The sequence below is a fragment of the Amblyomma mixtum genome, chromosome 2, assembly GCF_055824585.1.
Source record: "Amblyomma mixtum isolate Tamu chromosome 2, ASM5582458v1, whole genome shotgun sequence".
NCBI lineage: Eukaryota > Metazoa > Arthropoda > Arachnida > Ixodida > Ixodidae > Amblyomma > Amblyomma mixtum.
In genome coordinates this window covers 20731704-21865524 of record NC_143013.1, presented here as the reverse complement: position 1 = coordinate 21865524, position 1133821 = coordinate 20731704, and the positions used below count along the sequence as shown (strand labels likewise).

General features: G+C 48.1%; 26 protein-coding genes, 2 long non-coding RNA genes, 1 other non-coding gene and 4 pseudogenes across 55 annotated transcripts in view; 22 read left to right on the top strand and 11 right to left on the bottom strand.

The window, feature by feature from the left end:
• LOC149358650 (fibroblast growth factor 9-like) overlaps positions 1-72232 on the top strand; it is a 104012-nt gene extending 31780 nt beyond the window's left edge. The window contains exons 2-3 of the mRNA XM_089570803.1: positions 56037-56140; positions 64416-72232. Of these exons, the coding sequence (XP_089426929.1) occupies positions 56037-56140; positions 64416-64619 (308 nt within the window). The 3' untranslated portion in view covers positions 64620-72232. The remainder of the gene's footprint in view (positions 1-56036; positions 56141-64415) is intronic.
• A 6733-nt stretch (positions 72233-78965) lies between these two features.
• On the top strand, positions 78966-99768 carry MICU3 (Mitochondrial calcium uptake 3). 6 transcript variants are annotated; one of them, XM_089570797.1, is made up of 13 exons: positions 78967-79433; positions 79502-79646; positions 79834-79944; positions 80050-80097; positions 80155-80237; positions 82758-82838; positions 83999-84070; positions 86476-86505; positions 89927-90030; positions 91793-91970; positions 93865-93973; positions 96085-96242; positions 99486-99768. In XM_089570797.1, the coding sequence occupies exons 1-13, from the start codon at positions 79200-79202 to the stop codon at positions 99555-99557; spliced, it is 1425 nt and encodes a 474-aa protein (XP_089426923.1). In that variant the 5' UTR covers positions 78967-79199; the 3' UTR covers positions 99558-99768. The 6 variants fall into 6 exon arrangements, with proteins under 6 accessions (XP_089426925.1, XP_089426923.1, XP_089426926.1 ...); XM_089570799.1 differs by lacking the exon at positions 82758-82838 and having other exon boundaries at positions 78966-79433; XM_089570798.1 differs by lacking the exon at positions 86476-86505 and having other exon boundaries at positions 78969-79433.
• A 4864-nt stretch (positions 99769-104632) lies between these two features.
• LOC149358648 (uncharacterized) lies at positions 104633-127470 on the top strand. 5 transcript variants are annotated; one of them, XM_089570792.1, is made up of 12 exons: positions 104633-104891; positions 105487-105589; positions 106558-106746; positions 107344-107699; positions 108295-108439; positions 108632-108801; positions 111525-111713; positions 115170-115272; positions 117798-117854; positions 120558-120809; positions 123855-124575; positions 127097-127470. In XM_089570792.1, the coding sequence occupies exons 2-11, from the start codon at positions 105511-105513 to the stop codon at positions 124559-124561; spliced, it is 2247 nt and encodes a 748-aa protein (XP_089426918.1). In that variant the 5' UTR covers positions 104633-104891; positions 105487-105510; the 3' UTR covers positions 124562-124575; positions 127097-127470. The 5 variants fall into 5 exon arrangements, with proteins under 5 accessions (XP_089426918.1, XP_089426920.1, XP_089426917.1 ...); XM_089570794.1 differs by having other exon boundaries at positions 107344-107663; positions 123855-127470; XM_089570791.1 differs by having other exon boundaries at positions 123855-127470.
• LOC149358647 (dehydrodolichyl diphosphate synthase complex subunit nus1-like) lies at positions 126945-136071 on the bottom strand. Its single transcript, XM_089570796.1, has 5 exons — positions 135653-136071; positions 134713-134841; positions 131983-132147; positions 131123-131213; positions 126945-128805 (listed from the first exon to the last, which is right to left on the bottom strand). Exons 1-5 carry the CDS (start codon positions 135969-135971, stop codon positions 128715-128717), a joined length of 795 nt encoding a protein of 264 aa, XP_089426922.1. The 5' UTR covers positions 135972-136071; the 3' UTR covers positions 126945-128714.
• Positions 134501-142853, top strand: LOC149358646 (uncharacterized). The gene is made up of 3 exons (XM_089570790.1): positions 134501-137155; positions 138823-138995; positions 140410-142853. The coding sequence occupies exons 1-3, from the start codon at positions 136745-136747 to the stop codon at positions 142328-142330; spliced, it is 2505 nt and encodes an 834-aa protein (XP_089426916.1). The 5' UTR covers positions 134501-136744; the 3' UTR covers positions 142331-142853.
• Positions 142854-162118: 19265 nt separating this feature from the next.
• Positions 162119-609691, top strand: Dys (Dystrophin). Of its 9 annotated transcripts, XM_089570783.1 has the most exons (63): positions 162119-162214; positions 169894-170005; positions 278135-278196; positions 278290-278382; positions 279628-279705; positions 280354-280446; positions 281068-281159; positions 282120-282200; positions 282341-282456; positions 283425-283564; positions 289089-289304; positions 290403-291911; positions 292831-292990; positions 294155-294327; positions 296172-296387; positions 296908-297021; positions 298824-298967; positions 300314-300493; positions 300996-301209; positions 301887-301990; positions 303455-303769; positions 305202-305330; positions 305965-306138; positions 306867-307022; positions 309243-309392; positions 310354-310530; positions 310948-311088; positions 312067-312225; positions 312372-312611; positions 315366-315668; positions 317659-318042; positions 319431-319603; positions 321945-322095; positions 323315-323490; positions 324080-324230; positions 324554-324664; positions 325668-325838; positions 326257-326443; positions 329142-329326; positions 441018-441098; positions 456385-456499; positions 480637-480857; positions 493389-493570; positions 494858-495047; positions 587338-587510; positions 588554-588822; positions 589500-589660; positions 590163-590297; positions 590928-591153; positions 591748-591808; positions 591939-592000; positions 592166-592240; positions 592665-592869; positions 593687-593775; positions 595857-596187; positions 597230-597341; positions 597625-597833; positions 597998-598045; positions 598721-598790; positions 599471-599586; positions 600453-600702; positions 601549-601687; positions 604324-604746. In XM_089570783.1, the coding sequence occupies exons 1-63, from the start codon at positions 162134-162136 to the stop codon at positions 604467-604469; spliced, it is 11277 nt and encodes a 3758-aa protein (XP_089426909.1). In that variant the 5' UTR covers positions 162119-162133; the 3' UTR covers positions 604470-604746. The 9 variants fall into 9 exon arrangements, with proteins under 9 accessions (XP_089426909.1, XP_089426905.1, XP_089426910.1 ...); XM_089570779.1 differs by lacking the exons at positions 162119-162214; positions 169894-170005 and adding an exon at positions 173527-174775 and having other exon boundaries at positions 604324-604747; XM_089570784.1 differs by lacking the exons at positions 162119-162214; positions 169894-170005 and adding an exon at positions 217446-220213 and having other exon boundaries at positions 604324-604744.
• LOC149358645 (uncharacterized) lies at positions 525120-530273 on the top strand. 2 transcript variants are annotated; one of them, XR_016288707.1, is made up of 4 exons: positions 525120-525564; positions 525788-525877; positions 526970-527081; positions 530183-530273. It is a non-coding gene; the product is annotated as an uncharacterized LOC149358645 (long non-coding RNA). The 2 variants fall into 2 exon arrangements; XR_016288708.1 differs by lacking the exon at positions 530183-530273 and having other exon boundaries at positions 526970-527460.
• Positions 579010-581206, top strand: LOC149358644 (uncharacterized). Its single transcript, XM_089570789.1, has 4 exons — positions 579010-579087; positions 579415-579626; positions 579881-580079; positions 580980-581206. Exons 1-3 carry the CDS (start codon positions 579032-579034, stop codon positions 580051-580053), a joined length of 441 nt encoding a protein of 146 aa, XP_089426915.1. The 5' UTR covers positions 579010-579031; the 3' UTR covers positions 580054-580079; positions 580980-581206.
• On the bottom strand, positions 579243-583146 carry LOC149358643 (uncharacterized). Its single transcript, XM_089570788.1, has 3 exons — positions 583091-583146; positions 582229-582425; positions 579243-581178 (listed from the first exon to the last, which is right to left on the bottom strand). The coding sequence occupies exons 2-3, from the start codon at positions 582241-582243 to the stop codon at positions 580711-580713; spliced, it is 483 nt and encodes a 160-aa protein (XP_089426914.1). The 5' UTR covers positions 582244-582425; positions 583091-583146; the 3' UTR covers positions 579243-580710.
• A 2766-nt stretch (positions 609692-612457) lies between the features above and the next one.
• Positions 612458-612529, bottom strand: TRNAG-UCC (transfer RNA glycine (anticodon UCC)). Its single transcript has one exon. It is a non-coding gene; the product is annotated as a tRNA-Gly (tRNA).
• A 65-nt stretch (positions 612530-612594) lies between these two features.
• On the top strand, positions 612595-622737 carry LOC149358640 (src kinase-associated phosphoprotein 2-like). Its single transcript, XM_089570778.1, has 7 exons — positions 612595-612859; positions 612974-613267; positions 616328-616456; positions 616641-616715; positions 616896-617110; positions 618551-618632; positions 621528-622737. The coding sequence occupies exons 1-7, from the start codon at positions 612823-612825 to the stop codon at positions 622019-622021; spliced, it is 1326 nt and encodes a 441-aa protein (XP_089426904.1). The 5' UTR covers positions 612595-612822; the 3' UTR covers positions 622022-622737.
• LOC149358639 (uncharacterized) lies at positions 622733-688401 on the bottom strand. The gene is made up of 52 exons (XM_089567572.1): positions 688280-688401; positions 687302-687411; positions 686848-686959; positions 685935-686072; positions 685424-685537; positions 683854-683974; positions 682905-682967; positions 682799-682831; positions 682625-682657; positions 681343-681531; positions 680461-680660; positions 680277-680386; positions 679517-679634; positions 677558-677698; positions 675686-675799; positions 674519-674657; positions 673840-673872; positions 673744-673779; positions 672521-672661; positions 666222-666579; positions 665368-665716; positions 664769-664897; positions 664194-664323; positions 662643-662675; positions 662498-662518; positions 661483-661596; positions 660011-660148; positions 658262-658491; positions 654485-654585; positions 653550-653655; positions 652063-652224; positions 649686-649799; positions 648638-648776; positions 647977-648147; positions 647632-647667; positions 645363-645416; positions 644517-644645; positions 643522-643754; positions 642565-642647; positions 642369-642477; positions 641341-641502; positions 640484-640594; positions 639437-639560; positions 638268-638315; positions 638055-638183; positions 637697-637923; positions 635084-635181; positions 632911-633019; positions 631170-631319; positions 628553-628666; positions 627096-627234; positions 622733-622811 (listed from the first exon to the last, which is right to left on the bottom strand). The coding sequence occupies exons 2-52, from the start codon at positions 687406-687408 to the stop codon at positions 622747-622749; spliced, it is 6357 nt and encodes a 2118-aa protein (XP_089423698.1). The 5' UTR covers positions 687409-687411; positions 688280-688401; the 3' UTR covers positions 622733-622746.
• Positions 688402-695120: 6719 nt separating this feature from the next.
• On the bottom strand, positions 695121-731122 carry LOC149358638 (uncharacterized). The gene is made up of 18 exons (XM_089567571.1): positions 730981-731122; positions 729233-729289; positions 728629-728766; positions 726305-726528; positions 725070-725182; positions 724269-724383; positions 722115-722267; positions 720840-720959; positions 719933-720050; positions 719120-719161; positions 718548-718613; positions 716128-716265; positions 713637-713833; positions 712419-712531; positions 696754-696871; positions 696025-696183; positions 695187-695300; positions 695121-695144 (listed from the first exon to the last, which is right to left on the bottom strand). The coding sequence occupies exons 1-18, from the start codon at positions 731120-731122 to the stop codon at positions 695121-695123; spliced, it is 2151 nt and encodes a 716-aa protein (XP_089423697.1).
• A 5027-nt stretch (positions 731123-736149) lies between these two features.
• On the bottom strand, positions 736150-739506 carry LOC149358637 (uncharacterized). The gene is made up of 3 exons (XM_089568886.1): positions 739185-739506; positions 737126-737309; positions 736150-736333 (listed from the first exon to the last, which is right to left on the bottom strand). The coding sequence occupies exons 1-3, from the start codon at positions 739450-739452 to the stop codon at positions 736228-736230; spliced, it is 558 nt and encodes a 185-aa protein (XP_089425012.1). The 5' UTR covers positions 739453-739506; the 3' UTR covers positions 736150-736227.
• Positions 739507-746348: 6842 nt separating this feature from the next.
• On the top strand, positions 746349-753379 carry LOC149358636 (uncharacterized). Of its 2 annotated transcripts, XM_089570776.1 has the most exons (3): positions 746370-746898; positions 749666-749859; positions 751919-753379. In XM_089570776.1, exons 1-3 carry the CDS (start codon positions 746836-746838, stop codon positions 753132-753134), a joined length of 1473 nt encoding a protein of 490 aa, XP_089426902.1. In that variant the 5' UTR covers positions 746370-746835; the 3' UTR covers positions 753135-753379. The 2 variants fall into 2 exon arrangements, with proteins under 2 accessions (XP_089426903.1, XP_089426902.1); XM_089570777.1 differs by lacking the exon at positions 749666-749859 and having other exon boundaries at positions 746349-746898.
• An 11849-nt stretch (positions 753380-765228) lies between these two features.
• LOC149358635 (uncharacterized) lies at positions 765229-774020 on the top strand. Its single transcript, XM_089570775.1, has 3 exons — positions 765229-765695; positions 770691-770872; positions 772818-774020. Exons 1-3 carry the CDS (start codon positions 765408-765410, stop codon positions 773653-773655), a joined length of 1308 nt encoding a protein of 435 aa, XP_089426901.1. The 5' UTR covers positions 765229-765407; the 3' UTR covers positions 773656-774020.
• A 3713-nt stretch (positions 774021-777733) lies between these two features.
• LOC149358634 (uncharacterized) lies at positions 777734-782747 on the top strand. The gene is made up of 3 exons (XM_089568885.1): positions 777734-778736; positions 781198-781385; positions 781776-782747. The coding sequence occupies exons 1-3, from the start codon at positions 778440-778442 to the stop codon at positions 782467-782469; spliced, it is 1179 nt and encodes a 392-aa protein (XP_089425011.1). The 5' UTR covers positions 777734-778439; the 3' UTR covers positions 782470-782747.
• An 11241-nt stretch (positions 782748-793988) lies between these two features.
• Positions 793989-802258, top strand: LOC149358633 (uncharacterized). 2 transcript variants are annotated; one of them, XR_016288706.1, is made up of 4 exons: positions 793989-794271; positions 797473-797675; positions 799091-799230; positions 801811-802258. XR_016288706.1 is itself a non-coding variant. In XM_089570774.1 (4 exons), the coding sequence occupies exons 1-3, from the start codon at positions 794430-794432 to the stop codon at positions 799170-799172; spliced, it is 417 nt and encodes a 138-aa protein (XP_089426900.1). In that variant the 5' UTR covers positions 794288-794429; the 3' UTR covers positions 799173-799230; positions 801811-802258. The 2 variants fall into 2 exon arrangements, 1 of the variants encoding a protein (XP_089426900.1); XM_089570774.1 differs by lacking the exon at positions 793989-794271 and adding an exon at positions 794288-794561.
• Positions 802259-805313: 3055 nt separating this feature from the next.
• On the top strand, positions 805314-863960 carry LOC149358632 (uncharacterized). Its single transcript, XR_016288234.1, has 4 exons — positions 805314-806158; positions 829458-829574; positions 830377-830489; positions 863804-863960. It is a non-coding gene; the product is annotated as an uncharacterized LOC149358632 (long non-coding RNA).
• A 51527-nt stretch (positions 863961-915487) lies between these two features.
• LOC149358631 (uncharacterized) lies at positions 915488-923884 on the top strand (annotated as a pseudogene).
• A 2051-nt stretch (positions 923885-925935) lies between these two features.
• Positions 925936-928221, top strand: LOC149358630 (uncharacterized; annotated as a pseudogene).
• Positions 928222-931570: 3349 nt separating this feature from the next.
• LOC149358629 (nucleoredoxin-like protein 2) lies at positions 931571-935258 on the bottom strand. Its single transcript, XM_089568884.1, has 3 exons — positions 935026-935258; positions 934083-934186; positions 931571-931715 (listed from the first exon to the last, which is right to left on the bottom strand). Exons 1-3 carry the CDS (start codon positions 935212-935214, stop codon positions 931571-931573), a joined length of 438 nt encoding a protein of 145 aa, XP_089425010.1. The 5' UTR covers positions 935215-935258.
• A 12246-nt stretch (positions 935259-947504) lies between these two features.
• Positions 947505-956386, top strand: LOC149358628 (uncharacterized). 2 transcript variants are annotated; one of them, XM_089570771.1, is made up of 3 exons: positions 947505-947749; positions 951988-952190; positions 953447-956386. In XM_089570771.1, exons 2-3 carry the CDS (start codon positions 952153-952155, stop codon positions 956148-956150), a joined length of 2742 nt encoding a protein of 913 aa, XP_089426897.1. In that variant the 5' UTR covers positions 947505-947749; positions 951988-952152; the 3' UTR covers positions 956151-956386. The 2 variants fall into 2 exon arrangements, with proteins under 2 accessions (XP_089426897.1, XP_089426896.1); XM_089570770.1 differs by having other exon boundaries at positions 947505-948039.
• A 7364-nt stretch (positions 956387-963750) lies between these two features.
• LOC149358627 (uncharacterized) lies at positions 963751-967943 on the top strand (annotated as a pseudogene).
• A 3651-nt stretch (positions 967944-971594) lies between these two features.
• Positions 971595-976611, top strand: LOC149358626 (uncharacterized). Of its 2 annotated transcripts, none has more exons than XM_089570772.1 (3): positions 971595-972068; positions 974643-974815; positions 975331-976611. In XM_089570772.1, the coding sequence occupies exons 1-3, from the start codon at positions 971772-971774 to the stop codon at positions 976274-976276; spliced, it is 1416 nt and encodes a 471-aa protein (XP_089426898.1). In that variant the 5' UTR covers positions 971595-971771; the 3' UTR covers positions 976277-976611. The 2 variants fall into 2 exon arrangements, with proteins under 2 accessions (XP_089426898.1, XP_089426899.1); XM_089570773.1 differs by having other exon boundaries at positions 971928-972068; positions 974574-974815.
• Positions 976612-992617: 16006 nt separating this feature from the next.
• LOC149358625 (uncharacterized) lies at positions 992618-996412 on the top strand. The gene is made up of 4 exons (XM_089567570.1): positions 992618-993179; positions 994124-994287; positions 995142-995271; positions 996248-996412. The coding sequence occupies exons 1-4, from the start codon at positions 993015-993017 to the stop codon at positions 996410-996412; spliced, it is 624 nt and encodes a 207-aa protein (XP_089423696.1). The 5' UTR covers positions 992618-993014.
• Positions 996413-1022748: 26336 nt separating this feature from the next.
• LOC149358624 (uncharacterized) lies at positions 1022749-1036129 on the top strand. Its single transcript, XM_089567569.1, has 4 exons — positions 1022749-1023259; positions 1025823-1026004; positions 1033452-1033792; positions 1036101-1036129. Exons 1-4 carry the CDS (start codon positions 1022963-1022965, stop codon positions 1036127-1036129), a joined length of 849 nt encoding a protein of 282 aa, XP_089423695.1. The 5' UTR covers positions 1022749-1022962.
• A 406-nt stretch (positions 1036130-1036535) lies between these two features.
• Positions 1036536-1044737, top strand: LOC149358623 (uncharacterized). Its single transcript, XM_089570769.1, has 3 exons — positions 1036536-1037538; positions 1041155-1041329; positions 1043761-1044737. Exons 1-3 carry the CDS (start codon positions 1037241-1037243, stop codon positions 1044647-1044649), a joined length of 1362 nt encoding a protein of 453 aa, XP_089426895.1. The 5' UTR covers positions 1036536-1037240; the 3' UTR covers positions 1044650-1044737.
• LOC149358622 (medium-chain acyl-CoA ligase ACSF2, mitochondrial-like) lies at positions 1039782-1077560 on the bottom strand. 4 transcript variants are annotated; one of them, XM_089570767.1, is made up of 16 exons: positions 1076046-1077560; positions 1070991-1071159; positions 1069873-1070001; positions 1065356-1065409; positions 1064757-1064875; positions 1064293-1064340; positions 1063999-1064116; positions 1063830-1063925; positions 1059605-1059753; positions 1057602-1057693; positions 1057235-1057311; positions 1056725-1056832; positions 1053844-1053989; positions 1052770-1052911; positions 1047837-1047947; positions 1039782-1039830 (listed from the first exon to the last, which is right to left on the bottom strand). In XM_089570767.1, the coding sequence occupies exons 1-16, from the start codon at positions 1076162-1076164 to the stop codon at positions 1039807-1039809; spliced, it is 1701 nt and encodes a 566-aa protein (XP_089426893.1). In that variant the 5' UTR covers positions 1076165-1077560; the 3' UTR covers positions 1039782-1039806. The 4 variants fall into 4 exon arrangements, with proteins under 4 accessions (XP_089426893.1, XP_089426891.1, XP_089426892.1 ...); XM_089570765.1 differs by lacking the exon at positions 1039782-1039830 and adding an exon at positions 1047079-1047336; XM_089570766.1 differs by lacking the exons at positions 1039782-1039830; positions 1065356-1065409 and adding an exon at positions 1047079-1047336.
• A 1466-nt stretch (positions 1077561-1079026) lies between these two features.
• LOC149358621 (medium-chain acyl-CoA ligase ACSF2, mitochondrial-like) lies at positions 1079027-1091920 on the bottom strand (annotated as a pseudogene). Its single transcript, XR_016288704.1, has 16 exons — positions 1091544-1091920; positions 1089915-1090083; positions 1088880-1089008; positions 1088750-1088803; positions 1088571-1088689; positions 1088151-1088198; positions 1087187-1087304; positions 1086858-1086953; positions 1085939-1086087; positions 1085779-1085870; positions 1084651-1084727; positions 1083975-1084082; positions 1082865-1083010; positions 1081632-1081771; positions 1081348-1081458; positions 1079027-1079788 (listed from the first exon to the last, which is right to left on the bottom strand). The product of XR_016288704.1 is annotated as a medium-chain acyl-CoA ligase ACSF2, mitochondrial-like (transcript).
• Positions 1091921-1094350: 2430 nt separating this feature from the next.
• Positions 1094351-1103395, bottom strand: LOC149358620 (uncharacterized). Its single transcript, XM_089568883.1, has 5 exons — positions 1103334-1103395; positions 1100248-1100503; positions 1098445-1098564; positions 1096920-1097017; positions 1094351-1095553 (listed from the first exon to the last, which is right to left on the bottom strand). The coding sequence occupies exons 2-5, from the start codon at positions 1100457-1100459 to the stop codon at positions 1095426-1095428; spliced, it is 558 nt and encodes a 185-aa protein (XP_089425009.1). The 5' UTR covers positions 1100460-1100503; positions 1103334-1103395; the 3' UTR covers positions 1094351-1095425.
• Positions 1103396-1105313: 1918 nt separating this feature from the next.
• Positions 1105314-1112567, bottom strand: LOC149358619 (longistatin-like). The gene is made up of 4 exons (XM_089568882.1): positions 1112310-1112567; positions 1110985-1111071; positions 1107616-1107737; positions 1105314-1105532 (listed from the first exon to the last, which is right to left on the bottom strand). Exons 1-4 carry the CDS (start codon positions 1112495-1112497, stop codon positions 1105438-1105440), a joined length of 492 nt encoding a protein of 163 aa, XP_089425008.1. The 5' UTR covers positions 1112498-1112567; the 3' UTR covers positions 1105314-1105437.
• Positions 1112568-1114384: 1817 nt separating this feature from the next.
• On the top strand, positions 1114385-1129809 carry LOC149358618 (uncharacterized). The gene is made up of 5 exons (XM_089570764.1): positions 1114385-1115591; positions 1117234-1117730; positions 1120321-1120423; positions 1125408-1125852; positions 1127319-1129809. Exons 1-5 carry the CDS (start codon positions 1115303-1115305, stop codon positions 1128970-1128972), a joined length of 2988 nt encoding a protein of 995 aa, XP_089426890.1. The 5' UTR covers positions 1114385-1115302; the 3' UTR covers positions 1128973-1129809.
• The last annotated feature ends 4012 nt before the right edge of the window (positions 1129810-1133821 follow it).

Here is a 1133821-nt window from a genome sequence, read left to right as displayed (position 1 = left end):
CTTGCTATTTTGTCTCGACGACTGCACACTGGACTTTCTTCGGGGACAATAGGGCCGGCGTCGTTCTGTGTCGTGACCGAAAAATCCCGCTTTCACCCACTGTTATTGAAGAGAAAATGGTGAGGAAGAAGTGTGAGAAGAAAAAGGAGGATGAGGAGCAGAACAGCAACGGCAAGAAGAAGGAAACCTTTAATGATAAGAAAGGGCGTATAACAAGGCTTTTTAAATCCACTGAGGAGACTCTGGAGTGTAAAGAATGCGCCGTGTCACCATGTGTCTAACTTATATATTCAACCATATATTCAACCTCCTCACGTGATCAGCTCAAGGTGCGTGATACTTGCCCTATAAGGGCTGATTCGCACCATACAATCCGGTATTGCTCAGAATTTACTGCCCACTTCAACGTTCGTATTCAAGGTACTTATCGAATCAAATCAAATTTATTTTCACATCCATACATGATGCAGGCGGCACAGACAAAAGGCCGGAAGTTTTCGGCTTGATGAGGGTCTGTGCCTCTTTCAAATTTGAATTTACAATAATGAAAATACTAGATTGGCAACAACAAACAAACATAGTTAGATATCATTATACAATGGTAAGATGTACCATAATTGTTACAAAAGCACAAGAAAAGAAAGTGAGAATTAAAAGCCAAGGGAGTTTAACAACCACGGTAATGAATAGGATTATAGTTGAGTTTCATAATTTGTGCCTGTGCGTGGAACGAATCAGGACTCATCATTACGAGTGTTCGATTTTTTTTTTATGTGTTTGGATAGCTGTACAATAAAGTGACTTCCTCGCTTATTTTTTATAAGGTACCGTGCCAACGCACCAAGCCAGCACTCCAATTTTGGACGTTCTTTACACAGTCGAGCCACCGCTGACATATTCACCATCATCATCAAGTGAACAAGTGACAACAACGGCTTAATGACGTTTTATTCTTCGCGCGAATCTTGCACGTCGCGCTCTCAGTGTGGCAAAGGCGTACTCCTTTCCAAGACGTGCCTCGCGCGCCGTCGGAAACTGAGACGCTTATCGTTCGCTCGTCCGCATACTCAAAGCTGCTCAGCCGTCCGTCAACAGTTACGGCCGTGCTCCATCTTGTCAGGCTACCTCGCAACGCTGTCACACAGCTGCGCCCGAAGAAAGGTGCCGGCCAGCCGATAAGATGATCGCTGAAGTGATTTCGAGTGCCCGCCGTCAACACGGAGCCGCCCCCCCCCCCCCCCCCCCCCCCTCTTTCTCTGCCTGTCCCTTTCCTTCTCCTTCGCATTCCTTGCCTCGCTTTAGATCACGGTGTTACTCACCCGGAGACAGCGGAATGCCAGAGCCACTTTCAGATTTTTCTGCAGGCCTCGGGAAGAACCCTTCCACCGTAATGTGTACAGATACACGAATTCGCCATCCGTGCTTTCCTGTATACGACGACCACCCGGGAACGAACACACACACTTCTCTCTCATTAATTGCTGTTCAGTTTCGAACGGGGCAGCGAAAAGCCGCAAAACGCGCTATAAATCGCTAGAAGCGCGTGCGGTTCGGTGACCTCGGAACTCGCGAGTTTCCTATTTCGTTCCTCACCTGTCCTCCCCCGGAACCACGATTTTGGCGTAGATTTCGGATGGCACGCTATTACAGATACTGATTGATAAGCGGCCAGTCTCTCGACGACGTCACGACCAACCGAATCGGCCCTCGCGGCGCACAGTTAATGGGAAAAGGGAATTAAAGAGACGCTGATTATTTCGGCCCCTCTTTTCAACGCACTCTGTCAGGGGCAACGCTAGAGCTCGTGCCAGTGGGTCTCCCGAGAGCGGGAAGCCGGTTCTCTCGGAGTGAGGATGCCTTTAGGTGTGGCTGTATTGTGGCGTCCAGTCTCGCGGCAACGCCACAGGGCGAAGAGGTTTTAATGGAAGGAGGCTGATTGAGAACAATGCGGAGAAGCACGGAGCCATTAGGATAGCGAATAGACGGGGACGTCTATCTTTTCACGAAAAGTGGAGGCAGAATCCGCTTCGCGTTCATTCACGACTCTTGACTTAAAGAAAAAAAGAGAAGAAGCCAAAATATGCATGAATGCGGAAGTTGCTTTCCCCCCCCCCCCCCCCCCCCCCACCCCCCTTGATATCGAATCCTGCTCCCAGTCTCTCTTTCTCTCTCTCTCTGCGAACTGCATGTCTGTGTGTTCTCGGTATAACATACACCAGCGGACAAGCCGAGATTTCAAGTGAAAGCCTCGGAAAGGTCTCGTTTCGCCTGAAGCGACAGGGTGTTAATTACTTCATTTTCTTTTCTTTCCGATACTGAATGTTCTTTACTTCCTATTGGTCAGAGCTTGTAGTCCTTAATCTACCGTACAAGAATGAACAGCCGAGAGCTCGAGTGAACATATGCTGTACACACAGAGTGTTAATCCCTCGTGCCCCTTTCCTTCTCCTTCTCTTACACCCCACCCTCGCCTTTCAAGCGCAGCAGGGTTAATGAAGCCGCTAGGAAGGTGCCGTAATGAGGTCCGGTATATCGACGGGCCATCCGCTGCTTCCCCTAAACAAAAAGAAAACAAAAGGAAATTAAGAAAAAGTTGCACCTTCGCTAGAGAATACTTAGCGCCGTTGCGAGGTCGATGCAAAACGCCTCGAAAACTGTGCAGGACACTGAGCTAAGAGGAAAGGAGGGGGGGGGGGGGGGGGGGGGGGGGGTCGTCTACGGCGGCATGCTCTTGTTTCTGCGTCCGTTTACTGCCTCGCTCGCGCACTGCAGGAGAATAATCCTCGAAACGAGCAAAACCGGTCCGTTGGCGGAGTTATCATTAAGAGCAGTGCTACTTCGAGACGCTGGCCTGACTGTGTACGCGAACGAGGTGTCGATACGACCACTGGAGGGGACGTGCTTTCGTTTTTAGTGAAGCCGACGGCACATGCTTTCTCCTTAGACAAGCAAGCATTTTATTCGCATGACTTGTCAACGGCGTCAACTAAGATTGTGCCACTTAAGAGGTTCGTTTGGTCTCGTCGTTTCCGCTCGTGCAGCCTTCGCTTGCTCTTGGCCTGTTTATGTTAGGTTTGGTTTTCCTACGAATACAGTGCAATCGGCCGTAATCTGTGCGCTTCTTACTCGCGGCTTAAGAAAGACAGGGGGTGTGCATCGAAAACGTCACCCCCGTGATTGAGGAACATCCATGGTTACAAGCGTTTACAGCGTGTTAACAGGCAATTCGTAAAGATAACGCTAAACTATACAGCATTTGTTTTAATTTCTTGCTCCTCCTGTTTAAGCAGCGTCGAGAGCAAAGAGAGTGAGCAGAAGAAATCCTCGTATCGTCCCTGGTATCAGTACATACGAGTACTGATACAGCGGGGCCCTACACAGTTTCCCCGTCCCTTATCGTCACCGCCGTGGTGCAAAACGATGACGTGAAGGTGGACAACAGCAGCAATAACCTAGAGCTCGCAGAAAGCGACTGCACATTCCACTGCTAATCAGCTGTCTAGAAGGATGCTTATCTGCGTACGTACGTGCTAGCAGCCACATGCACGAGTACTCGTCCTTAAGTACGCCGTGTTATCATGCGTCGCGATGAACATAATTGATAAACTGACGCGCCATCAAGAGGTTGAAGGTCGGTGTGTTTATCTGCGCAGCATAAGCAGTCCACGCATGATTACACTGAAAACGGTAGTCGTACGTGCAGTGCAGCAGGATGTGAAGGTTACTGCTGTCGCTTCGACCGAACCCGACAAATATTTCCATCTTATTCACCTACCTAAGCGAAGATGCAGGATAGATGAATGAGGCAGCTAGCTAAGCCGTCTATTTCGCTCAGTTGTCTCGCAAAAGTAAATCGATCTAGAATACTTTCCCCCGTGTTCGTTCAGTCTGAAGTGATCCTCTTCATATCGCTCCCGACTGTATGTCTAAACCCACCAGCAACCACATCCTTCTATTTTCATTCCTAATGTACTCAACAACGCCCACTAACGATTGTGAAAAAGTTCACGTCTCGAAGACGTCTTCGACGCGACGAGCATGCGGTGAGCGGAGTTGTAATGACTCCGTGTTCTCACATCCCATCTGCTCTCAGTGTTCATAGGTCTTAGCGGAAGTAAGAGCTCGTTGTCAAGCTCGTGCTCAATGACACTTCTGCGGGGTCGGTTTGGTGAGAAGCTCTTTGGTCCTGCAACGCTTTGCGGCCGCTCGAGCTCAGAACGAAAAGGGGAACTTCGACTTACGTAGTTCTGCCTGAGCGGATAGTCGATTTCTCTGCAATGCGCGAGCTCACAATGACCTGTATAATAGCGTAACTAACCTGATGCTTGCAACGGGGCCACGGTCACATCGCACCCTAACGCTGGGGCGTGAGAAAAATGGCAGCTGTAAAACGTACCGCCGTTAACGTACGAACGTCGTTCGAACGCACTTTGATCTCATCGTGTCGTCTGTTACAAGCAGAAAAAAGGAGAGCTGGTGCAGTGCTTTGCAGTTAGTACTGCTTTTAAACCCTGAAATATTCCACTGCGTAGAAGTACTTTGCAAACGCAAGTACTTCACGAACTAATAACGCCAATACAGGGGCTAGTTGATTGATTGACCTTTTATTTCTGTGCTTCATGAGTCTCTGACGAGCTCTTGCATCGCTTTGTGGACAGGAAACTCGTGGCCAGTTTACGAGACTTACGTAAGGCCAGTTTATTGTCCAGACATGTGTCAAATACACTTTCATAAGCGAATCTATTCTTCTCTACCTGTGTGCGTATGTGTTTGAGAGTGAGCGAGTGAGACGGGAGGGGGGTCATGAGAAAGAGAAGGGGAAATATGCATCCGTCTCTGTTCGAGTGCTTCGGCGGACATCGCACAGGACCGCAGTACTAAACAGCCTGCCTCAACGCTGCGCAAGAGCGCATTTAAAAATAGCCACCTGTTTTACGGAAGCCTACCTGCGTTGCTACGGCTGTGGAGCGTAATTACGCGACCACAGATGACGTCGCCCAGGATGATCGATTGTTGTCAACGCCCTTAATCAATCCGTTCTGGGCTGATATTTGCACGCCGTGCGTTCCGCACCCCTTCCTTGCGTCGCTGCTTTTTCGCCTTCGCGAAATACTCCTTTCCACTCGCAGTGGAGGTCAGTGGCCCTCAGTGATTGAGCTAGTGTTTCAGGAAATGAGGTCGAGAAACTTTCGCCCATGGCCCATGAGCCCCGCCATTAAGGTGATCCTCGATCATCAGTATTATAAGAACGTGCAGTGTGCTTCGCCTTCGTTACGGAAAAATAAAAATAAAAATAATCCCGCGCCGGTTGAACTGAAAACAATAATAATAGGAACAATAAACTGGTTGTCTTTTTTTTTTTTGCTTGATTGAGACTGTGAACACAATGATCCAAACTCCTTGTGAGAGAGAACTTAGTGAAAGCGCAGTTGGGCTAAGGTATCAAGTTCTGTCATATCGATATTATGAATGGCACCTTGATGAAAACAGCAAAAAAAGGAAAAGAAGATGGGCTGAAAAAAAGGAAGGGGAAACATGCATCCTTTTACTAAACCGATCATTTTACTCTGCGGAAGTAAAATGCATATAAAATGTATATACAAAGAGTATATAATACAATGCATATAAAATGCACACGCGATCACATGATGCTACGCGACAAATCTGCGTTAGCAGTTCTGGCTGTCCATAGACTTTTTTCTATAAAGTTTATAGACTGTCTATGGACAAATGCTGGAGAATAGTCTATAGGCAATATAAATTCTATAGACAGTCTATCAATAGATTTATGGCCATACACTTATCGTAGACATTTGTCTATAGGCAGTCTACAGAGTATGAATACACAAAAGAAATATCTATTGGAAGCAATAGAGTGTATAAGAAGTCTATAGACTGTCTATAGACCATTTTTATAAGGGCATATTTCGCTATTACGTTGGTCGCCTTCCCGCGTCTTTGAATTTGATTTCGCGATCGCTTTTCTTGTTCCGCTGCTGTGGGCACTCTAAACACTAATACGCCTATATGGGAGTAAAAAGAAAGTAATCTGTTTTTAGCACTCTCCCTTTAACAAAACCCGCCGCGGTGGCTCAATGGTTATGGCACTCGGCTGCTGGCCCGAAAGACGCGGGTCCGATCCCGGCCGCGGTGGCTGAATTTCGATGGAGGCGAAATTCTAGAGGCCCGTGTGCTGTGCGATGTCAGTGCACGTTAAAGAACCCCAGGTGGTCGAAATTACCGGAGCCCTCCACTAAGGCGTCTCTCATAGCCTGAGTCGCTTTGGGACGTTAAACCCCAATAAACCAAACCAAACCTTTAACAAAAGGGAGTGTGCCAGAGGACAGCTTTACTGTCTTTTTACTCCTTTCTAATTATAGTGGGGTCTTCTAGTGGATGGATGATTCTGAAGGGTGGAGGTGTTTGAAGGCTCTTAGGTGAGGGATCCAAGAAGATGCTCGCTACTAACGCAGCACGAAAAAAAAAAAAAAAAACTGGCATGTGAAAAGCATCCCAAGCGTTCACGTCAGCCTTCTCATTTGCATGAGTACCAGCAAGCTTTTCTATACCAAACTGTTCCCCGCAACATTGACAAAATTCCGCGGTTCTTTTCTGCCTTCAGCCTGTTCTTTCGGGGTGCCATGCCTTCCTTCACGGCGGGTCTCAGCGTTGCGGCTCTGAGCTGACCACTGCCATGGCGATAGGCTGCGGGATACAGATAAGGAAGAAGAGACGTAGTCAAGAAGGTGATTGCGTTCGTGATAATTATCAGGGCGTAGCAACAAGTCCGCGCGGTCGGCAGTTAAGAAAGGGAAGACGCAGTTCGAGTTACCGCGATCCTCCCACGACGCTATACGTTACCCAAGCCTCGCAGTGTGCGGGAAAGCGTCCAAGAGACGACAGCTGCTCCGGTGTTGTGGATGCCTCCCAATCGCCTGTGGCCACCACCGCCAGTGGCGCAGAACCGTCGTACTCACCGCGGTCGTCCCCGCCCGTCCCGCAACCGCCCGGGTCGCCCTGTACGCCACGTACGCGCCGTTCCTTCCGCCTCGTGCTGTTGCTACTGCTGTCTCTACGGCGGAGCCCCGACGTCCCTGTCTGCGACCGCGTATGTCATGCAGAACCGGCAAAGAATTCCTCCTTTAAAAAAAAGACGAAGAAATACAAGTCGTGAGCGGGAACGAGCTTCTCCAAACTAGCAGGTTAGAGATCGCCTCGTTCGCTCAATGGTAAGAATAAAAATCGGTTCCCGGATTCGCACACAAACGACGCCGCCCTTTTTTTTTTATAAGGTTGCTCGAAGTTTTGTCATTTTTCTTTTGCGTGCTTTGCTGTTTTGACAAAGAGAGAGAGAGAGGGGGGGTGCCCTGCGACAAAAACCAGTTTGATAACAGTGTACACTTTCTTGCGACCTCGAGGCCGTCGATGCTCCAGAAACGCAACCACCACTGTTCCACGTGTTAGGGAAAACGAAAAGTAAGCAAACAAAAAATCTGCTGGAACCATACCGGATTCAAAGCATTTGACGCCTATAGCCCATTGGAACGCTGAGTAGCGGAACAAGCGGATCAATTGCTGCCGGCTTACACTAGCGACGCGCGAGGAGGAAAGTACATTGTAGCAGCTCGGCGCTAACGGCTCTGTGACGTGCGTCTCCTTAGAGGTAACTGACGACGGCAATGATCCTAACTAGGAACTATAGGATATAGGAACCAGTTTTTCCTTAAAGTCAAGTGTAAATCATCGCGCTTGTCGTCGTTCGCAAACACACACACGCACTCACAAACACACACGCACACCTTGCATTTTAATGGCAACAGCGCCAGGAGTCGCTCTTCCGTGGGAGCGCGAACCACCACCCTCGATGCATAGGGGCAGCGGGAGGCCACCGCGGCGCAAAGAATAGTGTTCGCTCTACGATGGGGCGAACCACCTGTCAGCGCGCGTCTGCGCTGTCGACGTCGCCGCAACCTGCGGGGGGCTGGCACCCGCGCAGCTGAGTGGAGAGGGAAAAAGAGAGAGAAAGCACGGGGAAGGGGGCTTAATAATAATAAAAAAAAACAGAGAGAGATGAACCGCACGCTAACAGCGACAACCTGTCATTTCATCTCCTCCGTCCACTTGAGCGCGTCGGGCAGGGCCGCCCATCCATCAGCTAAACAAACCTCCTTTGCGGCGGTCGACGCGCTAACCACCAGCTACGAAGACAGCACGCGTGTACTATGCACGCATGTGTACAGAGGGGGCCATTCGGCTCGCGGTCGCACTGGCGTCGGTAGCGTCGTCGCCGCTGTGACACTTGGGCTATCGCGGAAATGTGTTTCCTGCGTGACTTTTTTTTTTTTTTGCGCGAAGTTCGTCTTGCCTGCTGTTGCGTGTGTATCCGTCCATGGGTCACGGTATAGTTCATTCGTATGGAGCAGTAAACCGGATCGTGAGCAATGCATTATCCCTTCCGGTAATCACTGACGTCTAAGCCTTTCTCCTTGTCAGCAGTCTAGGTGTACTATACAGCCTGTATTGTACAGTGTATTTCTACGTGAAAGTAAATACCTAATTGAGCATGTCATGGTGTGTGCTGCGGCAAAAAAGTAAAACCTAATTTTCATTGAAACAACGCTTACTCGCCCTTTATAACTGTCTGCAAGTGGCTGTCTTCTTGTTGGAATGTTCGTATAAAAAAAAAAAAAACAAGGAAGTTAATTGCGAGCTATTTTCGGCTTACTTGATAGAACTCTTATCTTATAATGCTTACTGAGCGCTCAGTCTTCATGAGCGAATTGATTGTCTTTGAGCTGGTTCGCCGTTCGATTTATCATGTATATTCGATATGGGGCATACTGCAGAGTAGGCAGCCTAGAAAGAACGCCTACGCTCGACACAATTAAGTGAAACACCCACCGCCGTATTTCAGATTGGTTTGAGTGAGTGACCGGCTGCCTCCCACCCCCTTCATTTTGAATTCTTCTCTGTCACTGTGTAGCCGCCTCTTACAGTTTTTATTTAGTAACGCCGTGTTGAGCCCTCATTCGCTCTAGCTATGCACTTCGTTCGGCAGTGATCGATACCTGTGGAGGGAGTGAGAACGTCCACAATGTCACCAAACACGCATTTTCGAAATTCTGAGAAGCGCGTATGTTTAAGAGGACGTTTCTGAATCGCGACAAACTACAGCGCTTGGTAGTGGAAATGGATGTGGTATACCAACTGGAGCTGACGATGTCATTCATTCGGTGACCACACCTGCTCACCCTTTACGAACATTCCCGCCGTCACCCAGCGAGCGTACAACACCGCGCGGACAGGTCCGAAAGAATCTGAAACAAGCATGGAAGAAAAGTAAAGCACGCAAACGAGCCAGCAAGCAGCTCGCGGCGTCGGAATTCCTGTCGGCCCGAACCCGAGCACTGGCAGTCACCGCTTCAGCCGCAGACTCGTTCGGGGAGTCCCGACGCCCAATCGAAGCGAAGGGGGCGATTCTCTCCCCGTGAACACTGCCGCTGCACAGAAACGAGAGAGAGAGAGGGCAGAAAGAAGGTGTGGACTTGGGGAAAGAAGATAGGGGGCAATACACAACAACAGCAACAGCGGGCAACGGCGAAGGCGCACGTTCGCGCTCGCACCAGAAACCGCACGACGGCGTTTCGGAAGCATCAAAAGGTCGGCGCAAAACTGGAGAAGCAACTCAGCAGGCTAGAAGGCAGGGGACGTGCCGTCGAGAGAAGGGGACGATGAAGGAGTGAATATACGTGCAGCCAGCCGCAGAGTGGAAGCTGCGGCGAGAACGAGGGGGCGCACAGGCGTGTGATTAGAGGGGGCATAATTGGACAGTCGCCAGCCCCCCTCCCGCAAGGCCGCCGCATCTTCCTCCCCTCCCGTCTGGTCAGTCACAAGGATGCATGGCTGCTGCTGCTGCCAGACGGGACGCCTTGTGCAGTGTCCGGCCAGACGCTCTTCCTAGTCCGCCCGCAGCTAGTGGGCGCCCGTGAGAGTGAGCGCGTGTGCCTTCCAAAGGTACCAGGGCTTGGGTCAGTGGACCCTCTTCTCTCAGCCGGGGGCACGAATGTGTATCCAGAGCGCACTCCTGCATGGCACGGACACTGGTGCGCCCCTTTGGCATGCCGCGCCGCCTGATGCCACGGAAAATGCGGCGGCCGGCAAGCGGATGCCTTTCCAGTATACCTCCCACATCCATGCAGACTGGAATACCTCCCGCATCCAAGCATACTGCAGAGCGATTACTGGAGAGCGATTCTTTCTTTCTTTCTTTCTTTCTTTCTTTCTTTCTTCTTTCTTTCTTTCTTTCTTTCTTTCTTTCTTTCTTTCTTTCTTTCTTTCTTTCTTTCTTTCTTTCTTTCTTTCTTTCTTTCTTTCTTTCTTTCTTTCTTTCTTTCTTTCTTTCCTTCTTTCTTTCTTTCTTTCTTTCTTCCTTTCTTTCTTATTTTCTTTCTTTCTTTTCCGATCCTAAAGCGATGAAAGGTCGTTCGGACTTGAGAAGCTGGGCCACGGCTTCTGTGGGTTTGTCTATACAGGATAAAAACGGGAACCTGCATCTTCCTTCTTGACAGTGACAGTATGCGGACGAATGGGTGCCCGCATCTCGCCTGAGGGTCGCGGTCTTGAGTGGCAGGCAGTAGCGCCTGTGCAGTAAACCTGCCCACGTGCAGAACTGCGCGTTATATATCAGGAGAGACTGCGTGATTTTGATGCGTTGAAAAGCGACACGAAAACGACAAGGTGCACAAATACGAGCGTACATATGCACAGACGGAGGTTGGAAATCATGCAGGACACGGCCGCCGCGTACAGCTGGGTGGGTATGTGATGAAGCATGTCGGCCATACTTCACCGATGCCGAGTGTAATCACCGCCCACTGCACTGCACCTCCGCGCTGCATGTCGTTGCCTCGACGGGCGCCATTTTCGTGATAGGACCCAATGCACCAAGACACGCCCCCTTTGAGACAGTGCTCCTGGAGCAACAGTGGCTATGTTCAAGACGGAGCAAACAGACAACGCGATTTACAGAGAAGAGCTGCCAATCTTGAGACGTTCGGCCCTATAAAACCGCAGAACTACATAAGTGCGGAAAAAGCAGCAGCGAGCGAATTTGCGAGACGCGAACGCTGCGAGTTGCCGCTAGGGGCGCGCCGAGCGACTCCCTGAGAGTGCCGAAGAACAACATGGTTGCCGAGTTCTTTACACGTGTGCGTTCTTGGGCGCCGAACGTGGCTTTCACTAACACGCAAAAGAGAAAGGAGCTAGCAAAGTGCCGCACGTCGTAAATTACCCGCACAAGGCAAATCGCAGTTCTTCCCTCCGTGACGTATACTTTTTTTTTTTTTTTTTTCGCGGAGAAAGCTCGTAAAACGTAAGCAGGGCTGGTTTGCTAGTAGTAATTGCGTCTCGCCGTTACTTTATTTTCCTTCACCGAGCGGACACGCCTGCCCAGCTTCTTTCACGCCCGTAAGTCCCGGTATACAAACCGGGCGAAACCTTTAGGATGCTTTGCGCTTGGTTTGGTTAGCGAAGGGTCATTGGCTCCGGAAAACACCAAGTTGGGGAATGTATATACGCGAAGCGAGCGTGTCGTGGAAGGTTAGCGGGGGTCTGCATTCATTAACGATAAGATTAGGTTTACTGCCATGACGCACGCCAGGTTACGAAAGATGGTGCCGTGTAAAGGTTCAAAGCCGACTGCACGATGAGGTGCCTTGAAGACCTCTCACATACACCGCCTCCTACCGTGTCCGTGAGCGTGTACCGTGTCTGCCCCTCCCGAGGATTGCATCACGTATAGCCCGTAACGTAACCTTTAACTGACGTCTCTCTCAGCCCTGCGTGCGTAGGATGCATAAATTCATACCGACTTGCGGAAGTTGAAGCAGCCATAGTGAGCCTTTATTGCGCGTCAGGCCAAGGCAGAGTGGTGATGTTTAACTATACAACCAATATTTAGAGGAACTACTGGAAACAAGGTATAGAGATGGGCTTTAGCTTATATTATGAATCACACTTGCGGTTATGATTCCCTGAAACCGAGCGACACTAAAATTCGGTTACCACTTCCTCGAGTGACCTTCCTGCTTTTGCTTTAGGACTTCAAGCACCTCCCGTTTTCTTCCGAACGTCACGCTTCGCTCTCACGACGCTCGCGTGCGAAGCCGCCATTTTTTTCATCCCATTTTGTTTCGTTCCGGTATATACTTTTTTTTTTGTCTTTTCGAAGAAACCTCGCACACTTCTCATCGAGAGTCAATGGCTCTATCAGGGCGAAACAGCACCTGCTCACGTGCCCACAAAGCTCGCTCTTATTTCTTTTTTTTTTCTTTTTTTTACCCAAGTGGGTCTCGGGATTCTCGAGCGTTATCGCTCATCCTTGTGCGCACGCCACTGCACTCCCGCGCGTGTGTGTTTTACCCGTCAACTTACGACCACTGTAAGCTTACTTTATCCGCATATTATACGCCTCGGTTCGACCAATGCGACACTGTGTTCTCAAGATGAAGACATGCGTTATACATTCCAGAACTCGAAAAGAAAGAAGTGAAGATATAGTGAGGGGGAAAGAAGTGAGCGGCGAACTCCAGGGACCACACTCGATGAGGGGGGGGGGGGGGGGGGGGGGGAGACCAAAGAAGGGCCCATTCTTTGCTCAGGGTCTGGGCCGCACGGGGAATTCTTATCGGCTCAAAGCTGCTAATAAGCTGCTATACTAAAGTCAACATGGGAGGCCTGCCGTAGGGCGGTCGTAAATTCGCGTTGACAGGCCCCTTTCCAAGCTCTGAGGTTCGCGGCGTGTGCGAGGGCTGTGTTTGTCATACTGATGAGCATGTCGACACGATGACTCCGGTCTGCGCTGGGCCGACTGCGTCCAACTAGATTTTTTCGCCGTTTATAATTGGGGCCGCCTCAGCCGTACACGTCCGTGGGCCGACTCTTGAACCGATCATCGACGCCGGGGTCTTCCGTCTGGCCAATCCCGACACCGCATCTCTCGCGTGTCGGCGTCGCCAGAGAGTTTAGTTTTAATTCATGAGGCGAGGATTTATGCCGAGGCGGATTCGGGCCGAGCGAGCCGCCGCATCATATCTCTGCTAATTATCTCCCCGGGGCGAGCGGGCACGTGTTTGTATCAATGTACCGAATCATCGCTTAATCCCGAAGCGGGGCGCTAGTTGATGACAGTGGTTTACGACCTCTGTCGGACGAAGTACGCGATAGAATTGAGCGGTTTCCGCCAGGGTGAGAGAAAAAAATTTCGCGCTTCCAGCACTGCTGACGCATTGCGGGGAAGAAAATAGGGGCAATTCCTCAGCGCTGATCGTAAGATGAAATTCTTTGGGATTCGGTTAGGCGCTACCGCTCTGTTGAAGTTACGTGGGCTGAATGCTAAAGTATACCGCAGTGTCCACTAGGAGGTTATGGAAAGCCACACACGTAATTAACAGGAAACCTGAAATTTTAGGACTGCAATGTCGTTTGTTACACTCGTACATGCGGACTCGATTTGAGACTGAGGAAGGGAGCAAATGTGTTTGCCACTTAGCCCTAGCTGTGTGCAAGCACAATGGACGTCAACAAGCTGTGAAGCCATAAGCGTAGGTGCTAACTGGAGTGACTTTCACTGACACCTACAAGGACATTGTGTTTTTCTTGCGGCACATGTACGCGCTGTTAATGCAGAGGAGAACAGTGAAGTCGTATTATAAGGCCGCTTCAACCTCCGATTTCATTCATTCATTCATTCATTCATTCATTCATTCATTCATTCATTCATTCATTCATTCATTCATTCGTTCGCTCGTTCAATCAATCAATCAATCAATTAATCAATCAATCAATAAATAAATCAGTTAACCAGTCAGTATATGTTGCATTACTCTCATTCTTGTAAGTTCCGGGCATCTGTTCCAAGAAAAGCAGAGATGAACGGATGTTGCTGCCTGCTATAGGGAATCTCTGTTCTTTTATTCTTTTTACCTTCGCATAATAATAAACAGCAAATATTCTTAATAGTGAACAATTTATCAATGTTCGATTATATGGTTTAAGGGAATAGCGTGAGTTGGCGTTAGGAGAAAGAACTCGTATACACTGCCATCACTGCAAACAATTCATTTTAACAGCAACGAAACAGCAAAAAAAAATGTTTCAATTCGACGAGCGAATTCAAACTCCAAGAGAGGAAGAACGTATCGCTAAAGCTGCGGGAAATGAAACGGAAGAAACGCAAGCCCGGCCATCGTAAGTCAGCAGTCGTCGCCGGCATACTCGGCACGTGGTATTCGTGCGGGCCGATACACGAAATGGCAGCCCCAAAGCACTCGGCGGTGTTTACATACCGAGCGGTCAGTTCGCCGCCGGCCAATTTTATCGAGGGAGCGCAGGCAGTCTCCGCGGAGCTCGCGGTGCATTGCACGCCGGCGGAATACGAAATCCGACGAGGCTTCACCGCGCGCACATAGCGACCCGCGTTCCCGAACCGGAAGGACTCTTCTTTATTTACTCGCACGCGGCGCGTCTCTCCTCCCCTTTGCATAAAAGCACATACACACACACGCACGCACAACTGCGAATCCGACTTGTATCGGCTTTCCGTCTAATGCCTCAGCGTCAGTGTCAGCGTCAAGTTTTACTAGTGGCAGTATTCACATTGTATAAAGTAGTGCCCATGAACGACGGACCGGACCCGACCCGACCGGAGTGAAGACGACGCAAATGCCTCTGCCAACGCTCTTTCGGTCGGGTGGAGGGTAGTAAAAAAAGCCGAAGGCTACGGCTTCATTCGCTTGAATTACTCGAAGGTACAGAAGCAGTTGTAAAACTGCGGCAGTAAAAAGTAATCCGGTCGCTTATGCGCTTCACTACGTTAACATCGATGCTTTCAAGTGCTTTAGAGCGACGAGACCAAAGGCGCGTCGGCCGGGCTCTTCACGAGAACCGGGCCACGTTAAATATGGCAGCGCGGAAGTTCGGTATCAAGTTTACGAGCAGTAGGGGTTAAGGCCAACCATATGCCACGCACCAGGCCTTGTATTAATAATGCTTATTCTTTGTTGGAACAAAGAAAACATCAAAAATAATTCCTTAAGTTAATGCAATTTAAAACTCTGAATATATATTCTCTGACGTTATCATGCGTTCTCTGCGCTCCCGTCCATTGTCATAACGAACGCGATCCGCCTCGCACCATGATCTTTAGAAATGTTTCTTAGCATGGCAAGAAAACGTTGCAGTGAAGCCACTTGAAAAAAGAAATAAAGAAGAGCTCTAGCGAAAAAATTTTCTGGAACCGAATTATCATAGGCGATGCTGCCAGAGACAACAAGAAAAGCCTTTGTTTAATCAGGCTCGTTGTGCGCTACATTACTGCACAAATGTCGTTGCCCTTCCAAAAAGACGGGTTTTGCCCTTGCAAAAGGTTCAGCGCTCCGTTCGGATAATCAGCTTCTTGACTAAACCTGCATGATTCACCCGAATGAGAACGGGCAGACCACTTAGAGAAATGGGTCCATTCAGTCTGCTACAACTGAAAGTCATAAAAAAGTTTAAATTTCGCACGGGATGCTTTACACAGGCAGCAGAAGCCAATTGCAAGATACGAGTAATCATGGAGAAACGCCAAAGCGTCTGATATGAGTAGCGCTTCTTCGATTGCAGCCGTTTGTCTAGTACCACCTTATAGTTGATAGTGAACGGTAAGTCGGGGACGATTAGAGAGCGTAGAAAATGAAGTTTCCGAAAACTTGCGGCTCCGGCAGAGACATTATCCATTGGCCATTGGGCACACTCGACAATCTTCGCAATTTCTTACACGTGCTTCGCTTCAAAACTGCGTCGTTTCTCTATTCTTGTCTATCTGTCTCATTAAAGCGTGTGCGGCTTCAGTATGAAGGGGTACCATCGCACAGGTCACGTGTACGTACACAGAAGCGTTACGCGATTACGCGGGTTGCGCTTAACCGCAAGGCACGCTTTATGTCATTCGCATTCCAAGGGCAGTGTAGAACAGAAAACTGAAATTCAGGTATTCACGAAACGAAATAAAGCAGATTACCGCAATGTGTAGCTACAACGACGAAATGCGCCTAACGCGCCGAGACCATAAGCATTGCTGGCGTGTACAGAGAACACAAATACTTTCAAGATAAACTCTCCGACGACGAGTGTTGCTATCATGTCAGCAAAGCTCGCCGGAGGGGAAGCAGGCAGACTGGGTTAAGTGCATTTGGAGATACTCCGGGAACCGCGGCCGTTTTCTCGCATGTAGTCCTTCAGCAGAGACAAACGAGGGACGAGGCGCAATCACTTCGACCACGGCCCTAGTGCTCTTTCAGCACTCAGCGCCTGAGAGATGGCATTTCTCTAAAGGCGATTAGTAGCCGGCAGTTTTGTGTCTTGTCCCAGCCCCGCTTAACTCGTGTCACTGCCTCGAATTCCTACACATTTGTTATTTTTGTAACGACGCGAATCCTGCCCATTACGAAGTTGTTGAGAGGTTAGCGGGACTTTCCATTTTTCCTACGTTTTTCGGAGACCCGGGAAGGCGGTGAACGGGAAAGGCTACTCGGCACTCGCGCATAAGTCACTCTATTTCCAGCCCTGCGGCTTTCCGGGGCAGTTCAAGAGCGCGCGAGCTAGGGCAGGGGCAGAGCTTTTCGCGGAGCAAACAAAAAAACAAACACGCGAGAAGTGACACTCCAGAGAAACCCCGAAGCCCGCTCCCGTTTGACGGCCTTTCTTGCCTTTTTCGCGCATGCCTCAAGATGTTTCTTTGGGGGGCGACGCCGCGCTGTCGCATTCGTTAAAAGCGTGTTAAGGGCAAACGATGCGCAAGCAGGGTCGGCCGTGATTGAAAACAGACTCCCACGCTCTTCCCAGCCGAGATTCAAAGACCGCGAAAAGATAATGAGAGCGTCCCCATCTGTCCCTTGAGGGTCTCGCTCGCTCTTTCTCGGGGAGGGTGAGGGCGTCTCTTGCTCGGTTTAGTTAAGCAAAATCAGCGTGTTGCTCTGTGCCTGCGAAACTCGTGCAGAGACGCCTTCGTGGGTGGTTAATGTTCGTGATGTTTGCCTACGGTTTCTGTCGTCTAACTGTTTCAGGGTAGATGACCTTGTCAAATCGAAACAAAGGCGTTTGAAGTACTCCGAGATGCATGATGAAGTGCTCTGACGCCTGCAGAGAGAAGTGTCTGCACACATTTCTTTTTGGCGACGGCATGTGTGCAGAGTGCGACTTAAGACTGAAGCAAAACGCTGCACAAAGAGGTCGTGAACGGCAGTACTTGGGTCAAGTATAGTTCAGTCATTTGCCAAAGGTTTGTTTATTTGCATTCATCTATGAGCAGCGCTCGTTTTCAGGTTTGTGTCGAAATAGGGTTTAATTACGGCCAAATCATATGCGATAGGTGGTCAAGCTTGCGGTGCATAAAGAGACGAAGTTTAGAATGCTGTTTTCTTTGTTTGTTTGATACCGAATCGCACTGTTCCCCTTGGTACATATGCGTGCAAAAAGGACAGCCCAGGTGCGACAGAAGCGCTTCCAAAGTTTCCCCAGAAGCCCGAGTTCGGAGATTCTGTTCGAAGAGCGTCCGTCAGCGAACCGACTGTGAGGCCGTAAAGAAAGCCAAGTTTTTGCGCCTGGAGCGCTTCGGAGAGGCAGACTCGCTTTGGGCATCCTCCACGGGAAGTAACTATTTGGCTTACACATGCACAGAATAAATAGCGGCGAAGAAGCAGGGCCACCCGCCAAAATTTGACAGTCCTGCGTATATACCTTGTGGAGTGAAAGCCGAGGCAGATGCATGCGCCGCGTGACGGTTGTTCCTGCGCCCGGAAGAGGAAAACAAATTATATGAGCGGCGCTGCCTTGTCTGGGAATCGCAACTACGCTCTGGAATTTCCTTCTGATCGCAGAGTTGCAGTCTTCGCCACAACACAACACTCACTCGCCCACTCACGCACCTCATTCACTCACCCGCACAACTCACTCACCCATTCAGTCATCTCACTCGCCTCACTAAGTCACATATCTCTTACGCACCTCACTCACTCATTCAGTTATCCACCTCATTAACTCACTCACTCACGCACCTCACTCAGTTGCCCACCTCAATAACTCACTAACTTACCTACCCAATCACGCACCTCACTCTTACCCACACCACTCCATTTCCTACTTCCGCACTTCGCTCATCCACTCCCGCACTTCACTCATCCACTCCCGCACCTCACTCACTCACTCACTCACTCACTCACTCACTCACTCACTCACTCACTCACTCACTCACTCACTCACTCACTCACTCACCTCACCTCACCTACTCACTCCCGTCTTCACTCACCCACTCCCGCACTTCACTCACTCACTCTCTCTCATATTGACTCCTAGTTTTGTCTGCATACCATAAACAGCTGCGGAGGTTCTACGCGCCTCTTAAAGCTTGTTTAAAGTTTCCTGCCAAGACAGATATGCATTTGCGAGAACGCAGGCGCCATTCGCTTTAACATTTCGTCGCCATTGTCTACACCTTCTGATGTGGCTGTCTCCTGTGCTTCTGTCTGTTTTGGATGTTCTTTCCCTCACGATTCTCCCTCCGGGACAAGACACGCGAAGAAGTGAGAGTGCTCCTAAGAAAGGACAGGAGTCGGCGCAAAAAAGCTCCTCGGCGTCGTTGCGGACATCAATCACTCGACACCCGACCCGCTTTGAGGGCAGGCCGCATAAATTAAGAATTCAAAGCACCAGGAGCAGCAGCGGCGGCGTCCGCCTAGGTGCTTGATTGCACAGATTCGAAATGAAAGACGAACTCCTTTCCCTCTGCCGACCGGGGTCAGAAACCTCGCCGGCGCACTGTGGAAATAGCTGCGGCCGCCGACGCTGCTGGCGGCAGCGGCGTCGGCGGCAGCGCCCCGTCAACAACGGCGCCAAACAGTGCACCGCAGAAGCAGCAGCGCTGTCTGAAGGGGAGGAGGGGAGATAGAGAGCGCGTGCACAGTGTACAGCAGGTGCGCAATACTCCGCCCGATTTGCTTTTCATCTCTCTTCCTCTCATTTCCCAGTGCGGCGAGGAAGGCCCTGACGTACAACGTTGCGTCATCGCCTGAACACAAGGCGGAAGTGCACGGCGCCGAAAGTGAAATGCACGGCATGATGCGCTTGGCGCGACAGCCGGAAGGTCAGGAGAGGAGGTAGAGGAGGGAAGGAGGAATGACGTCATTGCAGCTCAGTGTGTGGGCTTCTCCCGAAGTAGTACTTACGTTTCACCAATTTCATTTATTCGGTGTGCCATAAAGGAGTAATAGGGGCGAAGGTACTGCATCAAGGCAGAGGGGAAGAGTGGTACAGCCAGATGAGCACTGACACAGAACAAAACTTCAAAAACGCCTATAATGAGTGACCAAAAGAAGGAAATAGGAAGTTGACAACAGATAAAATGCTAAATTGAAACGTAATATGAGGGAAAAAAAGAAATGTGGAATTGGGACCCAGAACAGATACGTCAGTAATATCGCCTCACTTTTATTCGTGACGAGTAAATTCTCTCGCCCAGAAACCGGTGCTTTAATGCAAATCTACTGCGTCGTAGGAGACGTCAAATCTGTTGTTCTGACAAAGGTGGAATTATACACAAAATGTCTGGAAGAATATGATTAGCCATTGCTATTAAAGTCTTCTTTTTTTAAAATAAGACTCTGCTATCTGTTCTCTTCCTTTAAAATACATTTATAGCTTAAATTTAAGTTATTCTTTCAACCGTAAATGTAATTGAAGGGACAAAGCACGAGTGGGTACTGAGCTCAAAGTTCCTCTGCAATGGTCAGAGTGAAAGTCGTGGAAAATACAGAGGTTGAAGGTTCAACTCCTAGATCTACCTTTTTTTTTTTTTTTTTGCATTTTATATGAATGGCCAACGATGCGGACCGTGTCTGGGGAAAGGCTGCTCAAACCTATTGGAGTCGCACTATGAACGTCGTATTACTTATTTAACGGCTTTGGCCCTGTGCCAGGGGGGGGGGGGGGGGGGGGGGGGCAGAGGGGCAGTCGTGACGCGGCGTGTTCGAGTTTACAGCTTGTTCTCACCTAGCGCTTCGTTTACGACCCTAATCAATCTTTCTGAGCCGACGAAGGTGCGATTTGTTTACGACAACAGTGCTAGCAAGCGCGACATTACGGACCTGTCTTGATTTCGATCTTCCAGCCCTGTTTATTAACACTTCAACGAATGCGACACGGCTGGCCGGTCGGTCAGTTGTAAACGTTCCTTCAGGGCGTTTTCAAATACGACTTCTCCGATTCGGCGAACAGAGTAAAAATAGAACACTAGGGAGGCGACTCTGTATAAGATGATGTTCTCGGAAACGCCGATAGAAGGTTTTACATACACTGACGAGGTCATTTTGCGGTGCTCTGATATTTCTTTCCTCGAACACTGCGCGCCGGTCGAAGGGCATGACCTCTGACATGTATAGTGATGGTTCGGGTCACGCAGAAATTGGCGAGGCTTCCACGCGCTTCCACGCTCCGAAACGTTCCCATTTTATCACCATAGTTATCATCGCTATCAGGTTTGGTTTGGTTTATGGGGTTTAACGTCCCAAAGCGACTAAGGCTATGAGAGACGCCGTAGTGGAGGGCTATCAGTTTAGGATGCGTTTACTGAAAGATAAACTAATTTTCCAGATACCTGTGTGATCTAACCTGCCCGTACGCTAGACGCGGCCTATACATCAATTCGAGTTTCATCACCTCACGAATAGCTCTAGCTATGACGCTTCCCTTGGTTACCATCTGGTTATTAATGGTAATCGCAATAACACACATTCGCCTCTTGACAAATCTTGCTTCTAACATGCACTTGATTGCAGTTACCTTGGTACAGCCCTTGGCATGTACTTGTCTTGCCTGGTGAGACTTAAAGGGCAAGAAAACACCCTGGGTCGCTCTATGTTCACACGCAATTTATTTATTAACATTAAAGCCGCGTTATAGTAGCACTTACATGAGGTGTTAGTTTAATATCAGGTAGTAATGATCAGCTGCATACTATAGACAGCTCTAACATCACATCCGCGCCTGAGCAGCTGTCTCCGCACGGTGCACCTGAAAAGGGGTATTGCAGAGAAGCCAACAATAGAAATACGGAGCTTCACCGGAACTAGTGTTTCGTCGTGCCTGCTCTTTTTCCTTTTTGCCAACCTCACAAAGCCTTTCCTGTATGGCGTGCGACTTTGATGACCATCATATATTCTCCGCGACCCTTGTTCGTCTCACCAAGGCTCGTATAATAAGTGCGGGCGAGTCGCTCTTTAGAGAACCTTACTGGGGCATCTTCCCGCCTCTATCCAAAGTCCGTTCGTTCGCTAGAACAGGGTGATAAGGGGTTGGTGGTGCAGACGGCCGAAAACGCTGCCCTCGACGCGACTGGAACACAAACGTCGCCTTCGTAGTTTCCTAAAGCGGTAAACGCTCGTGAGACACGGAGCGGAACAGTCCTCTGCGATGGAGGGTCAAAGGAGTGGAGAGCACTGCGGCGCCGGCACATGTGTTCAACCAACTCCTCCTCCTCCTCATCCGGGCTGCTTGGGAGAAAGAGAGTGAGATATATGTCCCACGCTGCGGCAGACATAACCAGTTGCTCGTCCCCCCCCCCCCCCCCCCCCCCCCCCCCCCCCCCCCCCCCCCCCCCCCCCCCCCGCTCTCCTTTGACGCTGTAACCCAGCTTCACTCTTCCTGGCGCCTCATGTGTTGCACTATGCGGGCTCCCGTTACGGTTATCGCGTAATTACTTAAGCGATGGATGGTTTACGAGCTCTTTCACGCGCGTATCGTAGCATCGCCTCTTTACTTCCTGCTGCGCACAGTGCGATGAATGCAACAGCCAGTGAGCGTATGTGATTTCTCTTTGCGCGCCACCAGAGTGTGTACTTGGGTGTGGGGGGGAGGTTGGAGGACGTGGGAAAAAGCAGCTGCCTGGTTGCTTCCTGATGAGGAAAAAAACAAAAAGAAACTGAAGGATATGAAAGAGAAGAAGGGACGATATTCAATGCTACGAAGCTGCCTGTGGCAACATCCTGATGTGTGGTACATATGGAGCGATCAGGTGAATGGAAGCGAAATTGAGTCTGCGGAACTTTTCTGGCGCCCACACTCTAACTTGACTGACCAGAGGAACGATTACCGTGGGCAGAGTGTGACATGACATTGCGTCAGAGAGATGCCTGCATTCTGAAGAAATCTGGACTCTTGGTGGTAGACAGCAGCGACCATCAACAAAACGTCTGTTATAGAGTAGATGCCTCTCCATATAACGTCTACATTGTATTCAGTGTCTGTTTTTGATTTGTTGTAAAGATTTGATTCAGTGGCCAAATTCTGAGGCATAAAGCATGGTCAGAGAGACATCACTGTTCTTCAGCAGCTCTATACCTATAACGCATTCGTGTTATAGCTTTGTACCCATTTCATGTCATTACTCATGGTAGGAGACATCAAAGCACTGCTGGAACGCGAACATGTGCTTGCAGTTCAAGGAAGTCCATCTTCATCTAACAAGAAAATTTCGTCCTTCCTTCGCACTATGACATTCCTGACCCAATGTTCCCTCTTATATCTTTTTCTTCTGCTTTTCTAGTCAATTATCTTTAAGCGATAAAAATATTTACTAATAATATTCATTGATCAACACCACAAATTTAAAATAGAATCCCCTATGCTCCTTTCTTTCTGTGGCTGTTCGCTTCTCTCATATATATATATATATTAGGTATGGTTAAACCCGCCAAACCAGCAAGGGTTAAGTTTGTATTGTTCCACTAGGGAGCTGAGTTCAATGACACGGGCGCAGCAGACAGCCTCAGCCAGACGATACACGAAAAGGCACCGACCAAGCAGAACACTTACATCGTGTTTCCCATGCAAGACATAACTTTTCACCGGCCACATCATTGTTCGCTGCGGCGTCTGCTTAGTATATCATGCGGAGCGTTTCGGTGAACCTTCCGGTATTGCGGAATCGTGAGGCAGCGGGCAACGGCAAAGGTCGACACACTACACAGCGGGCAATTTAGACAAGTAGCCCGCACGTCTGCTGCTGCCATTACGGAAGTGGCCACCCTGTAGCAGTACACAATGGTCTTGTAAGCGATGAAGTAATTGGCATTCTGTGTGAGGGAGGAGGCGAATGGTTCGGAACAAAATCCATCTGTGATAAATGTTGCGAAAAACACCGTCAAAACAAGCATGGACTTCTGGAGGCGCACAGTAAAATAAAGTACTTTCCATGCCGTTCTTGTTGCATGAAGACACGCGCATCTATTTATATGGCAGACAAATAGTGGGCCAGACAAGGCTATAACAAACAATTGAGCCGAGATCGCAAATACTTCTAAATTATCACAATGAATCGTTAAATAAATTTAAAGAATTTTAATATAAATAAAAATAAAACATAACAATAAATAAATAAAAGTAACATGTGCAAGCTTGATTATTAGCTGCGCATGCTACTATCTTCCCCTGTAGCATTCCCATTACAAAAATCAACATGGACCATGATTTCCGCGTACGCGCAAGACTGTGATAACCTAGCTTTAGTGTCAATAGATGTAGTGAACTTAATATATGCCTTTCAAACTGCTGCCAGAATTAAGAAATGCACCGTTTAGCAGAATGGTCAACGACCTGTTTCTCAAGTCCATATAATCTTTGCAGTTTCTAAACCGCCTTCACTGCAAGCATTTCAGCAGATCAACCAACACGCGTCTCTTATTAGGAGTCAAATGACGCACCACAAGCCTGCTTTGCATACACCCGTTGGCTATCTCCTAAACCCGTACCACGTGCGTCTGTGCTCGCTTCTGCGACGCCTCAGACATACTCCGGCAGTCGCCAATTGCCCCTTGGAAAGCCGCCATATGAAGACCTCCGCCTTCTACGCTCATTCCAGCGCAACGTGACAAGCGCGAGCGAAAGCCATCAGCTGCTCGCCGAGCCCGTCGAAACGGCGGCGCCGGTCACAGTAGCCGCGCTCGGAGACACTCGGAGGACAGCGTCCGTTTGGCACGCTTATGGGCATAGACGGGGCCCCACTTCCGCGATCCTATTCACGTACCCGCAAGCGACGCGCGCAAAACAGACAAGAGACGCGCGAGAAAAAGGAAAAAGCACAGCTCGGCAGCTCCTTTTCTCCTCTGGGTCGCGTCGCCAGAAGCAGGAGAAAAGGCGAAGGGGAGAGAGAGAGAAATCGCTCGAATAAAAGTCGCAAATCTTCGCGGCGGCCTCTAAATATACGCGGCTGCCGAAAATAGCAAAAGCAGAATGCCTGGCGGGTCTTTTTTCGGCTCCGCGCTGGGTGGAAGGGGGTGCGCGACATTCGTGTTCGGCCGCTCCGGTGGCATGTCTGTCGCGAAAGGGATTTCATCACGAGCGCCCGTCGGAACCGCTTAGCCGGAGCGGCTCTCATCTGAGCGCGCGCCCACCTAGGTGTCGGTGGCGCGGGCGAAGGAACGCCGGCGAGCGGAGGGGAGAAGATTCCAGATTTGCCACAATGAAGATTTATGCCGGCGCAGTTAGCGCACACCGTCGACCGCACCGTGTCGAGGATATGTGGGGGAAAAACTCGTAGGCGACGTCGTGCTCGAGCCCTAAGCCGTGTGCTCCGTGGCCGTGCCAGAAGTCGGAAGCCAGAAGCTAAAAAATCTGTTGTGGAATTGGCTGCGGCGTATATTTCGGCACGTGTGTGTGCGTGCGTGTGGAGAGAAAGAAAAAGAGAGCGAACGATGTATTCTTTAAAGATGTGTCATAAATATTCAAACATGTGAAGATGCACTCGCAGTTTGGCGATTCATGAGTAAAAAAAAAAATTAGGTTTGGTTTGGTTTATTGGGGTTTAACGTCGTGAAGACACTCAGGCTATGAGGGACGCCGCAGTGAAGGGCTCCGGAAATTTCGACCACCTGGGGTTCTTTAACGTGCACTGACATCGCACAGTACACGAGCCTCTAGAATTTCGCCTTCATCGAAATTCAGCCACCGCGGCTGGGATCGTACCCGCGTCTTTCGGGTGAGCAACCAAGCGCAAAAAAAAAAATTTGGACTTACGTATTTGACTCAATAAAGCATAAAAAGAAACGTAATTTGCTCGAGCGTCTTGCATGTTCCCGCGGAGGACAATATTGCGCTCATCATATTTTCGACTATACTTGAGGCAGGCTTTGAAAGAAACACTGAAAGAAACAATGAGCTTTTAAGACTGAAATTTCGGCTATTAGCGCTAGCTCAGTGAAACGTTCCAGGGAGAGCGTTGACATTATCATCCTCATGATTCTAAATGCTAATGCAATCCGAAACTACAGTACGAAAGCCTCTCTCAGTGCTCTCCATCTTCCTTTGTCCTGCACAAACCGTATCGCCCTATAGTACTTTCCAGTCCTCTAACCATAACGATGAAATTAGGAAAGAAAATTCTCGATAAATTTTAAGAGTACACTATGCATGGTACGTGTGCTTTGAAGTCTCAGAGCGGCACGTGTTTACGAGAGACCCCGTAATGTGAGAGGGGTGGCTATGCATCAGTGCCGACCACCTGAGGCCAAGTCAGCGCTCTTGCGTATCGCTCCGATCAAAATGTGATCGCCGCGGCCGGGATTTGACTCGGCGATCAGTGGCAGAACGCCACCGCCGCGGATAGTACTGCAGCATCAGGAAACTACGTATGCCTTATACGCGCTAGTATAGGGAGACAGTTCCGGGCAGTAGATAGAGAGCCTGCTCGTTAAGAGCAAAAGAGAGAGAGGGGGAGAGAAAACACAAGTTGCTGCCGCTTTTCTCAGTTCATCGTCCTAAACCCGCTCATATCGGTCACTGCCCGTGGTTAACAGGGTGTTCTGACCTCTCCGCGGGCTTGGCGCGAGCACACAACGCAGACCCAGCCGTCACCGGCGTCACAACGGCCAAGGTTATGATGCCGACGATCCGGCGGCCCTGTCGCCCAGCTGTCTGAGGAGCGGCCGCGGGAAAACAGCTGACTTGTGAACGGTCGGCTCGCATTCGCCTCCCGAAATGTTTACACACGCAGCCTTTGGGGCTAGCTCTTTTATAAACAACAAGCAGGAAGCCGCTCAAGAGGGGCCGTCCGTTGAGAATCTGACAACCTTCGCCGCTTTGAAGTCTGCTGACGCTGGAAAAAGAGGAGGTGGCACCCAAATTTACCGGAACGAAACACGAGCCAAAGACAAATAAGGCACTTTCATCTTCGGGGGAGATCATTGCTCTGTTATTATAATGCAGAGCCAAAGAAACTCGTTGATCGGAGCGCTTTATCGTGAGCAACCAAGCTTTAGTTTAAAAGCTTTGCGACGAAGCACAAGGAGCCGCGCAGAGATGCTCGGAGAAACGTGTCCATAGGGTTTATTTCCTGAGGGAAATTACTCGCATTTCTCACTGCTCCATTATTAACAAAGCAAATGCAGCTCTGTCCCCCAAAAGAAACAAAAATGCTCACAAGGGCTACCCGCCGCGGTGCCTCAGTGGTTAAGGCGCTCGTCTACCGAGCCGGAGTACCCGTGTTCGAACCCGACCGCGGCGGCCGCGTTTTAATGGAGGCGAAACGCAAAAGGCGCCCCGTGTGCTGTGCAATGTCGGTGCACGTTAACGATCTTCAGGCGGTCAAAATTATTCTGGAGGCCTTCACTACGGCACCTCTTTCATCCTTTCTTCTTTCACTCTCACTTTTCTCCCCAGGTGTCCACCGAGATATGTGAGACAGATACTGCGCCATTTCCTTTCCGCAAAAAAAAAAACAATTTTCATTTTTTACAAAGGCTATGCATTTTATCTTCACTTTTACCTAGATCTGAGGGAACAATGGATGCGCGGCCGGCCTGCACCGCGAATGCACTGCGTGTAATTAACTCGCTAGGGCGGCCAGATTTTCCTCGTCGGCCTTCCTTGTGCGCCCCAATCTCAGCCTCATCAAATGACTGTAATCGTAAAACTCCTGTCCTTGCCCCTCTCCCCCCCCCCCTTTTTTTTTTCCTAACGGCACACTTTCCAAGGAATTCCTTGAATAAAATCGAGACAGAGCAACCTGGTTGGAAGGTTAACAGGTTCGCCTGACCAAGTGTTTACTGCGTTAACAGAGACGGCAAAGCAACGCCACAGTTTGAGGGAACTATGTTTTAGAGCAGGTATAGTGTGTTGAATGATTCGAAAATTGTGTTTCTGTGTTGGACTGGTTGCAACCTGTATATTTGATGCGATGAACCCGGCAGCCGAGTTTTCTGGAAAACACAAGCGCGGACTTCTCTTCGGTGTAGACCGATTTCTCCATAGTTTCATATGGGTTTTCATTCCGTTGATATCGTTAACGCGCACTTTGTATCGACCATGGCCTGTATCACGGTCTACTTACGTGGAAACGGAATTCACTCTAAACAGAAAGGAGTAAAAAGGGAGTAAACACTCCTCTAACTTACTCCCTTTCATGGAAGGGAGTTCGCTAGAGAACAGCTTACTCCCTTTTTTTACTCCCATGTAAGTGTATTCGTGACACACACACACACACACACACACACACATGCACATGCACGCACATAGCGAAAGTTGTTTTCTATTTTCGTGACGGAAAATAGACGGACACTGCAAGGGGTCCAGACAAGCGCGGTCGCGGGGCTTTCCCGCAAGCGCGGCAGCTGCGAGTGCGAACGCTCGCGTCAAAGTAAAGACACGCACACCGAACGCGCGCGCGAAAAGTGGAACAAGGGCGGCGCGCTGCGCGCGCTTGTCGGTCGCGGAGCTTTTTCAAAGGGCGCTCTTTCATCGGACCGATGAGGCACGCGCTGTCGCGAGCCGCCCGTTTCGTGAAAGGCACCCCCGCACAAACCGAACGCTCGGGCCTCGCGTCGCGAAAGCGACAACACAGCTCGATCTTTCGCCAGAGACGCGAAAACGGTGGCGGCGTGTCACAAGGAGCGGCGCTGTTCGCGGATGAGAAGAAGCAGAGCGTCTTGGCGCGTTTGCGGTGACACGCAGAAGCTTGATCGGTTCGCGCCCCCGAGGTGACTGAGCGATATCGTCTAACGCCCCCTTTCTCCCGAACCCTACTTCGGGTCGGCGGCAGGAAGGAGTTGACGGGACTCCTTAGCCAGAAGATGCCCGGACGCGTCGTCAGTTGTATATGACGGCGCAGGGCTGAGAACATTTCCCAACTGCATGGTTTTACTACACCTGTGGTAGCTAAATGAAGTTTAGTTATAGTCATGTATTTGGCTACACCGTGAAGATATCAACACTTGTTGTTGGGCTAGTTGGTAGGACATGCTTGTGAACAAATCAGCGCAAAAGAACACAACGGACAAGAAAAAGGCGGAACACGACGGACAGGAGCGCTGATTTTTTCAACTATTTCACGGGGCCTCGTGCTCCTGATTGATGTTCAGCGCTCCTGTCCGTCGTCGCCTTTTCTTCATAGTACTAGGTGGAATCCCTATTCCGGGCCCCCATTGGCAATCAACGCCGCCCGCGTTGGGTTCAATGCCTTGTGGATCTTGACAGCCGAGCAGGGCAGCCTCCCAGTCCTCTCTGGTGGGGTTAGGGTGCGCGTGTAGCGAATTAGGAAACCCGCTGCCCACATCGTGAATGTCCCGAGAAACTGCGGACAGCTGATCCACCACACAGCGCAGGTGGAAGAGGGAGAAACTGGGGAAATATGTGGTCCGCGCAAGGGGCAGAACGTATCGGTCCATTTCCAGATGACGTTTAAGCCTGGGCATAGTCCTTCAATGCTTGACTATGGCCTGGGCTAGCTGTCAGCGACAAGCCGGGACCGAAGTTGAGTGTTGCCTCCACCGAGGGGTGTTAAAAGTCTAAACAATCGTTATGGTGAACAATAAAAAGAAACGTTTAAGAAAAATAGTGCCCTGATAGGTATAAACGTTTGAGACTTTTTGAATTAATAAGCTGAAGCGCTTCGCCCGCACCTCTATATGTATCGCGAGTTTAATCCCAGTTGTAATATTAGAGATGAGGCCGAAAGCAATTGGGATTTTACCACCCGATGTTGGGAAGAAATGATCAAGGATGTGCTACTACAGCGACTCATAGCCGGGGTAGTGGTTCCGGGGAGACTTCTTTGATCTTCCCTGGGAAGTAGCGCATAGGGGTGGGCTATGCTGAATGGGAAATTAGTTGTCAGGTTGTAGGCTATGGAAGTATGAATGGGGCTGGGGACAGCGAGTTTCTGTCGTGATCCTTCTGGTCACTCTTGATTTTTTTTCAGGCCTGCCTGGCCAGGGCAGGGAGAGCGCCACGACTCTTCCAGTGATGCGGCCCCTGCTTACGCGATGCCTGGTCGAAACAGTCGGAATCGGCTGAATCTGCGGTGATCTGCGGATATATTGACTGTTATAGTGAAATCTTACATTATATGAAAGAACTGCTTTCATAAACCGCTCAAAAATGCTTTTGTACAGAATTTCTGGGTATGATGCCACTTGGTCAGACTGTTTAGAGGTACTCAGTTTACAGTAAACAATGGCAGAACGTCGACCTTGTACTTTTCCTCTCTGGGACGAGCATCTCGGGGCGAACAGCACTCGCTGCTTTTGTTTTACTAGTCCATTTCTTTTTCTGCACCGCTTACCGCGATATACTTTATCTCTGGCTGACCTTGACGTGTTTTCGTTCCGACCTGCGATCAAGTCGAGCCTAACACGAACTACAACTTACAACTGTACGTATAAGAAGTTGCGCACTGCGTAAAGAATACGCTCCCTGCCTATCTCATTCGCTGCAGAACATATATCTTTTCCACCATCGGCCTCTAGTTCTGGCCAATGTCGGAGAAATCGGCGTGTCATGTCTCTCCACTCCCTGTTACACTCCACCATTAGAGAACAACACTATAAGGTCGAACGCGCGGCACCCAGCAAGCAGTCTTCCCTGTTTCTTTAGATCGTTTCGACAGGATCTGTGCGTTCGCACAGCGGGCACCGGCGTCAGCAGCAACAAAGCATGCACTGGCCAGAAAAGGCGGCAAGACGAAAGTGAGCGCGGGGAGTCCCGGTGACCCAGACAGGACGACGGACCACCCCGTTCGACACGGCGCCTTAGTACGCTTTCACGGTCTGGCTGGAGAATCAGCAGCAGCAGAGGCAGGCGGATGCGCTCGAGTGGCAACTAGCTCCGCTCGCGGCAATTTGCATAAACACCTGTCTCGGGTGAAGAAGAAGAAAAGATGAATCTGCGGGGCTGTCCTTGCAGTTTAGAGAGGGCGTGGGGGAGAGGGAGCGCCGGAGAAGAGAAATGGTCGCGTACATGCCCTCGTGCCTTGCTGCTCCGCTGACTGCCTCCTGCCAGCCCTAAATTTGCGCGCACGTAGTATATCATCAGCGTACGCGCGCTGCCGCCTCTCTCGTGACGTGGAGAGGCGGCGGATCTCATAGGCACGCCGCCGAGACCGAACGTAGAGCGCCGCCGAATAAAATTGAGGGGAAGGCGTCTTTCTGGAAACGACCAATGGCGCGCTTCTCTCGGAGGTGGTGTCGGGGAAACGAGGGGGAACTGTCTGAGGCAGGTTAGGCTGCGTTGGGTATCCAAAAGACGGTTTGAGCGCACCAGCGCGCCAACAAAGTGGTGAACTGCGTGAAATAGGACCGGTATTAGGGAAAGAAAGAAAATAGAAGCGTACGCGTAAGGCTTTAGAGAAGGATCTTTGTCTTTTCTTCTTCTTCTTTGTGAGTAGGTGGCCTTTTAATCTTACTCCCGGGTGCTCCAGCTAAAGGCGTACCCGTTCCTAAAGAATGCTAGACCGATGTTCGGGTTTCTGTGACCCTAGGCGAGACGGCATTGCGTCGCGCCGGAAAATACAAAAAATCGCGGCAAATCCTGCTTTCATTTTGTTATCGACAGCGAAGATGATTGTCGGTTCCACATTCATGAATAAGATTCTTTGCCTTCATTCTCTCGCTTTCTCTCACATTGTTTTGTATTCGAGAGATTCATTTCTCTCTCTCTCTCTCTTTCTCTCCGTCCTCTCTCACATACGCACAAATAACTTAAACAAACCGGGGAGCTCACACGAGTTTGTCAACCCACTGAATACGACAGACACGCTGACATTCGCCCGGCAGTATTTGTTCTGTGCAGCGCAGAAAAGAAGTGGACAGCCTTAGGGCGCTTAGCTTGCAGCATAACGTCGCACGTTGTTTCGATATTGCCGCACTGTGCCTACTTAGTCGAGTGGTGCTATACTCGAGGCCTGAAATAAGAACGGGTGCGTGTCCTCATTCTGTTCGGCAACGTTCAGAGACAGGCCACCACAAGCAGCGGAGCAGTATCGCCGCTACAATGGTTGGGCTACCGCAATCTCCGCTCCTGTTAGATATACCTGTCGCGTAGCAGCTTCGCCTTCGGCAGTGCTGCACGCAATTAGTAACTGGAGGGGCGTTATGCGTACGCGGCTGGTGCGAGTGAAAGGAGTTAACGAGGCGAGCACAGCGACACCCCCCGTCGAGGCAGCGAGCGAGACGAGCTTGATGGAGCGCCTTGACCTCTGGGGGCCAGATCGCGCGGTGACACTGACAGGACTGGGACTTTCGCCCACTTTCTCCTCAAGCGAGCGCCGGTCGTCGAGGCGCTGTGCCACCGCCGCGCGCTCTAAAAATGCCGGCTGCGTCAACCACGCGTACACACCAGCAGGTCTTTCGCTCGGTGGCCCCAGTGAATAAAGGCACATGCGACGCGGATTACCTCAGGGATTCGCGCGCAATCTGTTGTATTTTTATTTTTTGGTCATATGTACGGGTGATTTGAGGGTGGGGTGGAAGTCTTTTCGAAACGTTTTCCTCTCTGCATGCATCTTGGACGTGACGCAATGTGACCTTCTCCGCTGACCTCGTTTCGTAGCGTTCGGGATGGGGCGCAGTGCGCTCGAAACGTGCAGAGTGGGTCAAAAGTTCCCAGTTCACAGGATCTGCGTTTGGAAAGTACTTTTTGCGTGGATAAGGTGGCCGCAACTGGCTCAAGACAAGGTTAATTGGAGGAATATGGGAGAGGCCTTTGTCCTGCAGTGAACGTAGTTAGGCTGATGATGATGATGTAATGCATTTCAGAAGAATTGAGCCTGTGAAGCTACTAAAGTCGCCAGGGATGAAAAGCTACTCCTTCTCACCCTCCACACATTTAATTCTTTGTGGTGTTGTAAATGCGCCATTACAATCCTCAAAGGCCACCCGTGTGGCCTGGGGACTTTTGACCAAACATGCATGTGCGCGAGCCGTCGACGATTTAGCACAGCTTATTTTTCTTAAACAAACTGAATGAGTCTTCTTTCACGCATTATTTGCAATAAGTGAGGTGATGTTATTGCGTATATTTATTCATTTTACTTAAATTGAGGCTTTTCTGTCGTGCTCTTGCGACACTGAGACAAGTTTAGAGACCATGCAAGCACTCCAGGTCAGCGAGCATCTCTTTTACATTATTTAAAATGGCATACTTCTTGCCGTTTCTTTTCAACTCTGTTCAAATGACTCTCACTTTACATTACCGAATGCGCATAGCTTAGAGAAACTCACTCAAAGAAATTGTGGTACGTCGCTTTTGTTAGCTCATTAAAACACATGTGAAAAAAGAAATGGCAACGGTTGTCCATGGTAGTTCGAAAGCCTGTACATATATCTCGTAGCAGCATAGATAGCTCCCGCGAAATGTCACGCTCGTATCCAGAACACTTCTATACTCACCGCGCAGTCGCGCCGACCGTTCCGCTTGTATCTTTTTTTTTTTTCTGTTCACTGTTCAGCGAATCCCTGTTTTTCCTGGTATTTTTTATCATGGGTTAAGAGTAATGTTGCACATTACTTACCCACCTCAGATCATTTTGTGTTTCCAATACTCTTGATCGCACAGGCTTTTTATTATAATAGGTCTATGCCTGTTCTGATGTCGTAGCAGTCATTTATCTGACCAAATTTGCGTGGCAGCCTCAACTATCCTCGCAGAGAGATACTGAATGCTAGCATTTGCACTGCACGTAATAAGTCATGCGGAAGAACTGAGCGCACGTAACAACCGTTACGACCAGTTAAGTGCGCGGAGAATGGAACTAAGAGAACGCGGGAGATTAACCAGAGCTGGTTCTGGTTGGTACGGCGAGATGGCGGCCGGGGAAAGCGATGATTAAGATAGAAGAATCAAATTATGAAAGACAGAGGAACCAGAAGCAGCGTAGTTTTGGGAAATTAAGTGCCTTGCTCCAGACTGGAAAAACATTTTTTTGTTGTTGTTTGTGTGCGCTTGTATTCTCGATCTGTTCTTATGAGCAACGCGCAAGCGCGAATTCACGCTAACAGCTCTCCAGTACTTCGAGAGCGGCGTCCGTCCGGTCACTGGTGCGCCCCGACCAGACGCCAGATTTAAAGCATCGTTAATCTTCCTTTGGCGTCAGCAGCGCTGTTTGTTTCTTGTGTCTGAGGGGGACTGCTAACTTTGGCCAGACTCGTGTAAATCCGTGCCCGGCGGCCGATAGTATCTCTCTTCACGTAGCCTGGCCTGCGGCCTTTTTTGTGAAGAAAATAAAAAAAAAATCGTAAAGAGGCCTCGACTGGCCACTTTGGCGCTGCATTAGTAGCGCCAGCTTTGGGTCTGCGCACTGGCCAGGCAGTCACAGTTTAAATCGAACATGCGCTCATAAGTGTATACAAGCGATGTCCGTTTCTATCCACGTCGACTGCACTTAAGGAGGATGCTTAACTGAGCGATCTCTCGGCCTGTCTGTGTACGGCAAATCGAGAGCTTCTATTGCGTTGGTGTCTTCAGACAGAAAGGCCTTTTGCCTTCTCATCGGTGGTGCAGGTGTACGCAGGTGGGAAATCGACACCAGAACGGAAGCGATCCGTTGAAGACGCGAAACATGTCACGGGAGTTAATTAAAAACGAGCACGACCGCGAGGGTTTCCTCAGTTGTGGGAAATGAGTGATCGAAGATTCCGATCTCTCATTATCCACCGCTACTAAATACAGACAACACGCAATGTTTTCCGGCGGATGCTGTCAATTTACTGTCCTTTCCTTTCTCCGCCTTACTTTCTTGGTGCGCTCGTGCAGTTAAGACGATCTAGATGCGCATGGTTTCTGGGTGAGCCTCTTGTTCCTTCGAACAAAGGTTGTCGTGACCCTGAAGGAAAACAAAGCGAGGATGGTGGACGAACGTCGAGTGATGGCCCAGAGGCTCTCAAGTGGCAGCAGCTGTATTACACTTCGCTCAAAGAAACAAAGCATACGAGGCGACCTTGATGGGCGGGCTGCTACTTTCTCCGGCTCCAGAATAATGGGAGCGTGAGAAATTTGTTGCGGCGCGTGTTTCTCCCCTGCCCCTAGTCCCCGGCCAGTTGGGGCGTGTCACGTGTTTCTGACTTCCTGGTATTGTCTTTCACGAGGCGTTGATTAGAACCGTGCCTAGAAGGGCGAAGAGCTTGATGAAAACCGAGTGTTGAGGACTTTTCGGGGAGTGCGTGAACTGATCGATGCGAGAAACGTTTTGATGCTATTACAATACGCGGCGAAGTTGCACACTATAGACGACAACAAAAGAAACTGTTACAAGTACACGTAAACATTTGCAGGTGTGTCTCGTTTCACAATTCAGAGCATGTGCTGAGTTGTGAAAAAGTGGATGAATTAATTACGGTGTTTCTGGGAACGCTGGTAGACATTTTTGCCACCCTCTTGCCAAAATTTAATCGTTGCACACTCTAAGCAGAAATGAGTAAAAAGGGCGTATGCTGTCCTCTATCGCACTCCCTTTTACAAAAGGGTGTGTGCAGAGCACTCTAGCTTACTATTTTTTTACTCCCATATAGGCGTATTTGTGTTTAGAATGAATCTTGACAGTGAGTCGAAGTGGAGCCGCTAAACAGTTCAACACTTATTTGCATGCAGTTACACACGTTTACATTTGTTCATCCTCGCACAGAAATGCACTTCGCAACTTTTATAACATTGTGCACCAAGCGGTACCCCTGGTGTTGTATCCACACATCTCTGTGGATACAACACCAGGGAAAATTACGAGATGCGTTTAAATTCACATGTAACTTCATGAAAACACAAGTGACGTCGGGACAGTTTTCGTGACGCCGTTCGCTTGAATAACGTGGCGGCAGCGCATTAACTCGAACAATGCCACACCAAGTGCCTGCCGCAGCCTCGATCATCGAGTGGAGATTGCCTTGGCCGGGGACATTGCAAGGCGAACAAATCCTGCAGTAGCTGAAACGCCCAGCCGTCAAGAGCCTCTGAGCATTGTGTCGTGCGCGATAAACGTCGGCGGCGCGAACGTCCCGCAACAATGTTTTCCGGCTGTATTTATTGAACACTCGGCAAACAAGAGCCCGGGGTTATATAGGAGGCGCCGGGGCTCGTATCGCGACGGACTCGTGTGTGTTACGTGCGGCGGCTCGAGCTTTGCATACGATTGCTGTGGGCTGTTTCTGAGTGGTATGCACTGCTGCATAGATAACGTTTATCGCAGTCGAGTGTCTCGTGTTTCCGGGTGTAACATATCAGGGGGGAATGCGCCATTCTCGTTACCATAGTCCCTGTCACGTTGCAGTGTTTACTGAGTATCACACTTCCATTTGGGATTGCATCTTGCATGGGTACAATAATTTAACTTTATTTACAGGATACGAACTGTTAACAGTTTATTAAAGTAACTATGCCGCAAGCCTATTCTATATTAACCATTTTCCCACAAACCGAGTACTGTGGGTGGCCCAGAGCTAATTCACGTCCATACTGCTCTCAAGGAGTCCAATTTCGTATAATTTCTTGTCGCTGGCGTTCTCGCCGCTTGCATGACAGATACCGACCGTAGACGCCCACTTGAATGTGCAGCGACGCGAAGGAAGCTCGTGTGGGAGAAAAAGGGGGCGCGGCTGTTAAGCCTCATTAAACTCGACACCCCGTCACATCGTGTATTCACTGCACCGCGAGCGCGCGTAATAGTAAAAGAAGGGCCGGTTTGCCCACGTTACAACTCTTACGCGCGCGAGGTTCAAGCACCTCCCTGGCAGGCGGCCAATCTGTTACGTCAGGCGAGCGGGCGACGAAAAGAATGCGTAAACAAACACTGGCCAGCCGGGAGGCCATTTGCATGCGCACGCGCTCGTCTCTGCCGACGCCGCCGGCCGTTCGATCAAGGAGCGCGTGAGGCGCTGTCGCCGATGCTGCTTCATAGCTGCTCTATTCTGTCCAGCTCCCTCCCCCCTCTCTTTCTCTCTCTCTACGCAACCGTCTTTCTCATTTGCTTTCTTGCAATGATTCTCTCTCACTTTCTGGCCGTTCTGCTTGCTGTCTTTCTATGTTGGCCCCTTGGAGATTTGTTGTCTTGCTGCGTCGATATATTACAGCATTGCTCTATTACTTCATCTCCGGTTAGTGGAGTATACTGCTGTGTTCATGCGGAGCTCTTCCGCTGGGTTTGCTGCTCTCTTTTGTTGCTTTGCTGTCTCGCTTTCTGGCCGTCCTGCTGTCTGGCTGCTTTGCTGTGTTGCTCTCTCGGCGTATTGTTGTATCTATGCGTTATTGAGCTTTTGTGTTGCTTCATCGCCGTGATATTGTACTGTAGTGAACTGTAGTTACTGTCTCGCTGTCTCCGGGCACACTTCGGTTGCTCCCGAATGTGCCTAGCGCGGAACGTACGACCGGGATCCTGCGCGCGTTTCCGGTTCTTTGCGTCTCCTGAATGCGCGCGCTTCGGGAAGTGACTTGTGCCGGCAGTCGGCCTATATTTTGCGTCGTGACAAAGGGTTATGGGACACCCGAAGACGAGGCGCAGGATTTAAAAAAAATATATGCGGAGCGATACATACACATCAACCGACGCTTCGAGTACGCTATATGCAGACATGCGAAGGAGAACTTGGCTGTGACGGGCCCAGTGGCGGTTCGCACTTGCGCGTAAAGTTTCGAGACTATGGGCTGTCTCTTCAGCACTACGGCAGCGTGGCACCTCGCATCATTACTCGCGCATGACATCTATTTTTGCGCCACGCTTGTAAAGTCCAGTGCATGTCTTCTTCCGGCACCGGAAGCCTCGCTTTTTTTTGTTTCTTTAGTTCTTCTCCAGGCTTTTTGGCGTCGAATTATCCACAAATAACAATGCTTGCAGAAGGGTCCGTCAGCGCGGTTTCTTAAGGACGAAGGAGTATAGCTAAACAGCAGCGAAAAAAAAAAAAATAGTCGGAGATGGCACCACCCGGGGTGCTGTCGTAGTAGTATATATGCACTCTATACAAAAAGGAGTGAAAAGGGAGTAAAGTTGTCCTCTAGTGCACTACCTTTCATAAAAGGGAGTACGCTAGAGACGTTACTCCCATTTTACTCCCATATAGGAGTGATCTTGTTTAGAGTGTACAGGCCGAGCGAAAGTGCGCAACAGAACGCCGAAAGCGCCGTTGCTCTCAAAAGAGGGAAGGCGGAGGAGGAAGAGGGACTTGTTTTTTTTTGTTTTTTATTTCGCAGATAACAACTCACGAAGTCGAGTTACTGGTCTCGTTCTGCTTTTCAGGGCGTTGCCCCAAACTATAGTACGTAAGATGACTGGAAATTGGACGCTGGGCATAGCGAACAGCGAATAAAATTAGTAGGCTATAAGAAAAGAACTACAGTGGGCGTAGTTTCCTCGTCAGCGCGCGCGCAATGAATAAGAAATAAAGCAAGAAAAGGAAGCGGATTCTTATTTTGGGAACAAGGGCGCGACGGGGAAGCCAGAATTAAAATAACCTGCGAGGAGAGAGGGAATTGAGAACTCAAGGATTAACTATTCATTCGTTAAACTCGTACTTAACTAAAAAAAGCAAGAAAAGCAGTGCTCAAGCTAGAGAAAAGGATGGCCATCGTTAACGTGTATGTATTTTTATTCGAAGAATCCCACGAGGCACACACGGGTGCTGGGTGTTCCGATGCAAAATAATTATACCTGCATCAACGACAGCGAGTGTGCAGACGCATGGGATTCCTTTTATCGTGGCTCAAGTGCCGGATCAGCTGGGTCTTCAAAGTTCGTGTTGAGAACTCGACAACTTGCTGTAGAGTCTTCACCACGCTTGCAAAACTAAGACCACCAGTGAAAAACACAGACATAACCCTGACTCTTGATGGCCCAGACGAAAACAAGTCATCTTGTCGAAACTTCAGCTATCGGAGTGAGACTTCCTCTCAACCCTTTGTTCATTTCGCGTTGTCAAAAATCCCGTCTTCCTGACCTCTCTCTGCAGACTCTGACTGTTTAGGTTTTGTCAGAAGGTCCCCGACTGCTGAGCCTGTGCCGCTTCAGTAAAAACGAGCTCTGTACTACCGTGCATTTCCCCTCTTCAACCTTCTTCCGAGGCAGTCGAATTCGCATATGCACCATTTAGCAAACAAGCAGTGCAGCGCTGCGCCTCTTCTTGCCCTCCAAATAGAGTCAAGCATAGCTCTCTCTCCCTTCTCCCTAGAAACGCGACACTCGAGTAGGCGCCCTGATCTTTGCAAAGAGAGAGACAAAAGAGGACCGTGGTGCGGCCTTTCAAGGCACCGCTACTGCACCGCACTGAACGCATGGCCGTGTTTGCCTTCACCGCACATCAGCTCCAGCAATGCATCTCTGCACCGCAGCCTATCTCTTTGTGCCTTACTCCCGTTCTGCCCCCGCATAAGTGCTCAATCTTCGCCGACGCACGCGCTCGACTGGGGCTCGGCGGTAGCGCAACCCCCTCCCTCCCCTTGTCTCGTTCGGCGCAACTGTCGCACGGCGTCCGTTGTTTGCCGTGCGATTGTGTCGTGCGCGATCAGTGTCTGCGCGTCGCGGTAGCGCTGCCTCCCGCGGCCGCCGCGGCAGTCGCTGTCCGGTTTGTTGAACCCGAGCAATTCAGAGCCACCGCCGCCGAGGAAGCGGACTCAACCGCGAGCGCGCGCCGTATGCAGATCCAATCTCGGCGCCGCTGTGCTAGCGGCATAAGGTGCGGCGCGCTCGTCTCTGTAGTGCAGCCTCCCTTCCCTTTCTATTTCCATCGCTCTCTGTCTCTCTCTTCCCCCTCACTCGTGGTGCTGTCGAGCGCTGCTGCCGATGCGTGCTTTATGTGGGCCGGCGAACGGCTCCCAACGAGGGGCTCGCGTGATTGCGTACAATTGGCCGGCAGTGCCGTCGAGAAGACGTCTCTTCCCGGCCGCCAGGATACTGCCCGTCCGTGCAGAGGAGATTCGGACGGAGGACAGTGTGATTCGGGTGCGTCTCCGAAGCGCGAGTTGGGAGTGGGTCGCCATTTCCGGGTGGAGGTGGGATGGGGATATCACTGACAATATGAATGGACTCCTGATAAATCTTTTCAATCTTTTTTTTTTTTTTGTTGTATGGCCTAGTATCGTTACGAAAAAGAGCAGTTACTTCTGCCCGCGAGGGAGATAATATCGCCACCAGCATGGGCCTGTTATAGAATGGGATTATGCACATATTAGGCGCCCATGATGAGGTGAATTCATACGCGTTGATGGTATAATGAGGCCCTAACCGCACCCATATAGTTAAATGTACAGCCCCTGTTTTTTTATTAGAAATGCAGAACATCGTTTACAGATTCTATGGAATTATGAAGGAAGCTGATGATTGACGCCTTACAAGTGAGTGGCTCAGCTAATAATGCGCTCATTGCAACCCTGCGGGAAATTCGCCGTAGTCTTCCATAGAAATCTCATTAGCCATTGTGTCTGCTAAGAACTGAGAGATAAGTAGTGCATGTGTGTGGTGGTGGGGAAAGGGAGAGGGGGGGGGGGGATGCACGATTCCCAACTGCTCATTCTCCGTCGTTCGCAGAACCCGAATGCCAGCTCTGTATATAGCCAAGCTCGACGTATTCCGCGTTCTTCTGTATTAATGATTTCCACATAGCTATAGTATCGAACACCACAAGCGCCGTTCTATCCTACGCGCTTGCTCGCAAAGCACCTTCCCAGTTTTCTCGAATTTTCCTCTCCGTGGACGCCGAGCGGCCGTCTCGCGGTCACCGCGGGTAAGGTTCACCCCATAGCCCTGTTCTGCTCGCCGAGGAATCGTTGCCCCCTCCTCTCTTCCCGCTTCGCCGCATATCGGCGCCGATTCTTATTCATTAGCGGCCACACCCACATCATCAGACCCCAGGGAGCGGCCGGCCAGGGGTGCAACACCGTCATGAGAAAAAACGCCCAGACTGTCTGTGTGCTCGCCCTGAAAGTGGTTCACAGCCGGCCGGACTAACCGAACGGGGCGCGGGGCAAAGACAACGTTTTCTGCGGAGCATTAATCGCTTAATGGAGGGGCTCACTAGTGGGAGCCCCGTCGAAGCTGCCGAATCATCGGGGGTGGTCTCCGGTAATCATGGGGGGCTATTATGCGGCGCCAAGTATGGGTGCAGTCCTCCCTCACCGTTGCCCTTATAGGGGTCAGCAGAGGCGTCAGATTCGCGGTTCTTTGTGTCTGAGAAAAAAAAAAAAAAGGCTTGGCTGGTGTATGTACACTTACGTCGCACTGAAGTGGCGGGTGTATAATGTACTCCTTCTAAGCGTGATCAATATTGGCCAGAGATCACTTCGGTATACTCGACGTCTGACGTATGCCAGCCTGGTGTGTATATGTGTAAGTGTTCACCGGCGTCGTAAATTCACCACGTAGCACCTTCCTATCAATCCTTCCGCTCCGAAGTGAAAAATAATCGGTTTTCTAAGGCGAGACGACCTTTCACATCTTGGTGGCTAGGAGTACACGTCTGGTAATGCGTCCGAATCATTCATCGCTGGGGCTCATTCTTCATCTTCGGCCGCTCCAGCAACTCGAAGCAGTATCACATTGTAACAACTTCGACAGAACTTGAAGAAGCGAGGCAACCTGCGGCGCTGCATGCGTATAACCACGCTCATTCGTTTCGCTCACGCTACCATTCTTGAAAGTGAGCTGATGGAGCGGAGGCTGTTCACAGTTCTGCCTATTTAATCGTTCATACGGAGTGCCGTACTTCTATAAAAGCCAGGGAAAGGGGTGGGGTAGACGAGTTTCTGACGCTACCTTGAGCTTGACCGCGAAAGCTTAGAGACTTTCACATGACTGAGCAATACCCGTATACGGCGCGCAGTGAAAGCACATACAGAGCAGCTCGTGCGTAGAATAAGAACCGAAGGATGTTTCGGGAAGGGTGCGTGCTTTGCGCGGCTTGCAATCGCTCAAGGAGGAAGCAGCGAGAAAGTGTTTCACTACTACCCCCCTACAAACGAAAACCCTTTCGGACTCCATTATGGCTCTAAGGGTGGTCCACAGCGCCGACGACCGCGGGCATCCGCGTGTTCGGGCTGTAGAGAGCGCTCTTCTGTTGCTCGGCTGTCAGCTGCTCGCATGCAGCGTGACGGACGAGCGGAACACTGGCCTAATGCGATGAAAAGGCAGCCGGGACAGCGCACTGCGCTCTGCCTTGTCCCGGCTGTTAGCGCGGTGTCAAGATCTCAACGGCCGTTCACCGCGCTAAAAGCGCCAGTGTCTGGAGTGTGCGGTGCAAAATTTGAAGATGCCGATCTTCTGGCAGGAGCTTATTTTTTATTTCTCAGCTGGTAGTTCGTTCTCTACAGTCCACCCATTGCTGTATCTTCTTTTCTCTGTTAAATGATCATCGCATCAGCAGAACGGAAGTTTGGGAGCAAATAGCGTGTGCTCCAAAGTTAACTCTGCTTCGCGAGGTCTTTGAAATATTGGGGTGCCAAGTCAGCGACTATAGGAAAGGGTTAGAACTCCATGGGTGGTGCGGACCCGTCACCTGCTTTATGCGACGAAGCGTGTCGTAATGGCTCTACAAGCATATCAGTGTGGTTAATAGGTCGTTGTTATTTTTGTGCGTGCCTTCTTTCTCCGGACAACATTCTGGCCAATGAGAACGTAGAATCAGTAAACGTATACGTATGTGAACGGTCAGGCGTTCCACAGTGCACAGTACTTCCTACTCTACCTTCTAAATAAACTGAGGGAGTGCTGAACACTCCTTTAGAGGAGTGGCTGCTTGTTCCAGACTACCGTGCTCCAGATTGAACTCTGTTTTCAAGAGTTTCAAGCATTCCCGCTGAGCGAGTGAAACAACTTCTCGTAGGAGTAAGCGTGGGAAATTTATGCACTTCACGACACGCTGCGAATTATATCCCGATTCGGTCCGCTGTAGCCTGGTTTGTTTGCGCAACCGCTAACTATCTACTGCACTAAAATTGTTTTTTCAAAAGAAATTCGATAAAGAGAAAAATTCGAGCTTTACCGTTTTGTCCAGTTTTATTGAATCGCACCAGAAATTGCAAGTCAACTCATCTTTAGCTCGTCATCTTTTTTAGATAAACGTGAATTTCAAAGTCTATGCACATGCTTACACGACAGCTCTTTTCAGGTATTGTTTCTTTACCACGAGAAATCAATGCGTAGATCTTGGTACGCAGGACCGTTTGAGTACGCGGATTTGGTCGCTTTCGGTCGAACAGTGACAAATTTGGGACATTCCCTACATTTTCCAGCAGCGCGACGTAAATCGCAAAGCCTCTTAGCCAGTCAGGGCTGCCTCGGAAGTGATGCAGTGTACGTTCTACATCCTGCTTCGTACTGCCGGCATCATCAGACCCAATGATTTTCGTTTCGAACGAGACTTCCCGAGACAGCTATTCGCAAGTCATTCCTGACAATATTAACATCGGCAATGCCAAGCCGTCCTTTGATAGCGAGGCCGATTCGTGGTCGCCCGACCTCCGCATCTCTCAAGAGTGGATGCACCATTAGATGTCCTCGCCCACGGAGGACCGCACATGGCCGATGCGCGGTCACGGCGTCGCCACCCCGGGGAGCCTGCGTGGCAACCTGACAGCGACGGGCGTGTCGCCGTACCGTCGGCGTCATCCTTCAAAACACCTCGGCCGATGGCGCCGCGCTGGGAACCAGTTGAAGCCAGTCGCGGCGGCCGCCATGGTGCGTGGCCCACAGGCGGTCGCTGCTGTCGATACCCGGTTCCTCGGCCGCGACGCTGGTGAGCCTGGCCAGGAACTCCGGTCGTTATCGCATCTACATGCCCACTGTGGATGCCGATGCGTCTAGGTTTAGGTCTCTACTGACGAGATATAGATAACGGTCTTTATAAGAAAGGAAACAGCAGAAGAATATGCACAAAGAATCGAGAAGCTGAGAAAATAAAGAAAGCGTTTCTTGTTTAATCTTACCAAGACGAAGATCTCGCGACACGTGCTGGAATTGTGGATTGCGAACTTCGGCGAACCTGCTACTGTTCATCGTCTTTCGCTTCCTGGATGCTTGTCTACTGTTCTTTGAGGCCAGCCATTTTCTAAATAGACAAAGCTTCCGTTTCGTAGATCAGCATTCCTCATCGCTAGCTCTTTGCTCTGGCGCCGCCAAACAAGTCCCTAAGCCTTTCTTTTTCTTACGCGTATGCCCTTTCTGCGCCTCACGTCGCCTGGCTTTTCAGTAACTCACCGTATCTTCAGCGTGCGTGACGTGAATTGTCACTCGTATTTGTACCTTCACCATTCATCCTTTCTTTTTTAACCTCTCAATATGTCCGTTTTACTCAGTTCTCGTCCGCTACAAACACCGAGCAAATAATCCGAAGTCATTTCATCGCCTCTGAAGACTTCCAATTCTCCCGCAGCCTTTGTCGCGCAGTTGTGTAGCGGTGATGATGGAGTTGTACACAAAGCCCCAGTATTGACTCATCACGCGGCCGCTCCCCACCGCAAGAACGACGAGCTGTCCGCGCTTGTCGTGGACGCGCCAGTTCCCGCGTCTCATTTCACGACGAGAGCCGGTCCGTCGCTGGGACCGCCCAGGGACTTGGGGGCCACGCTTCGGGGCGACTCCCCCCCTCCCCCTCCTCCTTCAGGGACGCGACAGAGCATGTCCCATTACAAGTCCCTCCACCAACCTTGCCTCATTTATTCCTTGTCTCGCGCATATAGTGGCTGCACCCCGTCATCCTCCTTGTCTCCCGCTGCCCCCGTCACCTCGTCGCTGGACTCGTGTGAACGTGTCGCTCTCTTCGGTCTTGCGTCGAATCCGGTCGGGAGAAGGAAGAGGTTGAGGACAGCGGAGTGAAGAAGCTTGGCCGGATGGGCAGGGGTTGGAAAGGGTGGGGGGGTCTAAGGTGAGACACTTTTCTAGATGGGGGACATTCTGGCATGTTTTCGCTCAGCTCCCGGTCTCGGCGACTACGTATATACGGCGCCGTGCTCCACGCGTGCGCTAAAAAGCGCAGTTCCAAGTCGAGATTGTTGCGCACGGGTGCTCGCTTCTCAAGAAGCGTGAGCACGTCAGAGTGATGCGACGCCCCCTTCTCCCCCTTCGAGGACGGCAACGTGACCTGAGTCCGAAAACGCGATTTCAGTTCGGTTCCATCAACGTCCCGCTGCGCTGCAAACAAGCCGGGCCGAGAATGGCGCCTCGCCGATACTCACACGCACGCAGGCGCGTCTTTCCACCGAGTGGCGGAGTGTAAGCGAGCCTTGTGTTGTGCTTGGAGACAATTCATCTCCGCTATTTGAGCGGAGACAGGCGGCAATTTCTCATTGCGCCGCACCTTGCGCTGCTGTGCGGTGTGGGAGTGCGTATTTGTGTAAGCGTGTTATACGTGGACGCCTGCATGTGCAGGAGCGGGAGGCTTAGTTGAAGCGAACGTGTTGCTCTGTACGTGATAGGGGTGGGCAAAGAGAACACACGACAGGTTCGTTGGAACGATAGACACCGAGTCCCCAGTGTTTTGTGAATGAAACGTGGCGGCTACCCGTGCGGTACCAATGACGAGCAAAGTATGGTCGCATCGCCAACGCGATGTCTTTGTGTCGTATCGAATGACAATCGCCTGAGGCAGGTGGGTAGAGTAAGATTAGCTTCGATGATTCTTTGCTAAGAATAAGGTTGGCTTGTCTAAAACGAGCTAAGCAATATACCAACTGCTCAAAAAAAAAAAAGGACACATCGCAGGTACACGCCAAAAGTTGCTTTTTGCTATCGACGAATGCATTAAAAATAACAAATAAAACGTTTCACTCATTGCATTCTCATAAATGTGGCGCTGATCGGCTCGAACCTTCTTCCTCAGATTTGCATAAGAACTGTCCGAGTCGATAAACGTGACCACGAGAGAGGCCAAGGGAGACAGCGGTGAAGAGAAAGCAAAGGCTGGGCAGTTAACCGGCTAGTCTCCTCTGAGGTAAAGTGGGTGAATGAAAGAAGAGATAAGAAAGAAAGAATAGACGGCGGAGTAAGAGAGCACATAAAGCTTATGCAAAACAAGCAGATGCGGGTTAATAGGCAATGTTTGGGAGTGGCAGCATGGGGCGCAGGATTTAGTATCGTCATGGTTAGTCATTTCTCCGCAGCTTGTTCATATATACACTTCTCTTGACTGTGCAAGGTTTTCATGCTTCTTTTTCTCTTTCCTATTATCGTCGGCGCATCGCACGAGATAACTATTTACACAGCCAACAAAGAGTAACTGAAAAGCGTATGAAGCGTAAATAAGTTCTCTCGCCAGCACATAGCAATCTCATTGACGCGTTAATTGCCTTTCAGAGATACCCGGGTGCCTATTTAAGCGGGCGTGCCGGTTCTTGCGGTTGCATAAAAAGTCGATCCCCTGAAAAGGGGCTATCAGAAGGACGGAAGGTTGAAAGTATAGCGCCGCGCCCTTATCCGTAAAATCTAACCCCGGCTGAAAATTATACAGACGCGTAGATAGGCAAGATGTGCCCGGCTTGTTCTACCGCATCCCATCTCGTACTCCGCGCGCACCAGTTTTGAACCTCACGCCGCTTTTTCGCCAAGTTTCAGAAGCGCTGCCGCTCGCACGTTTCAATGACCCGCGGAATTTCTCCGGGGGGACCAGCCACACCAAAGTCTACAAAGCGTAATTACCGGTGTCACTTTCCGCGACAAGGACCTCCGTATAGACTAGGCAGCAAGACAAGCTTCCCACTATCGCCTCGGCTATGGCGACGGCCGCGCCAGCGGCGGCGGCGGGGGAAATTAAACGCCGCCGATTCCGCGCCGTCGCCGGTTGCGCACTAATTGAACCCGTTCATTTATCAACGGCCCACGCAAGTCCAGTATATACGTGCACGGCGCGAAACGTGCATACATATTACCGAGTGTGTCGCGCTCCGATAACCTCCCCCCAACCCTCCGTCTCCCTGCGGAATAAGGCGTCGCATTTATAATCTTGTCTCGAAAAACAAACAAGCAGTCAACGAAGAGGCTCCCAAATCGCGTTACGTAGTCGCCGCACGCTCCTCATACACACAGCCATTGACAAGGGAAGAGAGAAAAGCCGGCGAACCCAATTTGAGCATCAGGAGGAGCGAGGCAGAAAGGGAGCGTGAGACGGGCGCAGTGGGTGCATACCCTTTCTCTTCCGAAGCTGCACTGCACTTCCGAGAAACCCGTCTGGACCCGGCAATGCGTTCCTGGCTCCGTCGTGTGCGACGTAAACTCAGTGCCTCGGTCCCTGCGACGCGGCGTCATCGCAGGCATCAGCGCATGCGACGAATGGGCCTCGAGACACGCTGCCTCCTTTCACTGCCTATATTGAGGGCAGGGCGCCCGAGTTATCGCTCGGACAAGGGAAGGAAGGCGTCGGGGGGTCGACGATACCACTACTTCTTGTCTCTCTTATATTTCGGAGGCATTAATGTAGAGGAAAAGGACGAACCGCCTGGTTAGGGAGGGGCTGGAGAGAGACGCTTGTTTGCTTTACGAGACACAGTGTGCAACGAACGACTCGCAATTAACCTCGCTGTGTAATTAGGTGCGCCGACGTTTGTACTTATGTGGTATGGTGCGAAGAAGCAATGGATGGTTGCCTTTATTGCATTACGGGTAAGAGCTGTGTGTTTCCGGTGCGGCCTGAAATATCTTCACGTCTTCGCGGCGTATGCTGTCCGCGTCTTGCCAGGATTCATGTGTAGTTATCTGGTGTTTTTTTTTTTTTTTTATGGTCACGCTATCAGAAGGCGTACTGAGGAAGCCATTCTATTGCTTTCAAAGATATGTGACAGCGGGGTGCGCGGTAAAGAAATAAAAAAAAAAGCTATATGCTTGAATCTCTACGACACCCAATGTCACGAGATACAGAGAGAGAGAAAGATAAAACTTTTACTGAAAACAATCAAGACCTTCGTTGTGGGCATTGTTTTGCACAAAATTACAATTTAAATTCTCATCATTTCATTCGACTTTTGTCTCTTTTGTTGTGTCGTTCTGAACCTTTTCCCAGGTTTTCTCGGGGTCCTAGCTGCCACCAATGCTTTATGGTAACAGCAGGTATTCAGGATGTGAACTATGCGTGCGCACGAAGTTCCACAGACAGTGTTTTTTTTTTTTCTTATGCGTATACCATGCTGACGGCTGCATGCGGCGGTCAAACAATTCGTCAGATCCCGTTCTGCTATGGTCTGTGGCATGCGTTGTTTGGTGCAGTACTCCGGAAGTTAGACCCGCACGTCTCGTTCCATACGATGCCGCTCCATGTTTACAGGTGTCACTAGAGCGGGCTACGCTGCAGAATCACACACCGAGCTCGCAACCCTACGCATCAGAAGCAGACATCTCCAATCAAAGCAGGCATCGGTTGTGTATACGGAAGCACACTCCTGAACACGCCTCTCAGAGGGACACTTATAGCCTTCGCGGCTGACTCACCAAGCATTCTGGGTGTGCAGAAAAAGCAACTGCTTCGCTTCCTGAGGCCTTCAAGCGTGCGCAGTGGGATCGCACTGTGAGCACAGCGCATTGCGCTCGCTGCTTCCATGTTTTTGTTTTGTTGGCATATCGACGCTTTTTTTTTTTGTACTCGGTTTCTTTTTGCAACACTGGGTGCTCCATAGGTTGTGCCGTGTGTGGTTGTGCTATCAAGGTGGGCGGGATGCGGATGCACTGACGCTTTCTTTTTCTTTGCTTTTTCATTCCTTAGAGATGTGTGGGGTCCGATATCCAGTGCCGTCGGGTACCCGCCGGCCATCCAATGGGTGCAAGCTTTTCCCTGGCCACGTGTTCGGCATCTCGGGGGTGCAATGCTTAAACAATTGGTCTATGACCCCATCTTGAGCAGATGGATACCTTGTGCCTTGACACGCTTTGTCCAGAGCTGCTACGCTTGCGCCATTAAAATCCACCACAACCACCGTCGTAATCATCATCATTTCTCGGACGTTCACTCCCAACCATCTGTATAATTGACTCATCGCGGCTCCTCCTAAGCCCGGTATTACAGTTTACTTCTGATGAGTAAAATTAGGACGGAGTGACATTTCCCAAGGAGTAGGAAAACAATGTGATCGCTTCCTCGCCGGCCTTTCTAGAGTTACGATTTGCCTGGAAGTTTATGAATAATCACACTTTACAATAGAAATGCGACTTTTTTGCTTTTAATGTTCCTTTAGTCGCGTGATTTCGCGGCGGAAGGTCATGTCGTCACGCCTTTTCACTCTCTACACGTTTCTCTTTCATTTTTTTTTTTTTTTTGAGGGACGGTAGTTTGACATGGTATTGCTTTCTGGTCTATCTGCACTTCTATAGTAATTGTCATGTAGTAATCCCGGCGCAAGTCGTATGCTGCTACTGACTCTTGGTGGAATGAGTTTGTCTCTCCCGATCGACGTTTTGTTGGTGGAAGGCAGTTCTAGGGTACCTTTCGATTTCGCGACGTTAGTAAAGGATATCAGCAAGGCCAACACCGTAACCAAAAAGCCGGAGTATTTACCGGGCAATCTAAATGCGCTTCCGGCGTTCCCAGGAAACACACAACGACAACGAACAGTGCAACACGGATGTGAGCAGCTCGCGTAATGCTGAGTCGAAATCAATAACTCGTCCCGAAATAGCTGGCTAACGCGTGGCGCGGAGGCAGCGAGGAGGGTTCGGTGAGCGCTCGGGGTCCAGCGAAATGCACGGAGACAAATGGGGCAGTGGTGTCTCCGAATTATCTCGCTCCACACAGCCAAAGGCTCCCGAAGACGCTGTCGCGAATGCGCGTTGATGCCGCGCCTTGCTCAGGCAGAGGCCTGTGCACTGTAAACACGAATGCGCTCATAGGGGAGTAAAAAGGGAGTGCAGTAGAGGACAACTTATTCCCTTTTTACTCCTTCCTGTTTAGAGTGTACCTGGAGAGTAAATGAGTCTTAGGTCGGTGTTCCATGACTCCGGTATCACACATACCCATATGTAGCGTCAGTAGCTTGCATTAAAGAGGGCTGAAAAAAAAAAAAAACGAAAAAGATGCGTGGTTCACCAAATGATGCAGAGGCCATATGCTTTTCTTTCTTCTTGAAACCGTTGAGTGCTTTCCCTCTGCAGAAGAGTGAAAAATGAATGAGAGGGAAAGATTGATGCGAAAAAAAAAAAAGCAAACTTTGAATCGCATTCGCTCGTTTGTCTTGCCCCCTTGTAATCGTTTCATCGCAAGCAGGTCGAGTATGCGCGATAAAACAAATTAAAAAAAAAAGAGGAGGGAAAACTCAAATAAAACTTCGTGATCATCACTTCTTTATTTTCAGTCAAATACCATAAAATTTCTGTCCACGATCCCTCCTGCTTGCGAAGACACCGACATTATAAACAAAAAAGAAAAGGAACTTCTTGGTCATCAACCATGCATTGAAAGAAACGTGCTCAGTTTTCAGACGAGTTTCGCAGCGTTTGTGTTAGACCTTTTCCGTTCAGGCCTCGTATGTCATTTTTTTTACTCTGCAGCGAAACAAGCCATTCCCGAACGAGAAGTGATTGTCTTTCAAGAACACCACTTTCGGCAACCGTACTGGAGCACAAACGAGATTTTCGACCCCCACGAAAGCTGTACACACAACACCACGCTATACAATTCAAGGCCATAGGCTACAAGTTCGCAGAACCAAGAAGGCACACAAAGGAAATGACTCAGGTGAAAGGATCGTGAAATTCGTAATTACCACTTTGTTTTCGGACTGGATGAGCGTCAAGTTCATGACCGACACCTACTGAGATGGCACAGCTCACAACTTTTAAAACACCTCAGATGCTCGCGACCTCAAGTGTGTTTAGAAGAAACCAAATGACATGCGCAGTCCGTGAGCCCTGCGCATTTCAACACGGCGATTGAACGGCCATAGAGCTCTCTTTGCCGGGGATGCACAGCGCGCTCTGGTGGCAAAACAGGTGTCAAGGCTGCGCTTATGGCGAAGGCAAAGACGAGAGGGACTAGAGCCAAAAGTTTCGCTCGCAATATTTCGTACCAGTTAATTGAGCTATCCTCACGAAAGCATAGAAATGACGTCACAGCCACGTTTGAGGGACCTGAGGTCAAGAAAAAAAAGTGAAGCATCTTCGCCCGCAGGGTTTTCAAGGTAGCTTCAGAATGCTGGTAGCTGGAGAGAGAGCAACTTGAATATTCATTCGCTGCGGAATTAAGGAATCATATTTATTTCGGAGCCACGCTTGCATCGACGCACCCAACTAGTTATGGGCATAGACTTCAGCGTAACAACTCCGGCTGGCTCTTTATGACGATATTTCATTTTTTATATTATATAACTTTACGGCCTCTGTACTATTTCTATTAATTTGTAAACAAAAAATTAAATAATAGAAAACATGACATGCCTCCTTTTTTATGCAGCACCCCTTCTTGGTTATTCGAAGCGGGTGCAAACATTTTGCTCTTTACCATGAGGCTACTCGTTGCATAAGGCACTCCCAAGCCGGACGTAGTTTGTAGCCACAACTGCAGTGCGATCCGTCACCTGCAGCTGACATCTTCGTCTGCTCTCGCGGTTACGGTCTAAATATACCTTTTACTTCTCACTAATGATGTAACTTGCATCGTTTACGGTTCGGAAAATCAACGTATCGTTGAGGCGGACAGTAATTACGCAAGAACGCGCAACATCGGTAACGTAGAAACCATTCAAGCTGTACAGTGCATGCAAACAGCGTGCAGTGGGCCCCTTGTCCACCTCAGCGGTTAGCCGGATCGCATCGCACCGTCTCGAATGACCACTGCAAAGGCCACAGTCTACGCCCGAGTGCTTACGAGCACTTCAGAGTCCATTACGCGCCTACGAATGATCGGGTTTCGAACGACCAACTCATGCGAAAGACTAATGGGCGGGCAAATTTACGGCAACTCCGTGACTGGCGGCGCGCCGGTCACTCATCACGGAGGAAATAATAAGAAGCTTCGCCGCGTAACGACCACTCGGTCGATAAAGACGCACTCGACTACCCCAGGCCCCGTTTGTTCGTCCCTGTCTACTTTTTCATTCGCCTCCGATGAAGCAATTCGGGCGAAAGGCGTGTTGGACTGACCCTTTCCTCAACCTCTCTCTCTCTCTCTCATAGCTGCCAGTGTTACAATGCTGGCCTTACATCTCAAAGAGTGAACGAGTGCAAACTCTCAACAGCTATCCACGCGTCTCCTGCTTAGCGTGTGTGTGCCTTTTGCTTTCGACTGTTCTCGGCGAACAAGGCTTGGAAATGAGGGAGAAGAGAGAATGGGGGGGGGGGGGGGGGGGGTGACAGAGAACAAGCACGACCCCGACACGTTCTCAAGAAGAGGTCAAACGAAGCGGGGCTCGAGTAATTGCGTTTGCTTCAGCATACATCACTATACCCGGTGAGCTCAGCGAAAGGGTAGCACACACGCTACGCGGAGAGCCGTATTTTAATTAGCGCCGCCGCCTTGTTCCCTCCCCGTCGCTCAGCATGGGGTTATTGGGACGCGCGGTGGCTACGCGCATGGCTGAGCATGCTCCTTCTCTGACCTCCCCCCCCCCCCCCCCCCCCCTCTTCGCCCTCGCAGTGCGTAATTGATTACACAAACGGGGTGGGTTCCGAGAAAGCAGCGCACTTCATGCACGCTCTGGTATCATGTGCGCGAGCGGCCAAACATGGCTTATTGATGACCGTGACTGTGTAGGGCCAGACGCTGTGATCATGGCTGCGGCTCCGGCGTGGGCGCTAGGAGCGTAGACGGTTAGGCGTTACCCTGTATGTCATGCGCTTGCGGCGTGGGAAGATTCTATTTGCGAGAGAGCGTTACTGTAGATTAAGTGGTCGCGCCTAGGACAAAGCGTCGGAGGTTCTATACTCCACGAGCAACGTAACGTCTTTCTTTTTTCTTGCAGCCCAGCACAGGTAGAATATTAAATAGTGGTCAGCATCGCAGGACTAACGGGAGACAGGGCTGATAATGCCAGACAATGAGGGAAGAAAGATAGGAGGGGGAGGGGGATATCAATCTCGGGCACGCATGCACGCGCAAGCAAATTACTACGTTTCATTGTTAAGCACGAGGCTTATCTTACATATTTTGCGCTTATCTTATGCTTATACATTACAAAAGAAACGAAATGAAGATGCAGTTAGGAATGCATTCATTACGCACTCCTTTCCCCTCATCCTGCCTTTCGACGTCTGTTCTGGCTCAACAGGACACATTCAAGATTTGTGTAGTGTGGCTCCTATAGTATACGTCATTTCTTATATATGCTGTTCAAATATTAATCTCACTCGTAGTACCTTTAGTGCTTCGAGTACTTGTAAACCCTCTTTCAGGTTTTTTTCTTGTTATCAGCGCTATACCAGTCCGAAACACCTAATGTCGCTTCAAGCAAGTAGCTTTCGATGATAAGCAAGCACTTAGTAGGTGTACTCGTATAAACAGCACCTACGCTACGCTGGGCTAGTGTAATACAACGCTGATTTCTGTTGCATTTTTATCGCTCATCGCACCGAGTGACGGATCCCAGTAACAGTGGGGGCGTGGCTTTGAGGGGCGGAAAGAATAAAAAGAGGTAAGAACTTTATTAGTATTCTTATTACTCCTGGCTCGAGGTGCATTCCGTGGCATCGTTAATTTAAACGCAAGCTTTCAAATGGTCGAATAGTATCAGTACGTGAAGAAAAGTAACGAAAAGAAAAACGCCTGGAGATATCGTGCATCTGCGATTGGAGAGCCTTAAAGAACTCGAGGACTGCTGCAGTCAAAACATTGCGTAACGAGTTCCGCACCAAGCAGAGCCACGGCGTATAAAGTAACACCCGCTGACAGCCAGGCCCCCCACAGCCACTCATCGCGCCTCCAAGCATTCGCCTCCGAGCCAGACATCTTTGCACGTTCTCGCCACTCGCGCGACGCCGCGTTAATTATTCTTGCCTCAAGTGCTAACCCGTTAGTCACGGCGCTTCAGGAGGGACCCGCGCAACCCGTTCGCCTCGCACCAAAGGCGGGCCGTCGGCGCTTAATCACGACACCCGCATGCATGCATGCTCGTGCCGAAGGGCTCGTCTCGTCGACGACGCATAATTGCGACAGGAGACGTCTAGGAAAACCGATGATCGGCGAGCTCCTCTTCGGGCCCTTTGAGTCGCCCTAACGAGAGCCTAATACGCCCAGAAGCCGCGCTGCTCCGCATGTTTGCATATGTATACGTGTGTGCCAGGAGCTCGGTTCTCATCCAGAATGCGGTCAGCGCTATTTTGCCGGCGCTATAGCTCGCGGCTACGCGCGGTAGTTTCGAAGCATGGCGGGTCCACTTCCTCTTGCGTGACTCTGCCGGCCAGCCTACCGCGAGTACATACACCGCGATGTTGCTTCTGGGTGCAATTAGATGCTCTGCACGGATCGACGGCAATAACCGACGTCCGACGTGACTGCTCCGAGCCGAGACGAATGAGCAAAAGTGAGGTTATGTTTATTGCCTTCTTTGATTGGATGACCGCTCTCATTGGAAACGTGAGGCTTTATGTATGCGCCTGAGGCAGGGAACTAAGACTGAACAGCTCGAGAGATCACTCCCGGAGTCTTTACTACTGCTCGATGCTCTTGTCATCGCTGAGAAGCCTCGCGCATTTTATCCTATAGCTTCCTTACACTCGCGCGGGTTTTGTTTCCAGCACTAATGCGAGCATTTTATCGCGGGAGGCTAAAAGAAATACAAGGTATATATAACGCGCAAGTCGCGATCGACTAGAGTAACGAAACGTAACCTATAGCTATGCGCCCCGTAAACCGGTCGGGCAACTGTGCCACGTTATAGACCCAGTTTCAACGCGAGCAAACCGTTCGGAGCGTTTCGAATGTGCCAGCCTGGTCACATTGTTGCTGATCGAGTTGATGCGAGGGAGTTCACGGGTATAGAAAGAAAGAGCCGCGGCGCAACGAGAAAGAGTTCGTTCAACTTCATCTCGTCCAAACACCTCTGGAACGCAGTGAAAGAGGAGGTCGGTCTGCGAAAGGAGCCTGGGCATGCCTCCACCCCATCCCTCGTCGGTGTAGCACAATTCGCGCTCCCAAGTGTCCGACGCCGCCGCTCGAGGCGCGTGCAATCACCTCTCCCACTGAACGAACCCTTCCGCGGCGAGCAGAGGAGGAAGCATGGTGCATCCGTAGGCGCTCGCACTTACGGGGCGCCCCGTTTGGTGCCCCACCCTGCCATGATAAAAGTCCGTTTATTTGATGAAGACGTCAGCGCCCGCGCAACCTACAATCTCGACGGCGCAATCACTCTCGCTCTTGCACGTGGGATGGCGGCGGGCCACGGTGGCATTTAATTACGCACGCCGTGGCCGCCTCAACGGCGGTTGCTCTAAACTGCACCCCCCGACCGAAGCGAACTCTATCCAGGCTCACCTTGACAAATGGCCGCGCCGTGCGAGGCGGATGGGTGAGGTGGGGAGGGGATTATTCCGTGGGAAACAAATATGAACACAGCCCGAGTTCTCGAAGGGGGTCGGGTTGCTCAGTGAGCTTTAATGAACCACTGTCTGCTTTTCCTGTGCACGAGCGCAGCTTTCTCTCCTCTAAAGATACCATGAAAGAAGGGGAGTGGATGGGGGCGTCCTCACAAGAACATCATTGCTAATGCCTTGCCCCAAAACATTGCTTCGCTTTACCTCAGGAAAAGTTGGCGGGGGGGGGGGGGGGGGACAAACTTTCACTAAGAGAGACCTCACTGGAGAGTATACTAAACACGCGCGCTAAACTGGGGGGTCTTTGATGATTCGTGAATGGCTCAGTTTGCCCAACTAACAAGGTTCAATGCAGGTCATCCAGTTCAGGATGTGTGCTGCGCACCCTCCTTTCTGGCTCGCAATGATTTATGGTATCGTCTATCGGTTGTTGCGTTCGCCTGATCTGCTGCTGCCTGTTATGCGTGCGAATTTTGATAATGAAGGCAAGACTCGGAGCCCGCGTGCGTAGACGACGTGGTAGAGCATTAATTGCGGCGCGTTTCGAAGCTTGCACACGCGATCTTTTTGCCAGGCGGTTCCTCGAAAGGGGTCTGCCCTATATTCCCAGACTCGTGGGACAAGAATGCGCTTTTCTTTCTTCCTTTCTTTTTGTGGGAGAGGAACGTTGTACGAGGTAGTGCAGGTGCATTCTGGAATTCCGCTCTCAATACCATGTGAACTGGTCGCAAAAATGTACTGAGAAATTTCCCATAGGAAAACCACATTGGCATATGTCTTTTCGCCAAAAAAAAAAGTTCAAGAACAGCATTGCCGCGAATGGGACCAACCGTACCCATACCCTCCATCAAACGCCTCTTGCAATAGATGACGAAAAAGGCGCCCGTGTGCTGTGCGATGTCTGCGCACGTTAAAGATTCACAGGTGGTCGAAATTAATCCGAAGACCTCCGCTATGGCACCTCTTTATTTCTTTCACTCCCACCTTCCTCCGTTCCCTCACGGCGTGGTTTAGGTGTCTACCGAGAAGTGAGACAGTTACCTGCCTTTCATTTCTTCAAAACCAATTTTCAATTTTCATTTTTTTTTAATTTTCAAGTCAGCCCATCGCACATGCGTATAAAGTTTCCTTTGCCATTGCAACCTTACGATATTTACCGCAGATATCTGCGCTTGTGCACTTTCCGAGCGCGCATTCTTAAGTTTCGTGAATATCGAAGCGCGAGGAAGCCGCGCAGAAGATTAACCGTCGACTCCCTCTTGTTCTCTTGCAGCCGTCCTGGAGATGAACGCAGTGGCGGTGAAGCTGTACAGCATTCGCGGAGTGGTCAGCAAGCGCTACCTTTGCATGAACCGCAAGGGACAGCTCTCCGGACAGGTAAGCACCTTTAATTTCCCACAACTCTTGTCCCGCAAAGTGTCTGCTCCCCGACATCTCTAGAGGAAAACTGTGCGCCACTGGTGAGCGAATATGTAGTTATGCAAAGCACGGAAATTTGCAGGTGGGTAATAAACAAGCAAGTTAATTCGCGAGTTAATTGCCGACTGAGGAGGTTAGCGCGCCAGCAAAGACAGCAGTAATTAAGTTAATCAGCGGATAGCCAGTTAATCAAGCGGGCGCTTGATCAGGTAGGTACTTTAATTAAGCAATGAGGAAATGAGAGCGGAGAATAGTAAAGTGATTTCCTTTACTTAGTATGCGGTTAAAGAGGCGAATACTCCAGTTAGCAATCAGTCGAGTTAGTAGTGGTTGAGCGGGCAAGTGGGCCATGTAAAGGACAGAGATGGTGAGTGAGAGAGATAGAGTGAGTGAATAGGTGAGTGAAGTGAGCGAGCGAGTGAGTGAGTGAAAGGGGTGAGTGAAATTAGTGAGTGAAGTGTCTGATGCGAGTGGACTGAGTAAAATGAATGAGTGAAGTGACTGAAGTGAGCGACTTATATGAGAGAGTGAGTAGTGAGAGAAGTGACTCAAGTGAGGGAGGTGACTGAAGTTGTTGAGTAAAGCGACTCAACAGAGTGATTGAGCAAGTGGTGAATGAACTGTCTGGAGTGAGTGAGGTGACTTAAGTGAGATGATGAAGTTGACGTTCGATCACTCTCCTGCTCACTCTCTAACTCGTTCACTTACTCACTAGCTCATTCACTTAAGTCACTTGAGTCACTTCACTCATTTCTCGCGTTGCTCGCATCCTGCGCGGCAGCGATCTACACCGTGCTCTAAAGGTGCATAGCCGTCACGTCAAAAGTCAGCTGCGGACGTGACGCGCAAGCGTCCATGAGGACGTTCCTGTCATTTCGCATCAAAGAAAGAGGCGCTAGATTCACAGGTGGCCTCGGGTAGGGCCGCCCCATGCACACACACGCGCGCGCGCTTTTGACGCGTTGCGGAATACACACAGAGGCACGAGACATGGAACTGTATGGCAATTGAATGAAGGCGATGCCGGCAAAATATGCGCGGCGCAACGGCAAACAGTAAAACGGATTGAGCTGATCGCACCCTTGCCATAGCGACACAACGACACACGCCCTTTCTAAGCCTCTCTGAAAAACCGCCGCGAAACGTTGCGCGCGTGCGTCGGTGAAATGCCCGACACCCGCAGCGCGTTTGCGGATCGCTCCGAGCGCGCGTCACCGGAGAACTCACCGGGACGCCAATCAAGCGACGTGCGCTGCGTCAGGCGTCGTCTTTTTGCACCCCTGTGGGTGCGCGGTGAAAAAGCGCGCGCCTAGAATATAGCTACGGGGCAGGAATGCAGACGCGTTAGGCGGGACGTTTAGTGTATCTGTGTATTGCGCGGCATCGGTGTCTTCAAAGGAGAACGCCGAATAGAAATGGGCTGCGCAAAAAAATGAGCCTTGCCCCGGATGCCGGACAACGCCCCAGACTAGTTGTCGAAAGGGCTGGAAGGATTGGTCCTGCGGAGCACGCCTTATAGATTTGTCATTTGCGCCGCAGTCGTCGGAGTTCCTCTCCTTTCGTCCGTGTCGTGTGGGGACCGATGCGATGATGTCTTTAACGAGCTGTTATACACGTTGCTCCGTAATGTATTTGTGCAACATACATCAAGGGCAAGGTCGTTGTTATCGTAGCATTTTGTTTTAAGCCGAAAACAAAGGTATTGTATTGAAAAAACCGCGACTTCAAACGGGACGAAGACGAGAACTGCTCATGACGAGCGGTAAGCGGATTACCGCTCGTCCTGTCAAGTTCTCGTCTTCGTCCTGTTTGAAGTCACGGTTTTTTCCCGACAGGTATGTCCGACCAACTGGCCCAAAACCTACCTCTGTTGAACAAAGATTTTCTTTCGTGGCTTCATGTGCACCGGCTGATTAGTTGGCTTAGGTGTAATCCACGTGGATTTAGTCTCGTTGTTGCCTCGGAAGCCTTCCGTGAGGCATTCGCCGCAAGGTGATCAGTTCTATAGCTTCGAGGTTAAATTGGTAAAATAAGGAATGAGCAGAGCGGCCGGCAGCGCTTGCTACAGATCGCGAAAGTTCTGGCGGAAAAAGTTCAATAGTTGCGTGACGTTGCGAATAAAGCTCAGCATGCAGCTAAGCGAACGACGCCGTAACGACCATTGTCGCGCTGGTGAAGTAGGTTACCTCTGTTCGCTATTTTTTCCCGCCCTGTACTGTCACTTGCCATTCCTGTTAACACAAGACATCCATTTTAAGTTGCTGTTTTTTTTTTTTTACTTTTGAGCTCTTAAATAATCCGCAATTCTTGAAAACAGTTTCTTTACTTGCGCGTCAACAAAACGCACTACTGGAGCTATTCGCAGAACTAAGAAGTATTTCAACCTCTTTTTTAACAGCGGCCTCTTACCTGTTTTTCTGACCCCAAATTTCGATAGAGTAGGTTCTGAACATGGCTACTAAGCTGGTTTAACGATAATCGAACCGTTATCAAGTCATATCAAGGGGGCAAGGGGAGTTTCGTAACAAAAAGTTCCAAGATCAGATGAAGAAATACTATATGGTATTACCGAACACATTTGCCATCGCCTTTTCGTATTTTTCTTCCACCCTACAAGCCTCACGGCGAATCCGAAGCCCTTTCTGTCTATTCCGCGAAAGCCTCCGACCGACACGGAAGTGCTCACTAATGCGGCAGCGAGATGTTATGAGCTCAGAGGCTTCCATCCAAGCGGTTGATAGCGTCTACGCTCGCTGTTTGATATTCCTCGCTCCTATATGCTACTCCACCGTCAGGAAGCTTTTGATCCCGACAATGCACCGTTCCTGCACCCCCTCCTTATCCCCCCCCCCGACCCGCAACTCCGGCAATTACATTGTAACTCTCCTTCTCCACGGACGTTGACCTCGGCAGAAATCGATGCTCGCCAGCAATGCACTATACGCCACTCGCCTTACCTCTTACAGCATAGCGAGAGGGTACTCTTGGAGCTCGCGGCTCAGTCTGGAAACCTGATTCACCTCAATAAGTGGGCCACTCCGAGGGGCATATAACGAGAGGAAGAAGCTCCAAGTTTCCGGGAATCCAGGAACAAAAAAAAAGTACGTTAGGGCATAAGGAACCTGGGCATACATAAGACTTCCATTAGGCCGTCTGGGAAGGCTTTGCTAACTACATTACCCAGACCATATTTCAGAACAAAGTGGGTCGTAAAACCGTAAAACCATTCCTCGTCACTGTCTTACTTTTTTTTTCCTCCGCTTTGTTCTTCGTTTTGTCTAAGTAACTGGCCGTAAAAGTTGACTCCGAGGCTGTTTGCCAAGCCAGAGTAGAAACTATTACTCCGGGCTCCGACGTTGCATCTACCGCTTTTATGGCTTCCCTATTCCCGGTTGACTCGCGCAAGCTATTCTCCAGCCTGCATTAGCGCGGCACTGGTTACGACTGTTTGCTGCCATGATATGCGAGTGTTTCCATATAGTCTCGCGTTCAGTTTATTCTCCGCTCGTGGCAGGGTCGCATGCACGCTGGAGTTGCTTTGGAGCGGTTAGAGTTTCGTTAGGCAAAACAACACAACCACCACCGCCGGCACCGCTACGCCATTTATGTCAACATAAGCATTTGGAAGGGAAACGAGTAGGTAATAAAATCTTCGTGAGCTTTACTGGTTGGCCTTCAGATGTTACTTACAAGCCTTCGTATCACCGTGATATCAACTTAGCTTTGGTTAAAGATATCTCGATGCGCTAAAAATCCCGGCTTCAGCGTGTTTGTAGTTTTTTCGGACGGTTCCAGCTGTGTGTGAGGGCCATTTTCTTGCTTTCTGGTTTTCAAAAATGTATTTTTTTTTTATTCTAGTAACTTGGATTTCTCTCACTACCGCTGGTAGATTAGGTGCATCGTCCACAGGCGGTTCTAATAGCGCGAAATGACATTTGTGTTGAGGGCAACGTCCGCGGGAAGTCCCAAATATATCTGTCACGTGCATAACAGCCATGGCGAAGATATACAGTGTGTTCATGCGTCGGCGCAGCACAATGCGCGAGCCTTTAGCGACGCTCACACTCGCGTTCTTTCCTGCTTCGATCCTACTTTTTCTGCGGGTAGTTCTTGGTAATGGTTCGCGGCTTTCCTGTTTTTGCCGAAAGCGGTGTTTCACTTCTACGGCGCTCGTGCGCTGATCCATCTGCCGTCTAGTAGTATGTAATACACGGGGCGTGTCTTACAGATCAGCGACCTTCTTTTCGAGGTCGCGGTGGTCCGTTGCCGTTCTGTGCCGTTGTACGCCGGGGCAGTTCTCCTGAATTAAATCCGGCGTCACGTGTTGCGGCGACGCGTGGCTTAAATGTACGCTGTGACATCACTTTCGCGACGTTATTAGTACGACCTTTCTTTTGGTTATAACAGAATAGCAAATAATGTATAAAGAGATAATAAAAGAGGACGGCTGGGTAGCAAACAAGAACAGACATAAAAGCAACAACAACGAAAAGGCATTGTTCATTGTAGGCTCACCCAGTGTTGACTTGTCGCGAATATTTATCACCTTCACCTTGTCAACATCAAGTTCGAGGGAACTTGATCCTAGTTATATCGTGTTTAGATCGTGTTGACTGTCGTGAGGATATGGGCGCCGCTCTGGCCGTCGGAACAAAAACTAATCGCTGCCTTTAGAACAGGCTTCACCTGCCTACCGGCCGTCGTTCTAAATAGGGACGCGCATCCTGCGAGTGCTGCTTCGCCGTCTTACAGCAAAGCATTGCCGCACTGCCCGTCTCGCGGGGAACTACCACTCCATTTCGAATCTCTGTCGCGTCTCCTCCGACAACAAACACCGCGGGGCGTTCTGCGCCACGGCGGCGCCGACGCGGACCACCTGTCTCGTCGACGCCTCGCCTCACCCCTTTGCTTCCCGTCGGCGCCGAGCCCGGGTGCCGGCCCGCCGCAGTGCCTCCGCGACAGTGCGTGTGGGACGCGGAAGAGCGGCGCAGCCGATCGCAGCCGTCGCCGCCGACCACGTGTGTGTTTGTCGCGCGCTGCAGACATTGTTGTCTCCTCGCAGGGGGAGGGCCCCCCGCGTTGACATTGGCGGCTATGCCGCGCCGCCGAGCGCGCTCGCGACGCTGACGGCTGCGCGAAGGCAGTTGGCGCGCACCAGCCGCTGCCGGCGCTGTAGGTAAACGGCCCTCACCGTATGCAAACGGGTGAGGGATGGTTGCTGCGCTCCCGTGCCGCTTTTTGCATCGCATTCATTGCTTCCTGGTTGTGCCCGCCTTCGCTTTTCCTTTCCGCTTCTGTCGATGCGCGCGGCTAAAAGAAACGAAGCCTTGAAAACACAGGTTTCGAATTTCGATCCGCTAGCCTATCGCGGAGCCAGGACGGTTAAGGTTGAGAAATTTGATGAATAAGCGTGGGTTCTGTCCTGCAGGGCATTCGAGTGGTATGACGATTCCGATAACCGTGAATTTCAAGCTGCACAGCTCCGTGCTTAGTGTGAGCAAACGACGTGATTCGAAGTTTCCTCTTCCTTTCTGAACGATTATATAAGCGTCAATAGCGTGTTTTAAACTTGCAATTCGTTACAGAGAGCGTAAGAATTATGATTGTTGAAATGCTTAAGGTTGTGAACGATGCCCTTGAGTAGTGAAACACAATTAAATATATTTCGTTAAGCTGCGGAGGTGTTGCGCAACGTATCGCCAGTGGCGCCTAAAAAAAAAGAGGACCATTTCTTGGCCCCAACAAGGCCTTGATATTTACCTTCCATAAAACTAACCCACATTCCGAATGAGCTTCTTCTAAACGATTAACGACGACGTGGGAAGCGAATTACTTTCCACACTGGTAAGAAAGACAATTATAAATGGAGCTAATTAAGTGTCATCACCATCAGAGCCGAGGTGGCCACCCTCTTCTCGCAAATTTCTTAATCTCATCTCGCTGCCCATCTCTCTGCACTCCGCTACTCCGTTGCATGGTTTAAGATAGTTAATATACAACGTTGCTTGCTCTGCTGCCTTGGTTGTGTAAACAAGCTTCCTAACAACATGTGTCCCGTAGGGGGAACGAGGTTTTTATCGTGCATCAAAAGAAACACATCCTTCATTTCCTAACCAAATGCGCAAGCTCGAAGTAATCGATGAGGTTTCAGAGCACGCAGTCACATATAAGACGCTATAGTGACCTAGCGACCTAGCCACTGCATCGTCGCTTCATCAAGGAGAGAGTCGTGAGGGCATCTTGAGCCGCTATCTCTGGAGATCAGCGTTCGGTGGTAGCCAAAGGCATGAGCCAGTCATCTATATCCGGGTACGCGATCCAGAGAACCTGTTTGTGCATACCACACGCCCGAAGCATTTGTAGCGAACAAAGCCGTTCACTAAAACGCGTCGAGACAAATTAGAAATCGCTTGGATGGCGAAGGGCAATGTACCATGTAATCCGCAGCAGGCTGGTATGGCTATACTTTCACGTGCGGACCCGCCTGACCAGCCTTTGACAGGCAGAGAAATCTCATTGCGTTTGCAAGGCAGGCGAGCAGCGAGTATTTGGTCGAACCAACTACCTGCCCTCGAGAATTGCGAACAAAAAAAGTTAAAAGAAAAAAGCTACGCAATCTTCCGCGGCTGTTTGGAAGATGTGCGTGTCGTTTCGTGAAGTTACGAGGACCATCGTTTACTGTACTTCCTAGGGCCTTACTACTAACCTTAAAATGTTTTTTTTTTTTTTTGTCGGTGCTGCCTAAGAAAAGATGCCCCGGGAAATGTATGGTGCTTGTTTCACTGTCTCAAACGAAGCGTGCATATAAAGAGGAAGGGGGGGGGGGGGGGGGGGGGGGGGCTAAAGAAAAAATTAGGCGCTGCAAGCAGCTCTATCCAAAGCCCTCCACCCTGAATGGCTTCCGGGCAGGTTCCGGAGTGTCGCCGCATAAAGACGCCTTTTCTTTATTCCTAACTCAACTAAACCACCACACTTGACTTGCTTCCGGCCTTTTGTTCCTGCGTCAATTTTCTTGTTTTTGGTGGGTTGAATACGCGGTTTGCGCGGCAGTAAAACCAGAGGCCGTAGAATTCGGCTCTTTTCCAGACGTCTGGCTCGCATGTACAGCATGTCGCGGGGAGAGTGATAGAGTGGCCAGGACCTGTGTAGACGGTGTGTTAGGTTTGTAAACAAATGTTGTTTTGCTTTTGTTTTGGGCACCACAAAAAAAGGGGGTGTAGACTGGAGGTGGCGCCATAGACTTCTCTGGTTACATTGTTGCAACTGCAACTGACACAGCGGGTACGATGAGTGATCAAGGCGCTATTGTTTCCACTCTCCGCACACGTCCCATGTCACCAGGGGCACAGCCTCGCCATTGTTCCAGCCTGCAGTGGGGACAACTGTTTGGAAAATCTTAAAACTCGAACATTTGTGTGCGCGCGTGTGTGTGTGTGTGAAGAGGGACATAGTTTGAGTGTGTGTGTGTGAGAGGGAGGGAGTAGAGAGGATTGTGTTCACCAGACGCGCGCACAGTTTTGCTCGAACTGCTGAGAAATCTGGACGAGGTGTGTGTCACTGAACTTGATAAATTCGTCGCGTGATGCTTTTGTTTAAAACGCGGCACGCTCAAACTCATCACCAAACTTTTGTGCATAGAACTTTCTTGTAGTCTAATGTGGCCGCTCCGCCAAGGTACCCCACTCTTGTTTGTGTCACGGTTTTTCGTTTTTACCAGACCATCGAAAGATAACACACACGGCTAAGAACTTGCGAGATGCTGCCCACACATTGAAATAAGTTCACCTAACGGACGGCGGTCCTTCGCGAGGGATTAGATAAGGTAACGGCTGACCTAATCTTAGAGTGAGCGTGACGGATGTACGGTCCAGCTTCAGGCGATGTCCGACGCATGGCTCCCATATCTTCAAGGCCGGCAGCCCCGAGAAGCACAGGTAATCGACACAGTATTGGAAACGGATGGTTTAACTCTGCCCCTTTGTAGGACCGACATTTGCCGATATATTCCAATATGGGGTCGATTATCAGTGCAGCTGGAGGTGCAGGGCTTTTACGGCGAGATGCCTGTGTGTGTCGGTATTACGTATAAAAACACACCAAACAAAACGTAATTAAAAACACTGGACGAAAGTGCAGCGCTCGTGAAAGGTCCCTGATTAAATAAACAATTGTAAAGAGACAACTTTACTCACAATTTTTTGCCCTTTCTTGTTTTCTCTCTCTCACCTCGCAGAAGCGGCGCTCCGAGAAGTGCATCTTCCAGCTGACCGAGCTTCCAAACTCGTACACCACGTTCTCGTCGATGCGCTACTCCCGCGGAGCGCGATGGCGCTGGTACCTGTCCATCGGCAAGAACGGACACGTCAAGAGGGGCCGCCGGCCCCGCCAGAAGGGCACCAACTTCTTGCCACGCAGCGTCAAGGACTTCAAGCCCTGAGACCCCAGAACACGTGCTACGCAGTGCAGCATCAACCGTCGATAGAACCCTACTGATGACCTTCCCGTCGATGGGACTCCTCGATGTGACTGTTTTCCCGTGCGGCGTGCTTTCGGCCGCTTGTTTACGCCAAGCATATGCTTGCTAAAGAACGTTCAGCACCGCTCGGCGACGACCGTGAAAGAAAACCGAACGCACGGTCCTTCGCGATGACGTCACAATCCACAGTGCTCGAGCTTGGGGGCGACACCAGGCGCCAACACTGCCTGCCGTCGTGCCACTGTGTTCCGGGACACTAACTTATCGGAACCGACGGCAGGCTGCTGATTGATTGTCTTCAACGGCAGGTCGCCTAGCTAAGCCTAACCGCTAGTAGGCGACGCTCACGCGTCGTCTGCAAATGTGCGCGACTTCCTCCGGAAACGGCGCCGCACCTCGGAAGTTCTTTGTGCAAGATTTCTGCGACCTTCGTGCGCACTTCTCGCTGCTGGCTTTCTTGCTTTCTCTAGAGCAAGAGCTATAGAGCCGCGCGTTTCACACACCTCGCTAGTTCTCTCGCTGAGCGCTGATTGGCGCCCGATAATACCGTTGACGAACGCCGAAACGCAATGCACTGCTGTAGCTCCAGTTCTAGTGCGATGAAAGAATTTAGATCGAACGAACCTCTAGACAGAATGCGGGGAGACGACTCGTGGAAATGTAACACTTTCCGTATGAGACTGTACATTAAGGGCCGCCCCACCTGCGTCAGGTGCTGATTCGCTGATGCCACCTTGAAACGCCGCAGGGGGATTCATATATAGAGCCTCTCTTGAAGATGACATTGTTTATACACAATTCAGTTCTCGCAACTGGTAATAGTTAACAAATTACTCACTTTTTTCAGGAATAGGAGTCATGTCGTCCCTAGTTGAATAGTTGACTGCTTAAAGTTCGCACTTATTTAGGCTCCATAAGTAGTTCTGTTTTACAAACTAAACTGAAACAAGCAAACAAAAGCTATCAGTGCTTGCAGAGACTGACACTCTACGATTTCCATTTGCTGGCTTGCATTAATTGCTTGTATTGAACAACTGAGGACTTTTGGTATCGATCACGGTGTGGTGGCGAGACACCTAGTGTGGCTCATCGAGACTGGGACTGCCTGGATATCAACTCACTGCTTGACGTCTGGACTTTACTCTTTTACGTCGCTCGAAGAACGTCGAAGAAGAAGTGAAGTGAACATGTAGTCTATATGCTGATGGTACGAACTAAGGCTGCGTTTTGTTGAATTGCTGAAGTGCCGGTTTTGTGCTTGTTTTGTTTCTTTTTTATTTCTCTGTGAGACACGCAAAAGCACCGCACTATTTCGAAGGGGACTTTGGTGGCGACCTCTCCTGGGTATGCATTGTTGCTCGACGAGTTGTGACAAGGCGCCGACGCAACATGGCACCCCTTCGTAGCGTGCGTTTCGTGATGCTTCCACCGTTCCTCGCAACTCGGCTGTCTGAAGCCCTAATTTCGTCATTGTAATGAAGGGGCCTTCACGTGACGTCAGGGTCAGCCTTGTGGTGGACCACGCCCTTCCCATAGACCTTTTCACATTTGCCTTTTTTGGGCGCAGCCATATTGATACAGGGCTGTTCAGGAGCTTTCTGACTGTCAGATTTCATTCAGGCATCTACTGCGCATGCCCAGCACAGTCCAAGATGCGCGCGTGCTCAATCAAGCGGCAAACAGTGAAAAGGTCTATAACGAGACTTTCTCGCATTGAGGTTGTGCACTGTGGGGATTTTATGCAGATTACATGTTCAGAGACGCGGATGCGTCCCTGGGGGGCTGGGTACGAGGCTATTAGTGATTCGGTGTTACGTCCAAATCGACGCATTGGTCTACCATGCGCTTATCTTGGCCGTGCTTGAAAGCCCCTTACAAATGCGGGCGGTCCAAGTCTTGGTGTCACCGTTCCCGCTCTCTACTACTATTACTACTCACAATGCATTTTGACCTTTCTACTGCCATAGCTAGATGTTGTAGTCCTGAGCACAGCGATGTGTTTTGTACATACAGGTTGAAAGGCACGCCGCGCGATGAGGAACGAAACGGCGGCTAAAGTGGGTTTCCTTGGTGTTCATTTTTGTTGTGTGTGTGTGCGTTGCACGGTTGAACATTTCTAGCGTTCTGTTTTTTTTTTTGGTTTTTTTTACCGCTCTTGCGCGTAATGAGATGCAGGAGTTCTGGCGCTAGCTAGCAAAGGTTTAAAAGATCTGAAAGTCGAAAGTGCGTGAGCGCCTACGCTAAGTCTTATTCTTGTTTCTCTTTGTCTTGTTCTCATGTATTACAAATCAAGAGAGAAACCATCGCTTCGTAAGCGTCGTGTCAGTGTTGTAAGATTGTATAATTGCGAGGCGCTTAAATGTGTAATTGTGTGTTACCGAGACCTTAATTTAACCTACAACGATCGATAGTGTTCACTTCATGGGTTCGGAGAAGGAAGAACTTTGTTTTCTTCTTTGACACAGTGTTATCCCCTACTGAATACAGGCTCACTGACTCAAAAAAAAAAAAGCAGCAAATGTGCCTGGTCACGTGAACAGCACGTGCGCGCGACATGTACGTTATGTGAACTGTTCCAAGGATCCCAACTTCACGCGCCTTCAACACTTAAACAATTTGACGCTTGTATCATCTTATTTATTATTACCCAAACCTGTGCATTCAAAATCTGTATCGGGACGTGCTCTGATCCTACCCGGTTCCAAAGGAAAGCTAACTTATGTGTTGCATAACTATTTCTTCCCCGAGTTTCACTCGCTAAACATCTTAATCGGTTGCAGCCTACGGCTCATCCGGCAAACCTTCATCCGCTTCATATACGAAGAAAGTTGTTCAACTAAAAAAGCTGCTGCAAATAACCTCTGTACTCGTTATTTATTAACATCATTTCATTGGTAGTGTCCTGCTTTTAAAAAACAATGAAAAGAAAGAAAAAAGCATCTCCTGTCTTCTACCGTTACTTACGTGTCGTTTCTCGTAAAGTGAACACGTTCCTAACCAAAGGTACCACAACTACGCAGAGCCATACCGTGACGCTCATTTAAGATTGCACCCAGAGTTCTTTAAACCATACCCGTCACAAAGCAAGTGCTCGCAGTACGAACACCTCCTGCAACCAGTATACCTGCAGGCCAACAGAAAGAGGTACTGACGATATGCTCCAGCGCCAGCTATCGGCAGCGCCTGAAACTTTTGAGCACTCTGAGCAGCCAATTTTACACACGTTACACTGCCACAGGTTCACAAACATCTAAATCTTGTACGAGTGTGTGTGCAGGATATTGAAGCATGGAGTCTACTGGATGTTTCCCGACCGGTATGACTACAGAGCTCTGGTCACACCAGCCGCTTACCTGCCACAAAAACACAAAAACCGCTCGAATGGCTGCTCCTTTACTCCGTTGCAAAGCAGCCAAGCGACTGTTCCCCCAACTTCCTCTCGCCTTTTCTCTTTGCTAGCCTATCTACCTTTAGGCTCATTGCTCTGTCCATCTAGTATAAACGCGGGCACTAGCATCGACAAAGCTATCGCAAGAATAGAGGCATTTAGACAGTTCCTCACAGAGGAACGTTGTACGCAGTCAATCGTTACCTACCTCACCAGCTTTTGTCGACCGCGTTATTTCTGATCCCGCGTCCGATAAATGCCTTCTGCGGCGGGCGTTGCTTCTCACGGTCGTGTATGCCTGCTTAGCAGCTTCTGCAGCGTATGGTTCTTCCAGTTCAGACCCCACTGCAAGACGTTGATGCATGTCTTTCCCTCCCCACTTGAGCTAGTAGTTGCAGGCCAAATTTCGCCCCATCTGCGCTTTGGCCACACTTTGCAGAACCACGAAGGTTTGAAACGGAGAGCACCTAGAAAGCGAGCGACGGTGAGATGAAAACTGAGACGATTCAAGTTATTGATGGAATGTAGTACCAACTGCACATGCTGTATGGCTGAAAGCAAAGATGGAAACGCCGCTGAAGAATGCTATGGGAAGCCTCAAACTCTGTCTGAGAGGATATGTGAGAGGTGAACGATAAGGCCGATAAGTAAAAATCAAGCCATCTCCTTAGTGCTCAATGTCGAGCGGTTCGAGAAAATTTTGCATCTAGGTGTTTGCACAGTCTCTAAATAATGTTTAGCAGGCACTTTAGAGCCGTACATGCAATACAGCTGTGTAACGGAATGCGACCACTAGCATTTACAGGCAGTCATCAAACTGACTGAAAAAAAAGTCTTCTATTGTCCAATTGATCTTTACAAGAAAGGCAGGTTAGATGCACATTTGGCACTAAAAAATATGGAAAAAAAATATAGAACACCATAGAGACTTTTTGTGTTGCCTTTTAGCATCATGGCATGGGTCCAGAGCTGAACGTGCAAAGGTCGAGTGTTCGTAAATATAATTTTTGTCTCAACAGGATGTGCATGTTCTACTTCTCGTTAACCCTTCTACGACATGCCTTCTGGCACTGCTTAATTGTGAGCTTTTGCGTCACAGAATGAGTCATCCCCCCCCCCCCCCCCCCTTCCCCCCCAAAAAAGGCTTCAGCTACACTCCGCATTTTTCGTCCTTGAGAAGCTGCCGTGACGTTATTGGCAGGGTTTTGACTGTACGCAATCATAATGCCACAAGTTGAAAAAAAAAAAAAAAACGCAAACAATCAGCGAACAAACGTTGACATGACGCCTAACTGTCGCAATATATCCATTTGAACATGACGTCATATCGACAAGCTGTGCGCGCTTGTGACATTGAGGGCTTTGTCGCTCACCCATTCAGTATTACTTTTCCAAAAAGGCTCAAACGCTGCGTTTGATTGCTAGTATTTAATTAACAAGCTCTTGCCTTAACTTGGCTTGAGAGCGACAAATTGCCTAGTAGAAGAGCCGTTTCTGGCTTCTACGCATCTGCGAGCAATACTCAGGTAACGTCATCGCATCTTTGACACATTACACTTCACGTAAGCGTTTCGACGCGTATTTAATGCACTGATAATCGAGCTTGCATTCACTTAATAGCTATAAGCCTTCGAGGTCTTACTGCCATTTTCATAACTTTAGGATTTTTTTAAATTATTGTTTTGAGCAAATCGCGACCACGGCAGCAGCATTTACATGATGATGAGATGCAACATACCCCGTGTGTTGTGGTCAAACTAACCGGAGCCTTCCACTAGGGCATCCCTCATAGCCGATGTCTAGCTTTGGGGCGTTAAGCTCCGCATACAATATTCGTTTTGTAAATGCAGCGACGCGCGTCGATTGTCTGAACAACAACAACAGAAAATTCCTGAGAGATTATGGCAACGTGTATCCCGCAGTGTTCCCACTGCGAATGTATTAAAAGTACGTATTCTTTTTTTTTTTTTGTCAGAAATGTTGAGGCCGGAAGCATATTTCCACGCAGTGTAAGATGAGAGCCTATTTCGGTGCCAGCTGAAAAGTTACCAGCCAGCGTGTACTTCCAAACGAACTGAACTATTATTTGCATAGTTTTACAGTAGTTTGAATGCACTGTTCACCGACCGTAAAAGTTGATTGTTCACTGACCAGGGAAAGCACGGACGACACTTGTCGCACGAGCCGTTGCGCCTGCTACATTGCCTCTCAGCAATAGCAGTGCAAAGAGGTGCCGGGGCCCTGTTTCCTTATAAATTCATCCAAAATTTCTGCTAAGTCATTGCAGCTGCATCAAAAGAGTAACTCTGGTAGAGACGTCATGATGTCCGTGGTCATGTTTTCTCATGTGAGGGTGCTTTTCTGAGGTACGTTCCCGAGTGTGTTATGGCCGAAAGGGATCCTCGCAAGCAGGCCAGTCATGCATCTCACCTGCTGCTGCTGTTTTCAATGAGCGAACAGCAAAGCACGGATTATCTTGACGGAACAAGCGAAATTAAATCCTAATTAGGTTGACTCATAATGGCAAGCATAAAGGCACGTAGGTCGAAGATAGTTGTTTAAAAGCTGGTAAAGCGAGCTTAGGGTAAAGTTGCGGTGCCCGGATATGAATGAAGTGAGAGGAACGATTGAGGTGAATTTTTGAGAGTTTTACACATGAAGGGCTTCCTGTGTGCAAGAGATAAACGTGTGAGTATGTGTGAGAGAGGCAAAGGTTCATTGCACTCTTAGCCACGCCCATCATGGTGCCTTTCCTTGCCAGAAGCAGTTAACAGCGTTCTGATTTCAAACGACTCCGCCTCGTTTGATTTGATCATCCTGCCCAAACGTGAGGCGAAAAGTCTAAAAACCCTCCTTTTTTCCCCCAAAGCGCACAAATGATCAAGGTTGAAAAGTTGCACCATGATGCCGTCGTGACGAAGGCTGCACTGTACAGCTGAGCAGAGCATTTAAAAAGACGGCTATGCAAACTTACAGCGACGGTCTGTAAGCGACGATGGATGTTCTGAACGTGGTATTTCACTTTTGTACTTTTATACTTTTTTACCGGCTGTTCAAGCTCGTTGCTACTCGCTGTTGGTGTTTACACAAGTCCAGTGCCCGTACTGGATGTAGGCAGCTGAAAGTGCACTATGTAATGAAGCTGTTCCTTTAGCCAGACTTCGACTCCTTTAAGACTTCAGTGGTATACAAGAGGAAACAGTTTCGGAACGCAGGTCTCTGTCCGTGGGTGAATTTCGCGCACCCATGGCTGTTTTGCAGTTTCACCATCGCGAAGCGAGAATGTGTTTCATGTTTGTGAGCTCGTAAACGCAATAAACGCTCGTGTTCTTCGCTTAGAGACTGCCAGATTACCGGCTTCGACACAGTTTCTCCTTGTGCACCTATATCTAGGCTCATAGCTTTAAGTGTAGATAGTCCACATATACCAAGCTCGCTCATCGAATGTAAAGCATGCACATGTCTTGTACATATACTAGATATTGTTTCATATCGTACAGTTCTTTTTTTTTTTCCTTTTCACGTTCTGTGCTCAATCTTTCGAGCGCTCTGTAGATTCCTACGTTGTCTACACGTCATTTGTCTGAATGCGAAATTTCCTAGGGAAACAATGCACATAAATGTATGTTCGTGACAATATGAACACGTGTCAAAAACAAGTACTCGGTATAATGGAAAGGGGAATCGGATTTTACGGGTATGCATCGGACCTTCGCTATCGATGTACATGACATTCGGCGGGGAAATTGAATTGAGGTTACCAAATTTATTTCGTGAAATGTGGTCGCAAGTCACAGAAGGCCAAAGCGTTCTACAGATCAAATGAACTGCGGTAGAGGAAAAATTCATGGGTCAGAGACGCATGAAGTCGTCGGTTGAGTTGCCTCACGCATTCTGTCTTATTCACTATCTAGTTTATTTTATTTTTATTGTTCTTTCAAGCGCTGCCAGGTGTTGAAACTGCGTTTTGACCAGTGAATATGGTCAAGCTGTTACTGTAGCATAGATGTGCATATAGTGATGCATCATTTCCGTCTTTTCACTTATATTGTGTTCACATTACGACATAATATTATTGTATTAAATTTGTGTTCTTCGTCCTATGTGTACAAGATGTGCTGTAGAACTCTCCAAAGCTTTGCAGTGAAAACTTCAACGAAATAAACACTTCTTTCGCAACTCAGTGCGATATGCCTTCGGCTTTTTATCAATAACAAACGCACACTAACAAGGCCGCTATTGGTGCGTGCATTCTGCGAGAGATTTCCTTGTCCGATACACGAATATCGCCGCCTTACAAGCAGAACTTCAGATACGAAGCTCTTCGAAGGCCTCCCATACTCAAAATCTGAAACTATGAGTGATAAAAAAGTCTGAAGCCTAAGAGTTGTCGCGCCACCTTCAGAATCTAAAAAGAACTGCAAAACACTGCTTAAAAGGCTCTCACCACTGGCTGGTTCCGGAAGTCACAGGCGGAGGCTACATATGCGGGTATAGGCACAAGAGATGCCTGAACTTTGAAATGACTTCCGCAGCGATGGCCTAGTGGTTGGAACATCTGCCTCGAATGTATGAAGTACGGGAATGGACCCCTAGTGCCGCCAGGTAACCGCCTGTTATCAGATGGGTGCAAGCTTTTCCCTGACCTGGCGCTCTTCTCTGGGATTAAATGCTTGAGAAAAACGAGCCTTTGTCTCTACATCGTTATAAAATATTTTATAAAATAAAATAAATAAAATAAATAAATCAAGCAGAGTTTAGCAGTGGTACTCTGACTAAGCCGTGCTTGCACCATTTAAATCAAATAAGCTCATCATAAAAAATTTTGAAAGAGCTTTGCAACTAGCAAGATTAAGAATCTGCATTAAGCGGATATATGGTCGCATGACAAACCTGTAGGCTTCTCCAGAGTGAAGCCACTGCGACGGCTCTACCTCGCCACCGACCCTCCCTCAACTGCCATGTATTGGTCCATATACACTGGGTGTTTCAGTGGATCTGGTAACTAAAGTTTTAAAATTGGCTTTCTGAGGTAAAAGATGGCTTCCGTGGCATAATAATTCCTATGCTGACGGACATCAGGAAACAGGCTAATCATTTTAGTCATAGTAAGCTGGTTTACTAAATGCGAATAAACTTTTAACTATCTACGGTTAGGAGTTTGGTTGCAATCAGAGATTTGTAGCTGGCCGTTAGTAATGGCCATATCAGTTTTTACAGTTTCAAAAACGTGATTATCCTCGGCCCCATGGCTCAATAAATTCTGGCCATCTCACACTGTTTTCAAAAACCGCGCGTCACCAGTACACATTACTCCGCCACATACTTGTCGCGTGTCTTTCTCTGTTCTGCCAGCGCTGCTGTGCTGGTAGTGCTGGCCTCTGTCCGCTGCTCCAGCCCACAAGGGAGAGAGAAGGTCACGTGACATGACATGTGCGCCGCGGAGTGACGAGTTGCGCGAGGATTTTGAAAGAGGCGAGAGATGTACTAAATATATTGAGCCACAGTGCCGAGGACAATCGCGTTTTCAAAATTATAAAAAATAATATATATGGCAATTAATAAGGGCCAGCTACAAATCTCTGATTGAAACCAGGCTTCTAACTGTAATAGTTAAAACTTTATCTATTAGTACTTAGTTGACCAGCTTATTAATGAACGTGATTCACTTGTTTTCTGTCTGCCAACATAGGAATTACTATGCCGCAGAAGCCATCTTTATACCCGTACTGTCTTGTGCGTGGGCATATTGGCCCTCCACAAACTACTCAGTCCCCGCCACTACTCCTCAAGCAAATTCCTCCCCTCCCTCCCTCCTTCCCTCCCTCCCTCCCTCCCTCCCTCCCCTCTCTGGGAGAGCCGTACTGCTCCTCCAGCTGCACTGCGCCCAAAATTATGGCCTCTTCTGGCAGCCCAAGTCACCCACGTGTTGGATAACTACCCCACGCCGCGCTCTGCTACCCATCCACTTGAACCAGCGAACCGGACTTGGGACGCAGAATAAGGTTTCTGTCCCTTTCCTCCCCTTCCCTTTCCCCAGTATGGAGTAGCAGGCCAGAGCCATGTTACCAGCGGCCGACCTCTCCTCCTTTTCCTCTCATTAAAATTCCTCTCTCTCCTTCTCCCCATTCCATGCCCACTCCGAAGCATGCATGAGTCAGCAGGCGATTTTAAAAGAAGATTAAACGAACACAAGAACGACGTCAACAAATGTTGCACGTCATCCAACCGCCTGGCAGTGCATGCTCAAGAAATGAAGCACACCATTGACTGGGAGAACGCAACAATCTTTAGTACCATGAAACCCTTATCGTCACGAGTGCTTTTAAAATATTTTTGTATACTGACTACGGATAATATCATTAACAGAACGAAGGGTAATCTCCCGTATAACTACGCCCACTCACTGCGCTTTCAAGTGCGCATATAAGAAGTGGCCCATTCCGTCCATCTTTACAAGGGACCCGTAGGGGTCCCGTAACGTCATGTTTTAAAAACCATCTTTGGCGAGTGTATGTTTTATTTTACCACTATGGCACCATACTTCCATTTGTTTTCGGCTACTTTTGAGTTTGCCGTTGTTAGGGGATGATAAGCATTTGTCCTCGGCTACTTTTACGTTTGCCGCTGTCAGGGGACACTTTATGAAGCGATTGGTTTGAGCGCCCGTCTCGGCTGTGGGAGGAGGTTGGTTCGAAATCCACCGCCGGACACCCACCGGTAAAGAGGGGTACAAGCGTCCTCCGTCCTGCTAAAGGTACCCTTCGGTCAACGCGGTTCGAACGCGAGCAAAGCGGCACTCGGCGAGCGCACGCCCTAGCGCAACGGCCTTTCACTCGTATACGCGAGGCGAAAGCAAGCCCTTCCGCAGGGAAAACTCCCTCATCGCCACGGTTACACACCGTCACCTGCAGTTCAATTCAATACAATTTCAATTTCAATTTATTTCAAATTTGTTTTACAGGAAATACAAACACTTTTTGGACCCATAGCCAACGGCTAGTTCGGGTACAAGTGCACAAAATACGTAAAAGCAAATTCAAAAACAGCGGACTTATACAGAATAGTATTTTATTCTGCATTGTTTGTTGTGTTATTTGTGTACATTACTAGTTTTAATTCATTATTACGTGTATTTTGTTTCAAATGCCTGTGCCATATTTTTATGCTTGTATCGCCCCCCCCCCCCCCCCCCCCCCCCCCCCTATGTAATACCCTCGCACGAGGGCCCTTAGGGGTATTGTAAATAAATAAATAGCGTAAGCGTAGTACAAGATTAAAAACAAAGCAATCTAAATAAGACTAGTACATAACATTCGGCGAGGCAAAAGAAAGAAAATAGCTTTGAAAACATGACATGCAAAAAGAACTTCCGGACATCGAGTGTTAGTAAAAACTCGTGTTACATACAAAGTACATAATAACAGAAAACTATGACGAAAAAAGAATTTCAGGTTAAATCAATTATTTCAACTAAGTGTTTTTTAAGCATACCAGCAAAATTGTGTGAGTTTTTCAGAGAAATGGGTATCGCGTTCCAAATTTTTACCCCAGCAGACTGCACTAAACGCAGATGGGAGGGAGGTTGAAATTGCCGAAGGAGAGGTTTCTAGTGGACCGAAGCAGGGGTTGAAGTATTGATGCATGAAAAGGGCGGTTGTGTCTTACTAAGTTGTGAATACATACATAGATTTTTAATCGGTACAATAAATCAAATGTAAGAATCATTGACTTGCAGAATAACTGTTTGCTGTGCTCAAAACGGTTAGACTTGTTTATTATTCTTAATGCACGTTTTTGAAGGCGGATAATAGGATTTAGATACGTATGGTAAGTTCCACCCCATGTTTCGACACAGTATGATAGATGGCTTTCAATGATGGCAAAATAAAGCATTCGTAATGTAGACATGTCAAATAATTCCTTAACCTGATGAAGAGCATGACATCCAGATGCCAACTTCCCGCAGTCTGCCTCAATTTGGTCCTGCCAGTGTAAGTGGCTGTCAAATGTGACACCTAGATATTTAAATGAAAACGTGTGTTCAATTAGTGCATTATTTACTAGGATTCTGACATCAGTTGGGTCGATTACTTTTATTCTTGAATGGAATATCAGGTATTTAGTTTTTTTCGTGTTTATTGTCAGCTTATTAGCTGAGAACCATTGCGCTATTTTATGGACTACTTGATTCGCTTTTTCTTCTAGCTCTTTCATTGTATCTGCCGTTATTATTAAACATGTATCATCAGCGTACATCAGAAGTTTTGAACAGCCGATGAATGAAGGTATAGTCATTAACGTATAAGGAAAACAACAATGGGCCAAGTACGGATCCCTGCGGAACTCCAGTGTAAAGCTAGTGCGGTGAGGATGTAAAGGAATTCATCACCACAACCACAGAACGCATAACTCTCGCACTGATCCGCTGGCTCGCAGCAGCAGCCATCAGCAGCATACCAAAATCTGAGAGAAATTAGAACAACTGGAAATCAAAATCAAAATACACTTGTGGCAGTATAATGCCCCAGTTTGTAGGTGGCCGCTTTATGGGCACCACTGGTGCGGTCTCCGCCGCCGCGTCCAGATCTGCCGTGAGAAGCACCGCTGCCACGTGCACTCCGGCTACGAGGGGCACAACGACACCGGCCAGAAATACCTACAGAAATGAAATGTCGAGTTGTGAAAAGTTCCAGACAAAATATTTTAGTTGCTTTCTTGTTATTTAGAACGTTGTGCACACAACCAGGAATGTCGCTTTTTTTACATTTCTAACGAAAGTTTTGCGTGCTCATATTACGTGGCCACCGCAGCGACTCTACTGTGCGGAGAAATAGATGTGCTGTAACTATAGTATCTTTGGAAAACAAGCTTCGGACGCAACTGCTGATTATACGCTGAAAAAAAAAAGAAACTATGCAGCGGTCTTACAAAGAATGAATCTCCGCCATCGATCAACTTTAGGAGACTTCAAACAGCTTCCAAAGTTGCCTTTGAATTTAGCGGCTTTCAAAGAGTTGCGGAAGCTTCCTTGAAAAGAAATGGCACTCGACTGAAGTTAGGCCATTTTTCACCATCAGCCAAATTGTGTGCGATGATGCAGAGCTAATTCATTTTCGAGAAGGCTGACTCACCGTGATTTCATAAAAAAACGCGCGTAAAGCCCAAGGACGTCCCTGCGACCGAATGAAATTAGGAAGGCGGTGGTTTGTGATTTGTATGGCTCACTTCCGGATCTCTTTTGCAGCCTTCATGGGTGATGCAACTTGTTTGGCGCGAAGATTCATTTCTTGAATGATTGCTGAAATGGCGGCGAAACACTTTTTTTTGTGACTAAACCGGATGCGGTAGCTCCGAGCGCACATTACTCGTGCCAATCTACACTGTAAACAAAAATATACCCAAAAGGGAGTGAAAATGGTGGCGGCCACCCTTTTTACTCTATTTGTGAAAACATTTACTCCATGAGTGGGGAGTAAAAAGGTGGACTGTCCTCCATTTTACTCCCATGAGGGAATAATGGAGTAAAAATGAGGATTTACCAGCATTTACTCAAGTCTAGAAAGGGAGTTAATTGTGCCAAATACTCCACCAGTGCCGAAATGGAGTAAAAAATACCATTTTGTGCAATGCGCCCCGCCGCCTAGCGTCTCGTCTGCTTCTGGTCAGTTGTCGGATAAAGGCGGTGAGTGACGACCGCTTTACCATCGTCGCTGGATCTCTGCTGACTTCTGCTCCTTCACGGGCGCCTGCCGCGGTACAAGACATCGACTTGTCGTCGTTTTCCGCTACAGTACATTACATGATTGAATTGCTCCTGTGAAGCCTGCAGTGCTCTAACGATACCTGACTTTCCTTTGTTTGTTTCGCCACCGCGTTACAGCCCCCGCTTAGGCCTAATTCTCACAGGCTTTTTTCAGTGTGGTTTTCGAAATGTGTTGCAGCAGATTATGTGTTGCATGAACATGGAACTGTGATAGAACATAGTGTCAACGCTGAGCTCATGATTGAGCTCATGAGGCCACACTTTTCCTCAGCCATATTTAAAATCCAAGCCTTAATGAAGTGAATATGAAAGCAAACACTGCCATTCCAAACTATCATCAGGTGTATTTTTATCTTTTCTGCTATGATTTTGAGTTAAATATAGCGTGGTGCATGACCGTGAAAACTACCCAGCGTCTCCTTTTCAGTTTTGAACTACTGATTATAATGTTACATCCCTTTATCTACGAACATGGCCAACGAAACGAGCTCGTACACGACTCCTGCCGCTTACGCCGCCGCTGGGCTAGCAGACGGCGGAAAGAATGCGTGACGCGGGGTCACATTAGGGCAGCGCAGTTTCCCAAGTTGGGTTGCCGGCGGCCCGCAGAGCTACTGCCCGTTTCCGTTGTTGTCACTGCTGTAAGAATGAGCCTGAATGAGGATAAATAAACATGACGCCATTTTTGGGCTCCATCTCTGTGGGTAATAAAAAATTTACTCCCTTTTCACTCCAAAATAACTCCCTTTATACTCCAAAGTAACTCCCCCATATAAGGGAGTAAATAAAAAAATACCATACATATGGAGTAAAAAAAACCTCTTTTTGGGTGTGCGTTTGAGGACAAGCCATTTACTCCCTTTTGGGTGTTTTTTTGCTAACAGTGTATGTGAGACCTGGTCGTATACCTGCCCCAGTTTCGATAAGCTAAACAATTCAAACTTGGACCTTTTATTAAGCCTTACGTTGAAGCGCGTGCAATGACAAGGCAGTTCCAAGTTAAACTTGTTTCACCTCACAGCACGAAGACAAGGACAAAGTAAAAAAAGGAAACACCTTCCAGACCGTCATTAACTTTTGATGTGTGTGTCGTCGTCACCGCCATCATCATCCTGACCACTGTATCCTGACTGCGCCTGTCGAGTTTGTGTACTACATTGGCGCGTGAAGCGCTCGGTTACCTTGGTGATAACACCTGGTAGCACTCGCATTCTTATACATTATATTTTTGCCAGCCACAGGAAAGAAGGCAGGAAAGAAAGGGACCGGAACCGACACAAATATTTGGAATGTGCGAAGTGCATTTCATACCGCCAGTCTTGACCGCAGTGCAAAAAGCTGGCAATGCAGTCTGGCAACTTAATTCAAACCAAAACTTGTCGCAGGAATGGCGACGCCCATTTTGCGTAGTATTACGGTACAGTTAATTGGACGAAACTTAACGCGACAGCCGTCAAGATGTATCTCCCACAAGCGTTTAGTCGACAAAACCCTTCGCTTTGGTATCCCTGCCAGCATAGTTGCGTCCGCGTCGATGGCCGCCTACTTGCTGGTGCGCAAACGGCCGATTACAGTGCTGGCGAAGAGACCAACTAAGGAGGCCAGGGATGCAGCGATTCGGGTAGGCTACAGACCATATTCCTCCGTGTCCTCTGTTCTCTGGGTCATGTAAGCGTTCTTAACGTTCAGGAGGACCGGGAGGAAGCCGAACACACGATGCATTTGACGCAGCGCGAACGACGTTTCATCCGATTCGCCTCTGTCGAGTATGATGGCCAGCTTTACATGACGCCAGAAGATTTCCTTGAATCATTGACAGAGTCGGAACCTAGACGTGAGTATACTGACGTTACTTTGATGCTTTAGAAGTAGTTCGGCATAATGATGTATGCTGTGTTTTTGTTTTAACGTCTGTATTTTATTCCATGCCACGGATATCTTTTTCACATCCATGGATATATGCGATGAGAAATGTTTTTATTTTTGTGATTCCATTTTCTGAACCTTGTTCTCTCTCGCAGCCCGACTGCATAGGCGTCAGCTTTCTAAAAAAGAGCTCGAACACATGCTCGATCAAACGCCAGCGAGAAAATATGGATCCACAAAGCTGTTCAGAGACTTGAGGGAGCGCGGTGAGTTGTCATACCCGAAAACATACCTCATCCTTCAGTCACGAAGCAGGCTCGCCTTTCTTGTATGATTATGAATGCTGTTCTTCATTTGTTTGTGTTTTTCAGGAATTATTTCGTACACAGAGTACCTGTTCCTGCTGTCTGTACTGACAAGTAAGTGCATTATGTGTGTTCGCATGGATAGATATAATCATGTCATCTTCCTTGCAGAACCTCAGTCAGGGTTCAGAATCGCTTTCAACATGTTTGACACGGACGGTAATCAGAGAGTTGATAAGCAGGAGTTCTTAGTGGTAAGTGTATTCATGAATAATTCCTGTACATACCTTTCCTGACTGCCAGAAAGCACCTCTCTGCACATTTTTGTGTAAAACATTGTTGAAAATTTTGTGATAGTTTCATTTTTGTAGACAGATAAAACATGGAAACCTGACTTTACAAGCCCAATAAAAAAACAGTCTGTTAAAATACATGGCTGTGGAAACCAGTATTTTAATGTTAGGGTGGAATGAGTGTCCAAGGTTCTCATAATTAATGTTAGGGTGGAATGAGTATCCAAGGTTCTCATAATTGTAGGTCACATAATGCATAATTCGATTTCATTTCAAAGGGAATAGCATCGTGCGGTAGCCTTGGTAAGAAAAATTAGTTTTAGAAATCCACATTAAAAAAATTATATGCGCATTAAAAAAAACACCCATACACACAAAGGGTGTGCAGTATATTCTAGAAGCATCACAAGTGGTACCATTTCGTCTTCTTTTCTAGCTTCTTGAGAGATGCTGATGTCCTCATTTTTATGTTGGCCACCAAAGTGGCTCGGCGGTTATGGTGCTCGGCTGCTGACCCAAAAGACGCGGGTTCGATCCTGGCTGCGGCGGTTGAATTTCGATGGAGGCGAAATTCTAGAGGCTCGTGTACTGTGCGATGTCAGTGCACGTTAAAGAACCCTAGGTGGTCGAAATTTCCGGAGCCCTTCACTACGGCGTCTAAAGTCTCTTCTATATAATATTTCCTTCTATATTAGCAAAGTGCCCATAAATGATGCATCTTCTTTCTCTGCTGCAAGCATGGTTCCTAAATTTTCAAAATGTCAAAAGAGTAATTGCCTTACTTGCTACAGTGACAGTATTGCCACCACGTTATGCTGTAGCACCCTCGTGCAGTGTATATTGTAGTTGCAATTCTGGCTAAAGTGCATGTAACAAGCACTACAAGCAACTAACATCAATTCAGAACCCTTTGCTGCAACTTTATTCTTCCATACGACTTTCTTTGTGTGTGTCCATTTACTATTCATAAGAGCCTGAAAGGCTAGAAGTATGGCTATGTTCTCAAGTCAAATACTTTAGGTTTCCTTGAAAAATAGATCCAAATTTAAGTGTTTCGGTGAGGGACTATAGACACCAATTTTTTTCTTGTGGTTTTGTTGATGCTGTTTCAGTTTCAACAACTTAACAATAGCTTTGACATGCAAAGAGTGTTTAGTTCACAAGAGTCATGAAAAAAACTGCAATATATTCGTTGATACCTACTTTTAATTTACTATGATACTTAAGCCGTCCTGCTTCAAGAGCTGGAATAGCAAAAAACTATGTGTCAGCGGTACATTGCAGTTTTTATTATGCCTCATGTGACCTAAAGACTTCTTACACCTCACAGCTATCGTTCGATTGATGAAGCCAAAGCCGAAACAGCATGAGAGAAATAATTCAATTATATATTATTTAGCAGTCTTAGGCGAATACCATGAGTGGTTCATGTATTTAAATGCAACTAAAATGAGGTGTCTATAGTCCTTTTGATATAGCTTGGATTCAAAGCTAACGACAAAGAATCCCATTTGTTTCTTTTCGTTCACATCATTTGTGACCTAAGCAGACTCACCTTTTAGAAAAAAGCAGCATGTCATGGATATTTAAAATTCTTTAGCTTCATTGGATTCTTGTGTTTCTCAAAACACATCTCTCCCATCCATTTGTAGCATCTCTGCATTCATTTGCTAGATCTGCAAACATATGTTAACTCTTACGTGAAGCTCCCGATGGTGTTGTTCATGTGGTAAATAACATTAGGCAGCATGGACTGTGCTGGGCTAGGAATGGTGGCATGTCATTCTCGTAATCCATGCCAATTGTGTGCTCACATTGTCTGTGTGGGGCCAAAAATCTTTTGTGAGGAAAATATGCATAAGTGGAAAGGAATATATTACTGTAGAAGTTATTGCAGGGACCCCTGCCTCATACGCAGTTGAATGATGAGGCCTTTGGCTATGATAGTAGGCTTTTAAGATGTTTGGTTCATTTTTGGTCTTGTAGTGCTTAGTGTGTTTTGCTTCAGTGTGCGGCTTTGCTTTCTCTGAGGATGCAACAGTTAGTTAATCGGACAGTGCGTTCTCACTGGGTAACATTGGCTTGAAGAATGCAAATTTTTAAATTCTGAACTCAAGCTTCATGTAATTTTCTTGGACAGCAAATGCTGATGTAAAGTTTGATTCTACCGCAAACAAAGTGCCCTATTCATATGCCAGTTAAACTCTAGCTACAGTGATACATTATGTAGCATTGTTTCTAGTGCATTTGTACTGGCATTATTTAATGATGTGTTAACAGTAAGTTAGACCCTGTTGCTTGCACCGAATGCTTGTGTAAGCATGCGACCAAGAAGTGATCAGGTTTAATTTTGACTGTAGTAGATCTTCAGATGCTAGAAAATGAGTTGTTTGGATTTATTTTGGCTGTTTCACCCCGTTTGTTTTTTCTTTATTCATTACATTGCTTTTCTTTTGCACGTGTGCACACACGCAATATTAGGTCCTGCAAATCCTTGTAGCAGCACTTTTTTTCAAAAAGTCTGGAAAACTTGGACTTTTTGATGATGTTCCTCCAGATGTTGTAAGTTTGTTTTGCTGTGTTTGGGTGCAGTGTTTTTTTGCTGGCTTGTGGAGGATTTTTCTTTGCATGAAAGTTGGCTTCGGCTTTCTGCACGGGCAAGCTTGAATTTGTGGGAAATATAAATGCTTGGGATTTACATTGTTATATGTTGTATAATTAACTCATGACATGCATGTGTTTGGTGTCAATCACATTTTTTTTTTTATTCCTAGCTACATTGACATCAAAAACTTTTGTGTGTTGTTTATGTTGAACATATCAGAGATGATTACAGTTGCATTTAAATAACCTTATTTTGTCTACTTAACATCTAAATAGCTCTCTGCAGTTTAAACAAATGAGGGCATGCTGCGTTCCTCTGCAGAGAAAATTTGGTTGTGTTATTGGAGTTCTTGAATAAATCTCCACTCTTCTTTTTATTAAAAAGCAGGTTTAATTGCAGGGATAGTGATGCAGTACCTTGACATGAAAGCCTATTCAATAACCCAGAGCTTTATCAGGTGCATCTTAAAAACATTGCATGATTGAAAATTATTTTTTTCTTTCTAATCTTGAATAAATCATTGATATCTTATAGGGCAAATGATTTCGTAAATGAAATTCTTTTTTTCACTACCCAAGTAATATTTTGAGCAGAAAGACACTTGAATAGATATGATTGGTGTTTCTTTTCTGGAGTAACAGAGTAGGACACAAAAATTTATGCAACAGTCTGCTGCAGCTTGTAGTCCTTTATTTTATCTCTTGCAGTTTTAAGTTTTATGTTGCACACTTGTTTAGCTGAGTAAGTAAGCCTGCATGAGTGTCAGTGTTAATTGCATGTGATGGTTGGGTACTAACCTTCTTTGTCGTCCACTAGAACCTTCCTAATCCAAAATGTGCAAGACAAGTGAAATGTGTCAACCTGTGTGTGTTGCAGTCTGACTACTACCAGTTGCGTGTTTATGTTGCTTCAAGCACTTGCATCAGTGCACATCTTTCTGTGCGCACTGTGACCACGAGTGCAGTTGCCAAACACTGCATTCAATGTTGCTTATCCAGAGCCTACATCACTGTGGTGTCCGTACCTGTGATTAAGCAGCTTTTTGTTCCTGTCTTACCTGAGCTGTTCACCCCACTATGATGCCCCCTTCTCTTTTCTATTCCCTTCTTTCCCTCAGCTTGAAAAGATATTTAGCACGGTTGCACGACGTGGAAAGAAGCTTAAGACAAACGCAGATGTGCCCGAGCTGGTAAGAACACACATAAGCCTGGCGGGTAATGATCATTCAGCAGAGCCATATCTAAACAGTGACAACATTTTTTTTCTGTTTCGCGTAGTGTTTAATCTACTTGTAAATCATAATCGTGATTTGTTAGTGAAGTTTGGTTGCAATTCCAGGTACTGCATTCAATTACATGGTGTGTTCTAAATTAAATTTTCACAAATTTTTTATTTAAGCTGTGACAAGTGCAGGAATTTCCTGTTTCAAGCTGTCATGTTTGGTCAAGTAAACACTATGTTTGGCATTTATTGCCATGAAAGCATGGCCAATGTCCATGTGTGTAGTTGTATGATGCACCTTAAAGGTGAAGTTTGCACAGACAGCGTAGTTTTGCTGTCAGTGCATATGTTAGGCTTGATTTTGGCCTTTCTTTGTTAATACTACTGTCATCGTTAGGCTAGTGCCATCCAGCTTTTCACTACACTTTGTTGATCTTACTGTTGCAAAGTGCTATAAAAAGAAATGGCTAAGAAAACAGATTTGCATATCTTACCTTCCTTATGTTATGTTTTCGAGTTTTCGTTCGCACTATAACTAGTCATCCGCTAGCAAACACTCATGGATGGGTCGGTAATAGACTATGAAGGAATTTACACCTGCTTAGACTCCATCTGGGTTTAAAATGATTTCTTTTCCGTATATATTTTTTACATATGATCCACCTTTATTTTAGAGTAGTGGACCTCAAGACAGCTTTTATTCTTAATGTAGATGGAGCTGCTGCGGTGGCTCAGTGGTTATAGTGCTCGGCAGCTGACCCGAAAAACGCGGGTTCAGTTCCGGCCATGGTGGTCGCATTTCAATGGAGGCGAAATGCTAAAGACCCGTGTACTGTGCGATGTCAGTGCACGTTAAAGAACCCCAGGTGGTAGAAATTATCCACAGCCCACCAATACAGTGTGCCTCATAGCCCGAGTTGCTTTGAGATGTTCAGCCGCATAAAACTATAAGACCTTAATCTGGATGATGTGAAGCTTGTTCACTTCTTTAATACGTATGGTGTGAAAGACCATTTTCTGTGTCTTTATAAGGTCGCCATAAAGACACAGAAAACTTTTACGTTGTGGGAGATGGTACCCATGGTACCCATCAACTGTACCCATGGTAAGCATTATGTGTAAACATGCCAAGGGCTTAATTTTTTTCCTGTAGGCACATTGGTGCTATAGTGAGTGCCAGTAACAGCCTTTGGGAAGCAATGAGCACAAATGTTTATTGGTATATAACTAGCTGTAGGAGGTATTTTACAATGACTATAATAGGAGTCCCATAGGAATAAGTATAAAGCTAAGACTTCGTGCCTCCCAGGGCCACAGAATGCGTCTCGGTTACTAGTCACCTAGCTGTTTCTGTCTTTCTAAATTGCATCTGCCTCGTTTGCTTCAAGCTCATGATAAGTGAGCAGCTTACTGTATTTGTGAGAGCTGGATGGTGCTTTGTGTGTGTGGCTGGAAAGGAACAGTGGTAGGACTGATATTAGTTTCAGCTTTTCAGCTTGTGTCCGCAGTGTTGTGTCTGTGTGCTGCACTCTGTGATTCGGTGCCTACTTGAACCATTGAAGTGTTGGTTGCAGCAGCTTATTTGTGTTATCATGTGCATCGTTTTCACTGTTGCCAGTGTTACACTGCAGGGTTATATCTGTGCATTTAAAATTGCTGCTTAGATGAAGCTTCATGTGAATGTCTGCACCTAGATATATTTGATTGTGTGCAACTGTTGCAGGAAACTTTCGTTGAGATAACTGAAAGCCTCCATTGCTGTTTCATTGTTTTGTGCAGTGCACTGTGTCTAAAACAGGACAAGAAACACTCACATATAGAATGCGTACGGAGCGACATTATTTTAAGCTGTGAGTGTAAAACTGTGAAGTAGAAGTACAGAGTTAACTATTCTTGTTCATTGACAAATCAGTTCGATGTTTTTGAGGCAAATTAACTGCAGTCGTAGTCCTGTAAATACTGTAGCTTTAAATTTCTCTTGATAGAAAGGTTACAAGGTCACATCATCTGCCACTTAAGGTTGTTACCACAGGGAGAGGCTGTCAACAGATGTTTTTGTCTGGAGGCCGTTTCACTCATTTCTTAAAATTTTTACGGCTGTTCTCCTGATAAGGTCATCTCCAGCTCTACATTGCTGTAAATGCCAAGTGGAAGGAGGAGGTCTTGCTCTTGTGGAGATACTATTATACATTATTTTCCGTTATTGTAATGATTGTTGTAATGTATATATGTTTTTCATTGTTGTGAGCACAACAAACCTCTTGTCTCAGTGACAGTTGCCTGCAAAGCTGCACTTGTGAAAAAAAAAAATAGATGCTTGACACATGTCCGTTGTGGAAATAACACCTGTGCCTCGTCTTTCCCTTTCACCAGAGATTATACTCAATTCCATCATCGCTTCCAGTAAGGCTCCTCCCAGTGCAAAGCTCGTCTTTGTCACTTGCATGTCACGTACAGTTTCTTCCTTCCTGCTTTGCATGTCTCTCCCACAATGTTTTTTTTTTTTTTCTTTGATACTCTTGCTTGCTTGGGGCTTATGAATGCGAAATTTGTTTTGAGCAGGTATACAGTGTTATATTAACTCAGATGGAGTTAAGAAACACAAGTGCATAGAATCCTTTTGTTATGTCAGAAAAGTGTTGTAAAGGTGACTGCCCCAACATGTCTTACAGTTGTACTTAAAGGTGCACTGAAGAGGATTCTGAACTTGTCTTTTTGCCGCGGGAACTCGATCTACACGTTCCTAGCATTCTTAGAAACTGCAACTTATTGCCCTGTATGGCCGATTTCCCTAATTAAATCGAATTAACGTCCGGCTCCCGCCCTTTCTTTTGAATTCTGCCTCGTACGATGGGCGGAGTCGACCAACGCGTGAAGTTCCTTTCAACCAGTTCCGTGGAGGCTTTGCTTTCGCTTTATTTTGTTTTTTAGATTTCCATGAATAAATAGTTTCATTCGCAGATAATATAGCCGCAAAATAAGCCCGCAGAAATAAAAATACGCGCGGACTATTTGCTACTACGGACTACTACGTATTACTCCGCCGATGGCAGAGCGGCAAGCCTCCACGGGACTGGGTGAAAGGCACTCCACGCGTTGGTCGACTCCGCCCACCGTACGAGGCAGAATTAAAAAAAAAGGGCAGGAGCCGGCCGTTAATTCGATTTAATTTGGGAAATCGGCCATACAGGGCAATAAGTCGCAGTTTCTAAGAATGCTAGGAACGTGTAGATCGAGTTCCCGTGGCAAAAAGACAAGTTCAGATTCCTCTTCAGTGCACCTTTAAGATTTGCTAGATTCTAGCTGGGAGTGCGTTGCTGAAACTTGTGTGCAGAAAAATTTTGGCCATTTGCTAACCTTTTTGTGGTTGGGATATTATTTGAAAGATTCCATCATTTCTACTGCCACTGGCTGAAGCCATCTGAGTCGAATAGCGAGCGATTACACGGTCTTCTAACTGTATGTGCAGTTTTGGATGACAGAAGTAATCATATCTAACTATTGTTTTTTGCTAGTACTGCATTAGGTTGGGTTGTTATCTGTTTCTTTGCACTTCTGATGTCTTCAGCAGTGCTGCTAGATTACTACACAGTACAGGTAACTTGGATGGCACTCAGCCACGGTTTGAGAAGCCCAAGTTTGCTAAATTTCTATGGCTATTCCTAAGCACTGGAGAATGAATGCATTGCTTCTAATTTGATTGTGCTGAATTCATTCAAAACTCTCAGGCAAGCAGGCGCTTCTGAAGTTATTTCCTAGGCTTCTTGTATCTTCATGTGTGAAATTGATGTTTGACCACCTCTTTCACTTGTCACTGCATATTTAAAGCTTGCATTTTCTGATTAATGTGCTTTGTTGCATATTGGCTTGAATGCATGTATATCTTTGTGCTCTTACATCATTTGCATCTGTGTTCTGGCATTTCATTGTCATGCCTCACTGGCTGAAACATGGTTACTAACGCTAAAACACAAGGGAGAGAGAGAAGATGCCGATGGGACGCACGCTAGACATCAACTGGTATCATCCCGTCGGTATCCTTTCGCTGTCCTTTGTGTTTTTAAGGCTTTAATGCCTCATGCTGTCGTTAGCAGCCATGTCGGCAGATGTGTCCGCGTTTTGGTTACGTGCCTTATATGGACATATGCCAATCATTACTTAATCGATACTTAATCGATGGCATTCATATGATATCGGAATGCGATTTAAGGCATTCTATGATAATTGCATGATAATTAATGACTAATTGGATAATAATAGTTAAGCAATTAGCCTGAATAACCTTTCTAGTCAGACCAGATAAATAAATAAAACCGAGTAGGAAATTGGTCGAGTTTGGGAATCGAACCAGGGTCTCCGGAGTGTTAGACGAGCACGCTGACCACTCCGCCATGCCAGCTCGATGGTTTGGAATGAAAAAAGGTGTGTCTAGTGAATACGGTGTCTTCGCTCCCATCTTCATCCCTTTGTCCATGGAGATATGCAAGACATATACATTTCCTTTCCTCAAAAACCAATTTACCGACGAGCAAAGGCGTAGAGCCGAACGGGTGATGGCGTTCTGTGGATTCCCTGGCAGCGTTGCAAGACACTGTCGCGTTCCACTCTTGGAGGCGAAGCTTAACATCTTAACCACACATCAGTGACACAAGCATCAACACCACGCTTAAGGCTTTCGCCTCACCGCACTTTAGCTCAGCAAAGTGCCCTCCTGAATTTTTTTAGCACTAGTAACCATGTTCAGCCAGTGATCCAAAAGCACCAACTAGCCCGTCTTTCCAATTTAATCATTGTCATGCCGTAACATGCTACAGACAGCAAAGGTAGTATTGTGTGTCACCTGCAGTATCCATCGGTTGATATGTCAGATCGTGCATGCTGCCGTGTGTGTACTGTTTCATGCATTCTTCATGCGTACAAATAATATTGCGTTCAGAAGAACTTAATCGCTGTTGTATGGTGGTATTACCTAGAGTCAGATTGTGTCATTTTTTGCACCGAATAAAACATGCACAATTACGACATTATACTGGCTCATGGTTGCAACTAGTTGATAGGTGGCTCACTGATGTTAATTCTCTGGGGCTGCTGACGCTTGTGTAGATTTAGGTGCATTTGTCATGACGCCTTTTTTCGCACTCGCTTTTGCTGCTGTATTGGCTAGTGCTTGCTGTGCTCAGAGATATTGTTGTAGATGCTCTTTTGATGCTAAGTAGTGCTCTTTAGAGAATATTTTGTATTGTGATTTGAGTCATGCTTTCATTCCTGCATTGCGATATTGTCGTAGTCGTAGTTTTACGTGCTATAACTTGTGTGTGTGCATTTGTAAAAGGCTTTGATTAGCACATGTAATTTGCACGTAATGTTAATTGTGAGCATGAAGACCAGGAACATTTAATGCTAGTGTTAAATGTTTAAAAATTCCCTGTCTAATATTTAAATATGTAGTCAGTAGTATATAGTATCTTGCCACTAATCCAGCTACTGACATAGCATTGTTTTGTTTTTCTTTACTCTGATCTTTTTCTTATTTCTTCACGTTCTCATGTAGCAAATGTAACCTTTGATTCATAGCCTGTCTCATAGAAAATTCACAACTAGAGGCTAGAAATTATATACACTCACTGCACATATTTTACTTTTGCAATACACTGAAAGGTAGTAATGTAGACTGCATGGTTCAGGTTTCCCTTTTTTAGTTTTTTTTTGTTGTTTGTCACAACTGAATTCACTTTTAATGTTGTTTAGTTCTGAATGTGCTGAGATAGGCCTGCTGCTTTGATGCATATCGTGTGTGTGTGTGACAAAGATGGAATTTCCCTAGGAGGAAAGTGAAAATAAGGATTTTAACCCTGTGGACACGACATTGCTTGTGCATCTGTTTGGGAAGAAAGGCTCAGACACGCTCAGATATGATGACTTTCACAGGTAAGCGGAGGCTGTCCGCCATTCACTGGGAATTCTCTTTGTACTTCTCTAGGAGGTAGTTTTGAGAAGGACAAATTCAAGTGTTAGTTCCCATCAATCAGTTTTGAAATTTAAAAAAAAAGTAACCTAAAGCTACAGAGTATCCGCATTTTATTTGCATTGCTTATTCAGTTCGATGGGAAAGCCTTCGTATCATTTTTATGGCTTATGTATGCTTATAAAATTAACACTCTAGGGTGCTTCACATAACATGCAGTGTCTTTTTATTTATATATCTTAAGTACATTTTTTGTCATTTTTTTGTTCTTCATATCATTAAGTGATCAGCAATTGCGACTCTTCGTTACCTAATCTGAAAGTTTTCTTTACTCTTTCTATGTGTTTTTTTTATGGCATGTATCAAATATTGTTGATTCTCTTTGGGACTTTGTAATCGGCACATTTCTTAGTCTTCCCTACCTCTTAGAACTATTTATTTGGAGGACCTTTTAACCTGTAATGTCTCTGGACATTTATCATTTGAGACTGTGTCCTTTGCACGTTGTGGTACTTCATTGCAGTAACCACTGGTATTCCTATACACCTTAGGGTTGTTTATATGCATTTAAAAATAATTAGAATAGAAACTTTTGCCTAAGTGCTTGCTTCTGATTAATAGGTTGTGTTAAAAGCTGTTCTGAGATTAATGCTGTTAGTGTTGACATATATTTGTCTAGAAGTGCTCTTATGAGTTTTGAAAACTCGGGAGGCATGATAAAGCTTCAATTCCTGGCATGCTTTGCACTTCCCTGTGCAACCTGTACAGTGCATCCCTTAATATTGTGTCACATCTCCAAGTATTAAGGGAACTAAGCTTTGCTGCGGATTCTGTGTTTCGAAAACTTCTATGGGCACCTGTACAAACAAGTGAGGGAATACTTGTGCCATGGGTCCTGCACTGATTTGTGTTTGGGGTTTCCAGGTCTTACTGTATATGTTGCAGTTCAGAGCAAAGTACATTTATGTGCAGGTATTTATTTGATGTCATTTATAGCGTCTCTTGAACATTTTGCAGTTTAATGCAGTAATGCCCGGGCATTGAAAACATCGAATAAAATCTATAAACTTTCATGATCTTATCATTAATGTTTTTTTTTTCAGGAATTTAAAAAACTGGGAGGTGTACTGAGAAAAATATTGTTACAGCATAATTAAAAGTAACTAATTTTGTTGATTTATGAATGTTTAAGGACAAAAAAGCTGTACACAAACATGCAGGCATGTACAGTAAATCAAGAGTTAAGTTCAAGACTGCTCTATCAACTGCCATTGCAGTGTTACTACCACAGAAATTTTATGCTGTTCTGCTGTTAGGTCTAGCTTTTGTATATATTTATCTTTTGGCATGGATCCTTCATGTGTGGCAGCTGATGCTTTGATCTTTTTTTCATAAATATATTGGAAAAGACTGTTTCTTCTAGCATGTTAGCAATTTATGTAGCTCTGAAAGCAGGAATGAAATGAACATTTTTACGCTGCATATCACAGGTGATATGCTGGACATTATAGGGTTAATAACTCGAAGTTTGGTTACACCATGAGGTTTTTATGTGCGCAAATAATAATTAACATTGAGATGCTGCTGCACTTTTTCTTTCCCGAAAACTAATGCATTACCTTCCATCGACTGTTGCTTAGACAGCAATGCACTAGTAGGGATGCCCACATGCCTCAGCGAGTACTTTTCATTCCGCGAACTCCTCTTTGTGGGATTACCGTGCAGGTTCATGGACAACCTGCAGACAGAAGTGCTAGAGCTAGAGTTCACAGAGTTCTCTCGAGGAATGCCCACAATCTCGGAGGTAGACTTCGCACGCATCCTGCTTCGTTACACATACATCCACAGTGCCAACTATGAAGGCTACATAGACAGGGTCAAGGACCGCATCCCAGAGGAGAAGGTCAGTGGCCCGACTGGTTTTTTCATTGCTGCAACAATACTGCCACTACTTTGAGCATTAGAGGAATATTGTTGCAGCTGCACCTTCTTTGATGGGGATTTGGCTTCTGTGCTTGCCTTGAGAAGTGGTATTACAAGAGCTACAATGTATTAGAACATTCGTTCGTAGATCTTTGAGGTTTTTTGGAGGGCCCTGATAACTTAAATCAACTGGCATTGCTAGCTGGAAAAACATGGGTTATGGGGAAGTACGCGAAGGAGTGTGCTTGTCACTTATCCTTCACATCGTCCTTCGTGTTGTCCTCTGTGTACTTTTTCTTGTCTCATGTTTTGCCAGCTGGCAGTTTTAGTTAAAATGAACCAACTCGCTCAGTACCAAGTGATCTGAATCAGCATGGTGTGTGCCTTCTACCTTCTCACTCTGCTGAGCTATGTGGACTGAAAGCGCAAACATCTCCCAGTGCAAAGGGCAGATTCAACAGGTCTTGTTTGAGCAGGGTAAAATGCAAGCTAAGGTTCTGCTAGATTAGGATTTTTCAGTTATGTTAATGTAAATGCCTATGCGCCAGTGCTATTGAGTGTCTGGATGGGCTGGAGGAACCCATGTGAACTCTGCGGGTTAAAAGTTTTTGAAAATTGCTTGTTGAGTAGAGTGCATAAAAGCTGTGGGGTAATAGAATTTGCTGACATTCTGATTGGACATAACTTGCATTAGAGCTCGAAACTAGATTAACATTTCTTGTAGTATTGTTTATTATTGTGTTTATATTTTTTTATTGAAATCTACTGAATGCAGAGTTCTGAAGTTTAGTTTGAGAGTATGAACATTTACTCCACATCTAGGACTAAAATTATACGCTTTGAGCAAAAAATGGATTCATGTCTCTTTTTCCTTTCTTGGTACAATAAAATTGCCACCCATGAATGGTTCTCTTTTTAGTAATAAAAATACAAATTTACTTTGGCTATTGATTCTACTTCCAGTCATGTACACCTTATAGTTCCTGTAAAAAATTTATAGTCATTGCTTTGCCAACAGTAACCAGGCAACAGGGTTTGCTTCTCAGCTGTATAGTGGAGGCTGCACAGCACCCCTTGAGGCTAAAAGGTTCCAAAAGGTGACGACAGGGGTTGTCCCTACATTATACAGATTTATGGATGCCATAAGGGCTCCACTACATGGCACATGGGTTCCAGTACATGGCTGAGAAACAAACCCCGTTGCCTTATTACTTTTGGTAAAGACAGCGCATAAACCTCCAAAAATGCTGCTTTGAGAAAAGTACAAATGCAGTCTCCGAAAGCTTCCGCTTTTTCACTCAACATGACAATGCAAAAGGATCAAAAAAGCATTTTTGAAGCTGCGAAATAAATGTGCTATCAGAAGGTTGCGAAATCTGAAGATTTTTTGTGACAAAACAAAGTCTCACCCAACCTTAAAGGACTATAGACACCAAATTTTTGCTTGCGTGCTTTCTTCTTTCAAATGGTGCATGAGACATTGCTGTACATGGAGTACCCCTTGGTATTCGCCTATGACCGCTAAATAATTTACAACCGAATTTTTCCTGGACGCTATTTCAGTTTCGGTTTTATCAACCGAACAAAATCAGTTGCATGTAGTTGAACTTTAGGTCACGTGAGGCCAGAAAAATGGCACCATAACTGATAACACATTGTTTGTTGTAATTCTAGCTCTTAAAACAGGCTGGTTTAAGTGCTGTAGTGAGTTACAACTGCGTATTTCTATAGCTATTAACACAATGCAGCATCGATAGTTTTTCTTTTTCATTGCTGGGAACAGGTATTGGTAAACTCACCAGAAGTAGCATTCAGTGGCTATCAGCTCTGCTCACACTTACACTGGTGTGAACTTGCATTTTTCCTGCTCACAGGGAATTACGTTTGACCAGTTCAAAGCGTTCTGCCAGTTTCTGAACAACCTGGATGACTTCTCCATTGCCATGAGGATGTTCACATATGCCAATAAGCCAATATCACAAGGTACACATTCTCATTTCATTGTGCAGGCTACTGGACGATGGGTTTAAATTCTTCTTCCAGCTTTGCTGCTGGCTTGTTAGGGTACAAGTTCCACATAGTAGCGGTGTTTGGGGGTTGGTTTTGCATTTTATTGCTATGCTTGGATGAGGTACTTACCCATCTGATTTAGAATCGGTTGGAAGTGTACTTTATCTGTGGCTACGCTAGACCGTAAAAAATTTTCTTGCACAGTACTATGCCAGTACTGTTTGGGGTGAAATGCTAGCCATGAAGGCAGTGGAAGAGTTGCAGCAGGGTGGGAAATGCGTTTCACCTTCGCAGCTACAGATGGCGCTGTAGACCTTTCCAACGATGCCAGTGATTCGAAAGTGGGAATCGCTGTGGACTGCCTTGGAGCGGTGACAAATGAAGCCCTGCATGCTCTCAGTTTTTCTAGTTACGAAGCCAGAGAAGCCTCCAGCAAGCTGGCCTTACACAGTCTCCTCCTGTTTATGTGTTTTTTTTTTTAACTGTCCGGGACAGACAGTGCATGTCCATGTATTACAAAGGGACTGGCCAATAAATCATCATTATCATCATCACCTGACTGCTGTCATATTGCTCATTGGACTGGCACTACCAACCGCTCCCTGGGCAAACTGCTGCATGCTCCTTCCGCAGGTGTGGTGGATTGGTAGCTCCAGGAACCAAGGGCAGTCCAGCCAGCAGTATGGCAGCAGTCAGGTTGGAAGGGTCTATTAGTAGCTATCAGTGCAAAAACTGTTTTCCAGCTCAGAACTGCGGCAAATGATGTGCACATCTTATTCATCGTGGCTTGAACCTTTATTATGTCGTTCATCACATTGCTTGCTTCTTCTTTAACTCAGACACATTTGCTACTGTGCATAAATTGTCTTTGTTTGCAGTTTAGGGACAAAGACAAGGGTGCCTGTTAACTGGGCATTTCTAAATAGGCATGCCTTAAACTAGACACTTTCCCTTGCTCCAAAAAGGCCTAACCCACCATTATTGTCTTGTAGTACATTAGGTGCGTAGAAGCTCGCATCTCCTTTAAATCGGTCACAGACACTCCTTTCTGCCCTCGAATGTCTTAATATGAATCATTACTGCTTAACAATCATTTTTGCAACATTCGCTTTCGCAGTACTACCATTATGCTGTGACAAGTGCAGCTTCAGCTGAGGTGATGTAACAGGATAGACTCGCCTATCGTCATGCCGCCATCACCTCCGCATTCAGGGCTCAAACCAATCAAAGCCAATTAAAGTGGACATGTCCCCTTTGTGAGCAGTTTCAGAATACAAGTCCAGAAGTTTTTTAGAGTGTCAGCTTGCGAGGAATGGTTGCCTTTCTGAAGCAGCCTTGCAGACTTTTTCTCAGCTCTTTGTCCCCTTAATTTCACAATGTAGAATAAATATATAGTGAGTTTCTTCGTCTTTCTCAGGCATTACAGAATTGCTGTTCCACCATTTAAGGCACCAAATTTGGTGCTTTTGCACATGGCCCTGCATTTGGGCTCATATATAATAGAAAGAGTGTCATGGCTTGTTTCTGAGCCTTTCACTATAGCTGGCATAACATACCCGCTGCTGCAGATTTTTGGAGCATGAGATTAAGTTTCTTTCTTACTTCAGAGCTTTGAAGTAATTTGCTATACATCAGTCATGAGGAGACCTTCTGAAACGATTTCAGATGTTCTCCTCGTCTCTCGCAGGTTCCAAATAAAAATTAAGCTCTCTATGTGCGTGTCTGATGAAAGATTTTCTTGTGATAGATTTTAAGTATGCCATAATGTAGACTGAAGACATTAATTGCTCCACTCATCCAGTTTTTAAGTCAGTAGATACCTGAAACAACCGCTTTAGGTGTGTCGCAAGGATGGTGGTCTTTTTGCATTGAAATGCAACTACCCTGTGGTAAAAAATAATGCTATCATAATGGCACAGTAAATGCATTAAAGTAGCAAAAAGAGACAAAAGCCCTTGTAGTGTAACACAGTGTTCAGGCACAGGAGTCACCTGGATGAACTATCAGTATGAGCTGCATGGGTATTCTTTTTTAATGCTGCTTTCAGTTCTGTCTTGCTAATTTGATCTTGCTTTCTTACGCAGAGGAGTTCCACAGAGCAGTCAAGATTTGCACTGGCCACAGCCTGGATCCCTACCTCGTGGACACAGTGTTCCAGATTTTTGATTCGGACGGAGATGGGTTCCTCTCATACAAAGAGTTCATCGCCATTATGCGAGACCGCCTGCACCGTGGGCTGAGGGTGAGGAAAGCTTAGTGCTAAACCTGGTTACTTTCTAGCCAACGGCTGTGATATCACCGCCAAAACATGGGCAGTATTTTGAGAAGGAGTTTGAGGTGCATTTTTTTTGCTTTTGGTTTGTCTCACTGGGCAAGGTGTGCATGAGTGTGCTTGTGTTTATGCATGTGAACATCCGTGCCCGTGGCTGACCTCAAGCGAGACTCGCTGCCCTTGTTAATAACTAAAACTTTGTCATTGCAATGGAGAGATGGAGTGATGAGGTTAAAAAACGCAGACATCATTTGTAAACTACTAGGTGTTACACCTTCTCAAAGTTCTATGTTCATGTTTGTGTTTGAGAGTGCTGTGTGTTGTGCATTGTAATTTTGAAGTTAACCCAATACCATGTAGCATAAGTACATATGGCAGCACGCAGTGCTTGGGTGGTGAATGTGTTTTTCTTTAGGTGCATGATAAGCAGATCATAGCTGCACAACCTGCGTAATGCACAGCTCGATTATAATTTCATTAATTGAAGTTATTTCTAATTCTTTTGCAGTTGTCTTGTATCTTAATTTTTACTTTTGGAACACCCCATAAAATGCATTGTTTTGCAGAGTATTGTAACATCCAATATGAACACAAACAAATCACATGAAAGGGGGAGTTTTGTTACTTTTGAAGCTTGTGCTTGCCAGCGCGGTGCTAGAAGTATTTTGGTTGATACAACGGCATGCCTCTGCTATGCAGCCACCATGTAGTACGCTTGTACGAAGTTCCTAGCATGCCAAGGGAGGGCGTCACTGTGTATTGGGCTTACCGCGTCCCCCCACTGTGTTATTTTTCACTCAATGCTGGCCCTCTGCCAAAACCTTTGCTGTTCACTTTGCTTCCTCACAAGTGTTTTAATGCTTGCTTTGGCTGCAAAGAAAATAGTAAATCAGATGGAAGGAACGAAGTAGAGGTGAGAGAAGGTGGAAATAAAATTGTTAATGAATGGTAGGATAGGGTGGATGTCAATGATTAATTACTCCCTATTACAGTGCCATTATTTGCTTGGTGCACTAAGATGTTCAATGATGCCAAAAATGCCGTGCGACATTAACTTTGCCATCTTAAGTTGTGTAAATCTGTGCTGTTGCATCAGAGTTCATAGCATTGTACATAGGATGGAACAGGTCCTGACAGTGGGCGTGGACAGCCCAACTCCCAGTAGCGCCATCTCAAGGACGGTGAGGAAAATAGGGGCGAATGTTTCTCGCCTTTGGAGACGTCTTTGCGCCACCTAAACTGCTTCTAGTACGCTGCTTGCCGAAACAGTTCTAGTGTTAGATAAAGTTTTGCAAGTTATAACACATTCTAAGCATTTGAAAGCATATCTGGTGTTTGGGTCTAGACCACTTTGCTTTGCCATAGGGGAGGAAAAGGAGCTTAAACGATTTTTTTTTTCCTTTGTCTTTACTTTCACAAACCTTCATACTCTTGTGTATTCCCTTTCTATGTCCTAAGTCATCCACCTGCTTTGACCACTGTGTAGTACAATTTGTGGTACATGTGATGCTTCACAAATATTATGTTCATAATTGCTCTGCATTTCAGTACAAGACGTTTACGTTCGTAAGTATACATATACAGGCCTCTTCTGATACCGCACAGGATTACGTAACGCTCAGCTCATTTCAAAGAAGCACGCATTTTGTTGAATTTATATTATATAATTCTGTAGGATGCAGTACATTCCAGAATTTAGTGTTTGTGGAAAGCTTTAAATGACTATAGACACCTAGTTTTATTGCATGTTTTGTTTTAAATGATGCATTAGACTACCCGTGGTCTCGCCTGCGACCGCTAAATAATTTATAATTGAATTTCTTCTCTCAAGGTGTTGTGGTTTTGGTTTCATCAACCGAATGATGGCTGTGACGTGCAGTTGGTGTTCAGGTCACATGATGCACTAAAAAATTGTGATATAACAGCTGAAATGTAGCTTTAATTCACTACAACACTTAAGCCAGCCTCTTTCAAGATCTGGAGTGACAAAAAATGATCTATAGTCAATTATGCAGTAGCATTTTCATTCCTCACGAGACCTACCTAAACATCAACTGCACATCACAGCCATCGTTCGGCAGTTGAAACCAAAACCGAAACAGCATCCAGAAGATATTTAATTATAAATTATTTAGCAGTCTTAGACGAATACCGTGGGGTGCGCCATGTATACCGATGTCTAACACATCTTGAAAGAAGAAAACACGCAAGCAAAACATTTGGTGCCCATAGTCCTTTAAAGGCCTAGAACCAAATTCTTTAGCAAAACAGAAGCTTGGTCTGTGACCAGGCAAGATATACATGTGAGGCTCCAACAATGCCTTCTTTGGGAGGTGGCAAAGGACAATAAATGTATATATCTCTTTTAATCTGTATGAGCCATTTTATTTTTTCTCGGATAGGTCCTTACTACGTACCTTTGGTCCATGGTTTGTCCCCTCATACTCATTTAAAAGACAGGCTTGAAACCTACCTTTCAGCCAGAAATGGAGCTAAAACTGAAATGGCTGAGGGCTACAGTGGGAATCAGCATTCGCCATACACATTTTACTTTGCATGCCCAATGCAGCCGTCATTGGCTTTATCAATGTGAAGTCCAAGCAATTGCTTCATTCAACGTGCACCATTGTCACAGGAACTAGTATGTGATTTATAAATTTAATCAGCTTGATTATGCTATCTATCCAGATGGTGTGCAGCCAAATCATTGACTACAACATGCATCTTACATGATGCCAGCAGCGTTTGTTATTTTGAGTGTGGGCTACCGTCAGTACATTCTTTGCCCAAGCTGCACTGTGCACTTGTGAGGCATTCTGGGGTACCATGAAAAAATTGCTGGGTTGTTAAATCAGTAGTTCTGTTCACAGCTGGTCAAGGGATGCGTAGCTTTTCTTTTCATTTTTTTTTTATTTGTTATCTGATGATGAGTTGTGGACTCTGGGTAAGGTTGTGTGTGTTTAGTTGAAGTCGCATTTACTCTAAATTTACACTTTCATAACACTAATAAAAAAAACTGAATACTTATATGAACATATTGAGCAGAAAGTAAGTTGTCTTTGGTGAGACTGTTGCTTCACCATAGTTCCTGTCTGTTACTTCAGTGAAAAAGTTACTGCATGCTGTATATTACTTACACCCTACGCTTTTGAGTGCGTATATTTGAGTGCATGTATTTAAGACCAATAATAATGTTGTTTTCTTTATTCGCAGTCTCATCTGATATCAAGTGAAGGGTGGGATGCATTCAAGATTTGCATCAAAGAAGAGATTCGAAGCCATTAGAAGCTTGTCCAGTGCTTCCTTTACAGATGACATAAATTTTTAAATGTGTTAGCTGTATGGAATATATTTATGAGTTTAAAGTTAAATGTTTCCTTTATTTCATGTTTGCTAGACAATGTTAATAATGTAATTATTGCGGTGAGTATTTATTGTGTGTTGTTTACTAAGACTTGTTGTGTTATCAAACATAATAAATGAATATAAAAACCTTTGTGATGTATATATGGTCCAACATCTTTATCTTAGTCTTATGACAAAAACAGCTAACTTCAATGCAAGCATATGTATCTCATAAGAAATGCACATTATATTTGTCATGTAGATGATGGCAAGACAGTGGTTAAGATAGGTTCACCCTGACAGTGAATTATTTACTGGCTGATCCTGTGCCTGCAAAACAAGTGAAGAAATTTGGTGGTGATGTATATTCCAAAAGCAGCTGATGATATTGTAACGTGGCGGCCAGCCGAAGAATGAGGCGTGGTGAACGATGGCTATGAGATGATTTAATGGCCGCTGGCCTAGCGCGGGCGCTCCGTCCCGCACCACTGCCAGCTTCGTCTTCGTCACACTACCCGGGGCCTCCGAGCGATTGTCCCGATCGGTGACGAACAGACAGCGAAGTGGCGATGGTCTTGAGTGAAGGATCGAACAATATGTAGAAGATGGTGCAGTGCTGGCCGCCATGATGAGAAAGATGAGAGAATGAGTCCCGGTCCACGAAGCATCCGTGCCGTAGGGTGCCAGGAGCTGACGGCCGAGGTCTCTGGATGCACCGAACAGCGGGGGGGGGGAGGGGGGGGGGGGGGGGCGGGCGGTGTCTGCACGTTTGGGTCTTGGGTCAGTGTGGTCTTGGGTCGGTGGGGTCTTGGGTCGTTGTGTCGTGTGGTCCGGGCGGGGGACGGGGCTGGGTTGAGCGGCGAGGTCGGTTCAGGTCGGGCGGGCTGGGGCACGGCCGTGCGGCGCTGACCAGGTACTCACGGCCGACGTCCACGGCAGGCCCGGGATGCCGAAGGTCCGTGACCAGGATGGCGATGAAGGGACCCCAGCACCTCACACCAAATGTAACGTGGCGGCCAGCTGAAGAATGAGGCGTGGTGAACGATGGCTATTAGATGATTTAATGGCCGCTGGCCTAGCGCGGGCGCTCCGTCCCGCGCCACTGCCAGCTTCGTCTTCGTCACAATATCAAAAAATAAAACATCTGCAGCACTTGGCCAGGTACTAAATGGTGCCATTTTTCATTCTAGCTTGCATGGTAATTATTGACACGGTTTGAAAAAATGTTGTTAGCATCCAGCTGAAAACGATCTCGTATTCTGAGCATGTGTTGTACTAATTGTACTAAAACAAGCATGTGGTAGGGAGTGCAGTTACCTTAAGAATTTGCTGCTAAGGTGTATATAAAGGACATGGAAATATACTGTCATGCGCCATGGCTAAAGGAGTTGTTACTGGCTGTTCCACATAACTTGGTTTATTTTAAAAATGTGAACCATGCTTATATCGAAGCAATAGATCTCCTTTATCTACTCTCCAGTTTCTATATTGTTTTTCACGTAAGATGTGCATGAGGCAGAGACCACTTACTGCATGATGGGCAAGGGATGTATAGTGGAAGGCCCTTTAGTCGCAGTATGCAGAAATGAGAAACTCTCTACTCTTTAGACATGAGAAATGACAGTGTGTGGGTGAACATGTGGCACGAACAAGGTGAAGCACTGAGCAAAGTGTAGGCTCTGGTCATACACTTTGGGAAGTGTACTTCTCGTGCCATGTTGCAAAATGGGTGCATCCTCTACAAACATTGGTGTAAAATATTTTGTGAAGTCTTGAAAGCCTATATAGTTCATACAGAAAAATGCTGAATCTTGTGTAGTTGGGTAGTTGTGTTGTTATTGCATAGAATATTGGAAGAAGTGAAGTAATTCTGTTTTTATGTGCTTTTTACACTGGGCTATTTTGTTTAGCTTCTTATTATTTTGGCTGTTTCAGATCTGTATTCTCATTTGTTTAGCCAGCAAACATCAGCTGAGAGTAGTACTTGTCTTCTGCTTCGATCTATGTTTTGTCTTGTTTGAGCTAGGTGTCTTCCGTGAACCAGTACCAACACCCCCACCTGTTCGTTCTTAATATGGCTTCAGTGACTTGAAATCAGAGTCTTTAATGAACAGCTTTGATAGCCAATATTGTTTGTCATACATGGTTTAACTTTATTCACTTTTGCTAGTAATGCTGCAGGAGGCACTGTGTCCCTAGTAATCATACAGTTAATTGCAGTACTAGTATACAAATGGTGAACAAGACCTGAACACAGGACAAACCCAACAAGGCACTATTCTGTGTGTCCACCTCTGTAGCATGATGGTGAACCACCAACTTGCCCACTCACTGAAGCGCTCATTACTGTGAGTGCCTGCAGTAAGACATCTTGCTTACTGACTGTCAGAATGCAGTTTCACTTTTTAGTATTTGCGACATACACAAGTCGGTCAAAAAGAAACACATGCAAAAATTCTGACAGATTCCTATAGGTCCCATAGGTATTTCTATTACATATTTTTATTTGGCCCATAGATATACATATTTCTATAATCCACTCTAGCTTGATAATGGCAAGCACTAGGGAAATGATATTTTGTAGGTAGAAGCAGTGGTCCTTTGGAAATGTCACTCAGTATATGATCCATTTGATTCAGTGCACCGCAACCATCTTTGTTTCCATGACACGAATGCTCATTTGTGAAACTCTTGAGATTTTTTCACTCGCAATGAGCTCGTCATTTCAAAACTGTTTCCCACGCAGACGAGCTTTCAGTCGTCCAAACAGATCGAAATCTGATGGCACTAGTTGAGAACTGCATGGAGGTTGTAGCACTACTGTCCCTCCCATTTGGCCAATCTTGTGAAGTGTAATATACATCATATACATCATACAGTCTTGTGCTATCGTGATGCAACTTGATTTCCCTTGCATGTAACTCTGGCCTCTTTGTTGATTAGATACCCTGCACCTTGTCCAAGGACGAATAGTATTGTTCTTTGGTAATGGTCGTTCCACATCCTAGAATCTCTATGAAAATCACCCTCCCCTGTTATTCCAAAAGAACGTCACCATCAGTTTGTTGCATGATCTGGCCAGTCACAGCTTCTTTCAATATAGAGGTCCTGGATGCCTCCATTCCACCGACTGCCTTTCGGTTTCAGGATTTAAATGAAACAGCCAGGTTTTATCACACATGATGACTCCATGAAAGCATTGTGGACAATCCCCAGAGAAACTTTTAGATCATCATACAAATTCTTCACGATTTGCATCATCTTCCTTGTCAAGAGCTGTGGAACCCAGTGAGCACAAATGTTCGTATATTCCAAATATTCGTGTTAATACAGCTTCTTTTGCATACCTGTGTGCTTCTTGATGTGTCTTGTGGTGTGCGTCTGTTATTTTGGAGGAGTTTGACTGATGCGTTTTTCAACTTTTCATCAGTTGTGACAGTTGATGATATACCTGAACATGACTAGTTCTGTATGTTGCAGTCACCACACCAAAACATCTGAAGCAATCGAAACACAACACATTATTTCAATTTGTTCTGTTGTCACTATAGACTGGCTACAACTTACCGTGGATTGATGTTGCTGAGTCAGCCCTGCATTTGTTGAGGAATTAAATCACTGCATGTTGGCATAGAAGTACGTGTCGCATTGATCACCCACAGAAAATGAAAATTAGGTATAGGTTGGGTGGTAAAAGACTAAATGCACAAAATTTCATTTTCCTAGTGCTTACCGTTATTGAACTACAGTGGATACTGTGTTATTTTTTGGTCTACCTTTGTACATTCTGCGTTCTCAATAAGTGATGCTTTTATGATGCATCTGCTGGATTTGAAATGATTAATTCCTATAGCACTTCCTTATTAATCATGATGTGCGTAGTAAGCTAATTGCATTTGCTGCCAAATTCTTTATTTTGCAGTGGATAATTAAGGCATACACCATCATTTAGAGGATCGGTTGATGTGATTGAAGGAAACTGACTTTCGTACTATGCAGCATCTGAGGGCATGGAGTCTGAGGGGCAGGGCAGGCTATCCTGGTAACCTCATATAGAGTCAAAGTCTGGTCTTTCAATAATCATTTTCCCATTTGGGCAGCTGTCATGTTTTGGAGCATTGTCACGGATATATAGACCTTTCCAACAAGGGCGTCTCCGTACTACTCACTGTACTGTTAAGTGCGCCTGGTGTTGGCCCAGTGGAAGCGTCAGTGGAGCCGTTTTGCAACAGCCCAGAGAGGAGGCGTTTCGGCATCTATCTGTGGCATTCGGTTTGCAGCCCTCGGGCTGCGGCCGTGTATCTGTATTTTTTAGCCAGCGTCCGTTCCGGCGGACGCGGTTGTTGCGACGCGCGTCTTTACTCTTTACTCTGTCCTCTTATCTTTCAACTCTCTTCTATCTGCACGTGGCAGCGGTGGTGGCTCGGCTTGAGCCAGTTGGCAGGTCGTTGTTGTTGTTGTTGTTGTTGTTCACCTCATGGGATGGCGCATACCCACAGAGGGGGATCGGCCAAGAAGAGGGGTGCATAGAGAGTTTTTGAGATTTTTTGCTTGTTTGTTTAGTTTTGTTTTCTGGGGAAAAATAAATAGATAAATGAAGTAATAAATAGAAATAGCAGAATGCTGGGGAAAAGAATCTTTATGAGAAAGCAGAAAGACTAAAAAGAAACAGGGCAAGCATAACGCACGCAGGAGCTGGACTCAGCAAGATCTCTAGCAGAGGGAGTTGATTAAGAAATAAATGCAGGTCTTCCTCCATGGCAGGCCCTTGCACTTTCCTTTTCATTCTTCTCTCAGTCACAACCAACGTGCAACCAACCAACCAACCCTCGTGTGAGAAAGCCCAGGAAGAATTTTTGGTTTGCACCCTGGCGCGGGGCAAAGCCCTTGAAAGCCTAATTTTTCGAATAAACAGCAGAAACTGCGAATGAAGCAATACGATTCCTGACAATAAATTTTTGCGAGCAACTGAAGTCCACGGCGGTCCACAAATATCATCATCATTATCGTTCCTAATTCGCATTCTCTCATTCTCGGTTTATGCGCCATTTTGTAAGCCTGAAGAAATGTGCTAGTCCCCGAGTTCATTACTTCTTCGCCGCTTTTGATAACAGAAGAAAAAGATGTTGAATTTGTGGACCGAAGCGTGTATCACAGAATCGTCATATACTGACCATTTGTGAAAATCTCCTTTCGGATCGTCAACCGTCGTTGCTGCGGCGGCGTCTGAGCAGCGCAGTGCAGCAATACTGTGACCGCAGTTGATCACTCGAGGTAAATTTCTTTCCGTTACCTCTCGAACCGCGGGCAGGACGTTCAAGTGTCGTCCACGGACAGCATACTGAAACAAGCTAGCGAAGCCTTCAGTGGCGCTGTGAAAGAACAATAAAGCATTTTAGTTTGAATACGCTACCGATGTTGGCGTGGCATTCATGAACGGTTTTGAAAGCACAGATCCGGTTTTTGTATGTCTGCTGGAGATCACATAATTGTGCTTGACGTAAAATTCGCATGAAGATTTTCGAGGGTGTGCATGAAGACCTGTAAAAAGCTTTTCGGTAGCCAAACGAATTCATTGGGTGTTCCATGTAGGTTAGACGCATTTTTACACCTGCCCTGTTGCTTGTAATCAAAGCCGCTATAAACCATGTTCATCAGTTAAATAGATATTTAGCATTGGACATAGGCCATGCAAGTCTGCAGATCTTGTCTGCTTGAGTCAAATCTTAGATTGCTATGGGCCATTGTGAATATGCGCACCGTTAACGCCGCATGAACCGTTACGCGCTACTTGTGATGCATGCCTCAATTCACTTCTTTCTTAGCAGCCGTCGTGAAAGAGACTGCAAGTTGCCTGTTTTTTCTTCAGTGTAAAAAATCGCTGTAAATAGAAATGTGGTCCGGACCCGCTGGACCGTGGAATCAGTGGCCGATTCATGCCTCCATGTATCAAAACGTGCCTCATGAACAAGGTGAGAACCTTTAATACGTGCGCTGATATTTTTCTTAGTGCATTGCACACTTCATGTGTCCGTAACGCCGAGTGTTCAGGTCGCCGTAACGAAATACGAGTACCTTTGCCGCAGTTCATGGCATTTTCAAAAAGTTAGTACTGAAAACGAATCGAGGAAAAATTTTAGTGCAAAGACGTTTGAGCTGTGCGCATTTAAATATTGTTGCTCGAAAGGGGAAGGTGTCGCGTAAGCTGTGTTTAGGGACTGCATGGCATGACCAGGTTTGTTGCGTTGTTTTGTTGTATTAATAAATTTAGTTTGCATTCGAAAAAACAGTTTACACTGGTAATGTTGTGCCTAAAGAGCACTTCCGCACCAGTTTTATGCGTGCAGCTTTAATGTTTGAAGCTTGGCAGCATTGCTGGTGCATCATGCGTACACCATTGCCTTCAGCATTGCAAAACTGCACCCTCTAGTAGTAAGAAAAGGACCTAAAAGTATGTGTTTTAGCCAGAAAATCATTTTCATACCGTGCATATTTTGAGCAAAGGTTGCTTGCAGCAGCATTGTGAAGGTGACGTAGTTTTGTCCTGCTTTGTGTTTCAAGGATAATTAAACTTAACAGTTAGTGGTAAGTGTTTCCCTTGCACTAATGTTGCTTTGTAGGCATTCAGACATTACTGGGGGATATCTTTCCATGTCACGGAGGTTTTAATGAAGTGTTTAACCTGTTGCCATAAACATAATGGTAGTTGCGGGCAGAAACTTTTGGGCACATCTCTTCCATACCTCTCCTGGTTGGTCTCCGATCATGTCATGTCCCCCAGCCCACTAATCTTGTTTTCAAATCTGCTGTCCTTCTTGTCCACTGCACCTTAGCCTGCCTAGAGGTTGCTGTTAATTTATTCGGTTTCTGTTGTTGATGGAGTCCACCATTGGTGTGCATCGCACCACACCCAACCAACGTGTTTCATCCTCTTTGTCAGTGGACTGGGCCCAACTTGCCAAGCAATGGATCCAAATGCAGCAGGCACCCTCCGGCTCCGAACCAGCGATTTCAGCCCCACACATGGCCCCTCCCATGGCCCCCAGAGTGCCTGCGCCCACATTACATCCACCGCAGGCACCCCTTGGTGTGCCTGCAACAGTGGCACACAAACCTATGCCACCACTCGGTATGAAATCTTATGCATGCTCCCATGACCATGTGCTGTTCCGCATAGTGAACATGCTTGCTTATGGAGAATTCTGAATGGGGCAATAGTACAGACTATTGCGATCAATATTTTGCAGTGCTGGTCGTATTAGCCTCGCTCGCCCGGCTTCACATTGACATTTTCGGTTTTGTTGTCCTGTCCCAGTGCCCCCAAGCTTAGGAATGCATGAGCAAAAGAAGTCTTGGAGCAAAAATAATTGCCCCCTGGTCTCCACCCCATGGCAAAGTTGTTTACACGACTTTTGAGCACATGCTTAGAAGTGTCTCATAACCAGGTGAACTTGGAAACATGCCTGTTGGTCCATTTAGCTCTAACTCCTGCAGCATAGCACAGTGTGGAAAGGTTGTGTTTTCTGCAACTGGTGCATGCACTCCGTAATCATGGTATGCTTTGTGGTTTGTTACCTGTTTGTTTGCTTGTGCCAGTGGGGAAGGTTTTTAGGGCTGTGTTTTTTGTGTTTTCACTCCCCAGGCCTCCACACTCTGCAGTTAGGGCTCCAGTCTTGTGCAGCCCACCCTGGCTGCATCTCACAATGTGCCATTTGCTTCTGCTCAGGAGGCATACCACCATCAGGGCCCCCTGCACCAGCGGGTGGTTACTGGGCAGGACCATCGTCGTCCACTTGGGTGGTCGGGGAAGGAAAGCCCTGGCACTCATCAGTGGGGCCTCCACCCCAAGGGGTTCCTCCAGGGGGAATGGGCCCTCCTCCGCACGCAGCAGGCCCCATGCCCCCGCTGGGCATCTCGGAAAAGGAGACCTTTGACTACGGCCACGTCTCCTCGGCCCAGCCGCTCGCTTCCCAGAGCTACGACTACAACCACGGCGGCGGAGCTGAACAGTACGCCCAGTTCGCACCCCCACCGCCACTCATGGACGTAGGTGCTGCTCAGACATTGCTCCAGCCGATGCAGGCAGGCATCCCATGGCATTTGTGCACGAATGTGGAGGATCCTACGCAGGATCCGCTGCATTTGTTTGGGAGCAGTGCCCTTGGCACTGCAGGGGAGACTCGGTGCATCGCTAGCACCTGCCCTCAGCCTCATGTAGTGCAGTTCATTGCTGCAGTCGGTTAAATATGAAGGGAGAGGAGGAGGAGGAGGCCATTAGTTGTGTGCAGAGGCACTACACTGGTGTGCCACCTGCACTGGCTATAGGAGACGTTTCATATGCACCATGAAAATGCAGGCTGCAATTGGCTTGCTCTTGGCCACCAGTGTGAAATTTTATGTGAGGCAGGCTTTAAGCTCATGTGTGACTACTGTGATGCTGTGGCAAAGAGGATGAGGTATGTGGTATTTGCTACTAGGCAAGCATAGAAGGGGCAAGTACATATAGAAGCATTTTCGTGCATTGCTGTGTTAACATCCACACCTTAAAAACAGTACAACACTGGAAGTCGAGAAATCTTTGTGGGGCTCAACTAAGTAAGGTTCTCCCATCAGCTTATCTTCACAGGCACAGGTAGCTGAACGTGTGCTGAGAGAGTGCACTGCTCTTCTTTGACAGAGCTACCCGAACACGGCGGACCCTTACCACCAGTACTGGGGCATGGGACCAAACTCGTGCCCACCGCCGTTCCTGAGGAAGGAGAGGTGCGACGACAGGGAGGAGGCCCAGGTGCCCTTCTTCGAGGAAGAAGCACAGCAGATAGGTGAGGGTTTTTATTCTTGACGGTTCCTTTTGAGCTTCAGCATTTTGCGAGCAGTGCCATGTGCTCTGCCACTGTTTTTAAAAGTTCATTATAGAGTCCTGCCTAGTTCCATTTCAAGACTCGAGGTCAGAAGTATTCTTTCCAAGCTCAGAAACTTGCCACGTACTCTGTATGTTCCCGTTTTCATTTCAGATGCTGCCAAGCGCAAGACTCTGCCCGGCTGGATTCGGGAAGGCCTGGAGAAAATGGAGAGGGAGAAGATGCGCAAGCTGGAGCGCGAGAGGGCGGAAGCAGAGCGGCATGCGAAGCTCACTAAACACTCTGATGATGATGATGATCCCTCAAACACCAAGTCTAAATTTGTAAGTCTCCGTAGTGTGCTGCTTTGGCTGCTATTCAAATAGCCTGTTATCCATCATCTGTGGTGTGAAAAATGCGGGAAGCTTCTGGGCAACCTTTGTTTGGAGGGGAGGGGGAAGGGATGTGGGGTGTGCGGAGCAAATGTTCCTGAGTTGTTCAGACATCAAAACATCATAAGTGCTACTGCCATGAGGCTGAGATGTACTCACAGTGGTCTTCCTGGAGTAACCGAACTTTCTTTTGCTGTTGGTGGCAGTGAATCTTAGTTTAGTGGTGTAAAAGCCCTGCAAATGGTCAGTGCAACATTTGGGATAATATTTGGCCAAGAAAATTGTGCATAGTTAGAAACAAAACTTAAAAGCAAACAGTTGCCGACATTCCGGGCTGACTTGCTGTATTGTTGCTATTAGAACCTATATCGAACTATGCACCGTTGTTTCCTCCGCTGCAGCGAAAACTTTTGTTTCCTTTGATGAGCTAAAACATTGCCTCATTAATTTTACTTGAATTGCAAGTAGAATGCTTTCTCTTTCTTTTTTTGTATAGGAGCTGTCATGCGCAGTTAGCATGCTGCAGTAACTGGTCTCGCAGTTTAGTCACTTTGCTATGATGACAAATTTGTAGCCTTGTAGATGAAACTGTACGAGGGGGTACCCAAAAGAAACCGGACTAAATTTTTTGGTCGGCAAAGCTTCTGTGGTACCGCGTTTTGCCACTAGGAGCGCATAGAACGAACATTCCAGAGTCAGTAAGCCGAGTGGCATCGTTGAAGGAGGTCAGACTAGTTTAGGCAAAGTTTTAGAGTGAGGACTGTTTTGTGTGAACGTCGTTTTTGCAATGGCTGATTTTCGTGAACAGCGTGCGCCGGTGAAATTTTGACTTTTGCCCTGAAAAAGTTGAATGGAAACTCTTGAAATATTAAGAAAGACGTACAAGGACGATGCTATGGGGACAACTCAAGTGTTCCTGTATCGAATCCTGAATCAAAGCAACAATCATTCCAATGGAAAACTTCAAATTCACCTCGCCTCAAGAAAGCTCGTCAGGTGAAACCAAACCTCAAAACAATGCTGATTTGTTTTTTCGACGACGTAAGAGGAGTCGTCCATTGAGAATTCTTTCCGCAGGGTCAGACAGTTAGCAAGGCTTTCTACTTGGATGTTTTGAAAAGATTGGGCAACAGTGTGCGGTGGAAGCGGCCAGATTTGTGGCGGTCGGGTGACTGGTTTTTCCATCATGGCAATGCCCCTGCTCACACAGTTCTGTCTCTACGACAATTTTGGACCAAAAATGGCATGACCCCTATTCCTCAACCCTCATACTCTCCCGACCTTGCCCCGTGCTGCTTTCTTTGTTTCCTAGAATGAAAAAATAGGTGAATGGAAAGCGTTTCGCGATGTTACTGAGGTGAAGAAAAAAACGACGGAGGCACTGTCAAGCATCACAAAAGATGAATTTAAACAATGTTTTGAAAAATGGAATGAAAGATTCGACAAGCATATCATTGCAAGTGGGGAATACTTTGAAGGAGATTGAAGGTCTGTGCTTAAAATGTGAACAAATAAGTTCAAACAAAAATAAGTCCGGTTACTTTTGGGTACCCCCTCGTACTGTGCGATGTCAGTGCACGTTAAAGAACCCCAGGTGGTCGAAATTTCCGGAGCCCTCTACTACGGCGTCTCTCATAGCCTTAGTCGCTTTGGGACGTTAAACCCCATAAACCAACCAACGAAACTGTAATTAACTTCCTGGAAGTGTCCAGTGTTTTATCTGGGACATGATCAGAAAAGTATGTGAGAAAAAAAATGAAACTAATTTGATGGTAGATGTTTTCAATCAATTCCACCCGTCATTTCGCCAGAACTGACAGTGTCATCTTCTGGCTTGCTATTGAAGCTTTGATAAAAGAATTTTATGCGATATATGCTGTTTCTTTTTCCTGGTAAATTGTGTTTTTTGTGATTTTTTTGTTCATTTACAATTTTTCTTTCCTCAAAGAAATCACTGAGTGACAGATATGCCGTTCTACTGCTGCATGTAGAATTCAGTGACTGCAAATATTGATCACATTATCACTGCCGAAATAAAACTGCAGTAGTTTCTGAAAATGGCTGCCGTGGTAGCTCAGTGGTTATGGCGCTCAGCTGCTGACCCGAAAGATGCGTGTTCGATCCTCACCACAGCGGTCGAATTGGTGAGTGGACATGAGTGGACATTCAAGAACCCCAGGTGGTCGAAATTTTCAGAGCCCTTCACTATGGCGTCCCTCATAGCCTGAGTCGCTTTGGGACGTGAAACCCCAATAAATCAATAAACCAAGGTTCCGAAAATGCATTTAAATGGTTTACATCACTTTCACTGCTACATTTGGAATTCAGTGACTGCAAATATCAATTGCATTTTCACCACCGAAATAAAACTGCAGTAGTTTCTGAAATTGCATTTATATGGTTTGCATGTTTGAAAAAACACCTCCGTATACAAAGAGATTGATGTTGGAATCGTTATGCTGGTATCTGATTTGAATAGGTAAGGTAGTACTTAAAGAGTTCAGGAAAAACAGACCACAGTCCTTTGAAGCTGGCAGATATTCATGCACTGCTGTAGTGTTTTGCTTTGAAATGTGCGGGTAGCCGGCATCTATATTACCACTTTTCTTTGATCTGACATTTCATGTGAAAAACATGCTCAATTTTTTGCTGTGTTTTCTCTCTGTTTTTAACAGGATTCAGACTCGGATGAGGACAAAGGGGACGTGGTCGACATGTTTAGTGAAGGGGGCCGTGCAAGGCTGTCACCCAAGCGGAATGGGGCTGCAGTCAACCACGAGCCTTCCCCTGATGAGGCAGAGCCCGTACGGGTCAAGGAGGAAGATTTCAAATTCCAAACACCCGAAGAACGGCACCAAGAGTTGGTGAGCTTGCCAAGAAGTGCCCAGTGTATAGTGGCGACTAGGGGTTCATCTGAACCTGAATTTTTTTTCATAGTGACAGCAGTTGAGGACATGTTTCGCAGTTCTGTGGCGTGTTGGCACAACACGAAGGAGAAACGAGCAGCAGGAAGTGGCACGGCTTGCCGCACTGCAGATTTGTGGCGACCTCTGTTTGCAACGGCGGGAACTAGTGCTTGCGATGTTAGTGCTTCTGCGCCTAGAAGGTGCTATGCGATGGCAAAGTGAACGATGCACCGCGCGCAGATTTAGAGTTTTAGCACAGCGTGTGTTTCTTGTTCATAATGAGCAGGACAGGAGCGGTGGCAGATTTACAGTAGCCGATCGATATTTCGGACTTCGCTGAGGAACCGTCGCGCACCTCATAGGAACGTGTACATTTTTCACGACCGATATTTCGGACTTTGCGGAGTCTAAAAGTTCGAATTTTCGGACTAAAATAGATGCCAACAATAATGTGGTGGTCGTTTTTCAACCGAAAGTTTGTTATTTCGGCCTAATATAGACGCGAGCGGGCATTGCTGTCACTACCAACCCATTTGCCACCACCGTGAAAGGCGCCGTCTTGGATTTAAACGGAATCGGCTCGGCGGGCGTGATCGGACTGGCTTGGATAGGCTTGGCTGTTTGTTCTCCATCGTTGCCATTTGAGATAATGAGATGCTTTCCATTTTCATTTAGATCGCCTACAAAAGGCGCGCGATTGCATTCGAAACGTTCCAGCGGGACAGCTGCAGCGTCCGCCGCGGCTTGGACAACGCACCCCACGGTGCGGGGCATCAAACGCGATAGATGGGAGGTGGGAGGGACTGCATTTGGAGGCGCTCGCTTCCGCTCGCGTCTTCCCGTGCATTACCTCTCGGTCTTCGCGAACGTCATTGCTCCGTGCAAACTGACTGTTCTCGCTACTTGCAGCGAGTGCATTCATTCGCGGCATGACCGCGACCGCATCGCACTATCTGGTATCATGATGTGCTAGGGTGCGGGCATGACGAAAGCGCGGCTATGACTCGGATAGAGTCTCATATTATCGCTTGCAGGCAGAACTGGGGAGCGGCGATTTTTGCGATTTTGAAAGCCGGTTTTTTGCAGAAAAGTTTCTGGACTGTTCGATTATTCGGACCATTTTTCAGGTCCCGCTGAGTCCGAAAAATCGGTCGGGGACTGTATTTGACAAGCATCTGCACTTGACCATGACGTCATATTCTACGCATATAATTTCGCCACTGCTCCTGTCGGGCCCATTGTGAACAAAAAACTCGTACAGGTTTCAAAACATCTTTTCTTTTCGACTGCCCTCAGTGACTGCTTCTTCATTTCGTTGGATCAAACTGCCTGACTAGACGGATCTCTGTCGAACTCTTGACTACATGTTTATTATTAGTGGGGTCATTGTTAATTGGCTTGAGTGTTATTAGTGGGGTCACTGCAAATTGGCTTGAGTGTAATACAATTAGTATTGCTATATTTAATCACGTAATGAAGATGCCGACACAATAAATGCACTTACTACTTTGGCTGTCAGAGTGCGTAAGTTTAGAATATATTACTGTTGCATTACAGGTGCACCTTCATTTATGTTCTGGGAGTAGCCGTGTGCTGCCAGGCGGAATTCTGGTGTTTGTACTGGATGTGATTGAGGGCATACTAGAGAGAATACTGTATAATCTCGTGTATGGGCTGCACTTCCTGTTTTGGACTAGATAAATGAGAAAAAAAATGCGGTTATATATATCTTTAAACTTTGCGTATAGGCCGCACCTTCAAAATTCACACCCGAACTTAAAGGGACAGTGAGGAGAGCACTATTAATATTTTTTTATAGCAAAATCCGATAGTTCGGCATTTCATGGCTTTGTTGCCACTTGGCCGGCTGCGAAAGATGCATTTATTTCCAAGAAATTTGGATTCGAAGTTGAAAAAGTTTTTCCCGCCGCTCTGATTAAAACTTGGGATTCTCCTATGACGACACAGGACTAAGTGACGAGACTCATGACGTGACATGACGTAACACAGACTCCGTGATTTCTGACGGCCAACATAGCGGCCCAGCAGCAGCCGAAAAGAAAGCTACCGCTGGCCACAAGTTGAAGGCATCTATCGGCTATTGCGGCCGTCGCTACAGTCGCTTCGCTTACGTTTGCACTGGCGTTTTGCCAGCGTTACGATGGATCTTGTTCTCGAAGTCGTCAGCGAAGTTCTTTCAAATAGACACCTTTAGCATACCGTGTACCTTGTTGCCGCTAGCGGAATACCGGGAGCCCGCCTGCCGCCGGCGATCAGGCGCTGATTGGTCCCGATGCTTCAGGCGCGCGCGTAGCTGCCGGGCACGTGGCGCCATCTGGCGACGTGAAGGAGATTTGCGCATGCATTGGCTGCTCCTCAGTGATTTGTGGTTCTCGGGTCCTAGAGTTGCTAGAACCATTCGTTCTAGCAACACTGTTTTGTCCTATGATCTCATCACGCTTGTACTTGCGAGTTTGGCCTGTGGCGGCGATACCTGTATTTTGGTTCTTTCTCTTTTCTACGTTACAAGAGCTTTGTTGTCAGTATGAGTGGCGTTTTTGTAATCAGGATCTGGTATTCTGTCGATACAAGCCAACTTCAATTTCTCCTCAGTGTCCCTTTAAAAAAAAAGAAGTGTGGCCCTTACACGAGTTTATACAGTAAGTGTGCAGTTGGAACCATCTGATGCATTGCATCAGAAGGTGGCGCCAAGAGCTCAGAAAACAAAGTTTGACAAAGCTGAAAGCGAAGCATCATTGCATTTAGACACCTCTTAGAAGTTTATCACGGTAGGAAAGCTCAGCTCATTGGGGTGTACAAATGCACCAGACATGGCCAAACAACGAATAGTACCACAACACTAGTGTAAAAGCTGCCTTGCATCTTTGATTGCTGCTGTGCGGCTGCAGGTGGAAATTTTCATGTCTGGCTGACTGGTTGCACGTGCAGAGAGCACGCAGCTTTGTCGTCAGACAAACCTGTTGCAGCTGGTCATATGCCAAATCACGCTACTTTATGTGTCTGTCGTAATCTTTATTCCAATTCAGAATAATGTGCAGTGACATGAGGTCTGCCAAAAAAGTGCAGCTTATTCACATGTTCAGAACACGTTCCTTTCAATTCCAAAGTGAGCTGTGCCAGATGTGATTTCTATTCTGTAAGCCTGCTTTTCTCCCTGTTTCTGAACTTCAGATCCTTGCTAAGTATGTTACCCCATGTAAAGGGCCGGCATTAATTTTTTTTTTTTTTGTCGGGAAAAAAATAAAGTGCTCCCATTTTTCAGGTAAACATAGTTGGAATGCAGGCCCAACATAGTCAAATGGTCCTGATTTTCTGAGCATTGTCCAAAAATTATCTGCATTCGCAGTGTGCTGCGTATTAAGTACTACTATGTACAACCTTGTCTATTTACAGATGCTGAAAGTTCGGAGAATGCTCACTGAGCTGTTGCTCGAAGTGACCAATGAAGAGATTCATTCTCTAACCCAGGAAGTTTTCCAGAAAGCAGTTCAGAAAGGTAGCCTCGTTATAACATCGTTATGTGTAGTCATTATGTTACATTATTGCAATCTTCTGTCTTGTCATTACAGAAACTGTTTCGCATACAATAAACGTATAGATCTTGACATTCTTGATTATGAGCTTGAGAATGTGGTGCAATATCTTGGCAACTCCAGTGGATTTAGAGTTTGTACGAATTGTGTGGAGTTTGAACATTAGGATGCCCTCAGAATATGAGGGCTGCCAGTTCACAGCATAGGTTGACACTCAGTAACTTCGGTGAAGATGCCCAGTCAAGTGCTAGTGTCACCCTTGTTGCACATTAATATTGTTGAAGTCCGAAGAAGCAATTTTTTATTATGGGGCTCTGGCCAGACATATTTAAAAAATGCGAGAAGGTAGGGAAATAATTCAGCCTTATCAACCCCCTCCTCATCTACCCTGTAGATGTCTGTGCAGCTCTTCTACACGGTATAACTTGTTACCATTGTGATTAAAAAGTAGTGAGTCTCATCCTCACCTTGTTCAAGCTGCAAAGTGTAAACAGTTGGTGCATGTGTCTTTATTCTGGAACCATCCGCAGCTCTGGGAGCAACTTGACATTGGAAAGAGCTTTCTGCTGTCATTGTATCACTGGCAGGACGCTCAGTCCAAGCATTCTAAATTTTACAGCCTTAGCTGTGGATGAATCTTGCCTTGGCTTGATGGCATAGATCACCAGGAAATAAATAGACTGTCCAGCCCTTTCTGGAAGCGTCCAAGTTCATCCCTCTGATATACAGCTCCCAAAACCTATGTGAAACCAACTGGGTCATAGCCAAGCTACATATGAGCACCTTGACACAGATGGGAGGTAGTGGGCTGGCAGTGGTAACCCAGGTCACCGAAAAACATCAAACACGTACCCCCTCCACCAAATCAAAACCTTGTTTTTTTGAAACCCCGCTCTTCCCCCACCAGCTCACACTTACAGCGTTACAGGCTCATAACTGTTTTGGTCATGTCATGCCTCCGCCACCTTTTTTTGTGTGTGTTGTTGTGCTCTGATTGCTGGAAACGCTTCATACGCTGTTTTCGAAAGGCAGCCTGCATATGCCACTGGGGGTTCTTATTCTAACGAAATGTATGCTCAGGAACCCTCATTCAAGTTCATATCGCCTTTTTTTAAGGATTCAGCATTGCCCACCCATTGTCAAGTTCAGAACTCTTTATCTGTATTTCACTGCACTGCACAGAGCATTACAAACTTACCGACCTTAACCAGAAGCAGTCATCCCCCCACCCCCCCTTGCTTCCAAGCGAGGAATTTTGCATAGAAAAACTGTGCGGAACCCTATTTTCAGCCAAATAAGTCACGGAAATACGTAGCTCAGATGAGACTACGTGCCCCAACTGCCCTTCACTTGAACTTTGTTTACCGATATTTGTGCATCAAAGCACATTCCCAGTTAGTTCCTGCCAGAAGGCTTGGTTTATAATTTTAATGCTGTATTTGCTAAAGGAGGAATACATCTGTTTCTATTAGTAATGTTCCATCGAAGGCTTTTTGCAGTGCCTGGTGTATGCGAGGCTTTCTGCGGGTGTGAACTGTCATATCTTATAACAAGAGACCATTGCATTTGCCTCGCGGCCAAAGAGAATGGACCATAAGTAGGGGTTGGACTTTTCGGTTTTTATTTTTTGGAAATTCAGCGGACTTTTCTGGAGTTTATTTCAGAATGCAAGTTTTGTTTTCTTTTTTTTCTTCCAGCGAATATTGTTTTCACAAGTGAATTACTGGCTTTTTTCGGTGATCTAATGTGGAACTCTGTGTTTTCAAAAGTCACTTAGAGTGAATTCGACATACCTTTATCTTTTTTTTTTTTCTGTCCGAAAAGTCCAACTTCCTAGCCATAAGGGATGTGTAATCCAGAGAGCAGGTGCTCTAAAAAGTGTCCTGTTTGCAGATGTCTGAACCAGGTGGCCCTAGTAGTGGGTGCACGTAGGGAGGTGCAGAAAACCTGGGAGTTCACATCCACAGTGTGGTCATAAGTATAGGCATTAGTAGAGGGCCTTGTCCCCTTTTGTATTGAGTACTGGTGCAGAGAGGGCCTGATCACCTGATGTACAGAATGGGATAGAACGCAGGAAGGAGAACCAATGAGAGTGCTTCTCATGGTTTGCGAGCAGTGGAGATATAGCATGGAAAGGTCTCTTGTCCTGACTTTGCATTACTTAGTTTTTGCGCTTTATGTGGTATGGTCTGTTTCGCTGTAATGCTGGAATAGGGGACTAGGTATGAAATCAGTTTACCACATAACTAGGAGTGGCATTTTGCTGTCACCATAGAAGTAACACCTGCAGATTGTTTATGGCTGATTTTGTACTGTCTGAAGAAAATGTCCAGATAGGCGTCAAAAGCCCAGCTACCCCAGTAGACTTATGTACGCGTCTGTGTTTCTGTTGAGTCTGTGAACCAAAGGCTTGATGTTCCCCTGTGCGTAGGTTGTGTTCTCTGTGTAGTGCACTAAAACGGTTCCCTCTGCTGATTTGCTGCAAAAGCTCCCGCCCGCCAGCTCAGATCCTCCTCAGCTTTGGCAAATATTGCCGGTGGATTGGGTAAGTCCTCTCTTAATTGTTCCTCAAACAGTGTAGTTAAGGAGGCATTGGCCTGCATGCAAGGTCAGCACAAATGATTTTGATTTTAGCTTTCTTAGGGGAACTTATCTCGACACTGGCTCACAAAGATTCACCCTGAAGCTACAAGTGCTGTCTTTTCTTGAAGTATGCATAACGATATAAGTAAACGCTTCGCACTGTACCCTGGGCATGAAAACAAAAGATGAGTTTGTAGACTTGTGAAAATATTTGACAGCTTTGAATACTTGTGTGAATAGTGAGGAATTTGTCATTCAGTTCAGCCTGAATGTTGATATTTGATATCATGAGTAGTAATGTTTCTGGACCACTTGCCTTCAATAACCGCATTACACCATTAGTGGTTTTTCTGTTGTTTACCACTGTATAAGTATTACTTGACAGGTAAACATTGTTTTCCATGTAGTATGTGCCAAGTTCTGCTCGAAATTTTCATAGTACCTAAATGCTCGTTAATTCAACCCCCATTAATTCCACCCTTGTTAATTTGTAAATCTGGATAATTTGAACTGCCGGCTCGGTCCTGGAAAATTCCCATGCAAGTCTATGGCACCGGATGCTTGCCAGTTCTGACGCTACAGATCTCGCACCAATTTATTCAAACGGGGTCTCGAAAGGAGGCCGCATCCAGATATGACTGGTGTGGCAAGAGATTGTCTAATTAGCCCTATTCAGAACCTGAATTTTATGCTGTATAGTCGCTCGTGAACCTCTGACGTGCGCACGATGGCAGGCTTGACGACGAATGGGTGGCCCCATATCCAACAACAGTCAGACTGCTTAGTTTCAATTTTCTGAGCTTCGCGCCAGCCAACAGCCAGGGTGGCTCGACCAGCCAGCATTGGCTAGCTAAGCAAGCCTAGCCATGCACCATTTCTAATGTTGATTGGCTCACTGCAGGGTTCTTCTTTCCTTTATTTCTCGCTGCAGTTTCCTTAGCTTGCATCCGTGTAGTTTCATTATTCAAGTGCACCAAAATTGCATGTTTATCATGTGCCATTTGCTGTTCGTGAGGTGAAACTTCCTCACGCGCAACCACTCATGATGGGTGTGGCGTGGTAGCGGTGGAGCTCCACCATGTCGCATCGAAGCAGTTCTGCTTCGATGCTGCCCGTACGCACACAATAAAGCATTGATGGAAACATGAAAAACAGTCATTACCATGCTGTTCTCATCTAAAAATCGGGCAACCATTACCTAGTCTTTCACCAAATAAATGTACTGTGCTACCAACAGTTCTTGACAGCTTTTTCGCGGTCATTTTATAATTCGATCTTTCGGATAGTTCGATAACGAGCTTTTACTGTAGCGTTTGAAGCCTTAAGGCCTCATTACATGCGGCAATCTTTTGAATGAAAGAAATTACTGTTTGCTTCAAGTTCACTCAGAGCTGAAAAAAAAAAAGTCAATATTTGCATGTTCTTAAAAACAAGGCTTTGCTTTGATAGAAGCAGTGTTCAGTATTTAGGTCGCACTTCAATATTTGGGTGAGCCACCATTACGTGAATGATTGGCAGTGCTGGTTTTGATATGGCTCTGTTGGAGATCTATGTCTTATCCACTGCCTCTGACGACTGTGGCTTGAACTTGACGTTTCGTCATGCTAACTTGTGTTGTATATCAAAAGCTGTGTAACATGAAACATTTTTGGCTTCATCTCAGATCTCAGTGGTCTTTACACTCTTTATTGCTCAGCTTTTAGGGGTGAATAATACAGTAAGACAAGGCCCAAAAAATCATTTGTGCTAACCTTGTTATTGGTACACGTGGTCACCATGCTTTGAACGCGTCTTGTACAGGTGCGGACACAAGTAAACTGAGCACACCCTAGTCTGTTCTAAATACCCTTATTCCTTACACAACATAAGTGAAGAAACATTGTCCGTGACAAAGTACACATGCTATACCGTGCCATTTCCACTAGGCAGTGCATAAATAGTGTTGGAGGGCAATAATATTTTGCTGCGTTTATTTCTGTCCACACCTGCACCTTGCATCGTGCACCTCTGTTAAACTGCATCAGACTGTAGTGCAGCTTAGTCACTAAGGTCCAGACGTGACACTTAGTTGGAATGTAAAACTTCTTATTCTGTAGACAGCTGGCGCTGACTCTTTACTTTTTTGGGCTGGGATCAAGTCTGAGATGGTCATGTTTTATTACTGGCACTTGAGAATGACTAAAATCGATTTCCTTTGTTGTCCAGATGTAAACCTTTTTGGGCAGTGCATTGACCCTGCCACTCACAGATGGGGTGTAAAGGTCCTGGAAATGCATTTTCTTGGGCATTTGAGGAACATGGATGTTGGACAGTGTAGCGCAGCGCGCATAATTTAGTAAAAAGGTCGTTGCCAGAAGTAGGACGGGTGACCAATGGGGTGTCGCACCTAGAGGGATGCTATACAGCTGTGGTAGTTAACCACACTTTGCTTTCTTTGTTTCATCGTCTGTCCTGGATCTTGAACTCCCCTGACTAAATGGAATGTTTTGACATGCCAGTAGCTCTACTATCAAATGTTAGCTTTGTCGGAACAAGCAGGCTTGGTGCTTTTCTGCATGCATCATCTCCCCTCTGTGCTTTCTTTTCTCTCATGTCGATCGCTCATTGTTTGTGCGAGCAGTGGAGACAGTTGATCGGCAGGGCCTTTGGGCATGGTCACTTCCAGGTGGTCTGAGTGGCTACGGCAGCGACAGCGAGTCGAGCAGCGGCGGGGAGAGTGGAGAGGACTCGGACGAGGAGCTGGAGCGCTGCATCCGTGACAAGCGGGCTGCGTTTGCCGAGTGGGAGCACCAGGTGACCGAGGAGCTGGACGAAGAAGACCGCCGCCACGAACGGCGGCTGCAGCAGCAGCAGCAACAGCTGCAGGCAGCCCAGAAGGTAACGGAAGACGGGGGCGTGCGTAGCACCAACAGGCCTGGTGAGTGGACGGTTCACTGCTTCCTCATGCTTGGCTGTGGGGGGGGGGGGGGGGGGGGGGGGGAGAGGTACTGTGAAGACGCTTCTGACAAAGTCGCAGACTGAGAGAGGGAGCGAAGGGTAGGGGAGCAAAACGGGGCAAACAACCAGTTGCCACCCAGCAGTGTGGAGAGGGACCGCAAGGGTTAGAAAGGAGACAGACATGATAGGCACAGAAAGATGGGGCACAGTCAAGGTTGTGCAGATTGGCTGGTCACCTTTAGATTCGTATAGGGGGAGAAAAGGCCTAGGGAGCTGATAAGCAAGGGGCTTGGTGCTAAAAAAATAGTTTGCCCAGACGTTGACCAGTTGCGTGCGTTGACGTCTGACTGGCTCCGAACTCTAAGTTGATTGTTGGCAAAGAACGAGGTGTAAGGACCCTTTGCCGCTGCAGGCGTTGTAGCGGGAGTGCAAGTTAGTTAAAGCGCATGCAAAGGGTGCTGGAAAGTGAGAGACTGAAGCTGTCCCAAAAGCATGGAATGCTTTCAGTCTGCCGTGTCTGCAAGATTTATTTTGCCTGCTCTTACAAAGCTCCTGTTCAGGCAATAGAGTGCCTCGTTCCTGGTGCTGCGTGATGAAAAAAACAATAGATGTGTGCTTCACTCGTGTGGCATGCTAGTGCACGGGCACAGCATTAAAGCACACATCACCTAGTACCACATTGTAGAGTACCTGTTAATAGCATTGTCTTTTTTAGTTTGTGGCTGGATCACCATTTTAAAGCTTTGAACAGGACAAGGTTTTATCGCATAACTGAAGGCATAGTCATATTGGTGCAGTGTTCTCTGTACATCGTTTTGTATGCAGTCGAACTCTGCTACAGTGAAGTATTTCTGATTTCCCATCAGCCAACTTTGCAATATAAACGGCTGCCGCGGTGGCTCAGTGGTTATGGTGCTCGGCTGCTGACCCGAAAGACGCGGGTTCGATCCCAGCCGCGGCGGTTGAATTTCTTTGGAGGAGAAATTCGAGAGGCCCGTGTACTGTGTGATGTCAGTGCACGTTAAAGAACCCCAAGTGGTCGAAATTTCCAGAGCCCTCCACTACGGCATCTCTTAGCCTTAGTAAGGCTTTGGGACGTTAAACCCCATAAACCAACCAACCAGTTTTTTGAGTGGAATTTCCTTTCAGTGATGGTCTTGCAAAGTATAACTGGTCTCAGGGAATGTACCGCAAAAACCCGCATATAATACGAGATGAAGTTTTAAAGACGCGAAATGGGAAAAAAAAGTTTTACCCACTTTATAATACGAGTGACGAACGATTAGAGAAGACATTTATTCAAATCGCAATCCGCACTTCACTTCAATCACTTTCTTCTTCAGCAGCACTTTCTTTGGACATTTCTTTGTCCAACGAATCATCCCAAATGTACTCATCTTCCGTGCCACTGAAGGCGTTCGAGATGCCGCACTTCTTAAAGACCGACACACAAGGTCTTCTGGGATGGCCGCCCACGCGTCCATGATCCATTTACACGGCGTGGCTGGCGAAGCCCGCTTCAGCCGCCCGGTTGGCGTCACTGCAGGCTCACCTGAGCGCATCCACTCTGCGTAGCACTGCTTGACAGCGTCCTTGAACGGTTTGTTTACACAAACATCAAGGGGCCGCGAAAGCTTCGTTGTGTTCCGCTGCACGCGAAAAGGGCTTCTTTCTGTCGTCGCCATCCATGAATGCTTCCTTCGACGACACCAAACTGCCTCCCGGCCGCACTGTTGCCGATGTTCTCCGCAGCTAAAATCACTTTTCGCTTAAAAGCAGCAGAGTACTGTTTTCGACACCCTGACATCATGCTCCCCAAAACAATATCCACTTCACGAAGCGCGCCTTACATGCGAGCACGTGCGTTGTCAACAGGCACACGGCACACCGCGAACCCCTGGCGCACCCAACAGTTCAACAAAGAAGCGACGTCGTGACGTCATGTTGTCGAGAGCCAAGCCGTAGCCACGCCGCAGTAACGAAACCAAAACTTCGAGTAACTTCAAAAATTTTTGTTCAGATCCGCAAATAGTACGATGCGGAAATTTAGGACGCTAATTATGGGAAGAAAACCTCGTATTATACGCGGGTTTTTACGGTATTTTACTTCAAAAGCGGCCGCCAAAGTCAGTATGCACGTAAATGGTAGTGCTGGCATTCCCCAGGTTTGGCACACGGTGACCATATGGTGAGCACATGACCATGCATTCGTATCTCTGCCGTGTGTACTCTGCTGTGCAAGCCTGAGTGGTAGCTACCATTGAAAAGCCTCTCCTGAGACAAATTTCATTGTCCGTAGCACACAAACCAGAAGCAGTAAAGCACATTAGAGGCATGCGGTTACATCTGGACCATGAATGGAATGGCAGTGTTCTTTTAACGTGAGCATCATGCATTCAACGCAGAATGGTTCGTGGCCATGAATATTTCCTCCCAAGCATCAACAATAACTGATGTTTGACTTCTTCTGATCTTATGTTAGTTGCAAAGCTTAAGCAGTACGGGATTGCCAGCTTCAAGATTAGTACTAAATGTAATTAATACCTCAGAGCCTATCTGTAGAAGAAAACGCTGTTCTGAGCATGGCTGAGCATGGCATATTCCAGTACGGCACATTCACTTTTCCATGTGGATTCTGCCAGGTCATGTAAATACTATTCACGAGCTCTCTGGTCCCTTCTGTCACATTTTTGGACCGATTTCTTGTCAACGGTGTTTCCTTTGCAGCAAAATTTTTTGTGCGTCCCTTCAGTTTCGTTGTAGCAGGGTTTGACTGCATTGCAATGCAGTATGCATGCTCACACTAACACTGGTATTGAAGGCTATGTGGCTATGGTGACATCAGGACCTGCCACGTTTAACTGTGGAGGCACCAGAAACATGTTAGTGCAGCAAATCATCGGGTGTAACGAGTACATTAGGGTAGCCCCTGTTGTTTGTGTGCATGCTGCTTGGCATGTAGAGAGACTCGTGCAGCGTGAATGTGCAAAAACTATTTTGAGTGTCTGTACCATTGTGTTTGTAGCGGAGAAGAGTTCACCTGGCACTTTAGACCACGAGTCTCCTAAACAAGCAAGCCACGAGGAACCAGGCTTGGCTGATGTCCAGGAAAGCCAAGAGGGCACTACTGACGCACCACAAGATAGCTGGTCGAATCCACCAGCAGTGCTGGCTTCAGATGATAAGATAAACGATAAGAGCAGCAGGAGCAGCAGCACATCCCCCGAGAACAACTCTTCGGAGACTGATGACCGTCGTCGTGAGGAAAGCTCATCAAGGAGAGATCGGGAGAAAAGTTCAAGGCGGGAGTCGACAAAATCATCATCGGAGAAGACTAGTTCAAGCAAAAAGCGACACAACAGAAGGAGCCGTAGCAGCTCGCGTAAAAGGAAAAGCCGGAGTCGCTCGCGGGACAGGAAGGACAAACGGCGCTCACGACACCACCGCAGCAGCAGCAGCTCCAGTCGCAGTCACAGTGCTAGTCGGAGGAGTGCCAAGCGACGGAGTCGGTCTAGAGACAGGAAGGACAGGCGCAAGCGCCACAGAAGTAGTAGCAGCAGCTACTCGAGGAGCCGGAGCCGAAGTCACGGGCGACGAAGGAGTCGCTCAAGAAGTGCCAAACGTACAAGCCGGAGAAAAGACCGGAGTCGGAGCCGTAGTCGGCGGCGTCGGCACAGTTCTGAAAGCGCAGGGTCGGGTAAGAGGTCCAGTCGCAAAAACAGAGACCGATGAGACACCCATTACAGGTGCAGTATGCCTTTTCCTCAATCTTGCCGCCCACACCTTTGTTGCTGTGAAACCCTGCTTTTGCAGCTTGTGCTTACTTTGTGGCTAGTAATGGGCGCTTGAAGTCACGAGGCAAGTCGGAAGCATCTAATACAAGACTAGAAGAGCCGGATCCCTGCTGATAACTGTTGCATGTTAGAAATGTGACAGTAAGGAAGCCTATTTGCCGCCCTTGCCAACTTATGCTTAGCCTGTGCAAACAAACCTGTGCCAGAGCTTTGACATTGGTGCTTCAGAATTTTTAGAAATTTTCTGAAGCTCAGAGATAAGTGTGCTGGCAAACTTAACCTCATTTGTCATCCACGATAAGTACATAACATAACATAAGTGCTAAAAAGGTCACAAACATGGTATTGAACTGACTGCTGTTAATTTGAACATCATGTGTTCAGTTAGTGCCAGTTTTAAGCGAACTGTCCAGTAATTTACCAGCTAGTCCACTTCGCCCTGCTTTCGTCAGATGATTATGTTCATCATGCTCTGCATAAGCACATTGCCTAAATAGTTAGGCAAGTAGTTAATTGGATTCTTAAGAGGGGCAAGGGTCTCGAGGACACGAAAATCGCAAAAAAAAAAAAAATCAATTTTCTGAAAATGGAATTTTCGAAACCTACAGCACATCTTATACATATCTACAAATTTATTTATTCCTTGGGTCAGTATTTTTTTTTTTTGCTCTAAATCCACTTTATAATCCAGAAACGATCTCAGCTCTGTTTGTTTTTCTTGTTTTCGCAAAACACAAATTTTTGACTGTTTGCTAGTTTACAAGATGGATATACTAGGTCATACTAAGGGGGCTTTTCTAAAAGGGCACTTTGTTTTTATTCAGGGATTTTAAAATCAGCGAGGCTGCCGTAGTTCACTTCGTTCCATGGTTATCTGCCGTCCATGCTTTCGCTGCTGCAGAAGGGGGAGATGAATTGTCACCGACACCTTATTCAAGACAGCCTGACCAAATATCTTTTGCTGATCTAAAAGTTAGTTTAGCTGAAAATGAGTGCTAGGCCAGTAGCTAGGTATATACAGAAAGCAGTATGCCTTTAGTTCTCAATATTGTTGTAACTACAGCTGAAAAGGGACCAAGTGCTGAGATATGGTGGCAGCAAGAATAACGTATTCTGGCTATTTAGGGCAAATCTGCAAAAGTAGCACTTTTCGGTAGTTGCAACATAGATTAGACCTGTTCCAGTTATAAATTATGCTGTTCATTTTGTACTCCTCAGAAAGCCAGGGCGTCTCATTAGTTCAGTCGTAGTGCTGCTCTCGTAAGTGAACGTTACAGTTCAACTGTGTTACTGCAGAACTGTAACCCGGCTTTGCACGGAGCCAGGCAGATTGCACTTGGCGCACTATTCACTCGTAATGATTACGTATAACTAGACCATTGCAAACTGCTAAATTGGTCAACGTGACTTGCTTTGCTTGTGGTGTACTGGCAGAACCCTTAAAGAATTAAATAATGACTTATGTTTCAATAACCTGGTTTGGTGGAGTTCACATCAAAGCTAAGCCAAGTAAGAGTGTTATAGAGTTGGAACAGTTTGAATGTTTGGGGCCATACTGAGATAAACTGAAAGCATGCTCTCTGTGCTCGCATTTGTAAGCATGCAACCAGTATCTAAGGCACCAGGCGAGAAAGAGTCTGCATTGAATTATACTGAGATAAACTGAAAGCATGCACTCTGTGCTCGTATTTGTAAACATGGAACCAGTATGCAAGGTGCCAGGCGAGAGAGAGTTTGCACTGAATTAGCTGTAGTCCAATAGAGAGTCGGTGGCAGTTGTGAAAGCCTTCCCAATTATATTATTGAGGTAATTTTACCTAACATAATTAGTACATTTGGATGAACAGTAACCAGCAATTCAAAGAATTAAGAGAGGTGTCACTGCTTTGTACTCTTTTGATTTATCCAATATTGTCTGTCACAGCCTAGGATGAGTTTCAACAGTGCATTTATAAGCGGCATGGTTCAGTATTTTTTTTTTTTTGTTATAGGTTTTTACAGTTCATTCTTCCTGTGCTTGTTTAAAGGTTAGGTACTTATGTACAAATACTACCAGCAACGTTCTTTGGTTTCCTCCTCTCACCATGTGCTGCTTCTACTCACGTGCTCAATTTGCACAGGATGTCATGCGATTCAGTCTGCAGAACATTCTTGCCATTTCCTACAACTGTGCCGCTCCTGTACAAACGTGATGTGGATTCTTCCAGCTCTATCCCCCATTGCTGACAATAGCAAGTGCAGTATGTAAAAGGCATCATGCATTGTGTCTCTTTGGAAACCACCTAGGCATGAGCAACTGCTACAATTTCACAAATGGGTGGTGTAGGGTACATTGTTATTTTTATTGCGCGGCCAAGGCGGAATGTCGATCGCTTATTGGTCAACAAACCTCTGTCGGAGTCGGTCTGCCAGCACGTTGCACTTGAAGTCTTCACTCTGGAGGTTGAGAATGTGCTCTGTGCTTCGCTTTCAGGTGCAGGAACACACAACGCACGTCCCCCTCCTGACATGGAGCATCGTCTCACTCAAGTGGTCAGCGTTGTGAGCACTGGTCAAGTATAATTTGATTTTGTGAATAGGAGGGGCATTGTGTACAGAGGCTGCAGTGTGCGGGACTGCGGCCACTTGGTTCTTTACACCTGTTCTGTTGAATGCTCAGAGAGGAACTTGTGCCCACCAACCTCCCACCCTACTACCCTGCACTGTGTTAATTTGTAAATAGCGAGGCTTCACTTGAAAAGGCCTCTCCCATCACTCACCACTCACCCAAGTTACCTCGCACACGCACCTTCCCATTTACCCAATCCTGTTCTTTGCGCCAAATAAAATTGCATTTGCCATTTTCGATTTCATGTTGTGGTCTTTGTTGCGGAGCTGATATACAGTGCAGCTGTACCACTTCGTGTAGTAGCAAACATCATAGGCACGGAGTGGAATGGGAAGTTCTTGAACATGAACAGCTAGCAGCGGTGTTTAACTACATCGCCATGCAACGGGCAGTGGATTGCGGCATACATACCTTATTTTGTTTTTCGGATTCCACCGTTCTTTTTATCCCTAGCCACAGTGACAGTTTTAACCCTTTCAAGCAGTATTTTTTGTTTGGTTTGAAAACAATTATTTCCGCCTGTACAGTATACCTAGGTCACAAGACAGGCAATTAGTTTTCTAGCATGAAAACCAAGTAAGTTTTTACAAGGATGTGCAAAATTACACACAAAGTGTCAGACTGATTAGAAATAGTAACATCAAAATGTATGGATTTTTCAATTAAGCGCACGATGGATTGTGGAATTGCAAGGTGCTGATTACAGTTGACACTGAGCAAAAACAATTATTACTGGCAGCAAAATCTGCATAAAAAATGGCAGCCGTTGTGCTACCGAGCTTACTGTTTAGTGGAACTTTATTTATTGTGTTCACTGCATAGCAGAAAACTTATTTGCGACAAGAAGGATGTTAAATTCGACTGAAACAATGAAATCACTCCTAGGTGCAGCACACACTGAAAAAAGCTGCCAGTTTGCTGCGTACAGAAATGTGTATAAAGCGCCTGAAAGGGTTAATGTTGGCATATGAAGCATCCTAGATTTTGTTAGCATATGTAAATGCAAGCCCTTCCAATTGTAAAGGATGGTAGTAAGCATAACCACATAAGTAACTCGGGGTCGCTGGCAACATACGAAAACATTTATTTACAGTACATTCCAGCGCAGCCATAACAAATGGCCGTGCTGCAGTAGCCAGGCCTGTTCATGTACTGAAAATGGCCCAGGCAACCACCACTGGTCCAATCATCAAGTACCACTCACGCAGACGTGCATGTTTGAAAAGCTCATCATATGTCGCGGCCGAGTCCTTTTGAAACAGGAACAAAATGGGGAAGGAACCTGCAAGGCCTTTGGGCAATAGAGTAGAAGTATCCAAATTCATTCAACTTAAGTAATATTCTTATGCTAAAAGGAAGACTTAGTGTTCCTCCTCCCAAAAAACATAGCATCTCATCACTGGGACAATGAATTATTGATGACTGAGAGCAATGAACTTGGTGGAGGGGGGTGGGAAACAGTGGCGCTCCGTGTGTATCACAGTCACTTCCCGAAGCGCTGCTCCCGTGTGTTGTACTTGACGAGTGCCTCCAAGAACTCCGACAGCCGAAGATTATGATGAGTGGGCAGGGTTCTGCAAGTGGCGATCAGTGTTCTTGTTATCTACCTTTTCACAGACTATGTACACTGACATGTAGCAGAAAAGGTGTTGAGTTGGCACATCCCTAGTTTCAGAGGCATTTTCACGCAGCAAGCTGTTCTATAGACATTGTGCACAAAGAAGGGTGATGAGAAGGAATAATGTCCTTAAGGGAAAGGACTTGTGGAAGTGAAGTTGGGTCCAACATTCCACATAAGATGGCAGGAGTAACTGGCAGACACATTGACACCAAAAAACCAACTCCATGTCAAACACGATGTGGCCCACAACAAGGCAAAAACAACCAAAATGTTTTCCTTGGATGGTATTGAGGAAGCGTTGCCGATCTGCACTCCTTGGGAAAACACTGGTAGAGTTCTTTAATTTGTACGCAGCAGTATGTCCACATCGCTACTCAAGCAAAGACTGGACATGAAGCCTCCCTGGGACAAGTAACTGACGGAAATAGCCTTGAAAACTGGAGTCTTAGATAACAATTTAGGATTGTTTTTGTTCTGCATTGTACACGGTGGTATTTTCATTGGTTTGAACTCTCCTAATTCAGACTTTTGGCTTACTCGAACTGATCATTCAGTCCCATTACATTATGTTCATTATAAAGGCCACATTTAAGACAAACCCTCCATAATCTCAACAGTGCCCTTTCAATCAGTTTTAATCATTGAGAGCCACAAACTACAGCCCTACCCTGCAGTTTATCACATGCTACACTTCAACGTGAAATAAATGGATAAGAGAGGTATGGCGTCTGAAGCTGCAACCAAAATGGTCTGTTAGAAGATTGTCATTAACATCAACTTCCATTGTGAGATAAAGGCCACTCCGAAAGCCTTCACTTTTTGCCTGTTCAGCATCAGCTGTGGCTACGTCAATTACTAATGCCGAAACAAACAAATAAAAAAAAGCCGAGCAACATAGCAAACATTCGGAAATTTAAAAAATTTCGAGCATGAAATTTTTGACACAATTGCAGTAGCTGAACGAGCACTTTGACGACAGCTCGCACTACTAGTTTTGTCTGCAGACCAAGTGCCGCAGCACTGAATAATGCTATGAATGGCTCATTACTGCTATCTCTATATAAAGAGCAATACTATATGACCTTGAGTTGTGTATCAATAGCAGATAATTCAGTCCATTGTCTATATCAAGCTTAATATGCTGCCATAATCAAGGCATTGCACAGCTTATGTGATGGGAATGTTTGATACTGGGTACTCGGTCATTGAAAAGGGAGATCACTGCATGTGTAGTGATGTGCAGCAACAAAGTTTCGTGGCAACAAAGCGCTCCCCATTCTTCATTTTGCAGATCGACTGGGGCTGTCAGGATGTTCGCCATGTAGCATCAGGCAGTGAAAGGTAAACTATATCACAATACAGAAGCCCCAGCTAATGCCAAGCTAAGTAGGCAAGAAACATGAATGCCAAAGGCACACACACGGTGGCTGGTATAGGAAGGGTGGAAAAGTGACTTGTAAAATGTTAAGCCCCTGTATCCTAACAGTGTGGAGCTAAATCTCGCTGCAATGCTAGGCTTCAAAAGGCTATAGTTAATTCATGTAAAAGGATTCTGGCTGGCATGTGCCAACACTAAGACATGGTGGCCGCAAAAATTATATTCCCTAAAACTAGCCGCATAGCTGCACAATACAGCGATGCTTCAGAACACTTTGTGGATGATTTCGAATGCACCTTTTGCGTATCGCAGCTGAAACAAATATATATATAAAGAGCTATGCCGCGCCTTGACCTTCGGTTACATCATTAAGATTTTGTGCTGCTTTCAGAAAAGAAGCCCTTGTTCTCCCCAGTTCCATATGTCTACTGTGCAATGTCGGTATGGAGCACATTAAAAATCCCATGGTCAAAATTAACTTGGAGCTCTCCACTACAGCGACTCTGTCACACCATCTCCTTTGTACTTTCCTTCCTGGCATGGCCTAAGTGTCCACAGTAAGAAAGTTACTGCGCCTTTTTTTTTTTTTTCATATAATCCCCTCCCCCCAAGATGTAGCAAAGTTCTAAATGTCCATAAACAAAAAGTTCATAAACAAAATGAATACTTACACTATCTATCTTTACTTACACTTACACTAGCTATCTTTGTGGGTTACATAAAGTGCAGCTGCTTACCACACACACATGTATGCATGCGCACAAAGTAATTAACCTGATTCTGTTGAATCCTAGTGATCTCCACACACTGGCAGGATTCCGAGTATAACTAGTACTCCTACGGAGTACACCAAACTGGCACTAAGTGCACTTCTTGCAAACAGCACACTTACATAATCTCCGTGAGCCGGATTTGCCAAGGTGGGTAACCAAGCAGGCTATGCACATATCCACACCTCAGTAACAATTCAGGGTCAGGAACATCTGCAGAAAGGAAAGTCTGTATCCATAAAAAGTGCTGTAGCCTTATATGCCTGTTATTGAATTTAGTCACTTAACTATACAAAACATCCCTTTTCCATAGCCTGAGATTAAACATGGTGCTCTAGTTGTCACTGTTAGAAGCCGACCTCACCCATAGTTCTCCATTTGAAGCTGGCAATTTCAGCACAGTGTAGTATCCCAACAGCCCACCATGTTAGCTTCCAGTGTTCATTAAAGAGGGTGGGCCATTGAACATTGAAGCAGGAAAAATTTTGGCAAATATAAGCACAAATCAACCATCAGTCTACAAATGTTGCAGCTGCATACAGCACAAAGTGTTCATTCCTCCTACCATGCCAATCAACATCGGGATGCAGAGGAACTTTACAGGAAGTTCAGACCAAGGATAAAAGGACTACAAAAAAGAAAAAGAATGACCTTCCCATAAATACAAATGTATGACAGGTAGACAGATCTTACAGGAAACAGCCATTTATGTCATGCCACCAGAGCCAGAATACACTGCAGCAAAGAAGAAATGACACTGCTGCAGTCAGATGCTGCCAGAACTGCCACAGTTTATGAGGCAACAACTAGACATTGAATTCTGTTCAGAATGTTGACTCTCTGGCAGCTGCGTATAACAACCAGGGGTAAATGCTGGGAGCAGCAGTACCGTCGCCTCTTCAATGCTGCAGGCAATTTCCAAACGGCATATTTCTCCGGTGAGACTTAATAAAAAGGAGTATGCCTGTGAGTACAAACACACCTCCCAACTCCCGCTGTATTAAGTGAGGAGTAATATCATGAGGTCTCATCTCTCCTCTCTCCACGGCTTGGCAAAATGTGCGAGCTATGCTCGCCAGGTGTGGGCGGCCATCCTCGCCACTGGCCAAATGCACATTGATGTGCTGCTTGTAGCCATTCCTTTGACCTGGGAGAACAACATAATGATTAGCATGACTACTTCACAGCCACCACTAATGAGCAAAAACACCTACACCTGCAGCCTTGTGAGCCGCCTCTGCAGTCACCACTGCTGGGTACAACTCAACAACAAAGTAGCAAATTCCGGTCAACCAATGGCATCGACCTACTGTCATGACATCGCAGCCAATGCCTTGCACCTGCTAGCAGATGCAGCAGGTGCAAGGTATTTGACGCCATTGGTTGAAGTGCCTCCTCTGAGGGGAATTAGCCCCTGAATCCTTAAGTTGTATCCAATTATGGTATGTAAAGAGCATAACAGAACATACATGTTGTCACAACACAAATGAAAGTGCCATTTAGTACAAAGGTGGAGCCTCAGGGACAATGCTCTGTCTTTGACCAGTTTTCAATTCTAGCCTGAAGGGTTCTTTCATACAGGCTGTCCGCTACTCCATGCTTGTTTCAGATATCTTGCATTCTGAAACATATCTTGCCTCTGTTTAGAAAAACAGTAGCACTCCCATATGAGTGGCAGGTCCAAGACAATGCTTTTCATTTACATTATTACAGTAAGTACAGGATACTGCTCAAGTCAGAGTCCAACTGACGAAAAAAAACTAGGCAAATAAATATGTGAGTAAAAGTAAAAAAAGGAGCAGTGCACAAGACGGTTTTTCTGATCAACCTGAGTGAAGATGGAAATTAATAATGACTGTTGTATCAGGATGCCTGCGATAGTTTTAACAAAACTATTATTATGCCAAACAAGCGAAGGGAGCCATAAAAGCTATTCCTCAGATAGCTGCTCATAAAATATTCACTTCCAATGAAGAACATAACAGCCATCAGCAATAAGTTTGCAGAAAAATGTACTATAATGCCAAGCAGATTAGATCTAATTCACTTTGAACAGGTGCCACAAAGCCTATTCATTACACAGATGGCAATAAAATATGCACTGTCAGTGAACTACACGATTCACGCATTAGTCGACCAGCTGCCCTTAGGCAAGAGATGACGACAAAATACACCCACTTATAAATTGCTGCTAACGAAAGGCAGAATTTGTGCATGCATTTTTTCAGCTTAAAGTACTGGTAATTACACAGCAGGTGGAAGAACTATTGCTTGGTTTTGTACACCTAAAGGTACTGTGCACAGAGGATCATGTGGGTCAAATAGATGGCAGCATCACTTCATCTGAAAAATTATGCACAGCAGTGCATGTATTTTATTTTTATCTCAGTAGTGCAATGCAGCATCATTTATGAAATGGATGTCACTTATCTTCAAACAGAGAAACTACTGGGCAGAAATGAACACCAATTCACACAGTGGTATACGGTGTGTCCAAAGCAGCATACCATGTTTTCACAGCCTCTGTACAAAACTGACAGACCAACAGGCCAAGCTTCAATAGCACAAAAAAAAAAAAATTGTGGCATAGGAACAAACTTTTACTTGCCAGCAGGATTCTTTCAGTAAGGACACTCAAACACAGCATTAAACTTTAGTATACAGTGAGTGCTCGCACTTATAATGTAACGTAGCTACAAGTCAAGGTTGTTTCATATTCCATATGCAGTTTCATGCTTGGTCATTGCAGCATTTGATGATTACGATCATCAGCCTGACTACGCCCACTGCAGGACAAGGGCCTCTTACCATAATTCTCCAATTAAAATTGTCCTGTGCCAGATGCGGCCACCGTATCCCCACAAACTTCCTAATCTCATCCGCCATCCAATTTTCTGCCACCTTCTGCTACGTTTGTCTTCTCTTGGAATTCAGTCCATAACCCTTCACGGCCATTGGTCATCTTGCCTTCACATTACTTGCCGTTTTATTCCATTTATTCCTCAACTTTAAACAGAATGTCATTAACCCTTGTTTGTTCCCTGACCCACTCAGATCTCTTCCCATCTCTTAATGCTACGCCTATCATTTTCATTTCCATAGCTTGCTGCGTTGTCTTCAGTTTAAACTGAACCCTTTTAGTTGGCCTCCACATTCCTCCCCATATATAAAAAAAAAAGCTTGCCGTTAACTTTCCTAACCATGAAAGAAAGAAAACAGCACTGGCAGTACCACATTCCAAAGACACTCTACTTTCCTCTAACCTTCAAGGCTCAGTCTCTTCCTTGCTGACAGTACGAATGAGACCTTGAACAACAGCAGAGCTCGGCAAAAACATGACTTGGGTTAAACCAAAGAATTGAGGAAAACAGACATTAAATCAACCAACGAATGTCCTTAATTCCATCAGGGTATTAGTAAGAAAAAAAAACGGACATTTTGAACTTGATATAAAATAATCATTTCGGTGTTTTTTCTGCAGCCTCACATTTTTCACCACTTTTTCATACGAAATATTAATTTCCGCATTTTTTCTGCAGCCTCATATTTTTTGCCACTTTTTCATATACACACTGCTGGTATGTGCCCTCTGTGAAGCTTCAGAAGCCTGCAACCGGGGAAATACGCTATCACCTTTTACAGTGAACGATGCTTTCAGCGCACACATCTTAGAAACAAATTACAGAAGCAAGACTGGCTCACGAAGTCATACCATTCCTTTCTGGCAGTTCCTGGCCCTTTACGTGCAGAACAACTTTGCAGCGGCTCTCACATCCGAAGTGTTCCACCTGGCTCTTCGAAATCTCCTTGTATAGTCTGGCGGCGTTCTCCTTTAATGCCCCTGCAGTGGAGAATGAAAAAGACGATCAAATGCTCCGGGTGGTGCACGTTTGACGCGCAAAACGGCGCTGCCACCGGTGTGCGCGGTACGCACCATGAAAGATGCGCTTGTATCATTTTTTTTTCTTGAACAGGTGCACGCATATGAAACGGAAAACACATCAGAGAAACGCCAGCAGATGACGTTAGCACAGATAGGCGGACAGAACACGTGTGCTCGGCTACGCGTAGCGAGTTCAGCGAAAGTGCCACATGCGCGCGCGCTCTAAGGTCGCCCGTTCTCCACTGCCGGTGCTTCAGGAAATGCGGCTCGAAAAAGCAACGCCCCGGGGGCAAACGCCCGACAATATCAACGACAGCGCAACGTCGCAGAAACCTTGCCTGTTAGTACGGCAGCGAGGTGATAAGCTCGATCAGTAAGAAGTCGATGCGCTGTGCACAAACGGTGGCTGGCCGTTAAGCACGAATTATAAAATAAGCATGCTTCTCAGGACGGAACTGAGATCGCGTCTGGTGGTCACTGTAGGTGTGAGTGAAAGTGAACTTGATGGCAAGGTGCCCAATTCTGACCGAGGCACCGAATCATGACCGGCATCAGCACCTCCTCCATCACCTACGGCAACTTGTTGAGAGACTAGATTGATGAATGTACGAACTTCAGCCCCTTCTTTTCTTCGATCGCAGGTAGAAATTAAAAAAAAAAAAAAAACAGGAAGCACGCAGAGACAGGAACGTGAATTCAGGCAATGGAAAAAGAAGCAGTGAACGAAGCACGAGAAGACCGGCGACCGGTGCTCAGCAGTGCAACTCACCTTCGGCATCATAGAGAGTTACATGCGGTATTCCGGCAAACAAACACCACACAACGAGATTTGCGGCGTCTCGATACGAGATGTCATGTTCACCAATTAGAACAGCTATGTGCTTGGGAACCTTCTGCAGCAAGTCCATACTAGTGAGAGCACTGGAGGGGCACAGAAGTTTCGCGTTGGCAAACTTTGCATCATGCACACTCGAGTACTTGAATCGATGAAGCAGCTTGTGTTTCACCAGAGAATATACGTCTAAAACGTATAGACAAGCGTGTAAAAAACACAGTATGAGTTTACACACAAAACCAGTAATGAACATCGTGCAGCAAGCTATATTCACAGACTCATATCAACATAGTTACACGAAAGCGACACCAACGAGCACAGAGGCGTCTGGCGGAGTTGGCGTCGTGTTTACAGGGCCGCAGTGAATTCTATGGAACGCAGCAAATGGACACACAACTGAAAATTCTACTAACGTATTTAAGTAAAAAACTATTTAATTATTTATGTTCCTTAAATTTAGTTAAGTAAAGAAACGTGTGCAGTAAAGGCTGTTCATGCGATTATTGTGAACCTCTCAGCAGCTGTGTGGAGCTGCTTTTATGTCGTCTATTTTATGGCGCGAATTGTCTGTGCTGCAGGTGTAGGCGGGGAAAGTTTGAGCTGCTATTAGAACTTTATTTCACTACCCTCGGCGCGTGAAGTGCGTGCGATACCATGTTGAGACGTCCTGTTTGCCTCTACGGTCTCAGAAGTTACTCAAATGGACATGGCTTTACCTGTGCAGCCAAACGCACCCGCTGTGGTATCCCTGTGGTCAATCTTGGTGATGGGTCTTCACTGAGAATCGCTGCGGGTGAGAAGTTTTGCTGACCACGTCGTCGCGAAAGCGTTTCCGCTTTCCCCCTTAATTGAGTTCAGTGGATATCGTGTTGTTTATATCTCGTCATTCTCCGCTCATAGTTCACCGATTGCACTTGCGCGCTTTGTATTTCGCGTTTTGCTGTTATGACCCTTATTCATGAGCTCGAACCATTGTTGCACAAGTGCTTTCCTTTATAGGAAAGAATTCCTACTGATATTCGCACAATGGAAGACGAGAGTGATGGAGAAATTTATTCTGATCTCAGTGAATCGTGTTCCGAAACCACATCTGACGCCAAAGACTCGCGCTTCGCAGTCCCTGCTAAGTTGGATGTTTTGGACACATCTGTGGTGCCAAGGGAAGCCACTTCAGTAAAGAAAGACTTACGGCCTCAGGCTGTCAGCAAGTCCCAAAATCTGAGTGCTGTTAACATAGTGGACGACGATGGAGCCGCCGACATTTACTCTGATCTTGGTGAATCGTGTTCTCAAAGCAAGCGCAGCATTGAAGAGGCGCACTCGGCAGCCTCTGCCGAATTAGACTTGCTAGACACTTCCGTATTACCACGGCAACCAACCCCGTTGAAGAAAGACGTACCGCCAAAGTTCAAGACATCTTGTGCCCCAGGACGTTTGGTGAGTGCACCTTTATATTGATATTGATATTTATATTGACCTTGTCATAACCTCACATGCGATGTCAACAGCGTACACCATGCGCAGTTTTCCTTTTGATATTCTTGCACAGCATTTGCTTGCTGCAGTATCTCTTGTGCTACGGGGAGAGTAGGAAATAGGGAACGGCCTGCTTATGTCCAGTTTGCTACCGTACAATAGGAAGATGGGGAAAGGAAACAGGGAAACATGTGGAATTCCAAATACTCTGACAGAAGTCTAGAAGCTTCCTGCTGAGGCCAGGGACTAGGGATCTTACCCTGGATCTCGCCTGGCCCTAGGATAAGGCCCAGCTCACTTAAAGCAGTCCGCATTGTTGGGTTTTGAATAGCATGCATTGGCGTTAGAAGTGAAGACAGGCATAGAGGATATGTTCAATGCTTTCCTCCCATTTGCAGTTGTTATGCACCCCTGTGTTGAGTCAAATGTGTCATAACACAGATTCAGAAAAGACAACCACAGACAGCACAGTAAAGCCACACTGTAGCTGGAGAGTCTGGGCGGCACCACTCTGGTGGAATATCGAGTCTGTGCATGAGTGCTGGGTAACTAAGTAGATTGAAATTGCGGCCAGAGGGCCAGCACCAGCATGCTCTCATTATGCTGTAATTGTCAGTCTTTGCTAAATTCAACACCACAGTCGACATTCCAGTAGTCAGCCTTTCTACATTCGGAAAACAGTAATTATTAATGGGATCGAGCCTCAGTAAATGCAAGGCTGGTATTGTACCCACTTGTAACGATTCTATGGGCCCAAGGTTGTGGAAGCCAGAGGACTGAGGCCTTCCAGCACAAATTTTTCTTCATTCTTACAGTGCTTTCTTTTGTGATGCAAAATTCAGTGATCAAGTATTGCTGCTGTTAAACACATACATAAAGGAATCCACAACTGACAACAAGGTTCTGTACAAAACAAGTTATAATGCACTTGCAAAAAGTGTTGTGTGCTTTTTTGGCAGCCTAGTTGCTGGCTGGTCAGTGCCTATGCATCTGAGTGCTGTGACATGTTATCTAATTTGACCTTGATTTCCTGTTCAAAGCTGAAAACACCATTGGGTCTTCAATCTGTGAACAAGCAGTAATGTGAGAGTCCGCTACCTTTCAGCAGAGAGCATTTACGAAATAAAATGTAGTTGCTGTAATATGCTTATTGACATTACTGGTAAAGAGCTTGCACTGACCAGCATCATGCCTGTCCTTTCATCACAGTAAGTTTGTATGCATTCTCACGAGTAGCACTTTGCTACTCACGGCATTGAAGAACTCTTGAATGAAGACAAGAACCATTTTCTTTGCTGTCTGGCGCGGCTAGTTTAAGTAGGTCCAAAGGTTTAATATGTTGTTAAATCCTCTGTTGTGACTTTTTATGACTGTTAGGTTTGTAATGACCTTCATTAAGCCATGCTGATTAAGATTTCTAGGTGCTTACAGCGACATGCTGGAAATTATTCCTCACTGCACCTTTTATCCAAAATTCATCATGCTTGCCTGTGTGACATTAAACTATGACTGCAAGTCCTCCAACTGGAGCTGTGATGGTTATGTTCATTGTTAGCAAATGTTGTTTACATTGTTTTATTGGTTTCCAATAGCCCCGGAGTAATTTGTTCACTGGTCACTGATTTCAGGCTGTGGGTGGTGGTGAGAGGAGCAGTACTGCACTGTCCAGCGCTACGCGAGCAACCATTGTTGCTTTGAAGAAAGAAAATGCAATGCTGAGACACAACATTTCTGTTCTGTACAAGACTGCTAAACAGCTGCTGGACTCAAGAGACAAGGAGATAGTGAGCCTCCAACGAAGGTAGGTAGATGCCAGCATTCAATGTTAGTGTCCTACTGGTAACAGGCAAGGCAAGACACACTAGACGAAATGAGGAATGAGCATTGTGGTGTTGGTTTCTAGATTCGTTTTTCTGTGTGCCTTGTTTCGTTGGTTGCATAGCTTTGTCAGCAGGAGGAAGCCCAAAGGGTTTCATTCTGGGCCATGCTGTGTTGCTCGTTATGCATTGCCAGCGTTTCAGACATTTTGAAGAGGGAAACTTTCATGCTTGCCCCTGCGAAACTTGAAATTTCGATGATTGTTAGAAGAGCCCTACCACACAGCTTAGAGGTAAAATGCTTAGTCTTTATACTATTGACAATGCCTGTACCTACCAAGCCGTCATTTGTTCACCCTGTTCCACGTCAACAGTTTGACTCTTGGCGTGACCCCAAAAAAAAGGTTGAGCATATCAATTATCTTTTGGTGTTAAATGTTACCTGAATTCTCATAGAAAATCTCCTTTGACTTTTTTTGCTATTTTTTCAAATAAATTGCCTACTCATGTCTTTCGTGCAATGTTACCTTTCTCTGAGCATTTGTGAAGTGTGTAGGACTTTTTTTTTTCTGCTGGTGCTATACAATGCGCTACTGTAAAGGTACACCATTCATGGCATTGGTTTAATCGTTTGAGAAATACTGCTGCAAAATGGCTGCTTACTGTATTGGTCTAAAGTTTGCATGTTGTAGCCGAACGAGCAAAAACTTGGGCATTATCAAACCCTTGGTACAAATCTAGAGCATTGGAACAACCATGTGCAAATTCAGGATACGAACTGAAATTATTCGATTTTTCATAAAATGTTTAGGAATATTCCAGGAAATATTTTCCTGAAACGTATTTAAGATATGCAGCATTGTTTTTTGAAGGCTGTAGATTCTGTGCAAGAGTGAAGCGGTGTACCATCAGTGCAGCAGTACAGCGTCAGGCATGCAGGAAACTCTTGTGGTTTCCTGGCATTGCCATGTCTGACAAACTGCAACAGTGGTCGAGTGTTCAAAGCTCGGCAGTGATTGAAAATTTAATAAAGCACTAGTCAAATGAAAAGTAAAGCATTATGCAGTAATTTAAGCAGTTTCTTGCTATTTGCATTACCAAATTTGCAATGGATCTGCCCATTATAGTGCCTAATTAGAAAAATGTTAGTTCGCGTTTCGAGGGGATGGTGCACTGTGTTGTGCAGCCAATGCGGCAGTAAGAGAAGCCAGGCCAGTTGCAAGAATGCTGCATTTCTAGTCTGAAACAAAATATAGAAATGCATCTAAACATGGACATGTTCATTTGTTGTGATTTGTAAAGAACTTGAGTGCTTGATTTGTTGCACTGATTACTGTTGCCAATCAGCCGCAATATCCCATTCTAGGTAACACTGATGCTATATGTTTTGGATTGCAGGTTAGATAACCTTGTCTTCAAAAGAAACCTGGGGTCACGAAATTCGCCACATGCAGCCGCCACTCCAACCAATGCAAGAGGCCCGCAGCAAAGGTCTCAGAGGCAAAGCCATTCACCATGGAATTCACCTAGTACACCCACTGTGCAGAGCCCACATGGCCTTGCTGTTCAAAAACACAGTCATTGTCCAGATCCTACTGTACCGGATCCCACTGCACCAACCAGACCAAAGGTGGACATGTCGGGGGACCTGCAACGGCTTTATGACTACAACAATGTGAGGCCCAAGCACAGGACTGAGTACAGCCACGTGCCCAAATTAGTAGTTGCATCACGGAAAAAAGAGGATGCGATTAAGGTACCAGCCACTCCAACAAAGTCTGCTGCACAAAGGAATGCAAAGAGGCTATTAAAGAACAGCATAAAAAAAGCAAGTGGATCCCCTAAAAAGCTGCCGAGGAGGATGGAAGCAAACAGAAAGCTTAGTTTGTCACCACTCAAAAAGAGATGGGCTTCTGATAGAGCACCATTAGCATCACGATTTAGCGATGGATCGCACCAGGAAAGAAGAGGCACCACAAGTCGAGCATCGCCTAAAGATTGGCCAGTGGAACAACGTTCCCTGCAGTCCAGGACACCCCCATTTACACATAAAAGTGTTGCTGAAAGGCCATCCACGCCGCATGAAGGCTGGTCACCTGAACCACATCTTGACCGCTATACGACTCCACCAAAAGATAAAAGAATTGCCAAGGGACCGCATACTCCTCCAGAGAACCAACCAGTGGAACCTTCTGCCAAACACTTTAGAACTCCACCGCTTGTAAGGAAAGGACCTCAAACTCCACCAGACGATCCGCCGGAGTTAGTGACCAAACGCCATGGGACTCCACCATTGGAAGGAAAAAGAACCGTGAAAGGACCACATACTCCACCAGACCCACCCATCAAAATCTTTGGGACTCCACCTCTAGAAAAAAGAATTGGCAAAGGACCGTCGGAAGATTGTTCAACGGAAGTACATGCCTTGCAGTCTAAGCAAGAAGCTGGGCCAAGTGAACAAGCTTTAAAAAAGTTTGCCAAAAGGGTTGATGCCACCAATGTATCGCCGAAACACCAGGACGTCATTGCCAGGGTGAGCAGGCCGTCAGGTAAGGCTCAACCTCGTGAACGTTTGGCAATCAAGCGAAGGAGGTCTCCTACTGGGTCTGCAAGAAGCGCGCGACTATCTCTGAACAGCTTGCCTGAAGAGGTTGAAGCCCGAAGGCCTCGCAGTCCAAGGGAGTCGGAAGACTTCCGTAGCTTATCGGCAAAGCGGCGCAGGTCGCGTTCGCGATCTTTCTCGAGGTCACCGCCGCCAAGGCCACACTCTCCCAGACAGCAACCGCAGCTTGAGAGGATATCGGTTTATGACCGCCTTGACTTTCACCACGCAAGACACAGGATCTCGAGGCACCACCGCCACAGCCCGGAGTCAAGATCTATGCGTCGCAGGTCGCGGGAGCGTTTCTCTCCCCCACCTCGCCGGCATCATAGACTGGAAAGGCCCGCTTATTCGCCGTCTCCGCCCAGGCTTGCAAAGACTTCTCGAAGACAGTCGTCTCCTGGAAGGAGACCGAAGAGCACCGTATCTCGAGATAAATGTGTGCGAATGAGTCCTCTGAACAAGCAGCCTGCCATGGAGTCAGCGAAAAGAACAACGAGCGTTGCAGTTAATATTAGTGTCACTTCAGAGCAGGCCAAAGAGGAGACGACAGCTGTGGCAGTGCATCGAATACGAGGGACCTCATGCCAGTCTTCGAAAGCCGTCGATGGGTGTGTGCTAGAAACTGAAACATTGACCATAAGCAGTGCTGGTGACACAGAAAATACGAAAGAGTCTTCTGAAAGAACAGACATCAGTGGCCCTGATGATGGTTGAATATGTAAAGCTAGATATATAGTTCCTAATCTTATGTAAAAAAAAATCCATTACCGCTAAAGATACATGTAAGTGATGGTGCAGCAAACAAAATGTTGTCTGTATAGTTCATACTCCCTTAGCTGCTGCGATGGCTCACTGGTTATGATGCTTGTCTGCTGACCTGACAGACGCGGGTTCGATCCTGGCCGCGGCAGTCGCATTTCGATGTAGGCGAAATTCTAGAGGCCCGACCACTACGGCGTCTCATAGCCTGAGTCACTTTGGGGCGTGAAACTCCAATAAACCATACCATTAGCATCGTTTCTAAATCCCAGAGGGAGAAAAATAAATACCCCCCGCGGTGGCTCAGTGGTTAGGGCGCTCGATTTTTTTTTTAAATAAATGTTCGGTAGTGCTACAGAGGCTGGAAGAAAAAGGGAAACCCGGGCATTCACATCACGAGCTAGTCCAGAGGTGGCCACGCAGCTCAAATGCTACACAACGATTGGCAGAGCGTCGAGATCGCATGTTTCAGGTCCGTGCCATAAACACCTTTAAGGCCCATCTCCATGGGCGCATCCGAGGCGCACGAGCGCAGCGCCTACGCGTACCAGCGTACGCCGGAGCCGGTCTGCGCATGCGCGACGCGCCGACGCGAGCTGGCGCTGATGCTTGGCAAATATCTGTCCATGTCAGATATTGGCGCCTCGCTCGCGCCGGCGCCGGAAGTGGCCGCTGGTTTGCGGTCGGTGTAACCAATCAGAGAACGCAGTTCTCTCGGCATCCGGTACGGCCCTTCGCGCCGTTTGCTTCGCCGAGCCGAGCTGAACGCGGTAGCAGCGACAGGCCATCGAGTTGCATATGTTTTCCGACGCTTGTCGCGGTGCGACGCTGGGCGCGTAAGCGCTGCGCTGGTGCGCCTCGGATGTGTCCATGGAGATGGGCCTTTAGAACTGATTTCTCGCCTTTGTGTAAAACGATTTGTAAAACAGGCCGCCAGCCTTTTCCTCTTTTATCTCTCTCCGTGCTTGAATAGAGCCCCCTTCCTTGGAGCCAGACTTTAGGCACTGCTCCCCTCCAAAATAATTTATTCAACGTGCGAGCTATCGTAGTACGAGCAGCAATCCGAGTATGAGCTGCACCCGTTATAGCCTAACGTGCGCTTCGAGGAAAAGGCAAATTGTTCTTTTCGATCACTCGGACCGGTTTCTAGCTGCAGCCGCGGGTTCCAGAAGCAATTCTTGGCAGCCATCCAGTAGAAGTTTCTTACTTTCGTTGCTTCGCACAGTGCACCGCCCTGAACGCTCTGTACACGACTGACGAGTGCTGTACACTTGTGCCGCCCCTTGCAACCACCTAGACTCTCGGGTGCGTTATGGGCGGACGGTCCTTGTGCGCACTGCTTATACGCTCCGAAAGCAACGTCGAGCAACGCAACTGCTCCTACAGTCACCGGGAAAAACTTGCAGAGACTCTTAACCAGCGTTCTCTTAACTGCTCCTAGAACTGCTGTGCAGAGAAGAGTTGCGCGTATGTGCTCCATATTGCACTCCGAATTGTGAGGGAATGCCGCAACTCTTGCTGTCAGGAGGCGGGCTTAATGCAGTGGTCAAAGCGAGTACAGGCTCAATCCCATGTTTCCGGCTGCAGAACTTGACTGATTCTAGGAAGATTACTGTTGCATTGAGCGAAAAACTCGCCAACCGATGCAAAGAAGTTGGCTTCTCCGCAGTGCATGGATGTTTTCAACCATGTGGTCGCGTTTGGCCAATACAGGTGCAGAGAAGGCAAACGCGCAACTACAGGTACTTATATAGTAACTAACTCATCCTACAGTGACTTCGACCAACGTTACTAGATTATCTAGTAACGTTGACTCTGTAGCTGTTCCTAATGGGGAGCACCATCTCTGGCAGAAAGATAGAAACTGGGTATACCCACTGTGCGTTTTCTCCTTTCGCCACCCCATTCCCGCTTGCTTCCGTGCTGCATCTTTTATTTCGCCTCCACCGAAATGCAACCTCCTCGACCGGAATCCGCCTTCACAGAACGTGGCTTCCTCTGGAGAGTGGTGAAAATTCGTCTGCTACTGGTTGAAAACGAAAAGGCACGTGGAAGACGCAGGCGCGATCCGTTTCCGCGAAGATTAAGCTGCGCCCCAGAAGAGGCGTGTGCTTGACAGCTGCCGCCATCTGCCACATGCGCGTGTCACTAACATGAACTGCGCATACGCAGTAGGAGCTGGCGTTTTTTGTTTGCAGCGAGTGGAGAAGAGGCGCTCATGCGCAGAACGGCCGTGTGCAAAAGGCGGATTGAACCAGCCTCCTCATCCTTTAGCACGTCGCACGCTTAAAGTGTAAACAATTTACACGCATTAGATGCGCTATAGGAAAAACGAGCAACTGCCACCCCCGTTAATGGATCTAGTGAAGGAAGAGGGAGAGAGGCGTACGTCGTAGTGGAGGGTTTCGAAACAATTCGCTTATATCGCATTCGCGACGCACACGGCCTCTTTTTTGTAGCGAAAGCTACATTTGTCACGAACTTGCGATTTCGCTGTGGCGGTGCTCTGAGGAGGCACAGAGACTGACCTTGAGCCGTTGCCTAGCAACCGCCGCAGCTGGCGGACGCCGCGCCATCTGGCATGACGTCACACCGCGCGCCTCGTCGTTGCGTTCGATAGTCGAGCTAAGCCACTGCCAATTTTTTAAGGGGGGGGGGGGATAACAGCCCATTTTAACGACGGCTTGTCGCTCGCCCAAAAGACCTGCTTCCGAAAGAAAATGTAGTTATTCCCTCCGTCGAGCGAGAGACAGAGAATAACCTTTATCAAAGAAAAGAACGATTATGTCCTTTATATAACAGCCTCCTTGTCCAGCTGCCGGAATACCATCGTCGTACGAAAAGCCTTGGTGACGGGACTATAAAGCAGGTGCCCGGCAGAACATGAAGTGAAGCATGGTGGTGTAACATAGCAAGACATGCGACCACAGAGTCGGGGCAAAAGTGCTGCTCGAGTCGTGTCACAATCGACAGATTCACGGGAGCTTTAATTCTCCTGGAATGCTGGTTGCGGCTTACCCGCATGCCTTAAGATCAAACACCCGGCAAACGCAACAGAAAAACGAAGGGTTGGGTAAATTCTACAAGTATTTTTATTTCAAGTGACAGTGCAAAAAGGGACGGGGACACAGAAGACGCTCGGTTTCAAATATCCGAAATGCGGCCGAAATTGAACCTATAGATCACCTCTGCGCTGCCTCTGGAGGGGCAACCGTAATTGTCTCACTTTCGGCTTCAACAGCTCTGCGAAGAAAGGGAGGCAAAAGAAAGAAAAAGGTGCCGTAGTGGAGGAGGAGGAAAACTTCTTTATTGCCGAAGGAGATTCAAAGGCTTCTGGGTGGACCGCCTATTCCGGCAGTCCATTGTCTTGCGCGGCAGCGAGGGCCCCGCTTGCCAGTCCGCGCTGGTGATCAGGGTATCCGCTGAGCAAAATGGCCTCCCATTGTCCCGGGTCTGAATTTGGTATAGGGTCGATAGCGGGATTTGGTTGGCAAGCCCACACCACGTGGTAACCCGAGGCTATTTCTCCACAATGTGGGCATTGCGGCTTATAGAGTGTCGGATGCCAAATGTTTAGTTTGACGGGTGTTATAAAGGCATTCGTTTTAAGATGTCTGAGTGTGTGTTCCTCAGCCTTGCTTAGGTCTTTTTGCGGCATAGGGTATGTGCGCCTCGCCAACCTGTGGTGTTGAAGGTATTCGTTTGAAGTGGTTACTGGCTGTAGATCGCGTTCCGCAGTCTCATATCAGACGTGGAAGAGGCCCGGGGGAGAAGCGCTCGGGCATGCATGTGAGCAGCGGCATTCCCTCCCGTCTCGTCCATGTGGCCGGGGAACCAAGTAATGTTGGCCTTGTAGGTGCTTGTTCAGTATTGAGAGTGCAGTCTGGTGTACTTGTCCTTTCGTAAGGTTCCTGCAGGCGTTCTGGGAGTCTGTTAGGATGTTTGAGTTGGGTCTGGTAGTGGGGTTCGTAGTTTTGATGGATGCGTAGTTAATCGGACGCCCCTGTGGGTTGACAACGGCCAGAGTCATCCTTCCGCATTGAGGGCCGGAAGCGTGCACGTAGTGTCCGGATGGTCGTCCTACTTTCTGCGGAGGACTTCTGCCTTGGCTTTGTATATTGAATTGTGGGTGCATGTGTCTGGGTATCGGAAAAATGTAGAGCCTCTTGTTGTCAACAGTAGTTGTGTCCCGTCCTTTGGGCGATGGTGTAGGGCAGTGCCAGATGGATTTTGTCGAGTAGTAGGCGGCCCGTCTGGGTGGTTGCAAGGTGGTTCAGTTGGGCTGTTTCTGAGCCTCCCAGGTCTCCCGGAGTGTGTTGCGAACTCAGAGGGACATTAGCCTGATCGTTGGTGTTAACTTGGGAAGGCCCAGTGCCGTCTTGTAGGCCACCCTGACGAGAGCCTCCAGCTTTGCCTCTTCTGCTTGGGAAAGGCGAAGGTACACAGTCCCGTAGGCTAGACGTGATACCACGAAGGCTTGGACAAGACGTAGCGCCTCCTCCTTTGGCCCGTGGTTCTTGTTCCTGATTCGGCAGAGCAGTCTTATAATTTGATGTGTTGTCTTCGTGAGTTTGTTGATGGTCGTGGTGTTCTGTCTTTTCTGTGGTATGTGTGGCCCGAGAATTCTGGCTTCGGTTGGTTTTGATACCTCTTGTCCGTCTATGTATATCGATGTTTGTGGCAATGGGTTGCCCTGTGCTCTTGCGTATTACAAGTTTAGACTCGTCCGGTGCGCATTGGAGCCCGCGGGCCCTCGCGTACTGACGGACAGCACCTGCCGCCGCTTGAAGACGCTGTTCCACCTCTGCATCGCTCCCCTTGTGTCACCAAACCGTGATGTCATCCGCGTAAATCGCCTGGTGGGTGCCGGGAACCTTCTGCAGCTCGACAGGCAAGTTCTTCATTGCTAAGTTGAATAGCAAGGGGGATAGCACCGCCCCTGGGGAGTCCCTGGTGGACCCATAGTGATGGGCTTGGACCGGAGGGATCCTAGGTTGAGGACTGCTTGTCTCGGGGTTAGGAAGTCTCTGATGTAATTGTAAGTCTTGGCTCCGCAGTTGCTGTCCATCAGCCGATCGAGGACCCATGTGTGGAGTATATTATCAAATGCGCCCTTCAGGTTCAGCGCCAGGATGGCGCTTGTCTGGTGTTTGGTAGGCTCTTCGATTAGGTCCTTGTACAGAGAGAGGAGGACGTCCTGCGTCGATAGGTGGGGCCGGAAACCAAACTGTGTGGCCAGCAGCAGACCGTTCTCCTCCAGGTGTCTGGACAGCGTGGTGGTGATGACACTCTCGAAGAGTTTGCCGAGGCAGGTCAGAGAGGTGGGTCTGAGATTTTGGAGTAGTGAAGGGCTGCTGAATAATTTCTACCACCAAGGGTTTTCGGTAAAAATGGGTAAATATTAAAAATTGTTTTCTGAGGAAAGGAAATGGGGCAGTAAATTTCTCACATCTCGGTAGACACCCGAATCGCGCCGTAATGAAAAAAGGTGGGAGTCCGCCGAGATGCGAGACAGATACTACGTCATTTCCTTTCCTCAAAAACCAATTTGCATTTTCATTCACCGTCGGAGTATTCAAACACAGGCGCGCCGGCTTATTCGACTTTTGCTAATGTGGTGGGTCATCGGTAGATGGCACACCATGCATAGCCGGTTTTAAGCCAGTTTCATAAGTTGGCTGTCTGCGTGCACATTTAACTTAAGGGACACTCGCCTGTTTCCTGCGCAATTTATTTAATTCTGTCACATGATAGTTCGGCACCTTGCTCGGTGCGCAAAGCCTTGAAGAGAAGTTTATTGGACTGATTATTCATACAAAGGGACCATGTCGGTGCGCAAAGCTGCTTGTGACGAGACCGCATTTAACGAATGGGTTTGTATTTGGCGCCTCAGCAACGTCCCCAATTCGTGCGCAGTGACTGGTCTGGAATACATAGGTTGCACGTGTCGTCACTTCCGCCCCCATCAAGCGCTTGCGGCCATGCTGCCGAACCATTCGGCCGTCCCCGCCCGTCCGCCCTGCGATGCCTGGCCACTCCTCGGACATTTTGGATTATTTTCTTATCTTTCAGGCGCGATGCCTACTCCACAGAGGAATGAACCATTCAGTGCAGGCTACCAGTCTGAATTTATTCGATCGGCGCGCGTACGCTACGCAGACAAAGTGAAAATTTGCGATGATACAGATCCGCACACGCTGCAACCGGGAGTCGACGCGAAGACGGGCGTTGATGTGTTCCTTGAAGTGGCCCACGGGGGATGTCGTGTACTCTTGCCAGCTTTGGGAAGTTGGAAGAAATGAAAGCCTTCGAATCAATGGAGGCACACAATGATTTCTACAGCAGGTGGGTGAGAAGCCTGTCTGCGATGCGCAAGCAACGAGACCAGAAGCTTGGCCTCGGCACGCCGCTTTCTCTGCCGTCATTGCTCGCTACGGTCGTGGCGATCTGAGCCGGCTTGCCTAGTGCTCTAGCTAAGATGCAGCGACACGGACAAATTCGATGCAGATGCAGACAAATTCGATGGCGTCAATCAAAACAGCAACATTCAAGAGTGTAGTCATTGCTTCCCACGTTTTCGTAAACATTTAGTCGACGACACAAGCCTCTTACTTGTCACAAAGTGCAGTCCGCGCACAAGTAAATTTGGGTTGACGGGTTCCAAATCGTCTCGCTTAATGCGAGCCAGCCGCAGCTCGCGCAGATTCGTACTCAGTCATGGAGCGCTCGCACTTGCATGCCTACGATTATCTTACGAATGCAGATGAAGTTCGTGTTAAATGGCTTCTTCTTTCACCTGGAGCAGTCGCTACGATCGTAGCAGCCAAGGGTGGCACACAAAACCACACCGAATCTAATGATGGACGAGAATCGACACGTTGCGAGCTAACATAGGCAGCGGAAAGCTAGAGGCGGTCTGGCGGTGGTTCGGCAGCATGGCCGACTCGCAACCAACGGCCACCGGATGTGACGTCGGTGCAAGCTATGTATAGGGTGGCGTCACCAACGGGAGATTTCATTTCCGTCGTCTTCATGCGTGTCGAACTTGAGTAGTTGGTTGGTGCTGCATTTTGGTGCTTGAAAAAACTATCTACCGAAGTAGCATCTGGTAAGCGAGACACCATAATGGACGGCCCCGAATTAGTTTCGACTAACGGCACGTTGGCGCTTCTGCGTTTCGCTGCCGAGTCCGGGATTTGAATCCGCGACCTCGAATTCAGCGGCCGGACGCCGTACATCCACCCACAGCGGGGTGAGGACGGGAGGGGGGGTGTTGAAATGTGCACTCTGGTACTCGCGCGTCACTCAAAAAAGGTGCAAATTGTTCCAAGCCTGAGGATCGTATTTTATTGTGCTCTAATTGTCGTTATTTTTCACTGGGAGTTTATAACCACCTTCTCGTCTCAAAATACCGTCCCTAACCTTCGTCATACACTTCATGCCGATGACATCACGATATGGACCACCCATGGCAGTGATGGAGACATAGAAAATACTCTACAATCGGCAGCTAACCTCACCCAAACACATGCGCGGAGTATCGGACTCTCCTGCTCCCCGGAGAAGTCGGAGCTCTTTATCATCCGCCCCACAACCCGAAACTGCCCCACAGCCCCCATCATGGTGACACTGGAAAACCGTCACATCCCTGAGGTAAACACTCTCAGGGTACTGGGCCTCCACATCCAGAACAACGGGAAAAACACACTCACCATACGGAAACTCAAGCAGACGACGGTGTCGATATCCCACCTAATCCGCCGCGTTTCTGCACACCACCGGGGCATGAAGGAGCATGACCTATGTCGTCTCATTCATGCCTTCGTCCTCAGCCGCTTTATCTTCACGCTCCCCTACCTGAAACTCCAGGCCGGGGAAATCTCCACCCTGGATGCCATGACCCGAACAGCATTTAAGACAGCACTACACCTCCCCCCAAATACCTCAACCGAAAAACTCCTCCAACTAGGCCTGCACAATACGGTAGGGGAGCTTATCGAGGCCCACAGACAGGCACAATACATACGTCTCGCGAAAACCACCACCGGCAGACACATCCTACACACCCTCGGTATCCACCTACCAGCCATGGATCCCACACAGCTCCAGGTCCTCCGCCACATTCACCGCGAATTATTTATTAAACCTCTCCCCAAAAACATGCATCCCACCGACCACGAACCCCGCCGCAGAGCTCGCGCACGGGCACTCCACAAACACTATGGCACGGAACCGTATGCCGTTTGGGTGGATGCCGCATGCACGGGCGAGGACGCGGCTGTAGCCATCACGAACCCCTCCCTCCAACCGATTCCCACCCTTCACATAACCCCTACTGCCACTTCGGAGGAGGCCGAAGAGGCCGCCATTGCCCTGGCCATCAGACGCACGGAGGCCCGATATATTCTATCCGACTCTAAAACTGCCATACTAAATTTTGCTCGCGGGAGAGTTCACGTCCCTGCATTTCGCATACTGAACTCCCTCGCCGCACACCCACCCCGCCACATAGAGTTGGTATGGGTGCCTGCCCACTCCGGGAATCCCGGAAACGAGGCCGCCAACGCTTTAGCCCGAGGTTCTCTCAACCGGGCACCGGCGGCCTCCGACACGGTGTTCTCGCGGGAGCGCATGCACTCATTCAGTGAAATGACGCAGGCCTGCAAAGCCGAGCGTCGGCTCTACCCTCCACCCCATCCCTCCCTCGACAATTATCATCAGACAGTTTGGAGGCGGCTCCAAACACGCACTTTACGCTCCCCTTATATACGCTCGCGTTATCACCAAGTCTTCACAAACCCCTCCTGTACCCTCTGCCACCACCCCAAAGCCACTCTCGACCATATCCTTTTCCTCTGCCCGGTGGATCCTCCCCCGCGGGGCCTGGAGCACCTTACCACTTGGGAGGCTTGGGAGACCCTACTGCGTTCTGAGGACCCGGCCAAGCAAGCCATCGCCACCGGCCGGGCTGCCATGCAGCGTCATGAGCCTCCGGGACATGAACGTTTGAGTGCAGTGGGGCCATGCGGGGGCCCACGGACCTGTGTGCCCCAAACTCCCCAGTTGTAAATAAAGTTTTCACCACCACCACCATTATTTGGAGAGTCAGAAAGTGTATGACGCGTTGCCGCGGGGACTTCATGTTTTCGATGTGCTTTCAGTTAAATCATATTTGACATCGTTGAAGGTTGTCCTGTCGTTGACGAGGTCTGCGCATTCGAATTCATGTCCCATTATTTACGGGTATGGGTCAAATGAACATTCATCTCACGCACTCGGATCACATCGTCACGTGACTGAATGTGCGCCAAGCTGGAGTGAGGTGTGCTACTATAGTGCATTTCGAGTGGTAGAGTGCTTCACCCGTACGCGACATATGGAGTTTTACTCCCCATTACAGGACTAACTTTAGTAGCATTTGTTTAGGTGTTGGTTGGCTCATGATATAAGATGGGCTACTGCATAGCGCAACACGGAGCACACATCGAATGAAGGTAGACGGTACAAGCGCTGACCAACTTTTGCCTGCGGTTTCACTATTGTCACTTAGTGCTAGCGTCCTTCATTCACGTATACGAGCTCCTTAATTATCGAAGCCCTCGTAAACACCATAAAAAAAGAAAGGGTTTCATATCGCCAACCATAACCATATGACTCCAATGTAAGTATATAAAAATTGGTTTTGCAGTCTTGGCATGAATAATTGCATTCAACCAATAGGTACTAGTTGAATTTGAAGTCTTTTGTGTCCTTGAGGAGGTCAATCACAGCTACGCTGGCTGTGATTATGTACTCACCCTTGAATCTGACAACAAGTTCTTTTGAACGTAAGGGCAGCACTCCCATTAACACCTTTGTCTTTCCTGCGGTAAGCACCACCCCTACTCTGTGTAACTTTGAATATGTTTGCGCGCTTCATGTGCATGTAATATGTTTTCATACATCACCACGGTCATCTAAAGTAGCCCCCCCCCGCACACACACACACATCAAGGCTAAGGAACATTCTCCATTCAGCATTAAACAGAGTCGTAGTGAACCAGGGTATATCGAACTCGGATATTTCGAATTATTCGCCATAATGAACACACAGATTATCCCCTGATAATCGTGTGTAAAATTATAGGAAAGTTGCGCTGTATATCGAACGCGATTTGCCTTGTTCGATATTTGCGAACATTCGCACGCGTTAAGTGAGTATCATTCTCATAGTGACGGCTTCAAATACTCATTTTTTTCTCACTCTCAATTAGAGCATGGAACAGCCTTAGCCCATCCATTACTAATTGCGCATCACTGACAAAATTTAATATTGCTGTTTACACTATGTGGCGGTTTTAACCAATCACGTCACTTCCCGATTGCCCCGCCGCGGTGGCTCAGTGGTTACGGCGCTCGGCTGCTGACCCGAAAGACGCGGGTTCGATCCCGGCCGCGGCGGCTGAATTTCGATGAAGGCGAAATTCTAGAGGCTCGTGTGCTGTGCGATGTCAGTGCACGTTAAAGAACCCCAGGTGGTCGAAATTTCCGGAGCCCTTCACTACGGCGTCTCTCATAGCCTCAGTCGCTTTGGGACGTTAAACCCCAATAAACCAATAAACCAAACTTCCCGATTGCTTCTGTTCTGTTATTATTAAACCCACGGTTACGTAGAATTTTTGTTTCACGTTCAAACTTTTTTATTCCACCTATGCAGCGTTTCAAAAACAACTAGGTATACCATGTTAATGCCTTTGCAGTGTACGTTGAAATGAAATTGAAATTGGTTTTTGAGGAAAGGGAATGGCGCAGTAATATTCTTGCATATCGGTGGTCACCCGAACCGCGCAGTAAAGGAAGGTGAGAGTGTAAGAAGAAAGAGGGGCCGTAGTGGAGGTCTCCGGAATTATTTCGACCACCTGGGGATCTTTAACGTACACCGACATCGCACATCACTCGGGCGCCTTCTGCGTTTCGCCTCCATCGAAACGCGGCCGCCGCGGTCGGGCTCGAACCCGGGTACTCCGGCTCAGCAGACGAGCCGGAGTACCGAATTTTGATTTAGGTAACATGCATAGAGAAAAAAAAAACTGTGTGCTGGGATTTTGGGCGCACTTTGAAGAACCTAGCGTGGTCGAGGTCAATCCGGAGCCCTCCACTGTGGCGGGCCTCATAGCCCATGGCGGTTCTTTCGCCCGTAAGCTTCACCAGTCAATCATTAATAGCGCGTAATAGCCGCGCAAGAGCACCCGCATGTGTGCACTCTCCGTCAAAAGTAAATGGAAGGCGACTTTGTCAAAAAAGTTTAATTTCTTTAAATCTAAAGCATAATGATCCATGCATGTTGGTGCACAGTGCAATTCGAAAAATCACAATTAGGCTGCACATATGTATTCAGGGTGCAAGAATTGGGGGGCCAATGATTATTTTTTTTCGTGAATATTGCCTTCCATTTACTTTTGAGGGCACCTGTACAGTACACCAGCTAAAACGGCTGTTTTGTGACGGCGCTCTCAAGCCACTTTTCCGGTGCCGGAAGTCGGCGGCAGATAGAGGCTCGCGTTGGTTGACTCCGCGCGAGTTTTCTTTGCGCGGAGGAGCTGCAACGTCTCTCTCTCTTAAGATATGCAATGCGCGGGAGCGCGCGCTCAAATTCAGCGCGACTGAGACGCCGACGCGACCTCTCACCCCTTGTGCACCATTGCGTTCGCGCCCGACCGCTCTGCTCTCGCTAAAACTGTGCAGCTCTGGGGATGCGGCAGGCTGAGCCGCAATAATGTAAATACAGTGGAACCTCGTTATAACGGAACGGTTTGTAACGAAATAATGGATATAACGAAGGAATGACGCTCCTCTTGGAAGCTTGGGCAACACGGGCTATAACGAAGCAATTAGAGAATGGAACAGCCTTAGTCCATCCATTACTAATAGGTCATTACTAACAAAATTTAATATTGCTGTTGACAGTATGTGGCGGTTTTAACTCCTTCATAACTCGTTGTAACGAAATGATTTATAATGAAATAACGGATATAACGAATGAATGACGATTCCTCTTGGACGCTTGGCCAACACAGGATATGACGAAGCTACGGCTATAACGAAGTAATCCCCGGGCTCCTTCAACTTCGGTATAACAAGATTCAACTGTATTGCCGTTCTTCAGGTCTGTCTCATTCTTGCCAATCTCCGCGCCAGCTGTGGATGATCATCGAGTCGAATAAAAGATTCTGTGGCTACGCTCAAGATAAGCACGAAGGGCGGAGAAAACAAAATGCAATTGGAAATAAGTTCCCAAAAATATCGTTAGCAAAACGTTGAGTTGGGCTAGTTGGTGTTTGGTAGTTGGTTGGGTTGGTAGTTTGTGCGTTTGTTTGTGCGTGAAAGAGAGAGTATACGCATGTAGTATGTTTTTGTGCCGGTTCACAGACTGTGCCCCCTGCGTAACTAACAAAAACGGCTAACACATCAACTGTTAAGGTATGGGGGGGGGGGGGGGGGAGAGCAAGATGGGAAATTTGCAATTTGCAATGAGCAAAAAGTAAAAATAAGGAAGAAACAGGTCCGAACGTGCAGAGATAATTGGAGACCGCTATCGCTTTGAGCTAGCTCCGACCTATCTGCACCGTTTCAAGTGAGAAGCAGCACAGCCACATTGTTTGTTTATTTGTTTTTTCGCCCCCTTCCTCATCGGGCGGGAACTTCTTATCCATACCCCTAGCTCCGGCGCTAAATTTCGTCAACCTTTTTTTTTGTTTTTTTTTTCAAAGGCCATCTGTGTATTGCGCAGAATATATATATAAAAAAAGAACGTTTCGCACCCCCGACGCTTCTTCACTTTGCTCCGCTCTTCGCCTAATTTACTTCTGGAGACGATATACGAAAACAAACATACGAGCAGGCGCCCATGAAGGCTGCCGCTGACGAGACGAGGAGATCCATGGGCGGAGACGGAAAGTCGAGAAGACGTCTCGCAAGTAGTTCCCCCCCCCCCCCCCCCTCTCATCTCCTCCTCCCCTAAAGTCTTCTCCACTCTTGGCGTGTGAAACTTCTTCAGTTTCATGGCCCGCTTCAATTTTCCCTTTCTCACCCTCTCCTCGTTCCGGACGAGCGCTGTAACCTTTGGTTTGTTTTATGCCTTCGTTCGGCGAGCGACCGAAAGGGTTTGCGTGTAGTGGCTTCCCAATAAGAGCGGAAGTGTTTGCCACACAACGCCAGGCGCGCGTCGGTGGCGGCAGCCTGGAGGCGCTCGGCTTGGTTCGCGTCGCATTCCTTTCTTCGAGAATGGAATTTCACTGCTGCGTCACGTCCCTCTACTTTCTCCTTTTTCTTTTTTTGCTTTTCGCGGGCTTGGCGTTGGAACGTGGAAGGCAGCTGCTCGTCGTGAAATGCAAATTTCCTGCGCCGCTGTAGTGCTCGTGCAACAAACTCTTCGTTGCGAGCGTCTCAGCGTATGTGGGTTGTTGCTGATTTAGTTTGGTTTTTCGTTGCTTTCGTTGTTGTTTTCGTTCCTCCCAGCTTCCAAATTTTCGAGCTCGTTAAGCTTTGGACTCAACGCTAAAAAAACAAGCAGCGAACTGAGCGCATCCAATATTAAACCAACAGGGATGTTCGAAAAAAAAATTTCAGAAATGGAGGAGTACAGTTAAGAACTTTGAAGGGTCTTTCGTGTTGCTCTTTAACGTCTAATTCGATGCTGTTATTAATGCAAAAGAATTTGATGGCTAAGTCGCGTCATCGAAACTTGTCTGCACAATTGTGTCGTCCATGTAAAGATAAACGTGAAAAAAGTTTGATTGTGTTAGATAGTGCGTGATGAGATCTTGCTGTAGGAAAAATCTGGTTCATGAGTTGTATTTAGTTAATTAATTACGCGCGAAAATTCCACTTCGACGTCAAAATAGCCACGGACGTCGATATAGTATATGGACGTCAGAACAGCAACGGGCATCGATATAGTATGTGGACGTTTTGCTTTCGCATTGCTCCAATGCGGCTTGCCGCAGTAATCTCAAAGTTATTTACTTTGTCCTGCGGGAAAATCAATAATTAGACCATGCTGTTTCTTCCCATCTGCATCCCCCCCCCCCCCCCCCGCCAATTTTTTCCCTTTTATCAAGAATAATCACGCTTTGTGCCTCTTCGCGTCGTTCAAGAAGAGGACCGAAAATTGTCCCATTTCTCACTCTCACCCGTGGAGGAAAATCGCTCGCCTCTTTATTTCTGTGCTTGCTTAAAGAATGAATTCCCCTTGCAAATTGCTAAATGCTTCAGGCGTCCAGGCTCGCATATTTCCGGTTTTTTGTTTGTTTCTTCTTTTAACAAGCTGAAATACGCTAATTTTACCGTTCTCTCGACCGTTTCGTTTCGCTCGTCGCCATAAAAACCGGGTGCAAGTAATTGCCTCATTGTAACACGCATGTCCTTTGCCCTTTATTCTAAGTTCGCCTTCCTTTTTTCCAGATAGCAAGACTCACAGAATGCAGCAGCCTTTTGTGCGCTTCCCTTTATATGGGGGATAAAATGCGATGACTCTAAGGAGAGGCCACTTTTCGCTGTTCCAGTGTCTCGCCCCAAGAAAATTGCCCCACCGAGAACGAACAGAGGGGGTAAAATGAGCGATTTCGTTCCGTTTAACTATAGCGGACAAAATTGCCTGCAGTCGCTACGGTCACAAGAAGTTGGACGTTAGGCGAGACTTCCGGGAAGATTGGTTTTTCGGGGCAACCGAGAACGGCAGAAGCAGGGAAAAAAATAAAAAAAATATTTCCTTCATACAGGACGCTGGTTGGCTCAGTAATCGTTTCCTGACGACGCTGATACATGGACGGCTGTATTTTTCTCGACAGGAGGTGGTATACAGTTACAATATAATACTGCTAGGTTCGAGTAACTGGAAGTGTCTTCTTTCACATTTTAATTGCACTTTTATGCAACCCGCACAAAAGAGCTAACGCCGAAAAGGTGAGCTCGCTTTCGAAACTACCAACATTTTATGAACATATCAAACAGTCGCTAACTCGTATTTAAAAAGCTGGACGTGATCTGAGATTGCTCGTGCTTGCTTTTCTGAGTGCGACAAAACTATTCTGCTGGCTGCCAACTGAACAATAGACAAATGTTTTATTTTTTCTTTAACGTGCAGATAGTGTGTGACCCGATGAGCGATGCATCAATGTGTATCAGAATTGAAAAGTAATACACATTGAAATAGCTTGAGTTTGGTTACTTTATATGTCACTCGCAGTACGTATATAATAGCTGGCAAGATCCGTACACCCGGTCAAATCTTTAACTGACTTGGGTGTTGTATTGATAAACGCACCTTGTAAAAGGTTGCTAAACGGCTAAACCGCTAGCATATTCATGCTATAATTTGATGCGTGAGGTGGCATTTGGAGGTCTTTTTTTTTCACGTGATATTCGAGTGGACTACTTGCCTGCTTGGATAAAATTATTAGAAATCCGAATCGTCCGCATCTACGAAGAGCCAAAGCAAGCGGCATACGCAGCAATGGTTCTGGTCCATAAGGCCTCCTCCTCTGGGTAAATTACCACTCCTTTCATGGCGGACAAGTCGTTTACCCAGAGTAAGCGCAAATGCGCCACCAGAACCATTGCTGCGTATTCCGCTTGTTTCGGCTCTTCGTAGTTGCAGACGGGGAATATTTCTGATAACTTTGATCTGAACACGCAAGTACTCCACTCAAACATTATACAAACACAAAGGAACCACGAAATGCCATCTTACGCGTCAAATTACAGCATGAATATGCCAGCGGTGTAGCCTAAAAGAACCTTTTTACAAGGTGCACTTAGTGATGCAACACCCGAGCCAGTTAAAGTTCTGGTCGGGTGTACGTGCTGCAGTGAATGTCAAGGCTATTTTCATCGCTTCTAACGAGCGCACACAGCAGTCTATCTCTGACATGATTCGGTGATGTGTGCCAACCGCCGCATATGCACCTGTATAACTGTATAGCTTGTATAACTGTATAAGCACCTCAACGGTAGGCGTACTGTGAAGAAGATAATGGGCGCTTCCCTAGTGGCATTGCTAACGCTCAGAGCGTAATCTTGCTCAGCCTTACCGACCACGGACTGTATTCCACCGCTACTATTATCCTTTCCTTTCATAAGGAACATTTCTTTTTTCATAAGGGAAAAAAAAGGCGATTGTGTCAGTGATACCTTGATCAAATTTTATAAGGAAGAAAACATGTTTTTGACACGGGCTTAGTCAATGATATGGCAGACATGAAGATATAAACACGCACATGGTTCTAAATAAAACCAGTCGCGAGTCTGCGCCTGTCCTTTTGCTCGTCACGTCCATGTTTTTTTATTGCACATTCCCTTACTTAACGCTAATATTGTCCACTGCTGAATAAGACTCTGCCAGTGATTTTTCTTTTACTATCAAGCTGCGAAATATAAATTGGCGCCCTTGCAGAAACTCCGATTGTGAGTTCATCCGCTAACGTTCACCCATTGTTGTGTTCATATGTTCGTGTACGTGTTCATCTGAACGCATTCTTCATCCATTCCTACTGCGCGAAACAAGTTTTTTTTTGTGTGTGTGTTGGAAAACAACAAGAACTCTTCGCTTCCAGTCATTGATGGACGCTTTGCATAAGGAAAAAAATAAGTTAACTAAAGGCGAATTATAGTAGTTTCGGAGTAACACAAATGTTTCCTTTTTTCGAAGGGGTAAGGCCGCCGCGGTGGCTCAGTGGTTATGGTGCTCGGCTGCTGACCCAAAAGACGCAGGTTCGATCCCGGCCTCGGCGGCTAGAATTTCCTTGGAGGAGAAATTCTAGAGGCCCGTGTACTGTGCGATGTCAGTGCACGTTAAAGAACCCCAGGTGGTCGAAATTCCAGGAGCCCTCCACTACGGCGTCTCTCATAGCCTCAGTCGCTTTGGGACGTTAAACCCCATAAACCAAGCCAAACCGAAGGGGTAAGCTGAAAAGAAATGAATAAAACAACACAGGGTCAATGAAGGGCAGGAACGGGGTCTTAAACCTGCCACTGTCGCACGTTAGGTGCTATAATCATGCATTGGTGACTGCTGTGGTGACTTCTTCAAGCAGACACCACTCATTTGAGATAAGGAATACGTATCACGGTATTCTAGTGTGATTGCACTCCAGAATATGTAGGATTACCAAAATAAACTAATGGCGATGCTACTAAAAGCAAAATTTACAAGAGGTTGTTCTGGAACACCTTATTTTATACTTTTCATAAGGCAGTGACATCGGCTTTTGCTACTCATAGCAGTGCCGCGCGAAGCTATTCGAGGAAGCGAGGGCGTACAGGTTTCACGAAGGCGTGTTTACTCCATGACGTCGTTTTGAACGGATCCATCGCAACCCGTCAGTTTTCCTTCCTTGCGGCGGTTGTTATGAAAGGAACACCTTGCGACCCTTTCCGCTGTTGTGCGCTGACTCGGAAGTTTGCCACCATCATCCGTCTCAGTCCCAGCCGCTGTTTTCGTCGTCTATTGATCACTGAGGGGGCAATCACGAAGCGTGGAAGCTTTGAGGCATAGACGCGCAGGACCGTCATTTTAAGGTAAGTTCCTTATGGCAGCCCTGTTGATCGGAATAACTGCCAAGCAGAGTTCACTTGACTGTTTAGTGCAAACGTTGTAATTCTTCAGTTAAGAGACAGGCGCTAAAGAGGAACGATGGGAGCGTTCCGACTGTATTAACGCTCTCCTTTGTTATCACAGTGTGCGCACGTTATATTCATTACCGCGCATTTTAAAAGGTGTACACATATATAGCATGGACTAAACGTCTGCAGGATGAGGCAGCGTGACTTCCTCTGCACGGGAAATAGCTGAATCGATTAAGGTAATGCCATCAGCTTAAGTACCGAAGCCCTTTAACCGATGTTTCATGCAGATAGGTTTGGAAGCCTGCGCTTTTTAATTGTTTTCGATATTAGAGAACGGCTACAGCCACGCAAAGCACGAACGGATAGTAGAGTGCCGGAAAAATACAATCATGGGAAATGGTCTTCTGTCTTATACTCTACATCAATGGAAGCGATGGAATAACATGGAAATTCGAGGCCCGTGTACTTTACGATGTCAGTGCACGTTAAAGAACCCCAGGTGGTCGAAATTTCCGGAGCCCTCCACTACGGCGTCTCTCATAGCCTTAGTCGCTTTGGGACGTTAAACCCCATAAACCAAACTAAACCAATAACATTCTGATGATGATCACCATTTCACCAGAGGCAACAGCTGAAGTCGCTGAGATGTTTTCAGGGGAAATTTTTTTTTTAGCCGTCACTTTAGTAAGAAATGTTAACCATCCTTTCTCTCCTTTTGGTGCATTCTTAGTGCCTTGTTCACATGATGTGGCACCTACTGTTTCACGACTTTGTTGGTCAAGGTAAGTCTTGCGGAAACTGTGGGCACGCGTTTGTTATACAGTTTCAAACTTGCCTAGTAATACCTGAACTGCGGAATTTTGTTTGCTCTGTTCCCCAGTAATTTTTAAGTTAATGTAACCAGCTAATGTGTGCCATTCTTAATTACCGTCGATTGGTTGCGTTCATTTACGTGATTTCTTTTCTGTTCCTGTAAGTTCCTTGGTTTTGCTGTTTGTAGTACTTTAGCCACTGCAATTGCGCCTTTCTACATTGGGCCTAGAAGCCAATCAACCTCATCAGAGCTTTTACTTCTGTGTCCTTTGCCTTTTGTTCCGTTGAAATGAAGACAGATTACTAGCGCATTAATAACAACTCGAGAAATTCCTTCGCTGATAAGGATCTCAGTGCTGCTGAAGAATGTTGGGCTTTATGCTTTTTTATGTATAAAACAAATTATGTTTTATGTTTTGTTATCGAGTCTCCTACCTTGACCTCCTCACGATAACGCCCAACAGGCGCTCTACTTGTTAGAAATAAATAAAACTCGTTTTTTTTTTTAATCTTTATTCGTCGCGAAACGTACACGGAAAACGGCTTAGCCAAAAGGGTCATCTGGGCACTTCAATACGTAGTAGCGGTCGACTAATGTCACCAAGCTTGGCGAAGAATGAACGTCCCTCGACCAAGAATGATGATGATTTTTCCCGGTCGCTCGGCAGGCACTTGATGCGGACCGCGCCTATTGGCCACTACTCTTCGTCTCGAACACTCAGCGCCGTATGAGACTCTGCCGCATCCCGGAGTCCCCCGCAGGACTGCAGTGTGTGCAGGAAGACGTCCCTCCGCTCCACGTTCCGTCCGCGCACAGACATCCCGCGGCGGCGGCCGTCGCGGCTCTCGGGGCATTCATGTGTCATCTGTGAGGCTCTGTCTCAGCAAGTGAGGCGGCGGCCCCCCTCTCCGCTTGTCTCGGCCGTCGTCGACGGCGGCGGATGTGGACGATTAGGTCGGCACTGCCTCCCTCCTCATCCCCGCTGGCTTCTGCCAATTGGGCGACCCCCTCCCAAGCTCTCCTTTCCTTGCGGCAACCTATATGGTGCCGTTCTTTCCACCCTCTTGCACTTTCATTTTCTTTGCGTTTCTGTTACTTTCCACCAGCGCGTCTCGGCGTGCACACACTCTTCGAGCGAAGCAAGCGGCGCCGTTTCCACGAGCGCCTCACTGCGCCGGGAGCTATTACGTAGGCCCGTTCGCTGCCGGGAGGATCTTCGGGTGCTAGTCGTCCCACAGCTATATACACAGGTCGTGTGTGTTTTCGTGGGCCCGTCTGTGAGTGTGCGTCTCTGTGTGTGTGTGTGTTTCGGGGCTACCATCGATGTGCACCTCTGCGCCATGCCACGCTCCTCTGGCGGAGATGTGAGTGAGCCACGTCCGAACGACGTCGCTGCCACTGCGGCCACCGATGACGCAACGGTGGGTGACGTCTTGGAACGCGTCGTGCCGACGAAGCTCGGCCGCCGCTGAGACGCCGACGATAACCGGTGGCGGCCTGCCTTGGCAGCGATATATGCCAGTCGCGTCCAATTGCCAGCGCTTCCGGGTCTTTTGTGTGCCTTTATATGGGCGCGATATGTAGATGCGGGGGGCGCCGGGGGATTCTCCACGTCTAGCAATAGCTCCTGAATGGCGTTGCCGCGTTGTCTTCTATTTGAGTGGCCGTGAGGAACGTGTTGCTTTGTATTTTCGCGGCTCCGGTGTGCTAGATGCGTGGATACGTGTTTGGTATGCATACTTAGAATAAGGCGTGGGGCCTTGCCGTTCGTATCAATTTACGCTAATGCATGGTCAAGCCAGTCGAGCGGCGTTATCCCGTCCAGTACTCTTATTATTCTGCTCTCGCGCTTAGGAGAGAACTGGCCTACAGCACTCGTTCTAGCTGCTGAGAATGTCATTATTATCTCGCACGGCACCCTTTTTCCTTGTGAAGAAAACTCAACTAGTAAAAGCCAGTCTAGTCTGCGAAAAAGGCATTAGCGAAATGCTTTTTCGAAGACGGGTATCGTGGAGACAACGGCATTGATCACCAAGGGACCATATCTGATGCCATTTACGGCAAAGCAATGTTAGAGAAATTATTCTACCTTGTTCGTACGATAGCTGCAGTGCGTGACGATAATGCATGCTCGTCTTTGTTCTGCCTCCCCCTTGCCCCCCACCCCCTTTTTTTGTATATTTTAAGTAGACACCGAGGACGACTCCGTCCAATTATTGTTATCGCTAAAATTGACTGTCTGGCCTTTTTTGGCTATTTGACGTTTGTCTGGTAGGAAGAGACACATTTATTCTCGAGAAAATTGGATTTAAAAATCCTCCCGCCAGTCAGTTCAAACTCGGGACGTCCATACCGAAAAGTATAGGGTTGCCTCCGTTTTCAAGTGAATGGCTGTGCAGCGTAGCCTCTGGGATCAGCGCACAAAATCAGTATCGATGCACGCATTTTACTTACGAAATCGGCCGGTGATGGCGACACCTGCATTTCGGTTTAGTGGTCGTTTCTATGGAATAAAACCTCCGTTTTCAGTGAGGGTGGTCTCTTGGTGATTAGAAAGGGGTACCCTGTCGATGTAGGCAAACTTCTGGCTTGTCCCCCTGTCCTTTGATTATTTTCAACTAACTATTTAACTATTTTAACTAAACTTTACTGACCGTGTTGTGCGAAGGCCATGTCTATTTCAACCCTCTCTGGAAAGGAATGTAGTATGGAACAATACACGCTGTTAGCAGAGGAATCACATTGAGCTCTTGGCGGCAGGAGAAGGAAGGCAAAGCACTGACATTGGGAAGCTCAAAGTCGGAAGTACACAGCCTATCAAAGCCATAGCTGTCGTGTCGAAAAAATGGAGTTATTGTATGCTGACAGTCTTAATATAACCTCTGATTTTATTGCCCAGTAATAGCAGCCTTTCTTGGATACGTGTTCCGTGCATGCATTTCATTCCAACTGCAAAGGACAGCTGATCACTTTATTTGTTTCTCAGCATCAGTATTGGCCACTTTCGCATTCATTCACAAAGTACCTTTCATCATAAATGTCCCGGGTTTGGAGCATCATTCATCTGAAATGACTAAAAAAAAATGCGGTGATAGCCTACTACTCTCGCGTAGCGGCAAGCGAAGTTCATCTGTTCGCGCCGCGGCGGGTTCGGATCACAGTCGAAGATATTTATTTGATTTATTTTTCTTTATTTATTTCACTTGTCACAAGTCCACAAGCACCGCAAGCGTGCTTGTCTTTCTTTCTCGGGGTTTACCGATTGCAATAGTGCTTTCGTTGCCGTAATGCCGGCGTACGAATTTCGCAAATGCCCATCGGCTGTTTACTGCGGTTCTTCAACTTGATCATTCAGCCAGCAAATTAGGAAACTCGTTTCTAATTGGGTTTCGCCTGCTGTCTCCTTGAGTTTCCTGCCTGCTGTAGGCATATTTAATTTCAGCAGCTCTATTTGTTGCGCCCAATGCACTTGGGGGCACCGCTCTGCTGAAAAGGCAAGTCTACTAAGTTTTTGATCAAAACCGGCTGCCTATTCACAGTAGCGGCTGCAGAACATAGCAACAGATAACACTCGTACAGAAAGCAGACTCTCTGAACGACACGTCGTTTGATTTAGTAAGCAAACATTCCATAATTTTTTTCGAACTAATTAAGGATTGCCGATGGCTAGAGCGTCTGCATGGAACGACTGGGGTAACAAAGCGTTCATTCCGTTAAAGCTACAGGCAGAGCACGCTGAGAGCATAAATAAAATGACAGAGCAATAAAGAAAACATGCTGGGTGCGCCACGCTGGAGGTTGTTTCATTCGGGCATGAATAATTATTCCCTGGAGGTGCGCCGATAGGAGCAGTGTTCCTTCTAGAGCCAAAACGAAAGTAAAAACTCTTACATGTGGGAATGCGAAGGCATTACTGTCTCTGGTTGGATTGTTTACGCGTAATGTTTGTACATGCATTTAAGTTATTTTCTGTGAGTTTGCGTATTTGCGTATGGTTGCGCACCAGACCGCAAACGTTCGGACCCTCTAGATGCACGGCGATGAGGTTGGCCGAGTTTGCATGTCGTGGACGCAAGAAGTAGACGTTTGGTTGCGGTTTTCGAACTGAGTTTATTTCAGGCGTTGAGTTCAGGCGATGTCGAGCGGAAGATCGGTGGAAGTCGAAGCGGTAGCCTTGTGGTAGAGCATCCGCCTCGCATTCGGGAGGTGCTGGGTTCGATCCCCAGTGCCGCCGGGGACCCACCGGTTTTCTAATGGGTACAAGATTTCCCTTGCCTTGTACTTGGCTTTTCCGGGTTGAAATGCTTGGGAAAAGGGTCTTGTGCGCGAGCACGCTGATCTGCGTATGATACCACCAGTCGCATAGTGACTGGTGAGAATTTAAAGCGCAGTAAACAGCACGAAGGAAAATTTGTTCCTTGCAACAAGGGCGTCGTTTACAACATCCCACTGAGCTGTGGTAAAGCCTATATTGGCCAGACAGGTCGCTGCCTCAACGACAGACTTAGAGAACAGACTAAGTCCCTCAAGAATGGCTGCCGTTTGAACCTTCCACCCCATTGTAAGGTCTGCACGAGACAATTACAGCGCGATTTCCTTTCCGCAAAAAAAAAAAAAAAAAAAAAACAATTTTCAATTTCAATGTCACCCTCTGCTGCAAAACACTTTGGTAATCGGTAGCACGAATGACATGCCTGAACGTGAGCTGTTTGAAGCGGCAAAAATTGCTTAGAGCGACCGTTGCATTAATCAGTATGCCCCAGTACATATCACTCAGAGAGAGCACCGTCTTTTCATATCTGAACTTTTTGTGCCTCCCACCACTCTAAGTTTTTAGATCAGTTTTATTATGTATCAAAAGGCCTGAGGCATTCGCAACACTCCCTCTAAAATCTGAGTTCTTCAATAAATCATTTACTGGAAGTTAGCACTTCTCCTCTCCACTTCTCCGCTGTCATCAGTGTGCTTTTGCGCTTTTCCATCCTCATCACGACCCCTTTGCAGATTTAGTAGTCTACGACGGTCAGGAACCTTGGAAAACTTTTGTTTAGATTCTCATAGTTTAGCTTGCTCGTCTGTGTTGCACCACCATTTTTTCTTTTATTTTATTTTCGATACATTCCTATGGTACAGCCACAACATCGGGGACCTGGAGTCTGTTGTGTTGTTGATCATTAGCCAACAGGCCCAGCATAGAAAAGTAAAGATAAAACCATCGTGAAGGAAGAACACAGCGTGCTTTTTAGGCTGGATCTCGACAGTACAAGCTTTTTCTTACTTTTTTTTTTTTTTCTAAATCCCAGCGCCCCGTTCAGTATGGCCACGAGCTTTCAGAGGCCTCAGCTAACAGCAAAACGTATAAGGCAACCTCGGTATTGATTGAGCAGTGCGCTGTTTCTGAGAGCCCCACGTGCCTGTCATGGATGGTCGGATCAGGTAAACAAGGGAAGGACCGTATACGGCACTTGTTTCGGAAGCCTCGCCGTTCGATCCGCGCGCGTCGCAAGCTGAATTCCCAAGAAGAAAAATAAAAGAAGAAAAAAGAGTGTGGTAGAGACAGGAACTTATTTGCAAGTAAATACGGACAGGCCGAGCCGGCGTATTGCTTCCCGGCCAGCTGCTCTGTTCTGTGTTGGGAAAAAGGGAGCTCGGAGCAAGAGGAGCGGAGACGGCGGGACAGAGACGACCGTAATGACAGCGAACTGAAATACAAAGCAGCCATGCAGACCAGCTGGCGTATGAAGCTTTTGAACCGCTCGGCGAAGCCTTAGAGAAAGAATGGCGAAGCGTTATACTGCGCCCGACTTGAACGAACGAGACAACTTACAGTCGTAAAATACGTATAATATTATAACAGAACGTGTGGGCGGGATAAATGCTGCGTGGTTTACTTCGTTCTATGACAAGAAATAGCGCTTGTCCCTTGTCCTTTTTCTGCCTCGGTGTTTGTCTTTTCGGTGCACATAATGGTACGTTCGTAAACGGTGTCTGGACTGTGCGACTCATGTTACGTGAAGTCGTTCCTTGCTGAGCTGTTCAAGACTTTCAAGTTAAAATATGTAGTCCTAAAAAGCTCAGCATTTGTAATGTGGGATCATTTCTCAACTTGCAGACTTGCTATTCGAAATCAAGCAAAGAAAAAAAAATGCTATTCGAAGGCGACGCTCAGTCTTGCAGTCTGACTTCGCAGAAGCTGCGACTGCATTAGCTTCTTTGGCGGTATTATATGCCAAGTTAATTGTCATCATTATCATGATCCTCATCATTATCATCATCGACACCCCAAGCCTACGTTAACAAAAAAGCCTTCCCCAGTGACATTTAACTATGCGAACCGAAGTCAACCTTAAACCTGCTCACTTCTTAGCCTCATCTCACCACCTTCACTGAACAAACAACACGCCACGGTAGTTGCTTTGGCGTTCGGCTGCTGGCTCCAGGACCGCGAGTTCGAGGCGGCTGCTTTTTGATCGAGACGAACTACAACAATGGTCATGCGCTATGCGATGTCAGCGCACGTTAAATATCCCAGATGGCTCATATTAATCCGAAGCGCTCCACTACGGCGTCCCTCATTGCACACGTGTCGATTCGGGCCGTTAAACCTCACAATTTGCAATTATTTTACAAATGTAATCACTGACGCGGCAAACCTATCGGCCGCCCTTCTTGCACCGAAACATTGTTGCCTCGAATGGCGTTTATCTTTTTCCTCGTTGATAAACATCGCGCGACTAATTCCGAGTCTACTGGTTACCGCGCAACGATTTTAAGGTAATTTACCTTTAATTTTTCTTCAACTCCACCTGTTACATGTACTGCGGTAAAGGACGTTTTTAAGGTCGTGGCGTTTCCGCAGTTCGAACACGCACGAGGAACGACACGAAAAACAGAGTAATACTTAAAGGCTTCGACTTGGGTCAGTATACTGGTAAGACATTTGTATATTAATTCTTTTTTTCCTTCCTTGTCGGGGCCTCTGTAAAGACGATCATGTTATGAAATAAACTGGTTAAAAGCGCGCACATGTTTGTTTTCTTTCTCCCTGTGTCCATCGTCAATGCAGGCGAACTAGCAACAAACAAGTGTACTAAAAGCAACAGGGGCACTATAGAGGCGACCCTCAAACTACGTTCTAGTGCCTCTCTTTTCGTCGTATCGCTTCTTGTGAGTTTTCCCTGCAGAAACGTCACGGATGAGTGGCCAACTAGCCCGCACCCGTATTCGAATCACCTTAACGTTACAACGCTTCGATCATACAACGCCGGCCAGTGTATAGGCAACCCGGTAGTAAACTGCGGCGGGCCGTACCGAGTTGGCGTCGGCGTCGGCGTCGGCAAGCGTACGCGCAGGGCACATGTGCGGCGTACGGTCCGAGGCGGGGAGGGCGATAGGGGAGATGTGGGTCGGGGTTCGGCGTCCTCCGTGGGCGAGCCGGCCTTCGAGGCGGCGACGAGGCATCGCGGCGCAGACGCCGTGTGTGCGCGTGTGAGGCCGCACAGCGCAGCTGCCGAGCTCTCTCAGACCTGCGGATGAGCACTCGTCGGTCACACAGCGAGGCGACAGTGATGGATGCGAGCGCGTCTTGTTAGGAGCACCCTCCTCTTCGTCCGGACGGTACGTACACACAACGGGGCGCTGGTTCGGGACGCTCTTAAATCGGTCTTCCCTTCAGGTTCGGAGAAATGCTCGGGGGGGGGGGGGGGGGGGGGGGGGGGGGGTTGAGGCGAAGCGAGAGCGGGCGCTCGAGCGTTTAACAAGTGTGCGCTACAAAGCAGTTCGTTTTACTGCCGGTATAACGGTGGTCCTCAACCTCTAGCGCTGAATGGGTGGGGTCTGTTTGTAATGGAAAAAATGTGCCCCTGGCGAATTCTCGTTACGGTAGATTTACGCGTCAAAATGGAACGGTGAAACAGGTGGTGTAGTGTTTTGAAGGAATTTAGGCTAGAAAGTACGGAGTCATGAAAGGAGTCGTGAAATAAGGCGTCGGTGCAGGAGTGCTGCCTGTTTTGCCTCAGTAGGTCGGCCATGTTTTGAGTTTGTCTTGAGCTCTGTTTAAGCCATGTATTGTGATTAATGGATATAACGTGCTTCCTGTTGTGTGCAACTGTCACGGACTTTCCCGAGTTTCGTGTTGTTTTTATTTGATTAGCAAGTCGACCGCCTTTGGCCTTCTCTAGTTGTCTTTCTCTGCTTGTTGTAATACTTCCTTCTTGGCAGTTTTTCCTGCATACAATCTCATCGCCAAATCCACAGTTGTGTGGGACGCATATGCCTTTGATTCGGACTGTTATTGCTCTTTCTGTTGGACGCCGTTCAATAACGTGCGCACCGCATATATACGCCTCACGGCCACTCAGGGCGCGCATTTCGTGTGCAAAACGCAGGCGTCCATTATGTATATATATATTTTTTCTCATCAGTGTTGCAGCACAGTATGACGGCTACTTGCACGAATTTCCGGCTCAGGGAAAATTCTGCGGTGGCACAGTTTTTGTCTGTTCACTGTCAAGAAAATAGCTGACGTATTTTCTGCATCGGGCGGTTGACACAGCGTGTCGATCACGATAGGCGCACTTCATGCAAGTAAACACCGCTTGCTGCGAATACGACGCAACCTGTCGGGGAACAAAAGTCTCATTATTGTTACAGAAGAGCCAGTCGAGACAGAGCTAAGAATTCGAAAGCAAAATAAAAAGGAAGTGGTAAGTGTAGCGTGAAGTGGGAAGCAGTTGGCAGGAAACTTTCACGGTCAAAAAATAATAATAATAATAACAGCAGAAGAGAGAAAGCATCATACAGTTAAAACCGTGGCCTCCTTCTCCTCCTCCTCTTATGCGAAGCTGGGGAAGGGAAGTAGTTGACGACGAGCCGGCATACTTTTGTTCTCGGCTTCGAGAGCCGGAAAGCATAATGAGGCGATGGACTTCGCGCACTCCTTTTGTGCCTTGTATGGGACACTGAGGACGCGCACAGCATGCTTCGGTTCTGCGTTCAGTTCTAGCGACCTTAGCGTAACAGCAGCGTCACGATAAACGCGTCTGTCGCGTTTGGCATGTGGGCCCTGTGCATCATCATGATCCGTGCCCTTTTCCCGCAGTCGGTGTGTGACATGCCGCCCAACGATGACGATGGCGACACCGAGGAGCCCTCATCCTCAACCGAAGAGGAGAACCTCAACCGCTTCCAGCGCAAGATCAAGACGGAGAAAGGTGAGTTGTCGAGAAAAAAACATTTATCTACGAATTCGCTGTGACCAGGTGCCCAAGCTGTGAAAAGCTAAGCTGGTGGCATTGCGTTGATGATCAAACGGATACAAGGGAGGAGGTGGACCGCGTTTGGTTTTTCTTTGCGCGTCATTCCTGCTATGAAATCGATAAACGAATCAATATAAATAAAACAGAATCATTAGAAATGCGTAGCACTCACGGAAGCGGAAACGAAGCCAAAACGTGAACTCTTAACGCTTGTGCTCGCTCTATCTGAGGTGTGTGCACGGCTTCTTGTTAAATAACACGTTTCTTTTATATTTATTCGTCTCACAGATCTTTGTGACGTACGAACGCGTGTTGTTGTTGTTGTGGTTGTTGTTGTTAACTCGTTTTTCGCGTCAGGTGTTGGGTGTATGAACGCAACGTATCGCGGCCTGACCATGAATACGACCTTCGTGTGACCCCTCGCCCCTCCCTCTTCAGTGACAGTAATAAGTCTCTCCTACGCATCGTGTGGACTTCATGTGGCCTTCATAGGATATTTACATTAAAATATGCAACAAGTCTGGGCACGTGTACGCATTCCACGGGCGAAACTTGAAAGGACGACCCGAGCATCCGTACGAAAGCACAAGTTTGCTTGGTTAAATAACTCAAACAGGCAGCACGCCTGAGGGAAAAGACCTGATGAACAGGGTTCATTGTGCCTAGTGAGCATCCGGGCAAAAATAAAAAGAAGTTATTGAATATCTCTGCAAGCGTCTTATAGCCACTCAGTAGTTGAGATATTTCATGAAAACTGGCATTTAAGTGAAATCTTTTCTAGCTTCAGCGCAAAATTGATGAAGCTACCGCGCAATAAAATCAGCAGTTTTATTTTTGAAGTATTTTTGCTTAAAATTATTTACACGGCGCAAGCCGAAAGACGTCACAACGTGAGCAATGGTGAAAGAAGGATTTGGTTTGGTTTGGTTTGGTTTGGTTTATGGGGTTTAACGTCCCAAAGCGACTCAGGCTATGAGAGACGCCGTAGTGAAGGGCTCCGGAAATTTCGACCACCTGGGGTTCTTTAACGTGCACTGACATCGGACAGTACACGGGCCTCTAGAATTTCTGCTCCAAAGAAATTCTAGCCGCCGCGGCCGGGATTGTACCCGCGTCTTTTGGGTCAGCAGCCGAGCACCATAACCACTGAGCCACCGCGGCGGCAAAGAAGGATTTAATGGCCGGCATAGTGTTAGTGCATTGCCCCGCGCCATTGCCACTTTGGTGGTCTTCTAACAATGTCTTCACTTACAATTTGATACAGGCTACTTCGCTCACTCACTCACTCACTCACTCACTCACTCACTCACTCACTCACTCACTCACTCACTCACTCACTCACTCACTCACTCACTCACTCACTCACTCACTCACTCACTCACTCACTCACTCACTCACTCACTCACTCACTCACTCACTCACTCACTCACGCACTCACTCACTCACTCACTCACTCACTCACTCACTCACTCACCTCACTCACTCACTCACTCACTCACTCACCTCACCTCACCTCACCTCACTCGCTCGCTCGTTGCTTGATGCCTCTAAAATAGCATCGATTCTCGGACCATCAGAAAGAAATTGCCAGAGCTATCATTAGTCAGATAGCAACAAAAACGACCAAGCTTAGTCACCAGCGCCACTAGTGAACCGACTATTCTGTATCTAAGCTCTTAGTAGGAAGAAAGCTTGGATTAGCAAGTTTGACGAATTCGTAACCTGAGCGCAATTGTGATGGGTTAAATCTCTTAAAACAAACGAAGCAGATAACGCTGTGTTCTTCATGTTGAAAGCAAAAACACAGAAATAAAAGTGAAAAAGCACTGCCTGCATACTGTTTTGGAAATGAACTACCGTCATCTTCCCCACGTTTTTCTAGACGTCACACTTGTTTGGCTTTGCTGCAGAACACAAAAGTTCAGCACAAAGCAATCTTTACAGTGGCGTCCAGTATGCAAAGTGCTTTTTCATGTCGCTCCTTTTACCTGTCGCCTCTTCATTTGAATACTTTGAGAAAGCATTTACGATGAGGTCTCTTTTAAGTAAATTTGTTTTCTTAGACTCACGCTAACACGGTGAGCTGACTAGATGACTAGTGGTCGGTGTCCTTAATGACGTTCGTATACGTATATGTGTTCATAGATTTGAAATGATAAAAAAGTAGTACTTTTTGTACCGGACGATTCATTCATTTTGTACCAGGCAATTTAATAAGAATACATGTATCGGTGCCGATAATAACACTGATTGCGCATAGACGTGTTTTCGCTGTCCATGACTGTCTGCGGTGCTACTGTTATTAAATCAAAAACGCTTTAGATTCCACTTTCAAAATATTTCAACGCCAAATATTTCTGAAGATAGCTGTCATCTTTCGCATTTGTTAGTAATATTTGTCATGATGGGATCGACGTATGCAAGACGAAACAAGTATGATGCGCAGTCATTATGACGTTTACGACTTGGCCACCGATGCATGCACGTGTCTTCAGTGTCAAGATAAATATGCAATATGAAGAAAGCATTCCGTTCTTGTCTTCTTAGCCAAGAATAGCACGAGTGGGCACAAAAAGCCCTAGTAACATAAACGAACTCCGCTTAGTGTACTTGTGCATATACTCGTGAATATCGTTCAAAAATCGCGCCCTCAAACACCCCCTTTGCATTGGAACTCCAGTCATCACAATGCGCCTCAGTACACAAACCTCTGCTCTCTCCTGACCAGCGCAGTTCATGTGATGTTTCGTGGTCGAACAGTAAGATGATGGTATATTGCACGTTGAGACACAGCACGACTGAGCGGACCTGAGGGAGTTTTTTTTTTTTTTAATTCTTCAGAGATTTCAGACCAAATATATTGCTCCGTTTGCACTACTGGGAACTAGCTGTGTACGCCAGTGACCAGCGGACGCTAGATGTGCCACATCATCTAGTTCCGGTCATCAACGGCATAATGTCTTTCTCGCTGTCATCCGCCCAGAAAAAATCGTTCCATCGTTAGGGTGCGGCAGACGCAAGCTGGAACATCCCGCGGGCATAAGACACGTCAGAGGGGTTCCGCTAATCTCCAGTAACGAGATGAGGGACAAATAAATGCGATGCGAGCCACGGGGACACGCAGCTCGCGTCACAGCCGCGGCCAGCACCGGAAACGAACGACCCTCCCGGGAGCGGAGGTAATGCACATTTCTCCGGGCGGGCAGTGAAAAAAGCGGCCAGCGAGGAGAGGAGAGATCCGAGCTGGCTCCACCAGCGCGCAGGAGCTGGCGACCGCGGCGGGAGGATGGAGAGGTCACGTGACGGCCGCTTTCTCCGCTCGCATCCCTTCCTCCTCCCCCAACCCCTCCTTGGGACCACGTGACTCAGCGGGGCGCAGGCTTCGGCTGCCGGCCGCGTGGAGGCAGGAGAAGCCTCCCCTACAGTGTGCAGCGCCCGCGCGGCGAAAAGCTCCCCGCATCATCAACACGCGCACCACACTCGCTGGTTGCCCGCCGCCACCGCCGCTGCTCACTTTCCGTTGCATCGCAGTCCGGAGGAGCGCGAGCTCTCTTGGCTCTCCCGCCCGAGCTTGCCGGGCTCACGCCCTGTTCTGCTGCCGTTGTCGTCCGCTGCTGCTGCTTCTACTGTGAGCGGCGTCCATCTGTGCATCGGTGCTGGAATCCGGAACGTGTCGACAAAGAAGAACCCGCCTGCGGTGTGATGTGACAGCGACGCTCGCGGAAGAACAAGACACGGGTGTTAAAAGCGTGCGGAGCGTCTTCGCCGATAGAGATTCTTTCGCCTGGCCAAGCTCAATCGCCGGAGCTCAGTGACGCACGGTTCAGGGTGCGTACTAGCCGCGTTTAGTTCGCGGGTCGCGTTTGGCAGGTACGCTGCTGCCTCCGCCTGTCACGCTCCTTCTCCTTCTACTCGGTGTCGCTGTGTGTTGTGTGTGCGTGCGTGTGTTGTGTGGCGTCCGTAGCAACGAAAGCATTGCTGCGACGAGTGTGCTCGTCGCCGCTGGGAGGACTCATCGCCCATGCACGCGGGAGGAATGACGCAAGCTTCGGAGCGCTGAAATAAGCAGCAGCGAGCTTTTTCGCTCTGCACTGGAGGAAAAACAGGAAACGACCCTTTTGAGTTGCACCGCTCTGCACCGTCTCGTGTCCTTGCGGACTGCGCCCGGCTGTTTCTACCGAAGCGCTTGACGCGCCCGCATCGCTTCGCGCGACCGATTGCATCGACGAGGGATCGACGAGACACGAGTTATGCTACGAAGCATGCCTGGAGCTTCTGGAAGCATGCGACCGGGCGAGCGCTTCGCAGAGTGCTGGTGAATGTGTGCTGCCTGTGAGGTGTGCGTGGCTGCGAGGTGTCGTCGGTGGCGGGCGGGCCCTGTAGTAGCTCGCTCCTCGTGAAGTCTCTGTGACCGTACTAGAAGAGAGTGCGTCCCAGTCGTCGTTGTCGTTACCATGCACCGGCGACGACCCCCAGCGATACCTCCACGACCGTCGTTCGCCGCACGTCTAGGTGGCATCAGCGGCGGAGGGGGTGCGAGCGGCCCTTCGTACCGTGGGGGCTTCGTGATCCCTACCCTGGATGTGACCGACTACGACGACGAGGAGGCCGACGAAGAAGAGGCCGGCGACGACGAGGAAGAGGAAGACGACGACGAAGAGGAGGAGCGCGACGGCGACAGGTGGCGTCGCCATCGGCAGGACGACGAACTCGTGCTCGACGAATGTGAGTGCTCGCGACATGCGTTCGGCTTGCGCGGTTTTATGACGCGATGCTTCCTCGAAAAAGACGAACTTCGGGGCGAGTAGAGAAAGAGGAGGCTACTATAATACGTTGGAAAGGCTTGTTTGCTTTGCCTGATCATTCGCATCGCTATAGGCTCTTCCCAGATATCAACATTCCCGGATGGCACAAACGAAAATCGCTTACATAATCGCAAAATACTAAACAGAGGTATGGGGCACTTCTACTGGTTGAAGCAGTAGTCGCACAAAATGCTTGACTTGCACAGAGACCTGTACAACTGACAACACATACAAGGAGTACGGTGCCTACTCAAGACACCGTTTACAAAGGCCGGAAAAACAACAACAAAAAAGGGCCGTAGGTTCCTCCAGCAGGAACTCACAATATCAACGGCATGAGGGGGTGGCATAACGCGTTCATCCTCGCCGTGCAAGCTAAAAGAAGGCGATTGCCTGAAAGCTGCAAGACCTCGTTGACTTGTAGAACGGGCTTACGTGTGCTGTTGAGTAGCGAAACTTTGACAAATTTTAATGTCTTCCTTTTCGAAAGGCCAATTATGTAACACGAACAGCGACTCGCAGTTAGCATTCAGTAAAAACACAAAATACACTCGGAGAATACACTTGTAAAAAGACGCAACAGAAAATTCACAGGGACACTTAATTACGGGGCGTGCTGGCAGTGCGATAGCATTAGAAACGGTTGATGCCTGTACCGGAAGGGCGTCACTTCCGGTCTGGTGACGTCACTTCTCTCCAGCCACTGGGAATAATCTAATCTGATGGCGTCACTTTCCTCCAGCCAATCGGTAAATTTTATGACCGACGACGCATTTCGGCCCCATGGAGCTTCTAACGCTATAGCGTTAAAAGGGCGGACGGCGAGAGAGGAAGGTCACAAGAACACCTGTTGAAAAAAAAAAGAGCACTCAAAATCACATTCATGAGAAAAAGCACATGCCAGCTAGGAACACGAACTCTGTATAGTGAAGCGTTCTGGATGGCTGACTTGGGGATGAATGTATCTGCTTTGAGTCTGATATATGGAGGGCTTCACTGATAACTCTGGCCACTTGCTTGTGGTGAACTGACACGATGGCACGATTCTTGAAGCCAGTTTAATACCCGAACTTATATCAAAGTTATGTAAGGTGGAACTCAAAAGCGCCCATAACAACTGTTTGGGATCTCTAAGGCATGTGGCCCGGCTGAATTAGCACAAAAAAGACGGGATGTTAGGGTAAAATATGATATGCGGGGCTTAACGTCCATTTTAGTTGTATAAGTTGTGAGTAGGACTGGTACTTATCGATAATGGGGAAAAGGACGGAGCGATGTTTATTCGCACTCGCAATAATGGCGGCCACTCCTCCGAAACTGAAGATGAGTGATGATGATGAACACATGTATGCACAGATGAAGACGAAGGTCGCGCACTGTGCTTACACTTACTTCCCCGACGGCCGAAAGCGACCGGCCCAGGCGCAGGCGACGGTCAAAGGGCTCTAAAAGCGAAACATGGACGATCTCTACACAACTCTTCATATTTTTTTTTGAAGTTCAAACCAAAAAAATTGTGAGGACACTTTAGCAACTAAAATGTTGAGAGGCGAAAGCCGAGGACACTATGCCGTGACGACTTCCTGTGGATGTGACGTCACACTGTTCCTGTGGCTATATCGATACCCAAATTGTACATCTTTCGGGGATCTTATGTGTTAACTACGCTTAATTACACATTTTTCATCTAATTTGACACAAATTCGACGTTTTTCCCACCATTCTGTGACAATTTTCACTATGCCGTGACGACTTCCGGTGGATGCGACGTCACACCGTTCCCGTGGCTATATCGACGTCCGCGCTATTCCGACGCAATTTCGACATTCTTGACTATAATTAATTAACTAATTAATCTACAGTCATCAAACTTTGCTTCTAGGTTCATATTTTCCTCCTCTATTTGAAGCAGCCACTGGTTTTCTTCTATCTTTTTTAGGTCCCGAGTTAAACGCGTATGACACGCTTTGTTAACAGACGACAGCCCCGCCGCGGTAGCTCAGTAGTTACGGCGCTCGGCTGCTGGCCCGAAAGACGCGGGTTCGATCCCGGCCGCGGCGGCTGAATTTCGATGAAGGCGAAATTCTAGAGGCCCGTTTGCTGTGCGATGTCAGTGCACGTTAAAGATCTCCAGGTGGTCGAAATTTCCGGAGCCCTTCACTACGGCGTCCCTCATAGCCTGAGTTGCTTTGGGACGTTAAACCCCAATAACCTAACCTGACCTAACAGACGACAGTATGAGCCATTAAAGGCTTTCGCCTTAAAAGTGCATCGCCCAGCTCTGAGAGGCGCTGTGGTGGAGGGCTCCGGATTAGTTTTAACTAGTTAGCTCGGAGATCTGCAACGTACTCTGGCATCGCACAGCACACGGGCGTGAGAGAATGAAAGAAGGAAAGAGAGGAAAGGAGAACAGTTGGCGTAATAGTGTGTTTTATCTTTCTGGCAAAATTCGTCGAGAGGGGGGAACCTAGCACACACACAGTACAAACTTCTCCTCCAATGGAATTCCGCTACATAAGCGGGCCGAATATTCGCGCACGAAAGAGATAGAGCGAAGCAAAGAAAGCAGCTTCGCTCGGCTCTCGCTTGTCTCGCGCACATGTGCGGCTCTTCCCAGAAAAGAGGCGCGGACGAATTGATGAGGGAGCCCCCGTCCAAGGCTCCGCTCCGAGAATAGCACCGGGGCCTCCAAAAAAGCTGGCTCAAAAGCCGCGAAAACCATTCACCTTGCCTCCCTGAACTAAGCTGGGAAACAACGCGGTTCCTCCTCCTCACCCACTCGGAACCAGTGCACACCGAGGTCGCCGCTGCGGTGAGGCTCTCGCCCAACAGCTGACAGAAAGACTCGCCAGTTGTGTGTATGCGTAGGAGAAGAATTTGAGGGCGTGGAAACAAGCGCTCTCTGTCGGTTCAGGCGCAGAACTTTCAACGCCGGTCTTTTAAAGGAGCCTCGGTAGAGCAAGAGGAGAACCCGGTGAGCGAAATGCGTTGATACAAAATGTCGTCCTTCCTTCCGTAAAAAAAAAAAAAAAAATGCTTTGATCTATGTCCCCCCCCCCCCATATATATATATATATATATACATATATATATAGTAAAGACCACTTAGCAAAGGGCATGTCTGGAGTAAATAAAATCATTGTCGTAGAGGTGACCGAAAAGTGCTTTTTCGACATCGAATCGAAAAAGAATAGGCTAGCTTATACATGGTCTGTTCTGAAAGTAGTAGGACTCACTTTTTTAAACAAAATTTATTAAAGAGAATAGTACAAACGATTACAGTTTTTCAAGGTAGCACCCTTCCGCACCTACACGCTGCTGCCAATGAGTTTTACAGTTTTCGTACGCCTCCAGGAACGCCTGGACCGGAATACTGTTTAGCTCCCTCGTCACGGCCTGTTGAACCACCTCTACCAATCCGTGATGTTTCCCCTCAAGCGTCGATTTTATTCTCGGGAATAGAAAAAAGTCTGGCGGGGCCAAGTCGAGGCTGTAGGGGGCTGAGGCAGCGTTGCCGCCTTGTGCTGGGCAAAAAATCGGGGTCCTCATTCACATGATGAAGAAGATCCTACCGGTTGGCCTTTTCCTCCTCTGACAACACTCCCGGCACCAACTTCGCGCACGCTTTCCTCATGGATAAGTTTTTGGTCACGATCTCAAAAACTTGGGTTTGAGGAATGCTCAAGTCATCAGCAATCATTCTGATACTCATTCTACGATCACTGTTAAGTAAATGTTTCACTCGCTACACATTTTCGTTGGTCTTGCTGGTCGAAGGGCGTCTGGAGCGGTCGTCTTCCTCCACTCTTTCCTTACCTTCTCGGAAAAGATTGTGCCACTCAAAAAACACCTGACCTACCCATGGAAGCGTCACCGTAGGCCTCCTCAATCATGTTGTGAGTCTCTTTGCCCGTTTTACCAAGATTTACGCAAAATTTGATCGCGTATCGCTGATCCAGTAAACGCTCGACGATTATGCGTGAGGAGACGTTTCGACAGGGGTTCACAGTACAAGCGACCTCCTCTCTTCAACGGCCGTGAACCGACTGCCGATTTTCCCCAGCATTCCCAATATCCCCCTTCAACGATCCTGCACGCGCAGATCACCTCTCGTCCGCCTGTTCGCCCAGGAAAAAACCAGTCCTACTACTTTCAGAACAGACCCTGTATGCTACCGAATCGAATGCGAATCGAATATGAATCGAATGCTAATCTAATGCGAATCAAATACGAATCGAATACGAATCGAATATTTGTGTGATTATGCGCTACTTTTGCGAACATTCGTACAAAACGAATTTATGCATGCGAAACAGCGATGCGCTAGCGGCGGTAATACGGGTCATGTAATGAAGGCTCTGGCTATTGTGGGACGCAATACTGACCTACATCAGAGGACAGGCAATACAAAGTCACTACGTTGGCTTTACGGCTGTTACGTCATGACATCGAACAAACTAGCGCCGAATCTCCGCTGATGAAAGGGGCGGCAGTTTGAACCAACGCTCCGATATCATGCAGCCGCGGGCATGAAGGCATGGTTTGCTAACCTAGCTGAACCCTCTCGAGCGCCCTATTATTGAAGGCCATGTGTATGAGCATTTTGAACGCTGCCACCCAAATAAACCGCGTCGTGACGCTGAGCCGCCTCTCCTGCACAGAACTGTTATTTTGAACACTAGTTAAAAAAACAAAAACTACAGCGTGCCCTATTCGAACAGCGCGCCGATTATTCGAAAACTATTCGAGGACTTCTGAACGGATTCGATTCGTTTCGAACAATGTTCAACAAGCAGCATTTGACTCGTTCGGAGAATCAAATTGAAGAATATTCGATTTGCCAGTCGAAACTTTCGAAAGTTCGCACACCCCTAAAAAGTCAAAGTTGAAGTTCCGGTGAACGAGGCTAATGAAGAAATCTTAATTAGGTCTGTAGCTCGCGTATCATGTCGGGACGAATTTTCGCCATTGTCCGATTGCATTATGGCGAGCATCGCCCAACGTTACAAATTTCCGTACTAAGTTTCCCCATTGCATACACAGCTGAAGATATCTCCGGACTCAAAGCGAGTCGCCACGGAGTCGAACCAAAAATAAGGCACATATCTCGGCACAATCTTGGCATGGCGCACATCTTTCGAGATCAGAAATCTGTTTTTATTGTCGTGCGTTCCTTCGCATCCCTACTCCTGAAAATCAGGCGAAACCGAAGAAAACGGAGATATACGTTCTCTTTCTTTATTTGTTCCTTTCTTTTTCTCACCTTCTTTCTTTCTTTCAGCATGACGACCCCGCCAGGGTAAACCCTCGCAATGACGAAAAAGGTTTCTACCTGCTCGCGCAGTTTAGCTCGCTCCGTCCCTCCTTCCCTGCTCGCCATCCTATGCGCTGCTCCCGCTTTTCCCTCCGCGGGCATTCCAGTCTCCCCCGGCCGTATAATACTGCCGGATATAACGCGTTTTTCTTTCTGCTTGTTTCCGCCACCGTCCTGGAAACCGCGAGTAGCTGAACCGCGCGGAGCCTGGGACGACGGCGCCCCCGTGGCCAGATCGATGCTAATGTAAAACTGACGGGCACGTAGTGTACGCTCCACCAGAGACGTGCCTTTGCGGCGCCCCCTTGGAAAGGGGTCCACGGACGCAGGAAATCCTCCTCCGCTTTGCGCGGTCGCGCCATGCGCTTGCATCCGCGCATTGTGTACTACTAGCACGTCTTCCCCTACTCAGCTCGGCCCTTACTTCCGTTCGTGTATGCCATCTTGCAACGTTTTAGTAACTTATACAGGTAGTAAGAAGCACCTTTCCCAACTTCCGACACATACGCGTGCACGCACTCGCCGAAGCTCTCTGGTATACAGTCTATTACATTTGCTTTAGCGCCACTCTCACTTTTTTTTTCTTCAGTATCCCCCTACTCATAACCTAACCTAACCTAACCTTAGCGCCACTATCTTACCTTCTATTTCCTTCAGTATTCCCCTACCCATAACCTAACCTAACCTAACCTAACCTAACCTAACCTAACCTAACCTAACCTAACCTAACCTAACCTAACCTAACCTAACCTAACCTAACCTAACCTAACCTAACCCTTTCACTATCCCCAATATAGCGAAGATGAAGTGATTTTCTTTTGGATAACTTATTTGTAATTCTTGCTTCGCCCTACCGGTATACACCAGGTAGGTATACAGTGTTATGAAAAACAAAAACGCAGGGGCGTCAAGTTAATTACGTCTGCTTCGGATTTGTTGTTACTGTAGCAAGCGTTGCGTTAACAGAGGGAATTCGGTTGAGTTTGCAGATGTGCGGGGAGGAAAGCGACCTCTCTTTGGGATTGATTTGTTAGACGCTAAACGCGAATAAACTGAAGTTTATTCCTCCCATATACCTCCCCCGAACCTAGAAAACGCTTGGGATATGACTCAGTAAAACTCGGCAAGCCTCCTTTCGAGCGAGTTTTACTCCGGCCCAATGGGTGACCGGAGTCAGAGCAGACTACGCGTTCTACCTTTGTGCTCGCCGTCTAGTGTTGAGTTGCCGTTAAAGCACCGCCCACTTCGTTTGCATGAGGTCCTAGCCCTCTCCTTTTTATCGCTCTGCTGCCATTTACTACAGCCGTGCTTTCTAGACTTGAGGAATGGCTTTCTGTTTTTCTCCTATGTGTCCAGCACAAACCGTGAGATTTTCTGTGCCCAGCGGGTATAGGTCTCAGCATCTCCTACTACCGCTACACCTTGTTGCTTGGTAGCAGCTCAACAACTGCATACTTGTATGGGAACTTTTTGGTGGTACAGGGTCGTCCACTCTTAGTTAGAATACGCTAGCGCGTGGCCGCACTCTTCAGAGGGCCGCCGCGTGCAACACAGTCGCTTATCGCAGCAAAGTGGCGCAGGAAGGTGTACCTTGACATGGTGTTTCGCGTCATCTGCCACTTCGCTTCGATGCGCAGCCGTTTCGGACGCAGTGACCCTCCAAAGAGCACGGCCATCCGCTAGCGTGTTCTAACTAAGATTGGACGACCCTGTACATTATGCAAAGCTGTGGGGTTTAGGATGGCTTGGAAACCTGTCGTGGTTGCTGTTTTTGTGGAATTTCATGAAATGCTCTTGAACTTTATCCAACTCGGCTGCTGACCCGAAAGGCGCGGGTTCGATCCTGGCCGCGGTGGTCGAATTTCGATGGTGGCGGAAATCTAGAGGACCGTGTGCTGTGCGATGTCAGTGCACGTTAAAGAACCCCAGGTGGTCGAAATTTCCGGAGCCCTTCACTACGGCGTCCCTCATATAGCCCGAGTTGTTTGGACGTTAAACCCCAATAAACCAAACCAAACTTTATCCAAGGTTTAGATTAGGAACATGATCTAGGTGCATGCAAATCGGAAGGGCCATTTTGAAGTATTGTATTATTTGATGCCTGTACTGGTTCGCAGCATCTTTGTTTTATTTTGTTGTTTTTCTGTTGACAGTGTAGGCTACGATATCTTGCTTTCTTGCAGCGAGAAGGTAACACATTCTTTTTAGGCTTGTTCATCGCCCGTCGCTTCCTGTCATGTCTTATCCCTGTGCAATCTCTGGGCAATCTCAGCGGTGCTGCGACCATTCCAGATTGCTGCGTGACCTGACTTAAGTGTATAACCCGGTGATGCACCTCCGATTCGGCAACCGCCAAATGCGCTCACAAATTCTGCTGCCATCTGTACGTTGTTATTCAATTGCGCTTTGGTCACGAGTTCGCGCTGTAAACAGTTTATCGTCGAAGTCGGCGCCTCGACATTTCCACACCCGCGACAGTATCGCCGCTGGCGCAATCTCTGTGGCTATGTCTGCAGTCCACCGATTGTTGCACAAGCAGAAAAAAAAAAGAAGTTCCGTCACATTAAACGGCGAGGCAACGGACGGCGTGCTAGCATTGTGCGTCTGTCTACAATCCGGTGGAAGTTACGCAAACAGGGCAACGCTCCGTCGTATTAAACGGCGCGCAGCGTTCAGTATGCGCAGCGCGTGGCGAACCTATATAGACTGCGGCCCGCTCGGGGGCACGCGTCATTTATTTCGCGTCTGCGTTGGGCGCGGCGCGGCAGTTTCTGCCCATCTCCGAGTAGAGAAATCGAAATGGCCAGAACTGGCCTTTGTTTGGTCGATAGTTGCGTTCCTCAAGTCTGGTGTCATTGTTGCCTCGTTTGTATGCTGCCGCGGGACCACATATCAGGAGCGCGTGGTGACCTTTGAACGATCTCCAAACCACGAATGTCCTTTTTTTATTTTTGCACGTTGCGTCGCGTACTGGGCTATTATTAACTCTTTCTTCGGCCCTGCTTGGGAATAGAGGTAATGCCTTGCTTCGTAGTTCACACTGTAGGGAGTGAAGAAATATTTTCAAGCCTTCGGTGGCTGAGCGCATGGTGAGCTATATGAACTAACCTTCATGGCGGGAGAATCGTGTTCCAGTTCGGTTTTGTTATGGCTTCGACCGCCTTATAGCTACAAGTACAGTATACGTATATGTGTTAGGCCTGAGAATTCTAATCAAGGCAAGGTCTCCAGAAAAAGTGCAGAAACTACACTTACTCTGAGTGTACCAGAGATGGGGACTGACCAGATGTTGTGCAGGCATGTCGTTTGTAGTTTCGGATTCAGCTTTCTTGTTTTCCACAAGTTCGTACGCTTCACCATGGCGCACAACGTACTGAAGGTTACGCTTTCCTGTTACAGCCTGTCGTTGGTTAGCGACAAGCATACAGTGTACTGCAAGACCTGGTTACTATACGCCAAAAATGAGTGTTGTTACAATGCGATGTAAAGAAGAACACATCCTCTAATGTACACAGCAATGTTCTGGCTTTATGTATAATGTCCAAGGCACTGTCCAAGACTGCACAAACGCTTGCGTCATCTGTACCGTTGTGTCCTGGCCTGCTGTCTGCAATTTTAGACGACAGCCAACTAGTCCTGCTTTCAGCTGTCACCGTGTTTACGCTTTGGAGTATTAGCTAACTGCGATACCTCACCGAAATATCGGCCGAAAAATTTTCAACTCTACCGTCCTGCATTTTTCAAGCGCATTCACTTCCCTTGCATTCTTTTCCGATCTGACTGACGAAGCATTTGTTTGCTACTCAGGGTGTTATTTTTGGAGGGGGTCGCCTCACAAAGAGAGACACACTATAAAATGATACACTATGTATAGTTATGTGTTGATATGCTGCACACCCACAGCACTCTGCCTCTCTGTATCTTTCGAGGTTATTTTCAGAGTGCGGCAGAGCCCTACACCTCGTGTAAAAACAATGACTGCCGATGACTAAAAGCCAACATCAGCCACACTATCAGTTTGGCAGCAAATGAAGTTCTAAAGGAGAGCGGTGCGGCGGGAGGGCGTTCTTATTTTTGCTCACCGGTGCGCGCAATCCGATGGTTGCTCAAATAGCGCAGTGGTTTTCGAACCTGTTTCGTGACCAGAGGCGTGTGGCACCTCACAAACAACTGTTCCCGCTTATACCGCGTGGCATGTCATAAGATACCCGGCCTATTCCGCTTTCCGTATTAATAATATGATTAAATTAGTGGTGGGAAAACAGCACTTATCGTGGTCGTGTAATGAGACCATTCCATTTTAAATATATTTTAATCCGAAAGCATTATATGTTTTTGTCGCGTCAGAAAAAGAGTGTCCGTAAAACGTGTCCGCACGATTACGTCGTTCTCTGAAGATAAATGTTCTGAAGTGTGATTGTGACAGATAGTGTGTGATAAAATGTTGCCGTGAGAAAAATTTGGTTGATGAGGCTTAATTAGTTCATTAATTGAACGCGAAAAAAACGCGAGAAAATGCGCTTAGACGTCAAAATATCCATGGACGTCTATATAGTACATGGACGTCAGAACAACCACGGACGTCGATGAAGTATGTGGACGTTTTGCTTTCACACTGCTCCGTGTGGCGCAGCGATTTTTTTATTGTTATTCTTCTGGGTCTTTATGTGTTCAGGCAAGGCAAGGTGGTTCTCCTGTCACCGCGAGAGACCAGTCTGTGCATGCGGGGATTGGAATGGAACGTAATCGAGAGAGGAGAATCGTTGCATCATACTGTGGTTATTTCTGAGGTTGAGGGTACTAGCTACTGGTGGGATTAGCCTTGCAAATGTTCTTCCGACGATTGCTCCACCGAAGCGGCACTCATGCGGTAATTAAAATCGCTATTTTCGGCACACATCTATGACTTAGCAGATCTATACGTCGGCATGCGCACAATCCTCCTAACAGTCATGAACTGCTGCCGTCCCCATCTGGATTCCAGGTTCTGGTCGATATTTTAACAAGAGGGTGTAAGAGAATCGACTCCAGGCTGGTCGGTAACCAAGTAGCGCTTGAAACCCTATTAAAAAAAAAAAAAAACTATGCACAGCATGTCTAACATTGTATCATGCTATATATTCTCGTTTTTCTGTCCAGGGAATTGTGTACAGAGTTCTAAATTCGAAAGAAAAAAATACAACTCCAGTCTCGGTATATCCCTGCAGTATGAAGAAATGAAGAAAAGGACCAGTCGCATGACATAGCGATGACGTCAGAAAGTTCGCACGTGTGGCGTGAGTGCAGTTGCCGCAAAACCCGGCTAATTGGAGACAAGGAATGTTAATTAGGTATATGCCCGGTTGTCCTCCCTAAACATGAAGGGGGATAAAGGCATGAAGGGGAAATGGAGAGGGTGAAAGGAAGTTGAGTTCTTGGAGGCTAAATGGACAGCACTGTAAAGAGCCTTCGTTCGTCCTGCCGTAGACGACGGGCTTAGGGAAGCGGCGAAAGAGAAGCTATTGGCACACTTTGCCATGCGCCGAAGACGTAAAACGCCCCTGCGATACGAGCGGCTGCTTTTAGTGGGCGTCCAGCGCGAAACAGTTCGCGCGGTATCTTCGTCGCTGCATGCAGGACCGATGCGCCGCCGTGTGCTCGACGAAAGGCCCGACTCGACCTCCGCATATGGCGTTCGCGTGGGTGGCCACCTCTTTCTAAACCGGGCACGTTTTCTCGGAGAACCGCGCCCCGACCCGGAAGGAGCGGGGACGACCGTGCGGAACCGCCCGATTGGGAAACGCGTACCCGAACTCCGAACACGCACTAGAATCTCCGCGCGCCGAGCCCGCGGAAGACCCGCCTGCCGTTGGGGTATTCAAGTGTGCCTGCCTATGTAGTTTCGGTTCGTTACTGGTGCGCAGTCATGGGCAAATTGTACAGGATGGCGGCTGGCTGAAAAAAGAAAATTATTTGTGGGCAGTCAGGCGGACTAGTTCACTGAACAGCCTAAGAGCGTGAGGGGACACGCTTGCACCATACGCTGCGACGAGTACCAGCTGGATGGGTAGCAGAGCAATACAGCAGTTTTTTTTCCTTTGAGATCACTGCGGCGATCCGCACTGGAGCAATGCGAAGGCAAAACGTCCGCTTACTATGTCGACGTCCGTGGCTGTTCTGACGTCCACGTACTATATCGACGTCCATGGCTATTTTGACGTGTGAGTGCATTTTTTCGCGTTTTTTCGCGTTTAATTAAGTAACTATTCACACCTCATCAGCGAATTTTTTTCCCACGGCAACATTTTATCACGCACTATCTATCATAGCCACACTTTCACACGTTTATCTTCAGAGAACGACGTAATCGTGCAGACAGAATTTGCGGACACGTTTTTGCGGACACTCTTTGCTGACGCGACATAGACATGTAATGCTTTCGCATTAATAATTTCGTCCACGATTATACAACCCGCCTCAAAATTAAATGGGACGCGGTTCAGAAATCAAAGTGTGCCGATGGGCAACCGTGTGAGCGGGCGATCAATTTAGGAGGGGAAGGAAGAATATTTGAGGGCAGGTGGGTTGCGCCCTTATTGCAGGACTCCAGTACCCAGGGCTGGAGCTGGGTGAACGCTTGCTGGATTTCCAGGGTATCGCTGGTCAGTTGTGCCTCCCACTGCTTAAATGACATATCTGGCGCCCATAAGTGCTCGGCTTTATCCTTGCACCGGCACGATTTGTGGCAGTGTGTGAGACGCGCGTTACACCAGGGGTAGGTGTGCTGGTATTGTGTGGAGTACACTTCGCTCCACTTGTAAAGGTTTGGAGGGAAATCTATTTGGATTAATCTTCATACTGTGACATGCACAGAGGTCAGCTTTTTGGGGGGTGGGGGAAAGGTCCGACGGCTGAGTCTCTGGGTCTCTAGTTTGTCCCTGTATGTGGATGGAAGGGGATCGAGGTGGGGTGTAGGTTGATGTGCTCGGTCGGTTAGCGCGCGAGCTAAGTCTTGGACCGCTTCGTTTCCTTCGAGTCCTGCATGGTCCGGGGACCGCGCAATTTGATGGTGTTTTGTTAGCGGAGAGTTTAGGATTTCTACCGCTTTTTAGGGGTGGCCTTCCTGTCGTATAGGCTACCAACAGGGTTGTTGCGAGTTGGTAACAATGTTTGCTGTCCTGCCAAGTCTGTCTTGATGCTTGAGAGCTAATGCCACAGCTGTGTCCTCTGCTGTGGCAGAGTTGTCTGCCTTGATTGAAGCCTCAAATATAGGTGCGAGTTCGTGATTTACGGCGGCTATGGAGTATGCGCCCCCTTCTGGATATGCAGCGACATCTTCTGCCGTCAATATACAGTCCAACATGCCTGCTGTCGTGTTCTCTGAAGCCGGCATTTCCTAGCTCATTGAACACCTTAAAACTTCATCATCAGCTGGCGTCGACGAAATTAACTCCAAAATACTGTGCAATACTAAGAGCATTTCTGCAAGGTACTTATTGTTATTGTTTTCACAGTCGTTTCCTACAGGATGAATTCCGAATGACTGGAAAGTGTGAAAGGTCATTCCCGCCTATAAATCAGGTAACGAAGATGCTCCATTAAATTGGTTTGGTTTGGTTTAGCATACCTTGCAAAATCATGGAACACGTCATCTATTCTCAAATCATGGACTTTTTTGACACTAACAACTTCTTTCATCCCTCACAGCACGGGTTTCGCAAGGGTTTGTCATGTGAAACTCAACTGGCCATCTTTCTTCATGACGTTCACTCCACCCTCGGCCTAAATTTACAAACTGACGCTATTTTTCTAGCATTTGACAAAGTTCCCCACAGGCGTTTACTGCTAAAACTAACCATGCTAAAACTGCATCCTAACGTCTTATTATGGATCGAAGAATTCCTTTCTAACCGCTCCCAGTTTGTTCTCATTAATGGCCACAGTCCCAACCCTCTTCCAGAAACATCCCGCGTACTCCAAGGTTCTGTACTAGCTCCCCTCCTATTCTTAACCTCTATAAACGACTTACCCTCAAACCTGGTTTGCAATGCTCGTCTGTTTGCAGACGACTGTGTTATTTACCGCGCAATTACCAACACCTCTGAGCACTCACAGCTCCAAAACGACATTAACACAGTGCATGCCTGGTGCGTTGACTGGCTAATGTCGCTTAATCCCAATAAATGTAAACTCGTATCTTTTCACCGTCGGCGTAACCCCCATGTTTTCACTTACTCGGTTGCTAACGTTCCACTAGAATCTGTATACACATACAAGTGCCTAGGCGTCACCTTGTGCCAGGATCTCTCCTGGCGCTCACACGTAATGAACATCGTCGCATCAGCTAACCGATCATTGGGTTTTTTGAAACATCACCTACGGTACGGCCCTCAAAGTATTAAACTTCTCGCCTACTATTCACTCATACGACCAAAACTAGAATACGCATGCTATCTGGAGCCCGCAACAAGCACATCTCATCAGTTCAGTAGAATCTGTCCAAAATCGCGCCGCGAGGTTCATTCATTCTGCCTATTCGTACGACAACAGCGCATCGCTACTTACATGGAAATCAGGTTTATCAACTCTTGCCCATTGTCGTGGCATTGCTTCTCCTGGTCTGTTCCATAAGTTTTTTTACAGTTCCCTCGGCCAACCACCGTACATCACACCACTAGCTCTCATATCTCATCGCACCGGCCATCCAGTGCAAGTTTCATGCCAACGTGCCCTCACCGTCACCTTTTCTGCATCCTTTTTTCTTCGCACTGCAAAAGACTGGAATGGACTTCCCCACGACGCTGATGCCATCACCTGCCCATCAAGTTTTGTTAACAATTTAAATCTGCTCTTCATAAATATCATGTAGGCAATCATATTCAATCAATATTTGTACTCTCACCCCTTATGTAATACCCTAAAGGGAGGTCTTTAAGGTAATAAAATGAAGTGAAGCGAATCGTTTCTTCCCTTTTCTCACGATGCGGTTCAGGTGAACACGTGTCCATTTTTTAACAATAATCTCTTTCTCAGAGAGAGACAGCTGCCGTGCCTTTCCTTCCTTCCTAATCATCCCGTCCGAATCTCACGTGCAAATTTATATTTAAAAGTAAAAAAAAAAGAAAGCGTGCTTGGGGCAGTCCTTTTTTCTTCTGCAAAACTCCGCACTTTCAGCAGTCTTCACCAGCAGCTGCTCGGGCCTCTCATGCGCGACCCGTGCTGGAGTTCATGCTCCTCGCTCGACTATTTCCGAACGGCGCTCCCACCCTTTCTCTATCAGCGCTAAGCTTGACGATACCGAAAAGCCCTTCCCCCTATACGCGCGGGTCGCTCGAGGAGCCGTAGAGAGCCCCTCTCGGCGCCCATCATCAGTTACAGTGTGTCGGGGATCGCGCGGCCATGCACACTGCGAGCGTAGACTTAGCACCCCCCTCCACGAAGGCCCTCACGAGGCGAGCTATTTCAGTGAACCGCGGAGAGACCGTTAGGAGGGCAATTTGTGCCCTGGGCCCGAAACACCCCAGCCTCCTTCGCCCGGTCTCGCTCGGGCGCGTAATTGCTGCCCTCACATCTACGGCGCTTTTGCGGAGAGTTCTATACCCCTGACCAGACAAGCTGCCAATAGTTTTTTTTTTTTTAATAGGGTACGTAAAATGAAATAGACTTCCAGGCTAAACGTATGTATAAAATAATTAGTTTTGAAACTCTCTCTTTCAACGCCTTACGCGGGGTGAGCGGTGCTGAAGGTTCAACGACCGGAGCGGCACTGTGTGGCTGCGTCGCTGATTCTTTCAGGTTTTGCTTCTTTAATGTAGTGAGGCGCCTCCGCTCGGAAGGCTCTTTATAGGATTTTCGTGTGACAGGGGTATCACGGCACATTTTGGGGCGCATATTTTGGATTATGGATGCTAATTTAAGGGACCCCGTAAAACGTGAATATGCACCCCTGTCTGTAGCTTAAATTTCGCATGTCCAGCTTTGATTTTTTTAGTGACTACAATAAAAGTAAACCAGCGTACCGTACAAGACGGAAAAATAAACGGCGCTGACCAAAAGAAAGATGACACGACGTTTCGGCTCTCACGCGGAAGTCTTGGTCGCAATGAAGGTGAAACGACGTCTGGGAGCGGAAACGTCATGTCATGATGAAGTGTGGAAGCGCAAAGACTCAAGGGCACAACAGATAAGTGGACGGCCGGGGCGCGTTCTAAACGACCGATTAAGGGAGAATTATAATTCCCTAGATAACGGCTACGGCTCGCATCCCCCCCCCCCCCTCCCCCGATTGTAAGGTGTGCAAATGCCACTCTCTCCTGACAAACACTTCGGTAATTTGTCGGCATGATGGAAAGCTCGAACGTGAGCTATTTGAAGAGGCAAAGATCGCCCAGAGCGACCGATGTGTTAGCACCCCCTCAGTACGTGTGACCCCGAAAGGTCAGCATTGTCTGATATCTTAAATTTATTTGCCTTTGCCTATTCATTGCCACCACCTTCACCACCACTGTTTCCCTTTAAGTTTCATTTTCAGTGCGGTTATGAATGAGAAGGCTTCGCGCGAGCCCGAGTGCTCCCGTTAGGAACTGTGTGCTTCCATAAATAAAGTTATGTAGCGCTCGTTCCGACCACTTCTCTGCTGTGTCATTGGGTCTTTGCGCTTTCGCACCTCATCGTGACCTACCAACCGACAGAGGCCCAAATTACTACCCTTCTGGACTTTCTTCTCCATTAGGCTCTTAGTGTTCGCTTCCCCTAAGTGAGCAGTGCTCTGCGTGTGCTAGCCTTATTGCCTCCGTTTCGTGAAAATGCCGCTTCCTCGTCTACTGCGCCGGGAAAGGTCAGTGCCGCCCGGATATCGTTCTTTTCTTCGGGGTGTTGCTACCGTCACTCGGTCACTAGAAAAGGATCTCTGCAAGATCTTAAAATCCGAATGCTGGAGCCAAGTTCGGTTCTTACTCGAGTGGCTTAGGTTGGCATGCTTCATTTAAGTGGTGCGGCCTCGGTTCCAAAGGACAGCAGTGCTTCAGAGAGTACAGAAAAACGGCTGAAGATGTCACTGAGTTCCTTTGGATGAGGAAAAGCCACTATTGTTCCTGTCACCATCCTGGGTTGCGTTTCGCTACCCGCAAAGGTGCAACGCATTCTGGAAAGAGACCCTAAGTTCAGTCACGAAGACAGAAGCGTACAAGTGACCCTTCTAGCGGCAGTTCATAACAATGCCAGAAAAGCACCTGCAGGGGAGAATGCAGGCTGCATTCCTTACGGCTTTGAAGTTTTGCAAAGCGAGTACAAGAACGGCGGCCGTTCGCTCATCGCTTACCGGTTAGCCCCTTGTCGGCAGCCCCTTATCGGCAGGCGCTATGCGCAGGGTGTGTGTTATGTGTGTGTGTGTGTGTGTGTGGGGGGGGGGGGGGGGGGGGGGGGGGGGGAGAGATGCCGGTTCCGCGGCTTTGACTGAGCAGGCGCGCAAGGCCTCCCTTGTTGACCCTCCGTCAGAGGTTGAGGCTTCACATATACCCCGGATTTTTCAGCTTTGCTAGTGAATTAGGGCTTTCGCACGATAAAACAATTACAGTTGAACCTCGTTGTCACAAAGTTGAAGGGCCTCGGCGATTATTTCGTTATAGCCGTAGCTCTGTTATTGCCCGTGTTGACCGAGCTTCCAGGCGGATTCGTCATTCCTTCGTTATATCCGTCATTTCGCTTTAAATCAGTTCGTTGTAACGAGGTTCGACTGTTAACTGAGAGTAGTTGCTGAGTTGGTGGCTAGCAAACACCATGCATTTTATGCAACGGACAATTCTTACGATGTGTTCCTTAATTTTTCGTGATAGCGAGGAAATTCCTTCTGTCACTACTCGTTTAAACACCCGGTAGAACGAACGTGCCCCCCCCCCCCTTTTCTTCTTTTTTCTTGCCTTGCAACTGACAACGCGAAGAGCAAACGGTGGCACGGTGGACGAGATGTTTTCACGGCGCGCGGGGGCGGAAAGAAGAGAACCCGTGTTTACCCTCCGCGTTCGCGCGCGAGCCAACGTGACCCAGCGTCGGGCTCCCTGGCTCCCCGCTGCGCGTCTGGGGTTCCCGTCCTGTTTGCTCCGCGCTGCTCTCGAGGTTCGAGCCCGCTCCGCTCCTCTTCTCGAGTTTCGGGGCCAGCTTTGATGGCTATTGATGGGGCTTGGCTCGCAAGCGCACAGAAACACAACCATGTTCAAGCAGATAAGAGAATAGAAAAAATTCGCGAGGCACTTATTTCAACGACAGCTTGGGTGGGGCCAAATTGCCTGTGCCAGTCGGAGTGTTTTGTAACTTTGGGTACACGTGTAGGATTACTTTTGTGTTTGCGCAGCTACAATCACATTAACGTGAATGCGACACAGAAAAAAAATTACCAGAGGCTGAGGCAGCGTATGATCGAGCGTTAGCTGTAAGTTTTTTTTTTTTTGCTTTGCACGGACCATTTTGATGCCAACGTATACAGCATATGACTAATCGTTTGACACCACTTCGGATGTCCTACGCCAAGTCGTAATGAACGTCTGAAGGTCCAAAGAAATTATGGTTTTGGAGACCAAAGGTCGTCGGTACGAATCCCTTTAATATGCTAAGCTAAGATTCGAGTAGTAATTTTATGCTCCATAACACGCTGAATCGTTTTATACCACTCCGAATATTCTATACCAATTAGGTGGTTCGCAGTCGTGTACCATTGGTACTACTCAGTGGTCCAATTCGGCTGTTTGCGCACTGGAGTATATATAGGGAAACGAAGGTGCAGTAATTATGCTGCACTTGGGTGCTGCTTATAAGTATACGTTGTGCTATGAAACCGGATGGGTCACTTGGTATGGTACCACGGAATGGTGCCACTTAGTCGCTATGTGGGGTACCAGCTGACATTTCGTGGGATACCACCTGTTTACATATTATAGTGGCCATATGGTCACATGGTCCGTGTACTCCTGCTCTGCGACGGATGTCATTGCGGCCGCTATTTCGAAACAATGGCTTGGATTTCAGGATAACGCGAGTAGTAGAGCTAGTAGAGCTAACGCTCTTAAAACTCGCAGGACAGTTACCACTGCGCAACGCGAGATTTAGCAACAGCTGTAGAGATGTTTTCGTTTTGCGATGTATTGAGGCAAAGAATTTGAGAGTGGCATGCGTTTGTGCACAGATATAGACCAGTCTATTTTTCAGACATACTCGCTCTTCAAGCAGCCCTTCTATCCCGGTCCCTGATAGCCGTTAAGGGAGACCTTGGGAGCTGAGGTGTTGAACCAACTCCGGATTCTGAAAGACGAAGTCTATGCATGTTTTTTAGGAGGCCGTTTCAGCAGAGGGAGGAGTTCCGAGGAAGAGGAACTATTTGGTCACACCAAGTTAACTAGGGAGGGAAACGTTCAGGGTGCTTGCCAACGTTTCGACAAGAGGACTTGTATTCGTCAGGGCAAAGCGTTCATGAATGGCTGGGCTTAAATAGGGTCATCCTCCTGTTTCTGTCCATCCTATTTGACCCCGCCAATGATGAACGCTTTGCCCTGACGAAAACAAGTCATCTTGTCGAAACGTTGGGAAGCACCCAGAGGTTTTTCCTCCTTGTTCACTTTGTGATTATCAAGAACTATCTGGCTAACCTCTCTCTACCATGGACTACGTTGTCACACGTGACATCACTCGGTCGGACCACCCGGCGGGGTATGTTGTGATGGTACGTTCGAAGCACGTTAAGAGGGACGCCGGTGTAACCCTCCTCCTTCCCCGTGGTACCCATCCCCCGGTTACGCCGACTACTACTCCATCGCTAAACCCGGGGAACTGGGCTTTAACAGCTGTCAGTGTAAAATGCCCTTCGAGAGCATGGAGTCAGGAGGGAACTTTATAGGTATGATAAGCTGCCTTCAAGCTTGCTTGGTTGGTAAGGCTGAATTTTTTGCGCAATGAACGAAAAATTCGACCGGATTCAGTGATATAGCTTTGAAGGGTTGTAGTTGTAGCAACAATATCACAGAATCCACTCGAACCAAGTCAAGTGTCCATGCTCTTCTTTCGGCTTCGAAGCAGAAGTCTGTTCGGATAATATTCCACATCTTGAGTAGGGAGAAATTGGCAATCAGGGGTGAAGAACGGTGAAGAGTATCAGCACAAGGTTGCTAGTATGGTTTCTTGCGCTTAAATCAAGTCGCCACTGCGTTGGATAAAGGGTGAAAATATCTCCTGTGGGGTGCACTTACGAGTACGCGCGCACACACAAAAAAAAGAGCTTTTTGCTTGAACAGTATGATAGTGAAGTTCAAGTTTTTGAAACTTCTGGTAACTAAGGGAAAGAGATCGGTTTCCTGATGACTTTTAATTAGCGCGACTGAGCTGCAATTAAAATTAAAGCATTACACGCTCACGCGCACACACACATTTTCGATATTTATTATTCGGTCGTCCGCTCCCACAGCAGATCCGATGATGAGCATGCCTCTTGAACTTCAGAACAAGTAGATTTGATTGTTCGCCTGGACATGTAATTTGCGCTGCACATCCTCTTGGTACCTGCACATGAACCTCTTGTCTGATCCTCCAATTCCTCTGTTAAGCCCTTTCATTTCCTCTCCTTCGTGTTGTAAAGCGCTTTGCCCCTTGTTTGCACGTCAACCTCGCCTTCGCAAGCGATTAAGCGAAATCCCCTCATCGATCTATTCTCCTCTGGGCCCGAGAAAGTGGAAGCTACGGCGGTGTTCCGGCCCGCAGCAACGGTACCGCCTAATATCGATTACTCCGAGCAATTTAGCAGCGCCCGCGTCTTCCGATAGCACCGGGTCCCGACCACGAAACGATACTGCCTGCAACATTCCGGTCGCATTAAACTGGCCAGCTGCAGCAGCGCAAGCCCCTCCTTGCCGAAACAAACGAGCAAGCAAACGAGGAAGCGACAACGAAGTCGATGGAAAACGCTGCAGTTTTCGTTCTATCCTTCGTTGTCTCAACTTTCACGCGCTGCTGCAAGCTGCCTCACAAAACAGTGTCGCCATCTGGGGCGATGGGCATTAAAACTCCCATGGACGTCGTACGGACGTCTAAGAGAGATCCAATGCCGATTGGGGATGGGCGATGACAGGTGCGCTCTTTTCTCGCGCGGCCGAAAGCGTCGGTCGGGCGGAAAGACCGCTTCTCCGCTTTCGTCGTAGTCATGACTTACGTTCCGCGGTGGTTACGAGATGGATCTTTTCCCCGCTCTGCTTCGCTGCGATAGTGTCGAGTGAAGTTATGTGCGGCCGCTCGGGGTGCTGACGAATGAGCTGTTTTCTGAGCCTGCAGTATGGAGATTTGCAGAATGCTTGATTCAAAAGTGCCTTCCGAGGATCTGTGCCGTCTGCGCAAGGATGCGGTGTGAACTGCAGCGAAGTGTGCTCCAGACGCTCTGCATCAATCATTTTCGGAACCATTTAGTTGACCAAAGAGCACAGCCGTCAGCAGTTAACAACGGCGCCCGTGTCGGCAACCATTGACCCTTATTAAATTCATTTAAGTGATATCAGCATGAAATATGTTTTCGCATTATTCAAGGAGATATGAAGAACGAAGAGAAGACGAGTGAGATCATGCTATTCGCTTTACGTCTGTAAAACTGAGTGCTTGTTCTGTTTCAGAAAACTAGTCAAATGGAGTTTCTGGAGCTTCCCACCCAGCATTGGTTCTTCCGTAATACTTTACGCGTGTGACTAGCTCTATCGCCCCACCCCCCTCCTTCACAAATGGTATAAACGTGAAAAATTAGGCCGCTATGTTGTAGTAGCTTTAAGTGTGAAACGCTTCGATTCTTTCTTATGTGTCGGCGCGTGTGTCATCCGTTTTAGACATCGCAGTTGTGTAGATTGACGGCAGCACACCGTTGCTGAGCGTGATCGCTTGTTCTTTGTGCCTTTTGATTCGAGGCAGTATACCTGCTGAGTTTACACACTATCCGTGATTGGTATAACTCCAATCAAATATCGCATGCACAAAGAACTAAAAAAAAACCTGCTCCTTGAAAGCTGCGAAGAGTTTCTTTGAGTATGTCCACAGAAGCAGCGGAGATAGTGCCTGTGGAAAGAATATGTATATATTACCACTTTCAAAGTGGCTAGAAGATGGAGGAAGGCCGACTCACCGGAGAGCACCGCGCTACTATTGCGAAAGGTTTCCAGCTCGTTTTTACGAGTTTCGCTGTGTATATACGGCAGCGCACCGTCGAACCGGACGCCGCCGGGCGAAAGGTGTATTCCTATGGGCCGGAGCCGAAGGTAATACTTGGGTTGCAATCTGTGGTCTCAGCGGGGCCTGGCGATTGTCTTCTCCGCCGCAGTAAAGCTAGCGCCTCGGTCGCCGCATCCCTGTTTCCTTCCGTTCGGCGGGCGCTCTCTCTCGGGATTGGTGTTTATGTGGGTCCTGGAAGCGGCAAAGCGTGCATGGCCGGTGCAGCTCGGGTCGGCGGGAGGATGCCGAAGAGACGCAGTGGGGAATTGCGTCGGAGCATGTCCAGACGAACGAGGAGAGACTGCTTTTCTTCGCGCTTCGTCTGTGTCCTTTGGCTTAATTTGGGCGGGGCTGGTCACTTAAGCCCTGAGTGCGAGCAAGCGAGTGTGGGTGAGTTGGGAGTGAGTGAGTGAAGTGAACGAGTGAGTGAGTGAGTGAGTGAGTGAGTGAGTGAGTGAGTGAGTGAGTGAGTGAGTGAATGAGTGAGTGAGTGAGTGAGTGAGTGAGTGAGTGAGTGAGTGAGTGAGTGAGTGAGTGAGTGAGTGAGTGAGTGAGTGAGTGAGTGAGTGAGTGAGCGAGCGAGCGAGCGAGCGAGCGAGTGTGAGTGAGTGAGTGAGGGATTTAGTGAGGCAGGGAGTGAGTGAGGCGGGTGAGTGAGTGAGGTGAGTGAGGTAGGTGAGTGAGTGAGTGAGTGAGTGAGTGAGTGAGTGAGTGAGTGAGTGAGTGAGTGAGTGAGTCGAATAGAGTGAGTGAGTATTTATTTAGGTGGGTGAGGAGTTTTGTGGACGAAGGGATGAAAATGAGTGTGGGAACAACGAACATAGTGAGGAAGTAAAAAGGTGACAACACACAAATCACTGCCAATCTGGAATGCAGACATGCTTGAACGGGAGGAACCATGCAAGACACGTGCAGTGAGTTTACTTAATAAGCACAACGAAATTATTTCACGCGTAGCTTACATGCCCACGGGTCGCGCGTCCCTCGTGGCCATGACGGGTGCTCTCAACAATCAGAAAATCAGCAATCACTGGCCTGTCTTCGGCGACGGTGGGACGGTTCATAGAGGTATGCGCCGTCGAAATGCAGCCTGTGCAGTCTCCTGGAACTCGGAGCTCGTAGCGCTCTAGAGGAGTCATCACTGCAGCGAAGCCGACCGCGTAAGTGCTCTTGACAAAGTCTGGGGAGTTCGTTTTTGATAGCCCGAGCACGGGCCTTTGCGGCTAGTCGAGTGCAGTCGAATCATTATCCGCGTAGATTCTTGTGACATTCCAATGGTGTTAGTTCGAGCAGGTGCTGACCGCGAGCGCGCAGTTTGAATAGTGTAATTTATAAAAGATTTCAAGTGAATCGAATACACTTATAACGAAGTAGTGCCGCCCCGCTTCTCGTTATAACGAAACATTATCCGCCTCGTTACATTTGTTGCAACGCGTGTTTTAAGCCGGACAAGAACAAAATGAAAATTAAAAAATGACGCGCCTACAGGCCGCCCTACGAGCTGAAAAGCGACACAACGCAGGGAGGAAGTCAGGGTGGACTCATGCAATGTGGGCGGAACCGAATACCGTGGAGGCGAAAGAGATAATGGAAGAAAGAAAAAAGAAAGAAAGGGAGAAAGAAAGAGAGAAAGTGGGAAAGAAAGAAAGAAAGGAAGAAAGAAACAAAGAAAGGAAGGAACAAAAAGAAAGACAGGAAGGAAGGAAGGAAGGAAGGAAGGAAGGAAGGAACAAAAAAGAAAGGAAGGAAAAAAGAAAGAAACAAAGAAAGAGAAAGAAAGAGAAAAAGGAAGACAGAAGGAAAGGGAGAAAGAAAGAAAAAATAAGAAGAAAGAAGGAAAGAAAGAAAGAAAGAAAGAAAGAAAGAAAGAAAGAAAGAAAGAAAGAAAGAAAGAAAGAAAGAAAGAATAAGAAATATGGAAGGAAAGAAAGAACGAAGGAAAGAAATAGTAAGAAAGAAGGAAAGTAAGAATAATAAAGAAAGAATAAGAAAGAAGGAATATGAAAGAAGGAAAGAAAGAATAAGAAAGAGGGAAAGAAAGGAGGAAAGAAGAAGCAAAAATGGAAGAGGATCGATGGAGCGAACAAGGACGAGAGGAGAAAGAGAAGAAAAAATCACCCCATCGCTACTTTGCAGTTCGCTGCCCCTCACAGCGGCATCCAAGAATCTGCGCTTCCAGGCATTGCGTACGTTGCTGCGCGCGCAGCGGAGATGCCATCGGCGCAGCGGCTCCGCTCGCTGAACTACGCGCTGCAAATACCGCCGTCGCTAAAACGAGCGGCGAATGACATCGGAATCGCCGTAATGCGCGCGGTGCGCCGACGGGCCGAGCATTCGAACAAAGGTCGGAAGCGAGGAGAACGGACGCTTTTCCGCGGTCGTTGGGACGAGGAGGCAGTTCGGAGCTCGCCCCTGCCTCGCTCCTCTCGTCTTGACGCAGTTCGGGGCGACGCCGACCGCCGACGTCGCATGCTCGTCGACTCTGTAGCACGGCCAGCAAGCCCTGCGTTGGGAATTTATTTTGGGCCAGCACCACCCGCGGGCGGCGCGTAGACGCGATTGTTCGCGCCGATACGGCGTGCGCACGTTTGTAATTCCCCTGCGAGAAAAGTACCTTCGTTTTACTTTTCTGGCGCCCCTTCTATCCCTTCTCGCTTTCTTTCTATTTTTCTGTGGGCCTTTCTTTCTTTCTTTCTTTCTTTCTTTCTTTCTTTCTTTCTTTCTTTCTTTCTTTCTTTCTTTCTTTCTTTCTTTCTTTCTTTCTTTCTTTTTTTCGTCCTTCGTCTGTTTTTCTTTATCTTCACTTCTGTCTGTCCTTACTTCTCTCTACCTTTCTGTACTTGTACCTCCACTTCTTTCTGTATTTTCACCTTCGCTCATTTTGTTCCTTTACGCGGTACACGTTTCAGAGAGAGATAGTAATCTTTATTAATATAAAGCAATTACGTGGGTCGTGGAAACCATTGGCGAATACAGCCCTGACTGATCACCTGGCGCTAAAAGGGGAGGAGGGGGGGGGGGGGGGGGGGGCTCTGTGTGAGCCAGATTTGCCTCCCACCCAAAATGAGAGGGAAAGGGGGGACTGGAACTGGACAGCGACCACGACCGTGGGCTGGTGGCTGCCTTAAATATCGGATAACTTTCCCACAGTGTCCCCGCATTGTGCAGTGAAGCGCCGTCAGCATGTCGAGGAAGGCCTCGTTATATCCTGTCAGGCATGAAACACGTGTTACTACCCTGGCGCGTACACTGTCGGCAGCCACTTCCCGGATTAATTATTCAACTGCGCTCGTCCAAGCCTCGACTCGAGCGTCCAACCGCTCGCGAATTCCGGGCCGAGCTCGCTAATAAATTACAGCTGCGGAATGCACAATTAACGCCCGTGTTTCTGGCGCGCTTTGACGCGCTCCACGGTGCTGCACGTGCACTGTGGAGCGTATCTTGTTTTCTGTTTTTTGTTCTTCTTTTTCGGGAAGGACTGTACTGTTTTAACTGCATTTGTGGATGAGCGTGTAACAAGATCTGCCCTAAGAGGCTGGTTTTGCTTGCTGGGTAGAGTTACTAGTGCTCGTCCCGATGTGAAAGTATTGCCACGACGAGAGAGAGAAAGAGTTATCAATTAAGGGATTCAAGCTCTTGTACTGTGCTTCGCTAAAAACATACAGCGTTGTGGACAGGAGCGTTTGGCCTGGCAGTCAGGGTCTGAATTAACAAAGACCGTTCCCGATCAGCTAACAAAGCCGCCGTACTCCTGCGCCTGCCTATTGCGGTAGGTAAAGATCGAGCGTCGGATTCCCCAGCTGTTATTACAACACAACCCAGCAGCACAGCACAACAAAACACCACAGACCACCACGCACAGCAACTCCACTCAGAAACTCCACTCTACTCCATTCCACTCTACTCAACTCAACTCAACTAAATTCAGCTCAGCTCACACTCAATTCACACTCATCTCGAACTCAGCTCGAACTTCACTCACTCAACAGCACAATAATATAGAGTACAAAGTAATTTTATTCAGCGTATGGTACGTATACTGTCTGAGCCCTCGAAAGGGTCGAGCGCTTGTAGGTCCAGGTTCCTGATTAAATGGCACCTCCGGTTCCACCAATCGCAGTTTAGGTTGGCAAAGATAGGGTTGTGAATTTATCAGCCATTCAGAACTGTCTTCAGGAGAGCATGGAGAGCTTTAGAATAGGGGGACCCTGTCGATTATGGAAATAGTGGGGCGCCAATGCGCATGCGCAAAAAAAAAAAAAAACAACCCGAGGGGCAATTGTTCTGCGCGTGAGAACTGGTGCTCTGCTATTACACTATCTCCCTAACCGGTATGGTCCCCCCATTTTAAAGCTCCCTATTTTTTTTTATTATTTCGATACGTGCAGTTGGCTGGCGCCAGCACTTCTCTTGCTATCTCTTTCTCCCTTGCCGACTTTGTGGAACTCGGCCCTGATTGGCGGAGAGCGCTTGCCGTCACGAATACTGCGCGATTTCAATGAGACAGAGCGTCTGGCTGCGGCGACTGCTTACGGTCGCAGCAGAAAAATTACGGGTTGTTGCACGCCTTCCGCCCCCCTGAACGCTCTATCGAGGCACCTTTGCGAATGAGTGTGTTGATCCCAATTTGCTGCTATGAATTTCTATTAAAGGAAGCAATTTGTTTGTGAGTGTCGATGCTCTTCGAGCGCTGGTTGGGCATTACTTAGTGCGTCACTTTACATGCAATAAACAGGGGAGACAAGCTATGTCCAGTGAGTCCGGGGAGTCCAACCTGACTGGGGATCCAACATTGTGCATTATTACTCGCTCAACTGCAGTATTAGACATGAATAGTTGGCCCTAGAAAGCAGACATCAATAGTTGGCCCTTGGGTCTTATTCGATACTGTGGCCTTCCATTGTGCTCTCCCAAGACTATTGAACATTACTTTATATCTCTGATATCTCTATATATCTCTTATATCTTATATATTTATATTTCTTATTAATTTTTAGACCAACCATTTTGATTTGCTTGTCTAGATCCTCGATCATGATTTGTAGCCCGTCCCTTGAGCTACTTTGCAATGCAGTGTCATCAGCAAATCGGATATCATTAAGATATTTTCCACTAATTTTTAACCCCAACTCATCCCTCACCAATTCCCTGAATGCATCCTTTACACACGTGGTGACATGGTGCACGTTTCTTGCGTTGTGGGAGCGTAATTTGTCTTCTGGTACTCTTGTAGTTGCCCCGGATCGATAATTTACGGATTTTCGCTGGTTCGCTGCTCGTGGGAGCCTTCAATCTTGGCGAGTGTGCGGAAGTTAAGTTTGCTCGATCGCTGAAGCAGTGCCACCTGAACTCTAATTTAAAGTGCTGTTCGCCCTGTTCTCTTCTGCGCGTCTCAAAGCGTTGCGCAATGTCATTCTGCCGTAGCAACAACACGCGAGAAATAAGCCCAACTCAGAACATTGCGTGAAAGTGGCCGCCTAGAGTAGCGTGCAATAGTGATGCGACAGGCTGATGGGGTTCGTTTCTTTGAGTTACGTGATCAAATTTAAACATCAAACGTGAAACATATTACTCAAGTGCGAAAACAGTAAGGGAAGTGTAGTAAGGAACTCATTACAATATGCTTAATCCCTCCCTCGCTCCTTCCTTTATTTCCGGCTTTCTCTCTCTCCCTTCGTTTCGGTTTTTCTTCCAACTTCCATCATTCATTATTTCTGGCTCTTTATTTTTCGTTCTTTATTTCCTTCTTCCTTTCTTTCTTTCTGAAGGCCTTTATCTCTCTCCATCCCCCTCTCTATTTCTTCCTCTCTTTCTTTCTTTCTTTCTTTCTTTCTTTCTTTCTTTCCTTCTTTCTTTCTTTCTTTCTTTCTTTTTATGCGGCACATACTAGCCGCACAACCGAGTTCTTCCTTGCTGCGCCGCGCGCGGCCGCGTAGCTACCACTTGACCTACATCGGCGCACCACGTGATATGACGTCACAACAGCTTTGAAAGCTGGGGCTCAACTCGTGCGCTCGCTTACGGACGCGCAGCCTCCACCGGCGGCCTAACTCCCGCTCCTTCCGGTAGGGGCGCTGACGTCACAACAGCTGTGAAAGCTGGGGCTCAACTCGTGCGCTCGCTTGCGGACGCGCAGCCTCCACCGGCGGCCTAACTCCCGCTCCTTCCGGTAGGGGCGCTGACGTCACAACAGCTGTGAAAGCTGGGGCTCAACTCGTGCGCTCGCTAGCGGACGCGCAGCCTCCGCCGGCGGTATGCTTCGCATCCTAGGCTTAACCATAAGCTAAGCCAGGCCATTTTTCTTCATTTATTTATTTATTTATTTATTTATTTATTTATTTATTTCCCTTCTTTCTTTTCCCTCTTTTTCTCCCTCCTTCTCCTCTTTTAAAGTCACGCCGTCATCGCGGGGGATTAAATTCTGGCTTCAACCACTTCCTGCTAGCCGTATACGTGTTGCGACGCTTCCGTCCCTTCAACAGAAGAAGTGATTTCCAGAATAGAATGGGCAACTTGGCTGCGGGATCGCTGTCCCACAGCCTGGCAGCCAGCGACAGTGGCACGACGACACGAAACCAACCCTTCCGTCGGACCTTTGCGCATTCCGCACCGCTAGCCTGCGGTGCAAACCGCGCCGGCTGGGAGTGAGCAGCAGCAGCCCCAGCCGCGCTGCTCGCCTCGATATATGCTATTCTTGTCACGGCTGAGGTTCTGCCCCGATGAACCTAGCGCTCATAGGTCGAGTAACGTGGGTGCCCCGCACAAAGCAAACAAAAAATTGCGAGGACACTTTGGCAACTAAAGTGTTGAGAGGCGAAAGCCGAGGACACTATGCCGTGACGACTTCCGGCGGATGTGACGTCACACCGCTCCCGTGGCTACATCGATACCCAAATTATACATCTTTCGGGGATCTAAAGTGTTAATTACTCTTAATTACACATTTTTCTATCTAATTTGTCACAAATCCGACGTTTTTCCGACCATTCTGTGGCAATTTTTACTATGCCGTGACGACTTCCGGTGGATGTGACGTCACACCGTTCTCGTGGCTATATCGACGTCCCCGCAATTTCGACATTTTTGCCTACAAATAACTAATTAATGTACAGTCATCAAATTTGGCTTCTAGGTTGATTTTTTCCTCCTCTATCTGAAGCAACAGTTGGTTGTCTCCTATCTTTTGTAGTTCCCGAGTTAACTGGAGTTAAACGCTGCCAAAGGTGTGACACCCTCTGCTAACGGACGACAGTATGAGCATTAAAGGTTTCCGCCTTAAAAAAAAAAACAAAAAAAACATGGAAGGCGCCGCACGGTATCTCCTACTCCTCCTCCTGCGACGCGTGGGAGCGGGCGCATCTTTTTAAAAGCTGGCCGATGTGCTTCTATCGCTCTCATCACCGGCGCGGTCTCTTCCGAACTTCGCGCCGAAGCTCCTTCCGAAACTCGAGTGGAGGTATTCCTTCGAAACACATCTCAGCGTGTAGATGTTTCAAGCAACATCGTAATATTTTGTATTTTGGTTTCTGCACTGGCCACTGAGTTCAAGTGCAGGATTCTCGGACATCAATTTTAATTGTGAGGCAACTGGAATATTGTACGGTACTATTATGGAAATAACGAACGTAACGCTTCATCTTGCTTTTTTTTTTTGAAATTTGTCTATTGCTAGCGTCAAAAGTTAAGATAGACATACAAAACCAATCGGGGGGCTTTTTTGACGATAGAAAAACCGTTGGCAAAAAAAACAAAACAGAAAAATACATTCCTGCGGAGGGGAGATCTCCAGATATATTAATCGCTATGAAATCTTACGATATATATGAGAAAAAACTGGCGTTTATGAACAGTTTTGCCGTTAACAAATGCGCTTGACCAGAATTTATAGGTATGCGTGTGTACTTCCTCGTGCTTTTTGCCTCTCCGTCTGCGGCAATGGCAGAAATGACGTGTGGCAAAAAAAAAAAGATAAATAAATATAAGTATTATGTTAGACGGACACTATGGTCCTATTCGGAAAGCAAACCCTTGTTAACTAATGCAAGTGTCAAATCCCTTGGTTTCTTTCTTTTTTTCAGTTCCTGAGTTTTTGTCTTTTTTTTTATGTCTTAACTGTGATGCCTCCTATACGTTGCCGTCGCTTATAATGGCAGTCGTAGCTAAGGATTTCCGCTTAAGCCGCCTACATATCGCATAACGTGTCGCGATAACAACCGAAACAAGGGCCTGACTTTCTAGATAACGAGATTTCCAAACTTGAGCCCGTAAATCCCCCGCCTGTCGTTTCTTCACGAACAGAACGCAAAGTCGCGTGATAATCTTCTTTCGACCGCTTTTAATGCGTGCCACGTTTTCGCATGCACGAACGTGCATTAACAGCGATCATCCATGACATCACGGAATCCCTGCATCCACACGACCTTGGTTTCGTTTTTTGTATTTTATTTTTCTTTTGTGCCGCTGTGCTGCTTGTTACGCTTCAGCTATAGCCGACAGTGACAACCCGTGTTCTTTTCACTCTCCGTCCCTCTCTCTCCCTTTCCTGAAAAAAGGGGGGAGTGCCCTTCGTTTGTCTTTTAGCCAATGAAAGCCTGTCGACTAGAGGTTTTTCTTCCTTTTACCCGTACCTGTTTTACTTTTTTTTTATTTTCGCGGTAAAGTATTTTAACTGCTCCCTCCTGACGGCCCAGAAAAGTGAGGTTCCGGGAAACGTGTCTCGCCTGTCACTTTCGCGTGCTTTTTATTATTATTTTTTTTTTCAATTCTTTCACGTCTACTCGGCGCCGTGTTAAGAGCGCGGGCACCAACGTTTAGCGCTAGTATATAATTTGACGTGACATTCGCCCCTTACAAGCCCGGCAATTAGACGAAGCGTTAGCGTTAGTAAACTCTTTTAATCTATCCCTCCGGTAGCGTTGAAGCAGAGCAAGGTAAAAGTGACCCTACAGATTTTGCTCGATATGTTTATAGCGTACGGCTATGGGTACGCCTTTTCGAGTTTACCATTCTGTGCGCAGCCACATGACCACTGGACTGTGGCGGCAGCGTTTCTATTGGAGGACCTCGTACAGACGGCTTACTACGCATGCTCGACAAGGTCCGAAACGAACGTGCGCTCAGTGAAGGTGTCTTCCGGCTCATTACCAACAAGCAATATGTATCGAAATAATGTCCCCGGGTTTAGTTGAGGTTTCGTTAGTTGCGCAATATGGGCGGTGAAAATCCAACTGTAAGCAAACCGTAAGCACCATGACGAGGATTATAAGCTAGACGGAAACAAGTGAAAAATGTCTGCTTCGCCTTCCTAAAGCAAAGAATAATTTCCACGGCACTTATGGCGACAAAAATAAATACAATGTGAAGATAAGAACGACAACAGCATAAAATAAATGGAGATTCACTGTGCTCGAATGCAATTTCAAGTTTTTTCACGAAACTTCACTGGCAACAGCTCCTTTGAAGTTGCGAATGGAAACGCGTTGTTGTCTGAAATGAGAGATGCAGAGAGATGCAGTCCGAGAAAGAGGGGAAGAAAGAAAGGGTAAAAAAAAAACAGCTCTTGGGGACACTTACGATTGAGTTCAATAAGAGCCTTATTAGGGGGCTAGTTTGTATGAACATAATTCAACTCATCTTCAGAATGCTTGAGTATGCAGCTTATATATCACATGTATCACCCTCATCCACCCCGTTTTTCACCTCCGTGGACTGCCTGCGATGCGCCAGAGCAATTTTGCATGCCACCACTTCGGGTTGCGGCGCCTCAGCTCTCCGGCCGCTTATCACCGCGTTCCAAGGCGCGCACAAACCACGGGAGCGGAAGTTCGTCTCTTCTTCCTCTCCCCCCGTGCCCTCCGCGTCGTCGTCGGATATATGAACCCGCGCAGGACGCGCCAAGACGAGACGCCGCGCTAATGCCTGCGCCGCGTCCCTCTGGTAGTTCCGTGCACTGCTTCTTGAACCTACACAGCTCCCCCTGGTTCAATTAAACAGGATGAGAACACGTTCAGACGCAGTGCACCATTCTGCCTTAGCAGTTGGTATCTCGTTGAGCCGTCGGCACATTTCTTATCTCGAGAGAGCGTGAGAACACATGCCCGTATTTCAAAGCCCGGAACTTTTGTACACGTTCTCTGTAAACCGTAATTAGTTTGCTAAGCCTGTAGTCATCAGTTTATCACTTAGATGTTTGGTATATGTGTAAATAATGCCTGTACTTTGGTCAACTCAGCTTAATGATTGTTCGAGCCAAGTACTTTGAGGTGGATGGAAAATGCAACACCAAATTGTCAGGTTTTCATCATGCATGGCCAACCGCATCCCGGCGTAGGTGCTCTTCGAAACGGCGCTCCTCTTTTTGACGCACGCCTATGGGAGTGATAACTATCGCATACGCAAAGCCATTGTTGTCAATTTAAGATAATTTCAGCCTATTTCGATGCAGATGTTGTAACAACAAGGTGTGCAAAGGACCAACCTCTGACTCAATTGTTCGCGGAGTTACATTAATGTAGCATAGCGAAGAAACAACTCTTTCAAGACGCTCCACATACGCATCCACTGTGGCTCTAGCTGCTACAAAAACTGTTACAAAAAATAGCTATCTAATGTAATGCATTTGCAAGGTTTTGTTTGGTTTATTGGGGTTCAACGTCCCAAAGCAACTAAGGCTATGAGGGACGCCGTAGTGAAGGGCTCCGGAAATTTCGACCACCTGGGATTTTTTAACGTGCATTGACATCGCACAGTACACGGGCCTCTAGACTTTCGCCTCCATCGAAATTCGGCCACCGCGGCCGGGATCGAACCCGCGTCTTTCGGGCCAGCAGCCGAGCACCATAACCACTGAGCCACCGCGGCGGGCCATTTGCTAGGACAATGACATATGTCATCGGAGGGCCAGCGACGACAGATGGCTGGCTCACATCCGTACAGCTGTACGCTTCTTTGGCCATCGGACCTTCTGGCCTAACAAATACGTCGATAGTTGCATCTAGGCTCTCTTAGTGCTGCACCGAACTGTCAGGACGAAGCGCGCGCTCGAACGCACGTACAGTAGCCGGCCTTTGTGTGCCTCGCGTGGTCTCAGCTGGGCTCCTTCATCGGCGCTCCTCGAGCACGCCTACCCGTCGTCGCGGCAGGGCAGAGTTTGATGCGACGGCGGGGACAATGGCGGCGCCTTGAGAGAGGCTTCCCTGCTGGTGATGAGAGACGGGGGGGGGGGGGGGGGGGGGGGGGGGGGGGGCATGTGTCCCACGAGGCACGGGTGGAAAATTGACGACCGCTGCTGCCGCTACCGGTGCACGGAGGACATCGCGCGTGTCGCCCTTTCACTCTGGTTGTACAGGGTTGCTGCGCTTCCGTGAACACCGAACTTGCTCTCGCACTCGAGACGCCGAGGTGACAACAACGGAGGGAGACCCGGAGAAAGAGAGAAATAATCACAGAAAGGGAACATCTATCGCGGGGTCTATCAAGGGGCTCTTTTAGGTAGGATGCAACTTCTCTAATACAACCAACGCAACGCGATGTCATCGTAAGCGTAACGTGCTTTGTTACGCAATAAAAGATGCACGTTGAAGTGAGCAACAGACGGGAGGCGCTTGTCTGTAAGTGAAAGGGACCCAGTGCGCGCGACCGTGGAAGCGTTTGCATGCGTTTAGTGTGAAGGTTCCATCGAGCTGTCGGTGGTGTTAATGCGCCGGTGTAACCTGTGCGCTAGAAGAAAGGCGACAAAGAATGTTGGTGTTGTGCTCATAGCAAGAGCGCACGAGTACTCCTCTGGTAGGGTACGGATTTAGGGCGTGTAGCCTAGCGACTACAGTTGTCAGTGACACTGGGGAGTCAAAACCGGATATATTGGAGTCGAAGGGATCGCGAAATGTTTTGATGTGTAACGAATGGCTGTAGGTAGGCGTATCTATAACCGACAAGCAAGAATAGGTTGCACGCTCGCTAGTGACGCGCTTCTTGCATTGACGTGCCGCATCCGGCGTGGTAACAGCGCACTCCGCGCTTGCTAGGTCCAACCTGCTTCGCATTGAAGACACAGCGTACGGTGCCGTAAGGAGAAGCGCCACTTGCAGGGTGCGGTGGGCCGTTATATTTGCTACATTTGTTACCTTGTTACATTTTGGGTTGGCAGTGAAATAGCATTCGAAGCTGTAGATACCTTTACCCGAAGGAGATACACTTCCGTTACTCTGGCGTCACTTTCGGCCTGGTGACGTCATTTCCCTCAGTCAGTGGCAATTACCCCCTCTGGTGACGTCACTTCATTCCAGCCAATGGGTGAATCTTAGGACCGACGACACATTTTTTTTCCTTTTGAGGGTTTTAATGCTATCACATTAATAAATAAAAATGATATTCTTCGTTCATATATGATCAGGACAGTTGAATGTTCTAACTTCTCTGAGGGGCGACCAGCTTGACATATAAACAGAGCGTCTTTAAAATGAGGCTTTTTTCTTAATCATTCTTAGATGATAGTTCAGCGCCTTGTTGTCTGTCCTTTGTGTGTCGTCGTTGCACGCTGGTCATTTAAAATGAATGCCTACCAACTCTCCCAAATAGCCGCTCTATCACAGTAATGACTGTTACTGTAGAACGAGCAGCAGTATAGAATAAATTCGCTGACATTGTCCTAGAGACATATGCATGGAGACACCAGCCATTGGCTGTATTATATACTATAAGGCATGGGTCCTTACGCGTGAGCCGTCAATCCACCTCCGTTAAGGGAAGCCACAGGAATTTATAAGGGAAAGCACATGGGTCGTCCCTTGGTGCTAGAGAACCTCCACTGGTCAAGAGTATATATACTGCGTGGCTAGTTATCTGTTTCGTAGAGATAGTTGTTTCTGCGGGCGAGAAGTCTTTGAAGAAAGAAAAATAAATAAATAAGGGCGCGTGTATTTAAAGGCTATGTCATTTTCTAGCACATATTTCAAGCCAGCTTGTCTCTTTATTTTGCCCTTGTTGCATTTTTTGTTGGGTCCCAGCAGAATAAGAAACTCTCACCTGTCGCTTCTTGCAAGCCTGTCTCTATAAATAGCTTAATATGCGCCGTCTGCTTTCTTTTTCTCTTTTTGTGCGTGCATCAATATTCTCGCAACCTCTCTCGACGCGAGCTTGGCGCGAACGGCCCTCCCTAATGCTCCAAATGGCCCATATCTTTATTGCCTCGCCCGGCAATCTGTATTCCTGCACGCATACATGCAAATTTATGCGTCGATGTACGGCCACGCCTCGTTAGCTTAAATTGCAGCCCCATTGGCGCGCCCGTCCCTCCCCACTTTTTGCCCAACCGTCTGTTCCACCCATTCCATCTCCAGCTTATGACCACGAAGGATTAAGCGCAAAAATGAGGACGCACGCTACTTAAAACACGATGATCACGTTTTTGTCCCTTTTATAGGCGTCATCCTAACGCTCACTCTTTCATGGCGCTGACGAACCAATCAAATTTCCCGTTGAGAGCGGAGATTTTCCGTGGTAATAGCGTGAAGGAAGAGCGAATGTAAGGAGAGAATCATGCCAAAAGGCATGCTGCTAAAACAAACGCAGGGACACCTAATTACATTATGAGTTAGCGATGCGACAGCATTAGCTGTTGTTGATGTCTTTTCCGGAAGTGACGTCACATCCGTCTGGTGACATCACTTCCTCCAGCCAATGGGAATGATTCGTTCTGGTGACGTCACTTCCCTCAGCCAATGGGCGAATTCTATTACCGACGACGCGTTTTGGCCCCCTGTGACTTTTAAATCTAGCGCGTTAAAAAAAAAAGGGGAGAGAATTAAGCTTTTTATACATGAAGTCCTTATGTGGCTTAGGCACAGTCCCGGAACCTGCGAGTGTGGCTTATTATTCCCGATCGGAATCTTGAAGCGCTGCAAGGGTAGACAGGACCATTGCTCCAAACAACTGCTGGGGTCGCTAGACGTCACCTGTAGTGTCTTGCGGCGTTTCCTTGGGTAATGTTCGTGTGCGTGTTCGCGTTGATGTCACGTGTTTGAACTGCCTATATGCCGCACAAGTCACCTGAAGGGTGCAGATGTCTCAACGCACGGCGAATTAACTGCAATGGCGCTTTCACTTTTCATTCAAAACTTAGAAATATTGTCGCTCTCTATATAATTAGGACTTCCATACTCATCGCGAAATGCCCTAGAAAGACTACTGCATTTAAAAGTGAAACTTCAATGTCGATTTTCTTGCGAAGCTGCGCCGTACGCCCGGCACCGCTGTAGCCGAAGTCTTTCATCACCGGTGCGAGGGAGGAGGGAGGGTAGGGTAATAAGTGTGTAGAGCACTTTGAAAGGAGTTGAGGTCGGTATGAAATTGTTTTCGTACGTATAGATGACCTTATCTAGAAGAAATGGGATGAAGGCGTGACTTTCGAGCGGATTTGCCACAGTGTCGTTCCATACACGTCATGCATAGAAGTGGAGCTGTTCTGCGAACAGCCACCCCATCTTCAACTCGACTAAGCGTGGAAATTCTAGGCATGTCCTCTGTATACGACTGAGTCAGCCCTGTGTTTAGAATGCTCGAGCAGTGTGGAGCACAAACCCAAAACTTAAAGCAGCTGATCGTTTTCAGGTAACGTGCTGGTGCCCATCTGGCTTGTCGCTCTGTCTTTACGCACGGGCAGGGGTTGCCTCCAGAACCTAGCAGAACGCGGGAAAGTGCCGCTTTGTTCGCAGGCGAGTGCGTTGCTTGAACAATCTGCCAATGTTTGCCGGCGCGATAGGGAAGAAACTCTCTTACTGAAACGTCAATTGCGGCACCTACGAAGACTCCATATCCTCCTATACATGGATGAGGAGATGAGGCGGATGAGGTGAGCTATAGTCGGATACAACTCAATAACGAAGCGGCTTTTCCTGAAATCCCTTCCAGCCAATGGCGTCAGCCGATTCTCATGGGCCTGCTAGCGCGACTGCGGGGGGCGGCGTGACAATGCAGGGAGGCGACTATCCCTGATCATGGAGGGAGGGGATCATCCCCTTTCACCTGCCACTCCCTGCACTGTCACGCTAGCAGGCCCATGAGAATTGGCCGACGCCATTCATTCATTCATTCATTCATTCATTCATTTTATTTCTACTCTTGCCATACAAATTACCAAAACACTGACTGAACCCATAGCCAGAGGCTAGTGTGGGGTTCAGAAACAAAATATATGAAGGCAATGACACAGCACTTGTGAAAAATGAAAAGCACAAAATCACGGCGAAAGACCCAAATACATCATACAATAAAGAAAAAATAAAATAATGTGCATTTTACAGCAGAATGAAAAAAATCTTTCATGAACAACATCGTACAACAGACACAAACCGAAGACAACTGTCACATATGTCAAATAAGGCTCATAAAGTATGTTCGCAATGCTCTATTTGTTTCATGGGACTGTTTTATTTCTGGGGGTAAAGCATTCCAAACCTTGGCTCCTGAAAACTGCACCAATCTTTCGCTGTAAATGTTATAATTCGGTGGTTGATTAAAGTTACTATGTGTAAGGTTTCTTGTGAGTCGAGAAAATGAGCGAAACAGGGAGGCATTGAAAGGTTGATTATATTTGACTATGTTGTTTACACACACCGCTATCTTTAAAGAGCGCAAAAGGTCAAAAGGAAGGATATTTAATAACTGGAAAAGTGGAAAAGTTGGAAGGGGGTGCAGGAAAAGCCGCTTCGTTCCTGAGTTATATCTGACTAGGAGTGGCCACACCATACGGAAGTTCAGTCTATCACATTACCTGGGAGTGCGAAAGAAACATAGCATTCCACAATTATCAAACACCGAGTGAGCAGCAATGGGAGAGCTGTCTCTCCAGCAGCGAGCTCGAGGTCCAGAGGGCATTGGTACAGCACGCTGTTGAAGCGGCACGACTCAGTGGAGCCCTGGACTGAGGGCCCACCCTTGCTCGAAGACTCAAGTCGCCAGCGCCCAAGCAGGACGACCAAGAAGTCTTCATCTCCGCGAATCTCTTGAAAGAGCAATAAAAGTTTTCTCTCTCTCTCTCTCTCAGTGATCCCAACACTAAGCTTTTCGACCAAAACGCGAGCGGCCTAACATCCATGCGAAGTGTGAGGCAAGTTATCGCCGCGTCACACCGCAAATCGCAGGGCAACAGCTGCAATGCTACGGCATCAAGTGTGCTTTTTTTTTTCGACGGCACCGTGTCGACGGCAGCGCCCGTGTTTGCGTTTTCTTTTCTTGGTACCGTCTGCTGCGCTGTTTTTATGCAAAGAATGTACCAACTATCCCTGCTTATTCCTCTCTTGTACCGTGTCAACGTTGCTGCAGAGGTTAATTAACCAGGTGCGTGTGAGGAATCCCCTCTATTCCTTGGACTATATCATTCAGTCCCGTTTCCTTCTGCCTTTTCGATACCCTATCTGCTGTTGCCGGGCGTATTAATGCACACTACCGCTCAAAGATCAAGGACGCGAAACAAGCCACCTGGTGTTGCGCATATCGACCGGCACGAGAGGAAGAGGTAGGCTTTTCTAATTTAGTTCCAAAAGCCCACGCGTATTCCTTGTAGTCGTGCGTCCCCCTACCCTTCCTTCTCCTCTTTTTTTTTCTTCTCCCTTCAGTTCTCTTCTTTTTGTTAGGCTACACCGTATACAGGTACGTCTATTTTTCGTAGAATAACGTTATGTGATACCATATAGACTGAATGCGTGTTATATATCGCTCTCTTTAATTGGTGTAATCAGGTGCTGTGTCTTGCGAGCCCGTCTTTTCGATATACTCCTGCACTTCCAACGAATGCGCTCATCAGTGGGAGAGAACGCTGACGACGGCTTTCTTTTGCTTGTACACGCGGAACCCACTTTTAACTTGGCGTAATGTGGCCCACCCTTACAGTGTCTGTTCTTCTGGAAATAAGCCTGACCTCCTCGAAGCCTGCAGGCTTCGGAAAAACTCGCACGTGTGGGAGTCGGTCGCAGGAGCTCTCAGTTCGTCCGCGCGACCATCTACAGGCCGACTTCCGCGATTCCCGTGATCCGTGAAGGTTTTGAGGTGATAGCAGGTATCCTGGTCGTTCCGCGTTTCGCGAAGCTTATTGTAGGTACCCACAGGTAAGCAAGCACCTTGATACGGAAATGTGGTCCCTGAGAAGATAGGCTGTGGAGATAATAATTATGTGCGAAGTTTGATATCCTGCATGATTTACCGCTATTCAAAAAGAGAGCGAGATATTTCACTTCGGAAAGCTGAAAGGAAAAACAAAATCACCTGAAGAAAAAAAAAGTCGCGTCAACACAATTATAGGTCTGGGAGCCGTCACGCTGTATGCAGCATTGCGGACGCATATCTGCGCGCATTTCCCTATTTTCTTTTTCTCGACCTGCCATACCCGTGCCCGCAGCGCTGTGCAGGGAAGCAAGGTCAGGGCGTTCTGCGTCAATGCGCCAGATTGGCCGTTGTCAGGAAAGCACGGTGAGAGAATGGCGTCCGATCGCTTGACATTCCGATGGGGGAGGGCGGAGCGATATCGGGAGAGGAAGGCTAGACAGCTTGGTGCGCGCGCTGCCGCTAAGTGGGCATTGAAATTCTAGCACGTTCCTTTTTGATGTGTATTTATGGCACCTGCGAATGGCGGAACGCGCGCACCCCGTTTTCGTATTCGTGTTGGTGTTTTACGTCTTTTAGTCGCTCTTTGTCGATAATTTTAGTTCCCTCGCGGTAATAGTGATGGCGCAGCCGGCACATATCTTGGACGTCTTACATATGATATTGCTTACTTCAGATACCGTGACCTTGCTTCTTTACTTAATATATTTCTCTCTTACTGTAGTATACGTGGCCACAAAATATATTGGCTTAACAGATCTGCTGGCCCTGTAGTCAGAGAGTGTGCATGTCAAAGTCGATAATCATTTCACATGGGGGTGTTCGGTGGCGTTAAAACCACGCGAAACATAATACATACGCAGAGCTCAGTCTTTTTTTTTCAACTGCTGCAAATTGTCCCTGGCTTCGTTCCAGGCATGTCTGGAGGAGTGTTCATTTAATAAGTCTTTCAAGACGAAGGACTGAATACTGTCGCAGACGTTTACTGCGTTTTTTGTTTGTTTGCATAAAGCATTGAACTGGATGCTAAAGTGTAACGTAGTAAAGTTCAACGCTGGACCGGAGTCTGAAGGTGGTAAAGGCACGAAGTATGGAGTGAAGTGGAGTGCATGTACCAAGAATCGCATTCCGTAGCTGTGCCCGTGCAGTGCGCAGCGCAGATACGAGATCATTTACTAGTTGTGTTCGTGTTTCAAGTTAGCACACAAAGAAAAGAACAAAAATTTGCCGGGAGACCTACACCTGTCTGCATATTAAACATCTCACCATCTGTTTAAACAGAGAACGGGGAAAGTGCATCCTTCTTTCTGCCTTGTCTCGTAGAACTTCACTGGGGCGCTTTCAATGCAAACATGGACCTTTAAATCTCGTCTCTGTACATGCATATTTAGGCCCTAAGGTTATATGCACCATGAAAAATTATCCTCGCTAGTTTCTTTGGTGTTAACTATTCAAATTAGGGCTAACTTTACCAAATACGACTAGTCTGCGTCTTCAGCGCAGTTTTGAAACTATGCCAGAACCTCAAAAGTTCCTTTCCGAATTTTTTTTTTTTTTTCGTGTAGCAGCGCTGATGGTGGGCTTTTCATCAGCACAAAAATAAGAAACCCTCCGCCGAACGTCGTCTGGCGGACATAGCGTTTTCAGGACTGGAGATGCATTCCCTTCTTTGTGTAGTCATGCGTAACGGAACAACACAGAACTGGGTTCAACTTAACTGTCTCCTCTGAAGGCCGCAGAACATATGTATCGTATCGAACGTTGCAGCATCCTCCAGCTTGCATCGAAGCCATGCGCTCTTACAGCACAGCCGCCGTATTGCTGTCAAGTGTATACACGCCAATGCGCACAGAGCATCAGAGGGAGCGCAGCCCGTGTCGTAAGTCGTACGTTTGAACAAAGGATGACGTAACGTTTGCGCAAGTATAAACAGCCTTTAGAATGGTCAAATGGCCGTTTCGCTAACGTACACACCGCCTGCCGGCCGTTGTCCGGGACGTCGTTATGAGCCCTTTCACTAAACTTCGGACGCAAGGACTCAACCACGCCTGTCTATAAGGCGAGCGGTGGCGAAGGAACCGATACCTGGCCGCACAGTAGCTCCATCGGTTTCAGAGACAATGCTCGCCACACAGACACAACCTACGCGTGCGCCCCAATCCCGGCAATTGCCGCAAGGTTTCGCCACCTTCGCTGCGCAGGGCACAGCACGCGAGTTCTGTTCACTATAGTCCCTGCAGGCGCCACAGTGAAAGCCGTTGTAGAGCAAGGCCCAGAAATGGTCATTTAATGATACTCCCTAAATTTGCGAAGCGCTTTACTTCTACGGCGTCTGTATCGTCGTCCCGTCTCGTCTAGTGTGTTTTGTAGCGCCTTATTTCTCGAAGTGTAGAAGTGTAGCATGCATACCCAACTAGTCCAGCAACAAACGTTCCTTCTCAAAAGTTGCCACGCCACCGTGTTTGCTGATGGGCTGTGTTTGAGAGTATAGTGGATGGACCCCATAATTATTCTGGCTTCTGTAGTGGGAGGGGAGCGGGAGGTGGGGAAGAAATATTCCTAGCCCTCAAAAGATGTACCGCACCGGGAATGGTCTACAAGCCGCTCTGCAGGGTCCAGGACGAATTCCAGTTGCCTGGCAACCATCGAATACGTGGCTTTCACGTATACTTGCGTTTCTCTCCGTTCTCTCCATATGATATAGTAATTCTCACGTTGCCGCTGTTACTGGCAGCAGAAATGCCGCAGCATCTTCGCTGTTTGGACAACTGAACCATGGCGCACGAAGAACTTAATCATACATGGACTGTAGACGCATCAAAGATCCCGAGAGGCCACTCTTCAATGTTCCACAAGTTCCGTTTATGATCGACTGTACGCCACATGCTGCGGCGTACATTGAGCACCGGCAATAATGGTTTGGTTTGGTTTATTGGGGTTTAACGTCCCAATAATGTGCAGTTGGCTAGAAGCAGAATAATGAGTACCATGAGATTTCTTTCGTAACCCTTAACCATTTTCTATCGAGTTGGAGTGTCCGTCGACTGGGTAGGACAAAGTCGACCGCAACGGAAAGCTTGCCACAGGTGGCAACGGATTGATCCGTATCGACGATGGCTCGCCGCGTTTCCGACGGGAGGCCCACGCTTTTCCATTAATCAGCCACTCCTAGCTGCAATTATTCCTCACCGCGGAACCGCCTAAGGCGTTCCATGCAACGGAAACACGTGCAGGGTTTTTTCCCCCGCCGACTTCCTGGTTGAAACGTTCCATCTTGATCTATCGCTCCCTGCCCGCAGTGCATACGAGTACGGCTGCACGCATCGAACCGTTATGCGAATACGTGTCTTTCTTTTCCTCGTCTCCGCTTGTGCGAACCAAACAGAGGAAACGCGAAAATTCATCGCTGCACGCCAACAGCGCGGAAACAAAAGAAACATAAAATGCGCGCGCAGGAATCGTGCTGCCCCTTCTTGGACCGGCCGGTGGGGCCCGGTGAATTGCCGCGGCGTCCTCCGCGCGACCGGACGACGTGGGTACCGCGCGGGCTTCCCATTCTTTTGCGGTCCAAAGCGCAGTGGTCGCGATATGGCCCACAGAAACGGGGAATGAGGAGGTGGGGGGGGGGGGGGGGGGAGAGGGGGTAGGTGTTAGGCAGGCACGAAAAGAGGGGAAGGAAAGAAGGAGGATGGGGGATGCTCGCGATTGAAGGCACACGCTCAAAGAGTCCGACGGCAGCAGCGTCGGCGTGCTTCCAGGCGCAGTTCCGGTCGCCGGCGGCGTGAGTTCGCAACCTGTCCGCTAGCTGTGGGCGCGTCGGCGCTACCTTCTGTAGCGCGCCCGGTCGTCGTCGTGACTGCTTCCCGGAGGCTGCTGCCGCCGCGCGTACTCTCGTCCCAACCTCCTCTGCGCAGCGCGCTCACGGCGAACGCGCTTTGTACCGCAGCGCGCGAGGCACATGACGCGCCGGGCATCCCGCGTGGTGGTGCGGACTTCGCTGGACGCGAGGGAGGAGCGCTGCTGCGCCCTTGTCAACGCGCGCGCGCGCTTGTGAGTGAGTGGATTTCCTCGATGACCACGACGCCGCCCCGTCGCGCGGGATATTCCCGGAGACTCTAGACTCGTTTCGCTCGGTGTCGACCGTCGAGTGAGGTAGCGAGCGTCGAGCAACGTATTTTCACCGCCACGTTCCGCCTCTTTTCCCATCGTTTCGCATTCAAAGTCCGTGAATGCGTCTAGTGAGGAGAAAGCATTTCCATTGCGTGTTTTACAGAAACCCGCGCTCGCGAGCACCTGGACAATAATGAGAGCGCGTATATAGGCTGATTAGATCTTCACGGACAATGTTATCTTCTTCATTTGGTTTGTTCCTCGAGCGCAATTAGGCGTGGATGACGACGGTTGTTGCGGGAGGGAGGCGAAAAAAGAAACGTTATCAGCCCCACCGCACGCGCCTGCATTCCCCAGAGTTTCCGTGTTCAAAGCGGCGGTGCCACTTTGAGCGAGGCAGGAGCGACCGTCCGTGTCGCGTTAAGCGTTAAACGCAGCTGAACTATTATTTATACCCCGCAAAGCCACCGCGTGTAATGCACCGTGACATCGAAGGAGGAGACGAGTCGACTCGCGCAGTCAACGACCCAGCGACGCCGCCAAGGAACGACGCTTCCAGTGTCTCTCGCGTCTTCAGCGACGAGCGAAAAACTTCGTGCACCAGGCGTCGACGCTGGACAGAATTGGAGCAGCGGCGGCCAGTAAGAAGGAGCCGTCCGTGAAGAAGTGTCTCGATCAAAGGCGGGCCCCGCTGTTTTGCACATTTTTATTTTCCTCCAACGCGAGCTATCAAGCTCATCCAGCGAGCGTCGGCGACGATTCTTCAAGGCGCGGCAGACAGCGGTGGTGAGCGCGCCCGCCTCGCTCGGTCTGCGAGCATTTGCGGCGGCGCTGCTGAACACCTGCGGTCCGAGCTCCGCCGCCACTACGACGCTTTTCCGTCCGAGGCTTAGAAACGCCAGCTGCGACGACCGCTGCAGCCGGCGTGCGTCTACGAGGGACGCCGCCTCGTATCTACTTTACTGCCTCTGTGGTGTATCGCCGCGCCCCAGTGTTCACGGACGGCATCGGAATTAAGGGCGTCCCGCCGGCCTCCACCTGTGAAGTGATACGCAGTGCTGTGTCATCCAGGGGGGAGTCGCGAGGTGTGTAAAGCCATCGGTCACATCGCGGCCAGCACCTTTCGTCGGCAAGCTTCGCTGCACCCTACTCGTGTTTGCGGTTTGCGGTGCGTAGGCACCACGTGAAATGCTCACTACCGTCCTCGTGTTTGTGTGCGTGCGAGTGCTTTAGAATTTGCGTCGCTGGGGAAACTACGATTACCGAAGAGAATCAATCAACAGGTCAAGCTTTAATTCGTGCGAATCTGCGAGTAAGAAGCGGTGAGGTTTTCGGCGTCCCAACGTGCCGGTGTTGCCGGCTCTGGTGAACGGGAGGGTGGAGGCGTGGCCTTAGCGGCAGAAAAGAAACTGACCTCGAAAAACACGCTCGCTTTCTCTTCACGTAAACAAGCTCCGTCCGGTTTTCGGGAAGCAGCTTTTTGTGGCGAGCCAAGCTTTCGTCGGTTGTTTCGGGGCACGTGTTCGCTTCATCGGAGATGTGGGAAGACCGAAGGAAAACGGCCCCAGCTCTTCGATGATTGATGACTGACTGACGCGCACTTGTCGTCGCCGCGACGGTTATACCGCAGAAGTCGACTTTGATAACAACCGACCTTTCTTTGGTTGCCGCAGCGCCAAGACACCACACCAGTGGAGAACGAAACGACCTCTCCGTCGCCTCAGCGGTGCGACCACGAACGTGGGAACGCGCATCCGCGTTCACAGGCTGATATCGAACGCATTTCCGTATGTATCGCGGAGAACGCGGTCCTCCTCTTCTCTGAATCTGCTCTCCGCCCTGAATTTTCAAGGGGAAACACCAACCTCGCCCCAAGGAGTGTGAAGCTTCTCCATACTGAGCCGGTGTTCGCTCGCCTGTGATGGATGTTTGATGCATGGAGCTCTAATCGCTGGAGTCGGCGTGCGCTGCCGAAGAAGACACGAAGAAGCTTCACGGACGGTCGAGCGTTTCGTTTTATACTTTCGGTGCCCGGAACTCCGAAAAGGCGCTCGCTGGAGGGAACGAAAGAAGAGGGGGAAAAAGGTAAAATAAGCCACGGTGCATACACCACCTTCGTTTTGCGTGTTATATGCAGTGGTTCCCGGGCGTCATCTCAAGCCTTCGAAGGTGCGGAGAAAGAGAGAGAGAGAGATAGCGATAGGTGAGAGAAATCCATCGTGCGGCGGGAACGTGCGCCCGACACCGTCGTGATTCCGTGACAGCGTAAATCGCTCCGGCGTGATCTCTGAGGCCGGAGGGATGCTCCCAGAGAGAGGACTCCGTCGGTAGTAGTTGTGTGCAGTGCGCGCAGTACTGGTAGGCGCGCAGGGCGTGACCGACGAGTCCGCCTGGTGTCTTCGGGGGGCGTGAGCCGTTGGTGCGTCGCGAGCGAACAGCATCGACTGCTTCTTTGCGTCTTTCCTTACGACCTTTCAAGGGCCCGGAAGCGGATAAATGTGATTCCGTTTACTTTTTCTTAGTTTTTTTGGCTCCTTCGACTTTTCGTGAATGGTGCTCCTTTCGGAGTGCCCTCGTATATGACGCAGACTATGTCCAAGGTTGCCTGGTTGAAGATCAAACGCAGAATGGGTGAGTTTGCAAAGCGTGATGCACTTTTTGCTGTGTCGGAAGTGGTGTTTCTTTCTTTTCTGTAAGTGTTTTTGTTTTCGTTCTGTTGAATTTGTTACATTTATTTTCACTCAGCCGCCGAACTTTTAGAGGCGGGGACGAATAGTAAGCGTGCCAGCAAAAAACAGAATGGTTACAAAAAGTGGTTATTGTTTTATAATTCGGGGTGGCTATGGTGGTGGCACTTGGCGTGGGAATGCGGTTCCAGTCGCATGTTCTGGGCATAAAAGACCCGAATTGTTGGTTAATGCATACACCTGCTGGATACTCCGGCTCTCTGATGATGATCATTAACAGAAGAGATGTATGGCGGTGGCTGGAAAAGGTTTGGTTTATGGGGTTTAACGTCCCAAAGCGACTAAGGCTATGAGAGACGCCGTAGTGGAGGGCTCCGGAAATTTCGACCACCTGGGGTTCTTTAACGTGCACTGACAGCACAGTTCACGGGCCTCTAGAATTTCGCCTGCATCGAAATTCGACCGCCGCGGTCGGGATCGAACCCGCATCTTTCGGGTCAGCAGCCGAGTGCCATAACCCCTGAGCCACCGCGGCAGCTAGGTGCTGGAAAAGATAATACCCTAGGGATGAGTTCAAGTGGTATATTTTATAAAAAAATGTTAAAGTTTATGAAATAGTGTATCCCTCGTTTGTGGGGTACAGTCGTTCATGTTTTCGTTTGCTGTTCCTGTTGCCTTTTTCATACTGCTTAGTATGATCGCTGACCAATGTCAGAAATAAGGAGATTTACACTTGGTGAAGACAGGTCATGATATGCGAACCTGTTTTATTTCTGGCATTCGGAGTCCTGATTTAGCAGAAATGTTCATACTGACCAGTGATTCTTTTTCGAGCTGCAGGCTATGTATTATCAGTTTCGATACAAATCAAGGCGGGCCTATAGTTTCGTCATGCATAGTAAATCAGCCAGGGTGGTGCTTAGGAAATGACGACTGGCTTATCGATCGCGGCCTCTTATCCCATTTAAGCTAAAATGTTCCATGCCACCTGGATTTTACTTTGCTTGAACTGGAACGTGCCATCGTTGATAAAACCGTTATTCCTTACACATTTTTCACTATGTCATTTTTTACGCCTGGATTCCTCGCTCTCACCTTTTGCCTTCCATACACAGCGACCCCGAAATACCTTCCACTGAGAGTCTTTCCCTTTCTTCCCGTGTCACTTGCCGGCCTTTAAACAACAGCAAAAACCGGAGTAGAATGGATGGAAACAAACTTTATTAGACAAAAAAAAAAGAGAAATCCTCCAGGGTGGTCCGCTACTGGTCCAGGAGTCCACGGGCTTGAGCTTCACATAAAGCCTGATACTTATCTGGTGTCGGGAGGTCCGGTGAACCGCAGTAATTATTAATAGAGGCCTGCGCGTTTAGCGCACGTTTCCTCGTGGACATGAACTGCGTTTTCTTTATATATTTTTTTTTCTAAAATACAATTTCTAGCAAATGTTCCTGTTTTTGTCGTTCGACCTAGAAACCAGCGAGTGGAGGGATCTTAAAACATTAGGAGCTAAGGATGGCGGAAGAGCAAATTTTTGCGTTCCCAAATTGGACCCATGCATTGATAAACCAGGGCATGCCGTATAGTGGTGCGGTCTTTATCGAGTCCGACAACTTCGGGCTCTTTAGCATTCACCGAAGTCAGCGCACGGGCTTTTTTCCGAAAATTCGTTTTGAGGAAAGGAAATGACCCAGTAACTGCCTCACATATTGCGGTGGACAACCGAGCCGCGCCTCAAGGGAAGGAATAAAGGAGGGAGTGAAAGAAGAAAGGAAAAAAGAGGTGCCGTAGTGGAGGTCTCCGGAATAATTTCGACCATCTGGGGATCTTTAACATGCGTTGACATCGCACAGCGCACGGGCGCCTCTTGCGTTTCGCCTCCATCGAAACGCGGCCGCCGTGGTTGGGTTCGAACCCGGGTACTCCGGCTCATCATTTCGCTTTTCTCTGCTCCTCTGGTCTTGACAGTGGTGCCAGTGACCACGTGCTCTGGAAGTGAACGCCATAGCCACTGAGCTGCAGGGACGGATGTGATCGGAATAAGCGTACGAATGTTTCAGAGAGAGTTCATGACGGGTCCTTTACCGTAACACCCTCTGTAATCCTGATACCCGCTACAGCGTTCCACTGAGAATGGCGTTTCGTTGCTGAGCTCAAGATAAGTCGAACCTCGTTATAACGAAACAGTTTATAACGAAGTAATGGATATAACTAATGAATGGCGATCCCCCTTGGAAGCTCGGTCGACGCAGGCTATAGCGTAGTAATCGCCGGGCCCCTACAGCTTTGTTAGAACTTAACGTGGTTAAACTTAGCAGGCATGCATACAGGGCTTGAGATAAAAAAAAAATGTAAATGCTCCAGAGGATGCGGGGTGGGGAGAGGGGGAGTTTTAACCAGATCGAGGCCCGCATGTTATCTCATGTCCGCCTGGACCACATGGCCGGAGTGGTTAGAGTCGGCGTCAAAAGTTTATGGGATGCAGGTGCGCGAGAGAAAATTGATTTCGACACCGTCGCGCAATCCAGTCGCCTGGGGTGCCTGCAGGTATAAAAAGGCAAGCACGCTTTATCCACTGGTGTCCATACCAGACGGCTGGTATGGACACCAGGCGTCCCGAAGCTTTTCACGAGAACAGGCGTCCCGAAGCTTTTGCTGCTGACTGTAGAGGTACAGTCTTTGTCAAAAGTAACCAGGCTGCATGGTTTTCTTCTAGCTCATACAGTGGAGCCCGTACAGCTTCCCTGAGGCTGAAATGCTCGTTAAAGGTAAGGACTGGGGGTCTTCTTACCTTCCAGCACCTTTTGATCTCTAGGAAAGCCACAAGGGCTCCACTATACAAGCTAGAAGCAAACCATGCAGCCTGGTTACTTTTGACAAAGACGGTACCTTCAGTATGAAGGAGAACGACCAGTTCGCACAAAAGGACGAATTTCTTGTTTATTTGTCTACTAAAATTGAAAATAAATTTTGGTTGTTACAAGCCAAGAGAAAAACTAGTTTAAAAACTGCAAAGGTGTGCTTGTCACAAATAATTACGGAGTAATTATGAATGGAATGCTCAAAATATGTTCTCATTCTTAATTGGAAGGACCTATACGTTCTCAAGAAAGCCTACTAATCGGCTCACACGGAAAGTATTCTCGCTGCTCATCAAGAGAACGTTGGCGTTTCTTGTTACGACATGCTACGACAGTTATTTCTTCCCCCGGAGAGAGTCTCAAGGGGAGGGATTGTTGTCAAAATCGCTCGTGTTCTGAAATTTCTGTGCGCGCGAAAAAAAAAAAAATCCACGTGATCTAAATTATCCCGGAGTCCTCCCACTGCGGCATAGTTTCGCTTGCTACAGTATGTTCCTTAATTCACGTTAGGTGGAGCTATTTGATAGTGGTAGCAGCGTTGGTCAGCCTGCAGTCGACGCGCATACGTCCAAACGACTGGCGTTGTGTTTGTTGTTGCCCCCGATAGGGCGGCGCCACCGGTCATCGGCGCAGCTAATAGTTTGTTGTTCGGCCAAAGCACCGCGGCGCGCTGGCTGGGCCGGCAGCCAAGACAAACGTCGTTACACAAATAATGCATCGAGCCCCGTTGTGGCCGGGTTCCGGCGCTTCCTGCCGGAGCTGATGGGCCGTTTAGGAGCGCGGTGAAAGCATTACGGTGCCCCCCCCCCCCCCTCTCCGGATTATTTGTCTGTGGTCGGGACAGCGCGCAGCTTGTAGGCAAAAGTGGAGAAGGCAGAAAACGAGGAAAAATAAGTCAGACCCCCTCTTCCCCTCTTTTTCTTTGTTTCACAAATGCGGAAAAAAAATTATTTGTGTTCGAAGCTGATGCTTAGGAGCCGTTACGATGTGAAGGGCGTGTTTGCCAATGACTGTACTGTAAAGGGTGTTTCATTTTATTAAGTGCGGATCAGTCAGAACAGAGTAACTGAAAGGATGATTAGAGCTGGTTTACGTAATTGATAACCTAATATTTACGGATATGCTTGAAGGAGTTAATCTCCTGTACAGATAACCCAAACCCCGCAATCTTTACGCACGAGAGTAAGAGAGAAACCCTTCATTGAAAAGCAGATATTTTAGTTCGCATGAAAAATTCGCTGACATGCTACTCTGCATGGGGAAAGAAATTGGTGATAGAAAGACGGAAGGAGAGAGGCGTGTACAATTATGAAGTAAAAAATATTAAAAATTGAAAGAATAACGTAAATGGGCATTGAATTTGAGTTGAGGTGCATCAACGAGTAAAGCTACAAGGTATTAAATGGTGCAGTGCAGTGTCTTACAAACGGGATGACAACGTTCACTGCATGAAGAGCGCGCTAAGGTGAGACGTACGGAGATATTGGAGTTTTTGGCGAGTAGACCTTAAATAGCCAGGTAAAAAGTTGACTGCACGTCTCTGCTGCGTAAAGGAGGCGAAGGGCCCTGACACAGAGTCCATTGTTAGAGGTTGAGCGGCTCCATACAATGATCTACAGTACGCACCACGCTCGTCGCGTTACGCTGTGCATTGGAAACGGAATATGTTGCAATGTTTATACCGAGCCGCAGTGGTCGCAATGCGGACTGTTCACGTGTCCTGAACGGTACAGCGAGCTGTTTGCAAATGCGGCGTTCACACGGAGACGATGAAAAATAGTTTCAAGATGACGTGGAAGATTGGGTGGTTGTCTAGATTTGAGGTGGGGGTCAGTTGGGTGGAGAAATGGGTGATGGTGTGGCGGCGAGCTCCAGAGCCGATTCTTTTCTTCATAGGCTTGTCTTATAGCCAGTTGTGACGCATCTCATTTTGTGAAGAAAGTCCTATTGTAGGTCTGATGCTATACACCTTTGCGGGGCTCTTCATCGGTTTTTCTCTGGCTAGTATGCCGCAGCGAGCTGGTATCAACTGAAACGTTATATAGTGGCTGCGGCAGTAGCCAAGTGATGTTAGGTGCGCAATGTCGAGGGAAACTAGCTGGTGATTAGTTTTCTTCAACAGGTTGGACAGGGTTTGTAGCGATGCTTTTGGAGTTCGCGAAAATCACCCACCGGCCAGGTGTGCGGCGGAGGGAATAGTAGACAGCTACTTTAACGCCGCGAAGCTGCGCTGTCGTGGAGGGTGTCTTCGGCTGCAGGTGACAGTCGGAAAGTATTTGGCTTGTTGAGGGCACGTAAAGGCTACAGGTGGAGGTCTGTTCAGTAGTTTTAGCCATCAGTGAAGATGGGCGCCCTGAGAATATTTTTCTCCTGAGTAGGTCAGAGCAGCTTGCAGTAGCGCAGCCTGTGTCATGGACGAAAGAGCGCTGAAAGAGACAACGATGAAGAAAAAAAGAAAAATACAGGGATGCGATGTGCTTTGTGAGGCTGTGTTTTTCTTCACGAAACCTCACTGCGATCGTGTAGCAACTCTTCTAGCTGCGCTACCACGCACGGATTTATGGGTAGCCACAGGGGAGGGGAAGGTCGAATGGAGGTTGAGGGTGGTGAGGGGGCCTGCCCTCTTTTGCCCTCTTTAAATCCTCTCCTTCCTCGGTTGGCAGGAAGCAAAGTGGAGAGAAGATCCCCTTGTCATCTTTCAGCGGAGAGGCAAAGTGGGAGAGGAAGACGAATACAGCGTGGTAGGCGACGGGTAGCTGGTGGAAAAGTAGAGAGAGGCAAACCGCTTTCCCCACTTTCAGAAAAGAAGGGAGGGGAAGACGAAAAGAGGGTGGGGGAGAGTGGAGAGGAGGTGGTTAACAGGTCTGATCACCCACCCGCTCGCACAGTCTGAAGCCGTCAGCGGCTCCTCCGTCCAGGGGGGAACAGTGATGCTAACGGATACTCTGCCGCGTCAGTCTCATTGATCGCCTATAATTTTTTCAATGGGGCTGGTGAGCCTTTGAGTCATTTGTGGTGGGCAGAGTTCCAGGAAGGAGGTGACGGCCTGGGAAGGAGGACAGAGCCCCCCCCCCCCCCCCCCCCCCTTTCCTTCTGTTTCAGCAAAAACGTCGTCTTCTACCCTTTTTTGGTTTAGGGGGGTTTAACGTCCCAAAACAACTCAGGCTATGAGGGACGCCTTCCTTTTTTTTCTTTCACTTCCATTCTAATTCTAAAAAAATTGGATGCTCTTTTGAGCATAAAGGGTAATACAGAGTGTTCTTTTAATGTGGACTTCGGTTTCTTGCGTTGGGGGATGCTTGCGATGCTTGCCGCTCACTGTGGCCGTGTAGAATGCTGTGCACGTGGGTGTACGTAGAGGAGTTCAACTCTGTCATAGACTGGTGGGAGAGATGAGGGGTGCTGGATCGAAGTTGCCATGAGCGGAGGAGCTGTGAGGTCCAACAACTCTTGGTTTATGGGGGTTTAACGTCTCAAAGCGACTCAGGCTATGAGGGACGCCGTAGTGAAGGGCTCCGGAAATTTCGGCCACCTGGGGTTCTTTTACGGATACTGACATCGCACAGTATATGGGCCTTTAGAATTTCGCCTCCATCGAAATTCCACCGCCGCGGCCGGGATCGAACCCGCGTCTTTCAGGTTAGCAGCCGAACGTTCTAACCACTGAGCCACCCCGGCGGCTCCAACAACTCTTGGGCAAGCCTAGTAGGAATTTTCGGTATCCGGGTACGCTTTGATTAATTCGCAATGGGTGGCCAAGAACGGAAACAAGATAAGAAGCCGGTTGAAATAAATACCGTAACAGCTGTAAGTAGTTAACGTTTCAGCTCACCCTTACCGTACTACATGAGCCAGCGCGTAATGGACGTGCACGGACAGCGCCCAAATGCTAAGCGGTTTGCTGAAACTCCCCAACGTTCACCGTGAATCGGTGGAAATCCGCGGATATTCGCGGGCGCACACTCTATACCTTTTCGGCAGTTTCGTTTGTTGTGGTAATCGGAGGTTTGCTTGGGCCTCCGCGGTGCGAGCCACTCACGTAGCTGGCTCGAAGAAGAGTGGTTTGGCAAGGCGCCGCCGGGACCGAGGCTCGCAGCGCGCTTTCGATCCGGTACCCCGACACCGGATCCGCCGGCTGTTTGGCCACGCGACCCACGTCGACCGCGGCTCTCGAGGGGGCGTATGCGCGACCGGCCTGCCTCTCGTCCACGCCGGCGGCGGTGCCCGAGACAGGAGGAGCTCGGCGGTGGCTTTCGAGGGCCCCCTCTTATTTTTCGTTTTCCAACGTGTCGTCCCGTTCAGAAGTGTGCGGGAAAGAACGTCCGAATCGCGCCGAGCGTGGTGCGGCCTTCTGGATGTGGCAACTCGCGCGGAATGCTGACCATCCACGAAGGCGTCGTCCTCGGCCGGCCCGGGCCCCAGGGCTCGCGTCTGGGTCCGCTCGTATTGCCGCCCTTCTTCGGGACGCTGCAGACTATACCTCAGCTGCGTGAGTGCATGTCGTTTATTTCTTTTTTTCTCTCTTTCGTTTGGGGATGTTTGCTGCGGAAATGCGAAAAAAAAAATAAAGCATGGACGGACAGGTCGTGGACGCGACCTGAATAACGAAAGAGAGGAAGTTGACGAGGGAGTAGAAAGAGACGTGTACTTAAATTCCATGCCCGGCTTTCTAATAATTCTGAGTTTCGGCGTACCGCCCCGGGGCTGTCTGGCACAGGAGCCTTCGCTCTTGTAATATTACGTCTAGTCACTCTCTCATTGTACAGTTTTAGCACAGCGGATACTTACTGACGTAGACGTACGCTAAAGTGGCTGGTGTGCGTCCCGCAGCGTGCAAATAGGCGTGTTGAGCAGGTACACGTTAAACCGCTCTGCCCCTACGCTAATACGTCTCCGCTATGGTAAAACTCTGTTTTCGCTTGCCACGATGCTTCACGATGTTAGAGAGAGTCGAGGTCTGTAGGAAAGCTGTGTATGGTTGGTGCTTTGCGAGGTCAGTTTGACATTGAATGTTGGGGCTCTCCTTCCGTGTTCCTTTTTCGTCGTTGCTGGCCTTGACATTCTTGGCGAGCTGTTCGGGGTAACTTCTCGCGAGGTGGTGTGAGCCAGAGGTGTGTCAAGAAGAGAGCTGTGAAAGGCGTGTGTGAGGAGGCGGGTTTGGTTTTGTAGGGCTGGTAGCGATGTGAGAAGAATGGGTCGATGGAATGAACTTTCTATGATGCGTCGCTTTAAATAACTAGATCATCTCGTATCAAGGAGGAGGGAATTCGGTGGCCACACTGTTGTGACATGAGTGGAGTGATTGGTGCAGAGTGCCATCATCGCATCCTTTCGCGTTCATATTTAGTCCTTTTCTGCTAGGTCAAAGGAAGAGCTTTGATATCTAAAACATGTCATAGTTGCGGCGCGTGTGTGAAACGTCTACATTTTAGAGCGTTAGCTGTTATTAACTCGTACTTCAGTTCCGCGCCCTCGTATGGATAGATAGATGGATGGATAGGAGCGCCCCCTTTGAAACGGGGTGGTGGCAATTGCCACCATGCTCAGCTTTTCTTTCTTTATTATTTTTTTTTACTGTGTTGGCTAATCTCATTAAGATTCTCCATCATCTTTACCTACGGTTTCCTACAATTCTAACCTTATGCCATATCTCTGCTTTTCAGCCACCAATCCTCCAATCGCTTTTTGCTAACTTCCACTGCAGATTTATTTGCGTGACCATTGTTATCTTTAAACCCTAGGGCCTCAGGAAGAGTGACTGTGCCTGCATCGACATCCGGATGGATACCATCACATTTGATTATGAGGTGTTCAATTGTTTCCACAGATCTACCACACACTGCACATGTGTCATCTTCTTCGTTAAATTTCTTTTTGTAGCTGCGCGTTCTAAGACATACTGACCTAGCTTCAAAAAGTAGGGCACTGCCTCTTGAGTTATCATTGAAAAATTCTCGTCATTCGCGTCCGCAGCGCCATCTGCCACCTGCCTCGGTTGGCAGGTGGCAGAAGGGAGAGGGAAGTATCCCTCTCCACATTTAGAGGAGAGGAGCTAGGGGGAAATTGGGCTAAGACGAGAAAGGGGGGGAGGCGACGCGTGGCAAAATGCAGAGAGGGAAATCCACATCTCTAGTTTTAGTGGAGAGGAGAACGAGAGAGGGAAAGTGGGAGAGGGATAGAGGGTGGGAGGCGACCGGGGCCTAGAATCGCGATAACTCAAGAACGAAGCAGCCTTTTCCCCGTCAAAAGAATCCCCTTCCATCCAATGGCGTCGGCCGATTTTTATTACCCTGCTAGTGTGGAAATGCAGAGAGGGGAGCTATCCACAACCATGGAGGGAGGGAACTATTCCCTTTCATCTGCCATTCCCAGCACTGCCACCCTAGCAGACTCGTGAGAATCGGCCGACGCCATTGGCTGTAAGGGGGACCTTTGACAGGGAAAAGCCGCTTCGTTCTTGAGTTGTATCCGACTATAGTAGCTTGGGCGTCTGCCTCACCTGCAGCAGATGGTGTCTTCAAAAGCCACCGTCGGATAAGGATGGGTATAGCGCCCCCGCCCCGCCATCCAGCTTCCTTAGGGCGCGTTCACACTACACCAAAGTTCTGGCGAGCGAAGCGGATTCGCTTCGCTGGAAAAAAAGGGGCTGTTCTCATTACCCCACCTGCGACGGCGGATCCGACGCGGAACTGCGGCTGCTTCTCGCTTTTTCACGAAAGCAGCGAGACCTCGTGGCAGTTTCTTTTCCGGTATCGGGAATTCGCGAACGAAGCGAGAGCGCGCGTGAGCCCCGCAGACAGTTCGCGCGCTTTTGTCGCTGGTTGTTCGGCTGCACACTGTCTCGCGCCGTTTTATCGCAGAATGGCGAGCATTTCAGAGGAGGAGGAGATTGTTTCGATTCTTCTCTGCAACTCTGTAATGGCTATGCTGGAAGAGTTGCGAAAGGCAGAAGAAAGACCAGCTTCGCGGCGGAAGCAGTGGTGGGTGCGCTCGTAAGAGCAATATAAAATTTCCACCACACCTGATAACCTGCGCCAGGCGCTGATCTACGGGTATCGCCTTACGTAATCTCGTGTCTTTTTTCTGAATACGAGCGCGAATACTGGAGATTTTATAAAAGAATGTTTATAGAAATGAAGTGTTGGCATTTATTTCATTAGTGCGCCTTTCGAGAATATGACCCCATGTATCTACGAAACGACATCTGTAGGCCCAAAGGAAAATTGAAACTCCTTTGCTTGGTCCTTTCCTACAAGGTAATTAGGAGAATTTTTTATGAGCTTTACCTCCCACGAGCAGGAACCAAGTTTCATCTCTAAACCTTCGAAGAACTGACTGTAATTGGTTTCCACATAACCGGCGTGGAACTATAGATCACATCTGTTCCGCTTAAAACCAACCAGTTCCACTAAACGAGATGAAAGGAAGCTGCCTGTTTCACATAAATTAAGCTGGTCCATCTAACATGAAGTTAAACTCAAATTTAGATGTGCGTATCACAGGACACGCGCGCGTTACTAAAATTGTGCACAATTGAATATTCATCACATGTCACTATCTCAATACAAACATGCATGCTAACTGCAGGGAATAAAAAGTTAATTACTCCATTGGTTAAAGACGTGGCACATAAGGAGGAGCTCTGGGAAAAGATCGGCAAAGAACTGGGAGTGAGCGGTACGTACAATTGCTTTTATATCTTGCTTCACGCGGATACACGCGAGAATCGTTTTTTTTGGGGGGGGATGCCAGTGTAGTACGTTTTGCGTTGTTCTTTTTTGGGTGCGCCTCCTAGCATCACATGATGTTTAAATAAAGGCATTTTGTATTTGTATTTTTGTACAGTTCAGATGTGGTAACTGGGCGCTCACATTTTCCTCGGTGTTATGAAGGTACACGTACGCTCGTAAGCGCACACAACCAAGCTGGTACAGGAATCAAACTGATTATTGAGAGGATCCCCCGGCGGAGCCACATCAAGATCCTTGGCTTCACTTTGCAACAATATTTGGGATTCGACTTTCGCGACACGAAATAAATCGCTAAAAATGCATCGCGCTCACGGTCCGCCCCAGAGCTTGTCACGCAACGCCCAGCGCTGCTACCGTGATGATATACACTCCAAGATATTCGTACGAGCTGAACCTGCATGGGACAGGAGCTGGCAGTGGCACACGCAAAGTAACGAAAGTACGTCGCGCGTGCTCGCACGAGCTGTGCGTGCATGCGATAGATGCAAACAGCGGCTTAAGCAAAATATGTGCGCCGGTTTTTCAGTGCGTAATGCATGCGTCGTACGATCGAAATGTATACTGTATACGCCAAAACGTATACTCTACTGGCACTCGAAAACAGAGTTCTCAACAGCGGCATGAGCATGCGTCGTACACGATCGCGCAAGGTCCGCATGCAAGGGATAAAAGTTCACAGCATAACGAGAACAACGCGAAACGTACTACACTGGCATCCGAAAAAAAAAAAACGATTCTCGCGTGTATCGGCGTGAAGCAAGATATAAAAGCAATTGTACGTACCGCTCACTCCCAGTTCTTTGCCGATCTTTTCCCAGAGCTCCTCCTTATGTGACACGTGTTTAAAGTTCAGCTGCCGCTTGTCGTATAGGATTGGGTGTTCCTTTATAGCGTCTAGTAGCATCTCCACCGAGAAAGCGCTAGCCCGGCCCGCTGCCATGCTTGCCGCCATGCTAGAATTTGTCCGGACATGACGTCAACGGCCCGTCGTCGCTTCCGCGGCGAAGGCGGAAAAATCGGTCCCGCACCGATCACCCTCTCCGCGCCGCTTTCCGCCTTCGTCGGCGTCAAAAGCGGCCGAATCTGGCCGAATCCGCTTCGCTCGCCGGAACTTTGGTGTAGTGTGAACGCGCCCTTAGGCTCCCTTGGAAGAGGCTATGGAAATCCCGTTGTGCCGTTTCGGAGGCAAACCCAGTTTCGAGCATCCCAGCCTGAATCGGTGGTTCGTGTTACCGTGTGTACACAGGGGTTCAATTTAAAGTCCATACGCTCTGGCCAGCGCGTTAAACAGACTTGCTGGTTAACTCTCACCGCTGTAAGCGATCTTTCGGAAGAACTTCACTTGAGTATCACTGCAGTCCTGGGCAAGTCCAAATTCAGCTCTAGCTGTCTGACTTTGCGATAGATATAGAGAGAAATGAAAAAATAAACAGAACACGTCTATGAAAAATTCTGTGCTGTCACACCACAGCTAACGCTCAAACATTTATGTTACACATTCATCCTTCCTGTGATGTTTTTGCTGTTTTGTTTTATGTCCTTTTATGTGCATGCGTACCGAAACCCTTTCAAATAGAAGAGGTAATTTGAAATTTGCCGTCTTTTTGTTGTGCCCTCGAATATACGGCACATGCAACGATGGCGATGTTAGGCCACAGAGCAAGAAATGCATTAAGCATCGCGAAATTCGCATTCCAGTGCTGTTATCAAAGGTAACTTTCGTGCTTGGAATAAAGTAATGAGACCGTCCTCTCAAACTCCGCACGTATGTTGCTCACTTGAGTAAATTTGTATTCAAGTAAATTTGCTTAAAGACTTAACGCTAGTCGTCGGGCTCCAGGGGGCATATCGGTCTGGCGTCTCATTGCGCTTTGTTATGAACGCGATGAAATAGCAGATTCATTAACTGTGTTTGCAAAGCATCTTGCATGAATTCATCGTTGAAATCAACTTCTTCGGACACGTGTTGTTCATACGTCCTTCGGCTTAAACCGCGCGATTTGAGCTGGCACGTAAGACTTGGTTTCTTTTATGCGACGCATACTACTATAGCTACCACTTCAGCCCTTCACCGTGGTTATGCGCCTCCAAATCACGTGATACATGACGTCACACCACGTGACACGATGACGTCACGACAGTAGAGAAACGGGGGCCCACCTCGCGCCGTCCCTGTGGTTGTGCGCCTCCAAATCACGTGTTACATGACGTCACACCACGTGACACGATGACGTCACGACAGTGGAGAAACGGGGGCCCACCTCGCGCCGTCGCTGTGGTTGTGCGCCTCCAAATCACGTGACACGATGATGCCACACCACGTGACACGATGATGTCACGACAGTGTAGAAACGGGGGCCCACCTCGCGCCGTCGCTGTGGTTGTGCGCCTCCAAATTACGCGACACGATGATGCTTCGCATTCTCCAGGCTTAACCAAGTTAAGCCTCAGCCATTTTTTTTTTTTTTTAACGGGCTCTGATGACGATTTGAAGTTGGCCTGTATTGATGTAGTACCGCGTTCTAATCGCCAGGAGACCACCCACCGAAATCGTAGCTTGTATCAGCTAGAAAAAAAAGACCAAAACCAAATACAGGTGTCGCCATCACCGGCCGAATTCGCAAGCAAAATGCGTGCAACGACACCAATTTCTTCGCGGATCCCGGAGGCTACGCTGCACATCCATTCACTTCAAAACGGCGGCACCTCGTCCTTTTTCGCTAATTACGTCACGAGTTTGAATCGACTGGCGGGAAGATTTTTAAATCCAATTTTCTCGCCGATGAATGCGTCTTTCACTGCGGGAAATAACTGGATGGAGTTGTCCTCAGTGTTCCTTTAGATCTTCGCGACGGGAAAAGCATCGCCAAGCGATGCAGCGCATTCGTCTGTTGCATTTGTTGCAGTGAATGGTCGGGATGTATCGATATCTTATCAGTTAGCATCCTCGCAAGGCCTATAAATGTGACAGAGATGGTCATGAGATGAGATAAGGAAAGGCATCATGTGCGAACGAAATCGATATCAAAAGTGGATTGTTAATTGCACGTTCAAACAACGTGGTGGTGTTCGTATCCTCGGCGGAAGCGGGCCAACTTTCGGGAAGTGAGGCGCCATGTGCTGGTTAAGTGTGCGCTTAATCACGCCGGCTTTAACTTTGCCTGCGTGTTCGTGCATTGAATTCGTTATTCTACATAAAGTGGATTCATGTTAATTACTTCCTGTTATGCGTAGCATATTGCAATCACCCAGTTCAGCCCTTGGGCGCGGCCGGGCAGCCACCAAACCACGTGACGTGACGTCACGACAGCCGGAGGAAAAACCGTAGGTAAAGATGATGGCGATTCTTGGTGAGAATTGCAAACACAGTAAACAAGAAAGAAAAAAGGAAAAAGAAAGAGAAAAAGGAAAGAAAAGAAAAAAAGGAGAAAAAAAAAACGGGTGAGAATGGTGGCGGTTGCCACCGCCCCGTTTCAAAGGGGGCGCTCCTATCCATCCATCCATCCATCCATACGTCACGGAGGAAAAGCTGCTGAGAAAATCGAGTGCCGCCAAGCAATACCTCGCGCAAAAAGACCGCGCAATATGCAACGCATTCTTGGCTTAACCAAGCTAAGCTTGGGCATCTTTTTTTCTTATCCAAATCGCATACCTGTACATTGCTGTCAGAGCCGCAGCTATTCGCTGCTGAACCTCTAAGCTGAATGGAAACGCCGAAACGCGAATACTGTTGAACGTGGGCTCTGTTCCATTGCAGCGCACTTCTTTTGTTGCTAGTGTAGACTCCACTGACGTCCGGACTGCGAGACAGCTTGCAGTACTCGTACTGGGTGGGCAGCACTGTCACAACGGGAAGCTCCTAGTTCTCGTCAGCTTGGCGTCAGACAGCAGTGGAAATTAAACCGAAATAAAGGATTTAGGGGTTTTCGCATTGCATTTTATATCCACGGAGAATCGGTGAGAAAGAAGATATCTTGCAGTTATCACATGTTCTAATCTCTTAACGCTTCTTAACGCCGGTATGCATAGCGTGTAACGGCGTTGACACTAAAGCTCATATTTACGAGAGTCCGCAAGGAGGTCACGGCCCATTTTATAGCTCGCTAAATGGCGATGCTAATTTGGCCTAATTTAATTTGACGCACGCCTGAAAAGAATTACTAAGAGAAAGTCCTTACTGCTACCCTCCCCCTCTCTCCTGCCCTCTTCCGCTTTCGCGCTCACGAAGCTTCCTGTGTAGCTCTATGGTCAAAATAGTTGAAGTTCGTTGACCTACAAGTGTGCAGCCTTGTGGCGTCGAAATGACAAAGCAAAACTTGCGAGTTTGCCGCATTCACTACACTCCTGGGAACCACTGACATGTGGCTCACAACACATTGTGAATGTGCCTTTTCATTTGCATTGTTCTGTTCTCAAGAATAACGAGGCTTCGGAGGGAAGCTCTTGCTATAAGGTCTCCAAAATCGCTTTTTCCATTCATACGCGCTACCGCACGGCTCTTTTCAATATTTTATAATTGTGTTTGTTTGAGCTCACGCGTTGCTGTTCACGCTTTAGGCGCAGAGCAAGACGTGTTTCGGGCATGTAACGAGGAAAAGTGCTGGCAATGCGGGCGGTCGGCAAGCGCGGCTCGTTGCAATTGTTTCTTTTCCGGGTGATAACGTCTGGCTGCCAGCACATATTTTTGACACATTTTACTGTTCTCAACTAGAAAGAGTTACTCGCGAAATCGTTGCAGCGCCTTCAGAGGGACAGAAGTACAAAGCCCGGGTTGAAAAGCCATTGTGCGCTTCGATCGAGCTTTGGTTATGCAAGCACTGGCCTCGGACTCATATAGTTATTGTTCTGTGCTTGCCGGTCGATTCGACGGCATTGTTTGGTCAGAGGAAATAATTTGCGTCGAGACAACGAAGCGCTTAGTAAAGTCGAACATGGCCGAACTGTTTCGAAATTTACCTCAGTACATGCTGTTGAATCCTCGAATAGTGAAATAGGACAATGAAAAAGGGATACGATGTTAACTTTTTTCTTTTTTGCAGTAGTTCGTAGTTTAATGAGTCATTCTTCGGTGCTTGTAATCTTATCGAGGTGAATATTTGAGTTATAATTTTTCGAGATATTCGCGTTTGTAATGGCTTCCGTTCTAAATTAACCCTGTTCCTTTCTAGTTTTGCATGGCTCACGAAGCGGCGCAGCAATTAAAGCTGAAAGATGACAACTAATGGATCGATGAGAAAAGAGAGAAATGTACGCGTGCACATAGCATTCAGGGAAATGTAAAATCCCCGTACATAATACCTGGTAAAGGAGTTAGCGCTCATATGTTTTCTTGCACAGCTGAACTGCCCTATCTCCGCTATCTGAAAGTACAATACTGAAACGGAAAAACAAACAAGCAAATATGCAAGCAAAATAGAGCACCAGTTTGGGTTAGTTAGTGCACTGATGATGGGCAGGCAGATGAGCGCAACGAATAAATACGGCCGAAAGAATGACAACATGCGCGCTGACTTCTATAGCTGAGCGTAAAGCAAGCAAACGAGCGGATTAAAGATGTGAGAGAAAATCATTACTTTTCAGTGGTAATCACACTGCGGTAAAATTACCTTAAATCTGGTCTAATTGCCCAGTTAATGCTATCAATAAATTCGCGCCAATTGTTAGAGGCAATACGTGTTATACTGCGTGCACCTTAATCAAGCCTGACCCGAATAACCGTCCGACGTTCCTGTACATGTCAAGTCGCGCCTTCGGTGCGACAGATGGACGCGCGAGAGGGCCTCGATCGATCGGCGGGCTCGTGCCCTGACACGCAATAATGCTCCGTCTCCGCTGCTCGCGTGACAGTTCCGTCCGCAACGCCGCGGATCGGCTCGTCGCTACTTGATCGCGTTTCCTGGCTGCGTCAGTGCCGCACGAAGGTTCGGACCCGCAAGTGCAGACACACACACTGGCGCGCATACTTTCACTGCCGATGCCTGCTTTCAGTGACATTTGATCTCCCCCTTTTCAGGGTTCACCCTAATTTGCTGCAGCATCCTTTACAGCTTTTCGTCTTTGCCTTTTGGAATCAATCAATCAATCAATCAATCAATCAATCAATTTATTTCCTTGATTGTGCAATAAGGAGGTTATACTTACACGTAAGGATGTCCCGTAGTCAGTCAATCAATCATCAATAATCAATCATCAGTCGATAATCAATCATCAATCAACCTACCTACCTACCTTTTATTTCCTTGATTGTGCAGTGAGGAGGAGGTTATACGTAAAGATGTCCCGTAGTTAATCAGTCAATGAATCAATCAGTCATTAATTCAATCAGTCAATAAATCAATCAATCTTATTTCCTTCATTGTACAGTAAGAAGGAGGTTATATGTAAGGACGTCCCGTAGTCAATCAATCATCAATCAATCAACCTACCTATCTACATACCTACCTTTTATTTCCTTGATTGTGCAGTGAGGAGGAGGTTATACGTAAGGATGTCCCGTAGTCAATCAGTCAATGAATCAATCAGTCATTAGTTCAATCAATCTTATTTCCTTGATTGTACTGTAAGAAGGAGATTATACGTAAGGATGTCCCGTAGTCAGTCAGTCAATGAATCGATGAGTCATTTATTCAATCAATCCACAAATCAATCGATCTTATTTCCTTGATTGTACAGTAAGAAGGAGGTTGTACGTAAGGATGTTCCGTAGTCAGAGGCTGCATCTGCTGGAACAACGAATTAAATGAGAATAATAGTTGGCGGCCGGGAAGCAGATGGAGTGAAGACGCGTATCAAATTTGTTCGTTCGTCAGACAACATTTACAAGCGAACTTTGCAGAAAGACGCGACGTACAGACCTTCCACGAAGGACTAAGCGGTATACTTATGTGGCCAAGAAAGAGAACTGAACGGCGGATTACTTTATGCAAAGTGAATTATTGAATGCAAAGAAATTTAACGAGCTTTGAACTGGCGTCGTTGGAAAAAGAGAGAGACTTTAAAGAACCCTACACTTTAAACACAAAAGGAGTAAAAAGGGAGTAAGTGCACTAGACCCCTTTTACTCCCATATATACGTGTTCGTGTTTAAAGGGCAGATGCAGCACTTTTTTGAGAATATTGCGATATTCAAGGATTCAAATCTATATAGGCTGCAGGTAAAGCATGCCAAGTGTTTTTGCACTAGCATTTAAAATAATGACGTAATCGACGATTGAAATTTGCGCTTCTCATCAATGCAGCGGAGGAGTGCAGGAAAACTCAGCGTGACGTCACGGAAGGTATGATTTCAAATTACCGCTGTCGTCAGCCACACCCTGCCCTGACGCGTTAGACGCTGCCAAACAACTCTCGGCAGGGTTCGCCTTCGGTGTCGTTGGTTTTTTTCCTTCAAAGCAGGCGTTTGTCCGTTGGAAATGTACCAATACCTTCGATGACGTCATCATGCGCCCCCCACTTGGCGTTGTGCGCTGCTGAGAAGCTCGAAGGGCGTCCGGATTTTAATCGGCTATTACTTCACTATTTCAAGTGCTAGCCCAAAAAGACTTCGCATGCTTTACCTCCAAGTTTCACACATTCGACCCTTTTAAGCTTGTTGATTTCTAAAACCTACGCAGTTTCCCTTTAAGAGTGTAGAAAGACTTGCTTGTCTCGGCGCCCGGTGACAAGCTGAGTTATCGCAAAGCTGGCGGCTAGCCTTTTTATTCGCAATTTTTTTTTTCTGACTCGCTCGCTCTTAAGAAAACCCCCGTGTAATAAATGAGAACGGAGTTTCAGCTAAAGTAATCCCGCGTGCGTGTACGAGATGCAGCTCGTGACGCCTAGTTGCATGTGCAGGTGGCGTTGACGGGAACGCTGTGCGGGCCGCATCGGTCGTGCGCATGCGTGATGAGGCGCGACAGCTGAGCCGAACTCTCGCGCTTGTCAAACTGAACACCGCCTCTAACGAACTCACGTTACCAAATTCTATGAACTGACACCCATAGTTCGTGAGATATACGTGCGCTGTGCTTTGTTAAACTTAGGCACCAGTTTGCTTTCCCACGTGTGTATACTCACTATGTGCCAAGCAAAAATGCTTCCCGCTGCCCGTGGTGCTCTTGATGTTGGTCAAACGTGACTGCATCGACGCATTTGTGTGCATTGTCTGCGCAAAATGCTCGCCTTCGCTAGCGCATTGTTGTTGCTGCACATGAACAGGGCTGGTCAAGGAAAAGCGGACAAAACGAAATGCCGGCCAGAACGAAGGCACTTGTCCCCCCTCCCTCTTTAAGCAAATGAAAACGTACACACACTGAACACGAATACGTCTATACGGGAGTGGAAAGGAGGTAAACTATCCTCTAGTGCACCCCATTTTATAAAAGTGAGTGCGGTAGAGGTCAGTTTACTCCTTTTTTTACTCCTTTCTGTTAATAGAGTGCAACTGTATGCGGTCTAACATATGCATTTTGAAAGTAGCCGCGGTAATATCCGTATGGATCTTTTTTGTTTTGTTTTTTTGCTCGCAGAACCATTGAAGGGCAGTGTAATGAAGAGCTCCGGACTTACTTCGATCACTTGCACAGAAATTTCAGCACACGAGAGATTTTTTTTTTTTGTGTGTGTGTGTGTTCCGCCTCCACCGCAGTGCGGCCACCGCGATCGGGATCGAACCCACAAGACCTGTGTGCGACCACCGAATTCCGAACCACTGAGCCATGCATGCACACGGCGGGTGATCTTCTCCAGCCTAATTGTTTTCCGAGTTCTCACAAAGAAATTTCAGGCGAGTTATGCCTGGCGCGCGTTTCTTCAGTCCTGCAGCCTGTTTTCGGAGAAGTTTTATTATTATTTTTTTTTTTTTGCACGCGAGGAACACGCGTTAAGTCTAGTTTGCCTGCCTGAACCTAACGCGTGCTTAGAGCCAGTCCAGCCGTGAAGTGCGCCCAGATTCTGCGCTGGAGAAAATCAAACTCGTTCGATGCGCCGGCGCATATATCGTCTCGTCGTTTTGTTTTCTCCGGCTTGTTTGTTTATTCAGCCGGCGCGCGCACGAACAAAGGGATCACCCTGTGTGCCCGGCGGAGAGCTTTGATACGACGCACGCTGCGAACTTTGAGCGTTGAAGCCCGGGCCTGCATGTCGTGTATGGGGGCACCGGGCGCTTATCGGGAGCCGGGGATTAGAGCAAATTAACGAGCCTCGCCTGGGAGCGTGCAGACGCCCCGGTGCGTTCTTTTTTTTTTTTTCTTTGGCGGAGAACTTATGACGTAGTCCAGATCCCGCGCCTGCGTGCGGCTCTGCTCGTGCAGAATTAGAGATAGAGAGAAATGGGGGGGTGAGGGGAAAGTAGTTATTTTTTATTCGTAGCAACCTTAGCATGAACTTTCCGCCGCCATGCGATTGTCACAGAAACGTTGACCATTTTTACATAAGCCCTGAGATTCGTATAATGAATACTGTGCTATGCAGTTTAGTACTTCTGTTGACTAGTTTCTTTCTGTATGATGTCACTGATAAACTGTTTACTAGTCTGCCTTTAGTCCTTTTTTTTTTAAGAATTGGTTATAACTTCTGTTACTGTGGCGCTGTAAAACGACCAGTGTATGGGGGGGGGGGGGGGGGGGGGGGGGGGGGGCGGGGGGGCGTCGGCCTCTTCAACCGGTCTTCATGACAGCTTTTTCTGCAGGCCTCCGGCATCCTGTATATGTTGTACTCGATGCAAAATAAAGATGATTATTATCTGTCGTGACACCCTGCAAGCTGTGTTCCCTGTCAAGTGCCGAAGACGGTGGACCAAATAATGGATGGTTTTGACCCCCTTCTGCACGCGGTGAAGGCTGGTTGGTGTTGGCCGCTCCCTTGGTGCGTTTCAACGGCAGGATATTGTAGGACCCCATGCTGGATGCTTGGCCAGAGACTTGGAAACCTTTCCTGATAGTGATACAGTTCGGACGTCCAATAGCTTTTTACGCGAAGCAAAACTGGGATCCGGCGCATTGATGATGTGTTTGAATATAGTCGTGCCTGCTATCTGTCCACGTCGTTGCCCACCACGGCCCTCTTTCCCCACTCGTCCTCCCCCACTGCAGAGTAGCAGGCCAATTAAATTTAGTTCAGGCCGACCTCTCCGCCTCTCTCTGCAAGTATACCCCTCTGTTTGCTATTATACTCATAACGATGCCACCGTCTTGCCTAGGGCAACTCGTTTTATCCATTACTTTATGCTTGTCGCTGTTATCGTTTTTCTTTTGTCTTTCCATTAAATATTCAGGAATGACACGGTTTGGACAGGAGTTGTCGTCAGTGCGACGTCTGTTTTTATTTTTAAGTATTCTTTTGCTTCGATGGTTTGGTTTGTATGTCTGGTTTACTTGTGATCCATGTTTGTCGTAACCCCTTGGATCATGCCGCATTGGGTGAGGTGTCTTAAAAAACAGACAAGCGAAGCATGGTGCATGGTGAATGGTGCATGGTGCAATACACCAGGTGATTAACTGCATATGCCTAGACTCCTAAGTAACTGTACAGATATAGCAATTATAATAAATATAATGAATGGGGTAAATGCGTTCTGTTTTACTTGGGTTATCTTTCGTATGATCAACAGCTCATTGGGATAAGGCTAATCTTGAGTTGACTTGAAGCATAGAGTTTCAATATAAGCGAGGAAATCTTACGCATATTGTCCTGATTTATCTCTGCCTTAGTAATCAGCTGGGAGAAAGTCATCTCGTCACCATTAATTATAGCGCATAGAGCTGTCTCCCTCGTACATCGGTCGATATGGAAATGTTAATGGTGTGACCCTCGGTATCGGCAGCTGCTAATTCCGCACTGCCACTCTCGCAAAATATGTGAAAGTAGTCACATAAAACTCACCATTGTACCGCAAACTTGTTTGTGGAGTAGCAGGCCAGGGCCATGTTACCACCGGCCGACCTCTCCACCTTTTCCTCATTAAAATTCCATTCTCTCTCTCTAATAAAAAGTCCATATGGGCTAAAAGTAAAGGTTTCGTATGTCGCGTAATTTCAAAAAAGAAAATGATTTAGTGCGCCGAGATAGACAAAGAGTTAGTATCGATTCGTTCCGAAACATCAAGATAGAACGACTTCAAAGATGTAGCACAAAGCCCAGAGCATCGCATTTAAAAGGAATTAAACAGCGAAAACAGGAAAATGCAACAGGCTAAACGTAACCGGCATACAACTGGAGATCTGCATTAAGTTTTTTTCCAGTGTCACATCACGAGCAGATTGTGCCGTCAACACTCGGAAACGATCGTATGTTGGCGAAGGAAAAATTTGAATTGCTAATGGCAGAGAGGAATCGTCCTCATTATTAGCATGCAGGTAGTCAAAATCTTGGTGAGAGGAAGATGTACTAAGTAAAAAAATAAAAATCATGCTATACTCTGTTTCGATCCTGCATAAAGCGATTCACTGTTTACGTCGAGCTGTAATGGCGCGATACGAATTCGTTTCCTAAAAACGCTGCACTTAAGGGAAGGCGATCGCTCGGCGGATCGTCAGTTCTCGGCATCGGGAAATTTGTGTGCCAGCCAGTCAAACACTTCGTCCCTTAAAAAAAAAAATGAAAACGAAAAGGCTGCTTCAGTTTGCACGTCGGCAGTCGGTGAAGCGAAGATGGAGTACCTCGTCGCGTCTCCGCTGAGTGGAGAAAGGACGGTTGAAAGTGCACAAACCAACTTCGAACGGGAAACCGATGTGAGGTCGTCGCCCGGCCGCCTTCGCTGGGAACGTGCGTCGAATATCGGGCCAGTGTGCTCGGCGTGTATACCCAAGCGGCACAGGTAGTCGGCCCAATATTGGCAATACATTGCCAAAGGACCAGGGTGAAATTAGGCGGATTACCTGGGCTACTTGGGTGGCGAGGGCACCTGCTCAGTTTTGGCTGCCATTCATTCATTCATTATTACTGATTAGTCTTGATTGAGGAAAAAACGTTATGCACTGACGTGCGCTGTTGCTAAGTTAGCTAGAGGAGAAGTATATAGACTTGAAACGGGTGGTCCATGTTGAACAAAGGCAAAGCTTTCCTGCACCAGATATTGTCAGCATCGCATGCTGCAACGAATATGACGGGCTGACGTTAGCCATAGGGTGTTTAACGGTTTCTAGAATGTCTTGAGCAGCGAAATCAGAAATATACAAATAGCTCTCTTACAGTTTACTTACAGGGGAGCACGTACGTATACAGCTGGTGGTCAGATGCCAGTGCTTGCGGTATTCACTATTTGTCTAATCCGCTTTTGTCTTCCATCAGTTTTTGTGTACCATGTTCTTAATTACTACTAATATTTTTACGTCTCAGACATCGGTCGTGGCACCCTTTGCCTCCTTGATCCTTTAACCTTAAAAAAAATCAACTATCATCATCAGTTATACTAGGTGCGCCTAACAGTGCATTAGTTTCAGCCTGTGCGCTTGTTATGTGTGCAACCGAGTCTTCACTGGTGTCATCATCGCCCCCACGCAGCCTGTTACTGACGGTGCAAAACCAACTCGCCCCACTAAGCACCCTGATGAAAGACGGGACTTCTTTTTCAAATGCAGTATACGTTTGTTGTGAATAACATTCCCCCTTCATCTCACATTGAACGGGCAGTTAATACGAAAGAGCTCTGCCCCGGCGGCAAGGACAAGGTTACGGAGGTTGGCCATGCACTGGTCCTAAGGCATGATCTGGCATTTAAACTCAAGAAGCTTGAGTATTTGAGGAAACTGTACATTTTTGGATCCGTAAACCAGACTACTATAGTTAGGGTTGATATGCAACTAGGGATCATCGTTTTCTCGATCTTTATTCCTCTTATTTTCTTTTAGTTCATAGTTGCTTCAAGTAATCTGCCATGCACTCCATAACGAGCGACCGAGCTAGCCCACTACGTTTATTTCTGGGATTCTCCTTTCAGCTTGGTCCCGGGGAGTTTTAAAAAGAGATTGAATTTCAAACTTGCAGCCAATTATTTTCGCCACCACCGCTCGGAGAGGAGTCCGTCACAGAGTCACGCCTTTCAGCCTGGCAGACCAGCGGCAGTTACGGCAATCGCGTTTCTGATGCGACCTGACCTGTAATTACGGACTGTGGTGACGGCTGTGCTCCGAGGGACCCCCTTTGCCGACGGCGCCCACTTGAAGGGTGCGCTTCGAGCAGCGCATTTGCGCCGCTTTGATGGAATCGCTCCGTGGGTGCGCGGCCTATATGCGCGCTCCTTCGAAGGAAGCTGAGCCTCCTTCTCTGTGCCTGGATCTGCGGCTGTCAAAACATCGCGCGCGCGTGCCAAACTTCGGGGCCTATATATAGGTCGATTGCCAATGCCACTGCGACGACGCTCTCGAAGGGTGATCCGCTCTTTATTTTCTGCCTCTTATTTTATACCGTCTCCTCGCGATTCGAGAATGTGTACTGAGTGCAGCTTATGGGTTGCTTTTCTTACTCTGTGTATACTCATCTTTTTCTTATCTGTCGCTCGTTTCGTAGATGCGGCGCGTCACAGTCTTCAAAGGCCGTCGATTTGGCTCTATTTCTTTCTCATCTCTCTCTCTCTCTCTTTGCACAGCGGCGCGTGTAGGCGAGGTGCCTCCGGCTGCCGGTAGGTGTCAGCATGGCAGCCGGCGGGAGAAGGCCGGACGCGCCGCGCGTGTCTGACACAAGCGACCCACATAAGAGTTATGTCGCAACAACTTTTTTTTTTCTCTCTCTCTATCTCTGTCTCAGTGAGAAAGAAGTAACGGCAGTCCCGTAGTTATTGGAATGCCGGTAACCCTACCGAGCGTTGCGCCCTTTGGCTAGGCCAAGATAAAGCCGGTCTTTGTCGGAGGGCCGCGAACACGTCTGCTCGCGCACCAGTTCTGACGCGTCTTTCTTTACGGGAACCACATTGTGAAGCATTTATAGGGGAATAAAACTCAAGAACCAAGAGTGTTTTCGCCGACAAAGAACCCACCTCCCCCCCTTCCAGCCAATGGCGTCGGCCGATGCTCACCTGCTAGCGTGACAATGCAGGGAGGCGAACATATCCGATCATGGAAGGAGTCGACTATCCCCTTTCATCGGCCACTCCCTCCATTGTCGCGCTAGCAGGCTCGTGAGAATCGGCAGACGCCATTGACTGGAAGGGGGTCCTTCGACTGGGAAAAGCGGCTGCGTTCTTGAGTTCTATCCGACTGTAGTAAATCATACTTTGCGCAGGAAGAATCCATGCTCATATATACATTTTTTTTTTCTCTAACATACATGATAACGACGAAAGGATTGCGATTGGTTGGTAGTTGTAATATTTCCTAATACCCCTTTTGTGCAGAGGTCTCACGATACTAGTGTTCATAAGCTCATGAATCTTACCGATTCTCTTTGTTTCGTTTGTGATTATAAAGCAGCACTGGTCTGAGCTGGTCAAAGTTAGTCAGAAGGTCGCCGTGTCTGATTTCGTTCACACCCAGCAGCTCTGAGATAGGCGTTTTTTTTTTTTCTCTGCATTACTCTCCGCAGCTCTACCTCACTTACCAACAGCATGTTATAAGCAAAGTGAACATTCTTACAATTGACTGCCTGGTGCTGCGGTCGCGCGCTTTGATGTTCTAACTTCCCCAAACATTCAACGAAGTGTTTGTCAAATTCATCTACTCAATGTAGAGAAGGTATGTTAGGAAGAGCCTCTTCAAGCGCTTCATCAACGTCCTTACACTAGAGCCTGACACTATAGACAAAAATATGTCTAAATGGGACTAAATAGAGAGTAAACTGTCCTCTATCTTCTTCCCATAATTTGTTTATATTCTTTTTTTAGGAATGCGTTACGTGGATTTTCTCGCAGATTCCGTGGGCGGCCTTATTTTCCGCAAGCATCCAGATCAAAGGGTGTCATCATGTAGGCACTATAGCGTGACCATTTGCGCCAGATTACCGCACTCATCTTCGATGAGACATACCGGACCGAAACGCCGCGACAACGGTACACCAATACTCGCACACCTGTGCTCGGGGCCGTTCTGTTATCAGCGCTTCATTACCTTGAATGGATGCTTAAGTCCACCGGTCCGCATCCTTTTAGCTCCCAAGACTGTTTTCTTCTTCACCGCCTCAACGAACTTTACGTTCTACGCTTCAAGCACCTCTCCTATCTTAAGTCACGCATTGTGGTGCGACAAGCATGCTAAGGAAAAAAAAAAAGAAATCAGCGCGTTCTCTCCGTGCGTGCAGTTTCTTTTTTCTTCTTTTTTCGAGCGCTGCATCGATGCGTAGCGGCCTTCCATATTGTATATAGTTCCTATCTGGTATAGTATCTGCATCCTTATGGGCCTCCGCGGCGCTCCACGGCTACGAACAATTCACGGAAGCCGTATATGAAGGAAGCTTGGCGGTGAAACGCGGCGAGGATGTGTGCGTGCCGACTGCAGATCTCGCCGTAACGCGGCGGTGTGCCGTGCTCGCCGAAGGACAATGGTCCGATTATGTTTTAACTACCTTTGCCGTTGACTTAGGGCCTTCGATCTTGTCAGCTGTAAGGAGGCATTTCGCGTCTGCTGCGCCTTTTCTTCCGCCTCGTTAGGCTCTGAAAGGACATCAGATGTTGGCAGGGACTTGGCCGTGGCATCAAATACGAAAAACACTTTGTCGTGCCATTTCCAAGGAATAGGATATAGTTCACACGCCTTGCCTTACTTTTGCTGCTGAAAAACAAACAAACAAAAAAAGGAACAGAGCGCTACGTTTAGAACGTTCGTATACGTATAGTATTCTACTGCTCTTATGTATTCATCTGCTATTGATCACTGCGACATGGTCGGTAGACCGAAGACAGTGCTGTTAACATAGCTGTGCTTCCGCTCATGGGATTACTGCAAGTTGCTTTAGTGTAGCCTGTGGCTTGCGGCAAACATTGCTACGGATGTCGCATCGCATCTCGGCTAATATCTTCCGGCCTGAAATGCTATAGCGGAGCTGAGATTCCATGCAGATACGTAACGCCGGCAGCGTTCTGCAGCTATAGTTGCATGGGAAGGCGGGTGTAGACGTTTTTTTTCTTCATCGCTGGTTTCCTTCTATACGCGTCTCAATGCTTTCCCAGAACGTAACGGACGCAGCGAAATTGAGGTCGTGGTGAATTTATTCGTTTTGAAAGCTGCGTAACTGCACCTGTGACTGCGCATATTCCAAAAATGTGACCCAAAAGTGTGCTCATGTTGCAGCAATGCAGCCGCTATGTAAAAGTGTGCGACGCTGAATTCAGGATCGCTACTCTTATAGTGAAGTGTGAAAATTTGCGCGGACTGGACAACATGGGTCAAGCACTCGTCCTGTGCCCCTCCTTGTGTCGCCCAGTTCGCGCTGAACGTTACGTAGCACTAAAACAATGTCTTAACTGGACCAGCAACACGTTCTGCTCAAGCACTTGAGTAGTTGGTACACCCACAGCTGTGCGAACATTCTTTCGCAATCTTTGTACGTGATACTACGTCCAAGCTGTACATAGTATACGCTGCACCTGTAGCACACTCTATGCACAAATACGCCTACATGGGAGTAAAAAGGGAGCTTACTCTCTTTTTTTACTCCCTTCTGTGGATAGTGTAGTACATTACAGCTGTTAGTAAACTTGCAGATGTCCGTGCTATAACCAGGCTGTATCACGCTGCTTTAAAATGGTTAGCGGTATGATTCCCGCTTGATGGAGCGGGTGGGGACAAGCGTGACGGTTTAACCCATGAGAAGTGGTACGGCGTATGCATCCTTCGTCAAAAATGTGCAGTCCACTGGGCTCGCTGCCCTGTGTACCACGTTACTGGCGTTCTTGTTGCGCCCTTGGCACCTTGTATAAGGCTTAAAAGGAGTGTGGACGAGAATTTCGCTCGCGTCACCTTGAGAGACTCGGGTCGCTGGCAACGCAAAACGGGCCACTCTGCAGTACCAAAAGTCAGAAAGCAAACTACAATGGCCTTATTTATTTATTAACGCGTTAGCGTTAAGGCTCCCGTTGTGCAGAAGATCCGGCGTCGTCGGTGTCGGCGTTGAGTGAAAAATTCTTGGAGAAACAACCAAGGCAGGCAACCTAGGTCACGTGACCATGTGGCGTCGTCACAACCTGCCCACCGGATTGTGAGAAAACTGACCACAGTGGCAGGTGGCAGTTAAATTAAGGATTGGACGCGAGAAGAGTGCGCAGGAGGAGCAGCCTGGGTCGCACAAGCCCCTCTCCCCCGATGGTAGCACCTGTCATCGCAGTGGCGTATAGCTTAACCGCTGCACCACTGAGCCAGGATTGGTTTGAGGGCTGCCAGGGATCTATGAACGTAAACTAGAGAATGACCAATTCCGCATGCATGGACACTGGTGAGCCCACTAAAGCTATCGCGTCATACCTTTAATGCGGAGCTTAAGTGTCTCCTTCAATTTTTTTTTTCTTACAAGCTTTTTTCTTTTGTTTTCTTCAAGTGAGTTGTTTAACTCGTCGCTGTGTAGCCAAATATTCATGACCACAAAGACTAGAACAACACAAGCAAGGAAAGGTTCTCACTGTGACATAATACGCGCAGTCAAGCTGTTTGGAATATACGCGTACTTCCGGACATATATTTGAAAGCACAGTGTATATATAGTGCTGTTCCAAAAGCAGCTGTCCTAATGAAATTCGTTCTGTGCAGAGGGAAGGAAAAGTGCAGATAAAAAATTGGGCGGTTTCAGAGAACGAGAGTTGAAGCGTTTGCCCCGTCGAAGCCTCCCTGTCTCTCTCTCTTTCTCACCTGCACGCTAGCGCTGTTCCCCTTCCCTCGTCGTTCATCTGCATTGAGGCCGCAGCCTTCGTCTGCTCTGTCTGATGACGGAAGGGCTGGCGGAAGACAGACGCCCAACACCCGACACCGAGGCGCGCGGCCGAGATGAAAGATGCCCCCGTCTGTCCGTCTGCTGCGAACTCACGCAGCGCGGGCTGTTTGGGATTCACATAACAGCTGGATGGCACTTCAGCACTCGACAGCCGCCGGTATTCTCTTGAACGGGCTATACCCCGCGGGGTATTGCGCGCTGCGCGTATGACTTCTTTTTTTTTTTTAACCTTGTCGCTTGCTTTTTGTGACAACGTTAATGGTGTATACGGCTACTTAAAGCTGGTTTTTATTCCAAGAGTAGGGAAATTCGCTGGCCATTGATAAACCTATCGCCATCCTCATTTCTAAATACAATATCGTTGACTGAATTTAAACGCCATGGCTCTTTCTCTGTCATGTCGTTTTCGGCACATTGCCATCATAGTAATATCACAGATTCAACGGTGTCAGCAGTACTTGGAATTTATTTATTTGCTAATTTATTTATTTCCTAGTTTTTATCAAGCTTGTTTGTGTTCAGCGCCTGTTGTCGCGAATTGCGCCTTCGTCAGTGCCTTTGTCATGGATTTGTATTTGAACTAGAAATCCTTTCTTTTAGGCGAATATTTAGTGACGTACAGGCGTGTCGTGTGTTTCTTTTTCGTACACTCAGCATCCCGGAATCGTGTCGCGACCCGGTTTTATGGGGCATTTAGTCGCACCGGTGACGTGACGTCATTGCGTCGCCAGTCATGTAAACAGTTCGTTAACTAGTTATTTACCACTTGTTAGGCATGAATGACCCTTGCGTACTAAACCGACACGGCGGCTCAGTGGCCGTGCCCTTCGGCTCTCAGCCACGAGTTTGCGGCGGAAATCCCGACCCTGGCGACTGCATTCGGCATTGTGGTGGAAGCGAAGTGCGAGAACTACCACGCCGTCAGGTTTGGGTGCGCTTTTGAAAACCCAGTGTGGTGTAAATCAATCCGGATACCTCCAGAACAATGTTAACTTTTTGTATCGGCACGTAAAGATCCGGTAAAGCTTGCTGAACTTGATAAAAGCGCAAAAATGCTGGACTTTATCGGTTCACTCAAACCGTTTGCGTTTCACTCCGGCCCGACACGGTTGGCGCCATCTCTTACAAAAAATTTTTTAGACAGTCTATAGATTCCTGTCTGTAAAGGTTATAGACTCTCTATAAACAAATCCTAGAGAGCAGTGTATAGGCAATACAAATGCTATACACAGTCTATAGACAATCTATATATTTATGGCCCTATACTTTTAGTAGACGTTTGTCTATAGACTGTCTATAGACAAATCCTAGAGAACAGACTATAGGCAATGCAAATGCTATAGACAGTCTATAGACAATTTATAGATTTATGGCCCTACACTTTTAGTAGACGTTTGTCTATAGACTCTCTATAGACAAATCCTACAGAACAGTCTACAGGCAATGCAAATGCTATAGACAGTCCATAGACAATCTATAGATTTATGGCACTACACTTTTAGTATGATTTTGTCTATAGACAGTCTATAGACTATGAATAGACAAATAAATATCGATAGGAAGGCAGTAGAGTCTATAAGAAGCCTATAGACTGTCCATGGACCATTTTTATAAGGGATCTCTTGTTCTCTTCTAGTACCGAGCGATCGCAGCCCTAACAATGCACGCGCTCTGTGTCGGCAATCCATAACGTCTTCAAGGTGATGCAGTTTCCTCGCTCGACGAGCGAAGGGGGCCCTCTTTTAGTTCCGCTCCGCTCGAGGAACGGCGCCTCCGGCTTGGAGGGAGACGACCGCGCCTGCTGGAAGCTGGAAGGTGTACAAACAATAGCTCCGCGTGCACGCATTCTCCTCCTGAGGGTGCGGGAACGTGGGCGAGTTATGGCCCGGTAGACGGCGCTGTAGTCTCTTGCCAGGACAAGCGAAAAGGCAGACCAGGAACAGCTGTTAACCGAGATCCCTGTCTGGTTGTGGCAAAGGTATATTGGTTCTACTTAAGACAACGCTTAAAGACAGCAGGTGCAGCACACGAGCTTGTGAGCTCGGGAGAGAGTGACAGATGATGAATCGGCAAGGGGCATTGTGGAAAGTGCTTGTCGGTTATGGCTCTTCAAGCGTTAACGTTTCGCTAATATGACCCTTAAGTTTGTTTCTTGCTTGGCCGCTTTATACAATGCCCTTATGCTTTATGGAGTGTTTGGTTCTCGCTACTGGCCGCTTTATACGATGCCCTTATGCTTTATGGAGTGTTTGGTTCTGACTACTGGCCGCTTTATACGATACCATTATGCTTTATGGAGTGTTTGGTTCTCGCTACTGGCCGCTTTATACGATACCCTTGTGTTGGATGGAAGTTTTTGCAGTTCAAGAGTACAGATAATCGCCAACAGGCGAGGTGTTTGCATTTGCTAACTCTTATGCCAATTTGCCGTGTTAGCTGTATACTTGCCCCGCTACAGCTAGGGGGTATAAATCACTCCGGGGCTAGGTAAACCGATATCGCGCTTCCCTTTATCCGAACTTCGGATATCTGTGAGAGAGGATAAATGGCGGTGCTTCCGTGCCAAGTGCTTTATCATCTGTTTTCCTTACGCCGTGCGTGCAAATACGATGGTGATAAAACTCCTCATAAAGCCTCCTATATCGCGGGTAAAAACGATCTGCTATCGCTCCCTCTGTTCGGTCTATCCATTTGGGCTGCATGCTGCGTAAACAGTCGGATGGGCGCACAAAACACGGCGGGGCCATAGGCTACTGCGCCCTGTAGCATGTTCTAGAGACTCGGCGAGGCGGCAGCTTCCGCTGGAAAAACGCCTATACAGCATATCATCTGGGTGCCAGCTCACGCAGGCGTAGCAGGAAACGAAAGGGCGGACAGCCTGGCTCGAGGGCTCACTTACCGAGCAGGCTTATCGGACGCCCCGGAGTTACGGCTACTCACGTGCGAGGGAGGCTACGCAGAGACCCTACAACTTTATAGGGGAACTAGATTGAGGTATCCACCACCACACAGAGCACTGACTAGGGAAGAGGCTGTAGGATGGCGTAGGCTACAGACGAACACTTTTCCTAACCTGTACATATACAGCAAAATGTCACCAACGCAATTCAGATCAGACTGTCCCTGGTGCGGCGGTACACCTACACTCTATCACATTACCTGGGAGTGCGAAAGAAACATAGCATTCCACAATTATCAAACACCGAGTGAGGAGCAATGGGAGAGCTGTCTCTCCAGCAGCGAGCTCGAGGTCCAGAGGGCCTTGGTACAGCACGCTGTTGAAGCGGCACGACTCAGTGGAGCCCTGGACTGAGGGCCCGCCCTTGCTCGAAGACTCAAGTCGCCAGCGCCCAAGCAGGACGACCAAGAAGTCTTCATCTCCGCGAATCTCTTGAAAGAGCAATAAAAGTTTTCTCTCTCTCTCTCTCTCTAGAGACTACACAATACTCTCGAGAGTGCTTCACGTAAAAGCACATGCTAAACTAGAATACGCCTATATGGGAGTAAAAAGGGAGTAACCTGTCCTCTCGCACTCCTTTTTAGGAACAGGATATGCTGCCCAACTGCCGGAGCAAATTTCGGTCACTAAATATACGGAATGCTTACTGTTGGCAGCGGAGGCGTATTCCAACTACAAAGCATAGTAACTTGATGCAGCTAGCAATAGAAGGAGGATTTTAAGCACGGCACAGAGGGTCCTGAATTTAGCGAATAGAGAAGATTGAAACCTCGGTCAAAATCTTCATAACTATTAGAACTTCGGGTGCTTTGAAGAGGGAATTTGTTTTCGCTGCTAACCATAAGCATGCCATATTTGTAGTGATGAAAATCCACCCCAGGGCTTGGGCAAAATACCCTGTCCCTGAAAGGGGAGCGCATGGGCTCCGTGTTTTTTTTTTTTTTTCTTATCTGCCACTCGCCTTGGTGGCCGCGTGGCTGCGGCTTTGCGCTCGAGTACAAGCCTGATCAAGAGGTCGCGGGTCCGATTCCCAGCCACAGCGGCCGCAATTCGAGGGAGTCTAAATGCGGAGAGTCCTGTCGCAAAGGTTTTGGTGCACGTTGAAGATCTCCGGGTGGTCTGAATCATTCCTCAGCCTTCCGCTATGACATTCCGCACAGCCCACGCGCAGTCGGAAAAAAAAACAACTAAAGAATCGTGCCCCAGATACGACAAGAATGTTTTTTTTTTTTTGTAACGATAGTTTTTTCTTCAGTATTGTAGTTTTCCTGCAGTACTTTTCTCTAGTTATGTCGTTACTACAAGGGACAGCGAAATACTATGGAAAATTTCGTTGCTAGAAATCTGTCTGTTGGTGGTATAAGTTCACGGGCAAGAATACTGCAAAAAAAAAAAATCTCTTGTGACGGCAGACAATTTTCTGCTGTGTCTATCGCCTCGGCAGTATTGATTTTGCGGTGAAAATAAAATAAAATAATTAATAATTATTATTAAATGCTCTTCCATCAGTTCATACGGGAGGTAATCAAGCTATATAAACGCTGAGCTACGCAGCTCCAGATCCTCGAGCACCTCTACTGCGCGCAATCGCTGCGACCGAGCACTGCATGCGAATAGAGACACAGGCGTGACCACGAGATTAGCCCCTGCCGCCCAGTGTACATACTTACACAAGCACCATTGCGAGTGCGCGCCACCGTGCAAAACATTCGCCGCCAGTATAGTATGTTAGCGAGACGAACGCGCCGCTCCTGTCTAGCGCTGGAAGGGGCGAATGCACTCCGAGACCCCGCGCAAGACGAGAGCTTGCCTCCCCGCTGTGTTTCTGCGCTCACTGTGCTTGCTTTGCCGCCTTGCCTGACCCGCCGTGGTGTTTCGGATGCCCCCGGCCCGCCCGCCCGCCCGCCTGCCGTGGATTATTTATGCGCCACAGCGCGTGTGGATACAGGGAGACCCCACCCGGCACTTCGGCTCGCGTCTTCCGCGCCCCCTCGTGGCTTTCGACGAAGGCTGGTGCTGCGCGCGGTGGAAGGCAAATCTGAGTGCGGAGGAAATCTTTTTAGCGGAGCGAGCTAGACCCCCGCTTGTAGGCGTGGGCTGCGCCCGGACTTGAACATGCTTGTACTGTGAGGTGCGGGGTCTAAGATGGCGCCGAGTCCGTCGCGGATGCCGTCTGCGAACCGCGCTTGGGAAGACGCGGGGGTTTGAGCGAGGGGTCAAAACGATTACATCGTCTGCTCCGGAAAGAAGCCGCCGAACGGAGCGGAAAAGCTTTGCGGAGCTATTTTTCCGTAAAAGAGGGAGGAGGTTTTCCTGGACACCTAGTCGTTTCGTTGTTGTTCGTGCGCATTTATTTCGCTTATTAGCCCGTTTGTAAGGTTTCTGTGAAATGCTCAAAAGGACTTGTAAAGGCAGAGAATAAAGAAACACGCACAATAAACTTCGCATTTTGCTTCTGCGCCACCAAACATTGTTCTTGGCGTTGATCCGCCACGCATGTCAGATGTCCCGGATGGCTCTTGTGATCTTGTCCCAAGGACAGATATAAGAACCATCTTGACTCCAGCCATTGGCAGGAACTCCTGTTCCACTCAGAAACCCATTAACGCATCGCCACAGTTCGTTGGTTGTCTGGGATATGCATGTTGGTAGCCGTACGTGGACTGGCCAGAAATTTCCACTTGTAGACCAAGGGAACAAATGTAGCGAGGAAGACCACGGTTGAAGCAACGATGGGAACTACAAACAAAAGCACTCGGAACTTTTGCGGAAAGTTACTACGAGGCATGGAAAGAGATAGCACGTGGTCCTCGCTGTAGTCTTAGTCCGCGGTGACGTTGTCGACGAAATAACGGATCGCTAGAATCTAGACTAAAGGAAGTATGGCGTAAGGACGGAAGTCATTTCTTCTCGAGTCGGCGGCACCGCCAAATAATAAACCCTCGTAAAAGCGCGTTCAGTCGCTTAACGAGGCGAAACCGGATTAGTTTCCCAGGCTAACTACTTTGAGCAGGGCGCCATTAAAGCCTCGATATTACGCCAGACACCGGCCGTACACAAAGGCAACGTTCAGTCTTTCTCTCATCCCTTAATTCTCCCTTTCCCGCACTCTAATTTCGACGTCCAGCCGTCAAGCCCGTACAAGACGCGCTACAATGCAAGCTCGCTGCCGGCCAGACAATATACATCCTAGCTCTCCTTGCCTCGCCTTAATTTGTTTGTTATTTTTATTTTCGCCGGTCGAGGAAAACGCGGCTCACGACAGAGAATAGCACAAGGCGACGGGGGGAATAGCTCACGCAGGCCCCCAGTTTCGCGTCTGTCCTTCACGGCTCTCGCGCGCGCGAGCTGCAGTTGCCGCAGTTTCGAAAATTGCCCCGCACTTTGGGCGACGCCAACGGCGGCGGCAGGCGAACTATAGTGCTGCAGCGGCGGCGGCGCAGAACACAGATTGGCGTTTACGTCCGTCATACAAGCGCACGCGGTCTGTCACACGCTAGCTCGCTCGCCGGCGCTGCTAGATGACCACTGCTAAAGCTGTGTAGCAGCCCTGCTTGCATTGCGCCACCACCATGACGAGGACGTTGCGCGTGCGGGAAGAATGGACCCCCGTCTGCGTAGCCCCCCCCCCCCCCTCTCTCTCTCTCTCTCTTCCGTGTGTGTAATACCGCTCCACTCGCGAGACGACCGCGGCGCTGCGTTCCGCACTGCACACGCATACACGGGCGCCGGGCTCAATTACAGATTGCCACGCTGCACCCAACAGCGCGTATCCAATGCACGCCCGTTGTTGCTGTTTCTGCTGCTGCGGCTGCTGTGCGCCTGTGCAGTGTGCGGCCACTGTCGGGTTGCAGGGATGACGGCGACGCCCCAGATTTGTGCGCTGGCCGCGTGCAGAGCGACTGCAGGTGCGCGTTGGATCCGTGCGTGTCGCTGTTGCCGGGCTGAATACATATCGACGTCCGGCGGGCGGCGTTCGTGCAGCGAGCCGGTGTGTGTTGCTGCTGCCTGCGTGTCGGATTGAATTAGGAGAGGTGGAGGGAGGACTGCGCAACCGACGCAACCCGATGCAACTAGAGATATTTAATCACGCCAGATGCGAGACCTCCCAGCCGTGGGCTCCGTGTGTCAAAATCCGACACTTTGATTGGACCAAAATTTGGAGGTGAGGCGATTGTCACGCCACCTGCGGCATTCCGATGAACTTTAGAAAGCAGTCCGAAGCGGAGGTTTGGTGTAGAACAAATTGTTGCACGGCGCCGCCGACAGCTGATTACTATTCATAGGCGGCGCCACAATCTGCGAACCTCCAGAAACTGGCCCCCGGTGGTTCTTATTCGGTGCTTCGTAACAGGTAGGATTAAATGTTTGGGATTTAAGCACTTGCACTACAACACACACAGCGGTTTTGCGAAACGCGCAGTTTCTTTGCACGTAATCCGCAAAGAAATGTTTCGAGATATACGCAGATTCTGGAGTGACACGCGGATTCGCGCTCTCAGCGCCCCTGGCGGCGACTGCGGCGGCTCATTTCGAGATTCGCGACGCGTGGAGAAAAGAGAGAACTCTGTGAGCTAAACGCACAGCATCAGCCAAGCATTAAAGTGAGGTTATTGCGCTTAGCATAGCTTTTTTTTTCGTTGTTTTTTTCTCCCCTGTGTCGGGTCTTGGAGGAGAGAGGGATATGGGAGTTCTAATGGGAGACGGGATGGTCCCGCCTTTTGCTAATGGACGGGCTTGCCGCCTGGGATGAAGACGAATGTGAAGGCAGTCAGACGAGTCTAAAAAACAAATAGAAACATCCGTCCAGTAAAAGCGCCCGAAAGTTAAAGAAACTGCTCGTTCAAAATGCGCTTTCTGAGGTCGCCCCGGATCGGCTTTAGTACTTCTCGGATGGCTTGGTGTCGAAACGACCAGCAGGAGGAAATCGAAGCTAATGGAACAGGTCAGTACGCAGCAGAAGCCGCACCGTAGATTGCGCTTATGCTTAATGGAAATTTTAAAACGCTACTTAAATTTATTTTGTGATACAGTGACCCAAGCAAAGCGTCTGTAAGCAGTTCGCTCTTGCTGTGGCCGTTTGTAGTCCCGTGTCTGCACTATTTACAAAAACAAGCCCAAATATAGGAGTAAATGACTTGTCCTCTAGCGTACGCTCATATAGGTGTTTTACATATGCCACGAATGTAGAATATTTTTTACTCCCTTGAAAACAGGTTTTTATTATTTCGAGGGAGTAAAAGTTGTCCTCCCCATAGAAATGGAGCGCAAACATGGCACTACGTTTGTGCGTCCTCATTCTAGGCTCATCCTCACAGCCGTGCCAGCGACGGAAACAGACAGGAATCAGCACGGACAGCCGGCTAGCCATCTTGGGCGGCTGCACTGCTCTCACGTGACCATGCGTTGTATAGTTTCTTTTTGCCGTCTGCAAACGCGGAGTCGGCGTAGGCGAAGGTGGTAGAAGTCGTTTTCTTGTCGCCTGCTTGTGCGTTGCGAACTCGTTTGTCGTAAATGAAGCTGTCGTAAATGTCGTAAATGAACTTATTGTCGTTATGTTTGTCGTAAATGAACTTATTGTCGTAAATGAAGCGTTGCAAGATAATACGCTCTATCAAAAGTTCGCACCTGAAACGGGATTTCACTGCACTTCTCATGGTCATTAACCGCGGGCTGTAATTGATTAAAAATCAGCGCAGAGTACGTTGAAAAAATACGGACACCACCGGAGGTAATCTGACATGACATTTTTTTGCTTTCATAATCGTGTCTTGAAAGCTTGGTTTTTTAATATGATTGCGGAACAATGCAGCCTCACGAGCTTTATTAAGAGCCCGGCGTTGAAACTCTGCTCCATCGCAGTTACAATTCAATATACCACTCTACAGTCGGCTGCAACGCGCCGCGCGAACCACATAGAAAAAAAAAAAAGATGAGGCCTAAGTGGCAGCTTTTGCGGTATGGCGGAGCGTACATAGGAATATCGTGGGAACGTGCTGGAGGCTTGAGATAAATGGTTCAGTGTAGAGAGAGAGAGAGAGAAAGGAATTTTAATGAGGGAAAGGTGGAGAGGTCGGCCGGTGGTAACATGGCCCTGGCCTGCTACTCCACACAGGGGAAAGGGAAGAGGAGGAAAAGGAAAGTGCGAATGAAGGCTGGTGACATTCAGACCTTTGGCGTCACGGCAGGCACCCGTGAAGCAGCACAAAGGAGCGACGAGCCAGCGATGTCGGTAGCGATGGTAACCGCCATTATTACGCGACTTAGCAGAAGCAAACGAGGCTCTAGGTGGCGCTGAGGACGATGCAAAAGGAGTCTTTATTACTCCATCTGAGGTTTGGGGAGTGTTCAGACCAAGAAACTCCATTTTTAAACAGGACTTCTCAGATCAGAATTCTCTAATTTCTCCATAATTTGGTGAAGTTAGTAAAATAGCGAATTTTCCTCATTCTTGCTCTATATTGATGGAGTAAATGATTCATCGCATGGAGTTAAAGGACGACGTCGGCTATTTAAACTTCTCATAGCAATGATTCTTGTTTACGCTGTGAATGCGCTGCATGCCGTATTCCCATCTTACGAGACATGTCACTGCGTCGCAGACGCCAGCACGTCCTCGAACCCTTATGCTGACTTCTGAGGTATTCGTTTGGAGTTCCTTCTCACCACCTTCTTCTAACGAGCCTTTTGCAGCAGGAAGCACTGATTACGTCACCGTCGACGCCATTGGTGGATGCGTGCGCGCATGAGAAGCAAACTTATACACGACTGGCAGTGAAGGAACATCGCACTTTAGTAAGCTACGAAGCAGTAAATATCGCTTAAAGGGGGAAAAAAAAATAGCCTCTCGGTGGTAACATGAGCTCGATGTTTGAATTGTACGGAGTTCGATTTAACTGGAGCTTTTTAATGCATCTCACTTTGACGGAGTCAAATCATCAGTTAAAGTAAACCGTCAATTTGAATTGAGTTCGATGTTACGAGAGCTCGCGTAGTAAGTAAGTTCATTAAAAAAAGAAGGAAGATTTAAAGCCAGCATTTGCGAACGCTTGGTACGTTATTTTTTTTTTTGTATCTTTCTCGCGGCGTTATTAGTTTGTTGTGAGATGCGAAGGGGTGACCCGGCGCATCACGTTCAAAGTCTGCGACGCTCAGCTGGTCGGTGCGCCATCCGATTCCGCACCTTTTAAATTTGCGTTAATCTCCAACGCGTTCGTTAGAGACTGCACTCCTGTGCCAGCCAGTGGTTGCGTTTCATCCTCAGTGGGGCAACAAAAGCCATTGTGACGTAAAAGAGGTTACGATAGCGTGTACTGTGCAGAGCTAGTAGGCAAGGACTGCAGAAAGATAATGGTGCCCCATTCTTGCTCATTACAGTCGTCCTCTCAACATTTCCAGCTAGCCCAGTGTTCCGGTCTGGTCGGGGCCCAAGAATGGTGGCGAGTAATTATACTTAGGAAAGGGTTGACAAAAGCACTTCTGCTAGCGAGGCAACGCAGAAATATATATTTTTCTTTAAATTCACATCCCGCAAACTTCTCTCCATGACTGCACGCCTCTAATGCCTGCTCTGTGGCAAGCGGGCCACCTACCCATAGGCAATCTGCCAGGTGTGTACACTTGGCAGGTCTTCAGCTGGGTAAAGGCATAGCTGGGTGAAGGCCTTTATGCCTTTACCCAAAGGTGTTTAGTGTAAAGGCGTTTAAGACCTTTAATAGAAGGCCTTTTGGCCAAAGATCTTTATGGTAAAGGGCTTTATATCGAATGTCTTTAGCACTTAAAGACCTTAAGTGTCCACCCTAACTAGTGCTACTGCACGATATTTCGCGCTTAGCCATGCTAAACCGTCTCAACCACTATGCTCGGCATCGTGCTATGCGTCAATGAAGGGAAAGTTGAAGCCAAGCGCAGGACTTTTCCATATTTTCTGCTTTCTCCATTTCCCGCGTGATACAAGATGCTCGGCTGTAAGGCCTATGGCTTTGCGAAACACCCCGCGCGGTAGCAGCCGTGTCGCGGGAAATTTCTCGCGCTTTATGGACCTCAGCGATTCGTCGCCTCGCGTTTCGTCACGGCCCCCGTCCGCGGTCCGCTCTCCTGCCATCTCGGTCCTGTCCCCGCGTCGTTCTCGGCGTCGTTGGGCGCGCGCCGTTCACGCACGCAGCGCGTATTTTTGTATCCGCAATGTGTGAGAGGGGGGAAGTAGGGGGTAGAACAGCCACTAGAGATAGAGAGAGAGAGAGAGACGCGGCAAACTGAGCGTGAAGGATGGCGCGCCTGTCGCCCGCGCCACGCGTGCTATGTAGTGAACGTAAGCGACAAGTCGAGGCTGGCTGGGAGAAGCGGAGATGCTTGCCGCGAGAAAGAAAGAAAAAAAGAGAGAGAAAGAAATGAATGAAATTAAAGAAAGAAATGCGGGAGCAACCTGCGCGGAACGCGTCCTCTCTCCACATCCGGGGTGCAGCTTGCGCGTGTGCGCGCCCGCATGCGAGCAGCCCAGTTGCGAGTGGAATGGGGGGCTACGAAGCGCGCGAATGCGCGTCCAACCATCAAAACTCTCGAGGGAAACGCTGGGATTTATGGTGTCGGTGTAGGATGGGACAGAGCGAAGTAATAAAAGAAAAAGTGTGGGAAAAGAAGGAAGAGCAAGCGGTAGACTGTCGCTCTTCTGGATGTGGAGGCAGTTGAATACACAGGGAAGTGGATAGAAGAAGAGAAGAAAAAGGTAAAGTGACAATCATAACATAGGCCATGCTTTTAACGACTGCTTTCGGATCGCTCTCGGCAATGGTGAGAGCGGCGGGCTTGCTCGTGTGAATGAACCAGTCAGCGCGAGGGTTTGGTGCCAGCATTTTTGTGCGCGCAGTGTGTAAATGCGCGCACGCACGCACACATGCACACACGCACGCACTTTTTGCTCGCTCCATTTCCCGTGTGGTGCATGCCGCTCGACTGTGGGGCCAGCTTCGACTAACGTAGCGGAGTACACATTCCGACGTTTGGCGGGAAATTTACAGGGGCGAAGTTTCGTTTTCAGCCAGCGGAAGACGAGAGAAGAGCGCACAACCGGTTTCTCGGTGGCTGTTACGCTCTGCGCAGAGTCGTGAGTTACGACACAGTTGGTTCCCTCTTGAGATCTCGTAGAGGGAAATTTAGTTAATGATGGTTGTTGTAGGATTCTTGACGTCTTGCAGATTCGTTTTGCTTAATCACATTGCAAGAGGACACTTTAGGAGAGGTTAACTTTTTATAACAATTAAAAGCACAAAGGAGGATACAAGCAAGGAGAAAACATATTTACACTTGACTGGCTCGCAGTTCTAGGTGACGAAACCAGCCCTCGGTCCTGCCGAAGCAGCTGGTTTTAAAACCAATGTCCCCGCCCTCGGTGGGAGAATAACCAATCAAGTACTATACAAACATCCACCCAATAACTTATTGGGGAAAGGAAAATACCACAAATCAGCAGTTGGGGAAAGAATAACACAACCAATGAATGATTGGGGAAAGAAGGTAACTCATCGCGACACTGTACACATATGCACACTTTCCACCATCACGATTTCGGATAATTAAGCTTTCCCGCTGCGAGCTTCGCGAACACTCGCTTTCCCAAGGTCCGGTTGCCGCCAAGTTCGAGGAACGCCATTTCAACTCATCTGTTTCTCATCGGCGCTCCTCATGCCTGCAGCTAGCGTGACAATATGTCAAAGCATGCCGCTGCAGACATGGTACAAAGAGCCACGCACTGTGGCGCGGGTCAGCCTCGCCGTACACACGTGCACACAGGATGCCGCCTAACGACTGAGTCCATGAGGGGAGTTTGACGTCTCCTGTAATCCCCCGCCATTCGGCGCCCCCTCTTCTCCCGCCGGGTTGACTGACCCCTTCCTGTGTGGTTGTGCGGAGGGCCCAAGAAAAAGGGACTTAATGGGCATTCCCATAAAGCGACCGGATGCAGCAAACAACATACGGCACCGCGAACTTCACTCCTCCCAACCAAGAATGTCACACAGACACTTGTTGTCAGTGGGACATTAAAGTTCAGCCACGGTGTCCAACAACAAAAGTACATACACACGCACACACGCGTACGTCGGCTGTCCGGTCAGTCCACCAACACGCACACATGCGCCGGCTGTCCGGTCAGTACACCAGCACGCACACATGCGCGCACACAGCGGATATTTCAACCCGCACACACAAGGCTGGAGACCAATCTGCACATTCCAGAATTCACCATGTCAGATCGGTGCCCCAAACTGGCAGAAATAAATTCTAGCCACCTACATCTCGAAACAACTCTTGTTTCTTTTGAGCCTTGCCCACAAGATTGGACCAAAATTTACAATTATTCGGCACAGAGCCGGTTGTAAAGGCTGCCGCCGCCGTCGGATCAATAGAGCACACCTGCTCCTCGCGGGCCAAGAAGATTGCTACTGCCCTCGCGTCTGCATTCTCCCCTTCTTTCAATTTTACATTCCGTTCAGGCCTCTCATCGGCTACTTCACATGCAGTTTTGCATCGAGATTCAAGTAGCGCTAGCTCTTCGTACAACTGCCCACCGACGTTCGCTTCAAAGAAAATCGTGCTGTCACACCTTCTTTTCTGACAACTACCTTCACCAGCTTGCTTCCCCACTTCTGGCGATGAAGCATACTGTGTCTCCTCCACGTCGATACCCACAGGGACAGACGCATTATCCGAATCCTGCAATTCCTTATCAGCTTCGAAAACCATTGCAGTGATCAAACGCGCATTACTTCCTTCCTCGGCATCAAATGCAGCCTCATCGCTCGTTGTTAACTCACAATCTGCTGCCAAAACTTCTGCAGCTATCGGATTGGCCTCAAGCTCTACCGGCGTCTTAGGTGTGTCTCGAATTTTGAAATGTTCTTCAAGATCAGCTTGCTCTGTTTCTTCATGCAGCCGCTCTTTTTCTGGCTGCTCTAGCAGCGAGTGCGTCTCAGGTGTTACCAACTTCGCTACACCATCAGCTACATCTGCTGTCACTGCGCAGGGTGTCAGCTCCGGCTGGCTGACCACCTCATCTTTGAGAGCTAGTTTAGCGTCGCCTGCAACGAGAGTTCCCGCTATTGGCGCCTGCTCCACCTCTTCGTTGAGCGTTACTGCGTCCTCGGAGTTAGCGCCAACCTGCTCTGGCAGAATGCTTAACTCTTGTTCACGACACTCATGCGCCTCTTGGGTCTCCTCTATCTCAGCTTGCTCTGACAAGCAGCGCTTCAAAGGCGTGACTAACGCCCCTATGCCCTCGGCCATCTCTCCTGGCACGGCACACATGGTTGGGCCCTGCTGCCTAAACGCTGCAGCTTTCACACCTATAGCCATTGGCCCACAGGTCACTCTCAATACGAGAACATGCTGTTCTCGCTTCGATTTCGGACAGTCAATCATTAGATGCCCCAATTCCATGCAGTCAAAACATTGAACTGCTGCCAATAACATCCCTCTATCAGATTTTGTTCCCTGGTTGAATTTAGATTGCATCTGTGCAAGTTTTATCTTTTCTCGTTCAATTTCGAGTTTCAACTTGCCAATTTCAAGCAGCTGTTCTGCCTTCTGCTCAGTCTCCAAACATCGCATCATGCCCTCCCGATCGTACCGCACGGCAGCCATCTCCCTTTTCCGTGCTATCATCTATAGCACGAAAACACTACACCGACATGGTGAATTCGGAGGAAGCAGAAAGGTCTCCTACCTCGCAGGTTGCTTTCCTCTGCCACGGTAGTCACGTCGCCCTGAGTGACGACAACGGGCTCCTTGATGCGGATGAGTTGAGTTGAGCCCCGGCTCTCGCAGCAGCTCGCTGACTTGTCCTGCCTCGTTTGACTTGCTGGTCTCCTGGTTCTTCTCTTGAACCTCAACGGGGACGCCTGGTTCCTTCCGCAGCTCACGGACTAGGCACCTCCACGACACGTCGGTCGCCTGACTCCTTCAGCTCCTCGCCGACTTGAGCCTCCTACGTCCCGTTGACAATGACCAGCAGTCTCATGAAGCTTTCAACGTCGCTCTATGACGCTGACGTTCCTCCTTTAGAACGTACCGCTCTGCAGCTTGTCCACCGACTCGATCCTCCGCCCCTCCGTCAGATACCTCGAGCAGGAAGACGTAGCAAATCCTGTCGACTGCGCCAGTTGGTTCCCTCTTGAGATCTCGTAGAGGGAAATTTAGTTAATGATGGTTGTTGTAGGATTCTTGACGTCTTGCAGATTCGTTTTGCTTAATCACATTGCAAGAGGACACTTTAGGAGAGGTTAACTTTTTATAACAATTAAAAGCACAAAGGAGGATACAAGCAAGGAGAAAACATATTTACACTTGACTGGCTCGCAGTTCTAGGTGACGAAACCAGCCCTCGGTCCTGCCGAAGCAGCTGGTTTTAAAACCAATGTCCCCGCCCTCGGTGGGAGAATAACCAATCAAGTACTATACAAACATCCACCCAATAACTTATTGGGGAAAGGAAAATACCACAAATCAGCAGTTGGGGAAAGAATAACACAACCAATGAATGATTGGGGAAAGAAGGTAACTCATCGCGACACTGTACACATATGCACACTTTCCACCATCACGATTTCGGATAATTAAGCTTTCCCGCTGCGAGCTTCGCGAACACTCGCTTTCCCAAGGTCCGGTTGCCGCCAAGTTCGAGGAACGCCATTTCAACTCATCTGTTTCTCATCGGCGCTCCTCATGCCTGCAGCTAGCGTGACAATATGTCAAAGCATGCCGCTGCAGACATGGTACAAAGAGCCACGCACTGTGGCGCGGGTCAGCCTCGCCGTACACACGTGCACACAGGATGCCGCCTAACGACTGAGTCCATGAGGGGAGTTTGACGTCTCCTGTAATCCCCCGCCATTCGGCGCCCCCTCTTCTCCCGCCGGGTTGACTGACCCCTTCCTGTGTGGTTGTGCGGAGGGCCCAAGAAAAAGGGACTTAATGGGCATTCCCATAAAGCGACCGGATGCAGCAAACAACATACGGCACCGCGAACTTCACTGACACGCTCACCTGTGCATGCAGTGCGAGCTCGTGTTTAGTTCCTGTCAACTGCGGCTGCGCTACAGGTGCTCCAAACTTCGCTATAGCGAAAATTCCGATATTCAGAAATTTTCCTGTGACGGAAGTAGAGCTGTGCACGGGCCGCAAATTTCAGCCCGCGCCCGGCCCGAGCCCTACACTACTGACGGAGGCCCGGCCCGGCCCGACACTGAAGAAACCTAAGCCCGCCCGGGCCCGACCCGAGTTAAGGGCCGGCCCGGGCCCGGCCCGACCTGCAAAACTGAAATTGAAGTGACGATGAAACAGAAAGAGATAATTTAAGGGAAATCAGTTTATTTCAATGTTTTTAAAATGCTCCGCTCTCATGGTCTAGATGAAAGTTAGTGAGTATATGCAATCACGGCGCATGTAGAGAGTTATCACTCCAAGTTATTATGTAAAAACAACAAATCGGCCATTGATGACGGCTTGAGGCAAGTGCGGCGCTCCTGCATAATGAACCCGGCAGCGCTGAAATTTCTCTCGCTGCTTGAACTGGTAGCCGGAGTGGCTAACACTTTCTTGGCAAGAAGAGAAAGCTTTGGGTACGTCGCTGCCTTGCTTCTCCAAAACTGTGATAGCTCAAACTCTGAGCAATGGGTCGACTCTGTGGCCAAGTACTCGCTCAGCTCGTCTCTTTCGGCACTCCGATTGCTGATTTCGTCGCTCCACTCGCTGAACAAATCCATGCGCGGCTTTTTCGCAGGACGTTGTTCTTGCATAGTTTCCGACAACTCCTGTGGTGTCGACGCGACGAGCTCGCGTATGCGCCCGTACACTTCATCGCGCTCCTCGGCGGAAAGCATCCTAGGTGCCGAAATTGTGGGCAGAACATCGTTGCTATCTTGTGCTCCATGGTCAGGATAACCTTTTTCTTCACCTCACCTTCCTTTCTGCAGACAATTATACCGTGGCCCGAGCCCGGCCCGGGCCCGGGTGAATAGACTTCCGCAAGGCCCGAGCCCGGCCCGCGGGCCGGGCCGGGTACGGGCTTTCGGGCCGGCCCGAGCCCGTGCACAGCTCTAGACGGAAGTGACGGTGTAGAATAGACGATGCAAGTCAGGAAAAAACTTCTTATTAGCATTGCAGGTATGTTTCAGTAGCGTTTGCGGAACGGTAACTTACAACATTAGTGAAACGTTCCTATAACGTTAATATGACACTCCTGGCCAACACAAACTTACTGCAAGCACATAATTTAAGCACTGTTCCGAGGATTTTTCTCACATTTCAGCAAGTAATGATGAATTTCTACTAACAGAACTTTGCAATTAGAGCTTTCAGCTTGAGCCAGTCATAGATTATATACACAGTGTCAAAATTATTTTAAATAGCTTAATTATTAAAAATTGATCGCTAACACTTTTAGGGGTACTGCTCATGGATAGTGTATAAGCATGTACGCGGGGTAACAACACAGAGCAATTTTGAAGTTTATTACTTGAGTGTATGTGGGTGCCTGATAGTGACATGCCTTAATTATAGGTGTGCTATGCTATGCTGCTCTGTTGTCGCCGTTGTAGCATTCTTCACACAGAGTTGATTGAGGCTGCTGGTGTTCATATGCGACACCTGCTTGGTCTGGTGCTTCGAAATTGTTATTTTAACGTTATTTTGCAGTTATTTCATTCTTATGCAAATGTTTCCATGTTGGTAGGAGAACATTAAAACAACGTTAATTTGTAACGTTTCTGTGAAGGCGCTACTTGGGTATTGTGCAACACTAAAGGCCGATTCACACGACGGTCCGTTCGCCCGCGGCCCGCGCACTACGTGTTCATGCGTCACCACATTGAGAGGCACGCTGACCGGGCCGCGGGCTGACAGCCTTCTATTTCACCTTCTATTTCTTCCTTCTCTCCATCTCTCTCGCTACCTTCGCCCTCGCCATTTCTTTCCTGTCTCTCTCTATCTCTCTGCGGTTACATATCCTGCTTACAGCTGCTCCTTTCGTCAGGTGATTGATACGGTACCCACGATACACACCCGGGCACATAAACCACCCGCTGCTAGGCGGCGCCCCTGTCGTCTTCCTTCTTGTTCCGCGTCTGCGCATTTCCAAGATACACGGCGTCCTTCTCGTAACGGTTCCGTTCGGACTGTTTCGCGCCCCCCCCCCCCCCCCCCCCCCCCCCTCAACGGGAATAGCAAGCAGTCACAGTAAAGCACGTTTCGGGAACCTCCGCCGGCGGCCGCGTAGGCTCGCACATCTACTGGCGAGAGGGCTTCTGTTGGCTGGGAGGCAGCGAAGGAAACACAGCGCGCTGAATAACGCAGCTGCAGCACATATGGGGTGGGGAGGGGCGGCGAGCCGTTCATCTGGGTTTCTGGGTCAGCCGCTCGTTGGGGCTAAAAAGCGAGAAAACGGCACAAAGCGGACTCGGAGCTCACTGCTGCGGCGAGTGGACTTGCCCACTCCCACCGGAGTGGCGCCGTGTGTGTGTGTGTGTGTTCGGTGGCAGCAGAGGTTGACCCGCGCTCGCGGTTTGCGGTGAACAAAGAGCGCGTGCCTCCTCTTCCGCCTCCTCCTCCTCCTCTTGTCCCCGGCGTGCATTGTGAAGCTCGGCCTTCAGGCGACCGGCGGGTGATGAGGACGCGATGCTCTCCCGCGGAGACAGCGAGGCCGGATTTTGGCCCGCACCCCTAATGAACGGCGTTCAACTCGTTTCGAGGCCCCGGTGAAGTCGCGGTTTAATCCCTCGCTTCGTTAAATCTCCGTGCTCCGGTGTATGTCTTCAGTGCACTCCAGGACAAAGGCTTCTCCTATTAATAACCCCCAATTACTCCCCCTCTCCCTCCGTTTTTTTTTTTTTTTGCATCAGGCGTGGCCTATTCCAGCAAATGTTCTTAACTTCTCTTCGAGAGCCCCAATGAATCCGCCTCTGGCTATAGACTATCATTTTCGTGAATTCTAGCACGCGCGACTTGGAGGACTACCGTCCTGAAATCTGTTCCTTCGCTGCGTGCGAAGGCGGTGATTAAATTTTTTGTTGTTGTTGTAATGTTCTGTTCGGTAACTTTTCGCTATGGCTCTATACTGTTGTCACTTATCATAAAACGCCTGCATCGAGTTAATTCCTATTATGTCTGCTAAACGGGGTCTTTTTATGAGCCCTGTGCTTGACATCTGTAGCTCTTGCGTATCTGTCGGTTCTTTGTTTTCCAAACCCAACCGAAATTCTATCTCTTGTTTTTTATTTGATTTCAGTTTTCACCGCTTTGTATGCGACAGCGGAGCTTGCTACATTTTGGCGCTCTGTAACGCCAGGCCAGCCTTTACTATAAGCGTGTTTTTAAATCGCAGCACACGTCAGGCAGAAAGGCACTTACGGCTCGATGCACTGACAAGGACGCTTCGCGTTCAAGGCCAATCAGGTTCCGAAGAAAATAGCGTATACCTGCATGCTTGACACGCATACTTTTCCAAATAACTATTAGCGTATGTACAGCAAAGACAGCACCGCCGTTTAAAAAGGACTGTTTGTGTCGTTCATTTTTAGTGGAACGGCGCTCAGTCCTGGACTCTGTCTCGGTTTCATCGCCCTTTTTTTTTTTTTACGCTGCATATGCCTTTGTATTATACATTGCGTAATTTTCTTATTTCACGCTTTCGCTTTCTCTCTCTTTCTCTTTTACGCCAAAAACGGCACTTCTGAATGTTCATTCATAATTTAGAAATACGATCTGATCAATTGACGCAAGAACCCAGTCGCCTGAACTGTCTATCTCAACAAAAGCACTAATCTAATGACCTAATCATTGCTTCCGCAAAGTCGCCTGCGTGCACGTGTCCGTTAATTCTTTTAGAGTCCCTATTCTGATCTGAAGAATCTGTGCGGCGTTTGCAGCTGTGGGACTCTTATCTAGTCATCAGGCAGGAGAGGCATCGTATGTGCAGTATCAGTGCTGAAGGCAGCACAAACTCATGTGCGCTTTGCAACTTTGGTTGGCTATAGCGCGCGGGCGGCTGCATGGAACAGCATTCGGACGCATTCGGACACATTCTCCCTGCCTTGAACATGGAGCTTCTTTCTTTCCATTTTTCGGACAATGACAGTAAGTGGAATCGTGCCGTGTCTGGGCCGGGGTAATACGTATAAGAATCTATTCCCATTCTGTTCCGTTTTTTTCTTATCTCTTCGCTCTTCATAATCTGCTCAAGCAATGTTCTCGCATGGTGCACGCCCCCACTATCGCTAGGCGGTGCCAGTGGAATATAGACTCAAAGAAATGTTTATTATAGTACATTGGACATGTGCGCTTTTTTGTAATTAGCGGGAAAGCACTGAACGAGTGTAATCCTTAGCGTAGCGTTCTGTAGAATCGCTTTTAACGCCGTTCTCGGATGATACCATAGATTTCTACAGGTACTCTTAATTGTTCGGAGGGGTAAGTCGTTAAGTATTAACGCGACAGCTTTAAGGGCCCCGTATCGCAGAAAAACCGGCTTTGTCGTCAGTGTCGGCGTCTTTGGCCGAGTGCAAAAAATCCGCGAAAAATCCCCAGAGGGACAACCTAGGGGGCAGGTGGGCCATCAGGTCACGTGACCGTGTGACGTCATCGCAACCTGCCCACCGGGTTGTGAGCAAACGGCCCTTCGTGGCAGGCGTTAGTTAAATTAACGACTGGTTGCGACAGGTTGCTTGGGATGAGCAGGGTGGAGGGATGGAAGATAGGACGTCCCCTTTGAAACTGGGTGGTGGCAGTTTCTACCTTGCTTGGCTGTTTAAATAACTCTGTCACAAATTGATCCCGAAATTCGCCATTTTCCTTAAATACGTTTTCAGTCCCACACCTCTGCCCTTATGGCACCTCTCTGCTTTTGAGCCACCAATCTTCCATTCGCTTTTTGCTAACTTCCACCGCAGATTTATTTGCACGACTCTTGTTATCTGTAAATCCTAGGACCCCAGAGAGAGTGACTGTGCCCGCATCGACATCCGGATGGATGCCATCACATTCGAGTATGAGGGGTTCAATTGTTTGCACACAGATTTACCCCAGACAGCACATATGTCATCTTCTTCGTTAAATTTAGTTTTTTGTAGCTACGCGTTCCAAGACACCCTGATCTAGCTTCAAAGACTACGGCACTGCCTCTTGAGTTACCATATAACTGTTCCTGCCTGATCTTCCGGTTCCAATATCGATATAGTTTTACACTCTGCTTCTTTTCCATTGAATTAATCCAGTTTTTATCTTCCGCGTTTTACCTGTCGTTAGCATCCTGAGTCTCACAAGCCCCATCTGGTAGCAGCACCTGCCATCGCAGCGCATCGCTTAACTGCTAGCCGCACCACTCAGTCGCCAGGTGTGGTATGAGGACTGCCATGGATCTATGCAAGTGGAGAATGACTAATCCCGAATATATGTGTACTAACCCATTAACGCTCTGGCGTCATACCCTTAAGGTGGAGCTTCTGTTCCCTCCAGTTCTTTGCTCTTGCATGACTAATTCTGCAGGCAATCTCGAGTAAGGCCATTAAGCTTCGCGTTCGAAATATATATTGTAGTATTAAAATGGTATCGAAACATTTGCTACGCCTCAGTAAAGGGCGAACACCTCTACCGAAGAACTTGCCAGAACGCAGAGAACTCTCCTCAGAAGCCACTGCCTCTCAATATGGCGCCAAAAAAAAAAAAAAAACCGAAAAGAAAGAGTTGTCATGTAAATTCAGCACATTAATTTATTGTTATGGTACTCGATACCGAGGTCATCGACCTGCGTTGTTTTTTTGCACAAACGATAATGAGACATTAGTGTAAGCTTGGCATAAGAAGCTAAAAGTCTCCCGCGCCTGGGTGTTGGTGCGGCGTTTCGTAACGCGCGCGCGCAGAGAGCGAGAAAGAGGAAATGGGAGAGAAGAGAGATGAGTAGGAGAGAGATAGAGAGAAAGACAAATTGAGCGCACGAGCATTTTCGCCTGCCATCAGCGCTCAATTTCCCGTCGTCTGAGCTCTCGCAACTGCGCCGAGGTTGCGTGGACGACGTAACTCAACTGAGCATGCTTGTGTTCGTTGCGGTTGTGTGTAGAAAAAGCGCTTTCCTGGATTGGTTCAGCCGTTTTCCCTGTATACATCTACATATACCCTAACTCTGTTTGCTTTACGTGTTTTGCGTGTTACGTCACCTGTGTGCCTCAACGCCTGTCTCGGTCGAACTCACGCAGAGAAATTCTTATTGGCCAGTGAATCGCGGCGTCACGCTATTTTCCTCCACAGACCGTAGCTCCAGGAAAAAAAAAAAAAAAAAATAGGCGGAAGCTATAACATATATCACGCACTTTCCAGACGTATGGGGCCTAGAAGTCATGTTTTTGTCCGACTTTTGGAATATTAATGACTTCTACGTGTCAGGCTCATGGATGCGCTGTCCTCGTGTCTGCGGTTAGCTGCATGACCACACGGTCTCACACAGACTTCTGCACGCTCACGAAATTGACATTCCTACCAGCAGCTTTAAATGAAGTATTCAATTGCTAAATCACTTTCTCCAAGAGCCGTGTCGCTTGCTGTGTGTGTAATTTGAATTCTTTCGTCCTGTAGGCCTACCGCGCGCCAAGGTGCAATATGTGGATCCAGGTTCCTACTGAAACTTAGGCTGTATGGAGTCATTTCAACCCTAGTAACACATTAGCTGAATTCTGCCCGTAGCAAAATTAAATGCCTCTTCTGTAGAAATACTACTAGCCGCTCGCGCTTCTGCTGCACCCTGAGGACCCTAACGCCCAACACCTGTACGTGTGCTCGCTTTCATGACGCTTCAAACGCCGCCGCGCATCTCTCTTTTTGAAAGCCCGTCAACGGACGGCGTCTTGCTTTACAAAAAACCGCAAGGGCGTCGAAAAACACGGCCACTAAAAAGACCGATGCAGCGGGCCGGACTGCTGGGCGGCCGACGCGCGTCGCGGTCAGCTGTTCGTAGCCGGCGCGTCGCGCTTCACACGCCGTCGGCGCCTGGCGTGCAAAGCATGTAGGGATACGTGCCCTCCCATTTCCTCCTCCATCGGACGCCGCGCCGACGCCCGAACGCGGGTGTTCGTGTATGCGGACCGCGTGGCCGCGTGTGTGTTGCCCTCCGCGAACACCGGACACCAGCTCCTTCGTCGAGCCGTCTTGCGCGGTGTAGTGCGGAATACATGTGCACGACATGGATTCGCCGGTCGCAGGTAAGCGCACCTGCGCGGCGCGCGCTGTCAGCGAGCGTGGCACAAAAGAATTCACGCGACGAGCCGCCTCGCCTCGCTTTTGCTGCGTTTACGGCGTGAGTTGCAAGCTAGCGTCGTCCGTAGCGCGACGGTGGTGCTCTCCGGCGGCCTCGACTGGCTGGCCGGCTGGCTTGTGTGTGTTCTTTTTGTGTTGTTGCTGCCGTCGCTGCGGCTCTCGCATTTCTCTTTCCTTCTTTCTTTTTGTTGTTTAGGTGGGGTGAAGTTTGCACTTGAACGATAACGCTTGTGATACTGGTTTCTCTTGGGCATCCGAGTATATGCGTGCTTCGCCGCCCTGCTGCCGTCGAGCTAGGCGTCAGTTGCTGGAATTGTAGCACTTTGGTTCCAGTTTAGAGGGCCGAAGAAAACTTCGTATAGTTCGCAATGTTCTTTCAAGTGGCCGCTGTAGTTAGCGGCTGCGCAGCATCGGTTATGCAGACACAAGAATTAATGTGCCTTATACTTTTATACACTTGCGTAAACTTCAGCGGGCGATGTTTGCTGAGCGCAGAGAGCTTACCGTCCCGATCGAAAAAGTGGTTGTCGAATGCGTGTGCATCGAAGCAGCCTGTATCTCGAAAGGGGCGTGAGCCGGAGCATTATCGTAGTCTTATAATTGATGCTGCTCTCTAGGGCTTACCTATTCTTTTTCTTTTACGTAACGGGCCATTGCGAGTGCGCGTGCGTGAATTTTTAAACAGCGGCCGGACTTCGGCTGCTCGGAACGGGATGATGTGCCGCGATCGCGCGCTGTGCCCCCCTCTCGATTGTTTTTGTTCTGTTTTGGCTCGACTCCAGCGTCTGTTTCGGTTTCTTTGTATGGTGTCCCATCTGTGGCAGCTTGTGTGCGATTGCACTGGGAAAACGTTTTGTTTCGATCCGATTACGCGGACGTGTAATATTTCGTTCCCGCCGCGTTTTTTTAAGGGCGTGCACGGAACAACTTTGAAAACAGGTGGCAGTTGACGTGCTGCCAGGTAGTGTATGGAGTTACGCCTCGATTTTAGAAATGAACAGAATTGAAATCGGATGCGTCCTGCACTCATGTAGGCATCAATAAATGAACGTCACGTTGTTTTAGTTCACTGCTGGGTTTCCGATCGTACGTACTGTACCCGTCGTTCCGAGTTGGCGAGCTTTTTCGCGGCGGCATGCTTCTCAACTAGCTATCGGGCGCGGGTGGTTAAGGAACGTCATTTATAAGCTGTATTCACGTTTGTTACATACATGGAACTCTCGTTATATCGAACGCGCTTAATTCGAACTAACTATTTGGTCCACTTAACATCAAGCATATTAAAAGGCTTCCTGTTAATGCAAACTTCGTATAATTTTAGCAAATTTTTGGCCGTCTTCAAGATGCAGTTATCGAGAGTGCTTCCAAATATAATCTCTGGTATGTGTAATGAAGCTAGTAACTTATTATCGTTCATCTGTTTTTCTGAACCCTTAACTTTCAGATCCGATGTTTTACAGAAAACAGACTAATAATTAGGTGTTACTTTCTGGTTCAGAAACGATGTAGAAATGGGATTTTTCTTAAAACTGTTGCACAATTCGAGAATTTATCCGGTAAGCCATTACTCCGACCAACATAATTACCTAGCTGTGAGCTGGTCTGCTACAAGACATGAAATAGTTTAATTCAACAAACGAACTATTAAGGCTAGGCTACAACTAGGAAACGTTTAACCAGCTAAAATGTTTCCTTTTTTTTTTGGCTCCTGTAACCTATTTCATTTTCTCTTATCTCCATTTGTGACATTTCCGCATTTGTACTCTAGGAAGACGAGCAGTGCCATAGCGGCCGTTTTTCACTTACAGCAGCTTTAGAACAATGTAAGCTAGCGAGGGATAGCATTTAATACAGTGATGCTAACTCGTATTTTGGAGTTATAATTTCGATGGAGGCGAAATTCTAGAGGCCCGTGTATTGTGCAATATCAGTGCACGTTAAAGAACCCCAGATGGTTGAAATTTCCGGAGCCCTTCACTACGGCGTCCCTCATAGCCTAGACGCTTTGGGACGTTAAACCCCCCATAAACCATAAACCAAACTTCTGATGGCCACTGGCTGACCCTGTACAGAAGCGAAATCCTGCCTTATACGAAATGGGCTAAATGTAGGTTAGAAGAAGGCGACACGAAAATTATTGACAACTGTGGAAACTGTGCCGAAATGGATGCAATGTAGGGCTGTTCGTGTATGGCACCTCAGTTAAGCTGTTTTTCGGCAGAGATCAGGATTAACTTATAAGAAGATGAAGTGCTAGGTATAGCCCAATTGTCCCAAAGCTCTGTAGAGGTGCAGGAGTGAGAAGAATTTGTTTTATATTCCAGCCCCCACAAGTTGCCCGGTATTTGCATATGCGTACTTAGTGTGCATTTTTAATATTTATTTTACATGTTCGTTGCAGCCAAGCACACCTTACAAAGAAAGTTAATCGTGTAGGTGGATGCATATATGTAGGCCTGAGCAGGTATGCTTTAATGCAAGTTATCAGCTTTGAGTATTTTGTTTATACTTATAGCATACTGTGGTTACATTTGTATTAAGGCACTCTCTGCATTAACTTTCAAGAGGAACAGTTCAGTGCATTCTAGACTTGACAACACATTTGAACTTTTGAAGTGAACAGATGTGGCAGAAAGCCATAGCTGAACCTTATCGTCTAGAAAGAAGCTGCTTGCAGTGTACAAAATCATATGCATTCTTTCTTGTGTAATGGTAGATTATTGATCCAGTAATGTGAATAGTGATCACCTTAATGGATGTCCTGATATGAAGCCACATGTACAAGGAATAAGGTGACTAGTGTAGCTGGATCATTGGACATTCTCTGTTGTCTAGATGGAGGCTGCGCCATTATGTAACAAGCATGGGAGAGAACATAATGACAGATTCAGTAATTTATGTAAGTGGTGGATATTTCAAACACAGACGAAAAGCAAACACACGAAAGGAACACGAAGTCAATACAAAACAGAGTTAAAATAACATCAAACACGAAAATAAAAAGAAAAAAAGAATGAAACACAAACATGTGAAAAAAAAAAAGGTAACCAGGGGCAATAGAAACAGTGATAAAGCAGAAAACAATGTTAAGAGCAGATGAAACTGCGATACATTTTAAACATTACTGGGACAATAAATGTACACATAGATGTTTTTTAAACTCTCCAGGATCAGCGAAAGAGATTATGTTGTCAGGAAGATCATTCCAGAGCTTAATTGCTCTAGGTAACGCAGAAGAATTAAAGAACTATCGTATCATACTAGAAGAATTTCTAGGATGACATGCTGTTTGGACTAGTGGATACCTCATTGCTGTTTTTTGAAAATATTCTTAAACCAGCACTGTTCCTTTGTCATGAAAGCTATTGAAAATACTTCCTCAGCACAAGTCCGGTAGCACTCGGGAATCGCCCAACTTTAGACACGCAAGCCGCTGTGGCTCAGTGGTTATGGTGCTCGGCTGCTGACCCGAAAGACGCGAGTTCGATTCTGGCCACGGCGGTTGAATTTCTATGGAGGCGAAATCCTAGAGGCCTGTGTACTTTGGATGTTGGTGCACGTTAATGAACCCCAGATGGTCGAAATTTCCGGAGCCCTTCACTACGGCGTCTCTCATAGCCCGAGTCGTTTTGGGACCTTATACCTTATACACCAAACCGAACCAACTTTAGACATATTTTCCTGACGACCCATTCGTGTAAATTGCTAGAACATATCATTTTCACCCCTATCGTAGTTTTCTTGAGTCAACAGTATCCTCAGTAGCCTCCAGCATGGCTTTCATCATGGATTCAGCACCACCACACATTAATTGAATTCCCTCTCAACTTCTTTTGTTTCCTTGATATGGGTGAACAGATTGACTGCACATTTATAAACTTATCATAATAGGCATTTGACAACACTATCTGTCAGTGAAAACTCCTGCAAAAGCTTATTTATTTAGTATGTTAAAAAAACCGTAGTCTTGTTGACTGGATGGCTAGGTTTCTTTCCCAATGCTCACAGTATGTATATTTCAATTCCACTAAATCATCAGCCGTTGACTTTTCATCAAGTGTCCCGTAGGGTTCTCTTCTGGGTCCACTTTTTTTATTGTTATACGTAAGTGACTTACTACTTAATGTAATAACAAGCACATGGCTGTATGCTTGGCATTTGTTTGCTATATCACACCAGTATTGATACCTTTTTAATACGTCTTTTTCAAACTGCAAGTGGTGCTCTACATGGCAAATAACCATTAATTCCTCCAAAACTCTTCAAACGCACATCATTCCTTATCCACATATTCATTCAAAGAAAGTTATCTAAAAAGAGTGCTAGAATATAAGATGTGTCTTGGTCTAAACAGGTCAGTATGATCGTGTTATTCTACTAGGTACTAAGTTACATACAAAACCATCCGCCCAATCTTGGAATACGGCTGCTTCGATTGTGATCCTCATAAGCTTGGGGATGCAAAAAAATTAAGATCAGTTCAGAAAAAGGCTGTTCTTATTATATTTCACCGATATGACACAGATTTTTCACCTTGTTCTCATGTGTCTAATCTGGGGCTCACTCCACTTTCTTCACGTCGTCACATTGAACGTTCAAAGTTCTTGCACCCATTAACAAGTGATTTAGTCACTTGGCAACTGATTAAAATGCCCTAAACCATTGTTGTTACAAAACTCACAAATTAAACATTTCACCCTCCAGTCTTTGTACTGACTTCTCCAAATACAGCTTTTCCTGCACACTATAGAAACTTGGAACTCTCTTCCTTGTCCTAATCATGCCCTGCCTCTGGAAGAAATTTTATATTGTGCAGTTTGTAGCTGTCATGTTCTTACTGTGCATTTTCTTGTACTTTCATGGTATCTCATATGCTGCTGACTTTTATGATTTATTTGTGCATTTCGCCACAAATTTTGCCAGTTTGTCATCATTGTTATATCACTTGGTACTCTAAATTTGCGCAGAAACTTCCACAATTGAGATGCAGGGGCACATTCGCGAACTAATGAAATGTGATACTTCAGGTCTTATGTGTATTTCATGCTGTCCGATGCAGGTGTTTTTTTTTAGTTTATTTGTTTTTTAAGTATATATATGAAATAGTATATATATGAAACATCAATCCGCCGGCACGCATTTCCCTCCGCATTGGTCATCCCCTTCAAGTAGCCCGGCCATGTACGCGTACAACTACATTTGCATCGTCATTCTTTCCACGCTCAGCCAAGGACTGGAACAGCCTTCCACACGACATCGCCGCAATCACCTGCCCATCAACATTTGCGAACTGTTTAACTGCTACCTTTAACAGCGAATAATATTTGTATCTTACGTTTTTTCTTTGTTTATTTAATCTGATTTTTCAATGTAACCCACCCCTTATGTAATACCCCCAATCCTGGGGGCCTTTAAGGTAATAAAGTGAAGTGAAGTGAAGTGTTAACATATTGTATGTTCAAGTGGGAGAGTGTTTATACGTAAGGTGTAACAGTGAACATGGTACATAAATCAGCAATAATCACAGATATCCACAACAGTGCTTTCAGGTAGAGGCTGTAACAGTGCTTGTGTCACTCAAATGTTTTGGTAGCCTCCTGAAATAATTGCGCTTCACCATGGCATACAGTTTCTTGAAAGCCATATACTTGGATCAACTTGCTCATTTTTAACAAGTGTATACCGTATAGCGGTGCGATTGTACCCTGTAATGTAAAACCGCTGGCCACTGCGCTTTTTCCTAAAGTTTTTGTCTCTAGCAGTTTTGCTGCGTTTAGAAAGTAAGGGCTTGTTGAAGTTTAAAGTTTTCTGAACAAAAGCTTGCAATTTTTTTTAGACATCTGAGAGTATTGTCCAGTGATAATCATGTGACGACTGGAAGAGATACTTGGTATTATCAGCGAATTATAAGGTCTTGCAATCAGAACTGCTTAACTACTATTTCTTAGTATTCACGTGCTTAACGAGAAGATGTCTCTGCACGTTAGGCTATACTGAAATACTTATTGACTTTTCATAACTGTCAGCTTAGTGGTTTCTGACTGAGTTGGTAATGACATTAACAGACCTATGACATCTTATAATTAGAAAATGTGCCACTAATTAGAAAATGTGCACTCTTTTTTTATCTATATGTTTATCATTTTGTCTTTGTTTCTTTTTTTTGTCTGCAGACGAACGAGAGGATGTGCAAAGAAAAACTTTTACGAAGTGGATCAATTCACAGCTTGCCAAGGTATGTATTTTTCTGTATCTGAGAGTTGGGAAATGTAGAGTGTGTCCTGTTTTAGATTTTTTACCAATTTCCAAACCCTTTTTCTATCCATAGGCTGACCAGCCTCTTGTGAACGACCTCTTTCTAGACTTCAGAGATGGAACTAGGCTGTTGACATTGCTCGAGGTCCTTTGTGGTCAACAACTGGTATGATACGGGCTTTAATGTACATTTAACTGCCAGTGTGGGGTAAAGTAAGATGTTTCAAAAACTAATAAATAACCTAAACCAAGAAGTAAGCACTAGCTTTGCATGGTTTTTGAGATTTTGCATGTACACAATGAGAATGCAAAAAAAAAAATCAATCCTATCTGTTATCTTTAGTGTAGAAAACATAGTTGGAGCTTAGAGTAAAGAAAGTTGGGCGTTTTTATTCAGAAAAGTACACTGGTACAGAAAAAACAAGCTGATACAGGGAGACATTGAGACCAAATATTGACTGATTAAATTTAACATAGAGTAAATGGTTAAAGGGTTGATTCTAGGTTTGAGAACAAAAAGGTGCATGCCATTTTATTTCATACATGCCTGTTAACAAGCATATATCATTGCTGTTAAAATATTTTCAGCGTAATACTGCTTGCTGTTAGTGCGAGTCACAGACAGATGTCCTGATTATGCGTTGTCAGCCATTACAGAATGTTTAATAGACCGAGCGCTGTGTTAGCATTGTGTATTTAAAGGACACTGTGGATGAATTGAATTTAGCTTATATTGTTTTATTGCTGCATTCTAATAGCGAACAGTGTGTTTTCGCTGAGAGCGAAGCTTTTGTAAGGTAGAAAAAGTAAAGAAATGAAATGGAGAAATCTCCTCTACAGGCCATTTTTGCAAGGAAAGTGCGATGATGTCAAGCATTGTTTTCATTGTGGGTCTCTGAGGCTAGCCCTCTCTGCCGTCTTTTTCTAGCCTGTAATCACAGAGTCCTTAACGCTTTTGATGTCATCATCAATGTCGCGAGTGTGAATCCAGGGCCTAGAAAATGCTTATGTTCCATTTTAAACTCAGAATGTTTTAGACCAATAAATACGTGCTTGGATGCCAAACAGACATCATTAGGGCCACTAAAAGCTAAACAGTCTTATTTATCAAGGAAAAAAAATTGCATGGAGTTATCCTGAGGGTGTCTTTAATATTTTCTTGGATATATTTGTCATGCAGCTCAGTCTTTAAATGCGCATTGTGTATAATAAGCATTATTCACAACAGCGCACGAAACACGGACAAAAGGGGGGAGAATCGACAACACAAGTGCTTGTGTTGTCGATTCTCCCCCCTGTTGTCCGTGTTTCGTGCGCTGTTGTGGATAATGAACCAGTACCAACTGGCCCAACTTTCTTCACTGATCAATTTTATAATAAGCCTACTGCAATGGTTCCTGTGTCTCAACAGAAACGAGAAAGAGGAAATCTAAGAGTTCATCATATCAACAATGTTAGCAGAGCACTTCAAGTTTTGGAAGCTAACAATGTAAGTATAAGTATTTGCCAGTTACCATAACTTTGCCTACTTATTGAAAATGTCCAGTGGCAACTGTAACACTTAATTTAAGCTTTCCTTGACTCTTCTATGTCTGAAAGTGTAGCGGCTTTAGTTTGTTTATTGTCAAGACTGCGAGTATGAAATTATTTAATGCTGCCTGTTAAAGTAGTACATTTGAGTGCGGTCCATGACTGAGCAATTACTCCTGGAGAAATGGCTGAATGTGTTAGCATGGGCAGGCTTGATAATGCAGTTTCATGGTGGCAGCTTTTCCCTTTTGTGTACTTTTCTTGCTTTATGATCGATTTTAATGCATTGTTGCTGTGCATTGCAGAAGTTTTACACAGTATTCATTGTAGTATTGTATTGTCTGTTTAAAACACGGTGTAGGTGCGCTAATGCCTGATGCCTGCTCACGGGCTTTCTATGGGAGACAAAAGACCCAAGTTTTCCGAGTGCATTCATGAAGTGGAGTATTGCACTTGCACGCATGTGTATCTCACTGAGGAAAGACGTGCTCTTACTATGTGTTTAAATTACATGTATACCTTTCTCATTGGTTTGTTGCAATAGTTGATGGAATTTTGGCTTTGCAGCAGCATATTGGAAACATGTGAATCTGTTTGCTGCTTCCAGGTAAAGCTTGTCAATATCAGCACAAATGATATTGTTGATGGCAATCCAAAGCTCACATTAGGCCTTATCTGGAGTATTATCCTTCACTGGCAGGTATGTGACAAAATAAGTGATCATTCATGTCTGTGCAGTTGCTTTGCCCGTATAGCCACATCATCATGCGTATCATGTGCATGTGCACCACATTGCTCCTGAAAAAAACACATCTATCTCACTGGGGGTCTGCACTTTATCGTGTAAAGAACATTTTGCTCATTAGCGTTCATATGTTAACGCAGTCATGAGCATGTAACTTTTTCTTGTCAGTAACTTAGTAGTACTGCATTCCATGGATGGTTATAATGGTTGTATCCAAACAAAGTATGTTTGCTTTTACATTGCTGTTTATGCAAGCTGTTAAACATGGGTTATATGTACTCCTTTTAGTTCATTAACTGCATTTCATTCTATCTTCTGGGACATTATTTAGTTGCCGATATTTTCCATTAGTTTAAAGAGGTAAATGGAAATATTTTGAAGCAAGGTTTTTTAGAAAAGTTTTGTGTTGCTGGTCATTCAGGACTCATGTGAAGTTTTTCTCCTTGGGCGAGGTTCAGTCATTTAGTGGATAATAGTTGAAGCTATGGTTTGATCTGTGTGGCACATACAGTGTTGAATAGCAATGCCAAGTGGTGTTTCTGGCTACTGCTGTACATTATTTTCTTTCCTCTTCAGGTTCATGGTGTATTGAAAAGGGCATCCAGTGATGTCCATCAAACAAACCTGGAGAAAACTCTTCTGGCCTGGTGCAGAGATGTCACCAAAGGGTGTGTTTTACCACGCAACTTTTGTCAATATATGTGCTTACCTTCTTGCACATCAACACCGTCATCATAATTACCATCACGATCATGATCGTAATTATGATAGGAAAATTCCAAAGCGCCTTCTCAAGTTTTTTGTCTTATGTCTCATCCAAAACTTAATTCCCATGAATCAAGCAAGACTGTTATGTTTCATTCTTTGTATTAGTGGTTACTAACAGCTTGATGCCTTTAGCACGGTTCAGTGCGTTAAGTAAAAGCCCAAAGACCACACATTTGTGATGGGAAAGAACGTAGTGCATGGCATAGAATGGCAGAAGTTCAGGCTTAACACAAGGACTGTAGATAATGGCATAAACAGTTAAGTGCCCCATGTGACCACAGTGGAGAATCTAGGGGAGATTGTGCAAGCTTGAGAGGAGCACTTGTATGAAGGAGTTCCAACCTAAGGAAGCGTGTAAAGTAGTAGAGAAGTGTTGGAAAGGCGTAAAATATTAAGGGTGTGCAGAAAGCGAGAGTTGCATGTGACCAGCCAAATGTGTACAGTCAATTAGTTAAGTGACCGGAATGAATAAAAAAAGTGCTGAACTTTGTCAAGAGGACAGTGTACGAAAACTGATAGCGCTAAGAGTGGTGTAAAATATGTTGCTCATGCACAGCTTTGCAAAGACAACAGAACTCTTAGCTTTTTTTTTTGTTTTATCTCTGAATGCATACACATCAAACTGAGGAAATTGGTTGTGTTGTACATGGTGCCTATTGGTCTTTATTGGTCTGGTGCCTATGCGTAGACTACACTGATAAAAGGGGTTATGGTGCATTGCTGTGTGCCATTTAAATTCCCTCCTTCTTGCAGTTCATGACAACAGATTTTGGTTATAAGTGTGCTATTTGCTGCTGTGCTGATGCCTGTTGATTATGTGAATTTGCCGTGTCATTGATATGCCTTGTGTCTCTTTTTAGATACATTGGAGTGGAAATCAGGAATTTCACGACAAGCTGGATCGATGGCCTTGCATTCAATGCCATTATACATAAGTTCAGGTAGGCTAGTTATAAAATTTAAATTTATGCATTTTCATATGAAAGCTGTGTTATTTATTCTTATCTTGGCTGGAAACGAAGACCTTATGCATTATTGTAACCCTGCGTTTGCTGTTGCCTCTTTTTTTCTTCGTGCCTAGGCCCGACCTGTTTGACTACAAGAGCCTGCTAAACAAAGACCCAAACTCTCGGCTGGAACATGCCTTTCAGTTTGCGGAAAAGCACTTGGGGATTGAGCGGCTGCTAGATCCTGAAGGTAATGAAATTCCCATGGATGCCGCTGCCGTCTGATCCCGCCCTAGAGCACCATTCATGTGTCTAAATACAGATGGCTAAACGTGCTTCTTTTAAGTATACTAGGTGGTGAGGTGCACTGTGGAGGCCAGACAGCTAAAAGCAGCACATTTGGCTACCTCTTCATTTTAACAACTTAGTAACCTTATTTATCATACCCACTGCTGTGGATTAGTGGTTAGCCGCCGCGGTGGCTCAGTGGTTATGGTGCTCGGCTGCTGACCCGAAAGACGCGGGTTCGATCCCGGCCACGGCGGTTGAATTTCTTTGGAGGAGAAATTCTAGAGGCCCATGTACTGTGCGCTGTCAGTGCACGTTAAAGAACCCCAGGTGGTCGAAATTTCCGGAGCCCTCCACTACGGCGGCTCTCATAGCCTTAGTCGCTTCGGGACGTTAAACCCCATGAACCAACCAACCATTAGTGGTTAGAGCGCTTGGATGCTGAGCTTGAGGACACGGGTTAAATCCCATTCCCAGTGGCTGTGTTCTGTGCAGAGGGTAGGAAAAGGGCAGGTAGGTTAAAAAAATCGGAGGGGACACTTAAGATCTCCCTTAAAGGTACAACACAAAAGTGATAACGGGTTAGTGCCCATATATGTGGAACTGAGAGGCCCATGTTCTGTGCGATGTCAATGCACTTTTAAGAACCCCAGGTGGTCGAAATTTCCGGAGGCCTTCACTACAGCGTCTCTCATAGCCGGAGTCGCTTTGGGACGTTAAACCCCCACATACCTTCAACCATCTGCTCATCTCTATCTCTTTTTCACCCGTTCCCTCATGACGCAGTTAAGCTGTCCACCGAGAAACGAGACAGTCATTGTGCTTTTCCTTTGCTCAAAGCCAGTGTTCATTTCATTTTCATAATTATCCTTGTTTCCTTGCTAAGCATCTTGCCCAAGCATGCCGTTTTTCTTCCTCTCTTGTTTGCAGATGTGAACACGCTTCATCCCGATAAAAAGTCCGTCATGATGTACGTCATGTGCTTTTTTCAAGTACTGCACCAGCAAAACATCCCTCTGCGAAAGGGCAGCTCATCAGAGTACTCGGATAGTGAAACTTCATTTCATCAGGTGAGCGCGGTCCCTTCGCCTTTTTTAGGGTTTTGAGTGTTTGGGAGTATCTGCTGGTGCATACCTGTTTCAGCTGGATAGACAAATGGTTCACTTCATGAACTTTTAGCCAGTCGGTGTTTGTAATTTGTCTGCACTAACGTTGATGATGTATGTACTGATTTTGTTATTGCTTTTAGCTGTTTTGTTAAAAGGCATATTCACACTTTTTTTTCCATTTTGTAAAACATAGGAAAAGCTTTTCCTCAGATAGTTTGAACTGGAGCTGGTTTTTATATCGTTTAATATCGTTTAATATCGCTATTGTCACTATAGGTTTGTTGCCCTGCTTTTCACATGTACGTTGCCAGCTTTAGGGTAGTGCTCTGTATTGGACACACTGCACAGCACAAAAATCCTTATGTGGGGAGCAAAAGTTCTTTCTTTTCTTTTTTACCAGTCTTAGTGAAATTGCATAGTAGTGTTCTACTGTTTTTTATGCTCGTATCAAAATGTGTTGTTAGTTTCTGAGACATCTCAATAGGTTCTCAGTATAATTAGAAATTCTATTGTTTATGTATACTATGAAAAAGAAATGGCTCCACAAAAGCTATTTTTGAAGTGTGGATAGATAACTAGGAATGTAATGAGTAAGGAATGTAATATCGGAAGCAGATTTTTGACATGTCCATTGTCCGGCCATTGAATTTCGGTCTTCAAACTTTAGTTACCATGTGGTTTGTAATTGCAACAAAATAATTAATTATACTAGTTAAATTTTGAAAATATGCTCCCAGAATGGCATGCACGTCACGCTAAGCTCCTTACTGCAAAAGGAATTGTATTTCTAGCTGCTGTAGGTGCTAAGATAATAAACATGCAGAATTTTCATGAAAGTTGGCCAAAAACAGTACCTGAACTCTGGCTTGCCGATTTTCGACTCCTGGTTATGGTTAGGATCGTGAAAAAATGTTATGAAGCATATTAGTTCATAGTTTCCCTGTCTCACCGGTTCTTTCAAGTGCTCGGAGCACTTGAGTGCCATGTGCGAGGGTCTCTCTCTTTCCTCTGATAAGGCTGGAGTCTTATCGAGATAAGTGTGTCGTTGTCTTGCATGTCTGGCATAGTTTTTTCTTTACGAGCGGTCAGCTTTCGAGTGAAGTTGGAAGGCAACACCTCGTGCTGTTTGTGTTGGAACAGAATTTTGGCAAGGTGACAGCGGTGTAGTCTGTGCATGTGGTTTGTGTGCCAAAGTGTAGTTGCAACGGATTTGCTCTTGACCTTGTGTTTGGGATGTCAGATCTTCAGGTAGGCAGCTTAATGTGGACGTTGAGTATGGCTGTGACATTCCCTTCTTTTGACTCACATTCTTGGGAACCCTGGCATTCTTGTGTTCTGGTCTTCTGCCCTGCCTGTGTAAAATTACATTACTTTGCTGAACCTATTAGATGCTCATTTCTATTTTCTGTCGTGCTCCTAAAAATGTTTGGCACATCTATTTTCTGTTGTGCTGCTAAAAATGCTTGGCACATACAGACATGCTCAGCATGACTTGCAACAAGCAAGGTGTTGTTGGAGCTTCCATCATAAAGGAGCAGGTGTTTGTGGTGATTAAATTACATGCATATAGCTTTCCGCCGAAAGGGTGGGGCTCTCTGCAGTGTCTATGACGGTGCATGCAATTGTCTCAAAATGCGAACAGCACTACAGTTGTCAGCACGTTGTAAGCAATACTGAACACGATTGTACATCTGGCTCAACATATACATATTTGCAGACTATGGAAGATTTTAAGTGCTCTAAGTTGTTGCATGGAAGCACTTTCAGCACATTTAGTCTGATTGATTTTGTTATTCAGAAGAAAGCGAGGACATTCAGAAAGTGAAGAGTTAAATTGAACATAATCAGAAATAAATTATTAAATATGTCATTACTGTGAACTTTCTCTTCGTGTATGTTCAAGGTGTTCAGAATATACCGCCTATTGTTTTTATGCCACTCAAGTAAATCTGTAGTGGCTCTCTCGGTTCATAACAAGAAATGACCCTTGCCTTTTTTCACGCAGCATCTTGAAATATTGAGATTTATTCGGTGTAAAAGAAAATGTTGGCAAAATGTCGAGTAAATTTGGCTCCTGCCAGAAGTGTTGTAAAGCAGTTTTGCTTTATGCCTTCTAAGCAAATTTTGCGGCAAGCATGGCTTTGCTATCTGTTGCCTCTCGGTAACAAACAAATATGTGAAGATGTCATAAAGAAACACAATTACACAAGAAGAAAACACTGTTTGGGAGTACAAAGCGCATTGTACATTGCCTTGGTAAGTAATCTTAATATTGCCACGTATCATTGTAGTGTTTGTTCGTTCACGCTCAAGGCTGCAGGAAAGGGCTGTTATCATTTTTGTTCGTGACGAGAGAAGCGACCAGTCTAATCTCGATTGATCGCAGCCATGAAAGGCTGCATCTAGGTTTTTCCAGATTTCTGTAGATGATCTTGTCTTGTTATCTGGAAGTTTCCTTGCCGGCTTTAAATTGAGCGATGCCGCGTGCAGTGTACATTCATAGTTCGACGATTGACGAGCACGTTTGTTGCTTACGCCGCCGCCGAGTGATTCAGTTCTTTTGAGGGCGCAAGTCAGCCCAAATAAAGAGCTTCGTTTCCAAGTCTTGTTGGTGTATTCCTGACCGCTGGACTGCCGTCACTACAACGTGACATCTGGTGGAGGTGCTGGGTAGCCTTCCATGTACCGGACACCCCCAGCAAGTCGCGACGCCAGCCCTTCGAGTCATTCAACGGAGGACTTGACTCCAGTCTACCACGCAGCCTCTTGGAGCCTCCAGCCATGACTTACGCCGCAGCAGTGCGCCGTCCTGCACCTCTACGACGGCACCTAAGCCCCTATCGCCATTAGCCATCTGCGCTGGAGCGCCGCCCTCTCGCCCCAACTCGCCCGTCCTACGAGCGTCGCACACGGCCTAGGAAATGCGACGAGTGGAGAACACCCGACCAGCGCCGCCAACTATGCTTCCACTGCGGAGAAGCCGGTGACATTCTCCGGTACTGCCCATACAGGAGAATGGGCATCCGAGGATTTTCTTACGACGCCCCACGACCCCGACCTGGCCTGCGACCAACCGCAATCGAAGAGTTCTTGCGTCGGGAAGAATACTCATCGCCGAGCCGCCTATTTCGTTCTCCGTCGCCATCGTCACCGCGCTATGTATCTCCTAGCTGAGGCTACGCAGTGCGTGGACGCTCCCCCGGCCCCCGAAGGCTAAACTGAATAAAGCAGCCTCTGGAGGTGAGGTTGCTTCTGAGCGCAAGAACTAAGACCGTCCATCGACGAAAACACAAGACTATACCTCAACTACGACGACGACCCCTACGACGACGACCCCTACGACGACGACCCCTACGACGACGACCCCTACGACGACGGCCCCTACGACGACGGCCCCTACGACGACGGCCCCTACGACGCCGACCTCTACGACGACGACAACTACGACGACGACGACAACTTCGACGACGACGACAACTTCGACGACGACGACAACTGCGACGACGACGACAACTACGACGACGACAACTACGACAACACCGACGACGACGACACAGCCGGACTTGAAGCTTTTACCGCTGCCCTTAAACCTTATTACGAACGCTAAAGGACTCGAAGTTCCCATTCTCCGTGTTTATTTTCATTTTAAAGCATCGAGACGATGCTTCTTTGGAAGGGGGGTAATGCCACATATCATTGTAGTGTTTGTTCGTTCACGCTCAAGGCTGCAGGAAAGGGCTGTTATCATTTTTGTTCGTGACGAGAGAAGCGACCAGTCTAATCTCGATTGATCGCAGCCATGAAAGGCTGCATCTAGGTTTTTCCAGATTTCTGTAGATGATCTTGTCTTGTTATCTGGAAGTTTCCTTGCCGGCTTTAAATTGAGCGATGCCGCGTGCAGTGTACATTCATAGTTCGACGATTGACGAGCACGTTTGTTGCTTACGCCGCCGCCGAGTGATTCAGTTCTTTTGAGGGCGCAAGTCAGCCCAAATAAAGAGCTTCGTTTCCAAGTCTTGTTGGTGTATTCCTGACCGCTGGACTGCCGTCACTACAACGTGACAATATGTAACATGTCAGGTCCCAAAGAAAAAAAAGGACCACCTGCATGCACTGTGCAGGCTACATTTGAACCATTACGCACATGCACATGAACACAGTGGTGCAATAGTAAGTATACAGGGCTACATGCCTCTCAATAATTAAGGAGCCCAACGGTAATAGTTTAAAAGTTAACTATTAAGTATTGGTTAACAAGCCTGCTAGTTAGCACGTATTAGCTGCATTATGATGTACTACACCACTGACAATGCTATGCCAGAAAAAGCGCGCATCTAATTCAAATAGCTTATTTTTAAAAATTGCAGAAAGTCTTAGGTGAAACACCCGGTATAGTGGCCTGGGTAGCATGTCAGGGCGGAATGCGTACTGTAACAGCAACATAGGTCTGTTGTCTAGCAGTGAATAGCTGTGCACCCCAGTAAACAAGTTTACTTGAGCAAACTGTTGGGTTTTGACTACATTTTTTTTCCTTTCCTTTCTTTACTTGTTTACATTGCCTAGTAAATTGGTGTATTACATAAGCTGGATTTGCAACTAGCAGTGGGTTAGTGTCCTTGAAAAAGTTGTTGTGCCACTGTAGCTAGGATGTGACAAGTGTAAAGGAAGCCAGAATTAGAACAGTTGTCTTTATACTAAATAAAAATATTTTTACATTAAATGCCTAAGGCATAAATGCAGGCTCTTAACACGGACAGTGTAACTGACTGATTGCAAATACAACACTGGTGTTATATGACCTTTCTCGGTGGTCGCTTTGTTTACTATCCTCACTGGGCATGTGTGGGTCCTTTTGTGCTGGTGCTAACCAAAAACCGTAAGTGGCGCACATCATGAGTCGCTTCCTATCGGAAACCCTTTATGGCAGCCAACTGACTCAATGCATAAGCCTGTTTAGAGTGTGATTCCATTCTGTCACTGGTACGGAACCACAACTTTCAGTTAAGCAGCACCATCCAGTGGCAAAAAAAAGGAGGTGTTTGATGAGAATGGATGATATCACCGTTAGACCCAAGCCTATCCTTTGGTGGTCATGCGGTGTAGTGGGTAAGTTTTGCTTCTCAGGATGTAGAAGGTGACGATTCGAATCCTCTTGCTGTACTAAGCTTTTTCCTTTAAATCTTTAATGCTAAAAATTAACAGCCTGCAAACAGTTTAAAATCTCCCTTGGATGTGTGCTGCCTGAATGTGCGCTACGCTTTTGAGCTGAAATCACTTTACAAAATGGGTCGGGTGCAGCTGGAAATTATGGCTCTGTGCTGTTGACAGAATTAAATTACGCCTTTCTATAAGCCTAGAATTTACATGTTCATGGGGTGATACTGTATGACAACCACTGAAACTGCCTTTGGCATGCTCTGAAGGTTGTGTAAAAGTTGGACGAACAGTAACCTTTGTTAAGCATAGTTTTTTTTCCGCTGCATAGGATGTCGGAAAAGGTGCCAGCCCCCTGCAGGCAGCTAAAGGTGGAGCAGTGGGCGGGGCCAGTTCCACACGTGGGGTCGCCACCAACGTGAACAGTTACCAGAGCAGTTTGGAAGAAGTGCTGACCTGGCTGCTGGAGGCGGAAGACCGGCTGGTCAATCTGCCCCCCATTGGCAACACTGTGGCACAAGTGAAGGATCTCTTCCACACGCACGAGGTGGGGGGATGGATCCAGACTGCATCCACACCTTTGTGGTGCCATATTGGCAGTGGAACCTGCTTCTTAGTGCTTGCACAACTTTTGGTCTACATTAGTGATGGGGGTAAAATTAAGAGAAAGGAAGAGAGCAAAGGGGATTAGTTTACATGCAAGAGTTAATGATGTCCTAGCTGAAATCAGAAAGAGGAAATACGCATGGGCAGGGCGTGTAATATGCAGGGTGTGTAATATGCAGGGCAGGTAACTGATGGTCTGTTAGACTAACAGAATGGGTAGTGAAGGTAGCCATAACAGGGGACAGAGAGTCAGGCAGGCAGATGAGACTAGGAAATTTGCTGGAATAGAAAGGTCACAGCTGGGGCATGACAATGCTTGGAAATGAAAGGGAGAGGCCTTTGTCAGTGAACACAGCTTGGATGGTGCTGCTGATGATCACGGTGAAAATAGTGCAGATGATGGTTATGAAACTAGGCAATGACTTCTTTGACATAGTGGTACAGGCTTTTGGTTTAGGACGGCCAAGCTGACCACAGGGATAAACTTTCTATGTTTTCTTACTTTGCCTAAAATAACGGAGATTGTTGACGATGTATTCTCACATTATGCTGCACAGTCTAGTTATTTGATCATGCATGTTGCCGTATTACTCGTAGGCTCTTATCATTCGTTAACCCCGCAGCCTGCAGTTGCCTTAGTCATGTAACAGCTGTAACTACTGCCATAGCTGAAATTTTTATGAACTTGTTTTTTTTTTTTTTTCATCTTTGATTTAGGCTTTCCTTGCTTTGATACCGCCCCCCCTCCCCCTCTCTTTTTTTCCACTCTAATAATTAGACCACTGCGTATGGGCTTTACTTAAAATGTTCTGTTTTAATCTCTTCTTTCCTCGTAATTTTATGTAGAATATCCTGTTCTCTAATGCGCTGTGGTCTTTCTACTTATTAAAGCCACACCTGTCAATGTCTTTTCCATTACTTGTTGCTTCTACCTCAGTATTCTTTGGGGTTTTCTTGCTTTATCTTCAATCTGATGTGGTGTCTGGCAAATGTGCCCTGTAATGCTCTGAGTTAGTAATAATTTCTTTTTTGGCTTTAGGATTTTATGCTGGAGCTGACGAGAAATCAAGGCCGCGTGGGAGAAGTGCTCCAGGAAGGGCAGCGGGTCATCCGTGAGGCTGGCATCTCGGCACAGGAGAAGGAGGAGATCAAGGTTCAAATGTCACTGCTCAACACACGCTGGGAGAGTCTCAGGCACAGCGCCATGGACATGCAGACAAAGCTACAGGAAGCCCTGATGAAGTTGCAGCAGCAGCAACAGCACGCCTTGCGCCAGTGGCTGACGGAGACGGAAGACAGAATAAGCCGTTTCGGACCCGTTGGACCCGACTTGGAGACAGCGCGACGACAGATGGAGGAGCATAAGCAGCTTCAAGACGACATAGAGAAAGAGCAGGCAGTGGTCAACTCCCTGTCAAACATGGTTGTTGTTGTGGATGAGTCCAGCGCTGAAAATGCATTCACGGCCCTGGAGGATGAGTTGTCGGCGCTCGGCGAGCGCTGGTCGACGGTGTGCGGCTGGGTAGAGAGGTACGGTGAGCAGCTGGAGGCCCTGATCAACACGTTGCAGTTGCTGAGCACGGAGGAGCCGCGGCTGCAGCAGTGGCTGCTCATGCAGGAGGCGCAGCTATGCCGCATGGAGAAGGCTGACGCCACCAGGGCTTCAGTGCAGGAGGTGTTGGACATGGTCAAGTGCCTTCAGGTGCTGGAGCAAGACCTGGACTACCATAACAAGCGCCTTGACAACATATCAAACGAGATTCAGAAAACAATCAAGGTCCTCGACAAGGGCTCCTTGGCCGCGACCGAGCTCTCTCGCAAGCAGGAGCAGCTGACCCATCGCTGGGATGCCCTGCTCCAGAAAATGGAGAACATGAGCAGGAAGCTGGCCAAGGGCAGCACGGAGCAGAAGGTGAAGGCAGAGGCAGAAGAAAAGGCCTTTACTTACAGCCTTTTCAAGAAGGAATCGTATGGCAGCTCTCCGAGAACTGCTTTGGGAAGAGAGCCCCTGTCTGACTTTGGAGCCAAGAAGCGGCGTCTGGACAGCTGGAAAGTGAAGGAATGGCAAAGGGCCCTTGAAAACGTCACAGCCTGGCTCGAAAAAGTAGAGAATCAACTGGGGATCGATCCCGAACGACCGCTATCGCAGGAGCAGCTCAAGGCACTCCTAGAGCGCATGAGCATCGAAGAGTTACAGGCGCTCACAGAGGATGTGGAGAGGCAAGTTGCCATGAACAAGGGAGAAGTAGCCCAACTTGTTCAGCAGGGCAGGGATGTTGTGGAAGGCCTCGATGCAGTTGGCGAGCAGACCAAGGAGGTGCAGGGAGTCCTGCGGGAGGTGGAGGTGCGCTGGCACGAAGTACAGAACATGGTGCAGTCCCAGCGAGAGCACCTGGAAGGGCTGCACGCTTGCCGCGAGCTCCAGGCCGAAGGGGACGCCCTCGAACGCCTGCTGGCCTCGCATCGACGCTGGCTGGATAACTCGCAGGCTACGGCTCGGCAGCGGAAGGAGACAGACGACTTGCGGAGGCTGCTGGAGCAGTGCAAGGTATGACCACATCTGTTGTCATGCACATTGCCGTTATACACACTGATGCACATTGCCATCATGTTTGCCCTCATTGCAAGATGAGTTCGTGACTTCACATAGTTTACTTGCTGCGATGTTTACGGCCTTTTCTTGAATGATAGCTGCCTAGTTAGCCAAAATGGACAGTGTTAACATAGGAAGTGGTTGCAGTCTTCAGAATCCTGATTCAATAACTAGATATCATTAGCTAGTTGCATTACTGCAGAGTTTTCTTTGTGTGTGGAGTTTCTGTTGTGGCAATTTCGGGGGCGTGATTTTGCCCATCGCAATGCCTGTCTTCAAATGGCTTAGAGATTTGAGTGTCTGCATCTTATCTCCTTAGTGTGGAAGTATAAAGCCATTGTTATGGCCAAAAGGGAATGCCATTGCTTCTACTTCACGTTTGATCACAGGGCTGGCACTTCAACAGTTGTTGCCTGTAGTCACTCGCACCACTTAATGATTACTCATTGTTGAGGCACTTTGTATTCAGTTTATGCCCTTAACTCTTTGTGATCTTGCTGGGTCGACAAGTATGGCTGATGGCTATTGCAGTGTCAGTGTTGGATGTGGAATGGGGCCCATTTTCTTTACAGAAAATGTTGTATGCTGTGGGATGTCAAACCTGTGAGCTTTTGAACCTTGCTGTTCTGTAAGTTGCGCTGAAATCCTTGTCATAGTTATCTCTATGAAACTGCACCATCTCAGTTACCAGTATGGACAGGACAGTGCTGTCTATGACTGCATTTTTCCGCATGTAACACTTCGTGCAAGCATAGATATTGAGCCTGTGCAGCGCGGCAGGATTGTCTAGTCTCTTGTTTGCCACATGTCTCTTTATTGCTCATTTCTTTTCTGCGATAGGAAGCTGTGAAATAATTGTTCGATTCTTCCCCAGATGAGGCTGAAGACGCTGGACAGCCAGGAGGACAAGGTGCTGAGGCTGCAGGAGAAAGGGCAGGCGCTCCAGGCCAGGGTGCCCACGCTGAGTGCAGAGCCGGTCTTCAGGCAGCTGGAGCAACTTGCCAACCAGTGGGCAGAGACTGGAACCAAGATAGGTGGGCCACAGCCACAAACTGGGCTTACCGGGGTAGACCATGCTCTACATACTATGATGTGAGCACGTGCTTTACAAGAATAAACAGACATCTGGGACTTGCTGGGTTCCATTTGAATAGTGTGCTGAGCAGTTTGACTTGCCCGAATTTTCATGCCAATCTTCCTGTGTTTTTATTGTGTTCCTAGCTTTCCCAGGTGTATTTCTTTAGTTGAGGGGGGTGGGTGGGTGTTGCCTAGATATGTTCTGGCATTTTTCTTGTGCTGCCACGCTTATTATTCGTGATTATTCGCTGCATGTGACTAACCTGATATCATCAGCTAATAAAACACTTGGCTTCTTGAAACGTCACCTGTGGGATGCCCCTCAACATATAAGACTACAAGCATACATTTCACTCATCAGAACTAAACTGGAATTCGCATCGGCCATCTGGAACCCTCACCAAGCATATCTAACAAACGCCCTCAAAGGTGTGCAGAACAGAGCCACCAGATTCATTCATTCCTCGTATTCATACGACGTTAGCATATCATCTCTAAAATTGCAATCCGGTCTATCTAATCTTTCTGCTCGCCGTCGCACTGCTAGTCTCGTCTTATTTTTGAAGTTTTTTTATTCGCCACTCAGACAAGAACCCTACATCTGCGCACCCCTGCCACGCAGATCCCATCGCATCAGTCACCCTCTTCAAGTTTTGCACCCACGTGCCCGTACTACTGTTTTCTCTAATTCATTTTTTTGCCGAGTAGCAGCTGACTGGAACGGCCTTCCCCACGATATCGCTACCACCACCTGCCCTGGAACATTCATGACTGCAGTGAACGCCTGTACTTCATAAAAACCCACCCCTTATGTAACACCCTGCAAGGGGTCTTTAAGGAAATTAAAGTGATGTGATGTGATTCACTCGACCGCCTGGAACTGGACAATGTTTCAAAATGCTACAGCTTGTGTGCAATGCCACATCTGATTTTCACTTGCACTGAAACGAGCCACTGTCGCGTGTACTGAATGGTACTGAGGTACCATTCAAACTGTGGAAGTTTTTCTCAGCATTGCGAGCACTTACTGGCCAGTTTATGCACTGAGTCCTTTTCTTTGAGGAGAAATCCTTGGTGCCTGCCTTGAGCTGTGACACTTCCGTGCGGTGTTCTTTCTGCAGCTGACCTAGAAGCGCAGCTGAGTCGGTCTCTCGAGCGGGCTCCGCCTCCCAAGCTGCTGGAAGCTGTAGATGCGCTGGATGCCTGGATTCGGAGCGTCCAGCAGGCTCTGGAATCGGAGAAGTCTCAAGTGGACACCATGGAAGCCATGGAGGATCAGCTGCAGAAATACAAGGTGGGCACTGCACGCCTGGCTTGCATTCCCAGTTGTTATGCAGGGGCAGTACGCTCCCTGTGTTATATCCATTCTCAGGCTGGGTTTTGTGGACCATTTTCATACACTTTATTGAATGCACTTCAGTCTGGAATGGATGGGAGCCAATATGTGTGGGGTTCCTTAGCACCTTTTAAAGCTATTGGAGTTTCCCGCGGCTATTGGGAGCTTCTGGTCTCTAGCAATTTATGTATGGAGGACAATTGAAGTTTAAGTGTCGATTCTTCATAATGTAGCATGGCCAAGTAAGGATGTTAAAAGCTTACCAGGCAAAGCAGGTATCCTCAAATGTTACAGCTATGCCTTATTCTCCTTTTGCGCTCAAGATGTCACACTTCTGCATGTTCTTGGGAAACCAGTATACTATGTAGGATGGTTGCTAAAAAAATTATCCTGAGAAACACTAAGAACCAGAGATAATAAATGTTTGGCTGCTAGTACCTTCATTTGGTAAAACAATGAAAAAGGAAAGAAAGGAAGGAAAAGAAAGTAGAGGGTAAAGATTGAGAACATTGGGGAGGACTTAGGACGAAACATGTGAGAGTTGCTTATTTGAGGGTGATCACATCTGTGTTTTTCGATGTTCACCTTTGTGTTCACTCTTTAACATGCTATTTAATGCTAGATAAACTGGGCAACCTTGGGCAGCTCAAAGTGCAACTCTGGGGCATTTTAGAGGATTTTGTATGTCATTGCAGTTTTTCTGTTGCGCTTTCCTCTATTTCCTAATCATTTCCACCAAGTCTGGCAGCCTTGTGGTGTTTCTATTGATTTTGAAGCTCGCCATTTTCATGGCCTCTGTTCAGCCAAATTCTGTTTGGCAACATTGGGTCTGCAACGTCACAAGCATTACCTGCATGAAAAAAGTATTTTCGAGTTTGCATGGGCTCAGGCATTTTATAAATGACATTGTTTTCAGTCGTCACTTCAGCCATTCAATGCTCATATGAGTATCTTTCTGATAATGTTTGGGATGTCATCACTGCATCATGTGAAGCCATGTTCATGGTCACCCAGCCCAATTTCGGTTTTGGTTTGATGTCTTTGCTGTTCTACTCTGACTTCACTCAGTAGTTTGAAAAATTTTGGAAAATTATTAATGCAGTAGCATTAGAGTGCACAGCAGCGGAAAAACCTGGTGCCATCTGTCACGGAATTCTCTGATTGGTCAAGAGAGTGATGATGTCACAGGGTCATGTGACATGTCCTTGCCCTGAATGGTCAGCTGAGTGTGTGATGTCATGAGACCATGTTACAAGTTTGAGTTGGCAGGTGGCTGCGCTTAGAGAAGGGCATTCATCGAGAAAGGAGGTTGTTGATAAAATTCGGTTCTCCGATATACATGAAGACAAAGGAGAATCATAAAAAGATGAACTCGATGTGGAGGCACTCAATGCATGAAAAATATGCGCATGCATGTAAATATGTGATAACAGTGAGCAGTGAATGTAGTGTGTGCAGTGGTTGCAAACTCAGCAGGTCCACTCTCGTCCGCTGTTTCTGCAGTATGATCGCAGAGGATAGGTTGAGAGGCGGACGACTGTGGAGTAGGAGCAGCGCAATTTCCCAAAGAACTGACACAGACATATTGATAGCGGCAACACCAGTGAATCACATTGCACTAACTTGTTATCACAGTTAAGATGACTTAAGCACCCCGATAGTTGCTTTTTTTTTTTTGCCGTATGAAGGGGACTCTCTGGGAGATCTGATGTGACCATGACCCCAAAAACGTTCAGAAAACTGCTGGAATTGCTGTTTAAGCTTACGTGTGTGCCCTTCCTTGTTTCTTCCCGTTTCTGCAGGAAATGCAGAGCACTGTTGACGAGGAGGAGTCGAACCTGCAGTATGTCAGCAGCACTGGCAAAGAGCTGCTCCGAAAGGAGCCGGATGCCCCGTGGGCCCGTGAACTGCGGGACAAACTGCACGGCCTGAGCAACTGCTGGGACCGGGTCTGCTCGTTGCTGAAAGAACGACTCCAGTTCTTGCGAAAGTACATGGTGATCCTCAAAAGGTTTCAGGTGAGGAAAAAGCAAGCAACGCAGTCCTGTCAGACCCAAGATGTTGCAATGCAATGCAGAATGTTGCAATGCATTGCGAAAATAAGCTTGCTGATGTGCACGAATGATGACCTTTTTTTGAACGAGCAGAAACATCACATTTTTTTTGTGCATCTTTCTTCTCCGTAGTGATGTGTGAGACATTTGTAAATATGGATCGCCAGATGAAGTTTGCTGGCACCAGTAAATAATTTATATAATTTAATTTTTTCTCTTGTACAGTTATGGTTTTAGCTTCAGCAGTCTAACTGTAGCTGTGATGTCACAGCCAGGGTTTAGGTCAGATGACGTGAGGTATGTATGCAAGAACTGCAACAAAGTTGTGGTTTCATTGTTTTAATTGGCTCCATTTGTTACACCAGCCTATCTCATCAAAGAAACAAACAACAATTAGATAATGATGATGATTATTGCACTGAATTCTCCATTTTGCAGTATGTGGGCTGTGTCGCTGATTACGGTGCTTACCTTTTACCTTCAGGAGGAAGTGAAAGGTGTCCAGTCCTGGATCAATGATGTCACATCATTCCTTGAGGATGAAGAAGTCGCCTATGGAGATCTGGAGAAACTTGAAGCACAGTTGGAGCAATCAAATGTGAGTACTTTTTATATCTTTTTTTTTATTATGCGCAAATAGAAAAGTAGTGCTATCGTAAATTTTTTCACCATGTAGCAGTAAGAGCCTGGCTACATGGTAAGCAGTTAGAGAGTCTATGAGAAACTGTCATACTTGAGTCATTCTTAAGTATGGATGTTTGTGCAACCAGGATAAAACTAAATGCAAGGAGGATAGCTTGTGTCTTTAACATAAACTCTAATTTACGGCTTTTTGCAGATGATTGCGTCATATACAGAGTTATTGAGGCGACCAATGATTCATCTTTACTTCAAACCGATCTTAACACACTCACCTCATGGTGTAATAAGTCCCTCCTTTCCTTAAACATTAGCAAGTGCAAATCTATGTCTTTCACGAGAAAACGCACTGTGAATCCGCATCAGTACCGCATTGGCTCACTTCTTGTTGACCCCACATTATCATACAAATATCTCGGCCTCCACCTAACACCATCACTATCATGGGTAACCCACATTCAAAACATTTGCGCAGAAGCCTCACGCACACTCAGCTACTTACGACGTAACTTGAAGGCCGCATCCCCTGAAATAAAGAAACTAGCATACATGACATTCATTCGCCCGAAATTAGAATATGCGTCATCCATTTGGCATGCATCTCAAGCTTATCACGCCGCCGACCTCGAAGCCGTACAGAACTGCGCCATCCGCTTTATAACATCTTCCTATTCAAGAAAAACCAGCATCACTGCACTGAAACAGTCCGTCTCCATTCCATCGCTCGTGTCACGTCGCATCATATCTCGCCTCTGTCTTCTGCATCATTCCTATTATCATCCGCGCTCACGCCACGCAAAACTAGAACCCCCCCCCCCCCCGATAGGACGTCTAGCCGCTTGAACCACAATCATAGCATCGCTCACATCAACTGTCGCACGTTAGCACTCAGTTCTTCTTTTTTCCCGCACGCAATAGCTCCATGGAATGCCCTGCCAAACACCATTGTATCATGCACTAATCGCAAATCATTCCATGAAATACTAAAGGACCATTTTTCGTGAGAACAGTCTTTTCAATTATATGTTGTGCTTGATACAGACAAGTGTCCTTGCTTTTTTTCATTCCTTAGCCTTTGTTTACTCATGTGTTCAATTTTTTTTTTACTTGTTACATATTGTGTAACCTTTTCGACGCCCTTTACCTGCTGTACATTTTTATTCCTTTTCACTGTTATTTTTTTTTCCTTCTTTGTAGTGTTCTTGTCTTGTTAGTACAAATCTTGAGTTTGCTCCCCCCTTATGTAATGCCCTCGGGCCTTTAAGGGAAAAATAAATGAAATGAAATTTGCTGACTTGGGTTTCTGGACCCATATGGTACTGTCTTTTGATGGGAGGGGGGGGGGGTTCAGGTTTGGTTACGAAGTGTGGCAGGGCTGATGTCTATCATAATGGTCCATGGCTCTCCCTAGCAAAGTTACGCAGTTCTGTTGAAACATGCTAGCTTTGCAGTACTAGCAAACATTTTCTAGTTATCGTTGTTGTGATGATATTTTTGTCGAGGTTACATTGTCCTAGGTGAACAGAGATAACATAGCTTGGCAGTCAATATGAATGCACTTAAACCTTCTAGTTGTCTAGAGATTTTTTTTTTTTGCAGCCATAGACAGATTATGGCAGGATTGCTTTCATGATGGGAAAACTAAGCTGCACTGAATCAGGCTTTGCTCTGATGATGCTGTGTGTGGTGATGCTGTGCCTGAAATAAGAGCCTTTGGTGCTGTATTTGAAATTGTTGTTTCTCCCGTGTGTTTTCTTCCAGGCCCTTGAAGATGATGTTGACACCATGCAGCCTAATGTCGACAGCCTGAACCTTGCTGCTGAGGGCCTGATCCAAGATGCTGAGCCCGAGTACAGTGACACCCTCCAGAAGCAGCTGGATGAGCTCAACAGGCACTGGGAACAGGTGGGTTTTCAGCTGCCTGTTGGAGTGAGCCATGTAAACTTGGTCTTGAACGACACATCTTATGCATAATGACGGAAGCCAACAGTTATTTATTTATTTATTTATGGCATACTGCAGGCCGTGAGGCCCAAGCAGGAGTGGATACAGAACAGACCACAAATTGAGCAATAATACTAAAGTGCAAGCAGAAAACGAGCAGTGCGAAATGACATGGAAAAGAAAAAGAAACTAGCAAAACAAACTAACAATGGTCACTTATCAGGTCAAGAGACCGTACACACGAAGCTGGTAAGCTGTTCCAGTCACTGATGGTTTGCGGAAAGAAAGAGTGCTGAAATAAGTTAGTCTTTGCAAAGTACGGGGTCAGAGAAAGGGGGTGGGACTGTCGGGTTTGTCTGGTGTTCTGTAGATTAAGATATGGCGAAGAATTAATTCCAAGTTTATGGTTAAATAACAAAAATAAGAATTTCAACCGAAGAAACTTGCGCCGGGACTGAAGGGTTGGTATGGAATTCGACTGCATTAATGCAGAGACGGAAGCAGTTCTATTGTATTGCGAAAACATGAATCGCACAGCTTTCCTTTGGATCCGCTCAAGTGCTTTTATGTTAGTGAGAGTATACGGGTCCCATACAATGCACGCATATTCCAATTTAGTCCTTATAAAGGTTTCATATGCTAGTCACCAAAAGCAAGGAGCATAGGGGATGTCCCTTTTTTTTAATTTTGTAGTTTTTATCAATGGGAGAATAATAAAAGCAGAAGAAAAAACAACCACATTCCGCCGGTGGGATTCGAACCCACGACCTCCGAATTTTGCGCCCGTTCCCTTCTCTGCCACATCTTATGCATCCTGTAGTGTAATAGCAATCACTGTTGTTACACTTGCAGCTCTGATGTTGATGTAACAGTCATAAAGTAGTTCCATCGCTAGCTCACAGAAAAAAATTGAGTATACTGGTCTGAGCTTCATTATCTGTTGCAGTTTGCTGCAGATAAGAATAGGGTAGTTGATGGGCTCATTGAGATATATAGTACACACAAAAAGCCAAAGGTCACTGAAATAAAAGGAAGCAAAATGGATTGTAACTATTATTTTTTGATGGTGGTGTTGGTTAGAGAAGCTAATGAATTGAATGGTCCTTTTATACGGATGGTAATTTTATGGAAAGTAGCATAAAAGACTATACCACATGCGCCGGTGAGAGCTGAGCCCACGGCTGGCTTCTTTCTTCCTTGCAGCCTTGATATTTCTGCCTAAAGAAAGCTTAATCAGCATTTTGTCATGGCCAGTGCACTGTCATAATGGATGGTGCTCAAGAGCAGGGGCGGACGTTTTTCTGCAGGTGACATCAATGAGCAGAAAGAAGAATGCTGCTTTGAAGCGGGCTGTCGAAACGAGCAGATGTGCCTCGGAAGGCATCGCTGACTTGTGCGAGTGGTTGCGAGAGCTTGACATGGAGATTCCACGAGAAAAGCCCATCAATACTGCCTCTGAGCTTCAGGCTAGGATCAGGAAGCTGCAGGTAATTTGCTATTTTGAATTTATTTTTTTTCTTCACTGAATATTAAAGTATGCTTGCTAGTGGCCCAGCAGAACCAATTGAGGACCCCGAAAATAGGTCTGCTGCATGTGTAGGTTGACTTCCCGAATTTCGGTTGGCAATTTTTGCAAGCTATGTCTATAGGCAAAGTTTCAATGCTCTTTTTTTTTTTTTCCCAAGTAATGGCCTTGTGTGCGAGAAAAATACATGGTTTTGAAAATGGCTGTTGTGATGTTCAGCCTCTTTTGAGTTCAGCCGGAGATATTCGGAACATCTTCTGCAAACTTATTAGAAGAAAATTACTATTTGTTTTGAACCAGAATACCATTCTTAGCAAAAGCCTAATGGTTGGGTTATGTGTATCACTTTTTTTTTTCTTTAAATGGGTCTTTGATTGGAATCATGGGTTTGTGGCTTTTAAGGGTCCAGTTAACTGGTGGCAGTGTTCTTTGTTCACAATGCTGGTTGCTGTGTCTTTCTGCAGGCTTGCAAGGACAAGCTAGACTCCAAGCTTTCCGAGTACAACCGGCTGAAAGAAGCTGGAACCAAGCTTGCACAGGGAGGCAAGACGAGGAATGCCGAGGAAGCACGACGCGATGTGGCTGCCCTGAACAAGCTCTGGGGAGAGGTGCAGGAGAAGATCACAAAGTACCATCAGTCCTTGAAGCAATCTGGAACGAACTATGCAGAGTTTAGAAGTGAGATATCAGTCCTTATTACTTACCTTGCGCAAGACTTATTAGAATCTCGGCTTTATCGCGTGGCCATACCAATATCTTAACACCATTAGTAATGCCAGCAGCCTTGGGCGAATATGTATTGTTTGGTCATGTGTTGTACTTAAATGATCGGTACTGTGAAGGTAGTAGAAGTTGGGCTGGTATGAATTTAAGAGACCTCAGTTAATAATGTGGGAAATTTTCCTGGACTTCACTAAATATGCATGTCAAAGTAATAGCTAATGCATTAGCTTCTTTGCCCCCGGAAAAGAGTGAAAAGTCTTCAAGCTTTTTTGGTCACAGACATTGTCTCTATAAAAGAGAATGTAAAATGTACTAGTACTTTTGAAATTGCTGCTGTATGTATTCTTGCAACATGCTTATAGAACTTCTAGACCTCTGACATCTGCACTTTAGCAAAGATAAATAGATTTTATTGCCTAGATAGTGTCTTTTTTCTTGTTCTATCATTCCAAAGGCAACTTTTGGAAAGATATTTATAGTGCATTGGATTCTATTATACTAATACCTATTACTATTATACTATTATACTGTTTGGGCTGATCTGCATTTGTGGCTCTTGTTCAGGTAGTTGTTTTCTGGATCAAGATATTGCTGTTTATGTCATAATAATTTTATTCTTAAATATGTTTCAGATGTCATCATGTTGGAGAACGATTGGCTTGATAGGTTGGAGAAGAAACTCAAAAGATCTCCAGAGTCAGCTGCTGATGCTGAAGAGATTTCTGAAAACCTAGATGTGAGCACTTACATGTGTTTGCTACTCTGTCTGCTTTTTCTGTTGCTTTTGAATGAAGTTCCTACGCCTTGAGAGTTTTGCAGTATTATAGAAATATGTACACAAAACTGTAATGAGCTTCCACTGAGACAAATTTGCTTTGGTTCAGTCAAGGAATGGGCTTCACTCTTTAGGCTTACTGCAGGTGGATTAGAGAAATTTTTTTTGATACTGTCAGCTCTTGCAAATGCAGCTAGCCGACACTCAGAGCCATGCATGCTGAAGTGGTACACTTGCCCACAAGATGACATCTCATATGGCCAACTTTTGGAACAAGCTTGTGTAGTGGGAGTGTTTTCACATTGCAGTTGGCTCACAGGCAGGCACCAACAGACAACATGGCAGCGAGTTTTTCCACTTTTCGAAAGTCCCATAAATATGGGTTGAAAAATGGTTTTTGTGGAGGCTTTGGTCGTGAAATTATATATGTATATTTTTTTCTTTACCGGACAAGACATACAATGGGGTCAACAGCAGTGTGTTTAATGAATATGACCTGTCATATAAAACAATTACAAAAATCTCGTAAATGGTGGACAGAAAGCAGGAATGGGGATTAGGAAGGAGCATGCGCTCTCCATTTGTATACATCTATTGGGTTCATACAAGTGCGATGGTGTTATATATGTTTTTGATGGCTGCAGGGAGATGCTTTCAGGAGTGAACACAAAAAGAATGAAAATGAAAGTAATTGCAAGTTTGCCATTATGCTTACGGAAATAATAATACGAGTACTTTTGTTAGATCGCTAATCTCTCATTGAGAAGGTTACTTTTCGGTATCATTTTGAGCTTGTATAAGGTGGATTGCTCTGAAGTTAAAAAAAAATATCTTTTTGATGGACCACTTGCTCACTTAGTTGCATACCTAGATTGCTAATCCTCATTGAGAAGATTACTTTCCTGTACTATTTTGAACTTGGCTCAGGCGGGTTGCTGTGAAGTTAAAAACAATAACTTTTTGATTGAACCACTTACTCATTTAGTTGGCATTAGCCTCTTTTGTGTCTTGTATTTGAGGGCTAACACTGTATGTGCTGACATAATGAACGCGCTTGTTTTCCCCCAAAATTTTCTCAAAAGTTGGGGGATGCATTCATTACGCGGGATAAAATATCCTTAAAAGTCTTAATTTTTGGCAGCCAAAGAAGGGGCTGCATTAACTGTGCAAGTAAATATGGTAGTTTCTGTTCTTGTTGATCTTAAGTGTTTTATATACCCAATTTTCTTGTCTATGAAACCGGATGAAGTTAAAGCAGTAGAGGATGAGCCTAAATTGACAACTTGTGCACTTGACTGTTGTAAGACATTTGGCTTTGTACTAGTTAGTGTTCACTTTCTGTTAACGAGACAGACTTTGCTATCTTGATGCGTGCATTTGTTTTTTGCCAGAATCGCTTTTTTCCCTTGTTTTTCAACATTCCAGGACTTGGAGAACTTCCTGCGCAACCACCCCGATGACCGCATTCCGAAGATCGAGCAGCTCTGCAAGGACCTTGTGGAGAAAGAGGTGCTGGTCGGGCTGGTCCAGCACGAGGCTGACTCGGTGCTGAAGCGGTGGGAGGAGCTGACGCGGCAGGGCAGCGAGCGGCAGCAGGTTCTGGAGAACAGCATCGTCCAGTACCAGAAGTGTGAGCGGGAGATCCTGAGCGTCCAGAGCTGGATGAACCACACGGACAATGCCCTGCAGAACAGGCTGGACAATGACATCAGCTCCCAGGACGTGCCCGACGAACTAGCTGTGAGTACAGCCGTGATTGGAAGGTCCAGTGAGCCACTGACAAGGCATGGATGCTGTATGTTCGGGTAGTGCAAGAAATGACAGCTAGGAAAGTGGCTGCTGGCTGTGTTTGCCTTACCACCTCTCATTTTGGCGTTGGTGCTTTGTTCTGTCCTGTTGTTGTCTTGCTTTGTTTCTAATTCGGTCTTCCAGTCAGTTTAAGCAGTCTAGTGGCATAGCCTGAATTTTTTTTATTTATTCATTACAGTGATAAAAGTAGGGCCAGCAGTATCTTAGGGTGAGAGGAGGTGCTTCAGTCTAGCAGCCCCTGCTCGGCTGTCAACTGTGCCCTTGGTGCTAATGATTCATCAGAATTTACCTAAGTCTTGAGCACCTCTCCCAAATGAGCCTGTAGTGTGGAAAGGCTGATTAACTGAAATCTGCTTACAAATACTGCTATTATCGTACTGTAACTAATTCCATTACTTTCTCTGGACAGTGACATCAATTTTATTTTTATTATGTAGTAAGGTGTATTTATTTATTCAATACTGCCAGCCTTAGTAGGCCCAGGCAGGAGGGGCAGTACAATAGATACAAGGCAAAGTAACATTTAGCATGTCTTATTCTAGATGGTGCTATCTTGAAATGTAATGTTAACAGGCAGTACTTCTTCTAAGAGGATCCATTTCACTTGTGCTGCGCTAAGTTACTGCACGCGTGCTTTTATGGTGAGAAACTCCTCAAGAAATGTGCTCTTTAAGCACTGTGGAGATGCTCACATTTACATATCAGAACCGTTACTGCAAAAATGTCAGTGGCATGACTGATGCAGATGATTTCTTTTTGGCACAGGATGTCTTATGGCAAAGTACCTCAGCCTCAGTCTTGTAGCATAAAATGCTGGGCAGGTACAGTCATACCAGTAGAAAAATACTATTGTGTTCTTTTGACATGATGTGAACTTAGTGCCATGCATAATTGTAGCCTGTGAATAGTACATGAGAGATGGCATTGTACTATTTTTAATGCATACTTGTATTAAGTACTCGATTAATAAGAAAATATGATTAAGCGCTCATACTTGCACAAGATGGCATAAAACATAACTGAGCTAGTTTTACGTTTGGAGAGTTTGCAACCTTTTGTGTAATCAGCTACTCATTCAGTGGGACACTTTTGCTTGCGCTTTCTGCTACAGGCCAAAATAACAGATGGTTGACAGGTGTATTCATGTTAATGAAATTTCCTTCCCGTTCTTCTGTGTTGAGCTAATGGGTCTTTTTACTGGAAGACAGAACCTATTGGTGAGAAACCATTTAATGGTGAAGCACTTGATGCTTGGTTCCTGTTGGGGGCCAAGGCGCAGCTATAATTTTTATGGAGAGCCTCACAGCTGCATTCGCTTGCTTGTTTTCTTTCTTTTAAGGCAGCTTGTCGTCTTCTCTTGCAGCAATTCAAGCAAGAATTCCTCGAGAAGGAGGAGCAGTTAAAAAGCTTGAGTGAGCAGGTTGATGCATATCATGCGCAGAATAGGGTGGAAGCTGCTTTGCGCTTGGATGAACAGCTACAGCTGATGAAGGTGAGCACTTGTTTTCTACATGGTAGTTGTTGCCGTGACAGGCATGTGAAAAAACCCAAGTAGTATTTCAAACAGTATTTTGAGCATTGATTTTTTCACTTCCAATGCTGCACCGTTTCCTTTGTGTGTATTTTTTCTTTGTCAAGGGAAAGAAAAAGAGCACACATGAAAGGAAAGAAAGGTGTGGCAAATAATTGGGCTAGTTGTTTTTTCATCTTGAAGATTCACAGCATGAGCAACAAGACGGAGGACAAACAAACGGAGTGCTGTGTTTGTCCTTGGTCTTTCCATGGAAAGCATTCATGATGTTTGTGCTGTGAATCTTCAAGAGAGGAAAAATTTCTTCTCTGTGAAGATCATTTCTTATCATTTCTTGGTTTCTTTGGCACTTTCTTCATTGCATAGATCTTTTTTGATGACAAACTATGACTTGGTACTCCAGGGTAGTAAACCTGCAGCCTTGGGGTACACTATGCTCAAAGATGTGTACATTGGAAATAATTTTGGAAATGGGTAATCATAATATCTGATCTGATCCTCCTTCACTCGCTCAGTGCTGTGCCACAGAGAGCTTCTCTATTGTGACAAGGAAAGTGCTATGTTTAATCATTGTCATTGCGTGCGCCTCTTGCAGATAAAATTTGAAGACATATCATTGAAATTGAAGAGGTTCCAGTGTCCCAATGACTTTGAGCCCAAGTTGGGGCGAATCAGCAAGCTGCTGACCGAAGTGGAGCAAGGAATGAAACAACTGGACCTGAACTCCGAGAGCCCAGACAAGATTCAAGATCAGCTCGTGCAGTGCATGGTATTGGCTCTCTTCTGCTTGTTTGCATTAGAGAAGCGAGAAGCTTGAAAATTGAGACAATTGTAAAGTTCCTTCAACTGGAGTGAGGGCTTGCTGCTGATTATGTGATGGGTATGGGGGGGTATTTGAGTGGCGCATTTGTTCAGCACTTGCTTGTCAATAAGGCCTAAAGATAGAGCCTGACAAAAAAAAAAAAAATGAAATGAGAGTGACGACAGTGTAATGAGCCATGTAAAGGAATCTGACAGAAAAAGAGCTGCATGGATTGATTAATAATTTTGAGTTAATGATATATTGTTGCCCTGATCAAGAGGAAGAGAAGGACTCTGGAAAGATGTAATGTGTGGAACAGTTAACTGATGATATGTTACAGTAACAAAGGTATACCACTAATAGTGAAATATAGATGAGTGCAGGGTGTGGGGCAGGCGAGGCTAATTGGCGAGGTCAATGGCCTTTCTCCTGCAGTGGACCGAACCCAGCTGCTGATAGCCTTGTATAAATGTAACCATATAAAATATAATTTTATTAGCAATAAAAAGGTCGAACATACCTGGAAAGAGTCATAGAATCGGTTTTCACTAGGAGCAAAAATTCGTTGGAGTTGACCTCATTGCCCTGTGATATTGTGAATGCAAAAGCAGGAAGGAAGGGCGAGTCTTTCTTTCTTGAAAACTTTTGTGGGCCCTTCTCGTTGTGCATTGTGTTCGACGTCTGTTGGCTCGCAGCACTTCTACAAGACCCTGAGTGAGGTGAAGAGCGAGGTGGAGCAGGTGATTCGCCAGGGCCGGCAGCTGGCTGAGAGTGGGGACGCAGAGAGGCCGCGCGACCTCAACCAGAAGCTGGACAACATCAAGAGTCACTACAACCAGCTGGGAGCAAAGGTGAGGGGCCTCTCTCTTTGTGTGCTCGTGTTGCTGCTGGGGCTTCGTTTATTGCCACCTCTGTTTTGCGATACCATTTGTCATGCCATGACTCTGAGGTGCACTTTTGCTATTTAATCATTTATAAGACGCCAGACGGAAGCTTTGCTCTAACTTGTTGCATGAAACGACACATCTGTGCACCTGGGAATATCTGTTTCTGTCTTAATTTCCGCTCAACAATTGCAGTGCCATTGTATTGCCGGGTGTACTGTAAATCTAGGGGCCAGTAGTCACTTCTTCCTCGGGTGGATATTTCTGGGCATAACTTTATTTGCTTCTGCAATTCGCATGTTAAAGGGACACTGAGGAGAAATTGAAGTTGGCTTGTATCGACAGAATACCAGCTCCTGATTACAAAAACGCCACTCATACTGACAACAAAGCTCTTGTAACGTAGAAAAGAGCAAGAACCAAAATACAGGTATCGCCGCCACAGGCCAAACTCGCAAGTACAAGCGTCATGACGTCATATAACAAAACAGTGTTGCTAGAACCAATGGTTCTAGCAACGCTAGGACACGAGAAGCACAAATCACTGAGGCGCAGCCAATGCATGCGCAAATCTCCTTGACGTCGCCAGATGGCGCCACGTGCCGGGCAGCTACGCGCTCGCCTGAAGCATCGGGACCAATCAGCGCCTGCTCGCCGGCGTTAGGCGGGCTCCCGGTATTCCGCTAGCGGTATCAAGGTACACGGTATGCTAAAGGTGTCTATTTGCGAGAACTTCGTTGACTACTTCGAGAACGAGATCCATCGTAACGCTCGCAAAACGCCGGTGCAAACGTAAGCGAAGCGACTGTAGCGACGGCCGCAATAGCCGATAGATGCCTTCAACGTGCGGCCGCCGGTGGTAGCTTTCTTTTCGGCTGCTGCTGAGCCGCACTGCTGGCCGGCAGAAATCACGGAGTCTGCGTTACGTCATGTTTCACGTCACTTAGTCCTCTGTCGTCATAGCCGAATCCCAAGTTTGAATCACAGCGGCGGGAAAAACCTTTCAACTTCGAATCCAAATTTCTTAGAAATAAATGCATTTTTCGCTGCCGGCCAAGTGGCAACAAAGCCATGACATGCCGAACTATCGGATTTTGCTATAAAAAATATATTAATAGTGCTCTCCTCAGTGTCCCTTTAAAACAGGCTATTTCAGATCTTGGGAGGCACCATTTCATGACCCTTTGCTAATTGTGTTGCTGAGAAAGTTTAATATTGCAAAAGGCTAGAACAGATGTAAAGTTTTCATGATTAGTACAAGGTGTGATGAACAGATTGAGACACCTCTTGCCTCAAACAATTAAATTTGTCCTCTGTAATTCAATATTCTGCAGCCATCAGGCATACGATAGCTGAGTGTGCTGCACCACGACACAAGCCAATTTGAATAATATATAGATCTTCCAGAAAAAAACTATGCACATCATTCATAACATGCCCTGTGATTTGCCAAGTGCACACCTATTCCATCAACTTGAAGTCATTCCCACAAACCAGTTAATATGTGTACACCCTAATAAATCATTATATCAAGCAAGAGAATGCCCCTACTAGATTGCTAGATCACAGTGCAAGACTAATGCGAGCACACTGCTAGGCCTAAGATCACTGTAACACATCCCACCATGGTAACCTATCATTTATTGCTAACCTATCATTCATACCATTATCGTAATTATTTAACTGCGTCTACTCATTTCCTTGTTAGTATAACTCCAAATGTAGGCAGTACCATCTTTTTGTTATCTTTTATACAAGAAACTTATCTTGCCTAGTTAGTTCTGCAACGACATTGCTGTTGCCGCCATTGTAAATTGGGGTGCGGTACTTTTCAAGCCAGCATCTTTCCTGCCCACTTTTTTCACAATGCTCTGAGCGTCATGTAATTGTGCTGAAAAATATATGTTGCATTATATTATTGCTTAATTTATTCCTTGGGCTTCAAGTATTGGCTCGTAGTTTTGACTGCAACAAAAACGTAAGCTTACAAAACAAACACAAGAGTAGACAGGTCCTACACAGCACTGTGTCTAGACTGGCAGCAGTTAGCTTGTTCGCTTGGTGTTGTCCCTTCCTCTGCGTCCTCTTTAGCCTAGCATTACACAGCACAGCATTGCAGCTTGGGGTGCTTGTTTGTTTAGTTTGGAGTCAGGGTGGGAAGGTGATTCGGTGTCGTATCCTGGCCAGGTGACAGAGAGCAAGAGTGTCCTGGAGCAAGCCCTGCGCCTTGCACGGTGCCTCCAGAAGGAGATGATCGCCCTGCACAACTGGATGGCTGCCACCATGGAGGAAATCGAGACACCTCGGACCAGTGATGACGAGCTCAAGTTCGCAGAGGTAAATGGAATTAAAATTGCGAGAGCAAATATTTGTTTTCTCTTTTCGCCAATGTTGCTAACCATATTAAAAAACTGCTACATGCTCGAAATGGGTCGACTATTCAAGCGCTGACTTCCAGCAGAATTTTGTTATCGAGAAGCATGCGTGTAAATAATTGTGCCAGACCACTTATGTATGCATTAGTATATATGTACAGCAAATCTGAAATGACTGAATGATGACCGAAAACTTTGTGTGACTCCATGTGACCACGAGAACATGAACCAATGACAATATAAACACTGGCATGAGAGTGATGCCTGCATGTCGTTGCAGTGGAATGTTTCTGCAAGGATAATGCTTATGAAGGTGCACTTGTGAACTTAAGCGACAGAAGCGAAAGGAAATATAAGAAATAAATTTTACGGCAGTAGCAAGCGCTCATGGATGGATTGTAGTATTGGTAAGGCATGGCAAAAGCATGTCCATCAGCTTGTCTAACCGATAATATACTGACGGAGACGTGCTTGTGTGCACTGTGGTGCCAGTGTTTATTTCATTATCAATTCACATTCTTGAAGCTGCATGGTGCCACCAACAGTTTTTTTGGCACTGCTTGGTTAATCCAAGTTAACTTGTATCTAGATTGGACTGTAAACAGCAGCGAAAGTTTATGGGTTGTGGGCTTGCAGGAAAAAACGCATTTTGGCGCAGTTACGCAAGTAATGGTCGGAAATGTTGGTAACAATACCAGCCGGTTGGGCCGTGAGGCAGCATTACAGCAATTTTTTTCTGAGAACATGCATCCCATAAAGTTTTGCTGCCAACAGTACACTCTGTACAAAAATTTACATGCGTGCTCATACCCAATTGTGTTGATTCGGAGTAAGACGTGCTTAGGCTGCTTGTTTTGTCTCTGTAGCAACAAAGCACGGTGTTGTTTACTTTAAGTGGTGGCCTTGGTGTCGTTCTGTCGCAGGCCAAGCTGCGTGAGCTCGAGCAGAAGAAGCCTTCCATGATTGCCATTGTGGAGCTCAGCGAGGGACTGACAGCGCTTGCGCCCGGCCACAAGCTTCCCTCGCTGGCCAACACGGTGCGCACCCTCAAGCAGCAGTGGGCCGCCATTGACGACAGCCTGCGCAAGAAGGTGCCTCTGGTGAGGCCATTATTCTGAGTTGCTTTCACCTGGGGCTCCCAAACTGCGTGCTGCGTAACCGTTGGGTTCCTTGGATCCTGTTTTGCAGGCCTGTCCTTTCTGCATACTTCTAAAAAATTTTCTCATATGTACGCCGTACATGTAACAGAAATTACAAAATAAGCATGTAACCACCTGTTTCATGTGCAGTACCCCAGCAGTGGTGAGAATTAACAAAGAAAGGTACTCATATCGAAGAAGGCTGAGGCCCTTTTGTGTCTGCAGAATGAGGCTTACGCAGTTTATTGCCTGGTTGTGCTTCTGAACTGAACTGTTTAGAGGTGAAACTTCCTTTTTTTTTTTCTTGACTTTAACCCCTCTGTGTGTAACGCTGTGCTTAGCTTCCCTGTGTGACAAGTGTTTCCGTCCTTTGTGCAGGGTCCCAAGGATGTGGAGAAGATGTTCTCTCGCTTCTGCAACCACCTGACGGCCATCAAGACGTGGCTGGAAGGGGCTGAGCTTTACTTTGTCGCCAAGACAGAGTACAAGGAGTCAGCCGCTGGGCAAAGGAAGCTGAAGGTGAGCGTTGCTTGCTCTCTGTTTTTACGAAACTGCACGTGTGCACCTTTGCTCCTTGTGTCCACTTGCGTAGAAAGTGGGATACGAATGAGTGCTGCTTTTAGGCTTCATATTAGGCGTTTATTATCAGTAATAAAAGTAATAATTTTTATAAACTTTGGTTACATAGTATAGGCTTGGCATCAGCTTGCCACTTTGTTAATTTTTGTGCAAATCAGCACGATCTATTGAAAACAGAAATCCGTTCTGCTGGAAAAAGTGCATTTCATGCACCTCTACTACGAAACAGAATGCCATGCTGTTTGGAAGAACTCTATATGTTGTTGTGATTACCCGACTGGACATAAAAACTGCTTGTCGTGTACTTAGCATAAATAATAACAATAAGCTTCCCAGAAAATACTTCTCTGTACTTGCTGCCACTCTGGAAAATTTGCTGAGAGTATTTCTTTGGGGTGTCTGTCGTCAAAATTGCATTATGCACATGTGCAGAGTCGTCCTCTTTTAGTCTGAACACGTGAGTGCGTGGCCGCGCTCTTCAGAGGGCCGCTGTGTCTGACATAGCCGTTATCGCAGCAAAGTGCCACAGGCAAAGATGGGCCCGCAGGTGATGCTTAACGTCATGTGCAACTTCGCTTCGATGTGTGGCTGTGTCGGACGCGGCGGTCCTTCGAAGAGCGCAGCCACGAACTTGCATGCTCACTCTAAGAGTGAACGACCCTGTATATTGCAGTTGGCTCGTACAGATAGAGTAATGGCAATATTCACGATGCTTCAAAATGCCTTATATTTCCAAAGCTTACTAACTTCTAGCTTGACTGTTGCACCAATGCTGCTATCTCTTGAGAGAGTTTCTTTTAAGCTTGGTGAGCACAATATAGGCTCGTCATCGGTCCGCCACATTGTGAATTTTGCATGAATCATCGTTTGGGTACTGCTTCGTGCACATTTGGTGCTCTTTGCTTGTGTTGTTGACAGAACCTGCAGTTGGAGATGGCTGAGCAGAACACGAGGGTCCAGGTGCTGAAGGAAGAGGCCCTCGAGCTGCTGCGTCAGGGGCCCAGGTACAGCAAGGCCGTCGAGTCCGAGCTGAGTGCTCTCAGTGAAAGGTGGAATGCTGTGGTGGAGAAGCTCAAGGTGATTGATTGCCCTTTCTCCGAACAGTCTCACTTTGAGTTCTGAGCCTAAGAGGGCTGTGTACTGGTCATTTATTAATGCATTAGCATTAGAAAACTTATGCTAATGCTTTGACACTAAATATGCGAGCACTGTCTGTCTTTCAGACCACACAGACCACGGAGCCGGTGTGCATTGAGGTTCAGCGCACCCTCTTGAATGAGCTGAGAGCGTCACCTGTCAATCTGTCCTCAACGTCGTCAGAGGCCGACCCCTCGGCAATCGAGCAGCTCGAGGCCAAGCTCCGCCAAGTGAGCAAAAGGGTGGAGGCCCTGGAGACTCACCTGGACAAGGGACCAGAACTTGTCACCAATGATGTGCTTGAGGAAAGTGAGCAGACAATCAAGGTGAGATGTCCGCTTGTTTGTTTTCTTTTTTACTGTACGTGCTCTAGCATTACATGAAGGAAGAGCAGGAAATGTAGGAGAAATGGAAAACATGGCAGTGCCGATGCCAAGGGCTTTTATTAATGGCCAGCTGAATAAGAATTTGTAGTCAAATGTGTTTCGGGGAATTCCCCAAGGGAGATCAATATTGTGCCAACATTTTTTCTGCTTTGCGTTTCATTGTGGATCGATTCAGCATCATCCTGCCAACTCTTAGTTGTTGTGATTAGCTTAGTTGATGGGTTGACTGTCCTGTACAGGCAGTGGCCCCTGGTTTGAGCTGATGATAGACTGAATTCCTCTTCAACTGCAAAGATTTTGAGACAGCCGTCTTTCCTTTCTAACTGAATGGCTGGGCTCATTTGGATGCCAGTGAGTAATTACTTGCTTGGTTGCATAAGCATTAATAAACTTTTTGTGGTAGTGAAGCCAAGACATGCATTTTGCAGATTTTTAGGCAGGGGGTAAGTGTCATGATTCCTTTGATTGCATGTGATTGTATATGATTGTTCGTATAGAAGTAATCTGTCTTTTAAATCGAATGAAATGCGAATGGGATAAGTCGAGCCCAAATACAAAGTCATAAAAAATAATAGCTGAATGGAGAAAATACAATTGGTTTTCGTTACCACTTTTGATAAACAGTCTTTCCACTTTCAAAGTTGTGTAATTCAAGACTAGGGTATTTATTCTCCTTGAGCTAAAATGTCATTCAGCTGTGTGAATTTGAGTTGTTCTTTTCATGTTTAATTTAATATTTTTTGTTCACCTCTTGGAGGAATGCTTCTAAATATATCTGATGAAAGTTTAATACTCCTCATAAAATTTCTGTAAATTTTTTACGTGGTAAGTTTGTAAGTAGCCCCCTTATTCACTCCAAGTTAAGAAAGCCAGTCTCTTGTGACCTCATTTGCTGTCTGACATTGAAATTGGCTTCTTTTATGCTTTTCCCAGATAATTTCGTGAAAGTAAACCTATGGGCTCCTCCTGTCAAAGGGAGTTGGCACGTGGTAGTCTGCTGTGAGCAAATATTATTTATGCTGCCGTTGGTAACGTATAAGTGTTTTATTCTGCACAAAGCTTTCATTTTAACAGTGTTTATGTAAGGCCCTTTGTTTTAAGGTTTTATTTTCTCCGGAAATTGGGAGGAAAAATCGGATGATTATTTTCTGCCTTCAAGTTCCGGGTCAAATCAGGTTAATTCAGCAAAGGGTTCCGTAATTGAGGTTTTATTTGGTCATTCCTTGCAGTAGAAGACAGTTTGCTATAAGCGCTCCTTTTAGTGTGGGACATGAAATGGTCAATTTTTTGCACATTGTTTTGTAATCAATATGGAAATAGCATGTTGCACTGCAGACCTTCTCTAAAACCAGATATTTCTCTTTTTTTTTCCCATTTATTATTATCATTTCACTGCGCACATTATCATCAGCTGTGTGGCACTTTTGCATCTGTGAAACATCTGGCTTTGTTTGTACATTGTGACAATATTCTTTCAACGTAAATGCGATCATTTTAATCACAGAACAGCCTTGGAGCAGGATGCCGTTATCGTGGGTAGCGTTTGATACAGTGATGCCCGTGTGACATCTGGTCAGTATCCGCGCTTTTGCCTCTAGCTCCAAAACGTACTGTTCAAACTTGGCCTCAGAAAGCACTGTCATAAATAAAAAGCCTTAAATGAAGCTTAAAAAGGTCGCTTGACTTTAAACAACACCCCTCTTGACGTCCGTAAAAGGTGTCTGCCACTCTTGCTGCACTGTCTTTAGCGTTGTTCACACTGAAACTAAGTTTCCTGAAAGGCTTACTTTTTGGTAGAAATGGGGCTTACCCGACTTTTATGAACTTTGCTCGGGGCGCAAAAATCTGGTAAAACTGGGTTTTACCCAAAAGTGAAGGGCCCTATGTATGTGTTGTAGTTTGCATCATAAACAGGTTGCACTGAAATGTTTTTGATATCATAGATCAAACGAAGCGAGTTGCAACGGCTGCGTGTTTGGGGTCCTTGCTATTGTGCTGGCTTGACAAAAGGACATTAAATGCAAAATATTGTAAAGATTGTTTGCCTTTAATGAATTGCAAGCCATAGATTATACCATGGTGTTATTGGGTTGAAGGGTGTGGTTACTGAAGTCCAAGTAAACACGGAACAGCTGGGCAGGTGCTGCTTCTGAATCCACAGCCTTGTGTTCATGCTGGTTTTAATGAGTCTTCACTTACTATAGTAGTCCATCATGCTTCCATTCTGCTGGACATTTTACATGTAGCGGTGATTTCGTGGTGTGGCGTTTGGTGCACATAACTATGGAAGCTGTTCACATGATGGCCTGGAAAAGTGTTGTCGTAAATTATACATGAGGATTATATGTTCAAGATGTGCGAATAGAGTAGGAGATGATGAATGTTTTAACGTAGTACATATGCAAAGCGTGAGATGTAAGAAAGAAATAAAGAACGAGACCTGCAGCTTCACAGTGGAAGTCCAGTTGGTGTAGGGGAATCCCCCAAGGTGGACAAAGGTGGGAAAAACTTCACAGGGGAGTTGAAATTTAACTTTAGAAAGGAGTGAAGCTCTGACAGTATAGCCTTTGAAAGAACTTTGGTGTTTTATCTGCTTTCACTTGTCCACTGGCATTGATTGGACCGTGTCTGCCAGGGCACTGTGCGAGAATCTCTGAATGTCTCTCTGGGCCGTGGCTGCTTTCCCCTCTGCAGAAGCTCTCGTCGGAAATCGAGCACCTTGGACTGGCGGTGGACCAGGTGTCCACGGATGTGGACAGGGCTGCACCGCGCCTGGGCCCCGTGCCTGCTGCCCTGGAGCGCCTGCGGTCGGAGGCGGAGGCCCTGGATGCCAAGTGGAACGTGGTGAAGAGGGGGGCTGAGCAGCGCCGCTCCCACTACCAGGACCTGGTGGTCCGCTGGAAGCTCCTGCAGCAGCAGACAGACGCCACTGTGGTGCAGATGGTGCTGCTGCTGAGGAACCTGGAGCACGCACGCACGGTCCAGAGCCGCCAGAAGGTGGGCAGTTCTGCTCACCTTGTAACACGAATAAAATGAATTAGATTAAAATGAATTAAATTGAACTAAATCAAATCAAATCAAATTATGTCAGTTTTAGTGCGAAAGCAGTATTGGCCTCATAACCTTGAAAATGTCGGTGTGTGGTGAAGCCTCTTAAGTTAATCACGTGATGCGGGAAGTGGCGGGAAGTAAACAAGACTTTGAATGAGGGTGACCTTGACCATCCTGGAGAGATGAAAATGGCTGAGGCTTAGCTAAGGTTAAGCCTAGTCAGATGCGAAGCATATTGATGGCTAGGCTTGGTAATACATTGCTTTCCTTGGTTGAATATTTGGTCGTTTTAATACAACCACTAGAAGTGTAGCAAGGATTGCCGTGGCAGCTATATACGGGATCATCGGTGAATTCAATGCAGAGTGTACAACCGCTGGCCCAGCACCGGCTACAACAGCATTCTTGGCACCCATGGAAAGTACATTGGAAACACCCTTAGTTATTCCACCACCGCCACCATTCCCTATAGACTGTATTGATGTACCCCCAGCAGCAGCAGGCAGTGCCTCTGATGTGGAGCCTCCACCGCCGCGGGCTACCGCGCGAGCCGGCAGCCCATCTCTCCTCTGCTGTGACGTCATGTTGTCACGTGGTGTCACGTGGTCACGCTAAAGGTCAATGGTAGCTCCACTGCCACGCTCGACGGGCTGTAGTGTAGCTCTAGTAATATGCTTCGCATAAAATTAATTTTGCCGTGGCTGGGTTTCGAACCTGCGGCAGCGTGACCGGACCAGCTTCGCTGGCCACTGCACGAGAGCACTATGCTATCGCCGCAGCCGATCACACCTCGTGTTAAACTGTAGCACACTTTTGCCCTGTGCGTTGCACATTGTGGTCTTCATGAACTTCCACCTGTGTGCAAGTCACAAAAGGAAAGGAAATGTGCCTTCAGTCACGCTTTCGGGTACACGGCATTGGTCTCCATCTGCAAAAACCTGCTTTCGCACAATATTTCGTGGTCAGCAGTGCTAAACTGCCAGCAAATTTTTTTATTTACTATTCTCAGGAACAGCCCTTATAGCTGTTAATGGGCAGCCTTTAAAAGACTATATGTAGACACCAAATTTTTGCTTGCGTGTTTGCTTCTTTCAAACGATGTGTTAGACATTGATATACAAAGTACTCTGTCATATTCGTCTGCGACCGCTAAATAATTTATAATTGAATTTCTTCTTGACGCTGTTTCGGTTTCAATTGCCAAACGATGGCTGTGACTTGTCGTTGATGTCTAGGTCACGTGAGGACTGAAAAATCTGCTGTATAATTGCTGATAGATTGTTCGTTTTTTTGTCATTCCAGGTCTTGAAAGAGGGTGGCTTAAAAGTTGTAGTGAATTAGAATTACGTTTCAGTGGTTGTATTACAATTTTTTTTAATGCATCACATGACCTAAACACTAACTACACATCACAGCCATCGTTCCGCTGATGAAACCGAAACTGAAACAGCATGAGAGAAGAAATTCAATTATAAATTATTTAGCAGTCGTAGGTGAATATACATGTGGCAATGCATGTATTCTAATGTCTAGCGCACCATCTGGAAGAAGAAAACACGCAATGAAATTAGGTGTCTGTAGTCCTTTAACGTATAGACCTCTCCCGGTCTATGCCATCAGCGCATGTGTTTCTGGTCCGATGGGCAAAGCATGCACCCTACCGACGAGGCTCTCACAGAGAGAAGAAAGGCTGCGGGGCATTTCGAATCGGGGAACAAAGGCGGCGGGGGAGCACTTGACACTGTTAAAACCGGCTCAGAACCGAAAGTGAACGATTTTGCCCATCGGGCCACATCGTTTTGACGTCACGCTGTTTACACCAGGGAGAGGTCTATTGGCACACATGAAGTAAAGTATGATAAGTGCAGTTCAGGGAGCCATAAAGTGTTTTCAGAACTCGCAACCCCCTCCCCTGGCTTAAATGACACCTGTGCAGGCTGCCCTGGAGCAGGCGGCCCGTGTGGGCCAGGAGGTGTCCTCCCTGCAGCAGCAGGCCCGCTCCCTGGAGCAGGAGCGGGGGGTGCCCACAGGGGCCACCCAGGCCCTGCTCCAGCGGCTGCTCCAGCTGTGGAACCAGGCCCAGGGCCAGATCGCGGTGCTCCACTCGCCCGAGCCCTCGCGCCGGGTGGCCGACAGCACGCAGACCGAACAGCCGCTGGCCGTCATCGTGGACTCCGGGGCAGTCACCTGCATACCGGACTACGTGGCCAAGGTGGCCAAGGTGCGGGAGGCCCTGCTCGCTGTCGGCCGACAGGCACACGCTCCCGAACTCTGCGGGAAGGACTTTGAGGACTTCGAGAAGCAGGAAGGCATTCTCAAGGTGAGCAATCAGGGCTCCTGACTGCGCGCTGCTCAAGTGCTGTGCAGGATGTGCCGGGCTTGTGCACTGCATTCGAATAGTTTCAGTGCCAAAATATTTATTTTTATTTGCAGCCTAGGACATGACTAATGTCTCATGTGTATTGTGTAATGTAAATATAATGTAATGTTATTTGTAATGTAAATAGTTTGTTCTGATGCCTGCACTTAGTTTCACTTGACATGTTTTGCATGGATCCCAACTAGCTTTTAGCTTTTAGGGATCCAGACGCTGTTTGAAACATGCTTAGCATAAATGTTCTGAAATAAACTCCAGTTCAATTCAATTCATTGTGCATTCACTGTAAGACCAGCCTTTGGTGCTGACAATTTTAGGGTTTATCAAATGAGCAGCCGGTGATTAATGATGTCCAGGCAGAGTTGTATTGACTGTGCTGCACAGTGCTGGAGTTGCTTTGCATCTGCCAAAGTTGAATTGCACGCTAGCATCAGTGGCATAAATAAACACACCACCATTTATCACAGCATCTATTTTCTATGGTGGAATAACCACTGTTATTGTGCTATCTTTGAGAGCATGCACCGTAATTTTCTGTATACGTTCCACATGTAAGGCTCAATTTCGGTCGGATTTTTTTTTTTTTTTTCGCTAGATTGTCCACACCTGGTACATAGCCTGCAATAGCTAGGTGTGTAACCTGCGCATAAGAATGCACATGCACACACAGTGCAGTTATCTCAGAAAGCCTCATGATAGAATAATCTTCGAGAATTTCATTTTGTAACAGCGCTTGTCTCTTGTCCCGATGTTTTGCGCTGTTCCATCAAGAGAGAATTTCATGTCATGCTTGGCAGTATCGAAAAAAAAAAAGTACTGTGCAGTCTGCAGCTGTAGACAGTCCGCAAAGTGCAGAATTTTAATCTTTGAACATCTATAGCCTGCACACTGTACACTGGAAATTATGGTAGGGGTAAGGCTCATACATAAAAGTAGATACCAGCATTGAGTTGTTTGTACAATCTTAATTCAAAGTCTTTAGGCCACATATGGCTCGCTTTCCAGCCATGTAGCGGAGCTCATATGGACTCCCTGAAGCTGTCAATTATGTATATGGGTGAGAAGAATTGTCATCCTTACATTTCAAGACCTTTCGATCTACAGGGGTGCCGTATGTGCTGCACTATACCGTTGAGAGGCAAACCAGATGATCTAAAGATCTTTCTCCTAGGGTGCATGCATGCTGTGCTGACAACCCCGTTCTTTAGTAGCACTCTTGTAATCAGCATATTTTGTAATCTTCCAGTTGAGATCACATAAGGTGTAAGTGCACAAAGATCTCTGCTCTGAATTAGTGAGCTGGATCCATACTGTCCCTCATTTCCTGCCAGTCTGTGAAAGAGGCCCTGGACACCCTCAAGCCCACTGTGGACTCCGTGAAGCAGGAACAGGAGGCCATAATGCAGAAGGCAAATGACAAGGATGCCCTGGAAGTCTCTCGTGCTGTGGAGAAGATGAGCGAAGATTGGACCAACCTGAAGCAGGTGTACGCAGATCGCCACAGGTGAGCCCTGTGTGTACGGTGTACTGCTCTGTCTCGCTTCAGCGCTGACACAACAGCCAACTCCAATGCACGCTTGTGCCATGCCGATGGCTTTAATTCCTCCAACCTTCCACTCCGTTCCACCGGTCTATCCTAGTGCTGTCCTGTGCCTAGTGCTCTGCTGTGTTCATTCTCGCAACTACAAGGTGCATCATACATCGCCTCGCAAGTTGTTTGCAGCACTGTGAAAGATATAAGCTCACTTGTCCAATCAGGGCCAAGGAAGAAAATAAGTAGTCCCTCAAATATTTAAACAGTGTTGTGAATATTTTTTAGCAATTATTGCAATAATTGAAAAGGTAGTTCAGGAGGAATTTATGAAAGTGCAGCGAGTGTTTCACTCACTGGTCAAGTTAGCAGAGAAAGCCCACACAAACAGAGCACTGCGGAGACCTGCTGCAAAGTGGTGTGCCGAGTTGGCTCAGTCTCCTGTGCGCAACATCTGGACACTGGTGCTCTTTCCTTCCCAATGATGGAGCCACCAGTCGCAGTGTGAGGGGCTCAGAGGAACACGTTTTGCTACACACACATTGTTCTTATTGGCTTAGGTTGCTGCAGCCCTCACAGTGCTGCAGATGACTTGTTAGATGGAGTATAGCGCCTTCCTATGACACAGCTTGTAGCTAAGCCTTTTGCAGTGATTGCCTTCACCACCACACACTTCTGATTGTACGCAGCCTATTATATTGCCCTTGACAGCATGAGCTTGTTAAAAAGAAATTATGTGTGCTTGTTCAGAAGAAATTTTCAACTTCTGCATGAAAAAAAAAAAAAAAAGACAAAGTGGTTTCTTTCATTCACTCATTTCTGCATGCAGTAAAGGCATTTTATACTGGAGTATTTGCTGGATCATGTAGTGCAGTGCTTTGAAGAATAGCATTATCAGAATTTTTCATAGTTGTAGCAGTTGCATCTTCCGGACCAATGACGTTTGAGGTTAACTCTTTCCCTACTGCGCCCATTGAGCATCGTTAGCCCGCTAACGATCATTTCATGCCCCAATTTCAGAACCTTCTGCGTTGCTAATGACCCCGCTGCAGATGTAGTTTGTAGGCCAGGAACCAAAGTTTTGTTTCCGATGTAATTTTCTTTTGTCCCGCGAGGGGGCACTTTCTAATGCGCTGCGAAGAAATGAAGACGCGGACCTGCGCTCATTGCCCGCCATGTTGCCCGCAGATGACGCCTTCGCCGTTCGACTTCGGAGCCTTCCGCGTTGCTTACAGGCACGATGCGCATCTGGCTTGTAGCCGGAGAACTGAAGTTTTGTTTCCGATATAGTTTTTTTTGCCCCTACAAAACAGCATTTTTGGAACGCACTCCGAAGATGCGGTACCATCAAAGTCGCTTGGCAGCCTCCGCATGCGCGGCATGTGCTGTAAGACATAGCAAATCTCAGGACTCCGTTTTGTCTGCGAGTGATTTAATCGACGTCCTGTGCAACAACGAGCCTGAAAATGTTGCAAGGCACTGAAGATTATTCAGTTTTCACATCGCTGATGATGGAAACCAGCCTGAAACACAGGCGGCCGCGCTCCGATGCACAACTATAGTGTTTCCAGTTATTGTTTTGTACCAACAATACTACATTCAAGATAGAAATGATTTTTTTTTTGCAGAGAGTGGCCAATAGAGTAACAAACATTTTGCATGTTTCAGAAAGTTTTGAACATTTTTTTCTTTTTAAATACAAGCGTGTTTTTGCAAGTTTTGTTGAATTTTTTTCTAAAATGTCGTTTATAGAAAATAAAATTTTTTGTTGCAACATGCAATTTGTTGTTTAAACGTATAATAATAGAAAGCACCTTTATTCAGCTCTGTTTTTGGGTATTGCAATCAATATTGAATGCAACAGTTTTTACAGAAAAAAATTGTACTGAAACCTTTAGAAAATGGTCATTTTCGCCATGGTATGGAAGGAGTTAAGGTTGTGTTACCTATGAAATGCTCTTTTTCTGTGTGCCAGTGGGTACCACTAAAGTTTCACACTCACAATTGGAGTTCGTGGGAAACACCTGATTGTCCATCTCCAGGTTCCTCCAACAGGTTCCTCCGATTTACTCCATAATTACGTGTCACAAGCACACTTTTTCCTGTGTTATAACTCATAATATCTAAACGTAATTTTCAACCTTACTCGAGAAATAACCAAGAAATTCATCTTTTTTTGTACAAATTGGTTCTTCCCTTTTATATTGAAGAGACCTGTACACTAAGCCTTTTGGGCAATCAGCAGCAAGAGTAGTGTAGATGTGTGTTGCATACAATGCACTGGTATTCACAAGTTTTCATTATTGGGTTCCAGTCGGTGGCTGAAGACACGTGAATTTTGGCAGCAGTTTGATTCCAGCATTCGAGGCCTCAGCCTTTGGATGGAAGAAATTGAGACAATTCTTGTGCAATGTCACCTTCCTAATGGAGACCTTGATGTAGAACTCTCTCAGAAGCATCAAGAGGTAAGCTCATTTTTCATAGCTCAACCGTCTTCTTTCTTGGCATTACTTTCTGATTAGAGGCTGTTGTGTTACAACTAATAATTTTTCTTCAAGGGCCCTCCATTTTATTGCATTGTGCTACTTCTTTACTGACTTTTAGCTTAACAGTGCTTGTGTGTAGTCATCAGGCAACTGCATTAGAATGTCGTTGATAAGATTTCCCCATTCACTCGCTGCAAATCATGAGCAGTAAAAAAGCCCTATAGAGTTACATTGCTGTTTTCCCCAAGATACATTCTCATAAATACGATTTCCCGGAAATTAAGTTCATAATTTGGTAAATCTTCGATCGTATCATACGTTTGGCTAATGTAAGGTGTGCTAATATAAGAGCGGGCCGAGCCTGGGGCGCGTGACATAAGCATGAGCACTGCAGCGGTCAGCTTTGTGGTGGGCTTCTCTGCAATGCAATAGTGTGATGGGGCGAAGCATCTTAAAGCTGCTGAAGATGCGCGAACATGTGGGCAGGTTTATCATGATGGCACGGGCTGTTGTCAGAACGGCTTCTTCGCAGTGCACAAACGCAATGGGGTGCAGTGTTTAGATACGATGGCGGTGACAGTGAAGTTTTTGGCTACTTTCGCACTTGCTAATAGCTGGGCTGGACACCTTGCGAGGTTTCTTGTGTACTGAGGTTAACGCAGTGTGGGTAAAAGTGTACAAGCTCTAGAAAAGCTCTTCAGACTGCACTGATGGGCCTTTTTAGTAAATGGAATGTCTCTAAATACATTTGTATGTCATTCTTATGTCATTTGTCGGAATCATAATGGTTTGGATGTATGTTTCTGCTGATTATATGGTTTTCCCCCTTATTTTTAACGAAAACTTATCAGTGAGGTTCTACTGTGTTTGAACCTTATAGAAACATTTTTAACGTTCACCTAGCTTGTACTGTCCTGTATAGCAGCCATTGTTATGGAATTCTTGTGCTATGCTAAGGTTTGGATTGCACTCTGCCTTGGCTCTATCACCATGATATGAGGACACAGTTTTGGGGCACTTGCTGTTGCTTGTTTGTTGGAGAGAAAAAAATAGCTGGCTTTAATTTTTTTTAGTTAAAGGCACCTGACATTTTAATTTAATTACTAATAACATTGCCTCTACTAATCAGGCAACAGATAGTACTATACTTACTTGCTTCACATGCAGAACATAGCTTGTGTTCCTTCTATTGTTGCAGTCTATGGAGAAACAGGTCACTGAAAAAATGCCCCATTTCGAGGAAGTGAAGACCATGACCAAGAAGATCATGGACCAGTGCTCGGCGGCCGATGGCGTGCTGCTGCAGCAGAAGCTGGACACCCTGGCCCGCCGGTGGAAGTCCATCATTTCTGAGCTTCAGTCAAGAAGGGAAAGGTGGGTAGATTTCTATATTTAGGGTGACACTGAGGCAATTGTATTCAATTTTTATTCTTGGTCAAAATTTACTGTTTTGCTCTTTGGGGTTATGTCGATGTTCTCTCGGCAGCAAGAGACGCCTCAGTTTTTGAGAAAATTGGATTTTTTAAATATGGAACAGTTGTTATCCCCCACCATTTGGCTCAGAATTGTGATGTCAAGACTTACATGGACTTTGTGTTCATTGTTTGCAAGTGAATGGCAGTGTAGTGTAGCCTCAAAGGCCTGTGCTAAAAAATTAGTCTTGATGTCACCAAAGCTTGCTTGTTAAAATGGCCTGTGGCCGTGCCTACTGTATTTCATTTTTGGACCTTTTCTAGCTTAAAAAGTTATTTTTTTTTTTAAATGAAAGTAGCCTCTTTGTGTTAGAATGCATCAGTGCTGGCACACTTATATTTGACCTCACCGTTCTTTTAACACGTGCCTGCTGGTTGAAATGTCATCAGTGCGCTTCTACCTGCCCTTATAAGCTTCTCCATCTAGTAGTATGTCTAAAAGAATGCTGGGAATGAAACACGATTTCTTTTTTTCTTTTTCCGCAATTTAGGCTTGCCGTTGACAACTCTCGCTCAGAGCAAGTGAAGGAGGACTTGCTGGAGCTGAAGCCCTGGTTGATGGAGGTTGAACGCCTGCTCTCGTACACACCGAATGAAGAGGATGATATTGAAAGCACGAAAGAGAGACTCGAACAACTAAAGGTGAGGAGAGTTTCTAAGAGCTCGCAAGTGCAAGCGCTGCTTAAGTGGCATTCTGCCTTCAAACATTGACCTCCATAAATTGTTAAAGAAAAACAGAGGATTTGGTGGAAAAATTTTTTAAGGCCGAAAGAAAGATTGTGAGTAAAGATAAATTTGATAGCTTTCCAAGTTTGCGGGAATAGCCTAGAGGCTGATTGTAGGTCTACGGGAAAGTCATTTTGTCTGCAGTGGGTGTATTTAGACTGGCGTTGCATGACTTAACACTCAATTCTGAAAATTTTCAGCTTCACCTTTTAACCTGAAATTGTTTGCTTCTCTTGCAGAAATGTGAGGAAGAAATAGGGGCCAAGAGGGCGAACCTTTTGTCTGTCATCCTGGGTGGGTCCTTAGTCCGCCCTGCTGAAGTCGAGAATCTCGAAGCTCGCTTTCAGAAGGTGAGTGTCATTTTTATATTTTTTTCCTGGATGCACTTTCGTCGGGCTGCATGCTACCTCGATGCAGTGGTGACAGAGAAATGTCAGAGAAATGTCGCCGAGTTTAGCTGAAAGCTCTTTATTGAATGTAGGAAGGCTCATGGCCGTGGGAGGGGGAGTTGGCAGAATACGGTGTTCTCAGCTTCAGCTCTTCAGCTGAGAGTCGTGGTCAGGAAGATGTAATCACTGATGTAGTCGTAGTCACTGTCACAAGAGAATCGCGAAAAAAATACCAGACTGCCTGGGCCTGTAACACGCCTGCATTGTGGCCTCGGTATGCTCTCTTAAGATTGGAGCATTGCCAACTTTTCTCGGCTTTTGGGCAGTTGGTGAAGATGGCTTGGAAAGCAGACGATGCATTCACTTTCTTCCTTGGCACCTGCTGGAGAATTTGCTGCATAAGAAGGGGGCAGGTCGTATTAGCTATTAGCTGACCGCTACACTCACAAGGTGCTGCAAGATGTCTACAAAATTTCTCTTTGTGGCAGCAGCTTGCATATTGGTAGCAGGGACAAAAAGAAAGCAAAAACGAATGTGTGCCAGTTTTCATAAGTCCCCCAAGCCAATTCTTGTTTGAGCCAAACAGTTACTGAGTCATTCAGTGAGCTTCCTGTTGGACTCGTGAAAGTCTGCTGATTTTATTCAGGAAGGGCGGTTTTTGTTCTTTCCTTTGCAAACTGTTCAGGTTTAATGGCATAGCAGGAGCCTAAACACACGCTTCGTTGTTCAGTTTCAGCCACGTGCAAGATGTGGCATGGGAGGTTTTTATTACTGTTTTACACATTGAAGTAGAGAGATTCGAAAGTAATGCGGTGTAATCTGAAATGGCTTGTGGTCATAGAAGTCACACGGTGTCATATGCTGAACATTGTCTCTGCTGTGTGTTATTTTGGAGAATAACATGAAAGTGTGCAATTATATCCAGAGCTTGCTTTTGATGAATGCACGTTTTGTAACTTTCCAGGCCAGCACCACGCTTCCACAGTCACGCAAGACTCTGGAGTCGTACATCCCTCAGCTTGCTGAATTCGAGGAGGAAATCGCAGCTGAGCAGCAGAGGCTGAGTGAAACCCGAAGAGACGTGGAGAGGCTGCTGGCTGCCAAGCTTCTTGGAGATCCACCGCCTGAAGTCAAGGTGAGGGCGTTTAGAAATTACTTATGTATAATGGAGCGATACGCGAAGGCCTCATCCTTTTGTCAAGCATGGTGAGGCCCCATATGCACCCCATCTTACCCTGCTCCACAGAGACAGACATACAGTTCTTCTTTATGCCTGTCCCCTTTGCAGTGTTATGGTTAATTAGGGGGTGAATATTGGGTGTAGAACAACATACAGCATATAAATAGACAATAAGATTGCTTATTAGAAAATTTAATTTGATTTTACTGATTTTAGCTTATCCCAACACTTACAAAACCTATTAAAATGCTGCAAACAATGCTAGAATTTAATTTTTTTTTTCCTGAAAGAAGACTTATGCAAAAGTAGGGTCTTTAGTGAGGGAAGCAGCAGAACGAAAAGAATGAGGTTGGTTTTGGTTCTCTTGTACCAGGTTGCTGAAGACACCCTTTTGAGGCACGGCAACTCGATCCAAGAGATTGGGTCAAAGGCCAATGAAGTGGAGAAGCTACTCCCTCTACTGCCATCTTCAAGGAACAAGCTTAACCACCTCAAGGAATCTTGGGATGCCATTCAGCAGATTGTGTCCAGAATAGGACCTCCTCTCTCTCTGGTCATAGGTGAGTCTTGGGCTTCCAATTTATATATTTTTTTTTACTTATTAATTATGTGATACTGCAGCTGAATATTGGGTCTAGCTGCAGCTGTGACCTTTGGTGCCTTTTATTCCTGCTTTGGTGCACCTTAGATAATGCCAGTGAGGACAAGAACATGTTTTAGTCTTCTCGTAGACTTTTTTTTTTTTTTGAAGCTGATGTTTACATTTGGAAGCAATGTGGCAGCCTACTTTTACTTTTCTGTTGTGCTCCTGGTTGGGAATTTTCCTCCACATCTGCATGGTAATGCAGTTTTGAAATAAATTCCAAAAAATCTATTTCTCTGCCTGCTTTTTTTTTTTTCACGACACAGAAGGGCAGATAAATGCGTATCTTTTATTTTGGGTTGAAAGCATCCTCACTGTATGCTTTACCTTTCATGGTTGAGCCGGTAACTTACAGTCCCTCGCCACAGTGTTAGAAGAAGCAGTTTTTCAGAAATGTAATTGTTTCACAAATTGCATATCTTGAGGACTGAACACGACCAACAGTGAGATGTTAACTGCCTTAAGTGGTGCTCTCATGTACTATATCCAGACCTGTCTATCTATTCTTGTCCTGGTGTCCATTGAAAATGGGGCACATGATTCTACGGTAGGAGTGAAAAGTGTTTTTTTTAGCATGAGGCTGTAAGTTGAGTTGACAGAGCTCGGAGAAATCGGTACACCGTGGAGTCAATACTTTTGCACACGGTGTGCAAATATAAAAGCAAAATTCTATGTGGCAGTTATGTGAAGCAGGAATTCCCACTCTCCTGCCTTGCCTTCGGAGTTATAAAATGACTGTGTAATAGTCCTTACTGCTGCAAAAGGCTTCTCTTATTTGTAATGTTACCATTAAGAGTAAATCATGTCTTACAAATGATTTAGAAAAGTGGCTTGAACGTGAACGTCTTTGACGGATGTCTGTCTGGTTGGGTTTGTAGTGCGGAAGGAGATTAGCATCAACCAAGGCCTGAAAAAGAAATCCCAAAGTTTCAGAACCAACTCAGTCCCCTCTTCAGAGGTGACTGAAGCATGCAGTAGGAAGCGGACTTACTTGCAGTAGGAAGCATGCAGTAGGAAGCGAAGTCCGCTTCTCCTCCCTGGTCACCTGACGAAGACCATTCATGTCTAGAGTTCCCGTGTACTTTCTTTGTCTGTTTAGGGCAGGTTCCCCAGTAACTCTACCCTGTGCCTACTTGAATGACCGTCATCAGGTGACAGCAGAGTTGTAGCAAGGTCAGCTTCCTGCTTTGTGCTGGCCATTCAGTCACCTGTGAAGAGGGGATTGAGTTGGTCTTAAACTTTGGGATTTTTTATTTTTCAACCCTTGGTTGGTGCTAGTCTCTTTCCACATTATAAAAGTGATTACTATAAGATTGCAGCACATGCATTAAAAAAAATTATAGTACTGGCTGTTAACATTAGAGACATTAAAATACTTATTGCAGCCTGTACGTCTAGTAAGTAGGCCCACAGTATTGGATGGAGGTGCAGTTGTTGAATACGACTACTTTTCCACTGCATGCCAGATTGTTTGTTACCATCACGCACTATGCTATTTGGTGGCAGTACACTTGAACCTCGGTATACTCTTCCAAAACGTTTTTTAGAGACACGTGCAGTTTTTGGTCCGCATCGAACGTAGGTTGGCTATACAACACGCTATATCGAACTCCTCAGCCTTGAGCGATCCCCTCTCTGATGGCAGGCAGCGAGCTTCGCTGCACTACACAACTGGCTGGTGAAGGTGTGCCAAGCGTTCGTGTCGTGATTTGCATTTTTATCTTGCACGACCATTGGCAGGCATTCTCGCCTTTCGCATTCACTGACAGCGCTCCCGAAGCACCACCATGGACTTGCTGTACCCACCCCACGATGCAGCTGTCACCAAGGTGGTGAAAACGAACAGTAGCGCAATGTACTGTTTTTCACGTGACACTGCCGTGAAATTTGGAAGTCACCTTAGCTGGTGTTTAGTGTGCTGCTATACTTAGTACAGGGGGTAATGCGCGGGGAAGCCAACCTAAGTAACTTTTGTAGCTTCATTTTTCCCGGCCTCTGGAATCGCCGCGAGCAACTTTAAAACGACGTCGAAACTTTAAAAAATATCTCTTCTTGCTCTCCTGTATGGGCAGCTCGAGTTTCCATCTGTTCTCTTACTAAACTGCATTGCTGTTTTGTCTAAATTTTTATTGAAATTTAGATTACGAATTTCGGCTATATCAAGCAATTATGATTTTTTTACCTGCTCGTTATAACAAGGTTTGACCGTATTACCTGCTACTCTAGCGCAGTGGTTGCGGCGTTCATCTCCTGAGCGCAAGTTTGCAGGCTTGACCCCGATAATGGGGCTGCATTTTGATGGAGATCAAATGCAAAAATTCCTGTATAACCAAATTTTGGGGCACTTTGTAAGGAATCTCTGGCAGTTGGAATAATAATCTAGGGCTTTCCAGGGTTGCATTTCTCGTAGTCCACAGTGGTTATTTTGCATATAAGAATGCATTAACCCAACCTAACCTTTTCTGGAACCTGATTTTCTGGAAGCTATATCCCATTTGCATGTTAGCAGCTGAGCATGCCTCATAACTGGGTGCTACCTGAGTGACTAATCAGTTGGAACTGAGCCATTCTAGCATACTCTTGCACTGTTTTGTGTGCTGTTTTATCTTTTGCAGATTTTGAGAATGTCAGCCATCCCACGTCGCCGAGCATAATGCCACTGACAGGCTACACGAAACAGTGGAATGACCTGGCAGGTGAGCTGGAAAAGTGGCTCAAGAATAGGGAAAATGAACTGGAGTCCCTCAAAGTAGACTATGGCGATGAAGAGTCCGTCAACGCAGCCATCGACTACCTAAAGGTCAGCGAATGTTTGTTTCTTGGCCCTTTCCTTTGCATGGCAGCATGACTGTGTTGCTGTGCATGCTGATGGTTGCATGTTTGTGCTCTGTGCTTCCAGCGTGTTCCTTTTTTTGTGTGTGTACTTTGAATGCAGCTCAGCCACTCAGCATGTTTTTTGTTTTTTTCTGATGATTTTCTTGTGAGCAGCCATTGTTCTGTTTTTATTGTTTGCACCTGGTTTGTTCTTGTGCATGTTATGTGCTGTGTGTTTTGTAGCGAAAAAAAGATTCGTCAGGTTGTTTTGATGTGCCGTCAGACTAATGACATGGGCAGGGCTGCTTTTTTGCAGTGTAAAATCTGCTGGCCTGCTTGCCAGGCAGTCCCATCAATATGCGGTATATGGATGGATGGACCTAGCAAACCGACATTTTTTTAAGTGCTGCATAGTCATGAACCGCTTGATTATGAGCACACTTACTAAAAGCTTTTACAACATCGTGAATTTGACCTTGGCTTAATTTCACCAACTACAAGTTGCTGAAGTCCCCTATTGTCATAAATTTTGCTACTGGCTCCAGTGAAACACAGAATAGGCTCGAGAGATTAGAGCCCGTTAATTTAATGACTGCTACTGGCTTTAAATGGGACCAGGCTATATATGCAAGGAGGATGTAGTTACTGCAGTTCTGGTGTTCTGAAAATCGCTTCATTTCCCGCACTAGAAAGCACTCCTGGCAGTTACTCTGTGTTTGTAACAAAGATAAAAGTTCGAGCTTTCTTGGCGTTTCTCGGTAGCAGATTGTTAGCCACGTGTGTAATGTAGCCACAGGTAATTCCAGAGTAGTGAACAAAACTCACAAAGTTCATTAAACAGGTTTCTGTGTGGTGGGGTAATTTAGAAAAACTGTATGCTTTTTTTTGTTATGCTTTTTTTGCTTTGTCACAGGGCTGTAATTACGTTGCTGCAAATTGGCTGCATAGTTGTGGCAGCTTTCGGCAAACTAGACTTGAATTTTGATGATTGTTGTTGGCCGCTGTCAACATCGATATGACATCCAATGCATTGATGACTGCCTACAAGGCGGTAGATGTGTGTGTGTGTGCACAATTCTGTGATAGATTCACGCTTACGGGGCTTCCGTCGTTCGTTGATTTGGGTGACGTATTTGAAGTGGTGGGAGCGATTGTGTTTGTGCTGCGCGCATCGCGCATGCTGACGTCAATCAAGATGCCTTGCTTTTCGATCCCTAAAGCTGGCTCCACCTGTTCGTTAGAGTTGTGCGGGCAAAGCACGCTTTACAGGTGAAGGCGGAGAGGGCATTGTCGCTTGTTTTAAAAAGCGAAAGCTTCACTACGCCATGTTCCGCGATTTTCGCCGACTCCGTCGCTTTGACCTTCAGTGACCTTCAGCCGCTCCTGAGCTGCGCTGGCTCGACCATGTGACTACCCACACATCACTCGCCGCGGTGGTTCCGCTGCCGGCGCGCGCGCTTTTTCCGTGGCGCATGCGCTGTCCCGCTGTCAGACCCCTTGACTCGTCGCGTGCTTGGCTGCGGTTTAAAAAGGAGCGCACCGCTCGCCAAGGCAGTGCGCGCTTCGCCATGGATCCGAGCGAAGCTGGGCCATCTCGGAACGTTACGCAGAGGACCTTACAACGTCGTCAACTAGCCACATCTGACCACCCCGTGGATATCGCCCACTTTCGCTTTGTATTACTACGTTTAGAACAGTTAAACTTAAGCGATTTTTTAATTGAGCTCGTGTTTGCACAATGCAAGCACCGGTGATGAATGCTGCTACTTGCTTAAACTTGGGATACATAGCGAGGAAATGTAGACATAATTGTAGAGGGGCAGGTGTAGTGCTGTAGCAGGTGGCTCTATTAAATGGGAGACACTTGATTGCAGCCTAAGTCCTGGTTTTCATTTTGATTTGCTTACAAACGTTATCCGAGGTCGTTAGGGTTTCTTCGTTCAGTTGCTCAGCTGGAAAGGTTTCATTTATTTTGTTGTTATTCATTATTATTTTGTTTCGTTATTATTATTTGTGAACTACACCCGACTGATTCAAAGATGAAGCTTATTGCTTCAGAGTGAAATGGGCATATCACGACGGTCCTTCTTTACCTGCTTGTATTCGTAATTCCATGAGCATGGAGGCCAGTGTGGTATGTGGTTCTTGGTTTCACTACCAAAAAGAGGAGGGGCTCGTTAGAAGCTTGCTACATGCGGAGGTCGTGGGTTTGTTCCCCACTGGCGGCATATTGTCTTTTTTTCCCACCTTGTCTAAATACCTCCGTTGTAAACTGCACTCAGTTTCCATCTAACAAATAAAGTCCTGCTATAACATTCCTCTATGCCCTACTTGGTTTCAAAGGCTGTTGGTTCCTTTCTTATTTCGCTATGTGGTATTTGAATGCATAAATGTGATGCGATAACTAAAGCTACTATTCTTGACGAGACACATACTCCCGGAGCAGATGCCTGGTTTCGTGTTCTTTCTACCCCCCCCCCCTCCAGGCCGCCGTCATCCCTTGCATAAAAGATGTTGGTGGGAAGGGACAGTGGGACGAATGTTTGAAGAAGAAGAAACGAAAAATTAAGTCTGTTAACGAGGCACGGGCCATATACCAGCACGGGGAAGCGAAGACTGCTGGTGAGACGGGGGAGCGTGACAACCAGGAGGCGGTTGGAAGTGGGGGAGGGAGGGGGAAATGAGAGGACGTGCTGGCGTGCGATTTTGGGGTTGCTACGCGAACGGCGAGACCGGAAATGAGTCGTTGGTGGGCGGCGAGATTGCTTGGCGGCGGTGTGTTTCGGACCCGGAAGAAGCCGGTTTCCGCGCCCCGTTTGTTCATTGCACCACCGTAAAAGCCCGAAGCGCGCCATTTTGGTTTATGGTGCTTCCTTTACCCCCTGCCTGCCCGTGCCTCACGCTCGCTTGTGCGCGCGCCTGTGCCAAGCGAATTCAGCGTCGTTTCGGGCCTCGCTTCCCCTCTGTCACGTCACGTCGCTGCTGGGGAGACCGCGTGTTCTCTGGCTTCTCGCCATTGGTCGTCGCCACGGGGGGCCTGACGTCACTTCCGGCCTTGGCGGTTTCTTCGCTCTGCGCGATGAACGGACGACGTGTGGACGGCTTCCCTTGTCTGGGACGATTGTCTTTGCGAGACCGTGTGCGGCTAAGCGACGCCTTTGTGAGGTGCCTTTGTTAGACGTCCTACGTCACAGTGACGCGATGTGCCGCCGCGGTGGCTCAGTGGGTATGGTGCTCGGCTGCTCACCCGAAACACACGAGTTCGAACCCGGCTGCGGCGGTCGAATTTCAGTGGAGGCGAAATTCTAGAGGCCCATGCACTGTGCGATGTCAGTGCGCGTTAAAGAACCCCAGGTGATCGAAATTTCCGGAGCCCTTCACTACGGCGTCCCTCATAGGCCGAGTCGCTTTGGGACGTTCAACCCCCATCAACTAGACTAAACTAAACAGTGACGCGATGTGTGCATGCATGCGTGCGTGCGTGCGTGCGTGCGTGCGTGATTTCAGCCCTTGTGCAGTCTTCTTGTTAGTATGGTGATCGTTTTCGTAGATGCTCATATCTGGAAAAAAGAAAAGGAAATAGCGCGGTACGAAGGAAACGCTGCGTCAGAAATTTGCAGGGCACAGTTATAGTGAAAAAAAAAAATCTGCTTGAGAAAAAACATCGTGTGAATCGACGTGGGGGCATCACAGTACGCCCGCATCTTTCCGACTGCGCGCTCAGGCTGCGAGCAAATATTCATCGTGCTCTGACTGTACCCTTTGCCTGGCATGCGTGAAAACAAGAACAAATTTTTAGCTTATTCGCACCCTTTGCGCGCACCCAAAACCGCCCAGGCCGGACGAAAAAGCAAGAAGAAACAACGAAGGAACTAGTGTACAGTAGTGCACTGTACAGATGAGACAAAAAAAAAAAAAGACTGCTCTCTCGGCAGTTGCTCGCCGAACGAGCGTTTGCGCCGGATAGGCGTGAATGTACGTGAAGTTTCTCTCCTCGTGTCAGTTTCGCGCTGAAGTTTATAGTCAGTCTATAAACTGCGAGCGAGAGAAGCGGGTCATTGAAATAATGGAACTGCACCTGCTGTCCGCCCAGAGCTCTACTCACCGTTCTTCCTTTTTTGTTCTGCCCCAGCATCATCCATTTTTGAAGCCGTCGTGGTATACGCCTAGATTTCTTTGTGTTCTCGACGGGTTTCGTTACTGCTTGACTGTTGGTTACGCACTCTTCAAAGCCGCATCTCCGCGGAGTCCCTTCGTCTCGGAGGAGATTTTCGGGTGTTCTTCTCCCTGACGGCTCTCTGAGCCCCGCTCCTTTTTTTTCTTTCCTTTTTTTTTTTTTTGCGGACGGTGCTCATTCGCAGCCCTCTGCTATATTCCCTAGGATTCTTTCCAGCCGCTGTAACGAGGCGGAGAATACGTAACTCAGGCGCGAAACAAGACCGTGGCACCGTACGGCGAAGAGGTACCGCATAAAATTGGGAGAAATAAAAGATACAAAGAGAAATGCGAAGAGAAAGGCAGGGCAGAAACGATTGCGAAACTTGAGGAGCGGGCCGCATATATATACGGCTTACACAAGACGGAGCTGCCACACTCAACCGCAGTGCTGATGAAATATGCAGGGTCCGCAAAAGTTAAGAACTCGCGCAGGGGGAAAGCGCGATCCGCCGTCTCCTTTTTTTTTTTTTTTCGCCTTTGTTTTTTTCCCCGGCTTCACTTCTTGGAAATTTTCCTTTCCATCTGTCCGGTAGCTGTAGCGGCCTGCGGAGAGCGCTGAAGCCTGCTACTGACCGGTCTCTGTTGCGACGTTTTACTGATCGTGTGTGTGTTCGAAGGAAAGCACTATGAACCAGAAGGTGTGTGCTTAACACGCTTTTTCACTGAAAAACATAACAAAGGTTTACTGACGTTTCGACTATAAGAGACTAGACTAGACTAGAAGAGGCTAGACTAGACTAGACTAGAAGAGCCAGATGTTCAGCTGATGTGGCCGCACGTTTGCATGGATACGTCCGCGGCAGGCGGGCGGGCGGGCATTTCACAAGCCAATTGGGCATTCTTTGTGGGAAAATCTCGCGCGGCGGGCGCATATTCATGAGCATCGCGGATAGCGCGAGAAGCTCGAAGGCAGTTTAGGTCTGGATTTTGTGGTCCGGCGTCTTTGGTTGGTCGTCCGCGGCGCAGCTGTGAATAGCGCCGAGTTGTGTCGACTTTCGGCTGCCTGCTGTATACGATATGTAGTGGCTTCTTGCGCGCGTCTGTTATATGTATGCGTTTCAAGCGAGGTTGCAGGATAGCCGGCGCTTCCGGGTTTCGATACTTCGAACCGTAGAAATTTGGGAAGAACTGACTCTGGTTCCACCGATCTGCGAAACTCGCCACTTCAGGCGGCATCCTTTTTCGTGGTCGCGTATGCACTTTGCGCAGTAATGACTTCTCCGTAGTAGGACGCTGAAACTTTTTTTTTCGAACTTTCGTACTATTTCTTAAGGCAAGTATATTTCAACGCCTGGCTGCATCGATCCACTCTGTATTTTTATGATAAGGGAGTAATTACTCATTGACATCCACCCGAGCGCAGCCATACGCTACAAAGGAAAGCTATGCAGCTTTCTCAGAAACTTCGTAGTTAAAGAAAAATTCGTCCTGGTCCCGGGTTCGAACCCCGGACCAGACATGAGGAGTGGAGATGCAAGAGCAGACCGGCGACGGAAAGAGATCCGGCCAGAGGGTTTGGCGAGTGGAAGAGAGAAGTAAAAGAACGAGGCTGGTAAAAGGATCGGCCCGCCTTCGGCGCTCGTGACGGGATCGTTCCGGCAGTGTCGACAGAGCGAAATGGCCGGCAACAGAATCTGCCTCTCCCTCCCTTTTCCGCCTCTAGCTGTTCTTTCCGCTCCCTTTGCGTCAAGATGTACAGCGTGGAAGCGAGCGACAACGGCAGCTGCATTCTCTGCAGCCGAATTCAAAGGGCCGAGAGCGGTAATAGAAAGAAAGAAAGAAAGGGAAGAAAAGAAAGGGCTGAGTGAGCGTGTGTTTGGACTCTCTACCCTCCTCTCCACTCTTCCTGTCCCTCTCTTCTCTATTTTCTTTTTTTTCCCGCCTGTTTAGTTCGATTTCTCTTCGCTTTCCTCCCGGCTTCTCCGTTTGAGGCCGGCGTGTTGGGCTCGTTGGCGTTAGGGGAGAAAAAAAAAAGCGAAAAAAAGAAGAGTGCCCGATCTGCCATCTTTGTCTTTTTTTTTCTTTTCGTCCGAGTCTTCAATTCGGCCCGGCTTGGCTCGGCTCGGCTCCCGCCGCGCGGGCGCGCGAGCCGTGCCGCGGTATCGTAAAAAAGCGTGTCGGCCGAAACGAGCTCGGAAATAAAGCTAGCTCGGCGTCGCGAACGGCGCGCTGTGCTCCTCGGGCCGGGAGCGGCGGCGGCGTCGAAAAGACGCGCCCGGCGAACGACCCATTCGGGGCTTTCTCGTAGGGCCGTCTCTTGCCGCGTCTGGCGCGAGCGGCGGCCCGGCTGTGGGCTGCGCAAACAGCAGCCGTTTGCCGGGGGCAATAAGGGTGTTTTTTTTTTCCCCCTGATTCTTTTCCGCTTCATCCTCGCCCCTTCCCGCTAGCTGGTCGGGAGCGCGTGAAGCACAGTTTTCGCGCGCGCGCATTTCGTTCGCTGGGACGTGCGCAATTTGGCGAAGCTAGTTGATGAGGGATATGCAAGCGGCGTGACTGTGAAATGAATCCCGTGGATGGTCCTCTTCCTATGTCTCCTACTCAATGTACTCTGTTAGGGGACTTTGACGCCCTCAACGCTGGTTTCGGTGAACACGCGGAGGAAAAAAGAATTGTAAAAGAAAAGCGATAGCATTACAAGCCACATGCGGCCTAAATGCGTCGTCGGTGATGAAGTTCGCCCATTGGCTGGCAGGAAATGACGTCACCAAATGGATCATTCCCATTGGCTGAAGGGAAGTGACGTCACCAGGCAGGAACATTTCTATTGGCTAGCTAGAGGGAAGCATATTATTATACTGGAATCGAGGTCTTTGCCGCTAAAGGCATCAGTAGCTGCTAATACTTATAGTATTGCGAACAGATAATGAAATTTGGTGTCCCTGTGAAATTTTGGTTCCCTGTGAGCTTGGTTGTGCATTGCGTCCGGCTTGGAACTTTAAGCTTGGGATTTGAACACAAGTAGTCGCCAACCAAGGCGCAGTCTTCGCGCTTGTTCGAACTCCTGGTCATGCACGCACGGCCTGAGAAGAAATTGAGTCTTTCTTTCTTCGCGGCACCCGTGATGCGAGAACGTTCGTCGTTGCGCCTGTGAGTCGCACTCTGGGCCGAATTTTCACCTATTTTGGGAAGTTATGTCTCAAGTATGCCACCAAATGGCTCGAAATGTCGTTGTGCTGAAATTTTCGCTCGTCTCTGGCCTCCCGCCGTTTTCATATCTGTTCACGTCGCATCTCATGGTATGGAGGATGCCAAAAGAGGACTTCTGAAAATGTTGTGAATGTTAACATTTTTAAAAGTGAGACTCGAAACAGTTATAGCCACCACCGATATATATATATATATATATATATATATATATATATATATATATATATATATATATATATATATATATATATATATTAAGTTGGGGACGTCACATTGAAAAACTTAACAGATTTATTCAACGTTTCGACTGGGGACTGGTCTTTTTGAAAAAGACCAGTCCCTGGTCGAATTATGATATTTTTAATCAGTTGCCTTGAAGATTTTGTTATCCCTTTTATATATATATATATATATATATATATATATATATATATAGATGATGGTTCATGGGGTTTAACGTCCCAAAGCGGCTCAGGCTATGAGGGACGCCGTAGTGAAAGGCTTTAGAATACTGCTTTCACCACATGAAGCTTTTGGCTGTCATACCATATCAATACGGCGAGTTTTCTTTCTTTGATCTTTATTTTGGTAGCACTGCATCTGTTTATTTGCAGTACTGCTATCCCACTTCGTTAGGATAGTGAAGCAGTGGCAACAGTTTTTTTTTATTGCGAAAGCAATACTACTTGCACTTTCAAGCCTTTGCCGTGCCGTGGCGGTGCCACCATTGACCTTTCGCATGACCTCTGTGTGACGCCACGCCGAAGAGCTGGGCGACCATCTCGCGCCGTCTGCGAGTAGTGGCGGTGCCACCACCGGCCGCCTAACTCCCGCGCTGTCCGCCAGGAGCGCAACAGGTGTTGTGACGTCACGCCGAAGAGCTGGGCGACCATCTCGTGCCGTTTGCGAGTAGTGGCGGTGCCGCCGCCGGCGGCTTAACATCTGCTCCGACGATGCCACCTACCGCTAGGGACGCTCGTCACAATGAGCGTAAGAGACAGCAGCGAGCTATTCATTCTTCTCTCAGGTGCAAAAACAACCGTCTACGCAGAGCGGCGGAAGACACGGCGGATGCGGGCTGAAGAAACGGATGAAGTTGCTTTCGCAATTTCCGGGCTTAACCAAGCTGAGCCTCTGCCATTTTTTTTTTTTCCACGGAGCAGTGTTTAGCTAAATTCTAAAACGTTATGTCCATTTACCATTAACTCTGTTTACCTCGTTCTAAAACCGGAAGCGCCGTCACCGCCGTCTCCGTTTCGGTTATGTCTGCGTCATCCCTTGCGTAAAAGGAACAGCGCTCATTTGAGAGAGAGGAGAACTTTATTTCAAGGAGCCGCATTCGCCGAGGGAATGCTGAGGTCACAACTTTCGCGGCGGAGCCTTCGAACTGCTTTTGAGCTTCCTCCCGACTTTGCCGTCTCAGCTGGCGGCTTTCGACCTCGCCAGAATGGTAATGATGGGGATGAATCGCGTTTGTCAGCGCCAGCTCCTTTTCCCGTTTTCTTTCCTTCTTGGCTCGCCCTTGCAAATAAGGTACGGAAAAAATAAAACGCGCGACATCGGCGATGACAGAATATGGACTCGCGGCTTTTCTGCGTGATTTAGCGTGTTTTTTCTTTTGTTGTTGTAACGAAAGGAAATAAAATAAAGTTTATTAGTCTACGTCAGCGAGAATGGGATTTGTTGGTTCATCCTTTTATCGTTCGGCCAGAGATGTCGCTGCCTTTAACCTCTAATGGTTTCTGCCTGTACGCGCGCTCTGCGGGAAATCTGGCTTGCAATCTGTGCAGTTGTTTGCCTTTCGGTCGCCCATATGTCTCTGTGCCGCTCCACGCTCGAGGGCTTGCGGAGCCATGTGGCGTCGCCTATCTTGCGTCTGCCTAGCGTAACTAATTTTCTGCCTAGCGGCTTCGAGCAGCGACGTTGTAGCTGTAACAAGCTCTGCATACGCGAGGCTATCGGACCAATTTTTGGATCGAGTCGATAATGGTTTTTCTATTTGCGCAGATCACCCATCTCGACTTGTTTTGTTTGCACGGTGCCGTCTTGGTTCCGGGAATCGGACCGAGTATAAGTCTTCCTCGTATGCGGGAAGAGATTTTTTTCCACTGCTTCGGCGGGGTGGGCTTCACTGCTGTTTTTAAGTTAACTGAACGACTTCGCCAGTGGGCGCTCCTTTTGAGCTGACGGGGGAGTCTTATAGGAAGCTCACTTAACATGGTCTGTGTTCTCCCGCGCCTCCTGTGGGAAGTTTTTGGTCGCCGATGGCGGCCAGAAACTAGCTTGCAGGTTGGGTAAGAATCCGAGTATAGTTGGTAGAAGTTACGGCCTTCTATGGCCAGAGCGAGCCCTGTAGGGCTGAAGTAAATTATTATAAAAAAAAAGTAACAGAAAGGGGAAAAGTGGCTGGCCTGCTCTTAGTTGTAATTGTTCGCTCTATCATAAAGAGAACAAAAGAGACGCAAAACAAACGAAATTCGAATGTGCGCTTAGCGCAGACCATACAGCGAGACGTGTCGAGAATGATTGGGCATCACACGTCGCGCTCAGTGCGTTTGATAAACAACACGGGGCGCTTGGTGTGAACCGGTTTGATCTCCAGTCAACCATTGTTTCGTGGAGGACTAGGTCCAAGGTAAACGGGAAGAACGAAAGAAGAAAGCGAAAAGAAAAATGAGATACTCTCAGAGTGGATGAAAGGGGGCATTGTTAAGTACCTTGACGGGGGTGCAGTGCAGTTCGTTAGACGAAAAAGCCGTTCGTTCGATTGTCCTGCGCGACGCTCTTCTTCTTGCGTTCCACACGTGTAGCGATTGATCGCGCTGACCGTCTTTGTCGTCGTCTTACACAGCGCACGAAGTAGTAGTATTGTTGTGCAACCCCCTAAAAGCTTTCGGATTGCATCGGCTGGGTCTTGCCAAGTGCTGTCCGCTCCCAAACTCGCTTGCTTAAGAATGGCCAGGGGTGCTCGCGACTACAGGGGGAAGGGGGGGGGGGGGGGGGGGTCGCGGCGATAAAAGATTAGGCTCCGGTGGAAGACACACTCTCGGGGTGAAGTAAAGCCGCGAACAAAGGTTCGCTCTTCGCAGACCGAAAGACGGCCTGTCGTCTCGCGAAGGCCTGGCGGTCTGCTGGCGTTACTGCTGCTGTTGCCGCGATGAACTCGTGTAGCGAAATGGGACGGTGAAAAAGCATGTCTCCCGTGTAGCCGATTCGGGAATGTCGCAAGATGTACTCGAGGAAGAGTGCCGCCCTGATAAGGATGAAGATCAAGTGGCCGCTGGGGCTTGCTGCAGTGTTGTACACCGTCGCTCGCGGAGGAAAGAGCCCCCGCTCGCTTCGGCGTCGTAAAAGGAAGCAGCGGTCACTGCTCGCTTTCTTACGTCTCTTTTTGTCTGCTTATTTTCCCCGCTCCGCCGGCGAGAGTCGGAAGAGCTGCGTGACAGAGTAGTTCTGAAAAGCTGGAGGCGTCGTCGTATTTAACCCTAAGGAGACGCCGCATTGCCGATGATAATCCGCTGAGGCAACCCGAACTGGCCTGTCACGAGGAGGACAATTGTCCCTTGTGTTTGTCGTTTATTTCGTGTCGTGCTCCCTGTAAGTTGCGGGAAAGACCGAGGACAGATGTGCTGCTCGGTCAGATGGGAACAAACATGCGCCAGGCCCTGAGAGCGCGTGTTTTGTTTCGAACAATATGTAGATGGGCCATTTGGCTGATACTCGTTATGGAGCCTGTAACTGTAGGTAAGCCACAGCCGGCCTAGGGCGAAGTTAATTGGCAGGGATATGCTAGAGGCATTTGTCCCGCAGTGGACGTAGTTTGGCTGATGATTAAAGCTTGTCATGCGACACATAGTGGTAGCAGCGCTCTGTGTCCCTTAATGTTTTCCGACTGTGGGCCCTTTTTATCTTGATGTGCGTGATTAGAGGTTATATTACCATAACGTAGCTCAACGCGCCGAGAAATCGCTCTCCATTGGTGTTTTACCGCCGTAGCTTTTGATGACAGCCGCTTTTACGATCGTTGTGTCTCGCCCGACGTCGACGCGTCGTAGGTCGGAAAGGCGCGCTATGCGGGCACTTTTCGCTCTGTTCGGTGGCCCCGTTTCACGGGTGGAGTAAAAATTGGACTCCTTTCTTTAGGGCCACGTGTCGTGTGTTAACTCCTCGCGCTCCAATCTGAGGGAGCGCACCAAGACGCGTCGCCTGCCGCTGAAACGTGCTTCCCGGCCGGGGAGCTTCCAGCGTTCTTTCGCATTCCATCGGTTCGTCAGATACGCGTGCTATTTACCGTAGCATCCAAATCTCTGCTTCATTTCTCCACAGCTCCAGAGTCTGTGAGGTGCCTTAGGTGGCGGAATGGACACGCTCTTGTGTTTAATCTCGCCTTTCTTCCCATCGTCTTGGCTTCTTCACTGCGTTCATCGAAGATGCGTGAGGCCCGTCCTTGTGTTTCTATCGTCGTCGGCCGGCGCCTATTCGCACATCGTCCGGCACGCTTGCGGCGGTGTTGGCAGCGGCGGTGGTCGCGCTGACTGCTCGCGGTGGCTTATCGGAAAAAGGGAGGCGCTCCGGTCGTCGCGGCGGAAGAAGCGTCTCCATGGCAACGAGCGCCGGCCCGCGCCATGGCGGCCGGCGGCGGCTCTTCGGCGACGGCCGCCCCCGCCACTGTGGCAGCGGTCGTCGTGGAGCGCGCGCGCTAGCGAGGCCCCGCGCGCCTCGTCCTCAACCTCGCCCGGCTCTGCGGCACGCCGGTGGCGTCGGCAGCATCGTCGTCACGCTACGTTGCGAGAGAAGAACCTCGCTATTCGAGGCACCGCGAGAGAAGAATTCGGCCCCTACCACGCTTGATCTGTCTCCTCCTGCGAACGCCTTCCCTCGTTTTGCAAGCGCGAGCCTTCGCCGCTCGCGCGCGGGCGGCCGAAGAAGCCGAACCTTCGCTCCCACTTGAACAAAGCCGGCGTTTTATCGGAACGGCGCTGCTGTTGGCTGGTGTTTTGGTGGTCGGTCCTCGCTACCTCTTTGGCGTGCCCTCTCTCGTGTTTGCGTGTGCCTTCTCTTCTGCTGTGTTTTGTGGTGCGCGGATGGTGCGTGGTGGCTCCCTTCCCTTGTAGTGGTGATCCGAAACCTCAGGCTAAGCTCTGACTGCCTCCGCACTCTTCTCGTTTATTTTGCTTTCATCGGTTCTGAGCAGACAAAACAGAGCGGGGGCGAGAGCGGGGGCGTGTACCCCTCGACGTTCCACCAGCGCGTACGTCGACGCCGTGTGATGTGGTACTACTACTCTGAGGACCCGTGCATCGAGCGCCGGTTGGAGACGTCGGACCGCGGTGCGTCGCAATCCTGAGTGCTCCTTAATCGTGCTGGTACAAAAAATAAACTCCCCGAGAGCGGGGTTGTGGGTTTATTTACCGTCTCCTCGTGTAAGCAAAGTCCGCTTCAGCCGCCCCTGCTCCGAGGAGAAGCGTGCTTCGCAGGAAACTAGCAGAGCGCGTGCGAGCTTCTCGCGCGTAGTAGCTGCGTGTGATCTGTGCGGGTGTGCGCTGAACGAGCGAAAACGTCGCGCCGAGTCGCTCCCGGGTGAGCGTGCCTTTGTCGTTCTCAGTGTCGTCGTGACGCGCACGCGACTCGCTTAGGGGATCATCCGCCCCGTGCTTTGCTGTTGCTCCTTCGCAACCACCGCGGGTGCGCGGCGCGTGGAATCCTTGCGCGTCGTTCCTTTCGCCGTTTAGCATACACTGTCTCCTACCTTCGTAGTCGTCGATCGTTGGTGGTGCCTGTGTGTGTGCGCGCTTCTGCGTCGAAGGAGAGGAAAGCAGCGAAAAAAAGAAAAGAAGGGACTCTGGGTTGCTTCGCTTCTCTTAGCGGCGCCCCGTTTCGCCTTGTGTGCTGCCTGTGCCCACGCGCCGCGCGGTGAAAACCGGAAAGCGTGGACGTGCCTGTCACGACGCGCGACTTCGACGCCGTTCGGCTGAACCTCGGAGGCCGGCTACTCGCCGCGTCACCGGCAACCGAAGAAACTCTTTTCTGCACTCTCGGTTCTGGTATGTCCTTTTTCCTTTCCTTTTTTTTTTGTTAATGCGGAAATGCGTTCTGAGGATTGCACTGCACACTAGTTATCCTGCCCTTTCCCTGCTGTTGACCGAGTCTACCTGATGAAGAAGATTAAGAAGCCGTGGATGAATTCGGTGGGAAATGAGTGGGAATGCATTTCTTAGGCACTTGTATCCAGCGTTCCTGCGATATTTTTTTCGTATATGTCGAGTTTATGAGAGAGAGTGGAAGCCGCGGGTAGAGTAGTTCTTGAGCTCGGTTCTCGTCAGGCGTTGATTTCGAAAGGCGTGGACCCTAGCTGTCGGGTATGAAAGCTGCGAAGCGGTATAGTCCTTATTACCCCGTGATTTTCACTGCGTCGTTACGTTGGCGGATGTAGGTGTAAATCACCGTAAAAGGCCTTTGTCTTCAAGAGATCTGTAACTTGGCTGACGATGATGGTTATTTAATGTCGGGTTGTTTTTGAATGCCAGGGAGATTGTGATCGTAGTAGCCAGAGCGTTTCTACGAGGGAGGACCTGCTCAGGTTTTGAGATGATTTTACGACAGATTGGCTTTGAACGGAAATTTAAATCAGTATCTATAAAGACAAAATAATATAGTGGGTGTGTTGTGAACCCTGACAGGTGCTTTCTCTCTCTCTCTGTTTTGTTTTTTTTACAGCCTTCTTGTTGTGCGAGTAAGACAGCAAAGTTCAGCCCGCGTAATGTGAAAGAGACGCAACATCTAGGGAGGTTTCGGGCTGATTCCATCGCCGGTAGGATCGTTGTAAAAAAACTCCGGAACGCATAAATATTTTGGTTGGCGTTCTATTCCCTCCGGATTTTCGGCTTCCTTATTCCCCCGGAAGCTCCGTTTACTTGCGTAAACAGATGAATACAAACACTTGCAACAGTAAGTTTAGGGAAAAGAAGTGACCGCCAAAGCGCGCGCGTAATCGGCGCGCTGTGGTGACGCGGCGTAGCGTTCGCGCGCGTCGCGGTTGGATTACACCTTTGGGGTCACTGACCCCGTCCGCGTTTGATTTTCCGTGCAGCGCGGAGCGGCCCGCGTCATTTTCTTGTCAGCATGGCCCGCCATCCGAGGATCGTTCGACGTCAGCCTTAACTTTTGTATACCGTGCAGCACATAGCTGCCCTTGTGGGGTGGATGCGACAGATCTAGAGCCACTGGAAAAATTAATCGGAAAAGTAAATATTCTAAAATGTAAAATAATCTGTGTTTTGCGTGCTTCACCTGAGTACCACAGGTCGCCAATTAGAAGAAGAAAAGAAGCTAGGGAGAAATACTTTGATATGAGCAACCCGAAAAAGACAACAGACAGAAGAGAAAAGTGTTGCAACACATGTGCCGACTCGCAGCTGGTTTGTTGTAGAAAAAATCACGCTGCTGAAGGAGATGTTCTTGCGCGTGCATGACGCAAGAAAGATGAAAGTAGCGGCGTCTCATCTGTCTATCATAAAAAAGAAGATAAAAATGGTTGGTTTATTGGGGTTTAACGTCCCAAAGCAACCCAGGCTGGAGAAGAGAGAAGAATCAGTCTTTTTACACCAAACGTATAGCGATAAAGATCAGGTATCCGTTATTTCTAGCCCGATGTTCAATTCGACGTTCTCCAGTATGACCTGTTTTTTTTTTTTTTTTTTTTCTAGATCTGCAGGTTGTAGCGGTCAATTCTGCATTGTATCTTGCTTGCTAAGTTCCCGCAAATATTTGCGAACGAAAATAACTATCAACATCTCTTTGCTGTTGTCTTGGTAGTTAGTGATACTGGGCGTTCTGCCTAATATATTTACGTTTATTGCGAGTGCAAAGCACATTAGGAAGCTTTGGCTTTGTTTGAGCTTTATTTATTCTAAGTGGAGGGGTAAAGTGGGAGTTTAACAGGTGCCTTCATTCAAACAGCGGGTTTGCTTCACTGTGCCTTTGCGTGTGAACATTGTGGTGGAGATAGCGCAGACGGAAGAGAGGGAAACGCAACACAGGCGCTGCAGTTCCGGAAGGAGAGAAATCGAACAGCGCCTGTATTGCGTTTCTCTTTCATTTGTCTGTCGACGCTTTCTGCGCTGTTCTTGCCAGATTGTTCAATAAGCACCAACCCGCCTAATTCTCTATTCCAACCCACTGTACGCGCTTGCTGGTAGACGAATTTGGCGGCGCAGTCGGAGAGTCGACAGTGGGGGTGAAAAGAAGAAATTATGCACTGCCGACAGTTCATTTCAGCGAGACAGGAGGGATCGTAAGTCCGCTGAATCGGAAGTGTTCATTCAACTGAGGTCGGAACGCGTTCTATTTATATTATTATCGCGTGAGGCAGCGAATGTGAATGTTTTTTTTTTTTTTTACTAGAGCGGAAGGCATGTGCGTTAATTTGTAATTTTCACTGACATGACGCTGGCAAGTTAATACTAAAGTATAAAATGCAAATGAACACGGAAGACTTAAATGCATCTCCTATATACGCGTTAAGCCCTGCGTTCCTGCGTATATTCAATTCCACTGTGCCGCCGATCAAACGTATGAAGTAAAAAACGACAGGTGGAGGGGAAAGTGGGATTGTCAGAATGTGGTTGTGTGGAATAAAAAGAAACGTGAAATCGAATTCGCGTTGCCCAGAAAAGAACTGCGTAACTGAGGGCAGATTCCAAATTGCTGGTTGTTGTTCGCTTTGCAGTTGGCCTTTTTTTTTTTTTTTGCATATGCTCGTACTCTGCGACCTTTACGACAGTCAAGCTGTATGTTGTAAGCCCAGGTCTGGCTCAACGCTACCTCTGTTTCCTTTCGAGCTGATAGCAGCGCGGCTGGTGATATGCGACTTGTAGGACTTAATGAATTGCGAATGAAAGCTGCGAAGTGTGTTAGAAGTGGGGGATGCTATTTTGAAATCAGTTGCTGTAATTTTGAATTATAATAAACAGTTTCTGCGTCAGTCTTCGCACGATACCGACGGCCTTTTTAATAGGAAAATGACAAATGGCGATTTTCATTTTTTTTGTTTTTTTAGACATCTAAACTACGTCTTCTTCTTTTTTTTTTCTTGCAAATTAGGAACAGTGAAAGAAATGGCGGTGATTTTGTGGCGCATGTCCTATAATGCCTGATTTTTCTGGGGGAGGCAGAGGTAGATAACTAGATAGATAGAGAGGTAGATAATGCCGACTGGAGTGTTCTTTGGGTGAGCACGGGAGATTCTGGAACAGCAAGAATATAGTGGGAAATTAGATACCGCTGGAACATGTTATGGTGTCAGGGCACAAATGTAGTAATGGGCTTTTCGGTTTACGCGCTTCAGAATAACTTGAATGAAAATGCCCGTGCAGCTCAGTGCTAAATAATGGACAGCAATTTGCCAGCGTTCCTGGAAAAGGAAAGTATGTAACCATTTATCTTACTAGTTATGGGCCGAAACGTGGTTGCTAGCATTTATCTTACTAGTTATGGGCCGAAACGTGGTTGCTAGCGAAAAGGCTGCTAATCCGGCTTAGAACAATGTAGCAGGTGACGGGGAAAAATAAGTGATTAGCTTAGCATTTAAGACTTAGAAAGAACAGAGAGTAAGCGCGAATAGAGGATGGCGTTGGATGAAATTAAAGAAGAAATGTACACGCGTCCAAGACATGCAGCGCTCATAAGCCTTTGTTTTTAATTTTGACTCGACTCAGGCCGGGGCAGACTTGTGGGGCATCCCTTGGAGGGGTTTGGGGTAGTCAGTCCTTTGCGGTTTCTCCGTGGAAAATTTCTCGCTTAGGAAGAAAACGGGATGAGGGGTATTTGCTTCCAAACTCGGGCGGTGATGATGATAAACGTAGGAAAGACCATACCGTGGCCAAGAAATCCTTTTTTTTTTTTTTTTTCATGAGCGCCGCGGGTCAGCAAGCTACCACTACCCTCGAATCCAGACGCGGAGCGGGAAATCCCTGGAGCTCTTTTTCGCGAGCGCGTCTCAGTGCCAAGACTCGTTGAGCTTTCGCCACCGTGACTCCGTCTTGTGGGATGGTGGTCAAGCCTGCTTTCATGACCCCTTAAGGTTTCGTTGAAACCATGCGCAGAACACTTGCTTACGCCACCGTTTTTTCTCTCGTCCCTTGGGACTTTTTCTGACTAAGAGGAGTCAGTAGGGGAACAATGATTCAGTCTGGCTGATAGCCGTCGACTGGACGGTAGTGCTCGAAGTCACGCGTGCGGTTAAAGGAACACCGAGAACAAGTGCTTGTTACAAAGTAGCTTCTTTCTCTGAAAACGGAGCCTTTATTAGCTAGAAAAGTTCGGAAAATGAAATAAAGGTGTCGCCGCCACCGGCCGTTATCATTATCATCATCGCAAGCGAACAATAATCGCGGATTCTATAGAAGCTAGTTTACACCGCTGTTCACTTCCAAACTGATCACGGAGTTTTTCAAGGCCCTGACGCCGCAAGTTTAAAATCGAGTGGTTGGGAAATATTTAAATATAATTTCTCATCAAGAACGGCGTTTTTTACTGCCGAGCAACCACCAACATGGCCGGATGGAGCCGTAGAATATATTTTATGCTAAGAATAAAACTGGGACGGAGATGCACTCAGTGTTGTCTCATTAAAGTATTGTTGCCGTTAGAAAAGAATGGAAAGAACTTTTTTTTTTCTCCTTTCCTTCATATACTGACGGAGATGCTGCTACCACCGTTTGCAAACTTGAGCATGCGAGCTTCGTCTTACTCGTCTGGGTCCGCTCATGGTCGCCTTCATGGCGGCAGCAAAGATAGAGCCGAACCGTGGCACGCAGCTAAGCAGTGGCTGCATGCGACGCGTGTGATTCCGACGGCATGTGAACATATGCGGTGGAAATGTATTTGCCCTCGTCGGCACCCAACTGAAGCGTTCGCTCATTCGACTCTCGTCCTATAAGTCCGCGAGATCCCTGTCGCAGCCACTGGGAAACCGTTCGACGTCGGTCTCCTGATATTTGGCATGTGGATTAGAACGTGCCCGAAGCGAGACGTGGGCAATGAAGGACGGCTTAGTGGAGGCGAGGGCTCCGGATTGATTTTGGACCACCTGGGGGTTCTTGAACGTCCGCTGACATCGCACAGCACCCTGGTGTTCTTGCGTTTTGCCTCCATCGAACTGCAACCGCCGCCGCCGGGGTTCGATCCCGCGACCTTGGGATCAGCCGCCGAACTCCAAAGCCACTGAGCCAGCGCGGCGGGTGACGTCGGTCTTGGTTTATCTCAAAGTTTGATGCCAGCCCGTTTTGCAGGCCGTGAAACTGGCAACCCGATAGAGCTCCACTGCCGACCTCCGTTGCGGTGCAGGCTGGGTAATTTCATTTTTATTTCTTTTTCTTGCCCATTCTACTCTTTGTCGGCCTCCGTTATGGAATCTGAGGGTGTGGAGAACCTGTGATGAACCTGTGACGGGTCTCCATTTCGACAAGCTCCTCTCATGAACTCGCGTCGGATGACGCAGGAGACAGGACGCGCAGGTCACTCGGTCGCCCCATGGGTAACCCATGCTCTGATAGCTCTTGAACATTCCCATCTTCTCACTCCTTCCATCATTCATAATGTCGCCGGCGGAACGTTTCGTCGTCAACTAATCCACGGTAACGCGACTTTCCGTTCGCCGAGTTCCCATTGGACTCGGTCGTTTCGACGCCATTGCGCATTGCCGGGGCCGAGTTACCCGCGTCCTCTGTTCTCTCAGCGCGGTGCGTCCGCTGGACGGCGGCGGCTTCATTTCGTCCCCTGCCCGACCCGTGGCCTCCCGTGACAGCCGGCGCGGTTTTATTGACTCTGCGCCGCTGGCCGCGGCTTCCTCCCGTTTCCTGCCGCGCGGACTGCGGCCCGCGCACGTGCGTCCTCCTTGCCCTCTCCCCCACTCACCCCCTCCCTCTCTCCCACTCAGAAGAGTCGCCTTGTATCTCTCCCTGCAGCCGTGTGCTCTGTGCAGTGTGTGTAGCTGGCTCCTGGAGGTATGTGTGCCCAGCGCTGGCGAGGCGGGGAGTAGCCTCGGTGTTTGCGCGAAGCCTGCCGGCCTGCCTGTAATCCACGCGCGGCGCCGTCCGCTGCGCCTGGCAGCCGGCGCGCCGCTCTCTCTCTTTAGGCAGAGTGCGTCGTTCATTTTTTGTTATATGTATTGGCCGTCTGGGCCTGAAGACCCCAAGAGATGAAACAAGAAGTACGAGGAACTCACGCGGGCAGTTTGCCGCGTCGAACGTTGCGTGCAGCGTCCGGTGATTATTTGCTACTTTGCAAAGCTGAATGAGGCTATCCCACATACGGTATCTTTATGGTGTTTTCCGCTGCCGAGAGTGCTATTGTATTTTTCTCGCGGACGATTTTGTACCTGCTGGGCCCAATTTCCCATCGTCATCCATCATGACCCTGTTTGGTCCATTCTCCCATTCCTCAGTGCTGAGCAGCAGGCCAGAGAATCAGAAACCAGGCCGACCTTTTTCCGCTTTCCCCCCCCCTACTTATCCTCTCTTTGTCTCTCTATCCCGGCCGCGGCTGTTGAATTTATATGGAGGAGAAATTCTAGAGGCCCGTGTACTGTGCGATGTCAATGCACGTTAAAGTACCCCAGGTAGTCGAAATTTCCGGAGCCCTCCACTACGGCGTCTCTCATATAGCCTGAGTCGCTTTGGGACGTTAAACCCCCATAAACCAAACCAAACCATCTCTCAGTTGCCATCATGTTTCGTGTGTGGGGGAAAGGGGGGGGGGGAGGAGGGGGGGAGGGGTCTGTTCAGTAGTAGCATCTCAGAACCCCATGCTTCAAAGCGCTATCAGTCCGTTAAACGCTCTCAGCTTTGAGCTTGTAAACGCTTTCCGGGTTCAAATTGACCCGGCGTAAATGATTGCGTGGTTGCGTTAGCCAGATATCCCTCCTGCCTGTACGCCATCTGATTTAAACTAAACATCTACGAGCCTGTGCTTGTGTTATCCTTCGGTCTGTGTTGATTCAGGCTCTTCGAAACAGCCGTTTTTCCCTGCAAGGGTCCATGCATCGCGTTGCGCTTGCGTGTCCGCTGCCTATATAGCACCGCCGAATGACGCCGACCGCGTGCGTGTCTGGTCGCCATGCTACTGCCACTTGTGGCATTTGCGAACAGTGTCACGATCAACGTTCTGTTGGTCGTGTAAAGCTGTATAAGGATGGGAAAAAGAAATACTCGAGACAAGTTGCGTCTTTTCTTGTCTATGTGCTGGACAACCCGACAAGGACGTCGCCATTCACGACTTTTTTTTTTTTTTATGCCCTGGGACTAAACCTGTTGAAAACGTTCCTTCCGTATACCCTCAGGTTCAGCTCAGCGACATATTGGTGTCATGTGTAACGTTGCGTCGGAGAGGACGCGCACACTATAGGGTGTTCGGTTACGGAGATGCGCGACATTCACCCTCGACATCACGCCAGGGGTTGATTTGCGAGTCACTCCTGGAAGATGGGGGAGGGGGGACTGTGTGAGCCAAGTATAGCCGCGTTTACATGAATGCGACGGAAGTCGACTCCAGTCCGCTTTTTGAGGGAAAGTGCGAAAACGTCGAGGAAGAGAGTAGAGGGAGCGTCACGCCTTTCCGTCTCAAAACCTCCTCTTTCTGGTTGGTTGTTTGGTTTGTGTTGTGTCCCCTTATTGCTTTTGTGTGTGTGCGCCCCCTCCTAACGACCACTCGCATTCCCCTCCTAACGACAGTTCGCATCCTCCTCCTAACGACCACTCAATCCTCCTCCTAACGACACTTGCCCCTCGTCGCACGCTGTCACCAGATGCCCCCCCACGGTGCGCCCCCCGCACCCTCCTCCTGTTCTGGGAAGCCACTCCCTCCCGTGGACGCTTCTCAGCTCCCTCCTTTCTTCGGGCGGGCAGTTCGGCTCCTGCCTCGGTCGACGCTGGTCGCACCCTCATCGGTTTTAAATAAACGAAGTCTAAAAGTACCGTGTGCGTATTTCGCTGCATTCAACACAGCGACCGGACACGACAGTGGCGACGAGAAAGTGGATTCGACCCGCGCTACGCAACGCTATTGACAAGCCATGGCTACGCGAGGGTTTCCCAATCAGATACCAGAGTTCAACGGCTCATCGTGGTCATCGTGGGTTGGACGCCTTCAGTTCTACTTTGAAGCTAACAACATCACAGACCCAGCCTTGAAGAGGGCCAACCTGCTGACGCTGTGCGGGGAGCAGACCTACGATACTGTCTGCGCCCTTATTCAGCCAAGCACACCAGCGGCAGTGTCTTACGACGACATCGTAAAAGCGCTGCAAAAGCACTACGACCCAAGGCCATCCGAGGTCTACAGCCGGGCTCGCTTCCAACGACGAGATCAACTGGGAGGAGAAACTGTGAGCGCCTACGTAGCCGCGCTCAAGAAGCTCGCTGCCGACTGCAATTTTGGAACGCTGTCGACAACAGCTACCGGGCAGGAGGGAGACGCAGCTTCTTCTGCTAACACCACCATGCTTCCCTTGGACGTGATGTTACGCGACAGATTTGTGTGCGGACTGAGTGACGAGTCACTGCAGCAGCGCCTGTTCGCTGAGAAGGACCTCACATTCAGCAAAGCTTACGACATCGCCGTTCGAGCGGAGAGCGCCGGTCACCAGCAGAGAGGGATTCGCCGGAACACCGAGCCGGTACACCAGACAAGCAACCAGGTGCGCAAGCCTTCTGTTGTTGTAAAATCGGTCAAAAAGGCACAACGCTGCTGGCGGTGTGACGACCAACACAACCCCCAGGGATGTCGATTCCAGTCAGCCACGTGTAATTTTTGCCACAAGCGAGGGCATATCGAAAGAGCATGCATTACGAAACGGAGACTTGCCAAGATAAAGTCACCTTCCCAGCCTAATCACAGCGTCAACGCCTCAGAGAATACGCCGCTATCTGATCTCCATGGAACAACATCAGCAACACCATCTGTGTTGTACGACCTGAACACCATGAATCTCGGCACGCGACCGAAGATTTTTACAGAAGTAAGCGTACATCACCAGCTGATTAAGTTCGAGGTGGACTCCGGCGCAGCCTGTACTCTGATCAGTGAGGACACGTTCCGAACTTCATGGCCATCTGACGCACCCGCCCTGCAACAAGACGACACGCACCTGCGAACGTGGTCAGGACAGAATCTGCCACTATTGGGCTCTGCCAACGTGCAGGTTAACTACAACGGCCAGACCCATACGCTACCTCTGCTTGTTGTGAAGGGCACAGGATCAAGCCTTCTAGGGAGAAACTGGTTTTCTCCACTAGGCGTGATGATATGCGGCATACACCAGACGCCGAGCCAGAACATGGTTGAGCAACTGCAAGAGAAATACGAAAGAGTATTCTCGGAAGAGATTCCAGGAAACGAAGGGCCCCCGGTCACACTGGAGTTGTTGGACAACGCGCAACCCAAATTTCTGAAGGCCAGGCCGGTGCCGTTTGCTCTCCGAGATTCAGTTGAAAAAGAGTTGGACAAACTGGAGCAGCAAGGTGTCATCGAGCCGACGCAGCATTCAGAATGGGCCACACCACTTGTCGTAGTTCGCAAGAAGAACGGAACCATACGCCTCTGCGGAGACTACCGGAGCACCGTCAATCTTGCGACTAAAGCGTCCTCTTACCCGCTACCGACACCTGAAGAAGTATTCAGTGTACTACGTGGCGCAAGAGTCTTCAGCACATTGGACCTCACCCAGGCGTATCAGCAGCTGAAGGTGAGCGAGTCAACTGCTGAATTATTGGCAGTTAACACACTGAAAGGCTTGTACAAAGTCAAGCGACTGCCTTTTGGCGTAGCTGCAGCCCCGGCCATATTTCAAAAATTCATGGAGACAGTGCTTCAGGGCATCCCAGGAGTTTGTGTCTACCTTGACGATGTCATCATCAGTGGCACTTCCACTGAAGAGCATGCAGTGCGCCTAGAGCTCGTTCTCGAAAGGCTAGCAAACGCTAATTTGTGCATAAGCAAATCGAAGTGCTGTTTTGCGGTGCCAGAGGTCCAATTTCTGGGACACCGAATTGATGCGGAAGGCATTCACCCTACCGAGGACAAAGTGCGAGCGATCACAGAAGCACGAGCTCCAACAAACAAGCAGGAGCTACAGGCTTTTCTCGGACTCTTGACGTTCTACGACCGGTTCTTGGAACAAAGAGCTACCGTGGCCAACGACTTATACCAACTCCTTCGGAAAGATGTGACATGGATATGGTCGCCACGCCATCAGCAGTCATTCGATGCCCTGAAAGACCTGATTCGAAGATGTACAGTCCTCCGCCACTACGACGAAAGGAAGCCTCTGCTTTTGGCTTGCGACGCATCACCGTACGGAGTCGGCGCGGTTCTATCGCAAACTGACGAGCAAGGAAGGGAAGCTCCCATCGCCTTCGCCTCACGTACGTTGTCGCAAGCAGAACGCAACTACGCGCAACTTGACAAAGAAGGGCTAGCCATCGTCTACGCGGCGACACATTTTCACCAGTACATTGCCGGCCGGAAGGTGACCTTTATAACCGATCACCGACCGCTATTGGGCATTCTGGGACCACAAAGGCCTATGCCACCAACTTTGTCTCCGCGAATGACACGTTGGTGCATCAAACTCTCAGCGTACGACTACGCTCTGGTCTACCGCAATGGGAGTAAACATCAAAACGCCGATGCGCTCAGCCGTCTGCCACTAGACGCAACTGTTGACGAACCATTTCCACCAGGAGACGTTCTGATGTTCGAAGCACTGCCAGAACCTCCGCTTACAGCAGGCACAGTTGCAGCATCTACGCAGAAGTGCGCAGCTCTCCGGCTAGTTTACACAGCTGTTCAACAAGGCAACGTGCATAAACTCAAAGGGGACAACTTCGACGCTTACCGCAGGCGAGCTACAGAGTTGAGCACCCATCGCGGCTGCATCATATTTGGGTCCCGAGTTGTGATGCCGAGAGAACTACGCGCACAAGCTATGTCTCTCATCCACGCCGGACATCGGGGCATCGTTGCAATGAAAAAGTGTGCCAGAAGCTACATGTGGTGGCCTGGCATTGACAACGACATCGAAACAGTGGTGCGAGAATGCAAGCCTTGCCAGAGCAGCCGGAGCGCCCCGCCGAAAGCTCCTGTCCCAGAATGGGAAAAGCCAGACACACCATGGCACACACTGCACATTGATTTTGCAGGACCAATTGAGGGCTGCACTTTCCTTGTGGTCGTAGATGCCTACACAAAGTGGCTTGAGATAAGGCAAATGGGACAGACGACTTCGGCAGCAGTCATTGACAACCTCCGATCACTATTTGCAACGTTCGGCCTGCCGCGCAAGGTAGTGTCGGACAACGGAACACCGTTTGTGTCTGCGGAGATCCTCAAGTTTTATCGCGACAACGGGATCTCATCAGTTACATCGGCCCCCTACCACCCAGCGACAAACGGACAAGCCGAGCGCTACGTAGCCGAGCTAAAACGCGCCCTTGAAAGAGATCAGACAGGCTCGCTGCAGCGCCGCCTTGCGCGCTTTCTCTTCAAGCAGCACACGACGGTTCAGAGCACAACAGGCGAGACCCCCTCGAAAATGATGTTCGAGCGTGAAATGCGAACCCAGCTCACAGCCATCCTCCCCGAGCCAAAGGCAGAGACGTTCCGGGAAGAAAAAGCAATTCCGCGCTGCGGCACGCTTAATGAGGGGCAGCGCGTCCTCGCCCGACAGTTTCTGAAAAAGCCACGCTGGGAGGAAGCTACAATTGTCAGACGCATAGGCCTGCGCTCTTGGCTCGTCAACATACATGGCACAGTAGCACGCCGACATCTCAACCAGCTGCGTAGATTTACGACGCCGTCTGAGAGCTGTCCGCCAGCGGAGAGAGCACGTGCACCATGTTCCCACATAGCCTGGCACCTCTTCCCGGAAGAAGAGACTTCGCCCAGGACAGACCTAGGAGACACAGCGAACAACAGCCAGCCTACAAGTGTTTCTCCCCCGAGCGCACAAAGCCAGCGCGCCTCCACGCGTGAGCGCCGACCCCCTGCACGATACCAGGCAACTTTCTAAGGGGGAAGGAAGTGTTGTGTCCCCTTATTGCTTTTGTGTGTGTGCGCCCCCTCCTAACGACCACTCGCATTCCCCTCCTAACGACAGTTCGCATCCTCCTCCTAACGACCACTCAATCCTCCTCCTAACGACACTTGCCCCTCGTCGCACGCTGTCACCAGATGCCCCCCCACGGTGCGCCCCCCGCACCCTCCTCCTGTTCTGGGAAGCCACTCCCTCCCGTGGACGCTTCTCAGCTCCCTCCTTTCTTCGGGCGGGCAGTTCGGCTCCTGCCTCGGTCGACGCTGGTCGCACCCTCATCGGTTTTAAATAAACGAAGTCTAAAAGTACCGTGTGCGTATTTCGCTGCATTCAACACAGCGACCGGACACGACAGTTTGGTTTATGGGGTTTAACGTCCCAAAGCGACTAAGGCTATGAGAGACGCCGTAGTGGAGGGCTCCGGAAATTTCGACCACCTGGAGTTCTTTAACGTGCACTGACATCGCACAGTACACGGGCCTCTAGAATTTCGCCTCCAAAGAAATTCCACCGCCGCCGCCGGGATCGAACCCGCGTCTTTCGGGTCAGCAGCCGAGCACCATAACCACAGAGCCACCGCGGCGGCTCTCGAGAAGTCGACTCAGGCATTGACGCACGACGCATTCTGTCGCATTCGTGTAAACGCGACTTATGTATATATTGGACTGACTTTGTTAGCATAATTTTCTTGTGACCCCCCCCCCCCCCCCCCCACCTTCCTTAATAACGCATTATTGATAGCAAAGCCTGATCTCCATAACTGTTTCCTTGTCCTTCACCCCCTCCCTTACCCACCCCCCCCTCACACACACACACACGCACACATTTTCTCTCTCCGCACATTTGTGCGAAGAGCTGGCTTGAGAGGATTCACGTGGCTGCGCGAGCAGCATTCCCTGCGGGCACCGGTTCCGTCCGCCGTCGAGCGCGCGGCTGAAGCAGGCAGCGGCGGCGATGCGGCGCTCTAACTACCACTACCCGCTCTCGCTCGGTGGCAGCTAGCTCCGGAGCACCCGCTCCGTACCAGCGGCAGGCAGCCTCGGGTGCCGGCGGGCGACTGGCGCTGCCTTCTTGCTTTTTTTTTTGCTCGCTTCTGCTTTGTCTGGGGGTGGTCTCGCGCTGCCTGCGCGCCGCCTCATGCGAGTCAGCTCCCTTCCTCTCCCCTCAACGCGCTTGAAATCGATCTCGCGTCCTGCGGCGGCGGCAGCGACGACGGAAGAGACGCGCGCGCTATAGCGGCCGCCGCCGCTCGCCCGGGAGACGAAGAAGAAAGCCGGCTCACTGGGAAACGGCATTCGCACTGCTGGAAGCGGCAGGGGCTTCCCCCCCTCCCTCCCTCCTCGGCGGAAGCACAGGCGCGCGCCTTGTGGCTGCTGTGCTTTGCCTTCGTTTTCTCCGCTCTTTTCCTATGGCGGCTGCGACGACGCAGCCTTGCCAAGCTTTTCTCCCTGTCAAGTCGCGGCGGGTATATAGCCCCTGTATAGCGATTTTTGCTCGTATTCTCATTCCCCCCGCCCCGCCTCGCCTCTATTTATTTTTTTTTGTATCCTCAGTAGGCACGTGGCGAATCGACGGGGCGTGTGGAACGTGTACCGGGCGCGTGTGACATTTGCCGGCTGCGGACGCGAAGGGCACGCCGTCTCGCGGCTTGTCGTCGTTTGTCGTCTGCTCGAATTTCGTCTGCTCCGTCGAAGTTTGCCGCAGCTTAGACGCAAGTGCGTCTTCGTCTGGTTGCTGCCTTTACCCCCGCCGCCTTGTTGCCCCGCGAAGGGCTGCTGAGATCCGGTCTTGTTGCTGCTGCTAGCAGGATAACGGGGAAAAGCCGCTGTGGCGGAAGAAGCGCCCCGTCAACGGCACTGGTCTTTGATTGTACCGGTTACAGATGTCGGGGTCAAAATCCTGACGCGGTGAGGATGCAGACCAGTGGATCCAGGCTCCGCCTGGATGAGCTGGATGAGCGCTCTGTAGCTTGTTTTTCTACTCTGTGCAGCAGCGATACGAATTCTTTAGCGTCCCATAGATGGCGCGACAGTCTGCTGTCGTCAGAGTTTTCGACCAATCAGAGCGCCGGAGTACACGGACCTTCTCTGGAATTGTCTTGCTGATACGATCAGGAGGCAAATTCTAGGTCAGTGAGAACGCCCTTTTGCCTGCAGGGGGCGTAATCTGAAGGAAAAGATGATAATGATGAAAGATGTGCCCGAGCGAAGGGCGTTGCTCTCGGGCCCGTTAAAGTGGTTTTCTTTTGGAAGGCTTCGTTTTTGCAGCTGTCGGTGGCGAAGCACACCGTTGGCGGTCGAGGCGTTTCGATTCTCTGGGATGATAAGGCACGCGAGGTGAGAAAGAAAGAAGGAAAGGAAAAAAGAGAAAAAGGAAAAAGAAGGCGCCTCTCTCTCAGAATCACTTGTGCGCCACCCGGCGCTATTTTGACGGTCGTTACGATAGCAGCAGCCGAGCTTGTCCCTCTGCCTTTTTTTTTTTTTTAATGAGAAGAGGCTTTGTTGTAGCGTGCCCTAACACGATGTCTCGAAACTCTTCTGTCCTTCGGTGTTTTCCTTCAAAGAAGAGCATCCTGCTCTGAACGAGGAACAGTACGCCATGTCTCTGCGCGTGTCGCGCATTCTTCGCGCGCTTTTTTTCTCATTTTTGCTGAGCTGCAGTTTGTGGTAGCTAGAGAAGAAAAAAAAACGGAAGAAAAAAGAAGGACAAGTTTAATTACCAGGCCAAACGTGATGCGCCGCATGTGAGTGGTCGCTCCCTGTAACTGGTGTTCCTTCCTTTATTCCCAGTTTGAACGTCGTGCGCCGCGTGCGTGCGCTGGAAAAGACGCGTTTCGTTCACCTCGCGGCACAAGAAAATTGCGGATAGCGTGTCTCGGCACAAGAAGCGCCTTATAGCCGTCGTATGTTATTCTCATAGTAATTCTTTCTTCCCGTCGGTAACGTGTTTTTCACTTTGACCCGCAAGTTAACTTCACTGCAAGCTTGCTCATGATGCGGTGAAGCCAGCTTCTTCTAGCGAGAGGTAACTGACCGGCCTTAATGCTTCTTTTTGAATTTATTGCTACTCGTATTTTTCCCCCGTTTTCTCGACGTTCGAGTGCTGAAGATGTAATGAATTCACTTTTTTATGTGACTTGTTTTCGGTGCCTGTAGGTTTGTCATACTTAGGTCGTCCGTCAGGACTCGGCAGTTTTTTTTTTCAGCGCGGGTGATCTCGTCGGGGAGATTGGATTTTTGCGGGTTTACCGACGGGCCGTGCGAACGCTGTCTCCATGGATGGAAACGCTGACATAGTTCGGCCTCGTCGTAAAACTATCGGTTACCTTGCGGATAGAACATAACCAATGGCCTCTCAGGGTATTGGAGGGGATTTTATAGAAAGGGGGCCGCGAGAGTCAGGTGGGCGGATGGGATTAGAATGTTTGCGAAGATAAAGCGGCCGCAGTGGACACAGAACAGGGTTAACTGGATAGGTACAGGAGAGGCCTTTTTCCCGCAGTGGAGTTAGTTGGGCTCACCTGATGAAGATGGTATACAACGTTGATAACGGTAAAGGAAAACATTGTTTTGTTTTTTTTTTTAGGTTTACCGCTGCGGTGTAACGGTAGCTTGGCACTTAGAAACTCGGTTCGAACCAAGCACTTAGGAAGTTTAACGAACCATGAGAAAAAGAACGGGGGGGGGGGATGTGCCTTCTGTTGAGATGGTTGTGTGCTGCTTAGCTCCGCTTTTAATGCCATAGCGTTCATGTTGTCGTTTCACAAAGGAAGAAAATATCCAACTTCTCTTTCGCGAAAATTCCCGATTGGTCGAGAAAGGTCATGTGACCTTATGGCGTCATCGCAACCTGCCCGCTGTGGCTACCTGTCCGGGCAGGTGTTAAAATCCCCAAAGTAGGAAAACATTTGGAAGGACCTTAAAAATTTTGGAAGCAGGCCTACGCCAGAAAGTGGATTAAGCTGGGTTAGTGGGTCAGATTAGTGTAATAATGTATGGTAATCCAGTTGAAGGTTTTGGAGCATTCCAGTGGAACCGGGGAAGTGGAGCAGGGCAGTGAAACCGATTCCAGCCGGAGTTTTGGCATGAAAATCGCATGATTAACATTAGACACTCAGTCATTGTAGATACCATAGCTGGCAATCTAAATACTATCGCATGTTTTTCTTGAAGAATGTGGTTAAGTAAGCCCCCAAGTTTTTTTTATGATGGTGTGTGTTGTCGACGAAATCTTGAGCGCGTTCACCTGCAAGTTCCGGCTGGTCGCGGTCTGTTTTCCCACTTGATGCTTTCATACGGGCACTTTTGGACCCATGTCGCTCGTGTCTTTCTACCTTGATTAATTAAGAGATTAATTTTTAGTTAATCGTGAACAACCGACTAACCCAGCTTCTTTCTGGCCTTGATTCTCTGTCTTGTCCGTACCGTGGTGCTTTGAACAAGGAGCCAATATATGTGCCGTCCGGTAATGTGCTCTCCTTTTTCCCGCGTCCGAAACGCAGCATCGTTTTTTTCTTCGGATCGAATCCGAGACATGTGCTGAATCGCCGCGTGCACCGCGGGACACTTCGGCGTACATGGTGATCGATACGTCGGCTAATTTACTGCCCGCGGCTGCAGGAGTCGTTCTGCTGTCGTGGCTATCGGAAATTCTTTGGCGAATGACGTCATCGTTTTATGCGAGGGACTCACGAATAGGCGTTTGTCTCCAAGGTTGCGTGCAACTGGTGCCGCGTGACTACAGCCTTCGTGCGTGTATATGAGAGAGAGAAAAAAAAAAGAGTGTTGAGAGAAGGGAAAGCGGAGATTTGAAACGGGAGAGGGTGCCTGTTTGCTACCCTGCGCCTGGGGATATAGGGGATAAAAGGGGGAAGGCTGAGTTAAAAATGAAAGAAAATGCTTTCGGGCTTCCACTGAAATCGTGTCCCTCTGACGTTTTCCCTCTGTCTCCGAAAGCAACCAAATTTCACGATTATTCCTGGCGAGATCGGAAGTTCCGCGCCAGTCGGCTGCACAACGACGTGGAAAGATGTATGCGGGGGAGTGCATCGCTTGCCGTCTCGCCAGTCCTATACTGCCTAGTATAAATGGTAGAGAAACGTCGAATTGGCTTCGGAGGTAACCCTGACGCGTGCTTTCTGGCCAGTTCTGCGGTGTAGTTAGCAAAAGGGAAAACAAAAATCTAGATAGACTAAAACGAAAATAGCTAATAGAAAAAAAAAAGAGGAAGGCAGCCTTCTCTCCCGGGTCGTGGCTTCTCAGGTGAGCGGGCGTGTACTCGCTTGCCTGGCTTTCGCTTGCCTGCCTTACCAGCTGTCAGGGAAGGCGGGAGGGGAGGTGAGGGGGGGGGGGGGAGGGAGAGGGGAAGGCAGCGTTGCTTCCGGCTGACGGCGCGCTTCCTCGGCGTGACGCGTGCGACGCGCTCGAGTTGGCCCGCGGCTCGCGTTTAGTGGTTCGGCGCTAACGAGTCGAGGTCCCCGGGTGTACGGCGCTGAGCTGTCGCGGTGTCTGCGGAGCCCCGGTGGGGTCCTCGTTCTCTCGCCTGCGCCTCTTCATCCGCGGTGGCACCACAGAGCGGCGTTGGAGGATGGGGGGTGTACACCACCCACGGCAAGCCGCCGGTGAATTCTTAATGCACGCCGGAGGAGGAGGGGACGCCGGCAGACTCAGCGTCGCGTCGGGCGCACGTCTCCTGTCGCGCTGCTGGCGGAAGCTGATTCATGCGAGCGACGCGAGAGCGCGTGCGCGCGTGTTGTTGGTTGGTGTCGTTGGTGTTGCGGCCTGGTACCTCTATTCGGGAACTGGTACACGCAGGAAGGAGAGGAGGCGGTCGTCACGTCTTTTGTTCGTCGTTACGTCTCCATCAGACGCGCGCGGGGGCGGTCGCAGACACGCAGTGCTGAGCGACCCTTCCCTCTCGCCTGTTCGTTATTTTTTCGCCCTTTCGTTCCCTTTAGGTTTTCTGTACCGAGCGGTTACGCGAGTGTTCGTTGTGCCGTATACCTGTCATGTCGCGGGGTGAGCCCGCGCGTGACCCGTCACACGGGGACGGCAGCGTGGGGCGGCACGTGAGTCGCGGTGGTGCGCCGGTCTCTCGTATCTGTCTCCCTTTCTTGCCTGTGTTGGACGATCATGTAATTCGCCGGGTATCCGTGAATTGTGGCTGGCTGTTTTTTCTTTTTTTCGCGCGCTCGAAGTTCGTTCATGTGGCGCCCCGTCCAGTGTCTTGCGTGGCGTCACACTTACGCTTTATTGGTGCGTTTGTATAACGGTTTGGCCAGAGATTGGGGTGGCGCCTTTTTCCGAGCGTTTCGCCCTTCCGATAACCTGTTCGTGAGGTTCTCGCGCAGCTTAGAATACTGGTGAGTGCCCGGCGGGACCTGGTTTAGAATTCGCTGCCTCTCACAAACAGAATGGGTGCTCTGTTGCCAGTTCATTGGCATTGCTTATCTCTCTAAGGCAGGAGCCCAACACGTCGTGCGCGAATTTTCGGCGCTTGATAACAGGCTGCCGTATTATCATCGCAGGTGTACTGAAGTAGAGGTGCGGGCGGTTTCGCGGTAGCTTTGAAGATGGCGGAAATGCTAACGAAAGCAGCGGAATCGTTGTACCTAAGTGGTGTGGGGAGCACTGTATTGTAAAAGCTATGCTCGTGCTCGTATTTGTCGTGCAAGGGGGACAATGAATGACTCTCGCCCGTGTTTCAAGCGCTGCGGACGGGGTTTCGGTGGAGACAAATGGTTATGCAAATCGGAAGCCTTTGTTACAGGGACACGTGCGCCTTCTGTTGTGCGAGGTTATTCGCTTTGCATGACATTACCGGGCGAGGACAGAGAACCGTTTCGCGCACTTTAAAACGCTCGTTTTGCATCTTCTGTGTTTGACCTGCGCAAGTACGTCGTACAAACAGCGCCCGGCGGCGGTTCGTATTTGCGGCGTACGGATTCCAAGGGAAGGCAAGCGTAGCAGGGGGCGGCAGAAAGTTAGGTGGGCGGGTGAGATTGTGGAAGTTTGCCGGGATAGGGTGGCTTCAGCTGGTGAGGACAGGGTTAATTGGAGAGACATGGGAGAGGCCTTTGTCCTGCAGTGGGCGTAGTCAGGCTCATGATGATGACTCGAGAAAGTGTTCACTTGGGCTCTTGAACATACGCCGTCGCTATTCTGATTGCTGAAATTCTTTCAGGCTTGCTTCCAAAATATTTGAATAAGAAGGACCGTGATTTTCTCTCGTCCGTTTTTATTCTGCCACCCAGTCTTTTTAACCGCCGAGAAAGTCTTTCAGTGAAACCCCTTGGCACATCACGGACGACATCGTGATGACCGAGGATTTTGCGAACGGATCAGGAAAGATTGGCACTCAACGTCGTTTTTTTTTTTTTTTTCATTTGCCCTTGCATCCAAACGAAGTAGCGGCGCAGAGTGAAAGCTGCGCGCTTCGTGGAAAGCTCGAGCGGCGACAACTGTACGTGCTTCGCCACACTCTCCCTGGCTCGGCGGTCAGCGCGGGAATTGGGGAAGAACGAAAAGTACCCCCCCCCCCTTCCCTTTCTTTTCTCTGTTTAGATTGTTTTTATGTGTCTCGGCGGAAACGTGCCTTGCGACTGCCCGGCATTGCTGCGGCTCTGAGAAAGAAGCCCGACGCTCACCGCCGTGCTTTCCTCCTCTCCGCGCGCGTGGAAGCCGCGTGTGGCTGGCTGGAAAAGTGGCGACATGCTTTTCCCGTTAGGGTCGTGCTCTGTGGCCTATCCCCCACCCGCCCGTCGGGATTTGTTGAGCTGCTTTGCTCTCCGTCCGTCCTCCCTCTCTCTGCTCCCTTTTCACTGTTCTGCCTCTTTTTTTTTTTTCACCGCTTTTGTTGTCCTCTTTTCTCCATGCTGATTTTTCCTTGCGTTCAGTGCGCACGTTCTTCGCCGTGGCCATCGCCTTTTGTTTGTTCCTGGCAGCAAAGTCTCGGACTTGGCCCGTTTCGTCACATTGGAGATTTCATCCTTTGGTAGTGGTATGTTGAGCTCAATGTCAAAAAGCTCCACCTTAGGCTATGAGGGAAACCGTAGTGGAGGGTTCCGTTTTAATTTGGGCCAGACCGCCTAGGGTCTGGTTAAGACCGGAGCTTAGTCTTAACATTATAAACACAGCACAGTGTCTCTTCTTCCCTCAACGCAGTCCTGACGTGGAATCTTTAAAGGGACCATGAAAAGAATTAAAAGCCGCTTGTAAATGTTAGAAGTGATGCTCAGAAGCATTGACACCAAGTATGAGTCTTCGGAACTGAGCCGGCAATTTATTATGAATTTTTAAAAATCGTGTTTTTTAAAATTCGCGGGCCGCTTGGTGTCTTCGTAGGGAGCAATTCTGAAACCAAAATCGGGAAAACAGACGTCACTAGTCCCATGACGTCGGCAGGCCACCACACGCTGTCATTCGCTAGAGCAGCGGCAGCTTCGACGTCACGGGCACACTTCCGGTAGCGGTGAAAATCGTCTGCTCGAGCTGCCGCGCGACCCCCTCGGGCAAGCGCGAGCGAGGGCATTGCCTTCGCGCATATGGTTTTAATTTACCTCTGCCGCCTCTTTCTGTCGCGAGTTCGGGAGCCACTCGCAGTGCCTTTTTCGACCGCCCGAGATGAATACGCCTTGCTGTGTCGTCGGCTGCAAACCCAGTGACTGGCGAGGTGTTGAACTCAGGCATGTTATTCCTAGAGACGTGCGTGAGCGAGCAGCCTGGATGGAGCGCATCGGACTGCCAGCGTCGCACGCCCGCCGAAGACTCCTCGTTTGCGGTCGACACTTCGCACCTGACGCTTACTACTATAACCCAGCGCTCGTTCGACAGTCAGGCATGAATGTCAAGCACCTGAAGCTTCGACCGAAGTCGCTGCCGACACTGTTTCTTCCCGCCGGGAAAGTGAGTTTCCAGCTTACAGCGATCGGTATGAACGTTTACACGATATGATCTGCGATGGAAGACAATTTTTATCTACGAGAACTTAAAAAAAGGTGCGGCATTTACTTAGGGCACAGAACGAATTCGAAGCGTTAGCTGTCGCGGAGGGCCTTGGCCTGACGGCTACGTACTGCTGCGGTTCACATTCGGCTGCTGCTTCGACATGCAGACTCGGTCCCGACCTTCTTTCACTCTCCCGTCCGTTTTACGACCGTAATACCGTATGTTCCTTGTGTTCTAAGTCGGGCGGCGCGATTTTGCGATCCCGCAGCCGGGTGTCCAACATCATTCGACAGCTAGGCTCAGTATATGCACGGTGTTTCACGCCAAGACTTCGCAGCATCGGTGTGACGGCCGAACCAGCGCACAAAAAAATAAAACATTGTGTGAGCCGGTAACAGGTCCGGGTCCATTCCGCCAACTAGCAAAGAAACCCGACGCGCGCCGCAATCCAAGAAAGCGCCGAGACCGGAGAGACGCTGCCGACGCACGCTGCTCCTCGGGAGTGCGACAACCGGAAGTTGGAAACCGAACGTCAGCGAATGACGTTTTCATGGGCGGAGCCCAGTCCCGGAGCTGTTTTCTTTATTTTTTCTTGGTGCCCCGCGCGTACGAGTTGAGGGGGGAGAGGAGGAGGGTGATTTTTAATCGCCTATAACTTCGTTGTTATTGATGCTAGCTCAAAAATTCTTGCGCTGGAGTGACGAGTGATGGATTGCCTATCTTTACATAATCTCAATTAATTTGTTTCATAGTCCCTTTAAAGGAGTATAGACACCTAACTTTTGGGTGCGTGTTTTCTTGTTTGTAATGATGCGTAAGGCATTATTATACATGGATTGGCACGTGGTATTCCCGACGGCCGCTACATAATTTATAATGGAATTTATTTCTCGGGCTGTTTCTGTTTCAACAGCCGAACGATAGTTGTGACGTCAGAGTATGGTTATACGTCATGTGAGGCATGGAAAAACGTCGATATAATCGCTGATTTATCGTCTGGATTCACTACAGCGCTAAACAGCCAGCCTTCCTCAAGAGCTGGAATGACAACGATAATAGAAGCAGTGTTTATATTGCAATTTTTTCATGCCTCGCGTGACGTATAACCACACTTTGACGTCACTCATCGTTCGGCTGTTAAAACCGAAACAGCATGAGAAATATTCGATTACAAATTATTTAGCGACCGCAGGAGAATACGACGCGGGAATCCGTGTATAATAATGCCTTACGAATCATTACAAACAAGAAAACACGCACCAAAAGGTTAGGCGTCTGTACTTATTTAAATCTTCCATGTCAGGACTGCGTTGAGGGAAGGAGATATATTGTGCGGTGTTTGTATTGTTAAGACTAAGCTCCGGTCTTACGCGTCTTGTTGTGATTTTTGTGGTTTTTTGGCATTGGGGAAGGCTTACGCGTCCTGCTATGACGTTTTTCCTGAGAAAAGAAAGGAGAAAAAAATGGTTCCGCATGTGTTCTTGCGTTTGCACTATCGGCCGTTTAATTTTTTTTTTTCAGCTAGTTTCCTGCGCCAATAAAGCGTCTGTCGAAAACAGCCGGATAGTTTCGCACAGCGGTGCAACCCAGCTGGTTGTAAAGCTTTCACTCGCGTGTTTTAAAGCGAAGCTCCCGTTGCCAAAAGATCGCATTACGAATTCGCATTTTTTTCTTCTGTTCCTTGTTAACCTCGTTGCCCTGCAGTTGACGTCCGCCGTCTTCCGCGTTTTCGAGATTATTAGAGTATGTTCTTTAAATGCTTATCCCAGAAACGATTTTTCCAAGTCTTCGCGTTTTTTTGTTTTCCCTTGTTTCCGACTCAATCTGTCGTCATAACCGGATTCAAAGGCGCCAATTTGCATATGCCCGAAGGGGACACCGAGATTAAGGCGACTGCCGCGCCTCTCTGTTGCCGTTTTTTCTTCTTTCGCTTTGGTTATAGCTCGGGCAAATCCCGGCACGCTCTTTCATACACGCAGACGTCAGTCCTGCTTTTGCACACGGCCTCCTTTGCTGAAGCTACCGAGATCCACATGGTTGAAAACAAGCCTACGGCTTCTAGTGCGCATGCGCAGTTCGTGCTTGATAGAGGGGCAAGCGACAGGTGGCGCCAGCTGTCAAGCACGCACCTACCATTTCGCATGGGCATTATTTTGCGCTTCGTGGAAGCGGATTGCGCCTGCGTCGCCCGTAGTTTCCCAAATGATACCTTGTGAGAAAAGTGGCGCCACCATGCATGGAGAAAGGAAATAACTCTGGACACGGAGTTGCGTCACATTTTTCGAAGCCGGACGCGAAGGCTCTCCCATTCGCCAGATTCGACATGGTCACGTGCTCTCGGTTTCGGTAAATGTCTATCGCGCCACACCCGGTATATAACACCCACCACGCTGCGTCCCAAATGTATACTGCCAATCTTTTGTGTGGTGCCCTACAGGACTGCGTATCGGGAACGTGGAGATGTCAAAACTCCCGCTCTTTGGACAGTTGCGACTAGGGGCAACTGACGTTACCACACGTCATTTGCCTACGCCGGGTGCACTCACTAGTTGAGGGAGAAAAATGTCGATGCCCAGGGAGCGCTTTTAGAAAAGTTATCTTAAGCTGTTCTCTAGCGCAAGGGAGTGCTCTAGAGATCAGCTTTACTCCCTTTTTTACTCCCAAGGAGGCGTATTCGTGTTCAGAGTGTAAGACGGAAGTTTTTCGACCAAACTGCCTTGATGGGGCACATGAGGAGAATCGGCGAAGTAGTGTCGGAGTTTGATGGAAGTCGTCAGGGGCCGTTATGCCGCCTCTGCCATACTATTCTTTCTTTTCTTTTTCAAATAGCTGGTGCCAGTGCTGTTTCGGTTCGACGGCTCGGTCTTCTCCGCGAGGCTGTCACTAGCCTGCCTTGGCGTCCTGTCTTAGTAGCGTGCAACGTGTCGCCAAATCAGAGCCCCCGCGCGTACCTCTCTACGCCAGATCTTTGCTGATGCGTTTCGAAGCGCGCGTCGTGTTCCCGGTTGCTTAGATCGCTGTTATTTCAGCAATCCTGTTTTCTTAATGTAGACAGCTATTAGGGCGAAAGCATTTAATGCCTCATCGTTGCTGACAAAAGGTTGTCAGCAGAGGTGTCACGCTTTTTCTAATCAGACCTGGAAGAAAATCTTTGTGCACGTTGGGATTCGAACCACCATCCATCCGTTCCGCAGCCGAGCGTGCTAATGGCTACGCTACTTCCTGCCAACGCGTACGCAGTTCTCCTTGTCTAGGACGCTGGAGAGTGTTTGCAGAAAGGCGTCGAATCAGACGGATGCCTCCCAAACGCCCTCCAGTGTCTCCAGCATTTAAGGTTTTCTAACAATTGTGTACTTAATTAACATCTTAGCAACACATCAGTCACAGAAGCAGCAACACCGCGCTAGAGGCTTTCGCCTAACCGCACTTTAGGTAAGCAAAGTGCCCCCTGAATTTTTTAGACTTCTGCTTCGCCAGTTCGATGGAAGGAGTCGCTAGCATGGTGACGGAGACCACCGTAGCGGTAGTCCGTGATGCGTATTTCATCCGACCGGAGTTTTAATACATTGCAGGGAGTTCTGAGGGCTGAACGCGGCTTCAAGCATGGGATTTACGCAGTTCTGGTCACGACTCCGATGCGCGCACTATGCAGGAATCTGCGAACGGAGAAGTGTCGGGGCACCGTTTATACGGACAACCCTGTAAACCAACCCGACACAGAGTTGCGGCTTTCCGCCGCGTGAAGGCACCGACTAACCACTCTTCTTACGAACGCTGTGAGTGGGCCTTCGTTGTCGCTGAACGCAACTGAACAGACCGCGAGCTGTGTATACAAGCGGGCAGATAAAGCTCCGGCTGACGAGTTGAATGCGGCGGTCGTCGGGCGCGGACGGCTCGTCTGACCAGAGCGCGCCATGGCTTATCTGGGACATTGTCTGCGGGGAACGTGCCGGCTCTTTCGAGCCGGAGCTTTTCTTGCTGGGGCGACGGCGGTGGCGGCGACGCGCGCGCGCTGATCTCGCGCCTCTATTATCTCGTATATAGCGCGGCAATGCGTTTGTGTGGTTTACTGCGTCCGACGCCTGCTCTCGCCCTGTTTGGCTGCTGGCGCCATATTTTTATTCTTATTATTTTTTTATCGTCTGACGCGAGTCGGGGTGGTGGTTACCACGTTTCGGTTTCCGGTGCTATCGATCAGGAGGAGTTGGAGCGGTGTTGTTAAATCTTTTTTTTTTCTCTCTCGCTCTCTCGTTGAATTCCGAGGCGTAAGAGTGACCACGTTAGTGTTGTGTGTGTCTTTTCTTTTCGCTGCTTTGACTCCGAAGTTCTGGCGCGAAGTGGATTTTGGACGCGACGCTCGTCCTGCGGAGGTCGGAGCATTGCGTCCCACTACTTTGGTTGCTGGTCGAAACTTGCCAAACATGCTTGGCAGCCGAATGCTTCCGACGTCAGTCTTTTGCAGAGTTGGCGAACTCAGTTTGGCCAGTGTATTTCGTCAGTGTACGCGTCAGCTGACTCTGTTTTTCGGCTGCTGAGCGCGAGTTTGCAGGTTCGATTTTAGTGGAGGCAAAATTCGCGAACACACGTGGGCCCCTAAAATCGCTGTATTCTGAAGAACCGCATATGGTCGAAATTTATTGGGAGCCCTCCGCTGTAGCGCCCTTGATAACACGGTTTCTCTTGATCAATCAATCAATCAATCAATCAATCAATCAATCAATCAATCAATCAATCAATCAATCAATCAATCAATCAATCAGTTTTGTCTGTCCCGGAGCAGGCTAGTCTTAGAGCCACTCAAGTGAATGCAGATCGTGAGACGTGCGCTGTAATAGCGTCTCAGCGCTCTCCTGTTCATGACAACACAGCGCAGGGAACAACGATACCACGGACGAGCACGCTCCAGTAGTTGTGGAAAAGTCAGTGAAGCTAAATGAAATGCATGCGATAGTGTTCGGTAGCGTGCACGGAGCATAGCAAACTGATTGAGCGACTGGCTGACCGATTGTTCTTTTGGGCAACTTTCAGTGTCGCTTCAGAGATCGCGACATGTCACGCACGCCTTCGATAGCATTGTTGCGGTGCGTCTGTGCTTCGCAATCTGTGAGGCGCTGTCGTGGGGCGCGGGAGTGCGGTGCTGATTCCGCTGTGTGTACTCCGAACGCATCTAAATTGTCTGTCCGATTGGCACCGGAGCGTAGCTGCAGCTGTAGTAGAGGCGATCGCTTCTTGGCCACTTTGACCACTTGTTGTGCTGACCACTTTGCAGTGCGTGTTGAACAGGCAATACTTCCGGCGAGTCTCTGCCGTCGCGTTCCTCGCCGACATCAGGCGTGCGAAAAGAAAGAAAAAAGGAAGAAAGAAGAGAAGAAGGAAAGAAAAGAAAGAAAGGAAGAAAGCGAAAAGAAAGAAAGCGAAAAGAAAGAAAGAGAGAAAGGAAGAAAGAGAAAGAAAGAAAAGAAAGAATAAAGTGTGATGCGCGGGTGTACCGAGGTCAAGAGAAGGAAAGGAGGGTCACACGCTTCTTCACGTCCGCCCTCTTCCTTCCGCCTTCTGTGTATTCGTGCGAATGACGCGAGGTCTTATCGACGTGTGGGCGGCGTAGGCCTCTCCTGCTGCAGCACGCCCCTCTTGGGTACAGCGCGCGGTCCAAGCCCGGCCCCTCCTTGCAGTCAGCAGGATGCCGGAGAGCAGAGCAGAGCAGAGGAGGAAGAGAGAGATGGCCTCCGCGTGATGGATGTCTCCAAATTGATGCGGTCTAGGCGACCCACAGCTGCGTGCCTCCTCGGCCCGCTGCAGGGCCCCCTCTCCCCCGCCACGGCTCTCTCGGGACATAGCCACGCATGTCCGTGATTTCTGCCTTCTTTTTTTTTCTTCCCGCAACATGGAGTGACGCAAAAAGAAAGAGAGAGAATCTCGCTGACAAACATAGTGGGGGGGGGGGGGGGGGGGGGGGGAGAAGAAACAGGCCCCCGGCTGTGGAGGAAGGCCACGAAGGCGCAAGTGGCCGCCGCTCGTCTCTGGAAAAATGTGTCCCGACAGCACTCCTCTTTCTTGGCCGGTTGACCGGGGGCTCTGGCTTTGGTCGAGGGAGGGACAGCTTTCTCTTGTCTTTTGTTTGAGTCTTTCTCCCCCCTCCCCCCTCCTCCTCCCCCGACCTCCTTGTTTCTCCTGCGATTGCTTTTTCGTTTTTTGGCATTCATAATGTATCCTTTCTTTTGGCGATTCTCGGGAGCACTTGAGTGGTTCTCCATCGACTCGGGTGTTCCTGCTGTCCTGTGCGCTGCGAGTGCATGTCTGGTTGCGTCCCGAACGACAGAGATTGTCACTCGTGCGGTGAGGGAAGACAAGTGGACGTTGCTCGGGACACTTCGGCCGCTACGCTTTTGAAGGGAAGTGGAATCTGCATCTGCCGCCGCAGTGGAATGTAGCCGCGAGGCTGGAGAAAAAAAAAAGAGTAAATAGAACGGGGTGATGAGAGGGAAAGGTCAGGGCTCGGGAATAGTTCGCTTGCATTCTGTAAGGATACCGATATCTTTGAGCACTACAAATTCTATCCAGTTTGTTTTGAAGAAGGAACTTGTGTGCGTGTGTGTGTGTGTGTGTGAGTGCGTGCGTGCGCGGGGGGGGGGGGGGGGGGGTGTCGTGTCAGCAGTGGGCAGCATTTTCATGCCAGGAGGTTGGGATAGGGGTGTGAGTAACCTCTGCTCTGTCGCTTCCAGCTGTTAATAGCTGTGTTGCAGCTAACCATTGTGATCGAGGAAGAATTATTTTTTTTTTTTACGTATAGGAACAATCAAAAGAATGCGGGCCGCCGCGGTGGCTCAGTGGCTATGGTGCTCGGCTGCTGACCCGAAAGACGCGGGTTCGATCCCGGCCGCGCCGGTTGAATTTCTTTGGAGGAGAAATTCTAGAGGCCCGTGTACTGTGCGATGTCAGTGCACGTTAAAGAACCCCAGGTGGTCGAAATTTCCGGAGCCCTCCACTACGGCGTCTCTCATAGCCTTAGTCGCTTTGGGACGTTAAACCCCATAAACAAACCAACCAAAAGAATGCGGAGAAAACGGGTGCCCATTTGTGTTTAAAATTCAAAGGGAACAAGAATTTCAGTGTCGAAGTCACTCCACGTGACAAAAGTTGCGGGGTCTCCATTTCCAATCTCACAAGTCTAAACGCGAATACGCTCGCGGGATGCATATTTTTGATCCAGTCTGTCGCTCCCGGGCGCATTTCTTTAGTGGCTCACTACTCGTCAGGTAGCTAAATTCTTTTCACACCTTCATCAGGGGTGCTCATCCGGTGTTCTCTGAGCGTGCTAACTCCATACCGTGTGAAGCCAACTTACAGAACGGTCCGAAGCGAGGCTGGCGGTGGTTCCGCCGAGGTCGGAGCTGCATGGAAGTTTTGAGATTTAAAAAGCTTTTCTAGCGTCTTGTGTTCGTGTCTCAGCTCTGAAAAGGCGAATGTCAGTTCTTTTGTTTCTTTCTTGTAAAGGGGGGGGGGGGGGGGGGGGGGGGCGACGACTGTGCCTTAGTGTCTCTCTTCGGATAATCGGGCAACATTTGCTTTGCTTGTCGTTGGAGAGAGCGACTGGAAACGTGTTTCGCACGCTGAGTGTCGGGTTCCTAGTGTGCACTATAAACAGAAAGGGGTAAAGACGGAGTAAGCTGTCCTCTAGTGCAAAGGGAGAGCGCTAGACTCCATTTTTACTCTCATAAAGTCGTATTCGGGTTTGTAGTGTATATGCTCCATTGTGCGGACGCATGTCCTTCGCGCGAACGGGGGGGGGGGGGGGCTCTCTGATTGGGCGCACTCGCATCGGCGGGCTCGTTCTCTCTCCGTGTGGAGTGCGGCTTCGGTCCCCGTTGAAAAGGGCTGCTCCCTAATGACGCATTGTCTTCGCGCCATCCGGTCTAATTCTCGGCCCGAACGAGCCGGGGCTGAACCCTTGAGCCGCGCTGTTTAAAGGGGCTTCCGACTGTCCGCGTCGCTCCTGGCCTCTAAAGCCACCCTCGGCGACAGGAGCTTTACGACGGCACCCGTGCTCGTGGCATTGCCCAAAAGGCGCTGTGCTCAGGAACACCCTAATCTGCTGTATTGTTATTATTTTTTTTAAGTGACCAGGAACGGTTGTGTTGACACGGAAAGCGGCTGCCTTGTTAGCCGGATTCCGCGAAACGCACGGCGCTTTAAATAGAAAAAAAAAAGTGTCTATTCTCTCTGCTTTTGTTGGGAGATTAAAGCTTGCGTTAGTCAGGAAGTGCGACGTAAAGGCCACTTTAGTCTTGGTTGAGCGGTGCAACTGTCTTGGAGCAAAGGATGTAGTTTATTAACAGCGTCGCTAACAAGTGGCGCAATTGTGACCATTCCTTTAGTTCACGTTTATTGCGCCAGGGCCCGAAGTGTTTGGGATGACCCATATTTTCTGCAAGCATTTATAGTCGGATACGACTCAAGAACGAATCGGCTTTTCCTCGTCAAAGGAGCCCCTTCCAGCCAATGGCGTCGGCCGATTGCCATGACCCTGCATGCCAACGTGACAATGCAGGGAGTGGCTGATGAAGGGGATAGCCCCCCATCCCTGCTCTGCCACGTTAGCAGGGTCATGAGAATAGGCCGACGCCATTGGCTGGAAGGGGCCTGCTTCATTCTTGAGTTGTATTCGACTATAGTCATAAAACTTTCCGGTTCCCGTCAGGCGGAGCTAATATACGAGGGTGTTCTCCAAGCTCTGCCTCCTGAAACTTTTCTGTCGTGGTGGGAAGAGACGCAGCTTGTGCCCATAACTGTGGGCTTTGATGTAATTTGTGAGACATAATTACAGTCTGGCAAGACGATGCGTTTGAGTGCATTGTCACTGGTAACTGTTTACTACGGCTGGTATATCGGCAGAGCGCCCACACCTATGAGAGAGTTTGGCTTTGGTTCCACCCGGAGAAGCCCTTCCCCGCACACATCATCCCCGGCGGTGGTCCAGCGGTGCTCCCCAAGTCCACTGAGCCACGCGTTGTCCAATGTCGCAGCTAATAGGTCTCCTCGTCGCACCCCCCCCCCCCCCCCCCCCCCCCCCCCCTTTCCTTCACTTCCTCCTCCTCAATTTTCTCGGATGTACGTCGTGGTCATTTTCTCTCCTTTGTCGCGCATGTCTGTGCGCCTTGCGCAACCGTTGGACGGGAGGACGGTGCTCGGAGAGATCGATTAATCCTCTGCGCCTCGCCGTCGTCAGGCTGCGCCCCCCCCCCCCCCCCCCCCCCCCCCATTTGGCAGCACGCACACATGCACACGAGGCACCGCCGAACGTCGGCGAATAGCCTGCGCTCACGCGTGCTCCGTCTCGGTAGTTCTGTGCAGCGTCTGCGAAAGCTGGAGCGGTCGCCGTCTCTTCGTCGGCGGCCGAACGCGCGAGGCCATGTTTGCGCGCCAGAACGCTGTGTGATATCATCCAACGAAATCTGTTTGCTGCCGACCTGGAAGGTTCAGAACTGTTGGAGACATATTATGGAGAGCGAGTACACGCACACATGAAAGAGAAGGATTGTTGGTTTGTTTTCTTTTACCCTGTGTGGCTGAATTGTTGCTTGTGTGTGTGCTTCGAGACGAGTTCGCGTGTGGCGGGTTGTTGCAGATTGTCGTTAACGTCACCTTCGTGGGTAGCCAGTTAAATAGCGCCGGCCAGTCAATAGCCGCTACTTTTTACTCGGCGTGCACCCCTAATGTAAACGGTGACCTGTGATTGATGGACGCCTGCTCTCTAGCTTCTACGGCGCTGCAAGCTTCAGTGAGACCCCGCTTCGTCTCTATAGTCGCTGGAAAGAGAAGCGCGGGAAGGGGAGAGTTCATGCGAAACGATAGTTGAGATAAGGTTCAGCCAATCCTGAGACCTCTTCCCCTTTGCCCAGGTCTGCTTTGTTCCTAGGAGGGGGGGCTCCTTTCCTCGGCCCCTTTGTAGGTTTGCGTAACCCTTCTACTCTTGTGGCGGCGCTGTGCTCGCGTCTGTGCGCTGCTCGGATTGTTTCCGCGCCGCCGTCGTGTTTGTGTTGCCGCGCTTTAATCACCGGCGGGGCCCGGGCCGGGCGCCGTCGGCTTTTCCTTCGTCTTGCTCTTGTCCCATCCGGCTTAGCTCGTCTCCCCCGGTGTTAGGGAGCTTCCTTTTGTTGGCCTTTCCCGGCTCTAGTAGTGATTTGGTGTCGACTCCTTTGTTCCTCGGTGCCAGCGTATGGCGAATGTCTGCTGTCGCCATTCGGCCTTCTTGTGGCGACGATTAGGCGAAAAGACGGTGAAGGAAAACGGAAGGAAAATAGTCACTTTCTGTTGCACTGTTCACGTGAACTCGGCAGAGTGCGGGCCGAGTTGATTGTTAAAAAGAAAAGAGCAGGTTTTGAGGAGGAAAGATACGACCCGTATTATACCCTCTTCCACGGCGTTTTTACAGCTTTCTTGAGAAAACTGGTACAGTAGACGTGCGAGTAGACGTGCGAAAGCAAGGGACCTTGAGGGTGACATTGGCACCCTCAAGATCACCCTCCCAGTGGCTACAGCTAGCACGACGCTCCTCCGCAATTACCCGAGTTTCCTCCCATTGGCTGCAGCTAGCTGCAGCTAGGATCGACTTTACTGTGTGTGCGTTCGCTGCCTTGAATATAATATAATTTCTCGCATTTGCTTTCTGTTTTATATATATAATTTTTCTATCACCGCTGCGCGTGAAATGCTCCTCCCAAGTGGTATACCTTGCTCTGAATCCATTTGAGTAGCGGCAGATGTGAATGCAGTCGTGTAATATGTCCAAGCAACGGTGCGTGGTAAATTTTACAACTTGAAAGAAGTTTCGCTATACCCGATATTTGTTATAACGACCGCTATTCCTGTCCGCCTCTCTATAGCGTTCAGATTCCAACAACGCTGTGATTGCTGGAGTAAATTCAGCGTACAGATTTGATCGCATCCAGGTAGCGACATTTGCCCGACCGCAGACAACGATTCCCGCAGAGTCATGATTGTCGATGAGGTTAAAGAAAAAACAAAATAGCGCGCGAAAAGCGGTACTGAAGGGCGCTCTCGTCCCGCGAAAAGCATGCCGGCGGGCGGTGCGAGTGTGCGCCGCGCTTTTTTACGGCATAGTCGAGCCCGTAGACAACAGAAAGCAGCAGTGCACCGCAGCGATTTTCTCGAGCACCCATTTTACGGCGAAGCCTCAGCTTTCCCCGCACTTACGTCCTCTCTGTGTCTCGAAAAAGCGTGCAGCACTAGCGAAGCTGCGTGGAGCTGGCATCGAGAGTGGAGTTCGTTGAAGTCCGTCGTGTTGTTCGCACGCGTGAGGAACCGCACCTATGATGATTGGCTGGTTGCAGCCAGGCGTCCAATCACAAAGCAGCTAGTCACGGCAGTCTGCCCCGATGGGCAGGGTTCCTCTGAATAGTCGATCACGAACCGACCAATCACGTTTGTCCTTTCATATATGACAGGTTGTCATGGGCCTGCTAGTCACGGCATGCCGGCCGCTGTCGTTTTTTTTTTAATGTACAGGGATGCAGCCCATCACGAACTCACTTCACATGAGTACGAACTCTCCCCCTTCCCCTTTTCTTGCCTTCCCACTTCGATTTTAAGCTGCGCCGACTATAGTAACGTCTCGTAAACGCGCTGCACGGATTTAGCCCGCCGGAGTGCGCGCATGCAGGCACTGCCGAACCAAATAAAGCAATCGCGGCGGGGCCACCTTCCCTGGCGTTCTCGCCGCTCCTACACACTGTTTCCATTGTTGGCAGCATCTTCGCCCGGTATATGGGTATCGATAAAGCAGCGTTTATTTAACGCTGCTATTTTGTTCTTCCTTTTGTTACGTTATTTGTACGTGTAGCACGCCAGCGTGCCCCGAAAAGAGCTCCACTATATTTTTTTTTTCTGGTTCCTCATTGTTTTGGCAGTTTTTTTTTTTTGCTCGCCCTGCTCTCGGGCATGCCCGCGGCGCCGCCGCCTTTTTCACCCCGCGTGTATGGAGGCGCTTATTGCCTATTAGCGGCCCTGAAAGCGCACTCGACGCGCTTTGAGCTCTTGACCATGCGCATATACCGGGCGCCAAGCGTCAGGCCGCCTGCGCTGCAGCGGTATTGTATAATGAACCCCGCGCGACGGCGCTTGGAATACGTTAATGGCCGCTGAGCGGGGGAAGGATGGAAGGGATGAAAGAGAGAGAGAGAAGATGAAAGGAAGGCAGCGCTGTGCGCAGTAGGCGAGAGATAACGACGGCCAAGTAAACAGCCGTAATAGGCTGAACGAGCGCGCGCGTTTGTTTGTTACCATGTTGCCCTGGCCACGCTCCTCGTCTCTTCGTTATTTCCGCCGTTATTGGGCTTCTTTTTTTTTTATTATTCCCCGGAAGTTGGGCGCGTTTTGTGCTGCGCGCACGCACAGACACACGAGGCGGCGGCGTTCTGTTGGCGTGGTTGCTCGCTTGTGACCGCGCGTGATCGATGCCGACGACCATGTCGGGACGGGAGGCGACATGAGCGGCGGCAGCGAGGCGAGGTTTTCTCCATAGGGAGAGGCGCTTGTTTCGTTGATGGAGAGGGGGTAGGGGGGGGGGGGGGTAGGGATGAATAAAGGGGGGACAGTAGAAGTTTGGTCCCCGTGGAAAATAACTGTGTCGAAAGCGGACGAGACTCGGGTCCGCTGTGTAATATTTGAGGCATGACCAGTGGTGTTACTTAACGACCACTGATCACTAGGCTTTATGTGGTACCTTAGAGTGTCCCCGTTAGAAATTCACGTGGGTATTTGTTTTGCTCCGGGTGAGCCGGGTTTGAATGGGAACGCCAGGGAGTTTACCTTTTTGTTCATATAATTGTCCTGGCTTTACCTTTAATACACAATACATCACTGAATCTGCCTCGAGGGGGAGAAGGCTGTATATAAGGACTTGTAAGAAGCCCATGGGTCTTCCGTCAAGTCGGAAACGAGTGCGCTTTATGATAGCTACTGATTCTGCCTTTATTACTTTTTTTTTGTTTGTGAGATATTGGACCGGAATGCAGGTTCCAAATCTTTGTGAAAGTCGGCACAATGAATGAAATGTCTGGGCGCTTAAGCTCGCCGCATTCACCCGGTGACTGATCGGCGTAGACGGCGGAGCGCATCAAAAACCGGAATTCGAGAGACTCTTAAATTGAGATCCGGATGGGATTAAGGGGGAAGTCGACTCGCTCGCTTGCGTTGTCTCCTTCGTTGCGTCGTTTCCATTTCGCCTTTTTCCGCGCAGCGATGGATTTGTGGCTTTGGGGATCAGCGAGGGGATTAGTTCCGCGATCCTCTTAGCGGTTTTATAGTTCCTTTCTTGTTTCCTTCCGCCCCGTCCATTCTTCCGGGATGATGCTCATCAAAAAGAAACTGCTTCCAGCTTTGGAATCGAAGCACGCGAGAAGGACGGCGAAAACGTGGACAGCGCCATGAGAAATGCATCGAATGGGACTGAACCCACTTTCGCCCCCCCCCCCCCCCCTTCCCCCCTTTCTTTTTTTAGCGCGGTAACGTTAAGGGCTCCGTGTCGCACGCAGAAAGGCCGGCGTCGGCGTCGTTGGCCGGGAGCGAAAAATCCCCAGGGGAGCAACCTAGGGGGAAGGTGGGCCACCTGTAGGTCACATGGCCTTGTGACGTCATCGTAACCTCCCCACCGGATCGTGAGCAACTGCCCACCTTGGCAGGTGACAGTTAATGATTGGCCGCGAGAGGTTGCTCGGGAAGAGCACCGTGGGTCTCACAAGCCCCACCTGTGGCAGCACCTGCCATCGCAGGGCAGTGGCGCATCGCTGCACCACTGCGCCAGGAGCGGCATGAGGACTTCCAGGGATCTATGAATGTAAAGTAGAGAGCGACCAATTCCGCATATATGGGAATTACCTCTGTCATGTCACGCCCTTACGGCGGAGCTTGTGTCGCCTCCATTTTATTGCGAAAGCAATACTAGTTGCACTTTCAGCCCGTCGCGTAGCGAGGCCGGTAGCTACCATATTAGCATATTGAATTGGATTGGATTGGATTGCCGATGCATCACCACAAGTCTAACCACAAGCACCACCACCAGCTACACTACCAGCTGAGCCATGGCGTAGGTAGGGATATTGCTTTCGCAATTAGCGGGCTTAACCAAGCTAAGCCACAGCCATTTTTTCCTCTGTCCGATGACATCAGTACGAAGCTTTGAGTAATTTCTGCGATCATCTAACGTTGAGATCTGAAATTTACGCTTTAAGATGGTGATAGGGCCGGGTCTTAGAATCCGCTGTTATCTTCAGGGACGGTTAGAAGCTGACTAGTCATAAGGAAGAGCGGATTTGTGCTTGTTTTCCTGGCGCTGAGTTTAGTCTTGCTGCCTTAATATTTTGTTGTCGTTGCCCTCTCACGTGGCGCTAAGCGAGGAACGACCTGTAGGTCAGTTTTTATTCCGTAGTAACCGCCTTTCTGCGCGGTAAGCTTTCGTTCTGACAATATTCAGTTACGCGATAAGGACAGCCGCTGCGCATTACGCGCGGACGTCCATTGTGCAGCGTACGCTATTTAACAGAAAACATGGCCCGTTTGCACGCCGCGCTGTGCACACAGAGAACGCTCGAGTGACGTATAGCGAGGACAATGAGGTGGTCTATGTGGACGCAGCGGAATATACGACAGGCTCCCGTATGGCCCTGGCGGTAGCCGACAATAATGCAAAGCTTCTAACCTCCAGCTCTTCTTTCTTGTGTCCCTGTTCCTGCGCTGTTTTTTTTTTTCTCCAGCTCAATCATTACCAATTCGACCACAGAGGCAGAAGAGGCAGCCATCGCGCTGGCTCTCATTTCTACATCTGCCACAAAAATTATCTCCGATTCCAAATCTGCAATTTTAAATTACGCCAAGGGCTACATATCCAGCACCGCTGCTCGTTTTACTACGTTTCTGGCAGCCCCGGCGCCTCATCCTCATCTGGACGCCAGCACATGCTGGACTCCCTGGCAACGAGGAGGCTCATTCCCTAGCCCGAGGTCTCACATTCCGAGCATGAGTCGAGCCCCCTCTACGAGCCTCGGAGCGCTTGCTCTACTTCCGTGATATTCTCTCGTACTACCGAGACAAACGAAGGGAATACGCACCACCAGCTCCATCCCTCACCATAGCGCAGGCTGCACATTGGCGAAAACTACAAACCCGAACTGCTCCATACCCAATACTGCTGCATGCCCGATACCCAGACCAATTGCCGTCATCATGCAAACTTTGCGGCAAACCAGGAGATTTCTTACACACCCTCCTCACATGCCCCACCTTCCCTCATCCCCCATCACTAACCGCGGCGAAGTCTTACTGGGAGTCTCTTCTGACCAGCTCGTCCGCTCAAGACCAGCGCCGGATCATCTCCAGCGCTCACAGAAGGATTGCGCTTCAGGGGCTATCCTTCGCCTTGTAAGGGTGCCTCCTCCTCACTTTGAGGAGGCATCCAAGTGCCGTGTAGGGGGCTTCGCCCCCACGATTCACATCATTGGCAATAAACGTTTCCACCACCACCACCAGTGACGGGACTAAAGGTTAACTCTTTCACAGCGATTCTCTCCACCGTGCATGCCGACGTGTCGAATGGGGGGGGGGGGGGGAGGAGGAGGAGGAGGAGGAGGAGGAGGAGGAGTTGAAACTGCGGCGGAAGACTTATTGCCTGGAAATGATGTGGGGGATGAGAGGGGGGGAGGGGGGAATTGAAAGTGAAAACGACCGTGCAGGCTGCTGTTAGAGGACTGCTGGCTGCGAAGGGAAAGCGGAGAGAGAGAGAGCTAGACAGAAAGAAAGAGAGAAATAGGCGAGGGAGTGGGGAGAGGAATGCCGAATGGGAAGTTTTATAAGCGCGCACGCACGATCGGGTGAAGGTTGCGGAGAGGGAGCTGGGGACACACAGAAAGACACACGCGCACGCAATCGTCCTAGCGGCGGCCTCCTGAATTTTAAAGATTTAAACCGCGACTGGATGGGCGAGGAGGAAAGAGAGGAGGTGGAAAAGGGCTCCGAGAAACGGGCTCCGTTAATTAAGTTCGGGAGCGCGCTCGCGTAGGGCGCAGCATTAATATCGATTCGACGGTAACCGAATTGGCCTGTTCGAATCTCCCTGGCGATTTTCGTCCGCAAGGAGCACCGTTTTTTCTATTTATTTTTTTTTTTTCTGAGAGGGTATATTGGTGCGCGTTTCCGTCACTCCTGTCTCGTGCGCGTTTGTTCGTTTGAAAACTTTTTTTTTCTCTCATTTCCTTCTCTTCCGCCCGTACTACATTTGCTCTCGGGGCGTTCAGGACCTGTAATCGGTTTCCCCTGTTAGCGATATTCGATTTCCTCCCCCCCCCCCCCCCCCTTTTTTTTTGCAGTTTTGTTCGTTGCCTCACCATCGCGTGATTTTGCCTTTCACGGAAATGTGGACCGCGTACGAGTTCAAAACCGCGTTGGGTGGTATTCGCGGATATCGACCGCGGCCTGTCGTGCGCGCCGCTCGTTCCTTTATATATATATTTATCACTTGAAGGCCGACCCGACCTTACAGCGAAGGCTCGGTGTTGTTTAGTAGACATCGGGGCTTTTTTGCGGTGTCTCCGTATTACCTATCGTTTGTTAATTTACTTTGTTTAGCGTGGGCGGTTGCTGTTATTTGTTGTCGCTGATGAGCAAAAACGCACACATAACCCAATCAAACATTTAGCTGCCGAGAGGAGCTGCGTATTAAGTGTCGCGCGTTCGCGGGGGGGGGGGGGGGGGGGGGGGGAGGGGGGGCTGTTTGCTACTGTAGCGGATTTTTAATAGTATACCGAAGAAGCGGGACGCTCGCGGGCTGATTGCCGCATGCAAATAATAGTGTTGCTGGCTCGGGCGTGAAAGCTCGAAATACGAGGTTTGGGGCGACGTGTTGGGCTCGTCTGTTTCGTTGGCGAGCCGTTGTTTCAGTGACATCGCAGTGCCTTAGAGCGCTGTGGTTTTCTTGCCTTATCCATACTATACAGCGCTTATTCGGGAGGAGGGCGAAAAACTGCGCGGGCTCCTTGATTAGTGCGTCCGCGAGCAAATGACAGCACGGAAACACTCACAAGGTGATGCTTGTGACGCATACATCTTGTTTTTCTCGGTGTTTTTTTTGTTAGCTATAAGTATGGTTATGAGGGAGTTGGTCTATCGCCAAGAAGCACGCAGTGTTTGTCCAAAGCCCTCGGCTCTCGCTCTCGAGATGTTTAGTAAAGCACTTTCGGCCACCCCGAAGCTCCTATGCTTGTGAGGTGTGTGGAATACCTTCCACCTCCTACGCATATCTCTTAGCAGCGCCCTACTGTACGTTTCAAGTGGAAGCCCGCTGATCCGGAGATTTTCCACCTAGGCGTTATAGACGTGAAAAACGAGCATAAAAATAAAGACATGCAGTACAAAAGACCGGTCCTCTCGTCTTTCTTGTCTACGTGCAGTCCCCGTCAAATGCATACAGCCCAAGGGGTTCGCTTCTAAGCTGTTTAGCGGGGCTCTCTGAACCATCTAGCAATCTAAAGCTTGGAAGGATCGCGGACTCGAAGCCATTTATCGTTTGAGAGATTACGGTCGCTGGGTATGCATAACCAGGCACGCTGAAGGCATCGAGATCAAGCCCCTCGGGCTGTATACTTTTGACGTGGGGGCGGGGGGTACGCCTTTCTTTGGGATTCTTTTTCACGTTTTTTTTACTCGCCCTTTCTTGTCATGTCATGTTGGAATTCTTTCTTCTTTCCTTTCTGCTTTTCCTCTTGTTATTTTTTCCTTTTTTTGTTTCACATTGAAAGTAGAGTTTTGCCCGTGTAACAGTGTACTGCCTTTTTGTTTGTTTTCCGCGGTGAAAAGAATCGTTTCGTTTTTCATTTCCTTCATTTGGTGCTTTTTCTTTTCCTCTCTCTGTCACCCTCTTTCTCCCCTGAAATGCGGACGCGAGAAATGCCCAGCGCGAGGAGGAAGGTTTTTACTTGCGGGTTGTTACGCTGCGCCAGCGAAGCAGCTTTATTTGGAGCCGCGTGCCTGTTGTGTGTGTGGGGGGGGGGGAGCGGGGGGGGGGGGGGGGGGGGTCGCGTGCGTGAGGGCCCTTTCCCCGGGCCGCAAGCGGAAGCGCCCGCGGCCTTTTGAAGCCTGTCCCCCCGCGCGCGCTCTTGTCGCGAAAGCGGCGTGCGCGCGAACTCCCCGCCGCCGCGCCGTCTAGCGGCCGCCGCAAACGAAAATCGGAGCGTCATTAGCCGCCGACAGGTCAGGGCTCGGCGCGTTCGCCCTTCGTTTCTGTGTGATCACCGTCAGAGTGCGCGCACTGCCGGGGGCGGTGTGCTCGTTAGCGCGTCTCGCGTGCTCGCATGGCCAGTGAGAAATGAAGAGGGTGGTGCCGAAAACGGGTGGGAGGCAGAGATAAAGGTTGTGGTGGTGGGGTGATTGTGAGGAAAGCAAAGAGGCAGCAACTCACTCACCCGAGTCGCGGGGGGAGGGCTGGAAGAAGGGGTGTAAAGAGAGGCAGAGAAAATGAGTCAGTGTAGTGGAGGGCTCCGGTTTAATTTCGACCTCGTGGGGGCTCTCTAACGTGCACTGACATCGCACTGCGCACGGGCGTCCTTCACTCGTCGACCAGGTGCTGCGATGATTCCAGCCCGCTACCTGGCGCTGAGCAGCCGAACGCCTTCTTGCTAAAAATCACTCTCCTTCTCCGCTGAGAGGGGGAGTCTGTAGCAGCATTTCTTTTATGCGAAGCATATTACTAGAGCTACACTACAGCCCGTCGAGCGCGGCGGCGGAGCTACCATTGACCTTTAGCGTGACCACGTGACACCACGTGACAACATGACGTCACAGCAGAGGAGAGATGGGCTGCCGGCTCGCGCGGTCGGCCGCGGCGGTGGAGGCTCCACATCAGAGGCGCGGCGGCTGACCACGTGACGCTACAGCAGCGGTATAAAGCTGAGCTTTCCTCGCTCTCCGGGCACTTACGAGGCGGCCAGGTGTTGGGATGCCGCCTAGAAGCAGGGCTGATTTGAACGAGAAGCGAAAGCTTCAGCGTGCCACAGAGACCGATGAAGAGCGGGATGAACGTCTGGCTAAGCGGCGTGCTCAATATGCGGCTCGGCGACAACGTTCTACAACAACTGAAGAACAAAGCGAGGAACTTTACCAAGCCTAGCCATCAATATGCTTCGCATCTGACTAGGCTTAACCTTAGCTAAGCAATCAAGGCGGAAAGCTCGGCTAGTTGGTTTGACATAGTTAATTAAAAGACTAGCGCATAAAACTAGGACAAAGACAGAGAAGGAGACAGGACGAGCGCTAAACATCAACTGAAAACGCGAAATTAGCTCCTGAAGCACCACCTTGCGCTGCCAAAAATTCTATCACATCTTTTGAGTTGCGCACTCGAAAAGGGTCTTCTACGTCTAGTTGGCTAAGGTGCTCTAGTCTCTAGTCCTGTCTCCTTCTCTGTCTTTGTCCTAGTTTTATGCGCTAGTCTTTTAATTAACTTAGCTAAGCCTCAGCCATTTTTTCTTTTTGGGAGGAGAAGTTTGCTACTCACGACTATGGCGCTCTGATTGCTGGCTGTGAACGAGACTAGAGTTTAGATTTTTACATCGTTACTTACGGGGGTCTCGTCGGGCTCAGCATTATTGGAGCCGATGAAAAAGCCAACAGCTTGCATGCGCCGGAATAATTGACGCTGCATAGGAGTTTCGGAATGTTAGATCTGTTGGTAAGCTCAGCCTCTGATGACCGTTCAGCATCTTAACGCGATGACGTTTTGACGTTAAAAAAAAGAAAGAAAAATACCGACCTACCTACATGCCTGCGTTTACTGCAGAAGAAACTTGCTTTGGTTAGTGCACGGTTAACTCAATTACAAAGAGCGCGCTGCGCGTACTAGACGAAGGAATGGACGACGGGACTCCGTCCGTCGTCCCACGGTTCTTTCTTTGCACCCATCTCTACGTTGCTTGGCACAAGTGGGCTTTATCTGTGGCGTAAAGGGAGATAGAGAGAATGGAGAGATCAACTGGGATATGATGTGTGTCCGTTACTCCATGAAGATAAGCTCTACCGGCCTCACAGAAAAAAAAAAAAAAAAGTCCCAGGCCATCATCAAAACTGTCGGCGTATCTTGCGCTGATATATTTCCCGGGGACGTCGCGTTCTCGCATCATGTTCGGACAGTGTCGGCTGTACCGGATGCTCCTCTCATACACCATTTAATTCTTCCCGTTGTCCCATTGTTATTCCTCCTTTCCCCCCAGTGTGGTATAGCCAGCTTGATCCCCTTTTGGTTAACCTGTCTACCTATTTCTTTATTGTCTTCCCTTACTCTCAGTCCATTTGATGTTTCGGCGAATAGTTGTAGGGATCACCTACCGGTTGTAACTCCCGGTTCCACGTTTATGACATTCCGCAGCCGGACGCACACCGCCGTGAACGACGCTGGAAGTTAAACCGGGGGCAAGTTGTGGCCGCCCGTCTCCGTCTTTACGTCTCCCTACACCAAGTGGAATTCGGTGTCGCCTTGTTCGGCGCAGGGCCCGTTTAATTGCGTCGGCCGCGGGTTTGGCCCTGCGTCGCCGCACCCCGTGGCACGTTTTACAGCCGCAGTTCTCGGCGCGCACGACGGCGCCGCCAGCGAGAAGCGGGTGGTATCGGTCAGACCACAGCGCTAGCGTTGTCTCACTTAACGACGTCTTCGCCGCCTGTTTCCTAACTCCGCTGCTCGTTAAGAAACTCCCGTGGTAGCTCCGTAACTACTGCAGGCTCGTTGCGGAGGGCGGGGGAAAAGAGGGAAGCCTGGGGAGAAAGCCTGTAGGGAAAGCAATGCTGGGTCGAATGACGCAACCATTGCGGCGTATCTTTTGAGGCCCGCAATGTAGGTCTCTCGAATCTTTTCTCCAAATGTTCCCCCCCCCCCCCCGCCTCCCCGCCTCCCCACAAATACGTACATGCGGTGAGCCGACAGCTCACAAGGGATGTACGGAAATGGGGAAATGAGGGAAAAAAAGTTCCTGCTCCGAACCTATTCCTTTTCTGCGGTTTAAATTTTTCGCTGATAAGAATTTGGTGTGGTGTTTTGTTTGCACCCACGGGACGGAATAGGACGCCAAGGGAGTTGAGCAGGGCTCAGGGTAACTGCTTCTGCTAGAGCTCTGTTTGAGGAGAGGAGCTCGTTCGATGCCTCGAAAACTACGTAGTTTGTGTGTTTTCCTTTTTGATTTCTCTGCGTGGGTTTGGTGTGGTTTATCCAGTCAGTCGCTTGCAGAAGCACGTCTGTTTGCCTTTTGTGTTGTCGGGTGGGGTTGGTAAACTGGGAAGAAAAATAAAATGGGGACTATAGGGTAAGAGAAAGGCTTTGGGCTGCACCTGACTGGGCTTTCGGGATTGGGACAGAGCTTTTCTTTGCCGCTTTCGTTATAACACTTCGCCGTAACTTCCTGCTGTCCTCGTTGTTGTTGAGCCGAGGGTTTCTGGAGAGGAAGAGTAGTGTTTGATTTCTCGCGCGCCCTTGTTTCTGGGGTTGAGGACGCCGAAAGTGCTTGGAAAAAGGAGCTTCAGGCTAGGCTTGTGAACGCTTGCTGCTTGCGTGTCCTTTACGGATTTGGCGTCAGTATCGTGTCGGGTTCAGAAAACGAATTTGGTGAGAGTGAAAAAAAAAAGGACTGTTTCCCTCTCCACTTCACCTTAGCTCCGCGGGGTTCACCTTAGCTCCGTGGGGTGCAGAATAACAGTTGAAAAAAATGGATTGTACGAAGGTCGAAGCTTTTAAATAAAAAAAAAAGGCCTTGTTCCGTGCTGAAGGCAGGGGCCCAAGCCATGGGTTTCATTGTTGAAAGAAACGAGATTGAAATATGGAAATGGGACATAGAAACTGAGAGTGCTGATAGAGGTTTGTTCGTTCTGATGTCGTTTCGAGATGGCCTCTTCGGTATATCGTTTCTTTTCCGGGATTCTCGTCCACTTTCCTGAAACTTCTGACCCGTATGCAAGTTCGCGCTAAGTGTGACGTCACTACAGCTCACCATCGCTCTTTGTAGCGACTATAGGTGTGCTGTGATGCACTGCAGAAAGCAGTATTCCTTTCAAACCACCGCCGGGACACCACTGCTTCGTGAAGGAACCTCCCAGTCATGCGTGTTGTAAGTCATAATGAGCGAGACTGTATGTAGCGGACACGTGAGTCGCCATTTTGAAGTCACCTGGAAGGGATTGTATTTCCCGCTGCGGCTTCAGGCTAATCCCGGAAGCATTCGTAGCCTAGAATTGCCGCCTTTGCGCCTCTCCTCGTGTTTTTTTTTTTTTAATGATATCAGAAAAAGATTGTTCTCAAACCGTTCATAGCATTTGACGTGAACGCGAAATCTCTGGATGCCGGCAAAATCTTCGGACGTTCCCCCCCCCCCCCCCCCCCCCGAACTACGCTCTAACTACACTTCTGGATGCTTGGAAATGGCTGGACGATGTAGGAAACGGCCCTTCTGAGCATTATAACGAATATAAAAGCGGAGCGACTCGGAAGACGATTGAACTGGGGAGGTGAGTGCACATAAATGCGTAAGGGAACAGGGATGGAACCGCGTTCTCTGGGCTGCGCGGGCGCGGCGAATTCGTCCTCCGAGGTCCAAAAAACGATCCCCCTTCATCTTGCGTCCTGCCCCCGCCATCTCTTCTTACCGTCTCCCCTTCCTCATCCTTTTGGGAAGAAATTTGTCTGCTTACTTTTTTTTTTTTCATATTCGTCCTTCTCTGTTCGCTGCCGACGTTAAATTTCGCCCGCTGCGGTGCCCGTATTTTAATACGGACAGCGCCACTACATCAGAGGAGAGGCTTGTCTGATTTATGCTGCCTTTGCGGCCGGCGTCTCCCGTCCGCTTTGCTTTGGCCGATGACCAATGCTGCTGGCGCGCACCGCCGCTCTTCATTTTCCTCCCGACTGCTCCCGCGTATAGCGTGCGCCTTGCATTTTTTCTTGTCTTTAGTATTTTTTTTCTTTTCTGTTTGTCGCTTTATCGTATCTCTCTCTCTCTCTATGTCGCCGTGCTCTTATTTGTAAAAAGCTTTGATGTTGGAGATCTTTAATCGACGTCGCCTTGGTAGGATGTTTGCGCGGTGCTTGGCTGGGATGACTTACTTGAAGTCAAGTTTTCTGCCTCTTGTTGCGCTTATTGGGAACTTCTATTTGAAATAGCGGAGAAACTCTTTTCATTTATTTATTTTTTTACCGTAGCGATGCGCAGATCGATTTTTCCCCGTCTGTGGTCGAACTGGAGTTCATTTAAAGATCGAAAATTTTACAAACGCAAAACTTTGAACCAATTGATGGCCACGCTGATTGGTCCGCATTCAGTGACGTCACGCGTGATGTCCCCGCAACGCGCCATTGCAATGCATCACGTCGAGTGGCTCAAACGCAGTGACGTCACGAGCACACTGCCAGAGAACACAGATAAAAATAATAAATGATAAACGGTACTATAATGAGCAGCGTGGACAGCTATCGCTGGAAGTCGCCTTCCACAGTGATATTTTTGGTTACGGCAAACTACGCGAGCTCCGTTTACCTCGGAGAGAGCCGCCTATGCGGCTTTCATTGGACGAGGAAAAATAAGTAAAAGGAAGGCCTCGCACCACGCTTGGAAACGAGCCTCCTCTGGTGGCGAGCTCAAATTTCGCCGTTTGACAGCTAGCGTTGAATACCGTTTTCTTCGCCGACACTCGGATGAGGAGGAGGAGAAGGCGGAGTAGCTGGCTCTGCGTTGCGAAAATATTTGTCTTGGTGGACAAAGGAATTCCGCCGCCTCTTCATTCGCGAGGCGAGGCGAAGACGGCGTCTGTTGCCCTTCTTGCTGCTGTTGCTGTCTTCGCGGCGTCGCAGCGTTCCCTGCTTGCCTTTTCTTTCGCCGAATAGTTTCGAGCCCAGCTGGCTTGCATTTTCGTGACGGCGCATAATGGCGGCGACCAAGAAAAATAAACGCCTCTTCGCGACGGTTCTTTGTCGCTGCTAACCAGTATGGGCTGGACCGCGTGGGATAGCATTGTCACTTGCGTGCTCTTCGCCCACCCTTCTTTTTCGGTCTGGATGTCACCGGGTGTCTGTATGTGTGTGGTGTGTAAAGGGGGGGGGGGGGGGGGGGGGAGGGATTCGCCTTCTTTCGGCACTTTTTTTTTTAGCCTCGTCTAAGCGGCGAAGCTGGCGGTTTGAGGAGCTCTGCATTTCCATTTGACTAGCGCTCTCTCAACGCGGAATTTGTGTTGCCGCTGTCATTTCCCGGCCGCAGTGCTTTATTTCTTTTGGTCTTCGTAGAGATGTTCTTCACTTACGCAAAATAAACACTTCGTGAAAAACGACCCGAGGATTAGCGCTCATATTGTGGATTTTCCCTCAAGCGTCGCTGATCATATCTCTACAGGTTGTTATTGTTGTTGGTATTGGATATATAGCGCATCGAGCGTAGAGAAATGAAAGCACTCGAGCTATGCGCGGACTTCAGTACTAGCGCTCAGCGCAGGCAAAGGGGAAAAAAAAAAAAGTAGACGAGGCACAAAAGCAGGGCACATCGTGCAGCCTTCTTTTCAAGCGCTTGCCTTTTCTCAGCTTAGGTATTAACTTATATCAGCTTAGTATTAAGTTTATAAGCGTACAACTTGCTACGCAGCAGGTCTTCCTGAGGCACTATGAGTCGCCAGTCTGCGTGTGCGTTCGTAGATGGAAGCCTACTTGGTAGTCCTAAACACGAAGGAAGGGCATTGTATGTATCATGCAATACACTTCGGTGGAGCTTTTTTTTTTTTTTGCGAGCGCGTGTGTGCGGTTGTCTTAGCTCGACGAAGAGTGGCGAAGAGCCGCTGTTTCAACGTTTTTTTTTTTTCGCGAAATGGCCTTTGACTTTGCGGCGTATGTAACGCGGACTCGATGCGTTCTGTTTGCCCTACACTCTTAACGCAATACTCCTGTGTGGGAGTAAAAAAAGAAAAGGGGATGTGATAAAAGGCGCAAGGCATATTTTCGCAATTAAAAAAAAGTGCAGTTTAGTGCCTTTTTACTCTTTTATGTTTAGAGTGTACGGTATGCGAAAAGTCTGTCGCTTCCGTTTCACTTCCGTTACATTTTCACTCATGTACTTAAACGCTGCTATTTCGGCGTCGCTGCACCTCTTGGTTGAGAACGGACGTCCATCTGCCATGGTTCTGTTGCTCAGTTGTGAAATGGTTAATGTTGACAGTGCTGTTCCTCGCAGGCCTTCTTTATTTTTGTCCCCTGATATACTTTTAATTTCTATCCGCAGCTAATCGGGAATCGTCTGCTGTCAAGTGTATCATCGTGCGATTCCGCGTTCATCCGAGCTTCAAATCTTCTTGTTTTTTTTAATGCTTTCGGAACAAACTTCTTGCGCTGCGAGCGTCTTTTCTACTGTTCTGATTTTGTAAAACCGAGACAAGCGTAACAATTGTTTTCTTGTTGACAGCTTGCGCATTGCGTCGTTGCGTTACGCATTGCGTATATTTATTGTCTTGTATCTCCCTCTACCTTTCTGCGCGCTGCTTGCGAAAAAAGAAATCGCTTTTCCGGATGCGGCTGCTCGCATCCGCGGGAGCGGTAAGCCGTCGGTTGGAAAAAAGCCGATGCTCATGTTTTATGTCTTTCGCCGCGGCGAAGTATCCTGTTTCAAGAGGGGAGGGGGAGGGGAGGGGAGGAGCTCCCGCTTTAATTCTTCATTGTTTGAGTTCCTTACCCGCGAAGGGCGCTCCTGCTTCGCGGCAGACACACCGGTCGCTTGGAATTGACGCACTATAACGCCGCTTCGAACATCATCGCGCGGAAAGTGCTTTGAAACGTATTTTTGAGTGGAAAAGGCGGGAGGGAGGGGGGGGGGGGGGGGATAAGAAGGAAGGGAGGGATGCCGATATTTGTTGTTTCCTCTTTTTTGCTGTTTAGTCGCACGTTGTTGTTCTAGCCTCGCGGCGAGAAGGAATTGCGCTTTGAAGCCATTGCGTTTTCGCTTTTTTCGCGCGCTTTTCCTTCCTGATCCGCGCAGCGGAGATTCTGGAGATATTGATATGTGCACTTGCGATGGGTATGAACGGCGTTGCTTTGTATAGTAGCCGATTTTGGGAAGTGGATGTGACAGCGTGTCGTTACGATCTCTCATGAGTCTTCAATATTGATATTGGAGACTCATGATTACTGATATTTAGCACAGTTGGGTAACGAGCTTATGGGTAACGGAATGGATTCCAAGAGAAGGCAAGCTCAGCAGGGGGCGGCAGAAAGCTGGGTGGGCGGATGAGATTCAGGAGTTTGCGGGGATAGGTTGGACGCAGCTGGCATAGGACTGGGTTAATTGGGGTGATGTGGGAGAGATCTTTGCCCTGCAGTGAGCGTCGTCAGGCTGATGATGATGGTGGTGTGCATTAATATGCCAGGTAAGATGCCCGTGTCCGAAGAAAGTTTCGCTGCGCATAAGCCGTGCCCCTCTGTTGTCCTTCCGTAACTGTGCTCGCGGGGTGTCGAGAATTAGCAGCATAAATATTGAGCGCCTCAGAACCTATGCTTAAATAGGCAGTTTCCGCAAAGCGTAGTTTTTTTAGTGCCGTCTGGTCTCTTTTTGCTCAGAACTCAAAAGGCTGTTTTGCAGAATGCGAACGCCAACTGTTGTATTTATTAGCATAAGGATACAAAAATTGAATGACATTGGCCACTCGAAAACATGGGTTATAAAAATCTTTATAACTTTTTTTCCGGCAATTCGGTTTCCTTTGAAGCTGTTTCGTGCTATCTACGCGAACTAATTTTTATTGCGACAGGTGCACATATTTTTTTTTAGGAGTTTGAGCTTCCTTAGTCTTATGGAGGCTAAGATGCTTCTCCGCAAGGACACTCTTATTGCAGTGAAGTGTCATTGCGGTGCTCGGGAAGGAAAAAAGTGGCCCGCGCATCGCTGTTGTGGTTATTTTAGTGGTCATTTTGGCTGCCATCTAAAAAATTGGTTGTTTTGACATCTGAGTGTTTCCGACGGAAGCGCCTGGAGATGGCCCTACGATAGATAATCGGGGAGTTCGCTTACTAAGGCATGTGGCGTTCGTTAGTAAGTTTTGGAAAGAAATGCTTTTTGTGCCCAGTTCCCGTATTTCTCACGGTGTCTCGCGCTGTTTGTTTTGTCGCTGGAACGATGAATGCCTTTTTATTTTTATTTATCAAACCCTTATTTTGGTTATCCTTAGACTAGTTGCAAACGGGCTTTCACTTAAAGTGTCATTATGGAGTTAAGTAATTTGCCGAATCATATTTCTTTTCAGATGTCATCTAAAAAAAGAAAAAAGAAGAGTGAATGTACTCTGAGGCGATATTTCTTTTTAGGTGACTCACTTTTAAGCCTCGCTCTTTGTAGTCACATGAAGTGAACCTCGTTAAATGCTTACCGAAATTAAACTACAGGACTAAGTTTGTCTGCATAGCGTGAACGTCAATACGCCCTCGCTAGGTCACTGACTCTCTTAGACGTTTATAGTTAGGTTGAGTTATGTTTTATTGTGTCTTATGGCGTCCGCAATTTGATGTGCCAGTGATTTCATTGATCCCCCGCCACCCATCTGTTTGCGTTTTAGCAACGCCTAGTTGTTCTTTATATATCCGTGAACTTTTCGTCTACCGGGTATGTCAAAGAAAAAAAAAAGAGCAGGAAGCGGTTCTTGCTTTCCGGGTCGGTGCTTGCGCCCTGACAGAAACGCCGCCGTATTTGTGAGTCGATAAATCGACGAGCGGCCAAAAAACTTTTGCCGGCGCAGGCATTGCCGGCGGCTGCCTGCGCTCTCTGGCCCCGTCCTTTTATGGGCGTTCGCGGGGCTCATTACCGGGCTGCCGGTGCTTCTGCGAACAGAGCTGTGGCGCCGATGTGCAGCTGCTGTCGGAGAGGCCACCTGCGGTTTGTCGATGCAGTCAGTGGCCCGGAGATGAGGCGAAGGCGCCGCGCTCTTGCTGCTCGGGCCCTGATCTGATATCCGTGTTAACTTTCGCTTCTTGGCGCGGCACAGGCGGTGCGCGGCGTTTGCGAAGCAAAGAGGGCGGCAGCGTTGGTTGTCGTTTTGGTCTGTATGCTTTGCCTCCTTCAAGCGGTGCAACGTTGTGTGTCAAGCATCCAGGGGCGGAGTTCAGATCCGATCGAATCGAATCAAGTGAAATCGAATCGAATCGCGTTGAATCAGATTGGATGAAATCAGATACCTCTTCTTGAAGGCCTTCTTCTTTGTTTGAAATCAAGGGACGTTGTATTGTGAGACGAAAAGCACGTAATGTATTTTTAAACCGAAACTTTCTGGCATTCCTTTCGCAGTTGATATGCTGATGTAGTTTGTGCGCGCTTGGCGAGTCTCTCTTTTGGTAAAAATTCTTTGCTCTTGTTTGTCGACAGAATTGCTTGCATATAGTGGAAATTTGTGATTGGCCGGCTTTATAGTCTGAGCTGTACGATTGGCTCTGTCGTGATTAATCGGCACAGCTTAGTTCTGTGTTTGGCGAGTACTGTAACCGGTTGCCCGAGTAATGCCATTGTCGGAAGCAGCTCCTCAGCCGAGGTTGCTCGGGGACGGTAACGCATTTCCAGTTGCAACAAAGCTGCGAAATTTGGGCGGCTCATAGCGTTTCATAACCGTTATGCCTGAGAATTTTCGAGCTCCCGTTCAACTTTAGAGAAAGGCTTTTCAGTGGCATCGCGTTCGGTTTGCTGAGTGATTTCACAAGTGCATACGATAGCTACGTTACCCTTTAATTGAGCGGGCTTTGCTAGTTAGGAAACGTAACGTGTTCCTTTTTCTCTTTATGAAGTGATTTAAATGAGCTAAATTAATATAAAGAACATGCGCCATATTTTAAGTGCGCTGCCTTAAATTAAGCTCGGAGGCTCGAAACCTGCGGGCACTCATGTTGCATAGTCTATCCTGTTCATCGATGAAGGCATTAGCTGACTCTTACCATAAAACTGGTAAGCGTTGCGAAGTGCATGTGATTACCGCGTTATCTAGACACTATTCAGTTTAGCGATTATGCTTGTGGTGATAACTGTTTCCGCTTTCCTGTTTGTAATGCTTTTAGCCTTGGACAGCTCTGAAGTGGTGGATACACCCTGGTCAGAATTTTTCTGCTGCGATATCCAACGTTAAAATGTTGTCGCCGATACGCTGTCGCTGTTCGTTCAGGAACCCGTCGTTGGCTCCGCACTGCAGATACGCGTCTTCCAACTCCCGCTTCTCTGTTCGAAATTCGCATCTAATCTTGCCTCTATTTCTCTTTCTCTTTAATTTACTTCCATCTTTATCAAAACTCGCGAGGGTAGAGCTGAATTCTATATCGCATTACGCCCGAGCGCCAATTAGCTGACCCGCGGCATATCTGCGGGCGTAACGCTCCGAATGGAAAATGGTGTTGGTCGCGTAAACGCGTTTTATTTAGTCGAAGTCATTTCTTTTGTCCACGATTTTGAGATTTTTTTTTTCGCGACGTTTATTGTTTTAGAAGCGCGATCGGGGAATCGGAGAACGAATCGAATTAACATTCCGCTGATAAACGGATCGCTGTGTCCTCGAAAAGAAGCGAAAACTAAAGTTTAAAGAAGCGTTTGCGCCTTTTTTTTTTTCATAATTTACAGTCGTTAGTGTGGCGCGTCTGATCGATACCTGCAGTTGAGCGCGGCGAAGTTCTTGCATCAGACAAAGTGAAATTCCAATCGCCTCACGTGATTGGCTGGGGCTTCTGCGGTTAAGAACTCGTGTCATGCACTTTGACAAATTGTTTTCCATGGCTACTACTAGAAGTGCTTTAGATCCGTAATATTTGCCCTATTAAAACGTGCACCGTATTATGTCAGCTTATGGGGCATGCATATTTTCGTCAAGATCCAAAAGCTCAAAATTGCGCACACTTGTAGGTATCTATGATGATTGGCACTTTTCCCGTGTAAATAACTAAATAAAAGTAAACTAATTTACGACCAGCTCTTTTTTTTAGCACACCCAGTGGCATATAGCAAGGTCTCGCGCTGTGTTCGTTCTTTGTGTGGTGCAAACGGTGCTGCAGAGAAAGGGCTTAGCCCAAGTTTGAAAACCAAGACAGGAGCAGATGCGTGGACTGCTTGCCGTAAGCCTCGGGGCGTTGTTAAGCTCGCGTCAGCGCATGCATGTCATTGTTGCTGAGTCGGGTGATTTATGTACAGTTTATCTGCGTAGCATCAGGGCCACTAATGCAGGGGAGATAAGTTCAGAAAGACGTTCTGACGCGCTCATTTCACGCCGGAAATAAGACATGCAAAATATAAGGCACCGTTAACATACAGTTGAAACAAAACTGGAATAACAAAAACGCATGGTCACAAGTACAAACTAGAATAAAATTGTTCATTATTTGGTGTTAAAACAGATTTTTCGGGCAATAAGTAGTAGTCTCATACTGTTCCCAGTGAACTGGAGTAGCCGTACCTACTTTGTATGCGTATTTTGGTATCTTTTGGAAGTTATCTCGCCAGGTAGCAGCCTAATTTGAAAGTAGGATGTGTACTTCCACAGCTGTTATCGCCTGGAAAGTAAGCCATACCAAGAGGATGCCGCCTAAAATAGGGTATTCTCTGTTATCTTCAGGCTCTTAAGTTCGCTCTAAATAATTACACTGTTTCTCATCCTGGAGACCAAAAAATAAATGAATAGAGGGCACACTGCAAGGCATCAGGCTTAACCTTGTTTTCTCGGTCTTTCTCTTTTCGTGTCTAATTAGCTCGTGTAGTTGCTTTAACGGAGAGTAATCAACCGCTCACGCCTCATACTGAGAAAAGTATGAGGCGCGAGCGGTTGGAACTTGCGTGCTTAACGATGAGAGACTGAGTAAAGAAGCGTAACCTTGGACGAGAGTAATCGCTGAACTGGTATAGAATGAGAGAGAAAGTGAGACGAAGAAAGAGCGTGAGAGAGACAGAGAGGAAAACATGGGCGTTTAACTTTCTTACGGCTCCGAACCCGACCGCTCCTGGCTTTTGTATCGCGTCGCACTAATACGAAACCGCGCCATTAACGTTTGCGTTGTATCGAGTTACCCGCGACAGCCCTTCTTTGACCGTGCCGCACGCGCGCGCTATGCAGGGGAGGAGCAATTTCGCGAAAGCGCCTGCCATTATTGTTCGAATGCGAAGAAGAAAATGAAAAAAAAAAAAAGAACTCGTGGAGGCGCACGCGAATGCATGTAATTTCGTGGCACTAAATGGTGGCGCTGCTTTGTTCACAGCAATATGTAGTCGCTGGTCTTTTCAGATTTTGTTGTTCCTCTTTTTTAGTCGCCTTCATTTTAATTCATATTTTTGCGCGTCAAAACCGAGCCATAAGGTGGTTTTGTAGTTTGATCTTAAGCTGCGGCACAAAGGACGTCCCCCAGAACATATTAATTTAGAGCGGTGAAAGTTAACCAGAACGAGTTGGAAGGAAGAAGGGCGGCAGGGTATTTATCGCAGGAGCCCAAAAGCCGATTTCTTTCCAAGCGGCCGTATCTGCAGTGCTCGGAATTTCGTTCCCTCTCGTGTTTATTTCGTGTTTGTGGGCGTCCAGTTCTGCAGGCTGTGGAGGTGTTGTTTTAGTTAGCGCATCGCAGTCTTTTCGCGGGCATACGTTGAATTGCATGCAGGAGCGTTTTGTTCGTACGAAAAAATGGACTTAATTCTGCGTTGTGCGATGGGTTGCTTCAGTTATTGGTTCCTTGGTTTCGCCTTAAAAGTTTCAGATCCGTAGTGCATTCCTCGCGAGTGTTTCTTTGTGATGCTCCACCGAGGCGCGGAAGTTTGTACCCGCGGTTCGGGCTCTTAAGCGGCTGTCGCAACGGTTTCTAGCACTGCGCACCACACTGTAAAGACGCCAGGTCGCGATGTAGCCCCGCGCATACCGCGGGAAAACCTGGCGAGGCATGAAAAAGCCAGTCGTCTCGTCGTCGAAACGTTCGAGCAGGCTGGCTTCCACCGTTGCCTGTCCGCCCGTACTCGCTCCTACGCAAGCCTGTCAGTAGTAGGCGCGGCCGCTCATTCACGGTTGTCCTCACAGCGCCGTCCGGTGTACGGCAAGGGAGAGTGCCCCTGGAACACGCCGGAAGCCTGATCGAAGAGGCCGCTCGGGAAGGTGTCGTTGAGGGGGAGACCGAGGGGAGGGTTCGCGCACATGGCCCCAGTGGAAGCGTGGTGCAGGTGGAAAGAGAACGAAAGAGAGAGAGAGGAAAGAGGAAGAAGAGGGGAGGAGGAGGTCGGCTTCGGTCTGCGTGTCTGTGCGGGACCATTCGGCGCTGACCGGAGGAAGGCAAACAGGGCAGTCTTCAGGCCGGTGGCTAATACGCCTGGACGACTATACTGGCTCGGGCCAGAGGGCCGAATACGCTCCGCCGCGATGGCCTATCTCGATCCACGCTAGCCCTCTCTGGATTGCTTCCTGTTTTTTAGCACTTCTTTTTTTTTTTTGCATGTATGCGTGTGTATGTTTCTGTGCTGGTCGTATGTCTGTGCATGGTGGCGTCGGTCGGCAGATCACGGTAGAGATACGAGAAGGCCGTCCGTCTTGGTGTAGCTTTTCGCTGCGTTGGTTTTTTTTTTTGTCTTCTTAGTTCTCCGCTATTTTCTCGCTCGCTGATCCGTCTAATATGCTCCGCTGGCATCATGTGCCACTGCTCGTGAGACCCGGGTATTTCTCGACGCGCCAAGGCTTGAAATGGGGTAATATGCCTGCCCCGTGGAACATGTGGTCGGGACTCGGTTGGATGCCCGCGCCGCTCCGCCGTCTTGGTGTCATTTTTTCCTCCCGCTATCCTTATGGGAAAGGACTGCTCTGGGAAAAAAAAGGGAAATTATAAAGCACCGCGAAGTGATACGTGCACGTCTCTGCGCGTCTGCTGAACATTCGGGGTCTGCGTGCTCCTGACAGGCGTTCGGTCTTGGGCTTTCATTGGTTATGCCCTTAAGCCCTGCGTTGTGACCACCGCGTATTCGTTTTCGTGTTGGCGACCTTGTGTCGTCATTTTTTCTCGTTTTCGTGCCCGCCGCAGCTTCGGGAGTACCGGTGCGGGCCCCTAGAAGAAATCGGAGGAAATGCTGACTTCTCAAAGATGAATAGCGAAACGCAAAGCACAGCGACGCAGCTGCGCATAGGAATCGTGTCCTCTTGAAGCTACTCTAGCAACGGGGAACTGCTCCTGTTTCTTTAGTTTTTCTTTTTGCTCTTTGGTTCGACGTACGGTTTGTTTCATTGCGAGGAGAAGCACGAGGGGTCAGAACGCCGTTCGCACGTAATACCGGTTTGTGGTTAGCCGGAATCTCGAGTCAGTTTTATCAGAGTGACAGATGTTATGGCCAAGATCATTTCGCCTCTTCGAAACGTAGTGTCCTTGGCGTGCATTGGGCTTGTGATTTCTTATTATGAGCCAAATGCCATTGTCACTAAGGGGAATATGCACGACTCGACTACTTCTGCACTGATGTACTCTATAGTCGGATACAACTCAAGAAAGAAGTGGCTTTTTTCCTTCAAAGGACCCCCTTCCAGCCAGTGGCGTCGGCCGATTCTCAAGAGCCTGCTAGCGGAACAATGCAGGGAGTGGGAGATAAAAGGGGATAGTCCACTCTCTCTGGTAAGGGATAGTCTGCCCCCTCCGTTGTCACACCGTTTCCTGCTTTATGACGCTAGCAGATTCATGAGAATCGGCCAACGCCATTGGTTGAAAGGGGGTCCTTTAGGTGAAAAGCCGCTTCGTTCTTGAGTTGTATCCGACTATGGCGGATAACACGTTGTTGTCTTGTGGTCTTTTGTTTTCTATAATCTATCCTATACGAATGATTTTGTCCCGTTTCTTTGTTTTTATTTTTGTGTTATTTTGGGGACGAAGCTACGAAAAGTGGGCAGAAAAATGGCAGGCCAGCCTTTAGTGCTTTCTCTTTGATCGCCTTTAAACTTTGATTCTCGCGAAATTCTGAACGCTGAAAGTCTCAATGGAGGACGGAATTTAGTGAGCGCTTGTAAGACCAAAAGCTGAGAAGCGGATGTGGGAATGATGGCGGAGGAGAAGTAAAAAAGTGCGAAGAAAAAATTGAATTCTTGTGAGCCGTCATGAACTATATGGAACGAAGTTTGTGAAGTTGGCGCCGAATGTCGGGCGGGAGAGGGGAGCAAAACGTTGGGCTTAGCGCGACGATGCGCGACGCTCGGGGAACGCCTGCACTACACGGGGAACGAGACTTGGAAGCGAGTGAAACTGAAAGAAGTGCTGAATTGCGAAATGAAGGAATGATGTGGGACGGAATAACTCGGAGCGGATTTTTTTTTTTTTTTTGAGAAAGTACCGGCACGAAAACGGAAGCGCTGAGACGTTGGGAGAGGAGAACTTTATCGAAGGAGAACGAACTCATGGGTTGGCTTGGAGCGACTGTGTGCGTGGATGCGCGCGTGTGTGTGTTTATGTACGTGTGTTGAAGGAGGCGGGGCAGGTTTGGTTGGTCTCAAGGAAGCACCAGAGGCCAGAGGAAGAGAAATACGGCTGCAGAGGAGGCAATCGAAAGGAAGTTTCGCCGTGGGTCGAGAAAGTCTTCGGAGGATGTTCGAAGCGAGAGCTGAATAAGAAATGGGCCGTGCGGCAGAGCCGTCGAGACTAACAACTCGACTGCTCTCGCTTGTCCGTCCCTGTATACTGCGGCGAGGAAATTGAAACAAGCGTGCGGAAGCAAGAGGGGGTGGCGGAAGCCGGGGAAGTTGTGTAGCGCGAGGAAGTAGGGAAAACGGGAGAGCTTGGAGCGCGATCAGAATAACGCTAAGAACCGAACTTGGTTCCGGTAGATTGGGGGATGGGACCTGGGGTAAAAGTCGGGCAGGTCGTCCTCGGCATAAGAAAGAGCTCCGGAAGTAGTCGACGGACGAATGCGGGCTCTACGCACGCTCGCGCCCTCTTGTTTCTGTGGCGCGAACTAAGGCCGCGACCTATTCCGAAAGATGCACGGACGGTCGTGGTCTCGTGTTCGGTGGTTCGTGATCTCTCCTTCGCGGTCTTCTTACTTGCGGCCTGTCATCTTGTAATGCTTCCTTTTTCTTTTTTTTCGGCTCGGTTCGTCCCTTGCTCTAAGGCAGCTGCACGCGAGACGTGCCGCTGCTGGTTTGCCGGGGTGGTCTCTTCCCTATGGGGAAGAGAGAGAAATGAGATCCCGGAGGGCGCGAGGGAGTTTAGGGAAAGGGAAGCGAGAGCTACCGCGTTTGCTCCGTGTCTCGGTCGGGAGAAAGTAAAAGGGAGCGGGGAGGAATAGGGAGTCTTTCTCCCTTTGACGAAAGAGAGAGAGAGAGCGGGACAGTGGGCGTATTCTCATCCCTTTCGGGCTGCTTTCCGGGCACGTTCTCCCTAACGGCGGGTTCATCTGCGGTGGCGCCCTTTTACGGAACCCGCGCTATTAGAACTGGCCCGCTGCGCGAGTCTTGTGTGTGTGTGTGCGTGTACGTGTGTTGTGGAGCTGGAGCGAGGGAGGAAGGGAAAAGAAGGCGATGGCAATCGCGATCTTGCCCGGCGTCCCGGAGACTGTACACGCTTCTTGCCTCAGTCTCCGCCTCTGCGGCTTCTGGCGGAGACCCCGCGCCGCCACTGAATTTGCTCGGTCACTCATTTCTCCCCTTGCTTTCCTTCTCGCTTGGAGGATGTTCGTCGCCGCTTTAGTTTTGTTTGTTTCCCGTGGCGTGTTCCTCCTCTCTTTAATCAGCTCCGTTTCTGCCCCTGTCTCTCTCCCTTTTCTCTGGTGATCTCTCTCCTGTGTGGCGGTTTTGTGTTCGTGTTTTCCCGACCGCTCCGGCTTTCTTCCCTGGCCAGTCGGCTAGAACTAGAAGCTATACGGCTGCTCGAGCGAGCGCGCTTGGGCACACACACACACGCGCGGTGTATTGCAGCGCCGGCGAAAACTTTGTAATCGAATTTCCTGTTTGCTCTCTAGCGCCCTTTTCTTCCAAACCTAACATTGCTCGCTTCCCGCTTCCTGCTCCGCGGGTGCAGTGCTTGACTTTCTCTTCATCGCCTCTCCCGGCTCCGTTTTGCGATTTTTTTTTTTTTCTTATTTCGGTGCGCCCTCAGAGACGGCGGCGGCGGCGTTCTCCACAGTTTCTCATTGTGTTCGGCGCGCTCCTCACGGTTCGTTCGGCGTAGAATTCTTTTCAGATCGCCGCGCCGCTTACAGCGTATAGTTGTCGGCGCCTGCCGTCGTCGGGATGCCGCTTCGATTTCGGAGGCCGTTTCGGCGCTCTGGGACCGCCGTCATTATTTTTCCTTTCTTTTTTCTTTTTTTTTGGGGGGGGGGGGGGGGGTCATCGGCGGCGGCGGGCTGTTGTGGCGGCGTCTCGCGGATCGCGCCGAGGCGCAGCCTTCCCTTGGAGACGTCGCAGTTGTTTGTGTTGCGCGGCGACTGTACTGACAACGTCGCTGTGGATAAATGTGCGATTCCAGCCAGCCGCGTATACGCGTCTCAAATCAGGCTTAGCAGTAAAAACCAACAAAGACAGAAAGAAAAAGAAAAAGGAGAAAATTGCACCCCACGTTGGTCGCCAAATTTCTCCCTCAACCCTCCTCCCCCTCCCCTCTCTTTTTCCGCTAACCACTGTGTCTCGGGGCTGCTCGAGGCGAGAGCAGCATAAAGACGAGGAACAAATGACGGCTGCTCTTGCTCCGCGCGAAGCTCTTGTTTTCTGGTCAGCGCCTCGTTTGTCTGCATAATGCATTGCGTAGGCAGGCAGTGGCCCCGGGGCTTGGAGGATGGGGGAAAGGACGGGGCATGGCTGCCGGGCCTCGTTGCGTTTGTTCGCATTGTTCTCTGCTTTGTACGGGCGCCGTGTGCGTGTGTGTACATTACTCCCCGTCTCATTAGATGCGTGCACTGTTCCGGAGACTGCAGCTGCAGCGTCAAGTAATGGGGATATCAGTTCGCAGTGCTCTTGATGACGCTTGTGTCTTAATTTTTCTTATTAGACAAACACCACTCTTACTGCTGCCATCACTCCTGCAATGGCCCATGCTGTCGTGTCGCTGGCTTTCCTGATTGACTCCAGCAGCCCGGAGCGACTCGTACGTGTGAGACTTAGGCTCAGGATTTGGCTTATGCCAGCTCCGTGGATCGCGCAGCGCTGAACGCTTCTAGTTTCAGCTGAGTAGATGGAGCATAGCGAGAGAGATGCCCGGCCGGTCTCCTCGTTGGGCGCGAAATATCCTTGCGTTGCTTACAGCAGCAGCGTCGAGCGAGGAACAGGCGCACCGTGGCAGCGGGGCCTGATGACCGGAAGCTGGGGTTTAATTGGAGTAGAGACGCCAGCCGCGTCGGTGCGTGCGCGTGAGGCATGCGTGCGCGGAACGTGCGGGCCGCGTTCATTAGCCCTCCCCATCGTTTTCTCCCCCCTGCGGGCCCTTGATGAAACCGCCGCTGCCGACGACGAGGACGGATGCTGCGAAGCTGGGCGTCGGTGGAAGCCACGCGTTTGTTGTCGGCGCCGTGGCCGGGAGCGCGTCGACGTTTTGCGCTGGGGCTGTTCCTGCGCTCGGTGTAGCAGTTTGGCTGCTCTCTTTCTGTGGGCGGCTATGACAGAGGGCTGCGAATAGCGGGCTAACGCAGAGATGGTCAAATATTTTTTTTTTTTTAGAGCGGGTTGGAATGACTGAGTTTAGGGACCAGTCAAAATGAACGCAGTTAGTCCTATGTAATCACCAATCTTCACACTGGAAAGTGTTGCGTGGCCGTGGCGGTAGGCATGAGGCGAGCGGAAATTTATTGGCTTCCTCGGCGCGGTAGCAAACAACGTGGAGAGCGCGTGTTTCGACCCACTCCCTCACATGCCCACTCTCACAGCCGCTCCCTCCGCTAGCTGGCAGTCTGACTCCCTTTATTCCTCACTAGGACGCACTCGCTTGTCCTTTCTTGCTGACTAACGCATGCATTTTCTCGTTTATAGACAAGTAATGTTAGTAAGGAGACCAGTTCGCCTGACCAGTACTTCCTCCGTTGTCTCGTTTGATCCCGTCGCGGCTCTGCTCGCTCTGCTTGCCGGGTGTACACAGCGCTACAGATGCAGTGCGCGTGTGTGCAGTATTTTGTGTCTCTCGGCGGGCGCCGTGTTTGTTCCGCGACGGCCGCCGCTACAAGCTCGCTCTTGTCGCCGTCGTCCTTGTGTGCTGTTTCTTCCGTGTTGGCATATAATAAAGCGCACGGGATTCCCTGAGAAAGAAAGGAAGGAAGGGAATAGGAGGGGAGTATCCTCGAAGGACCCCCGGTAAATGAAAGGAAAGAGAGGGAGGAAAGGGGCAGACGGGAGAGGCGCCCGTGTGCCGCCCCAACAATAGCCCCCGTGTGTAGGGTGGGTACAGAGAGAAGGATAATCGATGGTCGAGTCTGGCCTTTCGCTCTGGCTGCGTACTGGTCCGCCTCCTCGCCTTCGTCGCCGCCGCCGCCTCCCTGCTACGCTCTGTCGCACAACTAGAAGCGTGCAGCGGCTGTGTACGCTGTACACTTCGTATTTGGCGACCACCGGCTCAATACGTCAGTGTCTGCGGGCGAGAAAACGCCTGGCGATCATTAGACACCTTTAGCATACCGTGTTACCTGCACCGGAGTTCTGGGAGTCCGCGCACCGCCAGTGCGCAAGCGTTGATTGGTTCCCGTGCTGCAGGCATGTGCGAGGCGCTCAAGGGGTGATCTGCGCATGCGAAATGACGGCGCGCGGGCTTCCAGTGCTCCAGTAGCGGTAACATGGTGCAGGGTTATGCTAAAAATGTCTGTTTTCGGCCTGAGCGCGCCTACGATGCTGCCGATCGTGACTGGTCCTCGTTACGAACGCCGGCAGTATACAGCAGACGTCCCTCTTCTCATTTTTCCTTTAGCTCTCTTTATCACCCTCCCCGTGTGAATGGCAGCCTAGCGGGCCATTTTGTGCGATAGCGTAGAACCCTCATCGCAGCGAAAACTCGGCGCCGTCCGGCGTTGTCCAGAGAAAATCCTCATTGGCCCTCGGACACTGAGAGCGGCGAAATTCCATTGGCTGTGTGGATGTGACGTCAACAGCCCGGCAGTGAGTCACCAGACTAGGTTCGCCTGTGTGAAGCCTCCTCCTGCCAACCGTCGCAGGCGACAGGTGGTGTAAGGGAAGAGCAAGCTGGGTCTCACAAGTCCCACCAGCCACTTAGGCAAATACATCAACAGTTGTGAATGCTATCGCATTGGCAGCAAATAATGGAATGAGGTGCCCGCGTGTTTTTTTTCCCCTGTTTGACTTCCCTGCTTTTCCTCCTGCTCCCCTCTCTTTCTCTTCCGGAGTTAAATGGTGTCGGCGTCGTAATGAGTCCGGATCATAAGGCTTCCGAGCTCGCCTACCGACCAGTGTGAATGCCATCCAGCCGCATAAAAGGGTCCGCTGCCGGGAGTCTTTTTTTTTTTGTCAGGTCACGTGATCCACTTGAAGCGGAAGCTTTTGTTAGAGCGCTGAGTAGGATCACTCCGTCTCGACGATTGTGCGTTTACACGAGCTCGATCTTAGCGAGTCGAGACCGGCGCGAATGCAGCGACACCAGCGTCAAGCGAAGCAACGCGAGCTTTTGATGGCGGCGTCTAAGAGCACTCCAGGGCTACGCTGATCCCGGAGGCGCAACGGTGGCAGCGCAGTGCAGGTCCTCATTCTCTTCTTCTCCGCTTACTAACCCGACTCTGTCTGGACAGCGCATTTAATGCGTTAGCATTACAGGCCCCATGTTGGAAAAATCTGTCGGTCCGTCCGTCCGTCTGAAGCCTCGGTTGGCAGAGAAGGAAATTTTCCTCTACGTTTAGGGGAAAGGAGGGAGAGGGAAGATAAGACAATGTAGGAGGAGGCGGCGGATGGGAGAGAGTGGAGAGGAGGCACGGCGTGAGCGTGGAGATGAGGCAATGTCTGAACCTGTCAGCGACAGAGGCCGCTCCGTCCGGGAGGAACGCTAATGCTTACTGGGGCTGTATCACTCGCATTGATCGTCCATAATCGGTCGCTTAGGCTTAGCCGCAAACGTTTACACGAGCCCGATAGAAGAATTGTACCCCAACAGCCCCACTTGACCCGACGTTGTGGGCTTCACGTCAACATCCGCCACGTCTTTTCTTGCGAAGTTTATTAACGACCAACCTTCAGGGCTCGAAGCATCGGTTAATGCGGTGCGGCTGTCCGCAAACGGTGCACGCTATTAGCGGCAGCGACGAGCGGAGACGTCTGCCGCTCGCGCGCGCCCGGGGACCAGGAAACGCCGCCGCTCCTCTCCTAATGGGCCGCCGCGCTTGCATCTTTTGTTTTCCGCCGGAAAGGAGGCCCGACACACACGCGCCGGCGTGGCGTGCGCGGTGTCGCCCGGGGAAAGCCGACAGCGGCGCAGAGCGGATGCCTGCTTGGTCTGTGTGTGCATGTGTGCGTGCGCGCGGGACTCGGGTCTGAGCCGAGGGGGACATGACGCTGATGACGACGACGACCCCCGTGTCGCCATTGATCGCCACACGACGACAAGCGCGGGCGAGCGAACGCCTGTGTGCGCGCGCGTGGGGTGGCGGCAGGGCGGCGGAGATCGCGGGTTTTTACTGAACCCCAGGCGCCGTGGTTCCTCTCTGGTTGTCGTGAGGGCGTATGAGTGTGCACCTGTGGGGTCACGTGGAGGGATACGTGCCCTCTTGTTAACTGGGGATCTATTTTTTTTTTCTTTTTACAGCGTCCGCTATCTCTCAATTGAGTGCCGTCCGCATATAATGACGTCATTACATAGGATGGTCATGTTACCGACCGGTCAAATGAACGCTTTAAATGCGTAGATCGTGTGGCGCCACAGGTCATGGGCCGCGGTATCTTGCGGCTCATTAACCATTAACGCGCCTAGCGACCCAATACAAGTGCCTTGCACGCGATCCCGATTCCCTCTGACATATATTATATGACAGCCGTGTGACCCCCTCGGAGCCTTTCGCTACGGCGTCCCATGTAGGCCAGGTTTCCTTTCTGGGTGTTACAACTTGCAACCCTACATTCCATACTTGTTCTGTATACGTAGTAGTGATCCTATTGGAATTAATTTTTTTTTTTGCTCCACCTGCAAGCCAAGAGGCATAATTTTTGCGGGACACTTGTGGCCGTCGAATTTCGGCGCCCTCCTGGCGAGCCTAAGGCGAAGAAAGAAAGGCAGCAGGCACTTCGGCGCTGGAATACGAGCGGTAATTCCCGGCCGGAACCAGAGGAGCCGCCGGCAGGGGCGAAGCCTTGAGCGCTGTATATGGTGGCGATCCGCGCTTGCAAGACGCCGGTCTGCGGCTGCATCAATCGACCGACCCTAATGGTCTTCCCCGTCCTTCGCGCGGCCGTTCGACCCGCGTTCGCTTGTCACCGGGCCTCGGCAGCGTTCGTTATGCCAGCGACTATAGAGGGGAGACCCGTGAGCAGCGATCTGTAGGGACGGTGGCCACGCTGTGCAGATTGTCCGCATTGGCTGCAGGCGCGGGCAGCGAGGGACTGACGTAGTATACGTGTATTTGGGAGACCGAAAGCACTCACCGCCTCGCCTCCTTTCTTTGCGACTCCATACACGTGTGTGTGTGTGCTGTTGTTTTCAATTCCTCCGCTTTAATTCAGCTTTATTTTTGTCAGTGTTGTCCGGTTAGTGATTTCCGCTGGTCTCGGCTATCGTAGCCTTCATGCATGTAGTCTACGAGCGCACTAGCGCTCGCCGTCAGTCAAGACTACGCCTTACGTGTATTACAGCCTTTTGAACCTCTCCAGTTTGCATCGACGCTAGCAATGTCTTTTAGGGCGTTAGCTCTTGAAAGTAAGTTCGTTCATCAGTTTCACGCCATCGTAGTCGGTGTCCGCAGCGCCACCTGCCACCTGCCTCGATTGGCAAGTTTCAAAATGGAGAAATGGAAATCCCCATATCTCCTTTTAGGGGAGAGAGGGTGAGGGGCGACGATGGCCGCGAGATCGAGCAGAGTTGCCACCTTGCGGCGCCGCTCCGTACCCTCCTTAGTGTGGATGCATGCGAGTTTCGTGTGCTATGGTTTACGTGCGCGCGTACGGCACACATTCCTTACAACTGTTGTTTGTTTCGCGGCTTCAGTGCGTTTCTACTTACTTGACTGGTTCTCACGAAAGAAATGTAAACGCGCTATCATACTAGACTGCAATGAAGGCGTTAATTGTCCATGTGGAGTGTCAAGCTGGATCGGCATCATCCATCGGTCTTCGGCACTTCATATTATTTGCTGCGCGGGATCTCAGGCACAGCGACAATGGCGTTGGGTGCCGTGTCAAAGCCAAACGAACAGGCCCCTACCGTGCTTATGCTGAATGCAGCTGCCCAGTGATTGTATATTCTCTTCAGTTACGTTTGGGACCCGATAGGTACTGACACGCAAGTTGGCTTGAAGTCTCCTGCCAAACAGAATGCAGAATGCCAAACGGGCAGTTTTGTGGCCTTTGTATGCATGATCAAGTTGTTTGAATATTTTCTCCTCGCTACGTAAATAGATTTTGAAAGGCACTGTCAGCAACAAATGAAACGAGAACAAGACAACTGAAACGTGAACAACAAAATGAGGAGGCCCTAGCTGGAGTACTTTTGTCGGTAGATGTTGCTCCATATTTCGCCTGGCGATTTAACGGCTTCATCTGTTCGGCGCGCGTCTCGCCTCAACTCCAGCGACAGCGTGGGAATATAATTGTGATTACAGTTTCGCAGCGCTGGGCGCTGCCTGCGTAGCTGCGAGTCCTGTTGAGTCGTCAGTAATTAGACTAAGAGAAAGAAGGAAAGGAAATCACCCCCTCCTCTTTCGCTGCCCCCCTCCTCTCCCGAAGGAGAAAGAAAACGGACACGTGCCGTCGTAACTACCGACACGAACGGCTGGGGGTTGCACGTGGGCAGTCGGAGAATCATCATAAAGCGGACGCGACACCGAAACGAGCGTACATGTACGCTCGCTGGCGGATGCCCCGGGGTTACTTTGCAGAGCCTCCCGTCCCGTTATGTCTGAATAAGCCCCCCCCCCCCCCCCCTCCCTCCCTCCCCCCTTCCCGTGGGAACCGTAGCCGTGGCCGCCTTTCCGTGTCCGCTAATGGGTTCCCCGGCGCGGTCCCACTAGTGAGCCGTCGCGCGTGCCGTCGCACACGTTCCCGCGCAGTGCGACGCGTCTTTCAGGTGGCTCTCTTCCCCCTCCCTCTCATTATTGCGCGAAATGTGCCCCCGCAGACTTGGATCTCACCTCCCTGACCGCGTGTGCGCCTTGTTTCTATGGGCGTGACGCCTGCACGCTTTGGGCACATTTTATATCGCTGCAGTGATGCAGTTATTATTTTTTCTTGTTGCACGAGCGACTACATTGAAATTTCCGGTTTTATGGCACATGAGGGTGTTGTTGCGGGCTAGTTGGTTTAACATTGCTTAACATATTTTATTGCGAGAAACGGAGGATCTCGATCTACGCAAACCAATCTGCGTTTTCCCAACCGCAAATGTAAAGTCAGTCCAACAAAGGAATGTAATTTTTCTGCCCTGAAGTTGCTGTAGCTAGCGGTGCTTCGTTGGGACGCGCCTGGCACCCACGATGTTGCACAGGCGGCGCTGTGTTGCTATGTAGTCTCGAGGTTCTTGAACCGTTCTCCATCAGACCCCCCCCCCCCCCCTCCCTCCCCCCCTCCACATCGCGCCCAAAGACGGGTGAGCGGGTCCTTTCCTTTTGAAGGGAAGCAGAGGCGTGAATGTCGCTCGATTGCTCGCTGTGTGTGTCCCCTCCCCGCGAGGCCCTGTCTCTCTCTTTAAGCGACACAATCGCGTTCGTGCGGCGGCGCGCATTCCGCGCATTGGAGATGACGCCGCTGATGACGAGGGGCGCGAGTCCAGAGAGGAAGTGGCGCGCGCATCTTTGCATCAGTTTCTCGCGCCGAGGAGGCGGCCGATGTGGGTCGTTGTCCTTCCTACGTAGCACGTCTGTGTGCGGGGGAAGTCGGCTTTTTGTCGTCGCAGTCGTTCCCGGCATGCGTGAAGCGATCAACGCTCGCCCCTCCATCTATCGCGCTTCGAGCGCACTACGTCGCTAGAAGCGCTCTCGCGTTGCGTATTCTGAACTTGGTCTCAGCTATAGAAAATAGAAAAAAAAAAGAGTGGAAGCTCTTGCTGTAGGCCCGTAGGCCATGATATGTACAGTCTTTGTCAAAAGTAACCAGGCTCCATGGTTTCCTTCTCATTCGTATAACAGAGCCGTCACGGCTTCCCTAAAGACCAGTAAGTTCTTCGAAGGAGAGAACAGGGGTTCTTCTTACCATACAGAGATTTAGAGCTTGAGGGCTGGCATAATAGCTTTAATATACGACTTAGACGAAAAACGTGCAGCCTGGTTACTTTTGACAAAGGCTGTTCGTCACCTCATCTATCGCCTCGTCTTTCTCTCCGGCTTGTAAAGTAGAAGTGTAGATTTGGTATAGCATTATTACGTGCTGATTCTTGTAGTGACTTATGGTCACGTATATTGGGTTTACAGATAGCTATTGCGCGGTAGAGGTTAACGATGGCTGGAAGCTGGTTTAATTAAGAAACCTTAATCGAATGATACTTTTTGTTTTGTTGTCTTTATTTGAGTTACTTGTGGTTATGCTGCCATTTGTTCTCTCGGAGGCCCGAAAACTGAGAAAAACTATTTTTCCCGCACACGTTAACGAAAGAGCAACTGAAACAGTCTATTTTTTTTTCGTGTCCTTGTCCTATTATTGTCCGCCCGTGATGACTCCTCCTCAGAGCCTCTCATTTCTCTTTTTTTTTTCTTTTTTTGCCCATGCCGCAATGCCCTTCTTAACCGAGCCCCTCTTCTTTTAATTTGTTTTTGCTTAAAAATACATTGCCCCTAGATGTGAAAAAAAAAAAAAAAGCGGCAGTGTTCCATTTCGCGGGCTACAAGATGGAAGTCTAGTTGCAGGAAAGAAAAGACGCGGCTGCGTTGCGAGAGAAACGTAGGTTAAAAAGATAGAAAGAAGGACGTGGCCGAAGAAAGAAAGAAGGAGGCGAGCGCCCGCTTCTTCCCGGGCGCCCTTCTCGAGACGGAGAAATGTTGCGACACCCTTCTTCGCGCAGGAGAGGGGGAAAGAAAGGGGGGGAGCTCTCCCCGCGGGGCAGTAAATCTGTCCAGGAGAGAAAATGACGGGAAATTTCGATCAACTCCCCCCTACGGAGCTGGTGCCGCGCTCGTTCTTAACCTGGCTCCCCTCTTCTACTTTTGCCAATGCGTTTTTGTTCGTTTTTTTTTTCTTGGTGCGGGTGGCCCTAGACTTGTTCTTCGTTGTAGGGGGCTCTTGGTTTTTCTCATTCGTTTGTCTCGTTGAAAGCTCGTTTGTTTTCTTTTGTTTCTACAACTGCCTGGTCTGCTCGATAGATGCCTACTTCAGGAACTCGGGAGTCCCTGCGAACCTTTTGGGGTGGTAGTTTTTGTCCTCGAACAATCAGTCAAGTAATTGATTAATTGAATTGAGTGGTTAAAGACGTGTTGATAAATGCAGCTAGTTAATACGCTGCCTTCGGGCATGTACAGGGTCAATCACACTTAAAGGGAGCACTATTGCGACCAAACCGGTGGAAAACCCGTGCAAAGGGGCAGATGGCACTAAAAACCACATCGAGGTCCCTCTTCTCGTGCGCCACTCTGCATTGGTTCATGAACGGGTTAGATGCAATGGCACTCCGCAGGTACGTGGCCACGCGGAGCCATGTTCCCTCTAAGTGTGATTGACCCTGTACAATGTGTGCACTGCAAGCGCTGCAGTCGCCATCGGGCTCACCCTCCCGCGTGTTCAGAATATGCACTTATCGTGCTTACAAGTTTTAAAGTACCGCGCGCTATGTTTGGAGCTACATTTGAACTCATGGTAACCAAAGTGCATTTAAGGTGCTCTGTAATAAATTTCTTTCATTAGTGAAGTCGAATTCGGGAGCCGTTTCACCGGAACCTAGGTGTTGTTGACAGCCGTATTAGCCTGGGCGAGTTGGTTTTGACATGATGAACACGATAAAATTTTCGTGGCGCATACCTAGCACATGAGACCTCGACGATACGACAGGTCCCGAGTCGTTTCGTTATTGCGCTTTGTCTGCGCTGCTTAGATGTTAAACGGGAAGATTACTTAAGAACACCCGTAATGCTTTTCCTGCAGAAACGTAACCATGGGTGATGCATTAGGCCATTCAGAGCGCGCAGTGGTACGTTCAAACTCTCTTGGCACCCCAGGGCGATTAAGACCCGGAACGTTTTGTCCAGTAAACTTGCTGATTTTTGGATTGCATCAGTTCCGCCGCTGTGGCTCAGTGGCTATGGCGCTCGGGCCCCGAAAGACTCGGGTTCGATCCCGGCCGCGGCGGTAGCATTTCGATGGAGGCGAAATTTAGAGGCACATGTACTATGCGATGTCAGTGCGCGTTAAGGAATACCACGTGACCGCAATTTCTGGTGCCCTTCACTGCGGCGTCCCTCATAGTCTGGGTCGCTTTGGGACGTTAAACCCCCATAAACCATTACTTATTGCATCACGAGTCCATTATCGCCTTTTTCTGTCGGTATTCTTATTGCTTATGTTGTTCCCGATGCTTTTATTGTGCTTACGTAATTTGAGCCACTTGCCGCATAAGCCAGTAATCGGTATTAACCATTAATACGCCCGGGTCGCTTTGGGACGTTAAGCCGCATAAAACCAAACTAAAGCGTAAAATAAGGAAAGAAAATTTGTGTTGTTCGTTTCTGAGATTCGTGAAAGCCACGTACAGGGTTGGTCAAAAGTTCTCAGGCCACATGGTACGCTTTTCATCGGTATATCCTGACAGTTAACATTCCGATAAAGCTATCAAGGTTCTCAGATGTTAGAACGATACTTCTTCTATTCTCTACAGATATATTGAGCTTCGAGGGTATCTCAACTGCCCGACTATGCTGGTCGAAAGCAAACCCTGTGGCCTTGGAACTTTTGACTGACCCTGTACGTAATCGTGTTCTGTATAGCGGTCGTGTTAGTGAGCAGTTAGCAGGTGTTCAACTTACTGCTTTCCTGCTTTCGACTGAAACGATTGTGCACGTGTTTATTCCTTCGCTTCCGCGATGTAGGGAGGGGTAATGAGGCAAACAAAGAAACCAGACGAGCGAGTGAACGCGTAAAAGATTTGAATGTCGTAATAATTTTTTACCGCTTCTCTGAACATCTGTGCCCTCCACGTATAGGGTTCATTTGGTTCAAACTGAGTGCTGCGATCTTGTCTCGCTTTCTCGGCTTCCTTAGTGTTTATTTTTTTTTCGAGGAAGAGAATAAAGGGGACCCTTTCTTTTTGTTCGTTGGGCGCGGAAGGAGCGATTGGGTAATGGAAGAGCTAAACGAGTTTCTGAGTGCCCCCAGAGCCAGGAGGGTGCCCCCTTAGCTCATCACTCACTCCCTTGTTCGCGGCAGCGCTTGCCGAACGACGACGACGACGGCCAAGCAAATGGGGCCATCGGAAGGCCAGTCTGGAAGTGTTGTACCGCATATCATTACGGGGCAGCACCGAATGGCGAACGCGGCGCGAGCAGCGAAACGAAGCGGAGACCTCGCGGAGGATGAGCGAATCCACGACGACGAGGACCGCGAACGGCACGGTATACGAGAGACGACACGGCCGGCTGAGGAAAACGGAGTGAAGAAAGGAGAAAGAGCGAAGAGGGGAGGGGGGGGGTGGAGTTGCCGGGCAGATTGGCTTTCGTCGTATTCGCTCGGCCGGTCGCGATAAAGGAAGCGAAAAGGGCGCTTACATGCCTCCGTATTCTTCGCTAGCTGTATGTAGCCGTCTTCTGCTCCGGAGGTCGACAGCCCAGCTCGAGGCCCCATTGAGTGAAGGGGCCAGTGAGAGTGTGCGCTGCCTAGAAGAGGGTCTTGAAGGAGTGCGAGGAGGTTAAAGAGGGCGCCCCACGTTGAGAAACCGTGTGCCACTCAGATGTAAACCATCATTGCGTGAACGCGACAGTTGCAAGCCCGCACTGCCGTGGTGGAAGGCAGGGGACTGGGAGAGGCGCGCCGATTGGGGAGGGGGATTCCCCGGGAAAGGGTGTTGGGGAAGAAGGGATGGCGGCATTGCGTCGTTGCGTCTTGAGCGCTGGTCCTCTCCCTCTTCTTTAGAAGGGAGGGAGGATGCAGGGGCGTGATGAGACGAGGTGCATAAAATGACGGCCGAATAAAAGAATGAGAGATTCTTGTCATCGGGAAATGGATGTCCCTAGCCGGGTCGTCGCGGGCGGTGGCTGCTGCCTTGCTTTCCTGGGGTGTGGAGGAGGAGGGCGAGTTTCGGAAAGGCAGCGCCGCGCCGACGGGGGAGTGTCCCGAATTCCGCCCGAGATTGCAGCAATAGGTGAACCGGTGCAGCGGGTGCACGCTTTTTTCCCTTTCGTCTTTTCTCTGCCCGTCTCCTCTTGTATTCATGTTCTTTTTTGTCTTCAGGCGTTTTTCATGGGTGGGAGGACGAACAGCTTTCGCGCGGACGTTCGTCAGCTCCCTTCCTTTTAGCCCTTTTCCCTTTTTTTCTCCACGAACTTATTGTCTTTGTCTGCATCGGTGTTCCCGCATTTTATCGGGACTTTCTCGCGGATTTACATTTCTTTTTCTTTACTTTTCATCGTTCGTCGACGCGATTTTCGTGCTTTTGTTTCGTCGTCGCTCTTCCTCTCGCCTCCCTTTTTCCCTATTTTTTTCCCGGGCTTTCGGCGACGGCGTTTGCGGCCAAGTTGTCTCCTGTCAATGGCGGGGAAGGGGCGGCGGACAACGGGTTGAAGTCGACGAGCGAAGCAGCAGCAGTAGGCGGATCGCAGAAAATAGAAGGGGTGAAGATTGGGGCACTGTACGGGGACGAAGGGAAAAGTGGGGCGGAATCGAGAGAGCATGTTAAAAGAAGGACCAAGAGAGACAGAGGAAAAAAAAAAAAGAGGACGAGAAGTGCGCGCCGCCGCGCCATCAATATGGAGATTGGCGGTGTCCGAAGATCCCTCTTTCCCCAGTCTTCTTTCCATCTCTCTCTCTCTCTCGCTCGTTTTCCTGTGTTTCTTTTATCACTTTTTTTCCCTGCCCTCCGCGGCCTGCCGAGGCAGTGGTGGGTCTCCACAGCGGGCCTTTACCTAGCTCTCCGTCTCTCATGGTGCGATCGAATGGACTTATGCCGCTTCCGGTCTTCTCTTCGCGCGGTGACCGTACCGCTTTGCTGGCGGGCCGCTTGCTTTTGTCGTGCCTGCGCTTTGTCTTGCGTATCCCCCCCCCCCCCCCTTGACGCTTTCTACCGCGTGCGAGCGAGAAGTGATCGAAACCAGGGCTACATCATCCACTCTTTTACACGCTTCCATCTCCGCCTGGCCAGCGCATATATATGCGCATATTGTATCCTGTCTGTATGGGCCGGTATACACGCGCCAAAGCGATCGGGAAAAAAAAAGGAAGAATAGGGAGAGGCGCCTTGCTCGGTGACACACTGCCGGATCGGTTCTGTGCGGTTCTGGCACTCCTGCGACTTCTCGCTTGAACCGTGCGAAAAAAGGGCTTAAAGAAGACCGGGGGGCTGTGAGATGCGGCAGAGACGACCGCTGCCGAGTCAACTGCGTTTTTTTTTTTTACCCTTGAGACGTTTTCTTTATATTAAAATTGAAATCGGTTGTGCCTGATCGCCTGAATTTGCACTCCTGGAAGCGGTTGCGAAACGCGTCCTTTACTTTTTTTTGTTTTTATTTGCGTTTCTTGAGGTTATATTTTCGCAATCAAGCTTTATCCGTTTTCTGACGCGGGCAATGAGCTCAGTGGACTGATCAGAAACCTAGTTATTGCAAGTGAAGCGTTTCCTGATTATTCGTAGCAACAAAATTTTAAATTATCGCTAAGAGGTATAGGAGAGTAACGGAAGCGCGTTGGGAGCGGGAAGAGCGCGGCCGTTTGCAACTTTACGAATATAAAGTTGTGATCGAGTTCTCACGCTTGTGCGGCCAGCGGCCATTTTTCACAATGTTTTCGCCATCGCTGTGGCCCTCCCGGGCGCTCAGATACCCAGACCTTCGTAGGTCGCGTTTTCGTGATGGCGGCTAACAGTGAACAACGAAGACTGAAGAACTATACGAAATGCAGCTAAAATAAATTTTGTATACTCTGAACTCAATGTGCACGACCCACAATATTTCAAAATATGCTCGCCTTTTGTCAATTAGACTGCAAGCTGTGGAGCGTCTAGTATGCGTCATTTGTGTCAGTTTTGTTCTTGTTTAGAGCGCCGGTTCTGTATTACTAGACTATGCGCTGGGGCCAAAAACCGCTCCGCATTTTCTGGCATTAATATTTAATTTAAGCACACTAGAAGCAGCCTTCTCTTTGGCGTAATAGTTTTTTTTTTTTTTTTCAAAATCTTCACGCAAGGACGCACTCCATTTTTTGCTCACTCCACTCCTAACAACAACGATTGCTATTAGCATCGCGCACCGCTGAAAAGTAAATACATTTCTCTTTCTGATGCGCTAAACTTGTTTTTTCTGTCACAAGCGGGAGTACAGCAGCGGCCGCGAAAACATTGCGAAAATTGCCAGTGGCCGCACAAGCTTGGGACCCATGTTGCCAGTGCTGCGACGTGAAGCTTGCCCCCCCCCCCCCCCCCTTCCTTCCTTCCTTCCTTCCTTCCTTTATTTTTTTTTTTGTGGCTCCATATAGAGATAAGGTTGCAACTTTCCTGGTGGATGGATTAATGAATGGATGCGGTGTGATGGCTTCGGGTCGGTCGGTGGCAAGGATTACCAAGGTGGTCTATTTAAGAAGGAGTACTAAGCTAGTATACGGTGTAACATGAGCTAAGACGTATGCAGAGCACATGTAATTCTTCTACGAGCGCTGTTGAGGTAAAAGAGACAATTAAGATAGGGTGACCCTATAGGTCAGGGATATAAGGGAATAGCCGGGCGCAGGCGCTGGACAATAACGCCCCTCCTGTTGTTTTCCTGCGCATATGCCCTTTGGGCCAGGTATTCCCCTGTGCCCCTAGCCGATAGGGGCACCCTATTCTGAATGTCCCTAAGGTTTCTGCAGCATCAGCCTGCGTGTGCGTTTTAGTCGGTGTTCATTCGCTCGCTGGCGTTGTTCACATATGCGCGTGTGACAGCAGTCACGTAGAACGTCGGCACTGCTATTTTTGTCGCGCTGTCTTATCTCTTATCTGTTCACCGCCCGTGTTGTGCTTCGCTCGATGGTGTTTAGCTGGCCCTTGTGCGATGTTCGTTTTTCTCGTGGAGAACAGCTGCCAAAGCAGGCCACTGCTTCACGAGAAAGAGTCGGATAAAACGCAGCCCAATGCGATAATCCGATACAGCTCAAAGTGGCTGTGTCGGATTAAGATGCCTGCTGACGCCTTTACTCTCCCCGGTGTGATTCGCACATGGCTAACCGAAGCGAGGTCACTAGGCCAGTGAACTTTAACGGACCAAGTAATCATTGTCGAGGTATCTAAGGATGACCTCCAGGTACTACTTGTACCCTGTGCAGTAGGAAAAATGTATATGTACTATGGGGGACAAAAGCATTCCCCCCCCCCCCCCCCCCCCCCGGAAGTTCTGAACCGTGCCGCATGAAGACGCCACCTGACATTGCACTGCTGGTGTAGGCATGATTCGGATCTTGGAGGGGTGGAGTGAGGGTCAGGTACTTTTGTCTCCGATAGTAGTAGTCTATACCTTATGACGCGTCGACTGAAGCAGATAAAAACGGGGAGACGCCATCTTTTGTACTAGTGGAAGCCACTCGGGCTTGCACTGCTATATTTAAAGCCTAAGTTCGTCCCCGAACATGACTTTAGCTAAGTTTGGTATATGTACGCGAATGAAGTGTTCCCTTTTACACTGATCACATTTGTACACCGAGATACGCCCCACGCGCCGATGCCAGTGCCTCTGGCGGCGACCCATTAAAACACGCGTTGGTGCGCGAGACTTGGGGCTATTAGGCGGGGAGGGGGGGGGGGGGAAGCGCAGGATCACGAGGATCGGAAACATTATCGCCGGCTCACCGGGCGTGTACACTGAGACGAAGACATTAACTCAGGCGGCGAGTGAGGAGCGCGATGGCGGCAGGGCGAGCCATGGCGTCGTTTGCGGAGTGGTGATCCGAGATTACGAGGAAAAGCCATCTTTCGTCACGTAATTTTCGCTTTGCGAGAGGAGAAAGCTTCTTGAAGGGTCGGAGAAAAGGAAGAAAGAGGAAAGGAAGGAAGGGAACAGGATGGAGCCGGTATCTTGACGCGCAAAGCACCCGGAGAGAGGTTTATGAATAATTGTGCGGGGGGAAGGGACTTGCTCTCCTAAGAACGTTAAGGAGCGGCGCACGCCTCTTCGAGAAAAGCCCTGGCGCCGCCGCCGCTCATCCCGTTTTATTTCCCGTTATTTCCACGCAGCCGTGGAAATCGGGATGAACGAGAAAGGGAAGGGAAAAAAGGGGAGAACTGCGGGATAAGTCGCGATGATTGCCTTTTCTTCCTCTTTGTGCGCCAGTGTGTTTTGTGTGTGTGTGCGGCCGAAGTCTGTGTTTGGCTTGTTGCTTAGCCTCGTCAGCGGCTCGCTGTGGAGAAGGATATGTTGGAAATGGCTGAAAGGCGCAGTGTGTGTGTGCGCGGGGTTCTTCGATGATGAATGTCCTCCTGGGCGCGAGCGATTATGCGCGTAATAGAGGCGGCGGCGCGGATTTGCCGCTGGCCGAGGCGTCGATTGGCGCGGATTTAATCGTCCTTGAGACGCGCGGCTTTGGACGGCCGCCGCTCTCGGCCTGGACGAGATAAAAGCAGCCGAACTCTGCTACACGGGGGAGTCTGTTGGGGACGGCTGACAGGGGAGGGGGTGGGGGGTCTGCATTACACGTGTGTGTGTGTGTGTGTGTGTGTGTGTGTGTGTGTGTGTGTGTGTGTGTGTGTGTGTGTGTGTGTGTGTGTGTGTGTGTGTGTGTGTGTGTGTGTGTGTGTGTGTGTGTGTGTGTGTGTGTGTGTGTGTGTGTGTGTGTGTGTGTGTGTGTTTGGGGGGGGGGGGCGGTTCGTCGTCGTCGGCGCAAGCTAGGCCCATAGTTGGGCGAGACTTGTTGCTATAGGGCATTGGCTAAGGCACTACGACGAGAAAATGATCAGTTCTTAGTTGCGGCTAAGTCCCTTGGTGTTGTTCATTTCGTGTTTATGATGGTTTGGACATTTCGCGCAGTGTATTTCCATTAGGAGTTTAGCTTCCAGGGCTCGCACCGAGCTGTCCATTCTGAAACAGGTTCAGGAATTGCTTTAACGACCGCACGGCATTCATTTTCTTCAGAAGCCCACTAAACAGCCTTCTGGAAATGTTGTTTTAAAGGTGAACTAGCATGAATGCTCGAGGGTGTAAAACATGCCGTACTTTTTTTAGGTTCTCCTAAACACATTCCGCTGACCTCTTTGACACCTGGTAAGGTTGCTGCCATACGTTGCCGCCATGTGGTATACATTACTCGAGATAGGCGTTGGGAAGCTTTGTTTTAGGGACGTGGAGGCCAATATGTAGAACTTTTCAGCTCCGCATCTCTCTCTCAAATCTTCTTTGCTGGTGATGTGTCTTTCGTTTTTCCTGCGTAGTCATCTAAGACACCGTCGTACGCCCCTTGGTAGTTTAGTGTTTAAGGGGCATTTTAGAGGTACTATTTCTAAATGCATATGGCTGGTCGTTTTTGGACCCATAGGTTTCGGTCCATGTTTCATTTGGAAACGTTTTCGGTTTACCGGTAAACTGTGCAATCTCATAAAACCATGATTCGCAAAACGTCCACCGGGCTGCTTCGATGTCCTGTGCAGAATACGAGGTCTGTTAGAAAAGTATCCGACCTTATTTTTTTTTTTGCGAACACCTGATGGATATGAAACAAGCGCGCTTGCACCAGCAGACCTTGAAGTATCGTGCGCATGCACGAATTTTTTCCCGCCTGCCGATAGCGTCAGTCGCTGGGAGGCAGCGTTTGAGTGAGGTAGTGCGCAGTGCTCTCGTCGGTTTTTTAGTGCAAGCAAAGTGGCGGTGCGACAGGAGCAGCGATAATGCATCACATTTTGGCCAGAAACGGGGCGACAGCCAAGTGGAAACCATTCGAAATATTCAGACGGGTTTCGGTGACGATGCTTAGAGCATCACGCAAATTAAGCAATAGTACAAGTGGTTTAAAGATGGCCGCACATCGGTGGAGAGCGAGCCACGCTCCGGTCGGCCATCAACATGCCGAAATGGCCAGAACATTGCCGAAGTGAACGCTCTGGTGATACGGGACCGTCGTGTGACTATCCGAGAAATTGCGAAAGAGGTGGACATCAGTAGTTTTTCTGCACATCCCATTATCACCGAAGATTTGGCCATGGAGAGAGTTGCGGCGAAATTCGCGCCGAAGCTGCTCACGGTGGAGCAAAAGCAGCTTCGTGTTGAAGTCTCACAGGACACGCTGGATTCCACAAACAGTGACCCCGACTTCATCAACACCACAATCACTGGTGATGAGTCTTGGGTGTACGGGTACGACCGGGAAACCAAATCCCAGTCGTCACAGTAGAAGCATTCCACGTCCCTACGACCAATGAAGGCCTGCCAAATGGTCAGCAACGTCAAAGTGATGCTGACTACTTTCTTGGACTCTCGCTGTGTGGCACACCACGAGTACGCACGCCCCAGGGTCAAACAATGATTAAAGAGTACAACAGGGATGTCCTCCGTCGCCTACGTGGTGCTGTGCGGCGCAAGAGACCGGAGTTGCGGTCAACAAGAAATTGGCGCATCCATCATGACAATGCTCCTGAACATTCTTCGCACTCGATTCAGACTTTTTTGGCAAAAAACCAGACTCTTGTAGTTCAACACACTCCTTACTCTCCTGGTAAGGCCCCCTGCGACTTCTGGCTGTTTCCCAAAATCAAAAGGCCATGGAAAGGAGCGCGATTTCAGACAAGAGAGGACATGATGGCTGCAACGACAGCTGAGCTAAACTCCATTCCGAAAAAGGCCTTTTCGGAATACTTCCAACAGTGGCAGCACATCTGGGAGAAGTGTGTGAAGTCCCAAGGAGACTACTTTGAAGGTAATTAGGTTTCCAACGCTTCAGTTATGCCATTTTTTTTTCTACGGCCAAAGGTCGGATACTTTTAAACAGACCTCGTATATTAAAAGGAGTGCTTGGGCCATTATCGTGGAATTTGTTGGCTAGCTTTAAAGCTAATATAATAGCCTATTAATTTGCTAAAGCGAAGAACTTCTCTGCGACCATAAGGTGGTAAATCAGTGTTCCTTTTGTTTGCACGGACTCGCTCCTGCTGGCTGCGATCAGAGGACCAGCATCGTCAAAAAAGCGTTTTTTTCTTTTTCTTTTTTTTTTCCTTCCAGCTTTTCTTCAATAAGCTGGGGGTTCGGTGTGCACAGAGCGCCGTGTCGATCTTGTCTTATGTGTGTTCTTCGGCATCTACTAATTCTTTGATTTGTTCTTGCTTTTCCTCCTTTTTTTTATCGTTGTAAACCATTACTGCAGTCATTGTCGCTCCTGCTCAACGCCTACTGTTAAAAAAAAAAAATCTTTCTGCTTCAAAATTCGCAACTTGTTCACGTATGAATTGCGTGTGGCGCAACGGCGTCGCGCCGCTGGACGGATGCGGCTGGTCGGAGCACTAGCGCCGTCCATCTTGCGCCAGTATGAAGGGGCCAAATTACCTTAGCTACAGCTCAACAGAAGGTATACGCAGCGAAGTAAAACACAATGCAGTCCGTGCAGTGAAGCGTCTTCCTCGTTTTTTTTTTCCCCCGTCGGTCGTGCTGTAGACATATGCTAACCTCAAACCAATTAGCCCAGCATCCTGTCTGCGCTCGAAATTCTGCATTTCTTATAGTTTTGATTTCAGCTCAGTGATTGTAGCGAGACTTATTCCCAGACAGGAATTGGGCCACACAGGCTTCATCAATCGAGGTTTGAACATATAAGTGTGGACTGTAGTTGAAAATAATTTACATAGTTGTGCCTTTCAGCAGTTTGAGTTTATAGTTTAGTTGACCGGCTCTGTAAATGTGACGGCCTGCGCTTCTCTAGTGCGTTGTCGGTCTTTCTTTATTTCTTTCTTTCTTTCTTTCTTTCTTTCTTTCTTTCTTTCTTTCTTTCTTTCTTTCTTTCTTTCTTTCTTTCTTTCTTTCTTTCCTTCTTTCTTTCTTTCTTTCTTTCTTTCTTTCCCTCTACCTTTCTTTCTTTCTTTCTTTCTTTCCCTCTACCTTTCTTTCTTTCTTTCTTTCTTTCTTTCTTTCTTTCTTTCTTTCTTTCTTTCTGTCTTTCTTTCTTTCTTTCTTCCTTTCTTTCTTTCTTTCTTTCTTTCTTTCTTTCTTTCTTTCTTTCTTTCTTTCTCGTTGAGGGCTCGCCAATCACGCGAGCGAAATCAGAGCGCGCGGTGGACGCGACGGGAGTGCGAACAGAAATGGGGAGAGTCGTCGCCGTCCACGGCCATCGCTTCATCCGCAGGCCACTCGCGCAGCTATAGCTGCGGTGCCAGCCGGCAGAATCCCTAATGGCGTTTTTATGAGCCCGCCTGTATATACGGGAAAGCGTGTGTGGGTGTGTGTGCTGCCCAAGGATCGCTTGCACCACTTGATGCTGCCGCAGTTGGTATGTCTGCGGACGCGGAACGGAGGCGCTATTATTACTCGCTGTGTGGGTTTCCCGTCGGGTCCCGAATACCCCCGCTTTCCCTCTCTGCCTTCCACGAGACTACTTCTGCGTTACGAAAAAAGAACAGGAAAAGAAGAAATCTATTATTAGTTACCCCCCTCATATACTGAGCTGATTTTTTTTTCACTGCTGTTTCCATGTGCGGGAAAGCCGCAGCGGAAAGTGTCACCGACGCTGAGGAAAACTGGAGGATTATTAGGGAGGCGGGGAGGAAAAGCGCCATCGCTTTGCCTGGTTAATGTGGCTACGCCTAATCCCGCAATCTTTCGTCGGGAAAAACCGGGAGGTTGTGTTCTTTTTATTTGCTTTATTTCGCTCGTCGTTATACCCTTTCTTTCCCTTTTTGGTTAAGTGGGCTGGACAATCTCCCGAGGCCACTGCCTCGGGAGATGTCGGGCGCCACTTGGTAGTCGAGCGCGTTGCGGGTTTCCAAATAACGGCGCGGCCCTGGGTTTAAGCGTGGAAGCGTGAACGGTGTGTGCGAGAGCGTGCTTTCTTAGTTTGTCGTCGTTTCACCGTAGAAGCTACGCACTCTGGGAGCAGATGCGGGAGCTCGAGACTACGTTTCTAGTTTCCCTGTCGTAATTAAAGTAAAAGGGAGTTGGATCTGTGGATGAAAGGGAGAACAGAAAAAAAAAAAGAAGAAAATGCGTCTGTTACGGCTGCGCGAATTGTGCTTGGCGCTCCTGAACAGAATACATTTGCGGCCCGAGACTTGTCTCTTTGCAGGACGAGAAAAGAATTCCAGATGTAGGGAGGAAGATATTCAGGGTGAGCGAAAGCCGCCGACTGAATAGCGTTTCTATAGACTCCGCGGTCCATTCGTCACCTCCGTTTTTTTTTTTTTTGTTGTATCCTCAGGGTTTTATACTTGCTTTCACGTTTTTGGTCGCCCACAGAGTATCCGATATCAGGTTAGTCCTTGTTTAAAACTCGTTCCAGACTAAGTTTTGCGGCGGAATTCTCTGGGGGTGTTCCGGGGTGGCTTGTTCGCGACGATAGTGCTGTGCTTGCATTACGCCGGAGGCAGTGGCTGTCAGTGGTTGTAATAACAAAATCAGTTTATAACTTCCACACCTTTGTTCCCCTCATAATTGTGCGCCTTGTTCTAAAACCGTCATGAAGTCGGAAAGCTTTAATTATCCCAACAAATTTATCATTTCGGGATGAAACGGGTGTCAGACTTACAAAAGAAGGCGCGAGAGACGAATGCAAAAGAGGCACAGAAAACGAGAGAACCATGTTTTAAGAAGAAGACGTACAGGACCGACGCCACAGAGCTGCGGAACAGAATTTAAGCGAAGCCTTTCCTGTTCTAGGGGGAGACTAGAAAGTTTAAGTTCCTGTTTTCTTTATTCTTGCTCAGTGATGAAGAAAGTACAGTCGCAGCGTAAGCTATTGTTTGTAAGCGCTTTTAGAATTTTGCGATTTATTATCACTTAGTACTTATCACCGACGCGTTCCCTTGTAATTTTTAGTACGTATCTCTAGAGCGGGAAAACGCGCTAGTTGGCACTGACCAAACGGAGATATCACGTGTTAGGGGCCCCGCCGCGGTGGCTCAGTGGTTACGGCGCTCGGCTGCTGACCCGAAAGACGCGGGTTCGATCCCGGCCGCGGCGGCTGAATTTCTTTGGAGGAGAAATTCTAGAGGCCCGTGTGCTGTGCGATGTCAGTACACGTTAAAGAACCCCAGGTGGTCGAAACTTCCGGAGTCCTTCACTACGGCGTCTCTCATAGCCTCAGTCGCTTTGGGACGTTAAACCCCAATAAACCAAACCAACGTGTTAGGGGTAAGCGTCTTGTCTTCCAGCATACTCCCTTATATATAGAGCAAGTAACTGCAACGGGAGTTAGGAGATTTTAGCTCCCGCAAATAAGGCATTTTTTCTGTCATGAGTCGGAGTGTTTTACTGCCAAATTACGGATTTTGTTATTTTTGTTTTTCAGGGAGTACACCTAGTTTTACTATGGATTTTTTTGTTTTATTGTAAAAGTAATTTCGTTTTACGGTTAAGGACCTTTGACAAAGTCTAGACACAAATTGTCGAACCGTGTGGCCTTTAAAAACTCCTCTGTTGTCTGTCGCAGTGTCCTTTTCTGCTAAGGCATATCGTGTTCGCCGTACACCAACTATAGCGTGGTTCTGTATCTGCGGGGGCGCTTTTACGTATGTCTTGTCTTTTTAGAGCGCTAGGAAAACTAGGAGGTAGTTTATTAGCTTCGGCGTGAGCCGCAGAATGTTTATCGCTGAGCTGAACGTTGATCGCTGCATAACGAGAGTTGGTTTTCAATCCGACGTGACACCTCGCTCGGCCGCAGTTTCTGTCTCAAAATAAAGCGCAAGTGAGCGGGAGAGCAGGATTGCCGACGCTTGTCAGCTGTCACAACTCGTGTGTGCGTGCGTGTGTGTGTGTGTGTGTGTGTGTGTGTGTGTGTGTGTGTGTGTGTGTGTGTGTGTGTGTGTGTGTGTGTGTGTGTGTGTGTGTGTGAGAGGGAGAGAGAGCATCTCACATGGAGAGTCAATGCTCACACTCGACTTGCGACAGCGTTCGTACTGAAAGGCGACAAAGGCGAAAAATTTCTAACCGCCTCAGATGTTTACGGAAGTTCGTATCTTGCGAATGCCTAACTAGGAAACGAAGTTTAACCGGAAGGCAAACTGCTAGACAGGCGTCTGCACGCGGCATCTCACCGTCTTTGGTTGGGTGGCTGCAGCTTGAAATGTCGTCGGGAAAGGTACGCGAGTATGCATTGTATGCTTTACTGCGGAAGACGCTCCTGTGAGGCAGTGTACGCTTTTTCGCGCTGGAGAGAACATGTCTCACAACTACTTGCTGACGGCGGAGCGGAAGCTACGAGCTGCGTTCGACGGTTTCCTAAACCTGCGTGGCTGTAGATCGCGAGGGTGCGAGAGCAGCGCACTCGTGTCGCCCACTCGTAGCTTCCTCTCCGCCGTTCCACAAAAAGTCGTTTCTCTCTCCCCCCACTCTCTCTCTCTATCTGTCTTCACTGCGAACAAGTTGTGAGGCGGTGTATGATAATTTGCTGACGCGGCGGAATGTGACGACGACGGGTGTAGGACAAAGGGGTTGGAACGCGCGTATGTTGCGGAGCGGAGGCCGGGTGCGCCGCGATGGGTGTAGCGCTGTTTTTGGCGCTGGAAAAAAAAAGAAAGAAAAGTCGAGAGGGTGCGCACTGAAATGGATCGCGACGCCGTCTCCTTCGCCCTTTACGTTGCCGCAGTTGGCGTCCCCTCCCCTCCCCTGACTGGTCGTTTGGAATTTATTTATTTCGTCTTTTTTGTTTTCTTTTGGCCGTCCCTTCCGTTATGGCGCAAAATGCTGCTCAAACAAAGCGCCTAGTTGGCGAAGCGATTTCGCCTTCCGCGGAAAACCGCGGCTGGCTCCCCGGCCTGCCAAGGAGCGGCCTGAAAAGGTGTGCGCTTCCCGAGGGTGCTTCCTTCCGCCGTATTTCGTTCGCTGTTTTATTTCTGCGTTTTGTTTGGATTTGAAGCTTGCCAATGCTTCTTCTGTGCAGAGCCTCTCTGTTCCTCTGTTCTGCTTCGTTTTCTTTCCGCTAAGCTATGGAGATAAAAAAAAAAATTCTTCGTCGTGAAGAAGAACGAAGGAAAGTAAAATGGAAGAAATGTTTAAGAAAGAAGTGCCAGGACGTTCTCGGTTCTGCGCGCTGCGCTGCCATTTGTTGGCGCGCTTCCGGCATCAGTCAACGGGTAATCCCCATCTCCAGCCACCGTCTCAGCGGCCGAGCCCGGCCGAGGCGTATATAACGCCCAGCTATATACACTACACCTTCGCATTCCCAGCGTCTTCTCCTTTACCCTGAGAGAATGCCTACCTATTCATGTTGGGTCCACTTTCCTCACCCCTCCTCCCCCTTCTTCCTCGTTTTCTTTCTCCTTCGTCGCATCTCTCTGTCTGCCTGTCTTTCTCTTTCACCGCCGGACCTCGTATTATACTGCCGTGCTTCTTTTTTTCTTCTTCTTTCTTTCAGGCGCTTGCGCGTCCTCAGTGTCTTTGCTTAGAGCTTTTTTCCCATGCTCTATAGCGGGCCCCGCCGGCACACTCGTGATGTGCCTTTAAGCGCACCGTCGGAGCAACGAAGCACCTCGCGTTTTCCCTATCTTTGCACTCTCCGAGCGAAAATTTGCATGTTTCGTGGGCTTGTCGCTTTCGGGGAAAAAAAAAAAAAAAACGAAAGTGAGAGGAAGAGAGGGATTGTTCGTTTTGCTTCTTCGCCTTGGCTTCGCACCTCATTTTTTTTTTTTCTTTTTTCAGAGAGAGTGTTTATGGCTCCGCAGTGGCAGCCCCGTCGTTGCCACAGATATGGTCGCGGCCCGCGCGTGCGCTTATTTGGTTTCTCTGCCGTCGGCGTTATGGGCGGAGCGCGTTGGTGGACAGGATCGCCGGTTTTCATCTGGCGTTGGTCGACGCCTTCCGGATGCGTATGGTATGCAGTCGAGCTGCGCTGTAAATGGATGCCGGGGAACGAATTCTATAGTCTGTGTCGTAAGTGAGGAAAAATAAGAGGAAAATGGAATCTGTGAACAGGCGCTAACTCGTATTCCAGAGACTTGAATGCGTTAGCAGCAAGGCTTCCGCCGAACTTCTTTCGTTCGTTCTTTGATAAGCGTTAGTGGGGGAAGGAGTGGTTAGGATACTTGCCCAAAACTCTGCGAGGCTTTTCGCGAGATATATCGTGCGTCAAGCGATTTGCTTCGTTATAGTTTGTTTCAGTAAAGCTGAGCAGTGTTACGGAGACTATATAGTTGACGTCGACTAGTCAGTCACAGCGCTGTTTGCATGTGCACAAGAATAGTGCGTGGTCTAGGGGGCGCCCTGATCATAATGACGATGGTGATGATGATGATGATTGTACCTTAAGGCCGCAAAGGGACAGCTCTTCCAAAGAGCACCTCCGCTGACACATCGCAATGATATGAAGGTGATGCGCATGCAAGGACTGTTTACAGGAACTGGTGCAGAGGAGTAGAAGATATTCAGGCTACGTCACAGGCGCCATTTTGGCGTTCAGCGCCAAGCTTTAGTAGTGCGGGCCGTAGGATGCGAGGATAAGCTGATTAGACTCGCACCGTAGTTTTTCGCCGTGCTGCATGGACGCCAAAATGGCGACCACAGTGGCTTGAGCGCATACCTCCTATAGGAATCCGAAACAATGCAAGGGTAGATAGAAAGGAGAATTGGGAAAAACTGCGCGTTGAGGCGGCCTCATTGCTTGCTGCCTCGTTGAGTGCATGGCGATTAAACGAGCTCAGGTAGTTGGTACACTCATGAGGTGGTGTTGCAGTATACTATAGAGCTGCGAACTCTATCTCTTAATAGCTGGCGCCGTCTATTGCATTAGCACCGTCGCGTGATTTCGTCGAGACGTTATAGTTAGAGCTTTCCTCGCAATGCCGCGAGGATCTGCAGGGGCGCCGGTGTGAGGTGCATTTCTCATGCTCTGCCCGTCGGTGGTTTTTCGCTGTGAGCTGTAATATGTTAATGCTTTTAGAAGTTTCGAATGTAGCTTCTAAACAAGCTTCGTATCGCTTTGTGCAACTCGTTCTTTGAACCAGGTAAATTACGTAATTTTGGTTCAGTTTAAGTTTAACCATTCATCACATGCATCACGGTGAAAGCTTTCGCGATGTACGGTCTCACTTAGTGTCACCCGCAACACATGCGCTGGCGGCGAATTAATCGAGATGAGCGCCAGATTTTGAACACGCCTTGATATCGCCTGCACAACGCTTTCCGCGTTTGATTGGGAACTGGGTGCATAAGTTCTGTTAATTTGTGGGTTTTAACGTCCTGAAGCGACATACGTAAGTTATGAGGGACGCCGTTGCGGAAGGCTACGGGTTAATTTAGACAATCTGAGGTTATTTAACACGCTGTGACACTGCAGAGCGCTCGGGCGTTTCTCGTTTTATTGCGCCTGCGTCGAAATACGGCCGCCACGGTCGGGGTTGAACCCAGGACCTTGGATGGGTAGCCGAACGCCAAAGCCACTGAGCCACCGCGGCGGGCAAATGCATAAGTTTTGTGGTCTACCGTGTTCGCATTGGTTCACGAAGGAAGCTCCGACGACAGCTTACTTCCAATTGGTGGTGAGCGCGAATGAGCACATGATATTGCATGGAGTCACTTCCTCCTGAAGACAAAAAATCGGAAGTGATTCACGTGATTTTTTCGTCATCATCCTTTTTATTTAATCATAAACTCGTCATTTTAGACAGTGGTATTCCATCCCGGGTAATTTTCCGCTTTTCAAGGAGTGTTAGGAGCAAAATTTGACGAAAAGCGAATCTTCACGGAGTTTGAGGAAATTTTAAGAACCGAAATTTTCTGTACTTCTCTTAAGTGCTATAAACTTTCCCAAATCGTTTTAGGGAAAAAGGCAGAAATAGGGATTTTTGGGTCAAATTAAAGAAAGTTTTCGGTTATGGCATGTAAAATGTCTGTTCTTGTTGCTAGCCTTACATTCCACGCTTCTGTATACCCAGTGTCACTCTTTCTTCGAAGCTGTAATTGAGAAAGAAAAAAAGCCCCCTTTTTTTAGGCATTACGAATTTGTCTCTGCGAGTCTCAAGCCGTCGTTTTCAATCAGTAGTTGAATTCAGAGGCTGCAAAGGGGACATAAAAATAAAGAATGGAAACTCTGCTACTGCAGCTCGTTACTATCCGGACCTACACTTTAAACACAAAGGAGTACAGAAAGGAGTAAGCTGCCACCTATCGCACTTACTTTCATGAGTGCGTTAAAAGGAGTGCACTTACTCCCTTTTTTACTCCCATATAGGCGTTTTCGTGTTTGAGTGTAGGCTGTATACCTGTAGTGCACCTTTCGTGCGCGCCTCTCGTTCCCGCTTCTCTCTCTGAGACACAGCACGCGAACGTGGTTGGCTGCCCTGGGCCGGGCCATCCGTTCCAATTCGAAACTCAGCGTCGGGGCAAAAACGCGGCGGCGCGACGCGCTGTCATTTGCCGCGCGTTGATTTGTGCGTATACACGCCGTCAACTCGTACTGTCGCTGGCTCCGTTCGTTGTCCCTGCGCGAGATGACGACGAATGTGTGTTTATGTGCGAGAACCCGCCGCCGCTTCGGGGATAAACTCGGGCTTGGCGAGCAGCGGGCTTGGTGTGTCTGACTCGGGTCTAACACGTTTCGACGGCCGTCCTCCCTTTCTTTCCCAGGAAACGGTTTGCGGGCGTCATTTCCTTTTTAGCGCCGGTCGCGCCACGTATCGACCTTTATATATGTAGCCCTGACTGCGTGCGCTACAGTTTTCCGGGTCTTGTCTTTCTAGTTTCTCTTCTGTCTTTTTTATCCGGGCACAGGCGGGCCGCACTTTTGGCGTACGGCGGTCGAGCGTTTGTCTCAGAGCCGAAAATAAAATCACTTTTGCTTCTGTGGCTTTAGAGCCCCCGCGTCTTTTTTTTTTTTTTTTCTCGTCCCTTTGCAATTGAGCAGTCTCTGCTTGTTAAGCGGGCTGTGAGTTGGGGAACTGTGTCGTTCTTTTATTGGTGCCGACAGAGAAAGACCTTGCGTATTGAACGGAAACACTTTTTTTTTGTTTTTATTTCGATGTCACGTTTCCGTCGCGCGCTTATTATTGGCAGCTGGCATAATGCTCCGCTGTCGCTGCTCGTAGCGTTGAACTGTCTTTTCTTGTTAGCGGGCGGAGGAGACTTCCATTGATGCAGGCACCTCTCAGGTCCGGACTGCTGAGGTTGTAGGCAACAGGAGGGAGTAGGCTTAGTTTGGTTTATTGGGGTTTAACTTCCTAGAGCGACTCAGGCTGTGAGGGACGCTGTCGTGAAGGGCTCCGGAAATGTCGACCACTTGGGGTTCTTTAACGTGCACGGTACACAGGCCTCTAGAATTTCGCCTGCATTGAAATTCGACCACCGTAGCCGGGATCGAACCCGTGTCTTTGGGTCAGCAGCCGAGCACCGTAACCACTGAGCCATCGCGGCGGCCCGGGAGTAGGCTTACGTAATACTGCCGCAAGTTCTAGCTATTGCTTCCCCCGTAGCGACACCTGTGGGCAGGAAATTAAGGTTGACCATTTTTAGTACGCTCGGTGGCTTCGGCGTTCGGCTGCTGGTATACCATGGACTGGGGGTCGAATCTCGTTTGTTTTCTTTGCTCTCTCTTTCTCTCTCTATTGGGAGGTCATAGCTGCATGAGTGCGTTTCTCTGTGGTCAGTGCGGTTGTTGTAGGTGTCCTAAGCGAAGGCTTTTGCGTTCGCGTGCCACCCACACCCTAAACGGAAATGAGTAAAAAGGGAGAAAGCTGTCCCCTAGCGCAATCCCTTTTGTAAAAGGGAATGCGATAGAAGACAGCTTGGCTCTTGTGTCTTTTTGTTTTGTGTATGCTTTTAGTAGGTGAGGTACTCCTTCGTCTCATTGCCGCCGCGGTGGCTCAGTGGCTATGGTGCTCGGCTGCTGACCCAAAAGACGCGGGTTCGATCCCGGCCGCGGCGGCTGGAATTTCTTTGGAGGAGAAATTCTAGAGGCCCGTGTACTGTGCGATGTCAGTGCACGTTAAAGAACCCCAGGTGGTCAAAATTTCCGGAGCCCTTCACTACGGCGTCTCTCATAGCCTTAGTCGCTTTGGGACGTTAAACCCCACAAACCAAACCAAACCTTCGTCTCATTGATGCCTTGTATGCCACGACTTGGAATTATTGCGTTTGTGGTCGTTTAAAAATGTTCTGTGGCACTTAAATCCACCACTGCCTCTTCCTCGCCGACGCTGTTAATCCTATGAACTGGCGTGAGTTTCCCATGTTATGCTGTTTTTATCTTCCCTACCGCTCCTATTAGCCTTAGTCCGTTGTGCCTCTGGCTGTGCGGGCCGGGCTATGTTATTTCAAGGTCTTTTTATCAGCCTATTCTATTTGTTGCGCCGAAGCTAAGCGCGAATACGTCGTGGACCCAGTGCCAGGCTAGTCTGCCCTTGCACGGACCGTTCCTCGTCTCGATGTTCTCCCCCGTGATTTTCCGTTCTGTTCCGGAGCTTTCGGTACGCCAGGGGATCTCTGGTATGATGAGTGAAGGAGAGGGAGCAAAGAGAGAAATTGGAGAGGAAAGAAGGGGAAGCGACGCTGACGCGCCGAGCCTCTGCAGGGAACAATGGCGGAGGCTCAGAGCGGCTTAGTCTGGCACCCTGCATTGTACTCTGTCGAACGGCATTGTTTCACTGAGATGCTCGTGTTCGTCTACAGCGGCAAGCTGGTGAACCTTTTTCGCCCTCCGAGAGTAAACAGAAAGGGGGAAAATGCTCTGTTTTGTTTGTCTGGAACAAGTCACTGGAAATTAGTGGGAGCTGTTCTTAAAAGACAGAGGGTTGAGCTGATGTGGAGTTTATTTCGGTCCTGCAAAGCGACTGGAGAACTTTCTTACTGGCTTGCTTTGGTTAAAGTCCCAAAGCGACTCAGACTATGAGGGAAGCGGTAGTGAAGGGCTCCGGAAGTTCCCACTTCCTGGGTTTCTCTAACGTGCACTGACGTCGCACAGTACGCATGCCTCTATAATTTCGCCTCCACTGATATCGCACAGTACACGGGCCTCTAGAATTTCGCCTCCATCGAAATTCGACCGCCGCAGCTTGCAATTCCTTACTGTTACTGCTTGAGTCAGCAGGTGAAGCACGATGGGAGGTAGACAGCACGAGGGAAACGAGGCAAGAAAGCGAGGGACTCTAGAGGGAAACGCTGACTGACTGAATGATCGACGCAGGAACTTTTCCGTAGCGCTGGTCAGTTTCGTTGCCCAGGCGCGTAGCGCACCACGAAATTCAACGACTGTAGAGAGAAGGACTCGGGTTCGATCCCCAGTGACCAGTGTGTATATCTGTTTTGAAACAAGTTAGTAAGGCCCGGCGAAGGGGCTGTGGGGAGGCTGTTCCGATCCGCGGTCTCGCTGCCTGCGTTCTGGCCGGCAGATATCGATCAGAGCGACAGCAACGGCAGCGCAACGACCACCACCACCACCAGCGACTTCCGCGGCGCGGGGTGAGAGAGTGTGCGGGGGACGTGATGGAGGCAGAGGAAGAGCGGATGTTCTTGAGGAGCCTGTCGCGAACGCGATGAGGACAGGAGGCCGAGGGAGCGGAGAAGAGACGGCGCGGCCCGTAATCTATCGGCAGTTTCTGCTGCGACGCGTTGTTGTATTATGTAGTTGCGTGACCCTCGGTTTGGGCCCCAGGGCTGGGCCTTCTTTCTCCCCTCTTTTCTCTCTCTCCTCTCCTCTCTCGGCGGATTCGAGATGGTATACCCGTCTCGTCTTTTTTTTTCTTTTTTTTTTGTTCGGCCAACTTTCTGCTCCACAAACTGTCTCTGTGCCTTAAGAGACTTCCCAGCCACTCCAAGGATGAACGGACGCTCCAGTCATTATTTTCATTGTTTTCTTCGTTCTACTTTTCGCACGTCCTTTTCGTTGTTTTTCTTACGAGCCCGACCGTCAGCGCACTATAGCGCTCGAGAGGCATGAAGGAAGCGGAACTTTTGAAGGAGTTTTGTGACGTACACACTCCGCGGCCGAAATCTCGTCGGGCTAGATAAACTGTTTTTTGTTTGTTTGTTTCCTTTTGCTTCTGTCACATGGTCTCATCTCATCCAGTCTTGCGGAAACTAGAGTAGCGCTATTTTATGCAGGGGCCGAACGTCGACCTTATCAATCCTCTCGCGAATACATTGCTTATACTTTGACCGGTTGATACTTGAGCGGTTTTCTGGATTTTTCCAGGCGTGATTTAAGATTCTGCAACCGGCCGCGGTGACTCTGCGAGTTTATAACATTTGGATGCTGAGGCCAAGGATGCGGGATCGAATCCCGACCGCGGCGGCCGCATTTCGATACAGAAGAAATGTAAAAATTCTCATGCGTTGTGCAGTGTCAGTGCAAAACCTCAGGTGATTCAAATTAATCTGGAACCCTCTTATACGGCTTCCTCATAGTCGATGTGCAGGTCAAGATTAAAAAAAGAAAAAAGGAACGGAGGGCGTGGTTTCACTGGTTACGTTTAGCAGGAATCTATGTGGTAGTTGGCGCGCGAAAACGAATGGCACACGGCTTTTATTGTTTAGGCGACCTAGGCAGGGAGGATTCCTGATTAAATAAAGAGAATAAATGTGTCAGTCAGAAAATGGGAAGGTTGCCGAAGCAGACTGAAGGAGAAATTGATCGATTACAATCCTTATTGCAGCTTTGGTTTCATGATGTAATTGAGGACTTGACAGGTTTGGGGTGGTCGGCGCGTTGCCGCAGAGGTAGACTTTCTCTTTGTATATTGACTCCATGTTACCACCGTCCGTTTTGTCTTACTCGTGCTTGGAACGCAAAACATTGTACTGGTGCGATATAGCGGAAATAGATATAAGAGGAGTGCAAATTTCGTTGATAACCGCACGTTCTTGATCTTTGTTTAGCAAGCGTGAAAATCGTGTTGTGAAATGCCGGGCGTTATACAAATGATGCATGTGTACGCGGGTGAACTATTGGTTATACACGCATCATTAATTCTACTCCATCTCACGATGCCGACAAATGACACCTGGTAGCAGTTTTTCATAATCATCGACATCGTCGGGGTCGTTTTCTTCAGCCCGGCTACGTCCACGTCCACTGCACGACAAAAGCTCCTTTCGCGTCAAGGGGCCAAGGCCTCGTCAGGCTCTTAGCCTTCAGCCTCGGCCTCCTCTTAGACACTGTCTGAGGAACAAAAAATTCAGGGGGCACTTTGACTGTCTAAAGTGGGTAGAGGCGGAAGCGTTTTCCGCACCACCTTCGCTGTTTCTGTGGCACTGGTGGCGTCACATATATTTGAGTACTAATTACTAAGTCATGGCAAATCACTAATTAATTGTTAATTACTGATTAATGCCTGAATGCTAATTAACTGCTAATTAATGAAGCTTAAGCTTCGCCTTTAGGAGTGGAACGCGACAGCGCGTTGTAGCGCTGCCAGGGAGTCCACGGAACGCCACCACCCGTTCGGCGCGATGCCTTGCCCTTTGAACGCAACGCTTTTTGAGGAAAGGAAATGGCGCAGTAATTCTCTGTCATCTCAGTGGACACCTGAACCGCACCGTAGAGGAAGGGAGGTGGGAGTGAAAGAAGATAGGTAAAGAGGAGTCGTAATGAAGAAAATGAAAATTGTATTTGAGGAAAGGAAATTACGCAGTAACTGTCTCACATATCTCGGTGGACACCAGTCAAAATTCAGGGGGGGGGGGGGGGGGGGCACTTTTTTGACCTAAAGTGTGGTCACTGATGTGTGGTTACGATGTTAAGCTTCGCCCCTAAGAGTGGAACGCGACAGCGTCTTGCAACGCTGCCAAGGAGTCCATAGAACGCCGTCGCCCATTCGGTTGTACGCCTCGCTCGTCGGTAAATTGGTTTTTGAGGAAAGGAAATGTATCTGTCTCTCATTTGTCGGTGGACACCTAAACCTCGCCGGAAGGGAATGGAGGAGGATGAGAGTGAGTGAATACACCGTATTCACTAGACGCGCCTTTGTTCATTCCAAACCATCTAGCTGGCATGGCGGAGTGGATAGCATGCTCGTCTCTCACGCCGAAGACCGGGGTTCGATTCCTGAGCTCGACCAATTTCTTAATCGCTTTTATTTATGTATATGGCCTGACTAGTAAAGCTAATTAGGCTGATTGGGTAATTAAGCAATTAACTAAGCTCAGACCCTCTTACTTGGAGCATCACTATACGATCCCTTCTATTGGTTGTATGGATACTAGCCGAAGTGCAATTGGCCCCGTTTGAAATTCGCGCACTGTGACGTCACGACCGTTTCCACCAATTGAAAAGCGTGACATTTTCTGTCGACAACTGCTGCTTACAACGATGAGACATTAAAGGCTTCCGCCTTAATAAAGAAAAAAAAAAATTAGTCCTATCCTGGGCGAAGTGCGGCTAGCATACCTACGCAGACTTCCTAATCGCGCCTGATTACCTTTGGCGTGTACCTTCTCTTTGAATCCACTTTTCTATATTAACTGACCGTGGGTTATCTCTCCATTCCATTTCCCGTCCATGCCAGAATCTTTAATGTTACCACAGAAAGATATTCCCCTCTCTCTATCTGTCTCTCTCTGGCGGCCTTTCGTTATGCAGGCTGTCTTATCGAGAAGCGATGAAGACCCGTGTTGGGCGACTCCCTCCGTTTGTGCGGTCGCTACGTGCTCTTCCCTACCCGGCTTCTCGTCATTTTTCATCCCGCGCAGCGTACGGGCCCAGCTCGCTCGCTCGAGGCGCCCTCGTAACCTGATCGCCTGTGTTGCGGGCGGCGCGAATACTGGCGGAGAGCGCGGACTTGGTCGATTGCTTTCTCTCCGCGCTTCCTGCCGTCTGCCGTCGATCTCACTGCGCCACCGGGCTTTTAGCCCACGCGCTGCTCTACGCATGTAGGGAAGGCGCCAGTACCGGGATTCAAAGGACGTGCTTTCAAAGAGCTGCAGAGGATACTAACTAGGTGCGTACGTTAAATAGACGTTATACGATCACTGCTGGTGCCCCCCCCCCCACTTTCCCCCCCTTTTTTTACGAGATTGGGATTTATTAACGGAATGTTTGCGCAACGAGGAAAGCCAGAACTATAATAATGGTATCCACCCTTAACACCTTAACAACGCCTGTCTAACGTGCGTGGAGAGACATGACGGAAGCGAGCAGTCACCGAAACAGGGGATCTTTTTTTAATCTCTGGTTTTCATGAAGAGGAGATTAGTATGGCAATTATTTTAAAGATAATTGATTAGAAAGCAGAAGAAAAACAGTCACCTGGTGCCGGTGGGGTCCAAACCCACGACTTCCGAATTACGCGTCCGGTGCTCTACCAACTTAGCTACGGCGCAGCTAAGCCCTATGCTGCTTTGGTTTTGGTGACTGTCGGCTTCCGTCATGTATGTCATAACAGCCTTTCTTTTCCCTTCCCTTGCACATAGAGAGAGGGAGAGGTGAAAGTACTTAAAGTGACAGATCAATTCCTCACGGTAGTGAGGAAGGTATGGCAGGGCTATAGAATATGACCCACTATGGAAGCTTCCCATGCGAAGCTCCGCAGTGACTTCAACGTCCCTTTCGCGGCAGTTTGCGGCTGAGCCCGCTTCTCATAGGTCGTCACCGTCGTCGGGAGACGCCTGTCCCTGTCCCACTGCACTGGCGGGGCTCACTGTGTGTTGGTGGGTGTCGTCGCGTTGCCATCGCCACTTCCATAACGCCGTTGTGTAATCTGTCGTGGCGTGACCGGCTCTTGCCTTCGTCAAAACTTGAGCGCCTCTAGGTGAAGGGTCTCCTTCATAGGGGGTCGAAGACGGGAGGCATTTTAGGCTGCCTTGATTCAGGCACCGTCGCTCGAAGTTTTTCTGTGGAAGGCTTGGAATGCAGCCCATGGGTTCGGAGTGGTGATTAAGTTGTACTTCGCTCTCCAGCCCGTGAGCCTGCTCGTTGCCTGGGTTACCGGCGTGGCCTGACACCCACTTGACGGCCGTCCGAATGCCGCTCTCTCTCAGCGTCTGTCCGCGTGCCTCTTTGGTATGCTGCGCTGTGGTTTCACGCCTAGGCGCGGTCCCATTAGGTCTCGAAGTACTGCTTTACTGTTTGCATATGTGTTAATGTAGTTTACATGAATTGGCGCCTGGCCGTCATCGATTATCTTCCGCGCCAGCCTGCTGCCCTCCCAGACAGCCCGAAGATCTAGTTCTGGCGTCGCCGGTTCTGGAACAGCGCCGAAATTCTTACACTTTTGCGGTTATGACTGGCTGGTAGCCTTTTGTTGAGACAGTTTCTTCCCTGGCCGGTCGAATGTGAGTCCTACCTAGCATTTTTGTATACTTGTTTTTAGATACAGTACAAAGCAGGCACTCATGAAAAGGTATTATGAAGGCGGGATGGGGGTGAGGGGGCTACTCATAATGCGCATACGGGAAGATTGGAAAAAAACAATCGACATTTCACGTAAAAAAAATATTAAAAAAGCTGTACATACGAGGGGTGTTCAATAAAGATTTCCCCTGACTCACTTCTACTTATTGCAGGCTGCTGAAACTGCGCATATGTAATGACTGAAGTCACTATAGGTCACGTGCCAATTTGCAACCCTCAAGTAATAACGGTCTTACTTTTATAGGTGCTAAAGTGGTGTGAGGTGCGATAATGGATGCAGTTGAATAGAGAGCAGTCATCAAGTTCCTGTACTTGAAAGGCCGCACTCCAAGGATACTTTTGATGAGATGAAAGAGGTTTATGGGGATGATTTCTCATCATATGATGAAGTGAAGTACTGGCATCGTCAATTCAAATATGGTCGGAGTTCGGTGGAAACGGCTCCGATTGCAGGACGACCCCACTCCGCTATCGATGAACACACTATCCAGCAAGTGGAGTCCGCCATTTTAGAAAATCGCCCAGTAACCGTTGGATACCTAGCCGAAAATGTCAAGATTAGTGTGGGATCCATGGAAAAAATCATTTAGGACCATCTTCATCTGCGCAAGATATCCGCTCACTGGGTTCCCCAGCTGCTCACACCTTTCCAAAAGCAGGAACGAGTCGAATGTTCCCAGGCTCTTTTGACTCTATGCCATGGAAACCAGGAAGACTTTTTTCCAGAGTCTGATTACACAGGATGAAATCTAGGCCCATCACGATTATCCAGAGACTAAACTCTAGACGATGCAAGAGAAGCACTTGGACTCACCGCCTCCAAAGAAGGCACGCGCCCAGCCCTCCGCGGGCAAGGTCATGCTCACAGTCTTTTGGAACCAGCACAAAATAGCCATGATGGATTTTCTAGCAAAGGGTACCACGATTACTGGGGCATACTGTGCTTCACTCCTGTGGAATTAGCGGGAGGCCATCAAAAGCAAGAGGCGTGGCATGCTCACCAAAGGTGTCAACCTTCTGCAAGACAACGCCCAAGTTCACAACTCACATGTTCCCCAGATGGAAGTACGCTGCTGCGGCTTTCAAATTCTACCGTATCCCGCTTATTCACCCGACCTCGCACCATCGTACTTCCCCCTCTTTCCAACAGTGAAGTCATATTTGAAGAACAAGCATTTTCCAGATTATGAGACTCTGATTTCTGAAGTCACAACATGGCATTTGGAGCAACCTGTCGACTTCTACAAGCCAGGTGTTTACAGTTGCATAAAAAGACGGGAGAACTGTGTGTCCCTGGGTGGCACTTATGTAGAGAAGGACTAATAAATCTGCAAAGTTTCGTTGCTCTCCGTCCAAAGGAAGTGGGTCAGGGGAAATCTTTATTGAACGCCCCTCGTATAATGGCCGTAACGACGCATAATGCACTGAGTGCATATAACGGCACAAATCAGTACAAATCCGGTTAACTTGTGCTGTCCGGCAGCAGAAAGTCTTGAAATGCTGTTAGGTTTCGTTAGGTCGCAATATGCGAGTTTTTTTTTTTTATTTTGTGTTATAGCGCTAGCTGTTGAAGTGAGTTCCCCCGCTTCCGTGCTGAGCGCCTGTGGTCACGTGACCACCCCCTGCGCACAGCTCGTGCCTGACTTCGTTTGTCATCAGGTGGGTAGTGGGATCGCAACGAGACGCCGCCAAACGCCTTGAAACTCTTCTGAAGAAAGCTCCCTGTAATTGGTGGATGGTGCAGCATTTTGCGCGCCTGCGCAGAACTAGCCGCCGCGGTTTTGCTTTAAAGCCTCCAACGGCGACGTGGTGCAACAGTCACCCTGTGGGGTTGCCGTAGGTGCAGCCGGGGCGCAGCGGAGCTGATCGACAAAATGATCAAGTCCGTACGAACACATTTCTTACGCTAGAAAGCTTAGTTTAGTTTAGTTTAGTATCGGGTTTAACGTCCCAAAGCGACTAAGGCTATGAGAGACGCCGTAGTGGAGGGCTCTGGAAATTTCGACCACCTGGGGTTCTTTAACGTGCACTGACATCGCACAGTACACGGGCCTCTAGAATTTCTCCTCCAAAGAAATTCGACCGCCGCGGCCGGGATCGAACCCACGTCTTTCGGGTCAGCAGCCGAGCACCATAACCACTGAGCCACCGCGTCGTCGTAACCCCTCAAAGAAAATACAATCGTAGCCCACTCATACGTGGGAGGAGTATACAATGCAAATGCAGCAATTGCGTAAGCACAAGGTATACTAGCCAGCGCAGATCATCCGCGGACATAATGGCCATTTAATTTTTTTTGTTCTGCCTGTCTCCAAGTCATGGAAACGCTCGCAAAGAACTCCCTCGAAGAGGGCAGTTTAAAAACGAATCAGAGGAGAGGTCTGGGAATGCAGCGTATACTCTTGCTTCAAATCCCGCGCGTATGTTTGAACGTTGTGTGTTCCTGAGTTCATTCGCTAATGGAAGCTGGCAGCAAAGGGGCTTCATCTTGAATGCACCGCGTAGATGTCTTACTTATCTTTTCTCTTCCTTCTCTCTCTCTGTCGCCGCGCACAACGCCATTAAACGCACGGGTGATAGACTGTGCGTTCCCCGTTCATTCACGGGCTGACGCTCGCGCGCTCCCGTCCGGCGCCGCGAACATGATTGATGGACGTTTACCCTCGACTCGCGCCGCCTTCGCGGCTCATTTCTTATGGAGCGCCGAGAAGAAGTGGCGGCGGAAGGCCTCTTCATTCTTACCGGGCCCCGCGCGTTTCTGTTATTTTCTCCAGGAGCCCGTATAGTAATGCGCGCTTTGAACGCTCAGGTCGGCAAAAGTAAACGCGCCTTCCTTTGCGCGGCGATTTCTTTCGAGCAGCCCCGGAGCGCGGGGTGTTTACGTCTTTCCCTCCTCTCTCCCCCATCGCTCTCTCCCACCTTCCTATTCCTTTTCGTCTCGGTTTCTTTCTAATCCTTATCCCTGCTCCCGTATCGGCGGTATTCGCTTTCTTTTTTCCGTTTGTTGTGGCGCTCTCGTTCGCAGCGCGTATTGAAAGGTGCAAGGGCTTCGCTCACTCGCTAAGAAACGAGGATTGATTGAAACAAATGTACCCCGCCGAGCAAACACCTTATACGCCGTTCGTCTTTCTGCTGCAAGACTTTCGTACCCAGCGGTTCGGTTTCATTGTACGGTTTTTTTACTCGTAGTCTGTACATTATTAAATCCCCCCCCCCCTCCTGCACCCCGAGTGTGCTATGCGGGGAGTCGCTTCCACTCCAGCTTTCGGCGCAGACGTGTGCGCTTGTTCGTCAGGTTTGGGCACTTAATAAAACGAATGGCTGTCTTTCGTCCGAGGTGAATCGTCCGTTCGCGCATTTCTGAACAGACTAGATGAATAGACCACTGAAGTGAAGAAAAAAAACGAAGATTGAGACGAATGTGTTTGCCTACTGCTGTTCTCTTTGTGAGGACTCAAGACGTTCTACAGCATGCTGATTGCTACTCGGCCGGAAGGTGGCGATAGAAAGGGTTAGCCGGTATATCCAGTGGCGTAATTACTCACTGCGACGGGCGTAAGGTTGGCCGCGCGCTTTTATCGTTGATATATTCCAACGTCGGAGTGGCTCTTAGGTGTTCTCACCGGCTTCTCCGACCGCTTTTCGAGAGCGGGCGAGCTTGGCGCCGGTCTGTGTAGTAAGGACTATGAGAAAATCACGTTCGTGTGCGAACGTCTCCGCAACTTTTTTTCTCAGGCTTATCGATGTCGCCAGGTTTGTCGATGGTGCCTGTTCGTCCTCCTAATAAGCGCAGACTGAATAGTAAATACTAATTTATGGTTTCTGGTTTATGAGAGTTTAACGTCTCAAAGCGACTTAGGCAATGAGGGACGCCGTAATGAAGGGCTCTGGAAATTTCGACCACCTGGGGTTCTCTAACGTGCACTGACATCGCACAGTACACGGGCCTCTGGAATTTCGCCTCCATCGAAATTCGACCGCCGCGGCCGGGATCGAACCCGCTTCTTTCGGATCAGCAGCCGAGCGCCATGACTACTGAGCCACTGTGGCGGGTAAAAAAAAATTTCGACGCATTAGTGGGGTCCGGCGGAAGCTGAACGTCCCGTGTTGTTTCGTGTACAACTACTACGCATTTGGCTGTAAGAAATTAGTTTATATTTGGCGGACAGATGCGCGCGAAGTATGATCTGTCATCATATATCCGGCCTTGAGTTGTAGAGGGCTTGGTTCGTTGCTTATGCAGCGCGCAGAACATAATTAAAAAAGAAATACGGCACAGAGCATGTAGTGGCACTGTCTGTTGTTTTAGTCCTTTGTTTCCGTTCTATTTTTATTTACTGGTACCTTCGTCCCCTCCGTCTTGTTTTTTTTTCTCTTTTTCGTTTATGTGCGTATTTTGTACAGGCATTGTTTTCCTCGTTTCGTGTTGCACTCGTTTTAAATACGTGTTCGTCTTCGGGCATGGTACTTTTTCCTTTTTTCTTGTTCGCTTTGTCTTTTAGTGGATTGCTGGAGTATGCTATAGCCGTGGAAGGACACTGGCCGTCTGGTCGGATAGCCAGAGAGGCCCCGGTGATTTCTACGTTCTGCAACTGCTAATCGTTTGGAGAGGGTACCCGCAGTTTGCTTGGAATTTCGTAATTACTTGTCTAGGCGTACGAGACGGGTCTTCGGGATTTGGTTTCGTTTGGACTCGGTAAATTCCTTGCAATTTATTGAGCTGCGCCGGCAATAGTTGTATTCCCTTTATCAGCTGTGTTTGGACGTGGTATTGCTAATTGTTTCTCACGTAGACTTGTTTTTATCCCAAATAATTCATGCTAAGGAAAACTTTCGACCTTGACACGGAAGCGACTCAGCAGTAAGCTTCACAAACTTGCAGAATTTCAAAACCGGGCAAAATCTTAGCCCGTCCGTGTAACCAGAAGATTACAGATCTTTGCATTATGCCTCAACTCTGCGCATGCATTTAGGTTGCAGACCTTGGAACAGTTTAAGAGAGCAAGTGAACCAATAGACATAAGTAGCGGTTTCTGTTTATAGAACATATACGATTTTGCCCAGCTGGCCTTCTGATTGTACAAGGTAAACAGAAGGTAACTGTTAAAGACAGGAATGCTCGTAGATATGAACGCGCTAGCCGTAAACTGAAACAGTCTATCCATTTCGGTGTAAACGTAGTAATGTGGTGAGCAGGAATGCGCCTTCCGGGCCGAGAGACCCCTACTGCGAGGCTTGAGCGCTGCGGCGCGACAGCCAATAATCTTTTAAGAGCGCTCTCGAAAAGCTCTCGCCTGCTCCCGAGTCGTTCCATACCGGCGTAGCCTCGAGGTTTATCGTTCACGCTTCGCGAGACTGGTAGTTGTGTGAACGGAAGATTAGATATCTCTAGTCGTCTTTCCTGCCGTCTATAGACGCCTCGGCGTAGCGAGGTTAGCCCTCTGCCTACGCTCGTATATTATGTATATTTTTGTATCTTTAGGCTACCTTTCCGCCCTTTCCCCCTTTGCTCTCCGTCTGTCACACACTCTCTCCCCTTTTCCCACTAACGGGGAGCTGTTGGCTTCCGCGTGCAGAAAGCATTTCTGGACGGACACGAAATCTCGTCCGAGGACGAACACAGACGGCTTCGAAACTGTGTTCGCTACGCCCTGCTGGTAAGTTCGCCATGACGGCGTTGCAGGTGTTGAACTGGCCGTTTTCCATTTCATTTTATTTTTTATGTATCTTGGCTATCTCTGTCCGTCCTGGTTCTCGGTTCTTTGCGCAACTTTGACTTGTCTGTCCTTGTCTTGCGCACTGCGCAAACAGTCCGAAACGCGCGTTCGCTGAACGTTACGCGCACTATAATCCGTTTCGTCAAAAACCGTGCACCTCTGTAAAGGCTGAAACAATCGTCCGCAGATCAGGATTCGCGACTGCCCAACGAGTCTTCGCTCTGGCCAATAACGACAGCGAGCAGTACGTCACCGAGACGTCAGCCAATTAGTCGTCATCACCTTTATTTAACATCAAAGAGATGTCAGAAGCGCAGCTGCAAAGCCTCTATAGAAAGGCTTGACGATGTGGTGGCGCAGCTGCATGAATTCGGTCCCCTGATTGGTTGATGCCTGCGTATAGCCGAACTAGGCGCTGCACCGCTTTTGTACATACAGGTATCTTGTTGCGTTACATATATATCGGAAAACGGCGGCCCCGTTTCGCGGACTGCGTTTCACGAAGCGGAACGGCGGCTGTTAAATGAAATATTGAGTGTTTTGGTTTCGCGTTTGAGCATCTGCCGTTGCTTGTAAGTATTTCTCAGTGACGGTTATGACGGTGCGCAATTTTGGGAGGCGGATTCCGCGCGAATTGCTTCTGGCGAAGTCTCGTGTTTACCCCCTCTTCCCGCTTCTGTGCACTTACGGCGAGTAGCGGCAAGCTACCGCCGCATTGCCCATCGCACTTCAGGGCACGGAGAATGCTGCGTGCGGCCTGATGGCTAGCACATCGACCGCACTTAGTGAACGGGCGATTGAAACGGCGTAGTAATTTGCTCGGTTTGGTTTGGTTTGGTTTATGGGGTTTAACGTCCCAAAGCGACTAAGGCTATGAGAGACGCCGTAGTGGAGGGCTCCGGAAATTTTCGACCACCCGGGGTTCTTTAACGTGCACTGACATCGCACAGTACACGGGCCTCTAGAATTTCTCCTCCAAAGAAATTCTAGCCGCCGCGGCCGGGATCGAACCCGCGTCTTTTGGGTCAGCAGCCGAGCACCATAACCGCTGAGCCACCGCGGCGGCTAATTTGCTCGGAATTCTGCCCCGCGATGTCTTGTGTTGGTGCTAGGCGCATTGTTGCGCGCTTACAGCGAGCGCAGTGGTTCATCGAAGACCCGAAGATTAAACCTTGCGCCTTTCAAAAGCCAAGACAGGCTGTCATATATGAGATACCACCAATAAAATGACCTCTTTGTTTCGGAAGGTTCGTTGCAGCGTGGGGCATTTGTCTTAGGTTAGGCACAGAGAGCAGTTTTTGGAGCGCCCGCGTGTAACGTCAACGTAAGTGTCCTCGAAACTATAAGCAGTCCCAGCAATCCCAGCTTCTTTAAGCTTTTCCCTTTCTTTTAAAATGTGAGTCATGGCTTTCCTCCTGCAGCGCTTATATCGTCAGTTTTTAGCGGCACGCGGTGGGTTGCACTGTCGTCTTCCGCGGCGCAGCTGTGCGATAACTCCCTGTAGCAGAACGCCTGATTAGTTGCTGTACCGGTTCCCTCGTGGATGTTTTCTCCCGTTCACCTCAAAGAGGGAATCTCAAACTGCTGTTCATGGGATCATAGGTCTCCATCTGTGATCTGTTGGGAATATTGCACTGTCTCTGCATTGTGCGTATAGTTGTCCCATTACCGATGGGCGTTTCGATACTAGACACCTTTAGCATAGCGTGTAACGTGTTATCGTTACCTGCATACCTGGAGCCCGCCTACCGCCAGTGCGAGCGCGCTGATTGGTCCCGTTGCTGCAGGCGCGCGTGCAGCTACCTATCAAATGGCTTTACAGACGACGCTCGAGTTTCTGGTACTCCGGTAACAGCAACGGTAGCATGGCACATGTTGTGCTTAAGGTGTTTAAACTCCGCGACGTGTGCGTCTTTCCTGTGGCCATATGCTGTGGCTCAGGTAGGAGCGCTGTGCACCTTCACTGACCTGACCCGAAAGACGCGGGTTCGATCCCTGCCGCGGCGGCCGAGTTTCTATGAAGTCGAAATTCTAGAGGCCCGTGTACTGTGCGATGTCAGCGCACGTAAAAGAACCCCAGGCGGTCGAAATTTCCGGAGCCCTTCGCTACGGCGTCCCTCATAGCCTGAGTCGCTTTGGGACGTTAAACCCCAATAAACCAAACCAATAAACCAAACCTTCACTGACGTTAGGCGTAGCTTTGCTTCGGTCTACCTGCTAAGCATCGTTACACCGCTGTGTTCTCCAGCACTTCGACGCGGTTTCTTTCGACAAAGCAGGTCTTGATGCCGTTTTGGCTTTGGTCGTCGAAGCTCTGAAAACACATATTAAGCACTGGATGCTACGGAGCGCCTAAAACTGCGACTCGACCATTTGACTTCTCAGCTTCTTGTCCGTTGCTTTTTGACGTGGCGGTTACTTAACCGGAGCGATTTAGGCGAGGTTGCCTGAAGGATACGCGCTCCCTTCTTTTTTTCATCTTTCTAAATTTAGCTTAATTTATCTTACACATGCTAAATGGTTGCTTTGCCCCCCATCGATATTCTCCTCCTCGTTACGCCCTCGCTGTTTATTTAATGGCTTTTTTTTTCTCGGCGGCCCAAACGGCGCGTCTTGTTGGTCGTCCCGCTTGCTGGGCGGTGTCCGAAATCAATTGTGCAAAGTGGCTTCCAGTATTCCGTTGCCCGCACAGTGTATCATCTTTTTGCCACTGACACTGCTACACGGATCGCTTGGTTTTCATTTGTTACATCTGTCTGCCACTCTGTACGCGCGTCCGTTCTGACGTTGTTTTTTTTTGTATTTCTGTATATAGCAAACAAAAAAGGGAAACAATCCAGGCCATTTTTGCCTCTCTCTTTTTATCCCCCGTCGTGTGCATCTGTAGTGGACAGGCGCGTCCTCTCTTTTCTGGTTGTTTCCTTTCGACCCGCTTTCCGCTCGGTTCTTTTGTGAATTCCGCGCGCGTGGTCATAAATAATGGCCGGGCTACGGGCTCGCAACTACTGTGTGTGCGTGTGTAAAAAAAGAAAAGAAAGAAGTAAAATAAGTGTGAGATCAGAAGTGAGCCACGTGACGAGCAGATACGCGTTTCGAGCGGGTGAAAAGGCAGCGAAGCCCCGCGAGGGGGAGCTCGGGACGCCGGGGCCCACGCATGTGTCCGCACCTATTCGGAGCGGAAGCACCTCGTTTTTCAAATGGCGTGACCGGCAGTAAGCCCGGGCCGAATGGAGCGCGGGCGTATACCTCTCTGGGCTCGGTTCGCTTGTTGCCGTAATCGGACGCCGGTTTCAGTAGTTTTTTGTTGTTGTTTTTTTTACTTCTCTCAGTCTCTCCCTTTTACTTGCTTCGCAAATGATCTGGGTTTGCCTGCTCGTGAGGGAATTTGGGTTTGTCAGTGGGGTGTAGCTAATATAGGATTGTGGTCGATGTGACCGAAAAACTGAATCTTCCGTTATTTCAGCTCATTGCCAAAACGGGTTTGCCGCCGCGGTGGCTCAGCGGTTATGGTGCTCGGCTGCTGACCCGAAAGACGCGGGTTCGATCCCGGCCGCGGCGGCTAGAATTCCTTTGGAGGAGAAATTCTAGAGGCCCGTGTACTGTGCGATGTCAGTGCACGTTAAAGAACCCAGGTGGTCGAAATTTCCGGAGCCCTTCACTACGGCGTCTCTCATAGCCTTAGTCGCTTTGGGACGTTAAACCCCATAAACCAACCAACCAACCAAAACGGGTTTATAGATTAAAGATGCGCAAGAAATAGTACGGAGCATGCTTTGGCGCTTAAGCGGTTGTCACGCGTTCCGTAGAAAGAAATGTGAAGGTTTCCAGGGCTTACATAGGCGACTGCGCCAGCGGCATTTCCTATAGCGATTAGCTTGACCGCCGATGTGTGTTCCGTGTTGTGTTGTTCGATCAGCTGTACTGCATCGTCTTGCGGAAATATGCGGTTATGAAGTACGAACCACCTCTCCACCATTTCCTTATCCGGACCTGTATGGCTTTTATATACACTTAAAAGTGGACCCAATTTTAAAAAAAAAAAAGTCTTTTTTTTTTTCAGTTAGAAGAGCGTTTATTTCGGCATACCATTGTGAGCGGTGTAGTTATCAGAATACAGCTGAGACGTGCTCGCTAGCAGGCTGATTAACTAATATTGATTAGTTAACTTTCTACCAATTACTGTTAGGCCCTCGAGTTATTGAGAGGCGTGCAACCCACCGTAATTAATATTATATCAGTTTTTTAGAATTAAGAAAACGCAGTTACCCGCGGCGCTGTGTACCAACTAATTTTGGCTGTATCGCGCCAAAATACACGCGTTTTCGTGAGGCTTGCAGGCAAAGCAACCTCTTCAGTGCGTGTAAATGGTCGAAATAGGAAAAATTCGACTGAACGTATTTAGCAGCCTGCGATAAGCTTTACGAGCATAGACGCTCGAACTGTGGCGCGGGGCTACGCAGATTCTTTTCGCGGAAAAGTTCACGAGCATAGACGCTCGAACTGTGGCGCGGGGCTACGCAGATTCTTTTCGCGGAAAAGTTTCACATCACAGCTCGAGTGCCGCAATGTCGGAGGGCTTACTGATCTCCTTATAACTACTTGAAACCGATCCTAGTTGGTGTAGGTACGGTGTTTACGCGTTAAATGGAACTTTTTTTATTGTTATTTTTGGGTGTATGTGCAAGAAGCCTCACGTCCAGTCTAGGCACTCACGGTGCGCCGTTTCGGTGGTGAGTTAGCTTCGAGCGACGGCAGCGCCAGCACGGCGGGTGGTCGGTAAACGTGTCGCGTCGCGCTGGGAGGGGGATGGGGGGGGGGGCAGCGTGCTGAGAGTGGCACTGACGTCTCCCTTCCCCTCTCCCGTTGGTTCTCCCTTACCCTCGCTTTAGCCAAATTGCGGCCGCGTCGCGATTTGTAGTCACGTCTCCCGGAGCCTTCTCCGCCGCTGATCTGACCCCGGGAGCATCTGCCCCTTTTCCGGATCTTCGGGCGGCGTTTTATGCCTAGCCCTGCCCCTCCCCTGTACTCCAACTTTTGTCTGTTTTTTTTTTGTTTTTAGCCGACGCAACTTTTCTGTTCTTTACTTGTTTTCTTACAGAAATCGCGTACGCTGCTTTCTCTCTGTGTGCGCGTCAGTTTGTGTCTGTGTGATGCCATGTGCTACTCTCGGTTCGCGTGGAGGCCGGGCTGCGCTCTGTGTGTGTGCGCGTTTGCGCTTTCCTGCAAGGTTCTCTTGTATATGTTTGTGCGCACCCGTGTTGTTTGTGCGTGCTTCTTCCCACGTGCATCAAGAAAAGCGGGTTGACCCCCGCCTTTCCCCACACTCTCTCTCTTTCTAACACACACACACACACACACACACACACACACACACGCACGCACGCACGCCGCCGCGGTGGCTCAGTGGTTATGGTGCTCGGCTGCTGACCCGAAAGACGCGGGTTCGATCCCGGCCGCGGCGGTTGAATTTCTTTGGAGGAGAAATTCTAGAGGCCCGTGTACTGTGCGATGTCAGTGCACGTAAAAGAACCCCAGGTGGTCGAAATTTCCGGAGCCCTCCACTACGGCGTCTCTCATAGCCTTAGTCGCTTTGGGACGTTAAACCCCAATAAACCAAACCTAAACACACACACACACACACACACACACACACACACACACACACACACACACACACACACACACACACACACACACACACACACACACACACACACACACACACACACACACACACACACACACACACACACACACACAGACACACACACACACACACACACACACAGCCGCCGCGGTGGCTCAGCGGTTATGGTGCTCGGCTGCTGACCCAAAAGACGCGGGTTCGATCCCGGCCGCGGCGGCTAGAATTTCTTTGGAGGAGAAATTCTAGAGGCCCGTGTACTGTGCGGTGTCAGTGCACGTTAAAGAACCCCAGGTGGTCGAAATTTCCGGAGACCTCCACTACGGCGTCTCTCATAGCCTTAGTCGCTTTGGGACGTTAAACCCCATAAACCAACCAACACACACACACACACACACAAACACACACACACACACACACACACACACACACACACACACACACACACACACACACACACACACACACACACACACACACACACACACACACACACACACACCTCGCCTTCGCCATCTCGTTTATTATTATTGCGGTTCGGCTGATCTGTCGTGCTTTTGGAATTTCGTGCATTTGCTCCTGCCCGGTGGGAACATCTACATCGACGTGCCCCGCCCCGCCCCGCCCCCCCTTCCCTCCCTCCGTCTTGTTTGTTTCTTGTTTTGTCGCTTGTTGCCTTCGCAGCGTGTGATTTGCGTTTTCGCATGGCTTTAGAGCCTGATCTAATCGTGCCGTGGACTTTTTGTAGTTGGCAAGATTTATTTTGAAACAATGATGATGAACGCAATCCAACGGTAATTTGCGCTGGGAATGTTGCAGAAACGAAGTTTGTCTTGAAATGACCTTCTGGAATGCGCACGCACATTCACCAACCCACCCACCCAGTGATCACTCAGTCACCGTTTTCTACGCGCGCATGCACGCACGCCCAGACACAAAGAAAAAAAACGAGGAAGATAAGGAGGCTGTGAAGGCGATGATTTTTTTTTCACTTGTGAGCGCCCTTCAATTAAAACCAAATTTGTCCCTCGTTGCCCTGTGCAGGCTTTGTGCAGACTTTTGCTTCGTTAGGCGTCGTTCGATTTGGCATACTGCCATGCATGGCGGCGGCAACGTCCTGATTAACGACGTACGTGAAGGGATTCCCTCTTGTTAGATTCGAGCTGTTTACGCGTATATAGCTCCACTCGAACTCCTTATTTCTCTCTTTTTTTTCTCTCTCTCCCACGGCTGGCCCGTAATGAACATCGACCGCTGTCGGCTGTTAATCAAAACTGTCGGCGGCGGCGGCTTGCCTGTCTTCGCTGCTCCCTTTTCGCCGCAGTATACTTCCGTGTTGCCCCCCCTCTCTCTACCCCGTCAATCTTGCGCTATTGAGAGGTGGTCGTTTTTTTTTTTACGTTTTTGCTCAGAACGAGCGCGGCTTGGCTTTCTCCTCGGTGCTAAATATTTTGGGTCTGTCGGAAGCCGTTTTTTTCCCTCCGTTTTCTCGTCGTAACATAGCTTCCATGTTGTCAAGTCATTGCTGATGGAATTTGTAAATGTTCTTGCAAAGCGAAAGGGGGGGGGGGGGGGGGGGGGGATTTTTCTCACGGTCGTGCTATTTCGTTTTCTGTATTAAGTAAAGGGTTCAGATATCATGCCCGCGTGCTGTCTATGCGATCGAGCATGGTAAGAAATAAGGTTAGCGTTGTAGCGAACGGTGAGGGGGAGGTGAGTGTTAGTGTGTTTAGACAATTATTTGTTTCTGTGCCTCATTAATCGTAAGGTCGGTTGTCATTAGATTAAAGCGGAGAAAATTAGGTTCCGGAATTTACGTGTGCGTGCGTGCGTGCGCACTAATGATACGCTCTCGGTGCGCCGCTTTATCTGAAAGTTTCTGAGCTCAGGCGTGCGCTCCTTCTGCTCTGGCGGAATCCGCCAGGGAGCATGCGCAGAGTTCGTTCTTTTTCTCACCAAGCAGGCTCTGTCCTGCCGGTGTCAGTTAGTTTCTTTTTCTCATGCGCCTCCCTCTTCTAGGGACTGATTACACTACACCGAGGGCTAATATCTTATGATGCATAAGGTTTCCTTCGGCATTCATATCATAATCAAAACACGTGCATACTTTCAACCGCACATCTTACGTTCATTATATTATGCATATATCCACAGTCACCTTAGCTACTGTTTGTCCTGCTGGGGAAATACATATTTCACTCACATTGAAAGACTTCAGCGCCTTCAGAATCAGGCCATCAGGCTCATGTCATTCAGTTCATTCCTAACACACTCTTTACCACTTTATCATAGCTTGCGCATACTTCCACTTCAACAGTTATTCACTGTGAAATTATCCATCATTATCTACAAGGTAATTAATCATCATGCTCATATTGATGGCTTTCCTGATCAGCTTATAAATACTAATTCTACTAGGTTTCAACAGCGTAATAATCTTCTTCTACCTAAAGTGAGGACTAATTATGGAAAATTTACCGCAATATTTGCCGGCATATCCTGTTGGAATACTTTGCCATGTGAAATTAAAGCGTCGTTTACTGTTCACTCATTTCATCACCGCATTAAAGAGTACTTAATTAATTTCCTGTGTAGTTCACATGCCTAAACAGTAGTAATCCTTGTTTAAAGTCTCATTTTCTTTGCATTATGTTACAAAGTTGTTGCTGTATATACTTTTTGTTCCGTTTTTCACACATAACATTGTAAATTTTTTTTGTAGATTGTTTATTTATGCTAATTGATACACTGCCTTCCATTCTTTGCAATTTTACCCCACTTGATTTGTTCTAGGAGGTCCCCCCCGACAGTCGTGTACTATGGGACCTCCTTCTGTACTGATTTTATTGTATTTGTATTACTATGTGCGTATTAAATAAACTTGAAACTTGAAAATTTAAACAGCCTATCGTTGTAAACCGGGCTGTAGCTTGCCACGATTTGCATTGACGGTCGTGCTGCCTATCAAGCAACTGTTTATTTATGTAGTTATGTGTCCTCCATTTTGATCCGTTAACTGCGGGTCTGTTCTTAATACGCTCGAATTTATTTGGCCCCAGTTTCATACGCTACTTTAAAAAAAAAAAAAAAGAACTGCTTAAGTCGGCATGCAGAGCTCGTTGAAAATTCTGCTCTGAGTGTTCCATAAAAGATACCAAGTCGCAAAAAGTTCGAAGGCTCAAGCACCGAGGTCCGGGCCGAAAGGGCCACAGTAGTGCTCTGACGTAGTGTCTTCCTATCCTTCCCCCCTACTTTCATCTTTTAGAGTGAAGCACCCGTCCCCATCTAATTCGGCGCCGTCCTAATCGGCTCTGGCGCTGCGTCGCTTCTTTCCAGGCGATTATTATTATTACTATTATTGCTATTGTAGTCCTGTCCGTCCACTCTCCTTCCCTTCTCTGCGTGTGTGTGGCTTCCTTTTCGCTTCCTCGAGTCCGTTTCGAACCATTTTCACCGCCTCCTAATGGCTCGTCTCGGCTTTTATTATGGCTTGGGTTCCGGTGGGAAAGGTCAGTAATTCTCTGCGGCTTGCGCGAAGTGCATTAGATTTTTCCTCGGGCCCTTATAAGGAATTCGCTCGCCTCTCTCGCCTTCTTCTGGGTTTCTCTGACGAATGCTCTTTTTTTTTCTTTATTCCACTATTTGCTTCTTTTCTTTTTTTTCCCCCTGCGACTGGCGTCTCCCCTTCTCTTTCCCCTTTTTAAGTGCCCCGCAGAGGAGACCTGTCCCGGTCTATACTGCTACGGTATTCTTGGGGGGGAATTGAAAAAGGGGGCAAAAAAAATGAAGCCAAGCCGGGTCACAGCCGGCGAAGCGACCATTAAGGCACTCCGCTCAGTCTCATTCCCTCTTTATTCTGCCCCGTTTCTGTTCCCGATAATTCCCCGCTTCTCTTTTCGCGGCGTCTGCCGTAATGCGTCTAGAAGCGTCGGCCGCCCGTCTTCGCAGGCTTTCTGTGCACTCGCAATGCACCCCCTCCCCTCCCTGTGCAAGCAAGCGCTCGTCCGTGTTCCACTTTCAAGTGCTCCTTTTTCGTGGTTGTTGTTGTTGTTGTTGATGGTGAGTACTGACGAAGCGGTGCCATTGTTTAATCACTCAAGCAGGGTCGAGGCCACTCTTTCCGCGCCCGTCCTGTCTGTAATGCTCATTTTGACCCGTCTTTATTCGTATCGCAAGATTGTTCATGACGCGATTGTGCGCAGTTCATTTTACAGCGCAGCTGTTAAGCGCCCGTTCCTTGGTTGAGGCGCGTCGCTGCCGTCGGTGTAACCGGGCCAAACGTTGAAGTAGTAAAAAAAAAAGACATTTTCCGCGACTGGGACCCGAACCCGCGGCTCCGCGAGCAGACCAGCTTCGCTGGCCACCCTCGCGCTATGCATAGCACATCGCCTTCTTTAACCAACCCTGCTATCGAACTAATATACACATTATCGCCCGCTGTGCATTGCACATCCTTGTCTTCATTACTAGTACTACTACCGAACTATTACCGTTTATCGTCGCCAGGCGTACCGACGACCCAGCAGAGCCAAACAATGAGCCTACAGAGCCTGAGACACTTGCATGCAGAGCTGCGCTCACATTTCGCACTTCTTTAGAACACTTCTGAACCTTTCTTTGGTAAGGGGCCGTGTCCTTGTTATATTTTGAGCTTTTTACATTCCTGCGCTTTAAGTAAATTAGGGCTCTGTAGGTCACCATCGAGGCATTGAGATTATTATAATGCCACAACTTGCGGTGCTGATTCAGTGTAGTGTATACCCCTATAGTGTATACGTATTACTTGAAACTTTCCTCTTCTCCGGTTTCACCGCGTCGCCTCTTTCCCCAAATTAAGTGTTGACGTAGCAGAGCGCGTTTAAAGTGGAACTGGGAGTGGGCTGTTGTGTTACTTATTTCTGGAAGCCCTTCCTTCAGATAAACACATGACTTCGCCGACTTCGGAATGCTCACACGTACAATGCCGTTCGTTTGTCATCGTAGTTTAATCCGAATGAACTCTCTCTGTTTCGATACGCGCGAGAGCGAACCGCGGCAGTTGCGGGAAAAAATTTACCGAGGCCAAAGTAAACGCCTCCTCGGTAATGGAAATCTTTCCCGCGCGTTTCGTCGCAGAGCGCAGACACACGACGCTATACTGGGTCCGCGGCGCCGTAAATTTCGCGCCCCGTGGACAGAGACGACGCCGCGCGGGCGTCCAAGTAATTTGTCGCCGTCTCTGCGGGAACTCGACACGGCGCCGAGGGAGGCCGGGAGGGGGTCGGAAGCTTTCCCTTCCTGCGTGGCTTCCTGCCCGTTCCCACCATCGCAACCTCGCTTCCCCTCGCGACCCGAGTGGGGAGAAAACGGCGGCGCCTTGCGACAGCGAGATTCCAAAGCCTTCGCAGCGGGTGGGGATAACCCTCGCAGTATCTAATTACGAGCTGCTGAGTTATGGCTGGTTAGAATGCTCGGTCTCAGTCTCTGTGTTGGTTCTTAAAATGTGTTTAACTTGGGCATTCTGAACTTTCTTCGAAGTCCTGCTAGTTACAAGGTGTCACTTATTGGCCGGAAGTTCTGTTCGACTTATCAGCTTGCGCAGCTTCTGCCACTGGCCTTAGCGTCTCGGGAATGTGAAGTGCGCGTGGGTAAAGTACGCGAACGAAGCTTAATCTTGGCAAAGTAGCGCTTAGTGCATATAAATGACGTTTGTAGCGGTGAAGCTTGTTTTGGCACCCGAGATTTTAATATATCTTCTCGCGGGCTTCACATATATGCAACCGTGGTTACACCCTTGGCATATTCCAGATCGCTCGATCGCCTGTTTTCGAACTGTGGTATTCGTAAACACTCTGTTAATGCCGCCTGTTTCGTTGGAGGTGCAACGTCCACCAAACTGAAGGGCGCAGACGCAGTTATTGCCCTGTTGCCGCAAGTTGTGCGCTAAGATGTCTGTTCAGTCGCCATTGGCGACGTGCTGTGGTGTTTTTCTGATTACACTATGCAGTCAGCATATAGCATTTTAGAAGAGCACTCTACGTATGGAATCAGTTGAGATCTCATGGTTTAATATCGAACTTCTGTGATCTTTTTCGTTTGATGTCTTTTCAGCGTGTCAGCGTTGGCATAAAATTTGATCTATTTACTGTACTGCTAGCCCCAAAGTAAGGGCCGTGGCGGGGTGGTAAATAGATCAGTAAACATCAAAGCAGTACTCAGCTAAAAAAGAAAAGTAAAGTATCTTTGGAAACGGATACTAGGCGTTAAATATTAAATATTTGGCTGGAACTTACAACGCATTCAAAAATAGTAAACGATAAGGAACACACTTCACATATCAAGTTCAACCAACGCCTGAAATTAATCCGCTTCAACCCACATACTTTCAAGGCCGTTCCACTCGACTACCGAGCGTGGATAGAATGAGTATTCAGAAACGTTGTTTTTTGTTTGAAAAGGCAGCGTTGTAAAATGATTTCTGTGTGTCGTAGTGTAACCGGAAGAAAATAGGACATATTCATGAGTGTTGCTTTTTAACTTGCCTTTCACAACTTGAATAGAAAACGCAAGCGCGCAGTCTTATTTCTGTGTGACAATGCCCTCATACCTGCTCTATCCCTGAGTTCAATGACGGACATGATGCTATACTGATTAATGATAAACCTTACTGAACTTTCCAGTTTATTGATATTGGCAGATGTATATGGGTACCGTATATTTCATTACCACATTCCAAAAGAGGTAAAACGACAGACTCGTTTACAGGAATACAACGGGAAATGCAGTGAGGTAGTTTAATGCGAAACCGGCTCTTGTGTGTGAGAAGTGTTTCAATTTTATACAAAAAAAAACACACTAAATACAATTCGATCTACATGGACGACTCTGTTCTGCTTTTTGTTCGCATCGCCGCCCCTTATATATACATATATACAGCATCTGAGAACGGGCTGCTGTGCGATTAGTCGTCGGCTCCATTTCCGTGTCGCGTTTTCCTTGATGTTTGTTGGACTTTCGTGCGTGCGCTGACGATACTCTAGCGGTGTTATATGTGATGTCAAGTTGCTTATATGTTTATATATATACGCACCTTCTAGAGAGCCTGCGCGCTAGCCGACGCATATCTGCATACCTCGGCAGCTCCCCCCGGTCTCCACATTTGCATCTTTCGGCCAGGCGCTGTTGGCAGCTTGATGACTCGTCGTTAACCGACGCTTGCCCGCCGACCGTGCTTGCAAGTGACGCGAACCGGCTTGTTTCTTTTTTTTTTTTCTTCCTTCTTTCTTTATTTCTTGCGTTCCGGGACGCGTGGCGCGTTTACCGGCCAATTTACGACACTGAATGCATCCGGCACGTGGCACTGCGCGGCGCGGTTGACGCCTCGGGGGCTCCACGTTGGCGCGCCGTTGTTTAATTAAACCTACACTCCGTCCCGTTAGAACCGTGCAGCGTCGTGCGTGAGTTCAAAGCTGGCGGGAGCCAATCAGCGACTGCATTCGCACGTCCGTTCGCGCGCGTCTTCGCTTCCTAATTGGCTGCCGTCGAAACGCAGGCGACGCCAGTAGAAAGGCGCCGACCACTCACGAGTGAGTAGGCCTTCTAGAGTGTGATCCTGATTGGCTGGCGCCCAGCAGCTCCGACTTCGGCGAAGCTGCACCGTTTTACACGCGGTGAGACGGGGAATACGGGAGAGTGTCCGGGGGTGCCGAGGGGAACAGAGATGCTTGTCGGGGCGACCCGTGAATTGCGTCACTTGACGCTCGTCCGCAGCCCCGCGGTGATCCATTGTGCGCTCAGCATTCATCCCCTTCCCGGCCGAGTCCAATCGCTCGTTGTCCGCGTTACGTTAGGGGGCACTGGTTTGATCGAGTTGGGGAGTGTGTCGGGCGCCGTTTTGATGGTGGGTTGGAGGGGGCGGGGGGGGGGGGGGGGGGGGGAGGAAAGGACCCTGCCTGCATGTATGAGCGGTGCTCGCGCTGCATTGCGATGAGGGCGACGCGCGCAGCGATGACAGGTCGATCGATCTCTCGCGCGTTATCCAGCGCCCGGCGTGCGGTGCGTGCGCGCAAGGTGCGTACGAAGTGATTACGGGCTGAATTTCGCTGGCGTGTGCGGCGCTCTTCGCTCATGGCTGGCTGCCTCTGTTTCACGTTTTTGGCGTCCGTGACTGCACTGCGAGGAAGGGCACAGTGGCTCGAACTGGGCGCCCGTCCCACGTTGGGCCTATATGGGCCGTGGCGGCGGGTGTACACTCCAAACAGAAAGGAGTGAAAAGGGAGTAAAGTTGTCCCCTAGCGCATTAAGGTAGTGCTAGAGGACAGGTTACTCCCTTTTTACTCCCATATAGGCGTATTCGAGTGTAGTCGTGAGTAGAAGCGTAGTTTAGAAACCCAGTGCACCGTTAACGCCGCAGTGTCTTATTTATGATGTAGAAATGCTTTGAAAGTAGAAAACAAGGCAGATGCAGGGAAGGTGGAAGTGTGCGACATGTTGGTATGAAATCACATCATGTATATTTAAAAATAAAGCATTTTTAACAGAGACGGCAGTTAAAAAAAAAAAAAAGAACGTGCCACTCCGTCGGTTTTCTTTGGACACGGGCAGAGTGTCTTTTTGCTACTGGAACTACAGCTGGAGGATGACTGTGGTTCTCGGGGGGGAAGGGGGGGGGGGAGAGGAGGAAGAGAAGATATCTGTGATTTTCATCCTGCACTGCATATCCATATATCGGGATTTTTTTTTAAAGCTTTTTGTCGCGCTTTTCCTCTCAGACGTGGAGTACTATTGTGCACACTTTTCTTGGCTAATACGGTTGTTGTGTGTTCATAAAAGCTTCTTGATTGCTTTTTTCATGTGGGCTCTTTCCCACTGAGCACATTTCGATCACTTCGCAATTGCTTTCCTTGGCATGTGCTGTGCTTTGTGTTGCTGGGCTTGTTGCATTTCTACTAGCAGAGATCGCGCTTGTTCTCCTAACCCTGTAACTGTACTAACTGAATAACTGGGTATGTGCCGATTAAAAATAAACTAACTTACCAAATTTTGACGAGACTGCTTAGCCAAGCTATAGAGTACATTCCTTACACGGCGGTTCACCTCTCGCTGTTCGCTAGTCGTTGTGATGAAGTATTCCTAGCCAAACGTTATTTTGTGGCGTTAGCTAGAGCTACGAAGTCTATTAGATTTCGCGGAATTCCCAAGTGCGATTTTTTGCAAATTATTATTATTTATTTTATTATTTTTAGTAGCCACCAGTGGTCTTGTCTATTGTTACAGGTCAAACAATTACAGCGCTATGTGAGTGTGATTGTCATGTTACAGCGGTTGTTACCATTTTACTGGTATGAGGTTCGACTTACTTTACTGCTAGCTTTAGCTAGACTGAAGGTGTGCGATTAACAGCGGAAAACGAATGACCTCATTTATTTTTTTCTGGAGTCGTCTTCGCGGCCCCAGTATAAGCACAGTTCACGTAAGCTATGCACTTTGCATGGCAGTGACCGTGGTTGTAACAGGCGCACGAAACATGGTTCTTGGTTTTCGAATGGGTCTTCACCGCTTGCCTTACCTTTGGTCGCATTTTTCTTCTCCTCCCTCCGGCAGAAATATCTCCTGGAACATGAGCAACAAGGCGCGTCGCTGAAGAAGCTCCAGACTGCTGTGGACTACCAGACGGCCAAGTCGGAAGACATGACTGACAAGGACCTGCGATCCAGGGGTGAGCTTCCAGTGTGACTCTTTGGTTTCTTTCTTTTTTTACGCTAATCCCACCGCTCCAGAACGCCCGATAAAAGTATAGCATACCTTGTTGTTGGGTTTGCTGTCGGCCGTGTTCTCTACGCTATTCCTCTCCGAAAATAGAGCTGACTTGGTTGAGTGTTCAACCACGCTGTCATGCTTACAGTGTGAAGGCTTCGTCGCAGGACGTTCGATATTCTCTCCCATGGATTTCTAGAGCACTTACTGTTTCAGCACCCGACTAGTAGCATGTCAGCGAACCATCTACTCACTCGAAGGGAGCATAGAGGGAGCAGTTATAGAGGTATATAGACAGTGGAAACAGGGGGAGAACGAATTAGGTGCTCTCGCACTTCAGTTTTCACTTCGGTTTCGATCCGTGGCTCGCGGTTTAAGAGGACATTGGGATAGCGGTGTGCTCTGGATTCATTGATCGCGGATGGAAGTTGATGAAGAGGACGGCATCCAAAGGCTCGTTGGTTCAAGCTGAATAAAGGCCCGCCTTTATTGATCATCATCAATAAAGGCGGGCCCATAGTGTATCCGTTATGCTGTTTGGCTTAGTGAACGGTCGCAGAGACATGTACTGACGCGTACGTGAGTAATTATGAGTATGCTATTAGGAGTTAGGTCGTTGGACGAGTGTTCAGTATACGTGATGCGAACGGGACCCGGTAACTCTGTCGCGTTCTAATCTTAAAGGCGAAGCTTGCGTCCCCCCAAGTTTCTGGGAGCGGCCGTGCTGCACAGCTCAGAGTCGGAGGTTCAGCTCCGGATGGTGACCTGGGCCACAGAGGTCGCCAGGGCCCATGGGCTCCTGGCCACCTAGCGCGACCGCGAGGGCCCGCCTGTTCCTGCAGCCCCCTTAACCCTATCCCCACCCTCACTGGCTTCCTTTTATAGGTTGCTTAATAAAAGTTTTTTCCTCCTCCTCCTCCGACCATTGAAACCCTTCTCTACCAGGGCGAGTATCGTGCTCTGAGCGCGATTAAAGGAAATCGCGTGGTCGCTGGCACGCCGACGATGGCGAGACGTAGACGAACGAGGTTTTGATTGCAGCATTCCAAGGCTTTGCCTCGAAAAAGAGAAAAGATGACGAGAAAGGAATTATTTCACGAAGGGGAATTCGCTGTTCAAACTGCGGTGCCATCATCCTTTCTTTTTCTCCCTAGATGGCGTCATTTCGTTCGCCCCCCAAGCGTGTCCATTTGTTCGGGGGCTGCACAAGGAGACCAAAGCTGGTTGTAATTCGGCCTGTGTCCTCTTTGTGTGCAGTGACAAAGGCACGAACGGTTTGCCTTTCTCGCCGCTCGCCCCTCTGCTGTGCAGCTCTCTGTTCTCGGGGTTTTTCCTTCTTTTCTTTTTAGAGATCCTTTTCGGTTCGTGTGGCTTGCTTTCCCCAAACACCCTTTACCCCACACCGCCGGCTTTTTTCGACGGAGACAGCAAAAACGGCTCGCAACTTCTTAAAAAAAAAAAGAAAAGAAGGGGTGGGAGGGGGACGGACCTTGCTTCTAAGCCGCTTTGTTTACGTGCAACCCTTATCTTGGGGAAAGTGGGAGAGGGTTCGTGACACCGCGGGCATAACAAATGAGGAAAACAGTGGCGCCTTAAATTGGCGGCTTCTTGGTAATTGCCGCCGGGATTGACATCTTGGATGGCCCGGAGAGAGTCAAGGAGGCACTGCCGTTGGAAACTTCGAGTGGAAGAAAGAAAGAAAGAAAGGTGTTTTGACCGAGATAAATTGGCCTATTAACGCTGCCACCACTTTATTTATTTATTTTATCGTTCGAGCGCGCGGTCGCCATCAGTGGAATTTCGGCCCGGCTGGACACGCTTGCTGAGACGTGCGGACTTTCTTTTTTTTTTTTTTTTACATTGAGTGCCTCTGATCTGCTGTGTTCTGGCCTCATTTTTTTGTTTTGTTTTGCTTGTTTTCAGCCCGATGTTCGTGTTTGTTTTTGTTTTTTTTTGTGCTGAGTCGGCACGCGCGTGGAGGACTGGAAAAACACACACGTCCGCGTTTTTCTTTCGTTTTTTTTTTTTCAAGTGTGACCTCGTAAATTGTCCTCTTCTCGCCGGCGCTTGCGTCAACTTAACGCGTCGTATACTTCAGTAGTAAAGAAAATTCCACCATGCCGCCTGATGGGTGGATTGGAGCGCTGATAGTAGTTAGTTTGAAAAAAAGAACACAACAAACATCGGGATAGCTGTGTTTGTAAATTTCGGCACTAACAGACTTTCATTTTTGACTTTTTGATTTTTTTTAAACTTCAATTTTTGTCTTGCATAAAGTAGAGTGGGGGAGGGGGAGCATCATGGTTCTGTTTCCGCGCGCATAAAATGAGGAAGATGGGTGAAATGAGTGTGTGCGTTTGCATCTCTGTTCTAAGCATGTCCATCTTTAATATTTTTCTCGAACCCTGCTTCTCCGAAACTATGTGCAGTATGCATGCAGACGTTCAGAGAACAGTGGATATCGTAGATATGTTTTTCAGGCGCGTTTGTCATAATATATTTCGCCACTATATCACCATTCGTAACTTTTCATGTTCTTCACGGCTCACTGCATTGATATTTTTTTTTTTTTGTTGCGGCGGCCGGTGTCTCACAGTTGTCTTTATCTTTTGAAATTATTAATACCCTGGTGCTCGTGATTAGCGTCCCAGTTTGAAGCCAGATGCCGCCGCGGTGGCTCAGTGGTTATTGCGTTCGGCTGCTGACCCGAAAGACGCGGGTTCGATCCCGGCCTCGGTGGTCGAATTTCGATGCAGGCGAAATTATAGAGGCCCGTGTACTCGGCGATGTCTGCACGTTAAGGAACCCCAGGTGGTCGAAATTTCCGGAGCCCTCCACTACGGTGCTCCTCATAGCCTGAGTCGCTTTGGGACGTTAAACCCCCATAAAACCAAACCAAACCAAACCTGATGTCGTGATGTTTACATTAGTCTAAGTTTCTCACATTTTGCCGGTTCGCGACTCTTCTGTTTTGTGTTCCTACTGCGCGAATAAAGTATACCTCATGCAAGAAAATGAAGGTTTATATTACATAACATTGTTTCACAAACTATTTTAGCTACTGCAGTGGGACCTGTACGATGCCTTGGTTAGGAATTTCTGTCTTAAGTACACCGTCTGTTCCTGGTTCTCCTTGCTTCGCCAAGCAGATACGGGTCGTTTGGCCAGCCCTTAGTGCTGCTCAGTGTTCGTTGACGGTGCCTCCGCGTTTGTTATTATTTTCTTAAATGACGGTATTGGCTCGTACCGACCGATCCTGGGTTTGCTTTGCGGGGTGACTCGTATTGGACGTGATGGAGGCGCCTAACGACTCGGCGTGGGGCGGCCTAATCCTTCGGGTTTCCCGGCCATGATCCCGGCGATTATGGCGCCACTGATAGCCTGCCCCCATCTTCCCGCTCCTTGTTCGTCCTCGAAGGAAAGCACTTTATGGCCGTCGTGGCCTGTGTCTCCTCGCTGCGTATACGTCCGGCAAGCCAAGCTCCGCAAACGCAAAGCTGGGCGCACAAGCAGTATACCGGCTCCTGGGATAGTTGAGCGCGTGGCACTGTTCACCTGGCTTGCTTTATATGTATGTTTTTATTTCGTGCGGTTAATAGGGCTCGGCAGCGCTACCACGCAGCAGTTTCCCCGGGGATCTGTGGGGAACGTCGCCGCGGCCCAGGTTGGCTGTATCGTCTCTGCTTTGCCGCTGGCTGTCTCCCTCGAAGCTTGTCTCTTGTATAACTGCTCGCGCAAACAGTCGTTATGGATGGGGGAAGTGAAAGTTGCTCCCACAGTGACGTCAAATAGTTAGCCGGTGTGAAACGTTAACGTTACGGTTAGCGGCCTTATAGGTTTCGTCGGGGCCGTAAGTGCAGCCAGACTATTCCTTTGGTGGCTGTGGCGCAAGATATTCTCGACGTTTAATGCTGTGACATAATAAAGTTCCTCTGGTTGTCTCTATTGGTACAAAAGAAAGTGGGATTCTTTATTGTCGCCACGCCAACAGTTGCAAGCAGTTTTCGTAATGCTGGGTTAACTGTCCTCCGTATTATTGTTAGGGAATGCGCTATTTTTTTCGATGCTGGCATTCATGGCTGCTGCTTACTTCAGCGCAAAAACCGAGAGATGTTTTCTCTCTCTCTCTCTTTTATCGGTGTCCTTGTGCATTGCCTGAACGCTGTATGTTAGTTCAACTAATGGGCGATTCTTAAGAGAACTTGTTGCTGCGCCAGAGAACGGGAGGCGCTCTGTCCCGTTCTCTTGTCTTGTGTGTGTGTGTGTGTGTGTGTGTGTGTGTGTGTGTGTGTGTGTGTGTGTGTGTGTGTGTGTGTGTGTGTGTGTGGTTTTATTACAATGGGCGAATAAATAAACTGAAGACGACTGATGCTGCGTTACGAAAGGATCTCGGACTCAGCGCAGGCGTCGATAAAGTAACGAGAGGGGACGTTGGTCCGGTATTTTGGGATACTCGAACCTGGCCATCGCTTAAACAGGTGCGATTGCGTTTGGACGCAGCACTCCGGCCTTCACGTGTCGCGTGCCTTGTTTAGTCTGAGCAGAGTTGGCAACGGTCTATGTTTGCCTGGGGTAGAGGATCTGTCTTGAGGTTGGCCTGGTGGGCGGCTCGGGGTTTGGGCCTGGCGGGGGAAACCGCAACGCTGTTCTCGGCAAGCAACTCGGCGGGGTTGAATCACGAAGGCGTCGTACACTCGGCAGAGTTTTCCACACTATGTTCATCAAGTCATGATGTAACTAGTAAACGCAGATACGCAACGAAGAGGACATTACATGCGTTTAGGTCTTCAGCGCATTTATTGTCCTCTTCGTTGCCCCCTTGTGTCTCAAGCGCTACAAGTTTCGTCGTGAGCAACGTACTCGCCGTAACAGCTATACCCTGGTCCTTAACTTTGTCGTCTGTTTCGTATCCGCTGCTTTTATCCGTCGTCTTTTGAGAGAATAGTTGCATCGTGTTTTATGCAAACGCTGCAGGATGTGGAAAGGCGCCAGCTGCATTGTTCTTGTTTTTATTACTTTATGACCTTTGTTCCTCTTTCAATCGATACTTCAAATTGTTCGCCTAGCGGCTTTCGCGAGAATTAATCCCTTCCGCGTCGAAATGGCCGACGGCCCTGCCTGCGGCACGCGCCTTTGCGAAGAGACCACGGACATCGTTCTGGGGCACTGCCCCCGGCACTGGTGAAGAAATTGCTTTTTGCTATTACGGCCACCGTTCGTCAGCTCACCAAGTTATGAAGGCTCTCATGTGGTCTCTGTAGGCTTTCGCGGACGCCTTGGACTGCGCTTTGCGCTTCCTTGCGTTGGCCTCTGCATGCCGCGCCCTTCTGCTTTCTTTCTGATGTGGGGACCTTCTAGGTGGGGACTCGCCTCGCTCCGTCCCCTTTAGTTTGTTTCCCCGCGATGCGTCCTTAGTTACCTTGACTGGCAAGGGAGGGCGCTGGCTTCGTGGCGACAAGAGCGCCACGGACGGCGTGATCCCAATACGGAAAACCCGTTGTTTCGCGCCGCCAATTTAGAATACCTTACGCAAACCAAACCCTGATCTGTTTCCGTCCCTGCCTTTGTGTTCTGGTGTTTCCCTCGGGGTCTCATTGTACCTGCAAATTGTGAGACGGAGTAAGCGTGGTGCGCGGGAATCTTCTATCGACATTCTCAAAAGTAGTCGATGGGCGTCGCCATATTGGGCACTGGCTGTGCTCATAGTACAGGAAAGAATTGAGGACTAGCCCCCCTGCGTTTTCGGTATACAACTCCTTCTCATTGGCTTAAGCTACAGAAGAATCTGTAGGTGCCTTCTTGCACTCACGTTTCACTCAGAGTTGACAAATTTTTTGGTAGGCGTGGCTGGCCTCAGCAGGTCAGTGCCCGCGTGTCTGGCTAGTGCGTCGCAGCCATGGCCAGTCGCGGACGAACAGTCCTGATATTGCGGCGCAAAGTCTGCTCGCGGTCTTACTGGGGCTGCAGTATTCCTCGGAGCTGGGAATAAATTTTTCTTGAGTCTGGTCAGCGAGTTTCTTGTCGTGCGGCTCCTTCAAAGCCTCGACGGTGAAAGCGAAACCAGGTTTGTTTTGCGTGTTTTTACTTACGCTTATTTTGTTGTTGTTTGCATCCTTGTTTTAGCTTCCTTCTGCTGCGCATGCAGCACTGCGGTTGTAAGCTGTACTGCGCCGGTCTTGTGTCGTCGACAGCTCGAGCTCTCTCCTAGCTTCTTTTGCTCATATTTTGCGCTTTTCCTCCTTCCTTCCTCTTTCTATCTCCCTCTTTTTGTTTTCCCCATTCGCTTTCTCAGTCAGCGCTATCGAATTCTCGGTCGAGCTGCTTCCATATCTTATACGCGCTTGTTGTGTGTTTGTCTTTGATGCCGCGTTCTTTCGAAGTTGGGGAGGGAGGGAGGCTGCGTTCTCTCTTGTTTTTTCTTGTTCTTTGTTTGTTTGTGCACCTGTTAGTTCTTCCTCCCCTTCCCTTGCCTTGTTTATGTTGATCGACCCGGGTCCCTTTTCTCCCCTTCGTTTCTTCCTCCGGCCGTACCTGAGCTTCGGGAGAACTGCCTCCGCGACGCAATTAACGGAAGCCCTGCCCGGTCGTAAAGAAAATGGCGCCGAGGTGTACGCGTCGTTAGCGCTGGATAACTGCGGAGTTATGAAGAGCGGCAAAAAGGCAGTGCGCCCAGTTCTTCGCGTGTTGCAGGCGCCTTGGCATCTTATTTTTTTGTCTTCTTTCTTTTTATTTTATTCTACCTTCCTTATCGGCCTCTTTGCGGTACTTTGCTCCCGCTCCGCTATTTCTTGCCGTAACTCAAGCATAGACAGCTCGGCTGGAGTCGAGGCTGCACCTTAGTGGGCCTGTGAGCAGCTAAACGACGATGAAAAAAGGGCGAGCGAGCGAAGCTAGCTCGGGGACTTCGCTAATTATTTTCGCGCTCGGCGCGTTTAGTGTGTTGGCGGTTGTTGCGATACCGCGTTCGTTAGCGCCAGATCATGCGCGCGATGTCACTGGGCCGCACAGTTCCCGGGCTAGCGTTGAGATCCTTTAATAGCACTGCTTGAGAGAAGCGCGCAGCCTGCGTGCTTAAAATGGCCCTCGAACGTGGAGGTAGTCGAGCAGTGCGGCTAGTGACGCAGGATCGGTGAGACTAAGAGGAGAAAAGAAAATGGTTCGTTTTTTTCTTTTTCGTTTTTTTTCCCTGTCTACATCTCTCCTTGGCCGAAACGCGTATTTTGTGGGCGTCATTGATTTTTATCTTTGTTTCACGAGCGGATTTATGGAAGTGGCGCTAATTTGAAGTCCTCTGCGTTGCTTTCGTGATCCAACACTACACTTAGTAATCTTGGAACTTCGCGTTATACATGCCCTGTCTGAGTATTCCATTCGCCTCGAAGTGTCATCTCTTCCGCCTCTAAGTTTCTGTTTCAAGCACAGATGTTCTTCCAGCTCATGAAGAATAGAAGAAAAAAGAAGAAAACAACAGCCGTGCTTAAAGCGACGCTCTGATACTCCTACGTTATTTAAATTACCCGTGCGATGTTCGCGCAGTGCATAGTTATCACTTATGACTTACGGCTTCGCATTTTCGACTCCGCCCGTAGCTTTATTACTCGGGGCTTCAGTTCAGACTTTGTCCATTATTACCGATATAGATTCTTCCTAGATGTTATTGCTTTTCCTGCAGTCTGTCCGAATTCAATGTTGTCTATTTTAATGTCAGAGTGTGCGAACGCCGGTGTGCTGAAAGCCCTACCTGCACTTTTTTTTTTTCTAAATTTCCGATTGTTAGCAAGTGTCGAATGATTAATTCCCAGCTTAATTATTATGATCGTAGTCTTGATTACATGGTTCTTCGTTCTCGCCTTCGTCCTATTTGTTACTTTTCTTTCTCTTGTCTGTCGTTTGTTTGTTTGTTTTTTCACGGATGCGCGTTATCTTGTAGCGTGCAAATTTACTGGTGCGGATGGTAGTACTTGACGACCACTCGGCAGCACCAGGAAACTTCACGGCGTTCCACGCAACCGCCTTCGGTTCCCGGGAAGGCGTGATTTGGCGCCCGTATATTATCAAGCGCCCGGCGCGCCGCTGGCTCCTCTCGGGTGAAATCTGTGCTCTCCCTTTAATGCCGTGTGTCCGACGAAGCCTCCTTGCTGCTGCCACCGCCGGCCCCCCCCCCCCCCCCCCCCCCCCCCGCTGAAACCTAAAACTGGATCATCGTCCCTCTTGCAGAGATGCCCGAGAAAAAAAACGTCGGGACCTGTAGGGAAGAAAAAGAAAATAGAGGGAAACTGTGAAGAGCCTGGAAAAGAGAAAAACCCGAAACGTGTGACGTAGAGGCGTACGCTGCCAGAAAGAAACTTCCCAACTATTTTTCCCGCGTCTCACTCCCTCCTTCCTGCCGCGTAGAAATACATCTCGGAAGCGTTTCGCTTTCTCTGTAAGACAGTGGAAAGTGGCTTTTCAATGCCTGGCCAACCACGCAGGAAATAAGAGCGACCGATGGGGAGAAGTTGGAAAATGAAAGTAAAAAGAGCGCTTCCACTTCAAGGACGTAGAAAGGGGAAAAGAAAGGAAAGCCAAACCTTAGGAACAGGCAGCTCACAGAAAGAAGGAGTTGCGGAAGCTAAGAAAGAGGAGGAGGCGTTGAAGAAACGGGAAGGGGGGGGGGAAGCGAGCAGCAGGTGGAAGCGTTACGTATCGGTGCACCAGAAAACGCAAGACGCGAACGCCCGCCGTCGTCGTTTCCTGTCGTTTTCTTTTTTTTCTCATGATTTCTATTTTTAATTTATTCCCCTATTTCCGTTTTTTTTTTACTTTTAGTTCGTCGTCTTCTGCACTGACATAGCATAGCGCGTGTGCCGGAGATTTGTGAAGCCTTTCTCTCTCTCTCTCTCCCCCCCCCCCCCCCGCCCGTGATGTTCCTTTCTCTCCTTCAAAGCTGCAAGCCTTGTCCATTTTTCTCTCTTTCGTTTTTTTTTTTATTTGTTTCTTCTTCTTTGACATTTCGATAGCAAAGAGGGCGCCTCTTCTCGTCCCTGTTCTCTTCGGCACTTGCTATTCATATATATATATATATATATATATATATATATAGTGTTCGATCACCGTGTTTATTTTGCGTTGTTTTATTTCTCCCAAATTCCTCTCTTGCCAGTCTTTCGCGCCCGAAACGCAGGTGCATGCCTACGTTATTTTTTCCCGCCGTTATATCAGAGTTTGGGCTCTTTTATGTTGTTTTCTTTTTTCCCTCTTCGCTCTCAGCTTTGTTATAGCGAACTATAGGCGGCGCGCGTGTGTCGAATACTGTTTCTTTTTTCGCGGCTTTGCTCTGAAATTGAAAAGTTCGCCTCCCTTGTCTGTCGTCGTCGTTCAGCCCGCGGCTCTCGCGCGCACTTGGCAGCGGCAGCGCCCCGCTGGGCGCGCGTGCGTATGCAGGAGGTGGAGTTAGATTTTTTCCTTTTTTTCTTTCTGTTTTATTACTTCGCTCACCAGCATTCTCAGCAAAGTTTTTTTGCTCCACTTCTACGCCCCCCCCCCCCCCCCCCCCCCCCCCCCCCCCCCCCCCCCCCCCTCCCTCCGCCCCGGTGAAGAGACGTTATGGGAGCGTTGAAAAGCCGCAGATGGATTTAAAACTGCCTTCGTTTTCTCTCCGGCTTGCTTTTTTTTTGTGTGTGTGTATGTTTTCATTTTCTGAGCTTGGCCGCATTTGGTTTTCGTTAGCGTTGTTAACTGCGATGCGAGGATTTTGCCCCTATTCGTTCCCATTTTATGACTACTGGTTTGTTTTTACTATTGCTGTTAGTGTGCGGGGGAGGAAAGGGGATGTAAAGGAAGTGTGGGGATCTTATATTAGTTGGTAAGAGATGAAGGCGCGAGTTTCGGAGTGGGCGTGGCTCGCGTATTGAGAAGTGGTGGGCGCCACGTTCTTTACGTGAGCGGTGCCCGGGGCTTTGGACGACAGCTTGCATTGATTTATAATTCGTTTGTTTTTTGTTCATGTGCGTTCGTGGCGCTGCTCATATACGTTATTTCTGTGGCTCGAGGGAGGTGGAAAGGGGGGGTGGGGGGTACGAACTTAGTTGAACAGAAAGCGAGACGTTCCGGTATTTGCCAATCGAACATTAAGCCAGTATTGGCAAATAGTGCAACCCTCTCCAGCCTATGCTACGTTAGGGCTATCTCTGGATGCTTTCGGGTGCTACCCACTTTTGTCTGTGGAATATTGTTTGTGTGTCTGTCCAATGTTGCGCCACCATTGTTCATTATTGGGTGAACCATTTCGACGGAGGCGAAATTCTAGAGGCCCGCGTACTGTGCGATGTCAGTGCATGTTAAATAACCTCAGGAGGTCGAAATTTCCGGAGTCTCTCACTACGGCGTTTCTCATGGCCTCAGTTGCTTTGGGACGTTAAACCTTCATAAACATAAACCTAAACCACTTCGCTTTGAGGTCACCTGCACTTGTACGAACAGAAGACTAACCCCCGGTTTACTTGGTTAAGCTAAATGCGACGTAGGTGTGCCAGCACAGTCAGTTTGCTTAACTTTATCTCCGTTAATCTTGGTGATTGTGTTGTCAGGATTAAATAAGGGATAAATTTAGTGCGATAAATTATACTGATGTGGAGGAAATGCGAAAGCATGCACCCTTTCGAATCCGCTTAAGTAGTAATGAGGAGCGCATCGAAACTTTCGTTATATTCTCAAGGCTTTCGTTATAACTGTTATATGTTATATGTTTTTGTTATATCTTAGTCTTTTTCCCCCTCCCACCTTTCCCCTACACGACGAAATGTGAGATTTCCCTCTCTCTATTTTGCCACCTGTCAACTAATAGCAGGTGGCTCTTTCGTTAATTAACCCCCAGACTGGATGGCTTTTTCACTGGCGAGGCACTTAATCCAAATGCCAATTGGGTGCGCAAGCACTTAGTTTTTCACTTTGGTTTACGTTTTTGGATCTACTGCAGACGAACGGAAGTTGATGAAGGCGGCGACGTGCAAAGCTCAGCGCGAGAAGCTCGCCGGATGTTCGGTTGCGGCGCGCTAAAAGTGTACCGTGATCCGAATGCTTGTGGCGAAACTTTATATTCGGGTCGTGGTCTACGTACACGTGTTTGTTGTAGTCAGCGCGATCACTCTCTGCTAACCAGAGGTGTTGGCACATTGAGGACTCGTTTCGCGTTTCCATCCTGGCAAGTCCGCTCATTCGCTATCGGCGGAATAGGCAACGTTAGAAGGAAGCCATCGACATGGGCTTGTGCTGCACCTCGCCGTTTAACCGCCAGACTGGGAAAGCGAGTGAAAGATAGCAGTTAAGAGTGGCGGCTGCGTTCTGCGGCTGATGGAAAGGACGCGCCGATGCACGCTGTTGTAGTTGAGAGGCTCTTTGCGTGCCCGCTCGTCGCCCGTTGACCGGCGCCTGCAGCGGCAAAAGCAGGTGCAAGTGAAGCGAGTGGCGGTGCTCCGGGAGACGAGATAGAAGCTGCGGCGCGGCTTTTCATTATGAATGAGCTACGCTGTGCGTGTGGAAGTAGCGACGAGTGCGCTGCTCCGATGCCAAAGAGCAGAGAGGGAGAGAGATCGGATCTTCCGTCGCGGACGCGCAGCCTCGTCTGGCTGGTGAAAGGGTGGAGGGTAGAGGGGGTGGTGACGCTAGCCTGTGTACTGCGTAGCTGAATAATGTGCCGCCGTTGGGGCGCTCAGAATGCCCGAGGCGAAAACCCAATCGCTCTCTTTCTCTCTCTCTCTTCTCACCCTTCTCCAGCTACTCCCTCATCTGCTCCCCTCTGCTGTGCAGTCAGCGCAGCCGGTGCGCCGTTCATTCCGTCTTTTCTGGCGCGCTTCCTTCTTCCCGGCTTCCATCTGTTCCACGCGCGGCGGGCAGCGCCCATGGTGGCTCTGCTCTCTCTCTCGTTTTCTGCCGCGGCTCTCTGTTGGTCGTATTCGTCGTCGTTTCTGCCTAGCGCCGTTTCTCGCCGCTCCTCTCGTTATTTACTCGTAGATCCCGCGTTCTCCCTCCCTTCGCTCTGTGCGTGCCGCCCGCTGGAGCTTCTTTTGTGTCGTTCCCCGATCAACGGTGGCGCTTGTCGCTCCCGTCGTCGTCATACCCATCCCCTCTCCTTTCTTTCCCGGAGGATTCCCGCGCCGTATCGCCTTCGGTTGCGCGTTTGTGTCCCGGCCTCCCTTTCGCACGCCCGCCGCTACATTTGCGTGGCGCTGGTGCCGCGCGTTGGCTTTCAGCTTTCATTTTTGTTTTTTGTCGCCCTTTTCTGGTGTTTGCGTGTGTGCGTGCTTTAGATGATTTGCGAATCGTACTGCGCTGCCTTTGAGACCGGTCGTTTTGACCCCCCCCCCCCCCCCCCCCCCCTGTCGGCGCTGTATCTCTTCTCCCCTTTTGTCACGAAATTACCTGCTTACGGTTTGCACCTGTCAAGAGAGACACAATCTCGCCAATGCTATTCACCGCCTGTTTACAAGAAATATTCTGAGGCCTGGATTTGGAGCAGTCTTGGGTAAGGGTTAATGGAGAATACCTATAATAACCTTTAATTCGCTGGTGACATTGCCTTGCTAAAGTCACTCAGGAGATGAACTGCAAAGCGGGATCAATGAGTTAGACTGGCCGAGTTGGACGGTCGGTCTAAAAATTAACATCCAACGATCGCAATGGCATACCCGATTAATAATTTTAATGCAACGACGTGCACATGTCAAAGCATCACATTGCGGCGCCATTGCGGGAAGAAGTGTCCCCACAATAAGCGCTCGTTATAATCACGTTATTTTTGGTGGCATTTCTCTAAGTTTTGTTTCTGTTTCTAAGCGGATTGTTCAGCTCACCGAGGAAGTTTTTTCATTTCTTTCGCTTTTTGTAACCGAAATACGAGCCCTCGCCGCATGGTAACGCGTTCGCTCTGTACCTAACCTTACCTTTCCGTTGAAATTATAGCCGTGGTTTTGTCGCTCTGCATGCCTGCCCTTGCGTCTTTCCGACCCTGCGCGCTTTTATTTGTTCTTTGTATATCCTACCTCGGGGCTACCGGGACGGTTTTCCCCCTTGACTCATTACTTGCACACCACTGCTTCTTCTTCTTTTTTTTTTTTTGTCTCTTCCATTGCGTGCTCTCCCCCAAGTCCTATCTAGCGGCTTTGTTCTGCGCGTTGTACGCCCACCGAGGTCTTATTTTGGGACAGCTATCATTTCTTCTTTGGGAGCCGTGGTGCCTCCGTTGAAAGGCGTGTTTTTACTTGCTCTTCAGAATTAGTGCAGACGGCTTACGTAGCTCTCGGCGAATTTGGCGCTACTATAATTCACTCTGTTTTATTTGTTCGCCTCGTTTTATTCTCTCTGCTTTCAGAGAAATAAACGTGTTGTCGGGGGTGTCTTTTCTTTTTTTTTTTTCTGCAGTCACCGTGTAAGGCGTTCATGTTTCACGCCGCTCGCGGGCGGGCTCGGACCGCACTGATGGTTCTCTGCGCTTTGCTGTCTGTTCCCTGTGGGGCTCGCGTTTCTCCCGTCCCTCTCTCGCGCAACGCGAGCACGGGTCGTGTAATTAATGTTGGTTCCCGTCCCGCTCTGCTCTTTTTTTTTTCTTCTTTACCCGTTTTGTACGCGAAACTGCAGTTTCTTGTGGAAGAGCCGGTGGTCCCGTTACCCGAGGAAACGTGCATCCTTCAAAGCCTGTGATATATTTTTACAGGTTTTTGGATAACCGGGGCGACATTTTTGAACGTTTGCCGCTAGATAAATCAGGATTTCAGCAGCTGAATCGACGTTTTCAGCAGCCTACTCGAAGCATAGTGTACGAAGTTCATACTTACCAACATTACGTTCTGGACTAACGTGCTCAGCGCCTGTTCTTCTTTTAGATGGCTAGTATAGATATATAGCAGGTATATTAGCGCCCCCTCTGAATCGGTGCGGTCATAATTTACCTTCCGTAGTAAGTTATGACGCGTGATGGCGGCGCCCCCTGCAGGAATGTGCCCGCATTACTGGTGCGTTCTGTGCAGAGCGTCAAATAAACGATGTATAAATTGGTGAAAGTAGGTGGTTTTCTTCTTTTTTTTTTTTGTAGACGAGGCTGATGCGAAAATTCGTATTGCTACGTGTATTAGTTAGGTTTAACATTGCCATTAAGCACAGATCTTTGGTTGTCTTTGTCTTTTCTCCATCGCTTCTCTTTTTCTTTTTGCATACGAAATTTTATTTTCATGCCGTCTGCAAGCTGTACTTGTGTCAACGGGACCGTTTTATTAAGCGTTTCTCTCTGTTTTTTTTTTTTGTTTTTGCCCACGTTCACTAGAAATGTCTTGTTTATTGCTCAAAACGCATCCGCTGCACTGGCTTAATTATTCTCCTCGACGAAATCAATTTTTCGCTTCTTATTCTACATATATGGTAATGCGCGCCTCTTCCTTTTGTTTATTTTATTTTCATTACGTCCTTCCTGCCCGCTAGCTTCTGGGCAGCCTAACCTATAGGTTTGTCGAACGATGAGGTTAACCTTGTTTATTTTCACCACATATGTTTGTGCTTGCTCTTTTTTGCCTCGCCGTGGTTTCTTCGTGTGTTATTTGATCGCGGGCTGCTGCTTTTCCCCGGCTAACGCGATTAAGCGGGCGACCAGAGAACCGCGGAAACCGCTGAACGCGAATTAGCGGTAAACGTAGACCGCGAGGTTCGTGGTTAACTGGTTGCGCTGCCTGCGTTTTGCCTCTGCCGTTTTTTTTTTAGTTGTCTTTCTTTGCCATACGCGTGGACTGTTCCGCTAATATGGCGAGATCTCTCTTTGCTTTACGCTGTCGCGGATTCCACGAGCGTTCGCTAATTGATAAACACGCCCGGAAGAACCTCTTTATGAAGTCTAATTAGTATGCTCTAGAGCTCCGGGATGTTTGCGGACGCTGTAATGTTGAAGCGAAGCTCTCGGAGGTTTTTGGCTGAGATTTAGCGGTGTTAAAACTGTCGTAAGGCGGAGCAATTAATTTTGGTTGCGGGTAAGCATGTCTGAACGTTCTGCTTTGCTGGCTCCGGAGCACATGGGTTCGGGCGCTGGAGTGCGAGGGTAAAAAGTGTGATTAATTCCGGCAGAAAGATGAGGTCGTGGACCTCTTCTAATGAAAGCGTAGGGGAGGGGCCCTTGATTGCCTTGAGAATGGTTAATTTGCGTCGGCGGATTTTTTGGCCAATCCGTTTGCCTGCCTAACTTTTCGCCGTTCTCTCTCTCTCGCTCATGGATTGCAAAGCGTTTGTAGAGGAGAGGAGATAGTAACAAAATAAAAAGAAATCCTCTGGGATGACATGCTATGCTACGTCGTGTTAGTTTCCAACCTGAGCCGTTTTGTGTGTGCGTGCGTGCGTGTTCGGTGTGTCACTTATCTTCGTGAAACACTAGGTGATACTTCGAACGTATCTGTTCTCAAGCGATGCGGCTTTTTTCCCGTTGTAGTACCCTGGTAGTTACCTCTGGGCGAACCTTGCTTTCATCGCGCGGAGTCGCTCGCGCAAACGGCCGTAGGCGCCCGAGAAACGCCCACTATGGACAGAAAATGTCGAGCGGCATGTCGGCGCTGACAGAGCGAGTCGGGGCAGCTATGAATTCGGGTAATGGATAATAACAGTGCGTCGCTCTGATGGGCCAGGTTCGTGTCGCAGAGCGGTAGGCGTATCGAGGATTCGCTACACTGCTCAACCTCACGCAGTGACAGGTGTTCCTTATGCTTGCTTTGCTTTCTGTGTCCGGCCGAACCTTACGCTTGCCTGTTTTCAATTCAAACTTCATCTGCTGAGCATTTTGTTACCCGTTATTTATAGAGATGACAGAAGCCAATAGCCACAGAAACCAAGGGGCACAGGGGAATTTTTTTAATTAATTTATTTATTTTGTGCTGTTGATCAATTTAGATCTAATTGATCTAATCTAAATTGATCAACAGCACAAAATAAATAAATTAATTAAAAAAATTCCCCTGTGCCCCTTGGTTTTTGTGGCTATTGGCTTCTGTAATATTTATAACGAGCCCCTCATTCCCCTTCGCTTGTTTCCTTTTTTATAGAGAGTGAGATAGAAAAAAAAAAACTTCTAGTGCGAAGTGGAAGTACAACCCTGTTGTCCTGTTTAAGTAAAACTAGAAAAGTGTTTTTATTTGTGACCGAATGCCCGGAACTCTTGAATTGCACGCACCTTGCTGCGTGGGGCGTGCGCAAGTTAATCCGCTTTGAGTACTGCACTGGGCCAGCAGGATTAACGTTTTTCACATTGGATTGCATGAATTGATTTAGCTTCCGTGAGTCATGTCATTATCATCTGGGTTAAAGACTAATTCCGCTTCCAGTGAACTTCAGTTCCACGAATAAATGAATTTGATTCGTCATTGTGTGCCTCTGCAGCTTTACAGCTTTAGCTGTTTTAAGGAGAATGTTTCCGGCCTAAACGCCGTTGTTGTCGTGACCTTCGAGCGTGCTTACAACCAAGTGGGACCGAAGGGTTCGGTACTGCACGAGCACCCTACACCAATGCGGGATCTAATCGCCATTTGATATATTTTTTTGCCTCTTGCTTACTCTTAAGGATACGCAGTAAGCAATGTAGATACCTGTAAGCATCTTGCAGTATAGATCTTCCCAATAAGGGCTCCTTGTGCGCCACCACATTGCTCGCTGAGCTGCTGTGTCCAAACCGCGCTGGCGCCGTGGAAGCGGCAGGGCAGCCGGTTTGCAGCAGTCCAGGGGATAGACGTTTCGACATCTCCCTCGCCCGATGGAGACGTCTGTACTCCGCCGTCCACGCTGTTTTGGCTGCCTGTTGTCGCTTTGTTTTGAGGAGTTCAGTAATTCAGGGGGTTAGTGAAACGTTAAGAGCAACCCTTCATTGCCGGACATGGTGCTCCAGTTTCAGCGCTAGCTCCTGACCTTACGAAAGAAAACAGGTGGCTGACCTAACCACACGTTTTTGCGCTGTTCACTGCGTTGTGCAGCTCGCTCCGCAACCCGAAAGCAGTGTTTTTACTGGAATGCGTTAAGCTTCCTTCACCGTGGCTGTGCTTTCTCGTTTTTCGTTATTTCTCCTAATTTTTTTTCTTTCACGTTCGAGTCTCCCACTTCACACGCCTCCGCTCCGCAGTCCCTTCGCGCGCATTACGCGAGCCCTCCTTGTTACCAGCCGAGCGTGAGGTGGTAGTTTCCGCTCTCCAGATGTTCTCGTGACACATATGCGCGCAGTACTTTTTTTTTTCTTTTTTTTTTTGCGTCGCTCACTCCTTACATCTTTCTACCTCGCTTTTTTTTTTTTTTTACGCCTCTCTGTTCCTGTGCGCCGCCGACACATGGTTGTCGGATGAGCGAGTTTGTTACCTAAGGACCACTTTACGGCGGAGGCCCCGGGCTCATGCCCGCGCGCTCTCTGGCTTTGCGCGCGAAACCCCTTCATTTTCTCGTCTCTCCACCCGACTGTCGAGGGGGGCGTTCGCTTCTCGCACGTATACGCCGGGGGAGCCGCAGCGAGAACTCGCGAGATCCTCCTCCTCTCCCTCTTTCTCGGCGTGCTCCCGGCCGCATTTGAAATAACGAGGTGTCGTTTGTCTCGAGGCCCCGAGAAGTGCGGCGCTGGGGGGTCTGGAGCTTGTTTCGCGCCTCGCGCTACGCCGGACTGCCCCCCCCCCCCCCCCCCCCCTTTTTTTTCCCCGGCACCTTCTCTTGGCTGCCACGATGAGCCTGCCGCTTCGTGCGCGCTGATGCCGTTCGCGCAGGCCGGGGTTTGTTTCCGAGTCGGGCTCCCGCGATCCGCTTATTTCCGCCCGGAACTGGGAGTCCTTTTCTCCGCACCGGCCATGCGGCAAGTGCTTGTCCCCGCATGCCTGGGTATGCGTCAGGAGGCGTGCTTTTGCGCTCGGCCGCCCAATGCAGAGGGTTCTTCAGTCTGCTGCTGTTGTCTGTGGGCGCTGCGTGTGTTTTCGGCCGCGTTACCTGTAATATACTACTACTACTACTACTACTACTACTACTACTACTACTACTCATAATAATAATAATAATAATAATAATAATAATAATAATAATAATAATAATAATAATAATAATAATAAGAAGAAGAAGAAGAAGAGGAAGAAGAATGTTTTTCGCGCAGGATTCGCATACAACTTCACAAACAGGTGGGCCCGTCAACGCGCAACGTGAGGCTTGTTGGACTTGGCCCGAAATTAAAACATTTTTGATGCAGTTTGATAGTCGGATATATAGGTACAGTGGCAGCGTGAGAGAGAAGGAATCAAGGTGCTATTTAAGACGTACACAGGAACAAAACGCCACTTTATAGGAGGTTCATTGCCGATGAGTGCAAGACGAAACAAAGAAACAGAAAGAAAAGTTGAAGTGTGTTTAAGAGAAATTTAATAATAATAGTAACAGTACCGCGTAGTTACAGCTGTACTGAAAAGATACCGGCACCCGTAGTGTAGGGATTTGTGAGGAAACTCCTGCAAGTCAGATAGTATCCGAAGTCACCACACACATGTAGTGACCGTGAGAGTGTAACAGGCGTTGATAAAAGTTACGTAGTGTCGAGGTTGTCACCGGGAAGCGCGGATGGGGAAGGGGACGTTGCCTTGATACGAATGGAGCTATTTACGGGCACGGTATAGCTCCGGTATGAGAGGAAACGGTCACTTTACACAGAAAGAATTGGTTGTTATTTTTGCGCTGAGGTGGAAAATTTCTTGCGGTTATTCTGGTCCAAAAGAAAGCTATTCAGGAAAAATTAAAAAAAAAACTTGCTTTTGGCTTGTTCTTGTCGAGCAGTCGGTGACTGGATGCTCACTGTGTGGTCGTTTTCATTTGGAGCTACCTGTAGCTGCGATTGATCGATCTATCGATCAATCAATTAATCAATCAATCAATCAATCAATCAATCAATCATTTGTATGTGTTGAAAAGGTAATCAATCAATCATTCTTTGAACATCAATCAATCAGTCTATCGCACTTTTTTTCTGTTTTGTGTTCGTACTTTGTGTTTCGTGATGACCCTTTTCGCTTCAGCTCCTTCCCATGTTGATTACGTAACTTGTAGCGAACCGTGGCAGACACGCCTGATGTCGATGTGTAGAGAAAGCCGAATGAAGGTAAAGGCGAGGCGACTCCCTGGTGCACAAGATCGCTGCCGTGGCTGCTCGCGCCCGGATTGGCTGTCCTTTGCGTTGCCCTCCGTTTGGCTTTTTCCCAAATTTAGTTGTGAATGCGGGCAGCTTTTCGTCAGCGAGCCCGCTGAGGTAATCATGCGTTTATCCAAGAAACGCGTCCTGGGCATAATAGGAATGACTAACGAGCAAAAAACCTGACAAAGTCTCACAGGTTAACTGGTCTGCTCTTACGCAAATAACTTAAGAGATAGCTCAGCACTCTCAGGCTGTTTTTTTTTTTTTTTTGTGAGAAAGGAAAGGAAAGGAAGAGGGGGTATAAACATTGCTTAGGTGTCTCAAGCGAAAATCAAAACTAGGAGGAAAGGTCCCTGCGCTTCACAGCACCACGGGACTAATCGAGCCAGCCGGAGAGAGTAAGGGAACATTTATCTTTCGAATCGGATACTTGGAGACCTCTGCCCTCGCTTCTCTGGCGGCAAATCAAATTACCGCCGACAACAAAGCCGGTCTCGCCGTGCTGGCGGGTGAGTGACCCGGAAGGGAAGCGCGCCGAACGTCAGGAGATAACCGAGTTTGTACTTGAGCCGATTTTAGCGCATTCCAGTTAAATTCTGGCGCGGTGAAAGATCGCCATGGAGAGAGGGAACAGCGGCGATTCAAAGAAGAAAAGTAAAAAAAAAAGGATAACAACGAAGAAATATAATCCAGCGCACGCACTCACAGCCGGTGTTCACCTCGAGACTTCCCCCTTCCTTTATCGAGCGGTTGCACTTTGTATCACTCTCTCTGCGTGTCTCGTCGGGTGTCTTTGCCCTAGCTCTTAAGGTCATCCGATCGGCGTGCTCTTGAGGACAGGCGCCGTCGGCACTCTGTCTTCCTCCCCGTATAGATTAGCATAGGGGCTCTTCCTCCTGCTGCTGGGAGTCGCTACCACCTCGACCGGCACTGGCTGGCTGGGCAGATTCCTCGGACGACGTCCAGGAATTTTTTCTATATATTTTTTCCTTCCTCTTATACCCCTTCTTGCCCTTCTTACCCGAGATGCTGGAGGGGACAAGGCGTAGCGTTCCATCCCTGCCCCCGACCGAGTAATTAGGGGCATAATTAAAGGATTTAATCTCGCCGCTTGTCGTCTTTGTGTCGTCATTATTACCGGACGCGCATTCCGGTCGGAAGTAACTTAGTTTTTTCTTTGTTTTTGCTTTACATTCGCCGTTGGATGCGAAGTGAGGAGGGCCAGAAGTGCGCGCCACGTTGTCGGCCGCTTGCCTTTTGAGCACCAGCTCTTTTCCTGCCGGCTTCAGTGACTCGAGGAGTAAGGACGTGCGGTGCCGCTGGGCACGAGGTAGCTAGTTGGAATCCCCGTTCACTGGTGCCGCATTTTTGTGGTTCGGTGTTCGAAAAGCGCCGGTTCACTGAGATTTCCAGGAATAAAACTGCTATTAACTACTGTTGAGATATTTCATTATGTTGTAATTTTTACCGCTAATTGTCGCTGGTTCGAGACAATCCACGTCCAGAGTTTAGGCCTCTTATCGCGGTGAAACCCAGCGATATTATTTTTACCGCTAATTGTCGCTGGTTCGAGACAATCCACGTCCAGAGTTTGGTCCTCTAATCGCGGTGGAACCGAGCGATAGCGGCGACGTTTCGTCGATTGAGCGAATGACAATAAGCGGGGGAAAAAAACAGAAGCGGAATGGAATCGGATTGAAACAGAAATTGTTAAATCATACCGACGCATAGCCTTCGCCACTGCGACGTGCCTTTCAAGCCAGTTCTGGCTTAAACGAGTAAAAGTGCACCTGGTTCTAGGTCCGCGCCCATCACTGTTTCAGGATCGGGTCGCCTTGCTTCACAAGGGCCATTTTTTGCAGCGATCAGCGTTCAGTATCTATGTTTGTGTGCAAGTGAAAGCTTTCAGAACTAGAAGGAATCAAATTGAAGGTCGGTGCGGCGTCATTGAGGTCAAACGATGTCGTGAAGTGTGTATCTGGTCTTAATGCGATATCATTTAGGCTGTCGTTTCACGCACAAAAAAAACTTGCGGGCTTCTCCGTAACGAAGTTCTCTGGCTGGTCAATGCCATTGTAATGTCATCAGGGTCCCGTGACCCTAATTGGCTAATGAGAGATCACCGGGAAATTTTGTACTTCCCCCACGAAATTACCTGATTGGCTGAGGTAGGTCACGTGGCCTTGTGAAGTCATCGCATCTTGCGCATCGGATTGTGAGGAAACTGCCCGCCGTCGCCATGAGCCTTACGGGAGCGCGGGAAGAGCGACCTGGGTCTACAATTGAGAGGGGAGGGTGTTCACGCCATTTACACCGCGTGACCACCAATGGACCAATCATCATCAGCCTGACTACTCCCACTGCAGGACAAAGGCCTCTCCCATGTCTCTCCAATTAATCCCGTCTTGCGCCAGTTATGGCCACCCTATCCCCGCAAACTTTCACAATCTCATCCGGCGACCTAACTTTCTGCCGCCCCCTGCTACGCTTCCCCTCCCTTGGAATCCAGTCTATTACCTTTAAGGACCATCGGTTATCTTGAATAGGGCGCCGCCAAAGTTTAAAATTTGACGACTCCCCAAATTTTGGAAATATGCCCAGCCCCCAAAATTACTTAGGACCCTCAAAATTTTGGAAGTAGCCCTAAGACCGCACAAAATGAATTAAGGCGGATTAGTTGGTCAGATTAGTGTAATCCCATATGAGAATCCAATGTAAAGCGTGGCGTCGATCTGTTGTCCTGACATAGCGTTTAATCCCATTAATGCGTTGTTAATTCCCTTGCACCTTCCAGCCCCTGTAACACTCTACTAGCCAGGGCAAGGGGATTAACCGTGCATTAACGGAATTAACATAGACGCCATGACAGTTAGTCTACGCCACTGGCTGCACGACCTCCTTTAAAGAGCAGTTGCCGCTGCATTCGTGTATTGTATCCCACAACTGGGCGGGTTCGGATTAGCGGTCCTATTCAGCCATAGAGCTTGTCGGCGTCGATATCATCCCTCTGCACTTGCAGGATTAGTTGGCTTGCGGCCTATTTTTATTTTTTTTGCGAGTTTTCGCTCTCGCTTTCTTTCAGTGCGTATACCGGCCCGTAACCGCATTTGTCTCACGAAAGTCCTTGCAGCAACGGATTTACCAGTCCAGTGCTTCTGATGCCGCCATGATAGGCCGGAGTCTGCTGTCCTACGGAAGCGGCGTTAATATAATCTCGCCCTCGCTCTCGGAGCTCGACCAATCCGCGCGCTCGAGCCGTAACTCCAGCGCCGCTGACCCGGAAACGATTGGCTTAAACTCTGATGACGCGAGGATGAGGTTTGTTCGTACTCGCGGTCTTTCCCTCTCTCGCTCACTCCGTCCTTCGTTAACAAGGCGCACGGGCAATAAGCTGGTCCGGTTCGCGAGTGAAGCGAGGTATAAGGACCTCCTCGCTGTGCAGCGGAGGCTGCATTTGCGTTCGTGGCCTAATCAGCGAGCCGAAAGCGCTGGACGACCGCCGCGTCACTACTGCGCCTTCCACGAAGTGACCGTTCCTTGCATAATCGTCGTCTTGGAGAAACCAGGACGGCGGATCGATTTCTCGGAAGCTGTCGACCTCGTTGGTCCGAATCGCGCGCGCTTCTTTTCCAACGCGTCCGAGAGTACTGCGGAACGTGTGTCGGCATATAGGCTGCGACACTGCACGGAACTCTGGCGGCGACACGGATAGTGTACATTAGCGGAGCCCGCCACACTTGCTGTCTGTCTCGGTTCGTGCGTATGTTTGCGATGGACTTACGAGATCGCTCGCATGCGCGCGGTAATCCGGCGCGCCCTCTTGCGCCGCGCTCGAGTGGCAGTGGCTCTTGGTCGTCGTTGTCGTCTAAGCTGAGCTCGGCCGCCGAAAGTCTTAATGAACCCTCGATCCGCTAGCCGGCCGGGGTCAAGAAGCCCGGGACGATGTCCGGCCGGCTCTAAACTCGCCTTCTTCCGAGAGGGTGCCGCTGTGGGGCGCTCGTTGTTGCCTCGGGGCTGTTCTCCGTGCGGGATACGAGATCTGCGCTAAGAGGGGGCAAACACGTGGCGCCGCTCGGATACTGCGAGAAGGGCTCGCAACATCATTACCATCGTCCACTTCGACAGCTGTGCCAAGGCCGTTGCTAGAACGATGCGTCTCGCAGCTTCTTTCTAGGCCACCGTGTTCTTGTTGGTCTGGTTCATCCCGTGCTCAGTCCCATGGTCCGGCGATTTTCGCCCTTTTATTGCTTTTGCTTGTTTCTCGTTTTGTGTGTGTGTGTGTGTACGCGTGTGCGTGCGTGCGTGTGCGTGTGTGTTATGGACGTCATTTTCGCCCGGTTTCCTTGCGTTTTTCGTCGTGTAGCGAGTGTCGTCGCTTGGTGTCTATTTTCTGCTTTCTCCCTTCGTATACCGTTTCTCTTCCCTGTCTTTTTCTGAAGCAAGCAGTCCTGTCTGTTCGTGAGGGAAGTTTCGAGACTGTTTCATTTGCTTTGTGCCTTTTCTCCATGTCACCAAATCAAATCGATACCAGGTGCATTATTCAACTCACTACTTATTTCGTGAACAGATGTCATTCACACTGTCGCTTTCTCTCTCTCTCTTTCTCTCTCTCTCTCTCTCTCTCTCTCTATATATATATATATATATAATATATATATATATATATATATATATTAATTCTTTTTTCAGAGTACCGCTCCAGGCTCCTTTCCGCCGCCATCGGAGCTGCTCTAAGCATTTTCCACGTGTTTTGTGGGATCCCAAGGGCATTTTTTTATATAGAAAGTGCAGTAATTATGGGCTCGTTGTCGAATTTTATGTGTATACTTCTTCAGGAACGAGATAAACCGCTTGTACATGTACTTACGCTGAATGCAGGTTTATATATATATTTTTTTGTTTCCGCCAGTCTTTCGATTGTTCCTGACGCGAGTGCCTCTCTCTCGTGTGCGCAGTGGCCAACCTTCGCGAGGAGTGGGACCGAAGCGAATCGGTGGCTCTCCAGCGACGCCGCCAGCTCGAAGGGATCGCCTCGGACGCCGGCCGCAGCCTGGACGACCGGCGGCGCGAACTCGAGGCATGGCTGAGCCGCATGGAGGCTCGTCTGGACCGCCAGGCCGCCGCGGGACCCCCCCACTCCCTCGAGGCACTCGAGGCGCAGATCCGCGAGCAGAGGGTGAGCCCAATTACAGGAGGGAGAGGGGACAGATCACGTGTGCTACACACCCCTCAGCTGTTTAGTTGGCTGCAGGACCGCCACTTTCTGGTTTCACGCACCGCTTGAGAGTTTGTAAACTGGGACGTCAAACGCAGGTAGATGACCGCCAGTATGCGATCTCTTATTTATACACCTGTTCCGGTTAACTTGCTCCTAGCTTTAAAAAAAATAAAAAAATAGACAACGAGCTTTACTAAGGCTCGACTAGCACAGGGTTGTAGATACTAGTCTTAACAGGCCAGCATACTTCCTTTCCAAATGTGCCTGGTTTGATAATTAAGAAAGATAAATTTGCCAACTTTTATTGTTCGTCTTAGAGCAAAGTTTTCGATGCATAAGATCGTCTTGAGAAATGCCCATTGAAGATATTTTCTTCGAAGTAACTTAGCGTGGTTCCTTTTCTGAAGCTTAAAATGATTGCCGCTACGTTTAAAAATTGTCAGGTAACTGTGCGCTCGCGCGTAACTGTTTAACCCCCTCTCAAACGGAAGAGGAACGGATTCGGGTAAACAAAATCACAAGGAATAAGCTGGCCACCCGTCACAGCGATAGTTCTGCCAAGATTGTGAACACTTCGCCTTGTGAGAACCATGATGTTGCTCTAGGAGCGCGACAACGCCATCGCCGTTTTACGCTTCTGCATCTTTCTGCATTTCAATACCGTCACCGTCACAGCTGCTTGAGCCCAGCAATGGAGCCTGATGAAAGGAGAGGTAGGAAGCGTATCGCAGAAAGCGATCGCTCTGCGAGTTAAGCGCCACAGTAGGAGACTGCTCGCCCCTGCCGACAACGCGATTATTATGCGGCCGCTCACGAAGGTAACAAGGCCGCCATGGACCGCGACTGCCTGCTTAAGGCCTCGCAGTTGCTGGCGATCGCTTCGACGCGAGAAGAAACCTGCGAGAGGCGCTGAGCGCGCTACCGTGTTGGGAGAATAAAAGCGGTTGAAGGCGAAGCAACGATGTACTGTGCCCGTAACCATTTTATGCTTACACCTGCTCTCGGTTACGGGAGGGGCAATAATTTTTATATCATTGTATGTAACTGTAGTTAACAGTTGTCGAAGGTGTCGCATTACATGTAGCTGTATACGAAGCACGAGCGAGTTCTTCCGGGACACCCTGCGGCTTCGCGAGGCTGCTTTTCCGCACAGTGAGGCAGCTTGCAGTGAAGCGACATTGCCGTTTATTCTGAGCGGAGCACCCGGCTGGAAAATAAGTGCTCTAGGGTCACCAGTCGACAAGATGTTAGGCTGTGCCTGAGGTGGCAATATTCAGTCTTTGAAATCGCTCTGTATTTTAAGTTCTGATAAACGACGATAGGCAACGCGCAAAGCGAGTAGGCGCGACGAAGTATATAGCAATAATTAATCCTTCTGTGCATGCACCCAAATTCTTGTCGTGAATTATTTAAACGAAATAAAGGCTTCTGCGTGGTTCGGCCACGTATTTACAATGTGAAAACAGCTTCAGCAACATTCGCGTGGTCAGTTTTTCATTGCTTCTTCGTTCATTCATTGCTGTGTACGTTCACTCGTTAAAGAATAACCAACATGGAAGCCTCGTTGAAGCGCTTGGAGCTCATTCCTCGTACCGGCTTTATAGCCGTGCTCAATTATTGCATGTTTGATTCACATCCTCGTTGGCGTCCCCTCCATATTGATGCGGCCGGCCCTGTAGCGCGAGCCCTCCTGATTTCGTTTTGTGTGCGCGAACCTCCTCTGCCCGCCCCTCCTCCTCTCCAGACCTGTTCCCTCTCACCCTCTTCCGGCCTGCGGCTTTGTCAATGGCGGCGCTCGCCAGGATACCGCAGAACCCCGCTTTCGCGGTTTCCGCGCATAAAACATTCACTCGTTCCGCCCTCCCATGCGAACTCTCGTCTGTGTCGTCCGCGGTTCCGCTCAAACAGGCTATCGTGGCGTCTCTGGTCGCGACGTGTGCTGAAACTGTTTCGGTGCCTGGCTTTCGAGGGTTCAGCCCAGCCTGGACTTACAGTTTCATCTTAAAGCAGCGCGATACACAGGACGAGAGAAGGAAACAAGAGACGACACGAGCGCTCGTGTCGTCTCTTGTTTCTTTCTCTCGTCCTGTGTATCGCGCTGCTTTAAGATGAATTCGTTCCAACTTGCCCAGTTTTCTGTTCTAGGTAACTTACAGTTTCACGCAGTGTTGTCGTGCACGGTTCAGTTTTATGCGCACTGAACCGATGGGTGGGTGTGAAAGTATGAAGGCAATAATTACGACTGCGGTGCGTTTTCATATTTTGGCAACATAGGAATGTAGTAAATAACGATAAAATAGGTAGAGTGGCATGCGTACAGTTAACTCTGTTGCTTTTTACAGGGAGCAGAGGCCACGTTTCAGTCTTCGGAGTTTATAATAAATAGCATTTTCGTTTACTGTCCAGCGTTATCGGTGGTCTCGTATTCGGGCACTTGGCCGATGCGTCTGGGGAGACTTAATTCGACATTCGGCTGAAAAAGAGGCGTGTTGCCGACTCTTCTGACCTATAATAAGAGAAGCGTTTATTCTGCCATCGTTAGAGCGCACCAATCTATTTTTCTTGACGCAGTCCCAAGAAGTATCGTCCGACGCTCCACAAACTCCTCTGAGAAACGAACGTTTCGCAAATCCCCACCGCTTCAAAAGATCACAAAAGAATCTTAGCAAATAATTAGGTAACTGCAGCAAGTGAAGATCTCTGATTGCCCTTGGCAACAACCTGGAGTGCCAATTTCATTTTTGTAAGTAGCGGCAGTTTGTCTTTTTCCCTCCTCAATTCCTGCTCGGGTTGCTTGGAACGCACTTTTTGTGATGAGGACCCTTTATTGTTATAGTTTTTTTTTTTAGTTCACTTCGCCCTCTCTGGATCGGCTTTGAAAAGGCAAATTATGCTTCTCGGCCGATTTGTCCTTCGACGCGTAAGGGAAAGAGAGAGAGAAGCTTCATGTCGAAAAGTCGCGACGACGTCCTCCTCCTCCTCCTCCGTCCCGCTCGTCCCCCGCGAATTCGCAGCAGCAGCATCAGCAGCAGCCCACCTCCGGCCGTCTCTGGATGCGATGGCGAGCCGACGCGCGGACAATGAATTTCTCGGCGCTCGGACGACTCCGGGGGCTGGCTCGTTTGTAAAGCAAATACTCGGCGCCCCACGGGCTTGAACGTTCCGGAAAACTCGTTTACCAAGGAGCACGGACGACGGAGAGAAGGAGAGAGAGAGGGAGGGAGGGAAAGGAACGGGAATGAAAGCGCAGGGCCACGAAACGAGAAGAAGAGAGCAGTCAAACACGGGACACCGTCCCGGCGGACACCTAGATCGCGTAGATAAAGGAGAGCGAAATGAGATGTGCTCAGAGGCGACGAGGCGCGACCGGGGGTACGCTGGAGAGGACGAGGAACGAAAAAAAAATGTAACGGGACACGAAAAATGAGGTAGGATCGTTGCAGAAACAAGGAAAGGACGGCCAAGCCGAGCAGTGAACAAGACGCGCTGAGAGAAGAATCGTAGAAGAGAAGAATGGTTTTTCATTTTTTGTCTTCTTTTTCTCGTCCAAGTCGAGTCGTTTGTGTGTTCATTTCTTTCTTTCTTCCTTTCCTTTCTTTCTTTCTTTCTTTCTTTCTTTCTTTCTTTCTTTTTCTTTCTTTTTTTCTTTCTTTCTTTCTTTCTTTCTTTCTTTCTTTCTTTCTTTCTTTCTCTCTCAGGATCGTGGGAGGTAGGGAGACGGGCCCTTTTTCGCGGTGGCGTGGTCTCAAAACATATCTCTTGACAACGTGGCCCGGGCAGTTCGTCGTGCGGCAAGCTAACTTGCGTTGTCAGCTGCAGATGCCCCCGCGCATCAAATGCTCATGAGGTGGATGCTTCTGTCCTTTTTTTTTTTTTCCCCCGCTGAGCGTTTCCCTATCGTTCCCGTATAACCTGCTCGCAGGACCGTGTCCGCGGTTTCTGTATCTTTCGGGATCCACGTACACTTGTGGGTTCGCGTAGTCCGCACTCCTCGCCTCCTGTTATTCAGTAGGGAAATTCTGACCGCAGTTTTCGGTTATACTCGCCTGACCGCGCCTCTACCGTCTTTCCTCTTGTCACGCCGTCGCCGTTGTTGAGTCCGTGTCGTGACTGCGTTCATACTTGGTTCCGCTCCGCTGCGCATCCTCCCAACTCCTGCGGGGCAGCGGACAATCTTTCTCGCCAGGCACCCGGCGCTCGTCACGTCGGAAAAGGAGCAGGAGAGCGTGAAAATAAAAAACAGAATAAGGAACAAAGCGCGAGAGGACGGGAAATAAGGTAATTGTAGGAAAGGCTTTGAGATCACTACGGTGACCTGCATTGGACTAATGCCAAAGCAAAACGTCCACATACTATATCGATGTCCGTGGCTATTCTGACGTCCGTGTACTAGTATCGACGTCCATGGCTATTTCGAAGTCTAAGCGTATTTTTTCATGTTTTTTTTTTCGCGTTTAATTAACGAACTAATTTAACCGCATCAAAGAAATTTTCCCACGGCGACATTTTATCGTAGACTATCTATCAGGATCACACTTTCACACATTTATCTTTAGAGAAGGACGTAATCGGGCTGACGAAATTTGTGGACACTTTTTGCTAGCGCCACAGGGCCATATAATGCTTTCGCGTTAAAAAGTTTCCAGATCGCCCGTCTGGTCATGATGATCTGGTCGTGCCACGCACATCAGAGGTAAAAAAAAAAAAAATCAGACGCGGACCTCAGGGGCAGAAAAGTGTCGTCTATAGAGCTGCCAGTGAGTGTTCTACATCGATCTGCCGTAATATTGACGGCGTACGAGCACGCGTGTTGTTCACGTCACTGAGCGCAGTTTCACCGCACGTCTGCATTCCCATTCACTGATTATCCACGCTAACTGCCTGTACAGGTGATCGCAACGGTAAAAATGTCCTACCCGTCCACGCGCGCTACGTGCGCCATCTGGTGAAGGTTATTTAAGCAGTTCCTTTGCTCTTTATTCCTCGTTTGGGCAAGGCCTCCTCTAGGAAAGAGAACGCCCTTCTTTTCTTAGCTTTGTTTGTTGGCTTCCACGTTCCTCGCAAAATGGCGCCGATGTGGCTCTCCATACCGGTGTTCCTTTCATTGCGGCTGCTACGGTCACTGCCCAGAGTATGCATTATTGTTGCTCCTACCTTTCCGGTCGTCGTTTTTTTTTTTTCTTTTACATCCTAGAGGGACACTGAATAGAAATCGATGTTGGTATGTGTCGATGCGGTACCGCGTTCTAATCACTGAGAGACCACTGTCATCCAAAACGAAGCCTTTATATGCTAGAAAACGTGGCAAAAAAAAACAACAAACAACTAATACAGGTGGCGCCGTCACCGGCCTAGTTCGCAAGTAAACTGCATGCGTCGACACCAATTCTTTGGGCGCGGATCTCAGAGGCTGGGGTACAGCGCCATTCATTTCACGCGGTTGTCACGGAGTCCTTTTGGATATGGGCGTGACGGTTTGTATCAATATGTGGCAGGGCTTACAAATCCAACTTTCTCGGCGCTAAATGCGACTTCCGCTGCTGACAAACGTCAACGTTGCCTGGAAATAGCCAGAGAATCAATTCTTACTGACAGCAACAGTTTGGTGAAGATGTCTTTTTGGAAGGTTTCAGAGTACACTGACAGAGATAGAGTATACGAATGTCCCGGTTGACCAGCCGCTAATTCGTCGGCTCAGGTGCGCGCTGGCGGCTGGAGTTGTGCGAAAAGATATTTAAAGAAAGCGAGATAGTTGAAGGCGCGAAGTTCTTTAACTTGTTTTTCTGCGTACCGGCGTCTCCTCTATACTCGCGGAAAAGTTTTTTTTTTTTTTTTTGGGCAATACAGTAAAGGCTAGGCAGGAAAGGGAATTAGAATGTTGTTCATTCTTCAGCTTCATAGATTCCCCCTTTCACCCCTCTGCCTTCCTATAGCCCGAAGAATGAACAATCCACCACCACAGCGCGGGTACAGAAGGCCGTCTCCTTCCCTCTCCTGCCTAGCCTCCACTGCATTGCCAAAGAAAGTTGTGGGCGAGTATAGTACGACCGCCAGTCCGGAGCGAATTCAAAGCAGGTTGAAGTTTTAAGCCTGGAAGAGAAACTAAACGCCTCCTTCGGGGTGAGCGTTTAACATTTAACAAATTCATTTAAGTATAGCTTCTTCCTCCGAACCATCTCCGATTGGAACATGCTCCCAGAATCCCTTTTTCAAAATAGCAATTTTAGCAACGCATTGGAAGAACATTTCCTTGGTTAAGTTGTCTCATTTTCTATTTTTTAATGCTGTTGTTTTTATCTTCCCTTTTTTATCGCCGAATGATGCTGTGTTGTTTTTTCGTTTCTTTTTGTGTATTGTTAGGTTGTTTGCCCCTCCTGCCTGGGCCACATAGGCCTGCAGTATTTTGAAATAAATAAATAAATAAAAACGCAAGATTGTTTGCATGTGTAGGACAAGGTTGAGAGAGCTGCGAATGCAACCCAGGAGCAATCAGACATGGGTTAGTCTTTTAAGTTTTTTTTTTTTTTTTTTTGTCTGTACGGCGGTAAAATTTCGGACGTGGAGTGGTTCTCGGAACGGAGCGGACAATCTGTCTCGTCGGACGGCAGATGCTTGCGCCCCGCCGCTATCATTGCGTTCACTGGGCGCGATGATTAAGGTAGCGCCACTTTCTTCGTCCCTTCCTCTGGCCTCCGGACAACTGGCTCGCCGGCTGGCCCGCAATTTCAGCGCGCTCGGCCGAGCTGAGCCTTCACACACGCGTACAGCTATAGTACAGCGGCGCCTCAGCGCCCGCGTTACCGTAGCGCTCGCCCGAGCTTGTCCATGACGCCGGCGCAATCCTCACTTGCCCCCCCATATCGCGGCGATTTCTCGGCCGTTTCGTCCGAGTAGCGGAGATGTAGTTGCCGCTCTTAACGCGCGCGCGGCCGCCGTTCGTCCTGCCAGTTGATTTCTTCTGCGCGCGGGCTAATGAGAGGGAAAAAATGAGTGCCCGCGCCGGGGGGCAGAGATGAACGGGGGAGGCTTTCCGCTCCCTACTCCCTATTTCACCTTTCCCTACGCGCCTTATACCACCGCCACCGTGGTGCCCAGACTCGCGGACCATTCGCAGCTGTGTCCCTTCTAGTTCTTATATGTGAGTCTGCCCCGCTGCGCCGCGCTACTGCTATCTTGACGCGCTGCACCGTGTTGATGCTGTGCCCGGTGCACACTAATCTACTTTCCATTATCTCTTTGGCTCTTGCGGTCCTTTGTGATACAGACGCCCATTCGTTTTTGCCTCCCTGGCACGTCTCTCTCTCTCTCTCCCCCCTTTTCTCCTGCTTGTTCTCTTCATACATCTGGTTGTTCGTTTCTTCAGCTTTCAGAGATGTCTTGTTTTTGTTTTACGTACTGTTTTCATCGCACCTTCAGTGGTGAAATCGGCTTTGATGTGTTTCTTTTTCTTGTATTTTTCGTGGCAGCCCTCGTCGCTGGGTCGTTCTTTCTGTCTTCGTTTAGTCTCTTTCGTGTTTGGTACTTCGTTCTCTCTATCTATTTGACTCGGTGTGCTGCCTTTTTCTCCCGCTCTCTCTCTCTTTCCTTCGTCCTTCCACGCTCCCGCCATTGCACGACCAACGCCAGCTCCAGAGCTTTCTCGGACCCTGCCGGCTGGATGCGCCCCCCCCCCCCCCCCCTCTTTCTCTTTCTGTGTCGTCCTGCGCGCCCTCTGGCAATACGAGCTGTGCGCGCCAGATCGAGCGAACTCGCGGACGCGCGCGCTCTTCTATCGACAGATCTGGTTGCCATCGTTAGCGGCGGTTTCCTGCTGGTCCCGGCGCATCCCCTGGGTTTTCTTTTTCTGTTTTGTTTACTTCACTTTCGAGCCTCTTTGCCGCACGTTGATGATCCAGCTGCGGTGGACTGTGGGGAAAAAGTAAGCGAAGAATGGAGATGGTGAAAAAATGTGGAAACAGGGAACGTCCGGTTGTTCCCCCACTTTCGAGCCTCTAAAACTGGGTCGACTTCTTGGCAAGATGACCGCCGGGGATTTCGGATATTATGCGCTCGATCAGCGTCGACTTGGCGATGCCGCGAGAACTGCGTGCGCGAGACACGCCGGTAAGGCGCTGGTAGAGCGCAAGTAATTAAATTAGCATCATAAAACTCATCGTGAACGGCTCTGCGGGCCTACAAACTTGCCACAAAAAAAATTACGCGTGCCATCTGCGTCGTCTGCGTCCTGTCGTGGAAGCAGACGACGCGAACGCTGACGGCAGCGCCGGATAGGGCACAACTGTTGCGTTTCTGCGTTTCGCTCCTAGCAGGCAGTGATTGGCTTCTGCTCTGCGCGGAAACTCTCCGACGGATTTTTGAGTTTATCGCTTTTCTCTGTACGGATGTGTTCGTTTCGCTGTATAGTCGCACCGAACGTCTGCGAAAGGTGCTGCAGCTCCTTCTGGATAAGCTTTGCTCGTCGCGCTTTCGATATCCCAAGCTTTCCAATTTGTGCGCCGGGCGTGTGTTGCCGTTTTCGGATTTTCCAGCTTCCGTTCGAGGCTCTCTCGCTGTTTCGATGCCGAATCGTGCCGGAGCTTGAGCTCAGGTTCGGCGCGCAAACAATTCCTCGGTCTTATTGTTCAGCTGTGCGTTTTTTGTTGCAACACTACGCGAGTCGCCGAGCCATTTCGCGGAGCTGGAGAAATGTTATACTGCGCATGCGCGAGGAGCAGTGACGTCACACGGCGCACAGCTGGCGCGCCGCCGCCGTCGCTGCGCGGGTGACTCAGACGTGCGGCCACCGCGATCGCCAGTTGCGTATGCGCAGTAGCGGCTCATAGCTAGCATGCCGGGGCCGCCGCCGCTGCCGCGCGCTCTCCATGCCCCCCCCCCCCCCCCCCCTTTTCTCTCTCTCCTCGTTGCTTACGCAACGCTCCTGGTTTAACCAGAGCTAAACCACTGCGAATATTTAGCATGGAAGCCGGGACCGCATCGGAGAAAAGAAGTCCGTTGATTTGTTCCAAGTTTGGCATATTTGTAATTGTTAGCGAGTGTTCTTGCTAGTGAAGGCGATGAAAAAATTGCGGCTGGGACAGGGAAATACCTAACCTTTCGCTGACGTCGGTCCAGTTCAAAAATTCTTTTGATAAGACGCTGCCTGAATACTGCTAACGCCATAAAGAATGACTGCGCTCTTTGAGGTGTCTCAGTTTGCATCTTTTTTTTTTGTTATTTCGTTGTCGTAACACGCTTCATGCGTAGTTTTCAGCGAAGGAACAAAACAAAAATGAAAACCACTAATGATTCGGTGAGCTCAAGTTTGATTTGGCTCTTTGCGCCGTTTATGAATCTTCCATGCCGCGTTCCGCATCTCCTTATTCGCTGTTCAGAGATAACAAAGACGACAGATGAATGAACGAAGAGCGGGGACGAAACGGTGAACGAACTCGCTGTATATAGCAGCGCAGTCTTCTCTCGTCGCCTTGTTGATTCCCGCGAAAAAAAAAAAGAAGAAAAACGCAGCGCGGAGAGAACAACAGGGCGGACGACCTGGCAAGGAGAGTAGAGTGAGGGGGGGGGGGGGGGGGGGGGGGGGGGGACCCGGAGGGCAATTTTTTCGTTTCGGGTGGGGGGTCGATCATTGCCGCCGTCTCAATCTCGAGCTCACGGCTCGAGAAATGCAGCGGCGGCAACGCGGAAATAACAATACGAACAGCACGAAGAGCAAAACCAGCACCGCGCAGGCGCGAGAAGCGAGAGAGCCGACATTTGGAGCTCGAATGACTATTTCTTTCAGTTAACCCCACGAAGCGAGGTCCTTTCTGTTTGTCTTTTTTTTTCTTTATATTTGTGTCGTACCGTTATTCGAGTATCCCCGACTTTCCCGCATGTCTTTGCCTTTCTTTCCCCCTTTGTGCACCTACTTGCATGGAAGGCGGTTGCAGGGTGTTGTTTTTCGTGCCCGCGCACGCTTCGACACTGGGGGGCGTAGGTGGGGAAGTTGTTGCGGGAAACTGGCAGAAAGAAAGGTGGGAGGGCCTGCGTGAGGAGGAAGAGAGTCGCGGAAGCCGCGGGCGCCCCGGAAGCGCGGGGCTGCCTGTTTAGCGCGGCGCTGGCGTGAGGACGACGTCCGACGCGACATGTCGGACGGCGGGGCTTATTAGATGGGCGTCTTTCTTGGCCGCATCGTTGACACCGCCGCCCGCCTCGGGTGAACATTCTGGCCTCCCTGTCCCCGCCAAACCAGTTTCCGCCCTCCTTTCCGCCCTCTGTCTTCTCCGGCGCTGTTATTTTCCCCGTGTCCGCCAAACTTCCTCTTCCTTGACGCCGGCGTAAACGAAGAGTAGTGAAGGAAACCAGTGTCGTCGGTGTCACTTCGCAGTTCTCTCGTCTCGCGACCGCGGTTCCGATGCTTCGTTCCCGGAGTAGATGTACGGTGGTTTTACCTTCAAGAGACGCAGGTTCGACGGCAAAGTGGGAAATATTGAAATATTTGTGAAACCCTTCAACGCAAATTATTGACGTTGCTGTGGTGCCGCGAGTCGAGTGATGGAGTAGGCACTTGGTGCGGACTGGGAGGCGCACCTTGGGGCTTATTTGTTCGTTTGGAAGAAGTTCTGCATTTAGAAGGACAATCCATAGGAATTAAAAGCTGGGCGAGTTGGTTGGTAGCTTCCAATTATTATTGAGTTCTGCATGTGCCCGTTAGTGTAAAGCCAGATAGATACCTTTTGTGGCGACGAGAGCGACCTCTCATTAGGGGGGGGGGGGAACCGCTACACACCGTACAGTGCGCTTTCGCACATCACATGGTCGCTGAAATTCAAGCTATGAAAGCACGTCTGTGTGCTCGGGGTAGTACACTTGACCACTGAGTGTCAAGCTTGGTAAACATATGTTAGGTTTGTAAATACGTCAGTCCGTCAGTAGGTCGATCAATCATTGAATCCAGTCAATGAATGGATCGATTGATCTCGATGTGCTTTGCGTGCGTTCCGGGTCCAGGACATGTCGCGTAATCACTAGATAAGCAGGGGCAAGGCGACCACTGACTGAGGTCAGGTGATGAATTTTTCATGGGTCGGTCGGTTCAACTGTGCAAGCATGTAAGGAGTCAGAGAATGTCTTCAACTTGAATCAGGTCTCAAGCTCTTAACGTGCTCGATGGGTGCACATTAAGCGTTCAGTGAGCGACTGATTCTGTGAGGAATCTTCCGCGGTACTGCGCGATGTCAGTGCACGTTAAAGAACCCCGGATGGTGAAATTTATCCGGAGCCGTCCACTACGGCGTCTCTCATAGTCTGAGCCGCTTCGGGACGTTAAAACCCGTAAAGAGCAGTCTTCTATAGGTCGGCATTCTTTTTTCCCCATCCTTTTCGTGAGGTACTGTTTCTCGGAAGTTACGGTGGTCGAGCAGCTGCGCCGACTGTGGAGACTGAGCGCCTCCCGTTCCGCGCGAAGCTCCTCTTTCGTCGGATACCGCAGGAGCGCAATGTGCCGAAGACAGCTTCGCGCCCCGCGAGCGCCCTCCATTGTTGGCGCCTCGTCGGAAATAACGGTCGCGCGGCGCGGCGAACACAAAAGACTGTCGGGCCGCCTGAACCGCGAGATCTCCTCTCGCCGCGGCCTGCCTCGTCGGCTTTTGTCTTCGGCTGCGCTACGTCTCCGTCTTCTCCCTTGTAAGTTGTCCGCCAGACAAGCGTCATGATGCACGCTTGTGTTCGTCCGGGCAAGAGCGAACTTCCCCCACGCGCTGACTTTTCTCTGTCGCAGCGGGCCCGATGCAACAGCGTGGTGTAAACTTGGCGGAAATGCGTGACGTGTGTGACGTTCTACTCTGCCACTACTCGCCTATGGGAGAGAAACTAGGAGGCGGAGGGAAACGATGGAAATTACGTTAAGGGCAGAGCAGCGAGCTATTAGTGAATGGGAAAAGGCAGGTTTAATGGTGCAGGCAGGAAGGATTTCACCACAAATTCGGTTTAATGGTAGCCTGGCTAAAATTAAAGGAAACGGTGGCATGTATTGCAGAGAGCAAGCTGCCCCTCAGTGGAACAGGTTGGATTTGAGAGCAAGTGAAATGTAGGCAAAGGGTGGCAGGTAGTCAGGTGGGCGGATGAGATTAGGAAGTTTGTGGGGATTGGATTATGTGGAGGTCAATTGGAGAGGCCTTTGGGTAGCAGTGAACGCAGTCAGGCAAATGATGCTGATGGCTGTGACGATGCCTACTTCTCCGTACGACCCCGAAGCAACCAGTGGTCGCGGGAAATTGTATTTTGACCTTTGCTTTCACGGCGTTGCTTTATTTTTTTGTTCGTTACATCGCACTTGGTCAGCTAAATCTTAGAACTCTTACCAATCATGATCTGGAAAGTGGGCACATGCCGAGACTTCGACCCGGTTTTTACTTCTCTGTCCAGACGCATTCAGGCCGAGATGCGTATTTCTCTGCGTTCCGTGCGCTTTCCCCGCTTCACATGTCCGTGCGCATCCTCTTGTGTGTGCAGCTGCTGAACGCCGAGCTGACCAAGTGGAAGGCGGCCGTGGACTCCGTGACTCGGCTGGCGCACAAGGTGGCCTCCGAGCCCCGCGGCGCCAACTCGGTGGGCGCGCCCCTGCAGGAGGACCCCGCCAGGCTCATGGCCGCCGTGGAGAGCATCAACCAGCGCTTCGCCGACCTCACCGTCAGGTGAGCACATTAATCTCGGCCGCGCTGCATGCGTGCTGCGGGCTCTCTGGCTGCGCGCGCCGCAATTTCGTGCCTGGGTGCGTTTTGTGCGGGGCCGGGAGAGGAGTGCCGGTCGGGAGTGAAACAGTGTAGCTGTCCGGTGTACTCGTTGGTTACTCGGAGGCCTCCGCGTTTCCCAGAAAAAAAAAAGAAAAAAAAACGCTGTGAAGGCGGAGAGAGATGCGCAAAGCGTACGGGCGGAACTCTGCTACAGTGTAGGACATTTAACACAGTGGAGCTTTACATAACCAAACAGCATCGCGAGCCCGCTTCGTGTCTTTATCGAAATGAAGTATTGTGCGTGTGCAGGGGCAGATTTATAGCATCACTTGGAGGTAGCAATTGGGGAAGCGACACTTAAGCGCGCAGTGCGTTTTGTGATGTTTTTGTTGAAAAAGAAGCTTGGGGCTAATGTGGTCTTCCCAAGAAGCTTTCATCGTTCTAAAAGGACCCTGTCCCCCGATCTCTCAAATATGTCCATATGTATGCGACACAACTTACTGATCCCTGTTTCTGTCTACGCGGCAGTCTCGTTCAGTTTTGTTTTACGGCGAGACTTGTTCGGGCTTTCGTGGCCTCTGTCTCTCTTTCCGATGCGCCAGCTGCACGGTAACAGCGCCACCCACGGAAGCGTCCGCGCGAGGGGCTTCCTTCTGGATCGCGTTCATTATCAGCGTAAGCTGAAACCGTGCCATATCTGTCGTGAGGGACCGTTCGGTTTTCGTCAACCAGCGACCCCCCCTTTCCCATCTCTCGACGTGGGTGTCTCGTTGGCTTTCGTCGAATCCGAAGGGAGAAACGAGCGTTTTTCCGCCGGGCGGTGCTGTTTGTATACAAACTGTAGCGCGCGTAGCGAGCGTCTCTCAGGGCGGCCAGTGTGCGAGAGGCGGTGGGCTCGACCGGGTATTTCGTCCTCCTTCAGGATTCGCTTACCGCATCGGTGACGTGGAGGTGTGCAGTAGCCCCCTGGCTTTTGTGCCAAGATCCGCCTGTTATTGAACCTCTTGAGTTAGTCTCGAATTTACTTCGTTTTATCAGCCGCCGTCCAATTTATTTCACTTACATTCTGTTATCCAAAAATGGACTAGTGTTTTACTTGTTTATCGCGATGTAGTTCAAACACCCGTTGTGTGTGTGCGAGCCTCCGAGATATATACCTAGTGTGGTGATGCGCGAGACCTGCGACCTCCGAGATCGGTGCTTGACTGCCGGGTGTCGCCCACCCATGGACACCCGCTCTCCTCGCAGCGTGCAGAACCGCGGCCAGGCCCTGCAGTCTGCGCTGGGCTCGCTGCACCAGCTGGAGAAAGCGCTGGACCGGTTCCTCGGCTGGCTGGCCGAGTCCGAGGCCACGCTGGACGTGCTGGAGACCGAGGCTGACCGCTACGGACCACGGGACGACGTGCACCGCTCCTGCAGCTTCCAGGACCGGATCAGGGTCAGTGGTGGCACGCCTCTCTCTCCTGCTTTCACTCGCGGCTTCTTCTTCTTCGTTTTTTTCTTGACGCTCCGGTGGTCGGGCGTGAGCCCGGGAGACGAGTCGAAGCGCGCATGTCCATGGATGTGCCGCATGCATGGTTTATAACTGCCATCGTGCATCGACTTCAACAAGTGCAGCTTTCAGGCGCACGGCTGGACTTGTTGGAGCGGTTGGGACATATTAAGATTATATGATGGAACGTCAAATCAAATCATATGAAATCAAATCTTTATTTCCATGTTCACCAGGGACATTACCGTGGGGGGGATGAGAGAAAAAAGTGCTGTTTTAAACAGCTTGACGAGTATACCCATACCCATCTCTCCCATTGAGTACAAGAACAGGAGCGATGTCCGCACCGGAAACTAGTATGCACTATACACATAAATATTGTTCGAATCATGCAATAAAATTTAATGCTTCCATGTGCGCCTACAACCTGGTCTTCGCAGAAGACTACGGAAGGCTGGTGAATAACTTTATTTGATTCACTTCAGGAAGATAACTGGATTCATTTGTTAGGAAGCGCTGGAGTTTGCCGTCTCCTCCGCGTTACGTTCCATCTTTCGCTCTTGATATGATTTTCAGGCTCGCCAGATCACGATCGGGCCCACGCTGAGTACTTCGCCGCGCACATTGCGTTCCTGCCCGTAGCCTTCGAGGGCGCGCCAGCTTCTTTGTTCTCAGGCGGCCGAGTTTGTAAGGCGACGTCCACTCGCGTCGCGCCTCCGCAATTTCGCCCAAGACGTGCCGTTGATAACGCCTCTGATCACCGCCTCTGTCTCGACTGTTGAGACGCGCGTGGGCTGCTCAAATGGAGAGCGGATCCTGGCGGGAGCGGGTGCCGATCGCTCGCGCCCTCAGAGCGGTGTGATTGCTTTGTGGGGGCGGTCCGTATAGTTTGCTGAGCGAATTCGCCGGCGACGGCGCCCTCGATTCCAACACTTCCTTGGCGTGATGATCATGAGTGAGATGGTGTATTTGTTGGATTGATTGCAGTGCATTTATTGCCTATGCGCATCTTTTGTAGCGTTCTCTGATTTAAAGCAAACAAGCAAACGAAAGATGTTAGTGGCAGTTTTAGTACTCTTTCAGCCACGCGCATTTCCGTTAAAGGCGTATAGGCACAAAATTTCTAATGCGGACAAACGATGTGGTTTATTTGGTGTGCATAAGGAGATGCCTTGTAGCAAGTGTCAGTCGCAGGCATTGAGTGGAACAGAAGTTAAGGTTTCGAATGTTGTCCGAGGAGCCGCTCGGCATTTCCACCTGAATGGAGTGACATCAAGGTGCACTTCCCTAGTATTGTGACGTCACCGAAACCGGTGCTTGTGGTGACGCGACGTCATCAGGAATGCGGTTGTCCGGGTTGTTCTGTCCACCGTGACGTCAAGGTGCGCTTCAGCGCTGGCGCGAACCGAGAACGAAAGAAAAAAATCGTTTGTTATTAATTACGCTACGCACTCGTGTATCGAGCTCATTTTCATGATTACTAGGCGAATGGGCCTTTTTCAGGGCAAAAATTTCGGATATAAAAAAAAATTGTCTGTACCCCTTTAAGCCTAAAGTTGCTCGTAAATATTTATTTTATTTGTTTCAAAGAAAATCGCACCAACCTGCATGCTTTGTTCTGATTTTCGGACCGCTCCATCTACGGACCACTTTTAGGCTGCAGGAAATCGGTGAAACCTCGCTTGTAATTGCGCGTATTGATCATATGTGACAGCTAAAAATAAGGAGTAATGGTCCGAAGCGCGACGTGCGCTCGGCTCGAGCTTCCCTTTTACTGATATCGATCGCGCATTGATTTGCAGTAATGACTGTCTGCCCTGGTCGTGAACGACGTGTTCATTTGTGGACCATTCTGAGGCGGTTCAGAGCACGTCGCGATCATTTTATCGAGCTCCAATTCTGGACTAAGCTCTGCGGTCGTAACCTCCGTCGCGTAGAAGCCGCGCACATGGGTTCCAGAAAATACCGTCCCTTTAGTAATTTACCTCGGAAGAAATGTAGCTTGGCGCAGTGCGCAGTGTACAAAGAGTGTAGCGGGGCAGATGCAGGTGTAGCTTTCACGGGGAGCGTCTTCAGCAAGCACAGACGCACAGAAGAAAGCAGTAGGCACGATTCCCGAAATCTTTCCTTTCGTTCCCTTATCAGCCCACAACGATGCCGTAAATTGCGCGGGTCTCGCGTGACGACGTACTTAAGCTAACTGTTGAGGCTCGTAGCTTATAGAAAACGGTGCGTTTGGTAAGCGCGATTCACAAATGCGGTAGGTAAGCGAAAAAAGTATTTTTAAAGACACAGTGGAGAAATTCACTGTAGCGGAGAAGTGTAATGAAGTGTGGTGCGATTTTAATGAAGTGTCTGTTTCTTTGTGTAATCTTCTAGCGTTCTCTTGCTTTAACCTACGCGCTGTGGTCCGTGTTTAATTTAGTGCGTGTGGTAGCCTCACACTGAGTATGTCATGATGTCCTGCACATTTTAACGTAAACACGTATATGTCGACGAGGTTTTGTACACTCTATAGCGGATAGCGCTACTGAGCACAGTTAGTCAGAAAATACATAAAAACTTAAAGGGCTCTTAAACTTCTCCTTTAAGAGTAGAATGCGATAGCGTAATTGGGCCGCCGCCGCTTATCGGCATTCACACGCGAAGAGTGGGGTGCTGGTTCCGCGCGTTGAAGTATTCATGTTCGAGCATAGAGGTGAGAAACAAAGGTTCTAGCACTGAAGCGTTAAGGGGCGGAAAAAGCGGCGTCGTCGCCGTGGCTCCGTCGCGTCGTTCGTGCCTGAAAAATCCCAGGAGTACCAGCGCCGCAGGCGTTGCGCAGCTGCTCCGTTGATGGAAAACGATGGAACAGCGCCGATACTTCTTGCTCCATGACCGCAACACGCGCATCTAGGATTTAGAGGGCCGGTTCACATCTTGTCGCGTTCGCATGTGGCGTATTCTCACCACATTCCAAAGTACCCTGGGAGAATGTGCAGAGCAGACGTCCGCTGTTTCGCCCTTGCCTTTCAAGGCCTTTTGATATGCGGGGAAGCTCTATAGGCTAACTCCATTATATCAGTGATAAGCAATCCACATGGGCTACTTGCGGCAACGTACGTGGCAATGGTGGGCGGGGTGTCACGCTGGGTTCGACTGGTGAGTTAGGTGTAGACGCCAAAGTAATGTCTTTTAAATTTTTGAAACCTCTGCGCCCGTGAAGAGTCCTCTCAGTGCTACATGTCTCATCGGGTACTTGTTTAATATATTAAATGGGTTTTTGCGCGTTCCACAAATGACTATTCGGATTGTCTAACCGCACAGTAAAAGACGTTTTACGTTTCGATAAAGAAGTTCGCGTTAACGTTGCGGAGCCTGTGCAGTCACTGCACGTGGTGGCTCTCGGTGCGTAGCAACACCGGAGCCTGTTCACCCGTTGCTCTGGAATTACTAATACGCCCCCCCCCCCCCCCCCCGCCTCCTCCTATTTCCTTACCTTGCCAAGCTGTGCACGCTCGTTAGCCTCGGCACAAACCAAGAATAGATTTCCGGACTTGAGCCGAACACACTTCCTTTACCACGCAAACAGGCTGCGGGGATCGGAAAGGGTGGAGGTTTGGTGGTCGAGTTGGGAAAGGAGCGGTGGGGAGGAATTCGGGAGGAGGTAGTGTATTTGTAGGGAAGAAGGGGATGGGGGGCGCGATGGCCTATCGATTGAGCGCGTGTTGGCGCGTGTGCCGAAGCTTTGCGCGCTTGTTATGTGCGCGCATTGGCTCGGCTGCGCCTAACAGCTCTCGGCCAGCTCGCCGCAGTTTTGTGTGCCCGGGAAGACGCTCTCTCCATTTCCCCGTCTTTTCCCTCGCGAAGCGCTTGGGCGGGAAGCGACCCGTCGATTAGGCGAAAGTGCTGCTGATTCAGATGAGGCCGGAATTTGGTGGATGCTCGCGCGTGCTATCCGAGCTTCGCTAATGAAATGGCCGGGTTTTCTTGCATCCTCCCACGGGAAGTGGTGGGGGGGTCCTTCTCGTCCTCTCCGTGTGGATGCCATGTGTATCTGTGACGCACGCGCGTTTGGCTGTGGGAGCTTAGTGGAGCTTCGGTACGACTTTAGCGCGCTGGCCTTTTAGAGTTGTTAATCCTGGTGGGTTCGGGAACTTGTTGCTGGGAGGGCGCGAGGGCGATTAAAAGCTACTTGTAATGTAGCCAAGCTAAACTCGTTAAATACCAGATTAGGGACAACGCTATTCCTGGCATCATTTTTGAACGCGGATCATTTGTAGGGCCAACTTTCACTCTTTTCTGGTGTCCAGATTAGCCACGGCGGAATACATTATAATATACGTAGACCCAGGTCAAGAAGGATGAGGAGGCGGTCTCGGTAGAGTACGTGAGCTTGTGTTGGGGCTCTCGTTCTAATGCTCATATACGACCTTATATGTATTCTGTATAGTTTGTTCTCTTTTTGTTTGTTCCCTTATAGGTGCGACCTCAGGAGTCATTATAGATACGAAGCATTCAAAACGCCATTGTGATACGCCACATAGACCGCGAGTTTTTTGGGAGGAGAGAAAAGTTGTACTCTTCGCATGCAAAGCCCAAGGTCAACAGCGCTTTTCAATGATCTTCAACCAGTAGGAGGGGTGGCGGTGTGTCTGTGACGTCGGGTCACGTGCCTCTCTCGTCGCTGCCTCCCTCGTCTTGAGTAACACCTGTGCCACCGCCAATGCCACCTAGAACTCCACCGCTCGCCAAATCACGTGCTCAGAGTGGAGAGGGACAAAATAAAAAAATCTCTGCCTCTCCCGTAAACGAGAGTAGAGTAAGCATGAAATGTTTACGAGCCTAATGTCATCTTGGTGGACACCCGAACCGCACCGTACAGGAAGGGAGGAACGCCACCACCCGTTCAGCGCGATGCCTTGCCATTTGAACGCAAGGTTTTTTGAGGAAAGGAAATGGCGCAGTAATTCTCTGCCATCTCGGTGGACACCCGAACCGCACCGTAAAGGAAGGGAGGAACACCACCACCCGTTCGGCGCGATGCCTTGCCCTTTGAACGCAGCGCTTCTCCCCCGGGCCCCTGTGCGCCTGCGCGGCTTTGCTTCGATGCGCGAAGCCCCTAAGAGATCACGTATGTCAACGAAGTGTAACGTGGCATTTATGTGCTTTTTGCGTTATTAGAAATCGGAAATTATAATTCCGTGCATTATCAAACCCACAGCTCCACTGATATCTTGATAAACATTGAGAAGGCACTGGCAGCAGTTATTTTTTGTCTCGTTTGGAGACCAACCGGCGCTTGCATGCCGGTCGCGTAGGAGGGCTTAGAGAGTCTCGTTAAATCTCGTTAAGTCTCGTACGGTGCCCGGATGTTCTGGTTTCAGAGCCCGGATGACTGGAATTCAGTGCCCGGATGAGTGGATTTCAGTGCCCGGATGACTGGAATTCAGTGCCCGGATGACTGGAATTCAGTGCCCGGATGACTGGAATTCAGTGCCCGGATGAGTGGATTTCAGTGCCCGGATGATGGCTCTCGGTCTCGGCGTCACGTCACCACACTGCCGACAACGGGAGCTAAAAGCATTTCATGCTTAAAAGTGGCCGTCTGTCAAAGACGTGGCGTAGCCGAGCATTTCTCTCGTCTTACCGGGTACAGCCCGCCTGAACCACAGACATTTTTTTTTTTTACTTTGAACACTGTAACTGTTTTTTGCAAGCTGGGTCAACGGACCCAGTGAGTCAGTTATGCACCTTTCCTTTCCTCGAAACTAACGGGGAGGGTTGTGGCTGCGAATAAGACAACACTGGGAACTGGCTTCGTGCAGTCAGGCCCTGAAATCTATGAAGTGGGCCGGGAATGCGATCGAGCCGAAGAGGGCAAGTAGGAGAAGGCCGAGTATGCACGTGACCGTATAGACGCCGAAATGGGCCTGTGAGACGCATTAATGCGCCCAGCCGGTACATTTAGATCTAATAATTTTTTAACAGCGTTAGCTCTTATTCATCACGTTTATCGATTTCTTGGGGTCTGCTACCACCTCCCTTTGGGGTGAAATTTTCTAAATCCGAGGAATTCAAGAAGGCGGCCCCCATAGGAAATCGATATGACAAACCAAGCGGTGATTGATTGGTGACGTCATTAGTATATTGAATTGGTGATTGGTGACGTCACCGATTTTGTGACGTCATGATTAACTAGTCACATGTCAATCGCTTTGAACTCAGTAATTAATGAGGCATCATAAAACGATTAGATATTTGGAATCCTCTATATGAGTAGAACAGATTAGACACCAAAATTAACTAATGAGGTTAATAGTTATGGTTATGCTTATATTTAGTTTTTTATAATTAACTAACCGATAACGTCATGGTCTAACTAATTTATATTCGTTACCGCCTCGATGAGTAGGACATGTTAGACACCAATATTGTCTGATTAGGTTAATATTTACTTATGGTTAGACTTAACATGGCGGCCATGTCGTCAGCACTCGGCAGCTCACAATTTCTTACTTTATGGCGACCGGGCGCCTACCGTCTTTAGGTAAGGAAAAATGGCCCTTCAAAGAGTGGAAAAACTTTTTCGGCCCAAATTTTTTTTTAACGTATCCTGCTCTTACTGTTACGGCTTTTGAAATCCTTCTCTTTTGTTATCTTGTTAGGTTTGAACTTAGTTTTCACATTTAGTACGTGCTTAGAGGGCTTGCTCAGGCAAAAGTGTTCCTCTTAGTACTTTGTACATCTTCCGCTTTCTAACGTGCTATTGCGACCGGAGTTTAGGCGGACATACACACAGTGCGTGATTTTGCAGTGTTGCCAAACTGCGCGTTTGGCAACACTGTCGTAGTGTCGAGCTTGACGCGCGACTCTGTGCTGCCGTCACGTCATTAACGCTATATACTTCATCTCACAACTTACGGTTTAATGTAAGCCATGAGCGCGAAGCATATGCCTCCACAAGTGTACTAATCGCACCTGATCTCGTGAACAGTCCTGGAAGCCGTCGCCTAGTGTCCTTGTATACCTTCCACGAAGTTGTGAGATTTAGTGCAGGACGCGTTGGTTTCCATGCTTGCATGCATTCGGGGCACTGAGAGTACGGACGTCGCCTCCTTCCGAGCCCGGCGGCGGCGGCGTTCTGCCCCGCAAGCTGCGCACCCTGGGCGGGGATTTGGAATGGGCTCCCACCGAGCCGTCGCCGCAGCAAAGCTCTTGAGCCGTTGTTTGGGCAAGACCTTACGTCGACTCCAGGCGCGGCCGGACGCCAACGCCTGCGCTGTTCGCGGCACCTTGAAGCTCGCCTGTACCCCTGCCTCCTCCTCGTTAGAACGGTGCAGCGCCGCGGACGGTGTAGGGTCTGCGTCAACCAATCGGAAGTGACCCGGTCCGGCGGACACGCCAATGGCGTTATTCCTCCGCTGCGTGTAAGTGCATTCCCATCCCATGTTATTCCGCCCTTCAGAATGCGAGCGCAGGTACCCTGCACCGTTGCAGTGTTGGAGCAGTGTGAGTTTTTCCAATTCTTGATTCACAGGTGTATAGGCTGTACAAACGCCTGTCGAAACTTTGTAATACCCCTGTCACACGGGCACTGTAAAGGTACTTTGAGCTAAAGCTCCATTACTCCAAGGGAGAACGCGCGCTGCCACACGGACGCGCCTAAGGACACCTAGTTCAAAGGAACTTCGAATCAAGGCAGCTCGAGTTTGTCCTTTGAGGCTGCAAGGGAGTACTCTCTCTCCCAATAAGTTAGCAGCAAAAATAAATGGGGATAAGAAACGATCGATATTCTTTTCTGAAATTTGCTTCGTAAAATTATTGGTCTTTTAAAATATAAAGTTATTTGTTTTGTGGCGGTTTCACCGCGCCATACTCTCGTCCCGGATTTACAAGCGCCACGGTAACTACGACGCCATGTCGGCCATGTTGTTTGTTGTTTTCAGCAAGTACGGACAGTGGCGGACAGCAGCTAGTGATACATCTTGACGGAGATCGCCGAGCATAAAGCAGGGGACACATGTGCGACAACTTCGCCAACGCGCCGCACCGATCGTCGCGTGCGAACTGGCATCCCACTGCAAACAGGGACACACGGAGCGGTGAGCATTCGCTGCGCCGCTCTACCCAAGCTCCGCCCACAACCGCTGTCACACTTCGCCGCCGTGCAGCGGTGCCTCAGTGCTGCTTGTGATCGTGTACAAATATCCCAAGAAAAGACAAGATTGCCTTGTTATCAGAAAGTCTGCTCGAGCAGCGACAAAGCATGCCTGCTTATGTTGCGAGCTTTCGGCAACGGCACCGCTCGCGCGCGCTCCGGGCGACGAGCTCTGCTACTGCCTGGCTGCCGTGGTCGTCGCTAGGCCTATAGCCTCTTTCGGATCGAAACCGCAGCGGCCGGCGCTTCTGAAGTCGCCTGAGCTATAATAAAAGGCCTACTCCACACATCGCTCTACTGTCAACAGCATCATCTCACAATAAAGTAATAATATGGTCAATTTCCGCGACGCCTTCGGCAGCGAAGCGAGCGAGCGCCAGGCGAGCCGGACCCCAACGTCATGCAAGCGGCAGCTGGGGGGTGGTTGTGGAAAGAAGTTTGCTTGTATCGCAGTCGTTACCTTTAGCAGCAGCTCAGTATTGGTCAGAGATCCTCAACAATGACATATTTTTCACATTTCTCATCCCAGGGTTTATTATTTAAGTCAAGAACACACTTTAGCTCGTTTTTATGACGCCGGCAGACGGGATCCAGGCTGGCCGGCCGGCCGGCATGCTCGGAGTACTTCACGTTCGCACAAGAAAGTACAAAACAGCCATGTACCAGAGAGGATGCTTCCTAGATTCGAGCAACGACAATATACCTGTGCAAAAGAGGATCTTTCGGCAACGACACCGGCTGCGGCAACGCCGGGCGACGAACTGCGCGCTGGTCCCGGCTGCCGTAGTCGTCGCTAGGCCTACTTGATTTCGCGTCGAAGGCGCAGCTGACAGCGCTTCGGAAGTCGCCTGTGCTATAATAAAAGGCCTACTATTCACATCGCTTGACTGCGAACTCGTCCCATAATAAAAGATATGTTCGATTTCCACGACGCCTTCAGAAACGGATTAGCAGACGGCAGGCGAACCACACCAAGTAGCAGCAGCACCGAAGCGGCTGTGGGATTAAATTTTCTTGTTACGTGCAACTCGGTATTAGCCAACGATCGTCAGAAATGATGCAATTTTGACATGCATCTATCCCTGGGCTTGCTAGAACGTCAACAAACAATACTAGCGCGTTTTTCAGTCGCCGGCGGCTGGCATCAGAGCTGGCAGACCGGCCCCGGCATGGCTCGGCCCCGAGCGCCCTGAGCCTCGCGTTGATTGAGCATAATATTGATATAAAACAAGTTCTTTTATGAAAATATGTGACACTGCTATATTCTCATGTCCACTGAAGTCTGCAATTTTAATCCAGTTTTCACCGATGAGGGCGCTAAAATCGTTTTTCAAAGGTCGTTCCGCGACCGTGTAGCACGGGCGAACTCCCTTGAAGTAGTGCTCCTTTGGTAGCGTAATGGAGCTTTAGTTCAAAGTACCTTTACAGTGCCCGTGTGACAGGGGTATAACTTTGTTTTGCTGAGCGCTCTTTATCGGTAGCCCCAGTGACACTCCTAACTTTACCACCGCTGCGTGGTACTAAGGAGGCGTAGTGTGTGTGGACATGTCTGGGGGCTCCTTCTTCACGCTTCTGTGCACCTTGCCCATTCTTTCTCTCTCTCTCTCTCTTTATCTCACTCGGGAGCGAGACTTCTCTCGGAACTTATGGCCGTCTTCGCGCGCGCGTTGGCGCTATCTTTTACCGTAGTGTTACTGGCACCTGGTGAGGCTCGGCGTCCTCCGCGCTATCCTTAGCTCGGCATCGTATATAAAGCGTACTCCTGTGTCTGGCTCTTTTGTTGACTGACCCGAGGTGGGGCATCGGTGTCGGGTCTGCGCGCTGAGTCGCCGCGAGTTCATCGCAATCGTGTAAAAGTCACGGTACTGCTGCACTGCCGATCTTCTGAGTAAAATGGCCCTTCGATGCTGGAGGAGCGTCCTCAGTTCCCACCCTGTAACGGTTATTCGCCAAGCTTATAATCCTTACTGGAGCGTTGCATTGAATTCTCGGCCACCTCGTGGCGTTTCGCACCGTCCCTGGGGTCTAGGCACTGTCTACGCCAGCTTGGTCTTGATGCTCTTTTTCTATGACGTTTTGCCGGCTTTCGTGATGCTAGTGTCCACACTTCTGCTAGTATATTTGCTCTGAGAGGGGAATGGTATAGTATGGCGGTATGGTGAAATGGTTTTATTTGGTTTATCGAGATTAAGGTCCCAAAGCGACTCAGGCTATGGGGGACGCCGTAGTGGAGGGCTCCGGAAATTTTCACTACCTGGGGATCTTTAACGTGCACTGACGTCGCACAGTACCCGGGCCTCTAGAATTTCCGCTCCAAAGAAATTCAACCGCTGCGGCCGGGATCGAACCCTTGTGTTTCGGGTGAGCAGCCGAGCACCATAACCACTGAGCCACCGCGGCGGCCCGGTATGGTGAAATGGTTGGGCCAATATCAAGAAACAGTAATAAAATGCCTCTGCCCGCGCCACTAAGTATAGCAGGCTTATGCCATTTATAGCATAAAAAAAGTAGGCCGAAACCGATAAAGAAATATGTGCTATGGAAATGGAAACAAATAAAAAAATGATAAAAATTGTTACTATACCACCAAAAGAACAGCACAGGGAGCTGGGCGAGCGGGGAGTTAATTATAACACGCAGTTTATGTTGTTCAGTGCCCTCTGTGTTATGTGCTCTTCGATGGTTCGATTGTTCTATTAGCTTCTTCGACTGCTTGATGGCTCACAAGGCTTCCGAGCCCTTTTTCTTGAGGACCTGTATACGTTTTGAGTCCCCCCCCCCCCCCCCCCCCCCCCCCCCTTTCCTCAAATCCTGTATTCCTGTACTGGTGTAGTATATTCGTGTGCTCAGGAGGTGGTGCACAAGCAATCATGCAGTGGAAGATATAATAATACAGACGGGAGGGCGCGAAGTCTGCAGTTTGATACGGATCAAATAGAAAAAAAAAATTAAATGTGAGAAGTTCGCCTGGCCTGTTTTTCCCGCTGTCAAGTTTCGCAGGTATCTAGGGAACAAGCTCAGAAACGTTCTACATAAAGCGTAAACTTTCACTCAAATGTCTCTTTTGTGTCCCCATTTGTAATCGGTGGCGAATATTCCGACAAACTTTGACGAGGCAAATCTTGAAAGTTGTTTCTGTACGCAACGCAATGTACTTCAGCTTTGAAATTCAGCGTCTGAACCTTGCAAAAATTAATAAGAGTCGCACTAAAGTTTCTCAGCCGTCCTCCTGTACTCTCACACCGCTGTAGAGAAACGCTGTAAGCAAGTAATTCCTAACATTGGATGAACATCAGCGCTTGGTCTTTGCGACGAAAGATTGGTTCGCGGGCGGGCTGGGGATGTCCCTTTGCATTTTATCTCCGAAATAATTGTGCCTAGTCTCTGAGGGACTACCTTAAGCACTGATCTCTAGCTGGTTTGGGGTGCAGGCGGCTGGCACGACTACCTAATCTGCCACGTGGCCCATATCCAAGCCGGTAACGTGCGACAGCCGCGAGAACCACGTATGTCTGTGCCTATCTCGACAGTGACGCACTTGTTCGGCCGGGAAAACTCTCGGTCGTTTCTTTTTTTTTCCCTAGCGTCAAAAAGTCTTGCCTCCGGGATATATCCTAGGCGTGACGGCGTGCGAGAATCTTCCTGGGCGCAAAATATGAGCCGGAGGGAAAACTGAAAGACGCCGATAAGCAGAGACAGGGGAAGCCTGCCGGCTGCCGCTGCTGTAATTCAATCGGACCGGTCAGCCGGCGTCAGTGTAATCAGGCTAATCCGATAACGGCGCCTTCAGGGCGTCGGCGGCGCAATCACCGAGCTGCCGCCGCGCTCTGCCCCTGCATCCCTCCTTCTTCACCCTCCCACCGCTCTCCTGCCGGCGGCAAGCCCTGGCCGAGCCGAACTGTTCTCTGTTCCCCTGTCACCGATCGGCAGGCGGAATGCCCCCCCCCCCCCCCCCCCCCCCTCTTTCCTCGCGGACTTTTTCTTTTCTCTTGTGGCACTCACTTTCTCTTTCGAGTTATGCTCAGCTTCTTGCTTATTTTTTCATTCTTTTACACGCTCGTTATTAAAGCTTCCGTCCGGAGTCCCTTTCTTTTTCCTCACACGACGCATTTCCGATTGCGGAGCAGTTGCCGTTGCGTTGTGTTGGCTGCTTGTGTGCTCCGATTTTTTACCACGAAGCTGAGAACTCCGAGAGTATCGCTCACGGAGGCGGATAGAGCGCGGAGGACGTCTGGCTGGTTCGCCCAGCGCGGGGTGAAGAGAACCGTTGCCATGACCGCTTTAAACTGTTGGTGCGCTTGCGCGACTGTTTGTGTTGGCCTTCTCTAGTTTTATGCGTACACTAAGTCACTGCGCACAGCGAGCTTCTTCACGAGAAAGCAGTGGCCCTTTATATCGCTGTTAACGGTTTTGCAGTGCTCTGGTGTATTGCGCATTTCGACTTTCATTTAGCGGGGCGGGGTTGGTGGGAACAATTTTAACTAAGGATCCTCAAGGGTGGGCTCCTACTTGTCCAAGAGTCCACGGGCCTGTGCCTCACGGAGCGCACTGCAGACACTACAGCCATGTTTGGCCGGCTGGTTGATCAACTCGCAGAGTTGCCTCCTGTGGGGAGGGGGATGGGATGGCTATACGAGGGGAGCCGCCATAGGTTGGGAGCCCCCGTATTCACAAACCACACTTGCCCTTATCTTTAGCGCCCCTTCACTTTTCTGCTCCTTAACGCGTTTCAGAAACAGACCTTACCCTTAACGGTCCCCTTTAGCCCAACTTAAAATTCAGGTAAAGGGAGCCATTTAAGGTGCCAACCCAGGCACCTTAAACTGCTCCTTACCACAATTCAACATGGCGGCGTGCTACGATGACGACTTCAGTGATGCTGAATTCCAATGGCAGATCGAGACCGCTCCGTCGGATCGCATACGGAGCGCGTCGGAGCGCGTAGATTTGCCACCTCCCATTTTGCGATTTGAATGCCAGTGCTCCCTCGGAGCTATCGGGAGCGCGATGCCAGCGCCGCAGCGGCGAGCCGCGGAAACTAGGCGCGCCGCCGGAGCGGACGCCCTGCTAGCTTCGTGTTGAGTGCGACAGGAGTTGCGCGAGGAGCGATCTCCGCGTTGACAGACGCCGTCTCGGCGAAACAAAAAGGAGGTAGTACGAAGGCCGTAATGTAAAACCAAAACCAAAGCGTATGTACAGGATGGTCCACTCTCCGTGAACACGCGAGTATGCGGCCGCGGTCTTCGGAGAGCCAGTGAGTTTGTCCCTACCGTTCACGAAAGAAGTGGCGGACGACGCGCAGGCAAGTTGCTCGCTGCTCGATTTTCCAGCCTTGCGACTGCGAGACGCAAGCCGCTGAACCAATCAGCGAGACAGTCGAGCTTTCGGCAACGACGCCGCCCGCGGACACGCCGAGCGACGAACTGCCGAGCGACGAACTGCGCTGCCCCCCGGCAAACGTTTCTCCCTGGCTGCCGTAGTCGTCGCTAAGCCTAACTGTTTTTCATCGATGCCGCAGCTGAGGGCGCTTCGGAATTGGTCAGCGTCCGGAGACCTTGTAAACGTGTCCCAGCCGACAGTTTCCCGGATTGTAACTCGATTGTCGAACATGATTGTCGAACCGACATCGAGAAGCAAACACTCGCAAAAGAGGCGGGCGACGTGAAATCAACAAGCACATTATTGTGACGGCTACCCTACAGGGTGGCCTGCAAAAGAAGAAAAAATGTCAAAATTGGAAAATTGTTTGCCTAAAATCTCTTTTGCTTACTTGCAAGCGTGCTAGGAGAAATTTTTATTCACTTTTTGTCGTAGGAATAAATTATACGTGTACCTCCAGATGATTCCAACATAAAAACGCGAGTAGCCTCGCTCCCATATCACCAACATTTTCGGATAGGAGCCCCTTTTCGTAAGGCGCCCTTAAAATCGCGTAAGGTTGGTTTTTGAGGCTGACTTCAGCCTTATCTTACGTTTCAACTTAGGCCGTCCTTGCCGAAGGCCCACTTAACGCTTTAAGGAAAGGAACATTTGTGAATACGGGGGTAAGAGCAGTGTGCGAAGGTAGCTTTATCCGCCCCACATGTTGTGCAGAGTGGTTAGGGTCAAGCTAGAAATGTAGCAGCTCTGTACAGCACTTTCCAGGGATATGACCACAGCCTTTTTTTCCCCTCATGGATTATGTGCAGCGACCCTCTGTGTATACTTTCGCGGCTGCCTCAGCGCCTCCTCACGTAACGTTAAACTTATGGAGCGAAATTTACAAGGTGGACGGTAGAGTGAAACAAAAGAGGAGAGGCGAAGAGAAGCAAAGACTGGGTGAACGAAAGCATAGCCTGCGTGTACGGCTTCTAGGCCCTAAAAACGACACCTGCAAGAGAAGCTGCGCTGCAGTGCTCAGAAGCAGGCCCCTTGGCTGTATACTTTTTATAAAGACTGTACATGTATACGTTATCGCCCGTGCATACGTTGGCCGCTGGGGGCTGAAGGGATTCCAGACCGTTCTTGTTTTTAGCTCGCAAACAGTTAGTATTTCCTGGTTTCTGTGCTTATACCTAACTGCTGGCGGTGAGCATCGTTAAGAACCGCTTAGTGCAGGCACTTAGTTCTCTACCCGTCGCTTTTCATCCTCCGTTGTATGAAGTGGTCTCAGCGCGGTGTGCGTCGGCCGCTAGGTGGAAGTCGCTGCGTGACGTAAGGCCTATTGACGAGGTTTCATGCTTTAGCTGTTCTACATAGTAATAATAGTAATATAAAAAAGTGTAAGTAATGGTCTTTCTGGACGACGCTACTTGGATATGGGAGGGGAAAAAAAAGAGAAAATTTGGTAGTGTTAAGGACAAGTCCGGGTCTTCCATATATCCTGAGCGTATCGCGCGATACTTAAAAATGTGGCGCGCCGGAGAGAGGTCTCCTCAGTCTCCTCGGACGCCGCCGCTGTGATTAATGAATCACGCCGGCCGTGGCAGGTCTCCTCGTCCCCGCAGTTTCAACGACCTCGGGGGCTTGGGCGAAAAGCTGGGCGCTTTGGCGGCTCGATCTAAGCCGCGGTAGAGAGGAGACTGCCTCTCGCGCGCCTGCGCTGCGCACGGCTCTCTTTCAATCTCGTATTTATAAGCGCAGAAGACACTTCTTGTTCTCTTTTCTTGTTTTCGTTTGTTCCATTCGTCGCCTTCTCTCTGCTGTTATTCTCGAGCACGACTGCCGTGTGCCGGCAGCCGGGTCCATATTTTCTTTGGCCGCTATGCCTGAAAAATGAAGAGTGGCCCGCGAGTATCGAACTGACTTCATCGCTGGAAAGACAAGAACACGGGAGAAGCGGAGAGCGATAGCCGCTGCCGCCGAAGAATCTCGGAACATCTCGAGAGGGCGCACTCTTGGGCTGACTTCGGAGTTTCCTCTGGTCCTGCTGCTTTCTCCATCCTTTTATTTTTTTTCATAGTACGTGGCGCGCGTCGTCGAATGTTAATGCGTATTCGAAAGAAAAAAAAAAGGATGTTCAAAGAGAAGTCGTGGAGAGTCCCTCTGCCGCCCTTGTTTTGTATTCTGCGTTAAAGATAGAGACGTCATTTACTTTTATTATCCGGGGCCGGCGTTGAGGCAGGCGGCGGCCCGGAATAAAGGAGGAGTCTGCCTCGACATTTTCTCGCAAGTCAGCGACGGCCAGAAATGTTGAGAGGCGAATCAAGGAAGCCGCACTCGCTCGCACGGCGCGATACGCTGTCGTGGAAGTTTGGGACGCATGTGCAAAGGGGAGAGCGCACGTTTTCCGCTCTCTTTAAATGTCTTAGAAGAACTTGTTGTTGGGCTAGTTGGTAGTTATTCATAATTAAATTCAAAGGCGCCAAACCATAAGCACACACACACACAGGAGAAGAAAGACGAGACAGAGCGCCACTCACAACTGATTTAATGTGCAGAAAAACACGTACATATATGTCACTGTCGGCGCATGCGCAAGGAAGACATCCATTTCATGAAGATAAGCAGCGATCAAAAAACGCTTTTTCAGCCTTATACAGGTTTATCGACGTTTCACTGACGCACAAGTTGCCCCTCTTTTCGATATGGAATGCTTCTATCAGTTCCCTGGCTTTTGTCACACTACTCTTTGCCAAAATCCGCACATCAGAAAAGCATGGTTCACAAGTACGCGACGGGCAGGTTCTGATGTGCATGGGCAAATGGGGGCCATCTTTATTCTGTTCTACGTTCCTTTGGTGTTCTCTGATCCGCTCATTGACACATCGCCCGGTTTGTCCGATGTAGGAACTGCCGCAGGAGAGGGGAACTTCGTACACAACCCCTACCGCACATTTCGTGAACGGTCGCCCATGCCTGGTTCCGCAGCCACTTTCTTTTACTTTTTATAGCCAAAAGAAAAGAAAAAGTAAAAGAAAGTGGCTGCGGAACCAGGCATGGGCGACCGTTCACGAAATGTGCGGTAGGGGTTGTGTACGAAGTTCCCCTCTCCTGCGGCAGTTCCTACATCGGACAAACCGGGCGATGTGTCAATGAGCGGATCAGAGAACACCAAAGGAACGTAGAACAGAATAAAGATGGCCCCCATTTGCCCATGCACATCAGAACCTGCCCGTCGCGTACTTGTGAACCATGCTTTTCTGATGTGCGGATTTTGGCAAAGAGTAGTGTGACAAAAGCCAGGGAACTGATAGAAGCATTCCATATCGAAAAGAGGGGCAACTTGTGCGTCAGTGAAACGTCGATAAACCTGTATAAGGCTGAAAAAGCGTTTTTTGATCGCTGCTTATCTTCATGAAATGGATGTCTTCCTTGCGCATGCGCCGACAGTGACATATATGTACGTGTTTTTCTGCACATTAAATCAGTTGTGAGTGGCGCTCTGTCTCGTCTTTCTTCTCCTGTGTGTGTGTGTGCTTATGGTTTGGCGCCTTTGAACTCTTTAAATGTCCCGTCGCGCTGAATCACGTACTACATCGCAACCTGCTTGCTTGCTGGTAGCGACGCACTCTGTCACACGTATCTGCACCGCAGGCGGCGGCTATTAGCGAATCAGTGCCGGGCAGTTTCCTTGGTCTGGTTTCGCGAAACGCTAATGCCTGTGTATAGTTTGACATGACTGGCATATGACAGTGTGACCACCGCGCAGTGTTATTACTATCAGTAGCTACGTACCAACGGAGACGATCCATGTCAAATCCGCTTTTATCCCAGGCGTCCGTTCTTGTTTCGACGGCTGCGAACCTCTCTCAAGTGATGACTTTTTTGTGTATTTGTTCGGAGACAACGCTGAAGGGTTATACCAGGAAGGTTGTTAGAGCAGTTGGCCTTTAGGAAAGTTGGTCTGGCCTGCTATCCGCACTTGGGAAGCTATCCACACTGTTGAAGCGAAAAGGGGGGGGGGGGGGGGGGGTGGCTAGAGAGAGTGAAAGTGAGAGGTAATGACGTCATAATGGGATGCGCCTCATGAGGTTCCCAAGACTTAAGTTGATGACGCACACGTTCACTCGCACACGAGCAAGCGCACAAGTCATGCAAGGCCCTTAACGCGTGTCTCAAGGGTAAGGGTCTCGCATCCAGTGTTCACGTGGACACGCGCTTCATTCTACATGCGCTTCATTGACGGGCGTTGAGGCGTGTTGCGCACAAAAAACTGGAGCAGAGGCTTCGTGGCGTACCGCTTTGGTTTCGGCGTTCGTGTTGTTTAAGTGCAATTTGTGGGACACGGTACCCTTCCATTACTGCGCCGTCGCTGTTCATGGTTCTGTGCGCGTCTGGCGTTTGATTCTAGACTCGCTAAGAGAAGTTCGTGCTCTGCGAGTGTATTCTCTCCCCTCTCCGTTCTAACTTACCCAGCGTTCTCGACGAGCACTCTGCGGCACACGCAGAAGCGGCAATATGTCCGTCCGACTGTCCCGCGCACTAAAGTTAGCGCAGAGTGGGCAGCCGGGGGCGTCCATTTCGCGCACCGCAGTCCATCACGCGCTCGGCTGTGGCGGCGGAATTCTCCGGATGCCATTCTCCGCTGAGTGCGAACGAAGTCCGGCCGCGAGTACTTTTGGCGAGCGCGCGCCAGGGAAATGCCCGCTTCGTCCAGGAGACGCGGAAAGGAGGAAAAAAAAAGCGCGGGAAAGTGTCCGGCGTAGAGAGAGAGAGAGAGAGAAAACTTTTATTGCTCTTTCAAGAGATTCGCGGAGATGAAGACTTCTTGGTCGTCCTGCTTGGGCGCTGGCGACTTGAGTCTTCGAGCAAGGGTGGGCCCTCAGTCCAGGGCTCCACTGAGTCGTAGACACAAATGCCCGGGAAAACTGGCGCGCGTACATATTTCGCGCGCTTTTCTACTCGAGCTTATATAGTGCGGCATCCGTGTTTGAGGACGAGTGTGTATAGTGTCCTACTTGCACAAACAACCGCTCGTTGCTCGCGCAACGCGCATGAAAGACGGGTAGTTGAGGCACTTTCTCTGGCGTTGTGATGAATGGAAACTGGGGCCGCTTATTCGGGGCGCTTTTTTTTTTGCTGTTGCAAGCTCTCTTTTTCATCTAACCGTGCTGTTGCTGTCGAGGAGCATTTGTCAGCGTTCAAATCGTTCCTCTGGGCTTTTGCAGAGCTCCACCCAGCCAGAGGTGTTTGCGTTGCCTTTTTTTTTTCCTGGCACCTCTTTCATAGTCATTTGTTATCTCTCGGTCATTGGTTCTCTCCCTTTCTTTGATGGCCTTGTACTATTGAACCTCGTTATAACGAAGTTGAGGGGGCCGGGCGATTACTTCGTTATAGCGGTAGCTTCGTTATACCCCATATTGATCGAGCTTCCAAGGGTAATCATCATTCTTTCGTTATATCCATTATTTCGTTATAACGAGGTTCGGCTGTACTCGCTTTCACAGAAGCCTACCATCTGCGGTGCGTGTTTCTTGCAAGTGGCAAGCTTTCTGATTCTCCTCAGAAAGTGCTCAGGAGGCGTTGTGCGCCTGCCAGTTGCTCTACCGTATACACGGTAGATCTACTGTCAGGGTTTTCGATAGCTATAGTGCACGACAGTTTGGTTTTCCGTCTGCTGGTGTCGCAGTCGCCTTAGTAATTATTAACTCTGTGGATGTGGACGCTGCGTATATCGGTGGCCTAAGTGCGTCTTAACCTATGGTTTCACGAAACATCGTGTGGCGAGCAGTGATTACTGGCAAAGGTAAACGACCGCTCCCAAATTAAAATAAAATTAAAATAAACAAATGACATTTCGGAAGTGCTATTGTTGCTTTGTGGTGGGCTTATTATTTTTATTTCCTTTTCGGTTGTCCCAACCTATTCTTTGTCCTTTGTTGCTTTGTGGCGCGTACGCTCTACGCTTTTGAGTGTGTGCAAGAGGCCCGCGCGGATGCCGAAACTTTTTTTTTCTTTTTGTAGCGAAAGCTACATTGGCCACGAACTTGCGATTCCGCTCTGGCGGTGCTCCGAGGAGGCTCAGAGACCGACCTTGAGCCGTTGCCTAGCAACCGCCGCAGCTGGCGGACGCCGCGCGCTCGCCGCGCCATCTGGCATGACGTCACACCGCGCGCCTTGCCGCGGAGCCGCCATTTGGTATGACGTCACACCGCGCGCCTCGTCATTGCGCTCGCCTCCGCTCGCTTCGCCAGCCGAAATGCGACGTCGCTACCGAAATGTCATTAGACGAAGCTGCTTTCCATAAGTATATCCTGGCCTAGCTGAGCTAAGCCACTGACATTTTTTGCTTTGTTTCGCTTTGCCTAGTTTTCGTTTACCTGTCGTCTGAACGCATCTTCAAACAGACGTGTGTTGTTATGTTCTGACTTCGTGCTCGCGTAACAGATACCTCTATCTAATGACGAATTTTGTTAGCTATGCATGAAACAGGATGCCCTTTCGAGGCCCTATCCACGAGGCACTGCCAAACAGTATAGTCTTCCACATTCCTAACGCGAAGGCGTCTTGTATGCCTATATTATCGCCCCTCCCGCTATCCGGAGCTTTAGTTCTTCGGCAGCAGTATCGTGCTTGCCCATGCTGTATAGTTACATTAGTCATTGCAGCACATCGTCGATGCTTGCTTTGCGAAGCCCGTGCGCCCCTTTCGGGTGCGCGTCAAGTGCGCGCGTTCCCGTTCTAGTGGCAGACACTCGTCAATCAAGCGAGCTCCGACGGCAATGGCAGCCCTTCATCGAGCGGAACGAGAGACAGATAAAGAAGACGACCGTAGGATAGAAAGAAAATAAAAAGAAAAGGAAACGAAGGGAATGTTCCGTTACTCGCTCACTCCGGTCGTGGTTCGTCGTAGGCGAAGCTCTGGAAGAGAAAGGAGTTGCCTTGGTACAAAAGGACACGTGGGGAGAGAGAGAGCCAATAGCGGTGGACGAGGGAGAGACGTACGAGGACTGAGAACAGTGGAATGACAGCGAGCGAGACACTTTCTTCGCCAATACTCCTCCCACCGGAGGGCTTCCCCGCTTCCGCCACCATTGCCGCGCAGTACAATACGCGTGCGTCGCGAAGGAGAGAAGCCGGTATCGAGCGCGAAACCGATATCGGCATCTAATTTCGAGGTTCACTGCCGCAGAATCTGCCAACTGCATGCGACTGTCTCCCTCCCTCCCTCCGTCCGCTGTTCATTCTGCCCTGGCGCTAACCTCATTGTTCTCGTCTGTCGCTTTTTGGTGCCTGATTCTCCCTTCTCAGCATGGGCTCCTCGATCGTCGTTACGGACGTCGTGGTGGTTGTGCTGAACAGGAGGTTATCGAAAGAGATAGAAAGGACTATAAAAGGGTGGGGTGGGAGTGGCTTAAGACTGTGCCTGGGCAGACCTCATGAACCCTCTCCCCCGCCCCCTCCCCCGCCCTACCTTTCCCTCTCTCTCGCACGCGCGCACACCTGTCAGGGCAGTATAAATAACGGCCGAGCGCTGTATCGACGCGTTTTTGTCTTTTGCTGTGACTATACCCAGCACACCGCATGGCTGTTGGTCGCTGCTGCTGGATTGGCGTTTTCAGCGTTTGTGTGCATGTGGTACCAGTGTCGGAGAGATGGTAGGAGCCGGGGCAATTTGTTTTCCAGTCTTCTACTCGTACGTGCATCTTATTTCTTTTTTTTTATTTTTTTTTTTTTTTTTGTCAGAGGGAGGTGGCTTGCGTGACGCACGTGCCACGCTCGCTGGGTCCTAGCCGCACAGAGGAGGACACGCCTGTTGTGGATTGTTATTGGTTTTTTTTTTCGCCTTTTTCCGTCACCACTTTCCTCGGCCGCCACGAAATACGGCTGGCTCGCAGAAGGCGGTGCTATTGACCGCCTGTGCCTTTCGGCATTCAGTCTGTGCGTCTCTTTTTTTCTTTTTCTGATATCCCTTGATTTCCTTTCGTGACCAGCGATGCTTGCTCTTCCTGTATGTTTATTACCGTGGTGGTTTGTTTAATTCGAAGTAAATGCTCTATTCGCTTTGTTGAGGCCATTCACTGAGGGATGTGTTCACCGTTTGTACAAACATCTGCCTGTTGATCGGCTATAAGCTTGCAGTTAATTGTTGGTCCTATTTCTAGCCCCTGTGGTATCGTTGACGCGTTTATTTCATTCATTTCTGGCCTGATTTTCGGCCTTTAGGAGACTAGATTTCTGTCACGGTGCCCGTTTTTGTGCTGGCATTGTTCCCCTCTCTTCTTCGTTGCCAGTTCTCTTTAATTTATGCACATCTTCATCTTATTCGTCAGTGCCGGCCTTCGCGTGACTTTTTCTTGCCAAGCAAGGTTGGAGAAACAGTGCGCAGGAAAGATGGCTGCGGTGCCGCCTGCCGGACAAAGCTGGAACTATAGATGTCGGCAGTTTTCCCAAAACTGTTAACATTCTGATTGCGAATCGCGCTTGCGTGTACGTAGCGAATGAGTCTCCTTTTGACGCAGGTTCCCGTGTTTGACCGGACGCGGCCAGGAATAACAGTTGGATATCGGGGAACGTCACGTTGCAAGGGTGGAGCGGCTCGCGTGATGGCAGATAGAGCTGCTGGATTAGTGCGATGTCGACCTGATTGTTTTTTTTTTTTTGTATCTCTCTCGCGCAGTGGAAGTGAAAAATGGGGGTGGTAGCAGTCGTTGACATTGTTCTCGTCCCTAACGCTATCTCCTGAGATAGGAGGACACGAAATGCCTTTTGTCCTTCCATCCAGGACGTTGTTTTCTGAATAAATAATACGGTGATATCGATGATTGCAATATGGTTAGGCACCGGGATAAGCAGCAGTTCGATTAGAGGACAGCTTACGCGGACTGCGGCCAGTGTCACACGGGGGAACCTGAGGCTATCTGAGTATAATACTACAGCTCCGGCCGCTTGCCCAACAGAATGTCAGCTTTGCGAATACATTCGGCCTCCGTCGGTTTGCAGCCACCCAGAGTTCGGTGGAGGCGAAATTCTAGAGGCCCGTGTCCCAGGTGGTCGAAATTTCCGGAGCCCTTCACTACGGCGTCCCTCATAGCTTGAGTTGCTTTGGGACGTTAAGCCCCATAAACCAAACCAAACCAGAGTTACGGAGATCGATGTTCTGACTGCGGTGCCAGAGGCCCCAGGTTTTAGAGAAATTGGTTCCCCGCCCAGCGTTCTGACAAAAAGAAAACAAAAATGTTGAAAGTTGAAGCGAGCAATAAATACTGTTTCATCTCATGCAGCATGCGTTGCGCCCTAATCTTATCCTGCGCTATTCGGATGCCTGCGAATTTTTTTTTTCCTTTATTTTTACTCTTGCTGCGCAGCGCTATTTATCGACCTCGTTATCTGACGGTCTTGTGCGGATATGCCAGGAAGGAAATCAGCAGATTAAGAAAACAAAAAAGAAAACTTGTCATGCTACTAAAAAGTTAGTTCCCAGTTTACTTGTCCCGAAAAACCTCTCCCGTTGGCACTGCTATCCCTGACGCTGGCTGTACGGAGCCACCAGAAGTGCGCCCGCTAAAGCGAGCCCTTAGGCTCATCGGCGACGGATGGCGCAGTTATCGACGCCAGAGCTGCGTCTTTGTCTCTTCTCTCTCTTTGTCTTATCTTTTTTTTCGCTACTTGGAGCTTCCGTTCTCGAGCGCCGCTTGGCTCTTCAGTGCCGGGGGCTCAAAAGTGAACGGCTCTGGGCGAAACTTTGGAATTGTTTCTCGTCGCGCGCGTGCCATCGCTGACGATTCTTTTTCCTTTCAAAAATTTCGGAGTTGTTTCCGTCCGTGCGTCTCGCTTCTGTTTGAACAGGGCGGAAGGCGCAGATAGCCCGACTTATATACCGCGAGGGCTTCGGGAAGAGTGTACTTATATACCGCGCGGGGCGTCATCTTTGCAGGAAGCGCCTTCGCTCGTCGTCGTCTCCTCCTTTGTTTGTTTGTTTACTCTCGAGCCGAGGCGTGACTCCCCGACAATTGAAGTTGGTCCGCGGCGCGCGCTTCGCTCCCTTTTCCCCCGCTTCGATATCGCGCCGCGCATTTGTTGTTTGTTTTTCCCGCGCCGGTTTCTTGTACGGCGGAGCAGCGGCGCAACCTACACACCTGGAAGCAGCCGATGCCGCCGGCGATTGAAGCGTTATGAAATCCCTCTGTGTCAACACGCGGCCCGCTTCTTCTTCTTCCTCTTGCCGCACGGCGGCGCCGTCATCGCAGCTGCTCGACGGTTTTTGCGGCTGTTGCTCCCGCGGCGACCCTCTCCTTCGCGCGCCCTTGCTTCCTTCTCGTCTCGGGGCGAAGGTAAATAAACGCGGAACAATGCGTTCTCTAACTCCCGGGGCTCGCTAGAATGCGGCGTTATACTTGGAGACGCTCGGGATGTGTTTGGTCTAATTACATTTCATCTGTACACGTTCCCTTGGAGCTCGCTCTCTTTCTCTCAAGTTTTCAGTTGCGAGATGATTTATCGGTGCACTGAAATGAAAATTTCTTATATATATATATATAATGGCGCCTGAGAGAAACGAGGAAAGGAAATATGTTCCAATAGTAATCGAGCGCAGCTCAGCGGCATTATAATACGGATAATTACTGTGCTTGCTTTCGCTTGCGTTCGGTGCGTGCTTGCGACTGTAACACGCTTACGTAAGCGCTTGTTACGCATTATTTGCTGTAGCAGGCGTGACCTATGTTGTTTCCCCCCAGGCTCAGTAATTTGTCCGGCTTAATAGAATCGCGAAATGGGATTGGCTTCTTGCTCAGCAGTGCGCCCACTGTGAACTCGGTAGCGGGCGAAAACTTGCAAAAAATTCTTGCGAAAGCTTTCATGTTTGCTCTTTTGGTTGTGTCGCAACGTGCTTATACTTTGCCGCGCAATTTAAGAGGCCCTGAGGGAAACGGATTCAGGAATAGGAAGGAGCTAGAGGGCAATTATGGTCCTCAACAGGCGGGGCGTTGTCGAAAAAAAAAAAAAAAAAGACGGCACACAGTGGGCGCAGTGTAGCTTCCGATAAGCACGCGTTGTTTAGTAAGCTGCCTGTAATTTTAAGATTAGGATTTGTACAAGCACGTCGACATTATGCGGTTAGAGGGCACCGCGGCTGGCTCGGATTCGCTACTAACGAATACAACAAGCAGGAGGAGGTTGTTTGTGGGGATGTGAGAGGCGCAGGAACTCTGGGCAGGCACCTGGGCGCATGCTTTGAACGAAGGTTACAGTGGAACTTACGAAAGTCCTCGCATTGGATTGAATCGTTGGGACTTCACCTTCGTACATGGTTATCCGTTTTGATTCGACATATCCGCGGGGAAGGCTTTCTATGGCTGCTATTATACCATGGTGTAGTCCGGCTAACTGCTGTCGAAGTTGGTCAAGGGAGAAACCCTTCATTGCTTAATGCATCTCAGTGAAATGACTGTCGCGACCTCCGCGTCGTTCCGAGCGGGCGAGCTCGATTTGGTTTGAACATCGCGCCGCGCTCCGACGTAGAGCGAAGTCGCAGTGCGGCGGGGGTGGCTTGGGGCAATGCAGTGCATGCAGTTCCCCGCTCCCTGTCAAGTGAAGGCGGTTCGTTTATACGCTGCTGCTGTCTCGAATACCGAAACAAGTGCGCCGACTAGAAACCGGTTCATTGTATAATTCGGAGCAGAGAGCGATCTTATAGAGGGAGTGGCTGTACCAGCTGGACTGTGCGGAGGGTCGACCCTCCCCTAGGGCACAGATCCCTGAATGCTCGCGGGATCGCTTCCTGGCTCTGCCTGGCTGCTGTTACGTACGCGAGCCTCAGTGGGGTGGGGTTCGTTTAGTGCCACGAAGCCGCATCGAAAGCAAGCTAGGGCTCTTCGAGTGGGGCTGTTTTGGAGATCCGCGATCCGGCACCTCCAGGGCACTACTTTTTGTTCTTACGCTTCCTTAGGCTGGTAGAGGATGTTCGGAGAGGAATGAGGAAGTGGTTTCGCTTTTCTTTATAACGTGTGGTGTGTCTCCGTGTGGTTAACTCTTGCGTCGCCAGACGGATGACCGTCGAACGGAGAGGTTACCCCGAGGGCACCACTCAACTAACTGGGTTACTCATTGTGGAAGGTTTCCGGCTCTTTCCGCGACCAACCGTCGCTGGGGAAATTCAGGCTATAGAGAGCAGTACAGTTTGTTGCGTGCGCTTTCTCGGCTGCGTGTATGTATTGGCCGAGAGGCTGTGAGATGTCAGCAGAAAGTTACTTCCTCACTGTCTTGTGTCTCTCGTTTGTCGGCACAAAGACTTCACTGGCATTGTGCAGTAGACTGAGATCGCGGATTTCAGGGGTACGTAACTTCGGAAGCTACCCGACCGGCGCGGAATGAAGTCGGTCTGCGAGTATGCACTTGTTTGTTGCGTCGCAGGGCTGAAGTAAATCCACGCTTTATTTTCCAGTTTATTATTCGTTTGGCTGTCGGTGTGCAGGTCTTTCGCTTACCGTGGTGTACAACGAAGCCGGAATTGAAAGGTCGGACGCGTCTCTTTCTGAGTTCTTTGTCTTATTAGTGCATATAGCCCCTGTTGAACAGTTTGATAAAGCATTGGCAGTACTGCGTTTTTGCGAAAGTATGGTACAGCCTTTGTGAAAAATAAGCAAACCAAAGGGCTTGCTTCTAACTAAGCCTGGGCTTGCATAGAGTCCGTGGGAGTCCAAACTTTCGGAGAGGCGGGAACCAGGGTTGCTCCAACATTCAAGAGACGTGGAGCGCTGTTGATGCATAACGAACCACATACAGTGTCCCGAAAGAAAACCCGTTAGCGTTCCTCCAACACTGTGTTAAACAAAGCTCGCTTATTATTTTCTTCTTTGCTCTTTCTTGGACGTAGCGCGTCAGCATCCGGACGTGTGCTGAGGGTTTTCCTGCAACACGTCGCGTCCGGCCTTGTCTGTTTTTTTTTTTTTTATTCTTTCACGTAGCGCACAGAAGACGAGGACCGGAGAAGGGCATGCACACACTGGCGCTACTTCCAACCATTTTCTCCGTTGTCCTGGTCTTACTCAAAGGAGATTGCTGTGCCAGCCACCCCTAATTGCCGCTATCGTTTTTTTTTTTCGTCGGACGAGCGTGACGGCCCGTTACACGAACACCGTGCGACGAGGCCGATGCGAGGGCCGCGGTGGTTGCTGCGTGCAAACAATTAGCGCGGCGCGTCGAATATGCGGCGCGTAATACATCCGCGGCGCGAAAGACCGACAGACAATGACCGTTCCTGCCTACCCCTCACTCCCCCTCCCTACCATTCGGCGGCGACGGGCGGTCATCAGTCGAGGCCGACGAAGCCGGGACAGCGCCGGAACTGCACTCTAAGAAAAAAGGGTGTAAGAAGGGTGCATCTTCACGACTTATGCTATCTGAAGGCGCATGGACTAAAGAAGCACTTTGCAGAGTGCATCGTTACACCCGTGTGGAGGTGGTGGAGGCCGTTAGTCTCTTTCAGAAAACTTACCCCCTTTTTTACTCTTCAAACCAGCTGTGTTCCCTCTGCGCGAAGACGCTGTACAGCAAAGTATGCAGCCCTCACCGCCTCCCCTCCCTCTCGAAGATGGCCCTCTCCCGAAAGCGGGGTGGCGGGGTTATTTTGAGGAGAATAGTTAAAAGCTACGCTGGCTCACGCTCCCCCACTGCATTGATCCTTTCACCCGCGCTGGCGACACTGACTCGCTTCTTCAAGGGACCAGAAGCTATTTCTTCGAAGAACACGTACAGCGATCTTCTGCCCATCTCCGCCTGACATGGTCGGCAATAATGGCAGACGAAGCGGCTTGGCGGATGCACAGAACGTTACTGAAAAAAGGTGCATTGGCCGCGATCGGCCACGACAACCATCACGCATGCAAACATGCTCTTGGTTGCTAACGACCAAAACAATCACTAATATTCGGTGCATGTGCTTTCATACTCATGATTGGATATCATTTTAAAAAAGAAGTAAGTCAGTAAAGACAGACGGCATGATCGGTGCTGTGTTACTCCTCTGACCAATCGCAGCTCTGAACGAAATCAACCGTTTAGCGCTTCAACACACCAGAGGCATGAAAATTATTGCGCTTATAATTTCGGCTTGTGGTCGAGCTTTTATTAAAGAGGTAATAAAAGCTTTAAAAGGAACAGTTTTGCTTCACAGCCAGCGTAAGCTCTATTAGTCCGCGCTGTTCTTCATTTTGTAATAGCGTACGATAAGTACCAGGGCGGTTAATTCCCTCCGTACAATTTCGAATAACGTGCACTGCTTTTCGAATAACCCCTCGTTGTGGCACATGTTCCTGAGCAAATAACAGACGAATAACAGAAAGGGTTCAGGTTAACATGCATACAAGTTAATAAATCGAAATCAGACGAACGAGCGAGATTGTTGACGCTGTAATTTTATGTTAGCTGAAGATGCAATGTAACGCAAATCCCGAATAAATTGCACTCTCATATTTCTGCTCCATTTCAACAACAAAAAAGAGCCCTACTCGCTGATAAACGCGTGATCTTCACCACTAATACTGACAACGCTGAAAAACAAAAATGCAAGAAACTAGGGAAGGAATAATTCTGCATCTGAACTGAGTTGTGAACGTGGCCTGACCATTCCATATATATAGGTACATTTTTGTTTAGAGCACTTTTACCAAGACACGAGCCAGGCCTCAGAGTCGCACTTTTGCTGGTCTACTATGAGATCACCAGCATTTGTACATCTGCTCGGAAACTCCTCAACGCAGTGTAAAAGACATTTCTGCGTTTCCTTTCCAACAAGTGTACGGATCCTTTCTCTCGGCACAAGATAGCGAAGCCCATAGTAATCAGTTTTCGAGATAGCTGCATTTCCTGATCATGTTTTGGCGCGTACAAGTGTTTCACATAGAAGCAATTCAATTTCAGCTTATTTTAAATTGATAAACAGGGAGCGAGGTGACCAACGCGATTTAAGTCTATTCGAACTTCTCATGCGTATGAAATTGTGCTGCACGCCTACAAGAGCAGAAATTAGCTTAAACTCAGTGTACGTGTACGTAACTTTTAGCTTTTAGGTTGTTCCGCGCAGCTTTAATGCAGTCAAGTATAGTACTGATATTCAGAAATGAAGTTGACTGCCTCCAATTTTTTTTTTTTCGAACTGTAGCGCTATGGAAGCATCGAATTCCGCAACAAACCGGGTGCCAGAGGAAACAGTAATCAAGGCGCTTATATTGAGGCAGTGCATTGTGAATTCTTATGGAGTGGTTCATGCGTCAGGAAATAACTCTTTCTTTTAGAGGCTAATGATAAGCACTAAACAGTACATTGCACTAGATAGACGCTGCTCGAAGACCCAAGCTCGAAAATAAATGAAACTACGGCGTATAAACCGGCAGGTTTTCCTTCATCATCGTAAGTTGCTTCGGATGACTGAGACTTTTGTCTTGTATGCACAAATAAAACTGAGCTAAAGGACACATTGTATCGCACTGACGAACCAATCTTTAACAAAAGCATAAATTCAGCGGTGGCAACTGCCTATATTGAATAAAATGAAAGCGCGTATAATAGACGGAATCGCCCGAATAACCAGTCGGTTGAAGCGTCTTAACGGATGCTTGCTGGCATAGCGCTGGCAGTGCTCCATTTCTGCTCTGTTGACCCATTTTGAAAATATTTTGAGAACTTCGCGAACACTGGAACGATGAGAGGTGAGAACTGCTGCATCAGCAGTTGTCGACTGTCGTTTGAAGCCCTCTTCTGCGCCATCTTCCTCAAATGTTCAAATGTCGTGAATCCCCTTTGTTTGCCTGACGCTTCTGATCACTCGATGCGGCTTTATTAAATCAATATTTCTACAGCTGTATCTATTTCGATTGAGTTAAACTATTTTTGAACAGAGCGGTTTTTCTTTCTTCGGATTCTCCTCACACGTGCGGCCCCATAAGCACAAAAGAAAGTTGAAATTTCTCGCAGCAATATCACGCGGCAATATCAGTATTTAAAACTGTTACTGTGTCTGACATTGAATCAATAATGCTGCAGCATTTACATCGCTTTTTTAGCCGGTTCTATGACTGATTTAGAAGTACAGGAAGGGCAGTTTATTGATATATATTTCGCAGTGCCTTCTGTACGCGGTAGTAAATGAGAGCTGACGAGAACTTCCGAATGATGCTCGTAACTTTAAGCTGCAGCTGCTCTGAAAACTATTCTGTTGCATACGCCACACATTTACGGCAGCATCTGCGTAATTCATACTGCGTAATAGCTGGCTGCATTAAAAGCTTCAAAGGGATACTGCAAGGACTGACAAGACGAGTCTCGCCGCGCTCGTTGTCTCCGATAACGGAAGAGCTCTGCGCACGCCGAAAGCGCGGAAAAATACGTGCCACAAGGGCAGAGAGGCGCATGCAAAAATAAAAGGTTGTCGCCCCGCACGCGGGCGGCTTGACCTTGGGACACTACTGGGAACGCAGACGTTCTTTTAGTCAGCGGAGAAAAGGAAAAGAGGGGAAGCGCGGGGTCCGGCGGAACGAAAGAAAGGCACGAAGCATGGAGGAAGGAAAACCTCCTCTGTAATTCCTCTAAGCAAGCTTTGGAAGCGATGGCTGGCGATGGGTTGTAGTTTCTCGTGGTTTCTCCCTTCTCTCTCTTCAGGTCACATGCCTGTCTATTTGGATTGGCCGCTCGCGTAGAGTCGAAGACGAAGCCGCTGTTTACCGCGCCTGGGTGCCGTCGTGCAAGTCGCGACGCGCATTCCTCTTTTCATCTTGTAGTACGGGCCTGTGTGTGTTTAGGTTCTGTTCAGCGATTACTTCATCGTGCAAGCTTCATCGATGTGTGACGCTGCAGTGGGCGACATCTTCGCGAAAGAGTCAACGTCTGAAAGAAACAGCGCACGCCAGATCGTCGCGGCGCCCTCATCGTACGGATTCTTTGCGCCCAATTTCAACCGTACAAGTAAGTGACATTTTCGTTTGGTCATACGGGTTGTTTCCTGCCATCAAGTTATGGTGCGTTCAGTACAGATTTTTTATCATGGATTGTGTGCGCGAGCCGCTGCTTGTTGCTATTTTCTTGTTTTGAGCCGGTCGCGTGCGGCCGGAGGGAGCCTATCGTGTACAACACACGATCGCAGCGGCGCAATCTGCCGGCGTCTTTCTCATGCTTTCTTTCGCTGCAGGCCCTGATCCTTCGTCTGCCGTGCGAAGGAACATTGCCGGTCGTCTCTTCAACGCCAAGTATTTGTCCCTGCTCACGACCATTCAGTGAGGTAAGTCCAAGCCGCAGTCTCCGTTCAGAAAGGGGCGAGTAAATTAGTGTGCGCGCTTCTGTGTCACGTACTGCGCGCAGTGCTCACATCTACTGCAGCACTGTATATGTGATTCTTATTGGACCATAATCCCTTTATAATTTTAGCGCTGCAAGGCAACTCCTTCTGCCAGGCCACTTTTTTTTTTTTTTGCGAATGGACGGCGTCAATTTTTTTTTCTTTATCACGGAGTAGCAAGCAAACGATAAAACAGTAAACGTGAAATTTATTTATGCATAGGCTCGAAATTAGCAGCTCATTTGTGCTCTGCGCTTCCTGGCATGCGGCCGTTCTCGCTTACACCTTGCAATATTTTTGCTAACCCAGAATGTGACTTATCATGCCAGCAGTTTTACTGCATTCGAATGGCAAGATGCGCTTGCTAATGGTGTTAAGTTGATATGTAACTGGCTCTTCACTCAGGCTGAGAACTAATAGAGAAAAGTGAACTTGTTTAGTTCTTTTTACTAGTGAAAAGGTCGGGGCTAGTTGGTGGCCAAACATTAGCTCACAAAAGCGTACAGTCTATGTCACCTCTTTTTGTGCTCTTGTATTCTCTTGTGAAAGAGGGAGACTTTAGGTTTGATGTCGCTCTAAGAGGTTGAATAGAAGAATACGCTAGTATCTAAGCTTTTCTGTTTAGAACAATAAGGATTTTGGTTGCACTGCTGTAATCTGTCAATGAAAAAAAAGTTCTGTAATGAATACTGTCAATCTCGTAAGCAGTAGCAGTATAGTTCTTTCTTTTTTCTGCAGTGGCTGTTAGAAAATATGTTAATTATGTTAGGCACTTAGTGGCAATTCACTGGTAATAGGCCATTGTGCTGTGGAAGTTTGTGTAGGCTTACTGTGCCAGTGCATTGCGTCAATTATGCCTCTTATAAATATGTGGCAAGTGCTGTAATGGATAAAATTTGGAATAAAAAGTTGTTTGTTATTTTCAAAATATTCCTGTAGTTTTTTGAGCATGTGTGCTGCCATTACGTGGTTTAATGAACATATAAGTTATCACTAACCATTACACTAACGCTATAAATGACGCCTCTATTGCAGTGCACCTGGGAGAAGGAGGGATGCAAAGGTGCACAACCATTGTCACTCCTAGCACCGAAGTTCAGCCTGGATTCTTCAAAACCGTACAAGTGGCCGGGACTAGATGTGTGTGGTATGTATGTTTTTATGTAATTGGGACATTGTTGCAAGTTCATCATCACTTGATGTCCATCCGTGAACATAGTATGCTATGTTGCACAGCTGCAGCCATTCTATTACAGAGATTTTAGAGCTTTTCAATGTTTTCGAGGACTTAGTTCTGAAAGAATTTCTGAATAATGGTTTGATTAATTGTGACCACTTTTTATGGCATGAAGTATAAATGCAGTTTTTTTTTCTGCAAAAGTAGGCTAGACTTCAGCAAAGATTTCATATTGAATTAGTTTGAGAGGCACTGCCTACAATCCATGTTGCTGACGTCAGAAAAAAATGACACAATTATGGTAATGCTTGGCAGGGTGGCATGCTACCAAGCTAATATGACTAGCACCGTTTATGCATGTGAAGCTTACCCCCAAACTCTGAAAGCTTCCTTACCTCAGTAAGGAAGCCTTCATTGCAGTGAGGTGCCCTCATGTCAATCTGAAAGCTTCCTTACTGAGGAGCCCTAAGTAAGGTCGTCCTTGGTGCCTCCTCACAGTTAAGGCAGCTGCCAGCTGCCTTCATGCGTCCTTACGTCGCTCCTGGCCCTGGAGGAGGGCTTCACCTCACTGCTGCCACAAGTGACTCCGCACACTCACGCGGGCGGCAAGACGCGGCGCAAGGACGCGAGCCCGGCGTGAGCGCAGTTGAGCAGGCGGCAGAAAATGGCAGCGAGGACTGACCGCTACGCGGGCGACACGAAATTTTTTACCCCTGCTTGTGAATACGCATTCGATGAAGTGTACCTGTATCCTCGAACAGCTAGGTCGCTTCGCGACGCGGTGAATCCAGTGGAAGTGCACTCAGAGGAAGAGTTTGCGTTCGGATTCCGCGCCGGTGCGGCTCTGTCACACTTGGGCATTCGGCGGCGAGAGCGAGCGAAATCCGCCGCCGCCGAAATGTTGCCTCGTTCGCTCCTCCCGGCCACCACGTCGCCGCTCGTGGCGTGAGAGATATGGCTAGCAAATAGCATGAATTGACGCTGTCTATGTACCATAAACGTATGCATGCTTACGCACGCGAGACGCAGGTATTTTGCGGGACGTTAACGTTTCTGAGGGAAAGTGGCTATTCCCTTTGCATCTGCTGGACGAGTTTCGGCCTAGCTCAGCCTAGTGGCGCCATCTGGTTGGTAGGACGGAAACCATTTCTGTCAACAAACCGATGGTCTTAAGCCTAAAAGCGGCTGAATCGCCAATCTAAATAAAAAAATAAGGCAAATTTATCACTCATACTTTCCTTAGAGGCGAGGTGAGAGGAAGCGAAAGACCGATGGCCCATTTATGGCCAGAGAACGCACTAAAAAACGCAGTAACGACGACGAATTCAGTCCGAATCGAGGGGCCCAGCTTCGAAGGGCGCCGCCATGTTTGTTGTCGCCGCGGGAATGCAACTTCCTGCTCGGCGTCCTATTGGCCGATGTGAAGGAACCCTCAAACCCAGACACGCGGCATGCGTTCCTTACTTGAGGAGCGGCGAGGGGAGCTTTCAGAGTAAGCTGGCTTCCTCCATCGAACATACGCGGAAAGGCGGCCTCACGTAAGGTTAGGAAGACCTCGAAGGAAAGGAAGCTTTCAGAGTTTGGGCCTTAATGTGATATGCAGCTACGTGAGGCTGTTAATCTTCTTTGCACTGTTCACACTTTCTTTTTGAGTAGGAAGGTGCTGTTCACGGATGTGAATAATTTCCAACAACTCACATGAATCCATATTAGTTTTATTTCACATCGGAGTGAACTTAAAATTTAATTAAGCTCACGTTCCCTGCATGTGACAGCAGATATGGAAGGCAACTGTTTTAATAGCCATTCTTGAATGCTGTCAGTCAGTGTTTACAATTTCATTATGCTAAGCATCTGGAAAGATGTGTAAAGGTAACATTCTATTGTGCCAGCAAAATGTAGTTCATGAGAATTACTGCTGCTGCATATGCTGCAAGCATTGGATGAAGCAGCACTGTCTAAATAAAAAGACGAAATTTGTAATTTCCTCAAGCAAAAATAGTGCTTTAGAAGGAGACTGTTCTATGCTGCTTGTGTAGTTAATGTAGTCTGTCAGTGAAGGCCAGTCCATAACCAAAGCTTTTTGCACAGGCATAACGTAGAGGTGTAGTATGAAACAGGCTATGAACGTGAATAAAAAGTATCTGTATTATAATGTGGTCCAAATAATTTTTTGGGTATGACGTTACCTCATGCATGGAGACAATTCTTTAGATGTGTAAGTTGCCCTTGCTATTATTTCACATTTAGCCGAAAGCTTTTCTTTGTTTTCCAGGAGTGGTACACTAAGATTTATAGTGCATAGCCTTTGTGCATAGGCCTTTCACCAGGTATTTAAACTGTATCGAAAGGCTGTGACAATGGAATGCACCCAAAAATGCCATCACAGGGACAAGCTTCCTGCTGTTTGCTAATTGGAAATGAATTCACAGGTAATATATGCAGGGAAAATTACAGTTGGAAGTATCACTCATTGATGCTCAGATAATCACCTACACTTCCCTTTTAGGAAGAAAATTCACTGTATGGGCAACAAAACATATAATGGCATCAGAGACCAGAGACATATTGTTAGCAAGGGCTGCATGAAACCTTAACCACTCTAGATACGGAGAAATAAAAACACGAGAATGGAGGGAAGGGTTTGTTAAACGGCATTTCATTTTAGTATCACCTTTTAGTAGCTTCCATTTCATGCACATGTTTTTCTGTTTCTCGATATGACCCTCTTCTTAGTCTGGCATCCAGGATGCCTACAGCCTGACCGTGCAGCTGGGCACAATAGTCTGGATTTTTCCTGAGAAGCCAGTGTGCTTGTGATAATGTCAGCATATGTGAGTGATTAAGTAGCTGCCATTTAGGACATGTTTTGTTTTTCCTGCATATCTTTTCTGATTTTGGTTCTCAATAATAAACAGAAGCCTGCACTTGTGGCATTGTTTTCATGCATTTCCATTTATCCCTGCCTTTTGTGTGGTTTACACTTTTAGACCTGAATTAACTAAGCCCATGGTCACGTCGTCTGAGCTTTGTGGTTGCAAAATTCATTATATGTTTTCTTCTCTGTGCAGGTCAAATACATGGTACATACTGCCTCCACCTGTATGAAGAAGACTGCCAGGGTCATTGCTGTAATATGGTGTAGCATGTGGCAAAATAAATATGGCGGTATGTTTCTTTCTCCCATTCGTTTATGAATTCTTTGTGTACATTCTGCAGTAGTACCTGCACCTGAACACACAATGACACAGACCATCTCATATGAAAGATTCGTCGCAACATTTTGACACTGCCTGCACTTCCAGAAAGACTCGGGCTTCTACCATATGGGTCAACTTTAGTTCTGCATTCAGTGGGCAGGTTTACGCTACAGAAGGGTAATAATGCTCTCGTGTGGACAGTATAAATACACCACCGAGTAGTGCATAGATACCCCTTGCAGTAGGGCATTACTTTGTACCACTAGAAGGGTAACTTTATCCATCATGTAATGGTATAAGCTTGCACCACAGGGGTGCAAACTTTGCTCTGTTTATGACGGTATAAGTTTAGTCTTTGACAAAGTAACTTTGCACTGCTATACGTAGCATAAATTTACCTGCTAAAGGTGCAAACTTGCACCTTGCATGCTAGGATATGTTTATGCTTTCCTCAGGCTAACATTTACCCCTTTTAGAAAGGCGTAATGTTATACCTAACTGGTTTAAAGTTACTCTTCTTATGTCAGTGCAAGTTTAGGCTATTAGAGCGTAACATTACTCTATGTGCGAGAGCATAAATACTTAGTCTCCAAGAAACAGCGTAACCTTACCCCCAAAAAGGTGTCAGCTCAGCGACAAGTGTTTTACCCCCCAAAAAGACTAAGATCACACCTTTTTTTCTTAGAGTGTGCGGTGGCGCACTGCGGGCGAGATTTCCCTCCGCGAGGCGCCCGTGGGGACAGGGCGCGGCTAGCGTTCGCGCTCTCGCCCTCCGATCGGCTCTCGCGTATATAAACGCGAGAGAAGCGGCAGAAGAAGAGGCGGTGGCCGACCTGGCCGCTGGAAGGCGGGACTCGCTAATGGAGCCCCCGGCTGCCGTGTGGCTGGCGCTGGAGCTGCTCGCGTAACGTGCCCCCCCCCCCCCCCCCCCCCCCCCCCTGACACCTCTTTCTCATCCCGCTTGGGTGTCCTCTGGGTGCGTTATAACTGCTGCTGCTGCTTATGCCACTGCGGTGCCGATCGTGACTTACGCTCACAGACGTGCGAAACGACGATAAGCGCACGTTGTGTGTTCGTCGTTCTTTTATATATATTTTTCTTTTATGGCTTTCTGGTTGGATGGGAGCCGCGCGCTGGGAAGAGAGCAAAAAAATACGAACAAACTCTCAGGTTGACTGTGAAGCCTCGAGCGGCACGTTGAGGGAAGCGTGTCATTATCATCGCCATCATCCCCTGCAGTACAACGGCCTCTTGCAGTAAACTCCGATTGCTCCGGCTTTGTGCTAACTGCCTCAGTGCTGACCCAGCAAATTAAATTTGTAGACTGGAGAGTAGTGTGCTACCGCGCCCATTACCGTTTGGAACGAACGCCGCGCTCGCATCAGCGGCCGCGTGCCTACGATCCGTGAACTGAACTCTCGGTCGTTTGCGTTGTGCGTTCAGGCGCTTGAGAGCAACGATCATTTATTCGACGTCTGTGCAGCTACCCTCCACAGCTGTCGCGATAATCTGCGAGTTTTTCATAATTTTTTTCTTTCCAGTGTGCGGCATAGCAGTGCGAGTGCCTGTATGGTTTCTGTATTTGTCATGTTACAACACAGGCGAGGCTGTGTAAGAAATCGTTGCTGACAATTTTTAGAAGACTAAATGCTATGCTGATAATACGGAGAATGCGTCTTTCTCCAATGCGCAGTCGGAGCAAAGAATAAGGAAATGTGAAGAGGGCATTGCTGCTGTTCTGCACGCCCTGCAAGATCGCCATTAAACGCTTGGTTAGTTGATTGATTGGTTTAAAGACAGCTTTAGCGTAGCTGCGATGTTTACCGAGCCGTGCGCCTCACTGCATTAAGTGGCAGCTGCCGGAGAGGTAATCGTCATGGGCAAAAAAAAAATGAAAGGCAATAGAAAAAGTTTCAAGATGTAGGCACAAATGTTCGCTTCCTTAGCTGAGGCATGTGCTTTATTCCAAACGCTGTTTGCCAGCTCGACTGCTCGCAAATGGTCCGTGGATGCAACTAGCATTTATGCGCTCGCGTTAGAGAAGATTGCGCATTTAGTACCGCGCTATAGTAAAGAAGATCCTCTTTTTTACGCCGTAGTTGGGCATTTGTGGAGCCAAGTGATGCGCAGCGCATTTGGAGGGAAACCGATTTTCTCCGCGGCAAACTGGTATAAGCACTTTCCGGAAACTGCACCGCCGGCGCCTAACCAGTGTACGCAGGTCGCCGTTTCCGTGGGCCGACTGTTTTTTCTGGAAGCGCACAGCACGTGCTTGTGCAAGCAGCCATGAACGGACGTCCCTTCGGCCGTATCCTTGAAACGTAGCCGTCTGGGATGTCTTATTTTTGAAAACGGGCTTTGAGTAAACACGCCTGCCACGTGGGGACGGGACGTGTGTATATGCGCGCAGCACAGCGTTGGAAGGCAAGGAGATTCGTTTGGGAGGCGTCTCTGCTTTGCATAGCCCTCGGTCGCTATATGGCTGCCGTGGCCACTCGTTGGAGATGCGCCGCTTTGGGCAAAGGAACACTCTCTTGCCGATTTGAACGTTATTCGTGGCTGACTAACAAGGCTGCTAGTTTTTGTCAACGAGAGCGCTTAAAGTAATTTCAACGAGCGTTATCGGTTGGCTCGCAAATGCACTAAGACAGTGGATGCTGTACGGCCGTACTGGCTTATTTCTCTGTACCGTTACAAGTTTGTGCACGTCATCGCTTTCGAAGCTGGGTTTCAAAGTCTATTCCTTGTCTCTCCAGCGATAGCATTGTATTCTCCGCACGCGTTAATTGTAGGTTTAAGCGTAACTTGATTCGGCAGTGCTGTCATTGAGCCGCAATAGAAGCGTTCCACGTTTCCCCCCGCTTTTTTCGTGTGTATCCAAGTTTTTAGTTTCCTCGCCTCGCGTCGGCCGTTTTAGTTGAACTGCTGTTCCTTGTGCGAATGTCGCCGCTTCTCTCGGGCTCCTTTGAGTCGTGCCGACGCTCACTCATCTACGGTGCGCTTGCGAATAATAATAATGATGAAAAAAGAGCCAGAATGTCCGTAAATTCGTCGCGTCCGCTGCTCAGTTGGCGTGGGAAGAACAGGTAACAGCTTTTGATGGAGTGGAGTACGGGGAAGAAATAAGCGTAACTCAACGGGAACGTAGAATGCCTGTCGCTTGGGTCCGCGCGGACTCGGTAACCCTAGCCCCGTCTCTCTCTCGCTGCTATTCATTCTTCTCGACTTCTTTGTTTTGTTTTTGGTTGCTGTTTCTTCTCACCGTAAGCCCTTCGTGACGCATTTCGCGCCGCGATGCGGCCGCAGCAGCCGTACTGCGCGACCCGCGCTTCCAAGAAACGTGAGCAACCCATTCCGGGTGACCGTTTGTTCTCACTCGCCGCGCGCACCGAATGGCGGCGGGCAACACTGGGGGGAGGGCGGCGCACGTGTTCGCACCGTTCCGGTGTCGCGTCACGAAGTCAGCGGCGGCGTACGCTCGCCAGATGCCGCCGAAGACGACGCCTTGCCTCCACTCCTCTGTAACAGCGGCACGCGTCGTGACTCCTGTAGGGGGTTGTGCGCTCTCCGATTGGGAACGTTTATGTGGGGAACGTAGAAAGGGAAGTCGGAGGGGAAAAAAAAATTACGAGGAAAAACGGTCCTCGAAAAGCTCTCTGTCGTAGCGGTCTGCATTCTCGCCGCTCTGACTGACGAGGAGGGCGGGCCGCTTCTCTCGCGTGCCGCAGCGGGCGTGAGTCACATTTTTTGCGCTTAGCGCCTGTCACGCTCGTGTGAGCGCAGCGCGGAGTCGTTGCGCGCGCGCGCGTCGTGTGACGTCAGCCGCTCGTCCCGCGCTTTTGCTTCGCTCGAAAGCTGCCGGAGAAAAGCGAGAAGGAGATGAGAAAAAGATATCTAAGTGCCTTCTTCGCTTTACTTTGAAGTCGACATGCGGACCTGGATGACTTGTGCTTTGGTTGCCGCCCCGTTACGATGGTGCCGGTAAACGTTGAGTGAGGCCTACTGAATGGGAAAACGAAGTAGCGCGCTGTCTCGCGCCCTGCTGCTCTGTGTTTCCCGCGACGTTGCGACGAAGCGAAGTTTTGACTTCCGATCGAGGTTTAATTGCATTCTATGCGAAACGTTTAGCTTTTATCACAGTCGGCAACGAGCCGAAGTCGTTGCATGTTGAGAAGCATTCATATTTTGATTTTCGTGGAAAGACCAAAGCAAACAGACTGCGCCACCGTGCTGGGACTGTTTAGCCGGGTTCTCCGAGGTTAGTGTTTGTAGCGCAGCACTGAGACAGGCAGAGTGGAAATGTGAACCCCACACGCACCTGTGGTGGTCGCAGAAAGAGGGTCGAAAGCAATGCGACTGCCCACAGCAATACCCGTGATGATTCATTGCTGCGAGCGAGGTCCCTCTTCTTAGACCTCACACTACAAGCTGTGTGCTCACAGCGATGGAGGGCTTCCCTCGTGAGAGGAAGTAACCCGCTGTTCCTCGCCTTGAGCTCATAACCATACGGTGCAGTGAGGAAAATGGTTGAATGGGGGAGAGAACAAAATAGATTTTGGCGTACACTTGTCTGTTGCATTCCGTGGTCATCTTCTTGGCATTTGGCGCTGGCCAGATGAAGAAGCTAAGCGGGCGCGAATGCCTGCCTTTCAGCAAACTTCGGTGTCGTCTTGGCGGTGTAGTTCGGGCGTCAACCTCCGCGCCCGCGTTGCGCTCAAGACTCCCCTATCATTAGCGTGTCGAGTATTCTGCACTCTAAACACGAATAAGCCTATATGGAAATAAAAACTCTAAACACGAAAGGAGTAAAAAAAGGAGTAAGCTGTCCTTTAGCGCACTTCCTTTTAAGGGAAGGGTGTGCTGCCCTAGTTTCGCAGATTTCGGTAACAAAATATTCGGAATGGGTAATCTTGGCAACGGAGGTTTATTCCCACTGCGAAGCATAGTTACTGGAAGCAGTTAGCAGTGGGAGGAGGCTTTTAAACGCGGCACCGGAGGTCCCGAGGTTAGCACACAAAGGAGATTGCAGCCTCGGATGAACTGTTCTTAACTGCCAGAACTTCGAATATTTTGAAGAGGGAATTTGTTCCCATTCCCAACCGCCGTATTCCGTTTTTTTTTCTTTTTTTTTTTTTGGGGGGGGGGGGGGGGGGAATTCTACCCCAAGGTTTGGGTAGCGTACCCTGCCCCAAAAGGGAGTGCGTTAGAGGATAGCTTAAACCTTTTTTACTCCTTTCGTGTGTAGATTGATGTGAGAAATGGATGTCACTGGAGGATTCTTCATGAGGAAACGCCTCCAATGCGAGGGTGTTTTGAGGGACGAAAACACGCAAGTATTTTCGAGGGCCTCGCGTCGTTGTCTTGTCTTAAGAAATGGGCCAAGATGAGAAGTCTCTCGGGCGTCCTGCAGTCCGCCGTATCCACTGCTTATCTCTCTGATTCCTCTTGGAGTTCTTTTTTTTTTTTTCGTGGACTCCAATATTTTATAAAGTGGAAATAAAAGTGCGGAAGGGGTGAACTCGGCGAATCGGCTCATGACTTCAATGTTGGAATCGAGGGCAAACAGACGACGACCAAAGAAAAAGCAAGGGGGCGCTCCCGTGTATATACTCATTGCCATTTCTTTTGTCGTCGTCGGTTTGCGCTGAATTGTAACTACAGTAATGGTCACGGGGTTGACATCATCGCCTTCTTAATTAATGAGCTGAGTATGCGCTAAAGCTCAAATGTGCATGGATGTGCGCTCGCTTTTAACAATACCCGACGAGCGCCAGCTCGAAATTCGTGCGCGGCTGGCAGCAAAACTTTATGCGCTGCAAGGCAGGCCGCACGAAACGGTCCGTGATGCCAACTGCCCCCCTTTCGGTATTTTAGGCAACGCCGGACCCGCATTCCTCCGCAAGTTTTGTTAATTTTCAGCGGATGCATTGCTTAGTATGCATTGGACGCGCGGCGTTACGTATCCCGTCGTGATTCCAGAGTCTTCTTAAAAAGGTGGAGAGAACAGCAGAATGAATACACACTCCCAGCTAATAAAAAGAAGCTTGTGTACTCTGCAAGAATACTTGTTTTTTCCCGTTCTCTGTGACCATGAACTGCAGGCAAGTTGCGAACGCTATTACGGCATTCCTTCGCTCTTGTACCGAGCCAGCTAGCATCACGTCGGTGAGAGGAGAGGTCGTTCTTCTGGCTTCGCCCGGCATATTGCACGTCGCACGTGCGTCACGCTTAGTCGCACTGCTGCGGTGCACCGCGTTTCACTCAGAACCGTGCAGCTTTGGTATAAAGCCACAGTGGGGCTGAGCCAATCAGGAGCCGATTTCACATTGCTGTAGAACCTAAGAGCGGCTTCTCTTTGGTCGGCACCCCCTCTGCGGTATAAGCGAATCATATATACGTTTATAGAGAATCGTACTCGTTATAGCGAATCATACTCGTTATAGCGAGTCATGGTACGTTTTGCGTGCAAACAGGTTCATGAATGCGGCTGTTGATTGCCTGAGGCTGTCTCCAGCGTCCACTGCGCTGCACAGTATTTTAGTGGGGACGTAGACGGAGTGCAGTTGCCTGTGCGCCCGACTGTGCTGAAACTCTACGCGCAGTGCAGTGTCGCGCGGTTTCCACACGCGGGCTACGGGTGACGCAAGATCGGGTGTCGCGGTATATACGTCGCGTACACGTTCTCGCGGTGTCGTCACGTCGTAATTTCGCCTCGCGCGTTTGCACTGCCTGTGTATCATTTCCTTTTTTTTTTTGCGTTTTCTCTCTCCCTTCATGTCTTTTTTTTTTTTTTCATACGCAGAGAGAAATGAAACCAAAGCTACGCCCCTGCCTAGCGTCGCGCAATATAGCTCGTGTGGTGCTGCGATTTTTCACTTTGGAACTTCCGCTGCGCGTCATATTGCCGCCACGCCTGCTTTCAGCAGTCCTGCCCGTCGTTCTTTATGATTGCTTTCGTGCGATGTACAGAAACGACAGCGACGCTGCATTGTTGCAGTGGACTGTTCAGTCACGCTGCTTGGAGAAGTAAATCATTTTTCTGGCAAAATAATTGTCCTCTTTGCTTGCTTCCAAATATACTCCCCCTTTTGTGGCACTATCCTGTTGCTCTGCCGATTGCTTCCTGCAGATCCAAAGCTGTCAGTTTTCCTATAATTGAAGCTCAGCGGCCAGAGAGGAAGCATTGTGTCCTTAAGCGTCGTCATTCGTGGCACGCTGCATTTGAGGTCGGAGAATGTTTTAACACTTGGTCAACTAAATGTTTGTTCCCACCCCTTATGTAACACCCGTCACCGGGTCTTTGAGGAAATGAAATGAAATGATGGGCTTAACTTATTGAGCTGAGCTGCGACTCTTGAAGCCCCCACCATCGACGGCAGGAGGCAATCCGTGGCGTGACGACTCGACAATGACTCGAACTTCTGTAAATAGGTCGTTGCGGGTTACCCCTTCGCTCTCTCTCTCTCTCGCCCCGGTTCCGCCCGCGTACACACGGCTCCGCTGCCGCCCCTTGCCCGCCCTGTGAACGCCGCCGCTCACCGCTTCCTGTCGTCGTCGGGAGCGAAACAACGAACGGCCCCCGTCCGCTCGCGCCGACCGTCATTATTCCCCGATGATAAACGCGGCCGCGAACGGACCGACCGACCGACACGGCGTTCCTGCGAGCTGACGCGACGTGGAAAGGACTGAAGGCCACTCCGCGCTGTCTGCCGTTCGTTCGGTTCGTTACGTGATTGGCGCGTGTTGCGCAGCCGCCGGGCTCGTTGTTGTGGAGCTCGCTATGTAGAAGAGCCGTGCGTCGACCACGCGAGGGGGGCGTCCGCATCGGCGACAACTACGCTCGAAGAGGTGAAGGTGAAAGGAGGCGGCGAAGCTGACGAAACGGCGTGTGTCGACGTCGAAGACGACTCCGCCGCCGCCACGTGCGTCGAGGAGGTGTGCCGCCGCTGCGAGCGGACGACTTTCCGCAGCGCGTTCTCCGCGAGGAGGAGGAATCCGCCGCGGCCAGCTGCCAGAAGAGAGGGCCGACCACCGAGTCTCCTCGGACGGGGCTTCGCAGCGCCGCCGTTCCACTACTACGCGCAGTGCCAGAAGCGCGCGATTCGTGGCGGCGTCGCCTGCTCGCAGTAGAGTCGGCGCGAAGTAGCAGCGGTGCGTGCTCCAATGTGCGTCGCGGCGTGCGCCTCGGCCCCAGCCGGCGGCGACTCAGCCCAGCAGCGAGCCATGCCGTCGCCGGAGCACGGCGGTCAGCCCCACCGCGCGGCCGTCGACCTCTCCGCCGCCGCCGAGCCACAGCGGTGCCTGCTGACGAAGAGCGAACAACGGAGGACCGCGTCGCCGCCTCCTGCGGCCGACGTCGCCGACGCGGATGTGGTCGTGCTGTCGTCGTGCGCGCAGGGCGACTGTGGCGAGTGCGCGGGGTGTCGCGAGCGGGTGTCCCTGCAGCTGGACGCCTGGCGTCGCAGGATGAGCCGCTTCGGCGTGGACCTGCGCAGGCTGCTGCTCCACATCGAGAAGGTAGGGGACGAAGGCGGGGCTCCGCTCCGCCCTTGTGAGCCGGCGTCGGCTTCTTCGGGTGCCGGTGGAAGGAATGAATGAATTGCGAAACATTGCGGACCTTTTTTTTTTTTTTAGAGATTTTGGTCGTTGTGAGGATAACTGCGAGCACTGGTGGGTTGTGAAGGTTCAAGCGCCAGCGTCTGACGAGCGAACGATTGATTGATGTCTTTGATCAGGAGGTTCATGTTTGGAGTTCAGCTTGGGATGTCCAGTCCACTCCAGATTCGAACATGTCCACAGTAAATGTCTCCTGTACACACACCCTGGCCTCAACAAAGGCAACGTACAACGCAGGTGGAACGGTACTTCAGTTGTGAGAAAGCACTTGTTCTAGCTGATCTTTCTGGCCCGCCGTATCTTCTTTTCTTCAAATAGATGTTGGGATTCAGTGATGACGGTACAGCCGAACCTCGTTATGACGAAATAATGGATATAACGAAGGATATAACGGTTGCTATAATGAAGTTTCGACTATAACGAAATCATCACCGGGCCCCTTAAACTTCGTTATAACGAGGCAACTGTATATACGCGCGCACAGTCTAGAAACCTCGTACGTGAGCATGGTGGGTGGAATGTGCTCGCCTGTCTGAAATCTGCCGTTATTCGCGCTTCTGCAGTTCAGTCGTTTCCCGCAATGCTGCCTCTCACTTATCGTTCGCGCTTCTTCCATGACCGACTGTCTTCGTTACACTTGCTGAAGCTGCTCTCCTGCGTCTGCCAGCGAATCTAGGATACGGAATATATGGCTGGTCGTGTCTCGTGTGATGGGCCTGTCTGCTCCGGGGGCGGCGTGCAGAGCCTACGCCTCCATATGCATCCCGGGGTTCGGACCCCGTGTCAGTATTGCGGTACTTCACCTGAGCAGGTTATACTGGCCTGAAATAATACTCGGAAGACAGCGTTTGTCAAGCAGTTCAGCGCCGAAGAAACCCCGAGATGTGTACCTTCTCGGTGGTGCCTTACAGTTACAGATGATACATGGTATGTGGTCTTCAACGTTCCATAGCGACACATGAACAATGACTGCGAGAGACGCCGTAACGGAGGGCTCTGGAATCATTTCGGGGTTCTTTAACGTGCACTAACATCGCACAGAGCATACACGGGCGTTTTGTCATTTCGCCTCCCTGGAAATGCGGCCACCAAGGCCGGGGTTCGATTCCGTGACCTTGGGCTCAACGGCCCAAACGGCGTAGTCACTAAGCCACCGCTGTGGGTCCCTTACAGTTACATACACCAGTGCCTAGAACTGTGGAAAGCGATGGCACCAAAGCAACCGAAACCCCCCGGTGGCGGCTCGACAGTGCCCACCGCTCCATGGAAAGCGTTCCGCCTGTCCCGCCAAACGCCGCGCTGGCCTTTTCAATATTTCGTGCCCGTCTGTAAGTATCGTTTCTCTGGGGTGGTCTCGACACGAGCGTCGAGCCGATCCTGAGCGGCATTGAGCACTCGCACGGCCTTGCGGAGCACGATATTGGCACCGGTACGTTTAAGGAATTGCGGTTTCACGTTGCATGCTGAATGTGCACGAGCGTCAGCTTCCTGTCGGAGTTTTGACGCGCCGAGCGTCAAAGGGTTTGGACACGTACGTAAACATGTATTCTTGACAAGCAGCGAAGAAGGTAATCTTGAGCGCGATAAAAGGGGTGTAGGGGAGAGGGGGGGGGGATGATGTAGTAGCTTTCTTTGTTAGGGGGTTCCCGATTATGAAGCCGACTCGACCCGCGAGCGCTCGTCGTAAACACCGCGCACCGCGTTCGTGCGCATTTTCCTTCTCGAGATTTTCTTGCCTCTTCGTCCCTGTTTTTTTTTTTTTTCTTTGTGTTTTATTTCTCTCCGTGTGACGGCGTCCGGCCGCGTTCTTTGCGAGGCCAGAGCGCGAAGTCAGAACGTAACGGACGGCCGTCCTTGAGGCTCTCCGCGAGAGGGAAGGTCGAGGAAATAGGCGGCCGCTTTTGGACTCGTTTTTTCCAAGGTTGGCGGTATATACATACATTCCCGATCTGCCGCGGAGGTGTCGTGCATAGCTGGGCGTCGTTGGCTCATTGTCGCCCCCGAATCTCTTCGTTGTCGCGCCGCGGGACCCTGATCGCCAGTCCGATTGCTGAGAAGTCGTTAAATGGCTCTAAACCTCAAAACGAAGTTAGTCTAGATCGGTAGATTGCGTTTCAAGGAGGTGGAATGCGCAGATTTAACCTAAAAAAAAAAAAAAAAACATGCCTCTTGTGAAGAGAGGAAATGTTTTATTGTGTTTTGTGGCGAATAGAAGAGAGGAAATTGTATCCGCGGATACTCACCATACACTTTTTAGACATTTCGTGTGACGATAGTTTTTAAGGGGGCAAGTTTGTCGACTGCGCCTGGTGCATTGTTTATGAGAGAATATAATCAGTATTATTTTTGAGCAGCCTTTCTCCCTTCTTTTAAATGTTTTGTCAATAGTACATGCCGACCGCGGAAAGCATCCAAAGAGAGAGAGGCAGATGAAAACCGCCGTGGTGTCGTCATACTCAACCGAGCCAGTCGTCGTGCGCGATTACGCGACATCACTCTTAACGTCTCGAGTTCAACCGTTCTGGCGCGAAATAACGAACCCGTTCGTTGAATTCTGAGTTTCTGAGCTGGAAAATGAAAGTCCTTCGCGAACAAGCGGGGCAGTAATTGCGAGGGGCCCGATTATTTGACATTACTAAAAAAATTAAGTGCTTATAAAGTATAGTTTTGTAACTCCTCTTATATTTTAGTACGTGCTACTTTCTTTTTCTCGCACGCACTGAAATGATTACGGCACCGTCTGCAGTAAACAAGCAAAGGCTGCCACTGCCCAAGCCCAGAAGATCACGTAGTCCTCGTTTCTTTGTGGCACAGTGCACTGTGTTGTCCCTTCTATACTATATCTTGAAAACGTTACGTAATGCCGTTGAATATTTTCATGAATTTGATGTCGAATATAGACACCTCCCTCGTTTGGTGCAACCAATTACCTGAAGAAGCCTGCAAAGCGCTTCGCATTCCAGAAATTGACATGTGTACCGTCTGTTGCTAAAGCTTACAGCCCATCGCGCCGCTCCGCTGAGCGGGCGGCGCAGTGAAGGTTAGCTTTTGCATTAGGAGGTAGATCTTGAGCCGCACTGTATCTACTCATGATAGCACCATAGTTCAGCATCTACCTAGCATGCTCGTGCCATAGAAGTGGCCACACCGCCGCATATATTTCTTTTTCTCTCTCTGTAACGGCCAAAAAAGCCACTTTTATTGTCTTGGTTCGTTCTTCGAATTTTTTTTAAACCTCGCATGTAGATATTTGAGACGGAATTCCATGTGGTTCTATTTAAAACTTTGGGGAAAGAAAAAAAAAAGTTAAAGGAATTTTATGACTTTGGTTTTCAGTTTAGCAATAACACGAAGCCGTGGCCTGTCTATCCTTCCTCAAGAATTTTGCGATTTGTTGAAAGCGTCGGGCGTACAATCGCTACCGTATAGGCACCGTGGCCTCAATGCACATCGCGTTGTTTGCCCAGATGAACCGCAACTCAGTATTTCATCCGTAACTTTCCCCGCGCCCCGTCTGGAATTCCCGACGCCTCTTCGTGACTGCGTAGCCCCCGAAGCTCCCTGAAGCTTCAGTAGCAGCCATATATACCACGTATCCGTCCATTTCTCCCCTGTAGGCCTTCGAGCTCTTTCCCCCCGCCCCTGCTATCAGCCTCTATCTCTCCCGCAGCCCCGCGCGCGGCGTCGAATGTGTCATTCCGTTCCGCGCAGTTAAGCCGCGGTACCGTCACCACCGCGACCACCCGTGCGGCCGGGGTGCCAGGAACAACATACATCCTCGACGAGTAAACAGTATCCAGGTCTCCCTTCGCCCTATAACGGTTCGGCCTGAGCGGACAAAATAAGTGTGCGCGCGCCACGGATAGCCGGAGGAGACTTCTTCGGAAGGGTGTCGGGTGCTGGCAGATAAAACGGAGAGGGAGAGCGGCAGCGGCAGAGCAGCTCATCTTTTCGTGCGCGCCGTCTGGGCGACTCCGCAGGAGGAGGGGAAATGGCCTTATCTGCGCCGCGGCTAACGAAAGCCGGCGGGATGTTGTGCCGCATCAGCTGTTTGTTGCGTTGCGATATATTTCTTTTTTTTTTTTGGCATTACCTTTCTTTTGCTTTCTTTTTTTGAGGTTCATGCTGTGTGTCTCCTCCTCTTTGCGCGTGGGGCTTCCAGCCAACCCCCTGCACCCGTCTGTTTTATTTATTACATTTCTTTTATCTCCAGTCTCAGTTTGGCGAGACCGTCGTCGGTCACGTCGTGGCTCATTGCGCCTTAGCGCCGTACCGTGCGCGTCAGATTCGCCTCTCCTCCGGTTCTCTCTTTTCTTTTTTTTTCTTTTTTGTCTTTCTGCGCACGGGAGGTTTGATGGCTGTGTTTCTGACGTTGTGAAATGCGGGGCAAAGGCTTTATCGCTCCTCAAAGTGCTGCGAGCAGCAACGGCGAAGGGCATGCGCTGCGTTGGCGTTTTTTTTTTTTTTTTTACGCCGCGCATCTCTTGATATCCGAAGTAATATTTGCTTATCGCGGGGGGAGTGCACCCATAGGGAAGGAAGGAAGGGAGGGGGTGATATGCGCAGGCGCTCAGTAACCCACTTTCATGCCAGCTCAATTAGCGTATCAGTGACGGAGTCGACGATATAGTGAATGCGTCTTGTGTCTGAAATGCTCCTGGCAGAAATGTACGGACACCGGAGCAACGGAAACTGCAACGTGTAGGGGAAAAAAAAATTGCTGCTTTTCGTTTTACATCGCCACTCTTGTCTTTTTTTTTTTTTTTTTTCATGCTGCGTTTCTCTGCTTGGAATGTCATTGAGCCTTTCGGGTCAGGGGCACTGAGACAACCGGTGGCACTGACATTTAGCCGCTCCCGTTTCCTTTTTAGCTGTATGCATAGAGACGTGATTATCTTGCTCTACTCTGTGAGTGCTCTTGATAGCATTGGTTATCGCGACCGCCCAGCGCTTTGATAACGCCTCAATGCTACTACACGTACACGCACACAGGGGCATCTTTATTAGCCCGCATTCGTGGAGCGCGAGTTATTCACACCTATAGTTTGTATTCTCCGGTGTTGAAGCCGGCCGCCTGTAGGCAACCGTGTTGAGCGTTCAAAACCCGGCTTCTACATTGCAGCCGAACAATGGTTATTATTAGACTTGTCGTGATCGCGATTGTAGGACTACAGTGGTCATCACTCGGAGCTTCAGCCACGCACTTGAAACTTCCTCTTTTTTTTTTTTATTTCTCTCTCCCTCTGAGGAGGAGAGCCGTGCTAGTTTTTCAGCGACTCCGCGTTAAGTCCAGAACAATGATTTCCCAAACTGGTCGCGTCGTGCATCTCTCCGCCCAACCGTGGCGGCGGGCGAAGCCCAACTGAGATATCCTGCGTGTGTATTTCCTTCGTATATAGCGCTGCTGCTGCTGCTGCTTCTGCGGCGCGCGCGCGGTCTCTGGCGAGGCTCTCGCATAACGGAAGTTCGAGGCGTCGTCCGGCAAGATGAGGCGGCCCCGCAGTCACGGCCGGTTTGCTCGGGACAGCGGCCTGCTTTATGCGCAAGCGCCGTCTGGAGCGCGGCGCCGTCGGCTCTTCTTGGGTTTTGCGGCGGCGGCGCATGCAGGCCTCTTCTCTTGCAGCACCACCAGACCACCCCGCGGGACGCTGCTGCATCGCGGCCTTGCTCTCCATCATAGCCGCTCGTGTGGAGGGGAAAGAAAGAAAAGAAAAGAAAAGAAAGGAAGATGGAAGGTGGTGGTGCGGGTTAAGGGCTCGCGCTCTATCGCTTTGCTTCACGGGGCACTGAGCCCGGGCACACACGCTGGGCGTCTCTGTCTTGTCTGCTGTCTTGATTCTATACTTACTGCGGAGAAGAGCTGTCCCCTTTTGTTTTCTCCTTATTGTTCCGGCTAAAGGATGCGATACCCGTGCCCACTCTGTTTATATGAAACCCAGCGCGTGCGGTACCCCCTGCCTGCAGCACCGTTCTTTCGCCGTCGCTAGATGGCTCTTCTAAAATGTAATCGTATGGTTCCTCTTGACCCTGGGGGCGCCGCTGTGAATTCCGCGAGCGGTAGCGTGGTATAGGATCGTGCTGGCATCTTTTTTCATAAAAAGGCGATGCTTGACTAGGCCCGAGCGGTTGCGTGAAGTCTTCTTTTTCGACTTTTAATGCTATGCTTGCACGAGGTGAAGCGCATACCGTTGCTCCGCGAGAATCTGCAACGTTACTTTAACGGGCCGGCAGCGTGCGTAAGCCTAACTGCGCCAAAAGCAAAGGCCATTGCAAATGCGCCAGATGCTGCGCGAGAGCCTGGACGTTTTGAATGAACCGGCTCCATTGTTCTCCCGACGCAGCTAAGGCGTAAATATGGAAGCCGCCGAGGAAACGTAATCAGAATTCTGATAGGTGTGCGCAAATGTCCAGCTTTAACGTGCCGTGCGATGCATCGAACGCAGAATCCAACGTCAAGTTCTGGGTGTTGGGTGGATCAGAAACGAGGGACGCGACTGAACTGCTCTTATGGGTCTGTGAAAACATTCCGCTGACCGTGCGACATTAAAAGCACGTTATCGTTCTCGTACGCGCTGCGGTCGGCCGTCTGAGCGCTTTCTTAGACATGGCCGTCACATCGGTTGTCCGTACATATAGAGAACGCATAGAAGAGGAGCACGTCCCTGTCTCATCGCGTTTTCTTTTTTTCATTCCGCGATTTGATTTATCGTTCGACCACATCCATTTACGGAGGCGTTGTCCGTTATCGTTCGTTTCTTTTTTTTTTTTCTTTCGATGTCGATATTAACTCGTGCCGTGTCCCCGTTGAATGCGCTGCAAGGGTTGACGCGATGTAGCGTGTAGAAAAGCGAAGAGCCGAGCCGTGCGTTGTTGGCCGCGATCACGTTTTGTCGTCACACTTCGCCTCATTGTCTGGCAGCGCCCTCGCCGGCAATCACGATAAACGCGTTAATGCAGGGGCGGGTTTTCGCTCTCGTTCGGCGCTGACGAGGGACGCCGCTTGCGTTCTCGTACTGCGTGATTTCTTTTCGCCGGCGCGAAACTGGGACGACGAGAAAGCGCGCAGACTGTGTGGCGCGCTGCCGGCGGCGTACGGAGGAACTGCGCATTCTTCGCGCGACCTATTTCCCGTGCTCTTTCATTGTTTTCTCTCTCTGGCGGGCAATACCGGAGTTATGCAGGCCTTCCTTGGCTGTGGAATTCCACGCACCGTGCGTCGCTGGCAGTTCCGTCGACTTAATTTCGATCGCGTCCTTGATACGGCGGTGTACAGTCGGGGACGAAAGTCTCTGGACCGCGTGTTCCTCAAACGAAGCCGACAGCTCTGCTATTAGCCGGCGGCTGGAGACCACGCTTGTGGAGGTGAAAGTCAAAATTTTGGTTTTTGGCCTCCACAAGTGTGGTCTGCAGCCGGCGGCTAATAATAGATCTATCGGCTTCGTTTGAGGAACACGTGATTCAGAGACTTTTGTCCAGGACTGTCTGTACGTGGGCGGTCACGTGAATCGACTGGTATTCTGGGGCTCTTAAGACCTTTGAACCAACTTAATATTCTTCTCATTAAAGTGATCGTTCGCGCGTACAAGTGCGTTCACAGCTGCGTTTTTCCGTCGGAACCGAAACGAAACGCGAAAAGTAGCCTCGGTTTTTCGATTCTTCACGCGGCCTGCGCTTACTACTTCCGCACTGTCTTTTCCCGAAGGCCGCGGTTTTCTCGGCAAGCTTCGCTCAGCGCGAGTCATGTTCCACTAACTGCTGCGAGGCTGATGACCTCTTCTCCTCTCTCGCTGCTACCACGGTGTGTGTCTGTGTGTTTTTTTTTCTTTCCGGTTCTTCTCGCCGTCTTACCTGAACTCCCTTCCGAGCGCGGGTGGGATCGGTTGAGCTCGTAAATAATTTTTTCGGCAGCCCGCAGACCTTACCTGTCCACCAACGCGAGGAAACCAGATGCCGTGTAAGATACGGCCTTCCGCTTCCGCTGCCCGGTCGCTGACGAGGTTGTATAGCCCGTGTTTTTCCTCGCTTTACACGCTTTCCGGAGAGAGCGTCGAAATCGGCGAAGCCGGGCAAGGGCGGTTACTGCCTGCCTTATACCACCCCGAAAAAGTCACGAGTGTACACGCGCGATTGTGCTCTTTTTCGCGCAATGCGTGACTGGCGTGCGCAAGTTGCGCGTATCCATTTATCTGCTCGAGAAGTCGTTCAAGAATGCGTCCCCCGCTTGTATATGTGTATACGCGTTGCACTCGCGTGGAAGGAAGGGGTATACGAAGAGATGGAAGGGTGGAGCTGTGCGGCTCTTCGCGTTCCACGGGGCCGGAAGAAATGTCAGTTTGTGCAGCTGCCCGATAGCGCGCGCTTTCGCTGGAAGGAAATCCGTGGGCGAATCGGGGTCCCGTGTGTGTGTGTGTGTGTGTGTGTGTGTGCCGTTGAACTTAATTCACGGCCGCGCTCACTGCCCACGCGCCGATGGTACTCGCCGCGTGCGTGTGCGAGCATAATTTACGGAGTTTTTTGAGTTCGACGTCCCGGACCCCCTCCACCTGCATGGGGCTGATTAAGTGTGCGCAGAGTATTTTCACGGTAGGCCTGAACTGACAGCGTAGGGATGTGTACACTGTGGCTTCCTCCTTCTCGGATTGTATCAAGAGAGGCTGGGCGGTACTGTGTCGTGGGAGGCAGTTCTGTCAACCGTTCGGTTACTAATTCAGCACCGTGTTAAGGCGCTGGTCTTAAGGAAGCGGCGCGGATTGAAATTGGGCCGTTGTTTTGACCTTTTAGTCATGACTCACTCTCTGGCGCGTGTATTAGGATATTTTAGGTTTGAAGGATTTGGCAACCCACTTCTGGGTAAGGAATTGCTCATTCCAACGGTTTCGTATAAGGTCATTTTCAACAGCGCGAGCTTGCTTACCTGAGCTGGTGCATAGTTCGGCAAGCGACATATCCTCACTTCTCTGTCTTGTTTCGTCTTCGTTAACTGTTCGCGATGTAATTACAGGGGCCTGCTCATGCGCGCTGATTTGCGTGTGCGTGTGCTTCGATTTCCTAGCTAGTTGCTCGTATAACTGAAATGCGTCGCTCGCTGTTTTCTAAGCCACTTTTCTCCTCACGCCTCGGCTCCGAAGCCCCCGAGTGATGATTATGCGATGGCCGCCATTAAGGGGGATTTCGTGCTCAGAATGCCCGAGAGGGGGTGTGCAGGTCAGGTTCGCCTGGAGCGCCTGCTTTTGCCAATCATTTTACGTTTTTGAGCTCTTTAAACGCATGCTTGTACACACACCCCAGCTGGGGGCACCGCAAACACGTGTCTTTCAATTCCTACTTGCTCTTTCCGCCCCGGGGCCCTCGGATGCTGATGCGTTCGCGCGACCTCTTGATCTCGCAATTTATGTTCCGGTCACCGGAGGCCAGCGTTTCCAGGCGACCGCGTATACATGCTGCGTCGTTGTCGGTTCCCATGGAATGTGCGGCGGCATCGCATCACGTGACGTGCGTGACGCCTTGATCTCGGGTGGCAGATCGGCGAGCCTGTCGACCTCCGCGTAGGTGCGCGCTGATGGTCGAGCGCTTTCAGCGGCGCCGACGCTGCTCTGACGGGGAAAACTTTGCGGCTGCGAGGTGTCAGGACCACCCGCAACCTCTTAGCGACGCATGTCTGGCTTCTAGCCAGCGGCGGCAGCGGCGTGAATCTTTTCTGGGGCACGTGCATGACACATTCACGGTGTACAGGCACTGAAGGAATGAGCCGTTTGGCCGGCTATTCGTGGATTGCGGAAAAAAAATGTGGGAAAGAAACAATAAAGTGTGTAATCAAACGCAGCACCCTGTAAGCGTGCGCGCAGAGAGTGAAAAACGAAGCTTGTATGCTATCCTTTGTGTTAGTTCTGTCAGAGGAGGGTCCGTGTCCCCGGAAACGTTCCTACTTTTCTCTATCCAAAACTTGGCGCTGAGGGAGTCATAGCTTCAGATTTACTCAGAAATTTAGTTCAGGATGCCGATCAATCAAAGTCAGCGGCGTGAAACAGCGACGTGTACGTTTGAGCTTATTCTACGCAGAGGGTTCGTTTAACAAGAGAGCGCATGTTGTGCTGGTGCGAGAAATCTGAAGAAGACATAGAAGGTTATTTTTCTCTGGTGTGCGTGCGTGCGTGCGTGAGTGAGTTCACCGCAGGGGCGCTAACGTATGGGACGACAAGCTCATTTGCTCTTGCTGTATGTGCACTGGCTATGTGCCATTGACTTAATGACGTAATTTCCGTCAGGAATCATGTGTTGTTATAGCATTCGCTTTTCTTTTCATTGCGATGTGAGCTTGTCAGCGTTTGCGCTTTAATTTGCGGCCCAATCATCGCTATTTTTCCTTATTCTTCACATACCTACATCGGCAGTGACCTCCTCGTATAGCAGTACGCGAACAAAATTCGCAACAGAAGATTGCTTGGCTCACTGAGGGCTTCGAATGTGTCAGCCGTCGGCGGGACTAGGAACCAGCCGATCCGGAGCCGATGGCGTCGTATGCGTGTCCTCTCATCGAGGGTCTACCGGCGCGAAATTAATCGATTTGCTTTCGGCCTAATCGAGTGATGCATTAGAAGGCGATTAGTGCTCCCGGCGATTAATCATCCTCCGGCGGCCGTTTCGCCACCGCCGATATCGGTCATCGAAACCGGGGCCAATCTGTCCACGCATTTGTTCCGAATCGGCTGAATCGCCGTGCTCGCAGCGAGCATTTGCGACCAGCACCGAAGGACTGATGGCTGATCGAATTCAGTGGACGCGTAATTATTACGGGATATTCATTAAACGCTGTCCTTCCCTCCTTCATTTCCTATAGTCGCATTCTCAAGTGTCTGGCCTTCTTGGAGGCGGTGCCAGGGGTGTGGTAGTCTTTGTGCATCGGTAAAGCTGGTTGTTTTGGTTGGTTTATGGGGTTTAACGTCCCTTAGCGGCTCAGGCTGTGAGGGACGCCGTAGTGAAGGTCTCCGGAAATTTCGACCACCTGGGGTTCTTTAACGTGCGCTGACATCGCACAGCACACGGGCCTCTAGAATTTCGCCTCCATCGAAATTCGACCGCCGCGGCCGGAATCGAACCCGCTAAAAGCATCATCATCATCAACCTGACCACGCCCACTGCAGGGCAAAGGCCTCTCCAATGTTTCTCCAATTAACCCTGTCATTTGCCAGCCGCGGCCACCGTATCCCCGCGCTTGCCTTCTCTTGGCTACCGTGTGCGTCTTTCGTGGATGTTTCCTAGACATCGTGGTTGACAATCGGGGTAGACTTCGTGAACAAATCCCGGTCGCGGCGACCGCATTTTGATGGAGGAGAAATTCCTAAACGCCGGTTTGCTGTGTCAGGTGTTAGTGCACGTTAAAAAAACTTAAGGCGGTCTCGATAAATCTAGAGCGTCCCACATTTATCCCATGCGTGTGCCGTGAGACGTTGAGCCCCGCATACCATGTTTTGTGAGCAGTGAGGGCACCCTTCACGTACACGTTTCAGGATAGCAAACCGGTACCTTCTGTCGGGCAATCTTTCCTTCTCCTCCTCTTCCTTTAGTGAGGTCATAAGAGGTACTTTTAAAGCCTTCTGAGAATGAACAGAGAAACTGACCACCCAAATAAGTCATAAAAATTTGCCAAGTATTGTTTTTCCAAGCAAACATTTCATGCATGTGTATCGGTATACGTATCAGGCTAGTGAGGCAGAAATGGCTGAGCCCCGAGCAGGCACTTGGGTGAAGGTAAAGCGGCGAGACTATTTATAGGCGCGCTGCGATAATCGATATCCGGTGCGTAACGTCTCAGAATCATTGCTGGGCCTGCTGAAGACGCCGTTGTATCGATTTCGGCACGTCGTATCGATTCCCTGCGTCGTAAAAATGTGGCTGCGCCCGGAATACTTTGGAACCTACCTGTTAGACGGGGAGTTTGCGCATGACAGTGCCCTTAAGCGCGCGTGCATTGCTTTACTTGTGCTTTTTTCTTTCGTTTATGTATTTCCTGATTGTCAACAATCGTGTTGTGCGGCTAACGACTCACTCTTTTCCGGGTTTTACTCAGGTTCCAGCTAGGAAGTGCAACCTAAGTGGAACTTTTTAAAGAAAGTCTGTTAGTCTGTTTAAGTGGAATTGCATTCCAGTCTCCATATGCTTAGGTCAATAAAAAAATGGAGAACAAGAACTAGAATAATGTTCCAGAATATGGCGGAAGTGAAGAATGGTCCCTTACATGCGTATCTGGAACTCCGTTCCGCTTATATTCTAAAATATGCTAAGTGGAACCGCATTTAACCTATTTGTGCATGTTGCTCTGACGACTTGACCCTCAATCTAATGTGAGGCTTTACTATATGTACAGTCTTTGTCAAAAGTAACCAGGCTTCATGGTTTTGCTTCTCAGTCGTATATTTAAACTATTATGCCAGCCCTCAAGTTCTAATCTCTGCATGGTAAGGAGTACCCCTGTCCTCACCTTCAAAGAACTTTTCGACCTTAGGGAAAGCCGTAAGGCTCTACTATACAAATGAGAAGCAAACCATGCAGCCTGGTTACTTTTGACAAAGACTGTACACTTCCGTGGGTCTGCGCCCGGACCAAGCGAGGTTCGCTGGGTTGGAAGGTCGATTTCTATAACCAGCCAGCACCTGTCCGGCGTCTCACGAACGGCCGCGCTATCTATTGGGCGAGAGGAATAGCGCGCACAGACGTGCGCTGGGGCGGCGTGCGATGCGGGCGTCGATACTTTCCCCTCACTCGCCATTTCACGGTTTGGCCGGGGATGGCCTGTGGGCAGTAAAAGGGGAGAGCTTGAGGAGCGTTACATAATGTTTAATGAAAAGGTCAGGTCTGCGGTTGGTATTCGCTGCTACCTAAAAATAGCGATGGGACGAGGGTATGATTGGAGACACGAGCTCGACGAAACGAGCGTTTCCGAAGGGATAAACAGAAATGGGTTTAATTCGGCTGACAGAAAACTCAGGGAGTTAAAGAGCCTTTGCGGCGAGGCCATATGGGCGTCATCTGGCTTCTGTTTGCATCCGGGTGCTTGTTATATAAACGGAAAACGAGAACCTTGCGTGTGAAGCAATCGAGGACGTCTACCGCAGACATGACAAGAATACTTGCTAGCAGCTGTCTGTTGTTTTTTTTTTTTTTTGGGCAGTCATTTTTACGTATCCACAGTGTTTTTTTTTTTTTTCTCGCTTTTTCTTAAAGCCCTTTTCTCTCATACAGTATTCTTTTCCGGAGCGCTTTTAAGGTTTGGTTTATGGGGGGGTTTAACCTCCCAAAGCATGCTGAAGCTATGGCGGACGCCGTAATCAAGTGCTCCGGAAATTTTGACCACCTGAGGTTCTTAAGCGTACACTGACATCGCACAGTGCATGGGCCTCTAGAATTTCGCCTCCACCGAATTCCGAAATTCTAGGTAATTTGAAAAGTAAATGAATGTGGACGTGCATTGCTGAACGGCAACCATTTCAGAATTCTTGTTTTTCTTTCCTTTGATTCTGCGCTTGTTTAATCCGTGTTCTGTCTTGACCTCAATGAGGGAAAATGTTGTTGTTATTTCGTCCGCCACTGCTTCGTTGCACAGTTAAAAAAGAAGGGATAGCGCAATGCAGAAGGTGTAGCTTGGGGGGGGGGGGGGGGGGGGGGGGGGGGGGGGCATACTTCATACATAGTAAAATGGCAGTTTGGGCGAGTTGGTTAAACATCTTGTAATAAAAACAGCGCAAGGACACAGGACGAGAACGGAGAGTAGACACACACGGCGCTGAACTTGCAACTAAGTTTATTGGAAAAACACGCTGCTTTTCAAGGCAGGGCGTCAAGAAAGCGCGCGCATGCGCTTTGTCAAAAATACACTTATCGGGTAATAAAGTCTCCTAAAGGCACATGTGATTATTGGTGCTAACCACTGTTAAGCAACTTCATTTCCTTAGAGGACAATGCTACTGAAGGCTGGCTGACACATCTGTTTCCTTTCCTCAAGATATGAAATGCCTCTGCTACTTCCCTCGTGCTACGATCGTTATGTATGAACAAGATTTCAGTGTCAACGAAAAACGGGGTGCACTTACACTCGAGACAATGCTTGGCCAAGTTTGTTGAACTCTTTCCCAAAGAATTTTGGTGCTCCAAAAGCCGTACATTAATGCAGCGACCTGTCTGGCCAATATAAGTACGGCCACAGGACAGAGGAATCTGGTAGACCACAGCAACCTTACACGAGACGAACCTGTTTGCATGATTAATTTTACACCCTGTTTTCTTTCCCATTCCATCCCTCTTCCTTTGAACAGCTGCCCCCACTTTGCCTACCTTATTAGGTGCCGAGAACACAACGTTGACACCATAGCCTCTGCGCCCAGGTACACCGCTGTAAGCAGGCAGGTTTCCCAGACTCAGTTCTTGTGTCGTGTGCGGAAAAGATCCTGAAAAAATTGAAAACCGCCGAACGGGACTCTGAGCAGCGCGCCAGTGTGGACGATAGAACAAAGAATATAGCTGTAATGCCGTACGTACATTCCCTTTCGCACAGATTCAAGAAAGTGGGGGCCAAGTATGGTGTCAACGTTGTGTTCTCGGCACCTAATAAGGTAGGCAAAGTGGGGGCAGCTGTTCAAAGGAAGAGGGATGGAATGGGAAAGAAAACAGGGTGTAAAATTAATCATGCAAACAGGTTCGTCTCGTGTAAGGTTGCTGTGGTCTACCAGATTCCTCTGTCCTGTGGCCGTACTTATATTGGCCAGACAGGTCGCTGCATTAATGTACGGCTTTTGGAGCACCAAAATTCTTTGGGAAAGAGTTCAACAAACTTGGCCAAGCATTGTCTCGAGTGTAAGTGCACCCCGTTTTTCGTTGACACTGAAATCTTGTTCATACATAACGATCGTAGCACGAGGGAAGTAGCAGAGGCATTTCATATCTTGAGGAAAGGAAACAGATGTGTCAGCCAGCCTTCAGTAGCATTGTCCTCTAAGGAAATGAAGTTGCTTAACAGTGGTTAGCACCGATAATCACATGTGCCTTTAGGAGACTTTATTACCCGATAAGTGTATTTTTGACAAAGCGCATGCGCGCGCTTTCTTGACGCCCTGCCTTGAAAAGCAGCGTGTTTTTCCAATAAACTTAGTTGCAAGTTCAGCGCCGTGTGTGTCTACTCTCCGTTCTCGTCCTGTGTCCTTGCGCTGTTTTTATTACAAGATGTTCATACATAGAGCTGTAGTAATTTGGAATGTGCTATTGGTGCGACATTTCACAAAAAAAAAAGGAAAAAAAAAACGCGCCGCACAACGGGGACATTTATACGCTGTCGCAACACTGCGTTCTGCGACATTCGCTGTTGCTATATAGCTCTCGGACGTGCACGTTGCTCGAACCTTCGTTTGTGCAGTGTTGTATAGCGGGCGCGACGGTGAACTTAGAGTCAGCGTTTTGTAGTGATTCGTGCTCAAGGAGCGTGTGCGGGGCTGTTCGCTTCCGCAGGGCGCAAGTTTCGAAACGCACCGCATCGGGTTTCAAAAGTTTACTCAGGCGTATTCACAGAGGGTTGGTTCGATGCCGCGGCGTGCGTCATGATTTTTTCCCGACCCTCTCTCGGCGGTGCACTCTTGCGGGGGACTCCGCCGGAAACAAAGGGTAGCTTTTTGAAACGACGGGCTGACCCGATAGGCGTAGCAGCTGCGTTGTCCAACCGGCCGTTGGTGGCCTTTTTCGCAACGTGTTCTCTCTGCGCGGCGTCGCCTTGAATGGAAATTGCGCGACTTTGCTGCCGCTGGCGGCATGCCACGTTTTGCAATGCTGTCCGGCGGGCTACTCCACGTCTTATCGCTCTTTTTTCTCTCGCTTCTCGTATTTTTTTGCTTTTTGTCAGTTCCTTTCTCCCACTCCCGTCTTTTTGCGTCGAATCGAAACGATGTTGTATACTGGGACGAGCATGGACTTCTGATGTGGCCTGACTCGCCCGTCGCGTATCGTGGGTGGCTGCCCGCGAAGGAATAAGTCTGCGTTGCTTTGGGGGTTTTTTTTTTTCCTCATGCGGCCTTTGTTCGGGTTGCTTTCTTGATGGATGGCGGAATGGATGCGCACCTGTGACAGACTGGTATTTTGAGGCTGATAAGGAAAATATCGGAAATCGCATTCAGAAACGTTATCCGACCTGGCTGGAGCGAACGCTATAGGTAGCTCTGAATTAAGGCGCTCTTGTTCTTTAATAAACGCTTATTACAAATGGCAGTTGACCTGTATCGATGGAGGGTACAACGTTATGATCAGAAAGAGACCGTTCTCGTCGAAAACGGAGCTTTTGTACACTCTAAACGGAAAAGGAGTTAAAGGGGAGTGTATTAAAGGACAGCTTACTCTCTTTCTACTGTCGTATAGACGCATTCCTGTTTAGGGAGTAAGTAGGAAAGGCAAGAAAACGAAGTACAAGTGTCGCCATCACCGCCCAATTTTGGAAGCAAAGTGCAGATGCCACAATTTTATCGGTGATCCCGGAGGCTACGCTGCATCGGCATTCATTTTAGCACGGTGGCAACCAGTCCTTTTCGGTACAGACGTCACGAGCTTGAATCTACTGGCGGGGGAACATTGTTTAGTCGTAATTTCTAGGCGGTAAATGCGTCTTGTGCTGCCCGAAAAACGTCACTATAGCCAGGAAAATGAAAGGATCAATTTTTAATGAGAACACTGTTTGGGTGGAGTTGGCCTCAGTTCCCTTTAACGATTGGGGCGTATAGATTTGAGCTCGTGGTTTGATTGCTTGCTCTAAGGTTAGCGGTATAGCCGTAAGTCGAGTTTAGTGTGAAGGAGCTCGGAATCATCACTTACAGCGATTTCGAGCTGCACTGGACGCTCTGTTTTGCATTATAACACTTGACGGCCGCTTTCGGATCGTGTATGAAAGGGAGACTCTGCGAGAAGTTCGCGACATTGGGAGCGTATTCGAGTCTTTGCCAGCCGATAGCTTGGCACTGACCTCGTTTGAAGCGAGACCGCCGGCTATACCGCGAGGGGCTGCGAGAATATGCGAGACCGTGCGAGAGCTTAGCTGCATCCTGGTTGACTTCGTCTGGCCTGTATGAAGAGGGAAAGGGAGAAGGTTTAGGACTATAATGTGTGGGGTAGGAGCATGCCTTCGGCCTGCCGCTCATCACGGGGGGAAATGAACGGACTCTGGCAAAGGGCGGGAGAGAGAGTGATGATTGTAGGTGATGATGGTGTTATACGATGAGGCGCATTTCCTGATGAGGACTTGGAAAGAGTCTCGGGCACGTAGCTGCTGCACGTGCACGGAGTTTAAAGGGGTGGAGACACCAAATTTGTGGTTCGCGCGTTCTTAGTTTCAAACGTTTCTTATGGCTCCAGGAAGCATGATACACACTCAAAGATTCATATATTCAGAGTGAATAATTTATTATAGCATTTTTAGGTGAACGATTTTCGGTTTCGGTTTCGGAACGCCGAGTTGTACAGTGACGTCACAGAGGGGGAAGATCAACTGCTTCGCTTGGTCACGTGGGCCCACAAAAGTTGTGACGCACCTACTGCTGCATCGTCTGCTTTCCCACACACGTGCTGACCAGCGCATATGAAAACAAACAACTGCACGTCTAGTCCCAGCAGCTCGGATTCTGACAGATCTGATTCCAACGAGTGAGGACATCGACTTTTTTTTTTGTTCGCACGCTAATATCGCCTTCGCGGGTTCGCGTGAGGATGCGAAACACTTTGCAAAATGCCAGTAAGCATCGCTGCGCCGCTCTACCCAAGCTGCGCCCACAACCGGTGTCACACTTCGCTGCCGTGCAGCAGTACCTGAGCGCTGCTTGGGATGGAGTACAAATATCACAAGAAAAGACAAGATCGCCTTGTTATCAGAACTGCCAGCTATACTCGAGCAGCGACAAAGCATGTCTGCTTATGTTGGGAGCTTTCGGCAACGGCACCGCTCGCGGGCGCTCCGGGCGACGAGCTCTGCTGCTGCCTGGCTGCCGTGGTCGTCGCTAGGCCTATAGCCTGTTTAGCGAGCGGCCGGCGCTTCGGAAGTCGCCTGCGCTATAATAAAAGGCCTACTTTTCACAAATAGCTGTAGTGTTAACAGAATCATCTCACAATAAAATAATAGTATGATCAATCTCCTCGACGCCTTCGGCAGCGGAGCTAGCGGGCGCCAGGCGAGCCGGACCCCGACGTCGCGCCAGCGGCAGCTGCTAGGCGCGGTTGTGAGAAATTTGCTCATATCACAGTTGTTGCCTCTACTAGCAGCTCAGTATTGGTCAGCGATCCTCAAAAATGACACTTTTTTCACATTTCTTGTCCCATGGTTTATTATTTACGTCAAGAACACTCTTTAGCTCGCTTTTATGACGTCGGCAGACGGTATCCTGGCTGACCTCGGCCGGCAGACTCGGCGTACTTCACGTCTGCACAAGAAAATACAAAACAGCCATGCTACCAGAAAGGATGCTTTCTAGATTCGAGATACGACAGCATGACTGTGCTAAAAGTGGATCTTTCGGCAGCGACACTGCCTGCGGCAACGCCGGCCGACGACCTGCGCGCTGGTCCCAGACTGCCCTAGTCGTCGCTAGGCCTAGCTGCTTTCGCATATCGACTCCGCAGCTGAGGGCGCTTCGGGACTGGCCAGCGCTCAGAAACGTGCTCCGCTCGGCACCCATTTACTGTGAATTCGTCCCATAATAAAAGATATGCTCGATTTCCACGACGTCTTCAGCAACAGAGCTAGCAGACGGCAGGCGAACCGCACCAGGTAGCAGCAGCACAAAACCGGCTATGGGATGAAATTTGCTTGCATCGCAGTCATCACTTCTACCAGGAACTCGGTATTTGCCAACGATCGTCACAAACGATGCATTTTTGATATTCATATATCCCAGGGTTTGCTATGAACGTGAACAAACAATACTATCGCGTTCTTCAGATGCCGGCGTTCGGCACGAAGACTGGCGCAGGCCGCCCGTGTTTTGGTATGACGTCACTAAAACTTTATTTTTCTGCACCCCTTGTGACGTCATGGTTGATGGCGCTAGCGAATGGGTCTAGGTCGTGAGAGTGAGCATTTAGGTAATCTTTGGAACCGAATTAAAATATTTTTTAAACGTTTGTTGCGTCCAACACCTGGCTGTGACTGCCCTTGCATACATAGGAATCCCATAGCAGGCTTTTTATAGCTTCAAAATTTGGTGTCTCCACCCCTTTAAAAAGGACGTCGCAATTCCGAACCGGTGCCCGTATGCGGGCAGCGAGGGAAAGGGTGATGAAGATTATATGAGGGAAGCAGAGAGAGATCTTTTACCTCCCGCTATCGACCACCCGATCATCTCGTGTGCGATCACCTATAGCGCTGAGGCGCCGTGCAAGGTGCTGCCGGTTTTCGCTGTGGGAGGGCCGTATACATATGTGTAAGTGTTGTGTGCGCTCGCCTCTGCTGCTGCGTCTCCCGTTCGGCTGGCCACTCGCTCGCCCGGAGTCACGAACTCCGAGCCGGATCGGGATCCGGTCATTACGCACTTAGACACGCCTGCTTAGCGGCCGTCAATTTCTGCTCGGTCCTCGTTATTTCTCTCCTTCGCGACGAGTCTACGTGCGGCGTTCCCATGATATGCGAGCGTGATGTCGTGGTCCTCGCATAAGGCGATTGAAGCCTGCCGCTCCGTCGATCTGCATATACATCCTCCCGCGGTTTTCCTTGGTTTTGTCTCGATTTCGTCCATTTTTTTGTTTGCTTTATCGTTGGGCACGCTCTTTTGCCGCTTGTTGCGGCGAGCGACCGTGAAACGTTGTTTGCGGTCACGCTTTTCCGAGGTGTTCACTTATCGCTTCGCGCTGTCGCGTGACGGCGCCATTCGACATTCTTCGCAGGTTCTTGCCGCCCCATTAGGAGCAGAGTAGAGAGCAAAAAAAAAAAAAAAGAAAAACAAGAAAAGCAAGGGGGAAGCGTAGCAGTACTGCGTCTCTCGAGAATGGCTGCTGTAAGTGATGATACCCCGCCACTTCACGTTTGATCGGATCGCTGCCTCATTTGGCTTCGAGTGCTTGTTGGTTGGACGCGTGTGCCTCCGTGCTATGCAAATGGCGACGATCCGACAATAAAGAAAAAAAAAGTGCAAATGGCAACGAAGGTGTTTTGCCTGCGTTCTTACTCCACACGTCCGTTCGGAAGAAAAGAAGAAAGAAACTAAACTTCCCGTATTTTTTTTTCGTGCATATTTGCCATATTTAACTGACCATCTGAAATTGTAGGTGTACTATCGGGGGCAAAAGTGGTGTACACTCCACGCGGCGGGAGCCGGAGCAACGGAAAACTGCGTTGCAACGCCATCTGCAGGTGGCATCTGGGATCGAGACAGCAAATGCGTGACCTTTATTATCAGCAGGCATGTCGCTTGGCTCGTTTCAATGTTTCGTGCTCTAGCTCGCCAAAATGCCGCAGTTTTTCGTTGCTCCGGCTCCCGCTGCGTGTAGTATACAACTTTTGTCCCCGATAGTACACTCTAAACATTAGTGCGCCTATATGGGAGTAAAACTCCGTCTTTATTTCCCGTTCAGAGTGTATATATTGAAACGCGAGTTCAGATGCCTCCTTCGGAGCATTGTTTTGTGCCGAAGCGACTCGCAAACGACGGCTTGACTTTCGTCTGTGCATTTCTGCGTGTTTGTGCGAAGCACCCGGTCGATCGCGCATCGCGTGTATCTATGTTATCCTTCACTCCGAGCTAAAAAGGTCTGTAGACTATAAGGACTAAAGCGCTTCAGGGATTACCCGTGTTCCAGTTCCTCTATGAGCAACCATTGCTCCCTTGGAGAGAAGCTGTAAAGTGACGCCAGCCATCTCCCAGTCCCACGAACTAAACGTTCGTCATGAGGACCAAGTGTAGCGGTTAGCCCGTAAAAACATTTTTGCTTGGTTCAGTCTTTCTGCTTGTTCGAAGCAAACGTGCTCCCAATAGAACGAACATAGACCTGGCTGTCGTTGAGCGCTGCAATGCACGGCTGTATAGACTTTTACGAACGTGGGTAGTTATACTTGCATTTAGCATGAGAACTTGTTTTGTTAATTTCTTCGCTAAGACAGGTACTTCTAAATACAGTTTTTTTGTTCCCCTAGAACTGTCGAAGACTGAATTCCTTGCCGACACATGTATTTCAATCGTAATATTTCATTGGCTAACTTCAGCGCATTTTTAAAAACTAAATTGTGTGAATTTGTGTTTTTGTTTTTCGCACGTTTCGTTTGCTGGTAGAAATTGTATGTTTTCATTCTTTTGATTCTATGCAGAAAGCGTGCATTTCACTCCTGCTTTGGCCAAGCATTGGCCTGCTGTATTTTGTAATGGATAAATAAATGAAAAGCGCTATATTATATGGCACTTCTTCGTGACAGTACTGATTCCTTCGGTTAAAAATGCGTTCGCATTTGTGCCTATTGTTGACATGGTTTAGACGGTAGTCGCCTATTCTATTATGCGGAGTCAAATAAATATTGATGCGATGCGCGCTGCTGTCCGAGAATGGTGTATATGTGCTGTCGTCTAGGAATTAATAATTCTCTCTCTCTCTCTTACATATCGCTGTCTGTCGCTTGAATCTAGATGAGAATGAAGCCGGAATTGGCGCGCCGCAGTTATTTATCACCAGTGCCCGGAAGTCTACGTGCACGCGAGTCGCTGAATCCAACGGTATATTCGCTCCATAAACCCGGCGACCATCGTATTTTCGTTTACGGTGCGGCGATTTTTAGAAAATCTTTTCGTTTCGATAGAAAATGTTGAGGCGCGTCGCGCCGTTTTTCGAGCGAGCACGTCGTATATACATCATCTCGCGCTCAAATTAATTCTCTACCCCCCGCCCCCCTCCCCCTGGCTTGCATGTGCGGCAGCCGAATTCTTGTTCGGTGCGCGCACGTATATTATATATATAAATGCGCGTCGTCTCCTCGGCTTGTACCCGAAAATGTTAAACTGCAAATTATGCATTGACATCCGCATAATGCCTTCGCGAGAGGCTGGCATGGCGTGAGACGATCGCGAGACAGTGTTCGGCGTGCGGGATGCATAATAATAAGCCTGCCGCGACTCCCCCCTTACCTCCCTGCCATCCAACACACAGTTTATGGGGGAACCCCGCGCCGTGGCCCACTTGCGCGATTTGTGTGTGCGTGCTTGATCGGGAAGGCCGCCGCATCGTCGTCGTCTTCGCGTCGGTTTTGATTGCGTCCCTCGATTGTTTTCATAAGCAGTTCCCGTCGTGCTCTCTCGGGCATGCGGGTTTCGTCGCTGCCGCCGCATATTGATGTATATACGCACAATGGCGCGGGCTTTTTTCCGCCCTTCTTCTGCTGCTGCTGCTGCCATTTCCGGTCGGCGCTTTTTCTTCCAGATTTCTTTGTTTTTTTTCTTCGTTAATGTTTTTATTTATTTTCAGTGTCTTTTTTTTCTATTCTTTGTTCGATGCTGTCGTTTTGTGCACGGGCTTAACAGCGCGCCCGTATCGATGGTTCCCACGCATACCGCGCGTCCTCTAGCTCCGCGCTGGAATAATTCATCTCGCGCGCACCGAGTTATGCGGCCTCTCGTATATATGCGACGCGGCTCGGCTTGTTTATTGGCGCTGCGAGCCCCCCCTCTCTCTTCCCCCCGCGGGGACTCTGTCGACGCATTACGAGGCATCTCTTTATAGTCAGAGCAGTAATCATATTCGTGGCGTTTCCGTTGCTCTCTCCTTTGTTTTGTTTGTCGTTATTTATTTTTTTTTTTGTTTACTGATGCGCCTATGCCACTCGTGCGTGCCGGAATGAGTTCAGGCATCTTCTCCTATATATGCGCCACTTTTTGTTATTTTTCTCTTTTTTCTGCCGGTTTCTTTTTTTGTGTGATACGTGGCACTTCGTATACCTGTGCGTATTGCGAATCGTCGCACGCCTATGAGCTTCAGCCAGCTCCTCCGTATTTTTTTTTTTTGCTTCCCGGAAAATTATGAGGAAATCTTGCCATTCCATGCCTGCGGTTACCTGCTTGTTCTTTGTGTACGTACCTCTCTCTCTCTCTCTCTCTCTCTCTCTCTCTCTCTGTGCGCGCGTGTGTGTGTGTGTGTGTGTGTGTGTGTGTGTGTGTGTGTGTGTGTGTGTGTGTGTGTGTGTGTGTGTGTTGAGGTGCGCGTGCATAGGTTCGTACGCGTTTCTTATATATTTTTTGTAGTTGTATAAACTTAAGATCTTCGCGTTCTTCGTACGCGCGGTCCTCAGGAACTGCAAAAAAAAAAAGGGCGATAAATAAACCAAATAAAAACGCAGTCGTTCTTGCACGGTGTCGGTGGATGAAGAAATGTTTTCATTTTCACCGAACTTCTCTTAAAGCGCCTTTATTATTTTTTTTTTCGCTGCAGAACATCCTCCTCCTCGCACTCCCTGCGGCGGCGTGTGTGTTCAGTCGCCGTCGGTTTTTCATGATCCGTTCTCGACATTTGCTCACAGCCATTTTGCTTTCGCTGCTTTCGTTGCTGGAGCTATATGGAAGGGTTCGGCCGGTATATATATATTCTCGCGGTACTTGCTGGCTTCCGAAAGTTCGTGCTTTACGGCGCCATAAACGTGGGCTCAGGGATAACTGCCACATATATATATAATATATGTGCCAGTCTTCTGTAGTGTCTCCCGCCTTGCGCCGCTCTCGACACATGGAGTACGTGTTGAAGCTTAGTACGCTGTTCCGTTTTTGTTTAGTTGTTTTCTTCCGTTAAACTTGCGATATGGAGTAGCCAATGCGTTTATGACTATACTACTCTCACTTTCTCCTGGGCGGCTTCTTTTTCCTCTAGTCCAACGCTGTTTATTTCTTTTTCTTCTTCTTCTCTCTCTTGCTGCAGCTCTCTGATCCAAAGGACCGGTTCTGTGTTCTTTAACTCTACCCGAGGTTGCGTCAGCTTGCTTGACAGAAATATATAATACTGAACGAGCCAGCCGCCTTTTGCGCTGCTCGCTGACGTTGACGTTTAGCGATGTAACCATACCAATTGCAGGCTGAGTCGGGCGTGGTTGTAGCAGAAGAAATTGCAGTACGATAATATCATTATGTCACGTGCATTTATACTGTATCTCTTGACTGATGGCAGATAGAGGATTGGTGACGAAAGTGACGAGTATAAACTGGGATCATGTTACTGGGGCCATGCTATCAAATGCACGAGGTTGAAGGCGTGGTCGCTTCTTCATTTTTTTTTTTCGCCTGAAATGCCGCGCTCAGATCATTTATGAGGGTCAAATGCTTTGCGGTTATATTTGGAACTCTGTCGCATACACTCATCTTGACTCTTGTTTTGCCTTTGTCTCCTGTAATGCAGAAAGATGGCGAGATCATTTATAAATAGGTTCAGAGAGGCATGTCGATCGATGTCGTTTGGGGATATATGATTTCTTGGCCGCAACACTGCGCTGCTCCTCTTCCATGCATTTATGTGGCCCGCAGGCACGCCGCAAGAGGCACCACTTGTCTAATTAAGCGGCGGTACCGTCGCTTCAGTACCGCGCTCAAATCTGCTCCCCAGTCTGCATACGAAGCCCGCTTCACGGGCTTTTTTTTTTTTGTACGTTTATAGACTTTCTCATTGAAACATTGGAGAAGGCAAAATTAAATGATTTCTCGTTGAACTGTGTGAATACCAACTCATGTGCCTCGTATATCTGATACCAATCGCTTAGTCTGTTCACTTCTCAACGTCACCTCAAGTCTATTTTGCCTTAGGTAGAAGGAACGCTGTACGAAATACCGCAGCGCTGCTTCGCCCCTGTTTTTCACATGTTGGCCAATTGCGTGTTGGGCCCTTTCGCTGGTTAGCGTTTATAACGAGATTTAAGCATTTCAAGTGTGTCCGTCCACTTTCCTGTGAAATAAGCGAGAGAAAGGCGCAGATATTAAGATGGGAAAACGAGCGGCTATTTTCGCCGTTCCAACGATGAAACGCTGAAAATGCGCGGGAAGGGCCCGAGACGCATCCGCTCGTTTGTCAGATAAAAGCCACTCATGTGCTGCAGTCCCGAAACGCGCGCTCGTCGACGCCAAATTACACCGTTACGTCTCTAGCACCACCGGTTTAATTGGCCTCTCAGTATAGTTGCCGCGGGGGCCCGAAAGTCCAGCCGTCCAACGCATGTCGCCACTCTTCGGTAGGGTGCCTCGGGGCACATCGAGGTACCCTACTCCTCGGTGCACAGCAGCGCCACTAGGCGGTGCTGAGCACACGGCAACGCGCCGGTTGTCGGATGGCGCGCTGCTCGCCTCTTCTCTGGACGAGAACGGTTTTTTCACCGGCGAGGAACGGTGGAGGAGCAGAAGGAACAAAAAACAAGCAAACAGAGCTACGCTCTGTGTGTCCAGAACGGTTCATGGCTTTGGCTGGCGCGCCATCGAATCGAGGGCCGAACTTGCGAAGCTCTTGAAACGTAGGTCATTGGGTGTCGCTCAGGTATACAGACCAGTCGTGACGGCAGACGAATATATGATTGGTTAGCGTACCTGGCCGTCATGATATCTGGCGGACATGTTGGAACACGGATCTTGCTGACGTGCTTGGATGTCTTTGGATGTAGTGACGTCTGCCGGAACCTGATTGGTTGACATACTGTCTTTGTCAAAAGTAAGCTAGCAACGGGGTTAACTTCTCCGGCTGTAAGCGGAGGTCTTAACTCTAAAAACCAAAAAGTCTCGAAATTTGAGGACAGTAGTTCTTATCTCGCACATATTTAAAGCTCTACTACACGTTTAAGAAACAAAACATGTCGCCTGGTTAGGTTTGGCACTGCAGAACTGTCTTGAAGGCTGCCGTCGTAGTTTCTCGGCGAATGGGCTACAAGCACTGGCGGACCGTTCTGATTTGTAAACACGTAAGTGCCCGGCAAATTCGGCTCTCAATCGGCTCGACACTTGTGCCTTGGTCTATGGCTTTCACAGTGCTGCCGCATTCTAGAGCGGCGGCCCGAGGAGTATGGTGAAAAAAAAAAGGAGAGGAAAGGAAAGGTAGGCTGCAGCGTTGCGCACCGTACAACACTCGCCGCCGCTATGGTCGTCGTGTTCGGTGGCGTCGTCGTGAAAGCCGTTGACCTCCCCGCCTTTGAAAGCCCCAGTGGCGGTGTTCGCGCCGCATTAGCCACCCTCCTTCTTTCCTCGGTCGTTCGGCCGTTTGCAGCCGCGCACCGGCCTCGGAGAGCGATGGCTCGCCAGGAGCCGCGTGGAGTCGAGCGATGTGACGGGAGGAGGAAGAGGGAAGGTTCGCTGCGCCCGCCTTTTTGTGAATCGCATGGAGCGGCGGCACGCGCTGGCTTTTCTAGGCTGGGAGACGACTCGTTTTAGGTTTTACCGTAGCGTCGCCCAGGGTGGGGACTTCGTGGCAGTCGAAAGTTGCACGCAGTAGTTTGCTGCGCCAGCTGTGGACGCTTTAATTGAAAGCAGGCCGGACGACTCGGTACCGTCGCAGAGCGCAGCGTTGACGGTGGCCTGTTTGTATTTCACCTGGCGTTATAACGCGTTTTAAGGAGGAAAAAAAAAAACAAAAACAGAGGGGCACCTGATAATTTCATTATGAGTTGCCAGTGCAGTTGAAGCTGTTGATGCCTTTACCGGAAGTGACGTCACATCTCTCCAACCAATTGGAATGCTCCACTTGGTGAGGTCACTTCCTGCTATCCAATGGGAATGCTCCCGTCTAGTGACGTCACTTTCCTCCAGCCAACGGGCGAATTTCATAACCGGCGACGCATTTTGGCGCCATGGGGCTTCTAATGCTATCGCACTAAAATTATTTTGGCGCAGTATGATAATCCAGTTGTTTGGTATGTGCCGATGTGTGAGGGGACGTGCATGCTCTATTCGTTGGTTAAATACCGCCCGAATAGTAGCAGCGAGGCGGGCTGTAATAAACTTTTTTTTTTTTTTTCCATGAGCACGCGTCCCGTAAACTTTTGATCGCGATATTGCACGAAAGAAGTACTTAGAGGGACTCTGAGAACACATTGAAGTTGGCCCGTATCGTTAGAGTGTCGCATTTTAATCACATTGGGACGGATGTTTTATAAGCTAGAAAAGGCCAAGAAACGAAGTACAGGTGTCGCCATCATCGACCAATTTCGCAAGTAAACTTCCTGCGTCGACTCTGATTTTCGGGCGGCGATCCCAGAGGCTAGGCAACACAACCATTCACTTCAAAACGGCAACAACCAATCATTTTCGGTGGGGTGCGTTACGGCTTTGAATCGAGTTTCTGCAAATTGTTTAAATTCAAATTTTTTTCAGCCTTCAAATGCGTATTTTGCTGCTGCACAACCGTTAACAGCGTACCCAGGAAGAGCCAGGGATTCCGCTTTTACTCATAAAGAAAATTGCCTGGAGCTGACCTCAGTTTTCGTTTAAAGCCAGGAAGGCAGAAAGGAATAATGCTGTTAGCATATCTCTCTCTCTTTTGGAAGGCGGTCTGACGTTACGCTGCTTCGTTGACGCGGTTGTGGGAATCGAGCGCCGCCCGTTCCTCTTTCAGCGCAGCGACACTTTTTCTTTATTTTCCTATTCGCGTCCTCGCGCGCGCACCTCGGCATGGAGCGCCGTTTATTTTTTTATTTTTTTCGCTTTCTGCTTTTCCTGAAACTGGTGCGGGGGCGTTTTCCGGGCCTGTGCAAACCCAGTGCCCGTCTCTGTGCATACCAGGCGAGGCCTGTGTGGCAAAGACGCCGCGCGCGGACGACGAGATGCGCCGACTCGTCGTCGCCGGTGGTGGTGAAGGAAGAGGGGGAGAAGGCGTTAGACCGTGTGCCCAAAGGCCGGGGGAGGTTGGATGGGAGGGGGGAAACCCCGACTTCCTCGTTGACACAGCCGTGCCGCTGCGCTCACTGACTGCGCTTGCCTGGCCTCCCGAAACGCTACGTGGCGCGCACCGTGTCGCTTTCTTGTGGCGGTGGTGGTGCGTCCAAGCGCGAACCCGTGTCGGCCGAGTCCTCGCCTCTTTTCTTGTGTGCGTGCGTGCGCAGTTTTCTAGTCGTTATTTTGTATTTCCTTTTTTTTTTCTTTCGTGTTTCCGTATGCATATGAGGGTGCGTGATGCTGTGACGAGCAGCGGAGACCTGCCTTGGCGTTTCTAAGCTCCGGGCGCGAAGTGGGGGAGGCCCCAGTGGTTTTGACTTTGAAAGTCTGCGCTTTTTCCTCTGCGCATGGGAAATACGTAGGTGCGGTCCTGAAATGCTCCTTCATTGCGTCACTGCTCTCACAATAATCGTGGCTGAAATCAGCAAAGGGAAATGGCCATTGGTGGACCATCTAATGGCGCAAAACAGATACCATATCTGTTGGTCCCTTATGGCAGCAGAAGAGTGACTGGAGGTGGTGGTGACTAGGAAGGAGAGATGAGATCAGGAAATTTAAGGGGCCGTATCGTGGCCAGTGACTAAAACCGTTGTCCTGCACGAGACGTTAGTGAACTGATGATGATGATGATTATACTTTTGGCCGACGTGTCGTTATCCGCGTCACAATCTGCACATACCCTAAGTGGGCCGCTCTCATCGTGTTCGTATTCGAGACCAGCGAGCAGGGTAATTTTTGCTCGTTCTCGTCGGACACCACGATGGAAATATCAGACACATCCGCTCTTTGGTCGCTGGCTGCGTCAAAGTGCTTTCAGAGGAGGGCAGACAATCTTCACTCTGCTGCGACAGCGATACGACGCGCGCTTTACGCTGCATTGTGATAATTGGCGGTCCACTTGATGGTAGCATCTTCGGTGAGTAGCATGTGTTTGTCTCTATTGGGGAGGGGGGCATCCATCTCTTGAAGAGAGATGGTAGATGAGGACACTGCCAGAAAGCTCCCCCAACCACTTCCTAGTTTCATTTTATACCGGAGCTCACCGTACTTTCCGGGCCGTCCCCAAAGTGACGACACCGCAACAGTAAAGAGTGCTTCTCAGGCTGTGAACAGCACTGCGCCGTTTGAGGCCAGTTCGGCGCGTCCCGAGATTATCAGATCACTACTGCCGAGAATCGGGTTGAGATCCGATTATCTTTCTTTCTTTCTTTCTTTCTTTCTTTCTTTCTTTCTTTCTTTCTTTCTTTCTTTCTTTCTTTCTTTCTTTCTTTCTTTCTTTCTTTCTTTCTTTTTTTCTCTCTTTCTTTCCTTCTTTCTTCCTCTTTCTTTCCTTCTTTCTTTCTTTCTTTCTTTCTTTCTTTCTACGGAAAAGTGTCACTGGTCGCTAAGTGTGTGTGTAATCATATCTGAACGAATCTCCGCTTATAGGGTAAGGGGGATGGGGGCTAAACATATGTCACCGTTTTCTCGCTCCTGAAGTTTCACGAGTGGACGAACATTGATGGCACGAGCGAATAATTTCCTCCAATTGTTGCGGTTGTGGACTCGCAACTGTTTTCGAAATCGTACCGTTGCCAGTCCGCCACGTTTGTTGAACCTGATGGGTTTCAAAACCGCAAAGTTTTCTGTGTTCGGTAATGAAAATTTACGTAAGGATATACGGTTTCGTTTCGAAGAACGGTGCTGTTAGTGCGTATAGCGTCCAGCCACTTGCACTGTCTTTGTTCTTTTATGTTCGTTTATTTTGTTGTTGTTTTTCCTCGCTAGGTGAAATACGTGCTCTTAGAAAAGGTTCACTGCAGAAATTCTGTGCAGATTCTATTAAACTGGTCCCACAAAGGAGTGGTGGAATTCAAGTGCTGGTTTCAGAGTCGGGAGCTTTCTCTCTCTTTCGAAGCATTTCTTGAGAGGTCGTGCATTCCGTCTTGTTAGGCGACGGGGTCTTAGGCAAATACGTCAGAGAGCGTTTGACTGTTTGGGTATTTATATAGCTTTCCCCTTTGAAATAGCCGACGGGAATTTCGAGATCGTTCGCCTGCAATTTCTTTCTCATACTCACAGTACAGTTATGTAGATATCGTTTTTCTTTTTGGCGAGTTTCGGTTAACTGGCCTCTTTTTTTTCCTCGTGTGCATCGTTGTTTTAATGATAGGACTCGGAGCAGGTAATCCAATTTTCTTATCTGCTTTCCATTGGAGCAGCAAAATAAAAGCAAGGGGGGGGGGGGGAGGGTATTGGTGCCTCACAGGCAAGTAATTCAAAGTTTGCCGAGTGCGTCAGCAGCTCACTAATGTTCTTATTGATATGTTTGTTATTATTATTGTTGTGAGCAAAACAGCATTTGATTGATTGATTGATTGATTGATTGATTGATTGATTGATTGATTGATTGATTGATTGATTGATTGATTGAAGTAGGGTGATGCGCTACCGTAGTACAAGGCAGCTTACCGGCGCGTGTATAGTCGAGTGAGGGCCATAGCAAAGCTCCTGTGCCGCGTGCTATGTATTGGAGGTCGATGGCTAATCGAGATGGATGCGGTCCGCGTCGCAGCGAAGTCTCGTCTGTCCCGTGAAACGATGTCCCTTCGACCCCTCCTCGCTGTTCAGCTGCCCTCCCCGTGAGGAATGGTCTCTTATATCCCGAAGCCACGTGCGGATGACATGCTCTACGCGGTCGCTGGCCGCGATTGCTCTCTCTGTCTCTCTCCCTTTCTCCTTAAGCGTTGTCCCCGCCTTGCCACGGGTCCCGCGTCCGCCAGCGGCCTGCGATCACGTCGTATCAAGCGCTCTTCGCGCACCTACTGTTTTTCCCCTGGCAAGCTTAAACGGCTCGCTGTCACGGACCTTTATACGCTCCGTGTTGTCCATGTTTTCCGCGTCTGTTGTACTACGATTTGGTAACTCCATTTTACATAGAGCGCGTATACGTTTTGCGGCGATCGTTGCAGCGCTGTGAATGCAGCTCCAGTTCGGTCTCGCTCCTGCTGTGCCGCTGCACGCGCTTTAGTGTGTTTTCTTCGCAGTTGAAGTGCAAGGTCTATAGAAAGGCTTCTCCGGTGATTGTGCAGTGGTCACGTTTAAGTGTCGCGCCTGATTTTTACGTTTATGTCGCGAACGTATAGCTGAACGATCTTCGATATCTTTCTCCGTAAGAGTAGGCGTTTGAAGATAGGTAGAATATCGCGCACGCGGCATGTTATAGTGATTCAGCCTTTGTGTGCGCATTTACGCGCGTGTTTCTACGTTTCTCTGCTTTCGAACTGCGAACATATCATTAGCTCTGTCGTATTCAAGTGAAGAACGCTTTGTCTCTCAAATTACGCTACTTAACCAGTGAAGGCTCGCGGTACAATGTCCGTAGCCATTCTTTTTATGTCTTCGCTGCATATATTTGTGCTACCAATCATAGCCAGGGCCCTTGGCACTAAAATATCGAAAAACCTTAGTGTGAATTGGCAGCATTCGTGAAAACGAAGGGAGACGAGCTGATAAAAAAAGAGATAAGTTATTAAGAACGAGGAAAGGATGGCGAAAAGCAAAACGTCATCGGCACAGAAAAGGAAAATGAAGATTGAGCACGTATCGCTGTAACAGCGCTTAGCTCCCCCTCCCCCGCCCTACGCGTCTCCTCGGCCGTGTTCGAGCACCACTAGCTCGCACCCACGGTCCGTTCTCCCAGCACACACACACACACTCCATCCACCTTGGAGGAATGGCGTCTATATAGCGCTAGCCGTGTTGGCCCGGGGGCTCGGGCTAATTTATATTGATCGTTGCGGTTGACGGCGCGGCGGCAGCTGCTTTCCCCGGCCCCTCCTCTTATTAACTGCCGACTCTGCTTTCGGGTAGATGGCGCCTCCTGCAGCTGAGACCGGGGGATGGGGTGGGGGCAAGGGAGGTATACGGCGAGTGCAGCGCTCCAAGTTGCTTGACATCTCGGCGTGGGGAATCTATAGGGGACAGGCTGGGCTCGAAGGAGACCGCGGAAGCTGGAACCCTTTTCGTGTCTCTATTAGACCCCCGGGCTTCTTTACTATATACCACTTACGCGAGTGACTATCGCAGCAGGCCTTTCCCTGTACTGTGCACTATAAACACGAATACGCCTGTGTGGGAATAAAAAAGGAGAAAACTGTCCACTAGCGCACTCTCTCTTGTAAAAGTGAGTGCACTGGACCACAGTTTACTCCCTTTTTACTCCTTTCTGTTTGAAGTGTACGCTCGTTTCCTTGTTTACTGAACCAGGCGTATAAGGTTTATCACTGCTCGTACATGCGCCCATTCTATAGTTTCGTATTTGCAAGTTCCTCTGCATTTTCATTTCCTTTTTTGTTTTTTCTCGATAGGGGCGTGTACGTGAATGGTTTTTAGGTTCAGTTCATCCACTATTTATGCTCAGTTCATCCACTGTTTCGATATCGTCGCCTCCATACGCCCGGTTTTAATCCACTGCACGACATCTGTTGCATGATATTTAATATAAAAAAAAAGAAAGGAAAAGTGCTGCTGTGGCGATCGCCTGACTGGCGGACGCAGGAGAAAAGCCTTAGAGAGCTTATTTCGTCTCGTCGCCCTAGTAGCGCCGGATTATATAGTGCTTTTTTAACCCCTTAATTTCATTCAGTTGTTCACACTGCTATCTGCCTGTCGTGGCTTTTAACGTAGGATGGTTTAATAAATGAAAACTTTCTAATGGCAGGCTTGTGAGGCAAGGAAAAGCACACGGTTCCGGTCTCAACCGTAAATCTCCTTGCTGAACCGCAGCTTGAGAGCAGTAATGAAGGGAGTGAAAACTGGGGAAAATGGGGCTCTTGGCACCCTTCCTTGCGCTCCCTGCACAGCAGAGGAATAGACTGCGCATGCTCTGCCGTGTGTGCGTGCCGCGCGTGGTGCCGGGATTTAATTACTGCGCGCGGGAGTCCTGCGTCCCCGAGCCGTGTGGTCTGACTGGAATATGTTCGACTAATTTTTGTGGCAGTGGCCGCCGAAAGTGCGGTTCAACGTGATTGCCGAAGCCATCCGAGGGTGTACAGAGTGCACGGGCAGTTTGAACGCGAATGTGGACGGTTGGCGTGCGTGTCCCTTAGTTCTGTTCTCTTCCTTTTTGCTGTTAACCTTCGCGCGTGCTGTGCGTAATAATTATATCACTAGTCCCTTCTTCTCTATGCCGGCTTTGTTGGCCTGACCAAGTCCCGAAAGATAAGAGAAAGAAAAAGAAATGTTCGATTCAGATTGATTGCTGAAGGGCAGCTACGGTGACCCGAACTTCGCGAGTCCATTGTCAAAAGCGAAGAGGCGTACTTCGCGAGCGAGTTTGCAGAGCGGCATCCTTTCCTCGTGTTTTATTTTTTTTTCCCCATAGGCGTCGTATTTTCTTTAATGCGCTAGATAAAATAGTAACGAAAGCACGGCTAGTTAGGAACTCGAAGCGAACTGTGCCCGAGCGCGCGAGAACGGAGGCGTGGCCGAACACAGGCGCCAAGCATGCGAGGGCCTCCTGACACGGCCTAAGTGGCATGTTAAACGGAGGCCTACCCGCGTGCTGCTTCTACGGGTCGATAGCGCCGCTGAAGCGCGGTGGCGTCTGGCGGCGCGACCGTGAGAGAGCTGCCGCAGGAAGGCTTCGACGAGGAGGAGTTTGTTGAGCGGGGGAAGCCCGCGCAATGGGTGTTGAGAGCTGCGAACGGAAGCGGAGCCGGGTCTCGTGTGGGCACCGCCGCTGCCGCCACAACTCGGGTGCTACCCGGTCTGCGGCGACAGGAAGTGTAACAACTCTGCGATGCGGGGGTTGTTGGACAAGCACTCCAGCCCGTCCGGTTAAGTGCGACCCTCGAGGAAGAGTTTGCATGCCTGGCCGAGGTGGGCGACGCTTCCGGTTCCCGCGGGCTGCTTGCTGCACTTGCGGCACAGGCGACGTCGCACGCGAGCTGCAGCGCTGGCTGGCTCGATGAAAAACAGTACTGCGTCATAAAGCGTACACTGTAAGGAAAAAAAATGTTCAATTTACGCAGAAACCAGGAGGCAATGCGTTGCCGACCACTTTCCGTAATTCATCAAACGGACACCTTGAATAAAAACAGAAAATCCTTAAAACGGACATTGTGTTCTGAATCACGGAAATTCCGTGTACTTTTAGTACAGAAGAAAATCCGTAAAACGTAAATTACGTAGTTTTCCGTTTAACATCTTTCGGACCCTTCTCCATGTATTTTAGTGGACTCTGGCGCTGGCTAGCTAGATGAAAAACAGTGCTGCGTCTTGAAGCATGCGGGTGAGTCGTCGTCGCGCAGTGCGTAAATTCACTTCAATTCGGCATTTAGTTATTTGTTTGTTGCATTTCATTCCTCCTTGGGCCCGAAACGGCCTGCAGTACTATATATGAAACAAATATTAAATAAATAAATTAACGAGCAATTAGTGCGCGTTCCTAATCACGTATTTGTCTCAGCAAGTGGACGGAAAAAAATTGTCTCATGTCGATGCGCGGTGTTACGTCTTGTTCGTCTTTTTTTTGTAATTTATTGTTAGTCGAATGACGAAAGAACTGAGGACTGCACTGGGCAGGAGTAAGGGGGGCGGGGTTAGTTCGTTTCTTCAAACCGCTGATACTTTTACCCAAAGCGCCAAGGCTGGCGCGCTGACGCAGAACCTACAGACTCAGACACACTTTACCTGAACCCGAGAACGAGACACTGTGGCGTCAGGAAACTGACATCTGGAGTGATTTATATACAGCCCCTGATCTACGATCAGATAACTTCGATCTGATACAAGAAGACGGAGGCGTTCTGTGGTACCGTCAAGCACAAATGCGCATTTCCGTGGGTGCGATATACAGAGGACGGCATCTGTACGTCCTTACGTTGAAGCGTCTGTACGCGACCTCAAAACAGCGATTTTAGGTTAACAGTTAAAATTGTTTACAGTTAGTCCGCCCGGCCAAAAATCAGCAGCATAAAAGGCTCGACAAGTTCGTGGTTAACGGTTCCATTTCCGGCCACCATATGCCGCCAACGTGCGAGTTGCTCCGCTTCGTCGTCGGTGACACACACCATACGACGAAGCGCGCCAGAACGCGGAGCTTCCCATTGCCTCGCCCCGTTTCTTTTATTTCCCCAAGCGCATTGGCTTCGTCTCGGATCGTTTCGTGCATGTCGTCGCCGGCTGCGCGACGTCGTTGCAGTAGCGAGAGCGGGGCCGCGATTCTTCCTGTCCCCTTATCGGGCCGCGTCAAGAACGCCGGCAAACCGGGAGAAGTAAAAAAGAACATGAAAATCAAAATGGAACGAAGACGTCGTCTGGAGTCAGCGAGGAGCGTCCCAGACCGGCGCGTGGCTGGAGGAGAGGAGTGGCAGCAGCAGCAACGATTCTCCTCGAATCCCGTTCTCCGCTCTCTGTGTACGCACACACGCACGGTACTCTCTTTCTCGTCCGAAATCCCATTGTGACAAGTGGCTCTCGGAGAGGAAGGAGAAAGAAGAAAAAGGGAAAGGGGGAGGAGCCGCCGCGCATCTCGGCGTCGCGCCCGGCCGCCCTGAGAGTGGCTTCTTTTCATTAGCGAGCAAGTGCTGCCGGGCGAACTTGTCGTCTTCGTGGGGCGAAGCCGTGCTTCGTGTGCCTGCCCTCCTTTTCGAGCCAGTAACGGAGACGCACATACGCACTCAAGACACACACACACGTTCGCTGCCTGCCGCCTCCTCTGTTCTCGTCCGTGCCACGGGAGCAGCTGAGCAGCAGCAGACGAAACCAAGATTGACAAAGGGAATGCGCAGAACAGACGTGGGGGTCGGAAGGGAAAAAGGGGGAAGAAGCAGGTCGCCGCCGTCGTCGTCTTGCGCGGGCAGGCGAAAAGGCAAAGGACGGAGAAGGAAGAGTGGGGAGTACGTGTCTCTCGGCTGGGGCTCGTTTTTTTTTCTTCTTCTTCTTTTTTCTCTTTCGCCTCGCCGCGGCCGCCGCGACAGGGAAATTTAATTTAGAGCTGCCGCCCGCGGAACAAGCCGGACACGCGGGGAATATACCGTATACGTGTACGCGCAGACACAAGAGCGCTCTCCGTCGCCCGGCTCGCTCGCTGCCGCGCACTGTTTTCTTTGACGGCTGCGGTGCGTCGATCGTCTGCGCCTCTGACACCGTGGTCTTCTGCGGGCTGTGCTCTCATTTGCCAGGCACTGATCTCGGAGTCTCTCGGACCTTTTTCTGTTTGCCGCGATCGGAATCGCCCCATACGACGTGGGGAACTCCGGCTTTATTATTATTATTTTTACTATTATTATTATTATTATTATTATTATTATTATTATTATTATTATTATTATTATTGTTATTATTATTATTATTATGTTGTTGTTGTTGTTGTTGTTTGCCGATAGCGATGTATCGAATGTCAGAACCATCACCACTTTACCTGTTCGTAGTCCTAGAGCCGCCGCGGCTCCCAGGTTGTGCTTGTCGAAACTATAACCTTCGCGGTGTTCAAAGCGAATATGTGTTTGTTATTTGCCTTTCTATATGTAGCTTAGGTTTACTCAAGTTTAGGTTTCACGTTAATCTCACTTTATGTTTGCCTTAATGCAGTCATCGCGCGGTGCTTCTACACCCCGCACCAGTGTCGGACGAAAGGCTTCCGCAGCAGCGGCAGAGGAGAAGTGCAGAAGAATGAGGCCTATCCAGCCGTAGCGTTTTTTTATTATTTTTTTTTTTACTAAATACACGAAGGGACGGGTCAAGCGCTAAGTGTGAGCGCCGGAGAAGAGAACACGAAAAGTGTCACATCTGACGCAGGGCACGCCGTATGCGAGTAGTAGTTTGGCTGTAGTAAAATTTAAAACTCAACTCGACCTCGACTGTCCACCAAGAGGCGTAATTACGACCACAGGCGTGCAGAGAGGGGAGGGGGGCAAGTTTTCTCCCCTCTTGTTTCCTGCTCCCCAGAAAACTCGACAAGGCCCTGCCATAAACGTGCCCCCCCCCCCCCCCCCCCTCCTATTCCTCTTTATGAAAAGACCGGTGTGCACGCCTATGGTTAAGACGTGCGACGCCTAGTGTTCTCGCTTCGCGTGTGTACTGCATCTTTGTGAAGCTTTGTGAAAGCACTACTTAACGCGGTCCCAATCAAGAATCCTCTGTGAAGCCTCGGAGTAACTCGGGTCGGCTCGGAGGAGCGTTCAACTTAAGCACGATCAGAGCTTAACCTGGGTCAAATGTCGTCCCCAGACGTGCCGACGACCCAGAAAAGCAACACCATGAGCCAACCAGGCTAAACACGTGCTTTCGCACGTCTCCTCGTTTCAACTACCCTGCCACCTTAAAAAAAAAAAAAAAAATCGCCGCCGTTGTTCTCCGGCTTCCTTTTCAAACCGCCTTTTGTTTTCGGTCTCATTTCGCTTCTTTTTCTTGTTCGCCCCTGTCACGCCTTCGCTGGCTCCTTGGCCGTGATGATTACCTTCAGAGTGCTCTTGGTTTGCGTCAAGTTGTGCGCCCTTTGAGCGCCCGCGCCGTCGTCAAAGAACGGCGCTGAAAGGAGCGTCGCCATCTTCCTTGTTCTTCCGGTCTGGCTCTCAAGTTTCGTTAAGGCCGAGTCACACTGAGGAAACAGTCCGCCAACCCGCCCGACAAAACAGTGTTTTCGTCGGGTTGGCGATCCTGTCACACCGCGTCAACACGAACAGTGGGGAAACGTGTCGCCGTCTCCCGCCGACATGTGTCGGCCACATGTGCGCCACTTGTTCAGCAACTCCCTGTCACACCAGAAAAACCAGTTCCGGCGCACTCCCCGCCACCTCTCTGCCTTTGCTCGCGCGCTCTCTTCCGTGCGCGATCGCTGCGTGTGTACAGCCGCGGAAATTTTCGATACCTTGCGCTGCCGTAGCTGCTTGTGGTTTTGCAGAATGTCGGAGGAAGTATCGCCGTGCGCGGCTGCTGCAGCAGCATCCTTGCTGCTATACTGCGCCGTCGATTCTGACTCGGACGACGAGCCGCCACCCCAGAAGAAACCGCGCTCCAAATGGATGATGGGCTGGCTGCGAAGGGCGCCTGAGCAGGGCGCTTTCGAAAACTTGATGCGAGAGTTGGCCCTAGAAGATGCGGAGGGGTACCGCCGCTGGATACGTATGGACACCAGCTCGTTCGAAGAACTTTTAGCCCGAGTGAGACCAGCAATCGAAAAAAAGGACACGAATTTCCGCCTTGCCATTCCTGCTGCAGAACGACTGGCCATTGGACTGCGCTACATCGCCACAGGTGAGCTCCTAGCTTAAAATTTTTTGTCCGCCGCAGTTTCTTATGCTCGGGAGATCGCTACGAAAGCTTCTTCTCTGAGGTAGCCTCGTTCGCTGCCGTATGTAGTGTACGTGAAGTGCACACTCCCAAAGCGATGTGCCCGCTTGTGGCATGAGTAGGCATGAGCGCAAAACTAATTTTGCGTGTGTTCTGTCCTTATCTATCTGTTCTATGAATACATCTCAGCTAATTTGTTGATCTTTGACCTCGTTTTCAGGAGACAGTCAAATGTCCATACAGTGGCAGTTCAGAAGGAAACACAACACAGTCTCTGGGATTGTGCAAGATGTGTGCAAGGCCATATATGCCGAACTCAAGGAGGATTTCTTGAAGGTATGTAAATGGTGCAATTTGTCGGCTCTGCGACTGAAGTGAGACTATACAGTGTGACTTCTAAACAATTTTTTGTTTTAAGAACTGAGTGACACGTCGGTGCGTTCTTTGGAGATTAATTCTGTAGCTAAAATGAACTCATCAACTTTCTAGTTTTGATTTTTGGGGGGCAAGAGATTTTTGGGGGGCAAGAGTCAAGGCCGTCAACGTCGAAGATGTGCAGTTTTTGCAGTTTTATCGGAAATGTGCTTCAAAGTTTCAGAATTAATATTATTAGTGGTTTTATTAGTGCTAGCGGGAATAAAAGGACAGGGACAAGACAGGAGAGCTTAGAAAGTCAAAATTGTGCATTTCAAAGCTGTGTCAGTTGCCTATACTAAGTCACTGTGCGTAGTACTGCCACCGAAATCCTGTTAACTGGTTCTACGCTGTAAGATACACAAAGTGCGTCTCTATTTGCAGCATTCAAAATGCTATCGCCCCCATTTTATAAATGTGCAACGTGGGAAAGCCAATTCAATAGCTTTGAGGTGCGTATTTTTTTGGCGTTTCATATTTTGAACCACATTGCCGATAAAGAAAATATACTGGGCTCACTATACATGTTGACGGCCTTCAATTCTGCAACATAATCTCTTCTCATAAAGTAAAAATTAAGAATTTTATTGTTTTTTTAGGCAAATAATTATTGGGGTCTATCACGTACATGCCTGCCTTGCTGTACAGTCCACTTAAACAAACAGCACTGACGTAGCTGTCACAGTTTCTGAAAATAAAAATCTGTGAACGTTAAAAAGATCATCTGGTATTGTTTTGAAATTAATCTACATGAGATGTTTTGGTTATACAGAATAATTTGATCAAAATTTTATATGGAGCAATTTGTTAGTGTATTGATATATTTTTGTGATAATTTAATGCAAAGTTAAAATTCTGCCATTCCAAATAATTATCTAACCTTACACTTCAATACACTTATTAGTAGAGGTAATAAGAAATCATAAAAGTGTAGCGGCATCCTCTGTGGTTTGTCAGCTCAAAAAGGTTCAACTTGATCACTTGTAGGCGTGGCGCTTATGGGACCTCACTTGGCTTTAATAAAGCAACCAATCTCCACCGACCTTCCAGGTGGCAGGCAGAAAAATTGAACCGCTAGACTTATTCACTGTGTCCCACAGCTGAGAATTCTGCTGTGGAATATGAACGACCAGCAAAATGTCTCTTACAGGTTCCTAGCCGCCCCGAGGAGTGGAAAGCCATAGCACAGGGCTTTCAAGACTTATGGCAATTTCCACACTGCATCGGAGCTCTGGATGGGAAGCACATAGCTATAAATCCACCAGCCAACTCCGGTGCGCAATACCGAAACTACAAGGGATTCTTTAGCATTGTGCTTATGGCACTGGTGGATGCGGAGCTAAATTTTGTGTTTGCTGATGTTGGCCGTAATGGCCGACTAAATGACAGCGGAGTCTGGAGCGAATGCGAGATGAAAAAGGCCTTGGAGGTGCAGCCATCACCGCTGCCCTGTGCTGAAGTCCTGCCACTCTCGAAAAGGACAGCACCATATGTCATCGTGGGTGATGAGGGTTTTGGCCTAAAACACTACTTAATGAGGCCATATCCTGCTGGTGAGCTGACCAAGGAGAAAAGAATTTTTAATTACAGGTAAGCACAGTACTGAAGTTTAGCTTGCCATTTAACCAATGCTACTAATATCACAACTAATGCACACGCTCAGCGCAAAAAAAGTCACATAGCGATTCATTCACCCAGCACTAAGTTTTATGCAGTTGTGTGACTTGTCATGAATGTCTGCTTGCCTTGCTTCAAATACTATTTTGGATGACATGAAAATAACAAAAGGAGTAGATTAATAACAAAACTTTTATTTAACATGAATAAGTACCCATGAATGCTTGCAAACAACTTCAGAACTTGGTAGCAGACCACCAGTCAGCGTTGCCTTATTTCTATTTTTGCGATCCCTTTCAGACTTTCCCGCGCTCGACGGACAGCGGAAAATGCTTTTGGAGTGCTTGCAAACCGCTGGCAAATTTTCCGCGCCCCACTTCGACACTCTCCTGAGCGAGCGGAAGACATTGTGTTTGCTACACTAGCACTGCACAATTACTTACGCTCGAAGAAAACCACTCGGCAACTTTACACCCCTCAAGACAGTGTGGATGTAGAGGACGTTTTGACAGGTATGTGTGTTTTGAAACTGCTGTACATGATGTGAAAGCCTGAAACACAGAGCTATCTAATGCAGTGCATGTGGCACACACTAAAATGATTACAAGAGCACTTATGGCTTGACGATCACAGGCTCAGAGAAAATTTCTGCAAGGCTTTTCATGAAACGTTCAAGCCTATGGGCCTCTCTCTTGACTGATACAAATATATTATTATAACCAAGAGTTAATTTTTCGCATGTATGGTGCTGCTATCTGATACATAGGGCACGTACGCAATGGCTCTTGGAGGGATGGTGTGAGCCCATCTGGAGCCATGAGCCAGCTCCCAAGAGTTGGAAGCAACCACTCCGTCAATGCCAAGGCTGTCCGGGATACGTACACGGAGTACTTTGTGAACGAAGGACAGGTCAGCTGGCAGTGGCGCCTCGTTGCCTAATCAGGAGCTTCTGCCACAATGAAGGCGTAAGTTGCACGTTCTTGTTGTGCCTTGACAGCCTGACTATGATGCGTTTGCTCCACTTTTTTGCTCTTCATTCACCATGCAGTGTAGTGGAAATGTAGCTTTATGCAATGCTCAAAGTATGTTTTTTTAACTATTGGTTTATTCAGAAAACAGAGCACAGCTTAGGGAGGCATGCTTATGGCAGGAAAGTTGGTTGAGTAAGCTGCGTTGCCCTGGCTGCAACAGTAGCACAACAAGATGGGCAAAAATTAATCATCTCCAAGAATAATCTTTTGGTACAAGGCTATGTAAACTAAGTATCTGCTTTGCATTTCATGAAAAGAGACTTACAAAATCACTATCTCTATACTAACATCACAAAAGGAAATCAAAGATGGGTAAAATAATACACATTGTCCCAAAGCACTGCATGCTTCTTCCACACCTCTGTTGAATTTACATAAATTACACACATACGACATGCACTGACATAAAAATGACTCACTTCACACAACAAAATGACATACCATAACATCTGATGACATTACTTCAATTTTAATTTCGGTTGCAGAACAATTATAACACACAACACCGTATTAAATTAGGCACATGTGAATTTTGTTTGAGTCTGCACTCAGCCTACGTCCCTGATCATTCATCTGCTTCCTGTATAATTTCTACTTGTGTGTTATGAAGTGCCATGCTATACTTTACAATGGCATTATATCCTGCTAAGTAGGCCATTTGTCTGTGCGGCCCTTCAGGCACCTGCCGCAGTGCATTGGCCATAGTTGCAGCAAAATCGTCGCACTCATCTTTTTGCCGAGCGGCACTCGCAGACTTATTTAAAGCATGCACTGCTGCTTCTAGAAGTAGCTTCTTTTCGCTGCCACAACTTTCCTCCTGCTTTCTTTTGGCAGGCTCTCTCCGATGAACAATGGGTGGAGTGGCTGAAGCGCCCCTCGAAGTGCAGCCGTTGTCTGCAGGCCCATCGTTCACCATGACCGCAGTGCCTACTGTCTCATCTTCTATGTTGTCAACAGGCTGCTGCGTCTCATCGAAGCACAACTGAGCACTCTCTGTTGATCCGGCCTCTTCATTCTCTTTTTCAACCTGCGACTGTGAAATAAAGCAGAAATAGCGCAGAGTTTCACTTTCATTCTATTCCTTCCAGCTTGCTGAATTGTTTATTTTTGTTTGGGCTAGTAGTGGAAGTATTTATTTTATATCACCATATTATACAATACGGCCAAGAGGATGGGCTAAAGAACGGAGACGAAGTATGCCTCTTGATGAGACCTACAACCCGGATTACATATTGTGACACCAGAGGCAGAGCGGGAAAAACACATGACAAAACACTTTTAGAATGTTTGCACAGTGCAGTGAAAAAAAAATTTAAGGTGTTACCATATTATTCAGTAGCAAGCAAAACAATTTTCAAAATAAATACAGCAGAATAGGAAAATGAAAGAGGCTCTGAAAATACAGCATTATTAAAATAAACAGTATAACAGAATAACGCAAATTAATCCGCACAATGTCAACAATTTCTGGCATTGATTAAGATTATAGAGAGGATAAAAAAATCTTCAGTTTTACTAAAGACAAACAAACTGGTACTTTGTTGTGCAGTTGCTACAAGAGATTGGTAGCCTTACCTTACACAGGGTTACCTTACACAGGGTTACCTTACCTTACACCTTACACAGGGTTGCAATATGTGGCTACCTGACCTTTATTAAATAGTTAGCTCTAGATCTTGTAGTGGATAGGGAAACCACATGTAAATAATATGCTATATTCCTAGAAAGGTAAGTAATGCAGAAATAAATGAAATCATGCTTGATTTTGTAGGAAATATGGGCCATCAAACTTAAGTTGTCGCAATGAAAAAGATTGCCAACATAAAAAGTTTCGAACTATTTCTACAGCTGGGCCTGTACACAATGAATGTAGGGCTCTTTTATTAAGCGAAAATAAGCTACAATATAGTAGGTACGCTATTCACAGAATGCCGCTGAAGAGGAATAACATTACCAAATAAAGGGACTGAGTGGAAGAGGCACGCCTAGACATCCATGCACAAAAATGGAAAGTGTTTATTTCCCAGGCAGAGTGCAGTGCCCAAGAAAACTGGCTTCACTGAAGCGCAAAGTTGTGACTTACATTTGCCGATGCCATATTTGACCGACTGTCACGCTTCGGGCATCCACTCAGCAGAAATAGGAGTTCCGCGTAGTGGACCCATCGTGGCACATAGATATCCTCCTGTCCGGCTCCTGATTTTTCGCTCGCTTTAACTTTTCGGTTTTCGCGCTGGAATTGCGAGCGCAGGTTTGAAAACCTCGCCTTGACTGCTGCGGCTGCAAAAAATAAGGCATCACCTCTTTAGAAATCTTGAAGAATAGACACAATGATGGCCAGCCGACACCACACCTAATTTTGTTTATCTACAGTACTGCTAACTACAGGTTCCAGTTGTAGCAGAGTGGGGTCTGCACATTTACATTAGAAAAAAAATAAGAGGGCTAAAAAAAATCGTATCATGCCAAAAATACGAATCAGAAATGGTACGATACAAGGCAAAACTGAACAATTACAATTGTAACCAGCTTGATAAATGTGCAAGACCAGCGCAAAAAACGCAACACACAGAATTAAACAGGGGCTACATGCGTTTGCTTTTTGCGTCCTGTGTCTACTTCAATGCATTCATTCCGTATTTTGCGCTGCTGTTCCACGATGCATTGCCACCCCGGCCGGCTTTTTGCCCAATTGAAGAATAATTGGAGACGTGTCACCTTAAGTACACATCAGTACAAATCACGCCACAATCTTGACAGATTCATTAACTTTGTTCCACCCTGTCAGAGTGAAAAAATGCATAATTATACATATCATTCTTGCAATGAAACTGGAACTCAGTTAAATTATTCTGATTGCTATTTCATAGGGGGGGGGGGGTTACAGCGCTGCTTTCTTGTTCATCTCACGTTCAAAAGTAGCAGGACAGGTAACTCGCGCTCACCTGTGAAGTCCGGTCCCAATTTGGTAGCGATCTCTTGATAAGCGGACTCTTTCCAATCACGCCTATGGTATTTTGGGTCCGTGATGTCCCATAAATATCTCCTCTCTTCAACCATCCCGATCAAGTCAGTTTCCTGGCGGCTGGAGAACGACGGCAGCATGTTTGCGGGAGCAAGTGGCACACTCGTCTGCTGTCGCGGCTGCTAGATGCTCGAGTGGTGCTATCTCGCGCACAACCCCGTCAAGAAACTGCTAGTGCTCGCGGCCGAGGTAGGCTCTACACACGGCACAAGACATTCCTTTTGGCTCCCTACAAAGCCGCATTCGTCACTGCTCACAAGAATGCGACGGGGAAATGTGCTTCTCCACGGCGGTGGCATCCGCCAGCCGGTGGTTGCCACGGCAGCCTCCCCGTCCGCATGCGCCCGCCTGCAAGACGCCGTACGCGGCAGATACCATTGCGACGAAAAAAAACCACGACCTTCTGAAAAAAATGCCCATGTTTGCACTTCGAAAACGACGTTTCCAAGCACGAAAGGCACAAAAGCGGTGAAGCACCGCAAAGTGCTTGGTTTGTTCGTGCGGTGTCGCCAGGAAATTCGCCCGGCCGGCGAACAGCGCCAACAGGGTCCACGAACGCTGTTTGTTTGTTGTTCCGGTTCCCGGAAGCTGTCAAACCGAGGGAACATCCCAGCAACCTGTCTCGTTTCCCTGCCGTTCGTGCAGTGTGACAAGAAGTTGTGGGACGAGTTGGTTGGGCGACTTGTTGACGGCTCGTTTGCGAACATGTTTGGTTCATGTCGTTGTTGTGTTCCTGCAGTGTGACTCGGGCTTTAACGACAATTCCTGTTCCCATTTTTTTTTCTTCTCCCGCATCCGTCGGTGTAATCTCGGAGAGGGATTTACTGCGAGGTGCGCCGGCTCTAAGTAAAAATGCAATGAAATCGCCGGGGAAGGAAAAAGAAGGGGTGGGGGAGTCGTCGCTATGTAACGCTGCATGGGTCCTCCACGTTACGTTCTCTCTCTTTTTTAAAAAAAAAAATTCGTCGTGCGCCCGGCCTCTTCGTGAAGTGCGCTCAGTGAAACAATGGGGGCATGCATACCTTTGTTCCCCTTGCACGAACGATGCATTTTTACTTCGCACGGACTCAGAACTCCAGTAAAAAGTACCGCTTCTTTTATTTTAACGACTTCCCTCCCGCTTGCTGTTTCCTTGTACACTACATAAGCTTTCCCCTCGTTTTAATTTATCGCGCTGCACTAGGTTTCTTGGCACTTTGGGGAATGGGCGTTCTTGGTGCGTTATTCGTTGCTTGCTCCGGTTTTGTTTTCTCTACTTGTTGAGCTGCACCTTCTTTTTTTCTATCTTTATTTACCTCTTCGTTCACTTTTTGGTGAGGCGTTGGGCAGGTAAAAAAAAAAAAGAGATGAAAGCGCCGCCTCGGAATGCCTGTCGTCTGTTCCTCCCTTAATTCTCTCTTCACGAAAAGCGCATCTGCGAGGCGTTCACCCTTTCATATATATGTTCGCGCTTATTTTTCCGCCATTCTTCTATGCGCGGGCCCGTGTGCGCTTCGCCGAAATCTTTCTCTCTCGCGCGCGTGTGGCACAGCGTATACGTCTTGGTGGCGTTGTATACAGCGCGGAGATTGTTCCCGTAACGTTGTTCCCACACACCTGCATGGTTGCCGCGTTCATTCGCCCCAAACGTGCTCTCCGAGCGTCGTCTCTTCCGCGTGCAGTCTTATACCTGTCTTTCCCGAAAGGTTCTCCCGCGTTTATTTTACCCCCCCCCCACCTACCTTTTCTGTTTTTTCTTTTTGCTTTGTTTGTTTCCCTGTAGGTTGTCGATCGTATATCGAAAGCGTGCCGGCTGCAAGTGTATAGTGCCGGGCGTAAATCCACTCTCTCAATTTAGCGTATACGTTTCGGTATAGTCCTGCGGGAAGTGATCATCGTTCCCCCCTTTTCGTGCCTGTTCTCCGTCTTTCTTTATTGCAATACAGATGTGAAGAACGGATTTCGTTTTCATTTTTACGAGCACCGACGTGGCTCTAAAACCTGCGCCGCTATAGTTCCTGCTCTGCTGAGATTCCGTCAGTGAATATCGAGCTGCGTTTTCGTGGCTCCGACGATTCGACGTTTGTGTTTCGGGAAACGAGTGCTACGTGGTGGCGCTGGTGTAAGAAAGCGCGCTCGTTCATTCGTCTATTATTCATGGTATCTGCGCGCGCGCGTACCGTCTGTTGCTGCCGATGCTCTTTTTAAGCACCCGCTTTTCTGCCGCCTTACCTCTCAATCTGGGCACGCGTTTCTTTTCTGTTTCGTCTGGTCTGCTGTGAACGTACGCTTTGCGTTGTGTGTTGCCGATGGGATTTCTGCCGCCTACTAACTGAGTACGCGAGGGAAAAAAATTAAAAAAAGGAAAAGAAAAGAAACAACTCGTTTACTCCTTTACTGGATGGTCCTGTCTTCACAACGCTCTTAAGTTTCTTTGTCGAAAAAATGAGGGCCAATGAGGTTTTTTCCGCAGAAAATGTCTCGATTAAAAGGGACGGTCCTCCTGCCCCCCCCCCCCCCCCCCCTGATTTGGACGGTCCGGTCTGCTTCCTCGAAACCTGGGGGGGGGGGGGGGGGAGAGAGAGAGAGGAGAGGAGGGGGAGGAGGAGTTGGGAGCTCGCATTTTCCGCTGCGCATGCGCTGTAGGCACCCGGCTGATACACACGCTATTGCATCTCCACTAAGCTAAAGGTTTCTACTGCGACCTCATACACTTGACCACTGCTCAACTGCTATTCATGTCGACCGCCCTTCTCTCTGAATTCTCTCTCCTGAATGTAAGAGGGGCGATTTGGTGGATGTCCAGTTCCAACGACGCATTTGAGTGTGGTGCGCACCCGCCTTCTGTACGTTGCACGTTGAATTCGTCTGTTTGGAATATTTTTTTTTTCTTGGGAGGCACGAACAGACAATTGGTGTCGCGTAGCGTAACTGCCACAGCGCATTGTTGGTGGCACAGTCGTTCTTTGCATCGTCACGATGGCCGTTGAGGCTTGGGTGGTTCACTGCTTGGGGTTCAGAACCCCTACTTGGCCGCTGTTTCAGCGCGCTTGCGCACGCGCAGCTGACAATGTAGCAGACGACGCCGCAGCGCCCACCGTTACCATTGGCTGCGCCGTCGGCCAAAGACTCCCAGTGCTCCTTGCGAAAGCGCGTGACTACCGGCACACTTTTTGGCGTGTAGCTCGGATAGCGATCGAGGGCCTCTCTTGAGCTTCCCTTCCTCCATTATCTCACGCGACTTGATGTGTTCATTCAGCCATTGTATTTGACTCCCGACGTGTCAGGTGGTCAGTATTGCTTGTTCGTTACGAAGTCGGCTTCCTTGCACGCTCGCAAGCGCTGTGGCGGTGCACGATGTTCAGAGCGCTAGCCGTGTTTTGTTTGTTTGGTTTCTTGCTTGCTTGATTGTTTTCTTGTTGTGCTGCGGTCATGCTTAGGGACCTGAGGGTCTTATACTGGCGTGGCGTAATTGGAAATTATGCGTTTCTCGGGATAATTGAACTTTATGGCCACGTCCAATTGTGCTGGTATTCCTTGCGTTACTGTGTTCATGCTTGATCGTGGAAATGTGGGCAGACTAGTTTCCTTTATGGCTGGAAAGTAAGAGAAATTCTCTTTACTCATTATGTGTCTCAGTGGAATTGCATCAGCTGTTCTGTGGATTATATTTTCACGTGCGCATGCACAATGAAACATAAAGCATCCGTTGTGCAATGCAGTCAATGTGCCTAATTCCTAAGGGAGGTGAGAGGGAAAGGAGCAGGTTGGGAGGGCTAAAACAATGCCTTTTGGTGCATCAATGCCCTGGGCAATACAGCTAATTATTTCAGTAACTCCATGCAACATTGAAATTGTAAAAGTGGCGAACATTTTTCGCTTTTATTCGCTGCCTTTAATTATAACTTTTGAGTTGCATAATAACATTCTGGAGGCATCCTACATTGATGTAACTGCTAGATTGATCTCAGAGATCTTCGGGAGGATGGAATAGTAAAAATGATGCCACAGTTGTGCATGAGCAGCTGGTCACCTTCTGTGGTGTGGAATACAACCCTTCTTGCAGCCTTGTGTGTTTGAGTTCGTCTGCTTTTTTTTTTAATTTGCGTTTGGTTTGGAAGCTTAGTTTGGTGTTTTGGTAAACTGAATACACTTCCTAAATTCCTGTTTTTCCTTGACCTCTTTCAGGAGTTGCAGCGGGAGATAGACACCCAGAGAGACCTGCACCTGACCATCAATGAGCGCAGCTCTCACGTACTGCAGTCGATGAACAGACCTGATGACGCGCACCACCTCCGCCGTAAACTTGATGAGATGAACAGCCGCTGGAATAACCTGCGAATGAGGACAGTGTCTTTGCGGTATGTTGCTGCTGATTTTTCTCTTAGATTTTCTTGTACTGCTTAACTTTTTTGCTGTCACTGTACATGTGTGCATCAATTTACATTTGTCTTCATCTGTGACTTGTATATGTTTTAAGACATTCACTTCTATATTTTGCCGTCTTAATCAAGACTTTTTTTAATTAGTCCAGTTCTTGGCTTTATGGGATAGATTTTTATTTTATGGTGACAGTTTTATTGCCTTCATTTAGGTGTTCTGTTGACAAGGTGCATCGTGTTTGGTCTTTAGCTGCCTCTTTAAGGCGCGCTGCTTATATTGTATTTTTATGGAAAATGTTTGCCAGTGCTCACTGCTCAAAACACAGCTCATTTCACTTGAAAACACTGCCTCTTATTTCAGCTGAAAGGGCTTCATTGACTTTCATGTCTTCTAAAGGAGCCATGCTTAGTAAATTATTTTAGTATCAAGCTTCGAAGTGATTATACAAATGATATGGTAGACAGACCCATCTAAGGTTAAATAATCAAGCATTTTTCACTATGCGTCAAAACGGCTGCATATGCAGCTCTATATACAACTATACACCAGGTACAGAATTTATCTGGCACTGAAGTCAATCAGAAATAGAGATGGACGGGACTTGTAATGTGGAGAACAGATAACCAATGGTCTGCTCAGTATAAGAAGGGATTGCAGTAGGTAACAGAGCCTGGTATATAGCAGGGTAGAGATCTACTCTGGCCAAGAGATTTGATTAGGAAATCTGTTAGGTGTGAATTTATTGCAGCTCTGGCTGTCACAGGATAGCGCTGACTGGAGGTCAGAGAGGGAGACCTTTGTCCTGCATTGAATATAACCGTGTGGATAGTGCTACTATAACATTCCAAAATGAAGAAAAGAAAATTTGGGAAAGTGCCATGTTTATGATGGGAAGGCCGTGACCTGCACAAACATGGGAGGTAATCATCTTGTTTTGTTGTGAACTCTCTTCTACACTTGCGAATGCCCCAATGGCTGGGTCCCCAGACATGCGTTTTTGCCCCGTGCCTTCCCTCATCAGAAATCGGCTCGAAAGCAATGCTGAGCACTGGAACCAGCTGCTGCTGTCGCTGCGCGAGTTGACGGAGTGGGTGATCAAAAAGGAGACGGAGCTGTCAGCTCAGCCAGCAATTGGCGGGGATGTGGCCACCATTGTGAAACAACAGGAAGACCACCGGGCTTTCCGAAGAGCCGTGGATGACAAACGACCGATCATTGAGAGCAGCCTGCTTGCTGGCCGCCAGTACATCGCGAGAGAACCACCCCTCTCGGACACGAGTGATTCTGAAGGTCAGTTTGTCGATTTTCTCTTGGCTGCCTTGATTGTCAGTAGCAAAAAAATGATAATGGAAACCATGTTTGTTGAAACAGTGTGCCGCAGAGTGTGTCTATGGCTCATTATTATTTCCTCCATTCGTTGTCAGACCGTACTGTCCAATATAAACAATTCTTTCTTTCATAAACATTCTTTCTTGAAGGTACTCAACAGTTTAGTGCTTGGCTGCTAACCCGAAAGATGCAGGTTCGATCCCGGCCGTGGTGGTCGAATTTCAATGGGGGCGAAATTCTAGAGCCCCGTGTACAGTGCGATGTTAGTGCACGTTAAAGAACCCCATGGGATCGAAATTTCCGGAGCCCTTCACTACGGCGTCCCTCATAGCATGAGTCGCTTTGAGACATTAAACCCCATAAAACCAAACCAAACAGTGTTTTTTTTTTCACTTTTTTTTTTTTGGGGGGGGGGGGGTCATTCATAGCATATGGAGTGCGTTGCAAATTTACAGTTCATAGGGTCTCATCTTAATGATCATGGTAATGCAACTTCACATGCACCGTCATCCGTAGCTTGAGAGGCAGGTTCAGCCAACCTGACATAACTTGGTAAAATGTATATGTAGCAAGGAACCGGGCGCTAACATAGTAAAGTATTTCACGCATTGAATTATGAATTGATTTTGCCTTTACAGCCAAAGAATATGACGACAGCAGAGGCTACAGGAGTGCTGATGAGCAGGCTAGAGAAATCACTCGCAGCATTCGACGAGAAGTGAAGAAACTGGCCGACAAGTGGAATGGCTTCCTGAGCCACACTGACCAAAGGCAGATGAGGCTGGATGATGTTCTTCATGTAAGCTCTCCTGGCCATTTTTAGTTATCTGCAGATTTGCTTAACATCATACTGCTCCTTTATTTCTGATTTTAGTATGTGCACAAATACCCTGTCTTTCTACTTAGTTGATATGTTTGCTTTCTTTTATAATTTTTTTTTTTCAAATATTAGGAAAGGGCAGGAGGCTGCACGGTGTTAATTCCTTAGATTTCATGACATCAGTCAATTTAATTGTGTATGGTCTTTTTTTTTTGTTAGGTATTGCAACCGATAGAACTGCAGCATTTGAGAAGTAGATTTTGGTTTGCTGTGTATACACCTTTTTCAGAACACTAATTTATTACGTCTTTAGGTTGGGACAAGGGAACACCACCTATGTTAGTTGTTTTGCCTTGGACTAAGTGAAGTGCAGTTTTGCTGCTTCTGTTTTGCTCCAGCTGCCCCTGTTTAAAAAAGCTGCGACTGACGTGATGAGCACTAAATGCTTGTCAGAGGATTCACCGTCCGATTCTGTTTACAGAAAATGCAGTCCCTACAAAGAGCCATGGATGACCTTAGTGCTCGACTTCAAGTTGCTGAAAATGCAAAAGCCCAGTGGACGCCTGTATCGGAGTTCCTACTTGACCAGCTTGCAGGCCAGATTGATGAACTGAGGGTGAGTGTGTGTGCTTTTTTTGTTTTTTCAACGCTATGTACATGAAACACTCAGTTCAATAAATGGCAAGTTTGGCCTTTGTAACATTTGACAGGTCCGAAGTTTGGAATGCAATAATTAAAGAATTGACATTAAAGTCCTCTACTTGCAGGTGAAGCTTAATGGCAAGAACAGAAGCTTTCAAACACATCCCTGCTTTGCTGCAATGTCATTGCATGATAAAGAACCCCAGGGGGGTTGAAATTATCCGGAGCCCTCCACTACGGCATCCCTCACAGTCAGAGTCGTCTTGGAGCATTAAGCCCCATGAAACCACAAAATCATAAAATCTTGCTTTGCACTAAATTTGCTCTAAATTCTACAAAAATAGCCACAGAAGAGAACATAAAGAATCATTCGTTTTTAAAACAGTGATGAGTAGCAGTTGCCTCCTGAAGATCCATGTGGCACTAGTTAACTGTTCATGGGACATGCATTGGCCTCCCTTTTATAAACTCTGTGATTTGAACTTCGTTTATGGCAGTGAACTTGTCTTAATAACATACCATATTCCCCCTTGTGTTTTTCGAGGGCCAGGGTTGCCATCGCTAACTGCTGCGTCTTCCTCTCTATCTCTCGGGGTCCCCGTAGGCGTTCCGGGACCGGCTGGCTCCACTGCAGCTACAGGTGGAATCGCTGAATGAGGCGGCTGGTGCCATCACCAGCTGTGGGGTTCTGCTGTCCCAGGGAAACCTGAACCGGCTGGATGAGCTTAGCAGCCGCTGGCGCCTCCTGCAGGTGGCCATCGACGAGCGCCGTCGACAGCTCGAGAACTCCCTGCTTGATCAGGGCTCACAGCAGCAGCAGTTCCTCAATGGTGCGCACTGACGAGTGGTACTTCCGAATTAGTATTTGACGAACTGAGCGTCAGTACTTGTATGCAGAGCAAAGTGGGTTTCAGGCAAGTTTTGCAGGGCTTCCCAAAGTACCACCATTCTGTATAGACATCTAGCAGCTCTTGCCAGAAAGTAGTTCATTATTGGTTATTGGTTATCAGGCAATAATGCAAAGAAAACCTTGCACCACTGTATTAGCTTGGTACTGAACCATTCACCTCGTGGTTCCAAGACCAGCACTCTCTTGACTGAACCATGGGCTCATGGGTCCATGGTCTGTGTGTCCAGCATTCAGAGACCCTCCGGCTTTCTGAGTTAGAAATGTTTTGAGAATTATTGTAATAAGGATAACTTGGGCTGAAACAGTGGGCATTAGTTTTGTATGTAGTTTCTGGTCATTTCATGTTCATTTCTTCTTTAGGGTGTGGGATAGGCATTAACCTTCTTTGAGCCAACTAGTATTACTCTGGTTTACGTTATTGGACAGTTTGCATGTTTGTTTATGTTATAACAGGCAAACCTAATAAGGTAGCCATTGCTGGCTCCTAACCTTGATGTTCTAAATTTTTTTCTAGCCTCTGTGGAGCAGCCATGGGAAAGAGCTGTGGCAGGAAACAAAGTGCCTTATTACATCAAGTAAGGAATTTTTTCACTTTGAATGTCATGATGGAACTTCTGCAGCTAGTAGGTTTTGTTTTAATCAAAGAAGTGCTTTCTTGGATGCGAAATGTTTCGGCACATCTGATCTTTTGATTTTTTTATATAGCCATGTTTCTGAAACCACACATTGGGATCACCCCCGAATGTTGGAACTGATGGATTCCCTTGGTAAGGGAAGCTTCAATATTTCTTTGGCACCAGAAGCAGAGAGCAAACTTGTTAGCGTTGCGTGGAGCAACAAGTTATGCTTCTCTACGCTTGTGTTTTAGTGCTTTCACTGAATCAACATCTGTGCACAGAATGTTTGATGTCTACTTTCTTTATTGTTTTCAGCTGAATTTAATGATGTTCGGTACTCCGCATATAGAACATCAATGAAGATCAGAACCATACAGAAAAACCTCTGCCGTAAGTGAAAATAAGCTGCACATTGTATGAAAACTTTTCAAGGTCCAGTCATTTACTTCTAACTGGCTTATGAAGCTCACTAGTATTGGTCAGCCAGGAGCATTCATAAGAATAAATGTACAGAACTATCATATTCCTCCAATTGCAAGTTTCAGAAGTTATGTTACTGTCATAAAGCAGGACCAAATCCCTCTTTACCTCTTTGCATTCTGCAAAACCATTGCATTGTGTTCTGCAGATCTTTGCATTCATCAGTATCTATTTTTTTTTTTACTTACATATGCAGCTAAAGCTACATTTCAATGGCATGTACTTTATTGTCATTGTTGTATTCCATCCGTCTTCTTGCTCAAAGTTTGTACTGCACTTTTGTAATTTTGCATTTTTGTTAGCACATTGTTAATGTTCTCTGATTTCATTTCAGTGGACCTGGTCTTCATGAACAATGCCATCAACGCGTTCGACCAGCATGGGCTGCGAGCTCAGAATGACAAATTGATAAGCGTTCCGGAGATGATCACCTGTTTATCAACAATCTACGAAGGGGTGGTCCAAGAACATTCCAATTTGGTGAAAGGGCCACTCTGCATCGACCTGTGCCTCAATTGGCTGCTCAACCTCTATGACACGTGGGTTTCTGCCGTTGCTACCTTTCGGATGGTGTCTGTTGTGTCGATACGGGCGGCATTTCTTTCCCCACATTTGAAGTCTTTTGTACTTGAATCTTTCTGTTTCTGATTGACTGATTGGGATAAGTAGCCTGTAAAGGCAGCTTGACCTTGAAGTTGCAGTATGGGTGCACAATTATGAGGCAGCCAGTGCAAGTGGAACATTGTGTTCAAGCAGCTCAATTGCCTTATAGTTGAATTTATTTGTTAATTTATTTGTTAAATATTTAACATTTTAGCGTAATTTATTTGTTAACTATGTAGACATTTGGGTCTGAGGTTTGGTTTATGGCATCTAATTGTGCGTGCTGGTAAGGCACAAGCACTACACTGAGACTGCGTATATCCAGAGCTGAATGTTGCAGTTGCAAACAGGCATAAATAAGCTACACAGGACAAACTCTGAATGTGAAGCAATTAATTTGAAACTTACTTTGTTCCATAATATCAAACATAATTTTTCTTTATGTTCCTTTCTATTTTCTGTGTTTGGTGCAGTAGTTCTCTTGTCTCGTTCTCTGCAAGAGTGGTAGATACGGTGAGCCCAGGGTAGCAGCTCATGTAAGGCGAGCTACCCAGGAAAAAACCATGAGACCTCTCTCTGCTTTGTAACAAGAATGTGAATGTCTTATTTGTGTATCCCTGCTGCCCTATTGACAACTGTACTTCATGACAGCACTGTGAAAAAACGTTAAGGTAACCGCAGTCAGCTTGACTTGGTGTGAGGTGAACCGAGGTTCCAGTGACGTAAATGGCTAATTGTTTTTTTCTATTTCAGGGCTACAAGGACAGGGTACATTAGGATTCTGTCCTTTAAAGTGGGGATCATTCTGCTGTGCAAGGGAAATTTGGAAGACAAGTTTAGATGTGAGTACTGTGCATTCAAACAGCGAATTCACTATTCCCACTCACATTTTTTTTTTTCTTTACAAGCGTAGATGTTCTTTGCTTCAAGCAGCTGCAGTCACACTGTTTGCGCCACATTTTGCAGTTGTAAAAACTATAGGCAGGTGGTTTGCATTCTAGAAATATGCACATTTTACACAAATAGGTTTGCCCTGTTGTATGTGCATGACATAAAAAAATTATAATGACCTCAGGAGGCATAGAAAACAGCATCGAGAGTTTCAAGTTGGCACTCTTGCTGGGGCTGTCCAGCGGATAAAAAAACATATATGCTCAATTAATGTGATGCATGTGTCAGGGTATGCATTAGCATTAGTAACCGTACACCGTACCCGCTCACCACTCTCCCCACTGCCGCTGCTGTGGCTCAGTGGTTGCGGCGCTCGTCTGCTGGCCCGAAAGACGCAGGTTCGATCCCGGCCATGGCGATCGAATTTCGGTTGAGGCGAAATTCTAGAGGCCCATGAACTGTGCGATGTCAGTGCACATTAAAGAACCCCAGGTGGTCCAGATTTCCGGAGCCCATCACTACGACGTCTCTCATAGCCTGAGTCGCTTCGGGACGTTAAACCCCATAAACCAACCGACCAACCACTCTCCTCACTCTTCAACCGTGATTGGTGACCGCAGTTTCCCCTCACCCACCCGTCCTTCCACTCTTTCTTCCTCTCTCCACTTCACCTCCTTTTCACCAAGGCATCACAGGCCACCCTCTCCCCTCTTCCTCCTCTCCATCTATCTACTTTGCCTTCTCTCTACCGAAGTCTTTACATGCCTACACGAGACACTTTTTTCAACAGTGGGCTTTCTAATCCTGATGCTTTAAAACTTTTCACTGGACAGCAAAGAGCTGCTGGTTGATAAATTATGTAGCTAATTAGTCCACTTTTCACGCAGAAAAGGTAGGCAGCATGTCTTTTCATGAAGCAGTGAGCTCTCTTCAAACTATTTTCAGCAGCCGGTGCATAAACATCTAAAAAAATCTATGCTGAGGTGGAAGTGAGCGTAGTGTTAGTTTCATGCACCTTTACCCTTGACACCCACACATAGTGCAGGTGTCAGTGGTTGGTGGTGAATGCCATGTTTTGTATGAAAAACACATTTGATGAAGGAAAACTGTTTTGTACTTACATCTATGCTGGACATCATTTGGCATGTTGCTATTCACTTGCTCTCAGGTACATACCTATTGAATAAAGTCTGAACGGTATTTACATGCCTGTCTGGCTTTTCCTGCAAACATAAGAAATGTTTGCATTACTCCCGCGAATTTCTGCCTAGTCCTTGCACTCTTAGAGAAGTGTAGATATGCCGACAGAAGTTTTTTTAATCCCAAATGCTGCGGCGTTCTTTCGTAAAGCTTGTTTTCACTTCCAAATGCCAGGCTCATGGTAACAAGGTGTATGACATAAATGATGTATGACAGATGTATGACATAAATGCACAAGACCTAAAAAAATGTGAGAGCAGCATGACTGAAATGCCCATTTTTTGCACATTGATAACCTAAATAATTATAGTCACCATAAAGTGCAGTAATCAACGAATGGCTCTCTATGTGAAGACCAAATTTACTGCCCTGGCCTTTGCATGAGCTCGCTGCGAAGCAAAGTAACTGTGTACCCATTTGGAGGTGAACATATCTTTCATTGCCGAGTGTTGTTGATGTATTGCCTTGTGCAGCTTTTCAAGCATTGCTGTATCTTGCTAGGTGCTCATATTATTACTTTGATTACAATGAACTGGTTTATTCAAGTGTTCAAGAGTATGTTAATTAGACATCGAAAAATTGAAGCTAGTTAACAGCAGTAGTGACGAATATTGTCACCTCCGTATTGACACTCATCATGGCTGCATAAATGCACTTTGTGTCCTATTAGGGCACTTGAATAACATTGCTTGGGAACTTCGAGTGGGCATGTAAAAGTTAGAAAGCCGGAATAAGCACGTATCTTAACGGATAGCTTTTGTGGATGTTTTTTTCCCAAGCGTTATTTAAGCAACAACCTGAAAACCACTGATTGGACCTCCCCGACGTGCAGATCTGTTTCGGCTCATTGCGGATTCCAACGGCTGTGCTGACGAGCGCCAGCTGGGGCTACTGCTGCACGACTGTGTGCAAATTCCGAGGCTTCTGGGAGAGATCGCCGCCTTTGGAGGCTCCAACATTGAGCCCAGCGTGAGAAGCTGCTTCGAGATGGCGGTGCCGGCTGGCAGGCGAGAGATCCAGGCATCGCATTTCCTCAACTGGCTCCTGCAAGAACCCCAGAGCCTGGTCTGGCTCCCCGTGCTCCATCGTCTGGCCGCTGCTGAGACGGCACGACACCAAGCCAAGTGCAATGGTTGCAAGCAGTACCCCATAGTGGGGTTCAGGTGGGTGGAAAGCCTGCTTATGAGCTGCTGAGCTCCTTTTTCTCTGTCCATTTCATTGCCTGTTGCCATTTTCAGTTATCTTTTCTTTTTTTAAGCACAGTGAAATGAGAGGAAGTCGTTTAGATATTCTTCATATTTAGGTTCCATGCCCTGTAATACCAGAGGTTAGCTGCTTATTTGGTGCACATATATTTCGAGCATCATTTACACAATACGCCTAGAAATTAGCCATGGTGCTTACACTCATGGTTACTTCAAGCCACCGTGCTGGAAACAAGATGCGCCCCTGTCACAGGGGCACTTTCAAAGGCCGCTGAGTCGAGAGCTTTCGAGATTCTCAGTCGCTATAGAACTTAAAGTTGTGCCGCTGCTACGCGGCAAACTCAGTTGCCATTGAGAGGTTCTGTCATCTCACACCGTGGTGTTTGGCACCACCGTCGCCACCAATAATTTTGCAGGCATGCTAACAATCAACCAGACAGAAATGGTTAAAAAAAACAAAATGCTTTTTAGTTACAGCAATACTGATCACTTTTGAAACTAACTTTGTAGTTTTATACAAGTGGTAGTAGTAGTAGCATTCATGCAGTTTTGAGAAAGCTGGTGTTGGTGGTTTTTGCACTGCTGGCAACAATAATATTGCAGTTGCTACAGTGTTTTGTCACTCAGCCTGCCTTTTTTATGCAAAATGAGTAATATTTTGAAGTTCCATATTTTTCATTGATGATATTGCTCTGATTTTATTCCCCCTCACATTGCTGCAAGCGCTTCATGTCCAAGAGTGCATGCAGCCACTGCTCAGAGGCTCTTGAAATCTCGATAGAGTTTCGTATTTTTCTGTTGACTCTGTTGAACTTTTCTGTTGTTAATGAGCTTTTACTGTATTTGAGGCTTTAGATCCCTTTCATATGTTTGTTTCTCTATGTACTAGTTGTAATATTTTTGTGTTCTGTGTAACCAAAGGCTGAGGTCTATTTATTAGCATTACTGCAAGTGTGGCAAAAGTGCTTTTAAATTTATCTGCAAAAACTTGCCTTTTCAGATACCGATGCCTCAAGTGCTTCAACGTAGACCTCTGCCAGAGCTGTTTCTTCTCTGGAAGGAAAACAAAGAACCATAAAGTTACGCATCCAATGCAAGAGTACTGTACTACGGTGAGTTGTGGTTTTCTGCTCTATACAATATACAATATACTCTATACAATAGAATCTATATACCATCTGAAGACAACTATATATATGTCATTTTCTCTTCATAACATTGTCTGAACTAAAAAGATGTACAGCCCAAACCAAATGACGTTAGCTGGCGTAGGACAAGACTAACTGCAGGTTATTGAGGTAGACCTTTGTCCTGAAGGGATCTAATTGAGCTGATGATGATGATGGTGGTGGTAGTTGTGATGATGATGAACCATGTTCCTTCTTTCATCACCAGACGACGTCAGGCGAGGATGTGAGGGACTTCACAAAGATCATGAAGAACAAGTTCAAGTCAAAGCGCTACTTCAAGAAACACCCTCGAGTCGGCTACCTGCCTGTGCAGACTGTCCTGGAAGGGGATGACCTCGAGAGCCCCGCTCCATCACCGCAGCACACGCTGTCTTCACAGGACATGCATTCTCGCCTAGACCAGTACGCAAACAGGCACGTTGAAGCCTCCTCCGAGGACTTCTTTTTAGCTTTCACTTTATTTTTTTTATTTATGGCATTCGGTGCTCTGTTACCAAGTTGTGTGTCGTATTCGTAATGAGAATATTTTATTCGAGAAATTCTTAATTATTTGCTTATTTGTGCATTTATTTCTATAGGTATACAGACGTTGAACTTAGGACAAGAAGTAACTCTACTCCTGACTCGTAAGTTTTTCTTACCGGTGTTCTTATTGTTTCATCATTTTGATTGTTAGTGCAGTACTGAACATTTCATTAGCATGCAAATAGAAAGCATGTCTGTAATGTTTGAATGCAGGAGCATTCAAATCACAAAGGAAGCAGTACAGTCCATCCCTGATACATTGAACCCAAAGGGGATCGTGAAATAGTTTGATATATATATATATATAGGTAATTCAATGTATAAAAATGGCAGCAGATAAGTTTACGTATAAACTAGAAGCACGAATGTACTGCGCCCATGCCAGTGACTTGTTTCTTGTAGCGACATGCCTTCTGGCATGCCGCTAGTATTGCATCACTGGGCCTACCTAGCCTGCTCATATCGAAACTGCAGCGGTTGATGCTTGAAGCTAGCCACTGCCTGTGATAAGATGTCTGATTCTGTAACTAGTGCTATAATTAAAATAATCGCTCATTAAAATTAAGGTACAGTTGGTTTGTGCAATGCTTTCGGCAGCAAAGTGAGCAAAGCACACCAGGCAAGGGCCGCTGCTAGTCCTCCGTCAGCTAGGTTGGCCTCGCTGAATGACGAGCTGGACACTGAGAGCTGCCTTTTTCGCGTTACGGTGGTGTCGCTCGCGAAATTGTGCATAGTAAAACTGTGCACTGGTACACTTTTCTGTTGTTTTGTTTTAGGAGTGAAGACGAACATCAGTTGATCGCACAGTATTGTCATACTTTGAGTGGAGAGCTTCCAGCATCTATGGTGAGTGAAAATTGTACTCTCTTTCTTTTTGTCATCTCTAAGTTCTTTACATGCATACATGTAAAAATCCCAAGAAGGGATTGACAGTATTCCGAAATAAATAAATAAATGTGTACGCAAACACATAAATACATATGTGCCGTCAGTTGCAAAAGTTTACTGTCCACCATGCCGTTCAGCCAGATGGCGCTGTAAACACACCTTTGCAACAAGCGGTACATACCTAGAACAGCTGCCACAAATGCTTTTCATTTTAATTTCATCTATTACTATAACTCATTTGAATTGCAATTGTGGAAGCAATTGAGGCTAGCTTAAATATCTCGCTATCTATTTCAGATTAGTCGCAATAAGATTAAAGCTAAACATTGTTTGTTCATTTGCAAACTTCTAATAAGAAAGGAAGGTAAAGAAAACTAATACCCTGTTTTCTTGCTATTTCTGGGCGTTGCTAATTGACTACGCCAGCCCTTATTTTTACTATGAGATGGTTATGGAGGCTACCTGTACGTAGTGACCATTTACAAAATTTATCATAAAGCGAGAAAAAAAAATAAATGGTGCATTTCAAACTCTGCTCTTTTTTTCTGGTAGCATGCAACTGCTTGTTTTCATGGCATTGCTTTTTTTTGCTTGTGTTTGGCACTAACAACTTGTCTGCTTTCCACGATTGTGTGCAGTGCAACTCTTCCTTGTTCCTGCAACCACGGAGCCCTGCTCAGGTGATAGCAACCATTGATGCCGATCAAAGAGACGAGCTTGAACTGATGATCGAGGAACTTGAAGAAGAAAACAGGTTTGTAGCATGCAATTGCTTAGGCTGTGAGGCTTCTCACCATGTCTTGTGATTTTTACATACTGTACTGCTTGCGTGGAGAACATGGTTATCCAAAGAAGCTGTAGGATTTCTCGTTAAACTTGTGCATGAAAAAGTTTCGAAATATTTGACTGAAATGGTTACTTTGTGGTTTTTTTTATGTTCACAGGTTTAATGGCGTTGTTAAGTTCTCTGTTTGATGAAGCATGCGGTCTTCACCATTCCAGCTTGTCTCTGCTACATCCTGCTGTAGTCAGTAAAATAAAGCTAGAAAATGGCACATATCGCTTTGTTCTCACCCACTATCGCATTGTATTGTTGCATATGAAATGCAGGAGAGCGTATTCCCTGCAAGTAAAAACTGGACAATGATGGCAAAGGCTTTCGTTGCCCCTCTTCCTTATGCAGACTGCTTTGGTCATCTGAAGGCCTATAAGCTGATCATAAGCCTTTTATGCTCTTATGATTATGAGGATTAGCATGAGGATTAGCTCTTATGAGGATTAGCATTGCAGCATATCATGCTGTTGAAGACGAACATGGCACCGTGTTTGTCTCGCTCATTTCTTCTTCTACTTCTGTGTCCAGTTTGCACAGCTAGTAAGTCCTCTTAAAGCTGTAAGCTATAAGCTGATCGTAAGCCTCTTACACACTTTGGTAGGATTAGCATCGTAGCATATCGCGCTGCCGAAGACAAGCTTGGCACCGTGTTCGTCTCGCTCATTTCTTCTTCTACGTTCGTGTCCAGTTCGCACAGCTAGTAAGTCCTGTTAAAGCTGTGCAACAATTCTAGCACAACGAAGGCTGTTGCTTCAAAGCGTGCAACTGGCATTGTCGTTTTGCAGGCACCTGCAGGCTGAGTATGACCGGCTGCAGGAGATGCAGAGCGTGGGTCTCAGCCCAACGCCGAGCCAGCTGGAAGAGGAGGCCGCCCTGAGCCCCAGCGGCAGCACCACCCGTGACCAGGAGATGCTGGCTGAGGCCAAGCTCCTGAGGCAGCACAAGGGGCGCCTCGAGGCCCGCATGCACATCCTCGAGGACCACAACCGGCAGCTGGAGGCCCAGCTGCAGCGCCTGCGCCAGCTCCTCGACGAGGTGACGTGTGCTGCCATCTATGGAGGGAGCAGCCTGGCTCCAAATCTATAGACAGAACTCTGAGGATTGAAGCACTCGCTGGATCACATGCTCTGTGTGGCAATCTGTGCACTACACTATCATAAGCTGGGAGCGCTCCTATCCCCTACTGGCTACATTTTCACTCAAAATATTTGCATCAGCTTTTCATTGAAAAGAAATCAAAGGTGCTGTTTCAGTATTGACAAAGATTGAAAACAATGCAATCTTCAAATGTTTAGGGGAAACCCCCAAGGTGGAGTACATTTGAAATAAAGGAGTAATTACTCATTGACGTCCACCCAAATGCAGCCACACGGCTACAAAGGAAAGCTATGCAGCTATACAGAGAAAGCTGTATAGTAGCTTTCCTTTGTAGCCGTATGGCTGTGCTTGGGTGGATGCCAATGAGTAATTACTCCCTTATTTCAGTGCAGTCTTCGTAACGCCAGTATTAACTCTTATTGTAATGCCTAGGTCAGATATATCTTCCAATCTTTTGCATTTATTTTTTTATATGTTACCTTATTGGCATTAGCGTCCGCCTTGCTCGCTTAAGCATCCAGCAGAGTTGGACTGCTGCACAGAGGAGTGATGCGGTTTTTTTCTTCTTTACATTTTATTTGAATGCAGCCGCTTTAGCGTGACAACTTGTCCTCTGCAGAGTCAACTTTTTTTTTGCTGGGACTGGCTGGTGTGAGAAATTTTTACCCTGGTATTTTGTTTCTATGCTCTGCCAATCTCTCTCTCTCGACTATGTTACATTGCACCACTGCTGCCTAACTTTTTGTTTTGTTTTGTTTTGTTTTCCCACCCTTGGTACTGCAGCCGGCTCCTCGGGGCACAACGTCTTCCCTGTCTCCGCACAGCTCTCCATACACAACACCTGGTCACTCATTGCCTCGAAACAGGGCTCTCCAGCCTGAGCCAATGTCTTCCAGGAATGGAAGGCTTCATGACCATCCAGGTACAGCTCTACTCTTTCTCCCCCCCACCTCAGTGTAGTCTCCTGTTGCTGTGCCAAAGCAGTGCATGGCTTTAAGGGTGCACCTGTGAAGGCTGAAGTAATGTCATACGCTAAATAACAGACATTAATTTGATAATTGATCTGTTCTCTTTTTCAGCAGATACTGTAACCATAAAGGTGCTATAAGTAAAATGAGTGTGCCATGTTACATAACTCTACAGGTAGTTTCAGCAGCTGGCCTGTGATGTGTACCAGGAAGAGCAGTTTGTCACATAATCTTTTTGTGAAATTGATTAGCAGCTAGATAAAAGATAGTAAAGCTTTGCTTTCCTTTCTGCACAAGTCAAGGGTGCTTACTTGCATGATGCATACATGGGCTCAGCGGTCATGTGACCTCTTGACACTGGCTAAAGGCTGCTAAAAAGAACCACTATTCTGCGGTGGTGGGGGCTGTGATCTTTGAAAAGTCTTGTTGTTCTAACACAGTGTTGTGTAAATGAAAGTGTCACCTACATGTGTAGCCTTTTGCATTTTACCCTTTCTTAACAGTTTTGCAGATTTGTTTCTATTTGTGTGTGTGGAAGTTGATGCGGGCACATTGTTGACTGCACCAATATCGTTTCTGCAAAGCATCCATATGATGGCCCACATACGATCCTTTTTGTCTGCTTTCTTTCTTGTATTTTCAGTTTTTACTGTTTTGTTGTGTGTACCTAATCTGACACTTCCTTTCAGTCCTGCTTCTTCAGTCAGCTCCCCTGGGGGCATTAAGGAAAAAGGCTAAATTTTTGTTTACTTCTCTTACTGCCATCAGTGTGTAGATAAACATCCGAGATATCCTTGAAGATCCAGCATTAACATAAATCAGTTTCAATTTCAGAATATATGTTCCTTTTTTTTTTCTTGTCCTTTGGTTGACGTTCATTAATTTCTTCTTTCTTTGTTCAGTTCTTCATTGACTTTTGATTTTCCTTTTGTTTTAGTAGCTCTTATCACAGCCTCAGCAACTTCCAACAGCGTCATCACGGCCATAGGGCTGTACAAGCAACAGCAACAACCCATCCTTGAAGCTTAATAGCACCAATACTCACGCCCCACCACCACCACATGATGGGCTTCTGTGCATGCTATGTGATCGGGAGCTATATTGTAGCATGCAACGCGGAATAGAACACCGGAGCAGAGACGACAAAACTGTGGCGGTCCCTCAGTGGTCCGAGCGCGCGAGCGAGAGCCGACTAACCTCTTTCTCTTCTAGTTCATGCACTACTTCTGTCTCTTCGAATGCATGTATCAGTATGATAATCGTGTTTGTGTGGGTGGCAGCCTGGCTATGTCCACTGCAGAGCAAAGGCCTCTGCAACTGATATGCAATCAGCCCGGTCCTCCGCAAGCTGTGGCCACCCTATTCCTGCAAATTTCCTAATCTCGGCATGGGATAACATCTACTGTGCATTCATTAAACTCAGAAGCTGTGCTGCACTGCCAGGCATCCAGGCAACAGGATTCTGTCAATGCAAGGATGGTAGCCTGGGCAATTTTGAAAGGCAGTTTCGTTGTGCTCTTAAAGACCTTGAGTTCATTCTGCGCTTCTAGAGCCCGTGTAATGATGAGGAAAACACTAAATCATTTTGCAAGTAGGCATCTTCATAATATATTTCTAATTTGACACCTTAGCTGTCCATAGTATAGTACTCATGCAAGAAAAGTATGTATGAGCTGTAGGCGTTCATTACATGCTTTTCATTTTGTTTTTATCCACCACATTGCCATTTACTGTACTAAATTTAAGCACCTGTAAAGCATAGGTTCCAGTTACACTGCTGTGCAAGTGTCGCAATACACTGCTGCATCACAACTTCAAACTTGCTCTGAGGAAGCATCATCCCGCAGTTGTCCCTTTAGATCTGTGCTTCTTTACATTCCGGTTGCTCTTATGGAGGTGGCCCAAAGAAGAAAGCATTTGCTTAATAGTACTCACATATGTGGAGGCTGGGAGACTGATGAAAGGGGTTGAATTTTGTTGATGACAGTGCAGTGAGCTATCGAAAGGATTGGTGCAACATAAAGAGACAGGAAGAAAGCAGAGGAGCCCATGGAACTAGGCAATGACATCCTAGGTAATTACTGCCTAGGTGAAATCAAAAAGAAGAAATAGGCATGGGCAGCCCATGTAATACTTAAGCAAATAACTGATGGTCGTTAAAGAGTAATGGACTGGATTCTAAGGGAAAGCAATGTGCAACAGGGGAGGCGAACGAGATCAGAAAGTTTGCAGGGATGAGGTGGCCGCAGCTGATGCAGGAGCCGATTAATTGAAGGAATGTCGTGGAGGCCTGTCTCTCACAGTGTACTGATGATGATAATGAGACAGAGTCTGAGGCCTGGCTTCGCTAAAGAAAAAAAGTGTCAGACTCGCTCCAGCCAGCAAGTAGCTAGCAAAAACAACCTGGAATCAGTCACTAAATGTTTGATCATCAGCATGTTCTTCCACGGTCTTGCTGTTCTCTGTAGTGTAGCCAACTTTGTGCTACTCCCTTTCATAGTGCTTCCTCGGTGGGCACCCAGTTTGCTCTTATACTATCTGTGTTGTCCGCTTCCCAGCTAACGTTGTAGACACTCTCTCTCTCCCCCAGGTCTGTCAATGGGCCTCCACCCAGGCAGCCTGCTCCACACAGCCACGTCAGGACTCTATGCTCATAGCTTAGCCGACTACAATGACATCGGCAGTGAGGACGAGGACTTCAGTTGCGCCGAACTGGAGCGAAACCTGCACTTGTGATGAAGCTCTTCTACTAGCCTCTCATTTCTCTCGTGACATGTCGTATTGTGTGCCATTTGCTAGTTTTCAAAAGACTAATAGTGAACTCTGTGTTCTCGACGTGCGTGTTCTGTTATATTCAAAGTGTGCTACAAAGCAAAACCTAATTTTGCCATTGCGTTTTCTCTGTTTTGTTTGGCGAGAAGTTTTGGCCTCAAATTTCACCTTGGGAGAAACATTGGGTTTGTCAGTGTCATCTGTGGTTGTTTAATGGGTGCACATGCTTTACGGAGCAGTTATGTTTTCCGCTCATTTTCAGGAGAGGCAAGATAGTTACTACAGGCAGGTTTGTTTCATCATCTGTTGCCTCAAAAGGCTGACATCAGTTAGGATGCTACAGTGTCGTAATTTTGCTGATAACTAAATTGTCTCAGTACCTGCTGTTCAGTTTTTGGTAAAATAGTTAATTTTTACTCAAAGTCATTGTGATAAGTATTGTGATAGGCAGGTTTGCCAGCCACATAATTTGGGCTGGTGTTCACTTACCTTTTACCTACAAAATTATTTCACAATAATGTGAGCGAGTTTGTTCTGAACAAATTATGAAATATGTTGTAAAGGGACACACAAAGGAAGTGGAGCGTGTGCGGCTAATTTGGTAACTAGTATACAATAGATAACTTTTCGGGGCTGGCCGGAGCTGGGGTATGTATTCTCTTATTTGCACACTTTTTAAATGAATCAGTGATCTTGCAGAATGCAGGAGCTAATGTTATTACATTACATTCTGCAGAATTCACAGTGGCAGATTTTTTTTTTCCTCTGTCTTATGAGTGCTGCTTAAAAGCAGTTTCATTTTTCTTTTCAGAAACCAAAATATCAAATTGAAATTTTTTTTTTCTTTTATGCTCTGTAAAGAAGTGGTACAAATATGTTTTAGGTATGCCATTTCAAAGTTTTTTGTGGTGTAGCAAGTACCAAACTACCCCTACTCGCCAAATATTTCTCTTCATGTTGAGTGCCTTACTGATGCATTTTGGTTTGGCCCTCCTGTCGTCTTATATTTTCGTCATACATATGTGCTGTGGTGAGTTTTTTTATTTTCGCTAAGTTTTTGCATATGTTCTTATTTTGACTGCATGAGAGGTTGTTTTTTTTCATGGAAGTCAGTTTTCTGAAAACAGCTGGTAAGGAAAAAAAAAAAAAACATGCAGTACCAACGCTCCAGGATTGAGAGACCTGTCTCCTCAGCTCTCATGCAAAATCTAGAATTTAAGTGTCCAGCCAATGTTACACAAGCTTACAAAATAAGTTTTTCTCTTTACTAAAGCACTACCCAGCCTTTCTTATTTAAGGAATAAAATGTTTTAGCTAATGAAGCTTTGTTTTAAAGAGCAACCTAATTGGCTTAGAGCTGTCTATGTGTAAACAAAATGCTAATGCTCATAATAAAACACTATTAATATTCATATTTTCATTATTACTGCTTACACTTACATTTGAGGTTCACTGTCCCCACAGAATATGTACCATGACCTGGCTTGGTGATTTTGTTAGCGTTACTTTTTCTTTTCTACAGCTGTCTGTGCAATGCAGAGGAAATCTACTCTGGTGCATAAACAAAGTGTATTTGCAGTGCTACTTAATGTCACGCAGCATTCCACTGTAATGCTGATGCTTCAACAATTGCGCAGACACGAGCGCATCATACTAGTTAACCAGAGTTATCATGACTTCACTTTAGGTTTTCATCTTTGAGCTTGAAAAATAGGTAGGTAATAGCCAATGGATGACTGCAGATATGTTGCTATGTGGCAGTGTTCACCAAGACGGCTGCAAATGTAAATACAGCTTGCAATTTCTTAAGCTTTTGTACTTAATTTTTCTTACAAAACCTGCCCCATTTCTTCCCATGACCAGCACATGTGTGCTGTAGAGCCTAATAGGGTTAGAGATATTACTGGTAGCGTGTTGCGCCTTCCATTATACATGTACGCCTGCAGTTGTGAAGAAAAAAAAAAATGTACCGTGACACCCCACATATTGCAATAATTCAGCCTAAGTACTATAGATTCCTTCTTTTATCGTGTTCCCACAGTGGAAGCTGTGGAGTGCAACATTTTTGTACCTTTGTACATTTTTTGCATGTGCCATATTCTGCGTATCACTGGTGAATGAATGTCGGAAGTAGAAATGACGGCTCAAACTGGCCATTAGGGGAACAGTGATGAATGTCTGTCGGTGGAGCGTACTGGGGTGCGGCAGATGGCATACTACTACGTTGTAAGTGTGTGGCGTATTCTACCAGAAGAGACTTCCTTGTGTGTGAGAAAAATTGTGTGACCAAAGCTACATGTTTCTGCTGTGCTTGCCTACCCTGTCCCCACCAGTTTTTGCCTTTATCCAAGCTGGTTGTGGGAGTGTTGTAGCAATTCTGGAGTCCTAGCAATTCATTTACACATCGACCTCGTTTCAATTTTCTCTGCTCCTGCAGATGCCAGATTATGATGCAACTGATGTTCTCACTAAAGGTCAACAATGCTTGGAAGCTGATACGGTTTCTCTGTTCCAACGTGTTTAGTTCCACACCATGCATTTTGCACCTAGTTTTCATAATGTTTTATGAAAGATTCGCGCAGGACTGAGAAACTGCAAATGCAAATACTTCCACAGGATATTGTGAGTGTAAAGTGGAGTCAATGCTATTTCTTAGTGCCTGCCAGGCTTTCTCTGTTATTATACATCGTTTATTCTTAAACTTACTTTTATGAAGGGAAACAGAATTCTTTTTGTGCTGCATTTCAAACATCGTATTATGTCTTTGTTTTGACTTATGATCAGGAAAAGCTTCAAGGTGTGCTTCTTCGGTTTTACATGTCTGTTACTTTTGTGCCCCTCATGATTTACAGTCATGACTTCTTTGTATTTAACTGTTACTGCACTTTTGTTTACCCTTGGTTTCTTTTTCTCTTTTGTTTTCTCATTTTTAAGGCCAGCCCGATGAGAACGGAATTCAGTTGAGTCCCATCGAAAAATGAGCGCTGTTCCAGACCTCCTAGTGTAGCTGTTATTCAGCCCCGGCCCTTGTGTACAGGATCACGAGACGTTCACCACCGCCTTCGGACTCCTGCCACCGCCCCACTTCCTTCTTTTAAACACCGGGATTGTGTTCCTGCCTGGCTGTATTCCATTCATTTTCATCTTTCAACGCCTGCAAAGGAGACATGCATTTAATGCGATCACCTTTTTTTTTTTTCCATGAGTTGAGAGCGGGTGTGCGTCTCTGTACGTGACTTTCAGTAGGGTGCAGAAACAGAAAAGCATGTTAACCGAAATTTTTCTTTGGTGACAGAATGCAGTGTGCGTAAATGTGCACGAAAATCTTTTCCAGCCCAACTGGTTTATGGAACAATTTCCAGTGGGTTCCATTTGGAACCTTCTGGGTTCCAGTTGGTTCCAACTGGAACCAGCTGGAAATTGTTCCATAAACCACTTGGGCTGGGAAAGATTTTCGCCAGGGATGCATGCTGCCTTCTTTTAGCTGCTTCTGTTAACCTGACGGTTTAAACCTCTTTTGTGCTGAGCAGACTCAGTGGTGTGTGGGGAGTTACTTAACGACCAAGGAGAGGGTATGATGTTGTGAAGGGTTGTGACAAGTGTAGGCCTTGGGTGTCTTGTCGAGAGCTTGCTTCATTTTGGACTGTTTTTTTATGTCGTTTTATACCTCCTGAAACTTCTGAGAATGTCTGGCCGGACCTAATGTGCTTTTTTATTTTCTTTTACATAGCTTGAAGCAGCTTGCAATGAAGTAACTTAGTCTGACAGTGGCAATAAAAGGCTATTTGTACTTGTATGTTTTTAGTTGGTCCCATAGCTTTTAGTGCACACAGATCTGCGTGCAGGCCTAATATATTCTTGTTTTGCAGCAGCATTGACACTCTCGTAATTTCTTCGATATCTTGGCAGCTTTATTGATATTTTCCTGTTTACTCCTTTAAACTGGACTGAAAGGCGCTCTGATTTTGCTGGTGTAGGTTGTCACTGTTCCAATGGCAACTTAAGCAGTGCAGCAACCAAAGATTTGGGAAGCAATAAAGAGTTTACAGCTGATGCTGCACAGTGCTTGAACCAAGTGTAGTCTCTGGTACTTCAGGTGTGTGGTATTAGTGCACTGAGAGGCATATTTTAGTTAAATGCATTATTAGTTTGGTTTTGGTACAAAGCCCTTCTTTACTTTTACCTTTTGGCTTGCTAACAAGAACCGTGTCTTATTATGACCAGGTATTGACTCTGTTTTTTTACGTGAGAGGGTGGCAGCTTCTTATCACTACTGACTGAGGCAGCTAAAAAGCCTTTCCTTATAGTGCCACTGAGAAGTCATATCATTTTGGTAGCTTAGCGCCAATATGAGGCAGAGTCTACACTTTCGTGTGGACAGTTATATGACGAGCAGTTTATTTATGGCATATGCCGGTGCCATATTATGTTTGTTGGTTGAATTTGTGCCGCATCTATACATATCACAATGTCCCATGCTTTTTGTTGATCCGTGTGACACGTGGAACAGCTTTGAGTGGTATATAGAGTAAGGGAATTACTGTTTGCAACATGTGTCGCTAATGTGTGTGGCAAACCAGCTAGCATTTTGGTTTTACGCTTTCATCAAGTTTGTACTTGCTGCAGTATAGCCTGAGCAAAACAGTTCAGGCTGTCCTTGTGCGCTCATTGTGCACTCAACGGGTCTTTGTGAGCCACTCGGCAAGACACAATCGTTTCCATGACTGTAAGTGTTCTCGTAGGTGTTGCATCCCAAGGCTGATAAAACTGTGACCGAGATGTAGGAGTTTGAACTTCGCGCATGTGCACACTGAATGCAGCATGCAAGGTATGTGTACTCTTGTTAACTTTTTCAAGCTGCTGCACCAGGATTGAAAAAAACGTTGCTCTCAAGCCAACAAGTGAATGAAGTGCGTAACTATGAGATGTTGCGCGTATGGTGTTTGCATGGATCGTTGGACTGAACGGAGTGAGGTGAATGGTCATATTAGCATTACTGTGCATATCAGACTTCCATTTCTCGTGAGCCATTGTCATTTTTTTTAGCTGCATTGTTGAAACAATTTCTATACTGTCTCCTTTCTTTTCTCTTCAAACTTCCATTGTACAACTCGACAGATGTGTGCATCAGGTGCGAGTACTTTTTATGATGATGAAGAAAAGAAATAAATGATGCAGTTAGGTGACCTGGTGTGCTGCGTGTTGTCACTTGTTCTTTCATTGTAAATTGTCATGGTACGTTCCCAAACATCAACCATCTGGGCTACAGCACAAATATGTTGAAATATATTTTATATTGTAGTCTTTTCACTAAACATGTGGCAAGTGCAAGCTATAACAAGTATGAATTGCTATGAAATATCTTTTCAAGACACAAGTTTGATCCCTGGGCTTGTGTTAAGTAATGTGTGCTGAAGTGCATGTATTTAAAACAATGTTGTGTTGCAACCGCATTACCTTAACCTTTTGATAATGGCCAATGCTCCTCAACAAAAACGGCGCCAGAACAATGCTCGAGTTTTATGGCTGTAAATTACTAACTATGCCTCTGAATGCTTGGAAAGAATAACAGGGACCGAGTGAATGTGCAAAACGAGCTTTATAGCCATATTACGAACACTGCACCACCTCGTGGGAAAGACAAAATAATTGAAATATTGCAGAATGGTCCTGAACTCATGACAGAATAATACATCCAACTTTCTGCTCTGCTCTTTGCTCAGCTTAAATTTCCACTTGTGTGATAGCACTCAAAGCATGGGAGTGCACACGTGCACACAGTGTCAGGATCACGTCTTCCCACCATGTTGAAGCTGGTATCGCACTGCTTCCTCTGAAGGCAGTCCCAAGTTTGACAGGTACTGTACGCATTAGTCAGAACCCGTAGCATTATCTGCTGCATCCGATGATGACTACAAAACTGCGGTTAATTTGTCGAAAACCCTACTAACAACTCCGAAATATATCTGCTTGACCACTAAATTCAGGACGGTGGCAATGAAAAGGACAAAATATTTCCAGACCTATGCGTGGCGTCTTTAATATATATTATTCTTTATAGTGCTGCGACACAAGTTAGTATCTATTTACATCAATGATTTTTATGATGCTCTCGTGGCTGGAGCGATGATGAGTATACATATTAGTATTTATCTTTATTGTGTGCACAAGTATTCCAAGAAAGCATGTACAGTATTTTATTTATTTACTGAAGTTCTGCAAATACAGTTTTGCCTTAGAACTGAGGCAAAATGTGACATACAAAGTTTATTATTTAGAGCTTTACTATTTCACTTTGCATTATTTGGCAAGAACTGTTTTAAGATATCATCCTATTCTTTGGGTATATCAAGCCAAAGCTATTTTTATGCAACTTTCACAATTCTGTTCATATTGCTTGTGTCCATAGGTTTAATGTTGGCCATTTATGTTTTGTGTGTAAACTGATACATTAAGTTGCTCCGTCAAAAGTTGAGGACGCATGAAATGTACCAGAATTGCACTGTACGAAACTATAGTCTACAAGCAGGTGTTCACAATGGTGATGGCGACATATTATTCTCGGCCAGCTCACGTTTAGGCGGCACATTTTTCCATCATAACTGTCCATCATTAAAAACACCATTAACGACTGGCGTTGGATAGTAATGGATAAGTAATGGATAGGATGGGAGGATTAAAGATGGCTGGCAGTGTCTGCCGGATGTAATGTTTGCAAGTGTTGGTAGGTAAATCAATTCTAGTTCCTATGAATGGCAAAATTTTAATGAACATTTAGGACAGTGAAACTTATATTTTGTGATTTCTCAGTCACAAGAAGAAATAAACAATTGGAACTAATAGGAAGACGATTTGAACCAACTGGAACCAGTTGCATTCTATTGGACGAGTGAAAGGCTGGGGGATGAAAATTTTTTTTTGTTGAGAATTGTATTGGCAATGATAGTAAATAGAGTTATGCAGTGTTTTAAGTATGCAAGAAATACCATACATTTGCAAAGGAGGAAATAAAGATTCAAATGAGTAAATGCACATATATACCGTATGTGTATAAGGAAGTAATATTAATCTTAGCATCCACCCAAGGCCAGCTATACAGCTACGAAGGAAAGCTATGCAGCTTCCACAGTTTTTACTCACTTAGTGCAAATGTGCTCCACCTTGGGTGATTCCCCTAAACATTGGACCAACACGTATGTATGATTTTACATCTCTCCTTCTCAGCAGAAGTGTTGCAGAAAGGCCCAAGTATAGTGCAGTTGTTACTTAAGTTGTGCCAAATTATCCCTTTAAAAATCTGTAATCTCCTTAATTATTTTCCTCATCGTGGAGAGGTTGAGGTAATATAAGCTACAGACAGGGCTAGTCTTGCATAATACTGCCAGCAATAACTCCACTTTGCGACTCTAGATAATTAAAAGTTGGACACAGGACTAATCTTGCATAATGCTGCCAACAATAACTCCACTTTGTGACACTTGATAATTGGACATTTGTGTGTACCAAATTTCTGTGTACCATTTAATGTTTGCTTGGCAAGCTGATAACTTATAACCTGCAGTGTTACTGTATATGACAACCACTGCCGTAGTAAGTGCTAGTGTTATTGACCCAAACCACTTTTTTTTTGTTCAGCAGGCAGTGTTTATTTGAAAATTATTGCGTCATCAAAGATGCTGCAGATTCCAGCACATCTCATTAAGAGGTTAATGATCAAAGGTGGTTAAGCGCGCATTTACCACAAAAATTCTCAGTATAATCGAGAGTCCCAAGCAGACAGTCAAAGACTCGATCCAAAAAGAAGACTTCGCAACTACCTGGCTCCTTTGCATTACACTGTTTGCCCCATGGGCGCGCGTCTCCAAAACGAAAGGTTGTGGTCGTGGAATGGCTGTTGTGGCTACGTTTTTGCATCCAGGCTAAAAATAATAATGAAAAAAAAAAAAAAAACATGCGTCGGCCGGGAATCGAACCCGGGTCAACTGCTTGGAAGGCAGCTATGCTAACCACTATACCACCGACGCACATGTTCTGTGGATGGCTGTGAGTTGATGTCATAGGTATCGTTTTCAACGAAAAATTGTGGTTGTGCAAGTCTCCGGTATATCTCGGGCATATCATACAGAGAGAGCGGGACAGCGCAGAGTTAGCGGGTAGCTGTTGCTTCCGTTGCAGGCACGTGAGCTCGCAGGAAGTCTGTCTTGCGCTCGCTCTGTCACTCGCTGAATCGCTCGCCGCTTTTGTTCCGAAATATGACGTAGAGCGCTAGCGCTCCAGACCAAGCGTTGGTGCTGCGGTTTAGGAAGGCTTCACTACGATGAATTTCAACGAACAAGTGCGGGAGTTCGTTAAAGGTACTACGTCATCTCCACTTTTATTCCAAACGGGGCGTGGTATGGCTACACGGGTGAATGTGGCACGGGAAGTCGATCGTAGTAACGATTCTTCCACATAATTCTTGTTTCCAGATGTCAACACTTTCCTGTCAGTACAGCTGCAGAATGAAAAGCTGTCACCAACTGCGTCCTCGGCCAAAACGGACCTTCAGCAGAAACTGCAACGGCTATGCCAGGATTACCCGCGCCTTCTTTTGTCGCTCGACATTACGAGCGCCGAGCAAATGCAGGGCTGGAAGCTTCCTCGGCCGCTGTCGAGCCCGCACCCTTACATCGACATGCAGGTTGGCGGCGTGCTTGCATCGCGGGAGTCCCCGGCTCTAGTCCCGGCGGAGAATCAAACGACCGCTGACGACTCGAACGACGGTACGTGCTTATTCTTGCTGGAGGCCGTATTTCTAGCTGCCGCCACATATGCTGTTACCGGCTTGTAATTTCATACTGTACGCTTATCAAACGGACGTGACAGTGATTGAGAACTGAAGCTCGATTGATCGCAAAAGCGCGGGACAAGCGCTTACCCTGTGAATTTGTGTTCAAATCTGTGTTTGTCCTGACAATGAATCGAAACCAGTTGACCTATCTGGTCTTGACAGCTACCGACTTGGTTGGTTAGTTGGCCTCAAATAAAATGGTACATACCCACTATGGGGGAGTGGCCAAGACACAGGCGGTGAACTGCTGGAAAGAGGAGCATTTTTAGAGGAAAAGGAGTAGTAATAGGGTATAGGCTGACAGATTGGACGACGCAACGACAGGGGTCCTGTTCACTGGGAGATTGAAGACGGGACGATGGCTTTGTGCAAATTCGAATGCAACGCATATGGAATGGTTCAATTTCGCTCCGACTGAAAGAGAGAAAAAAAATAGTAAAATAAATGTTTCAAAATCATAAAAAATAGAAAAAATACATAATTAAAATTAAGCATGGGAGTCGCTGTGTTTCAAGAAGAAAATTTTGAACAGCACAGCGCGCACTCCTGTTGCTTCATCCAAGCGAAGAAGCGCCAAAGGAAAGAACAACCACAGTGGACACAGGCAGATCCAGCTGGTGAAACGGAATTTCTAATAGGCACCTCCTCAAAGGAGAGAAGCGGCGACAGAACAGCAGGTAGTGATCGACTGTCTCAGGCTCGGCACAAAATGGGCACAGTGGAGAAACCGCCAGACCAGATCTGTGAAGGTAGAAATTTAGCAGAGGAACTCGGCATCGCAAACGCGTGAAAGAGACCTCCAGTCTGCGTGAGCGCCAGTCTTTGCTACTCCAAGGATGCAGAATAAGATGCTGATATTCGGGAGATTAAGTAAGCGCCGAAGCTGAAAATTCCTGAAATAATGTGTAACTGCGAAACCTCACCGCATTTGTATATGCCCAGGTTGGCAGGACAGCAATTATTGGGCCGCCGAGAGAGGCCCTTGCTAAGGAATCGGCAACCTCATTTAACTGAATGCCCATGTGCCCCGGTACCAAAAGCAACTGCACCGAATTTAGATGGAGCGGGATCAGCTGCCTAAAGAGGCGTAATACCCGTGACTCAGTGGGTGATGATAATGTAGAGCAAATAGATAGAGAGTCCGTCATAACCATGACTTGGGAAACGGTAGGATCTAATTTACGTAAGGCTAGAATTACTGCTAATAATTCGGCCAGATAAATTGGAGTGAAGTCAGGAAGACTGAGAGAAAAGGACCATCCCAATGTAGGGGGAAAAAATGCCCACACCTGCCTTTTCACCATCCTGCGAGGCAGCGGTAGCAATGAGAATATGAAAAGGAAAGGACCTGGTCCTGCAACAAACCGTGAAGGAGAGGAAAGGGCTGCAGCTTTGCATTCGATGGAAAAATGTCATCAAATGCAATCTTGACTGAAGGAGAGATGTTATACATTGTATGGATATCTGTGAAATGAATGTTTAAGGGATCAAGGACAGACTGCACGAAACATAAAACACATCTGCGGAGTATGCATACGAGACCAGGTGGCATTTAAAAAGACCGCAGGTTGACTAAGAAATATTACACTGGAGGTGTGAGTCGCACAAATTTAAAAAGGTTTGGATTGTTAAAAGGCGAAATCTAGCTCATAAAGATGGAATTCGTGCCTCAGGGTGCAGGACAACATTAGCTACATATTTTGGAAGTGCCAAACAGAGGCGCAACGCCTCACGCTCCAGGAGCACAAGAGGGTGAAGTTTATAGGCAGGAGCTCCTGAGAATAAAACACAGCTGAACTCCAAAATTGGGCAGATATACATTTTATAGATCAGCAGGAGTGTGTGCCTTCTCATGCCTGACCTAGCGCTGCAAAGCCTACGCAGGATGCCAATGGCCCGAACTTGACATCTACCAAATTGTATTCCATTCCAGTGTAAAAAAGGGAATAGCAGTGCGAGAAATAAGCTTGATAGAAATTATAAAAAGGAAATATAACACGGAATTGCACTGTGCCGATAGCAAAAATGACAGATGAAAAAATGAAAAGAAATGAAAAATGCAAAAATGCCAAACAGGTGTTTCCTTTCCATTTTATATTTTCAGTCAAACTTGTTTCCTCTCTTTCCACCAGAATGAAATAAAATCTCGATTGGTAGATTGCGCTTAACCATTCATCTTGGTGTCTTTAACTCTTTGTCAGTCTAAGCTGTGAACATCTTGCATATGATCATTTTCCTACTAGCCCAATCTCAAGCACTTCTTGATCTATCTGGCATCACTTCAGTAGAGCACGTTAAATTGCATGATTCTAAATATCCTCATCTTGTGAAGAGCACAGCAACAGGCATACAATTTTTCTCCTTTTTTTTTTGTCCAATCTTTTGTCTTTTCATTTGTGTTTTATTTTTTAATTCAGTGCACTGGGCCTCTGGTATGGCTAAAATAATTATTATTATAAGTTATTAAAAAAGAAAAATGGAACTATTCCTTTCTGGCCTAGCCCTTTTAATGCAAGTCAGTTGTGGTGTGCTGATACTTAGCTATTTGATTGGTTGGTTTGGTTGGTTTATGGGGTTTAGCGTCCCATAGCGACTCAGGCTATGAGAGACGCTGTAGTGAAGGGCTCCGGAAATTTCGCCCACCTGGGGCTCTTTAACGTGCACTGACATTGCACAGTACACAGGCCTCTAGAATTTCTCCTCCAAATAAATTCCGCCGCCGTGGCCGGGATCGAACCTACGCTATTTGAGCCACGCAGTTGCACGGGCACATAGGCTGAGAAATAACTACTACATGGGGCATGGGTAATACCTCTGTCATATAGTAAAACTCTAGCCCTTCACATCTGATGCAGATGATGTTATATTGATAATAAGGGAAGAATGATTCCATAGTTTTAGTGATGGTGGGTTCGTATCTGTGCTTGAACAGTGGTGCCACATAGTGTCAGTTCGTATGTTTCTGCTTCAGTAAAGCTCGTTTCTCTTTCAGACTATGTCTACTCTGACCCTGTTCTGCCGGATGACACACCTGAAGAGGCAATTGAAGCTCCAGCAGCAAAGACATCAAAGGCCAACTTATCGAGGACATCATCCGAGCTTGATGAGCAGTCAGAAGATGGTAAGGGCTGGGATGGCCTAGTACTACTTCAGGAAGCTTGCCTTGACTTTTGGCTCTCTGCATACTGCGTTGCACTTGGCATGCGTGCTTTTTCTGACTTTAGGCGAGTTATCTGCACATTTGTATTGCTTGAGGATTTTGTATTGCCCTATATCTGCCAATAGTGTGCGGAATGCTTTTGCAGGCCCTCTTGATGACATTCCAGCCAGTGACATGTGCAAGGCTGACAAAACTGGCTACCTTGAAAAAAAAGGAAAAGGCATGTACCTGCATTTGTTAATGCTCTGTTAGCCAAAGTAATGCAAGTTGGAATCAGTGGCAACTGTGCTGTATTGCTTTCTAGCAATCTTTCAATCACAAGCTGCCTGGAAATAGTCCTTGCATCTAATAAATTCACTAAGTAAATTTTTCACCCTTTGCTGGTTCATATTCTTTGCAGAAAGGCTGGGAGGCCTGCTTAGCCCATTTCAGAAGCGCTGGTGTGCAATACGTGATGGCTTCCTCTTCCTATACGACAAGGCGACTGACAAACGCCAGAAGGGACAGATTTGTTTGGCCATGTACGAAGCGAGGCCATTTGCCTGCACTCTCAAAGATGCCTCCAAAAAGGATGCTGCCTTTGAAATTGTTTGTCCTGCCAAGAAGACCTATCAGGTATGAATAATGTCATTCTACTTCCTGTACTAGAGGTCCTTTGTAAATTGTGTGGTTTAATGTCCCAAAGCAACACATGGGCTATGAGGGACGCTGTAGTGGGGGGCTCTGAATTTATGCTGCCTGGGGTTTCTTGGTGCAAGTATGTTGTGAGGAGGAGGGGGCTTACTGCACTGCTGCATTCCTTTTGCTGAAAGTGGTCATCCCTTCATTTAAAGGAGTACTGAGAACATACTGCAGTTGGCCTTTATCAATTGATTACTGCATTCTAGGGACAAAGGGGCTTCTTTAATTGAACATGGAGCTTTGAGAAGAGATAAAAGGGAAGAGAAATAAAATACAGGTATCGCAGGCACAGGCTGTTTTCATGAGCAAATTGCAATAACGTCGAGTACCTTTTGATTCGCATCTCTCTCTTCTCACCACATCGTCACCCATCACAGCCCTCTTCCTTCTCTTTCTCCCCTTCCCCAGTGCAGAGAAGCAGGCCAGATATCAATCTTTCTGGCCGACCTCTTTATTCCTTTGTTTCATTAAATTTATCTATCTATTTTTGAGGCTAGATTATGCTGTCGTCCACTTCCAACTAGCAATCACGGTGTCAATATCATAGTGCCATTGTTTTGAATCAAGCGGTAGGAAAAAAATTAGTACATTTTCACCTTCAAATTTCTCAACAATAAACACATCTCTTGCTGGCAAACGAATTTCAAACTCAGCTGCAAAAAAGGGAAATAATTAAATTTTACTAAGGACAAAAATTGGATGGAGATGTTCTCAGTGTCCTTTTAACAGTCAGCGCTTCCATTGGTCCTTGAGGGTAACAGAGTGGATTCCAAGAGAAGGCAAGTGTAGCAGGGGGTGGCAGAAAGTTAGGTGGGCGGATGGGATTAAGAAGTTTGCGGGGATACGGTGGCCGCAACTGGCAAAGAACAGGGTTAATTGGAGAGACATGGGAGAGGCCTTTGCCCTGCAGTGGGCGTAGTCAGGCTGGTGATGATGATGCTTCCCCACACATGAAAAGACCTCTGGCCTCTCTGCTGCTCTGCTTTTGTTGTGAGAGGATGAACATCGTAGAGATAAGCTACTGAATGCAGCTTGCACTATCAGGAGTAATGGCTGTATCTTTCCAGCATGTATGCACTGTGTTGCAACTGAGCACTACAATTGGCACTTTGCTGGTATGTTCAGGCAAAGCTGGAACCAGTTAGTCTGTTGTATCACAGCAGCTGATAATAAATTTAGTGCTAGGTCGACTCTACTGTTGGTGTTAGTTTTCTTGAAATGACCAAATAAATTGCATAGTACTTTATGGAAGCGTTAGAGATTAATAACTGAGATCGATAACTGAGATCGCTGTATGGACTTTGGAACCATATATTTTAACTGTCTTTCATACTCTTTCTTCGTTGTCTTAAATTCTTCCTGTCTACCTTACAGTTCATTGCATTTAACGTAAAAGACATGAAACAGTGGATTTCAGCCATTGAGAAAAACAGCCAAGTTTCCACATCCAACAGCCGTAAGTACTTGCATGTTACCATGAAAACTACTTTGCAGGACAGCAGTAAAAAAAAGCAGTTGGTACTGAACATCATACATTCTCTCTCTCATTCTGTGCTATATGATGAACATAGCAAAAAGTAGTTACGGTAAACATGTCAACATTGTCTAATTTTGCAGAGCACTGTCAGTGCAGGAGTAGAGGGTTGGAGACAACAAATTTTGTTTGTCCTTTCTTTGGAATCGTGTGCAAAACGTTAATAAACGTAGATTAAGATGTGAATTCGCCTACTCTGAGTAGAAAATTTATAATTTAATTTAGTCTTCCATGCAGTTTCAGTTTTATTTAAGCAGCTAAGCGATGGCTGCAATATCAAGTAGAGATCGCATAAGGCATACAAAAAATGCAAGTGCTGCTTGGCCATTTCATTTCACTCCATCTGTTATGGTAGCCTGCTGATAAGAGCTGTAATGACAGTGAGTAAACAAACAGCCATTATTTTGAATTTTTTGTCCACCTCACATGATCTCCGGCTTACTTGTGACCTCATAGCCACCATTCGATTCACCTGCTAAGGTAGAAACCAAGACTGCGTCAGAGAATAAATTCAGTTTTAGATAACTTAGCAGGCACAGGCAAATTCCATATAGTGATCCATATTTACTGATGCCTTACATACAATTCCGAAGAAAAAAAAGTCACGAAAAATTTGGGGTCGAAGGCTGAGAAGTGAAGTTATAATTGTGTTTGTAAACGGTTTCTTACAAAAAATTAATGAATTTTAGAAGGAATTCTGGAAGATGTTAGTAAATTATTTGTTTGAAATCATTAAATAATTGCTCCTCTGAGGTGACACTAACAGCCCATCCATGGCATGGTGCTATCAGCTGTGATAAAGCCTGTCATATCTCATGGATTATTTATTTTCAATAAATGTTTATTTTTAAAATAATGCATGAAAATTTAGTGCAAGCATTTTATGAACTATTCAGATCAACTTTTGTTGATACCTTTGATTTCAACTTGTACAGCATAAAAATAACTTTGGCTGCATACCAAGTGATGTGTGATGTAATGGGAGTCAGAAAATGTCTCTGCATAGATTTTAAACCATGCATCCTTTGTTCATATTGTGTTGTATAAATTTGGGCCTGTACTGGTGTAGATGTGTATTTTGTGATATATACTAGTATCACATTTCTTGCGTAAGGAATTACCCTGATCAAACATTTAAGTACTTCTTGTGCTATTATTGATCAGTCATTTGAAAAGCATGTTATGAGTAGGGCCCGGAAATTTAGGAATTTGCCTAAACATGCCTATAAATGCCTAAACGGGGGATTTTTGCACTTGCCTGCCTTTTTGTCATTTTTTAGGAAATACTACCTATTTAACCGCACTTTTTTGCCTATAAATGCCTAAATCCGGCACTTTGGTCCTCGGTGCCGTTTTTCAATTTTGAGACATCTGTCCACGTATGGTAAAAGGCGTGCGCCGATGCACGCACAAAAGGCGCGGGTCTCGCCGAACGTTTTTCTCTAATTGTAACTTGAGCGCAGTGTAATGAAGTGTTTCTCTCGAATTGTAGCAAGAGACGAGTTTGGAAAGAGACCTACCATACATTAGTGCAAACTTCTCACCATTGACGGAAAGGATGACAAAGTTTACAAAGGCTGGACTCTCAATAGATGAATCGTTGAAGGTAGTGGCAGAAGTACCAGCAGCACTTCGGGGACTGGAAGGAAAGGGCGCTACCGCTTCTACAAAGGTGCAACAATTAGTAGAAAAAAAAAATAGATGCCTAGAAACAATTTCCCAAATGAGAGACTTTCTACGCGGAGATGATACGGCCACATCACCTGAAGGCCTGAGCCTTTATCAACTCTCATGTTTTAGGTTCGCGCCACTAAGTTCATGTGATGTCAAAAGAAGGCTTTTAAAGTACAAAGCTATGCTTAGAGAAAACCGAAGGCGCTTGGAAAACCTGATAATGCGCTTTATTGCTTCAGTTGAGGACTGCGTACGCTCCATGCTTGACTTACAAATCTTGTACTTATGAATAAAGAGTATTAATCAAAGCGCCTATTTTTGCTTTATAGCGCCTATTTCAATATTTTTTAGAGCCTAGATGCCTGCCTATTTCTGGGTTCATTGGTGCCTAAATTTCCGGGCCCTAGTTATGAGTCTCATGGCTTTTTAGTCCTTTCAGATATGCACTATATTCTACTATTGACAACAGTCAATTTTTTTGCGTATATTTAGTACCCCCTGTTTCACAAAAAATGACCTGAATGGCTTCAAAATTTTATAAATTCACACACGCGCACACGCGTGCATGCACGCACGCACATGCACACACACAAGCATGCATGTACGTACGTGCGCACACACGGGCATGCACACACACACGCACACATTTGCCCACATGCAGAATCGCTACCTTACTGGTCTATCAAACACATTGATGCACAAATGATAAGTTCAGTTATTATCCAAGCTTTCCTGCATTAGAAGCTCAGTTAACAATGCGCTTTAGTAAAGCATTCTGCCGTGCAAGAAAAGAAGTGACAGCACTAGATAGCATTTCCTTTGCATGCTGTAGAAGCTCTTGCTCTGGAAAAGCACTTTTCTGGACACAGTCGCAGACGCCGTGCTGCAAAAGGCTAAAATTTGGATGAACAACACTTGCAGTACCGTCTGTGTAGTATTTTACCTTGTTCATACTTCAACACACTGGCAGAAATTTCTCAGGATGACAATTTAAGTTCATCGCATCACATGTGTGATCAAAGTGACAAAGGGTTCTGATCCCAAACGTATACATTACGGGCTCGCAAAGCGATTGAAAGCATGTTTTTTGAAAAGGAATGCAGATCGCGTGGTTGCTCAGTCTGTGGTGATTCTCTTCTGTAGTTGCAGAAGTACAACCAGGAAGTGCTGGAGACATATGCCGACTACCTCCAACTCCACCATGTGCAACCAAACTGCCTTTGCCCAGCCCCCGACAGGAGACGCCGCATGTTGCACCAGCACCTGTCACTTCGGAGGCAGACCGAGACCTTGAGTACGAATATGTCGAACGCCAGACAACTGTTACGTCTGCACCAGAAGAGGAAGAGGAGCCGCTTTACGAAGATGGAGAAAGCTACTTTTCTGATAGTACCAAGGAGAGCAGCCAAACGGACGAGGAGGTGACAAGCGACTACGAGAACTGGTACCAAGCAATCTGGGATTGCCATTCAGGGCAAGCCGATGAGCTTTCCTTTAAACGAGGGGACTTGCTCAAAGTCGTGAGTAAAGAATACGACGAGCACTCTTGGTGGGTCGCCAAAGCACAGGGCAGCAAGGGAGGCGTAGGCTTTGTGCCAAAAACATACTTGATGGCGGCCTATGAGCGGGTGCAATGACAGTCACTACCGTGCTGCCTACACTTACCATGCACCATAAGCGAATTCAAGGTCACAAGTGACACTCTCGTTCAGTTAGCAGGATATCGAATATCATCTGCTTCATGCGATAATGCTTTTCTCTGATATGCAAGACATAATGAAAACAAGTAAAAACTGTGCTAGTCAGCATCAGATATGTCACAACACATAACTTTCTTCTAAGTAAGGGTGGCCTTTGTACCAGGGGCAAGTTCTCAAGCCTTGATGTGTAAAATATATGGCACGGTATGTGTAAAATTAGCTCATTGGAAACGGGTCTCTAAGAGAACCACCTGCATCCCAGCACTTCCTAATAATCATATTGCAGCTTTCTGGTCAGCTTAAAAGTTAAGGTTTGGGAATGTGTTTTGGTTTTCCCTGCTGAGCCCAAATATTCTGAGTCCTATGTGTCTTTCGACTCTAAAGGCTTCATATATAGTATCTCGTTCTCCTTGTTTCTGACACATGCCTGCATTGTGCATCCGTTAAGTACTGCCCTTAGTTAATAGGGCACCCATTACCATATGTAGGATGGATGAATGGGACCTTTTATTTGTTTTTCACAGTACATCATCTCTGCTGCCTTCCTTTACATGTAAATAGAGGAAATCATCCTTAAAAGACCTTTTTATTTGTGTGCTGCAATCGCATTTCACTTGCACCAATAAACATTGAGGCAACGCTGCAACATACAAGTGTTATGGTCATTTTATTATTTCCCAGCTTGTAGTTTTCACTTGGCCGGCTGCGTCTAGCACCCATCTGCTGCCTGCAGCAAAAAAAAACAACAACTGTACTCTTCAAATACCATGCAAAGCTATCACTGCTCCTAAGTCTTTTTTTGGCTATGCTACTGCATATGTGCCACTTATAGTCGAATACAACTCAAGACTGCAGTGACTGCTGCACAGAATTTCTCTGTGGTAAAAAGTAGTCCTCTGTTAAAATACTTCTTGTTACCTAAAGCAAAAGTGCTTACCACCACACGAAATTATAAGCTCAAGAATACTCATGCCTCTGGCTTGTTTGACATAGTCAAACATGGAACAGCTAATTTTGTCTGCTGTTGTGATTGTTCAGCGGGTAATACAGGACACCGCGAATCATGACCCATTGTTACCAACTGCTGTTCCTTTAAATTGTATCCTAATTTATCAGACAGTTTTCAGTGTGTTCCGAAAGGTTGAGAAGCAGTTTCATTGTTCATGTAGAGATAATGGAGTACATATTGCAACCGCTCAAAACGACGCAGGACGAAGAGAGGAAAGCACAGGACAAGACGCGGAAGACGCTCTTCGTCCTACGTCGTTTTGCGCGGTTGCAATATGCACTCCATTGTCAACCACCAACTAGTCCGCCTTCACTTGTTTCATGTAGAGATGCCACCCAGCACAGTCATTCATGAATTGCCTTGATGAATTGCTGGCAGCTGTTGTCAACGAAGTCAGCAGCTGAAGCTCCCAGTACTGCATTAAAAATGGCTCTGCAAATGTATCTCCTTGCATTACATAGTAAAAATGGCAGCAAAATATAATAAAAAATCACGGCAGCTACAAGTTTCTAACCCGAATGATCCAGTGTTATCTGGCTTGTGATCGCGAAGAAATTGGGACATATTAAAATGAATGCATGAACCACTAGGCCCTTTCGTCTCGTGTTCGGGAGGTGCCAGGTGTAAGGCGCTGGGCTCATCTATCGGAGGTGCATTTTTACCGGTGGGTGCATGACGGTGGCATTGCAGATGCCGCTGCCAGTGGCACAATTCTGTGGAAGGAGCTTTTAACGTAACCACTAGGCCATCCCAGCAGGGGCCAAGGGTGGATGGAGGTTGTTGTGCTAACGCATTTTTACAGGCAGGTGCCTGGAGAGCCATGTGGACGGCGCCACTGACGCCACATTTTTCACAAAGGAGCTAATAACAGCTAACACTTTCAGAACTGCCAAGAATGACTCTACAGAACACCTAAACATCATTCGCTGTGACAGGGCACGCATGGAGGCACAGACCCACCCTGTTCAAATGCTCCCGTAATTCCTTCCCTCATGGAGCCCTTCAAGTTTCCACCCCAAGTGAGACAGTTGCTGCGTCTTTCCTTTCTTTATAACACTTCGCAGTGAGGTATCGATTTTCACGCTATATGTGCAACATGTGCAAAGCTAGTACAAAGCCTCCTAGACTTTGCATCCTGCTTCGAGACAAAAGTGGTATAGGGACGGTATCCCCCCCCCCAGTATGTCCACTCGCGTGGCCACCTGTACTGCATGGCCGAAGATGGGACAATCTCAGCTGCGGCGCCTTTAGGTCTAAAACTGGTGAACTCCAGAGCTCTTTGATGACGCCAGTTGAGCCCGGATGTACCGAACACACATTATCCCCTCGAAAATTACGTATAAAAGTGTATGAAAGTCATCCAGTATATCGAACTACAGTTTCGCCAGTTTTTCGATATATCGAACGACACTCTTCGATTACTTATCGCGCGGAGTCTGGCCAGCTGCGCTGCCTTGGGCACCTTGCTCTAGCACTGTGAAACCGCTCGACAAGGTGAATGTGCGACGTGCTTGGTGCCCTCCGGTCTCTTGTACCCATTTTCCACTCCACGTAGCTGTCACGATGTGAAGACAATATGACGAACTAAAGCCGCGTGGTGGCCCTTGCCTCGCGTGCTTCGCTGCCGAAGGCGTTGCGGAAACCACCTGTACCTTGATTTTAAAAGACATTAATATTTTTTGTTGTGTATTGGTAAGAGGGCTTGGTATGTTATGATAGGCAGTGGCTTGTTCCACAGCGCCGTCCGCTGGTTCGATGCGAAGCAGGTTAGGCCTAGCGAATGGCGACGGACGGCACGCCGCTGCAAGAAACGCGTCACTATAGCGTGGGTGCTACGTATTATTGTCTATAGGTTACAGATAAAAGTTATCTATACTGCCATTTTTTATATGTGGAACTACTGATGTATGGAACAATTTCACGATCCCCTTTCAGTTCGATATATCCGGGCTATGGCTACTTGGCCTCTGCAACTTTGGTTTCTTCAGAAAATCTGTTTTTAGTAGCGCTGAACAGTGAGCGCTGTGGGTGGCGCGACAGTCTGTTAACCTCCGAATTGCGGTCCAATCAGAGCGCCGCATTTTGTCATGGTTTCTGTTAATGCTTTCGCAACTTGATTACCTGAGGGCTTTTCCGTTACGTCATACCACTACGACTCTGTTGACCCCGAAGAAAGTGAGCTACAGCGGGACTATTTAACTTGCCTAGCTGACGTCGGCATTGCGGAGCTTATGTCCCGCGCTGGAGCGGGAACTGTAAGAGTGCGTTATCTCAAGATAACATTCATGCGGTGTAAATACCACTAATGCACTCGGAACGCATCCCGTCACCTATGTTTTCATTCTTTCGTTACCCCGCTCAGATCGGAATGTCGAAGGTAGCGCACCGGTCACAACGAGTGTTGCGATAACTCGTGGGTTTGGGTACCCCTGTAGCCTCTGCATCAAATAGTTTAATAGCGCAGAAAAGTTGTGCCTCGTACGTTATCTCACAAGGTCAATTTCTACGTTTGTCAGCATTTTTCGTACCGTACTTAGGCGTGCCATATCTCATGAAAATGCTAAAAGGCGGGTGGTTTATCGAGTTTAACGTCCCGAAGTGGCTCGGGCTATCAGACGCCGTAGTGGGCGGCTGTGACGATTCGTGCGCGTACACCAGTGGCCGCACAAACCCGGTCAGTGACTCCCGGGAGGCGGCAGACCGCGCCATCCTGGCGGCGTGTCGCCACGGAGGGACAAGGCCACATAGCTCATAGGATGGCCGCCGATGACTCCTACGGTGGGGATAAAGCCTGCCACGAAGATTCCAGGGAAGAGCTGCGCGGAGTGGACCCGGTCAGCGAATTTCCCGGGAAGCGGCAGGCTGGCGTCGTGTCGCCACGGAGGGGGGCTCGACGCTGTCACGAAGATTCCAGGGGAGATCTGCGCGGAGGGAACAAAAGGAAGCGGCGAGCGGGCGGCGCCGCGGGGGCGGCGTGGGGCAGCCGGCGGCTACGGCGAAGGTGGAGGCTGCAGAAAGAAAGAAGCAAAAGGCTTAAAAAGGGGGAGCCGACGGGAGGAACGGGCAGACAGGGACCATTCGAGCGAGCGGACGAGACGGAGGAAGGCAGAAGACCGGGGCCGCGCATGGACCAGGGAGCCCGGGGTCTAGCCTTCGCTCGCGTTCGGACCTCCACAGCCCGCTTCAACGCCTGGCCGAGAACGAGAGCCGCACAGCCGTGAAGAAATCCCCAGCCCGGCCGCAGAAGACTTCCAGCCATTCGTCGAGCCCGTGCCACAACAAACTGACTGAGCCCCGACGTGGACGAGCCCTACTGCATTTTCCCGTAAGCGGCATCAAGCCAGACCCATTAATTAAATCATATTCTAAAATCATTCTTGGAGTCTGTGTATCAATCTCCTCGTGCCCAGTGTGGACCCAGGGCCAATTTAAGAAACCGGTCCATCACACGGCGCACCTCCATTGAAATGTGACTGCCGCGTGGCCGGGATCGAACCCGCGTCGTCACCATAACCATTGAGCCACCGCGGTTGTATGCTGAAGAGCGGCTAGCGCGATCGAAAAAAAAAAGGATAAAAACCCGCTTTGTTTACCTTTTCCGGGGATGAAGGAATGATAGCAATATATCTGCGCAGAAAGTTGCTTAGAGAGGGCTGCTGAATTATTGCAAGTTTTAACACCGTTGTTCTTTGGTCCAATGTTTTAATCAGCTTCCTCAGCATTTCGGTATCAAAAATAAAAAGGGATTGTGTGAAGGCCCTCCTACTTTTGAATTTCGACAGCGTAAAACTGCACTCCTTTAGGACTTCGCTCCCGTAGAGGGCCTAGGCACCACGCAACAAACTCTGGCAGTTCACTTCCCGGACCTTGCACCTAGAAGCACTTCATCATATATGGCCGCTTCTTTGAACACATGCCCTTTGTCAGGAAAAAAGTTGTTGTCCGAGCAGCCGAAAGCGCCTTGCGGCATCTTGCGGACACTGCCCAGAGCGCGCCACGTACCCGTCGTCCCTAGGAGCGTGCGAAGTGCCTTCAGACGCGCGAAGTGCTGCACGCCGGAACAGCTGCTCGCCGCGGTGTCCATGTCCGCTCCAAACACAGCCACGCAGGCCCTCTGGTACCGGCTCAAGAACGTGTCCATCTGGAGCGGAGAAAAGGTGAGGAACATGCGAGGAAACTCGTGAAGCCCTGCTGTTTAATTTTTTTTTTTTTCGGAGTGGGGGGGGGGGGGGGGGAATGCAGGAGAAATGTAGCCTATTTCGTCTTTGTGAGTAGGTGAAACCGTGAAATGCATGGTAAAAAAGAAGGTGCAAATTTGGGACGGCACCCTCCGAAAGACGTTCGAACACGCTTAACGATGGATCTAGGGCATGGACTGTTAGCGACGCTAAGCGTTCCTCCTTTGCAAACCCGCCACGTCCGTTTGTTTAGCCGTAAGCTGGGGCGCACACTAACGCAAATCCTTTGGGTCACTGGTACACCGCGGCTTCCGCGCCACGTGGAGAGGGTATCAGCGTTATGCACACAATGATACGCGCTCTTTCAGTAACCTGATCTTCGCCGTTATTAGATCCCGCCGTTATTAGAGAGGCTTCGAAGGCGCCCGGACGGCATATTTTTCGTTCGCGGCGCGCCGGTTACGTTGGTTTTAGCATGCGCCCAGCTGAATACCGTCTGGACGAAAAGTTTGATTGCCGCGGTTCGCCCTGGTTTCTGGAAGATGTTCGCTTGGATCTGCCAAGAATTAGGGCTGAACGCATTTCGTGCTTAATACTTCTTCACACCACGCCTACCGGAGGGGGCGGAACATTCGCCGGTTCTCTTAATACGGCCTGAAGCGATCTGAAGGTTACTTTAGGCTTCTTAACATGCTCCGAATGAAGTACTCTGTCGCAGTTTATTTCCACAAGAAGGCTGATTCAGATGCGAGAACTTTGCTAGCCACCTGCTTCCTCTGTTCTTCACCGTTATTTTTTAATTCCTTAGTAACCATCGCACTGGGAAAAGCTTGCAACGCCCCGCGAGTCCTGCCGCGGTTGTAGACTACGTTATGCTGCGACATTAGAGAATTAGAGCAGTTATAGCATGCTGAGAACCGCTGTCGTGATCCGTTTCCGCAGTGGGTTGCCGATCGCTCAATGCTACAACTCTCTAGCGGCTACGTCCGGCTAGATGCTAGATCTTCGTGGATAGGTGGGAAGCCTCATCTCCCCCTTTCCCGTTCGGCGGGGTGTGCGGCACTCTCCCCCATTTAGCGCCAGGTGAACCTTTGCGTAGCCAGGTTCTAAAATCTCGCCCCAAGCGAAGCTTTGCAGTATTGTCCAAAACGTCTGGCTTGCCAGAGTGATTGGCACGACCGCGGTGCATGAATTTCAAAATGTAAGACGGCGCTAAGAAGTGGACGCAAATTGCCACGGCAGGGTTGACGTGACCAGACTGTCACTTTCAGAGAAGCTTACCTTGATGCGTAGGCTCCGCTCGTCCTCAAATGTGAGCATGTGCGACTTGTTGTACGAGTAGGAGGTCATGGAGGACACCTCGACCGATCGAGCGGATTCTTCGGGAGGACAGGCCTGCGGGAGGACACGCAGGCAGGGAGAAAACGCATTGATTAGATGGGTTGATCTCAATACGTCCTGATTTACGGATCCTCTCTGAAAATATTGCGTCCGGTATACCTCAGCGGTATTTTGTGGGGACTTTATTGATGCTAATTTATATTCATGATATTCTTCATAAAGTTTCATGCTAAGTCCGCTCGTACGCAAACGACTATGTCGTGTACAGCCCGGTAGTCAGCGAACACTCTAATTGTCAGCGAATACGATGTTCGCGCTCTACAACAGTCTAGACAGCACCCACCAACGGTACATCATTTATTCGCACGTGCATGCCTTCGCCGAATGAAACTCAATGAGAGCGTTCGCTGAGGTAATACATACCACTTTGTTTCTCAGAAGGTCTCCTTATTAGCAGTCAACGGAATCGATTACCAACGAATATTGCTAGATAGGCAGGTAAAAAGATACTCTACATTATAGACAAGCGTCAGGCCGTGACGTCACGGAGATGCGGCGGGGCTGGAGTCGGCAGTGACTTTCGCTGTGTAGGCAAAAGCCGGTGCCGTGTGCCTTGGATATGCCATGCTTGAGCGTTTCTGAACGCATTTTGGAATATTCCGGCGAGCTGTGGTGCGAGTGGTTGAACCGCAATGCTCAAGAAAGGCAGCGGCACAAGTTTCCACAAGTTTATCGCATTTAGATGTGGGCCAAAGCGATGCGCAGCGGCCGTGGAACGGGAAAAGTTCGGCGACGGATCGGCTGCGCGGCTACTATTGCATTTCTGCATCGAAATGTGATAGTTTGTGTCTTTGAATCCGCATGTTTGCTCTTCAGTCGCGCGGCGAACAGTGCAAGAATCAACGTCTGCAGCTTGTTCGCGTTCTGTCGGGCTCTCATTTTGAGAACTCTCTGGACTCGACATTCCATGTGGGTGGACCGTTTTCCATGTGGGTGGGCCGTTTTCAGGTGACAATCACCCGGACTACGTCCCGGGCATCTCTTCGCGCTAAAAAAAAAGAAAAAACAGCTGCTGCCAGTGCGCCTTCAGCATTCATCGGGCCACTAAGCGCGACGTTTGAAGCAGCATTGTAGTCCGGTCGTAGGAATATACGACACGTTTTTTTTTTCTCTATTTTCGCTTCCACGAGCTTCAACTTGTACGTTTTTTCCCCACCTATCCTAGAAAACGATTAAACGTCGCTAAGGTATCGGCAAAATCATGCAGTGTTATTTCCCATTTTACCTGAATTTTACAATTACTGGTCAATCAGAACCTGGCGAAAACAGCAAATACCAGACAAAAACCAATTATCAAGCATAATAAGGCCTGCAATCAGAATGACTTAAAATATTTAGCTCTGCAGAGCAAACATAACTTCGTTGTAGCTCGAGGTAAACTTCTATCCATTCGCCTGTGCACCTGTCTTAAAGCCAAGCGAACAAAAAAGCGTTTTTTCAGATATTACCAGTGAAGATCGCATTTGCATGACTCATTCAAAGTAACTGCATGGCTTCAGTGTCCAGTAGTGTTCAGCGTTCTCCGCACTTTAGTGGCTGGACGAGAGTAGGCACATCACAAAGGTTCGTCATGGGAAAAAGCTGCCTCCCGTCGTCCTTCTTCTTGCACTTAGCGATCGGGTATGCTGTATCGCCCCAAATGTTGAGACTGCAGACCTGTATACCTCGTGCTTTCTCGGTTTCATTTAATAAGTCAACCTAGTCGACCGCCGTAGCCGCGCCGTTGCTGCCAAACATAGGAGCGCAGAAGGAAGAATATGCAGCGCTTCGCCAGATAATTCCGTGTGGCGAACAGGTTGAAAAAGTGCTGAACTGCTCTCCGGTCACCAACAGAAATGTTTCTAACCACAAGCGACGCGCACGCTTTGAAATATGCGCGCACGCGAGTTGGTTTCGAAGGCAGCATCGCTTGGCGCGGGGTAGGCATGCTACGTTTTTGCCTACACCCCGCGTCGCTGCCGACCGCAGCGCCACCTTTGTTTACAAACATGACGCTTGTCTGCCGAAGCGAGACTAGAGACGGAATTCGGCTCGTTTCCTTACAAAATTTTTTGGACAGCCTGTAGACTGTCCATGAACTTCTTCTGTAAAGTCTATAGACTCTCTATAGACGAATCCTAGAGAACAGTCTATAGGCAATACAAATGATATAGACAGTCTGTAGACAATCTATAGATTTATAGCCATACACTTTTAGTAGACTTCTGTCTTAGTCTATAGACCGTCAATAGACAAAAAGAAATATCTGTAGGAAGGCAATAGAGTCTATAAGACGTCTATAGAATGTCTATAGACCAATTTTATAAGGTTTTTTTCAGTTTAGACGGAGAAAACAGCTGCTGGAGAGAGTAATGTAGCTGGTTTACTCCCACCGTGCGGTCTTCAGTGCATAGTGTGTCCTTAGCTTTTGATCTTAACGGTGGAGCACAGGCGCGCTCGACAAAAGCTTTCTTCGAGCTTGGCGTAATATTTGGCGCGTATGCCGCCGACCCAGTACCTCGCCGAAGGTGGTCTCGGCCATGCGCTTGCAGCTCTCGCCCGCGCCGTGCAGCCCCTGGTGCAGCCGGTACCGGTACACGGCGAGCGTAGTCGAGAAGCAAACCCCGCCCTTGGAGGCCAGGGCACCGGACAGCTCCAGCAGCCGGCTCTGCAGGACACACATTCGCACTCGGAGCTTCTGTGCCCGCGCTTTTCCTCGTGAGATGCCGAAAGAAAGATAGCTTCGCCAATCCTAATGCGACAGATCGGCTTTCCACTGATAACTTTTGTAACCACTGAAAAGCATTCACTAGAAAAGCAACTTTTCTGGTTTTGTTGCGAAAGCAACACTACGCGAGTCGCCGCACCATTTCGCGGAGCTGAGGCAAGGCCTATGTGCATGCGCGAGGAGCAGTGATGTCACATGGCGCACAGCTGGCGCGCCCCGGCCGTCGCTGCGCGGTGACTCAGAGGTGCCGCCGCCGCGCTCGCCAGTTGCACATGCGCAGTAGCGGCGCATAGCTAGTGTGCCGGGGCCGCCGCCGCTGTCGCGCGCTCTCCATCGCCTCTCTCTCTCTCTCTCTCTCTCTCTCTCTCTCTCTCCCTCCCTCTCTCCTCGTTGCTTTCGCAATACTCCAGGTTTAACCAGAGCTAAACCACTGCCATTTTTTTTGTACTAAATTAAATAGGTGTCAGCGGGTGAAATCGGTGACTTTGGTGGTGTTCGGTTGACGTTTTCTTGTTACGATTTCATCAGTTACGGGACGTGTAACAACCTTGCGTAGATGCCCTTGTTCAATTACTCGTGCGTGGAACGTAAACACGAAACACAAAAACTGGAACAGCGCAGGTTTTGGTGATTGTTAATAGGTGTGGCACGCAGTTGAATGCTGTCTACTTTGTCACACAGTCAGCTGTCGCCGAAGTGCGCCCGTAATGTGAGCAATGATGAAAGCAGGGTGTGCGATATTTATTAAATTGACCAATTCAGGGCCTTACAACACAAGAATGGTGCCTGATGTCAACTTCAGTGGTAGCTCCCACTCTAGTGTAATTGCAAATTAGAGTATCACATAGCTCGAAGGTGACTTAAATGTAGCCGTTTCTATGGCTGTTATCGCCTTCCGCTTGATGCAAATGTTGCGTATCATCGTGGACATGACAAAATCAAACGAACATAAAAAAGTGACCAGCAAATGTACTATCGGGGACAAAAGTGGTATACTCCACGCGGTGGGAGCCGGATCAACGGAAAACTGCGGCATTTTGGCTAGCTAAAGCACGAAACATTGAAACGAGCTAAGTGACATGCCTTCTGATAATAAAGGTCACGCATTGGCTGCCTCGATCCTAGATGCCGCCTGTAGATGGCGTTGTAACACAGTTTGTCGTTGCTCCGGCTCCCGCTGCGTGGAGTATACCACTTTTGTCTCCGATAGTACATATATCGTGTTAGCGACAGTATCCTGCTATTGTAACCTCGGTAAGCATGCCTTTATTATATATCTGCGCCACTTGCCAGCCGTTTGTCGTATTTTCCTCTTCTTTTTTACTTTACGCCATCAAGGAACTGCATATGGTTTGGTGAGCCAACCGCGGTACAGTCTTAGCTGGCTGTTTAATATGGTAGTGTAATATGACTAATTTTTGCGGTACCGACATCGTGGAGTCAGCTGCAGTTTATGGTTGTAATCAATGGTCAAACAGTTCGAACATCCAGCCTAATTTGCTTTTGTACAATGTACGAGAAGCCGCCTTACCATCGCAAGTTTCATTTCCACATCGGTTGCTGCCGTCATTGTGCCGCGCAGCTTGCAGTCTTTAGTCTCGTTGGAAACTTCGTTGGTGAGAATCAACAAGTCAGCATACCTGACGAGGAGAGAAATTTTGCAGCATGTTTTACAGCAAAGAGCTATTTCAATTTGATGCTTGTTCTGCTGGACAAATTGCTCAATGTTTGGTTAACTAGACTTAGAAGCGGAACGTTTGATGGTCCCGCAACACAAATGAATCTTAACAAAATCTCTTAAAACAACATAAGAAAGACACATAAGCGCTCCGTAAGAGATGTATTCAAGTGAGACGTTATTGTCTACAAGTGCTTTGAGAGTCGTCGTATAGCTTCGCAGTAATTTTTTTGAAAGCATGAAATGCTTTTAGCTCCAGTTGTCGGTGCGCCGCGGGTGACCTTGTCTCTAGGACGGGGGGAGCACACAGAGGCGAACCAAGTGAACTTAGGCGAAACTTTCAGTTCACCACATGGTTATACCCTAGCGCCTAAATTCTGCGCTGCCGTACGAGCAGCGCACGCGTCAACAACAGCGCATGCGTCAAAAACCGAGGCGCACGCATTTAGTCTACGTAGCATTTGCTAAAGAGGCTCTGAAAAACCTTCTAAAGAGGGTACATAAATTCGCTCAATCACTACATTGTGCTGCCATGGACACTTGAGTCAAATAATACACTTCTACACGCAGCCGAGAGCCCATGCACAATCGCGCGCTAAAGTTGGCGAAACCTTTCCGGTCGTGCTTGTTCATTCTCGCCCCCTCCTCCGTTTCACGCTCCTGCGTATCTCTGTTGAGGCATGGCTATTGGTTAGATTCTTTCAGACGTCACACGGCTGCCGTGGCCGCGGCACATCAGCCGCGTCGCTCCAGCGGGTCATGGAATTGTCTGTGCTTGCACCAAATGTGAGCGTAACAAACCTGGAACAAAGCTGGAATAACCTCCCCGAACACATTGTCGTTGAGGCTAATCCTTCCAGATTCAGACAGCTCCTAATCGACCATCTCAACGACAAATAATTTTTCCTGCACCCTATGTCAGCTTCCAAGCCCTGCAAACTGACCAGCCTGTTCTACTTCCAAAGTTGTAATCTGTTTTTGTTTATATTTCTGCCACACACTGTCATGACTTGATTATTTGAATTTGTTACTCTTGTCTTTTTTCGTCTTGTTCTACTTTTTTTTTCTATTTTATATTTTCTATATTTTTCTGTATCCGCTCCTGGGCGCGGCCATTTTCCGCCGACTGGCGCGCCGCGGTGCGGGCGTTTCTTTGGGGACTGCGGGGCTGCGGCAGCTCCACGGCCGCGCCTGCATATAGCCGCTCTTCGGGTGCTAAAAAAACATTGCCGAGCATACTTCCGCAGCGTGGCTGTGTTGCAGGAAGTGTTCACGTTATCAAAGGGAGCACATTGATGCGTTTTAATGACATTTAGTTAGACATTCACGTGAATTGTGCTCACGCTTAGAACGCGCTCGGGCTTGTATCTACCGTCTTGGTGCTCCACTCCAAAAAACTGTTTGTTCAATATCAAGTATTAGGTGAGCGGCTAGCATGCAGTTCCAATTCCCATGCACTCTTAATCCTTCGGTCATAAAGTACCACCCACAAATAGGGCTTTCTTGTCGCATGCGTGGTGCGCCAGTTTATCAACAAATTACCGCTGTGAGCTTAACTGAGTCGCAGCGCCAACAGAAAACAAAATTTGTCATGGTTTATGCAACCTGGTGCATAAAAACGTACTTTTGCTCAAATTATCAAAGCTTGAATAGACATTAGCAGCGAATCCAGCTTTCACGAATTCTGAGGTCCGAAGTCGCGTTCATTTTACTCGGTAGCTCTCGCCGCGTGTGACAGCGTTGCGTAGGCGTTTGGCTAAGTGTGAATGATTGTATTAAAATCAGCATATTTTCCTATGATTAAGGTAGATAGCAAAAGCAGAAAGACACTACGGTAAACCCTTTACCAGCAGCCTGCGTGTGAGGGTAAAAGAATCTGGTCTATATTTATATTCATGTATGACTGCTGAACACCCCTGTACCACCTCCCCCCCCCCCCCCCCCCCCCCTTATGTAATGTCCTTAACGGTACCTTTAAGGGTTAATAAATGATGATGAATATCAGGAAATGAAACATTGTTCTTACTTGGATAGTTCCTTCAGCCTGCTTTCGTGTTCGAATGCAGAGACCAGCAGGATGAGCACAGGCCTGGGTTCCCGCTCGATAAACTCGTCGGAAAGCTCCTGTAAGACAGTTCGGCTTGCTTCAGTCACGTTGTTTCGCATGTGCAATGTTAGCTACGGCACAGTTAATTAGTTCCTAGCGAGCTGTTTGATGGTTGCTATTTACAGCTCAGTAGGTCGCTCATCGTCGCTGACTGAATAATATTGGGAATGAGCTCAGGGTACACTCTATTAAGGATATGTAAGCTAAAAGATAGCATGCACGCTTGAATCGCGGCGGCAATTGATAATGACCGTTTTATATTATACATGCCGCTAATATTCGTTTTTATGTGCGGATGTAGATTAAATTCTTGTGAGATGAAGCCTGTCTTCCACACTGTAAAAGAAAGAAGGCACCGCGAAAGTACGCAACTGTGCTTCCTATCTGCAGTTGGGAAAATTGAGCTTTCTCAATAGAACGTATTAGGGGGGCGGGAGTAGGAGATATTGAGAAAGAGTGTAGGGGATAAACGTTTGGAGAATTGGCTCGGTATGTCATGGTACACGCTTCTGGCAGTTCACAGCAGTAGCAGTTGCGAGGATTCAACAAGCGCTTGGTGCATAAACAAGCCGTCTTCAGTAAAAAGCTGCCTATTCTAATTAACCAGTGTAAAAAAAAAAGCATAAGTGTAGCGTTCTTAAGCTCACTAGTGCATGTACACAGGTTTGCGAAGCCCATTCTCCGAGTGGTCGTAAAATTTAAAAAAATAAAATGTGTGTAGGGGCTTGGGCATACAGTAGTGAACAAAAAGATATGTTCCAGCTTATCTAATATAATTTTTTTACCGCCCTAAAATTTGCGCATGAGCTTTATGTGACGACTTTATAGACGTTTTACGCAATGCCAACCACTATTTATAATCATGTTAAGCCAAAATTTGTTGCCACAGACAATTTATTGAGGAACTGTTTTATCCTCTGCTTGATGGTATCGGCAGAAACGATTTTTTGTTACAGAATGAGGCACCAGTTTCATGAATGCCTTTTTACCCCAATAACCTAATTCCGTCATTAACTCTCACGAAAACCTGCGTTGATCACTGCTTGACACCGTCGAGGCATAGAGTCCAAGAAGCTGCCAGTAAACGTCTAGGCTATGTTTCCCCACTCTAGCACAGCTGGCCGAATTTCTCCTCGGGGTAGCCAGCTTTACTGTCTCCCGGACGGAGCACGAAACCTATAAAAAGATGTTCAATTCAAGATGTTCAATTCAAGATGTTCAATTAAAGATGTTCAATTCATAGATGTTCAATTCATAGATGTTCAATTCAAGTCAGCAGACCGGCTCGGCCACTCCATAGAGTGCTTCGGGCCGTCGTTCTGCTGAATAACATGTCCAAAGCCCAAATACTTGAATGCCTAATAAAGCGTAAAGTTTTCGAGAATCCCCTGATAAACCTCTCTGGCCATGGCGCCCTTTGGTGAACGAGACCATCCCAGCGAGCGGAGAATCAGCCTCATGTCATTACATTCCCGGCTCTATGGTTTAATGCGGGAAGTTGCTGACGAGGTCCATATCAAGTGCATTTTAGTGATGTATAAACGATCCACATCACTCCCACACGACAAGAACTTCGATTCGTCTACTGAGACCACTCTTTTTTCATTGGTGGCCTAACCACTCCAGGTGTTCCTTTGCCTACCTCATCTTGGCAACCCAATTCTTTTCACTGACGTATAGGTTATGAGTCGAACTCCTGGCGTTTAGCTCAGCACATTGCACATAAGTTTCACAGTCCATGGAGCCACTGTCGAGCCTAATACCAGGATCAACTGCATTAAAATGTCGATTAAAGGCAGTCGAAAGTTTCTGGGCTAGCGGGAAGAATGCTTGTGTCGACAACTTGGTTGGCAGATCTGGGGTCCCCGGTGAGGATCGAAAAATAAAACCTCCTTTAAATCTATATCCCTTCAAAACTTGACGAGCCACCAACAGCTTTGGTGCGGAATGCATTGAAAGTTGTCTGTATTTCATCTCAGAGTTATGGTTGCGAGTAACTGCCATTTGAACAGTTTAGGTGACGTTACCTGCTTTTTGCACTGCGTGCATTGGTTACAGATATATTCGGTAATGCATGTGACCGCCGATTACGTGGCTTGAAAATGACAGCAAGTTAGTAATTTCGAACAGACAGAAAATGAACGAAATGGGAAGCGTCCACGAAAGAAAGAAAATGAAGAACGAAACGAAGGCGAACAATTACGCCGCCGAAACTGCTGGGAGATGAGAGGGCATTACTGCTCCAAATTTTATGAGAAAAGGCAAATAGGTATTTAATTTCCGGGATATTTTGAATTTATGCAAATCTAATACTGTATGTATACATTTCTGACGAAAGTGGCAAACCAGTAAGAGAAGTCAGTGTAAGAAACTCTCTCCTTCGCACTTAACCTTGTAACTGCCAAGATGCATACGTTCGCTGGAAACGAGCAAGCAGATTTCGGGAAGCACAGTACGCACTAGTTCATCTTTACAGACGCCATATAGCCTTGCTGAAGAGCACTGCGGACAAACTTTTGCGTATATACTGACTTGAAGGAACTTGTCCAAGTTCTTCACAGGCTCTGTTCTCGCCGGTTCCTTCACCGCGAGTCCACAGAGGCCCTCGGAGGACAGCCAGTTGGTGATGAAGGAGATTATTTTCTTCCTCGCAGCTTCGCTGTCCTGAAGATTGTCTAGAATCTTTGCGGCGTCGAGGGAAACCACGAAGCACGTCCAGTTGAGCTTCGCATCCAGCAGCTGACTTCGCAGATTCGCCTCTGGGGACACAAAAGAAAACGCATCACCAGTGTGAGGGGCAGCGCTGGTGAAAAATCAGTTCAACTCATTTTCAAAATCAGGCCGCTTTAGAGCAGGCGCAGCTGCGCTCATCCACAGAAGAGTGGCTTACTGTAGCTGCTGGTCTTGACGATGTTGTTATACAGGTACTCCACTTCGCCATCCACGAAGAAGTCGCATTGCGAGAACGGGAAGTCGGCTCTGGGGCGGTACGTCGACGATGGAATGCACACTAGCGTACCTACGCCAACCGATCAGTAGCAAACACTTTTTAGATCGCTGGTCAGGCCTTGGGTATAGGGAAAATGACCAAAGGCTACTATACCTCGGAGTGGCCTTGCAGGGCCCGGAGTCCGTGAATGATTCTTTTGTCCTGCGAGTCCAAGCACAAAGCGGTAACTTTGGCCTGCAGCTTTAACAGTTTAGAGGCAGCACCGCACAGGACACACAAGACAATCGACAGAATCAAATTCGAAATTACAAAAACAAGATTGTTTTTTTCATGAACGGAACGAGGAAGGGGAATGAGACGTCCCCAGTTCTTGAAAGAGCGTTCTAGTCTAGCATTCCATTCCCGCCTGATAGCATGTTATACAGCTTAATTTTTTTTAATTTTATTTGCACATACGGTTGGCCATGGGGCCGTTACAGTGGTGGGGCGTGACATTTGAGGAGTAACACGTTTCCTTTTGATTATACAAAAATACAAAGTTCTATTTATTTCATGAAAGGCTAAGTTAACAGCAACAGATAAACACAATAAGGCTGCAGGACTAATCATTCTTCAAGCCAGATTACAGAAAAATTATTTTAAGTTCGAAATTTGAGCACGTTACTTAAAAGGCCTCTTTCCCAGACACATGGCCATGCTATGCCCAGCGCAGTGCACTGCGACTTTTATACTCCGGCTTCCTTTCTTCATTGCCCGGTGGCATAATGGCTGTTTGCGGGACAAACTTACCGAGTACCCAACAACTGAAGCGCTACAGAGCAACTGAATTTCTGATGCCATTTCGTGACAACATTCTTCAGAGGACCGCCCTGCAGCCTTGCGGACCACCGCTCATCGTTGCTGTTTGATAACACAAGCCTTAAAACCTTGTAATCATATGCGTTGAAAAGAAACATTCGTTTGCCGTGATTGCAGATTTCCTCGCGGAGACATAAAGTTTGATTACCTAATGATTAAGATTCAACGAAGAATCACGATAACTGAACGTATTTATTATTTAATATATGTGTTAGTTGTCATTAGTCGACATCGACTTTCTGGCGTGGAATGCGCACAGTTGTGCCCAATCCGGATATTGCATACCGCACCCTTCACCCAAGAAGCGCAGCTAGTCGTCCCGATATTGGAAATGTATTGTCAAATGATGGTCCTACAAAGGACCAGGGTGAAACCATCCATTTCCAATAGTGGGCCGATTGTTACCGCTGCTTGGGAATTTCAGGCTGCATAGCGCAGATTCAAATGCGAACGGGTTGGTTTACCGAGAACTTTGTCCAGCGCCGCCAGACGCGAGAAGGGCTCCCGGCATGCCCCGCGTGGGTCTTCGTAGTCCACGTTGAAGGCAGCCACGCAACCACGCGGCGAGTACGACAGGTAGGAGCGGGTCTACACATGCACAAGCCGCGATGTTATGCGTGTACTAACAACGACCGTATGGAAAAAGGTGTACAGCGATGATACAGGCAACACGGAGGTTTCGAAAGGGTGCTTGGAGAAAAGAGAGGAAGGCTTAATTGTTGTCTTCCACAATGGCTAGAATTCATCGCTTTGACTTGAAATATCCGCACACAAATTGCACGAGCCCCGTGTTTCCCTTGATAAAAGTTCCGTAGTGCCAGTTCTCAGTTGCAGCACCACTAGATCGCCTTCGTTAATTAGTGCAAACGCGCGCTTACAAGATACAAGGGACATGCATAGGAAATGCTCCTTGTTGCGTTCCTTGCTTCGAAGATGTTCTATGGTTGCACACGAATGTTCATGCAGAAGTGAAAACGCTCGTTTGAATTTGTAGGCCTAATTGAAGCTCCTCTACGCTGCCGTATTTGAGGACACCAGAAAATTTTCTGTCGTCGCAACAGATTTTTTATAGTATTTTCGGCTGAGAACTTGTAGTAACAACAGAAATTTTCTTGGCAAGAACATAATTTTTTGTAGTGTCCTATCTTTTGTCATAGCGACAGAGCTACATAAAAATACTACAATACTACAGAAAAATACATGACTACAGAAAAATCTGTTTTTACGACAAAACATTTTGTCGTATTTTGGGCACGATTCTATTGTTCCTTTTTTCTTCGACTGGGTTGGGCGCAACTACGAACGTAGCAAGCACGGAAGTCATCCTTAGAGCTCAAAGAACAGCCCTCAAGATCAGGATCGTCACCTTCCCGCGCTTCTCATTTCCAGCTCATTCGAAGCACGCAGAAAACACCCAATTCTAACCCTAAGCGTTGCAAGATTACCCCCCTGCCGAGCGCATATAATCCATTACTATGCGCTGGGTTGGCAACGCGCGACATGGAGCTCACCTTTGTCTCGAGGCTGTACTCGCTCTCGTAGGTCAGCATGGTGTTTTGCCTCCTCGAAATCACGGCCGAGGTCACGACGTCGTACTCGAAGTTTCCTTCCCACGTGCACACCTGAAAATGGGCAAACACCAATGCAGAGTTGAGTATACCGCCATCATCGGTTTAATTAATGCGACCTGACTAAAGAAGAGACCTTCATCTCTTACGGCGCTTATTAGAGGGTTTTAGTGTCATGGGACGTACTAGTGCAGATATATACCAGGCGTTTCAGGGAAACTCGCCACTAAGGAAACTTCAGAATGACAGCTGGTTTATCGTCACGGCGGATCAAATAGCGTCGCGCATAGCTGGCTCATTCTCAGTTTGTCTACGAAGTGACTATAGCTGTCATCGCGTTACGAGGTGCGCGGTTCTGCCCGCCAGAAATGCTGTTCGGTCCGTCGGAAGGTAAAGGTAGAGGAAGGGCAGGGAGGTTAACCAGAAGGGTATTCCGGTTGGCTACCCTGCACGGGGGGAAAGGAAAAGAAGCGTTAAAAGGAAATAGAGAAAAGAGAAATACGGTGTGGTGCAAGCACATCAAGCAGATATGCGAGCGCTGAAAGTCGCAGACCACCGCAGTAGAGTCCTGCACACCTTGATGGCTACTGAGCGCTGCGACCTCAGAACAAAACACCCGTCCTTCACCACTAAACACAGGAAAGTCACACAGCGCACACTTCTCATTGTGAAGCAAGGCTGCTTGCCGTTGAGGTTTATAATGTGGATGATAAAGTAAGACATCTCGACTTCTTCTCGGAACGATGAGGCTGGATGCACGATTAATGGCCCTCCTTGCGCGCTGGACAGAAACTGCCTACTTGTGCATAGTTAAGCTGCTCCTCCGAGATGCAGCTGTCGTCCAGGTCCGACTGTCTCGGAGGCAGCGAGAACTTGAGCACTGCCAGGTTGGCCGCCACGCAAACGCTGGCCAGGTTGTGGTGCCGACGCAGGATCTGCTTGGTCAGCTCCGCCGTCTGCCTCTGTGTGGGACCGCGCGGGATATATTGGGAACAAGGTGGTCGCCAGCTGCATCGTACGCATTCTCGGACAGCTCCTCTTTGTATTCTAAACTTATACATCGGCGCCTAACGTCTAATGGAAATGTCGAACAGACGCAAAAGCAAATGCCTTTCTCGTTCTTGCTCTAGGATAGACGAATGAAAGCGCCGAACAGAGGCAAAATCAAATGCGTTTCTCGTTCTAGATGAAGGAGGAAATATGTGGAAGGATGGAAGTGTCCACCTATGGCTCACGTGGTACAGGCTTGCTTGAAACGCGTCACAGCACAGGAGTGACGTCATTGAGTTTTTTGGTTACGATGCACTAGGCCGTAAACTACGAATGATCTCCCTGATAGAGCTATCTCTCAGAATACTGTAATGTTGGCTTAGCACAATGCTAGTCAATAAGTATGGAACGAAAGTGTTGCGGGTGTCTTTTTAAGCCTGAACTGCTTCAACAGCCTAGACTGGGATATAATCAATTGCTGTTTTTATAGCCACCCATTTGTTTCGAGTACAGATGCAGGAATCTGCAGCAATATAGCATAGGACGTCGGTAAGTACTCGGCTCGATGCGCGGCCACAAATGCAACTTTTTGCACACAGCTACTTTTCGTGCCCATAAAGCCTCAACAAAGCTTCACAGAGATGTACAGTACGTGTCATATACTTAGCGGAAACAACGCAAGGTGTGGCCGCCGCGCTTTGCGAAGCCGACAGCCCCTACAGCGGATGAGAATCGGCGGTAAAGGCGCATGCGCAACAAGCACGGCCGGTTGCTTTTTCCGGTTCGGGTTTTCGGTTGCTGGTGTGTTCGCTCAAAGGATGATGCATACTGTACGTACTACGAATACGGAGCTGTCGATCATCATGACTTGGCTCGAAGGAACGGTGACTCGGCACGGCTTTGAAGGACCGGTGTGGTGAGTGAGGAACACGATCACGTCCACGTGCCTGCAAGATAAGGCGGAACGCTCTTACTCCTAGCTTCCAACCCTCACACTTCTTCCCGAAAATGTTGAGGTAGTCTCTTAAACTCACGGCGCGATGCGGTTGATGGTTGGTAGGTCATCGGTGCGAGGCATCCCCACGACCACCAATGGTCTCACCGAGGTCATGTTGTTCTGGAACCAGCGAAGCGGACATCGATGTGTAGACATTCAGTGAATACTGTGGTAATGTCAGATCGGTGTTTGTAGAACGTAGCCTACTTGTTAGTGCTCAAAAATTCTGTTCATGCAGCTGACTGGAATACTATAGTTACTCAAAATCGCTAAAGAGAAATGCTTTGGAGTGATTCATGTAAGCCACTTAAAGCTTTAAGTTATTAGTGCCGCACAGACAAGCCTTTGCTTCAAGTACGTCATCTAGCTCCCAATTATATGCGATCAAGAAGGCGTAAGCAGGGGCCTTGTCGTCGAGCTCCAGAACAGTACGCCTGGTGTGTTCGCTCAAAGGATGATGCATACTGTACGTACTACGAATACGGAGCTGTCGATCACATGTGGAACCGAAAGAAACTGGCTTCGGATAAAACATTTACGGCCATCCACAAAAACACAAGAACGTTAAAAGCTCTGTTGCTGTGCGCTGAAAGGACCAGTACCAGCAAAAGCCAGTCAAATAAACTTAGAAAGCTGAGTCGACGCGGACCTGCCGGCCAGTTTAACGGTTTTCGTGATCATAAAGCAATAATTCTCATACGATTGATAAGAATTCTTGCTAGGTTACGATACTAGTGTTCGGACATCGCACACACCTCCGTAGAGTTATAAATATTCCTCTTGATTTCACGTACTTCATAACGGGTTGTGCCGCGCAACAAACATTTTGGGACTGGTAGCGCAAGTTAAACAACAGTGTTGAGTTAGTTTGTGCTGGGACACTGGCTGCGACATGTTAACTAGTGCGAATAAAACAGCGGACAGAGACAGAGAAACACTTGTTCCGTCTGCTTCTCTGCTCTCCGTCCGTCCTCCAGCCACAGCCTCCCCTCACCAGCGCTCGGATGGCCGGCTCCACGCGCTGCAAGGCGCTGAAGTTGAGCGGCAAGAAGGCGACGCCGTGCAACGCGTAGTCTCGGCACCAGGCGGCCGCCGAGCGGGCGAAGCGGCCGGGAAAGAGCCTGTCGCGTGCCCAGGGCACCGTGAAGCTCAGGTCGTCGAAGGCGGCCACTAGCCGCGAACTCACGTCGCGCTTGCTCAATTCGGCAAAGTCGTGGAATGAGACTCCTGCACGCACAGAGGAGCGGCCTCGTATACGTGCTCGCAAATGCGTGGTAAACCAAGCGAAGGCGGGGCCTATGTTCGCATGAAAATCTACGCGTGCAAAGTCGATGGGATCGGGGGAAAAATGACAGCTGCTCGGCCGTGTGGAAGTGACAAGACAAAGAAAACACAAGACTGGTGCTTGTCCTGCCCTTCCTTTTCTTCCGTGTCGCATACGTCTTTTTTTTTTCTGGCGCTGTTCTCATCGTTAATGATCCGTGAATCACTTCGTTAAACAAGGAATTTCGCTGAAACGAGAGCTTTTAGCCTACCTTACTCTGTGTAAAAGAATCGAAGGGTTAAGCTAAGTGATAAAAAGAGAATGCAATACCTTTACATCTGGAAATTTGTAAGATTAGGATTAGTTGAACTGAGGTGCCCCTGTGAGCGCCCCAAGACGCAAATACAAATGAAAGCCGATGTGTTTCCGAAACCCCGCTCTTGGACACTGCTGGTGCCTAGAGAAAGTTGTCGCGTCACTATTATGCGGTTGCCCGTGATATGGGACAGTATATATGCACTAGCTGGGTGCGAAGCAGCCGAGCTGAGGGGCATCCAGCTTGGCTGCTTCGCACCCAGCTACTGGAGATTTGTGACAAGAGACGGGCGTGATTCTCTCGTCCTCATAGTTTGTGTCCTAGTGATTCAGTTGATTACTCCGATGGCCGCGTTGCAAACGGTTCGGCTTCAACGTGCACCTCGTGCTGCTGCAGATACTCCACGTACCATCCCTGGGCATGACGCGGTCGGTGGTCCGGTCGTAGAAGATGTGCTGGTACACCGTCAGGGTGCACATTCGCTGCGGAAGCTGGATTGGGCTCGGTGGTTTCTCGGACAAGATGCAGATGAGGATAGCTGAGAAGTGTGCAAGGGGTACAAAACTATTAACGGCAACGTGGATAACGTTATCTTTTTTTTTTTTTTTTGCCAAAGTTAACGAGGCTTGCGGGGAAAATCGTTCTGTCATGATGCAGTCGCAGAACAAGCAGCACGGCAGCAGAACAGATCAAAAATGAGCTACAGCACAACTCATTAACATTGCTCGGTGCCGTCAGAGTCTCGATACATATTTAATCGAAATACAATGAATATAGAGCAAAAAGTATAGCGTGAAAAGGTATGAAATTGAATCGCTGTGGTACTTCAGGAGGTATACATCACACGCAGCAGCATTGGAGGTACTAATATGAAGTGTATCACATCTGTTAAGTTACGGACTATAAGGGACAACAGAAGAAACGAGAGCAATTTATTAATGTGCTAATATAGAAACGGAATAAACGCTATTTTTTTCTGCTACGAAAAAGCGGGATAACTGCGCAAACAGCAACCATAAGGGATTTCCAAGAGTCACAGCCCAACATTACCGCGCTTTTTCGACAGTAAGAAATTTAATAGCATGTTTTTTAACGCTAGTACTTCGTACATAGACAGGTTGAGACTTATCCGAATTATCGCTTTTGTTTTTCGAAACGAAAAAAAAAAAAGACATGTAAAGTTCTCCATCCGTTCACAAGCGTTGTCAACGTCTCAAATTTTCAGTCACATTTTTTTTTTGTATGTGTGTCTTACCGCCGTTCAGCGTGTTTTGTCCCATGCGTCCCTCACGACGTGGAGGCGTTGATCCTGCATACAGGAAAGTCGAATTACCGTGACACAAGACTAGCCAAGAATACGCGTGAGGGCTTTTGATGAAATAACGAGACCAGTGGTTTCACCTTGAACTCGCTCCTTGCACATATTAATATATCTTGTATTATATGTATGTGGCATATTTTATGCATTTTTATGTAAGACATACTGATATATCCTTGAAGAAGAAATAAATGCACCAACTGTTGTAAACAGTCTGATTACCGAACTAAAGCAGACTTTCCATTCCGCCCTTTTGGGTCCGTATTTTCAAAAAAGCTGTCTTTGGCGTATCGTCTCTTACAGATGCTTACAGATCTGCAACAGTTCCTACCAGTATGCTCTTATGTTCTGCTTGTCTGGTAATACTTGTTTACTTCTGATCACTTACGAGGTCGGTTAGAAAAGTATACGACCTTTTGCCGAAGAAAAAAAACTGGTATAACTGGAGCGTTGGAAACCTAATCACCTTCAAAGTAGTCTCCTTGGGACTAGACATACTTCTCCCAGCGGTGCTGCCGTTGTTGGAAGTATTCCGAAAAGGCCCCTTTCGGAATGAAGTTTAGCTCAGCTGTCGTTGCAGCCATAATGTCCTCTCTTGTCGGAAATCGCGCTCCTTTCAATGGCCTCTTGAGTTGGGGAAACAGCCAGAAGTCCCAGGAGGCCATATCAGGAGAGTAAGGAGTCTGTTGAACTACAGCAGTCTGGTTTTTCGCGAAAAAAGTGTGAATTTAGTGCGAGGAATGTGCAGGAGCATTGTCGTGATGGATGCGCCAATTTCCTGTTGACCTCAACTCCGGTCTCTTGCGCCGCACAGCACCACGCAGGCGACGGAGGACATCCCTGTAGTACTCTTTTGATCATTGTTTACCCTGTGGGGTGCTTACGCGTGGTGTGCCACACAAAGGGAGTCAAAGAAAGCAGTCAGCATCACTTTCACATTGCTGCGCATTTGGCGGGCCTTCTTTGGTCTTGGTGACATGGAATGCTTCCATTGTGACGACTGGGATTTGGCTTCCGGGTCGTACCTGTACACCCAAGACTCGTCACCAGCGATTATGGTGTTGGTGAAGTCGGGTTCACTGTTTGTGGAATCCAGCATATCCTGTGAGACTTCAACACGAAGCTGCTTTTGCTCCACCGTGAACAGCTTCGGCACGAATTTCGCCGCATCTCTCTCCATGGCCAAATCTTCGGGGATAATGGAATGTGCAGAAAAATTGCTGATGTCCACCTCTTCCGCAATTTCTCGGATAGTCACACGATGGTCCCGCGTCACCACTGCGTTCACTTCGGCCATGGCCTGGTCATTTCGGCATGTTGATGGCCGACTGGAGCGTGGCTCTCTCTCCACCGATGTGCGGCCATCTTTAAACCAATTGTACCACTGCTTAATCTGTGTGCTGCTCATAGCATCGTCACCAAAAGCCGTCTGAATATTCCGAATGGTTTCCACTTGGCTGTCGCCCAGTTTCTGGCAAAATTTGATGCAGTAGCGCTGCTCCTATCGCTCCGCCTTTTCCTTGCAATAAAAAAACCGACGAGAGCACTGCGCACTGCCTCACTCAAACGCTGCGTGCCAGTGACTGACGCTATCGGCAGGCGAAAAAAAATTTGTGCATGCGCACGAAGGTTCAATGTAGGCTGGTGTAAGCGTGCTTGTTTCAAATCCATCAGGTGTTCGCAAAAAAAAAAAATAAAGTCGGTTACTTTTCTAACAGACCTCGTATATTTATGCAATTGTTTCTTGTATTGAAGTCACGACAGCTCTCGCGTCGAAGTGCTTTCGAGGGATAGGAGGCCTTTAAAACGAGTTTTGCCTTCTATTTTTGTTGGTTCTCAGCGTACTGCGAGCTGTAACCCATTCGCGAGAGGTGCCAGGAATAAACACGCGATATCACTGTCGGCAGCAGAACGTTTCAGCCGCTATACGCGCCAATGCAGTACAGTCTCCTACGACTCCCGCCCTCAGATTAAAAGCTAAATATTTTTCTGACACTGAGCTGATATTTCAATTCCTGTTTCAGATGCATGTCGGCACGTATAACGGCCACTGGTCCCAAAGTACGAGTACAGCAGATGGCATCAGAGCTTATCGTCCCTTATCGTCCCAGCATCCTGGCCACGACATCAGCGGAAAATGGGAACGCCAATAAATAAAAATGCCCTTCCGGTTGATACGAAGCGATAACGGGATGCAAGAGAATACCTTCATGTCCAGGTTGCGGGGTGGCATGTGCGTTATCTGAAACAAATCAATAAAACGGTCGATAAGAGCGGGTCTATAGCCAGAGGAATCGATTTGTGTTGAGCTGCCTCCGCAAGATACTCAGATATCGAGATCCCCCTGCGCAGCTGTCGGCAATGCAAAATTAAGCGATATAAACAGTGCTCGGGTAATGAGTGTATAAAAGCATCCAGCGGCCAAACACAACACCGCGCTACCTGGGTGCTGTCAGACTGCATGCTCGTCCTACTGATAAACCCGGATGACTTATCAACTTGCAAGCGACGCATGTGTTGTAAACAAAAAGTGTAACAAAACAGAATAGACCGCAGATGAGAAGACGAATTTTGTACCTTTTTGTTCTGTTCCACACTTTTGATATGCATGTTTGGCCATCCGGCTTGTATGCGGGAGGTACGTGGTTCGATCCCCAGTGCAGTTGGGTACCCACCGGAGATACAATCAATACAAGCTTTCCCATCACCTGGTGCTCGGCTTCTGTGGGGTGAAATGCCTGGAAAATGGGTCTTTGAACCCACCTTGTATACACGAAAAATGCTTTGTGCCTAGGCGCTTTTTATCAGAAGCTACCCTTGAGCCATTAGAACTCATCGTAATCATCATCATCATCATCATCATCTTCCACAATTTTAATTTAAAAAATGCGTATCATCAAACGACTCAGCAAAGAAAGTGTCAGCGACAAAACACAAACAGCGACAAAAGTCAGCGACAAAACACTCAATAACAGGCACAGAAAATCACAAGGATACGAGACAGAGAGACGCAGTCAAGCGGTAACTTAGCACGAACTTTAATTCAGAAGCGTGCGGAAACAAATACGCGCTTCCGAAAAAAAATTAGTTGTGAGTCAGCAATTGTCTTCTGTCTCGTGTCCCGGTGTTTTCCGGTGCGCTGTCCTCAGTCATGGCCAGCCCAAACTAGCCCCGTACTTCCGCATCAATGAATCAGGGCAGGCGGATCTCACCTTGCAACGCGGAGGCCAGCTCGGCAAGTCGGGAGTTCGCATGCAGATGCGCGGAACATGCGTTGCGGCCGGCGTCGTACTCCACGTGAAACGCAGCCACGCATGCGTTGCCTCCGAAGAGATCCGAAATGTGACTAGCCTGTACGGGAGGGTTAAGGAGAAGCAAATATTAAAGCGGCTGCTCTCGCTATGAGGGCGTTAAACGTAGAACAACGAAAGGAGAGGTGACCAATCAGTATACGACACGAATCGCGTCGCGTTCAGGATCGGAAACACTATAGTGCTTCCCCTGCGCTGTCGAGAAGACATAGGGTGTGCCTTTGTAACGTGCACGAGTGGCCCAGATTGTGTTCTGTCACACTGGAGCGTGCCATGAACACATCTTTGTTAGACATCCGTTGGTGGCTTTACTAGTTTAGCGCACGTGCCCTTACAAAAGCTTTTTTAGGCAGTCTATAGACTGTCCATAATAGACTTCTGTCTATAAAGTCTGTAGAATCTCTATGCACGAATCCTAGTTAAGTCTATAGGCAATACAAATGCTATAGACAGTCTATAGACAATCTATAGATTTATGGCCTTACACTAAGACTTTTGTCTTAGGCAGTCTACAGACTATAAATAGACAAACAGAAATATCTATAGCCAGGCAATAGCGTCTATAGACAGTCTATAGACCATATTTATAAGGGTGGTGTAATTTCGATTAGGAACCAATAAAAGAATTTCGTGGCAGCGGAGAGCGCAGGTCTCCGTACCTGCCGAACTGCAAACACAAGCATGAACACGTGCATACAGTCGTTCAAGTAACGAGGGCGCTGGTCCCACCTCCTTCCACAGACTGTCAGCAGTAAGATTAATGCGATAAACTATCATACTCCATGGACGCTCATGAATCTTGTGTTCATATCGGTTATTTGCGAATGCAGCCGCACGTTTACGTTTTGGTAAGTAAAGCTGAAAATCGGCCTCCACTAGTGCCCGGACACGTATCTCAAGCTGGGCAAGGTTTCCGACTCAGGTGGGAACTGGAGAAATAATAAAGCACCTTCAAGTGGAGGGACTCTTCATTTTCGTACGTCAGGGCGTAGTCGTTCCCTTCTATGAAAACAGCCATCGCGTCTGCATCGTAGGTCGGAGCCGTCTCTCCCTCGAGGCAAGTCTGCAACAGAACCGCAGGCAATTTCAGTGTCAACACCTTCAAGAATTGTAAGATATATATCATCCATGTGATTATATACAACCAACGACGGGAATCGGGGGACACGCATGCGATTTTTAATGTCTAAATACGAGGTCTGTTAGAAAAGTATCCGACTTTATTTTTTTTTTTTTACGAACACCTGATGGATTTGAAACAAGCACGCTTGCACCAGCCTACCTTGAACCTTCGTGCGCATGCACAAATTTTTTGTCGCCTGCCGATAGCGTCAGTCGCTGGGAAGCAGCGTTTGAGTGAGGCAGTGTGCAGTGCTCTCGTCGGTTTTTTATTGCAAGGAAAATGGCGGAGTGAAAGGAGCAGCGCTACTGCAACAAATTTTGCCATAAACTTGGCGACAGCTGAGTGGAAACCATTCGAAATATTCAGACGGCTTTCGGTGAAGATGCTATGAGCAGCACACAGTTTAAGCAGTGTTACAATTGTTTTAAAGAAGGCCGCACATCGGTGGAGAACGAGCCACGCTCCAATCGGCCATCAACATGCCAAAATGACCAGGTCATTGCCGAACTGAACGCTATGGTGATGCGGGACTGTCGCGTGACTATCCGAGAAATTGAGGAAGAGGTGGACATGAGCAATTTCTCCGCACATTCCATTATCACCGAAGATTTGGCCATGGAGAGAGTTGCGGCGAAATTCGTGCCGAAGCTGCTCACGGTGGAGCAAAAGCAGCTTCGTGTTGAAGTCTCACAGGACATGCTGGATTCCGCAAACAGTGACCCCGACTTCATCAACATCATAATCACTAGTGACGAGTCTTGGGTGTACAGGTACGACCCGGAAACCAGATCCCAGTCGTCAGAGTGGAAGCATTCCACGTCACCAAGACTTAAGAAGGCCCGCCAATTGCGCAGCAATGTGAAAGTGATGCTGACTGCTTTCTTTGACACCCTCTGTGTGGCAGACCACGAGTACGCACTCTACAGGGTCAAACAATGACCAAAGAGTACTACAGGGATGTCCTCCGTTGCCTACGTGATACTGTGCGGCGCAAGAACCCGGAGCTAAGGTCAACAGGAAATTGGCGCACCCATCGCGCCAATGCTCCTGCACATTCCTCGCACTCGAATCAGATTTTTTGGTGAAAAACCAGACTCCTGTAGTTCAACAGACTCCTTACTGTCCTGATATGGCCCCTGCGATTTCTGGCTGGTTCCCAAAATCAAAAGGCCATTGAAAGGAGCGCGATTTCAGACAAGGAAGAACATTATGGCTGCAACGACAGCTGAGCTAAACTCCATTCCGAAAAGGGCCTTTTCGGAATACTTCCCACAATGGCAGCACCGCTGGTAGAAGTGTGTGGAGTCCCAAGTAGACTACTTTAAAGATGACTAGGTTTGCAACGCTCCAGTTATGCAAGTTTTTTTTCTTCGGCAAAAGGTCGGATACTTTTCTAACAGACCTCGTATTTCCTCATAACGAAAATCTTCGTATTCTTCAGCATTCCCAGCTGGCATTGTGACGCACACTGAATGCCTTGGCCCTCAAACTCCAAGAGCGAATTTTTTGAGAGAGCGAAGTGGTCTGCTCAAACGAGGGCGACATACTAAAGAATGCCGACCAGTTCGTGAGATTGGTTTGGTTTGGGTTTAACGTCCAACTCTGCTATCCCCCCTCTTACCCGAACCCCACCCGGGAGGACTGGGAGGTGACGCTGCTCGGCTGCTCTGACCTGCAGGCCCAAAAAGCCCTGGTTGAGCGCACCCGATAAGCGGCCGACGCCACTGGGGTCCCGTACCAGGAATCCCACCTAGTGACTGTGAGGGCCGGCTCCTTAAGAGCTGGTCTAATCACAACTCCTTATAATAATAAAAGTATTTCATCGTCATCATCATCCCAAATTGAGTCAGGCTGTAAGGGCCGCCTTAGTGGAGGGCTCCGGATAATTTAGACCACCTGGGATTCCTTAACGTGCACTGACATCCCACAGTACACGAGCCTCTAGCATTATGCCTCCATCTCAATGCTGCGACCGGAATCGAAACCGCGTCTTTCGGGTCAACAGACGAGCATCATAACCACTGAGCCACCGCGGCGACTCATAAACGAATAGTGTACCAAATTTGTTTCTTTATCATTATTATACTACAGGCCTTCACTCTTTCGATAAAAAAATGAGGATCCTCTGAGGAGAACGCAGGCATTAGCCCGAAGAGAAACTGCGCTCAAGTGGCACATCCTTAGGCGCGCAGCCTACGCATACCTGGTCGTAGGAGACCCAGCTCTCGCGGAGACAAGTGCTGTTGGCCACCCTGGAGACGGAATCGCCGAGAGTGAAACGCAGCACGGCCAGGCTAACGGAGACGCAGAAGCGCTTCGTTCTGACGGCGCCCGAGAGATCGGAAGGCACCAAGTCACCTCGTTCCTGTGGTTGAAGAGAGAAGAAAACATATTTAGTGCGCCAGGTCTGGCGTCCTGCACGTGCTCTGTCTCTCCTTGTCATACACTTTCTGAGGCGGTGCGGATGAGACAGCATGATGTTTTTTTTTTTATTTCCTTGATAATGAGTCGCCGAGCTTATCTAACGGGTGGTACGCACCCCCTAATTACCACGAAGAAAAGGACGCACCAAATTTTTTATCAGAAAGCGAAAGAAATAAAAAAAAGTCTGAACGCAGAAGAAAATGTGTACGCCGATCGCATTCACGTGGCTTAAAACGAGTTCAGCGTCAGCTGCCTGTGTAAGGGGGAATGTAGAAGAAAAAAAAATGTGACAAGAGAGTGTGTTTTGATGTTCAATTGCGAGTTTGGTCGTCGGTCGCGTCACCTACGAGTGTGACCGGTGAAAATAGGTCATGTGACCTTGCTATTTGATCACGTAATTTAATGCGGACGGCGACCATGAGATCGCGGGTGGTCTGGCCATAACAGCTGACAGTGTAAAAAAAAAAAAATCGGGCAAAACTTAACTGTTGGGACATCGAACAAGCGAACCTTGCAGCCGCCGGCAGCGCTGTAACATAGCTTTATTGTGCCAGTGGTTCAGATTAACTCTGATATGCGCCGTCATGGGCGGTCGTGTCGTTTTCTTTGGTGGCGCCCCGCAGTCGCGCGCTGAACCGGCCATTATTTGCAAGTTGCCGGTGAGGCCAGGGGGTGCTTTGATAATTTCAATACGGAGGAAGCGAATTCATCCTTTCAAGTCGGAGTGTGTTAGGTACGGCGCTTACGCAGTGCGTGTTTGACAACAACGGGTTGCCTCTTGGGGAAGCCGAATAGCTGCGTGGTGTGTTTTGTCAACGTATTTTGATTGCGGCCCGATGAGGTGACAGCGCCAACTTAATAATACTGCATAGTAGAAGAGGGATGGTTCAATTAAGGGATGTGATTCCCTGGCTGTGATCGCTTCTTTCTGATTACACGGCGATTCGCGAAACAATCGAGCCTATCACTAGGAAGAATGCAGAGATCTTTTAAATACGGAAGTAGTTTTTCCGCCCTAAACCACACAAACAATGCGACAAAAACACTCTCTTTGCTCGAGAAAAAGATAAGTCGTCTAGCCTACTATAGCCAACGCCCAGGGTTGCTGCACACGGACTTGTCCGAAAACTTGAGGCGATCTCCGTTGTCCATGCTTTCTTCTTTTACTGTCCTCGTACTTCGTTGATAGCGGTAAACGAACTACCACTTCCACATCAGCTAGAAAGAGGCATGATGGTACTTCAGTGAAGTATACCAGAGGCTTACCACGTCTGAGAAGCCCTGGGTTGAATCGAACGTTGAAGGGAAGACCACCACACAGCTGTCACTCGGTGCGGTGTGGTGTGTGATGTAGATGATGGTGTCAGCGTGCCTGAAAACCGCAAGAGGGGATATCTGTTACAACCGGCGTCGTCGCTTCGGCGGACGCGGTTGTTGCGACGCGCGTCTGTTCTTTCAATCTTTCCTCTCACATCTTTCAACTCTCCTCTGTCTGCACGCGGCAGCAATTGTGGTTGAGCTCGAGCCAGTGGGTAGGCCCGTGCACTTTCTTTTTCATCCTTCCTTCAGTAGCAACAACAAATCGCAAGAGATTGTAGTGTGAAAGAAGGAAATTTGGCGCTCTTCATGATGCTTCTATCTCCATTTCCACAAAGATATCAACATTGTAAATCCTTCGCAAAAAAAAAAAATCGCGTAGCAGTGCTGGACATCAGTTGTTCTTAATCCAACACCTGCCGCAAGATACTAAGGTTTATACTTTTACAAACACGTCATCTGGGGTGGTAACAGCGTTTCAAAAAGGCTGGTAATCGTACATTTGAACAACAAACTGAAAAATGAAGTTGAAGAGCGATGTGCTTCCCCGCAGTGCGTGTGTGGAATTAATCTTTGGAATCTATCGGAATCATTTGAGCGGCTTCCGTTGCACAAAGCTGGGACCAGCATATTCTACACCATTCCGGGAGGTGCTACAGTCGCTCCTGACAGCAAGCACAACGCAGTTTGTGCTGGCTGACCTCCAGACCTCGTGGCCTCCAGACCTCGTGACCTCTAGACCTCGTGACCTCCAGAACCTCGTGACTTACGCAACATTGTTCTGTCAGGCTACAGTATAGGAAGCGCCCCTTTTGTCTTTTCTTTCCTCAGTGTTAACAACACAGTGCACTACGAACTCTCGGAATGTACGAATGCATACTCACTGTAATAGCTCGGAGGTGAAAACTCTACTTTGCAGCGGAACAGCGACAATGACTTCTTTTATCTGATCTGTCAGCACAGTTCGCAGACTTGTGCGGAGCATCTGAAAGATCGAACATCGGAAAGCAGCATTAAGCACTTCTGACATGGTCAAATGTTCAAGGGAATCCCCCAACGTGCAGAAGACTTATAATGAGGGAGTAATTGCTCATCATTTCACCAACACCGTTCCCACTTCGAGTTTTTGATCAGTTCGCTCTCGCCCTACGATTGCTAGCCGTCCCGGTTAGCTCAGTTAGTAGAGAGACTCCCGCTGAGGCGGTGGTGGGTTCGATCTTCGGACCATAACGAATTTTTTTTAACTACAAAGTTTATGTGAGAGCTAGCTTTAACGAACAACTTTAACGAAAGAACAAAAAGTCCTCAAGGGTGGGCTCCTACTTGTCCAAGAGTACATGGGTCTGAGCTTCGCCATAGCGCGTACCTTTACCGTAACCGTATAGCGCGCCTCCTGTGCTCACGTGCTATTTGGTTATAATGCGTCGGATATGCTGCCCAAAGCCGACTGGCACGTGGCGCCATCTCGTGCCCTCACGGCGATTCTGACTGATCTCGACGCGGCAGGCGTGGGCCCAGCTTGCGATCACATGGCGCCATCTTGTGCTATCACACTGTTATCGCGGCGAACTTTGAATATGGTTGTCGTTGCCCAGTTTTTCTACTGTAACAATCCCGTTTGAGATGCCGTGCATATCAGCCTGCGCTATGATGTTACCATAGGTGACAATAATAAAACCCGCGTAGCTGGCACAGCTCACATTTACGCTATTGCTAACTAGCACGTTGCTATTTATATGCTGTTGTCTATTTGCAAGTAAGTTGCGTGACTCCGGCATGCTCTGTATTATCATATCAAGCGATGCACACACGTGACATCATTCATTTGGTCGCACGATAGCAATGTGTTTGCTTCTCTTACTCTGTCTCTGGCGATTACGTTTCGCCAGTCGATGCAGACTGCGACTGCGCAAGCAGGCTGTTCACCGAACAAGTTTCTAATAAACCCAGTTGCGAGCAGCGTTTTCCCCGTCCTGCTCTCTTGAGCTTCGTCTTTACCCGCGCTTTCATAATACGGTGCACTTACACAAACAGGAAACCTGAATTTTTTGACGCTGTTCAAGCAGCCCCTTGGGCACTTTTGCTGGTCCTGGAAGGCTGGCTTGAGCCGGTGAACGAACGAAAAGCGGAGGGACAAATTTTGCAAAGAGCGGTCGTCTCTTTGCTCGTCGTCCCCCAGGATACTCCTGAGCAATCCCCAACCCGAGAGCCCCGGATCCTGCCCCGTGAGTCCCCAGAGGTCCCGCTGCCTGTTCCAGTGCCTCGGCGCTGCGCCTGCTGTCGGGGTGTCCAGGGCAAGCAGGACCATGCAGCAGTCGCCTACAGCCCAGCGACCTATGGAAGAGATGCGCTTTCAGTTCCGGCGGACGACCTGATCGACTCCATCGAGACGGTTTTCGGTGTCTGGTGGCTGCCGTACCTGCAGCACCTCTATAGGACAAAGTTCCTGGCTGCTGTAAGTTCGATGGTGCAAGCCACGAAAATTAAGGCTCGGGTTCCACGCTCGTCGTGGCCGGAAAGCAAGTACCGCTGTTGCAATCGACAGTGCCAGTGGTTTTTGTGACGTTCCTCTGTCTGCCACCATACCTGAGTGGCGACGCGCTCGCAGCTGCTTTGAAACCCTACGACAAAGTCCGGACCGTCAGGGAGCCCGTCTTCAAGTCCCGGAGCCACGTCCACAATGGCGCACGACTGGTAAAGCTTGGCATGCAGCGCGCGCCGCCGAACTTCATCACGGTCGCGGTGCACCGCGCCATGCCTGAATACCGCGGTATGAGGAAGGTATGTGCCCGGTGCGGCACGGAAGGTCCCCTCGGCGCCGCATACATGTACGGCATCCCGATGCGCCCGCTGTGCTGCTTATATCCACGGGGCAGAGACTTGCCAGCCTGCGTACAAGCGCTGTGGCGGAAACCATGCCACGTCCGACTGAATCGCGCCACGCTCTACGTGACCACTCTCGCGGCCGCGACGAAGGAACCCCAGGTACCGATCGAGGTTTTCCTGGCTCCTCGATACGATTAATGTCGACGACGCGGCGCCCACGGCTACAGTTACCGGCGACTCGGATGAGGCGGCATCTAACGCCGCATCATGCGAGGAAGAGGCAGAGAAGTTGTCCAGAGGAGATAATTTTGATGCTTCCAACTCGTCATGACAAGCTCGGAGGCTGTCTTGTTCCTGTCTCAGCCAACGGCAGTCCAGCGTCAACAAAGCGGCTCGGATGGGATCGTCCGAACCTCAGACGGCCCTCCCCCAGGAGGACCCCTGTCTGGTCAACCCAGTCAGCCATGTAGAGGACCTGCTGACAGCAGGGACAATATATACTACCTGGCACCATCCCAGAGTTCCTTTTTTTCTGCGCGCCCGAGCTTCCTTTGTGGAGTACAGCGCCACCGAATCATCTGTTGCTACCGCCTGTGCCATGTTGCCCACCACGCCGAACGCTTGTGTGAGTCATTCGGCACATTACTCTTCTTTTTGGTTAGCCCACGCGTTCGCGAGCTTTTTTCGCACCACATGATGACAGGAATTCATTTCATTACTTTTAATGTCAGAGGCTTTCGTGATCCCCCCAAACAACGGGCAATTAGTACCTTGCACGCCCAGTCGGTGCGGATTTGCTGTTTTTACAAGAGTGCAATTTTCTTACTCCCGTGATGTTTCATCTTTTCGTAAGCGCTTTGAAGTTGACGCTTTTTTCTCGTCGACTACCTCTAAGTCATGCGTTGTCAGTGTCCTTTTTACGTCTAATGCGTGCACTGCACTTATGACCTCGGTGAACGCGCCATAATTACGAACGTTTTTTTTTTTTTAAGAAATCGCAAAATTCGATTCATTAATGTGTATGACCCTGCCAAACGCAGTCAGGCGAACGTCGTTTTTAAATCCATCGGTGCCTATCTTGATCAGATCTTGCAGTGCGAGCTCATCGGTGACTTCAGCTGTGCGTTGAATTCTTGGCGTGATGTACTACGTGGCGCAGGACAAGGCGTGTCTTCTTACCACGCCCTCGAGCTCGGGTGTTTAGTCGGGCACTTCAGGTTCACGGATGCGTGGTTTGCGCTTAACGATGAGGACTTCGTGGCTGCTAGGAGGCGAGGCTCCTCACTCAGCCGTCTCGATCGCGTCTATTTGCACCCCGTCCTTCTGTCGGGTCTCGGTTCTTGCGGGATCCTCAACTTTCCGCCAGACGTGCAAGACATTAGCGACTATACGCCTCTATCAGTGCGATTGAACGCAGCTCCCGGTCGGTTGCTCGACCAGAGTAAATAAAGGATGGATCCCGCGCTCATGCAAGATGGAGTTAGCCTATCCTCTATTCTCCAGGCTCTGTTAGCCACTCTTTCGAAGGTTGGGCACCTGTCCACGTATGGATGGGACGAATTAAAATCACGTTGGCGCGAGGTACTGGTTAAGGAAGGTAAAGCCAGACGCGTCAAGATCAAAAATTAGCTGATACTGCGCATGCGTAGTGTCTCGAGGCACGCTGGCGCTCTTCATGAGCGAGTATGCAGCGCACGCGCTACTACAGGCTCCTGTCCTCCCGGAGCTTATGTACGTCGGCTTATACTCCCTGTTTAATCCTTTCTGCTTACTCCTTTCTGCTTACTCCTTTCTGCTTACTCCTTTCTACTTAGGGTGTATCTGACCTCACCTACCTTGATGAGCGAGATGAGTCTTTGTAGGTGCGCTTCGGAGAAGTCGCGACGCTTGACAAACAGCGCCAGCCGCTCTAAGCCGTGCTTTTGCATCCAGAAGAGCGTCGCCACGGCAGTCTGTTCCCTCTCGGCGATCTGTTCCGACTCAAGGAGCTCCGCAACGTCCAGCTCCACAGCGAGTTTAACGCTTGAGGTGTTCTTCAGAGCAAGGAAGGCGTTGAGTCCAACCTCTGAAATATCGCCACATGCAGTGATTACTGCTTCAAGCTCAGTTAAATGGTTCATAGCTTGTTTAAACTACTCACTGAACAGTAAATTTCCTTAAGGCTCACATACCGGATGTTTGAACGAGCGCTTTCAAAAATTCCTAAAGTTACGATGGTTGTAATAGAACCTTTTCAGGCACTTGCTGTCAGACGCAGCAGACACCATTAACAAGTACCGCTAATTACAGACTGCTAACTAAAATTTGCCAACTATCTTTTAATTAACATATTATGGTGGTTGAGGCCCCAATTTTCGTAAAGAGTGGCCAAAAACTGCTGAATTGAAAATGCTAAAGATTCATTTTACGAATTCTGCAACGATGGCGGCATCAACATCCTGTACATTGCAGGAGTTCGAAGGTTTCAAGCGTATGAAAAATTTGAATCTTCAATTTAAACTACAAGCGAAAGTACTGCACCGGCCCCAAGAGTTTTGCCAAGAGTTTCATTTTTAATATAACGGCGCAAATTAAAATCAAATTTAAATTTTCAATTTGATCGGCTTTAAAGGGCTTGAACCCGTGTGACCGAGATAATTTTGGTGTCTGCTTACCTGCAAAGCTACGGAGATGTAAAAGCGTCATATTTGCTAATTCTGCAGTTTTAGGAAATTTATGGCAAGACAGAAAAGGTCTGAAAACCGATTTCTTACGATACCACTACAATTTTACTGTTTCTCATGACTGTGTGGTATAAATTTCACACAAGCCGCTTCGGCAGCTGCTTGAAAAAAAAATGGTTACAACGCATTTAGAAAATAACAGCCAAGTTAAAGGGCAACTGTATAGGTTTTAGAAATCGACTATAGATAAAAAGGTCGAATGTGTGAAACTTGCAGGTAAATTATGCGAAGTCCTTTTGCGCTATCATTTTAAATGGGGACGTAATCGGCAATTAAAATCGCGACGGCCTTCAAGCTTCTCCGCAGCTCACAACGCCAAGTGGGGCTCCTGATGACGTCGTTGAAGGTATCAGTACATTTCCATCGCATAAACGCCTGCTTTGAAGGAAAAAAAATAACACCGCCAAAGAAGGCGAAGCCATCCGAACACTGTTTGACAGCATCCAACGATGGACAGCAGGGTGGGGCTGACGGCAACGGTAATTTCAAAATCATACCTTCCATGACGTCACACTGAACTTCCCCGCACTCCTTTGGTGCTTTGAGGAGAAGCGCAAATTCAATCGTCGATTACGTCACTATTTTCAATGCTAGCGCAAAAAAACTTGGCATGCTTCACCTACAGTCTATATAAATTTGAACCCTTGAATATTGCGAAATTCTCAAAAAGTGATACAGTTGCCCTTTAAAAGGGGCTCTTCTGCCCGTATTAGTGATCGTGATTCGCATGTGACTTGAATTCGTGAAATTAGGCTTCTTTGCCGTTTTGCGTGTTTGGTGCTATTTCTGAACACAGCTGTAGCTAACATTTTGGTTAACTGTCGCTAAATCTCAGACGGCAGTGACACGACGTGAACTTGCCGTCTTTGGGAACGAGAACGGAGGAGTTCCGGTCGTAGCTGAGAGCCGAGAACACTAGGTGGCTGCAAGCTTTCCGTACATCGGACAGGACCGCATTTGTCCCGTTGGCCACCGTACAGATGAGCCTCTTCTCTGGAGCTGAAAGCGATTGTAAAGCGCCGTTTTAATCATGGCGGTGCGTTGCTTTGTTTCAGGCGTAGAGCCTTTGACGTGTATTTAGCTATAAACACGGTTATTGCGAACAAATCATGGACTCACCTGTGGAGAGTGCATTTTTATAGCCAGGACATGTGATGTTGTTGAAAGCAGATTTCTAAATTTAATTTTAAAATATTTATTTACTTTGAAGCAAGGATGGCTGATGAAATTTCCTGGTAGGACCATAAGGAGAGCAAGAAAAATGCTATCACGCAAGTAATGATGGAAAACATGCACTAAAGGAGGACAACTGCGCACAGTAGATATAATGACATAAAATTAATGAAGAACATGCGCGAAATTAGAACTGCCCGCCACGTCACACATCTGATAAAAATGCGCGGAATCGATCTTCCGCGTAGCACTCAATGACGCCATCTGGCAGCCTGAGTGGTCGTGCAGCACTTAGTGATGCCAGCTGGCAGACTGTTCCACTCACTCATCGTGAGTGGAACGAATAAGGTTTTATACAAATCTGTCCTACATTTTATTTCTAGGATCATACACCGGTGGAAAGTCGTCTAGATAAAAATGAGATTGAAGCAGCCACCGGTCATTGCTAGTGCGCAGCTTTCCAAAATATAAGATGCAGGATTTGCAATCTGAAATGTTTGCCACCATCCGCTAGATATCCTCAACCGAGATGGCCTTTAAGAGACGAGACGCTAGTTGAAAAACCATATTTTTTAGACGCAAATCTCGCGGCTCAATGGCACTCTCTTAAACGCACCTTTTGTTCGTGGTTGTTTGCTTTTAAAGCGCTCTACATAGCAAACCACAATGACCTGCTGTGAAAACGCAGTGTTTTATTCATTACGCTGCTCACAGTTGACCTTCTAGAGCAACATCTATAACAATTGAAAACTAAGAATGTATTATGTAACAAGTGCCAAAAAGGGCGTACGGATTGAGTGTTTATTAAGTACTAAACAATACTAAATAGTACAGTTAAATCGAGAAGTATTGTTGCACTGAAGGAAGCAGAAGACCACTTTAGCACTTCCGTCGCGATACCAAAAAGAAGCCCTTAGTTTTCCCGTCACGCACGCACTTGCACGCGTGCACACGAACACAAAATAAAACAAAAATGTTGCACCTCTTGCAGACGATGCCATGTGCATGGTCATTCAGGAACAGTAAATTTCATCGGACATAGTGTATAAGGAAGTAAATTTTCATCGAACACCTTCTGATTTAGTCATTTACATGTAAAGCGGAATATTCTGTGGCAAATTAATTGAAGAACAACAACAAGCAGGAATAAAGCCGCCTACCCTCTTTAGTGACAGGCGAAGATGGCCGATGCGTCGTTCCGCTTTCCGCCGTCGTCGTGTTTCCTCTGTTTCCTCTCGCCTTTACGAGCACGACGGGCGATGTTGGAGGACCAACTGAAATCATCCCACATTACCCAAGCTTAGTGATTTACCGTGAAACCTGCCGAGAAATAAAGCTGCAGCAAAGCTGCTCGCGTGAAGCGACCGTGACGATGCCCTTAAAAGCGCTTTTGCCCATCGACGAAAAAAATAGTTTGGCATACCAGTGAGACGGGCACGAAGACCACGCTGGCGTCATTTACCTTTTTGGTGATGCAAACTATACTAGGGCATATCGCGAACGTATCGGAGTAACAGGGGCAGTTTTAATGTGAAAGAACTACTTAACATGGCTCAAAACCTCTTGTGTGAAGCCTCGGGGTAACTCGGGTAAGCTCGGGTTAGTTCGGAGGGGAGTCGCGCAAGCTGCAGCCAATGGGAGGAAGCTCGGGTAAGTTCGGAGGAGTGTCGCGCCAGCTGTAGTCAATGGGAGGGTGACCTTGAGGGTGACCCTGGCACCCTCAAGGTCCCTTGCTTTCGCACGTCCACTCGGCTTAACGATGTTAAAACCCTGCCACTTTTTCTCATTAACGTTTAAGAAGTGCAAGCGAGAGTGATACTTCATATCCATTCAGGAAGAGCAAATAGTGGTCTCAGGAGAATGTCTGTACACACTTTCGCAAAAGTTCTTACAACATCGCGCTTGACAAAAGTAAGAATCGAAAAAGAACGTTGATTGGCAAGACGATGGCGCCCATGCAGAAAGAGCTCCAAAGCTTCTTCAGAAGGACAGAAACGTTGCAACGTGTACAGTAGTTAAGAAGTACACGCCGGATTTCACCACCACCGGCAGAACACCGACTTTTCCCTTCAATTTTACTCCGTGTCCTCACCCGTCCCGCTAATAGCAGCCTCGTGGAAGTGCATTCTAAAAGAATTATGTTATCCGGTAGCAAACGAAACGTTTATCACTAACCTGTTTCTTCTTCATGTACACCTGAAAGCAAATGGGAAGATGAAACTCGGTGCATAGAACATCACGTCTTGAAAACAACAACAAAAAAGACGTTTCAAGACCACCGTCTCGAAGAGGCGAAATTCGATTCTTTGACGCAGCTTACCCGTGTCGTCTTCCTCCGTTGCCGACGCTACGGCTGAAAACATTTAAATGCGTTTCAGCGCCACAAATTCCAGTGGAGGATAAGTCAAAATGCTTTGCAAACAGGATCACTGTTAACAATACCAATGCACCCGCGGAGCAGTGAAACTCATCACCCTTTTTCTCTTCAGCATGAAAAGTTTAAGTTTAATTGCTGGCGTTATCATTCACACTATTTGCCGGAAGAAGAGGTGAAATACACTTTAAAACTTGCAATCGAACTTTGCACTGAAACTGTCTTCCAAAGAGAGAAACTTTAATGAATAAGGGAGAGGTCTGCCTGGTTAAAAGCCTAGCATGCTTCTCCAGATGAGGGTGAAAAAGAGAGACAAATGGAAAAAGAAAGGTATTTGCTTTCCAAAGCAAATAACTTTCCAATGGTATTCCAAAGCTTCCAAAGGTATTTGCTTGCTATAAGGTGAATACTGAAGTAACCGCGCCGAGTGAAGGGAGTAATGAAGGAACTTCGCTATTCTCTCTTGTAGCAAACGCCGCCGCGGTGGCTCAGTGGCTATGGTGCTCGGCTGCTGACCCAAAAAGACGCGGGTTCGATCCCGGCCTCGGCGGCTGGAATTTCTTTGGAGGAGAAATTCTAGAGGCCCGTGTACTGTGCGATGTCAGTGCACGTTAAAGATCCCCAGGTGGTCGAAATTTCCGGAGCCCTCCACTGCGGCGTCTCTCATAGCTTTAGTCGCTTTGGGACGTTAAACCCCATAAACCAACCAACCATCTTGTAGCAAACAACTTTGTGCCCGTGCATCATCCTCAACCCAACCAGGATCTGGGAGGTTTAATAAATTTTTATCTTTTCTCAGTTTCCCCGCCGGATGGCGCATGTGTTGAACTAGTTCAGCCAGTTTTTTATTTCGGTCCACGGATTTAAGAGCCAAGAGAAAGGATAGCCGCTTTGCACTGACGCTATCGCGCAACTAGCGAGACAGCGGCAGCTATGGATCTCACTCGTTGCGCAGTCACTGCCGCAGGTGATTGTGAAGTGAGCGGGGGCTAGACGGGTGCGCGAACGCTGATCTTCTGGACGCGTGACGCAGCCCACCATTAGAGACGTCACTCAGTCGCCAAGCTAAAAGTTTTTTTTTTTTTTTTCTGACATGGTCGCGGAGGTCGAATTTCGATGGAGGCGAAATTCTAGAGGCCCGTGTACTGTGCGATGTCAGTGCACGTTGCAAGAACCCCATGTGGTCGACATTTCCGGAGTCGTCCACTGCGAGGTCTCTCATGGCCTGAGTCGCTTTGGGACGTTAAACCCCATAAAAAGACACTACGGGAACAAACAAAAACTAAGGTGCGAGCGAGTGGATGGGTGAGTGAGTGAGTTGGTGAGCGAGTTAGTGGGTGAAGAACTGAGTGGGACTGTTCGAATGATTGAGTGTGACTGAAGGAGTGACTGAACGTTAGTGAATGAGTGCATGAGTGAGTGCAAAGTTTGTGAGAGCTACTAACAATTATCGCCGTATATCGTTGCTTAAGGTAGATAAAAAGAAGGTGTGCATACCTATGCTGTTGATGACGGCTTGGAACCGGGGGAAGGTCTTGATTCCGGCTGAAACCGTACAAACGGACTCCGGTTCGTCAAAATTGACGGCGTACACTGCTCCGCAACTCAGCCCACGCACGGTGGACACCTGTGCAGGAGAAGAGCGCGTGTTTACTAATCCCGTTGCTACTTTGCAGTGTAGCAACGGCACTAGAAGCACAGCGGCTTGGTTTCTTAACCTCGGCTATCGTACAATCATTCTAAAGCCCAACAGCTTGAACAAGCAGCAGCAGTTAATTTATGGCCTGATTGTATGAAGCCTTTGACAGTTTAATAGTGTTTGGCATGCTGTAACCAGGGGATTTCTTTTCACTTAATTGTATGTCACAGCTATTCCGCATTGCTGCTGAAGTCTGCGTGGAGAACGGTTTTCAAATAGCCATGGATATAACCTTTTCCTGTATTTGTTGTGCGTCTTCCCCAATCACACGCAACACGCAAAACTCATTTTACTGTTCTTTTTGTGTGGTTTGATCAATCGATACCCTTTTAGACTATAGAGCATGACTCGCATGGCTGTTGCGAGGACCAACCAGCTTGTGTTCGATGTCGTTGACCGTGTCGAACGTGATCACAGTGCCGGGTGCCACTCGGTACGACGAACGCTCGGTCTCCGAGACCTTTGCTGCTGACCAGCTAACGTTGTGGGAGGACGCGCAAGTCTGAAAACAAAAAAGGGAAAGTTAGCAATAAGTAAACGTCGTCACATCAAAGGGCAGAAACAACCTCGATAAGACATCCGGGCAGGCCAGGTCACGTAGCTACAGCTAGATGCTCGATACTTTTGCAGATTCGCGGAAGTTCTTTGCGATTTCTGGGGCAGTGAGATAGTTTCGCAGTGTGACTATTGCCTACTTTTGTCGTTTGCCAAATAAGAAAAAAGGGTTAACTGTGGGGTAGTTGGTATTTTGATATCACATTCACATCACAGTGTTCGTGTTCGTTGTCTTCTTTTCTGTTGTCCCGTCCTTTGCGCTAAATAAGAGAGATGTGATCAAAAGGGTCTTGGAGTTTTCCAGAGTTGGCAGATATCGCATAATACTCAATGCAAGGAGCCGCAACCTTACGCCTACATCAGGGGTCTCATGCGTCAGTACTTGTTTAAATATCCTCAGAGAGCCTATCAGCGCACCTCCTGGAATGGCACCATGTCGACGCTCTTGCAAGCCAGTCCGGGCACACTGTTCGCGGTGCCCTCAAAGCGGAACCGGAAGGCAGCCAGGCTGACCGAGAAGCAGAGCAGCCCCTCGCTGTCTTCGTGCTCCTCGTCGTCGCCATCTGACGAGGAGGAAGGAGAAGAAATGGCCAACGCGTGCTCGAGTCTCCTCAGGAAGCGTGCAGCCTCGTCGAGAGACAGACCGCGCCCGCCGCTCAGGGACGAGGCATGCGCCGAGCTGGGAAAGCGGACCGTGCAGCTGCCATTCTCTGCACGGGTGGACGCGGCCACCAGGTGACTCTCGAGTACCAGCACGTCGGCCATCCTGCGAGGAGACAGGAGCAACGCTTGTAGACTGCTGTCATATTGCATTCCGTGCAGGCTCCGGCCTGCGCATTAGCCTTCCTTTGAAGCGACAAGCGGTGAGAAACATGTCTACCAAACTACTGTTGACACATTAGCCAAATGCGTAGACACGCTTACGCGTGGATCCCGGATGCCAAGCTGCACCGCCGTTCAGTTCAAAACGGTGATCACGGAGTCCCTTTCGATAGAGACGTCATGAATTTGAATCGGATAGCGGGAAAATTTTACATGAAACTTCCTCAGCAAGAATTGCGTCTTTTTCTGCTGGACAAACGTCAAGATACCAGGAAATAGCCATAAAATCGATTTCCTCTAAGAACAAGAAATTGAGTGGAATTGCCCCTACTGTGCCTTTAACAGCCAAAACGTTCACGAAGGAAAGGACTGAACACGCATTTATTTTCTTGGTATTGTCTTAGAGCCCTGTGTTAAGTGCCCCCTTTTGTAGATTCTGTTGCACTCACCTAGAAAGCGCGACTAGACGGGGCAGCGCGGCGGCGATGGTGATGTTCCCGTATTCGCGAAGCGACACACCCAGCAGGTAGGCGTAGCCGAAGTGGGCCGTGTATCGCCGGATGGCCTCCAACGAGGGCGTCACGCGCTCCAGCTCCGCCAGGGAGAGCGGCAGCTCGACCACGGCCACGCCGTCCATGCTGTTCTCCTCCAGGAAGAGCACCAGACGCCCCACGAAGCGGGTGAACCACGCCTCGGTCCGGACGTTGTTCGCGTAGTGGCGCACGAACTCACCGGCGTCCAGGGCGACCAGGTACTTGGTGTCCTCGTCCCGAGTCCTCGTAGACGCGAAGCGCTTGAAGAAATCCGCTGCGCAGTTGGTGCGGACAGTTAGCGCGGCTACTGAAGACAGTGAAACGCGTGCCCCAAGACGGAGCATTCTTTCCCGAGAAACGAACTAGCGCGAAAATTTTTTTAAAATTAGAGTCGACTGCTGATTTTGTGTGTCCCTGGTGGTGCTGTAAGAGCACAAGGTAGTCTCGGCCGCCTCGATGGCTCAGTGGTTATGGTGCTCGGCTGCTGACCCGAAAGACGCGGGTTCGATCCCGACCGCGGCGGTCGAATTTCTTTGGAGGGGAAATCCTAGAGGCCCGTGTACTGTGCGATGTCAGTGAACGTTAAAGAACCCCAGGTGGTCGAAATTTTCGGAGCCCTTCACTACGGCATCTCTCATAGCCTTAGTCGCTTTGGGACGTGTTATGTTTGTCGATGCTAGAAGCGTGTCCCACCAGGCATCGGATCCAGGATCACCGCCGCATTGCCGAAGGAGGAAGGAAACGTGGGCCGGAGACGGGGAGTAAGGGAAGTGAAGGGAAAACTGTATTTACATGGTTACATTATTTACATAGAGCGGGACTGAGAATGGCTCTCAGTGGAAGGGGAACGTCTTCGTCAACCGTAGTCGACTGGAGCTAGCAGGCTTCTCGGCCACACTCACGGCCGAGTTAAATATCGTCCGGTTTCCCCAGATCCCTGGCTGGGGAATAATGGTCGACGAGCACTGTCCAATCCGATGGACCGAAGGGGACGTTCTTGTCACCACCCACGGCTGGGCAGGTGCGAGCTTTTCCACTCTCCCACAGCTGGGCCGATGAGAGGGGGAGAATGCTGACTCATCCAGCACTGCGGGAAAGGAATCTCCCGAAGTCCTCCAGCAGGGGAATGAACTTGCCTCCCCGCCGATTGCCCAGAACGCGAGTCGGGGACACAGAATTCTTCAATTATCCGCCAGCGTGACCGGCGCCGCCAGGTCGCCTCCGCATTCACGGTGGTTGCTCGGACAATAGCTCCTAGGCCTCGCCTGCCTTCGTCGCCGCTGCACTCTGCTCAAGGAATTTCGCTGGGATTACTGCTGACAATGGCCTTTGACATTTCTGCTACACTAATCCGCTGAGGCTCGGAGGGGCATTCCAAGCATCCAACTTCCCATGGTAGTCGCGAGGTTGTCGACCTCGATGAATGTTCACGGTAGCTGCATGATCGGGCCCACGTGGTCCGAGTGGACACAGGTGTGACGGGAACACACAAAGAGAGTTAAGGGGGGGGGGGGGTAGAAACATAACAGCACGTCCGCCGCCCGAAGAGGTCTCGTAGTGGTTGCAGCCAACGCTGCTGCGCGCAGAGACCTGGAGTTGTGTCCGTTCGGCCTTTGGTCACAGCTGGGCCCAAAGGTTCTTCTTGCTTCGTTGACAGCTGTAACGAGCTCAACCAGCAAAGTCCGAAGCCCAACAAGCAGAAAGCGCCAAACTGACTTCAAGAACCGCCAAGCTGTTTTCGGTCAACAAAATCTCTTTAGAGAAAATGAGCTGTAGCGTGAAATTTACGTCCTCCTCCGAAAGTTGACATGTTTGACCAAACCAGAATACACAGAGCTTGTTTAGCCAAAAGGGAGGAAAATTTTCTAAAATTTTGGGGGGGTGCCGTAGCACGGTTTATGTCACAGAAAGCCACCGCCCGTGAGAGCACAAAGGGAAGGTGGAGCTGCTGAACACACATACAAAACAGACAAAAAATGATTCCCGCTAAAGCAAAAAAAGAAAATACAAATTTGCATAGCGGAATAACGTCCGTGGAGTCAGGAAAGGGCATTACACGGGAAAGCTTCGGCTGAGGCCATCAGCGTTTCCATTACCTCGCACTTTACTGCAACGCATGTAAACTGAGTCCGGCAATGCCAATCTCCAAAATTTCGCTCTCATTTCGCATAGGAGAGTGTAATGAACAAAAGAACAAAAAACAAGCATTAAACTCAATATGAGATTATGCGTCATATCCGCCCCTTGCGCGGCCGCGGTCCGACAGCTGCTTTAGCAGATGAGACATTGCATAATGCTAGGAATTCCAGCTTGCATTTCTGTACAGGAGAGTTAAATGAACAAAAGAGACAAGCATTCAACTCAAGACGGGATTATTCCTCGAATCCGTCTGCAAACAGCGTTGCGATCAGAGGAATTTACTGCTTCCTATTTTTCAGCCGCCCCCTGCGCGGCCGCGGTCCGATAGCTGCTCTAGCAGGTGCAACAGGACACAAGGCTAGGAATTTCAGCTTGGGACCCTTAACTGTTCTTCGTCCAAGTCTCGCGGTTCTGAAGTTTAGCTGACGCTCAGAAAGCAGAATGCGAGAAGGGAGCGAACGAGTGCGAATGCCGTGCCAGCGTATCTGTCTCTCTCGGATTGGGTTCGCGCGTTGCGTTCTCTTGGCTTGTGTTCCCACGGGGCGGGTGCGAACTCTTGAGCACCGAGGCGCCAAATTGGGGCGGCTACGCGGTTTGGATTTCAGTCGAGCATTCAACAAGGGCCGCACTTTCCCCTTAATTAACTCTTCCCGTTTGGCCACCTCTGTGCGCTGCCGCTCCGTGGAAACCTTCGCAGGTGGTTTGCGTGGCGCGTCACTAGCAATCGCTGAACCATTACAGGTAAAGTCGCTGGCGTTCGCCTCATGATCAGTTTGTAAAATTGCCTGTTCTAGCTCACCACCGTGAGAATTTATCAGGCTTACTGGGTCATGTTTGCCCTCGTCACCCGCGTGCTCTGCTGGCGCTGCGAAGTCTGGAGCCTTCGAAATGGTAAGGACCTGCGCAGCATCATCTCCAAAACAAAGGCCTTTTTCTTTGGGCAGCATATCCAAGCGATTTGAGAAAATCGAGGGATACTGCAAAGGCAGGTTTTGGGAGACGGCTGCCTTGGTCAGACGCAGCTCGAGGGGGCTCTCGATCGCGACGCGGGCAGTAAGCTGGTCGTGTTCGATACCTTTCCTATCCTTATACTGGCGGTACAGCAGGCCAGAACGGAGCTGGAAAGGTATGTTCTTCCGTGACACACCTATGTCACTTTGGGGACTCAAATTTCGTAGAGTCTGGTCTTTCTCTTGCTCAGCGGTGAACGTTTCTCTGTCCACACGAAGGAGTTCGAGAAAGCCATCTGAGTGGGGCAACACTAGATTCGTATTCAATTCCTCACCTAGCCCCAGCTCATCACATGCGCCTGCTTCGGAAGACTCACTATAGCCTGCACTACTGTCGGTACTCTTTACCGCTGTGCTAGAGGTGAGTAAGTCCTGGGCTGGCTCGTCATTAGGTAGCGCGGAGCCGTCACGGGTAAAGTCGCCGGCGTTCGCCTCATCGCCAGTTTGCAATAAAGCCTGCTCTAGCTCATCACCCTGAGAATTTACAGGCTTCGGGCTTACAGGTTCAGGTTTGCCCTCTTCAACCACGTGCTCTGCTGGCGCCGCGACCTCACGAGCCTTCGAAATGGTAAGGACCTTCGCAGCGTTATCTCCAAAACAAAGGCCTTTTTCTTGGGGCAGCATATCCAAGCGATTAGAGAAAATCGAGGGATGCTGCTTAGGCAGGTTTTGGGAGACGGCTGCACCGGTCAGACGCACCTCGAGCGGGCTCTCGATCGCGACGCTGGCAATGGGCAAAGACACGCTGGTTTCAGCGGAGCATAACTCATTTTCGGGTGTTTGGTCGCGAGCGGCTGTCGTTCCCTGATCGTTGAACTGATCATTGTTTCGAGGCAGCGCTGAGGCGCATTCCTCGCTTACAATAGAACTTGCAGTTGCCACTTTCAGCGCGCGACTGCTTTCTGGAGGACTGCCTTTTTGCGCTGCGCCTACGCCTATCTGGGTTGCAAGGAAAATCTGCGCGGCATCGCGCTTTTCATCTAACGCCGCGCTCTGGCTTGGAGCGCCACAGTCGCTGTCAGGTGGCAGACAACGACGCTCTGTGCCGCAGATTATCACATCAATTTCCCGACTGTCACTGTTCTTCTGAGCAACTACATTGTGCGTAGCTGACCAAGCGAGGCTCTTTGGCTGGTCACTGACGCACTGACGGGAGCGCGGCCCGCTGCTATCACTTCGGCTTTTAGACTCGGTCTGTACGCGAATTCCGAAGTATCGGAAGAGGGCACTTTTGGCTTTGTCGTAGTTTCTGGCATCCTCATCGGACAGTCGCGCTAATACGGCGCTGACATCGCAAGGAAGGATGGCCAGCAACATCATTGACCATTCGCCCTGATCTAGTTCTTCCTCCGCACATACCTGTTCAAAATTCGCGAGGAACGTTCTGAAGCTGTCGCCTCTCTGAAAAGTCCGCAACCGATCTCGGGCCCTTTTTCGTCTGAGAAATTGAGTCGTACGTATGAGCTCCTGCTGCTCTCGTTTACGTAGTTCCTCGAGCTCAGCGCGTCTCTTACGGCATTGCTCCTGCCATTCTTTTTCAACCCTGTCGGCCTTCTCCTTGCGCTCTTTTTCAATCCTGTCAGCCTCCTTCTTAGCGGCTTCCTTGCGGTAAAGGCGTTCTTTTTCAACCCTGTCGGACTCCTCCTTGCGTTCCTTTTTAACCCTGTCGGCCTCCTTCTTAGCGGCTTCCTTGCGGTAAAGGCGTTCTTTTTCAACCCTGTCGGACTCCTCCTTGCGCTCTTTTTCAACCCTGTCGGCCTCCTCCTTAGCGTTCCTGATTCCCTCCTGAATGACTTCCCAGGTCTCCCAAATTTTGTCACCCTCCTTCTTAGCACCACATTCCTTAATAGCCTCAATCAGCTGCGGCTTTCTGTGACTCTTCCTGGCCTCAATACCCAGCTTTTCACACAGCAACATCAACTCTGGCTTCTTTAGCTTGCTCAAATCCATGGCAACTTCCGAACGAGGACTTTCATAAAATAAGCTGCTACGTGAAATGCTTAAGCGAGCACGTGCAGAAAAACAATCTACAGGTAGTGATAAATTTCCAGAGTTATCAAGCCTGGCAGATTCTTAAAGAAAGTCAAGCGCTCACCACTGCTGAAGCCAGGACCAAGCGTGGAAGATCCCGCCGCTGCCAACCAGTTGATATATTTGTCGATGCTAGAAGCGTGTCCCACCAGGCATCGTGTCCAGGATCACCGCCGCTGTGCCGAAGGAGGAAGGAAACGTGGGCCGGAGACGGGGAGTAGGGGAAGTGAAGGGAAAACTGTATTTACATGGTTACATTATTTACATAGAGCGGGACTGAGAATGGCTCTCAGTGGAAGGGGAACGTCTTCGTCAACCGTAGTCGACTGGAGCTAGCAGGCTTCTCGGCCACACTCACGGCCGAGTTAAATATCGTCCGGTTTCCCCAGATCCCTGGCTGGGGAATAATGGTCGACGAGCACTGTCCAATCCGATGGACCGAAGGGGACGTTCTTGTCACCACCCACGGCTGGGCAGGTGCGAGCTTTTCCACTCTCCCACAGCTGGGCCGATGAGAGGGGGAGAATGCTGACTCATCCAGCACTGCGGGAAAGGAATCTCCCGAAGTCCTCCAGCAGGGGAATGAACTTGCCTCCCCGCCGATTGCCCAGAACGCGAGTCGGGGACACAGAATTCTTCAATTATCCGCCAGCGTGACCGGCGCCGCCAGGTCGCCTCCGCATTCACGGTGGTTGCTCGGACAATAGCTCCTGGGCCTCGCCTGCCTTCGTCGCCGCTGCACTCTGCTCAAGGAATTTCGCTGGGATTACTGCTGACAATGGCCTTTGACATTTCTGCTACACTAATCCGCTGAGGCTCGGAGGGGCATTCCAAGCATCCAACTTCCCATGGTAGTCGCGAGGTTGTCGACCTCGATGAATGTTCACGGTAGCTGCATGATCGGGCCCACGTGGTCCGAGTGGACACAGGTGTGACGGGAACACACAAAGAGAGTTAAGGGGGGGGGGGGGGGGTAGAAACATAACAGACGTTAAACCCCATAAATCAAACCAAACAAGGTAGTCTCGCACTTACTCTTATTAGTGCGAGGCACGAAGGTGTCGTTGTTCTTGTAGACAATGCTCTGGTAGACGAGGAAGTCGCAGCCTTCTTCTGGCACGTACGGAACTTCGCGTTTGTCATCCGACACTATGCAGACGATCGTAGGAGGCTCCCCTACAAGAACGCCGTTATGTGTTTAGCCCGCATGACAAAAAAGTGTCACGTGAACATGGGGGTTTAGGGGCTCCGTTAGTGCGTTTCCTCTAAGACATGCCATGTGGGTCGGAAGCAAGTGCTAACGTTCATAGCTGTAACTAAAAGAATACTAGCAACCATAACTCCAGTAATAATAATGTGAAAACCTTATTTGATCAGTGATGTAATAGGAGCGAGAAACAAAAACTCACAGAATAGTCATCAATATGTAATAGGAGATTCCGCAACAGCACCATGTGGCGGTGAACATAACATTGTTTATTAATTTTTATTTTCCCTCTCTGGTAGATTGCGTGTGACGTCTCTATACTTCCGCTTGTAACGTCACCACTCAGCATGGTGCGTAATCATAGCGCATTGCAGTGACGTCATGCGTAACATGAAGGAATCCTGACCAACAGTGGCGTAGCCATAAATATTTTTCGGGAGGTGTTATACGTCACAGGCAATAAAGTAAAAAGAAAGAAAGCCTGCGCGCAAACAATATCTTAGTAATTTTTCTGCTTTAATAAAGCCGAAGGGTTAGTTGTTTCGTGCACTGTAATATTTACCCAAAATACGAGTGCGTATTGCACTATAAGGACTTGATTCTTAAAGAGCATTTATTCTCTCATAAAAAAGAAACACTCGTACGAAAAATCACGCCTATTTGCAACATTTTTTTCAAATAATTTAAAAACACACAAGCTTCTGCTATAGAACAAAGTAAGCAACTGCAAACGAATGGCATCTGAAAAACTTTTACCCTATGCATATGAACCTGCACCCGGCCGCAGAGTCGCTTTTTTTTTTTTTTTTTTAAAAAGCACTTTTTTATGTTCGCGACAGTTTATGACCAGTTTCCTATCCTCATTTCGTTCCGGCATTCATGGGTCACATTTGTGCACTGTCTTTGGCCGGGTATTGCAGTAAATTTTACCTAAAAATTCTTCAAACGCCTACACGTTCTAGCAGACCCTAATGCCATGGCACACTTCTAAAAGCGAAGGCCGGATCGTGTAGCCACTGCCCAAATTTACATCCGCTGCATGCCTACTTACTACCATCGTCGATGTCGATGTACTTGTTATCAGGAGCTGTAAATATCAAGCACGTCAAGTTCTGTCGCAGCCGACGTCTTCCACGAAGGCGCTTACCTTTCCTTTCATCTTCTTTCCCCTTTTTGTAGCCTGCAAAAAGGCACCGGGCATCTTAACACATCAGTGTCTCCCTGCCCCTAATTACTGCTTTTGAACCGCCAAAAAGAGGTATATACTCTTGTTTTATAAAAGTATAAGGGATGTTGAGTTTCAGTTCCATCGCGAGTGGTGGCCATTTCATAATCATGCGTTTTTTTCCTTCTTTTTGACTTAATTAGCTAGAATTTTTTTCAATTTAAGCAAAGTTTGTCGTGACCTTCGTAATGCTTTTGGGGTAACAGTTGGAAGTTTGCGTACAGTGTGCATGCACGCTGAAGAAGCCGCCCCGCAACTGTTTACGGGGTGCAGTATTTCCGGATATTAATTATTGTGCGTTATAGTCACATATGCGAGGTTGTATAGCAGTTCGACCGAGTTGAAGTACAGTACAGTCCACTGTTAAAGAGAACATGCGATTGCGCGGCTTCCGCGCTTCGCGAAGCGCTGCCGCCCAGAACGTATGAGAATTGACGGCACAAGATGCATACAGAGTAAGCATGGCGGCTGGTCTTTCCACGAATCCGCCTGATGTTGCCCATTCTCGCCGCATCTAGGCGACAGGGCTTCGTGAAGCGCGGAGGCCGCGCGATCGCATGTTCCTTTTAACAATGGACCGTACTGTACATCGACAGCACACCTGCTCCGTCGGCGATAGCCTCCAAGCGACTAAACGGTGGAGGTGCCCGCTTCTTGGAACAGCTGACTTCCGGAGCGTCGTAGTCGGCATTGAACACGGCGACGCAGAACGATGGGTGCGACCTTCTCGCAGCCCGCATCTGAAAGAGTGAAAGGGAAGAGCAGAATATTCCACGTATCTTACAATGTTTCTTGTGAAGCCAGCCTGCATCGCAGCGAACGTGCGCGACTTACAAGCTGATAACTTAAATGACGGGCCCTATACACTTGTCGCAAACGTTACCATCTACTGCTCTTTGAGGATTATAGCCCCGTTTTCGTGGCACTGTTAACGGGCGTGAAGCTGCAAGGGCCAACCCAATGTGTGAACTCCTGTGCTACCGTTAGTCGGCAAGCAAATTGCACCCAACCATACTGCTTTTTCATTTTTTGAGGATGCGTTCCTAGCCGCTGGCCTTCTGAATTGTGATTCAGGTGAGCCGACCATAGTCGGTGTTCTATTCTGTGGTGATTTGGTGGGCGTACTTGTAAGAAGAATGATGATGAGGGCAAAGTAAACTAAGGAGAACGTTGGCAAGAGCACTTTGGGGCTTTTAAATCATCCACACCTGTAAAGAGCACGTGCTTTAGCATGCTTTCTTACATAAAATGAACCTTTCTCTTGAATCAAAAGCTAACAGCATAATTAAATAGTAATTGTGCACAATCTAGTGCCGAATGCGGAAGTAAATGCGGATGAAAAGGATTTTTGTTATGCAACACTAAAGTATTTTGCCCCTCTGTTCACCAGGCTGCTTGGGTGTTGGAGTGAACCTCGATTTACGTTTTGATGCCAACCCTACACCTTGCCCCGAATGTTCTGGTGTCGTGGGCTTTCATATGTCGTGTGCGTGTGTTTGGCCGAGTCGAGGCTTGCGAACTGTGAAGTTAACCGGTCACCTGGTTTTTATTATAGACGCCTCAGCTGCAGTGCTTTCTCAAAACAGGCGAGCATCCCTTATCTTTACCGTATCGGGCGGAATAACAGGCTGGGATAATGCCGTTATGAAATAACTGTAACTTTGAAATCTATAACGTCTGCCAAAGGATCAGAAGTCGTAAAGTACGTTCAACTTCTTTTGTAAGCAGCGACAAGCGAATTGAAATATCCGTACATAGATGAAACTACCTTCATGGACAGCAGATGCTCGGTTTCATAAGACAGCCACTCTTCGTCGACGTAACGGTACGCAGCGCCGTACCGATCGTCCTGCGTCTCCGAGCCGCCACCTTTACCGCAGACCTGAAAAGCACATTTCCTTAGCGGCCGCGTCGCGCATAGGGGTACTCTAGGCGAGACTCGAGAACAGAACGCGCTCGTTGCTTTTGATGCGCCCCAAGACGGTTAGCGGCAACTGCTCAGAGCTCCTACCGTTTTTTTTTCTTTAAAGATTGGTGCATAGAGATTGGTTCGTGAAAGCGGATTTATACAAAACTGTACGGCGCAGTTTTATACAGGCTTTTCAGTTTCATAATGTGGCAAAAGTTTTCACAATAAGCGACTGAAATTGGGAGGACGGTTTGAAGAGCGTACGCCTCGGGATTTTCGAGATTGTTGGATGTGCAGCGTAACCGGCCAAGTGCGAATGATTAACTTCCTCCATATTGCTAACGCATACTTAGATAAGTGAGGGCATTGTTTTTGTTTTGTTTTTTTTTTCACAACAGGTAGCAGACAGCCACACCATGCTGTTAAATTTTTCCGCGAGCATCCACCAGTCTACCTTCATAACATTTAATTTTTTTTGGCGTGTTGTTATGCTGCAAAGCACGACGGCCTGAGTTTTAAAGAAGAATGCGGGGTCACATATTGAGACTTCAGTTAATATGGCCTGCACAGGAATGGGAAGACATTTCCAAGTCGCTCCAGTACCTAAGGTGAATTAACTTTCTCTATACTATGCCAATCCTTATATTACATTTATCACGCATTCAGTGACTGTGGATTTAATGTGATGGCCCATAATCGACAGAGAGAAAGCTCACGTAAAAAACAAGACATGTGTTTTAGCAGCTTAGACGGGCGCCCCTACACGTCAAAATCAGACCACGTGTCACGCGCAGTACTCAGAGTAGTAAGCTTTAGTGAAAGCTCCTCAATCAGTAAAGAAAAATATTGCCCGTGCTCATTCTTAATATACATGCGCAAGAAACAAGCACGCCATTCTAAGCGTACGAACTATACAAACGTGAAAGAAAATAAAATAGAAGTTTTCTTCCAGATATGTCACTTGAAAATGCGGAAATATTTCTATCAACTAAGAACGAAAACCACGCAAAGGACGATACACAGGGAAGAAGTAGACAGGACCAGCGCGGACTTGCAGCTGTTTATTGAAACACATCTTCCTTCCATCACCAACCCTACGCATGCGCAACAAGCAGTCTCTATCTAATCGAGTTCAGGAACTTCAGTTCCTTCTTGTACAGATGGACCGAAGCCTCGCTTACACACTTTTCGGGCCCATATCTATCAATCTGCCAGGCTTCGATGACCTCAAGTGTTTTCTGGTCTTTGGCCCTTCCGATCATCTTTGTGCGCTCAAAGAGTGGCGTGCATTTATTGTCACACGAAAGACAGTGTTTTGGCAAATGCATGCCGCTGTGAGAGCCCTACAAATTTTTATGTTCTTGTAGGCGCTTATTAATGCAGCGTCCCGTTTGTCCCACGTAAACTGAGCCGCAACTAAGCGGAATTTCGTACACTACTCCCATTCTATAGGACACAAACTTGATTTTGTGGTTAACACTGAAGTTCCTGAAGGAACTGAAGTTCCTGAACTCGATTAGATAGAGATTGCTTGTTGCGCATGCGTAGGGTTGGTGATGGAAGGAAGATGTGTTTCAATAAACAGTTGCAAGTCCGCGCTCGTCCTGTCTACTTCTTCCCTGTGTATCGTCCTTTGCGTGCTTTTCGTTCTTAGTTCATGGATTACCAACCAGCCCCCCATCGTACACTCCTTCAGTATTTCTATCCTCTAACAATGAAGGCTTCTCTCACCGGACGGTTCTCGGTAGAGGTGAGGCAAGCGGTTCCAACAGGCCTCGGTCCAGGCACTCGGAAGGCTTGCGTTGCCATGGTGACCGAGAGGCACGCGGCTCCTCGCTCGGTCGTTGCCAGAGCCCAACCAAGTGCTGTTTTCTGGGGACACAGCACGGAAGAAATACGTTAGAAGGTAATTCCAGGCTGTCATAACAGCGGAAAAGAGGAATACTGCGTTCAGGGCAAAGCAAATGCTTTTTATTCTGGATGGTTTTATTGGCGTAGTGTTCTCGCACATTCCCGTATAACTGTTCAGTAGGGCAGAAATGTATGAACAAGTTGAGACGCAGTGATAATCTTGTTCAATAGCGCCATCATGATATTGCAAAATATATTGCTGCACCTAACAGCTACCAATGCTACTTTATACTGGAAGCTAAAGAAAACCAGAACGGGGCTTTCTTGTTATTTCTAGAAACGTGGTGATTACTTGAACATTACAATCCGATGCTGCCCAATGAAAGTTCTCCGTCTATTAGTAGTTAATATGCTCAATCTCTTATTCATGGTCAGGAATTAAACACTGCTTCCTAGCACGCAAAAAAAGTTTGAATTCCTTCCACGGAGCCCAATGCAAAAATGACGGTAAAGCTCAGTTTATTTGCACCTTAGATCTAGCGTCAAATGAACTGATTGTGATGTAGTATCCGCGATTAATCATTGGATATAGCGGTGCATGTGCTATTTAGATTTACTGTGAGTGATCTCTTAGTTCCTGACATTGATAGTAACATCCGTGATGCAGACAATGCAGGTGTAGGTAAGCACTTTATTAGTTGCACGTTCTGTGAAGCTTATAGCATAGCAGTCGCAATACAGTTCTTGCTGCGGCCGCAGCTTCGGAAAGTCTCACTACAGTTGGTAAACTAGAATTATATTAAAAAACAGCTCACAGAATCAGGGCATAAAACGCGGAGCGCTGACAACGTCGGGTAAAAATGACTTAGTAACGACTGCAACCACTGCTGGAGGTTTTTTCTCCCATAAGCGCGAAAGCAAAGCTATAATTACTGAGAACCCAGTTTAATCTCTGTGGACATGAACTGCCGGGTGCAGAATTTTAGTGCCCGCCGCGTGCTGGAAACAGGTTGAGAAAAGCAAAAAAAAAAAAAAAAACTACTGTCCAGTGCAGATGTTTCTTGCAAAACTTTCGCCATGCGCTAATGCTGTTAGGTCAAGCGCACAGGCCTAAAGCTGGGAAAAAGCTCTTCACGATTGAACGGCGGCCTAAAAATTTTGAAGAGTGGCATGTTTCCGTGGTAGTTGGTGCGAATCCGTGAGGGTGGGCAAGCTTGTACATTGGGATACGAACGTAGAAAGACAATCAGGACCAGCAATGTCACCTGTTGTCTTTCTACGTCCTTGCCCCAGTATTCAAGCTGGTTTAGCGAAATAAAATTTTAAGCAGATACTGTGTTGGGCGCACGAGACGAAAAGGGCCGTATGTCGGACTTGGGAAGCGAGACTTGTTTGTAGAACATTATATGTAGCCTTATCTAGCACGTTTAATTACAATCATCATTTTTTATTCGCATTAATTGCAAATTACAGTGATGACCACTGTGACAGCTTTTGAACAATACCGTGGTAGTAAAATGCTTCGTAGCGCCCGGAAATTATACATTCTGTAAATTGGACTCTGCCGCAGTATGAATCTATGTGCAAAGAAGCCACAGGCAACGGGGTGGCGTAATAGCACACGATGGTGTCGTTTGGTTAATTTAGGAATTTGCGGAAGAGCAGCAGCTTATTCCTGAAGCATGAGGCGTCGGGTGCATTCGTAAAAGTGACACAGACAGTGATGGTGTCCTCGATGCGCTTTTTCCCAGAGTGCAGCCACGTATCCGGAGAAATCTGAGGCAAGCATGTAAAGATGAATAAACGCAGAGCCTAAGACTGCAAGTGTTTAACACTTACCATAGGGACAGTCTGGCTGCAACCGTCGCCTATGTCCGAGTAGACCGAAGGGTAGGCAGTTTTGCAGAAAGCCCAGGATCGCGTGAAGTGGGTCTGGAGTATGACAATTTCTGAGAGCCTGGAGAAGCGAAAGAAAACTTTTCTGCCGGGAACGAAAAACCTTTAGATAAGCACTGCACGAAATTGGCACTTTTGCAAAACTAGGATGAACCAGGCTTGACTTGCAAGTTCGCATAGATTCCGGATGCTTTCTTACCTCTGTTGAGCACTGCGCCGCACCAAGATACAAATTTACTTATTCTCTCAGAGAAAACTCTTCTCGTTTCCAGATCCCGTGGTCACGCGCCTTTCTTACCCAATAAAGGACTTTCAGTTCAACTCAACTCATTCTCTAAAAGTCATGGACACATGTGGCTATCCTGTTATTAATTGAGCAAACTCAGCTTCCTACTGGTTAGCGGGAACAAATATGCACAAATATCGTTTTTTTTGCAACCTGTAGTGCCTGGCACGTCAGTAATCGCTTTCTGTGCTGGATAAAAAAAGCTGCCGTACTTTCTACACTAACTGGAGCAAGAAGTCGCTTGCCAGTATCCCTACATCCAACAGCACGGAAGATAACCATCGCAAATCATTTTCTGTGGCCACTGAGGTGAATGCTGTGGCGTCGACCATAATCTTAGTCATGCCAAGAACTTTGTTATCATAATTTCTTTCACTCGCTTCCAGAATAACTCAGCCACAAAGCGTTGATCCTCACGAGAATAGCGTTCCCAGTCGTTGCACGATGACAGCAGGATCTTCGTCGTAATCCTGAATTTCCACTCCCAGGAGAACTGAGCTGTGTGACGGCAGTTTTCTCTTCAGAAGCTGGAAGTGCGAAAGAAAAAAAATCGGAGGCGTTATCTTTCTGGCAAGCAGGAAAGCGATGGCAATCCACTCACCCTGACGAATACCGCTAAGCTAGAAAGCTCTGTCGAGAGGTACTTCTGCTCAACAATCGCCACACCTTCGAGGCCGAGAAAAGCGAGGCGTTTCGCTATTCCTATGAAGGTTTCTTCGCTCCCGTCGAACGAAGGATGAACGCGCATGAGAAACTTCCTACTGGCGCCGACGTACTCCTTAATGTCTGACACGTTCAGTGCTGCAAGAGAACAGAAACGTGGCAAGCTCAGTGTAATCCCTCGGTACAGGAAAAGCCATGAAATGTCCCGACTAAACAACAGGTGGTGTTTCAGCAAATAGTATCATGTGCTTGTACGAGGTCTGTCTGATAAGCCTTTTACTGCACGTGTGAACTATGTCGCTTGATAAGCCTTTTACTACATGGTGTCACTATGTCTGTCGCTAGACCCATCTCTTCAATTAACAGAGTGACCTGCCTACAGGATGACAGAACGCCCTTGATGTGTCTGACTGAGCCTCATTAAGTTAAGCGTGACAGAGAAAAATCACTCTCAGGCTTATTGACTTGTTGATTCCATAGCTTTGCAAGAAAGAAAACTTGGGCTGAGAATAATTTTCTGAGATAATGTGTATTAAGGAGAACTGACCTTGTTTCTCAGTCGTTACGGTGCTCGGCTGCTTACCCGAAAGGCGCGGGTTCGATCTCGGGCGCGGCCGTGGCATTTCGATGGACGCGAAATGTTAGAGGCCCGTGTACTGTTCGACGTCAGTGCATGTAAAGACCCCCAGGTGGTCGAAATTTTCCGAAGCTCCCCTGCTACGGCACCCCTCATAGCCTAAGTAGCTTTGGGACGTTAAAATCCAATAACCAGCCTATTAAGAATTAGATAGTTATCGGGGAATGGAAGGAGATAGTTCACCTGGCAATGTCCTCGGGGCGTCAGCACCGTCGGGGTCAAACACGTAGTGGGTGCAGTGGCGACGCGGCAATGTGTGAAGCTGCGACCAAGAGGAGCTCAGGAAGCAGACGAACGGCCGGTGGGTGCCATTAGCCTTCGTACTGTTGCCGTGCGCTTCAGGCATGGCATGCCCGAGGCTTTGCTTGACGCCTGCGTATAAAATAGGGGACACCATAACTGTGGCCAATCAGTAATCCGCCCACAGAAATGTACGCTTTGGAAGACGCCTTACCTGATGCTTTGCACGATTCAACACCCGATTTGCAGAGCTAATCTTACCGCTCTAGCTCATGCAGCCAACAGACCACCCAGCTCATGTATTTCCTTTATTACAAGCGATAGCCTGGTGTCACAGGACAACGGAGAGGAGGAGAAGACATGGATGGTGGGTGAGAAGGAGCGGAGAAGAGAACAAGTTCTTCAAAGAGAAGAGAGCGAGCCTAAGTATAGTTGATCTAGAATCCTCCAAGACCTCTGTAAATACCAGCGGACAGACGAGGAGAAAGCCAAATAGAAGCATCGGTACACCGAGGCAGTGCATGTTCGGGGTTTTCTCTATTATCCGAGAAGATGGGGACAGGAATATCGGTCAAGCACACATTGCGCGCCCTACAAGGTGCTGACACATCAGGCTGCTTTTTAACTGGTCACCTCGGTCGTTCAGGGTCAGCGCACACAATTAGATTCTGAAGAACGCGATTTCGCCTGAGCTTAATTGCATCCCTTCGGCGAAGTAGGCTTGCTAAGCTAAGAGTACTACATCAGCTGCGTCCGAAACGGCTAATACGCAGCAGCTCTTGCTGTATGCCTAGGCTACGCGTAATAGCACAATTGTTAGACGGGCGAGTTGTCCTAGACTCATGCGAAAAACTGCGCAAAAAAAAAAAAAAACAGACACACGCAGAAGAATAAGAGGGAAAATGCGTGTATCTGACAGCCTTCAGTTTCGTTGTGCGATAAGGTAGTTAAATTTTAGAAATTATTTTTGGTCTATTTGTGCTTTTCGTCTTTCGGTTTCTTGCGCGGTGCGCATGCGGCCATTTTTGTTCTTTTTGCATAAATTTGGTGTGAAGTGAAATTAAGTTTAGTTGTCAGTCCACATTTGTGTTACCTCTTCAGTCTCTATATGTGTGTTCAATTGTGATGCGCGCTGTTTTTCGTCATGGAGCTATGAGCATGTTTTAGAATGTGCACCAGTGAATTTAAATGTTACAGTAAAGGAATGAATGCGAAAATACATTACCTAATGGTCGGCGCCTTCTGTAGTTCAGGAATCCTGAATAAAAAAAATGAAAGAAGAAACAACAGCTAACTGGCGGAATGGAACATTTAGTGTTAACGCACTATAAAAGCGCAGTAAATCACTTTAAGGCCAGCGAGTAACTGAAGCTATCAGAGCAAGCTGCGGAATATTTACCTGTCATGCGGAATATGTCTTGTATTGCATTTTCTGGGTTGGGATTGAAAAAATGCAGCACATTTATGTTCACGTTAGCTAAGTCCCAATGACAAAGTTTACTAACCCTCGTGCAGGCTGTTCCGCAAGACTCGCACGTCACTGGCGTTCCCATCCACCTGGCTGTAAGCTGAAAAATGGCAGTCGTGTAAAAAAAAAAAAAAAAATTAGGGGCGTATCGATTGGATTGATGCGGGAGGAATACGATAGCATTATTCTTTCATTCTGTAAATGTTCCACTTCTGACTTTATTTCAATTCTAATTCTATTGTCTTTCGCTCACCATTCTATTTTTACTCTGTTCTGTTCCAGTTATCATTCTGTTCTTATTCCATTTTTATTCTTAATCAATTTTTTTGAGGCACTGTTAGTCCGGCTTATCCCTCTTCTCCTATACAAGTGGAGAGGGGGATTCCCCCCCCCCCTCCACCTGCCACCTTCTAACCGTGGCAAGTGGAAGGTGGGGAGAGGGAAATCCCCCTAAGCACCACCTGTTACAGGTGACCGGTAGAGATTTCACACAGACGCCAACACCACCACCGACACTGTGCAGTTTCGCCTTCATGGCCGTCCTAATCCTACTGCATTAAAACAATTAATAGCTATTAATCCACCGCAGTGAGCCAGGGCTGATAGAGTTCGGCTCCTGAGAGCGAGGTCGCGGGATCGAATCCATACCGCGTTTCTATTGAGGCGAAATGCAAAAACGCTTGCATGATGTGTGATGCAAGCGCATGTTAAGGACATCTGAAGAGGTTCTAGAATTCGACGAGCTTAATGAGGTCGAATGTGTGAAACTTTCAGGTAATGCATGCGAAGCCTTTTTGTGTTAGCTTTTGGAATGGTCGTGTAATCGAAAAAAAAAACGCGACGGCGTTCAGGCTTCTTCGCAGCGATTGGCACCTGACAGTAGGCACAGTGATGATGCCATGCCAGAAAACTAATGTTTACTTATGCCCAAAGTCTGAGCTAGGGTCATTGCAGCTAGACGCTGGGAAAGAGGAACGAATTATTACCCTCTTCGATCGCAGCGAGCCGAGGAAAACTAGCATTTCCGCAGGCCGGCTTGTAGTCGTCGTAGTCAATGTTGAACGCAGCCACGCATGCCATTGGTTGGCGAGCTATCACCTTGGAAACCTGGTGGCGTCAGATAAGAAAGACATCCTCGTGACTGTGATTGAAGAGCTATAACAAGCAGCACTTCTGTGTACTTCTGAGCAAGCCTGTAGTTGATGCTTATTTAACTGAGTGTGGCATATGTTTCCGCACATTTCAATATCTGGGAAATTAAATTTATAAACGCAGTTGTACTCTATTCTACGACTCTGTTCGTATGCGGGAGTACCAAACGGACTCTGTAAGACAAGTAATTTATCACAGTGTGCGAAAAACGTTTTCTGGCACATACTAGAACGACTGAAAGCCTTCAAGTCGTTATTCGCAGAAACGTGGGATCGTGACCACACACATTTAAAAAAAAACCAAAACTTTCAGAATCCTGTTAATTATAGAAGTTTCCGTACAATTCATTCTCAGATAGAAATGCCCATTCACTTAGAGACTTACAACAAAGCAGTACCGGATCGCGGCAGAGGGCACCACCATCATCAGCCTGACTACGCCCACTGCAGGCCAAAGGCATCTCCCACATCTCTCCAACTGACCGTGTCCTGTGCCAGCTGCGGCCACCTTATCCTCCAAACGTCCTAAATTTATGCGCCAACCCGACTTTCTGCCACTCCCTGCTACGACTGCCTTCTCATGGAATCAATTCCTTTACTCTAACGGCCTCTCGGTTATCTTGCCTTCGTATTACGTGCCCTGCGCAAGCCAATTTCTTCATCTTGATATTGATTAAGATACCATTAACCCGAGTTTATTACCTGACCCATTCTGCTCTGTTCCTGTCTCCTAACGTTATACCTCTCATTTTTCTCTCCATTGTTCATTGCGCTGTCCTCAACTTAATTTCAAGCAGAGTGGAAATCTCTGAAATGGCTGGGAATGTTCTAAGATAGGGGTGCATATGTTCACGACATTGGAGTGGAGAGACAGTTCACGTCTGTTTAGATTGAACACGCTGATCTTATTTGCCTTTCCGTACACTGGTTTAGGGGTATATTGATGCTCATATTGGTCCCAAAAATACGTTACCGCTTTTTTGGCAACATTGACTAAAGATAATGACTAAAGATTATGCGCATGAAACTTTTTTTTTTTAAATACGGGGGGCCATGTATAATTTAGCCTCAAAGCTCCCTTGAGACTGCTAGTCTGCACTGGCGCGCACTTAACTTAAACAACACAGGTCAAGACTTGCTACCTACAGCTTCACATAATCATCATCATCATCAGCCTGACTACACCCACTGCAGGGCAAAGGCCTCCCCATGTCTCTCCAATTAACCCTGTCCTTTGTCAGTTGCCGCCACTGTATCCCCGCAAACTTCTTAATCTCATCCGCTTCACATAATACGTGCGACTATTCAAACGTTCCCACAAAATGCGAACAACTTCACGTAATACGTGCGAATAAGTGAACTCTGCAGAATAAGGGGACTTACACAAAGCTTATATAAGGCATACCTTTTCCTTCAGAAGTTTGGGCTCCTCGTATAACTGCCAAATGGTTTCCTTTCGTCGTACCATGGAGTCCGACAAGTTGGATATCATGATCTTCCAATCCCTGCTGTCGCATGCCTGGAAATGACAGCACTACTTGGAGTTACGCGCATCGATTAGCGGCTAAAGGTAAATGAGCATAAGGTAACAGTTAGTGCGGAAAGCTGCGCTAGTTGGTTGCTGTCAAAATTCTTATTTTTTAGCGGATAAAAGATTTGGACAAAATAAGAAAACTGGAAGAGACTGTAGCTAGATATTAATTCGAGCACGTGTGACATTTATGCACTGGCAATCACGCGCCACGCCCGCTAATATCATCCCTGCACGAGTTAAGACAAATAACTTGAACTCTCGTTATCGTGAACTGCAATAAACAACATTTCGTTTTCTGCAGAAATTTGTACCCTAACCCCAATTGGCCGAGATGAGGAGAGTGTGTCCGGGCGAGGCTATCATAATTTTTGTCGGAGCTTACCTCGCTGTAGCTCACGTCACCCCTGCGCTCGCATGTGGGTCGGTCGCCGGCAGATGTGAACTGCAGCACGGCCATGTTTACGGAGAGGCAGATACTTTGATTTTGGTTGAGCGCTTCCATCCACGATAAAGCCGTTCTCTGCAAGAACAGTGTAAACAGCACTGAGCATTACGAGCTAAGGTTGCCTCATGAACACTTGAGACAGAATGCGAGCAATCTTTTTTGTCTTTTCTGTCGGCGAATTACACTGTCACTGAGCCAATATGAAATAGATTTGTCTATTACAGTGACGTTTATTAATAAAGAAGCAAATTACTCATTGGCATCCACGTAGGCGCAGCCATAAGGCTACAAAGGAAAGCTATACAGCTTCCACAGAAACTTTGTAGTTAAAGAAAAATTTGTTCCGATTAGGGGTCTGAACCCGGGACCACCGCTTCACCGAAGCTGTCGTTCTATCAAATGAGCCAACCAGGACGGCTGGCATATGGTAGGGCGAGAGCGAATTGATCAATAACTCGAAGTGGGAACAGTGTTGGCATATGTTTAGGAGAATACCTCAATGTGGAGTAATTTGCAAGATTTTCCGTAAATTTGTAATGTTTGAGAAATTTACCTCACCTGAGGGGGGGAGGGGGGGGAGGGTTATTGAATGTCCTGAGTTCAGGAGATCACGCGTTTCGATGTCGCTTGCTTTGATTTCTCCTTACAAACTCTGCACTGCTCTTAAGTTCTGCATTTGCGTTGTGGTGTACCAATTGTGCAGAGTATTTTAACTTGTCATAGGTCCTATCGTTAATCTCACTGTGAGGGAAATGGTTTGGTTTGGTTTGGTTTATTGGGATTTAACGCCCCAAAGCAACTCAGGCTATGAGAGACGCCGTAGTGAAGGGCTGCGGAAATTTCGACCAACCATGGAGACCGTGAATGCTTTTCTTGGCGCTTCGTAACTGGAGGGTGCTGCTTTCTGGCAATACCCGCGGCTGTGGTAGAAGTGAGTCTCGAAAACAAGTATGTCCACTTCCCTGTCAGAAAAAGAGAGAGGTAAAATAAGCAGAGTAAACGTTCAGTTTAGTTTAAACTTTATTTCAGGCTAAAGCACCGAAAAAAAAAAGAAAGAAAATATGAGAACTCGCAAGTGAACATTACCATATGCTGCTATCCTAGAGCTCACCAGACCTGACCAACTTAGGAAGCTAGCTCAAAATAATGTTAAAAGCAGTTGATGGCCTTTCAAGTAAACGCCATAGCACAAGTGTGTACGCACAGTAACGAAATACGCAAAAATATTTATTTTATTCCTTCGTCTGGTCACTTGGTGACCTCAATCAGAATACATGCAGCTCGGCAAGCACATCACCACTTACCTGACGAGATCGTGAAGACGCGTTGCGAGTAGCTTCGGGGGGACATGTATGTCCACGATTTCAACACTAAGCATGATCTGCAGGTCTGGCTGAAATACGGTTCGCATAGCCTGTAATGGAAATCAAAAAGTCGTAGGAGAATTTGGAGTTACAAAATCGTCGTAGCATATTTTGGACGACTCTGAAAAGTCATAGCCTTACCATACGGCCGCCAAAATAAAGTCTCGAAAGGTGACTTACAGTGGTCCCGACCGCTTTTTGCAACAACGGCGGGAAAACTTTCTTTAATTAGCCATTTGTTTTAAGCTAATCACAGGTGATACTGTCGGGTAGGATCATCACTTTGCTTTAACCCTGAGGATTTCTCCGAGTGGTCAGGAACTTATCCATTTTGTTTAACCGTTAACGAAGCCTTCGGGATCAAGATGATTAGTTTTTCGCTTTTCCTTTAATAAAAGACAAGCAGTACGCTATGTCACAAGCTGCTTTACGAATGGCCCCTGATTCACGGTATGCGAATGAACTAAACAGGTTTAATTAAGGCTACCATCCAAAACAGACGTGTGATCTATAGCAAAGGCAAAGCCTACGCCAACGTTCTTGTGGCACATAAGTTTGTCCGCGACAAAACAAAGTTTACGTTCATTTGACTTCCATATTTCTTTGAACTCTCTGCGATTCCGCTGGCTTCCTTCGGATTCTTTGAATGTCGCCGGCTTAGTAGTAGCAGTAGTAGCAACAATAGTGGTGGTGCTTGTTTTATCAGAAAAAAGAGAAAAAGTAGTGGCCGCGGGAACTGTGACTGCCTTACTGAACGGGGGGCACCTCAACTACCCGAGGACGCAATAGCAGAAGACACGACCTAGACAAAGTAGGACGATGCGTTAGATTGCACAGAGGGTAGGTAGATCGTGCAGCTAGTTTGAATAGCGTGCAGCGCTTTACGGAAAGCAGCAAAACCGATCGAGGCGCCCTCACGTGAACTGTTTGGGCGAACTTGACCAGTGCCCTGGTGGTGCGATCGAGGTTCAGGAGAGCGAGCCCGTGGAGCGCGTGTCGGCGCAGGAAGCCGGCCGCCTGCAGTGCCACGTAGGTTGCTGTGCGCGGACCAGAACGCTCCAAGTTGGCCACCAGCGCCGACGAGCCCCCTCCGGCAAGGGCCGCCAGGTGTCGCGCGTGCTTGCGCGACCAGGCCAGCCGCAGGGAGCGCTCTGCACGCGGGAGGACCAGAGGAGTGCGCATGAACCCGCATTTCCGCAGACAGTGACAGCTACTGCAACCCCCTATTTCACAATATCATGGTATTTAAGCGGAAATGACGTATGCAAGGTTTCTCAGAGCCTATTACATCTAGCCGTGGGTCGTGAACGGCTCGTACCATTGGCTTTAGAAATCGGCCTGGCGATAGCCAAAAAGAGGCTGTCGTTTAGAGATTTGCTGACGCCAGTTATTCTGACGCCAGTTATTCTGACGCCAGTTATTCTGACGCCAGTTATTCTGACGCCAGTTATTCTAACGCCAGATATTCTGACGCCAGATATTCTGACGCCAGATATTCCGACGCCAGATTTTCCGACGCCAGATTTTCCGACGCCAGATTTTCCGACGCCAGATTTTCCGACGCCAGATTTTCCGACGCCAGATTTTCCGACGCCAGATTTTCCGACACCAGACTTTCTGACGCCACATTTCCATATTTACCGAAGCGATTTACATTCTAGCGGCACCAAAGTGTTAAGACGAAGCATGGTGGCGAAGCCCAACACGGAGAGCATCAGGTCCCATTCTCATATCGGAGCTCGCGTCAGACTCTAAGCCCAAGCAGTCAATTTTTGTAGGTGCCGGGGACTGTCACAAGGCAGAATTTGCCGCAAGATAAAATGGCGTGCTAGGAGTAGGTGCATAGGCCTGAACCTGGGCCTCTGGACTGCGGTAACATTATCCTAGACATCCTCCTGCATAGGCTACCTACTCCCTCATAGCAAGGTTATGTAAAAATTAACAATAAACTTTGAAACTTTGGGCACCTGGGCTATTGATGTATGTGGCTGACGAACTATAGTAATCGCACTGCAGGAACCGCAGACGGCCAGCCAAACTAGAGGAAGCACTTGGTGCTGTCTTCTACCGTTGCACTGTACCGGCACAGGTTTCATTGTCGCTGTATGCTTCGGTTTTCGCTTATTATAACCTGAAGCCCGAGTACAGATACAAACCAAAGGCCCTTTTTAATTATTTCTTTTCTGCTGTGGGAGGCGTTGTTTTCCTGGTTTTTTCCTTACGCATAGAGGCGTAGGTAAAAGAGCTAGTTACGAGGCAACAAGGCTTTATGAAGCGAAGAAACTGCTTACATGTGCGGAGGCAGCAAGCACGCGCAGGCCATTATCATATTAGAGCTAAGCAAAAATTTACAAACGAATCCGGCTAAATCAACAGCACCTTGTAGGCTACAGATTGCACGTCATGCCCCCCCCCCCCCCCCATTCCCCCCCCCCCCCCCCCCCCCTGTTTTGTAGTTCACTGCAGCATATGTATAGTCGTGAACTATCAGCGTAGTGGAGGGCTCCGGAAATTTCAGCCACCTGGGGTTCTTTAACGTGCACTGACATCGCACTGCACACGGGTCTCTAGAATTTCGCCTTCATCAAAATGCGATCGCCGTGGCCGGGATCGCACCCGCGTCTTTCGGGTCAGCAGTCGATAGTCTGATAAGAGGAGGTTTTGCGTAAATTATACAAGAGGAGGTCATACAACATACCATTCCAAACCGAAGGAAGCGGGTATAAGGCATTGGAGGACTTGGTTTAATTAATTTCGATCAACACACGAGCGCCTTTGCATTCTGTCCACCGTATACGAAACTGTATAGAGTTCGTTTCGTGTGTCGTGGTGGATGACTTAAAAAGCGCCGAATTACGAATAGTGAACGCCCTAAAAACGATGTGTTGCTGATAATTAAAGAGACGCACTCATTGCAGCATCCAATGGTATTTCGTTCTTGTGTTGCTTGCATAATGCAAAAAAAAAAAAAGAATTCCACAGGCACACCTAATTTTTTTATGTGATGGACAGAAATATGATAGCATTAGCAGCTGTTGATACCTTTACCGGAAGTAACATCACTTCTATTCAACCAATGAGAATGGTCCCGTTTGGTGACGTCCCTTGCCTCCAGTCAGTGAAAAGGCTGCGGTCTAGTGACGTCATTTCCCTCCAGCCAATGGGAATGCTTCGGTCTGGTGACGTCATATATCTTCAGCCAACGGGCGAATCTTATGAGTGAGGACGTATTTTGGCCTCATGGGGCTTCTAATGCTACCGCAACAAAAAACGAATCTCCTCTGCACTGCACAGGACTCACCGGAGAGGAACACTGTCCTCTCGTTAAGGTCAACAGACAGTCCGGGATGAACAATGTGCGTGCATAGACGGTCAGGCACTTGACTGTCGTCGTACAGCTCCCCAGACACCACGCACAGCAGCGGCCTGCCGATCGCTGAAAGGAAGCACCCGAAAAATAGTGGATGAAGATGAATGGTGATTGTCCAGCAACGGACTGAAGCTTCTTTTGTCGCGCTACAACAGAATTATTTTCGTTAAAAGCTAACAAATACCCGGACCACATAATTGCAATAGACGATTGCTAACTTGATACGAATTCCGTCGATGCCTAATTTTAGTTACGACAGTGCATCCGCAACACAGAAGTCGCTCTTCCAGGACTGGAACCGGTGAACAGGCGTCCCACTTGTGATGCCAAAGCTACCGGAGAGTCGCAGTGAATTATTAAACCAGGCAGATATTTTCTGGCGGACAAAAATTACAAAATCGCAGGTTGTGGACAGGGAAGGAACAGGTAATTGCGTGTCACTCTTGCGCTTCAAAGCAGCTCTCACCCATCCAAACAATGTAGAACTAGGGTTCTCTGACACAGAAAAGTATTAACTGGATTCTGATATAGTTGACCGGCGTCAGTTGCAGCATCTCTGACAGCGCGTGACGCATAAAGTCAAGTCAGGAAACAGTCTGACATTCAAGTAAGTCCAAGACAGAAGGAGCGTCTCTGAAGTTTTTCAGAATGTTCACGGGTTAAAATCATGTCGCAGTTGTGTTGTGACCGGAAATTACTTGTGAAGCACTCGTATTTTCTGCAAAACAGCTCGTTTTCAGAGAAGCTTGGCGACTCACGTGTGACGTCCTCTTCAGGAACTAGATCGCGACTTCTGTTTCCTGCCGATACGGACGGTATGCAAGATTAGAAAATCATCACAACCATTCAAATACAGAAGCAAGCGATACTACGGTAAAAACCGCGGAAATCGCTATGTACACTCGTCTCAAGTAAGGCACAGAAGAATGCTGAAAATTTCGCATGCAGATGTACATCTGCAGGTAATGTACAGTCTGTCAAAAGTAACCAGGCTGCATGGTTTGCTTCTAGCTCGTACAGTGGAGCCCTTACAGCTTTCCTGAAGCTGAAATGGTCGTTAAAGGGAAGGACTGGGGGGTCTTCTTACCTTCCAACACCTTTTGATCTCTAGGAAAGCCACAAGGGCTCCACTATACAAGCTAGAAGCAAACCATGCAGCCTGGTTACTTTTGACAAAGACTGTACATCTGCAGGTAGAAGAAGCAGCATATATGATACAGTGGGGACCTTTAACGTCGCATTAGACAAAGTCCTTCACTGAACATAACATAAAGTAAGTGAGCAGTCAATTTTGACAAAACATATAGCATTTAAAAAAGTTGCGTGAAGAAGAGCTCGGTGTGTTATCTCTGTGTGAAGACGTACAGCCTTTGTCAAAAGTTTATAGCCCAGGGGTCTCGCTTTTAGGTCGTCTAATGGGGCTCCTGCAGCATTTATAGGAGTCCTACCCTTGCAGAAGGAAGGACCAGTTATCCTCTTACCTTCGGGAAGTTTTGAATGCTGAATATGCACTACTAGCTACATGGCGCCGCCCAGATGCAAACCCCCTGGACTCGACTTTTGACAAAAGGTATAAAATAATACGTTAGTTTCGTTCAAAGGCGAATATTTTTTAAAAAGGTGCAGGTAGAGCCGGACTTTTATCGCACTTTCTTCGTCTCGCATTCTGTGCTTAAACATTAAACTTTAATATGGATGCTTTGGTAGCACAAATAAAACTGCTTCTGCCGTGTTCTTCAGCTAATAAGCATAAAACCTGCTGCAAGTACACAGTCTTGAATTTTCTTATCAAATATTCTTATTTAAGGCATTACTGCGTCTGCATGCGAGGCTATGATTAAGTTGTCAGCTCTTACCGACGTTCGGTTCGGGAGTGACTGGTGGACCAACGTCGGGGCTATCTGAAGAGAAAAGAAGGAGCACGTCTTTCAGGCACAGAGGTCTTCTGTAGAACTTGATGGGTAAGGAAATATGCGCTATTGTGTGAGACAGACTTAGAATTCGTTCGTTCAGTGGTAAAGCTTAAGCATTCCCTGGTGCCGGCGTTCTATCACGGCACATTTTTCGCATGCTGTATTCGGAATTTAGGCAAGAGCTTGACAACAGCTGTAATCGATGCTTGTACGCAATCGCTGCAGACAAGCGCCGATTCGCAGGCCAATTCCCACTTCATTTCGCTAGCAAAGACAGTCGGGACCATAAAGCCTTAACGTACCGTGGAAAGGCGTAAAGTGTTAATTTCAAATCGATCAAATCAGCGACATCCCTTCATGCAACAGCGCTATAGTGTTCCGTGCCGATATGGCATGTCGTAGTGGTAGGTGCAATGCGACGCCCTGTTACAACACATGACATGGTATGTGATATTTAACTTCCCATATCGAAACATGGCATATGAGGGACACCGTAGTCGAGGGCTTCGGATTAATTTCGACCACCTGTTGTGCTTTGCATTTCGCCTCCATCAAGACGCGGCCGCCGCGGTCGGAATTGAGCCCGCGTCCTTGAGATCAGAAGTCGAGCTCTCTCACCACTCAGCCAACGCGGCGTCATTGTTACAGACCTCCGCTCAGTAAAAGAAAGCAACCATGGTTTAGCAATAAAAATTAAGAAAGAAAACATAATGGCGAGACCAGGAGGGCTTTCAGGAGCAGTAAGCGCCTCCACTCACCCAAGGCGTTTCTGAGCGCCTCCAGACGCGGGTAGGGCTTCCCCAGGCAGCTTCCCCGCCAATCTTCGAAGTCCGCGTTGAAAACGGCCACGGAGCCATGCTGAACGGCTCTTCGAACCGACAGGGCCTGCGTCAAGTGTCAATATGTGGCTGGACCTGACCGCTTCGTTTGTTACTCGTGCGGCAAGTGACACACCAGTGACGCCACGGGGCTGATGACACAGCCTAATGAGCCAACCTAAGCGCAGGCACTGCCTTACAGTCACGCGGTATGCCGTGCTGTGCAGCTACCAGCGTTGTGTGGTGTACGTATCTAGCGTAATTCGTGTACTCGGCGCTCGCAAGTAAGAGTATGACAAAATATACATCCTAAAGGTTGATTATCACCAAAACAAACGATGAAGCCACAGGACAACAGCTCTCTTAGAAGTACCGTTAATGCGCCACTAACCACCTCGCCAGATTACAGGCATAGTGTGCCTAAAATGGAAAGGGTGCCCTTTCTTGTTTCACAACGAAAGCAATTATAGGGAGGAGTCTATGGCAGATTGAATCTGTGGCATAGACCATCAACATCTGGTCACATGACCGGTAACAGGATGGTCAGATTTATAGTAACGGATCCGGTCACGTGTTATTACGTCACCAGCGGCGCCAACTTGACGATGCGCCTGTTGGGATCGTTTGTGTGGCAGAGGTTTCCATAAAGACTGTAGGTCTTAAACTTCTCTGTAGACCTCGGATATTAGCAGAGAGCAAGAAGCACAGGGACAGCTTTCGCCGAGTTAAGCGCGTTACGCAGTGATGCGTAAACATGCGGCAGTTATCTGCTAAACTGTATGCGATGCTGAATCTACAGCGCAAGGCACAATGACAATAAGACAGAAAGAGGGAAAGACACTCAAAGGCGCTGACTATCAACACTGGTGATAGTCAGCGCCAGTGTGCGTCTTTCACTGCCTCTGTTCTTTTGTCTTTGTTCCTTGCGCTGTATATTCACCATGCAACATCAGCTAGCCCGTCAATTTGCTCTTGCGTCTATGCGGGGTGAGGGCTTAAGTAAGCTTTGTTTCGATATGCGTGACTCGCGAGTACCCAGTCAGAAATGAGGGCAGAAAATTCAGTCTTCATACGACAGAATCGATCCCAAAAGTTGAGATGAATTTATTTCAATTTATTCGTCAGTTGCCACAATGACGTGAGTTTCTGTAGTCACGGCAGGGACAGCTTTGTCGGGACAACAGTAGGTGCAGCTCAATAGTGCAGTTCAATAGGGCAGTTCAATAGTGCAGTTCAATAGTGCAGTTCAATAGTGCAGTTCAATAGTGCAGTTCAATAGTGCAGTTCAATGGTGTAATACGGGAGCAACTACTCACAAGCATCCAATCAAGCACAGACATACGGCTACAAAATAAAACTAACAGCTTTCACAGAAGCTTCGCGGTTGAAGAAAAAATTCGTCCTGGTCCGGAATACTATAGCGACAGGGGTACAATAGTCACAATAGTGTTTGCTGCCGCTATGGAAAAAATTTCTTTCGTTACTACAAACTTCTGTCCTAAGATACAAACACCTTCTTTGTTAAAAAAGGGGGGAAATCTACAGTCTGGGTATATGTGCTGGAATTCCACGATATGGTTCAAGAAAATTATCGTCACTAATGGTGTTGGCGAAGCCGTGAGCAGCACTCATCTTGTCGTACACTGTTGCCTTTTTCCTCAGCTCCTCTCCAGAGTGGGACTCTAGGAAAACCGAAGATAAAGTTACACGGACAGAGATCTTACCGCAACCTTCACCGACTCCGGTGTCTCGTAGGAAACAACGTCATTGCCCTTGAATTTCACAGCTGCAGCTGTGGCACGCACATGAAGCTCCCTCCAGCCGGTGTTGTTGCAAACCTGAAATTGAAGTGTTTGCACGCTGCATGTACTCGCTTTAGTGGTAACACGTGACGCTAGGGCAACAATGTATCCGCGCAAGAAACTAACCCCTCAGTTTTCACACTAAAAAACTAAAACACTTGTTTTCTTTTCCAAATGGCCGACCTTGGCTATAGATGAAATAGCCTGGTTCACTATTCTGGCAAAACCAATGTCGACATATCAGCGCCGCACGACAGACGCTACATGGAAGTCTCGTAGTGCCTCAAGGCTAGATAGCATTTCGAAAACGGCAGGATACTTAATTCAGTAATTCAGTACTGGTTCCCCCCACTTTCCAGGTTTCTGAGAACTTTTAGTGCTCCCTATAGTAAGACGCATTAGAGCGTTCGCGACTGCCACCTTGTGATAGTGCAGCAAGAACTCACGGTAGTGTACTAAGTAATGAGAAAAATTCTAAGCTGTCATTATTTGTGCAACATAAAACCAAAGAAGGCATTTTCTTGCCCTTTTCATGTCTCAGCTGCAATTACGGCACACCACAGTGGTTTGAAGCAAAACATTTGCTTCGCTTTTTTTTGCTACGCTACTTAAGACTATACTTTTGTCGACATATTTCACGAGGACTGTTCGACAGAGTGCGAACAAAAAAGTGTTTTTCGCGCGATTTTATAGAGGCGTGACTTAGTGTACTGGCTACTCTGGGGTTGAATCCTAAAAACACGACGCCATGCATGCTCACCTGGGAATATTCCGCGTGTTCCTCCAGGTTGCAGGACGCTTCTAACGCAGGCCGCTGGTAAACTCGGTACCGGAAAGATCGCATGTCCACTGACACGAACAGGGCCGGCCCCTGTGGGCTGCTTTCCTCCACCTGCTTCAGCCATTCAGCGGCTGTTTCCTGGAACCACGGAAAGGGTGTCAACACCATGATACGTTAGAAACTCGTTCTGAAACTATCTAGTTTCGGACAGACCATGTTACGTAAAGGCCCCGACTCACCGGCGCACTAAGATATTCGCATCTAGGTCCCATATGGCAATTCAGCTTATGTAGGTAGCCAGCCAGCCAAAAATGAGAGCCTTGGTTTTAGCAAAAATTTCATCTTTCATAGAGGGCACGAGGAATTCGTTTTGTGGTTGTTCTCATGGTTAGGTTTAACATCGTCGTTGAAGAAGAGCTTCACTTTGATATTAATTTGGCTGCAACTTGTTACGTATCGTCAGTACAGGTAAAATCATCGCGAAGAAAACTGATTTCAGCATGGATCTAACACTAACGAACTTTTGATCGTAGAAGAAGGTTTTTCCATCTCTCTAAACCATAAAGAGCAGACTAGACAATTTTGGAAAATTCTTATTTGCTTGAAAGCTCGCTACTAAATGCGCAAGTCCGATAAAAACCACCTCTTGGACGTATGCGAAAACTGCAAAAGGAACGGTACATTTTTAATTCATGACAATGAATTTACCACGGGCAAGGTCGGGATGCAGGACTTCCTATCTTCCTGGAGTGTGGACGCGGCCATGACACGGCACGGACCCATGTAGCCGGCGTAGTGCGTGTTCAGAATGAACATGTCCGTGAATCTGAAAACAAAATATGGTTTGCATCTCAGTTCAGGAAATTTGTCGGGAGCACTCCTGCAGCTCTGCCCTTCTCGCCAACTAGAGTTACTATTCCTCCCTTGGCGCCTCGATGTCGTCCGCGTAGTTGTGCAATGACGCCTCTCATACACTAGACCATACGAAGGAAATTATTCTAGTCGAACAAGAACACTGCAAGATAGATACTTCTCCTATAGGTTTGCTAAGCAAGCTACCGTGCTTCTTCTTGTGTTCGCCAAAGAAGGAAGCGAGTCTTGTGCAGCTGAACACTAAAGTCCCCGGCTAATTACAGACAAACTGCCAAATCGACGTTTTTGCCTTTAACCAGGTTGTCTGCTTAATACCACCGATACAAAGAAGCAAAGTTAGAAAATACCACAGAAGGGAATTAAGCAAACAAGGGAAGGGGATGAGGGGCTCGTTATAAATATGACAGAAGCCAACAGCCACAGAAACCAAGGGGCACAGGGGATTTTTTTTTTTTAAGTTATTTATTTTGTGGTGTTGATCAATTTAGAATATTACTGAATATGTTATCGTTTGAAGATAACTGATTAGAAAAGCAGAAGAAAAAACAACCACCTGCCGCCGGTGGGATCCGAACCCACGACCTCCGAATTACGCGTCCGGTGCTCTACCTCTGAGCTACGGCGACGGCTGTCAATTCTTCTGCTTTCGGGGGTATTTATGTTTACAAGTAACCTAACCTTGAGAGTGTTCATCAGCGCCACCCACGTTCATAAGCGGCGGACGTAGAACGTCCTGAGTTACCGCAGGTGTGACGTAGAACGTCATCGAACGGAGAGGGCGGAAGCTGCGTGAGAACCCTCTTATGCTTCCTAAGGCTCAAGGCTGCCAGAATCGAGGCCCTCGCTGAGCAATTAAGCAAACAAGGGAAGGGGATGAGGGGCTCGTTATAAATATGACAGAAGCCAACAGCCACAGAAACCAAGGGGCACAGGGGATTTTTTTTTTTTAAGTTATTTATTTTGTGGTGTTGATCAATTTAGAATATTACTGAATATGTTATCGTTTGAAGATAACTGATTAGAAAAGCAGAAGAAAAAACAACCACCTGCCGCCGGTGGGATCCGAACCCACGACCTCCGAATTACGCGTCCGGTGCTCTACCTCTGAGCTACGGCGACGGCTGTCAATTCTTCTGCTTTCGGGGGTATTTATGTTTACAAGTAACCTAACCTTGAGAGTGTTCATCAGCGCCACCCACGTTCATAAGCGGCGGACGTAGAACGTCCTGAGTTACCGCAGGTGTGACGTAGAACGTCATCGAACGGAGAGGGCGGAAGCTGCGTGAGAACCCTCTTATGCTTCCTAAGGCTCAAGGCTGCCAGAATCGAGGCCCTCGCTGAGCAATTAAGCAAACAAGGGAAGGGGATGAGGGGCTCGTTATAAATATGACAGAAGCCAACAGCCACAGAAACCAAGGGGCACAGGGGATTTTTTTTTTTTTAAGTTATTTATTTTGTGGTGTTGATCAATTTAGAATATTACTGAATATGTTATCGTTTGAAGATAACTGATTAGAAAAGCAGAAGAAAAAACAACCACCTGCCGCCGGTGGGATCCGAACCCACGACCTCCGAATTACGCGTCCGGTGCTCTACCTCTGAGCTACGGCGACGGCTGTCAATTCTTCTGCTTTCGGGGGTATTTATGTTTACAAGTAACCTAACCTTGAGAGTGTTCATCAGCGCCACCCACGTTCATAAGCGGCGGACGTAGAACGTCCTGAGTTACCGCAGGTGTGACGTAGAACGTCATCGAACGGAGAGGGCGGAAGCTGCGTGAGAACCCTCTTATGCTTCCTAAGGCTCAAGGCTGCCAGAATCGAGGCCCTCGCTGAGCAATTAAGCAAACAAGGGAAGGGGATGAGGGGCTCGTTATAAATATGACAGAAGCCAACAGCCACAGAAACCAAGGGGCACAGGGGATTTTTTTTTTTTAAGTTATTTATTTTGTGGTGTTGATCAATTTAGAATATTACTGAATATGTTATCGTTTGAAGATAACTGATTAGAAAAGCAGAAGAAAAAACAACCACCTGCCGCCGGTGGGATCCGAACCCACGACCTCCGAATTACGCGTCCGGTGCTCTACCTCTGAGCTACGGCGACGGCTGTCAATTCTTCTGCTTTCGGGGGTATTTATGTTTACAAGTAACCTAACCTTGAGAGTGTTCATCAGCGCCACCCACGTTCATAAGCGGCGGACGTAGAACGTCCTGAGTTACCGCAGGTGTGACGTAGAACGTCATCGAACGGAGAGGGCGGAAGCTGCGTGAGAACCCTCTTATGCTTCCTAAGGCTCAAGGCTGCCAGAATCGAGGCCCTCGCTGAGCAATTAAGCAAACAAGGGAAGGGGATGAGGGGCTCGTTATAAATATGACAGAAGCCAACAGCCACAGAAACCAAGGGGCACAGGGGATTTTTTTTTTTTAAGTTATTTATTTTGTGGTGTTGATCAATTTAGAATATTACTGAATATGTTATCGTTTGAAGATAACTGATTAGAAAAGCAGAAGAAAAAACAACCACCTGCCGCCGGTGGGATCCGAACCCACGACCTCCGAATTACGCGTCCGGTGCTCTACCTCTGAGCTACGGCGACGGCTGTCAATTCTTCTGCTTTCGGGGGTATTTATGTTTACAAGTAACCTAACCTTGAGAGTGTTCATCAGCGCCACCCACGTTCATAAGCGGCGGACGTAGAACGTCCTGAGTTACCGCAGGTGTGACGTAGAACGTCATCGAACGGAGAGGGCGGAAGCTGCGTGAGAACCCTCTTATGCTTCCTAAGGCTCAAGGCTGCCAGAATCGAGGCCCTCGCTGAGCAATTAAGCAAACAAGGGAAGGGGATGAGGGGCTCGTTATAAATATGACAGAAGCCAACAGCCACAGAAACCAAGGGGCACAGGGGATTTTTTTTTTTTTAAGTTATTTATTTTGTGGTGTTGATCAATTTAGAATATTACTGAATATGTTATCGTTTGAAGATAACTGATTAGAAAAGCAGAAGAAAAAACAACCACCTGCCGCCGGTGGGATCCGAACCCACGACCTCCGAATTACGCGTCCGGTGCTCTACCTCTGAGCTACGGCGACGGCTGTCAATTCTTCTGCTTTCGGGGGTATTTATGTTTACAAGTAACCTAACCTTGAGAGTGTTCATCAGCGCCACCCACGTTCATAAGCGGCGGACGTAGAACGTCCTGAGTTACCGCAGGTGTGACGTAGAACGTCATCGAACGGAGAGGGCGGAAGCTGCGTGAGAACCCTCTTATGCTTCCTAAGGCTCAAGGCTGCCAGAATCGAGGCCCTCGCTGAGCAATTAAGCAAACAAGGGAAGGGGATGAGGGGCTCGTTATAAATATGACAGAAGCCAACAGCCACAGAAACCAAGGGGCACAGGGGATTTTTTTTTTTTAAGTTATTTATTTTGTGGTGTTGATCAATTTAGAATATTACTGAATATGTTATCGTTTGAAGATAACTGATTAGAAAAGCAGAAGAAAAAACAACCACCTGCCGCCGGTGGGATCCGAACCCACGACCTCCGAATTACGCGTCCGGTGCTCTACCTCTGAGCTACGGCGACGGCTGTCAATTCTTCTGCTTTCGGGGGTATTTATGTTTACAAGTAACCTAACCTTGAGAGTGTTCATCAGCGCCACCCACGTTCATAAGCGGCGGACGTAGAACGTCCTGAGTTACCGCAGGTGTGACGTAGAACGTCATCGAACGGAGAGGGCGGAAGCTGCGTGAGAACCCTCTTATGCTTCCTAAGGCTCAAGGCTGCCAGAATCGAGGCCCTCGCTGAGCAATTAAGCAAACAAGGGAAGGGGATGAGGGGCTCGTTATAAATATGACAGAAGCCAACAGCCACAGAAACCAAGGGGCACAGGGGATTTTTTTTTTTTAAGTTATTTATTTTGTGGTGTTGATCAATTTAGAATATTACTGAATATGTTATCGTTTGAAGATAACTGATTAGAAAAGCAGAAGAAAAAACAACCACCTGCCGCCGGTGGGATCCGAACCCACGACCTCCGAATTACGCGTCCGGTGCTCTACCTCTGAGCTACGGCGACGGCTGTCAATTCTTCTGCTTTCGGGGGTATTTATGTTTACAAGTAACCTAACCTTGAGAGTGTTCATCAGCGCCACCCACGTTCATAAGCGGCGGACGTAGAACGTCCTGAGTTACCGCAGGTGTGACGTAGAACGTCATCGAACGGAGAGGGCGGAAGCTGCGTGAGAACCCTCTTATGCTTCCTAAGGCTCAAGGCTGCCAGAATCGAGGCCCTCGCTGAGCAATTAAGCAAACAAGGGAAGGGGATGAGGGGCTCGTTATAAATATGACAGAAGCCAACAGCCACAGAAACCAAGGGGCACAGGGGATTTTTTTTTTTTAAGTTATTTATTTTGTGGTGTTGATCAATTTAGAATATTACTGAATATGTTATCGTTTGAAGATAACTGATTAGAAAAGCAGAAGAAAAAACAACCACCTGCCGCCGGTGGGATCCGAACCCACGACCTCCGAATTACGCGTCCGGTGCTCTACCTCTGAGCTACGGCGACGGCTGTCAATTCTTCTGCTTTCGGGGGTATTTATGTTTACAAGTAACCTAACCTTGAGAGTGTTCATCAGCGCCACCCACGTTCATAAGCGGCGGACGTAGAACGTCCTGAGTTACCGCAGGTGTGACGTAGAACGTCATCGAACGGAGAGGGCGGAAGCTGCGTGAGAACCCTCTTATGCTTCCTAAGGCTCAAGGCTGCCAGAATCGAGGCCCTCGCTGAGCAATTAAGCAAACAAGGGAAGGGGATGAGGGGCTCGTTATAAATATGACAGAAGCCAACAGCCACAGAAACCAAGGGGCACAGGGGATTTTTTTTTTTTTAAGTTATTTATTTTGTGGTGTTGATCAATTTAGAATATTACTGAATATGTTATCGTTTGAAGATAACTGATTAGAAAAGCAGAAGAAAAAACAACCACCTGCCGCCGGTGGGATCCGAACCCACGACCTCCGAATTACGCGTCCGGTGCTCTACCTCTGAGCTACGGCGACGGCTGTCAATTCTTCTGCTTTCGGGGGTATTTATGTTTACAAGTAACCTAACCTTGAGAGTGTTCATCAGCGCCACCCACGTTCATAAGCGGCGGACGTAGAACGTCCTGAGTTACCGCAGGTGTGACGTAGAACGTCATCGAACGGAGAGGGCGGAAGCTGCGTGAGAACCCTCTTATGCTTCCTAAGGCTCAAGGCTGCCAGAATCGAGGCCCTCGCTGAGCAATTAAGCAAACAAGGGAAGGGGATGAGGGGCTCGTTATAAATATGACAGAAGCCAACAGCCACAGAAACCAAGGGGCACAGGGGATTTTTTTTTTTTAAGTTATTTATTTTGTGGTGTTGATCAATTTAGAATATTACTGAATATGTTATCGTTTGAAGATAACTGATTAGAAAAGCAGAAGAAAAAACAACCACCTGCCGCCGGTGGGATCCGAACCCACGACCTCCGAATTACGCGTCCGGTGCTCTACCTCTGAGCTACGGCGACGGCTGTCAATTCTTCTGCTTTCGGGGGTATTTATGTTTACAAGTAACCTAACCTTGAGAGTGTTCATCAGCGCCACCCACGTTCATAAGCGGCGGACGTAGAACGTCCTGAGTTACCGCAGGTGTGACGTAGAACGTCATCGAACGGAGAGGGCGGAAGCTGCGTGAGAACCCTCTTATGCTTCCTAAGGCTCAAGGCTGCCAGAATCGAGGCCCTCGCTGAGCAATTAAGCAAACAAGGGAAGGGGATGAGGGGCTCGTTATAAATATGACAGAAGCCAACAGCCACAGAAACCAAGGGGCACAGGGGATTTTTTTTTTTTAAGTTATTTATTTTGTGGTGTTGATCAATTTAGAATATTACTGAATATGTTATCGTTTGAAGATAACTGATTAGAAAAGCAGAAGAAAAAACAACCACCTGCCGCCGGTGGGATCCGAACCCACGACCTCCGAATTACGCGTCCGGTGCTCTACCTCTGAGCTACGGCGACGGCTGTCAATTCTTCTGCTTTCGGGGGTATTTATGTTTACAAGTAACCTAACCTTGAGAGTGTTCATCAGCGCCACCCACGTTCATAAGCGGCGGACGTAGAACGTCCTGAGTTACCGCAGGTGTGACGTAGAACGTCATCGAACGGAGAGGGCGGAAGCTGCGTGAGAACCCTCTTATGCTTCCTAAGGCTCAAGGCTGCCAGAATCGAGGCCCTCGCTGAGCAATTAAGCAAACAAGGGAAGGGGATGAGGGGCTCGTTATAAATATGACAGAAGCCAACAGCCACAGAAACCAAGGGGCACAGGGGATTTTTTTTTTTTAAGTTATTTATTTTGTGGTGTTGATCAATTTAGAATATTACTGAATATGTTATCGTTTGAAGATAACTGATTAGAAAAGCAGAAGAAAAAACAACCACCTGCCGCCGGTGGGATCCGAACCCACGACCTCCGAATTACGCGTCCGGTGCTCTACCTCTGAGCTACGGCGACGGCTGTCAATTCTTCTGCTTTCGGGGGTATTTATGTTTACAAGTAACCTAACCTTGAGAGTGTTCATCAGCGCCACCCACGTTCATAAGCGGCGGACGTAGAACGTCCTGAGTTACCGCAGGTGTGACGTAGAACGTCATCGAACGGAGAGGGCGGAAGCTGCGTGAGAACCCTCTTATGCTTCCTAAGGCTCAAGGCTGCCAGAATCGAGGCCCTCGCTGAGCAATTAAGCAAACAAGGGAAGGGGATGAGGGGCTCGTTATAAATATGACAGAAGCCAACAGCCACAGAAACCAAGGGGCACAGGGGATTTTTTTTTTTTAAGTTATTTATTTTGTGGGGTGTTGATCAATTTAGAATATTACTGAATATGTTATCGTTTGAAGATAACTGATTAGAAAAGCAGAAGAAAAAACAACCACCTGCCGCCGGTGGGATCCGAACCCACGACCTCCGAATTACGCGTCCGGTGCTCTACCTCTGAGCTACGGCGACGGCTGTCAATTCTTCTGCTTTCGGGGGTATTTATGTTTACAAGTAACCTAACCTTGAGAGTGTTCATCAGCGCCACCCACGTTCATAAGCGGCGGACGTAGAACGTCCTGAGTTACCGCAGGTGTGACGTAGAACGTCATCGAACGGAGAGGGCGGAAGCTGCGTGAGAACCCTCTTATGCTTCCTAAGGCTCAAGGCTGCCAGAATCGAGGCCCTCGCTGAGCAATTAAGCAAACAAGGGAAGGGGATGAGGGGCTCGTTATAAATATGACAGAAGCCAACAGCCACAGAAACCAAGGGGCACAGGGGATTTTTTTTTTTTTAAGTTATTTATTTTGTGGTGTTGATCAATTTAGAATATTACTGAATATGTTATCGTTTGAAGATAACTGATTAGAAAAGCAGAAGAAAAAACAACCACCTGCCGCCGGTGGGATCCGAACCCACGACCTCCGAATTACGCGTCCGGTGCTCTACCTCTGAGCTACGGCGACGGCTGTCAATTCTTCTGCTTTCGGGGGTATTTATGTTTACAAGTAACCTAACCTTGAGAGTGTTCATCAGCGCCACCCACGTTCATAAGCGGCGGACGTAGAACGTCCTGAGTTACCGCAGGTGTGACGTAGAACGTCATCGAACGGAGAGGGCGGAAGCTGCGTGAGAACCCTCTTATGCTTCCTAAGGCTCAAGGCTGCCAGAATCGAGGCCCTCGCTGAGCAATTAAGCAAACAAGGGAAGGGGATGAGGGGCTCGTTATAAATATGACAGAAGCCAACAGCCACAGAAACCAAGGGGCACAGGGGATTTTTTTTTTTAAGTTATTTATTTTGTGGTGTTGATCAATTTAGAATATTACTGAATATGTTATCGTTTGAAGATAACTGATTAGAAAAGCAGAAGAAAAAACAACCACCTGCCGCCGGTGGGATCCGAACCCACGACCTCCGAATTACGCGTCCGGTGCTCTACCTCTGAGCTACGGCGACGGCTGTCAATTCTTCTGCTTTCGGGGGTATTTATGTTTACAAGTAACCTAACCTTGAGAGTGTTCATCAGCGCCACCCACGTTCATAAGCGGCGGACGTAGAACGTCCTGAGTTACCGCAGGTGTGACGTAGAACGTCATCGAACGGAGAGGGCGGAAGCTGCGTGAGAACCCTCTTATGCTTCCTAAGGCTCAAGGCTGCCAGAATCGAGGCCCTCGCTGAGCAATTAAGCAAACAAGGGAAGGGGATGAGGGGCTCGTTATAAATATGACAGAAGCCAACAGCCACAGAAACCAAGGGGCACAGGGGATTTTTTTTTTTTTAAGTTATTTATTTTGTGGTGTTGATCAATTTAGAATATTACTGAATATGTTATCGTTTGAAGATAACTGATTAGAAAAGCAGAAGAAAAAACAACCACCTGCCGCCGGTGGGATCCGAACCCACGACCTCCGAATTACGCGTCCGGTGCTCTACCTCTGAGCTACGGCGACGGCTGTCAATTCTTCTGCTTTCGGGGGTATTTATGTTTACAAGTAACCTAACCTTGAGAGTGTTCATCAGCGCCACCCACGTTCATAAGCGGCGGACGTAGAACGTCCTGAGTTACCGCAGGTGTGACGTAGAACGTCATCGAACGGAGAGGGCGGAAGCTGCGTGAGAACCCTCTTATGCTTCCTAAGGCTCAAGGCTGCCAGAATCGAGGCCCTCGCTGAGCAATTAAGCAAACAAGGGAAGGGGATGAGGGGCTCGTTATAAATATGACAGAAGCCAACAGCCACAGAAACCAAGGGGCACAGGGGATTTTTTTTTTTTAAGTTATTTATTTTGTGGTGTTGATCAATTTAGAATATTACTGAATATGTTATCGTTTGAAGATAACTGATTAGAAAAGCAGAAGAAAAAACAACCACCTGCCGCCGGTGGGATCCGAACCCACGACCTCCGAATTACGCGTCCGGTGCTCTACCTCTGAGCTACGGCGACGGCTGTCAATTCTTCTGCTTTCGGGGGTATTTATGTTTACAAGTAACCTAACCTTGAGAGTGTTCATCAGCGCCACCCACGTTCATAAGCGGCGGACGTAGAACGTCCTGAGTTACCGCAGGTGTGACGTAGAACGTCATCGAACGGAGAGGGCGGAAGCTGCGTGAGAACCCTCTTATGCTTCCTAAGGCTCAAGGCTGCCAGAATCGAGGCCCTCGCTGAGCAATTAAGCAAACAAGGGAAGGGGATGAGGGGCTCGTTATAAATATGACAGAAGCCAACAGCCACAGAAACCAAGGGGCACAGGGGATTTTTTTTTTTTAAGTTATTTATTTTGTGGTGTTGATCAATTTAGAATATTACTGAATATGTTATCGTTTGAAGATAACTGATTAGAAAAGCAGAAGAAAAAACAACCACCTGCCGCCGGTGGGATCCGAACCCACGACCTCCGAATTACGCGTCCGGTGCTCTACCTCTGAGCTACGGCGACGGCTGTCAATTCTTCTGCTTTCGGGGGTATTTATGTTTACAAGTAACCTAACCTTGAGAGTGTTCATCAGCGCCACCCACGTTCATAAGCGGCGGACGTAGAACGTCCTGAGTTACCGCAGGTGTGACGTAGAACGTCATCGAACGGAGAGGGCGGAAGCTGCGTGAGAACCCTCTTATGCTTCCTAAGGCTCAAGGCTGCCAGAATCGAGGCCCTCGCTGAGCAATTAAGCAAACAAGGGAAGGGGATGAGGGGCTCGTTATAAATATGACAGAAGCCAACAGCCACAGAAACCAAGGGGCACAGGGGATTTTTTTTTTTTAAGTTATTTATTTTGTGGTGTTGATCAATTTAGAATATTACTGAATATGTTATCGTTTGAAGATAACTGATTAGAAAAGCAGAAGAAAAAACAACCACCTGCCGCCGGTGGGATCCGAACCCACGACCTCCGAATTACGCGTCCGGTGCTCTACCTCTGAGCTACGGCGACGGCTGTCAATTCTTCTGCTTTCGGGGGTATTTATGTTTACAAGTAACCTAACCTTGAGAGTGTTCATCAGCGCCACCCACGTTCATAAGCGGCGGACGTAGAACGTCCTGAGTTACCGCAGGTGTGACGTAGAACGTCATCGAACGGAGAGGGCGGAAGCTGCGTGAGAACCCTCTTATGCTTCCTAAGGCTCAAGGCTGCCAGAATCGAGGCCCTCGCTGAGCAATTAAGCAAACAAGGGAAGGGGATGAGGGGCTCGTTATAAATATGACAGAAGCCAACAGCCACAGAAACCAAGGGGCACAGGGGATTTTTTTTTTTTTTTTTTTAAGTTATTTATTTTGTGGTGTTGATCAATTTAGAATATTACTGAATATGTTATCGTTTGAAGATAACTGATTAGAAAAGCAGAAGAAAAAACAACCACCTGCCGCCGGTGGGATCCGAACCCACGACCTCCGAATTACGCGTCCGGTGCTCTACCTCTGAGCTACGGCGACGGCTGTCAATTCTTCTGCTTTCGGGGGTATTTATGTTTACAAGTAACCTAACCTTGAGAGTGTTCATCAGCGCCACCCACGTTCATAAGCGGCGGACGTAGAACGTCCTGAGTTACCGCAGGTGTGACGTAGAACGTCATCGAACGGAGAGGGCGGAAGCTGCGTGAGAACCCTCTTATGCTTCCTAAGGCTCAAGGCTGCCAGAATCGAGGCCCTCGCTGAGCAATTAAGCAAACAAGGGAAGGGGATGAGGGGCTCGTTATAAATATGACAGAAGCCAACAGCCACAGAAACCAAGGGGCACAGGGGATTTTTTTTTTTTTAAGTTATTTATTTTGTGGTGTTGATCAATTTAGAATATTACTGAATATGTTATCGTTTGAAGATAACTGATTAGAAAAGCAGAAGAAAAAACAACCACCTGCCGCCGGTGGGATCCGAACCCACGACCTCCGAATTACGCGTCCGGTGCTCTACCTCTGAGCTACGGCGACGGCTGTCAATTCTTCTGCTTTCGGGGGTATTTATGTTTACAAGTAACCTAACCTTGAGAGTGTTCATCAGCGCCACCCACGTTCATAAGCGGCGGACGTAGAACGTCCTGAGTTACCGCAGGTGTGACGTAGAACGTCATCGAACGGAGAGGGCGGAAGCTGCGTGAGAACCCTCTTATGCTTCCTAAGGCTCAAGGCTGCCAGAATCGAGGCCCTCGCTGAGCAATTAAGCAAACAAGGGAAGGGGATGAGGGGCTCGTTATAAATATGACAGAAGCCAACAGCCACAGAAACCAAGGGGCACAGGGGATTTTTTTTTTTTTAAGTTATTTATTTTGTGGTGTTGATCAATTTAGAATATTACTGAATATGTTATCGTTTGAAGATAACTGATTAGAAAAGCAGAAGAAAAAACAACCACCTGCCGCCGGTGGGATCCGAACCCACGACCTCCGAATTACGCGTCCGGTGCTCTACCTCTGAGCTACGGCGACGGCTGTCAATTCTTCTGCTTTCGGGGGTATTTATGTTTACAAGTAACCTAACCTTGAGAGTGTTCATCAGCGCCACCCACGTTCATAAGCGGCGGACGTAGAACGTCCTGAGTTACCGCAGGTGTGACGTAGAACGTCATCGAACGGAGAGGGCGGAAGCTGCGTGAGAACCCTCTTATGCTTCCTAAGGCTCAAGGCTGCCAGAATCGAGGCCCTCGCTGAGCAATTAAGCAAACAAGGGAAGGGGATGAGGGGCTCGTTATAAATATGACAGAAGCCAACAGCCACAGAAACCAAGGGGCACAGGGGATTTTTTTTTTTTAAGTTATTTATTTTGTGGTGTTGATCAATTTAGAATATTACTGAATATGTTATCGTTTGAAGATAACTGATTAGAAAAGCAGAAGAAAAAACAACCACCTGCCGCCGGTGGGATCCGAACCCACGACCTCCGAATTACGCGTCCGGTGCTCTACCTCTGAGCTACGGCGACGGCTGTCAATTCTTCTGCTTTCGGGGGTATTTATGTTTACAAGTAACCTAACCTTGAGAGTGTTCATCAGCGCCACCCACGTTCATAAGCGGCGGACGTAGAACGTCCTGAGTTACCGCAGGTGTGACGTAGAACGTCATCGAACGGAGAGGGCGGAAGCTGCGTGAGAACCCTCTTATGCTTCCTAAGGCTCAAGGCTGCCAGAATCGAGGCCCTCGCTGAGCAATTAAGCAAACAAGGGAAGGGGATGAGGGGCTCGTTATAAATATGACAGAAGCCAACAGCCACAGAAACCAAGGGGCACAGGGGATTTTTTTTTTTTAAGTTATTTATTTTGTGGTGTTGATCAATTTAGAATATTACTGAATATGTTATCGTTTGAAGATAACTGATTAGAAAAGCAGAAGAAAAAACAACCACCTGCCGCCGGTGGGATCCGAACCCACGACCTCCGAATTACGCGTCCGGTGCTCTACCTCTGAGCTACGGCGACGGCTGTCAATTCTTCTGCTTTCGGGGGTATTTATGTTTACAAGTAACCTAACCTTGAGAGTGTTCATCAGCGCCACCCACGTTCATAAGCGGCGGACGTAGAACGTCCTGAGTTACCGCAGGTGTGACGTAGAACGTCATCGAACGGAGAGGGCGGAAGCTGCGTGAGAACCCTCTTATGCTTCCTAAGGCTCAAGGCTGCCAGAATCGAGGCCCTCGCTGAGCAATTAAGCAAACAAGGGAAGGGGATGAGGGGCTCGTTATAAATATGACAGAAGCCAACAGCCACAGAAACCAAGGGGCACAGGGGATTTTTTTTTTTTTTTTTAAGTTATTTATTTTGTGGTGTTGATCAATTTAGAATATTACTGAATATGTTATCGTTTGAAGATAACTGATTAGAAAAGCAGAAGAAAAAACAACCACCTGCCGCCGGTGGGATCCGAACCCACGACCTCCGAATTACGCGTCCGGTGCTCTACCTCTGAGCTACGGCGACGGCTGTCAATTCTTCTGCTTTCGGGGGTATTTATGTTTACAAGTAACCTAACCTTGAGAGTGTTCATCAGCGCCACCCACGTTCATAAGCGGCGGACGTAGAACGTCCTGAGTTACCGCAGGTGTGACGTAGAACGTCATCGAACGGAGAGGGCGGAAGCTGCGTGAGAACCCTCTTATGCTTCCTAAGGCTCAAGGCTGCCAGAATCGAGGCCCTCGCTGAGCAATTAAGCAAACAAGGGAAGGGGATGAGGGGCTCGTTATAAATATGACAGAAGCCAACAGCCACAGAAACCAAGGGGCACAGGGGATTTTTTTTTTTAAGTTATTTATTTTGTGGTGTTGATCAATTTAGAATATTACTGAATATGTTATCGTTTGAAGATAACTGATTAGAAAAGCAGAAGAAAAAACAACCACCTGCCGCCGGTGGGATCCGAACCCACGACCTCCGAATTACGCGTCCGGTGCTCTACCTCTGAGCTACGGCGACGGCTGTCAATTCTTCTGCTTTCGGGGGTATTTATGTTTACAAGTAACCTAACCTTGAGAGTGTTCATCAGCGCCACCCACGTTCATAAGCGGCGGACGTAGAACGTCCTGAGTTACCGCAGGTGTGACGTAGAACGTCATCGAACGGAGAGGGCGGAAGCTGCGTGAGAACCCTCTTATGCTTCCTAAGGCTCAAGGCTGCCAGAATCGAGGCCCTCGCTGAGCAATTAAGCAAACAAGGGAAGGGGATGAGGGGCTTCCGCCCTCTCCGTTCGATGACGTTCTACGTCACACCTGCGGTAACTCAGGACGTTCTACGTCCGCCGCTTATGAACGTGGGTGGCGCTGATGAACACTCTCAAGGTTAGGTTACTTGTAAACATAAATACCCCCGAAAGCAGAAGAATTGACAGCCGTCGCCGTAGCTCAGAGGTAGAGCACCGGACGCGTAATTCGGAGGTCGTGGGTTCGGATCCCACCGGCGGCAGGTGGTTGTTTTTTCTTCTGCTTTTCTAATCAGTTATCTTCAAACGATAACATATTCAGTAATATTCTAAATTGATCAACACCACAAAATAAATAACTTAAAAAAAAAAAAAAATCCCCTGTGCCCCTTGGTTTCTGTGGCTGTTGGCTTCTGTCACAGAAGGGAATTGTAAGTTACTTTAACCGTACACTCTAAACAGAACGGAGTTAAGAGTAAGCTGTCCTCTAGCGCACTCCCTTTTGTAAAAGCGAGTGCGCTAGTGGACCCTACTCCTTTTTTACTCCTACATAGGTGTATTCGTGTTTAGAGTGTAAAGGGAAGAAGATTTAGTTCACTTTTTAGACTCTACAAGCTCTAGAAATCTGGACAAATGTTTAGAGTTTGCACAACTGCCACCGTGTGCTGCAGGGCGCTGAGCACTCAGAATCGCCGCGGTAATTTCCAATTTTCGGTACATCCCATTGATTTTTTTTTACTGTCGTCGTAAATAGGTGTGAGCTGAGGAAGAATTTTATAGATCAGATGTTGCAGCGAGGAGGAAGGGTTGGCCATGATAATTCCCATGCTAGCGCAGAATCTCTCGGGACTCTAGTTTTCTCAAGTTTACACAGGTTTAAAACATTCCCATTGAGTAACGCGATGTTCGCTCATGGCGGCCAACAGATGACGCTAGTTACTGAAAATTCCCAACCAATTAAAAGAAAGGCCAGCACGTCACCAGTCTGACGTCACCAGTCTGGTTCAAACACACCTTCTCCCAGTGTCACGGCAGTTGTCTACCAATTGAACAACAGGGCTGGCTATCTTTCAGGTCGCTGACATATATGCATTGGAATGAAAACCTCAAAACTATAACTCTGTCGAACGGTAAGCAGAGTTGCGTACTAGTGGGTAGACCTGCGAATATATGTAAGCGTTCTTTCTCTCGAAGTAGACACAAATCGAGCTGGCTTGTACCAGTAATCATAATACGCAAATGATTTATACTATGCACCCCCGCCCCCTGTCGACATGTTTCAAAATAAGTCAGTAACCTCCACATTGTACAAGAAAGAAGCCAACAGTCACTGAAACAATAAGGAGTTACGTAAGCCCCTTACGTCGTTAAGGCTGGGTGGAGTGCGTGTGAAAATTGTCAAGGTTAGGTTTCACATAATATGCATGCCATCGAAAGCAGAAGGAGAGAGAGCCGCGGCCGTAGCTCAGTTGGAAGAGCGCAGCACTGCACATGCGGAAGTCGTCGGTTCGGGTCCCATCGGTAGAATGAGGTTATCTTTTCTTCTACATTGTGTAATTTTATCTTCTAAAGCAACTGCACCAATAATTACTTCCTCAAAGCAACGCCACCATAAGAAATTAAGTTTTATCTGTGCTTTCTTTTGTGTAGAGGCTGTTAGCTTCTTTTGTATAGCTCCTGATTTCCCTATCCTTGTTTGCTGAATGCCTTGAAACTATGTCAATAGAGAACTGACTCCCTCCAATTTCTAGCTAACGGGCCCGTTATTCCACAAGAAGTGCAGCGAATAATGACCACTTTTGGGTTCGTCGTACCGAGCTATTTGTTTAATACTTGGCACGCTGATTGCACTGTCATCGGCGTCGGCCAGAACTTGCGCGCTGAACAAAAGGCACAAGTTGTCTTCCCTGTAGGTTGTGTGCAGCACCTGGAAAAATAAGAAATCGAGCGTCTCAAGCTCATTTTCTGTCCTACGTGCTGTTTCTCGTCGGTTTTATGCTTTACTATTATAGTGACGCTAGTTATCAAAACCAGCGGTACTAAAAAAGAGGCATTTCCAATTCCGCAGCAACTTCATTTAACCTTAGCACAATTCCAGCTCAGAAGCGTTTTGCTTCATAGAATTTCCGGGTGACACTTTTGTGAACATCGACATCGCTCTTGCAGCTTGTTGTCGTTGTTGCGACTGAGATAAGGATGAAAAGGAAATTGCACGGGCCTGCCTACTGTCTCGAGCCGAGCCACCACCGCTACTGCCGCGTGCAGATAGAGGAGAATTAAAAGATGAGAGGAAAAAGGGAAAGAAAAGACGCGCGTCGCAGCAACAACCGCGTCCGCCGAAGCGGACGCTGCTGAAAAAACATAAGCGGCCGAAACCGCGATCGCTCCACCACCTCTCTCTTGCAGCTTCGCGCGACTACGTCTCATCCATATCTCTCATAGATGACGTTAAATGACGGATCAGATAGCTCACTATTTAGCAGAAAATGTGTAAACTGTGATTTTACTGCAGACAACGTTTCAAACGCGCTGTATACGCTCCGCATTACCCATTTAACGGACAGGCTCAACTTTTCATTCTTTCGCCGCTCACACACACGCACACGCGCACACACAATAGACAGAGAGAGACAGAGAGGGAGACAGACGGAGAGATAGACAGAAAGAGAGACAAAGAGAGAGACAGAGACAGACAGACACAGACAGACACCTAATTACATTATGTGTTGGCAATGTGATAGCATTAGAAAAGGCAGATGCTTCTACCGGGAGTGACGTCACATGCGATCTGGTGACGTCACTTATATATCCAGCCAATAAGTGAATTTTATCACCGCCAACACATTTTGGCGCCATGAGGCTTTTAATGCTCTCGCATTAAAACTTATGATGTACACTCACATTGCTACGGCGACGACTGCTAACTCTGACAGGCTGAAGGTGTGCGTCAGGCTGCCGTTAAAACGAAACTCTGAATTCAAGGTACGCCACACTTCAGATTCGTCCCGTCAGGGTGTGGACCACCAACGCACCACGAGCGCCGGAAGCAGCGTGGCCGCGTTGACCAAGGGAACCGCCACGTAGAGCAGCGCCAGGCCATGCAACCCGTATCGACGCAGCAGCGCCGACGTCTGGTGCGCCAACTCGTGGCTGGGCACGCTGTCCAGCGCACGCTCGTCCAGAGCCACCAGCAGCGGAGCATCGACGCCCGCGAAGTCCTCCTTCATCTCTGCACAGTACGGGACCACGGTTGTCGCGAGAGGGCGCGAACAAGGACAATCACTTGTCAGGGGGCACATAAGCTTACTGATAACATTATCATGGCCGTTGGATTTTTCCTTTAGGTTGATACAGCTTCCTCTTTCGTGTATTAATTTCAGCAGAGTGACCGCATTGTCTGCTTTCGGCAGTCACACCTTAAAACCGATGGCCTACTAAGCGCCCTTCACTGAGGGCAACATTGGATTCATCTAATCGGTTGCTTGCTCATCCTGAGGGAATCTGAGTGTTTTCTTTAATATGTATCGCTAAAATTTTTTCACTTACGTCCAGTAAGCTTGGATTAAGTGGGCTCAGGGGCTGACCCTCCCTAACGGAGGAGCATTCTGTAAGCTGTAAGAGCTGAATTCACGAAGCGCGAAGCGTGATTCGCGATTGGCCTTCGCCTTGGCTTTCTGTGTCACTGGCCGTCGCGATTGGCCAAAATGCTGACGCATCACGGAGCTCTTCTTGCATTCTTAAATGGTGCTGCGCGATTTTGAATGGATATCTATAAATGAGGCACTATATATCCGGGGAAAACAATGAAACAGTGTCGCCATTGTAAGCATGTCGCAACCAAAACCTTCCGCGTTCAAGCGCTGACCGATGCAAATGGTATTCAAATAAGCCGAAAAAGGGCGCTCCCAAGTATGAGGCCTATGTGGGTCATGCGATTTGGTGGTGGTCTTAGGCCATGCCTCTCAGGTGGTGCTATCACAGTCACTTCTTCACTCTGAGCGATCGTGAAAAATCACGGAGTTTCTTCGTAGGGTTGCAAAGAATGAACTATGAAATCGGAGGTCTACCCTCGGAGCTTGCCTTGGAACGAGGAAATCAGTACATGATAACGGCGCCGACATTGACGTTTCAGACGGGCTGGTCAACGGCATAATGGGCACTTTGAATTACATCGGACTTGACGAGGATAGTTGATCCACATAGCATGAGGCTGTTTCTCTAATCAGTCTGTGGGGGCAATTCAAGAACACGACGCGTCTCGGACACAAATTCAGACATAAATCCTCGCTGAGTTGCAATAGCGAGACACACAGTGACTGTGACATTATTTGTGGAACAAGGTATATCATTCAAGTGAAGCGACTTCTTTTTGATACTGGGAAGTGCAGTTCCAATCCACTAGTCACAAGGTGCCACACTAAGAAGCACCCACTCAAGCTCGTCTACTCTGCTCTCTACAGAGCTATAAGTGTCGAGGAACTCTATCTTATTAAATGCAAAGACTTAACCTTTAACACTGACCAAAGAACCACCCGACAGACTTCTGAGAGCAGAGGTGGAAGGACTCAACACGTCCAAACTGAAAATGGTTTTACGTGAGGCCTGTAAATTTATCGAAGAGGCCACAGGACATAAGAATGTTGTGATCTTACAGGAAACCTTCATCAGATTGCACTTGTTGATTCGTGAGTATTATGCCGAATAGACTTGCACTTCAGAGAACCAGTGTTGTGGTTCCGGCTATATTTTTTTTTTCTTAAGAGTGGCATAATTTTATCTTCGGTTCTCGGTAAACTGATGCGACTAGCGTCCGGGAACCGCGTCGAACCGGAATGTAAACATGAAGCAAATTATCCGAAACTCACTGCCCGAACTATTATCAGCTTATGCGAGAAAAAGCCCCTCAAGACCTCCCTCCCCGTTTCTGGCCGGTGCAGGCCTGATAAGGCCCTGCAATCACGGCGAGCATCGGGTTGCTGGCGGCAGCGCGCAAAAGGGACTAAGATTGTAAAGTTGCGTTTTCCTGCGCCCTAGCTTGTGGCTGAACAACGAACAGACGCAGGCCATCCGTAAGAAAGAAAAAAAGGAGTGGAAACGTGGTGGTCCCGTGAGCGCGATCTGGTGAGGCGCCACAATATGGTGTTATCGCAGTGTTTGGCAGGGACCGTACCTTGAAACGGGGTTCAGTTTGACTCGCGACACCTTAAGCTTAGAGAGCTATGTTGATTTGTGAGCGAGTCATCGTGAGCTCGTGCGTCTGTGGCTAGTCTTGCGCTTCAGGGACGCTAGCGGCACAAACGCTTTGTGATGTGGTGTGTAGTGCTATCACCTGGACGAGACCGGTTTCAAAATTGCGGCTAGCGCCATCTGGCAGCCATTTTAAAAATGTTAAGCCGGTACTGACGAGTATTTCGTGCTTGCGTCTACTCCTGACGACGAGAAAGACTGCATTTTCTTCAGGGGGAGGGGGGGGGGGGAGGAATTGCGAGGCTAATGTAGGCAATTCGACTGACGCTTGCGCACCTGAAGACAGGACTCGCAGGGCGGCCGCGTACTCCATGTGCCGAAGAGAGAAGACGAAGTGCGTGCACAGCTGCCGGGACACGGTCCGATTCCGGTCGGTCCTCTCCGACAGGATGCACAGCAGAGGACGCCGGTCTCCTGGGAAAGACGACACTCTTTCAACAAGAATTGATCGGCAGCGTTACTTGCCATAACAAACGCTTCAGTTCGAGTTATCGCGGCCCCGTCAGCAGATGGAAAATTTAGCTTTCGGCGACAACTTGTTCACATCAGGCGCAACAGACCAGACGTCCAAAAGCCACCACTCTCGCTCTTTAACTTACCATGTGAAGCGTTCTTGCGCGTAGCATACAATTTGCCCCAAGGAAGCTCGACGACATTACGTTAACGTATACGCCAATCTGTGCTTTGTCTCAACGCGTTGGCATGAGTCTGGAAGCTGCGAAGATCTCTCTGTCAAATTAGGAACCGAACTATTGAAGCTTGTCGCACGTGCGATGGGTAGTGACAGGCTCTTGCTCGTAACTATGACAATCGTGATACAGACGAATCCGGATATATCGAATGCGGAGGACATCTCGAAATAGTTCGTTATATCGATAATTGTATGTAGATGAAATGGCAATAGATAACCCTACCTGTAACCAAGAAGCAAGAATGCGTTGCACCCACGTTAGTGGTGCGCTCTTCCAGCGACAGGCCGCCAGCCGGCTTGCTGGCAGTGCAGCGTTCACTATACAGGGTGTTTCACCTAAGACTTTCTGCAATTTTTAAAAATAAGCTATTTGAATTAGATGCGCGCTTTTTCTGGCATAGCATTGTCAGTGGTGTAGTACATCATAATTCAACTAAGACGTGCTAACTAGCAGGCTTGTTAACCAATATTTAATAGTTAACTTTTAAACTATTACCGTTGGGCTCCTTAATTATTGAGAGGCATGTAGCCCACCGTAAGTAATGTCCATATCCGTTTTTAGAATTTCGAGAACGCGATTATCCTCGGCGCTGTGGCCCAACAAATTTCGCCTACATCGCGCCAAAATACATGCGGTTTGAGAAGCTTGCAGGTAAAGCAACCTCTCCAGTGAACCTAACTCGTCGAAACAGCCAAAATCTGTTGGGCCACAGCACCGAGGATAATCGAGTTCTCGAAATTCTAAAAACGGATATGGACATTACTTACGGTGGGCTGCATGCCTCTCAATAATTAAGGAGCCCAACGGTAATAGTTTAAAAGTTAACTATTAAATATTGGTTAGCAAGCCTGCTAGTTAGCACTTCTTAGTTGAATTATGATGTACTACACCACTGACAATGCTATGCCAGAAAAAGCGCGCATCTAATTCAAATAGCTTATTTTTAAAAATTGCAGAAAGTCTTACGTGAAACACCCTGTATATAGGTGGTGAATGCTGCGTACCGATGCCGCGGCAGACTGTGCTTTGGAAGTAGCCACGGCCTGTCATAAGATGTGCAGTCATGTTACCAGTATATTATAAATAGAATTATCTCTTTAGGATTAGGGTACAGTTCGTTTCCTCAACGCCTTCGGCAGCAAAGCATTCCAGTCGAGGGCCACCACTACACGTTAGTTAGATTGGCTTTACCTCGTGACAGCGGTGAGGCGTGGAGAAAGAGTACGAGAGACCGAAGGCCAACCCAAACAAACACCGTTAGGATAAGCCCCGCTTACAGGGGCGCAGCGCCCCATTCGATAAATCGAGCGTTTCGCTGAAATCGAGTCCGATAAGCGCAAACAATAGTGCTGTAGTCTTGCATGGAATTTTCGAGAGGATGTCCTGACTGTTCGATATACACAATATTTCGATATATCCGGGACCGACTCTAGTCCAGTGCGACAACAGTATTTTCGGCAAATTGCGCACTGTTATAACGTGCGAGTAGCGTTGAGAATTCGATCGATTAGTTGTTGCTGCCAGCTAGAGCTTCCACTATGCTGCCAGAAAAGTATAGAAAAACACACTCTCTGTGTCCGGTGTCAGCGGAACGGTCCAGTCTTTATCATCTACTCCGGGAATGTCGAGATCCCAGTGCTACTTGTCAGCGGATAATACTCCATGACTTTCCAAACGAATATCAGCCGCATCATTGTCGCAGACAGAGATATCTGTCGTAAAGACCTCCTGAACGTAGCAGAAGCTGACACTGGGCGTTAATATATGCCCCGTCTATCAGGCGCCGTTCATCTATTCAACTCGTCGCACACCACCAAAATTGAAGACATGGTGTCCATGGTTACAATAACGCTTTGGCAAAATAATAAGGCTTAAACAGCAGCAACATCATCGATGCCACCTGCTGGATTGGCTGAAAATTTGGACAAGCAGTCGCGTGTTTCCTGTTTCGTTACTCTCTACGGCTCAAAAGGATGAGGCCAGCTCTGACGCCGTCGCACTCACCTTTCCGGGCAGCGCACCTGCTCGGCGGTGAGTGTAGCTCCATCTCGCTGCCAGCTGTGGTAGTGGCTGGAAAGGAGACTCTATGACTCATCCGGTGTGTTGGCTGGTGGATAAGTAAGCAGCTATCCATTTGCTTATTGGTTCTAGATGCAGTTAAGCCATACCACAGGACATGAGACTCTACAATATCCACTCAGGAATTCGCGTCGTCTACTCCACTCATTGGATGCGCGGATAGGTGGGCCATTTCAATCAGAGAATTGCTGAAGCATCTCCGGACTTCACCTGAGGCATCGCAGAGAGCAAGAAGGAATCGAAAAGCAGAAGCACTCCCGTTGCTCCTCTTCTCATGGAACATCTTGTTGTGAACACCTTGTGCGCACTGTGGAACGGATTTGCGGCACACTTCGATCGTTAAACATAATTTCTGACTGTCTATTTTTGACTACTTTTGCTGAAATAGCAGCCTTAATTAGCCTTAACGCCTGTGTTAGGTACGAAGTAACACTTTTAGCTACGTTTAGCCTATATGCACACTATAATGCGTGAGCCAAAGGACATGAGAGACTTACTGCGGTTAAGCTCTTCTTCTGCCGATTCTCCAAGTGACTCCGCTGAGGTTTGAAATAAACAATCCGAGTAAGCTCAATACTTTGCACGAACGCAGTTTCCGTGCCGAAATAGGAGAAGACAGAAAATTAGCAGACGGTTTAGCACGGTTTAGCACGGCTAAGCGTGGGTTGTTGTGCAGTAGCACTAGTTACGGTGGACACTTAAGGTCCTTACGTGCCAAAGACATTTGACCCACAGGCCTTTACCATCAAATGCCTTTAGGTCAAATGTTTTTAGCACTTAAGGAATATTGTGAAGTAAAGCTAGTTACGCTAAACACTTGGATCCCTACTTGCTAAAAGCGTTTGAACAATAGGCCTTACCAACAAAGCCCTTTAAGCAAAATGCATTCAGCACTTAAGGAATATTGTGCAGTAAAGCTAGTTACGCTGGGCACTGAAGGTCCTTACGCGCTAAAGGCATTTGATCTAGAGGCCTTGACCATCAAAGGCTTTTGGGGTAAAGATTATAGGTCAGATGCCTTAAGTGAATGCCTTATGGTAAAGACCTTTATGGTAAATGCCTTCCGAGTAAAGGACTTTATGTAGAAGGCCTTTCGGCCAAATGCCTTCAACCTGAAGACATTTACCTTGAAGTTCTTCACCCAAGTGTGCCCTTCACCCAGGTTAAGGCCTGCCTGGCAGGTTGTCCAAAGCCCAATGGGCGGATGGGCTACCTGCCACAAAGCAGGCTTCAGGGACGTACGCACGTATGCCCGAAATCGGAAAATGCTCCTAGTAGTGCTACCGCAGTAAAGAAATCGGAGCTCGTACCCTGGAGCAGCGACTGAAGCCTCGCGAATGGAGCTCCGCAGACGCCTTCGTAGTCGTCCATGTCCACATCAAACACTGCTACGCAGGCAGACGGCGTCTTCTCGACTGCGGTGTTCACCTGTACGCATAATGCGACCATCGCGTTGAACCTTCGACAGCGCAGAGCCAGGTGCACACATTTTGAACGGAAACAGAGGAGAGAGAGAAAGGACTAAACGAACGACACGGCGATACACAACGCTGTGTTAGATATTGCTTTTATTTGTGCCCTGTTGGCGTGCAAATAAAATCTTTCTCGGAAAACCGAATTTTATATGTAATGTTTTTGTCTTTCAAAGATACACGAATTAATAATAGCGGGGTCAAGAGCCCTCTCAAGTAAGGCAAAGCCTTCTCATCCGGAGTTCCCGCAAGTAAGCAGCGGCAAATGGATGGTCATGTCTATATGTCAATAGTGGCTCAGGGATTTTCACGCACTACTGGATGTGCCGTCAGAAATTCGACAGGCTACGCGGCAGTGTGCCGTCGCGGCACTGTAACGCCACAACTTATGCAATCTAATCTTCGAAATTTGGGCCATAAACGAACATTCGCGAATACAGATTTCAGTCGGATAGGAATAGCTGAAGAGTAGTTGGTATTCGAGATTTCAAAATTGGAACATTCCTTTTTCCTTTGCCTATTTCAGACTGCACACACACATGAGTGCTATAACAACGTCCCAGACTGCACTGGCATTAGCAGACGTATAAAAGAATACAGTCGCAACGAAGTCGGACTTACGAGATCATTTCGCATTAAATACTTGGCTGGTGTCACTCAACAAGGAAATATCTGCATTTCCTTCGTGAGATCACCCAGCGTGCGGAATCTGGTTTAGAATCCGCCACTAGTCTATAACCTATACCTTTTTGGCACCGACAGCGGCCTCTTCGTACGAAAGCAGCTCGTCATTGCTCCTGCTGATGGCTGCGCCGCCGTGCGGGTTGAAAGGAAGAATCTTCTCCCATTGCTTGCCATCGCACACCTAGAAGACATCGGTGGAAACGATCGCTCAGCGCTCTGGCTGATGAAGCAAGATGAGCAGATGGCGGATGCCACAAGTATGCAGGACAGATAACTATTGCTCTAGATATAAATACCGTCAGTCCGCACGATGCAGTATATGCAAAGTTTTATGCAAGAAAGTTTCAGGATAACTGTGGTTTGTTTCACGAGAACGGAATTAAAGCAGTAATTTCAATAGTGACCTAGGCACAAAAGATATTATTTTATTCTTTCATTAAAGGCCCGATTTTCAGCTAATATTACTTATTTACTTTCTTAAGCGCAGCAAAATACATGAAAGGTTTCCGTACGAAATTTTAGGAGAGCCAGGAAAAAGAAAAACATCGAACAACTTGATATCCGGAATGGTAGCTACTATATCATGAACGCAAAGAGAAAAAGAGCCGCATGAGTTCGAAACTGCGGCTCTTCTCACGCAGTAAGAAAGCGGTAGAAAATTACTGCGCAACAGCAGCAAAGACAAGAAATAATTAATGCACAGCCAAAGATTTGGCCGCCGCAAAACATAATTTTGTTGTGCTTTCTCCCCTGTCCGTGGTACTTCATGTGCTGTGATTTACGCCGCATTTTACGACGCAGGTGTAAACGTGGATACACCGCTGCTTCACAAAGGAGTATATAGATAGTAGCCTAAGCCGGCCTTTCCCTCCGCCATGCAGGATGAGCCTCTCTTAGTTATCTTTTTTTTAGGGTGAAAAGGGACTTACTTAATGCTCGTGTAGATAATTCATATTGCAAATTAATAATTAACAATGAGAGAAACAAGTTCCCTGCTGGGTAGCCCGCCGTACGTTTATTGCGTAGATAAGAACAGTGTGCGGTTTTATTTGCTCGTTTATACGCAGCTCAATTTTTTCACAGACTTTTGCTCCGTTTTACTTTTGGTGCTCTTGTACATCTTGAGAATTACCATACTGGGGCTCCGACTGGCCTGCACTTTCGCAAGCTCTTCAGGAAGTATCGATCGAATATGTTCCGCGCTATTAACGCATAAAAACATGCTTCTGCTCTGAGTCAAAATTCATAATTGGCTGGAGAGACGCTTTAGTGCAAGCTGAGCTGTCGAAATGTGGTTCACGAAAGCCTACACTGAACGCGCTAACAGTGCACGCACCATGTCGTACGCTCTCTCATGGACGCTCTTGCACTCGGACGGTATCGTCGATGCTCCCGCGAAGACGTAAACGCCCAGGCTCACGGAGAAGCAGACACTGGCGCGCACCCTGAAGTCTTCCTTCAGCGTGTTGATCCAGCCGAGAGCGTTGGTCTGGAATCGTGGAAGAGTGTTCTCTGTCAGCTGGAACGCGGGCTGGCAGTTGCGCACGAGGATTCCCTCTGAAATGGTTGATTTTAGGCACATCGATTCATACGCTGGTGTTCGTAAATCTTCTTAAGTATTTGTTTGCATTATTTGCAAGAACTTCCATCTCCTATGTGCGCCTGTTACTTGCAGTTTCGAGCCCTGCATCGTGAAATTATCTTATGTGTTTGCCCTACCATGTCAATAGATTCCCTGGGCCCCAGAGGTTATTGTACGGCATGTTCACTGCTCTATTCCGAGGTCACTTCCTTTGAAGCGGGGCAAACAGAGCTCCTATTTCATTCGCTCATCTTGAATTAGAAATGTTATAGCGCAAACAAAGACACGGACAAAAAAGAGAGGAAACACACACACAAGCGCTATGAACATAGCGCTTGTATGTGTGTTTCCTCTCTTTTTTGTCCGTGTCTTTGTTTACGCTATAACATTTCTAATTCAAGATGAACTACCAACTCGCCCAACAGGAAGTTTTAATGAAATTCATTCGCTCATTTCTCTGGAAACTACAAGGCTGCAGCTCTTTGTCTTCCTGCATCGATAGTGCCCTTGTGGAAGTCGGGACTGACCACCGTCTGTGGTATTGAGGAAACGGCAGAAAGACAGAACAATGAACATGCGTTCTTCGGTCATGGACTCATTCCTACTCAACTGCAGTCGAAACCGACTCGTGCCACCGCTGTGCGAATATCCTGATATATAAATTCAAATTCTTTATTTCTGCCTTGTAAAGATACAGACAGCGGGGGCACAGAAAAAGCTTTGAGAGACAGCTTGACTAAGCCGCAGCCCCCTTTCGCTTGGCAGCAGCTTGACAGCAAGGCTTTTAAGACAAAAGGTAGTTGCAAAGCGTGATAACAAGTATACAATAATGAGCAGGTACAAGAGAAAACGAAAGAACATTATACAATATAGACACAATATTCACATTGGGTAAACACAGGTAATGGCAGCAAAGAAAAAAAAAAGGCACAAAAAAATCCTACATGCTAGCATACAAAGCACGCAAAGACCTGTTTGACGAACTGAAAAGGTCAAAATTATTATATACATACGCATTTAGCAGGGAAGGAAGAGTGAACTGCAGGCGTTCTCTACCTGAGTTTAACCGTGGGGTCGGGACTATCCATGTCTCTGCATACCTTGTTGTGTAGCTTGCATCTCGGGTATGTAGTTCAGCAAGTTTACGTATGTGATTTACATTTCTACGTGTTTCGAGTTTAAACCGGACACTCAAGCGATATTTATACAAGTTGTGTATTTTGAGCACACCACTTTGTAGAAAGAGATCTTTACTTGGCGAGTCCCAGTGGACATTGTAAACATGACGAAGAAACTTTTTAGACCATAAAAAAACAAAAAAAAAAGGAAAAATAAGTTAACAAGGGGCTGGCTAAGGTTTCGTGCGCAACAAAAATGGGGAAGAGAACGAGAAAGCCAGCAATACTTGACTCTTGCTGAACTTGATACACCAATGCGGCAAGCCTAGAAACATAGCCTCAGAAAGTGGGAGCTTACGTTACTTGTCGTGACCTTCGAATAAACAATACGTCCTACTGTCGAAAGTGACACTTGTGCGCTCGTCGTGTCGCCATCAGGCGAAGTCGAATGAAGAGCAGTGGAACTCCTGTGTAATTCTGCCGTGCAGCACATTGCTTACGAAACTGTAGGTGACATTTGGCTCGTGAGACCACTTAAGGCCGCGGACATTTCAATGACGGCTCTATATGCTTTTGTCATGAAGCTGACAACGTAAAGGCTTTCTGAGATTCCCGTGGCCGATAAAAGCTTCCTTGCATCTCCCAAAAAACTACCCTAACATGTGTTCATGCAGCTGCCCTAAGCAGCCGTAAGCAGCTGTATGTTTAACGTGCTTTCACCCTACACGAACAGGATATCTAAGTCCTGCGACGCAGATATATTGTTCGGCTTGGTATAGTTAAAACTTACGATCGGCACAGTTTGAGGTTCATCCTTGGTGGCAGAAAAAACGGTGGGAAAACCGGTCTTGCATTTTGGTTCCTCCAAGTAGTAGTGCGTCTGAAGGACAAGCAGGTTCACGTGCCTGCAAAAAGCGTACTGGCTTTAAGTGTAATTCCATTGCTACTCCACATGTTCTACGCATCAGTGTCATCGGAGAGAATTCTAACCATTTCTTTTTTCCATTCACGTGCCAACCATGAAGCGCACGCATGGCAGCATGTAAGCACAGCGTAGTAGCAGCGGGTATGTTATATTTCGGCATTCAAAAGGAAACAGTACCACAGTGTTGTGACTAGTCAGAAAGCCTCCAGGTATCCGTTTTAGAGAGCAGGCCTCATTAAAAATCTTATTTGGCACTTAGAAAAGCACGGGTTGGTACCAAATCAGCATAACCACAGTTCTCGAGGTGAATAAATCAGTGGCAAATTTAAATAAGTGTAGTACAAACTCAGACAGGAGACCGGTATATCACTGAGATGCGGATACCACACAGTTTAAACCACCCGTATGCCTTATATACGGGTCTCTTGAGGTCTACGCACTCTGACGATATTTAAGCAATAACCTTTGCACAAGTGTTACGTACGTCGGTAGGAAAAATATCAGAATATAATAATATAATAGCTCTGTATTTTCTCACTGCCCCATTTGTGGGCTCATATTTCACCGTAAGCACTGCACGTGAACCTTTCGTGCCACTGCGCATCTCTTTATATTCGAGTTGAGTTACGTGAGACATAGGCGGGCCACATCAGGCTGCATACTTACTGAGCTACCGAGTAGAGCCTCGTAGCTATTAGGGCCCTCGGAGATTTCCAGTCCGTCAGTGACACAGAGAGTGCGATCTCCAATCTGGACGCACTCAGCGTGCTTTGTAGTTCCTGCGTGGCCGTAATTCACAGTAAACGGTGACCCCGTGTAATCACTTGCCGCATACCGGCTCCACACACCTACTCTAAACAGAAAGGAGTTCGAAGGGTGTAAACTGTCCTCTAGCGTACACTCTCTAATAAAAGTGTGCGCTAGAGGATAGCTTACTCTTTTTTACACCCATATATGTGTAGTTGTGTTTAGAGTGTAGTGCACATAATCTACTTAGGTGCATTGCCTGTCTTAGTTGGGGTTATCGTCATCAATCAAGCAGCGTCGACGGATATGGTCAGCAGCCTATCCCATGGATCTCCAGTCAGACCTGTCTCGCTTCAGGTTCTGCCATATTATACAAGGAAATCTAATCTCACTTTCATGCCAGCGTTTTCCCCGGCCACTGGTACCTAGAGGGAGATCATCTGAACATCCGTAACCTTCACGCAGTTTTCATAGTCGACCGAGTCGAGTGCAGGAAAGGCGAGGTACAGGCGGGGCAAATTCTTTGGCCTTTTCACTCAACCACGCATGAGAAGGGACAGGCGACAGCGGACTTTTCAACTTTGTATTCCCTCGCAACTGAGGCCTATGCTAAGCAAATGGCGTACTTATCTCCCTGTTTTACCATCTCATACGACAACCTTCGGACAGCTTCCGATAGGCATTTCCTAGGAAATATACCCATTACATATTCGACCACTCTGCACCTTTTGCTTTCGCGTCCAGTGGGAGGTCAGTAAACTCTTGTGCCAAGCTTAACAAGTAGAAAACGTTTTGACTGTGAGTGGGGTCGTGCGGAGACCCAGGGATCCTGCGTGCCTCGAATTATCTTGCTCAGTAAGGCTTTGTCACCGCCATGCATTAGCAGCAAAAGCTTTTTTGAGGAAAGAAGGCGGGTCAAAGACATAGCACGACGGAGGTATAAAATATGTAAACAGAAATATGGCACCTTTCTTCTCCTGGCTGTAAAACCTTTGCTTAATGCCAGTTTACAGTTCCATGAAAACCAGTCCTTATAAACTCGGTTAACAAAACTAGATCAAAAATATATTAATATGCGACAGACAGCACGCGTAACTAGTTATCTATGGGGCGGAGCGAAAGGTCGGAACAACCAAAACGGATTTCCGGTTCACCTCCACCACGCCAGCCAGCTCCTCGAGCTTGTCCGTGGTGGTGCGGTAGTTGACGAACGCCAGTCCGCGGAACGCCCGGGCGACGAGCCAGCGGACGGCGGCCTCGGCGACGCGACGCACCAGCGACGCCGACTGGGCCAGCTCGGGCAGCGAAGGGCTTCCCACAGCGGCCAACACGCGCGCGCCGCTCAGCGAGGCGTTCTCGAACGCCGACAGGGTGGCCTCTGCGTCACACGCGTAGTTGCTCGTGGAACACGCTGGGTCCACGTACTGAGTCGGCATCCCAGCCATAACGTGCTGGAAGGTGCAGTCTTTCATAGCAAGCGCTAAAAAGCGTACACACGTCACGAGACAGCATGTTTTGCAGAAACACGTCGTTTTCGCGTTGTAGCCCATGGGAAATGTCTGCTACAGATCGACATATGAATGGTTTTGTTTGGCCGATCGTGACACTTGTCAACGCTCTACGAGGTCTGTTAGAAAAGTATCCGACCTTTGGCCGAAGAAAAAAAACTGGCATAACTGGAGCGTTAGAAACCTAATAACCTTCAAAATAGTCTCCTTGGGGTTCCATATATATACATCTCCCAGCGGTGCTGCCATTGTTGGAAGTATTCCGAAAAGGCCCTTTTCGGAATGGAATTTAGCTCTGCTGTGGTTGCAGGCATAATGTCCTTTCTTTTCTGAAATCGTGCTCCTTTCAATGGCCTCTTGATTTTAGGAAACAGCCAGAAGTCTTAGGGGGATATATCAGGAGAGTAAGGAGCCTGTTGAACTACAGGAGTCGTTTTTCGCCAGAAAAGTCTGAATCAAATGCGAGGAATGTGCAGGAGCAATGCCGCGAGGGATGCGCCAATTTCTTGTTGGCCTCAATTTCGGTCTCTTGCACCGCACAGCACCACGTAGGCGATGGAGGACATCCCTGTAGTACTCTTTGGTCATTCTTTGACCCTGTGGGGTGCGTACTCATGGTGTGCCACAGAGAGGGAGTCAAAAAAGCAGTCAGCATCACTTTGACATTGCTGCGCACTTGGCGGGCTTTCTTTGGTCTTGGTGACGTGGAATGCGTCCTCTGTGACGACTGGGATTTGGTTTCCGGGTCGTACCCGTACACCCAAGACTCGTCACTAGTGATTATGGCGTCGGTGAAGTCAGGGTAACTGTTTGTGGAATCCAGCATCTCCTGTGAGACTTCAACACGAAGCTGCTTTTTCTCCACCGTCAGCAGCTTCGGCACGAATTTCGCCGCAACTCTCTCCATGGCCAAATCTTCGGTGATAATGGAAAGTGCAGAAAAATTGCTGATGTCCACCTCTTCCGCAATTTCTCGGATAGTCACACAACAGTCCCGCATCACCACAGCGTTCACTTCGGCAATTACCTGGTCATTTCGGCATGTTGATGGCCGACCGAAGCGTGGCCATCTCTCCACGGATGTGCGTCCGTCTTTAAACCAGTTGTACCACTGCTTAATCTGTGTGCTGCCCATAGCAACATCACCGAAAGCCGTCTGAACATTTCGAATTGTTTCCACTTGGCTGTCGCCAAGTTTCTGGCAAAATTTGAGGTAGTAGCGCTGCTCCTCTCGCTCCGCCATTTTCCTTGCAAACAAAAAACCGTCGAGAGCACTGCGCACTGCCTCACTCATACGCTGCTTCCCAGCGACTGACGCTATCGGCAGGCGGGAAAAAATTCGTGCATGTGCACGAGGGTTCGAGGTCGGCTGCTGTAAGCGCGCTTGATTCATATCCATCAGGTGTTCGCAAAAAAAAATAAAGTCGGATACCTTTCTAACAGACCTCGTACATTCCAACGTAACGGAACGATGCCCTGCCTCGGATCGCTATATGAATGTCGATCTTTGCAATAAGGGTGGCACGGTGGCTGTCCAGAGGAAAATAACAGCTGGAGTGGCACAGAGCCCTGACGTTAGGCAGAGTCAGGTATGAGTTCTTGATTCTTTAGTCACCACATTACCTCCAACGCAGAGTCCTACCCACCCAGGTACCCTGTTCTTGGGAGAGCAGTGTCGCTCCTTCTGTTGGACTCCGCCCAATACTGTGGCCACTGGTCGTTGCTTATATCGCCCAACAAGAGGGCGATATAGGCGACGACCAGTGGCCACAGTCAGTGGCCATAGTCAGTTGGCTCAGACGATCCGACTTGAGACGGCGACCCGGAACAGGGTCGTCAAATAAATGTTATCCCTCTCTCTCTAGAGTCTTCGTTCGGCAACGCGGCACCAAGTGTGTTATAACTGTCAGATACGTTCTTCGTTACATCAGTAATACGAGGTCTGCGGTCTGTTCTGTGAGAACTCTCACCGTTCACAGGGCTGAAGGAGTCCGCTCTCTGATTGAAGTAGACGTCGGTGTAGACCAGGTAGGTGCACATGTTGATGGGAATCTGAGCAGCGTACGACGTCCTCAGCGACGACACGCACAGGAACGTCCTCGCGTTCACTGGTGAGGAAAGAAATACTTCTCTGTGTGCACGATGCAAGCGCGCGAAACAAGTCAACAGAAGCTTAAACAGAAGGGATCGTAAAGGAGGAGAATTTCCAAACGACCCGTTCCAGGTTTATGGCCTAGGCAATAGGTTGCGATTTCCACTCGTTACGCCTACCCACCCTTCTTTCAGTGGCACTTTTGAGGTGACCTCTGCAGCGACAACGGATAGAGTCACCATACTTTTTCTTTCACAATACTATTTCGTTTTCTTTCAGCAAACAAAGAGACAATATTTCTTTCTCAGAATCGCAACTCCTAACAGAGGAAATTCAAATAATGCATGTGTCCACTCCAGAGGAATCTTCTTACAATTTCAAGGAAAGAGCAGGTCCATACTTTCGGATCAAGAGTATCAAGAAATTATGTTATCCAGTAGAATGGGCTCATTACGAGATGAAGGCTTCTTTTTAGCACTTACAGTCCACTTGTGCTTCGCTTACGAAGCCTTGCCGCGCTGCCGCCGACGCCGCAGAGTCTGAAAGGGAAGAAGAGGCAACTCGTTGTTTCAGGCTCTCAGGCTATTTATATTAAAACCAGAGGTCTCAAGTCAGTGCGGCTAGAACGGCTTTAAAGACTGCGCCCTATAGCGGTGCTGACTACTACTATTAACTGCAGGCCCCAGCCGCCTGGACTTCTCCGCTGCAGTCCCGATTCACAAGGCCCGATCGGGACACGCACGGCCCGCAAGTGCGATTGCCTAGTGGCCGTCTCCAATACAGGTACTTAGCAGCAGCATATCGCCCCAACGGGGCGAGAGCGACGGCTCAGAGGCAAAGACCGACAACCCCTCGGCAACAGTCATCACAGTGAAAGTACAACACGGGTGTCCGCCCAGCGGTGGAGCTTAATTTGTGAGCATGTAGCGGCTACGAGGCTACAGTATCAAGAAAAAAAAAAACACGCCAGAACACGTGGTACAGCACGCAAAAAATGAGCATAACCCCCCTCCCCAACAACAACAAAAAAAAAGCGCTTGCGCCTGGTTCACGCTGCCGCTTTTGTGAAATTAGGCATGCAAGACAGGGACTGGCAGTCTAACGAGATCTCACTTCCGTAGCTTTTATCCTACTCTATATCACTCCTCAAGCGATTGCAGTGCAGTAGTCTGTGTCATTTCGCGCTTGTTGCTTCCGCTCGCCTGTGAGGACTTATGAGAAGGAGAATAGGACTTCAGACAGTTTTTATGTGGCGTCACGGGCGCCACCTTTTGGCACACAGGCTAGCTTCCACAGTGTATGCGGTAACCGGTTGGCGATAAGTGGATTAGGAAAACGCTGAGGCTTATGCAGCGCTTTCGGCACCCAAAGATGGCGGCAGCTATGGTGTCGGTGCAAACTATGTATATCATAAAAGATTAATCTTACTCTCTCCTTTCATACCCTTCATTCTCTCTCACCCAGTCGATCAGGCGTCTACCTTGAGGACCCGCCACGATGGCTCAGTGGTTGAGTCGGGCCCAGCCGCAGCGGCCGCGTTTCGATGGAGGCGAAACGCGAAAGGCACCCATGTGCTGTGCGATGTCAGTGCACGTTAAAGATCCCCAGGTAGTCGGAGTTATTCCGGAGCTCTTCACCATGGCACATCCTTCTCTCTTTCTTATTTCACCGCCCTTCCTCCCTTCCTTTGCGGCGTGGTTGGGCTGAGAATTGAGACAGTTACTACGCTATTTCTTCTTAAATAAAGTATTCGATCTAAGGTTACCGGCTTAGCGCATTAATCAGCGAATGCTGATTGGCCTCAGCGGCCGAGGGCTCTGGAGTGGCAGGCTCATTTGGACGTTTCACGGGCGACTGCCTGGTTGGGCGCCTCACAGGCCCGTTTTGGTGTCCGTATGCTCACGTGCGTACTCGGCTTTCTTCACTGAAAAGACTCGCACTGCTCAGGGATATCCATCCAGAACGAAACAGCCACTGCGAAATTTCTTTCTCAACCGTATCCACCCTATATGATACTTGCGCAACTGTTATAATGTAATAATGGTAGCTGTTTCTAGACAAGCAAAAAACGCAACTACAAACTTGAACACGGCAACGAGTAAGGGCCAAGTGCACAGCAGGGACCGAGGCAGCTCGCAGTGGGAACCAGTGGACTGCGCCGTCATACGTCACATTACTCAACTACGCTATGCCGCATGCTTCTGAACTGCAATGCACGCCGCATCCTCACCGGACGCGTTGCTCTGCTTTCCGCCCTTCAGTGCTTGGAAGGCTGTTATTGATGACACCACGGCCGTGACGCCGAGCACGGCGGCTGTCAATGCCTTGCATGTGACGTGGCTCCGGAGAGGGCGCCTGCAGCGGCGATGCATTGAAAAGCAGGCGTGAATTTCACGCTACAATGCACGTCAGTAATGCCATCAGTAGTCATGTCCTCCCAAGAGAACGTGCAGTATTTTGCATTTTTTCATATGAGGGTGTATAACGTAACGTGGGCTCAGTATTTTAGAGAAACACCGATGCAAATACAGGAAAGAAAGAGATTAATACAAACGGCCGCCTGAAGCAAGAAGACGAATTTTTACTTTGCAATAATTTATAAGTAACTGGCTCTTAAACTTCAGGAAGTGCGTAAAATTTTCAGATTGTACAGTAAAAAAAGAGTCAAAAGAAACCCCATAGAGCTCGAGATCTATATGAGTATGCTCAACAAATTTTGAAGTTTCACAGGCTTCATCTTTTGCGTTTTCCTTTATTGTTAGAATTTTTGCCTAATGTGCCAACACTACCACAAATAATAGTTTGGATTTACTGCCGCAAACAGTCACGTTTTTTTTTTTTTTGCTTGCGATCGGTTTGGCGCTTTGTCAATCGAACATAGAGCAATTAGAGTCAAGGAACGAACTCGCCTCATGTGCGTGTCAAGTGCTTCATGGCACTTAGTAGGCGCAAAAAGATCCTGTCGCCCCAGAAGAATCCAGCGACACACCGTTCAGATCTTTGCACTTCAGCCTATCGAAGTTCGCCGATCATTTCTCGAAGAACATTATCATGCCTAATGAAATGAGCCACCGTAGAATGCTAGCATCAGTGCGTGCATTCCTTCTGGTCCACAAAAGCTTTGTAAGATGTTTGCTGTAATAGCACACCCATTCGGAACGCTAATCTATAGGCTAGACATAAATGGGAATGCTGGGTGCTGGAAGAATTTGCTGCAGTCAACTTAGGTTGACTATATACTAAATTAATATGTGGTTCTGTCTCAATTAATATCAAATTATGACACCTCAACTCTCTGAAATATATAAAAAAAAACGCGGGCATACTTTTTGCCGCATCTGTTGCTGCGAAAAATTATGCAGTGTAAGCACAAAATGATGTTTATGTTCGAGAAACCACGTGTCACGAGAAACGCAGTATAGGTTGTCCGCTTCTACTTGCCTCCTTCCTGCGTTTGCTGAAGGAGAGAATAAGAAATAAATAAATGAGTTCCCATACCCAAGCGCGCCAATCACATGACGGTGAATATTTTTACCTTCTCTCACAATTATTGACTCAGTAATACAAACACATATCATTCGTTTTTGCTGATATTTAAGGTATTCCTGCAATATAATTCAGCTGCGATATCTCCATGAAAGGAAGCAGAATTTTATTCCTCAGTGTTTTTTTGATAGCAGAATTCCAAACAGGCGAAGCCTTTGGCGAGCTAGCTTTGACAATACTTGACGGTTGCAGGAAGTTCGCCAATTCAGTAAATACAAATGGCTACACAATAGCAAAAATTATCTTCTAACGGGGAGGATGATTTAATGTTATGCGTAACCGGATGCGCCTGAAGATGTAAGGAACGTTTGGTCCAGATATTCGTCACAACAGGCAACGACTGTGTGTGCACATGGCCATTTTCTAAAACAGTCACATTCTCCAGCGATGCTGTAGAAATTCTCGTAGTTCGCAACCTATTGATTACAATGCGTGGTGTATAACAGAACTTAATCAGATAAATAGAGAATGTAAATTGCACAGGTGACAGCAAAAGCAAACAGGCGAAGCAGAAATAAAGCACTTTAGGCTTAAGAGCACCCCGTGGTTTTCTACACGTGGAGACTATTTTAGCGCAAACAGAGGGAGAATTATTTCAAAAGCAAGCGGTATGAATACGACGTTCGGCAGGGTTTTCTAAGAGTGCAGCGACTGCCTGGCCATTCCAACAATTCTAGTCCCATTTCTGATGTTGAGAAAGGCTGGAAATGCTTAACGGAGTTCTTATCAGTTGCGAAACACCGTATCACATTTTCCGCGATTCCCGAAGTGAACAGTTAACGTGAAATAAATTCAAAATCCGGGCATCTCTCTGCTTCTGGAGCCTAGCAGAAGGAGCTACTGTCGACATCTCGCTTGCGTTATTTAATTTATAGCGTCCCTAGGCCGTTTAGCTGGATTCAGCATGAGCCACGACATACTGCAAACCTACAATCGCTGGCCCAGTCAGCGCCAGGATTTTGAAGCATGACCTCTGGATACCTCCGCAACTGGTACGGTCAATGTTTATTCCATTGATGCATAACCTGTTTTACTGCGAGATATGCCATTGATTAAAACTCCTTCCTCAAGGAGCCATAAATTGTTCCCAGTGTCTCCTTAATCAAAAGCTGACGTCATCTAGTACATTACATATACGCGAGTATTTCGTAGGAACTACGCTTTGCTGCCAATAATTCGCATTCTTAAAGATCTAGTGTTACGCATCAGAAAGAGCTAGTCGAACTTGAAATCCTTGCGATCCAAAGCTCCCTCCCCACCCCTTCACCTATTGGAGACTTTGGTTTCTAAAAAAAAAAAGACTTTTAATTCGTTCAAGCGTCAATACCGACTCCCCCTATTGCCCCGCCGCGGTGGCTCAGTGGTTACGGCGCTCGGCTGCTGGCCCGAAAGACGCGGGTTCGATCCGGGCCGCGGCGGCCGAATTTCGATGAAGGCGAAATTCTAGAGGCCCGTGTGCTGTGCGATGTCAGTACACGTTAAAGAACCCCAGGTGGTCGAAATTTCCGGAGCCCTCCACTACGGCGTCCCTCATAGCCTGAGTTGTTTCGGGACGTTAAGCCCCAATAAACCATAAACGTATCCCCTTACTCTCTCAAAGTTACAGCTCACTCGGGGCGGATACTACTCAATTTTCATCTGCTGGCGTACACCGCAGCACTTGGCACTGCGTTCAGTGCTAGAGATGTGGAAGCAGCTTTATAATTAAGACAGCAGTTCCTGCCCACGGAAAGTTGCTGGGCATTGCTAAGTGGGAAAGAATACAAGGCACACCTGGGCAGTCAGCGCGGGGTCCGTTGGCGGGATCCATGAGAACCTTGGACGGTGGATCAGCTCCGCGTCTACGTTGACCGGCGTCGCTTCTTCTTCTGCCTCTTCCACTCGCCGCTGTGGCTCAATGGCTGAGGCATTTGGCTTTGATCCCCATGAGATGGCGGGCTAAATCCCAGCCCTAAGATCACTACCTGGGAGGTTCGTCCAGCACTCTTGGACAGGAGGAGGGATACCTGTTCTGGCGGAGATGGGGTTACCACCAGACTGCTCGCTAACTTGGACGACAAGTCGTTTGAGGCTATCACGGAATTCTTGAACAAATGCTGGTCGGAAGGAAAACTTCCTGAGGAATGGAAGACGGCAGAAGTTCTGTTTATTCCGGAACCCGGTTGAGAGATCAGTATCGAGAATTTGAGGCCAATTGCGCTAATGTCGTGCACCAGCAAGTTGATAAAAACATTTAGATAAAAGCGGCCTCTTCCTAAACACGATGTTCGGGTTCAGACCAAACCTTTCGACCCACGATGTCCTTTTACAGCTAAAAGAAGAGAGGGAGAGAGACAACTATTTTCAGCAACAGGTTGGTGATGTTCTTGGGTTCTTCAGCCGCTCCAGGTGGCCGGCAGTTTAAGTCTGTCGACTAACTCCTGCGCTCTTGCCGTGGCCCTGGACTGAACGTCCGGGTCCGGACTAGCGAGAACAGCTTTCCACTTTCCAAGCGTGGGAGATGTGACTAGATCTGCCGGAGGCTGATCCTCCGTGCAGTCCTAAATGAAGAAATCATCGACAAGCCTAGAGGCTATCAGACCATGGCAATTCTAGCATTAGACCTCAAAGGTGCCTTTGATAATGTCAGGCATGGCGTCATGCTCAAAAATTTACAGGACCGTAATTGTGGTGTAAGGACGTATAATTATATCAAAGAATTTCTCTCGAACCGAAGAGTTAGGCTCAGTGTCGGAGAAGTAAAGTCTGAGTTGACGCGACTCGAAAGTAGGGGACCACAGGGGGCAGTTCTGTCCCCTATGCTCTTCAACACTGCCATATTAGGACTACCGAGTAGGCTGAACAGCATACAGGGTGTCAAGCACGCTCTATATGCTGACTACATAACGATTTGGACCCCCGGAGGGTCAACTGGGACCATGCAGGAAAAACTACAATGTGCGGCGGATACCGTGCGACAATGCGCTAATAGTTATTGACTCCATTTTGCACCCAACAAATCGGAGCTACTAATAATTAGGAAGAAACGAGACTCTGACCCTGTTATAGTTTTTGCGGGGGGAGCGCAAATTCAAGCGCTGCCACTTGCGAAAATCTTGGGTCTGTTAATAGACGCCAAGGGCAACAACGCGGAAGCGATTAGGCGATTGCAGGCAACAACTGAGCTAGTGGCGAAAACGATTAGTAACGTATAAAACCATAAGCATGGACTTCAAAAGAAACTATAAAATTACAACCAAAAAAGAAACCACAGAGCGAAAAACGTTTATTCTTCAAAACCAAGCTGGGAGAATGTTTGTGGCAGCAATGCAATAAACCTTTTTTTTTTTTTTTTGAAGTATGGTCGAGCGCAAAGTCTCAATCAGTTGGCTAGTAATGACCAACTTATAAGCGCTCCACTTCTGTTGGAAAGCTTTTTCGATTACAATCTCTCTATACAGGCCAGCTTCAGTTACTCCCCGATATTCCGTTAACGGTAGCATGCAGGCTCCAGCCAGGACTGTATTACTGTACATCCTTGGAGATGTTTTCGACATTGCCGCGGAACTTTGTTGTGTTTGTTTTATGTTTATCTCCACCGGCCCGCGGCCTTATCATTTTCAGTTTCCACGAGATATCTCGTTCTTATGCTCACTAGACATGGCGAGACCACTTTGTTTGAAAAGCTGGTGATCACGCGTGATAGTCCCGACAATGCTCAGTCAGTGTTGTTTGCGGCCTTGCCAGTCATCTCTAAAAAAAGTTTGGCGCAAAGCGACAGTTCTATTACGCTACAACTATTACGCCAGCGCTAATGATGATGGATAATTCAGAAGTACGCATACAACACGGCAGTGTATTTGCTTGTATTTGAAATCGTGCTTGTTGAGAAAATGAAGAGAAGCAAAGACGTTTTCAGCGGTGACTGCGCAGTTGTCGCCTTCTCCGTTCGTCATCCCATCTGCTTCCTCTCGTATAGGATGCCGCAGCACTGGGGGCAGACGTGGTAGAGGTCCTTGAAGTAGTCCGTGTACAGGGGCACCCAAAAGAAGCAGCAGCTGAAACGAATACAAGTCGCGAGGTTGTATGCCGTACGTGTAAACGAATGCTGTGTGTACTGCTGCGCGTCGGGGCGAGGTCTAGCATTGCGAAATTCAAAGCACGTACTAGAACTTCACGAGCGCTTACTCTAGAGGTGCGACAAGTAATTAGCCCTAGCCGGTTCGCGAAATGATTAACGCAATGAAGACGACAGGCACAACACTACAAAGATTCTTTTTTATGTTATGGGACGGTTGCGGTTAGTGACCTGTGGTCGGAGAAACGCGTGGGCACTGTCTGACAGATCTTCAAAATTTAACAATAATTTTTGAGGAAAAGAAATGACGCAGTATCTGTTTCGCATCTCGGTGGACACCTAAACCGCGTCATGAGAGAAGGGACGAAGGTGGGAGTGAAAGAAGAAAGAGAGAAGGAGGTGCCGCAGTGGAGGACTCCGAAATAATTTCGACCACCTGGGGATCTTTAACGAGCCCTAACATCGCTCAGCACACGGGCGCCTCTTGCGTTTCACCTCGATTGAAACATGGCCGCCACGGCCGGGTTCAAACCCGGGTACTCCAGCTCAGTAGACGATCGCCTTTACCACTGAGCCACCACGGCGGGTCACATATCTTGTCCCGTGGCACGTTTTCGAGCTGCGTCCCGAGAGGGTTCGCGTTGCTCTTGAATTCCCCTTACGTGCAGCATTCCGAAATTGGACGCTGCGCATCGACCTGGGGCAATACAGTCACGTTTTAACGTTCGCGTAGTACGCGTTTGTCCCTGCAGGGACGCTCATTCTCACGCACCACACGATGGAGGCGCAGGTGCAGCACGCCATGCACTTGGCGAAGCGGCCGTTCTCGAGCTCCACCCTGGTCTTGACCCGCCGGAAGCACTGGGGACACGTGAGCACCACGGGCACGTCGCCGAAGTCCGGGAGCTTCTCGGGAGTCATGTCCGGCCGCGCCGTCAGGTGCACCTCTTCGGGCACTGCGCGTGCACCAGTAAGCCCAATACCTGATCGAGGATTGCATTGGCTCGCTGTAAGCTCACAGTGCTTGGCAGATTACACGCTGTATATGCAAACCCTAAGGGCAGTCAAAGAACCAGCAGTCAGCGCACTTAAACTCCTACTTAAAGTTTCCAAATGGTGAGTTCCATAATTCCATTCGTTTAAAGTTTCCAAATGGTGAGTTCCATAATTCCATTCGTTTCCATACGAAATTGTATGGAGTCGGTATGAACTATGGGAAGCACGTATGGAAATTTGCGCACTCTATATGGCGTCATGTCATCATCATCATCATCACCCTGGCTACGCCCACTGCAGGGCAGAGGCCTCTCCCATGTCTCTGCAATTAACCCTGTCTTTTGCCAGCTGCGGCCACAGTATCCCCGCAAACTTCTTGATCTCATCCGCACACCTATCATTCTGCCGCGCCCTGCTACGCTTGCCTTCTCCTGGAATCCACTCCGCTACACTTAACGGCCAGTGGTTATCTTGCCTTTGCATTACATGCCCTGCCCAAGCCCATTTCTTCTTCTTGTACGTCATGTTACACTTTACTGAAACCGTACGGAAATTTTCTGAAATTTTAATAGATCCCGTATGGAGAAGATATGGATTTCCATGTATCTTTTCATATCTTAAGGACTCCATATTTGCATAATTCCTTACGAGCGGATCATATAGAACGTTTCAGTAGGGATAATGCCTTGGTAGCGGCACTCCAAAGGGTAGGTAAGAAGCCCGATGGTGAAAACGCCAGAATGGAAAGAAAGTGTGAGACAACATGAAACGCACTCAACTCGCGCAAGCCTTTCACCTTGCTGTAGGCACAGCGATCACCACGACAAAAATGCAAACAGACAAGCCTGTTCGCTGCGAAATCGATTCATGGTTTGGTTTGGTTTTGTTTGTGGGGATTTTAGGTCCCAAAGCGACTGAGGCTTGACTTCCAGGTTTGTGCACACGTATCTTCATTGATAATTGCTCATTTAAAGGAGTACAGACTACTAATCTTTTTGCGTGTTTTCTTCTTTAAAATGATGCGTTAGACATTAGAATACATGGATTACCTCATGGTGTCCGGCTACGTCGGCTGAATAATTTATAATTGAATTTCTTCTCTCGTGCTGTTTCGGTTTCATAAAGCGAACGATGGCTGTGATGTGTAGTTAATGTTTAGGTCACGTGATGGACTAGAAAAACGCTAATATAATCGCTGGTATGTAGTTTTAATTCAGTACAACACTTAAGCCAGCCTCTTTCAAGACTTGTAATGACAAAAACGGCCTCTCACCAATTTTACAACAGATTTTTCATTCCTCACGTGACCTAAACACGTCACGTGACCTAACTGCACGTCACAGCCATTGCTCGTCAGTTGAAACTGAAACCGAAACAACATCAAGAAGAAATTCACCGGCGGCTGAATTTCGATAGAGGCGAAATTCTAGAGGCCCGTGTGCTGTGCGATGTCAGTGCACGTTAAAGAACCCCAGGTGGTCGAAATTTCCGGAGCCCTTCACTACGGCGTCCCTCATAGCCTGAGTCGCTTTGGGACGTTAAACCCTAATAAACCAAACCAAACCAAACCAAACCTATAAATTAATTAGCGGTGGCACACGTAATAATGCTTCGGACGCAGAGAGAAATTAGTTATTTTCTTATTTGGAAGGAAGAAGATTATTATATCGTTAAGTATGAGGGTTTTTAAAGAGATTTCAAGAGCTTAAGATTTGAAGGAAATCGTTGTTTCAATCGATTCGCTAAACAAGGCTTCAGCCGAGGCTGCGAGTATTATTTTGGGAACATGCTTATTGAGGCGGGATAGATGAGCAAAGGTGGATTGCCGAACATACCATCTCGCTGAGGCGCTGGCGGAGCAGCAGCTGGTTTAGCGTCGGGTTGGCCAGGCGCCGGAGGTGGCAGCGTGACGGCTGCGGGCTGTGTGGTCACCACAGGCTTTGCCGGCGGCTTGCCCGGCGACTTGGCTGGCGACTTCGGCACGGGTGCCTTGGGCACGGGCACCTTGGGCTCGGGGGCCTTGGGCACGGGTGCCTTGCCCGGCGGGCCGGGTAACAGTGGACCCACGACAGCATTTTGAAGAACGGCGGCAGCAGCAGCCATATTACCGACACTCAGCCTTCGTCTTTTTCTGTTTCGACTAGTGAAACCGCATCACTATACGCTAAGAGAATGGATGCTAGGACGCCACTCCATACTCTCGAAACCACTGCAGAACTTGTGCTTGTGTCTCAGAGCTTTATGATTTCTGCTCATAGGCGTCTCAGTATCTGATAGCACGCACTCAGGGGAGGTTGTGAATACCCGTAATCTGCGTGTAATTAATTTTATACATAAAACGGGGATAGGAAAAGTGGCAACTAGTAACAAAGGCATTCGAAAACCTGCACTACGAGTCCCAGAAAGCAATGCTTGTGAAGTACACCATAGCATTTTTCATTGATTGATTGACTATATTTATGCAACGCGCACAAAGGATCGCACCACAGAACCGATCCGTTCTCATTAAAATTTTGCGTATTTGCGCTAAGGTATACTCTGGCTAACTGGAGGTTGTAGGGCGCCTAGATGCAAGTGCCACTTTTACAGGGATGCTGACATCGAGGCGTCCTAGGAATCTGTGGTAGTGTGCACTGGAAAAAAATCGAATTGTGCTGCATTGAATTAGAATCAATGTATACCTGTGTATTAAAAATAAAAGTAAAACTACCATTATCTTCATCGTCAGCAGCAGCAGAAGCAGTCTGACGACGCCCCCCCCCCCCCCCCCCCCCCACATCTCTCCTATTAACTCTGTCCTGTGCCAGCCGCGGCCACCTTATCCCCGCAAACTTCTTTCGTAATCTCATCCCCTCCCTTCTACACTCTCTTTCTCTTGTAATCCAGTCCGTCACCCTTAATAACCATCGGTTATCCTCCCTTCGCATTACATGCCCTGTGAAAGCCCATTTCTTCTTCTTGACTTCGACTAGGATGCCATTAACCCACGTTTGTTCCCTGACGCACTCTGCTCTCTCTTAACGTTGCGCTAACCATTTTCCTTTCCATAGCTCGATGTGTTGTACTCAATTTAAGTTTAACCTTTTCGTTAGCCTCCACGTTTCTGCCCCATAGGTGAGTACTCGTGAGCAAATTCATAAGGGAGGGTAAATCTGCCACAATTTCGCTTCAATTCGCTCTCCCCATGATTGCTTCAAATGCTGTCCCCAAGCATTTTCTTGCATCCTAATCCCGAATTATAGAGTATTTGTGCCCTCGCGACGCTGTAATCGTTGCCTATTCCGTCATGGCTGGCGGCTCACACCTCGGTAACCCACATGCACAAGATTAAAGACGTGCAGAGCAGCGAAGTCAAGCCCATAAACTAGGATTATTCACCCCTAATAAGTGCCATCGAAACAAGAAGCCTGCCACTCTCCCTCTTCTTGATCGCAGCAGAAGGCTTGCCAGACTTTCTTTGTTCCATCCAAATATATGCGATAGCATATGAGTCCCGCTGGGCCGAAAAGCCGGCGGTGTCACACAGTTGCCACCTGCCACAGTTTGGCAGGTGGCAAGATGGAGAAAGGTAGAGATACCTTCTTATCTTCTAGGGGAAATGAGGAAGGGACTGGAAGGTGGCTGTCACGAGAAGAACCCTGCCACCTGCCAAACTTGGTACACGAAAGAGTGAGATGCAACTTGCCACCTTCCGCGGTTTTTTTCATGGCAGAGATAAAAAAACCAGTGCATTTTTTTTTCATGGCTGACTCCCACTGACGTTTTCAGCACTGCAATCGCATAACTTCTCCATGTATCCGCTTTCGCAATGTCATTATTATAAGTGACATTAAACTTATGCATAAGTGGCAACGCTAACTTCGGACATAACGTGAACGGACACCATAAAATCCAAAAAACACATTTCTTGAAATTGGTTTAAGCAATATCTCGCGCTTGCAGCGGGCCCTAGCGGAAAGCCCCGAGGCTTTGAATCCCTGCCGCACTTTGGAAGGTGCTTGCTAGTTTAGTCGCATAGTACCATTGTGCTCCTTCCGCCGCAGTGGCTCAGTAGTTAGGCCTCTTGGCTACTGAACTGGAGTACCCGGATTCGAACCTGACCGCAGCATCCGCGTTTCAATGGGCATGAAGGGCGCCTGTGCTTTCATTTCACTCTTTCATTTCGACGGGAGAGAGTGAACGGCGGGAAAGGGAGCCGCCGAGGAACGGCGCAGTAAATGTCTCGCTTCACAGCGGACACGACTGCTCAAAAGCGTAACGCGTTTGAACAGCCGTTACGCGTTGCGGATGCCATTGTACCCTCAAAACGGCTTACATACAAAGCTAATAGAGCTTTCGCTGTAACAGAAGTCACGAGTAATTTATAATGCCTAAAACGCACTACTTTCTTCAAGCTGGAGCTTGCGTTAGCATCGGTGCCAAGTACAAAAAGCCAAGTGGCTATGACTAGCTAGCATTTACATCGGCTAATTCACTTGTAGCGGCCGATCACGTGACAAAAGGACCCCGGTTACTCAGCAGCTGTTTTTACGCGTCATGAACTTCGAGCATTTAGTCCCCGATAGCACGCCGCTTCTTGTTAATTGCATCGCACACAAGGGAGGCATTTTTCTGTCCAACGATAGGTGCAGTTCGCTAATATCTCTGGCTGAGAGAAGCGCGCACCCTTAACGTAAACTCCCCCCCCCCCCCTCCATTCTCTTCCTTTGTTACATAAAAGAAAAGAAGAGAAAAAGAATAAAGGCCAGCAACTTCAAGAATGAGTTTCGAAGCGGAAATAAAATATCAATCGCAATAAATCGGTGTAAGTCGGAAGCTGATCAAATCTGCTCTTAAGATTTTATATATATCCTGTAATTGAACATAGTATATACACCTGTATTGCGGCCCTACCTCCATACTTTTTTCTATCGCTCCGCCCTTTACTTCCCTATCCCTGTCCTCTCCCTGCCCTTTTATTCCCGCTAGCCGCAGCTCAGGTGCTTCAGGTTTCGATGGCAGATGCCGCGGCTAGCAGCATCTGGTCCTTCCAATTTTATTGTTTCTTATTTATTTTATTTTTTATTACCAATAAATAGCGACTAGCAAGATTTTTATCGACACCCCCCCCCCCCCCCCCCCCCCCCCGTTCTTTTTTTTCTTCTGAAACGCATTGACAGCCGCAGCTTTGTCAAAGCTCAGTATATTAGCCGTCTTCCGCTTGTATCTGCTCGATGAGGTCTCGGAGCGTGGGAGCATTCGCTGGCGTCGCACCGCCCTCAACAGATGTCGCGAGGAGACCCAAGAGGATGACGCGTCGCCATGGCAACGGCGGCCGCGAAACCTCTTCCGCGTTCGCCCTCGATTCCAAGGGCGACAGCGAGACCGTGACCGCGCTCTTCGACTCCGCTCGCCCTGCACAGGTCGGTCAAGGCCTCCGCCAAGTGGGTCGCCTCGCAGCCGGGTCGGGGTCGGGGCGCAGTTCTCTTTCACGGCCGCCAACGCGTTTGCAAGGGCACGGGAAGAGTGGTGAGGAGGGAAAGCGGGGCGCCTTCTCTTTCTCCAGCAGGGGTTCGTTTTGCTGTTAATACTTTTGTTGCGGCGCTGTTTCTGGTTTGATTTCTTATTTTATTTGCAATGCTACAAGTCTTTTGCGGGTTGTCGCTTGGTGGGAAAGAAAAAGTACAGAAAAAAAGCACATTGCTACAAGAAGCACCATTCAATTTTTTTTTCTTCAGTAGCCTCAGCTGAATGGATGCTGTAAAAAAAGTGCGGATCTGGATTACTAAATTCAACAATGGTTTTCGGGGGGTATACACCTAGAGGGAAACTCTAGGTGTATACGACATAATGGCGAATTGGCGAATAATCCGGCATGATGGTCTAATATGCACAGTAGAGTATAGATTAAAATTACTTTCACGGAACAAATCAAGAAACTTGAGATAAGCTATTTTTCTACGTGTGGCTAGTTCGGGAACTTCAGCTTTGGTGTATAGGGCTGTCAGTGACTATGTTCGGTGATAAGCGGAAAATATGTTGCTTAAAGCGAACCTTTGCGCTTTATCAAGTTTACTGATCTGGTATCGCTATGTAGATCCCACATTCAGCTTGCATACTCTAACTTTGGTCCGACTCGTCTTATGCGCTTGAAGCTTAACATATGTTGTTCCATGTTTTCCTGTTTTGAGAAGCCGAGTTTTCGTTGTGCTGAACATCATATTTGACCGATGAGGTCGTCCCAGTTTAAAGTTTCAGTAATCGTGAAGCCTAAATATTTTAGTTCGGTGCACTTTTGGGCCGGAATGTTATCAGTTCTGTAGGAAAAAAAAACTAAGGGAGATTTCTTATTGGTTACACTCAGGGAGACAGATTTACTGGGATAATTTGCATGGCCCTTTTCATGTACCAGCTATAAACATTGATCAAACCCTCATTAAGCATCACTTGATCATCAACATTTCTTACGTGACAAAACAGGAGAGAATAATCGGCAGAAAGTCGCACTTTCACACGACGGTCTATATCCGCTGCAATATCATTCATGTGCATTAAAAACAATACAACGCCCAAAACATAACCCTGGGGCACCCCAAACAATACATGCGAGGTTAGAGAGTATTCACCGGCCGTTTGGCCAAGTTGTTTCCCGTCATAAAGATAACAACGAATCCAGGTATTTATCTGCAAATCAATGCCATATGCATACATTTTTTTTTAGAATTTGATCATGATGTACATTGTCAAATGCTTTTGTCAAATCTAATGCGATAACATAAATTTGTTTCTTTGAGTTTATGGCTGCAAAAATGTATTAATTAATAAAAAAGAACTGCGCGAACCACCGTTCGCTCTTGGTCAACTGCTGCGGGGTAGATCATGTAACAGCACATATGAATTTGAGTGCAGTATGTTTCAATGAAAAGATATTTCGGAACACGGAATCCTCAAACAAAGGAGAGGCATCATTTATTATTTGGATGGCTGACGTTTGGCGCAAACGTCATTTCTAACCTGAAGTTTCGCATGGTTAATGCACTGCATGGTGTGGGTTACACATTGTTTTGAGTACGTGGATTGTCACGTGACCAACCTGAATGGCCCTTCGTGGCAGCAGTGGATTACATTTTCGGTGCCCTGTTGAAAACGCTTAATGACGCCCTGTATTCCTTCATTAAAGAAAGTTGAAAGTCTACATGCGGTATGACTACCCTTACTTCGTCCTCATCGTTTTGGCGCAGCAGACGCTACTCAGTCTAATGAATCAACTAGCCAGATAAATGCTGTACTAGTTCCGGATATCCTACGATTGGACGTCCGTCGGAGTGGCTATTAAAATCAAATAATTTTTTTTTTTGTAGTCCAGATGGTCACGTCAACTGTATTTCAACGGGACGGTCTTTTATTAGCGATAACATTCGCTGCTTTATTAGACTTTTACCTGATCAACATCAGCAGCCTGACAACGCCCACTGCAGGGCAGAGGCCTCTCCCATGTCTCTCCAATTATCCCTGTCCTGTTACAATTGTACTTGTCCTTCGCCTGGTATTCTTATCGAATGGGCCCAAGCACATGCAGTATGCCCCTCTTTATATAGCCACCCAAATGCTGTATTTAGAATACGTCGCTTGCTTGTTTACTTTCACATACTTTGTTTACTTTCACATGCTGAAGCCTCACATGAGGCTACGACAGCAAGCAACAGTAAGAGGGAAAAAATGAAGAGCTTGCAGCGGATGTAGACGGTCTGATGGCGCTGATTTGCGAATTAATGCTGCTTTAGTTATTTGCCTGGCTGAACCTAAAGTCACCCCAATGCACGTAGAGATAGTTTCAATGCGAAAGGAAAATTCATTTTGCGAAACTGATTTTCGCTCACAGTCATAGAGTAGTCGTTAGTTGAATGCATTATTTAAAAAAATATACATATCATTAGTTGAAAAATACAGTGCAAGCACTTGAAATAAATCTAACGTCTAAGGCAGTGAAAAGATGAAAAGTAAGTCCACATAAAGAAAGCTGCAAAGAACACAGAAATAAAACGTGTGATGGGGTAATGTGCCCCAGTTCACAAATTAACAACACACTTGATACACAAAATTCTGAACTTACATAACATAACAGTATGAAATACAAAATCTGCTAGTACACATCATTTTGCAAGAAACGAAAAACTGAATTCACCGATCCATCGTCAATGTCCTGCTAAATAACTTCAATTTACTGATAACTTAACAAAACTACACGCTTTACTTACGCGTTGCTTCCAGCGTGTGCAGGCGACCGGATGGCCCTGATTTGCGAATTAATGTTGCTTTGTTCAAATTTCTCTTAACGTAATAGCTATTTGCAGCAATACTCTGATATGATCCCTACCATGCTTCGGTAGCAGACTGAGACGGCCAAGACATTGGACGAAATGCTTCTGAAATGATTTCTACTCAATTTAGGGTGTGCTGACTGAACCTTCTTCAGGCTTGTACTCTTCTCAAGCAGGCTACTCCTGCTAGCAGCAAGGTAAACTTTAAAAACAACAATGCTTGTTTTTGAAGGCAGATCGACGAAATCTTCCTACAAAATGCAAAGGCTGAATCATAGCTTTGTGTACTGTGACGAAGCTCCATGGCGCTTAGGAACGGCAAAATGCCGAGTCGTACACCGCAGTTTTTGAATGCAGGAATGCATTTGACGACATTTTCACCTCATTCTCCTCAGAATTTTTTGCTTCTCTCTGTCCGCCAGTCCATCCACACGAGGCTGAAAGTTATAGGTTTGGGTGTGATTCGAATCCAAGCATTTTAGATGTCAGTAATGGGTAGTGGCAACGCGGCGCGCTGTGGCCGTTTGTGCCGACGCCAGCACATGGCGCTGCTGAGAGCAAGCCGTACGGCTCATACGGCAAGCTGCCCGCCTGGCTCAGTCGTCTCCGCGGCAGCGGCGCGAGCGCAGAGTATGTGTTGCGAGGGCACTTAAAGAGTGGGGAGAGGAGACTTCGAGGAAGCAGGCACAGCCGGCGGAAACCTCGTGCGCGCGCGCTTACGCCAGTGCGCTGTGTGCTTGCGTTAACGCGTTTCTGTAGGAGGGCGTCAGAAGCTGCAATCGTTGATGCAGATACGTGTGCGGTGACTGTTACTTCGCTGACTCCGCGCTGTGTTGTCCCAGTGTGCGCGATAGCGACGATGAAGGACGGAGTGATTCAGACTGCCGGCGAGGAAGTCGACGCCCGTTGAGTGACGGCGCCGCCAGATGGCAGAGCTTGTTGTGAAATGGCGATCGCGCGACTAGAGCACCGAGTAGGTCGGCGTCGACGTGATGCATGGACGCCGTGGCACGCTGAAGGCTAGGCGCAGCGGCTCTTTGTACATCGCAGACACGGCGGACACCGCCCGCGCTACTGGTGGCGTTGAGGGGTGAAGGCTTACCCATCCTGGCTCGCAACTACCTAGACCAAGGACAAGCATTCGGTGTTTTGGTTCAAGAGTCACGGCGAGACAGAGCATCACAAGATGAGCAGTGAAGACTCGCAAAAGAAGAACGCGAGGAAGAGGGATGCAGTCTTCAGGAATCAGGTGCGTATTGTTCTCGACAGCTGCCGCTACTGTCGCTCCAGGGTGACTGTATTTCGCACCCCAGAAAAGCGAAACGAATTACTGCAAGGAAAGTGCCGCTTGCTCAAATCTGTTTAAGCAGACAACGGACATCCTCACGCGACGCGCGGAGTGAGGCAGGCCCCGCAGCCGTTAAAGGCATGCAACGGGCTAGGCCGCGCTATCGCGCCTTATCGGCTTCTCCGGGGCAATCGTCTCCAGGATGCACTTGACGCGCCCTCCGTGTTCTCTACGGACATCTAAAGAGCACAAAGCGCGCGCTCTCAAACGCTGCCCGCATTCTCGAAGAGCCACTGCGTGCTTAGCCCTCATGTAACCGAATTTCTTTTTTATATGCAACAAAGTGCGCAGAGATACTGCTCAGCTTTTTTTAAGTTTAGAGTGTTACTCAGCGGCAAAAAATGAGGCACAACGGCAAGAATCTGACATCACAGCTTCGTAGCATTTGATGCCATGTGCAGAGCAATCTATATGCGTGTTACCGGCCCAAAACACTCCGCTACTCGTGGCCGAAAATTTTGATGTAAATGTCAAAGGGCAGGAGGGCTTAGGCTGCATATGTATTATGCTGACTCAAAACCAACCACGAAAAATTGCACAGTATTGGATTTGGTGTTTGGGAAGGACCTTAATCATAATTCTAATAAGTATGTTGTGCGGTACTAAATATGGAGCGGTGCTAGTGGACGCATTGTTATGTCTTGGCATGATCCCAACCCTACTACCACTGTTCTGACTGGGCATCCCAGTGTTGCCTCCGCTGTTGTGACGTCGGGGGTCATCTCGGTAGTGCAGTCGAGTTTCCTGGCTGTCGGTGCAGCCACCACGTAGGGGCAGGCCAGCCAAGGTAAAATGACGGCGGAGCAGTATTTACAACACATTTACAACAGTATTTGCAACATAACAGTCCAATGTTTGTCTCGGGGGCCGACAGCATTACTGCTTCTCGAGAAGGAGACCGACGGTGACGGTCACTGACGGTGAAGAAACCGACGGTGACCAGCGAAGAAAACCCGGTCGCTGCGTCTGTCTCTCCGCTCCGTTCTCCAGGCTGGATTTCATAACCGTGCTGACACCTCAGGATGCCCCGCCTCCTGCCCAGACCTCTGGTAGAACGATGACCGACAGCTGCATCAGCCGCTCCGCGGCTGCGCACATCGGTTGGGTGACTCATCAGACCGCTTCGCGACGGTTCGCGCCGGCGCCGAGCACGTGCGGGTGTGTTGTCGGCGCTCGTAGGGCTGCGCCGCTCAGCACGGCGCATCGCTGGAAAAAATTAATCGCAGGACGGCTACGAGTGTGCAACCCGAACGTTTGAGCGTTAGCTGTGGTGTGACAGCAAAGAATTTTTCCATGTTGTGTTTTTTTTTTTCCGTAAAGTCAGACAGCCGGAGGTGAATCTGGACGAACCGTTCTCTGCAACTCACGAAACGGTTTAACTTAGCAGGTTAAAACAAAGACATAAAGGAGGAATGTGGTCTATTGCAAAGCAGCAAGCATATAACAAAAAAAGAGGACCTTAAACCGATAGCTCTCTGACTGCGGCAGGTCGACACCGGGCACTTGGAAAATTTCAGGATATGGTGATTTTTTAACTGCTGTGGCAACACGTCGTTTACGTCAGACGTTGTCACTGCATACATAGTATGCTCAGTAAAGTTTCTTCAGCTTTATTTACCTGGTTTCTTTTTAATGAACAACATGATGTGATACGTGCTAGATGCGCCTCCATGCCCTCTTACGTAGGAATGATAACAGCAGCTTGCTTTAAGGCGCACCGTCTTCGAGGTAAGAATCTCAGCAATGAACCAAACAAAAGCGCAGCAGAAAATAGAGCCTTCTCCCAACCATACAAAGCCATGGCAGTCTTCGGGCAATTGCACACTTGCTCGCGCCGAGGACAGATCTTTGACCTTGTAGTCCAAAACAATAAAATAACGTTTTAACTCCGAGTTTTAACGCTTTTTATATAACTCCGAGTCACGGAGCGGGCCGAAGAGGTCGCCGAACGACATCGTCGGTCGGCCAACTAGTGTCCGGCCTGGGAGCTCACCGCGGGTAGGGAAACACCATCCCAACCCGCGCCTAAGACCTCTTCTTTAATAAAGTTTACCTCCTCCTTTGCAGCTCCCATCACATGTGTACCCCCTAAGCCAGCTCCTGAAGTGTTCAACTGAGGCATATGCACATTCTATGAGCTGTGAGGTCGCTCTTTCTGGACCACGTGTGAAGTTTTCGCAATCTGCCCGCGGGCCTGTCTCTTTGGGAACGTACCGTCAGATATGTAAATGACTGGGACGTGCACATTAGGTAAAACCTGGGAGGGTCAGAACAGAGAAATGAAGGAAAACTACCGACCGCAGGGGTGGCCTAATGGACAATAAAGAAAAAAAAGCAGGGGTGGCCTAATGTTTGAACATCCGCCTCGCATGCTTGAGGTGCGGGGTTCGATCCCCCGTGCCGCCGGGTACACGGTGATACAATGGGTACAAGCTTTCGCCTGTCTGGTGCTCGGCTTAATCAGGGTGAAATGCTTGGGAACTGGGTCTTTGAGGGACCCCGCCTTCAACAAACGAAAATACCTTGTGTCATGGCGCTCTTTTGCCGCAGATGCACTTGCGCCATAAAATTTCACTGTCATCATCATCAAAACTGTATCGCTCACAAACACTAACAGGGCAAAGAAAGCGGCGCATAACGAGTCATTTCCGGCTCTGCGTTCGTGCAGCCCGTGAAGAAGATCGGCGGCTTCCGGTACGTGCTGGAGAAGAAGGCTGACAACCTGCAATACTGGCGCTGCGAGTACGTGGGTTGCCCCGGACGGTGCCGCACCGACCACGACTTCCGAGTGGTGGCCGGACCATCGCGCCACCTGCAAGAGCTGCATGACCAGCACCACTCCGCGGCCTCCCGCGGGACTGAGTACGCCACCCAGAGCCCGTTCCTCCTAGTTAGAATCTACGGAATGGTAGAATACCTGAGAAGTCATTGATGACGGCGGAAGTCATTGATGCAGTAAACATTCTCGTTACAGTAGGACAAATTTTTTCTGCATTGTTGTAGGCAGCACAGCAGAGAAGCAATGCAAATGACAAATTCTTAATCTTGTCTTTAACAGATGCCAAATCTTAAGTCATTTCTCCCCATGACCGAACTTACTAGAACAAACGTTGACCATGACTTGTTCTGCCTCTACTTGTTTAGGAAGTCTCTTACACTCATTTGAGGTGGACAGGAACCGATTAACTCATTTATTCATGGTCAAATGTTTAGGGGAATCCCCCAAGGTGGAGTAGATTTGTAATAAGGGAGTAATTACTCATTGGCATCCACCCAAGCGCAGCCATACGGCTACAAAGGAAAGCTGTACAGCTTTCTCAGAAACTTCGTAGTTAAAGAAAAATTCGTCCTGGTCCGGGGTTCGAACCCGGAACCACCGCCACACCGGAGCAGTCGCTCTACCAATTGAGCTAACCGGGACGGCAAGCTTATGGTAGGGCGAGAGCGAATTGATCAGTAACTCGAAGTGGGAAAAGTGTTGGTCAAATGTTTAGGGGAATCCCCCAAGGTGGAGTAGATTTGTAATAAGGGAGTAATTACTCATTGGCATCCACCCAAGCGCAGCCATACGGCTACAAAGGAAAGCTGTACAGCTTTCTCAGAAACTTCGTAGTTAAAGAAAAATTCGTCCTGGTCCGGGGTTCGAACCCGGAACCACCGCCACACCGGAGCAGTCGCTCTACCAATTGAGCTAACCGGGACGGCAAGCTTATGGTAGGGCGAGAGCGAATTGATCAGTAACTCGAAGTGGGAAGAGTGTTGGTCAAATGTTTAGGGGAATCCCCCAAGGTGGAGTAGATTTGTAATAAGGGAGTAATTACTCATTGGCATCCACCCAAGCGCAGCCATACGGCTACAAAGGAAAGCTTTAACTACGAAGTTTCTGAGAAAGCTGTACAGCTTTCCTTTGTAGCCGTATGGCTGCGCTTGGGTGGATGCCAATGAGTAATTACTCCCTTATTACAAATCTACTCCACCTTGGGGGATTCCCCTAAACATTTGACCAACACTCTTCCCACTTCGAGTTACTGATCAATTCGCTCTCGCCCTACCATAAGCTTGCCGTCCCGGTTAGCTCAATTGGTAGAGCGACTGCTCCGGTGTGGCGGTGGTTCCGGGTTCGAACCCCGGACCAGGACGAATTTTTCTTTAACTACGAAGTTTCTGAGAAAGCTGTACAGCTTTCCTTTGTAGCCGTATGGCTGCGCTTGGGTGGATGCCAATGAGTAATTACTCCCTTATTACAAATCTACTCCACCTTGGGGGATTCCCCTAAACATTTGACCAACACTCTTCCCACTTCGAGTTACTGATCAATTCGCTCTCGCCCTACCATAAGCTTGCCGTCCCGGTTAGCTCAATTGGTAGAGCGACTGCTCCGGTGTGGCGGTGGTTCCGGGTTCGAACCCCGGACCAGGACGAATTTTTCTTTAACTACGAAGTTTCTGAGAAAGCTGTACAGCTTTCCTTTGTAGCCGTATGGCTGCGCTTGGGTGGATGCCAATGAGTAATTACTCATTTATTCATATAAGAACAACAGCCTACGCACATATTTTCTAGGGTCCCCGTTCCCCCTAGCTTCGGCCTTCTTCTATCCAGTCCGGCAGTTCGTTGAGGTAGAGCTAAGTTTCATTTAAGAAACACTACAGTGCACAACATAAAGAATCCATTCACACTGCTTCTTGTGCATAATGCGTCGCAGCCTTTCTTTTTTCATGAATGATTGGAATTGTCATGCCATGTTAATCACTCTCACATAAAGATGCTTTATAATGTGTTTTGTGATCCTCTCTGAGCTTACGGCTGCTGCGTGGATTGCCTATGCTTCTTGCTTCCTGTGGTTTTTTTCCCCGCAAATTTACATAAAACCCGATTACTTTTGAAGCGAGAATTATACGCGCCTCTTTCTTCTTCCATGCAGGTACTGTGATGGCGCCGGCACTTCGACGGCTATGCAGCCGGACCGCTCAATCACCGGCAAAGGGGTGCGTGAAAATACGAATGGAGGCACGCAAGAAACCAGCCGAGAGGTGCCTGCTCGTCAGAAGCAAGAGCAGGAGCAAAAGAGACGCGAAATGAAGAAGCGGAAGCTGCAACATGAGGAGGCGGAGAGAGAAGAGCTGCATCAGCAGAAACGGCATCACCGATCCGTTAGCCCTGTCGGGAAGCAATCGGTCACGGCTATGATCGATTCCGATCAGCGCGTCTCGCCGGATCGACTTTTGAAGCAGGCACCGCCGTCTCCGTCCCTTAAGGCATCTCTGGTCACGCGTGAGGCTAGTGAAGTCCTCAGTAACAGCGATGACCCGAAGACGCAACGGCACGTAAACGCACACGCGGCATCCCCGGGAAAATCGTTAGCCAGAGGAGGCCCGTTCCTTCGGCCCGACAGCCCTCTTAAAGGTCCCGTAGAATCTGTTTCACCGGTACAGCAGTGCGAAGCTTCCGGTGCCATTAAGAAAGAAAAGGAGGCGGACTCCCTCGACTGCAAAGACACCAGTGAACTTGAAAGCGACGACGATCGTTCTACTGTAAGCTTCGAAGATTATGACAACAATGTGGACGAAGATTCTAGTTTAGGCCCGGAGGCCGAAGGCAATAAGGTGGACCTGGCCGTTCAGAAGAGTTCGCATGGGAAGGTGGAAGACGTAGGCAGGAGCGCTGGCGGCGACTGTAAGAGACGGTTACGCGTGAGCGCCGACTATGAACGCAGTAATACACCTTTAAACGCCGAGCACGAGCTTTCTCAGGTGAAAGCCAACTACGGGGCCCAACCTGCGAGCGACGGCGACAGGAATAGATTTGAAACGAGTGCCAGCAGCGGAGGCGAAACCAGGAGCAAGGCCGATGGCAAGCGTTCGCACGATAGCGCCAATCACTTGCTCGCTGAGAGGAGTGGTACTGAGCCCAGCACCAGATACCGGGGGCACCGCGCAGAACGGCCAGGCACGGTACATGGCACGGGCGACAGCCGTGAGAGGGAGCTGCGGGTCGCTGTCCTAATCCGGATGCTCCGTCTTCTCGAAGCAGAGACTGAACTGGCGAAACAGGAGCGGTGTAATGAAGCTGTACGGAGAATGCTGCTCGAGCGACAGTTAATAGGGATCAAGACGGAACCCTCGCTGCCTTTCAAGTAGACTGGCAACAAATGTGGCACTGGACCTGGACTAAGCACACGGCGCGGCATCAGGGTTCGAAGGATACCCCCAAGCTGCATCCACAATGGAGCTGCAGACACTGCACGGCGTGCTTATAATGTGCTGCCCTGGCGAGGAATATCTAGCATTTTCAGAAGAATAATTTATCATCAGAAAGTCTTATCGTTTCACTGTCATGTACCTCATCGTCAGGTAATTGTAAATAAAAGATTTTTAGTGCGAAAGCGCAACTCCAGACGTACCAACCCCGAGCAAGAACCTTGTCTTGTACTCCGAATCTTGCCATGTGGTAACTCGGGTAAGCACGGGTTAGTTCGGAGGAGCGTCGCGCCAGCTGCAGGCAAGGGAAGGAGGACGTAGCGCCACCTAGGTCATGGAACCTTATGGCGTCACCAGAAACTGTCCACCGGATTGTGAGCACACTGACCACCGTAGCAGGGAAGAGCAATATGGGTTGCACAATCCCTACCGGTGGCTGAGCTGGAAACAGCCAATTGCCAATGCAGTGGGCCATCTCAACCGCTGCGCCACTGCGCTGGTAGTGGTAGAGGACTTGCCGCGATCTATGAATGTTAAGAAGAGAATGATCAATTCTGAATACATGGGCATTAATCCACTAAAGCTATTGGCCATACCCTTAAGGTGGAGCTTAAATGTCCCCTGCAATTGAAGAATGAACAGATGCCTTCGGACGTCTACTCGTTTTAGCTACGTTAAGCCCCTACCGCTTTTTGTCTCGGATTTCATCTCATGACAGAATGTGTCACCTAACTCGTGCCTGCGGTTGAGAATATTACCAGTTTGAGGTGACAGAACGAAGCTCTTTGACATTCACCGTACACCGTGCCTGCGATATGAACGCCGTCATCGTCATTTAGCACATGAAATCCACTGCGAATCAAGCGCCTTTGTCTGTGTTCTCATAATCATCAGCCTAAGTTCACAGCGGGACAGATGCCTCTCCCACTGACTTCCGATTAATCTTGTCCTGCGCAAACTGCGGCCACCTTATCTCCGCTAACGCCATCTCATCCGCTCACCTGTCTGTCTGCCGGCCCCTGCACCATTACGGTTCTCTTAAAATCCATTTTGTTACTCTGTAACGGATCGATGTCCCTTAGCAGTGGGCAGAGAAAATATTATTTTAACACTATCCAGTCACTCAAGTTTTCTACAGCGACAGATGTTAAGTGCTCGTTCCTGCGTTTCATGTCAGCATCGCAAGTAGTAGTAGTATGTCGTAGTAGTCGTTGGCGTAACCGGTGGCCGCGTTGCCATACAAACCACTCGGAGGGTGGATACCGGGGAAGGAGTAGGTAATGACGTAAATGGGGGATGCGCAGCCGGTGAGTGATTACCGCCGTAACCATCAGCAGGGTGGTTATCGTGGGAGGAGGGGGGCATGGCAAGAACGTAATATGGCGAAACTGGTGAGAGGTTGCCACGGGGACCTCCCGGAGGGTATAGTTACCCTGGAAGAGGAGGGTTGCTGTTGAAGGAGAAGGGTATGATGAGAGCGTAGGATGGCGTAATCGAAAGATGGTTACTACGAGAACCGCCCGGAAAGTGTTTGCCTTCGAAGGATGAGGATGTGGCGAGAGCATACGAAAGCGTAACCGGAAGGTGGTCGCTGTGCAAGGAGGAAGGTACGGCGAAAGCGTAAGGCACAAGCGGACGGTTGTTGCCACGGGAACCACCCGGAGAGTGAACGGAGGAAACTGGTTACCGTGGTTGGAAGACGGTAAGGCGAGAGCGAAGGAAGGCGTAGCCAAAGGGTGGTTACCACGGGAATCACGGTAACCACGGTGAAGAGGGTCATCAGCGGTGCCGCGCGCCTAGAGCGGCGGACTGGAATGGAGAGCTAGTCGACACGCGAGTTTGCGTGGAAAACAAAAAAAAAAGCGCTCTAGAACTATATAGATATGAAATCGCTGCCACATTCTAAATATCGTAAAATATGAATACCTTAACCGCTATCACTGAATCTCGCGTGACACTGGTAACCATTCTGTCTTTTTTTTCTTTTCCAAACTATAGGAGGAAGCCCGAATGGACGAGATAATTGCTAAGTTTCTTTATGGACTGCGTGCTCAGGTGGTGCATCTTCTTTAGGTGGCTCTTTAAACTTTTATTTTTCACCACAGATGAAACCAAAGCTCTGAAACCGAAGTCTGAGGTTGAACAGCCTCAATTATTCGACAGGCTAACTCATAAGAACTGCTAGTAACGGGGCTTTATTACACAAGGATGAATGATGTCTTGAGTTACCATAGTGAGTGGAACGAGTTAGATGAAATGATAGGTTTGTTCTCACTAAGCTTTCAGGCCAGCCTACATGGATGGCGAGAAATGATGCCCAGATCCAAGAGTAATAAATTACCGACCGGAATCTCGAGAGTCTAATAATAATGGTCGCAATATATTAGTTAAACAAGACAAAGCCGGCAAATAAGAGGGATATAGAAAGCAGCTTGTCGCCACTTCCAAAAATGCACACAGCAGTTTAACCACATATCTGAAACGAGAAGTATATATAAACAGAGTACACTCAAGTCGATACTTGGCGTAGGTGGTAACTTGTATTTATGATGCAGAGGCGCAGAAAAGACATGCGAAAAAGGGACCCAGATGACACCAGTGCTGAAAGTGGAGAATTCGGATAAATGGAATCCATTTATGGCCAAGAAGCACAAAAAAGTGATCACGAAGAAGGGATTAAGATGACTCCAGCGCTTGAAGTAGATAGTTATGATAGTTGATAAGTATCCATGGTCTAGGAGCGCTAAAAGTGTGCGCACTTTAATGTATTTTATCAGGCCCTTCTTCGTCGTTCTGGCGCTTTTGACCAAGAATGGGATATATACCCGCCGCGGTGGCTCAGTGGTAAGGCGTTCGTCTACCGAGCCGGAGTACCCGGGTTTGAACCCGACCGCGGCGGCAGCGTTTCGATGGAGGCGAAACGCAAGAGGCGCCCGTGTGCTGTGCGATGTCAGTGCACGTTAAAGATCCCCAGGTGGTCGAAATTATTCCGGAGACCTCCACTACGGCACCTCTTTCTCTCTTCCATCTTTCACTCCCACCTTCCTCCCTTCCCTTACGGCGCGGTTCAGGTGTACGCCGAGATATGTGAGACAGATACTGCCCAATTTCCTTTCCTCACAAACTAATTTACCAATTTATCCTTTATATATTATAAAGAGAGCAACTCGGAAATGCGTCTGCTTAGCGGGTCTTTTGACTAGGTTACTGAAGAACAAACGCAGTCGGTTTTTATGCTATGGCTTTATTTCAGCCTCCGTGCTGGTGTCCTACCGGAGGCGGCTAGCTCATTTACATAGCTGTTTCATGAGTGTATTGCCAAGTGCTCTCCAGGAAAGAAACGCCGGCAGCCGGGGGATTGCTTGCGTAGTTGAGCACTTTCTGCACACGGCCCATGCACACACAAGACGCTTACGTCCCACACCGGCGTCAGACACGGAGGAAGCAGCGCTGCGAAGAGTTGCGATATGTTGAAACACGTGATCAATGCTTTAAAACTAAAAAACAATCCCACACCCGACGGTGGCTCTTAAGTCTGGAAGTTTCGCATTCGCGACGCGCGGGCGGAAGCCGCGCAGACGCGAGCGCCGCAATTCAGTGCCAGAAGCTGAGCTCCGGTTCCTTTCCGGCCTGCTGCAGACAGCATTAGACAAGCTTGGGGCACGCCTAGGGGGCCTACATGTTGCGAAGCCGAGCGTCTAGAAGTTGCTTTCTTGTGAAACAGCGTGACGGCACAAGGCCAGAGGGCAAGAAGGGACGAAACACAGCGCTGAATAGAGACCCTTGTACAAGAAACGAAACTGTACAACAATAACTGATGGGCACGTTGGTCAGACATGAATTCTTGTGAAACAGCGCAACGGCACGAGGCCGTTGTGTTTCAGCGCTGTGTTTCGTCCCTTCTTGTCCTCTGGCCTTATGCCGTCGCGCTGTTTTACAAGAATTAATGTCTGGCCAACGTGCCCATCAGTTATTGTTGTACAGTTTCGCTTCTTGTACAAGGGGCTCTATTCCGCGCTGTGTTTCGTCCCTTCTTGTCCTCTGGTCATGTGCCGTTGCGCTGTTTCATAAGAATTCGTGTCTGGCCAACGTGCCCATCAGTTATTATTGTAGAAGTTGCAGTTCACAATAAATATTGAAGCTTGATCTATTTTTAGAGAATGTGCGCTTTCCTCGTTAAACACGCACAGCTCTGGAACATCGTACCCCTAGCTATACAGCTCGCGTGTGGGCTCGGACACGCACTGCTTCTTCGGCAGTTCGCACTCAGGCTCTAGGCCTCGCGGACGGCGGCCTGGTTAGTGTCAAAGTTGGCGCGCTTTCAAGCACACAAGCACGAAACCCACACGTGCTCAAGCTTGTCTCCTAAGCACTTTCGGGGAGGAGAGGTACTGGGCCCGCGCTTTGGCCGTCCCACTGAAGTCGGTCACCCTACTTCGGGGCCTAGCGCACACACCGTCGGCTCCCAACTCTCGAACAAAGCAAAAATAAACAAGCCCTTTTCCCTCATACATAAACAACAGGGATACCAAACGTAAACACGGAACACGGATGGGCGGATGTGATTACGAAGCTTGAGGGGATAGGGTGGCCGCAGCTGGCGCAGGCCAGGGCTGATGATGATGACATCTGTAGAGATCGTTTGGATTGTGATCGTTTTTTTTTAAAACGGCTTCCAGGTGCTTCTAATCCGAATTCTGCAAAAACGCTTGAAGCGCTTGTGTAATAAGTTTATACGTAAAACTTTCAAAAGACCACATAAACTCCAAATATTCAAATAAACTGTAAAACATCATAATATTATCTCAATAATTTCTCTGTAATGAGAAACCAAAGTTTTTAAACAAACGATGTGACGAGGACTGTACTGTAGTCGCTGAGGCGGCGACGGTGGCTAGTTCTCAAATGAATTAGTTACACAATAAATATAAAGAACAGCTCTCCGTTCGAAGAGAAGCCAGTTTTTCGGGATATAATTACGCTAACTTAAAAACACTGCAAATCCGGATGCAAATAAATCACAAAAATTTATAAGAAGTAACACACGCGATTAATCAAAGATGGTTTTGCACTGCAACGTGTAATCCTAGAAGAGATCCCAAACTGGGCGAGGCGGCGCTACGGAAGTTAACCTAACCGGAAGCGGGCAATCAGCGCCCTCTTTATCGAGAATGTCGAAATGGCAGCGGAGTTGGCTGGCTCTCCGTTGCAAGGCGTTGCTTAAGCGAAAATAAAGATTTGCTTCGTGATTTCGACAATTTCCGCGATGTTCTAGCTTCGATGTAATGTTTGTTGTACGGACTCAAGATCTGCATTGTTCTACTGCATTTTCGAAGTAAAAGCAGTGCTTCGCAATGTTAATAAGGAACAAAAGGACTCGCTGTGCACAAGAATTTATTCAGTGCTAAAGCAAACATACTGGGCTAATTGCCAAGGTCAATAAGCGTTCAATGGAAATTTATTAATGCGCCTGGCTTGTGCTATCGGCCCGCATAATATAATAGTATTGGCATGTCACAAAATAATTGACGAATATAATGAAGCTTAACTAGCGCGCAGCGGCAACACTGCAGGAACAAACGTAGCCTCGAGAGAAGCGCTACAGAACAATAATATAACTGGTTGCTGACTTCCATGTGTTTATGATAAAGCTGCACTTCAAAATCAGTCACGATGCATAGAGGCTCATAAATCAGGTGACGCCGCTTTGCTGATCGCGCCGTATTTGCCAGTGTTGTGTTTCTACCCCCCCCCCCCCCCCCCCCTTTAACTCCCTTTGTGTTATTTATTCACAAAGGAAAATTGGGTCACTGACCAAGTCAAGAAATGAAAAATGACGGTTCTCTTTGTGTGTTCCCGTCACACCTGTGTCCACTTCGGACCACGTGGGCCCGATCATGCAGCTACCGTGAACATTCATCGAGGCCTGCTGTTGTAACCGTAATTCGGACCACGTGGGCCCGATCAAGCCGCTATCGTGAACATTCATCGAGGCCTGCTGTTGTAGCCGTACTTCGGACCACGTGGCCCGATCAAACAGCTACCGTGAACAATCACCAAGGTCGACAACCCCGCGACGACCATGGGAAGTGGGATGTTTGGAATGCCCCTCCGAGCCTCAGCGGATTAGTGTAGCAAGAATGTCGAGGGCCATTGTCAGCAGAAACCCCAGCGACCACAGCGGAGATGACCACTATAGCGGCGACAAAGGCAGGCGAGGCCCAGGAGCTTTTGTCCGAGCAACCACCGTGAATGCGGAGGCGACTTGGCGGCGCCGGTCACGCTGGCGGATAATTGAAGAATTCTGTGCCCCCGACTCGCGTTCTGGGAGATCGGCGGGGAGGCAAGTTCATTCCCCTGCTGGAAGACTTCGGGAGGTTCCTTTCCCGCTGGGCTGGTTGAGTCAGCATTCTCCCCCTCTCATCGACCCAGCTGCGAGAGAGTGAAAAAAACCCGCACCTGCCCAGCCGTGGGCGGTAACAAGAAGGTCCCCTTCGGTCCATCCGATTGGACAGTGCTCGTCGACCATTTTTCCCCAGCCAGGGATCTGGGGAAACCGGACGATATTTAACTCGGCCGTGAGTGTGGCCGAGAGAAGCCTGCTAGCTCCAGTCGACTACGGTTGACGAAGACGTTCCTCTTCCACTAAGAGCCATTCTCAGTCCCGCTCTATGTAAATAATGTAAATATGTGAATACAGTTTTTCCTTCACTTCCCCTACTCCCCGTCTCCGGCCCACGTTTCCGTCCTCCTTCGGCACAGCGGCGGTGCTCCTGGACCCGATGCCTGGTGGGACACGCTTCTAGCATCGACAAATATATCAACTGGTGGCAGCGGTGGGATCTTCCACGCTTGGTCCTGGCTTCAGCAGTGGTGAGCGCTTGACTTTCCTTAAGAATCTGCCAGGCTTGATAACTCTGGAAATTTATCACTACCTGTAGATTGTTTTTCTGCACGTGCTCGCTTAAGCATTTCACGTAGCAGCTTGTATTGAAAGTCCTCGTTCGGAAGTTGCCATGGATTTGAGCAAGCTAAAGAAGCCAGAGTTGATGTTGCTGTGTGAAAAGCTGGGTATTGAGGCCAGGAAGAGTCACAGAAAGCCGCAGCTGATTGAGGCTATTAAGGAATGTGGTGCTAAGGAGGGAGACAAAATTTGGGAGACCTGGGAAGTCATTCAGGAGGGAATCAGGAACGCTAAGGAGGAGGCCGACAGGGTTGAAAGGGAACGCAAGGAGAAGGCCGTTAGGCTTGAAAAAGAGCGCCTTTACCGCAAGGAAGCCGCTAAGGAGGAGGCTGACAGGATTGAAAAAGAACGCCTTTACCGCAAGGAAGCCGCTAAGAAGGAGGCCGACAGGGTTAAAAAGGAACGCAAGGAGGCTGACAGGATAGAAAAAGAACGCCTTTACCGCAAGGAAGCCGCTAAGAAGGAGGCTGACAGGATTGAAAAAGAACGCCTTTGCCGCAAGGAAGCCGCTAAGAAGGAGGCTGACAGGATTGAAAAAGAACGCCTTTGCCGCAAGGAAGCCGCTAAGAAGGAGGCTGACAGGATTGAAAAAGAACGTCTTCGTCTTAAGGAAGCCGATGAAAAGCAACTTGCTTTAATGCGTTTGGAGTTGCAAATTTTACTGGCGAAGCGCGCCGAGAGGAATTCGACATTAAATCAGGAGGTTTCGGCGCGAGAAGAGATTAAAGTCGGCAATGAAAACTGCGTATCTTTGCCCATTGCCCTCGTCGCGATTGAGAGCCCGCTCGAGGTGCGTCTGACCGAGGCAGCCATCTCCCAAAACCTGCCTAAGCAGCATCCCTCGATTTGCTCAAATCGCTTGGATGTGCTGCCGAAAGAAAAAGGCCTTTGTTTTGGAGACAATGCTGCGCAGGTCCTTACCATTTCGAAGGCTCGTGAGGTCGCGGCGCCAGCAGAGCACGTGGTTGGACAGGGCAAACCTCAGCCTGTAAGCCCGAAGCCTGTAAATTCTCACAGTGATGAGCCAGAGCCGGCTCTAGTAAAGACTGGCGATGAAACGGACGCCGGCGACTTAAATTGTGACGGCTCCGCGTTACCTAATGACGAGCCAGCCCAGGACTTACTCACTACTAGCACAGGGGTAAAGAGTACCAACAGTAGTGCAAGCTATAGTGAGTCTTCCGAAGGAGGCGCAAATGATGAGCTGGGGCTAGGTGAGGAACTGAAAAAGAATCTAGTGTTGCCCCACTCAGATGGCTTTCTCGAACTCCTTCGTGTGGACAGGGAAACGTTCGCCGCTGAGCAAGAGAAAGACCAAACCGTACAAAACTTGAGTCCCCAAAGTGACATAGGTGTGTCACGGAAGAACATACCTTTCCAGCTCCGTTCTGGCCTGCTGTACCGCCAGTATAAGGATAGGAAAGGTATCGAACACGACCAACTTACTGCCCGCGTCGCGATCGAGAGCCCCCTCGAGCTGCGTCTGACCAAGGCAGCCGTCTCCCAAAACCTGCCTTTGCAGTATCCCTCGATTTTCTCAAATCGCTTGGATATGCTGCCCAAAGAAAAAGGCCTTTGTTTTGGAGATGATGCTGCGCAGGTCCTTACCATTTCGAAGGCTCCAGACTTCGCAGCGCCAGCAGAGCACGCGGGTGACGAGGGCAAACATGACCCAGTAAGCCTGATAAATTCTCACGGTGGTGAGCTAGAACAGGCAATTTTACAAACTGATCATGAGGCGAACGCCAGCGACTTTACCTGTAATGGTTCAGCGATTGCTAGTGACGCGCCACGCAAACCACCTGCGAAGGTTTCCACGGAGCGGCAGCGCACAGAGGTGGCCAAACGGGAAGAGTTAATTAAGGGGAAAGTGCGGCCCTTGTTGAATGCTCGACTGAAATCCAAACCGCGTAGCCGCCCCAATTTGGCGCCTCGGTGCTCAAGAGTTCGCACCCGCCCCGTGGGAACACAAGCCAAGAGAACGCAACGCGCGAACCCAATCCGAGAGAGACGGATACGCTGGCACGGCATTCGCACTCGTTCGCTCCCTTCTCGCATTCTGCTTTCTGAGCGTCAGCTAAACTTCAGAACCGCGAGACTTGGACGAAGAACAGTTAAGGGTCCCAAGCTGAAATTCCTAGCCTTGTGTCCTGTTGCACCTGCTAGAGCAGCTATCGGACCGCGGCCGCGCAGGGGGCGGCTGAAAAATAGGAAGCAGTAAATTCCTCTGATCGCAACGCTGTTTGCAGACGGATTCGAGGAATAATCCCGTCTTGAGTTGAATGCTTGTCTCTTTTGTTCATTTAACTCTCCTGTACAGAAATGCAAGCTGGAATTCCTAGCATTATGCAATGTCTCATCTGCTGAAGCAGCTGTCGGACCGCGGCTGCGCAAGGGGCGGATATGACGCATAATCTCATATTGAGTTTAATGCTTGTTTTTTGTCTTTTGTTCTTTACACTCTCCTATGCGAAATGAGAGCGAAATTTCGGAGCTTGGCATTGCGGGACTCAGTTCACATGCGTTGCCGAAAGGTGCGAGTAATGGCAACGCTGATGGCCTCAGCCGAAGCTTTCCCGTGTAATGCCCTCTCCTGACTCCCCAGATGTTATTCCGCTATGCAAATTTGTATTTTCTTTTTTGCTTTAGCGGGAATCATTTTTTTTTCTCTGTTTTGTATGTATGTTCAGCAGCTCCACCTTCCCTTTGTGCTCTCACGGGCGGTGGCTTTCTGTGACATAAACCGTGCTACGGCGCCCCCCCGAAATTTTAGGAAATTTTTCCCTTTTGACTAATCAAGCTCTGTGTATTCTGGTTTGGTCAAACTTGGAAACTTTCGGAGGAGGACGTAAATTTCACGCGACAGCTCATTTTTTCTAAACAGACTTTGTCGACCGAAAACAGCTTGGCAGTTCTTAAAGTCGGTTTGGCGCTTTCTGCTGGTTGGGCTGTGTACCTTGCTGGTTGAGCTCGTTACAGCTGTCAACGAAGCAGGAAGAACCTTTGGGCCCAGCTGTGACCAAAGGCCGAACGGACACAACTCCAGGTCTCTGCGCGCAGCAGCGTTGGCTGCAACCACTACGAGACCTCTTCGGGCGGCGGACGTGCTGTTGTGTTTCTACCCCCCCCCCCCCCCCTTTAACTCCCTTTGTGTTATTTATTCACAAAGGAAAATTGGGTCACTGACCAAGTCAAGAAATGAAAAATGACGGTTCTCTTTGTGTGTTCCCGTCACACCTGTGTCCACTTCGGACCACGTGGGCCCGATCATGCAGCTACCGTGAACATTCATCGAGGCCTGCTGTTGTAACCGTAATTCGGACCACGTGGGCCCGATCAAGCCGCTATCGTGAACATTCATCGAGGCCTGCTGTTGTAGCCGTACTTCGGACCACGTGGCCCGATCAAACAGCTACCGTGAACAATCACCAAGGTCGACAACCCCGCGACGACCATGGGAAGTGGGATGTTTGGAATGCCCCTCCGAGCCTCAGCGGATTAGTGTAGCAAGAATGTCGAGGGCCATTGTCAGCAGAAACCCCAGCGACCACAGCGGAGATGACCACTATAGCGGCGACAAAGGCAGGCGAGGCCCAGGAGCTTTTGTCCGAGCAACCACCGTGAATGCGGAGGCGACTTGGCGGCGCCGGTCACGCTGGCGGATAATTGAAGAATTCTGTGCCCCCGACTCGCGTTCTGGGAGATCGGCGGGGAGGCAAGTTCATTCCCCTGCTGGAAGACTTCGGGAGGTTCCTTTCCCGCTGGGCTGGTTGAGTCAGCATTCTCCCCCTCTCATCGACCCAGCTGCGAGAGAGTGAAAAAAACCCGCACCTGCCCAGCCGTGGGCGGTAACAAGAAGGTCCCCTTCGGTCCATCCGATTGGACAGTGCTCGTCGACCATTTTTCCCCAGCCAGGGATCTGGGGAAACCGGACGATATTTAACTCGGCCGTGAGTGTGGCCGAGAGAAGCCTGCTAGCTCCAGTCGACTACGGTTGACGAAGACGTTCCTCTTCCACTAAGAGCCATTCTCAGTCCCGCTCTATGTAAATAATGTAAATATGTGAATACAGTTTTTCCTTCACTTCCCCTACTCCCCGTCTCCGGCCCACGTTTCCGTCCTCCTTCGGCACAGCGGCGGTGCTCCTGGACCCGATGCCTGGTGGGACACGCTTCTAGCATCGACAAATATATCACCAGGGAAAGCCAGGAAACCCTAGCAGCGCTATCATGATCTAGCAATAACTGCAACATAAACGAAAACTGCCGATAAGTGGTGCTTCGAATTAGAAAACATCGGGAAAAACACGAAGCACAAAAACGTGGAGCAGCCACATGATCAACCCTGAAAGCTTGTCGCTTCTTCCATTGTGTTTCGTGCTTTTGTTCTGCCAATTCGAAACGGATAAGAATAAAAGAGCCCAATTGTCCTCCCTGTTATTCTCTGCGATACCGTCATGTTCATTCAAATCAATCTACTAATGACGTGCATCGCCTTCGCTCGGACTAAAAAACAACATTACTCATCCGCGCCTGCAGCGAGCGAGTGGATCCAAGGCAGTGCCAGCATTCGCGTTGGTCTCAGAGGTATACGCCTACGATTACTAATACTACTACTCAATGCTAATTAAGCCGATACTTCTCATAACAAACACTACTCTCTGTGCGCCGCTCCGACTTACGCTTTTTCTTTCCGCACCACTTGCAACGGAAGCGGTGAAATTTTACGGGCAGTTCCTAGCTCTTAGCGAACTGTGCAGGCTGTTGTGGCATTCCACATCCCGACAGTAACGACTTCCAGCTTTCTGCGAAGACGTATAGGTCGCTGCCATTGCGAAATGTGGAAAAATATTACGCGCGCAGCCCGTTGCACACGGCCACGGTGCACACGGCTAATTTCTTCTCTGTAAGCTCCGCGCAATTTCGCCTCTCTCCGCCAGGGGGAGCGAAGCGGCCACACGGGCATTAACGCCGCGCTTGTTGCCCTACTGCCTCCTGTTGCCGCCGCGCCGGCAAACCTGCTGCGCAGCTGCTCGAAGTCCTGAGCGCCGCGCCGTATCTGCCGGAAATTGCGTTCGTTGGAGCCGCCGCTATCGTACGTCAGCGTCCAAGGTCGCACTCGACGCTCTCACCGATCCCTTGACGACCTCGATAAGCTGATAGCAGTCACACCACGTTCCGCTTGCCGACGAGGCGGCGCTCGGTGAACACCGCCCTGCCAGACAGACAGTAGTCGAACAACGGCGCGTCATGGCGGCTGCCAGCGACTGTTCACCACTGGACGATGACCACGTCGAGCTGGTGCCATCGCTGCGGGGAGGCACAAAGGCGAAGTACCGCGGCTGGACGTTCACGCTGGAAACGAACAACGGCATGCGCCACCGGTGGAGATGCGACGTGCGCCTGTGCAGATCGCGGCTCACCACCGACGCCTACGGCGACCAACACATGGTGTACGCCTTCCGTCCGCACGATGAAGACGTCCACATTCGAGAAGCAGCCAGAAAGAAGAGGCGCTCCGAGGCAACTTACAAGCAGGTGCGTACGCAGCAGCTCTGGTACTTTACAGGCTTTTTTTTTTTTTTTCACTAAATTAGGCGCTTGAGCAGGGCATGTAATGCAGAGGCAAGATAACCGATGCTTCTTAAAGATAAGACTGGAGTCTCACGAACGGAAAGCGCAGCAGTGGGCGGCAGAATGTTAGGTAGGGGGATGAGATTAAAAAGTTTGTGGATATAGGGTGGCTGCAGCTGGAAGAGGACGCAGTTAATTGGAGAGATACGGGAGAGGTCTTTGTCCTGCAACGGGCGCAGTCAGGATGATGATAATGATGAGCTGCATGAAATCCACCTCTGCACGTTGTTATGAGGCCACGGGGCACAAAGTGAGATCACAGTTGTTACCGCGAGGTATGTAGTTAACGAAAATTAATGATGAACTTTTTAGCCGCTGTGGCTAGTTTGATTGTCTAGTTTGAAAACACTGAGGTGGTCGCATTTCTAGAATGGTCAATTTGGTAATTATTCTAGAGTCCGCATGTGCCAAGATACCCCCCCCCCCCTCCCCAAAGTTTCCACTGTTTTCGCGTAATTATGCATACAAGGCTGTGACAGTCGACGGGAGACGGGTGACAGTCGACGGGTGGCAGTCCATAGTTTGACGTAGCTGTGCCGTTACTCCAGTTTCGGTAGAAGCAGCTATCAGCTTCTCCGGTCTCCCTACGCCGTTTGTGATGAAACGCCACTTCATGCCGGAAGGAATTTCGCGCCGATCTTCACCGCCTTGCATGCGTAATTATTCTGATCGAGCTGAAAATTTGGAAGCGAATATCTCTGTACAGACGCAAGTTGGGAAAATTCTACAAATGGAATTGTTGCAGGAATACGATTACCTGCAATGCAGAAAGTTGGGCGAGTTGGTAATACATTTTGAACTTAGCAAAGCGCAATTAAAAGACAGGGGACATAGAAGAAGAAGCACACAGGACAAACGCACTCAGGTCAAGTGTTTGTCCTGTGTGCTTCTTCTTCTATGTCCCCTGTCTTTTAATTGCGCTTTGCTAAGTTCAACACGATTACCTGTGTGTTTTCAGTACAAACATGTTCGCTAATTGCAGTCACTACGAAGTTCAGCAAACGATATTAGTTAATTAGGTTCCTGACAGTCACAAGTATAATCTCAATTTGTGTCCCCCATGGTAGTATAACTTATGTGTAGAGGTGGATTTCACGTACAGTCTTTGTCAAAAGTATACAGCCCACGGGATCGCTTCTGAGCCCTTCAGTGCGGCTCCTCTTGCATACTGAGGGACCCTAATATCACGAAGGCAGGAGCAATTTATGCCCGCAATCCTCCCAAGCTTAGGACTGTCAAATGTGCTAAAGAGCCCCGCTACACGGCTTGGAAGCAAACACTTTGGGCTGTATATTTTTGACAAAAACTGTACCTCTCAGCGCCTAAATTTAAGAAATGTGCAAAGAATAATTTTTATCATTTTGTGCAGTTACGTCAAGCGATCATCGGATAATCGAGCGTTGGAAAGCGCCTTGCATGCGCGAACATAACCAGCGTTCTGCTTCCTAGCACAAGTAACCGTCATAGATTCCAACCCGCGGCCGTGAAAGGCCCAGTGCCGTCGGAGCTGCACTCTGGTGTGCATATGAACACCGCACATATCGCCGCGCTACGTTGTCATTACGGGTTAGTGCGCTGTGCCGTGCGCTACACCCTAGGCGTTGTGCATAATTCTGTAGCTACGACAGCCCTCTCTCAGGCAGCCTCACTCATTTGTCGCTCATACCGACAACTTCGCTATAGGATGCCGCATACCTGCCCGCATAACGAATGGCAGCTACGACTAAATGAAAGCGATCAGGTTAGTTATCGATCTGGTTAATTCGATGTTAGGGAAACGCCCAGGCGGAGGAGGCAGTGGTTGCTTTGGTGATGGTTTCCCTGAAGTCCTCATGTGTATTTGCGGACTCCCAGACTTCATGTTGGAACTGTACCAGAGGAAGGATTGGCGAACATGCAAGACGATTACTTCAGAGTAGAGAAGAGAGCCTTAGCTCCTTTATGATATAGACCCCAGGACACTGAGCGGATGTTGGAAACGAAGGGGCTCGCACCGTTGCCCACGCGCTTTTATCCTGGATCCTCTATCATTTGCAGAAACATATTTATCCAGAGCCGTTATCAATGTATAGCGAATTACTTCTGTATTTGAAACTAACAAGGCTAGTATACGCCGAACCGCATAATTAAAGGGCCATCTAATTGATGCCCCATTAACAATTTCCCTTCCGTATCCGTGCATGCTATGGTCGTTATCCCGTAGGCCGGTCTCGCCGCGTCCACGTAAACTGCCTCTTCCATGCAGCCCCTTGTTCTCCTCACGGCCTTCGCTCTAGCCTTTCTTCTTTCCTTATCAAATTCCGGACGCATGTTTCCCGGAATACGTCGCACCTCTGTATTGCTTCTATGCTGTTTTCCCAAGTCCTCTCTGTCTTCCGTTGACCATATGCATGTGAGCCTTAGTCTTTCCAGTACGTCCCTTCCTATCCTGCCTCCTGATAGCCGTATCCTTTGCGAAATCGAATGGACTTCAAATAATTTAATTTCTTCTACAGTCAAATGAAATTGAAGCAAAGTACTTATATCAACTGAGTCAAATTCAGTTATATGCTTCCACATTCATACGATCCGCATTGCGCTTCCTGCGGTGGTGTGGCTGACTTATACAACATGGTATGGGTATCACAGAACAATCCAGATACTGCGAGAATCAGTAAACCAATAACTGAGGATTGCGAGGGGGCGCTGTCCAGCTCACACCCTGAAGACTAGCCCTGGCTGGTGAACCGGGCAAGAGTGGCGGCAAAAGCCAATGGGCGCCTGGAATGAGATCCCAGCCAGCTAACCTTGATTTAGTCTGTGCATTAAATGCTTTTATCACTCTCTTAGCCGTTCCAAAGGGCACGGTCATATCATCAGCATCATCCTGGCTTTATGTAATATTTAAGCCCGTGTAAAACTTACCACCGAGATGTGCTCGCCACGCTGTGATAAAGCTGGGGTGGTATTCTGCCGGTGTCGCCTTTTGCGACATGTCGCATATGGGCGGGGCCTAAAAAAGGGCTTACAGATGCTCGAAGAAACGGAAAAAGCCGCCGGCACTTTCGTCTGCCGTGCATTCATTCACTCCGAGAAGCGACAATTTACCACTGCTGATTCACTAGCAGCCATAGAGTTTCTTACTATTACCTAGAGGGAAAGCTGGCGGCGCTGCACTTCAGCCACCATGGACGCCCAAAGCATCATGGGGCGGTGAGCTACTTGTTGCGAGACAGTCGTAGTTTATCGTGAACACGGAGTGGCACTACTGAGATGTTTCAGTCCGAAAACGCTGTTCGTGTGTGCGCAGACGACTTTCACGCGAACGCAGTGTGCAAAAACCATAGTAGTAAAAACGCATAGACACACGACGCCAATAAAAGGTTTCACTTTTCCGAAATGCCATTAAAAAACTTCTTGAAGTATCTAAGCAACAACATTTTTTTCTAAAACATATTTACTTTTAAAAATGTGCCTGTTAATTACAAAATATTAGCTTTTATAGTGTTCAATGCTTGGCCAATAGGAGAGCGAGTCGTCTCTTATTTTGGGCAAACTTTGCACTTAAATGCTTTTCTGCCCGTTTGTTGCAATCATTAGACAAGATATTGAATGTTAGGACGTTTGTAGTTATCAAACAGCTTTATTTTTCTATGAATTTTTGGCCAAAAGTTGCAGTTTCGCAACAAGTAGCTCACCGCCCCATGATGCTTTGAGCGCCCATGGTGGCTGAAGTGGTCTCGAGGGGTCGCCATGCAAACTCCCATAGACGGGCTGCCAGCTTTCCCTCTAGGTAATAGTAAGAAACTCTATGCTAGCAGCAGTAGTTTCGTATCTTTTATAGCAGGAATATTTGCCATCACATGACGTCTAATGTTCAAAAAAACATTTGCAAATTTAATATAAACTCGCTTTACTTCATTTAAGTCTATAAAACACCGCGAAAAAGCTCCAAATCTATTTTTCTTTCGTTCCGGACGGTTGTGCTAGGTTTCGGCTGCGTTTCGGGCAGTTGCAGACGGTAGCAGTGTAGCTGGAGGTCCCATTAGGCTTGCGCGCTCCAGAATTGAGAGCGTATCTAAAAAACTAGGCTGAATTGCAGCTTAAACTTTATCGTCGAAGCAAGGTAAGTCATAGCGAAAAGTAACAACACCAGTAGTTGCCGGTAAACATGCCGACCGGAATCGCAAGGACTGCTGAATTGGCTGAAGCGGGCGGCTCTCGCTTGAAAGGACGTCGCCATGTTTTCACGCTAAGGGCGCAAAAGCCGCAACTGCCGATTGCGTTCGTACGCTAACGGTAGCCCGTCGCCCGCCCGAATCGCTTCAGCGCATTCCGTTGTTCGACTAAGCGTAGTAAATTGGGGCAACGTCACTATGACGTAGCAGGAAGGCGGGTCCGTGTCGTCACGCCGTCGTCACCGCGGCTCGAGCCAAGCAGCGAAGAGCGAATGCGACATGTCGCAAAAGGCGACACCGGGAGAATACCACCCCTGGATATAACTATGAAAAAGTGACGCAGTCTCATCATGAAGCCATTGATTCTTGGTCACTGCTGATTTCTTTTGGAAGTAGTGCCTACGACATATCGGTGGCATGCAGGGCGGAGAGACGTACGTGCAGGCGTCAGAGGTGGCCTATTTAACCCCATTCTTTCCCGCAGAGCAGAACTGCCCAACGCTAAAAGGCTAGATACTACTTGTCCATGCCAGTCGCATGCAGATTCACCTGTGAGCAATGGTGCTCAAGACAAGGGGGCTAAAGATCGGCGTATCGTGCGGGTCGTCGTGTGAGCGGAACTATCCTTTGGTCCCCCGGGGACATCTCGCAACTGAGGGGTTCGCCCTCAAGCGGGCGACTCGCCGAGCCATGATCCGCAGAGAGGTTCCCTTTCAAAGGTCGCATACGCCCCCTGGTGCAGGCCGTTACCAAGATCGGCGACTACGGCTACGTGCTGGAGAATCAGGAACCGGGCCTGCTGTTCTGGCGCTGCGAGTACGTGAGCTGCACCGGACGGTGCCGCACCACCCCTGACCTCCGCCTGGTTGCCGGCCCATCGCACCACCTCAAGGAGCTGCACAGCCAGACAGGCCGGCCGGATGCGTGCGTGTACACTCTGCCCTTTCTAGGTGTTTAATGGCAGCTACGTGCAATACTTAAAGGACTATGGACTGCTAATTACACTGCGTGTTTTATTCTTTCAGATGTTGCTTGAGACATTAGTGTATACAAGAGACCGACACGTGCGGTAGCCATGAAACAACTGACGTTTATTGCCCGCTCACCGGAAGTGCCCGAGCACGTTGCCAGATTGGCTGGCGTGCACCGTACAGTTTTAGCGGTCAGCGATACATCCTCTTTTCTTTAAACATTGAGAAGGTGACTATAGAGTAAGTCCTTCACAATAGGGAGCGGGTGATATGCAGGACGGGGCGCCTTAATTCTGGTAGGCCAACCGGCGGGGAGGCCTTCTGAGTCTTGAGGACCGTCTTAAACCTGCACCAACCACTCTAGTCGGTCCAGAGGATGTAGTGTGTTCTGTAGCAGTCTCTGCTGCTCCCCCTCGAGGTTGCACCGCTGGCTGCTCCCCTGTTTGTTGCTTGGGCGACACGCTTGGTTCGGTTGCACCCAACACTCCAGCTGGTCTAGGGGGTGTGAGAGGAACGAACTCTGCGGAACCCCTTTCTCCTGCTGCTGGCGAGGATGCTGTAGGCGGTCTTAGTAGTCTAGGTGGTGTACACTGCTCCCTTGCTGGGGCTGTTGATCTTGCATTCGATAACGGAGTGTCAACACGCATGAGGGCCTGTTGGGGTCTTGTCACTCTCTGCAACACTGGGCGACTTTCCACGTCTCCAGCGTTGCGTCCTGTAGGATGAAGCTGTTGTGATGTTGGGTTGCAAACCTCTCTCGTTTTTCGCAAGTCTTGACGGTTCCTTCTAAATTCGCTTCCATCCTCTGTTATTACTCTGTATGATCGAGGGGCCACAAGATCTAAAACTATAGCTTTTGTGCCCCACTTGCTTCCAGACCTAATCCGAACGCTGTCTCCAGGCTGTAATGGCGGGAGCTGCTGTCCTTTGTTCGTATCCTGCTTATGTTTTCGAGGTTTTGAGAGCTGCTGAGCTGAATCCGAGCAGGGGTCCGGGAGCGGCGTTCTGCTGTCGCGACCCATGAGATACTTGGATGGTGAGACACCGTCTTCCAGCGGAGACGCACGATAGTTGAGGAGGCCAAGCCAAAACTCCTCCTTTGATAGTCCTGCCTTCTTGAGTAGCCTCTTGATTATTTGTACGCCTTTCTCCGCGAGTCCATTCGATTTCGGATAATAAGGGCTGGAAATGATGTGTTCAAAGTCAAACATCACTGCAAAGTCTTTAAATTCCTTGGCTGTGAATTGGGGGCCTCCATCAGTGCAGACTTCGTGGGGGATGCCATAACGTGCAAATATCCGAGATAGTTTGTTTATGACCTCAGTAGTTGTGGTGCCGTTCAACTCCTCCACCTCCGGATAGTTAGAGTAAGCATCGTACACAACAAGGTAATGCATTCCAGCATGCTCGCACAAGTCAGCTCCCACCCTGTACCAGGGGCGACTGGGCGTACCCCGTAACAGCAGAGGTTCAGCAGGCTGTTTGTAAGCATGTATCTGACAAGTCGGACACCGCTCAGCCATTTTCTTCCTGGTTCAGTTGACTCAGTGGCGATGAAGTAGAGCTCTACCCGTTGCTTGAATCGAGTCCAGTTGTCCGCCACATTATCCCCGAAACGTAACGGCTCTGGAGGCGGAAGCTCCGTCATTTTTTGGCGCGGGAACTGGTCACTTCTGACACCATGTATACAAGAGACCGACACGTGCGGTAGCCATGAAACAACTGACGTTTATTGCCCGCTCACCGGAAGTGCCCGAGCACGTTGCCAGACTGGCTGGCGTGCACCGTACAGTTTTAGCGGTCACCGATACAATTAGTATACATGGTTAACCACGTTGTTTTCGCCTACGACCGCTGAATAAAATATAATTGTTTTTGTTTTGTTTTTTTTATGGCAGAGTCGGCCATGGCGGCGACGTGTCCAGTGCCATGGAGACCGACGAAGCTGCCAGCAGTGAATCGCATCTTCCGGAAGCTACTGAAAGCTTAGAAAGCAACGCTCTACTGCTGTCTTTTTGTAGGAAGCAGAAGGAGCTGGCGGAGAATAACCAGAACCCGAAAAAAGAGATTGAGGAGCAACGGGAACAACGGCACGAAGACGGCACCAGTAGCACTGTAACAGTCAAGCAGGAGCCCACTTCCGAGCCGGATTCACCTCCACCTTTCCCTCCGCTAGCTGCTGCAGCGGGTGATGTCGTCACCAGCAAAGATTCAGAGACGAAGGACCGGTTTGACTCGGGGCAGTCGGCGACTGCCAATGGACAAATACAAGACAAAAGTCCTCACTCCGACATCCGTCTCAACTGCCCGAGCCAGGCAGCTGCACAGCCGCGCGAGGCTCCTGACGCCATTGTGGGCAACGAGTGCATTGCCCTGTCCGACTCCGGAGAGGAAGATACGCATGAGGCCGGGGACAACAACTCGGCTACAGGTGCTGACAGCGCCGAGGCCGACGAGGAGACGCCGTACAAGAGCGCCGACAGCTTCTTGTTCGGTCAGAGTCACGTGACGAGCAGCAGCCGTCGCGTGCGCTGCGCGGAAGTGTTGGAGATGACGTGCGGCGGGGACTGTGACAGCCGAGAGCGAGAGCTGCGAGCCGCCATCCTCGAACAGATGCGTCGCCTTCTCGAGGCCGAGACGGACCTGGCCAGAGAAAAGCTACAGACCGAAGCCGTGCGCGGAAGTCTGCTCAGGCGAGCACTTGGGGGCTTTGTCGTGAAGAAAGAACCTGCATGAACTGAGCTGTTAAAGGCTAACGACCAGGTTGTCGTCGGTTCAGCTCTGAGTGCATACAGCAGGGTCACAGGCAGGAGGCGAACCCTCCGATTGCATCAGCAAGGGCGTAAACGGAGGCTCGCGCTCGGCGTTGATCATGTGCGCTGCAGACTGGTGACTGGAAGTGTCTTAGTGCAGGAAAGTTGTGCAAAATAGCTGCTCTAATGCGTCCGCCGCGAATATTATTGTGCCATTCCGGTTAGACTCCTGCGCCGTGGGTGTCATAACCATAATAAGCAAAATTTTCTGCACCGAAACATTACAGCCTCGTAGAAAACAGTAACTTTTGACGAGAAGGCAGTTAATAAATGTACGGTTGTAGTCTCGTTGTTGCGTGCTCATTTCAAATGAAAACATTGTTTTGTGAATGTGCGTGACCTGTAGGAACACCTCCCTCTGTTGCACAGCCTAGATGATATCCGTTTCTCTGAGAAAGACGAGATCTTTTTGGCCCACGTATGTTGCACGTGCATGAACCGAGGCCAGCCAGCTGGAAGCATCTGTCCTCTGGTATATTTAAGTTAAGTAACTAGAGTACAGAGAGAAGAAGGGTAATGTGTTAATGAAATCAGAAAGGATTATAACGGCTGTGAAAACAAGTACAGAGTGGGAGGGACGAGTAAGCCGGGATATGTTAAAATTCAGATGTTGAAGAAAAGGAAAACATTTTCTTGACCGACAGTGCAGTACACGCATCAGTTCTTAAACACTTTCTAACTTAAATGGCCTAGCTTCTCTGAGGGATCTAGTAATGTTACGTCCGTCAGCAAACTGTGCGTGATTTTAAGCGTAAAGATAGCAAAAAGGAAACCTAACTTGGCGAAAGGTTTAAGAAAATCCTGATTTACATCCCGCAGAATTTTTAAACGAAGACCGAATGTGAATGGCTCTATTTATACTGGCTGTAAATTCTGTGTTGTGGCGACATTTCAAATAAGCTTTACATAATAGCCCATCTTTGTGGCACAGTTGTTTTTGCTCTGTCCATATAGACCTCTCCGTATTTAAGCGAGACAGTGGACGTATAAAAATTCAAAAATGTCCAGTGTGACAGAAGCGTGCATTTACGTTTTTTTTTTTTACCGCTGCTTATCGTTTATTTCTCTCTGCCTTTGGGTTTGTTGAATTTGTTCGCTTTTAAATACTTATCATTATAAGTATTGTTAGTTAATGCATATGTGCTATCAGCGTGAAAGTGTCGCTCCCTCACTCATTGTACTTTTCCCTCCCTTTGGGGCTCTTAGGGGTAACATTAATGGTACTAATAAGACGCAGCGGTTCCAGGTGTGACTATGAAAAAAAAAAGTATGATGAACTTTTTTTTTTTCGAGAAGTCATGAAAACCGTTAAAGAAGAGCTTGCAATCGCCGAGATCTCTCACCGAAATTGCGTAATGCAGCGACGTTTGACGTAAAATGTATTTGCCAGATTAGCGGCGGGATAAATTACGACGTTAGAGCTCTCACGAATTTCGGCAGAAGAAATGGTTTAATCCGCAGTAAGAGCATATAAACAGATTTTAATATCCGCTTCAGCATTGCAATAATTATAAGGCTGCGTGCACTTCGCGAAATTTCCGCAGGAAAACTGGATATCAAGTGCTGAACTAGTATTTTGACAGAAAGCGCCATGAGTTCTAGCATCTGCAGCAAAAACAATAATAATAATAAATATGACGATTACACCCATGGTAACGCCGATGATTTGAGCGCTGGCTATATATATATATATATATATATATATATATATATATATATATATATATATATATATATATATATATATATATATATATATATATCTAAAGACACAACAACGTTTCAGTCCCATTCATTGAGAATCGATAACACTCATACAGTCTGCTCCGTCCTTTTTTTTCTAAGCTTTTCGTGCGCGATGCATCCGAATTCCGCAAAAGCCAGCGCGCGGAGACCAAAACTTACAAGGCAACAGCTTCGTTCTGCAGAGGTTACGAACGGCCTTTCGACTATACAGAGCCAAACAGCCAGAGCCGTGGAGGCACTTTTATTTGTCATCGCAATGAATATAAAACCTATTATGTTGACGATGAAGATGGAACGCCGACCAAAGAAAAACAAAAACAAAACAGACGTTTCGGCTGAAGTACATACATTGAAGTACATCAGCCGAAACGTCTGTTTTGTTTTTGTTTTTCTTTGGTCGGCGTTCCATCTTCATCGTCAACATGTTTGTCCCCGACCAGACGAGTTTTCGTCGAACTCTCGACTTCATAAAACCTATTATATGTGCCTGAGCGTGGCTGCGCAGTTTTAGCGTTTTCTTTGAAGTTCACAACTTATCCTTAAATTGTGAATTATAATCACAATATTCTATAACATTATAATCATACAGTGCTATCAGTTAACCGACCTGTTTTTTTCTTCGTTTTTTCGCTCTTCTCTCTTCCCAGAAATGCTTTCATTACGTCAGGTGAAAAAGTCGGAAATAGCTAATCAAACTTTTGCGTAGAAAAACATTTCACGAGAGGCCACCCTAAGGCCAACCCCCACCCCCACCGATAGTGCGGATAAAACTGCTGCATAAGCAAAACCGAATGCAGTTTCCCCTTAGAGAAGAGTAATCAATAGTAATGACTTGGTATATGTATCAATAAATTGTCGCAGTCTCAAAAATAAAACCTCAGTTTGCTTCTCGCCTAGAAATGAGAAAGTAGCTTATAGTGTTCGGACGAGAATCTTGACACTAATCGGGGGCACTAAAATTTTTCTGCCTTATTAACCTGTGTACAGACAGGGTCGTAATGTGCATGGTGATGGTGTACTTTTTCGTATGGATGACAGAATATTAGCCATGTCCATAAATATTGAAACTGAGCTGTGTTAAACAGTGCGGCGTGAAATTATGCTAAATTTTTCTCACCTCTGTCCGTTGATTTTTTTTACATATCACCCTGTTCTCGACCACCGCAAGCTCTCATTCACATTTTATTAATGCGCTGTTGAGATTACAAACAGCACACCTAATTTTTACTGGTGATTTTGTCCTGAAAGAATGTTGAATAGGACGCAGTACATCAGCTACATTGAAGTACATCCGCATACTATACATTTATCTAAGTAAATTATTAGGGGCCCCACTCCTTGATTCGGTGGTACGTACACACTCGGACCCGCTGCCTTGAGCAAATGCATTTTTTATTTTTTTATTTTTGCACAGACTGAGATTTTCCATCGTATATTGTCACAGTGAATGATATACAGTGATAATGATCTCGCCACTAAATTTTCTTGCGCCGAGTAAAAGTAGCACACTGCAGCACCACGCGAAGTGTTCTTTTATGACATAAAAGAGGAAACTACGAGTCCTGTCTATTATTCATGTCCCACACATAACTTTTCTTGCTCTTCTTTTCATGATTTTTTTACTTCTTGAAGACATATTTTTTGATGGTGCTATAGGTTTTGCATGTTTACTCACATCTCTTGTAATATGAAGAAGTGTCCATGGCTGGCTGTGCTAATGTTTTGTTGGTGTTCTTTATTTCCTGTGATTGTGTAGTTTTCACCTTGAAGTGCTATTTCGTGATTGCTTGTGTTGGCTTTTCTTCCATTGTAATAAGTGTTCATTTGGACCTTCACTGCTGTTGCCAAAATGTAGGTGGTCCAGGGCTCTGTCAAGCTGTGAATATGTAGCTTTTACTCCGGGCTCCCTGTAACCATGCACTGCATGATGATCGAATAAAGTATTATTATTACACACGCACACGTACACCATCCAGGAGAAGAGAACAGGCAACCGGAAATCTGGTTCTATTCGCCTTCATAATTGTCGCAAAAAGGAGAAAAAAAGATGATGCCATAGGCAGTGCGAAGGGAAACACGTCCTAATGAAGAAATCTTTTCGCAAACCAAGACGAGACACGAATCAGAAACACACACACGCACGCACGCGCGCACGCGCACACACACACACGCGCACACACACACACACACACACACACACACACACACACACACACACACACACACACACACACACACACACACACACACACACACACACACACACAAGAGCGCAAAACTGCAACTATACTTCCAGAAACCAAACAACGCGTGGAGGCCCGATGCGTGATGGGGCGAATGCAAGTCGTATGTATCTCGGAAGAAACAAAAGCAGTGCTAAGTGTCATCGGTATACACCTCGCTCGCAGCGAGCACTGCGCGGGTACGAATACGCTGCCTATATTAAATTGTCCCGGCTTTCACTAGATGGCTCTAGAAGCTAGAGGACCAAATGAACAAGGAACGTGGCAGCATTTATCCATCCAGAAGCATTTCCGAACTAGAGAGGCATGAGCCACTCCGAAAGGCACTGTATTTTCAGATCTATATGAAGAAAATAATCTGCACCACTCCAAACTGCCCTCTACCAAACTATAAAAAGAGAGTTTACAGAAAACGTGAGTGCTAGCGGACAATACAGGTGGCGACGGGCTCGTTGTCAGCTTTAAAGAGAAAGGAAACAATCAAAGCGCAGGAGTGAGCAACGTGTCCGCTCCATGGCCTGCTCTATCGCGTTGCCAAGCCAACACCGGAAGTTACGTTCGCTAGCGTCGCTCTCGACGTTGCCTTACGTCGCGTTCCGCACGTCCGTCGGGCGAAGCGTGCCTGTTTTAAAGGCCACGGCGCATTCAGTCCGCCTCCAGTGTGGAGCTGTGTGGCTGCCGCGTAGTGTTTTGTACGAGCTCGTCGGCTGGAACAAATATGCCAGCGTCGCAAGGTGTGGATGGGCGCGCGGAGTCGCCCGCGGATATCATCGAGGAGGTCGCCGCCGATCGCCACAGGCCAAGGCTCAGATACCAAGGCTACATGTTCCGGTGCCTAGGCTCGAACGGCCCGCGTTTTCGCTGGCGCTGTACGGTGTCCAGGTGCAGCTCCCGCCTGGAAACCGACAAGTACGGCGACCAGCACCTAAAGTACTCTTTCGAGCCACACGATGGACCAGCGCACCTGGATGCGGTGCCTGGAAGGAGGAGGCGCTCACAGATGTACCAAAGGCAGGTTCGTGCACACACGCGGGTAGCCGTTGCGCCCGGAGCTTTCTTTGGCGCGTTCGTGCCGCGAACGGAGTCTTACATCCATTTAGCGACTCCTGGGACCCCACTGGGTGGTGGTGAAATGTGCCGGAAATTATTGCGTCTGTTCTCAAGCTATGGGTTCATAACGCTTTTTAAAACGGAATTCCAGGGACGCTTCTGTGAAATTTTTGAAACTTTTATACTTCAGTAACTGTATTAAGAATGTTAAGGGACTTTTATATTTTACCGACATCAGACCAGTTATGAAGTATGCCTTTGCAGTTTGGGACACCCTGTTGGGACCCATTCTATATACTATGCTGGAGCGCTTACAGAATCGTGCAGCGCTGTTTGTGACTGACAACTGTCGTTTGAATGTTCGTAGTATGGGATTAAGCAGGTACCCAGGTGGGACTGTGAATTAAGCTAGAATTTCTTTACGTCATTTATTTCAATAAAACTGCTATTACGTGAGGTAAACTGGCTCAGGGATGACTTCAAGCGCTCTTTCTTTCCGCATGCCATCAATGATTTGAATAAGCTGCCACGTTCTGTTGTTTAATGTCGATCCCGATCCGAAGCACTGCTCTAGGCACCGTAGTCGGATTTAGGGGGGTGGGCGGGGGGGGGGGGGGGGGGGTGCTTAACGCAAGTGAAACGCAAGGCTACTGAAATACCACCAGGGCTTTCATTGAAACGGCTCACAGGTGGATTAAGACTGAAATGTATCACTTACCTTTTGCAGAGATGCTGCTACCTCATTAAAAGTTAAACAGTATCTCGGCAAGGAAGTGTCTCACTCGTACGGCTGGCTCTACATCTCCGCCGTTTTTACTTTTATTGGAACTTCTTTCCCTCAGTTTCTTCATTTATATATGAACATTACACCGCCGTAACTATCCAGATTCGAGATTCTTTTACCTAGCAATATCGGCCAGTGTTCATGACAAGCCTCAACTAATCCCTCTTGTTGAATGCAACATCAGCGTGAAATGAACACGAATAAAAAAATCACAAAAATATGATGTGCCTGAGAAAAAATACAGCCGGCACCAATGAACACTGAGGAAGAGCGACCCTTACGCCTTCGAATCGAAAACTGATTGCTCTTATGGCTTCTCTTTCTCAAGTGTGGGGTTAAAAATCGGGGAGATAAATCCGTTCTTCCCGTTTAAGCGCGGGTGACACAGTTCAAAACCGCGCGGACCCCACCCCGTGGTCGCGTACGCTACCGAGCGCACGCCGACCACGGCGGGCCTTGCTCTGCGGGAACAAAGGAACGACACACTGGCTGACACAAACAAGGCATTTATTGCTATAACAACAATAACGCCAGCTAGCAACAAAATACACTGAGGAATCGAGGATATCCGACTCACCAGCACGGTTACGAGCGAATGTTCGCCCACGGTAGGGCAGAGGGAATATCTCCGAGGCCAGACGGGACGAGCTGAGGGGAACAAGTTTCCACACGAGGACGCCCGCGGCGAAGAGCGGAGCTTTGCGCGTGAACGTCCAACACGCTTCCCTGTCCCAGGGAGAAGAGAGCCAGCTATCCCCCACGCGCGCGCAGCAAAACGCCATCCGTGGCGCTGGTGTCGCTACGACGCGAGCGCCCTCCCCTGTTAGTTAAAGTAACCAAAACAGAAGAGCGCGTTTCGGAGGAGCTAACAACAGTGGGGTGTGCAATGCGGGAAAGTGAACGCAGGAGACGAAGGCGTCCCCACACAAGAAAGATATTGTTTTGCCGCTCCGGTTTCCATTGTCTCATTAGCGTTTGATTCGACGCTACGACTACGGTCATCAACGAATGAAATGCAAAATTCAGAGCACACGCCTCGTAATATTGCTGTGCCTGTGCCGTGCCGGCTTCGAGTGATTTTCCTCGGAAACATTAAAAAAACTTTGAGATCACTGTGGCTACCTACATTGGCACAATGCGAAAGCAAAACGCCCACATACTATATCGACGTCCGTGGCTGTTCTGATGTCCATGTACCACATCGACGTCCGCGGCTATTTTGACTTCTAAGTGTATTTTTAGAGTTTTTTTCGCGTTTAATTAATTCACTAATTACACCTCATGAACCAAATTTTTCCCACGCCAACTTTTTGTCACACGGTATGTCACAATCAGACTTGCAAGCATTTATCTTCGCAGAACGACGTAATCGTGCAGAAAAATTTGCGGACACTTTTTGGAGACGCGACAGAGCCACATATTGCACTCGCATTAATAACAGATCTGAGCTTGCTTGTGCTATAATTACAGGCTTCTGAACCTCCATCGAGTCCGGCGTTATAAAAGCCCAGGCGCTAACGTTATGATGTTTAATTCGTCAACACCTGCGCTGGGAGGGCGTGAATAAGATGCGCAATAACGACACTTTCGAAGCGATACCCTGCTCTACAGCTTTACAGCATGCGGCCCCTTTCGAGTGCAGGTGATTGAGGGCTTCACCTACGTGCTTGAGAACATCCTTGCTGAGCTGAACCAGGCTTGCTGGCGGTGCGAGTTTGTTGGTTGCCCGGGACGCTGCCGTACCACCTACGACATGCTGCTGGTGGCCGGGCCTTCGCCCCACAGTTGCCGCGCACCGCAGACCACTGCCAGTCAGGACCCGTCAGCCAGGTGCGCCGTCGTTTTTACGTCTCTCTGCGTTTACCACCGATTACCGAATGTCCACGGTCCACATCCGAAAAACAGGGTCGCGGCACGCGCCAACAGAATGGCTTTGTTTTTGTAGTCTTTACCATGAGCGGTAGGAACTATAGTTACTGGCAATTTTTCGGGTGACTTTTTTATAGTTGGAACAATGCCTACTCAACTCTAGACCTGCACATACCAGGTGTTTCAGTGAAGATTATCAGTAATTCTAAAAAAAAAAGGCTTTTGGGGGTAAAAATGGGGCTTTTGCGGCTTAGTATTATACCAGTGCTGGCGAACACCAGAAAGCTGATCAATCGTGGTCCCTTCTCGCGTGAATCGCGGGCTTTATAGTGGTCCCTTTCCTCCCGACAGCGCCCCTCAGGCTGCCTCCTCATCCACTGCTGGAGAATTCGGCCGCCAGTCGGCCAGCGGAGATGGGATTGCGCCGCAGCACGAGGAGGTTTCTGACGCCATGTATTGCCCCCAGGTCATCTTGAATGAACGGTCGTCTCCGCTGCCTTCGTCAGCTGCGACTGGTGTTGACGCTCGTGCTGTCGGCGACGGCGGCGTTAGCGGAACGCCATCAACGCCGACGGATACCCCGCTCCGTGCTAGGCACGTACCCAACAAGAAGCTCGCGTGCTCTGATGGCGAACAAGTTCCAGAAGCAGGTCCGCCGCATCGCAACGGCGGCAGCTCGACCGTCCCGGCTGAGCAGCAGCTGAAAGAAAACGCGAGCAAGGATGACTCGACCGTTGAGGAACCCGAGGTCATTGACCTGATGGATTCAAACGACGATGATATCTGCGAGGAAGAGCAGGCATCCATGAACACTGGCTGTGAAGGCGAGAGCGACGACGAGTCCGACGGGCAGGACTCATCCTCCGAACGAGAAACATTAGAGATCAAGCTGCTGGAAGCAGAATTACGAATAGAGTGCTTGAAGCGCAAGCTGCTCGAGCGCAAGCTTCTCGAGGGCAAGCTGCTCGAGCGCAAGCTTCACAGCCCATCTCCAAAGAAACGCCGCGCTTCGCACGCAGGTCCCTCAAACCACGGGGATGAGTAGGCTTACATTATCCCGCCCTGCTAGATCATGGCTTGCTGTCGAACAAGCGAGCTCATACATAACGGGATGCTCAAGCTGGTCACTGCCTTTTCATTTTGGACAACAAGAGAGAAATCGAAAGCGGAAGATTGCCCCGGAAAGCGTCGTCGAAAAGGGAAACCATGCGGGACCAAAAAAAGTGAATCAATAAAATCTTCAAATACCGGGTAGATTTTGTCAAGGGAGCGGACCCTAGTGCCTGGAGTTCCCGTACGTTTTCTTGGGTTCGATATTAAGGCGAAAGCCCTTAATGCCTCATACTGTCGTGACCAAGGAATGTTATCAAGTGTGCCCGCCTTTCGGAGTCACTGATAGAAAAAAAAACTGTGTCGAGGCTGGGAATCGAGCCAGGGCCTTTGAAGTGGGGACGCTACCACTCCGCCACGAAGCCTTTTTTCTTTCATGGTATTTATTTACATGGTTTTGTATAGAAAGCATATATATACAGGCTTCTTTTTCTTTGTTGCCTGGCTTTGACACATAACATTCAACACAACAAACAATCAACAAAACACACTAAACGCCATGTATATACACTATATACACACGGCACTGTGGTGGTCAGCCAGCATGAATCTGGCTTCGTCAGATTATAATTCACGCTAATTGCACAGCGGCTCTAGTCTCGAGAGCCACTCCGGAGGCTCCGCAGCGGCTTTCTGGATGGCCAGAAACCAGCCCATGCTTTCCCGAAAGTAAATTCGGGCAGGTTTTGCGTCTTAGTCACAATGGTAGCCTGCCATTCTGGAGCGCAATACACAGTGGAGGCCTATCAACATTGTTAGGTCAAACGGTATCCCATCCTCATTTTCCACAGATAAGTATCGGATGCCATACGGGTCTAGTGGTAATTCTTTCTTTGGGGTTCGCTGCAATATTTATTTATTTATTTATTTATTTATTTATTTATTTATTTATTTATTTATTTATTTATTTATTTATTTCATTACCCTCAGGGCCAGAGGGCATTACAGAGGGGAGTGGGTTACACACGAAAGTGAAACAAAAAATACAGCTGTAAATACACTTAAAAATTAGACATAAATGAAGCTCACAGAAAAAACGAACAAACGGGTTACGTCAAAACATTAAAAAAATTAACAGCGCATATCGCAGAATAAAAACAACAACAAAAGGCAACAGCATACAAGAAAAACAAAAACGACAAGAGAAATCACGTTCAAAAAACGCATATAAGGCAAGGCGCATATAAGGCAAGGCGCATGCGGGCATATAAAACAAGTGGAACAACCATAAAAAAAATAAAGATGACAGTGTTAAGGATTCTCGAGTTTATGACAGCAGCAGGTTGGTTAAAGCAGATTTAAACGTAGAATTATCAGAAATTTCGACGATAGATCCGGGAAGGTGATTCCAGCTTACTGACGTACTTGGGATGAATGATAATGGTTGGTTTGGCATGAAGGAGTACCAAGCTTATGACGATGGTCAATGCGATGTGAAATGTAAAAGGGTGGTAATATGATTTTATTCTTAAGAATGAGATTGTCGTAATAAATCTTGTGGAACAGGCAAAGACGGTATATTTTCCTACGTTGTGACAGCAGGGGTAGTGACAAGCTTGTTTTCATAGTCATGACGCTGGAGTTGTGATGATAATTTGAAAGAATGAAACGAGCCGCCCGGTTCTGGACGGATTCCAGTTGATAGATGAGCGTCTCTTGACTGGGGTCCCAAACAGATGGAGCATATTCTAGTTTAGTACGAACTAACGATTTATAAGGAAGTAATTTTACAGAACTAGAAGCAAGATAAAAATTGGGGCGTAAGTAGCCCAGCATGCGAATAGCATTGTTAGTTATATAATCTACATGCGTGTTCCAAGAGAGATTAGAAGAAATAAATACGCCTAGATATTTGTAACAAGACACAGATTCGATGCTGCTGTTATTAAGATGATACGAGGGCAGTGAAGTATCACAACGAGAAACACGCATGTGCTTGCATTTCTTAGGGTTTAGTTCCATTTTCCAGGTTAGCCCAGTCAAGAACATTATCGATATCGGACTGATCAGAAGAGTTACATCAGCGTCACTGTTAATTTCGCGGTATATGACGTAGCCATCTCCAAAAGGGTTAATTGATGAGCATAAGCTAATAGGCAAGTCGTTGATATATATTAGGAAAAGCAAAGGCCCCAAAACAGAGCCTTGTGGTACGCCTGATTCGACTGGCGAAGTGAAGGAGCAAGTGTTATTTACTGTGACAAATTGTGAACGATCAGTAAGAAAAGAATGCAACCATGCAAGAACGTTAGTATCAAGATTAAGTTTGCTTAGTTTGAAAAAAAAAACAGTTGATGTGAAACCTTGTCAAATGCTTTTGAAAAATCTAGGAATGTAAAATCGAGAATGGAACCCGAGTCAAGGATGGATTTCAGGTCATGCGTAAACGATAAAATTGTGTTTCACAGGAAAATGACTTACGAAATCCATGCTGATAATCTGTAAAAAAGGCATTTGACTGTAGGAATGATGCAAGGTGAGAGTAAATTACATGCTCCATGATTCTGCATGGAATGCTCGTTAGAGAAATGGGTCTATAATTAAGCGGTGAATGTTTATCTCCAGACTTTTGCAAGGAAATCACCTTCTCGACCTTCCAGTCGCCAGGAATGCAGGCTGTGTCAAGAGCATACATACATCCCAAAAATACAATCCCAATACATCCCAGAATACATCCCAGAATACATCCCAGAATACAATTCATCCCAGAATACATACCAAAAATAAACCCCTTCCCAACAGTGTAAAAAGAAAACGTGGTCTATTGTCTCCGGCTTTTTGCAAATTAAACAGAGATCCCCAGGGTAAAAAAAATTCCTTTCCCTCAAAAATTTTTTTAACCGGTAAGTTTCCGATGTTCAGCTTAAAAAAGAAGGTTTTTGTTCCTGGCGTCACCTGCATTTTTTTAACCCTCTTTAAAACATCGTTGCCTGGGCCTCCACTGAAAGTGCATGGCGGTGTGGCATATCCTCAGAGATTGGCGGCTTTGGTGTTACGTCACTGCAGTTAGCTTTGGAAAACAACCGACGGTGACGATGTTGTCAGTACAATTTTTGTCCCCTTTCTACACCGTAAATGCTCTGTCTTCCGTGAAAATCTGTACGTCTATCAATAGAATGCGGCAATTTATTAATACTTGTCCACTTCGACTTGTGTTCAGTGAAACACGTGTAGGACTTCATTTTTATGCAATGTCTCTGGTAACACTTTTTAGTTGGTTTTTGTGCCTCGAAAATTACCTGCGCCATGCTCATTTACATTCGCGGCAAATAGATATTTTACAAAATAATTACAGAGTACATCGCAACAAACCTGGCACTTACGTGACCTATGTGACCTATGTGAGGGGTCCCCACAGGGGTCGGTCCTGGGGCCACTCCTGTTCTTAATCTATATAAATGATATTTCACTCGGTATCTCCTCAAGTATACGTCTGTTTGCAGATGACTGCGTTTTGTACAGGAAAATTAACAACGCCAATGATATCGTTCAACTCCAAACTGACTTAACACTTATCCACGATTGGTGTCTGAAATGGAAAATGTCCTTGAATACGGAGAAATGCGCTCATCTTTGTTTTTCACGAAAAAAAATCAAAGTCCAAGCTCAGTATCGCATAAGCAATGAATTGATCACACAGAAATGTACTTACAGATACTTAGGTGTTATACTAACAGATGACTGTTCCTGGAATGCTCACGTGGATCATGTGGTTACCAAAGTCGTTAGGGCACTAAATTTCATGCAGCGGAGTTTAAGGTCTTCGCAGCCAAACCTCAAGAAAACTGCTTTTCTCTCTTGTGTTCGACCTATCATTGAATATGCCTGTATTGTATGGGACCCTGCACATCGGGTGTTAATTGAAAAACTTGAAAAAATTCATAACAGAGCAGCAAGGTTCGTCTTGGGCAGGTACGGGCGAAGGGATAGTTGTACAGCAATGAAAAAAGAATTGCAATGGGAACCACTCGCTTCCCGTCGAAGAAAATTGAGGCTAAAATTGCTGTACTTAATAGTTCACGGAAAAACGGGGATTGACTTTGAAAGTTACTTAAAACAGCCCTTTTATGTTTCTCGTTTCTCAACGACATCACCATTCCCGTAAAATTAGAGAGTACCGTACCAGGACGAACTTGTTTGCAAATTCATTTTTTGTTAAAGCAGTGCAACAGTGGAACCGGCTTTCGGAAATGCAAGTGTGCTCTGCAAGTGAAGATGTATTTTTTGCCAATCTGTAACCCCCCTGCTATAACGCCTTCGGGCAAATGCGGGGTAACTCTTGAATAAAGAATAAAGAATAAAATTAACGCTGGTTAGACAGAAGGTAAATCCTGAACGACTGTTGAAACTACACTTTGGGACGCACGCAGTTCATGAAAAGGTGGGTACTTGGATGTCTCCAAGATATATACTTAATTTTCAAGCGCAGTTAGGCTGAAGGAAAAGCCCGCATCACACGGCGAAAACACATGTGCATCGTAATTTACTACGGTTGAAGTCAAGGGTCTGACGGAATCCCGTTTGGTCGGCATAGCACATGACGAAAGCAGATGGCGCCGACGAAAAGAAAGACAATGAAATACGTTTCGACTCCCTTACGGGAGCCTTGTTCCGCGGGGAGCCGGAACGTCTTTTCAACACCTTTATTTTGGTCGGCGCCATCGACTTCCATCGATTTACTACGACAGTGTAGGAACGTTTGCTGTAGATACTTAAACTTCACGATCTTTCAGACAGCGATTCCGTAGTGTCTTAAACGCACAGTCATTGAACACTTTTAGTAAACTACTACCGAAAAAATTGCACTAATATAACACTAATTAACAACTTCACTTTGTTGATTGCCTACTCGCAGAAGAAGTTACGCCAGAGGTCTCAACGCGTTAACGCGTTCCCTGCGGCGTAGTCATCGAAGGTCACGTTATTTATCCATGCCTTGCGGCCACGAATACCGGGTCGCACCATAAAGCCGTGGGACAGATTTGATTGCGAGGTCCTCCTTCTTCGACCTCACAATAAAAATCGAACCTACGGCTTCATCATGTGACCCAATATTCGTGGCCGCAAATCGTGAATAAATGACGTGACCCATCGGTGACGCACTACGCAGTGAACAAGTAAAAAGGTCGCTTCCTTTAGCACGGCATCCTCGCAGCAATGGGGCAGCAATGGGACAACGGGTCCCAGATGTTTAGAGACATCTTGACAACCTGAAATCCAACCTCGTTGAAAGGTAGTGCGCGGTTTTACTCGCACAAAGAAAACCCTGCAATGGGGCAGTTAGGGGCACCAAGTGAACCCACTCTCGAGGCTTGGGCGCTGAGGACAACCGCGAAATGCTTATAGCAACCGATCAGGTTACCCCATTAGTTTTCGCTGTGCTCACCACAAGAAACTGTTCCTTTTCAGATAGGGTACGCGCTGCTCGACAGCTTTTCGCAAGTCCTAGTAGAAGATACCACAGTCAATAAAGAGTTTAGAGAGTACCGCTATCATTTTCCACATACCGACTGCCTTGTGGCGGTTTTAGGTCCCGTACGGAGAAGGCAGTTCATGCCGTCGCTTTGGAAAGTAGACTCGCGCGTATGGTAGACCGCAATTTACTCGCGTAATTTGCGAACTTTTTTTTACTGAAATTAAGGCTTCAAAACATTGGGGATGCGCAAATTACGCGGAAATTTTCTTAACACGCCCTACAAAGGTCATAGCGTGCAATATATACTGTATATTGCCGCTTATAAGTCAACTCCCCCATCTCGGACTCCTCGCTGGCCAAAAAAAAAGCTGACTCCAAATATAAGATGCATACCGCCTGCCTCACCGCCCCACTTTATGTAGTTCCCCGTGGATGACATGGGCGCGTGCACAGATCAGAAGAATAACAAACGCGCAACGATACAATCCCGAAGCCGGCAGTTGGAGGCAAGTGAAATAACGGGCGAACAAACGGCGCCCTCCCATGCGGCCCGGTTGACTAGCGGCACACCGAACAGCAAGCGGTTGGGTAGTTTCGGATTCGGGCGCGCGCGCAACTGCTCGTCCAAGAAAGCGATCGCCAGCGGGAGCGAGCCGGATAAATGGCGCCACAATTCGCGTCCTCGCCACTCGCACCCCTCGCAGAGCGAGTGCTTTCGCGAGTTGCGTACCGCGCTCAACAGATGTAGCGAGGATAGCCGAGAGGATGACGCATCGCTATGGCGACGGCTGCTGCGAACATAGAGCTAATATACCAACTCCGCGTTTGCCCTCTATTCAAGGGCGGCAGTGAGCATGTGACCGCTCTGCGACGGCGGTCGCCCTGCATGGCTCGGTCAAGACAGCCGTGGAGTGGGACGCCTCGCAGCCGGGTCGGGGTCAGGACACGTACAGTCTGTGTCAAAAGTAACCAGGCTGCATGGTTTCTTTCTAGCTTGTATATTGAAGCCCTTGGGGCTTTCCTAAAGATCCAAAGGTGTTGGAAAGTAAGAAGACCCCCCGTTCTTACCTTTAACGGCCATTTCAGCTTCAGGTAAGCTGTAAGGGCTCCACTGTACGAGCTAGAATCAAACCATGCAGCCTGGTTACTTTTGACAAAGACGGTACCTCCTTCACTACCAGGCACTACTGTTCACGAACGCACTGCTAGGGCACCGGGAGAGTGGTGAGGACGGCAAATAAAGCGCCTCTTCCGTTCACCAACAGCGATTCCTCTTTCTGCGGCGTCGTTACTGGTTGTGTAAACTGTTCGAACCGCTGCTGGCTCTATGACGTAACGGTTTCGGCACATCGACCTTTCGGGACACAGGCTTTTTGGTCGAGTGGCGCTTGTGATGAACGTCACTTCCGACCTGAAAATGACGCGTGGTGAATGCATTGTATGGTTGCCTATGAGCATTTTTTAATGCGAAAACATTTTTTGCCTTATGAGTTGTGCCGACAGGATGTGTCACCACGGGCTGTGGACAGTAATTGTGGACAGAGCGTGTCCTCATAAACTGTCGATCATCCAGTAAGAGTGCAATTATGATTTGTAATGATTAATAAGGATTGAACTGAAAGTTTAAATGACCAAATTGCTAAATAAAATAATTTATTAAGTACTAAGGCAATTATTTTCGCCAATTCCAAGTAATTCGGAAATTTGTGGATTGCTAGTAATAGAATTCAGAGAGCAATAAAATAGTAATGAAATCAATCGATTGATAACTAATGGCACTAATTGTTCAACCATAACTATCAGTTATTAAGTGATCGGTTAGCCACACAAATTGATAATTAACTAACCAATTAGTTTAACTGATCAGATAACTAACTGATGAAATGATTGCCATCAGTGATTGCTTAAGAAAAGATAATGTTGATGTCGTGCGTAGTTACTTGCATGATCGCGAAACGTTCTAGCAACGGGACCCATATCTTTGGATGTGGTCTAACCGAAGTTAGAACGGAAGTTGAAGCGTAAAGTTGTGCAGAAACGGCAACCAGGTAAAAGGCTTAGAAGAAATAGTAACGGAGGAGTCGACGGAACTCAAAATTCTTTCGCATTTCCGCAGGTAAGGAGATTTAAGTGCACCTTTATTTTTTATTGCGTAAGCAATACAGCGCCAGGTTTCGAGCCGCCGCGTAGCTCCCGGCGTTGGCCACGGTTGACCTTCAGCCGCAGCGAGGCCAAACAGATGGAGCGCCGTTTCCATAGCAACCGTTTCAGCCGCGCTCCACCAGGCGGCAGGATCATCGCTGCGCCGCTGCCGCGCGCCTAGTCGCGTGCTCTCGACGCATGTGTCGGAATGTGGAGAGAGGAAGCGGGACGGAAACGGGGAATAAATACGCGCGTTCGCCTCGGGCAAAACAGTTGCTGTACGCAACTTGCCTGGGTTGACCAGAGCTAAACCTCAGCTAATTTTATTTGCAGAGCACGCGGGTTGTTATGTTTGGGAGATAAAGGGAGAGGTAGAAGGAATAAAACATGCTGCCATGCTGGTCAGTTCGACGTTAATGTCGTGGCAGCGCAAAGAAATATGGCGACAAGGCAAGGATGAGACACGGCAGCGCTAAATTTATGTTTTGAATGCAAGCAGGACGTGAAAAAGTGGATAGAACTCTCTGAAGCTGAAGCCAAAATCTTATGCCCTGCCTGGCGTGATTCACAGCCCAAGCTACACAGGTAATTGGCCCAATATTGGAAACATATTGGCAGAGGCCGGCCGTACAAAGGGCCAGAGTGAAGCCATTCATTTGCAATATTAGGCAGATTACGTGTGCTGCTTTGGAGTTGCACGCTACCAGCCACGATCATCCCAGATCGTGCTCTATCCAATTAAAATTGTCAAGAGCTGCAGAAGGCTACAGACGATGCCCAGGAATTGGGGGTTGAAGTCACAAAGCTGTCCGTACGCAAAACTGGTTCATGATTTTTGAACGCCTTTATAGCCGAAGATGATGGACGACCAAATGACACGAAAGGTACAATCTAATAACGTGACTCCCTCATAGTCAAATATTCGCTTTTTGATTTCCTGGTCGGTTTTGGTTCGGGTTGGATTCCCTGCCCCGACACTCACTTTTCTAGGACGGGGAAATTAATCAGATTTCGCGTCCCGAGGCGTCTGCACACGTCGACGGCACCCCCCGATAACAATTGATAAGGCAGGTAGATTTCGAAAGTTTCCCTTTTATTTAGGCGGTATCAGTATGTAATCTTTTGTGTGCTCCCGTCGACGTCGCCTGCGATTCCAGCGAACTTATCAACTTGGGATGAGTAGTGGCATTTAGGATAGAACAGACTGAGTTTTGCCCGATGCTCTTTCAGGCTGATCTCACCTGGCCACCTATTCGCGAAATTCCCAGGTAGCCAACAGAGCTCTCAGTAGAAAAAAAAAAAAAAGTCCTGCTGCTTTTAAGACTGACACTGAAATAACGACTTTCGGCTGGTCCAGAGAAGAATACGCTATACGGTTTAAATTTTCTTTCATTTCAAAGCAAAATATATCAATTGTAGACATTTCGTTGCTCTGATGCTATGCATGGCTCCTCTATCGCTACGGTTTTCATGTAGTACAAAACTGATTTAGGGGAGTGAGAAACTAGCCACGCTTTTCATCGCGCGATAAATATAAATATACAAGCAATGAGGTACACACGGACCCATTCAAAAACCTCATAGCTGATGGATAAGTGCTCAATACAGGGAAGCACGTAAACAAAGTACAAAAATGAACAGTTAAAATATGATACATGTCAAAGCTTGCGCGCGGAGCGCAGTGAGGTACCGGACATCTGAATATTCAAATTAATGAGCTTCTAGAAAGTGTCATCCGCTACTCAGTATCACGCCATTATAGCCAGGAGGCTAAATATCATCTGATTGCTGCTTTTCTTTACATGGCGAAAAATTCTATCAAGTAAATAAATCTAAATGACCTGCTCGGTAACTTCAAATTACTGTCAAATAATAAAAAAAAAACATATGCTTTACTGAAGCGCCAGTTTGCAGCGCATGCTGACGGACAGATAGTGCTCATTTATGAAAAATATTTCTCTGCTTAAATTTCTCTTAACGTGAACACTATTTGCTGCAATCCAACACCATGATGCAAACCTTGCTTCATGTAAAAGGCTAAGACGATGAAGACATTGGACAAGTTATTTTAGAAAAGGTGGTGAGTCTTTTTAGTGGGCCCTGACCGAACCTTCTTCAGGCTGGTACCCCTGTCAACAAGAATGGGAGCCTAAAACTGCAGATGTAGTACAACTCTGCACCAACGGAATTCTATTCGCTATACAGGGTGTTTCACGTAAGACTTTAAACAATTTTTAAAAATAGACTTTTTTTAAACAACAAGAGCGCTTTGTTTCGGCTTAACAGTGTCAGCGTTGTAGCGCATCAGAAATCAGCAAAGATCTGATAACTAGCAGGCTGGTTAAATAACGTTGAATAGTTAACTTTATAACTATTACTGTTAGGCGCCTTAATTAATGAGAAACAGATAGCTTACCGTGAGTAACATCCATATCAGTTTTTAGAATTTCGAAAACGCGGTTACCCTCGGCGCTGTGGGCGAACAAATCTGGCTATTTCCACGAGTTACGTGCACTGGAGAGGTTGCTTTGCCTGCAAGCTTCTGTAAAGCGCATGCGTTTTGGCGCAATGCAGCCAAAATTTGTTGGGCCACAGCGCAGAGGCTAACCGCGTTTTCGAAATTCTAAAAGCTGATATGGATATACGGTGGGCTACACGCCTATCAATAATTGAGGAGCACAACAGTAATCGTTATAAGGTTAACTCTTCAGTATTAGTTAAAAAGCCTGCTAAGTAGCACATCTTAGCTGCATTCACGTGTAAGTACTTACGTCACCGCTGACAGCGCTATGCCGGAAAAAGCGCTCTTCCAACTTAAAAAAAAAAAAAACTATCTTTAAAAACTATGCAAAGTCTTAGGTGAAACACCCTATATATTGTTTTCAACAGAGAGTAAAGGTAGACAGAATGCGTTATAATTTGGTGGCCTTGACACTACGTGCAGACAGCCTCGACGAGTTCTCTTCAATAGTAATGTTATCAACGTCCACGCGAGCCTCTAAAAAGTAGTGAGTGGAAGTGTACTTGCACAAAAACGCGGCAGGCAGCATGCAGAAATCAGAGAGACATATTGTACCGCTGACGAGTGCTGACTGAAAACCTTCAACAATGTATAAGTACACTGCTCCACAAACAAGTCTAGCTCGCGCGAAAGGCACACTGCAGAGTAAGTTCGCGTGGTCTGAGATTAATATCATATAATGAATCCGCTTCCGTCTGGGTCGTCATTTACTTCTCACGCCTTGAGAAGTGAAATTTAGACAAACAGGCAGCGACAAATATCTGATGCGCAGCCTGAGTGTCTGTGCATGTAGGTGATTCCAGCAGAGTTTCCTTTGGTATTGTGCGATCAAGCGGTACAAGAACCAAAACGAAAAATGTACCTGGTAGCGAACTCGACTTCTGCACAAACTTGATCACTGTTCTGCATTACGTAGTATTATTAGTAGCAAACCTGCTGAGTAGTAAAAAAACCATAGAAAAGAAGAGACATCAGAAACAGAACCACACTCCAGGCAGCTTAGCTGGGTGTCTTGTTGGGTGGGTGAGCCCGAGAGCATCAGCATAGTTTAATCGGTGAGTTAATTCACTCGGATAAATTCACCGTACAGCGCAGTCAGGGTGGTCCCACTCCGCGGCCGAGAGAGCACCCCGCCGCCGCGCCTAATCCTTGATTAGTCTGGCTCCGGCTGCATCTCGCACGCGCTCAGCAGGCGCGCAAAGTTTCGGTTTTGCCGTGGCCTCGCTGCCGGCCTGGCTGCTCGCCTGGCGCCCTCGCGCGGCGCGGCGCGGCGCGAACGCGTGGAGAGGGAACTGAGAGAGTTGAGGAGGAGAAGAGAGGTGCTCCAGGTGAAACAGTTATGCCCGCGTTCCCCTTTGCTCACACGAGTGATGTCGTGGGCTCGCTTTATCTCGCGGGGCGGAAGGTCGTCCGAAGTTGCATTCGTTGACGCAGTCACATGTTCGGCGACGCGATTACTCCGCTGTGCCCGCACTCTGTTGTCCCAGTGCGCGCGATAGCGAAGGTAGGGGCGGCGCAGAGTGAGTTAATCTCCCAACAAAGAAACCGAGGACTCGCCGAGTGAGTGACAGCGGTCCGCCAGCTTGCAGAGGTAGCGAGTGAAATGGGGACCGCGCGAGAGATTCCTGGCGCATCAACATCGACGTCACTGAGTGAAGGTGAGCGCGCAGATTCGTACGTGGTCGACGTGGTGCGGGGACACAGTGGCGCTTTAGAGGCCAAGTACAGAGGTTATTCGTTCACGCTGGAGCGGGAACACCACCCGCGCTACTGGTGGCGCTGTGCGGTTAAAACTTGTCCATCGCGGCTCGCCACTATGTCGTTGACGACCGAGCATTCGATGCTTAAGTTCAGGGGTCACGACGAGGCAGAGCATCAGAAGAAAAGTGAAGACTCGCAGAAGAAGAATGCGAGGAAGAGGCGATACGATGCAGTCTTCAGTAACCAGGTATGTAATGTTCCCGCCAGCTGCCGCTACTGTTGCGGCAGGGTAACCGAGTAGTTTGCACCCGAGCAAAGGATGAACTGAAGCCGCTTTTGCGCATATTAGTTGAGGCGGCCAGAGGACAGCCTCACGGGACGAGCGGAATGGGGCCCTGCAGCCATTGGGCATTGCAACGCTCTCCAACAACCCATATAACGACTAGCTAGTACTATTGTGCCTTATCGGCTTATCTGGAGATATCGCCATATCACCTAATATGTAATTACCCAGTCGTCGGATGCGTGGTCGGATTATCGCTGAAGTGACATTTCCTTCTCTGAATGCACCCACGAATGAAATATGCATCATATATACAATTGTCATTGGAGTGACGAATTACCGGTTCCGCAATTGTGCCTTCAAACATTGTGCAAGGGGCAAGTGAGAAAGACGGCGACAGTAAAGCAAAACAGTATAATAAGGGAGTAATTACTCATTGGCATCCACCCAAGCGCAGCCATACGGCTACAAAGGAAAGCTATACAGCTTTCTCAGAAACTTCGTAGTTAAAGAAAAATTCGTCCTGGTCCGGGGTACGAACCCGGAACCACCGCCACACCGGAGCAGTCGCTCTACCAATTGAGCTAACCGGGACGGCAAGCTTATGGTAGGGCGAGAGCGAATTGATCAGTAACTCGAAGTGGGAAGAGTGTTGGTCAAATGTTTAGGGGAATCCCCCAAGGTGGAGTAGATTTGTAATAAGGGAGTAATTACTCATTGGCATCCACCCAAGCGCAGCCATACGGCTACAAAGGAAAGCTATACAGCTTTCTCAGAAACTTCGTAGTTAAAGAAAAATTCGTCCTGGTCCGGACCAGGACGAATTTTTCTTTAACAACGAAGTTTCTGAGAAAGCTGTATAGCTTTCCTTTGTAGCCGTATGGCTGCGCTTGGGTGGATGCCAATGAGTAATTACTCCCTTATTACAAATCTACTCCACCTTGGGGGATTCCCCTAAACATTTGACCAGCACAACAGTATAGTACGCCTAGTACATGCAGCTTGTACATTCGGAGCGACACCATTTGTTTATTCTAGTACAAATACCTTCCATGAAGTGTTACACCGCAAGTCTTGCCAGTCGATTGTTAATGCGTAAAATCTGATGAAATTTGGGCGCTATGTTTGCATCGTTTAGGAGATGCAACTTTCTATAGATAGAAAGGCTGATTTTGCGTTTGATGAATATCAACAAACAGTGAAAATAAACTCAACAGCGCTTCTGTTATACTAGCGACGCCGTTCTGCAGGTCTGGTTTGAACTTTACATTACTATTCAGACCACAACCTCAGTATTACAGGCTCTGTTAAAATGTTTAAATAATTTAACGCAAACGTTACCTGTTAACCTTAGCAAGCAAGGGGCGTGTGAATTTAGAAATTTTGGATACGAACTGAATATGTTTATTGTTCTGTTCATATTCAATTCGAGAAATTGATATTCGAGAATTCACGAACATTTGAAAATTTCAGAAATTCGGAACATTAGGCAAGGATACACTATCGCACCGCACCGCCGTTCCTAAATCCCACTATGGCAAGTACAGAATATCTGGGCAAATTATCGAAACACCGAGTTTAAAGTATCAGGAAACCACTAAAAAGGCTTCCTCTTCGCTTTCTTCTCAGTCAGGTTTTGCGTGGACCGGCCATATTTACAGGCTGATAGGCTTGTTCCTGTTGCGAAAATCCGCTATATGGCTTTCCCACATATCATGCGCGATGACAACAAGGTGCCTTCCACCTGCTTAGAGCAATCATAATTGGAAAGCGCCTAGTTTTCTTTTTGTTATCCTGCTACAATGTGTTACATACCTAACACCCACACCCATCTCCGTTTTGAACCTCAAAAATTATACCTGTTTTCGTACCTCCGACCACATGTGTGCTTAGTTCTAGAAGTGCTCAGCTGAAACATTAACACACTCTGCGAGCTGTGAGCCATTCGTTGTGAAGTCAACATGCGAAGTTTTGGCAGTGTACCTTCGGGCGTGTATCTGTGGAAGTTCGCCGTCTCAAGCGCAAATGAGCCGACTCGGACTTCTTGTACGCGACGTGTAACCTGGGAAGTTAATACCAGAAGCAAGGAAAAAGCGTGGTCGCTTACAAACAAACAAACAAACAAACAAACAAACAAACAAACAAACAAACAAACAAACAAACAAACAAACAAACAAACAAACAAACAAACAAACAAACAAACAAACAAAGTGCGAAGACCGTGGCGTTTAGCAAGTCAAAATTCTCAATAGAAGAGATATAAATATAAATTACAGTAAACCCTTCTCCACTTTCAAAAATGAATGTAAGGGAGCTCCTCTCTGTAGCGATGTCACCTATACTAATCACTAAAATTTCTCATGCAAGCATGTTGTAGCCCATTTTTTTGTTTCATAATTAGTGATTCTGTGTTCGCGTCTCTGTACTCTTGTTTGGGCTCATATGTCCATAATGCCTTGTTTTTCAGTAGGCTGGAATAACCCTTATGTAGAACTTCGTTATTTGATGTAGTGTTTCATGTTAGTCTTGGTCTTTTATTTATATACTGATCGTTCATTTATGACGCAAATTCTTGTCAAGCGCTTCTGTCTTTTTTTTGCTGAGTGTGTATGTATTTTCCTCTTACAATGCTTACTTTTGTGCCTACTTTTCTTTGATTTTGTTTTTTTTTTGTTTTTGTCCTTATCAACAATACTATTTTGTACCGGCCTGCCGGACTTTTGTAATTTGTATGTTTGTTTGTCTTGTAGTGGGGGGCTGAGGCCCTGTCAGGCAACATTGTGCCTTTAGCCTCAGCCCCTTCTTAGGCAAACGTCTAAGCAACAAATAGAAAGAAAGAAAGAAAGAAAGAATTTGCGGCTGCTCGTTCGTGCAGCCCGCGAGGAAGATCGGCGACTTCCGGTACGTGCTGAAGAAAGAAACTGAGAACCTGCAGTACTGGCGCTGCGAGTACGTGGGCTGCCCTGGACGGTGCTGTACCGACAACAGTTTCCGGGTGGTGGCCGGACCGACGGATCACCAACAAGAGCTGCATGCCGATATGGACCAGCGCCACTCCGCGACCTCCCGCGAGACAGAGTACGCCAGCCAGAGCCTTCTCCATACTCAGAAATCCTCTACAAGTGCATTTTTCATCGGGAACTTGTTTATGAGCTCAGTGTTTGGCATGTCATATGATGCACCGTAACAATCGATATATCCGCAGGTCCCTCCTCGGGAAGCTTGCAGCTTTCTGCCGTTTATTTCTAAAAAAGGCACCCCGTAGCTTTTTTATATGGCAGTCATAACTACTCGGTTCGACAGCGCAGGACAAACTTTAAAACCAAGAGTTTACTACGCATAGGATGATTAGACAATTCCCATCAATATGTTCATAACAGCATCTTGTAATATTCCGCAGTCGTCCCGTAATTAAAAGCGATGTCCTAGAAAGCTGGACTCGCTTAACGAGGAGCTAAGGAGCGGGAGGGTATATAGCTCGAGCCCGATTGCCGGTTGAAATTCGTAGACACAGCAGTCCATCATCCCATTCAGTAGGGCCAACTATTTGGACGCTGTAGATGGAGTAACGGTGGAAATGGCAAAAAAAAAAACAATTTTAGTTGTTTATAAATGGCTAACAAATGGTAAACTTAGTTGTATCTCTTCCTCAGCCAGCCATAGCTTTCTGCTCAGACAAAAACGTTCCACTGACACTTTGCTAGTGAATCAGAAATCGGGACCTTTCTTTTTCTATTATGTGGGTGGTCCTTTACGGTGAAGTGATAGCACTCGACACCCCGCACTTCCGTTTATATACTCACACAGTCAGATGTTGTCACGAAGGCAAAAAATGCACAGGAACACCTGATTACATTGACTTTTAATTCGATAGCATTAGAAGCTGTTGAGGGCCGCCGCGGTGGCTCAGCGGTTATGGTGCTCGGCTGCTGACCCAAGACGCTTGTTCGATTCCGGCCGCGGGGATTGAATTTCGATGGAGGCTAAATACCAGAGGCCCGTGTGCTGTGCGATGTCAGTACACGTTAAAGAACCCCAGGTGGTCGAAATTTCCGGAGCCCTTCACTACGGCCTCCCTCATAGCCTGAGTTGCTTTGGGACGTTAAACCCCAATAAACCAATAAACCAAACCAAGCTGTTAATATATTTAGGGATGTGACGTCACTTCCGGTCTAGTGATGTCCCTGCCCTCCAGCCAATGGGAATTATCAGGTGTGGTGACGTCACCTTCCCTCAGCCAATGACCCGGTCTGGTCAGGTCTCTTACGACCAGCTAACGAGAATGACCAGGTCTGGTGACGTCATTTTCCCCAGCCAACGAGAATTATTCGCTCTGGTGACGTCGTTTTCCTGCGGCCAGCGGTATAATTTTATGACCGATGGCACAATTTTTTTTTCCCCGATGACACTTTTATTACCATCGCAATACCACTCCAGGCTTACTCGTGGGGAGCCGGGTAAAATTATCCTTCATGGTGCCGTGAATGACGCAGGCGTGATCGGTGCCCTGGTGGCCACCGCGGTGGACCTGCTGGTGTTCTCGGCGAGCCCGCCCACCCTGCAGGTGTAGATTGAGATCCTCATGACGGTGCCCATCCTCTGGCTTCCTACATACATCGTCACCCGCGGACTGGTAAGCTCCATGTTCTCGATGCGCTGTTAGAGCCCCGCGGGAGTAGGTCAAGAGCAAATTCAAGCCCTCCTTAGAGCAGTGAGATCTTGATACTCGTTGGTGAACACCGGGCAGGGCCGGATTAAGAAAAGTGGGGGCCCTGGGCTAATGCGCATCTAGGCCCTCTCTCCCTTTTCCTCCACTGATCCCCGTGCCCCCTGCTGCACTACTCGAGCCGCCGCGGTGGCTCAGTGGTTATGGCGCTCGGCTGCTGCCCCGAAAGACGCCGGTTCGATCCCGGCCGCGGCGGTTGAATTTCTTTGTGGGAGAAATTCTAGAGACTCGTGTACTGTGCGATGTCAGTGCACGTTAAAGAACCCCGGTGGTCGAAATTTCCGGAGCCCTTCACTACGGCGTCTCTCATAGCCTGAGTCGCTTTGGGACGTTAAATCCCCATAAACCAAACCACTACTGGAATGTATCCCATGTTTCATTGTAATTCCACCTAATTAAAATGAACGAAGTGCGATCAATGGGATTCGTGTAACAGTAACGCAGTAGCATTAGTTTTGCGCACAAAACACTACGGGACTCTTGGAACGCGCGACACGTGTCCGTCGGTGCCCGAGCGCCGAACGCCACGGAAGAGCCGCGTGAGCCGACCGACATCATGCGAGGCTGCATTGCAGCTAAATTGCAGCGCGCTGCGTGCGCCGCCTACTCTCCTTTTTCACTGACACCGTGCACAAGCCGACAGACAGGTTTTTGTTCGCAGCACTGTTTTAATGCTAACGCATTAAAGAAAAGCAGGCTGAGCTAGCTTCCTACAGTCGAGCTGGGTGCTTCGGCAGCGACTACGAAATAGAAACACTCGTTAATTAGTGCCCCGAGAGGGTAATATTAAAAGTTGTTAAAATTAATTTGACTACACGATGAACGTTTACTACTGCCCTCACGAGGTGCATTTGAATAGCAGAATTAAAGTCCTGGATGAGTGGTGAGCGTGCTCGGCGCTGAGCCGAGTATCCGGGTTCAAATCGAGCCGCACGGCGGCCGCGTTTTGATGGAGGCGAAATGCAAAAATGCGCCCATATGCTGTGCGATTTCAGAGCACGTTAAAGATCCCCAGGTGGTCGAAATTATTCCCGAGAGCTCCAAAACGGCACCTCTTTTTTTTTTTTTTTTGCTGCCGTGGTGAATCAGTGGTCATGGCGCTCGGCTGCTGACCCGAAAGATGCGGATTCGATCCCGGCCACGGCGGTCGAATTTCGATGGAGGCGAAATTCTAGAGGCCCATGTACTGTGCGATGTCAGTGCACGTTAAAGAACCCCAGGTGGTCGAAATTTATTGGCAGTCTGCTATCATTTTCTTGTACTAATGAATTATTTTTTGGGGCAAAACGTAATGCTCTTGCTTCACTGTCGGGCGACGTCCTTTGCAAATTTGTAGCTTGACACAGTAGAAAGAAAGACTGTGCATCCATCAAGGCGTTACAAATGCAAACTGTGGGCTTTGCACCAGATCTCCTTATTTGTTATTCAAAGAAAAGTCGTGGGAAAGTATATAGTACTTGCCAATTAATGCTCCAAAGCTAGACAGAGGACATTGAAGGATGCCCTGCTGCGGGGTCCAGGTTACTTTTGACCACCGGCAGTTTTGTAATGTGTACTGGCATTCATGCATTTTAACAAAATATTGTTAAAATGCATAAATGCTGCTGTCAGTGTAGTCGGCATTAAGAGAAAAAATTCCGGTAGCCCTCCTGTCACTAAGTCACGTGACCTTGTGACGTTATCACAACCTGGATCTCAGAAACCCCACCAGTGGCTGTGTTTGAAACAGCCGCTGTTCCAAACATAGCCACCTTCTGTGGCAGTGGCACATCCCTTAACCGCTCCTCCACTGTGCCAGGATCGGTAGGAGGACTTCCTCCGTTCAATAAATGTAAAGTAGGGAATGGCCAATATTGCATACTTGGGCATGTAGGTAGAACCTAGGCGACAGAGGAGGACTACTTGTGCGAGTGGTATCAGTAATGCTATTGCATTGTATCCTTAAGTGTGGGTTAAGCGTTACATGATGGCGTAGGAATTTTTAAGTGTAGGTTAAGCTTTACATGATGGCGAAGGAACGAATAGTTTCCATGGCTGTGAAGTGATATGCCAAGAAAACCCTAGGCCACTGAAGGGACCATTTACGCTATCACATCATACCCTGAAGGCGGGGCTTAAATGCTCCATCAGGTTTTTGTCCCTAGCTAAATGCATATGAGCATTGAAACCGTGGTGTGGTGCTCGTCAGCTAAGTGCCTAAGCCACTCAGTTTTTGTGTAAACATTGGTTAGGGCGCTTAGCTTGTACTAGCTAAGTATAATAAGCCTCTTAGTAATCAACTTGCCTAACTTTGTTTTCTGGTGGCAAGATGTATTAGGCTGTTTCATTTCGACCAAGTTGTCTATCCACTGGAGAGAGAACTTAGAGCAGTCAGAATAATGAACACAACAGGAAGGGCACTTCTCACTGTACTTCCGGTGGTTGACCCTCTTGTCTGTCCTGGCTTCACTTGTTGCATCAAGTTGCTGATCGTATGGTTCTACACAGGGCGCGTGGCTATTGAATACTTGGATCCAAACCCCGAAGTGCAGAAGAAGTACGCCTTCAAGTGTCACCGTGCCAAAGACAGCAATGGCATCGAGCTCATCTACCCTGTGAACGCAACTGTGAACGCATTCCACAACTTGTACAACACATTTGCGGCGGGAGACAGTGACGGCCACGTGAACATCTGGGACGGCTTCAAAAAGAAGCGTCTCTGTCAGTTCCACAAGTACCCATCGAGCATTGCATCCCTGGCCTTTAGCCATGATGGCTCGCTGTCGGCTATTCATTCCTCTGCGAACAGGGCGAGATTCATAAAAAACCGCACGACGCCATCTTTGTGCGTCGTGTCACTGATCAGGAGACAAAGCCGAAACAACTCCATTATCACTGACTTGTTTTTGTTTTATTTCTTTATTTTATTCAATAAACATGAATGTTTAACTCTGAACACCTGTACTGTCTCCACTTCAGCACCCCTTTTGAAGTGACCTTGTGAATTGTTCTTTTTCCGTTTTCATTTTGCTGGATGACTTTTGAGCTTATAAGCTTTTAAGCAACAGACATTAGCTGCATATGGAAAGTGTACAGCTTGGTTGATTTCAAGAAGCAAAATTGGTTGTTAGTAAGTGGAGCTCAATGCTCACAGTACTTTCATCCAATATTTTCCTTGTTTGCATTAGCTGAACTCAAATTAGAATATCGAAAATTCGAACTCGCCAGAATCGAGCTTTTGGTTCATTCGAACTGACGAATTGGCCGCGTCTGAATTACGTGTATCTCAGTAAGAAAAAATGCCCACTAATTTGAATGCACGAGCGAGTGCCACTGTTAATTCGCTCAGTCTGAGCTGAGATTTGCCATCGGGCATCCGCAGGCCAGAAGTTGAGTGGTCGCATGTCAGTAACCACGGCGAACGATTGCATAAGCTGCCACGCGCAGTCTGCTGCGCTGAAATTGGCCATGGTTTCTTTGCGGCAACCGAAAGCTCCTCGCGAACATAAACGTAAGCCCAGCTGTGCTGCTGAGAAACGTAGCAAAACATTTTAAAATTCTATGTTTTGGGCATAGGAACGTTTCTTTCCGCTTGGTAAGCGGCTTTGGGCAGAGTTTCGTGAGAATAGTATGGCAACACTGGGATAGCAGACGGCGAGTACGTCTCACGAAACTCTGCCGCGGCTTTTGTGGAAACCCTCGCACATTGACTTACATTAGAGGAGTGAAGACTGTCACCAGCGCTGAAATCACATACACAGCCAGTTTAAACCACTAGAGTGGTTTATCACTGAAACAATGTTATTTATTTCTGTCACCAATATCGGCAACTGTTATTTTGCTGGTCCTGGACTAGGGTGACTCGTATCCCCATCGAGGCGCCTAGTTGTGGACGTGATGTCACTGCGTTGTTACCGTGGTGGCAGTCGTAACTTTAAAAAAAATATATCTAGAAAATCAGAGCTAAATATAATGATTTACTTGTAGTGGCAAACAAAAAAGTCAGTGGTGGGAATGCTGCGGCGATTGCGCAAACTTGCGCCTTTATATTAAATCTGATACATGCTGCTACAAAATGCCGAGGGGCTGCACATGCGCGGGAAGGCTTAGCGCGGTTTACGTGTCCGCTGTTTGGAACGCCTTTGTCGGTGACTGCTTTGCACCCGCCGCGGTGACTCAATTGTTAGGCGCTCGGCTACTGTGCCGCAGTACCTGGGTGCGAACCCGACCCCGGCGGCCGCGTCTCAATGGAGGCGAAATGCGGAAGGCGCCCGTATTCTGCGATGTTAGTGCATGTTAAAAATCCTCAGGGGGTCGAAATTATTCCGGAGACCTCCACTGCGGCACCGCGGGTGCACAGTACCATGTAGTAACTGAGCTGACGTCGCATGAACAGAGGCTTCGGACGACGTAAGCGGGACTCGTCTCAGGATATTAGGGACGGAAACTACCTCGACCGGGTAGTTTTGCCGGTAGAAATCCGTTAATGCATTAGAGTTGGAGCGCTTCCTATTGGGTCGTCACGATGGACGGAGAGGGCCAAGGCGCAGCTCCTTAGAGAAAAATACTCGGGGGATGGAAGCACCGTGGAGTCTCCGCTGGGAGCATTTCCCGCAAGGTAGTAGCCTCGGCAGTTATTCGAGCAGATTTGGGATGGCTGAAGAGGATACTACAACGCTAGGAATTACTCAGGAAGGCGCCAGCACCATTCTTTGCGATTACAAGACGGTCCTCCGCAACATTGCGCGAGGGCGAATCTCCGCCACCGAGTACCACGATGCCAAAAGGCAGGAAAGTTATTGGCCTGGTTTGGGTCCCGGCTCATGAAGGGGCCGCTCACCAGTACGCTCGAGGTTTTGTCAGCCGTGCTGGTGAGGAAGACTCCGACGCGGGGACCTTGCGAATTGAGACGCTGGACAGCTGCCAGGCCATTGCGAGTTATTACAGAGATCTTAGGGGCGAGTCTGCCTCCCCCGAATACGTCGCTGAGCCGAGATCAAGCCACCACGGGGAGGCGACTGCAGACACGGTCGCTGCCAAATTCATGGATCAGTGCGAATATATTTCTGATCTAGTAAATCCTTACTGCCAGCGTTGCGGTGAACTAGCAACGCTGGATCACATAATTTGGGGTTGCGCGGAGGATCTGTCTCCAGCAGGCCTGGTTATAGCTCCCTCAAAAGCATGGGAAGCGTACAGTCCAAGGCCGTGGCAAGAGTGCAAGATGTAGCCAGAAATATTTTTCGAGGGTGTCATTCGCCGCCGGTAGAAAAGTAAAAGAAAGCCTGCGCCCAAACAGTATCGTAGTCCATAGAGTTAAAATACTTTTAATTGCTTTCATAAAGCCGAAGGGTCCGTCGTTTCGTTCACTCTAATCTCTACATAAAATACTTGTGCACACAGGATTGCGTGAACTTGATTCGCAGAGAACATACGTAAAAAACGAAAAGTCGCGGCAGTTTCAACTATTTTCATGTGATTTACAGCAACACAAGAGCTTCTGCTCAATAGCAAAGTCAGCAACTGCGAACGAATGGTATTTGTCAAAATTTATACTTCATGCATGTAAACCTGCGCCCGGCCGCAGAGGCGCTTAAAAAAAGCACTTTTTATTTTCGTAATAGTTTATGATCATTTGAGGACAACGCAAAGGATGAAAAAGTAGGCTGACGTGAAAAGGTATGTTTAATCGGGTGAACTGTGCCTACTGTTAAAAGGAGTGCCATACTTCGTGCGGTAGCGAAGAGGTGTGATTCTTCTCAGCAATAAGTTCCGCTTCCTATTCTAGAGCCACGACAACGTAGTACATACATCAATCTTTTCAGGAATAAACCGACAGTCTTCTTATTTTTGCTTTTACATTTTAATATATCGATGCGGTGTGTAAATAGCATCGGCGAAATAAAAAGGCCGAAAGGTGTGAGAGAGAGAGGAGATGCGGCACTCAGAAAATTTCGGGGGGGGGGGGGGGGGGGGAAGGGGTGCTCTGGCACTGACCCCGCAATGTGCAATATTCGCAACATTCGCAATATCCACAATATTCGCAATGTGCTTTCCTTCACTGTTTATGCTCTAGTGATATAATGGTAACGTTCCAAGGCGCCCGTTCAAGTGAGCGCGGTTTCATCGATAACCTGCCTTATTCCGTTGCCGTCTCTCCTATCGGGGTGAATAGGTGACGTTGCACTTGCATGAAGCAGCCTGAAAAAAGTCAGTCGAGCGCGGTAGGGCGAGAGCCTAAAACTTAGGTGAAACAATGCGATCGCCGCCTAAAAAAAAAAGAAACAAAGGTTTTTGCTGTAGCCTCAGATGGAACACGTGCGAAGTAAGGCAAAAGATAAGGTCACACCCGCTTGTTCTCGGCACGGCGGGCGAGAATTCGCGAGATTAGGCCTAAGTCTACCGGGCAGTAGCGATGCGGCGGCAGCATGGCCGCGCCCTTTCAGTGTTGCTCGGGTGTAATTATCTTAATTATTGGTGACGTTGTTGGAAACTGACCTTGACTGAGTGAACTAATGAAACCCTTCCTGCCTCGCTCGTCGAACTGTGATGTCTCCTGAAGCCCTGCATTAATTGGGGCCTTGAAAGTATTGTCAAGTTAGAGTCGAACCAGAATTGAAGAACCCAGCTATTACCGCGGCGCCTGACAACGTCGTGCTTGTGCCACCTGTTCGCCTGTCCATCGCTAAACACGGCGGATAACCTCTTCAATCACGAAACAACGAACTTCTGCAAAGGTGCCACTGCTGCCAGCCAGTCAACGAAGTGCGGTGTTTTCGGCGTCGCCCCTTCAAAGGGGGAACTCGGCTTGCATGGACGATGCCTTCCCAAAGCTTCATCCGCGGCAGCAAGAACGGTAAGTGCGATTACAATCGGTCCGTTCTGCTACTCGCACTGCTGGATTCGCGAGTTTTGCAATACTCGAGCTTCTGTTAGCGTAGAAAATGCGCTGAACGCACTTACGAAGATAGCGTAACAACTTTTATCCGGAGTGATTTCTGGCGCCAGTCGCAGAAGCACAGCTAGCTGTAAGCAGGGATAGGCAACATGCGATCATGTGTAGCTGAGGGGTGATCGCGTGTCTGTTGTTGGTCTAGAAGTTAAAGCACAGCTGCAAGCAACGATAGGCAGCACGCAGTGATGTGTAGCTGAGAGGTGATCGCTGATCTAGAAGTCAAAGGCACGCCCTGAGACGAGCGTCTCTTCTAGAAAGCAGGGAGGGAAGTAAGCACCGAAGTTGTCGCTCAGCGATTACTGCAGATTAAGGAATTAGAAGCACTGTTTTTCCCGGTACCACAGAGATGGAACTTTCGTACCAGTGGGTTTAAGCATTCTCCTTTAGGAGAGAAAAGGAAATGTGGGGAGGTTAGCTGGAAGAGGACACCGGATCGATACCCTGCACTGGAGGAAATAGATGAGAGGATGTCAAGGTGCACGAGAAACGGTAAAGCGCTGTTCTCTAAAGAATGAAAGAGCCGTTCCACTTCGTAACACCTTAGAAGCCTTCATTTTTTAGGTGATGGAAAGGCACGAGATTGGCTAGCATCGGCCCGAATGCTCCGTCTTTTGCATCGATTGCACTGGCACGCATATATTGACGAGGGGGCCCGAAGTTTCGCCGAGACTTCAGCCCACTCAAGTTGCGCTACTATGAACTATGTCGAGGGCATTTTGTTGGCACTGTGTGGAGGGGGTGGGCATTTTGCTGAACTGCGTGGAGGGCATTGTGCTGCCGGCTGCCTGCCTCAGCTTGATGTGCCGCTCTGCGTTCGCACAACAGAGTACGCGGCCCTGTAATTAGCCACAATGTGTACGCAGAGGCAGAAAACCTTCGCAACGTTGTCGCAAAAAAGCCCTTGGCGTGAAATTCCCAACTATTCGGCTCCGGCATACATGATCGTATCGCACAGATCTTCATTAACTCGTCGCGTTCTTTTATTTTTGATACCTTTTGATCGGCCACAACAAGAAGTAGGACCAGATTCATGCCAAGCCGTCGCAGACACGATGCGCTGCCAAGTTCCAATGCTATCGGGATTTGTTCGCCTATCTACGTAGCGGTTTGTTGCGATTATCTTTACAGTCACCATTCAGGTTCATAACCGCCGACGCGCGGCCTTAGCAATCGTCTTTCACCAGGACTCGCGTATGCGCGCCAGACGTGATTAGAAGGCTGGCGAAATATCGCAGTTTTGAAGCGAAAAGCTTCACTACCCGCACTACAGCCGCGCTTAGCGTGAGCCGTCGGAGCCAAGATTTGCCGCAGCTGCGCATGCGCGAAACCGAGCGACGTCACGCGTGGCGCAGGTGGCCGCAGCCGCCGCCGCGCCGACTCCGCCGCCTGACCGTTCGGCGCAGCCGCGCGCTACTGCGCATGTGCGCCGCCTCCTCACCGCCGCTACTACTGCGCGCTCGCCTCCTCGACACCGTATGACCTTTCGCTGCAGCCGCGTGTTTACCACAGTTACTACGTATGCGCAAGGAGGGCTATATAACGCGCTTGCCTACACCGTTATCGTGGTGCTCCCAGTGCATTGTGCGCGAACTGCGACAGCCATGACGTCAAGCAAAGCATAACTGAATGGTACGGCAAAACAGCGCTGACGGACGGGACGGAAGAAGATGAGACAAACACATGCGCTGAAATTTGTCAACTGTTGCTGTGGTGTGATCTACAAGGTTCCATTGTCATGCGGCCGATTTTACATCGGGGAGACCGGACGGTGCGTCAATGATCGGCTACGCGAACACGCGAAAGACATAGAAAACAAGTCACGCCGAAATAACATGGTCATTCATTTCGCAGATTGCGACAAATGTGAGGCGTTTTTAGACCAAACCACTATCATCGCCAAGTATAGAGATCACACCTCACGCCTGATATCGGAGGCCTTTCACATTCACACATTAGGCAACTCATGTGTAAGCCAACCATCGGTGGCTCTATTCCCACAGGAGATCGCTTTTCTTAATAATTGATGATATCCCGAATGTATGCCTTGTCATGTTTACACCGCAGTTTTCCCTTCTATGCTTTATATTGCACCCCTCTTTCGCAATAAACCATTTGGTTGTTAGTCAGCGCATGTGTTTGTCTCATCTTCTTCCGTCCCGTCCGTCAGCGCTGTTTTGCCGTACCATTCAACATGAACCAACCAGCCCGACTCAGCCCTCTCCTTGAAAGCATAACTGCAGCTTTTCGCTTGTATATCCAGGCTTAACCAGAGCTAAGCCACTGCCATTTTTTTTTCACTTATGATTTCGCAATGTTAGAAACTGTTCGCAGAGAAGTATGTATACGGGCTTTGCCAAAAACACCATATATGTTTCACCTAAGATGTTCAGCAATTTTTTAATATGGGCTTTTTCAGTTAGAAGAGTGCTTTTTATCTGCATAGCATTGTCAGCGGTATAGCTCATCAGAGTACTGCTAAAACATGCTAACTTGTAGGCTGGTTAACTAAACTTTGCAGTTGTTGCTCAGTTTTATTTAGTGAGATGCGTGAAATCCTTCGTGAGTAATATCCATGCCAGTTTTTAGAATTTCGAAAACGCATTTACTTTCACCCCGCCACGGTGGCTCAGTGGTTACGGCGTTCGGCTGCTGACCCGAAAGACGCGGGTTCGATCCCGGCCGCGGAGGCCGAATTTCGATGAAGGCGAAATTCTAGAGGTCCGTTTGCTGTGCGATGTCAGTGCACGTTAAAGAACCCCAGGTGGTCGAAATTTCCGGAGCCCTTCACTACGGCGTCCCTCATAGCCTAAGTTTCCTCGGGACGTTAAACCCCAATAAACCTATAAACCAAAAGCATTTACTTTCGGTGCCAACAATTTTGCCTACGTCGCGTCAAAATACACGCGCTCTCGAAAAGCTTGCAGGTGAAGCAACCCCTGCAGTGCTCGTCCAAATAGCCAAAATATGTTTGGCCATAGCGCGGAGAGCAGCTGCGTTTCAATTCTAAAAACTGATATTCATATTATTTGCGCTGGGCCACATGCCTATCAGTAAATAAGGAGACTAACAGTAATAATTAAAAGTTCACTATTTTATATCAGTTACCATCCTACTAGTTAGTAGTTCTTAACTGTATTCTGATGCGCTACACTGCGGACAATGCTGTGCTGAAAAAGCGCTCGTGTAGCTCAAAAAGCCCATTTTCAAAACTCGCAGGTCTTCTTAGGTGAAAAACTCGGTATGTAGTACAGCCTACCTAGTTCGAATCCGGGCTATGCACCGTGGCTCGCTTTGGCGGTCCAAATCTGTCGGCTGTGAGGCGAACTGTTGCTCACCTGTCCGGGACTTCCCAGAGTGCTATAGACAGCCCCAGTACACGACATATAAACAAACTTTTTTTGGCTGTTTTCCTACAGCGGTTGCATAGTCCAGCGCAACATGAAGGTTCACTGTCGCTTAGGCCGAAAGGCACCAACAACTTTTTACTGGTGTAAGGTTCGTTTACTCGCCAGCCAATAATAAAAATGGCGGTACAGTGTTGAGAAACCTAATGACTAGCTGTGCTGATGTGTGCTGTACTCAGCCTTCTTGAGGTATTGCACAGCGTTAGAGTACTTTATTTTAGGTGAATTAGGCCCGAAGTGATCGCCTGCAAATCGCCAGACTACGTATTATCGTGCTCAGCATGCAGTTCAGCGCCTGCATTCGACGTCGACCATGCAGCGGTATGCGCTACGCGGTCGCAAGGTTAGTTGGTGGAGCGTTGTCTAGGAAAAAGTAAATATAGCTGTAATTTAAACGTACACTGAATAGTAATCTGAACTCGTCTTTTTACCGCGGGAACTCGATCTACACGTTCTAGGAATTCTTAGAAATTTCGAATTATAGTCCTGTGCGACCGATTTCCTCAATTTAAATCGAATTAAACTTCCGTCTCCCGCCTTTTTTTGAACTCGCCGCAGACAGTAGGAGAAGTCAACCGATATTTCAACCAGTTCCGTGGCGGCTTGCCGCTCTGCCATCGGCGGAATGATACGTACCGGTCGGCGAAAGCAAAGAGTCCGCGCGTATTTTTATTTCTGTGGGCCTAATTTGCGGCTATGTAGCCTCTGGCTGGAGTAATTTATTCACGGCAACCTAAAAAACAAAATACAAGCGAATGCGAAGCCGCCACACGACCGCCTGAAGGGCACTTCACGCGTTAGTTGACTCCTCCTACCGTCTGCGGCGAGTTCAAAAAAAGGTGGGAGCCGGGACGTTTAATCCGATTTAAATTACGGAAATCGGTCGCACAGGACAATAATTCGAAGTTTCTATGAATGCTCGGAACGTGTAGATCGAGTTCCCGCGCTAAAAAGACTAGCTTCGATTACTCTTCGGTGCACCTTTAAAGGGGCTGCGAAACACTGCCTGGTGGAATACCGGCTATACTTCAGGTGGGTTCTTTATGTCACACAGATGCTGGCTTAAAAATAATTACAGGAATCGGTGCACAGGAACGGGAGTTATTCAGTGTAGAAATTTCAAAATACAAGCAAACAAAACGCTGCCCTCAACTCGATTTTGGCGGGGCTTCCCACTCCTATTTCGCTCTCCCAATGACGGCACCTGGCGCAACCAATCAAAACAGCCAGCCAGAGCACGTCGCGGAAGTTTGTACTCCATGGTTGCCTGCTCTCTGTGAGACTGGCAGCGTTGTTTCCATGCCAGAGCGCCCCTGGTGGTGTATTTTTATTTTACTTGCTTTGCAGGGCTTTTATCTAAGGCAAACAAATTGTTTTTGTTGATCTAATATAAAACGCAGACAGGTGACAAAATGTGTCTCTATTTATTCACACAATTTGCAGTATATTTACTGTTTGTCCGGTCATCAAGCTCGCGCCAGGTGATGTCATATCCGCTGCTAAAAACCCGCCACTGTGTGGCGACACCATCAGAGCCATGAAGTAGTTTTTGGGAGGACATTAAAATATTAAAATGCGGAATGTACGCGGTATTACCGACGCTAATAGCACCATTATAACTCACTGTATGCAATCAACATGCAAAACAGTTAACTAAGATTGTGTTTCTGGGCCCCTTTAACACACACCACACAGAAAGACTGACGGGACGGGACGGGCTCCGAACGACAGCGCCCGTCCTGTCCGCCTTTCTGTGTGCTGTGTGCTAAATTAGCCCTGTTTTTACCTTTTGTTAGATAGACACCGCTTGAATGTGTCGTGATGGACACTGCAGAAGACCATGCACTTTCTAGTACCAGCTGCGTGTATAACTTTTCGACACTGCCGGGCAACCGCTGCTTTGTGATTGGAGCTCCGCCTATAACTTGAGTATTTCAAGACATAGTGAGCGCCATGGTGTCCGTTCATGGCGTCTGTGGCAACAGTGTTCAGAGTTTCGCTTGAACAGCGTGGGATTCCCACGACTGTATGGTACACGAGTCACTGTCGCTGCTATGTCGACTTTCTTTCGATGATCCCAGGCAAAAGTTAATTCACCCAAGAAATGGTTTGCTTTGGAAGTCACATTTACAGACCTGCCTGCATTTTGTAACCGTTACGTAACTCTATGCTGAGCCACGTTGCAAACCTTACTACGTTTTCTGGCGTGCAGGGGCTTGTCAGTTCTGGTGAATGACCGTGACGTTTTGTCTTTACCGCAAAGTCAGTTTTTTTTTAGTGCTTCGGCAGTAGACGGATCAGTACCGAGGCACTTGATCGTCATTACCTATGGCGTCTTAAAAATCACCCTCAGTTCCCTCTGCCTGCCAGGTAGCACCGAAGCATTAGACCAATGTGACATTTTTCTTTTGGTCAAACGTTAATTAAGTTTTCTTAATGACCTTTTTTAATAATTTCTTTACGTTACAGATGAACATCCTTGTAAACTTTTTCTAACATTAATTAAACATTATAACAACGTAAATGTAATATTGTCGAAAATAATGAAGCAACCCTGCACTAGTATGCAGGCCCACCATTGTGACAATTTAATCAACGCTTTGCAAGGACCAGCAACGAAGGCGACACTTCGTCTCCACAGTAGAGCACAACATGCGACTAGAATGTACTTACCTCCGAAAGCATGCAGTGGAGTCAAGCTTACACGCCCATTACTGAGAGGTGTCTCATGAGTGGTAGTAGCGAAATGATAATAAGCAGTTTAACAAAATATTCTGCTTGAGCATGTTACCTATGGCGGGCACAATCTAAGAGATTTAGTTGCGCGAAGCACCGCTAGTTGAAAAACATGTTTACTGTAAAATTAGTGGAGAGTGTTCTGGGACTCGGTGCTAGAAATATATCTGCAGTGTTTTATAGTTATGATTCAAATATAATAATGTTTAATAAACAATAAGGAGACATTGCTGACTTGGAACGTTAAATTTTTAACATTATAACAAGAGTTGAAAGCCAGGATTGGAATAATATTTAAGTTCAGTGTTAAACTAATTTTTATGTGTAACATATAAACTTAAATATTAATTTCTAACAGTTAATGCAACGTTTCAATGTAACAATGTTACTGAACTTGCATAAATTTTTCATAAGATTGTTCTAATTTTCCTTGCTACCTGGGCGTGGCCAGCATATCGCCTTTGACACGTGTGGGGATGTGGGAGGGACAGCTTTATTTTAACAAAAAGGATCCTTTGTTCTTGACCAAGAGTCCAGGCGTCTGTGCTTCACTGAGAACTCTGTACACTTACCATGATTGGCTAGCTGGTTGAGCAACTACTAGAATGTCATTCCATGAGGAGGCGGACCGGTTGGGTATGGGGGACCTGCCATCGGTTGGGGGCATTCCCACACCGTGTACTGTGCGATGTCAGTGCGCGTTAAAGAACCCCAGGTGGTCGACATTTCCGGAGCCCTTCACTACGGCGTCCCTCATAGCCTGAGGCGCTTTGGGACGTTAAACCCCCATAAAACGTCCCACAGGTTGTGTATGAGGGTGCCTTGGCCGCCCCACATGTTGAGCAGAGTAGGAGAGTCAAGGTGGGGTGGCGGCGATGAAGGAGGTGCGATGAATGTCTGCAGTTGCCGCCAGACTGCACTGTATTTTGAATTTCGTGTACGGTGAGGTGGTGGGAGGGTAAGCGCCTGTTTTTGTAATAAGTGGTTTTTCGATGGTATGTGAGAAGAGCCCGAGAGGATTCCTGCGTGGGTTTGGGTGTCCCATCTTCTTGGGGCCTGAAGGATAGTTCTCGAGTCAGCGTATGAACACGCTGGTTACCGGGGATCGAGACTTACCCAGGAACCCACGTGAGGGTTATCTCTTGGGTAAGCGTATGTCCTGATGCGAGAATGCGTCGGGCGATTGACGTGATAATGCTTTGCTGAGTGACGGTACACAGCTTTGGAGACGATGGAGATATCCGTGATGTTGGGATCTTGTGCATAGTGTATAAGCACCAAGCCCATGGCCGCGCCTTCAGCCTCCGTGGGGAAGGTGGCTGCGGCCCCGATGGTGCCATCCTCGATAGTAGGCGGGGACAGCGGCATAATAGCCCGGTAGGGTGCGTTGTGCCGCGTTTACATACATGTCGGGTCTGCCTCTGTAGTGCTTGTTGTAATACTAGGCTCGTGCCTGGCGTCTGGCCCCGTGTAGCTCGGGGCTCATATTTCTGGGTAGAGGTTTGATGCGCATTGGACCCTGGATGTCAGGTGCAATGATTTGATAGTTGGGGGCAGGTGAGCAGGTAGATTGGAGCCTGGCGAAGATGCCGTAAGAGATGTTGGCCGGTTTCTGTGCGGGTTAGTTGAAGTATCTGGTTGTCTCGTTTGGCTTCGTGGAGTTCCGAGATAGTTTTGTAGGTCCCCGTTGAGAGTAGTGATTTGTGCTAAGCGACTGTGGTAGGCGGAGCGTTGAGATTATTGCCTTTCTAATAAAAGCATCAGCTTTGTCTTGTGAGAAAGCGGTAAGGAACGTGAAAAGTCGTCTCTGGTGATGAGGGCGTCTGTCATATTAAAGGTTTCCCTCTCCGACAGTCCATGGTTGCATGTGGCTACTCTGCGGACAAGACCCTCGATTTGTTTGGTTCGCTTCTCTAGGAGTTGTACAGTGAAGGTTGCATCTAAAGCGTCCTGTATGTGCAATCCAAGGACCTATGGAGTCAAGGACGTTGGAGTCCAAGGAGTCTATTGACCAACTCCAGGGGACCAGCGGTACGTGGTCGTCGTACATTCGGAGGTGCATGCGTGGATCCCGGGGAAGTGGTCTGATCATCAGCAGTTCCGATTTGAGCGGGGAGCACATAAGACCCATATTGGTCAGGTTCGAGGTGATGATATCAACTGCCAATTGTAAGGTGTCTTGCGCCCCTCCTGTGGAGCCTTCAGTCGTTGATGTCGGCGTATATTGCCGAGTGGAGGTCAGGGATGTCGGTCAGTTGTTTGGCCAGCGGGGCTAGAGTTACATTAAATAAGAGGGGGGAGAGAAGAGCTCCTTGTGGAGTGCCCCGGTTGGGGAGGGAGAACGGAGGTGACGGTATAGTGCCGAGTTGGATCTGGGCCGTTGATTGTGTCTCATTAAGAAGGCTTGGATGTAGCGCCACATTTGCGAAGGTTATGTTCGTGGCTAGTATTGTTTCTGGCTACTTTAACTATCTTATCCATATTTTTATTTATTTTATTTACATGATACTGGAGACCTTTTTGGTCCAAGCAGGGAGGCAAAAGCAAATTGTACAAGAAATTGTTACAGAGCATTGAACAAATGCAGCTTACGTACATACGTATGTTTAAAATTCATGCATGCAGCTATAAAAGCACTCCGAGATACATCTTCGTCAGATCTAAAATAGTCACAAATGCAAGTTTCAGAAGGGCATTTTGAGTGGTTAAAAGATATATATTGCTAATGACATTTCCCTCTTTGTCTCTTAGCGCATACATCTAGTATCTACCTATGAGTAGTTTTTTCTTCACTGCTTTTAGGCTACCTCCGTTCCACTCCTACCTTTATCCCTTCCTTTGCGGCGCTTTTCGGGTTGTCCACCGAGATGTGTGATGCAGTTACTGCATCATTTCCTTTCCTTACAACCAATTCTCAAACTAATTTTGTTTTCTTCAGGGCTCGGCTTAAAACCTCGGAAGTCCGTCTCAAATACAGGAAGCATCCAGTAGCAGCCGGCCTCAACACGATTGATTCCTTGTTGCGTGCTGCCCCTTTCCATGTTGATCGTATTATTAACTCTTCCTCAAAACACATTAAAAAAAGTAATCAAATCAGTTCCAAAATTCGATGCACAGAGCGATCTCCACAAAAGCGATTGGCTCTCCGAAGCGCGCGTCCCGCCCTACAACTTTGATAGGGCACACTACACTCTCTCTTAAAATTAAAAAGAAAACAAACTAAACTGACCCCGGAGTTGAGTTCTACACGGGTCTATCCGGCGCCTTCCTAGAACACATTCAATTATGACCTCCCGAGCGTTTCCCACGCTTAAGACGTTGCCGTAAACCGGAAGGGTCACTGTCGTGAGATCTCCCGTTCGGAGTGGGGGGGGGGGGGGGGGGGGGGATTTGTAGTTGGCCGTTTGCGATCTGCTGTCGCTTTCCGTTCTGATCTTCTTTCTTAGAACTCTCCTATCTCCTTCTCTCTTCTTGGTTTTTCCTTTTTTCCTGGCGGCGAGGGCTAACATTGTGTGGCTGACGACCCTGTTTCGCGCCATATTAGGTTACAGTGGTGGTGCGCAGTTGGCGTGCGTAGGGCTTTTTAAGGGCTCCTGTCCAGTCCCCATGTTGGGCTCCGCGGTGGGCGGCTGGCGCCTTTGTTGAACACCAAAACTTTTTTATGGCTTCTCATTTTTTAACGCCGATCTCCGCTGCAAAAGAGGGCGCACCGAGACAGCAAAATTCTTCCCAAATAACCAAAACAGCTTAGAACGGTTCCACGAAGTGCACTCTGAACACGCAGAGAAGAACGGCTAGATGCATTACACCATTTCTTGTCACCAGAACTTTCACAGATAGCATAGGCCAGGGCTATAAGATAAAAAACCAGCAGACGGTGACCTCCTACTAGTAATCCTGTACAACCACCAGCACGAAAAGTAAGCAGAAGTCACCTCTTTTGGAGACACACCTGTGACACTCAACCCACCCCGATCCTTGAACACAGTGCGAGGAGTTAACGCAGACGACGGCCTTAGGCATGTAACAGAAGTACTTCTTGAAGGACTAGAGGAACAAAACGTGACTAACGTGTAGATAATAAAAATGAGGAGAGGCGACCAAGAAATAGCCACGAAACACATCATCCTGACTTTCGCATCAAGCATATACTCCCAGAATCCGTAGAAATCGGCTGTATGAAACTTCACTTCGGGCAGTACATACCAAACCCACGACGTTGCTTTCAGTGCCAACGGTATGGCGACAGCTCTCAGAGCTGCCGAAGCCAACTGACTTGCGCGAAGCATGCTTCACACGAACATGATTCTGATAACTGTACACTTAAACCACATCTGTGCGTAAATCGTGAGGGCAGCCATCCGGCGTACTCATGTGCATGCCTAATAGCGATATGCGAAATACGCAGCACCAACTCTCGCCGCTCCGAGAACCAAGTCCTCCGTGTTGGTTCCGTACAGAAAACGAAACCGCGGCCCAGCGTTTCGTTAAAACGGCTGCGCTTCGTTTGAAAAGTGAAATGCCGATGGGCTTTTACGCTACGGTGTCCACTATACAAAGAAACTGCGATGCGTGCCAGAACCTGGTGTGTTCTAGCTTGTCGCTTTTCTATTTCTTTTACTCTGTCCCAACGTTCTCCGAATGTCATGCGATCGAGGTACAAACTTAGGCTCTAAGCACGAAAACATTCTAAAACAAAACTATAATATCTTCCGCCGCAACCGAGAGCAGGTTAGCAGACGTTCGGATGGCGTTCCCATCATCGTTAAAAATGGAGATGCATTTCGCGAACACAAGCTTAAAACTAGATTAGAAACTGTGGCAGCCATCCTACAAACATTTAAAACATTTACGGTATGCTGCGTGTACCTGGACCGACATGTTAATCTAAGCAATCATGAATTAGAAGACCTTTTGGAGCAGCACCCAGAGCCATATCTAATATCTGGAGATTTTAACGCGCACTCCAGCTTTCAGGGTACTGACAAAACTGACACTAGAGGACAATTCATTGAGGATGTTATACTGTGTAATGACCTCTATCTATTAAACACTGGAAAACCAACCTGTTGTTCTCCTCGCTCAGGACAAATGAGCTGTATAGATATATCTTTTAGTTCGCCATCTATTTTTAGATACAAAATGGGATGACCTAGATAACCCACATGGAAGTGATCATCTGCCTATACTAATCAACATCTTCACTAGAAGTCACTCCATCAAAATCATGACGTTGGAAGCTGCATCTCGTCTACAGGGCACTGTTCCGAGAAAAGGCCAGCCTAGAAAAAAATAGTTACCGACAACCTCAGTTTTAGACAACCTTAACGAACTTTTCACGACGTGTACTATTACCGCTGCGCGCCTAGTCATCCCTCAGTCCTCTGGAGTAGTAAAACAGAGTAAAAAAGTATTGCATACAAGAACGTAGGGAAGCTAAAAAGATAGAAAAGAATGCTTGGGGATTTTCCCGTAGGTATGCAACGCAGGATAATTGAACAAACTTTGGTTTGGTTTGGTTTATGGGGTTTAACGTCCCAAAGCGACTGAGGCTATGAGAGACGCCGTAGTGGAGGGCTCCGGAAATTGGGACCACCTGGGATTCTTTAACGTGCACTGACATTGCACAGTACACGGGTCTGTTAAGAAGGCGAGAGCGAAACACCGATGTATCCGTCACAGTGCCGCAAAAACTTCTCGGCAAAATTATGTGTCGTCATAAACAGCTCAACAACATTAAAACACATATGAGAGAAAGCTCTAAAGATAAATGGCAGCTATTCCCCATTCACAGTTCGCCTTCTGACAGCCCCTGCTGTACAGACAGATATAGAACAGGAAAGCATTTCGGGTGAATACTTTTCTGCAGTTTACGGTTCGTCACAGTACACAGAAACAGTCCTAAAATACAAAAACACAGCTGAAAAACACACTGACAACAAGTGGCAGCAGAAATGAACCTTGCAATAGTTCAATCACGCTTCAAGAAATCCATGAACTAATTTCCACTGATAAAAAGGCTGCACCCGACCCATATGATGTACCGTCTTTGTCAAAAGTAACCAGGCTGGATGGTTTGCTTCTAGCTCGTGCAGTGGAGCCCTTACGGCTTCCCTGAAGCTGTAATGGTCGTTAAAGGTAAGGACTGGGTGTCTTCTTACCTTCCAACATCTTTTGATCTTTAGGAAAGCCCCATTGGCTCCACTATACAAGCTAGAAGCAAACCATGCAGCCTGGTTACTTTTGACAAAGACGGTACATTATCAAATGCTAGCCTATCTCTCCAGATATGTCGTAGATACACTTTGAAGACTTTTTTTAACAAATTTTGGGCATTGGGTAAAGTACCCGAAGCCTGGAGAAAAACTATTATTGTGCAGTTTCTTAAACCAGGAAAGCCACCAACCTCTCCTAACAATTATAGACCCATAGCCCTTACCGGTTGCCTCTCAAAATACTTTGAAAGTGTCCTGAAAATGAGATAAACTTTTGTCCTTCTATCCTCCGAACTTCTTGACATCCGTCAGTGTGGTTTTAAAAAGGGATGCTCCACTCCAGATCACCTAGTTCGTCTTGAAATGCTGTCCGGGAAGCTCTTGTACACAAACAACACTGCAGTCTCTTTTGATTTAGAGAAGGCATACGACACAACCTAGAGGTTCGGAATTATTCAAGACCTTGCCGAGCTTGGCATCCGAGGCAGAATGTTGACCTGCCTAAAAGACTTCTTATCTAACCGTTCATTCCATGTACGCCTAGGCTCAACCCTTTCGAGGAATTTCATTAAGTAAAATGGATTACCACAGGGGCGTATTTTAAGCGTAACACTTTTTGTTGTAAAGGAGAACTCTGTTATTAAAATAATTGCAAGGTGCATTATGTATTCACTCTATGTAGACGTTCTTCAGATGGGCTGCACATCGTCCAATGTGCCAACAAGTGAAATAAACTGACAACATGGACAGACAGAAATGGTTTCCGCTTTTCTTTAGAGAAAACAGTGCCCATTTTTTTTCTCTCTGAAACGAGGCTTAAAGGCAGATTCCACCCTACACCTGAACGAAACTGAGCTACCCGTAAAAGATCAACATAAATTTCTAGGCATAACGTATGACATAAAGCTCCCTTGCCAGCCTCTCATAAACGCGCTGAATAAGAAAGCCTTCCGATCCTTGAGCATACACAAAGTACCTTCACGAAAACACTGGGGGGCAGATAGGACATGTCTTTTAGCAATATACCACTCTGTGGAACGCTCTGTCCTGGTTTATGGATGTATATTGCATGGTCAGCGAGACCATCGTATCATAAACGAGTGGATCCATTACATAACTTCCCACTGGTGCCTACAGGTAGTTGCCCATAAATAGTCTTGATGTAGGAACTAACCAACCATCATTTACAGACAGAAGAACCATGCTTACGTGTTCATATATTCTAGAAATTCGTTCACAACCTAAACACGTCTGTCACCAAATAGTTACAATGTGCCCTTCTAGAATACTTTTTAACAATAAACCGCAAACTACCAGGCCACATGCTTTTGCGTTTTGAAGAGATGTGCCAAAACATCTTCGTAGAAGACACATTACCTGGCATTGATCGAAGACGAGATCCACTGCTGCCCTTGGTACAATTTTCCTGCAATCTGTGATTTCACTCTTGCAGAGTTCCGTAAAAAAACAAACCACAAAGCAACTTGTAATAGAAGAACTTCTTGCGCTCGGGGAAAAGTACAGTACTTTCAGAGCTTTTTGTACAGATGGTTCAGAAACAGATGTTTACCTTGGAAACACAGCCACACAAGGGAATTTGAATGAAATAGTAAGGCTTCCGCAATGTGCTTCCATCTTCACTGCCGAATGTTACGCCATCTGTGCAGCCACTGAAAGAATACTAAACAAGAACCTCACAAATACATTATTTACACAGACTACATTAGCAGGGGGACGTAATTACGGCAGCTTTTAACACATACAGCCGTTCATTTAAAAAAAAAAAGAACGAAAAAGCAAGAGAATCGCAGGTTTTCAGGTATAATCGGAGTGCTTCCCTTCGAGTCGTGAACAATATTTCTGTGTATTCTCGCTCCATACATATAAATAGTAAATATAAATATAATGAACTCTTATCTCCACCCGCATAACCTAGTAGTAGTAGTAGTAGTACAAGACCTTTATTCGGCCATAATTTACAGGCCGAGCATGTCGACCGCCTGGGCGACCAGGAGTCGCTGTTCTGCCTCCCCTTCAGCGCCAAGCCAGTCGAGCCAGGTGGTGATGGATAAAGAAGGTGGGGGGTAGGAACCCGACTGCTGAGCAGCCGGGCAATAGAAGGGCAATGAGCCAGGTCCACATAGATACAGGGGCAGTTGGGACAGGAAGGGTCTGATCGATAGCGATAGAGAAAGAGGCGAGACGGGGTGATAACTGCATTCATTTGGATGTGCCGAAGAAGGCCAGCCTCCGGCACCGTGAGCGACGGATGAGGGGCCTCTCCCTTGTTCTGGCTCGTAATTCCGGGAAGCTATCTCATGAGACTAAAGATCTGATTAAGAAACGGCAAAGCATGAGGACGTCTAACTCCATAGATAGAATAGAACTAATAGAGCTGTCGAAGTTAATAAATAAGCGCAAGGTAGCCGACATCAGGAAGTTTAACATGGAGAAAATCGAGCATGCTCTGAAGAGCGGAGGTAGCCTAAAAGCAGTGAAGAGAAATTCTAGGCGTAGGTAAAAACCAGATTTATGCGATAAGAGACAAAGAGGGCAATGTCATTAGCAATAAGGATAAGATAGTTAAAGTAGCCAAACAGTTCTTCACAAATCTATACAGTAGCGATTGCAATCAGAATGTTACTGAGAGAGGCAGTAGAGCACACCAATGGGACATCCCATCAGCAACAAAGGAGGAAGTAGAAAGCCTTAGGAGCAATGCCAAGAGGAAAAGCAGCTGGTGAGGATCAGATAACAGCAAAGGATGGAGGAGAGATTGTGCTCGAAAAACTAGCCACCCAGTATACGCAATTCCTTGTGACTTCGAGCGTACCTAGAGCTTGGAAAAACGCTAACATTATCTTAATAAGAAAGGAGACGTCAGGGACTTAAAGAATTACAGACCGATCTGCTTATTGTCGGTTGCCTGCAAGGTATTTACTAAGGTAATCGCTAATAGGGTCAAGACAACCTTAGTCTTCAATCAACAAAATGATCAGGCAGGCTTTCGTAAAGGATACTCGACAATAGACCATATTCACGCAATCAGTCAGGTGATAGATAAATGCGCAGAATATAATCAACCCTATATATAGCCTTCATTGATTAGGAGAAAGTATTCGCCTCAGTAGAAACCTCAGTAATCATGCAGGCATTGCAGAATCAGGGTGTAGAAAAGTGTTGTGTGAAAATATTGGAAGATATTTATAACGATTGCACACCTACCATAGTTCTCCATAAGGTCAGCAATGAAATTCTAATAAGGAAAGGTGTCAGGCAGGGATATACGATCTCGCCAATGCTCTTCACTGCCTGCTTACAGGAGGTATTCCGGGGACTGGAATGAGAACAGTTGGGGAGAAGAGTTAATGGAGAATACCTGAGTAATCTGAGATTCACTGATGACATTGCCTTGCTAAGTCTCTCAAGAGATGAGCTGCAAAGCAGAACGGTAGGTCTTAAAATTAACATGCAGAAAACCAAAGTAATGTTCAACAGTCTGGCAAGGGAGCAGCAGTTCGCAATTGGTAGCGAGGTGCTGGAAGTGGTAAGAGAATGGCTCTACTTAGGGCAGGTAGTGGCCGCTGATCCAGATCATGAGAGGGAAATAACTAGAAGAATAAGAATGGGGTGGAGCGCATATGGCACGTTCTCTCAGATCATGAATGACAGTTTGCCGTTATCCCTCAAGAGAAATGTATATAACAGGTGTATCTTACCGGTACTCACCTATGGGGCAGAAACGTGGAGGCTAACAAAGAGAGTTCAGCTTAAGTTAAGGACAACGCAGCGAGCTAGGGAAAGAGAAATGATAGGTGTGACGTTAAGAGATTGGAAGCGGGCGGAGTGGGTGAGAGAAAAAACGGACGTTAATGATATCCTAGTTGCAATGAAGAGGAAGAAGTGGGCTTGGGAGGGCATGTAATGCGAAGGCAAGATAACCGCTGGTCCTTAAGGGTAACGGAGTGTATTCCAGGAGAAGACAAACGTAGCAGGGGGCGGCATAAAGTTAGGTGGGCGGGCATACGATGGCTGCAGCGGGCAAAGTACAGGGTTAATTGGAGAGACATGGGAGAGGCCTTTTCCCTGCAGTGGGCGCAGTCAGGCTGATGCTGATAGTGATGATAATGTCCCCGTGAATGTGTCCATAAAGTTGATTGTTCATAGAAACGAATATCCGGGAAAAACAAGCCAATTTATTACGAAAAGAAGTTGGTGACGAGAGTTTGCCTCTGTGCATACCGAGGAGAGCATTATTATTCAATGCAGACAAAGCTGAGCTACGTGAAGGGCGTTCTCTCGGTCACCATTGTCCCAAAGATACTGAAGCGTTTTCTGTGGAGACCCAAGCCATGGCAGCACTCTTCGATGGCTAGATTTAATCCAAGTGTTTTTTGTTTTCTTCATAAGCGCACTAAATTCGCACGTGTACTCGCCACTCTTGCTCTTCATAGAAGCATTCAGTTCCATTCTTGATGATGACGATGAATTCTTATGGCGCAAGGCCATAAGAGGTCAAAGAGCGACACGGCACAAGGTTTTTTCGTTGCACAAGGTGGGGTCAGAGACCCATTTCCCAAGCATTTCACACTAAAGAAGCCGAGCACCAGGCCAGGGGAATCTTGTGCCCATTGTATCGCCGGTGGGCATCCGGCGGCACTGGGGACATTCAGTTCCATTCTTCCGAACTTCATGCTGGCCATTGTAAGGCTTTCGACTGGCTTCGCATCGCCTTCACTAGACAGCTTCCAAACAATTTTCTACATATTCATGAACAGCTTGCTTGGTTGAGATGTAGGATGTTCTGGCTGTTCAGAAAAAGTGGTAGCTAGTGTACTGACACCGTCGATGTGCATTAGTGGGTCGAAGTGCAACATCGCAAGATAAGCTTACAATATTGTAAATAAACAAAAAAAAAACGAAGTTGTGCAGCTTGGTCTAGGCGAGTGGTTGCGTTCCTTTTTCCTCCGAGGAATGCCGCAGGTTGTTTTTAGCGTTGGTGGCGTCAGAATTCACATCCCTGGACGAGTGTTCGCGCCCTGCTCGTTTCCGGTGTCCCCGTATACCTCCCTATACTAGATGTGACCGTGGCCGGGGCACAAACAGGTGCTGAGTTTACGTAGCCACGAGCTCAGTGCCACGAGATCATCGCCGCGCGCATTCGTACCGCCTTGTTGACTTCAAAAGTGTGCCATCGGCATTCTCAATTGACCCAAGTAACGAGCCCATCAGCCTGTATTCTGAGGTTTGTTCACCATTGCTGTAAATTTTCTGCGTGGACACGTCGACCTACGGAATGCGCTGTACGCCGCTTTAGCAGGCCACGAGACGACGTAACAGCTTGCTGCCTTTGAATACCCGCGCCTTGTGCATTCTTGCCTGCCCTCCGCTTGTTAGGGCGGTGACTGGAGAACAGAACAGTAGAGGGGCAACCCACAAGTAGGCGCTGAAGTTATCAGCAGATCAGCTCAGGTCTCCTTGACGAGCCGTTAAAGGTTTCAGAGCCGCGGCCGGGCTGCAGCGGGGTGCTTTGAGGGCTCCGGATCCGTGGACCGTGCGAGTAACCCGAGAGACGCTTAGACAGCCATGCTGCTCTGTTGATACTTAAGACTTGGAGGCAAGTGCTGTCTCGCTTTTCGAAGAAATTACTGAACGCTTCTCCCGAGTTCTGCATGCAGTAGAGGGAAAAGGCACGGTCGTAGTTTACTGCCTAGCCGAAGGCAAGAAAGCTGTAGGCTTTCATTCTCTCCCTTTTGCTTTTGGAAGAACCGCCGCACGGGAGACAGCAGCGAACGGATTGCTCATTTGGTCCAACCACGTGACAGCTATTGTTTTTTTTCGAATATTTTATATTGGTTGTACGTAAACCTAAGTTCTTGGTCTCCAATACCGTTCTGCCTCTATCTAGCAAGCTCCCTCCCTGGTGAGGAAATTCATCGGCCACAAATCACGTCAGCCTCCGGAAAATTAAGAGTAGGGGATCGAGAGAAAAAAAAATTTACTCGTGCGCTGCGACAAAGACTAGGTTACTGCTTTGCATTGGTCGAAATGCTTACTGAAACGCAGGAGAGAGAGAGAGAGAGAGAAACAACTTTATTGCCATAGCTTGAGTGGATGCTTGTAGCGCGACGAAAACAGACAAGGGACAGAAGACGAACGGGACAAGCGCTCCAGTTCTTGTCCCGTTAGCGCTTGTCCCGTTCGTCTTCTGTCCCTTGTCTGTTTTTGTCGCGCTACAAGCATCCACTCAAGCAAAATGAACCAACTCGCCCAGCAAAAAGTGTTATTGAACTTTATTGCCATAGAGTGGCGGGATTTAGGGCAGGTGGGCTTGGTGTGGCCCCCAGGTGGGGGCGACTTCCTGGGCCCACGAAATGAGTGCCAGTTGGATGCTCTTGTCTGGCCTTCTGAGGAGTTGGTTCCATCCTTCCTCGGAGGGAGCTGGCAGTAATGTTCTAGGGGGCGGATTTCGAGCGCAACCCCAGAGGATGTGCGCCTGGGTGGCGATTTCTCCCTGGTAACAATTTTGGCAGACGGGGTCGTATTCCCCGTCTGTGATGAGTGAAAGCCTAGAATGGCTAAGGATGGAGTGTGTCTGCAACCTGCGGAGCAAGGTGGCTTGCGCTCGATTCAAGTCGGGGTGTGGAGGCGGGAACTGGCGTCTCATCTCTCTGTGGAGGTTGGTAATTTCGGCAAAGGTCTGGGGAGCCTCGGCAAGAGCGTCTGGGTCCGTGGGGCCGGCCGCCCGGTTGGTTAGTCCTCGGGCTAGTCGGTCGACCCCTTCGTTTCCAGAGTTTCCCGCATGGGCGGGTGCCCAGACCAGGTTGGTCTTATGGTCGGGAGTGCAGCCGCGAAGGATGCGTGCAGCGGGGTGGCAGATAACACCTGCCGAGTAATTTTGTATTGCTCTTTTGGAGTCGCTGAGGACTGTGCGGGTACGTGGGTCAGCGATGGCCAGCGCGATGGCGGTTTCTTCTGCCGCTGTCGGAGAGTGAGCTACTACTGTGGCGGCGGTGACGAGAGAAGACTGTGGCGTGGTTGCACAAGCCACGTATGTGTTTGCACTTTGCCGTGCAGCATCTACGTATATTGCGTGTTCGTCGGCAAGGTATGTGGCATCTAGTGCTTGGGCTTTCAGCTGACGGCGCGTATCATGGCGGCCAGGTAGCATGTTTTTGGGGATTGGTTTTATAACTAAGCGGCTATAGACCCCTATCGGAATGGGCGTCGTGGGGTGGACGTCGCCTATGGGGTTGATGTTGAGACGGTCAAGTATGAGCCGCCCGTGTTTAGTGCGGGAGAGGCGGTGGATTTGGGCGGTCTTGTGTGCCTCTATGAGTTCTGTGAGCGTGTTGTAGATGCCGAGTTGGAGGAGGTGCTGTGTGCGCTGGCGTACTGAGGTAGCCCCAGTGCCGCTTTGTACGCTGAACGTATAATGCTGTTCACAGCTTCCTCGTCCTTCCGGCGGAGGTGATAGTAGGGGTAGGAGTAGACTATCCTGCTAATTAGGAAAGCTTGCGTGAGCCGACAGAGGTCATCCTCCTTCATACCTCTGCGGCGGGTGCTGATGCGGCGGATAAGTACAGCGTTATGAACGCCGCTGTGAGGTTCTTAGCTTTGTTATTCCATTGCCCAAAGTTTGTTCTCATGCAAAGAAGACGTAAACAGACTGAGAAAGTTAGGTCCTTGCGAAAATTCTCCACGTATACATAACGAAGTCCGTACTAGCGAGGTACGACTATACATAATTCCGAACCACGATGAGGGTGAAACGCCGTGCCATGTTTGATGAATACATAGTATAGCGTTGTGCTAAAATAGGCTAGTGGGAAAACAACTCAAATGAATAAAGAAGGAATGAAGGGACGGTCTAGCCAATACCATGCGACTGACATACACGTCGAATGCATAAGCTTTGACTGATTCAGTTGCTTCGTAAGCAGCGTCACTTTTTCCAGGACCATTTGCGTTGGGAACTATTATTTAGACGCTGAACAAATATATTCCAGATGCTACATCACGAATAGTTCACCTACCACGTGTTTTTTTCGCCACATTTTGCATTGGGCTGATCATGGTGAAAAATTCGTGGTCGGTGTCGCACAAATCTATTCACTCAATTTATTCTTTTCATTCACAGTTAGTGAATCGAATCGATTACAAAGAGGCGTTATGGAGTGCATAGGCGCACAGTTGTCCTCTCCTTTTTAATTTCTCCGGCACCAGTTGGCGAGCTGTTTTCGTAAGGATCGGCAGCACACTACACTTTTCTTCAGGCGTTTTGCAGGGGCTTCAGATGCCTTGCAGAGAAGCGAGAGGTTTCGCTCAGGTGGACTTTGACGGGCGAGCCGATGTAAAAAACGCGCATTTCAACCTATGCGCCGTTGTGGCCTACCTGTTTTTACGAGTGTAATTTAAAGAAAGTGGACATTTGTGATAAATAATAAAAATAACAGCCAAATATACAACGAAGCCGCTTACAAATACATATAAATGAATACAACTTGGTTCTGTCGTGCCTTAATGAGCGTTATTCCTGTCGCGTGTGTCCTGCAAAATTTGTATGTTTGCTCATGATTGTGTTTTTTATCAAACCGGTAATATAACACGTATCATCAAATATCCCTCAAAAGCGACCTTAAAAAGCGGTATTAGTTGCTGTCGACATAGAAGCCATACATAAACGCTCCGAGCTCTCATGCCAGAATACCGGCTTTTCTTCTTGCGTATACTTTGGATAGTGTATGCAATGTCGGGTGCAAAAAGTGGTACGCAACATTAGAGGTTGTATGGCTTGCTGCTTTTGCGGCCATTTTCGGCATTTAGGCCAAGCTGGAGCGCCACTCATCGAAACGAGCAAAATGACGTGCCTCTGGATCAAAACAGTCTCCTTCGATCACAGTACACCACATATCTAAGGTGCCGTAACTAGTTGTTACCAAGCTTCTCACATGATTCTCGGTCGATAGATTTTTATTTGCCTACTCAAATTTGTTCTATTTATTTTTGATTTTTTTGAAGCCGGTATCCGACCTTGAGGTCGCTAATGGAAACCTCAACCTCAGATGCTTAGAAACACTTCTAGAAAAGCTACCAGAGCCATATCTGTTAGTCGGAGAACTCCTCTTTCTGGGGAAGTGGAGAAACTAATCCCAGAGGTCGCATTTTAGAAGATTTTATTCTGTGCAGTAATGTGTGCCTACTGAATTCAGGAAAGCCCATGTACTGCTCCCTAAAAACTGCAAAAATTAGCAGTTTAGATTTATCGTTTAATTCACCATCACCTTTTAATGATGTTGAATGAGATCTTCTGGACAACCCACGCGGAATGGATCATTTTCCACCCATTATTATACCTGAAGAGATAACTGTACAGCAGCTGTATCCCACCAGTAGTCACATACGAGGCAGAAACGAGGAGGCTAACGAAAAGGGTTCTGCTTATGTTAAGGACGACACAGCGAGCACTCAGGACCAATGCCACCGAGGTATAGCCCGCAGGCAAATCGTTTATTTGGGGTGATTCCAAAATACGATAACCGCCCTCAGTAGCGCAGGCAGCAGGAAACGGGCACGGGGAAAGCTCGATGTCACCTGGAAAAGCCGCGTTTGTCTCATGGCTCCGTCCATCCCGTCCATCCCGTCACGCGTTGTCTCATGGCTCCTTCAACTCTCTCCCCGTGGTGGGCTGCCCGTGCGGCCACCGAATACACGAGGGGGAAAGGAGGGTCGCCCACGTGATGATGTGGATGCTGCTTCCCAGCTTTCTTCTCTGCCAACCCCGAGAGAGCCGGGAGGGTAAGGGTTGCTGTAGGCCACTTGAGAGAGTTCGGCAGGATATGCGCCGCCTAGGGCGGTCGAAGGGTAGACTGGATGCTCGCAACTGTTATCCCCAACCGTTCCCAATCTAGGTCTCCAAATACCTCCAGCAACTAGGCGGTGAATAGCATTGGAAATATAGTGCCTCCCTGTCTGACATCCTTCCGTACTGCAATTTTATTGCGGTGGTTATGGAGGACACCTGCGATCCTCTAGTCAAGTGCACCCTCGGAGGGCGAAGCCCTCCTCTAAAATAAGCAAATCACGGAACATGTGCTACTCTCGCTTGCACACACTTCCTTCTCTCGACCTCATCCCCTCCGTTACTCGCATCCCCATCCCCCGAAAAATTAATTTGGGCCCACTGCTCTCTGGAGTCCCGTTGTAGTTTTTTCGGGCGCGTTCCGACTCGTCCTATAGAAACTGCCCCCTTCCATACGCCGACCTAGGACAATGCCACTTCCATTGTCTTATCGCCCTCCCAATACCTATACTTCTCTCAAAATCCAACTAGCGTGCCTGGCTGGGATCGGCACAGCTGGCCGACTAAGTAGCCCTGGGCGCTCTCCCAAGGTCGTGCTGCTCTACCCTCCACCATGCTTTTCCATCCGCCACCATGATTTTCATTACAATAATTCAGCAATATGATGGCTTCCAATATTCCCTTCATAAGCTGTTCTAGTGTGAAGACAGTGGCATTCTTCGGCATTGAACCCAGTCCTCCGGCTCAGTAGCCGAACACCCTTACCACAGGGCTAAGGCAAAATGCAACAGCAGCCATGGGCTGTGCACTGTCCGGGCGCGTTAAAACTTCGGGTGGTCCAGATTGTTGTGAAGATCTTCACTGCGGTGTCTTTCATAGCTCATGAGCAGTTTGGGGACGTTAAACTGAACACAGCATGTAGCACTGTCACCTTATAAAAGCTGAAGCTGATCCAGGGGTTGCCTGGATCTTTTCTTATCTTGCCCTTAATTCCCTTACTCCCCCCCCCCCCCCCCCCCCCCCCCGGTAACAAATTTGTGCAGGTCCGTGCTGTACTCGAGCGCGTGGCTGGATGACCGGAGGAACAGGAGAAGTTGTCCACGCCGCTGCGCCTGAAGCCTTGGGCGGCAGAGCTCCCCGTCTCCGAGAACCTGCACACGGTGAGCACATCGCGCAATTCAGCCAAAGCTAAAATGCTGCGGAACCATCTAAATGCATAGTCCGCAGGAGCAGGACTAAGGAAAGCGAACTTTTTTTGGATGTCTAGAGTATATGAACTCCCCTTACTGTCACAGTTGTATTGTGGCCATGATGTTCATGAATTATAAAAGATCAGTTGCGTTTGGTATATTTGAAGGACCGGTCATGCTTGCAGTCTTGCTTTACATGTTGTTTGGCACCTGTGCACTGCTACAAGCGCGCTATAGTAGAAGATATACGCGCAGTGCAAAAGCAAGGAGGTGACACATCAGGGAAAAAAAAAGGCGAGGATCCGTGTGCGAAACTACATATACATGAACTACGCGGACGACTGGGTGCTGTGTGAGTATTTGGAACCCCGGGGCCTGCTGAACTAGTTGCAAGTGAAATTAATGACACATTGGAATGATGCGTGAGTCACTGATACGCTGCGAAAATGCTGAGAATGATTGAGTAATTGGGTGCGATGTCAGGCGTCACTGCAATTCAGCAGTGACGCCTTATGGCTGCTATTTAGTAATTACTTCCTTATTATCAATCTACTTCACCGTGGGGGATTTCCCTAAACATCGCACTACTCCTGTCTTCTAAGGTCCCTGTAGTGGCATGCTAATTGATCGCATGTATAAAAAGAGAAAAAAATTCCAGAAACAGAAAAGAACAAAGAAAATACCTGAAGAGAACCGTAGCAGGCACCGGGCTAACCGTGACGAAAGTTGACAATGGGCTACAGTTTCAAACCCCCATAACGAATTTGCGCAGGTCACGACTGTAGGCAGACACGTGGTTGGATGACTGGAGGTGCAGGACACGTTTTCTACGTACACGAGAATCTTTGGACGGCAGAGCTCACCGTCTCCGAGGACCGGCACACGGTGAGCACGTCACTTATTGCATTCCGTGCGACAATGCCGCAGCGTCAACGAGATGGTCTGTAGAAGCAGCAGGATTGTGGAAATTGCAAACTTGACTTGGCTGCACAAAGTACCTGCGCTCCCCACACTCCCACAGTTGTGTTGTAGCCAGGGTGTTTATAATATATCTCAAGGCAATGATGTTCGGTATATGAACGGACCAATCATGCTCGTCAGTGGGAATTTCGAACTACATTTTCTATGACTGCTCAACTGTGAGCATTATGGAGTAGTAGTATAAACTTCATTCCGCAAAATGGGACGGGGTTTAGGGGTTGGGGTCTTGAGCAGCAGGCGGTGTTCCTAGGTACAGGGTCCCATTGGTTCTTGCTGCCTCCTCGGCCCGCTCAACCAGCGCAAGCTGATCTTGCGGGTCGGAGCTGGACAGAAGCTCCTCCCGCTGCTCGACTGACGGGTTTGTAATTTTGGGCTCTATCGGACTCACCCGACAGCCAAATGTGGAGTGGTAGAGGGTGGCTATCTCTCCGCACCACACGCATTCTGGAGTGTATTGCGAAACACAAGGCGCCATGATGTGAGGACAAAGAGGCCTAGCTTCTCTTTCGAGGGTGACAGCGCCCGAGCAGTTACTTTTGTGAGACAGGATGAACATCATAATCAGAGAGGGGGGGGGGGGGGGGGTGGAAAGGAACGCGGATTTCGCGCTGACTGTTGACGACGCGCAGAGACATTGTAGAATCGTTTGGAGATAGCGACGGCCCCACGGAAACGTTTTCCCTTACAATCAGGCTCATCCTTGCATTGATTCCGCGGAACAAGAATTCCTTGCTGCTGGAGGCTAAAAAAAAATAATGTGGCTTGCAACCGCTTATGAAGTGAATGAACGTAATGGCGCCGCCGCGGTGGCTCAGTGGCTATGGTGCTCGGCTGCTGACCCAAAAGACGCGGGTTCGATCCCGGCCGCGGCGGCTGGAATTTCTTTGGAGGAGAAATTCTAGAGGCCCGTGTACTGTGCGATGTCAGTGCACGTTAAAGAACCCCAGGTGGTCGAAATTTCCGGAGCCCTCCACTACGGCGTCTCTCATAGCCTTAATTGCTTTGGGACGTTAAACCCCATAAACAAACAAACAAACAAACAAACGTAATGGCCTCATTATACGCGGAAAGCTTACAAGAAGGTTAGGCCCTAGCGTCCAATGGTGGCCATCAGGGTGGTTCCTGGTATCGTGTTCTCCCCGCCTTTTCGGTCGGGTTTTGCACGTTGTTCGGCGGCTGCCGGCATGGTTCACTGGAACAAATTATTCGCTTTGTCGCTTTGGGGACCGTAGACGAAGACACGTACAAACTGCGAAAATGAAGTGCCCACAGTAATGGTTAACTGGCTAGCGAAGCAGCACTTACCACCAATTCGTTCTGCACTGTTTAGTTCACACGCTTCTACTGCAAAATTACAAGACATCAACATGACGAAAGCCGGCACTGTGGCCGCTGGGCCCAAAAGACGCTGGTTCGATCCCGCGGCGATCACGTTTCCACGGAGGCGACATGCTAGAGGCCCATGTGCTGTGCGATGTCAGTGCACGTTAAAGGGCAACTCCGGCGATTTTTCGATGTGCATCGATTGAAATGAAATTTTAAGTCTGTATTCTTTATGATAGTCTGATGCCTCATGTGAAATTTCGCACCTGAAACCGGCGTAGTTTTTCCGCAAGCGAATTTTGAAGACAAGCGCTCCTCGAAGCGAGCGGCACCCACTGATCGAGCAACTTCTACAGGCCACCCTGTTCTGTGACGTCACTGGCGGGGCGGCGTGTCAAGCAAGAGCTACTGAACTACAGACGTGCACATTTGGCACTGCTCCAGCGCGCATGTTCTAGTTCATGCCTTTTGCCGCTAGGGAAAGACACCTACGGGAAGCGTGGCGCTACATTATACCTGTTGAACAAGACGGCCTCCTCCATCATTTTATTTCAAAGGCAGTTTCGTCGTTTGTCCACGTAATCATTAACATCGATTTGTCTATGCTAGGTACGGTGGTGCTGACGAAAAGAAAGCGGATAAAAAGAAAGACGTTTTTTGTACTCATCCAGAACGAAAAAACTCGTGATTGTGGATATTTTTATTGTTGATGTTAAGAGAGCAGAAGAAGACGAAACAAATGTATTAAATATCTTGCGCAAATTGGCAAACGATGATGATGATGACAGCAGACGAACAGGTCAACCGAGCGCCCTCAACGGCAAATAAGCTAACGAAAGTTGGCGCACGCTGCTCCATAGGACCCCGCCAAATGTGCAGGTCTGTAGTTCAGTAGGTCTTGGTGTCAAGCTGGTTGGGCGCGCGCCGGCGCTGGCAGTGCAGGGGAAAACTGAAAATTGGTTTTGAGGAAAGTAAATGACGCAGTAATGGACACCCGAACCGCGACGTAAGGGAGGAGTGAAAGAAGAGGAAGAAAGAGGTCCGTAGTGGAGCTCTCCGGAATTATTTCGACCACCTGTGCAATTTCGCGCCATCTCAACGTACCTGATGTGATGTGTACGACAGAGTGATGGGCCACGGCAACTTCTGTTGTGCTGTGGGGTGCACAAATTCTTGATCTGTGACAACGGGTGTGATCTAGCATAGGTTTCCTTGCGATAAGAGCCTTCGCGACAAGTTGGTAAGAGCTGTCCGCCGTGTAAACTGGTCTCCGAGGAAGCATTCCCGCTTGTGCTCGGAACATTTCGCGCCAGATTGCTATGAAGACAGCGTGTACTTCAAAGAGAGCTTTGGACTCGCTAAGGCTTCATTCAACTGGCGCTTGAAGGCTTATTCTGTGCCAACGTTATTCTAGTAAAACCGTCTATCGCAGCGGCCAGCTGAACGAAGCGCGGCCGTCAAGAAGAAGCGGTATGTTGGATTGTAGAACTGTAGCTGGCGTGAACTCACTTCCAAAAGCTCGCCGTCGAGATAAAGCTTCGCAGATGCCCCTGTAAGGACGTTGTGCACCGCGGCAACGTTCCGGCAGCAGATTCTTTCATCAGGCTGGGTCGGCCGGCACTGGCCACACGAACAGCTGTCGGCGGGAGCATCTCATTAACTTTTGTTCTGACGACTCTGTCACAAATGCATGCACGAGAAATGACTCAAGTAATCACTTCGAGTTCAGACCGTCTCCGTGCTGCAGGTGACGCGGCCTGTGGTGTGACTCGGCTGGCTCGCGCGGCGGTGGATCATACCTGTAAGGCGACTCGTCCTGTCCAAAATCGTCGAATGAGTCGTCTTCTAAAGACTCGCTGGTCTCGGAAAGCTGTCCTCCGCGCTTTCAGTCATGTCGACAGCGCGGCTCAGGGTAGTTGTGATATCTTCGGGGACTTCACAGCGCGGCGAACCCGCTCGTGACGTCACAGTCAATACCGCACGAAGGCACCTCTCCGGTTTCGTTTTGGCGGTTTCGGTTTCGGGTTATGTGTTTTTTGCTGTTTAAAAATTATTTTACGCTTGCTTTTGAAAACATTGTATCGTACACATTACGGGAGGTTCTTAAGAACACAAAACAGCCATTAACTTAAAATGGCTGAAAAATCGCCGGAGTTTCCCTTTAAAGAACCTCAGGCGATTAAAACCTTCGGAGACATTAACTAAGGCATAGCCCATATCGTGAACATGAAGACAGGAGGGACTCCGACTTATAACTTTGTTTAATGAAGGTACAGTCGGGGACAAAAGTCTCCGGACCACGTGTTCCTCTAACGAAGCCGATAGCTTTGCTAATAGGCGGCGGCTGGGGACCACCCTTGTGGAGGCAAAAGTTAAATTTTTGTTCTTTCATCTCCACAAGTGCGGTCTCCAGCTGCTGTCTGATAGTAGAGCTATAAGCTTTGTTTGAGGAACACGTGGTCCGGAGACTTTTGTCCCCGACTGTACCTTTATATTTCTATATCGATCGGCACACTGCTGTAGGTACCGAGAAAGGCCACAGCAAGGACACGTGGACAAGACATCCGAAAGATACCACGCACGCTTTTTTTTTTACTGGACGTTTTGTTCATAAACGTTCATGAAACAAAACGTCCAGTATAAAAAAAAAGTCTGTGTGGTTGCTGCGGGCTTCTGCGGTACCTGCAGCAGCGTGCACCCTCCTCTTGCGCTTCGCTTTTTTTTTACCCAAACAACTTATATGGTTCCAAAATTTCCTTGGCCCACCTTTAGCTGCGCGATCAGGGGATTACTTTATTTTACTCTGGACGAGGACCTATACAAGCAGTTTCTATCATCGATAAGATTCCCATTTTCGGTCTATTCCTTCCTCTCTGTTTCCCTGAAGCCACCCGTAGTTGTTCAATGACCTCCTTAAATTCCTTATTGCGTCAGCCTCGTGGTTTCCTCTTTCCTTCCCAGCGGTTTGTAACTTTGCTTGTTCCATTTCCATACTGCTGAGTAGTTCTTATTACAATCCCACTTTTCCATGGGGCGTTAATCTTATGCTTTCTCAACGCCTGCTGCTATTAGCGCTATTTGTTGGACGTTGAATTTTGCTTTCGTTTTTTTTGTGTTTTATACATTTCTCTTTTGATCAGGGCACGCATATGCAGAATAATACATCTATGATCACATCCTTGGCTATACTCTCCCTCCTCGTCTATATACATTTTGGCAAGCTTGCTGTACAGGGTGTTTCACGTAACTTGAACCAGTGATTAAAAAAAGTGGTGAATCGGATCTGGTTGCAACCAAAGACATATTGTTTCCCGTCGTGTGGCGCTCCTCAGTGTATCTTTAAAATTCTGTTTAATTAGTTAAGCATCAAATTAAGCAAGTTTCCTAATACTCACTTTAGAGGCACGTGCGTTCTGTTAAGTGTGTAGAGGGGGTTTAGAACGAATCGATTCAGTTTTTTGTAGCAACGTACTTCCTCCTGATCATCATCAGCCTGACTACGCCAACTGCTGGGCAAAGACCTCTCCCGTGTCTCTCTATCTAATAACCCTTTCTTTTTGCCAGCTGCGGCACCCGTATCCCCTCAATCTTCTTAATCTCATCCTCTCACCCAACTTTATGCCCCCCCCCCCTCCCCCCCTGCTGTGTTTGGTTTCCTTTGGAATCCGCTCCGTTACCCTGAAAGATCAGTGGTTATCTTGCATTTGCATTACATTCCCTGAAGATGAAAATTGGTTTTGCGGAAAGGAAATGACGCAGTAATTGTCGCACATATCTCGGTCGACACCCTAACCGCGCCGTAGGGAAAGGGATAAAGGAGGGAGTGAAAAAAGAAAGGGGGTGGTGGTGGTGAAAAGCATTTATTCGGCTATATTGTAAGCAATTTATTCGCCTTCGTCGTCGTCGCCTCTCTGGCTGCGACTTCATTCTCTTTCACCTGAAGATTCCCATCGTCATCGCTTGAGGCTGTTCGCTTGGAAGACGTCTCTGGCGAAAGGGCTAGAATAAACGTCTTACGTGAAGTCTTCCCTTACAATATTTACAGAGAGGTGCTTGCCCCTGAGAGGCCCCCAGTGGGTCTCGCCCCTTGCAATACTTGGCGGACTCCCTCATTCCGGGATCTCGTTGGTCATGACCACTGCGCACGTCCTCCGAACCAGGCCCTGTTGGGCGGATAGTTCCTGGCAGCCGGGCAGGGCCTCCCCCCAGTCCTCGCGGGTAGGGGAAGGGGTGATGGGGGGGAGAGAAGGATTTTTCATGCATGCCCAAACCATGTGGAAGGTGTCGGCCACCTCCTCACAAAATGAGCAGCGGCCTTCCAAAAAGGATTAAAGTGCTTGAGAACCGCCGTACACAGCAGGATGTTTTTAATGTTTGTAAAGAGCCTGAGGAGAGTTCGTTCGCCAGCTTTACCCAGTCCCTTCATAGGAACCGGGTAGCGCCGGCGTGCGGCACGTTAGTGCTCAGCAAAGTCTTGAGAAGAAATAAGAGGGCTGTGATCTGGGTTAAGGTCCTCCCAAGGAATGCCTGGTGCCCGGTGAGTGAGTGCGCGGGCTACGTCATGGGCGGCTTCGTTACATGGCATGCCTTGGTGGCCGGGGACCCATATGATTGAGCGATGAGTTGGATCGCCGTCGCGAGTACTATGGTGAAGAATTTGGTAGAAGAAAGGAAGAGGGGCCGTCGTGGCGGTGGCGAAAAACATTTATCAACAATTAAACAATTACAGAGATGTGATTGGGGTAGGGCCCTATTGGCACCTTCCCCTCACAATACTAGGTGAAGCCCCTATTCCGTAATCGCATTGGCAAGCAACGCCATCCTCGTCCGTTGAACCGAGGCTTTTTTTGGGTCTTGAGGTCTTGACAGCCGAACAGGACCGCCTCCCAGTCCTCTCTGGTGGGGTTGAGGCGGGGGGGGGGGAATAGATGGGCACTCCCAAACCATGCGGGAGGTGTCAACCACCTCCCCACAGAGCTGGCACGCGCCGTCAAAGGATGTGTTGAAATACTTAAGCCCCGCCGGGCACAGTACAGTGTTAGAGTTTTGATGAGGAGGCGCTCGTCAGCGCGTCCAGTCTCTTATAAGGGGTCGGGTAGTGCCGGTGCTCCTCCTTGCAGTAATCGGTGATTTGTTTGAATGTAAGGGCCAGATTGTCTGATTTGGAGTAGGCTTCCAAGGACAGGGAGATAGCCCGGGGAGAGAGTGCGCGAGCGGCCTGATCGGCCTGTTCGTTTCCCTGGAGTCCCTGGTGACCGTATGCCCAAATCAGGTTGCGTGAAGCTGGATCTTCGCATCGGCAGCTAAATTGCAGTATGCGCCAGGCAAGGGAGGGCCACTGAGCCACCGCGGCTCCGCTTAGGCCCCATTTATTCCTCTTGATTTCATCTACGATGTCCTTTGCCAGTTGCGGCCACCGTATCCCCGCAAGCTTTTTAATCTCATCCGCCCACCTAACTTTCTGCCGCCCCCTGCTACGTTTGCCTTCTCTTGGAATCCACTCCGTTACCCTTAAAGGGCAGCCCGCAAGGGCACCTTGTGTAACGAGGTGTTGGTGCTTGGCGCCACCACGGACCCTTAGTCCCCATACCGAAGCTGTCATCCGTACCGTGGCGATAGGTTGAAAGGTGGAGGGAAGAAACCTTGAACGGTGGCGGTCGAGGAAGTGGTCAATCCTCGGCCGATGGGCTCCTTGTCTGTCTACCAGGCGGGGAGTCCCGGGACCTTCCTCTGTGTATAAGGGTGAATCAGAGGCGACAAAGTATCAGGAACCCTGAGTTTATACATGCCGTATGGAAAAATCTGCAAAAAAATCTGATCGACCCCCGAAAAGAGGTCGCACCGATGTGAAGAAACTGAGTCCACAGAAGCCAGAAACGTTTGCGAAGTTTTTTATGCTTCACTCAAACACTAATGTACCGGTAGCCAACCTATCTGCATTTGTCATCGCCAACACCCTAAAAAGTTGTGTAGGCAAAGACTACAAAGCAAAAAAGCAATGAACCGGAGACCTCCTTGTAGAAATAAACACAAAAGAACAGAGCACCAAACTGATGTCATTACAGAATCTTGGAGAAATGAGCATACAGGTAACCCCGCACCGCACCCTGAACCACTCAAAGGGCGTCATATCTGAATATGAACTCCTACAGAGTACCGATGCGGAAATGGAACAAGAACTAGCCGAACAGGGAGTAATAGCAGCCCGACGAATAACCATCCGGAGAAACAATGCTGAAATCAAGACCAAACATATTGTACTAACTTTCAATAGCACAACTCTGCCTGACTCCATCCATGCCGCATAACTCCATTGTAAAGTCCGCCCATACATACCGAATCCGAGACGATGTTTCAAGTGCCAGCGCTTTGGACACAGCATGTTGGCCTGCCGAGGCAAACCCACTTGTGTCACATGCGCAGAAGACGCACATACAGAAGAAAGATGCGAACGCACACCAAAGTGCATCAACTGCAATGGCGCACATGGCGCGTACTCCAGGTCGTGGCCAGTCGGGAAAACAGAAAAACAAATCATAACTTTGAAGACCACAGAAAACCTGTCCTACCTTGAAGCCAAAAAACGCGTCTCTTTCCAACAGAAAGGGACCTACTCTGAAGCGGTGACGCGGGGACCGCCGCCGCCTTCAGTTTCTGTCGGCACACAGGTCGATCCGAAGGACCTGGGGTCGACAGCCAAGTCCCCACCACAGAAGTCGGTGACACAGTCCACAGGGCTGAAAATTTCGCGGGAAGACCACGCGATCCTCGCCGGAGGCCCTCAGGCCCCACTTTCAGCAGCGGCATCCTCGGCGACAGACACCCAGAACAGCTCTGCTGAACTGGACCTGTTGCCCCACCCCTCTAAGAAGGCAACTGCTGACCCAAGAGACTCTGCCCCTGGAGCAGAGCATAGTTCACTGGTGCCAACAAAAAAGACGAATGCGAAGGCCACGGGCCATCGCAAACAAGAAACATCCTCCACGTCCACCGTGGAGGAGATGGATGTCAGCAAAAGTCCGCTGACATCTAAAACACACGTATCCGCGGATTCTCCGCGGAAATCCGGCGCCACGAAAGTGGCGATGGATACAACTCCTGGTTCGCCACCGCTGCAGCGGCGGCGAGACTCCCTAGAGAAAAAAGGGAAACCACGAATCACTGCCCCTGAGAATAAGTAACTTTCCCCAATCCCCAACTTATCACAATGGCGTATCTAATACAATGGAACTGTAGAGGTCTACACAGAAACTACACAGACATAACCGATATGCTCAAAACAATGGCACCTACAGCTGTGTGCCTGCAAGAAACGAACCTTGGGCCACAGCACACAAACATCTTAAAAAAATATAATAATTTCCGGAAAGACCGAGTACAAGCTAGCCGAATCTCAGGAGGCGTCGCTATCATAACGCAAAGCGATGTCCCTGCAAGAGAGGTATCATTAAAGACGAACTTAGAAGCGGTCGCAGTAAACATCATTAGCCATAAAACAATAACAATATGCTCTGTGTACATACCACCACACAACACAATAGCCATGCATGACCTAGAAGAACTTCTGGAACAGTTGCCAGAGCCATATGTAATAATAGGGGATTTTAACGCACATTCCTCATTCTGGGGAAGTGAGCATACTGATTCCAGGGGTCAGCTCATCGAGGATATAATTCTTTCGAATAACATATGTTTAATGAATACGGGAAAAGCCACGTACTGCTGCCCCAGCTCTGGAAAAATGAGCTGCCTCGATTTAGCATTTGCATCACCATCTGTTTTTAATGATTTTATTTGGGATGTTTTAGATGACCCCCGGGGAAGTGATCACTTACCTACGGTTTTAAAGCTAACATCAGCTACATTCATCCTCCCTACGAAGCCACGGCGATGGAAAATTCACCTCGCCGATTGGGCACTTTTCAGAACGAAGGCCACACTAGAAAAAGAATATGCCGAAACCCTTACTATAGAAGAACTAAATGAAAAATTTGTCACATGCTTAATATCTGCAGCAATAGAAACCATCCCACAAACGTCTGAAATTTCACGAAAAACACATAAAGTTTGGTGGTCAAATGAATGCTCAATGGCTAAAAAGCAGCAAAACAAGGCTTGGGGCAACCTTCGCAGATATCCCACTGCAGGAAACTTGCTCATCTTCAAAAGGGCTAGAGCCAAAGCACGATACATTAGACGCAGCGCAGAAAGGGCATCATGGCAAGAGTACATATCCTCCATAAACAGCTCAATATCATCAAAGAAAATGTGGGAGCAGGTGCGGAAATTCACAGGAAATTTTACTCCATTCACATTTCCAATGCTAACAACACCCGGTACTCAAAAAAACATTAGAAGAGCAGGCCAACATATTGGGTGAGCATTTTTCCACAGTTTCAAGCGCATCCAACTACACACACACATTTCAAAAGCACAAAACAATAGTAGAAAAACAAAGCCTGCCCTTTGGAACATGCATACATGAAGACTACAATCAGCTTATTACCATGCAGGAACCAAACACAGTACTAACATCCGGTAAAATGACAGCACCAGGCCCAGACAATATACATTATGCCATGCTTGCTCACCTCTCTGAGGCTGCCATAGAGGCTCTCCTAAAATTTTTCAATAAAATATGGATGACTGGAGAAATCCTCCAAGCATGGAAAGAAGCAATCATAGTACCCTTTCTAAAATTTGGCAAACCACAAACTAGTCCCACCAGTTACAGGCCAATAGCACTAACTAGCTGTATAGCAAAATCATTCGAAAGCATTCTAAACATCAGACTAACCTTCATACTTCAGTCCCAGCAACTTTTAGATATACACCAGTGCGGTTTTAAAAAGACATGTTCCACAACCGATCACCTTGTACGCTTTGAGAACACAGTCCGGGAAGCGTTCATCCACAGCCAACACTGTATCGGAGTCTTCTTTGATCTGGAGAAGGCTTACGATACCACGTGGAGGTTAGGTATCCTCCGTGACCTAGCGGACCTAGGTATCCGCGGCAGGATGCTGAGCTGTTTGAGCGACTTCCTGACCAATCGAACGTTCAGAGTCCGCCTAGGCGCAACCTTCTCCAAGACTTTTATCCAAGAAACTGGAGTGCCCCAAGGGTGCATCCTCAGCACGACCTTATTTGTCATCAAAATGAACTCCATAGGAAAAGTAATCCCAAAATCGATAACGTACTCAGTTTACGTAGACGACCTCCAAATAGCATGCACGTCTTCCAGCATACCTACCTGTGAGCGGCAAATACAAATAACAATAAATAAACTGGCTACCTGGGCAGATAGAAACGGATTTAGATTTTCCCCTCAGAAAACAGTAGCGGTTCTGTTCTCTTTGAGACGAGGCCTACAGGCCGACCCCACACTATATTTAAACCAAACCCCACTACCTGTCAAACAAGAACATAAATTCCTAGGGATAACTTTCGATAAAAAGCTCACTTTCTTACCACATATAAACAGCTTGAAGAAAAAAGCTTCCCTGGCCCTCAATGTGCTGAAAATACTATCAAGAAAACGCTGGGGGTCTGATAGAGCTTCCCTGTTACATATATATCGTTCTCTGGTTCGCTCTAAGTTAGACTATGGGTCCATAGTATATGGCTCAGCAAGACCGTCCTACATAAAACGACTGGATCCTGTCCACAATCTTGGTTTAAGGTTGTCTTCCGGTGCTTACAGAACTTCACCAATAGCAAGTCTGTATGTGGAAACTAATGAACCTTCCTTAGAAGATCGAAGAACAGCACTAACTTGTACATACATCCTCAAAATCCTTTCTCAGCCCAAACATCTCTGTTACCCAATTGTCACGAAATGCCCATCCCGAATACTCTTCAACAACAAGCCCCATGCGATTAAGCCGTTGCTCTTGCGCTTCGAAGAAAAATGTCAAACTCTGAACATACTAAACGAAATCAAAAATATTGCCCCAAGACACGAAGCGCTACCACCGTGGTACACTCTCCCCATAGTGTGTGACGTCACACTAACACGCCTCAGGAAAACCTGTACACCACACGACCATATAATACAAGAATATCTAGCACTACAAGAAAAATACAGAAATTACACGTCATTTTATACTGACGGGTCAAAAACTCATGCTCATGTAGGAAGCGCAGTAATACAAGGAGAAAATAAAAATGCAGTACGACTGCCGTCTTGTGCTACAGTTTTCACCGCTGAGTGTTATGCCATTTGTGTTGCGGTACAGAAAATAACAAATGAAAACATCAAAAACAGCATCATTTATACAGATTCACTGAGCGTTCTTACAGCATTAAAATCCAAAAATGCCACGGAGCCACTGATAGGAAGCATCATACACAACATAGTAAAGATCACAACACAAAAACATGTTATAAAATTCTGCTGGGTTCCCAGTCACGTTGGCATTAGGGATAATGAGAGAGCCGACATGTGTGCTGCACAAGCCGGAACCATGGAAATAAAACATGTGAATTTGCCTCCTAGGGATTACATGAAGTTAGTACGTAGCAAACTAAGAGCCAAATGGCAAGCCTCTTGGGAAAATGAAGGAAACAACAAGCTGCATACTGTAAAGCCCATTTTAAAAGAATGGAAATCATGCCGTCATAAAGAGCGTTTTATCGAAGTAATTTTATGTCGTTTACGCATAGGTCACACACACATCACCCATAACTTCTTATTAACAAAAAAAGACAGACCTCTGTGTGAAATGTGTGGTGAGGAGCTCACAGTAAATCACATTTTAATTTCTTGTTCGCATCTCGAAGTACTTAGAAAAAAGTGTTTTACGGCATTTTACAATGAACACATTCCATTTCATCCCGCATTGCTTTTAGGCGAGCAAACACTTGTCGAGTTTTCACTTGTTTGTAAGTCTCTAAAGAAAGCCAATGTTTTAAATCTATTATAATGTAACCTCTGTACACTTGACATAACATCATCTAACCTTGTGTTTGGCGCATGATAGCCATAGTTGCTTATGCGCCATAAAACCCTATATAACGTAACGTAAGCTTAAAGGGCAGCTGCACCACTTTTTGAGAATTTCGCGATGTTCAAGGATTCAAATCTATATAGGCTGTAGGTAAAGCATGCCAAGTTTTTTTGCACTAGCATTTAAAATGGTCACGTAATCGACGATTGAATTTTGCGCTTCTCCTCAAAGCACCAAAGGAGTGCGGGGAAGTTTAGCGTGACGTCACAGGAGGTATGATTTCAAGTTACCGCTGCCGTCAGCCACACACTAGCGTTCCTTGTTGAATGCTGCCTAACAATGTTCGGAGGGCATTGCCTTTGGCGACGTTGGTTTTTTCCTTCAAATTGGGCGTGTATGCATTGAAAATGTACCGATACCTTCGATGACGTCATCATGCCCCCCCCCCCCCCCCCTTGGCGTTGTGCTCTGCGGAGAAGCCCGAAGGCCGTCGCGATTTTAATCGGCGATTACTTCACCATTTCAAATGCTAGCCCAAAAGGACTACGCATGCTTTACCTGCAAGTTTCACACATCCGACCCATTTAAGCTCATCGCTTTCTGAAACCAATGCAGTTGCCCTTTAACGACAACCGGTTATTTTGCTTTCGTATTACATGCCGTGCCGAAGGCCATTTTCTCCTCTTGATTTCGACTGGGATGTACTTAACCAGCGTTTGTTCTTTCACCCACTCCGCCCGCTTCCGATCTCTTAACGTTACACCTATGATTTTTCTTTCCATAGCTCGATTTGTCGTCCTTAGCTTAAGCTGAACCCTTTTCGTTATAGCCTCCATGTTTCTGCCTCATAGGTGAGTGAGTACCTGTAATATACATCCGTTGTATACTTTTCTCTTGAGGGATATTGGTAAACTACCATTCATGATATCTGAGAGAGCCTGTCATATGCGGTCCACCCCATTCTTATTCTTTCAGTTAATTCATTTCATTTATTGTTTTCTTAAACGCCTGAAGGCATTACCTAAGGGGGGACGTATTGTTGAAACGGCGTAAGGCGATGTGAACATGCATAACAAACAGGAAATCAAACGTGCACACTCACATGGCAAGGGCTCCAACCATGACAGGATTCGACAACAGGTGATACACCACTCTTGAAAGACAGATTAAACAATATTTGCTGCAAAGTGCGCTTATGCGACCAGGATCTGTATGAGATTAATTTTTATTTTCTCCCGGAATGTTTTGTGATCAGTGCATGAAACGATGTCGTTAGGCTGTGAATTCGAGTGTTCTCGCGTTGGCAAAGAATGGGTTGTTGTAAGCATTCGTGCGGGCACCCTATGCGTGCTATCGGGTTTCCGTGACTGAGCCGTAAGGACGTTCGTAGTGACGTGGTTAATAGAGTGTGTAGTGTTCTCGTGCTATGACAAATGTATTGAGTAATCATAGGCGGGAAACGACAGGGCGTGACTCGGAGGGACTGCTTGAGGGCGGTGACGCCGGTTTCTCTTGAGTAACATGAAGTAATGAACCGAGCTGCACGATTTTGGATCGATTCCAAATCGACGGTGAGATATGATTGCCATGGGTGCCAGATGGATGATGCACACTATAATTTTGGCCGTACAAATGTTTCGTACGCCAGCTGTTTTATGTTAGGGGATGCAGATTTCAGATTACTTCTCTGGCAGCCAAGTGTGAGTGTAGTATCGGAGCAAATAGTTGTAATGTGGGTGACCCATGAAAATGATGGTGCGAGATGTACACCTAGGTGATTATAAGATATTGCAGCGGTGATCGGCACTGATGAGATACTGTTAGTGTGCACATGCGATATGGTGGGTTTGTGAGTGAAGGAAAATGATGTGCATTCAGATAGATGTACGAATGTACGAATTTTATATTTCTTTAGTCATTGTTTAGTTTTTTTTATTGCAGTCATTCTCTTGTTGACATTTCATGCAATATTTCTATGCTATTAAGAACTGCCTTCATAGTAAATTTGTTTCATACATGCCTGTATTTATATTCCTAACAACTGTACCAAGTCGCTTACCTTCTGTGAACTTCCATTTGTGTTCCTTTTCTTTCTTTTTTTTCTTTTTTCTCTTTTTTTCTGAGAGCTGTGTACAATTAACTTAGAACAATTTTCTCTTGCTGTATGCCATGCTGCCATGTAGAAAAGGGCCGTGGGCCTAGTCAAGCCCATAAAGAGGCTTTTTGTCCACGACCCTCAGCATTTTTGCGGTGCTGAAATAAAGATTTGATTTGATTTGATTTGATTTGATGTAATGGCGCTCGCCATTTTTCGCACCATGATGCAATAACGTCAAGGTCCTGTTGCAAAACAAGGTTATCAGTCGGGATATTTATTGCATTATAAATGGCGAATCATGCGCGAAGACTCGTAATTTGCATTGAATGTTAGAGGGTAGGTCGTTAATGTATATTAAGAAAATTAATGGTGATAGGCCGGACCCTGGAGGGACACGTGATGTTACATCTCGTAAGGGTGACTACAGGTTTTCTTACTGAATTTGATCCTAGTGCCAGTGGAAATAATCTACGCGCTAACTGATATATTCTGCGTGCCATGAATTTAATCTGAGTGCAAAACATTTAATCCACGCGCCAGCGTATTTAATCCAAGCGCCAACTCAAACAATGCGAGCGCCAATAAATTTAATCCCAGTGCCAACGCAAATAATACGTGCGCCAGCTGTTTTAATCCAGGTGCCAACCAATTTAATCCACACTCGAAAAACGAATGCTGTAGAAGACTCCAAAGCATAGAACACGAATACCAGGAATAAAGATTAGATAATTTTTCAAACCATGCGATGCCTAAGCGAAGTGTCCACATATTGCATAGCTTTCATCAATATTATAACCAACACTACTTTGATACAAGTGTTTTAAAGCGCCGTTTAAAGCGCACAATATCAGCATTAAAAAGCTGCACAGGGGCTCAGTGCTATGGCTTACTGGCTCTTTATTATGACCATAGAACGGAGGAGGGCACAAATGCACACACTGTTTATAATGTAACATTGAATCCACTGTCTTCAATAAAAGATGCGATTATTTTGTCACATAGTCAAAGAAAGTGTTAATAAACCGTACTTTAGATTAGCCCTACGTAGTTTCGTGTGAAAAAAAGGTACACAGCCAATGATGGAAAGTTCCAAAGCAAAAGGCAAGTTTTGCGCCTCCATTTCTTGTGTATTGTCGTCTGCTTTTGCAAAATATGCTAGGACAACAGGAAAAGACATAGATATGTGCACTCGTTATAGAAATCTGTGAACTTTCTTTTTCAAGAAATAAGATTTATTTCTCAGGCACGTAAAAAAGCATTCTTAAAAACACAGAAGAAAAGGAAGTTTCAAAGCAGACGGCTTTGTGTGTGCCGCATTGTGGCTGCATTTGCACAACGGAGTAGAGCCGGACGGTGGTGGTACGCACTCGTATACTATAAGCAGGTGATAGTGTACCACTTTTCTTACATCTCGCATGGACATTAACGCGCAGTATTTTCTTCCATGGAAGCCGATGAGCCGTGCTCTTAGGTCCTAACAGACCTTTCCACAAATTGCAGCACCGCGCCATCCCCTAGCGGATCCGCGCAAAGCATGATGGGAGAAAGGAGCGGTCGCCGCCCGCGTCGTCTGCTGTCAAGCGTGTTGCTGTGTTGTTCCGCCGTGTTCAGGCGTTGTGCGCCTTCTCGCGCGCGTTGTAAATGTTGCAGCGCACTGCTGTGGTGCACGTTAAAGAACCCCAGGTGGTCGAAATTTCCGGAGCCCTCCACTACGGCGTCTCTCATGGCCTTAGTCGCTTTGGGACGTTAAACCCCATAAACCAACCAAACCAACCAACTGCTGTGGTGGTTATCTCTTAGTCTTTCTGCAATTATGTGGGGATTTTTTTAGACATTCGACATGTCTGCAGATTAGAATCGCGGTGGCGGTCAAAGGTGCTGCGTGTCCAGCTGTAGTAACAACACGAGAAAGGACATCAACATTTCATACCACGTATTCCCCGAGGACAAGAAGCTGAAGCTAGAATGGGTGCGCAGGATAAATCGGCAAGGTTCGCAAGGGCGATTTACCCTGTGGAAGCCTTCGAAACACCACAAAATATGTGGTACGCATTTCAACACTAGCGGGTGCAAGGGATACATGGATCGTCTCTCCACGATCTTTCCACACCGAGTGTATGCGGAACGGACGCCTGCTGTGATTACGCAGAGCAATGGGCACATGCGAATCTCCAACTTCGGCTGGTGACCGGGGCAGAGGGCGTCGCGACTAGGTACGGCCAGGACGCCACAACCGGCAGCCTGAAGGCCGCCCGTAATGCTGCTGCATAATTTTCGTTTTTTTTTTTTTTTTTTTGGGGGGGGGGGGGGGCTTTTATGAATAAAGTTATTCACCACCACCATGGGCACATGAGCGGCGAGGGCTCTGTGTATACATGCATTGGGAGAACGCCGGTCTTTGCGTCTGCTGGTGCTCGGCTGGTGATCCGTGGCCGCGGAACGCAACATCCGACTGTGTCACGCTTACTGTGCCAACCAACTGTGTCATGTTTAGCAAATAGATCGTGTTCTGTCTAAGGGAGTGCTTGAAGGTTATATATTACAGCAGTGAACATTTACCGCGTCAGCATGAAATTTACCCAGGAGTGCGCCATGAGGACAACTGCACTCATACTGTTGTTTACATCGGTGCGTACGAACAGTTAGTACTCGTTCTCATGGCATAAAACGCAATCGGCGCTTTAGTTCTATTAATCAACCTGTTTCCTTTTTTACCGGCTGTAGCCGTGCTTGTTTACGCAGTGCGATAATGTGTGGGAAGCGATGATGCGATCGCACGCCTGAGAAACACTTACAACCGCGGGCTGTTGACATCGCGCAGGACCGGCGCTTCTCGTTTTTTGTCCCGGCTTCCTCCGACGTGACCAGTACTTTATTTTAGACTACTTTATCCAGAAGTATGTTTGGCGACCGTTCGCTTTAATTGAAACGGCCTAACTTGTTATCCACAAGCTAGCGACGGCGACGACTGCTGCTGGCCGTAAAGCACGGCTCGGCAGTCTGGGTCACACCGGCGTTTCACGTTCATCATATGCGTGCCCAGCGATGTAAGCAATAATTAATTTCAGGTCACTATTGCCAAAGCTACACTCGGTGACAATTTTCATTCGCTAAAGCTGGTGATTCGCTCATCACGACCGCCGCAATCACAGATCGTATCCTACGGACTCGCTAGGCCTAGTCGTCGCGGAAGGGAAGGGAGTCATCGTCGACTGAAATTAATTTGACAGGCGCTTATCGCTGGTGACTGTTCAGGTTTGCACATGTGAAATATGGCCGTTCGTTTCGCTCATTTAGAAGCGCGAACATATTTGCACCGCCGCCTCATCACCGTGCTTTCGCTCAGTCGCCGACAAGGCTGACCGTCCGCCGATCGGATTCGTCGGTGTCGTTGGCCTGAAAAACGTGTCCCACTGCAATCATATTATAGTAAACTAGACATTTCACTATAATCACATGCTGCTGTTGACCGTGTTAGTGTCGTTGTCGGAGCAGTGTGACCACCGCCGTCGTCATCGTTGTACACTGAAAACGAGCTGAGGCTTTCGAATGCGCTTGGAAGGTTTCGTGTAGCACCGCGCGCGTCCGTCGAGTCCGAATGTCATTCCAGTTCTCGAATGTCATTCGACTCAGATGTCATTCGAACGTTCCCATGTAGCACAGGTATAAGAAACAGCGATGGCGACGAGATGGCAGAGGAAGGCTTTCCGGTGAGCAGGCGCAGTCGGAGAGACGGACGAAAAGACGCGAGCGCGGCGCCGCGGGTGCCGCGGCGCTCCGTTTTCCCAGAGTGCTTTGCGCGGCCGCTTGGTGGCGCGGCGGAATTTGCGGAAAGGTCTATTGGACACCGAAAACGAGGACCGCCATTCAAGCTCCCAGATGCACCAAGAAGAAAGAACAGCAAAGTCTCTGAACATGACAGGGCCAGAATTCTCGATGTGTCAAGGCGTGGAGGAGATGTGAAAAAAAATGGCAGACACGCTGGGCATTAATCTAAAGACAGCAAGATCAATTGCAGCTACCGATAGAGAGGTGTTGAAGAAAGGCGGAACGTCGAAGAAATTCGGAAATGAGGTTGTAGCGGCTCTCAAAATTATTGTGGACAACAACCCTGCTTTCACTCTAAAGCAAATAAAGCAGGCGGCGGAAGAAGAATTGCCCGGAATTGCCATCAGCACAAGTAGCATCGATCGCCTACTGGATGCGCACGGCTACTCTATGAAGTTGGTGACTCAGAGGCCGATCGACCGCAACAGATATGACGTGAAACGCACCCGCAAAGCATATGCGCAGTGGCTGCAGTGTGAAGGACCCCGCTTGTGCAGGTTTTACGTTGATGAGACCAACTATAACATATGGTGTTCAAGGAGCTTCGGCCGTGCGATTAAGGGGCAACCTGCGGTGCAGACGACGACTGGCACCAGAGGCGCAAACCTTAACATTATCGCCTGTATGTCAGCAAACGGTGTCATATATTGGACGGCTGTCTACAAGGTTCACTGGGTCGTGTTTAAGGAATTTTTGAGCGATATATCAGCCCGTGTCGAAAGTGAAGAGCCTGGTTCAGAAGCCGTTTTTATTTTTGATAATGCTCCCGCTCACAGCCAAGCGGAACAGGCAATCCTGGCCAGTCAGCTGCACTCAATCAAGAGGTTGCCTCCTTACAGCCCATTTTTTAACCCTATAGAGGAAGTGTTTTCGAAGTTCAAGTCTGAAGTCAAAGCTTTCCTCAGCGAGCGGAGAGACTTGGCGCTCACCACTCCGCCCGGACTGACTAAAAGGGAGCATCGGCGCAGTTTATTGCTCGACGCTGCTCCACACTGTATGCAGCAAGTACAGCGAGTAGAATGCGCTGCTTTCGACCGCCATAACTTTTCTTTTATACCAGCAGCTTTGCGTGAAGATGACATGTAAAATGTGAGATCACACTTTGCGCCACCTAATGTCGTACAGAAAATAAAACTGAATTTCAAAGACGGCCCCTTCTGTGCTTGTATAAACCTAGATTGTTAACACCGCTATAAGGCAGCCGCCAGTAGCTATTCTTGACCTAGGCTGTAAGCTCCGGTGTAGCTTCTCTCACTTTCCGTTCTAAAACTAAATAAACCTTGAAGTGAAGAACCGTTCCTCCGGTTCTGTGACTCGTCCCACCTAGAAGAACTCTGCATTACACTGCTACCTTTGTTTATGCTAGTGGTGTTGAATCTTTATCACAGCCTCGCGAAAAAAATTTGAACCGGTTGCATGAAAACAGTATAAAGGCCGGGATTGTAACTAGCATGCAGATTCAGCGCATAAGACAACCCATAATCAGCAGTGCTTACCCAACTAATTAATACACGACAGTCACAAGCCTCAAGAGTTGCATAAAATACTGAGGTTTAACAGCTGCTAATGGCTCTTTGATGTTGCAAGGTATGCGAAGAAAACGAAATAGTGCATGAGAATGTGACTCACAGGCTTGCATGGTCTCAGAAATTATCTCAACTTCGCTTTATTTATTCTCTGTTCGCATTTATTCGCATGCGGATTAAATTGGTTGGCACCTGGATTAAAACAGCTGGCGCTTGTATTATTTGCGTTGGCACTGGGATTAAATTGGTTGGCGCTGGATTTGTTCGAGTTGGCGCTTGTATTAAATACGCTGGCGCTTAGATTAAGTGCATGACACTGAGATTAAATTACATAGCAGGCAGATTATATCTGTCGGCGCTCAGATTATTTCTGCTGGCACTAGGATTAAATTCAGTGGGAAAACCTGTAGATGTCATTTGCGGATTTGAACTTCGAGCGCTCTTTTAAAAAAATGTTCAAGCCAGCATAATTAGATTGGTAGGAATCCCGAGGCACGAAAGTTTCGCAAACAGACGATGATGAGATACGCATTCGAATGCCTTTGAAAAAGTCTAAAAAGATTGCATCTGTCTGGAGGTTATGGTCCATGTCCTTAAGTATGTGTTGGGTGAACACGGCCAGCTGTGTTTCACGTGAAAGCGATTTCCTGAAGCTATACTGATGCGGATAAAAGAGGTTAATTGAATCTAGGTGGGACATTGAGTTTGATGCTATAATGTTCCCTAGAAGTTTAGAATTTATGCTAGTAGGGGATATTATATGATAGCTGGGCATGCGCAATCACCTGTTTTGAAGATGGGAGCAATTTGGGCTATCGTACGATCATCAGGAATACTTCCCGTGTGCAATGATGGAGTAGATATTAAACGTCTAATCTAATCTAATAAATCTAATCGAGCCGATTAGATTTATGTCTATAGGGTAGAGGATACACCAGAATTTGATGGGATTTGTTCTGAGAATAGATATAACAAGCCAGGAGATAAACATTTGTCTTCCCTTTCATGATCCGAAATAGCGGTCACTACGTGACCTAGGTAGACGTATTGCCTTACCACATTTCTTCCCTCCTTACACATTTCTTCCCTCCTTTATTACTTCTATTTCGGCGAGGTTCGGGTGTCTATCGAGACGTCAGGAAGTTAGAGCGGCATTTCCGTTCCTCAAAAACGAATGTTTTTATGCTGCGGAAAAGGTAACACTGGAAACTAGGCAGTTTTTTCGTGTAAGCTGGCCCTTGAGTCCGTGAAGTGTGCTGGGAAATCCGCGAGCGGCAGAAGGCCGAGTGTGCACTTGAGCACAAATCCGCTAATGCCAATCAGCTTTCGCAAATTAATGCGCTAAGCCGGCAAGCTTAGAGCGAGGAACCTTTCAATCGAAAGCCTTACTAGCTCAATTACGATAAGAACGGGCGGCGTATATTTTTTTATTCAGTTTCGATACTCCCATGGCCCACAGGGCATTATTGATTTGAGCGATACATAGAAACAAAAAATTCATTGGTTACAGGAGGGCATAACGCATACAGCAAAAAAAAAAAAACCACTACTGTGACACAATGAAAGATAATCAAGAGGAAGAAATGGGCTTGGGCAGGGCATGTAATGCGAAGGCAAGATAACCGCTGGTTCTTAAGGGTAACGAGGTGGATTCCAACAGAAAGCAAACGTAGCAGGGGACGGCAGAAAGTTAGGTGGGCGGATGAGATTAAGAAGTTTGCGGGGATACAGTGGCGCCAACTGACAAACGACAGGGTTAATTGGAGAGACATGGCAGAGGCCTTTGCCCTGCAGTGGGTGTAGTCAGGCTGATGATGAACTGGCGGAAATATGTCAGTCGATAAACCGAAGCACAAGAATGAATACATGTGCCAAGAGGAAAAAATTCACACAAGGAGGCAAATTGATATGAGAAATATAATAACGCCATTTGTGCAAATGTTGAACACTCAGATGGGCACGTTATAGAATGCTATAATGTAACAGAATGCATGGGTACAACCAAATGAAACGCAGAATAGAAAAATTCAAAAATGACTATGGTAAGCAATCATATACTGACATCTTCCTCTTGAACTCTTCAATCTCATTTCCGAGTACAACTTGTGGTGGAAGGTGGTTCCACGCCGACGATGCATTTGGAATGAAAGAATTAATGCATATTGTTGTACAGCACCGGGGAACGCCAACTTTGCATGATCGATCAATGTGGGATGAACCATATGTGCGTCGTCAGTGCATCTCGAAGAATTCAATTCATCCTGTAAATTTTGAAGAAACAGACACATGAGTGATACTGCCCTGCTAAGGAAAAGAGGGGTTAGGGACAATTATTTTTTTATTTCATTGACCCTCGACAGCCCGTCATAGTTACGGGTGATAAGACGGGCAGCTCGGCTCTGTACTGCTTCCAGGTCATCAATAACATCATCAGCCTGACTACGGCCACTGCAGGGAAAAGGCGTCTCCCATGTCTCTCCAATTAATTCAAATAATCATAAATTACTTAGGTATTCTCCATTAACTCTTATCCCCAACTGCTCCCACTTCAGGCCCCAGAATACCTCCTGTAAACAGGCAGTGAATAGCATAGGCGAGATCATGTCTCCCTGCCGGACACCCTTCCGTATTGGAATTTTATTGCTGACTTTATGGAGGACTATGGTAGATATGCAATCATTATAATTATCTTTAAAATGTTTTCACATAAAACTCTTCTACACCCTTAATCCGCAATGCCTGAATGACAGCTGAGTTTTCTACCGAGTCGAATGCTTTCTCGTAATCGATGAACGCTATATATAGGGGCTGGTTATATTCTGCGCATTTCTCTATCACCTGATTGAGAGCGTGAATATGGTCTACCGCCCAGTATCCTTTACGAAAGCCTGCCTGATCATTTGGTTGATTGGCCCCGCCGCGGTGGCTCAGTGGTTACGGCGCTCGACTGCTGACCCGAAAGACGCGGGTTCGAATTTCGATGAAGGCGAAATTCTAGAGGCGCGTGTACCGTGCGATGTCACAGCACATTAAAGAACCCCAGGTGATCGAGATCTCCGGAGCCCTTCACTACGGCGTCCCTCATAGCCTGAGTCGCTTTGGGACGTCAAACCCCAATAAACCAAACCAACAATTTGGTTGATGTAAGTCTATGGTTGTCCTGACCCTATTAGCATAACAGAGTTAGCATATTCGAATTTAGCACGGACACGTGACTTGTACACAAGAAGCTTGACAGGTGCCGGTGCTAAATAAAAATTAAATTTCAGATGTCCAAGCATGCGGTTAGAATGACGCCGAGATGTTTGTAAGATGTTAGGGGTGTCAGAAAAGAAAAAGAAATAAAATAGGAAACGTAGCATGAATTTCTGCGACGCAAATGTGCATTACATTACACATAGCCGCGTTAAGCGTCATTTGCCATTGCGAACACCAATTAGAGATAGGTATTAGCTTTGCCTGGAGTGATGGAACGTCATTAGTATTGTTTAATTCACTGTAGACCACACAGTCGTCTGCAAAGAGTCCTATTGAAGATGTTACATTTTTAGGGAAGTCGGTAATGTATAGAAATGCACTAGTGTGTGTGCAGTGGCATAGGTACGAAAACTCCCAACAATGGCAAGAAGAATAGGGTAGCGTCAAAACAGAAGCTTGAAAGAACGCGAACATTAATTCATAGAAAAGGAGACGTGAAGGACTTGAAAAATGACAGGCTGGTCAGTTTACTGTCCGTTGCCTATAAGGTATTTACTGCAGTAATCGCTAATAGAAGGTATAACCTTAGATTTCAGTCAACTGAATGATCAAGCAGGCTTTTGAAAAGAACACTTCACACAGACCATATTCATACTATTGATCAGGTGATAGAGAAATGAGCAGAATATAACCAAACCCTATATATACCGGGTGTCCCAGCTAAATGTAACCAAACTTTTAAAAAAGGCGAAGTGTCATAGTCTAGTGAAACCAACTGAGAGTTGTTCATAAGTCGCGTGGCCTAGTCTTGAGTATTTCTTCGCCCTTCAAAGTTAATAATTAGATAAGTTTAATTAGCTAACTTTTTAATTATTGACTTCAGGAAGAAAGTGTCAATACAAAAGTTTTAGATCACCTCGAAAAACCGCTAGTCGTGCTGTTTCTGTCAAGTTACGATTTACGTAGATTCATTTATTGGCATTAAAAGAAAGTTGTCACGTGACCAGCTGCTCGCTCACTTCTCTGCCCCAATGTGCACCAAAAGTCTCATCGAGGAGAGGACTTCAGAAAAAAATGATTTTATTCTTTAAGGCGCGTCTTGGGACGTTGAAGTGGCACAGTTGTCATGTGGAAGCTTCTCCTTATTGTGCGGGTTATGGTTAAAGCCTGGTAAAAAAACTGCTTTACGTAAATATTACTTTGCTGCAAATGTCTCAGTAAGCTGTTTCTCAAAGCGATCTACAACTTCTCCATTTACACCGTGTTCCTCAAGTCAATAATTAAAAAGTTAGTTAATTAAGCTTAACTAATTCGTCAACCTTGAAGAACGAAAAAATACTGCAGACTAGGTCACGCGACTATAAACAACCCTCATTTGGTTTCAGACGGCTAGGCCACCGTGTGTTTTTTAAAAGCTTGGTTACATTTAGCTGGGACATCTGGTATATCGCGTTAATTGATTACGAGAAAGCGTTTGACTGAGTGGAAATCTCAGCTGTCGTGCATCAATTGTGGATTAAAGGTGTAGAAGAGTGTTATGTGAAAATATTGGAAGATATCTATAACAACTGCACAGCTACCGCATTCCTCTATAAGGTCAGCAATAAAATTCCAATAAGGAAGTGTGTGAGGCAGGAAGACACGATTCCGCAAATGCTATTCACCGCCTGTTTGCACGAGGTATTCCGATGCCTGATTTGGGAACAGTTGGGGATAAGACAGGGTTAATTTGAGGGACATGGCAGAGGCCTTTGCCTTGCAGTAGGCGTAGTCAGGTTGATGATGAGGATGTATGAGACCAAAAATGGCTCAGAATACGGTTCTGTGAGCAGGACGTTAAAATTCGAGAATCGTAAGTCATTAGCATACATAAATCAGGCGGTCATTCAAGGCGAACTCAGTGTCAAGTAAGGCATCCGAACATTTCACAGATGAGCCATACGGAACCAGCGAGCGAGTGCAACAGTAGTGGAAGAGTTAAACTTTTTTCAAATGATTGTGGAAAGAGATAAGCTGTTTTAGAGACGTTCACACTAACTGCATTTTGCATTTGGGAGCTTGCGACTGAGAAGCGGTAACCTTGAGTGGAGTGTGTGCAAGCAGTATCCGATCCACAGATGTCACTGCCTTCCTAAGTCACCCAGGAGATGAAGTGAAAAGCATGATCAATGAGTTAGACAGTCAGTGTAGAACGGGTCATGAGTGGATAATAACTAGAAGAATAAGAATGGGGTGGAGCGCTTATGGCAGGTTTTCTCAGATTATGAATGGCGGTTTACGAATATCCCAATTGGTACAAGGCGCAAGGGTGGACAGGACGAACGAAGAACGAACACGGACAAGGGGGGGGGGGGGGGGGGGGATAAATGAAAAAAGAAAAAAACTTTATTGTAAGAGAAATTCGGGGCACGCCCCAGGGTCCCCGCACGACACCACTGCACTCAAGTGTTATGATCCTAAGGTCGATAACACTGGCAGCCCAGCCGGGTCTCCCAGTCCTCCCATGTCTTGAGGTTCTCTAGGTCCCGCGGGGGAGGGTCCGCCGGGCAGAGGCGAAGGAGTGAAGGGAGAGAGTGTGTAGTCTGTTAGCTAGGGAGGGGTGGGGAGGGGGCAGAACTGGCGTGAGGCCCTGTAGGCCTACGTCAGCACGCTGAACGAGTGCATGCGCTTCTCCGTGTATCCCCGATCCGAGACCACCTGAGCCCGGTCTAAATGGTTGGCGGCCTCGTATCCGGGATTCCCGGAGTACGCAGGCACCCATATCAGCTCCATTTGGCGGGGTTGGGGTGCATCGGGCGAGTCCAGTATGCCAAAAGCAGGGACTTAGACTCGGTATCGAGCAAAATTTAGAATCGCAGTTTTAGAGTCACTTAAAATGTACCGGGCTTCCGTGCGGGTGATATCAAGCGCAGTGGCGGCTTCCTCTGCAGCCTATGGGGAGGTGTCTGGAGGGAGAGGTAGTGTGAGGAGGCCACCACACCCGCTGTCGCTTCATCATCCGTGCAGGCAGCGTCAACCCATACGGCGTCTGGCTCGGAGCCGTACGCTCGATGGAGTGCCATCGCACGTGTTCTGCGGCGCTGGTCATAGTGGGACGAGTGCATATTCCTCGGAGCTTCTTTCGCGGTTACTTGAGACAATGGGACGGTCGGGACGGTTTGGTTTGTGAATTTTCGAGAGGAGGTAGAACCGTGCGGGGACTGGTCTGGCCGGTGTCATTGCTTTAAACATATCCTGGGACATCTTTTGTTTTTGAAGGAGAGATGTTATCTGATTGTTAACTTCAACTTCGAAGTCTCCTATGGGGTCGCCAGTGAGTTCAGTGTAAAAGTGTTTATTTTGGAATTGCCAGAAACCTTCCTTTAAGTAATCGGTCTTGTCCTTAACAACGATAGCGTCGCCTTGGTCCACAGGCTTGAAGACTTAAGGGGTTGTTGTGGGCTGCTTTTGGTTTAGATTTTGAATATGATGATAGGAAATGCTATTGAATACCAGTGATGTATACATATGTAAATGTTTACCTCTGTGTTTGGCTGGAATCCATGATTTGCCGGGTGTCCCTGGTACGTTCATTTCACGGTCTGTTTCGCGGTTTTGGAAACACTCACGCAGGCCTAAGTTCCATGCGAACTTATCTGGATCCTGGTATAATTGGAACTGACTAAATTTCTCCCGTCATGGGGTAGAAGGTTAGACACGTAGAGAGGAACTCATTCCGATGATTTGAGTGCCAGGCTGGATACGTTCACCATGTTATCAGATCCAATGGAAGACTCGCTATTAATAGTCGCGCAGTTCTTCTCAGGACTGACGTGTTTCTAGTAGGAGGCAGGGAACGGGGCACTGTTGTGACACCAGCCTGCCTGGGTTTCCTAAGTACTTTCGTTGTTCGAATTTCTTTTCCTTAATTATTTCTGTCGCTGTGAGATCCGGTTAGCGACGGGTATGCTCCAATTCGATTGTTTTTCGTTGACTGTGCCGTATAAGTAGGTCTGCAATGCATACTGAACGGTTGCGTAGAATACCTCTCCACTCAGGCTTCTCGTCGGCATTAAGAGCGGGGTTAGTTGCAACCGCAAACCGTTTGGTACGTTTCCCTCTCATCATCATCATCGCTCAATCTTGTCTTCGGAGGCGTGGCCGCCATTCTTGCAGATTGTGAATAAGGGTATTTCACCTAAGACTCTGCACAGTTTTTAAGAATATGCTCTAAGCTAGAGGAGGGCTTCTACCCGACAGCACCTCGTGCCGGCAATAATTGGGGGTTGCATAAAAAAAAAGAAATCGTGTCATGCCAGCCGTTTGCCGCGGAATGTTCCGGATGGTGTCATAGGATTCAGCGCGTTGTGCAGCATAAACTCACTATTATTACTATTAGTATTGATCGATTAAGTAGTTGAAACAATTAAAAAAAAATGCAAAATCTGTTCAAAGGTGCCAAACTGACCAGAATGGAAAGCCTAACCAACTATACCGGGTGTTTTTTTTTAGAAGGCCCAAAATTAAAAAAAAAGGTAAATTGCTTTAGATTTATTTTAGCACTGGGGCTATACTGGAGGCTACGGCGGGCGCCAGGCAAGAGGAAAACTGCTTTAATTAGTTCGCTGATTAACTAAATATGTTAATTAACATTTCTAATTTTTGTTTTAGGGGCTTTGTTGTATTCGCAGAATTGAGATCGTCCTCTAAACAGTCCAACCGAGAAAAAACAATTTCAATTATTAATTTTACACGCACGTTAAGAGGCGCGAAAAATTCAGCCTGGTAGGCATCTTCACACCGTAACGCAGCGGCGGGAGCGCCTCTGACGTAGTTCACTGCGCCCTGCGCTATCGCTGCTTATCTCGCTTCGCTCCGCGGCCTCTCGGAATGCCGCGCTGGAACAATGACACAAAGTGCAGGGCGGAGCGAGCTACGTCACAGGCGCTCACAGACGCTGTGTTACAGTGTGAAGCTGCCTACCACGGTGACTTTTTCTCGCTTCGTTACGCGCGCAAAAAATTTTTGCATAAAAATCTTTTTTCTTGGCTGGACTGTTTGGAAGACGATCTCCAATTCTGCTAATACAACATATCCCCTAAAATAAAAGTTAATTAGCGTATTCAGTTAATCAGCGAACTAATTAAAGTAGCGTGCCTCTTACCTGCTGTCCGCCGTAGCCCTCGGTATAGCCCCAGGGTTAAAATAAATCTAAAGGAATTTACCTTTCTTTAAAAATTTTGAACCTCTCAAAAAAAACACCCGGCATGCTATCGCGCCACCTTCAAGGTGGAGCTCAAGTGTCCTCTGCAATATTTTATTCGGCATCGGAGTGTTAGCTTGCAGTATCAACCAGCATGCTGCTGCAGGTACCGTAGAAGTCCGCAATAGCAACCAAACACTGACAAGAAATCCGAAAGGCACCACGAACACTTTTTTTTTATTGGACGTTTTGTTTATCATGAACGTTCATGGAACGAAACGTCCAGTAAAAAAAAATAGAGCGTGTGTACGTGGTGTCTCTCGGACATCTCATCAGTGTGTGGTTGCTGTGGACTTCTGCGGTGCCTGCAGCAGCGTGCGCACTCCTCCCGCGAATGCGGAATGATGAGAGGAAAAAAAAAAGAACCGTCCTCCCACTGGAACACCTCCGCTGGAGCAACGGGCATCCGCCCTCTGGATACCCGGGGGACAGCGAGAAGAAGAGCTGTGCTTTTAAGCACAGATCCTCTACTTGTCCTCCACACACGGCGGCCGAGCTGTGACGATGGTGGGACCACCAGGCACCGTTTTTTTTCTACAGCGATCCGCTGTGCCGGCGCTGGGAATCGAACCAACGTCGGTGGGGATATTCGCCCAAGCATTGCCAACTGGCGCGCTAACCACTCGGCTACCGTGCGGCTCTGGCTTTTGACGGCGTCGGCGAGTGCTGATAGAAGGGAAGTGAAGCAGGCCGAAACTGAGCATGCGCGGGGGATGCGGTTATCCCGAGATCGGGCGTGCCAGAAGAAACATGCTACGCGTCGAACGTGGAGCGGCCGCACTAGTGTGGAAGTGCGATACCGCGTGGGGCACCAGCCCCGTCATGGTATTTCGTCCGTGCAGATGAAAGAGAGTTGGGAATGCGAAAGCCGCAACCTGAAACTCGATTGGTGCCATGTAAGCGTTGAGGGGACCAACATGGCACGGAGTACATCGCTGTACACATTCAGCCAAAGCGTTGAAGCACTGTGTACTGTTTATTAAATATAATACAGATTTCTGGCCCTTGCAGCCGGACCGAAGCGGAAAAAATATCGCGAGCAATGAACGCTCACAGGTAATCGTGTTGCACTAACCCAAAGAGGCAACAAAACAGGAAAACGGCAAATTGGTCGAAAGAGACCAGTTACACTGTACAGTGTCTGAAATGGAAAGTGAACAGTGTGTACTGAATATATGGGACACATCACATGGTCTAGTGTCTGAAATGGAAAATGAACAGTGTATACTGAACGAAAGAGACCAGTTACACAGTCTAGTGTCTGAAATGGAAAATGAACAGTGTATACTGAACGAAAGAGGGCAGTTACACAGTCTAGTGTCTGAAATGGAAAATGAACAGTGTATACTGAATACATGAAACCCATCCCACTGTCTAGTACCTGAAATGGAAAATGAACAGTGTATACTGAACGAAAGAGACCAGTTACACAGCCTAGTGTCTGAAATGGAAAATGAACAGTGTATACTGAACGAAAGAGACCAGTTACACAGTCTAGTACCTGAAATGGAAAATGAACAGTGTATACTGAACGAAAGAGACCAGTTACACAGTCTAGTGTCTGAAATGGAAAATGAACAGTGTATACTGAACGAAAGAGACCAGTTACACAGTCTAGTGTCTGAAATGGAAAATGAACAGTGTATACTGAATACATGAAACCCATCACACTGTCTAGTACCTCAAATGAAAAATGAACAGTGTATACTGAACGAAAGAGACCAGTTCCACAGTCTAGTGTCTGAAATGGAAAATGAAGAGTGTATACTGAACGAAAGAGACAAGTTACACAGTCTAGTGTCTGAAATGGAAAATGAAGAGTGTATACTGAATACATGAAACCCATCCCACTGTCTAGTACCTGAAATGGAAAATGAACAGTGTATACTGAACGAATGAGACCAGTTACACAGTCTAGTGTCTGAAATGGAAAATGAAGAGTATAATACTGACCGAATGAGACCAGTTACACAGTCTAGTGTCTGAAATGGAAAATGAAGAGTATAATACTGAACGAATGAGACCAGTTACACAGTCTAGTGTCTGAAACGGAAAATGAAGAGTGTATACTGAATACATGAAACCCATCCCACTGTCTAGTACCTGAAATGGAAAATGAAGAGTGTATACTGAATACATGAAACCCATCCCACTGTCTAGTACCTGAAATGGAAAATGAAGAGTGTATACTGAATACATGAAACCCATCCCACTGTCTAGTACCTGAAATGGAAAATGAACAGTGTATACTGAATACATGAAACCCATCCCACTGTCTAGTACCTGAAATGGAAAATGAACAGTGTATACTGAACGAATGAGACCAGTCACACAGTCTAGTGTCTGAAACGGAAAATGAAGAGTGTATACTGAATACATGAAACCCATCCCACTGTCTAGTACCTGAAATGGAAAATGAACAGTGTATACTGAACGAATGAGACCAGTTACACAGTCTAGTGTCTGAAATGGAAAATGAAGAGTATAATACTGACCGAATGAGACCAGTTACACAGTCTAGTGTCTGAAATGGAAAATGAACAGTGTATACTGAACGAAAGAGGCAAGTTCCACAGTCTAGTGTCTGAAATGGAAAATGAAGAGTATATACTGAACGAAAGATACCAGTTCCACAGTCTAGTGTCTGAAATGGAAAATGAACAGTGTATACTGAACGAAAGAGACAAGCTCCACAGTCTAGTACCTGAAATGGAAAATGAAGAGCGTATACTGAACGAAAGAGACCGGTTACACAGTCTAGTGTCTCAAATGCAAAATGAAGAGTATATTACTGAACGAAAGAGAGCAGTTACACAGTCTAGTACCTGAAATGGAAAATGAAGAGTATAATACTGAACGAATGAGACCAGTTACACAGTCTAGTGTCTGAAATGGAAAATGAAGAGTATAATACTGAACGAATGAGACCAGTTACACAGTCTAGTGTCTGAAATGGAAAATGAAGAGTATAATACTGAACGAATGAGACCAGTTACATAGTCTAGTGTCTGAAATGGAAAATGAACAGTGTATACTGAATACATGAAACCCATCCCACTGTCTAGTACCTGAAATGGAAAATGAAGAGTATAAAACTGAACGAATGAGACCAGTTACACAGCCTAGTGTCTGAAATGGAAAATGAAGAGTATAATACTGAACGAAACAGAGCAGTTACACAGTCTAGAACCTGAAATGGAAAATGAAGAGTATAATACTGAACGAATGAGACCAGTTACACAGTCTAGTGTCTGAAACGGAAAATGAAGACTATGATACTGAACGAAAGAGACCAGTTACACAGTCTAGTGTCTGAAATGGAAAATGAACAGTGTATACTGAACGAATGAGACCAGTTACACAGTCTAGTACCTGTAATGGAAAATGAAGAGTATAATACTGAACGAATGAGACCAGTTACACAGTCTAGTGTCTGAAACGGAAAATGAAGAGTATGATACTGAACGAATGAGACCAGTCACACAGTCTAGTGTCTGAAACGGAAAATGAAGAGTATGATACTGAACGAATGAGACCAGTCACACAGTCTAGTGTCTGAAACGGAAAATGAACAGTGTATACTGAACGAATGAGACCAGTTACACAGTCTAGTACCTGAAATGGAAAATGAAGAGTATAATACTGAACGAATGAGACCAGTTACACAGTCTAGTGTCTGAAACGGAAAATGAAGAGTATGATACTGAACGAATGAGACCAGTCACACAGTCTAGTGTCTGAAACGGAAAATGAAGAGTATGATACTGAACGAATGAGACCAGTCACACAGTCTAGTGTCTGAAACGGAAAATGAAGAGTATAATACTGAACGAATGAGACCAGTCACACAGTCTAGTGTCTGAAATGGAAAATGAAGAGTGTATACTGAACGAAAGAGACAAGTTCGACAGTCTAGTGTCTGAAATGGAAAATGAACAGTGTATACTGAATACATGAAACCCATCACACAGTCTAGTGTCTGAAATGGAAAATGAACAGTGTATACTGAACGAATGAGACCAGTTACACAGTCTAGTACCTGAAATGGAAAATGAAGAGTACATACTGAACGAATGAGACCAGTTACACAGTCTAGTGTCTGAAATGGAAAATGAAGAGTATAATACTGAACGAATGAGACCAGTTACACAGTCTAGTGTCTGAAATGGAAAATGAAGAGTATAATACTGAACGAATGAGACCAGTTACACAGTCTAGTGTCTGAAATGGAAAATGAACAGTGTATACTGAATACATGAAACCCATCCCACTGTCTAGTACCTGAAATGGAAAATGAAGAGTATAATACTGAACGAATGAGACCAGTTACACAGTCTAGTGTTTGAAATGGAAAATGAAGAGTATAATACTGAACGAAAGAGACCAGTTACACAGTCTAGTGTCTGAAATGGAAAATGAACAGTGTATACTGAATACATGAAACCCATCCCACTGTCTAGTACCTGAAATGAAAAATGAAGAGTAGATACTGAACGAAAGAGACCAGTTACACAGTCTAGTACCTGAAATGGAAAATGAACAGTGTATACTGAACGAAAGAGGCAAGTTCCACAGTCTAGTGTCTGAAATGGAAAATGAAGAGTATATACTGAACGAAAGATACCAGTTCCACAGTCTAGTGTCTGAAATGGAAAATGAACAGTGTATACTGAACGAAAGAGACAAGTTCCACAGTCTAGTACCTGAAATGGAAAATGAAGAGCGTATACTGAACGAAAGAGACCGGTTACACAGTCTAGTGTCTCAAATGCAAAATGAAGAGCGTATACCGAATACATGATATCCATTACACTGTCGAGTGTCTGAAATGGAAAATAAACAGTGCATACTGAACGAAAGAGACCAGTTACATAGTCTAGTGTCTCAAATGGAAAGTGAACAGTGTATAATGAATAAATGAAACCCATCACACTCTTTCTAGCACCTGAAATCCTACGAACTCCTGCGAATTTGAAGTGGTCTCTCGCGATGGCACTGCCGTTGCAACCATGTGTTTCTTGAAGTAACTTATATCCTGCTGTCCCTTCGTGCAGGTGTGAAAGAGCACTCCACGCTGGGTAGTGGCCCCACCACGACCACTGTCCACGCACCTCCTTGTCCTCGGCCTGGGACTGAAATCTCCGCTCCTCCCATCCGTGCCACTGCCTGCGAGGGTGGAGATTACATATGGTCGTTACAACTCCGATGACGCATTCCTCATTCAATGCACGTGACACTGCCATTATTAGTACAGCAGCATCTCTGTGCGGTAGGCCACGCACATGCCAGAAAATGTCTGCCATTCACGAATCATTAATTACCAGGAGGTTACATACGTTTCGCTCAAAGAAACAACGCTCCTTTGCGCGCGCCATTACCGACAGGTCCCTTCCCGACCTGTCAATCTCACCGATACGGTGCACCAGGAATCCCAAATGTAACAACCCTCCAACGCTTTTGCGTGCTACTGTATACGTACGCTAAAGCATCCCACAAGTTTTTGGCTTGCGCTTCTACACCTACAACAAAGCCATTCCCGTTCAAAAGGTTCCCGGCCATCTTGCCTCGCCGCGCGGCCACCTTTTTCACCGCCGAACAATCGCACCGATCGTGTTTCAAGTTGCGGCTTTGGCATTCCGACCTTTCTTTTATCTGCACGGACGAACCACCATGACGGGGCTGGTGCCCCACGCGCTATCGCACTTCCGCCCTAGTGCGGCCCCTCCACGCCCGATGGCGAGATAACCGCATCCCCCGCGCATGCTTCTTCGCTTCCCTTCTATCAGCACTCGCGGACGCCGACAAGAACCAGAGCCGCACGGTAGCCGAGTGGTCAGCGCGCCAGTTGGCAATGCTTGGGCGAATATCCCCACCGACCTTGGTTCGATTCCCAGCGCAGGCACAGCGGATCGCTGTCGAAAAAACTGCGCCTGGTGATCCCACCAGCGTCACAACTCGGCCGCCGTGTGTGGAGGACAAGGGGAGGATCTGTGCTTTTTCGCACAGCTCTTCTTCTCGCTGTCCCCCGGGTATCCAGAGGGCGGATGCCCGTTGCTCCTGCGGAGGTTTCCCCGGGTGAGGAAGTTTCTTTTTTTCTTTCCCATCGTTCCGAATTCGAGGGAGGAGTGCGCACGCTGCTGCAGGCACCGCAGAAGTCCGCAGCAACCACACACTGACGAGACGTCCGAGAGACACCACGTACACACGCTCTTTTTTTTTTTTTACTGGACGTTTTGTTCCATGAACGTTCATGAAAAACAAAACGTCCAGCAAACAAAAAAAGAAGGGTACGTGATGCCTTTCGGATGTCTGGCCGGTGTTTGGTTGCTATTGCGGACTTCTACGGTACCTGCAGCAGCATGTTGATACTGAAATGCATCCGAAAACGCTACGTACGGTTTTTTTTTTAATGCACTCATATCCTGATGTTCCATAAAAAAAAGATAAAAAGGGCGTACGCAGTGTGATTCGTATTTCTGCCCAGTGTGTGCTTGCTGCGGTCTTTCAGGCACCTGCAGCAGCGTGCCCTTTCGTATCATAATATCTAGCACATTCATGAAAGTACGCACAATACAGCGGCTGCACTCCTCATTGTCTCTCTCTGCACTGTCAACATCTTCGTGTCTTGTATTGTTGCTGTATTAGCGCGCGCACTGCACAACGTAAAATTCACTAGCTCTAGTTATTGCTTTGCCAGCTGGTCCATATCGCCTTGCTACAACTGAGCAACGTAAGGTGCAGGCTGCAGACAATCATTGGAATTTACTCTCCTTGTGCGAATGGCTCACCACTTCCAATTATCACAGTCCGTTGCAACTGCCGAATTGATGGCCACTTGCCACAAAAGTCTGCGAGAATCCGATAAGTGGAACCGTTAACACTTAGCGAGTCTTCTCTAATTACTGGCCTCCGTCTTGAATGCGCTACGTAGTTCTACATTGTGCAGTTCACGCGGTGCTACAGCAATATTGCATGTCACAAACATGGGGAAAGTGCAGAGAGAGTCCATGAGGACCGCAGCCACTGTAAACAATTTCCTTTTATGATGATCATTTTATATCGTTATACTAATAGGCATGCCGCTGCAAATACCATAATAGACCGCAGCGAGCACACATCAGAAAGACACTAGACAGACCTTTTTTTTTTTTACGCGACATCAGGATATGAGAGGATGCTAAAACAATTATCCAGGAACAAAAAACCAGACGCGTACGTCGCGTTTCCGGATGTCCGGTCGATGTACGCTCGCAGCTGTCCTCCACGGCACCTCCAGCACCGTGCCAATCAACGTCCTGCGGTCGCAATCAGTAGTTCCCCGCTGAATTCACTCATGCAGCGCAGTCGTCTCGCGTACACCGTATCTTTGGTTTGGCCCGTGGAAACCCGTTTTTCTCGCGCCGACATTCCGCCGCTTCGATTTTGCAGTTTCTGCATGTTTTAACCTCCATAGCAACTACTTCGCTCTAGAGAAGCCTGCAGGCAGTGGTGCGCAGCTGCCGGGAAACTAGCAAAACGCGACCGCGAAGGATTTATATAGTGAGTGTTCAACTTCAGACTTTACACATCTTTTTTTCTTCTAAAATAGGCTTTCTGTGTTCGAAAAGCACTTTTTTCGCACTGTCGGCGGTGTAGTACATCAGAATGCAGCTACTACGTGCTATCTAGCAAGACGATAAACCAATATTCAATAGCTATCTTCTAAACTGTTACTGTTACAAACCTTGATTATTAAAGGTGCAGTGAAGAAAAATCTGAACACGTTCCGAGCATTGTTAGAAACTGCGACTTATTGTCTTGTGTGGCCGATTTCTCTAATTCAATCGAATTAAAGTCCGGCTCCCGCCATTATTTTTTGACTTCTCCCCCGTACGGTGGGCGTAGTCGACCAATGCGTGGAGTGCCTTCAGCCAGTCCCGTGGAAGCTTTGCTTTCGCTTTATTTTGTCTTTTTGGTTTCCGCGAATAAATAGTTTCATTCGCAGATAATATAGTCGCAAAATAGGCCCGCAGAAATAAAAATACGCGCGGACTATTTGCTACTATACTCCGTCTCACTACATGTTTGCAGCACTACGAAAGGTAGAGCTCTCTCGTCCAATCAGGATGGCGCGCACTACATTAGTGTGTTCCTACGCGCCTGTTGCTCGATCCACCTGGCTGGACATCAGGTGGCTCGTTCCATATAAAAGAAGGAGTACTGCTAATTAGCTTCTTTGTACATCTAGCAGGGGGCGCTTGATGTCTGTTTATTTTTGTACAGGCAGACGCCCGTTCCAGACGCACTGGCCCCACTTTTTCTTTTTTTTTCTGTCGCCACCTGTTTGTATCATTTCCTCTGTTGTCACGTCACAGTTATTTTCAATGTTCCTGCTATGTGTAAATGAATTTATTTATTCCAGCATGGTCACTACACTATTAAGCAAATGCAAGGGTCAAATGCAGGCCGGGGCAGCCGAATGTCGATGTTGGCGAAATGCAAAACCCCATGCGCTGCGCTAAAGTCAACGCACAAGCGGTCAAAATTAATCCGGAGCCGTCTGCTACGGTGTCTGCAATATCTCATGAGAGACGCTGCGAGGGTACTCCGACTTTCGCGCGTACGTTAGCACATTAATGGGGCTCATCACAACTCCACTCAACTCTGCTGGTTTGTGTCGTCGTCCAGGTTGACAACAATAGATGGTCCTTGGTCAGCAGCATCGTCAATGACATGGTCCAGTTTCCTCATCCCATCTTCCTCACTAATAGCATGCTGCACGTAATTCTTCCATTTCTCAGTAGTCACTTGCATGATGCCTTGCCAAACCAGAGGCTCCACGTCTTAGAGCTTTAGCGTCTTGTTTTGACTGGCGACGAAGCCCTTGACATCGCTCCAAACAAACTCTATCGGGTTCGATTGGCAGTGGCAGGGCGGCACGCGCACATCGAGACGGCCAGCAGCTTCGGCGCTGCAGTCCACACGGTATCGGTCCCCACCTGCGTTCACGTTGTTGCCAAGCTTCATGAGCTCGGCCTTCACCATGTCGCTACTCCACGCGACCCGTTTTCCAGGCAGCCAAGTCTATGTCTTTTTTTGAGGCTAGTCCTCCGCCGCACTTTATCCTGCTTCACAGAATGATATGGCGCGTTGTCCATCGCTGTAACGCAGCCGGCTTCTTCAGGGACAACATTCGGCCCGCCTTCAACGTCTGCGTTGTCCACTGGTAAAGCGTTCGCTCGCTCACCTGAGTGAGTTTTGCCCTCCTCTTGGTGAGCGCATTCGTACTTGAACTGCCCTCGTTCTCGACACGAAGCACTTCAAGAAGCCAACTGCGATGGTCTACTTAGAAAAACAGCGCACTGTCGGTGTAGGGCACACTGACGACACAACCGACTCGGCCGGCGCCATGTTGGAAAATGGCGATGCAGCAAGCCTCCGCAGAGCTGTGTTCGTACGGGCTTTGTCTGTTAATTTCACCACTGATTGAAGCACTCTATACCACCTAAATCTACCAGTCCACATTATGGTTTGGTTTGGTTTCTGGGGTTTAACGTCCCAAAGCGACTAAGGCTATGAGAGACGCCGTAGTGGAGGTTTCCGGAAATTTCGACCACCTGGGGTTCTTTAACGTGCACTGACATCGCACAGTACACGGGCCTCGAATTTCTCCTCCAAAGAAATTCAGCCGCCGCGGCCGGGATCGAACCCACGTCTTTCGGGCCAGCAGCCGAGCACCATAGCCACTGAGCCACCGCGGCGGCTTAGTCCACATTTATGCTTTCAATTGCTGTGCTCATTGATTAATAGTCCTACACTGCTAAAATATTCGAGGGACTATTTTTTGTGTTCCTGCAGCCCTGATTGGACGAGAGTGCTCTGCCTTCCGTAGTGCTGCAAACATCTTGTGAGACGAAGCATACGTATTACTCCGCCGATGGCACAGCGGCAAGCCGCCACGGCACTGGGTGGCGCGTTGGTCGACTCCGCCCACCGTACGGGGAGAATTCAAAACAAAAAAAAAAAGGTGGGAGCCGGACGTTATTTTGATTTCATTAGGGAAATCGACCACACAGGGCAATAAATCGCAGTTTCTAAGAATGCGAGAAACGTGTAGATTGAGTTCCCGCGGCAAAAAGACGAGTTCAGATTTCGCTTCACTCCACCTTTAAGAGGCCTGCAGCCCACAGTAGCATCCAAAGTTTTTACAATAATAACGGCTACCCTCAGCGCTGTGGCACAACAAACGTTGTCTGTTTCGACGTCTTACATGCACTAGGGAGTTTGCTGTGCCTCCAAGCTTCTTGAAAGAGCGTGCATTTTGCCTCGATGTAGCCACGTAACTCGTCGAAATAGCCAAGATTTGTTGGCCCACACCGTCGAGGGTAAGCGTATTTTCGAAATTATAAAAACTGATGTAGAAGTTACGATAGGCTACAGGGGTCTCAATAACTAAGCAGCCTACTAGTAATAGTTAAAAAGACAGCTAATGAGTATTTGTTAATCAGCCTGCTATTTAGAATGTGTTAGCTGTGTTCTGATGTAATACTCAGCTGACAGTTCTAAGACGAAAAAAAGTGTTCTAACTCATTACTTTTATTTTTAAGAAATCCCGTACTGTCTTCGGGGACACACCCTAATGGCCTAGCCTTCTAAAACATTTTCTGCGTACGGTCGTCCACACACCTGCTGAGAGCACTTGCATCATTTAGCCCGGGCCTAGGACCGGAACCAGACCGGGGGAGGTTTCGCAATACATTCCGGCCTGTATGTCTCCGCAGCAGTCAATGCAAAAACTGGGCTCATTTCTTTTTCTTTTTTTATTACAATTATAACGTTCATCCTGCCTTCGACTTCGAATTGCTCACGCAAGGCAACCCTCGGAATATAACATCAGTCTCTCGTACTTTTCATAACACTCACTCTTCACCGAAAGCACACTTGTGCAGTTTTCGAGAATTCAGTTCGGAGCTGACACTTACACTCACCCGATTATTCGGGCCAGTTGCTATAGCATTTTCGAAATGTAAACGTTACCTTTGACAGAACGAGCACTCGGTTTCCATTACTTATTTTTCAGGCGAGAAAATCATTTGTAGCATGGTGTTAGTAACAACTTTACTTTCACGCAAAAAATGAAGTGAAATCAGCTCTTTCCCGGTTGTTGGTTGGGTGGACGATTAGGTTTTCCGTGATTTGCTGAGGGTGTTGTCCAGAGGGGGGGGGGGGGGGGGGGGGGTGGCTTGGGATGTATCTGCCTGTGTTTGTGCAGGATAGCCAGCAGTACAACGGGCTTCAGACAGTTCTTGTAGAGTGTTACGGACCCACATGCGGAGGAGCCTGTTGGTTGAAGTCCCTTGAGGCGGATTTAGGCCCGATTTGTCATCAGCATCAGCCTGACTACGCCCACTGCAGGACAAAGGCCGCTCCCATGTCTCTCCAATTTACCCTGTCCTTTCCCAGCTGCGGCCACCGTATTATTACACATTTCTTGATCTCATCCTCCCACTTAACTTTCTGCAACCCCCTGCTGAGCTTGCCTTCTCTTAGAATCCACTCCGTTACCCATCAGGGCCAGCGGTTATCTTGCCTTCGCATTACATGCCCATTTCTGCCTCTTGATTTCGACTAGAATGTCATTAACCCGCGTTTGTTCCCTCGCCCGCTTCCGATTTGTTAACGTCACGCCTATTATTTTTCTTTGCATAGCTCGCTGCGTTGTCTTTAAGCTGAACGCTCTTTGTTAGCCGCCGCGGTGGCTCAGTGGCTATGGTGCTCAGCTGCTAGCCCGAAAGACGCGGGTTCGATCCCGGCCGCGGTGGTTGAATTTCTTTGGAGGAGAAATTCGACGCCCGTGTACTGTGCGATGTCAGTGCACGTTAAAGAACCCCAGGTGGCCGAAATTTCCGGAGCCCTCCACTACGGCGTCTCTCATAGCCTTAGTCGCTTTGGGACGTTAAACACCATAAACCAAACCAAACCTCTTTGTTACCCTCCACGCTTCTGCCCCATAGGTGAGTACCGGTAAGATACATTGGTTGTAGACTTCTCTCTTGACGGGTATTGGTAAACTGCCATATGCGCTTCACCTCATTCTTATTCTTCTAGTTAGTTCCCTCTCATGATCATGATCAGCTGTCACTACCTGCCCTAAACAGCCATATTTTCTTCCTAGACGGTTGAGTATAACTCATTGATCATACTTTGCAGTTCATACCCTGATCGACTTAGCAAGGCAATATCATCAGCGAATCGCAGATTACTAAGGTATTCTCCGCTAAATCTTATCCCCATCTGTTCACATTCCGGGCCCCGGAATACCTCCTGTAAACATGCGGTTAATAGCATAGGCGAGATCGTCTCTCCCTGTCTTATTAGCACGTTTACTCTTTCCTCTTCTATCTTTGTGAGGTGGAATATAGGGCAGTGAGTATACCATTCTGCTAATCACGAATGATTGTTTGGCATTTTTTTGATTAGCCTGATGCTTTGATGTGTCATGACTGTGTGTTTGGACAAACGTTCCCAGATGCGGAGTTTCTGTACCTCCGATACTGGGAGGCCGTCGACCGTCACTTGTATAGAGGGTTTTCCCTTTTTGTGACGGCCCGCAGTCGGGTGGAGCAGCAGGATTCGGTCAGCGAGTGTGCAAGGCCTATACAGGCCACGCAGTCCGTACCGCTTCCGCTTGGAGGCTTTCCTCCATTTCGCCGGCATTTTGCCGTGGTCGTCTGCGTAGGAGTGGGATCCGCTCTAATTTTCGGCCCATGGGTATGGCAGTGGTGTCGAAGAGTAGTGGAGATAAAACTCAGCCTTGAGATGTGCCCCTGCTTTCTAGAGCTAACGAGGGGGATTGTGTGAACCCAAACCATATCTCCGCCGTCCTGTTACTCATAAAGGCGGTTAAATACGCGTGTGTTCTAGCCCCTACACCTCAGTAAGATAGTGCGTTTAGTTTGGTTTCGTGCGTCTGCCGTGTCTCAGGTGTAGAATTTCTTCTGAGTAGGGGTGTGCGAATATTCGAAATTTTCGAATATAATTCAAATATTATTTTTTTATTAATCGTGTTCGATTCGAAATCCACATATTCGTGTTGTTTCGATTATTCGACACGACGCGAATATTCGTGTCTAGCCGAATATTCTACTGCGAGCACCGGCGTTCATTTCGGTCCGCAAGTCCTATCGACAGAGACATAACAACATGGCGGCGCCCAGAGCAATGCGTAACGTTGGGTTCTAGGCACTACAGTTGGGCCATGCAGTAGCTGACTGCACTGGTGAACTTTTTTGTGGCTATACCTGCGAAGCTGGTATAGTCAGAGCAGTGCACGAAATACCTCGCAATACGAGCCAGTTCAGTGCCAATTGAGAGGGCATTTTCTGTAGCTGGAGAAGTTGTTTCAGCTAGAAGGGAACTACTTCTGCCTGACCAAGTAGAGCAGCCGACAACCTTTTATGTTCATCCCAGCAACGCGCTTTTGTGCTTATGGCAAGCTAGCCTTGATCAATGCTGTGTCCTAGCCACCTTCTCTGATATTTTCACTCTTCTAAGAACAGTGCTCGAGACTGATACTTTTTGTGCAGCCACACGCACCTTTCGTGCTCATTTCATCACTGATAGTTGAACTGTGATGTTCTTGGGTGCTCAAATAAATGTTTTGTAGTGGTTAAATGTGTCTGTCCTTGATTATTTTTATTCGATTCGTATTCGAAAAATTTGATATTCGCACACCTCTACTTCTGAGATTTGAAGCATCACGTCCTGCGTCGTGTACAGTTTGCTTCTAAATCCCAGCCTCGCATGGGGGAAGAGGCCGTGTTTTTGCATGTGGGTTTGGAAACGGCCGAGGATAGCGTGTTCGTACAGTTTTCCTAGGCACGAGGTGACCAACATGGAACGGAGGCTTGCCAATTGAACTGGTTTACCTGGTTTTAGAATAAAGGTGACCTTAGCGTAGGTCCATTCCGGGAAGGGGTGCCCCTCTCCAGTGTTCATCGAAAAGCTTGGTTACGGCTTGAACCAAATTTTCGTCCAGGTTCAGTAATGTTTTGTTGGTGATTTTATCCGCGCCCGGCGCCGACATGGTGCGCAGCTTGTGCATACCTACTCTCACTTCCCTTGTCGATATGTCTTCGTCAAGCACGGGGTTCAGAGGGCTTGAGTATTTGAGGGGTAGGCTTCTAGCTGTGGTTGTGAGATACCCGTCTTTTAAGTTTTGGATCAAAGCGCTGTCTTCCACATTTAATTTCTTGGCGCTGCGATTTACGTTACATTGTTGGGAGTCTTTAGTGTTTTATGCTTCTAAGAGGCAACGTAGAAGCTTCCACGTGTTTTTCAGTCCCAGATTTGCAACCGCATGGAAGCAAATCCAGATTTGCTTCCATGCAGTTGCAAATCTGGTCCCACTGTTGACGGGTTAGGTGTACTGCGTGTGCCTCAATCTTTTTCCTAAGGCTGCTATCCTTAGTTTAAGAGGCCGTGTTTGTTTTTCAGCCATCTTTTTTGCATACTGGAGTGTGTTTCCCACATGTGGACAAGTCTGCTGCTGTCCACGATTTTCGTTTCCCGATTACTCGGGATGTGGCACTTCCGACGTCCTATGTGAGTGCATTCACCCAGTTTGCAAGGTTCTCTATCTCAGCAGTGGATTTCTTCCGGAGATTCCTGAATTTATCCCAGTCTCTGATTTTTAGTGTCCTTTTTACAGAGGGAGAGATTGACTTCAGTGCGGAAGTTGTTTGAATGTTGTAGTCGTCGCTGCCTAGGGAGGTCTGCGTGTTGGTTCACAAACACTGTGCGATGTTTTTGGTGATCGTGGGATTGGGTTGGTGTTTATCTGCGCGCTGTTGTGTGTCGTTAACGGGTTAGGGCCTCATTTTGCATTAATGTCCAGTGTTGCGATTCTTTTCTGCACTTTTGCCTGTAACCCCAGCTTACGTTTCTTGCGTTAAAATCTCCTCGGGTTCTTCGCGCGGTTGTTTAGCACTTTTGTAATAACCGCAAGCGGAGGGGGCGAAGGGGGGGGGGGGGGGGGGGGGGGCTCCGCTGCTTTTTGGCGCGCTGTACGTGTTGAGGATGACCAAGCTGGGGCTTCTTCTGCTTTGGGACGGAGGGGGAGATGCAACGGTTTGTTTGATGTTGCCATCAGACCTCGGGATGCATCGGGCGGTTGATGTGTGTGTAGTGTTTTATGGCGCACAGGCAACTAAGGCCATCATGCGCCAAGCATACGGTGTTACGAAAATTTTTCCGCTGAATTTTATAGAAAAGTGAAGAATCATCGGTGGTGTAGGGGGCCTAAAACGTTAGTGCGACCTAGTGATCGCATAGGAAAGAATTTCTAGAAATGGCTAATAGTAAAACCTTTAAAGGGGGTTGGAAACCTCAGCAGCTATCCTTGTTGTCTTGTTTTGTTAGCAGGAATTGGTCCGTAAGGTGTGTGTGGCCTATTCGGAGATGACAGAGAACCACTTGCTTGAAACGTTCCTGCTGCACACATGACTTCCATTCACTCTAAAGCTATCTTTACCAAGCGCAGTTTGCTATTTACTTCGTTTTTCCAAGGCGAATGCCCTTTTTTTTCTTAATTTACGTTGTACTAAATTCGTGCAATCCTTAAATGGTATACATTGTTTATTTTGTCTTCCCACAAGCTTCAGCAGCGCACAAATCTGCTCGGTCGTTGCCTTTCATTCTGACATGACTGGGGACCCAGCATAATTTTGTCTTTTGCCATGTTGTGAATGGTGTCACCCAGTGACGGAGTGATTGCACTTCTAGAGTGAAGAGATGTCAGTACCATTAGGGGGCCTGTGTAATTAATACTGTTCGTGAGATTCTCGTTTACTATTTTCCTGCAGCTGCACAAATGTCAGGACAGCGCCCGTCCTGTGTTTTTCGTGTTCCTTCTGTCCTCGTTCCGTAGCGCTGTTGTGAATCTATTTGTCAGGTAATGTGTCCTGTATATTGAGATTCTGGCATATCTCTTCGAATCGCAATACCAGTGGCCAGGTAGCTTGCGGTTTGTGGGTAAATAATATTCAACAACGACATTTCGCCACAACTGGATAGTATATATGTTTTGGTAGCGATTCTTCTGTATTCAAGGGAGGTTTCATTTATTTCTGCACAGAGGTTGACTATGGGAGTTGTTCTGTATGCGCCACATGAGAGCGCTAGGCCTCAGTTTTGTACTCGATCCAATTTTTACGGCATGACAGACCTGCCCAACCGTACAGTGAACCCATAATCTAATAAGGAACGTACCAAACTGACAGTTGCAGGCGGAGTGCTCAGGCGGTCGCATTTATGATAAGGACATCAGCTTTATCTTGTTTTGTTTTGATGAGCAAGTGGTAGGAAAGGTGATAACTCAATCGGCTGGTGATTCGGGCGTCTGTCATGTTAAGGGTTCCCCTCTTCGACAGGCCGTGATTGCATATAGCAAATCTGCGAATTAAGCCTGCCGTTAATTTCGGTTTCCTTGTCTAGGAGTTCTATATGAGGGTGGCACCCAAAGTGTCTTGTATATATAGAGGCCAAGGATTCCGAGTCTGTTGGCCAGGGGTGTGTCGCAGTGTATGCGTAGAACCCGAGGAAGTTGTCTGATCACGTGGAGTGATCATTTGAATGGAAAACACTTAAGTCCCATAAAGGTCAGTTTCGAAGTGATAATATCAATTGTATATTGTAAAGTATTTTATGCCTCTCCTATGGAGCCTTTTTTCGTCCATGAAGTGGTGTCGTAGGTGTATAGTGCCGCGCGGAGGTCAGGTATGATAGTGGGCTAACGCTATTTTCAGTAGGAGGGAGCAGAGAACTGCACCTTGTGGAGTGTCACCTTTATTAACCCTCCCAATCCAGAACACTCCACAAGGTGCAGTTCCTGGCTAAACAACTCACCAACATACCTGACCTGGATGGGGACGGATGGTATAGTGCTGGCTGGAAAACATGTTCAAACAGTTTTTTCACGCAACTGATGAGGAAGACCGGGCAAAGGTTTCGTAGGATGACTGCCTTGCTGGGTTTGGGAATAAAAGTGATGTGTCCATGTTTCCAGGTGGAGGGCAGCGCTCCATCAGTTCCTAAAGTGAGGTGTCGTCAAGGTTGCGGAGGACCCTGTGTGTCATGTGGTCTGGTCCGGGGGTTGTTGGGCGGCGTATGGTAATCAGTGATCGTTCGACTTCATCAAGGGTGTTGTCCTTGTCGAGGTTCGGATTAGGCCGAGGGGGCCCAGGACAAGTGATTCCGTCCCAATCGATAGAATTGTTTTCGCAGTGCATATGTCTTGTAGAGTTCGGTTGATTTCAGCGCCCTTTTTGTAGATCAAGGCAGCGAGACGGTTCTCGCAATCACAAAGAGAACAAGGAAGAGGAAAGCCTCAGGGTGCTTGCCAGCGTTTCGGCAAGAAGACTTCGTATGGCTCAGGTGAACAGAAGCCCCCTTCCCCTTCCTTGTTCACTTTGTGTCTTTTGTAGATCAAATTGAATAATCTTCTTGACTCGTTTGCTGGGGGTGTGTAAAGCTTGCTCAATCCTACTCGCCCAGGGAGCTGGTTCTGGCGCAAGATGAGAGCCAAGTTTGTCTCGCTCTCAGAGGAGTTGAGTGCTTTGGGTTATTGGAGTTTAACGTGCCAAAGCGACTCAGGCTATGAGGGACGCCGTAGTGAAGGGCTCCGGAAATTTCGACCACCTGGGATTCTTTAATGTGCACTGACATATCACGGAAGAGAAGAGTGGGGAAGAAATAGTTTGGTTTTGAATGTATGGGTAGTGATAAAGATGGGGAGGTTGCTGCCGAGATAATCTGCTAAGACACCCTGTGGCTTAACCAAGACGTGCGGGCTTGCATATGTAAGCAAGGTCACCGAGGGCCCGCATGTAACACGTGCCGATTCTTGCGGGTGTGTTTAGGTTTGTGTCGGTGTACTATTGATAACTGGTAAGGTTTAAGGAGTGAGGATGGCTGTGTGATGTGTGGGTGCTGTCACCGAATAACATTTAAATCGGTTATGACTGCGTTTTTCAGACCCATTTTGTTCGCTATGACTCTCAGAACAACTGGGCATGAGGTCATTTGGTGCAACGAGTAATTTGTAATTGAATTTTTAAAACTTGTGCTGTACCGTGTGGTAGTCAGGTAAGACTAACGCGCTCGCGATTCATGACGCCGTGAACCAATGCTCACGTGCTTTCTCTCAACTGAACGAGTGAACTGCGCACTCCTCGTAACGAGCGTAGGGGAGTGGGTGGCTCGCTGTTCGGAATAGGAGTGCTGAGGGTAAAGGGGGGGGGGGGGGGGGAGTGACGGCAGGGGGACAAAGGCAACAGAGGTCCGTGTCCTTCCCTTTTCTGTCTACTGCCGATCTCGGCGGCTTAACTGTAATGTGTCAAGGTGATTTTGCATCGGTTTTCCACCAGACGGCGGCGCTGTCGGGGGAGGGGCTTAGAGTCAACTTCAAATTGCACTTTTTAGCTAAAATGCCCACGTAGAGCCCTGCTTCTTTTTTAAGTATGCATAACAACGGTCGTGGCTAGAACGCCACGATTTGTTGGGAGATCATAAATGACCCCTTTAATGTACAGGTTGCTTGTTCCTGCGTAACTGCGTTTGGTGTGGAATTCTTCTGTCTGAATGTATTGTTCGACTCCTTGGTGAGTGGTATATGGTGTACGTGACGGTGGAGATGAGCCTGTTGGTTGTGAATGGCCTCTTGGGGGGGGGGGGGGGGGGGTACGCTTTCTGGACGACGTATACCTTCGTGCGTGTCCTACTGACATGCACTGACGGATGACTATGTGAGCAGCCTATCCGTCAAGCTCACCAAGACAGCACAGGCATAACTGTGTGTGCCCACCCTCCGCCATTCCTAGAAAAGCTTTTCCCGCCAAAAAAATAAAACGGTTGAAAGTAATCGCTCGTTCTGTTTGTCGTCTCTCTGCTTCAGGCCTTCCTGTCAAGGTTATCGCTTCACTTCAAGAATCACACACAAGCATGATTGCTCTCTCAGTATACCAAAAACAGGTTTCCTTGTGATACTGCATAAATATCACGGCTGCAACACCGCTGTCGCTGTATGCATGAGGAGCACATACTATAGACATATAAAAAAACTGCGCTTTCCGCAGTCCTGTTGCTACTCGCCCCACTGTCAGAGTTTGTGCTTCGTCTACAGACCATTCAGTAAACTGTGCTGCATTCTTGAGCGGCCTGAAATGAATGATGTGCTCACCGTGTGCTTGTCTTCGGTGAGCTCTGCCATCCGAAGCTGCACTTGGAGCTACGTGGAGAACACGTCCAGCACCTCCAGGCATCCAACGCCGCGCTCGTAAACAGTCGTGTCCTGCGCAAATTCGTTACGGGGGCTTCAAACAGCAGCCCTGATGTCACACTTTTCCAGAGCATATGGTTAGCGCGGTGCGAGCAACGGCGAGCCCCTACTGCAGCTGCGTCGGCGCGTCTTTCCAGTAATGCAAGTTTGGATAGCTTCGTGGCTTGTATACAATAAGTAGCACTTGAGAGAAAACGCTCGTTCTGTCGTCGTCTCTCTGCCCCAGGTAGTTTTGTGAAAATTAGTCATTCCATTGCAAAAATCACACTGAAGAGCATGATTGGTCCATCATTAATACACCAAAAATGGTTGCCTTGTGAAAGTTCATAAACATATGGTTACAACACAAGTGTGACAGTACGGGGAGCGCATACTAAACGCATCCAAGAAAAGATGTCAGGGTTTTAACTTGGTTAAACCTACTAGTGCGAAAGCTCTAGTTTTTGCCTATACCAAGTATTCTTTGGTCCCAATAGGCTAAGGTCAAATTTCGGGTGTGACCCGGGTCATACTTTGGAAATGCCTCAATTCAAATTTGGAGGTCGCCATCGTGTTTGGCTTGGTCAATTATGGTTGGACATAGATTTTGGTACAAAGTTGAGTGAAACCGTGGGTAGGGTGTGTGCCTCATGTAGGGCATTTTTGGTCAAAAAGAAATACGCTCTGTTTAGCGTTTGACCTTTCCCCACATCCGTGCGCAGTGCGCATTTGAAAGGAGGGGTACATAAGGCGCGCTTCCCCACAGAACAGGCGCAGACACTCGCCATAGAAGGAGAAGAAAAAGCAACAGTCGGACGGCGCAGAAACACCCTGGCCAATCCCCCGCCATGGGTATGTGCCATTAAGCCTGAGGACATCGTCATCATCATCAACACCGATCCAGAAGTGGTAGCTTGGGAGTTGGCTGAAAAGCAGCGAGAGCTTTTCGCTTTGAGATATCCAGGCTTAACCTTAGCTAAGCCACAGCCAAATTTTTTAGTCGGTGTTTCGCACTAAAATTTCACTCTACGCTGTCCTGCTTTTACTCGTCCGACTGTACGTGCTCGTGCTTCGTCTACAGACCGTATAGCTGTGGGTGCGGCATTCTCGCGCGGGCTGAAATTAGTGAGCTGCTCACCGTGTGGCTGTCCTCGGCGACGGTGAGCTCTGTGACGTCCGAAGCCGCACTTGGAGAACGCGTCCAGCACCTTCAGTCATCCAACGCCGCTTTTGCATACAGTCGTGACCTGCGCAAGTTCATTAGGGGGGCTTGACACAGCAGCCTCTTGGCAGCCATTACGTCACACTTTTTCACAGCACGCGGTTAGCCCGGTGTCACCTACGGCGCGCCCCTGCTGCAGCTGCATCGATGCGTCCTTCAAGTAGCGGAAGCACGGATAGCACAGTCACTTGGTGTACTATATGGTAGCTGGCCACTTAAATCTGCTGCATTGCAATATGTAGTTTTGTGACCGGCGAAACAGGACGCAGGGGGTATTTGCTCGGATAAAAATTGTTGCAAAAGTTAATTAGAGTGTGCCTCCACCGTGTAACACATCGTGTGTGGCGCTGACGAGCTGTGATACCCTTTCGAAAGGATAGCAATCTCTAGAGGGCATGGGTCAGTGCGTCACAGCTATCTCGATCGACATAAGACACTTTCCGAAAACGACTTTCTTTGCTCGGACCATTTCGTCAACGTCGGCTGCAGGACAAGTCTCACACTGTTGAGGACCCTCGGAAAACATCATTGAAACGAGAGCACTTCAAACCTGATACTGGGCCTTCCATGTTCTCAAGAATATTCGGCTAGTTGTACGCTTCGGAAGAATAGATGGAAAGAAGTGCATGCTATTTCATCCATTAGTGGGGCACAAGCGAAAGCCCCGTGAACCAGCGTTGATTCCTCTCCCGCAGGGGACACTGCAGTGGCCGATGATTTATCATTGGACACGTCTCGGAATCCTCTCAATGTCCATCACACTTGGCTAGCAGCCTACTTCCTTGATAGGAAATGGTTTGCATACCATGCTAATGAAACTAAATAGGATGACCATTGGTCAGATGACTTCGCAACTCTTTGGCCACCGTGCACGATCACATATGTTCCATTCGCTAAATACGCAACATACCCCGGCTAAATATACATGTATGCTGTGAGGGCCTACTTTTGCGACAGTTTTGCGTTGGATGCAGTGCTTTAAATGCCCACAACGTGCTTTCGACGATTGACGCCTCTCGCGGCGATTGTTTTTAGCAGGGTCACCACCTCGAAAAAGCGTTGGCGTATTCTGCTCGAGCTGAGAAAGGTAAATCCCAAATTTTTCTCCGTGTAAGCATGCCATGTGCAAATTCTATTTATTTTAAGCTGGAAGACAGGTTTGGAAGCGGCACCCGGCTTATTTCTCCTGGGCTGGCGGGGTTTGTAATCGCCTCTATGCAGGTGGCGGGAATGAATCGCCATTCGATGTTGCAAGCGTTCTTGAAAGGAAAAAAAAAATCACAAGTCGCAAAATCACAAATCAATTTAGCGCTTGCGGGTCGATGGTCATGTCATTATGTATTGAAAAAAAAAAAAACAACAGATAGCCCTAGAAAAAATTACTGGCTGTGCTCCAGGAAGAAGGGTGGCAAAGCGCTGAGGGGAAGTCGTGTTAGTTAACTCCTGCGATGCTTGCTCAAAACGAGGCTCAACAAGCGTTGAAAATCAGTGAAGGCGTCAAGGGTACGCGACGGGCAGCGGCAAAAATAGTCACGCAGGCACCATGCCTACGTAAAAATTAATTCTCCGCTCCTCCCCAGTAAAACATTTTCTGCCCGCGTTCCCAGTTAAGTATAATTAAGGAGAATATTTTTTACCTATTTGAGGACTTAAAAGCGTCGCAGTCCTGCTATCACGGAAATAGTTAGATAACGTGATCACATCAACGGAGCAGGACGCTGCTGATTGGTTTATGATTTGGTTTTATGGGGTTCAACGTCCCAAAGCGACTCAGGCTATGGGGGATGCCGTAGTGAAGGGCTCCGAAAATTGCGACAACCTGGGGTTCTTTAGCGTGCACTGACATCGCACAGCACACAGGCCTCTAGAATTTCGCCTCCATCGAAATTCAGCCGCCGCGGCCGGGATCGAACCCGCGTCATTCGGGCCAGCAGCTGAGCGCCGTAACCACTGAGCCACCGCGGCGGGGCAGGACGCTGCTGAGTACGCTCAGCATTTTGTGTGCAGTAAAATTTGTTCAAAGTGCTTACATTATGCTGGTACGATAATTTGGAGAACACTATTGAGTACGCGCTGTATTTGGTCTGCATAGTAATATTTGTTCATTGCGTCTAGAATACATTGCCACTATAATTTGGCTACTACACTCTAATCCCAGTAACCCATAAAGCTACCTATAGGAGTTACACACAATAAATGCGTCTAAAATAAGCGTTACAGGTCGAGTGTTCTTGATGTTTTGATTATTCTTGACCGATGCATAGGTTACAACGACTCAAGAGGTGCGTTTTATAAGTTACTGCTGAAGGAGCTGCCTTGTAACCCATAGAAAAAAATGCCCAAAACCAGTTTTTTTTTTTGGTTTTGTAACCGATAAAACGCACCTCTCAGATTACGGTAACCTAAAATCGGCGCGGCGATCCCGTTGAAACGAAAAAAAAAAATTGTTTCTTTTTCAAGGCCACTGCGTGTTTTTCCCGCCATGCGACGCCTCCCGACAAGACGGAAGGCGGGGAAGCCGGGTCGGCTGTTTTCTCGCTGCCGCCATCTTTTACCACTTGCATTTGCATTGCGGAGCCCGCGAAACGAGTATTCTTTTGTGCGCACCGCTGCAAAGCAAGAAGCGTGTTAGCATGTGCATCGTATATGCGGAATGAAGTAGAAGCTTATCCTGCGCGTCGTGTTATGGCACGTTTTAAATGATAATTCCAGCGACATAAGCTCGGTGCATGATTTTTAGCAAGGAAGCATAAAGTAGTTGTGTTATTCTAAGGTTAAATATCGTCCAATTAGGCCCTTTAACAAGGATTGGAAATGTTGGATTGGACTTCTTGCATGTTACGTCCATAGAATGCGGAGAGGATTGGATCTCAGCTTCTTAAAGAAAGGCCCGAGGTAGCGAAAAGATGCCAGCGGCACGGATGACATCAATTTCGACACCATGCGGGCATCGGAGCTGTCAAGCGCGGGGCTATACCGAGCAGGCACGCGCGCACTAAAGAGTCCACGTGACGGCGCAAGAGTTCGTTCTCACTTCTGTGCGTAGCCTCTTCGTGGGAACTTCGCTACTCTGTCCGCCTTTCGCTTGCGGCAGCACGGTTGGCGCGGGCCGCGTGCGCAGCTCTCAGAGAGAGGAGGAGAAAGAGGAGGAGAATAACTGCGAAGGCGCTCGCCCAAGATAGGCCCTTTCCACACAACACCATGGGAGAAAAGTGTGGAGTAAATCACGTGGTTTTTTCGCGATCGGGAGGCCATCTAGTCCGGGCAGCTTAGCAACGGCGTCGTAGTTGCTGCTTGCAAACCGGGCGGTAGCAGACGGTCACGGCGTAGCATTTGCGGTACGGCGTAGGCGTACTTTTCTCAACTGCACGAGTTTGTTTTTGATCGCGCTCACTGGCTAACGTTGTCGCCATTCACTCATATCTCAGGTGGAATTCGCTGCAGAACTCTCGTTGTTGCGTGCATTGATTTCAACGTGCTCGGCGACCACGATCGCACGGGCATTTCGTCTATTGCGTCACTGCTCGGAGCCGTCGGGAGACTACCGCTGCTCACTGAGCAGCACTCGCGCTGTTCGTTCACCAGTGATTCAAAACGCCGCGCGCTAGAGAGGTCGTCGGCGTATTGTGCGGACGTTTCACGTCCTGTGCGTGCAGTGTGCGTGTACCATTCGCGCTCCCGTTTCCATCGGCAGTGAATCCTCGTTGCTATTAGGCGTGTTCTTGCAAAGCTCCAGTGATCGTCACTGGTGTTAGTGTAACTGTCATTTTCGTTTTTCGCGATTGCGCTTGTGTGAGCGGCGGGGGCCATGACATGGGCGGAGGGCGATATTTTAAAGGAAGCATGCAGCTGCATGCGCTCACTTTGCAGAAACTTTATTACCTGCCCGTTTCAAGCGTGTAACGTTTGAAGCGTCTAGCGAGCTCTAGCTTCTGGGACGTGCCGGGCTCAAGTGTATTCGTTCATATCGTGGCCAAGTCTGTGTTTCTGGTCGCGCGCTATGCTTAGACCGGTTTCCTGTTGCAGGTTTGCAATTGCTTTTCTATCTGATGTCAAGAAGTGCGAAAAAGGCGAAGCTCTAACTGAATTAGGAGGCCTTTTCTCACGTGTTTATTGTGCCCATGTCCTGTGATTGTGTTTTTTGGGGTAAAAAGTACTTAGTGATAATGAGGACCCACATGTGCGCTGAATTTCATTGATGTCTGGTTATGTTGAAGAAAAATAATTTGATGCATTCTATCATTACGTACAATAGATCAACTTTCATTTTATGTGTTGTCATCACGAGTAAAGTGTGCTACTACGCAGTGACATTAGAAGCTAGTATTTCATCAAGTAGCGAAAAGCGGTGCGTACAACTGCAGCTCTGCACATATTAAACATGAAACACGGCATTGAAATGATGCACAACACCGTGAAACTTATACTGCAGCCGCTGGGTACTCCTAAACTTCTTGAAGTCTGAAAAGCTACGGTAATATAAATTATGCAAAATACTAGATCTGTGGATATGTGAAACATGCTATGTTGCCATGCTACAAATGATGGATTTATGGAGAGGGGCAGTCACATTTTAAACATTTATTTCTTGGACTTTTTTCATTGAGAAAAAGATGTTCAGAATGGTTATCCTGTGTAAAATTTCAGACAAACCATCCCCTGCTGTCTACTATATGCACTTTGGCCCTCTCCGTTTCTGTCACCTGCGTGAGTGGCTCTTGGAGTTGTGAATCAAAAGTCATTGCTTGCACGGCCACCAATACAACACGTTATGATATTACATTTTGCGTTCAGGGTCAAGAACTCAAACTTTTTAGTATACTTGCCCATCCTCCCTGCTGTGTACGAGAAAGCATTCCTTGCATCACCAGCCGCACGAAAACATGCTATGAAGATAAGTATAGTATTTATGGCCAATAACAAAGTACTGCAGAATTTTTCCTACCCTCACTGCTGCAGCACAAGGCAACGTTGACACAGCCAGCTTCCCAAATATATGCAATGGAAGCAGATGGCAACATTCAGCAGCAAGAGCTGCATTAAAAGGCAGGTTTAACACTAAGGTGGGGTGTGACCATGCATGGCAGCATTGTTCACGACTCAGCCGAAAGCAGACAAGTGCACACTCATTCAGCATAAAACTGAGAGGTTTGTGCTATCCTCCAGAGAGCGCGATTAAAGTGCGGCCAGTAGCGGCACACTTTTATGCGAGCATATAGCATGCAAACAACCCAATACCAATAACCTTGTTCAGGGATCTCATGCATGAACCTCTAAACTCATTCTAGCAAAGAAGGATTTTTTTTTACAACCTCATGAGCACATTTGACAACTGTCCACTCAAAAATCATTATGCTCTCAAATAGAAAGTGTTGCAGAGTACCATTCAAATATAAGTCTCGTGCAAGCAAGCTGTACATGAAAGGCTTCCAGGGTAGCCATATACTAAAACATTTCAGAAAGGTTAAGTTTAAAGGGAGTACTTTACACTGCATTAAGGTGGGATAGTTTGTTCGGAAGCTTCCTGAAATACACTGTGAGATCCAAGACACACAGCATTAAAAAGAGAAAGAAAAAGAAAGGAAGAAGAAAAACAAGTATTTTTCGGGGAGTGTTATACGCCGCTGGTAAAAAGAAAGAGACCCTGCGCTTAAACAATGCCTTAGAGATTTTTCTTCTTTAATAAAGGCGAAGTGTTAGTTTTGTTCACTGCAATATCTATATAAAGATACGTATGCACACAGGATCCCGAGAACTTCATTCATAAAAAACTATTATTTTCTCACAAAAAACAACTCATACGGAAAAACGTGGCTATTAGAATATTTTCACATCATATACAACAACACAAAAGCTTCTGCTCTACAACAAAGTCATCAACTGCAAACAAATGGCATTTGTCAAAACTTCTACCCCGTACATGCAAACCTGCGGGGGCCTGTGCCCATGCGGTAGCACGCTCCTTCGTTGGCTTTGAAACGCGCGCGCAATCGGCGCGGCGGCGAAACGTCAGCATAACGTCAGCCCGGACAAGATGGCGCCGAGCTTGTTTCCGGCTTCACAAAATGTCACGTGACGGCCTCTCCTCTAATTTTCCTTCCTCCAGGGTCATCTCGTTTCACGAGTGGACGGTGGGATAGAAGTCAAGATGGCGGCCAGCAGCACGGACGTGTTTGGAGTCGTGCGCGGGCGGTGCAGTGAAGATAACTGCGAGTGCCCGCAGTGCATGGTTTTGCCGGAATCGAAACTGAAGTGCGAGTACTGCGGACACTGCCCGGCAGCGCACGGGAAGATGAACGAGATCGGTGAATACCTTTACGTGGATTTTTACCTGGTGGTTATTTATGTTGTTGTAGCAAGCTTGTTTGCACATGAACAAAGGGGGAAACTGAGCGCCTTAGTAGAACTGTGTGTAGCGCATCTCTTGCTTTGCTTGCGTGCATTATTGTGCGCTAAGTGCGACTTCGTGAGTAATCCTTTCGGATGAAAGGGAGCTCAGCAGCTCGACAGGGAACGCATGTGCAGGATTCCTGTTCTATTTTCACACTTGGCATAGTGACTGCGCCGCCTTTGACTGCGAGTATCGTGTATGTTACGAATGGCGCAATGCTGCCAGCCCAATGTCGACTTAATTGAGCCTCATGTTTCGGTAGCAGAACCTTCTTCTGCAGGTGTCTTTATGATAGGCTGCACTATGGAGCACTAATTTGTGTTGGAGGAACAGTCGGTGAAGGAATATCCGATCCCGTAGGCAATGTAATGTCGGGCGAACACATGGCGCGAGGCGCCGTTACTATGCATTACTTGGTCCAGCGCTTTCCATTCATCATGCCGGCCGGCGTACAATGCGTGTTTCCCGTGTCTATTCGCTGGTTCGAAGTCGCCGCCGTGATTTCCATTGCCTCAAGGCGTGAGGGTGCGTCAACAGCCTTGCTAAAGTTTAGATTGCTGAATGAGATTTAAAGAAGAATTGTGCAATTGATGTGCACCTTGTGCTTTCAATCTCCTTTAAAAATCTGCATAACAGCAGAGATGAAGCAGTGAAACGAGTGTACGATAAATCTTTCTCGCCTGTATGTCGCAACCATGACTCTTAGAGCACTATTAAACTGCTTCGTATGGGAGCCGGTAAATCTCTTCTGTGTTAAGTACCTCTTCCTTTTTTTTGTAGGCGGCACTGCCGGCAGGTGAAGTACAAGTGACGGCGCCTCACATCTACACTTGCACGGACGGAACGTTTGTTTTTGCTGGCAGCCTAAACGAAGTCATCAGAGTCTGCTCAGGTGGCCTGCAGCGTGCATTAATTATTTGTCTTCTCATCTATTACGTGAAGAACTTGGAGTATCCCTCTTCTTTTTCACAAATTCATTTTCTGGTGCAAAAAATAGTGCTGCCGGGGGAAATTATTCCTAGGGGCCTTGTTTCAGCGCACCTGAGGAAGTTCCTGACTGTTTTGAATAAGATATTGTAAAGCTGTGGAGCTTGCCGCGAAGGATTGTTAGTAATCTTTACAGAGCCAATGTCTGGCCCGTTCTCACTATGTATATTATTTTCAAGCAGTGTGGTTCAATAAAACAAATTGTGCCTCATACCATTTGTTCCTTTTTACATGTGCACAACAGCGGCTTAACATTGAAGCGCCCATTTTACTACTGCGCCGTACAGTTATCTTCAACTTGGACGGGTCGAAGACTTATTTGTTGAAACATTAACCCGCCATAGTGGTTCGAACCTCCATGGGACCTCGGCTACTGAGCCAGAGGTCTTATGTTCGAACCGAGCCGCGTTTCGGAGGAGAAACGCAAGGGCGGCAGTGTGCATGAATGCATAAATTGAAAGAAGAAAATGAGAGTTGACATGTAACCTGTGAAGTACTAAGACAGGATGAAGGTTGCGACGTAACTTGCAAATATTCACAGCTGACGGTAAGATTGAGGGTTACCGCTTAACCTTTAAATTTCTCAAAAATGAGAGCAACGCTGAGGGTTACAGCGTAACCTGCATCCAGTTCATGGCCGACACCAAATTCAAAGGCACAGTGTAACTGGTAAAACGTATGCGGTACGCTGTAACTCTGAAAATTATCGGTGCACAAATTTGTGAAAGTGTGCACCTATATTAAGGGTTACCGGGATTAGAGTGTAAGATGTGTTGCCACAAAGGCTGCGACAGCAGTTCCAAGAATGTGGAGCTCTCGATCTAGAGTCGGCATATTTACTCTACGCAGGAGTACACTGGCTTCAGGACCCCTACCCCGTCTGCTGCCTCGATCCCGGACAACACGACTGCTGACTATGATCCTCAGTGATGATGATGATGTCCTCGGGCTGAATGGCACATACCCACGGCGGGGGATTGGCCAGGGTGCATAGCTGATACAAACGCACTCATGTACAGGGAATGGAGTATAATTAAATCTAAAATTTGGGACACAGAGCTAGAATTTGTACAATACAAAAAATACGGAGAAAGAAAAGTTGTGAATTTACATTCTAGCAGAGAAATCTACCAAATGAAATTATATAATTGTGAATAGAATCGAACACTGGTTTCAGGGCATATCCCTTGGCGCTTGCCCCGAAGGATAAGAGAATCAGAATAGATAGAGGAAGCCCAAGCCGAGCGAGGGGGATCTCCAAGCAAATTCTACGGAGAGCAGCGAGCCGCCGGCAGGAGAGGAAAAAATGTTCTATAGACTCAATTTCGCCACAAGACTCACAAAGGTTGGATATCGAAAGCCCCGATCGGCATAAAGATTTAGCCGCGGTATCCTGCAGCGCAAAAGGGTCATGGACACCTCACATTGCCTCGAACTGCACATCCGCACACTCCAAGGAAATGCCAGGTGTTGAAAATCCGCTGCAGCGAGGAGAGGCTCATGGCTCAAGGTGTGGAAACGCTGGAATCGCTGAAAGCGTGCTAGAGTCAAGTAAATAGTATTTGGGACGAAAGGGACAATAGGACCATCAAGGGCAGACTTTGCTAAAAAATCAGCCCTCTCATTAGAAACAATGCCACAGTGCCCAGGGACCCAGTGAAAGCGAACTTCTGAAACATGTGGAGGAATAAAAAATTGAAGGGAACGGCTCATAGGAGTATCACTCGAGGTTTCGAGCGCTGCCAAAACAGAAAGGTTGTCTGAGAGTATAATAACCCGAGTGATACTGCAGGGTATCCTTATTAAGGCCAACTCAATGGCCAGAAACTCAGCTACAAAAATAGGGGTATAGTCAGGGGCCCGAAATGAGTAGCTCCAATCAAGAGCCCTTGAGTAAATACCAATAGCGACCTTTTCATTTTGCTGGGAGGCATCTGTATAGACGGCAATATGGTTAGGAAAATTGTCTAGGTACTCCTCTATGAGCCTGTAGCGCCCGGCGGCGCTGGCGCTGAGATCGGCGTTCCCGCGCTAGAGGAAAATAAAGTCGGACAGCGCGTGCTCGTGGCGCACGCCCGGCACGGGCAGTCCGGAACTAGAAGCCTGCCACGCTGGTCGTCTCTCTGTGGTGCTCCGCTGCGACCCCGCAAAATCCTCAACAGTGGTGACCTGGCGAACCGTGCCTTCTATCGCAGCGGCGTTCCAGCATGGCGTACTGGCAGCACCCAAGTTTCGACCCGCCGCTCCCGGCGTTCCGGCCTGCAGGCGTCGGCGGGTGGTTCGCCCAACTGGAGGCTGCGATGTACCTGAACGGCATCACCATCCAGCCGTTCAAACACGAAGTCCTTTGCGACATCCTCCCACCCGACCTCCTGCGTCGGCTCACCTACTCTGCTTTCGGCGGCCGGCCATACGATGAGCTGCGTGCGGCCGTCTTGGCGTACTTCGGCGCCTACTACGTTCCGCCGCCGCTCTACGACGCAGCGGACCCGTTTTCACCGCCGCCAGCCTCTGGCCATGCACCGGCCTCGCTGGCGCCCACGCAGCCTTCATCAGAACCCGGCCCGCCTCAGCAGCCCCTCGCCGCCTCGCCGCCACTCCCGTCCAGCGTCTCCAGCCCGGCTGTCTCTCTCGACGCCACACCAGGTGGGATCCGCACGAGCTCCGCCTCGCGTCCTGCTCCCACTACTATCCGACCCGCGTCTCTGGCTCTGCCTCCTTGCGCTTCAGTGGCGTTGTCGCCAGAGCCTCCAGCAGCCAAGGACGGCTCTGCGGCAGCAGCCATGCCGAGGCTTCCTCAACAAGCCCATTTAACATATTGGCGGGCAGGTTCTTAGCATTCCTTGGGAGGGTGTTGTCAAAGAAGACCGCCGTGTCAGCCCGCCTGTGTTTGACCAGTACTAAAGATCTCACTGATACAGAAATATTTGACAGCAGGGAGTTAGTGAACACCACCTGAGGGAGCTTATACCGAGGCCAGGGAGTACCAAAGAAGAGAGTTGGGTTCGTTGTAAATATAGGGTTAGCCAATCCAGGAACAGGCTTCAAAGACCTTAAAAATGTCCGCACAGTGATAAGCTCAAACCGGGAATTGAGATCAGGTATCCGCGCCTCCAAGTACAACACAGCATTAGCTACTGATTTAGGCAGACCTAAGCAAAGGCGCAGAGCGCGTCGCTCCATAACAAACAGGGGTTCACGCTTGTACTTTGGGCACCCAGAAAAGAGAACGGAGCCGAATTCAAGGATTGGCCGTACATAGGTCTTATAAAGAAGTAGTAGAGTGTCTCGTCGCATACCGAATTTTTTGTTGCTGATCCTCACCAACCGGCCGAGGGCACGCTCACCCTTAAGCGCAATGCTTCTAATGTGTGGCCGCCAGTCTAAATGCGGGTCATATATTATACCCAAGTATTTTGTTGAATCAACTTGCGGGATGAGGATAGAGTGATACGACAGAGAGATGTAAAGAGGGGTTGCTTGTGGGAAAACAAGGACGGCACACTTGTTCACATTTAAAGTTAACTTTATGCTGTCTAGCCAAACTTCCAGAGCATTTAAATACTCTTGCAGTAATTGGTACAGGATATGAATGTCTTTGGCAGAAGCGAAAAAAGCAATATCATCCGCATACACATAAACTTTGAAGAAGCGAAAAAAGCAATATCATCCGCATACACATAAACTTTGACGGCAGGGTGAATAGGGATATCACGCATTAGTATGTTAAACAATAACGGTGAAAGAACGGAGCCTTGTGGGACACCTCTAGACTGGGCGTATGTTGTAGAAGTTAACGTACCCTTAGAACAAAAGAACTCTCCTATCCACGCAAATAGGTACAAAGGAGGTTGTACATTAGCCAGTTTATGAAGCAAAATGCTGTGTTCAACGCTGTCGTAAGCCTTTGCAATATCTAAAGTAACCAGAGCTGATACCTCATTTTGCCTCATAGCAACCTTAATACGGCTCTCCAAGTCTATGTGCGCGGTCCAAATCGAACACCCCCGGCGAAAGCCAATCTGAGCCTCGCTAAAACCTTGAAGACTCAGAATATGACTCGTGAGGCGGCTGAAGACTACCCGCTCTACAAGCTTAACCAAATTTGATGTGAGAGCAATCGGCCGAATATTGTCGAGATCAAAACCCTTCCCCTGCTCTTTCAGCAGTAAAATAATTTTCGCTGTTTTCCAATTTTGTGGAATCCAGGCTTTTTCCAAAGAACAGTTCACAATCTGCAAGAGGTACGGGGCAAAATCTTGCATTAGGATTTTAAGCATGCCAACTGTTACTCCGTCAATCCCAGGCGCAGCAGATTGCAGGCAATTAACTACGGACGCTAAATCCGATACAGATGAAGTCTCCACCCAAATGAAACGGAGTTGATGGAAAGGTAGTGCGAGCTCGAAAACGCACAGCAAGGCCTTGAGCTATGGACTCTAGTATATCTTTTTCGTCCCGAGGTGGCAATACTGTGGACTGAGAGATGTGAGAAGGCAGCACATGAGTACGTTCCATGAATCTATAAAGAGACTTCCGGTTGACAGGATTAGACAGATAGGTGTTCAGGCTGGCATTGTACTCATCCTTAGCCTTAGATATTGTTCTTTTAAAAGAGGCTGCAAAGAATTTGTAATTTATCCAGTTCTTTGGGCACTGGTTGTGCGTTAGACTCTTCCATGCAGCTTTCCTTCGACGATAGGCTTTTTCGCAGTCGTCATTCCACCAACTGGAAGGAGTCTTATTTACAACGCCTGACCGGACTGTAAAGACTGCTCGCCGAGAGGCGTCTAACACTGAATTTAATAGCAGAGGGCCCCCGTCAGATTTATCGGAGGGGGAAACAGACGAGAGGGCCTCACCTAGGAGGTTCTTGAACAGTGTAGTATTTATAAATTTTTGTGGCGAACCAGTCGCCCTGACTGGACTGCTCGCAATAGTGAAAGTGATTGGGGCGTGGTCGCTGGACGTACCGCAGTCAACTGTACACCACGAAGATACCGCTGTACCATTAACTGCTAGCGTTAAATCAATAGCTGATCGAGAATTAGCCCTCATGTAAGTTATGGCGCGACTATTGTAACAGCACACGCCGTTTGCTGACATCCAAGACCAAAGTAATTTCCCGCTAAAGTCTGATCTGAAACCCCAAATTACATGATGAGAATTGAAGTCCCCAGCTAGAACTACTCGTCTGCTTATGCGCAGTAACGCATCGAGCTCATCCGTCCTACGGACTCCTGCGGGGAAGTAGATATTTGCCACCGTAACAGGGGCGCACTGCGGAATAATGATTTCAACGGCAAGTATCTCACAATCAGGTCTCATAATTTTGTGAGACACTTTAGCACGATGATACAGTTTCGTTGAAATCAATGTTAGTAAGCCCCCACCCCTGCCGTTTGGGCGATCATTTCTAAGAACGGAGAATTTTTTAATTGCAAATGGGCGATTAGGATTGAGCCACGACTCCTGTATTAAAATAATGTCTGGACTATGTTTTAGTATAAGCTGCTGTAAATCGGGGAAAGAAGATGATATAGAGCGACAATTCCACTGTAGAACAGATATTCCCGCCATGATTATTGCTTTCAAAACGTAGCCGCAACAGCCTCTTTCAACACATCTGTTTTCATTGAAATTCCAGGCGAACTTTTCTTAGTCTTACCATGATGATGGTCAGATTTCGATGGAGAAGAGGAAGCACGACGCTTCTGAGATGGAGTAGTCATTTCAACATCTGACTCACAAGCGTTGGAGAGGGGGACTTGGTCAAAGTCATTTACATCCACGGACGTGGAGGTAGAAGGGGTGGTGGGCTGAATAGCAGCAGTGGCAGAGGAGGAAGGACAGGTAGACGAGTTGAGGTTACTTAAAGCCGATGAAGCAGCCTGCGGGGAAATGACCTGGGACAAGGCGTCACTGAACGTACTGATCATGCGGTCAAGTACGCCAGCAACAGCCTTCTCCACCGCAGCAACAACGGACTTAGTTAAGGGTGAACGTGCGGGCAATACTTGCGTATGAGCACTGCCGTCTGTCAAGGCGGGCGTATGCATCAGCGCGCGAGCACCTGTCACGCTGAATAATGTCCAAGACGTTCTGCTCATCGGCACGCTTGGGGCAGGTGGGGTCGTCAGCTGTGTGATCAGAGTGGCAAAGACAGCAGCTAAGCGACTCAGAAGTGCAAATATTGTGTGCATGATCACCGCCACAAACGCGACAGCGCGTTGCGGACTTGCAAGATTTGGCACTGTGACCGAACCGCCAGCAATTCTTACACTGTAAAGGACGGGGCTGCAGTGGGTCTACACGGTACACAATAGGCCAAACTTTGATCTCGGACGGACAAGAGTACCCTGCGAATGTTGCAATAACCGACTTCGTTGGTGCTCGAGAGCCTCCAGCCTCTCTGCTGCAGCGGTAAACTGAAAGGATGCCAACACCGGCGTCATGAAAGTCTGCAAGAATTTCCCCTGGTGTAGCGGAAGGATCCACACCGCGTATAATTCCTTTTACGCAGGCTAGCTGCTCTGGAATGAATACCTTCACCGGTAGTGAGGCGAAAGAGGTGCACTGCAGCAAATCAGCAACGCAATCCAAGTGAGCCGATTTGCATAGAATTCCTCTCTTGCCAAATGGTCGCACCTCCGAAATCTCAAGATAGTGGCTGGTGGCTGCCTTCAGCTGCTCCTGGATCAATCGAGAGTTTTTTATTTTAATTACTCCATCTCCTACAGGGACCAGCGCCACAGGGATTAGCTTTACACCGTTTTGACTAAAAGATGGTAACGGCAGATTTTCAGCCGGTAAACTGGCGAACCAGGTTACCGGACCTGAGCCCGGGGAAGACATAGCCATGGCGGAAAACCTGCAAATCCTTCGAACCTACATCCAAAGGGGGAAAGACCTGGCCAAATCCCCCACTCGCGGAACGGCCTCACCAAAATTTGAAGACGGCCAGAAGACGCAGAGGCAGTCCGTGGTAGAAGCAGCTCCAACGGGGAGGAGAGGGAACAGCAGGAACAGGCAGTTATGGCGCCCGAGCTGCAGCTAGCAAAGCAGAGCGAAGAACGATCCTCAGTGGAACATGGTTGACGAAGAGAAAGTGGAAAACCTGCTGGAGCATCTGGCGCTGCTGGTCTGAAAGCCCTCGTGGCTGGACGGTTCCGGAGGCTATTCCCTACATCGCGGAAATTCCAAGCTGCACAGCATGCGTCAAAGAATTCACTGCACAGCTAACTGACAGGGAAGGTTTGTTTATGTTTACTGAGGACTACCTAACAAATGTCATGGGTATGAACTTAGGGATGGCTCTCAAGGTATGCAATGTGGTGAGGTCACTGATAGAAAACCCGGCATAGGTTTCGCGACTAGTTTAACATCATCTGCATGAAGACATGACCACCGACCTTATGGAGCAGGACATCAGCAATACTTCATTTGTGACCCATGGAGACTGGGATGCAGCAGGACATCAGCATGCCTTCATGTCTAATCTCGGAGATTGGAGGGCTACAAAATTCTCACCATTTGCACTGTGTCAGCGTTGCGCCTTGAGTGAATGTGTCTCATGCAGCGTGTCAGCTCTCGCTCCACCATTTTCGCCAAAATGAACAGGTTTGTTTTGCATTTGTCTCCTTTCTGGCACTGCTCGTCGATATTGGCTAGAATACCCATTCCCAGAGCAACTGGAACTCAGTCACCAGCTGCCATATCTGATAACGAAGCAGTGTTGGGAATAACGCAGGGTTACTGGCAATGGGTGCTTGGTACTAGGTCGCTGGATACTGGGAGGGAAGTGCAGCATTTATGAAACATCGAGGTCTGTGCTCATTAAAGAGACAGTATATTAATTACTGACTGAAACACGTGTCATGAGATTATATTCGAAAAAAAAGTACCATGATGTAAGAGTGGAGCAGTGCCATATCGGAGGAAACAAAAATATATAATTTTAATTTGGCATTGAAAAACGCCTAAGAGCGATGAAGCCTTTCCATTATTGGTGTACCCACCACGTGACCGTATCTCCGAGATGTGCACTGTTTGGAGCGGTAACCACGGTCTTCTAGAACGTCAGTGTCCACACGACGGACCGGAGCACGGGAGAAAAGGTCACGTGAGTGATGTGCCGAGTGCGACAACACACCGAGGGAAGGAAAATTCTAGGAACTGCTGTCCTCTTCGCTCATCTCGCGCTGCCCTCTATTCGCGAGCAAACTCAGCGTAAGGGGGCACTGTGATGTCTGGCGGCTCACAACAACGTGACAGCCCGTTGAAAAGGGGTGTGAACGTGGACGCGATCATCGTCATCATAAATATATTGCTACACTGGGCAAGATGATGTATTTGCAAAGGTCCGTACGTGGTCTGTGGGTGTGTCCATGCATATAACTGGTCGCTTTGAAAATGTATTGCTGTTCCTGGCTTGCGATGAAATTCGCGCTGGTTTGTGGAAAGCGGTCACGTTTTTGACGGTGAGCGCTTAATTCTGACGTGCTCTAGAATCCCCATGGGCACTGAAGCCGAAGTTGTGACATTATTTGCGTGACAGATCCGCATATGAGATAGCGGTCTGACTGAGAGATGCATTTACGGAGTCAAGAGTAGAGTAACCAACGTGCTCCAGCTGTGTCCCCAAGAGATGGAAGTACGTCAGGACGGTGTTCATTCATTCCCACAGATAAGGAGCTCGGTGATTTTGCCATCAATGAGCATGAAAGCCAAGGCGCCGCGCTCGCCAGATGTTCTTTCACTCTTCGCGCTCTCTTATGTGCCGCGTTGTTGCCGCTAAATTTTTCGTTGCAATTAGCAGTAGAAAAAATTCTTCGAGTCGAATGCTAATTATGCTCTCAGTAGCAAATATGAAGCTACCTTTGGCGAAAAGGGCAGCAAATAATTCAGGGGCACTTTGACTGTCTAAAGCATAGTGTCGAACCGGAACCGAACCTGAACCCGAAACAGGAACAGAACCCGAATTTTCACCCGAAACCGTAGCTGAACCGAACCCAAAGTCTTGCCATTACTAGTGTACCCACCACGTGATCGTATCTCCATGAAGGTGGGTCCAGACGTGCGGACCGAATCGCGGATGGTACGCGCGCGTCAGCGCGGTTATCGTGACACGTGCATCCGGGAGTCGGTCTGAACGTCGGGCATTCACACGAACGCAGCGGACAATCCGCGCATACTCTCGCCCACAGCGGGCTTGCGCTGTTAGCGTGGCTTCGAAAACTCAGCTGCCGAGAGTTTAAACATGAACGCCGAACGAAAACGTCGTCTCGCCGCACTGGTTGTCGCCATTAAAGCGTCTGAGGGCGAGAAGGAAGCTTTCGCGTCTAAAACGGTTATGTTGGACAAAGTCAAGGTTGGAAAAACAATGTTTGGCCATGCAGGACCTGCTGTACGAGGACCTACTTGAATGCGACCCGGAGAGTACAAACGCTTGCTGCGGCTTAGTCCAGAGCAGTTTTACCAGATACTGGCTCACAGAGCTCCTTCTCTCCATATTCACTCAAATAAGCAGAAACAACAAAGCTAAGCGGGTATTTACGCACAAGCTCAAATACACAGTACGACGCAGTGAGAGAAATACGAAAAGGAGGACACACAATGCTGCACTCGAGCTGCAAATGCGGCGAGAAGCGCGCCAAAACGAAAGGCGCCAGCACGGAGCAAAGCCGACTTCATTCAGGATAGCTAGCCAGACGAGCGCACCTAGAAGCAAAAACAATCCCGGTCCGCCGACAAGCCCTCGGACTGAAAAAGGCGCTGGCCTTTTTCATTCGGTCCGCGGTCCGGGCCCAGAAAAGTGCACGCCGCCGGCTCAAGGTCGCTCAGAGCAGGGACGTTCACGTTACGTGGCACGCGGACAGCGCTGACGCGCCCGGACCATCCGCGATCCGGTCCGCTCGTGTGCGGATGCTGCGGATGCAGAGGGAGTTGGAACTGCTCCAGAACGTCAGAGCGATGCAGGAGCAATACGTCTACGCCGATCCCGGAGCTTCGAATGCGGAGCCAGTGGAAAGGATTGTCCGACAGAGCCACCCCACGTTTGCTCTCTATCTGCGGAAGAAGTCACTGCGGCGACTTGAACGAGCTAGCTGTGGCAGCGCGTCGGGTAGAAGCCGAAATCTCGGCAGCCTGCGCTGCCGCTCTACGCGCTCTATCACACCAAAAGAGTCCTAGATTTTTCGTGCAGGACTAACGCATTTAAAAATTCCTTTCCTTGCGCACTATTTGCGATTGGAATTGTTATCCGCCGATACGGTCAACTGTACAACGGTTTCGTGATTCCTCTGCGCCCTTGTGCCTCCCCCCATCAAAATGCATTCATGTTGTAAACAGTATCTTGTGTCTTTGTTCTGATTTATCATTCAACGTCCTGTATCTAATTGTTTGCTGTTTCTGAATTTGTTGATTTGTATTGTCCACTCCTGCCCAAGTCCTGTATCTTAGGCCTGTAAAATAAGTCAAAAAATTTTTACCAGCACTTCTGACAGATACTCTCGTCTTGTATGCTGACACGCGAGTTTACGGCTACTTTTTCGGTTTGTCAAGCAAGAGAAGCGGTATTTTCCGTAAAATAATATTTATATTGCATTTGAACGACATTTCCGAGATAACTCATTAGCAGTGTTTATACTCGGGTAAGATTTTTGAATGCCTTGGTAGCTTAGGAGGGTAGCTGTGTAGGCCAGTTGGTGAGACATGAAGGCGCTAGACACCGCAGCGGACACGGGACATAGAAAGAAGACGACACAGGGCGGTACTTGCAACTAAAATTTTATTTGAAACTTCATGGCTTTATAAAGACAGAGGCACGTGTGATCTTACAATCAGGTAAAAAAGATGAATGAAAAGCAACAGATAGCAAAACCTAACTGACAACAATGCACAGGAAAGATATGCGCGTCACAATGTACAGAAATCAGACTTTAAAACGTTATGCAAAGCTCATCATGCGAGTCACAATCTACATAAATCAGAAGTGTTAAAAACCGTCGACCGCATGTGGAAGCAGAAAAACCACAAGACAAAGGAAGAAAAAGAACGTTAAAAGGAAGCCACCCAACCTGTTACCTGTCAAGGAAACCCAGTTCTTTTTGGAGGATGGAAACCGAAGGCGAACTAACGCATTCATCCGGTTGCGAGCGCAAGATGGCAATGGCCGCCACAATCTCTCTCTCGAGCTGCCCCTTCCTTCTTCCAACAATCTGGGTCTGGCTGAACTGAGGGCAACAACCCAGACACTTGCGGCAATGAACAGGCAGATTCGAACCCCCCGCCTCCCCCAAGGAACGCGCATGTTCTCTCAAGCGATCATTTAAGCACCTACCGGTTTGTCCAATATAAACACGCCCACAACTGAGGGGGATCTTGTAGATTACCCCTGTTGCACATGCGACACGCTTATTTTCTTCCAAATGTTTCTTGCCACAAGTTCCTCGAATCGAGTCCCCTTTTCCCACTAGATTGCATAATCTAGAGAGCTTACAGGGTGCCGAAAATACAATGTCGATGCCATATTTGCCTGAAATCTTTTTGAGATTATGTGAAACCCTGTGCAGGTAGGGAATGACTTCCACTTTTTTCTGGCCGGCAGGTTCTTGGGAAGCAACTTTTTTCTTTTTACTGAGATTATTGACCACTGTTTCAGCAACCGCAGTTAACAGAAACCTCGGGTACCCTGCCTTTTCCAGCCGCTCTACTTGAAGGAAAAAACTGGACTTCAACATATGAGTGCATGATTTTAAAACTGCGGATCTAAAACAGGAGGAGGCAATACCCCGCTTTACCACCTTGGAGTGGGAGGAATCAAAAGGCAGCAATGCTTTCTTTGACCTAGGTTGGAAGGCCCAGCACACATGATCACTTCTGTTAAAAGATAACTTTAAATCTAGAAACTGAATGGATCCGTTTTGTGGAAGTTCTAGAGTGAATTTAAGAAATTGTGAACAGTTTGAGAATACACTTAAAATCATGCCAGCTACTTCTGTCAAAGAGTCATGAGAAGAAAGTTTCAAAATAATTAAAAAGTCGTCTACATATCTGATGATCTTTGCTATGAAAGGTTGGGTTAGCTTGAGCAATTATTTTGAAACTTTCTTCTCATGACTCTTTGACAGAAGTAGCTGGCATGATTTTAAGTGTATTCTCAAACTGTTCACAATTTCTTAAATTCACTCTAGAACTTCCACAAAACGGATCCATTCAGTTTCTAGATTTAAAGTTATCTTTTAACAGAAGTGATCAAACAAACCGGATTGGACAAACCGGTAGGTGCTTAAATGATCGCTTGAGAGAACATGCGCGTTCCTTGGGGGAGGCGGGGGGTTCGAATCTGCCTGTTCATTGCCGCAAGTGTCTGGGTTGTTGCCCTCAGTTCAGCCAGACCCAGATTGTTGGAAGAAGGAAGGGGCAGCTCGAGAGATTGTGGAGGCCATTGCCATCTTGCGCTCGCAACCGGATGAATGCGTTAGTTCGCCTTCGGTTTCCATCCTCCAAAAAGAACTGGGTTTCCTTGACAGGTAACAGGTTGGGTGGCTTCCTTTTAACGTTCTTTTTCTTCCTTTGTCTTGTGGTTTTTCTGCTTCCACATGCGGTCGACGGTTTTTAACACTTCTGATTTATGTAGATTGTGACTCGCATGATGAGCTTTGCATAACGTTTTAAAGTCTGATTTCTGTACATTGTGACGCGCATATCTTTCCTGTGCATTGTTGTCAGTTAGGTTTTGCTATCTGTTGCTTTTCATTCATCTTTTTTACCTGATTGTAAGATCACACGTGCCTCTGTCTTTATAAAGCCATGAAGTTTCAAATAAAATTTTAGTTGCAAGTACCGCCCTGTGTCGTCTTCTTTCTATGTCCCGTGTCCGCTGCGGTGTCTAGCGCCTTCATGCCTTGGTAGCGTTACCGTCATCGTGGCTTTTGTGAAATTAAGTGATTTAACTAAGTGATCTAACAGTCCTTGAATTTACGGTGCCTCACCATAATTGAAATGTGCTGTAAATGCGAAGCAAAAAAAAAAAAGACATGCGTGTAGCCTTTGGCAAATTTACAAATATGTGTAATTCTTTAGGTGCTTGGCTCAAATAGTACTTTGCACCTTTCTTTACAGAAGTCTTTTTGCAGCAATGCTGTCAGCTGCTTACTGCTGCAGTTCACACCATCCGGTCATGTGGTGATATTGGTGTTTTTTGAGACTGAGATCTTCTAGAAGGGACTGTATATATTTGAGGTGTTTGGCAAGTGGTGGCCCCAAAATTAATGTCTACAGTTAATAAATCTCACAGAAGGGTCCAGGGAGCTAAGCAGCTGCAGTTAGTGAAAAAAATGGTTCTAGGAAAAAGCTAAAATACTAATTGACCAAGATGATTGGCCTACAATCAAAGAAACTGCTTGGATTTAACGTGGTGTTAGAGTGAAGGCCTTATGATGGTAGAGGCATTTCCAATTGTTGCTCATGCTTGGCCTTCCTTAGAATGGCCAATGGTTGGCCTGTCACCACATCTAAACACAAACTTTGATTGGTGCCCAGCATTTCGCCAATTATGGAAGCGTTGGCCACTGATGATTTGCCCTGCTGAAAAAAGTTGTACGATGCAATAAACTCATAGAGTTCATCACACAAATATAGAATTATCATACAAATCATAGAAAATTATCATACAAATGTCATACATTTCTGTAAAGTCGTGCAATCATCAAAAAGATGTCACAGAATATTATACGAATTGTGTAATATTTTATGAGGAAGCCTCTATGAGGTTATTGCATCATAGATTTTTTTCAGCAGGGTGAAACCGCAGTTTCCAGCGCGGTGCACACAGCTACCGTGCAACATTCCGATCTGCTTTTCTTCTCTTTTGTCGATTTTCTGACGGGGATCCTGTCTGAGGCAAAGTGTTCGAAGGACTGAAGGGGCAATAAATGAAACGTGCTTTGTCTTGCTGCAACCTATACTTTCATTTCAGTGTCAGAGTTAGGTTTGGGGTTTGGAATAACGGAATAAAGTTTTTTCTTTACAAATTAGGACTTTTTCAAATGTTTATAGTTTCCCTCTTTGCGCGCAATCTGGCGGTCCATTCTTTTTGGTATGCAAGCCGAGCAGCTGCTGGAAGACCCTATGAACCCAGCAACGGAAGAAGCAACAGTGCCTGCATTCGTGTAATAGTGTTTCCCTCTTGGCATGTGCACAAATAAATAAAAGCATGCGCTGCATATTGTCGTTGTCTTGATTAGTATACCAAAGCATTTCCCGCTGCCCAAGGCTGCAGGGCAGTAATACGTCAACTGTAAGTATTCAAGTTCCACTATTTCCCGATTCAGACAGTACAGCTGTAACGGAGGGTGCTTCGTTAAGCACGCATAGCTCGTAGTGACGCTTTGTACTTTCAGTTACTCTTTGTAGCAGGCAACGTCTTTTTCTGCGAGAATGTCTCCGAACCTAGCACCACACTGACACCTGATGATGAAATAAAACTCATTGGTTAATAGACTGCAAACAACAGAAATTGAAAAATGAGAAAAGAACTTCCTACTGCTGGCTGGAGACTGAGAAAGAAACTTCAGTAGCGTTTGTAATTTACTAAGACGACCATGTTCAGGAAATTAATAGAAAATGCCATTCATAGAATTCCTCATCAACGCATGTTGCGCTTACCAATAACAGAGCTCCTGTTGCGCATAAAACGTAGCATATTTTGCATTACGTCCGTGGACATCAGCTGGCTAGTTTCTGACTCCGTGCACTAGTATACGTTGTTTGTGCTTTCTACGTGACGTAGGGTGCCTATTTATATTCCTTTTCGTCGCGATTTAAACATCCACGGTTGTTCTCTGTGCGAACGGAGCGACCAACGAATGCCATGACGCCAATGCCGGAACTTGCTTTCAATTTCCCAATACAAGTTTTAGCGCTCGGTAAGTCCTTTTAATGCGTTATGCTCGCTTCAGCAGTTTTGGTCCAGCACGTCTACGTTGACGCACCTGTAGGGCATCTAGGGTTTTTTTTTTTCAGAAACTCATAGCGCCAAAGGCATTATAGTGGGGCTACAGGAAACAAAAATAAAGAGTGCAGCTTCACAAGAGTGACAAGAAAGCATTATTTCATGTAACCCACAACACATCTTGAACGCACCTCTGCCATACAAGTTTCTATGCTTTCTGTAACATTGAAAGCCATCTGACTATACTTAATCAGCAACTTCACTACCTAACCATTATCCCGTGACCAGATTAACGGACGGCCTAACAATATCAACGAATACACCAATTTCATAAACCTTCTTTTTTAATGCATCGGACGGCCTAACAATATCAACGAATACACCAATTTCATAAACCTTCTTTTTTAATGCATCGGAAATTAATTTTGAGAAAAGAAATCACCGCTTCATTATGCTGACTTTCACATGACCGGTGCGACCTGGCTTTTATTACCGTGGTACACGTATTTCTTGCCGTTTATGAAGCATCGTGCGTGAGATTGACTTCTTCGACACTGATTTTCGCGAAACTCCCTACACTTTATTTTTCCTTGCGTACCCCTTCCCAAAAATCCTCTTAAATGCTAACTTTGCTTTCTTTTTGTTAATTAGCAATCCTTAAAATCTGCTTTCCAGCGTAGGAAGCGAAAATATTAATCGAAGGACGATCTCTGCAAGATCTGGACTTGTCCAACCTACGAGCACTTTCATTTTTACCGATTCAACACACGTTTGATTTACACGTATAACTGCGACAGATATAACGAACGCTCGGCTATTAAGGCGAAAGCCTTTAATGCCCCATACTGTTGTTGGCAGACGCGTCGGCAGCCGTGTCGACAGACGCGTCGGCAGGAATGTCGACAGACGCGTCGGCAGATTCGTCCGCCTTTCGGCGTCACTGCTTAATAGGCTCAAGGTTCCAGCATTAATAAAGGCGCATCTAGTGAATGCATGGGCTTTATAAATAAAATAAAAGGAGTAAAGTGAAGAAAAGGAAAATAAAAACTAAAAATAAGATGTGAAAATAAAAATAAAAAACAATAAAATTAAGAATAGGAGCAAAAAATAAATAAAAACAAGATATGAAAAATAAAAAAGTAAATAAAAACAAACAGTGGCCAGGAAACGCTTTCGCCTTGCAGCACTTTAGAGAGCCAAAGTGCCCCCTGATTTTTTCTGCATAATGCACTGAGCTAGAAGTGTTTGCCTAGTGCATCTGCTTGGTGCCGAAATGTACCGCCAGCAGTGATAACAAGAGGTAATGTACGTGCACTATGCCCTCGAAGTGCTTTTAGTGTACAGTACACTTTATGCGTATCTGCGTAAGAATTTACACAGGAGAGAAACGACTGCTAACTTTCCCGCTTGGATACATCGAGTACGCTTGCATTTGCTTTAGCTCGCTTAAAGTTCAAGTTGCCAACCATAGAATTATAGCGAAACTTTTACAACGAATTATTTTCGTTCTCACGAGCTCTTCTGCAGTGTGCATCCTGCCCTGCTCTACGTTTGCTTTGTATTTCAACTGGTGTCTTTGAGATTGATTTCTGTGCAGCGCCTATAATACGCAGTGCGACCAAGAATTGAAATTCATCTATACCTAGTTATGAAATTGATGAAGATGACAATGGAGCATCTTTCGATCAGCAATCCGTTCTTTAAACTTACTAGGATTATTTACCTTCGGGTTTATATTTTATGTGCATTTTAGAGATATGGGAAAGAGGTCACTTCTATAGAGATTATCTACAACAGCCCTCACAGTAGCTGCCAATAGCAAGGTCTATCGCAGCGCGTTAGCTGTGTGCTGCATTAAAGCATGTTGGTTCTCTTCTGTAGAATATGCATGACCCAGATAACAATATGAATTTTTCGACTAGCGCAACTCGAGAATCGGTTCTAATACCTCCCCACAATGTGTGGTGTGCGTGAATATCGCCGACCAACAGGAACGGCTCCGGAAGCTGGTAAATGGTTGGTTTGGTTTATGGGGTTTAACGTCCCAAAGCGACTAAGGCTATGAGAGACGCCGTAGTGAAGGGCTCCGGAAATTTCGACCACCTGGGGTTCTTTAACGTGCACTGACATCGCACAGTACACGGGCCTCTAGAATTCTCCTCCAAAGAAATTCTAGCCGCCGCGGCCGGGATCGAACCCGCGTCTTTTGGGTCAGCAGCCGAGCACCATAGCCGCTGAGCCACCGCGGCGGCAGTGAAGCTGGTAAATGAGTTTTTCAAGTTAGTCAATGGAAAGTTGATGATGTGGTGGTATGTATAGGCAACATACGGTTTTAGTGCTCGTATTGCCACTGCCTCTAAATCTGAGAGGCAATTGAATTCTGAAAAACAACAGCAACGACACCTGATGAGGAGGTACTTCCTTGCCAGTCCTTCCGGTACACTACATATTTTTCTAGAAAGGCAAACTATGTTTGGTTAATACTGCGCGAGTATTTCGATGCCAACCAGCTTCTTTGTAGCCCTCGGCAGTTCCAGTGCATAATGCTTTCGACAGCCATAGTTGTAAGCGAGGACGCGAATACTAGCCGGAGTTATTCACATATAGCCGCATTTATTATCCTGCTAAATTGACAGATGTCTTCGGTTTGAGACGGTCTTGGAAAATTCGCCTCTATTTGGGGGACTCCTTCAGCGTCTCCGACGCTGAGAAGCCTGGTATTACCTCCACTGGAGACGCGGAAGCAGATGTGGATTCGTCAAGAGGGAGAGACTCTCTCTCGCGTGCCTGTATTTTCTCAGAGCTCTGTGAAAAGTTGACCTCTGGGACAGGGAATGTTGGCGATGGTGTATTGCGTGCCCAGACGGCGCCCGCCCCTGCACGCTGCGTCAGCGTAGGATCTTCCGGAGAGAAGCTAGAGCTTCGTCCGGGCTTCAGAAAACGTTCTTTTCTGTAACCTTTATCTGGATTACTTTTTTTTTCTCTTTCTGGAACGCCTGACGTGTTCGTGAATGTGCAGCGTGTGTCCTGTGACAGTTGGGACATTCTGCTTGACCGGCACTGCAGTTATCAGTCAGGCGCTCATGGGCACCGCTCTTCGCATTGATGAGATTTCCACGGCATGTTTTGGATCCGTGTCCGCACTCTTCGTAGTTGAAAAATCTTCTCGGGTTTGGGATATAGGGACATATTTTACAGTGGATGATTCCGATTTCACAGTATCTGGTAGACGGCACCGTTAAGGCGATATCGGATGCCTCTTCCTCGTTTCGCCTCATAGTGATGCGGCGAAGGGCAATCACACCTTGAAGCATTTCAGGAGATCAGAACGCATTCTGATATACCACCTTGTACAGTGTTTAGATTCCGTTTGAGGGGTGACAGAAGGTGAGCAAACTGCTTTTGCTTGAGAGGATGTCAGAGTGATCTTCCTGCGAAACTTCAACCAGAAGGTCATCGGATGAAAGTGTTTTTGCTTTGTAATTTTTTCCTATCATTCTCTCAAGGGTTCTAGCAATAACAAAAACAGACACTGCAGGAACTTTGTCGTTATCTACTAGGGAGTGAGAATAACCGCATTTACAATGATTGCACCGGTATTGATAAAAACACTTATCTAAAGCAGCCGTATTACATTTCGGAGAGACTAGACAACACGAAAAAGATGAAGAGTTATCAATGCCGCATTAATGTATTTAAGTATTCGTTTTTCCTACCACAATTCTGGACTGGAATAAGCTTCCGAATGATGTGGTTTGTGCACCTGGTTTCCAAAGTGCTGTTGAAATGATAACCTGATGTATTTCTTCCAGGTCTCGTGCGTTTACCAGCGCTTTGCCGATGTGTTACCATTCATACTACTTGTGAACTCCTTTAGTCTTCTCTTAGTATGCTGTGTTATCCTTGCTGACATGTTTCCCAATATCTTCTGTGCATGTGTTATTGTATGTAGTAATATCCCCCCATAATGCCTCATGGGCGCTGTAGGTACTTGCAATAAATAATTAAAAAATATCAGGAAACGAGGAAAGTAGTCACAGTGCGGTCGATTTCTAGTGGAGCTTTCTACGGTGCAGTTCCTTTTCAGGAATTCATCAGGCTTTTTGGAGGAAGAGGTACTCATGCGATATAGGTATGCTGACGGTTCCTGAAATGTCGCCTGTGTTGCCCATTCTTATTTACAGAAAGGTACCGGAGCCCCTGACTCGTAAACAGACGGGGAGCCCGTCGGCGGGAACTTGACCATGGCTCCGACCGCCGCCGTTCATGGTTTCTAACATTCACCTTAAAAACTATCGCCACGGTGCGGATGACAGCTTCCGTATAAGGGGGCTAAGGGTCCGTGGTGGCACCAAGCACCATCACCTTGAGACTCACGGTGCCGTTGCGGTGATGGGAGCGAGATGCTAAAGCCCCGTGCACGTTAAAGAACAACAAACAAACAAAATAATGTGTGAATGAGGCAAGATGAACAACTAGATGGGAACTTTCACTCGTAAAAGCGATTGGAAGCGGCAGCATAAAATACCGAGGAAGTAATTTGTGAGGGTAATGAAACAGAACGAAGTTACTCAAATTTAACTTGATTATGACCAAATGTTTCGGAGAATCCCCCAAGGTGGAGTAGATTTGTAATAAGGGAGTAGTTACTCATTGAGGTGCAAGCTTGCCGTCCTGGTTAGCTCAATTGGTAGAGCGACTGCTCCGGTGTAGCGGAGGTCCTGGGTTCGTACCCCGGACCAGGACAAATTTTTCTTTAACTACGAAGTTTCTGAGAAAGCTGTATAGCTTTCCTTTGTAGCCGTACGGCTGCGCTCGGGTGGACGTCAATGAGTAATTACTCCCTTATTAACTTGATTATGTTAGCTTATGTCGATTATATAAGCTGGATGATTGTCCTCTGCCGTTGGCGCATCTTCCTGACTGCCTTCAGGCTCGCCTAGCTCATTTCTGTCTCAAAACCTGCTTTGTACGAACTATTCAAAGCTATCCTCAACTTCCGATTGGGAAGATATAGATTTGGGCACCTCTGTTTTTTTTCCACATCCATGCCGGTATCCCGAATTGGGTCTAAAAATTACAACGAGAAAACCAAAGGAATGTTCAACACTCTAGCAAGGGAACAGCGGTTTGAAATTGGTGGCGAGGTGCTGGAAGTAGTAAGGGAATATGTCTACTTAGGGCAGGTAGTAACCGCAGATCGGGATCGTGAGAGGGAAATAACTAGAAGAATTAGAATGGGACAGAGCGCATATGGCAGGTTCTCTGTGGTCATGAATGGCAGTTTACAAATATCCCTAAAAAGAAAAGTATACAACACTTGTATCTTACCGGCACTCACCTACGGGGCAGAAACGCGGAGGCTAGCGAAAAGGGTTCAGTTCAAGTTAATGACAACGCAGTGAGCTACGGAAAGAATAATTATAGTGTAACGTTAAGAGGCCGGAAGTGGGCAGAGAGGGTGAGGGGATAAATGCGGGTTAATAACATCCTAGTCGAAATCGAGAGGAAGAAATGGGCTTGGGCAGGGCATGCTACGCAAATGGAAGATAATCGCTGGTCCTTAAAGGTAACGGAGCGGATTCTAAGAGACGGCAAGCGTAGCAGTGGACGCAGTAAGTTAGGTGGGCGGATCAGATAAATAAGTTAGCGGGGATACGGTGGCCGCAGCTGGCAAAGGACAGGGTTAACTGTAGAGACATAGCAGAGGCATTTGTCCTGAAGTGGGCGTAGTCAGGCTGATGATGATGATGATGATGATGCCGGTAGCACGCCTGAACGATATTCTTTCTCGTGACGTCTCACTTATCTAACTCGGCCACTCTGAAAACCCAGTGCTTTCTCCTCTGCCTGCACTGCCCCGGAGATCATAGAGCCAACGATCCATAAAAAACCATAAGCAGACTGAATGAATCTATATACAACGTATCATAATGCGCACCCAGCACCAGACTCCACTTTATTGCAGCACACCCAGCAACGCAACGCCACCCGATTACCATCTAGAATAGCCATCGCAAACAGCGAAGACGCCGCCGTCTCAGAAGCACAGGACAAGCAGCCTAACGCACCACTGTCATAGCCAATGGCATCGGCAAATGCTGCTGACATCCTGCAACGATGTGCCTCGAGTAAAGGCCCTGTGCGCAGCCTAGAAAAACTGACACAGCTACGCCGACTGGTAAGCCAAGCACTCCTTCTTCCATGCTACAACCACACACTACTACTACCATTTACGCAGCTCCACAATATCAACAACATATCCAACACATACCGTCAATGCTAGAATCTGATATGAACAAAACAGAGATCCCGTTAACGTGCTTTGAAAACACTGAACAGACTTCACCGCCTGACTGACACTGCAAAGAAACTTGACTCAGCCAACGAACGCGACGAAACACGCCAGAGCATGCTTGAACGCCTTCTCCCAAATGAAAACTTTAGCTGCGAAAACATGGCGTACATTTCTCAGTCGCAAAAGAGGCAAGGAGAACACCTAGGAAACACGAAACATTTTCCGCACAAGCTCATACCGCTGTAATGCTGGCACGCAGGACGTATTTCTCATACTACAAAGCACGCTTCTGCAGCCAAAGACAGCACAGACACAGGCACTTTTCGCAACAGACATAAAAAAGACCCTCTATAATGTTACACATGATCTCATACTCAAGTCCGTTCAAGACACACGATGCGGCCCCAACATGTACAATTACATACGCAGTTTTCTCAAAGGTAGGGTAGCCCTTTTCAAGGCAGCGCCGTCTCTCTCTCCTCCCCAGTCAACATTACCCGTGGACCACCTCAAAAATCCATTATATCTCCAACCCTCATTAATATATGCCTGAGAGCTCTATCCACGATCTGAAACCGTCATCCCACATTCTACGCCGTTACCTTGTGGAACGAATCCGGATGTCCAGGGGACGTTGAAACGACCCTCCAGGAAAGCATACACACCATAGTGGATCACTTCCACGTAACCGGGTTCAAACCGTCAGCAGAATAGTCGGAATTCCTCCTGATGAATCGAATGCAATACCAAAACAAAACCACCGCCCTGTTACAACTCACCCTACTCGGCAGACAGGTACCAAAGGTGACAGCGTGTAGAATACTCGGACTCCTAATACACGATTACGACAATACAAACTGCAACCTTGTACAATTTCAAAAAAGTTTTCCTATTCGTACCGCACAGTGCGTGAGCCACATGACTGAAGGAGCACGAAACATTAACAACAACGGTTTATGGGGTTTGAGGTCCCAAAGCGACTAAGGCTATGAGAGACGCCGTAGTGGAGGGCTCCGGAAATTTCGACCACCTGGGGTCACGGAAAACAAACCATACGGTGCGGTTGATGCAGCGCCCAAACGCACTTCTTCGAACTACTTCTTATGAAACGATACTCGAGCAATGAACTTCACAGGATGAGAACGCAGGACATTTGAAGCCAGGGCTACTGCGCTGCGAACGGAAATTCAGTGACCGCGAGTGGCATCATGCCTATGCAGCTCCAGGCTAATGACTGGTTATCAGGAAGTGAAAGCCGCGGTCATTGTCTCACGCCTCGATGGACACCTCAACCACGCCGTAGGGGAAGGTGGGAGTGAAAAAAGTAAATTAGCTGTGGTTCAACTACTGCTCAACCTAGTTAGAGAGTGAAAGCTCTAGTGTATCGAGTAACTAGAAGCGGCTTGGCGTCAGTAACGCTGAGAACGTTCCGGACAACTACCAGCACGGGAGCTCGTCAAAGAGGCTGCGTCTTCGTTCCCGTCCACGTCAGCGCCGTCTGCGGCGAGATCAGTCCCGGTAGGCACCTTTTCAACGCGCAGAGTGACGTTATGCTAGGTCACGTGACTTGCACTCTGTTATAGGGTATATGACGTCATCCATTCACCCATTGTTATTCTTACATTTTGCTAAATTTTTCAAAGTCAAGCAGAAGGTCACATCGTGTTTAGCACTTGTAGTTATCCACTGCTATAGAAACATATCAACTCATTAATTGTTGCAATTAAATTGTATAATTAATGTTAATTAGGCAAAACTTCATCTTTACAATGATGCATTACATGTGGACATTGTTTACTCCAATGTATTGTCATTACTATACTATGACGTCATCATGGTCAACCACAGTAACTAGTACACGCCTAGATGCAATAAGACTAGCGATCCTGCGGCGCTACTCCGCGGCCAAGCGCGGAGCTCGGCGCTGCGACCACCTGTTTCCAGACGCATATCCGTTGTCTAGGCACGCCGTTGCTAACCGCCTGCTACTCCTCTCGAGGCTCCGGCGCCGTTAAGCTTTTGTTATAAAAGACTGCCGAGATCTCACACACCTTATCCGACGGATCCTTAGCAAAAAAGTGTACGACACCATAGCGCAGTGTGTTACGCTTTCCACTCTGAGCAGTTTGACACGTTTAAACGCAGGGCAGTCTCCCATGCCTCTCAGGTGGGTGTGGGGGAAGGTGAGGATTCTGAGCACATGGCCACACCATGTCAAAGCTATCGTATATCTCCCCACAGTGCGGGCAGCGCCCATCTATGTACGGATCAAAGTGTTTGGCGATGGCAGAACAGAGAAGAGTTCCTGTCTGCACTGCAGTCCTGTCTGCACTGCAGGTGCCGTGGAGTTCGCTCCTCCGCTTTGCTCAGCCCCTTGGCAGGTGTTGGGTAGAGACGGTGGCTGTCGCAGTAATGAATTAAGATTTCGCGGGACCGCAGAAGCGGTTTATGAGCTACTCAGCCAGGACAGCTAGAATGAGGAGCCCGGTGTGTGATCGCTCGGGCGGCCGCATCAGCGGCCTCAATGCCTCGTAGACCCTGGTGGCCAGGAGCCCAGATTACATTTGAACGAGTTGGATCGGCGAGAGCCCGTCTTACAATTTGGGAGGCAAGAGGTGATATTTCCACTGCAAGATAGCGTTCACAGGCCCGGCGAATGTCTGTGCTAACCGTTCTCGATTTTGGATCGGTGGCAGCGAGAGCTATTGCTATTCCCTCCGCTCGCGTTGAATTCGGGGCCCTAAACGATAGGCCATCGACATTCACTCCCCGGGGGACTACGACAGCCGTGCAGAATCCCGCGGCCGACGGCCCTGTGATGTCTGCGTAGTAGACGCCCTGTTTAGATTCATATTGCCTCTCAAGCCTGCGAACCCGGGCTTGTAGTCTGCCTTTATGTGAAGTCATGTCCATGTTAAGCGGGAGCGGAGCGACACAGAGCATATGGCGCCACAGCATCGGCCTCTTTTGATGACGTCGACAATGCTGTCTCATGCCCGTTAGTGCCAACTTCAATGTGCACACTGTCGAGGCACAAGTGGATACTGTCCTCATTAGGGTCCACGGTAACGTGAAAGTTATCACCCTTAACATTAACCGCTAAGTCGGAATCGCGTAAAGGCCACGGCCACGAGATGCGAGGTGATGAACGCATCCCTGTTAGCGAGGTAATGGACGTTAAATTTTTCCTTTCCGTTCTTTTGAAAAACAAAAAAGTGTATAAAAGTAGACGAGCCATGTGAATGAGCCCGGAATGCAAAAATGAGAAGGTAATGAAATAGCGCTCCGATGATCTGTGCTGCAGCGGCTACGTGGATGTTCACGGCCGCTAGAAATCATTACAGCGCCGGGCAGCATCGCCCTGGCCAGAGCCGAAGGGAATATGCGGCTCTGGCCCTGGCCACTGTGTTCACTCGCGCAAAGCGCCGTAGCGCGGCGGCCGCAAGACATGGACGCAGCGGGCAAAGCGAACGCCGCACTAGGTGTTCACCAGTGTTGTAGGCGTTACCGAAAAAAAGTAACTAAATACGTTACTCGTTACACTAACAAAAAAAGAACGCGTTACCGCCCTACGTTACCTACAAAAAAAGGTAACGCATTTCCGTTACCGTTACCGAAAAAAAGTATCGCACGTTACTTTGCCGTTACTCCATGGCCATAAATTTTAATCAGTGGTTCCTCGCTGTAAGAACTCAAGATAACAATTTTATAAAGCTCATACTTCATATAATTCCAACTTCACAAAGAAAACATAGCTGAACTGAACAAATTTACAGTAATTCTGGTGTGCTTCTGCTTACGAAATTACGCGGAAATTGTGTAGCAATAACGAAATGCTTAAATGTCATAGTTCAGAAAAATATATTTGCGCACATAAACAATTTTTTTTTTACTTGAACCTGCATAAATATTGCAAAAATGCTGAGTGTTTGCGTCAAGGTGTTCAAGGTCAGCTTCGCTCGCAAAACTTAGCCGCAGTTGCAGATAGAAACAACTGGTTGACTGCAATCCCCTTTTCTGTGCTGTATCATTGTACTCTTTCTATGGCTCTCTTGGGGCCAACTTGAAGTGAACTGGCGACATTCATGAGTTTGCTCACAAGAGGGAACTGCTTCCACCAAGAATGCGAGAGTGTCGCCTGAGAACGATACATTTTGGTTGAAAAACAAGCTTACGCAGAAACTCACTTAAATATTTCTCCAAATGGTTCATTGGTGGCTTGGCATGCGTCCACTCTTTATAGAGTTGTGTGTGTGTGGGTGGTTTGGGGGTGAATACAAGTGGGTGACTGCGTGTTCGTGCTTTCTTTTTTAGTTGAGTGCGTCGTCAAGGGCAGGTGTTTTCTGGCATGCATGCGAGCCGCAACAAGGGTCGTCGAGAGCACCGGTAGATTTTGTTTATTTGCACCATCATTTTCGGCGTTTTTTTTTTTAAAAGAGGCGGAGGGGAACAATTGAAATAAAAAGTAACTAGTAACGTGACACGTCACGTTACCGAAAAATGTTAACGTAAGTACGTTGCCCGTTACAGGTCCGAAATGGTAACGAGTACGTTACTAAGTTACCGAAAAAAAAGTAACGCGTTACCGGTAACGCCGTTACTTGTAACGCGTTACCGACAACACTGGTGCTCACTGGTTACCGCTGACCACCCGAGGGCGAGCGGCATCGATTTCTCGCCCTCTATCCTCGGCGCAAGCGAGCGGCAGTATCCGCCGGAGCTGCTTGTGGCCCATTCAGAGCGGCCTGAAGCATCCTTAAGTCCGTTCACTTGGACTGCATACGACCCGCATACCTTACGGCACGGTTCGGGTGTCCACCGAGATGTGAGAAAAGCACTGCGCCATTTCCTTTCCCGAAAAGCGAACCAACCAAGCGCATGCCACTGCATGGTCGCGACGCCGAATGCACGCGCCGAACACAATGTTGTACACAGTCCGAAGATGATTGCTCGAGGCCTAATCTAAAGTACTCTAACGCGGTTCAATATCGCAGGAAGACTGACCAATACGCGGGAGCTTAGCTAGACGCTGGACCATCACCCCACGGTCTGCACTATCCTGCAGCGCCATTTTTACTGAAGAGCTTAAGTGAACATGAAAGCAGAAAAAATTTGGTGCAGTTTGGCCTAAACGACAGCGATCGCTCATGTTTCGTTATACTGTACAGCCGACGCCGATGAATATCCAGCAGGAAAGGTGCGCTTCTAAGCCGAGTAGTGGACCCCCTGGCATTCCAGGAAGACCAGAAATTCGGGTAGACGAAGGCGAGATTCCTCCTTGCCCAAGAAAGATTTGGATTGCACGAGAGATCCATACTGCGTGGCAAGGAAGCAAACCCGTTGGGGTGTGCATTTTTGACAAAGGCTGTGCACCTTCGCGAACAGTCCCGAGAAAAGCGTAACCACCTGCGAAGAACGGCGACACCTTGCCAGCCTCCTGGTTTCTTCTGGCGGGTGCATGAAAGGCGTGGCAGAATGACAACGCAAAGGCCGCACGTTGGCAGCGATGAATAGGAATGCCGAGGGTGAAGATAAACGCCACTAAGCTTCTCTGTAATCTTATGATTCCCAACAGCGTTGGCAGTACACCGCATCTACGATAACATGCATGAATGCAGTTCTGCTTCTTGAGGCGACCGAACTCAAAAGGAATAAAAAAAAATTACGAGTCCAAAAATCTTTTCTAACGCGACGATTCAATGCCACCTTGCGCGACATAGGATACGGTCATGTGTGCGATCGCCAAACTCTTGGAAATTTCACGACAAGGACTTAACTGGGACAACGTCGCGAAGGCTCTCTGCGTGCGCATACTAATTATTGGATGATAATTGCGATGCGTGCTCAGTGGCGTGCACTTGGAATGAAACATCAGATTTAGGCAGTTAGTCAGCAGTAACATCAGTACGCTCAAGTCTCGGCGAAACAAAGACCCTGCTTCTCAACATATGCGCGCTATTGCGAGCGATATGCAAGAGTAACAGAACGCATGCAGATGCGACTCAAGCGAGCGCCGGTGGTTGAACTTAAAATTGAAGGCTTCTTCGATGTGGATGAAAATGGCTTTCGAAAACACAATCTTTTCTCCCTCAGTACCGGATAACAAAATGACTTCTTCACACAGTTAAAGCCTGTTTCACATGCATGCAAGCGAAAACGCTTGCGATTTCTGTCCCCGAAGCAGAAAAACGTGTTTCGAGCGGCCGCGACAGCTACAGGGGCCAATGTGACGATGTTCCGAGAAGTACGAAAGTTTTCGCGGCGTCGCGCCACTCATTCGCTTGAAACATCCTTAACCTTTCCGGTGTTAACACCGGCAAGAACAGTGCTTCTAAATTGAAAACCTGCAGTACTCGCTGAGTGAAGAACTACGGCGCTTACTTCCATCCGTGCTTTCTAGAAGAGGCGAGCCGTGATCGCGTCAAGGCCTGAGTTTCACTTCTACATCGGCCACAGCCACGCGACCACCCTCAGCGGCATATGACTGTATCTGTCACTTTCTTTCACCAGTGCTTCTGCGATTTGGGCAACAAATCTCACGGAGTAAATATAGGTCGTTACGGGTTCTTCGCGTGAGCACTAAAAGCACTTTCTACGCTAATAAAATTCTCGATTGTTGCAAGACTCGCGTATTCAGCAATGCCAATTACAGAACTAACCAGATGCCATCGCACTTACCGCTCTTGCTGCTGAGGTTGAAGCTTTGGGGAAGGCTTAGTTCACGCAAACCGATCGTGTTCACACATTGAAGATATCACGCCAACAACACCGCACTTCGAAGACAAGCCGGCACTGGCACGTTGGCAAGAGTTCTTTCTTCCGCCGCAGAACAGAATATCCACCGTGAATGGCGACGGTCAGGCGAACAGCTCACACGAACACGACGTTGTCAGGCACCGGTGGTAGCTGGAGCTTCAGAATTTTTCAAGCCATAACTTGACAGAAATGACAAACAGGGGCTGGGGTCACATTACGACGAGATGCATAAAGGGCGCATTAGTCCAATAATTAATGCCAGTTTCGAACTACGTCACAAGTAATTAACGAAATGACATCCGAACACCGCTGTAACGGCGAACCGCCGCCTTGTCTCGGCCAGGTAGGCTTAGGCCTAGTCTCGCTAATTCTCGTCCGCCGGGCGGGAACAAGCGGGAGGCCTGATAGCAGAGTTGATAGCGCGTGCTGCAGCTGAGGCCGCAGCGACTCATATGTTTTTGTGTTTTTTAGTTTTCAGACTGCACTGTTTTATCTCGGTTCGAAGCTCACGTTCAGTCGCGCTCGACTGCTTTGCTTTTTAGCAGACGGGAGCATACCAGTGCCACGTAACCTTTCCACCGCGATTGGAAAGACGGCAACAGAGCATGCTTGGCTGTCGCCGAAACTGCTAGTCCGCTTGACTGGGGATTCCGTAGCGTTACCATACTATCACGAGAACAGTGGCAGGAAGGTTGAAAAATATCCATTTCGACCTTTGGCAGACCTCTAGCGGTCGAACTACTATTTTCTAGAGTGAAGATCACTTTCCTTAAACAGTGCAACGAAGGTTAGGGGCCAGCTATGCGCATATATTTTTCCGCTCTTCTTGCGGAAATGAATTGCGGAAGAGCATTTGAATATGTTTACCCCCCCCCCCCCAAAAAAAAAAAAAAGAGAAAGAACATTACTGCCAGCAGCACCAAACCTTGAGTAAAGCGTGTGTAGACACGTGCGTGGAGGCCGCACTTTTTTTTCGGGATTTTGACGGGGTGCTGTTCTTGCAAGATCCCCGCAGGGAGGCGTCTGCAGCATGCAGACGTTGGTGAGTGGCGACACCACGGGGTTAACCAGAGCATCCGCAGGGACATCCCCGCGGGGGGATGATGGTGAACAATGCGTCACCACGGACCCGAGCATCCGCGCTTAGCCGTGCGTGGCATCGCCGTGTCCGGGGAAAAGGGGATCCTGGTGGTTGAGCCGATGCCGAGCGTTTGGACCCTTAAGGCCCCTCGGCGGAGGCAACACACCACTTTGGCCCCAGCTTCCTGTAGACGGCACCTCCGGCCTGACCCGACCGGGGGAAATCGGCAGTCGCCTTTTCCTGTCCTCCCCTCTATCTTTGACTTTCCTATTTCCTTCCTTACAACTTTCCTGTATCCTCCTCTCTTCTTAGTTTTTTCCTTTTTTTCCTGGCGGCGAGGGTTAACCTTGTGTGGCCAACTAACCTGAGTTGCGTCATATTGGGTTATAGTTGAGGTGTACAGCTGGCGTGGGCAGGACTTGCTCGCAAGTTCCTGTCCCGTCCCCTCGTTGGGCTCCATGGTGGGTGGCTGGCACCACGGCCGAACAACACAAATTTTTCATGGCTCCCCCCTTTTCTAAACCAGATCGCCCTCATAAAAGAGGGCGGAACGAGGCAACTGCAGAGTTTTTCGAAAAACCGAAACCATTTCCAAAATTTCACGTTCTTCATAGCGAAGAAACTGAAAAAACCGCAAGAACCATGTTCCCATTCTTAGTTGCAAAAAGTCTAACTGAGGCCTTGGGTCCCGGGTACAAACTGTCTAAAATGCCAAGTGGTGACCTGCTCCTTGAACTCAGAGACACTGCCCAATACTCAAAACTTTCCAGCCTAGTGTACATCGGGAAAATCCCTGTATCAGTTACAGCACACCGATCTCTGAACACCGTCCGTGGTGTGATATCCGAAGCAGATTTCATTCACCTCACCGAGGAAGAGATGCTTGAAGGCCTCAAAGAACAGAATGTTATAAGTGTGTATCGTATCAAAATAAGAAAAGACAACAAAGAGATACCTACAAAGCACCTAGTACTGACTTTCAACTCAAGCACACTCCCCGAATCACTAGAAGCTGGCTACCTCAAAATAAATGTCAGACATTACATCCCAAACCCACGCAGGTGCTTCAAATGTTAAAGGTACGGTCATGGGTCTCAAAGCTGCCGTGGCCGCGAAACTTGCGCTAAATGTGCATCAAAAGAACATGCTTCCGACAACTGTGAAGGAGCAGCACCTCGCTGCGCAAACTGTGAAGGCGATCATCCCGCCTATTCGAGGTCATGTCCATCGTGGAAAAATGAAAAAGAAATTGTTACAATCAAAACAAAACAGAATATCACATTTAAGGAAGCGCGACGACTGTTTTACGCAAAGAACAGCTTCAACTTTTCCACAAAAACAAACTTTGCTGATGTGGTGCGCAGGGGCGGCGCACCACACAGCACTCCGGCATCTGCCCAGGCCACTTCCACCGAGCCTATGGCAGGGCCATCCGCGCCCCAGACAGGGACAGCGAACGCTTCTCTGCCATCTCCAAAGCAGGGAGCGCCGGCTCACGGGTCGGCACCCCGCAGGACTTCACCCCGTCGGGGGAGGCCCGACACCAACACATCCGCGGCTTCGCGGTCCTCCAGCACCTCTGGTGAGGTGATGGATACAACTCCCACTCCGCTCGCTTTGCAGCGGCGGACCGGCTCTCTCGAGCGACGAAAAGATAGAACCCCGGTAACGGGCCCAGAACAGTACACTTCTTCCGTTCCATTCCCACCCAAAAAAACAAACATGACATTCGTGGTTCAATGGAACTGTAGAGGAATGTTGAGAAACTACAGTGATATAACACATATTCTAGGATCAGTGATGCCTCTAGCTCTATGTTTCCAGGAGACCAATCTTGGTCCACAACATTCAAATATCTTAAAACATTATACAACTTTTAGGCGTGATCGCGAAAATGCAAATAGACTCTCGGGAGGCGTCGCAATCGTCATCCAAAGCGGCGTCCCGGCTCAAGAAATCAAACTGAAAACAAAACTTGAGGCGGTTGCGGTTAGCGTCATCAGCTACAAAACCATATCAATATGTTCGGTATATCTTCCCCCACACATCACATTAACATGCCAAGATCTAGAAGGCCTGATCGATGAACTGCCGGAGCCATTTCTGGTAGTTGGCGATTTTAACGCTCACTCTCCGTTTTGGGGAAGCGAACGCTGTGACTCTAGAGGCCAAACGATCGAAGATTTTATACTTTCGAATAATGTCTGTCTTTTAAATACGGGAAAAGCCACATATTGCTGCCCAAGCTCAGCAAAAATGAGCTCTCTCGATTTAGCTTTCGCATCACCATTACTTTTTAACGATTTTAAATGGGATGTTTTAAATGACCCCATGGGCAGCGATCACTTACCTACTGTCATCAGCCTCTCATCGTCTACTCCAATCATCCCCACAAGACCACGGCGCTGGAAAATTCACCTCGCCGACTGGTCACTTTTTACAAAAAGTGCCACACTATAAAATGCATTTTGTGACCACCTCAGCACAGATGAAATTAATCAGAAGTTTACTGAATGCATAATATCGGCCGCAACACTCGCTATACCACAAACAACAGGACTTGCACAAAAGAAACACAAAGTGTGGTGGACAAAAGAATGCACATTAGCAAAAAAAACAACAAAACAAAGCCTGGAGCGCTCTGCGTCGATATCCCACTGCAGAGAACTTACTTACCTTTAAGAAGGCAAAAGCCAGAGCGCGGTATGTGCGAAGAAATGCTGAGAAAACCTCTTGGCAGAAATATGTCTCCTCAATAAACAGCTCAACAACATCAAAGAAAATGTGGGAAAAACTTCGTAAATTTACTGGTGACCATACCTCTTTTACACTTCCTCTCTTGACAGCACCCGGGACACAAACATCTTTAGAAGAACAGGCCAACATTTTGGGCGAGCATTTTGCTGAGATCTCAAGCTCATCCAACTACACAAACACATTTCAGAAACACAAAGCAATAGCTGAGAAACAAAGATTCCCATCCGGAGCAGGTATACATGAGGATTACAACCAGCCTCTCACACTACAGGAATTAAATAAGGTATTATCTTCTGGAAAAAAGACAGCACCAGGACCAGACAACGTGCATTACGCTATGCTTGCACATCTGTAAGGAGATAGCGCCACCCAGCGGCGTTCGTGAGGAGAAGAAGACAAAGCACGAGGAGCGCGTGCGGAGGGGAACGCGGGGCAGGTCGAAGAGGATTACGTGGCAGAGAAGAGAAGAGCGCGGTGGGCGACGGACGTGGACGAGTTCTGCTGGCTCCCCGAGTTCCGGGCTTGGGCCTCAGCCGCAGACGTCCGGGCCACCAGACCTGGACATCCATCGTCGAGACCTCAACCACCAGGCCCAGGCGCCACTCTTCTCCGTCCATCCGTCAGCTGCTCCACACAGGCCGCTTCTGGCGCCTACGTGACTTTTCCGGGATACCAGACCTGGGAACCGTGCCGGGAGCCCACGAACGCTGACGCTGCGGTAGCGTTGCATCGACGTTGGAACGCCAAGAGACTCCTCGACTGCCCGACACCCAGCCAGTCCTCCCCGCTCGTTGCTCGAATAAGAGACAAGTAGTGTGACTTTCCTCTTTGACTTTCTTTTCCCTGTATTGTCCGTAAGCATTTTGTTCTGTTCCCCCGTGTGTTTTTCCCGTGTGTCGCTGCTCTGCTCTCTTGTTCCCTTCCTTTTTTCTCGCTCATATTGAAATTGGTTTCCTTTCCGATAAAAGCCGCCTCGTTTATTGTTTGTACTTTTGTGTTTGTTTTAAAATAAGACCTGCAATCTCACAGAGTCCTCACAACATCTCTCCGAGGCTGCTGTAGAGGCACTGTTAAAATTCTTTAATAAAATCTGGATAACTGGACATATACCTGACGAGTGGAAAAAAGCAGTCATAATACCTTTTCTCAAACCCGGAAAACCACCAACAAGTCCTAGCAGTTAGACCAATAGCCCTCACCAGCTGCATTGCTAAATCTTTCGAAAGTGTAATAAACATTAGATTAACCTTCATACTTGAATCTCGGCAACTATTAGATACACACCAGTGTGGGTTTAAGAAAGCATGCTCGACCACAGATCACCTTGTCCGCCTGGAAAACACCATCCGGGAAGCATTCATCCACAAGCAGCACTGTATTGGTGTCTTCTTCGACTTGGAGAAGGCCTACGATACCACGTGGAAGTTCGGCATCCTCCGTGACCTAGCAGAGCTAGGTATCCGCGGCAGGATGTTGAACTGCTTGAATGACTTCCTGGCTAACCGCACATTCCGAGTCCGCCTAGGAGCAACTCTCTCCATGACTTTCACCCAAGAGAACGGCGTACCCCAGGGGTGCATTCTAAGCACGACACTCTTCATAGTAAAAATGAATTCTTTAGCTAAAGAAATACCCAAGTCCATAATGTATTCAGTTTATGTAGATGACCTACAAATAGCATGCACATCCTCCAGCATATCAACCTGTGAGAGACAAATACAAATCACACTAAATAAACTAGGTGCTTGGGCAGACAGAAATGGATTTAAATTTTCTCCTCAAAAAACAGTAGCTGTTCTTTTTTCATTGCGACGAGGCCTACAGGTCGATCCCAATCTATACCTGAATCACACTGCGCTACCAATTAAACAAGAACACAAATTTTTAGGCCTAACTTTCGACAAGAAACTCACATTTCTACCACACATTAACAACCTTAAAAAGAAAGCTTCTCAAGCCCTCAATGTCTTAAAAGTGCTCTCACGTAAGCGGTGGGGGTCCGATAGAGCAAGCCTTTTACAAATATATCGCTCTCTGGTGCGCTCCAAGCTGGACTACGGGTGCATAGTATATGGTTCGGCAAGAGCATCCTACTTAAAAAGATTAGACCCCATTCATAATCTTGGCCTGCGCCTATCATCTGGAGCATACAGAACATCACCAGTAGTTAGCCTTTACGTTGAAACTAATGAAGCCGCTCTTGAGGATCGAAGAATCGCCCTTACATGCACATATGTCCTAAAAGTCCGTTCTCTTCCGAAACATCTCTGCCATCCAATTGTCACCAAGTGCGCATCTAAAAGATTATTCATCAACAAACCACATTCTATCAGGCCATTACTATTGCGCTTTGAAGATAAATGCGAAGAGCTAGCAGTGCTGGATGCCCTACCGAATATTGCACAAAGGAATGAATATTTGCCACCATGGTACAGCCTGCCTTCAGTATGTGACTTCACAATGACACATTTAGACAAAAAGCAAACGCCAAACGAGTACATATTACAGGAATTATTTGCACTTCAAGAAAAGTATGACACCTACATTGAATTTTATACCGATGGCTCAAAAACAGAAAGTCATGTTGGAAGTGCAGTAATCCAAGGAAAAAATAAACAGATAATGCGACTACCAGAATGCGCATCAGTTTTTACTGCTGAGTGTTATGCCATCTTCATAGCTGTAGAAAAAATAGTAAGAGAGAACATCAAAAATAGCATCATTTACACCGATTCCCTCAGTATGCTCAAATCACTGCACTCCAGGAATGCTACTTAACCCATAAAAGGAAACATCATACATAACATAGTTAAAATCACAAAACAAAAGCACAACATAAAATTCTGCTGGGTTCCTAGCCATGTTGGAATTGTAGGTAATGAGAAAGCAGATATATGCGCTGCACAAGCCCGGAATGGCCAAATAAAGCAAGTGAACATACCGCACAGGGATTGCTTGAAATTTATCTACAGTAAACTCAGAAATAAGTGGCAGGTAGCATGGGAAGAGCACGCAAACAACAAATTACATTCTGTTAAGCCCATTTTAGGGGAATGGCAATCGTGTAGGCATCAAGAACGTTTTACCGAAGTCATTTTATGTCGGCTCCGCATTGGACACACCCAACTCACGCACAACTTTCTGCTAACCAAACAAAACAAACCTCTCTGTGACATGTGTGGTGCTGAACTCACAGTGAACCATATTTTAATTTCATGTATAAAGCTAGAACAACTAAGAAAGAAATATTTTACAATATTTTACAGGGAAAGCATCCCATTACACCCCATGTTACTTTTAGGTGATCGAGCACTGGTTGACATCTCATGTATTTTTAGGTTTCTCAAGGAAGCAAGCATTTTAAACAAACTCTAAGTATAGAAAGCTTCACCTTTAACAAAAACTCTAACCTTGTGTTTGGCGCATCATAGCCTCAGTTGCTTTTGCGCCATTAAAATCAATATAACTAACTAACTGTTCTTGCAAGAAAGCGTAATTTTTCTACTCATTTTTAGCGGTTACAGTGTAGGCGAGATTATGCATGTGTATACTGTTTGTGCGGCCACCCTCGTTTTAAAACGATTCAGCGTGGGTCTGGGGGACCCTTTACGGAGAGAGCCCATTGAAATTATGGATTATGTGCGACGTCCAGCAAGAACTGCTTCCAATAAATTTACCAGACTGGTAGATCCCTTTATTGCCGAAGGTCGCGTCACCTCAAGTTGTTCTCACTTAGAATTAAAGCGAAGGCATATGCGTATAGTGGTGGGATTTGTCGTTGGGCCATAATCACGGTTTGGCTGACGGTTCGAATCGGTGCTTCGCTCGTGGGACCCACGGCCGTAGGTGAGAGGAGGCTCTCATCTGGCCCTGTTTTCCGCTCGCTGATGAAGGAACTCAGGAAATATGGCATCTTCACCATATTATGAAGAGTGCGTTGTTTGTTGCTCCATGCGGAATGTGCTTGACGAGGAAAATCATACACAATGTCAGCGCTGTATGCCTGCTTTCTTTCAGTTGCCCGGGTGCCATTTTGGGGGGAACAGCATTTACACGCACGGCCCAAACGCGGCTGTATACCGTATTCTGCGCAATAGTCACGAAGCTGTAAACTTATAATCATCGTCTCTTGTTATCGGCGCTGTTCTGCATGCAGAGGCGGCAATACTGCGTGTGCACTCTGAGCGCATTCCCGCTTTCCACAACGTTCGTTGGGCAGATAGGTCCTGTATTCGCAAATATCTCATTAGCGTGAATTACGCGCCCCGAGATTCTAAGTAAGCAGCCTCTAAATGCAAAAACTACATTAGGAGAGAGACGGAGAAGAAAACTCGCACGATGGTATATTTTACGATATGTTGAGGTAGAGAATACGAGAGTGACTTCATATATCTGTATTGCTCCAGTGCGCTCTTTTATGTTTATTACGCATACTCCCTGTTCGACTAGCGGTCCTGTCCAGTCCGCCGCTATATAGGCGCTCGGCGTCACCGGTGACCTTCTCCGCAGGCGGCGCGTTTAGCCAACACCCTCTGAAGAATTTTGACAAGAGGGTGTTGGTTTAGCAGCAGGACCGTGCTACATTCATCCCCTCTCGCCTTCTACGGTAACCATCCTTCTCCCCCTTCTTCCGGAGTAACTGCCTTCCAGGCGGTTCCCGTGGCAACCAGTCTCCGCTTGTGCCTTACGCCCACGCTTTTCCTTCCAAGGTTCTCATTCATCTTCGCGGCAAAAATGGCACGAGAGTTCCCAACTACGTTAACGGAGTGTGGCCACTGTTTATTCGATATGTGAAAATAAGGAGTTTCGCACTCATTGGTTTCAGCGGGCTGCCGGCAGTAACTGATTGTATTGCGTGCAGTGCACATGGGCATGCACCAGAGTAAGTTGGAAAGGATTACTGCGGGAAGCTAAGATATGAAAAGTTCACGACAACTGACGCAAACCACAGAAAAGGAGCCTGAAAGAAATCGAGTGCAGCGCATGGACGGCTGACATTTGCTAAGTGGGCTTGAACCCTGGTTCGTTTTTTTCGCTGGCGAAGCACGCGTGGAATATTCTCGATCTTCTAGTTTCTTCAGGCATAGTCGGCACTAGCACGAGGTCGAAGCCACGGCTTATCTTTGAGCGCCCGGAACAGATTCGCCACTCGCACCGCGCGCGCCCGCTTGGAAGCGCGGCCCGAAGGTCAGTCTCCACTGTGTACCAATGCAAGCGCCCCCGCACAAGCGCTGCGAACGAAGTAATAACGCGAACGCCGCACTTACTGTCGTCCAGCCAGCGCGACTCAGACTTCCTCGCCCGCCCAAGAGCGCGGAAGTCTTTCACCCTCACGCTCCATACCCAGGTGCCAAGTGCGCGTGGGAGACGGGCGCCACCATCGGCTCAAGTAGCCGCTTCGCGGTGATGGGCTGCATATTTTTGAGAAATACTGTATGTATGTTGTCCATGAAGACGTTTATGAAGAACTCTTCGGCCGGAAGGGACGCCACTGCTTTGCGACATTCCCTGCGAAACGGTGGTGGGCTGAAGCCTCGGGGTGAGAAATCGCCACCTTCCAGAAGCGCCACCCACCCACCCAACGGCGTGGGCCTGGGCGAAAAAGTGGTGCCGACGAGGACACCAACGACGAAGCCGGATTTTCTACAAAACGGGAGCGTTAGCGTTAAAAGTAAATGGAGCTCACCAACATCCGCCGGTGGGTGAGCGGTCAGAAAAACCTTCACCCACCAGAAGCTCACGCAGAAGCGGAACGAAAACGGAGGCGAAGTCAAGTTCAAAGACGCAATGTGAAGGCGGCAATGTAAAAATGAAATGTACAAACAATACTGCGAACACCCATTTTCAGCGTCACATCGTATGATCGCCCGCGAGTTTTAAAATGCTTCGCTGGTAAAAAGATTCTCCTATTTTGAGATCGAAGTGAAATCACCTGACCGGAACATTGATATTGGCTGGAAGGAGGTGACGTCACAAGACGGGATCATGCCCATTGGCTGGAGGTAAGTGAAGTCGTCAGAAGGGAGCATTTCCATTGGCTACAGGGAACCGACGTGACAAGACGGGAGCATTTCCACTGACATTGGAGAGGCCTTTGCCCTGCAGTAGGCGTATTAAGGTTGATGATGATGAAGATTTTAACTGGCTGCAGAGAAGTGACTTCACAAGACCAGAGCGTTTCCATTGGCTGGAGGGAAGTGGCGTCACCAGACGGGAGCATTCCCATTGGCTGGAGGGAACCGACTTCACCAGACGGCAGCATTCCAATTGGCTGGAAGGAACTGACGTCACCATAGGGGAGAGTCGCGTCAACAAGTATGAGGCCGTGATGAAGAAAACATGGACTGATTTAGTGGCAGTAGTGTCGCGGTTCAATGCGCTGCCTTGAGCCAGCAGGAACATACGCGAGGGTCCAGCGCGAGGAGGGAGCCCAGGCAGGATGCTGCTAGGTGTTGTCTTCATGGACGGCCGCTGCCACCGGTGCTGCGCGAGACCAGTGCTGCTTCTACAGCAGCATTCCTATTGGCTGGAGGCATAGAGTTTCTTACTACTACCTAGAGGGAAAGCTGGCGGCGCTGCACTTCAGCCAACATGGACGCTCAAAGCATCATGGGGCGGTGAGCTACTTGTTGCGGCACAGTCGTAGTTTTTCGAGAACACAGAGTGGCAGTACTAAGGCGTTTCATTCCGAAAACGTAGTTCGTGTGTGCGCAGACGACTTTCGCGCGAACGCAGTGTGCAAAACTCGTAGTAGTGACAACGCGATGACACACGACGCCGATAAAAGGTTTTACTCTTCCAAAATGCCATTAAAAAACCTCTTAAAGTATCTAAACAACAACATTTTTTTTGAAAACATATTTACTTTTAAAAGTGCGCCTGTTAAATACGAAATATTAGTTTTTTTAGTGTTCATCACTTGGCCAATAGGAAAGCTAGTCATGTCTTATTTTAGGCAAACTTTGCACTTAAATGCTTTTCTGCTCGTTTGTTGCAATCATTAGACAAGATATTGAATGTTAGGACGTTTGTAGCTATCAAACAGCTTTATTTTTTTATTATTTTTTGGCCAAAAGTTACAGTTCCGCAAAAAGTAGCTCACCGCCCCATGATGCTTTGAGCGCCCATGGTGGCTGAGGTGGTCACGTGGGGTCTCCATGCAAACTCTCATAGACGGCTTGCCAGCTTTCCCTCTAGGTAATAGTAAGAAACTCTATGGCTGGAGGAAACTGCCTTCACAAGACGGGAACATTTCCACTGGACAGAAGTGACGTCCCCAGCCAGAAGTTACGTCACTTTCAGTAAACGCGCCACCAGCTTTTAATGCTATCGCATTGCTAACCATGTAAATTGGTTAATAATAATAGGTAAATGTAATAGGTAAATAGGTCCACGGGCATTTTTTTTTTCACCCTGGCTCCAGCAAGACCGCTTCCGGCGGTGACGCAGCCCTCGTCGACTTGATATAGTCGGACTGACACCGTCAGAAAGATCACATTACACGAAAAGCCGTTACATTGATATTACCCGCTATGGACTTAATTTAGCTTACCGTCACAGCACCAGCTGGAGCACTCCTTGTATCATATCAGATCGTAAATCGTGGCCTGCAAATCATCTGGGTGCTATGCATTGCCACGTGCTTTTCCCATGCCATCTGCGTGCACTGACCCCTTTCCACCTTCGGGTATAAATAACTCCGATCAATAGATCAGGGCGTTCACTGTTTCTTGACAACCTGGCTGTTCACTTTTGTCGTCCCACTCAAGGACGATACATGGCGCCAGAAGTGGGATGCAATGGAGCAAGTAAGGCAGTCGGAACCCCTGCGTTTGACAACGGACGGAGGACGGAATTGGAAGCTATTTCGTCGGAAGTACGAATTTTTTCTTCGAGCCATGGCATGCGATGACAAACCAAGATCAGAGGTGTCAAAGACGGTCCTGCTGCTCAGCGTTGCGGGTGAGGAAGGCTTGGACGTTTTCAACAACTTCGTGTTCACACGAGAAGAAAGCGAGGAAGACTGCGCTACCGTGATTTCAAAGTTAGAAGTGTTAAGTTGCTGCCCGACATGACAGCCAGTTCGGTGATCGATAGATTCATCATCAGCCTGACTACGCCCACTGCAGGGCAAAGGCCTCTCCAATTAACCCTGCCATTCGCCAGTTGCGGCCACCGTATCCCCGGCACCTTCTTGATCTTATCCGCCCACCTAACTTTCTGCCGCCCCCTGCTATGCTTGCCTTCTCTTGGTATCCACTCAGTTACCCTTAGGGTTGGTTGGTTGGTTGCGACTGAGAGAAGGATGAAAAGGAAAGTGCACGGGCCTGCCAACTGGCTCAAGACGAGCCACCACCGCTGCCACGTGCAGATAGAAGAGAGTTGAAAGATAAGAGGACAGAGCAAAGACGCGCGTCGCAACAACCGCGTCCGCCGGAACGGACGCTGGCTGAAAAATACAGATACACGGCCGCAGCCCGAAGGCTGCAAACCGAATGCCACAGATATATTAGCTACCAGCGGTTATCTTCCCTTCGCATTACATGCCTTGCCCAAGCCCACTTCTTCCTCTTGATTTCATATAGGATGTCATTAACCCGCGTTTGTTCCCTCACCCACTCCGCCCGCTTCCGATCTCTTAACGTTACACCAATCATTTTCCTTTATTAGCTCGCTGCGTTGTCCTTAGCTTAAGCTGAACCCTCTTTGTTAGCGTCCCCGTTTCTGCCCCATAGGTGAATACCGGTAAGATACAGCGGTTGTAAACTTTTCTCTTGGGGGATATGGGTAAACTGCCATCCATGATCTGAGAGAACCTGCCATATGCTCTCCGCCCCATTCTTATTTTTATAATTATTTCCCTCTCATGATCCAGAGCAGCTGTCACTACCTGCCCTACATAGGCATAATCCCTTACTACTTCTAGCACCACGCCACCCATTGCGAACTGCTGCTCTCTTGCTAGACTGTTGAACATTACTTTCGTTTTCTGCATGTTAATTTTTCCCACAGTTCAGCATCGACGAGTTTTTTTCTTTTTGAACGGCTTTATGATTGCAAGCATGTTAAATTTAGCCAGGAATATTCCCAACCTAACGGGCTTGCAGAAAAGGGTGTGCAAATCGTGAAACGGATTCTGATGAAATCGAAAGCGGCAAATGAGTGTTTCTGGATGGACATGTTGAATTACAGGGCCAGTCCCACCGAAGATGGCCGGTCTCCAGGCGAGCTGCTGCAAGGGAGGCGGCTGCGCACACCAGTGCCGGACTTCAATCCCATGCCGGTGATACAGGTGAAGACACACAGCCGGATAAGTCGCAAGGAGTGCGCTGTACCTCGCCTCAGCAACGACTTGGTGCGTTTGAATGGAAAGTCCTGGGCACGGAAAGAAAACGTGATTGGACCGGTCCGGCCACGAGCCTTTTATGTGCGCACAGAAAACGGTGCTGCTCTTCGGCGCAACCGGCGGCACCTTTTGGCAACGAGGAAACGGTGCAATATCAGTTCGTCACAAGGGCTGGAGACAACAGTCACTGCGCCTACACCGACAACACCGACGCTCTCGTTGCAGCATAAAGAGGCATTGGCAACGGGCAATCCGGCTTAAATAACTCAGCGGCCATTGGTCCAACCACCGCGAAGGACGACACAACAAATGCGGCCACCGGAGCGTCTGGGTTACTACCAGCGATTCCGGCAGACAAGCCAACGATGTCGAGTTTGGTGCTGAACAGTTGAGCCGGCGGATGTATCATACCAGATCGTGGTCTGCAAGTTATCTGGGTACTGATGTGCTCGGGGATCGGGACCAGGGTCTTCACCGCATTAGGGCGAAGCAAGCAGACTACGGAGAGAAGCCTTCGGGAGGAATAGCAAGCTTGAAGGTTTATTTTACATCATGTACAGTAGCAAGGAGACCAAAGTCAGAAAATGGGGGAGGATCCCTGGCACCCAACAGATTGCTGCTTAAATGCAGTTCACATTCCCCAGGCACCCGACTAGGGAATCTGATCTCTGGTTGAGCGTCCAATGGGCCGCCAGCGTCTTCCTAGGCTCCGCCCTCCCCACGTGGCCGCGCACACCGCACAGACACACACACACACACGGGCAAGGAGGAACTTGGCGTCTCTCAGTCGCGAACTGTTGGTTTTCCGCGGGCCGACCAGGCCCAAAGGTCGTTGCTGCTGTGTGATGACCTTGATTGATGGGGACGCGAGCGCTGACCGCTCACCGGTGACCTCTTCAGTTCGGTGGGAGGGACAAATCAGCCGTGTCGCCTCTCCGCTTTGTCGGCTCCTCAGGGCGCACGCGGGCACTGAGTTGGCGGCGCCGTCGCCCCGCCGTCGTCGCCACTGGGTCTCGTCCGTCGGTCCACGGCAGTCCGGGAGAAGCGCCGCACTCAGCCTCCCCGGCGAAGGGGATTAGACGCCTTTGTGTACGCCGACGCCGTTGCCAGTAGCTGCCCCACGCAGTGTCTCTTTTGTCTTCCCCGAGCAGCAGCGCTTCGGCCAAAGTGGCCTGATGGCGCCCGATTGGCTCGCCTGTTTCCGCTGCCAGTCCTCAGGAGCGCAGTCCGGCACCAGAGCCGCATTCAGCATCGCCGGCGAAGGGGATTAGAGCCTTTGTCCACGCCAACACCGTCGCCAGAAGCCGCCCCCAGGCAGTGTCTCTTTCGTCTCCTCCGAACAGCAGCGCTTTCGGCCGCATACCTGACGGCGCCTGACTGGCTCGCCATTCTCCGCTGGCTGGGCCTCCGATCATTACAGTACTGTGCAGTGCCACGTGTTTTCCTCGCCCTCTGCGTGCACTAACCGCCTTCCACCTTCGGGTATAAATAACACCGAACAATAAATGAGGGGGTTCACTGTTTTTTGGCAACCTGGCTGTTCATTCTTGTCCCACTCAAGGACGATACACTCCTCACGAGTACGTGGCTGCTTCGTCTTTGCGGTTCAGAGCAGAGGTTGCGCGGTGGGTGGCGTGAAGCTCCTTCGCCATGGCAGATGCGAGACAAATTGTCTCAGCAGCAGTAAGGAGCCGAGATTCGGTGTGCTCGTGGGCGTCGTCCACGTAGGCGAGATAACCGCTGGTCCTTAAAGGGCAACTACCGAGGTTTTAGAAATCGACGAGATTAAGAGGGTCGAATGTGCGAAACTTGCAGGTAAAGCATGCGAAGTCCTTTTGGGGGTAGCATTTGAAGTGGTTTCGTCATCGACGATTCAAACAGCGACAGCCTTAAAGCTTCTCCGCAGCGCACAACGCCAAATGGGGGAGGGGAAAGGGGGGGGGCATGATGACGTCATCGAAGGTATCACTACATTTACAACGCACAAACGCCTGCTTTGAAGCAAAAACCGACGCAATCGAAGGCACAGTCCGCCGAACGTTGTTTGGCAGCATCCAACGAGGCACGGCAGGGTTTGGCTGACGGAGTAATTTGAAATCATACCTTCCGTGACACCCCACTGAATTTCCCCGCATTCCTGTAGTGCTTTCTGGAGAAGCGCAAAATTGATTGCGTCATCGTTTTGAAATACTAGTGCAACAAAACTTGGTATGATTTGCCTACAGCCCATACAGATTTGAATTCTTGAACATTGCGAAATTCTCAAAGTGGTGCAGTTGTCCTTTAAGGGCAACGGAGTTGATTCCAATGGAAGGCAAGCGTAGCAGGGGGCGGCAGAGTTAGGTGGGCGGATGAGATGAAGTAGTTTGCGGGGACACAGTGGCCGCAGCTTGCAAAGAACAGGGTTAATTGGAGAGACCTTCGCCCTGCTGTGGGCGTAGTCAGGCTGATGATGATGATGATCGCAAGAGTAAGAGAGAAGCATCCGTACCAGCTAGCTACCTTGGCCGTGGCCGGTCCGTATACGGAGCCGCCGCCTGCTAAACGTGTGCTAGCGGGTGAACGCCGTGCTCGCAAAGCCAAACATCTGCCGGAACGTAGCAGCGGGGGTAGCTGTTCACTGAATTGTTCGTGTTAGTTGATAAGCCGTTGTAGTAATTTATTGCAGCGGATGCAGTGCTACTGTCTCTGCGAAACAGCCGGCCCGGGTGGCCGACGCATCAGCTTAGGCAACATCACCCATCAGAATTGTCGCATTAGATGTTTGATCATCGCGCGTCATTTTTTTTGTTTCATCTACGCTGTCTTCGCTCTAAGAAGGTGGATAAATTAGTGTAGCAAACACGCACAAGGAACCACACACACACACTGCGTTTTAGAGTGGGAACTCTGCTCCTTGGGGTGCAGCTTCCGATTTCAATGTGGATAAGACAACGACCTTCAATGCGTCACAAGGTCAAACCGAACTTGACTGCGTGGTGGTATGGCCCAAGCTACGGTAGTATGACCACGTGATCACATGACTGACCACTTGGTACCTGGCCTTGACCTTTGACCATGAAATTTGGTTTCAGACAATGGAGGCCATGCTTAATAGAGCTGTAACTAGGATCAAGCCACGTTGAACCCAATACTTTTTTTTATTTTTAACGTCTGCTAGCCTCGTACGCCTTCCGAACATTAAAAATGCGCTGTGACGAAGTTTCAGACTGCTGATTTTATGCGGCAACGTTTGTTTATTCAACATTATGGGCACATTTTAAACACATTTATCAGCGATGTACATACAGATAAAAGACCGACACGCAGACATTTTATCGCAAAACACGTAAAATATATTATAGGTATACAAAAGCCAGTGTCGAGCTGTGCAAATGGATATGAAAAATGCGTACACAAGCACATTCGATAGTACTGGGTACAAAGATTGCGACTGTAAGCTTTCGCAGAAACCTAGGAAAAGTTCTACCACTATGCAGGCTTCGCGAGTTTTGTACGTTAAAACCCGGATGACGTACAGGAAAAAGTGCTGCTTTTATGCTGTTTACTATACTTGCCAAATGCAAGGTGTACATAACGCGTCACCCAGTTGCGTCATTGCATGTACATGTGCTCTGTTAATATACAGGTGGCGCAACGCATTTCATTACACCTTACGCAATGTTCGCGGGCACGTTGAACGCGTTGGTGCCAAGTAAGCGCGCTAATTGTTGCATTTGTTTGACGAGTTTGTTCATATGCAAGTGAACCAGTCCTTGAAGGCCTGGCTGCCTTTGGTCTGGACGTCGGGCCTTACGTTGGCGCAGATGAGCGCCCCGTCCGCCTTCAGAACCACCAGCGTTGGTATGCCCGCCACCTTGTAGCGAGTCTTCAGCGTCCTGCGAACAAAGTAACTTCGCGTCCATTACTCTGTCCCGAGACAGTTTTTATACACGTGTATAAGATGCACATATCCTGGCTACATTTGTACCTTTATGCACAAACTCCTTCCTATCGCTCGCCTACTGAGTTCGAACCCGACCGTGGCGGCCGCGTTAATAAGGCGGATAATGATAAGGAAAGAGGCTATTCGGATAATGACAGCGTCCATCATACCGCACCTCAACTACCCTCTCCCGTAACAATGAGCTGGCTCACCAGCTTGCCTGCGATACTATACACCGGGCGCCGGGGATCCCATGGTCGAGTCCACCGACGGAGCAGGCGGTCAGGGCTTACAAACACACTGTCGACGAATACTACACGCAGCGAAAATTGGACTTAGCTGATTTACCGCCACCACACCAATCCTTATCGATCCGTGTGGCTCGCATTCTTCGCCGAATACAGTTTAATCTTCTACGTACACCAGCCAAACTTAACTATACCGGCGCACTTCCACAACTCAGTTCCCAAACTGTCCACACACATATGCGGCCATAGAGCACTGCCTTACTCAGTGCCACGCAGCCTTCCAGTCCCCCGCCTATCCTCCCCCCCCCCTCCCCCCCCACTGTGGCTCATCTGGCTCGCCTCCCTAGATCTCAAGCTGCAACGTGTCCTCGTCGCCTTGGCTCAGGACCTATTGAACGCCCAATAGAAAGGATTTTCTAATAAAAGTGTCACACCACCACCACCCGTAACAGATATCAATCATGACGGAACGGAAAAATAAACGCGCTAATTAGAAAGGCCTCTAGACTGGCGTTAAGATTACCACAAGTGCTTCATAACATCGCGTTAAGATTAACCCCATGCGTATCAGAGAGGAAGTACTTGGACGGTCTGGGATTCTACTGCGCTTTCGAAGAACGTAAAAAATCTATCTGCTCGACTCCCAGATCAGGAGACTTAAACGGATCAGGACGGGCCGCACTCTCCTCACTAAACTCAGACTTCTCAACCTATAGAAGACCATAGCAATCAAACCACAAACATCGCTCCAGAAATCAGACACCTTCGTGGATAGACCGCTGCTCAGGAGTATCGACCCGGCCAACCACGAGGGCTGAAGTAATGCCACAGAGCTAAAATCTTGGACGAACATCTAAAAAAGGCCCAGTTTGTGATGTACGTGGATGCTTTGGTTTGGTTTGGTTTGGTTTATGGGGGTTTAACGTCCCAAAGCGACTCAGGCTATGAGGGACGCCGTAGTAAAGGGCTCTGGAAATTTCGACCACCTGGGGTTCTTTAACGTGCACTGACATCGCGCAGTACACGGGCCTCTGGAATTTCGCCTTCATCGAAATTCAGCCGCCGCGGCCGGGATCGAGCCCGCGTCTTTCGGATCAACAGCCGAGCGCCGTAACCACTGTGCCACCGCGGCGGGTACGTGGATGCATTGAGGTATAAGGGCAGAGAGGCGGCCGCAGTAGATATACGGAGTAACTATAGCAACCAAATGCATCCGGACGGCGGAAAAGGTGGCGATAGCCCTAGCAATCTCGGAAGTCAACAGAAGACGAAACAGTTACTGGGTAGTATCAGACTCACAAGCAGCCAGTCGAGCCATCCAAAACAATAAGGGTAGCCTCATAGAAAACAAACTCCTGGCCTGCCGGCCAGAAGGAACAGACACAGACAGGCAAAAAACAATCGTTCTGGGTCCCCGATGATGATGATAAAAGGCTCTTATTGGTACAGAGAGCTATGACTGGTCCGACTCTTAAGGGCCGGCCCTCACAAAAACTAAGGGGGGGGGTCCCTGTTTTCAAGATTATTCCGGAGCATTCTAACTGCGACACATCTTCTTTCACTCCCATCTTCCTTCTTTCCCTCACGGCACGGTTGAGGTGTCCACCGAGATATGTGAGACAGTCACTGCACCACTCATTTCCTGATAATGAAACTTATAATTTCGACCGCCTGGGGATCTTGAACGTGCACCGGCATCGCACGGCACACGGGCGCCTCTTGCGTTTCGCCGCCATCGAAACGCAGACGACGCTGCCGGGGTCGAACGGGTCCTATGGATCGGTAGTCGAGAGCTCTAGTCACTGAGTCACCGCGACGGGTCCGTAAGCCAAAATGGTCATTCTTCAGTGACTAATTAATTAGCCCGTGCATATTCGGAGTCACAAATAATGAGTGCGAAAAAAACCTAACATGTTATGTTGGTAATACGATAGCATTAGAAACGGTTTATGCCTTTACCGGAAGTGACGGAACTTCCGGTCTGGTGACGTCACTTTCCTCCAGTCAACGGGCGAGTTTCATGACCAACGATGTATTTTACATTAAAAAACATTGAGCAGCGCGTCACTCACAACTGCAGATTATCGCTGAAGGGAAGCGAAAGCCATTCTGCGTGGTGGTTCTTCAGGTCGTCCCGCATTTCCTCCGCTGTTCGGTTCTGCGAGAGGAACACGACCTGCGTTGGTGAGAACAGTCTCCCGTTGGCTGCCTGCCGCGTCGAAACCACGCCGATTCCCACCGAGCAGCCACGTGTCTTTTACACCGGTGTTGCTCTTAACGCCTTGCTAACCACTGAACTATTGCTAACCACGGTGGTGCACGGCTCGATAATAAGCGCAATCTTGTGCATTGCTCTTTGCTCCAGCAACATAGCGGGTATCAGCGCAAGCTACTAGCTAACTAGTTTCAATAGCGATCATTCACTTGGCCTTCAATCTTCACGGGTCCTTGCCCGCACCAGTATAGCTACCCGCTGAACGGAAGCCGTGCCGATTTTGCATCGAATGCCTACCAGGCCGAAAGGAACTTGGCGGTATGTGGTGCTCCAATCCTAGCTGCCTTTCGTTGCAGATTGAACGAGGGATACAAAAACTAACCCTTCAGGTGGCGCTGCTAATACAACAATTCACTGGGGAGGAACGGCAAGTCCAGGCACAAAAGGGCAGCCTATATGTTCACATGCAATGTAGGCCTAACCCAAATGCATCGTGACCGCTTGAGACGAATTGGACCGGGACTCTGAGGAAGCGTTCAAGCACTTGTTCCCCTGGAGTACCACTTCTGCCGCCACCATAACTGCGCTTGTCATATGGCCTGGTGATTTACCAATAACGCTATACTCGTCCTTGCGTTTTATGCGCATTTTGTGCCACGGATTGGATTACAAACTAGCCCAAACCCATACCTTACTAATATTCGTCTTTAGTTGCGTCGTTTTCACTGATTGTCACCAAGTTAGCAACCTGAGCCCAAGACGTGCGGCGCAGTTAAGCTTTCGGGCGCGCATACACGTACCTCGACAGGGAGTCCGAGTTGCTTGGCTTCCCGGTATGCCTGGGCCAGCAGGGGCGTGAAGGAGCAGCACGGCAGACACCACTGGGCCGAGAAGTAGAGGCAGATGATCCGCTTGTTGCGCAGGGCCGCGTCGGCCGAGATGCTGGTGCCGTCCTTCGTCAACAGCACTTTGCCCCGGAACAGTTCCATCCACGACCCACTCTGTCAGAGGGTGGGCCGAAAGGCGAGGCACGTTGGGCTGCGCAGAAGGCAAATCATGCCCACGTTCAATTGATAAGAGCGCTACGCACTATTTTAGCGGCAACTGCGCGAAGCCTAGCCCATTACTGGCAATGGGTAGGGAAAGCCGAGACATGGTAGTTATTGTATATGTGGTTTTGGTTTCAGTTTAGTGTATTCTTTTGTGACTTCTCTCTGTAGATCAGTGTAGATGTGTCCTTAACACGAGTTAAGGACATCGTAGTCGAAATCAAGAGGAAGAAATGGGCTTGAGCAGGGCATGTAATGCGAAGGCAAGATTAACCGCTGGTCTTTAAGGGTAGCGGAGTGGACTCCAGGCGTACAGAAGCGTAGCAGGGGTCGGCAGAAAGTTAGGTGGGCGGGTGAGATTAATAAGTTTGCTAGGATAGGGTGGCCGCAGCTGTCACAAGACAGCGTTAATTGGTGAGGCATGAGGAAGGCCTTTGTCCTGCAGTGGGCGTAGACAGGCTGATGATGATGATTTTGACTGTTATGTGGCCAAAAATGACAATTATCGGCGTCCTCGTCAAAGAAAGAGTCTTTTGTCTTCCACTCGAGCAATGAGCCTCGTCTCCGTTCCTTCGGGGCCTTCGCCCCACCACAGTAGCCATGAAGAAAAGCGGGAACTGATGATGTTATTCGAATTTCTCTATAAGACATTCGTAAATTTGGCTTCAGAAGTTCAGATCACTTTCCATTATCAGGAGAAACCGGACCCACTGGGGTTTCACGGTACAGAACATAGCAGAACGACGACTCGACGTGCGCAAGGAAGTTGAACAGGACAGAAGGACAGAAGAGAGAGTTCGACGGACAGGTAATAAAATGTCTAAGATGCTGTGAGGTAGAAGGCTTGAGGAGGTAGTGTAGCTTCGCAGTGAACAAACGCAAAGGAGTACAGCATTTGGTAAAAAAATATAACAAGCGTTCAGAATTCCTACGTTCCGAAGTCACACACTCGCAAAGAGCAACGACGTAATGCTGGACTGCCGACCAATTCCTGAGACGACATATGCCGCAAACGAAGCTTCAGCGCACTGTTTTCGATTTCACCTCTACCGAAATGCGGCTTTTAATTCGAACGACGAGCGTTCGTCCTCAAAAGGAGCACAAAACGGCCGCTGAGTCTATTGAGAGCAACAGTTTAAATGAAATTTGTGTGGAAAGGGGGGGGGGGGGGGGGGGGGCACAGGCAGTGCTGATTAATGTCCCGAAAAGATCGGTAACTTACAACACGTTGGGCAAGTTGGTAATAACACAGCGCGCAAAAAGATAGAACAACACATAGGACACGACGAACAAGAGGACTAACACACAGCGCACAAAAAGATAGACTAACGCAGAAAGCGCACTAACTTGCGCGTCGTGTCCTTTACTAACGTTCCGTGTTTTTGAGCTCGATGTTTCATAATGCATCTCGATAAAAGAAGATTTTAGAGGGTCAAGTCTTCCTGTAGAGACGTATGCAGCATACCGGTCCAGAATTTCCTCGCATCCTTTGCTCAAGATTATGGTTGGTTGGTTTATGGGGTTTAACGTCCCAAAGCAACTAAGGCTATGAGAGACGCCGTAATGGAGGGCTCCGGAAATTTCGACCACCTGGGGTTCTTTGACGTGCACTGACATCGCACAGTACACGGGCCTCTAGAATTTCTCCTCCAAAGAAACTCAACCGCTCAAGATTATGCTGTCGAGAATTCCACAGAGCCGCAAAACTACTGATAACAACATAACAAGTACTCGATAAATGGTTGATGGTTGATGCGGGTTTAAAGTCCCGAAGCGACTAAGGCTATGAGAGGCACCGTGGGGAAGGGATCCGGAAATTTCGACCACCTGGGGTTCTTTAACGTGTACTGACATCGCACAGTGCACGGACATCTAGAATTTCTCCTCCAAAGAAACTCAACCGCTCAAGATTATGCTGTCGAGAATTCCACAGAGCCGCAAAACTACTGATAACAACATAACAAGTACTCGATAAATGGTTGATGGTTGATGCGGGCTTAAAGTCCCGAAGCGACTAAGGCTATGAGAGGCACCGTGGGGAAGGGCTCCGGAAATTTCGACCACCTGGGGTTCTTTAACGTGTACTGACATCGCACAGTGCACGGACATCTAGAATTTCGCCTCCGTCAAAATTCGACCACTGCGGTCGGGATCGAACCTGCGTCCTTCAGGTCAGCAGCCGAGCGCAATAACCACTGAGCCACCGCGGCGGCCTAAGTGCTCTCACACCAAAAATTCGGCCTTCCAGGTCCGCATGCACTGAGGACGTGCACAGGATACGTACTTTCCCAATGAATCCCATTGTGCTTTTTACGGGTTCAGCATGAGCAGGATCGAGAAGGTCGGATGGCGGAGCCCACCCACAAAAACAATACGCTCAAAGCTTGGCTACAGCGGCTCTGGCGTCGTGAAGGTATACCCTGCACAAAGTGGGCCAATGTTCGCGAGGTCGACATACTGACCTGGTCAAGTTCCGGTTCGTGGCTAGACTCACGGCCCAGTAACCCTAACCCTGCGTCCTTGTTGTTGTTGTTGTTGTCCTCTAGATAATGGCGCGTACCCACTGCGGGGGATTGGCCAAGACACAGGCGGCAACTGATAGGTGCACAAAATGTTAAACAAGAAAATAATGGTGGTGAAAATAAAATAATTATGATAATAATAGCAATTAGGAAATAAATGAAAGGTTCTCAGATGTGTAATTGAAATAGGCTGAACAAATGCTGTGAGATCGGTGACTGAAATAGAGAACGGGGCTAAATATTCCACGTTTCAGAAAGCTTTCGTTCCAGAGAAATATTGATCATGAGAAAGAGCAGAGCTTAAGACGGCAGCCGTTTAGTGTCTGTAAGGAAGTTTTGCATGGCGGAGAGCACACTCCAGTTGCTGTGCCCAAGGGAGGAAGCGCCAAGAGACAGAGCAACCCCGGCTGACAGACTTAGACCAAGCTGTGGTAATGGAAGCTCCAGCAGGCGGCTCCGTAAAGATGAGAAACGGCGGCAGGTCAACAAGAAATGATCTATCGTTTCGGGTTCTCCGCAAAACGGGCACGATGGGGAGACCGCCAGACCAGATCTATAAAGGTAGAAGTTTAAGTGAGGCACGCGACAACGTAGACGCGTGAAGGAAACCTCAAGCTTGCGTGATCGCCATCCTTTACTGCACCACGGGTAAAGGAGATGCCGGAATTCGGGAGAGGAGGTCAGAGCTGATGCTGCGAATTCTTTCAAGAGCAGATACCTGCGAAACCTGGCCGCCGTAATATATGCGCTGGGTGGAAGCACAGATACAACTGGGCCTTGAAGAGATGCCTTCGCCAGGGTATCGGCAACCTCATTCAAATGGATTCCTCTGTGCCCAGGCACCCAGACCAATCGTAATGAACACACGTGGGGCGGAACCAAACATTTGAGTAACCGAAGTGCCTGAGATGTTGGAGGCCCGGTGAGAGAGGAACACAACGATAATGAATCTGTCATAATTATGACAGAAGACAAAGAGCTGTTTAATTTGCGCAATGCTAAGACTACTGCTAGAAATTCGGCCAAATAAATAGGGGTGTAATCGGGAAGACGGAGTGAGAATGACCAGTCAAGGGAGATGGAGAAAATGCCAACACCGGCCTTTTCTTCACACTGTGAGGCGTCTGTCGCTATGAGCACATGAGGTTTAAAGCATAGCAGGTAATCCTGCAATAAACCGCTGAGCAAATAAAAAGGCATTAACTTTGCATGTTTTGGAAAGATGTCATCGAAGACAATCTGAATAGATGAAGAGTTGGCGCACACCGGACGGATGTCCGAAATGCGGACGTTTAAGGGGTCAAGGAGGGATTGCACAAAACATATCCGAGGGGTACGGAAACGAGACCAGGATTCGTTGAAAAATGGCCGAGGCTGACGAAGGAAGATCAAATTGGAGGCATGAAGCGAAGAATCGCACATTCTTACGAACGTTTTCACCGTTAAGAGCCGAAACCTAGCAGTCAATGATGGAATACGCGCTTCCAGGTACAAAACGGAGTTCGCCACAAATTTTGGAAGGCCCAAACAAAGGCGCAACGCCTCTAGCTTCAAGAGAATCAAGGGGCGAAGTTTATACGCTGGCGCACCAGAGAATAAAACACAGCCGAACTCTAAGACTGGACGGACGTACATTCTATAAATCATAAGAAGTGAGTGCCTTCTCATGCCAGAACGAACACTGCTCAGCCTGCGCAGCATACCGACTGCTCGGACTCCTTTCGCAGTGATCTGCTCGATATGGGCCCCCTAGGAAAGAGAAGGATCATAAATTACTCCGAGGTATTTGACATTTTGCACTTGAGGAATTACATGGCTTCTGTAAACAATAGAGAAATTAACTGGACGAGAGAGCGGAAAAACCAATAAAGCACATTTATTGACATTAAGGGACAGATTAATGTCTCCTAACCATTGGTCTAGGACATTCAGGTAGGACTGTAAGGACTGGTACAAAGAGGAAATGTCGTTCTCTGAAGCAAAAAAGGCGATGTCATCAGCATACACATAGGTGGACACCTGAGGACTGCAGGGAATACTGCTGAGTAAGATGTTGAAAAGTACAGGGGAGAGGACCGCCCCTTGGGGCACTCCTCTCGCTTGTCGAAATTTGCTTGATGAAACACCGTTCTGGACGCAGTAAAATTCCCTGTCAGCAAGGAATTCAGCAACCCAAGCCACAAAGTATCTCGGAAGTCCTACTGCCTGTAGTCTTTGCAAGAGCGTCCTGTGCTCAACGCTGTCATAAGCTTTAGATACATCTAAAGTAACAAGCGCTGCGTATTGGTTTCGGCGACGAGCTAACTGTATGCGGCTCTCCAGATCGGTCTGGGCACACCATATAGAGCATCCTGGTCTGAAACCAATCTGGCAAGGGTTCAACAACCCAGTCTCTGAAATAACAGACATTATTCTGCCATGCAACACCCTCTCAATTAACTTAACGAGATTCCAAGTTAAAGAAATTGGCCTTATATTGTCTAACACATAACCATCTCCCTGCTTTTTAAGCAACGGGATAATCTTTGCTAGACGCCACTCATTTGGAATCCATGGCCCCTTAAGAGAGTAATTTATAAGTGCCAGTAAGTCGGTGGGAGATTCCTCGAACAAAATTTTAATCATAGAAGAAGTCACACCATCAGGGCCAGGGGCCGCGGGTGGGAGGCGGGATACAGTGTTCGACAGCTCAGTGAGGGTGACCTCCTCGAAATCGTCCAAAGTGGCAAGAAATCTCTGAGGAGAAGGAAGAAGAGCCGTAAACCGGCGCTCAAGGCCTCTGCCTATCTCTTCCAGGGACTGTGCAAGTTCAGCCGGTGACTGAACTAGGGAGACAGAGTTCATGGCGGACGAGATTAGTTTCCTGGATCTTAGGTAATTGAATAAAGCGTGCCTATTTCCAGATTTTGAAAGGAATTCGTAGCGTTCAGTATCGTGCAACTCCTTTGCACGAGATATGGTGCGCTTGAACGTAGCTGCAACGAACTTATAATCGATCCAGTTTTTGGGACACTGATTGTGGAGAAGTTTCTTCCAAGCAGCCTTTCGGCGCCTATAATCTCGAGCGCACTCTGCGTTCCACCAAAGGCACGGTGATGTTCCCTTATGTGCCGGAACCAAGAACTCCGATTTTTTACGAGCTCCATCCAAAATTGAACAAATGCGGATGGCATTATCTCCACTGTTGGAATGAGATAATTCCTGAAGGTCTGCTTTGAGGGCATTTTTAAAACTGTCGTAATTTATGAATGTGCGCCGTGTGCTGTTAGGAGAGGTCAACTGGCACATAACTTGGAAGCTAATCGGAAGGTGATCACTATTGGAGGCATAGTCAACTGGCGCCCAAGAGGACACAGTTATTCCGGGGGAAGAAAATGACAGGTCTAACGCTGAGCGAGACTGACCACGGACAAATGTAGGGAGACCCGAATTTAAACAGATGAGGTTATTTACACAAGCCCAGTCCCATAAGAGCGTACCGCAGCGATCTGTTCGAAACCCCCACGAAACATGATGCGAGTTGAAGTCTCCAACAATTAAAACCTGTTTCCTGCAACTAGATAAAAACGAGTCAAGAGGCCGAACGTCATGCACACCTGTTGGAAAATATACATTAGCCAGAGTGAGTGGCTGATATCCAGGAATATTGAGATCAAGTGCCTGAATTTCGCACTGCCTGTGCATATAATGAAATGACACAGTTGCCCTGTGGCAAAATTTTGTGGATACGAACAATAGCAACCCACCACCTCTTGAGGGCCGGTCAAGCCTGAAAGAGCGATAATCTTGTAAATTGAACCTAGAATCTTTAGTGAGCCATGTTTCCTGAAGAGCAATTAAATCTGGACTTAATTTACTGATTAAACAAACTAAATCTGCGTCCTTCGTAAAGCGGACTTCTTCTTCTTCTTCACCTCTTTATAATGGCACATACCCACGTGGGGGGATTGGCCAAGGTATAGTGGTATACATAAGGGAATTTTCATAGGATTACGACAAAATATCGGAGCCAAACGTGAATTTTGAAAAATGTATTCATGAAAAACGACAGAAGAATATTTGAAGTGAAATAAGAAAGAACATTTTGGCGAGAATAATAATAATAATAAAAAAAACTCCGAGCCTTTTAAAGGAGTTAGCAAATCAACCTACCAGTTGCAATTATGTAATCATGGAGATTCCCACAAATTGAACAAGTTTCGGATTCGGGCGCGCGCCCAACTGCTCGTCCAAGAAAGCGATCGCCAGCGGGAGCGAGCCGGGTAAATGGCGCCACAATTCGCGTCCTCGCCACTCGCACCCCTCGCAGAGCGAGTGCTTTCCCGAGTTGCGTACCGTGCTCAACAGATGTAGCGAGGATAGCCGAGAGGATGACGCGTCGCTATGGCGACGGCTGCTGCGAACATAGAGCTAATATACCAACTCCGCGTTTGCCCTCTATTCAAGGGCGGCAGTGAGCATGTGACCGCTCTGCGACGGCGGTCGCCCTGCATGGCTCGGTCAAGACAGCCGTGGAGTGGGATGCCTCGCAGCCGGGTCGGGGTCAGGACACGTACAGTCTGTGTCAAAAGTAACCAGGCTGCACGGTTTCTTTCTAGCTTGTATAGTGAAGCCCTTGGGGCTTTCCTAAAGATCCAAAGGTGTTGGAAAGTAAGAAGACCCCCCAGTTCTTACCTTTAACGGCCATTTCAGCTTCAGGTAAGCTGTAAGGGCTCCACTGTACGAGCTAGAATCAAACCATGCAGCCTGGTTACTTTTGACAAAGACGGTACCTCCTTCACTACCAGGCACTACTGTTCACGAACGCACTGCAAGGGCACCGGCAGAGTGGTGAGGACGGGAAATAAAGCGCCTCTTCCGTTCACCAACAGCGATTCCTCTTTCTGCGGCGTCGTTACTGGTTGTGTAAACTGTTCGAACCGCTGCTGGCTCTATGACGTAACGGTTTCGGCGCATCGACCTTTCAGTACACAGGCTTTTTGGTCGAGTGGCGCTTGTCATGAACGTCACTTCGGACCTGAAAATGGCGCGAGGTGAATGCATTGCATGGTTGCCTATGAGCATTTTTTAATGCGAAAGCATTTCTTGCCTTATGAGTTGTGCCGACAGGATGTGTCACCACGGGCTGTGGACAGTAATTGTGGACAGAGCGTGTCCTCATAAACTGTCAATCATCCAGTAAGAGTGTAATTATGATTTGTAATGATTAATAAGGATCGAACTGAAAGTTAAATGACCAAATTGTTAAATAAAATAATTTATTAAGTACCAAGGCAATTATTTTCGCCAATTCCAAGTAATTCGGAAATTTGTGAATTACTAGTAATATACTTCAGAGAACAATAAAATAGTAATGAAATAAATCGATTAATAACTAATGACACTAATTGTTTAACCATAACTATCAGTTATTAAGTGATCGGTTATCCACACATATTGATAATTAACTAACCAATTAGTTTAACTGATCAGATAACTGATTAAATAATTACCATCAGTGATTGCTTAAGAAAAGAACGTTGATGTGTTGCATAGTTACTTGCACGATCGCGAAACGTTCTAGCAACGGGACCCATATCTTTGAATGTGGTCTAACCGAAGTTAGAGCGGAAGTTAAAGCGTAATGGTGTGCAGAAACGGCAACCAGGTAAAAGGCTTAGAAGAAATAGTAACGGAGAAGTCGACGGAACTCAAAATTCTTTGGCATTTCCGCAGGTAAAGAGATTTAAGTGCACCTTTATTTTTTATTGCGTAAGCAATACAGCGCCAGGTTTCGAGCCGCCGCGTAGCTCCCGGCGTTGGCCACGGTTGACCTTCAGCCGCAGCGAGGCCAAACAGATGGAGCGCCGTTTCCATAGCAACCGTTTCAGCCGCACTCCACCAGGCGGCAGGATCATCGCTGCGCCGCTGCCGCGCGCCTAGTCGCGTGCTCTCGACGCATGTGTCGGAATGTGGAGAGAGGAAGCGGGACGGAAACTGGGAATAAATACGCGCGTTCGCCTCGGGCAAAACAGTTGCTGTACGCAACTTGCCTGGGTTGACCAGAGCTAAACCTCAGCTAATTTTATTTGCAGAGCACGCGGATTGTTATGTTTGGGAGATAAAGGGAGAGGTAGAAGGAATAAAACATGCTGCCATGCTGGTCAGTTCGACATTAATGTCGTGGCAGCGCAAAGAAATATGGCGACAAGGCAAGGATGACACACGGCAGCGCTAAATTTATTTTTTGAATGCAAGCAGGACGTGAAAAAGTGGATAGAACTCTCTGAAGCTGAAGCCAAAATCTTATGCCCTGCCTGGCGTGTTTCACAGCCCAAGCTACACAGGTAATTGGCCCAATATTGGAAACATATTGGCAGAGGCCGGCCGTACAAAGGGCCAGAGTGAAGCCATTCATTTGCAATATTGGGCAGATTACGTGTGCTGCTTTGGACTTGCACGCTACCAGCCACGATCATCCCAGATCGTGCTCTATCCAATTAAAATTGTCAAGAGATGCAGAAGGCTACAGACGATGCCCAGGAATTGGGGGTTGAAGTCACAAAGCTGTCCGTACGCAAAACTGGTTCATGATTTTTGAACGCCTTTATAGCCGAAGATGATGGACGACCAAATGACACGAAAGGTACAATCTAATAACGTGACTCCCTCATAGTCAAATATTCGCTTTTTGATTTCCTGGTCGGTTTTGATTCGGGTTGGATTCCCTGCCCCGACACTCACTTTTCGAGGACGGGGAAATTAATCAGATTTCGCGTCCCGAGGCGTCTGCGCACGTCGACGGCACCCCCCGATAACAATTGATAAGGCAGGTAGATTTCGAAAGTTTCCCTTTTATTTAGGCGGTATCAGTATGTAATCTTTTGTGTGCTCCCGTCGACGTCGCCTGCGATTCCAGCGAACTTATCAACTTGGGATGAGCAGTGGCATTTAGGATAGAACAGACTGAGTCTTGCCCGATGCTCTTTCAGGCTGATCTCAGCTGGCCACCTATTCGCGAAATTCCCAGGTAGCCAACAGAGCTCTCAGTAGAAAAACAACAAAAAAAAAGTCCTGCTGCTTTTAAAAATAACGACATTCGGCTGGTCCAGAGAAGAATACGCTATACGGTTTAAATTGTCTTTCATTTCAAAGCAAAATATATCAATTGTAGACATTTCGTTGCTCTGATGCTATGCATGGCTCCTCTATCGCTACGGTTTTCATGTAGTACAAAACTGATTTAGGGGAGTGAGAAACTAGCCACGCTTTTCATCGCGCGATAAATATAAATATACAAGCAATGAGGTACACACGGACCCATTCAAAAACCTCATAGCTGATGGATAAGTGCTCAATACAGGGAAGCACGTAAACAAAGTACAAAAATGAACAGTTAAAATATGATACATGTCAAAGCTTGCGCGCGGAGCGCAGTGAGGTACCGGACATTTGAATATTCAAATTAATGAGCTTCTTTAAAGTGTCATCCGCTACTCAGTATCACGCCATTATAGCCAGGAGGCTAAATATCATCTGATTGCTGCTTTTCTTTACATGGCGAAAAATTCTATCAAGTAAATAAATCTAAATGACCTGCTCGGTAACTTCAAATTACTGTCAAATAATAAAAAAAAACATATGCTTTACTGAAGCGCCAGTTTGCAGCGCATGCTGACGGACAGATAGTGCTCATTTATGAAAAATATTTCTCTGCTTAAATTTCTCTTAACGTGAACACTATTTGCTGCAATCCAACACCATGATGCAAACCTTGCTTCATGTAAAAGGCTAAGACGATGAAGACATTGGACAAGTTATTTTAGAAAAGGTGGTGAGTCTTTTTAGTGGGCCCTGACCGAACCTTCTTCAGGCTGGTACCCCTGTCAACAAGAATGGGAGCCTAAAACTGCAGATGTAGTACAACTCTGCACCAACGGAATTCTATTCGCTATACAGGGTGTTTCACGTAAGACTTTAAACAATTTTTAAAAATAGACTTTTTTTAAACAACAAGAGCGCTTTGTTTCGGCTTAACAGTGTCAGCGTTGTAGCGCATCAGAAATCAGCAAAGATCTGATAACTAGCAGGCTGGTTAAATAACGTTGAATAGTTAACTTTATAACTATTACTGTTAGGCGCCTTAATTAATGAGAAACAGGTAGCTTACCGTGAGTAATATCCATATCAGTTTTTAGAATTTCGAAAACGCGGTTACCCTCGGCGCTGTGGGCGAACAAATCTGGCTATTTCCACGAGTTACGTGCACTGGAGAGGTTGCTTTGCCTGCAAGCTTCTGTAAAGCGCATGCGTTTTGGCGCAATGCAGCCAAAATTTGTTGGGCCACAGCGCAGAGGCTAACCGCGTTTTCGAAATTCTAAAAACTGATATTGATATACGGTAGGCTACACGCCTATCAATAATTGAGGAGCACAGCAGTAATCGTTATAAGGTTAACTCTTCAGTATTAGTTAAAAAGCCTGCTAAGTAGCACATCTTAGCTGTATTCTCATGTACTTACGTCACCGCTGACAGCGCTATGCCGGAAAAAGCGCTCTTCTAACTTAAAAAAAAAAACTATCTTTAAAAACTGTGCAAAGTCTTAGGTGAAACACCCTATATATTGTTTTCAACAGAGAGCAAAGGTAGACAGAATGCGTTATAATTTGTTGGCATTGCCACTACGTGCAGACAGCCTCGACAAGTTCTCTTCAATAGTAATGTTATCAACGTCCACGCGAGCCCATAACAAGTAGTGATTGGAAGTGTACTTGCACAAAAACGTGGCAGGCGTTTCTAGGCAGCATGCAGAAATTAGAGAGACATATTGCACCGCTCACGAGTGCTAACTGAAAACCTTCAACAACGTATAAGTACACTGCTCCACAAACAAGTCTAGCTCGCGCGAAAGGCACACTGCAGAGTAAGTTCGCGTGGTCTGAGATTAATATCATATAATGAATCCGCTTCCGTCTGAGTCGTCATTTACTTCTCACCCCTTGAGAAGTGAAATCTAGGCAAACAGCCAGCGACAGATATCTGAAACACACAGCGGAGAGATTTATTCGACCCCGCTAAGCATGCGTCTGAGTGTCTGTGCATGTAGATGATTCCAGCAGAGTTTCCTTTGGTACGGTGCGATCAAGCGGTACAAGAACCAAAACGAAAAATGCACCTGGTAGCGAACTCGACTTCTGCGCAAGCTTGGTCACTGTTCTGCATTACGTAGTATTATTAGTAGCAAACCTGCTGAGTAGTAAAAAAAACCATAGAAAAGAAGAGACATCAGAAACAGAACCACACTCCGGGCAGCTTAGCTGGGTGTCTTGTTGGGTGGGTGAGCCCGAGCGCATCAGCATAGTTTAATCGGTGAGTTAATTCACTCGGATAAATTCACCGTACAGCGCAGTCAGGGTGGTCCCACTCCGCGGCCGAGAGAGCACCCCGCCGCCGCGCCTAATCCTTGATTAGTCTGGCTCCGGCTGCATCTCGCACGCGCTCAGCAGGCGCGCAAAGTTTCGGTTTTGCCGTGGCCTCGCTGCCGGCCTGGCTGCTCGCCTGGCGCCCTCGCGCGGCGCGGCGCGGCGCGAACGCGTGGAGAGAGGGAACTGAGAGAGTTGAGGAGGAGAAGAGAGGTGCTCCAGGTGAAACAGTTATGCCCGCGTTCCCCTTTGCTCACACGAGTGATGTCGTGGGCTCGCTTTATCTCGCGGGGCGGAAGGTCGTCCGAAGTTGCATTCGTTGACGCAGTCACATGTTCGGCGACGCGATTACTCCGCTGTGCCCGCACTCTATTGTCCCAGTGCGCGCGATAGCGAAGGTAGGGGCGGCGCAGAGTGAGTTAGTCTCCCAACAAAGAAACCGAAGACTCGCCGAGTGAGTGACAGCGGTCCGCCAGCTTGCAGAGGTAGCGAGTGAAATGGGGACCGCGCGAGAGATTCCTGGCGCATCAACATCGACGTCACTGAGTGAAGGTGAGCGCGCAGATTCGTACGTGGTCGACGTGGTGCGGGGACACAGTGGCGCTTTAGAGGCCAAGTACAGAGGTTATTCGTTCACGCTGGAGCGGGAACACCACCCGCGCTACTGGTGGCGCTGTGCGGTTGAAACTTGTCCATCGCGGCTCGCCACTATGTCGTTGACGACCGAGCATTCGATGCTTAAGTTCAGGGGTCACGACGAGGCAGAGCATCAGAAGAAAAGTGAAGACTCGCAGAAGAAGAATGCGAGGAAGAGGCGATACGATGCAGTCTTCAGGAACCAGGTACGTAATGTTCCCGTCAGCTGCCGCTACTGTTGCGGCAGGGTAACCGAATAGTTGGCACCCGAGCAAAGGATGAACTTCAAGGAAGAGGCCGCTTTTGCTCAGATTAGTTGAGGCGGCCAGAGGACAGCCGCACGTGACGAGCGGAATGGGGCCCCGCAGCCATTGGACATTGTAACGCTCCCCAACAACCCATATAACGACTAGCCAGTACTATTGTTCCTTATCGGCTTATCTGGCGATATCGCCATATCACCTAATATGTAATGACCCAGTCGTCGGATGCGTGGTCGATCGGATTATCGCTGAAGTGACATAGCCTTGTCTGAATGCACCCACGAAAGAAATATGCATCATATGTACAATTTTCGTTGGAGCGACGAATTACCAGTCCCGCAATTGTGCCTTCAAACATCGTGCAAGGGGCAAGTGAGAAAGACGGCGACAGTAAAGCACAACAGTAGTATGCAGTACATGCAGCTTGTTCATCACGTGATTCGGAGCGACACCATTTGTTTATTCTAGTACAAATACCTGCCATGAAGTGTTACACCACAAGTCTTGCCAGTCGATTGTTAATGCGTAAAATCTGATGAAATTTGGGCGCTATGTTTGCGTCGTTTAGGAGATGCAACTTTCTATAGATAGAAATGCTGATTTTGCGTTTGATGAATATCAACAAACAGTGAAAATAAACTCAACAGCGCTTCTGTTATACTAGCGACGCCGTTCTGCAGGTCTGGTTTGAACTTTACATTACTATTCAGACCACAACCTCCGCAGTATTACAGGCTCTGTTAAAATGTTTAAATAATTTAACGCAAACGTTACCTGTTAAACTTAGCAAGCAAGGGGCGTGTGAATTTAGAAATTTTGGATACGAACTGAATATGTTTATTGTTCTGTTCATATTCAATTCGAGAAAGTGATATTCGAGAATTCACGAACATTTGAAAATTTCAGAAATTCGGGACATTAGGCAAGGATAAACTATCGCACCGCACCGCCGTTCCTAAATCCCACCATGGCAAGACCAGGATATCTGGGGAAGTTATCGAAACACCGAGTTTAAAGTATCAGGAAACCACTAAAAAGGCTTCCTCTTCGCTTTCTTCTCAGTCAGGCTTTGCGTGGACCGGCCATATTCAGAGGCTGATAGGCTTGTTCCTGTTGCGAAAATCCGCTATATGGCTTTCTCACATATCATGCGCGATGAAAACAAGGTGCCTACCACCTGCTTAGAGCAATCATAACTGGAAAGCGCCTAGTTTTCCTTTTGTTATCCTGCTACAATGTGTTACATACCTAACGCCCACACCCATGGCACTCGTTCTGTCGCCTTCACAGTGCTTCTAGAGTGAGCTCCGCCACCTCGGTTTGGTTACCGATGACATGCGGGAAGGCCTGCTAGCTGAATTTCGCTTGGGGCTCCCGGGGGGGGGGGGGGGGGGGGGGGGGGGGGGGGGGGGGCATAGTCGAAGCGCCACTGGTAAGGCAAGCAAGCGATCGTGTAAAAAAAGCGCCTACTGCATTGTGCACCGTGACCCATGCACCTCTTATATACGTACGCGTAACGGCAGGCGTGACCACGATAGAAACACCCTTGTCTCTAGGCCAAATAACAGTCTGGCCGCGTAATTTCAGTTTTTGAGCTTCGCCACCAGCCCGTAACGACGGCTACTATCGGCCACTCATTCTACATCCCCCCCGAACCTATCTGCCCGCCGCTTTCAGGCACCGACTGACGTGTCACTGCCCATTCCTGTTTCGTTTCAGAAACAGTCCAGCCGTTCCGACGTGAATGTGAACTTGTCTCGCTTACGTCACCGTTGTTCTTCGAGTACGCCTAGACTGCGCGCTTGTCACGGGCTTGTCGCTTGATCTGCCGTGGAGCCTCTCGACACATGGCTTCACCACATATTCGAATGGTCGGCAGTATTTATCTCAGAGGTAGGGGGGGGGGGGGGGGGTAGGAACTCCACTTTCGAATAACTACGGGGAACTTCTTGCGATGCCTCCAAGTCCGAATTAATGAGTTTTTACTACCCATCATGTTATATTTGGTTTGGTTTCGTTTAGTTTATGGGGGTTTAACGACCCAGAGCGACTAAGGCTATGAGTGACGCCGTAGCGAAGGGCTCCGCAAATTTCGGCCACCTGGGGTTCTTTAACGTCCACTGACATCGCACAGGACACGGGCCTCTAGAATTTCGCCTCCATAGAAATTCGACCGCCGCGGCCGGGATCGAACCCGCGTCTTTCTAGTCAGCAGCCGAGGGATATATCTCGCTGCCAGTCATGTTTCCTTCGTGCATTTCATTTGTTCCTCATTTTGCGCCTCCAAAATATAGATTGCACACTGTATTGCTTGTTGAATTAAGGAGTATACACTTTTGTGCACATCGTTTCATTTATTTTTTTTGTATGATGCTGGGTCAGTCTAGGCCTGTTCCAAAGACAATCCATTATTTTGCAAAAACTAACATTTGCCTGCTTATTTTTTCAGATTTTTTTTTTTTCATTCTTAACAGATGTTCATATCCTATTCGGTATTCGAAGGCATTTTTTCCGCATGTTTGTATTTGATGCGTAATCGGAGATTTCAGTATTCGCATACCCTATTTTTAACGTTATCATAACGTTTCAATACAACAGGCAACGTTGCGGAAACTTACGTCATGATTCTACGATATTATTACTGGCGAACAGCCAATGGTACAGGCGGTCGTCCCTGTAGAAATCCCCACAGTGTCCCAAGGCCTTCAAGCAAGGTGCTGTTATTGCTCCCATGCCAGAGGGCGTTGAGGTACACTTGACAAGTACAGTTGATGTTATTCGAGCAAAAGGAGCCTACTCTGTGAACGGTGACTTCTTTTGGTGTCAGTGCATCAACGAGCATATCACAATCTGAAATTTACCGAATTCCCGGAGTCGAGCTCAGCCACCGAAGTCAGTCAGCAGTCGGTATAAGTTTGTTTGCTTGTTTGTCAGCGACCAAGCTACTACCTTGTTTCTCCGTTTTCAACCTCAAAAATTATACCTGTTTTCGTACCTTCGACCACATGTGTGGTTAGTTCTAGAAGTGCTCAGCTGAAACATTAACACACTTTGCGAGCTGTGAGCCATTCGTTGTGAAGTCAACATGCGAAGGTTTGGCAGTGCACATTCGGGCGTGTATCTGTGGAAGTGCGCCGTCTTCGGACTTGTACGCGACGTGTAACCTGGGAAGTTAATACCAGAAGGAAGGAAAAAGCGTGGTCGCAAACAAACAAACAAACAAACAAACAAAGTGCGAAGACCGTGGCGTTTAGCAAGTAAAAATTCTCAATAGAATAGATATAAATATTAATTACAGTAAACCCTTCTCCACTTTCAAAAATGAATGTAAGGGAGCTTTTCTCTGTAGCGATGTCACCTAAACTAATCACTAAAATTTCTCATGCAAGCATGTTATAGTTCATTTTATTTTCATAATTAGTGATTCTGTGTTCACGTCTCTGTACTCTTGTTTGGGCTCATATGTCCATAACGCCTTGTTTTTCAATAGGCTAGAATAAGCCTTATGTAGAACTTCGTTATTTGATGTAGTGTTTCATGTAAGTCTTGGTCTTTTATTTATATACTCATCGTCCATTTATGACGCAAATTCTTCTCAAGCGCTTGTGTCTTTTTTTTTTTTTTTGCTGAGTGTGTATGTATTTTCCTCTTTATAATGCTTACTTTTGTGCCTACTTTTCTTTGATTTTTTTTGTTTTTGTCTTTATCAACAATACTATTTTGTACCGGCCTGCCGGACTTTTGTAATTTGTATGTTTGTTTGTCTTGTAGTGGGGGCTGAGGCCCTGTCAGGCAACATTGTGCCTTTAGCATCAGCCCCTTCTTAGGCAAACGTCTAAGCAACAAATAAAAATAAAGAAAGAAAGAATTTGTGGCTGCGCGTTCGTGCAGCCCGCGAGGAAGATCGGCGACTTCCGGTACGTGCTGAAGAAAGAAACTGAGAACCTGCAGTACTGGCGCTGCGAGTACGTGGGCTGCCCTGGACGGTGCTGTACCGACAACAGTTTCCGGGTGGTGGCCGGACCAATAGATCACCAACAAGAGCTGCATGCCGATATGGACCAGCGCCACTCCGCGACCTCCCGCGAGACAGAGTACGCCAGCCAGAGCCTTCTCCATACTCAGAAATCCTCTACAAGTGCATTTTTCATTGGGAACTTGTTTATGAGCGCAGTGTTTCGCATGTAATATGAATATGATGCACCGTAACAATCGATATATCCGCAGGTCCCTCGTCGGGAAGCTTGCAGCTTTCTGCCGTTTATTTCTAAAAAAGGCACCCCATAGTTTATTTATATGGCAGTCTTAACTACTCGGTTCGACAGCGCAGGACAAACTTTAAAACCATGAGTTTACTACGCATAGGATGAGTAGACAATCCCCATCAATATGTTCATAACAGCATTTTGTAATATTCCACAGTCGTCCCGGAATTAAAAGCGATGTCCAAGAAAGCTGCACTCGCTTAACAAGGAGCTTAGGAGCGGGAGGGTATATAGCTCGAGCCCGATTGCCGGTTGAAATTCGTAGACACAGCAGTCCATCATCCCATTCAGTCGGGCCAACTATTTGGACGCTGTAGATGGAGTAACGGTGGAAATGGCAAAAAAAACAAAACAATTTTAGTTGTTTGTAATTCAAGGAGAGGGTTGAGTCGGGCGGGTTGGTTCATGTTGAATGGTACGGCAAAACAGCGCTGACGGACGAGACGGAAGATGATGAGACAGATGAGACGGTAGAAGATGAAGTATATGGAAATTAACTAATTCATCTATATCAATCAAACTTTTTGTTCGATTAATTAACACATATCAAACACATTTCAATCGACGTCAAACTTATTTTTCTCTTATTTGCCAATTTTACCAATATCTTGCCATTCACAGCTGTTCTCCCGTCGACTCACTCTATCGACGTCCGCGCTATTTCGACGTTTTTGACAGTATTGGCTCTAATTAATTAAGGGGAAGGATCAATACCTTTGGGGAGTGCCAGAGATTCCAAAAAAGAAAGGCTAACTAATCATCCTATTGACATGAAATTTATTGCGCAGCATCCACACATCGTCCTGTATCAATCACAACCATTGGTTTGGTGCTACCTCTTCTGAGAACGTCACAATAGCAACGGACACGTTTTGGTGACAGGTCGACATAGCCTACAAATGCATTCACATTAAAAAGGGCTTTTTGCTGTACTCATGTGCTTTTTTGGAGATCCTCTGGAAGCTTACTGCTGCTGCGTGGTCTGCTTGCATGACGGCTCGTTTTCTGGCTCTTTGCGCACATACAAATCAGTAGCCCAAGTCCATGGGAAACTGTAATGAAAGTGCCCTTTTTCTTTCTCGCAGGACCTGTAATGACGCGGACACTTTGACTGCTACGCAGCTCGACCGCGTAATCACCGATCAAGGGATAAGTGCAGACATCGAAGGTGGCACTCGAGAAGCCAGTCGAGTGGCGCGTGCTCATCAACAGCACGAGCAGGGGGAAGAGAAACCTGAGAAGAAGAGGAAACTACATCATGAGAAGGAGCAGATGCGAGAACTGGGACTGGCCGAGCAGGAACAGGATTATCGATTTGGTAGCCTTCGCAGTTCACCACCAGTCCATAAACGACAGAAATCCGATAAACACGATAAGCATGACAAGCAGCACAACGACCCTGCCAGCAAGCAGTCGGTCATAGATTCGACTGATTCCGAACCACATACATCGGTGGATAGAGTTTTCAAGCAGAAGCCGCCTGCGCCTTCTCAGGTGTCCGGGGTCACGCATGAGGTGTGTGATGCCCGCAGTTGCAACGATGACCTTAGGACTCAACGGTCCGGAATAGTGCGCGCGGGATCCCCGGAGACGCCACTAGCCAACGAAGGCTCCCTCCTTCGTCCCGACACCGCTCTTAAAAGTCTCGTAGGATTCACCAATGACAATAAGACGCAAGGGTCCGGAATTCTGCTCACACGATCCCCAGAGAAGTCACTAGCCAGAGGAGGCTCGCCCCATCGTCCCGACGGTGATCTTAAAAGTCTCGTAGGATCCACCAATGAAAATAAGACGCAACGGTCCGGAATACTGCTCGCACGATCCCCGGAGATGCCACTAGTCAGAGGTGGCTCGCCCCTTCGTCCCCACAGCGCTCTTAAAAGTCCCGTAGGATTCACCAATGACAGTAGGACTGAAATGTCCGGAATTTTGCTCGCACGATCCCCGGAGACGCCGCTAGCCAGAAGAGGTTCACCCCTTCGTCCCGACAGCGCTCTTAAAAGTCCCGTAGGATCCACCAATGACAACAGGACTCAAAGGTCCGGAATTCTGCTCGCACGATCCCCGGAGACGCCACTAGCAAGCGGAGGCTCGCCCCTTCGTCCCGACAGCGCTCTTAAAAGTCCCGTAGGATCCACCAATGACAATAAGACTCAAAGGTCCGGAATTTTGCTCGCACGATCCCCGGAGACGCCACTAGCCAGAGGAGGCTCGCCCCATCGTCCCGACAGTGCTCTTAAAAGTTCCGTAGGATCCACCAATGAAAATAAGACGCAAGGGTCCGGAATTCCGCTTACACGATCCCCGGAGAAGTCACTAGCCAGAGGAGGCTCGCCCCATCGTCCCGACGGTGATCTTAAAAGTCTCGTAGGATCCACCAATGAAAATAAGACGCAACGGTCCGGAATACTGCTCGCACGATCCCCGGAGATGCCACTAGTCAGAGGTGGCTCGCCCCTTCGTCCCCACAGCGCTCTTAGAAGTCCCGTAGGATTCACCAATGACAGTAGGACTGAAATGTCCGGAATTTTGCTCGCACGATCCCCGGAGACGCCGCTAGCCAGAAGAGGTTCACCCCTTCGTCCCGACAGCGCTCTTAAAAGTCCCGTAGGATCCACCAATGACAACAGGACTCAAAGGTCCGGAATTCTGCTCGCACGATCCCCGGAGAAGCCACTAGCGAGCGGAGGCTCGCCCCTTCGTCCCGACAGCGCTCTTAAAAGTCCCGTAGGATCCACTAATGACAATAAGACTCAAAGGTCCGGACTTTTGCTCGCACGATCCCCGGAGACGCCACTAGCCAGAGGAGGTTCACCTCTTCGTCCCGATAGCGCTCTTAAAAGTCCCGCAGGATCCACCAATGAGAATAAGACTCAAAGGTCCGGAATTTTGCTCGCACGATCCCCGGAGACACCACTAGCCAGAGGAGGCTCGCCCCTTCGTCCCGACAGCGCTCTTAAAAGTACAGTAGGTTCCACCAATGACACTAAGACGCATCGGTTCGGAACTGTGCACGCGGGATCCCCGGGGAGGTCGTTAGCCAAAGGAGAATCGCTCCTTTGTTCAGACAGTTCTCCTAAAGAATCTATAGTATCTATTTCACCGCGAAACCTGTGCGAGGCTGCCAGTCCTGTTAACAAGCAAAAGGAGGCGGTGTCCCCCGACCACAAAGACACCAGCGTATTTGAAAGCGACGACGATCGTTCTACTGTTAGCTTCGGAGATGATGACAACGACGAGGACGAAGCGTCTACCTTAGGCATGCAGGCAGCAGCCAATAACGCGGAAGAGGCAGTTAAGAGGCGTGCGCAAGTAAAGGTCGAAGACGAATGCAGAAATGCAGCGGACGACTTTGAGGCACGGTCACACGTGAGCGCCGACTATGAACGCAATAGATCATTAGAGGCCGAGCTTAAGTTTCTTCAGGCCAGCAACGAGGCCACAGCTGTGGGCGAGGGCGACGAAAGCAGGCCTGGAACAAGCGCCTGCCACGAAGGAAAAGCCAAGAACAACTCTAATGCCAAGTGCTCGCACAATAGCGGCAGCCTTAGTCTCAGCTCCAGCTATCGGGAGCACCGCGCAGAACTGCCACGCATGGCACATGCCACGACCGACAGCCGTGAGCGAGATCAACGAGTCGCTGTCCTAATCCGGATGCTCCGTCTTCTCGAGGCAGAGACCGAACTGGCGAACCAAGAGCGGTGTAATGAAGCTATGCGAAGGATACTGCTCGAGCGACAGCTAATGGAAATCATCTCGAAGATGGAGCCATCCATGCCTTTCAAATAGGGTGGCAATCCATGCCGCACTGCACCTGGACTAAGCCTTTGATTACGTATATTTTATAATCAGAAGGTCTTATCATTTCATTTCCATGTACTTCATCTTCAGGTGTTTGTAAATACAAGATTTTGTCTCGGACTTCATGTCATGGCTATTCAGAATGATACCAGCTTAACATCAGTATACAGTATTAAGACCTGATCTATTTTGTGGCGAAATAAACGCAACGCCTTGACAATTACGTTACGGCCTGCCTGCGATATGTACGCCGTCGACTTCATCAGATAGATGAAATACACTGCGAATCAAGTTCCTCTCTAAGGGACCTCATTATCATCATCCTAACTACGTCCACTGCAGTACAAACTCCTCTCCCATTCACCTTCGATTAATCCTGCCTTGTATCAATAGCAGCCACGTTATCCCCGCAGATTTCATCTCATCCGGCCACCTGAATCTCTGTCGGCCTCCGCTACGTTACTGCTCTCTTAAAATCTACTCCATAATCCTAAGAGACGGACGTTCCTTTAGAATTACGAGGTGGGCGGAAAACATTAACACTGCCCGTCCCCAAAGTTGATTTGTGTTTTTTTAAATATTAAAGGTGTCATGAATGTATGAGATAATTGCTATTTCTTTGAGATAATTGCTTTTAGAATTGTGCCTTGGGCACAGTCTCTTTTCTTCATGGCTTGTTTCTTTTTTGTGATCGATGAAAGCAAATTCTGAGGACGATCAGCCTGTTATTTGACAGGTTCGCCTATGAGAACTGCTAGTAACAGGGTAGAATAAGACATTTTCAATGCCCTTGTTAGATCAGAATGAATAACGTTTCCTCTCACCATTTCTTAGAGGGATGATTCAAATGAAAGAATAAGTTTGCTCGAACATAGCTGAAAAGCCAGCATACATGGCTGCGCGGCAAACGATGCCCAGATGCATGAACACTGAAAAAAAAAAAAAATTACACACCGGAATTGTGCGACTCAAGGACTAAAGGTGGCAAAGCATTAGTTAGAAAAAGAGAAGGAACCGGCGAATAAATGAGTGATCTAGAAGGCAATTGGCTGCCACTTTTGAAATGTAAACAGTGAATATAAACTTCTGTTTTTATAAACAGAAGTTTGACCAGAAAAGAGAAGTGTATAACCTATGTGTCTGGCTGAGCTAGAGTGTTGACATGACGTCGGTGGTAAATATTTACACCGAATAAGCACCGGAAATACGGAGGTGCAGTAGGGACCGAGACGACACCAGTGCTTAAAGTGGATACACTTAAACGTGTGGTCTCTGTCCCTTCGTCTATTTAGTGCTTGTTTACCATGAATGCGATTCGTGTTGATAGCTACTTACTTATAGGACAGATACTTGAAGGAGGAGGATATAGAAGAGGAAAGGCAGGGAGGTTAACCGAAATAATAATCGGTTTGCTACCCTACACGGGGGGAGGGTGGTGAGGGGATAAAAAAAGAAAGAAAAAGGAGAGTAACAGAAAATTGAAGTCACTATAAAACGTCACTGTTCGTTAAAGTCACAGCCTATCGTGCAGGCCAGAAGTTCTCAAGAAGCGGAGCAGTGCCTTGCAGGCCTTCTCCGCCGACGACCGCCGCAGCCAGTGGCCGAGAATCTTCATTTCCGTGAAAGGGCGTGTATCTCCAGCGCACGGCTGAGAGACTGCCTTTCGGTGGTGTAGGCAGGGCAGTCACAAAGAATGTGGGTTATGGTCTCGTCATGCCCGCAGATGGAACATGCAGGACTATCAGCGATACCGATTAAGAATGAGTAGTGGTTGGTGAGCGCTACACCAAGCCAGAGGCTCCAAAGTGGCGAGGACGGTCTAGAGGCAGGTGTAAACTGGGACGGCAGAATGGACGGCAGATACTTGGAGGTTTGCAATAAAGGCTATAATGAAGCTAATACAAGCGCAGCGAACAGTGGAAAGGAAAATTATAAGTAAAACATCAAGAAACCGAAAAAATAGCTGCGTATATGAAAGAGAAAGTGCTAGCAAAGGGTATTTCAGCTGAAACTAAAAGAAAACAGGGGACGTACCGTATTTTCCGAACTAGCTAGGCTGTGGGGTTTGCTTCGCACCTTACAGTGGAACTCTTACAGTTGACATAAAAATTAAAAAGGCTGAAAAAGGTTTAGAGTTCAAGGGGTAGCATTAGTGCTCCAGTATACCATTATCATCGGCAGCAGCAGCATGAGTGCGCTCACTGCAAAACTGAAATGCCTGCCTCCCCCATATCTCTCCAATTAACCCTGTCCTGCTGTTATAGCTGCGGGCACCCTGTCCCCGACTGTGTATTAATCTCATCCGCCCACCTAACTTTCTGCCGCCCACTGCTACGCTCGCCTTCTCTTGGATTTCAGTCCATTTCCCTTCACGAACATCGGTTATCTTGTTTTCGCTTTACATGCTCTACCCATGACTATTTCTGTTTCTTAATTTCGACTAGGATATGATTAATCCACGTTTATTCCTCTGTTAACGTTACACCTAGCATTTCTCTTTTCTTATCTCGCTGCGTCGTCAATTTAAGTTTAACTTGTTTTGTTAGCCTCCACGTTTCTGAACCATAGGTGAGTGCTCGCAAGATGCAGCTGTTATGAATTTCTCTCGAGAGATACTTGTAAACTGTCATTCGTACAACATGAACTGTTGGGCGAGTTGGTCTGACATATCTAGTGAAGCAGCGCAACGGCACAAGGCCAAGGGAAGAAGAGGACAAACACAGCGCTGAACTGACAACAAATGTTTATTCCGGATGCAGTCAGCATATATATACTTCAGCACCTTCGAAAAAACAACAAAAGAAAGAGAGAGGAGCGAAAGGTTTCATCCCAGTCACTATGCGCATGCAGCTGTATCGCGTGTACATCGTGTTACGACCCATCTAGAGACCCGCGATGAAACGGTGGTGGATTCAACAGTAGCGGCAATTTCGACGGGTCGTTTGACCCCCAAGATGACCCCACGGCTCGGTGCCAACGACCTTCTAGAAGGACCGACGACCGGGGAAGATAGGTTGCCCCTCGTCTGAAAAAAAAAAAACCCGGAACGAATCAGAGGAAGCCGGCGCAGCTGCGTCTGCGACGTCAACATGCCACACCAGTGTTCGATGGACGCCAGCTGCCAACTCAGTGCTACAGTGACGCGGACTTTACGCTTCCTCCTCGCCAGTTCCCACGTGCGGGCTCTCAACAGGTGTCTTAGTTGGTTGTGACGTGTGATGCCGATCTTTTGTGTCACGATGAATTGCCGCCTGGTGAAAGGGCTCAACAGGTCTTCGTTGGCTGTGACGTGTGGTGCCGATCTCTTGTGTCACGATGAATTGCCGCCTGGTGAAAGGGCGGAGCCTTGGGCTATTTAACCTGCGCCCAAAGTGAGCACGAACGCTCTGGACCTTCGGTAATAGGTTCATCCAGTGTGGCTCTGAACCTTGGGTAATAGGTTCATTCATTGGCTCTGAACCTTGGGTAATAGGTTCATCCATTGGCTCTGGGCCCTGGGAAAAAGGCTCATCCAGTCATTCGACGTCATGAACTCTTAAATTTTGATTCCTTGTTCTTTTTGTAAATTTATGTAAATAAGTGTCTTAGTTTCTTGCCATTAAACCTGCTTGTTTTCGTATTTCCCCAACCTTCGAAGCTTCAGACTTTCCTCAGACCGACGACTCAACACGCTACCAAATGGAGCCCGGGTTCGAGCTTTCCTGTGCGCCACAACAACTGGTGGCAGCGGTGGGATTCTGCTACCTCGAGCCGTAACAACTGGTTGACAGCGGTGGGATTCCGCTACCTCGAGCCGTAACAACTGGTGGCAGCGGTGGGATTCTGCTACCTTGAGTTACAACAATCGGTCATATGACATCAGAAAGTTGTGCTCTTTCAACGATTTTGCTACAGAAGGGGTGCTGATACAATTCTCACCCAGCTTCATGATTTCAGATGCCTCGATAATCTCTCTAGTAAGTTTATCCTTGTGTTTGGTAACAACGCGGCTGTTTTTGAATTTCGGAAAAAAGGAAAACAGCACCCCTTCTGTACCCATTTCGTTGAAAGAGCACAACTTTCTGATGTCATATGACCGATGTACACGCGATACAGCTGCATGCGCATAGTGACTGGGATGAAACCTTCCGCTCCTCTCTCTTTCTTTTGTTGTTTTTTCGAAGGTGCTGAAGAATATATATGCTGATTGCATCCGGAATAAACATTTGTTGTCAGTTCAGCGCTGTGTTTGTCCTCTTCTTCCCTTGGCCTTGTGCCGTTGCGCTGCTTCACTAGATATGTCATTCGTGATCTGTGAATCTGCCAAATGCGCTCGACCTTTTTTTAGTCTTTCTAGTTATTTCATTATCGTGGTCCAGATCTGCGGTCACTACCTGCCCTAAGAACATGAATTATCCTACCACCTCCAGAGCCTCGCTATCTACCGTAAGCTGCTGTCCCCTTCCGAGACTGCTGAATATTACCGTAGTTTTCAGCGCAATAATATTTAGACCCACGATTCAGCTTTGCCTATCAAGTTCAAGGACCATGCTTTGCAATTCGTCCCCTGAGTTCGCCAGAGAAAAGCAAAGCATACGGTCCAGTGGCAATAGTGGGGAAAATTGCGGAAGCAATCTTGTATAGGGTTCGTGTTAGCGGAACGTATTAATATATTCACTAGGATCCATTATCTCATTTCGGGCTGCAAAATAGCCCTGAAGAGGGGTTTAATGTTTCTGGAGGTTGGCTCCTCGCACGTTTCATTATTCCGGGACAACCTCCAATTTTGACGCGCGCATACAAAATGTGTCTTTACACTCAACGCCACACGCGAGCTGGACGCGAGGAATTCAGGCTTCCTGAAAACAAAGCCTGACTCAACGTGAACCGACTCAACTTGTCACCAACGCCCTTAAGTTTCGCTTCCTACCTAACTCAAAATATACGCGGAATTTTTGCGTTATATAGCGGACAGTGCCCACAGCCGGCCTTGTCTTTGCAAGCTATTGCCTGCTTAACAGTATGAAAAAAAAAAATGGTAGGTGTAACGTTAAGATTAAGACCGGAAGCGGGCAGAATGGGTGAGGGAACAAACGCGGGTTCATGACATCCTAGTCGAAATCAAGAGGAAGAATTGGGCTTGGGCAGGGCATGTAATGCGAAGGCAAGATAATCGCCACGGCCTGGATTCCAAGAGAAGGGAAGCGTAGCAGGGGGCGGCAGAAAGTCAGGTGGGCGGATGAGGTTAAAAAGTTTGCGAGGACACGGTGGGCGCAGCTGGCAAAGGACAGGGTTAATTGGAGGGGCATGGGAGAGGCCTTTGTCCTGTAGAGGGCTTAGTAAAGACGATGATGATGACGATGATGATGATGTCTGCCCTCCATTGAGCTACAGTCTGTCCTCGCGAAAGCGTGTGAAGTTTTGCATGCCAAAGTGCCGCGTGCGTAAAGGTCGAGATAGGCAGTCTGTCCGAAAACCGGAGAGAAAGGAGAGGGAGGAAATTCAAGGTAAACCATGTGAAAGCCGGTTGGCCACCCGGCAATGGTGGCAGGAGGAGCGGGGCGAAAAGCCTAAAACGAACAACACCTAAACGCATCCCCTTAGAGAGTCTTGCGACTAGCTTTGAAAGTGGCGAACAAAACCGGCTTTGTGGACTATAGTTTCGTTTCAGCTTTCGCGTCAGGATTGCCGCACCTGTGCCGGCGGGCTCATAGCGTCATTTATCAGTTTCTAAACACGGCCGACTAACACATGTCGCTCATGACGCATGCCGCAATCAGCCACAGCGTTGTTATGAGCCGGGATTCGTTCAAACACGTCAACAATTAGACAAGAGTGCATAAACAATGCTACGTCCGACGTCAGCTACAACGTCTGGCAGTTTAGGAATAGCGACGCGGGCAAGCTGCACACGCTAGCGTCCGATCTCGAGGCCAGAAGCTGCCCTCGAGTTCCCTTTCAGCCGGCAGCAGCAGAAGTACACAAGCCTGGGGCACGATTTTTTTAATTTAATCCAGTGCAATAACAAGCAAGTGAACATTGGCAGCAATCCCCAAGGTGAGCCTTTATTAGCGTTTATATGGGTTTATTAGAGCGACTACATGGCACAGTTAAGAATACTGAAGTTTAGTATACACACAATATACACTTCCTTGTACACACAACTTTGGCGCATCTTCCCACACTGGCGCATCTTCACACTTGTACACACTGCTTCTTGCTCGGTCCACGCTTCGGCTTTGGCTATGGGCCGTACTGGCGGTGTCAGTCAGTGTTAAAGTTGACTTTAAAGTCAACTTTAAAGTTGTTGAAGTTGGTAGAGGCGGATGCTCTACCACAAGGCCGCTTTGTCCACGCGACTCTTTGCCCACAGTGACGGGATTTGAAGGCGCAGGCTCCTTTCCCAAGCAATGCAGCCCTAGGAAGCCGAGCACCAGGCCGGGGCATAGCTTGTACCCATTTTGTGAAAACCGGTGGGTACCCGGCCGGCGGCGGGAGTCGAACCCACTACCTCCCGAAGCCGAGGCGGGCGCTCTGCCACGAGCAGCAAGGTGTTCCTTAATTGAATGATAGAATTTGGTAAAAAGTATGATATTAGTATGTGTGTACATTACTATTAAACTGTAAAACATCCAAATATCATCTCTCTCAATACTTTCTGTGCGTGATTAGCAACGCCTGTTAGCCTCTAGCAACAACTCTGCTGTCGTTATGACGTCTATGGCGGCCAATGGTTGTGTGAATGGTCTGTGCAGTACATGTATTTATTTACTTGTTTATTTACTGGGAGCTGTCCACTAACAGCCATTAGCCTTAGTGCACTCGAAGCAGTGAAAGAGAAAAGACAATGTAAATAATACGAAAAGAATAATAAACGAACAATGGAAACGATGGCAACGAATGAGAGAAGCAGTTAACAGTGAAAAGTTGTGAAAAGTGAAAAGTTGCATCAAACACAGCAGGTTTCGCCTCAGAACAGTTAAAATCCTGATGAAATATATCGGGACAAAAGCGCTGGAGAAGGTCGGAAGACTGGGCGAGTTGGTAACTTTCGATATTTATTTAAATCAAGGGTAGCGAACTGAGCGCAACGTAGCGCTTGTGTGTCCTTTAAAGAACTATATAAAGAGCGTCTATACGCCTGGATAAAACATTACGCTTCCGAAATGCCATTGGGCTAACTTAAAAATTCCTCCAATGTCAATACAAAACGATCATGAATTTCTAACAAACAACTCAGAAGATAAATGAAAGTTGCTATTGACTGCGTTGTGCAGTGCTTCGAGCGGTCGCTTCTGAGGCTTTGTCTCGTTGGACATGCATAGAAGTTTTCTCAAGCTGGTTAATTTCCTCTTCTTATTAAATGACATCGCTACTGCGCATGCAGCTGTACGATAACCCGCAGCGCTGCGACATATCGGCCCGAAGTTGCGCACGTTGCAGCCGCCGCTATCGTAGGTCAGTGTCCAAACACACACTCGCCTCTCTCGCTGAATCCACGCCGAGGTCGATAAGCTGATAGCAGTCACACCACGTTCCGCCTGCCGACGAGGCGGCGCTCGGTGAACACCGCCCTGCTAGACGGACAGTAGTCGAACAACGGCGCGTCATGGCGGCTGCCAGCGACGGTTCACCACTGGACGATGACCACGTCGAGCTGGTGCCATCGCTGCGGGGAGGCACAAAGGCGAAGTACCGCGGCTGGACGTTCACGCTGGAAACGAACAACGGCATGCGCCACCGGTGGAGATGCGACGTGCGCCTGTGCAGAGCGCGGCTCACCACCGACGCATACGGCGACACTTTGTTGGGCGCGCGCTCTCCAATCGGCCGACTCCTCTCCTCCTCTCATTGACTCCGCTTACCTGCACTCGATCAACTCCCACAACGACTTCACGACTTCCACAAAGCTAGTGCCTTACTATCTTGTATAATTTATAATAAATAAAATGAGTTTCTGTAGGCGCACTGCGCCGAGTGTCGAGAGGCAGTCCTTGCTAGCAGCATTTGAGCCCACGAGCAAATTAAGAGTAAATTACGAAGTGAAAATGCTGTCGAGCATAATTTCAAGACTGTTAAATAACCTTCATAATAATGATACGATGCGTGAATATATAGAAACTTTATATACAGAAACGAATGTATAGAAACCACCAAACTGTGGGACAATTACTGCGTCGTTTCCTTTCCTCAAAAACGAATCTTCAATTTTCAACCGTTCATCGTGCAGCGTTCCGAGTGGTGTCATATGCGTGCGTGCGTGTGTGCGTGTGTGTGTGTGTGTGTGTGTGTGTGTGTGTGTGTGTGTGTGTGTGTGTGTGTGTGTGTGTGTGTGTGGGTGGGTGGGTGGGTGGGTGGGTGGGTGGGTGGGCGGCGTGTGTATGGGTGCGTGCCAATGCACCCATGGACAGCAGTGCTTTCGCATTCCCACAGGTAAGCAGTCTTAAGTGTCTCTGCCGAATTTTTTTTCTCTTTTACAACTGCGCGAATGAAGCTCTGAGAGCTGTGCGCAGTGCACGTTAGAGATCGCGTCTCAGAAAATCCGGGGTCGTTGACCGTGAGTGGGAAATCTCCAAAAATCCCCATAGAAGCAAGCCAGGAGGCAGGTGGGTCACCTAGGCCACGTGACTATGCTGTGTCGTCACAACCTGCCCTCCGGATTGTGAGCAAACTCACCACCGTGGAAGGTGGCAGTTAAATTAATGTTTGCTCGATCGAGAGGAGCAACATGGCACAGGGCCGACCGGTGGCAACGCCTGCCATCGCAGCGCAGGGGCGCATCCCTTAACCGCTCCTCCACTGTTTCAGGAGTGGCATGAGGACTCACAGGTACTAATGTAAAGTAGAGAATGACCAATTCGGCATATATGGGAATTAACCCAATTCGTCGTCGCATAGTGCCCTCATGGCGGAGCTTAAGTGTCCCCTCCAAATATTTTTATTTTTTTTACAGGGTCGACCATGCCGGCGACGCGTCCAAAGGCAGAGCTCGACAAAGCGACTGCGAGTCGCAAACCGCTGAACCAATCAGCGAGCGAGCCAATCTTCCGGCAACGACAACGCTCGCGGGCGCGCCGGGCGACGACCTGCGCTGTTCCCAGCTGGCTGCCCTAGTCGTTGCTAAGCCTAGCCGGTTTATACCGATGCCGCAGCTGAAGGCGCTTCGGGTCCTGGCCAGCGGTAGTAATTAAGATGCTGCTTTCGTCACCGCTTTATTGTGGACCTCGTATCATAATATTATCAAAACATGCTCGACTTCCGCGACGCCTTCAGCAGCGGGGCTAGCAGACAACAGTCGAGCCGCATTGAGCAGCAGCAGCAAAGCGGCTATGGGAAGAAATTTGCTTGTGTCGCTGTTATCACTTCTACCAGCAAGTCGGTATTGGCCAGCGATCTTCAAAAATGATTAATTTTTTACATTCCTCTACCCAAGGGCTTGGTATGAACGCGAACAAGCAATATTGGCGCATTTTTCTGACACCGGCGGCCGGCATACTGCAGGCCGGCAGGCCGGCCTTGCAGAGAAGCGCGCCTTTGTCTTCATGCCGCTTGTACGACCGCTGTACACATCAAAACCGTCACGACATCCTCATCTCCGCTCGGGTCGTTGTAGTACATTGCGAATAGCAGTTCAGAGGACCGATGCGCGAGTACAGGAGGCGCGGCCAAAACAGACGAAACTCTCGAAAACGCGCGAACAACGTCATCCCCGAGAGTTTTCGCTTCAAACGAGAATCTAACGAGAAGGCGACCCTCTGGTCGCGCTTGTAAGTGTGAACAACGGTGTTGTCGAGCTGCTGCATGGTCTCAAGCGACTGGTGGTCGCGTGTCCTTTGCGACTCGCAAGAGTGAATGGGCCCTTACTTCGCCTCTGTCCCTTCGTATGCAGCAGGGGGAGTTGCAGGAGAAATAACCAGAACCTAATGGAGCCGTAAAAGGAAGTTGAAGAGCAGCACGAACAAGTGCGCCAAGGCCGCACCAGCAGCTCTGTAACCGTCAAGCGGGAGCCCGCCTCCGAGCCGGATTCATCGCCACCTTTTCCTTCGGCAGCAGACGACGTCGGTGACATGCTACCAGCAAAGATACAGAGACGGAGCACCGGTCTGGCACGGGGGAATCGACGTCTGCCAATGTACAAATACCAGATCGAATTCCGACACTGCACTCCGAACTATGTCTCAAGTGCCCGAGCCAGCCGGCTGAACAGCTGAGAGAGGCTCCTGGAGCCGCTGAAGACACCGAGTGCATTGCACTGTCCTACTCCGAAGAGCAAGATGTGGATGAGGCCTGGGATAAGAGCTAGGGTCAGGTGTCGACATCACCGAGGCCGACAAGAAACCGCGTACATTAGCGCTGACAGCTTCTCGTTCGGCCAGAGTCACGTGACAAGTTGCAGCCGCACCGTGCGCTGCGCGGACGTTCTGGGGATGGCGTGTGACGACGACTGCGACAGCCGAGAGCGGCACCTGCGAGCCGTCATCCTCGACCAGATGCGTCGCCTTCTCGAGGCCGAGACGGACCTGGCCAGAGAAAAGCTCCACACCGAAGTCGTGCTCGGAAGTCTGCTCAGGCGAGCCCTTGGGGTCTTCGTCGCTAAGAAAAAAACCTGGATGACCTCATCTTTATGCTAAGGACCAGGTCATCGCCTCAGCGCTCAGCGTATGATGCAAGGTCACAAGCGGACGGTGAACCCTCCGAAGGTGAACTCTAAGCTCGCGCTCTGCGGTGAGCAAGTGCGCTGAAGTGTGCTGACAGGAAGTGTATTAGAGCAAGGAAGTGTGCAATACAATTGTTCTGATGCACCCCAGCCACAAATTCACAGTGCTAGTCCAGTTCTCATCAGGAATCATGACTATCACACCCCTGGTAGGCTAAATATTGCTGTTGCATTTTTGAAAAAGACATGGCGCTACAAGTACGTGCACAAAAAGCGGAGGAGTCAATGTAAGCGAAATGGGGAAACCTTAGAAGGGAACTTCTCAAAGTACCAGAGCGAAAGCCTAAGCGTCTACATATCATACCCAGGTCAGTCACATGCTTGAGGGATAGGCCTCTAGACATAACTCCCTCTGTAGTGGGCCGTTTTGAAATTACCCATGCTGCAAGAGCGACTTCAAGGTTTAATACACCCATGCAAAAGTATTGTTAAGGTTTAAATCCACCACTAATTACTTCTGATACCACGTTTTTGTGAAGAGTGCACCCATTGTCTTTTCTGTGTTGAGTTTAAATCCATTTTCGTCTGCCCACTCTGATATTTGTTTACTCCTAGCTGAATTTGCCGCTCGCAGATGGACAAATTACATGACTTGTAACTTATTTGTAAATCGCCAACATAAATAGACTGGGAGATTGACCTAGACAGGATGCTCTTTATGAATTCATTTTGACTATGAAAAGTGTACAGCTGAGGGACACCATTCTCTGGTGAAAACTGCTTAGATAATGAATTCCCTCCACGGGCCTTGAATGTTCGTCCAGACAGATAACTCTGAATGGTGGGCAGCCTATTCCCGAGATCCCAAAGGCGGACAGGTCACGGACGCCACATGGTATCGTATGCTTTCTCCAGATGAAAGAAAACAGATAAAAAGGGCTGTTTATGCACAAAAGCATCGCTTACATAAGATTCAAAGGCAATGAGCTGGTCTGTGGTTGAACGGTTAGCCCTAAATTTGTCTTGGTGCGCGTCAAGAAGACCGCTGAATTCAAGGAAACGCACAAGGCGACGATTTAGCATTTTTTAAAGAGTTTACATCAGCTGGTGGTTATGGCAAATGGCCGATAACTGGCCGCAAATGTGGCTACTTTGCCTTGCTTTAATATCGGGATAATAATCGCTTTCTTCCAGGCCTTAAAGAAACGTCCAGCGGCACATACAACATTAAACAGACACAGAATAGTTTCTTCATGCAAGCGCTTGAGCATTCCACATGTGATCAGTGAGGGCCGACTGCTGTTGCGTTGCCACATGTGCCTAAGGCAACCTTCAACACTTGTAAAGTAAATGGGCTATTGTATCCTCCTACAGGTGGCCTTTTTTTTTTCACAATACGTTTCCGCTCCTCAGCTAGCTTGTGCCGCAAGAGGAATGCGCTGAGCTAGAAGTGTATTCGAATGCTTTTCCTAGTGCATCTGCTTGGTGGTCCAATGTATCGCCAGCAGTGCTAACAATAGGAATTGGATGTGGAGTATGCTCTTCAGGTGCTTTTAGTCTACTGAACACTTTATGCGTATCTGTGTAAGAATTTACAGAGGAGAGAAATGACTGTCAGCATTCCCGTTTAGATATACGTCGAGTACGCCTGCCATTTGCTTTAGCTCGTTTAGCTTATCAAGTTGTCAACCATAGGGCAGCGGCGGAGCTTTCTTGCACTCTGCATTCCACCATGGTTTTCTTTTGTTTTGTATTTAACCTGATGGCTTTGGGATAGAATTCTGTGCAGCGTTTATAATACGCAGTGTGGTCAAGGATTGAGATTCTATACTTAGTTCTGTAATTGATGAACAGGGCAATTCTTAGAGTTCCCGAAACAACTTCCAGTCAGCAATCTCTTCTTTAAACAGATTGTTGACGTATAAAAAGATTGGTATTTATCTTCGGATATATATTTTCTGTGTTTTTTAAAAAAAAGGGAAAGTGGTAACTTCCATTCACTCAGTAGCTGCGAAGAGCAGTGGAGAGCCAATAGCAAAGTCTGTCGCTGTGTATGAGTTGTGTGCGGTATTAAAATGTTTTTTTTTTTTTCTATTGAATATACATGAGCCAGACGACAATAGGAATTGTTCGATTAGCGCACCTCGAGAATCGGTTCTAGCACCTCCCCATAATGGGTGGTGTGCGTTAGAATCGCCAACCAACAGGTACGGCTCCGGAAGCTGGTCAATAAGATTTTCAAGTTCGTCAATGGACAGACTATGATCTGGTGGGAATACTGGAAACATACGGTTTTCTTCCAAACGTTAGAGCTCGTATTGCCACTGCCTCTAAATCGGTAGCCAGTGGAAGACATTGAGAGGGAATTGAATTCTGAGCGACAACAGCAACGCCACCCGATAGCAGGCATTGCCTTGCCTGTCCTTCTAGTATACCCCATACTTTTTTTTAGAAAGTTTGTGTGTTGGGTTTAAGTGCGTTTCCTGTAGGCAAAATATGTTTAGTTGGTACTGTGCAAGCATTTCGCATATGTCATCCAGGTTCTTAAGTAGCACTCGGCAGTTTTACTGGATGATGCTCTCCGCAGTCATTGTTGTTTGAGGGGAAGAGAAAAACGGGCTGTTTATACATCGCCGCCTTTGAGTTACAGAAGCACCGCAAAGCACAGTCTATGCCGAGCGCAGATGTCAATTTTTGGTGGCACGCTTGCTATCATATGTGTCGAAGTAAGAGCGTATGCGTTGATGGAGTTGCAACCTCCTATTGAACGAAGCTAGCGTTAAAGAGCAGCTTTCATGGAGTACTTCCTAAGCACTGCCGAATAGTACAACATCCTTTAGTATGAAGAGCTGTGAGAATGAACACCTACGTTGTTCTGCAGAGACGAGGCGTAGACAGAGTTGTATATAGTGTACCGGCACTGTACACGCTTTCACTGCTGCTCACGTAAAAACACCGAAAGAAACACAAGGCGAGATCGAGCGGAAAAAGAACACGGAGTACGCGTGAAGTCGTGCTCTTCTAATAAGACATTTTTTGTAGGCGTTGCCATTAACCTTGTAAAGAAATATATGTACTGAAGTGTACGTAGCCAGTCTTTTCTTTTTCCGTCGTGCGAGCGGTCCAGCTGTGGTGTTCTTTGTGACTGATTATGTGACCTCACTTGACCACTTTGAAATCGGCGTGCTATAATAATGTGGGGCTCCAATAAATCTTCGTTAAGTCCAAATATTGTTGCGTTCTGAGCAGCATGACAGTTGTGGCATTTTCAACTAGCATCAACAATCCGCGACATTTAAAACACGGGTTTCCATTTAGTACTCCGCTACTACCCTAAGAAGGAGGATAATACAGTTTAAATAACAGAAGAGAAGCAGTCGCATCACAAAACTACTTTGTAATGGTTCGGTTTATTGGGGTATAACGTCCCAAAGCAACTCAGGCTATGAGTGACGCCGTAGTGAAGGGCTCCGGAAATTTCGACCACCTGGGGTTCTTTAACGTGCACTGACATCGCACAGCACACGGGCCTCTAGAATTTCGCCTTCATCGAAATTCGGCCGCCGCGGCCGGGATCGACCCGCGTCAAACAAGAAGATAAATAGAAAACTGATACACAGTGATCTGTTGCTAAATGGAGTCATTGATGGTGTCAGAAGATTGCAGACAATATGCTGGCAAACTGATTCAGTTATGTTTAAGGTACTGGAGAAAAAAACGTAGACTGTTAAAAAAAACTGTTTTTTGAGGAAAAGAAAGACGCACTTCTCGGTGGACGCCTCAACCGCGCCGTGATGAAAGGAAGTTGAGATTGAAAGGAATAAGAGCGAAAGAGGTGCCGTAGTGGAGGGCTCCGGAAGGATTTCGACCGCCTGGGGATCTTTAACGTGCACTGCGATTGCACAGCACACGGGCGCATTTTGCGTTGCGCCACCATCGAAACGAGAATGCCGCAGCCGGGTTAGATACAGGGTACTCCGGCTCCAGCAGCTTAAATACGAGAGAGGGTGAGAGGTACTAGTGGTATTCAGTAGCGCAAGTAGCAAATAAAAACCGTCAAAAAGTGAGGAGGGAATAGGGACTAAAAATTCGTGAGCACGGCACGAAAGGTGTGTACGCGAGATTATAAAAAACTTTATATTGCAAAAAAAAAAAAACTAATATTTTGATAGTTGATTACATTTGCTGACTTCGAGATTTCTGATTTTTTTCGTCCAAGGTGTCATTTCTTTCATACATTGAATGAACATATATATCAAGCACCAAGCAAATTGGGTGACTGCCTCCATTTCGGAGAAGATATGTAAGTGAGGAGAAGCAAGATCCGCGGCTGCCTGTGCTTGATCTGGGCTCACTGGGTCGTCGGCAGGAGGGGAAGACGAAGCCGTCAGGAAAAGCAGTTTTGTTTCCTAGTTTTGTTTCCTAGCACACTTGTTCACCGGCCGTATCTGGGAGATCTAGTCGCGTGCATCTACGCGGGAGCACTAGGGAGCATCGGCGCTGTTGTAGTCCCGGAGCTGCTTTCAGAGTTCGCTTGTTTTACGCCACATAAAAAAAAAAGAAACACAGAAAGCATGCTTCCTGTAACAACCCATACAGTTCAGTGAAAGCTCGGTTCAGGTGACTACTGCGCTCCGTAATTGCTGTCCTTAAATTTTTTTTGCCGGTCCGATAACATTGAATCAGCTTACAGGCAAAATTAATCGAGAGTTCTGCGTCCTGCTCGATTGCCCGCCGCGCCGGGGCGCCGCGTCGCGCCGTTCCTCCGGCATTTTCTCCGGTGTCGGCCCGCTCCGCCGCTGTTGGCGTCCCCTTCTGACGTCAGCACTCCCCGTACGCTCCCCCCGTCTGCACGCTCCCTTCGGTAACAGCAATCGGAGCGCGTGCCGTCTGTCGTCGAGCAGACGCTCGTTGTGTTCGTTGAGCAATGCGCTGATAGGTGTGTTTGTCGAGACACTCAGACGGTCTGCAGCATGCAGGCTCACAGTAGCAAGTCGACGCCACCAAGCGGAATTGTCGAGCTGGTATCGTCGGCTCGTGGCGGGACGAAGGCAAAGTACGGTGGCAGGACTTTCACCAGCTGCAGGACGAATAACGGCGTGCGCTACTACTGGATCTGTGACGTACGTGATTGCGGCTCGCGGCTCATTACCGACGAGTACGACAACGAACACCATGTGTTCTCCGTTGGACCCCACGACGAGGACAAGCATCGGCAAGCAGAGAGAAGTAAGAAACGGCCGCGATCCGAGGCGACCCAGAAACAGCACGTAAGTGCAGGTTTATTTGCCTACTCCGCGCCGTACGTGGCGACCGAGTACTGGACTCATTTGCGCGGAGAAACCTTTCGGAAGCTCGTTCTTTCGTTCCCAGCCCGATTCTGTCAGCGGGAACGGCTCATTATGAGCAAGCATCGGGAGCTGTGTTGAATTACTGATCGAACAAGCTGCGGAAGCTGCAGTTGCGGGAGCGATCACGGGGCTAGCGCCCTTTCAGCGTTCGTCCCATTCTTGCTTGGCAAAAAAAACGTATTTAAATTTTGTTTGCCGGTCCAAAAACCAACATGGCCGCTTTTTTTTTTTTTTGTTGCGATCGCTCAAGGATTAGTCGGCAAGTAGGCTGCGTTCAAAACCTGGCGCACGACATGTGAAATAATTTATTTTTTGAACGGCGGCTTTGTTTTTCGCTGCTTGCCGAGAGATGGCAGCACTGGTCGGAACGGTCGCCAAATAAAGCCCCAATGGCGTCTGTCACCGTCTGCGCCGGCAACCTGTGACTCACTCCTCCAGGGATTTTGCACATTATTAATTCTGAAACGCGGCGCTCAAATGTTACCTTGCATCATGCACTCACGTAAACAAAGCCGAGAATCCCTCGCATACTTTATTTCAAAAAAAAAAAAAATGTTCGCTCGGACTAATAATGCCGCTTAGATATACCTATAATTCGCAAAAACATTTGGTTTGCGCGTTGTAAAAAATAATATTCATTTTAGAATCTTATTCTCACTACCAATAATTAAGCGTTAACTGATATATGGAATATAAATCGCGAATCATTTTGATGATAGACGGCGCTACTTGACTGATAAAAAACGGCGTCCACAGTCACAGCGCGTACTGTCCCGCTCTAACCTTGTGTTTAGCGCAGCATAGCCTCAGTTGCTTTTGCTTCATTAAAATCAATATAACTAACTAACTAACTAACTAACTAACTAATTAACTAACTAACTAACTAACTAATTAACTAACGTACTGTGCTTTGAGATCGAAGAACACAGGCACCTCAATTCACAACTTGCATTAACCTGCATTTCTTGTCAATCTCCTCTCTAAGTAAATTAATAATAGGTGGTCGTACGCTTCCGTCACCGGAAATTGTGGTGATGACAAACTGGTGAATATGGGGATAGCAGCAAGGAATTTTACGGGTGCGTTCAGATAGGTTTGGTTTGGTTTATTGGGGTTTAACGTCCCAAAGCGACTGAGGCTATGAGAGACGCCGTAGTGAAGGGCTCAGGAAATTTCGACCACCTGGGGTTCTTTAACGTGCACTGACATCGCACAGCACACGGGCCTCTAGAATTTCGCCTTCAAGAAATTCAGCCGCCGCGGCCGGGATCGAACCCGCGTCTTTCGGGTCAGCAGCCGAGCGCCGTAACCACTGAGCCACCGCGGCGGGGGGTGCGTTCAGATAATTACAGAAGGCGGGATTGCATGACGAACTTTTGTTTTCAGTGCAATTTTATTTTGTGATGGGTAAATGTGTTTACGCGAAAGAATGGATCTTAGTTTTGCAAAAAAACGCTGTAGCTTTCCAGGAACAAAATTTTACACCACACTATGTGGAAAACCCACTTTTTCTATTTCGCATAATTGCAACTTTGGAGCCATTCAAAACAGTACACCAAATTTTGTCCGAGTCTGGATCTTTTTTCATAAATTATGTTAAGAGTTTTGTTTCGCTTTTCTTATTTCGCATAATAGCAGCTCTGTAGGAATCCAGATCAGTTCATCAAATTTTGTCGAGATTGTACCTTTTTCAGCAATTATATTCAAATATTTGTTTGTTTGCATCAGGCGATAAAATATTCGCATTTGGAATGTCAGTGCAAGTTAAAGAACTCCAGGCGGTCGATATTTCCGGAGCCCTTTACTACGGCGTCCCTCGTTGCCTGAGTCGCTTTGGGACGTTCAAGCCCCATTAACCATCACGCAGTGGTGTTTATACTGCTTCCTGTGTGGGAATAAGTGTCAGGCAGTGCAGGCTTGGATGTTTTTTGTTTACTGAACCGAAAAGCTTCACTAGGCTCGTCAACACCGCGCTTCGCGTGGGCCAACCCTGGGCGCCGCCGTGGCGCGCTCTTCCTCGCCACCCCCTCCGTTCTCCTCCTCGCCACCGGTTTACCCTTCGCCGCTGCCGCGCGGTCTCCGCCGCAGTCCCAAGAGAAGGTTCTTTCGCAAGGCGTTGCGATGACGCGTGAACGGCGGCGGCGGCCGTAGAAGAGGCGCGAACATTCGCCATGGAAGGAAGAAAAGAAGACCCAGAAGTGGTAGCGAGGGAGCTGGCTCAAAATCTACACTGCTATCGTGGTGCTCCCAGTGCCTTGTGCGCGAAACTGCGAGAGCCATGTCGTCAAACAAAGCATAAATGCAGCTTTTCGCTTGTATATCCAGGCTTAACCAGAGCTAAGCGACTGCGAATTTTTTTCTTATTTGTTTGATCCCTCCCAGATATTATATTTGCACTGTGACGGGAGGGCGCCATGTCTGCAGGGTCCCTGACCCAGCCAGCGTCTTGGCCACTCTTCAGAGCTGATGATGTGCTGCGTCGTGCGCTTGCAGCCTCCGAAGAGGATCAAGGGCTGTGACTACGTCCTGGAAAAGCAGGAAGGAAACGCGCAGTACTGGCGCTGCAAGTTCGTGAAGTGCCCCGGGCGGTGCCGCACCAACTGCGACGGCGAGGTGGTGGCCGGGCCATCGCCGCACCTGGAAGAGGTGCACGCTGACCGAACCACGTGAGCGCTTGCTCCCTGTTACCCTTCCCGTGAGAGCAAGAGCGTCTGCACTGGTCGCGCTGAAAACTCATGCATGAAACTTCTTTCATTTGCTTAAACGCCCCGATTGGGGAGTTAGATTAGAGTGCGTTACACTTTTCTGGAACTGCTTCCAGGAGTGTTAACAATGTGTGGCGTTTTATTTCTTTAGCCCTCAAGTTTCATGAACAGAAAGGAATCGGAGTCACTTGAGCTGTTTCTCACAGTAAACGAGAACTGTATGTAGCGTATGGGTTTCGATGCTTTCCTCTGTGTCCAAATATTTTGCTTGCACTATGTACGGAAGGACAAATGCTCCAGCCGTGCCTTAAGGCTCGCCCTCTGTGTAGCGCGCTTGGCCTTGTTTCGTCTAGAGAAACTGATCAGCTGTATTTCGTGTAGCTACGACATCATTTTGTCTTAAGCTCCGAGGAACCACGCAAGTGATTTTCATAGTCCGCAGCTGGTGTACTGTCGATGCTCTTTTATATCTACAGGACCGCCGAGGACGATGGCGCGTCAACAGCTGTGAGGGACGACCGTCCAGCCGGCCAGGAAGATTACCTACCAGACGTCCGCAAGGGCACGGAAAGTACCATCCCGCAGGCGATCCTGCCACAGAATGAAGAAAAGCAGAAAGAGGATCATGAGCAGAAAAGGCAGAAGCGTAAAGCTGAGGAGAAGGAGCGAAAGCAGAAACAAGAAGACCAAACCTGCAACCCTGTGATGGTCGTCAAGCCGCTCGTCAAATCAGAACAGCCTTGCGGGGACAAGTCGGAGCCAATGCTGTCGTCTGCGCCGGCAGCTGCAACCACGGACGGCATCGGCCACGCCACCGCTGCTCGCCAGGAAGACCGGCATGTCACGAGGCAAGAGGAAGACTCCGGCAAGCATGCAGGGGAGGCAACGAGTCGCGCCGCCAGCCGCTCTGTCAGCACAGACCAGGTCATGCCGACGACAAAAAGGAATGAGTCTAGAGCCACCGTTCACGACTTGGATCATCTTGACATCACCAGCTCCGAAGACGACGAAGTGGACGAGGCCGAAGATAAGGTCTCTCATTCGAGCGCTGAACGCGAACATGGTGGTGGCGGCGAGGACGATGACAAGAGCTCTCAGTTAAACACGTGCTACCCGGACAAAAAGGGTGACGGCGCCAACGATGGGTGGTCGTACAAGAGTGCTGATAGCGTGGTTCGTGATGGCAGTCACGCGCAAAACGGTGATTTTCAGAGTGGCCACGAAGAAGTGCTAGAGATGACGCGCGACAGCATAGAGCTGCAGCTGCGAGCGAGCATCCTCGTCCAGATGCGTCGTCTTCTCGAGGCTGAAACGGAGCTGGCGAACCAGAGGCGGCAGGTTGAGGTTGTACGGAAAAAAATTCTGAAGCGACAGCTCGAGAGTCTCGTGTCGTTAAGAGCGCCTTCGCAGCCTGGCAAATAGCCCTACAACTGACGCTAACACAATTGCGTTGAGATCGCAATGCTGAATGCCAGGTTTCAAGGCTGTTTCATACAAGGTGAAATCTCTGCCATTTGGTGAGCTTTAAAACCATTCCGGACCTCTTAATTATGCACTCTTTTTCCTTGAACCACGCCTCGATGAACATCTCAGCCAAGGAAATCAGCATCAATTGTTATTGCAAAATTGTAGAACGTTCTGGTGATGTATATAGTTTTTTTAATTTCCGCAAGCAGCCTAAACTCTTATTTTTTTTTTCATGCAGCCATTGGTTGCCCATTGTTTCCACGTGCAATAAAAGGGTAATATTTCAAGATGACTGGAACGTTTCTCTTGATTTGATATCTGGTGTGCTTCTGTCAGCTTTGTGTTTAATGCATGTGGTGTTATTTTTGGGTTTAGTGAGGCGGTAGTGTTGTTGAAATTTTTGTTCTAAATTGTTGTATTGGTATAACTGTGTGTACTAAGTGTTGTACCGCTGCTTATATCGTAGGCGCTGTGATTCCAGAGGCTGAGTTAGGGGGTTATTAATGAGAGAGCATTATATGACTCTGTCGCGTCAGCAAAACTTGTCCGCAAATTTTGTCCGCACAATTACGTCGTTCTCTGAAGATAAATATGTGATTGTGTGACTGTGACAGATGGGGTGTGATAAAATGTGGCTGTGGGAAAAATTCGGTTGGTGAGGTTTAATTAGTTATTTAATTAAGCACGAAAAAACTCAGAAATTACAATTAGGCGTCAAAATAGCCATGGACGTCGATATAGTATATGGACGTCAGAACAGCCACGGATGTCAATGCAGTATGTGGACGTTTTGCTTTCGCATTGCTCAAGTGCGGGTCGCTCCAGTGATGTCAAAGTTATTTTTTTTTTTTGGCTCGGCACCATGTTAATGCTTTCAATAATTGGATCAACTCATTCTCAAACTCAGGTACTCAGTTGTTCTATCAGCTTGTACGTTACATATGCGGTAAAAATGAGACGGTCCTCGTGTATATTGCGTGCGTAACATAGTAGTGAGAGTCGAAAAATATATCACACCAGTTTGAATTTAACAGCGGAGCGCGGCATGACCCCTTATTGTTTTGATAGAGAAAAGCTTTGTTTTGGTCGGTCGTAAGGAAAATGAATTGTAAAAGATGTTGAACACACGCTTCTTTTGAAAGGCTTCAAGGGGAGTTATGGTTTCGTGGTTATTTAACTTATAGTCTACACCTCGTGATGCATGTCCCTTTGCACAGGGGTTTAAGTTTGTTTCTTAAGCTGAATATTTGTGCACGATTCCCGACCATGCGTTTTCACTTACAGTCCGAAGTCGTCACCCTGTAGAACAGATGCTGGCTCCGTGGTTATCGCGCTCGGCCGCTGACCCAGAAGACGCGGATTTGATCTCGGCCGCGGCGGTCGGATTTTGACGGAGGCGAAATTCTAGAGGACCGTGAACTGCGCGATGTCAGTGCACGTTAAAGAACCCCAGGTGGTCGAAATTTCCGGAGCCCTTCACTACGGCGTCCTTCATAGCCTGAATTGCTTTGGGACGTTAAACCCCACAAACCACCATAAACTACCTGTAAACAGATGAGCCCGGCTTGTTTGGGTGCAGAACGGCTATTGCCCAACCTGAGCTCGTCAACGCTGGCTTCTCCGCACGTGTAGTCGCCATGTAAAGAAGTGAGCCAAGATCGTTTAAAGGGACCCCGGCTGACAATGGACAAGGAAGAAGACGGGACTGACTTCCTTGTCCCTTCTAGTACTTAATAATTCCTTTTTTTTTTTCTTCAGAATGTGCCTACTAGCTCAATTGTCCGTTTTACTGTAGCTTTTATTCTCTGGTGGCTGTCAGCCATCGCCTCAGGAAAGGGCGGGCGCGATTTTTTTTTTTAATGACTGATTAACAGAAGAGTTACAGCAGTCGCAACGAAGCGAATTCACCATGCTCTTATCTGCCCTGCGTTCTCAGAGTTGGTTTGATTCACCAGACCGGGTGACAAAACATCGTAAGCGAAATTTCCTTTTCTCTTCCGTTTTTAGGGAAGACGCGGAGTACGCCAGAAGCGTGTGGTACAGTCCCATCTCGCCATGCTTGATTTTTTTTTTTTCACGCCCCGGCATACTTACAAGGGCGCCTTCGCGCGCTTGTCATTATGAAGTTACCGTGCCAAAACCTCATGATGCATCGGGGTATGCGGGAATTACATATATCCCTAATGGCTAGCGTGGGTACCGAAACGCGCGAGTAGCTTTCTGCCTGGACAGTGCACTAACTAGTGTGTGCGGTAAAATAATAAGAAATGAACGAGGTGAACGATAAACGAAGAGCACAGTAGTACCAATACAACACAGATATAAATGGATCTAAACTAAAGAGTTAACCTAAACTAAAACAGCTAAATTACATTTTTTTCACCCGAACAAACAGTGCAACGAACTAGAGCTAGAGCAACTAGCAGACGGCACGTCGTCGGTCATTCGCCCGTGAATTAACGAGTATGTCGCCTTCGCAGCATCAACAGGAGATATCGCCACGGTCGGGTTCGCCACCGCGCTGCGTGCAGTGTGCGCTCTCAGCACTCCGTTTCAATGCAGAAATGCATTTAACGGCTGCGTTTTCTCTTCTCCTTGTCCGCTAAACTTGTCCGTCCGGTTTCCATGCGTCCGCATATCCAGGCCAACAGGCGATACCATCGCGCTTGTCTGTCCCGCTCTGCGCCGGCCGCCGGTGTCTCTGGCGCTCCGGAGAAACCGAAACTTTGCGCGCCTGCTGCGTGCGTGGAGATGCGGCTAGAGCCAGGCTGTTCGAGAGATTATTATTACAATGAGGGGGGGGGGGGGGGGAGGTGAAATGGAGGGAATGTACAAACAGTCAGCACGCGCCCGCCTCTATTTATAGGCGCAGGTTGTGTCACACTAAACAAGGACCACGGCAGCGCGCTCCACCGGCAGTGGAGAGCAACCGCGCTGTGCGGACGGTACGGGGGGTTGAATTCGGGACGAAGTTGGCGCGATGCTCAGCTGATGCACGCGACGGCGCCTACCCAGCAGGACACCCAGCTAGAGCTCTCTGCAGGGAGGCACAGTTTCTGACGCCTCTGCTCTTCAACTGTTGTCTTGCTGCTCAGCACCTTTGTGACTAGTACAATTACATAAAGCAGAACGGGCCAAGTTTGCAGTAGCGGAGTTCACCACAAGGTGCTTTTTTTGTGTGTTGGTTTCCTTAAACTCCCATAAACCCATACCATACCATACCATACCATACCATACCATACCATACCATACCATACCATACCATACCATACCATACCATACCATACCATACCATGATGTTTCAGCAAAACAAAGGAACAACGAATATAGAAACCTAAATTTTCGCATAAAACTTTTGGCCTTCAGGCTCATTTAGTTATTTGCCCTTTTCACTTGTCATCCTATCTATTTTTTCATACCCCCGAAGCGCGCGGAGGGGGGGGGGGGGGGGGGGGGGCGCGAGGGTAAACTGCGCTCGTCTTAACGATGCACGTTTGTCTTGGCAGGCAAAGAATTGCATCACGTGACCACGTGAAAACGCCTACACACACTGCGATGCAGTGAACAAAATGCACCATATTATTTATTAGGAGCCGAATTCTCGAGCGTATAAGGACGGCTGCGGAGTGGCCTGGCTTTGCGTTACTCATGACTACCGATCATGACTGCCCCAGCCTAGGTACCAGACGGCCAGTCTTACTCGCGAAACTTTGCGTAAATGGCAACGACACTGACGCAGGCTTCAACAACACTGGACATTGTGGATATAACCATGATTCCGAACACCGAAGTGCCGCTCCTATTGAACTTGGATTATTTCTTTGTTGCCTATGAAGTTTACAGAATGTTTATATTTGTTGTCTGAAAAGGTGAATACTATTTTGTTTGTTTTAGCGAAATTTAGCGCCAACATATCACCACTTTACCATTCCAAATATTTATCTAGTTTTCATTTATATGCCGCTTATTCTGCATGACTAACACAACTGAAGAGCAACACACGTTTAACATTTGACATAGTAATATCCTGGACTCCTGCCAGTTGTTAGGTAGCATAGCTCAACGCCACATATACTGCCTTACAATTTTGGTAGCTACGGAAAGTAAGTCCTTTTAAGTACCACTATTCTATTCAGCACCGCCCTTCAGTCGAAGTTAACGGATAAAGATATCTTCGAGTCAAGATAACAGACCGGTTCAGCTCGACCATGCGTATCAGTTACATCTCCATACCTTTCGCAAGCTGTGTCTCTTGAGTCACAGCTTACTCATGCTCCCGCACGGGTTAAAAACCTGGCATATGAGTCATTTATGCGGCCCGAGTTACAATAGGCCTGCATTGTGTGGGTCCCTCTTACGAAATCTAATTTAACACCTTTAAGAAACTTCTCGGTCGCCATTGTTTAGCATGACCGCCGCATACACAAGCGGCCGTAGGTTACAGAGCAGCTCAACTTCAGTACAGCTTCATAGTGCTGTGGCACCACAAGGAGAAGGGCGTAAACAGAGTGACGACAGCACAAGTGCTTGCGATGCCACAACACTATGAATTCGTACCAACTCCCCCAATTCTCAACCCTTCAGTACCACCTTTGCATAACGAAGAAAAGCTGCGTTGCAGCACGCTGCGTGGAAGAAACGACACTCCTCATCCTCTCCGCCAGCCTCTCGCTTGACCAAGCGCTGACGTAATACGAGCGAGAGACCGCCCATATCGCAGGATGTTGGGAGATGTACGTCACTCACATCTGCGGCAGCGCTGTTTAATGAAGGCACGCGCTAGGCGCTGGGCGAAGCTGATAACAGCCAGTTCGAGGACATCCAGTGCGCTGAATGGACTGCGCCGGCGGACCTGACGAATCCACACTGCGTTGGCCTTTTGGTGACGGCCAAGCGATGGCCAGTGAACAGGCGCTCGACGAGACTTCGCTTTCGCCCAATGCCCGCGTCGAGTTAGTGCGGTCGGCTCGGGGCCGGAAGAAGGCCAAGTATGCCGGCAGGATGTACACGCTTCATTCGACGAATAGCACGTGCTACCGCTGGATCCGCGCCTTGCGCCCGTGCAAGTGCTGGTAGCCATGAGTGCGCATGGCTACCAGCATTGTTTCGATTGTAAGTGGCTTCGAGCGAAGCCAGTTTCACACTTTGTCAGGAAAACGCTCTATATGAAAAAAAAAAAAAAAGAAATGGTCATTGGTTAAAATAATCGGTAATGCGAAATTTGAGCGCAGCTGGGGAAGTATTTGGACAATGGGTGATCGGAGAAAAGATGCAGTGACGGACAGTGGCGCGGCCACTTGCGGCCAAGCGCACAGGGAGGAGGAGCCTACCACCTGCCGCAAAAGCCGCAGACGGTTAAGCTCCTCATCTGCTTTTCTCCTCACGCTCACTTCGCTAGCGTTATACGTTCACCCTCCGCTATGCTCCGCGCTCGCTATCTTTCACTTTTCGCTGCGCTCCTCGTTCGCTCTGCCGGTTACGAGGTCGACAACCGGGGTTGGAAAGTTCCGTTGTCCAGCCAGTGCAGACTCCGGCGCGAGTTGCTGCCATAGCGAGCGGAGGAAAGCCACTTGGAGCGTCGTATCGTTGTCATGGCAACGTTACCCACTGCCGCACCACTACCGGCGAAAACAAAGCAGCTGCTTTTTCGATGCCACAACCAATTTAGCCGTCGCCGCAGCATGTGAGCGGCATGTGCGCGAATAATTAATTTTCAAACACCAGTACTCCTCCTGTCGTCAGGAGCGCTGAAGTAGTTGAAACCGAGTCTGGCCAGAGTTCCCTACTCCTGGCCTGCTCTTCTCAACCCAGGAATGGCCGCTTAAGTCAGGGGGCTATAGCTGTAGGCCAATTGGTAAGACATTTAAACCGACGAAAAAAACGCAAAACATTCAGGACCTCCCTGTGCTGTCGCCTGCCTCTCTCCTACGTGTTTTGCGTTATTTTTCTGTTGCTTGAGGACCTCTTAAAAGGTGCGCTCTTAAACAATGGAACTGTTTTTCGCTGCATTCTGACCGAAAAGAGAAAACAAGCCCTTATAGCAGCCAACACACTGGGGCGTCTTTCGTCTTTCAGGGACATTAGACACTAAGCCGCGCCTGGCGCGCATAGTTTCGGATTCGCTATCGGGGCAGACCGGTGTCGGCTTTCGCCAAGGCCAAAGAACAGCCGGCGAAATAAGTGCCGCTTTCAGGGTTGGAGCCTCTGCGCAAGTGAACACACAATTACCGTTGAGCTATCGAGTGGGTCTCATAGGCCCTCTGCTCCGACGACTAAGAGCGAATGGCACGCAATGCTTATTAAGCACTCCGGTTTTCGCACAACACGCCTCTTCGCTTTTGCCACAGAGGACAGCCCAGTCAGGACCCCAGGAATCGCTGTGAACAATGGTGCCTTTGATTTGCCGGTCCTTCATATGAACGCAACGTCGCAACCTACAGACAAGCTGTAAAACCATTCTGCATTTTGTTGCCTCCAAAATTGTGTACATTTACAGAATAAGAAACAGCGACATCATCGTTCGGAGGTAAAGAATCAAGATTCGACCAGCGTAGCGCTGGAGGCAGTGGCCTTGATCAGGTCACCTTATATTTTAAATGCTTCTGGTTAAGAATAATTAATTAACGATTTTTATCGTTAACTTTAACGCAAAATTTTCATGGCGATAGTTGGGTGAATGTTCTGAAATGCCAATATCGGCTGGTTTCTGTCCTTGAGTTCCTGGAGCTTAAGAAACTGTCCCATGACTCCCGCGATTCTTAAACACACAGCTTAACAGCTTGAACACACATTAGTAGAAGCAACTCGTTTACACTAAGCCGCACTGGAGTACTGAAAAGCCTTCAGAAAAGTGGAAGAAACTTTAGAAAAGCAATAAGCGTGCACCCTATCATTGGCCCTGTGGCCTGCGGCGGTGCAGCTCGCGTCTCATTCCTGACGCGTGCGGCAAAGAACGCATGGTGTACACTGTATTCCTTTCAGTCACATGATGAGGGCGAGAACCGACTTGTGGAGAAGAAGAAGAGAAGACGCTCTGAGGCGAACCACAAGCACCAGGTAAATGCACGTCATCTGCCTTCTCCTAGCTGAATATCCCAATCCAATGCTGGACTCACTAGGACGAAGAATGTTTTTCCAGGCCGTCCTCTGTTATTTTAACGACTGCATCTCGGTGCTGTCGAAGTGAAGGGGCGGCTCTCCGCAAGCATCGGCAGTCATGCGAGCTGCTTATCGAACGAGCAACCGAAGCCCCGCACGCTGCTTTCAACTGCACCCCGTGCGGCGCTAGACGGATTGAATGACGTATAGTTTCGTATCCGGCGCCGATTCTATCCCCAGTAGCGCAGGTGATTGGCCCAATATTGGAAACGTAATGGCAAAGGCAGGTCCTACAAAGGACCAGAGTGAAACCATCCAACTGTAAATATTGCGCCGATTACATGTGCTGCTTGGGATGTTTCCGACCAATGCCCCCTTGTCCCACGTTACTAACGGATGCAGGATATCTGGAAGTGAACTCCTGATTGCCCTGCCGTTGGTGCCACAGCCCAGACATAGCATTTATGCGGTTCTTGCTTGGTGCGGAAGCGGGGTGGTTGTTTCCCCCACGATCACTTGGTGTGTAGTCTGTTAGGGGGCTTCAATGAGAGGGCCCGCATCTCTTTTGTTGTGTAAAGGATTGAAGAAAAAAAATTACCGAAGACACTTTGGAAATTCTGAAGTGTGCTTGGCGAAAGCCTCGTGGTCAACCCACTGCCGCTTCCCCGAACCGCTTGGTGCGGAATCACTGGGCCGCTTCGGAGCCATGCGTCTCGCTCACTCGACTGCAGCGAGACGTCTGGCGAAATAGCGGCGGTGTAGCTGCCACCGCCGACGCGCGCGCGCTCGTTCTACCGCTGCTGTGTGACGTCACGGTTGCTATGCACAGCTGCGCCCCACACCGGTGCGCCGGTTGATAAGAAGGGGAGGAGGTTGCGCCGCTGCGTGGAGGAAAGGCCACAGTTGGCAAGATACCAGCGCACGGACGGACACCGCGAGCATGAGCCATTAAAGGCTTTCGCCTTAATATCTGGTCTTCCCATTCTGACTCCTTCGCGCGAGATGGCAGCACGAGTCGGAACGGCGCGAAAACATGCGAGCGACCTGAGTCACTATCAGCGCCGTAAAGCTGTCGCACGAATGCCTCCGTATAGTGGTATACCCGCAGAGGCGTTCTAATTCAGAAAAGTGGCCCTCTAAGGCATCGCTGTTTCTTTTTTTTGTGAAAAAAAAAAAATAAACACCAATCCAACGCCTATACGTTTTTTGTCAGGTAGAATGGAGAAACAAACCGTTTCCTCGTGCAACCATGTAAAATGGCCAAAAGTTTCCCTCCTGCTCTACTTTACAGAAAAATAATGCAGATATAGCAGAAATGGACAAATTCCTTTGATTTTAAGCTGCATACAATGAATTGACTATAGGAGTGTGTGGATACTTATTTTTATATTATCACGAACCAAATGACATCCTCATTCGTAACAAACAAGCACTACGTAATGTATGAAATATATCTACTATATCGGGAATCATATGAACGTATAGATCACGCTGTCCGACACTTAAAGAGCGGAGTCCGCTATAGCAGCGCATTAATTGGCTTCAGACAGAAGGTTACTCGCAGGTCAAGCTGGAAGTCGCGCGGTCGGCAGAACACTCGCTATAGACCTTTTTCAGATGCGCGCGGCCATCTTTCGACAGCAGCGCCGTCTTGCGTCTGGCCGATTTCTCCGCCATGTTGGCTTGGGCGGCCGCCGCTGCGATACAGGCAGCGAGTACTCGCCGCGCTGTTCAGCCTTATCCGAGTGTTGATTTTTGCATGATTTTGGCCTGCAAAGTGTTGCACTGTATGCACTGAACAACTGTGAACAAAATGGCCCGTGTTTCGGCGAGCGGCGACGCGGATGTTTCCCTGCAAGTTGTGCAGAAAATCGGCATTGGAGGTGCGCTTCTACGCAAGTGTGCGCAATTTCTTTAACGGCTTTCTGGTACTATAATGCAGACATTTATTAATGCGAGCACGGAGCTTGCTGAGCGCTTCTATGTTGTAGTTATAATTATAAAAGAAAAACCGCTCCCTTCCGAGCTAACAGCAGTGTTGCTGTCAAGCGCTCAAGCGGTCTGATCTGCGTTTCGCCGGTGACACGAACTGATTGAAATTGCGCTCGACCGCGTCTTTCACTACATTTTCCCTCCGCACTGTCCTAAAAAACGGTACTTTCTGTAGTGCTACATGGAGAAGGCAGCGCTGGAGCGCATAAGCGCACAGAATTCTGTTCCGGCTTTTGGCTTTGCATAAATTCCTTGATTACTTCGTACTAACGGTAAAATAACTGGTGAAGCGTGCACATGTAGGGTGGTCCAACTCTTAGCGTGGACATGCGAGTGTGTGGCAGCGCTCTTCGGAGCACCAGTGCATCCGTCGGCGGCGTGCGTCGAAGCAAAGTGTCGCAGGAACAGAGGAAACTGGATTTGGAGCTTCGCGTCGTCTGACATTTCGCTAAACTCAGAAAAAGAAGTAGTAGAGAGTCGTGGCCTTTGAACGCGATGTAATTTATACACTTGAAACTGGTGCACCTGCTGTGACAGTTATTGAGGAGCATATCTGCTTGGTCAGTCTCGGGTGCGGCCGCTGATTAATGCCGAAAGAGCGAGAAAGCGCGTGCGTGTGGTCGGGTGGGCACTGCGTGCCTGCTGATTGCACGTCCCTAATAGACACATTTTTTTTTTAAACAATCGGGACTTTGCATTATGGCGTCAGTTGAAAAAAGAATTTGGTCGAAGCATCAGGTGTCACGATGCAAGGTGGACACGCCAAAGCTGCGGCCTTCAGTTTTTTAAGTCCTGCTGGTTTATCGGATATTTACTGCAAGCAAACAGCTGTGGCATTTGCGCAATGCATCATGGCTTTCAAGTACTGTCAAATAGCTATGTTTACAGTGCCGTTGTCTTTATGTAATCAGTCGCCAGTATCGGCAGTTATAACAGAAATGTTTCACGTAACCCGCCGTGCTGCTGCATCATTTACCCAAGTTATTACTTATGTTTTGATTTTGCAAGGGTTACAGACAACACATATCTTAGCGACATCAGCAGTAGGTGCTCGCGTGTAAGGTATGTGTAGCTGAAAAAGCCCGCAACCGCACTGCCGCCGTGGCTCTCTGTGTTCTTCACACTGCTCCGCTTCAAGCCGCCTTCGCTTAATGTAGTTGTTTGAACAGCAGACGACTGCGCAGTGGTTTCCCGAAGACCTCGTTGCAGCTTTAATCGCACATACACCCAAATCGGGCTATTACAGCTAGGCAACCGCATACAGTAAACACGGAGAACCGCAGAGAACGCACGGGACGCACGGACACCGCCTTTCCGAACCAGCCAGAGAGGAGGAAAGCAACATGGCGGTGTTCGGCGCGCTTGGAGCGAGGCTAAAACTGAAAAAGGTCTATAGCGCGCTTCCCAAGACTCGCTGTCACCTGCACTATTCTTGTTCAGTGACTCGCATTTGTCTGGCGGGATTAGAAAGGACGTCCGAACATATCATTGGCCTATACGGGCACGAACATCGCGAACAAAGACGGTGTATGGTCTTTGAGAAATTAACATTAAGAGTTTTGAGAATTTAACATCGGAACTTGCCTAGATTTTATTAATTAACGAGAAATCGTGCTCGGTTGCGAGTATAATTTTCGCAGGACGAGCCTTGCAGCCGACCTGACAGACTGCTCCACCTCAACGACGACAAAATAACCGACTTCAGTCTCGGTTGATGGGCTCGTGGTTCTTCTCAAGGTTACTCTAACATTTTGGCGGTTGTTTTTAATTAGAGAAGCGATGACACATCGTTGTGACTGGTCTTCGTTTCAGAGGTGATGACATTATTGCTTTCAGCCCTTAAAGAAAATCAAATACTGTGACTTTGTGCTGGAAAAGGAGGAAGGAAACACGCAGTTCTGGCGCTACGAGTTCGTGAAGTGCCCCGGGCGGTGCCGAACCAACTGCGACGTCGTGCTGGTGGTCGGGTTGTCGCCGCACCTGACGGTGGTGAACGCCAATCGATGCACGTGAATGCATTGCTTCCTGCCTTGTATCGCGCTGCTAAAACCTGCATTGCGGCATGAAATAATGAATAATATCACACCACATCCCGTCACGTCTCGTCACGTCTCGTCACGTCACGTCTCGTCACATCCCGTCACGTCACGTCACAACACCTCACGAGCTCGCCTCACGTTACGTCACGTCACGTCGTCATATCCCATCAGGTCACGTCATGTCATGTCATGTCACATCACGTCACGTCACGTCATGTCATGTCACGTCACGTCATGTCACGTCATATCAAATCTTATCAATCATATCACGGATCACATCACATATTTCCTCAAAAGATTTCATTTGCAAGACGCGCGGCTTACAATTTGCAAAGAAAAAAACCGTGACTTCAAACAGGACGAAGACGAGAACTGCACAGGACGAGCGCTACCGCTCGTCCTGTCCAGTTCTCGTCTTCGTCCCGTCTAAGCGGTACCGCTCGGTGGAAGTGGCGTTATAGTTTTGGCTTAAACACTTAAAGCCACCTTGCAAGAATAAAAGCGCAGCAAGACGACACAAAGAAGGAGGAAAAACAGCAGGACCGGCGCTATCCTGTCGTAACAACAGCTACATCGCGATACTGTAACAACAGCTACATCGCTACACCTCTCCACACCCTAACAAACTCGACTTAACTCCTAAGTTACCACAACTGCTGTAATTTATTTTTCGGCTTAAAAATTGGCACTGTAATGAGTTTATTTCGCATTTGATGACATTAATTCTCTGTTCAAGACGGATGATAACCTTCGCTTGAGGTGCTTCAGCTGTGTGTTAGTGCGGAGTTAAAATAAGACCAGGTGGAAGAAACCAGTCCGGAGCACTACGGAGTCCCTCATAGCCCCTATGTACCTTCAGGACGAACTACACACCATACCACACTGCTTTATATTCCCGAAATCCCACTCTGGAAGAATGCTGGGGTCTGTCTGACTGACTGCGGACGCATTAAATCCTAAAACACGGACTGAAATGCCTTTAATACTCCAGACTAAAAAAGCATGTGGTCTATAACGTCCCAAAGCGACTCATGCTATGAGGGACGCCGTAGTGCAGGGCTTCGGATAATTTTGACCACCTGGGGTTCCTTAACGTCCACTGATGTCGCTCAAAACACGGGCCTCTAACCTTTCGCCTCCATTGAAATGCGACCGCCACGGCCGGGATCAAACACAAGTCTTTAAGGTTAACAGCCGATCACCATTACTACTGAGCCAACGCGGTGATTTAAGAAGCATTTGGAGACAAGCCTACTCGTCGATAGCATCGGCAGAGGTTAAAAATATATTGCAATCGCTTGGGAGACGTTTCGTAGCAAAAAAACAACTATGTATTACTTCAGGTTTCAATGCTAGTCTCAGTAATGAGACAGGCTGCTTAATTCTATCTCAAGCCGCCTTTGCTGGATTACAAATGCGCTTAGCCGCGTCTTCAGGCTCACCCTCTCTGTAGCGCGCTTGTTCTTGTTTCGTCTAGAGAAGCTGATGAGCTTGTCGACAGGACTCTTGAGGACGTTGGCCTGTCAACTGCTGTGGTTCGCAACCACTTAGGAAGATGGCCTACCAGACATCCGCCAGGGCACGAAAAGTACCAGCTGGGAGGTGGTTCTGATACAGAATGAAGAAAAGATGGGGAAGAAAAAGCAGCAGCAGGAAGAAGAGGAGGAGCAGCGAATGCTGAAAAAAGGCCGAACCTCGAAACCCTCGACTGTCGTCAAGGTCGTCATCAAGTCGAAACACTCTTCTGAGGTAAAATGGGAGACGAGGCCGTCCTCTCCGTCGCCATCTGCGACCACGGACGACATCGGCCCTGTTAAGAGTGGACAACGTGGTCCTGGGAGCCGGGTGTGACTCATCGCAAAGCAAGGGATATGACGAGGCCTGGCGCCGGCGGCAGAAGCATAGACGACGACGGACGGGGTTGTTGCTCTCCAAATCACCGAACCTCCGAACCGATCGAAGGACGCTGTCTCCCACGGGCCTGGGAGAAATTACTGTCAGACGAGTGTCGTCGTTAGGCAAAGATGCGGCGAGAACTTGCGACAGCAGCAGCAACGCTGGAAGCAGAGATGCACATGAAGCACGGCGGAAGCAGCGGTATACGTTGGCCGAGTCGGCCTTCGGGTCACCGAACGGGATGATGCTACGCAGGGTCACGCTGAGCGAGGCTGCTAATTGAAAGACGCTGTGTCGAATGGGTCTCGTGCTTCGGCCATCCGGCGGGGGAGTTCGAGGAGGTTCAACCACGTGCGAGAGGACTGCGGGATTCTGCTTTCCCACGGAGGCAACGCACAGAAAACTTGCGGCAGTGGTCAAGGTGACGCATCTGTGTTTGATGACTTTCTTCCCCTTCTCATCCCCCAAGCTGTGAGAGAGCGAGAGAGCTTCAGCACCGCCCCGTGCCGTGGGTGGTACCGCCAGCGTCATCAATGGCCCATCCGATTGGACAACGTTATTCGAACTAAGTTCCCAGTCAGGGATCTGGGGAACGCGAACCGTATTTAAAGGGATGTTGTTGTGTGATCGGAGCATTGCATTCGATTCAATTCTCATCTGTAAATATGTAGAATAAACCCTTCTGTACAGTTTCCTCGATAACGCAGTCCGACAACGTCATTCGGAGCCGGTACCTGTGGGGCTAAACGAGTTAGTCATCTCCAGGACCCCTCCGTCTTCAACACTGGATTCAGCGGTGGGGTTGTGGCCCCGTTCCTAACACTGGTTGGCAGCAGCTGGGATGGACCGTGCAACATCGTACTTTCTCCACGGGTGAGCGTTTTGGCTTTTGCTAAGGGATTCGCCAGGCTGTAAGATTCAGAGAATAATCTTGACTGGGAATCAGGGCTTTGTCGTTTGAGAGGGGTTATTCTCAAGGCATTGTTGTGTTAGCAGAGCCAAAGCGGAGAAGGCGTTGTCATGGAACTAATGGAATTGTGGAGGTCGGACTTGCTGTTGATATGCGAGGAACTGTCTTTTGAAGTGCCTAGCAAAATAACCAAAATTGAACTGTGCGAATTCATTCGTGAACAGGTCAAAAATAACGATGAACTGCTGGTAGATACGTGGAATTTGGTACAGGGGGAAAAAGCCCGCAAAGAAAAACACGACCAAGAGGCTAAAGAGAAAGCCGAGCGGGAGAAAATAGCAGCTGATCGGGAGTGGGAAAAAGAGAAGGAACGGGAACGGCAACGGCAAAAGTGGAAGGTTGAAAATGAAATAAGGAAACTAAAGATATTAGAACTTCAAAACGAAATACGAAGAAAGGGCGGTAGTGTGAGAGCCGGAAGTCCTGAAAGAGCAAGCGATGCTGATGAAATAGGTCCGCAGATAAGACCCGAAAAGTCTGTGACCGTAGCCGCGTTGGTAAATCGCGACACCACGAGGGAAGTGGCAGAGAACGCGTTCAACCGGTGCGGTGGTCCAAGGAAAGCCGCAGAATCCGAGACCGTGTCCGGAGAAGTTGGACGTAATGCTAAGAGAGAGCATTCCGAGATAGCGTCTAAACTACACGAGTGCGAGGATTCTCCTCCAAGTGAGGTAGGAGTGGCAACGGACAACTTTGTCGGGACAGTTGCGAGCGCGACACTTTCAGTAGAGTCGATACAGGCGTCAAACCAGCAGAACCGCGAAAAGGGAGATTTTCCTAGCGAGAAAGGTTTCGAAGTTGAAACAGCGGAAACCCCTTTTGAGAGTAACAACCGCGGTAAGAGCGAATTGGAATGTCACAGTGGCTTCAGTGGCAAAGGCTCCGGAGAGGCTACCTTGGTAATACTGGCACAAGAAGAGTGCGAGGCTGCCGAGGAAAAGGATAGCCATAAGAGCCAGGCTTCCAGAGAAGACAACTCAGTTGTAACTGAGCAGGGCAACAGCCGGACTTCCAGGGAAGACAACTCAGTTGTAGCTGAGCAGGGCAACAGCCAGACTTCCCGGGAGGACAACTCAGTTGTAGCTGAGCAGGGCGACAGCCAGGCGGGCTCAGTTGTAGCTGAGCACTGCAGTAGAGAGAATGGCGCGCAGAGCGACAGCCAGGCGGGCTCAGTTGTAGCTGAGCACTGCAATGTAGACAATGGCGCGCAGAGCGACAGCCAGGCGGGCTCAGTTGTAGCTGAGCACTGCAATGCAGAGAATGGCGCGCAGAGCAACAGGCAAGCTGGAGACGACAACTCCCGAGGGAATGAGCTGGGGATCTCAGGGGCAGTTTCATGCCCGTCTGTCAGCTGCGTGGATCTGGCACTCTGCTGCGAAGGCACAGAGGCCAGTTCGGAATTTGAGGAAAATTTCCAAAGTGCGACGGAAAAACTAGAGATAGCTAGTTGTGATCAGGAGACGCACGCGGTACAGTCTAGGCGCAGAAAAAGAAAAAGGGCAAGAACCACGAGAAAACGAATCAAATTCAAAGCCCTAAATTCGGTTGCGCGCACAGGTGCGAAAGAAAGAAATGCGGTGGAAGGTAAGGCGAAGCCTTCCCGCGTAGCGCCTCATAGACTTGCAACTGCAGTTAATGATCTGGCGACATGTGCAGCTCGTTCGAAGGCTGACTGCAGCAACGGAAAAGGAAGTGTGCGTTTTCCGACCAAAACAGGCGCGAAGTGCATCAAGGGGCATCGGCCTGTAAGAAAGCCTAGACCGCGCCGTCCGGACAAAAAGCCAGTTAGAAAAAAGGCAAAGCGGCCCAAGAGATCAGAAGGCGCAGGGTTGCGCGGCACTCAGCGCATGCGAACGCAGGCGTCGAACAATCGAGACGACATATGCAGGCGTGTTCGGCGGGCGCACCTGGAAAGGATTCGTCCTTCATATTTGGCACCGCATTCTAAGAAGCGCGCATGCCGAAAGGGTAGCCGAGCTTCCTGCTTGGGGCGAGAGAAAGAGGCACCTTCTCGCGCTGGTCACTGCTCGTTGTCCAGAGCCAGAGTCGGTTATCGACATTGTAGGCGCGACCAAGGTTTTCGGAGAGCCTCGAGGGGGCGCGGAAACGACAGTGAGAGTCGGGGATCGTTTTTTTCTGCAGCCTTTTGTCACGAGTTGACCGCAGTACAATCAGTCAAAGCGCGACCCCGGCGGGCGCGTCTGAAAGACGTAAGCCCCAACTCCATAAGCCCTGCGCGCCGCTCGCCGCGCGCGACTGCGCGCTGAGCGCCGCGCCCCGACGCTGATAAAACGCGCTGCACAACTCCAAGCTCATGGCGCTAGTGCGCGCCCGGTTAGCCCGGTCGCGCGCTGCAGGTAACGTTGCTAGACCAAACCACGAAACAAACCGAAACCGGCCAAAACCAAAACCCTTGAATTGTCATGTAATGGTCGTTAGGCTTTCCTTGTTATTGAAACAGGAACGTAATGAAGGCCAAATTGTTGGTTGATTAAAACATTGTATCGTAGGAGTTGAAATTAAAAAGTACATTTAGTTTCAAGAAGTGCGTGTTCAGCGGAGCAGTACAGGTTCATTACCCAGTGCTAGCAACTAAGTTGCGTTGGTCCGAGTACCGATTACGAGCAGCGGCTATTAGTTCAGCTGGCAGGCTAACAATAACAACCACAACAACAATTCGAGTGCCGGTTTGATCGTCATGCCAGCGGTAAACAGACAATGGCGACTTCTGCTGCTTTTGAAGAGAGCGTTGTTGCTTCTATTGCTGAAGAAGAGGCAGGCGCGGCAACAGCGGAGAAGACCCCGCTGGTGGGTGCGGCCTGTTTTCGCGGCGCGCAAGCAAGAAGGACTGTATCACACGGCTGTAAGTACCCTCGCTTACTATAAGTGTATAATCAAAGGGTAGCGTGCCCAGCGCCATTCAGCAAACTATTTTGCGCCTGTGCTGTGACGGTAAAAGTGAACAGCGCACGATGCGTTTTGTTCGGTCGCGGCCCGACCGGACCTACATCGCCCGTCGAGGCTAGCCATGGTAGAGTACAGTAGCGACAGAAGGGAGAATTGTCTCGGCGGAGCCTCTCATTTTTAAGGCAGCGTGACAGCTTTTTTTTTACTGCCACTCCTTATGATTGCAGTTAGCAAATAAACCAAACTGTAGCAGTCCTTAGTTCTTGCACCTGATGCAGGAACAGACGTGGAGATGGAGGGGAAGAGCACCCGTCCCTTCAAAAATACGTAGGAAAACCGTATTAGACCACATTCTTGCAATAAAACAAAAGGTGCAAAGGATTTTTGTTGCAATACCCCTCCTCCACCCCCTCTCTACTGCCCCCTCCGTGACTGACCCATAAATTAGCTCCTGGTCGGATGCGGCCCAGTCTGAAGCTGTAGTTAAGCTAGGGCACTAGCTGTTCAATATACCCACTGCAGTGGGGCAAACCGTTCGGATAGTGCGTGTTTCCATGCATCCGCAGCCGAAAAAGGCAACAAAAATAATTTTCTGCATACTGGACAGTGTTTCATCAGCGCCAAAAATGAGTTCTGCCCGACTTGATCAGTCACTCATCACTTCCACTCATCACTTTTTTTTTTATGACTACACAACAGTGAAGAAGGGTCATAAGAAAAGAAAAATTGCATCCCCATTATCAGAGCACTCAATGAGGCAAGTTTCAGGAGAATTTCAGCTCAGTGGTTTTCATGGGTGCCGTATTGTAGTAAACCACTGACTTGTAATATTGAGGAAATTCCTGCTAGGCTTTATTTCTGTCTTTGCATCATTACATTTTGTGTATTTTTTGTCAACAGATGCGTCGCATGAGAGAAGGGGACCACAAGTTTTTTTTCAAATATTATAGAATGACACCACAGCTCTTTGACGAGTTGTTGAGCTATGTGGCCCCCGACCTCACCAGGCAATACGTCGCAAGAGAGCCCCTGGAACCAGGCGAGCGGCTAGCAATAGCACTGAGGTGTGTCCGAGTTTTGATTTGCAAGGAGTGTTTGAACATGTAGTGTGCTTGTGTTAATATCGTGTGTGGACATGAATTTGACACCTGTCAGATGTTGAGATTGCCTGCCTGTTTAAGGTGCTAAATTAAATTACATATGGGTTAGCAAGAATGCTCGGTTAGCTGTAAAATCTGCTAAAATTTGCAGTGTAATGAAATACTTGCAAAACTCACTGCAGTTTGTTCAGTTTTCCAACGTTTCTGTATATAAACAGCCTAATAAGCCAAAAGTATTCAATGTACACACTTCAGGAAGTGGAACGTTATCAGAGAACACTTAATGCAATTCATACATTGACATGTTCGTATGATCTGCCTAGCACATGTTGCATACTGCGTTTACTTTTTATGCATTTGTGCGTGGCACGAGACATTGCCATATACACGTTACATATTTCTTAGGAATAAGATTATCTTAATGCTTAATGAGTGGTTCTTCAGAGTTACTACCACTCTACTTGCATGTATTCCCTCCCTTTTGGGCCGGTGTAAAGTTTGGCTGGTTTCTAAAGTTTGTCCCAAAGCCTTTGCAGGTATGAGAGATGGCATAGTGAAGGGCTGCATACATTTTAGCCACATGGGTTTTTACACACACTGAGCATGTACAGCAAATTAGGTTGTGTAGTAGTAGTCTTGACGGGATTACTTGAATGTACGAATATTCTAAACCAATAATCTTGCATTTGCAAAACCTTGAAGTTGCAAGTCCTGGCACTGTGTTTACAGAATAAAATTATAGAAAACTAGGACATGATACCAGCAGAAGTGCTAAGCAAGTGCCTCAACATGAATTCATTGTCATCTTTCTCTTGCAGTTACCTGGCTTCGGGTCAGGACATATGTAATATTGCTCTGGCATACCGTGTTGGCATTGAAACCGCGCGGCGGTGCATTCATGCAGCATGTCGGGCCATCTGGGAACGACTCAAAGATCATTTCATGCAGGTTGGTTGACCCTTTGTTGCGAAGTCTGTCACTTGTTGAAATCACTTTCAAATAGGTAGAAGCCATTTTAATTTTGGAGAAAGGGAAACTGCAAAGGATGGGACGACGTTACGGAGTAGACAGGATGAGTGGTCTTTTGTAGGCCCACTGTCTTCTTTGTATCAGACGTACTGGTTAAGAAGCTCACATTTTTATTTTTACAGGATATAAAAAAATCTGATGTAATCTTTGCTTCTAGTTAAAGTTCATGGCATGTCAAATTTGTGCCTATTGTGCCAAATTTGTGCCTTTCTATGGCTATTGAAACTCTTCAACAGACAGCTTTGCACAGTCAAATTTTGTGTTAACTTGCAGCAAACAGAATTTTATATGCAACCTGTCTACTACTGTTTAACAACACCCTGTTCGTGTGGAATTAATTACTTAAAGGAACATACTATGCTATAGCTCTTTTAATTCTTGTGCTTTTGGGGTATACCGGCGATGTGTCACGGTTGAATTGTTTGTTTAGCAGTTTGCTGCCTGTTTTCATTTGTGTGTTGCCCCCCCCCCCCCCCCCCCCCGTTCTCTCTCCCTTATTGTAATGCTGTTTTGTTGTGCTGTTGGAATTGCAGTAAATAAAAAAGTAAATAAATAAATTATGTCAGATGTTATCCACCTGCAGCCGTCCAAATTGTGAAGATACAAACAATCGCTAGAAAAATGCACATTACAGTTCTGTATAAGCAGATAAATGGCATACCAGCCACAAAATGTACACCTGATGCATGGTTAGAAAAGTTCTGAATACTAGGAGGCTTTGGCTTGAGTAGAACATTAATAAATTTACTTCCACAACAGTCATTAAGGAGAGCACAGGTGAAAAAGATTAGTCTAATAGGTGGTTAAATTTCATTGCATCAAAAGCGTCATTTTATGTATGCCTTCATAGGATTGCAACTGTTTCACTTACAACACTAGTGCTGATTGCTTCCAGACGCCCTCGAAAGAAGACTGGCGAAGAATTGGCCAAGACTTTGCAGCACGCTGGCAGTTCCCCAACTGCTTAGGAGCAGTTGATGGGAAGCATGTTGCCATTGTCTGCCCGCCTAATTCTGGGAGCAGATTCTTCAATTATAAGGTAAAATTTAGCACATTATAGACATGTATTACATATGCGGCATTTATTCTGTGATAAAATGAACCTTACATGTTATTTCATTTCGGTGTACGTTATCAGACACTAAATAAATGGTCACACATGGGAACATTGAATGCGAGCAATCTGCAAAGTTTGTCGTGCTACAAAATTTGGTCTGAGAAAATGATTAGGTATTTATAGCAGCAATGTACCTAGCTGACTCGGCGGCGGGGAGTCAGCTTTCCCCCCCGCGTGGCGATTCGAAGTAGCTGTTTCTTTTTTTTATTCCTCTTTTTTTTGTTTGTGTTTATGAAATCAGGCAGGGAAAGGCTACTTTTCAGTTAAAACGAGTTGATCGGAGGTTACTGTTTTTTTTTCCTTACCTTAGACAAAGGCTATGGCGTCACTGAGTTAGAAATCACAGGTGTTGATTTCCCATGCTACCAAGAGATAAGGGCACTCACAGGAGTGCAGCTCGAGTAGAACTACGCTTAGCGTCGCGTAGGCGGAGCGTTGATCCCTTGATTGACTGACACCTTACGAAAAGGGAGCCTCACTGACGTACACTGAAATGACCGAAGAGAAAACTCGTCTGGGGGAAGCGCTCGTGTCCAGACCTTTGATTCGGGCCACTTATTTTGTTAAAGAAGTTCAGTGTGACGCCAGTGATAGAGAACTGGGTGCTATTTTAAATCAAGTTGGCGACGGCCACGAAGAGCACCATGTTCAGTACGTCAGCCGCAGGCTGACATGTAGAGAAGCGTTAAGCGCTTTAGACAAAGAGCGCGCGTTTGGTTTAGGCGGCACAGATGTTGTCGGGTTACCAGAGTTACTTGAACGGCGCAAAGTTCATATTTGAGACTGACCATCGTCTCAAACGTGCTTATGACAGTTTTGTCCCCCCAAAAATGGTCGCTTGCTTAGACGGAGTCCTGCTCTCCAAAAACAATTTCTCGATGCGTTTCAGGAACGGAAAACCGCACGGAAATGCTGATGGATTCAGCCGATTGTTGTAGACAGGAGTACTTGGTAGGACCACCTACTGTGTGTGGGTTATTGTTTTTAACCTTGGTCCAAGCAGTCCGTCTTTGGCGATTTCAAAGGGGATATATTGCGCTTTCTCGGCACCAAAATTACGCCAAAATTCAGTCATGTTTTAGTAAACATTTGTTGTCATTGTGGGAAGCCTGGTGGGTCTTTGGCAAATTCCGAGCGCTTGCTTGTGGATCAGTGCCCTGTCTCGTGGAACAGTCCACTGATGCCATTCTTTGTTGAATGTTCGAGCTTGGATGCCATTTCTGGAAACCAGCCCTTCCACCCGACTCCGGCCTCATCTCTTCCTGCCCAGCGGTCGTGAACGCTGGCCATTCGAGATTTTTCGGACCGCGGACGAGCTGTTAAGAGTGGACAACGTGGTCCTGGGAGCCGGGTGTGACTCATCGCAAAGCAAGGGATATGACGAGGCCTGGCGCCGGCGGCAGAAGCATAGACGACGACGGACGGGGTTGTTGCTCTCCAAATCACCGAACCTCCGAACCGATCGAAGGACGCTGTCTCCCACGGGCCTGGGAGAAATTACTGTCAGACGAGTGTCGTCGTTAGGCAAAGATGCGGCGAGAACTTGCGACAGCAGCAGCAACGCTGGAAGCAGAGATGCACATGAAGCACGGCGGAAGCAGCGGTATACGTTGGCCGAGTCGGCCTTCGGGTCACCGAACGGGATGATGCTACGCAGGGTCACGCTGAGCGAGGCTGCTAATTGAAAGACGCTGTGTCGAATGGGTCTCGTGCTTCGTCCATCCGGCGGGGGAGTTCGAGGAGGTTCAACCACGTGCGAGAGGACTGCGGGATTCTGCTTTCCCACGGATGCAACGCACATAAAACTTGCGGCAGTGGTCAAGGTGACGCATCTGTGTTTGATGACTGTCTTCCCCTTCTCATCCCCCAAGCTGTGAGAGAGCGAGAGAGCTTCAGCACCGCCCCGTGCCGTGGGTGGTACCGCCAGCGTCATCAATGGCCCATCCGATTGGACAACGTTATTCGAACTAAGTTCCCCAGTCAGGGATCTGGGGAACGCGAACCGTATTTAACGGGATGTTGTTGTGTGATCGGAGCATTGCATTCGATTCGATTCTCATCTGTAAATATGTAGAATAAACCCTTCTGTACAGTCTCCTCGATAACGCAGTCCGACATCGTCATTCGGAGCCGGTACCTGCGGGGCTAAACGAGTTAGTCATCTCCAGGACCCCTCCGTCTTCAACTCTGGTTCTAGCGGTGGGATAGAAGCCCCATCTTTAACACTGGTTCCAGCGGTGGGATTGTGGCCCGTTCTTAACAGCCCCAAGAGCCCTGTGGAGAAAGTAACGGACTCCGTCAGCCTCTCGATCAATACGGATCAGGCTGTCCCGGTGATGGCTGGCCTGAAACAGCAGGAATCTAACGCCACCGCTTGTAACATGGTTAGCGTTGACTCAACAAGCTCCGAAGATGACGACATAGACGACGCCGAACATAAGCCCTATCATTCATGCGCGGACAGCAAATGTGGCGATGCCGCCGAGGATGATGACATGAGGTCTAAGCTGGACGCGAAATACGCGGAAAAAAGCGGTGACGACTACGATTACTGGACGAAATTTATGTGGCGAAGTAAAATTCTAGTTTGGGCGAGTTTGTTCATGTTGAAAGAAAAAACTGGTAATGGCGCAAGAAGTCCTGTCTTTTGTGTGCCTTCTGTGTCCCCGTTTCTTGCGCCATTACCAGTTTTTCTTTTATGTGGCCGTTTTCCAGTCACTGTAAAAACCACCAGCCACTGAGCACTTCTCCACATAAGCTCAATGTGCACCATGTGAGGTAGGCGTGTATTGTTTTCCATTCAGCGCTCCATCGGCCGCGGGGAAAGTTCTCGCATATATGGCCAACTGAGCTCAGCCAGAACGGCCATAGCGCAAGTGCAGTTTTATCTTCATTGTTCCGTTCTGTGTGCGACCGCTCACACAAGGTTGATAAGCGTGCCACAATTCCAGGCGACGTGAAGGACGTGTGTACACAAAGATTACGTACTGATAAGCAAGAATGAAACGAGAAGCTTTATTATCTACCACTGCTATCTATTTTTATCTGCGGTGCCGTCGGCGTTCGCCAAAGTCTCGGTATGCGAAAGTTATTTCATTTCGCTGAAACCGAGATATGATCCCAGTGGTCGGGAATGGAGTTCGGAAAAACATAGTCGATCGAGAGCCATTCAACAAACGAGTCAACCAGTTAGAGGCCGAAGCTATATTCGCCTGTTGTTTATTCGATTGTGTCCTTTCTGTCATTTAGTGTTAAGAAATCACAAAGCACTCTTCGTGCAAACTACTCCCCGTCGCCCCGCCCCCTCCCGGGCTGCAGGCAGGGACAAGAGAGTACGTTTGTCTCAGCGGGACATATTAGCGAACAATCGCACCTGGCGCTCTATGAATTCTGTACTCTGCACTCTGCAACGTAGTGTGCTATTGGGGACGGATTTTCGAGCTTATAAAAACGGCGTTGAGTGGCCGGATCCTGGTGCAACGCCCTTCTTGCTACATGACAGGCCCAACACAGGTCTTACTCGCGAAATTTTGTGAATTTGGCTGTACGATGCTGGCGCAAGCGTCGATAGCATTGCACGTTTTGGGTGTTATCAAAATTACAAGCGTGATGTGTACCTGTCTCATTCAACTTTGGCTATTTCGTCATTGCCCATGTTGTCCTCAAATTGCAGAAGTGAATACTTTCTGAAGAAGTGAATACTATTTTATTTATTTTCTAGAAACTTAACGCCGACCTGTGGCGACTTTGATTTGGTTTTATTTATTTCCACAAACAAGGAGGTACGCGGTTGTGGTGGAACACAAGGGGAAAAATTGGCAATGAAGGCAGCTTGACTGCCCCCAAGTTCTGTTTACAATTGCAGCAGCAGGGCAGCTGCCACTGTAAACCACATAGCTAAATTATTTAGTTTTTTGTATGCCCCTTGTTCTACTTTGTCTGAAAAACTGAAGAATTGAAGAGCGACAAACGTTTACTACTGGACTTAGTAATATTTTGGACTCTTGCCAGCAGCTAGGTATGTAGCCAATAAAAAAAATCTGTCCTACTTCGCGTAACTCACCCCAAAAAATTGATATTCAGTATTGTTATTCTGTTCAGCACCTCCCGTTTGCCGAAGTTATACAGATATCTTGAAGTCACAATAACAAACCGGCTCAGCTCGAGCATGCGTATTAAGTACATCCCATCTTCGGTCTTTCGAAAGCTATTTCTCTTGCGGCACGAGCTCAAGGATGCTCCGACCAGAATTGATCATCCAGCATATATGGTTCGTTTATGAAGCTCAAGTTGAGGTGTCTCTTCATTGTGTGAGACAAACATAAGAAATGGTCCATTGTTGTTTCGCATAACCCGCGCAAACTACACGGGCGGCCTGGCTTAAATATAGGGTGCGTTCCAATTCTCCCGACTAGACGTCTACTTAGACGTCTTGCCGGACAGCCGCCATTTTGAGACGCGTTCCATTTCTCACAAAGCCGTCTAAGAAGACTGCTTCGCCGAAGTCAACATCGATGCAGGCTAACTTCCTGTCTAAAGATGGCGGACATGGAGGATCAGCTGAGCGAGCCGGGCTCTTCGCGGGCACTGGAGCCCGGAGAAGCACAGTCTTTCAAGTGTGAGTCATTCCGTTAAGTTGATTTTTTTAGGAACTGGCGGCCGATAAAGCAATCTTTATGGACCTATGGTTGCTATAGCAGCTTATATGTGTGAATCGCGCGGGAGGAAATCGTGCGGGTGAGATCGTCTGCTAAAGCGGTAGCGATGAACGCTGTTGGTGTGTTTGTAATCTGACGATTCAAGCTGTATTGCACCTTTTGTTCCGCACACGATTAAAGTGTTGGTGTGGGTCGCCTCCTCCCCATACCCTGGAGGTCCACAACGGACGCTTTTAACGGCACGCATCAGTGTTTTTCCTGTTACTGTTTGGTAGCCTTAAACTCTTTTTGTTTTTATTTTTTTGCTTGCAGTTTCAGAAGAAGAAACGAAGCACCTCATTGCAAAGCGTTTTGAATTGGAGGGCCTATTTACAGGGAAGAGGAACTCTTCCAAACAAGCCTGGCTGTAAGTGGTGTGACAAAAACAAGCGTGAGCGCGTAGCATGACTGCACACCTGTTAATAGGCAAAAATAATTTGAGGCCAAGATTTAATCTGATGTATGCATGTTCATTCTTTGTGCAATGCACCTTTGTCTCGGGCATTTTCTGTTGCTCAGGTAGTTATTGTTGCCCTTTCGTTTACTGCAAAACCCCCGCCTATGTGCGCCAATGCTGCGGTTCGCAGCGTGTAGTAAATAAATACACTCCTTCCTGCAACAGCACAGCGCATAAAATCTAGTGCTCACTTGCGATAGCGTATACATACGAGCTCACTTTCTGAGGATTATGTGGCCACATATAGGTGCTCGACCGAGGAATATCCCGTTCAATTGTTTATTCAAACAAAGACACAGGAGCGCTAAAATACGAACACGCTCGTAGTGAGGGAACAGGATAGCGCTCGTCCTTCCCCCTCACTTCGTCTGTATTCGCACTTTTGCGCTCCGTTGTCTTTCCTGAATATGCACCAGCACGCCCTGCAACAAGAACTTCTCATCATTTATTCCATGAGGCAGCAAAGCCTGAGCCTCAAGTGTTGTCGAAATTGCCTCGTTTTGTGCATTATCACCTACCTGTGAACTTTTACTGCATCTCAGTCGAATCATTGACGAGCTGCAGCTGAGGGGAGCCACACCAGAACAGTGCCGAAAGAAGTGGCTCAATTTGCTGAGCAAGTACAAGGCAAGTTGGACAAAAATCTGCTGTAGCACGTGATATATCTAATGCAAACTGTGCATGTACCTTTCTCTTGGCTTGAATAATCCAGACGTTGAGCACTATTAAGCTTAATGTTCAAGGCTTTTTGCTCCCAGGAGCTCAAGAATCACCCGACTGGGGCGGGCAGTGAGGACGGCGAACTGGACTGGCCGTATTTCAAGCTGATTGATGACGGCCGATCATTTGTCCACCACGCCTCATTTCATCAGCCCGAGGCGCTGGCAGTGTTGCTGGTGGCAGTGTGGCTGAACGGCCGGCTGAAGGAGAGGTTTGTAGCTAACAACGGCATTTGCATGGTCAAGCTGTCCTCCTTTGTTTTCTCCTAGCCTGATTCTTCAAACCTTGAAAATTTCTACACATCTCATCGAAGCCTGCAGTCTGCCTGCCTCTTCCGAACTTTTTGAGAGTTCAGGGCTTACTAATCGCTCTTTTGTTATACCAAGGATCCTGAGCCACCGCCACGTGAGGAGCAGCCGAAAAAAAGACGCCGACGTTCTGCTGACATAGAAGAACGTCTGCTCAATAACATCGAACGACAGACTGAAATCATGTCTAGAATCCTTGACTTTTTCGTGTCAAAGAACTCTTAAAATTCTTAAAAAATGTAATACCCTGTCACATGGAGAACCTTCATGCTCATTGAGTCAGTGGTGATCTAAATTTTTGAGGGCCATCCAGATCCGCCACCGCTGTCATACGGCGAATTCCAATGATCATTGAGTAGCAAGCTCGGGATCTAATAGGTGGTACTAGAGGTAGCAGTGAGTAAAAAATATGAAGTAAAGCAGTAATAAAATCAGATGAACATTGGAGTAAATGCTATTTTTAATTGGTAGTTTGCTCGGTTTAAAAAGATGCTTCACAGTTCGGCACAACCGATAGACAGCGGTGGTGGGCCAACGATGCACAAAAATCACTAGTCAGTGATCTTTTAAATTGTTCGTGTGGCAGCAGTGCATCTGGACAGCCATTGAAAATTTCGATGACCTTTGACTCAGTTGGCATTAAGATTGCTTCATGTTGCAGGTTATGACTTCGGTTTGATTTATTTTCTTATTAATCCAGCGCTACAAACACCTATAATGCACTGCACCACAAATTATCGATATTGATACAGAGACAGTACACAGTGCTAACTTTCAACTGAGTTTTTTTAATCTATCACAGAGGCATACACATACTAGTGAGCACACAAAACAAAAATAAGAAACTGAACGCATCTGTATCCTAATGACATGACCTCTGAAACAAAGTTTGACACACAGGCCTAGTTTTACTTGAGGTGGGTCACAAATGGGTAATGTACACAAAGAAAAGATGAAGCATAACAGAAGAAATGAAGCAGCACTTAAATCAGGGCCATAAGGTAAACAATAGAAACAACTAAGAAGTAAATGCACACGTACACAGGCCTAGTTTTACTTGAGGTGGGTCACAAAGAGGTAGTGTGCACAAAGAAAAGTTGAAGCATAACAAAAGAAATGAAGCAGCACTTAAATCAGGGCCATAAGGTAAACAATAGAAACAACTAAGAAGTAAACACACACGTACACTGTACCAGAAAAAAACAGTATCATAATTGATGCTGTTTGTTTAGAATGGCTATCAGAATTTCATTCTCATGCTGTGGTGTGAGGCAGTAGGTTTACCTTTTTTGTATACACTGCAAGGGGCTTGAAGTATAAAGTTGAGCTGCATTTAAGATTTCTTGAATCCTGAAGTTAATGGGTGTTTTTGTGTAACTTTTTTTAACATTGTTATTTTAGATTTGTGGTACAGTGCATGCTTTTAGGGTGCATGTACAGCAGGAGGCCTTAAAATCAAAACTGCAAATAGGGCATCCTATGGCAACATGAACGGTGTATAGTATACCAGCGCATGCACAGCAATCCGAGATTAAACAAAAAAGGCAACGAACAACAAAGACAAACAAATGTAAAGCAGATGAATGTGACGCAGCATTTCTAAAGCCAAAAATGTGTTAAATACCTAAGGATTCAAACATGTAGTGTTTTGATGTTTTTTTAACTTGCGTGAGCAAATGTGACAATTCTAAAATTGTTGCGGTGCCCTGTTCTGTTATTTATTGCGGTAAATCTTGTAAGAGTTCCTGAGACCATAGTGCAGTAGCTGAGTGCAATAGTTAAGCCGAGAAGACAAACAACATGCTTCTTACTTGCAGTTTGGCAAGGAGAACAATGTGTCGTTACAGAATTTTGCTTTTCATAGATCAGCAGTGTCCTGTTTACGGTATACACTCAATATTTTACAGTTGGTATATGTATTGTTCATTTATACCTTCTAAAATGCATATTGAATGTCGCCAATCACTATACTACTGAAAAAAATTCTGCAATGAAGTGTGCATAGGTGTTTTCAATAATATATCCTGTGCTGTTGTTTTGTTGTTAATGTCCCAATGTTATATTTACAGACAACTACCACTTTGTTCCTATGTAAATTACTGCCTGGGGCTATGTGGGGAAGGAATGACATAAGTGTTTGTAATTTTTTTTGTAATGTGCAATAATTTTATTTCTGAATATTGTAAAAAGGAAATAAAGCTATTGAAAGGCTTTTTGTGTGTAGTGTGAATCACCATCAGCCTGACTGCACCCACTGCAGGGCAAAGGCCTCTCTCATGTCTCTCCAGTTAACCCTGTCCTTTGCCAGTTGCGGCCACCGTACTCCGCAAACTTTTTTAATCTCATCCGTCCACCTAACTTTTTGCCGCCCCCTGCTATACTTGCCTTCTCTTGGAATCCACTCCGTTACCCTTAAGGATCAGCGGTTATCTTGCCTTCGCATTGCATGCCCTGCCCAAGCCCACTTCTTCCTCTTGATTTCAACTAGAATGTTTGTTCTCTCACCCACTCCGCCCGCTTCCGATCTCTTAACGTTACACCTATCATTTTTCTTCCCATAGCTCGCTGCGTTGTCCTTAACTTAAGCTGAACCCTCTTTGTTAGCCTCCACGTTTCTGCTCCACAGGTGATTATCGTTAAGATACAGCTGTTATATACTTTTCTCTTGAGGGATAATAGTAAACTGCCATTGATGATCTGAGAGAACCTGCCACATGCGCTCCACCCGATTCTTATTCTTCTAGTTATTCCCCTCTCATGATCTGGGTCAGTGGTCACTACCTGCCCCAAGTAGACATGTTCCCTTGCTACTCCCAGCACCTGGCTACCAACTGCGAACTGCTGTTTCCTTGCTGGACTGTTAACCATTACTGCGGTTTTCTGCATGTTAATTTTTAGACTTGCCAATCTGCCGTAATTGAACAAACCAATTAGTGTGAATAATCTGATTTAAATCACAACATGGTAATCGTGATCACCGGCTGCTGTAGGACAGGAAAGCCTGGCAGCTAATTCATTTCTAAATTGTGAGGCATCATGTTCATGGCGCGTTTGCTCTGTGTCATCATCTGGGGCGTCTGTCTCCCTGTCATCGTCTGAGAGCTCCTCTGGCGCTTCATCATGCATTCTCATGCACACATTGTGCATTGCTGTGCAAGCAGCCACAACGTCTGGCGCCTTTCGCACCGAGACTTCAAGAGACTTAGTAAGCACACATCTCCAGCGGCCCTTCATTAAACCAAAAGCTCGCTCAACAATACTGCGTGCTCTCGCATGAGCCTTGTTGAATCGGATCTCAACAGGGCTGCGTGCGTCCTTGTAGGGTGTGGTGATGGCGACTGGTGATGTTAAATTTGGATACCCGGAGTCCCCTAAGAGGTCGTATCCCGCAGGTGGATAAAGGCTGTCAATGTACAGCGGGCTGTTTCTGAGTACTCTGGCGTCATGGACGCTGCCAGGGTACCCCGTGAAAATATCCAAGAATATGCCACGATGGTCGCAGACTGCTTGCAGTTGAATTGAATAAAAGTGCTTCCTGCAGAAATAATCCTGGTGCATACTCTCAGGTGCTTCTATTCTCACGTGACAGCCATCAATTGCTCCCACAAAGCCATCAAAGCGCTCATTCCCAGAAAGGGCTTTGAATCCTGCCTCGATTTGTGGGAGTTCATTTGGTTTGGGAAAATACACCATTCTGTCCAGCTTCTTTATAACGAGGTCAAGTGCAGAGGTGACCATTCGGAAAGTGGTGGTCCTTGGGACATTGAAACAAGCCCCCACCACACGATAAGAGGTTCCGCACGCAAGCCAGAACAGGAAGACCAGGAGGTGCACCTCTCTGCTCCATCCGTGGGTCCTTGTAGGTTGGTCAGCCCACAGCAGGTTCATCATCTCTCGGAAGGACTCTCGAGTTATTCTGAAGTGATGCTTGAAGTCAAGCTCCTGATTGTGGAGGTATTCAAGGAGTATTGACCTCTGCGTTAGGCAGCAGTAGGGACCTCTGCCCTGTAAAATAAAGAAAGCCGTCACAATGCTGAATTACAAAGAGGACTGTCACAATAACATTGTTAAGCAAAGGCATACCAACTGCATTTGACATAATTCAGTGAGGTGTGTAGCTCCTGATGATCATTTTCGCCAGTACACTGGACAAACCTTCATATTTTGAGCCTTTTTTTTTTTTGAGACAATACATGCGTTTCATTCAAACCGTCCTCTGCATAATTATGAAGCAACCAATTGTATGGCAGGAAAAACTGGTACTAGTCTCTCGACCTCGACTAGCGCTATGCAAGCAGACGAAAATACTGCACCTGCCACAGCGAGTCGTGACCCCCGTGATGTTTTTACAGCAATACCTCCATATGTACCCCTGCACCCGAACTCAAATGGCGGCGGGAACGGTCAAATGGAGAGCGGCAAAGCGCGCGCATTACGGAGAACGAGTACCGCCAGCCATGAAATGCAGGAAAAGAGGTACTTACCCTTCGGTTTCTCCGTGATAGGACCATCTGGACGAGCATACTGGAGGAACATGATAAATTTAACATCAATAATAAAAGCAGAATCGCGTCGTCTTCCGAGAGCGGGAACATTGCGCGTCTCCTACAAGCGTCTGCTAGAAGCGTCTGCTACAAGCGACGAGAGGCTCTGCCACCTATCGTGTAATTTACACAATGCGAATAAAGCACACACCATTATTACAAAAAAAAACTAGAGACCCACTAAACGCACGTTTTTAAATTGTTTTATTAATAATTTTTATTAACATCGGAGTGCATTTATTCGTAAATTTTTGTTCAATTTGTCTGCCGCAAGATGGCGCGTGAAGCAGACACGTAGACACGTTCCAAAATGTAGACATGTAGACGGCTTCCTAGACGTCACACTAGACGTCTTGTTGGACGTCTAGAGAATTGGAACGCACCCATATGCTCATGTTCAGCGAAAAAGCTGCGTTGCAGCTCGCCGCGTAGCAGCAGACGACACTCGTAATCTGCCGCAGGCGTCGCGGCCACCGCATCTGCGCTCTCCTCCGGCGCCCTCGGCCAAGCGGTGACGTAGAGTCACGTGATAGGGCGTAAGACCGCCTACATCCCCATCGGCGGCGTTGCGTTGCGCGCTCGGCCAGGCTGGCAACAGACAGTACGTTCCGTGTGCTGACTGGAGGGTTCGGACGGCACTGCGCACCTAAAGCTCCGCGCTACGTTGGCTTCGTGGCGTCGGCCTAGCGATGTCCACACCACCGGCACAGGACGAGAATTCTCTACTCCCCACGAACCGTGTCGAGGTAGTAGTGCCGTCGGCTGATGGCAAGACCGTCGAGTACGCCGGCAGGACACTCACGCTTCATACAAGAAAGGGCACGCGCTACACCTGGGTCTGCGACTTGCGTGTGTCGCGACCTTCCAACTGGCTCCGCGCCTGGCGCATCGACCCCGACTGGCAAGACTATGACCGCTTCAGACGCGGGGTCGACTTACCCGCGTGCAGTTCTCGGCTCATCACTGAGTTGTGCGGTGACCGACACCTGGTGTTGAAGTACGTACCCCACATTGAGAGGGAGCACCGGCGCGCAGAGGCAGCCGACCAGAAGCGGGTGCGTATAAGCGCGCTCATGACTATGAGCATTGTTTTGATGCAACAAACCACGGAGCGTAGCCAGCTTCGAATTCTGTTAAGAAACAGTTCTTTATGAAAAACCACGAAATACTTTTTCACTGCATTGTGACTGAAAGGCGAAGCCAGCCCTTAGAGCAGCCAATGCGTCGTAAGCTGAGGGTATCTTATTTCAGTGTCGTTACGCGCAGTTCGAGCTGAGAGAGCATAGTTTCGGATTTGTTGTTTGGTCATACAGGCGCAAAGTTTCGCCGAAGCCGCACAACAGGTGGCAAAATAAGTACCTCATTCCTACTTGGAGTCTTTGAACAAATACGCAAAGATCGTTTCCATACCAGTGGTTGTACGGGCCCTCTGCTCTGGCGGCTTCGGGCGCAACGGTAGGTAATGCTGTGGGCGCACCTCGCTTTTCGCACAACACGCCTGTTGGCAATTCCCATGGAGGAAAGTCCAGTTAAGGCCTCATCAGTCGTTATGACTCCTGAAGCCGTTTTTTTTTTATCCAAACGCAGCTTCACAACCTATAATCAAGCTGTATAAATCCGTGCATTGTTTTACGTTTTGGTGCCTCCATAATTATATACGCCTAAACAGTGAGAAACAGTGAAAAAGGAGATAAAGCACGAACATTCGACCAGAGCAGGGCTGTAAGCAGCTGTCCTGACCAGGTCAGCTGTATTTTTAAATGCGCTTGACTAAGAAGAATTACTTTTTTTTTTTTTTACCTTTTAAATTTAGCGCAAAATGTCCAGTGCGAAAGTTGGGTACATGTTGTCAAATGCTCAAATCAGTTGTTTTCCTAAGAGCGCCGTAGCTGAAACACGTCCCAAAAGAAGCAACTCGGTGATGTAAAGCTGCAGTGAAGCACAGGAGTCTTGAGAAAAGAAAGAAGAAAGAAAGTGCGCATGTGGTGTCCCTCTCTTGTTAGTGTCCTTGTTGCGCCAGCGTTTATTTCATCATGCACCAACTCGCCCATCAGGCCATTCTTCTGAAGCGTCCGCTAGCTCTGGATCTGTGACCTGCGCCAGTGCATCTCGCGTCTCATGACCGTCGCGTACGGCAAGGATCACAGGATGCACTCTTTTTCAGGCCTGCGATTTGCGTGAGCGCCGACGTGCGCAGAGAAGCGTACAGTGGCGGCGGTCCGAAGCATCCCGGAGGCAGCAGGTAAGGGCACGTTGCTTTCCTTCTTCGCGCTCATGTTCCTACCACTACCAAGAAGCAACCTTTCCCATGCGATTCTCTGTTACTGTAACGGCTGCACTTCGGTGCGGTCGGTAGGAAGGAACGGGTGCATGCAACCATCGCGAGCCATGCGGGTTGCTGATTGAACATACAGCGGAAGCACCACCCGCTGCTTTCTCCGAAGCAACAGTTACGCCCCGAGCCGAGACAGCGGCGTTGAATGCTTCATAGTTTCGTATTCGCGACCGGTTCCAAATTACCGATCAATGCCCAAGAACTGTGCTCCTCATTTCCCTCCTGCTAGTCGGTTGGTGCCCCAGCCCGGACTTGGCGTTTCTCGGGCTCTTGCTTGGTTCGGAAGCGGGCAGTTCTTTCTGCCACGATCGCTTGGTGTTTTGTAAGCATTCTGTAAGCATTCTGGATCGTCCTGGGTTGAGCGTCGGCGTTGTGAGCGGCTGAGCGAACGAGGAGCAAAGAGCCTGATGAACTACGACAATAGCGAAGAGAACGCGAGGAGGAAAGCGAGGGAGGAAGGTACGGAGAAAGCGTTGGCATCTGTACGAAAAGCGGCGCCCGAGCATAGGGTTCAGCAGCGGCGGTACTGGGTTGTAGGCTCCTACTCAACCCCTTGATCCTGATACTGACCACCCACTCCTCCGCACCACCTTTTTTCTCTCCGATTCTCCTCGCCCTCTTGGTGCGCGTTCTGCACACGGCACGCTTTGAAGGCCAGGCGCACTCGCCGGCCGTACGCACCGGCTGGCAGCGATGAGCGCGCCGGCGCGCTCAATTATCGCTTCTGTATAAATAACAACCGCACGCAAGCAATTTGACTCTTTTCACTATGCCATGAGGCACCTTTGTAACCTTTGGCATGGGAAAGAGCGCTGGATACCGCCCCTGAGAGAGTAGGCCTTAGTGCATGTTGGCTTAGATGTCTAATAACGTTCTCGCCGTGTGTAGTAAAACTGCTCTGAAAGGGGCTCTCAATAATGTTGCGGTATGCCTAGAATGTTAAAAAGACGCCGCTTCACAAATATTCTCTGGTAATAATTTTTTTAATGCGTTTTGTGGAAGCTGAGTTATTTGAATTTCCGCGTTTTCGCGCCTTTCTCTCTCCGCTCTTCACTTTTGCATACTTAGTGACGCCGCAGTGGCTCAGTGGTTAAGGTGCTCGGCCGCTGACCTGAAAGACGCGGGATCGATCTCGGCCGCGGCGGTCGAATTTCTATGGAGGCGAAATTCTAGTGGCCCGTGGACTGTGCGATGTCAGTGCACGTTAAGGAATCCCAGGTGGTCGAAATTTCAGGAGCCCTGCAATACGGAGTCTCTCATAGCCTGAGTCACTTTGGTACGTTAAACCCCATAAACCAAACCAAACCATACCCAACTTTTGCACACTGAAATGTCGGCGCTCCTGCTGACTGCCGAAGACGCGCGCGGGAGCTCCCAGGTGGATGGAGCTTCTGGCCGCGGCCATGGTAGATGCGTGACGTCAGAGACAGTTGGCTAGGCGAACCAATGATAGCCCTCCGCTGCTGACGTAGCGAGAAATGCATGACGCATTGCGCGCGGATTCGAGTGAAAGCCCGGCACAGCTGATCGTACCGAGGTGTAGAAGCGGGAATTTTTAAAAATACATAGTAAATGATCGGCTCGCTTTGAGGTCCTGTACGCGGCAAGAACGTTCGGTCGCTAGCACTCTACTTAATGCAAGTGTATTATAGCCAACCTCCAACACCCTTTTTCAGGGACCCTTTAAATGAAACAGCATGAATTAATTTGTCTCTTGCTAATTTATTTTTGCGCTGACCTCAACCTGATTCGTTACGACTGTGGTTAAAAGCTATCGCTTAACGTCTTCCAAAACATGGTTTCTGACTGCGTTTTTTGGAATACAGGTAGCAATCACGAAAATTCGGTTCAAGATATATGTTAACGAATAACATCATATAGTGCTGCGTTAGTGGCCAGGTACGTTCGGCTTACGCATTAGCCGTAAGGCATATTTTGCAGCTGTTATTGTGTTTCAGTCCGAAAGAAGCGAAGAAGTGATGCACATTTACAGATTTTTTTTTTAGCCTAATACTTAATAAATTTCGTTGAGCTTGTACGAGGTTACTTCTTTACTGGTTCCGACTTGAACGCAAGAAAGAGGCGAGAAATTGTTTGAGCACAGGAGAGGTTAGCCGAGTTTGGTTGGCCATGCTTGTCTGATTAGAGATCACGCGGTAGATTAAACTTTTGGAACGTGTTTAAATACTTACGAAGAGTTAGCCTGGCTGGTCTCTCGATGACATTTAAAGTGACTTTGAGGTGAACTCTATAAAACTTTGATTGCTTACAGAGTTGGATTCAAACTCTTTCCCGCCGCTCTGATTCAAACTCTGAACTCTACGGTAAAGTATTCACCGAAAAATGACGCAAACGCGGAATCCGTGTTTGCTACGGCGAGCGGTGCAGTCTAGCAACAGCTGAAATGAAAGCTACCGCAGGCCGGGCGTTGCAGGCGTCTTTTATCAGCCGTTGCTCATTTGCGCTGGCTTTGCAATGGATCCCGTACCCGATCCTGGCAACGAAGTTCTCGCCAAGAACTCCGGCGACCTCAGCCCCACAGAGCGCGCATGCTGAGCGCTGAGGCTGTTGGACGAGCTGGATGCCAATGATATCCGAACACTGGCGAGTCGGCAGTGTAGGCAGCAGGCAAAGCTACCGGTGCGGCAGCTGTCATTTCCAAACGCCCGTCACGGCTGATGAGTAGAAACTGCTATGTACAGATGATTCCCAGCAAACCAAAAACCTCCCAGAGACGTCTAGATAGACGTCTGGCTAGAAGTCTCTGAGAGGTTTTTGGTTTGCTGGGTTATAACGCGGCAGCGATAAGGGCCCCGTTATCCACGGAACCCGGCGTCGGCGTTGTCGGCGCTGTGAGAGAAAAATAGGGTGGCGTAGGGTGGCCCCGGTGGCCACACACCGGCGAAGGAACCTAGGTGGGCCACCCAGGTCACGTGACCTTGTGACGTCATCACAACCTGCCCACCGGATTGTGAGCAAACTCACCATCGTGGCTTGCGGCTGTTAATTTAATGATTGATCACGAAAGGTTTGCTTGGGAAAAGCAACTTGGGTCGCGCAAGCCTCACCGGTGGCAGCACCTGCCATCTCAGGGCGGAGGCGTATCTCTTAACCGCTGCACCATTGCACAAGGACTCGTGTGAGGACTCCCGGGGGCCTATGAGTGTTAAGTAGAGATCGACCAATTCCACATCTATGGGCATTAACTCATTAACTCTGTCACGTCATATCATTAAGGCGGAGTTTACGTGTCCCCTCTAATTGTTTTAAAATTGTGTAACGATAGTCCTTGTAGAACTGGTTATAATAAGGGAGTAATTACTCATTGACGTCCACCCGAGCGCAGCCATACGGCTGCAAAGGAAAGCTATACAGCTATACTGTAATTACTCCCTTATTACAAATCTACTCCACCTTGGGGGATTCCCCTAATCATTTGGTCAGAACTGGTTATGCAGCTTATGCAGCCTCTCGGTACGTTCGTGAAGCGAACAAACTGAGCTGTGTGTCTGCTAGCGTGGAGACCCTTGTAACGTTAGTTAGACACAGGCGATTTCCTCCGCCTTCTCCGAAGCGATTCCGCAAAGTGTGCTTTGAAAGCAACGTTTAAAACCTGGCAGCAGCTGTAGGTTGCCGGTACAAGGTGCTGTCTTAAATAGCAGCAGGGATAATAAATCACCGTGCACATTTATCGACTAGACGCGAACTAAGCTTACTGACACCACCAGATTACGCTGATGACGTAGTGACTCAGCAATTATGGCCAAAAACGTGTTAAACTTGCTACCTTCTCTCCTCACTGCGGAAGGAGGATTGCGCCCTAGCTGTACGTTCATTGCTCTGGTGCCTCCAGAAATGTGCATGTTTGTACAATGTGAAGCAGGGTCAATGGCATTCTTGTTAGGGGGTAAAGCACGAAAATTCTAGCAATACAGTACTGTAAGCAGTTACCTTGACCATATACGCATATTTTCTTAATGCGTCTTGTGCAATAAAATTCAATAACAAAAATTTTTAATCGCTAACTTTATCGCAGTTTTCAACCCGGAAGTTGGGTCCATGCTGTGAAATGCCGACGCAAGTTATTTTCTTCAAAGTGACCTTAGCCTGATTTCTGTCTTTGAGTTCCGGGAGATTAAAGAACTGTCGCATGGCTCACGTCGCACAGTAAGCAAAGAATTCGGCTATCAAAGCCGCGATAAAGTACTACAGAAAGGTACTTTCAGGAAGGTGGCGCAAGGACCGATTTCTACATCGCTTTCTACGTCTATGGCTGTGAGCCAGCGAGGACCCAACTCTTTAAGCGTATTATTCTGTGGCCTACTGCACCTTATCGGCCTCACCGCAAAGCGTTGGCGTTCCGCCGAAGATAAGGAAGATTGTCGCCGACACACGCGGTTCTCACCTTCGCGGTCTCTCGTATAGTTTCAGATGCCGCTTCATAGTTCTAAGAGCACTTGCTGCTGGGCTAGTTGGTTTTGGCTCATATTTGGTTGTCCAGTTGATTGGCGCTTCGTCCTGTTACCTTCCTATGTGTCTCGTCTGTTTTTTGCGCCTAAAACCTATTCAAATATCATAGTTCTGTACCCGCCGCTACACCAGGTTTTTCAGGGAAAGCTTTAATTTTCAGAAATTATATTTTTGGGGTAAAAATATGGATTTTGCGGCACAGTATTTCCAGTGTTGGCGGACGCCCGAAAGGCGGTGAATTGTCTTAAATAGTAAGCTGGTTAATCAATTTCTAATTAACTCTTTAACTGCCACATCTAGGCAAGGGCATGGTCGCAGTAGTAATATGCCATATCAGTTATTTGGATTTAGAAAACGTGATTATCCTGCTCGGCGCTGTGGCTCGACAGAATTTGGCAACATAGTGGCAGAATACATGCGTTTTCGAAAAGCATGCAGGCGAAGCAACCTTTCCAGTGCAAGTGACTAGCAAAAAAGCCAGATTTTGTCGAACCACAGCGCCAAGGAGGATAATCGCGTTTTCTAAATTCCAAAAAACTTGTATGCATATTACTAACGACCGCCTACAAATCTCTAATGGCAACTAGGCGTCTAACTCAAACAGTTAAAAAGTGTTCAACTACTGCTGAAGGTTACAGAGCGAAAGCTGTGGTGTACCGGGCAACTATACTCGGCTTGGCGTCTGTAACATTGTGTGCGTTCCGGACACTGGACAGTCCGGAGCGCTATCGCATCGAGGCAATATGCCTCTACGCTTTTACGCCCTCTCTACTGTGCCCTTTCCGCTGCGACGAGGTGGCTTTGAACATAAAGCTGAGCGCAAACCACCAGGAATTATTTTTTAGATTCATCGTTTCGGAACAAAGTTGTTGCCTCGCCTCAAACAGTACCCATAGCAGAGTATGCACTTTCCGGTCGGGCTGAGTTTCAGGGCTGACCAGTGGCCATCGGTGTTCCCTTGCGCAGCATCGGAGACTTATTGAAAACTTCCGGTACGTTTTGGAGAGTCGGGACGGGGCCCTTCAGTGGTGGCGCTGCGAGTTCGCCGAGTGCCCCGCACGGTGCCGGACACACTACGACGGCCTGATTGTGGATGGGCCTACGCTGCACCTGGAAGATGTGCACATCCAAATGGGACATCCGTTCACGTGAGCATCCCTCGCTGTCTCTCTAATTTGTGTCTATTCTTCTGTGTGTGCCAGATTACTGACCCTACAGCTGACGTCAGCGCGGACATGTAGGCCGAGATTTGGCAAATTTCGGGCACGACGCCTACGTTCTGGCAGGATCAAAAAACTACAGAGAATGTTTACTACATTCGAATCGGAGCGAAAGCACGAATTTGTGCTGCGTAGAAGACGACAGTGGGCAGGCAGTGCCGCGGGACGGAACTGACGGAAGTTGATGAAGACGACGCTCTCCAATGCACTGCGCGAGAGTGTGGTGCAGTTTAGCACGAGGCATGCTGGCGGCGGCGATCGCTGAGCGGGCCTTAAAGAAGATCTGTTCGCCCAGCCGCGGGTTCGACACCCGGTCATGGATACTGATTCAATTTCTTTTTCTCTTTTCCATGGTTTGACCTCTGACTCAGCTGAAGGTCAAAACTATGCACCCGGCCATCGAAACACGAGGTCCCTTAGTGAAGCTTTCGCTTCGAAACCAAAAGCCACCGGGTACCGAGCACGCAAGCGTGAGATGATGATGGCGTACCTGTGGCTGTTCCAAACTAGTCACGCCCCGTCGCAAGCACGACAGGGAGAGCCTCGAATCGAAATAAAAACCAACAATTTGGAGAGTAGTATGTCAATTTCGGAGACGGCACTACGCTCTGTACGAACCTTTTGGCGTCCATATGTGCCATTACGTTTTCTGGAGTAGGTGGCCTGGACGCTCAACGTGCGTCAGATATTCTGAGCAGCCACGGGCGCAACAGGCCAGCGTTAGGCCGTGGCCATGTTTTCCTAGTCACACTGCTTCCACCTGTATATAAGTTGAACCCTCTGAGTATATAACTTAAAGCGCGATCTTATCTAGTGATTTTGTTAGTACAGCTTCGCTGTGCACGGTTAAGCTCTAACAAGCAGATGTGCCTTTGTCAGCGTTGTTCTCACTGTTGTGTACAGTTGAAACCACAGAATTACGGCACTCTATTTACCATCCCAATCAGAACACCCTCCCGCCTGAACCACGATAACACGACAGTACCCATAAACGCCTACACGTCTGCTTACAACTTATTCTTCCGTGACCCAGTTCTTCTCTGGAATTCATGCGCAAATCATAAAACATTCCGCGAGAAACTAAAACCCATCTATTATAGGGTTGAACCGCTCCTGCATGGCTTGTACCAAGTTTTGTTTATTTCGTTTTTCTACTGTGTCGTACCATGCCTCTGTAGAATTCTGATGTTGTTCTGCCATTGTCATGTGCGTTGAGTTTTGTTAGTTTTTTTTATCTTCTCTATATCATAATGCATGCTACTGCCGCATTTCCACGTTGCAGACCAATACGCCCCCCCCCCCCCCCCCCCCCCCGCTTCGTTACGTAATGCATCAAAATAGTGTTGGACTAGTTGATGCATGTCCGTAGAGAACGGCGGCTCAACGGCAACATATGAAAGAGAGCAACACCTATGATAGGAAAGTTCTTTCTCAACTTCTCCCGCATACACTTCTTTGAACTGCACACTAAATCATCACCTTCGCCTGCGAGCAGCATCGACACTACATTAAGTTTACGTCATAGATCGATGTTGGTCTAGTACATCTCATGCTCGTCTTGGCACACTGTTGCCCGAGATGCCGCTGTGACCTCCACATGCCTCCACCTATCAATACTACTGTTGAACACTTGACGGGCTCTGCTTTGTGCGAAATGCAAGAGAATTGTGGGAACCGTTTGTGATATGCCCCATAATTGTTCCCTTTTCTTTGCAGGACCAATCAGTGCCTGGAAACTTACAAAATAACGAAGAAACAGCAGCAACGGGAACACCAACGGCGCGATGCGGAGGAACCGGTGCAGCCGCCACAGCAAATGGCCACAGTCGATTTACAGCCGTCGTCGTCGTCTCCTTCGGCAGAGGCTGCCGCGAGGCATCAGGTGGTCACTGGCGCACAAGAAACCGATGTAAGACCATCAGTCTACGCCGTCAACGGTGGCAGCCGCCGGAATCAACCCAGCTTACCTCAGAGAACTAGCCAGGCTCTGAGCAGCGACTACGAAATCAGTGGAGCGGGCGAGGCCAATGAGAGGCGTCTGTACAGGAGAGTCGGCAGTCTGTTCCACGACCAGGATTACGGCGCGAGCACTGACCTGCACACGCGCTGCGAAGAAGTTCTGCAGATGACCTGCGGCGTGAACAACACCGGAGAGCGGGAGCTGCGAAAGAGCATTCTCGAACAGATGCATCGTCTTCTCGAGGCTGAAACGAGCATAGTCCACGAGAAATGTCGAATCGAAATTTTACGTCAGAAGGTGCTCCAACACCAGATAGAGGACATGACGCCGAAATGAGGACCTGAGGACGCATCTGCGTGCGAGTATATAGGGCTGAGCTGATGCGTGAAAAAGATGCCCTGGATGGTTCGACCATCTGCTTCTATTTGAAGCACTCTGATACCGCCGCGGTGACGAAGCTTACCCCGTTCCCTCAAAGGTGATTGAAGGCTACAAGCGTTGGATTACAAGTCCACATCATCGCGGTCTTGTCATCTACGTTCGAGCTCCCGGAATGACGTTAGCTCTAGCTAAGCGCAGTTCTGTGCATATATGTGCACGGAGGCAATGTGGCACCTGCATACACTCCGATGCTTTGTGAGATTTTCATGTCGAGATTGGATCTCAACTCTTTAGATCCTCCCTAGGATATGTTCCCGCGCCCAAGCAAGCCTCTCAAATCATACAGGATCTCAACGAGGATCCTGAGGTACTGAAAACATGATGTCTCTTATTTTTTTTGTTGCTTTTCTTTATCATTAGATATATTTAGCTACTGTCGGCGATTGCGCATGTCGGAGAGAGATGTGAGATTGCATTTAAAATAAATTGTTGTTATCTCGTGATGGGCATGGCCCCCAGTGATGGGCCCCAACGGCTTGTGCTGTCCGCTCCGCCTTGTCAATCAGCCGGAGCTGGTCGTCAAGGTTTGTTGTGGTCAGCGCTACTTCCTACTGCTCAAGAGTAGGGTTGTGGTTTCAGGGTATACCCATGCTGTATGGTACAGCGAGGGTTAGCCGCCGCACAGTGGGCATTTATTACTCTATACAGTTTGGTGTATTTTGTTTACGAGGCTGATGTATCGATAGGTGTTGATCTGCAACTGTCTCCATGTTACCAATTGTTGCTTGGTAACTTTCTTGCGTGGTGGTGGGTAGGCTAGCCTAGTCTCTATGCAGAGAATCCAAACAAAGGCGGGTGCGTAGGAGGCAGCTGGAATCATAGCGTCTGCCATTTTTTTTTCTTGCTTTCCCAAATACAAGCAAGCGAACAAGACGCGCATGCAGCGTTTCCTGATAGGAATGCACGAACTCGGGCCTACTCAATGGTCCCGGAGCGCTGTCTTCGTTGAACTTTCAGCCCGCATATATCGAAATTAAAAGTAAATATATTCCCTCTCTCACAAAGTATGGAGAATAGAGTGAAAAACACGAGTGTGAGATACATCGCTGCGGCTGGCTCCCTCCCTGCATACGTTGTTGTGCCCGAGCACGCATTCCGTTGGCCTCTGCGGAAACCAGCGCCGTGCACCCGCCATTGCGCAAAGCAAGCCCGGACTCTCGGTCATGTTGCGGTTAGCAGCATGAGTCATCTTGGCTCGCCGGGCGCAGTCCCTTCCCCCTCTCTTCGTTAGCGTCGGCTATAAACTCATACGACGCTTCGCCGGCAGCCCTTTCCAGGCTGAAAACCTTCAATGGCCGAGCTCCTCTCGACCATTCGTCCAATTCAAACGGTGGCCAGTGCCCTGGCCTGATTGGAAAGTTCGAACGGCTGGCTGCTGCAACCGTCACAGGGGGATATAAAAACCGAGTTGTGTTAAGCCGGAGCAGCAGACGGATAGCAGACGAGCCATCACGCCAGCGAGACGCTCTCCCGGGACATCGCCCTACGCCTTTGTGCTAGCCCGTTGTGCTCTCGGCCCTTGTGCCGGTTATGTAAAGCCCTTGTACATACACATAAACGACAGTTGACTCACTGTTTCGACCGTTTCTTCGCTCAGCTCTGCACAACAGCAGCAGCAGCAGGCTGAGATGCTCCAGTCCCAACAGTGAGACAGGCTCGTACGCCCAGTTTTAATAACGCACAGCACACCTCAAAGCGTAGGCTATGGCAAGGGAAAATGTGCAATTTTCAGTAGCAGCAGCAGTTTAACGGTGCCAGTCAAGTTTTATCACATGCGTCTAAATACTAACGTACGTGTCGATGTTGACGAACTGCAACTTTCGGTTCACTGGAACTGGCACTGTGACAAGCAGGTTTCACGTGCTGACTTGGAGACATTGCCGAATAGCGCAACGGCATTTAGTGTAAGAGCTTTGAGATTGATTACCGACGTCGTGCCACAGACAAAAGGTGGTGTACCGGCACTGCACACACGACTATCGCTGCTGCGCGCATTAAAAGATAGACATATCAGGTGAGTCCGAACGAAACGCACTTGCGAATCAATCGTCTTCGGCAGCCGATAGAGGACAGACGAACTTCTAGACTCTTAATAAGCTCTATTTTTTGATCTGCATGGATCCGTCGACACAATTCTTACAAATTTTACCATACTATTCACCTAAAAAATGTTGACATATTTTGTCTTATAAAGCACATCCATTGTGGTTTTGCTGAAGCTGATTTTGTGATCACAGTTGAGCACATTTCAATCCGAGGTCCTTCGAAGAAGTTGACAGGGTAAGAGGCATGTCGTATTTTGGATGGCTTCATAAACAATGAAAGGCCGAAAACCAACGAAGAAGGGAAATGCGGCGGGGAATTAATGCTGGGATTTATCGGAACGAAATTCTTAAAAGTGTCCTTTATTTACTAGTAGCTGGAGCGGCTCCGATTCTCTGTCTGAACTAACTGAAAGCGGCTGGTAGAAATCGTGCTCGGCAGTAAAGATAGATTTTGCGCCTAAAATTTCTATTTGTGTTTCTCAACCCCAAACTTCTGGTTGACCCATGCCTGGACATGTGCCCTCTTATACTCCTAAACAGACCCGGCATCCTCATCCACTATCATTAGCCGTATACTCTGCCAAGATTTATTTTTTGCGCAAATTCTCCTGTTATTAGGCCTCGTGCTCTGGTATGGCGGTGCCACTGCTCCAGAACAAGTGGCCCCACCTCACGAGCGGTGCGGACGAAAGGCGGTTGTACGCTTGCCGGGTGAGCCTTGAGACCTGTCTCCGAAAAGAACAGCGCGCATGTCTGAGGACCTCTTCTTCGCATGCTGTTGTGCAGTTTTCGGACAATTAGAAATGTTAACGCCAGTTCTGAGCCAGCGCTGTCTCGTTTCGCTCTCGTACGGGTACCACGAGAATCGAAAAAACGATCTTCGGCAGCTTTCTCGGCAGTGTTCCTGTAGCTGTTCAGACAACCAGAAAGAGAGCAGTTTACAATAGAGTTCTGTGTTTCACGACGCGCTTTCTATTTGTTGCTGCGAAAAGCTGTTGATTAACCGGGGAACAGAGTCGGCGATATCAGCGCCTTTGGATCCAAACAACCGCTTTTGCTGCGGGAGCAACACTACGATATGTGTGAGCGATTTCTGGGAGCCCCGGAGAGTCCCAACTGCGCATGCGCGAGGAGCGAGTGACGTCAGAGCAGCGCGGAGCGGCCGCCGACTCCTCCGCTGCGCGATCGACTGAGAGGTGCCGTCGCCGCTGCGCCAGCAGTGCATTCTCCAGGAGTAGTGACGTCACACGGCGCACAGCTGCGGCGCTGGGGCCACCGGCGACCCCTCCGCTACGCGGGTGACTCGGAGGTGCCGCCGCCGCTGCGATTGCCGCGCCGTTGCTTCCCTCGGGATGGCGATTGGCCAAACCACAGACAATTTGTTTTTTTGCCTCGGCGTCTTCCAGCAGGCACATATGCAGCTGAAATAACTGCGCACGGGGCCTAAACTACCGCCAGTTACAAAAAAATACGGAGGGCAATTAAGACTACGCACGTACTGTAAGGGCGAAAGCATTGACTTCTTTTTAATCTACCCACAATGCCACTGTTCGCTTACGGTGCCCTTAATGCACCGTAAGCGAACTTAATCCACATCCACTCACCAGAATCCATCCGTAATCTTACCGCAATCCACCGGAATCCGACCTACTGCAACTTAATCGTTAATCTCCTACGTACACCAGCCAAACTTTATCTGTACCGGCACACTTCCACACATCCCACTTATATCGGCCGCAGGTATAACGGGCGTTCGGTTATTAAGAACGAGGGCCGCGCTGCAGTCATACATGCTAGGGTAATGGCAATTCATCTCCGATACAACGAACAGCTTTTGTCTCGCCACTCGGTAATAACAAACGAGGAGGCGCCTAAAACTCCCCCTCAGTCTAAAAACTCGCGCAAGCGGCGAGACGGAAGAGTTTCTTCAGACCCCGTGACTCCACTTCAGAATGAATGTGGTGAACTAAGAAAGCAATGAAAAAGGCGGCATTGAAACCGTAGGTAACCGCCGGCCAACCGTATCATAATGTCCTACATGCTCGGTCCTTCTGTGCATGTATGCCGAGTGGACAAAGCACCAGCAAAGCGACGAGAAAGGGGCAGTGTCAAAGCTCAGCTACTGCACGGTCGAGGTTCAACGAACGAGAGCGACTTGTGAAGTTTCAATCCCTGACTGATCCCGCTGGTCGAGTAGTATCCGTCGCCTGCCTAGGCGGCGCTTCATATTTTCCGCTACTGCCACGTGGACAACTCGCAGACAGTAGACAGTGTTCCAAAAGAAGATTGTTGGCAGCAAAGATCTCGGCACCAGAACATGACCACACTCATGGTCTGGGAGAGCGCCGCGATATAGTAAATTTTGCAGTACTATGGGAAGTCCTTTTACTACGAACTTCGAACACAACGAACGCCGTCAGCGTGACCGTCAGGTTCGTTATTAAGTGGACTCTGTAGTATTTATAGTTGCCGAACATCCTTCTACTGTGGTGTTTCACACTTGGCGGCTTCAATTTCTACTTACAGCGTTGAAATGTTGTGTTCACATCCTTTCATTGCGATTGTTACAAGCACATTAGTGTGTTTGGAGCGACTGTGTTTTTTGTGCCTCTTTTTCATGTTACTTGTACACCTTTCAAGAATGCCATTCATGCTGGAACACGCGCAGTACCTCGCAAGTAAATAAATAAAATAATTTAATAATACTTCCCTGCAAGGAGTATAGCTGTATTTGAAACCAGCTGTATTTGACCAGTTATGAAAATAATTCATGTAGAAAGAAAAGAGAACATCCCGCAGAGTACACATCGCTGTGGCACTCCGTATGCAGCTGGCAGACGGAATCATATCCGGAAAGGTTTTAAAAGCAGTCAAGTTTAAAGATGCCTGAATATGCAGAACTGCCTATTTCCGGTCGCCACTCCTATTTCTCCTTCCCAATGCGAGTTACACAAGCAGCCGTTATAACAATGCGGCTAACTAAGCTTCAGCGCCGCCTCAAAAGCTACGTTGCAGGGTTGCAGCGGCTCTTCGTGGAAGCAGACGACATCCCTTCTCCTATGCCTGTGCTCTGCCTCTGCCACCGCGCTCTCGCCGGGCCAAGCGATAACGCAGCGTCACGTGATGGCAGCTTCCGGCGAGTGGCGCCATGCCCTGCGCGATCGGCGAGGTTGACGAGGCTGACAAACATACCGCGTGCCGACGACCGACGCGTCTGAGCCAAAAGCGGGACAAGCATTGCACATCCCTCGCGATTCGGATCCGTGCTGCGCTGACCTTGTGGAGACGGCCAGACGATGTCCAGCGCACCGGCTACCGACGGGATTTCTCCGTCACCCGACGGCCCCGTCGAGCTTGTGCCGTCGGCTCGTGGCGGGTGGAAAGCGAAATACGCCGGCTGGACGTTCACGCTGGAGTCAAACGACGGAACGCGCTACCGCTGGCGCTGCGCCTTGCGCACGTGCAAGTCGCGACTCACCACCGACTTATACGGCGATCAACACCTGGTGTACCACTACCGGCCCCATAACGAAGAGTTTCACCGGCTCGCAGAAGAAGAGAAGCAGAGGCGCGCAGAGACAACCGACAAGCAGGTACGTAATTGCGCACATTGCTATGAGCATTGTTTCGTCTGTAACCGGCGGCGGAGCGACGCCAGTTTGGCACTGTGCGAGGAAACCGCTCTTTATGAAAAAACGATGGAACCTTTCATGGCCGCACGGTGGCCGAAAAACGGAAGCGGACCCGCAAAACAACCAAAGTACTGATGTGCAGCTTTTTTCGTGGGTTTTAGGTTTAATTGCACGTTTAGTGCGTGGAGTGTGTATAGTTTCGTATTCGCTATCGGGTCACACCGGCGCCGGCGCTAGCCAGCGCTACGCAACAGCCGGCAAAGTAAGTGACTCATTCCGATTCAGAGCATTTGCAAAATGCACAAAGCACGTTTCGCTCTCGAATGGCTCGGAAAGGCCCTCTTCCCTGACGGATTTGAGCGAAACGGGGTTAACGCTGATTCCGAACCTCAGTTTTCACGAAACAAGCGTCTTGTTGGTTTTTTCCATGGAGAACAGCCCGGTCAGGGCCTCACAAATTCTATAGCCCATGGTGGCCATGCTGTGTCAGTTCGCATTTCCGCTCTTAAGCAGAGAAGTGCAATCCTGCAATTTTTTTTTTTTTCAACCACGGGCTCCCAGAACGTTTCCTCGAGTTCTACGGGTGGAGCGCCCGCCGTGAGTACGCGCGGGCGTTAATGAGCGGTTGGAATTGCTTGCGGCCAGCGCAGCTCAGACGCCGTGCTCGTGCTTTGGCCTATGCATCTTTAGCCTACAACTGGTGGAAATGGTGCATGCATGTGTGTGTGTTATTTTCCCGCAGTGTTTTGTGCTTGTCATGCCTGGCTTTAGGAGCAGGGAGAACAGCGATTGGTAGGAACCGATATATTGGCGCGAAAAAGACAGAATGCGCTGTACGGGAAGAGAGAGAAAAGAGCTGAGAAAGTTAACGAGATGGTCGTGTCGAACGGAGGGCTCGCCCGGTGCGCCGTTAAAAAAAAAAAAAAAAAGGCCTATCCGTATGCAGCGTTCAGCTTTGTTTTTTGGTCGTGGGCAAGCATCGTGAGATACCGTTAATATATGGCCCCTGATCTCTCTTCTTCCCGACCTCAAGGACGGAGCTCGCTGCGGAAGCAAGGTGGTGATAGCCAGTTTGAGACGCACGTTGCCAGGTTAGCCTTCGTTATCGCCTTATCGATAAGCGAAGCACCGTCTGGCTACTCCCGCCCGGGTATCAGCAAAAATGTTACCGTACACGTACAGTTCGCTCCTTATAAAAGAGAACTGCGAGTTTGCACATCAGAACCAATTTTGTTATTTCTGCATTAGTGTTCAGAGGGTGTTATGTTTGTTACTTACGTATCCAGAGGGCAACTACCCAGGAACCAGGGAAAAGTATGGTTGTCACACTTAGTTACAAATTCGGCCTCGCCGGTCGAATTTTGATACAGGCGGAATTCTAGAGGCCCCTGTACTGCGCGATGTCAGTGCACGTTAAAGAACCCTAGTTGGTCGAAATTTCCGGGCCCCTTCACTACGGCGTCCCTCAAAGCCTGCGGCGCTTTGGTACGTTAAATCCCACAAGCCAAACCAAACCGAACCAATTATTGGTTCACTGCTCGTACTTTGTTCCTGTTAATATTAGCGTGTGCTCGCGGGTCTGTCTGCTTGCGCCATTCGGACTCTCGGCTTCTGTTTGGCGCGTCAGGAGAGCCGTCATCTCCCACAGCCTTCAGGAGGAACAGTGACAACCTCATGCTCGTCGCAGTGACAACCTCATGCTCGTCGTCACTACACCGCCTTCTCCACACGTGTATTGTGCCATACACCGAAGTTTACCACACGCAGGATCTGTTCTTCGCCACGCGTGCCATGTTTTCCCCGCACTCCACTTCCCCTGAAACCTACGCCTGTGACCCCTGCCTTAATCCACCAGTACCAGCACTCTCGACCTTCACCTTGTAGGTGTACTTTCTCTCAACTACGGCGAACCTCCAATTATGTCGTTAACACTGGCTCCCATGCCTTCCTGCACTCGGTACAGAATTGCACCCCATACCACTAGATAAGAATGGCTCCCCGCCACACCTCAAAGCCATGGTTCAGGCGTGGAGCTGAATCTGAGCGCAGCGAAATTGACCTGGAGAGAACGGTATACTCACAGGTGTTACTTGACAGCTGGTTCGAATTTTGCAAAAATATGACTGTTAAAGTGCATACCGCTGTTTTAGCGCGCCTACCGTTTGGCTTTTGTGAGAGAGCATAAATATATGGGGCATCTGTGTGTCTTTTTTTTTTTCCTGGTTGACCTGCAGGATGCTGCATGTATACTTCTCGCATCAAGGCGAGTGCCTCTACGTTTTAGCTGCGTCCTGTCCACTCTGCCTTTTCAGCTGCGACAAGCTGGCTTTAAATAAAAACCAGAAATCAGTGCGCAAGCCCCTGGGAATTCATTCTTCGATTTATTGTTTCCGAACAAACCTGACCCATTCGCCCAAAGCTGTCTTCCGCCAAGCTGCCTCGCCTCAAACACTACACGGAGCAAAGTCTGCACTTTCCGATCGGGCTGTGTTGCAGGGCTGACCATCGGTGCTCTCTTGCGCAGCCTCGGAGACTTATCGAAAACTTCCGGTACGTGCTGGAGAGTCGGGACGGGGCCCTACAGCGGTGGCGCTGCGAGTTCGCCGAGTGCCCCGCACGGTGCCGGACACACCACGACGGTCTCATTGTGGATGAGCCTTCCTTGCATCTGGAAGATGTGCACCTGAAAATGGGGAAGCCGTTCACGTGCGTATTCCCCGTTCTGTCCATTTGTGTCAGTGCTTTTCTGTCTGGCGCTGATGTCTGCGCGGACATGTAGGCTGAGGTGTACTCGAAGGGCCGACTCTCAAGGTGCACAGTGAAATAAGAAAGTTATTTTAGAACTTCTTTTGGAATTAATTTCTATTAGCCACAGCCTAAGCCGTAACACCCCACGTCATCGACACCCCATTATGTTTACGTCATAGATCGGTGTTAGTCTATTAGCATCTCATCCGCGTCTTTGCCCGTAATGTCCTGAGGTGCCGCCACACCTCTGACGCTTAGCTATTACCGCTGCTGTCGAACTTGCGGGCTGCTAAATCTTTGCTTTTTGCGACAGGACAAGAAAATGTTGGGCGCTGTCGGAGAAATGTACCGTAACTGTTCCTTTTGTTGCAGTATTACTAGGCGCGTTTTCCGATTTTGGGCACACGTACTACATACTGTAGGGTCTGCTCGCGGGCAAGTCAAATCCCGCGCCGCTCACCGCGGGTAGTCTGGAACCCTTCTCCCCGAGTGGTGGGGCGGGGGGAGAGAGGCGAGGAGAAAGCCTTTATAAGGCGAGACCGGAGAGGCTCGCGGGCTCTTGCTCTCGGACCAGCCCTGCGGACGGACCGCCTGACCCAGCTGCCACGACGACGACCGGCCCCCTCATGTGAGAATAAACCGTTTGTACAGAGACCTGCCTCGAGTGACTGCCTGTGCGTCCCCGCGCAGAGGAATTGCCCACAAATAATGGCGCCCAACGTGGGGCTTTAATTAACACCTTGTGGACGATTTCTCTGCCGATTTTGGGATGTGCAGCCAGACTCGTGGCAGGCCCTCTTTGTTCAGGGCCACGCCGGACCGATAGGGTTAAGGAGCGGGTCAGGCGGAATGTTCGCGGGGTAGCGACTTTTGTAGTCTTGTAAATTTGTTAGGGGTTTTGTGTTATTTATGTAGTTTTCGGGCGTTTTGTGTTGTGTATTTCCGCGTGTTTGTAGATAGATTGTTGTGTATGTGAATATTCTTGTTGCCATGAGCAGTTAGCCGGTGCGGCCGGACAGTTAGCGCGAACTATGCCTCCCAGAAAGGATGTTTCAGCCACGGCTTTGGATGGCGGGGCAGCCGGTAGTGAGACGGCCGACGCGGCGGCCGTGATGGGGCATGTGACTGAGATGTTTGCCGCATTAGCCCGTCAGCTCGGTTCGGTGGCTGGCGCCAACCAGGCCGCAGCATCGGTAGCATCGGCGACAGCATCGCGCCCGCGGATAAATATGGAGGTCCCCTCCTTTTCCGGGTACACGGACGCGAAATCAGTCCACGAGTTTTTACAACAACTCGAGGACTACCAGACGGCTCTGGGCGCCCCAGATGACGTAGTGCTAGGGCAGGTCCTGCCTGTAGCACTCGTCGAGAGCGCGGCGAGATGGAGGCGCTGCCAGCCGACTTTCCAGTCGATGGCGGACTTCAAAGATCGTTTCCGCGCCGAGTTCTTGCCGCCTGATTATGAGCGCCGGATGCTGGATGAGCTCGCGTTGCGCACCCAACACCCAGAGGAAAGCCTCCTCGAATACGTACGCGCAATGCAGGAGCTGTACAAGAGGGCAGATCCGATGGCAACCGACCGAGATCAGGTTGCGCGTGTGATCAGGCTGTGCCATCCACGCTTCAAGCCGTATCTGCGGGGCCGCAGTTTTACAAACCTCGAGGCCCTAGCGCAGGAGGCCAAGACCGTGCAGGCGGATTTACTCGCCGAACTGCGCTACCGGCCGCCCCCCAGGCCGGCCGAATCGCTAGAACCGGGATGCGCATGGGATGGAGGCCGAGAATGCGCGATGAGGGCTCGGCGCGCCGAGGTAATGGCCGTGGAAAATCAGGCGGAACCCCCTGTTGTCCCTCGTGCGCTTGACCCGTACGCATTCGAGCAGCGGCGTCGTGCCGGTCTCACAGGCCACGCGCGGAGCGAGCGTCAGGAATGCGCGGAGAAAGGGGAGAGCCGTCCCCAACCGCTTCGTGGAACGAGGGGTCCTCCGTCTACGCGGCGGGTGAATGACCGGCTTTGCTGGAATTGCAACCAGCCCGGCCACGTGGCACGCGAATGCCAAGCTAGGCGTATGCAGGGAAACGCCAGGCGCTGGCGGTGATGTCTGGTGGCAGCGGCCTTTCACCGTCAGCGGGAGAATTTCATGGTTGTCAAGGCGCTAGTCAGGAAAAGAACTCCCGCGCCGGCGACGGGGAGGCCTTTGTCCCGCTCGCCTGTAGAGCTCAGGGAGTCGTTCCGCGCTCAAGCCCTTTTATGCTAGTGCAGTTAGCGGGTCGATGCTACTCTGCACTCGTAGACACGGGCTCAACGCTGTCACTGGTCGGTGACGAGGTGTACGAGGCCTGCCGGATAGGTAACATCCGTGTCAGACTGGCCGAAACCCCGTTAAGCTTAGCAGCTGGGGCGGCAAAGGCAAAGGGAGCAGTGCGTCTTACGATGCGTTTTGACGGCAGAAAGCGGAGACATCGCTTCGTCTATCTGCCTGGCTTGTCGATACCAGTAATTCTGGGAAGGGATTTTCTCTCGAGCGAAGGCATTGTGCTCGACATGGGGGAGAATGGCTATCGTTACAGCCAGCTCGCCCCCCTCATTCCCTTCGAAAGCGCATCCTTGCCCGGCTGTCCTGCACAAAAGGTGGTTGTCCACACCTGTGCGACAGAAAGGCAGGTGAGCTCCCTCGAGACGCTGAGAGACGGTGGCCCGTTAGAAGCGATTATTGCGTCTTTCTCAGGACCCAGTAGTCAGCGCCGACGGCTCGCGGAAACTTTACTCCCGTTTTCGGATTGCTTCACGGAGAAACCGGGCAGAACCGACCTGCTTCAGCACGAGATTCAGACGGGTGATACGCGCCCTTTCAGGTGTAACCCGAGGCCGTTAAGTGCGCATAAGAGGCAGCTTCTCGACTGTGCCCTTGACGAGATGATTGACACCGGTGCGGTGAGACCCTCACAAAGTCCCTGGGCGTCCCCAGTGGTTCTAGCGCCGAAGAAAGATGGATCGGTCAGGCTGTGTGTTGATTATCGTAAGCTCAACTCACTGACGCCTACGGTTGCGTACCCTTTCCAGTCGATCGAGGCTGTGATGTACGCGTTAGGGAACGCGAGGTTCTTCACAGTCCTAGATGCAAGCAGAGGGTACCTGCAGATTGAGGTGGCCGAAGGTGACATTGAGAAAACCGCATTCACCTGCCACCGCGGGCTCTTCGAATTTACTCGACTCCCGTTTGGTTTGTCTAACGCCCCGAGCACGTTCATGCGACTGATGGACATCGTGCTGGGCGATGCAAGGTTCAACTACGCCATGGCGTACCTCGACGACGTTGTGATATTCTCACAGTCGTTCGAGGAGCACCTCATTCACCTGAATTCCGTTCTCGATAGAATGAGACGTGCCGGTCTAACCATAAATCCAAAGAAAGTGCAGTTGGCATCGAAGAGAGTGAACCTCTTGGGCTTTGTCGTGGATGATGGCACACTGAGACCGAATGATGACAAACTGCAGGCAATTCTGAACTACCCCTGCCCCATGGATGTGAAAAGCTTGCAGAGGTTTTTGGGGATGGTTGCGTTCTACAGGCAATTCATCCCGCGCTGTTCGGAGCTTGCAAGGCCGCTGAACCTGCTGTTGCGTAAAGGCTCGAAGTGGGTCTGGGGCAAGGAACAGAGTGACGCATTTGTTGCCTTGGCTCGCGCGATAGCGAATACCGCTAGTCTGCGCCTCCCCGACCTGAACAAGCAGTTTGTCTTGCAGACAGACGCTAGTGACTACGGTGTTGGAGCTGTTTTGTTGCAGGAACACGAGGGCAAACTGCGCCCTGTCGCGTTCGCTAGTCGCACGCTCACATCGGCGGAGCGGAATTACTCCGTGACCGAAAAAGAATGCCTGGCGATCATGTTCGCATTGTCCAAATTCGACATGTACCTAGACGGAGCGGTCTTCACCGTGCAGACAGATCATCAGGCATTGTCTTGGTTAAAGAGGCTAAAGAACCCCGCAGGCAGACTCGCGAGATGGGCGCTAACGTTGCAACGTTACGCGTACGCCATCGAGTACCGCCGGGGCAGCTTGAACAAGGTGGCCGATGCTTTATCGCGCGCACCATGGAATGCTGGCGGAAGCGCTTCAGAGGCGCAGCCCAGCTTTGTAAAAAGCGGCGTCACCGCTGTTGGAGAGGAAGAGAGGGCGGACGGGAGTGTCGCGCCCTGTTTGGAGAGAGAGGAGACGGACAAAGGTCCCGCATGGTGCTGTGACGGAAGGGAAACACAGCAGCTCGTGGCGGCGACCGCTCGCCTGCCTAGGAGCGAGGCAGAAAGAAATCTGTCTTGGGGAGTAGCGGTCAGTAGAGAAGAGCTGATCGAGGCCCAGAAAGCAGACGGTCTTTGCCAGCGGGTGCTGAAGGAGCTTGCGAGCAGCGCAGCTTGCACCGGGAACGCTGAGGGCAAGTACGACGCGTATCTGCTGGGCGATGATGGCTTGCTGCTCCGCTATATTCCCCAACTTGACGAGGAAGCGGCGATAGCATCCCCTTTCCGAGTCGTGGTCCCGAGAAGGTTGCGGAAGCGGTTCCTGCAGTACTTCCATGACTCAGCGCTGGCAGGCCATGGCAGCGGCAGTAAGACTTACGACAAGTTATGCCGTGTCGCGACCTGGCCAGGCATGAGAAAGGATGTGCTGGGATACGCCCGTACCTGCCCGGTATGCCAGGTAGCCAAGCCTCGGGCGGGCAAGCCCGCTGGCATGATGAAGGCGGTAGTTAGCAACTACCCGTGGCAAGTGGTCGCGTGCGATATCATGGGACCCCTCCCTCGGTCCGCACGCGGAAACCAATTCATCCTGGTAATAACGGACCACTATTCCAAGTGGGTTGAGGTTTTCCCCCTTAGGAAGCTTGTGTCGGAACGAATTTGGGAAAAACTGTTGGAGACTTTCACTCGTTTCGGTTTCCCTTCCGACCTGATTACAGACAATGCTTCGTATTTCACAAGCAAAGTCTTTGTAGACTCCTGTCGGGCGCTTCAAATCCGCCACAGGAGAACGAGTCCCTACCACGCTCAGAGCAACATAACCGAGCGGGTGAATCGAAATCTGAAGAGCATGCTGGTCGCGACGACCGAGCAGCACAGAGATTGGGACGCGCGGCTGTCCGAACTGGCGTTCGCTACAAGGACAACCGTGAACAGGTCAGTGGGTATTACACCCGCTTACTTGAATTTTGGGAGAGAGATCGCTTTTCCGCTAGAGAATGCCCTACTCGACGCGGCGGGGCCTGCGCCCCCTCCGCTTTCGCAGTACGCGGCAAGGCTCCGGGAGCGCCTGGAGGCAGCGCAGCGAGCAGCCCGCGAAAACCTCGATGTGGCGCGCATGGAGCAGGCGGATCAGTACAACAAAGGTCGCCGTCACGTCGTTTTCAACACGGGCGACCTAGTACTCAAGAGAACGCACCCACTTAGTAACGCAGCGCGCGGTTTCGCCGCGTCGCTAGCGCACAAGTGGGCTGGGCCGTACGAAGTTACGGCACGGACTACGCCGCTCACCTACCAGTTGCGGTTGTTGACAAACGGCGAAACCGCCGGTCCGGTGCATGTCGCTGATTTGAAGGCTTTCCACCTTCGCAAGGACGATGGCTGCGAAGCGGTGGAAAATCAGCGCGATGCGGCGATCTCACCCCCGGGAGGACGAGCAGGTAGCGGTGCGGTTCGCAACCCACGCTACAACCTGAGGACCAGGTAGCACCCGTGTCTCTCGATCAATTATCACTCGCAGTGCTCTCGCCCTCTCAGTATGTCTTCTAGGAAGCTCCACCGGACCGACGCCCGTGGCTCGGACTCCAGAAGGCAAGGCAGACCACCGTCGAACGGTGGCCGCCATCAAGGCGCGCCACCCGGCTGGCGGCAGGAGCCGCGCGAGTGGCGCAGGTTCCACGGCCGCGGTGGCCCCCACCGCCCGCCAAACCACATGCCTAACCACTGGAGAGCACCTCCCAGTGGTGCAGGCCAACGCAAGAGGGCCAGTGACGACCAGGCGCAGGGCCCCCCTCAGCACCCAGCCGGCGCTTCGGCCGCCGAGCAGCCGCAACCCAAGCGGCCCAGGGTCCTGCGGCACGTGGCCACCTGGACCACGGTCGCCAACGGAGCGGCCATCTCGTACTGCGCGCGGTCCAGGTGGCGGGACCAGGCGCAGCCCCTTCGCGGCGGAAAGGCGCTTGGCGGCTGCAGCGCCTTCCCCCGCTGCGCCACTGCAGAGGGGCAGCCCGGAGGAGGCGGCCCTTAGCAATCCTCCAGTCCAGCCGCCCAGACCTGCTGTCCCCGGCGGCCGAGGAGCTTTGGAGGGCGCTGCCGGCAGGGCCCCCAGCGGAGCCAGGCGCCTCGCTCCCCCAGGCGGCTCGTGAGGAGCCCGTCCAGCCAGCGGTGAGCGGCCCCCCGGCGAGCACCCCTCCCCCCTGCGACGACTCTATGGACCCGGACCCGGAGGTCGTCGAACGCCTACTGGCGGACCCCGGGACGGACGTTTGAGGGGGGGGGAGATGTAGGGTCTGCTCGCGGGCAAGTCAAATCCCGCGCCGCTCACCGCGGGTAGTCTGGAACCCTTCTCCCCGAGTGGTGGGGCGGGGGGAGAGAGGCGAGGAGAAAGCCTTTATAAGGCGAGACCGGAGAGGCTCGCGGGCTCTTGCTCTCGGACCAGCCCTGCGGACGGACCGCCTGACCCAGCTGCCACGACGACGACCGGCCCCCTCATGTGAGAATAAACCGTTTGTACAGAGACCTGCCTCGAGTGACTGCCTGTGCGTCCCCGCGCAGAGGAATTGCCCACAATACGTAAATACGTCCCTGAAGCCTGCTCTGTGTCAGGTGGCCCACCTGCCTAGCTGGTTGCGGTCCTGTAGTACACCAGGCAGGCCTTCGACTTGGTGAATGCCTATGTGAAGGGTGCAGATTGATGAAGCATTCAAAGTAAATGCCCTCAGGGTAAAGACCCTTAGGCCGGAGTTCTTTTGGTGAAGACCCTTGCGTCAAAGGCCTTTGTTGTAAAGGTCTTTATGGTGAAGGCCTTCAAGTTAAATGCCTACAGGGTAAAGACCCTTAGGCCAAAGGCCTTTTGGTGAAGACCTTTAAGGTGAATGTTTTATTGTAAAAGCCTTTGTGGTAAATGCCTCCTGGTAAAGACCTCGAGGCAGAAGGGCTTCAGGCCAAAGTCGTTTATGATAAAGCCCTTTAGGTGAAATGCTTTTAACTAGTAAAGAGCTTAAGTGCCCACCGTAACTAGTGCTGCTGAGGTACCTCTACGACTACCTCCGCGAAACTGGTCATCACTCCTCTTAAGTTTCTATCTCCTGCATCCCATTCCCCTTTTCCTAATTTATGCCTCATGACACATTGATCTTTGATTGATCATTGATTTTCTTTGCAGGACCAATCAGCACCTGGAAACTTACAGCACATTGAGCAAACAGCAGCAACGGGAACACCAACGGCACGATGCGGAGAAACCGGTGCAGCCGCCACAGCAGATGGCTACAGTCGATTTACAGCCGTCGTCGTCGTCTCCTTCGGTAGATGCTGCCGCGAATGACGTAGATGAGGTCGCCACCTCCAGCGATGGCTTTAAGGCGGACCAGCTCGCCGGAAAGCATCTCCATGCCACTGACGAGCAAGAAACTGATGCAACGACGTCAGGTCACACCAGCAGCGATTCTGGCGGCAAGGATCAGCCCAGCAGCTTACCCCAGAAAAAGAACGAGCCTGTTAGCCGTGAATTTTATTGTACTGCATTATGTTTTGTTGTATTAACGTATTATTCTCAGTTGCATTTGCTTTGTCCCCCCCCCCCCCTTATGTAATGCCTCAACAGAGGCCTTTAAGGGTACAATAAATGATGATGATGATGAATACGAACGCAGTAGCGCGGACGAGGCCAATGAGAGGCGTCTGTACAGGAGCGCCGGCAGTCTGTTCCATGACCAGGATTACGGCGCGAGCACTGACCTGCACGCGCGCTGCGAAGAAGTTCTGCAGATGACCTGCGGCGTGGACGACACCAGAGAGCGGGAGCTGCGAAAGAGCATCCTCGAACAGATGCACCGTCTTCTCAACGCTGAAACGAGCCTAGTCAACCAGAAATTGCGAGTCGAACTTTTACGTGAAAAGGTGCTGGAGCAGCAACTAAAGGAAATTGTACCGCAAAAAGCGCCTGCGCTACCGGACACGTAACTCTCCGATCAATTTAGTCGGATTTGCGTGCAGAATACGAGGTAGAACTGGCTCATAAAAAGTAGCCCTGGATGGTTCGACTACCTGCATCTAATATAAGCGCTTTGGTACCCCTCAGTGACGAAGCGTTTCACGTTTCATGAAAGGTGTATGAAGGCTACCAGCGTTGGATTAGTAGCCAACTTTGTCATCTTCCAAAATGAGGTTAACTCAAATCGCACGCCGCCACCGTGGCCCATCCATGCAGCCCGCCGCTTGATGAGAGTGCCATCTCGAGAGCTCATCTCCAGACCCTCCCTAAATTATGTGCCCACTCCAGGCGCTCAAATCGTAGGGCATTTCTGCGAGCATCTGGATCTACTGAAAACACGACAGCAGCCTTTTTTTTCTTAGTTTTTCCCATTGTTAGGTTTATATGGGCACTTTCGGAGATTTCGCTTGTAGACGGACATGCGAAATTGCACACGAGGTTCCATGTAAGGGTCGGTGCTATAGGAAGGAGCTGGATTTAAAGCACATGATATGTTTTTCTTCTTGCCTGCTCAAAAAGAAGCAAGCAAACAAAACGCTCCCTCAGGGTTTCCGGATGCAAATGCACCAGGGCCACCTCAGTGGCCTTCGTTGAACTTTCAGTACATATATATCGAACGTTGAGGTAAACATATTACCACTGTCGAATATCGGCTTTTAGCACGACCTGCGTCAACTATAAACAGAAACGAGTGAAAAGGGAATAAGCCCTTCTCTATCGCACTCACCTCTTTAAAAAGGAATGCTCCAGGGAACAGCTTATAACTACCTTTGTACTCCTATACAGGCGTATTCGTATTTAGAGTGTGGTGCTGCAGAGACGAGCTAGTCTATCGGCGCAGGACACACGACTGTCGCTGCTTCTCGCAATCAAGCATCGAAATATATGTCAGGCGAGACAGAGCGAAGCCATGACCACGGTTGCTAATCAAATCTCAAAATCGTGAGCTCCTGATAAGTTCGTCAGAATTCTTGAACGAATAGACTTAGAAGTTCACCTCGTAAGTGTTTCCGTTTCCTGTCTTGCAAGGCACTATGGTTTTCCTTAAACCGGTTGTGTGACCACAAATTAGCGCTTTCAAGTCAGGTTTCCTTAGACGACGTTGTATTGCGAATTGTTTGAAGTTTGAATGCATACGTGTTACACCGCAAATATCAATCCGTTGCTGGCAGTATTTTAGTATTCGTAGTTGCTAACTTGCTACACTCAACAATACGCACCTACATTGAAAACATGTGTTTCTCTCTATAGTGATCTGGTAGTACTCCATGCAGAGGGAGAGTACAGTTTGAAATAACCGAAGAGTATCAATTTCATCACAGACACACAATTTATCCGAAAAAAAAAATAAACGGCGTTGTGCTGTGGTTAAATATGGTGTCAAATAAGGCTAGAAGTGGTAGACAATAATCTGGCAAAGTTGACCTGTCGCGTATATATTGTGGGAAAAAAAACGGTTAGTCCTAGCAACTTGGACATTCTTTAAACATTGCAAAGTCAAGACGAGTACGTGAGACAGCAGAAACCTTTTTTTTTATTTACAAAAAGGAACACTAATAGGCTGCGACCATTTTATTTGGTGAATTTCGATATTTGCTTCTCCAAAGGTCTTATTTTGATCCATAGAATGAATGAATGAATGAATGAATGAATGAATGAATGAATGAATGAATGAATGAATGAATGAATTTTTCAAGAAAAGGGGCAGTGTGTCCAGTTAGGGAAAAGTAGAGGGCTAAGTGAGTTTAGGTGTTGAGAAGTAGAGTAGAGTGCTGGTGTTTGTGCTTGATCTGTTCTTGCTCCTTCGGGCTATTTCAGCAGATGAAGATCAAGTTTTCGTGCAATAACTTTCTTTTTATTGTTTTCTTCCTCACACACACGCACTCACGCTTCGCCAGACGTATCTCCGGCATCTCGTTGCTTCTATGACCACGCTGGAATGCGCGAAGCCGCGTGCGAAGGTCGGCACACAGATAAGCTCGAGCGAGGTTCCTCGTGTTCCGTACAGCCTTGGTCTCAAAGATCACTTGCCTCGCACCGTAGAAAACAAGAAACGCTCTTTCTCTACTACATGGATTATCGCTCAAACTGCTCAGTGAAAGCTTAGTGGAACTGGAAGTACTCAGTATTTAGTTTCCGTCAGTAATTTATTTTGAAGCGTTCGTTTTTCTTGGCTCGCTCCTCAGTTTTGTGCCGTTAACAACACAAACGTTGGTGGCGCGTCAGATACTGCGCCCCGATAACATAGCGGCGTGTTTACCTTTCTATGGGAGCTCCGGCAGCGGTGGCGTGCTCGGCGCGACGCTCTCCGCCAGCGCCAGTGTATGCTTAAAGAAGGACGACGAGCAGGTAAGTGGCATGTACAAAGTATAACACGGGTACCCGCTCAAAAGTAAGTATATGTTAAGGGACTGCCCAGGCTACCACTAAGTCGGGAAAATGCATCTCAAGACACATGTCACCACATACAGTGAATGGACTACACCAAGGAACGACGCTTGCTACCACGCTGCCGCCCGTTTGGGAGTTCGCACGTGTCAGGCGTTGACCACCATGTTGTAACCTCCCTATCCCCACTTCCCCTCTCCCATAAATAAGCCTTCGTGCCAGCACCATTTTAGTAAAGAAGTACTATCAAAACATCTATTACACTAAAATGTATTCTTCACTCTCACACGCCAGCGAACGCCTAAACAGTCTCGTGACCATCCTAACAGGAGCTTAATCGAGCGTTTCGCTTCCTACATAGTTCCTCGACGCGTTTATCGCGCCTCCGCCACTGCTGCCGGTGTGAACTGCCGACGTCAGCGCTCCACAGACCCTCACTGAAGCTGATAGCCTGTTAGGTATTGATAACAGTCGGAGAGCACTCCATCTCTCCGTCGGGCGGGCGAACGTTGAGCAACGCTGACTGAGCTCCGCGCTGCGTTTGTATTACACGGCCATACGATCTACAGCATGTCGGCTGACAACAATAAGTCGCCGTCAGCCAGCGGCCCCGTCGAGCTGGTGCCGTCGGCTCGCGGCGGCATGAAGGCCAAGTACGACGGTCGGACATTCAGGCTTGTGAGGAACAACAGCGTACGCTACTACTGGAACTGCGACCTGCGCCACTGCAGCTCGCGACTCATCACCGACGCGTTCGGCAAGGAGCACATGGTGTACGGCTTTCGGCCCCACGACGAGGACGAGCATCGGCGTGCGGAGAGTAGCAAAAAGAGGCGACGCTCGGAGGCGACCCACAAGCAGCAGGTAAGTGTACTACGTCGCCTGATCCGTCCCTGCTGTACGTTTGGATCGAAAGCTATTCGCAATAGCGCGAGGAAAACTTTTAAAGTCTTCTTCTTTTGCCGGAAGAGGCCGCTGTGCGCAAGCATCGGGAGCCCTGCGAGTCGGCGGAAGCCTCGCGCAATGCTTCGGAGGGTCAACAACTGCGCCCCGCGCCGCACCAGTCGCATTGAATGATGTATAGTTTGGTATTCCTGACCGGTTCATTTTTTTCTGACCAGTGCAAACTGTTCCGACGATACGAATCGATGTCACATTTAAAGAACTTAACGGTCCTTGTTGCCCAGCTACAATGCGGCTTGGTTCACCTGCCCGTACACTGCTTTTGTCCGCGTCTTGCACGGTACGGAAACATAGTGGTTGACTCTCCCGCAATGGCTTGGGGTTCTGTCAGTATTCAGTAAGGAGTATTTTGTAAAGTCTTGCCCGCGATTTCAGAAGTCTTAAGAATTAACAAAAATAGTCATGCTGTTCTGGCTACTTCCCGCGAGGTGGCAGCACGAGCCGGAACGGTGATAGCGGCCTGAGACGCTGTCAGCCTATCAGCAGCGGAAGATGGTGGCAGGAACTCCTCCCAGGTTTGTTCAAATTCTGAAAAGGCCGAGAACCCCTCGCCCCCACTGCAGCCCACACACACGCTCTTTATTGAAAAATGACCACGGGTACCAAATCAACTGGACACCATTTATGCTACATGCACCGAATAGAGTACAAGCATGTGTAAATACTTTTTCAGCATGGCGAAAAGAATGGCATTCTCGTTCGCAACAAACAATTGCTAATTCATGTATGCAATATACCGGGAATCATATGAATGCATAGACCGCACTTCCTGACTCACAAGGAGCGGTGTGCGCTGCCAAAGCGCGTGAATCGGCATAAGAGCGAAGGAAACGCGCAACTCTTGTCTGAAGTCGCATTGCCTGCACAAGACACGCAGCCGCTGACCACGATAAGTTTTCAGCTGCGGCATTTCCCATTATTGACTTCTAGAGATTTACATATTTGGCATATTTTATAGCCATCCCCTGTGCACAAATTACTGGTGCATTCGTGCTCTAACACCACGTACAACATAGCATATTTTAGTCTGAGTTCTTTCATAACTAATTTAACACTGATACTTTCCTTAATTTTTCGAAATAAACGAGAAACTGCACTTGGTCGCGGGCAGCGTTTTTGGATCGGTTCTTAGATTCTCACATGGCGATCTCAAGCAGCCAGTCTGACAAGCAGCGCCACCTGCCGGCATACGAAGTAAATGACGTCGGTCTCGGGCGGGTTCAGCGGTTCTTTTAAAAGTTTTTCTCATATTTTCGCGGCGTTTTTTTCAGTTCGCGAAGCGACGACTCTTCGCGACAGGAGGAAAAATCTCTGCCTCTCCCGTAACCGAGAGTAGAGTAAGCATGAAATGTTTACGGGCCTAATGTCATCACGGTGGACACCCGAACCGCACCGTACAGGAAGGGAGGAACGCCACCACCCGTTCAGCGCGATGCCTTGCCATTTGAACGCAAGGTTTTTTGAGGAAAGGAAATGGCGCAGTAATTCTCTGCCATCTCGGTGGACACCCGAACCACCCCGTAATGGAAGGGAGGAAGCCACCACCCGTTCGGCGCGATGCCTTGCCCTTTGAACGCAGCGCTTCTCCCCCGGGCCCCTGTGCACCTGCGCGGTTTTGCTTCGATGCGTGAAGCCCCTAAGTGATCACGTATGACAACGAAGTGTATCGTGGCATTTATGTGCTTTTTGCACGCGTTATTAGAAATCGGAAATTATAATTCCGTGCATTATCAAACGCACAGCGACTGATATCTTGATAAACATTGAGAAGGCACTGGCAGCAGTTATTTTTTGTGACTCCTTTGGAGACCAACCGGCGCTTGCATGCCGGTCGCGTAGGAGGGCTTAGAGAGTCTCGTTAAATCTCGTTAAGTCTCGTACTGTGCCCGGATGTTCTCGTTTCAGAGCCCGGATGAGTGGATTTCAGTGCCCGGATGATGGCTCTCGGTCTCGGCGTGACGTCACCACACTGCCGACAACGGGGGCTAAAAGCATTTCATGCTTAAAAAATTTTAATGAGAGAAGTCGGTCGGTGGTATCATGGCCCTGGCAGGGTAAAAAATGGGACGAAGTGGCTTCTTCAGTGACTGACTGAATATGTTATGTATTAAATGTCCTTCCCGTGCACTTCGCTAGCGGCGTCTGTGCTGACGAGTGGCCCCACCGTTGTCATTCACAGTGTCCTAGGCGGATTCATCTTAAAAGCAACTGCTCAAGTTGCCCATCTGTTGACCCAGGCCATCGGTTGAGTCTTAATCGGCAAGGGGCGCAGCCTGTTTAATTGGTGGCCCGGGTAATCATTGAAAACTGCACTCGAAGCCTACAATCACTCTAAACAGAAACGAGTAAAAAGGGTTTCAACTGTCCTCTAGCGCACACCCTTTCTTAAAAAGGTGTGCGCTAGAGGACAGTTCACTCCCTTTTTTACTCCCATTTAGGTGTATTGGTGTTTAGAGTGATGGAAAATCCAGGCAGTGGCGATGATAACTTCCCAAAGAAGGTCGACAATAACTCGGTGCTTTTTGGGTGATGTTCGAGTGCTAGCCCGAATAGGGCACTAGTTTTAGCAGTAGAATTTTTAAAGATCTGCCTTTAAACATGAAGTTTCACAGATAAGCAATACACGCGCTTCAATCATTGGAAGTTATGTTGCAGGCTTTGACGGAAAGAGTAAGTGGTAGGTTTTAATGATGGAAAAAGCAGTAATATAGTATATTCAAAGTAGCTCACTAATTACGTCTATGGTTCTTGAATAAACAGTTAGATGCAGCTATTTCGCGTTACGCGACCTGCATCATCCACTTGCGATTCACATGACTCGCAGTGGTAAGCATCCAGTCCCTTCCGTCACTTCAGCCTCCACAGGCAGCTAACGCGTCTCAGGCTGTGGTGCACGTCGTAAACGGGAAGTCTCTGCAGCGCAGGTGGTGATAACGTTTGTTTATAGAAGCAGCTGTATCAGCCTCGACCCCTGAGAAGCGTTGTGTGGCTATAAAGGAGTCGCATAACTATCACTTTCACACCGTATCCGACGGATAGCTCTGGCTTCGCTCACGGTGAGCGGACAGTGTGCGTGGCTCTTCTAGGTATAATCAGCCGCAGGCACTGGAATCCCCGCTCTGCCAAGTTTTTCTGGAAATCGAAGCGACTACCTTGTCAAATTTTTACTCGATTCCTATTTCGTTTACAGTTCATGTCTGCTAATCATTAGCTGAATGATAATTTCTAATTAATCATGTTAATAATATTAACTAATATCACCTGGGCTCGCAAAACGAATTGCCATTGATTTTTTAACGAATTCTTCAGTTTCTTTTTAATTCTTTAAGAGTTCATGTTTTAGAATTATTATGACTTTAGATCCCGATTCCTAGGCAATACCTCACAGTGGATGCGTGCCATTTTCCGTTTGAGGAAACCAGCATGAGTATGTCAGCACCCTGATTGCTGGCCGCTTAGCTTTCGCCCAGCTAGAGACCTGGTCGCGTTCCAGAGCTGATTATGTGCTTAATTGCTTGCAGCCGCGCTCAGGAGGATTAAGGACTGCGACTACGTGCTTGAGAAGGAGGAAGGAAACACGCAGTTCTGGCGCTGCAAGTTTGTGAAGTGCACAGGGCGGTGCCGCACCAACTGCGACGGAGTGCTGGTGGTCGGGCCGTCGCCGCACCTGGCGGAGGTGCACGCCAATCATTCAGCGTGAGTGCTTCGATCGTGTCGCCTTCCCGTTCGTATATGAGTGTCCGCATTCTTAGCGAACTCCTGCACTTCAGTATAGGGGAATAACACTACACACACTGCACGCCACATACACCACACCGCATTATTTCGTCAAAAGACTCTGTTTCCGGCGGGTTGCAAATTGTTGGAATAACCTCCGGATATAACAACAATGCTATAGGTGTTTGTTAGTTTAGTCGCGAAGTTTGATGAATAGGCTATACCAGCTATACGGTGGGGAGGCGGTTAGAGTTAGTGACTGGTGTGTATATATATATATATATATATATATATACATATATACATATATACATATATACATATATACATATATACATATACATATATATATACATATATATATACATATACATATACATATACATATATACATATATATATACATATACATATGTATATATATATATATGTATTGCAATGAAGAAAGTGCGCCAGCACCAGCGACGACGAAGCGATTTGTGCGTCCTCCGATACCGGCGGCCGCGCGCGTGGAGAGCTCGAGCTCGCTCTTGGTTCTGTCCTGGTGCCGCCGCTACTCGACCAGCCTGTACCATCGCTTCGCTGCCAGTTCTTCGAGTTTTCCAATAAGCCCCTCTTCAATATATATATATATATGAGTCGACGTTGAGGCAGAGATCGGTGTGAATCCCTGCCGCGAGCTGGACTTTTAGACTAGTACGTTATTCTGCACGAAACGCGAAATCGTATGCCATCAGCTGACACTGCATGCACTGTAGCTATTTCAGTGTTCATCTAATGCTAATTATCCCTTCTAGCCTCCTAAGTACTGAACAGGCACATTGGGGCACACACGCACACGCCTTGTTTCTTGCATTTGCCGCATGTCGACGGTTTTCTCCGTGTCGAAAAATACGCCACAGCCGTTCCCAAAATACAACAGAAATTTCTGTCGTCCTGTCGCTCGGACACATTTTTCTGTCGTATTGCGAAGTCGTCTGTTGTTGCGACAGAACTGGCTCTGTCGATACGACAGGAGACTGCTCAATACTACAAAAAATCCTGTTGTTTATATGGGAATTTCTGTCGTTAGGTTCGAAACTACAATAAGAAAGTGCGTTGGGACAACAGAAAATTTTCTATTGTGTTTTTAGATGGGGAGATGCGCGCCGCACAGTATTTTGCCAGATACCACCCGCGTGAAATAAAAACGAACATTTCCCACTGAAAAATAATAATCACAGTAGTAGTAGGACGTTTTCTATTAGCAAATGGAAAAAAAAAAGAAACGGCTGCGATTTTGACAAGTTGTTACCGATTCATTTTTAAACAGCGCGGGAAGACAGGACGGACGAAAGACTCGTGTTGCGCGTTCTTTCTTTCGTTTGTTCCGTCTTCCTGCGCCGTTTAAGAACGAAAGAAATGGCCGCGGGCTCGATACGCAACTCCCTCACTGAACGGTGGGCGCCTGTGATATCCAGCGTCCAGGAATAGCCACAGCAGCAGTGTTTTCGCACAGAAAGAGGGCACATGCTTACCCAATTAAGCTATTCGCTCGGCTAGTGGACACGTTGCCTACAACAGCCATCAGGAGCGCCACGATTTTTTCTGAATCGCTAAAGTTCACTGAGCACGAACGTGCACTCAGTTCGTGGCATGCACGCCAGTGGGCGCCTCCCGTGGCAGCCAAAGTACTGTGGAGCCACAGAGATGGCGCCACAGCGCTCTCAACATGATGGCACCCAGTGTTTTGTCCACATTCTCGTCTGTGAGATACGAAAAAAAATCAGGTACAGGTGCCGCCATCAACGGCCGCTTTTGCAAGTAAACTGCGTGCGTGGAAAGAGACTTGTTTGCGCGAATCTTCGAGGCTATGTTACACCGCCATTCACTTCAAAACGGCGGAAACCAGTCCTGCCGAGTCGGTGTGGACTAAAATTTGTCGAGTAGCTGAAGGATTTTTAAATTTAATTTTACTGAGTCATAAATGGGCTTCCTGCAGCCAGAAAAACAGTAGCGTACCTAGGAAGAGCCAGACAATTAATTTTTGCTAAGAACGATAATTGGTTGGAGTGGTCCTCAGTCTATCTTTAACCGTACAGTCCATATTACAGCGCGTTATATTCCTGAAAGCCCACCCCGAGAAAAGTGCTGCAGAATGCCAACGCATTAAATGCTTGTGTCTGTAACCGGAGCTGCTGCTTTATATGCCAAATATTATGTGCAGAATTACATATGGTCTTAACCGCGGTTCAGTCTCAATTTTTAACGCACTTCGTCTTCTTTCGTGTAGGGAAGCTAAAGGGCTGTAATTATCTTGGCTTTTAGCTGCTCGTCTTTTCTCAGATCGTTTCTCATAAATCTTGAAACCACACGAATGGTTTCCCTAGTGCCCATTTAGAGTTCTCTCTATTCTATTTGGTTTCGACAGGACTCCTGAGGCCACTGACTCGACAAATGTTGTGAAGCGCGACTACCTTGAAGGTGATCTGCCAGACATCCGCCAGGGCTCTGAAGATGCCTACCGCGAGGGGCGCCTGCAACAGAATCAAGAAAGGCAGGAACACGAGCACGAGCAGAAGCAACAGCAGAAGGAGGACGAGGAGACGACGGATGATGATGCTGGTAAGGAGAATGACGAAGAGAAGCGAAAGCAGGAACAAGAAGGCCAAAGCTGCAGACCTTCGATCGTCGTCAAGCTCGTCCTCGACTCAAAACAGTCCTGGGGTATCAAATGGCCGTCGAGGCCGTCGTCTGTGTCGCCAGCTGCGACCACGGACGATATCGGCCGCGAGGACTCCAGCGAGCGTACAACGAACGCAAGGGGCAGTGTCACCAACCTTTCGGTCAACATGGATCAGGTCATGCCGTTGACCAAACAGGAGAAGGCTAACGTCACCGTTCATGACGTTGATCGCGTTGACATGCCCGCCTCCGAAGACGACGACGGAGACGATGCTGAAGATTCAAGCGCTGACAGCGAATGCGATGATGTCGGCGAGGATGATGTCAAGACCTCTCAGTTGGACGCGGACAACACAAATAAAAACAATGACGACGCCAACGATGCGTGGTCGTACAAGGGTGCCGACAGCGGGGTCCAGAATCGGAGTCACGCGCCAAGCGCTGATTATCAGGATCAGTGTGAAGAAACGCTGGAGATGACTTTTGACAGCCGTGAGTTTGAGCTGCGAGCGAGCATCCTCGTCCAGATGCGTCGTCTTCTCGAGGCTGAAAGTCAACTGGCGAGCCAAAAGCGTCAGGTTGAGGTTTTACGAAAGAGCATTTTGAAGCGACAGCGCAAGACTCTGGACAAGTAACCCCCAATTGACGCAGCGCATTTGCGTTGATAGTGCACTGCAGAATGGCAGGTTTGAAGGGTTACCCATAAAAGCTGAAAGCATTGCCGGTTGGGTGCCTTAAATGCTCCCGTGAAACACTTTTTGGACATTTTAAGTCGACTATCTCAGGGCTGCAAGTGTTGTGCCGCTGCTTGTGTCGTAGGCATTATGTGATGCCGGAGGGCCTATTTGCCAAATGCAGCCAATACAGCCAGCGATGGCAGCGATGACAACGCCGCTCAGCGCCGGTTAGCAGCCGCATCGACTCTCTGAAATAACGCTTCAAAAACGCCTTGGCATCGGCGTTGTGTATTAGCGGCCCAGGTTCTGGCGCAGCAGAACTGAGCTTTTCGATCAAATGTTTAGCGAAATCCCTCAAGGTGGAGTAGATTTGAAGTAACGAGTAATTACTCATTGACATCCACCCAAGCGCAGCCATACGGCTACAAAGGAAAGCTATACTACCTTCTCAGAAACTTCGTTGTTAACGAAACATTTTCCTGCACCGGAGTTAGAACCCGGGACCACCGCTTCACAGAAGTAGTAGTCGTATGGGTGCGTTTGGGTGGACGCCAATGAGTAATTACTCCCTTACTTCAACTGAGCTTTTCCAAGCTCGGCTCGTAAAAGTAGTCTTCTCCACAAGCTCCGATGTTATGCGTGGAAGCGAACTAAAATTGCTGAGCTATGAACGTTGTAAATTTGCAGTTATCTTGGGAATAAAAAAGATATACATATGCCCTAAATAACAATTATTACCGTTATGCTAAGCTTTAACAGAAAAATACGAGCATTATTTGCAAACGGCGACCCGAAAGGCGCGGGTTCCATCCCGGCCGCGGCGATCGAATTTCAATGGAGGCGAACTTGTAGAGGCCCGTGTACTGTGCGATGTCAGTGCACGTTATAGAGCCCCAGGTGGCCGAAATTTCTGGAGCCCTTCGCTACGGCGTCCCTCATAGCCCGAGTTGCTTTGGGGCGTTAAAACCCCATAAACTAAACTAAACTATACTCCGCTGCGTTGGACGCGATGGCGTTTTTCGGTGGTATAGCTTTGACTCCATTGCAAGAAAAGTCTTCGAGGATTATAGGGGGGCGCGTGGTCATCACTGCGCTTGAAACGATGCAAACCTTCTGGGGCGAAGCCTGAACTAAAGACATCCAACATAGGGAAAACTTTTGAGCTCGCAAATACGGTGACAAAATGACTTTCAACTGCGGCTGCAAGCCTTACACAGGCCTCTGGGACCATTATGGGCATCGTTACGTATCCGTACTAGCTCTTGTTTCCTCTCCCCGCCTTTCTCTTCTATCTTTTCGCCTTCCCCCTCAATGAGGCACCAGATCCTTGTATTCTTTCCTACCGATGAAATTGGAGTACTAGAAATTTGCAGGTGTCATTTACAGGATTTATTTAGCTTTACACAAATGCGGTACTCGCTGTCACCAGGGTGTGGCCTCTGCTCGGAACTCGGCTACAGTCTCCGCCCGTTGTCTCCACTGCGTCCGCCGCGTCTCCTAGGAACCCTGCTTTCCCTCTGAGTTCCTTCCCCCCATGAGCCTTTCACGATCGCTGTCGCTCCCGTAGACTCTTCCCTCGCACCGGGAAGCCAAAAGGCTCATTGAGATCTTGGAAACGCACCGCTGTTGCACAGGCTCCCCTCACTGCGGGCAACGTTTTGCCGCGGCCGCTAAATATGATATCCTTATTCTGACCGACCCTCCGGCGCTTGCTCGCTTGCTACGCAGCGAAGTCAGCCCGCGAGCGCGCTAATGGGGAAGCCCAATCATGCGTTGCGATACGTGCCTCAAGGCTGAACTCAACATAGCTGGGGCTGGTCACGCTACAGCTGCGACGTGACGACGACGGGATTCCCTGTGCATGGCCTTTTAGCTGCTCTCATTGCAAGTTTATCCTGATGTACTAGCGGGATCAAGTTTACGGGACGCGTGTTCTCGGAAAAAAAGAAATATTGTAACTGTGCATTGTGACCCAGTCGCGTGGAACTACGAGGGAATAGAGCATGCATGATTCTCATACCTTGACTCATTTTGAGCGACTGGATTGTGAGACTACGCTGAAATTTTTTTCCGCATGAGAGCATCCCGTACACTTTTGAGTGCCTGACAGGTGTGTTCAATGATGTGTATAGAGCAGCCTTCGGTATATTCTCGCATACGGCAACGGTTGTGCTGTGAACATGCATTTCGCTCCCTTCGCATAATCTCACGACTCGTACACTTTCTTTGTCTCCAGCTTGTGCCGGAATAGAAATAAAGTATTTCTTTCTGTCGCTCAGAAGTGCACACACACACACGCACAAAGACAGATGGAGGCCCCTGTAACGTTTTTGAACCTCTCAAACTTCTTGACGTGTGAACTGTTGATAAAAATTTTCATACAAAAGTCATGTTTCGCCCCATTTTATTCTAGTCTAGCAATAAAAACACAAGTGGCTGGAAATCAAAGCGTTAAAAACTGAGGCAGTTTGTTGGTAAAAGCGCACTGTACAGCGTAAACCTTTTGGTGTTCGTGGTGTTAACACTCATAGGTTGAGCATCTTGCGGCTTTGCTCCCTCATGACGAACTTCTGTACTTTTCCCGACATCGTCTTCGGAAATGTGTCGACGAACAAAACATACTTTGGAATCTTGAAATGGCTAAGCTGTAACAAAAAAAAAAGTTAAAAATCATAACGGGATTATAGGCACCTACAGTCATGCACATTTATTTTCTACATTGCTGGCATTACGCGTATATACGCAGCCTATATTGCGGTTGGTATGAACTAAGCGCCTATGAGAGTAAAGCTTCTAATCTTCCCTTCATTCTCTATTTAAGAGTACATTGCAATGAATTCGTAGGTGATTCCATAATCCATGAAAACAATGAAACGAGCCTGAAAAGATTCCTAACAGATAGTGCTGACTCGTTTTAAATGTAGAGAATTACTAGTCGCAGGTAACTGAACGTGTTAACCTGGACTCCTTGCAGTTATTTTTTTTTCGGTGTAATTTTTAGCACTACGGTTCATGTTAGCAGTATGCAAACGCCTTCGGTGGGAGATTAGGTATTCAGGCCATGTTGTTTGAGAGCTGCGCTGCTCGGGAATACATAACGCAGTTAAAGGAGACAGGTACGAAATGTTAAGCGCTGGTAGCGTACCTTTCCCTTGCAGAAATTTTTTATGTCTTCTTCGGTGACGTTGCATCCCGCTTTCAACTTTATCCAGGCGCAAGCTTCTTCGCCGAGCCTCTCATCAGGAACGCCGACGACCTGCGGGTAATGCAAAAGAGCAATGGTTCTCTAAATAGAACCACCGTCTCTCACAGTAATGTGACTTTTAAACTATTAAAGCGAAAGCCTTTAATGCATCATCGTTGTCGACAGAAGGTTGTCAGCAGAGGTGACACGCTTTTCGGTTGGTCGAAATGGTTACGACGTCAGAGTGCGTGGATTCGAAGTAATGTGGTCACCTACGGATGCCTGACGCCCCCTTTTGGAGCAGACGACAGCTAATAAAAGATAGTTGTCATTCGCTCCGACAGGGGGCGTAAGGCGTCCGTGGGTGACCACATTACATATCTCATACAGTCTCGCAGTCAATGCCAAAAAGTGTGCCAGGAAAGGTTTGGTTTTTTGGTTTTTGTGGGGTTTAACGTCCCAAAGCGACTAAGGCTATGAGAGACGCCGTAGTGGAGGGCTTCGGAAATTTCGACCACCTGGGGTTCTTTAACGTGCACTGACATCGCACAGCACACGGGCCTCTAGAATTTCTCCTCCAAAGAAATTCTAGCCGCCGCGGCCGGGATCGAACCCGCGTCTTTTGGGCCAGCAGCCGAGCACCATAGCCACTGAGCCACCGCGGCGGCTGCCAGGAAAGGCTTTCGCCTTGAAGCACTTTAGAGAGCCAAAGTGCACCTGAATTTTTGGGGTTTTCGTAAATTAAATCTGAAGCACTGTGTGTAGCGCAGACATTAACACGTCAGGCTGAAGGAGGAAATTGCCCGAAGAATTTTACCGATCGAGCATAGGAGTACATCTCATTAGGAACCTTTTCGCATTAAATAGCCTTCTTATATACAACGACGCCAGGTGAAGCCATTACCAGTTCCAAACTCGAGCGATGAGAAACTTAACTCAGGTTGCTCTCTTCCTTTATCTGTCCAACATCATTGAGGTAGGGCCATCTCCAGTGAGTTTATTACTGAAGCACTGTTGCGAGTCTATCATCAAGCTTCGCGATAGTGAGAGTTGAGGTCAAGAAACGCAAAGCAAGTGATTCATATTCCTTATAAAAATGGTCTATTGACTGTCTATAGACTTTTTGTAGACTACTGTCTTTCTTTAGATATTGATTTTTGTCTGTTCCTATATAAACAGTCTATAGGCAAAACGTCTACAAAAAGCGCATGGCCGTAATTCTATAGATTGTCTATACACTGTATATAGAGTTTGTATTGCCTATAGACTAGACTATACGATTTTTCTATAGAAAGTCTATAGACTTCAATGACAAAAGTCTATGGCCAGTCTATAGACTCTGTAAAGAAGTCTTTATAAGGGATGTCAGACAAGTGCGCAAACGACGCGCGACTACTATGCATACGCCCCATATCTGTGAAGAACAAAAAAAGAAAGCCGAGGGAGCCATGCAAAGAATTGTATTTCATTTCAGTCAAGACATGCTGCCTTGATTTGAAAATGGCTTTACATTGAAATGTTCGCTGTTGGGAGAGAGCGACGGAGGCTTATTTAAAAGACAAAAGAGAAAAGGTCGTAGTTGAGAAGTTTTGTTTCTCTACTACACAAGAAGCAAAAGATTCAGGGGCGGTAAAACAACTTGTTTTCGTTTCTGCATGTATATAGGTGTAGTCTCTATGTACTTCGCGGTCTTGTCTTTCAGCAGCTCGGCGGCGTCTCTTCGCGAGACGTTCCTCTCGTTCTTCGGGCGTCTCGGCCGCCCGCTTAGCATTTCTCACCTCGTCTTCACACGACGCGGAAGCTAAGCTGTGCGCGGTCCGCCACCTGCGCCATCTGCCGGGCCAGCGTTGTACAGTGCGAGAGGTATTTTCAGTGGGTGCCGCATAATGGCGCTTCTACTATACGCCAAGCATGGAGGAAATTTAGCGGAAACGAAGAAAATTTGGTACTCGCTGGACTGCGACATCTATAATTAACATGTTCATATTTACTCATGTGAACCTTAATACATATCTAGAAGATGTTTTTAAGAACGGTGAATCTTTTAAGAACTGTGAAACATGTAATCGGTCAAAAACAGAAAACCACCGGTTTCTGGGCACTCAGAGGCTAGTCGAAGGCCGTTTTCTCTAAGCATTCCTGCTCCTTTCTTTATCAAAGCGCAGAAATACTAAGGCGGCACTCTCTAACATTCGTTAGATGTTGGGCATCCACCCCCCCCCCTCGCAAAAAAAAAAGAGGACAAACATTGCCTTGCCCGCACAGCCTCCTGCACAACACAACAGGCTGGCACTCGTAACAGTACCACCAATATTCAAAAAAGATGATGATAATATTACCGCACTGGAGTGTTTTCTCTTTCGAAGGGAGCAGTGGGAATGGTCGACCACCAGAGCTTTCCAACGACTTAATCCTTGGAAATGTTTGGTAATTAGTACAAATTTTACTAATACATGCATGGAACTCTGTGTGTGTGTCACGGCGAAGTTCGGATTCGGCCGAGCGTATGGGCAAGCTGGCAAACCGTATCGGCGGAGAGTAGAGGGATCACGCTTCTCACCTAGAGTTGCCAGGAACTGCAGCGTTAATTTAAAAGTTCTCTAACATTTATTAGGTCTTGAGCTAATTAGCACCTCCACGCTGACTTCACGATCTAGGGTTTCATCAGGCTCTCGCTGATGTTGTGAGGCAATGGTGCCCAATTATATCTTTTCTCAAGAGCACTGACGCCTTTGAGAGAGAAGCCTAAATCTTAAAGCACTAGCCCAAGCCCTGGTATTTTCGAAAACTTCTGGGAGCGGCCTTTCTGTACGAAACGTTTGCCTCGAGGTTCTCTTACATCAGGGAAGCTTCTATACAAGGTTTGTCCTCTCAGTGTGGAACTTGTCGCTCTTTTAAAGAAGTGGAATCGAGCACTAGGCTCCAAACTCGTGCCCTATTTGCACTTATAGGTGGCGCCTATAGGTGGCGCGACAGCATCACTCGCTTAATTAAAAAACACGAAAAAGCGTCGTAGAGAGTGAGGCAGCATTCAATGCTGGCCATATGACGCGAGAGGTCGCATCTACTCACAGCTTGGAACCATACAGCGCAAACGAAGACACGGGGCGAAGTAAACACTTCATGCGTCTCGTTTATTGCTCCGTGTTCCATTACTATGCGCTGCAATTATTAACATTCATTGCTTACTAGTCGGCTACCATGTACCGTAATGTCTGGTATACAGTTCGCGGGCTAGGCATGTTTAAAAATAGAATTTGTACGCTTTGCGGATTATCTGCAGGTGTAGAATATACATTACTTTTTTTTTGTAATATCTCCAAATACGGCATGAAATTGGCAACGCTTATTACATTACGAGGTTGTGAGATATGTCGCGCTGTGTGCGTCCACGTACTTTTCTATGTGCTGCTTGCACGCTGGGCTGCTGCAGGCCTCTATGTACCGGGCGCGGAAAATCTAGTAAAATAATTTGTTTTTCCGAAAATTCAGCCCTAGGGGCAATACACCGATTGACTGTGTGCCGGAAATCACGGTAAGTGACCACGTCATCAATGGGTTACTCCCGAACACAGCAACAAATGTAAACATCTTGGATGTTTCGGAAAATATTACTGTGCACAGGGGTGCTCCAAACCAAAATGTTTCATGAGGACTAAGATCAAAGCTCCTTCGACTCTTGACACTGAATCCAGACCTTTCAAACATGCAAATTCGACCTCTTTTACCGGCTGCTGCCTCGTTTCTGTTTTTTGGCGTACATGGGAATCTTGTGATGGTATGGCGCCGGCCTTCAGCCGTTCTCGCACAGGGCTCAGATCATTAATGGAAAGAATTCTAAATCATAAACTCGGGACGACGAATGTCACAACCAGTGGTGATACCACAAACAACTCAGATTACTCTAGTAGGAACCATTCTACAGAAGTGCCTTTCTTTAGACCCTAAAGCAGTGAACCGGACAGAAAGTGACTGATTACATGGTCATGTGCAGTGAGCACTTCTACAGAAAGGTCACTGCTTTAGGCTCTAAAACGCCCTCAGTTTTTTCTCCTTAGGGATGCTTTGTTGACTTATTATAGCACCTGACACTACAGGATGACTACACATACGATTTGTTTTCGCTTTTAGCGTCAGCGCGTTCATTGCGCGAAGGCTAGCTGCCTGCACTGGGAACGCCGATAATCGGTCGGCTGCTTCAGCGAAGGTGGCGCCACGATGCGGTTTTTCTCCGAAATATGCGAATAGGGTAAGTGCTGGCGTAGTCGCTTAGACGTTCTGGGGTCTACATGCGTGCGACAAGTCCAGACAGTCTTAAAATCTGAAGCACGAATGTTCATCGCGCATTTTCCAAGTTGGGTGCTGTAATTACAAGGGTGGCAACTACAAGCAATTTAAATTAGCAAGAGGGAAAAAAGAGAGAAGAACACATGAAAGGTATTTTTTTTTAACTACGAAGTTTCTGTGGAAGGTACATAGCTTTCCTTTGTAGCCGCATGGCTGCACTTAGGTGGATGCCAGTGAGCAACTTGATCCCTTTCTACAAACTTACTCCACCTTGGGGGATTCCCTTAAACTTTTTGACCGGTGTGGTGCATTCATTCGAGAAACCGGTGGTTGCTCGGTGGTGTCGAGATTCGCACCCAGTGCCTTCCGTTTAATAGGGAGTCTGTAGTGTAAGATGGCATACTGAAGTTGAGTTTTTTATGCACCAGCTGAACTGGCGTTATAAACCAAAGGTTCCCGTATTTGTGGCGTTAACTTCAAGATTACCAAGTAGCAGGCACAGACAAGTAATAGTAAAACTAAAACTGCATCGTTGACTGCGTTCTCTCTTACTGGGACTGACAGCTGTGTCGCAATAGCCGAGTGTTCTCACTCAGTGGCCCTTCACCTGCACTTCTTCGACCGCCGGGTGAGAGTAGAGAAACTCCTCGATCTCCTGCGGGTAGACATTCTCCCCTCCGCGGATGATCATGTCCTTGATGCGCCCCATGATGGTCACTCGGCCGTCTTCCGACATGGTTGCCTCGTCCCTGCGTTAGTCGAACCGTTAACTCCACCCTTCCTGCCACTTATACAGCCAAGACGCAACTCAGGACACGAAACAACGCACACGTGCACGCAGCGCTGTTCTGTTCCAGTGCTGCTAAACAATTGCTAAAAGACAATCTCCGAACCCGTATTGCGCTACAGAGTGTACCTTAAGCTGAGTACGTGAGTAAGAAAATGCTAATATCAATCAACTAAGTTAAGTATCAGAAGCAAGAAAGGGAATCTCTCAAAGGGAAGCTAACTAAAAAAAATGTAATAAATACTAACAGTGCCGATGAAATAAAACAACGAATCTCTTCAGGGAAACACGAGTTGGCTTTCACTGTACGTTAAAAGGAATCATTCAACCAAATTGTGCGGCTCTTTTCTTTGTAAGGGAAAGGCAAATAGTTCAAATGTACACAAAAAGGCACGCAAATCTATTTGCTTCATATGTATAACTGGCACTTTCTCAAGCGGCAGCTCCTTAAGACTGGGCTGATCGCAACAGATGTCTAATTTTAGAACCCTTACGCGGACAACTGCGGTGCACGTTCAATGTAGTCGTCAATGCAAACACCAAAAAAATTCAGAACAGACAATTCTACACAGGATTTATGTGACCTCCTGAGCCTTTTCAACAATGTGGGCCTGTTTGGCTTTTTTTTTCTGGCCTTTACCTTCACTTGTCTTCTGTCTCGTCAAGCGTTTGAATTGGCATATTATGGTACGGAGTGCTAACGGGATTTAACGTCCACAGGCGACACATGGGCTATGAGGGCCACCGTAGAGGGGCCATTAATGTCAACCATCTGGGGCTCTTGAAGTGCACTGACATCGCACATTACACGGGTCTTATGAGCTCATGAAATAATCGTAGCGGCGGTACCACTTACCCCGTGTGGTACCACTTACCCCGTGTGGTACCACTTACCCCGTGTGGTACCACCCATTGCGGACAGCTTCTCGCGTGTTCTTCTCATCCTTGTAGTAGCCCATGAAGACCAGATAGCCGCGAGTGCAAACCTCTCCTCTCTCGTTTGTGGGCACTATCCGGTTTTCTTTGTCGACGATTTTCACCTTGGTGAAAGAAGAAAAAACAAACAAGTAAATTGTCTGCTGCCAGCACAGACTAGAGAGGGAAGTTCACTCCAGAATTGTTTTGAATACATCCCCAATACCGTACAAACATGATATAGCCGTTGTCTGATGGTCTATCAACTATCAGGAATGAAGGACTGGCATATCGTTGCTGAATAATTTTTTTTTTTTTTTGGGGGGGGGGGGGGGTGTTTGTTTTTGAACACATGAAAGAGCTGGAACTACTGAGTTAACACATGAATATACAGCTGTCCGTAGAGGTATCCGAACACGGAAACTATAAAAAAGCATTTTTTTTTTATGCGAAGCATATAACGTAGGTTTCGGGCCTTCGCGCGACGCCCGGCGGTGGCCACCATTGACCTTCAAGTAAGTCACGTGACATGACGTCACGTGATGACGTCACACCGGCTGCAGATGGGGCCTCATATCGCGCCGTCGGACGTCGCCCGGCGGAGGCCTCCACGCGTCGGTTCGCGCGTCGCTCGCGGCGCGGCGGCGGCGCCACCATCGCTGCATCACGTGATATGTGACGTCACGCCAGGGATGAGGCGGCGCGCGCCCGCCGTCGCGTCAGTCTCTGTGCCCGCAACCGCGCCAGCGTCTTTGCGCCGGGCGTGTATGCGGTCAAGATGCCTCCAAACGCTAAGGACATGCTTCGCATCCACTGGGCTTAACCTTGATAAGCCTCCAATTTTTTAGTCCTTGAGGTACTGCCAGATCTTCAGAGGCGCAGTGAACAGGTAGCATTTGGAAGTGGTGAGCACACCTTTCATTTCATAGCTGCGCATGCTCAGACTCCCAAGAAATTAACCTTTGCTCACGACTTCCGGCTCGTGAGTTTCCTGGACACTTATGCTCTCAAAAGGAATTCGGCGCCGTCGTATGCGACGCGGCGGACGTCACACTGCGAATATAGCTTTAGTGGTGGCAGTTCGCTCTAAACATTTAGATCTTTCAGACGCACGAATTCGTTGCCTAATCTCGTGTGCCTTGCTCAGTGTCTAACTGTTCGCTTCATGATTTTTTTTTATTCCATCGCCGAACATGCAGCTTAATCCTTCGAAAGATTCAACAGCGACAAGCAGCGTGCTTATTCAGCACATACCAGTTAAGAATAAAGGGCACCTTTAGCAGTGTTGGTGGCCTGGCTGACAGCCTCAGGCTAGACACTAAGCAATGCCACGAAGATGGGTTGCCGGCCATTGATAGGCAGTGCTTTCCGTTAGGGGGCAGCAAGCTTGCATGAAACATTATCCTTGCGTGTCAGTGGCGCTCATCTTTCGGAGTCATTCACTGTGAGTTCGCATTTACTAACCACGGTACAGCTATACGGTGTCGCACGGTTTGGAGGCACCTTTTTAACCACTCAGATTGTTTTAGTTGCCCTTGCAAATAAATTGTTTTGCGACAGTGACCTTTTTTTTATTTGCTGCTGGACTAATACGAGGTGTACTACTGTGGTACATGTATTTCCGTCATTGAATGAGGGTTGGAGTCTCAAAGCTATTTGTACATCACGACGATTGGCGACTGGCTCGCTCCCCCACTTTAAACAACCACAATAGCTCAGTCTGTCGTAGTCATTGTGCTATCAGAATAATAAGGAGCCCTTTTAGCGCGCTAATGCCTTCGATACTACGTATGACGCCTGAGCGTCTGAAGCTATCTGTCGCATTCGCAGAAAACGTACATTTTAGTGAATTAGTACAACGAAGCTTTGAGTCGGCGCAAGAGGGAACTCACGTTTCCCTAGGCTCCTGGATGGATAGGTACGAAAACGACCGTTCACATGCATTGGTCAAGTACATGCGGCGTCAAAATGACGCGGTATTGCATAACATTCAAGAGAACCCTAGATATCTGCAGCATACCGACTACGCGGATATTATCCCGACACCAAACACTGGTTGTGATCGCTTTTAACTCAGTAATTAAGGATGCATCATAACACAGATTAGATATTTGGAATCCTCTATATGAGTAGAACAGGTCAGACACAAAAATTAACTAATGAAGTTGATATTTAGTTACGGTTATCCTTATATTTAATTGCTTTAATTAACCAACCGATGACGTCATGATCTAAGTAATGGATATTCGTAACGGGCTCGATGAGTAGGACATCTTAGACATCAATATTGTCTGATTAGGTTAATATTTACTAATGGTTAGACGTAACATGGGAAGCCGCCGCGGTGGCTGAGTGGTTATGGTGCTCTGCTGCGGACCCGAAAGACGCGGGTTCGATCCCGGCCGCGGCGGCTGAATTTCTTTGGAGGCGAAATTCCAGAGGCCCGTGTACTGTGCGATGTCAGTGCACGTTTAAGAACCACAGGTGGTAGAGATTTCCGGTACGGCGTCTCTCATAGCCAGATTCGCTTTGGGACGTTAAACCCTATAAACCAAACCAAATTGATTGTGAGGCCGCCCTAGGGCTGTAAGGAGGACTCACCTCCTCACTTCCCAAACTAGCAAGCACTACCGCTTCTTTCCAATAGAGCTAAGCTGCTACTCCGGTACTCCCGCCTCGCCCCTTTTTTGCGGCCCACAATTAGCGGTGAAGAACACTAGCATCCTGGAATGCAAATGATCAGAGACTTCGAAAGCTACAACCCGCGACCAAAATGTTCCCCAGATCAGATCAAGACCCCGGCTCGAACCACTTGCATGCAAGTAAACGTGGAAGAACAGCGCAAGGACTGTCAGCTCACTTCGGTGTGCGGAAGAGGTCGCCCTACGGAATGAATCCACTTGTCTAGAGGCTCATCTGCACTTGTTCCTGTGATAACTGGACTCGCTTCTGTGGAACCGTAAAGTATCTGAAAGGAACAAAAAAATGTTATTGTAATGTCGCGGAACATTTAGGTATCATTCACGGCCATCACTATCAACAGTTCAACACCGCTTCTACGCAAAAAGACGTAACGCTTTGATTCTTCGCACAGGGGAGCTAAAAACTGTACGACACAGAGGACAAAACACACGAAAGACGCATTAACTAGTCATTGCTTCCATCCACTAGATAAGCGGCAGTGCCGGATAAGTGCCAGTACACAGTTTCCATGCTCGTCTTCTATCGCGCTGCGGTCGCCAGATACTATGGTTTCAGGTTCAGCTTGTCGCTATGTATTCAAGAAAACGCGCTCGGACATTTTTTGGCATTTTTTTTTTACAATTTGGCAATCCGCATACGTGCATTGGAGATGTTGCCTTCTACTTACAAAGAAACGGCGGGCGTTGAGCTCCGTAATCACCCTCTTGATGACCTCCGGTGGGCATGGTGCTCCCGCCATGACAGCTGTGACCGAAAATAGTAATTTGAAATGTAAGGCCGGAACTAAAGATTATGCGGCTGAGATGGAAACGCGCAGTGAACTCTGGGAAAATGCTTAGAGATATCGTTAAGACAGCGCCTGTTCAGCGCATAACACAGCGTAGAAAAGTGCTCACCATAGCTAATAAAAACACACGAGCATGTTGGTAATTACTGTGCTTGCAGCTCAGTAAGGAATACAATAGATTTCTGAAAAGCTTTGAACCAACTACCCGCGCCGGACTAGTACTATTTGAAGGATTAAAAGCATTTACCTCTGCGCACGGACGAAATGTCATGCTGACTACTTCGCAAATGATGCAAGATATCTATGTACATTGTCGGCGTCCCGTAGATAAACGTGCATCTGCAATTAACAAAAATAGTAATAATCAAAGTTCGCTTCTGAAAGTGACAGATTTTTTGTGTATACTGAAATTTGCGAAGGAAAGCAAACAATTTCACTGGTGGGGTGTCCTACAAAAAAAAAAAAAATCTTCGGACATGTGCCGGAATCGCAACATGTATGACAGCGGCAGCTCTGCCGCTTTATGGTAGCATTGCTACGATACGCTGCATTTCAGTGACGATTGTTCGCTGCGTTGCGCTGCACTATAGTGTGTAAATTCTCGGTGATGTTTTGCTTGGCAGATAAACGGCCACAAACGGTTCAAGTACTGAGCGTTGGAGGCTACAAATAATTAACCAGGTGAGCCGGAAATTCGTACAACAAAGCAGTGAGTGCCATCAGTGATAAGATAATACAAGGTAACCTCATCATAAAAGGACGTACAAGAACGAGGCAGGCCACAAGAACGAGGACAGGACAAGCGCTTCTGCAGTCAGGTAAGATGAAGCAATCAGATAAGGAGCAATCAGAGAGTGAGTCGAAGTTCAGCAGTTTCGCGAGAGGCGTTAAGTATGAGACTGCTTAGCGCGTGCTCTGTAATGATGATGAATTTTTATGGCGGAAAGGCGTCTAGGGCCGGAGAGCACCTTGGCACAAGGTTCTTTCGTCTTCTCAAGGTAGGGACAAAGACCCATTTCCCAAGCATTTCACCATAAAGAAGCCGAGAACAAGGCAGGGGAATGCTTGTACCCATTGTATCACCGGTGGCTACTCCTGGGCACTGGGGGTCGAACCCCGCACCCCCCGCATGCGAGGAGGATGCTCAAAACCACTAGGCCACCGCTGCGGTGCGCACTGTGTGGGTTAGCTAAAATTAGCAGCGAAAAGTAGGCTCGCGAACTCTTAAAAGTTCTAAAAACGCGGAGCGCGTAGGCAAGTGGTGGCAGCGAGCGGTTCGAATAATAAGCATGGACAAAAATCCCACTGGAAAGATGTGCAGTGACGGGAAGAAGGCTGCCGGTCGTGGGTTCTCAGGAGTCCGATTTTTCGCGTTGATTACAGAAAGATGACTCATATGCCTGCTCGCCGTGACATGGTACTTGAGTTTTAAGACACCAGGGCAACTAGGCTTACGAGTGGCATGACAACTGAAAATGAGACAACCTGTACCAAATGAAATTAAAGTATGCGTCGTCCTATCAGAGTTGATTCCTATTGTAGCTGGACCTCTACGTGTAATACTGGAGTGTACCCTGTAGCGACACAACTGTCTCGGTCGGTCGCTGCTGCAGAAGTCTTGTAGCGACAGTCAGCTTTGCTGCGCCAAAGAGATGACGCACTTGAAAAGCTGTAGCCATACCAGTTATTTGCAGTTGCACAATTATGACTCAGAATGCTCCAAGAATTCGTTGTAAGGAGAAAACTTTCCCCGTCATCTTTTGATACTCGGTTCGTAATAAAGAGGGTAATCTATGGTAAAATGAAATCGTGATTTGTAGGACTGATGAAGAACAAAAAAGGGCAATAACAGTCCCAAGGATTACAAAGCACAAAAATATGCTCGTGATAGCATGTCAGGACGCTGAGACATACTATTCGCATTATTTAATGGCATAGACACCTCGCAATACCTGCGGTCAAATACTTCGGCATTGTCGAATCTACTAATTCAGCGAGGTATACCACTACCGGTACGGTTCACTACCCAAGCCAGAAATCAGTGCACACGCCTAGGCATCCTTTAAGCATACCCGGCGCCGTGGAACTGTCGGATTGGAGGTCTCCTACGACCTGACACACGACCTGCTCGCTACGGCCTGACTTACGACACTGTGCACAGTCATACCTAACCCGGAAGAGTAAGAGGAAATTCCACCAACTTCGCAGTCACTTTTACGCCTTTTTAAGTTCCCCTATCACGATACATACTTCTCTTTGTGGATGCAATCCAGTGCGGCTTCCGCCTTGAAGCTCGGAGCTGGCATAGCGATGGTTGATCCAAATAGCGCCGCCGTCAAAGTTCCACCGACGCATCCATAACAGTGAATCATGGGCACGTTCAAGCAGATCACCTGATGCTGAAAAGCAAAGGGCAGTTCCGAAGGCTCTGCGACGGGAATGTATAACACACTATATTCTTGCGTGACAGCAAACACTTTGGGAACGTGCAAGAACATGACGAAGTAAGCTGTAGACGAAGGACAAGGTTAAGAATGAAGTCACCATTACAGCATTTGTTGATCCTATTAGAATGTCGAGAAGGTCAAAGAAAGCATCAATTTATTTTCATACAGGTTCAGAGATTGCGAAACCGCTGGATACCCGGAATCATTGATTTGATGAGTGGTTGGTCTCCTGTTGCGTACAGTTAAAGGGAAAAAAAAGACCTCGCCCAGCCTCATACAAGGTGCTTTGCAGGAGGCAGTCGACACAGTCCAAGAATACGCCCGACCTAAAGGCCTAACATGCTCACCGTTAAAATCCGAGCTGCTCATCATTCGGAAGCCTGACCTCTGTAGGCTCACACAAGCATTTCTCTTAAGCAAAATCATGCACTCATTTTCGTATTATCTTATTCGGCAAAAGAACAGGGAGGCAGTTGATAACGTCACTCGTGGTGCTTACAGGGCGGCACTGTGTATACCCAGTTTTGCCAGCAACAGCAAGCTTCTGGAACTTCGGGTGCATAATGCCCTCGACGAGTTAACAGAGGAACATAAAACCGCGCGAAGAGAACGGCTGTCCAGAACGGACGCAGGGTGATACTTACTAGGCGAGCTGTGCCTTCGGCCGGTTTACAGGGCAACTGAACTCAGTCCTTCCCGAAGGCACTCGCTTGAAGCTCAGGGTGAAACCTTTACCCAGCTACCGGGACGACATGATGACAGATTAATTACCCGGGCGAAGACCGTAGACAGAGTATGCGGACGACCTCTGTGCCGCGTACGTGGACGTGGCAAGACCCTGGCAGGTACACAGTCTGTGTGATTACGCCTCATTTCAAAATTATCAACGTGGCGACAATTCTTGCCCCCTCCATCAAAAACGCAGAGGAGGCAGCCATATAGCACTTGCCATTAAGGATCACCGCACGAATACAGTCATTAGTGACTCAAAATACGCGATCACCGGCTATCAGAGGGACAGAGTGGGTAAACTCGCCGCGTCCCTACTCAAAAATTACACACCCCCATCCACCATCAACCTTGTATGTGTGCCGGCACACTCCGGCTGCTCAGGAAACGAGAAGGTGGAAGAATATGCCCGAGGGCTAACCAACCCGGACGTCTTCACAAATGAGCAGCCGGCGGAGTCACCCACCTTATACAACGATATTACAATTATATAGAGAGAAAACAGACGACTTTACCCACGCCCACACCAAGAGCTTACCAGGGCACAAGCCACGGCTCTTAGAAGAGCTCAGACAAAGTCTTACGAGCTCATACCGATTAGCCTTAATTACAGAAGGTGAAGTTAATCCAGTTTGCCAAATCTGAGACAAAACCTTAAAGGAGATGATGGCCATATCCTCTTGGGATGCGAGGGAAATCCTCCCCCCTCTTGCCATATCCCTCAGCTGACAGCTGGGAAAAGATTACGCGCAAAGAAAACAAAGAAGTACAAGCGAACATCGCAGACTGGATCACCGCGGTCACCCCTTCATGGAGGCCACCTGGGGGGCGACAGTGGCCTAGCGACGAAGAAAAAGGCCTAATAAAGTTTATTCTTCCTCCTCGACAGATAAGAATAAACGGCCCTGACAGAAGAGAGACGGGAGGTTCTCTGTACCATTAGAAGTGGGCGTAGTTTTGAGCGCGTGGGATCTGCTTTACCTGTGGCAAAGTATACAGAGTGTTTCACCAATGACATTACGCAATTTTTTAAAATAGGCTTTGAGTTAGGAGAATGCTTTTTTCGGCATAGCATTGTCAGCGGTATTGGACATCAGAATACAACTAAGGCGTGCTAACTATTAGGGTGGATAAGTAATACTGAATACTTAACTTCAACTATTGCATTTAGGCTCCCTAATTATTGAGATTCGTGGAGCCCATCGTAAGTTATATAATTGTCAGTTTTTAGGATTTCGAAAACGCGGTTATCTTCGGGGCTATGGCCCAAATACATGCGCTTGCGAGAAGCTTGTAGGCAAAGCAACCTCTCCAGTGCACGTAACTCATCGAAGCAGCCAAAATTTGATGGGCAACAGCGCCAAGAGTAACCGCGTTTTCGAAATTCTAAGAACTGATATGGATATTACTTACGGTGGGATACTCGCAATTCAATAAATAAGGAGCGTAACAGTAACAGTTAAAAAGTTAACTATTGAATATAAGTTAACCAGCCAGCTTAGCTTAGCAGCACGTCTTAGCAGCACGTCTTAGCAGCACGTCTTAGCAGCACGTCTTAGCAGCACGTCTTAGCAGCACGTCTTAGCAGCACGTCTTAGCAGCACGTCTTAGCAGCACGTCTTAGCAGCACGTCTTAGCAGCACGTCTTAGCAGCACGTCTTAGCAGCACGTCTTAGCAGCACGTCTTAGCAGCACGTCTTAGCAGCACGTCTTAGCAGCACGTCTTAGCAGCACGTCTTAGCAGCACGTCTTAGCAGCACGTCTTAGCAGCACGTCTTAGCAGCACGTCTTAGCAGCACGTCTTAGCAGCACGTCTTAGCAGCACGTCTTAGCAGCACGTCTTAGCAGCACGTCTTAGCAGCACGTCTTAGCAGCACGTCTTAGCAGCATGCTGATGCACTACATCGCTGACAATGCTATGCCGAAAAAAGAGCTCTAACTAAAATAGCTCATTTTTAAAAAAAAAATGTGTAAAGTCTTGGGTGAAACACCTTGCATATGTATAGGGCAAACGGTAACGTGCGTCAGCTGTCGCGAGCGCGAGGGTGTAAAAAGTAAATCATAAACAATGCCTCTTGGCACAAGCATCTGCAAATTCAATAATTTGAAGACCGCATAGCCAGATCCAATGAAATTAAGACTTCAAGCAGAAACCAGAATACGATGGTGCGCGAGCTCTTAGATACCCGTCTGATAAGAAAGTCAATGAAGCAATGTGTTCGCGACACATCAGCATGCTGCGCGATAGACAATTTGAGACGATTAGCGAAGCGCTTCAGCGAGCCAGCATCTAGTTAACACGCTATTCATTGTTTTTTGCATGTGCTAATTGCTGCTCTTGGCCTTCTTGTTGTCCAGCCGCATTAATAAAATATAAATAAGTCTCACTGAGTGTTCGTCCTCTCTGTATACATCTTCACGACCCCGTCTTGTGTCTCTTAACTGTTGTTCCTACTATCAATTCATGATATTGCAACAAAATCTGCTACTGTGAAGGTGTATACGAAGCCTAATTTGATCTTCCCAGGCTTTTCGGGTACTGTAGAAACGCAGACTGCAGATTTAGGCCGCGTTCGAGCAGTTTATAATTGGAGAACAGTAGAAAAGGGCATGGAAAGCAAGGAAGTGCTGCTGCCTTACCGTTCGTGTCATATGCTATAATCTGTTACACCCCCTTGCTTTACAAAAAAAGAAAAGAAAAATTGCACTCCGCTTTGCAATAAGAGAAGTGACGTCACTTTCCTACAGCCAATGGGAATGCTACGACCCGGTGACGTCGCTTCCATCCAGCTAATGGGCGAATATTATGACCGACGACGCATTTTGCCCAATGGGGCTTCTAATGATTAAAGTGCGCACAGTGCAGTATGTTATGGAAGTGACGACTATCATATTTGCCAAAGGACCCGGCCAACCTCAAACGGTATATAAACGAAGGTAAGTTTGATTGTAGCATTTGAAGAACACCGCAACAGTTCGATGCAAAACAATAAAACTAATCTTTATGACTTCCGTAGCACCTTGGTAGACAATAACTGACTGTACAATTAACCCTCACAGCATGAGAAAATACCCATACATTAGTGTAATCAGTAACATGCCCAGACACTGATTCGGCAGGAATAGTCAAAGTAGTGTCCTTTGCATCGGCCGTTAAAAGCTCAGGCGTTAAGCGTTGGAAGCTATTGTCCAATCAGGCTACTGCAGCCGTGCTAACTCAAGCCTGAACGCCGCCCTCAGTTGTCTATACGCGTTCAGTCGGAACTTCACACAACAACGCAAGGAATGCCATGCCTCACCTCCCTGTCCAGCTCTAGTCCCTCGCCTGTATAGTAGGCGTTGTTGACGAGGTTGAAATGGGACAACTGCGCCGCCTTAGGCTTTCCCGTCGTGCCCTGCAGGAGGAAGAAAGGTCTTCATCACAGACTTGCAATATGTAGTCGCTCTTGAGAAGACTTGCGTGCTTACAGACGTGAACTGCAAGTTTATGGGATCATCAAACTGCAGTTTTGACGAAATCGCCTGCATGTCCCTCAGGTGCTCGTTTGTGACAGACTCCATGAGATCGGAAAATGACATAGCACCCCTGCAAAGAACATGCGTTCCTGTAGACATCTAGAAGGCAGATGACAACTGTCGAAATACCAGGTCTACCAGATACTGATAATAACGTTAAAACTACCGTTATGGTTGACGTAATAGATATTTCTAGATTAAGCCTCTTGGAATGGAAATGAAACAGGTTCAGACATGCGTACTCACGGTCTTCGATCGTCGCCAATGCTGATAATGTGCCTGAGTTTGGGTAACCTAGAAGCAGAAACCCAACACTTAAATAAGTGAGTGGGTGTGTGGACGGGCGCGTGATTAAAAGAGCGAGTGTTCGAATGAGCTAGTACAAGCTGAATTAGTCTTACCACATCGCGCTGGAACCTGAACGTAAGCCTGAAACTGGCACCGTCATTATGCTGACACTACAGAAAATGCAAAGCTTGAGACAGTAGCTACGATGACGGTCCCACTACCGTTTACAAACACCTGATGTACTTAAAAATGGCTTTTTGAGCGGGAGCATGTCATATCCGATGCGACAGCATCAGCAATTAGCAGAACTGTTAGTCTCAAAAGCACTTGAAAGTATAAGAGCGTCACTTGCCCTTGATATTAAGTTAAGCACAGGGTATAAGCGGTATTTTGTGTGGCAGTACGTTTTTGTTTTTGCCCACCTTGCGCTTTTCAAACATCCAGGGGCTGAAGATCCGAGCTCGGGTGCTATTTCCAGTAGCATCCCGTAGTAGTCCTGTCTCGCGAACCGTTGCGACAGAATAACGGCCTCGCAGTCAGTCTGCGATAATTCGTCAAACGCTCCAAGATTAATCAGCAAATGGTACAGTAAACACCGTGACCAGCGGCAAAGAGACGGTCATATGGAGCATTAAATATGTGTAAGCAGAGTAACCGGGAAGCTGAAATGGGCGGTCAGCAAATTATGTGAAAGCCTTACCTCCCGTTCTTTATAACGTGAATATGGGATTTTGCTTCGTTAGTACTGACATCTCAGATCTCTGTGATTACACTACCATTTAAGCTTAGTCATTGAAACTAACCATGTGCCAATTTCCTTAGAGATTAACGTGGCATTGTCAATGACTGTCTGCTATGTATGCATGGACTTGTTAGTACCGGCTCACTTTTGCGATTTTATTGACTTCGCATTGAGGTGACTAAAACTTGCAGTGCTATTTATTTATTTATTACAGATACCTCAAGGTTCCTTGGGTGAGGGCTTTACATGATGATAAGAAAATTTTATGGTTCCACTTACCCAATTCAGGCAATACTCGAGTTCAGGAACCTGGTATGCAGTGTTAATATTGACCTATGCGCAAAACACAAAGGATAAGAACGTTAATCATGTCAGCTTTTGGCAAATAAAGAATTTTCGTGCCATGATTCGAGGTGATTTACACGAAGGTCTGTTATGCAAACCTAATTTTAAGCAAATTGATGGTCTTTGCAAAAATTCTATACACAAAACATTGTACTGTTGTAACGGTAAAATCTATATATAGTGCCTCAAGAGATAAGATTTCTACATTGATAGAAACTAGGAAAACTTAATTATCTATTGCGTGTGTGTTGGTTCAATTTCACAGCGGACAAGTGGGCGAAATGTTCCGCTCTCCTATCGCACTTTTCACTTGAGCACTTTTTGGGTCGGACAATAAATATCTCCACATTATACACTTTCAAAAAGCTACACTGCTTGTTACATGCCCTCAAACATCGGTAAAAAGTTTTCCATGAGTAAATTTCACAGGTTCTTCTCTTCCTTCCTCGCACCAGAGGTGCCCCGCCAGACACGGTTGGTTTAACTCGAAAAGTGAAGCGTTCCTTTGTACCAGGGGTGCCCCGTCAGAGACGGTCTTGTGAGGAGTTGACACGCAGGGATAAAGGGAAGAACTGAAGATTTATATACAAATATTTACAGAATATACAAGTTAGATACAACGGCAAAAAGACAAACAACCAAAAGGCGGAACTGGCTAATACTAGGGGAGGCCCCTACTCGGCGTAGCCGAAGATGCGTAGCATCTCACCTTAGCCCAGAACCTCGCTTCCAGCTCCGGGGCCCGGTTTTAAAGCCCTAAAGGTCCAGCCCACATTCGGTAACTTCCAATCATGTTGCACTATTAACATGATTGGCTCTTGAAGGGCATGGCCAGCCCTCCGGCTTTTACAAGGTAGACGACCCTCTCTACCACAAAATAAAATAAAAACGAACACAAATATACATTCGTGCCAGCACGTGCGCGAGTCGGTACCGCGGGGCGGTGGACACCCGTACTTCCCGGCGCGTTCGCGAGCGGCCGCGTTCCAAGAAAGGAGACGCTTCGCTTTGAGCGCTCAGTTGAGTTTGCGGGCCGCCGGGCCATCCCCATATCCCCCCCGGGCGCCGCCGACTTGGTCCTTAAGATGTTTTAGGCGGCGTAGCTTTTAAGCAGACAGAGGAAACGCTGGGGTCAAAGGGCTGCCGCCCCAAAAGGTAAAAGCAGCAATGGCAGCGAGGGGTGCCGGAAGGGGACCCGTTCCGCGGACAGTGCGTACGAGTCGCGTACCCCGGCTATTGTCGGGGTTCAATGACTTTTCGACCGCGGCGTCGAACAAGGCGAAAGAAAGCCTCAGGGACACTTGAGGGGGAAGCTTGCGTGGGAGGCAGCTGAGTGCAATTACGAATGGTCGTGAGGCCGGATGGCGGGAAACGAGTTGTGATTACCCTGCCTCTGGCCAGAGGGCTCAGATGCACCCTGTAGTGTTTGGAGCCACAGCTGATGGAAGTGGTCATTCGGGTAACGAGTTTTGATTACTCTGCCTCTGACCAGGGGGCTCAGATGCACCCTGTAGTGTTTGGAGCCACAGCTGATGGAAGTGGTGCTTGCGTGCTTTTGTGGTGTTGTCAAAGTGTTTTCACTGTGTGTGGAAAAGCGCAAAAGCGCTATCGGCTTCTTCAAAGGCATGCGGCCCTCGCGAGCAAACAAGCTCGTGGGTCTGTTGAGTTGCACAGAAAACGCTCTGATTGGTTGTAAGAAGCCCATCTCTCATTGGTTACTAAGTTTGTCCCCAGAATGCTGGGGAAACTTATTTAAGGGGGCGTTTTGGCGCCAAAGGGGAAGACTTGAGCAGGGACTCTTGGTGGAGAGTCGGAATCGCGAGACGGACAGGGTCTAGCTTTGCGCTGGCCACGTTCCGAAGGACGAGGAGCCGCTACGTGTAGCGCGATTTCAGTCGGCCAGGAAGGACAGGGTTTCGTAGGGGCGAGCTCTGGCCTGGCGCTCCCGATCGTCCTGAATGCTAGCGACCACCCTGGTCGATGTGTATATGTGTAAATAGTTGTAAATAAACCCAGCTTGTACATTTCCGCAAAGAAGTTCGTCTACGTCTCATCTCCCTCCTGCAACGTGTCGCGCCCAAACGGACCCCATCTCCACCACCACAAAAGAGGAAGACCTGAACCCGAGTCTAACTCGCTCCCAGCCGCGTTCCGATGACCCCGCGTACACTAACGATCCCTTACACCATGTATCTCGGATAATTAAAAAAAATCGAATTTTCCTGGAATATGAGGATAATTTTATTTTGGACAAACAAATGCCAGGGTTTATTTAAATGAGATCTAGTTTCCTACTGTGGGGACCTTGCCCACTCGTACTCTGCGGTTGGCTTCCCCGCGATGCATCCACTCTAGCCTAGTTACCATAACTAACAAGGGAGGGCACCGGCGTCGCAGTGCCATGAGCGCCACGGACGGCGTGATTGCTGCGCACGCGAGGAAGACGAGCTGGTTCGGCTGCAGTGATGCCAACCCTAGGGATTTATCCCTAGATCTAGGGGTTTTTTCTTTGTTTCAGGGATCTAGCGTCTTTTTGTGAAATCTAGGGATTTTGAGAACCCGTAGAATTGCTACTCTAAGTGGCTTAATGGCAGGTGTAGCTGATTATTTTGCGCTTGGAAGAGAAAAAACTATGAAAAATGCTAATTACTACTCCTTTATTTTTAGTATTCTGCCGAGCCGAGAGAGGGTGGAAGCAGTTCTGCAACGCGAAATTATCGACTGCTGCACAGGGAGGAAAAACGAAACCATGTGAATTTCAAACTGTTTAACGTGCGTGCCATCTCTGGCGCTTCGAGTGACTGCTCCTCTACAAAAGACGAAGTTGAATTTTGACTTGTTGTGCCTGGATCAACGCGCTACGTTTACGCTCACCGCTTACCTTTACCAAAAAGTGCCACAATTGTTCGCAGTCTCCACGTATGCTAGACCACTTGATTTAAACGTGCTGTTCAACCAAAAAACACATTCAAAGTTGTAAGGAATCACTTTCTGATTTTGTAATTACCAATCTTACGTCTGTATCATTGCTGTGTAACTATAACAAGATTACATTGTTGGTTATGTCAGTTTCTCGGGACGTCAATCCTTAGTAGCTCCAAAACTATTTGACGGTCTTTGATTGCGACTATGATTAATAAATAACTGTGCGGTGAGATACGCCATTTCACCGCTTCTGAATGCTCTCTATGAGGCGAGAAGAGGTTTTTCATTAATTCAAACATTTTCGTCTTTCTGTGTGCCTCTTAAAACAATCCTAAAAACAACCCTTAATGGTGTCTGAATAAAATACTTTCATGTGTTGACGGGGCTTAGCAGAAAATGCCAGCTCTTTCAACTTGGTATCAACTGCATTTATTTTTCAAAGGGCTGCATAGGTTCTTTGCGCGTAAAGATAAGCCGGCTGAAGGAGCAGCTCAAAAGCCGATTCCCCGCCGCGGTGGCTCAGTGGTTACGGCGCTCGGCTGCTGACACGAAAGACGTGGGTTCGATCCCGGCCGCGGCGGCTGAATTTCGATGAAGGTGAAATTCTAGAGGCCCGTGTGCTGTGCGATGTCAGTGAACGTTAAAGAACCCCAGGTGGTCGAAATTTCCGGAGCCCTTCACTACGGTGTCTCTCATAGCCTGAGTTGCTTTGGGACGTTAAACCCCAACAAACCAAACAAACCAAAAGCCGATTCGGTGAAACGGGAGTCGTCTGCTCGTGAGCGTCGTTACTCACTGCCTTTCTCTCCAGTGACCACACGTCTCTGTAAAAGCTGGCGCCATCTGTGGGCCCTCTATGTAAGGTAAATCTACAAAAGAACAAAAAAAAAGGTACAATTGTAGCTAACACGCTTTTATTTATGTCTGACAAAATGTATAACTAATGGACGAAACAGTGAACTGCGGTGAGACTTTGTTGAAGCTCAAATGGTCGCATTAACAATTAAACCATTATAGGCTAGGGATTTTTGTTCAATCTAGGGATTTTGGGGGGTTCAATCTAGGGAGAAAACGTTGACCTGAGTTGGCATCACTGTTCGGCTGTTCGGCTGTGGATGTCGTCGTGTACGGACGTGCCGGTGCGGCTCTCCTCTCTTCGCCAGCGGGGCGAAGCCTCGTTGGGAGGAACGTTCTCCTGCATCTCGTCCCGTCCGCCATGGAGTATCCCCTGCCCTGGAGTGGGCGAACATTCGCTCATAACCTTGCTGGTGAGTCAGACGACCTTGATTCCTTTGCGTATTTTGTTGCTAGCTGGCGTTATTGTTGTGGTAGCAATAAATGCCTTGTTTGTGTCAGCCCGAGTGTCGTTCCTTTGTTCCGACGGTTCTGAATTGTGTCAGCCGGGGTTAAGCGGGGAGAACGTACTTATCTCCCCTATTAGAACCCAACGCTACGGCGCATCGATTAGTTCGTATTAATTTATGCAGGTCAGCGTGCATCAACGGCAGTCGACAAAGCGCTCTTACCAGGACCAGTCCTGCCCTCGCAGTCGCAAATTGGACGATGCCCCACTCGTACGTGTTCGGTGCTATCATCGCGATCTTGGATCCGACCCGAAGCTTGAGAGACACAAGGGCGGCCGCCAACTGGTCGATCTGCGAAATGAAGCAGCGCACGCCAATAATATCTTGGGTGACCTACTCCCACATGGTGAAAATTCCTCCTTTTGCATGTTGTAACTCCAAGCCAGATTTGACGCACAGTGTAGGCCTCCGCAATAATTTTGACCGCCTTTGTTCTCAAACAAAAATAGCCACAATAAGACTTTTGTGCGGTTAATCTTCATCGGAATACGACCGCGGCGGCCAGGTATTCCGTCTAAAACTTCACGCTCAGCAGCAGGACGCTGCTGAGTGGGACATACTGGTGGACGTACTGGTGGATACATGGTGCTCTTATAAGGCACTACTCAAGCGGGTAGCTTGGCGCTAAACCAATGAAGGAACCACTGATCGAATAGATTTCAATGCCCCTTCGCTCTTTGAAGGGGGAAGAGAGATCTGAAGCTGCTATCAATCTTGAAAACTGGCTACGTCCTTAGAAAAATGGTCTATAGACAGTCTATACACGTCTTATGGGCTATTGTCTTCTTATAGATATTTCATTTTCTCTATTCACTGTCTATAGACTGTCTATAGAGAAATGTCTACTGAAAGTGCGTGGCTATAAATCTATAGATTGTCTATAGACTGTCCATAGCATTTGTATTGCCTATATACTGTTCTCTAGGATTTGTGTATAGAGATTCTGTATGCATTATAGACACAAGTCTATAGAGTGTCTAAAAAAAATTTTGTAAGGTCGAATAGAGTGTAGACAACACATTTTGCGATAACGATTCTCATCCTAGAGGAGTAAATGCCTTGATAAGAGGGGGATGAACGAAATCTATGACTTCGGGCATTAATTGACTGTTAATTCGTCGATACCGCAAGGGCAAATTAAATGTGTCACTCATTGACTAGGCTCACATAGCTCACATAGCTCACAACTCACATAGCGATCGAAGTTATCACTTTTATAAGAATGAACCTCGTACAACTGTTTTACCGAAATATTCACAGGCGAGGTGGGCGCGCCTTACGTCTCGTTTGAACTCCGTGTAGGTCTTTCTGATGGACTGGTGACAGGAAACGATGGCCACATTGTCACCGTGTTTGTCGGCCACCCGGTCGACCACATCGCCGAGAGTGAAGGGCAGCAGGGGTTGCTTGCCCGGTGTGTGGTGGTAGCTGAGACCGCCAATGGACCTCCTACAACAAGTGACGATGACATGCCAGAAACATTAAAACAGAGGAGTGGTCTAAAATGCTCCTTAAAGCCAAGGTTTGGTTTACATCGCGCAAACCAGCCGATGCACGAAGGTAGGTCGTTAATAAAAAAGTAACAAAATCTTTGACAACACATTGTTAGCCGCAGTGAGATGTGAACGCGATAGCATGCGGGGATCCCTTTGCATGAAACATTTGGTGCAACCTTTTGCAGTTAGCCTGGCATAGGCGTAGCTCGTGCGCTGCCAGTCGCGAAGAATCTTCCTGGCATCAGTGACATCCGGCCAGGCGGCGGCTGCATCCCGAATGCCATCTCTTGGCGCTACGGCGCACTCTGCCGCTCTCGTAGTTTTGGCAGTCGGCGCATGGCGCCGCCACTACGATACGTCAAGCGACTATCGGTTGCTCGTACGCATAGGCTATATTATTTGGCGGCATTAATTTGTGACGCTAATCCATCACCTTAATTAACTATATGTTAATGTCTTTTCTTTGCCCTGCTCCGTGGTGCGAAGACCTCACACAAGGCCCCCTTTTATCGCGCTCAACCCAAGATCTTTCCTGTCGAGGGGTAGGGGTTCGAGTCTTGGCCTGGGTTTACCATGTTTCTTTTCCAATTGTTTTTCTTTCTTAAGAGGGAATAGGCAATTCCGATGCAATGATATCGCGAACATGTGGAGCAAATAGGAATTTCACTGGGAACCAATGAGTAATTTCGTCGTGACCTCGCGTTTTTGCCGAACGTCTACTCTAACATTATCGCGTTAATAACAAACATTTACCTCGCTATCCGTGCCCATTCAGCAAGAAATGTTTTCCACCACGCTTCAATATCAAGATTACATCTGCATGCAGCGCCATGCTTCACCCGTTTCAAGGCGTAGCAGACCTCAGCGATCTTTCCATTCTGTTTCCAGACAATGTTAGTATTACCGAAACACGTGGCGCACCTACTCCTGCTGCAATAAACTGCCATGCGCGTTCATTGCATATAGTATATGGGCATGTTCACCCAGTCTAGCGTTTATGCGCCTTCTTGTATGACCCACTTTTACGTCTCCGCAAGAAACAGGCCCCTTATATAGACGTCGTTAAAGCTAAATAGGGACAAGATTAAAAAAAACCGCATTCTTCCGAATTCAAATTCAAGTGAATGTTAAGAGTTATGTAAAGTGTCGTGTAGTATTTTCGCCGTGCCGACTAATTTAATAATTTCTCGAAGTTAACTTATTTTTGAATATATGACTTTAAACGCTACGGTGTCAATTGGAAAGTTGTCGAGTGCCATGAAAATGCTTCGACCCAGGTGCTTCCGACTATATAACCTTAGCGTAACCTTTTTATGTAGGTTTAAGTCCCAAAGCGACTCAGGCTATGAAGGATGCCGTAGGGAAAAGCTCCGGAAATTTCGATCACCCGAGGTTTTTTAACCTGCACTGACGTCGAACAGTACACGGACCACTAGAATTTCGCCTCCATCTAAATTTGACCGCTGCGGCCGGGATCGAACCGGCGTCTTTCGGGTCAGTAGCCGAGTGCCATAAACAGTGGGAAACCCCGGCATTGAGAAACTAAAATCCCGCAAAATATAAAACACCCCTTTACAGCGTGCTCCGTGCGCCCGAATGCGCCGCGATTACAGGGCTCGCGCCCCGCGACATGGTATATTGCCTTAGCGTATGCTGCTCGTTGCGAGATAGGCGTCAGCAGCTGCTTTGGCGTGTTTTGACCGCAAGCTTGCCGTCAGCAGCAACCGAGGCTTATCTTGGAACCTTCAACAACGCGAATCTCTGTCTAAGTAAGCGGAACCATAAACATACTAGCGGGAGCTCTGCATAGCTTCTAGCAGTATTCACTTAATCTCATTTCGGAACAGCATATTTTTTTTTAAACTGAATTGTAGCTGGGGCACCCGTCCTATACTTCTACCCCTTCTACGTGCAGGGTACACTCATTGCCAGCCAGCCATCCAATAAGTTAAAAGCATATCACAGAAACAAGAACAATGGAATCAATAAACCTACAAAGGGCAAAATACATGTCTAGAACGACGGAACTGAGTGTTCCGCAGCTCCCAAAGCCGCTGCGACCAGGAAGGCAGAGAAAAGACGATGAAATCCCACGATTTCAACGGCACATGCTTACATTCAGATCATTTTTAACCAAGTGTTATCGCTAGATATCGCGTGTTCAGCCCAAAATGCGCTCAGAACGCGTTCTAGACAAGCATTCTGCCCTCTGTGCTATCGTGAGCAAATTTAAGAGACCCCTGCAACCGCGTGCCGATCCACACCAACTTAACGCCAAACTGCTTGCGAGCGCCAAGTGATGATGCAGAGGCCGACACAACGCGCTGCTAGATAACAGCGAATCAGCGCACGCCGACCTCGACACCAGGTGCGCTTCGTCAGGCGGCGCTCTAGAAGAGCAGGAGCACAGACCTTTGGGCTAGTTGGTTTTGGGCTAGTTGGTTTTGGGTAGTTGGTTGGGCTAGTTGGCTAGTGTTTTTTTAGCGCTTGTACAGTCGTGAAAAATATGAGAGGGAACAAACTTCACGCAGAAAATTGCAAATTTCTTGGTTATTTCTCTACTAAATTGCACAACGACATTGGGATATTGTAGGCGCAGACGAAAACTAGTTAAAGAGAGAGAGAAACTGCGCTTGTCACAAATAATAACGGTGTAATCAATAAATGAATGCTCCAACTGTGTTCCCCACTCATATTTTTCACGACTGTACGTGTCTGCTCTAGAAGAGAACCGAATTTCACTGTCGAGCTACTGTTTTTTCGTCTGCAGTGTTGGGGACAATGAATCTTTCACGAAAACTGAGAACGAAAGCTTTTGCATTGAGTGCGCGCAATATGTTTTGCACAATTTTCAGAAGGGCAACACGAAGTCCAGAAAGAAATAAAACTGCAACAAATCTTAATTTTCAAGCATGAAATTCTCAACCACAACTACGTGACCAAGCAGACAGCTGGATAAAGGCCGGGTAAATACTACCCGATAGCACAAGAAGCACGCTGAGTCGTTTTCCCGGCGTTGTTCGCTGTCACACTCAGTGAGGCGGCAGTTTCTGTGTCAAAAATTGCGAGCCTTAATGTTACCGAACAACTGCGGGGCGGACTGCAATCTTCGTAAGATCTAGCCCAGAATTGCTAGTCGCAACTTGCTCCAATCATTGTTCTGGAGTCGGACTATCGGGAGTCTGACGCTTGCAAGGGCGCTCCAGGGAAATATTGTTAAATTGTCGCACAAGTGCGGGACTGGTCGCCTTCGAATTTGCGTGAGAAGTAGCACAGAAATGCCAATCGAATCTTGAGCCAGCCATCAGCTGAGAGACCAACTGCCAACTAACACATGTAAAGGTGGTCTATAGGACTGCGTCACACTACTGGTGTACATGATATGGGTGCTTGTGGTAAGAGGCTATGCTATCGCTTTGTCAGACGTAATCAGCTATCACGAGTAAGTGTCCTCCTTTAGGAGCAATTTTTGCCCAGGTCACTTCTCTTTTGGGTTTTGGGTTGAAATTCTCTTATCACTAAGCTTGAGATGTAAAAGCTAACACAAAGAAAAACACATTTTCAGCTTTACAGCTATGCGATTTACACCGCTTGTATACGATAAGCCCACGCGAAAGCTACACACTTGCGACAGATAAGCGCGGGGTGCTGACAAGCGCAGTAAAACATAATGTGATTGAAATGTGCGACATGTGCGACTAGTTCACGTGACTGTGTTGTCAGCACAACCTGCCCCAACAGAAGAACCGCACATAGAATGACTATGCGGCTGAGGGGAAGCTCTAGTGCTAGGGCACTAAGAAATGTCCGCGTCGCGCTTTAAATGAGTTTGCAAAGTAAAACTGCACTAAAAATAGTTACTCTTGCTACTCCGTGCTTCGTATGAGCGTTATTTCCCCTGTGAAGTTCAGGAATAGTGACCGCCCACCACTCACTAACGCTGGATAAACACACAGTGAACGTAAATAATAAATAGTTTGCATTGTCCTATTGAATACTATCAGGCTGTCATGTATAAGCAACTTAAGCTATGTAAACGACTAGACAAGTTTCCATTTATAAGCTACGCAACATTCGCGGCTACAAAAAGTTTCGCATTGAAAACCACGGGTCTGAAAAATTCTCAGCGGCCTTGGTGGCCAGTTTCCTCATCCTGTAAACGATCCACTTTGCTTTACATCCTGTATCCGTGCAAACATTTCCGGCCTTGTTACTCCGAAATAGAATAAAGCACACTACGGCATACTGCTAGGACAGAAATCGGTACATCAGTACCGTGCGTCTTTCAGCCACCGTAAATACAGTGACAGACGAAAAAAAAAGCTAAAGAAATTGCGAGGAACGAATGTTTATGCTGACACTTTACTGCAGGAACCACCGCAACTTGAGGCCACACCATTGAAAGCTTGGCGAGTTGGCGTCTTATAGTTAGCTAGACACAAACAATTTGAGATGAAGCACCAAGGACAACACTGCCTTGTGTATTACCTTCTTATGCCTAGCTTTGCGTTGAAGTCTTCGCGATTTACAAGGCACCAGAATCGCTGGGTTTGCTAACATTAAAAACTGATCAATTCAAAGCTGTACAGACATCGCGCTTCTAAGTTCCCGGTACATAGAAGCATACTTATTTACCGTTTCCACGCTGCCGATTGGTGTAGTGGTGCCTATGTTTTCAACTTTGCTGTTTTAATTTTTGCTACCGTGTCATAGTTTTGATTGTATCTACGATGTTTTGTATATACCCACTCCTGCGAGAGCCCCTGTACTGGCTGCATTATGTACAAATAAACACTTCCAGACATGAGAGCTCGATGCGTGTAGCGGTACTTCACTCACCTTTGACCGCCAGCTAGGATTTTGCGATTCGCAGCCCGAAGTCCGAGACGAGACAGCAGTCGTCGCACATCCAAGGAGGCTCGCAGCGTCGTCGTCGTACACTTGCAGGCCAACGGCATCGTAAAAGCGACCCGCTGAACCACCGCGCAATAACGTAGCCTACTTCAAGACGCGCGCTTCAGTCCCCAGCTTCGTGCGACGAAAGCCAGTGGGCGGGTCGGTTGCCGCAGGCCAAATGGAATCTGCGAGACTCGGCCGATTGTGGCGCCGGGCGAGGGAGAGCAAGCGAGCTGGACGCCCGTCGCTGCGGCGCTGTAGTTTTGCGCGACTGCGCCAAGAGGCGGTGGTGCGTACCCCTATGATAACAGCGGTCATCGGACATCTTTCAAGGTTCCGCTTTTCCGGGGCATACACGCGAGCGGTCGACTGCGAAGCGGAATAGTGAAAGTGTTTACGTGTCTTAATGACTGCATTGCTGATGAAGGCGAACCAGGAAGTTGCTTTTGTATGCGCTTAATTTTGTTTTCTTTCCCTCTTCCAACGGGCGCCTGTCAGAGTGGAAAGCAAGATATTGGGTCTGGATCTTCTTACTGTGGGCATTAGTCACTTTGTTTGTTTTTTTCTTTTTTGGTATGGCGACTCGTAGAACACTCATACTGTTCGAGCGCCACGAAGCCGACGGAGTCATGACTAAGGGCTCACTGTTAACGGGTCAGATTATTAAACACACAAATATAAAAGGAAAAGGAGGTGCGTGCGCAGGCCAACACATGGTGCAAAAACCAAAAAATAAATTACATGCAAATTACATGGCGAAAACGAAATCAGACACACGAGGCGCTTTTTCTGTACTACTCTCCCAACTGTGCGTCTGTTCCCTCTCGTCTCGACCAGACGATTCCAGCGGGAAATTTTTTTCTGCGAATGTATCTCCTTTCTTCTATACTTTGTGCTTAATAAACCTGTTTCAGGCGGTAGTCAGCGCTTGTTCGTGTTTTACCGTTTCTTTTTGTGCGACTTCTTGGCGCTATACAAATAATAATGCCAGCCAATTCGCTACCCACCCTTGTGGAGTTGTATCAGCAGTTTCGCGGGCGTTTTCGATAGCTGCAGGAAAGATGGAGACCTAGACATTATGCAAATGACAAGTCGCATATCAAGTCGTGTGATAGACAAATTTTTTTCCTTGCTGAACACGTATCGCCAATTCTCTTAACTTCGTTACCTTGCGTCGGCACTGAATTTCTTCTTTCCAGTGGGGCTGATGGTGGAAAATGCAGGAAATCAGGTACGAACTACACGGATCTGTTTTTCACTCCCACCCAAAAATTGAGCTTGTGTGCCTAGCTGGATCACGCATGAAACGAGCGCAATCAAATAATAAATTGTAAACTGTGGTGTTTAGCGTCCCGAAACGACACTTGGGCTATGAGAGACATCGCAATGGAGGGCTCCAGAAAGTTTCGACTACCGTGATCCTTTCACGTGCGCCGACATCGCACAGCACACGAGCTTTTTCATTTTTTCATGGCACGCCTTCATCAAAATACGGCCGCCGCGGCTGGGGCATTAAAATCTCTTCAGAGTCTGTCGTGAAACGGTCTTTTTCCCTGCCCGCACGTACGATCCTTTCGCACTTTGTAGTAGTAAAGGGCCATGGAAAGCTAGTGCCCTCTGATCCCAAGGATTGCATACAGTAAGCGTACAGCCGGCCAAATCTTTAGCGGGCGTGCGCGACGGCCGCTTTTTCGGCGCTCGTGCGCTTTGTGAGGAAGCAAACTTGGGGAAAGCTCAATATTAAGCAGGGGTTTAGTAAGCCACTGCTTAGATTTGATGTCTTAGCAAGTTTGCGCCATCATAAGCTGCAGGAGCACGGAAAACGCGGCCGTCACGCACGCCAGCTAAAGATTTAGCCGGTTGTACATGTCGGACGCGCACTGTTCTCGGCAGCGAGCAAACTTTCAAACACATGGGCCTCAGCAGACGTCGAAATTAGGAAGTGGAGCACAATCTACACAAGAACAAGTTTCCTTCCGGAACTTCCCTGGAGCTGCGGTCTCCAGTACACTGATACACTGATCATAATGAGAGCAAATGAGCACAAACGAAATGTAAATAACGCAACTCGACGATTCTCGGCAGAATATTGCAAGCTATGCGGATGCGTGCCAGAAATGAAGTTCTCGACTAGGCGAAGACAGGAATAAACGCGAGAGAGCAAATGCCCTTGTTTTCTGTTTATTAGAATGCAAGACAACCGAACTGGCAGGCCTTCTGTGCACTACCTCTTGCTAAGATTGCTCTTCCTCGAAGGTTTTCCTTCAGTAGACAATTTAGCGCCTTTTCGCGTTCCATCTGCATTAATCCGCGTTTTTTTTTTTCCACCTTCATTCGAGTCAATTTCATTTGCTCTGACTGTTATTATCCGTTTCTCTATATAGTGTGCGCAGTTCAGTTGGATCTCCCAGACACTTTTTTCTTATTCCCCAGTGTTTACCGATTATCATTCAGGTTAACCTCCCTGCCTTTCCTCTTCTACCTCCTCCTCCTCCTCCTCCTCCCAGTGTTTATCGCAGTCACGTCTATGCTTTCTAACTGTTGCTGTCTTCTGTGTACTCCAACGTTTTGAGCTTAGTTTTCTGGTTCATTTGTTGTGACAGTCGTATTAAAGAAGAATTTTACAAAAAGTGTATGCTTAGAATGCTCCCGCTTTGCTTAATTTTGTTCTCTTGGGTACAACCGCTATTCTGTTTTTGGTGCCAGAAACGTCGACTTCGTGCGTATGCGAGATCTGTAGGTATGAGCAACATAAGGGGTCATACGGCCGAGAAGACAAGTGTAGTAGGCGGCTCGAGCAGGGAATAAAGCTGAGAAGTAAGCGCTAGTCTTCTGGCGCATTTGTGCGCGTTTCTTTGCCTGCCCCGTCCGTCTTTTGTACGCTGCAAAGTGCCTTGTACAACTTCTCGACAGCACAAAGCAAGAAGAAAATCAACGTCTTTATTCTTTGAGCCACGCTATAAAAGATGAAGAAGTCTCTCGTTGCTCCCGTTCAACTCTCTACAAAATTTGAAGCTCCTCAAGTCTCAGGGCTCATAGCTCAGGAAGTTCGCCTTTTAAAAGTGAAATGTGGGTAAGGAGAAAACGAGAGCAATGGGTTTTAACAAAGCGATCGTTACTCAAAGCAAACACATTTTATTGTAGCCCCAGGGTGTTATCCTCCACATATAAATGGATGGTCACCAGTACGTTTGCATTGAATCGCGTACTCTATGCTGAAGGGCTTTTCAAACACAATTACCTTCGCGTCTAAGGTTACGACTTCCTTCTTAGCATGTAGTAAATGGCCAAGATATCTACCAGAAGCTAATGGAGTTTTTCATTACTCAGTCTTGCAACCTACGTGGGTATGATGCATTCTTGGATAACTTGTCACATTTTATTTAGAACAAATTTAGTTTCATTGATCCGTAAGGTATCACAGCTGACAGAGATACTTATCTCTTTGTCTCTTCTTTCCTGCGAAGCACAACACTTGTTCCACATAAACTCACAAGTATCATTATTGTAAGATGCAGCAATGGTCTGTTTCTTTTTATACAACGCAAAGGTACTCGACTGAACGCTCATAAGTGGAGTATCTTGCGGCTCTCTTCTCTGATGACGTGCTTCTGGACCTTGCCGGACACAGTCTTTGGAAATTCGCCGACAAATAGTACGTATCTGGGAACCTTGTAGTGAGTCAACTGCAAAGGGAAAGTAGATTTTACTAAATAACGCGGTCATCAGCTCAGTTTCCGAGTGTAGTACTCATACAGTTTTGTACAGTGCCCGGTTTTTCTATTTAGGTTCGCGCATAAGGCTCGACAACTCGAAACCAAAAACATGCACATGTCGAAGCTTGCTAGAACAAGCACGTGACAATGTAACGCCACGAGAAGGTGCGCCAATAAAGGCTTTTGCATCGGCGGCACCTCTTGGCTTATTGTAGAGGTTTTGTTCGGTCCGTTTTTCGTGGGCAGCGACAGAAATACGAATATTTGTAACATCCTAATGTTTTCGTACATGTGCACAAATCTACAGCCCCCCTCCCTCTTTCAATACGGGGATCCCCACAAACTCGAGGAAGAAACGGCGTTCGAACGCAGTTTCTTTCGCTAATAGGTGCTGGTGGGCTAGCTATAAGGGTATTGCATAGTGAAAGATTATATCGCGAAAGCGCGAAAGAGGAGAGTGACACACACAAACTGTTGAGCTTTTCTGCCACTCGGTGTCAGCACCATACTCGCTTCGAACCATGGAGGAAGAGAGAAAATAGGCAGGACTCTAGGTAACAATACCGCACTGTGGAAGAGAAATGTGGCGGCACACAGAGGAGTTGGGAGGAGGCATAATTTCAGCGCCTGTAGTGTTGTGGGCACAACGGTGGCTCGTTTGTCATCTGCTTTGTTTTATTGCAGCGATTCGACTCAGTCGACCAACCTAAGTTGTATTGGAGAGCTTATTGCTATTGGTTTCGTATCCTGGCGGCAGTTTTGTTATTCTCGCCACTCTGAAATACGCACGCAATAGCAGACGCCGGAGGCGTGCCGAGAGAGTAGGGTAGGAAAGGGGACTTTGAATGATCAGAACCTTACCCGACAAAATGTTGCCATACTCTCTGCCAGGTTCATAAAAAAGACATCACAACCTCTCAGACGTTTTTCTATCCTACGTGCGTTGAGCCGTCTATGCATAAAAAAAACGGCGCACAGAAAAATACGAAAAACACAGGGAGAATGGACAGGACAGGAGCGCACTAGCAAATGATGCGTCGTCGGAGAAACACCTCTCACTCAGGGTTTAGTCGGTATGTCTACCTTACGGCTACGTCACGTTTTTATTTGGTTTTTTATCTGGTCGACACGTGCGGAACTTCCTGGCGCATGCCTCGGTGAGCATGCGCCAGGAAGTTCCGCACGTGTCGACCAGATAAAAAACCAAATGAAAACGTGACGTAGCTGTAAGGTAGACATACCGACTAAACCCTGAGTGAGAGGTGTTTCTCCGACGACGCATCATTTGCTAGTGCACTCCTGTCCTGTCCGTTCTTCCCGTGTTTTTCTGTGCGCCGTTTTTTTTTATGGATGGTTACCAACTAGCCCAACTTTCTGCTTTACTCAACAGCCGTCTATGACATGTTCGGGGAAATGCGGAGCTTGCAGTCTTCTCTCCTCTCCTGTGTATCCCTTGTCTGGGGACCTGAACTGTGCAGGGAGGGTTAGGTGTAACAAACATTTTCATGAGTGGCGGCAGAGATACCAACCTTCTCCTTACAGAAGTTTTTGATATCCTCTGGGCTCGGGCTAAGTCCTGGTTTTAGCTTTATCCACGCACAAACCTGTTCGCCTTTCCTTTCGTCCGGTACTCCAACCACCTGCAAAATGACGTTTTTTATTACGGTATTAAAATATGCTTGTATGGAGCGGAACGCGATAAAATAAGTTGTTAGCGCTGGCGCCATTCAGAATTAGGTAAAAGAGAAATTAGAAACCTTAGCTTTTTTTTTTAGGAACCAGTTTTATTTGTTTTTGTTCAGCGGCCACTTGCCTGGGCTTCCTGCACGGCTGGATGGGCGTAGAGGCTCTGCTCAACCTCCTGCGGGTAGACTCTCCGCACCGCGCACGATGACGTCCCTGATGCGGCCCAAGATGGAAACTCGACCATCTTCCGTCATCACAGCGCCGTCTCTGCACGCGTTTAGAAATTAGCTTCGTCATTATCGTAGGAACCGCTCTGCAATGCTGTGCTGTCGTGGCACGCAACAAGGGTGACGAACACACAGGACGTCCCTTTCGCCACGCGTGTCTTGTAACCATTTTATCACAAAGTTGCAAGGTTGCCTTACGGCAGCGGGAGAACTGATAATGCGATCACAAGGAAAGCTGCGCGGAATGCTACCCGCTCTGCGAGGATGCGATAAAGGACAGCATGTATGTCCTGGCGAACTCAGTGCATATATCGCGACTTTAGGAGATTAGGCAATAGCGCTGCGTGTGTTTCCCTGCTTTTGTTGTGATCAATTTTTTGCCAGAATCAGCAGGGAACCGTAAGCAAGAGGCCTAAAATGGAATGCGGTTGCTGTGACGTTCAGCAGCACGCAGAGCAAGCGTTATTATCCTACGATGTACAGCATGTGGGATGAGCGCTTACAGGTGATCCTATAGGCCACGCCACTAGATCTGCTCGTAGACTAAGCACCGGAAAACTGCACACGAAAGCGGCTTTATTTTTTGGGTAATGGGAAAGCTTACAAGTTTCGGCGAATATCGCAATACGGGGACAATCTAGTTTTCAGCTCCTTTCATTTTGGTATTAAATTTTTACGACGTTCAAGGAATTTGGCACCCTATCCCCTATTGTGATTTTTCGCTTCTCATACGTTTGACTGCAATGTTTTGCGTGACACTAATGGCTATGTAGAACTGTAAGACAGAGTTCGTTATATCGCAATCGGAATTAATGCTACCGCTGTCATACTTCCAACATGAAAAACAATGTGTTATAAAACAACATTTTTCTTCATCGTTTATCAGTGACTGAGTTAGACCTGGCCGGTGTCGATCTATATATCAAGAGAGGTTGTTTGCCGAATGGCTTAATATGATTTCTTTTAAGTGACCGCGACGTCTTCCTTGACTTCAATTAAGCCCCTTGCACCACAAAACCATATCTCCAGCCGTCAATCGGATCAGTCTTCATGATCATGTTTAGTAACAGAGTACGTGCGATAAGCATTTTCATTTATCTAACTACACTAAGCATGCATAAAGTAGACCTGACCCAGTATGGTACCAGCCATTGCGTACAGCTTCTTTCGTCTTCTTGTCTTCCTTGAAGTACCCCATGAAGACCGCGTAGCCTCGGGTACAAAGTTCGCCTCTGTGATTGACGGGAACAATCCTGTTTTGAGAATCGACGATTTTTACCTTGAAAAAGAGAATAATATATACAGAACCTTGTAATCTGTATCTCTGCATAACTTAAATACAAAGATGACAACAAAGACAAAGTAGCAAATCAGAGAAATTACCTGATTGCTAGCTGAGTTACTAATATACGTAAATGATGTCCATACGTATTAAACCTCAAGCCTATATCAGTAAAGAGATAAAGTAACCGGGCTTGCTGAAGAGCTTTACAGAAAAAGGCAGGAAATATTATTTGACAAATTATCTGATCAGCATTTGTGCTGATGCGATACAAACATGCTTCATTGGTAACCTTTGACTACAGTTACTTATAGTCATGCTTGGAGCGCAAGGAAGGCAAGATCGACACTAACACGATGAACGCAGGCGTTCGCGAGCGCCTGCTTTCGTCGCCTTACTGTTGACCTCTTGTCTTCCTTGCACTGTAAACGGGACAGTCCCCAGTAGCAACTAACTCCACAGTTCACTCTTTCAAACTATACGCCCCGGAACTCAGAGGTTTGCGTCAAGTAGAAAAGAAACATATGAAACCTGTGGCTTAAAGTCGGCAACTCATGGTGCCTCAGCACGTGCACAGCGCCAGAGGCTCACAAACTAAGCCTTTTTGCATTCCACCGGCGCCAACGCAGGGCAAATCGATGTTGCGCAAAACCAGACAACTGTTTCTGCTTGCGCGAAATGCAATATTGCCATGCGAATATCTTTCAATAGTTGTGTCTGCGCTGGTGGTGTCGAGGGTTCGAGGTGGCGAGGGTTCATAATAAAAATAACAAAAAGCAGCGCCCAGAGATCGGGCAAGATAAGACACACACGGAGTTATTCAGTCTCCAGACTTATCCTCGATAACAGTCTGTAGTTCAGGTGTTCACCAACTAGCCTAACTCCAGATTGCCATTCAGGATTAATAGGTTTGAAATAGGAAGCAAGTGGGATGTGATGAGGACAATCAGTTGATACTCACTTCAACATGATCAAGTGGCTTCCCGACCGAATCTATCCATCGATCCAGAGGCTGGTTCGGGTCGTTAGCGGCGATCATAGAGCTTGTTTCTGTTGTCCCGTACAAGATCTACGCAGTCATGAGAAGCAATCATGCAAATTCCGCAGAGTCATGCACAAGGGCATTGCATTCAGCATAAGGACATTTTAGCATAAAAGTTTCCTGCTGGTTTTGTCTTATTGCTAATACTGCTTTCGAGATTTCAGTATTCTTCGTCGGTTCATTTATGCTTTTCTGCACAAAAAACCGAAGGTATGGCAAGAAAGAAGATAGTACGTGACCAGTTTCAATCAACAATTCTGCCTGGTAGCTACTTAAGCTAGCGCACAACACCCGACGTCATTACCCCTTACTCCCATGGCAAAAGTACGAATCGGCTGTTGTTATATTCATGCGTTGATATGCGCGGAACCTGATGCAAAATGTAGGAGACCGCTGTCAAGGAAGTTTTGGGTATCCTTCCTGGCAGTTTACTTAGAGACATTATGCGTTCTTCATCAAACAACTGCAATAGTACTATTCGAGCGTATTCATTTTTTTGTACACAGTGCACAGTGTGTAATGACTAGGAGTTGGACTTGAGGTCCCTTTACTAAAAGAATTAATTTTAGCGCCAATGTCGAGATTCTTTACTTACATGAAAGCGGCGGACGTTCAGCTTCTCCATGACACTTTCTATGACTTGATGAGGACATGGGGCACCGGATATGACAGCTGCATTCACGTTCGTAACCTTATTTGCCTGCTTCTAAACTCATTTTTTCATGCAAGTGTCATCGAAAAAAAGTCCGAAATAAAATGCCGGAACTAAACAGTAAGCTGTCTTCTGAAAAACCAACATACATCCACATAGTGCGAGCTACTAAATAGAAAAGAAAGCTATGTTGCCTATACCGTTGCGAAAATGATCCAAACACTTATAATTTATCCCGTGACCCCCGGTATTTCTCCTAATTTAGTGCTGCACAGTTTACCCTCTGTACACTATACCTTCTGTATTTGTAGTTAGCAGTGCCCTTAATAATAACATTGGCTTAAAACAGGGCTAGAGCACAAGTCTAAATATATGACAGGATGAAAATGCCCTTACAAAAATTTCTTTACACACTGTATTTACGGTCCATAGACTTTTGTCAATAAAATCTATAGACTTTCTGCAGACGTGTTAAGGAGGAGATCTGGGCAAGCGCTGTGTAAAGCCGCTTCTAAGTTCTATAGCCGGAAATCCTATAGACGATAAAAATTATACAGATAGTCTGTAGACAAACTAGGTTTATGGCCGTACAGGTTTAGTAGACTTCTGTCTATAGGCAGTCTATAAGTTATGAATAGACAAAATGAGATATTTAAAGGAAGGCAATCGAGTCTATAAGTAGCCTATATGCAGTCTGTACGCCAATACCGTAAGTGTGCTCATGCACTGCGGTTGATGTGCTGGCAAGGGCAAAGCTAGTGTAGTTTAATGGCGTGAATAGGATAGCAGGCGATCATTGTACCGAAGAGTTCAAGTGAGGTATGTAAAATGGCGAGCCCTGTAAAATGTCGAGCCCTCGAAATTTGAATGCTGTAAGGCTTCATCAGCAGCATGAAAGCTTCGAGCTCACGAAGGAAAAATGTCTGTTGGGATTGTAAACATGGATCAAACTATGTAGCAAACGGACACAACATAATTACGTAACCACTGATGCTTCAGAAAATTTCAAGCGGCCCTATCATTCAATTAAAAAATTAAAACAAAAAATGCCAGGAAGCCCATTTCTCTTACCTCTTCGAATGGATGGTACATCGTTGTGGCTGCATTCCACGTGCTCTAGAATGTCGATGTACATCGACGGCGTTCCGTATATAGCCGTGCAACTGCAAAAAGTAGTCGCACTTAACAAAAGGCAAAGAAACTTCGGGAAATAGGCCTCCAAATATTTTACCCTTCCTTTTCGATGCACCTCAGGGCAGCGTCCGCTCTGAAACTCGGCGCTGGCATCACAATGGTGGACCCAAAAATGGCGGCCGACATCGTGCCAGCGACGCATCCGAAGCAGTGGACTAGTGGCACGTTCAGGCAGATCAACTCGTCCTGTACAAAAATAATGGTCGAATTAACAGTGGAACAGATAGAAACAAGGAGCGAGGAAAGTACTTCCGCAGAGTATTAAAAGTTGTTTCATGGGGAAGGCTATACGCCAGAAGAATAGATTGAGAGATAGATAGAGAGAGAGGGAAAGGCAGGGATGTTAACCAGAAAGGATTCCGGTTGGCTACCCTGCACAGGGGAAGGGAATGAGGGGAATTAAAGAGGAAAGAGAGAAGGAACGGGAAATAATCACAGTCTGTCAATCAAGGCAGTCTCTCTCAAAAAGCAAAAGAGTGCCTTGTAAGCCTTGATGGCAGTTGACTGTTGTGGCCACGGACCGAGGATCTTGGCCTCTGTGCAAGGGCGAGGATCCAGGCGGTCCAGAGCACAGCGCAGCTTATGTCTTTCGGCCACAAAGGCAGGGCACTCACACAAGAGATGAGTGATTGTCTCTTCACAGGCGCAGTTCACACAAGAAGGGCTGTCGGCCATCGCGATCCGGAAAGCAAACTATTTTGTCTTGCACTATTAGCGCTGTCGTTTTAATAAAAACGGCAACAGGTCGGCGGCTGCTTTTTTTTTTTTGTTGTGTGTCATCTTTGGGTCATACTGATGGTAGTGCCAATTATAAACACAAGTAGTAAATTACAAACAAAGTAATAAAAGCCGGAGGTTACCTTTACTCTCGCAACGTAAGGCGCCCTCCTCTACATAAATGGTTGCATAAAACCAACCACTTCAATACCACATTATCACTTGACGTTGTTGAATACCTGCTTGTGTAGATCCAGTTTCCGACCAACGAGGTAGGCGTTGTTCACAAGGCTGAAGTGAGACAACTGTGCCGCCTTGGGCTTTCCAGTTGTACCCTGTAGAGAAAAATTCTGTTCATTACAAGAGTACATCAAACAGGTTTCGTCAATGTCTTGCATGCCGCTGTATCTAACAAGAAATCTTTGGACTTAGGCGGCTAAATTTCTCAATGCGAACGCTACTTTTACAGGTTTTCGTGGTAGAACTTCAAGTTGTCTAGTAACGCTATTGACAAATGCTTCTTTAAGCCTACTGTTTGTACAGCTTTATAGGAGGCACGTGTTCTTACGGATGTGAACTGCAGGTTAGCAGCGTCGTCCATTTGCAACTTGGATGTGGTGCAGCGCACGGCGCGGAGGTGTTCGCTGGTAACCGACCCCATGAGGTCAGCGAACGTAACCGTGCCCCTGCAGGAAGTAGGGTTTTGGCATTGCAACCACGAGCGTGAAGACAGCAGGAAAAACACTGCTTGTGTCGCATTAAAGCAAAAGCCGCGAAGTGCATTGGTACGAGCGGTTTACCCTACAAAGTACAGTCAAGGGCAAAGGTCTCTGCACCACGTGATCTGCAAACGAAGCCGATAGCTTTTTATTAGCCCCCGTCTGGAATGCATACGTGTTTAGGCAAAAGAAGCTTGTGACTTTCACCTCCACAATTACCCTCTCAAACCGGTGCCTAGTAATAGAGCTATCGGCTTTGCTTGCGGATCACGTGTTCCACAGACTTTGGTCCTCGACTGTACGTGATAGGATAAACCGATCATCATCTGAACTAGCCGTTTAGAGTCGCGCACAAGTTTTTGTTCATGTTAACAATTTGTTCATTGCTCTCGTTCTATTAAAGATAGATTTGTTGATTCCATCATATCTATGTCGTTGCTTCCGATATCCCGTCTTCCTTCGCACGGAGGACCTTTGGCAGATAGATCTAAAAACAACCATAAATAGACTACCTCATGCAAATATTTTTCATTCTATGCTTCGCACTTGCACTAGCTGAAATCCAAATTTTCGAACTCTGTGTTTTACTATGTCCCACCCAAGGCTGAGGCGACGACCGAATGCACTGGAGAATCTACCGACGGCAACAGAGCAGTCGCAAAAAAGTTTTGCGTGCCAGAAAAAAGAAAAAATTCAAGAATAATGCGTGTTCCTTCGTAAACGCGAATAACGTCAAAAGCATGTCACAGCGCAGTCGTATATGTTGCTGAATAATTGAAAAAAAAAAAATGAAGGAATGGAGACAACCCTTACGGCTTCGCAGTTTCTCCGATGACTATGATGTGCTTCAGGCTCGGAAGCCTGCAAACGAGACAGGTTTCAATGAGCTTGCTTGCATCACTGCTCAGGCGTTGACCTAGGAAGAGGTAAGACTCCTAAAGCATCGTATCCAACAGGACGGTTATGCTTAGCTAAAAGTCATATTGTGGTTACCGCTAGCGTACTCGTACCTTGACGCAAACAGGTCAACAGGATTCTGCAAAGTTCTCCGAACATGTGTGAGCATGCGCGTGTATGTGTACGCAAGTGCGCTTGTATTGTACGCGATTCAAGTTTCGTGTTCGATCCGGAGCAGCATGCTAGGCCCATGGTCAGGCCAGTCATCAATTCCATCGTCAATTAAATCACTAACGAAAATATTCGAACAAGCATCTCTCCACTGGCATACGATACCTTGAGCTTTTGAGTTCGCCTGGAGTGCACGATGTTAGCTCTGGGGCCAATTTGACCAACATTTGGTAGTAGTCCAGCTTTGAAAACTGCTCCGAAAAGATGACCGCCTTGCAGTCCGTCTGAAAATATTAAGAATCTCTTTGTGCACTGAAGTATTGGAGCATGCGCTTTACGCTTACGTGGTTCAGGCAGTATTCAAGCTCAGGAATCTGGTAAGCCGTGTTCACATTGACCTGGCGAAAGAAAGCAGAAATTTGGTCACACTTCACAGGTGGATGTCACTGAGCTGAAATTGCTACAGATGCTCACCAACACCAATCCTGCCTTGGCAGAAGCAAACAGCACGACAGCCCACTCGTACATGTTTGGAGCAACAATCGCTATCCTGGACCCGACTCCCATCTTGAGCGATATGAGGGCAGCTGCGAAGTTGTCAATCTGCAACAGAAAAAGCATCCGCATATACTGTTCCGATGATGCTGTCGAAATAATTTGCGTGTCAAAACTTTTCTCAGACATGCAGGCTCTAACAAGAGGATATGATCTGTCCAGATGACTGAGGCTGAAATTAGGGATCTTTCTCGACATATTAGACACACCAGGTATGTTTTCTTAGCAATGGCTGAGCTCGCAAGAGTCGCCTCACGTAAAGAATGCGCTTGTTAAGGCCTTAATTGAGTTGAACTAAATCCAAACGTTACTCCTGAGCTTCATTCCGTGTCTTGGATTTTGTTCCGACACTAGCGCTTGAGAATGGCTGAGATGGTATCCCAGTGAGCGCCCTGATGAGCACGGGGACTTAGAGTCGGGGCAAACGTAAGCGACAATGACTTCAAACAGTTTGCCACCATAGGGCTTTGTAAGCATTCTTAAATTCGTGTACTATAGTGTCATTCTCTGCAATCTTTCCCATTTCATTTCCTCTGCCATTAAATCGACAGCATTATTCCTCTTGAAAGAATTCAGGGAGGGATAGTTCTCACATTCTAGACTATGAGACTGTAGGAAGTGAGCGGTCAGATGTCATATCGTTCAGCACATGTGCACCATACGAATGAGATTCTGCCTGCTATCTACTTAAGCTAACGCTGTGACAACACCGGATGTCATTTCCCATGCACTCCACTTGAAAAAGCACGAATTGGCCGTTGTTTCATTCATGTGACCATATGCGCAGAACCTTATTTCAAAATGCAGGAGACCGGTGCCGCGGAAGTTTTGGGTATCCTTTCGGGCATTTTACTTAGAGTCACCATGCGTTCTTCGTCAAACAATTGCTAGTAATTATAACTACGTTCTCCTACCGTGGTCACTGAACGCAGTAGGAAAGAGGGTTGTTCATACATCTTGTTTATACTCTGCGTAGGTCTTCCTGATCGACTGGTGGCAAGACACGATAGCCAGATTGTCTCCTCGTTTCTCGGCCGTCCTGTCAATCACATCGCCCAGTGTGCAAGAAAAAAGACGCTGTTTTCCGGGCTTGTGGTAGTAGCTCAGTTTGGTTAGCGGTCTTCTGCAAAAGATGTAAAAGAAGACGCCAGTTTTTAAGCTAAGTTTTTCAGGAACGGAAACACGAAACGGACGTTTCATGCACACAAAGCCAAGCTGATGATTGCAAACGTAAACACGACGTTTTATGCATGGATGGGAGATTTTTTTTGCAAGAAATTTCCTTGCTTTAAGGCAGAAATGAACAGCCAGTGATAGTTGTGATCAAAAGTACGAAAAGTACAGACGGTTGATGCACCTGTCGTAAAAGTACAAATCACTGCGTCTTTAGCAGATATACATGGCCCTCTGGCTATGCAGTCGTTGATAATTATAAGCGCACAACTGGGCCGTGGTCCACGCCATTATCTTCAATGCTTTCGAAAAGATTACTACCAGACACCTCCCACTATAACGCGCATATCCACTGAGTGTGGTAGGACACAATAAGGACTGATAGTGAACGCGTCATGACTCGCATAACCCTGGTAAAAAGCTCCTATCCACTTTAGCCGACACAACCGTAATCAGTCATTTGACTGGTGTTTAGAATGAAGATGGAGTTGCGGAGAATAGCTAGGCCGTTCTTGACGGTGTGTGTAATTTTTTTTCTCATTCTTAACGGGTTCTTGCCACTGTAACTTTGACAAGACAGGCATCCACGCTACTTTTCGAGAATGCCGCGATTACGTCAAGTGATGCCCTGTGGTCAAGCCAGCATTATGAGAGATGGACAGAATGTAACCGTTTACCTGAAATTGCAAGACCGTATGAGCCAAAGCAAAAGCCAGAATCGGCGCTGCACTAACTGCTGTAGTTATTTGCCGTTGGTGTCGTTTGGAAATGTTTGTTCCCCGTCTTTTTGCGTACAACCAGCCAACGTATTCTGCGACACAAAGTACTGCACTCATATGATGCACGTTATGTATGCGCTGTCTAGTTCTAAATGGAGAATTCTTAGCATCTCTAAAAAGCTAAACTATGCGGGTAACACTCTGCGTGTTATTTAGCAAGTACTCTCCGCGGGTTGTTTAAACGGTTAGCCTTACACTGATGATGTTGGCAAGTGCTACACCTGTATGGCTTAGTGCAAGCAAAAAAAGTCAACTCCTACCACTGACTCAGGATCGCAGGGCACTCAAGGAATTTGTCTTTCCTACTGCACGCTTTCAAGATCGTGCAGCGTCAGAGAACAGCGCGTTAGCGACGCTGTCCGCTGTCATCTCCTTAGACAGCACAGAAAGGTGTCGGAAAGAAACGCACTAGACAAACATGTACGTTACCTACAATCGCACAGCGCGAGCCTATAGGTGACGCTGCACGACAAATTTTGTAGCTTCGGGAGGCATAAACGACTTTACATTAATTACAATCACAAGCATCCGAGTGCCACCAGAGCTTGATTTGGGGCCACGTAAACGGCCCTAAGCTTTACATAGAGACTGCTGCGCTGGCGCAAAACACCAGATTTTCCTCGATTCTTACCTTTGTCCGCTATAGGAAGACCTGAATCTTGTATCGCGCACACACAGGCGGGGAAGCAGCGTCCTTGAGTCGCGGAAAACTTGAAGCGTCGACTGCATGCCGGCCAGCGCCATCGTCAACGGCAACGCGGCTGTTTCCTCCCTGAGATCACGTTCACCTACTCGACAGGTCGCGCTTTTTGTTATTTAACCGGCGAAAAGTTTGCTTCATCAGATAAACCCGATCTGCACAACAAAAGCGGAGCGGAGCCGCGGCCCATGAACATACGAAGGCGTCGGCCGTCCGACAATGTGTCTCGTAGCGCGGCGTGCTGGCGATGTTTTTGTGGCCGGGTTCCAGGAGGGCCCGAGGTGATAAGCTTTCCCAGCCGGATAGGCGCGGGCTGGGAAGTGCGCAACGCAATCGGGCATGCAAAAGGGTACACAAGAAGCCCTCACTACGTCGCATCCGATTTATCCGCACGGTTATCAGTGTCCTCACGTGACGCGTATTTGTAACCGTGGCGCGGCAGAAATGGAGGCACTCCGCGGGTTCCGCTACGGTGCTTTTCAAGTCCCGTGGTAATACAGGGTGTATTACCTAAGACATTACACAGTTATTAAAAATCGGCTTTTTTAGTTAGAAGAGCGCTATTTTTAGGAATAGCATTGTCAGCCGTGTAGTACATCAGAATACAACTGAGATGTGCTAACTATCGGGATGGTTAACTAATATTGAATAGTTAACTTTTAACTATTACTGTTAGGCACGTTAATTACTGACAGGCGGGTAGTGCACCGTAATTAATACTCGTATCAATTTTTAGAATTCCGATAATGCGGTTTCCCTCGGCGCTGTGGCTCAACAAATTTTGGCTATTTCGACGAGTTATGCGCACTGGAGAGGTTGCTTTGCCTGCAGGCTTCTCGAAAGCGCATGTATTTTGGCGGAATGAAGCCGTGTCACGGCAATGTAGCTAAGACACGGCCATAACCGTGTCGCAGATTTGAAAGCACGCGCTCAACTACTGGGGCTCTTTTCCCGCCTCAAAGCACGTCTTTCATTTTTCATAAGGTTTATCTTGAATCATCGCTCCATGAAGATGTCTTTCAGGCACCCGCAGCCTGTTTTACACCCCGTGATCATGCATTCAATGTTAAGCGCACCACATTCCGCGCACTCCCTTTTCGCAAAGAGATTCGTATCGCGCTACGATAATCTAATGAAACTGTTTACCATCTACTACAGCTACCGAGTTTGACATGACTAAACTTCAAGAGCGAATCCGCGCTTTGACCAATATTTAACGAAACCTACAGCCCTAGTGCTGCCATCTTTTGTAGATGTGAAGATACGCCTGCACGTCAGGCCTGTGTGGTGGTTCATTACGCACCCGCGGAATTCAGTTGTCATGCATTTTTGCTTCGTTTCAGTGCTTTACCTGTTGTCGTCATTGTATTTTCTTGCGACAATTCTTGCTTTCGCAATTTCTGAAGTCTCTTTGCAGTACTGAGTAGTACTCTAGGTTTTTTTTACTGTCAGGTTGTGTCCGCAGTGTTATATTTATCCCCCCCCCCCACCCCTTTCCCAATTCTAGTACCTCGGAAGTGGGCATTTAAGAGTACTTTGAATAAAATAAACAATGAAATAGTGCTAACGCAGTATAAAGGAGAACTGAATGTAAGATTAAGCGGAAAGCAAGAAATAAAACAGAAAGCCAGGAAGAAGAAAGTCTCTTGGAGAGAGCGACGCCACCATCGCGAGTTCCCGCCGGCAACTAAGGACGCTCAGCAGAGAGAACGGCGTCATCCACAAAGCGAACAATGCGAACCTTCAGCTGACGTCTTGGACGACGTTAACTGCTAAGCAGTTGCCGCCGCCGTGTGAGATTTGAGATCAGTGACGTCTTGCTGAGGCTTTCAACTATGCCATTAGTTTAGCCAATAATTTTTCGTACTGTTTTCTAAGGGAGAAGAAGTAATGCTAGGATGTCAAAAAGGACGGAGACACTGTCACGAAGTCGCCTTCTACGCTTTTCCACCCATTGCATTTGAAGCGCTAACAAGTTTCATCTACATGCTGCATGCTCCCGAAGTCCTGTTCGGTACGATACATTCGCAGTTCCAACTATTAGCTTTACTTCAATGCATGCAACAGCTGTATTTCACTCATTCCATATTAAGACGCCATTATGGTGAATTGTGGGACTGCGAAAGAAAGGGCACTCGAAGTTTCTAGGTTATACAAACCCGAGCGTAACTACTATGCTATTTATCAAGTACTAAAAGCTGCAAATCTTTCCGTAGGTTTTGGCAATCTTTATAATTGTGGTAGCGGATTTATGTTGACTGCAGTTCGAGTGTTTAGCGCCACAGTCTCGTCGGCAACCATGCGATCACAACTCACCTCTCGCATGCGAGCGCGCATGCAAGCGCACTGTTGACCCAACAGCCTTTCACACAGAGTTAAGAGGACTCATACAGGCGAGCTCAGGGATAAACTGACAGGCATGTAACCAAAGGGGCAGGTTGGTATGAAGGAACTATATAGTGGGAAAAGCACGCAGCACAGGCTGAAGGTGAGACGCATATATAGCGCCCTTTGTGTTGTGCTTGTCTGCACCCTGTCCTAAACGCTATTCCGACGCTTTGATGAAGAGTCAGGATATCCAGTTACTTCAGCCAGCGAGGGACTGCTTTCACCGAGTGCTATTTATGACAGGTTATTTGTGTACTTGGACTGTGAATCTAAGTGAACGGTTGGGTTCACTTTCACACCCAAGAGCCACAAGGCTAACTCAGTATAACCCAAGAGTAGATTATTTTACCGGTCATGGATAATTCCCGTCAAGTCTCGATACATATAATTCATGATTTTGAGTTTTTGCGTAAATAATCTTGGAAGAGATTATTTCAGAGGGCACGTGCGTCATGAACATGTTTTCTCCAACAACCGTCTGAAAGCTTTTTTAGCGCCGGCAGATAAGCCATTGTCTTTGCAAACAGTAGAAGAAATCATGTGATGACCCTCAAATGGATGATAAATGTATGAGGCATACATGTTTGTTCTCATCCAATCTACAAAAGTCTCGCTGACTTAGATTTATGCAACTAGAATGCAAAAATGATGAGTGTGCAAATCAAGAGACGAAGTAATGCGCCGCAAAACGCGCAAGTTTATTTTTACATTGCTTAAAAGTACATGTAAATGAAAAAATATATACTAATAATATCCATCACAATGCAACTGCATTCGAAGGACTAGCACGTATTTGTAATTCCTGCATTATTCGGGCCCAGTGGTCGGGCACAAGCCGAGATCACAGCCTATCACTCTGTGCATAGTAACAAACCCTGAATATTGCTACCTTCTTCAACACCACTAGCACTAAGCCGAAAGCCAGTGTAGAGATGTGCCAAGAAAAGCATTCTAGTGCAGTAAGTGAGCGAACGACGAACCAAGGATGCAAAAGTAAGGTAAGGTCACTCAATACAAAAATGTCGCTCAGACTTTACTATCCGTCGTCACCAACTTGTACGCTCTTCTGGCTTAGGTGACAGTTCACAAAGGCGCCTTCTTTTCGTGTCATCAGTGAGTTGAACAATTAGGTGGCAATACTCAGTAGCGCGAAAGGGTGTCGTTTAGTTAGAGCAGGGTTACATCAGTGTTCTTCGTGGAATGCATGAAACGTAGGTGCTAGCATCCCGACAACGCTGCAAGTGCTGAATAGAATATAAGCCAGTAATCTTGATTTGTGCTTTAGAAAACACGTGGCAGCACCTCAACGCTTCAAACAACCAGTGCTGTGTAAAGTTTCTCCGCCATCGGAGACCGCCACCATCAACACCAATGACCCCGAAGGTGCCCCGGAACCCCCCTCTGGCACTGAAAGCAGCGTTGCCATCATAGCTCGAAGGAACCGAGGCTCTTGAGGCCGCTCGTGTTCGTCTTCTGCGAGAGCAAGAATTCCTCCAGCGACAGCATCCCATCCTTGTCCTTGTCGTCCTCGCCCAGCGCATCGTCCACCATATCTGGGGCGAAGAATACGTTCAACACAATGTTACTAGGTAATCTAGTAACGTTGGTTCAACACAGCTCAGAAAAAGAAGAGTGGTATTGGGGTAAGAAGAAAAAAATAACGAATTCTCGTGTATTCATGAGAGCTACGTAAGTGGTCCCCGTCTGTGTGCATGTGTCATTGAATGATGATAACAACAAGTGCGCATGCTCAAGTCACTTAGACCTCTAGATAAGTGCTCGACGCATGTTGGCTTCATGACATGAAGGGCAGAAGCCCATCCTGGGACGAAAAACGTCCTCGCCAACGTTTGTCCAGGTCGATGCTCTTGCTGCCTTTCCCGTGAAGACTGTTGCACTACACACTGACGATTGTTTCTTGTCTATTCCAGCCTGCTCTGTGGCACGAGCTGGGTTGCTTCATTACGCGACAGCTTAAGGCTCCCGTTGAGCAGAAAATCCGGCGTCGGCGCTGGAATGTGCGAGAAATCCGGATTGGTCGAAAAGGTGGCTAATTCACTCATGGAGCGGCGGATTTGAAAAGTGATTAAAAGATTATAAAACTGGTGATTCGAAGGTCGAAACCTGGCTCAAACGTTATTAGGACACGTAAGTAGAGATTGAATGGCACTGAGAAGAAAATTTCGGCAATTAGTCGGGAATCAAACCTCTGACCCTTCGGTTGCGAGTCGGACACGCTATCCACAGGCCACGCAGACACGTTCGTACGGCTTGTTTAAAGCGGGTTATGTGAAAGACCACACGACATACATATAAAGCGGGGCTTATATGTATGTCGTGTGGTCTTTCACATAATGATTGTGATCTTGAAAGACGAAAAAATGACTGTGTCTCTGTGGGCAAGAGGAACAGCTGATGGTACCCTTAATGATTAATATGCGATAAAAAGTTTACGGGGATACGGTAGCCACAACTGGCAAAGGGCAGGGTTAATTAGAGAGACATGGGAGAGGACTTTGTCGTGCAGTGGGCGTAGTCAGCTGATGATGATGATCACCCTTAACGCTGTGACGTGTCCCCAAACTTTTATTTTTCATTCCTTTTCGTCTGCCCCAGCACAGAATTAGTTTGTCTGCTCCAGCCTATCGACAGGCGGCATCTTCTTGCTTTACTATCTTCTAAAGAAGAACTGGCTACTCGCCCTACCAAAAGAGTGGGAATGCGTGCAAAGTACAACAGCTGTTTACTTGATAACAACTCTCTTTGAAGCTGAAGATCATTTGATGCCGTTTCAGACAGAGCTTTTGCTAGCAGGAATGAAAGCCACGGTTTATTCCGAGACATCATAGTATTTCGAACGTAAGCTGGTATGCAATGAAAAATAATGATCAAGGCTGAGCGATATAAGATGGTTCATACCATTTCCCTCTGCGTCCAGAATGTCGATCTTTGAGTGGATCAGGGCCCGTCGCACTTCTTCCGGGCTTAGGGCGTCATCTTTGTCAACATCATGAAACCTATAATGGAGACACAAAGAAGAATTTAAGAGTTTTTCTTTCAAGGAAGATAAATGTCGTTTCAATGCCAAAAGAAAAGAAAGCAGAGTGTAAATTTATGCTCATAATGAAAACGTCAACCGAGTTCTTGTCTACGTTCCTGGTGGTTTAAGTAAAATATATATGCGTCCCTGGGCCGCGGACCTCCCTACATACGCGGCATTTCCAGCGCATGTTTTCGGAATGGGAGGGTGCCAATTCAAATCTACCGCTTCTCTAAAGACTGGAGTCTGCTTTCAACATCTTGGACCTTGAACGCTTTGTTCACATTGTTACTACTACGTAAACCAGCATCGTATATTCGGCCACGTAAAGTATAATGAGAACGTATCGTAGGTTTTAGCAGTATCGGGATGCAGTAAGTTGTTTTTCTTCCATCATATATGCTTTATTATGATTAGTACATCGAAACCAAGCGTACCCCTGGTATTGATGAATAGCTTATAAATACAAAGCGGTGGAGCCGTCTTGCCGCACAGGTCAGCTTAGCAGCAACAGCGAATGTCGAACTCTTCACCTCAATGCACATTCGGAATGCGACAAGACATGGTTTCTCGGCCGCCGCGGTGGCTCAGTGGCTATGGTGCTCGGCTGCTGGCCTGAAAGACGTGGGTTCGATCCCGGTCGCGGCGGCTGAATTTCTTTGGAGGAGAAATTCGAGGCCCGTGTACTGTGCGATGTCAGTGCACGTTAAAGAACCCCAGGTGGTCGAAATTTCCGGAGCCCTCCACTACGGCGTCTCTCATAGCCTTAGTCGCTTTGGGACGTTAAACCCCATAAACCAAACCATAAACCAAACATGGTTTCTCGCATGAGCTATTTAAGTGAACGGAATTTTCAGAAATTTCCTCTTTTGGACAGCTACTAATAACGAAGTTGGAATTTCGCGGCACAGCAAACGCTAAGCCAAATCCAACGCAATGTACAGATGAGCACAGTTAATGGTTCGGGCTCCCCATTTAATAAGATCGCGAGTTTCTTGGCTAGTCTACTAGAATGTTTTGTTCGTCACGCAAAATACCGATGCGCCTGAAAGTTATACGTTTACGTTTATCGTGATAAATAAATATGGTGGCTGTTTAACTGATAAATTTTTTGGTGGCTATTTAACTCAGACATAAAGGCACCGTCCATGTAGACGATGCGAAGAAAATAAACAAGGGCTTAGTGATGCAAAAAAAAAGGATTCAGGTGGACGGGAACACGCCGCTCGCTTATGTTTAATCCCTCAGCGGTGACGTCATATCCAGAGGAGGTTTGGTAAATCATTTAACTATGTCGAATATCGAGAAGTTGCATCTAACTAATAATTATGTACAGTATCATTCTGGCGCTTCAATTAGGACATTTGCTTTGATCGCAGAAAAAAAAAAAGCAACTCCCTGCACCTGAACACTTCTTCGTAGATTTCTTCAAAGGTCTTCTTCGGTTCCTCGTAGAAGAACTCTTTTTCCTTGAACAGGTCCTCGGTGTCGGGACCAAACATGTGACCCAGGTCGTCTCCCATTCTGCAACAAAAAACAAACAATCAGGGTAAAAAAAAAAAGTCTGAAACCTAGGAGACCGCAAGCTGCAATAAAAAAGTTTAAAAAATGCACTTTTATAGCAGGAATCCAAAAAGTTCCAGGAAGGCAGCAATACAGTATGGCCATTGAAGGCGTCCACACCGAATATTTTTTTGTGGCCCTTTTCTTAACGAAATCTCGCATGGATAGCGTTAAAGTGAGGGGCCTTCGCAAACATGACCCTGAAGGAGACCTCCCAGAGGGCCCCTGAGAGAAAACTTTGCAACGAGCGTGGGAATAAAAGGCGAAAGTTCAAATAGGAACAAAATTGACAACTATGCAACCTTCTTGTAAGTAAAGAAACGCGCCGTCTTCTCCCTTTGGGAAGGAGCGGAAGCGGCTGTGTGCCACTTCGCAGTTACATTCGGGCGGAGATTATGCAACCATATACTTCTTCCTTAATCACGCGAGCACAGGTAGAATCTCACGGGAAGCGGCAGTGGTGGAGCGTGGACGGCTCTGCCAATAGAAATGAATCCCCCACCTTCCAATGTATTTTCAAGACACATAACCATGTCAAGGCTACACTCCTTGACTTCAGATCTGTTTTTTTTTTTGCGTGTGTGAACAGGTCATGGTATGTTCTACAAGTGATGACAACCATCGCGCCCTTGCCTTCGCTCTTCCAAAGACAACCCTAAACATGAAGATCTGCTGCATACTGGCTCTTCTGCACAGTCAGAAGTATGTTAAATGTCATGCCTCACATCCCACACCTTATTTCTCCACTGATACAACAAACGAGCTCCTTACCAATAGCGCTATGCTCTTGGTCTGCAGCGACCCTTACGACTACTCTCCCTTAGGCCACCTTAGGCCACGGGAAAGAAGACTCGGAAACTGGTGTTAACAAATTTTTTGCTCTCTCTCTCTCTCCCTATCCGGCCACAACGACGACTTGTCTGCATCACTTCACAGAAAGAAAAGCAGAGATTAACATTTTACTGAACAGCGGGAGCTTTTTATTCTTGGTACATGCCCAACAGTTGTGGACAATTTGAGCGGGAAACAGTTTATGAACGCAATTTTTGCATATAATCTAAGATTCACAATAACGATCAGTATATCCGCAGATCACCCAACGGAAGTCTTGGATTTTATTTCTATTAACGTTTTTGCTCTATTCAAAAGTGTCCCCATTGGTTTTCTATGACAGTCTTAACAGTTCGATATGATCTTTGAAGCACTTTAATATAAGGATTTCGCTACATATCAGAAGAATGGACCATTACCTTCAATATTTCCTTAAAAGTATCTTACAATCTTCCATTTTCAAAATCTTTATCTGAGAATGCTGAGAATGTTGGACAAGGTGAAACGACGCGCACTGCAGTTCCAAGTTGGCGATGGCCTACTGTTGAACCGAGACTAAGGAAGGACGGTTGAGACGCAGTTGCCGAGGTGTAAGGAATAATGATGCCCGTTTATTAACGAAGAGGTGGGCCTCCATACGCAGGGGTGGCGGGTCAGTAACGTAAGGCACGATATATGATACACAGAAAAGCTAATATACAAATGCGAGGCGGAACTATACGATACAACAGATGGGAGCTGTCGTCACGCGGCAGCGGTACGGAATAATGTTCTTGAACACACATTCCAATAGGTAAGGATATCATCGCTCACCCGTAGTCGTACGGGAAGCCCTTGCCGGAGTACCAGGGAGGCATGTCCGGAGGAGTTTTATCCGGGCGGACGTCTTCATCTTCGTCCTCAGCCTCTTCTTCAATCAAGGGGTCCTCAACCACGTCCTCGTCCCTCTGGCCACCGAAAGAGAAGCCCCTCGCTCCCACCAGCAGGAGAGCCACGATAAGAGCTGAGGCGTGACTCGGCGACATTGTCGAGTCGAGACTTATCAGTCGTAACCGGCAACGCCAGCGACCTGCGCTAGTATAAGTCGTTTCTTTACACTGGTTACAGCGGCGTTCAAAGTTAGAACAGTCACTTTCATGAAGCAACTGTTATCACCAGCAAACGTTACTGAGTATTCATATAAAAACGACGGAAACCCTGCCGCGGAAAGGTTAAGTGGACAAAGGACAAGTGAATTGTGCCAGATAAAAAACTTGGTCTTTTACTTGGCAGTGAGATCTGAATCAAACCACAAGAGCAAGGAACATCATGAGAAAGGACTCAAAATTCGCAAAACTTGTGTTTTGCGTGAGTGGAACTGGACTGGGTGGCGTATAAGCAGAGAATGATTGTGACAGCCGTAGAGGCGATAGCCCAACTTACGCATTTTTTTCTAGGAATAAAGTCGACCAGCGCTGTGATAATGGCAGGGCCGCACCTTTCAGGCGCCTTGAATCAGAGCAGCACGGACAAATTTAATTGAACACAACGATGTTCGTGAGGCAACACTATCTATGCAAGACCGGCTTACACTTTTATCATAAGCAACTGGTGTGGCTCAGAAGGAGTTTTTCAAAATTTCAAAATTTAAACTATTGTTTGAAGTTGGGATATATAAGAAAAAAAGAAAGGAGTCTTGATTAGAATCAGTATCTGAATCGCATTTCTGCACTGTCTGCTTTCAATTACTTTGAGATGCGCATTTGGCTGAAAAGAGAGACAAAAACTTAACTTAATAACTCTTACTGGTACTATTAGCTCGTGATGCCTAGGTTGGTATCAGTAGCATAATTTGCTTTGAAGACCAATGTAATTTAAAGTGCTCAAGTGCACCCCAGAGCATGATTCTTCAAAGTGCTCAGCGGCAAAACATCGAGTTGCAGGTGCTGCCAGAATGCACAAACTGTTACAGCCTTCAGCTTTTTCCTATCCCACAGCTCATATATATTTCACAACACGCACGCCTGATGCGTTATGGTCAGTTAACAAAAACAAAAACTTCGTTTTTAAGGAAAGAAAATGGCGCAATAACTGTACAACTCCTAGGCGGATACCGCAACCTCGCTTTAAGGGAAAGGAGGAAGGTGGAGGTGAAAGAATAAAGGGAGAACGGTGCCGTAATGGAGGGCGCCGGAAAAATTTCTACCATTTGGGCATACTTTAACGTGCACTGCATCGCACAGCACACGGGCGCATTTTGCATTTCGCCTCTATCGTAATGCCTCCGCCGCAGTCGAGTTCGAACCCGAGTACTCTGGCTCAGTACCCGAGCTCCTATACCACTGAGACACCGCGGCGGGTTTTCGTAAAAACGAATGTTGCACCAGTCGCACATTTCATTTCATTTCATTCACCATATTTTCGTGAATAACAAAAAAAAATGGCGGTACAGGATCCACACACTGAAAATCAGAAACAAAACCAAGCCAGAGTTGAGGCGAATGGATTAAGATTGTCTAACAAAATTCGACATGTTCTCGAACCGGCCGTCACTCCTGCATTTTGCAGTCTTTAGGGAGTGATGCTTACTGTTCTAAACTCCTGCTACAAAAATGAATATGAGCGCAAATACAAGTGAACAATCCGTAAATGTTTATGACTTTAAACATGTGCAACAGTTTAGTATAGAAATTTAGAAAGTTGAAAAATTGCAAGGCACTTTTAAGAAAACATTGAATATAATGGTCCATTCTTCGGATATGGTTAAAAATCTTTTAAAGTGTTTCCATCGATCGCATCGAACATAAAACTCCCATGAACTCCCATGAAAAGAAATGGGGGTACGCTTTTGACGATAGCAAATATGTTAATAGAATAAAAAAATCAAGACTGCCGTCGGTAATCTGCGGATATATTGATTGCTGCAGTGAAATCATACATTATGTGAAAAAAGTGCGTGCATAAATGGTTTCCCGCTCAAAAATGTTTTTTCCAGAATTGCTGGGTGCGGAGCTCAGGGTGTCTGAGTTAAAGCCTTATGGGAACTTGACGAGCCGCATAATGCGACTTTTTACTCTTATTCGTCCCTCGAGCATGTATCGCCCGCTTGAAAGAAAGAATGAAGGAAAGAAAGAAAGAAAGAAAGAAAGAAAGAGAGAAAGAAGGAAGGAAGGAAAGAAAGGAAGGAAGAGAAAGAAAGACAAAATGAAAGAAAGGAAAAAGGAAGAAAGAAAGAAAGAAAGAAAGAAAGAAAGAAGGAAAGAAAGGAGGAGAGGAAGCAAGAAAGAAAAAAGAAAGAAAGGAAGAAAGGAAAAAGAAGGACAGAATGAAAGAAGATAATAAAGAAAGAAGGAAAGAAAGAAAGAATGAAAAAAGAAAGAAAGAGATACAGAAAGGAACGAAGAAAGAGAGAAAGAAAGGAGAAAAGAAAGAAAGAAATAAAGAAAGGGAAAAGAAGGACAGAAAGAAAGAAAAAGAGAAAGAAGGAAAGAGAGACAGAAAGAAAGAAAGAAAGAAAGAAAGAAAGGAAGAAAGAAAGAAAGAAAGAAAGAAAGAAAGAAAGAAGGAAAGAAAGACAGGAAGAAAGAAAGAAAGAAAGAAAGAGGGAAAGAAAGAAAGAGACAAAGAAAGAAAGAAAGAAAGAAAGAAAGAAAGAAGGAAAGAAGGAAAGAAAGAAAGAAAGAAAGAAAGGAAGAAAGAAAGAAACAAAGAAAGAGGGAAAGAGAAAGAAAGAAAGAAAGAAAGAAAGAAAGAAAGAAAGAAAGAAAGGAAGAAAGAAAGAAAGAAAGAAAGAAAGAAAGAAAGAAAGAAAGAAAGAAAGAAAGAAAGAAAGAAAGAAAGAAAGAAAGAAAGAAAGAAAGAAAGAGTATCAGTAGGACAAGGCCTTCACACGAGGTTGTGAAAACTGCCAGCGCCATTACCTTCCGCGTCCTCGTCGTGCAGGGCCTGTTGTTGTACAGGCAGGTCCTCCGGGTCGCAATGCGGCCAGGTCGGCAGCGATGTGTCACCAGGGCGGCGAGTCGCGGCGCCGCGCAGCTTTCTCCGTCAATGCGGGCCTGCGCGAAGAGGAGACGTCTCCCCGCCGATCGAATATTTTTTCGTGAAATTAGGAGAGCGCGTCGTCATGTTTGCAGGCTCTCTGAAGTCGCCGTTTCTGTTGCCGACAGCGGCGTCGTTGAGGGACCGGGGGTGAGGCTACTATTGATTGCGCACCCTCCCTCCTCAAACATGAGTGGACCACGTGTTGCTCTCTCTAAGTCTTCGTGATGAAACGGCTACTTACCTTCGCGCTCATACATACACCGATCGGAATTGACGGCAGTCGTGATCTGTGCCCTCCGTGCGAGCCATAGAAATCGACGAAGATGGAAGAGATAGAAAGCGACGCCGGTGGCAGTGCTGTGAAATATTCAGGGCCTGGTGCTTTTAGCCTTTCCGGCTATTGTGCTTTTCTGACGCCATCCAGAGAGATCGTATATCAAATCTTGCAACTAATGTGACGTCTCGGAACTGTCAGCAAGAACAAGCACTGCCAGTAATTAGAAACTTTTCGTCGTGTCAGTATTTGCTCCTGACGACGTGACAATGTAAACGCGAAGCAATCCACAGGCAAAAAAGAGGAAACTGCTTGTATAGTGTGGTTGTGTGCGCTTTAATCCATCGCGCAGTCTTGGTGCTGGCTGTTTGTGCGGCAGCTGGCATGCTATATGTACTAGGATGCACTTCAAGCCACTCAAAGCGACTACTTACTTCTATTTGTTATTTTAAATCCGGGGGACCTTCTACACAAACCCGTCAGGCACACCCATTTATGCGCCGGAGGCACAATATCCTGCTACGCCAGCCAACGTGCTACTGATGTGCCGGGAATAGGCAATTCTATGCTTCAGCAACATCTAATTCCCTCCCCTTTTTATTCAATCGGTTTTTGTGGATTGTGTGCGCAACAATCAGATTGAAAAAAGCGGCTTTATTAATTTCGTATTTTGCAACCATAACTGTTCTGCTTCAAACGTCTAAATTTTCCGAAATTAGAACAATAACGTGGTAGCAATTAGCGTCAGTAGATTCGTGGAGCAGATAAGTATGATTACCAACTAGTGATACCCGTTTCTTGCTGTTCTAGCGCATTGGATATTATTTATGCAGTTGGCGAGTGGCACTATGTAGATGGTATCTCTAGGTGTCACTTGTGGTGTCAGGTGGTGTCACTTTACTTCATGCATCAACTAGCCAGCCGGTGAAAAAGCCCTATTGGCATGCAGATGCACCGTTTCCCATCCTATACTTGCTTTTTTTTTTCTACGTAGTCGCATCCTAAAAACACTTAGCGACACTTGTCACACGAAGCTGAAAGATGGGCCAGGGAGACTGCTGCAAACTAAAAACAAAAAATGTACAGCATGCAAGAAAAGGATGAGCCATCTGTTGCGATATTCGTGGTTCTCGCCCGGAAATCTTTTACTGACCTTTCGTGCGACACTTTGATGCCAAGACACCTGTCTCTCAAAGAATCGATATCGCATGCAGCGACTCGGCACTTTCGGGTCATTTCTTGAGGTAGGGCTAATATCATTATCTTTGGAAGAAAACATCCGTGATAATCAGTGCCATTGACAACACAGAGCAACGAACGCGGAACCGAGGCGAGGAGCGTTTGCCTGATAAGTGCCTCCCCTATCATCAATGCGTGTCAGAATATCATCTTTCCAGTGGGAGCCGCGTGGATGTCCCGTTTTTCCGGTCATCCGCGGTGCTGCGCACGTCGGCGCGCTCCGGTAAACGCTCCGGTAAAGGCTCCGGTAAACGCTCCGGTAAACGCTCCGGAAGAGTCACTCATCTGACAGGCATTGATAACGGAGGAAAAGCTGGCTTGAGAGCACTCTTATCCCCAGAAACTGTACAGCGAGATTTTGTGAGGTAAAGAAGCGGAATGTTTTATTTTTTCAAGCTTGATGTCGAGTACAACACTCTTTATTAGTAATGTTGGAATATAAAACATGACATCATATGCCTACATATATACTAGCTTCTGTTTTCGCCCAAAGTTACTCGCAGCTCTGGGTAAGAAATGAAGCCGTCATCGTTCGTATCGAGCCTCAGGGCTCCGTCGACGAGAGCTAGAGGGGAAAAAAAGGGGGTGGAGGGAGGGGGGTTAAGGGAAGAAGAATGACGTTTGTTAGTAAGAATTTCAGTGACATCCTAAACATGGAACATGTCTTACAATGCACGCTCTTATGGAAGATTCCGTAAATTTCCCAACCAGTGCCAACGGTAAGACTAGAGGTGTTTGGTGTTCTTTGCTTTACTGTATTGCGCAGAGGCAGAAATTACGAACACAGAAGCAAGAATGAAGTAAAGAAGGTGACAGACAACCCGCCTTGTTCATATATTTTCGTCATGACATTTAGTTTCTGCAACAGCATTTGGAACCATATTACACACACCATGTTAATACGGTCAATTGTAACAGTAAACTGAAAGGCAGTGATAACCTTAGGTAATTTGGCTGCGATATGAACACTTTGAAAAAGATGAAGATTTTTCGCTTCGTGGACTGTAAAGGATTACGTACTGTAAAGGATTACAGAAAGCTCTGGATTCAGTATGCGAATGGTGTGCACGAAACGCCTTAGTGCTACACTGTGACAAAAAGCGCTAGCAGTTTTCTTCATTAGAAGGAAGAAACCAACATTGTATAACTACAATGTAGGTGACATTTTTGCACGCCTCGTTGATGTTGCCCGCGACATGGGTGGACACCTAGACTCACAGGTGATTATTAAAGCCCTAGTGAACAACGGTACATGCTCGAGTTCTCGCACGTTAGGCAACCTTACACGTGCTTACAAGAAATTTCAGGTCCAAAGACTGCCTCTTGCTATACTGCACAAATCGTTTGTTTTATCAAGACAGAATTTCCGCAGCGTGTCCTGGAACTGTTTGACTATTACAGTGTGTCACGATCGAGCGTATAGTACAAAAGCTCTTCATTCGAGTTCTCTAAGATCGGTACTTAGGTAGGAGATGCTACTTTGACTACAGCCAACTGTTCTCTTCCCTAAAGCTTGTTTCACTCTCCACACGACGTGAGTTACGGGACGCTGTTTTCTTGCAGAAATGTTTGCAGTTTTCCCACGTTGATAGCAGCGTTTTATTTGAATGCTCCGAGATCGAATATCCGAAGCTGTCGGCCAATCAATACAGCTGACGCATAGTGTATATGCCTAGTGATGCACATTCAGCACATGTTTATTTTGTTTCGTTTGTTTGTTTCAGCACATGTTCGTTTTGTTTATTTTATTTTGGTATGTTGTTGCCTGCATGCTTCTATACCTTTTTCTATTGGACCCATTTCTAGCCGTCGGCTATGGGTCGGAGCAGTGTTTGCGTATATTTGTGTAGCGACAAAGAGCAATAAATAAAAAAAAAACAACCTAAAGTTAGGTGAGTGGATGAGATTGAGAAGTTAACGGGGATAAGGCATTAGTCGCCCCGGCTCGCAGAGGACAAGATAAAGTGGAGAGATATGAGACAGGCATTTGTCCTGCAGTGAGCGTAGTCAAGCTAATGAAAATGATGAGCTTGGTCACTTCTCTCTGACCAGAGGCCAGGGCTGATTAAACCATCTGTTGACCGACGTATATGGGAGGGCCATCAGCTTTGAACATCCTGTGCTCAGCGAAGCCAAGAAGGTGCAGCAGGATCAGACAGCATGCGCAGAGCCTCACTGACTCAAGCACTGTCAAGTGCGGAATGATTCTCGATCGATAGTTTGCTTCGTGATTATTTTTCTTGTACGGCACACAAACATGCAGTCCGTAAAGAAAAGATGACCGTGCATTTTCGTAGATCAGTATTCTGTTACGTGCATGAAAGCTTTCCAGACGCTACAGGGGTATTAAGTTAATTTGTTATTTATACTTCACGCGTATTCTTCAGCTTCCCTTGAGCAGCATTTGCAGTTTTTTTCTAGACGTTGTAAAACTAAACAACTGACATCAGTCGCGCCAATATGTTTATGTGAAAAGCCGAATATTTTTTATTAGTCGTTCCATTAGCCATTCTTACTGGCAGTACACTTCAACACAAAGGACAAAACTGCCGAGGTTATTATACCAAGGGTGCAGGTACCAGCTATCTAATTTCGCGAAGAGCTCCTTGGCGTCTGTTAGTGCAGATGGCATCTGTCAAGGTACTCACTGATAAGGTTCTCCATGCTTTGCTCTTCCACGTTAGGCGCGAAGCCGTGTTCAATCGTGTGCCGCATGGCAGCCATCATCTCGATTCCATCTAGCATTTTGTTGTCGTCAAAGTCGTGTATCCTGGAAAGAATGGCGATCATGCACGGTGACAAAGTGGCACTGCTAGAACATGTTGTGAACTTGACGCTCTACTCCGCTTCTCTTGGCCCCTTATAGCAAAAGCATCATCTTTAGCGACGCGCATCCAAAATGGCACCCGTTCCTCTGTAGGTGCTGGAGAGGAGGACTGAGGGTATAAAAGAATAGCATGTAAGGCACTCTCTGCGTTAAAAAGCTGCTGGATTCATTGTCCGGCCTGAAGTACCTTGGGTAAGAGCCGATGCAGCCTCCAGACCGGTGGAAACACTGGTATTTAGAAGTCGAGGAAGGTAGAGGTGGAGGAATCAGGCTTGAGAGTAGGGACGCCAGATCATGTTCCCTTTTAGGTTTTACTACAGCCTGCTATACTTCGGTGGCCCAGGCGGAAGCACTTGTTTATTTATTTATTTATTTTTTGAAAACATCCACATAACGAATGCTAGGCTTTTTTGCGTCAAAAGGTCCGAGACCCCGGCGAACGTTCTATGATGACGAGAGTGCGCTTAGAGACAAGGACTGCGTATTTGTCAAAGAGCGGGTGCTTGCCCTCTTCGGAGGCCTGAAAAGTAGCTCAACTGTTTAAATATTAATTAAAAAATTTCATGCTCTCCACAGAGAGAGAGAGAGAGAGAAACCCTTTATTGAAAAACACAGAATTTAGCCGGCGCTTAAAAATCACTGCCATGCTACTCTCCATGGGGAAGGGAACTCGGTAGAATAAGTCGGAAGGAGAGCAGTGCAGGAAAGGTAAAATTTCTATAACCACTTGCAGCATCCCAATTTCCCTTCCCTGCAACCCATATCCTTCAGCTAGGTCCCAGGTGAGATTATAGGCCCTATCCCCCGGCAGTGGTGTGGCTAAGTAGCATTTTACTCTTACGGCGTGAGCCCTTATAGGGAACCCAACTGGAGCCGTGGCGTGGATGAAGCCCGTCTGAGGTCACCGATCGAAGCGGCCAGGAGAGAAAGATGGTTTAGGAAATGAAGAGGCGGGGATGAAAGGAGCTCAGTCAAGATATCCTCTCCAGGCGGCCGGAGAAACAAAATAATAAGGGGAAAACCGCCGCGCGCGCATGTCGAAAATTCAGCCCTTTTATTACCCTCTTATTAGCGCCATCAAGAAAAATATTGTCACGACCAGAGGAGCCGTGAAGGTAGACGTCGGGAAGAACCCAAGACCGGGAGCCTTCTTTTAATTATGGAGCCAGCTTCCACGACACACAACATAACAGCGCGCCACGAGAGCCCACCGCCGCTTCGTCGTCGTCTTCGACTCAGCGCGGAGGCCGCGCGGCGCGTTAGGCGCGTGGCAATATAAAGACTAAAGACTATATAAAGGAAAAAGATAGGTAGCCCAGACCAGAATAACTTTTCCAAGCATAAAGCCAATACAAAATAAACTAAAAGACAAAAACCCAGCCTCTGGCTCAAGCCGATTGTTTAACTGGGCCGTTGCCTAGTTTAGCGATTCTTTTGTTTCATTCTCCACCTTTGGGTGCGCTAAACACTATTTGTTCGTTCAATTGCACATTCATTTCTTGTTGCAGTTGACTTTAAGCCTGCTATACGTGAGTGGTGCGGGCGAGGCACTGTTTTTGTTATTTATTTTGAATTGCCTCACGATAAATTTCGTCAAGACGAGTGTGCATAGTTGTTTTCGCCAAGTATCGCGCCATCTGCTGTCGGATGTCTGCTCGCGTATTTCAGTTACAGCTGGCAAGCTTTGAACTGTCGGGCCCTAGAATTAAACGAGAATTTACTCGTATACGTACCCATTATACCTAACTATATGCAACTATATTTCCACCTACGTCAGCCTGCGCATTTTTCGAGCTCCTCAAACCGAGCGACGCGCACGAACCAATGGTTGGCAGACTGCCAGTTTTGCTTGGGCAGACATCGTCTTAACGGCTGACTCGATGTCCATCGCAGTCTGTTGTTTTAAAAATCACTATTCACACTTTACTGCCAAGTCTACAGCCTAGCACCTAGGCAGGGGTATTTACTGTTACAGTTGCTGTTGTTGTGACAGTTTGTGCCTGCACAACAGCAACTTTAATGCTTGGGAAATGGGTCTTTGACCCCACCTTGAGTACCAGAAAATACCTTGTGCTATAACGCTCTTTGGCCTTAGATATCGTTGCGCCATAAAAATCCATCATCATCATCAGTTTGCGCCTGCTGCCAGACACAGCCACTCAGGTGTTCTGAGGATTCGGCATTACCGAATTTGCATTTTGTGTATGCGAAATAAAACATTGATTATTTTTTGCTATTATCATTATTATTTACTCGCAATCAACCAAACGGTAAAGTGGGCAATGGAAACTGGTCAAGTGTACTGTGACTTCAAAATCCGAAATTCAGAACAAGTTCCACCAATGCAGCGGGTAACTTAAGTTGTAACTGGCGACATAGTTTGGTACAGAGCTTTCTAATATGGTTGGACGATGGCACAACTGAGGGGTGCCCTCAATGAGCACCTTACGCGAAACAGATTCTTGCTGTTCTCTGACGTAAATTAACAAGATCAAAATTACCCCCCGGAAGTTTCCAATTACGGCAATACTATCCTGTGGGCGATGGCATTTAGCCCTGAAAAACAGTAGCCTAAGTTCAAGAGGGAGTTCTTTGATCATATCAGTTGGAAAATTTTACTTCAAAATTTGACTAGTCCAAATGACCACTTTGCGGAGTTTTACATATGACAGCGCCATCTGGAAGCGGCGAATAAAAGCTGTCTCCGTTTGTCGTCATTGTCTTAAGAGCGGAGATAAGGCATTTTTATTTGCTTTAGCTTTTAATTTTCTTTTAGAACTGTAACGTCTATGGACTTTTGTTGCTGCATTTTTTTTTTCAAGCACGTTTGCGAACGATGGCGGAGGTTATGACTTGAACAGAGTTTACAGTTGACGGGTGTCATGCCAGTCAGCCAACTTGGGAATTTTGGCCCAATCAGCACAGCCGGATTTCGGTACATGGACCGCAAGAGGTAAGTTTTCGTAACAGGTATAATCATTGAACTGTGGGTATAGGAAGGTGTGCATTTTAGTTTAACAAAGCTTTATCTCGCCTGCTGCCCAAGCAAGCATCACTGCTCGCATGTGATCAATCGGGGCTGCAGAAACGTTATCAAGAGGTCATTGCACCCACTGCTATCTGTTATCTTGAGCTCACCGCAGGTGTCAAGAGCGCGTCCGACCTGTGCGTGTGTAAGAAGCAGGCTTACCGGAAGAAATAGAAGGTGATTTCTTCCGCCGTCATTTCCCCGGCTTTCTGCATGTCCACAAGAGCGGCCAGGTCTTCCTTAATGTGTCTGCATCACAGAATAACAAAAGTGCGAAAGACTGTTCGGGCATCATCTGTGTATACCTGTAACAAAGCACTCAAACCATTCACCTATTTTCAGGCTGCGAATATTAAGAGATTTTTTTTTTCTTTTACGAGCGTTCTTATCTGACTATGTGGTGCGGTGCATACTCTTGCTGACTCAATTTGCATGCAGATTGTGTAATATACAAAAATTGGCACAGTTCTCATTTTGTGGCCGTAAGAAGCAAAACAATCGTTTGTGCCCTGCTTGGTTATTAAGTTCTTTCTCAAAAATATCTAGATATCAGAAAAACTGGTGTCTATATTTTGCACATTAAATTGCACCGATGAGAAAAGGTACGCACAAATTCTGTCGAGCATGCTTAACTAAGATTGTTAAGTAGCGTTAAGTAACGTCAATTACCGCCGAGCGAAACTAACATCGGGGGCGCTAGCTCTGCTCAAGTCAAGTCTTACTGAGTATGACGCACCATAGTGTATAATTAAATATGAGATAATAACTATGCTCATTTAGGCGCTCAAGCACGCACAGTTCGCATTAAAAAAAATATACCAGGGCCCGTTGCGCAGATATACAGTTTCGAAAATGTATATTAAAGATGTGAAAATTTTTCAAATTTCCGCATATTTTTTGCAAAAAATGGAGGACCTAAATTGCAATTTGTCTTCAAGAGTTCTGAGGTTACAACTTTCTTTTAAATGCAAGAAATATTCACTATATTGGTGCAGCACGTGCCTATAATGTTCGCATTTCTGTGTTTTTCGCGTATTTGGCACAGAAACCGGAGTCTGAGTTAAACTTAAAACATCATATTTACATTTAAAAAAAAATGGCAGTAAGGCTCGAATATTCTGCAGTACTCTCAGGTCGTTAACGCCATTTCTTTCACCTCTCGCCATATGGCTACCTCATGTTGAGGGAGCTCAAGTACAAGGCAGTCTGTTACTTTAAGTATGCGAAAAAAACATCCCAGACCATCACGGCAACGCCGTTTCCCAGTGAGCACGTTCCTCTTAAAGCTGTGGCTATGTAAAAAAAAAAAATGAATGCTAGACGTCTCCTGGAACGGTGCATGTACCCTACCATGCATGGCCAGAAGGCATGCCTAATTTTAAGTGTGTCTATATGCTAAACGCTAAATGGTTTACCAACTTAACATTCAACCACACTTCCGTCGTCGCGAAGATCGGGAATACTCCAGTGTTCCAAATTATACTCACTCCAAGTCACGTACTACGTCGGTGGCATCCCATCTTTCTCGAAACTGGAACGCTTTGGACGGGGTGCGAGAATTCTCGTCGTGTGAATGATCATGGCCGTGGGCTGGCGCGCTGAAAAGAAGCACGGCTAGGCAAGGAAGCGCACACAAGAACGTGGGGAAGCACTTCGCCGCTCGAGAAGAAGCCATGGCCAGACACACGACTCGCGCACACAGTCCCTGCACACGTACACTGAAAAGTGTACACGTGTAACATGCGGCTTGGCTTCGACGAGCGCAGACCCGCAGCTTTCCTCTTTGTTTTGTTTTCAGTGTACGAAACGTTTCTTTTTTTTTTTGATTACTTGATGTTGGATGGAGCAATTTCCGTGCGCCACACCGCTCTGTGACACGGTGGTCTAGTGAGCAGCTGTATTTCCAGTGTTTCGTACTTTCGCGTTTAAAAGTAGGAGGGCCGCGGCGGCCGCGTTTCAATGACGGCGAAATGAAAGAAAAATAGGCGTGTGCTGTGCGATATCAATGCATATCCTAAGTAGGCGATATTCATCTGCTCACCTTCACTACGACTCCTCTTTCCCCCTTAATTTTTTCACTCCCTTCTTCATTCCATCTCTCATGACGCAATTGAGGAGTCCAGCGGCAGTTTTCTTTCCACAAAAAGCAACTTTTACATCGCTTTTAATTTTATCGTGACTAATTTAAACACAGGTACGCATAAATCCGCAGTATGCGGCTTCGCATGAAACGAAGCACTGAGCGGATTCTGAAAAGTCGAGGCAACGGTCGTAAAAGTCGTAGCCTCCTGTAGCTAAGAAATACTTATTCAAAACGTTGGCGACGGCTGTGAAGATGAAATGCATTGGAGGTGAGCAATAAGTTTGCTTTGGTTGCATACCCGTAAGCCCTATAGTAGTAGAATAAAAACAAGTTACGCTGAAATGAAAGTTCGGAATGTCCTCTTTCCTAAGAGGAAGGACTTTCATGAAAAGCCTTCATCCGACGCGTTATGATGCCACGCTAAAACACTTAACGAGCTGCACAGAACTGGAAGTGAGCACGTGTAGTGAGGATCGGGGTGGTTGCGCCTTGGGGCCGACGTTGAATGCTAAAGAAGCTGGAAAAACTTTTGAGATCTTTGCGGCGACCCACAATGGAGCAGTGCGAAAGCAATACGTCCACATACTAAATCGACATCCACGGCTGTTCTGATGTCCATCTACTATATCGACGTCCCTTCCTATTTTGACGTCGAATTGTATTTTTTCGCATTTAATTAATTTTTTTTTCCACGGCAACATTTTATCACACACTAGCTGTCGCACTCACACTTTCACATATTAATCTCCGAGAACGACGTAATGGTGCTGACAAATTTGCGGACACTTTTTGCTAACGCGACAGCGCCATATAATGTTTTCGCATTAATAACGTAAAGGAAACAGCGTCCGGTGAGTTGTTTTGCAGGCAAGACTAGATTTTTCACATGTATGCGTCTCTCTTAGGTCCTTCTGACTGCATGCACAACCTAGGCCGGAACTTGTGGCCCCAACAGCGCTGACGCGACTTCCGGCCGGCGCAGCTGCTTGCCTGCTGCCGTCTTTTGTTTTTGTGACTGCAGTCGCCGATGCCACCTGGAGCCGTGAACGAACATTTCAACTAGCTGCTTTAGCGCGACAGCGTTAAAGGCCCCGTTGTCCATAAAATCCGGCGTCAGCGTTGGTGGCGTTGTGAGCGAAAAATAGGGTGGCGTCACGTGACTTTGTGGCGTCATCAGCGGATTGCGAGCAAACTGACCATAATGGCAGGTGGCTGCTAAATGAACGGTTGATCGCGACAGGTCGCGCGGGGAGAGAAACCTGGGTCGCACAAGCCCCACTGGTGGCTGCACCTGCCATCTCAGGGCAGTGGCGCGTCCAATAGCCACAGCGCCATTGCGGAAGGAGTGGCTTGAGGGTTCACAGGGACCTATGAATGTAAAGTTGGGAATGACCAATTCCGCATATAAGGGCATTAACTCATTAATGCTATCGCGTCATACCCTTAAGACGGAGTTTACGTGTCCCCTAGAATTTTTTCAAAGACGATCTCTGATGTAAGAATTGAAACCTTATTCCTGAAGCCAATATCTAAAGGGTTAGCTGATAAATCTTTACTAATTGGTTGATTTCGGATACTTAAAAATACTGCAGACTGTTTATACTGCTGATTACACTCTGCGAATATTGAGGCGGATAAAACTGGTTATACATAATCTAATTATACTGATTACACTCGGGGTGTAACCTGAACTTTCTTCATCCACCATTACAGTTTCCCGTATTGATTGTAAAACATTTTATTCCCCGGGAAGAACTTGGTAAGTGGTCGCGTTAAGTGGTCGAGTGCTCATAGCCCTCGAGTACTTCGTCAGCCCACAGCACCGCCAGTACTTGCTTTCTGGGGTGGGAGCTAGCCAGCACGGCCTAGCACCGCTCGAGAGAAGGACCGGTAACTAGATCACCCGGAGGTGGTCCTACTTTACCATCCAACAGGATGTGATCGCAGTTGGCTCGTTGGCCGCAGTGTTTACAGTTCCCCTACGTAGGGCAAAGTAGGCTGATTCAAAACAATTTCTCCTCATCCTCTGTTTTCAGCTGCCGCAGTGGCTCAGTGGCTATGGTGCTCGGCTGCTGGCCCGAAAGACGCGGGTTCGATCCCGGCCGCGGCAGTTGAATTTCTTTGGAGGAGAAATTCGAGGCCCGTGTACTGTACGATGTCAGTGCACGTTAAAGAACCCCAGGTGGTCGAAATTTCCGGAGCCCTCCACTACGGCGTCTCTCATAGCCTTAGTCGCTTTGGGACGTTAAACCCCATAAACCAAACCAAACCATCATCCTCTTTTCTTTTTCTTCTTGATGCGCTCGCACCTGTATTCCCGCTGGAGTGTCCCTGCGTTAGCGCGTGCCTTGCGCGTGAGAAGAAGAAGAGGAAGCAGAAGAAGCGCTGCGCTCCGCCATGGCCGAGCAGCAGCAGCCTCATCAAGCCGACCTTCTGGCGCCCAGCGCCAAGGCGGCCACTACGCGGGCGCAGAGCAGGCCCCACACCACCAGGTACAAGGGCCAGCACAAACACCAGCCGCAGCCCCGGCACAAGGCTGGCAAGCGGCGAGACTCCAAGATGAGTGGCTCATCGCACGCCGACTCTTCGCAGTCGCTCGCGCCCGCTCCTGCCTGCGCTTTCCTACCGCTGCCGGCGTCCCAGTGCCTCTCGCCACAGACCGATCCGCTCTACACCTCACCACCACGTGGGTATCTGTTCACTTTACCACCAGTCATGGTGACTCAGGGGTTAGGGCGCGCAGCTACTCAGCCGGAGTACCCAGGTTCGATTCCGACCGCGGCGACCGCGTTTCGATGGAGGGTAAGCGCAAGAGGCGCCCGTGTGCACTGAGATGTCAGCGCACGTTGAAAATAACCAGGTGGTCGAAATTTTTCCCCAGTGCTCCACTACAGGACCCTCTCTCTTTTACTACCACTTTGCACATTTTTCTCACAGCGAGGTTGAGGTGTCCACCGAGAAGTGAGACAGTCACTGCGCCATTTCCTCCAATCAAAAACCACTCTTTTTTTTGTTCACTCCTCCTTCCTTTCTACCATTCACGTTTTCCACAGCGGGACCTGGGCAAAAGAAAGCACTTCGATTTCAGCGTTTGGAAAGGTCCTTTCTAACCCTGTGGGCACCTGCCGTTCGTGTCTCGTAAATTGGAAGGAACTTGGAAATGTCGCTCAAATTAGTGGTCTCCGTGCACGTGCAAATGGAGTAACAAGTGACGTCATCTTGTTTCGGAACTGACGTCTGACTTTGCGAAGTGAAGCACAATCTAATAATTTTTTTTTTCAGCCAGTATACTTAGCTCTGCGGTCTATTCACTCGACGCGGACTGTATAAAGGAAATTACAATACACGCAGGGTACGCTCTCAAGAGTACCATTTTTGAGGCCCTCCTTAATAATTAATGGTAGTTTACCAACATCCGTCAAGTTCTAGAAAAGTGCACAACAGCTGTATCTTACCGGTACTCACCTATGGAGCAACAGCGTGGAGGCTAACGAAAAGGGCACATTTGAAGTTAAGGAGAACGCAGCGCGACCGGGAGCAAGCACTTGAAGTCTTCCCGTGATGGGAGAGTGCGGATACTGATTGCCACTGATGTTGCAGCGCGAGGGTTGGACATCAAGGATGTGACGTCAGTGAACGATGCTTCGTAGTCTAGCACCAAGAGCACAGTCACCTTATTTTGAAGCATGGAAAGAAAAATGAGAGGTGTAACGTTAAGACACCGCAAGCGGGCGGAGTGGGTGAGGGAATAAACGCGGGTTAAGGACATCCTAGTCGAAACCAAGAGGAAGAAATGGGCTTGGGCAGGGCATGTAATCCGAAGGCGATAACCGGTAGTCCTTAAGGCTTAATGAAGTGGATTCCAAGAGAATGCAAGTGTAGCAGGGGGCGGCAGAAAGTTAGGTGGGCAGATGAGATTAAGATGTTTGCGGGGATACGGTAGCAGCGGCTGGCGAAGAACAGGGTTAATTGGAGGGACATGGGAGAGGCCTTTGCTCTGCAATGGGCGTAGTCAGGCTGATTATGATGATGTTGATGATTACGGGTAGTCCTCCTTTTTGACAACAGGGGAATGGGGCAGGTTACGGTTCCTGCATATTATGTTCATACCGTCTTACGCTCACATCCTTACAACGTTGGTACTATAGGGGCCGTGATTCCATGTCACGCTCTATAGCTGTATGTCCGTAACCAAAGTTGCTTTTCATAGAGGTTGTGATAATCGCCGTCTGTGCTAGCTCAAAGGCTTCCCATTATTAGCAAAGATAAATTGCAGCTCTAATACATTTTTTGTAGTCTGGTGATCATGCATTCTTCCATCTACGCAGCACTTCGGCACACGGCGCCATCTACGGTGCAAAGCGGGACGGCAGCGTCAAAGGCGATTTCCTCGGACGCCAAGGATAGGAGCCCAAACCCCGCAGCTGTTCAAGCGAAAGCTCAGACGCCATGGAAGGCGCTTCTCTCGTACTCCATGGACGAGAGCCCAAAGCCTATGTACGTCGAAGAAAAAGCCCAGGTGCCGTGGAAGGCGCATCCTTCGGACTCGAAGGACAAGAGCCCAGAGCCCGCAAACGTCGAAGGGAGAGCTGCAATGCCCTGGATGACACAATCCTTGCACTCGAAGGACGAGAATCCAACGCCAGTGGAGGTCGGAGAGAGTGCGGAGATGCCGTCGTATGCATATTCCTCGAGCTCGAAGAACGAGGGCACGCTGTCCGAAAGCAGAGCTCAGCCCGCCGCTCAAGACGTGGAGCTGTCTGGTCAGAGCCCTAAGAGCAGTGCGTCGCCGTTACTGGTGCGCGTCATTGCGGCTCTAACCAGGGTAAGTGTTTCCGAAGTAAGCTGGAAGCAGCCAGAGCAGGGCAGAATGCAGAGTTTCCTCGTATATTTATAAGATGTGAAAGCGTGCATGGCACGAAGCTGAAAGAAATTGAACCTTGTCCTTACAATACAAACTACACTAAAGGTTCAAGCCGCGATATTTGCTGCATTCAGAAAAGTGAGCTTAGTTCGGAACAGCGGAGAAATAAGAGTCATAGCCCCGTCAGTAGATGGCTACCCATCTTTACCACCATTTTCATAAATTGGCCGTGAGACATGCTCTACTATATTAGTGGCTTTTAAACCGGAGCGATTAAAAATATTGGTACTGGTAACGTTCTTCGATGACTTTTTGCTCATCACTAAACCATCTCCTTGGAAGTTTCATATTGGCGCAGAACCAGCCTATGCGAAAGGCGGTACCGTCTTTAAGGCCACCGTTGGAATTGCAGTTTGGCAGCGTTCGCAAACCAAACTCGGACCACAAACGAATCAGATATACAGTCGTGCTCGGCTGAAATAATCCCCGTTAATATGGGCAACTCGAACTCGAATTACGGACAGTTTTTCTAGGGACTAAACTTCGTAATATACGCCTCTTTATTATACATGATACGTCACTGTCTGGGCAGTGGGCAGGGTGTCAGCGCACACAGCCCATTCGGGCCCATGTATTTTTGTCACGTCAATATAGACATTGCCTTCCGAGTGCAGGACACGAGTGGAACGCAGTGAGAAAGAGCAAATGCTTGAGTGATTGCTTTTTTCTTGTGGTCTCAGGCTTTACAGTTTCATGGTGCATCTCACGCGCCTTGCATTTAGCCGTATTGCATGAAAAGTTGTGAAGAAAACTCCCTGCAGCTTGTGCTGAGTTGACAGCCGCATACAGACAGCGTTCTAACGAACGTTCGCTGCGTTATCCGAAGGGTGAAGCTATTGCATACTGTTACTGTCAAGCCCACTGGCACGTGCTCAACACACCGTTCTATACGTTTGTAACTTGTACCTTTACCGTGTTTTTAATGCTCACGCACCAAGGCTTCCATTAAGCCGAAAAGCGTCTGTGCGGTCCTCGTTGTGGTCTTGATGAGATGGGTGCCACCCGCCTGGGTGGAAGGTGGGCTGCCTTGATCACGTGAGCTTGTGATGTCATTAAAACCTGCCCATCGGGTTGTTAACAAACTTCCCACCGCAGTGGGCGGCACTTCAGTTAATGATTAGTCGTCAGAGGTTGCTCGGGAAGAACAACCGGGGTCTCCCAAGCCCCACCGGTGGCAGCGCTTCAAACGATTTCACCGATCCTCTTTCTGCCACCTGCTTGACCTTGAAAACCGAGCTTCAACCCGAAACGGAAGTGAAAACCTAAATGCCAGCACACACAATTCGCATTTTGCCTAACCACACTAAATCACCCGTCAAGCTTTTAAGCCATAGCTTAAGAAGCCCGTCGGCTAGCCAAGTTCATGTGTTCACGTACAGCATCAGTTTCACCGCTAAATTTAGCGGGCGAGGTGCCTCACTTGTAGGCCTCATGGGCGCTGCCCGAACAGCGCACGTCAAATTCAAAGTACTTGATGTGAAACGTCAAGATTAATAAATTTCGATTCGTGTGTGGAGCATGTGTGGTCGGAGCATGCTACTATCGTCAAAGCAAATTCATTGAGGTAAAGCAAATTGTCAAGGCAAAAGAGTAAGAGTCAAGTAAAAGAGATGGCAATAGAAATAAAAGTTACTAGGTGCACTTAAGGAATTTACTTGAAAGCAATTTGAAAGCGTTGAAATTATATTCCAATTCAATTCCAATCTTTTATTCATTTGTAGCTGGTGCAGTTGTGTAACTATTTCTGGTTAACATTTCGTATTTTCCAGCCTTTGATGACGTCACGCCGTTTCTTCCAATCGCGAGTTTTGCAGCACCCTACACTTCTAATGCGACGCCTGGTTTTCGTGTCGACGAGCCATCTAATGATTTCGCATTAGTTCGCGGCGGGGATGCAAGCAAGCTACCACAGCGTACTAGGCGCCAAAATAAAAAAATAAATACAATTCCTACACTGGCGCCCGAAGGTGCTGCATCAGAAAAACTGTACAAGTGTAGTCAAACAGTGAAACAGACGTTATGGTAGACTGTTCGATCGGTTTATTGAACTTCAAATGAAATGCGACAGCTATATTTCGATGTGCGGCTCGATATTCAAAGTATTTTGGTACTTCGGTCTTTTCTGTTGGAGATAAGTGTAGGCAGTTTTAGGTAAACATCGCGGTCAACTAAAACTTCTTTCCGCGCTATTTTCTTAAGCAATGTAAGCATAGATACGGAACTTCGTACTTCAAGAGCTTGCCTATGAAAGCGTTGTCTTCTCAGCGCTTTTTTTATTCCCTGCGTGCGTTGCAAACTAGATAGTCTTTCGGTGGTCCCGAGACTGCCAGCGTGCCTTCAAGGTAGCACTACATTTGACCATCTAGTGCTGCCCTGCGTTATTTCGTTCACTGCATTTTGAATGTAGTTCTCCGCGCATTCAATGTCCCTGCCCTCTACGCGCGCATATGCTGGAACATATCACGTGTTCTCAAATCTTGTTTCGTTTCAGTCCCCAAACCCACACCGACCACCTACGGAAAAAGCTTCGGACTTCATTTCCTCGCAGGATGTGGACGACCCGGCTCTATCCAGGCGGAAATCGTCAGTCCGCTGCAAGTTGCACTCCTTATATGTCACTTAGGAATGTCGAAAAACTGCACACTGATTGCATTCTTCCTACAATAATAAAAACGGCCGCTATAAACAGGGCTTTTTAATTTGTACCGATAAACGCGTTGCCACCTCCAATGGGGCGACTGATTCAAACAACAGAAACGTACTGGTTCATTGGTGTCACGAAAAAGGGTTTAAAAACGGTACACTTATCACAGTAGGCTGCTGCCGAAAAATTGCAGGACAGGCTAAAGTTCAGCACCCGAAACCAGACACTGGCCGCCATACTTACTTGCTTGCATCGCTTTTGTCTACCCACTCTAACAACTATGCACCCGCCCTTCAATATCGGACATATTATCACTCGCGGAAGCAGGCATGCATCAACCAAGAGAAAAATATTTTGTGTTTTATTCCCACATACGGGTTCCTATGGGGCAATTTATCAAACATGCTTCTCCTCACGAACGGAGGGAAGCTGTGAAGTTGGCAGACTTCGAGCTTAAAAGAAGGAAATGTATTGATGTCCTCGGTAGTAGTCAGACAAGCGGGATCAACGCCTGCGAACGTCTACCGTACGTCGCTCCTTGCTTGGATCCCAGACATCGCCCAGTTACTTCCACAGATATCAGTGTGCGCGAAAGTCCTGCTGCAGTTTACTCTGGTAGTCACCAGCAGAGTCAGCACAACCTTAGACGTCAGTCAACCAAATGGTCAGGCAGGTTTTCGTGAAGTGCTCTTGACAATAGACAATATTCACACCATAAATCAGGTGATAGAGAAAAGCGTAGAATGTAGCCACCCCCATATTATAGCCTTCACTGATTATGAGAAAGCATTTGACTCTGTGGAAACCTCTCCAGTCATGCAGGCATTGCGGAATCAGGGTGCAGAATAGCCTTATGTGAAAACACTGGAAGCTATCTAACGACTGCACGGCTACCATAGTCCTCCACAAAGTCAGCAATAAAATTGCTATAAGGGAAGGTGTCAGGCAGGAAGACATGAACTCGCCAATGCTATTCACCGCCATTTTACAGGAGGTATTGGGCCTGAAGTGAGAACAGTTGGGAATAAAAGTAAATGGAGAATTCATAAGTAATCTGCGATTCGCTGACGGCATTCTCTTGCTAAGTCACTCAGAAGATCAACTGCAAAATATGATCAATGAGTCAGACAAGCAGAGCATTAACACTTCTTCTTGGGCGAGTTGGTGCATACTTGATTTGAAGAAAATAGCGCCAGAGCATGCAGACCACGAAAAGACAAGGACGAGACACAAAGCGCTAACTCACAACTAATTTTATTGAAACCAGGCAGCGCCTTTATATGGCTAAGTTTCACTGAAAAAGAAGGAGGAGGGCAGGAAAGGTAAAGATATCAAAAAAAGGTAAAGGCGTTGCATCAACGAGCGCTTGGGGGAACATGCCCGAAATTTATCAGATTTAAAGGATAAATATGCACATTTGGTAGCGCATATTATGGGTTGCGACGGATGCGAGGCACGATTCAGTCAGACTAAGATTCTTGGCAAAAGCGCAGATAAGAAGGCACGTGAATGTCTGGAGGCTTTTCACATAAGAAAACTTGGCAATAGGTGTGTCAGCACCCCATCTGTTTCACTTTTTTCATCCGAGTTCGAATTCTTAGATGCCGCCCTTAAATAATCTTTGTTAACTTTTTTGTTTTTGTTTTAGTTACCGCTTCCTCATGTGTGCTCGCTGTGATGGTCGCTTTGATATCTTTACCTTTCCTGCCCTCCTCCTTCTTTTTCAGTGAAACTTAGCCATATAAAGGCGCTGCCTGGTTTCAATAAAATTAGTTGTGAGTTAGCGCTTTGTGTCTCGTCCTTGTCTTTTCGTGGTCTGCATGCTCTGGCGCTATTTTCTTCAAAACAAGCAGAGCAGAACTGTGGGTCTAAAAATTAACATGCAGAGAGCCAAAGTAATGTTCAACAGTCTCGCAAGGGAACAGCTGTTCACAACTGGTAGCGAGGTGTCGGAAGTAGTAATGGAATATGTCTACTTAGGGCAGGTAGTGACCGCTGATCCGGATCATGAGAGGGAAATAACTAGAAGAATAAGAATGGGGTGGAGCGCATATGGCAGGTCCTCTCAGATCATGAATGGCAGTTTACCAATATTCCTCAAGAGAAAAGTATACAACAGCTGTGTCTTACCGGTACTCACCTATGGGGGAGAAACATGGAGGCTGACAAAAAGGGTTCAGCTCAACTTAAGGACAACGCAGAGAGCTATGGAAAGGAAAATGATAGGTGTAACGTTAAGAGATCGGAAGCAGGCGGAGTGGATGAGAGAACAAACTGGGTTAATGACATCCTAGTTTAAATCAAGAGGAAGAAGCGAGCTTGGGCAGGGCATGTGATGCGAAGGCGATATAACCGCTGGTCCTTAAAACGGAGTGGATTCCAAGAGAAAGCAAGCGTAGCAAGGGGCGGCAGAAAGTGAAGTGGGCAGATGAGATTAAGAAATTTGCGGGGATACGGTGGCCGCAACTGTCGAAGGACAGGGTTAATAGAGAGACACGCGTTTCGATGGAGGCGAAACGCAAAAGGCACCAAATCGCCCGTATAAGAATGATATCGCCCTATGGACATCGACAGGCAACGACGCCGAAACCTAAACGCCTCTGCAAGCGGTGGTGGAAATGATCGAAAAACATGCGGAAGCCAGCTTGCACTGCTCCCAGCTGAAATCAGAACTGCTGCCCATCAGAGGCAAAGCCGCCATAGATGGACACCCTAACATATAAGAGCGGGCAACCCATACCCGAGGCCCCGACCCTACGGGTACAAGGCCTCAAACCCAAAACAAAGGCCATAACGCCGAAACCCTAAACAAATTCAAAGCGTTAATAACACAGGCTACCAGACTGATCAAACGCATCGCCAACAAACACCGTGACATGAAAGAAGATTATCTTCTTCGGGGTAATTGCCAACAAACAGATTGGAATAAAAGAATTAAGCCGATCTACTGGCTAGTCCAGGCGTATGTAATCAGTCAGATCATATGCACCATACCCTACCTACGCCTCAGACAAGCAGCTAAGTAACCAATTGACTGCCTAATAAGTACCGCTCACAAGACGGTCCCCGGCCTCCCCATCCGAGTGCGCACACAAAAGACCCTAACAACTGGAATCCACAACTCTCTAAGGGAATCTAATAGAGGCGCACCTCACGGCTGAATACGACCACCCCACCCATACACTGACGGGACGGCACATCGCAAACGTCCTCCACATAGGGCACGAAACGACCCCCGGTACAAACTCGAAATATCTGAGCAGTCTTCACGGCCAAACAAAAATTAAATCCCCAAGAACCTGCATTATGAACAACATAAGGAACGCAGGAAGGACAGAGCAAAAGCCTTCCAGAAGAAATACGGAGAACCAGAGGTGGCGGTCTTCGTAGACGCAGCCGAATATCATTGCCAAACCGTTTTCGTGCTATCGGTAGCCAGCCACGAAAGAACAATGCCACTGGTTACCCGTTTAATTCGTATTGCCGCTTCGGAAGAAGCAGCCATCGCACTGGCCATAACATCAACAACGGGAAGCTCAGTTTCAATAGCTTTGAATCAGCCATTGGGAACTACGCCAAAGGACAGGTGTCCCTATCACTATTTATTTTCTAAGTCTGCAAGAAGTCTAGACGGTCTATATACAACTTTTATATGGGATGTCCCAAGGATCTACCACTTCAGGGACTGCAGCTTACTATTCCCGAGCAGTGGAAGGCCGCGTTGCTCAGCTCATATCCGGATACGCAAGACCGGGTCATCGAGAGAACCAAGGGGGCCGTTAAAGCACAAGGGCTATTCACCATCTGGCAGGACTTCAAACCAACAAATGCTATAATGCCATAGCGTTATGAAACACTGAACCACAACGGCGGGTATCGATGCAGTTTTGCGTGGGCGTCAGTTATTCATCGTAAGAGACGGCATTTTCAGCGGTTAAGACGCCGTCTATTACTGCTTGCCACCCATCGGGTCTTTCCTTTAGCTATATAGATATAAGAGGCATGATAGCCTTGAGCTTGACGCATGATAGCCTTAGTTGCTTATGAGCCATTAAACATTAAACACAACACAACACAGATATAAGAGGTTAATTCCTGCACCACAGATACGCGCGAACAGTGTACATGCGCCAAAACTGCCTCTTTCGAATAGACTGCCTCTCGCTTACATAAGCAGCGTTATCGTTAATAAGTAGCCATTAGAAAAAGAAAAAGGAAAAGCGCATGTCGTGTCTCACTCGGGGTGGGCACCTGATCCGCGCCGTGAAAGAAGGGATTAACGAGCGAGTGAAAGAAAGAAGACAGAGTCGGTGAACTCAAGAGCTTTGGATTGATTTCAACCATCCTAAACGTGCAATGACATCGCACAGCACACGGGCGACTTTATCATTTCGCCTACAATGAAACGTGACCACCGTGGCCATGATTTAATCCCTGCAACTGGTGCTCGGAATCGCACACCGTAACCAGTGAGCTGTCAACGTTCGAAGGCGAACGATGACAGCTCAATGTTCGCCGGACTGACAGCACTCTCGGCTGTCCTGATCAGGCGACGAATCTAGACGTCATTACATACAAAAACTGGAACTGTATGCAGGGCGCCGTGGTGGCTCAGTCGTCATGGCGCTCGACTGCTGACCCGAAAGAAGCGGGTTCGATGCCGGCCGCGGCGGTCGAATTTCGACAAAGGCGAAATTCTAGAGGCCCGTGTACTGTGCGATGTCAGGGCACGCTAAAGAACCCCAGGTGGCCGAAATTTCCGGAGCCATTCACTACGGCATTCCTCATAGCCTGAGTCGCTTTGGGACGTTAACCCCTCCCCCAAGCCAAACCTAAGACGGTATCCCCACGCATCATATTCAATCAAGTCGATGAAGACGAGCACTGATACCGTCCCTTGACCTCGTACAATGTTGATCCCTTTCAAACTGCAGTCGGCGACACCACCATGCACTACCTGCCGCCGGAGCCAATACGGGACTCTACGCCCACCGACAAAAGGGCGCGCGTAGCCACCGCACTGTGCGCCACGGTGTGCACAGTACTCGTTGTTGGCATCGTGCTGGCAGCCACGTTGTCTCCGAACCCCAGCAGTGAGTTCCTGCACTGCTCCAGCAGCGACTGCCGCCGGGCGCGCAGTTTCCTCGACTCGTTCATGGACAAAGGCGTGGACCCGTGCCGCAGCTTCTACCGGCATGTGTGCCGCCGCTGGACGGTCGAGCGCTACGCCGTCGGCGTTGCCCGCAGTGCCGCCGATAACCTGACAGGCGAAGCTTCGAAAGACATGTTCTCCACCCTGCACTGGTCCATGAAAGACGACCAACTCGTCGCGAGCATCGGCGGTCAGACGGGCGTTGCAGAATTCGCGAAGTTCTACAGGTTAGCCTTATGGATACGCTGCCGGCGCTTTTAAATATCCGCTGCTGTAGCTCATTGGCTACGCCGTTCTGGTAATGATTATAAGGTCGGAGGTGCGACGACGGGCATGTACTGAAGTAATACTCGGGGTTATTTATTGCGGTGTGGTTCTAACCCGTTTCCTCCGCTTAAAGAGCAACTGCGCCACTTTTTTGAGAATTCCACGATATTCAAGGATTCAAATCTATATAGGCTGTAGGTAAAGCAAGCCAAGTTTTTTTGCGCTAGCATTTAAAATAGTGACGTAACCGACGATTCAAAGTTAGGCTTCTCCTCAAAGCACTCGAGAAGTGAGGGCAAGTTCGGTGTGACGTCACGGCAGGAAAGATTTCAAATTAGCGCTGCCGTCAAACCAAACGCTGCCGTGCCTCGTTTGATGCCGCCAAATACCTTTCGGTGGGCTTTGCTTTCAGAGGTGTCGTTTTTTGTTCAGACTTAGGAAATGTACAGGTACCTTCGATGACGTAATCATCTGCCACTCGCTTGGTGCTGAGAGACGCTTGAATGCCATCGCGGTTTTAATTGGTGACTACGTCGCCTTTTCAAATATTAGCCCAAAAGGACTTCGCATGCTTTACCTGCAAATTTCACACAGACGACCCCTTTAAGCTCGTCGATTCCTAAAACCTGTGCAGGTGCCCTTTAAGTAGCTCAAAAAAAAAAGCATTCAATATATTTAGCGTCCAGCTAAGCGCTTTAGTTCGAGACGAAGAAAATGGGTTTAGCGTAGCGTGGTCTGCTACCGCGAACCTGTTTCTCCATACGCCAATGCGCATGCGCAGATAGCCCCGAAGGCCGCACTCCCGCCACTATGCACGCGCAGCTGGGTCCCCGTGTAAGCGGATTACAGTAGCGGAACGCGAATCACTGTATGCCTAACTTCTCTAACAGAGTTATAGCAGAGCGCGATCCGCTACGGCGATCCGCTCCAGTGGGGACCACTGCGTGTGCCCTCATTGATCCCGACGCGGTCGGTTTGCAGGCAGCTGATAGCTAACGGATGCGTGGCGCCATCTGTCGCCGTCGGGGCAATATGCGCACTGCAGTGGTGCCCGCGGAAGCGGATTACGAAAGCGGATCGTAGCTCGGTGTTTACCGCTTTCGCTGCATGCAGTAGTTGATCAAGATACAAAATCTCCTTAGGCAGTTCTTTAGCACAAGATGTAATTACTGCACTGAAAAGTTATGGAAAGTCTGTTAAACCATCAAAGCAATGTATTGAATCCAAAGCTGTCTTAATGATGTGGAAAGGTCTTTTATGTTACAAAAACCAATACTTAGCTCCAGACCCCAAGGAAAGAATGTAAGTTTTGAACTAAGCCACCGCATGGACCTTTCTGTCTTTTAAATTAGCGTTAAGGACAATAAAATTCTCCCTAAACTTCCGAACAGGTGCCTTCTCACTAGAAATGTCGTCTGCTTTCCAGGTCCTGTTACACGTACATGGAGACAAGGTCCAATGCCACGGACGTAGAAGCGAACCTGGTGACCGTCTTCCGCAGGGACCTGGACATGCTGAAGATCACAAACATGTCGTTGCTGTTGAGGCGAGTAATCCGGCTCTCGCTAACCAGGGGCGTCACTTCTCTGTTCAGCACAAACTTGGTGATGTACCACGGCTTCGTATCGCTCCACCTGATGCCCGGCAGCACTCTGGCGGAGAAGCTCGGAGAGACGATGCCCAACAGTACCGGTGTCAAGCAGTTCATCGCGACAGTGCTGACTGCCCTGCATCAGCTCGTGCCGCGATTGGCAGGCGAGAACGCACAGAGCACAGCAGCTGCTTTGCTAGAGCTTGACAACAGGTTCCTTTCGCACACTCCGACCCCAGTCAGCGCACAGACGTTCACTGCACCTAGATTCAAATTTCTAAATGAGGACTTCGGCAACCATGCATGGAGGGACGTCATCAACTCCATCGCATCATCCGACGCCCAAATAAGCGACAAGTCAACAATCGTTGCCAGCGGATTGGACACTATCAACGCCAGAGTCAAACACTTCCGCCAGCATCTAAAACATGGCATCATCTACGTTTTTTTGCACATCGTGATGGAGATTGGCCAGTTCCAATATTTTAAACGGTTTACATTGGAGGAGGACACTGCTAACATCGTAAATCGCCTGTGCATCGGCGCCAGCCAAGATGTGATGCCTCCCACTTGGTCCCGACTGCTGAGTAATTTAACTCACAGTTCTGACTCAGAACCATCTCGTGCGGCCGCGATTTTCGACGAGATCCAGAAGATTGCCGCCGAACATCCCCTCATTTCTGGAATGGCCGAGGAAGAAGTGGAGAACGCAGTGAATGCCCTTGCCGACGTGCGCCTGGCTTTGCATGAGTCGTCGCTGGAGCCGATGCCCAACGAGTCCATCGCGTTCTTCCAGAGGGCCGACTTCTCGGGCGACTTCGGCGCATTGTACACGTTCCTGAAAACGTCGGAGGTCACCAGGCGGCTCAGGCAGCCACCCTCTTTAGACGACGCCATCCTAAACGGACTCTTCTTGTCGGAGCAAGTCACGTACTCTCGAGTCATGAACGCCGTTATCCTGCCCGGAGCCATACGGAGACCTCCCATCATGTACTCCGACCGTGTTCCCATCGAATTTGACACGGGAACCCTAGGCGTGCTGATCGCAAGAGAAGTCTTCAACGCCGGCATGCCGACCAACACGCAGGCGGACGGGGACTGGTACTTGAACAACGTCGACTACTTCCTGCGCTGCACCGAGACGTCGGTGCAGTCCATCCTGCACACGTCCCTCAAAGACATGTCGCCTACCAGGGCTCTGGACCTGTTCAGCTGGACGCGAGCCGTGAAGATGGCTCATAGCGTCATGAAGACTTCCTACGCATCGGTGAGCTCTTCTAACAACTTCCAGGACGTCTGGGGAACGGCGCAGCGGACCTTCTTCCGCAGGTACTGCCTGCTAACTTGTAACGCCGACGAGAACAGCGACGAGGCCTACACCTGGCTTCGATGCATGGTGCCCATTATAAACATGGCCGAATTTATCAGCGCCTTCGACTGCGCCAGAGTGGAGAAGATGCAAACTGTCCGTCCGTGCCTGTCCATATGACTATCTTAGGAGGACACTAAATGAGTGCAGCGAGACCCGCAGATGGCTGCAATAACCGCGACCCAATGTGTGACTTCCGCGACGTCAAGAAATTCGACATCTTTCGTCAAAAGCATCCAAATTTATGGCGTCGTAGGTCGAAGAGCTGTGTGGCAAACGCTGCCCTCACAGGCGTCGCTTTAGCACGGTCTTTGTCGTGACTGCTGGTTTTGTTCTAGGTGCACTGCTCTGTGTGCTTTCCTTGCATTCAAGGAAAGCAGTCTCTGCGGCGCTGTGCTTTGATCTCGCAAGTTCTCAGATTTTATAATGTGCCGTGAATATATGATAGTTGTGGACACGAAAAAATATTGCCCGAATTTAGAATTCAGATTTACATTTGTGTACTGCTGCAACGTTGCCATGTTCCTTTCAGATTTAAAAAAGTATTACCATTATGCGTGACAAAAAGAAGTCGGGTTGCCGGTATTTCGATTTTGTACGCACAGATTAGCGGTAAGCATGCGGATAGCCTGTGTTTGTTGGTGGTGAGCGCTAAGGAGGCAAGAAATTTTGCGTTTGTCGTGTATAGCGCTTTCAATGAACAAATTATGAACGAAGATGTCGATCGTTATGTGCCCTGAAGAGATTTATTTCTTTGTCGTTTCTCCTTGACCGCGAGCACAGGTCCAAGCAAAGACTGCAATGTTTCTTCCTTTAATATTCCAGTTACGCGCTAGACCTGTGACATGCGCGAACTGCTTTAAGGCTTCACGTGATATCTGCCTTCTCGCGGACGGTTGTCCCGATTCCGCAATGTCATTGTTCACCTAGTATCTTCATTTCTGCGCCTTTGCTGTGACTAACGACGCCTTCGGCTTATTGTTGCCGATTTCTGAATAATACTCCGACCGCGATCAAAATGCTTGAACTGTTTTATCGTCCTCGTGTTTGTGTTCAGTGCTGGGCGGTTACACTCTGGGTGCTGTTCATCAAGGAGCACTTAACGAGATTGTAAGTCGGCCTTCATTTATGTGGTCTTATAGCTTCAAGAGGTGCTCCGCTCCTTGTATTCATTCACGTTTTCTCCTCTCTAAATCATGAATAAATGAGGTCTGGGGTTTTGCTTTGCCCCTAAGGGACAGTAAGCGTTGTATTTTTAAGAGCTCTTGTGGTGTGAACTAGGACGATGCTGACCGAATGAGTTTTTAGTACTCAATGTTATTTCGGATATCTGGGGCGCGAGTAGCCCTCTCTGCGCCCTGTCCGATATAAATTTATTTACAGCCAGGTGTGTTGACTGACAGAAGAAATTGATATGGGCAGGGCATGCAATGCGAAGGCAAGGTAACCGATGGTATTTAGTGGTAACGCAGTGGATTCCAAAAGAAGGAAAGTATCATGGTGCTACAGAAAGTCGGGTGGACGTATGATAAGGAGGTTTGCGGGAATAAGTTGGCCGCAACTGACACAGGATAAGGTTAACAGAAAGGGTAAGGGAGAGAGACTTCTGTCCTGCAGTGGATATAATTTGGGTGACAGGACCTGATAAATTAGTTTTTGAGGAAAGGAAGTGGCGCAGTTACTGCCATATCTCGGAGGACACCTGAACTGCGCCGTAAGGGAAGAGAGGAAAGTGGGAGTGAAAGACGAAAGCGAAGGAGGTGCCGTAGTGGAGGCCTCCGGAATAATTTCGACCAACTGGGGATCTTCAACGTGCACGGACATCGCACAGCACACGGGCGCCTTCTGCGTTTCGCCTGCATCGAAACGCTGCCGCCGCGGTCGGGTTCGAACCAGGGTACTTCGGCTCGGTAGACGAGCGACTTAACCATTGAGCCACCGCAGCTGGCACTGTTCATCATCTGGCCAAAAGAAGAGGGACGAACAAAACGGAAACTTGTCAAGAAGCGGTATGCTTTAGCCAAACAAACTCTTGGGCAAGTTTCTTTAGCTTAGACATAACTACAGCGCGAACAAAACAACCAGATAAGGAAGAACAGTCTAGGCAGCATTTGTCCGTGTCTTGAGTGGGTTCTTCCCTATGTGGTTGTTGTGTTTAAGCTAAGTTATGTCTAAGTCAAGAAGAAACTTTCCCCCCCCCCCCCCACCCCCCAACATACATGAACGACACTAACATATCGAAGACCATACACTGCTACGTACATGGCTTCCAATTCTGTCCACGGAACATGCTCGAACCTTAAATATCGTTGTCAGACCTCTACCTCCGGGCCTTCCTTCTCCTTTGGACTATATTTACTCAACATTTCGTACTTCGTACTTCCTCTTCTCTTAGACGATAATTTTGACTCTCGGTAATTTCATATCAGGAAGCCCCATAACCCCCAGTAGTTACTGATGCATTCGAAGTGAGACTAAAAGTTTCAGCTAATGGAAACGAGCAGCTGTGCCAACGTCGCTATCATGTTCTTTCTAACACAAAACCAATCAATAGTTAAAAGGGTTAGAGGGAGAGCATCATCCTGTTTCGCCAACGTTTCGACATGAGGAATTTTCTTCTTGTGGGAAAGCGTTCATCAATGGCGGCGGTTTAAATAGGGTCTGTGCTCAGAGGATGAAGTCCCGGACAGGGGGAAGAGGGTGTGATGTAGTGAAAGCTGTGGGCTGGGGAAACGTGAAACTCTGTTGTCCTGGCAGACTTGATGCTGAAGAGGATTATACCGGTTGACTTCCAAGCCTGCGATAAAGAAATGCGCCTCGTCAGCAGGACGAAGTCCGGAAAGGGTGGGGTCGGCTGAGGCATAGCGAACGTGTACTGTGCGATGTCAGTGCACGTTAAAGAACCCCGGGTGGTCGAAATATCCGGAACCCTTCACTACGGCGTCCCTCACAGCCTGAGTCGCTTCGGGACATTAAAACCCAATAAGTCAAATCGAACGTATACTTGAAAACCGTGAGGGCTGCGACAGCTGGCTTGGTATAGGTGTAAGTCGAGTTGACCTAGAAAAACTGTAAAGCAATGGGCAGCAAAAAAGGAAGTAATGCAAAGAAAAAAATGGTAGAGAAAAAGGTGAACGAGAACAAAGGTGTGAGCAAGGAACGGAATAAAAAGGCCTGTTTTGTGTCATAGAATCGCAAGGGGTTGAAAAAAAAAACGAAAAGAACGGAGAAGGAGAAGGGAGCGCAAGAGCGAAGGGTTCCTTAGAAATGCCAGCAAGAGGTGCAGAGGAAGGTAAATGTAGATAAGGATATCAGATAATAAAAATAATGGATTATTTAGCCTGGTTAGGCCAGATGCGAATTAGGTCCGCTAACACTTCGGTTTCCACTTCGGTTTCGCTTTGAGGCTCGGTTTTCAAGGTCCAGCCAGCTTCAGACAAAGATAGACATGGTGGCCCTACTCTAGCGTACTAAAACTGGCGGAGGCACTTAACCTCTGCCTTAATTATATGACGCGACAGAGTTAATCAATTAATGCCCATATATGTGGAATTAGACATTCTCGTCTTTACGTTCACATGTCGTTGGGAGCAACCATACCCCTCCTGGCGCACCGGTGCAGCGGTTAAGCGATGCGTCACCGCCCTGCGATGGCAGGTGCTGACACTGTTTCCTCTTTCACAATCATTATGTAAAAGACAACACGACATGCACAGAAAGCCTCGCTTTAACCAAGCCGTACGAGCATGCCTGCGTATAGCGCATCGGCAGCGTTTCTGACGGTCTGACTCGCAACCCGAGGGTCAGGGACTTCCGATGCGCCGCTAGTGCGGCTGGCGCCATCTATGGGAGTCTCTTGTAGCAGCCACCTTTTCGCCCAGTACGAGTTTTTCAGTCACGCCGACGACAACGCCAACAATGGCTTTTCTGCGACACGGGGCCTTTACGCTTTCATGTGAAAAACAAGGGCACGCTGCCAGACGTCGTTGAAATCAAAGCTCAGCGCGACGCTCAAGGCGTCGGGGTGAAGAGGGCGCTGTCTGGTCGGAGCCCATCTGACAGTATGTCGCCATTATTGGTGCGCGCCACTGCGGAGCTAACCAGGGTGGGTGCTTCAAAAGCAAGCTTGGATCAGTCAGTGCAGAGCAGTGTAGAATTCATAGTTTCAAGCATATTTAAAACAAGAGAACGCTTGAAGCCCAGGAGGCAAAAAAGAACTGTAAGCTTGCGTTTACAATACAAACTACGCTTAAACGTCAGCCTCGCCCCCTTAGTGCACTCAGAGCTAGTCAGCCTTGTTTACTCAGGACAGGTTGATTGCGGAGAAAGAACAGTCAGGGCTGCGCAGTAGATGGCTACTGAGCTTTAGCGGTTTCTGAAAGTGGCCTTGAGACCTGCTATGGTAAGATTCAGTTTCGCAACTGGACCGATTAAAAACACTACTGTCGCCAGCGCTCTTCGATGACTTAATACTCGTTGCGGAACCATTTTCCCGAAGTTTCATAGAGGCACAGAACGAGTCTCTAAGAGAGGCGCCATCGTCGATAAGACCACCGTCCTGCCACCTTCACCGTTATTAGTAAGTACTTCCACAAAGAGGAAGTTTGGGCAGCGGCTGCAAACCGAACTCTCATATACCACAAACGAGCCAGATACATGCGCTCAGCTCTATAGAGCTAACTAGGCTGATAATACTAAGAAGCAACAAGGTTAACTTTTCGCGATGTTGCTCGTTCTAGACAGCGTTCTCACGAACGTACGCCGCGTTTATCCGAAGCAGGAAAATGTCCTATTTTGTTGCCGCGCTCGCTGGCAGGTGCGCATCTTAACAGCCTCCTATATGTGTGTACCTTGTATCGTTAACCTGATTTTTTTTTTTAGTCCTTACGCACGCTGCAAACTAGAGTCTTTCGCTTTCCTGTGGCTCTTCATGTGCGCGAAATTAAGGCAGCATTACACTCAACATTTC

Coding starts and splice junctions, on each gene's coding strand:
- MICU3 (XM_089570797.1), top strand. CDS start 79,200: ATGGCGACGCCCATTTTGCGTAGTATTACGGTACAGTTAATTGGACGA. Junction 79,434..79,501: donor CCAGGGATGCAGCGATTCGG/GTAGGCTACAGA, acceptor CTTAACGTTCAG/GAGGACCGGGAGGAAGCCGA. Junction 79,647..79,833: donor GACAGAGTCGGAACCTAGAC/GTGAGTATACTG, acceptor TCTCTCTCGCAG/CCCGACTGCATAGGCGTCAG.
- LOC149358648 (XM_089570792.1), top strand. CDS start 105,511: ATGTGGTCCGGACCCGCTGGACCGTGGAATCAGTGGCCGATTCATGCC. Junction 107,700..108,294: donor CATTGCTCCAGCCGATGCAG/GCAGGCATCCCA, acceptor CTTCTTTGACAG/AGCTACCCGAACACGGCGGA. Junction 115,273..117,797: donor CCAGAAAGCAGTTCAGAAAG/GTAGCCTCGTTA, acceptor TTGCTGCAAAAG/CTCCCGCCCGCCAGCTCAGA.
- LOC149358647 (XM_089570796.1), bottom strand. CDS start 135,971: ATGTTCATTACTGGTTTTGTGTGTAAACTCATACTGTGTTTTTTACAC. Junction 134,842..135,652: donor AACTCTCTATGATGCCGAAG/GTGAGTTGCACT, acceptor TCTCCACTGCAG/GGGCATTAAAGGAGAACGCC. Junction 131,214..131,982: donor AATACAGCGGGAGTTGGGAG/GTGTGTTTGTAC, acceptor TCCTTTCTGCAG/ATGTTCCTGACCCTGAATTG.
- LOC149358646 (XM_089570790.1), top strand. CDS start 136,745: ATGGAAGACGAGAGTGATGGAGAAATTTATTCTGATCTCAGTGAATCG. Junction 137,156..138,822: donor CTTGTGCCCCAGGACGTTTG/GTGAGTGCACCT, acceptor CACTGATTTCAG/GCTGTGGGTGGTGGTGAGAG. Junction 138,996..140,409: donor ATAGTGAGCCTCCAACGAAG/GTAGGTAGATGC, acceptor TTTGGATTGCAG/GTTAGATAACCTTGTCTTCA.
- Dys (XM_089570786.1), top strand. CDS start 227,313: ATGCGCGACCGGCCTGCCTCTCGTCCACGCCGGCGGCGGTGCCCGAGA. Junction 280,447..281,067: donor GTATTATCCTTCACTGGCAG/GTATGTGACAAA, acceptor TTTCCTCTTCAG/GTTCATGGTGTATTGAAAAG. Junction 312,612..315,365: donor AAAGTGAGCAGACAATCAAG/GTGAGATGTCCG, acceptor TCCCCTCTGCAG/AAGCTCTCGTCGGAAATCGA.
- LOC149358644 (XM_089570789.1), top strand. CDS start 579,032: ATGAGGCCATATCCTGCTGGTGAGCTGACCAAGGAGAAAAGAATTTTT. Junction 579,088..579,414: donor AAAAGAATTTTTAATTACAG/GTAAGCACAGTA, acceptor GATCCCTTTCAG/ACTTTCCCGCGCTCGACGGA. Junction 579,627..579,880: donor TGTAGAGGACGTTTTGACAG/GTATGTGTGTTT, acceptor TCTGATACATAG/GGCACGTACGCAATGGCTCT.
- LOC149358640 (XM_089570778.1), top strand. CDS start 612,823: ATGAATTTCAACGAACAAGTGCGGGAGTTCGTTAAAG. Junction 616,716..616,895: donor CCTTGAAAAAAAAGGAAAAG/GCATGTACCTGC, acceptor TATTCTTTGCAG/AAAGGCTGGGAGGCCTGCTT. Junction 617,111..618,550: donor CTGCCAAGAAGACCTATCAG/GTATGAATAATG, acceptor TCTACCTTACAG/TTCATTGCATTTAACGTAAA.
- LOC149358639 (XM_089567572.1), bottom strand. CDS start 687,408: ATGCGAACCGTATTTCAGCCAGACCTGCAGATCATGCTTAGTGTTGAA. Junction 664,898..665,367: donor ACATGGTGCCATTCCAGGAG/GTGCGCTGATAG, acceptor TTTTGTTTTCAG/ACTTGCGCGTCCTCCCACAA. Junction 654,586..658,261: donor GACTCATCTCGCTCATCAAG/GTAGGTGAGGTC, acceptor TCGATCTTTCAG/ATGCTCCGCACAAGTCTGCG.
- LOC149358638 (XM_089567571.1), bottom strand. CDS start 731,122: ATGCATCGCCGCTGCAGGCGCCCTCTCCGGAGCCACGTCACATGCAAG. Junction 712,532..713,636: donor CGCTGCTTCCGGCGCTCGTG/GTGCGTTGGTGG, acceptor TTATTTTTCCAG/GTGCTGCACACAACCTACAG. Junction 696,872..712,418: donor AGTATTAAACAAATAGCTCG/GTACGACGAACC, acceptor TTTTGTTTTCAG/ATTCACGGACATGTTCATTC.
- LOC149358637 (XM_089568886.1), bottom strand. CDS start 739,452: ATGGCTGCTGCTGCCGCCGTTCTTCAAAATGCTGTCGTGGGTCCACTG. Junction 737,310..739,184: donor GCCAGCGCCTCAGCGAGATG/GTATGTTCGGCA, acceptor GTGCACGCGCAG/TGCCCGAAGAGGTGCACCTG. Junction 736,334..737,125: donor ACCTGCGCCTCCATCGTGTG/GTGCGTGAGAAT, acceptor TATTCGTTTCAG/CTGCTGCTTCTTTTGGGTGC.
- LOC149358636 (XM_089570776.1), top strand. CDS start 746,836: ATGAGCAGTGAAGACTCGCAAAAGAAGAACGCGAGGAAGAGGGATGCA. Junction 746,899..749,665: donor ATGCAGTCTTCAGGAATCAG/GTGCGTATTGTT, acceptor GCGTTCGTGCAG/CCCGTGAAGAAGATCGGCGG. Junction 749,860..751,918: donor GCGGCCTCCCGCGGGACTGA/GTACGCCACCCA, acceptor TCTTCCATGCAG/GTACTGTGATGGCGCCGGCA.
- LOC149358635 (XM_089570775.1), top strand. CDS start 765,408: ATGGCGGCTGCCAGCGACTGTTCACCACTGGACGATGACCACGTCGAG. Junction 765,696..770,690: donor CCGAGGCAACTTACAAGCAG/GTGCGTACGCAG, acceptor CCCCTGGTGCAG/GCCGTTACCAAGATCGGCGA. Junction 770,873..772,817: donor CAGACAGGCCGGCCGGATGC/GTGCGTGTACAC, acceptor TTTTTATGGCAG/AGTCGGCCATGGCGGCGACG.
- LOC149358634 (XM_089568885.1), top strand. CDS start 778,440: ATGCCAGCGTCGCAAGGTGTGGATGGGCGCGCGGAGTCGCCCGCGGAT. Junction 778,737..781,197: donor CACAGATGTACCAAAGGCAG/GTTCGTGCACAC, acceptor TTTCGAGTGCAG/GTGATTGAGGGCTTCACCTA. Junction 781,386..781,775: donor AGTCAGGACCCGTCAGCCAG/GTGCGCCGTCGT, acceptor TCCTCCCGACAG/CGCCCCTCAGGCTGCCTCCT.
- LOC149358633 (XM_089570774.1), top strand. CDS start 794,430: ATGTCGTTGACGACCGAGCATTCGATGCTTAAGTTCAGGGGTCACGAC. Junction 794,562..797,472: donor ATGCAGTCTTCAGTAACCAG/GTATGTAATGTT, acceptor TCGTTCGTGCAG/CCCGCGAGGAAGATCGGCGA. Junction 797,676..799,090: donor GCGACCTCCCGCGAGACAGA/GTACGCCAGCCA, acceptor TGAATGACGCAG/GCGTGATCGGTGCCCTGGTG.
- LOC149358629 (XM_089568884.1), bottom strand. CDS start 935,214: ATGGAACTGTTCCGGGGCAAAGTGCTGTTGACGAAGGACGGCACCAGC. Junction 934,187..935,025: donor AACTCGGACTCCCTGTCGAG/GTACGTGTATGC, acceptor TCACCAACGCAG/GTCGTGTTCCTCTCGCAGAA. Junction 931,716..934,082: donor TTCAGCGATAATCTGCAGTT/GTGAGTGACGCG, acceptor CTTTGTTCGCAG/GACGCTGAAGACTCGCTACA.
- LOC149358628 (XM_089570770.1), top strand. CDS start 947,695: ATGGGGACCGCGCGAGAGATTCCTGGCGCATCAACATCGACGTCACTG. Junction 948,040..951,987: donor ATGCAGTCTTCAGGAACCAG/GTACGTAATGTT, acceptor GCGTTCGTGCAG/CCCGCGAGGAAGATCGGCGA. Junction 952,191..953,446: donor GCGACCTCCCGCGAGACAGA/GTACGCCAGCCA, acceptor TCTTTCTCGCAG/GACCTGTAATGACGCGGACA.
- LOC149358626 (XM_089570772.1), top strand. CDS start 971,772: ATGCAGGCTCACAGTAGCAAGTCGACGCCACCAAGCGGAATTGTCGAG. Junction 972,069..974,642: donor AGGCGACCCAGAAACAGCAC/GTAAGTGCAGGT, acceptor GTGCGCTTGCAG/CCTCCGAAGAGGATCAAGGG. Junction 974,816..975,330: donor GTGCACGCTGACCGAACCAC/GTGAGCGCTTGC, acceptor TTATATCTACAG/GACCGCCGAGGACGATGGCG.
- LOC149358625 (XM_089567570.1), top strand. CDS start 993,015: ATGCCAGCGGTAAACAGACAATGGCGACTTCTGCTGCTTTTGAAGAGA. Junction 993,180..994,123: donor AAGGACTGTATCACACGGCT/GTAAGTACCCTC, acceptor TTTTGTCAACAG/ATGCGTCGCATGAGAGAAGG. Junction 995,272..996,247: donor TCAAAGATCATTTCATGCAG/GTTGGTTGACCC, acceptor GATTGCTTCCAG/ACGCCCTCGAAAGAAGACTG.
- LOC149358624 (XM_089567569.1), top strand. CDS start 1,022,963: ATGTCCAGCGCACCGGCTACCGACGGGATTTCTCCGTCACCCGACGGC. Junction 1,023,260..1,025,822: donor CAGAGACAACCGACAAGCAG/GTACGTAATTGC, acceptor TCTCTTGCGCAG/CCTCGGAGACTTATCGAAAA. Junction 1,026,005..1,033,451: donor AAAATGGGGAAGCCGTTCAC/GTGCGTATTCCC, acceptor TTTTCTTTGCAG/GACCAATCAGCACCTGGAAA.
- LOC149358623 (XM_089570769.1), top strand. CDS start 1,037,241: ATGTCGGCTGACAACAATAAGTCGCCGTCAGCCAGCGGCCCCGTCGAG. Junction 1,037,539..1,041,154: donor GACCCACAAGCAGCAGGTAA/GTGTACTACGTC, acceptor AATTGCTTGCAG/CCGCGCTCAGGAGGATTAAG. Junction 1,041,330..1,043,760: donor GTGCACGCCAATCATTCAGC/GTGAGTGCTTCG, acceptor TGGTTTCGACAG/GACTCCTGAGGCCACTGACT.
- LOC149358622 (XM_089570765.1), bottom strand. CDS start 1,076,164: ATGCCGTTGGCCTGCAAGTGTACGACGACGACGCTGCGAGCCTCCTTG. Junction 1,059,754..1,063,829: donor GACTAGAGCTGGACAGGGAG/GTGAGGCATGGC, acceptor TTTGCTTTTCAG/CATCAGGTGATCTGCTTGAA. Junction 1,047,337..1,047,836: donor AAAATTTCTGCAAGGGAAAG/GTACGCTACCAG, acceptor TTTTTGTTACAG/CTTAGCCATTTCAAGATTCC.
- LOC149358620 (XM_089568883.1), bottom strand. CDS start 1,100,459: ATGTCGCCGAGTCACGCCTCAGCTCTTATCGTGGCTCTCCTGCTGGTG. Junction 1,097,018..1,098,444: donor ATCTACGAAGAAGTGTTCAG/GTGCAGGGAGTT, acceptor TCTCCATTATAG/GTTTCATGATGTTGACAAAG. Junction 1,095,554..1,096,919: donor TCTGGACGCAGAGGGAAATG/GTATGAACCATC, acceptor TCTTCGCCCCAG/ATATGGTGGACGATGCGCTG.
- LOC149358619 (XM_089568882.1), bottom strand. CDS start 1,112,497: ATGGCTTCTTCTCGAGCGGCGAAGTGCTTCCCCACGTTCTTGTGTGCG. Junction 1,111,072..1,112,309: donor GACGTAGTACGTGACTTGGA/GTGAGTATAATT, acceptor TCTGTGATGCAG/ACACATTAAGGAAGACCTGG. Junction 1,105,533..1,107,615: donor AAGCATGGAGAACCTTATCA/GTGAGTACCTTG, acceptor TTTCCCCTCTAG/CTCTCGTCGACGGAGCCCTG.
- LOC149358618 (XM_089570764.1), top strand. CDS start 1,115,303: ATGGCCGAGCAGCAGCAGCCTCATCAAGCCGACCTTCTGGCGCCCAGC. Junction 1,117,731..1,120,320: donor TCATTGCGGCTCTAACCAGG/GTAAGTGTTTCC, acceptor GTTTCGTTTCAG/TCCCCAAACCCACACCGACC. Junction 1,120,424..1,125,407: donor GCGGAAATCGTCAGTCCGCT/GCAAGTTGCACT, acceptor TTCAAACTGCAG/TCGGCGACACCACCATGCAC.